This window comes from Prionailurus bengalensis, chromosome A3, assembly GCF_016509475.1.
Source record: "Prionailurus bengalensis isolate Pbe53 chromosome A3, Fcat_Pben_1.1_paternal_pri, whole genome shotgun sequence".
Classification (NCBI taxonomy): Eukaryota; Metazoa; Chordata; class Mammalia; order Carnivora; family Felidae; genus Prionailurus; species Prionailurus bengalensis.
In genome coordinates this window covers 64,972,678-66,126,110 of record NC_057354.1, presented here as the reverse complement: position 1 = coordinate 66,126,110, position 1,153,433 = coordinate 64,972,678, and the positions used below count along the sequence as shown (strand labels likewise).

At 44.6% G+C, this 1,153,433-nt stretch overlaps 5 protein-coding genes, 2 long non-coding RNA genes and 4 pseudogenes across 12 annotated transcripts; 5 read left to right on the top strand and 6 right to left on the bottom strand.

The window, feature by feature from the left end:
* Positions 1 to 3,477: 3,477 nt before the first annotated feature.
* Positions 3,478 to 11,843, top strand: ATP6V1E2 (ATPase H+ transporting V1 subunit E2). The gene is made up of 2 exons (XM_043603309.1): positions 3,478 to 3,889; positions 10,974 to 11,843. The coding sequence occupies exon 2, from the start codon at positions 10,982 to 10,984 to the stop codon at positions 11,660 to 11,662; it is 681 nt and encodes a 226-aa protein (XP_043459244.1). The 5' UTR covers positions 3,478 to 3,889; positions 10,974 to 10,981; the 3' UTR covers positions 11,663 to 11,843.
* Positions 11,844 to 19,549: 7,706 nt separating this feature from the next.
* LOC122496801 lies at positions 19,550 to 20,069 on the bottom strand (annotated as a pseudogene).
* Positions 20,070 to 38,989: 18,920 nt separating this feature from the next.
* TMEM247 (transmembrane protein 247) lies at positions 38,990 to 43,484 on the bottom strand. The gene is made up of 3 exons (XM_043603308.1): positions 43,256 to 43,484; positions 42,240 to 42,578; positions 38,990 to 39,178 (listed from the first exon to the last, which is right to left on the bottom strand). The coding sequence occupies exons 1-3, from the start codon at positions 43,481 to 43,483 to the stop codon at positions 38,990 to 38,992; spliced, it is 756 nt and encodes a 251-aa protein (XP_043459243.1). The 5' UTR covers position 43,484.
* A 31,888-nt stretch (positions 43,485 to 75,372) lies between these two features.
* LOC122467067 lies at positions 75,373 to 82,223 on the top strand (annotated as a pseudogene).
* A 39,280-nt stretch (positions 82,224 to 121,503) lies between these two features.
* EPAS1 (endothelial PAS domain protein 1) lies at positions 121,504 to 206,883 on the bottom strand. 2 transcript variants are annotated; one of them, XM_043603307.1, is made up of 16 exons: positions 206,264 to 206,883; positions 158,272 to 158,462; positions 149,762 to 149,913; positions 149,256 to 149,340; positions 145,520 to 145,638; positions 145,220 to 145,425; positions 135,923 to 136,029; positions 130,399 to 130,546; positions 129,526 to 129,740; positions 128,213 to 128,403; positions 127,581 to 127,691; positions 126,147 to 126,640; positions 125,136 to 125,262; positions 124,801 to 124,924; positions 124,316 to 124,477; positions 121,504 to 123,770 (listed from the first exon to the last, which is right to left on the bottom strand). In XM_043603307.1, the coding sequence occupies exons 1-16, from the start codon at positions 206,287 to 206,289 to the stop codon at positions 123,619 to 123,621; spliced, it is 2,610 nt and encodes an 869-aa protein (XP_043459242.1). In that variant the 5' UTR covers positions 206,290 to 206,883; the 3' UTR covers positions 121,504 to 123,618. The 2 variants fall into 2 exon arrangements, with proteins under 2 accessions (XP_043459242.1, XP_043459241.1); XM_043603306.1 differs by having other exon boundaries at positions 125,136 to 125,271; positions 206,264 to 206,878.
* Positions 206,884 to 290,615: 83,732 nt separating this feature from the next.
* PRKCE (protein kinase C epsilon) lies at positions 290,616 to 791,888 on the bottom strand. Of its 2 annotated transcripts, none has more exons than XM_043603304.1 (15): positions 790,718 to 791,888; positions 606,037 to 606,100; positions 476,887 to 477,046; positions 474,520 to 474,554; positions 473,233 to 473,318; positions 468,772 to 468,901; positions 451,222 to 451,364; positions 448,591 to 448,687; positions 445,352 to 445,551; positions 442,520 to 442,693; positions 378,074 to 378,228; positions 327,939 to 328,077; positions 322,339 to 322,527; positions 317,465 to 317,611; positions 290,616 to 293,862 (listed from the first exon to the last, which is right to left on the bottom strand). In XM_043603304.1, the coding sequence occupies exons 1-15, from the start codon at positions 791,063 to 791,065 to the stop codon at positions 293,716 to 293,718; spliced, it is 2,214 nt and encodes a 737-aa protein (XP_043459239.1). In that variant the 5' UTR covers positions 791,066 to 791,888; the 3' UTR covers positions 290,616 to 293,715. The 2 variants fall into 2 exon arrangements, with proteins under 2 accessions (XP_043459239.1, XP_043459240.1); XM_043603305.1 differs by lacking the exon at positions 290,616 to 293,862 and adding an exon at positions 312,171 to 312,200.
* A 35,010-nt stretch (positions 791,889 to 826,898) lies between these two features.
* LOC122466975 lies at positions 826,899 to 827,442 on the top strand (annotated as a pseudogene).
* A 4,238-nt stretch (positions 827,443 to 831,680) lies between these two features.
* SRBD1 (S1 RNA binding domain 1) lies at positions 831,681 to 1,033,508 on the top strand. Of its 4 annotated transcripts, none has more exons than XM_043603301.1 (22): positions 831,681 to 831,764; positions 838,304 to 838,383; positions 840,869 to 841,049; positions 848,003 to 848,389; positions 855,720 to 855,886; positions 859,478 to 859,595; positions 860,899 to 861,037; positions 865,329 to 865,425; positions 866,712 to 866,847; positions 875,079 to 875,182; positions 879,888 to 879,995; positions 884,580 to 884,737; positions 887,919 to 888,009; positions 888,747 to 888,854; positions 934,659 to 934,750; positions 943,707 to 943,789; positions 999,479 to 999,585; positions 1,000,867 to 1,001,043; positions 1,004,921 to 1,005,100; positions 1,024,274 to 1,024,458; positions 1,028,171 to 1,028,456; positions 1,033,152 to 1,033,508. In XM_043603301.1, the coding sequence occupies exons 2-22, from the start codon at positions 838,304 to 838,306 to the stop codon at positions 1,033,198 to 1,033,200; spliced, it is 3,033 nt and encodes a 1,010-aa protein (XP_043459236.1). In that variant the 5' UTR covers positions 831,681 to 831,764; the 3' UTR covers positions 1,033,201 to 1,033,508. The 4 variants fall into 4 exon arrangements, with proteins under 4 accessions (XP_043459236.1, XP_043459235.1, XP_043459238.1 ...); XM_043603300.1 differs by having other exon boundaries at positions 831,682 to 831,764; positions 1,004,918 to 1,005,100; XM_043603303.1 differs by lacking the exon at positions 1,033,152 to 1,033,508 and having other exon boundaries at positions 831,682 to 831,764; positions 1,028,171 to 1,029,061.
* Positions 859,163 to 859,267, bottom strand: LOC122467453 (annotated as a pseudogene).
* On the bottom strand, positions 962,382 to 983,930 carry LOC122496796. Its single transcript, XR_006300947.1, has 4 exons — positions 983,593 to 983,930; positions 983,273 to 983,377; positions 964,632 to 964,716; positions 962,382 to 962,821 (listed from the first exon to the last, which is right to left on the bottom strand). It is a non-coding gene; the product is annotated as an uncharacterized LOC122496796 (long non-coding RNA).
* A 771-nt stretch (positions 1,033,509 to 1,034,279) lies between the features above and the next one.
* Positions 1,034,280 to 1,053,584, top strand: LOC122496793. The gene is made up of 2 exons (XR_006300945.1): positions 1,034,280 to 1,036,134; positions 1,051,624 to 1,053,584. It is a non-coding gene; the product is annotated as an uncharacterized LOC122496793 (long non-coding RNA).
* Positions 1,053,585 to 1,153,433: the final 99,849 nt, after the last annotated feature.

Below are 1,153,433 nucleotides of genomic sequence, written 5' to 3'. Positions count from 1 at the left end.
CTCATCCATGCAGTCTTGACCTGGCATTTGGCTGATAGCCAGACTCTCCTGGCTCCGTCACCACCAGGCTAACCTTCCTAAATCCGGGTTTGGCCAAGTTACAGCCCTGCTCAGACACCTTTGATGGGTCGCCTTTACCTAATGTCCCAGCTCTCAATCTGACATTTTCAAACATTCCCCAGCTGAACTCCAACTTCTTTCTAGATATTGCTCACTCCCCCTGCCCCTGTGGGCCTGCCTGCTGCTACCAAACCAGTTGTCCTGCACATCCTCAGCATCTTGCCTTTGCCCACAGCATTCTCCCTCTCCAGACTACCTCCCTCTTGCTGAGCGTTGAAATTGTCCACCCTTCATGCCCGTCTTGACTCGTCCCTCCCGGATGGCCCCTTGCTGGCCCCTTGCTCGTAGGACCACTCCTCCAGCTGGAGCCTGCAGCCTGTGTTCTTTCCTGGCTCTCATCCCAGCCCATTTTGGTTCCCAGGCTCCTCTCTACATTTCTGAGCCAAGAAGGTCCTCTCTGGAAAGTCCAAGATGTTGCCTGGAATAGGATGTCCATGTAGACTTGAGTGATTCTTGTCTCTTTGGATGAATTCTCCTTAAGGAATACTACCAGCTCACTACCTTTTCCAGGGGACCTGCCTCCAAAGTGAGGTGTCTGTTGTCACAGATGGTATGTGTCAAAGCACTCACCACACAGTTTACCTGCCTGAAGGGCAATACATTATAGAAGAATGCCTGATGAGCTTGGAAGGGGGGCTTAGAACCTTGATGCACTTAACTTCATTCACTTAACTTTCTTGCAACTGCTGATTCTGAACACACCAGGCTGTAATGTGAGGACCTGCGTGCATGTTCCTTTTCCCCATTATATCGTGGGCTTGGGAGACACGGCTGGTGTCTGCCTTGTTCTCTATCTCCGGTGCCTGGCACATAGTAGATGTTCAACACACATTTGTCGAACAACAACAACAACAAAAAGCCAGGGATGCCCCCTCCCGCATATTTAGTATTTGAAATTCCCCCAAAGGAGTCATTATTCTTCTAAATTTCCTCACCCACTTCCTGGGCCCTGCAAGTTGCCCCATACTCCAAGCTCTGGAAATCCCCTTCTCTCCCTCACCCTGTCATCTCTTAAGTGTCTGGAGGCCCAAGTGTGGAGCTTCCTGTCTTTTGGCTAGGGTAGGGAGCCCACACCCAGACGCATACATCTGCCCTCAGACTTGCTCACAAACCCCAGCTGGAAGGAAGAACCCTTCCAGGGTCTGGGCATGGCTCCAGGCTGACAGACGCACTTTGCCCACCAAGCAGTCCTGCCTCCCCCTCCTCCCTGTTGTGGTTTCTGGGGATGCCGCACTTTGCCAGGGTGCACACAGGCCACGTAGGCGAGGGTGAGAGAAGAGAGATTTCCAAGCGCACACTTCATCTACAGACCCCTCCTATGCCCGTGGATACAAAATCAGCAGTTTCAAAAAAGTCTCCTTCCCCAAGGTCAGAAGGAGGGGTTTCTGGGGTGTTAACAAGGTTCATTGCTCGACCTGGATAATGGTTACAGGCTATTTGCCTCATAATAATTCATTAAGCCATGCGTTTACATTTTATATGCTTTTTTGAATGTGTGCTGTATTTCACAATAAAAAAGACACACACACAAAAGAAAGTTCTCCCCCTCCGCCCAGTGCTCCACTCCCAAGCCCTTGATCCAATCGATCCCTGTTTAACCAGAGCCTGTCTTCATCCAGCCCCTGCCGGAGAAGGAGCTTCTTGTCCTCAAGGAATTTCCTGGAGGAAGCAAAATAACTGGAGCAAGAAAAAAGACACGAACTCCGGCTCTGAATTATATCTGGAAAATAGGCCATGCTGTCATCATTTGGAAGAGTCCAGAGGTCAGGGGGTTGGTGGGGCTCAAACTGGGTCTGGAAATATGGGTGGGATTTAGGTAAGTGGAGAGAAGCAGAGGAGGGCCTTTTAGCCAAGAGAATGGTGTGATCATAAGCTGTTAGGTGCCGGGGTGGGGGGGAGGGGAGCGCGACGGCGCCTGGGTGACTCAGTCGTCGTCGGATGAGGGTCCGACTCTTGATTTCCTGTTGGGTCATAGTCTCACGGTTCTTGAGTTCGAGCTCTGAGTTGGGCTCCATGCTGCTGGCATAGAGGCTGCTTGGGATCTTCTCTTTCCCTCTCTCTCTGCACCGCCCCCCCATCTCTCTCTCTCTCTCTCTCTCTCTCTCTCAAAAATCAATAAATAAACTAAAAAAAAAAAAAAAAAGCTGTTAGGTGAGACTGAGCCTGATGTGTTGGCCAGGAGTGGGCAATGAAGAGACCCTGGTGCTGAATAGTTCATGAGAGTCAGACTGGCTTGAAGAGTCTTAGATGCTGCCCCCAGCCCCAAACGTGGGCAAGGTGGACACCATTGCAGTGTCCACCGTTGTTGCACCATTGCAAGCCTGCGTCACTGAGCCCTCAGCAAGAGCAGACATGTGCGTTTCCCATTTCTTGGTTCGTTTTGCGCTTTTGCTCAAGCCACAGGCCCATGTGGGCTCATAATCCCTTCCCAGACAGACTGGAAGTTCTATCTGCCAGACACATTACACGGCACCGCATTCTTGCAGAGATGCTTGCTCAATCCCAGATTTTAGCCCTGCTACCCCACCCTGCAGCTGCTGTTAAATCCAGCCTGATAAGCTGTTTAGAGGTAGGAGTACAGGCAGAGGCAGGCACACAGCATGGCAGGTTCAGGGACGGTCGTGTGTGCCAGTGTGTGAGGTGACTTCACACACCCCCTGCCCAAGAGCCCTGGAATTCAGGACTTCACCCAGCATGGCCAAGGATGTGGCTGTCACCTGAGACAATGGGCAAGGGGGCCACACGGTGTTGGGAGGTTCCCAGGCTCCAGGCAGGGCTACCAAGTTTCATACAAGGAGGCAATACTCGGGTGTGGTTCGACTTACTTTAGGGAGCAGAAGTCACATCAGTCCTAAGTACTCTACATACACAAAGAGCAATTGTGACAGGCACGAAGCCTAAAGCAGAGAAGAGCTAATAATGGCAATAGTAACAATGATAGCGCCTGCCAAGCACGAAGATGAACCCTGCGCCTAGCATTAAGCTAAACATCCCCTTCTTCTGTTTGATCCTCATGATGATCCTATGATGTAGACGCTATTGCTATTTCCATTAGACAGATGAGGAAACTGAGGCTTTGAGGTGTGAGCCGCTTTCCCAAAGTCATGGAAATGGTCAACGCAGAACTAGGATCTGAATTCCAGAAGTTCGACTCCAGCACCCACACTATGGAAGCTGGTGATGCCCACTTAAGCCCTGTTTGCTCTTGGAAAGGACGTCCTCCTCACAGACTAGAGCAGAGCCCAGCAGCCCCTGTGGTGGGGGTGGCACCCTAAAGACCGACTGGCAAGTTTTGCTTACTCTGGTTTCTTATTCAACAACCTTTGGATTTGGCTTCCCATGTGACTCGCATACAGAGAAAGAGGTTGTGATCTGCCAACTTGACAGCTGTATTTTTCATTAGTCAATTAACAAGCTGGCTGCCTGGGTTCACACACATATCTGTGTCTGCGGGCTTGGATAAAGTGAGCCCACCCCAGAGCCGAAGCCCACCATGTGCCAACTTAATTGCAATTCCGAGGGTGCGAGGGTAGCCCCCAGCCTGGCCTGTGTGCCAAGGAAATCCCTCTTGGCGTCCTTTTGGCAGGCTTGGCCAGCTTTCCCCAGTGACAGCCTGGCTCTTTGGATTCGAGTTGCCTGGTCAGACCGCGAGGGTCCTTTGCAGAAAGAAGGAAGCAACAGTGCCAGGTTCCAGGGAGCGTTCCAAGTTCCACATTCCGTGCACAGACTCCCGGCGCCAGAGCAGAAGCTGACCCTTGGCAGGACGCTGGTAAGGGCTCGTCTGGTACATTTTTCCCTCCACGACATAACCTGGGGCTTCCTGGATCTCCCGCTCTCTGCTTTCAATCCCAAAGCTGGTGACCAAGCAAGGTTACCCAGGAAGACTTAAAAAAATCATTTCATTGCCTTATTTAGGAGCAGAGAATGTTTTGCTCTGTTTACAAAAGTGCAGTTTTTAAAAAATCACATCCTGAATTAACAGGACACTTTCTTAGACTTTGAACCAAAGTAAGTTTTGGTCTTCGTCACAAACATTGGGTTGTTTTACCACCAAACTTGGTGAGTGGTGCATCTTTCTGGGGCAGCATTCCAATTTTTTTTTAATTTTTGAATTGTGGTAAAATACACAGAACGTGAAATCTACCCTCTTAATACATTTTTAAGTGTACAGTACAGTATTATTAACTGTATCTACGTTGTTACACAGATCTCTAGAACGTTTTCATCTTGACTGAAACTCTACACCCATTTGCCCATTTTCCCTAACCCCAGTCCCTAACAACCACCATTCTGCTTTCTGCTTCTGACCTTGACCACTTTAGATACCTCATGTAAATAGAATTATGCAGTATTTTTCCTTCTGTGCTTGACTTATTTCACTCAGCAAAGTATCCTCAAGATTCATCCATGTTGTAACATATCATAGGATTTTCTTTTTTTTTTAATTTTTAAATGTTTATTTATTTATTTTTGAGAGAGAGAGAGAGAGAGAGAGAGAGAGAGAGAGAGACATAGAGAGCAATCAGGGGAGGGGGCAGAGAGAGAGGGAGACAGGATCCTGAGCAGACTCTGTACCAGCAGCACAGAACCTGATGTGGGGCTCGAATCCACGAACTGGGAGATCATGACCTGAGCCGAAACCAAGAGTCAGATGCTTAACCAACTGAGCCCCCCAGGCGCCCCACTTTTTTTTTTAAGGTTGAATAATATTTCATTCTAGGTATATACCACATTTTCTTTATCCATTCATTGGTGGTGGAAGCACATTTAGATTGTTTCCATATCTTGGCTGTTGTGAATAGTGTTGCAGTGAACATGGGAATGCTAATATCTCTTCAAGATCCTGATTTTAATTCTGGGTAAATACCCAGAAGTGGGATTGCTGAATCATATGGTAGTCCTGTTTTAATTGTTTGAAGAAACTCCGTGCTATTTTTCATAGCTGCTACACCATTTTACATTCCCACCAATAGTGCACAAAGGTTCTAATCTCTCCACATCTTTGCCAGCACTTGTTATTTTCTTTTTTCTTTTCTTTTTCTTTCTTCCTTCCTTTATCCCTCCCTCCCTTCCTTCCTTTCTTCCTCCTGCCCTCCCTCCCTCTCTTTCTTTCTCTTTCTCCCTTTCTCTTTTTCTTTCTTTCTTTCTTTCTTTCTTTCTTTCTTTCTTTCTTTCTTTCTTTCTTTCTTGATAATGGCCATCCTAACAGGTATAAGATAATATCTCATTCTGGTTTTTAGTTGCAGTTCCCTGATGTTAGTGATACTGAGCATTTTTCACATACCTTCTGGGCATTTGTATGTCTACTTTGGAGAAATGTCTAATCCTTTGCTCATTAACTTGTTTCTTTTTTGTTTGTTCTTTGTTATTGAGTGGTAGGAGTTTCTTGTATATTTTGCATATTAACACCTTATCAGTTATATGGTTTGCAAATATTTTCTCCTATTCCATAGGTTGCCGTATTGTTTTCCTTTGCCGTGCGTATTTTGAGTTTGATGTAGTCCCATTTGTCTATTTTGCTTTTATTGTCTGTTGCCTTGGTGTCATGCCAAGAAATCATTGCCAAGACCAATATTATGAAGATTTTCTCCTATGTTTTATTCTGGGAGTTTTGTACTTTTAGGTCTTATGTTTAAGTCTTTAATACATTTTTAGTTGATTTTTGTGTATAGTGTGAGATAAAGGTCCAATTTTATTCTTTTGCATGTGGATATCCAGTTTCCCTAGCATCATTTGTCAAAGAGACTGTCCTTTCCCTGTTGTGTGGTATTGACACCTTTGTCAGAGATCATGTATGATATATGTGTAGGTTTATTTCTAGGCCCTGTATTCTGCTCCATTGGTCTATATTTGTGTCTTTATGCCAGTACCATACTGTTTTAATTATTGTAGGTTTGTAATATGTTTTGAGTAAGGCCCCTGACTTTGTTCTCTTTCAAGATTATTTGGCTATTTAGGGTCCTTTGTGGTTCCATATGAATTTTAGAATTTTTTTTCTTTCTTCAAAAAAATGTCATTGGGACTTTGGTAGAGATTGTATTGAATTTGTATATGGCTTTGGTTAGTATGAACATCTTGATATTAAGTCTTCTAATCCATGAACATAGGATGTCTTTACATTTATCTGTGTCTTAATTTAATTTCTTTCAGCAGTGTTTTGTAGTTTTTAGTGTACAAGCATTTGGTGTCCTTGGTTAAGTTCATTCCTAGTATTTTGTTCTTTTCTGATGATATTTTAAATGGGATTCTCTTTCTTTCTTTCTTTCTTTCTTTCTTTCTTTCTTTCTTCCTTCCTTCCTTTTTGTTTTTTTAGTAGTAGAAATAATAATAGCACTTATTATGTTCCAAGGCATTGTTCTAAACACTTTACATACATTATCAACTGGTTTCATCTTTTTTTTCTTCCAATATGTAACACAGTGTTATACTAGTTTCAGATGTACAATATAACGAATCATCAACAATTCTATACATGTCTCAATGCTCATTACTCTTAATCCCCTTTATTTTACCCACACCCCACCAACTTCCCTTCTAGCAAGGACCAGTTTGTTTTCTGTATTTAAGCGTCTGGATTTTTGTCTCTCTATCTCTCTCTCTTTTTTTCCCTGTTTATTCATTTGTTTTATTTCTTAAGTTCCACATATGAATGAAATCACATAGTATTTGTCTGTCTCTGACTGATTTATTTCTCTTAGCATTATACTGAATTGTTGCCTTAATTTCCTTTTTGCATCATTCATTGTTAGTGTATAGAAACTGATTTTTGTATGTTGATTTTGTATCCTGCAAACTTGCTGAATTATTTTATTCCAACAGTTTTTTTTGTGGAATCACTGGGGTTTTCTAGATACAAGATTATGTCATCTGAGATCATTTTACCTCTTTTTTTCTGATCTGGAAACCTTTTATTTTTTTCTCTTGTCTAATTGCTTATAGCTAAGACTTCCAATAGTATGTTGAACAAAAGTGGCAAGAGTTGGTATCCTTGTTTTGTTCCTGACCTTAGAGGAAAGACTTAGATCTTTTGGTTTTTCACTATTGAGTATGAAATTGGCTGTAGGCTTTTCATATATGGCCTGTATTAAATTGAGGTAATTTCCTTCTATTCCTAGTTTTTGAGTGTTTTTATCATTAAAGGATGCTGAATTTTGTTCAATGTTTTTCTGAATCTATTGGAATGATCATGTGATTTTGTCCTTCATTCTGTTAATGCAGTGTATCACATTGATAGATTTTTGTATGTTGAACCATCTTTGCACTGTGGGGATAAATACCACTTGGTTATGGTGTATGATTCTTTTAATGTTCTGTTGAATTGGGTTTGCTAGTATTTGTTGAGGATTTTGCATCTATGTTCATTGGAATACTGGCCTGTAGTTGTCTTTTCTTGGAGTGTCTGGGTTTGGTATGAGGTTAGTACCAGCCTCGTAAATGACTTTGGAAGTGTTCCCCATTCTTCAGTTTTTTGGAAGGGTTTGAGAAGGATTAGCATTAATCTTTAAATTTTAGGTAGAATTCTCCAGTGAAGCCCATCTGGTCCTGGGCTTTTGTTTTTTTGTTGTTGTTGTTTTTTTTTTTTTTTTTTTTCAACGTTTATTTATTTTTGGGACAGAGAGAGACAGAGCATGAACGGGGGAGGGGCAGAGAGAGAGGGAGACACAGAATCGGAAACAGGCTCCAGGCTCCGAGCCATCAGCCTCCAGGCTCCGAGCCATCAGCCCAGAGCCTGACGCGGGGCTCGAACTCACGGACCGCGAGATCGTGACCTGGCTGAAGTCGGACGCTTAACCGACTGCGCCACCCAGGCACCCCTGGGCTTTTGTTTTTTGAAAGGCTTTTGATTACTGATTCGATCCCCTTACTATATAGATATGTTCAGGTTTTCAGTTTCTTCATAATCCAGTCTTGGTGAGTTGTATATTTCCAAGAATTTATCTATTTCTTCTAGTTTCTTCAGTTTGTCAGTGTATAACTGTTTATAGTAGTCTCTTATAATCCTTTTTTATTTCTGTATTTCTGTGACTGCATTAGTACTCCTTTTTCATTTTGATTTTGAGTCTTCTCTGTCTGAGTCTTCATCTAAAGGTTTGTCAATTTTGTTCATCTTTTCAAAAACCAACTTTTAGTTTTATTGCTTTATTTCCTTTATTTTGCTAATTCTGGGCTTAGTTTGTTCTTTTTCTAGATCCCTGAGGTATAGAATTAGACTGTTTAACTATCTTTTTTAAAATTTTTAAAAAATGTTTATCTTTGAGAGAGAGGGTGAGTGGGGGAGAGGCAGAGAGAGAGGGAGACACAGGATCTGAAGCAGGCTCCAGGCTCTGAGCTGTCAGCACAGAGCAGGTGCAGGGCTCTAGCTCACAGACCATGAGATCACGACTTGAGCCGAAGTCAGACGCTTAACCCACTGAGCCACCCAGGTGCCCCTTGACTATTTTTTTTTTTAATGTAGGCATTTACTGCTATAAACTTCCCTCTTAGTACTGCTTTTGTTGCATACCATAAGTTTTGATATATTGTATTTTAATTTTTATCTCAAGATATTTTCTAATTCCCCTTTGGATTCTTCTTTGACCCATGGGTTGTTTAAGAGTGTGTTGTTTAATTTCTCTATGTTTGTGAATTTCCCAATTTTCCTTCTGCTATTGATTTCTAGTTTCATTCCATCATGGTTAGAAAAGATACTTGATATGATTTCAATATTCTTAAATTTGTTAAGACTTGTTTTATGACCTAACATGATCTATGCTGAAAAATGTGCCATGTGTGCTTGAGAAGAAAGTGGATTCTGCTGTTGTTGGGTAGACTGTTCTGTGTATGTCTGTATGTCTGTTAGGACCATTTGGTCTATATTTTTGTTCCAAGCCCTCTGTTTCCTTGTTGATCTTCTGTCTGGATATTCTTCCCATTAATAAAATGGGGTATTAAAATCTCCTAATATTATTGTGTTGCTGTCTATTACTCCCTTCAGTTCTGACAACTTTCGCTTCATATATTTGGGTGCTCTAATATTGGGTGCATATATCTATATTTATAATTATTATATCTTCCTAGTAAAATTATCTTTTACCACTATAAAATATCCTTCTTTGTCCCTTGTAACAGTTTTTGACTTAAAAACTATTTTATATGACCTAAGTATGGCCACTCCTGCTCTCTTTTGGTTACTATTGGCACAGAATATCTCCTTCCATTCTTTTGTTTTCATCCGATGTGTGTCCTTAAATCTAAAGTGAGTATCTTAAAGACAGCATATATTTGAATCTTTAAAAAAAATTTTTTAATGTTTATTTATTTTTGAGAGAGAGAGAGAGAGTGAACAAGAGAGGAGCAGAGAGAGAGAGAGAGAGAGAGAGAGAGAGAGAGAGAGAGAGACAATCCAAAGCAGGGTCCAGGCTCTAGCTGTCAGCACAGAGCCCGACATGGGGCTTGAACCCACAAACCATGAGATCATGACCTGAGCTGAAGTCAGATGCTTAACCAACTGAGCCACCCAGGTGCCCCTTGAATCCTTTTTAAAAGAAGGTTACCTATTCAGCCACTCTAGGGAGTTTACTCCATTTACATTTAAAGTAATGACTGATAGGGAAGAACATGCTATTGCCATTTTGTTCATTGTTTTCTATATGTCTTGTAGCTTTTTTGCTCCTCTTCCTCTCCTGCTGCCTTCCTTTTTGTTGACTGGTTTTAGTGAGATGTCTTGATTCCTTTCTCATTTTCATTTGTGACCATGGATGTCCATTTCCTTTTTCCAACATTGGGGTGTTTCTTCAAATAAGTTTTCTGTCACTGGAACTCCCATATTGCATATATTGATTCAGTTATCAATATCCCATATGTCCCTTAGGCTTTATTAAACTGTTTTTTTTTAATGTGTATCTCTGACTGGATAATTTCAAATGACCTGTCTTTGAATTTGTTGGTTTATTCTTCTCTAAATTAAGATTGTTGTTGAACTCCTATAGTGAATTTTTCAATTCAGTTACATTCTTTAGCTCCAAAATTTGTTTTGGTTCTTTTAAATATTTTCTATCTCTTTGTTGCTAGTCTTATTCTGTTCATGTATATTTTTTCTGAGCTCATTAAGCATCCCAGGAAGGCTTTTTAAGATGTAGATTGTCAGACCTTATTGATAGAGATTCTAATTCAGTAGTCTGTAGTGGGGCCTAGAAATCTGTTTTTCTGAAAGTTTCCCTAGGTGATTCAAATGTACACTTCCAGTGAAAAGGTGAAAAGACCACCCCCAACCCCTCCCACTCCCAGTTCTCTCCAAGATGTCATCATCTGTCTACTAGTATTCTGCTTTTTTGTATTAGTTGAGGGGTCTTGAAACCCTTCTGCCTCTAGACAGCCTTCCTGGATTGAATCCCATCTGACAGTGAGTTTCTTATACTTCTCCCCAGCCCATTCCAGACCAAAATGGACATACACTTCCCATTTCTGTGTTAATTTGGCATTTCATCCCTTCAACTTGCTATTTGAGTCTTAAGCCATCACTGTCTAAAAATCTTCTGGACTAAGAATACCCTAATTTTCTAATCATTTGATGATGCAAAAGTGTTGAGTGTAGCAGAGGTAGAACTCTGGGAACCTGTGTTCACATCTCTTTTCTTATAGGGTATGATCTTGGACAGGTTGCTTTTCCTTCCTGGGTCTCAGTTTCCTCATCTGTGAAATGAACAGTGATAGATGATCTTCGCAATCCTTCCTTTTGGATTCTGACTCTCTCCTTCCTTCCCTTATGCACTCCATAGCTAAGGAAGTGAAACTCCCAAGGTCATTCCTGAAACGCAGTCCTAAATCAAAGGAACCAGAGGGACTGCCGGTTCTCCCTCTGCCTCCCTTTCCAGGAACAACCATGGCTTTGAGTGATGTCGATGTGCAGAAGCAGATTAAGCACATGATGGCTTTCATTGAGCAGGAAGCCAATGAGAAGGCCGAAGAAATAGATGCCAAGTCTGAGGAAGAGTTCAACATTGAGAAAGGACGTCTTGTGCAAACCCAACGACTGAAGATTATGGAGTATTACGAGAAGAAGGAGAAGCAGATAGAGCAGCAGAAGAAGATCCAGATGTCTACCATGAGGAATCAGGCAAGGCTGAAAGTCCTGAGAGCCCGAGATGACCTCATCTCAGAGTTGCTGAATGACGCAAAGCTGAGACTTAGTGGGATTGTGGCAGATCCAGCAATCTACCAGGGGCTGCTGGATAAGCTAGTGCTTCAGGGTCTGCTCCGACTGCTGGAGCCCGTGGCGATTGTACGCTGCAGGCCACAGGACCTCCTTCTGGTGGAGGCTGCAGTGCAAAAAGCCATCCCTGAATATATGATGGTCTCCCAAAAATGTGTGGAAGTCCAAGTGGATCAAGAGGTGCACCTGGCTACCAACACAGCTGGAGGAGTGGAGGTCTACAGCGGCAATCAGAGAATAAAGGTTTCGAATACCCTAGAAAGCCGACTGGATCTCTTAGCCCAGCAAAAGATGCCTGATATACGAAAGGCTTTGTTTGGAGCCAATGCCAACAGAAAGTTTTTTATATAAGCCTCTGAGAAGGGAAACTCATGTTGAATTGTCCAGCCATAAAAGCCTAAGTTATTAGGGCAAAGGAAACTAGTAATGTTTCCTCCTCTTTGCTGCTTTGATAGGATTCTATCTACTTTCACGAAATAGCCTTTGAATGGCTAAAGGCATTGTATTTTGGAATAAAACCTGAAAACGCTTAGAAATCTACTTCTGGTTTATCCACACATACCGCATCTTCTGGTCAATTCAACAGTCTAGATGGAAGGGAGTGAAGACATCTGCTCTTTAGCTTGTCCTTCAGATGAGGTGGGCATGATATTAATGGCTTGTGGGTCTGAGTGCTCTAAAGATTGTCAATATTATCTGAAGTGTGTTTTCCTTCTTTTCCTTCAGCTTTCTGTGCTTCTGTAATTTAATGGGATTTAGAGAGCTTTCTCATGTGTACAGGGTGTATGAGCAGCATAGTTACACATGGTTCCATGAGCAGAAGAGCCCGGCACTCAGGGTTTAGTGCTCTGTAGCCAAGGCCTTGAAATTCTTAGTTTTGAAGGTGTGTATTACAAGTGAAACCTGATGGGTCTTCGGAGCCTGTGCCAGGGGCTTGGAGCCTTGGCTCATGCCTGGTACCGGCTACTGAAGCCTACCCTCCTCCTTGGATGGGTTCTTGACCACTCACTTCCCAGCTTGCTGGTGCCCTGAGACCCAGCCTCCCCCTCCCTCACCCAGGGAACAGTGCTGCTTTCTGCCTTTGGTGAGGGCTGGTGTGGGCCGGTGTGCATGCAGGGAGGGTCAACGGTGTGTGCATGTTCTGTAAAATCTTAGAGGTGGACATGATGGTTGCCATTTCTGCCCCAGAATGGCAGATCCATGGCACATTCAGCAAGTGAGTTGGTGAGGGTGAGTCTCTTGCCCACCAGATGCTAAGCATATCCGGGTGTGGAGGTTTAAAGACCCTGGGATTCACCTGTCTGCTGTGGGTTGGGTTGGCCAGTCCACTGTAATGGGAGATGTCTGGCTTAACCTCCCTGACTCCAGCCAGGACATAGCACGTGGACCTGGGGGCTGATGGGAAGATGGACCCAGCAGCTGTCAAGCTTGCTGGGCCAGAGTCTCAGATTGGGAACTTCAGGAGCTTTGAGGGGCTGCACTTGCCCCGGAAAGTCTCTCAGTATCTGATGGAATTCTCCATCACACAGCTCAGTGCCTGCGGGGGACTTAGGCTCAGCTCTTTGGCCGGCTTGACATATCTTCCAGGAGAAACCAAGAAACACAGATTGTATATGTTGGTGATTCTCCATACACGTATTATGCAATATAAAGATAAATGATAAAATTCATGTTAATGATTTAAAATGTTAATATTTATTGGGGCGCCTGGGTGGCTCACTCGGTCTGTTGGATTTCTGACTTCGGCTCAGGTCATGATCTCCTGTCTGTGAGTTCAAGCCCTGAGTCAGGCTCTGTGCTGACAGCTTGGAGCCTGGAGCTGGCTTCAGATTCTATGTGTCTGTCTCTCTCTGCCCCACCCCACCCTCATGCTCTGTCTCTCTCTCTCTGTCTCTCTGTCTCTCTCTCTCAAAATAAGTAAACATTAAAAAAGTAAAATGCTAATATTTATTTACTTAGCCATTAAATAGCAAATAAATACCATGACAAGTCAAAAGAGAGACTACAGAAGAAAAAGCTTTGTATTTTAGGACCTTTAATTGTACTTTTTGAACAAAGGGTATTTTCATTTTGCATTGGGCCCTGTAAATTATGTTGCTAGTTCTGCACGGGTTTATTGATTTACAGTCTAATCTATGCCCAAGTGTGGTTTATGTATTAACATAAAAATTTTTTGAAGAAAGGAATCCCCAAGCAGCTCTGCCAAGGACAGAATTCGGCTTATGTGGTCAGGAACAGAAATGTTTGGAATCTCAAACACAAAGTAGCAGACATTATTAGGAAACAGGGGTGTCTCACGGAGCCTGGGGATAGGAATGTCTTACGGTCTCAGGAGAGGGCTGGACCTGGGAACCTGAAAGCCATCCGAAATCCTCTAGCCGGCTGTTTTATTTTCTTTCTTGTGGGAGTGACTTTCCCTACTGCACGATTTGAACAGTGGGGTGGACATGCCTCAGAAAATTTACATTCTAAAGTTTGCATGTTGTAGTTCCAGAAACAAACTTACTTCTCTTGGAGCCAATTCCACTTTCCTGAGAGGGGATCTGTTTGGCCCAGTTTAGGTCAAATGTCCACCTTTGGTCCACGTGACACCTGGGGCAGTTCTCAGAGGAAAGGGGGTGTCAGCGAGAGAGACTCTGCCAAGGGTGTCTTCTGTGTGGGTCTTTCTGAGTTGTGAGTTCAGTCATTTATCGAACATTTTGTGAACGCCAGCAATGAGTTAGGCCCTGTGCTAGGTGCTGACTGTGAAGAATACAGTGTGCGAGTGCCAGCTGAGAGTTGTATAAGAGGTACTGTGAGAATATGGTAATGGGAAGAGAGGGTCACAGAAGGCTTCTGGGGTGCTGCCAGTTGAGCCCAAGTAAGCATTTCAAGCAAAGGGTGGGAGGAAAGCATATGCAAAGGCCCTGAGGTGTGAAAAAGCAAATTGTGTTAGAGGAACTGTGCGTAGTTCAGTGTGGTGAAGTTTGAGGGATGAGGGCAAAGTGACCACGACGAAGCTGGAAAGAGGCACAGAGCCTGATTATGAGGTGCTGTGTGCGTTGCTCAGGAGTTAGGTTAATTCTGGTGGCTGGGTGATGAGCGGTCATTGAAGGACTTTAATTTTTTTTAATGTTTATTTTTGAGACAGAGGGAGACAGAGCGTGAGTGGGGGAGGGACAGAGAGAGAGGGAGACACAGAATCTGAAACAGGCTCCAGGCTCCGAGCTGTCAGCACAGAGGCTGACACGGGGCTCCAACTCAGGAACCGTGAGATCATGATCAGAGCCGAAGTCGGATGCTTAACTGACCCAGGTGCCCCGTGAAGGACTTTAAACAGGAGTGAAATCGTGAGAGCTGGACTTTTAAAAGATTACGCTAGCGTCACTGTGTGTGGAAAATACATTGGAGGGATGGAGAGGCTGGAGGCAGGAGCCCTGTTGGGGGTTCTTTACCAGTCCAAGTGAGAGATGATAAATAACCTACGCAGCTCTTTCGTGAGATAGGTCACATTCACGGATATACAGGCTGGAAGAGACTAGAATTAGTGACTTACGTCTTACCACCGCCCTCTGCCCCTCACTCTGTCTGTCAGAAGACTCACTGGTTCAGGCTTGAGGCGTTCTGGTAGCTTTGCATCATCTTACAGCTTTTTCTTATGAGAATGTTCTTCTCCTCAGAGCCCTCCCCCTCCTGCCATAGCCTTCATGCCAGGCAGGCCCGGCAAAGCATTCCCTTCCCTGTTGCCCAAGCCCTTAGCCGCCTCCCCTCCTGGAAACCCAGACCCCACTTTCTGCTGTAATCCAGGAGTGTCTGAACCCCCTTTGCCCGCCCCAGCTCTGGCCATCTGAGCCGCCTTCAATCCATCAGTGGGGCTCCTGACATTAATTCATCTCCAAAACAACTGACAGGTGGATTTTATGAAGGTTTTGTGCAAAGTTAAGTTGAGGAGTTTAAGTCCCACTTAAAATATCTATGTTTTCCCAAACTTTTCTGTCTCCCGAGGCTGCCAGATACTTTCTCTTTCTCCCCAAACTTCTCCTCCTCAGCCTCTCAACCTTTGGGCTCCAGTCTCCTCCCTCATAACGTCCCCTCAGTGGAACAAAAACCCCGGTGTCTAAGGAGCACTGCTCCCTCACCGTCCCTGGCTGCAAGCACTATGCAGTTCCTGATGAGGACCTTTCATGTATCACCTTTATTTACTCTTAGCTGCTTTTTCTACTCAGCCCATCTTTTTATTTTTATTTTTTTAAATTTTTTTTAATGTTTATTTATTTTTGAGAGAGACAGAGACAGAATGCGAGTGGGTTGGGGCAGAGAGAGAGGGAGGCACAGAATCTGAAGCAGGCTCCAGGGCTCCGAGCTGTCAGCACAGAGCCTGACGTGGGGCTCGAACTCATGAGATCATGACCTGACCCGAAGTCGGATGCTCAACCAACTGAGCCACCCAGGTGCCCCAGCCCATCTTTTTAGACATAGCTCCTTATGGGCAGGGGCGGCGTCTTGATTCTTTTTTCTTCCCGTTTCCTGCTCCCTTGTTAGTTAGTGCTGACCTTGGGTGTGGTTGTAGTAGATTCTGAACAGACTTTGGGGTTGTTATACTTTTTCCCCACCTGGCTCTGGTTTCTGGATGGAGGCCTCCAGAGTCTTTCTCCTCTTCAACCCATAGATTGTGCCATAGAAAGAGGCAAGTGTGTGAGATGGGGGCCAGGGGAAGAGTGCCAGGACTGTAATCCAGGACCGGTGCTTGACAAGAACATCCTTCTGTACTGTGCCCTCCTCCTCGCCTGGGAGGCTGCAGGTGGGCGGAGCCCGAGCTCAAGCAGGACAGTCCCCTGCCTCACTTCAGTCAGGCTTGGTTACCTTCTGGACAAACCTATGGGTTTATTGCATCCCTTCCCTCCCAGATGGGAGGAACTTTGCTTTGGACCTGAGTGCAAAGGTAGGGGCTGTGGAGGGGCTGGGTCCTCCCCAGGGACCTCAACCATGGGAGAGGCAAACCTTAGCCTTCAACACTGGCCTTGACCTGTGGGTTGAGCTGCATTCTGACAGCTGTGCTCGTGCAGGAGTCTTTGCTTTAGAAATGCTTGCACTGGGCACTTTTGGTTAGTTGGCCGGTATAAATGTACACACATTCTTTATTATGGTAACTGTCCTACCCTCAAGAAGACGTGTGTAAGCTCCTCAGTCCCTTTGAGCCAAAAGGAGCAAACTGTTACAACCACAGGCAGGCGCAACCCTTCCCCACCGCTCTCCTCATTAACACTTCCCTCCGAGGTGCAAGGGAAACTGTTTGCCGCTGATGCAGACAGAGGCTGTGCTTATGGGGAGGCTGCCTCTGCAGGCTCATTCCCTGCTGGGGGGCGGCTGGGGGGGTCTGAACACCCACCATAGCCAGGCCCTGCCCCTCCCTGAGGCCTCTGCCCCAGGGACCCAGGAATCCTGTTGGCAGGGGTAGTTTGGTGGAAGGAGAACATAGATTTAATTTTCCAATTTTGAGTTACCTGCAAAGGCAGAAATGGAGGGGATGTTTGAGCGTGTGCTAGAACCTCAGAGGAGTAAAACCTCAGAGGAGACCAGGAAAGCAGACCAGCAGATTAGAAAGTGCTGCAGGGCGGGGGGGGGGGGGGGGGGTGCTTGGGTGGCTCAGTCAGTTAAGCATCCTACTCTTGGTTTTGGCTCAGGTTATGTATGATCTCACAGTTCATGAGATCGAGCCCCCCATCGGGTTCCACACTGACAATGTGGAGCCTGCCTGGGATTCTTCCCCTCTCTCCCCCGCTTTCTCTCCCCCTCCCCTGCTCTTTCTCTCTCTTTCTCTCTCTCTTTCTCTCTCTCTCTGTCTTTCAACATAAATAAATAAACTTAAAAAAGAAAATGCTGCAGGGCTTCCTGTTTCTGGGGTCCCAGGACCCCCAGAAGTGGGTCATCAGATCTATTCTGGGCCAACCGCAACTCCCCACGCCTCTGGGGAGCAAGTGCAGCCCTTTGCTGAGTTCTCTGGGGGAAATTGCTTAGGGCTTTGCCCCCTTCCTCTGCACTCCTCTGTATCCTTCCCTGTGCCCTCTCAGTCCATTACCTCATCTCTGAAATCATGCCTGTTATTGATAGCACTGGGAAAGGATCGAGTCTTTCCTCCCACCCCACCTTCCTAAACTCGATTCCAAAACATGATAAACCTTTGCTGTCAGAGCACCCCGTGCTTTCCCATACAATCCCACAGCTCATCCAGTGGCCTTTTCTGAAGGACAGCATCCCTTTCACTGGAAGGCTTCTCACTGCAGGCACAGCCAAAGGGGTCCCAGCTCCAAGAGAGAGTCCTGGCAGACCCTCGGCCCAGATCACCACACCCTCCCCCACACCCTGGAATGATGTTTTGTCACTGGGAGATGAGCCCACAGAGGGTTTGACTCATCCTGGCTGCTACCAAGCCTGAATGGATTCGTGTCCTGGTGCTTACAGAAGATTTAGAACTCGAAGGGATTGAGAGAGCCAAATGCTTCTTTGAATCTGAAGCTTAGAGGAAGCAAGGAAGCAGTCCAGAGTCATAATCAGCTGGTAAGACTCCTGGGACTGCAAAGAAGACACCTGAAAAGACAAGGTTGTTGTCATTCATTTTATGAAAAACTTGCTGTATAGATCGTCCAGAACATTGACTCCAGACAAACATGTTAGCAAACACATGGCCATGGCTGATTCCTTGGAGAATCTTTCATTTCTCCTTCCCAGGGTGTCCTGACCTCAGGGCTTAGTCACAGTGAAGGCCCACAGAGAAGGGGTACCTGTGGGTGACTGCACAAGGGATGTAACTCGAGGGGGACCCAGGGAAAGACTGGAGGCCTGGGGAGGCATGTTGGGGATCAGAGTGGGGGGAAGCGGGGACCATCACACAGCACTTAGCCCAGACCTGGAACATGGCAGGTGTTAGTGGACCTCCGTGGAAGCAAGAAGGGGAAGGGGGGAGGGAGGAGGGAAGAGAGGAAAAAGTAGAAGCATGACGCGTTGGTGCTCAACTGCAAAAGGCAAACGAAAGTGAGTATTTGAAGATTCTCATTTTTCCCCCGTTTGGCATTTGAGTGCTGGGTTTTCTTTCAGTCAATTGAATTCATATAAGCAGACATCATATTCATTCATTCATTCATTCATTCATCCATTCCACAAATATTTACTGAATGGTACCAAATGTCAGGCGCTGTGCCAGGCAGCGCGTCCCTTGCAGTTAACGCCCAGCTTTCACAAAGGAACATTCTAATGTGGGTGGCCTGGCCACCAGTGGGAGGGGTCAGGGCTGGGGAGGGGACCCCAAACAAGCAGACAGCTGGTGCTTTCGGGGTGATCTAAGTGCCATAAAGAAGTCAAGGGTTTTAGACAGTGAGGCCTTCAGTGACCCCTACTCGGGTAGGGCCCTGGGTACCTAGAGCAGGGGAAGCAGTCAGCCATTCCCATGCATATGGGGAGGGTGGGCAAAAGGGAAGGACATTAGGAGCAGAGGGAGCTACAAGTATAAGGCACCAGCCACATACAGCTCTCCCGGTTTGAGGAGCAGAGAGGAGGTCAGTGGGGCTTTACTAAGTGAGTGATGGCAAGAGAGAAGGGTCAGTGTCCCATCATACTGGGTCTCGTGGGTGGCATGTAAGGAATTTGGGCTTATTCTAAGTACAGTGGGGAGTCATTCAGGGCTCGCAAGCATGGAAGACACACAACCTCATTTTTTTTTTAAACATGAAGTTTATTTACACTTCAAGACACTTGAAGGGAAACTACCCAGGATTTATTTCTTTTAGAATAATTTATCCCTACTTAAAGATGGGTTGCCCCACATGTAATGGCTACGTGCAAAAAAATTATAAAAAATTATAATTTATGAAATTTAGAAAATTACAAAGTTGCCTTGGTTTTACAATGACAAATGAAAAACATTAAAATTCTCCAATCAAAGAATTCTTACGTTGTTAAACAATGAGAACAAAATAACTTCCTAGGATGTAAAGGCAAGAGCTGAATGAGCATGGAAAAGGGGGCTGTTTTCATAGAATCAGTATTTTTCCCCATCTTATCCCCATTTGATGTTAATCACAACATACCACTGGCCATTTAGTTAAAAACATAATATGCTTGAGCCACCTAAGTGGCTCAGTCGGTTAAGCGTCCGACTTTGGTCATGATTTTGTGGTTCGTGAGTTCAAGCTGCTTCGAATTCTGTGTCTCCCTCTCTCTCTGCCCCTCCCCTGCTTGCACTCTGTCCCTCTCTCAAAAATAAATGAACATTGAAAAAATAAATAAGTAAACGTTAAAAAATTTTTAAACACGCAATATGCTCTTGTACATGCACACTTTATGTACAATAGAGGAATGGAGAGGGGAAAATGGAAGAATAGAGAAAACTATACCGTAGGAGTCAGGATGTGGTGGATCCAAATTGCAGTTTTTAATTGAGAATGTCTTCTTGGTCTGGAGGGACAGAGTTCTGGAGTAAAGTGGCAGTTTCCCTTTTTAGTAGACCCCTCCTGTCTCCTGCTGGGACACATCAGTTGTATTTCCATCCCCCATTTCCAAGTGCGAAGGTCTGTCCGTTTCACTGATTGGTTGTCTGTCAAATTGTAATCTGAGCTGCCTCATTGACAAACCTTGTGTGTCATTGACGAAAGCTTTCATTGGTGTACTAAGTGCTGTATGCCTCTTAATCCTATAGAGCACCACAGTACCATCCTGCCCACTGCCTTCAAATGTGATGGTTGCTCTCAGTCGTGACGCCTTCCTTGGGCTTTTCCTCAGCCATGGGGAGGCTGGCGCGTCCTCTGCTGCTGTTTCACAGAACAGGTACCAGGTTTGCAGCAAAGGAGCACACAAACAGCACCAGAAGCAGCAGAAGCAGGACATGAGCTCATTTTACTGTGTAAGATGCACCAGCTTCTCTGTTAGATCCCCGGAATGGCACTTGCCTCTCCTTCTTTGCTCAAAAGAAACCGCATGGACCCCGTAGAAATAGGAAAGCAAATATCCAGTCATCAGCCAGCTCAGACAGATGGACAGGTCTCTTTCTGGGCAACACTTCCCTGGGTGCCCTATGGCATTCGGGGTCAATGACTTACAGAAAGTACCTTTAACGTCACCTTTGTGTTGAGTAGTCGGAACTTACATGCACTGTTTGTACAAATCATCTATCCAATCTCCCATCTCCTTTTTTCCTTATTAAGGACACTACCCTGCCATCGGAACTGCTCAACCTGGGCTTAGCTCCACTTCTTAGCACTTTGCGCCCTTAGTATACCTATGGAATCATACAGTTTTCTCTTGGCTCTTTATGGCATGTCTTTCTGGACCACTCAAACCCTGCCTCTTCCTGACTCCTCCTGCCTTCTAGAAACTTTCCTCACTGGGCTCTGGAATTCTTGGACTTGGACACACCCCTGGACTCTCAGTCCATTGGTTTGTTTCATGTATTTTGGAGGTTGGGTTTGTTTTCCTGGAGAGGGAGCCGCCCCCACCCCTGTGACTTCCCAGATTTTTCTCACCTTGAGCCATGAGGGTTACTGACCCCCAGTGGGATGGAATTGGGGATAGGGTTACTGGCTCTGGCCCCATAAGAAAAGAAAGATCTGGTAAGCAAGTATGACACTGGGCATATCTTAAATGAATGACGCCTGGCTCTGCAGAATCATAGACTGGTCTTCCACTGATTCCCTTGGGCTTTGGATTGGACTCACCCCTACTCTCCCTGACAATTGTGTAATCCTGGCAGGTCATATCTCCATCTGTTAAGTGAAGAATGACGGCCTGATGACCAAGTTCCCTGGGACCCCTGAAACTCCCAGCTTCCCACTGCTGGCCTCACCCACTATTGCTGACTCTTGACGTCCTTTGATCTCTCTTTCCAGGCTTCCTTCTCGTGCCTACCTGGTTCAACACATGCTAGCCTCTGGGGTCCTTGCCCCTCTTATGGGGGCCATGAGCAGGGCTATACCCTACAGGGGATGGGGGAGGTTAAACTACAAATCTGCTGGCCTCTTTCCAGCCAAGGGCAAGGCATGTTTCCAAGGAGTCTGCATATGGGGCCAAGGCTGGCTGGGTGTGGGTGGAGGTGTGGGTGCAGGGGTTTGGAGAGTGGTGGGAGAAAGCCTTAGGCCCTAGGCAGCCCCACTCTGGATGCACAGAACATCAACAGGGCATGTTTCCTGCCTCCAGGCTCTCACCCATTGGAGAGAATCCAGATTTGGATCTCAGTTTGGGGTCTTAATAATAGTGGTTTCTATTCTCTAGGCAACACTATGCAGTCCTTACACAAAAGAATCCATGTTGTTTATAGGCCAGAGCCCTCGGGAGGGAGATTACAGGCCTGGGTTCTAGTTCCATTCATTTGCTAGGTTAGCAAAGTAACTCACCTTCTCTATGCCCTAATTTTCCTAACAGTAGAAAGGGGGGAAATGCCTATTCTCATTGGGGTGTTTTGGCAATGAAATGCAATAAAACAGAAAGGCAAAAGAGATGCCCATGTGATCCATGCTAATTTTGATAAATGAGCCTTAACCCAATGAAAATTTTTTTAATTTACTTTTGTTTTTAATGTTTATTTCATTTTGACAGAGAGAGAGAGAGAGAGAGAGAGAGAGAGAGAGCAGGGGAGGGGCAGAGAGGGAGGGAGACAGAATCCTAAGCAGGCTCCAGGCTCTGAGCTGTCAGCACAGAGCCCGACATGGGGCTCAAACTCACAAACGTGAGATCATGACCTGAGCTGAAGTCAGACACTCAACTGACTGAGCCACCCAGGTGCCCCTGAAAATTTTATTATACAAGAAATAGAAAAACATTATGGAAGTCAAAAACGTTCTATAAATCATACATAATTTTACCGTCCTGATAGTGATTTTTTTAATTTTCAGATTTCACAATGATATTTCAAATAATTATGCATGATATGCCTACCATTTTGCACCTCCCATGTGGAATCATTTGGTCTGTGTAAACTTCACCTTCAATGCCTGCAAATTATTGCACCTAGTATGTTTTATAATTGATTGTATCTATTCAAACAGTAATTGACATTTGAGTTACCTTGAGTTTTCATTATAATAAATGATGCTGCAATTAGCACACGGCTTTTTAGTAGAATCAATCTGTATGTAACATTTTGTCTACTTGTCAAATTAATATACACATTGTAGAAAAATTTAAAGATCCAGATTTAAAGAAATTTAAATCGCAGGTAATTGTACCACCGAGAGATAGCATTGTGAAAATGTGGAGTCTGTCCTTCCGTTATTTTTCTATGCATAGCTTGTGGGGGGGGGGGGGCACATGTGTGTACATGTGTGATCTATTGGTGCATGTGCAGTGTTTCATCCTGATTTCTTACTACTGTGGAAGGTAGTTAAGAGCATGGGAGTTAAGAGGCTGGACCCTGGGTTCAGATTCCCTGAGTTCAAATCCTGTTTCTGCCACTTAGCCCTTTGGATAAACTCTAAGCCTCAAGTCTCACCCTTTATTTGCTAGTCAACCTTACATAAGTTCCTCCTGGAGGACAGTTTTTAGAAGAAAGATAATAATAGAATCTGTCTCCTATGGTTGTAAGAATCTATCTATACAAATCATTTGGCAGGAACATCTGGCACGTGTAAGTGCAACAAATATTCCTTATGGTCATTTTTTTCGTGCATTTTCCATGTCATGAAAAATTCTTGAAAATCACCATTTTAAACACCTGCCTGATTATTATTCTTTTATACTCTATTCAAGTTCATCATACACATTTTTTAGTTTCTATAACAAGTCAGCAATTTTTGTGTACCTAAACCTTTGCCCAATTTAGATTATTTCCTTAGACAAGCATCCTAGAACTGGAATTAATGGGTTAAGAGTACGATGATTTTTAAACATCTCTTTACTACCTATGTCAAATTGCTTTGGCATAAAAGATTTTAAAGAACAGGGCTTAAGCCTGGTTTTCAAACTGCAGCAGCAAGAAGTGCAGTCTTGGATTCTTTTTTCCTACTCCTCTCCTTTATTTCTTCCCCAGTCCTTAAATCCTAGCATTTGAAGCCATACCATTCAGGATCCTAGACTTTTGACACGGTCCCTTGGTGTGAAAGGGGCCAGAGCTAGCGAGAGGGAGGAGGGAGAGATAACCCTTTTGAAAGTCACACGCCCCGACGGCCCTTGTAAGAGTACCTAAGAGATAGAAACGGCGGCGGTCACGTGACCTGAGCATGACCTCATAGCTCCCCGCGCCCACCGGTGGCGGGAAGGGGAGGGCGTTGTCATCACCCCTACTTGGCGGGTTACCTAAACGAGCCCTGGAGGATTTGGGAGCCCTCCTTGGTTCCCTGAGCGCGAAGAAGAGGCACGCTAGGAAGCCCTTCTGTAATCGTTGGTCAGTGACAAGCTGTCACCCCACGATTAGCTGAAAGCAACTGGATGCCCAGTTCTGGGTGCAGGCAAGTCTCGGTGGCAGGGGAGGTACACAATTCATCTCGCTTAATTCTTATTATCCCCCAGATGAGAAAACTCACGGCGGAGCTGGGAGTGAGGACGAGCCCAGAGTCACGGAGACCTGGAGCAAGCAGCGGGTGGCACGCGCGCGCCCGGGGTGCCCAGCCAGCGTGGGCGTGGGTTCCGGGGGGGGGGGGCAGCTCAGGGGGTTCCGGGCTCCTGGAGGAAAGGAGCGGTGGAGGCAGCGGGGGCAAACCAGGAGAGAGCTCTCACCGACCTGACAGGACATCTGTAGTGGAGAGACTGAGATTTTAGAGGAACGCTTAAAAAACAAAACAAAACAAAAAAGACAGGAGGGAAGTATTGATTGGATGAAGGGAGATGTCCTTGGTCCATTTCCCACTAACCGAGCACCAGGGAGAGAGCCCCCCAGCTTTGAGGGTGCCCTCAAGTCCCCCAGGATTTAGGAGCATATTCAAACTTGTTGGTTTTCATTCATTCTAGGCACCCATTCTTTGCCAGCAAGAGCCACGCTGTGGTTTTTCTGGCAGACTCCTAAAAGGATTGTGAAAATCTAGGTACCACCCCTTGCACATTTGTGGGAGCAAACATTCAATTTTTTTTCATGGTATAGTTACATAAGGTGTGCTCTCCGGTGTGTGCACTAAAAAATAAAACTATCTTAGAACTCTGAAAAATATCTCCAAATGAAATACTATAGTGATTGACTATCCACCACCATCCTTTTTTTTTTTTTTTTAATTGTTTTTTTTTTTCAACGTTTTTATTTCATTTTTGGGACAGAGCGAGACAGAGCATGAACGGGGGCGGGGAGAGAGAGAGGGAGACACAGAATCAGAAGCAGGCTCCAGGCTCCGAGCCATCAGCCCAGAGCCTGACGCGGGGCTCGAACTCACGGACCATGAGATCGTGACCTGGCTGAAGTCAGATGGCTGAAGTCAGACGCTTAACCGACTGCGCCACCCAGGCGCCCCGTCCACCACCATCCTTTTAAAAGAATTTGTGAAGTTCTTAACAGTAGGGAAAATGTCACCTTTCTTTTTTTCTTTGAGTTTATATTTTCATTCTACTTCCCCTCCAGAATTTTATCCTCCTATATTTTTATGATTGAATGACTTTTATGTATCACCTTATCATACTTCTCTCCTAAAACTATGTATATAAAATGAATTAATTTTTTAAATTTCCTGTGACCATAGATTCTAAATATTAGAGAATATTCTATCTGGGTTTGTACCATGACAACTAGTGAACAATTAATCAAAACAAATGCTATTAGGAATTTTAATAGATTCTAAGGAAGCATAAAAAAAAGCTTAATTGGAAATACATTTCTTAAGGAGATGAAGCTTTTTTTACTGCCCCAATTAGTTCATATATCCATGGATGAATATTACTCATTGCTAGATGAAGTCAGGGTTCAGCAGTAATTCTATTTGTGTGTGTGTGTGTGTGTGTGTGTGTGTGTGTGTGTTTTAATAGATGCAAGTGCTGACCTCAGAAACCTTTTCACAGAAGTACAAAGGAATATAAGGAGTTTTGTTACAACAATGTCAATCAATTTTATAAATTCCTTTTGAGTTATATGTCAAAGATCATGTGGGTGGGTCATTGAAAATCTATCAGCTGACAATGAGAAGAGATTCTCCTTCACTTTGAATGAAAGCAGAGAATTGGAAGCTCTTTGTTGATTTACCTAGTCATTAGTCATTCCTTTCCTCAACACGGATACCAGGATTCAGATTGAAGCTTCCTTGCACCATCCATTTTTTCCCCAAGTCAGTGCACCATGGTAACATTTGGGATGGGTGAGAAGAATGCCTTTCTTTTGAGAAGTGGCAGAAGGGTGATTATGAAATGGGAAGTGGGAGGGGAACCAGCAGCATCCCTGGACCGTGACCTCAGTGACCTCCGTGCGCCCAGGCAGCACACCCGAGGGGAAGGAGTGTGTGGAAGCTGAAGCCTCACCCTGTGAGGCTCTTACAATGACCCACGCCAAAATATGTGCCCTGTGACCATCTTCGTGTACCTCCAAGAGCACTGTACCCTGGTTTCTCCTGGCCCACTGCTGGCTGGCTGGGCAGAGAAAGGGAAGTGATGGGGCAAGGGATTTCTGGAGGTTCTGAATGTCTCTTTGCAGGAGGGGACGTACTTGTGGGCAGAGGTTCCTCCCTGAGGAGTGGTTGCCTAACTGCAGGGCCTTTCCACGGAGGGGTGGCAGCGGCAGTGATCCCAACCCACACACTGGCTGCGGTCTGACTCCAGGTCTAGGCTCTTCTCTCAGAGCTTTCCTTCTCCTTTGGGTTCAGCCTACTTTGAGCTCTTGAAAGAACTTCTGGTCATTCTTCCATGCAGGGCCCCCGCAGGGCAGGGCGGGGTCCCCACAGACCAGAGTGGAGAAGTGCAGTGGCCAACCAGGGCCAGAGAAAACTAGAGCCCCTGATGGAGTGGGGGCTACTTCACTGGCTTGCCTCTCCTCTCCATCCCAAGGCATGCTCGTTTGCAGGGCCTTGGCTGGCCTTGTGGCGCTTGTGTGTCATTAGAAAAAGGGCCCCTTCTGGACAGATCCAGCATCATGAGCCTATGAGGTGGGGAACACAAGATACCTTTGTATTAGGAAAAAGTCTCCCTTTCCTCTGGGCTGACACAGCCCGGTGCCCAGGGGCCTGGCTTGGCTGGGGGAGGGTGGGCTGCATTTCACCTCCCACTTGTCCCCTCAGCTGGGCACTTTGGGCATTGCACACACGCCTGCGTGGCCATGTGGTGTACGCTCTTGCCTCTGAGCACACTGTTTCCCCTACCTGGAATCCTCCCCATTCCTCTGTGGCCCAGTTCAGATGCCACTTCCTCCTCCTAGAGCCAAGCTCCTCTGGCCCACTCTCATCTCCCCCTCCTCTGGCTTCCTGTGATGTCTTCAGTCTATAGACTGAAGTTAATCCTACGGGAGACGGAGACGGAGACGTTGGGCCGGGATTTACATTAGAACAGCAGTTCTCAACTGGGGACAATTTTGACCCTCCCCCCTCCCCCAGGGGATATTTGGTGAGGTCTGAAGACATTTATTGCTGTCACAACTAAAATGGGGAGCCTGTTACTGGCATCTAGTGGGTAGAGGCCAGTGATGCTCTTAAATAACCTACAATGGGCTGGACAGCTCCCTACCTCTGACCCCCCCCCCAGCAAGCGAAGAATTATCTGGCTCAAAATGTCAACAGTGGCCAGGAGAAACTCTGGACAAGATGATCTCTAGTCTTGAGAACACTTCGTGTCACACCCTAAATTATATTGTTGGTATTTTGATATTGTTTTAGTGATTTTAGTGTCAGTGTTATTTCCTCAACCAGGTGGCCTCTTCTTGGAGGACAGAAACCATATATCTTTGCAGGTCCAACCTCAAGGGCATTCACATAGGATCCCCCAGGGTTTTCAGCCATCAGAAAGATATAGAAAAAAGATGAATGAATACTCTCTGGCCTGCCCCAGCCCTGCCCTCTGATGTTTCTCGTGAGCTTCTGCTATTATTCCTTGCTGGAACCCTATTACATCATATCTTAAAAATCAAGAACAAAAACAAAAAAAGAAAGAGAGCCAGACTGACACGGGAGTCCTCAGTATGGCTCACGGAGCCTCCTCAGCTTCCGACCGCACCTTACTAAGGGCCTGAGCCGTAAGCTCAGGTGAAAGACGTTGAGAGGCGACTTTAAATTTCCAGGTTGTAGGCAGCCACACATCAGCTTTCTCTTCAGCCTGGAGCAAGGGATCTATCAACTGTGTCTCCCAAATGGATAAATGCAGTCTGGGAATACCCCACACCAGGATTCATGAGAAAGAAAAGCTCTAAAAGATTTTTTTCCCCTTAAACGTAGCATCTCCCAGCAGGCCAGATCTTTCTATTTGTGGGGTCCAGTGCCAGAGGACAAGTGCAGGTACACAAACTATATATTTAAATATCTTACAACAATAAAGCAAGCCAACAATTGTTAAATGTTCAAAACTCTTATCTTGAAAAATATGTCTTCATACTGACCTGGAAGATCAAGTTTGAGTTGAGAATTCTCAGACTCCTCAGATCACCATACTGGAACAGGACCCCCAACCCCCTACTCATGGCCCATGGCCTGTGCCACTTCTCTTCTCACTCCTAGCTTGTCTCACCATTTGAGGGGCCTGATATGGGCATTCCAGACTATGTATCCACATTCTAATCATACCCCTTGTATGCTTACCCCCAATTCAGTCTACCCTGGGAAGATGGACCTGGGGCACAGGACTGCAGGATCTAAAAAAAGGTTTGGGGCCTTTTGGGCAAGGAATTTCTGGGTCCTGTATACCCAGGTTATGGTCTAGGTCTAAGGTGTGAGTGTGGTGGATATGTCCACTCGACCCCACAGGCTCCTTACCCCAGGGGGAGGGATGAGCCAGAGTGGAGCCTTCTTAAGGTGCCAGCCCAGAGCACTTTGGGTCTAAGGGAAGAAATGACTCCCCAGGTAGCAGCAGCTGCAAGATGTGCCCTGGGCCTTCTGGAGGCTGCCCCCCTCCCCACTCTCACCCCCGCCATACACTGACTGGATAGGAATTTCAAGACCTTTTTTGGGTAACAGCTTTATTGAGATATAATTCATATACCATACAATTCACCCACTTAAAGTGTAGAATTCAATGGTTTTTTGTATATTCAGAGTTGGGTAACCATCACCACAATCAATTTTGGAACATTTCATCACCCCAAAAGAGACCCTGCATCTCACCCTAATTCCCTTATTCCCCCAACCCTAAGCTGCTTTCTTCCTATAGATTTGCCTATTCTGGACATTTCATATACATGGAATCATACAACATGTGGTCCTTGGTGATTGGCTTCTTTCACTTAGCATAGTATTTTCAAGGTTCATTCATGTCATACCGTGTGTTAGTGCTTTATTCCTTTTGTCACCAGATAATATTCCATTTTACAGATATCCCATGTTTTAGTTATCCACCCACCAGTTGATGGACATTTGGGTTGCTCCAGACCTTTCACAGTCTTTTCCTGGATCCTCTTGTGAGGGCTCTGTATGTTGGTAGTGCACAGCCTATGCTTGCCCGGTGGGTGGAGGGTGGGTGGAGGGAGCTTCCCCCAGGAGGTCCCCTCACAGTGAGGCTCTGCAGCCATTTCTCCTGGCCCTGTTACCAGTCCCTCAACCCCTCATAGTGCCAGAGCAGGGCTGTCTTCCCTCAAAAAGTGGGGAGATGGCTCCCTTTCCTGCTGAGGTTGTGCACATGAGAATTCTACCTCTCTCCACGTCTCCTAGACTCCCTGGTTTAGGTTAATCTCCACATCTTTCTCCACAGGACAGGCTGACAAGAGTTGCCGTATTTCCAACTCATACAATCCTCCTTTATTTAGCCAAATGGGAAAGCCTTTACATGATTCAAAACACTTGGCTCCAAGTGACAGACACCCAATTCAAATCAATGTTAAAAGCAACTGAAAAGGTTAGGGATGTTTCTCATTTTTGGAAGATCTAGGGGCTCAAATCATGCCAACAAGGACTCACTTTACTCTCTCTCCTCCTCCTCCTTCCCACCTGTCTCCCTGTCAGTGTCTCCTTATCTCTTCTTGGCTCTACTCTTCTCTTTGTAGTCTTTATTCTCAGGCAGGCTTTCCCCTAATGGAACAAGATGGCCACCAGCTGCTCTGGACATACGGTCTACTCGCTCAGAGCTTATCTTCCCAGGACCTCTAGCAAAAGTCCCAGGTTTTGAGACTCCTTGGTCAGGCTTGGGTCATGTGTCCACACATGAACTAATCATTTGGAGCAGGAGGTGGAAAGCTCTGATTGGCTGGTCTGGGTCTTAGGCCCACCCATGATTGGAAATCAGTCCACCTGTACCTCATGGACTAAGCATAGGGAATAGGGAGCGCTCCAAAAGAAAATCAAGGGGAAATAAATGCTGGATATGCACAGCAGATATCACTGGAAACCATCCTATGAACTGGCCTATCTGGGGTCGGCCACATGAGTTTATCATACATGTTCAAATATGTCTGAACCTACTGGTAGACATGCCTAGGCTGAAGTGGAAACCCCTGCTCCACATGATAGACTAATTCCTTATGAGGTTCTAGAAATTGATATCCAGGATGTTAGCCTTCCTAATGAGGGTTTGTAATTGAACATGAACAAATCCTTATCCAAGAAATTTTGCCCTGTTGGTGGAATTATAGGCTTTATGGCAGGACAATGGAGAACCTATTGTTAATTCAAGAGGCCTTTTGGAGACCCAGGGGCACAGTAAGTAGATACTGGTCCATCCTCCCCATGCTTCGAATCTAAATGTCCTGGATGTAATTTCATAGTAATTTATCTGTGCCAGTGATGAGCAGAATCAGGTGGGGGAGGGACCAGAGGAGATTCACAGACAAGGAGCCTGGGTGGAGAGGAGAGAGCTGGTTGTAGGCAGCAGCACAACATAGCTCTTCTCTCAGATCCCCCTCACTCTTTCTCCCCCTTTCCTTATTCCTCTGTCACCATGACAACTAATGATGCTCCCTCATCCTCGTCCCCTCTCTGGCTGGCTCTGGTCCCCAGGCCCCACCACTCTGCCTGACCAACCTCACAGAGCCTTTGCCAGCCTCCTTCCACATCACTCAGCCTGGTACCCAGCCTAGCCCTCCACCCCCAATACACTCTCCTGTCTCATTTACCTGCTTCCAGGCCCCTGCCCTGCCCCTGCTTTAATCCTGATCCAGGCTTGAGCCAAATTCCCATCTTCCTTCAAGAAGTTGTATGGAAATTAGATTTTTGCCACTCTAACTGGATTTGAAATGCATTAAGAGATCTGTCTCTTGAAACACCTCAAGGTGAGGCAGTTGTGGAGAAGGATCCCTTACTGCTGCTTCCGTGCTTAAACACTGCTGGAGTGAATCACATTCTATTTTTGTACTAGGAAAGCTTTCTGTTTCAAGAAATCCCCCAGCAGGTCTCTGAGTGAAACAGAGACTGTATCATAAGGGAAATCACATCTCAAGTTCAGAGATTGTGAGCCAGTGGGCCTGGCCCACAGACTTTTGTTAGGTCCATAGTATGACAAGCAAAACAAAACAAAACAAAAAAACACAAACCAACAGTTCAAAATCAGCAGGTATTACATTAAAAAAAAAAAAAAAAAAGACTGGATTCCTGGCTGTTCTTGACCTGGACAGGGACCCAGCATCTTTACATGGTGAAAATGAAGGTGGGGGTAGGGGAGTAGGGGCTGCCTCAGTTGCACTGGCTCATCATTTCCTGTTAGCCACACATCTGACCAATTTCCCTGTTTTGCCTGCTCCACCTGGGCCCTCTGGGCACCCCAGCTTTTGATTCCTGCCCTAGCTGATTTGTTTTGAGAATCAGGATTGTTCTGCACTGTGTGGTTTGCTTAGGGCAGTTATCTGGAGTTCCTCTGAAGGTAGCCTGATATCAGCTTTCTACACTTTGCTGTGTTTCCAGGGTCTTCCAGTCAAAGCTCATCATTTTCTAGGAACCCACTCAGCCAAGTTCTGATGTGGGCTGGGTGGGAGAGTTGTGGCAGGTGCTTTGTGTTTGTGAGGATATAGAAATCACCCAGAAGTGAAAGTCAGTGAGAGTAAACCCTAAGATTCCTCTCTGGGTCTGACCACCTCCCTCTTCTTTTATACACCTGTCATGGTACCCTGTTCTTAACAGAGCCAGGCATGGCTGATTCAAGAGGGAAGACTCCCAGGCCAGCTACAGACTCTCATGTGATTTGAGGGATCCAGTAGAGGATGTTGGGTGGGGTCCAGAGGCGGCTCTCCAGGGCTTTGAGTGCGGATCTCCCAGTCCCCTCCCAAGAAAATGGTGGGTATGTGTGGAACAGGTGGGCCAGTGAATGAGGACTTACATCCTCGTCCCCTCTCAAAGAAAGACAGTTCCCTCCACAGCCTTTGGTGGGAGGAAAGGAGACACTGGGTAGAACAGAAAGGTAGCTTTTTAAGCCAATAGCTTTGAAGCTGCTACCCCTAGATATACATATTTGGAGGGAACCAGTGGGTCTGCGCAAGATGATTGGAAATACACAGTACTCTTCATATATGTTATCAAATAAGCTCTGAATCTTCATCCACAAACCCAAATGGGCAAGACATAGATTTGCTCTTTTTAAAATCAATTTTTAGCTCCTTCTCCTTGCCACACTTGGTCTCTGCCACCTTCTGGCTGAGTAAGCTCAGGCAAATCCTGAACCTCCCTGAGTGGGTTTTCCCATATGCAGAGTGGGGATGGGAATAGTGCTCCCTGGGGAGTGGCCTCGGATGAAATAGACACAGAGCACACTGGACAGGGCAGAATGCACAGTGGGTATTGAGTAAGTGTGTGCCCCCCTCTCCAGACGCCTTCACACAATGCTTTAGCTCTCCCAGCTTGTCTCAGGTTGCCTATTGCAGCCTTTTGTTCAGTGGATTGTTCATTTTTTCGGTAAGCACTGTTAAGTCCCCAGGTATTAGGTATTAGCCGCTCTGGCAACTTGGCCAGGGTTATTGGAGAAGAGCTGCTCCGTGTTTGAGAGCCCCTCCCCCTCCCTCTGCATGCACGGGCCCTTCCTGGCGGTGGAGAGTAGCTCCCTGAAACACCCTGCCCACCCACCCCCCCCCACCTTCTCATCCGGGGTCGCCTTGCTCAGCACTTTCTCCAGGGCTTCCTGGTGGCTGGCTTCCAATGCCTGCTCTCTGCACCAGGACCCTACAATGGCTCCTTTGATGAAAAGTTTGAGGGAAAAGGACTGTGTCATTTGATACAGTGAGGCTCATAGGGGTAAAAAATGGAGCTTTTTTCCCCTCCTGTTTTGGGATTTTTGAGTCCAGAGAAAAATGATTAGTTGAGTGGGGCTGGGGGCAGAGGCCAAGAGGGGGAAATGCCCTGGAGGAAGACTTGGAGAGCCTGAGGTTTCTTGAGTCCTGTGATTAGCAGCTGCTAGCCTGGAGCTTCCTCCTGCCCAGACTCTGCTTCTAGAGCCAGTGGGTGGACAAGGGGTCCACGTGGCCCGGGAGAAGTCCTGTCCTCCCCACAGATCACCAGACTCAGCCTCCCAAGTCTGCTCCCAGGGTCCCCACACCTTTTCAAAAGGCACAGAGCCCGCTCCCCTCCCTCTGGCTGATGGGGTGGCCTGGGACATAGCCTCTATACCCTGAGAGTCTCCTCACCTACCTCCAGGTCTGGCCTCATGGGCTTACCGTCAGGGCTGTGATCCCTGCTGTGCTTGGGAACCGCTGCCATGGTGGGGGTGGAGGGTACACTTGGTTTCCAGGCTCTTTTGAACAAGGAACCTGGCATTGTCCTTTCACGCTGGGCCCCACAAATCGGGAGCCTGTCCCCCCCACTTCCCCTAGCTCTCCCAGTCAGGTGGCAGTCAGGACACATTCCCTGCTCCTCTCTCACTAGCACCTCCCATTTGTATAGCTCTGCATTATCCATTCCCCCTCCTCCCCCCATCATCCGTACCTGTCACTACAGCTTGTGACAGCTAAGACCACCAACTCACCGCTGAGGAAAAGGCCTTATGGGAGTATTTGTCCCTTCACCATAGGCTCCTTGATGCCACCCCTTTGTTCTCCTTGAGAAACAAAAGTGCTACCTGCTGGCATTATCTGTGACCCCCCTCCTGCTTAAGGGTGGGTAATTTGCAAGTCCAAAGCTGATCCTGCTCTTTGCTCTAAAGAGCTACCAAACCCTTTGAGGGCCCTTAATAAATACTGACTAGTGAGCCTCAGCTGCTGCTCCTTTGGCTAATTAAATCTAAATAAGTCACAGACTTTAAATTATGCAACAAGGCTTGGCCAAAACAGCTGAAAAAATGCGGGAGCCCTAGCTTTGCTGCTGTGCCCTGTGGAAAAATCCCATCTTTTAATCATGCTTAACCTTCCTGAAGGAACAGTGGCAACCTTTAAATAATGAATGAATGCATATTAGCAAGATTTTCCCAAGCTACACGTGTAGAAGCTAGATCAAAAAAGGGACAGAGGCAGAGACAGGCCTGGGGGGATTCCGGAAGTTTCTGGTAAATCCCTGAGTGCTGGGATAAATCATTTGGTTCCTCAGAAGCCCAGAGCCAGGGCTCATGAAAAGGCACAGAGGGAGGAGGGGCGGACACATGGCCAGATGTTGGTGGCCTGCCCCGCTCCCCCTCAGCACTTCTAAGGGCTACAGGCTCAGCCGTCCTCTTTCTCCTTCCCATCTTGCCTCCACATCCCCTTCTGGAAGATCCTCCAGGCCAAGAGCAGTATCTTCATAACAGAGGACAGGTTGAATTGAATTGAATTGCATCACCTACAGTAATACTTCCCCTGAGAATCCCTGGGGATATTGTCAAATGGAGCAGTTAACAGTGGGGTCTGGGCAGCTGGGGCTGGGATGCTGCATTTTTACGATGCCCCAGGCAATGCTGAAGCTGCCGGTCTTCAGATCACAGGTAGAGCAGCCAGAAGTTGGCTTTTACAATACGGCTGCACATTGCAATCAACTGGAGCACTTTTGAAGCGACTGAACCCAGATCGTTTCAGTTAAATCAGAATTCTGAAGTCAGACCCTAGGATTTGGTCCTTTTCTCCCTCACTAAGAGTTTCGGTAATTTACAGGTCATCCAAATGAAGCCTAGAAACCTTAACCAGCTTGCTTGCAGTCACCTGCTCAAGTGAGATTAGAAAAAGAGGCCAGGAAGTGGCCTTTGGAACCAAGCCTGTTCCCTCTTCCCTCCTGCAGATTCCAGCTGTCTTCAGGATTCTGCTTTTGTCCTTGGGCTTGGGGTAGCGACTTGTGTGATTCCATCTGGGGAGCAGGAAAGATTCTTCTATCTTTCCCTCCGGAAGCCTGCCTGAAAGTTAACTATTAGTGTTTGATTGTTTGGACTAAAGCTGAGTGGCCCTTTATAAGGCGTAGGATCTGTCATACCCTCAGTCTTTGGCAGCTTGGAGTGAGGGGACTGACCGGAGAGACGAGACGGGGAGTGGGGGCACTGGGCTCAGTTCTGTGGAATCTGGGACTTGGGGGGGGGGACTCTAGGAGCAAACTTGCATCTTGTAGCTGTGCTGAGGGCACTCAGCACAGAGGGGTGTACCGTCTAGTGCCCCGGCCCCAGTCAGGGCTGCTGTCCTGGATGTGTAGGGCTTTGAGGCCTCAGGCAGAGGTCAGGAAGATGAAGGCAGAGCTGCTCCAGCCGCCCGTCCAGAGGAGAGGTCTGTGACCTTCCTGCTGTGGTATGTGAATGCCGCCTTAGGGCAGTAGTGCTGCAGTGCGCCAGGCCCGGACTGGCCACAACTGTGCCCCCAACCCATGTCTCAACCCCACTAAGACCAGCGCAGGGCTGGGAATGGAAGCTGGGTCTAAGAAAGCAGACTATGCTAGACATAGTTATTTGATTCTTCAATATGCATCTCTCCCTCCCCCACACTAATTCTCCCTCCCCAGAATCCTAATTTTGTTCAAGGCTGCAACGGTGCACAGGTAAGAAACTTCCCATCTCAGAAAACATGCAGCTAAGAGCAGCCACATGACCCAGTCTGACCAATGAGACGTAAACAGAAGTCTCTGGGTGAGTCTTTCTAGAAAGCTTTTAAAAGCTGCCCCTTTTCTTTCCTCTCTTTTCTGAACTGGAGTTGTGGATGTGGTACTTGGGGCAGCCGCAACCATTTTATAATCATGGGGCTGAAGGCCATAGGGTGAGGAGGATAAAAGCTGAGTGCTAAGGATGGGGGAGGAAAAAGCAGCCTGGGTCCCCTCTGATTTCCTAGAGCAATTTCACCAGTCACAGACTGTCTTACCTGGGACTTCTGAGTATGTGAGAAATATAAGTCACTATATGGTTAAGCCACTTTGGTTGAGTTTCTTTTACAGCTGAATGCAGTCCTCCATGTGGTCAAGGCAAGAACATGGTCCCCAGGAGAGAGGGGGAAAGGAAGTCTTTTTTTTTTTTTTTTTTTTGAGGGAGGTTTCTATCTCACACTACACTCTTCAGGGATTCTCTGTTTCCCAAGGGATTAAGTTCATATTCCTCAGACCAACATTCAAGACCATAACATTTGGCCTCCTATCAATTTTCTAGGCCTCTTACCCTTCACACCATTTATTGGAGCAGAATGAGCCTTCTCTTTCTTCTGTACACTGTGTATACACTCCCGTCCTGACCTTAGTTTGTGTGAATTCCCTCTCCTCCTTTCTGCCTATCCCGGGCTTACCTGCTCTTGTGGGCTGCTCTTTTGAGAGGTCTTCCTATCACCCTGGGTTCCAGGAAACTCTCCTTTGATTTCCTTCATCACTAAGGTCTGTGTGCGACATTTTCATGTATGTTAACCTCATCCTGCCAGCAAGGCTGTGAAATCCTTCAAGGCAGGATCATGGGAGCATAGTCATGTAGGAAGATCACGTGTTTAGGAGTCAGACTTGAGATCTAAGACGATTTCGGGTAAGTTATTTAACCTCTCTGAGCCTCAGTATCCTTATCTGTGAAATGGAGATAGTAAACCCTTCCAGGGTTTGAAGAGCGTCTCCATAAAGCATTTAGCAAAGTGCCTGGCACGTTGGAGGTGTTCGAGATATTCTTGGATGTTGTCTGTTTGCAACCCCTTGACTGTGCCTTCTTCCTATGTTGTACAGCTCTCTCCACGTTCATCTCTCTCCCTTCTGATTTTCTGCTCTGAATTTGAACCAGGAGAACTTTACCACGTTTGGGGAGTGACCATGAGCTGTTCTCATTTTCCCAGAGGGCAGATCTGACACTACCAGCTTCAGTCTTCAGTCACAGGACAAGGAATAGAGGGGAGATTTCATGCCCCTTCTAAGGATGGGATGCTAACTTAACTGTTCGAGGGAGTTAATTAAGTCTTTCTCTGAAGATTTGCAAGGAAAATGGATGTATTTAAGTCCAATTTACCTGGCAACAGGGCAAAGAACTAAATGGCCTTTTAGCACTTGGTATTTTTCTTTTTTTTTTTTTTTCAAATGTTTATTTATTTTTGAGAGAGAGAGAGACAGACCATGAGCAGGGGAGGGGCAGAGAGAGAGGGAGACACAGAATCCGAAGCAGGCTCCAGGCTCCGAGCTGTCAGCACGGAGCCCGACGCGGGGCTCGAACTCACAAAACTGTGAGATCATGACCTGAGCCGAAGTCAGACACTCAACTGACTGAGCCACCCAGGCACCCCAGCACTTGGTATTTTTCACAAACTCCCAGTTCCGTCTGCTATAACAAATACCTGGACCTTAAATCTTTTTGATACCCTGATTTCCTTCTCCTCTTACTTCAGTTCCACCCCAGATCAAATAAGATGAGTGTGAGAGAGGACCCATAGCAAAAACACCTATCATTCGAAGTTTAATGAGAAAGGAGAGTTTTCCTACTTTCAGGTAAATACGTGGCGCATGCAACTATGAATGGGAGTGGTTCCCCGAGCTGGGCGCGAAATGATGAGTCACTGCAGACTCATGTGGCTCGATAATGTGTTCGGACATCGAGTCCCAGGGCAGTGCTCTTTTTTTCATGTGTCTTCACTGAGTATCTCTCACAGAGCCCGATGAGACAGAACCGTATTCTTTCGTCCGTCTCAAGGCTGAGATCTATGCCCCAGAAAAAGAGGGGTTATGACAGACTTGACTGATTACAGAACTGTCCACCCTCGTTCAGTTTGCTGCATTTTCCTGAGGGCCTCCTGTGCCTTAGCCAGGTGCCAGTCCTCCCCGGGCAGGGCTGGTGGGGCCGGAGCAGCTGATGGCCTGCTAGCAGTGGTGTGTGTGTGTGTGTGTGTGTGTGTGTGTGTGTGTGTGAGAGGGGGGGGGGTAGGGTATTGGCGATGGGGGAGTTGAACTCTTTGTTACATACATACCGGGAACCCCATTTTGTGCCTACTCTGGACCCTCTAATGTTCAAAGTCGGCTCCTTTTCATTGCTGTTGCCTGTTTATTTGGGGGTGGGGGGACTGTGTGTGTCGCTGTTATGGACAACTGCTTATTTGCTATGCATCTGCGTGTGTGTATATGTGTGCGTGTGTGTGTTTGGGATTTGAGGGTTGAGCTGTGTGGCCTGTTTTTTTTTTTTTTCTCCTCCTACTTTTCACTAATGAGCACTGTGGACTTGCTGTGGGCCCTGTCAGGCATTAGAGCCTCCCTTCCCCAGTCCCCTGGGAGCAGGCAGGGACTATGCTCTCGAAGTCTCACCCAGGCAAGCACTGCTCAGAGGTAGGGATAGCCTTTGCCTATCAGATTCTGACAGGCCTGTCCTGGGCTCCCTGGGGCTTCAGAGGCTTTCTCTGAACTGCCTGTTGCCTGAGGGTAGGGTTCGCCTACGTGACTGACTGTACAGTCCTGCTCATGCCCAGTGTTAAACCAACTCTTGCCCATGGCCTGGCGCTGCTCTCCTGACATGTGTGCGGAGCTGGAAAGAGCTCGGGGAGTCTTGGCTCCTGTATTAGTTCCGTGTTGCTGCTGTAACACTGTACTACCCACTTAGTGGCTTAAAGCAACTCAGATTTATTCTCTTTACAGTTATGGCGGTCTACAGGTCTGTCTAAAATGGGTTGGCAGAGTTATGTTCTTTCTGGCGGCTCTCAGAGAAAATTCATTTTTGTGCTTCTTCTAGTTTCTAAAGGCTGCTTGCATTCCTTGGCTCGTTCCAACCTCCACTTCTCCGAGGTCACATCCCCTTCTCTCTCACCCTCCTGTCTCCCTCTTGCAAAACCCTTGTGATTACGTTGGACCCGTGGAATAGTCCAGGCTTATCTCCCCATTGGGAGGCCTTTAATCACATCCCAGAGCCTCTTTTACTATGTTAAGGTGAATTCACAGGTTCTGAGGATTGGGACAGGCACATCTTTGGGGGGGCTTATCCCCGAGCCTACCACAGCATCCTCCACCTCAGAGAAGATCTGTGCAAATGAATAGATGTGGTGGATCCCGAACCAATCTGGTCATAGTATGATTCCTGTGATTCTAACAAGGCTTTCCAAACCCCTTCTCCCTCTAGAAACCTCCCTAGCTTGATAACTTCTGAAGTCCTCCTCTTAGGGCGTAAAGTATCCTCAACCACACTCTCAGTGTTAGAACGAGGCCTGAACGCGTTTCTTCACACTAATATGTAAATGGTTGACAACAGAGCCTTTCCTAACAGCCAGTTCTGATTGGAGGGAGGCTCATATGAGGGAAGGAGGAGGCAGGGAGGCCACAGGCCGACTTGGATCATGTCCTAATTACCCATGGAGGTTCCCAGTGATGGAGGGAGCGAAAGCACCTAGAAGTATGACCATAAAGTTTTAATCAAACAGAGCAGAATGGCCGCGATGCAGAACAGGTAGTGCTTGGAGAAGAGGAAGAAGACCATCTCCTTGGTGACATAGATTATGTGTATAAAGATGAAGCAGTACAGGAACATGGCAAACTGGTTCTGGGGGAGCAGGAGATCCTGGAGGCCTCCGGAGAACTGTGGGGGAAAGAAGAGAGTGGAGCTGGCCAAACCGGGCTCGGGTGCCAGGCAGGTCTGTGTGTCAGTCCTGCTCTTGTCCCCTCCGGAATGGGACCTGGGGCAGGTTGTCTTCCTCATCCCCCGGTCACAAGACCGCAAGAGGAAGAGTGGACCGAGAACCGAAACATTCCTAGTCAGGTCACTGGCACGTGGAGGAACTCATGGGTTTTCACTTCTTGAGTCTGCCTTTAGCCTTCCTGAGCCAGGCTCCAGGTGACACCTTCCCTTCTCTGTGCGTTCTGTGCTGTGGCTGAGTCACACAGGTGGCAGTCTCTCTCTGACTCTGAGGTCCCCAGATCTGGATGCTGGGTTCTTGGGAATGTTCTCTGTATGGTTTGCCCTGACACTCAGCCTTGTTTTCTGGACAGCGGCACAATGAGAGGATGTCCCTTGGGCGCAAGTGACTGTTTCTGACCTCTTGTACTGGCATATGTCTCACAGGGTCAGTCTGTGGTCTATCAGTCTAAGGTTGGGTCTCCCTGGGGGATAGGTGGTGAATGACAGGTGATAGAGCCTCCCTAAACCCTCACGGTATTGAGGAGGAGGAAAGCAGCTCAAGTTAGTTCTGGCTGATTCTGCCTGTGTTCTTGCTGCTCATTTCTGGAATCTATAGAATTGAGATACAACAAGCCTCCATTTTAACTGTAGAAAGCATCAACATCGAAGTACAGCAAAAAAGCTGATGTAACTATTTTGATCTGTAGTTAAGAAGGCATCACCCATGGTTTATTCTTTAAAATATCTTTTAAAATCATGCCATGTTTTTTTGTAAGCAGGCAGATGGCAGGAGCTGTGATACCCCAAGCTGGCTAGAAACAGACAGAGATACTTTTCAATACAATGAAATCGATCTACCCACCCATTCATCCAGAAAAAGAGAGTGGGGAGGGGCTTAAAAATCAAGTCAGCTCTCTACCTGTCAATAAATGCACAACACGTGAAATACTTTTGTAAACGATTATGAAAGACAGCAGTTTCGGACACACCATTGTTGGAGTAACCACATACAATGTGAGGGCAAATAAATAAACCCGAGGGGGCAGAAAATGACTCCAGGAATGCCATTTCCAAAATGAATAGCAAGGCAGGTTGAAGAGCAGAGGAAGAAACCCAGTGTTCTAGAGGGAGGGGTGGCTGCATGGGCCCTACTGGGCACCTATGGACCTGCTATGGCTCTGGGTCCATGGATTTCCAGCGGCCCCAAAGCAGCCAGCATATGCTTTCAGTCTAAAATGCTGATGGGTGATAATTATGATATTGACAACCAGACATGCATTTGTGAAACCTTTTAGACTTTTCACAACACTTTCCACGGTCTATCTTTTGAGCAGAAGACAGACAGCAGATAGGACCATACACCCAGGGTTTCAGCTCATCCAACAAGAGTAAGCTTTTCAAACTAAAAAAAGGGAAAACAAATATGGTTAGAAGGAAGCATAGAGCAAAGGCACAGTACCTTAACCACAGGTGCTTTAAGTAGTTTCAGTGTCCAACTCGGGACACATTTTATCCCAGGATACTGAGAATGAAACCCCAAGCCTGGACATGGAACTTACCTGTGAGAAATCAAAAATCTGAGGAATGTGCCAGAATCTTAGAGACAAGCAAATGTTTGTTCTATTTTTTCTTTAAAGAGGGAGTAAAAAAGATGGGATTCTGGAGATCCCACTTCCATCAGCTTGACTTGGCTTAGCAAAACTATTCGGTGTATAATTAAGCAAGCATTTTGTGAGCAAGAAAAAAATGATTAATTGTTAAAAGCCAGCATGTGTTCATTGAAAACAAATCATGCAAAACCAATCTCATTTTCTTAGGGAAAAAAAATTGACCCGTCAATTAGGGAAATTCTATAGGTAGTGTAATAACAATTATGGGAAACTGTTTGACAGTGTGTCTGTCTCAAGATAGTTTTTCTGGACAAGGTAGAGAAATGTGAGCTGGATAAAATGTGACGCAAGGGTGGTGATTAATGGAACATTGCTAACCTGTAGGGAGATCTTTTAGTGGTATTTACTTTAGGTCATATCTTCCTCAACAATTACAGTGATGACTTGGATAAAGACAGAAGGCAAGTTTCTCAGAATTGAGGATGACCCAGAGCTGGGAAGCATGGCTCATACATTACATCCCAATAAAATTGCCAAGTGATGAATGTAAGTTGTTGCATTTGGGTCAAGAAGTGAATTGCGTGAGTGCATAAAAACGGTAATAGCTAACATTTATTGAGCGCTTACCTAATCTGCCAGGCTCATTGCAAGGCACCTCACATGCAGCCTATCACTGAATTCTCACGGCAACCCTATGAGGTAGGTACTGCTTTCCAGATGCGCAGAGCGAGGCTCGAGGAGGATTCATAACTCACCCAACGCCATGCAGTTCATACACGGGAGAAACAGAGTTTTAACCAATCCTGTCTGATTTTAAAGCCCGGGCAACCTGCTTTAAACAATGGCGTCTTGTGTAATTTAGGACTTATGGTGGCCCAATCACACAGTGCTAAGTCCTTCACATCCCATTTAATCAAGAATAGGCTTTTTTATCCCCATTGAGTACAGGTTAGGGGAGAGCAGCCCATTTCTTGCCACAAGACGTCTAAGCCTTCGATGGCAACAAGGCAGAGCGAACAGAACCAATGCAGCTCTGATAAGGGGAAGGTGATGGTTTTATCAAAATCCACTGGCCAGACTGCAGGAGGGCTCACATCTCTTACACAACAGGCAGAGAGGAATAGAGAGTGGTGAAAAGATGTTGAAGACTTTTCCCTGAGGAGGGAAGCTGCGGACAGGTGGGTGGACAGGTGGCTCTGGGGCCCCCTCCAGGGTCAGGGTCAACTCTCCTTAAAGAGTTGATCTCAGCCGAGCAGGGCAGCTCTAAAGCAGCCGGCAACCCATCTCTAGACCCGGGGCAGGGTGCAGGGGTGAAGCAGGTCAGGCGGGCTCCCCATGCAGGCAGCCCCCAGCCCTCGGGCGGGGGGCACCTGAGGGCCTCTGGCCAGCGCCCCCACCCTCCCAGCACCTACCAGGCGGGGCATGGCCTGCTGCTGCAACTGCTCCATCACCTCCTCGTGCTGCCGCTGGCGCTCGTTCTCGTCATGCAGGTACCTGAGCCGCGTCAGCTCAAACTCCATGCGCACCTTCTCCAGCTCCATCTCGGCGTTGCGCTCGGTCCCCGGGGTCCCGGGGGTGGCCGGGGCCGGAGGCAGCTCTTCGAGTTCGGGTGCGTCGCCCGCCTGGCCCTTGGCAGTGGGACCGGCCTTGGAGCACAGTGACTTGGGCGGCCCTGGACAGCCTCCGTCCTCGCGAGCTTCCATCTCCTCCAGGTAGTGGTAGGAAGAGTCTGGCTTCGGGGACTCCGCCTCCTGGAGCAGCAGCGAAGGGGCAATTCAGGGGCCTGGGGCTGCCCACATTCCCCCACAGCACATCTACAGCCCCAGGCCACAGTGGGCGGGGGGCGTGTGAAAGAGGGCTATGACCTGTAAGGATCTAGAGTTCTAACCAGAGGAGCACTTACCTGGAGTTACACTGAAGGACAGGGCACACTGACGGGAAGGAATGGCACCCTGGAGTTGCAGGGGGAGGCTTGGGGCGTTGAGGTAGAAGTCTGACTTCCTGATGACTTTCCAATCACCACTGGTGAAACTTTCCCACCCCCCACTCTATGTAACTCTGAGGCCAGTTATACACCCGGTCCTCTCTGGGCTACAGAGGGAGGAACCTCCACATAGAGGACCAACAAAAAAGGGCTACGGGGGAGGAGCCAGATCCCAGTCACAGAGGGAGGAAAAGGCCCTGAATGGGGCGCTAGACAGGAGAGACCAAAGCCAGCTTCCAGTGACTTCACAATCTCATCAAGGACTACCTGGTCCCTGGTGACAGCTGGGGGCCAGTTGTGGGGGTGGGGTGCACATCACCTGCTCTTGTTAGCAGCTCTCTGGGATCCCCTAGCACTTAGCTCCGATCCTATGTTCCCTCAACACTGTCCTCCCTGTGTAGGGACAGGCTGGGGCAGTGAAATGAGGCACCCCCCCCCCCTTACCAAAGAAGGCCTTGACTTCCCTTCAGACATGGGGTCATCAGGCACCACCTTGGGGAAGGCTGGGCCGCTTTCTCCTGCTCCCCGGGCTTCCACTGATTCCCTGTCCTCTGCTGCCATCCAGAAAACTACAATGCTGTCAACTGCAGCCAAAGGACATCTTTTGAGGTGCTGACATTTGGTCTCGCTGGATTCCACAGGTGGGCCACCATCACAATCCCCTGCCCTCATAATAACCCACATTCTATTAGTTGCTAGGGCCCCTTTGGCAGAGGGTGTGACACACCTTTGAGGTCCAGTATGAAGAACTGCAGGATGAGTCTTTGCCACCCTAGGGACTGCTTTAGAAACTAGAATTCCACCACTTGAAACCCAGAGTTCCATCATTTGAAATGTCTTCCCTTGGGTCCCTCTTTTATTTGTATATATGTATGTGTGACTATTGATTGAGGAGGGGAGGGGAGAGGGAGAGAGAATCCTAAACAGGCTCCATGCTCATCACAGAGCCCAACGCAGGGCTCGAGCTCACAAACCATAAGATCGTGACTTGAGCCGAAATCAAGAGTCAGACGCTTAACTGACTGAGCCACACAGGCGGCCCCCCATCCCCCGCTAGGGTCCCTCTTTTAAAAGCAGACTGTATTGGGATGAGTTACAGTTGGCTCCACAAACCCTGTTATAGGCTGAATTGTGTCTCCCCTCCAAATTCATATGTTGAAGCCCTACCCCTCAGTTCCTTAGAATGTGCCCTTATTTAGAGATAGGGCCTTTAAAGAAGTGATTATGTTAACATGAGGTCATTAGGGTAGGTTCTAATCCAGTATGACTGATGTCCTTATATGAAGAGGAGATCTGGGCACAGACATGCACAGAAGGAAGGTGATGTGAACGTGAGGGAGAAGAAGCCCATCTACAAGCCAAGAAGAGAGGCCTTGTGTTAGTAGTCAGTGTTCTCCAGAGAAACAGAACCAATAGGGGCCATACATATATATGATCTATTATAAGGAATTGGCTCACGTGAAGAAGTGGCATGATCTGCTGGCTGCCAGTGGGACCTCCAGGAAAGCTGGTGGTGTGAATTCCAGTCCCAGTCCATGGCCAGGAGAAGACCGATGTCTCAGCTCAAGCATTCGGGCAGAGAGAACCAATTTAGTTTTCTCCCACTTTTTTCTACTCAGGCCCTCAAAGGATGAGATGATGCCCATGCACAATGGGTAGGGCCTTCTGCTTTACTCAGCCCTCCAATTTAAATGCTAATCTCTTCCAGAAATACCCTCACACACACTGAGAAGTTGGGTATCCCACGGCCCAGTCAGGTGCAGACAAAATTAGCCACTACAGGGCTGGAACAGACCCTTTCCTTACAGCCTTCAGAAGGAACGAGCCCTGCTGGCACCTTGATCTTGGACTTCCAGCCTCCAGAAGTGAGAAAATACATTTCTGTTGTTCAGGTCACCCAGTGACTTTGCACTTTGTCGTGGGAGACCTAGCACACTGGTACAACTCCCATTATTCATAGAATGGATTGAGGGAGGCCAGCAAAGAAACTGGGGGACTGGGGAATGTACTTTGCCCTCTTCAGTTTTGTGAAAATGACAAAAAGCATTTTTGGTAGCTGGAGGCAAAATTGCATTAAGGAAAGAGAAAGGATTGTGTTTGAGTTTTAGCTTTACTACTCTCCCTAGCTGTTGTCCAAGGGAAAGTTATTTTATCTGTCTGTTGCTCGGTGTACTCATTTAGAAATGGGCGTAAGATTTAGCCACTTCCCTACACTGTGGCACTGACATGAAGACAAGAAAGTATATTTGCCCACTACCTGCCTCTATAGGGGCTAAGGCAATGGTCATCATCATCACCATGATCATAGTGGGTTTGTCACTGGAGAGGAGAAAGTGCTTAAGTTCTGCCATCTTGCAAATCTTACAGTTTGAAAACCATGGCTCTTCCCTCCCAGCACTTTAATGGTGACCAGGAGAACTATGTCAAGATTATTGTGTAAGATGTTGATACTGCCTTAAGCACTAGAAGTAGGATTGCTAGATAAATAGAGGATGCCCAGTTAAATTTGAATTTTAGATAGTTTTTAGTATCAATATGTTCTAAAAATTACATGGGACACCCTTATATTAAAAAATGATTCCTTGTTTTTCTGAACTTCAAATTTAACTGGGGATCCTGCAGTTTTATTTGCTAAATCTGGCGATCTTAACTAGGAGAGAGCTACCCAAAGAAACAATTATGTGTGACCAAATAATGAACTGTCGTTAAAAGTCACGAAGTACTGGGGTGCCTGGGTGGCTCAGTCAGTTAAGTGTCTGACTCTAGATTTCAGCTCAGGTCATGATCTCATAGTTCATGAGTTCGAGCCCCATATCAGGCTCCATGCTAGCAGTGTGAGCCTGCTTGGGATTCTTTCTCTGTCTCTGTCTCTCTCTCTTTCTCTCTCTCTCTGCCCCTCCCCAGCTCTCTCTCTGTCTCTCAAATAAATTTTTAAAAAATCACCAAGTACTAAAAAGCATAATAAGGGTTATGGGTAGTTGTATTAGCTATCTATCAAAGAACCATAGAATCTCAGTGGTATAAAACAATAAACATGCATTTAGCTCAGGCATCTAAGAATTGGCTGATCTAGGCTGGGCTCAACCAGGGGGCTTGCCCAAGGCAACTTGCTTCCACATGTCCCTCATCCTCTTCTTGGGAACAGTGGGTTAGCCTGTGCATGCTCGTTTCATGGCAATGGAAGAAGCACAAGGGTCCTTGGAACTGGCACATCATCACCTCCATCTTGAGCTATTGGCATTGGCCAATAATATAAGGTGGTCATATGGCCAAACCCATGTGGTTTGCCCACTACCTGCAAAGGTGGGAGTCAAAGGTGGGAGAAATGTACTCTGCCTTTTTAGTGGGAAGAACTGGAAAGACATACAGTAAAAGGTATGGTAAAAAACATATGTGGTATGGCTAGAGGGCAAGATGAAGAGTTGGGGCCCTTAAGGCAATGTAGTCATGTTAGTAAGAAGACCAATGCTAATATGGTTGGAGCGGCTAGGGAGGGCTTAGTGGAAGAGGTGACATGAAGGGTGGGTGGAATTCAGGCAAGAGGGAAGGATCTGCATGAGCAAAATCTCAATTGCTAATTATTATCCATTTTCCTCTCCATTTCTGCTCTCTGCCCCTCTCCACTCTGACCTTTTCCCAGGAGGCTGACTTCCATGTAGCTGCATCAATTTCAGCAAAGCAGTATATTCTAAAGCAAAATGGAATCTATGACTCCCATTTCCCCTGCCCTGAGGTAAGATCTTCACACACCTGTCCTTTAGGGGACTCTGCAGGAAGCTGGGGTATGGGTCTCACAAGCCTTGGCCTGGTTTCACACTCCTGGCAGCACGAAGAGGGTCTTTCCTCCTCTGCTGTGCCCAGGGAAAGGCAGGGTATGGTAAAGTCACATGAGGGAGCAAGGGAGACAGGATCATACGGGAGCCCAACAGGGACTTGGATGACGGGGCCTCACCAGGGCCTTGTCATGTTGGCTTCAGCAGCTGAGCTGGTCACTGTTAGAATGCTTTGGTTCTGGTGGTTCTGCTTCTCTGTGTCCTCTTTTTACCAGCATTCTCCACTTTTTTCCTACCTCATAGCTTCCGCATATTCAGCTAACTCGTTTCAGGAACTGTGGCCCTCCAGGGCCCTGACTGCACGGCCTCTCACTGTGTATTCCGTCTTATGTTTGTCCTAACTATCTTAGTCACTCATGACTTCCTAGTAGACTTTTCCAAAGACAAGAGTCAGAATGAGTTGGGTTGTCTGGGCACCGCTTCTCATTGTAGCCACTGGGGAGCCTGTGGTCAGTGTGCCTCAGCCGCGTTCAGTCCCGAGGTGAAGTGGAAGCTTGGGGAGAGCAGGGACACACAGTGCACAGCAGCCTAGGGTTGTCCGTAAGCAGGAGCTGTGTGTGTGGGGGTGGGGTGGGGTGGGAGGGTACGTTTCCTTTAGAGGGAGCACTGGGTGCCCCAGGCAGCATGTTGAGGATTTATGGGCACAGTCCTCGAGCAACATATCAACTGTAGGTTTGGCCAATAACCTGGTTAGAGGCTTGTGGATTAGCACAGTGCTCACCAGCTTTCATGCACCTTGTCTCATTTGGTCCTCAGAATGCCCTTGTGAGGCCATTGAACGCAGGTACCACTATTGCCTGACAAGCAAGGAACCTGAGTGACACAGGGAGGTGAAGAAATTGCTGCCCGGGTGTGAAGGACATGATTAGTTGAGATGGGTCTGGAATGCAGGTTCTCAGCTCCTAACATGGTCATGTTAGACCATAAGGATGGCCTTTGGATCTCCAACTCTAAGAGGTGAGATGATTTTTCTACCTCATAAAAATAAAGAAGTCATTATGTACAGTAGATAACTTTTGACAACATTGTTTATGACGGGAAAAGACCGGGGAGAAATAAAATTTCCACCAGAAGGGCTCTGGTTAAATACTTAGTGCTGTATCCATATCAAGAATACTATGCACATTTAAAAAAGAATAAGATGAAAGAAAAACATGAATAAGGGAGCTGCATCAGTGCAAATATGGAATGCTCTCCAAGATATCTTATTCAGTGGAAAAGCAAAAATGGTGTTCCCGTATGTATTAAAATATGAAAACATATTATATTTGTATATGCCTAAAATATGCCTGGAAATACACATAGTAAATTGGCTCATGGTGACTGTCTCTGAGGTGGGAGAGATGACGGACTGGGGGTTTGGTGTGGGAGGGAGACATTCTTGACTGCATAGCATTTTGTACTCTGACGTTTAAAAAAATCATATGCATATATTACATTTTCAATTAAAAATTTTAAAAGGAATCTGGGTGAGAGAGCTGTGCTCAGTGTATGTGAAGGAAGTTTAGGGTATAAAACTCGTTCTGGTTGAGGACAGGCAGGGATTGGAGCCAATGGGGCATATCCAGGCTACACATCATCCTCTTACCCTCTGACTCCCTCCCCAGTCTTTACTTCAACTGGGGATGGAAGTCTTACTGCTGAAATGTCTTCTTCCCTTCTTGGCTGCCTCAGATACAGTGATGTGGCTTTGGGACCCTTCAGCTCAGATGTGCTGGAACATTTAGAGGATTATAATAGTGACACTAATAATAGCTTATAGTTCTTGGGCACTAACCATGTACCAGGTCCTGGGAGTTTTTCATGGACTATTTTACATAAGTTTTCAGAGGTACCATATGAGTTAGGTGTTATTTTTATCTCTATCCTTATAGAAGTGGTAACTGAGTTTCAGAGAGGCCAAGTCACCTGCCCACAGGGACAGTTAGGAACAGGCGGAGACTGTTAAGCACCAGAGTCCCTGTATTAAATTCCTTCCTGCTTGAAATACTTGGGATGGTTCCTGTCTTCCTGGTGGAAGCCTGATTGATACCAGGGATATTCAAGAGGAGGAGGTGACTCAAGATGCTCAGAGGATTTACGAGGGGGGAGAATCCATCTGAGGAGGGAGCAAGGAGCCCCTCCAAAGAGTCTGTATATATGTGTGTGAGTGTTTTATCCGTTGGGGCCTAATCAGGAGACAGAAACCACATGGTAATTCCAACAGGGAAGGTAGACTATCAAGAATTATTACCTAGTGACAGGAGATTGACTACTTAGAGCTAAAAAGAACTCTAAACATGTAGGAAGGAATAAAATGGGAGAGGTGTCTCTCTAAAGCTGAGATTCAGGTCTCATTGGAGAGGGTGTGGCTGGTGCCACTGAACAGTATAAAAGTTCACTAAAGCCAAGGTCAAGTAGGTCAAGGCTGGTAAGCAGGAAACTGCCTAGTGGGGGGCCAACAAAACTCACCACTCACCTAGGGTTCGGTGTTGCACTCACCAGGATGTCACTGGAGAGAACCTCAGCTTGTTGTGAAGCTGTCCCTTAGGTGCCTCTGAGACTCTCGAGAGGTTAGTGTCACCGGATGTGCCCACGAGCGAGCATTGCAGCATTGAGGGATCAAGAAAAGAGAAGACTCACCTTTTCCTGTGACGTCTCTCCGTCGCCCTCTACTGACAAAGCATAACATCGCGCACGGGCAAGAGGAATGTTTATAAACTCTGGCTTCATTACCAAGACCAAGGCAATGAAGGGTAGAATTGCAGCCCAGAGGCAGTAACACTGCAGTGTGTGCAGTTCCAGGAATTCAGTTCCCTTTCAACATAGCTACTCCAATGCCCTGGGGGAATGTCCTGTCTTTTGAGAAGTTCACCCAAAACAATAACTGGCCCCTTCCAGGTTCCTGACCCTGTGCTAGTTACTGATGGGAGCACTAAAGATCATCATATGCAGTTCTTATCTTTGTGGAATACATAATCTGGATGGAGACAGAAGGGGTGCTTCTCTCTCTTCCCTAAAAACACCCTAGCCTTCCTACCTTCCAGGCTTTTTGCTGGCACTTTTGTCAGCCTATAAAATGCTCTCTCCTTTATCTCTATGAAAGTCCCTGCAACCTTTGGGGTCCATCCCAGCCACTGCCACCTGTGAAACTGTGTGCTTTGTGTCTCTGGCTGCTTGGTGTTAACATGATCTGGTGTTTGTTTCACCTCTCCCCCTAGATTAGAGGCTTGGTGAGGGCAGGGCATACTGCTTCACTCACGGTAGGCACCGAATGGGTTAGTGTGGCCCCTGGCCCCTGGCCAGGCTGTGGCTCCCTTCTGGCTAGTGAGCGTAACATAGACAGGCAGACCAGAAGGTCAAGGAACTATATCATTTCCTGTTTGTCTCTACACGCCCAGTCGAACCAGAGGCCTCACTTCCTACCCACTTTTCCTGTTTGATCCCTCGACTTTGATGTGGGTGAGTTAGCAATCGAGGGATTCACACACAGCTGGGTGTAAATTAAACCCTTGTCCCTTTAACTCTATTTTAAATGCTTGGGAAGTAGGATGATGGGTGCAGGAACTGTGCCATTTCAAGGAATTTTGTGCATCATTTCACAAAGCTCCTTTCCCCCAATCTACAACATATGCAAATCCAATGGCCATTCATATACTGGGCTTGTTCAAGCAAAGCCCACCTGTGGTGACCTCAGAGAAACCAAAATATAGGTGCTCTTGTGCTCTAACCAGGTTCGAGCTCTTGATGGGAGGAATATTCCAATGGAGAACCTTCTTAAGGCTGAGATTCTGGATTTTCATCATTCAGAGCTGAAAGGGCTATGGAGACCCTACAGCCTGGGCCACAGTGGCTCTCAATAACAACGAGAATCCATTTGGGGTCAGAGAAGAGGACCAGTGGAGTGCAGTGGAAAATGTTCTGCACTGGTGAATAGGGGTCCTGGGGTTCTGGCCCAAGCTGTGCCACTGGCTAAGCCACGATCTCAGTAAGTCATTGAAACACTCCAAAGATGCAGCTTCTGTGTGTAAAAACTGGGGCAATTTAGGCCTGCCCTGCTTCCTACAGGCCCATTATCCTTGTTTCCACTTGACAACAGGTGGGCTTGCAGGTGGTGGTGCCTCTGCTATTAGAACTGCCCCCAGCTGGCCTTTTGGAGCATGCCGAATGAGGTGATGGAAGGTCTCCCTTCACATTGTTGAAGTTGCTCTCAAAAATCCTCCTTGAATGTTTCATCTGATACTCTTCTTTAGTTTCACGTAAGTTAACATAAAACAAATTTATTCCGGGAAAGACCTTTACTCTCCTCATCTTTGTCCCCCTCCATCCTCCTCCTCCCTGGAGACAAGAGGTGGGGAACCAACTCTGTGAAGTAGGGGTTGGCCAATACTGCCCCCTTGTGGTCCAGCTTGTCCTCACTGGGTGGCTTTCAGCTAGCTCCGTTCTCCAGAGATTCCTAATTCTGACCATTTGCAGAATTATCAGAAGGCCACCCAGAAAAGCTGACCCACAAGACCCTTGGAAGGGGTTCCAGATCCAGAGAATTCCTGGTGGCAACCCAAATGTCTACACTGGCTTTGTGGATGTCTGTGTTCCAGGGAGGACTTTGGGGGTGGAGAGGGAAGGAATACATCATAAATATCTGGCAGGTGTAAGGGTGCCTCTGGGAACAATTGAGCACAGAGCTCTACAGAACCATACTAGGACCTTGGCACTATGCCCTGCCACCACCACAGCCAGTCATTTATGAAGGGCTGTGTGTGCTAGGCCTGGGCTGGGGCTCCGCATGTGTGCATTGCCACATTTAATTCCCCTCTGGAGGGATTATTATCATCACCCCTATTTGTGTGGGAGGCAACTGTGGCTCACAGAAGTTCAGCGATTTGCCCATGTTGCGGCTATGAAGTGGTAAACTGATGACCAAAGCCAATCTGGTGTCTTACTTCCTCTTGGCCCTAGGGCTCACTGTCCCACACCCGCGGGCTGAGCCGGGGGCCTAATAGCCCCCCCAAGTCATCTCCAACCAGACCCCATAACTTTCCATCTCTCCCCTTCTCTAGACACCCTGCAAGGGTCCCGGTCACCAGGGTCCTACTAACAGTGCTGCCTACCATGATGGGGAGTGAAGGCAGTGGTAGGACTCAGCAAGACATGCTTGAGCCTTCTCTGCCCTCCCTTTCTGCTGCCCACCCCCAAGTGTCACCTTCTCTGTTCCCATGGGAACATTTCCTCTCTCTGCTCCCAGCAGATTTTTCTCTTTTGAGTATTGTGTCCCGTGGTACATCTCCCTCATGACACTAATCACGGTGAAATGTTACTATTGGCTCTCGTGTTTCTGGACTTCTGAAACTCAGGCTTTTTTATTTTTTTAACTTAATTTTTTAAGAGACATTTTACGTTCATAGAAAAAGACTTTAGGTTTTTTTTTTTCTTTTCTAGGACAGAAACTATCCAACTTATCTCCACCCCATCACCTAGCATGGAATCTGGCACATAGTAGGTGCTCAACTATGAGCTTGTTGAGCGATGAGTAAGGGCAAAACACACGGGACATGGGTAAAAAACAACAGCGAAGTGTATCATTCAATGCATCTTTGCTGTAGCACGTGAAATCAATTACTGGTTTCTTGGCAGTTAAAAGTGATTTTTTTTTCACGGCCCTCCCCTGGTTGATTTTCAAGTTTGCTCCAGAAGCTGCTGTGACCAAGGAGAGGCCTCTCCCTGGCGACAGTACCACCTTTGTCCAGAAGATGGCGGTCAAGGCCAGGAGAACACACCTTGCAGCCCTCCAGAGCCAGGCCTGCGCAGGTGTGACCCCTTTTTGTAAAAGATGCGGGGATCTGAACCTAGTTGCCAACCCTATAAATGCGCATGGGCGATAAGAATTGGCTTTCGAGGTGGGTTCTCTGGCTGATCCCTGTGAAAAGGAGCTTTTTTTTGAAGACGTCTTTAAAGGGAAAATGTGGAAACTGGCTGTGAGGGGACTGCTCCTCATAAACCCTCTTTCAGTAGTTTCTTGAAACACTGTGGAAAATGAACATAAAGCAGACACAGTCCTCAAACTCTAAATGACTCAGGACAGCATCTTTTTTTTTTGCCTCTTAGAGCTCATTTCTTTGGAGATCCTTCCCAGCTCTGTGGCCACCTCTCCAGTTGACTGGAAGCTTCTCTCCTGCCACGTCTCGGCAAGTCTTCACCCTTAAGAGAGGTAAGTAAAGGCTTTCTGACTCGAACTGACTGAAAAGAGGTTAACAGCCTAACAAAACGGCCTCGGTCTTTCTAGCACGATGGGAGGTTGCCAAACAGCTTTTTGGCAGAATTAATAAGACCTACCAATATTTTCTCCTCAGATTCAGCATAATTACCAAGGTAAGGCCAGGCCTCCCCTTCCCCCTGCTCCAGGGGACATGGGTGTGACCGTGGGAAGAGGGAAACATCTCCCTAATCTTGTGCTAAAACAGATTTTAAGTCTGCGGCCACCCCCACCCCCATTTTCCTTCTGACCTAAATCCTCCCCTGAATCTGAGCTGGGCTCTGGGCCAGGGTGTCAGCTGTGGACAAAGGCGCCCTGTTTGGGAGGCCTGGCTACTGTGTTTTCCTACCCAGTCTAACAAACGGTGTTGAACTCCCCCAAGTCAATGTGATAACACAGAGACATGCAAAGATAGGCAGTGGCCTCAGTGCTACCTCCCAGGAAACCAGAAACACTGTCCCCTCATATTTCTACCACCTGGCAACAGGGCTGTTCCTATGAAGCCGCCCACTCCTCTGCCCTGGGTGTGGCTGCTTACATGGAGGGCGCTGTGCTGGAGGCCTCCTCAGGCCAAGCTTGCCCTATTTTTTCTGGCTGACTGGGGAGCCAACGGTTACTCATTGCTTCTCCTCAGGGTCTTTGGAGCGTGAGTGCTGTCCCCCCTCCTCCCCATCTCTTTCTCTTTTCAGCACCCTGGCTCCTCTGCCTCTGGTATTGCAGGAGTGGTTGGGGAGGGCTGGGCTGGGCACCGGGACCAGCTCTGCTCAAACAACCCATTGCCTTGCAAACTTGAGGGGACAGATCTTTTACTTCTGTAGGCATCGCTCCTGCTTCGGCAACGTGGGCATAACACACAGGCCCTAACTTGCCAGTTGGCCAGATGCCACTTTCATGTAGATGGTGCCGATGACAAATGGGGTGTTCGTTCGAGATGGACAGGGCTCTCTGGGGGCCTGGAAGGAAGACCAAGATGGAAGGAGGAGGGAGGGTCAGAAGGATGAGAGGGATTTTGACCTGTGTTCGTTTGGTGGGACGGTATGCCAGGTGGGGAAATGGTGGGAACAGCGGCACAGTGGCAGGAATCCACGGGACACTTCCTAGGAACAGGGACCACATCATCCTGGCTTAATCAGAAGTTGTGTGTGTACACGCATGCAAGTCTGCCCGTGGTGGGAACTTGGTGTGAGATCCAATTATGGAAGGCCTTGAGGTCCTGGCTCAATACTTTGGGGAATATTGCAAGTTTATGAGCAAGGTTCACCTGTCAAGTAGCATGAGGAAGATGAATGTGGCCATTTATGTATGAGAGAGGGTTGGAGAGACCGAAGGTAGCCGTTTGGGACAGAGAGGAGAGTGTGTGAGACCAAGATGGCGCCCAAGGGACCATTATAAGGGCCATTATGCACGAAGATCAGTAGGACTTGAGTCCAGGCCTGAGACGAGAGGCTGGTGGTACCCTGGCAGAAACTGGCAAGGCCAAGGAAGAAAGCCTGGTGTGGGCAGAAAGTTCAGCTTTCAGGTCTTCCACCTGAGGGGACTGGGTTCCTTTGGCCAAATAGAAGTGGTGACCGTGAGAAGGAGGGCAGAAGCTTCCAATGGCCCTGCTTGAATGAGCTCTCTCTACCACTCTGGGTGCCTTGTCCTTTCAGAACGTGCTCTCCACCCTGACCCTGTGTCTGGACTTGGCCTCTACCAACAATCAGTTTAAGAAACTGGGCCTGCTGACCTCTGACCTGGGCCTAGGTGGAAAGATCTTTGGCTATGGCTGGGCTTAGTGTCACTAAGGAGCTGGTGTCCTCTCCCTGCAAAGCCAGGCTTCAGCTGTTTTTTTCTGGGTCTAGCCACATTTGGCAGGCTCTATATGGGAAATAGAGGCCAGGAGTTCTGCCGAAGAAGGAGGAGAGAAACAACAATGATCATTTTCTGGGAAAGAGCAAAAGGCAGAAGGGGGCATTTTGTTTCTCCAATTCAGGCCCTTTAGGACAGCCGCTCATATGATTGATGGAGACATTTATTTGCAGCAGTTTTCTTGGAATCCCTAATCTCTAGTAAATGCTCAGCACCGTGCAGGAGAACACTGGTAGTTTTGTAAGGTATGCATTTCAATTCTGAGGGAGTCACAGATGCAGTCAGGACATGGACGGAGCAGTGGCAGTAGAAGGTAGGTGTGAGCACCCACAAGGAGGAGTCTGGTGGAGAGGGAGAGCCCGCCCAGCTCTGTGACAGACTAGTCCCTCCCTCCCTCCCGACCTCCACCTTCTCATCTGTAAAGTGATGGCACTGGGCTGGAGGACCTCCAAGCCCCTTCTGTACCCTGACATTTTGTGACTTCTTTTGTGTCGCGGTCTCAGCCTGGACCTGGGCTCTGTGGGCAGTGCTGGAGAACAATGCACCGACTGTGCTATCTGGAAAAGACCCCATCAAAACTGGCCGTCTCCAGCCTCTCAAAAGCTTTTGAATCAGTCTTGATCAGCTGAACAGAATTCTGGTCTTGTGAGCCAGTATCAAAGCTCACGCTGCCCACGGTGTGGCCCCTCCCACAAGCTGACCATAAGAAATAATTTTTATGACACATGGTCAAAGACTAATTTTCAAACATTTTAAAAAGCAATTAAATCCTTGTTTTCAAAGGACTTGTTTTCTGTGGACTCGAGACAAGAAGATAAAACTCTGGCTGCTCTAGTGGCAAGAACTTGTAGTCCCCAGGCCTCTGCAAACCCACAGGCTCTGAGCAGTGTGGTTTGAAAGGGGCTGACCGAGGGGGCAATCTAATGACAGATACGGGGACAAGCAAGGTCCTCATCCATGTTCATGTCCTGCCTTTGCATTTTAGCAAAAGCCGCTTTGAGGACCAGCCATGAATGCTCCCCTGCTTTAGAATGCTCTAAAGCTTTCATTGAAGACACTGCACGTATAACATCACACGATGTCCACTAAGGAATGCCACCACGTGAGAAATGGCTTTCAGCAGTTCAGAGTAGGAAAAACTTTATCTTTTCCCCAGGAACTCCGATGTCCTTTAGTTCTTTGTTCTAAAACAAACAACCAACAGGCAAACAATCACTTTGTCTCCCCTGAGAGGAACTTCACCATAATAAGATATGTATCATTTATTGCATTCCCCCCCCCCCCCCGTGCTGTCTGGTGGATATGGTAGATGGGCACTTGGCATCCATCTCCAACTCCTTCCCTGTGCCTTCCTGTACCTGAGGGGCTGGAAAGCTAACAATGGCATTTCCCGGATTCCCCTGCTCTGAGGGTTCTGGATTTAAAGTAGTTTCTGTCCGTAGGGCACTAACGCACTCTCTGGACGTGAAAGTGGAGGGGAGACCATCTTCACTCTGTTCTGGCTCTTGCTGGGAACCAGCGTGGTTTTGGGGTGTGGATGTTCCTGCAGTCGTGACTTGACGTCCAGCCACAACCTCCAAGAGTGGTCTTGGCACATTGGTGGGGTGGCAGTGCCTCCCTGATCCTGGGGTTGGAGGTTAGATGGTGTGTTCTTGACTTCAATAATTCTGTGTGATGGTCTTCGGTTCTCTGTCATCCTGATGACGGCAGAGGTGGGAGCTCCCTTGGCAGGCAGGTTGCATGGCGAGATTCTGATCATCCTGTCTGACAGCCCAGCCTGGAGCCTTTTTATCCCCCGCTCTTTCCATGACCCATTCTGTAAGCACAAATTCCTTGTGTTACACTGTCTTTGTTTAATAAACAAATGAGCAAGAAGGGATTGTTTCCTTTTTTAAAAAATTCTTTTTTAATGTTTATTTCTGACAGAGCGCACATGAGTGTGCGCGCACCAGCAGGGGAGGGGCAGAGAGAGCGAGGGAGACACAGACTCTGAGGCAGGCTCCAGGCTCTGAGCTGTTGGCACAGAACCCAACACAGGGCTTGAACTCACGAACTGTGAGATCGTGACCTGAGCTGAAGTCAGATGCCCAACTGACTGAGCCACCCAGGCGCCCCTTCCTATTCTTGATCTCTGACTAATACTCCTCGGTTACCAGCATATGCTTGGATCCAAGTCATCTTGCCCTTTGCTCCTCAGTGAAGCTTGAAGAGTCTGAGCCTCAGTTTCCACATGCATAGCTCTGTGATAGTAGTAATCTCATTGTATTGTATCCTTGAATCCCTCACTATGGGCTCCAGTCTCCTTCCATGACTAACATCTGTTTGAGGTTTTACAGCTTGTCAAGCCTTTCCCCTGTTATCACTTGACCCTCACAACCACCCTAGGAGGTCAATAGGGAATGTTGTTAGAATTACAAGACTACAAGGTAATTGCCAAGGCAGAGAGAGGCATGTGCAAAATGTGGCCAGAGAATGGGTGGAATGCTTCGGGTTGCTTGGGGCAATCAGACAAGGCTTTAGGAGGACCTGGTGCCTGAGCAAACTTTGAAGAATGAGATGTCTAAAGGAAGATAGGCAGGGGAAGACTTTACCAGCAGAGGGAAAGCATGTGCAAAGGCCGGTGGGGTGCAGATTCAGGGGAGTCTGTGAGTGTGAGTTCAGGGCTGTTGGAGTGGAGAGTAGGAGGGATGGGCTAGAGACGAGGCAGGTGTGGAGGACCCATGTGAAGTCCTGGCATTCCTGACTGAAAGGGCTCAGATTTGCCCTGTAGATGGCTGAGAAGCAGGGGAACAACCTGATGGAGCAACCATGTTGGGACAGCATCAAGGGTGGGCTAGAGGGGTGAGACCAGTATGGGTGGAAACAAGGGGGCTGGTGAATGATCTGATGTGGAGCATGAGAGAGGGAGGGGTGATGTGGGCTCCTCCCTGTTTCTGGCTTTGATGGTTGGGCAGGTAGTGCTCACTGAGAAAGGGAACTCTGGAAGAGGAGCAGATTTGGACATATTGAATTTGAGATTATTTGGTAACTAGCTAGCTACATGGCTCTGAAACTTGGGGGAGAGAGTTCTGTCTGAATGTATGAAGTTTAGGTAAGTCTATGTTCAGGTGGTGGTCAGAGCCTTGAGTGGATGACCTTGTTTAAGGAGAGTGAGAGGACTAGGGAAGAGGGGGAATTAAAGATAGAGCTGGGAGGACCATCCGTACTTAATGGGAGAGAAACCTGTAAATAAGCAGGGATGAGTGGCCAGAGATGAAGAGGGGAGAAAACTGAAGGAGAGAGGTTCAAGGAAGATGCAGTGGTCAGCAGTGTCCCAGTTGCAGAGAGATCCAAAAAGGTGAAGACTAGAATGTTCCCTTTGGACCTGGCAGAAATTCACTGGTGACCTTGGTGATTCAATTCATTTGTAACAAATACTTACTGAATGCTTACTATGTGGCAGGCACTGTTCTTAGACTTTGGGGTATTATCAGTAAATGATCTCATTCTAGTGAGGGGAGACAGCTAATAAAGAACGAACATAACAAATAAGTATTTTTATAGCATGCCAAGAAGGTGGTAAGTGCTATAAAGGGAAAAAAAAAGCTGAAAATATAAGGGGAAAATCAGGAATGTTGGACAGAGGTTGCAATTTTAAATATGGTGGTCAGAAAGTTACATGTGAGCAAAGACTTGAAAGTGGTGAAAAGTTGACCATGTAACGATCTGGGGGAAAAGTATTTCAGATGAAAGGCATAGCCAGTGAATAGGCCTTAAGGTGGGATGTGCCTGACATGTTCTAGGAATAGCGTAGAAGCCAGCATGGCTGGAGGGAAGGGAGTGAGGGGAAAATAGTGGGAGATAACATCAAGGAGATAAGGTGTAGGGTGGAGGCCTCTTTCAGGGCTTAGCAGACGTGGGGAGGACTTTGACTTTGAGGAGCCACTGGGGGCTTTTGAGCCAAAGAATGACACAGTCTAACTTACACTTTTAAAAAGATAATTCTGGGGTGCCTGGGTGGCTCATTCGGTTAAAGCGTCCGACTTCGGCTCAGGTCATCATCTCACAATCTGTGAGTTCAAGCCCCATGTTGGGCTCTATGCTCACAGCTCAGAGCCTGGAGCCTGCTTTGGATTCTGTGTCTCCCCCTCTCTGACTCTGCCCTGCTCACGCTCTGTCTCTCTCAGAAAGCGAATAAACGTTAAAAAAAATTAAAAAATTTCTGGCTACTGCATTGACAACAGACTATAGGGAGGGTAGGGTAGCAGCAGGGAAACCTGTTGCAATGACCCAGGCAAGAGACGATGGTATCTTAAGTCAGGATGGTGGCACTGGCAGTGGTCAAATGGGTCAGATTCTGGATATATGTTGAAGGTAGAGCCAACGGAATGCCTGATGAATTGGGCCGTGGGGTATGGGAGAAAGAAAAGGATTACTTCAAATCTCTCGTCATGTTACCAGTTCCTCATGCTGTTTCCCTCAACTGAGGTGGTTGGAATCATAGGGGAAGAAGGTTTGGGTTCAAAGATCGGAAGTTTAATTTGGGGCATGTTGAGTTTGAACTGCCCACTACACACTTGAATGTGGATATTGACTAGGCATTTTCAGTGGTGTGGGAGGACGTGGAAGCCAGATTATCCCCCTTGGGGGAATGGATTGGAGTTGTGTAAGTGGAGGCTGAAATAGAGACTGTATGTCCTAGAAACCTGGGTATGGGAGGAAAGTGTATTGTATGTGAACGTGAGGGGATGGATAGGTGGAAGAATTTTTTTTTTTCTTTTAAGAGGTGTAAGTGTGTTCACAGAAGTGAAGAATCGAGTGAGAACCCATAGGTTTTTGATCCTAGAAGAGAAATTGTTCCTGATGTCTCCAACTCCTTAAAGAAGTCAGTGATAATGGGTACATCTGGGCATCAGGAATACCTTTTCTTCTGAGAAGGGGTAATGCTGAGCACAGATGTAGATAGATAGGTTTCTTGGTAGTAGCAAGGAAGCTGAGAGATTTTAATTTACGTTTCTGCAAAAGAAGAATTTGGTTCAACAAGGAGAGAAGGGAGTGGAGCTGGGGACTGGGGGGTGGGGGGGAACAGGAAGTCGGAAGAGACCCTGAGGGGAGAAGTTGGGGAGGGGTTGCTGACAGTGGTGAGGGTGTAGCTGAGGCTATTGCCAGAAAGACAAACAGATGATTGAGCTGAGGTAGTTGAAGTGAAGCTCTGGAGGGTCCCCGCTAGATGGGGGAGGAAGCAAAGTCAGGAGATGCTGATAGATAGGGAGGACCAGGTGGAATCAGGAACTCAGAGGTCAAGGTGAGGTCAGAGAGTAGGTGTGGTGGGAGGACCTGAGTGAGAGCTGGAGGAATTGATTGTGACCTGGGAGTGGGGTATTGAGGTTAAAGTGGGGTATTGGGGTCAAAGATGAAATGGTTCTGGGTGGCTGTAATCAAGAAGGTGGGACCTCCAGGGGGATGGGCAGTTCAACCTAGACAGGAGATGAAGGTCACTGGAGCTGAGAATGTTAAGGACCTGGAGACTGGGATGTTAGATATCATTCACACATATGTGAAATTCTCTTGAGATGATTCTGGGAATTGGGGTGAAAAGGAAGTCAGTGGGTCTGGATGATAAACTTTTCAATCTAAGTTGGGGGAAGTTCAGGCGGTACCTAAAAAATCATGATAATGGGGAGTTGGGGACAATGAGATGCTTGGCTTAGTACCAAGGAGAGGGGGATGTTGCCCAAAAGCTGAAGAGGAATTTGTTTCTCTTTCTGAAGTTTCTCTGCACATTTTCGGCACCTGTATAGATAGGCTATGTTTCATATGGCCTCCTGCTATAACTGACCTCTTTTCAGTGTCTTTGTTTTACAACATTGTTAGGTCCTTGGGGACAGGTATAATATACTCTCACATTGAAGGTACTTAATAAATGCTGGTCTAAAAATGGAGAGTTGGACAGATTGGGACTTGTGTTGGGTGCATTACCTGAAACAAATTGGTGAGAGCTGTATTTTTTTCTCCACCAGTTTGTGTTTTCAATGGGAATACCCCATCCCCTAAATTCAAGGTCTGAGGATGGCTGGCCTCACCTGGAAAATACCAGAAATGTTAGATTCCCATATGTATCACTGCCTGGGACCTTGGGGTCTGGAAGTGTCCCTGAAACCTGAGTGTGTTCAGGCTCTTGGTGACCTGACACCTGATGGGGAAACACAAGGAAGTGGAAAAGAAGCCAAACCCAGAAGTGGCTGCTGAAAACCAGAGACTCCAACAGAAGATGAGTTGTACAATGAACAGCAAACTGTATACAAAGGCAAATATTTAATTTGAGGTGGAGCCTTATTTTCCTTACATCAAAATAATACAGACCTTGGATCAAAGCTTCTGGGATTAATGACAAAAAAATTAAATTAAGTGTAATTATATGCCACTCAAAGACTCCTGGGAAGCCATTCAAATATGCAAGAGTCCTTTGTGAAAGGTGGTGTTAGTTCTTCCTGATTGGGAAGGGCAAACTGAGGAGGAGGTTGGTTGAGTAGAGGTAATTATGTTTGATAAACTCAATTACCACTTCTCAGCAGCTGTAATGGGTTCTGCTCAAACAATGGAAAAATGATTATGTACCCTGTCCCTTTGATGATCCAAGTGAATAAAAGAAGAAATCACAGAGTTTCTAGAACCTGGCAACTTCAAGGCAAGACCAGATCTTAAATTTTGAAAGATACTTCAGGACTCGTTAGTACACAGGGGACTGACCCATTTAGCCAGCTGGTGGATAGCAGGTATTGGATGCCAGGGATGTTGGTAGCCCCCTGTAGGCAGGTACTATGTTTAACACTCTTTGGTATTCTGCACATGGCGTGGGCATTGGCCACAGTTGGTTTGGGAATGCTCTGTTTTGCTCCCCTGAATAAGGAGGGATGGATGTTTTGTTTGTTTTTTGATATAGTTGGTTGCACATTTTTCCCTTTGTGGTGGCTGTAAGAGGCAGCTTTAGTTCACACCTTGATTCTATGGTTAGCCCTTAGAGAATTAGGTCTGTAAAAATAAAAACAAAAGCTAGCTTTAGCCATGAACGAGTTAAGAGTTGCCTGGATTCATAGTAGTCTTTTCGTATCACTATGAGTGAGTGCCCCAAAATGTTTTGCCTTCCCGATTTGTTTACCCCATCTTTCTTTTAACCTTCTGACCCACATGTCCAGTGGTTTACGGACACCTTACACAGGTATTTGAGATTCAATCCTCCCCTTCTCTACCCTGTGCCTAGCTATCCTCCCCTGGCACCCCTGCCCAAGCCCTCAGGGTGACCTAGGGACCCCTTTCTCTCTCTCAGTTCGATTGTGACTTTCCAAGTTGTCTTCTGCCAACTTCCCTCTAAAGTCTGTCCTCTTTCCTCCAACCCCCTTGACACAGTCCTAACTCCTGCCCTTGGTACTTGTCACATTGATGGGGGCAGCCCATCTCTAGCTGTCCTCCCTGACTGTCCTCCTGCTGAACTATCCTCTGTGATGTTGCTGGAATACTCTTTGAAAACAAAGGGGAACAAAAGACAAATGGATCACACTGCTCATGGCCTATTGGTGGAGGATGCAGACTCTGGATTAAGAGGCCCACTCCACCATGTCCTGGTTGCAAAACCTACTTGTAAAGCCAGGCTCAAAAACGCCTTACTGTGTAAGATCCCGACTTACTGTGACAGTTCAGCGAACAAACCTTTCTTGGCTAAGAAAATGAAGCTTGAGACGTTGCCATTTTATGAAGTTTCTCACATGCATATAACCCTCGGAGCAAGCTGTGGCAGCTTCAGATAAAAATCAGATGAGCCAAACCAGCCACAGTTTATATATGAGTATGTCTTAGGGGAAGGAAACTGGCCTTCAAAAGGTAAGGGGGAAAAAAAAGATAATGTTAAAATGATTGTTTGCATGGCAAGTAATAACTTAAATAATTTTAAGTTATTAATGAAAATTTTGTTTTTTAAATGTTTATTATTTATTTAGAGAGAGAGAGCAAGCTAGTATGGGGGAGGGGTGGAGAGAGAGAATTCAAAGCAGACTTTGTGCTGTCAGTGCAGAGCCTGACGCAGGGCTTGATCTCAGGTACCAGGAGATCATGACCTGAGCCAAAATCAAGAGTCGGACTTTTAACTGACTGAGCCACCCAGGCACCCCTGCTGTGACATCTTTACATGTAGCTTCATGGATTTAATGATTCTTGCTCAGGGCTGTGTAATATTGCAATGAACGGGCAGCTCATAGTTTAACAAAATAGTCCCCTTTCATTGGAAAGCTAGGTTGTCTCTGTTTAAATTTGACATGGCAACACTGGTGATAATGAGTTTCTGAAAAAGGAATGTCTTGAGGGCTAACTAGGGAACAGTTTACGAAAGGAAAACTAAGCTGAGGACCCCAAAGGTGGTCAAGAAAATGACACCGGCATAAGAGTGGACCATTGTCCGTCTGTCTCCCCGGATGATGCTTGAGGTGTTATGTTCTTCTGGATGTGGTGGAGTTCTGAATACCTGTCACTGTACTGTGTTAGGTCCACTCAGATGCTGTGTAAAAGTGACTGTATTTTATCAATCTCTGCACAGCAGGAGAAGGGTGGGCCTTTCTCTATATAATAGTCTGATCCTAAAAATCCAAGCACCACATTTTTGCTTTTCATAAGGATAATTCCCTTTACAAGACCTGTACCTAATTATCTCTAACTAAAATGTTTTATTCCTGATTACATTGGTGGGGCTTCTGATTGGGAAAGGAGATGGAAAATAGGGAGACTTTAAGCTAAAAGCCTGGGATTCCCTGTCTCCTTAAAGATTGATGGAAAAACAGTAAATTAAAAACAAACAAACAGCTAGAAAGTAAGGTGAACCACATTTACTAAACTTCAGACTCCACTGTGGTAGATTCTGAGAATCTCAGCCTTGGAAAGGACACTTGGTCCCTCGCTCTGCTGAGTGTATGCTCTCTGAGGTCTCTTGAAGGATGGCATGGAGCCTTTGGGGCTAGAACATTTGCTGGGGTGGGGAGGTCACTACCTCCATGAGATGCTCTAATTGCGGGCAGGCTCTTCTTCCAGTGGTGATGTCTTCTGCCTCCCTTGGAGCTTCCTGTGGTGGTCCTTGGTTCTGCCCTGTGTGGCGGCCCCAAGCAAACCTATTTCCTCTCTCCACCTTCCAGCTGTTTGTGGCAGTTATTATGCCTGTCCGGAGTCAGCTCCTGTCCAGTCTAAATACCCTCATTCCTACTTGTTCTTCAGCAGACGAGGTTCCCAGCTTGCCATTCTGCTCTGTCTCCTCAGGGAAAAGGCCATCCCGTCAATGTCTAGCAAAGGAGTGGTACTCATGAGGTTTCTGGGACTTGGACTTGAGTAATCCCACCCGATGAGAGTAAAGCCTCATTGGATAGAAGAAACCTTCCTGCAGTGATTTTTTTTCTTCTTTGTGGGACAGTGAGAGTAAGAAACAGGAAAAACAGACCTACTGATTCCACCCAAATTTAGTTATTCATGGGCTCTCTCCAATGATGAGGCCAGTTACTTCTCTGGGTCACTAGAGGTCATGAGGGGGAGGATGGATAAAGGTGTATCAGAAAAGAAGAGGTAGACTTGATCCATTTCTTCCCAGAACAGAAAAAATAATCTCTTTTATTTGTGGTCCTAGAACATAAGAGCTAGAAAATTCTTAGACGCCATATCCACCAATCTCTAGATGTTCATACAACAAAACTGATACCAGACTGATCTGCCCAAGGTCACAGAGAGATTTAACAACAGGCCTGAAACTATAGCCCAAATCTCTAGGGTACTTTCCATCAATTTCTGCTGCCTCTTCATCTCTCCTCTACCTGCTCTCAGACTGTACCTTTGTGGGCAATCCCCCAGTCCCCAAACCTCTTTGTCCCTCTGACCATTATTTTTATCTGAAAACTTCATTGTGAAAACACAAGCACCAAAGTAAAAAGATGCCTTGGCACCTTCCCCCCCCCCCCCCCCATGAGAATCTTTTGCACTGTGGTTTGTGGAGGAAGCTGACGTTAGCAATGTAGGTGACGTGGTGGTTATCAAGAGAGAACAGTGGCCGTTGAGATAATGTATGTGTCTAAATATGTCAGCAGGTGCAAGAGCTGTCTTGTCCCACTGGGGCTACAGGAAATGTATACACCCAAATATTCGGGTCACAGATAGGTCAGAGAGATAGCATAGTACCAGGGGTCAAACCAACCACAGTGTGGTTTTGATAGACACATAGCCTTCCCAGAGCCAGCGAAACAGAAATGCCCATCTCTAGAAAATGTCTTGAGTGTTCATATGGGCACCCAGAAGGAGAAAACTCATTTAAATGGGAATTTTTGCAGAGTCAAGGTCCATGTTTAATTTTAATCTGTGGTCTACTCACTGCCGCTAGAATGTATCTTGGACATTACAATTTGTTCTTTTGTTTCTCCAGGCTTTGCATTCATTCTCTTATCCAATAATTATTTCAAGTGAACCCTTTAAGATTCACCTGGAATTCTAAGTCCTTTGGGATGCCTCTGTTGTCCACCCCAGCCCTCAGGGTTCTCTCTCTGCTCTTCACACTGCCTATACTCCCATCTGCTTTGGACACTTACTGCTCTCATGGGTAGGCTTGAACTCACTAACTGGATAACCAAACCAAACATTTGTTTAGCCATTGGTAGCCAATCAAGTTCATGTCTATCTTCATATTTCATTGCCAGAGCATTAGGTAGATATTATTATCATTCTCATTGCAAAAGTGACAACATTGAGGGCTCCGAGAGATCAAGAAACTTGCTGGTCACATGGCTGGAAGTGATGGTGCAAGACTCAAAACTCAGCTTTGTCTGGCTGAAATCTTCTACTTTTTCTTCTTTTTAAAAAATTTTTTTTAATGTTTTTATTTATTTTTGAGACAGAGAGAGACAGAGCATGAGCAGGGGAGGGGCAGAGAGAGAGGGAGACACAGAATCTGAAACGGGCTCCAGGCTCTGAGCTGTCAGCACAGAGCCTGATGCGGGGCTCGAACTCATGAATCGCAAGATCATGACCTGAGCCAAAGTCAGATGCTTAACTGACTGAGCCACCCAGGCACCCCTACGTTTTCTTCTTAACCACATTATACTTGTCTTTTTATGGACTATGTTTTAGACACTTTTATTGTGAAATATACACTGAAAAAGTGCATAAAGTGCATCTGTATATATAGTTTGTTATAAAGTGAATGTCTGTATAATGAAATAGCCAACACTCCACACACCTCTGTGTATCTTTTTCTAGTATAATCCAGCCCCTCTGGTCCCCCTACAGGTAGCCATTAGCCTGAGTTTCTGTGTATATAAAGCTAAACAAAAAATTAGTTTGCTTGTTTCTGAACTTAATTGAAATGAAATTAAACTATATTCTTTCTGGCCTTGCTTTTCTTGTTTGACATGATATCAGGAATATTTTTCCATGATCACATGTACAGTTGCAACCTGCTCACTTTCACCACTTTATAATATCCCCTTGCATGAATATAGTAAGAAGAATTCATTCACACTATACTTGTCTTAAACTTCCTTTTTTTCTGTTGATTCTTACACACCGTACCCAACTACGTTCTCACTGATTGAATTGTTCTGATGTTTTTCTACTCTAGTTTGATAGTTATAGAAGGACATATTCACTTGGAAACTGTCATGGAAATATGGAAATGTTGGATTGTACTTGTGGCCATTTTTGTTTCTAGTGTTATGCTAATTGCTTGGGCTGAGCCTGGCAGAAGATGAAATATATACATTGCCACCATAAAGCAACTTGTTAGTACACAGCAATCACATTATGCCCTACCCTCCAAAACAGAAGTCAGTTTCTGGGGCAGAGGAGGAGAAGAAGAGGGCTACTGAGGTGGCCTAAACAGAACAGATGACTTGGTATCTGAGATCTAGTGAAATCTCTCAGTTTTCATCTATGTGTCTTAGGATCCATATCAATTCAGTTCAAGTTTTCTATTTAAACTGGGAGTTTGATTTTGTTTGTTTCTCGGGTTTTTTTTTTTTTTTAATGTGGGCTCTGGTTGGGCTCTAGGATGAACTTGAAAAAAGAGTTCCAACTTCTTAATTTGAAATTATGTTACCAAATTAGTAAGAGTCCGTCTTATACTGGGTGCCAGATCTGATAGGCAGTCTTGCTAACTGTGAATGAAGATCGTTTCATTTCTTTTTTTTTTTTTACCCCATATGTATACTTATTATTTTCTTTTCTTACTGCAGTAGCTAGACTTCCAGTGTGATTGTGAAGAGGAGAGATGAGGGGGCACATCTCTGCGTTGTTACTGATCTTAGGGGGAAAGCAACCCATTTATCCCCATTAAATGTGATGTTAGCTATAGGTTTCTTGTAGATGTTGTATATCAGGTTGATGAAGTTGCCCTCTATTCCTAGTTTGCTGAGCGTTTCCTTTTTTTAAAACCACAAATGGGTGTTGGATTCTGTCAAATGCCTTTTCTGAATCAATTAATATGACTATATGATTTTACTTCTTTAGCCTGGTGATGTGGGTCACATTGACTTTTGGATATTGAACCAGCCTTGCATACCTGGGATAAATTCTGCTGGATCATGGTATACAATTCTTTTTATACATTGTTGGATTGTATTTGTTAATATTTTATTGAGTATTCACCTTGATTGATTTAAGCCCCAGCCGTGAATAAATCATTCCCTTGTTCAAAAGCCTCAACGGCTCTTAATTTCAAGCAACTAAAATCCAGATTTCTTACTCATTCAATGCCCTCTATAATCTGGCCTCATATTACCCTTCTGTGCTTCCTCTCTGCCACTACTTTCCATGATATACTATTTCTGTAAACATTTTCCTTTTCTTTCTTTTTTTTCAAGCTTTTATTGAAATTCTACTTAGTTAACATATAGTTTCAGGAGTAGAAATTAGTGATTTATCACTTACATAAAACATCTAGTGCACATTACAACAAGTACCCTCTTTAATACCCATCACACATTTAGCCCTTTCCCCTGCCCACCTCCCCTCCAGCAACCCTCGATGTGTTCTCTGTAGTTAAGAGTCTGTTTTATGGCTTGTCTCTCTTTTTTCCCCCATGTTCATCTGTTTTGTTTCTTAAATTGCACATATGACTATCCCTAAACATCTTCTATACTTTCTTATCATCCTGTGCCGAATTATCTTATTCCCTTCATTTGGGACTAGGCATAACGTTCAACATTTTCCCACTCCCATTTTTTAAAATCCCATTTTTCTTCAATACCCAGCTCAAATTACATTGGGAATTGTGTCTTTTCATCTCTGTACCTCCTGAAACACAGTGTCTCCTATATAAGGTGCTTAGGAAAGGATCCTGGAATTCAACTTTGCTTCATTTCTCAGAATCTGGCTTTCAGTCTTTATTTTTTGATCTCAGATATTGAGGTCATCTAGTTCAGCAGTTCAAGCAAAGTGGCGATCCCCCTCTCTATTATCTCAGAAAAGTCATTTCTGTGATGAAGCATCCACTACCTCATGGCTGGTTCTGTTGCTGGATTTTGTAACTGTGAGAAAGTTTACATGATATTGAGCCAAGTTTTGCCCACTTACGACTTCTGTCATTGGTGTAGCAATCACTAGCTTTCATGAAGTGGTTTCAGGGAGACAGCTTGGTGGAATGGAAAGGGCCTAGGATTTAGCATTGGGTGGTCAGAGTCCACTCTGCTACTTACTAACTGTACTGTCTTTGATGAGTCCAGGGATTTGCCAGTGCCTCTGTTTTCCCATCTTTAAAATGGGGGTAGTGCTACTTTTTGTAGAATTGTCAGAACAACAAAATGTATGTGTGAAATAAATGATGTAAAGCTTCAAACATAGCAGCTGGAATAAAGTACTCACCAATTCAGCAATTATCGAGCTCCTACAGTACACACAATACTAGGTGTCATGAGGAATCAAACATGTATAAACTTTTCCTCCTCACTTAAGGCTAGTTTGAGTTAAATTAAATTTGGTTTCAAATTTGTTGCTCCAGATGAATAACAGGAGAAACTTAGTTCCTTCACTTGCCTGTGGGATGAGGCCAGCTTGGTAGATGAGGATTGTGATTTCTGTTGGGGGCAATGTCATAGTTTCTTGGCATCAGGAATGAATCAGAATTAATTGATCCATGATCAGTTTAATTTAAATCGCCAGTGGCAAGTTTGGAAAGGCCCAACTGTCAGTATGATGCCTGCGTGGAAAGGAAAAAGTGAGACAGACCCTCAGGGTGTTTGGTGAGTTGAGTGAGCTGTGGACAGTTGAGCAAGGGAGGGGGGAGGGACAAGTGAGAATTCCTTAGAACTTTCTTTTCACGTCATCAGAAGACTTTGTGGTGACAAGTGTCTATTTTCATAGACAATAATTCATAGTGATGTCCAAACCTTTTTTTCATTTTAGCATTGGTATATTCTTCCCCCTTCTTTCTCACGCTAGCGTTCTCATTTTTTTTTTAATGTCTTGTAAAGATAACTGCGTGTGTAGCTCATTTTAGTTAGATCCTGCAGTGTTTCTTGTTTGTTTGTTTGTTTGTTCGTTTTTTAAATCCATGAGCTGGTATTAAGGTTCTAAGTGTCCTGGGCACTTCATTAAATGTTTTGTGGTCTTCGTGGGCAATTGGTAATGGCTGTTTTGAACATTTCCTAGGCTAATGTGCTAGTGGTCACTCTCTATGACATTTAGCTTTTGGGACCTTGCCACAGGTTGGAAGAGATGCAGAACCAATTCCTGTGGGAAACTTTGCTGCTGGTCTTGGCCCTGTTCTGGGTAGGGGTTCAGTGGATTTTTATGCTGGCTCCAATCCTGATTAGGCTCCATAACTTGGCAAAAGAGGACACTGCCTCCATCCTCCACTTGGCTTATGGCCAGAGCATATTCAGCCATCCTTTAAGAAGAAAAATAAAGCTTTTGCCTGATAGTATAACTTCAAACTCTGCAGCTATCTTCTTATCAGTAGCTCATCTTTAAAAAATGTTTATGGAGGATTACTTGAAGGATAAACCATTCGTCTGTTTCTCTATATTCTAAATATTATCCTTGGGTCAAAGGCTACCATCAGGTGTCTGTAGGCTTGGACTGCAATGTCCTGGTCTTTCAAATAATTCAGTCTGATGATTTGAACTTTGGCCTGTGCCATTAATCTATACTGAAGGATAGCCCCTTGAAACCTGCTGTTGTATTCATTATGGGTCATTCTTTTTATTATTACTATTTTTTGGATACTGTTTTTAATTTTTTTTCTTAATATATATCCAAATTAGTTAGCATATAGTGCAACAATGATTTCAGGAGTAGATTCCTTAATGCTGCTTACCCATTTAGCCCATTATGGGTCATTCTTGAAGGTAGAATTCATTCCAAACAACTACCTTTGGGGCAGGGAGAAGATTCTCCCTGATTTCAGTACCAGCATAAGCTATGCTTCATCTAGGCACCTATTTTTATCTTTTAGAAGCCAGGAAACTTGTAACTAATGTTATCCTCTGTATTTGCCCTGGGGAGCGTACTGTCAAATTTGTGGTCCTCTCTCTACCTAGCATTGTGTCTTACTCCTTTGCTTTATCTCTTTTGCCTACTTTATTTTTCCTTCAGGCCAATTTTCTCATTGAAACAAAACTCTCATTGTGTTGTATGGATGTCTGTACCTGGTAACTGGCACAAATCCCTCCATGAGCAGGTCAGGGCAAGTCTAAATCTTTAAAAGACTACTCTCCTTTGACGAAGGTCAGCACAGCATATGGGAAATTCCAGAGGAAAGAGCAAAGGGAGGCACTCTTTAGAGAACAGAGGTCAGCATTTGCTTGCATCTCAGTTCTGCAGAACTCTCATCTGTCATTTGTTGCATGCAGTAAACTCAGGCCGCAAGGTTCGGCTTTCTCAGGAAATCATGGAGATGCTGCAGAAATGAAAGTCTGGGCCCACTGACCAGAAATGCAGTTATACTGGGTGGGTGTTTGGGGCCACAACCAAAACCAAACACACCCTTTGTCAGAACCCCACAGCCCCAGCCTGCCTCACCTCTCGGGTGACCAGCAGCTGCTGTGAATACCCACCTACTCTCTGCATGGCGGAGTCTTCAGAGTTCCGTGTGTCTGTGTATCTGCCTGCATCTGCGGGCCTCTGATTAATTTCTTTAATTAATCCTTTCACCTGCCAAACAGACAGATGGGCCAGTGAGCTCTGTGTAATCCTGGCAAAGAGGTAGATGACCCCTAGAAGAAGGCATGGACTCCTTAAGGTGAGAATGTCTTCCTCAGCCATCGCCTCTTTCCTTGAGATGCCCTCCCTCCTGTGCTCTGTGCCCACCACTCAGGCCGTTGTAGGCTATGCTCTGCATATGTGTGCTATGGCGTCCTTCAAGCTCACTCAAGTTCTTTAAGTTCAGTCCACACCACTAACAGCCCCCCACACCTGGCATTATTCCGGACTTAGGTCTGGAGCATGCTTGGCCCTTAAATTCTGCTGTCCCTGTGGCTAGGCCATTTCATTTGTCCATGGCTCTACTCTAACTAGATTTGAAACTTCTAGAGGGCAGCATGTATACCCAGACCTTGATCTTCTATTTCTCACAGACATTAACATGGTTCAAAGCACCAGTAGGTACTCAAAAATGTCTCCTCCTCTCCTCCTGCTGTTCCACATCGTCCTCTTCTCTTCCTCCTGTTTCTCCTTCTGCTTGTGGGTCTCTCTCTGTAGGGACAGTTCTGCTGTGGTAACATGTAATTCCCAAATCTCAGTGGCTTATAAAACATAGGTTTGTTTCTGCGTCATGAAGGCCACTCTGGCTCTGCCCCATGTGTCTTCTCTTCTAGGAACCCTGCTGAAGGGGTGCCCTGATGTGAGATGAGCCATGGCTGTAGGAAAGAGTGAGAGAGAACTGGAAGAAATTCCCATTGTCCTTAAGGCTTCTGTCCTTCCCGTTCACATCTCATTGTCCCAAGCCACGTCATGCGGCCCAACCTGACTTAGGTGGAGACTGTGAACTCCACCTGCAGGAAGGCAATGGTGGGATGTATGATCAATTTTCAAGGAAGGGAGCCAACAGTTGGGCACGATGAGACATTTTACCATAGACTTCTTCTAGGTGCCTGGCCCTCCTGGGAGCATCACATAAAGCATGTATGACTATCTCCAGGCACAGTAGTTTTATGGCATGTGACAATTTTAGACCTGTTTTTTTTAAGTTTATTTATTTATTTTGAGAGAGAGAGAGAGAGGAGAGAGAGTGAGCAAGCAGGAGTGGGGGCAGAGAGAGAGAATTCCAAGCAGGCTCTGCACTGTCAGCGCAGATCCTGATGCGGGGCTGGAACTGTGAGATCATGACCTGTGCTGAAACCAAGAGTCAGATGCTTAACCGACTGAGCCACCCAGGCACCTCAGCCCTGTTTTATAACAAGGAAACAGAGGCTCAAGTAATTTATTTAAGCAGCTCTGAAATGAATGAATGAATGAATGAATGAATGAGTGTCCACATTACTTTCAGCTTTTCTTGGCAACTGCTAATGCCCAGGTCCCATCAGCACTTTTCTTCTCCAGATGAGGCTACCATTATCACTCTTACAGTTCTCCGTGTGATCCTGTAGAAGAGCACCCCATAGGTCTCAGGATGTTATTTGTTATCTCTCCAGATTAAGTTATTTTCATTTCAGTGGGGATTTCTAAAGATGCCTCAGTCCCCAGTGGTGAGTCTAGTGGTGGAAACTTCAAGTACTAGCCACATGTAAGACTAAAGGAAGCTTGTTGATAATATCTGTTAAGCCTCTCTCTCTCTCTCTCTCTTTTAATGTTTGTATTTAAATTCCAACTAGTTAACATACAGTGTAATATCAGTTTCAGGTATATAATATAGTGATTCAACACTTCCATACAACACCCAGTACTCATCACATCAAGTACACTTCTTAATCCCTATCACCTATTTCACCCATCCCCCCACCCTGCTCCCCTCCGGGAACCATGAGTTCATTCTCTATTATAGGTAAGAGTCTGTTTCTTGGTTTGTACCCCCTCTTTTTTTCCTCTTTCCTCATTTGTTTCTTAAATTCTACATATGAGTGAAATCATCGTATTTGTCTTTCTCTGACTGACTTATCGCACTTAGCATAATATTCTCTAGCTCCATTCACATTGTTGTAAGTGGCAAGATTTCATTCTTTTTTAATGGCTGAATAATATTTCATTGTGTGTGTGTGCGTGTGTGTGCGTGTGCGTGTGCGCATGTAAGGCCTCTTCTTTATTCATGCATCAGTCGATGGACCCTGGGCTGTTTCCTTAATTTGACTATTGTAGATAATGCTGCTATAAAGATCAGGGTGCATGTATCCCATTGAATTAGTGTTTTTGTATTCTTTGGATAAATATCCAGTACTGCAATTGCTTGATGGTAGGGTAGTTCTATTTTTAACTTTTTGAGGAAATTTCATACTGTTTTCCATTGTGGCTGCACCCATTTGCATTCCCGCCACAAGGGGATTCTCCTTTCCCCACATCCTTGCTAACACCTGTTGGTTCTGGCGTTGTTATTAGCCATTCTGACATGTGTGAGCTATTATTTCATTGTGGTTTTGATTGGCATTTCCCTGATGATCAATGATACTGAGCATCTTTTCATGTCTCCATTGGCTATCTGTATGTCTTCTTTGGAAAAATGTCTATTCATGTCTTCTCATTTTTCCTCTCTCTCTCTCTCTCTCTCTCTCTCTCTCTCTCTCTCTCTCAAGCTTATTTTATTTTGAGAGAGATGGAGAGCAAGCAGGGGTGGGACAGAGAGAGAGGGAGACAGAACTCCAAACAGGCCCTGCCTCATCAGCAGAGCCCAATGCAGGGCTCAAATTCATGAACTGCGAGATCATGACCTGAGCTGAAATCAAGAGTCAGACTCTTAACCAACTGAGCCACCCAGGCACCCCAAAAAGGTGATTTTATTAAAGCATAGGGACAGGACACGTGGGCAGGGAGAGCTGCCTCATTTTTCCTCTTAATAAATGTTCCTAATTGCTGGTCTCAAATAATTAATGGGTCTTGAAAGCATTTTCATGGGTGATCAAAGATGTATTTTAAAACATGAAATAAAATAGAATGGGGTGAAGAGTATCAGATTGCATCACGTACAATAAGGCTAAGTTTCATCAAACTACTGTCTCTATTATGTATGTGTATGTGTTATATGTATGCAGAATTGCAATGTAAAACATATTTTTTGTTGTTGTTGAGTTTACATCAAAAAAGCTTTGAAAGCCATTGCTTTAAACAATGTCTTTTTCAGTTGATTCACTGGGTCTATCCTGAGATCCAGTTCAATGAATATCCTTCAAGGCCAAAGTTCACCTTCATTGTGCTGTTTCACCATGGAGGTCTAACCTGGATGACAAGGATGGCTTCTCCCTGTCTTCCAGGTGTCCAGACCCTAACCTACAACTAGGATGCTGTAGGCTTCTAGAAAAAGATGTGTTTATTAGGTTACCTTATATCTGCAAGAATGAAGTGGTTGATCAAGACACTCCTTAAAAAAATTTTTTTTTAAGTTTTTTTTTTATTTTTGAGAGAGACAGAGCATGAGGAGGGGAGGGGAAGAGAGAGAGGGAGACACAGAATCCAAAGCAGGCTCCAGGCTCTGCGCTGTCAGCACAGAGCCTGACACGGGGTTCGAGCCCATGAACTATGAGATCATGACCTGAGCCAAAGTCAGATGCTAAACCAGGCACCCCTGATCAAGACACTCTTTAAGGCCACTTTCAGCTCTATGATTCCACAATCCTACATGTTTTGTTGCAGAAAAGGGCAATCCACCACAATGTTATGGTTTGATAATGTGGAACCCAAAACATTTTGTATCTTTTGGACTGTGACCTCCTACCTCACTCCTATGTCTGTGTCACCAGATGTTTTCAAATACCCAAATGTTTGCCAATTCATAGGGATAGTGGACATTTGTTGTTTTTGTCTAACCCCCTTTCCTGCCAGTTCTGCTCCTACTCTCTGTTAACCACATTGAACCCTGACAATTAGACAATGGATAAGTGTGTGGCCCAAACAAAGCCAGCCAGAAACTTTCCTTGAGGTCTTTCTCTGATGAAGCAGAGATAATTTTCTCTTGTTCTGGACTCCTAGATGGACACTCAGAATGATGTTAAGCCCAGGGCCTGATGTGCCTCTCCTGTCCCCCATCTCCACGAGGAGGTTGTATGCAGTAGAGGATGAGGGCCACACTCAGAGAATGGATACGTGGTGGTAGCTTGAGAGTGAAAGACGGACTCATCAGAGCATCCTGGGTTGAAGATAACATGGTTTGAGCTCTTGGATCCATCTGACCTCCTGCCAGACCTATGTCCTTTTTCTGTGTCACATGTACCAACGTATTTCTCTTTTGGGTGTAAACTAGTTTCAGTTTGGTCTCTGTCCCTTGCATCAGAAGGAGTCCAGATCAAACAGTGGATTACAACATTTGGGTGATTTTCTAAAAATATCACTTTTGATCCAATCTGTTCACATGGCTTTCGTTAAAAACCCTCCCTTCTTTCCAAAAGTGTTGAAGCACAAAACATGTGCTCTAAACAATGTTAGATCTAGATAATAATGACTGCAGCTGCTGTGTGTAGCAAGTTGTGCTTCAGTGTTTTTTTCCGACGTTTGCTTAGTGCAAAAAATAACGTGACATGGCTCAAGAGAACCTTCCGGAGAGTAAGATTTATCTCTATTTCTGCCAAAGTAGTTTTTCTGTTTTCCATCTTTTCACGTAGTATTCCCTGCTATGCAAGATAGTATTCCATGATGAAAATCATGGTGTACTCCAAGTTTAGATTTCTATTTTTTTCTCTTAACATAAAATAGAGTCTTCATATCAATCATGATTTCTGTATAACAGAGTTTCTCAACCTCTGCCCTATTGACATTTGGGGGCCTGTCCTATGCATTGTGGCCAGTTTAGCCACTCCTCTGGCTAGAGGGGTGCCCTTAGGTACCTATAGAACTCATTCCCTTCCCTCTCTCCCATTAGGACCACCAAAAATGTCTTCAGACACTGCCAAATGTCCCTGGGCGGGGAAAAATTGTTTCCAGTTGAGAACCATTGCTCTACATTAGTCCTTTGACTCCACACCATGGCCCTCTTAAGTAGGCTCCTATGTTTGGACGTTGAGATTACTCCCAATGAATTGCTGTTACAAATAATGCAGCAATGTATCCCCTGGGCATGCACCTTTTTCTATTACAAAACTGATTTCCTGAAAAGAAATTCATCAAGATCAAGTCGTAAGAACACTTTTAGGAGCTTTCAACTTGATCTTCAAAATACTTCCACTAGTGTGTACTTTCCTGTAGGAGGTACAATGTTAATTAATGAATGTAATTCTTTCCCTGATCTTGCTAGTATAGAGTCGAATATGTTGCAATTTCAGCTTCATGTGGTAAATGGAATCTAGAATTTGGAGTTAGCCTGGTCTGGACCCAAACCTAACATTAGCACTGACAGCAAGTTGACCTCGGGTAGTTTCCTCATCTTTCAGCCCCTATGTCTCATTTGTAAAATGTGCTCAAAAACAACTATTTACTGTCTTTGCCTTTTATCACCTTGGATGCTTGAAGTACCTCTGCCTATGAGTAGTATGCACTGAAAAATATCATTTCTGTTTTACAAAGGCCATAAAGGGGCAGGACTTTACCATGATCAGACCTGTGCTTCCGAGGTGGAGGTTTATTGCATCCGTCAGTTTCCTGCTTCATTTCAGCCATCTGTATGTGCTATGCCGGGTGCCTGCCCTCCTGTAGGCTGTGGGGCCCTCAGAGAAAGGGGTGGGAGGGGTCACTGTCAGACACCTGAGATTATAGGGACGGTAGGCAGAAACAGCAAAGCCAGGGGCTAAATGGGGCAGAAGCCTTTGGTAAGAGCTATGGGTGTGCCCAGGAGGATGGGAGCACCAGGGGCCATAGGGCAGGGGTGGAAGGCTTTATGGGGACCTGGGATGGGCTGCAGGTAAGAGGTATGCTATGGAGACAGAGGAGGACACACAGAGATGGAAATGGGTGTGGCAGTTAGTGGGGACAGCTAGAAGCCAAGAAGGGCCAGGAGCCTGAGCCAGCACAGAGGGGAGGATGAGTGTCCTTGGAGCCAGTGGGACGGGGTGGTAAAGAGGGGGTAGGTAAGGTAGAGCTCGGGGCGAATCAGGACAAGGCGATATAACTGGCCCTGTCCTGTCCTGCTCCTGCTGTTTGGGTGGGTTGGACCAGGTATTTCCAGAGGAATTGCTGAGCGGACCAGAAATCTGGTTTGAGCCCCTAACAGCAGGACTCTTCTTGATGAAAGTGACAGAAATACGATGTGTGCAACTTTCAGTAAAAAGAAGGTACTATTGGTGGTTCCTCAAAAAATTGAAAAGAATTCCTGTATGACTCAGCAATTCTAGCCCAACGTGTATGCCCATCCCCCAAATGAAAATAGATTCAAAAACTTGCACGTGCACACTCGTGGCAGCACTACCCACAGTAGCCAAAAGGTGGGGACGACTCAAACGTCCACCAGTGGGTGACTGGATAAACCAAGTGTGGTATATGCATACCATGGAATATGGTCCAGCCACAAAACGAAATTCTGATACAGGCTTCAAGGATGAAACTTGAAGACCTTATGCTCAGTGAAGAAGCCAGAGACAAAAGTCAACATGTTGTAGGTCTGTTTATAGGAAATGTCCACAACAGGTAAATCCATAGAGGCAGAAAACAGACTAGTGGTTGCTAGGGGGCAGCAGGGAGGATAGAGAGTGACTGCTTAATGGTATGGGGTTTTCTCTTGGGATGATGCAAGTGTGTTTGGAATGAGCAGTAGTGGTTGCACAACACTGTAAGTGTGCTAAATGCCACTAAATTGTTCTTTCTTTTCTTTTTCTTTTCTTCCTTTCTCTTTCTTTCTTTTTCTCTTTCTTTCCTTCTCTCTCTCTCTCTCTTTCCCTCCCTCTTTCCCTTCCTTCCTTCCTTTTTGAGAGAGTATGTGCGAGTTGGGTAGAGAGGCAGAGGGAGAGAATCTTAAGCAGTCTCCATGCTCAGCACGGAGCTTGACCTCGGGCCCATAGGATCATGACCTGAGCCAAAATCAAGAATCGGGACACTCTGTGGACTGAGCCACCCAGGGGTCCTTAAATTGTACACTTTAAAGTGGTTGCTTTTATGCCATGTGAATTTCACCTCCTTAAGAGTCACTCCCATAGCCTCAGGAAGGGCAGGCTCATGGCTGGTCCTCAGGAACAGCCGGAAGCAGGGGGTTCCAAGGCCTCTAGGAGGTTTCTCTCTGTGGTTCTCTGTGTGTCTGTGTCATGCTCACTCTTCATGGAGGAAATGTGGCAGCGGACAGTTCCAGGGTGCCCTGAGCACACAGCCTCCCAGCTTCTCCAGCTTTATGACAGTGTTCCCTTATTGGCCCAGCACTGACCAACGGCCCGGTCCTGTGTCCTTCAAATGCAGCAGAGATAGGGTCAAAAGAGCCTTGGGGGAGTGGAGGAACAGAGGGAGCCAGCAACGGTGCTGTAAGGTTAGCTCTGGGGCCCATGCATAGATTAGATTTCCAAGGGAGCATTAAAAGGTCTCACCAAACTAAGTCCACCTTGCAAATGTAATGTGAAGGTTCAGAGTAAATGTCCCCTTTCACCTTTCTGAGGAGCAGCGCCCTTCCTCAGCCTGTGTGCAGTATACGTCCTGATTCTCCGTACTCTCTCTCACTGGTAGGACCTAACTAGGGCTCCTGCCTCTGCTGTCACCTCTCTATAGTTTGTTTTCCACAAAGCACCAGCCCTTAAAAGGCCAATTAGATCACGTCACACCTTTCCCTAAACCCATCGATGCCTTCCTACTGCATTTAAAATAAATGCAAACCTTCTTCTGGGTGGTACCTCAGTGGCTCTCAACACTGCCTACACTTTAGAATCACCTGGAGTGGTTTTTAAAAGTCCTGATTCTTGGCTTTCCATAGACTAATTGAATAGGAACCTCAAAGTGAGCACATGGGCAGCTGGGCATGAATATTTTCTACAAGCTGTAGAGCTGTTTCTCTATTGCAGTCAGAATTGAGAGCTACTGCCCCACATGGTCTGGTCGCTGGCTACCTGCCTCCCTGAAGTCTCCCTTATCACTATTTCCTTCATTCCAACACTCCTGCCACATTGGCTTTCTTTCTGCTGTGCAAGCTCAGACAAGTTCATCCTGACTGCAGGGCATTTGCGCTGACTCGTTGGCTTGGAATGCCTCACGCTCATGTCTTCACTTGACTGGCTCCTTTTTGCTTTTGCAGATCTGTGCTCGGATTTCACCTTCTGACCCTCTGCCTGTTTTATCTGAAGTTGTTTCTACCTTTTCCTCTTCAGTTGCTTTCTGTCAGGTTACTCTGTTTCCCCTTTTTCACAGCACTTGTTACCAGCTGAAGTAAACTTAAAAGGAAATCTGTCCATGCCCTGTGTCTCCCATGGAAATGTCAATTTCATGAGAAAAGGGGCCTTTCATGATTTATCTTCAGAATCTATAACTGTGCCTGACATTTAGTGTATGGCTGGACCCTTGCATCTCCAATTCCACATCGTGTAGACATGGGCTATCTACATGGCTATTGAGCACTTGATATACGGCTAGTTCGAATAGAGATTAAAAGTAAAATACACACTAAATGTTAAAGTCTTAGTGTGAAAGAATGTAAAGTACCTTATTAATAGTTGATCATTTCAATACGTAATAAGTTTTTAATGTTTCTGATAAACTGAGTTAACTAAAACATTGAAATTAATCTCACCCGTTTCTTTTTACTTTTTGTAATGTGGTTATTAGAGAACATTACATTATACTCAGTTCAGATTAGGTTTCTATTGGCCCACTAAGGAGTTGAAGGGGCACTTTGTCCAGGGTTCATCTCCACTGGCCCCCACAATTTCATAGCCCTGCACTTGGAGTTCTGGTTCCAAGAAGCCTCGTGGGTTTCTGGTTTCTGCATACAACATCCATGGAGCTGCCAGGCTAAGGACATTTATCACCTTGGCTTGAGCCCCCTCCCTTGCCTCTGGTGTTTCCTCCCTTTCTCACTGTTAGTCCCTCATTATACTCTTTTGAATTTTTCCTGTAATCTTTTCTATCAAAATCAATGCCATGCTACTTGGCAATCATGTTTTCTGTTTTTCATTATATCTTTATTCATCTTTATAAAGTTCATTTATTTTGAGAGAGTACGCATGAGCAGGGGAGGGACAGTTAGGGAGAGAGCATCCCAAGCAGGCTCCACGATGTCAGCTCAGAGCCTGACACGGGGTTCGAACTTATGAACTATGAAATCATGACCTGGGGCCAAAATCAAGAGTTGGACGGTTAACCGACTGAGCCACCCAGGCGCCCCTTCTGTCTTTAAAAGGGCCACAAAAAACTATTCAAAAAAGAACCAGAGTTGTGAGCTGGATGGGACTGTAGGGAAAATTTTATAAATTATGAGACTTGACTTCAACGAGGCTTCACTTAAGGTCACCAGGGAGATCATCAGGGAGTCCAGACTCAAGTGCAGAGGTCAGTAAGGTGTGTAAATTAAGAAGTGATGTATGAGATGCAGCCCCTGTGCTCTGGAGACCTTCAGTACAGGTGGACAGGCAGGTGTGAACAGATGAGGACATAATACACTTGCCCCAGGACATGAGAAGGAGGGGGCTTGCTGGGGATCCAAGGGTTGGGGCTGGTGCACAAGGGAGATTCCTAACAGGAGGGAGCTCAGGAGATGGAAGACATCTACTTAAAGAGACCGGTTTGGCTCCTTCCCAAGCCCTGTTGTGACCCAGGCCACAGGATTGTGGTTTGCCTAGACTTAGATAATTTTCTGAGGGAGTCCATCATCTTTGTGTCCAGGGGTTTCTGAGGATATGAACCAAGGCTTTAAAATCCTTACTTTGTCAGTCTGATGGGACTTCTAAGTCTATGAAAAACCATGAAATAAACCCATTCACTCATTCATTCATTCTCCAAGGACACTTGGAGAACCTGCTATGTGTTGGACACTGTGCACACAGAGTTGACTGAGACATGGTCATGTGGTACCACAAGGGAGGTCGTCTGAGGACAAGGTGAGGGATGGAAAGAACCCGGGTCCTCAGTGGTTGTCTGAATGAGCCAGTCCTGCACTTTGCTCGGTGTCTGGATCTTCTTATTTTAAGGCATTGTCAGGCAAGCTTCCTTGTTGCTTAAGCTGAAGCTGTCCTGATGGGACCAGTGTTTCTCTGGTGACATTTTTACCCCTGGCTGTGTCCCTAGGAGCCTTCTTCATCTCTCTTGTAGATCCCCATCGCTCTGAGGGAGATAAGCTATAAAAGGTACAGAATTAAGTGAGAAAGATGAAAAGACATGGTTTTCTGTGGGACATTCACTTTTCATTGATTTCTTTCCTACCTTCCAGCTCACCAGCATCCCCATTCCTCGTGTCCTTTTAATCCAGCTTAGACACTCCCGCCTGTCATTGCAGAACCCTGAAACCCCACCTGGGTCAGTTTTACTGGCCACCGTCTTTGTACACTCATGCTTTCCAATCTCAAGTAGACTCTTGGGACTGGTCAGCAGTTGTACTACATTTCTCTTGTCAACTCATTCTCTCATATCCCACAAGGGCTACTTTTAAAACCCTTTATTTTTGCAAAATTCCATTTCACTCTTCAGCATCTCTGATATTGCTAGGAAAATTCAATTCCCACACCAAACCTACAAACCAATTAGTATTTTTACCCCCCCCCTTCCCCTTTCTATTCTTATAAACAAGGTGCTCCCTTTTCTTTCTAAAGCCATCCATTCCTCTTTGCTTGGCTTTTACCCCTTGCACCAATTATCAATCATTTCTCACTTTTGTAAGCATTTTTAATTTTCTCCTATCTTAAGAAAAAAAAAAAAAAAACCCAAGCCCTCCTTCCTTGATCCCATGACCTATTATAGCTATCACCCTATTTTTTACCCTCTCCCCGCCCCCATACAACCAAACCTCTTGCAAGAGTTGTCTGCCCTTGTTGCAAGACTGTTGGGATTTTGAGCCAACTGCTTCGGTTGGGCTCCCCTCTTTCTTGGCCTGAGGCACTGAGTAGGCCCAAGGGCAGAACATGATGGCTGTAGGACAGCCTCGCTCGCACTCTCCTCCCTCCTGCCTTCACTGCTGCTCTTCATGGAGATGCAGATGTACAGCCCTCAGGTGGCCTCCACCGAGTGACTCACCATCCAGGGCACCCTGCTGGGCTCTGGCCTTTTCATCTTCTCTCTTACTGCCTTCAGTAATCTGGAAAATCTTGTCTTTGGCAAAGATTCCAAGCAAAGATCTTCCCTGAGATTCTTCTCTGCCTCCTGTTGGCTCTCTGCATCTAGCCTCATCCACTGAGTCTGCGTCACCACCTGCTTTGTCTTCTCCAGGGTTGGCCTGTGCTACGTCAACAAGATCTCCTCCACTGTGTATCAGGCAACAGCTCCAGGGCTCACACTGGCCAAGGTCACTAGGAAGGGCAAAAAGAGAAACTGTACTTGAATGTCCAATAAAGTTGATTCTTTGTTTAAAAAAAAAATATTGTTGGGATTTTGACTGGGATTGCATTGAATCTATAGATCAATATGGGGAGAAATAATCTTTTCAATATTGTCATCAAACCACGAATGTTTTCATCTTTCCTTTGTTTTCATCTTTAATTTTTCTATTTTATACTTTACTGTGTGGAAGTCTTACTGTGTGGAACTTGTGTTGCATCCCAGAAATTTCATATTTCTTTTTGCTACCAGATATGGTATTTAAAATTTTTTATTTTCTGTTTCTTGTTTATATATAGACATATAGATGAAACTTGTTTGTTGACTCTGTGGCAGCATTCTTGCCCAATTTACTTATAAATTGCAATGATATGTCTGTAGATGCCTTTGGATTTTTTCACGCACACAATTATATCATCTGCAAATAATATTTCTTGTTTTCCAGTCGTTACTGACTTACGTACTTGCTTAGTACCTCCAGTGCAATGGTGACTCGGAATAGTGATAGTGTGAAAACTTGACTCATGTTTTGCTTTTTAAAATGGAAGTATAATTGACACACAGTATTATATTAGTTTCAGGTGTATGACATAGTGATTCAACATTTATATACATTATGAAATGATCACCATAATATGTCTAGTTACCATCTATCATCATACATACTTAGTACAATATTATTGACTATATTTTCTTTACATGCCCATGACTTATAACTGGACGTTTGTACCTCTTAACCCCCTTCACCTATTTTGCCCATCCCTCTACCACTTTCCCCTCTTGCAGCCACTGGTATGTTATCTATGTGACTCTGTTTCTGTTTTATTCATTTGTTTTGTTTTTTTTTATATCCCCCATATAAGTGAAATCATAATGGTGTTTGTCTTTCTCTGACTTATCTCACTTAGCATAATACCCTTCATGTCCATCCATGTTGTTGCAAATGGTAAAATTTTATTATTTTATGGCTGAGTAATGTGTGTGTATGTATGCATATGTGTATATGTATGTGTGTGTGTGTGTGTCTGTGTATATATATATATATATATATATATATATATATATATATTAGCAAATCTTTGTGTGTGTGTGTGTATAGCAAATCTTTATCCATCCGTCAGTGGACACTTAAGTTACTTCCATATCTTGGTTATTGTAAATAATGCTGTAATGAATATAGGGGTGCATATATATCTTTTCCAATTGGTGTTTTCACTTTGTTTTTTATTTTTATTTTTTTTAATGTTTACTTTGAGCGAGAGAGAGAGAGAGAGAGCGCGTGAGCAAGTGGGGAAGGGTCAGAGAGAGAAGGAGAAAGAAGACAGAATCCCAAGCATGTTCTATGCAATCAGCACAGAGCATGAAGTGGGGCTCCATCTCACGAACCATGAGATCATGATCTGAGCCAAAATCAAGAGTCTGATGATGGACTGAGCCACCCTGTGGCCTCTTCACTTGGCATAAATACCCAGAAGTGGAATTGTTATGTGGTGGTGTCATATGAGAGTTCCTTTTTTAATTTTTTGAGGAACAGCCATACTGTTTTCACAGTGGCTGTGCCAATTTACATTCCTACTGACAGAGCACAAAGTTTCCCTTTACTCCTCATCCTCACCAACACTGGATATCTCTTGTCTTTTTGATGATAGCCATACCGACCATGTACCGTGATATATCATTGTGGTTTTCTTTTGCATTTCTCTGATGATGAGTGATGTTGAGCATCTTTTTGTTATCTGTATGTCTCCTTTGGAAAATGTCCGTTCAGGCTCTCTGCCCAGGGTTTAAACTGTTTGTGGTTCTTTTGGTGTTGAGTTGTAGAAGTTCTTTATATAGTTTGCATATTAATTCCTTATTGAATGTATCATTTGCAAATATCTTCTTCCATTCAGTAGGCTGCATTTTCATTTTGTCGATGGTTTCCTTCATTGTACAAAAAGTTTTTTAGTTTGACCTAGTTCTATTTATTTATTTTTGCTTTTGCTCTTGCACGAGGAGATAGATCCAAAAAATTATTGCTAAGACTGGCACCCAAGAGTTTACTGCCTATGTTTTCTTTGAGGAGTTTTATGGTTTCAGATCTTACATTCAGGTCTTTGTTCCATTTTGAGTTTATTTTTATATATGGTGTAAGAAAGTTGTCCTGTTTCATTCTTTTGCATGTATCTGTCCAGTTTTTCCAACACCATTTATTGAAGAGATGGTCTTTTCCCCATTGTATATGCTTGCCTCCTTTGTCATAGATAATTGACCATGGAAGTGTGGGTTTATATCTGGGCTTTCTACTCTGTCCCATTGATCTATGTTTCTATTTTTGTGCCAGTATCATCCTATTTTGACTACTGTAGTTTGAGTGTAGTTTAAAATCAGGGTCCCGGGGCGCCTGGGTGGCGCAGTCAGTTAAGCGACCGACTTCAGCCAGGTCATGATCTCGCAGTCCGGGAGTTCGAGCCCCGCATAGGGCTCTGTGCTGACAGCTCAGAGCCTGGAGCCTGTTTCCGATTCTGTGTCTCCCTCTCTCTCTGCCCCTCCCCCATTCATATTCTGTCTCTCTGTGTCCCAAAAATAAATAAACGTTGAAAAAAAATTTTTTTTAAATAAAATAAAATCAGGGTCCCTTGATACCTCCAGCTGTGTTCTTCTTTCTCAAGATTACTTTGGCTATTCAGAGTCTTTTGTGGTTCCATACAAATTTAGGATTATTTGCTATAGTTCTTTGGAGAATGCTATTGGTATTTTGATAGGGCTTTCATTGAATCTGTAGGTTGCTTTGGGTATATGGACATTTTAACAATACGAATTCTTCTACTCCATGAGCATGGAATATCTTTTCATTTATTTGTGTCATCTTCACTTTCTTTCATCAATGTCTTCTAGTTTTTAGAGTAGTGGTGTTTAACCTCCTAGATTAAATTTATTCCTAGGTATTGTATTCTTTTTGATGTAATTGAAAATGGGATTATTTTTTAATTTTAATTATTTTAATTTTAATTGTTTTTTAAATTTCTCTGTTATTGTATAATGATAATAGTAATTGTTGTATATAGAAACACAACAGATTTCTTTCTTTTTTTTACTGAAGTGTAGTTGATATACAAGATTACATTGGTTTTGGATGTACAACATAGTGGGTCAGCAAGTCTACACATTATGCTATGCTCACCACAAGTGCAGCTGCCATCTGTCCCCACACAATGGTATTACAATACCATTAACTATATTCCCTATGCTGTATGTTATTCCATAACTGGAAGCCTGTATCTCCCATACCCATTTACTCATTTTGCCCATACCTGCACCCCCCACCCCCTCTTTCTGGCAACTATCATTTGTTCTAGGTCTATTTCTGCTTTTGTTTGTTTTGCCTTTTAGATTCTACATATAAGTGAGATCATATGATACTTACCTTACTCTGTCTGACTTATGTCACTTAGCATAACACCCTTGACGTTCATCCATGTTGTTGCAATGGCAAGATCTCATCCTTTTTTTTTTTATGGTTGAATAATACTCCATTATAGAATATCTGTATATATGTACACACACACACACACACACACACACACACACACACACCCTAAATCTTCATCCATTCATCTATTGAAGGATACTTGGACTGCTTCCATATGTTGATTATTATAAAAATGTCGCAATAAACATGGGGGTGTATATTTTTTTTTAATTTGTTTTGGTTTTCTTTGGATAAATCCCTAGTAGTGGCATTACTGAATCATATGCTATTTCTGTTTTGTATTTTTGAGGAAACTCCATACTGTTTCCCACATCAATTTATGCTCCCACCAACAGTGCATGCACAAGGGTTCCTTTTTCTCTACATCCTTACCAACAACTTGTCCTTTCTTGTCTTTTTGATCCTAGCTATTCTAACAGGTGTAAAGTGATATCTCTTTATGGTTTTGACTTGCATTTCCCTGATGAGTGACATTGAGCATCTTTTCATGTATCTGTTGGCCATCTGTATGTCTTCTTTGGAAAAATGTCTGTTAAATTCCTCTGCCTATTTTTTAATTAGATTATTATTATTATTTGTGTGTGTGTGTGTGTGTGTGTGTGTGTCTGTGTGTGTGTTGAGTTGTATAAATTCTTCATATATTTTGGATATCAACCTTTTATTGGATATATCATTTGCAATATCTTCTCTCATTCAGTTGGTTCCCTTTTCATTTTGTTGACATTCTCCTTTGCTGTGCAAAAGCTTTTATTTTGGTGTAGTCTCAGTATTTATTTTTGCTTTTGTTTGCCTCACCTGAGAAGATGTAGCCATAAATAAGTTGCGAAGGCTGATATTAAAGTGATTACTACCTATGTTTTCTTCTAGGAATCTTATGGTTTCAGGTATTACATTTAGGTCTTTTATCCATTCCAAGTTGACTTTTGTGTATGGTATAAGAAAGTATCCCACTTTCATTCTTTTGCATGTAGCTTACCAGTTTTTCCAAAGCCATTTGTTGAAGAACTGTCTTTTGCCCATTATATATCCTTGCCTCCTTTGTCCTAGATTAATTGACCATATAAGCTTGGATTTATTTCCAGGCTTTTTATTCTGTTCTAATGATTTAGGTATCTATTTTTGTGTTAGTAACATACTGTTTTGATATTATAGCTTTGTAGTATATCCTGAAATTTACAATTGTGATACCTTGAGCTTGTTCTTTCTCAAGATAGCTTTGGTTATTCAGGGTCTTTTTGTGGTTCCATACAAATTTTGTATTGTTTGTTCTCATTCTGCGTTTTGTATTTTTATAGGCATGACTTTGCTTTGGGTACTATGGACATTTTAGCAACAGTAATTCTTCTAATCAATGAACATAGAATATCTTTTAATTCGTTTGTGTTGTCTTCAATTTCTTTCATCAATGTTTAGAGTTATAGTTTTCAGAGTATAGGTCTCTCACCTCCTTGGTTAAGTTTACTCATAGATATTTTATTCTTTTTGGTTCATTTGTAAATTGAATTGTTTCTTATTTTCTCTTCTGATAGTTTGTTATTAGTATATAGAAACACAACAGATTTCTGTATATTCACTGTGTATCTGGCAACTTGACTGAATTCATTTATTGCTTCTAATAGTGTTTTTTGGTGGAGTCTTTAGGGTTATCTATGTATAGTACTATTATGTTATCTATCAATAGTGACAGTTTAATTTCTTCATTGCCAATTTGGATGCTTTTTATTTCTTTTTGTTCTCTGATTACTGTGGCTAGGACTTCCACAACTGTGTTGAATAAAAGTGGTGAGAGTAGACATCCTTGTCTTGTTCCTGATCTTAAAGGAAAAGCTCTCAGTTTTTCCCCATTGAGTGTGGTGTTAGCTGTGGGTTTGTCATATAAAGCATTTATTATGTTCCTTTTATTTTCAACCATTTTGTTGAGAGTTTTTATCATGAGTGGATGTTGAATTTTGTCATGTGCTTTTTCTGCATCTATTGAGATTATCATAAGATTTTTATCCTTTATTTATTTATTTTTTTTTAATTTTTTTTTATGAAATTTATTGACAAATTGGTTTCCATACAACACCCAGTGCTCATCCCAAAAGGTGCCCTCCTCAATACCCATCACCCACCCTCTCCTCCCTCCCACCCCCCATCAACCCTCAGTTTGTTCTCAGTTTTTAACAGTCTCTTATGCTTTGGCTCTCTCCCATTCTAACCTCTTTTTTTTTTTTTTCCTTCCCCTCCCCCATGGGTTCCTGTTAAGTTTCTCAGGATCCACATAAGAGTGAAACCATATGGTATCTGTCTTTCTCTGTATGGCTTATTTCACTTAGCATCACACTCTCCAGTTCCATCCACGTTGCTACAAAAGGCCATATTTCATTTTTTCTCATTGCCACGTAATATTCCATTGTGTATATAAACCACAATTTCTTTATCCATTCATCAGTTGATGGACATTTAGGCTCTTTCCATAATTTGGCTATTGTTGAGAGTGCTGCTATGAACATTGGGGTACAAGTGGCCTTATGCATCAGTACTCCTGTATCCCTTGGATAAATTCCTAGCAGTGCTATTGCTGGGTCATAGGGTAGGTCTATTTTTAATTTTCTGAGGAACCTCCACACTGCTTTCCAGAGCGGCTGCACCAATTTGCATTCCCACCAACAGTGCAAGAGGGTTCCCGTTTCTCCACATCCTCTCCAGCATCTATAGTCTCCTGATTTGTTCATTTTGGCCACTCTGACTGGCGTGAGGTGATACCTGAGTGTGGTTTTGATTTGTATTCCCCTGATAAGGAGCAACGCTGAACATCTTTTCATGTGCCTGTTGGCCATCAGGATGTCTTCTTTACAGAAGTGTCTATTCATGTTTTCTGCCCATTTCTTCACTGGGTTATTTATTTTTCGGGTGTGGAGTTTGGTGAGCTCTTTATAGATTTTGGATACTAGCCCTTTGTCCGATATGTCATTTGCAAATATCTTTTCCCATTCCGTTGGTTGCCTTTTAGTTTTGTTGGTTGTTTCCTTTGCTGTGCAGAAGCTTTTTATCTTCATAAGGTCCCAGTAATTCACTTTTGCTTTTAATTCCCTTGCCTTTGGGGATGTGTCGAGTAAGAGATTGCTACGGCTGAGGTCAGAGAGGTCTTTTCCTGCTTTCTCCTCTAGGGTTTTGATGGTTTCCTGTCTCACATTTAGGTCCTTTATCCATTTTGAGTTTATTTTTGTGAATGGTGTGAGAAAGTGGTCTAGTTTCAACCTTCTGCATGTTGCTGTTCAGTTCTCCCAGTACCATTTGTTAAAGAGACTGTCTTTTTTCCATTGGATGTTCTTTCCTGCTTTGTCAAAGATGAGTTGGCCATACGTTTGTGGGTCTAGTTCTGGGGTTTCTATTCTATTCCATTGGTCTATGTGTCTGTTTTGGTGCCAATACCATGCTGTCTTGATGATGACAGCTTTGTAGTAGAGGCTAAAGTCTGGGATTGTGATGCCTCCTGCATCTATCTCCTGCCTATCTCAAGAAACAAGAAAAATCCCAAATACAAAATCTAACAGCACACCTAAAGGAACTAGAAGCAGAACAGCAAAGGCAGCCTAAACCCAGCAGAAGAAGAGAAATAATAAAGATCAGAGCAGAAATAAACAATATAGAATCTAAAAAAACTGTAGAGCAGATCAACGAAACCAAGAGTTGGTTTTTTGAAAAAATAAACAAAATTGACAAACCTCTAGCCAGGCTTCTCAAAAAGAAAAGGGAGATGACCCAAATAGATAAAATCATGAATGAAAATGGAATCATTACAACCAATCCCTCAGAGATACAAACAATTATCAGGGAATACTATGAAAAATTATATGCCAACAAATTGGACAACCTGGAAGAAATGGACAAATTCCTGAACACCCACACTCTTCCAAAACTCAATCAGGAGGAAATAGAAAGCTTGAACAGACCCATAACCAGTGAAGAAATTGAATCGGTTATTAAAAATCTCCCAACAGATAAGAGTCCAGGACCAGATGGCTTCCCAGGGGAGTTCTACCAGACGTTTAAAGCAGAGATAATACCTATCCTTCTCAAGCTATTCCAAGAAATAGAAAGGGAAGGAAAACTCCCAGACTCATTCTATGAAGCCAGTATTACTTTGATTCCTAAACCAGACAGAGACCCAGTAAAAAAAGAGAACTACAGGCCAATATCCCTGATGAATATGGATGCAAAAATTCTCAATAAGATACTAGCAAATCGAATTCAATGGCATATAAAAAGAATTATTCACCATGATCAAGTGGGATTCATTCCTGGGATGCAGGGCTGGTTCAACATTCGCAAATCAATCAACGTGATACATCACATTAACAAAAAAAAAGAGAAGAACCATATGATCCTGTCAATCGATGCAGAAAAGGCCTTCGACAAAATCCAGCACCCTTTCTTAATAAAAACCCTTGAGAAAGTCGGGATAGAAGGAACATACTTAAAGATCATAAAAGCCATTTATGAAAAGCCCACAGCTAACATCATCCTCAACGGGGAAAAACTGAGAGCTTTTTCCCTGAGATCAGGAACACAACAGCGATGCCCACTCTCACTGCTGCTGTTTAACATAGTGCTGGAAGTTCTAGCATCAGCAATCAGACAACAAAAGGAAATCAAAGGCATCCAAATTGGCAAAGATGAAGTCAAGCTTTCGCTTTTTGCAGATGACATGATATTATATATGGAAAATCCGATAGACTCCACCAAAAGTCTGCTAGAACTGATACATGAATTCAGCAAAGTTGCAGGATACAAAATCAATGTACAGAAATCAGTTGCATTCTTATACACTAACAATGAAGCAACAGAAAGACAAATAAAGAAACTGATCCCATTCACAATTGCACCAAGAAGCATAAAATACCTAGGAATAAATCTAACCAAAGATGTAAAGGATCTGTATGCTGAAAACTATAGAAAGCTTCTGAAGGAAATTGAAGAAGATTTAAAGAAATGGAAAGACATTCCCTGCTCATGGATTGGAAAAATAAATATTGTCAAAATGTCAATACTACCCAAAGCTATCTACACATTCAATGCAATCCCAATCAAAATTGCACCAGCATTCTTCTCGAAAGTAGAACAAGCAATCCTAAAATTCATATGGAACCACAAAAGGCCCCGAATAGCCAAAGGAATTTTGAAGAAGAAGACCAAAGCAGGAGGTATCCTTTATTTTTTAATGTGGTTTGATTTTTGGATATTGAAACATCTTTGCATCCCTGGAATAAATCCCACTTGATCATGGTGATTGATTTTTTAATGTACTGTTGAATTTGGGTTGGTGATAGTTGGTTGAGGGTTTTTGCATCTATGTTCATCAGGGATATTGACCTGTATTTCTCTTCTTTTCTTTTTTCTTCTTTTCTCTTCTTTCCTTTCCTTTTCTTTCTTTCTCTTCTTTCTTTCTTTCTTTCTTTCTTTCTTTCTTTCTTTCTTTCTTTCTTTCTTTCTTTCTTTCTTTCTTTCTTTCTTTCTTGTAGTATCTTTGTCTGGTTTTGGTATCCAGGGTAATGCTGGCCTCATAGAATGAGCTTGTAAGCATTCCTTTCTTTTCAGAGTTTTGGTATAGTTTGAGAAGGATAGGTGTTAATGCCTCTATAAATCTTTGATAGAATTCACCTGCAAAGCCATCTGGTCCTAGACTTTTGTTTGTTGGGAATTTTTTGATTACTGATTCAATTTTGTTAAAATAATTGGTCTGTTCAGATTTTCTATGTCTTCCTCATTAATTTTTGGAAGATTGGATGTTTCTAGGAATTTATTAATTTCTTCTTCGAGGTTGTCCAATTTGTTGACATATAATTGTTCATAGTAGTCTCTTACAATCCTTTGTATTTCTGAGGTGTCAGTTGTTACTTCTACTCTTTCATTTCTGATTTTATTTATTTGGGTCCTCTTTTTTCTTTAAGTCTGGATATAGGTCTATAAATTCTGTTTATCTTTTCAAAGAACCAGCTTTTGGTTTTATTGATCTTTTGTTTTTTTAGTCTTTGTCATTTACTTCTGCTCTGAACCTTACTATTTCCTTCCTTCTAATCTTGGGCTTTGTTATTTACTAGTTCCTTAAGTGTAAGGTTAGATTGTTTATTTGAACTTTTTCTTGTTTCTTGAGGTAGGTCTGTATTGGTATAAATTTCCCTCTTAGAATTGTTTCTGCTGTGTTCCAAAGATTTTGGACTGTTGTGCTTTTATTTTCATTTTCATTTCATTTATTTCATTTTTTGATTTCCATTGACCCATTGGTTGTTTAGTAGCATGTTGTTTAGCCTCCATGTGTTTCCAGTTTTTTCTTGTGATTGATTTCTAGTTTCATATCATTGTGGTTGGAAAAGATACATGATATGATTTTAGTCTTCTTAAATTTATTGAGACTTGTTTTGTGGCCTAACTTGTGATCTACCCTGGAGAATGTTCTATGTGCAGTTGGAAAGAATGTGCGTTCTGTTCATGGATGGAATGTTCTATATTTACTTTTTGAGTCCATTTTGTCTAATGTGTCATTTAAAAACACTGTGTATTGATTTTATGACTGGATGATCCATCTATTGATGTAAGTAAAGTGTTAAAGTTTCATTATTATTGTATTACTGTCAATTTCTCCTTTGATGTCTCTTAATATTTGCTTTGCACATTTAGGTGTTTCAATGTTGGGTGCATAGATATTTACAGTTGTTAATTCCTCCAATTGGATTGGTCCCTTTATCATTGTGTAGTGCCTTTCTTTGATTCTTATTTCAGTCTTTGTTTTAAAGTCTATTTTGTCTGATATAAGTATTGCTAAGCTGGCTTTTTTCCTCCCCACTTCCATTTGCATGGGATATCTTTTTCCATCCTTTCATTTTACACTCTGCTTGTGCCTTTAAGTCAGAAATGAATCTCTTGCAGGCAGCATACAGATGAGTCTTGTTTTTTTTTTTTTTCATTCATTCTGCCATCCTATGTCTTGTGACTAGAACATTCAGATCATTTACATTTAAAGTAATTATCAATAGGTATGTACTTATTGCCATTTTGTCATTTGTTTTCTGGTTGTTTTTGTAGTTCTATTTCTTCTCTTGCTCTTTTCCTTTGTGATTTGGTGGTATGCTTGGCTCTCCTTTTGTGTGTGTGTGTGTGTATGTGTGTATCTGTTATAGGTTTTGTGTTTGTGGTTACCATGAGATTCATATATAATATCCTAAGTACATAGCGGTTTATATTAAGTTGATGGTCATTCTAAAAGAACCTTTTTATTCTCTGCCTCCACATTAAAAATTTTTAAATATTTATTTATTTTGGGGAGAGAGAGAGAGAGAGAGAGAGAGAGAGAGAGAGAGAGAGAGAGAATGAATGTGAGCAGGAGAGGGGCAGAGAGAGAGGGAGACACAGAATCCGAAGCAGGCTCCAGGCTCTGAGCTGTCAGCATAGAGCCTGACGCAGGGTCTTATAAGACCAATGTAGTGGTGATGAACTCCTTTAACTTTTGTTTGCTTGGAAACTCTTTACCTCTCCTTTATTCTGTCAGGGTTTTTTTTGTTTTTTGTTTTTTTGTTTTTGTTTTTTTGTTTTTTTGTTGTTTGTTTGTTTGTTTTGGAGGAAGAGCGAGAGTGTGTGAGCAGGCAAGGGCAGAGAGAAAATATGGGGCCTGACTCAGGGCTCCATCTCAGGACTGGGATCATGACCTGAGCCAAAATCAAGTCAGATGCTTAACTGACTGAGCTACCCAGGCACCCCCTCCTTCATTCTGAATGATAATCTTGCTGCATGGAGTATTCTAGGTTGTGGAGTTTTTTCCTTTCTGCACTTGGAATATATCATGCCACTTCTGTATGGCCTTAAAAATTTCTGCTGAAAAAATTAGCTGATAATCTTATGGGGTTTCCCTTCTACCTAACTATTTGCTTATCTCTTGCTGCGTTTAAAAATCTCTCTTTAGGGGCGCCTGGGTGGCTCAGTCGGTTAATTCCTGAGCCTGACTTCGGCTCAGGTCATGATCTTGTGCGGTCCGTGAGTTCGAGCCCCGCGTCAGGCTCTGTGTGGACAGCTCAGAGCCTGGAGCCTGCTTCAGATTCTGTGTCTCCCTCTCTCTGACCCTCCCCCGTTCATGCTCTGTCTCTCTGTCTCAAAAATAAATAAATGTTAAAAAAAATTTTTTTTAAATCTCTCTTTAGCTTTCTTGAGAAAAAAAATGTTTTAATGTTACTTATTTTTGAGAGAGAAAGAGACAGACTGCAAGTGGGGGAGAGACAGAGAGAGAGGAAGACACAAAATCTGAAGCAGGCTCCAGGTTCTGAGCTGTCAGCACAGAGCCCGACACGGGGCTCAAACCCATGAACTATGAGATCATGACCTGAGCCAAAGTGGGATGCTTCACCTACTTTACTACCGAGGTGCCCCTCTCTTTATCCTTAGTCTTTGGCATTTTAATTATCGTATGTTGTGGTGTGGAAGTCTTTGGGTTCATCTTGTTTGGAACTCTCTGTGCTTCCTGAACCTGGATATCTGTTTCCTTCCCCAGGATAGGGACATTTTCAGCTATTATTTCTCTAAGATTTCTGTCCCTTTTTCTCTTCTCTTTCTGGGACCCCTATAATGTGAATGTTCTCTTGATGTTTTCCAAGAAATCCCTTAACCTATCCCCAGTTTTTCTTTTAGAAATTCTTTTTTTCTTTTTGATGTTCTGTGTGGGTGCTTTCCATTATCCTGTGTTCCATATCACTCCATTCCTCTGCATCTGCTAATCTATTGTCAATTCTCACTAGTGTATTTTTGTTTCATTGATTGTATTCTTCAACTCTGATTTTATTCTTTTTTAATATTTTCTATCTCTTTGTTAAAATTCCCACTGAGTTCTTCCACTCTTCTGTTCAGTACAGTGAGCATCTTTATGGTCATTACTTTAAACTCTTTGTCAGGCACATTGCATATCTCCATTTCATGTAGATCTTTTTCTGAGGTTTTGTCATGTTCTTTCATTTGAAACGTATTCCAATGTCTCCTCTTTTTACTTGACTTTCTGTATTTGTTTCTATGAATTAGGCAGTGTTGCTACTTCTCCTAAACTTGGAAGAATAGTCTTGTGTATGGTTGTCCCCTGGTAGACTGTGTATGCCCAGTGACTTTGGCTGACTGGTTGGCTTGAGCTATGGCTGGTGTAAGCTGGGGGTCCTGGGGCACTCTGTGCTGGGGATGCCCTGGTGGGTGGTTGGAGCTGAAATGGGCATAAGCCAGGGCACTCCAGGGGCTCTCCATGCAGAGTGCTCTGGCAGGACAGCTGAAGCTGAAGTAGGTACCAACCAGGGAGCCCCAAGGCTCTCTGTGCAGAGGGTGTCCTGGAAGGACAGCTAAAACTCAAGTGGGTGTGGGTTCGGTAGTGTCTGGGCTGTTCACACAGAGGGTGCCCTGGCAGGATAGCTGAGCCCGAAATGGATGCAAGCCAGGATATCTTGGGGCTCTCTGCATAGGGGGCACCCTAGCAGGGCAGCTGGAGCTGACTCAGGCATAAGAAAAGGGAGAATCTGTGTAGAGGGTGTCCTGGTTGGCAGCTGGGGCTGAGGTGGGGTATAGGTTCTAGGGGTCCTAGGGTGCTGCATATAGGAGGCACCCTGGTAGGATAGCTGTAGGTGAAGTGGGCATGGGATGGGGTGGTCCCACGGTTCTCTTTCTGTAGGGTACCCTTGAAGGATGACTGAAGCTGAAGTGGGTGCAAGCTGAATGGTCCCGGGGTGTTTAGGCACAGGGAGCACCCTGGTGGGGTGTGGGCCAGGGGTCCCAGGGTTCTCAGTGCAGGGTTGCCCTGGTGGGGTGGTGGGAGCCAAGGTAGTGTGTAGGTCAGTGGGTTCCTGGGTGCTCCACATAAGGGGTACCCTGGTGGGATGGCCGAAACCAAGGCAGGCATGGGCCAAGTGTTCCTGTGGCCCTCTACGCAGGGGGTAGCCGGGTGCTGTGGCTGTAACTGAAGCAGGCATGAGCCAGGAGATCATGGCGTGCCCTGCACCTGTTGTGCCCCAGTAAGCCTTCTAGAGCCAAAGTGATGCAAGCCTGGAGTGTTCTGGTGTGTTTTGCACCTGTGTCACCTTGGTGAGCTGGCCAAAGCTATAGTGAGTGCTGACCAGGGGTGTCCCATATGTGCCACACTGGGCCACCTTGGTGGCATCACGAGGGCTGGTGTGGGCTAGAGCCCTGGGGCTCACGAAGGTGGCAAGCCAGTGATGGCATCGAGACCATGTTCCCGCTGTTCTGTCAGGTTAGAGAGGGAACATGACCATGCTGCTGGCCAGTCCCTCTGATGTGGAGAGAGTTCCAACAGCTCCCCCACCTTTAGGCAGAGTTCTAAGGATTGTTTCTTCCTATTCTAATTGTCCTTTTAAACTGCAGCTTTTTTTTTTCCTGTGCCCCAGGGCAGATGAATCTGTTCACAGTCCCTCAGTATTATCCCTCCCCACTGCAATTCTCAGCATTGGGGGTCCCTACCCTTCATTACTGTGTGTCTGTCTCTCTATCTTTTGTTGTGAAGAAGCTGTTCAGTCACCCCCCAGTTCTTCCTCAGGAGGAATTGGTCTATAAGTAGATTTAGATTTGGTGTTTTCATGGAGGAGCTGAGTTCAGGGTCAGCCTGTGATGCCATCTTGGGTCAGAATTTCTTTCGTTATTAATGATCGTAAGTAATTCAATTATGATATTGTTTGGTGTGGTGTTCTTGTTTCTTTTTCCTGGGATTTGTTGAGCTCTGGACTTACGGTTTGCATCATTTTTGGAAAATTTGGCCATTATTTCTTCAAACAGTACTTCGGTCTTCTCCAATTACATGTATTTTGTTCACTCAGTTCACGGATGCTCTTTTTCATTTCGATTTTTTTTTCTCTAATCTTCTTAATTTTTGGTACTTTCTATTTCTATGCCTTTGAGTTCACACATCTTTTCTTTGGCGTGGTCTGATTTCTTTCATGAATCTTATCTAGTGTCTATTTCAGACTTTGAAGTTTTCATTTTTAGAGTTGGATTTGGTTCTCCTTTACATTTTCAATGTAAAGTATGACATGAGTTATACTTTCTTTTTTTTCTTTGCATGCCTGGTAACTTTTATTGGATGCCAGACATTAAGAATTTTACCTCTTTGGGTGCTGGGTATTCTGCATTGCTCTAACTATTCTTGAATTTTGTTCTGGGATGCTGCAATTTAGAGAAAGTCTGATACTGTGTGCTTGCTTTAAGTTAGCTGAGAGCATCATACCCTTTAGTCTAGGGCTATATTTCTCCACACTACAGAAGCGATGCTCTTCTGAGTCCTCCGTCTGATATATCATGAATCACAAGGCTTTCTGTTTTGCCTTATGGGAATGCAAACTTCTCCAAGTCCTGTGTGAGTTCCATTGATGGTTTTTCTCCTTCTGAGTGGTCCTTTTCCCAGCTTCAGGTTATTTTCTCAACTGAATGCCTTAATTCTTAGCTGAAGTATCAAGGCGGTTGGGGGGGAACTGTCTGCAGATCTTTAGATTTCCCCCTCTCCCATCTCTTTTTTAAAAATTTTTTTAATGTTTATTTATTTTTGAGACAGAGAGAGACAGAGCATGAACAGGGGAGGGTCAGAGAGAGAGGGAGACACAGAATCTGAAGCAGGCTCCAGGCTCTGAGCTGTCAGCACAGAGCCTGAGGCGGGGCTTGAACTCATGGACCATGAGGTCATGACCTGAGCCGAAGTCAGACGCTTACGACTGAACCACCCAGTCGCCCTCCCCCCCATCTCTTGTGCAGCTCTCTCCCTTCTGCTACCACCCCCCTGCAAACTCTAGCTTCCAGGGGCTCCGTAGACTCCCATCTCTGTCTCCTCAACTCAGAGACTGTCAGGCTCTGCCTGGGTCCCCCACCCTGCACTGTGCCCTGGAAGTGCTCTCCAGTAAGCTTGGGCAATAATAGGGCTCACCTTGTTTTGTTCCCCATCTCTCAGGGATCCCTGTTATGCATTGCCTGATACCTGAAAACTATTGTTTCCTTTCTTCCTCCCAGTTTTTTTCTTTTTTCTTTTCTTTTATTATTTAATTAAAAATTTTTTTATTATGAAATGTATTGTCAAATTGGTTTCCATACAACACCCAGTGCTCATCCCAACAGGTGCCCTCCTCAATACCTGTCATCCACCCTCCCCTCCCTCCCACCCCCCATCAACCCTCAGTTTGTTCTCAGTTTTTAAGAGTCTCTTATGTTTTGGCTCCCTCCCTCTCTAACCTTTTTATTTTCCTTCCCCTCCCCCATGGTCTTCTGTTAAGTTTCTCAGGATCCACATAAGAGTGAAAACATATGCTATCTGTCTTTCTCTGTATGACTTATTTCACTTAGCATAACACTCTCCAGTTCCATCCACGTTGCTGCAAAAGGCAAGAATTTCATTCTTTCTCATTGCCACGTAGTATTCCATAAGTGTAATAAAAGCTAGAAGCCATAGAGGGAACATTTGTAGGTTCTCTCTTTATTTATTTATTTATTTATTTATTTATTTATTTATTTAGTTATTTGTTTGTTTTTTAAATTTATTGTCAAATTGGTTTCATACAACACCCAGTGGTCATCCCAAAAGGTGCCCTCCTCAATGCCCATCACCCACCCACCCCTCCCTCCCACCCCCCATAAACCCTCAGTTTGTTCTCAGTTTTTAGGAGTCTCTTATGTTTTGGCTCCCTCCCTCTCTAACCATTTTTTTTCCTTCCCCTCCCCCATGGTCTTCTGTTAAGTTTCTCAGGATCCACATAGGAGTGAAAACATATGGAATCTGTCCTTCTCTGTATGACTTATTTCACTTAGCATAACACTCTCCAGTTCCATCCATGTTGCTACAAAAGGCCATATTGATCGCCAGGGTTGATTTGGCTGATCTGGCTGGCTAGGCAGGTGCCCCCTTCCTCCATTACCACTCCATGTGTGTCCCTCCAGAAGCTGCATGCTCGGTTGAAGAGGACAACCTTCCCCGATAGAGGAGGACCATTCTTCAGTCAAGGGTATACGAGTAGCTGCCCTCCCCTGCTAGAACCTCCAAACAAGCTCTCCCAGTTTTTTTTCTATTGTTGAAGCTGGGAGGATAAACCTAGTGTGTATTAATCTGGGCCAGAAACAGAAGCTCATGTAGATGTTAAGGACTCCACACATGAACCACTGTCTTTTGAACTCAGTGGATATTTCCATTCTGCTTCCTCAAATTAATTGTCCCAAATTTAGCCCATACTGGAAACACCATACAGCAGTTTGAGCTAAAGCCGATGTTTAAATTTTCCTTGCTTTTAAAGTTGTGAGTACAGTAGATGAACACTGGACTTCCTAAATTAATCCTAAAATATTAATTCAGTGCTGATTGCCTGCCTGCCATGCAGTAGGCCCTATTCTCAGTACTGGGAGGACAACAACGAACAAGTCATATGAGAATTTTTGCCCTTCTGGACCTTACCTTGCAGTGAAAGATGGATAAATTGGACCATGTAATAGCTAATGTTTATTGAGTGATTGCTATGTGCCAGGAGTTATTTAGGTTCTTTAGACATATAAATTTATTCTATCCTTACAACAACCCTCTGTGGTAGGTATTATTATGCCCATTTTATAAAGAAAAAGATCCATTATGTGCCCAGAATGGCAAAGTTAATAGGGGATAGAGCTGACAGCAAATTCTCGCTGTTGGTTTCAGAGTCTGGCTAAGCACCGTGGTATGCTGCCTCTCGGTATATGGTAACTCAGATGATTTCTGGGGTCGACTCACCTCAGTTATAATTTTTGAGCTCAGACCTCCGTTAACACACAGCTTTGCCAAATCAAGGTCAGTTGATCCAAATTATGCAAAACTCAGACCTCAGACCATTCTCTAATTGTTCTCTATTTTCTTGCTAGTAAATATGATGTTACCTTGAGAAGATGTCTTGTTCCAGAGCCAATTAAGAGCTGCTTGGAATGTTGAGGTCTAATCTCTTCTTACATTTACCATCTCTACAGGCAGTCCTAACTGGTGCCATCTTGTCCCTTTTTAGAAAGGTAACTCTGCACCCCCTTAAATTGTCAGGTGAGCCGAGTAGGCATTGCTTCTAAAACAAATGTGTTTTTGTGCAACAAATGATAAGCTAGGGCTTTTCTTGGTCCAGTGTTTTACAAGAGATGCAGGCAGGCTCCAGACTCGGCTCTTCCACTTGAGATCACCGTTGCCAAACCTGGGGACAAGTCAGGGCAAGAGTATTAAAAGTGGGGCTTTAGCATTCGATTCTGGACAGGAATCAGTTATGATGTTATGATGTTAGACGAAGAAAGATACCATTTGAGTTATTTAATTGGCAACTTTAAAACTATGAGTCCTGTCCTGTGTTATCTTTTATTTTCCCTGGTCTACCTGATTTGGACCACAGACTTCTTGGGAGACAGATCTGATCAATGTTCAGTTATGGAGAATTCCAGGAAAGGATACCTTACGTATTGTCTGCCATGTACGTTACGATAACTGGTTCATTCTTGTTGGTTTAAAATCCTAAATCTAAAGACCTACAAATAATTAAATATTGTTTTATTATAAATTATATATAAATCACATAGTTTCAAATCCAATTAAAATAAAAAATACTAAAGATAGTAAAACTATTTGGGGCACTATTGTCGACCTAATGCAATGTGTCAGTCTGATGATTTATTTTATGAAATGTCAAAAATAACTTTTGGGCCCAGAAAGTCACTCTAAATCTGTAACTTTTGTTTGAGAGCCATAATTTTAATGGCTGTATATGACTTAGAACAGCTTTTGGCAAATAACCACAAGTCTCTCCCTTCCCAAGTGTGGATATTTTTGCCTGGATTTAAAGGAAATATCAATATTTGGCTGGGGAGTAAGGTTTGGTCTATTTATTATTTGCACGGTGAGCATATTTTTAAAAACTTAGGTTTTCAATCAGGAGCATGAGGACTCTTGGGTTTGTTCCTTCCTGCCCTCTCTGGGCTGTTCACCCTTGTGCTTAGAGGAGAGAACTTGGAGAAATTAGCCGCCCAAATGTGTGATTTCTTGGTCTGCTAGGGCTGGGCACAAAACAGGTGCTTCCAGGACACTCACGGGTTGCCCAGGGTGTTTGCAAGGGCATGGGAAGGGACCCGCCCTGTCTAGACATTTTGGTAGCATCATTTCCCAGTGTTCAGCTGGGAACCTGGGCCATTCTAGTTCTTTCCAGTTCTCTGCGACAGAGAGATGCTGGCTGTTGATGACATGTGGGGCTGACTCTTACCCCTAAAACTTGGAGGTGAAAGAAATAAGGACACAGGCAGTGCTGTACAGCCTACAGAGCCCTGAGAGGGAGGAGCGAGGGGCATGCCCTCGGGGGTATTCCAGGAATAGATGTAGAGTTAGCCTCTTCCAATCCTTGCGTGGAGTCTGTGTGATGTAGGGACAAGAGCTCTACCTGCACACGGAACCCTTGGATTCTGTCCCTTGCTTGCCATTGGACAAGTAGTTTTCTCAGCTGTAAACAAGAGGGTCAGGCTAATGAGTGATCCGTAAGGTCCTCTGAGGACACACATTCTATGTTCTATGATCCCCACTTCTCTGGGTTTTTTTCTTTCTTTCCCACCCCCACTTTGGGGGCCGAACGTTGGTGCTGTATGTGATTGGATGGAATGAGGGGGGTGGATGGAGGGCAGGGAGCGGCTTCTCCTTCTCCTGGCCTTCACTCTCTCTCCTTTCCATCGTCTCCCCTTCTCCAGGGTTGAAAGCACTGCCGAAATCTCAAAATGTGGAGTTCCCCTCAGCAGTTCGTGAAGCTCGTTACATGAATTAGTAAGCTAGGCAAGGCTCTTCTCCACTGACAGCTCTTAGTAGATACCTGTCGGGGTGTTGAGGGAAGTGCCAGGCACTTGAGGTGAATTTGGCTGGGATTGCGGTGACTCAGGGAGCTGGCTTCTGGGGAGGGACTGGTGTGTGTGTATGTGTGTGTGTGGCCGCATGGTGTGTGTGTGAGCCAGTGACACAGCCTAGCGGGACCTGGGCCAGTGGCTGGCCACTGTTGGGGCCGAGGTAAACACCTTGAGACGCTTTTGTCAACAGAGCCTAAGCCCTGTCCAAATGTGGACTGGGAGACATAACTGAGCCTCACAATAGCCCAGGGAGGGTTGGCCTTTTCCCACCTACAGTACTTAGTTTTGTCTCCAAAAACTGAGCCCAATCCTTTTAGCCCTTGCCTCTCCATGCCTCCAGGGGAGGAAGGTAATGCTATCCTTGCCTCCTCAGGCTCAGTGAGGTTATGCAACTGGTTCCAGGCACCAGGAGAGGGCCAGGTCTGCCTGTGTTCTCTCTGGGCTGGTGGGAAGGGAGGGGGTTGCCTGCTGGATTCTCCTGGGGAGCTTCCTGGCTGGCTGGACATCTTCCCCCGGCCCCTGCATGCCTGAGCCCCTCTCCACATCCAGTCTTGCCCTTCTCTTTCCTTATTCTCAGACACTCCCAGAGGATCTCATACCCTACCCCCACCCTCCCCACCATGGCTCCCAGAATACCTAGCTTCTAGCCCAGGCCTCTCTACTGGGCTCTAGACACACCACCTCCCCTCAGATGTCTCATGGTCAACGTGGAGCAGAGGGTTAAGAATGCAGACTCTGAAAACCACATCATGGCTCTTATAATAGCTATGATGATAATTTTCAATCACTCTGCCTCATTTCTCAGCTGGAAATGGAGATGATAACTGCACCCTTCTCAAATAGTCAGTGTGAGTTTAAATGAAATAATTCATAGAAAGCTCCTAGATCAGTCCCCAGCACCTATTATTTTATTTCTCTTCTTTACCTTCCCTCCCCTCTAGCCCGCCCCTGCTGGGTCTCCCCAGTCCTGAGGAATGGCTCCATGGTGACCCGGTATTCCTGGACTGTGTCTGTGCTTCTCCTGTATCTGGTCGCCTCCAGGACCCAGTGACTCCCCTCGCCTCCATTCCTGCTGCCATTATGTTAGCTTAGGACCTTTTATTTCTCTTTTCCATTGCTCAGGCTGCCCAGTGACACTTCTATCCCCCATGTCCCTTCTTCCAGTCCAGCTGCTTCATGACACAACCACCAAATCCGATCATCCGATCACCCTAAAGAGGCATCTAGTTGCTGCCTGTCAGCTACAGGACCAAGCCCACCCTCTAAGGTGCACATGGCCTGCCAACGTCTGGCCTTCACCTGCCTTTCTGGCTGCCTTTCACCACATGTTCCCATGGAACAGCCATGCCAAACCACAGCCCACGCTTCCACCATCCACGGTCCATTTATGCGGTTCCTTCTTCCTGGAACACCTTCCCTACGCCCTTCCTCATCTGCTAAATGCCTGTCTTTCCTTCCAGACAGTAATAAATACATTTCTAGGACCTAATAGCTGGCATGGTTCTAAACATGCTTTATGTGTATTAGTTCACTTAATCTTTTCAACAGCCTTATGGAGTAGGTACCATTTACAGAAGGAGGAAACTGAGGCACAGAGAGGTTGATAAGTTGACCAAGCCCATAGAACTGGTAGCTGGCAGAGCCTGGGTACAAACTGACTCAGCCAACTCTAGAACATGTGTCTGACCACATGCTTCATGACCCTCATGGGCATTGACCTCCCAGAGAAGCCCCCGCCTCTCCAGGCCTTGTTTGGTGCTCCCTCTTCTGGGCCGATGACTACTGTATTTTGTCACACCTTGGTCACATTGCTTTCTCCTTTGGACCTCTGGAGAGAGAGGACCATGTTCTATTTGTTTCCATATCCCGATTGCCTTTAGTGCCAGGTGGATGTCCATACATATTTATTAAATGAAATGAAAGAACCCTGAACAAAGTGTTATCTGTAGGGGTGCCTTCTTGTTTCCACCAACCTTTGGCCCTCTATTTCCAAGACTTACCTGCGACTTGCCTCCCCCAAGAAGCCTCACTCCCCCTCTCCCTCTCCTTTGGCTTGAAGCCTTCTTCGCCCTTGTCCAGGACTGTTGTGTATGGTCAGCTCTTGGTTAGATCTACTGGCTGCAGAAAAGCCACAAGAACCGGGGAAAAACTCCGGTTCTGTTTGGTTTGGGAAGAAGAGGCTTGGTAGTTTGGGGTCAGATCACGCCTAGCTGACAGGACAGAAGAGTGAAGAAGGGTGTGTGGGGTTGAGGGCAGGAGACAGACCAGCAGTGGGTTCTGTTCGGATGACCCTCTGCCACCACAGCCACCCCAACTCAAATGAAAGAAAGAGTAACAGGGAATCCAAATGTAGAACCAGGGGCCATCCTGCCCCTACACAACTATAATTAAGGAATCTGACAGAGGGAAGGAAATGTCTTTCCCTAAAAGTAGTCATTCTGAAGCCAAAACTGCGAATCGGGTCAGGCAGGGCATTTTGAGGCTGATTCAAAGTTCTCTCAGGCTAACAGCTGTGTTTCAGGGGCACTGATGGGAGCAGTGGGGCAACAGGGCCACCACTGAACAGGATCTTTCTTTGTGCCAGGCACTGAGCTGGACACCCCACGTACTTCATCCCACACAGTCCTCACTGAGACCTTAGGAGCTGGGGGTCATGTTCTTTGTGCAGAGGAAACTGAGGAACCAGGTTGCCCACTCCCAAGTGTCTGTCTCTAAGGCCAGTCACTCGAGATTTGGACACATCTTTTCCTTACAGGCTGTCCTTCAGCTCCCGGAAGGAACTAAGTCTGTGGGCCTTCGTGGCGTGGGCTCCTTCCTCCAGGAAGCCTCCCCTCTTTAAATGTGTGTTGTCTCCAGGTGCTTCCTGCAGCCTCTACCCCACACTTCCTGAGGAAGCTGAAGCTCAGAGAAGGTTTGGAACATTCTGTCAGCCACCCAGAGAGAACCATTTTGGTATGGATGTGTCAAAATGGACCTGTCCAAATGTAAAATCACTGGTTATTTTTTTTTTTAAGTCCCCAAGTGATGTGTCCCATAGGCCTCCTTCAGTCACTGACTGCACATTAGTCCCTATGCCCAGTCCCTGACTTCCTCTCCTCCCTCAGCCCCCACTTGACCCTCAGATCTCAGATGATCAGGTTGGGGGCAGGGAGAGAATAAAGATTTACACATTAAAATTTTGTGACTTTTAAAAGCAAAATGTTTAGTGTATGTGTGTGGCTGTGTTGGTTTTAGGTGGCCTTAAAATGTCCCCAAATGGGCCCTCTTCCAGAGTGTCAAAGCTTGGGGATTTCCCTGGGAAGTGCCCCTGCAGAGGGTGGGGCTCCCGGGTCACAACATCCTCAGATAGGCCTGGCCACAGTTTGTAAAATCCGAGTTCCCTGCCCCTGAGACCTGCTGGCTCCCTTCTTGACAACAAGAGGGGTGCTAAGAATCCTACAGGACACAGAGCTGGGCTCCGTGCACACAGGGCAGGCTACCCCTGGGGCCCAAGTGGGGACCTTAGTGAGTTTAGCCAATTCTGGCGGTGGCCATGGGGCCTGGAGGGAAGGTATTTAGCTAGGCGAGTGTGGGGTTTGGACCCAGGCCGACTGAGCTCCAGCTTTGCCACTTACCACATGGGTGACCTTGGATTGACCCCTTAACTGCTCTGAGGCTCATGGCCTCATTCATCGTAAAGGGGGAAAATGGTGCCTTAGCCATAAGTTTGCTGCGAGGGTTAAATACTGATATATCGTTGTAGCTGTTTGCCCTTCAGTTCTCATAATTCCATTAGCCTGTGTGCTGTCCACGCTTTCCCTCACCATTGGCCCGAGAACATAGCAGAGTAGTAACAGACTCTTATTCCTGAAGGACTTCAAGAACAGTGGCTGCCTGGGGGTGGGGGTGAAGGAGAGAGGGAATGTAAAGGGAAGGATGAAACTCGGCAGATGGTGGGAATGTTCACTGTTTTTGTGGTGATGCTTTGGTAGGTGTATGTCAAGGCTGGTCAGTCTGTGTACTTTGAGTACGTGCACTTTTTTGAGAGAGAAGGTAAGCATGTGTTTGTGGGAGAGGAGCAGAGGGAGAGAGAGAATCTCAAGCAGGTTCCATGCTCAGTGCGGAGCCCAACGCAGGGCTCGATCCCATGACCGTGAGGTTATGATGTGAACTGAAATCAAAAGTCAGTCGCTCAACTGACTGAGCCACCCAGGCGCCTGGCATTTGTGCACTTCAATTATACCACAATAAATTTGGGGAGAAAATGGGCACAAAGGACAAAAATGTGCTTTAATGCTACATTTGAATTTCATTAAACTACAACGGAACGTTAAAAGCAGCTTTGGTGCACCTGGGTGGCTCAACTGGTTAAGTGCTGACTCTTGATTTCGGCTCAGGCCGTGATCTCATGGTTTGTGGGTTTGAGCCTTGCATCGGGCTCTGTGCTGACAGTGCGGAGCCTGCTTGGGATTCTGTCTCTCCTTCTCTTTGCCCCTCCCAAGCTCTATTTTTCTCAAAAGCAAACAAACAAAACAAACAAACCCAACAAAACGGCTTTGTCTGTGGCCTATCAGTAGGTGGTCTCACTAGACCATCACAGTTGGTCTGTGAGCTAGGCCAGAATGTGCTGTACCTCATTCTGCCAGGATCACGTTTACGGTGATATTCCTCATGCCCAGCCCAGAGTCTAGTGCCCAGGAGGTATGCAAAAAGATTGATGGGTTATTGAATGAAAATATGAACAGATGGATGTAGAAATGAAGCCCCTGGACTTGCAACCAGCTCTTCTCTCTCAAGCCTGCTTTGGAGCCGGAGAATGTTGTCAATGGTTCCCTCCTATTCCCCCCAACCTCTGGTCTGTCCAGGATGCCATGCCGGACCCTTGGTGTTGGTCTCCCTACCACCCTGTCACCTGCACCCTCCCCCAGAGCACCTGCTTTTCCTGCACACATTTCCTGGGGCCTTAGCTGCTGTCTGATGGTTGCATCTGCACACAGGTGGAAGAGTGATGGTGCATGGGTGTTTAACTACCAGATCATGTATTTTCCATTTTGGAGGAATGCAGACCGTGGCTGCTTCAGTTTCCTCGTGGGCATAATGGGGGGTTGGGACCTGATGGCCTTTGAAACCTGGTCCTTCTGTGGCACCCAGGTGCTATCATCCTGGACACCATTGTTTTCTCTTTGGATTGACGTATTTACCTGCTGACATGATACAAAATTCAAAAGGTAGAATAGTGGCTCTGCCTCCTAGTGCCTGGCCATAGAGGTGACCATCACTGCTGGGTCCTCAGGTGTCCCTCCAGGGACATTTCAGTATACAGAAACTTAGAATAAAGCTTAAGGACTTGGGCCACACTGGGTCAACATTTGTTTGTTTTGACACTGGAATGCTATTGTCGAGATGCCCCATAATTTATTCAGCACCCTCCCCCCAGCTTAAAAATAGTGCTGCAATGCATATCCTTATATATGTATCTCTGTGCACATGTACAAATATAACTACAAAAATCCTAGAAGTAGAATTGCTGGATCAAAAGATATATATGGCATTTCAGTTTGTATAGATATGACCAAATTCCCATTCAATGATATTTACAATTTATACTTCCACCTACAATATAAAGTGCCCATCTGCCCACAAACCAGCACCAATAATATTTATCAAATCATTAAGTGTATAGTAGATGAGTTTTACCAGAGTGGAACATGCCTATATAACTACCTTCTAGGTTAGAAGTCACATATTAACAGTATTCCAGAGCCCCCCCCCCCCATGCTTTTTTGTCACTACTCACTATTCTGCCCAAGGGTAATCAATATCTGACTTATTGCTTTTTTGAGAAAGTGCATGTGCAAGTGGGGGAGGGCCAAAGGGAGAGGGAAAGAGAATCTTAAACAGGTTCCATGCCCAGCAGGGAGCCCGACTTGGGACTGGATCTATGATTGTAAAATCAATAGTCTGAGGCTTAACCAACTGAGCTACCCAGGTGCCCCAATATCTTAAAATTTATTTATTTATTTATTTATTTATTAAAAAAAAATTTTTTTTAATGTTTATTTATTTTTGAGACAGAAAGAGACAGAGCATGAATGGGGGAGGGTCAGAGAGAGGGAGACACAGAATCTGAAACAGGCTTCAGGCTCTGAGCTGTCAGCACAGAGCCTGACACGGGGCTCGAACTCACGGACCGTGAGATCGTGACCTGAGCTGAAGTCGGACGCTTAACCGACTGAGCCACCCAGGCGCCCCTTAAAATTTATTTTTAATGTTTATTTTCGAGAGAGAGAGAGACAGACCGACAGAGTGGGGTGAGCTGGGGCAGAGTGGGGTGAGCAGGGGAGGAGCAGAGAGAGGGAGACGCAGAACCCAAAGCAGGCTCCAGGCTCTGAGCTGTCAGCACAGAGCCTGATGTGGGGCTCGAACTCACAAACTGTGAGATCATGACCTGAGCCGAAGTCATACACTTAACCAACTGAGCCACCCAGGTGCCCCTTAATATCTGACTTTTTAAATACCATATGTTAGTTTTGCCTGTACTAAACTTTTACATGGGATTATACAGTTTGTAACCTATTGCTTCTGGTTTCTCACACTCAGCATTTATGAAACTCATCCACGTTCTTGTGTGTGGCAGCACTCATCCATTTTCATTGCTGTTGCATATTCCATTAAAAAAAATATAGCTTGACTTAATTTGTCCATTCTGCTGGTGACAGACATTTGGGTGGATTTTAGTCTGGGGCCATTGAGAATAATGCTGTCATGTATGTTCGTGTGCCTGTCTTGCAGGACAACTGTACTAATTTCTCGGGCATTTCTATGAGCAGAGCAGCTGGGTAAGGCAGCATGCTTATGTTCAGCTGCCTGGCATTGTGTGAAAGCTCCAGCCGCTTTGTGTCCTCTCCAGGACTTGGTGTTGACAGAGTTTTTTAGTCATACTTTGGGGGTGGAAGTGGTTTCTCACTGTGGTTTTAGTTTTCATTCTCCTGATGACTACTGCATTTGAGCTCTGTTTTATATTTTTTTGCCCATAAAAACTTCCATAAAGTGTCTCTGCGAGTCGTTCATTAATGTTTCTATTGTTTTTAAAATTGATTTGAGGAATTCTTTATATATTCTGGACATGAGGTTTTGTTTCTTGTTTTTTTTTTTTTTTTTTTTTTTTTGGTCAGATGTAAATACTGCAAATATTGTCTCCCATTCTGTGAATTACCTTTCCATGTACAAGAAGTCTTGTCTACTTTGAGGTGACGAAGATAGTCTCCTATGTTCTTTTCTAGAGGCTTTATATATCTTTTATGTTTAGATCTCTATTCCATCTGGAAATCTCATTTGGTATAAAGTAGGAGTTAAGAACAATTTTTTTCCCCATATGGACATCCTATTGATCGGGTATATTTATTGAAAAGACCATCCTTTCCTCATTGCTATGCAGTATTATTACCTTTGTAATAGAGTGAGCATGTATGAGTGGGTTGATTTCTGGGCAGTCTTTTTCTGTTTAACTGGTCTACTTGTCTATCTTTACATGATATGCTGTTATGATTTTTGTGATTTTACAATAAGTTTTGGTATCCAGGAGTATATGTCTTTCAACTTTGCTCTTCTTTAATATTGTTTCGGATACTTTTGACTCTTAGCATTTCCACATAAAGTTCAGAATACAGTTTTCAGACTACAAACACACATATACACACAAACTAAGCTCTAGTGTTCTGATGGGGATTACATTTGATACGTAACTAAATTTGAGGAGAATTGATATCTTAGACATAATGACTTTTCCAATCCATGAACAAGGGATAGCCCCTCTTTTATTTTGGTATTTAATTTTTTCTCAATATTTTTCAAGGTTCTGTATTTAGCACTCTTCTTCATCTTCTATGTCTATTTGGATATTATATTTTTACTGATTGAGTAAATATTTTAAAATGTTATTTTTCAATTATTAGCATATAAAAATACAGTTGACTTTTATATATTCAGTAATCTGAAGATCCTTTTGCATTTTCTGTATACACAATCATGTAGACTATAAATAATGACAGGTTTTTTTCCTTTCTAATCCTTGTTCTTTTATTTATTTTTCTTATTTTGTTTCACTGGCTAGGTCCTCTAACATTGTGTTGAATAGAAGTAATGATAGTTGGCATCTTTATCTTGTTTCTCTCAAGGGGAAAGCTTTTAGTGTTACTATTAACTTCACCACTAAAGATGATGTTTATTTAGGTTTTTAAATAAATATCCTTTATCAGATTGAGAGAATTACTCTCTATTCAAAGTGTACTTAGAGTTTTTTTTCCTAATAATGCATTTCAAATTTTATCAAATATCTTTTCTAGATCTCTTGAGTTTATTCTGTTAATATGGTAAGTTACATTGATCATTTGTTAAATTAGCTTTGTATTCTTTAATAAACTCAGCTTTCTCATAGTGCATTTTCCTTCTTATATGTTACTGGGTTTGATTGGATCATGTTTTGTTGAAGATATTGAAATTGGTGTTTGTGAAAGAGATTGACCTCCTGTAAGCTTTCTTTCTTGTTAAATGCTTGTCAGGCTTTGGCATCAAGGCTTTATTGGCCTTGTAAATGAATTCAAAGTAGTCCCTCTTTTTCTGTTTGCTAAATGTGTTTGAGAAAGAGTGATTTTCCTCAAACACTTGGGAGAATTTAATAATGAAGCCATCTGGGACTGAAGTTTTCTTAGTGGGAAAGTTTTATTTAAGGATTCAGTTTCTTTAATTAATATGGAATTATTTTCCATTCTTGAGTCAGTCTTTTGTTGTACAAGAAGTTAGTCCATTTCATCTAGTTTAGTGGCATAAAGTTTTTAATATTCTTTTATAGTCTTTAACTTTATTTTGGGATATTTATAACTTGTATACTTTGTATTAATAATTTGTCTCCTTTTCTTGAGGTGTTTATCAATTTTATTGTTTTCAAAGAACTAACTTTAGCTTTGTTTATTTTTCTTTATTTTATATTTGTTTTCTATTTCATTGTTTTCCTCTCATATTATTTTCTTATTTCTGCTTTCTATTAGGTTTAATTTGCTATTTATTTCCTAACTTCTTGATATAAATACTTATATCATTGGTTTTCATCCTTTTTTTTTTTTTCTTAATGTATCTTTTTAAGGCTATAAAGTTCCCTTTAAGCATGGCTGTAACTGAATCCTAGAAGTTTTGACACACTGCTTTCATTAATATTTAATGTCTGCTCTAATTTCCAATGTGATTTTTTTTGGACAAAGTACTGTATATTCCTTACATTCAAGACTTTGTGATTCTTTTTTTTTTTTAATTTTTTTTTTAACGTTTATTTATTTTTGAGACAGAGAGAGACCGAGCATGAACGGGGGAGAGGCAGAGAGAGAGGGAGACACAGAATCAGAAGCAGGCTCCAGGCTCTGAGCCATCAGCCCAGAGCCCGACACGGGGCTCGAACTCACGGACCGCGAGGTTGTGACCCAGGCTGACGTCAGACGCTTAACCGACTGAGCCACCCAGGGGCCCCCAAGACTTTGTGATTCTTAAACTTCCGTTTGGTTACCGACTTCTAGTTTAATTCCACTTCATTCAGGGACTATACTGTGTATCATTTAAAACCTTTGAAATGTATTGATATTTGCTTGGTACTAATACTATGGCTTAGTACGGGGCCAATTTTAGTAAATTCTCCATCTGCACTTGAAAGAATGTCTGTTCTTGGGGTGCCTGGGTGGCTCAGTTGGTTAAGTGTCCAACTCTTGATTTCAGCTCAGGTTGTGATCTCAGGGTTGTGAGACTGAGCCCTGTACCGGGCTCCACGATGAGCGTGTAGCCTGCTTAAGATTCTCCATCTCCTTCTCTCTCTGCCCCTCCCCCCCCCCCCCCACACACACACTCACACTCACACACACGGAATGTCTATTCTGTAGTTATTTGGTAAAAGTTCTACATATGCCATTAGGTCTGTTTCTTAATTGTGTACTTCAATTTTTTATGCCATTATCTACTTTATTTTTTATTGAACTATACTTCACATGCCATAATATTCATTCACTCTTTTGAAGTGTACAATTCAATAGTTTTTAGTATGTTACAAAATTGTGCAACTATCACCACTAATTCCAGAATATTTCATCACCCCCAAAAGAAACCCTGTTCACTTCTCTCTTCTTTAGTCCTTGGCAACCACTAATTTACATTCTGTATCTATGGATTTACTTATTCAGGACATTTCGTATAACTGGAGTCATATAATATGTGGCCTTTTGTGTCTGACATCTTTTGATCCATACCATGTTTTTAAGGTTCGTCCATGTTCTAGTATGTATTCGTTATGTTATATGGCTGAATAAATAATATTCCATTGTGTAGTTATACCACATCTTGTTTATGCTTTCATCAGTTGATGGACATCTAGGTTGTTTCTCCTTTTTGGCTATTATAAATAATGCCTCTATAAACATTTGTGTACAAATTGTTGTGTGAGCATAGGTTTTCAGTTCCTTGGGGTGTGTAGATATATGTACGTGTGTGTGTGTACATGTATAAATTTCAGGGTCATATAGTAATACTATATTTAAATTTTTGAGGAACTGCCAGACTGCTATCCAAAAAGCTGCACCATTGTACATTCCCACCAGAAATTTGAGGTTTACAATTTCCCCACATCCTCACCAACATTTGTTACTGTCTATCTTTTAGATTTTAGCCATTCTAGTGGTGTGTGAAGTGGTATCTGATTGTGGTTTTCACTTGCGTTTCCCTAACAACTAAAGACATTGAGCATATTTTTATATGCTTATTGGCCATTTGTGTATCTTCTTGGAGGAATGTCTAAAATCTTTTGCCCATTTTGAATTGGTTAATTGCCCATTTTAAAAAGGTTATCTGCCTTTCACTTGTTGAGTTGTGTCCTTTATATATTCTGAATATTAATTAGCTCCTTATCAGATATGATTTCACAAATATGTCCCCTATTTTTTTTTGGCAGATATGTCCCCTATTTTGTGAGTCATCTTTTTACTTTCTTGATTATTATTTACAATTTTCCTGCTTGTTCTATCAGTTAAAATCTCCTACCATGATTATAGATTTTATGTTTTTTCTTGTGGTAGTATCTATTTCTAAGGCTTATTGGGTGCATAAGTCAGAGACTTATAATATCTTTCTGTTGTGCTGACACTTTTATTATGAGATGTCTGTCTTTATTTTAGTAATGCTTCTTCCTTAAAGCCTACCTATCTGCTATTAGTGTGCTGTACCAGATTTTTGGGCTTTTTTCTTTTTAGTGTTTGTCTTTTTTTTTTTTTTGTCCTTTTAAATTCTCCTGTCTGTATTCTTATTTAGAAGTCCTATATCCTGTAAGCAGCTAATGTTTATTTTTTACACCCAGTCTGACATTTTGCATTTAGCTGAAATATTTAACTTATTTGTATTTTATGTAATTACTGATACATTTAGATTCAAATCTATCATCTTACTTGTTTTCAATTTGTACCACTTATTCTATGCTCATTTTTCTCTCCTTTTTTGTTTTCTTTTGGAGTCATCATGCATTTTTTAAAGTTTCTCTGCTGTATTAGCTTGTTACACATTATTTTACAATTCTTCTAGTGACTTCCCTAGTGATTACAATATGCATTCTTGGCTTATTAAAGTTGAATATAAGTTAGTACATTGACCACTTCCTAGACAATGCAGAAACTGAAAGTCACTCCATTTACCCCTTCCCAACTTTTATGCTATTGTTTGCACATATGTTAATTTCACAGTTATTTAAAACTCCACAATATATTATCATTATTGCTTTAACAATCAATATTCACTTAGATTTATTCACTTACCTATCCTTTTCTTTGCTTTCCATTTTCTCCTGCATTTATTTGTCTTTATCTGACATCTTTAAAAAAATTTTTTTTATTAAATACTTCCTTTTTCTTTAAAGAACAGTTTTGGATTTACAGAAAAATCACAAAGGAAGTACAGAGGATTGCCATTTATCGTGCGGCCACTTTCCCCTATTATCATCTTACGTCAGTATAATGTATTTCTTACAATTAATGAACCAATACTGATGCATTAACACTAGGTAATGTACATACTCTAGTCAAATTTCCTTATTTTTAACCTAATGTTCATGTTTTCCCCATGCAAGAAATCGCATTATATTTAATCATCCTGTCTCCATAGGCTCCCTTTGTGACATTTCTCAAGTTTATTATTTTTTTTCCTAATGTTTGTTTATTTTGAGAGAGAAAGAGGGAAAGCGTGAGCAGGGGAGGGGCAGAGAGGGAGAGAGAGAATCCCAAGTAGGCTCCATGATGTCAGTGCAGAGCCCAATGTGGGGCTCAATCTCACGAACAGTGAGATCGTGATCTGAGCTGAAATCAAGAGCCCAACACTTAACTGATGAGCTACCCAGGCACCCCAAGGTTACTTTTTTTTTTAACTGTTTTAATTTTAATTTTAATTTTGAGAGACAGAATGAGAGTGAACTGGGGAGGGGTGCAGAGGGAAAGAGAAAAAGAGAAATCCCAAGCAGGCTCCATGCTCAGTGCGGAGCCCAGTGCGGTGCTCGATTCCATGACGCTGAGATCATGACCTGAGTCAAAATGAAGAATCAGAAGCACACGGACTAAGCCACCCCACCACCCTTCCTCTTCCTCCTTCTTTTTTTTAAGTTTACTTATTTTTGAGGACCTTGACAGTCGTCAACAATACTAGGGAGGCATTTTGTAGAGTGTCCCTCAATTGGGATTTGTCTGATATTTTTCCTGTTACTAGATTGGTGTTACAGATTTTGGGGCGGAAGAACCACAGAGGTAAGGTGTCCTTTTTACCACATCTTGTCAAGGGTACACACAGTTAACAGGCCCCTCAAAATCAGGATCTGCCCCTGAATGTGGGTCCCCATGCCCACTGACCATTCTAGGAAATGACACATGTCCCTGAGGTAGGTTGGGGAAATAGCTGTGGATGCTCTGTCCTCAGGGAGTCTGTCACCACTCCCTTCTCAAGGTGTGAGCATCCTGCTGTTCTGAGTGTAGTTGTGTTGAAAGACATGCCTCTGCTTTGCAACACGCTCCCTAGATGTAAGCCAACTATTTCATCTGGGGCTCATCCAGAAACACTGCGATTGTTCTGACACTGGAGGGGAAGCTGGCGGTGCTGGGCTGGCTGGGGTGCCAGTTTTCAACAGGGTCATACCTTCTGAAAAGGTTCGCAAGGGTAATTTTGGCTCAGGTGATTTTTGTTTTACTCACTGCCTTTAGATGTGACCCCACAGGGGGTGCTTGGGTGGCTCAGTCGGTTAAGCGTCTGACTTCGGCTCAGGTCACGACCTCACGGCTTGTGAGTTCGAGTCCTGCATCGGGCTCTGTGCTGGCAGCTCATAGCCTGGAGCCTGCTTTGGATTCTGTCTCTCTCTCTCTCTCTCTCTCTCTCTCTCTGTCCCACCCCTGCTCACACTCTGTCTCTGTGTCTCTCAAGAATGAATAAACATTAAAAAAAATAAAAAAATAAAAAGATGTGACTCCACAGTATCTCCTAAATAGAAGCAGTAATTCTTAGAGACCATGCAGTTTAAATCTGTATAAGAAAACCGTTTTATTTTATTTTACTTTTTAAAATATAACGTATTGTCAAGTTGGCTAACATACAATATATACAGTGTGCTCTTGATTTCAGGGGTAAATTCCCGCGATTCATTGCTTACATACAACACCCAGTGCTCATCCCAGCAAGTGCTCTCCTCAATGCCCATCACCCATCCCCCCCCTTGACCCCCCCATGAACCTTCAGTTTATTCTCTATATTTAAGAGTCTCTTATGGGTTTCCCTCCCTCTCTGTAACTATTGTTTTTCCTTCCCCTCCCCCATGGCCTTCTGTTAAGTTTCTCAAGTTCCACATGTGAGTGAAAACTTATGCTATCTGTCCTTCTCTGACTGACTTCTTCCACTTAGCATAACATCCTCCAGTTCCATTCACATTGTTGCAAATGGCAGGATGTCATTCTTTCTCATTGCCAAGTAGTCTTTATCTTCTTTATCTATTCATCAGATGTTGGACATTTGGGCTCTTTCCATGATTTGGCTATTGTTGATAGCGCTGCAATAACCATTGGGGTGCATGTGCCCTGTGAATCAGCATTCCTGTATCCTTTGGATAAACTCCTAGTAGTGCTATTGCTGGGTCGTAAGGTAGTTCTATTTAAATTCAGCAAAATTTGTACTTTCTTCTGACCAGACAGGAAAGGAACACTTAAGGAGCCGTTCAAGTTCCCCTCTGCCTGCGCCAATTTCCACGGGGGCCATCGATGTCTGACGGCCAGGCCAAGACCTGAGCAAAGATTTGAAATCACAGTTTTTCTTTATCTTGACAAGATCTCCTGAGATGACATCGTTCTCCAAGTAGCTTTGTTTGGTGATCAGGGTAAAGACCTTATTTCCCTGTTATACTGAGCAGGTGAACACTGACACATTGGGGAAAAAGTGAGGTTAACTCTTGAGTGTATTTGCACTGAGCTGAACGCTGTCTGACCTATGGGCCTGGTTCTATCATGTGGGGCCATCCAGAAAAATACACACTATGCTTCTCTGGATATTTGAAAGTGCGCTTTTGAGCTCCCCCACATCTTAATTCCTCTGGGACAAACTGTCTCAACTTTTCTAGTCAACTGTTGTGAAGTGGTTGTGAGCCCCATCATCATTTTCGTCTTCCTTCTGTGAGTAGATTCCTGTTTACATCTCAAAGTGTGGTGTTAGAGAGGGCCATAGTGTTGTATTGGGGTTGCTGCCTAGCTCATGGTCTTGTGGAACATAAGCTCCCAGGGCCTCAGCACAGCACAGCTCAGAGCTGGTGCCTAACCTGAGGGTCCTTGGTATGTGGGCTGCTGGGAATAGCCGGCCCTTACAGCAGAGGCCACCCCGGTCAGCATAGCGGCCACTCCATGTTTTAAGAAGCAGCAGGACTGGAAGCACATTCTCTCGATTTCCCACACCCATCTGGGCCAATTTACCCCATTCTGAGTTCTCTCTCTCATCCAGATTTGAATCTTTACTTGGAGCTCTGCCTTGGCTTTTAAGCAAGGCCCCCCAAATGATGTCAATGTTCATGCTCAGCTGCCCTCGCCTCAACCGGGCTAACAAGGACAGGAGAAGGTCCCTTTGTTTCTGGCCAATGGGTCCTCCAACTACAGCCGACTTCCTCTGTTTCTGTAAGCGCTGGGCCCACCTACAGGGTGTAAAACCCAGATGCCAAGAGGCCGGGAAGCGGGGGGGCCCTGGCTACCCTCACACCTACCCTAGAAAGCAACAACTCCACCTTTCATTCAGTGAGAACACTCGTGTGATGGTCCCTCGGCGCTACGGGGTATAAGGAGGGCCTAGAAAATTCTGCAGGCAGGGTGGAGAAGCCATGCAGGCTGCAGGGGGGTGGTCAGCTCCCCACCCTTTGGCTTGCCACCTCTAAGAGATGGTCAGGATGATACACCATCTCTTTACTGTCTCTACCTCAGTCAGCAGTGGCAGACCAAGGCTTCCAGGTCATCTGTCACCATTTGGCCCCTGGCCCCAGTTGGTTCTCTGCATCCATCATTCTCTCCCATCTCCCATCCTCCAGATCCTTCCACCACACTCTCTGGAATCTGTCTGACATCAGCCACCTCCTAGATCCTCCCCTCTTCTCTGAACGTGCCTTCACCTTTCTCTTGAACTGGACCCTGGCTCTCTGCTGAGGCCCCTACTCCCTACAGCCCTCGGGGAGGGGACGGTTTCTCTCCTATGGGCGGATATCAGGCAAGGCCTGGAGGGGGAGGGGGTCCTCCTAGTTTTGGGATGCTGCCTCCAAACCACTTCTCCCTTTTCCCTTCATGTCCTAGGACACTTCTTTCTCCTCGTGGCTGTCTACCTTGGCCTCTGGTCACTCCCCCTTCAGTGATTTCAGCCCACGGCTCATACCTCTCCTCCACCTCTCTGCTCAGCATCCTCGTGACCCCCACCTCATCAACCTGTCTCTCCTACTTCCTCAGGTCTTCCCCTCCATGTTATTTCCACCACCTCTGAAATCTCAAAATTTGCTTTTCTTTTTAAAAGTTTTGTATTTACACATAGTAGAATTCTTTTTCTGATGTATGGTTCTATGATTTGTGTACATGCACAGATTTGCATAACCACCACCACTGCCAGGATGTAGAACAATTCTAATACTCCAAAGAACTCCTCCATGCAGCCCCTTTATTCAAGCTGCTCCCACCGCTAACCCCTGGCAACCAATGATCTGTTGTCTCTTCCTGTAGATTTTGCCTTTTTCCAGAATGTCATATAAATAGAATTATTAGAACATACTGTTTGTTATTGCCTTCTTTCACTCAACAGAATACCTTTGCGCTTCCTCTATGTCATGTGAGTCAAGTTAGTTAACTTTGGTTGCCGAGTGGTATTCCATCGTTGGGATGGATTACAGTTTTGTTTTGTTTTAAATCCATACCCCTGTGGAAAGGCATCTGGGTTGTTTCTAGTTCTTGATAAATACAGCGGCATTGTTCACAAATAATGAATATTAATGAATATCTGTGGGCAGATTTTGCATAGATCTAAAGTTTTCACTCAAGATAAATACCTATTGTATTTATTTATGGTGGTGCTGGGTCATATGTGAGTCTAAGTGAAGTTTCAATGTTAAGTTTCCTCTCCTCTCTGGCGGTGACTATCTGCATGCTTCCTTTTCTCCACACCTCTCTCCGACCCCTGTCTGACCTTACTAAGGCCTCCGGTTCACTGAGCCTACCGATTTTGCATCGATCATCATCCGCCTCATCTTTTTTTCTTTCCTTCTCAGACAACTTAGTTTTCATGGTCTAACATAATAGTCTTGGAAACATTCCTAGTTCCTTCTAACATACTGCCCCATTTGCCCCCCAACCTGGTAACCTCAGCTATCCATCCATTCTGCCTCCACTAAGGTGGACCAATGTGGTTGGAGAAAAACATACAACTGTGCCAATGGGCTAATTTGTGACCCAAATCGCATTTGAACATCTAATACTAACCATCAATCTGACCTCCTGGAATGACAGTTCCATACTTCTCTCTCCTCAAAACTGATAACACCTCCCATCCTCTCCACTGATGGTCTTGTCTCACACATCACTGAGGAAATGGAAACAATTAGATTAGAGGTTTCTCATCATCTTCCCCGATCAATTCCACCTGACAGGCCGCAGACTCATTCTTCTCTTTACCCGCCCCCCCCCCCCCAAAACGATCAACTGCCCATGCTTCCATCCATGGGTAGCCACTCCATGCTGCACTGGATCCCATCTGTGGCCACCCCACCTTCTCGGTGGTGGTATTCCTGAAAGTATACCTTCTCTTTTCTGTCCTGATCGATTTTTCCCTCTGCCGTCACCATATAAACACTCCAAATACTATAGCTCATCTTGAAACATAACTTCCCTGAAAAAAAAATCTCTAACTTTACAGGGGGGCAACCTGACACGCAGTACCTCAGCCAACTAATTGAGATGAACATCAGCAGTGAGATGTCACATTGATTGTATGTGGCCTTGATATGAAGCGATGAGAATGGCACTTTACCTCTACAGTCTTCCTCCCACAAACTCATCATCTAACTATTCTAACTATGAAGATAACATGAGAGAAATCCAAATTGAGGGATGCTGTAATTTAAGAATATCTGAATAGCACTCCTCAAAACTGTCAAGGTCATCAACAACACGGAAAGTCTGAATGGCTCTTATGATGGACCATGAAAACTATCAGTGTAGAGAAACCTAAGGACTCATGGCAATTACATGCAGTGTGGTATCTGGGATGGGATCCTGGAACATAAAAGAAATACATTAGGCCAAAACTAAGAAAATTTGAATAAAGTACAGATTTTAGATAATAAGAACGTATCCATATTGGTTCCTTTGTTGTGACATATGTCCCATAGTAATGTTAACAAAAGAGGGAACTGGGTGCAGGAATGCTCTAGAATATTCTTGCAACTTGTTTATGATTCTAAAATTACTTTAAAACGGAAGTTCATTAAATGTTAAAACGCAAAACAACCCGTCCTCCAACTTTACTCCATTTCCCTGCTTCCCTTCACAGGGAAACTTCCTGAAAGAGTTGTGTGTTGCTGTGGTCTCTATCTGCCCCTGCCCCACCCAGCTCATTCCTCAATCTACTCCCATCAAGCTGCTTTTCTTAGCTCTCTACCCAAATTACTTCGGACAAGGTCAGTGATGATCTTCGATCTTCGTGTTGCCAAACCTGATGTTCCCAGAGCCAACTTTGTTTCCTTCTCTTACCTGGCCTTTCAGTCTAGGGTGTGACCCAGTTAACTGTTCCTGCTTCCTGGAACACCCTCTTTCATTGGCTTTTGGGATGTGACATTGCTGGGTTTTTCCTACTCGTGGCTGGTTCTGCTTAGCCTCTTTGCTGGCTCCTCCTCTGACTTTGACCAGCACTTACATGGCCCAAAGGCTCTACCTTAGAATGGTACTCTCTATGCTCTTATCTCCTGGGTAATTTAATCCAGTCTCATGAAGTATAACTTACCTGCTGTTGACTCCCAAATTTATATCTCCAGGCCTCATCTATGAAATAGGGACTATTATACCCAGTTCACAGGGAGGCAGACACAGGCTCTCGGGCATGAAGGGGCTTCCCTGAAGTTACACAGCTAGAAGCAGCAGAGCCAGGACCTGAACTCACATCTCTGTGACTACAGGCCTGTGCTGTGAGTGGCCAGGCTGCCCTTTCCTCCAATCCTAGCATCCTGTCTGCTCCCCAGGGTCCCCTGCATGTACTATCCATTCTGGCCTTATGCTTTCGTCCTCCTCCTACACTCCTGGAATGACCTTCCCGCCATTCCCCCCTTACTAAGCTTCTTCCCTCCCAGCTGTGGTGGGAGGTTTCTGCATTCTTGAGGCCCAGGCTGATCTTTCCTGGCCTCCTCTGAACTGCCACAGGACCTGGACTCTGCCCAAAAGCAACTGAAGGCTCATTTGCATCTATTAGTTTTGTGCTTTTTGAACCCAACATGGGCGTCCTTGGCCCAAGTACAAGTGTAGCTGGGGACACTGAAGCACAGTATTTGAGACAGGGACTATCTGGGAAAATGCGGGCCAAGGGCCTCCATCATTGTACACCAGCTCACACAGGGGAGTTGTTCAGGATTTTGTTTCCGCCACTATCTGGTAAGCTCTTGTGGAGATCATGACTCCACCAAATGAGTATAGTTAAAAAAAAAACTGTGTGTAGGGGGGAATACTTTAAAACTCTTTTCTCCTGGGTCCTGCCTGGGTGGTCATGGAAGTGAAGCAATTGATTTCATTTTCACAGAGGCCAGAGAGAAGTCAAGCAGTTCCCATTGGGGCCACAGAGGTCAAAGGAATATGCTGGAATGGCCGGTGCTAGGACTGATGGTTGTAAGCAGAGGCTGCTGCCGGCTGTCTCCCCAGCCCTGCATGGAGACAGCTGCCTATTCATAAGCAGGTCGTGATTTAGAAAAGTAAAATTTGAACTCGAGAATGCATCACATATGGTCTCGGTCTGAGGCGGTCTTTGCCCTTCCCATCCTACCTGGGAAGGTCCCGCTGGAGCCCTGCCACCTCCAAATGGAGGTCCTTCCTGACCCTTCGCGCAGCTGTCACGCTGCTTCACATAGTCTTCTGAAAGCAGGGCCGTGACTTCTGTCCTTGGGGACCCCCTAGGATATGAGAAAGGGCCCAGAGGCAGACAGAAAAATATGTGGGAAATATGGACAATGCAACATGGTGCCCGGTCTTGAGCCGTTCCTAAGTGTTAATGTTGCTCTGTTCTTCCTGTCGGCTGGCCTCCGTTGCCTCACAGAGATCAGCACCAAGGTTCGTGGTCTGTAAACCGTTTAACAGATTCTTTGCTTTACGTCGGTGTAGCCCATGATAAGTCCCCACGGAACAAGAGTCACCGGCAGTGGTAGGATCAGAACACTTTAATAAGATATCAGTGTCAAAATACATTTCTTTATAAAGTTAAGCTCCCCTATAGTAATAATGTTGTCAGTAGGAGTTTGACAATACAATGTTCATGAACTCGTTACGTTGACAGGTAAGGTTACTATGAAGCTTGGAATATTTTTCAGAGTGTTTTAGTAAAACTGCAAGGGTAAAAATGCCCTTAATGCTGAGGCAACACACACAGGAAATCAAACACCAAACACCAGCGTTTACACATCAGTAACCCTTCAAGTTCTGCCGCCGTGCGTGGGGCAAAGCGGTGGTGCTAAAGTGTGATTTGGTCAATGCAGCGACCGGGTCATTCTTCTTAGAGATTTCTTTTGAAATTGTTTATTTTTTTGTTGTGTTTTTGGCAATATATCCCTCCAGCTTTACCAAATTCTTCACCTGCTGTGCTTTGTGTGTGTTTCTAGAAACTTCCTTGTTGTATCCAGGACAGAAAAGCTCCATGTGATTGGTATTTAAAAACCAAAAAGGTATCGTCCTTCTTACCCAGTGAGTTACAAAGTGCTCTGAGAACACTTGATTTTCAGTGCTTCCTACCTAAATAAGTCACTTCAGGTGACAGACAGAACTTGGGGAAGGCCTGAGGCTAGGGGCCACCCAGGAAGTCTGCCTGCTGTTCCTTGCTGGGCCACCTAACGGCAGGCTGAGGAAGGGGTGTGTGGCCGGTCAGGACCAGCTGTGCCCCCTTCCCATATCCTCTCTCAGGCCAGCAACATGTGCTCCCGGCTGGTAAGCTGGGAGCACCATGGCTGGATCACGACCCCCATTTCTGAATCCTGTCTTTCATGAACTCCCACCAAAACCGTCTCGTGGTAATTCTGGAAATATCCAAATGTGCCATGTGAAAGACCTTTTGGGTCCCATAGCTCAGTGCACTTGAAGGGCTGGCAACAAAATCTGAAGAAAAATTAAAGCACTTCCCCTCCCTTAGATTTGCCCCACCCTCACCCCCACCCCATGACATGCCATCAGACCCTCTTGGCAGCAATAATATACATACATACATACATACATAATACATATAGAACACGAGAAGACAGCTCACAGTGCTCCCACACTTTATGATTCCACGTCTTGGATTGTCTGTCATGCCCAGGGCATATCCCCGAAGCAAAAAGCCACCAGCAAGAGGCCTTGAGCAGTGCTGGTACAGGCCCGTGGGAGTTCTGTACAATCTGCAGTGTCAGCAACACCAGGGGAGAGAAAATGGACAGCTTCAAAAAGATCTTAAAGTGATTTCGTGAGCAGGATTCCATTTCCAAGTTTTTAGATATTACAAAGTACCCATATATATGATAAACACTTAACCCAGATATAACTTTTCTTTTTAAAGAACTCTTATATTTTTGAATAATAATTACCAAACAAATCCACTGAATGCGGGAGAAAAACCACACTGGGGGAAAAGCCACACTACACAACCTTCACAGTTAACCCCATATGCTGGAGCCCACCCTTTGCATTTTCCTTTTCCCCAACAGTTGTGTCAAAATTAGAGCCGAGAGTCAGCTTAAGAAAAGAAGAAAAGATGGAAATTTATTATATGGTGATTAGTTTTAAAAAAGAAGGAAGGGCTTTGAGAGGGAAGAGGCCATGAAAATCAAGCTTGGAAAGCAAAATTATTTTGTTTCTCTTTGGCAACAACAACAACAAGACCTTTTTAGTTAAATGAAGCCAAAGCTTTCCCTACAAGAGAACAAATGTACACAAAACTCGTTAGTATGGATATCGTGTGTGTGAGAGAGCGAGACAGAGGGACCCATGAATAATATAAATTAGAAGTAATCAAAGTCGGGGGAAGAAAAATCTTACAAAATTTAAGAACGTTTCATTGACAGAATAAAACACAGCAGGTAAAACAACTGTGCATCTTAAAAATACACTAAAGTGAGCATCTTTAGAAAAAGGCCACCACGTGGGGACGTGGGCGAGTTCACCAGGTAGGTACATCTTGTAAAAAGTGTGTTGGTGTTAGAAATACCTAGTTGCAAAAATAGACGTAGAGAGTGAAGCTGGTGGGGCGGCGCGGGCAGGGGGGGCGGGGGGCCTGCCCAGTGGAGGGCCCTGGCTCAGGTGGCCTGGTCCAGGGCTCTGAGGAGGTCCCCTCCTTGCAGGAGCGTGGAGCTTCCTGGCACAGGAACATTCACCTCACAGTCATATCTGGTCAATTCGGGCAGCAGGTAGGGCTCAAAGGAGGGCCCAAGCAGCCGACTCGCCATGCCTGAAAGAATGAGAGTTTTAAAAACATGGTACCAAATGTGCCAAAAGGGTCTCTTCCATAAGAGTGTTTCCCCCAAACAGTACCCTTTTCGTGATGGTATCTATGTTTTGCAAATGGCAGCACACTCAGGCAGCCCAGGGAGGAAGACGGGCATCAGGTGCCTAACCCAGAGAACAAGGTCCAGGAGGGTGGCCCCCGCAGAGCTCTCTGGGCACGTCCTCCGCTCAGTTCCTGCCTGAAGGCAGAGCGGCACTCCTGCTATGGGAGTGAGCAGTAGGCAGTATGGCAACATGAAACCCTGAGCAAAAGACATGGGTTTGGGGACTCGTAGGTCCAAAGGGCCCTGGATGTCCCTTCTAGAGCCCTGTGGGCACATGGCACCCAGCCCCTGCTGTAGTAAAAAATCTGGAAAGGTCGCTGCCTTCCAGGGCGTCAGTCTCATTCTCGTGCCCTGCTGAGCTCTGTGGCCTTGTGAGATCCAGCTCCTGGCGCTCTCTGTCCCCCGTCAGACCCTAGCATGGTGGGTCCACTTTGAACGCACTCACCTGACACCTTGGGAGCTGACGGCAGGCTGTAGTCCTGGTACTGGGGGGTGTAGCACTGTGGGGGGAACCCACTCTTGGTGTTCTCCCTGGGGCTCATGGCAGACGGCGGCAGATGTCTCAGAGGCTGTCCCGCACCCCTCATGGGAAGTTGGGTGAACTCATCTGAAAGACCAATGCCGGCGAGTGAGGGCAGTGCCAGGCCGAGGGAAGGGAGAGGCCGTGCAGCCCCCAGCATCCCCCTTCCTTCACAAAAGGTGCTCAGAACTAGAGCCAGCTCCTGGGGCAGCAGAACCCAGAGCTTTCTGACTGTATCGGCTGAGCCAGAGTGGAAAGGGGGTGCTGGGTGTGTGGAAGGCAGGGCAGAGGACACCACCCTGTTCTACCATGGCTCAGAGGTGCAGGCGATGAGACGGTGGGGGATCCCGGGTGGGCCCCTGCAAACACTGTCCCCCCAGCACCCCAGGAGGCCCGGGCCTGCTGCTTACCACTGGGGGTGCTTGCGCTCAGCAACTTGTCGGGCACCAAAGGGCAGTTCATGCTGCCCCTGAGGCTCTTCATCCTTTTCCACATCTGATGTGAAGTGCTGCTGCCTGATGGGTCCCCCTGGATCTAGAGAGGAGAAGGCCAGAGACCTGTTCCTCAAACTGAGTCGGGGGTGGGCTGCTCTCTCTGCAAGGCTGTATCCCTCTCTGCTGCCCATCATAGGCTCTCTGAACCCTCACAGCCATCGTGAAGAGTTTCTGCCCGGGCCAGACCTCTGTTCTCGGGCTGTTTCCACCCCCAGCCAGCGTCCCTAGGCCACACCAGGCAGATGGCTCACCCCGCTCAGGTCCTGGAAGGCCTGCTCCTCATATTCTCGCTGTCGCTTCAGCTTCAGCTTGTTGGACAGGGCTACCATGGCCGGGCTCATCACATCCGGGCCCTGGGGCCCAAAGCCTTTTGCAGACCTGCCAAGCCCGAGAGAGTGAGCTGTGAAGAAGTGGGGAGCCCCATACCCCCCAGGGCCTTCCCACTGCTCCAGGGGTCCTCCCAGAACCAATAGTTGACCGTGCTGGCTCTAAGACCCAAAGGGCAGAGTCCCAGAGGAGGGGCAGGGGGCTTGAGATACCGATGGCTCAGATCACCTGTACCTCCCTCCACATTTGCCTGCTGGCCTAGCTGTACCCAGACAGCCTTTAGGCCTGACCTCATTCCATCTGTCTTTAAGACCTCTGGCTCCTGCCCTGTCTCTCCCCTGTACCACTGCCCGGAACCATTCCCCACTGAGGACCAGTGATGGGCAAGTGCCCCAGGGAAGCATAACCAGTAGGTCCTGGGAGCTAGAAGTCACATCCCAACCATGTGACTCTGCCCAGTGAGCACCCTGCTGGTTGGCATGAGGCTTACTGGGGAGATTTAAAGGAGCCCTAAGACGTTCCTGCACTAGGAGCTTGGGAAGCCAAAAGGCAGGGCGAATCAAGGGCATCTTTTTGCTTTTCTCAATCAGGGTTCTAGGAGAGAACTAAGAAAATAGTCACTCAAATCATTCTTTGCATTCTGTGGCTCAGCCGATGAACCCTGGTCTGAAGAGAGAGACGGTGGGGCTCAAGGCCCTCAACACCCCCCTTCTCTTCCTTCTCTAGGCCTCAGTCCCCTCTTGGTCTCTAGCCCTGATAGAAATGTGTCCTGCTTGAGGCCTCACATACCTTGGGGTGATTCCCTCAACGCATCCAAACTCTGAGTACAGAGAAGGCTGTGGTGGGGGAGAAGGGGAGGAGGCAGGGAGCCTTTCTGGGGCCCCAGAGATTACAGTAGGAGTCTGCTGCTGCAGCCAAGGGTCTCTGCCACTTACTTTTTCTTGAAGACGGAGAGATGGGGCGAGTTGACGGGGGCCCCCAACGGTGATGGCCCCAAGGACTCCGCGTGCTGATCCACAACAGGCCACTTCGTGGGCCCAAAATGTAATGGCGGATCAGGGGGCCACTGTGTGCTGCTGGACCTGCCTCCCAGGGAGGAGAGAGGGGTGCCGGCTTGGCCACAGCACGGGGGCAGGGACACTTTACTGCCGCCATCAAAGAAGATGGAGGACAGGGGCCGGTGCTCAGGCTCTATCTTCTTGCTTCCCAGCTGCTGCTGATACTTGTCCAGGAGGAAAGGGCTGTGGGAGGCCCCAGGCGCCAGCGGCTGGAAGATGTTCGTCATGGTGCTGAAGCAGTGCTGGGGGGTCGACTGGGGCTTCTCCTGCAGAAGCCTCTCCTCGGGGCAGATGGGACTGAGCTGGAAGTCTTCCCCGTCCATGGGGATGTAGGGGGCCAGGGTCTCCAAGTCCAGCTCACTGAAGTCCGTCTGGGGGCAGGGCAGCGGCAGAGGAGGGGTGAGGCTGGTGCCTCCTGAGAACACTGGTCCAGCCGCCGTCTGCCCCTCACAGCCCTGCCCCCCCCGGCATCCCTCCCTTGCTTCAGCACCTCCGGCCGTTGCCCACCAAAAGGAAACCCAGGTTTGTCTACCCCATGTACGCGTCTCCCCGCACGTGATGCTAGCCTTTCCAGGGGTCCACCCTTCTTCAGCCTGTGCCCCAGACTGCCCCACACTGCTGTCACTGCCTCACCCAACCCGAAACACCCTCCTCTCCAGTCTACCTGTCCAAACCTGCCCCCCCCCTTCTCTCCTGTGGCCCCAGTAAGACTTCTCTGCCTGTGGTGACTACCCCTGGGGCCAGAGTATACACAGGGGCTCCTGGAGAGCCAGAAACAGCTTTATATGCCCCAGCACAAAGGACGTTTTACAGAATTGCGGGGAGCTTGTGCGAGGCAGGGCAAAGAGACCAGCTGAGCAGCCAGGTGGGATTTGTTTTATAACTGGGACTGAGACAAAGGGGGATTAATAATTCTTCTTGGACTTTGTGAAATATCCACCCACCTCCTCGTTTTTATAACGTTTTGAGAACAGTGGCCCTTCTGTAACAAGTGCATTCCTAAAAAGTTGTGCGTAAGTGAAAAATTGTTCTTACAGAATCCTAAGGTAAAGGTGTGTGTGAGGAGAGTAATTGCTCCTTATTGCTTCTAAACATCTCACAAATCTGGAGATGCTCTTTGAACATAGGGCCTCTTTAAAGAATGCAATAGCTGGATTTGGCATGCAAAGCCGAGGGCAGAGGGGGGAGAAGGGGCTACCCACCGGCCCCATTTCCCAGTTAAGACCAGGGCCTTGGCCAAGTGTTCCCACTGGTCTCCGCCAAAAGGAACGAGGCTGCAAGAATGGGCGTGAGCCTTCACGGTCCACCTACCTGGGTGCTGCCCTGGTCCTTTGCCTCTGTATCTATGGTGAAGAGCTTCTCGATCACTTCAATCTTCAGATCGTCATTCAGAGATGTGTAATAGTCTCCGGGGCTGCTGGGCTGGGGGCCAGGAAGGAGGGTGACCAAGTCAAGAGTAGGACACTGGTCTTCCCAGAAGTCCAAGGTGAAAGGAGAAATCTATTTCTGGACCCACAGAGTCAACGCCAATCCGTGGAACAAGCATGTGTAGAGGGAACAGTCCTTACAAGAAGGCTATGGCCAGGGGCCAGTGGTGGGGAGGGGAATGCTCCAGAAACTGTCTGCCTCGAGCTGTCTGCCTCGAGCAGGATGGTTACTGCCCTGAACAGGGAATGAGTCATGGGCTCCAAGCTGTGTGTAACTCAGCTCCCATCTTCAAGGATCTTATCACATAGATGGGGGGGGGGGGTGCAGACAGATATTAATGGCAAACTGCTGGAACAGCCGGCAGGTAAGGGTTACCACTGCCCTAGGGGACTCTGGGATAGCCTGAGGGGCATGCGGGCAGTATTCTTGTCTGGGCGGTCTACTCAGCCATCCTGCAGCAGCCAGAAAGAGCAGCCCACCCTTTCAGTGTCCTCACCCCAAGACGGGGTGCTCACCGTGGAGCAGCTGCTGCTGCTGGTGGCACTTGGGGTGGTGCTCCCGGAGGCAGCCGCTTGGCGCATGGTGAAGGCAGGCAGGCTCCCGGCCTCACTCTGGGTGCTGTGGCTCCTCAGCTCTCTGGACCACGGCTGGCTCGGGGGCAGAAGGGCACTGCTGTAGGCTGAGGACTTCTCAAAGTTCTGGCTCCCTGTGGAGACAAGGGCCTGGCTGCTTAACCCCCATAAGCACTTGGCCCACCCCTGGGCAGAGAAAACCCAAAGGAAGCACAGAGCGTCCGAGGAGGCTCTGAAGGTGTACCTGGGGGCTCAGCCCTCTATGCTCCGAGGTCTGGCTGTGACCAAGAGGCCATTACTGGGTCTGTGAGTCAATGAACAGGCTCCCTTTGAAGCAAACACCTTCCGGGAGCATCTCATTTTCAGAGACCTCATTTCAGATCCTAGCACCCACTTCCTTGACAGGCGATTGGGAATGTTGAGGAGGAGGAGGTTGCAAAAGGACAAGTGGACAATTTGCCTCAGTTCTGCCACAAAATAAGGAAGCTGCAAGACCTCTTGTCCTGGGGCTGCTGCCCTTTATGGTTTCTGAGGTTGCAATCCTCACATGGCCTTCCAGAGCACTGCTGAAGGGGCCAAGACAGTTGTAGGATGAGCATGCGGAGGTGCTGCTCGCCCTTGGGCAGCTGTGCAAGGCTCGGGGAGGAAGATGGGGGTCACGATCTGGGAGCATGGGGCTCCCCGGGTGCACACTCGGGGTGCCTCCAGCACGGGAGGGGGACCAGGGCTGAAAATTTTGCCTGGGGCCATAGGACATGCATCTCCACTGGACTGGCATACATTTGTAAGAAACAGTGCATATGAGGGCTTCATGCTGGGCCAGAATCGTTTCTCCATCCACATTTCTGGAATTATTTCTGACACTATTTCAGCCTGGCCCTCTACCTAAACAGTCAATCTGTCCTTCAAGGCCCAGGTGGAGATTTATCCTCTATGAAAATGTGCCAGTGGCCTCAGGGCATCTCTCCTGCTGCCCCCTCCCTCGTCTCAGACTCTCTGCTGCCTGGACCAGAAAATCAATCGACATCTCAGGAGAGAGTCCCCCATAACCCCGCCCCACTCGGCACTGTGCAAGGTCAGAAGCAGGACTGTATTAGTGGCAGGAGCATGCGTTGTGTTTTGGGGCTCAGCACAGTCTGGCCACATTCACAAGACACAGGGGTTAAGAAAAAGCTGAAGCCAGGGAAGCCTGCTACAGTCAGAACTGCCTCACCCAGAGAGGCTCAGCAGGCCCCTTTGAGCTAAGAATCACCCACCGAAATCCAGGGCAATGATGGCATCCCCCGCAGTGGGGGCCAGCTGGGCCAGCTCCTCCGGCTCCTCCTTCAGCTTGGTGAACAGGTAGTCACTCTGCTCAGACACAGCCACCTCACTGCTGCTGTCAAAGATGCTGTTCATGGCTGTCAGGTGCGGCTTGAACAGGGATTCCGTCTGGTCCATGGAGAACACCACGTCGTTCTTCTCAATCTCGCTGATGGGACGAGAGGTGTGTCAGACCTTCCGGGTTTTCCAGCAAAATCCTTTTACACACCCGGACCCGTGGAATACCAGGTAGCCAAGCCTTTCAGCCAAAAACATGGGTTCGGCCCCCATGCCAGTGCTTTGTAAGGAACCACACAATGACGTCTGGAGTCATGGTGGCAGCAATCCTGAAGAGTGCCCTCTGAGTATGAATGCATCTTGGATGCTTTTTATTATTGTGTGTGGGCTGCACTGTGTACATAGGTTTGAGGGCTTTTGTTTTTCTACCTAGCAGTGTGACCGCCTCCAACTCTCTTCCCAGACACTATGGAGTGAAGGTGTTACATCTCCCGGAAAGAACGAGCAATCCTCTTTCCTTGTCCCCCATTTAGAAAATATTAAGTGACAACTATGCTTTCTGCCTCCCCACGTGGGTCAGAGGCATGACACAGAGGACAAGCAGGGAGAAAGATGCAGGGAAAAAAAAACACTGTGAAGGGGAAATGCCAGGTGTCCTATAATTCCTGAGATAGCCATAGAAATCCTGTGGGTCATAAGGATCAGCACTGCAAAGAGCTTTCGGAAGTAGTGCCCAGGTTCTGGCAGGTCTGGGTTCCCCGGGATTGCTGCCCTCAGTTCAGGGAGCACCGTGGCCCTCTTAGGCTTACCTCAGGACATAGTTCACACACATGATGCACTGGGGCTGCAGGTTGCGAGGGTTGTAGATGACCGTCCCCTGGGTCTCCAGCCACACGTAACCCCCATGCTTTGCAAGCATCCGGTACTGGCCGCTCACCACCTGACCTTTGGTGCACACTGGGGGAAGAGAAACGGAGCCTGAGGTCAGGGAGGTTGGAAAGCGAGACCTCACAGGGAAAGCAGTCTGCGGGGAAACAGACAAGACTGGCCCCTAAGGCAGCAAGGACCTGCTTATGGCTTCTTTCCTCCTCCAGATTGTTCTAAATGCTCATGTAGCATTTGTTTACTGTATGAAAGCCCTGGGAAGGCGTCTCACATTCCCTACTCCGGAATTCTTCATCTGCTCCCAGTAAAAAGGAATCAATAAATCTCCTTAAATTAAAGTCTAATGTTAGAATTTCTGGTAGTTTTCCAACCTGGACATATACATTTTCATTCCTTGGGAATTCATTCTTCAGAATCCTAGCTCAGAACTCAAATCACAGAGAACTGGAAGAGGCACAGTGTAAGCATTAGAAAATCTTGCTTCATGGGGACTTTGGGAAAAGAACAATCCCCCTTAGATTTGGTTTCCTTATCTGCAAAATGAGGTACTGATAAAAATAATAGTAATGATAATAATCATTCTTAACTACCCGTATACCACAGCTATTTGTACTGGGCACGGCATCTGCCTGTCTGGCTTATCAGGTGCAGAAGTGTTGACTGAATATCCTGGACAAATGCTGTATAGGAAAAGCCACCTCTTCCCCAGGTCTGCAGGTAACATTGTGAGGGACCCCACGGAGAAGACCCAGATTCTCTGTAAACGCGGAGAATTGCCCCCCGTTCTCTGGGTACGCTCATGGGCCACCTCCCCATTCACCAGCCCTGTGTGGTGGAGGAAGGCAGCGTGGTTCACGCTAACACCACTTGTGGTCTTTTACATTAATGTTTTTCTAGGCACAGTTACCGTCTTCAAAAATTGAACAAGCACCACCTCCAGGGTGCAGGAAATACTAACTTACGGGTGTGCAGCGCTTTGCAGTGGTCAAAGCCATCTCAAGATGAACGCACTGCTGCAAAGCAACTAGAAGTGCCCGCACGTAAGTGATCAATGAGGATGAGTGTTATCAGCAGCTCATGTGACACATGGTGGCACCATGAAGTGTCTCCTGTGATTCCTGTTTTACATCTGAAGAAACGGAGGCTTCGAACTATTGAGTGACTTACTGAAAGGTCCCCTCGGTGGAAACAGTAGACGGGATCACAGCCTAAATTAAAGACTCCTAATCTAGGCTTTTGCGGTTCGTTTTTCATTTTTAAAATCAACTGGAGTGAGGTTTAATTTACCTTCAATAGAAAATGCACCTGCTTTAAACACACAGTTCAGTGAGTTTGGACTAACATACACACTCTTGCAGCTATCGCCCCACAATCAAAGGCAAATGCCCTTCCCATCACCCCTCCCCCACACCACCAAATTCTTTATGCCTCCTGATGGTTAATCCCCATCGCCACCCCTGGTCCCGGGCCACCCCTGATCTATTTTCTGTCACTGCATGTTGCTCTTCTCTCCATCTGCATGTAAGTGGAGCCATACAAGAGTGTGTACTCATTTGTGTCTGGCTTCTTGTCACTCAGCATGTTTTCCAGATTCCTCATGGTGCTGCAGGTATTCATGGTTTGTTCCTTTTTATAGCTGAGTAGTATTCCATTGTATGGAGGTACCATAATTGGTTTATCCATTCACCTGTAGATGGATGTGTAAGTTGTTTTCAGTTTCTTTGCTTATTACCAATAAAGCTGCTATAAACATTTGTGTACAGATCTTGGTACGGACACGCATTGTGGGTACAACTAGGAGTGCAACGGTCAGATCACACGCTAAGAACATACTTCCTTTATAAGAAGCAGCCATGTTACTTTCCAAAGTGGTGTGTCAGCCTTGTCTAATCTTTTTAACAAAATCCTGGGCCGTAGAGAGGACAGATACGATCTTCTTTTAACAGGAAGAAACTAAAGCCGGGGGGATGGTGACCTGCTTGACATGATGCAGGACAACAGTGACACAGTCTGGGCTGGACAGCAGCACTGCCGGCACCACGCTCTCTTCCTATATCCCCCAAGCCGCCATTCACTGGGAAGACTTGATTTGCTATTGCTGTGGTCTGAAATCATCAGGGACTCCTTGGCCAAAGAAATCACTTCCTCCCTGATGTCCCTTTATGTGCCCTGCTGAGGATCCCTTGCTGCAAAGAAACGATTCTTGCACAATTTCAAGTGCCTGGAGTTAACTTATTTAGTGGGATCTTAATGCAGACGAAGTTCAGGGCTCTTACTCTTTTTGATTAAACAGTACAGTGAGCAAAGGTCTTAACTGCATTTCTAGTGATTGCAGGCGAGGGCCTGCTCTGTCAGTAGAATATAATTACGCCTGCTTTCTAACCATCTGCTCATTAATGCCAGCCTTGGTGAGGGGCCTGCTGCCCGGTAGATAGGCCTTTTATGGCCTTTAATCTTGTTTTCCTAAGAGCACATAATGTCCTCACACAACAAAGAGAAACCGACCCCCCCACCTTCCCGCCTAGCTCTTCCCACCCCTACCTCCAAGAGTAACAATGTATAAATTACTAATCCATTTGGAAATGATGGCTTTCAATTATCTAAATCTGATTTGGGGACAGAGCTTCCCCAGTAATTTCAACGGTAAACTTTCACAGGCTAAAACACACATAGATGCGGAAACTCAGGAGGCTGGTGTATAAACCTGGACCAGCTTCAGAGTTGGGCCTCCAATTATTCCACAGCATTGGTGTGAATCTGTGCTACAACTTTATTTGCACGAACCCAATCTCTCTCTCTCTCTCTCTCTCTCACACACACACACACACACAGAAATAGATGCTTCCGTTTTAGCTGGCATTCACACGATTTCCAACCCATGCAGATTTCCCTTTGCTGGATTTGGGTTTGCTGGCTGGGTACAAGGCCTCTGAGCTCAGAGCAGCCTCACTTGGCTTCATTAGAAGAAGGGAGCCTGTGATTTCTATTTGGGTCATGAATTACCTTTAAGTGTGCCTAATGCTTAAATATACAGATTCAATAAAAAGCACCATATTTTCCCTGGAGTCAGCAGGAAACTGATATGACAAATTTTTACCCCAGCTCTGTTTTAAGGATCCAGGATTTTCTAAGAAGAAAGAAAAAATCTTTTTTATATGCCTTGTGAGAAGTCATCATTTTTGTTCCCTTTGATAGTAGTTACCTCCACTTTCCCACCCCAGAAGACAAAGCACAATACTGTCCTCCAGGAATTCCCAGAACCTTCTAGTACCTTCTAGTCTACTTGTAGAACCCTGATTTAACTTCACCCTTGGCTCATAAAAAAAAAAAAACAAACTGGACTTTTCCCCAATTTTACATCTAAAGGAGCAAAGGCCCAGAAAGCCAGGCCCTGGGCCAGAGCTGGGCCAGAGCCCAGGTCCCTGAGTCGCATTGTTGGGATAACTTTGGGAGCAAGAACCATCATGTAACAGAAAAGCATGGGGAATCCTACCATGAAGGCTAGAACCACATCCTACAATTTCAAAGCTGGGGCGGGCTAGGGCTGGGTCACATCCACGGGCACCCATCTCTGGGTCTCTAAGTGGGACTGAATCTAGGTTGGTTGGGCTGGTTGGTTTTTTTTTGCCAGAGAGCAGAGTGAGAAACTTCTCTGAGATATCCTCAGGGGCCCTTCTGCACTGTCAGCTCAAACCCCAAAGCCATGAGGAATAAGCAGAGAGACCAATTAGAAAGAGAAGATCCCACTCCATAAGAGAATATTAACTGTGCTCACATACAGCTTATAGGGGTTGCTAATCTGTTAGCTGCTCTGAACTCAGCTGGCCTAGCCTTAGGACAGACAGTGGATTTAAGAACAATGGACACACAGCAGCACTGCCATTTTCTTCACTGCCACCCCAAGCCACAGCTAATCCTGGAGGCCCAAGAGCAGCAAGGCCACGGGGAATCTTGTTAGACTTACCTTACCCATTTTTTTTTTTAATTTTTTTTTTCAACATTTATTTATTTTTGGGACAGAGAGAGACAGAGCATGAACGGGGGAGGGGCAGAGAGAGAGGGAGACACAGAATCGGAAGCAGGCTCCAGGCTCCGAGCCATCAGCCCAGAGCCTGACGCGGGGCTCGAACTCACGGACCGCGAGATCGTGACCTGGCTGAAGTCGGACGCTTAACCGACTGCGCCACCCAGGCGCCCCATTACCTTACCCATTTTTAATCCTCCTATGATCCTCTCAGCACCTTGGTCTGCACCACTATCACCACTTATTTTGAAGCATTCTTTCCCAAATATGTGTTTTGCTCTTGGGTTTATCACTCAGTGCCTGCATTTTGCCAAACACTGTGCTAGATATTGAGGCTAAAGGTAAGAGCCACCTTGCTCCCACAGAGCCCACAACCCTCCTTTTCCTTCAGAAATGAGATCCCTTAAGTCGGGGAGTAATCCCATAAATTTCTCTGTCCCCCAGTGGGGCAATATAGGGTTATAGGCCCAGAGTCCTTGTGTGTTGACGGGCTGTATGGATTTAAGGAAGTTGTCTTGGATCACCTGCAAATAGGATGTCTGAATTAGGAAAATGGCTAAGTGAATGCATTAGAGTTGCCCTGTCCCACACGGTAGCTACTAGCCAGGTGTGGCTATTTAAATTTAATGAAATTAAACAAAAAATTCAGTTCCTCAGGTGCACTAGACATTTCATATGGACTATGCAGGTATAGAACAGTTCCACTGCAGAAAGTTCTATTGGACAGTCCTGTTCCAGAATCTCTTTTAGAATTCAGGTTTTCGTTCAAGGGGCAAAGCACAGTGTCCATATGCCATCACTAGTATGCCTGGGATAGCCTCCAACTGACTTCTCTGATCCAGCAAGATCTCTTGGGAGAACCACAGCCTACCTCAACACATCTTTTAAGTTGTGCCCTACGACTTTCACCCATGTAGCCCCATCCTCCCCCATCCTTCAAGGTGCAACTCAAGTGCTCCGTCCTCTCCTTTTCCTGAACTCTCCCAGGGCTCCTCTTCTCAGGACACGTGGACTTCCTTCTATAGCATACAACCCAGTTGACTGTGTGTTGTCCCGTACTGCTCTCTACAGAGATGTCCCACAGGGTTGTACAGACTGCTGACTGCATGTGGGTGTTGGGTGGAGGTGGCCCGTGGGGACTGAGATTCAGACTGCCTTCCACTCGCCAAGCTGTGTGCCTTGGCATGGGTGTGTCTCCCCCCCCTGAGGAAGGGTGTGTGCCCTCTTCCTAATTTGTGTGAAGTTGTCATCTGGGCTGGTGGCAGCCTCAGTTTCTGACCATCCTGAGGGCACGGGGCTCGTCTGCCAAAGAAGATGTGATGTCTGTGAAGGAGGTAAGCAGGTCTTATCTCACTGGTCACACCTCACTCAAGGCCATATTCCACAGATACAAGGGAGCCACATAGGGCACTCCAGGAACTTACGGTTCTGGTGACTTTTGGTCATGTTCTCTGAGTCCAGGGCATGGTAGAACTCGTAGGCTGAGCGGCCGAGCAGCTCCTCAGGGTGGTAACCAATCAGTTCTGTGATTCTGAATTAAAAAAAAAAAAATCACGTGGGAAGAGACACTGCATGAATGTGGGCAGGGGCTCAAGGAGCTAAATCCAGAAGGTAAATCAAATGCACGCATTCTGATGAAAACACTCCAGGCTTCCTGGTCACACCATTCATCCAAGTGAAAAAAACAAAACAAAACATGTGGTCCACCTGCAACTGTGGCTCCACCCAACCTCCGCTCTTCCTGCCCTTCCCGGATTCATGTTTGGAGGGTCAGGATTCCTATCCCCCAGCCCCAATAGACACGTACACCTAGTCTCCAACAACCACTGGACGGGGCTCTCCCACCCTCCACCTCCCGATTTCTGCAGGCGAGGGAGCAGAGATCCAGGGAGAGCAGACAATTTGCTTCATGCCCACACAAGCATCCAGGGACAGACCAAGAATGAAAACCAGGGATCCGATCGCCAGCTCAAGCTTATGCTAGTACACGGTGATATAAACACAAGTGAAGACGATGTGGTGTCAAGTTGGGAAAAAGCACAGAGTCGGCCTTCGTCTGTGTGTTAAGTCGTGACTGAGGAGGAGAGTGGGCAGGAGATCCCTGTGTGTGTCTGATATTCACTTCTCTGAGTGCTTTTCCTTAGGCCCTGCCTGGTGACTTCGGGTACCTCTTGGACATCAGGCTTGCCTTCCATGGAACTTTAATCTGCCCCTCCCTACTTCAAGGGAAGGGGGCAGGTGGGAAGTGCTGAGGGGAAGAAATAGAAAAGTAAGGTGGTGGAAAAGTGTCTCCTCATTATACTCTGATAAAGGGGTAGCTCTGAAATGACAGGGCTCGGCTGTCCCAAGCGTCCCTGTCTTCACCTTGTAAGGTGTCTGGGTTTGACGGAAAGTGGGCAGAGAGCAGGCAAATGTGGAGAACTGTGAAGGGTCATGTAACACTCTTAGGACTCTTTGCTCTGTACCAGAACCATTGAAATCAAGAAGACCTACCCGAGAACCACCAGATTAGCCGCTTTCCCACACCATACCTAAATATTATTTCTTGTCTTTCTTATCTCACAGCTTTCCTAATGGGCTCATTGTCTTGTTTACCTGGCCTACCACAAGTCAGAAGTGGGGCTATGTTCTTATGATTACGAGCTCTATTTCAGAACGCATGACTTCTGAGTAAAGCCCTGTCATTGATCCATTTTGGAAATTAATAACAGAGGAGAAAGCACAAGCAGAGAGTAGACGCAAGGGCCCCCTGATTTCCTGTCCCTATTCTCTCCCTGCTCCGAAGGGCCTTTGCACGTGTCTTCCAGAGCAAATCACCCTAAAATATAATTTCCATCTTGTCACTCCCCTATTTAAGCACTGACAGCTTTCTGTATTGTCAACCACTATCATCACCATGATCAAGAGTAAATACACTCTGCCTAACTTCAAAGACCCCCTGGAATCTGGTCCCCGACTTCCCCGGCAATTTGATTTTCAACTAACCTACAGCGTGTCTTACACGCTGTGCCCTGGCAGATAGCTCTCCTCAAAGCGCCCCACACCCAGAAAACCCATTCTTGCTGCAGAGCCTTGACGCTTTCTCCTTCCCCCTCTTCTCCAGGCCCTGATGACTGCAAGGCCAGCTCAAGGCCTGGCCCTCGCCACGGAGCCCTAATTCCCCCACCCCTCACCCATGTCTCCTTCTCATGGAGTCCTAGCAGGTGGATATAACATCACAGAGAATTACCCACATCCTAGGCTGCCAACCCCTGAACTTAGGGACCACTTTCTCCTTTGGCCTTCCCTCCAATGGACACTTGATATATACTTGAGTGACTGACCAGTGGATTGATTCTGTCTTAGGACCTAAAGTACAACAAGAGCCCTGTCTCCTCCAGCACTGCTAAGGGATCTGGGCAATAAAACTCGACTTTTTCTCCCAGAACATGAGTAACTTGTCTCAATGCATGTCAGTGAGTGCACACATACACACACACACACACACACACTTCTCAGCAGAACCCCTCGTGATATTCAATACATCCTTTCTTCATTCTGGAAGCTGTGGCTGGTGTGGTCAGAGAAGAGAAAAATTCTCTGCCTAGGTGAGACTTTGGGGTTAAATGCTTGGTTAGACAAGGAGCAGCCCAACGGGGCTGAGCAGCTTAGGCCTCAGCTGATTCAGCCCCAATGGAGACTTCTTCAGAAAGATTCTCAGCAGTTCACTTGTGCCAGCCAGCTGCTCTCCCACCAGGAGGATCTGTCCCCTCATTTGGCCAGGAGCAGAGAGGCCGTTACACTCATCGGCAACAGACATGTTCCTTGGCAGCCTGATCCTGGGGGTGGTGCCCAACAGCACCTTAGCGAGGTGAAGCCTGGGGGAGAACACGGAGACAGCCGAACAGTGCTGGCCTTTCCTTCCTTCCCTACAACCAAATAACTTTCTTGTTGGATCCGGGGCTTTTGAGCGTAAGCCTGGGAATAAGAATTACACCAGTGGGCCCTGCTGACAGTGGACCGGCCATTAACAGGCTTGCCGGTTTGCCAGATAAATTGCTTCTGTTTCTGGACAGGGCTAGCATTTTCTAGAGACCCTCAAAAATGAGGCCATCCTGGAAAAGATAGGATACCACTCCCTGAAGAAATTAAATTTTCTTTCAAGATTAGAATCTTTAAAATGTTCAAAGTAAATGTTTATGATAATCAGCCTCATAATAAAACATTTAAAAAATCTAATTACTTTACCATGCATTCAAAGGCACACAATGGGCATATTTTGGAAGGAGACAAACAAACCTAGATTTCAGAATTGCCAGCTAACTTCCCAGGAGTGGCCTTCATTTATCTTGTCAACTAAAATAAATATTTAATGTCTCCTTCTTCATTCCTTTAAACAGACTACTATAAAAACTGGGAAATACACATACCCCAAACACAATTGAAGAACATTCGAGTTGTCAAACTTCACAAAGCCAGGAAACCCCAACTTCAAGCTAATGGTCATTCCCCTCCATCTGCAGGCACGCAGACGCCAATGGGGAGGTTAATGAACCCAGCTTGTTTATAGGGTCAGCTACAACAGCACAGAAGGGCCTTCGCTGCTAATTTCCCCGGGTCCCAGAGAAGCCTGTGGAGCTGGGCTGTGATAACGCTTTCATCTGCTCTCTCCATCAGGGGCAGGGAAAACTATTTTTTTTTTTCTTTCTTTCTAATTAAGGGCCCTGACTCACTGGAAAAAAAAAAATCAGTCTGGGGTCACCCATAAATTTAAAAAGTCAACTCAGTAGGGCTGTTCTGTTTTAGAGAAGAGGGAAATGTAAAAGGGCCTAATTTACCAGATTTCAGAAATGAGAAGAGTAGAGCTCACTCTTTAACAATAAAGTAGAAGAAACAGATCAAGGGTGAGGCACAGAGAGAGAGATAGACACGGATGGGCAGCCACAGGAGGCAGAGATAGAAGGCAGAAAGAAAACAGAAAATACAGAGGAAAAAAGGTCACTAGATTCTGAAGTGTTATGCCAAGTTAAGATGTGGGTCAGACCGCCTGGCTTTGGGATTCAGAATCAGATAGGTCTTCATAATGTAAAATGACAGTTACTCATTGTCCTTCAACTGTTCTTTACCTGTAAATGCCCACAGGTTCTTTTCAACATGGATTACCTGTGCCTCTCTTGCCTACAGTATCCATGCCATTGCCTCAGTGGGCAGCGGAAACCCAGCAAAAGGCCTGAGGTGACTCGCTCCTCTTCCAGGTGACACCGCTAAGCACATGTGCACGCGGGACACGGCAGCAAGCTCCCTGACTCTAGACACCACCGCCTGGAGTCAAACAAGGTCTGGCCACGGCTTTTACCCCTGCTTCCTAGGCGGGTAAAGGGTTTGCTAAGTCAATTCATCATGTAAACAAGCTGTTTAGAGGGTATTTTAAACTATTCAAGAGGATAAAAGTTTTAAGGACTTTGTAAACCACGTATTTGTTTTCCAAAGAATGCATGTGCTAATAAACCATACTTCTGTTGAAGTCTGTTTTCTTTCCTTCCACCCTTTCTGGCCATGGCCTGTCTCCAGCAACAACCTGATTCACCTCAGTTTGGTTTCTATAATGGGCTTAGAAGCTTTGGAACTTCATTTCCTTAATAATAGCCAGACTGCTCACAGACTCAGATTTCAATGTCTTCTGTTTTAATATACTTTTACCCAGATTTTGTTTGCTTTAAACAGTAGTCCTTAAGCTTTGCGTTTTCCTCAAATATTATGTGGCCTTGTGAAATCTATATAAACAGCTCTGTAGTTAAGGGACAATCAGTTTTCATCTTGTCGGTGTGATGTGCAACGGGTGTGGTGACTTTATACCTAGGAAGACCGCCCTAGCTCAGTCCCGGACTGACCCTGCTCTGAGTACCACCAAATGCCACAGCTGCCTTTGGTTACCTTGGGACCCCCCAAGCAGTAAGAAGAAATCTGCCTTGAATTGTTGCAAGAGAGGAGCAGATCGTGTAGAAGAAATGATCTTTGAATTAGGACGTTGATTCAACTTCGAAATATATTGCAAAGAGAATTTGTAGAGCTGTCTCTTCTAGGGGAGTATCTCAAGCAGACCAGGCAGGATAACATATAAGCATTTCTCATATGTATGTTCAAACTCTGGCTGATTTCAGGACACTGTCATTTGGAGGAGACATAGATGCCAAGGAAAGCACTTAAAACTTCTAATTAGGGGCGCCTGGGTGGCGCAGTCGGTCAAGCGTCCGACTTCAGCCAGGTCACGATCTCGCGGTCCGTGAGTTCGAGCCCCGCGTCAGGCTCTGGGCTGATGGCTCGGAGCCTGGAGCCTGTTTCCGATTCTGTGTCTCCCTCTCTCTCTGCCCCTCCCCCGTTCATGCTCTGTCTCTCTCTGTCCCAAAAATAAATAAACGTTGAAAAAAAAATTAAAAAAAAATTTCTAATTCAAAGATTTAAAGAAAGTCACTACACCCTCTTCTATTAGATGTGAGCAGAAAGGCTAATAATGTGTAGGGCTGCAAAAATATTTAGAATACACTAGGTATGGTACTAAAAATCTACATGTATTAATCTGAAAGGCCACTCTGAGTTTTCAAATGCCACCTACCCTCTAAAAAAAGTACAATAATTTATTAAGTTTATCTCATGATGCAATGAAAGTATATAATCTTTTACTATTAATTTGCCTAAAATTAATGTATTTTATTCTCAGATTTCAATACTCCTGCCTCCCAAGTATTTTGATGTGTATGTATTTCATGACTCATGGCTCTTTATAGTTTTCTTCACTGACATTCTCTTTATGATCCCCAATTCTTCTCTCACTACTATTATTTTTATTATTCCAGACTTTTTTTTAATGCTTATTTATTTTAGAGAGAGAGAGAGTGCATGCAAGAGCAAGGGAAGGGCAGAGAAAGGGGGACAGAGGATTCAAAGAGGGCTCTGTGCTGACAGCAGCCCTCCCAATGTGGGGCTTGAACTCACAAATCATGAGATCACGACCTGAGCCAAAGTCGAACGCTCAACCGACTGAGCCACCCAGGCGCCCCCCTCTTCTGTGTATAAAGAGAATTCGTCATAAATTTGACCCACAGAATTTGAAACACAGACATCTTAACTTACCCAATTATGCCTCATGTTGCCTTAATCCAATGGCAAAACAGGGTTGCCTTCAAATTCTTTAACTGTAGACTACATGATCCTCTTTGTTAATCTGAAATTTTCACTGTAGGGGCGCCTGGGTGGCGCAGTCGGTTAAGCGTCCGACTTCAGCCAGGTCACGATCTCGCGGTCTGTGAGTTCGAGCCCCGCATCAGGCTCTGGGCTGATGGCTCGGAGCCTGGAGCCTGTTTCCGATTCTGTGTCTCCCTCTCTCTCTGCCCCTCACCCGTTCATGCTCTGTCCCTCTCTGTCCCAAAAATAAATAAACGTTGAAATTTTCACTGTAACTCTGATACCGTATTCTCCCTATTGATATGGAGCCTACCCACAATCTGCTTTTATAATTTATTTCTCAGAGACAGGAACACTCACACACAAATCACGGTAGGATTATGTGAATTAGAGTTGGCCCTCTCCCTGGATGCCTGGCTCCCTTCGCAGTTACTCCCTGTCACCACTAGGTGGCACCTCCACATGAATTTAAGAACCACCCCATTTTAGAGTTAAACTATTTGTGAATAACCTCTATCTCCCTTTTCAGTGAACGGAATGCTCTATTTTGTGCCATCTACTGCAGTTCATTAAGCTGCTGGTGTCTCAATATCTAAACTCTTGGAGATCAGGAGCCATTTCTTTTACTTATTTGCTAGAATAGTCTCCAGCACAGGGCTAGATACACAGCACATGCTCAGTAAATAACAGCTGGCTCACTGGTTGCTCAGTATTTTAGGAAACGGAGTAGAATGGCTCTGTGGGAGTCCTAAATGGAGACAGATCATTGGTCACAGTGATAGTCAGGACATCCTTCCTTAACCTTGCCACCATGGTGCTCCCCTTGTCAGGAGCAGTCAACCACATATACGCAAATGTAACTGACATGAAGTGTCACAGAATTTACTTCGTAAAATGTTTACTTTTTAGATGATTCATGCGAGACCTAATAACGGTCCTCTAACCCTTTACGATGAGGCACGGGACCAGCGCATTCTGAGCTGTTTTCCTTTATTCAGCTGTGGCTGCCTCAGAACCCCATTGCCTGAATTCCATGGACTGTGGGACCCGAAAGTTAAATGTGAGATTACAGCCTGATTTTCTCTCTTCTTTCTGCTTTATTTCTCTCCCCTCTCCCTTCTCCCTTTATTTCTTCTCCAACACCCCTTTTTTTTTGATTATCATCAGTCTGTGGTTTCTAAACACGGAAGAAAAAGTACTCAGCCCTCTTTAAAAAGTGATTTTGTGAATTCCAATTGCCTTATATTTTCATCAGATTCTTTCAGTTTTCTTTATGATAAAGTAGTCCCCTGGGTGGGAAATCACAGCCCCTCAATGTAGTTAGATGTCATCAAATCTAGTGAATTCCTAGATTAAATGGGAAATGGAAAGCAGTCCCCCGCCCCATTAGCTATCATATGTAAGTGTTGGTTTTTGAAACATTGATCTCGGAAGGGTATTAAGGAGGCAGAGTGAGAGAGTGAGAGAGTGAGAGAGTGAGAGAGTGAGAGAGAGAGAGAGAGAGAGAGAGGAAGAGAGAGTGTGTGTCTGTGTACATGTGTGTTCATGTACACCTTTCCCCATTCTAATGAAAGAGCGAAAACAAAACAAGCTACCAAACCCAAAAAACTCCAGTTCTCATCAAAGCAATAGAGAAATAGCACTTAAGGATTAAGGACTTAAAATAGTCACTTTATAAACCGTCTAAGCCATGTCTGTGCCCTTGTTAACTAATCTGCTAATCGGTTAAACACAACTTCCGTGAGGCACAGCATTCTGTATACGTAAAGCACCTCTGTGTTCATCCCTCCAGCCCACTGAACTCAGAGTTCGGGCCATGTAATTAGGTTTGTTGAAAGGCAAGATTTTGCTGAAAATGCAATGTGTCCAGCAGAACTTAGAAGCACTATCACCCTCCACACTCTGAGTCACAAAGCCCTAAATCACAGGTTCCTTCAAGCCAGTGTCGACTCTGCCTGTAAGCCCTGAGCCAGACTAAGCAGCCGGCACCAGGGATCTCTCTCTTCTCTGTGTCCGTTCCCTCCTCGACCACTGTTAGGCCAATTCCTGCTATGTGTGTCCCCTCTTCTTTTATCCAAAGCAAAGCTGCTTTCAGGAAATGACCTGAGACCCATTCAAATAAGGTAATGAAAGGAGGACAACCTCAGATTACTCTTCCCAGAGGATTTTTTTCTTCACTTTAACAAGGATCAAAGTCTTAAGCTTAAAAAATCCCTGTCTTCTATTAACTAGAGATGCTGAGTTATTTTCTCGGACTATAGGGCTTTCCCAGAGCTTGTGGGGTCACATGAGGGATGGCTTCACTCACAGGGGCTACATGCAGCTTGCAGAGTCCCAGGCACAACAGCGGCTGCTCCGGGCTGTATGGCTAAGGCATCCAGAGCACCACCCCATCCTGGAGCCAGACATGTGGGCCACGCAGTGGGAATTCCCATGTCATCTGGAGAGTCTATGTTATAGATCTGTGTCTTCTGCCAAGAATGTTCCTTTGAATGCAAAGGCTTCGTCTGACAGATGACCCCTTACACACAACATGGATTTCTCCAATGCCTGCCTTTGGGACAACCTTTATCTCCAATCTTCATCCCGATCACAATAATGACACTATTAACCACGGTAATCAACGTCGACTGTGTCAGAGTTCTAGGACAAAAGTCTTCATATGTGCATTTTCTCCCTATGAGGTTAGAGTACTTCTTACTAGAGAATTAGCTGCTGCCTGGGTCCTGGTGCCATGGTGGTCAGAACAGGGGGCCAGGAATGACTCAAGGACCCTTTCACAAAAGTCCTTCAATTGTGCCTCGAGTGGAGACCAATTCTAAGAAGGGACATATGCAGTCTTAGGCACTCTTTCAACAACTTATAATAAAGAACAATTTAGCATGAGAATAACAGCTCACACCGAACATTTCCTATTGGACTTGAACCCGGGCCATCCCGCCAGAGCCGACACTCTGAAGCACGTCACTCTCCCGTAGGAGAGCTGTCAGTGGGGCCTGGTTTGGGGGGTTAGAGTCTAGCTTAGCTTCCTTCATCAAAAAGTCTTTGAAATTAGTCTGGACAGTAGCTGGGATGGAGGTGACACAGAAGGAACAAAGGCTGAGGGAAGAGCTCATTAATGGAAGAGAACAGGTGGAAGGCTTGCAGCCATGGGGCAGTTTCAGACCCTGAAGCTCCTGGCTGGTCTCTGAATTGGGAGTGCTGATGGAGATCTCTAGACCCTGGTCTCCTGGGAATGAGACTCCTGGAAATTTGCTCAGGAGCCTGACACGTATGTGGAGGACTATGTACACACTCAACAAGGACAACGGGGCCACAGAGCAGAATGGCTCTGCCTTCGGCCCCTGACATCGCATCAACGGGGAACCACCAAATAGGGTACCCAGAGCCCCTCAGCCGCACTGATGGGATGAAACAGTGACACACGCCCACAGACTTGTACCCGGCAATGCAACATTCCCGCCCCAGACCCACACCTTTCCCACAGGCACAGCCACACACGCACGCCCGTGCAGGTGAGACACAGCCCTGCCATGGCACACGCGCTCCGGGGCCCCCACCTGTCGTCACAGTAGGTGAACTTCATGTCCATGCTGTGGCGGCTCAGGAAGGTCTTGCTGTCCAGGGGGATGTCCATGTGGGATGGGTGCTGGATGGGTTCGCACATGATGATGAGGCAGGAGAGCAGGGGCTCCTTGAAGCTGCACAGACTACTGTGAGGGGGGCAGCTGTTGTAGACCTTCACCTGGCCGGTGCAGTGCAAGACCTGGAGACCAGTCACGGGGGGATCAGCTGCGGGGCCAGCGGCACACACGGGGGTCAGGGTGGGGGACTCCAGCCCAGGCCTGCTCTCATCCTACCTTCCAGGTGGCTGACTTGAGGTTGACGGTCCGGCCTCTGTTGGTGACGGTGCACTTCATCCTCATGAAGAAGTCCCGCTCTGTGGACATGTCTTTGCCTTTCTTCCCAAAACCAGAGCCTGGATGGGGGCGAGCAGAGGGACCCGGTTGACTTTTAGTTTCATGCTTATGTTCAGAAGAGGGGCCCTGATGCAGTTTTTCTGGGCAATGTATTGTGCGTGCTTCCCGAGGATCTGCTCCCTTAGCACCTGTGGCCTGCCATGAACGCTCAGTACCATATTGGCCCACGGACTAACGTTGTCCCATCTCTGGCTGGTCTCTCCAACTGGAGTAGAAGCTCCTGAAGGCTGTTCCACTGTTTTGTTTCCCACTGCACCTAGTACATAGTCAGTGCTCACTTCAGGGTTGCGAGGCAAGGGGTGACCAGTAGCCATGATCTTGGCATGCCTCTCCTGGGTCAGGCCCATATCCCCTAGAAGGAATCCCAAGGGATGGTCTGGGCGAGACCCAGTCTCCTCAAAGGGATAAACCTCTCAGATTACAAATGTCCCTCAGACACCCCCGTTTTTTCCTCATCCCTGGCCCTCAGTAATTTGATCCCTCCAGGGCCCTATTTTCAACCTGCAGTAGCTGCATTCAGGATACCAAGCCATCAGCTTTCTCCCTAAAGTGACATGTGTCAGGACTGGTCCAAGCCTCCTGGGTTTAGTGAGCAAGGTCACTTTGAAGATTAACTCAACACGGATCATACCCTTTCTCAGCCAGAATTAAATAAATCGCCACGACAAACACCACAGCCTCCTTTCTGATAGTCTTCAGATGCCTGCCCACTCAGAACTTTTCCCACTTTCCACAGAACAGTGATGAATGTGGTGAGTGCCAGCTGAGTCCTCCTCGTCAGTGCCTAAATTCTGCCTCCACCACCACCACCTCTCGGACCTTCCTGGGTGCACTCCTGCTTCCCTGCCCAGCATCACAGAACAATCCAGAGCCTTTTTTTTCCCAAATAGTCACAGCCCTCCATAAACCTCTAGAGGGCCATGATATATCGGACTGATGTATCCTCAAAGGGCTGTATCAAATGAATTTTGGCATCTCTGAATCTATCTTAAACTTCCCTAGGAGCTGTTTAGCCCATGAAATAAGAGAACAAAAGTGAATCTCTTTTTTTTTAAGAGAGAACATTTCTTCAACACGATTATAAAATCATCTCTCCCAAAACTTAATGATGGTCCCTACAATTTTCATTTTCATCAGTGGGGTCTACATATCATGAGATATTCTTCTATCCTGGGGCCTGGATCCACTATTAGGATCAGTTCAGGTGCTGTTGATAAGTGGACTGGAGGGACTCATTTGTGGCTGTGGCATAGGTTACTATTGTGGCCTCCTAACTTTGCTAACCTCTAGATTCTCCCCATTCTGCCATTTAATTAATCTTTCTAAACATAGCTCCAATCAGATTACCCCACCCCTGCTCAAAAACTTTCAAAAGCTCCCCTCTGTCTACAGGATAAAGTTCGAGGCCCTCTACCTGGCCTTCAAAGCCTTCCACAATCTGCCTCATGGCCTTATCTCCTTCTCGGTGTTCACACTAACCCTTTGCTTCCAGATTGTGAGTCCACGCAGGCCGGCACCTTCAATGAGGATTTGCTGATTCATACAGTTTGATCCCAAGTCCTTGACACATGGACCAAGCGACCTAAAGTTCTACTCAGATAAATAGAGTAGAATCATGCTATGAATCATGGTACTTGCGAGCAGAAGGTCCCGCCTAGACTTTGCCTGGTCCAATGCCATCAGTCTGAAAGCAGAGGCTCTGAGGAACAGAGCAATGGAGTGGCCTGGCTCAGGTCTCATGGTCAGACTGAGACTAGGGCAGTGGCTGAGCTCCGACTGAGAACCTAAGGGCTGAAGAGTTTCTGGAGTCCAGAACAAGAGACTTTTCCATTTTCCCAGGCTCCCAACACCTGCCTTAGAAAGAGATTCAGAAAGTCTGGTAGCCCCTTCCTCAGAGAAGCAGACAAGATCTTTCAGCAGCACAGATAAGGCACTGAACGGCCTGTGGAGTGCTCTCCAGGCTGTGCACTCTAGGAGCCAGGTGGCCCGAGGCCCTCAGGTGGGAGAGCGCAGGGGCTGGGTGAGAACTTTAGCGGGGGAGGGGGTTATAATTCCACACTTTGCGGGCTCCGACTGTAGCAAGGGTGGAGGTGGGCCTGGGAAGCACCTGTTTCTGCAGTGTGTGCAGGAACAGAAGCCCAACCCTGCAGGCTTGGTGCCACTGCCTCTGTCATTCAGGCTGGCCAAGCACACACCCCATGGCCGTGACAGGTAAGAGATGTTACAGGGGATGGACAGCCATGGGCACAATCTGCCCAGGACAGTGATGGAATCTCTGATTCAGAAGGGACCTGGAAAGTCACTGAGCCCTGCTTCCACTCAAAGCTTCAGTCTTCTTAAAATTTTTTTTTTTCAACATTTATTTATTTTTTGGGGAGAGAGAGAGACAGAGCATGAACAGGGGAGGGGCAGAGAGAGAGAGGGAGACACAGAATCGGAAACAGGCTCCAGGCTCTGAGCCATCAGCCCAAAGCCTGACGCGGGGCTCGAACTCACAGACCGCGAGATCATGACCTGGCTGAAGTCGGACGCTTAACCGACTGCGCCACCCAGGCGCCCCCAGTCTTCTTAAAAATATCTTCATTTGTGCCTGTGCCTGGAGGTCCCCAGCTCTGACTGTCCTTGCAAAGTGATTATGTGGGCCCTTCCATCCACTGGTACCTGCTGGATACCCCCCATAGGTAGGATACAATATATGAGAGCTTTTCAATCTCTTCTCCATCAAAAACTACCTATTGTGCGTCTTATCACCCGGGGACCAGATTCATTCCTTATCTAGTCTTCAAAGTTGGCCTCCATGAGCCATGCCTCCTGATATCCGTGGCCTTGTGTACTCACCTCCCACCCTGAGCAGGGGCTGGCTTATAACTCCCTCTAATAACAGAATGGGGCAGGGTGATGCAGTGCCAGTTTCAGGGCTAAGCCTTCGGAAACTCTGGCAGCTTCCGCTTTTGTACTTTGGGAGCCCTGAGCTGCTGTGTCAGAAGTCTGGAGAGGGAGGGGCTCTGAGACTCCACAGAGTGAGAGAGAGGTCCAGCACTGCCAGCAGCCCAGCAGAGTCCCAGCCTCAGCTATTGGTCACAAGGTCCCAGACGTGTGGGGGAGCCATCCTGGTCATTCCACTTAGTCCAGCCCCCAGACAACAGTAGCCCAGCTGATGTCATATGGAGCAAAAGAACCAGTCACAGAACCCACAGAATATGACAGGTAATAAAATGATCATTTAAGCCACAATGCACTGTGTGGTTTGTTACACAACAGGTAAAAGCAATAGGTTCCACGAACATCTGCGCACAGACAAGTGTACTGGTTTGGGTGGCCCCATTTGGCAGAGGCACTGGCCTCACAAGTGGTGAAACCTGCTGGAGACAATGTCCTAACCTAAAGGACTGCCTTACTAGCATGGCATCAGGTGCCATGAAGGGCCGGCCAGACAGAGTTCTGAGTACTATGTCCCACCCGTGCCCTCCATCTCATGCTGGATATTTTAGGGATGCCAGTTTTTTTCTGGATAATGACCATGATCTATCAGCCCTACATTCATAGACAGAGGGAATACAGATCCCCTCCCAAGTGATGTAAGAAGGAATGAAACACAGAGTGAAGAATACTTTACCATTTTTGAGACTCAGGTTCTCACGAATCTCCTCGTGGTCACAGGGATGAGTGAAGTCAAAGATACTGTGTCCTGTTAGCTCCACCTGTTTCAAAAACAAGGTTGGGCTTCATTACTCCTAATGCTGAAGAAGAGGTCTCCAAGACACATTTGAGCCACCTTCCAGGTCGGGAGACAGAGAATAGGCTGAATCGGGTCTTCCCATATTCCAGTCTGGCTTCCCACAGACACGTGGACATAATACATAAAAGACTGCCATTGATGACAGAGAATTGATTCACAGGGTTGGTCTGTTAATCTAGTCAGTAGAACTGTCCATCAGCAATGTCAAACTCAACACCAGGGCCTGGGAGTGTGCTCCTGAGGCTTGTAGCCTGAGATCAGAGAGAGTGGGGGAGGGCACAGGCAGGGAGAAGTCAGGATGGATGTGACCAGAACCTTCCACTCATTTCTACCCCCAAATGCAAACATCTTCCCTTTTTGAAAGAGCCAGAGGAGGGTGTCACCTGTGTGAGTCCCATGAACTTGCTGATGTTTTCCGATAGAAAGATCATGTCGCCATCTTGGGTCACCACGGCAATGAAGCCCTCCAACGCTTTCAGGTACAAGTTGTCCATCTGTTGGTTAGCCTCAGCTTCAGACTCATTTTCAGAGCAAACTGGAAAGAGAGGGTGGGGGGGGGGCGGTTGGGTGGCTTACACGAATGTGGTCCTAAAACAGATGTGACTGGCACGAACGAACACCAGCCAGGGATGGCTCAAAGGCATTAGGTGGACTTTTCTGGAACTCACACTGTCAACCATCTAAGTGTCACCACATGCCTAAAAAGTGGGTATTTGATAAGCACTACACAGAGGACACCCTGATGGGGCTCTGCAGGAGTGTGGCTGTAGTGGCAGCATACTTGAAGGACCAGGGGTAACGGTGGCAGCAGGCGTCATAGATATGATGGCAGTCACAGTGGTACTAGAAACCGTAACCTTCACCACTAATGCACACTGAGCAATGACTATATGTATTAGGTACTGCACTGAATATACTGTCTTATCTTTACAACGCCCGTGATGTAGGTACTATTCTTTGTCTCACCTTACACACGAGGCTTAGAGAGACGTAGTCAGTCATTTGCCTGAGGTTATAAGGACTTATAAGGACTGTGGTTAGTGGGCTCAGGCAGCTGAATTCAACAGCTACACTCCAAACAATTTATAGGCTTTGGAGTCAAATAAATGCAGGTTCCATTCCTCCCATTAGGCTATGACTTTGGCTAACACCTTCTCTGAATATCAGTCTCCTCATCAGCCAAATGGAAAGAATAATTTCCATCTTTTGAGTAGCAAGGATTAAATGAGTGTCTAAAATGCCTAAAACACCACCTATCATTGTGATTTCCCCCCTCTTCTGCTCCCTCTAGGATAGTGCCGCTTCCCCCAAATTGCTCAAAGCCTAGATAGGGGACGTGTAGCGCACGATGGTACAAATCTAAGTAAGAATGCAGGAGCAACAGAACTGGGTGACCAAAGACGAATATAGACAGTAAGTGCTCAAGGGTTCAGGGAAAGAGGGGGTCACTTTGTGGTGGTCAGAGACAACTGTTCCAAAAAAGGGCATTTGAGGCAGCTCATAAAAAACAGGGATTCACTCTGTTAGGTGAAAGAACTTTCTGGGCCCGGTCGAGGTGGGCAGACACTGGGCAAACATGGAGGTGGTACGGCCTGGAGCAAGCTCCCACCCGGGGACTGAGGAGACACTGCTGAGGGGAGCCCAGCATCCTGGAGCGATGGCATCGCAGAGCACTGCTCTAGGGGGAATCACCTGGCAATGGTACTCTGAATGGTTTGGAGACAGACTGTGAAGACCAGAGGTGCAGAGATCACACGAGGAGGCCACGAATCAGGTTGCAGAAGTAGTCACTAGGGGCAACCCGGGGAAGAGCCCACCCCACGGAAGAGCCCACCCCACAACCACCACTCTGAGTAGCACCAGCTTTTCAAGTGCACCCCTGCTGCCTGCGGAAACAGCAGACGAGATGTAGGCTCAGCTCTTGTCCCAAACAAAGCTCTCAGGCCCCGGGCCCTTGGCTGTTGTCCTCGGACCAAGGACTTTCTTTCGGCCCTGCTTCTTCTACCTCATCATTGAACTCCAAACATACATTTACTTACAAAAATTTGTATTCATCCAGTACAAATGTTAGGCCACGTAGACCTCCTTTAACTTAACAGAACAAGGGGGTTAGAGAGTAATTTGTCCCTTATAAAAAGTGAATACTCACTTAACTAAAAGGAGTCTTCCAACACGAGGCTGTTCTGGGGAATGTGAAATGCAGTTAGATTTATGGCCCACTTGGCAAGGAACACATGGATACTGTGACATGAGGTCCAAGGCCCTCTCCATGAGGGCACTGGATTTATTTAGTTTTCTTTTCCCTGGAGCCCCTAAATTTAAGCTCTGGGCTATATGCTGTCATTCCTCAAGAACAAATCCAAATTAGGAGATGTTTCTACCATGGGGCTTCGGTGGCACCCCTGGGGACCAGCCACCTTCAGGACATGGGACCAGCACACGTGCCCGAGGCACCAAGAGAGCAGGCAGTCCAGGGACAGGCTAGCAGCCTTTAAAGCTAAGGGTTGGGCTGCAGACAGTAGTAGCCTGGTGGCTTCCCTTCTGTTTTGCGAAAATGGTGAAAACAACGAGAGAAATTCTTTCCCCTTCACACCCTAGGTAGCCTCTGGGAGGGGAGACCATCTGGGGACAGCCTGGTGCCACACACATACCCACACTCGATCCCTACGTTGGGTTTCTGCCCACCAACTAGTCAGCTGAACTGATGAAAATGAGCCAAAGTTCTAGGTGTGGATGCCGTTACTGCTAATGTTGTGGTTCCAGTCAACAGCCATATTTAACCTGGGGCTTTAGGAGAGATGGTGATAGAACTCAGTACTTTCAAAGTTGAGCGTGCACCAGAGTCCCCTGCAGGGCTTGCTAAAGCCAAGGATTCGGGGGCCCAGACTACTACATAACTCAAAGCAAAAATGTGAGACCTCTCGATGAAAACTTAAGCCATGTCCAGGGCCCCTCTCAATGTGCCTTGGGGGACCACACAGGGCACACACTCATGAAGCCGGCCTTGGATGGTCCCTTCCCCAGGGTTCCTGATTCAGTAGGGCTCAGGTGGGGCTGAGAATATGCTTTTGTTACAAGTTCCCAGGTAATGTGGACATGCTGGACCTGCGGCTACAGGTTGAGAATCACTGCCTTAACTCAAGGTCCTATGAGTGACCCTTAGTGCTGGGAAAATCAAACTGTTTTGGCAGGTGGTGACCTCTTTTGGGGATGGGTGAGGAGAGGTTTCCAGCACCATTAAATCACACCAGATAGGTGACTACCCTCTCCAGACAGCAAAGGCCAGCTCTGTGATTCCTGGCCTATTGAGACAATTTTTTTCTCCTCAATTTCTTTGATCTCAGTGGCAACACTGACATCAAAATCTGGTGTAATCCCAAGACAGCTCTATTTGGGTTAGCTAGGCCCAGAGGAAATAGTTCTGCTTAAAATTTCCTGTTTTTAACAGTTCCAACCTAGCCAAACTGGTTTCCATCCATGTCCAGTACACTTGCTTCCAGGAGGTGGTGAATTGGCTATAGCAGCTGGCCAGCCGGCCTCTGGGAGGAAGGCAAAGGGGCACTCAGGGACCACGAATGGAAATAGAACATCTTGGGACTGAAGTCACAATGGCTGCAGGGTCAGGAAGCCAGCAGGCCGGCCCCGAGGGACCCCTGGGACAAACTGGCCTCATGCCTTTGTGGTACTATTTGCTCCAGCACCTGCTTTTCCTCCTAGGGGATTCTGAAGGAACCTGGCCAGCTCACTGTCAGCTTGGAGCTGAGGCTGAAAACTGCAGGGCTGGAGGCGGACCTTCACCCTACGGGCCAGGGCTATGTGTATATCACTCTCTGCTATCACATCCCTACTATGTGTCTGCCCTGTGCTAGGCACCAGGCAGGAAATCAGTCAGGACATCTGTAAAGAAGTGTCACTATGTACTCAATCCTGTCCTAGGGAGAATCAGGGATACTGAAAGGTGTAAGAGCAATGTTTTTTTGTTTTTTTTTTAATTTATTGAGAGAGACCGTGTGCACACATGCACATGAGTGAGTGGGGGAGGGGCAGAGAAAGAGGAGAGAGAGAATCCCAAGCAGGTTCCGTGCTGGCAGCCCAGAGCCCAACACGGGGCTCGATCCCACAAAGCATGAAATCATTCTGAGCTGAAATCAAGAGTCAGACACTTAACTGACTGAGCCACCCAGGTGCCCTTAAAAGCAATCTTTTTGCTGAGGGAATCTACAGATGGGTGGGGAGGACAAAGATAAACCACCATAAGGTTTCACGACGATCCAGAAGAAATCTTCGGTGCTAAATAAAGAGGAGCCCACCAGTAGATGCTCAAGAAGCCCCCAAAGGGGTCTTTAAGTTGCCTTGGGTTCGGTCTCAGTTACTCGCTTCCCAGGACCCTTCAGGGTCTGACCCCCAGAAGAGAGAGGAGGGTCATCAGAATCAGAGGCAATCTGCTGAGGCGACGCATGCTCAGCGTGGGGAGCACAACAAGATTCTTTAATGCTAAAAATAGCCCCAGTAAACAGGCTTTGATGACGACTCCCCACAGCCAGGATATGCGCGGGCTGAGGTTTCGGAGCACTTTTTCCGGAGCACTGCTCATTTCCTTCAGGCAGCACCACCCATTTGGGGTGGGACCCCATGGGCAGCAGGAGCTGGGCATCTGGGGTGAGCAGGCAGGGTGGCAGGGCAGACATTCCTGACCAGGTCTCTGAGACCAGACTGTTACAAGGTACTGTCAGTCAGGATGCATTTTTATTCCACCAGGGTCATCTTCCCTCTTTATTTCCTACCCTGAAAAGTTCCAGGACTGTTCTGACCATTCTTAAAACCATGCTGATGTGATCTTCCCGGTTCACATGTGCTCGGCAGTCACCATTTAGTTATTATTACAGGGGCTTTCTTTTTCAATCCAATTCCTCCCCTCCAACTTTCCCAGGCCCATAGACCCACCACTGCCATCACCAGGTAGTGGGCCTGGGCTATCCTTACATCTTGGGCAGAAGGCACTGTGTTTTACCTGATCTTGCTGGCCTCCCAATGGGCCTTAAACATCCACCACGTGAGATTCATTCCTTTGTTCTTTACATAGCTTATTATCCTATCTTACGTCTTTGTAGTACCCTTCGTAAGACGCACAGGGCCGGGGTCACCAAATACCTTTTTACCAGACTTTTTTGGTTTAAGTTAAGGGAGTGATCTGAACAAGGTCAGTATCTCTAGAAGAGATTGTGTATTAGCTGCTTTTAGCCATTTACATCTCGGCATGAATCAGCTTCTCAGCTCCTCTCCAAACAGGACAGACCAAAGGCTCGAAGTAGAAGGTGAGTGGGGCAAGACATGAATCAATCGATTCATTCATGCCAATGAATTGATAATAAACCTAACATTTCTCTTTTGAAACCTTGCCACATAATGACCTCTAGCAATCGTGTAAAATCAATTTGATTTCACCTCGTATGAGTGTGGGAAGCCAAAACTCAATTTTACGGTGGAAAGCCAATTTTGCATATTTGCTGCTGTTTGATGCCCCCCGAATGCAGGAGCAACCCTCATTTGGTCACGGTTTGCGGGGCTCATCTTGAAAGAGGATTTCAGACAATCAAGCGGTACTTCCACTGATGTTCCCGTCAGAGTGTGTTCTGTTCTCGGCCCAGCGTGGAAGCTAATATCATAAAGCTATTGTTTCAGTTTGTTTCCTGTGATATGGATCTCATTCGGCCGTCCCGACTCCCAGGCTGAATTTCTCAGCGCTGAGGTTTTCCTCTCCAACATTCCCACACAGAACAGCCTACTGTGAAAATCAAAGGGAAGCATGTTACTAAGTAAAGCAGAAACTTTTCTAAAGCAAAACCTGGTCTTTTTTAGCCTTTTGAACTCTGAGCTAGGCAACTGGCTATTTCCTATTTTAAAGTGAGCCAACACAAGTGCTCACCTTTGTTAAAAAGGCTTCAATAATGAATCTGTGGTTTGTTTTGACTTGGAAAACCCTGGCTGTTCGGCATTTTGATAGGCGTTGCTGGAAGGTGGGTATAAGAGGACAGTAAGAGTTTCTGCCGGGTCTCCGTCTATGCGATTTCTCCAGAAGCCTATACTCAGTCTAAATCCATTTGCTTCTTCGTAATGACTTTTATTTCTAAGCTGTAACTCGTGAAGAACCTCCTATGTGGCAGCAGAGAGGATAGGGCTTTTCTATCCACTTAGATCAATCCTCAGATAGCACTGCAAAAGAACTCCTGTCATCCCACTCGTACAGATGAGAAAGAAAAGTTCAAAGGCAGTGAAGAGATTCTCACAAACTTGTAAAGAAGGCTCCAGGGTGGGTCTGTGTGCCCACAAGTCCCATTCTCCTTTTTACTGTATGGCCTGTTTTGAAAAAGCAAAACGTGATTTAAAAAAAAAAATCCTGTCTCACATGCAATTCCTGAAGATGATTTCAACAACTGGTCTAAAGAATGTGCAGCAGGAGCCTGGAAGAGAAGGCAGAGAAAGGGGATGTTGAAAAGCCATCCACTGCCTCCTCCCCATCGTGGGTAATGCGTGTTTTATGAGAACTGCTCTGTCAAGGACAGCAGGACCCAACAGCCAAATGTAGACACTTCTTATCGTTTTCCGTCATTTCTTTCCTCAGGACGGAGAGGACCAGAGCTGACGTGCTAAGGGCTCTGGTCCGTCTGGGGCTAAGACCAGCCAGAGGGCAGGCAGTTTGTGTCCACAACTTGCAACAGCTCCTGAGCGGGATGTGTGCGGTCTCGCCGTGGTCCCGTCTCTCAGGGGGTGGCTGGCACACGGAGGCTCATGCCAGCACACAGGCAGGCAGATGTGCTCAGGGGACCCAGCCTCTGGTTCACGGCTTTCACCAAGCCAACCTCTGAACCACTGAGAAGAATGATTGTATGTGGGGGAGCATGGAAATCAAAGCTGTCTATCAGAAGAAAGAACAGAAACAACTCACTGAATGTGTGAGGGCCATCGCTGCACTCCCTGCTCAGGGCTGGCCCCCAGGTGCTTCTGCTCAACCTTGGTTCTCCCACCAAGAAAAAACCTGTCCCCCACACCTAGCCCTCATCAACATCTTTGCCTGACCAGGTTTGCACAATGCTCCTGCCCTCCCATGTCTGCCCTTCTCACAAAGACTCCAAAGGACTCGCATAGCAGGTACAGATTCACCAAGTGCTAAGCATGTGGCTCTGAGCAACCGTTTTTGTACCTCACTTCTTCTCATCATTCTACAAGTTCTATGACGTTCTACAAGTCCAAATTCAATCAGAGAGCTGTCCCAGGATGAATACTGTATTCCTTTCAGGGTCTCTGGTGGTGGTGGGACGGGGCTTGCGGTGGAAGGAAGCAATAATTTACCCAAAGAAGTTAATGTCTAAGAGTAGGATTTCAAGCATCATAACAGGGAAGTTGAGGAGATGCTTCTGGGTGTGGAGGAAGCGTCTGTCTGGTCATTAAATCCTCCAGTGCAGACTCTGTGTGTGTGTAAAGATGATTCCAGTGGTACCAGGCACTGCCCTCACCTATCCAGAAAGAGAAGCCTCTTTAAAAGAAAGAGGTACACACGTGCCCTCTGATGTTGTCTCCCGGCCACTGTCCCCTCTCTCACTAGCATCTGTGACAAAACTGCCATTCCTCGGCATTGTTTCTTTGTAAGTATTTATAGAGCATGTCTTTGCCCTTGGTTCTCCCCCCTCCTGTCTACTCTTTTCGGAGACTCTTTAGATTTGCAGGACAGGGTTAGCCCTCCGACCCTTGGACCCACTGAGCTGTCATCCTATTTTCTGAAGGTCTTTCTTTCCCCATATCCTTCCTGTGCTTCAGGCCCAGAATAGCACATGCTGGTCTGGCCTCCCTGCCTCGCGCTGGATTCCCTCTGCTCTGGGTTTCCTTCCCAGAATAGCCACTTCATAACAGGATGGCAGAGTCAACCAGCTCCCAGGCACCAGGCTCACTCAGGAAAACTGAAAGCCAGCCACAAAAGAACCTTCCCCTGCCCGCCTCCCTGCCGCTCACCGGCTGGGACGCTGCTCACCCGTGGCGCCTCAGCTGCCACGTGGGGAAAGGTGCTACCTGCTGCCCAGTTTCCTCATGAAACTGACAGACCGGATGGGACTGTCACATAGGATCTGGAACTGGAAAACTAATTCCCCAGGCCGCTTCTTTCTGGCCAGGGCTAACAGGAAAAGGTTTCTCTGAAGATTGTGAATTCGGAGGGGAAAAAAAAAAAGACTGTGAACTGGAGACTCACAGTGATAGCAGGGAGGGTGAGTGAGCTCTGGGGAGGCTGTTATCCACCCAGGACTCCATGCTGGGAATGAGTGTGGCTGGCTCAGGGGCCTCACACACACTTCACCTCCTCTCATTCCCACAGACACCCTGTGTGGTAGGCAGTTTACAGGCGAGCAAACCAAGAGTGGAGACACCACACAATCGGTATGGTGTACGGGCTGGTAGGAGAGAAAAGACTGCACGGGCACACCAGCTGCCCTTCTGGAGAAGGTAGCTGGAAGATAAGCGTAGAAATGCTTCCTAAAGACGCGCTCTGGAGTGGAGTGTGGGTCTGATGGCCGGATGGCCGGGCACCTGGGAAGCTGGTGAAAGCCACTCCTGATGCCCCAGACCTTTCTCTCCTCCTCAGCTTCCGGGTGCCCATGTGCTTCCTTGGTCCTGTCCCTGCTCTTCACCCCATGGCGGTATTCACTGTAAAGGTCACTGCTGGACAGGAGGTGTTCAACACCAAGAAAGGAAGCACCAGTGATGGTGTCTGTGTGGGTGGGGGTCCTGCAGAGGAAGACCTTCCCAGGAGCCTCCTGACCCCAGCACGACATAGCCTGCTGTGTGTAAGCACACGCTGGTAAGGACAGCAGCCGTACCAGCCTGGGAAGACTGCCAGCCTCACCTGAGGACAGGAGCTTGTGTGTGCGCAGGAAGCTGATGGCCAGCCGCATGATGGAGGCTTTGTCCAGGTGGGAGCTCACGCTGTGAGGCAGGGGCAGCTCGTGGGCCAGCTCGTAGAAGACCTCCGTCTCCTTGCTCCGTCGGCACCGGGCAGCATCCCGGGACTTCTCCTTCCTCCTCTCTGAGCTGCTCCTAAATTGAGAGAGAAGGGGTTAGATCCTGATATGTCACGGTCATCCTATCACGCCTCTGGTCAAGACATCCCCAGGGCCACAAACCATGGGGCAGCCAGACTCTTCCCCTGAACGGATGTGGGTCCATACCTGTCGTCCAAGCACACACAGCCTCAGCTGTACATTATCAGCTCTATTTTCGTGTGTGTGTGTTTGTGTATGTGTGTGTGCCTCTAACCGCCTCCCTCCTCTTGTGCACCTACAGTGTCCAGACTGGGGGCTTCACATGCAGGGGCTTGGAGCAAAGACTTGCCAATTAATCAACTGGCAATGACTGGGACTGGTCCCACATTATCTGGGGACTGAGGTGAGTGCCCGGGAATGGTGGGGGCAGAGTGAGGAAGCCGTGGCCACTGGCCCAGAGGGCTGTGTCAAAGGATCTGGAGAACAAGACGAAAAACCACTTCAAGGCCCTCTTTCTGGATAAAATGCACTTTGAAAAAATTAAGCCTGGGACTGGACCTTAGATCCCATTTTGTATCAAAGAGTGATTTCCTCAGTAAACACTGAAAATGCCATGAGAGCCCAAGAAGAAACAGTCGGCCAGACATCTGTCAGGCTGGTGTCCCAAAGTGCATGCCTGACAAGGGTTAAAAAGGATTATGCACAAACACTCCTCCTCTCTCATCCTGCCAGCATAGGTTAGCAGCCTGTCTCACGCTCACTTTCCTCTTCTTTGCAGGACAGAAGGAAAGATGACACACAGTCAAACCTGCCTCTTTCAGGAAATCCTAAAGAAATCCTGTATATTACAAAGCCTATGTTAGGTCCTAATGTGGGCAAGTTCAAAAGCCAGCCTGCCTGGGTTGAAATTCTAATTTCTCCGTGTGCCAGCTCTGTACACTTAAATTATTTAAACCGCTCAGAGTCCTTTTTCTCATCTGCAAAATGGGACTAATAGAACTTATCCCACCAAGTTACTGTGAAGATTGGATATGATAATGTATGTGAAACCTTTACAACAGGCTTATCACAACTATAAGCAATCAACGTTAGCTTATATTAATAACAAATCTGAAAAAAAAAATCCTGAGAGTAAAAATGTTACACAAGAGTACAGTTCAACCTATTTTCATAGAAAGGTAGGTATTATACATAATACTTCTTATACATTACATAGGAAAAAATGTAGAAATATAACAAAAATAACTATTATTCTTTTTGTAAAAAAAAACTTTTAATGTTTATTTTTGAGAGAGAGAAAGAGAGAGACAGAATACATGTAAGCAGGGGAGGGGCAGAGAGACAGGGAGACACAGAATCCAAAGCAGGCTCCAGGCTCTAAGCTGTCAGCCCAGAGCCTAATGTGGGGCTCAAACTCCAAACTGTGTGATCATGACCTGAGCTGAAATTGGACGCTTAACCGACTGAGCCACCCAGGCGCCCCCCAAAATAACTATTATTCTTACAGTTATAACACATATAGTGCTTACTATATTCCAGGAGCAGTTTTAAGCACTCCTACATTAGCTTCTTGAATTCTCACAATTGTCCTTAAAAATAGTACTGCTGTTGTGTTTAATTTATAGATGAGGAAACACATCCAGAGAGGTGAAGTAATTCACCTGCAGTCCTTGGGCAGGTTAAGTGCAGAAGTGGCTTTGTGCCAGGCTTTTATCCATCAGTGAAGTTAGTGGAGGGATTATTATTTTTTAGTACTTATCTGTATTTTCTTACGTTTCTATAAATAACCTGTACTGCTCATTTAGTAAACAAGTTTTTAAAAAACTTCTTCTATTTATATATTTTTTAAAGTGGTTGTTTTTTTTTGTTTGTTTGTTTTTTTTAATGTTTGTTTTTGTGAGAGTGCGCCAGCAGGGCAGGGGCAGAGGGATGGATACAAAGAATCCAAAGCGGGCTCCACACTGACAGCAGCGAGCCCCAGGCGGGGCTCGAACTCACCAACTGAGGGATCATGCCCTGAGCCGAAGTCAGATGCTCGATCGACTGAGCCACCCAGGGGCCCCCCACAATTCTTTCATTTTTAAATAAACTGCCCAATGTAGTTAATAGTTCTCAAGGCCTCATCCGACCAGCTCCACCTTGCTCCCTCTGTCCTCCCATCTGAGACTTGCAGAGCCAGCCACGGCTTCTGCTTCTGTTTGGTTTTGCAGACTATTATCTGGACAGAAGATTGGTATCTGGGGATTCACAGAATGTTGACGTGTCTCTCCAACCCCTCCAGATTTGGGGCGGAGGCACTGTTTGGCTTTATAAGATGCTTCATTTTTAAAAAACAGAGAATCCAGCTCCCTGGATGGATTAAGCATCACATACTCAGACTACGGGAAGAATGTCCAACAGCTGTTGATAGGCAGGGAGAAGCTTCAGAAAAAGTGTGAAATGGGTTAGTTATTTCCTGTCCCCTCTCCCTATTCTGTTTCCTTTACCAAACTCCTGTTTCCTCCGCTCCCCCTGCATCCATTCTCTGAATCCTCACTCCATACCCTACCATCTGCCCCCTCTCAGAACCTCAGGACCAGCTTGCTCCTGTATAAGAGTTTTAACAGCAGACTGTGTATGAGTCCCTTCCACTTATATTTTAGTCCTGACCTCTGACTGTGGAGCAAAAGCAGTTGTTCAAGGCTTGCCAACATTTCAACATAGGGAAGGAGATTGGGAGGGGACAGGACACTAAAACTGGACACATCACACCTGTCTGTCATGAGAGCAGGCAAGGGAGCGCTAGTGTCTTCAAGATGCTGGATTCCACTCTCTAGCACCAACCCGTGGCTCCCCAACAAAAGCATCATCAGCACATGATCAGTATTAAGGCTTCTAGAGAAGCAATCCTGGACAGAACAGATTGCCAGCACTGGCTGTGACATTAATGCCAACATCTGCATGCACAAAGTTTCCCTTTGCTACTGCCCCTTTCTTAGAGTGCAATAGACAAGGCAGAGAGGAAGAGCCAGAGGTAAGGAAAAAAAAAAAAAAGATAGGCTGGAGTCGATGCTCTGTCTGGCAATGGCATTCATGACTTGGGTCCTACCATGTTCCCTCAACCATGAAAATGTTTATTCACACCCCCTTTTGTGCCTCAAAACTGCACCAAGGACCTTACATATATGACCTTATTATAATTCTAATGACAATATGGTAGGTACTGTGGGCACAGTTTATACATGTGGAAACAAAGGCTCTGACATGATGTATAACTTGCCCAAGGTCACCAAGTAAATGCCTGCTTAAGCCCTTGGAAAGCATGAAGTCAGTTGAGCAGACACTTAGAAGTCCTAAGACACACTGACGCTCTGTGTCTAATTCTGTCTTTACAACCTGCATGTGAGATGGGCAAGACAGGCATAACTCTTGCCCCATTTCACAGATCTGGAAACTGAGGCCCGACCAGGCTAAGTTACTTACCTAGGACAATTGAGCTAATTAGTGGCAGAACTAGGGCTAGAACCCATCTCTTCCTAGGCCAATTCTCTGTCCATTGCTTAATGGCAGGAGATAATGGCTCTAGCAAGAAATAAAGAAACCGCAACATCTTAACATTTAGAAAAAGAAAGACGGAGAATCTCAGGCAGCCTCTTTTAAAAGTCATGAGCTACATGTTAGCTACCTTGTTTTTACAGTTGCACTCTGGGGCTAGTATAACTTTAATTAGATTATCTAGTTAACCTTGACACAGCCCAGGGATATCTGTTTAATGCTGACTCTTAGAAGAACAAAAATGTGTAACGCTGCTCTCATTTAATTAGCAACACTGAAGAAGAAGCATAATTAATGATAAGTGTGAAGGTAAGACCTCCCTAATAGATGCATCCACAGCCTACTTCAATTTGCCACAGGTTGAGCCTCTTAGCAAATGGAAAAAGGGGCTGGAAGTTAGGAGGGCTGGTGTTTTTGTTTGTATTTGTTTTATTATTAATTTTTGTAAATGTTTATTTATTTTTGAGAGACAGAGATGGGCGGGGGGTGGGGGGTGTGCAGAGAGAGACAGAGACACAGAATTCAAAGCAGGCTCCAGACTCTGAGCTGTCAGCACAGAGCCCAACGCGGGGCTTGAACTCACAAACTGGGAGATCATGACCTGAGCCGAAGTTGGACGCTTAACCGACTGAGCCACCCAGGTGCCCCAACTGGTGTTTTAATATACTGGCCACAAGACTATCTGATTCAGATGAAGAAATACATTCTCGGTGCCTTGATAGCCTCATCTGAAAAATGGGAGAGGTCTCGTGTCTTATTTATTGTCAGGATCAAAGGTGAGTGTACAAGGGCTGGAAGCGCTAGAAAGCTTCTCCACAAACGAAAACCATCATGACATCAGGCTAATCTGAGTGTCAGTCACAGAGTTTGGCCATAACAGCTGCTCTTCATCACCAAATCCACACTGTCCCAGGGCTGGAGGCATAATTGGGGGTCAAGCTGATCTTGACCAGTTCACGTTATGTTGCTGAACCTTCTTAGGGCAAGGAGGCTTCATGTACTAAAATACTTGGCATTTTGTTTTCTCTCCCTAGATAGGTGCTAGAATTACCTGCAATATAGACCAGCATTTTTTTTGTTTGTTTTTAATGACAATTCTTGACATGGCATGTTAGAATTCTCTGCTTTCTCATCAAAAGATAGTTAAATAAGTTTTCCAAATCATCCGAAAAGACTCAAATTTATTTCTTGCTCCAAATTGTTCTTTCTACGAAGTGCCCACTCCTGTCTTTCTTGGTGGCCCTCCTGCAACCACAGGGTGGTCCTGCAGAGTATTTGGTGTCCAGAACACACAACATAAACATGGCCCTGGTTAACTCTGTCCTCCTGCAGACCCAGAAGCATTTACTGAACTCCACGCTGGACCTCGTGAAACTGCAGAGTGGGTAAGGTGCTCATTCCTTGTTTGCCTGGAGCATGCAATCCACATGCAGTCTCGTTAGAAGCCAACAGCTTGAAACACCTCCGTGAACCACAGGCAGTAAACAGTATAAGCGGTTAAGATAAGGAACCAGCTAGGATGAGCAAGTCACAGAAAACTACTCAGGGAGGCAGGACTTCAGCAGATCCTAGAAGGATACATAATACCATCCTTACATGGCTTGAGGGTCAGAAACTGCTTCTGCCCCCTCACCCCATATATGTGCTATCTCATTTGATTCTGGCAACAGCCCTGAGGGATAGGAACTATTATCCCCACTTAATAGATGAAGAAGCAGAGATTTAGAGAGATTAAGTAACTTGATAAAAGACATTGTCTCCAAGGGAGTTCTTCTGGGTCCAAGATCAAAGATTTCCCCACTGGCAGTGGGGAAACTGCTGTTTATTGCACAGCTTTGACATGCTGTGTTAGATACTTTCCCACAAAGTGGATGTCCACAGACACTGCAGGGAAAAGAGGTGGGTTAAAATTTGAAAAGGACACAGTGACATAAAGATTCTCTGTCCTTAAGTGAGTACCCATTCATTTGGGAAAAAGACCTGAAACCTCAGAAGGAGGATTAAGGGCGCTATCCGTGTTCCTTTTGGGTGTGAGAAGAAGGCAGGAGTCAGTGTGGTGGCCCTTCATGGGATGCAGCCTCCATCACTGTGGGGGTGGGGTGTGGAGGGGGGACTGCTGCCTCCATCACTGTGGGGTAGAGTGTGGAGGGGGACTGCTGGAGGGGACCCGCTGGAGGCTGTGGGATGCAGCCTGCAGATACGTTTCTCTCCACGCTGCAGGGGAGGAACACGTTTCTATCTTTTTTTTTTTTTTTTGACATGTTAATACCTACAAGTTTATACTTACTCTCCCCAAGGTGGAAACTCACATTCTGAAACATTTGATCCTGATCAAGGGAAGCAACCATGTAAGGACCAGGCAGCTAGTCAGAAAAGAAAACAAAACTGATGTAAAGCTTCAGTGGGTATATGCCACAACTCAGCCAGGAAAGACCTCTGTCTCCACAGCTTTGCTCTTCAAAATGTCTCAACTTCTGGGTCATTGGTCCAAGCTTGGCTTAAGTCAATAATAGAACCATTATCAGCTCTTGGTCAAGACGATCCTGGTTGCTGACTTCCAGCTGAATACAGCCTGGTGTGGGGCCCCCAAGATGTCCCCACATGGCACCAGTAAGGCTGGTTGCTTAATTAGCTATCTTCTTCTGACCTTCAGGACTCCGTGCCTAATGTCTGTGGACCACCAGGGGACCAAAACACTATGCCTGTTACCCTATAAGCAGGATGGATTTCAGCAGGTAGAGAGAGAGAGAGAGAGAGAGAGAGAGAGACTGAAGTTAATTAAGCCAACTTGCATCAGTCTATTGGTTGGTGGTGAAATTCTTTGTTTTAAAAAATGTTTATTTTTGAGAGGAGGGGAAGGGGGGGAGGGAGAGAGAGAGACAGAATCCCAAGCAGGCTCCACGCTGAGCATGGAGCATGATGCAGGGCTCAGTCCCACAACGCCAGGATCACCATCTGAGCCTAAATCAAGAGTTGGACACTCAACCAACTGAGCCACTATGTGCCCCGTTGGCGGCAAAATTCTAAGCTGTGCCAATTTGCAGGAGGTTGTGAACAGACGCAGGTCAAATGCCATTGGGAGGGCTCTCGTGACCCTTCCGTAAGGCTGTGTGGCCGCTGCGCAAGGGCTGCCCGAAAGGGACGAAGAACAACAGCTTCAGGTCCCAGAGATCAGGACGAACCCCACACCCAGGGGTCGATGGCTGCACGGATGAAATCAGAGCAGAGCCAAAGCAAGTACTTCTCAATCTTGGCTGCTCACTTGAGTCACCAGAGGAGCCTTAAAGACTGATGCCTGGGTCCCCTCCCCCAGAGTCTGACTTAATAGAACGATTTAATGGTGTGGAGTCGGGGTATCAGGGATTTTAAAGCTTCCCGTGTGATTCTCATGTGCACTCAGGCCTGGGAACCACTGTTGCAAAGCAGCCAGCTTAAAATAAAAAGGTTTGTGTTTTGGTTTTGGTTTTTGTGGAAGGAAAAGGAAATTGATATTTATTGCGCACTGGGGCAAGGTGCATTTCATGGACAATCTCATCTGATCCTTGGTTAAACTATGGGGCGATACTGGTCCTGGTTTTTGCAGAGCAGTGATTCTCAACTTTGGCCTCCAGCAGAATCACCCGGAGGGCTCACTAAACCACAAGCTTCTACACCTGCGATCACATGTCTTCAGAGGCGTGAAACCCACGTCTATTTCTGAAATTAACTACTGCTCTAAGTATTTGGGGTGGCCTTTTAGAATGAATTTCAGAGCCACAAAAGAAAAGCAGTTGTAACACTTCACAGAACATATTTCATTTTAAACCCTAAACAATATCATCCTGTTTGCCCGCCTCCTTTAGTCACCAGATTTGGCTGTGGATGGATGTTGGTTGTTTGAAAGAATGAAATGTGCCCTCAGAGATAAGGCCTTGCCACAATTGAAGTTACTCAAAAGAATAGTCTTTAGCTCTACAGACAATTCTAAAGGAGTGGCAAAAATGTGCAGAAGAGGGTGGTATTCTCACGGCCAATTTTCTGGTGTATTCGGATGTTTGTCCAAAGGGAACAGAAATTAGTATATGAATCTATAACAGAGGGGAGTAAAGGCATCAATGTTAATCAGTCAAAATAGAAGAAATTAAACTTGCAAACTCAGGAGGAACTGGGCATATCAGACAGACCTCCACAAGGTGGGGGGGGGGTGCGGGGAACCACATTAATATAGCTTCACTATGCACACCTCTGGTGAGAGGCATGGGCTCTGCCCAAAAAGAGACCAAGCCTCACTGGGAGAGAAGACTAATACTATAGATTTGTATATCGAAAGTCCTAAAACAGGGAATACCAAGAAGAGGTGAGGGCTAGAGTGGCTAAAACAGGAGTGGATGCTCCCACTCATCTCTTCCCTGAAGGATGAATCCTGGAGAGTGTCTCATACCTCAGCCTCCCAACCTCCCCTCCACTGGGGCCGAGCCCCTGACTCCCTGACCCACGTTGATGGTCTGTGTCCCTGGAGAGTGGGCCTGGACTGCATTCAGAGCTGACAGTAATGTCTGGGGCCCACCCAACATGGCCCTCTAATGGTCAATTCTGCTTAGGGCCCGCTGGAGATGCTTATCTCGTGGGCTTCTGGGCTCCAGGCAGCCTGGGAGAAGAGCAGCAGACCCAATTACCAAGCAGCCCCATAGGTATAGCCCATGTGGGGCTCCAGATGACCCAGTGCCTTATATAATCTGAGGACGTGTGCAGTCCCCAGCCCAGCTGGGAAAAGTCAGGCAGGCAGAGGAGTACCAGCGGTGAACTGTTGCCGTCCTAGCTTCTCCGAGCCCAAGCCTTAGCGGGGATTTCCTTATTCGACATATTATGAGCAACACCACTTTGTACCAATCACTACAGTTTGTAAAGCGCTTTATGAGCTAGTCTGTAAATCTCACCCAGTAGGGTAGAAAGAGCAGATACCATTATCCCCATTTGAGAGATGAGGCAACTTGAAGTTCAGAAGGGTAGTATCAATGTGCGGAGCTGGAACAGGAGCCCTGAGCTCCGAGTTTTCCAAGGACACATGAACAGAGAGCCCCCCTGCCAACCAGCACTAGACATGTCACACAACTGCAACAGACCTTCGTTATTCATTACCATTCTATAACCTAGCTTATCTTAAACCATTTCCTTTTTAAAAAATGCTTTGGTGAAGATAAGGGTAATACACATTTAGTGTAGGCAACTTTAAAAGTACAGAAAGGTATAAACAAAAAAAATTGAGATTTTATTGGATTTATGGCTTCTTAATGGTTTATCACATTTTAAAGAATTCTTTAAAGATACTCAGAACAGTCAGTCATATATTGTGTGGGTATATCACAATGCACTATGCTATTGTTGAGTTATGGTTTCTAATTTCTAGGTGTTATAAACACCACTAAGGTGACTGTGCATCAGGTGTTGCTTTCTAATTTATGTTTTATGATAAACGAGGACACGTATCAGCTGGCTGTCAGCTCCCCACAGCTGCCTCGCAGTGACTCCCCTGTGCAAGTTGAGGACTGGACAACATTAGCATTTCCAGGGCCACGACGGCTGCTATTGAAGGCAGGGTCTCGGGACAGGTGCCGCAGAGGGAGGTATCAGGGGCAGGAAGGTAGGAAGCACACACCCTCTCAGCCACTTTCCCTGCCCAGTCTCATAGGCTTCCTTTCTCTCTCTTGCCGTATCCATGTTAACACAACTGAAGAGAGATGGCCAACTGAGTTGGAATTGGAGATCCCAGTTCTGTAAAGGCAGCCACTCTTGTTGGTCAGGAGGACCTCCTTCCCCATTGTATAAGTGTCTTTCCATCTACTCTGATCTCACCACAACCAATGTGTGGACAGAGAAGGCTCCGTGGCATCTGTACCCATGAGAAGGGGAGGAAAGCGAGTAGCCGCAAGGGGCATCAGCCTGGCTCTCCATGGCGCTCTCTGGTCTCTGATGCCTGCTACTGCCTGACCCTACACTGTGCAGACTCTAGCCGAGGGACTAATCAACCTCAGTGACCTGAGATACTGTGGCTGCTGGTGCTACAGCATGAGATACTTGCTGTTGTAAAGGTCTCTCATCATACTGCCTCTGATTTAATCCTGAAACAATCCTGTCAGGGAGGTATGGTGTCATCCCCACTTTACACAGAAAGAAATAGGTTGCAAGGATGTTAAGTGACATGCCCGGTATCACCCAGTGATGGAGCCAGCACTCAAACCTGTCATTAAAAAAATTTTTTTGTAAAGTTTACTTATTTTTGAGAGACAGAGCACAAGTGGGGGAGGGGCAGAGAGAGGAGGAGACACAGAATCCGAAGCAGGCTCCAGGCTCTGAGCTGTCAGCACAGAGTCTGACGTGGGGCTCGAACTCACAAGCCATGAGATCATGACCTGAGCTGAAGTTGGATGCTTAACCGACTGAGCCACCCAGGCGCACTTCAAACCTGTCATTTAATCATAAATCCTATTTCTCTTCATTGCATTGCCACCTTCTGGGAAATGCTCATAAGCAGATCCCTCTTGCAGGTTCAAATGGGTTAGCTGAGCTGGGTGTATTGGGGGTGAAGCCTTCCCTGTAAGGATACTTTATTAGATGAATTCTCGATCTGGGAAGGGATGTCCCCAAAAGAGACACCCTGGCCACCCTCTTGCCCTAGGTCAGCCCCTTTTAAGCCAGGCCCAGTGAGATACGTTTTCTCTGCTTGGAGATGTCTGTGTTTAAAAAAAAAAAAAGTCCTTACTTTGCTAGCAGACTTTGCAGACACCACAGGTAAAGTGTTTCATTCTAATTTTTTCCTATTAAAAAACTTTTATTGATGTCTAATTGACCTAAGTTACATTTGTTTCAAGTACGCAACAGAATGATTCACTATCTGCATACACTGCAAAGTGATCACCACAATATGTCTGGTCCCCACACTATTTTCCTCGGGGCCACTTCCCTAGGCTTGAGACTATCTGTCCGCACTCAAGGGTCTTTCTCTAAAGCTTCTATCTGCCAGCAGCCCTTCTTCCCCTGGGTCCCACGGGCTTCCAACCGCATGATCTGGTGGTTTGGCTCAAGCCATTCTGCATGTGCAGCCATCCTGATCCTATACCGCTGCGTGCAGCTAAGAAAACTGAAGAAATGACACAGCAGAAAGACAAAGGAAAAAGTGCCTGAGATGAGATGTGAACGGATTCCCACGCATGAAGCATGCACTTTCTCTGGAGGGAGTCGGGAACAGCTTACCGTCAGCGACCCCAGCCTCTACAGACCAGCTCCTGGCCTTCCCTGTCCCACATCCCACCTGATACACATGCCCTTCATCCACCTGGCCTGCCTAAGTGACACCCATCTCTCGGGACCTCCCGCAGCCCATGTTCTCCGGGAAGGCCTCACCTCTGCAGACTTCTGCACATCCCGCATCAGAGATTCCGCACTGCATGATCCAGCCCTGGTATTTATTCTCTTCTTATATCACTTCTGTAGTCTTTGTCTCTCCCTCTAGACCACATATTCCCCAGGGAAAGGACCCATCACCTGTTCTTTTGGTGTCCTCTAAAGCGTAAATAGTACAAAGTGGTACAAATTGGAGACACTGGATAAAAAGCACTTGAATGATTTCTGTTCTGTGAATTCCTCAAAGTCTCTCACCGTTCTAGGTCTTTTGTAAGAATTCTAATCCAGTTCTCAATCAGAATAAAAGGTTTCCATCCAGGAAGAGCCATAGACAGAGAGATTCAAAGACGTGTGTGTGTGGGGGGGGGGGGCGCGTGCACGTTTCCAACTCCTTGAATGAAACCTGGGGTCTGAACTAGTACTGCTGACAGCTGCCTGTGGGGTCCCACGCACCAGCACTTCTCAAACTTGACTGAGCACACAAGTCACCCCAGGATCTTGGTACAGTTTCTGACTCAGTAGGTCTGGGCTGGGGCCTGTGAGTCTGCATTTCTAACAACCTTCCAGACCATGCTGATTCCACTGACCACACCCAGGGACGCAACGGAGATGTCGATGTTGACAGGGTCAATGTTACCCTTGATGCCTTCCTTATCCAAAGCCACCTAAAGTCTAACAAGTCAGATCTCTCTTCTGCCAGGAAGAATCTCCCTCTCTTTTTATATTTTCTTACAGGATATTTCACTGGGCTCCACTTGGATGTCCCCGCTCTTCTTTGAGTACCCCCTCCCTCCATCATCTCATCCCCTTTTATTTCTTAAAACTCCTTCCCTAGGGGCCAGTCCAAGCCCAACCTCCCGCAGACGCTTCCCGGCCACCCTCGCTCCCTTCTCCAAGGCGCTTCCTGCCTACATTACTCACTGGCCCTCATGAGAGGCCTCCCTGTCTTGCTGGCTTTTCTAAGCCAGAGCCCTGCTGCTAGAGCTGGACTGTAAGTACCTTGGTGCTTTTGCACGGAGAAGGGGCTCAGACACAACATTTACTTCTGTGCATCCTTCACGGGACCTTGGCCCAGGGCAGACACACTGGGTAAATATTTGCTAATTGACTCTAAGGACAATTCAAGCATGCCCTTTACTCTTCTCCTTTCCCTCTCAGGGCCGAAAGCAAAAGTGATCACAGCCGCCTTGGCCTCCAGCCCCAGCCCCGGGGCCTTGCCTCTCCCAGGAGCTGCAGCTGGGCCAGCTTAGATTTTGTGTAGTGCTCCGCAGCTCCTCTTCCCTTCAGTGAAGAGTTAAAGCACTGGGAAGGCTGCTTCCCACTTGGAAACCTCCATTTCCTCATGCAGCTTGAACAAGAGAACATCTATGGACGGAGGCTGAGTGAGCCAACTGCACAGGGAGTGAACTCACTCTGAATGGGGCTGTTCTAACGCCAGCCAAGTCAAGCCATTAAGATGCCAGTCCCAAGGCGCAGCCCCCAGCCTCACCTCTAGATATCCCCTCAGCTCTTTGGCACAAAGGATGAATGGTGAGCACAGAGCCTAGTGAAAGCAAGCTCTTTCATGAGCAGGGAAGTGGGGCTGGGTGCTGCAGAGTGGGTGCAAAAGTAGAACTCCTCCTCTCTCCCACTCCCCCTCTTCACCATGCTGAACCAAATTAACCCCCGATGTACATGGAGTTGCCCAAACCACTGCTCCTCAAAAAGGCAACCGAGGGGAGGGGGTGAGTAATAACATTAGAAAAAATATGTGCAGTGCCAAAAATAATCACCGTGTCATGAGAAAACAGAACTGGGCCGCCTCTGGGGCCAGCGCTGGGCATAGGCAGGAAGGAGGGGGCAAAAAATTCCCCTGGCAGTGTCGTCAGGCATTCTGGGTGAAAAAATTTAAAAAGCTATAACTGGAGTAGACAGTTGTCAGAAAGAACGCTCTTCTTGAAAAGAATATGATTTTAAAGGTCTGTTCTCTCCTATTTCAGACACTTTAATTTCAAAGAAAATAACATTTGTTTAGTCTGTGAATCAGGACTGACGCTTGATCATATGCTAATAGTGAAATATCCCAGGATCTGCCTTACTAATCCCAATTTGACGCCAGAAATTCTGGTGCCTGGTATTTAAAGTATTTCGAAACAGAAATAGAAAGCAGGGGTGGGGGGTGTGTGGCGCACAGACAGAATCTCTTACCTTCTCCCCCCATCCCATAACACCCTCTCTTCTCCCTATTTAAAAAAAGAAGAACATGGGGAACCTGGGTGGCTCAGTCAGTTAAACGTCCGACTTCGGCTCAGGTCATGATCTCACGGTTCGTGGATTTGAGCCCTGTGTCGGGCTCTGTGCTGACAGCTCAGAGCCTGGAGCCTGCTTCAGATTCTGTGTCTCCTTCTCCTTCTGCCCCTCCCCCACTCACGCTCGCTCACGCGCGCGCACGCGCTCTCTCTCTCTCTAAGATAAACATTAAAAAAATTTTTTTTAATACAAAAAAAAAAAAAGAAGAAGAATGCAAGCAAAGATAAAGGAAAAAGAAAAGGAGAGAGAAAGGAACCCAAAGAAAACCTCGGGGACCCTTTCTGTCCTGGGCTTCAATCCTATTTTCAGACTGTTACACAGTTGCATGTCCAGAGCTGTGGGATCTGATTCATGGCCAAATGCTAGTCCTTGCTTTCTTCCAATTCTGCCTGCCATACTACAATGAGAAGGGAGATGTTCATGCACATTATAGAAGCTACATTCCATTCCTTTGTAGAGAAGTCATCAAAAGCCACGGGAAATGCCAAAGTCTTCCCCCAAGTTACTATCATGCTCTCAAATGATAATATTGAGCAATTTGGGAAATGGGGTTTTCTCCCCGGCAACAGCCTTTCCTCTCCACTCACTCAGCAAGTATTTATGAACCCCTCTTCATGTGCTCAGAATGGGAGCAGTAGAATGAAGCCTAGAATGACCACTCCTGGCCTCAGGGAGTTTGCAGAGAAGTGCAGGGTCAAGTCCTGAAGGGCTGGCCTGGCAATCAGCCACTGTGATGCCAGGCACCAGGAAAAAGTCTGCAAGGCTGAACAATACAGGGAAAGCTGGCTTCTGGAAGAGGGCTGCTGGAGCAGGGGGTACAGGGAGGCAATCGGTGGGCAGGAGGGATGACAAGGACAAAGATACTGCTGAAGAAATGTGGGGGCGGGGTGGCTGGGAGTCAGGAGACAGGCTGGAGCAGGTACCAGGCTGGAGAAGTCAGAGTGGGGAGATGCATTCATTCCACAAACACCACTAAGTATCCACAAGGTGCCAAGCACAGAGGAGGGCTTTCAACAACAAAACGACAGGGAAATAAAGTCTGATGATCAGATACCTGCCTACCCCACTGACTGGTAGTGTCTGAGGTGCCAGGTGGTGGGCAGGGCAGAACCCAACCTGGATCCCTCTTCTGCTGGATGTGCTTTTGCCACGCTGGACAGCAAGTATGAGAACCCCTCTTGGAAGTAATGCCAGGGGAAATGAGTCCCTTTATTAGGAGCTCTAAATATGGCAGCAAATTGTGGGCCACCACGGACTGGAGCCTTGGCTCAGCCCACAGAGACCTCAGCAAGGCATGCTTGCTAAACAGTAACTCATAAACGCTACCCATGGGACGAAAAACAAACTTCACTGAGGGTGCGCGCCTCTTCTGGCTCCAGTGGTGCTTTGCTTATTTTCAAAGACATCAGCCCCCATCTTCTGGCTGTTTCCCCTTGCTTCCTGATTGAGAAGAATATAATTCCAATCAGACCTCAGGGGAAGGAACAGCTCTCCAGTCCACTCCCCTTGCCCCCAGACCATTTCAGCATGTCACTGCCCTGTTTAAAAATGAGAGTGGCTCCCTACTGTCCTCCTGATGAAGCCCAAGCTCTAGACGTCCCTTGAGGTCACCTAGCCATGACCTTGCCTTCTCGTCTGTATTTCTGGAAGCCAGCAGCACCCTACCTGCTCCAGCCAGACCACGTTCCATACTGCCCCCCCATCACTGAGCCACCCCTAACTGCCACCCAGTTATTTTTTTCCACCTGAAATGTGATCTTTACTCTCCTATATTCCAAACCCTATACTTTCAGAATCACCTCTTCCATGGAGATTTTTCTGATCACTCTACCCAGCCTACCCTGATCCCCCACCCCTGTCCTGAACACATGGAGAGCTGATCAATACTTACCTGTAAGGTAGCATCACCTTATTGTTCCTTATCTTATGGGCCTTCTCTGACGGCAGAGGCAAATGCCCAAGTTCTTATGTACACACAGCCTGGCACTATACCTTACCCTCAAAATAAGAGTTTCATCTCTTTCAGATGGCAAGTTGGAGTGAAGGCCAAAGCAGCCAAGACCACCCCCCACCCACCCCCCCAGCTATAGGATCAGGACTGCAGATTTCTAATGCTTTGGTGCTTTCTGAGTAGAAAGGGGGTTAATAAAGAGGAACGATGGTGACTGTCTTCCTCACTAGGTTACCTAACATCCGATGACTCCTCACTGTCCCAGGAAACAGGTCCCCATACCCTGTCTTCATACTGAAGGTGCTGGCTGTGCCTGCTGTTCTCATCACAGGGGGTGTTCAGTGAGCCAAATGCCACTCAGCTTTCACTGACAACGTGCAAGCCTGGACAGTGGTGCCCCCCCCCCCCCCCCCCCGCACCAGATGAGACCAGGGAGGTTTCTGTCTCAGATCCCAGTTCCTTGGCACAAAGAACAATTTGCTGCCCAACACCACCCATCACCCAAAGCTTTCACGTCACATGTATAGATGCCCTTCTTGGAATCAGATTTTAAACAAAGAAGATGCCAGGGGTTGGCCAGGGTTCCACCCCTTTAGTGATGTAACTTGAGAAAATGGGCCAAGCCATCCCCCCGCCCCAAAAAAGCTTCTAAAGACAAAAATCCTAAGAGACAAAAACCAAACAAATTTAAAACCCAATGAATACCCTGGAGGTCAGCAAGAAGGGTTCAAGAAGGACCCACACTTTGGAATAAACATCCTCCATTAGCCCAAATGTCAGTGTTTAAAAATCTAGTCCCCAAACCTCAATCCCACCCCCTCAACACACACACCAGACCAGGAGGGGGTTAATAGAACCCAGCTGCTTCCCTTATCTGGCTAACCTGCTAATGGCAAATCTCTGCTACTGATATTTTATCAGTGATTTCTGCAGATCACTTTTATTAGAGATAATGTCATTTTTACTTCATTATCCAGCCCAGCAGTCAAAGAGAAAACAAGTTCCTATTTTTTTCTGTGAAACACCAGTTCTGTCCATTAATGCTGACAGGTGACAGCAAACTGAAACTCTTTGGCCACAATGTTGGGCAAAGACTGGGCAGTTAACCCTCTGTTTCCTGTGTGGAGCGGAGCACCCCGGAAGCCTCTTCCATCATGGCTACGGAGCCAAGGATGGCTTCTGTGTTTCTGATGCCCATTACCCAGAATGCTCAAGAAGGGCCCATTGGTTTTGCCTCAGCCATCCTGCACGCTCAGTCCCAACTCGGCAGATAAAAATGATTGTATGACATCTGGGCAGGCGAGTGCAGCAGCACTGTTAATTCTACTTTGTGGAAAGCGATAATTAACATATGAGTCAGCAGCACAGAAAGACTTTAAGCCCAGGGAAGAAACAGCCCCAGAGTCCCTGAGGCCTCAGAGGCCGGACAGTGTTCGATTAAATGATTTAGAAGATTAGCCCTAGTATGGGGAGACCTGATCGGAGGGTGGTTGTGTAACCCCCAGTGGCTCTTTGGAGTGGCTCTCAGCTATGCCTGGAATAGTCCCAACCAGGCCACCAGCGTGTGGAAGGAAAAGGCCCATTCCTCCGGAATCAACTAAGAAATGTTCTTTTCTGTCCTGCTTACTTGTTTCTCCTAATTATTTTTTAAAATGCCAGATGCAGCTTTGAGTGACTTCTGATCGACTTACAGACTGGGACAAACCCAGTTGTCCTATACCCGCTGCGGTGGGCCACACCCCACAACTCTGTAGCACCTGGAAGAAAGTTCTAAAGCAGCCAGAGGTCTACAAAGCCACTATTTACTTGGCTAAAAGGGCAAGTACTCCTTTGCAGTTTAGCATTTTTGATAGAAGTGTGGCTCTCTGGAATTTAAATGCCATCTGGCGTTTATGTTTGGCGAGCTTTTAGCTTTTATTAACTGAACATTTACTGAGTGTCCACCCTGTGCCAGGCACTGGGATACAGAAGGAAAGACAGGGCTCTGCCCTCAACCAGCTGACAGTCTAGTGAGGGAGACAAATAAACAAACCACGGCCAGGTGGACCGCCTGGGCTTTGGGGCTCAGACACCCCCTCTGTGACCCAGCAAGAGTCCCTCAGGTTTTTCTAAACCTCAGTGTCCTACAAAACAGTTACTCTAAAAGTGCTGGCCTCCTTGAGCTTTTGTGCGGAGTAACACATGTACATGTAGCCTCGATCCATGTCTGTGGCACACCGTGGGCTGGGCGGTGCTGAAGGTATTGCTGCAGAAGTCAGCAGTGAGTGCTCTTAGGAGCACAGAAGGTGCCGTGACCCAAGGCAGGGAGAAGGGGAGCCTCACGGAGGGCTCTCTCAGTGAGACTGTGCGGACAAACAGGAGTTGGCCAGGAAAAAGAAGTGGTAAAGGGGTCTCGAGAAGACGCAGCACAACAGGCCTGGGGAGGTCTAATAAGGAGGTGCTTGGCTCAGGTTTTTAGGAGCACAGGCCTTACCAATCGGGGCTGGCTTCCAGAACAATGTTTGGGACCGTCCCTCCCAAGGTGTCCCAAGGTGCCCTCGGCCAGAGGCAGAATCCTGGGTCCGCTGGAACATGGGGCAACCCTGTTGTGGCATTTCTTCTATTTTTGCATTCCTCGTGTTTTGACAATGAGATGATTGTGTGGATATTACAAGAGGTGATTATCTCCATGGGCGCTGAGCCTGTTTTAGTGCAAAGACTTTGCCTTGCCAGAGCCAAGACTTCTGAGGTCACCGCTGAGTTGCCAGTTCTAGAGAACCTCCGACAAACCTCAAGGCCACCAGGGAACCTGCTGTTTGCAGGATGGCTTATTTTAAAAGATAAGCCATGCTACACAGGTGTTGGATAGGAGACAGTCTGTGCGGGGGACAGTTTCAATTCAGGGTGGCACACTAAACATCTTCGTGTGCCTAGCTTTGTGTGCAAGGAATTGAGGGAAGAGAGAGGTACCCTCCGCCGTGAGGCAGTAACGGCACAGAAACGGTCATCTGTTGGGGCGCCTGGGTGGCTCAGTCAGTTAAGCATCCGACTTCGGCTCAGGTCATGATCTCGTGGTTCGTGGGTTCGAGCCCAGCATCCGACTCTGCGCTGACAGCCCAGAGCCTGGAGCCTGCTTTGGATTGTGTCTCCCTCTCTCTCTCTCTGCCCCTCCCCAACTCACATGCGCACACACTCTCTCTCAAAAATAAATAATATTAAAAAAATTAAAAAAAAAGAAATGGTCATCTGCACTTCTGGATTCCATAAATTAGGATTTCACCCCAGATTTCTGTGTTCAGTACAGCTCACATCAAAGGAGTGGTGAGCACTGAGCTTGTTTGACTCTTGCGTGATCAAAAGCATTAAGGTGAAACACTGGAGGAAAAGTTTTAAGAAAAGGGAAACGATGAAAATATTCCTGTTTTTTCTACATGTTACAACAAGCAGGGAAGCACATATGTTCCGGGACCTCAATCAAAATATGCTCAGCAGTTACACATTCTTAGTTGGATTTAAGTCACTATGAATGATTCATCTTGATGCCTATAAGTGAACTTCCTGGCTGTGAAGGGATGGCTGGAGAAATTAAAATGTATACTATCCCATTAAGAAGCAGGCAGAGGCTATCCAGATAGCCAGTGGTGCTTTTAGCTTTAGGGAAAGTTTTTTTTTTTTTAATGAAAAAGTCTTACCATTCTTAAAATTTTCTTAGAGATAGAAATAGGGATGAGCACAGGCCAATGAACAAGCAAGTCTCCAGGGGAAAAAAAACTTGCCGTATAGAGGGAGGGCTCCTGACTCCTATTGCTTTTAGCTGCCAGCTTCCCTTGAGTATCTTCCTGTTCTGCAGAATAACCTCCATGCTCCTCTCCTGCCTTGTAAGGATCCAGAGTAGAGGCTGAGTCCCAGGAAAGAAGGAGCATTCTAGAAACGGTACCTCCTGTCCTGAGGTTGCCTAGCACCCAGATGATGATCCCCAAACCAGCATCCCCAGCCAGAGGTCTCCACTTTAGGACAGGGTCTAATCACCCAGGAAGGATTTCTGGAACTGCCCTTATTAAGGAAATGTAATATGTAACTTGACTTAAAAAATCCAGGAAGTTCTAACACTCTATCAAGTTCTTAAGACGTTTTCTTTCCTCCATAATCCTTGGCCAAGTTCAAAGGTGAGCACTTTCCCAGAGGCTTATTAGGAATAATGTTTATTTCATATATTTGGGGTTGCAAAGTTTGATTCCATCTTGCTTATTTGGGAAAAAATAACTTTTTTTATGAAAGGAAGGGAGGGGGTGGGGGATGAGCCAAGGGTAAAATTTGGGAGAGAAGAAAGGTGCTTAGAATACTGGCCTGGAGGGCAGGCTCAAGTTCTGAACATTTTTTATCTCTGATTTTCTCTGAAGGGTCGTAAGGCCAGCTCACTGTACCTTTCACTCTTCTGAACCTGTGTGACCGCATCTGTCCTCCCTATCTTTGTGGGTGCTTGTGTCAACGGGTGCTCTGATGGCAAATGTAATACAAGCTTATGCCTTCACAGAGGGTGCTATATAAATAAAGTGTACTGACAGGGATTACCAAGATTTCTGGGTTCTTTACTGTGAAAGGAATTCAGCAGAAAGCTGTGTGCGAGGGTTTGTGGTCTGTGCATCTGAAGCCAGGGTGTCACAACTGGCCTATTGAGCCAGGCCATCACTGACGGCTTGGGGCGGGGGGTTGGGGAGCAGAACTTCTCAGTGACCGAGGGAGGCCAGGGAGTTCATTCTTGAAACTCATGTGTCATATCCACTTCATATCCATCCCCCAGGATAAAGCGCCAGATCTAACTGGCCCTGCCACCTCCCATGTTTGGTTAGTGAGGAGGAAGTATGGGAGTGCGAGTAGGGGGGATACAAATACTTGATGCCTCTACCCATCTTATCTGCTGACTTGGCCTCTACTTGTTCCTCAAGCCCCCAGCTCACCCCTCCAAGGACATTCCCCCACATTCCCTGGCTGGGGTGACCTCTCTTTTGTCTGCACCACTCTTGTCACACGGCGGTCTTTGCCAAGTATTGTTAAGTCTCTTGTCGCCTTTGTAGGTCCGGGGCACTCAAGGCCCAGTCTGCATATCTACCTTGAGGAACTATGGGATAGTCAGGCTGCAGGAGAAATTGGAGGCTACTGCCAAGTTTCCTCAAAACCTAAGTTCCAACGCTGCTGGGCAGAGGTGGGGAAGCCTCAGGGAGCAGGTGGACTCATCTCTGACAAGGATGGTTCAGTAGGCATGAGGTAAAACCAAGCTCTGACAAAGCTGGGGCTGGAGGGCTCTGCAGGGCTGCCTCTGAGCGCTGCCCTCTAGAGGAGGGGCTGAGAACACCACCAGGATGCCCAGGGCCGTTCGAAGCCTCGGGAGGGCACAGCGCTGGGCTTTTTTCCCACAAGTTGTGCAACACATGATTGTTTTATGCCTACTTTGTGCCAGCTGCTATGTTCTACCGGAATGATTGTCTAAGAAGATCTGGAAAACCAGTGAGTTTTCTAGACTTTGTCCCGTCTCCATCCTGATGTGTAACCCTGGTCTTGCTACAGTTCTACTTTAAATATGAATGCAGTGTTCCAAGCTGAAGAATCCTGGGATTTGGTCAACTGGTCTGAGCTGCCGTCTACAGTCTTTGTGTTGGATTTATGGCTGCTACAAATCTCCTGACTGCTCTGGTCCCCTTGATATTCTCTATTCCTATTGTCTTACCACCCATACCACCAAGATTTAAATTTCTAATATTCTCTCACTCTCTACTTTTCTCCTGAATATTAATGTCCTCTCTCCTCTTAGACTATAGCTCCTTGAGGGCTGGGGCCATATATTCTACTTTTTCTCTTTCCCACCGTGCTCAGCACAGTACTGGGACCAGCACACCACTGGCACTGAATGTATACTCAATCACAGAACAACAGCATTTTAGAGTACACACGATGTTAGCATGTATCTAGTCGGATCAGGTCCCTCTGACGGACACATGAGGAAACTGAGGCTGGAGGTCATCATTCACTGACTCAAGCAGCACAACCCCTGTTTTCATGTCTTGGAGCTAAGACCAATGTTACGAGCCATTAGGACACACCCTCTGACATAGACTCTACTAGAATGACCCCCATTTTGCAGATGAAGAAACAGGAGTAGGGAGTGCTTAAGCAACTTATCCAAGATGCTTCCACTAATAAACAGCAGATCCGGGACTTGAGCACAGGCTATGTGGCTCCAGGGCCTACATGGTTACCACCACTCTATCCCATTTCTCCTCTCCAGAACCCCTAGAATCATCTCTCGCCAATTCCCCATCATGGCATTTACCATCTCCTGCCTTGACTATGACCACCTGCATGCCTGTCTCCCCCTACCCAGCCCCACTAGATTGCAGCTCTCATGGGCAGGAACAAAGGCGTTTTCTTCTCCTTTAATCTTCCAGGGTCTCCATTCAGTGCCTTCCCTAAAGTGGATGTTTATGGGTAAAACTCCCAGAAAATACAAATAAAATATGCTAGACTAGATAAGGCAATAAATTTCTTCCTCCTAGAATGCTGTGCAGAACTCTAAGTTTTTTTAATGTTTATTTATTTTTGAGAGAGAGAGAGAGAGGGAGAGGGAGGAGTAGAGAGAAGGAAACACAGAATTTGAAGCAGTCTCCAGGCTCTGAGCTGCCAGCACAGAGCCGAATCCGGATGCGGGGCTCGAACCCGCAAACCATGAGATTATGACCTGAGATGAAGTAGGACGCTTAACCGACAAAGCCACCCAGGTGCCCCTGTGAAGAACTCTTTACACCTGTTTTCCCCATGTTTACCAACATGTTTTCCCCACGTTTCCCCTGTTTACCTACAGGGTACAGGCATCTGTTAAAAGTGCAAATGCCTTTGCCAAGGCCTCTCCACCCTAACCAAACATTGCACAACTCTTGCACAACCATGGAGTCACAAGGGAGGTTCATCCTCCAGGCAGGTGATCTGGCCACTCCTTTCTGCAGCTTATTCATGGTTTTCCTTCCCTTACTCTTTCACTCTGTACAGAAGACTCCATCCTGGCCCACATCCTTAAGCTACTTACTACTCCAAGACATCTTATGTCCCTTAATATTAAGTAGGCAGCTGGGACTGGAAGCTAATGTGAAAGCAGACCCACCATCCCCCAGCTTCTCCCAGGAACATAAGTTGGTCCCCTGCTGGCAAGACAGTCAGCAGTGACTACTGGATTTGGGTGTTTCCCAGCTCCACACAGGAGAGGGAACCGGGCTATCCCCATGGACAACTGAGGCCGGGAGCATGCGATCCCAGAAGCATGCGATCATGTCCAATCCCAGCAGCATGCGATCATGTCCCTTTCACAGAGAACCCCACTCTTTTCTCAAATATTCAAAACGGTGTCCCTGCTACTCCAAGGCTGCCCCTTAGGAAGACTAACTGGCCCCATAATTACAGTTTTCTTTGCAGGAAGTGATTACTACAGCTTGCTATTTTCTCTGTTCAGGATTTAAATGCTGTAGGAACAAGGGGTGTTCATTAACCTTGTATATATAGCTTTCTGTTTCTTCTATATTTTGCGTCCTTGTTTTAAAAGCAAAAAGCCCTAACACAAATTTTGAAAACCAACATGGTAATGGAATTTCAAGTTTTTCACCAAATTTCTTGTCTATACAGCAGCTATGGATAAATGTAAATAAGACCTACTGGAAGTGAGGGTGCTCATCCCAGTGGAGTTTTTCTGTAACAGATGGCAGGAAGAGAGAAAAGTGGTTATGGAACTCAGAGTCCTCTAACATGTGCCTGAAAACACTGGAATTCTCCTGCTGAGCAACGTGGAGGCTGACCAGCTATCATACAAGTAACCTCTACTGACCCGATTCACCTGGACTCTCAGTTGAACTGCCAGGAGATCACCACCAGAGTGAGTCACCTCATCCATCCCCCACTGGCTTCCTGGGCATTCTTACACTGAGACTATCAGGGATTTTACCATGAAAGACGCACACCCCTGGTGTCTCTCCCTGTCTCTCAGCCCTTAAGTAAACACATCAGTAGAGTTCACATGCTGTTTTACATTCTCCTCTCCCACCTCCAGTGGATGGGGCAAAATAGCTTTCCCTCCAAAGAATAACTATCTAAAATACTTCCAAAGACATTATTATTCTAATGTAACACAATAATGACTTTTAACACCTTTTGGAAAACTCTGACCTTTGCATATCCAGAGTCACTGCCCAGTGGAGTGCAATGGTCCATCAGGCACTGGGAAACCTTCTTCTCTGTGCTTAGGCAGGGAGGTGGGCTCTTCCCAGGAGCCTGTCCTTAGGGGGTTTCTCTGCTCCATCTGGGAAGTTCATATCCACCCAAAAGATAAACTGGATCTGTTTTCTTTTCTTTTGTTGTTCGAACTCTAGAACATAACTGAATATTAAGCAATCTCTGTCAATGAGGAACTTCCCAATCCAGCACTACGGCTAAAGTCTGTACCCACATTAAGCAGAACAAAAGTATGGTTCGTGCAGGCCATGAGACTGACTCCAGCCAAATCCATTTTCAGTGCAGAGCAGGAACATTCACTGGTTTTGAATTTCCTTACCCTTGACATTTAACGAAACAGGCTCCAAAGAGAGGACTCTGCCTCTTCTGTTAAGCCTTTTATTAGGTGCAGTCAGCTTCCCAATTACATAGCTGTTTTTAATACATGACTTTAAAACTTACTGTGGAAAGGAAAAACCTTGGCATCTAGGAATTGCCCAAAGATGACCAGTGTTTATTCTAACCAGCCCCAGTCTTGCCCACCATGGGGCATCATCAAGCCAAAATGGACAGAGATGATGTCATTCCTTTTCTTATGCTCCCAACATCTATATGCTATTCCCAAACTAAAATGGCCTGCTCAAAGCATGTATACTAATTAGCCAGGACAGGAGACATCATGAAGGAACCTCTTTTGTTGTTCTCTAGGGGCCCTAGGTTCAAGTTTTTAACCATTAAATGATCTGTTCTTGTTGATCTACTTCATTTAACCTGCCCAACCATGGCCAATGGCTTTCAATAGCTAACTGAGTCATCATTGTGTATCTGCATGAAACTGACTTCCAATCCCATACAGTTTCATTGAAGACCCATTCAATATCTTGGAAAGCGTTTTTGTCTCTAGACAGATTGCTGGATGAAACTTTCTTCCTCCTTTTGCCAGGGGGCTACACAGGTGGTCTTATTTTTAAAAAAAGATAGCATGACTACAAGCATACTCATATAGAAACACAGGCATTAGGAATGTGCAGAGAAAATTGAGTTTTCTTTTTTCTTTATAAAGATTCCAAGGTGGAGATGGTCAAGTACCACAAAGTTTTTCCTTTTAAAACAATCCAGAAGGCAAAACCCAGGAAAGCCCTTCAAGGTAATAAACATAAATGCTCCCTGTAACTGCTTCCTGATTTGGCCAGACAGCCCTGGACAGTTACTTTTCCCCACCTCCAACATACATACACCTTCTCTACCGAAGCTCTTTTCAATCATGTGCATGTGACCTCAGCCCCAATCTTCCCCTCAACCCCATCACATGTCCATTTCAGATCTGAAATGCAAAGTCACCCATCACTTAAAAAGAATACACACAGGGGCGCCTGGGTGGCGCAGTCGGTTGGGCGTCCGACTTCAGCCAGGTCACGATCTCGCGGTCCGTGAGTTCGAGCCCCGCGTCGGGCTCTGGGCTGATGGCTCAGAGCCTGGAGCCTGTTTCCGATTCTGTGTCTCCCTCTCTCTCTGCCCCTCCCCTGTTCATGTTCTGTCTCTCTCTGTCCCCAAAATAAATAAACATTGAAAAAAAAATTAAAAAAAAAAAAGAATACACACACACACACACCCTACTCACTCTCATGTCAGATATACAAGGTAGATGCATACATATACACCCATATTATATGTATGCTTATGGACATTACATTGTTTCTTTTTCCCAAATTTAAAAAAGAAAAGATCTGTGTTTTCAGATAATGAATTTTTATTGAGTATCTACTACACAAAGTCTTGCTAAATACTATGGGACTCAAGACATATGAAATCGTAATTCATCCTGCCCTTCCTTTTAGGCTGTGAACAAACATTCAAAGCAAACATTCAAAGAAACAAGAGATCTCCCTATACACATAATAGCAACAGACTAAATATCTGTTGGTGGTGGTGATGAGGGCCAGACATTGTGTGGGCTGGGAGAAACATGCACAAGGTGGTGGTGGTGGTGGGGGGGGGTTATTTCAGAAGACAGGATAATCACACCTGACATAATCAGTTTACTTTGATCATTACCATATATAGTTTAGAACACTCTTGACCTTTATAAAACTCTGCTTTAATGGAATAACTAATTTTTGAGTAAAATATAGCAGAGATGTATAGATTATGGCAGCCTTAAAAAATCTCCTTATTAATGTCATCTAAATTTTAAAAGTTATGGGTGAGGGCCCCTAGCCAAGGATCCTACCTCTGCCTGGGTGTTGAACCAAGACTCACTGGTGATCCATGCTGTTCCAGTACTGTTTGGGATGGCTGTGCTTCTCACGGCTCCAAATCCACCAAGCACTTCTCTCCGAAGCAATGGGGACTGGAGCTCAGGCTAGGGCTCTTCAGATGTTAACAGACCGCTTTTTGGTAATGTCTCTATTTTAGGTATAGGTATAACTTATTTTGGCTCCCACTGATGGGTAGGTATGGTTGTGGGGAGCAGTGTGTGAAGGAGCCCAAGGCCATGTCTGTGCTCAGATATGCTATGCTTGGTTAATACTGCTTGTCCTGGGGGTGGACTGGATGAGAGATGCTCAAAGGCTGTGTACCTGCCACTGCTGATTCAATGGAAACAACAGAGGCTTTGGAGTGAGGGCCACACCTTCAAATCTGGGCTTCTGGCACTCTATGTGACCCGGGGCAAGTCATTTTGCCTCTCTACAACTCGGCTCCTCTTCTATAAATGGAAATAATGTCTATTTCACAGGGTTGATATAAAGTACTGGCTCTCAAAGTGTGGTCTCCAGACCACCAGCAGCAGCATCACCTGGAAACTTGTTAGAAAGACAAATTCTCAGGCCCCACCCCAGATCCTGAATCAGGAACTCTGGGGATGAGGCCCAAGATTGTGAATTCTGGTTCTGATGCACACTAAAGTTTGGAACCCCTGTTTAAAGAGTCGTATGAGTCCTTAAGTTATAAGTCCTAGAGTAACTTATTTTAAGGACAGAAGTCATGTTTTTCATCTGCTACAAAGTGACCAGCAAAGCACCAGGCTTAACCACGGGTGCTCAATTCTAACCCCCTTGGTAAGTCATCTGGGAGACTTCCTCCCCAAGGAGAGGAAAGAAGATGGGCTCATGCTTCTGTAGCCAGTGCCAACAATGATTATTCTCAGGGAAGAGAGACACTTATGCCTATACACCATGCTAAAGCAGGAAGGATTACAGCGGGTAGATCCAGCCCACAGAGGGCTTGCCTTTGTTAAATCTCCTCCAAAGAACCGCCATTCCTTCAGTCCCAAAGGTCTCCAGTTTAACACAGTTTCACTTGCTACACAGTGCAGGCTTTGAGAATAGGTAGGTGGTCTACTGACATGCCTGTGCAATAATCACACGGTGCCTCCCTCCCTTCCACCACCTCCTACTCCAACAAGGATCACCACACAGAGAGTCCCATTCGCCTCACAGATATAAACAACAAGGCCGTGATTTCCACTGCCACACAGGCCATCGCGCATAGGCCAACATATGCACAAAGACAAATAAACTGCTAATTGTTAGGGAAGTACAAATTAGAACCACAATGAAATACCTTTTCATACCTGCTAGGATGGCTTTTACCAAAAACAAAAAAACAGAGAAGGGCGAGTGCTGGCGAGGATGTGGAGAAATTGGAGCCCTTGTGCACTCTTGGTGGGAATGTACAATGGTGCAGGGGCTGTGGAAAACATGTGGTGGTTCCTCAAAAATTTAAACATAGAATTACCATATGATCCAGCAAGTCCACTCCTAGGGACTCAAACAGGTATTTGTAGACCCGTGTTCCTAGCAGCATTATTCACAATAGTCAAAGGTGGAAACAACCCAAATGTCCATTTATGAAGAATAAACAGAATGCAGTATAGGCACACAATGGAATCTTATTCACTCTTCAATAGGAATGCAATTTTGACATGTGCTACAACATGAATGAAACTTGGACACATTATGGTAAGTGAAATAAGCCAGACACAAAAGGGCAAACATTGTATGATTCCGCTTACATGAGGCACCTAGAGGAGTCAAAATCACAGACAAGGTAGAGTAGCAGTTACTGTGGGCCTAGGGGAGGAAGGAATGGGAAGTTATTTTTGAATGGATGTAGACTTTTCAATTTGGGAAGATGAAGTTCTTGAGATGGATGGTGGTGATGGCTGCAAAACAGTGTGGATGTACTTAATGCCAATGAACTGTACACTTAAAAAATGGTTAAATTGGTAAATTTTATGTTATATATTTTTTGCCACAATAAAAAGAGAGTCGTTAACCACCCTCATCCCACCACCATCACCTAAGGAAAAAGACACCACAATGGCAACCTTGTAGTCTTAAGCCTCAAAGTAAATGTCTTGAACAAAAAGTACTCCCAAACATCTCCATGTTTGAAATCTAAAATGATAATGACAGCTACACCTTTTCAAGACGGTGTTCCCAATTTACTTCAGCTTGCCAAGCTCTGAGCATATCTGATGTGAAAAAGAGACACTCAGCTGAAAACGGAGATTTGGCAGTGGCTCTCCAGTGTGTTCGCTCGGTAGCTTCAAAATCCCCATCCTTCTTCCTGTTAATGAAGGTTTGCTTCGACCTTTCCATTAGCCCACAAACTACTATTAAAAAAGCCATTTATCAGATTAACACTGAGTACTGCAAAAGTCATCTGCAAGCAGCGTGCACTTTTCCACGTAGGGGTTGCCATGCCAACAGCTGCTCCATGTTCATTGTACAGAAGTATCAATTTCAACAAAGTCCCGCTTCATAGTTCTGAGGACCGATTCAGTCTTGTTGTCCCTCCTCACTTCCGAGATGTGCCCACATGGCAAAGACCCCACCAAAATCAGGTAAATGGCCGAGAAAAAGAGCAATGACAAAATTAACCAGCTGCATGTCTACATACTGAAAACGCTGTAAGGCAGGCAATATAGTTATTTCCTCTATCTCTGACCCCCATCCTAATTCCTCAGGAGTACAGTCAGGGAATCTGATGTAATAACCATTTTGCCAGTAATTCTAGAAATAGGAGTCCAGAGGGAATAAACTGAAGGAGAAACCAGAATTACACAAATTTGTTGTAATAGATTATTTGCCCAGAGAGCAGACAACTATAAACGAAATGGGGTAAGATACTTGGATTTTATTGGTGCTAATTTTGATTGCAATTTTTTTTAAAATAATGCCTGAGAGGTTTTAAATAAATGTGTTTCAATTGACTAGCATTATCACATTTCAGAAGGTTTAGATTTGGAAGAAGAGTCTGAAACAGAAAGCTCTAGGAAACAATTTGTCTTTGACTCAAGAGTAAACCTAACAAGCAATTTCCAACCACGAGTAATGAACCCCAGTCTCACGCTAAAACTCCTGATGAAATCAGAGAAATAGCCAAACCAGTTTAAAGTCATTCAAAGAAAATAAGCAAATGCTGTAGACACCAGGCCCCTAAATGAACAGGAGCCATTTTTATGTCAAAGTGGACTAAACCTATGTCACACTTCCAGCCACCGTCAGCAAAGGAAGAAAAATAGCTCACCATAACCCTTAAAAACACATAGCTTTCAGGGATGGGACAGAAACATTGTATTGATACCATTTATACCAGCTAATTAAAAAAAAAAAAAATCTTCTAACCGTGACATGCCCAAATGATACTTTACACACATTAAAGTTTTCAGTATCAGGAACACACTATTGTGTGAAGAAGAAAGGGCGCCTTTTACAAGATGTGGATTGTATCACAAAATTTCAGAAGGGCAATAACCAATTAAAATTTTAAATGGGGCTTATTCGAAATCTCGGGCACAGGAACACCACTGAAGAAAAACTTGTTCTCCCAACTAGTGGCTCCTTGCTCAAAGCAGATACATGGGCCACACTGGGAGATCATCTTATCCAAAGTGAGACCAAGCCCAGTCCTGACAGCCCTATGGCCTCAGCCTTTTCTATGCAATCATGTGTATTATTCTAAGCCTAGAGAAAAGCTTATATGGGGGGGGGGGGGAAGCACCTTTTAATTTGTAGTTATTTCTGGGATACCAGAACTAATACACTGGTCGGGAACATGGAAGAGATGCTGCTTTTCAGGTTTGAGAATAATGTTTGGGCTGGTTATAGCTTGTTTTCTGAGCCCAGACACGTTAATGAACAGGGGTTGCATTATGATACATCTGTAAGTGGGACGTAATACAGCTACTTATTAAATCTATGTACCATGATAGCTAAGAGATAACTCTGATATATTGCTGTATAGAAAGTGCAGTTTTCACAAGATATAATAGTATTCTATAATTATGTATTTATATTTAATATAAAGAAATATGAGTAAGAAAATGTTAACAGTGTTATCTCTGGGTGGTAAAATTTTGCAGATTTTTAATCCTGAGGTCCTCGCATATTATGACTTTTTATAGGAAAATGCATACTTTTAATGATAAAAAAAACTTAGCTACTTTAAAAATAATCTTACAGGAGAGAAAATTTATAGGACTGCTCTGTGTGTGTGTGTGTGTGTGTGTGTGTGTGTACATGAACATTCTTGCACAGTCTCCCCAACTCCCCTTATGCTATCATCTCTCACCAGCCAATATGGGGAGCACCATCCCTCCTGCCTTTGACTCACAGGGCCCAGGGCACTCCTGGGTGATGTTTACACATCCCCATCCTCCCTCCATATCCTGCTCTCCATCCAGCAGCGTCACTGAGCTGCCCCTTGCGCTGGGGGCAGCCATTCAAGAAGCAAGGAAATATTATGCAAGAGCACAGGAAGTCAGAGGAGACAGGATTCTGGGCAGGCCTGGCAAGGAGTCTGTGTGAACTCCAGTGAACATGTGGACTTTGCTCAGAGGTGCTGAAGCCAGCGGAGAGCCTTCCCAGGGCGGCAAGGGACAGCCGTCCACCTCAGGTCTCCGGCCAGTGGGCCGCCATCCAGAACTTGATGTACCTGATTAAAGGCAGATAAACCCACATCCCAATATTTCTACTTTTTTGGCCCAAGTTCAAGGTGACTCCCCAACACTCACGCACGGTGACTCACCTCTGTCCCACAGCGTGCTCCCCTCCCCGCCCAGTACAACATGATTCCATTCAGTAATGTTTGAGCCTGTTCCTCTCAAGGCCACCGGCTTCCTGACTCGGGCCTCCTGCTCACTGCCTCAGATCAATACTTTCAGGTGGCTTGTGTCCCTCATCTCATGACAATATCAAGCCTGAGCACCCCAGTTATGTTCATTTACACACATGCACATATACCTATTCCTGTATATACGGGGGTCGTGGCAGTAATAACACCCTCTCTTGGAGCAGTTTCTATTTTCTCAGCCCAGGCAGAGATAATAGCAGCCATGTAACAGATGTGGAATCTGAGGCTCCAAGGCAGTCCATGACCGACTGCAGCATGGTTGTGGCAGTTGGGAGCCGGTCTCTTAGTTAAGGGTGCTCTCACTCACCCCAGCAGCCCACCCCCTGCTTCTCTGGCATTAGGAGATGAGCCACTGCCCCTCCTGATAACACACGGCTGTTCCCTCTGTAGAAACCACTGGGCAGTGCACATTGTGTCACAGCTCACCCCTTCCTACTTAAGGGAGGTCCTGCTGCTACTGTGGAAGTGGATCCAGCCCTTCTCTCTGGCATCACGCCATGCCCAACAGCGACTGCCAAGTCTCTGCCCCTGTCCACTTGAACCTCCTCTTGGGCGGGGAGCAGTTCAGGGAAATTGGAGAGGCTTCCTCCAGGCACCCACTGATCACCTTTAACGCCCATCCTCCTTCCCTAAGGAAGCACCTGGAAACCAGGCTCCACTTGGACTGCACTTCACAATGGAATTAGAACCCTAAAAGGCACCTTTTGTCTGGTTGCCCCCTACTGGCCCATTTTAAAGGTGGAGACACTGAGGCCCAGAGGTCACTCGGCCAGTTAGCATGCCTCTTTCCTCTTCACCAGACCACAGAAATTCCACTAGCTACCCAAACAGGACCTTTCCCAAGCAGAGGGGGACAAGATGTGAGTGGTGGGATAGACAGACCCAGGCAGAAATGCGGCTGTGGTCCTAGGACTCCCACTCCCCTTTGCCTCTGTCAGGAGCAGGTAATGGTATTCCAACATGCAAAACCAGCCACATAGGGAACGACACCAACCCAGTCACTGCCCCTGGCCTGACAATTGCCAATTGTGGTAAGGAGCAACACTGGAAGTCTCCTGGGACTCTGTTGTATATTTCCAGACGCCACCAACACACAATGGCCGCTACTCCTCCGGTGTAAACATTGCCAAATAGGGCAAACAATAACATCATCACAACACAAAATCAGTAAAAAGAGGCTGGGCCTGGGGGTTTGTTAACACGGGCTCCAACATTTTTTGTGATCACATTTTTATGCCACATGAGAATGACAACTACTTTAATCTATATCATGAGCTTTGGGGGAAAAAATTAAGCACCAAATGAATGTAAGAAACAAAAGTGCAGAGTTGAGGACAAAGACCCAGCAATCCTAGCTTAATTATTTCACTTAGCAATTATTTAAGAAGCATCTAATATGTGCCTGGCACTTTCCCAAATGCTAAGGATATGATGTTGAGCAAGTCAGCACAGTCCCTGTGCTCCAGGATATTAAAACTAGAGGAGAACAACAGGTAACAGGCAGACAAAATAATAATAATAATAATAATAATAATAATAATAATAACAGCATGTGGAAGTATTGTTAAAAAAAAATAGAACAGGGACAGAGGGATGGAAATTAACTGAGGGAGGTCAGGAAAGGCTTCCCAAGGAAGTGATACTTAAGCTGAGACCTCAGACCTAAGTCAGCTGGCTGGCCTGGGCATGGGACTGCAGGAAGGGCAGGTTCAGGCACAAGAGATATCAGGAATGCTGCAGATCTGAGGCCAAGTATCATGGTCACCGTGTGGCAGAGCCAGGGTCCTCCCACCCAAAGCCTCTTCCCACTTCTAGTAACACCCAGAGGCCCAGGTATCATCTAGGCAGTGTATGTCCCCCCATATCTGGATCTTCCAGTAAGTTGCCTGACCTTTATTTTAAAGACCTTGGACCAGGCACTCTGTCCCTTCAAGAGCCCATAATTAGGTCTTGCTTGTAAGATGCAAAGCATCAGGTGGGTCCTGAGCAGATGTGATGTGGATACAGCCCTTTGGATCATGAGATCTGGGGGTGCCAAGTCAAAGGGAAATTCCCACTCATAACAGGATGGTAGCCAGCATGGATGCTCTGTCTCCACAGGTGAGGGGACACAGGCCAGGCATGGAAAGGGACACGTCCCAAGTCACACCATTGTTCAGGAGTCCTGGAAGGTTTCTTGGTCTCTTGGTGTTATCAGATTTCCTCGCGTCTCAGAGTATGGGAAAAATATAACTCATGCCCTGAAATCACTATTGGCAGGAGCCCATAATCCTGAAAAGCATCTTCTTTTAGATTCTCCTGAGACTCCCTTCCAACTGCAGTCAACAGGTAACCATGTTACCAGTTATTAGTTACCAAAAGGTAACGATGTGCTGAATAATTACACTGCTGTGCTTGTTAGTAATGATGCCTTAACGTCTGCACTTTATACTTTCAAAGATCTTTGTAGGGAGATAATGGCTGCAGAAATGATTTTTAAAGTGTAATATACTTTTAACACAAGTGGTTTTATTGAAACTCTAGCTCATTTCAACCTCATGACAGCACTCATAGAAAGCAGTTAGTGTGTCTAATCCCCATCTAGGAGTGAGAAACATTCAGAGAGGTTAAATTACTGGTTTTCGATCACACAAGTCAGAAAGGAATCTAGAACAGTCTTTCAGATTCCTTGAGACTGTTGAGAGCTCCCCTGACCTGCACGTGGAGGCAAGTCCTGCCAGGGACACAAAACAAATGAAGGTGGCCCTGGAGCATTTACAATCTGTTTGGCAACACAGTGGCTAAGAAATATGGAATTCTTGGGACACCTGGGTGGCTCAGTCAGTTAAGGGTCCGACTCTTGGTTTTGGCTCAGGTTGGGTCGTGATTTAATGAACTGTGAGATAGAGTCCCACATTGGGCTCTGCACTGACAGCTTGGAGCCTGCTTGGATTCTCTCTCCCTCTCTCTCTCTTTCTCTCTCTCTCTCTCTGCCCCTCCCCTGCACTCTCTCCAAACAAACACTTAAAAAAAAAAAAAAAAAAAGAACTATGGAACTCTTGTGGTCATTCCCTGACGCTAATTTTGGAGGCAAAGAAACTCAAGTGGGTGAAAGTTTGTCCCTTTCCAAAATAAACATGTACCCTGCTGTGGCCCAGAAGATCTAACTCAAGGAGAATTACAGCTGTCGTCATAACCCTTATAAAATCTGAATCCATACAAGGAGATACAGGTGGCCCAGAATCACAAGGCTTATGCTAATCTATGGAAGTAGTTTCAAAGGTGCTCGAATGAATGGCTTGGAAAAGACGGGATCAATGTTCATAGTGAACTCAGACTCCTTTCTGCCAGCATTCTCTGGTCACTAGGCTTTCCCAAGGCCCGAAGTTGGCCAGAGGCTGTGGTGACCCCACCATCACCAAGAGTGCCCGGGTCCCCTGTCCTCACTGACCTAGGTGGGGAGAACAGTTTGCCAGGAGTTCTGCAGAGGCAACATTGAAATTTTTCAAAAGGAATTTTTACTTTGGAAAGGAAGGGAAAAGAGAAAAACCACAAAGGAATGGATACGTTATGTTCACAGGTTTTAGACCCCAGTGGTGTAGTCACAAATTATCTTGGTTAGGACACCTTCTTTTCCTTCCAAAGGCCTACCTGGAGCTGAGGTTAAGTAGACGCCAAACTCAAGCTTCTAGCCCTAGCCAGATTCAAGTAAACACCACTTTCCGGCCAATGGGGGTTCTTAGGATGCCCCAAAGGCAACTTCCTGGGGACTGCCCATGGCCCCAGACAACCCTATGTCTGGGCTGCACAGGGCTCTGCAGCTGTCTGTCACCTACAGTCCCAGATGAGGAAGCCTCCTTCCACCTGCCTCCAGAGGCCCTTCCCTGGGTTCAGGCCCAAGGTTCAGCAGCCTGCACAGAGTAGGTATGGACATGATTACTGAGCACACCACTGAATAAAGCTATTATGCCAGCGCTGGGTAGCAGTTTCCCAGTTTGACAACCATTTATTGATTACTGAAGGGATAGAAAAGGAATAAGAGATGAAGACATGTGGTTGTCATGATGAGATTAAATCCCAAGCCAAGAGCATTCAGGAGCTACAGGCTCCCTCAAGGTGCCATTGGACAGCATGCGCTGAGGTGACTCTGCTGGTCCTTGGTGTGGGATCCTCTCCAGTGATTCGGGATCTCTGGTCAAAGCTCTGCTCACAAGTGTCCAACCATGACCTCTAGTGCTTCTAAATACCTCCAGGGGAAAGGTTACACCTGCTGGGGGAGCGCAAAAATTTCACCCACCCTACCCACCAGGTGACTCCAGAAAGATAATGCCTTTTCTTTCTCTTCTGGCAGCATCTGCCCAAGAACATCAGAGCTCAGGCTTTAGGGAGTGGTGTAGGCACACAACAGGAAAGGCAAAGGTCAAGGAACTGCTTGGCTGCAGTTCTCTGCACAAGAAATGCTATTAATGGGTAGAGACTGGCAAGAGGGCTGGTCTGACTTGGATTTGGTGGTCTCTCTTCCTATAAGTAGTGGTGTGTTGAAGGGACTTTACAATAATCAGACTCAAAGCCCTAGAATCTGGAATGAGAAAGAGCAAGAAGGGACAGAGTAAGAGACTTGATCAAATTGAAGGGGACAAAGACTTTACCACCAAAAACGAGAACACAGGGTAAGGGTCATTGCACCCTCCCTCAGAGCCTGAAGGAAACTATTGTAGCATATGGTAAGCTGACCCCTTTCAGCTCCCGTTTTGTACAACGGGAGGTATTTATGCCCCTGAGTGATGGTATAGTCCTATATATATTTATATATATATGTTCCAGTGTGATTTGGATACACTGGCAAATGACCGACTTCCTAAGCAATATGGGGGGACTTTTCAGTCTTGGAAGTCATTCCTATGGAGAACAACCACAGCCTCATCCAGCCATCCTGCCGTGTTCACACGAGAGCCAGGTTCCTGGTTGGAAGATAAAAGAGGTGCCCTGAGCAGCTCTCTCATGTCCCACTAATTCTCAAGAGAGACGTGGGCTGCTCCTGTGGCCCCAAGGCAGTCCAACGATTCTATCACAAGATAACTCAGGACGGACTGTTCCCAAACTTCTCTATACCGGCCCAGGCCTGGTCCTCACCTCCTGTCCGTTAACAGTGCTCTGGATTCAGCTGTGCAAGGAGCCAGCTCACCAGCCCTGACATGCACACCTTGTTTATTCCTGCCTCCTCACTTAACTTAAGCTGTTCGCTCCAGCTGGAATGTCCCATACCCATATGCCTACCCAAGTTCTACCCAATGTTCAAGACCCAGATCTTAAGGCTCCTCTGTTAAATGGCCCTCTAATAAATGCTAACCATCTCCCTTCGTAACTATTCGCAACACACAAGACCTATTTACCCTTATTCACACTCATTTAATTACTACCAATATTCCACTGTTCGGTCAGTCTTTTATCTGAGCTAGTTTCAACTACCAAACAAGATTGTAAATCTTAAAAAGGGGCCTAGGGTTCCCATCAACATAACCATCTTGCAACGTTTTAGACAAACAATTTTAGGGATTCTTTAACACCAACCCTAGACTGTAATTCCCCTGAGTGCAGGTCCATCTAATGGACCTCACTGCATGGCATGCCACCTGAATGTGGTAGGTGACCATAAATGTTTACACACAGACCTCACCACATGCATGGTGGGTGACCAAGGAGAATGCGAACGTTGATCTGAGCAAAGGTTTCTCCCTGTGTCTCCAACCCTCTGTAACTAAGTACCCAAAATTCCGGTCACAGAATTACTGAGTCTACAAAGAACTACTGGGCACCCAAATGTGGGCCTCTGTTCTGGGTGCTATGGGAAGAAAGAGAAAGGTGACTGCCCCTTGCTCCCCATGGCCCTTTATCCCAAGCACCACCCCACAGACTGGGCACCAGATCCCTCCCCAAATCCCTTTAGTTGGGGAAGGAAGAGGACAGAGGGGAGGGGACCTGCCTCCTCCTCAGGCACCTTGGAGGGCCCTGCCTCCATTAGCTTCACCCTTTCCTAAGGGCTCTCTCCCCACCACATTTTTAAAAATCAAACCTGAGTAAAACCACAAGTGTAATGCAAAAAAAAAAAAAAAAAAAAAAAAAAAAAAAAAAAAAAAAAAAAGAAAGAAAGAAAAAGATGATTGGTCCCTGCTCATGAAGGCCTTACCACCTACATGTTTTCAGAGACAGACACACACATGCACACGCACACTCAAAAGCAAGGTGTGAAAGCCTCATACAAATAAAACACAGACGGAAAACCATATAAATACAGGGGTAACCAATGTGCTGCTGATCGGGGAAGGTACCTCAGGGGAGGTGATTCTTCTGAACTGAGAGTTGTGTTCCCTTCTGCACACACTTTCCCATCTGGCCTTTTAAACACTGACACTAAACTGGAGTACTTTATCGTTTGGCTCGCACTTGCCTTGGTGTATTGGGTGCTCCTGAAGTGAAGTGTTGACATAGTTCTAGCCTGAGGTTTGCATTTGATGTAAAATCTTGCAGTCCTGCATATGGTTCCCCCATAAAACAAGACCTGCAAATGGTTCCCCCAAGTTTTTCTTTTCCTTTTTCGTTCTTTTTAAAGGAAAATGAGTCCAGGGCTCAAATCTACATGACTGAGAAAAGGAGGGCCCAAGCGGAGGGCTTTCCAAGTGACCCAAGGGCCAACAACCAAGCAATTCTATGATTTTTGAAAGTTAAGTGTGATTTTAGGGACTCAAAATATGGAAAATATTACAGAACACAGCAGAAAATTTAGACACCCTGGCCCTTAAGCAACACACAATCTAGCTGGAAAGACGAGAACACATGAAATGTCATTAGATAACAAGGAAACAGAATCAGGCAGCCTCTTTAGTAAACATAAGGAAGAGCTACAGTGCGGTGGAGGGGGGTGCGGTACAAGCATGGGAATTACTACAGCAGGCTTTGCTGGAGCCGGAGAACTTGGGCTTGCACTAGGAAAGTGGTGGATATTTGAGTAGAAAGAGCATCCAAGGGGCGCCTGGGTGGCGCAGTCGGTTAAGCATCCGACTTCAGCCAGGTCACGATCTCGCAGTCCGTGAGTTCGAGCCCCACGTCAGGCTCTGGGCTGATGGCTCAGAGCCTGGAGCCTGTTTCCGATTCTGTGTCTCCCTCTCTCTCTGCCCCTCCCCCGTTCATGCTCTGTCTCCCTCTGTCCCAAAAATAAATAAACGTTGAAAAAAAAATTAAAAAAAAAAAGAAAGAGCATCCAAGATAGCAGTACTAGGGTGAGGGAATCCAGGTGGGAAGGAGCCTGTGACATGAGGTAAACAAGTCACTAGGGCACGGGGAGGTGGAGGTCTGCATAGCTGGAGCTCAGAAGGCATGTTGGGTGATGGATGGTGGTTGGGGGGAGAGAGCTGGGATGGGGTCCCTTCCACTGCCGTGTAGGCTGCCCTTGGGAAGGAAATTAGGCCAAGGATCCAGGTCTTCTTTCAGACTCTACGCAAGCTAATCCTTCGAGATCTTTAGGAGAAACAGTCCAATCCTCGACAAAAGAAACCCTTTTCCCACCCTGAAGACTCTCTGTGCTCTGAGGACGTGACAACCCTGCCTGAAACAGGGGCAGTATCAGCACCATGCAAACCTCTGATGGGAGGCTAGGAAAGCTATTTTAGTAGCCAGGCTGCTTCCCAGCCAGTCAGATAGCAGGTAAATGCATGGGGCACCAACTTCCATGGAACACCATAAGACGCCAGAGAGTGGGGCCCAACAGTGGACTACAATTTCCTGACTTCTTGACCACCCCAAAGGGCCTCGCCTAATGGGAGGGGCACATCAGCTGAGCCAGGACATGCTGAGTACAGGCAAGGAAGCCAAAAAACCAAGAAGGGCCTGGTTCCCATGCCCCACCCACCATTAATTCCCCTAAGTCCCTGGTTTAGAATAAAAGACAGACTCCTGCCGCACAGTGATATGGTTACATTTATAGAAGCGCCTGTCCCTGGCAAAATGTGACCTTCATACTTTTCTTATCTTAATATCTGGGTAAACATTTGTTGTGCAAGCACACAAATAAAGGTTCTAAAGGTGAAATGTGGTGTGTCTGGCAACACCATGCTGCTCCAAACCGAGGCACCAGAAAGCCCTTTTGGCTCTGCAGAGGACTTCTCTCTCCCTTTACCCTGGGCACCAAAATTAGCTTCATCAACCTTAGCCAGTGCTGGAGTGAAAGCTGCCATTCTAAAATAGGATCTGAGGACTCTTGGAAACATGGGAGAGAAATACAAGGGTACAGTGGTTTACAGACACTGAAGAGAAAAATTGCAGTGAAGTGCTCTTTAAACCAAGTGTGTAGGAAACGAGCATTATCAGGATTTACTCCGGAATCTTTATTAGGTGGATGATATTCTTCTTGCTCCCTGAAATCCCCACATGGCATATTTTATAAATCCTGATTTACTCCATTATGCACGACTGTTTTCATTCAGAAAAATATTGTAGAGATCACGTTCATAAAATAGTATTTACCGAATGACCTGTGCTTGAACTCAAAAATTTTTCTTTGCAAAGTCGTTTTATTTCTAGAATAATCCGCAAAAACATCTGGTGTCCCATTTCCCCATATATTTGATCATCCAGAATTGATTTTTTAAAATTTGTTTTAAAGTTCCTAGGAATAGATCCTCAAACAGCCCCTCATGAGCATAATTTTGTTGTTTCCATGTGGAATCCGTGAACAGAGCCAAGCAACCGATTTTTTTGTGTGTGCTTAAAGCCACTCTTTCCTGCAACTGTGTATGACGTATTTTTTCAGGACAATCTTTCTCAATACTCCAAAGTGCTTCAGCAACAGGAAGTCGTAAAGGTAGGAAGGAGGCCTGTAAATATTTGCTATAATTACTCATTAGTAATGAGAACAGTTACCACTTAAATTTGAGTCACCCCTTTTGTGCTCTTGACTCTTTTTTTTTTTTTTTTTATTTTTTTTTTTCAACGTTTATTTATTTTTGGGACAGAGAGAGACAGAGCATGAACAGGCAAGGGGCAGAGAGAGAGGGAGACACAGAATCGGAAACAGGCTCCAGGCTCTGAGCCATCAGCCCAGAGCCTGACGCGGGGCTCGAACTCACAGACCTGCGAGATCGTGACCTGGCTGAAGTCGGACGCTTAACCGACTGCGCCACCCAGGCGCCCCTGTGCTCTTGACTCTTTATTACCTTATAGCAGGAGCCTTAGGGGTCTAGCCTCACCAAGGGCACCTGGACCCAGTGGTAGATTTCACTGCAGACAGCGTGGTTTGCTCCTGTTAGCAGCTCAATTTCCCAAGTACAAAGTTAGGATAATGTTTTGCCCTTCCTTCCCTTTGCCCCCAACCCAGGGGCAGTCAGGACCAATACACAACGTGGTTACAATATGAAAAAAAATTTTTTTTGAAAATTTTGTATCACAAGTAAAATACGGTATTTGTTAATACAGCATCAAGACACAGAGAAAGAGTACTGCGTGGCTAGACAATACAGCACAGTGACTTAAATGATTACCACCAAAAATAACCATATACTTTAACTGACATACTTTATTTAAAGGATTTATAAAATGCTTCTGAACAGTCTCAGATAGAACCCATGGATCTCTTATGCATAGCAAACCACTGACTCTCCACAAGAGAAAGGAGCCTCAGACTGAAAATAAGACCGAGAGAGTCAACTAAAGTTGTCACAGAGTTGACAAGCTCCTACGGAAACTATGATATTGGCTGCACCCCCAGCAGTTGCAGGAAGCGAACCTGGGGATGGGGACTACCCTCCAGTAGCAGCAGCATGAGTATAGCACAGTGGAGTCATTTTCCCACTCATGTGTTTTCTTACACAGCCTAACCCAATAAAATCACTAATCTGCCAAGATTCCTAGAACCTCTCAGGTTTGACTTTTTTTTTTTTTTTTTAATCGGAGGGTGCCATGGAAAGGGGAAGTCACCAGAGGAATATAAGAAGAGAGTTCTAACAATCCATTTCACGGCTTTGTAGAATTGGGAAAATGCCCGATGGGTGTGTGGCAGATCGATACACATTTTTAACGGGGTCCTTTTCCTTACTCATGAACCACCCTTTCTGAAATACCTTCCCACGTGAGACAAGAAACTGCTTATCGGAGTCATTATCTTGCACAGAGGTTACTTGTAACTTTAAAACTGAAGAATTTTCCCAAATTAAGGGGGAAATGTGTGCCTCCTGGGAACACGTGAAGCCTCTGGTGGCCATGCCACGTAATCAGTGTTGCTGATGTACAAGTGGCCCCTGGGAAGGGCCCAAGGCAGTCAAACAAACCAGTATTTCTAGAGAAACTAGAAAAAAAGAAAAAGGCCACCTAGAAATAGATGACGTTCTGACCCATTCCGCACCTGCCTCCTTGGCTCCGGAGATCTCAAAGGGCCCCACCGCTCTTCCTGACTCCATACTTGCAGACCAGTCTGTGGCTTTCAATACCAGACAACTGGCAACAAATTACACCCAGACTCTGCTTGAAAATCATAGATGCTGTGAGTAGCACACACCCATGCATGACCTACCACACACACGGTGATGTGCAACTGCCAGTAGGATTTGCTTCTCTCTGTGTGATGGTATGTGTTGGTGCACTTATAGTTTACAGCATGACGAAAACTCAAGAAACCCGTCTAGGCCCACAGTACAGAAGCCAATGATGTGACGGCTGCGAAAAAGCTCAGGGCTCCTCAGAGAAAGGGCTCTAGAAAAACGCAATGTATTATTATTGCAACGGTCATAGCTATTCTTTATTCCCCCCATCCATTCTTTCCTTCCTGTCCTCGCAGTTTCAAAAGATCAAAAGAGCCAGAGGAAGTCTTGTGCATCTTGATTTGGAGATGGTTCTTCAGAAGCCACAGAGGAAAACTTCTAACAGGTTCTTCTGCACAATGGGGTCTGAAGGCTAAAGTAATTATTGAAGTCTTGCCACCAGTTAAGGGTGGGAGGTGGAAAGCTTTGAACTCGTTGGGGGCAGTAGAGAACCACCTCCTATCAGAGCTGAGGAAAACGCACGAAAAGTAAGAATTTCCAGGACTTCCACGTCTACCCTTCAGATCTTCAATCCCTGTCTGTGTATGAGGTTCAATCCAGCGATGAGTCACAAAAAAGTAATTGTAATAACTATAAATACAGCAGCAAAAGCAGTTATCATCTAGAGAGTACTTACCACGTATCAGGCATGGTATTAGACAGCTTCGAAAAGGTAAGGGGGAATGGAGCCCCAGTTCAGAATATAGACTCTGGAGATTATCTGCCCAGTTCAAATCCCACTCCCACCCATGTGACCTCTGGCAGTCACCTTCCTACACTTCAGCTTTCCCATCGGTGAAATGGGGATAATAACAGGGCTTATTTAACGGGGTTGTTCGGAGGATTAAAAGAGTTAATCCACGTAAAGTTCTGAGAACAGAGCCTGCCCTAATAAGACTAAAATGTTCAGGTTTTATGGTTTTGTTCTACTGCATATATGATTTCTATTAAGGACACACATTCTTACTACATAAAAGGACCTCCAAATAACTGTTTGAGGATGATGGAAAATGTGAGGACACATTTTCACGGGTGTTTTAAGAAGCATTAAGAAAATGAATCACACCAGAGCTAACCCTGTGCCGCACACTCAGCTCCCCTTCCTTCCATCACCAAAAGCAGACATGTAGCTGGATACACAGGACAGCCAGGTACAGGTAAGGTTAAGGTGCACCACAAAATCTCTACTAGATTACACATACCAAAGCCCTCTCCTATTTGCAACCGGGGAGAAATACTGGCAGTAAATGTAGGAACTGTCTGGGACCTGAACAGAAAGATCCTGAAATGGAAGGCAGTCACCGAATCAGACACTGAAGAACAAGGGCTTGCCTTTTTCAGATCCTAGAACCTTTTAAAGGCTATTGAGAGCTGAACAGACTTTTCATCCTGGGGCGGGGGGGGGGGGGGGGAAGGCATATATACATAGTATCTTGCACCCAATTTCAGAAGCTCATAGACCATCCCCTGAAGCCTACTCACAAAGCCCATGTTAAGAAGTTCCCTCTCTCTCAAGGAGCACCTGGGTGGCTCAGTCGGTTAGGAGTCTGACTTCAGCTCAGGTCATGATCTCTCGGTTTGTGGGTTCGAGCCCCACATCGGGCTCTGTGCTGACAGCTCAGAGCCTGGAGCCTGCTTTGGATTCTGTGTCTCCCTCTCTCTGTTCCTCCCCCACTTGCCCTCTGTGTCTCTGTCTCTCAGAAATAAACATTAAAAAAAAAAAAAAAAAGAAGCTCCCTCTGTCTTCTTGGCCTTCTTGAAGTCACAGCTGTCTACACTGTTATCCTCAGAGGGAGAGGGACCACAACCTCTATCCCCATCACTCCCAGGGCCCTGCTAGAGACCCCTTCCCATGCCCCTCACCCCAAAGTTCTTAAGAACAGCAAACACACATCTTAGGGGCCTTTCTGTCCATAGTATGGAAGTATACAACAGGAAATACTCCTGAATCCTCCATTTTCTCTTTACTCTCATTACCCCCAACATGGACTACCCCCGTTTGACCCTATCAGAGTCAGTCGCCATGCTGGTGATCAGCGTCTGCCTGTACGATTCCAGGAAAAACTATGAACCAACTCTCCCACCCACAAACCCACACAATGCCTTTCAATAACTGTGTGCTTATGTGTATGGTTATGAGCTTCTTTTCTTTAGCTTCCAAAAGATTTGATCTCAAGCAAAAAGTTACATGTAAGCTGCTACCTAACTATATTTTTAGGTAAACCTCCTTATGTGTCCTCCTCCCCCCACCAATCAAGCTAAACAACTTGAAGGACCATATCCCCTATTTCTTAGTCTCCTGTTTAGCATTTTCTCCAGGTACAGGTGTCCAACACTCGTTTGTTGTCTTAGGGATTTACATCATGGTGTGAACAGCAGAGCCGGTTTCCATCAGGAGAGATGACATCATGGTCCGGGGTGGGGGGGGGGAGGGTGGCGGGGGGGCAGGGAGGGCTCTGGTGAGCCAACATTGGTAACTTCACAATATTGTCAAACATGCGACCAGGTGAACTATCGGTGATGAACTATCAGTGATGGGCAGTACTGAAAGCAAAAGGGAAGATTCATTAGGCTAAAATGAAAAGGAAAAGTCATGTTGGTAGGAGACAGAACTGGGGAAAAGCCAATAAAAGCAAATAGGACTGGATAGGTTTCTTAAAAAGTGAAAAAGCCTAAATCTTGAGACAAGTAATGATGGCAAGTATTTTCAAATGTATGGAGCTAAAATCCTGGAGCACTAAGCATTATCTAATTGGTTCCTTCTTTCTGTAAACATTTTATAGAATAAATTCCTACAAAGTTGAGGATCACCCTACACAGGCACACACGTGTGCACACACACACATGTGTATACACAGACTGACTGATTTACATTCCAAGTGAATTAAACACTTTAGTACTACCAACTCCATACAGGAATCAATCTAGTAACTGCTTGAATGTGTCTCCTGACAGAGGGCTCACTACTTCACAATGCAATCTGCCCTACTGTGGAACAGTCCTTGCACTGGTTTTGTTTAATGAGGTCCACATATAAGTAAATTTTCTTCTAAGTGAAATAAAGGGAGAGCACTAAAACAACTGAATTCATACTTCCTCAAGTTTATAGACAATGGAACCAGGCTTCCTATTTTGCAAAAAGCAAACAGAACTGCTCCTGCTGCAGCTTGGAGTCTCTTATAATTATCTAGAAGAACAAATCTCCTTTCTACAAGGTTCAGTGATTTGGCGGGGGTGGGGGAGAGGGCACTGTAATCCCTTGGAAATCATCCTCACTGTTTAGAGGCATTTCAGGGCAGGGGATACTATTTGGTCAACAATAGGAAAATACATCATTAATGAAAGTAATGAACCAGGGTTCTGATTCTTACCAGCACTAACTTTCCTTGTGACTGGAAAAGTCACTTAACCTCTCTGGGCCTCAGTACTAGATGATTTCCATGACCCCTCATAAAATGATCGTTAAGCCCCTCTTCAGCGACACTGAAAAAAACCTGAGCCACAGCATTCTTTTTGAACTTTGTGAAAGCTGTATGAATTAAATTTTAAATGCCTGAACCTAATGTGTCAAACCAACTCCATATCATCTCTGCATGGTCATGCAGTGGACAGAGATAATCAAATGATAAAGAAAGATTTATAGGAAATATACTTAAATTGAGAAAAAGTGCCTAGCAATAATATCCCCATCAGAATTGGGAAAAGATGGGCTTTGCGTTTATTTTAGCAGAGGAACAACTAACTCCGGCCGGCAGGGGGATGGGGAGGTAGTTTGAAAACTTCTGGTCCAGATGTCTCCAACTCTGTTCCACTACTGGCCCTGCACTAAGTGACCTATGCATTCCAGAAAGGTGCTCTGAGCTGGGTCTGGCTTTGGGGGAGACTTTGCTCCCTGATTATCCAAAGATCTCATTTACATTTATCTGAACCACTCTCCAAATCCCCACATCGCTAAGGATTTCCAAACTCTTCTTTACCAGGGAAGGGACTCAGGAATGGTTTTATCAGGAGGTGAGACACTTTCTAGCTCTTCAGAGAATCAGGAACCTTAACTAATGAGACCTCCACTTGCTCAAAATAGACTGATACAGAAAGGGGAGTGCAGTACCCTTACCAAACTTCGGCTTCTGACCTCTGAAATCAATGGGAATGCCCACTACCACCCAAAAAGCGCACTTTGATACCCATTCTGGAGGCCAGCCAGCCAACCTTTAGAAAGCAAACTCTTTACTATTAAACATTAACATATCCATGGAGGCATAAACGTTTTTGGAACAAAATAATCCCGCCCACTTCTTGAAGGGCTGTTGTTAGAAGGAACATTGCAAAAGTTCTGTGCCTCTTGAATTTGGGGTAAGAAATGGTTCTGTTGAACCAGAAGATTACAAAATCTTAAGAACCCATGTGCAGAATCATCATGAGAGCCCCCTAGGCAGGCATCACTTGTGAGGCACGTATGGAAAGCTAAGAACAGACACTTAGATGTAACTAACACAGTAACTAAGACAGTATCTTTGAATGTATTGGTTCACATGCTTTAATTACACCTTGGTCCCGCAAGGAGCCTGCAGCGAACAAACAGAGCCGGGCAGGACAAGTAAATATATCTCAAAACAACCCAACAGGAATTGGACAAGCCCTCGTGGGGCTCTGGAAGGTGAGCGGCATGCTGTGTATGCTGCCAGTCTGGGACGCAAAAATCAAAAAGCAAGCCACAGAGGGCAGACACACTGGGCTCGGTCACCAGCTCTGCTCCTCAGCCCCAAGGGGGCCTTCAAGGCGACTTCACACGCGATCCCCACAGCAGTTCTCACACCGGCCGCCGTTCAGGAGAGTTAATTGGAGTCTGTTTATCCACTTTCTTTCCTTCTCCTATTCCAGCTCTCTCCATCTCTAACCAAGGAGGTAATACGGCCAGGCTTATCGAAGTAATTATTTCCCCTACTCCCAAGTTTCTTGCAATTATTAAAATACATAACACAAGGACCCAGGCGCTGAGCCGCGGGGAGAAACTGACACTTCACACATCTGTCAAGATTACCATCAGGCCCCACCTCCGCGATTGCGACCTTCCCCGATAGGCATCACAGTTGTAAAATGTACCTACCATAAGTTCCCTCGCCGGCTCCGGAGCCCAGAGCGCGCTCATAAGAGCGGACTACAACCTCGTTTTTTGGTTGTTCAGTCATTAGCATTGGCATCATGACGATGCTGGCTATGTTGGTTTTACAAAATACGTCTTAAGAGATCTTAAGGTCTCTTGCTTTGCCGCCGTCAAAAGACACAGGACCCCAGAGGAGCTGCGAGGCCCTAGGGACCCAGCGCGGCCGGGCCCACGCTCCCTCACCCGTGGCAGGCCGGGGGGGCGCCACAGTGACGCGGGAGGGGGAGCCAGGCTCAGTCCCCTCCCCCGGCGATCCGGGAGCGCCGGCCCGGGCGCCCTGCCAAAACGCGCGCGATTCGCTCCCGGTTATCAAATCCTTATCGGTGCCCCGAGGTGGGAACCGCCGCTTGACCGAAAGATGCACTGTTTCTGGCGCAGGTCCCACAGTGGAAGTCAGAACAAGAGCAAATCAATCCCGGAACTGAGCTCTCCCGGGCCTCGGTTCGGGGTCAGTCACCCCCTCCCTTTGCGGCTCCGTTCCCCCATCTCCGCACCACCGCCCCGCAGCCCTGCAGCTTATCTGACCCGGCTCTGGCCACAAGTTCTTTTCGGTTCCCCGAAACCCAGCCCCGCCAAGCCGCCGCCGAGGGCAGGGCTGAAAGCGCCAGCCCACCGGGCAGCCCCAGAGGAGGAGACCCTGAGCAGTTGGGGTCTAGGCGGCCGGCCTCGTTCCATTGCTGGAGGCGAGGCCGTGCCCGCGCCGTGCGGCCGCGCCGCGCGCTCCCACCCCCGCCCGGAGAGGGCCGGGCGGGGAGCGGCTGGGAGGGGGCGGGAAAGCAGTGAGAGTTGGCCGGAGTTGCCTCTCACCCAGAGCCGAGAAGCTAACGAGGGCAGACGCGCAGATCGTGGCTGCCCTTCTCTGTCCTCTTGAGGGAGAGACACCAGGACCTGCCGGGGTCACCCGGTGTCGCCATTCCCTCCTCGCACACCAACACACCTGCCCCCCGCGAAGCAACCTGGCCCACCACCCACTCCCCTCCGGAGTCAAGGTGCGGGACCAGTAAGGGCGTTTACTCCAGGCTTCAATAAGGTCTGTAAACCCAGAGTTGGGGGGGACCTTTGCTGCGTACTGGCCCTTCCGCGGGGGCGCGTCCCAGAGCCGCGCTCCGCTTCCGGCCCCTGGCTAGTTTGGGGCGCAGTACAAAAATAGCTCACTTGCAAGAACCCGAGGGGTCCGAAGGAAAAGAAGACGAGTGGATGGTGCCCCACATGCAAGACCTGAGAAGATCGAAAGTTGACTTAAGTCGAGTCAACCCAGAAACATTTCAACATGCTGGCCACATGAGTTCGGTGCGGGGGCTGGAGCGGCAGCGATCTGGGAAGGTTCTGCGCCCCAGAGCCCCTCCGACCTCCAGGGCCATCTCCCTGGGCCTCCTGGCTTCGTCGCGCGCTCAGATTCGTGATTCCTTCGGATCACAGAACCCTCCCCTGCGAAGCCGCAGCCCTGAGTCCGCGTCCAGGGACCGGGCACCTGCTCTCCCTCTCAAACCCCTCCAAACCGATCCTCGGGCCTCAAAGACCTCTCCTCACTTCTCTCCTAGCCGCTCTTGGTCGTGCCGACCCCGCGCAGCCTGGCCATCCCGCTCCAACCAGGTCCCTCGCCGGCTCGGACGCCTGCTTACCTTTTCTTCTCCTTGTCAGTTGTCATTGTCGCCGTGGTGCTCTGAGACGCCGGACACCTGGGCTCCGTGGCCGGTGGGGATTCCAGGCGCCGCCTTCGCTGTGGCCCTCGCCAACTCCTCGCGGCCGGGGCCGGTGTTAAAGGTCCCAGGTGCTCACAGGTCCCGGGCGCCCCGCACGGTCAGGTGGAAGTTTGCGGGAGGCTGGGTAGGTGCGGGGGAGGAGGGTGGAGAAAGGTGACTGGGAGGAACCTGCACAGGGAGGCGGGGTCGGGAAAAGGAGTGGGAGGAGGCTGTCAAATCCAAAAAGAGGGCAGAGAGAGCGGGACCGAAGTTCCTTTTTCCCACGAAGAAGAGTCACTTTTCTGGGTTTTCAAAAAAAAAAAAAAAAAAAAAGAAAAAAAAAAAAAGAAAGGAAAAGAAAAGAAAACAGAGAAGAAAAAGTGGCTGCAACGATGGGAGTTGCAAGAGTCCAGGGCCCGGCAGGCGCGTACGCGGAGATGACCGTACAGTCTCAGGACACTGCCGAGGATTGTACAGCCTCCTCAGGCTAGAGCTGTGTTGGGTGCAAGGACTGTGTCGCGGACCGCTCTCGAATGTCCGGCTGCAGCGGCCGCCCGCCCACTTTAAAAACTCCTACGGCCGCGCGGGGGAGGGCGCTGGGGGCGCGGACGCGGGCGCAGGGGGGGCGGGGGCGGGCGTGCGCCGGCAGGCCCCGCCCCCGCCCACCCCGCCCGCGCAGCGCCGCGCGCCCGGGCAGCCCACTGCGTCCCGGCCAATGGGGAGGCGCGGCCGCAGCCTCTGCCCTGACCCCGGCCCGCCCCCTGCCCCCGCGCTCCCGGCCCCGCCGCGGCCCGCCCGCCCCGCCTCCTCCCTTCGCAGTTCCAGAAGTTGTTTATGAGGTCGCGGGGTGGCGGGTGGCAAGGTGGGACTCCGCACCGGGCAGGCGCAGCTTAAGTGGGGCTAACCGGCAGCGAGAAGTCGGTCTCCGGGAGTGCTGCGAGCACCGGGAGCGCCCCTTTGCACCGGTGTCCTTCCACCTCCGCCATACCTTTGGGTCTAGGGCAGGACCGCGAGTTCAGAGGGTCCCGCGCTCTGCCTGGCCTCGCAGAGCCGCTCCTAAGTGCTGCGCTCCTGCTTCCCTCGCCCTGCTGCCTGGTCCCCTAGCCCGATGGGGATAATTCGAGGGCCCAGCAGCCGCGCTCCGAGCCTAGGCGATGCACTTTTTCGGCCGAACGCAGCTGACTTTGCCGTCTGGAAGAAGAGGCGGGGAGACCACCTGCAGCTGTTGGGTCTGGGGGAAACAGTTCGGTGAGGCAGAGCTAGGGCTTCACCTGCTCTTCCGTTCCGACTGATACACCGGTTTGCTTGCGGGGCTGTGTTGGACCCTGTGACCTTGATAAGGATGCGGGAAAGGAGGGTCCTCGCTTTGAGCTGTCTGGCCTGCCTGCCGCACCCTACTCTCAACACCTGGCCACCACAGCGTGGGCCTGCGCCACTTCAGAATTGGCCAAGGCAGTCTGGCTTCCCAGTGTAATTTTCGGATTAAGAGTTGACAGCGTGTCCTCAAATCACAGGATCTCAGGCCTGCCCTGTGTGTCTCCAAGGTTTTATTGAAGCACTAGGAACATGAAAACTTCAGGTGTCGAGTGCGGGGAGACCAGAGATCTAAGGAGCGGGCCGTCAGAACTCAGGGATTTTCCAGATGTGCTTTAAACGCTGACTTTGGGACACCTGGGTGGCTCAGTCGGTCAAGGATGGGATTTCTGCTCTGGTCATAGGGCTCTGTGCTGGCAGCTCAGAGCCTGAGCCCGCATGGGAGCCTGTGTCTCCCTCTCTCTTTCTCTCTCTGCCCCTCTCCCGCTGGTGCTCTGTGTCTCTCAAAAATAAATATTAAAAAAAATTTTTTTAAACGCTGCCTTCAATCGGTGCTGGCCCAGGCACCTATGTTCTATGTGACTGGGTGGACTCTGCTCTCCCAAGAATCCCACCCCATCGTCTACCTACATTTGGTTAATCCAGGTGGTAGGGATCGGGGACAGGGGAGGCTCAGTCTTCCAAGCCTTGAGAAAAGCCTGTGGGCTTCACAGGTGTGAGTGGAAAAGAAGAGAAAGGCCCACAGAACTGGTAGCCTGGGCACCGAAAGCCTTGCTGTATGTTTCCCCATAAGCTTTGCCGTATTTTATGTTAAATAATCTGCATAATGAAACTCTAGGACTTTATGCAAAGTGAGAAAGGCCAGTCACAAAAAAATTCCGTATGATTCCACTTACATGAAGTATCTGAAGTAATCAAATTCATAGGAACACAGTAGAAAGGTGGTTGTGTGTGAGGGGGATGGGATGGCAAATTAGTGATTAATGGGTATACAGTTTTGCTTCTTGCAAGATGAAAACATTCTAGAATCTGTTGCACAAAATGTGGATATATTTAACTCTACTAAACTGAACACTTAAAAATAGTTAAGGTGGTAAATTTAATGCCATGCTTTTTTACCACAATACAAAAATAAATATTAAGAAAAAATAATCATAAGTGGAACTTTTTTTTGTATAGGTTTGTGTTATCACCAAAATACAGAGTTTTTGTTTTGTTTTGCATATCAGGAGGGGTGGGAATACTTTTCAGGTGCCTGGAAGGCATTGGAAAGCAGAGGAGAAAACCTGAGAACCGGATAACCAAGCACATTTTCTCATTTTCCTAGAGCCACTGAGCACTGTGTACACAGACTTTGAAATCAAACATCACGCCTGACAGTGAAGGGATTCAAACAAAGATTGTAAATCTCTTTAGGGGGCCATTTCTTGGAGGTGGTGGGTTTTCAGAAATAGAGTGATTTCAAACTGGGCTTCTCCAGCCGCCCAGTCCTAGTGGACACATTAACCTTAATAAGGAGATTGGTAAGACACAGCGCTCCCTTAATCAACAATTAGCTTACTTATCTCACTTGGTGCAGGAGTGGGAGAAGAAACAGGTGCTTTGGCAGCTTCCAAGGTGCTCAAAGTGGTTCACTGCCAGAGCAAGGAGAAACCTCCTGAGTCCTGGGCTGTGCTCTCAAGTCACAGAACAACACCTCCAACCTACACAGAACATTTCAGTTGTACTGAGCTTATGAAATTAGATTTTTTGATGTTTAAAAAAAAAAAAAAGAGGAAAGGTAAAGGATCACTTAAGAACACATCTACCATATCAATATTGCTCCTTCCCCACGGCCAGCCTGCCCATCTTTCTAATTGGGATTTTGCCCTCTAAGTGAAAGGTCCCCAAGCTCTGATAAACAACTGGATGGATTTCGTGGAAATCCCAGTGAGTAACTTTGAAGAGTCTGGGATTGAATCCAGACTCTCTGATTGAATCTGAGAGATTCACCAAAAGCCCTATACAGAAGGATTGGCCCCAGCCTTGCTTAGAGCAGAGCTGAGCAGCCCAATGACCTTTTAAGATTTCTTCCAGGATTCAGTTCAACAACCTTTGCAGGAAGGAGCTGAGAGTGTGAACCCAACACCAGCTTGTGGCTGGAGGGTCCCATTTTACTTTTTAATGCTCATGGAGCACTAAAGGAGAAGAGCTTTAAGAGATAGTGGCGGAGAGAGATGGATTCCAGGATTTAGAGGAGTGTCTCTAGAGACACTGATGTTTTGGCCACAGAGGGCAGCAGAGGGCATTACTAAAAGAAACTCCCAAACTGCTTAAAATGGGAGCAGCTGCCCATCTCCCAGCAAATTTCCCTCCCTGTCCCCCAGCTGTAGCCTGGACCTCTTGGCAACAAAGTCTGTGACCCCAGGAGAACACCCTCTTGTTTTAATATGGGACAAGACTGGGTCTCCAGCTTCCTCTGTCCTCTGTAGAGCACAGAGGGATAGGACAGGATAGGGTGGGATAGATGCGAGACAAACAGTTAACTTACAAACTTAGTAGAGAGCGGGCACTGGGAGGTAGTGGGCAGGTAGAAGACAGAAGGCCTCAGTAATCTTGTTAAAGTAACAGTATGATCCAGGATATGGTTGGAATTTAGGTTGGGATGAGTGGGATCTAACAGGAGAGATCTTGGAAGGCAGGGCTGTTTCTTTACTTACAACTTGCAATGTATTGTCACATGTCAGGGCCAGGGTACAAAATTTAAGGAGGTATTTACTCTCAGGGTGGTACCAGCCCTGGCCCTGCCACATATGTCATCTCTCGTAACACCCATCTGGCCTAGTCTCGCCATTTATTTGGTTGGAAGGGAAGTCACCCCTTCCCTCATATTTGCCTGTTAGTCCTCCAAACAAAACCAACTCTTAAATTGTGACTTTACAAATCTATCCTCATACCCCTCATCAGTGAACTCCGTGACCAGAAAACCACACCCCTTGTGTTTGGCTTCAGGCCAAAGCCATGGGCTATTTCACACAGACGTATGCTGTATCTACAGTGAAATGTGACTTTTGACCGTACAAATCCAGAATTTGTCATCTTTCAAAAAGAGTTCTGTGACTCTTATTGAGGAAAAGGAGGAAGAAAAAGTAGAGCTTTTTTTTTTTTCTACTTGAATTCTTAGTGCTTACTAAGAAGGATCCAGTTTTAAAAGAAACAGTTTCCCCATCCCCCCTCCCATCTGGATGATCAGTGACTTAGAGATTAATGTCTTTGCCCATGAAAGGTCTTGTGTGTTTATCCTTTTGTCACTCAACAAATAGTGAAGAAGTCTTCCTCTCCCAGACTACTTTAAAATGCATATATATAGGTATGTATTCTTAAAACTTTTTAAATATGAAAATTGAGAGCAAAATCATATACTCTAAACAATAGGTGTTGTGAGAATCTGGTGATGGTGGGTGGGAGGGTGGAGAGAGTGAACAAGAAGGCAGGTAAACCTCGAGTCCCAGCCATATTCACTGCTAGGACTCAGAGACGCCTCGCCCACACTGGCCCGTCTGCCTGGCTGGTGGGTGCGAGCTCTGGGGTGGCAAAGTCACACACATGTGAGAGGAATGGCCGATAGGAAGGATGTGCCAGCCCCACCTTAGAGTGGAAAGGACACAAGCAGAAATGAAGGTGCCGCTGTCAATAAAGATGATGACATTGGGCCCCAAGCAACACTGCCCTGAAGTCTGGTAACTAAGAATGACACAGAGTGGGGGGGCAGAGACACCCTCCCCACTCCTATAGTATGGCTTTGTCCTGTAATAGGGTGTTAAAATGGGACTTTTTCTAGCTCAGTTTCAAAATACAGAAATACAGAACTGGACAGAGTGCTTTTGAAAATGGTTTTGTGTGCTTTAGTCAATGCCCATCTCAAGGGAATGCATGAACTGATAGAGACAAGGACTAAGAGTTCGATTTCTGGGGTAGAGTTGTCAACATCATGGAATTTCCCCTCCCTACACCATGGACAAAGGAATGCTTTTCAACTATCTCCAAGTCCTGTGACTGGGGCTTACTGGAGACCACATGAGAGCTTGATGTCTGTCCCCTGCAGCTTGAGGGACACAGGACACTGCCCCGGGTGAGAGCTGGCTTAAGTGGCTATTGCAGCCAGGTGGAGGGCTGGGTTTGGAACTTACTCCCTCTCACCTAGTCATGGCAATGGTGTATTTTGCAGGCTGGATTCCCTGGAAGCCAACAGGAGGGGGAGATTAGTGTTCAGCAGGTTGATCAGGGAATGCTCTGAGGGATCACATTTGGGGGACAGAAGTGGGATTGGGCAGAGAGAAGTGGAGCCTCAACAAAAGTCTCATCCAAACCCTCAGGGGGTCTGGAACTGGAATGGCTCTTCACAGTCCCAAAGTGGGGTGAAGGGGCCAGGCCTTTCTATCTCTGTGTTGATCAGTCAAGGGGTGTGGCTTTGGACAACAGCACTCAGCGGAGGAAAGGCCTTCATTCCTGCAGAGGGATCTGAGTGGGGATTTGGAGCTCTAATACAGAGCATGATGTTTACAGATCAGATGTGGAATCCACAGGAGGAATACCCAGTGAGGATTTTTAAGACGACCTTGCCACATGGACTTCTTCAAGAAGGTCTCAACAGAAAAAGATGGGGGGCACTACTGGAGGCAGAAACTGAGGAGGATCAGAAGTGATCTGCTGGTGGAGGGTCCTTTCGGAGCCATGGGGGTTGCAGTTGGAGGAGACTGTAAGGGGAATATCCAAGGAATCCACAGAGATACCAAAGAGCCAAATAACTGCAATGGCGAGAGAAAACCAAAGAGAAATTACACTCATGCTAGTGAAGAAGGAGAAGAAGAAGAAGAAGGAGAAGGGGGAGGAAAGGGGGAAGGGGGAGGAGAGGAAGAAGTGGGAGGAGAAGGAGGAGGAGAAGGAGGAGAAGGAGAAGGAAGAAGAAAGAGAAGGAAGAAGTAGAAGAAGAAAAAGGAGAAGGAGGAGGAGGAGGAAGAGGAGGAGAAGAAGGAGAAGGAGAAGGAGAAGAGGGGGAGGGGAGGGGGAAGAAGAGGAGGAAGAAGAGGAAGAAGAAGAAGACCTTTCTTATCTTAGTTTTCCCTCTCTCCTAGCCTAGAGGGGCCAATATAGGCTAGTAGAGGGGTTAGGTGTAGAGGTGCTAGGTAAGGAAATATCTTAGCATCCTCAGTGCCTAAGAGGGCATCTGGCATAAAACGGGCACCCAGTAAATGCTGACCAAACAAATATGCAAATGTATAAATGAATGAGCAAATGAATGGATCAGTCAAGATTCTAAGGTGTAAGCAATGTATAGCATCTTGCCTCCTGCACAGGTTTCCAAGTTCAAGGAAGTCTGAGCTGGGGGGGACAGAGCTTTAAGTTGGGGTGAAGCTTGGAATTTTCATTATCTACTGGATTTGGACATTTATTTAATATGAGCAAAGGAATTTCTATTTTTACTACTAAAGAGTGATTTAAAAAGTCTTGGGACCTGAGATTTTATTTGAAGTGGGAATAAAATAATCCATCAAATGGACTACTTAAAAGTTTAATGGAAGAAAATAATAATGTTGCCTTCTGATTGTGTCATACACACCCTGTTTGTTTAATGTAACTCTTCCAGAGGTCTTGAGACCCCTTTCAGGTCTGTGCGTGTGGATGATGTCAGAAGCCACAGTAATGCTTAGAGACTCGTTGGAAGAGGCTCAAGAGGTGGCCCAGAAAAAAAATTGGGCCCGGGAGGCAGTGGTAAATGTACCGACCTAATTTTGCAGAAGGCCTTAACTATGGAAATCACAGGAAGGGTTGTAGAAGGCCAGGGGAAAATGGCAGCAAAGGCAGAACTTATAAAAAAAAAAAGCTCCAGGGACTCCCAGAAATAAGTAATGGGGAGACCGAGGAGCAAGGAGGGGGCATCCTGCAGCAAGAGTCAGCCAAATGGAGCAAATAGAGGCAAGAGTTGGCTAAATGCACAATGTATTTACATCTTGCACCTACATTTTCTTAATTTATTGGTGGTAATGCATATTTTCTTTCTTCTTAGCTCCTTAGCTTCCGAACCTTAGCACCTTTCCATGACTGGGGAGTTCCTTACTCACCTTATTTAGTAAGGCCTGCCTTTCACTAAAGATAGTAAAAATGCTAGATTAATCTCAGCTCCCCTAGAACCCTTGGCATGGACATGTGACTCAGGTTCTTTGAATCAGACACGTCTCCCTAGGTTTCAAATCTAGTTGAATCTGGGGGAAGTGGGCACCTTGCAAAGTGGTCGCCATCTTGATGCCAGCAGTTCTGACATCAGCGTTCAGAGTCGTGAGTTGGGGGGTTGGCCATGTGAACTACAGTCACCTGCGGTGGCAACTATGGTGCTCTCGTGGTTCCAGTCTGGGACGTTATTCCTGGTTGCCTCAACCTCTGACTCTTCAGTTACCACCGCCACCCCAGAGATTTTGTGAGATAACCAGAACCTTCTTAATAAATCATTTCTTCTCAAATTGCTAGAGGCAATTTCTGTTACTTGCAGCTAAGAATCTTGGCTGATATATTCATTCATTCCTTCCCTCATTCATTTGTATATGGTATTTACTTGATCAGCACCTGTTGAATGCTCACTATATGCCAGGTACGCTGCTTGGCATTGGTGACACCAAGATCAATGAGACATGCTCCATTCCTCAAGGAACCTACAGGCAGATAACTTGAACAACTAATTTTCTACCTCTGGCCCTGAGTTTCCTTTTCTTTAAAGTGAGAGGGCTGGATCTTTAGATACTTTGGGCTCTGACGTTTGAATTGGCTATGCATCATTCAATTAAGCGGAGGTCTTTACCCCATTAGCTTCAGCTGGCAGAGATGTGAGACCATCTGTGGATTACTTTGGGTCAGGCCATAAGCTGTGTCTTTAGGGCTTCCATTTCCTACATGGGAAATTAACCACTCTCGGCATCTTATTTAGGCAGGTGCTTGACTAACGTTTGACTCGGCGGGAGCTGGTTTCCAGCATCTTCTCACCCTGCCTTCTCTTGATCTCATTTAGAGCCGTTCTCCTGCCAGCCTGAACCCATCCCTGTGGCAGACCACAGAGCACCCAGCAAGGTCTGTGAGGGAGCTTGTCTACTACGAGCAGATCGTAGTGTTGTCTGGCCCACTCTCTCTGGGTTTAAATTTCAGATTTAAGCTAATAGAAACACAAGGGAAAATGGAGGGAAAAAGCCTCACGACCTCACAAATGGCTTTCCCTGCAACTCATTATCATGTCTCCCCGGCACAGCACCTGCAGATTCAAGAAATGGTCAGAGATAACAAGATATAATTGAGACTTTTAGTTGAGAAGGATGGTCACATGACATTTAGGGGGTCTGGATACTATAGGAGTTGGTTTTGAAACTTATTAATATACAGGGAATGAGGAAAAAGTTTGCCCCTTTATGATTTCCATGGCTATGTAAAGGCTTTTCCTATCTGCATCACTTTGGAACTAAAGCTGGGTCCTTCTGCAGCACTGATGTTAGAGGGGAGAGCGCCAGGGGTGCATACTAACATGGCCCCAAGTGCACCTGTACATTCACGCACCTACATGCACCTTTACCTCCCCAGGTGCCAAGCCCAGAAATAAGTTCCCACACAAACCTCATTGAAATGTTTGATTTTTCTCTGAATGCATACCTCTGTCTTAGCCCTTTGAAGAAAACCAGAGATGCAATGCCGAGAATGTGCCTATAAATACTTAAGATTTTAAACTCTGAGGATTTTCTCTGGGTCTGCTTCAGAGGATTGCAGACTCAGGTGCATGAATGCTGGGGTTGCAAGCCCAGCTATGACCAGTGTACTCAATGATCTACTCTGATGGAGGGGGAGGCATAGACATGTCAAAGCCTTTAGACAATGGGTCTGGGCATGCTTTATCTTGGTAATTTTAAATTAGAGCAGATGAGCATTCCTAATTATTCTATTTTAGGCTAAATTAAAGTCAACCTTGATCAGACAGGAATTTATGGTAGAGAGATGCCTTCTGCCATAAAAACATGCCAGTGGTAAAGCTCTAAGTAGATGACTCCAAGTCAGAGAGCCCAGAGTTCATTGCGTAGCAAAGTGAAGCTCATATACCCAAGGTTCAATAATTAGGATCATACTTAGGAGAGTACTTGAAAGATCTAAAGGCAATTCCGTAGTAACTTTACCAGTTAAGAATAGATAGCACATTTTAAAAGTAATAAAACAACAGCGTTTAAAAATGCACCTTTCCAAATTCTCTCCTCAAATCTCATTGCACGTGAGGCATCATCCCCTTCGCGAGAAGTCCGATTTTGTTTAATTAATTTTATTCGTTCATCCTTCCATTCTTAAGCATTTAATGAGTGCCCAGCTCACACTCATCAGTGTGGTTGAAATTCAGCTTGGGTGGATGAGTGAGACACAGCCCTACCCTCTAAACTCACAGTGTACCGTTGGGGACAAACTGGGAAACAGACAAAACAGCACATGGCAGAAGTTTACACCCCTGTTTTTGTTTTTCTGGGAGTTCAGAATAGAGAATGATTCTGTCAGTCTGGTGGGGGTTGGGGGATGAGAGTAAAAGCCTGCAGGAAAGGTGACATTTTGGCTGGGTCTTGAAGCGCAGACCTGAAGTTTGCTAGTCAGAGAAGTGGCAGAACAGCATTTGGGTCTGGGAGTAGGGACCAAATCCTCTTTTACACCCCTCAGAGCAAAGGGCAGGGCATACAGAAGCAACACAAAAGACCCTTCAGGGGGTTAGTTATTGTTGTCATCTTAGGTCATCAGCTATTATTGGCTCTATAGAGCACGTAGACCACCTGTATTCATGCCTCCTGGGACGTTTGGAGGATGACAGCAACACCTATGCTGGTGAGGAAGGGACTGTGACCCTCTTCTTTTAGCCATGACATTCCAGTTTTCCCATCATGAATTTGCTCCCAATAATTAGGTGGCCATTGTGGCAGTAATGATACCACTGTATAGGACTGAGTATTTCTCTGCAAACTCTGGGAGCACATGTGGAAAGGAGTGTGGATGTCCTTGATCTGGGCAGCCCTTGACTCAGGTTACCAGGTAACTTTTCCCAGGCTTTCATAAGAACAATTTATCATTCTTGTTCAGCAACTCCCCCCCCCTCTTTTTTTTTTTTAAAAAAAACTTTCATGCTCAGTGTATACTAGAGTTTTGCACAATAGGCATTAACATCAGAGCAAACTTCCTGTAGGTTCTAGAATCTCCTGGGTACTACCTCTCTAAGCAAGGAGCCAATTAGTACAGCCCTGAAATTTGAGGGGATTCTGGTCTGTATGCATAGCCCTGGAAGTATAGACAGGTAGCTGTAGAGGCCATAGCATCTTGGGGATGTTAAGTAGGTTCAAAGGCAAATCAAGCTCTCCCCACAGTCCGGTTCAGGGGATATTTATGTGTAAGCAGCATGGGGGAGGCCCCTGGAGGTGTGACGGGTAGACACAGGCCCTGCAAGTTTCTTCTGTATGTCTTGCCATGGGCAATCCCACCCCCTACCTGCTCCCTACCTTCTTCCTTCTCTTTCTCCACTCGTCTCTCCCAGTGAATACACCTTTTTTCTCCACAAGTTTCTACTGAGTTTGAGGGTTTCAGTGACCATGCTTTTCCCAGCCACAATGATCGCAGAGATAAGAAGGCCACTTCCATTAGTACCTGCATAAGAGAGAGCACAGTTGAGAGGCCCCTCTGCGCAGGCCTGCCTGGGCTGTTCAAGATGAACTGGTGGCAAAGATGTGTGGGAGGTGACACTCCAGCCAGCTTCTGTGGCTTGAAGTCACTCAGGCCAGTGCTGAAGAAGCCAGCACCGGGCTGCGCATCGGGCCCACAAATGCTGGAGAGGTATGACTGAGAGACCTCAAGAGAAGGCATGAGGAATAAACACATCTCGCTTCCCATTTGTTCCTACATTTATTTTTCTTCCAAATTAAAAGAAAGGTGAGGAAGTTAATGAGCCATGGAATGAGGAGAGTCTAAAGCCCTATATAACCATAAGGACCTGATTTGACTGAACTGGGTCTGTGTGAGCTCAATGCTCTGGGCTGGGCTAGAACAGGAGGCACATTCAAAGGTGCCCTTTTCTCCCTTGGGCCCAGAGGCTGTGCACGGGGCAGTGCTGTGGAGCCCCACTGGTAGGCTTGGAGTCTGAAGCCTGGAGCCTGGATTCTGGCCTCTACTTCTTAGGTGGTCACTGATCCTTTCAACTGAGTCCCAATGTCCCCATATGCAAGATGAAGATACTAAGGGTTCCTACTTCACAGACTTCGGGACAGGGTCAGATGCAATCCTGTGCCCAGAAGCCCCTTATAAAACTATGATACAAATGTGATTATTAATGTCCTATCAATATCATAGTTTCTCATACTGTTATGGATTTCCAAAGGGAAAGCATTATTAGCAAGACGGAATCATCTCAGACTGAACTAAAAAAAAAACTCTGACTTTTGCATACTAATGTAAATTCCATACCTTTGAAGCTTAGTATTTATCCAATATAATTTTAAGCCAATTTATTTTAAAATTAAGAGGCATTTTTTTTTTAAGAGTCAGTAAAGACCCCTGTCTTCTGCTCTTTGCCATTGCTAAATTAGCCTACTTCTGGAAGGGAGGCCCCCCCCGCCCCCCCCCCCCCCCCCACTAGGGTAGAGCTATCCAGCTGAACTCCCTCCCCTTCTCCCTGAGCAGATGGGTGGGGACCAGGTAAGCCTCTAGTCACATTTTTAAAATAGTGTAGAGGGAGAGAGAGAGGGAGGGTGGCAGGCAGGGAGGCCTACTTGACAGGAAGGGCAGGTTCATCTTCTTCTCTCCCTGCCTGAGGTTCTAAAGCAGGCCAAGCAGCTGAGCCCCACACCCTGTCACCTTGTCACCCCAGAGGAGCGTGGGCCCAATCTCACACATTAGAGGGCACTATGCTGGCCCTGCACAGACTTACCGCAAGAATTTGTCCTTCCCACTGTGTTTCCCTTTTCCCCAGGGGCTTCCCCCTGACATAGAAAGAAATCCCTTTTCCTAGCTCTCGGTTCCTGCATCCAGGCCCTCAGTCACTCAGTCACTGAGCCAGCCTCAGTCTCGGTCACTCAGCCAGTCACTCAGCTAGCAGCTGGCAATGCTGAGAGAATGACTCTGTAGGGAAAAAGGACAGCGGGGCCCGGGGCTGTGCCTGGGGCATCTGGGCTATCCTGAAGTGTGCGTGCCGTCTGTGCTGGACACTCCCGTGGCCCTGTCCCGGCTTTCTGCTGTGCTTCAGAGAGACACACAACCTGAGTCCCAGGCCCTGGAAAGGGAAGCCGTCAGGCCCTCTGGCCTTCTCATGGTGGTAGCTGAGCCCATATTATCACCCTCTTCCACCCGTCAGCATTGCACGGACCCTGTTTCACTGTTAGCTCCTCGTCAGCTCCTTCCTCAGTGGCGAGCCCTGCCTCTCCTCTGGGCATAGACACGGCTGCATCTTGTTCTCAAATTATTCTTGAATCTGCACACCTCCTGCCTGCCTGCCAGACCTCTTCCCCAGGCCCGTAATTAACATCTGCTGGCTGATTGATCATTTGTCTTTTGATGGATTAAATGACAAGCCAGCCCCAAGAGGTCTGACTTTGTCCTCAATCATCTCTGGCCTGAGGGGTTCCCAGAATGTCTGGAGAACTGGCCTTCATGGAAAGAACTGTGGAGAGGTACCCTAAATGCTTTAGGACTGTGAGCCTCAGGGCTGGGTGCACAAGGCCTTGGAATCGGCTGACTGGGCCTAACTCCCAGCTCTGCAGCCCATCAGGCAGCCTTGGACAAATCCATTACCTTCTCTGAATTACCAGTTTCTCAGTCTGTAAAATGAGGATGATGATATCCACGGTTAGGAAGAAGTGAGCTTTAATGTACTCACAGTGCTAAGGCACAAAAAGCACCTTGATCCCACCCAAGGTGTATGTGCCCATAGACTCTGGCTTCTTACGGTTTTGTTTGTTTGTTTGTTTTCTGCTTCATGCATGTGTTTCACAAAATGGCCTTCCGCTGGAATCCAGCCTGCAGGGCTGGAGGCAATAATCTTTCTTGATGTATCACAGGCTTTCTTTCCCAATCCAGTGACAACAGTGGTAGTTCCCTTGGCAGCAGCAACAACAGGACTAACACTCCAGCCCCTCCTCGGGGGTTTCTGTGGATCTCACACAACCACCACCCCCACCCCCCCGCCCCCGGGAGAAGCTGGGACAAGGCCCTATTCCCCATTCTTACGAGGCAATTGCCTTGGAGGAGTGAAGCAACTCAGCCATATGGCTGGTTTGAAACTCATCTTCAGTCCCAGGTGATGTTCCCATTCCCCTGCACAGAGGCTGTCTTAGTGGTGGTGGTGGGGCGGCCACTGGTTCTGTGGGGCCGGTGGTGACCAGTGACATCCAGCTAAAAGCTGTCTGATCAGGTCGTGGCCCGGGGATGGAGGGAAAGAATCTGGCTGGCACTGGGGTTGAGTTTGGCCTCATTAACCAAATGAACTGACCAGCCTCTGTGCCAGTGAAGACTCAGACGCCATGATGTTCACGGAGGAAATGAACTCAAGTTCTTACGACGCAGACCCCACTTCTTCACTTGAATTTAGTGTGTCTAACATACTGAGGGGCAAGAAGATACCACAGTCTTTGTTTTGTACTGCCCTTTGTCCTTTAAAGGTAACGTTTTAAATGGTCTATCACTGATTGCTACCCTGTCTCTATGACGTAAATAGCCTAGATACTACTACTGGCATTTGACAGACAGATAAGACAGGAGAGAGGCTAAGTGATGCATCCAAGATCACACACAGCACACTGAGGAATCCAAGACTCCTATCTCCTTGCCCATTGTCCTGTTTTGTTTGGTTTTCTCTTGTCACCGCTCCAGGCTATTCTCCACACAGTGGCCAGTCATCTTTGAAATCTCAGATGAGGCCGTGTCAGTCCTTTCTTTACACCCTCACGTGGCTTCTATCTGCAATGGAAGACAATCCCTTCCTGGTGCAGCTGCTACTCCTTCTCTGAGCTCTGGTCCTGCCCACTCCCCCAGGCAGTGTTGCCCTCCAGGCTCTGGGTTCCCGGCCCCCTGGTCCAGCTCCCCACTGGCCTTCAGAGCCCTCTCCTCATGGGTCACAGGGGCTTCTCCATTTCTACCCACTGATCCTTGCTAATTGCCAGGGAAAGAAAGAGAAGAAGGCAAAAGGGAGAAGACAGGATTGTTGATTTCCTTAGGATGAGGGCACACGGTCTCCCAATTAGAACTTAAGCTCTGTGATATCCATGCATCCCCGGAGTTTTGCTCCCCAGATTCACACTCCCAGTAGCTAGCATAGCACCTGGTGGGTAATCAGGTAAGATAGGGTAATCAGTAAAGGTTTTTGAATGAATGGCTATTACACTGTATCGTTAAGAGACAGAGAAAAGGTCCTGGGCAAGAGAGGTTATTAGCAATGGGAAACACATGCCTCCCTTCCCCTGAAGGAGCAGCTGCTGTGAGAGACCACAGGAGCCCTGCCCGCCCAGTCAGCCCAGCCCAGCCCCACTCAACTGGGCCTTCCTGAACCCCGGCTTCTCTAAGCCAGCTCTCTCGAAGAGCTCTCAGGCAAACCAAATCCAAGCAGACTGACTGTAAATTGGGCCCTTCACCCTAGGCCTGTCTGGTAGCACCAGCATCTTCCCTGACTTTGCCCCACCCCGAATCATCACAAGTTGCTACTCGAATGGCAATGGCACGGCAGACTCATAACTATAGTCTCCATGGGCTAATTTCAGACCCCGGAACCAGCAGATTCATTCATCCCAATTCTCCCATAACTCATCCTAACAAACTCTGCCTCAGTGCCACTAGTAGATGCTGTCACGTGAATTACAATCAGAGACAACAAAAGCTGGAAAAGACCTTAGAGATGATCTCATTTCTTCCCTTCATGGATGACATTACCATTAATGGATGCTATCATTGCTTTCCTATCTGTCCATTGGTTCCGTGCTCATTTTTCTTGTACTCTTTCAGATCAACTGCGGATTATAACTTAATATTCCATTTTACCTCCACTCTTGGATTTGTAGCTAAACCTCTGTGTTGTTTTAACTTTTTGTTCTAAGTATTACCATATGCATCCTTAACTTCTCCCAGTTTACCTGGGATTTGCATATGAGAACTTAAACCAGTGCAAATCCCTCTCCTACCCCCCCCCCCCCATCCTTTGTTCTGTTGTCCTGTATGTTGTTTCTTGAACATAAGCCCCAGGGTACATTGTTGTTGTTGCTGTTATTGCTTTTGACAATTGTCTTTTTCTTTTTAATTTTTTTTTAAGTTGACTTATTTTGAGAGGGAGAGAGCTCGTGAGTGGGGGAGGGGCAGAGAGAGAGTGGGGAGAGAGAATCCCGAGCAGGCTCTGCACTGGCAGCCCAGAGCCCGATGTGGGGCTCAAATCCACAAACCGTGAGATCATGACCTGAGCCGAAACTAAGAGTCGGACACTTAACCAGTTGAGCCACCCAGACGCCCCTCGACAGCTGTCTTTTAAAGAAATTAAGAATGGAAAGATTGTTCTGTTAGAGCTACCCATATAATTACAATTTCTGATGCTCTTTATTCCTTTCTGTAGATCAAGCTTCCATGTTATTATTTCCCTTCAACCTGCAGAACACCACAATTCTCTTCCCACCTCTATGGACACTGAAGCCTCCAAAATCTGCAAGTTTCCATCCATTCCCCATAGTGCAGTTAACTGCCAAGATACAATTTTAAGCATTTCCAAACTCCCTGAGGATGGGTCCAGATGGAGCTACAAGAGAGGAAAGGGCAAGTAACAAGGGGCCTCTCTTCTTTCCCCTTCCTGTGCCACCACCCCCTTCCCTGCCTCTGCCCTCCCTCTAAAGGGTATCTGCTTCACCCCAGAATGAAAAATTAAACTACTGCATTTATTTACTGTTCTTACATCCGTTCTTTCCTGGAGGAGGGAGGACAGCAGACAACCTTTCAGCAGTAGCGTAGACCCCCCTGTCAGTCATTCACAGGCATTTACTGAGCCCATCTCATCCCATGCCCTGTGCTTGGTGCAGGAAACATGGAGGAGAAGCCTGCATGGATGTCAAGGGGCTTAAGTGCTAGTTGGGAGAGCACGTGCACCCATCCTGAGGAAATCAACAATCCAGTCTTCTGCCTTCTTCCTCTTTCTTTCCCTGGCAGTTAGCAAGGATCAGTAGAAATGAGGGTTGTAATAAATGTAACTGGGTAAGAAAAGATGACCAAAGAAGACCTCTGATTCTGGACTCCGCTGAAGGATGTGGCCTCCAGGGCCTATCCCATCTCTAAAGATCAGTGTAAGAGGTAACAAGGGGCCTTTCAAAGACCTGGGAACATACAGGTGAGGACAAACTGAAAGTTGTGCTGCGGCATACAGATTTGAAGAGGATGTGGGTAATTGCTGGAGGCAGTCCTCTGAAGGGTCATGAAAGTACGAAGGATGCCAGAAGGGTGTCCCTCAGCTTGGAAGCAATGATCAAAAAGACGCACAGCTGGCACCAGGCCAGGCCCCTTCCTGGCTTCCAAGTCCCCCAGCACTGTGTTCCTTCTCCTCCTCCATAAACATCTCCAACGCTTCCGGGAGCTGACTTCTACTCATCCTACAGAACAGACTCAAGTTCCACCACTGAGGCTTCCACAGCTACCGTTACCATTTCTCTACTCTTCGTAATTTTTTCTGACTAAGAGTTCTACAGCCAGTAAGACCTGGGCTCAAATCCCAGCTAGACCATTTGCCAGTTGGGTGACCTTGGATAATTCACTTCTTCACTGAGTCTTGGCTTAGTCATCTGTAAACTGAGTCTTGGCTTAGTCATCTGTAAAAATGGAGATATTTTCTTCTTTACTTGGAAAATTCTCCAAGAATAAGTATGATAAACATAAGGTTATGTTTATAACCTTTAAAAGATAGAGTTCATCTAAAACATCAAGAAATATATACTAAGACAAAAACAGGAAGGTGAATAGGCGTCATGAACAGATCATCCCCCAAAATGAACTACAAGTAGCTAATAAACATTTCAAAACATTATCGTTAATAAGAAAAGTGAAAATTAAAGAAATGAATCATAATCAGTATTGCAATTATCTCTGGTTATAAGGATACATTTTGGAACGCAATATGGCAATGCGTGCCAGTAGCTCTGACAATGCTCGTAGGCTTCGACCTGGTAATTTCACTTCTAGGAATGTGCATGAAGGATATGATCAGAGATGAGGTCAAAGATTAGTATTCACAGATATTCAAGATGTTCAGATATTCATAAGAGAGTTACTAATGGAAAATTTGGGGAAACAAAACTCTAAGTGGCCATGAATAAAAGAAGGCTTCCATTTGTATGCTGTATCCCTACAGTGGCATTGGGCAGCTGTTAAAAGTAATATTGTCCGGGTGCCTGGGTGGCTCTGTTGGTTAGGCATCCGACTTCGGCTCAGGTCATGATGTAGTTCGTGGGTTCGAGCCCAGCGTCGGGCTCTGTGCTGACAGTTCAGAGCCTGGAGCCTGTTTCGGATTCTGTGTCTCCCTCTCTCTCTCTGCCCCTCCCCCACTCACAGTCTGTCCCTCTCTGTCTCTCAAAAATGAATACATGTTAAAAAAAAGTTAAAAAGAAGTAATATTGTCAAAGATAATTAATAATACAATTAACAATACAACGCTTGCTGATGAGCAGGCTGGAGCATGGTATATACTAGTAATACCAATTTTTTGCAGTCATATTTATTTATACTTACATATGTATGTCATTGGAAAAAACACTGAGAAATAAGCACCCCAAAATGTTAATAAGAGTCATTTGAAAAGTTATGATGCTATTTTCTTTTTTATGCATTCCAAATATTCACAAAAAACAACTCTCACTTTTGAAGTCAGAAAATAAAACTACTATTTAAAATCAGTTACACTGACCCCAACCGTTCTTCTTCAAATCTATCAAAAATACAAAAACAAAAAACAAACTCAGAAATTCATAGAAAGATGTTGGTACCAAGATGTTACTGAATCATTATTTATAATTTCAAAGGATAGAAAAACAGATGCCCGGTAGTTGGGAAATAGTAAAATTAGTTGTAGATTCGCAGAACGCCCACTGCGAAGGCACTACAGAGGTTATTTTAGAATTTTCAATGACATAAAAATATTTCTGTCGTAAAGTTCAGTAAAAAAAAATAGAAAATTGTAGGTACAAGGTAATATCACATATATTTAAAATGGATTTTAAAAACTGGAATATACACATATATAAGTGCTAATAATGGTTATATCTTTGTTATGAGATTAGAGATGATTTTCTTCTCTCCCCTGCACTTTTATATTACTTTCATATACCATGTTTACAATGAATATGAATCACTTTGTGACCAAAAAAGAAAAAAAAACAGGAAAAAGAACAATGGAGAAAGGGTGTGAGAGGAAATAAACTATGTTGGGGAATGCAGCTAATGACAATTATCTCCCAAGATTTGGGGGAAGATTAGGTGAGGTAACATATGTAAATGTGATTAGCACAGTGCCTGGCACACAATAGGTGCTCAGTAAATGCAAGTTCATCCCTCCCTCCCTCCCTCTCAATACCCACACCCGCTTTTCCCATCCTCATGCACCACCGGCAGTCTGTCCCACTCTCTTATAATTGAGTAACATTTGTCCCTCCAGTGGGACCATGGGTCCAAGAGGACTGAGTTAGTTCCTTCCAACAGCTCTTCCTTCTGGGCAAGGGGCTGGCAGGAGCTTGCTGCCTTGCTGACGCTGACCAGGGACAGAGGAGCAGACAAATATCCACAAGGTTTCTCATGGCGATATCTAAAGAAGTAAGGTCTGCATGGAGTAAGGGAGTGGTAGGTTTCCTTGTAAGTTTCTTTCTCCTCTTTCTACCCTGTGCCCCTTGTCTCCCGCCCTGCCCCCATGCCCTGTCTAGAACCGGCTGCACAGAAGGCAAGGAGAGCGGGGTATGACTGAATGGCTCCGAGAAAGTTTCTCATGCCCACCATTCCTCCCTTGTTGATAACTGGCATTCCACCACAAAAGCTAAATGATGGTTCACTAATGCTCTTTCCAGGCACCTCTGGCAATGCAGATTCCCTTTGGAGGACAGATGTATGAAATTCCTGATCCCTCAATATGCATATATTTATCAGCTCCCCTTCAGAAGCATGTAGGTGGCAGCCCCGGCACATGGCAACTGTGCAGGGAATGACTGGAGACAGGAACATCTGGGGCTGAGGTCTGGAAACTTCCCATTAGTAAAGCCACACTGAGCCTGCTATCGTGCACCAGGCATTGCTATAGCACAGAAGATGCCAACTGGCAAAGGCAAGGTCTGGTCCCTAAGGCTCTTGCTCTATGAGTAGAGAAGTGAACTTGTAAAAAATGACAGCAAAATCACATGGTTGTAATACAACTGCAGGACAGAAGGGACCCTAAAAGCTCTCAAGGTCAACTGTCTAGTTATTAAACGACTGTCATAGGTAGTAAGCATATGTGATCCAGGGCTCAGAGATGGGTAGCCCAGGGCTGTCTGGACAGGTTTGTATGTGGAAGCATTTGTTAGGATTGGGTAAGTAGTGAGGAACAGGAAAGGCATCGAGGACAGGTAAAGCCCAGAGTGGGACAGTATTTGAGAGACAATAAGTACACTATTGCACAGAGTTTGGTGACAGGGAAGGGTAAACAAAGGTGCACACAGGGGAGTTAAGGTCAATCTTCAGGGGACCCAGGACACCAAGTTTGAATGTTCAGATTTTGTCTTTTGACACCCAGAGTCACCTCTCCAAGTGGAGGTGAGAGGTGACTTGGAAAACAGAAGTATCTGAAAATGGTTCTAACATTGGAAGGAGAAGGTAGGAACTGATAGGGGATGGAGACAAGGTGGTGAACCAGAAAACCTTCTGGGCTGTCCACATGGGAAGACAGGGGCATGGGTTAGGACTGTGCATGTCAGAATAGGAAGAAAAGGACAATGACTTTCAAGGGAAGGCTGGCAGGCCTTGGAGGCTGAGCGGTGACCGGCCAGCCAGTCAACTGCACTTTTAATTTTTTTTAATGTTTATTTATTTTTGAAAGAGAGAGAGAAAGAGAGAGAGAGAGAGGGGAGGGGCAGAGAGACAGAGGGAGACACAGAATCCAAAGCAGGATCCGGGCTCTGAGCTGTCAGCACAGAGCCTGATGCGGGGCTCGAACCCACGAGCCATGAGATCATGACCTGAGCCGAAGTTGGACGCCCACCTGACTGAGCCACCCAGGCACTCCTCCACTGAACTCTTTGTAAGTGGCGCTTCTGCAGGAGTGCTCAGAGTCCTGGTGGGAGGGAGAGGAAGCCCATTTCTGACCAGGGTTTCCAGGAGTTGTGTGGCCAGCCACAGACTGGCATCCAAGGCTGAGGTGGAGTCAGGGAGAGGGGCAGCCTCTCCTATTCTCTCGGACAACAATGCCCCATGAGCCCGTCATTTTCTGTAGTTAAAATGAAGGCCTTTCTCCCGGCCAGTCCCTCACCCACAGGAAATCCGTGACCCGGGAGTCCACAGCTGTGAATACAGTCTGTTAAATATCCAAGGGCAGGGCCAGGGACTGGTTGACTCAGGCCTCAAGGCACTTAGGGAACCAAAGCAGCCAAGTACTGCTCACTCATTCAGTCGAGTTGTCTTTACTGAGCACCTACTCTGTGCCAAGCAGGTGCTGGATGCTGAGGATACAGAGGTGAGGGAGCCACCGACAAGAGGCCACCGACAAGTCAACACATAACTGCCCCGTGGCCAGACACTCGCCTGTTGAGATCTGTGCCAGGCATCACATAAGCAGAGGACGGGCTGGAACATTCAAGGGGAAGTGAAAAGGGGCCTTATGGAGGATGTGACATTGAACTGACTCTTGAAGGAAAAGTAAGGGCTTGTCAGGGGGGCACAGGTAGGAGGAATGTGTGTGGCATTCCAGGAGATGCCATGTACCCAGGCCTGAAGCAGCACGATGCACCTGGGGAACCACAAGTCACTGGGCAAGCTGGGCACAGTGCAAATGGAGAGGGCTCCGATGAGGGACTGGAGACAGAAAGAAGGCCCAGATAATGAGGATACCTGTGGGCATCCCAAGGTATATCAAAGGTATATCAATGTTATTCTGCAGACCGAGGGGAGTCACTGGAGCACAGACGTGGCCACTCATGTTGGCCCTGCCTCAGGGAGATTTTTTTTTTCTTCAACTGAACTCTGGGGGTCCAGGTGAGGCCCAGGTGGCCAAGGGGGGTGGGGGTGGGGTGGTTGGGGAACAACGATCTCTGTATAAGTCACATTCTGCCAAGCAAGCTCTCACCTCAGCGCTTTCCATTGCCTGTTTCCTCTACCTAGAATGTTCTTCCTCCAGACAGCGATTTGGCAACTCCAACCCCCCACTCCCATTATTGATCTTCCCACCCCCTCCTCTTTCTTTCCCTCCGCAGCACTTGTCGGCTGTATAATTACTTATTACATCCGTTATTCATGGTCTGTCCCTCCGCTAGAATGAGAGCTTTAGGGGCAAAGATCCCTGGCTGTATCCCTAGCGCCTAGAACAGTGCCTGACCCATTAGTGCCTGGCCAAATAGTTAAAAGAACAGTAACTACTTGTGGAACGAATGCATGAGCGAATGGATGAATGAATGAATGAATGAAGCGGAAACCGTCTTTGTAACGCCAGCAGCCAATACAGCTTGGCAGTACGAAGTGCTATAACGATCCGGGGAAGGAACGAAGGAACGATCCAAGAAGCGAGCGCACCCGGCTGCCCCTGCAAACCCCAGGGCCTGATTTGGACCCCAGCGTGGCGCCACCCCCCTCACCTCCGCCCAGCGGGGCATTTGGCACGGCCCGAGGCGAACGTGCCACTCGGAGAATCGAGCGCTTCCTCGGCGGGGCCGCCCTGCCAGGCTGCGCGGCCGCGCGTCCAGGAAACGCCTCCCCCCGGCCGGCGGCGCGGTCCCCAGGCGCGCGCACAATGGCTCGCCGCGGGATGGCCAAGGCCGCGGAAGCCTGGGCGGGTTTTTCTAGGAAGCGACCCCCTCCCTCTCCGGCTGCTCTGGCCCTCGGCCCGCGGGAGAGGCAGAGAGAACCTGGGGTCAACTGGCCCCAGACACTCCGGAGCGGGCCGCACTGAAAATATCATGGAGAGCCGGTCCCCATTTGTAATTTTAGAATTACATTGTTTTTATTTACACAAACAGAACGCTGCACAGAGTTGTAAGAATAGGATTGACTTCCCGACTACAAGGGCACTCTGCTCTACCTGAAATGTTTATTTCTTACAAAATGAAATGATTGAAAGCAAAGGCGAAATCAATCTTAGCTTAAATTTTAAGCGGTGAAACTCTGGGTGCTGGTTAGATTATTCTGTGACTGTAAAATAGCTCAAGATTCAAAATAAAATCAGCATAAGGAAGAGGGACCAGATTCATATTTTCTTTTCCATGATGATCACTTGGAGGTTGGCTGAATTAGTGAATGTCCTGGATTCCTGCCTGGGTGCTGTTGTTTAACCCTTCCGGAGAGGGAGGCACCAGGACAGTTCTGTGGGCAGAAGGGATCTCATAAGGTTGGTGTAGACCCAACCTCATCTCTTGAATGTCTATGAAATCAACGACTCTGCTGGTATCTTAGCTCTGGCTGCTATAATAAAATACCATAAACTGGGTGGCTTAACTGACAGACCGCTGTTTCTCACAGTGGCTGGGAAGTCCAAGATCAAGGTCTAGTGCTTGCCAATTCACTTCTTGGTGAGGGCCGGCTTTCTGGCTTGCCGACAGGTACCTTCTCACTTCCTGGCAGAGAAAAGATGCCCTGGTGTCTGTTCCTTTTCTTATAAGGGCACTAATGCTATCAGGGGGACTCCACTCTTATAATTTCATCTAATCTAATTAATCTAAATCTCATTACCCCATAAGGTCCTCACCTTGTAGTATCACTACATTGGGGGTTAGGGCTTCAACAGATGAATTTAGGGGGACACAAACATTCAGTCCATAACAGGTGGGAAGCGTCTTGGGGGCCAACCCCGACAGGTGACAGAAACAGCCCTTCTGACTATGCACACACAGTCTCCCTTTTAACTTCCTCAGTGACAGGAAACTCACTACCTCCATCCACTGAAAACAGTTCTGCTGTCTGGACTATACTAAACTTGCCTGACCCTTGTCCACAAGGCACCCTTCTCACATTAATAGACTGAGTATTCCTTTCTTTAGACTAAATGCCCTGGCTCCGCCCATAGGTCTCCCACTCTGAACAGGTCTGTGGAATGTCAATGATGCTCCCAAGAGTACTTGGAAACCCCTAAAGATTGATAAGTGATCAATGCACTAGCTGGACACGACAGCTTGGCATTACCCAAGCTATAAAATCACCCAACTCTGTTGATTTCCTGGTCAGCTGGGTCACAGAGTTGGTTAAAGATAGAGTGGCCTCCTAAAGTGTTTAATCTGGGCTCACATGGGGCTTGGAAATTTCAGGACTTTTTACAGGAATATTCTTTCGATTACTGCTTCATGTACCTTGTCAAGTGTCAACTCTTCAGGGCAATAGAAGGCTAAGGAATCCTACACAATTATTTCAGAAGATAGACAGTGTAGTCTGGCCTAAAATCCTTAAAAAAACCCGTGTTTTATGTAGATTCACATGGCCCTCCATATGGCACCATTTCAGAGGTTGGGGTTGGGCCCAGAATTCGTCTATTGCAAATGTTTGCTGTGAACAGGAGGTATTGACCAGTATTTCTGATCTCCAGGGAATCAGGATGGAGCAGAGAGCTGCAGTGTGTCTGTGTGTGTTGGGGGGGCAGGGTCGGGGGTGGGTGGGTGGGGTATTGGGGGTTAGAAGATGGGGGAGGGGAGGTTCTAATTACAAAGAAAGAATGGGTGCTAGAGGGTCCTGACTTCCTTCCTGAGACACTCATCATCCTTCCTGCCTCACCCAGAATGTAATCCAGCTCCCTGGTGGCTCCTCTTTATCTACCCCCCACCCCCATCCCAGATTTCCTTCAGAGATTTCCTTCAGCCGACCGTGGGCACTTGTGTGTGCAGGCCTGAGTCGGGAGCCACGGTTTTTAATCTGGCTTGCCTGCTGACTCATTTTGACTCTGGATAATTACACAGGGCTGGGCACAGTGTCTAATTCAACACTGCATCTCCTGGGACCCAGCCAGGCACCCATACATGTCAGGAGGCCCTAGGGAGATAGCACAACAATGAATGGGTTTAGAGACCCAAACAGGTACTCGGGAACATGGAGGGCCAGGCCTTGGGCACCATATGCCTCTGGGGCACAAGCCAGCTCTTGAAAATGTCTCTGTGTTTTTTTTCTGGGCCTGCTGGGGCTCAAGGAGGTCAATATAGAACATCTATGTTTTCCTCACACAAATTCCAAAATACAGAAACAGCAGATAGAAGTAGACATGTCAGCTCTATTTCCTGGAAGGATAATGCTCCCCTCCTTAACTTTCACATAGCAAACCCAGCTCCCATCAGTGGGGAGGGGTCTTGGGTGAAGCAAGCAGTCAGGAAGGTAAAGAGAATTCCCTCCTATAAAAACCACGAGAGTGGGGAAGAAGCCAGCTCCTATCTAGTAATTTACTTCCAAGAAAAAAGCTTTGAGATTCGGGGTAAAGAGTTTTGGTTAGGAATTGGCAGGGAAAGTTGGAAAGGAGTCACTGAGGGAAGCCAGTAAGTCTCCTGGGCAGGGCAGAGAGGAAGCCTTCAACTCAATTCCACAACAGCGTGAGTATCCACTTGTGATGCCAGGGTCTGGGCTCCCCCACGAGAATGGCAATTTCCTGCCATCTGCATTCCCCACTACAGCCGTCCAATTTCTGCTCCATGAAACTTGGAGCTGGGTCACACTGTGCTGTCCGGAATTGAGGTATGAATCAAGTGCAGAAAGAGAGGAGGAAGCAATGTTTCTACAGGGGAACATTCTAAAGGTGAGCAGATACAGGGTAGCCCTGAGGACAGGACAATCATGGAAGCATCGAAGGAAGCTTAAATAACATCCTATCTAGAGGCAGAAGATTGTGCTAGTTGGATCACCTCTTAAAAATCCCAAACTGGGGCGCCTAGGTGGCTCAGTTGGTTAAGCATCTGACTCTTGGTTTTGGCTCAGGTCATGATCTCACAGTTTCTGAGTCAAGCCCCGCGTTGGGGGCTGTGCTGACAGCGTGGAGTCTGCTTGTGATTTTCTTTCTCCCACTCTCTCTGTCCCTCCCCCCCACCCTCAAAATAAATAAATAAACTTTAGGGGGAGGGGAATCCCCAAACTGTAGCTAACTGTAGGAGTGCTAGGTTTAAAGCAACAATCCTCCAGGGAGAGAAACCGTAGTCCCACCTAGGCCCCAAGTCAGCTCGTTTGCTTTGGGCCGCACCTCTGCACCAGTCACAGCTGCTTTCTGCAGGGCTACACCCTGCTTTTGCAGTGCTTTCACTGGCTTTCTGAGACAACTTTTTCCCAGGTGCCAGCAGAACCTCTGGGGGGCCTCGGGTCAGCCTCCAAGGAACCTAAGTCATCTTCCTAACCCTTTGGTTAAATTGTTCCGATTATGAGGTCTCACAACCAAATGGCAGGTCAGGAGAAGGTTCTCCATGTAGTAGTGTTCCCCCCCATGAATATTAGAATTATCTGCCCTAGAGGTAATTGTTGTTGGGGCAACAAGTGCTTTCACCCTAGAGAAGGGGCCAACCTTTTCCAGGGGCCTTTCTCAATCACACAGTCCCATCCACCTGACCATGTGACTGACCAGGTCTCCCAGATCCTGGCAAACAGCTCAGGGCTTCTGTGGCAGCCATCGGCCCCAAGCAAACCACAGTGCTGGCTTCTGAGCCCACACAGCCTTCTGCCCAGCTCTGCAAAGCCGTTACCCTCACCAGCACACACAGGCCAATTACGGCTGGCCCAGATTTAATAAGACGTTAATAACCCAAAAATAACAAAGAACTCACTTAAGCAAAGAGAGAAACCCAAGTTTCAATGCTCCATGTGTCAGATTGATTTGCCTCCTTTGGGGCCAGGGCAGGGTCCTGGGAGGCCACAGGGTTGGTAGAGGGAGTTGTGTGTGCCAAGAATGCTGTTGAGGGGAGGGGTGCTGTGTGGGACAGGGCTGGAGGCCTGGCCAATCCAGGTCTGTTTCTTCATCTGGTCTCTGGGCTAGAAGCTACCTCTGGAGGATGTCATGCAGATGACATGCAATCACACGGCCACATTGTGAACCCTGCAGAGGGGGTAGTGGGTGCTAATCTTTCCTTGCATATTCTACAGCCCTTATCAGAGTATTCAGCTCTTAGAAGCCACTTAGCAGAACAAATGAATAAATCTGTTTCCTCCCTGCCAGAAATCCCCCATCCCCAAAGGGAAGCAAGTTTTGGGTGAGTCACAAATATTACAATTGTCGTATCCAGGACCTTCCATTTCCATATTGTCTGTAGTTCTAGGAATTTGCTGAGAAACCTCAGCAAAGGCTTTGCTTTATAAAGGAACAATGCTCCTGAGAAGTTGGGTGTAAATCAGAGTTTTGTGAAAACAATTTAGTACTTTAAAGGCACAATGGGAACTGGCTATTTTAAGAATGCTGTGAATTTGTATAGAAAGTGAATAATTTGTGAAATCAGTGTAAGGTGATCCAACTAAATCACACATACAGATACATACTCACTGCACCCTCCCACATCTTTCTTTATCTGTTGCTAAGGGGCTAATCCTATATAAAGATTGTATTACATTATCAAAAAGAAAAAAGAAAAGAAACTCACTACTAGGGCTATGGCCCTTAAAAATGCAAATAAGTGATAGGGATTCTCCTAATCTTCCAGGATTGCAGCCCTGATTTCCAGTAGAAGCACAGGGGAAAATGGGCTGGTACATCACTAGTCACCAGTTGGTTGATTATCTTCTGGGAAGCCAAATGAGTCACACAGTGGCCCCTGTGAGTAGCCTGCATGTGCTCCTCAAAAATGACCATGAGTCTACTCTCAGAAGGGGCAGGGCGGGACCCTCACAACCATAGGGCAGACCCAGCTGGAGTGTGGGAATGGGACAGGAAGTGAACAGACATGGAGGGGACCTACCAGACCTCTACACCCAAAACAAATTCCTCTAATTGGTCTTGGAGTGCTCTGCTGCAGGAGGTGGAGGCGTTAAGAGTTCTCTCAGTGGGGCAGAGTGCGTGGGGGGTGGGTGGGGTGGGAATGACCCTCTCCCCAACCCCAGAATTCTTTCCCCCAGGGGTGAGGGAAGTGCTGGGGGGCTGGTCAGTGTGGTGGACGGTACTCTTCTTCCCCAATAGTCAGTGCACTCCCTGCAGGAGAATTATAATTTCCCACCTATTTTAAGTCTTGCTGGGGCATATGACGTGCTTTAGACAATGAGATGTGAGCAGAAGTGACCTAGGTCATTTCCAGGCAAAGGCCGTAAGAGCCAGCACCCACAGTTACCACTGTCTTCCTGATAGTGGCTATGGCATCATCCTGGATCCCAGAGGGGCCATGACACAGAGAAGAACTCTGGCCAACCTGTGGTGGATGTGCAGAGTGAGCAAGACACAAACTTCTAATGTTTTAAACCACTGAGATTTGGGGATTGTTTATTAGCACAACACAACCTTGCCTATACAGATGGGTTTGCGCATAAATACAGATGGAGGAAGCATAGATCCTGAAGGAAGCTCCCACAGAACCACAGAACACACATAACGTGGGCTGACCCTCAGGGAGGTGGGGAAGAGGGTGGAGGGCAGGCATGCATCTCCCAGGTCACCCCTGAGCTTCGAGTAACCAGGCCTCAGAGATCCAAGGGAAGGCTCAACTTGTCTCTGGGAGATTAAGATAACCTTCAATGAATCCTTTCAGAGCTCCCCCCAAGAGAATCTTCCTTTCTGTACTCTGAGCTTCTCCATCCCCTGTTGATTACTATCTATGGATTAAGCATGAACAAATACCCAGCCTCGCAAAACAGGTGGGCTTGTAGACCCAGCGCACGGGAAGCCTTCTTGAGAAGAAAAGTCTAAAAGAAAGATGTAGAAGCAAGATAATGCAGAGCCGACCATAAACCCTATAACCCTCGTTTTGTTTTGTTTTTAAATGTGGTAAAATACACATACTATGAAATTCACCATCATAACTATTTTTTAAGCGGACAGTTCATGGCATTAAGTACATTCTCACTGCTGTGCAACCAGCCCCACCATCCACCTCTGAACTTTTTTATCTTGCAAAACTGAAACTGTACCCATTAAATACTAACTCCCCATCTCTTCTCTCCTCCTCCCCAGCTCCTGGCAACCACCTTCTACTTCTTGTCTCTGTGAGTTTAAATACTCTCGGTATCTACAGTACTTTTTGCTCAGGCTGAAAGGCAGTGGTCTGTCTCCAAATCTTTTCAACCAAGAACTCCCATCAGCTAAATAAGTTTGCATACACATAACCATTGTATCAAGAATTGTTAATTTTTAAAAAAGTTTATTTATTTATTTTTAAGTTTTGTAAATGTTTACTTACTTATTTTGAGAGCGAGAGAGAGTGCGTGCCAATGGGGGAGGTGCAGAGAGGGAGAGAGAAATCCCAAGCAGACTCCAACCTATCAGCTGAGAGTCACATATGGGGGGGGGGGGGCAGATCTCATAAAGCGTGAGATCATGACCTGAGCTGAAACCAAGAGTTGGACACTTAACTGACTGAGCCATTCAGGAACCTCTAAATGTTTATTTATTTACTTTGAGAGAGAGAGAGATAGTAGGGGGAAAGTGACAGAGAGGGAGAGAATCCCAAGCAGAGAGAGAGAGAGAGAGAGAGAGAGAGAATGAGCACACGGGCAGGGGAAGGGCAGAGAGAGAGGGAGAGAGAGAATCCCCAGCAGGGTCCATGCTGTCAGCCCAGAGCTAGACATGGGGCTCGATCTCATGAAGCTTGAGATCATGACCTGAACTGAAATCAAGAGTTGGCTGCTCAACTGACTGAACCACCCAGGTGTCCTTATAATTGTTAATTTATAAATTAATGGAAGTATCTCAATATATGAATATATTATGTGCATTTTAAAACGTATGAGAGCAGTAAAGTTTTTATTCCTTTTTTAAAAAAAATTTTATTTTGAAAAAAATGTAAACTTCCAGAAAACTTGCAAAAATAGTACAGAGAGTTCCCACAAAGCCTTCTCCCAGTTCCTCCTAATGTTAATATCTTACATAATCATAGGACAATTATCAAAACAAAGATAGTAACATGGGTACGATACTGTTAACCAAACTACAGTCTTTATTTGGATTTTCACTAATTTTCCCACTATTATACATTTTCTGTTCCGGGAGCTAGTCCAGAATCCCACACTGCATTTACTTGTCATGTTGCCTTCGTCCCCCGGTCCATTCTGTGATAACTTCTGCCTTTCCTTGTCTTTCCTGCCTCTGACATTTTGTAGAATTTTCCCCAGTTGGGATTTGTAGGATGTTTCCTGTTGTTTAGATTGTGGTTCTACATTTTCGGCAAGAATAAATACCACAGAGCCCACGTGTTCTTGCCACTGTGTCATAGCAGGGTCTCCACGATGCCACCAGACTCACTACTGGCTCTGTCTACTTGAAGCCTTACTTAAGGTGGTGTCTACTAGGTTTCCCCACTGTCAAGCCATAGTGTGTCCCTTTGTAAATGATAAATATCTTGAGAGAGATGCTTGGAGATTATGCAAATATCGACTTTCTCCTCAGACTTTTGCTCACTGACCTTAGCATCTGTGTGGGTTTGCCTGTAACATTTATTACTGTGCTGTTCTGACGGTGGCTTTTCGATTTCCTTCATTCTTTCCACATTTCTGCATTCTTTCTACGTTTAGTAGTTGGAATTCTTCTGAAAGGAGGAGCTGTCCTTTCACTGCCATTTACTTATTTATTCAGTTATTCATATCGGTATGAATTCATGGATGTGGTTATAACCTAAGATTATTATTTATTCCTCCAATTGTTGTAGCTTTGGCTACCAGGAGCTCCTTCGATTTGGCTCCTGTGCCTTTTTTTACATGTTCCCAACCTTTTATTTGATTATTATTTTTTAATGTTTATTCATTTTTTTTGAGAGAGAGAGCATGAGCAGGGGAGGAGCAGAGAGAGGGTGAGAGAGAATCCCAAGCAGGCTCCACACTGGAGCAGTGAGCCCGATGTGGGGCTCGAACTCACAACCATGAGAACCTGAGGAGAAGTTGGATGCTCAACCGACTGAGCCACCCAGGCTGCCTGACATGTTCCCAACCCTTTAAAAGCATTCCCTAACTCTCTGGGTCCACAAGATGTTACAGACTCATCTCACATTTCCCCTGTCCCAGGCCTACAGTCAACCACTTCTCCAAAGAGAAGTGTTTATAAACTAGGATCTGGGTGCTAGGTACGTCCATTGCTCCTGGAGTATAGTGGCTTCATGGCCCTCTCAGTGGAAAGAGACAGGAAAATATGTTGTGTCCTAATACATGGACACTCATGTCTCCATATTCATTTCTGTAGCTACCTATCTGTATATAAATTTAAAAAGTCATGAGTGTCCATCAACAAATGAATGGATAAATAAAACATGGTGTAGACAATATGGTTTACAGTAGAATATTATTCATCCTTAAAAAGGGAATGAAATTCTGGGGCATGTGGGTGGCTCAGTCGTTTAAGCGTCGAACCTCAGCTCAGGTCATGATCTCATGGTTTGTGGGTTCGAGTCCTGCATCAGGCTCTGTGCTGACAGCTCAGAGACTGGAGCGTGCTTTGGGTTCCGTGTCTTCCTCTCTTTCTCTCTGCCCCTCCCTGACACATGCCCTGTCTCTCTGACTCTCTCTTTCTCTCTCTCTCTTAAAAATAAATAAATAAATAAATAATAAAAGGACGAAATGCTGCAGTGCATAGATGGCTCAGTCAGTTAAGCTTCTGATTCTTGGTTTTGGCTCAGGTCATTGTCTTATGGTTTGTGGGTTCGAGCCCCTCATTGGACTCTAAGCTGGCAGCATGCAGCCTGATTGGAATTCTCTGTCTCCCTCTCTCTCTGCCCCTCCCCTGCTCTCTCTTTCTCTCTCAAAATCAACATTTGTTTTTAAAGGGATGAAATGCTGATACATGCTACAATATGGATAAACCTAGAAAGTAGTACGCTAAGTGAAATAAGACAGAAGAACAAATATTGCATGATTCCACTTACATGAGGTATCTATAATAGAAATATCTATAAAGATAGTATAATAGAGGTTAACAGGGACTGGAGGGAGGGCAGAATGGAGAATTTTTATTTCATGCCTACAGGGTTTCTGTTTGGAATAAAGAAAAAGTTCTGCAAATGGATAGTAGAAATGGTTGCACAACATCATGAACGTAGTTAATGCCAATGAATTTTAAAACTTAAAAATGGTTAAAATGGTGGGGCACTTGGTTGGCTCAGTTGGTTGAGCATCCCACTTTGGCTCAGGTCATGATCTCACGGTTTGTGAGTTCGAGTCCCACATTGGGCTCTCTTCTGTCAGCACAGAGCTGCTTTGGATCCTCTGTCCCCGCCTCCTCTCTGCCCCTCCCTCACTCCCTCTCTTTCTCTCTCAAAATTAACATTTAAAACTTTATAAAATAAAATTTCCTTATTTTCCTCCTTTTCCTCATTTGTAACTTCTTTCTCTGACAGTGAGAAATTGGGCTGTCCTTATCTAGAATATATTTACGTATTTGTCCAATATAAGTATATTCACTTTCAGATTTGCCAAAGCACATCCCTGTGAGAAACAAACCACAGAATTTGTGTACAGTCTATTTTTCCTTTAGCCTGACAACATCCAGTCAAAATACTAGTTTCCGGAAGTACATAGGTGAGGTCTTTTCTTTTCCACCCCAATTCAGGGTAGTGACGTTATTCATTTATAATACATTGACGTTCATTTATTATAACTTATATTCTACTTTGAGTTCATCCTGTATCCTGGTTGGTTTTTTCTTAATTTACATATTGTAAAATTCACTTGCTATTATGCTCAGTTCTATGGGTTTTGGAAAACACATAGTGTGGTGTATCCACAATGCCAGACACGTGATGCAGGACATCCCATCACTCCCATGTCCCCTCATGCTGGTTCTCTGTTACCAACACTCCTCCCAGCCTCTGGCAACCACTGATCTATTCTTTGCCCCTTCCATTTTGCTCTTTTTGGAATGTCACGTAAACAGAATCACGCAATATGGAGCCTCTTGGCTCTGGCTTGTTTCACTTTTAAAATACATTGAAGATTCATCCATGTTTGAAACAGATCTTTGTTCCTGTTTTATTGCTAAGCAGTAGTCCAACCATTTTATGGATGTACCATAGTTTGTTCATTCACTAGTGAAAGGGCATCTGGGTTGTTACCAGTTCAGGACAATTATGAATAAAGCTGCTAGAAACATCTACATACAGGTGTTTGTGTGAATACATGTTTTCGTTTCTGTTCAGTCAATCCCAAGAGGAAAGATTGCTGGGTCACACAGTAGGTGTATATTTCACTTTATATGAAACCGCCAAACTATCTTCCATAGTGCCTGTGCTGTTGCTGTCCTTCCAGTAACTGATCAGACTTCCAGTTGCTCCAAATCCTTACCAGCACTTGGCATTATCAGGGTCGAGGGAACCCATGTTTTTGTTTTCATTTTGTTTTTACTCTAATAGGGTGGGGTAGTATCTCATCTTGGTTTTAATTTGCATTCCCTGGTGACCGATGCTGATGATCTTTTATTTGTTCATTCTTTAAGGTATAAAATAAATCTGAGTAAATGCTCTAGTATTTTCTAGCTTTACCCTAGTAGGAGATAAATTGTGGGCACTTTGGAGGCCATTGCTATAGGAGGTGAGGAGGGAGAGCTCAACCTGGCCTGAGGTGGTTCAGAAAATTACCGGGGCAGTGCATGTGTGGGCTGGTGTTGGTGTTAAACTGGCCCTTTAGTGGTGAGGAGCATCTGGCCAGGCAGGGACTTCCCGGATGCATTCTGAATCCCAGCTTCTGGGGTCCCTACTCAAAGTCCTTGAGGTGAACAAGAAGACAGCAACGAGCCAGAGGAGTAGAACTGTGTCTTTACCAATCCATGCCTGGTTCTCTCAACTCCTATCTGTAAGGCGCTTGTATGTTTCCCACTCACAAACTCCTTAAATCTTCATAACCACTGCTGGTGTAGCTACTGAGATTACTCCCATGTTACACACGGGGAAACCTGCTTGGAGAGGTTAAGTAATGTGGCCAAGACTACCCTGTTGGAAGTAGCAGAACCAGGACTCATGTCTGGATCAGTTCATTCTAGATCTTGAGCTTTTGTCATTTTCTATGCACGATGGAAGTGGGGGGGGGGTGCCACTGTTTTCACATCTCAATCTTGACTTTATTTTCATAGACAGATATATCCATGTATTCTATAAATATTTACTGAGACTTTACTGTGGATAGATAAACCACTCCTAGGTTAGGTGGGGGTTCAAAGATTAACAAGACATAGTTTTTGCCTCAATGGACCTACCTGAATATAAATAATCTAAATTTGTTTAATTCTTAAATTTATATCTTTGGCTTTGACCACTTCCCAAAATTGCACTCTAGTATCCAACTGCCTGCCTGACGTCTCCACTTAGATTTCCAACAGACAATTCAAACTCAAAATGTTGAAAGCCAGACTCCCGATCTTCCCCAACCCCCACCAGCCCTTCTTGTCTTTCCCCTCACTTAATGGTGACCCTACCCTTGCACTGCCCAGTCCTAAGGTCTTGGAGTCATCCTTGACTTCATGCTTTCTTTTATATCCACATTCAATTAATCAGCAAGACCTGTGGGCTTTACCTTAGAATAGATACAGAACCTGACCACATCTCACCAGCTGTGACACAACCACTTTGGTCCAAACTGCTGTCTTCTCCCTCCGTGTCCCCTACAGTCTCTCCTCAATACAAATGATCCTGTTAAAATGGAGTCAGATCAAGTCATTCCTCTATGAAAAGATGAAAGACCAAGTTCTTATAGTGGCCCCTGAGGGCCTGTATGATGTGGTTCTCTGTGGCCTCTTTGACCTCATTTACACTCACCAACCCCTGCCATTCCAGCCCCACTGACCCCCACTGTTCCTGCTCATATTCTCTTGCCTCAGGGGTTTTGCACTTGCAGTTGCCTTTGCCTGGACCGCTCTTCCTCCAGGCTGTCACATGGCTCATTCTTCAATCTCCCCAGGGCTTTCTCAAACCCATCCTCAGTAAGGCCCTGACCTGCACCCCCATCCTCCATAGACACACGTTCCCTATTCCCCTTTCCTGCTTTGTGTTTCTCCACAGTACCTATCACCATCTGGCATATGTTGTAAATACAGGACGTTTTATTTCTTAAAAAAAATTTTTTTTTAAGTTTTTTAATTTATTTTGACAGAGAGGCAGTGAGCAGGGGAGGGGCAGAGAGAGGGAGAGAGGGAATCCCAAGCAGGCTCTGCACTGTCAGCACAGAGCCTGATGCAGGGCTCAAACTCATGAACCGTGAGATCTTGACCTAAGCTGAAACCAAGAGTCGGATGCTAACTGACTGAGCCACGCAGGCACCCCAGGGATGTTTCATTTCTTTATTTATGTGTCCATCTGTTCCCGCTAGAATATAAACCCTATGATGCATCAGTTTTTATCTGTTTTGTTCATGATATACCCCAGCTCCTGGAACAGTGCCTGGAATGTAGCAGGTCCTCAATAAACACTTGTTAAGTGAAGGAAATAACTAGTATAAGAAGAAAGAGATTCGTGTCACAGAATAGGTGCTATAGGATTGCCTAAGGGAAGTGACCATATCGGAGGGAGTCAGATGGAGGAGAACTGTAATTATTTGAGAAGAAAAGGACTTATTTTATAATTCTGCATGCAAAACCACACTGCTTGCATTCTTCTGTATATTTCTAGCTCTTTGCTTGTTTTGAAGCATTTACGATTAGGATTTAGAAGTAACCACATAAAAATAAACTGCTCTAATTACAAGTGTGTACACATACACATACAAAAAATGGTTTTTAAAAACAGGCTTATTTCAGACAGCCTTATCTAATGCCCTTTCCCCCAGCTTCTCTGCAGCTCTGGGAGCCTCCATGTGCCCCCAGGGGCTGGACCACGGTGCCTCCTCTGCGTTCCCTTAGTCCCACACTGACCCCTTTTTTTCTCAGCCATTTTCTTGCCTCTTGTCTTGTCACCGGAGTGTTTTGATAGCTTGGGAGTCTTTTTTCCTGTCTACATCTTTCCCAGAGAAATTTAAGAAAGAAATTTCTTACCAAAGAAATTTAAGACAAACCCATGGAGTAAAATTGGGCTGCCTGAAGTTGAGGCTTTTTTCATTCCATCCAGTGAATCCAAGAATGGTGACTTTGGAGGGCCCTTCTATCAGGCCTCAGGGTGGCGTGGGGTTTCTCAGGCCTTCCTGACTACAGACCATTATTAACCCATTCTACACGCCCAGCTGGCTCCCAGGTCACCAGGCGTGAGAGAGTGAGGCTTCTCAAACCAGAGGAACTTGCGTGCAACAGAGTGGAAGACTTTTCTCTCCCTTAGCCATAAACCCAGACCCTTCCTCTCTACCTTCCATGTCATTCTACTGTATAGAATTTGACTGCTGGTTCCCATTTTGCCTGCCTCCTTCCCCAATGCAGGCAGGGCCCACGCACACCACTGAGTCCCTGACTCATTCAGTCATCAAACATGTACTGTCTTCCTACTTGATGACAGGTCCAGGGTAGACCCATAAGCTACAGAGAGAGGTAAGGCCCATCCCTACTCCGGCAGAAGTCTTGGGGCTCAAATATCCATGCCTCATCTATATATGTTTTGGGGCCAGAGTTTTCAAGGGAAGCCATCCCTGAAAGTTTTAGGAATTCCAGGATGGGGTAGAGGAAAGTTTGGAGTAAAGAGGGATAATGGGGGAGGGGGAGAAGAACTAGATGAGTTTGGAGTGGGGAAGATGTCTCTGGCGGGAAAAATTACAATACATTCCACAAATAGTAAATCAATAGCATCTCAGTCCTTGATATTTTTCAAAACCTTCCTATGTATTGTCTTATTCTCTCATGACAACATCCCTGTGAGTAGGCAAGGCAGGGACAATTATCTGCAATTGATCGATGAGGCATTTGAGGGCTCAGATCGGGTAAGCGCCTCACCCAAGATTGTAGAGTGAGTCAGTGGTGCAGCTGAGGCCAATTGGGATTTTCTCTCTCCTCTACCAGGGTGAAGGACATTATCCTATTATGATGATGTCATGTGAGGCATGTATGTGTGTCTTCTAATTAGATTCATTTCAGTCAATTAAGTGTCATAATCTTTTATGAGGACATGAACTGTTGCTCTTGCCCCAACCTGCTTTGATCTGTGATTGGTTGGCCGAGATGATGGGCACCATGGTGATGGGTTGGCCACCAATAAATTTGTAGGCTTCCAAGCAAAATATTTTGTTAGGAGTAGTCATTGTACATGTTGGTGTGGTTGAGATTCCTAAAATGTGAGTTGGTTGCCTGCTATCGAGCCTGTGTGCCCTAGCAAACACCTTTCTCTGGACTTAACATAAGGGAGAAGCCTATGGCTTCTGCTCTCATGGAAGCCCCTCATTTGGTGAGGATGGAGCCCTCGAGGTGCCCCTAGGTGAAGGAGGAGGCTCGGCTCCCATCTTCAGTGAGGCTTAGTGAACCTCCATGGGAGGAGTGCCATGGTTATAATGTTAGGGGCCTCCTGGTTTGGTTGGCTCTGTTGGTGACCCAACCGGCTCTGTAGGTTTCTGAGTTTCTGGTCCAGAACCCTCTCCCTAGTCATTTAAAGTGTACAAAATTTTTCACCATCAAGGCTTTCCTGGTCAATGCCAGTGAGTATAAGAGCCTGAGCATGCATTCTTGGAGTGGGAGTAAACTTTTAAGGCAGAAAGAGACCACTCAACAACACCAATTGATGCCCAGTTGAAATTATGGCTTAGAGGGGGCAAATTCAATAGTTTTCTAAAAAAAAAACAAACAAACTGGAAATTGGGTTCTTAAGTGAAATTCCTCAATGTTGAAATATTGGCTTAACTTTTTTTTAAATGCTGTAAAGTTGAAGTTGTATATTTCTTTGGGCAAGATTCGATTATTTTTTATTTTTATTTTCCCCAATTTTATTATGTGGAACAACTTCAAATCCAGGAAAGGTGAAGGAAGAATAAGATCAATCCCTATATTCCAACTTCACTTAGACCAGCCTATTGTTACCATTTTACCACATTTGCTTTATTTCTCTCTCTTTACACACACACACACACACACACACACACACCACACATTCTTTTACTGCTAACTGTTGGAGAATAAGTTGCAAACGTCATGATCTTTCCCTGCCTAAACACTTCAGCATGTATCTCCTAAGAACAAGATATATCTCTACCTAACCATAGAATGATCATCATATTGAAGAAACTAAACGTGTCTTCATCTCAAGAAAAAAAAGTTTTTGTAACTATGTATGGGGATGAATGTTAACTAGATGTATTGTGGTGACCATTTCACAATATATACAAATACTGAATTATGTTGTACACATGAAACTAATATAATGTTATGTGTCGGTTATACCTCAATAAAAAAGAAAAAGAGAAATAAACTAAACATGATACAATATTGTCTAATACACAGCCCATATTCAAACTCCCCCAATTGTCATAATCCTTTCCTCTGTGACTCTTTTTTTTTTCCTCCTCAATCAGCAACCTAATCCAGATGTACACACATCTTTAGTGTCTTTTAGTCTCCACCAGGTCCTCTGCCTTCTTTGCTTTTCATGGCAGTGACAGTTGATAAGAGCCACCAGCCAGGTGTTTGGAGGCCGTCTTGTCAATGGCTGCTCAGCAGTTGGAAGGTCAGACATCTTTGGCAAGAATACAAGATAGGTAATGTGTCCTTAGTGCACGATGTCAGTTTGTCCCATGAGTGGTGATGCTAAGCTTCCCCACTTAGTTAAGGTGGCTTCCGGGGGGTTTCTCCATTGTAAACCTGCCTTTCCCCGTTTGTAACTAGTAAGTGATCTCTGGAATGATAATTTGCGACTGTCATCTTTGGTTTCACACCTTTGCAGGTGTATGGGAATGCAGAAAGAGACAGCGGCACATCAGTAACCAGATGCCTGCGTTCCGAATCAGGCCAGCTGCCCGGGAGCCCCTGGGCCTGATGTGTGCAGTCATTAGAAGTGAGGACTGTATTTTCACAAAAAACGGAGCATTGTTAGTCCAAAACACACCTGCAAACCGGCTCAAGCACAGTGACCTTGGGAGGGCCCCAGCTGACTTTCTCCCTCAGGCTCTCAGTCTCCTCATCTGTAGAGTCGATTATATTACATGATTTTCAAAGTCCATTTCAGCTGTAATATTTTTATTTTTAAAACGATTGGGGCATCTACTATGTGCCATGAGTTTCCCCATCTGGTATCTTGTTTCAGTTGCCAAGAACTCCTTGTTTACCTAGGGTTCTGAGGCCGAAGAAGACTAAGTAAACTTGCTGTAGTTGCAAGTCTTGTCAGTAGGTGGTTCAGGGCTTGAACTGTGGTATTCCTGAGTACAAGAATCTTGCGCTCTGATCCAGGGAGGCAAAAAGCAGATTAGTGGTTGCAGGGGGTGATGGGAGGGGGACATGGGGAGCACAATAGGTACAGGGTTTCTTCTTGGGCTTTTGAAACTGCTCTGGAATTAGACCGTAGTGATGTTTGCATAACATTGCACATGTACTAAAAGCCACTGAATTATGTACATAAAAAGGATGAAAATAGTGAGTTTTATGTTATGTGCATTTTACCTCAATGATAAAAAAGAAAAGCAAGAAGAAAAAAATAATATGCTTTTTCCCCCCTTTTCTATGCTATGTCAGCTTTCTGGTCACAGACCAAACTAAAACTGTATCAGAAATGTGATCAGATTTGTAGGTGGATGCCAGTCTCATTATTCTTCATTAAAATGGGAACTTGGAAATAACCTAAATATCCAACACTAGGAAATCAATGCAATAAATGGCGAAATAGCCAAGGAGGGAACATTGTGGGGCCATTCCAAATCACGTTAAAAAAACCTTTCAATGACACAGCAATGTGCTCATGATATAATGTTAAAAGAAAAAAAAAAAACAGGACGCAATACTATGTATAATTATATACAGTGCTTGTGTGTGTGCTTAAAAAAAAAAAAAAAAGGCCTATATGGAGACATGCCAAACTGTTAACATCGGATGTCTCTGAGCTATGAGATTATGGAGGATTTCTTCTTCTCTCTGCTTTTGCATATTCCAAGTTTTCTCTAGTAAGCAGCTATTACTTTTATAATAATAATAAAAAAAAGTACAGTAAAAGTTATTAAAACAAATTTAAGCAAAGTTTCCCTGCACTCTCTCTGGCTCTGGGCATAGTTCCCAGGACCTCTGTTCTCCTCCGCACCCTGCCCAGATAAATAACAAGCAGATAAATATTTCAAAAGGTCTTGATCTCAGATGCTGCCCAATTCCAGCAGCAAATTAAAGGGACACTACCCTGCTTACAGGCCCAGGGCTGAGTATGGCCCTGGAATGTCCTATTTTTGATGGGTGGAATATAAGAGCACCTCTTGGGAATCCAGATGAGCCTTGTGGGACACAGCCACTCACCCCCTAGATGGAGGTTTGGGGGGCGTGGATCCAGAAGGGCCCTATGGCTCCTCCTGTTCAGACAAGGGACGTCCTATCAAAAGGCTAACTGACACATGACTGTTATCAGTCATTGACACCTCAGTGTGACTGAGCTTGTCAGTTTCCTGAGCACGGATTGATAAGAAGAGAAGGAAGTCACACCCCCAAGAATAATGATAAAATCCAAGTTAAATTTCTTTAGCTCTTTGGATACTGACTCTGAGAAGTGGCTTTTATAAATATACAAAATTAACAAGGATTGAGGTCATTTCAGGGCAGGAACTCTCAGTCCTGGCTGCACACAGAAACAGCTGGGAAGCTTTTTAAAAAAGACCAATGCCCAGCACCACCCCCCAGAGATTCTGACATGACTGGTCTCAGGTGGGACCTAAGCATCAGTACTTTCTTAAATCTCCCTAAGATTCCAGTCATGGTTGAGAGGCACTGGGTTTATGCATCTTTTTCTTCCAATAGCTCTTTGCTGTTAAAATAAAGTAATTTATGGGCGCCTGGGTGGCTCAGTCATTTAAGCATCTGACTCTTGATTTTGGCCCAAGTCATCGAGCCCCACATTGGGCTCTGCGCTGACAGATTCTCTCTCTCCCTCTCTCTCTGCCTCTCTCTCTCTCTCAAAATAAATAAACTTTAAAAAATTTTTAAAAATAATTTAAAGACGCTGTTTCATCAAAAAAAAATAATTTAAATAAATAAACTTAATTTTTTTTTTAAATACAGTAATTTAAAGATTGCAGCTAAATGGAATGCCGGGGTAGCTTAGTAGGTTAAGTGTTTGACTTCAGCTCAGGTCCTGATCTCGCAGTTCGTGAGTTCAAGCCCCGCATTGGGCTCTGTGCTGACAGCTCGGAGCCTGGAGCCTGCTTCCAATTCTGTGTCTCCCTCTCTCTCTGCCCCTCCCCTGCTCTCACTCTGTCTCTGCCTCTCTCTCAAAAAGTGAATAAACATTAAAATTTTTTTAAAGTGCAGCTAATAAAAGCATTCATAATATCTGACAATAAATGACCCCTTTTCTGAAGAGTAACTTAGGATGGGGGAGAAAAAAAAAAGAAAACTTTATCTTACACTTGGGCATATCAGGATTCATAGCCATAGACCCACATTCTGCTATTCGGAAGAAAGGAAAAGAAAATGATCTGAGATGTAAAGAAAGACTTATTTAAAAAGATGTTATTTATAACATCAAAAATTCTGAGACAGTATTGTCTGTTGTTTTTGATTCCCTGAAACCTGGTACAAGTTGAGTTTGGTCAAGAAAATAATCAGGTAAGTAATTTTAAACATAATACCGAGTTCTTAGACATAACATGAGGATGGTTCTATAGCTCTCTGTGTGAATTAGATCCTTCTGTTGCATAGAGGAGACATGCTTTGGTTTTTCAAAAAACCTAACAGGAAACAACATTAAATGTACTAAATGGCCAAGTGTCAGGGAGCTTGAACCATCAGTTGGAAAATACTGTATTTCTTAGGATGCAATCTAGCTGTAGTGATGCAATTATTTAGCCACCCCCTGGGCAATAGATGCTGAGGCCCCGTCTGTCACACTCCATCATTATGGTGACTGGGCTACTCTCTGTGCTCTGGCTCTACCGACATTCTGAGCCTTTCCAGGGCAGACTCCCAGGAAGGAATCTGATTGGTCGTAATCATTTTCTAAGTCCTTAATTCAACAAATATTTACTACACACCTATGATACACCGGGCTCTTTTCTAGGCACCAAAGACAAAGCAGTAGGCAAAATGCACAGTCCTTGTGATCATGGTTTTACATTTTAGTGAAGGAAGACAAGAAAAAATTACACACACGTCTGTGTCAAAAGTCAGATGGTGCCACATGCAAAAAAGAAGAGAGTATCACGAAGGAAGAGAGAGAGAGAGGAAATGCTATGTGTCATTGAGCAGTAAGGGGAACTTCTTTGACAACATGAACTTCAAGGTGGGATCTGAACACAGCAAGTGCACTCAGGAGATAGGCAGCAGGGAGGCCAAAGGCTTGCTTACTGCGTTGGAGGAAGAGCAAGAGGCCAGCATGGCTGGAGCATGGTGAGGGGGGAAGGAGTGATGGGAGGCCCCTCAAAAGTGGTCTTGTAGACCATGGTAAGGGCCTTTGCCTTGCTCCCAAAGTGGGGTGGAAGCCCCTGGGCAGAGATGTGATATGATTTACTTTTTTCCCCAATTTCTCCCTGATTGCACAGTATGGAGTTCTGACATACCCCCTTCCCTCAAGCTTCCTCGATTATTTGCATCTTACATTAGTGTGGCACATCTGTTCCAACGGCTAGGCTGATACTGACACGTTATTAACTGAAGTCCTCAACTTATGGTAGGTCTCACCCTTCCTGGTGCATATAGTGCAGGTTTTGACGTGGACGATAGGACCTACTTTCTGTGTTATGAAAGGATCACTCTGGCAGCTGTGAGTGGAGCATAGAGACTGGGGACAGGAATGGAGCAAGGGGAGAAGGGAGCCTACAGTAGGTTTCTTGCTGAGGCGAGGGTGACGTGGGCCAGGGAGGTGGTACAGAGTGGCCGAGTAGAGCTGACAAAAGTTGCTGATGGATGCCACACAGAGAACTAGAGAGAGGAGAGTCAAGGGTGACTTGATAGCTCGAGTAGCTGGAGAATAAAATTGGTGAGATAGGGACATACTGGGGGTGGGGAGAGGGGGCCGGGAAGTGTCAGGAGTTTGGTTTTGAACACATTTAGCTTGAGGTCCAAGGGGACGTTTTGGACAGGAATTGAATGTACGAGTGGAGGTTAGGGGAAAGGTCTGGACTGAGGTATACACCTGGGATTGGCATTCATTTGGACATGGGGCTGCATGAGCTCAACTAGAGGGAAGTATGGATGGTGATGACCAGAGCTGAACACTGAGCCCTGGGATGTCTCAGCGGTCACAAATCGAGCAAATGAAGTGGGTCCTGCAAAAGACATTGAGAAAGAGCTGCCAGCAAAGATGGAGGAGAACTGAGAGAGAGTGGCCTTGGACACCAAAAGAAGAAATACCTCAGGGAAGAGAAGAGCCAGCATCCATGTCAAGCACTGTTGAGATGTGGAGGAAGATGAGGACTGAGAATTGGCCGTCAGCTTTGGAACGTGATGGCCATGCGTGTCTCCTTCGAGAGTGGAAGGTTGGGGGAAGGAGTCTAACTAGAGTGAATTTTAAAAATACAGACAGGAGAAGCACTCCTTCTTGCCGGAGACAGCGAGTGTAGACAACTCTCTGCAGCCAAAGAATGAGGCCATGGCTACACAAGGTTGCTGGGTAGCAGGGAAGGGGGATGAACCCACATATGTTGTGGATTGCTCAGTCAGCATCGAGTGGAGCACACTGGTGGGTGGAGGGGGCAGAGATTTCATACCTGCTATCTTGCCTGCATAGGGTTGCCCACCTGGTCTTGTTGGCTGTAGTCAAAAGGGGTGTCATGTGGCACCAAGCCCAATGACCCTCTAGATGAGTCTCTTTCAGGATGAGTCATAGCAGCATCCAGTCTTCCCAGGAGGGGCCAGCGTTTCTAACTAGTACCTTGTATGGCTAATTTGGAACGATCCTTTCTTTAACGGAAGTGATATATTTTTATTTAAAAAAAATTTTTTTTAATGTTTATTTGTTTGAGACAGAGAGAGACAGAGCACGAACGGGGGCGGGTCAGAGAGAAAGGGAGACACAGAATCCGAAGCAGGCTCCAGGCTCTGAGCTGTCAGCACAGAGCCTGACATGGGGCCCGAACTCACGGGCTGTGAGATCATGACCTGGGCCAAAGTCAGACACTTAACCGACTGAGCCACCCAGGTGCCCCGGAAATGATACATTTTTAATTAACCCAAGGAAAGCATTTCTTCATTCATACACTTAAGTGTTTGCTCTTCTGAGGTATTAGAGTCTCCTTTTCACAGTTGTATAGTAATGTCAGTATTGGTCACGCTGCCTTGCTCTGCAGGAGAACTTTATATTCTTCTAAGCACCTACCTATACAGCCTTGCCATTCAGATCTCTCAACTCCATGGGGTAGGAAAGATAAGCATTATTTTCCTCCTTTCAGTGTTGTAATCCCAGAAATATCAAAGCCCTGCCCAGGAATGTGGTATTAGGAACCTGGTTCCTACAGGAACCTGGGATTAGGGTTGAGGTGTCCTGATCCAAGGCCAATGATCTTGATTTTATCAGGCTGCCTGGGGGGCCAGCTTGCTCCAGGTTCTGAGGTGTGTCAGAAAATGTTTCACATTCACTGAGATTCAGGGCAGAGCATGGGCCTTCTATGTGTGTGATCCATTTATGGTGGTGTGATGGATGCGCGGAGGGGTCAAGTTGAAGGTCATGGTCCAGAGAGCATCATCAGGAAGCTTTGAACCGGGCAGAAGACCCTAACTGGCTTAAATAATCTGAGAAAGCCATTATATTAATACCTCCATGTGATAAATGGGAACTTCGAGGCCAGAGAGCAAGCAGAGTGACAGCCACCTCAGTGTCTTAGTTCCCAATCCAACTGCTTCTCTTCTTCAAACATTCTCCTCACTCATACTCTGGAGTTTCCCAAAGTCTTGATAGCAGTGGTGATGAGACTTGGCCATGTTCTGGGTGTTTGGGCCCTGTCAGTATGTCAGGCCTTGAATCCCACTTGAGGGAGACTTTATCCCTCATAGGACCCAGTCTCCTGGACACTCTGCTCTGGATGAAGTGTGGCCTCTGGCATTACCTCCAACCTCCCTATCTTTCTCGACCCTTCCAACTTGCTCCCAGGCCTCTGGAAACATAGGATCTGCCTTCTGCTCCCATCGTTCTTGGGGGCTGAGGTCTTTCAGGGATCCTGTCTATCCCCAGGCCTCCTTTCCAGCTACCCAGCCAGCCTTTGTTAGCTCTCTCCATCTCTCTCTCTCTCTCTCTCCTCTCCCCATCTTCCCCTGGCACACCACCCATCAAATGAACTGAGTCACTTGGAAAAATGTGAGAAATCACTTAATAAAGAACTGCCCTGGGGAAATGGACAGGTAAAAGGCTTTAAATAAATGATTTCATCTCACGCTTAATTTAATAAGAACTATGCCCACAGTATCTCCACTAGTAAGGAAGATAGACAGCGGATAAGTGGACAAGAAGAACAAGCTGTCAGCTCTGGGGCATGTAATCTCCATGAGTCCAAATGTCTCTCTCCTGATGCAAATACGGCTGTGCCAGGGAAGCAGTTCTCTGCCTGGCCCTACGGAGAAGAGAAAGGACTGGGAATCAGGCCAACCTGATGTCAGTTCCAGATCTGTGTAACTCAGGGTAAATGACTTAGCTTCTCTGAGTTACATTCAGGAAATGGAGGAACAATACTTACTTAACTTTATCCATTACACACCACACACACACACACACACACACACACACACATGCCAAGTGCCAAGCCCCATGCCAAATGTTGGGAACACTCAGTAAGGACCAGTATGCCAGGAACACCACAAGCTGAGGTAAAATGGCAAGAAGACTGTAAACGACAGGGCAGGAACAGAGAGGCTGGTCAACCTTCACCATCCAGCGCAAAGAGGTGCTATTGGCATTTGATGACGTCGTGGTCAGGAATCCTGGCAAATCAGAATCCTGCCCTGCTTCTCGTGTTTTCTCTCTTCCTCTCAGCTCCAGAAAGTTCCCATAGGAAGGAAGAGGAGCCAAAAGGGAATCAAAATTACACTTATATGCTGCACAAATGCAGATCTTGAACAAAAGCTGGGTTGAAGCATGAAGCTCAGACTGTAAACTGAATGACTTCCTACTTCCTCCTAGGCCCGCATCCAAAGTTTGTGAGCTCACCAATTTCTGTCTGGGCTGCATGGAGGAAGTCAAGGACAGAGGGGAGTAATAAAGGCCAGGTCTGTAGAGTAAGGCACGGCCTACTTACTAAGCCAGCTTGCCTATCTAGCCAGATGGAGAAAGAAAAGTGAATGCATGTGACCCATTAATGCACAGAATTCCCGCCCACCTCTTCAGGTTAGTGCTCTCCATGGAGAAGAACTAGGAAGAGGGAGGTTATAAGGAATTCTCCTTTCTCCTAGATGAGTCAAGCTAAGAATCCGGAAGCCCAATGGGAAACCCCCAGAGCTCTTCAGCCAGGACAATGCCGAAGTAAGATTTGCATCTTTAAGAAGCACAAGTGCTGGCTTTGTTCCCCCAAGATCAACCCAGAGGATCTGTGAGATAGAAAACTGTGGGAACCCCCAGGGATGACAGGAGCTATTTTGATTTGTTGTGTGGGGGTGGTGACTTTGGCCTGGGGCTGCAAGCACTCCCTGGGACTGTCAAATAGAAAGAGCTGTTGGCAATCCACAACTGCTTCTCCACCAACAGTTCCCTGAGTCAAACCCCGTATTTAAGGCGCCTGGGAGGTGAAATTGGGGCAGTGCGGAGCGGGAGCTGTAGGCTCCAGTTGCTGACAAAACCAGGCGGGGACCAGCTGGCTTGTTTTCTTATCCCATCTCCTTCCCACCCCCAGGGATGGGGAATTACATTCTAAGGAGTGTCTCCTCCGACAGCACTTCTGCGTCTGGGGTGTGGAGAGGAGGGTGAGGACCAGACCTGACCTGAAGGTTGTTTTGGATGGTGAGCAGTGATTGACTATGTCTTATGGGGGCGGGGACAGTGCCCACTTGAGAGGATCCGGAGACCTTTCTTTTATAAAATATATTAAGAATTATATTTTATGACTGTACTAACATAAAGATTAATATAATCCAGGCTGGATTCATTATTACACATACACTGTTATTACGTTAGTTTTTTTCTTTTTATATTAAAGTGAATTAGAAATGACACATTCTCATGGGTCTTTGAAAGCATCATGGAAGCCAGGCACCATGCCTGCTATGGTGAATGGATAGAGAACTGTGGTTTTCTGCTGCCTGAGGCTCCCTCAAGGTTTATTCACTGGCCATCCCTTGAGCCTTTTGGCATCTTCCCCGCCCACCCCCTATAATTATTGCCTAACACAGTAGCCAATACACATAAGAGAAAACTAGCCCCTGGCCAAAAGAGCTGGCCACTTGAAGAGCTCATAAAAAAGGAACCAAGTAGAAATATTAGTTATGAACACCTAATGTTTCAAATATAGAACACAGTAGATGATTAAATAGCTGGATGGTCACAACTGAGAAATGAATTCATAAATCAGAAGATGAAATTGGAAAAGCAAACAGAAAAAGGAAAGAAATGGAAATAGGCAAGGAAAGTTAAGGAGACATGGATTTTAGAGGCAGAAATGCTAATATCTGGATTAGAAGTTACCAGAAGGAGACAGAAATAAAAAGGGAGAAGAGAAAACATTTTTTTTAAATGTTTATTTATTTTTGAGAGAGAGAGACAGAGCATGAGCGGGGGAAGGCAGGGAGAGAGGGAGACACAGAATCAGAAGCAGGCTCCAGGCTCTGAGCTGTCAGCACAGAGCCCAATGTGGGGCCCCAATTCACGAACTGTGAGATCATGACCTGAGCCAAAGTCGGATGCTCAACCTAATGAGACACCCAGGTGCCCCAAGAAAACATTTTATAAAGCAGCCGAGCTGTATTTCCTGAAATTAAAAAGAAAGAAAGAAAGAAAAAAAAAAACCTCAGATCCAGAGGACCTGTAGAGTGTCAAAGAGGAAAACATTAAAAGGCTCACACTTATCCTCAGTGCAGTGAATTTAAGACTATTAAAGACAGAAATCCTAAAGACCTAGGAAGTTCATCAAGCTGCCTGGATAGGAAATCAACACTCAAAAGTCCGTTGCATTTCTACCTGCCAGCGCAAATAACTAGAAAATGCAATTGAAGGGAAGGTAGCATTGACAATTTCACTGAAGAATATGAAATACTCAGAAATAAATGTAATGAAACGTAGTAAAGACCAGAGGAATGGTATTAAGAGATATTTTTAAAGCATAAATAAAGGGGAAGAAATACCATCAGGAAAGCTGATTATCAGAAAGTTGTCAATTCTTTCTAATCTGATCTACAGAGTGAATGAAATTCCACTGAAAATCCATTAGGATATTTCTTTCCTTTTTTTTTTCTTTTTTGAGAACTTGAGAAAATAATTCTAAAATTTAGTTGGGGAAGTATAGGGCCAAGAGTAGCCAGAGCACTTCTGAAGGAGATGATCAGGAGAGGACTCATTTTGAAGCTGTTAAGGGTAAGATCGTGTGGTACACCCATACGGTTCAGGGATGATGAGGCTGACCAGTGCAGTATAGCAGAGAGCTCAGAAACAGGTTCACACAGCGTGGGACTCTGGCACGAGATAGAGATCATGCATTCAACTGATGGAGAGAGATGATTAGTTAATAAATGAAAATGGGGAAAAAAATGATTGCCCAAGAGGAATAGATTAAATAAGATCTCTTCTTCATAACGCCATGTGGATTAAAGACTTAAAATTTCAAAAACAAAACTTAAATTATGCTTGGTAAAAAAAAATGCGAATATCTTTTATACCTTGGGGTAGAGAAGGATGCCTTAACATACAAAAAGTATTGCCTCAAATATTAAAGATGAATAAATTTGAGTATATTAAAATAAAGATTATTTTGTTTTTCAAGAGACAACCTGAACGGTGTTAAAAAAACCAATTCAGACACTGGGAGAAGATATTTGCAATATACGTGATAGACCAGGATTAGTGTCAGAATATATTTGTATATATATAACAACAGACATTTTATTTATTTTTATTATTTTTTTAACGTTTTGTTTTATTTTTGAGAGACAGAGCATGAGCGGGGGAGGGGCAGAGAGAGAGGGAGACACAGATTCTGAAGCAGGCTCTAGGCTCTGAGCTGTCAGCACAGAACCTGATCTGGGGCTCGAACTCACGGACTGAGAGATCATGGCCTGAGCTGAAGTCAGATGCCCAATCAACTGAGCTACCCAGGCGCCCCTACAACAGACACTTTAAATAAGAAGATGGGCCCAATCAAGCCAATAGAAAGATGGATATGAGCAGGGATTTCACAGAAAGGAAGCACATATGGCCAATAAACATATAAAGAGATGTTCCTCATCATTGGTGATCAGGGAAACACAAATCAAGACCATAATGAAACACTGTTTCACACTCATTTGATTAGCAAAAAATTTTTTAAAGTTTTGGAGTATGTGCGCCCACAGCCACACGGTCTTTTGTGCGTTGCCAGTGAGGGTATACATCAGTGGATCCATTTTGAAAAAGTAGTTTTTGCATTATTTTCTTAAGTTTCCAACATAACCTACGCCCCAGATTTTCACTCACTCACATATACTCAGGAAACACGCGCAAGAGTATTCAGAGCAGCACTGTTCACAGCAGCAAACACCTGCCAACAAGCCAAGTGTCCATCTACACAGAGTGGACAATTACAGTGTGGCATATTCCCGTGTATGGGTTAAAATAAATGCACTGCAAAGATAGACAACAATATGAATAAAACCAGCAAAGCAAAATATCAAGTGAAAATAGTATGTCCCCCCCACACTCCTGTTCTACACAGCATGGCATTGTTTTTGTAAAGGTATTAATAGGTAAAATTTTACAAATAACATTTTAGGAATTATATAGAGTAAGAATCTTAAAAAGGAGTACAAGGAAACAAAGAATCTGGGATTCAGGATTATTACACCTGATGTGAGGAGGAGGGAGAAAAGGTTAGTTGTGAGGAGTGATCATATCATTAGATGTAAATTCATAGAGACAGAAGAAGATCAGTGGTTGTCAGGGGCCCTAGGGGGCTTGGGGTGGGAGAATGGGGAGAGATTGCTACTATGTACAGAGTTTCTTTTTGGGGTGATAAAAAGGCTCTGGAATTAGATAATGGTGATAGTGACTCAACCTGGTGAATATATAAAATCCACTGAATTATAAACTTTAAAAGTGAATATTATGACCTATGAGTTATATCTCAATTAAAAAAACAAGAAAAATTTTATTATAAAACTACAGTAATTAAAAACAAAACTCTAGTAATTAATATAGTGTGTATTGGTTTAAAGATGGACAATCAATGGAACATTGAGTCCAGAAATAAATCCACAGATATGTGGTCAATTGATCATCAACAAAAGTGGAGAAAGGATAATCTTTTCAATAAACAATTCTTAAAAAACTGGATATATGTCTAAAAAAGAGGAAGGAAAGAAATAAATAAAGAAAGAAAGAAAGAAAGAAAGAAAAAAGAAAGGAAGGAAGGAAGGAAGAAAAGAAAGGAAGGAAGGAAGGAAGGAAGGAAGGAAGGAAGGAAGAAAGGAAGGAAGAAAAGAAAGAAAGAAAAAGAAACAAGCTTTGACCTACCTTGAACTACATAAAAAATTTAACTCTAAATGTATCATATACCTCAATGTAAAATCTGGAATTATTATAAAAGTTCTAGAAGAAAACACAAGAGAAAATCTTTATGACCTTGAGTTAGGCAAGAATTTTTTAGATGCAACGTCAAAAGCATGATTTCTTTTATTTAAAAAGGGATTTTTTTTTTAAAGAGCAAGTGGTAAATTGGACTTCATTAAAATCAAGAACTTCTCTTTAAAACACATAGAAGAGCATGAAAACACAAGCCACAGACTGGAAGAAAATATTTGCAAATCACATTTCTAAAAATGGAATTTTATCCAGAACATGTGCAGAACTCTCAAAACTCTGTAAGAAGTAAACAAGCAACCCAGTAAAAAATGGGCAAAAATTTCAACTGACACTCTACCAAAGACAATATGTAAATGGAAAATAAGCACATGAAAAGATGGTAAACTTATTTGTCTTTAGCGAAATGCAAATTAAAACCACAATGAAAGACTGATACTAATTTTAGGATGCCTAAAATTAAAAAGACTGATCATATCAAGTATCATGATGATGTGGAACAACAAATTCTCATGTATTGCTGGTGCGAATATAAAACAACCACTTTGCAAGCGAGCCTTACGGTTTCCTAAAAAGTGAAACACACCCTACCACATAACTCAGTCATTCCACTGCTAGATATTTGCCTGAGAGAAATGAAGTCAGATGTATACATAAAAACTTGTACATGAATGCTCATAGCAGCTTTCTTTGTAATAACACCAAACTGGAAGCAGGGCAAATGTCCATCAACAGGCGAATGGATCAAAAAATCATAATGTAGGGGCGCCTGGGTGGCGCAGTCGGTTAAGCGTCCGACTTCAGCCAGGTCACGATTTCGCGGTCCGTGAGTTCGAGCCCCGCGTCGGCTCTGGGCTGATGGCTTGGAGCCTGTTTCCGGTTCTGTGTCTCCCTCTCTCTCTGCCCCTCCCCCGTTCATGCTCTGTCTCTCTCTGTCCCAGAAATAAATAAAAATGTTAAAAAAAAAATCATAATGTATCCTTCCAATGGAATACTACTCAGCAATGAAAAAGAATGAACTATTGATACACACAACAACAATCTGAAAATAATTAGGCTAGGTGAAAGGATCCAACAAAAAAAGAGTATTTGCTATATGATTTGATTTATATAATACTCCAGCTAATGTAAACTCTGTTACTATGACACATCGGTGGTTGCCTGAGGATGGGGGTGGAGTGAGCTTCGAGGTAAGAATTGATTACAAAGGGGTATAAGGACATTTCTGGTGGCCATAGATATGCTCAGTGCCTCGATTGTGGGGGGGGGTGGGGTTGTTCCATGGGTGTAAACATATTTCAAAACTTAATGAATTATCCACTTGAAATATATGTGATTTATCATTGTTGTTTATCCTTCAGATAAAGATACTGGCCTGTGTTCATAATTGGAAGCTCGATGATGGGTATATGAAGGTTCATTACACTATTCTCTCTGTTTTTGCATATGTTTGAAAGTTTGCCCATTAAAAAGTAAACAAATGTCCATAATGATGATGGTTTTAAAATATTTTTACAAGTTCTTTGATCCTCCTCCCTTCCATAGATGAAGTCCAAACTCCACCCCTTAAGTGTGTGTGCTGTACCTAGGGACTGGCCTCTAGGCCAATCAGAAACTGGCGCATAGAAACTGGAAGCAATGGTGCATGATTACAGAAACTAGGTCAGAAATGACAGTGCAGTTTCCCCCTTTCATTCCTTCTTGGATAGCTCACTCTGGGGGACGCCAAGTACCTCATCATGAGGATTCTCAAGTGGCACTCATGGCAAAAAACAGAGGCCTAACGCTAACAGCCAGTGCAGAACCAAGTTCTCCTGCCAATGACCATGGCAGTGAATGTAGAAGTGAGTCCTCCAGCCCAATCAAGCCTTCAGATTACAGTGCAACCCAGCCCAAATTTTGACTGTAACCTCATCAGAGACCCAAGGCCAGAGCCACCCAGCTCAGCCATTCCAGAATTCCCAGCCCATAGTAACGTTGTGAAAATGAATGTTTGTTGTTTCAAGCCAGTATGTTGTGCCATCATTTGTTAGGCAGCAACAACTAATATACTAACATTAAAAAAAAAATCAAAAGACAGGCAGAAAAATTACCCACATGAAGTATGATCGGGCATCTTAACCAAGTCAAAAGTTTCATTCAAGTGTCAGCTTCTACAGCAAGTGTCTACAGCTGATCCAGACCTCACCCGTGCCTCCCCTTTTATGACCAGCTGCAACCCTCACCTGGTCCACACAGTCCACACTACTCTGCACAATCTCATCTCCCCAGAGCCAGTCTTTGTGTTCCCAGGGAGGCCTATAGATTCCAAAGGTCATCCCCTGCTTCCCTCATGACACAAAACACAGGGCAAAGCTCATGGGAATACATACTTTTTGGTAGATACAAGTCAGGGAATCCAAACAGTACCATTCTCTACCTCATTTAAATTAGAGAAAGAACAGGCATTTCTCTCTTGAGAGTCTCATCTCACTCTAAAGAATGATGACAGCAAAAGCCAACAACGTTCAGAGGTAAGGATTTTCATCTGTTTTACTGATGAGGAAACGGAGCCTCAGAGAAGTGAAGTAGCCCCCGCAAGTTAGCACATCTGGAGAGTGGCAGCATCACTATTGGCCATCAAGCCTGGCTTGCGTGGGTGCTGGTGTGCTCACAAGATGTCCATACCAGGGTCCGTCCTCCCTCTACTGATGAGGGCGTTCAGACCCACGAGCTGGGGAACAGTGTGTGCGTTACCATCAGCTGGCCGTGTTTTTCCTCCCTGCCCAAGATAACCTTCCCAATCCTCTGAGCTTCTCCTTGGTGAGCTGCCAAATCCACTTCCTCTCTCTGCATTGCCTTCCCGGACCCTCTGACCCACCATGCTCTTCCCTCCCGAATGTAATACAGCACTGCTGGGATCTGGCACCGCTTTCTGGATGGATTACCCATTTCCTTGTGTGAGCAGACTGGGTGTACCTAGATCCTCAGTCCACGGGGCAGGAAACACATTTCAGAGATTTGCCCCACGGTGCTGTGTGCAGAGACTATGGCTACACAGCCATCACCTCTGGGCCTCTCAGACGTGAGGACTCTGATTTCAGGTGAGCCGAGGCATCACAGCCCAGACCTTGCGGCTGCTGTCAGGAACCTCCAGCATGGCTCCCAGACCCAAACCATCAGGCCAGGCTGCCCTCAGGGGGTCAGCTCCACCTGGTCCAGCCCTCTGTGGGAACAGGATTTCTTAACATACTGGAAAGACCACATAGTTTTGTATCGCTGCTGCAGAGGCAGGGTCGGAGGCCCTCCTCCTCTTTACTTCCTCCCCACCCTCCCCACCCAGGCATGTGGAGCCCAGGGCCCTGGGGGGTCAGAGGTGGAGGGTGGCCAGAATGCTGACTCCAGAGGGAGGGATAGAGGGATCTGCTGTCACTGCCCCTGTCCTCAGGGGTACAGAAGCCCTTTGGGATACCAGGTCAGAGGGCCATGTCTGCCCAGGGCTCCTCTTCCCAAACCAAGACACTCCCCTATGAGGAACACGTTCTTCCAGGTCACAGTGTTTCTGAGACTATACAAAGCTACCCTGGTGACCTTGTGGCCCAAGAGACAGGCTAGGAGACAACTGCAGACAGAGGGTCTCTTATCATCATCACTATCTTGAAGGCATGAGGAGCTTAGGACACAAGAGAATAAAAGTCCCTACCCTCAAAAACAGACCATCTAGTTGGGAGGTATGTACAATGTTAAAAAAAAAGGATGTCTTTTTAAGACAACAGCTGGGGGTGTAAGTCCAGATGGCCACTGTACTCACCAGGATGTCAGGAGCTCAGAGCAGGGAGAGTGACAGTGACCTGAGGTTATGAGCATGGGGGCCTAATCCCAATGGTCTTAGTCAGTGAGTATGGCAGTGGGACCCCAGGAGGGATCTCAGACATTTCTGAATCTTGGTTTCCTTGTCTCGAAAACTGTGGTGCTAACAATACCTATTTCATGACTTTACTATGAGACTTGAGTGAGAGCGTGTATGTAGTCTGCACAGAGACACCAAGGTCCACAGTGTGTCCAGTCCACGCTCCAGCACGCTAGTGTCCAGGGAGCGCTCCGTAGCAGGTGGCTGCTGACACTGCTGTTCCTGACAGCCCTGAGTCTTGAAGGATGCCGCAAGAGCAAGAGCCGGAGCAAAGGTACAGAAGCAAGACTGGGCAAGCCTTATGCAGCAAAGCACGTAGCAGCTCATCATGTTCCACATTGGGTGAGATTGTAGGAGGGGCTAGAGATCTGGCCGTGGTCTCCCAGATGAGGAGACCCTAGATCCTCTATGTAATGTATGCTTTTCCCTGTTCCATGCTGCTGCCAGGGGGGCCCAGAGCAGAAAAAAAGCAGAAGCAGATTAGGAGGATGCCGGGCCCAGTGTTGGTCCACTCTCTCCTGTGGCTCGGCTCTGCCCTACTGGGCTGAGGGAAGCCTTCACAGAGCATGGGGTCCAGGTGCGGAACATGAACAACTAGGGAGGTGGAGAAAGCCATCCCAGAAGATGGTAAAGAAGTGGTGCCCAGTGCTGTGGGTACGTGGGTACACACATTCAAGCTGATGCCCACACACACAGGTACTCCCCCCCCGTCCCCGACAAGAGTATGGACAGATCCACCCAAGGCAGGGATAAGTGCACGGAGGTACACAATGACATCACACGTTCACACAGTGAATAGACACAGCAGTACAGAGATGCACAGACACACCAGAGCTTGAGTGCTACATCTAAGGGAGGTAAGGGCCTTTCTGGGCTGCTGTCTTGAGATGGGTGTGTTGTCCAGTGCACAAGAGTGCCTGGCTTAGCCAAGAGAGGACAGTGGGACTGAAGTCCAGCCCCCACCACCACTTTCTAAGCTATGGGCCTTAGTTTGGGGCTATGTGTTCCAGGAGGAAAAGGCTCCTTTTCCAGTAAATCATAATTTACTGGCCACGCCCTGTACCCACGAGACCACGCTCTGTACCCATGAGACGGCATCCACTGATAGGATAACTTTTTCTACTTTGCCAAATGGGCTAGCGATGGCCCTACATCTGCCTTGTTCAAGGCTGACTCCCCAGCACCTAGCACTATGCCTGGCACGAGGTAGGTGCTCAATAAATATTTATCAAATGAATTAAAAGTATATTGAGAGGGCAGACCCGAGTGCCTATGCAGAGGCACACACATCACATGTATAGACATAAAAACAAGGATCCTCATAGAAACAGGTGTGACTGCAGGCAGTGGGGAGCCTAGCAGTGAAGCTTGGGCCAGGCTAAGCTTGACTATTCAGAGAAGGGGAGGGTATTGAGGGAGGGGGGATGTAGGGGCAGCAGAAAGAAAGGCACGGAGGGGTTCTGAACCCAAAGTCCAGGAGTCTGCAAGAGAAATCCCTCTTGTGAGTGTCATGCTTTCCAGTTTGTAAATGATTTCTCTGGCTCACTTTACATTTGAGAGAATCAAACTCAGAAGGGAAGGGACAGGTCCAGAGTCACGTGACTAGGAAGTGGCAGTCTCTCCTATCTGTGTGCAGTAAGAGTGGACGATTGTAGGGTGCCTGGGTGGCTCAGTCAGTTGAGCATCTGACTTTGACTCGGGTCATGATCTCGTGGTTCTTGGGTTTGAGCTCTGCATTGGGCTCTGTGCTGACAGCTCAGAGCCTGGAGCCTGCTTTGGATTCTATGTGTGTGTGTCTCTCTCTGTCCCTTCCCCACAGGTAGGGGTTCCTCACAGGTAGACAGGTTCTGTCTCTCAAGAATAAATAAATGTTAAAAAAATTTAAAAAAAGAAGAGTGGATGATCGTGCTGGAGGGGTCTATGTATGCTAGGCATGGAGGACCTTGAACGCCAGGGTAAGACATTCACGTTTAGGAATGGGGAGCCACGGGTGGATGTGAAGCCCTGCAGATACCCACCTGCACTCCCCAACACAATCACTGTGCCTCGAGATGCCTAGGGACTCAGGTGCCCTATTCCCATTTAATGGACACCATAAAGCCTAGACCACTTTATAAAAACTAGATGCTGTACAACATGGACATACCCACAGACACGGAGATCCACACAAGCCCATGCAGTGGGACACACATAAAGAGACCCCGGGAGAAGCAGGCTGTGGAACAGAACCTTCCCTGCAGTCACAGGAAAACTCCCACTTGCACACTATAGCACAGACAGACATGCTTGTGCAGGCACAGAGGCCCACACACAGATGCATAGAGCACAGGCAGGGCCCTTAGGTTTGGGCAAGCTGACTGTCCTTCTGCCTCACATTTTGTCACAGAGGGATCCATGGGACGCTTACACTAGTGGTCAGCAAGCCAGGCCATTGGCCCCGAGCTCCCTTAGGTGAGTCGGAGACCTTTCTCTGCATCACAGTGTGCCTCAAATAATCCCTTGGGCCGAACTTCAGCTTCTGCTCTGCCAAGTCCCTTCCCTGTATTGGTATCATCTGAGCCTCTGAGTGCTCCTGGGTAGCAGTGATATTATCTCCACTGGCAGGGGAGGAAGCCAGGACCTGGCCTAACCAAGGTCAAGCAGTGACCTAGCAGGCCTCTCTCCCCACACTAAAGCAATGCATTTCTCCCAGAAGACTCTGCCAGACCCCCTCTCTCCTATCTCCCCAAACCCTCCCTTGACAAGCCTTGCAGAAATGTCACAAGGACATGGGAGTGACATCTGTGGTGGGTGGAGAACTCTTAGAGGAAGGAGCCAGACACAAGGGCCACTGTGGGAGCTGAGAACAGAAGATGAGGCAGCTCAGACATCCTTTTTAGACCCTTTCCGTCATGCCTATCCATTCTTCCATCCCCAGAGAAGCCCCAGAACTTACATGCTTAGGACTGGGAGGGGACAGTGGAGACTGGCCCTCAACGGGCCTCAGCACTTTGGGGCTCCCTATAGGGCAGAAAGCTAGTTAGTACCTTTGTGCACATAATGATTTGCCTGAGGCCAGTGGTGAGCTGGCTGTTGGCTATCCTATAGCAAGCAAGACAAGGTAGATATGAAGGACTTTCTGTCTCTGAAGCTGAAATGCAATAGTCTATGGGTCCAAGGAGAAGAGGCAGCAGCTATGGTTCTTAAATTCATTAGGGCAGACCAACCTAGGGGGTGAGGCCTGTGGGGGCCATCCAGTTCTCTAGCTCCCCAAACCATTAATAGATCTGATAGCAAGTAGCATTGGCATTGCACATCTTTGTTTACAGACTGTCTGCTATAGCTTATTTTTGTCAATGAATATATTCATCTGGGAGGAAGGAGGGTGCAGTTGGTCAAGAGTGGGAGCCTAGAGTGGCTGCCTACAGTCAAATTCCACTGTATTCTGTCTGGTTTGGGCCAGTCTTTTCCCTGCTCCAGGCCACAGTCTTTTCACTTGCAGAATGGGGATAATAGTACCAGCCTCCCTGCCTTGAGGGTTAAAGGAAGTTGTTAGCATGGCACCTGGTACCTCAGATAGTTCAGTAAATATTAACTATTTGGATGAATTCTTCTGTTGATTGGTGCCCTGCCTCTACCTGTAAAGTTGGCTACAAACTTGGATTCAATTCTCCCAGTAGCCCTGGGGATAACCATGTTTGTCTCCAGGGTACAGTTAAGGAACCCGAGATCCAAAAGGTCGAGTGATTTGCCTTGATCCCGTGAGTCCAGGCCTCTTGCCCAGACCTTTGGGCCCCCAGTGTTGTGTTCCTTCCCGGTACCGTTAGTTGACCCCGCTGTCCTGTCATGCAGCCCCTGGAGCCTGGATTGGGGACCCTGGAGGAGTGGGTGGGAGGACAGGGCCTCTTAGCTTCAGAACTTGGAGCTGCATGGCAGTCTCTAGATGTGCATGGCATAGAGTCTGATGGTGTGTCCTTTGACATGGATTTATACGTTTTTAAACCTGAAAGCTGATCTACAGTGACATAAATCAGACAGCAGCCGAAAGGAGTGGGGGCTGAGTGGAAAGGGGCATGAGGGAACTCTCTGGGGAAATGGGAATATCTAGAACTCAGATGGTGGTCACACCCAAATTGTAAAGAATGATCAAATTGACAGTACATTTTGTTGTATGTTAATTTACCAAATGGTATCAAGTTTAGATGTAATTATATAAATTACATAAACAAAGAAGTCCGAGCCTGCCTTTGGGGGCTCTTTGAGCTATATAAGGGGATTAACTCCACCTCAGTGCTCTGTGGCCACCATGGGCAGTGCAGGGACCTCTGAGGAAAGGCTTCAACTGCATCTGCTATGAGGGGTGTGCACTCTTGCAGGCACACATGTGCACACACGTTCACACTCAAACTCAGATGTGGGAGAAATGATAGGGACAGGGCAGGGAAGCATAGGACACTGGCAACTGAGCGCTCAAGGTAGGCTCCAGTCTCCTGTTTGCCAGATAGAGCTGGGCACTGTTGAGGGCACCAGAAGAATGTGGGGTGGGGTTGGGGTGGGGGCACACAGAAGAGTGTGCCATGAGCTGTAGCTGGAGTGAACTGGCCATCGCCCCAACTTCACTGCCCTCCTGGCCGTTTTCTGGCCTCCCCTTCCTGGGAGCCCTCCAGAAACCCTGCTGGGCTGAATCGGTTCTCTGTCTGGGACCAGGGCATTCATCCACGAATTGAGATGCTGGAGCTGACTCAGAGGACAGGGGAAGCTTCAAGGACGTGAGTGAGAGCACGCTGGAGCTGCCCATGCCTCCCACACCACCCAGGCCCCAGCAGGAGTCCCAGGCTGCCCTGACAGGCCCTCCATGCAGAGTCCATGACCACACAGGTTTCCTGGGTGGTCCCCACCACCCCTATCACAGGCCACCTGCTGGGACAGAGGGAAGGACTCTAGAGGAGCCGAGGAAGAGCAGCCACAGGGTGAGAGGGAGGGGGTCTTTCAGCTCTCAGGGTTTTAAACTCTTGTGTTTCAAAATATTTATAAGATGCATCTAAGAGGAAAGAAATAGTTTTGAGATCATCTGCTATGATAGGTTATCCAGACCATATATTCATTTATTTATCCAACAATGTACTCAACTGGAAGCTAGCTTATTCTATGCACATCTCTGTAAGAGGCCCTTGAATTGCATACAAAGATGGATAGTATAGTTTCTGCTTTCATAGTGTTTACAACCCAACTAGGCAGACAGGCAGGTAACAAATCACAATAACAAAAAGAAGGACATCAGGACAACTAGCAGCAGTGGCCCAGAATGAGTGTTCATTCTGGCTGGAGGGGTTTACAGGAGGCTTCCTGGGAGGGAAGCATGGGTTGAGCCATGAAGACTGAATGCATCTGGTGAGGGGAACAGCATGAACAGAGATGAGGAAGGTGAGAAGAACGTCATGGGTTCCCAAATACTGAGCCTCTGGAGATGGTAGGTGGGGGTCTGGCCAGTCTACCTGATCATCACCTCCCTGCTCCCAGTTGACTGGATCAGGCCGGGCACTGCTCCAAGTCCTGTCCATGAGGTGGTCTGGTGAGAACTCTCCACCCAAGGAATATTGGGACTAACCGGCTCAAGAGATTCTTTCCCTGTGCGGGATGAAGTAGATGTAGGAAAAACAAGGCAGCTAGCTGGTGGTAAGAGCAGAAAGAAAAAGGCAGAGAAGGGCAAGATGGCACACCTGTCTGCAACAAGTAGAGCTCAAGAGTCGAGGAGGTGATGAGGTAGCCCAGGTTCTAAGCTCAGGAAACCAGAGCTCACTGTCCACCTAGTCTTTCTTGGTGGCTTTTCCTGGCTTTTGCCAGCAGCCCTAGTCATGTGGTTGAGGTTTGCCATTGCCTGATTTCCCTTGTCCTCCACTCCCCACACCTGCTGCAGGGGCAGTCTGATCTTTACAATGAACATCATCATGAAACAAGTACTTTGAAGTACAGGCCGAGGAGCTGGAGTTCTGGTTTATGGGCAGTGGGGCACTTGGCAGATTTCTGAGCTATTTAAGAAGACCCTCTGGCAGCAATATGGAGCATGGGATAGAGTAGAGCAAGACTGGAGGAAAGGAGGGCCTCCTGATGGCTGTCCCAGCTCTAGCAGAGAGGCCCTGAAGTGGAACTGGTAACTGTGGCATAGAGCCACATGGATGGTCTTCAGAGACCTTAAGGAGGTAAAATAGATTAGATATGGTGACAGGTAGGTGGGGAATTGGGGCTGAGGAGAAACAGTCAAAGACTCCTGGGTGCAGAAACCATGAGCAAAGAATAGGTTTGGGAGAGGAAATGGGTTGAGTTGAAGGACCTTCTAAGACACTGAGCCCAGGAGAAAGATCTGGGTCAGGACATAGAAAAATGGCAGGTATGACAAGACAGTTTTCAACCACAAAGCATGACTGATCTCTCAGGTGGGCCAAGATGGAGTGATAGGTGGTGAGTGACACTCTCTGGCACTCTACCCCTCCTCTTGGTTCCAGATGAGGAGATTCCAAAGGCACAAAGACATTCAAATATTATTGAGATGACCCAACTAAAAACGGCAGGCGATTTGAACAGGAATTTTACAAAAGAGGACATCCAAACTGCCAATAAACACATGAAAATGTGTTCAACAGGCCCACCTCTAACACTTATGGTCCCAGAACCCACAAGTCTAATGATATCCCAATTAACATCAGTCTTAATATTTCAGTGATAAATTAAGTTAACTATTAACTAAAATATATTCTATCCACCTAACTCCACAATACACATTCACAATGACCTGGGACGCCAGGTTCAAATTTAGAATCATCACATTCCTGGGAGTTCCATGCCTGAACGTGGAAGTTCTGATAGAGTGGACCCACTCTCCTCTTTTTCCTACCCCCAGTGGCATCTCTCTCTGCAGAAACTTCACACTCCATAGGGATAGGCCAGCCTATGTGTCCAAGGTCCACCCACAGCTAGCAAATTTCTGCCCTGTAGCTACCCTTGAGAGTAGAGACAATGTGTATATACAGTACAGTCTACCCTTGGAAAACAGGCCTGGAGAAGTGGTCTGTGTAGACTCTGGAACCTTGTTTGTGGACATTTGGGCAAAGAATTCCAGAGTCTTATGCATCAGCTCAATCCCTAACTGAACAACTTAACTTCTATGAGCCTCAGTTTGGTCACTATAAAGACTCAATAAAACCTCCTCCACTAGCTTGTTATGAGGTAAGAACATTATGTAACTCTTAATTCCCATTCAAATGTTAGTCCCATAAATTTAATAGTACTGGACTGGGCACTAACCTGACAGCTTGGCCAAGGCTATGGGGTGTCACCAGGAATAATGACAAGCTGAGAGGGGGCTGGGCTCCCGCTGACCCCCTCCTGCAGCCTCACAGGAAGGGGAAAAGGTAGCTAACCAGCCCAGTCCCGGGACCAGGTGGGCAAGAGCCTTGGCCAGTTTGGCCCCCCTCAGGCCTCCAGGCAATCCACAGCCTTGGCTAGAATGCCTGGCTGGGCTGGGAGCTCTGGCAGCAGCTCTGAGTTGGGTAACAGGATTCTGGCCCCAGCAGCACATCTGCCAACTGGGCTGGCTTGCAGCTTGGGTAGAGCGGTGTGAGTGCCAGAAGCAGGGAGACCTATTTTTGTTCCAGCCACAGGCCAAAGGCTGGAAAAAAAAAGTTAAATTAAGATGGCCTTTTTTTTTTCTTGGCACATAAAGAGTGCAACTTGCCTACTTTTGAACAGAAGTGATTACAGAATCTGTTTGGTAAAAACAATGAATCCTAAATATGTGTAGGTCTGCCCTGAGGCTGACACAGGGGTAGACACATGAAGACAGAGGACAGAAAGAGAAGTGAGGAAAAGGGGAGGAGGAGGAAAGGAGGATAGAAAAGAACAAGCAGGAAAGTGAGAGGAAGAGGGGCAAGGGGAGGGAGAGAGAAGAGGGGGATGGGGGAAAGGAAAGAGGTACAGATACACAGATACACCAGGGAGCCTACAGGAGAAAGAGAGGAAGAGAGACAGACTGACAGAGACAGAGAAGATTTGGCAGGGTTGGAGGAATGCATGGAAGGAGGCCGTGAGGTGATGTGTATTTGGATGTGATTCTTCCTGGCTAACCATTGGTCAAGCTCTTCAACTTCTCCCATCTGCGAACCCCCAGAGAGGCCATTTTCAATGCACAATACCAAGCAATCCATGAAAGAAGAAGAAGTTATTCTCGATGACCTCAAATGTTGTCTCAAGCTAAGGGGGCACCTTCTTCTTCTGTGCCCCTGTTACTTCCTTGAACGAAGGCAGAAAAAGGGTCAACTGGGAGCAGACCCTGGTAGACAGGGGCCATTCAGCCCACCTCATGGTGAAGATACTCAGAGAAGGTGAGATATCTCCTTCCAAATAGCTTTCCAAAATATCAGGGTCCTGGGCCCAGGACCAGCCAAGACATTGGGCAGCCGCCTCCAGGGATGAGATTTGAGAAGTGCCAGGGAGACAGCCCTACCCCACAATATCACCCCCATTCTCTGTCAGGGCCTTGGCCTCAAGGTAACAATCCTCAGCCGGGCCAGGAGTCAAGCTGCTAGCTGGAGGTCCCTCGCAAAGTTCTCCAAGTCCTAATTTCCTATCTTCTATCAGGATCACATTCATTTCCTGCCCATTTCCCAGGATTGCCATGAGAACCAACCTAACAAATGGATGGGCAAGAAAATGGCCTGAGTTTGAATCTGGCTCTGCTGCTAAGTAGACAGGTGAATCAGGCCCTCTGTTTCCTCACTGACAATACGACCAGGAATAAGTTGCTGTGACAAAGAAGAAAAGTAATTATTTATAGGGATCTAGCACCAGTTGGTGGCCAGTAGGAAAGTGCTCAGGTACTTTTTCTGGCATAAGCTGTAAACTAAGACATTATTAGGATTCCTTTGTGTGTAGGGACCCATATCACTTTTTGGACCCTGATGCATGTATTCCTGGGAGGGAAACACATCTGACCTGTTGTTAACATATTTTCACAAATATTTTCCAATAGGACAGGCGGTGGAGAGCAAGTTTCTGATGGCCTGCTGCCACACAGCATGGGTAAGGTCGGAAGAAGATAGGTGAGAAATTGATACAAGGCTGGGCACTGCCAGGGTTCAACCAGGAAATCACTCAGTGCCCCACCTGGCAAATTCTAACATGTTCTTGAAGACTCAACCCAAATGTCACCTTTTCAGTGACACTTTCCCAAGTAGAGATAGTTCCTTCTCTGGGTCCTATCACTCTTTTTCACTATTCTGTTACCTTTCTCACACTTTACTGCAGTTATGGCTTGCCTCCCCCCATCAAACTGAATTCTTTGAGAGCGGGGACTGCATCATGTTCAACTCTGGATCACCGGCCCCTGGCCAAGTGCCCGGTTTCCGAAAGGCACCCAAGGTTTATTAAATAAATACCCAGGCTTGCCTGCCCTCTGGGGAAACCAGAAAACAGAAATGTTTAACCTCTGAGAAGATCCTTGTTATCAGAATAAAAGCCCTTCCGTTTGCAGAATCTTTACAGATTACAAATTTATATATCTCATTTGCTCCTCAAAATGGTCCCATGGGGTAGATTGGAAAGGTGCTGTGCCCCACAGGACAGCTGAGAAAAAGAGCTAAGGAAGGCTAATGGTTTTACAAGGTCATCCAGCCAGTGAAGGGTGGAGCCAGGACTGGCGCCCAGGCCTCCTGAATTCTAGTCCAGGACAAATCTGTTAAGTTCTTGCTGGGCTAAGAAACTCCAGCCAGCTGAGGAAAGAAATGGGGGATATTATTTTCTGTTTTTTTTTAAGCTAAAGCACTATATACTTTTTAAAGAAAGCTTGTTAAAAAAAACCCAATAACTAAAACCTATGAAACATCTAAAAGCAGAATATTCTATAAATTTCTTTTATACATTTAAATTTATTGCATTTATCATTATTGAGTTGCTGAATGAGAACAACAAAGCTGTTATAAATCACACAGAGGTAGAGATTATACATGAGCTCTGCAGCCTAGTGAGCCTCATTATCAAATGAATTTATGTATTTTGTCTTGAATCATAATTGTTTAGTTTTATAGCTTATATTAGGGAAAGTAGCTAAGTGCTTTCTAATGACCATCAAGGAGGTGCCAGATCATTACAAATATCACTTTTCTCCCTTTGTCACACAAATGGACTCATGCTATAAATATTGCCAGAAGCTTTTTTTTTTTCTTCTGGCTTTATATATGTTGTCCTCTCTTTGACATGAACAAACACAGATCAGCCTCTCTTCTTAATGGTGCAGAGTATTCTGTATACTAAGTTCTGGATGTCTGTGTCTCCCGAAAATTCATAGGTTGAAACCTAATCCCCGGTGTGCTGATATTTGGGGGCGTGGCTTTGGTGAAGCAATTAGGTCATAAAAGTAGAACCTTCATGAAAGGGATTAGTGCCTTTATAAGAGACCCCAGAGAGCTTCCTCACTCCTTCTGCCATGTGAAGAGCCAGAGAGAAGACCACTGCCTTTGAACCAGGAAGCAGGCCCTCACCACACACTGAATATGCTGGTGCTTTGATCTTAGACTTTTCAGCCTCTAGATCTGTGAAAATCAGTTTTTGGTGTTTATAAGCCCCCAAGTCTATGGTGTTCTGTTATACCAGCCTGAATAAACTAAGATACCATGAAAAGGATGTATCACTATTTGCTTAGCTAGTCCTATACTGAGAGACATTTGTGGGTTTCCCAATGAATGCCTTTAAACCCAGAGTACGTACTTGTGAAGTATATCTATAGGATTAAATATCAGAAGATGGGCTGTTCAAAGAGCAGGAGCATTATACATTTTCACAGATATTCCCTATTGGCCTTCAACAAAGTCTGCCTCAATTTGCACTCTTACCTACCTGCTGAACTGCCTTTACCTTTGTTAGTGATGAGTATAAAATTCATTTTCTGTGTCAATATACTACAAAGAAGTGGCATGACATCATTCAATTTGCATTTCCTTAATTATGAATGACATGAAGAATTTATTCATGTGTCTCTTGATTGTATTTCTTTTTTTTGTAATGTGTATTCATATTCTTTGCCTCTTTTTCTCTTGGTTTTCTCTTTTCTCCATTTTTGATTCACTTATCTCTTTGAATATTAAGGGGGGTTCCACCCCCAGTGTCGACCAAGAATCTTTTATCTGGCAAAACTCCTTCAGAAGTAAGGGAGCTATTAAGACATTCCCAGATAAACAAAAGTTGAAGGAGTTTAGCCTAAACCCAAGGGACCACCCTGTGGGCAATGTCTATGTCAAGTACCAGCACAAAGAAGATGCAGAGTGGGCAGTGGCTGAGCTCAGTAACTGCTGCTTCAACAGTCAGGCTGTGCATGCCAAGCTGTCCCCTGTCATCAGCTTCTAGGAGTCATGTTGTTGGCCACATGAGATGGGGAAATTTACCCATGGTGGCTTTTGCAACTTCATATCCCTGCAATCCACCTCCCAGAACCTGTGGTGGAAGCTCTGGGGTGGGGGTTGGGGGGTGGCGCAGGTCCAGGTACCTCAGGACCAGCCTTCTAAGACTTCTCATACCTTAAGTTTCCTATACCCTGAGATGAACCTGATGCCATGCCTCATACAGTATTTCAAGCATCTTGTACCCTAGGACTAGCCCCGAGTGCCACCCTGGGACCAGCACCTAAGTCCTAAGTTGGGACCAAAACCCAAACCGAAACCAAAACAAACAAGGTCTTCTGTTTCTTTACTCATATTTCCATTTGTTCATACATTATTTTCTAGATTCTCTTCACATATTCCTTTGGATCTTAAAGTATATTTTGGCTGTTTTAAAGTCTTTGTCTAGTAGATCTGCCATCAGATCTTCTTCAGAAATAGTTTCTGTTGACTTAAATTTTTTTCTTTGAATGGGCCATTCTTTCCTGTTGTTGTTGTTGTTGTTGTTGTTTGCACGCCTTGTGATTTTTTTTTTAAACTGGACACTTGAATCTGATAATCTGATAACTCTGGAAATCAGATTTCCCCCCTTCCCTGGGGTTTGCTATTTTTTTATTATTGCTTTTGTTTGTTTATTAATTATCGCAGGGTGTCTCTATGCCACAGATCTGCCTGAGGTGTAAACTTAAGGTCTTCTCAGGTCTTTTCTGAACTTGGAACTTCCTTTGGGCATGTGTTATCACTTTTGTTTTCTTTTTCTTTCTTTTCTTTTTCTTTTTCTTCTTTCTTTCTTTCGAGAGAGAGTAAATGAGCAGGGGTGAGAGGCAGAGGGAGAGAGAAAGAGAATCTCCACGCTCAACACAGGGCTTGATCCCATGACCCTGGGATCATGACCTCAGCAGAAATCAAGAGTTGGACTCTCAACTGACTGAGCTAACCAGGAGCCCCATGTATGATCACTTTCTAAATTTCCTTATGTATGCAGTTGCTTTTAAATATCCTGATTTTTAATGTCTGGCTCCCAACAGTGGAAAAAGAGAAAATTAAAGGGGGGACAGGGAAAGGAGTGGTAGCCATTTAAATCCCCCTAGAATGGATTTCAGCTCCATGCAACAATGGGAGGAGATGCAACAACGATGGCCATCCACCTCTTTGTCCACACTTCTGTGAAAAAAAGCAACTGTTAGAGGGCAGAGTCCCTTCTGCCTACCCTGGTTCCCACATGCTTCATGCCAGCTGCTCCTGGAATGTGTGCTCAGACCTCTGCCATGGGGCTGGGAATAGGGTCTGGGTGTCCACAATAGTGCTAAGAGCTGAACTTGAGTGAAATTAACAGCAATGTACTGTTCAAGACTTCCCCTGGAAGTGGCAAACCTTCCACAGACTCCAGAGTTCTAAAACAGTTACATCAGGCACATTCTGCCAGTGTAATTGTTGTCTGGGTATGAAGGCAGATTACTGGTTCCTGGTGCTTCCCATTTTGCTGCCTTCTGAAAATCCTCTTTATTTTGATTAAATTTACATGAACATAGTTGGAAGATTACAGTAGTTATATAAGGCTTATTATGAAAATTAGCACACTTACCCTCATACCCTCCATTAAATGTTGTTCCCCAGAGGCAACCAGTTTCAACCACTTAGTCGATTCATTTGGTATTTACTTCCACATCTCTAAGGAACATGCTTATACTGCTATTTATTGATTTTTCAGTTCTAGATATGACCTAGCCTGCTATGGAAAATGAGAATCTAGCTTTCTTTTAACCCTGGCTTGCCCCATCACATTTCATTCATGAACGCTCTTCATTCCTCTGTCCATCAGATACAGTTACATCATAATTTAGTTAGATTGCTATTCTGTGTTTGCATTTTTTATGACTGCAAATGCCAGTTCCAGTTGAGGCAGAGAGTAAATTTTGATTGCTTTACCTTTCCAAGCCATGTTTTGTTTTCTCTGGAATTAAGAATTTGTTTTATTTTCCCATTATCTTCCGTTTTGACGAACTCATCATTAGCTCAACTTCAAACTCTCTCTCAGTTGTGTAAATCTCTCACCGTGTTCATAAATCTTAGGTGTTCTATCAATTTAATCCTCTTATTAAATAATCTCCTGAGTCTTCTGACCTGTTCAAGTCTGTCCTCTTTGCTCTCTGCACTTGGCAATAGCTGTTGTCTTTGGAATTTTTTTCTCCATCATTTTGGGGATTTCCTTCTTCTCTTCCTTGTATTGAATCTCTTGTTTCCTGGATCTTCTGTTTTCTCAAAGTTTCTGAGAAAGAGTGTGTGGGAGACCTTTTTTTAAACTTGAATATCTAAAAATGACTCTATTCTGCACTAAAACTTGCTCGTGGTTTGTCTTGGGTATAAAATCCTATATTTAAAGCAAATTTTTCATCAGAATTTTAAAAATACTGCTTCATTACATTGTCTTACACACTTGCCTTTGAGAATTATGAAGGCATTCTGATTCTAAATGTTTGCATGTGACATCTTTTTTTTCTTTCCCGGAATCTTGAGAGATTTTTTTCTTTGACTTTCAGTGTTCTGAAATTTTATGATATGCATTGGAGAGAGTTTATTTTAATCCATTGTTCTAGAAACTTGAAGAGCCCTTTAATCTAGAATCTAATGAGCTCCTCATCTAGGGCATTTTCTTCTATGTATTCACCTAGTATCCACTAGTATTCATGCTCTTGGGAAGCCCCCTCCAATATTGAAAGGGATGACCTTTCTGATCAGTTGGATATTGGAGTAGTGGTGATGCATGATATGTAAAGCTTGTCATAAAACACATTTCAGCCTTTTCCTTGGTCTCTTGGATCACTGTCTTGGGGGAAAGCCAGCTGTCATCCCAAGAAGACATTCAAGCCACCCTGTGGAGAAGCTCACATGGTGAGGACCTGTGGTCTTCTATCAAGAAAGAGCACAAATTTGATAGCCATATGAGTGAGCCAGTGTGGAAGCAGCTTCTTCAGTTATAGGCAGGCCTTAAGAAAACTGTAGTATTGGCCAATATCCAGTTGAATCTCATGAGAAACTCAGAGACAGACCATTCAATTAAAGTACTCCTGAACTCATGGTCACATAAACTATGTAGTCCTTATTCATGGGAGAGAAGTTTGAAATGTTTCTCTGTACTAGATATCTGTTGTTTTGCTTGGTCAGCATTTCTTCTTCTGGCAAAATTACTATGTCTTCTCCTCTGGGGAATCATCTGTGTGGGTTGGAAAGGGCTTGTTCCTTCCCCTCTATCAGAAATGAACTGACCCAGCAGGCAGAAAATCAGTGAGGAAACAGTTCAACTCAACAACACCATTAATCAACTGGATATAATGAACATCGATACACTACTTTATCCAACCACAGAATACACATTCTTCTCAAGCTCACATGGAACATTCACCAAGATAGACCATGTTCTACACCATAAAACACAATTTAACAAATTTAAAAGAATAGAAATCATACAATGTGTGCTTTCAGACCACAAGGGAATTAAACTAGAAATAAATAATAAGGTTACTGCAGAGGCACCTGGGTGGCTCAGTCAGTTAAGCTTCTGACTTCAGCTCAGATCATGATCTCATGTCTTGTGAGTTTGAGCCCCGCATAGGGCTTTGTGCTGACAGCTCAGAGCCTGGAGCCTGCTTTGGATTCTGTCTCTATCTCTCTCTGCTCCTCCCTCTCTCATACTCCATCTCTCTCTCTCTCAAAAATAAATAAACATTAAACAAATATTACTGTAAAAAAAGAAATTAAACAATACTTTTCTAAATAACACAAAACAAAAAAATCTGAAGAAATTTAAAAATATTTCGAACTATATGAAAATGAAAACACAACTAACAACATTTGTGGGATACAGTGAAAGTATTGCTTAGAGGGTTGCTTAGTATTAAATACATATATTAGAAAAAATAGACAATGACAAAAAATTGAAAACTTGAATGAAATTAATACATTTCTAGAACAATCTAAAGGATGATGGTTTTATATGGAAGTTTTGTTTCAGAGAATAGAAAAATACACAAATTATTTCAGATAATAGAGAAGAAAAGTTATCCAGCTTATTTTATCCAGTACATTAGTCAGGTTTTGCTGTGATAATGCCATGTAACAAATAATGCCTTAAAACTTAGTGATTTACAACAGCAATTATTTCTCAGTCATTTGTCCAGGGTCTCTATACTCCACCTAATTATATCCATCAATATAGAAAATATATGTAATAAAAGCCAACACTCAATCATGATAAAACAAACAAACTAGATCTCATAGCAAACTAACATTAGAAAGTAATATGAAAAGACATGGCTTTCAAAAACCTATAGCAAAAATACAGGTTACAAAACTGTATGAAAAACAAACAAACAAAACAAAACCAAGAACCCAAAACAACCCTAAAAACAAACTTTTAGCAATCATTATACTCAATGTTAAAGCTATAGACTTCCTGTTAAAACTAATAGCAAATCAAGAGTGTTGGCTATAACGGCCTCTATTCAAATTGTCCTGGTGGTCCTCACCACAGTAGATTTGGGGAGGTGGAAGGATGAAGAATTTTTTAGCTGATGGCTTTTATTTTCTCCATGAAGCATAAGGCAAAGTCATGAGCTGAAAGTATGGATGGGAAGAACTTGTCAGAAGTATAGCAAGAGAGGAAGGTATTAGCTAATCATCTTCCATAATGGGAGAGCAAACTTATTTGGGAACTATCTGAGGATTTCCAGGAACAGCTAAATGGCCACTGTGCTTTGTGGTCATGAAGGTAAGGGGAAACCTGTGATTTAGAGTTTGTGATTTTTCTCAACCGATATTTAGCTGCTCAGGGGTAGGCACAGTGAAATTGTTGGATTTAACCAAATTTGGGATTTTTGACAGACAAGTAATGCTAAGCCCCAAGGAAGCTAAGAGTGTTTGAAAGGTAGTCATAATGATGATGGACTCTAAGCTGGGTAAAGAGGACTATGAAGACAAAAGAAGGATGATAGATGACAAAGAGGTGGTGGGCTCAATGGATTGGAAGTCTCAATGAAGTTGAAGATTCCTTGAGGGGATACAAAACGTAAGTACACTGTTGGCTAGAAGGCTAGAAGGTTATGGTGAGAGAGTCTGAGGCTTGTGGTTGAGTTTCAGAGATGCTGCAGTTACTGGGTCTGAACAGGAATGGGGCAACCATCAGGGTAGGGGGTGGCTAGGTTGGGAATGGAAGAAAGTTGGAATTAGAGGCAGGGAGGGCAGGGAACTGGGAGATCAGGGTGTTAGATGTGGGGGCTCCATGGATGTTACAGTTTCTTAGAATGAAGTCAGGAATGGGAAACAATGACCCCAAAACTGGAATCTTCAATGAAAGAGGGAAGAGCAGGGAGGTCGATAGTAGAGAGGGATAGTGACTGCAGATGGTATGGAGAGATGGGGTCAGTGTCACAGGAACCGGGATTTGGAAGGAAGGTACAAAAAGGCTTGGGAATGTCAGTGGAGGGCAAGGAAAACACCTACCCCAGCTCTGGACCAGTGGAAAGCTGCCTCCACCTGGGAGGGCTGCAGGGGACAGGAAGACTTCAGTGAGGGCTTAAGGCACCCAGGCTGAGGGTGTAGTGGAGGTTGCTAAAAATGGGTCTGAGGTGATGGAGGTTCAATGGGAGGGCTTGAGAAGGAAGGACTAGCAAAGGATTGGATAAAGCTGGGCCCAGGATTCACCAGAGCAGGAAGATCCTTGAGGACATGGGCAATGGCTGAAGTAAACAGGGATTATTTACTGTCTTGGGGAGGGTTGAGAGGAGAGAAAACTTTTTAAACTACCATCTTGAGTCCTTGGTTGGGGGCTTGGGGGTTTGGGGTGATGAAAGCCTTATCAATTCAAATGAAAGAGGATTATGGAAGTGGAGCTGCTTTTGAGAGAGGGTCCCTCAGTGGGTCCTGAGGGAAGTTTCTGGAAGGGGGCAAAGGGGGGTCAGGACAACTCCCTGGAGGTAAGTGTGGGTCACAGGCTCAGCTCAAACTGCACCTCTTCAGGCTGCAGTGGCTTCAGAGGGCAGCAGCCCTGGGGAGCAAATGTGTCTGGGCAGAGATAAGGTCTACAGGAGATGGTTTAACCAGGAAGTGGTGTCCTGTCCTCTTATCATTGCTCATAAACAACAGGTATTAGGAGTTCTGCTTTTTCAGGCTGGACCCAGAGGAGCAATCTTAGTGGGTCCTATAAACATTGGTTTTAAGGAGCCCCTTTAGGCCAAAGCTGGGGTAGGGAGGTCCTAGGAAATGGTGGGTGCTAGCCTTCCACAGGTCCTGAAGATGAGCTGACAGGTTTCTTTCTACGCACCTTTCTAGGGTACTGCCCTGAATTCTGCAAGGAAGAGCCAGCCTGGGCACGTTTGGCATCTTATCCCCACCCAACAACCCTGCGAGGTAGGGATGAGGGTCTCTACTTTGCCAATGTGAGCAACCTGCTCAGTGTCCCATGGAAAGTGGCAGATCCCTCAGACTTCAGAACCTGTGCTTCCTGCATGGTATCTCCCTGCCTCTCATTCAATGCTTCATGTATTTGTGGGGCACCTACCATGGCAGGCCCTCAGCTAGAAATCAGGGACCCCCTATCCACAGGAGAACAGTTTCATGGCCCTGGTTATGTACCAGGTCACCTTTGAAACCCCCCACCCTCAGACCTGACTTCATAAGTTGAGGGGTGGAGCCCACGAGTCCCCATTTTTATTTGAACAATATTCGGAAATGACAATACTAGTTCCCATTTGTGTGGGACCCTCTTGAGCCACCAGCAGCTGAAGGAGATCGGTTTCCCTTTCTAGGCAGGCAAGAGAAGTGGGGTGGTCTAGCTTTGATCACTTGCAGCTGGACTCTGCCTTAGGCAGGGGTGACAGAGACAGCTCAAGGCTCCCCTGCACACCTTCCACCACCACCCCATCTCCTCCAGGGTGCCTGAAACTCCACAGTTAGAGATTTATTTCTTTGGGTTAGATTTTATCTCCAGCTAAAATGCAAATCCCTCTGGAGGGGTGGTGGGGAGAACATCAGCTATTATAGGTTGGATTTGGGTGAGTTTGTCACATCAAGACACTGGGAGAGCAAATATTCAGGACCACTTTTTTTTTTTTTAAGTCACAGCCCAGGCAAGTAATGGTGAGAAAACCAGATCAGAACCTGCCCTCTGGGAAGTTCTAGAAGGGAAGTAAGGAGAAAAGGGGAATAGGTCCAGAAGCCAGGGCACTGCCCTGGAGGAGTAGGTCTGGAGGGGGGTGGCGGGAAGGGCATTGGAGCACACCGGAAATCCAGAGCTTACAGAAAGGAGGATGGCTCAACCAGTGGACCAGCTACTGGGGTAGGAGGTGGGAGTCCCAGGAGACCTGGGAGGTGGCTGTGGGGAGGGGGCATCATGCCCAGGAGGGCCAGGGAAGGCTTCCCAGCAGATTTGTGATGTCAGTGTTAAAGAAGCATCTGATGTGGTGGAGGGTGGCTGGGAAATGAAGGGCACAAACAGAGGGACAGCAAGGGCACAGGTACCAGTCTGCGCAGAGGACCATCCATCTGGGGGACAGGACCCTCACCAGGGGGGTAGGTGGGCCCTTGCTGGGCCAAGCCAAGGCTGGCAGTGGGAAAGGCGGGTGGAGGGCAGGACTGACAGAGTCATAGAGCCCTGCAAACCTGGGGTACTGCCCTAGCCAGGCCCTCCCTGACCTCCCCCTCCAACCAGAGAAATCTTCCCTGAGGCCTGTAGGGGAGAGAAAATGTTCCCTTCTACTCTTCTAGATTCTGTGTCTGGTCTATGAATTAAATTAACATAAGATAAACAGGGGGAAAAAAGCCAATTTTAATTACATAGGTGTTGTAGGGTCAGTAGCCCCACAAAGATAAGAGACTCAAAAGGTGACAGCCAGTTGATGGGACAGGGCCTGGGGCTTCTGGAGGGGGAGAAGATAATTCACTGGAAGGGGACAGGAGGAAGTATAAGGAAGGAAAGTTTGCCCAGCTTTGCAGATCAGTCTCCCAGGTGAAAAAGTTATCTCTGGTAGAGGTTCCCTTCTTAGCACTGGGAGGGAGACACCGGGACCAATGGTGATTTCCTTTACGAAAATAAATTTCCCTACAAAAGGGTAACTTCTACTCTGTTTACAGAGCTTTTCCTGTGTCTTCAGTTTCTCAAAATAAGCAGCACAAAATGATCCTGGTGCCAGGGAGACATATTTTGGGGTGGCAAGTTCTGCTTGCCTCAGGCCTCTTTCCCTTCCCACTGCCCTGTGCACTGAACAACTTCTACAGAATAAACCAGGGTTTTAAAAGATTCAGTTAATCTCGATGGAAGGAGGGGTTATTCCCTGTGTTCAGTTCCCAAGAGCCTTTAACTCCAGCCAAGGACCTGGCCTGCTCTTGCAGGATATCTTCTTCCTCTCAGAGGTGGCTAGGGACCACAGTGCCTCTCTGGGCAAAATAAAAAGGCACATTAAAAGAATTACAACCTTTAAAAAAAAGCAACTAAAAAAGAAAAGTCCAAGAACAACAGGAAGCTGAACAGGAAGTTCCCATAGAAGATGAAAATATTTGAGAGTCATGCTGAGTGCAGAGGCTGAGGGCAGAGGGGGATTGCAGGGATACACAGCATGGAGGTGGTGGTCCATGCCACCCCTCCTCTTAGCAGGATGCCCCTGGTCCTGCTGGCCAGGCCCTGCCCACCTCCAGGGGCTCCTTCATCAGGCGCATGCACATACATACCTATACACACATGACAACTTTTACACGTGCTTGCTGAGATATGTCCGTGCACGTTCATGTACACCTATGCCAACTAATATGTGTGCATGGTGAATTTATTTATGTACCCAAATGCAGAAGGACAAACACTCGGAGATGTTTTGTGTGCCAAACTGTAAAGAAAGTGAAAGTTAGACTGTAGGCCCTTCGTTTCACTTGCTGTGTTTGGCCACCTCTCCCAGGCATCCAGGCTTCTGAGTTGTTGGGGTCTGAGAGGTTTCTCGTTGGCATGTGCTTCCCTCGCCCCACCCCCCAGGGCAGCCCTCCTCGGGCACTATCCTAGCTCTATCCTTTATGACCTGTGGTCCTCAAGTTTTTTGATCTCAAGATCCTTTTCTACTCTTTAAAATTTGGAGGGCCCCAAAGAGCTTTTTATTGATGTGGGTGACATCTCTCAATATAGTGGCATTGTTTTCCATTTCTACAAATCTCCTTTTTTCCCCTACAAATCTCTTTAATGTGCAGCTTAATAGAGGACAGCTGGATTCTTGCATATGCTTCTGCATGAACTCTTTTGGGTGAAATATATGAAGAAAATCCAGCATCACAGAGATATGTTGGGAAAGACAGAGCCTCATGGATTTCCTGTTAGGCAGCATCTGAAATCTCTCCCAATGACCTCTGCCCCCCGATCTTCATGCCCTTGTGGAATCCCCTCCACTTGGGTGTGGGCTGGACCTGGCAATTTGCTTCTAAGGAATACATAGAGCAAAAGTGATGGGATGTCATTCTGAAGATGACATCCAAAGACTGTGGCTTCTGCCTGAAGTGCCTTCTCTTGCTCTCTTGTTCTGGGGGAAGTGAACTGCCATGGTGTAAGCTCCCATGTGGTGCCACGGGGAGGTCCACCCAGCAAAGAACTGAAGGAGGCCTCTGGCCGAGGTCCTGAGTGATGAACTGAGGTCCGCCCACAGCCGCAGTTGGCAGTTAGAAGCAGACCCTTCCCTAGCTGAGTCATCAGATGAGACCACAGCCCTGGCTGACACCTTGACTGAAGCTGGTGAGAATCTTCCAGCTAAGCCACGCCTGTGCTCCTGACTTATTGCAAGTTACTATGAGGTAATATCTGTGGTTTTAAGCTGCTAGGTTTTGAGGTATTTGATTACATAGCAATAGATTACTAATAGATCACACCCCATGAAAAGATCTTGGAGATGCCAAGAGTCCTCAGACCTCACCTCCTTTGGACCCATCTATCTTCACCTGCCCTCACAGATTTTCCCAGTCAGTATCTGCTTTTCTTTCAGTGTCCTGCTCTCAGCTGGTATGGGGAAGAGGGCTGGTAAGGGAAGCAGGCCTGCACAGGTGACAAGTGACAGGTAATGTGCAGGTGAGGTATAGGCCAATGCCTGTGTATGGGGTTGCTGCTCCCTGATGGTGGACTTCCAGGCAGTGCACCATTAATAAGGGGTTAGCTTATTGATTCAGTTAATGATGGCAGAGTGGGGACAGTTGGTAAATAGTGATTCGTTCCCTCCACGGCCAGTCTACACTCTACCCACTGCCATCCCTGTGTTTTCTAGGGAATCAAACCACATGTGAGCGGTCTTCATCCCAGATTATCCTAATTCCTCTACAATTTGGGTAAACACATAGACAGCCAAAGTCCTGACACCTGTGGTGTCACAGCTCTTTTCACAGATGGAAAAAATATTAGTGGCATCTAGTCAAGGCCCCACCATCTATGGTGGAACCAAAAGGTTGATGTCCAAGTGGTGGAGGGATTCCTTGAACCCTCATCTACCACGTAGAAGTAAAAGTGCCTGACCTCTTATACCCTCCCAACACTGACGATGATGCCTCATGTTCAGACTGCTTCACGCTTTTCCCATTGGCATGCACCATGGAGTATGGGAACCTCAGGAACCATCTGGGCATGCTGTCCCACTGCAGAGGAACCCATGGAGACCTCGGCCCATGAAGTGATGTGACCAACCCAAGGTTACCTGGCAAGTTGGAGACAGTGACGACACTGGAGTTTCAGATAAGGCTCCTACTACCTGCTCCTGCCCCCTCCCCCAAATCTGATTAGAGCTTCACATGTGAGGCCTACCTTCTCTCACAGACTGTTAGGGTCTGTGCAGGCTGTGTTGGGCTCACAGCATTTAGCACTCAGTAAACTACTGAATGGATGAGGAGACTGGCAAGCAATTGAGTTTGTTCTGTGGCCAGGGTTAGGAAGCAAAGCTGTAGTTAGTACCAAAGGTTAGTTTCTGACAAGGTCAAGTGTAGAGGGTCAGTGTGTAGCCAGGATGAGGAAGTGAACCATAGGAAAGGACTAGGAAGTCAGGTTTTGTTGGGGGCCAACCAATCTCTGACGGGGGTTAGAAGCCACTGGGATGGGGTGGGGGTGCTGGTGAGAGGTCAGCCTTTGGCTGGGGTGAGGTCTCCACCCACGGTTAGAAGCTAATTAGCCTCTCTGGTGTTTTATGTAGGATTTCTGGCATTCCAGGGCTCTGGCCTAGTCTCAAATGACCCGTATCCTGAGTAGGGGATGAGGAAGTCAGTTCTGGCTCCAGAAGCAGAGGGGTTTGGAAGTGGCACTGAGGATCCCAGTCTCCAGGCTGGGGGTTGGGTGGCCTTGTGTCTGGGCCTTTCCTCAGCAGCTGGCCTGGGACGCAGACCCTATGCGAAGGGCACGCAGTGACTAAAAAGACTTCAGACCCTTGGAGGCATTTCCTGTTTTCCAGTGAACTGAAAACCGGCTTCCTGCTTAGAATAGTCCATAGGGAGGGGTTCTTTTTCTGGTGGTGGGAGGGGTGTCTGAGGGTGGAGGACTTGCCGGGCTCAAGGACCAGCTCTCAGGGCCCTGCTAGGAGGGGGTGGCATGGGGACAAGGGTGGGGTAGGAGAGAAGGAATTCCCAGATACCTCTGCCCATTTCCTGGCTGTGCCTCAGTGTTCACACTCAAAGCTTTCTGAGAGAGCAACACAAGTCAAATTCCATCAGACAATCATATCTTTTCACTGGGAGGTGACATTTCTCTGGGAAAAAAAGCATGCAGGACCTATGTGGGGACAGTGACCAGAAGCCCCACGGGTAGAGCCAGGTTTGGGACACCAATTAGATGCAGATTCTTTCTTTTTTTTTTTTTAATGTTTTTCTATTTTTGAGAGAGAGACAGAGAGACAGTGTGAGCAGGGGAGGGGCAGAGAGAGAGGGAGACACAGAATCTGAAGCAGGCTCCAGGCTCTGAGCTGTCAGCACAGAGCCTGACGCAGGGCTCGAACCCACGACCGTGAGATCATGACCTGAGCCGGAGCTGGACGCCCAACCAGGTGAAACCCCCCAGGGGCCCCTGATTAGATGCAGATTCATGTTGCAAGCTTGAGTCCTGCATCTGCAGGGGACTGGTTATGTGGCTTGGACAATTTCCTGAACTTGCTGAGCCTCAGAGCCCTCATTTCTCAAGCTGGGGACCTAATCAACACCGCCTCCGTGGCACAGTGCCCGCCCTGTCCATGGCAGGCGCACCGGAAACCAGCCTCCTTCCCTCAGTCAAGCACAGCGGTGAGGGGGTTACTTGGGCAAGAGGATGAGGCACATCCGTCCCCACAGCAATCCAGTTTGCTCCCCTGAAGCCGAAATGCTCCCAGCTACTGTGGCCAACCCTTCCAAGACCCCGCCCCGTCTCTCCTTTCCACACCAGCGGGCACATCGTAGTCAGCCAGCTCCTCACCCGCTCCCGGATCTCATCATTGCCTCAGTGGGTGGTGATGAGATTTGGGAGGACAGACTTTCTTCCTTGGCCCCACCCACCTTGCTTTTGGCTGCATTTATCCTCACCAGGCTAGACTCTCGCTGTTCTTCTTCCCCTGCCAGGGGTCACGCAGGAGCCCCTGACCCCCAACCCAGAGTTCACACAAGATACAAACACCCCCACACACAGCGGGGATAGGTGGAGTGGAAGGCAGGGCCATTTAAGACCACAAGTTTTAAGGAGGTGTTGGCCAGGGTAAGTTCTTCTGATTCTAGCCCCACTGTGGACCTGAGCTGCAGAGGAGGGGCTGGCCTCAGCTAAGCAGGAGGGCAGCAGGGGAAGGCGGGGAGGGGCTGTCCAGTCCATCCCTTGCTCTGATTTCATCTGCCGTCTTTTGTGTTACCATTGTCTCCTCCTAGTGAACAGAACCCACTAGGAGGGGCCCTCAGGAGCAGACCCCCTTACAGTAACTGGAATTGCTGGAGGTGATAAGCCCGGAATCACAGGTACTTACGTAGGTGTCTTTGTCAAGGGACAGGGCTAGCACATATTTAAAGGTACCTTGACTTTTAACTTAAATAATATATATATATTTAGCCCTATGATCTGGACCTCCAGTTGTACTCTGGCTTCAAATGTTAGCGGTGGCCTCGACCTTCTTACAAATTATGTAATTCACTTACTGGTCGTATTTGTTGCTTGTTGTCTGTCAAGATCCCGCCCCCTGGTAAGTTCTGTAAGGGCAACGATTTTTGTCTGTTTTGTTTGGTTCACTGATGTCTAGATGAATGGTTGGCACGTGGTAGGAACTCTATGAACATTTGTGGAATAAACGGGGGAATGAATAGTTCTGCATTATCTGTTCCGCGTGCAAATACTTTCTGTCCTGTCTGAGCAGACCCTACCAGTCACTGGGTCTGACAATTGGGGCAATTATCTGTAGAATGGGCATAAGAATACAACAGTTTCATGGAGTCATAAGGACTAAGTAAGTTAGAAAATTTCTGAGCTTCAGTTTTCTCATCTATAAAATGGGGGTAACTGGAGTATCAACCACCATATAAACTAGAAACTACCTAAATCGTGTGATTTTTGTGAGGCTTACATAGATTACTTATGTTAAGAGCCTAGCATGGTGTTTGGAACAAAGAAGGATAATACATGTGAAACTTAAATAAATAATTAACAACCCAAAGAAGGAAGCGTAAACGGTGAGATTCTGCAGTTGGTGCCCAGAGGGGACCCCCCCCCCAAACTCAGAGCTCCGAGAGCAGTGGGTGGCTGTCTGCTCCGATGCACAGAAGGCCTGAGAAGTAGTACAGTTTACTTGGTGTTTGGGTTCTAGAACTGAGAATGACCTGATCTCAGTCCTCAGGCAGCAACCAGGTCCCATCGGGAGAGCGGGAGAGTGGGCAGGGAGACCTCATCTCTCCTGTCATACACAAAGGCAGCCCTCTACCGAGGGCTGGGCTGGGCTCTCTGAGAGACCGTCCCACCTGCAGAGACCATTAAGGCACTTTGAAGGATTCCCATCCCCTGACAATGTCCTGCTGGGAACAGAAGTTACAGCATTGCCCTGGATCTCCAGTTCCCCACCCCCGCCTTTCCCTGCTACTCCAAGCTGAGTGCGGGTCTGGTATTTTTGCGGTAAGCATCGTTGGTATAGATGCTTAGGCCCAAACAGATTTACAAGTGTTTTTGCCCACATGACTAGTTGGCCATAAAACAGTTTGCCATGAAGATAAAAAACAAAAACAAACACTGGTTGATAGTTTGGTTTCATTTCTCCACTGGTACAGTGCTCCCATTTCGACACTCTGTAAATCTTAGCTCTCGTGCTATACAGCAGCACAGGGTGTCGAACCCATGTTTCCCATAGAACGTCAAAGCATCTGTCAATGGACGTGAGACAATACACCGAGAGCAAACAGCAGGGTAGAAGGCCTTCACAATGCGACACAAAGCTCAGTTATATATATATGCATCCTAGCACTTGGAAACACATACCTCTCTTAATGAGGGAAGAAAATTCAGTGAGGAAAGAAAAAATGAGATAACAAACAGGGAGATGAATCAACCAGCAAAAAAAAAAAAAAGTATAATATTACGATAGAAAGACTTTGAAGTGCTTTTGTACAACCCACAAAATATAATCAGTGGCAGGGTGAAAATGCTTGTGGCAAAGTTGCTTACTGCCCAATTCCCTAGAACCAGCTGAGTGGCCACCCGGAAGGCTCTTCTCTGCCCTTTGCGTACCCATAGTTTCATCATCCTTCAGTACCCTCTCACCACTGCCTCCTCCAGGAAGCCTGCCTGGATAGCACACACCTAACCCCTTTCTCTGGACTTCCCCAGTGTCATCTGAAGGGCTTATCTTTGTCTTTCTTGTCAGCCCTGTGCTGCTCTCCTGCATGGGCCTATGACATCTTCTGATGGTCGTAAGTTCCCTGAGCACCAAGACCTTGTCTTCACCACTCTTCTCCCTGCTCCCTTCCTGCCCCCGAAAGGGTCTTTCACAGGTGGGGTAGGGTGTGTGGGTGCCCCAGGAGAGCTGAGGGGCAGGACATCCGGAGGCTGAGAGACAACAAATCAGAGCGAGGACAGGAGAGCAGTCCTCAGGAGACCAGGCCACGCCACTCGTGGTGCAGGCTGGCCTCTGATGAAGGACAGGGCACCTTGGGGAAGAGAAAGAATACTAACAGTTCTAGATGCTGTGCTCTGGAATCTTTATCTCCCTGACCCTTCACAACAGGACTTTGAGGTAGTAGGTCTTGTTATCGCCATTTGATGAATGTGGAAAGGCACGGTTGCCTGCCCAAGCGGAAAGAGCTAGAGCCAACCCTCGCTTGCTGCAGACTCTCTGAACCGATTTTTGTGATGCATTTCCCCGGGTTCTTTTTGGTGATCTCAGTAGCTGCCAGAGGGGGAGGCTTAGCTGCTCCCTGACGACCTCACTGACCATGTTCTGAGACATATATGGACAAATATTTTATTAGCAAGCAGGCACAGGATAGTCTTGTGGACATTCCGCAAGTTGCATGAAGTCCCAGCTCTGGCAGCCTGGGTGTTTCCAATAGGGCCTTGAAGCAAAGGTCTACCCAGGTCAAACGCCACCTTGTGCCAGCCACAGACGAGGCTGTCTGTGGGAGTTAGGCAACCAAGGCTCTGGCAGGACAGCAGGGGGACACGGGCAGCTTACGGGGCCAGCCTAGAGTGCCATTCCCAAGGGTGAAAGACAAACCTCATCCTAAGGTAGGTGTGTGTGTGTGTGTGTGTGTGTGTGTGTGTGTGTGTGTGGCAATTTTTTATTGATGTACAAAACACATAGAGGGAAGTGCACCAATTGTAAGGGTACAGCTCGGTGAATCATCACAAAGCGAATGTAGCTCTTTGGCAGCTCTCAGCTCAGAGAATAAAACTTAACCAGCATCCCAGAAGCTGTTTCGTGGCCCCTTCTAGTCACTACATCCCTTCCCCATGAGGGCAACCACTCTCCTGATTTCTAGTGACACAGATGATCTGTTTTGCTTCTCTGCACAAATGGAAGCATACAGTCTATACTCCTTTCTGCCTGGCTTCTTAGACTCTGCGTTATGTTGTGAGATTCATCTGTCTTGTTGCACATAGTTATAAGTCATTTGTGGCTATATAGTATTCTGTTGTGTAAATACTCCACAATTCATTTGTTATTCCACAGCTGCTAGACTTTTCTGTTGAGTCAAGGGTATTCATATTTGGCTTTAGCAGACTTTGAGTAGCCAAAATGTTTCATAGTGGTACCATTTTATACTCAGACTAGAAACACCCAAAGTTCCAACTGTTCCATATCCTTAACGAAACCTGATATGTCTGCCTTTTGGATTTAGTCATTCTGGCAGGTATACAGTGGTATTGCACCGATTTAAATTTGCACTGCACTGATTACTAGGGGAGCAGAAGGCTATTTTCTTACATTCTGTTTTTTTTTTTTACTTTTAAATGCAGAGATTTGTCTTTAAATATCTTTGCCCATCTATTATCCCAAATGTATCAGCAACGTCACCTTTCTAGCATTCTTTATGCTAGTTAACAAGCCACCATTTTCCTTGAGAAAATAGTTTCCTGGAGTTCCTTATGCTGGTGACAAGACCTCCAGGTGTCGATGGGAGATAAGAGAGCACATGCACTTGTGGTAGGCTTCTGGAAAAACACTATGCGATCAGCTGTCTGTCGCTAGAGGAGGGATTCCTGATGGGCACAGCCATTCCATTCTTCAGGTATTGCTTACAAACAATGAGGCTAGAGTAAGAGGAAAATAAGAAAGAGACTTCATAATATGACATCTAAGCCTTCTTTCCGCCCCCATCTCTCTGCGGCTGTAAGTGCTATGACAATGCACGTCACGTGGCTCAGTCCTCTCATCACATGGGGATCTTTAGGCCACTGCTCACCCAAGCGCTGGACTCTATTCAGGTACAAGGAGATGGAGAAGGGGCAAGGTACTCATTGATCCTATGAGAAATCTGTTAGACTGGCAGGTTTTCAGTTCCAGGGCACAGCTGCCCGGACAGGCTTTCCTGAAGCGGTTCTGGAGCCATCTAGGCCTCGCCAGGAGACAGCGTTCCTCTTCCTGGAACAGACCTACCAGCGCTGGGCATTCTCTCCTGGAATGTGGCTAGCGGTGGGGAGAGAGGTTCCGAACCAGGGATGCTGATCAGCCAGTGACTTTTCCTATAGCTTCAAAGTGATTTGTGCAGTATATAGATTTGGGAGGATGAGTTCCCTCATCTCCGGGACTTTGGAGCTGTCTCTTCTGGGCTACCAGGCAAGGGAGGTGTAGGCTGGTCAGACTGCATTCAGTGCAATGCTTGGAGAGGTCCTCTGAACTCTCTGGAATGGCTCCTTTTGTTTCTTCTGACTTTTATGTAAATTAGTAAGACAGATAAGCTGGCAAGAGGTTTGCTTTTCCTTGGTCACTTACCTAGAAACTTACCAGCATCAAGGGAGGAAAATATGTGATGTATACAACTTTCCTGTTGGGGTGGATCCAGGGGTCCTTTTCCCACATCTCCAGGCAGGCAGGCAGGCGACATTGCTAAGGGGAAACCGAGGGTACATTCATGATGACATGCCATAGTCATTGGAGGGCTCACAAGGAAGCACCACCCTTACCCCTGAGGATGACAGATGGTAAAACTGCAAATATTTCCACAACTTGGAAGGAAGACAAAGTTGTGGCTAATTGAAAGTTGTGGTATACTCCAGAGCGTACTTAGGAGTTTCAAATATGCTTGAAAAATCTGTGTCAGAAAAGGAAGAGGAGGAGCCTTGCAGAACCAGCAGCGTGACATGAATGGAGTGGCCAAAAAGGAACACTCCAGAACAAAGGAGGAACCGGAGAGCCCAGGAGCCACAATGGTAGCCACGAACATTGGCTGAGCAGGGGCGGTGGGCACGCGCTAAAGCTCAGAGCCCCAGTGACCAGTCGTGCTCCGGGACCAGCCTGCAAGGGGTCCCAGTCTTGAAGGAGTTTCCTGGACTCCAAAAGCCTGAAGTTCTGAGCGACCGGCCAGAACCTGAGTCCTGATGAGGCTTGAATGGGCACTGGCTTCAAGAAGATTCGGTGTTTGCTTTGCTAGAAAGATAAGAATGAGGGTGCTGCCTGCTTTGCTTGCCCAAATTCCAGCACTCCCAGGCCGACCGCGTGCTTTTGCTCTGCGCCCAGACAGCCCAGAGCCACATCTGATCTACTCAGGCCCCCTCCATCTCGATGGTGGTAGTCCCAGAAGCACAGAGGTGAGGCTGGGTGGGCCAGTACGGCCATTTGCATCCTTAGTGCATATTCTTCTCTCTTTTTTAATGTTTATTTATTTTTGAGAGGCGGGGGGAGGAAGCGGGGAGGAGCAGAGAGAGAGAGGGAGACACAGAATCCAAAGTAGGCTCCAGGCTCTGAGCTGTCAGCACAGAGCCGGGTGCAGGGTTCGAACCCACGAACCGCAAGATCATGACCTGAGTCGAAGTCAGACACTGAACTGACTGAGCCACCCAGGCGCCCCTCCTTTGTGCAGCTTCAAAGGGAAGGGGAAAGCCAAAACTGTGCCTAGGTTTCGGAATTTGGAATCCCTAATGTACAAAAGGCACAAAGCTTCATTGGTGCCACGCTGCCACTCCCAAAGAAGATAAAGAAATGCTCATTGGAGCCAAGAAATAAGATTTAACGCCATTGTATTTATTAGGTTCTGAAACAATACACATTCACATCCTTTTGAATACAGTACATTTGGCACAATAATGTTTACAATGAAATAACACTAATGAATGGCAAGAGATTAAAATTACATCCAGAAAGGAAAAAAATGTACAAATAAAGCATCACAATACAAAAAAACCCCTAAAATTGAGTACATTTTATATTTAGCCAGAATTATTTTGCACATAATTTAAAAAGAGGTAATTTTTTAGCCTTCTTTTTTTTTTTAAAGCAAGAATGCATTTTTTTTCACCTTTGGAGGAAAAAAACGATGTTTCCACTTCACAAAGTCCATAATGAGAGAACACAGGAGAACAGCTATCCTTCATATATTTTTTGGCATTTTTTTTTTTGCACTCAAGAGCTGGATAGATTAGAAAGAAATGTAATAGTGTGTCCGCTTCCTAAGCCTTGTGAAAATTGAAATGAAACAGTGAATACTCGAGGAACACACAAGCTTTTTTCTATAGACGACATGGGATTTGAACCCGCCTGTGAGAGAACTGATCAGCTCTGGCCCCAAGCAGGAGGCATCCCAGCCAGCCCAGCTTCGGTGCTGGAAGGGGGCATCTCTGGGCCAGGCACCCCGCGAATGACTGCCTGGAGCTGCCGGGTGGAATGTATTATTTGACTCTGCAGCCAAAATGCCAGTTGTCCTATAGGAAGGGCCCAAGCCCTGCTGACATGGGAACGCCACCGGGGCCTTGAAGCAGGCCGCTCGTCTTGCAGGTAGAGCTTGCTTGGCTGTTCCAGGTTCATCGTGGTGAAGGAAGCAGAGGAGAAACAGAGCAGTAGTGATGCAGGAGTATGATGGGCAGTATTGTCACGTCTTCTTAAAAACTGAGATGATGCCACCGTGAAGATGTTTCTGTGCTTGTACTCAACTCCGGAAGATAGTCTCTCCCCCAGTACGTCAAGTTACCGAAGAGAAATTAAGTTAATCTGTTCTTCTTCACTTCACTGTTACGCCAAACACACAAACTGATAGAGTAATAGTATTTCTAAGTATCATAAGAACGGATCATAACTACACCTGAGTTTTTCAAAAATAAAAACAAAAGGAAACTGAATGTCATCCTTAGTAATAACAAAGGCTACGGCCAACCAGATGTAAATATGGACACCAACCTTCTATGGGCTCGAGCTGGTCACCGTCCAAGCTTCGAAACCACCATCGAAAATATTCCTTTCGCTTCCCCATCCCTCTCAGGGCATAATAGAGCACAGGAGAACTGTATGTGAGATTTAATGTAGCTTACTATATGTTTACGTCTTTTGAAATAAACCAAAATGAAATAAACAATACAAAGGACTCCTCCCCATCCTCGAAAAAGAAACACACCTTATCTCTCGGTAACTTGAACCAATACGCTTACAGAGTATTGCACCTGGACATTATTATAATTATTCTTTCATAGACTAAAGTTTTATAATATGCCTGAACATGCAGCAGTTGATACCTCTAAGTTCAATGAATTAATTCCACAGGCCTTGCAGCAAACACTATATACAAAAATCTCAAATGTACAAAAGGCAAAAAGCTTCATTAGTGCCACTTTGCCACTCACACGTATCTATATTTAGGGGCAGCTGGGAAATCCGCGTGCAACAGTTGGAATGGATTCCATTCCCTGCTAAAATCAGTTCGGTAAAATAGATAATCAAATAACCTCCGGGAAACATATACACAAAGCCACAGAGAACCCTTGGAAATCAAAGAATGTAACACTGTTAGCATATCTACAGGAGGTAACATCACATCCATGAAATAGTGTCCCACACGAGTTGCCATTTGCATGTCACACAGAAACAAAACTCCGAGCACGTCTCGCCACATTGGCAGTTTGCAGATAAGTTGCTGTTCCGTCTCTGGATTCCCTCCGCATAACCCACGTTTAGCCTCATTCGGCTTGCTCCGAAAGCAGAGATTTCATATTTAACTTTACATGTTTAATGTCTAAAAAACACAACACAGCAGTACTATCAATTCTTCGTAGAAGTGCGCAAAAGTAACACACCGTTGCAGGAAATAAATAGAGCGTATGCTGGGAACTCAGAACGAAACTGGAAAGAGAATTTGGGAGTGAGTTTTCCTAGAACCTCAGGGTCTTGGCCATTGCTGCGGTGGCCTCTGTGTTCAGGCAGAATTTGAAGAATGAGGAGCATTACTTGTTTTCTTCTCTCTCAATTCATCCAGCCCCCGTGTGCCACAAACCACAAAAACGTTAACAGCCTAAACCCTGGACAGTTGGTTTCTCATTGTATAATAGCCCTTTAATATCTACCTGCGTTAATATTGGAATTTATATCTTTTGGCCGATTAGAAAGCCAATTTGGTGATATATTCTTCAAATGTTAACCGAGTTCAAAATCCAATTTCTTTTTCTACAAAGAGTGATTTCTTTCACGAGACACATGCTCTCACAACTTTGGCATGCCCAAGAGCTACAACCGAAGCAAGCCAGCGTTGGCCGTTCTGCCGAACACGGGCAGCCAACCCATGCATCTCGCGGTGTGCCTCCACCACAGCGCGCCTCGAGGGCACCCACCCCCATGCCGAAGAAGCACCTGTCTCTCCTGGACAGAAGGGGAGAGGGCGGCAGGCTCTCAAAAGTGGGAGCCTCAGAACCGAGGCTCTCAGAAGTGAGAGTGATCGGGCCCCTATGTCCAATAGCACGGCCAGGCCCTTCTTGTTTGCTTTTCTTGTTGCTCTTTGAAGTAAAAGAACCGAAGCTGCCTCGCTGCCTCGCTGCCAGGAGCCCCCGAGGAGTGGAAACGGGCTTGCCAACAGACCAAACACGCAGTGTGTCCAGCCGACCGCTGACCCCATGCGATTCTGCATCACTGGTGAGACAAGAACCAAGAGTGCCTTCTGGTCCCCAGGTGGAAGAGGGAGGAGCCCGCCTGGGGTGAGGGAACACAATAAATAGAGGGTAGACGAGGGACTGGGGCTCTGGAGAACAGGAGAGGCAGTTCAAGGCCTTCTGAGCCTCCAGAAATAGGACTCTTCTCGGCACCCTTTCCTGCAGCGTCACCAAACTCCACCTGGAACAGCTTCTCAGGGCATCAGGTCTTCGCCAAAGTAGGAGAAGCCTTTGAATTCCTCCTGGTTGATCTGCTTCACGATTGCTTCATCCACGAGCGTGAGGACGGGCTCTTCCCGGGTAAAGTCTTGGTCAAAGTTATTGACGTCTCTTTTGGTTTTCTGCGAGAAGAAAAGAGAAAGCACTGACTCCAGGCTGACCTTCCTCCCGGGGCCCCCCCACAGGGAGCGGGCATCACACCGACCAGCCTCTCACCAAAGCAGGCCTCTAGCTACTGAGAGAAGACACGGGGCTGCTCCAATGAGGTCACGACGGATGGCCCCAGGACCAGGAGGTGGCAGAGGACTTGGAAAGGAAGAATGAGTCCAGGTGAGAGGGAAGAAGGGGTGAGAGGGTATGATGGAAAAGCAGGGAAGTGGGATTCCCACAGACTGCCGTGTGGGGGTGGAGCACGCGTGTTTGGGAGCGTGGGATGCATAGCTCTCATCCCGTACTCCCCCTGCTAATCTAACCCTCTGGCTCCATCGAGACCTCCATCCCTGTGACCCGGGGAACAAACTTGAATCTCTCTCCCATGGAGTCTCCAGTGGTCTTTCTTGTCTCTAGGTAGACCTCCATAACCTTGCCAGGTCTGCTCCATATGACTTCTTCTAAGTAGGAGGATGAGTGGAGTGGGGGCAGGGGACTGTCTTCTGGGAAGCCTGCCTTGATCCCTACCTGCATCCACCACGAACCCTATTTTGTGCTCCTACATTCTTTCCATGATTATACTCAACATGCTGACTTGCAACGAGTTGTGGCTATTTGCCTTGACCAAGAGCTCCTTAAAGGCAGGGGCCTTGTCTTACTCAACCTTGGGTTCCCCACAATAAGCATCTACTGAATGAATGGCCATGTGGAAGAACCCGCCACTGCACTGACTCCCCAGCCCCGAAGGACCCATACCCAGTTAGAGGCTCAAGTTCCTGAAATAGGGCTTATGGTCCATGGGGGATGGAGAGCAGCAAACAAACAAATCCTGGCTTTTGGAGAAAAATCTGCAAGTGTAAATAATATTCTCTCTGCCTTTTGGGACTTCCAGTTGATCTGGGAGCCAGTACTACTGTCTAGAACACACGCTGCAATAGTTAGAAAAACTTCCATGGAGAAGTCGAGACTTGGCTGGGACCTGAAGAATGAATTACGGTTGTGTTGGCAGAGAGGGGAAGAAGTCACCTCGGCAGGGAGAGGTGGGACAAAGATGGTGGGTGGGGAGGTGGGAACACGGAAGATTTAGAACAGGGTTCACTGAGTTGCCCAGGGTGGAGTCCAGCATGGGGATGGAGGGAGGCAGAGTGAGTCCGACTGCGGAGGCCTTCAACGCCCGCCCCCCTCGCCCTGCACTACATGGCACAATGCCCAGAGGATTGAAGGAGCTCCGGCAATACCCTTTCAGGTGCTGATTAACTGGTGTTACCCAGGATTAGTGACCTGGATGATGGAATAAATCTTGTGGAAAGATTAGCATTATTATTTGTAGGAGGAATATTAATTAATATAAGCTTTGTTCTGTGGAAGCTAGTAACCTAAAAGATGTTAATAATACTCTATGAAAAAGGTGGTTTAGAGACAAAGCTATTTTTGCACCCTGCTCTTGGAGGTTTGCCACATACAGTGGCAAATTAAAGGCTCTGAGCTGTCATAGGGTCAAGAAACCTGGTTCACTTTGTTTAGAACAGCCTTCCTCAAACTTGACGTGAAACTTTCTTTTTCCTGAATAGCTTTTTTAAAAAAATTAATTATTTTGAGAGAGAGAGAGAGTGCACATGTGCAAGGGAAGGGCAGAGAGAGAGAGAGAGAGACAGAGAGAGAGACAGAGAGAGAGACAGAGAGAGAGAGACAGAGAGAATCCCAAGCAGAGTCCGTGCTGTCAGCACAGAGCCTGACTCGAGTCTCAATCCCATGAACCGTGAGATCATGACTGGAGCCGAAATCGAGAGTGAGATGCTCAACCGACTGAGGCCCCCCCACCCCACCTCAGGCACCCCTTTCCTGAATAGCTTAACATCCATCTCAGATGCAGAGTTCTGCAGGACACGGTTTGGGAACTGTGGTTTTATAGTTTATAAAGCACCTGCCCATTTGTTTCCTTATTTGATCCTTAGAACAGGCAGATACTATTACCCTGATTTTACAGATGGAGACACTGTGGCTCAAAGAGATTTGGTAACCAGGGTCACCCAACTAGTTAAGAGCAGAGTTGGATTCAAATCCAGATCCCTGCATGATGCTGCTTGCATAGAATGTCTAGAAAGCTGGACACTGGAGAAATGGAAAGACAATGCAAGGATCAAAGTCCACCCAGAGACATTCAGGCCAGACTGCTAGGCCTGGAGCCAGAAGGGCTTGCCAGTGGGTGAGTGTGGCAGGAGAAGCTGTGGGTCGGGGCGAGAGTGGGTAACCTGTACTGGGCGAGCTTGGCTGGGGGGGAGCGGGCATGTGTTCAGACCATCCCAGGCTGAGATCACAATCAGGAGGATAGCACACAGCAGGGATGACTGGATCTTTCGGCCACATCAGTCCTGCTTCGTGTCTTTTCTCTGGGCTTGAGCTGCATAGTTGAGTGGGTCTCGGAGACCTCAGAAGGGAGACAGAAGAGAGATACAGAAAATCCAAGGGATGGAAACAGGACCTGAAGGATGTGTGTGTTGCCCTTGAGATGCGGAACGTTGAGAAATCTGGAACTGCTCGGGCACTGGCCTTCCCTGTCTGCTTACTTGTTTATGCTCACCTTTTCAGTCATTAGTGTCCATGGAAACTGGCTTCATTGCCTGAGGTCGGCTGAGCGTAGTGACGGAGCTAGATTCCACAGGACGTCTGAATTTCATCACTCACTGACTGTGTACCAGGCCACCAGGTTCGGTCAGCACAGCAAGGGATGTCCTTCCCAGAGGACCTCTAGCTCCATTTCATGCTATTTTGGGGTACCACCAAGTCAGCTCTGGGCTCTCCAGGGGTCACAGAATCATGGGTGGCATTTCAGTGACGGTGCCATTCTTTAAGAACTCTAGAGAAAGACATACTGCCTTGTTCACCCCCTTATCCAAACTGGGCCAGGCCCTGGTTTCCTTGGAAACATTTTGAATGCATATCCGTTACTCATTTCCAATTCAAGAAGCCAAGATCCCCACTATGTGCAATTCCTGACCATTAACCTTAGAGACTTGAGAAGTTTTCCAAAGCAAATATCTCTGGGAAACACCACTCCCTATTAACAGCACGTAGACAGCATAGCATCCTCAATGTGGAGGGGATTGGGCATTATATCCTTTATTCACCGATTTTATTCTTTGAAAAGCTGGGGCCTCCCTGTGAGCGAGCATAAGACTCAACTCCAAGGTTCAGATGGACAACCCCCAGAGACGTTCCCCGTTGACCTAGATCCTCGGTCTTCCCATATGCCTCCCCTAGAGTCTAAATGTTAGACTCTTAGCCCACAGTGTGGAGCCTGAGAGGTGACCCTGGGACCTCTTCAGTCTTTATCTCCTTCATGAAGCCCATCCTACGTGCTTGTCCCACACTTAGCGGGGTGACACGGAGGAGGACAGAGAGCACTAGCTGACCTCTTATCTTGGTACTGCCCCTTCCTGGCTCTATGACACTGTGAGGTCACTCCCTGAGATTTAGTTTTTTCATCTGTAAAATGGGGGTAGTGACAGGCACTCTATAGATTGCCTTGAGGACTCAGTGAGACATCAGATGTTAGGTGCCTCAGTGCAGACTCCAACATGTAATGGGCACCCAATAAATGCACCTCCAAGTCTTAGCACCTGTGTGCCATGGGCACACATCACAGACAGCTTGGTTGCTACCCAACACAGTCTGTGTGGCCTGCCCATTGATGCCATGAGCTTCTCGAAGGAGGGACTGAGTCTTACATTTATCTGTATGCCTCCAAATGCTGAATGAGTGCAGAGCTAGGGTCTACCTGAACATCCCAGTGCTTTGTCCAGAGATTGAGATTCTTCCAATGGCACCTGACTGCCCTTGGGAAAAGTCCCAGGGTCTTACAGTCCTCTACTTCTAAGGCCCTTCAGGGTCTTATCCCCGCATAGCTCCCCACTGCTTCTGGGCCCTGCTGGACCATGAGGTTCTCTGGACTCACTGGCTTCCCCTGACTCCAAGCCTGTGCCTGGAACCCCCTCTCCCACCCCCGCCTCTGTCCCATGTCCTCATCACCCAGCTGAATTGCTCACCCTTCCCAACCAGGCTTAGATGGCCTTCCTTCAAGCAGCCTTCCTGTCCTTCCACCCCTCTTATGGGTGCTCCATCATCTCTCTCTCTCTCTCTCTCTTTTTTTTTTTTTTTTTATGAAAGAGAGAGCAAGAGACTGAGCGAGTGCACTAAAGCAGGAAAGAAGGGCAGAGGGAGAGATAGAATCCTAAGCAGGCTCCGCGCTCAGCACGGAGCCTGACACAGGTCTGAATCCTACGACACTGGGATCACGACCTGAGCAGAAACCAAGAGTCAGATGCTCAACCGACTGCGCCACCCAGGAGCCCTCTCCTGCCTTATCACAGCCCTGATCACACACATCCTCCTCCTTTCCACTAATCTGTGAGCTTGTTGGGGATGGGGACTGGGTTGAACTCACATCCCATCCCCATCCTAGTGCACTGCCTGGCACACAGTGAGCGCTCAATAAATAGCTGCTGAGAAGTGAGTGAATGCACTGCTCTTGCTTCTACTGTATCCAGAGCCAGGTAAGTGCTCTGGCTTCAGGACCACTGGCAGCTGTTCTACCAGATGGGCTTTTCACGTTGGGGGGGCCCAGGTGATGTGGCGAGATGGCTGAGGTCTGATCTGTGAGGGGCCTAGCGCGGGGCAGCCCAGAGAAACAGGCAGACTTAGGCCTACTTCATGGGGTTTCCTCTCTGAGCAGCAGTCAGCTTGGGGCACTGGGGTTCCCTGATGGCTGGCAGGAGACCAACACAAACAGGTTCAACCAGGGTTTGGGAAAATTCCATCAAAGACAGATGGGCTAAGGGGACTTTATGACACTAACCCTTGTGGCTGATGTTAGAGGAAAATGACACTCCCCTTCCCTCTGGCATCCCTTCTGAGAGAGATAAGGTCTGGGATTTGAGAGGTCCGGGGCTGACTCTGGGGCAAGGGCCTACCTTTGGTATCTCCCACGGGAGAGTGAGGTAGGTTATGGAAACAGTTACAGGTCCCTCCAGATCCTTTTGAGAAACTGCAACTGAGAAGCAGAGCCACTGGGCCTGCCTTATAAATCACCGGAGGCGGCCGAGGGCTTGGGGGATCAGCCGGCTGTGGTAGTGCTTGGATCGCAGCACGGACATGGGCAGGCGGCCTGAATGCCTGCTTCCTGTCTGGCTGGCGCAATTCTTTCTCTCACTGTACTGAAGTCATAAACACCAGCTTTCAGAAGAGCCAGCGATTTCTGCTTCTGTCTTCATCTGATTACGAGATCAACAGATGACTTTGTTCTGAAGCACCGAGAAAACTCCCTAATCTCACCAGCTGGGGCATGGGGCTGGCTTTCATGTGGCTACCTCCCTGGTCCCTGCCCACACCTCTTTACCTCTTCCGGGCATGACGAGAGCACAGGTTGTGGTCACTCTGATCCACGCACACAATCAGAATGGGGGAGGGGGGAGCATGCTGTCTCCAGTCTCCAAAATGCCAGCTTTTTTTGGTCTTGGGCCCACATCAGGTTCCGACTCCCTCTTCGGAGTTCCCTGACAGCCACCTTACCCAATCTCACCCTCCTCCCAGCTCCCACAGCACTTTCTGGATCATGCATTTGGCCCCTTCTAAAATGCTATGTGTGTCACAGCCTCCTCTCAGATACCTTAAGACACCTAGGACACAGCAGATGATGTGCAAATATTCATTTGCTTGAAATAATTTCATTCACCAGAGCAGTCAAACCCCAAATTCCTCCTAGCTTTGAAATGTCAAAATTCTCGCCTAAGCTCCACTTGGCTCTTTTACATACTTGAAAACAAAAAGCAAGACTTTAAATAATTAGAATGCTTGCTCTCTATTAAACAAATCTTTGTAGACACATATCTATTCATTATACCCCTACATTGTAAATAACAGCGTATACGTGTGTATGTTAATGCACCCATGCTTACATGTGAAGTTAAATGAAACAAAGGATGTAAAACTGCATAATGCCTTGCCTGGCAAAAATGAGGGCTGGAACGGAATTTCAAGTTAACTATCATTTACCTAGAAATTGCTCCAAACATAATCTTCCATTCCTTTCTTCCCCTCTTGATCTTGTTAACCGAGAATTGGTCACACTTCGGGATTTTCTTTATAGAAATCAGAGCAAGATGTACGGGCCTCCCTGGCACTCGGCCGCCCATGGAGCTTTTATGGCACCTATCCTGCCCTGAGCCCTCAGTGGCTCCCTCCTTTTTAAAATCCACCTCCTTCTTAGCATGTAGTGGCCACAGCTGACCTTTCCACTCCTGACTCTGGTCTGAGCAATGCCAAGTGCTGTGGCATGACCTTCTACTTGGTAGGAACCCTCAAGTTAATCCGATGCCTAGTTCCATTTCTCAGGGAGCTGTGAGAAATCAATGATGCTCTTCGTGTTACCTATCCAGTGTGACCCTAGTGTGGGTTGAACTGCATCTCCCAAAAAAGAGATGTTGAATTCCTAAGCTCTGGTATCTCAGAATGTGACCTTATTTGGACATAAGGTCCATGCAGATGTCATCAAATTGAGATGCAGTCATGAGGGTGGGCCCTCACCCAGTGTAACTGGGGTCCTTACAAGAAAGGGAAGTTTGAACAGTGACAGACCTGCACAGAGGGAAGCCCACGTGCAGAGACATGGAGAATGTCACCTGAAGAACGGAGATGTTGCCACAAGCCAAGGAATGTCTGGGGCCACCTGAAGCTGACAGAGGCAAGGGAGGACTCTCCCCACCACCTCTAGGCTGTGGGGGCGCCAAGGCCCTGCTGGCAGCTTGATTAAAGACTTCTCCTCCCCAGAACTGTGAGATGATAGGTTTCTGTTGTTCTAAGGCACCCCGTTTACGACACTTTGTTTGGGCAGCCCTAGGCAACTGATACAAATGTCAATCTTCTGAAATAGATTGTTTTGAATCCAGATGTAATCCTTTGCATTTGACTTTGATTTCTTCTTACTTTGGTGCTTATTTCCGGCTTGTTGAGATAGTCATAAGTAATGATTTTGTAACTTACTTCTCTGATCTCAGTCTGTTACCAACAAAGTAGGGATAATAAATATGCCTAGCTTGCCGAGGGCTCTATGAGAGCATATAAGCAAAGCTCATGTAAACGTGAAAATACTATGGGAACATAATGTTAATTCTATCATCCATCTTGTCTGCTATATCCTTCGACTCTGTGTCATCCTAAAATATGACTGGCATGCCTCCCATTACTCCAGTAAGACATGTATAAAAATACCATGTAAGGCAGGCTCAGGCTTGGACCCTTCTGGCCTGCCCTCTACAAACAGCCCTCTTGCAAAGCCAACATCCAGGCACCCCAGCAGACTTTGGGGGCATTATGGTTAAATCCACTGTGAATTGACCAGCCAAGGTCACTTTTTAAAAAATGTTTATTTATTTTTGAGAGAGAGCACAGGTGGGAAAGGGGCAGAGAGAGGGGTACAGAAAATCCAAAGTAGGCTCCTCACTGACAGCAGCAATCCTGATGTGGGGCTCGAACTCCTGAACTGCGAGATCATGACCTGAACCAAAGTCAGGTGCTCAACTGAGGCACCCAGGCACCCAGGCATGGTCACATTTCCCATCTTGTTCAGGAGGATGATATCAAAGACTTTCAATTGCTTTGCTGGAATAAAGATACCTAACGCTGTTGCATTTCTCTGGTCTATTGGTCTAGAAATGAAGTTAATTGGCTCCAAGTGATTACCATTTTCCCCCAGTGTTCACAAAATACCTTTTCATAAAAACGTCTAGAAATTGCTTTAACAGCACCTACCTCCAAGTATCCCAAATCTACATTTTCCCTATTTTTGAATACGGGGAGACTGTCTGCCCATCTCCCATCGCTTGGTGTCACTGCTGGTTTCTGGAAATCCAAATTACCAAGTAGTGGGCACAGCAGATTTTTTAGTAACCTGACATGTAGTTCACCTGGGCCCAGACCAGTGACTGCACACTGGACTGCCAGGAACTTTACATAACAGTGATGCTGGCCCCACATCAGAGATTCAGTGTCACTGCTCAGGGATCCGGCCCAGGGAATGGCCTGTCCTAGCTCCCCAGGTGAGCTTTATCAAGTGCAACTGATTTGCATTTGACTTTGATTTCTTCTTATTTTGGTACTTATTTCTGGCTTGTAATGACTTATTTCTCCCTTGGAAATCAGTTCATCTTTACTGGGTTTTGCCCTAATCTTTGTACTTCTAAGAGACTTCTCTTTGGGGAAAAGTTAGAGACAAGGTAACAGCCTTGCTTTTTGTCACTGGTAACAAAGCAGTTCTCCATCCTGCCTGTGCATCAGAAACAAAGGGAACCTGGGCAAGGAGCCCTGGTGCACTGCTGGTGGGAACCCAAACTGGCCGTGGCTGCTCTGGAAAACAATGTGGAGCGTCCTCAAAAAGGTAAGAATAGAACTACCCTGTGATGCAGTAATCACTGCTGGGTATTTACCCAAAGAAAACACTAGTTCAAAGGGATACATGCACCTCTAAGTTTACAGCAGTGTTATTTACAAGAGCCAACATATGGATGCAGCCCAAGTGTCCACTGACTGATGAATGAAGAGGTCATACACACACACACACACACACACACACACACACACACACGCATACTGGAACATTACTCAGCCACAAAAAGAATGCAATCTTGCCATTTGCAATGACGTGGATGGAACTAGAGAGTATACTGCAAGTGAAATAAGTCAGTCAGAGAAAGACAAATACCATATGTGGAATTTAAGAAACAAAACAAGGGGAAGAAAAAGAAAAAAGGGAGGCAAACCAAGAAACAGACTCTCAACTCTAGAGAGCAAACTGATGGTTACCAGGGGGGAGATAAGTGAGGGTGAAGGAGGGCACGTGTCATGATGAGCCCCAGGGGGAGTAAAATAAAAACTTAAAAACAAAACAACAAAAAATCCAACAATGCGCCCACATGGACACCTGGGCCTTGCCCCACACCTCACTAATTGGACCATCCAGCGGTGCGGCCCAGACCTGTGTATGTTTTAAAGCTTCCCAAGTGATCCCGACAGGCAGCCTGACTGGGTCCCTCTGTGTAAAGGAGCAGTGGGTCTCTTTCTTCCTTCTTTTCCTTGGCAGTTGCAAAAGGCCTTTTTGTGGCTTAAAAGCCTATGTAGGGCTGTAGTTGCTGTGGATTTGGCTTCCTCTCAAGTTCACACTGTATATTGGCATTCCTTCTCAATTTCATGCCCTCCTTTCCTTATTTGATATTAGCCTTTATAAACTGGGACATCCAAGAGCTCACTGGGAAGCATACTGGTGTCTCCAGGTGCTGCCTCTGAGAGGCAGTGCAGCTCAGTAGGTTAGCACGAGAGCTCTGGGGCCAGACTGCCTGGATTTCACTTCTGCATCTCTCCAGCTTTGTGGCTTTGGGCAAATCACGTCTTCTCTGGGCCTTACTTTCATCATCTGTAAAATGGGGATGCTGGTAGCTCTCCCTGTATATTCGTTATAAGGAGTAAGTGAAGTAATACATTTAAGTGGTGAGAACAGCACATGGTATAGAAGAAATGTAAATTATTAGCATTGCTTCCTCATCATTATTTATCACAACTGTATGGTTAGAACAAACAGCACTGTCTTTGGGATGATCCTTGAGAGCGATTTCTACTTGATCTTGGTTCACAGAACAGTCACTATTTCACCTGGACACCCTGGGTGCTTTCTTGTCCCCCCCCCCCCCCCCACTCTGCTCTACAATGAACAGTCTGCTCTCAAAAGCTAAGAGCCACATGTGTGACACTCCCACAAAGAACATTCCTGATTTTTTTTTGTCTTCCTGCCTTTGTTTTTCTTTCCTCATTTTCACTGATATTATATTTAGAGTATGTCCTTTATATATCCTGGTGGGCCATCTTTAAACTTTCAAGAATAAAGCAAGATAAGAAAAACAAGAAGAAGAAAGAAGACAAATTTTACTTTTGGCGCTGCTGGCTGTGATGTCATCTCTCCTCTGTAACGAGCAGGGTGTGAGTGTGTGTGTTGGGGGGGGGGGAGCCTGGGGAATTTGGAGCTGTTAGAGACTGGGGCACGGTGGGCACCACACGGTGATGACCCCTGTAGGAACAAGACCCGGGGCTTCCAGGGCTTCTGAACGTCAAGAAATGCTCCAGTTACATTTTCACATTAGAGGTCCTAATTTTTATTTTATTTAAAAAAATTTTTTTTAACATTTATTCATTTTTGAGAGACAGCACGCAAGTGGGGGTGGGGCAGAGAGAGAGGGAGACACAGAATCCGAAGCAGGCTCCAGGCTCTGAGCTGTCAGCACGGAGCCTGAGGTGGGGCTCGAACTCACAAACCGTGAGATCATGACCTGAGCTGAAGTCGATGCTTAACCAACTGAGCCACCCAGGTGCCCCCAAACCCACAGAACTTTAAAAGGAGAGCCCAAGACACCACTCCCTGGAGTCCCCTGCTTAACATGGTCAAGTGGGGAGCTCATCAAGGTGATTTTCAAAGTCGCTTTTACCTCTAAATTTTACAGCTCAATTATTTTTTTAAGTTTATTTATTTTGAGAGCGAGAGCAGAGGAGGGACAGAGAGAGAGAGAGGAAGAGAGTGAATCCCAAGCAGGCTCTGCACCGTCAGCACAGAGCCTGACACGGGCTCAAACTCACGAACCGTGAGATCATGACCTGAGCCAAAACCAAGAGTCAGACACTTAAACAACTGAGTCCCCCGGGGCACCGCATACAGCTCAATTATTTTAAGTAAAGTGTTTCAAGCAAGCCTCTTAACCTGGATTCTCACTCTTAAAGCAGGGGTGGCAAATGTTCTCCAAAGGGCCATACAGTAAATCTTTAAGTTTTGTGGGCCACAGGATCTCTGTTACAATCACTCCACTCTGCTGTCGTGGCTCAAAGGCAGCCGCAGACAGTTGCACAAGTGTGACTTTACGTATGGACGCAGAACTTTACATATGGATACTGACATTCGAACTTCATATACTGTTCATGTGTCATGAAACATTCTTCTTCAACCATTTAAGAAAAATGTAAAAACCATTCCTAGACCGAGGGCTGCACAAAAAGAGGCAGTGGGCTGGATTCAGCCTGTGGGCCAATTTGCAAAGCCTTGTGCTAGGGAATGGACTTCAGGGCTTCGTGAGCCTCGTACGGTACAGCATGTTGTGCATGTGGAAACATCTCACTGCAGCAGATTCTTGAAGGGGCAGTGATTTGATTGCTAAGAACCACAGATTTGAAAGTTTCCCTTTGAATAAAACCTGAATCTGTCCAACGTATGATAACTCTGAGGAATCCACATAGAGAAGAAAGATTCTCAGGACATGAGTTGTCCCCTTGGACCATGGCGAGGGGGTCCCCAGCACGGGGCGTTCCCTCTGGTGTATTCAGTGCTCTGCCGGAAGGCTGAAGCGACTCTATGAAAATGGGAAAAGTCCCCCGGACACAGACTGTGTATCTGAGGCTCTTTCCAGAAGGTTCTTTTAAGGCCAGGTGAAGTCATTTGTATCAGAGTCTTAACTCCACAGACAGCATTTCTTCATTCCTTTTAGGGAAGGAGGCATTTCTGTGCGGCTCTGAAGGGTGGTACTTCTACCTGCTCGAACCCTTCGGGCCTTCCAAAGTCCACCCACATGCACACCTTTGGCTGTGACAATTTGATTCTAAAATTTGGTGACACATGCATAATGCATACATTTCAGCCAAGAGTCATTTTGAGCCACGTGGGTAGGGAGAAGTCCTCATTGTCTGTACGGTGCACATGGCTGCTTGATGACATTCAGTCTGGAGTTTATAACCAGCCTGGAGGTGCCTCTAAGCGGCCTGTGAATCTTGGCTTCCCGGTGAGGCAGGCATCTCACCAGCGCTGCCTGGCTCAGAGCTAGGGCCTTGCCAGCTCCCGGTTAATTAAATGGACCCTGCTGCATCCCCAGAGGATGGCAAAGTGCAACGGCTTTGTTCAAAAGGTGAGCCTGCCCTCTGAGACCAGCAATGAGAATAAGGGAGAGTCCACCGCCCTCTCAAAATGCTGTAAAGGAGTTCTGAAACCATTCCTGAGGCCACAAGGCTTCCATTCTGCCACTAAAGACAGGGTCTGGCGCTACCACGTGGGAAGGAAATGCCCCTTGTATCAGTTCCCTTTCCTGGGGAACCATTCCCAGCCTAGGCTGGTCCCCCCCATACCCCTCGGTTGTCCCGTGCCTCTCTTTCCTGGTACTCCTCATAACTAGCACTAAATAATGACGCACTGGGCATCTCTCTTGAATTCCTAGCGTCGTCGTACAGAGCCTGGCACACTTGTTCCCGCACATGAAAACGTCACTAAAGCCCACGGATGGAGGTTTTTTCAGGTGCTGGGCTCTGCGCTAATTGTTTCCCCTGCCTTATTCACTCTTGCTCACCCCTACCCCATGGGTAGCGAGCACCGCCACAGACCCCACTGGAGAGACTGGGAAACAGTTTGCCCAAGGTGCAGCCGGGACTGAATTCAGGTGTCCTAACACCAAGGCCCATGCTCCTGACATGTGCCGTCCTGCCTCCCTCCGAGAGGCATCGGTGCGTTCATGCGCGCGATGGGCTGCTGCACGGAGCCCAGCACAGGCACGCTGTTCAGAGCTTTCCACCAATAGCCTTGTTATTTGCATTACAAATGCACACCTGCAATCTTCCCTGTACGTGAAGCCACCATCCCCACTACAGCTCATAGGGTCATTTCTTAGACATGAGGAGCGAAGAGGGGCCTAGCCCTTCAGAACTTTTTAGTATGACCAACAGTAAGAAAGACATTTTGTCTATAACCTAGTGCACATCACCTCATCCCATCAGCCCAAGAAATGATTCAGCAAGCCATAGTTTACCTAGATTGCATTCTGTGCTATAGTCTGATATTCTACTTATTCTTTAAAAACTTTTTTTAACGTTCATTTATTTTTGAGAGAGACAGAGTGTGAGAGGGGGAGGGGCAGAGAGAGAGAAGGAGACACAGAATCTGAAGCAGGCTCCAGGCTCCAAGCTGTCGGCACAGAGTCCGATGCGAGGCTCGAACCCACAGACCGCGAGATCATGCCTGAGCCAAAGTCAGACGCTTAACCGACTGAGCCACCCAGGCGTCCCATGATATCCTACTTATTCTATTCTGTTTGATTCTACTTGACCTGACCCTACTCTACCCTATCTTAGTCTTTATTACACTTCTTTCTTCACCTGACTCCTTAAATTGACTTCATACCCTACTGCTGCGGAGACCCTGAAGTAGGGCAAAGGGACACTCAGTCGGGGTGTCTGGAACTGACAACATGCGGAAAACCTGGGTGGATAGCCAGCCATAAAAAGGCTCAGGAGGAGACAGCACCCTACATGCTGTGGCCCGCCCGAGGCCTGAGCGCCCGAGCTGGGCTCTGCAGGGAGCTGGCCCCACACAGCGGGACGTGCCGCGGCAGGACCTGTGCCCGGTGATGCATCAGGAGCCCGTGTTCTCCAGCTGAAAGTGGGGAGGCCCACAGCGGCAAACCTGGCCCCATTCTGCTTCTAATCGTGCAGCCCTTTTTCATGTAGCATCTACTTTTCAAAGCAGTGTCATGGTTGACGCCTGTTGGGTTGACATCTATCTAATTCCAGGGACGTTTTGGTGCCCAAAGAAACTTTTCAATCTGGTCCTGGCAAAAGCCCTGTTCCTCCACTCACCAATACCACCCCCCTTATTTATGAAAATGTTCTAGATAGAAATCAGTTCTCTTGGCCCGGAATGTATTGTTGCTCTGCCTGCTGGCTTTGAAACGGGAACTGTAAACACCCGAATATATGCCTCTCAAGTCAAGATGAGGTCACCCACCTCTCCTACCATTCAACACTTTCAGGTTTCCCAATGCAGGATCTTATCACCCTAAATTCTGAGGCATAAACTGGAACAGATCTTGGGCCATAGAAGGTGACAAGAGAATTTAGAGCTGGAGCTAAGAGAGAAGTATTCTCTGGAAAAACACTGTCGACCTATAGAACTTATTCATTCATTCACAGTATATGTTACAACACCTACTACGTGCCAGGAGTTGCTGAGGACGCTGCTGTGCACAAAACAGATAACAATCCCTCCCCTGACAAATTAACCAGAGCAGGCTAGTTGTTGGTGTTGGGTGATGGGCACATGGGGATTCTCTCTACTTCTGTACACGTTTGACGTTTTCCATGGTAAAAAATTAAAAATATAATTCCTAAATCTCACACACATGGATGCTGAGTGAAAGAAGCCAGACACAAAATCACAAAACAGCACACACTACACAGCTCCATATATATGTGTGCGTACACACACACACACACACACACACACACACACACACACGAAACTCTAGAAGACAGATCTACTCTCCAGTGACAGAAAGCAGATCAGGGACTGCCTTGGGGCACAGGGCACCTGGGAACAGTTTGGGGTAGAGATCTTTCACTGTGCTGGCGTAACATGGGTGCATCCATTTGTTAAAATGCGTCAAAATGCACATTTTAAATGGGTTAAATTTTATTCTATGTAAATTTTATTATAATAAAATTGATTTCCAAAAACCTCCAATCCCTGCCCTCATAGGCTGTAAGACTTTTTAGGGATTATGTAAGTCCCTCATTTTATAGGAAGGGAGCAGAGAAATTCAGTGATTTGCTCCGAGTCTCAAAGATATAAAAAACAGAGGGACCAGCACCCAGCCCTGTCCAGTGTTTTCCTCTTAGCTCGTTGCCTCTGATACAAAGTGGGGGCTAAATTCTGGAATCTCATGTTTTGGGGTGACTATATTCTGAAACTTTTGGTGGATCACCCACATCCCAGGTGCCTGGGTACCTGCAGCCTGAATCTGCCATGCCTCCCCCAGGAAGACCACCTGTGGTTTCCAAATACTAGCTAAGATGCGGGAGGGGTGGGGAGGGAGTTTGGCTGAGGCCCCAAGTCAAGGTCTGCTTTATTTCCTGAGTCATCGCAGTTGGTAAGCCCCTCTGTGGGCTTATATTCCCATCTCCCTACTCAAGGCGAGTATCATATCTCATTGTCCCTGCCATTCTTCACCTTCTTCCACACCTAGCGGGGCTCACACACCTGACATTCAAGCTCTGTGCACCGATAAAACCCCTTTGGGGTGGAGCAGGTCCCAGAAAGAAGAGGCCAGAATAATGTGGGGGTCTAAGTCCCGCAGGCCGGGATCACCTCGCTCTGAGAGTGAGGCTGATGTGGAACTGTAATGATGTGCCACAGACCTAATGTGTGTTTGTCAAATCCCAGAATTCCAGAAGAATGTCTGAGTGTCGAGTTTAAGCTAAATCCAATTCTGTTAACATCCACTATCCTGGCACAAACAGTGGGGAGTAAACAGGGCACTAATGCCCCCGTCCCCCAATGCAAGCTGGGTTTCCAAGAGCTTCTTTCCTCCATGATAGCCAGCTGTGCCCCCTTGGAGGCTGGCGTGGGTGGGGAGCACCCCCAACCCCTTGGTGCACAGTCTCCCTTGGTGTCTGCACCCCTCAGAGAGCAAATGCTGGTTGGAGGCCTGGAGGCCTGAACCCCCCACCTGGGGAAGGTTTGAGCTTCTATCTGCTTCTACTTAGATGCACATTATCCAGCCTGGGACCACTGCCCCTCTTTTCCTGGCTGCCAGACCACCACCCCGGGTGGGACCTTCTATGAGACTGCAAGTGGCCAGTGGCTCCGGTGGCCCACAGAGGCCCTGTCAGCTGGCCTGTCCAGGGAGGCTTTCCTCTTCACATCACCTTTCCTCCCTGCCCCCTAACCTTAAGAGGTAAACCCCAAGACCCCTGCCCTGAGTCAAGGCCTGCATTTTGTACTGTGCCTGGTATTCCCCAAGCACTTTATGTTTGAGGCTCCTCCTGCCACTGGAACCCCTCAGGATGGTAGCATTCAGGTGATTCTTCTTCTTTCTTTTTTTTTAAATTTTGTTTAATGTTTATTTTTGAGAGACAGAAAGACACAGAGCATGATTGGGGGGTGGGGTGCAGAGACAGAGGGAGACACAGAATCCGAAGCAGGCTCCAGGCTCCAAGCTGTCAGCACAGAGCCTGATGTGGGGCTTGAACCCACGAACTGTGAGATCATGACCTGAGCTGAAGTCTGACACTTAACCAACTGAGCCACCCAGGCGCCTCTATAGGTGATTCTTCTTATGTCAACCAGCCTTCTCCCCTACAGCTTCACAGAGGGTACAAAGTACATGCTCACTAAATTCCTGCTGAAAAGACCTGATGTGAATCCTGCCTTGCCCTCCCCTGCTGCCATGCCTCTTCCCGGTAGCTCTCTGTCCCTAATCCTTTTTGGCTTTCTCTGCCCAGATCCAGCTCCTCCGGAGAACCTTCCTTCCTTCAGTCACACACAGCCCAGTAGGTCCCACGCTCCCCGGCAGGCTGTGTTACCTCAGGTGCTAGTGGGGTGGGGAGGAGATTAAATTCAATATACACTAGTTCGATGAACCCATGAAGGCAAATCTCAACTGAACAGCTACGAAGTTATAAATGAAAACTTCGGAGCTTACAGAAATGCCCAGCCCAGCCCAGGGCTCAAATTCCTCCCCTAGGGTAGTGGGTGGGAGCACCAAAGTGATGTGCAGGTTGGGCTATAGGAACGCTCCTGCAGGCAGAATTCCCAGACAGAGAAATCCCTTGTGCAGAGTCAAAGATGCCCCACTGAGGCTGTTTAGCTTAGAAACACTTGGGAACCCTCCGTGTTCCTACGGCCACGGTCATGGGGTCTCATCAGACTGCCAGCACTTTAGGGCTGGGCTGCACGACTGTGCTCGGCAAACAAGACCAGTGAGGACAGGGGCAGGGGAAGTAAAGGTGGTGGCAAGGTCACACCATAAAAGGGGGACAGACCCTGCGGGGAAACTTGGGGTTCCTCAAGGGGCATTAGGGCCGGGGTGAATCTCTGTCTTGCCCTATCTCCTGTCTCCCTGTGCTCTCCCATCCCAGACCAGGGGCAGGGCCGGAATGAAGCTCCAGAAGGCTCTCTGCGGGGACTGGATGGTGCTCTTTGCTAGTCCTCTGCCTTGCAATGGCAGCTTCCCCGACCACATGGTGTCATCCCTCATGTGAACCCCTGGCCTCTCCGGGAACTGAGCCCTCTCTAGCCCCCTTGGCTTAGACCCCCGGGGTCTCCAGTACTGTCAGCTTTAGCTCTGTCCCAGCACCCCCTGTATCCCAAGGAATGTGCTAATCACTTCACTTGATTTGCTTTTCACTCCTCACAGACATTCGACGTGGCACATACTAGTATCCCTGTTCTATGGATCGGCTCACTGAGGCTCGGAGAGGTGAGACGACTCTCCCAAGATCCTGCAGCCCTAGTTGGAACCTGGCCGCCTCTGATTCCACAGCCTAGCCTCCATATACTGCACTGCCTCCTTAGCTCTTGATTCCTGACGCGAGCGGGAGAAGGAGGGGCTTTGACAGGCTGGGTGGGGATGGTGACTGGAGAGAAGAACTAAAATTCATAGGGAATCTACAGGTTTATCTAATCCTGTTCATAATTTTATGACTGGATATTTTTATCCCTATTTTACAGATAAGGAGCTCAGGCCCAAGGAGGCCAGGTGTCTGCAGATGAAGTGAACTCCCGGGCTTACATGGCTAACCCACGACAGCAATTTTGTTCCAACCCAAGTCTCTCTGCGGTCAAAGCCGGTACCGGTCCACTGTGCCATGTCACTACCTGGGCCAACTGCCAGAAACAGCTTCCTGGACATTTCCCATGATGCCCTCTAGGCCCGGACTGGTGTCCTGGCTCTTTGCAGGACCTTGCAGCCTCTTGGAGACGAAGGGCTCCCACTCTGGCCTGGACACAGTCCGGGGGGATGTACTCACTGATGTCTCTAGGCACTGGCCGGGTCCCGTCCCTGCTCTGCTAGGTGGAGGAGGAGGACAGCCTTTGCTGGTCACCTGGGACTCTGTCTTCATGGGGCCCACTAACAGGTGGTCTCCTGGGTGGGTTGACGAGCTTCAGGGGAAAGGGTTGCCTTTGCCTGCTCAGCAGGGCTTCTCCTCAGGCTGCTACATTGGTGAGGTTGTGAGGGTCTCAAACCCACTTCCCGGTTTTCTCTCAGCACAGCCCGGTCATGCAGGAGCATGCAGGAAAGGCCTCCCTCGAGGGTCCCGCCATGCAGTGTGGACGACTGGATGGAAACAGATCATGGGGTTGGAAGGGCCTCCATGTCACCGGGCCTGAGAGGGCTCACCTACCTGGACAGACTCCCCATTCAGGAGGCCTTACCTTAAAGAGGGACATTCACACTGAAGCAAACTTGAAAAGAGAGAACACGTACACAAAGAGAAGTTTACTTGGCCGGCATTTCCCTCATTGCCCTTGGCTTTCACTGAGGATAGCTAGGTTTCTGGGGAGGCAGATCTCTCCCCCCTCCACTGGCTTCCCCCAATTCCAGCGCTGGAGCCCTGGGAGCCATAATCTCGGAGCCTAATGCTTTTTGGGTGCAAGAGGAGTGCCCAGGAAAGAAGCCTGGAGCGAGACAATACCTCCAAGATCCGCACGGTCACATGATACCGTTCAAACACACCGAACCCATCACTCTGCCCTCTGTGGTCCCCAGAGAAGGTGAGCTCACCAGTAACACAAAAGCAAAATGTGCTACATTTATTGGCTACTGGATGATGCCATCACCTTGGAACTAAATCCCCAGTGGGACAGACGAATGAACTCTATGCCGGGAGATTTTTTTCCAGCATCAAAGGCCTTGGCTCCAGCCTTACTGGCTTCTCTAGCCCTCCAACCGCTGCTGGGGTGCCTGCCACCCACCCTGTGTGCCCTTGCCGTGAGGCCAGCCACCTCCAGAAATCGATCTGAATACAAGGATGGCAGAGTCTTTGGTTTGGTGTTGACGGCACATCGCTTGTGCAAAATCAGTTGCAAACGTGGGTGGCCAGAGGGTAGACAGGACGAATATAAAAGGGAAAGTGAGGGCGGGAGAATACAAGATAGTTGGCAGGACGAACGAGACGAAATCCCCACATTGAAGCAGAGGCCACTAAAAAATGTCCCGAGGTGGGGGTTAGTGCAAATGGGCCTAAACCCGAAGGCAGGCAATCCAGTCGGACTAATGACAGCTGGTGAGTCAGGGCAGGGGTTAGACAGGGAGGCTCAGGCGCGAGGGAGCAGAAATCTAAGCTTAGCAAACGTCTTGAGAAGGTAAAGGCCTGGAGGGGACAGCAGCCACCTGAGGTCTGTGAGGGAACTGGACCAGAGGCCAGAGGCCAGCTAGGGATCTGGACAATCTCGGTGAGATCTTTGAAGGGATGAGGACTCCTACGGAGGGGATGGAAACCAGGCCTGGGAACCTGCCATATCCTCAGCCCCTACGGGGGCGACTGAGCCACCCTAGTCTTCAGCAGAGCCAGCCTGGGCAGTGTACAGGTTTCCTCTCCCACCACAGGCTGTGCCGTGGAGGAGCTTCATCCCTGCCGCGCGCGCGAGCGGGAAGAGTCCGGAGATGCAGAAAACATACCACGGAGTCCTGGCTCTTCTTAAGCCCTGGCGCCTGGATGACGTGACCTCACCTGGCCTCACTCCAGCACCTCCCACCAGACAGAACCAACTCCCTCCTGAATCAAGACAGGCAGGACACCCCCAAGGCCCTTAGACTCGGTATGGCCGGCTCATCCAGTGGGGTGGTCGCTATCCTGCTGTTTTCTGGGGGTGGCGGCCTTTTGCTGTGATGTCAACAGGACGTGGGTAGGAGCTAGTGGAGCTAGCCCAAGACAAAGGAGCCCCAGGGTTCCCTCTGTGACTGAACGCCCAGGGCGGGGGGTTGGCATGAGGAGATTAGAGGGTTTCTGTGTATCTCGTTTCACTGCCTTCTAAAACACACACCCCGTGTCTTCTTGAGGCCACCGCCAAATTGCAAGGCTCGCACACTTGTCCTCTCCCTTCTCAAGGAGGCTGTCTGTCTCTAAGATCCAGGAAGCTCACACTGCCCTGTCCGCTTCTTCCCAATGTCAGGCTCCAAAGCAACTTTCCTTCCTCCCACTGTCACAACCTTTCCTTCTCAGCTCTCCTCAAAGGGCATCGATGTGCCCTAAGGTTATGCGACACCCTCAGCCGGCGGACAGCCTATCTTGTGATGGAACCCCTCCCCTGTAAACAGAAGATGACTTCTGTGGGATGCACTTCAGCCCCCAGTGTCTCTCCCGTGACCACTCGTGGGTGGCTATCTATTTTGCCTGTTGGTAACTGGCCCTACTTACAGAGCATAGCCACCCCCACTGCTGGTATCTGAGCCAGGAGGGCCTGGCTACCCGTGGTCCCCCCAGGGTTAATCCTGAGTTAGTAAGAGGTGGGTGTTGGCTTCTTAAAACCTTGTGTGAGTTACACGTGGGTCTTGCAAGGCTTTCAGACACGGGAACTAGAGTATGTTTGTCACTGTGGTGGGCTTGAATTCAACTTAAAATTCATTTCTGCTGTGAACAAGCCCACAGAGGACTCAGGGTGGTACCATCAACATTTTTCAGAAAAGAGCTTTCAACTTAGGGGCAGTCTCAGGCAGACCTTTCCAACCTGCTAAGGAGATGTAGGCTATTCTTTTCTTTCCCATTTTGATATTTCTCCAGAGACAAATCTCTAGGATATAAATGAGATCAGAGACTTAAAAGAACTTGAATACATCTTTAAAGACCTGTAGCTGAGAACTCTGTATGGAACATTATTCGGCTCAAAATGTGACCAGAGACACCTGTTGCACAATGGAAGTTTCCTTTCTTATCCTTCTTTCGGATGGCCTCTCTCTTCCAAACGGAATTCAAACCAGCCGGATAAACGCTCTCCCTGCCTCCTCCCCACCCCAACCCCCAACAGTGTTAAGGATAACTCTGGAGTTCTGTGGGGGTGAGCAGGGACTTGCACAGAAGGTGACGTGTGAGGTAAGGATGAACTCAGTCTTTGGGAATGCTGACTCAGACAGTTGGACACTGTTGGGAGCTCCTGAACAGCCCCTGCCCTCACTCTCTGCCATCCTCTCAGGGGATGGTCTGGCCCCAGGAAGCCTACTTGAGTCCTTCGGCAAAGGAAGCGCAGAGAGTCCTGCCCTCCTGTCCCACACTGGAGGCTCGGGAGAGACCCAAGGGAGGGAAGCACGGGTCCCTTGTGCTCCGGGTGGAGTCCCACCTGACCTCCAGGTCAGCCTGACTCCCTCACCCAGAGATGTACTTCTGCTGCTGGTTCCCAGGGACCCTCTCCCACCCTGGCCCACAGGAGCACCTGCACGCCAGGCCGGCTACCCCTGCCTGTCCAGGCCGGGTGAGGCCTGTCTACCAGTGGACTGGGTCACGGGTTGGCATCCCGAGTCACCCTTCTCTCCTTCTTCTTCTGTGTCTGGTTCCTTCTCCATCCTGCAGGCCCACAGAAACCTCACGCTTGTTCTTTACGCCCTTCCCTCACTCAGGGGAAGCCAGGCACAGCTCAAAGTGTCGCTTCTCTTGGGTCTGCCCTTTCATTTGGCTCAGAGGTGAGACAGAGGGTCGCAGCCTCAGGAGGAATCCCTGCTATTGCTCGGCTTTAGGGACAGGCTTCTGGAGACAGGAGCTTCGCAGGGCCCCTGAAATCTCAGAGCACTTTCCTCTGCTGGGTTTGAGCCATGTTCTGCCTTCTCTTTACCCCAGAGAGAGACTCTTCTCCATGAATCCACACTTTAAAACTTCTTTGGGCCTTTTATCATAAAGATTCTCCCTAATTCCTTGTTTCCCTGTGACTTCTCAGCAAAGACTTGGGTGCCTGCCTCCGCCCTACCCCAGGCCCGCTCTTCCCTTTGCACCCCCTGCTGACGGTCCCCTCAGCTTGCCCTGTCGTCTGGCCCCACACCCGCAGGAAGAGCTGCCCCTCCAGCCCTGTCTGACTCTCTATAAGCCTAGCTTTGAGTCGAGTAAGTCATTTTGCAGACCTGTGCTGACTGATCGGTCCCTGCTCTCGCCCTGGGATCCCTCTTGTCAGGTGGATTCTCTACCTCGCTCTACTTCCCACTTTGCTTTGGGTACATTACCTTAGACTAAACCTGCAATAACATTTTACCCTCAGATCTGAGTCTTTAGTTTTCCCCTCCTTCTCCACCTGGTCTCTGGTTTCCTACTTCCCCTTGCTTTTTCCAGGACACGGTTGATCTTGTCCTTGTAAACCATTCACAGAGACCCTCTGGGTAGGGGGGTAGCCTTTGAGCACGATGGCATGTGCAGGGAGCCCTGCCCAGAGCCAAGGGGGAAATGGGCAGGAGCGAAGGTGATGCTAACAAAGAAAGAAGGCGAGCCTGAATCTAGCCTGTTCCGAGCTGTGCGCCAGCCAGTGAAAGTTGTAAAAACCAAAGGAGGAAGCAGATGAGGAACAGTGACCCGATCAAGTATCCAGGGACAGTCGACCTTCCGTGCTCTAGACTGGCTGAGCCTGGACCATACTGAGAGTTGCTTCCTACTTGGGACATTTCACAGCACTATCAGTAACTGCTCCCCAGAAAACCTCCTGGAATATAACAGAATTCCTCTGTGATCATTCACAAAGCACAGGAGGGTCCGTCCTGTACTTGGAGGTGAGGGAGAGGGGGCTGCATGACACAGTGTGGGGTGACTGAGGCTTGACTGGATGGTCTCAGGTCTTTCCTGCCCAGGACCCCGGTCCCAGCATTCCGGAGCTCTTGGCCTGTAATTTCCTAATATTACATACCTCCTTTGCTCCTAGCATACTAGCCAGCTGGCTACCCCAATTTTCAGTCTGAATAATTGCCTCATCAGGCCACAAGCCAGCAGACTTGGGATACTCCCCCTACACAGGTCTGTATGCACACTCTCAACTTCAAGGAGAGCCCTGCTGACCAGAAGGCCTCCCTCCAGCAGAAGGTCACTGCTAGGACATGGCCTCTGCTCTCTGATTCCTCTTTCCAACAGCTGAGCTTTGACACCCTTTCCTGCAGCCCCTTCGACAGGCATCACCGGGACAGGGCTGAGAACCTGGAAGGAGGTGTATGCTGGGCCGGAGGGAGGCCAGCAGGGACAGCGGGGCAGAGGGGGGTGGGGAGCCCTACAGAGACAGCCTCTTACAGACTCGGCCCCAGGGTTGGTGCAGCACAGCCCTACCCCAGGTGTTGGGCACTGGGTCTTACCTTCTCACGCTGCACTAAGTCCACATAATGACCATGACCGTGACTCTTATTTACCTAGTAAGTACTTTTCTTTAAATTGACTCAGTTATAAAGTGAACTCATTTGTTTATAAAGAAACCTTAAATCTCCACCATACACGGCCAACTCATATCATTTGTAACTTCTGATTGAAATCAATCAATTGATCTCTGTTAAAATTAAAAGTCTTCTGTGTCCCATACGAATCAGCATCTTGGTTATGGCTCTAGGTTATGTATTTTTGACAGTAAACTCTGAGGGCTAGGAGACTCTTTCGGGGAGCGGCTCGGCCACCTCCTGCCCTTGTCATTTTGGCTGTAAAACGTGCCCCAATCGGCTTTTTCTGCGCACCCAGGCCCGACGCACAGTGTGGAATGGGCTCTGGGGCCCTACTTACAATTCGAGGCTTGAAGGGTGGCTTGATCTTCTTCTGCTCCAGGAGAACCCAGTCGATCTCCTTGAAGAACGGGTGCTGCTTGATGGCGTCCTCGCCGTTCTGTGCCGCCACACAGCCCAGGCGCTTGTGGGGGTTCTTGGTCATGAACTGCAGGGAGGAGGGCATAACAGAATGAGTGACAAAGGCTTGGCAGGGACAGGCTGTGAGGGAAAGATGAAAGTCAGCTACGGCAACAGCTTCAAGACCATCTCCCAAGCCTGTTTCCTGCACTTTGAGGGACTCTGCCCCTGAGGGTAGTCTTGCACTCTTTTTTTTTTTTTTTATGTTTATTTATTTGAGAGAGAGAGTGAGAGAGCGAGAGAGCGAGAGAGCGAGAGAGAGAGAGAGAGAGAGAGAGAGAGAGAGAGCACACGAGCCAGGATGGGGCAGAAAGACAGGGAGACAGAGGATCCAAAATGGGTTCCGTGCTGACAGCAGAGAGCCTGATGCAGGGTTTGAACTCATGAACTGTGGGATCACAACCTGAGCCGAAGTTGGATGCTTAACCGACCGAGCCACCCAGGGGCCCCAGGGTACTCTTTCACTCTTATACAGAATTTACCATATGCCAGCCGTCATTCTAAACATCGTATATAAATTCATTCATTTCATTCAAATGCAAGCCTCTGAGGTCTATTATTATCCCTATTTTATAAGTGAGGCACAGAGAGGTTAATTAACTTGGCCAAGATCAAACAGCCAACAAGGTACAATGCTGGGATTAGGAACTCAGGCTACTACTAACTCCCTGATTCTCCTCAGGTTCTCAAGTCTTCTAGTTGGGGAGACTGAGATCAGATAAACTCACTCATGTTGAGAGGTCTACAGTCCTTGTTGAGGCAAGGAAAGAGGACCAGATATTCATGCCAAGGTAAATTATCAAAGGCACCCCCTCCACTTCTCCTTTTTCTGGGCCCTCTCATTTTTTTTTTTAATTTGAATTTGTAACCTCTAGCATAAAATATCCATGTAGATCAACGGATTAAAAAACAAACAAGAAAAGGAAAAGCTTACTGCTTGTCTGGTAAACCACATGGATGTGTTTTCCTCCTTAGCCTTGTGAGAAGAGCTTCTGGCTTGGAGGCAGCTTCCCCAGATGTTAAAATCTGTACTTTTATCTGTATCCCTGATAGTTCCCCACACACCCAGGCGAACTTATTCCTGTTAAGTGAGTCAGTCCTGATGGCAAGTAATTTGAGCAGATGTGTACCATATAACTGAAAAAAATCAGTGCTGGTAGGTGGAAATATTTCTGATAGCCACCCAAAATAAAGGCAGTGGTGTGTGTGTGCACGTGAGCTGGAGACAAAGAGTTAGATTTTACAGGGGGAAGGCTGAGAGCCTGTATTTAAACAAAGGAATTTAAGAGGACAAACCATAATCCAAAGGAATAAATTTATACTGATACAATTTCGGGCTTCATCTTCAGGGAGATTTTCCTGGGCAGGGAGAGCCTCTTGCTGACTCTTGCCTGGTGTCCCTGAAGCCAAAGCACATGGACACTGAGCTGGGAGAGCCACAGGTAAGAGAATGCCTTAAGGGGTTTTGGGCAGTTTGGAGTCAGAAATGGTACCAATGCACACCTTGCCCTCCTAATCTAAGAGTCAGCAGAAGCCACTCCTGCTTAAACACTCCTGATTCGTAACACCCATAGGATAAAGTCTATACCCCTCAGTTTGGCACATGGAAACTTCTCAGTCTGAACCAAGATTACCCGGTTAGGCTTTTGTATCCTTTATTGCACCTATAATGCCCATATCCAGTCCCTATGTATCCTCTAAGAACCAGGCAAAATGCTTCCTGCTCTGTTGAAGCCTCTCCAGATTCTCTTCCCTGTAGGGACCTGGGACCTCATGTTTCTCATTTATTTAAATTATAATTTATGGGGCGTCTGGGCGGCTCAGTCAGTTAAGCATCCGACTTCAGCTCAAGTCATGATCTCACAGTTTGTGGGTTTGAGCCCCGCATCAGGCTCTGTGCTGACAGCTCAGAGCCTGGAGCCTGCTTCAGATTCTGTGTCTCCCTCTTTCTCTGTTCCTCCTCCGCTCATGCTCTCTCTCTCTCTCTCTCTCTCTCTCTCTCTCTCTCTCTCTCCTTCAAAAATAAATTAAAACATTAAAAAATTTTTAATTATAATTTATCTAGGGGCACCTGGGTGTCTCAGCCAGTTGAGTGACCAACTCTTGATTTCAGCTCAGGTCATGATCTCAGGGTCATGGGATCAAGCCATGTGTTGGGCTCCACACTGAGCGTGGGGCTCAGCCTCTTTCCCTGTGTCTCTGCACCTTCCCCGCTCATGTTCTCTCTCTCTTAGAATAAAAAATTAAAAAAATTATAATTTATCCAAACATCCCTTACCCTTGGTGAGCTCTAGGATATAGGAATCAGTCCCATCTTCCCAGCTTTTGGTTCAGTGCCTAGCTTCTATTGTGCACTCAGTACATTTAAATGACTAAATAGGGGGCTGAACGCTGGGCCTCAGAGCACAGTGGTAAGGAAGGAAGGCAGCAGGACCAGCACTTACTATTGCACAGGTTGTGCACTGCATAACTCTATGAGGCAAACGGCCTTCTTGAGAGCTCTGCACCACTTTGATGTAGGCAGCAGGTCTCAGAGACAGAGCTCAGCGGCCAGTCATGAAACCTGGCCTGGCATTAGAATGTGAGGAAGTAAAGTGTTCCAAGGCCAAGGGAACAAAGATTCTTCCTTACTTCCTTAGCTCTTCCTGTCCTTCCACTTCTGGGAGACAAAGTATAAGGGCTACTGACAAACATATAGATTTTAACATCTCAAGAAGATGCTCCTGAGCCAGAAGCTCTTACAGGGAAATGCCTTCTCTCAGAGACTTTGCCCTCACGGATCAGTGGACACAGGCACAACTTCTAGCTTCTGAATCTCTGTAGGTCAAAGTTTCTCAACCTCTGTGCTAATGACACTTTGGATGGGGTACATCTTTGTTGTGGGGACTGTCCTGTGCAGGGTAGGATGTTTAGCCATGTCCCTGGGCTCCACCTACTAGATGCCAGCAGCAGCAATGCTCCCTCCCCACCCCAAGTTGTGATGGCAAAAACATCTCCAGACGTTGCCAAACGAATCACACCTAGCTGAGAAACACTGCTCCGGGTTGGCCAAAATGAAAGAGCCTAGTGGGGGTGCCGGCAGGGGGCTCACTGGAAGGTTTGCCGGGCTGGTGTTCAGGGCGCTGGGCGAGTGATCAGCTCTGCTGGGCTGGTACTCTGGGTGTTTTGGGTGCTGCCTGCAGGTTTCTCCTTAGCCGGCATCTGACACAGTGCCTGGTACATAATAGATGCTCACTGGCACACATTAGGTGAGTGAATACACATATTCTATCTGCTTCCTTCACCGCTTTCATCCCAGTGGTGACTATGTGTGGATCTATTTTTTATTTACTGCCCACATTTGCCTGCTGGATTGTAGTCAACCAATCCAGCAGGACCCTGGCTGTTATAGCCACCAATGCTTACTTAGCATGAGGCATGATGCCCAGCACATTGGAAACACTCAATAAATAATAGGTCATTATGGGTCATTATGGCTCAGTCGGTTGAGTGTCTGACTTCGGCTCAGGTCATGACCTCACAGTCGGGAGTTCGAGCCCCGCGTGGGGCTCTGCGCCGACGGCCTTCAGATCCTCTGTCTCCCTCTCTCTGCCCCTCCCTCACTTGTGCTCTCTTAAAAAAAAAATAGGTCATTAAATTATTGACTAGGAGGGAGAGAAGGTGGGGGGGGGAGGGAAATTGATGAGTTGAGGGAAAGAAGAGAGGAGGAAGAAAAAAAGAACTGCGGAAGAGAATAGCATGCTCTGATGTGGCATTTTCCGGAATATGGTATGTGTGCTCCCAGACACCTACAAAGTGATTTTAGGTCTTTTTACCAATTTCACATGATGATTTATGTTAATTAGTTATGGCAATGATACTGATTTTCCATTTATGACAGCGATTAGGAACTTCTTTGTAAAAAACATGTCATTAGGTAAATATCGGTAGTGGATTGAAAGAACAAGTAAATCACCGTTGAGAGGGTACCTGATATGGGAAATCTGGTGAATGTGATGTGCCAAATACTGAACTTTGGAGCATTCTGGTGGGTGAAAGAAGTCAGGACTGGAAGTCAAGTTTCTGGGGCTGTCACCTCGGTCCTGCCTCAACCCTGAGGGTCAACTGCTCTGCTCACCTTCCCTGCACCCCAGCTTTTACAGCTTTCCAAGGAGGTCAGGGAGCTTCACGTACCTGCCCTAGCACAAGTGGCTTACATGGTGGAAAGAGCCGTGCTGAGGCAGTACTGAGCGTTTCACGTGTGAGGGATTATTTGCAGGGCTGGGGATAGTCTCTCTGTCATGTCTGAATCCAGCGCATGGATTCCACGCCCTCAGTGGACACTTCTTTTCTGGTCAGGTCTTCTGCCACAGAGATGCCGTCATGCACGCAGATACACTGTGCTCGCCTCCCTCTTGTCCATCACAGGCTCCAGAGGAAGACGGGTGCGGGTGGTTGGGGAGGACGCAGGGTCCAGTGCCTGGTGTGTAAGGGGGCAGAAGTGATCCTGGCATGGTTTGGGTTGGTTCTGCTCCCTCTGAAACGCAGAGCTCCCTCTCAGGAAACACAAACGCATCCCTGGCCCACAGAAAGCAACTCGAGCCTCAACTCCCCACTGTGACTGCCTACCATTCGGCTGCAGCAGAGGTGGGCCAGAGACGGGCGGAGAGGGATGGCCAAAGGGCTCATGGGATGGGAAAGGAGTGACAGGGACAGAGGGAGAAGACAGAGGCCAGGGGAGCAGGCACGAGGGGGAGGGGGAGGGCGAGGACTCACGGCTTTCAGGATGCTGACGGCCTCCTTGCTGAGCCAGACCGGGTAGAGAACGTCGTCATGGAGGATGGACTCAAACAGGTCGTCCTCATTGTCAGCCTCAAACGGGGGCTGCCCAGCCATCATTTCATACATCAGCACCCCCAGGGCCCACCAGTCCACCGAGGGGCCGTACTCCAACTCCTGCAGGATCTGTTCAAGGAAATGGGCAAGGTCAGGGCTGCCAACGATCCCCACCCACGGTCGCCCTTGTCTCCAGTGCTGTGCGAACTGCCTCGTTATTTCCAGCTTGCTTCTCTGCACAGCAGGGCCCAGGCTGGTATGATTTAGGCTCAAAATCAGCCAATTCAGTGAAAACTGAGTTTAGAACGTGTGATGCTGAGGGCTAACTATCCACTTTCCTCCAAAGTCAACACTGACAGCCTGTCCTCCCGTGGGAATAGATCCTGTTCTTTGAGCAGATGAAGTTCCTGACTTGCGCTTAGGACCATATAAAAATGCGTGAGTGTTTTTGACACTAAATTCAGGGTCAGAGGAGCAAGATGCAGACTGAGAGAGACATAAGCAAGCTGTGAACAACTGAGAGCAAACAAGAATTGTCTCACACCGAGCACGGCACACACAGTGAGAAGGTGAACAGAATGTCAGTCTTCTTTAAACTGTGACAATGTCAAGTTCACCTGAGTCCTGTGCTTTTGGAAAAGAAACTGTAGTCAATAAGTCTCCCCATCCTTTTGTGTTCTAACCACAAAGGATGACTATGTTTTGGATGTTCCAGGAAGGAAAAGACCCATCTCCAGCGTTCCTCACGACTCCCATAAAACCCACTGATGAATCCTTTGTTTGCCTGCCTCTGCAAAGCCCAGGCCCCTTCACTTTCTGTGAGGCATTCTCCTTATTGCAATAGCCCCAATCAAATCCTCTCCTTGATCATCCAGTGTGCTTTATCTTTGTCAACAGCCACTTCTCTCACCTAGGCTCTCAGTCTCTTTCCTCTGACTGCAGGCACAGCTGAATGCATTTATGTTAAACGCATGTATGACACGTGGCTGAGGAATGTTCTGTGCCATCACCTTCCTGCATGGTGTGTGGGGACTGCAGTTTTAAAAAATGAATCACAATTTCAGTATCTGGGAGAAACGCCACCTAAAGTTAGGAAGCTACAGAACCTTTAGAAAAGCGAGTAATTGCCCCGATCCTATTTTTTTCTGGAGCACTGGCTATGGGTTCCAGTGGAAGAGATGGAAGACTGACCGGGATGTTTCCACTCTATTCCAGGTTTGGTGCTAAGTTCTTTCTGGGTGACCTGGAGCCACTCACTTGACTTCCTCATCCGATGAAGCTCAGATTCTCAGCTCAACCTCATAAGATGAATCAAGGTGGAAGATTTGAAAGCATATTGCAAAGTACAAAGCTCCAGATAATTGGAAGGTGGTAGGAGATCCAAGTTTTCTTCTGTTAGCTTTGGTCTCCATGTATACAAAGTACGTGGTAGGTCAATGGTCTATGTGTGGCTCAGGGTAGAAATAAATGCTGCGCTGTCCCCACTGCTAAGGAAGGGATTATGAAGTGATGTCCCCATCCCATAATTATCTTCTCCTCTTATCAGAGCAGGAGTAGGCCTGGTGCTGCCCAAGAACAGAAGGGCAGAGGAGATGACCTCTCCTGGTTTCTCTCAGCTCTGTAATTCTATGGAGAATTCCCCAAAGTGATGGTGACGGAGGACAAGCATGGGTGGGGTGCATGTCCTAAAAGGGGTGTGCATCCAGGACTCTCCCCAAAATGGCAAAGGCCATGAACAGTCTCATCAGTTTGCAGGTAACTTCACAGGGAACTTGTCCAGAGCAAGGCTCCAGTTCAAGTTCTCAGATTTCAGGACAGCCAGGGAAGAGGATGCTGACCGTGAGGACCGGGGCTTTCCATGGTCTCTCAAAACACCCTTCTAGAGACTAGAGATTGCTTGGGATTAAGTAAAAAAAGACTTGGGAGGAATCATTTTGAAAACATTAAAAGCATGCATGATTTAAGAATTTAAGAATCCTTTTAATTTAGAATGGAAAGAAATGCAAGCAAACGCAGCCATCTTTGAATTATTTGGGGCTGGCACTCTGGTGAGTATCTTTGGTCTCTTAGCTCAGTGGTCATCACATGGTATCTGAGGGTCAGTAAGCTCTGCTGTCCCGAGAAGCCAGTAATGCTGCTCTGTGCCAAAGCCAAAGCCAGCGAGTGGCTCTGTCAGTCATGAATGAGCCAACACCCTGTGCGGCTCAGCATGGCATTGCTGGTTTTGAGGGCATCGCTATCACCCATCTTGTCCAGAAAGCTTTCTCATATTCCCCCAGCTTTCCTCTTATCTTCTGACATCCTAAGACCCTTTCCTGTCCCTAAGATCTTTAGGCACTTTCCATATACTACCGTGATTTGGGTTATTTTTTCATGGTCAATTGTTCCCTCTGGGCATCTCTAAGGCACCAGGCATAAGGGTTCTAGCGTGCTTCTGAGCAACGCCCCCCCTCGACGGCTCCCCTGCAACCAGGCCAATTGCAGCACTCGCGACACTGGCTGCCACATGTGCCCCAGTGTGTGTCTCACCGGGTATGCTCCCTTCTCTCTTGGGTTCAGGGGGCTTGGGGTGCCAGGGTGGCCACCCTCCAGCCTCCAGGAGGTGGAAGATCTGGGTTCAGTGCCTCCACAGGGTGGTGGGGAGGTGACCTCCAGGTGGCCCATGTGTGCTCAGCCAGGACGGCTCTGCAGAAACCACAGAGCGGCCCTGCCCACCCTTCCCCAGGCCCACTCCAGAGCCTTCCCTTTTGGGGAGGCATCTTTTGTAAAATTCCTTTCGGGCTTGGCCCTAATTTTATGCTTTCTCACCAGCTTGTCAACAATGGAGAGGTGAGAAGGGCAAGGCTTCACACGCCACGGGAGGGCACCTGGTACGGTGGCTACCCCCTTGAATTGGTCAGAGCCCGGGTAGAAGAGAAGGGCAGGCATTGGGTCTAATGGCGCCAGTCATACCCAGGGCTGGCTGCCATTTCCTGGGGAGCACGCGCTGGGCATGGGAAATGGAGAGGGGGTGAAGTGGGGGCTAGCCCAGGTCGCACGGTGGGAAGGGAAGCCTTGGGGAAGAGCTAGCACCAAATGAGCTAGCGCCTCATTAGGTGTCTCTGGTTTCAGGGTTAACCCAGGCGCCTCACAACCCCTCCCTGTTTGAATAGAGGCTTATGGTTTCTCAAGCATTTCCATGCTCTAATCTCATTAGATTCTTATAACACCTTGATGAGGTAGGTAGGGCGGGAATTGTTATTCCTATTTGAAAGATGAGGAAGCTGGGGGGTTGAAAACATTTTGTGACTTGGTCAAGGTCCCATGGGGGCATCAGTGGTCAAGTCTAGCCTGGAAACTCAACTCTCAGGACTGTGCTTTTCCCACACTGCACGTGCCAGCAACAGTGATGATGGTGACAGAGCTACTGCGTATTGTCCCAGTGCTCACTGTGGGCCAGGCACCAGGCTAAATGCTTTAGAGGCATAATTTCATCTAATCTCCCCCGTAGCCCTTGATAAAAGTAGCTATGTCTCTATCAGTTGTAATTTGCCTACAGGAAGACCAGGGATTGCTTTTGGCATTGCACACATAGTGGAGATTCTGTATCGCAGACACAAAGATGGAATGGGAAGGAACAGTGTCTGCGCCTCCTTATAGACAGAGAGATCAGCCCTATTCATTGTGACTCTCATCAATGGACTGCCTTTCGTGAAGGTTGTGTGGGCATTTTGTTCATCATAAAGTGAATGTTTGCCTTGGGCTGGGTCCTTAACTACTATGCTGGCCTGTTAACACTTTGTCTCTGGCATCAGTTTACAGAGGAATTGGAACCAAGTATTCTGATGATAAGAAATGAATGAGGAAGATGGTAAAAAAGAAGGTCCCAATTGAGAGCCCTCACTTTTGCTGATTTCTCCTCAAAGATTAAATTCCTAGTGTTCCTGCTAAGGAAGATATTTTGAAATCTCTCCTTTCAGATCTCTTAGAAGATAAAGGTCCTAAGGGAATTCAACTATTACTTACCATCCTCACATTTCTCCTCAGGCCCCCCATGTCTTGTCCGGTCTGTGAAAAGTCTCTTCACTGACCTTCCCTCACTCTCTGTCTTCTGAGCTATATTGCTGTTGCCTGTCTGTGTCCTGGGACAGGTGTGAGAAACCTGGACACCCTCCAATGGAAAACTCTTAGTGGGTCTACAGAGCCGACAGGAAAAAGACCACTTTCCTTGGTCCTTTTTCCTAATTTTATCTATTACCATAAATAGCTATATTATTTTCCTTTTCTGAACAAGGCCAAGAATATTCTCATCCCTTCAACTGTGTTCATGGTGGAGTGTCACAAGTTCAAATTCATTTATTCATTCAACGAACCATGACTAAAAGCCTGATCTGTGGTCTGGTTCCTGGACTCAGATTAGAAACACAGCCTCTGCCCTAAAGGATTCAGAGCCCAGGGATACTGAACCTCCTGTACTTCCCTGCCCCCACCCCAATCTTCCCTGTTGTTTTCGGGAATGCTTCCCACTCCCTACCACCAAAGGAAATCCTGCTGATTCTTGACAACTTAGTTAATCTACCAGGTGCTCCAAGAAGACTCCCCTTATCCCTGAGGATACCATCTTGTCTCTCATATCTATTTATGCTGCTTAATTAGTTGTTTACTTATCTGCCACTGCCTCTAGACCAGAAGTTCTTTTAGGAGAGTGATGAGTGTTTAGCCAATTCTTTATCCCCACTTTGCTTTGTGTCTAGCAGGTGCTCAAACAATGCCACTGAAAGGAAATGAAATCTGAATGGGCTAACACCTACCCACCACGGGCAGTGCTTAATGGAGATTGGTATTTCCTTCCCATCTTACATGTGTCAGAACCCTCAAGTCCATTTTTATTAAGCATCTGTGATATACTTCGTCCTAAATTGGAATCATGTCACACTAGGTATCACTCAACCTAGGTAAGATTGATTTGGAGAAATTCGAAGCAAATACTTTATGAGGAACAAAACATCCAGACAACTTGACAAAAGGCAGCCCATCAGTAGGGCTCCCAGTGGACATCTCTGATCTATTTGTATCAGATATACATATAGCTTTCCTCTTCCTGCTTGACCCTGTGCACGTGCTATGCAGAATCGCCACACCACTAGGAAGGGCAAATAATTCTTGGTTTTACTGTAGGTGCGTTACAGCTAATGAAGAAGCTAACTGCTGCCTTTATCGATGGTGCCCCTTTATTCCGGTTATTAAGAAGTGAAAACAATGATAGAAGTTTACAAAGTTCTCTTAGTCTTACTTTCATTGGTAGTTCTGGACTGAGAGGGAAGGACCTGCCCAGGTTTGGGGAATGGCCTGTTCACAGTTTGCCCAGTATCTCCCTTATCACCGTCAACTTCCTTATGGAGAAATCAGCAAACCTTCTACCTTTCCTTTTCTCCCTCCTCCCTCAGAATCTATCCTAGTTTTCTAGAGCCTTCCCCCAGCACCAGTAAGTGACCCCAGTGCATGGGAATGGATCCCTGCCTCTGCCCTGGTGGAAGAAGGTGGTTACCACATGGTCTTACCTCGGGTGCGATGTAGTCAGGAGTTCCACAGAATGTGGTGGTTGTGACGCCGTTCAGAATCCCCTCCTTGCACATCCCAAAGTCGGCTAGCTTGCAGTGACCTTCTGCATCCAGAAGGATGTTGTCCAGTTTCAAATCCCTGCAAGAGGGGTCAGACCCACATGATTAGTGCTTCAGCCACCCCAATATGGTCTTCTTGAGTTGGAGAGATGTGGCCACCTCAGGGAAATCTGCGATAAAAAGGAAAACCTTTGAGGAGGCTTGACCTGCTGGCAACCAACCTCTGTCCGGGGCTCTTGCCCAAGTTGAGCAACCCCTAACGGTGCCTCCATTGTCCCCAACATGAGAGGGGAGCTCCTAATATGTCAAGACTACTGTGGTTTAATAAAATCAGTAGCTATTTATTGAAGCCCTACTATGTGCTGCAATTCAAATTATTTAGACCTTGATATGAGAGAGAGAAGCAACTTATCCCCCTTCCTTCATGGGTTAACCATAGGGATCAGTTGGAGGGACAAGACTAATGCGTAGTAACACCGATGACTCAGATAAAACCACAGAAGGATCAGATGCTACTTTACAGGACACCGACTATGTGAGCTATTGTGTTTCATGGGGAAGACCACTGACAGCAGCTGCAGTCTGGGAGAGCTTCAGAAAAAAAAGGACTCTCAAGAGAAGCTTGGAGAGATGGTTAGGTTTGGAAAGGGCACAAAAAGAAAAGGTGGGAGGGAAGGGAAAGCCAACACAGCAGGTGCAAAAGGCAGTGAAAGGACCAGAGAATTGGGCTCCAGTGAATGGCGGGGCAAGACAGGCAGATTGAAACCAACCCCAAAGAGCCTAGAATGCAAGAGGGGTTTGAAATTCCTGCTGAGGACAACGAGAGACCTGCCTGCATGAGCACGATCTATTTGTAAGATCAGTCTTCTCTGGGCAAGCAGGCAGAGGGGGGAAAGGTTCTGGGGACAGGAGGGAAGACACACTGGCGGCAACGACCAGGGCCTACAGAGACCAGGTGGTTCCTTGCAGTGATTGAGGGCCACAAAGGGTGGGTGGGGGCCTGCTGGCCTCAGTCAGTGTAGCTCTCTTGCATCCTGCTTTACAGTTTGGGGTTCTACATAAGATCCTGTATAAAATCTGAAGTTCTGGATAAGAATTCCCCTACCAACCAAATCTGCAAACCCCAACCCTGTCCTGTAGAAGAACCCAGACTGTCAGATGGAGGTCCTCACCCTGGACCTCCCTCAGCATCCTCTCTGGAATGGGGCCAGGGTCTTACAAAGAAGGCCTATTGCCCCACACACAGAGCAAGAGGGGCCTTTCTCACAAGTGTGCTGGCATCTGGATTTGAACTTCAGCCATCATCAGAGATCTGGGCCTGAGTGCAAAGGTGGGGCAGGAAACATTTCAGGGCCTGCCTGCTTTGCACCCACAGCCCTGTTTCCGCTTACAGCTGGGACTTCTTGAGAAAAGAGAAAGCTCATAAAATATGCTGTTCTAAGCAGATGCTTGTGAACTAAAGAAAGAACAGGGAGCCCAACCAAGCCACGCCACTGGGACTGGGCTCCTCGACCTTCTACCCTAGCCACTGTGTGTGGTCAGGGCTCAGTTCTGGCTGGGGTGGGAGGGAAGGGAGAAGAACACTGACGTGGGCACAGGAAGCCTGGGTTTTAATCCCTCTTGTGGCATGGCCCTGGTGAATTCACCTTGTGGGTCTGTTATCTGGTCTATCAAATTGGGATGACACTTTCCTGCTTGTCTAAAGGGTTGAGATAGTACGTGTAGAAGTAGCAGGCCTTTATACCGTTACACCCACTTCCTTCACAAGGAAACTGAGTTGGAGGGGAGTGGGTGTTCTGTCTGCCCATCTGAAAATGTTGGCGTCGTCAAGAGGTGAACCTATGTGCCCCACTGAGTTACAACCCCTTGCTGCTCCCTAATCTAGTGTTGCCTTGTCAAGGCCCACACGCACGCACCATGGTCACCATGGCTACACTTGCAATTGTAGCAGCAATAAACAAACATGTGGAAAGCACCTCTGTGGTCTACAAACCACATTCATGTTCTGAACAAGGGTTCAGAAGAACATGCTTTGCTATTATCGTGGCAGCGGTAAGCAAGTGGAAGCTGGAAAGAGGTAGGTGATTTCTGGAAGGTGACAAGAGGGTTGATGTAACTAGGACTTGAACTGGGTCCTCTGCTCTAAAATCTGGTGTTCTTGCCTCTGTGTACTACACTCCTCTACCTTCCTGCCTTCCTGTTGGTGGTCTTCTTCCAATGCCAGCCACCAGCCCCAATTTAGAAAGGCCCCACCTGCACCCTCTCAAGCCCTCTCTTTTAAAGCCTTGTCATTGGAAGGGTGCATTCTGCTTTGTACGAATGGAGGAGATTCGGAAGATTCCAAGCCAGCCTGAACTTTGCCCTTCTAAAAATTCAACTCCGCACTTCCTTCTGCTCAGGATTCCTACTCAGGACAAGAGAAGGTGGAATGTCTTTCTTCTTCCTCTTCTGCTCTCTGCCTGTCCTAGCCCTGGCCCAGGTACACACTGTCCCCCTGCTTCTTGCCTCCTCTTCTCCCCGAGGGAAGAAGCCACCCCATGCTGAAGGCCCAGGGGGACCACGAGGGCCGAGTATGTTCTGTAGGCAGTCCACGGGCAGCTGTCCCGTCTGCCGTGGGGAAGGGAGGCCCCAGGCCAAAGCACATCTTCACACTGTCCCACCGCTGATGCCAGAAACCCTGCCACTACTCACCTCTTCAAATTTCCCCTCTGCTGTCTGTGTTTCTCTAGAGCTCTGCCTCCCCACATGAAACCATGTCTCATGGAAGAGATGGTGACTTAAGTTCCTTTCCTCTGTGACAGGGGAGACTGGTGCAGCTGGAAAGTCCCCTGGGGACCAGAGATGCCACAATTAAAACTTTATTCCCCTGGGGGTCTTCAGTCTCTTTAAAAAGAAAACTACCCACACTGCTGGGACTAAGCCTGCCTGGTGCTGGGCTCTCAGTGAGTTCTGAGTGGGGTTTCAGTGGATGGCACAGCCAGGGCCATGTTTTGCTCAGGCAGAGGAAAAGGGAGAGAACGCCCTTCTCTACAAGGGCGTAGGGGCCCAGGGCCCTTCATGGAAGGTGGCGTCCCTGGAATCCTGCTTGTTGAATGGCTGGCTGAGGGTGGTGGCTCCTCTTGGTTCTCCCTCCCTCCTCCTTGGCTGCACTGCTGCCCCAAGACCCCCCACCTCCCCCTCCACTTTCTACTTGCCGTTCCAGCCCCAGGATCTCCTCACCTGCTGGCTTTTAGTGCTGCCTGTTCTGAGGGGTCTCTAAAGCTTCCCTGGGAAAGAGGTCAGAACAATGGTTTCTCAGCCTTGCTGGCTCTGAGGCCCAGCTTGCAGGGCAGGGTGAGTGGGCTCTTCTCCTTCCTAGGTGTTCCCCAGGCGCTCAGGTCAGGGGCCAGGCACATAGTGGGTTCTCATCGAACTTGTTGACTTATAGCTTTGCAAAGAGGGATTTCTGACTACATATTAACCCCCATCAGTCCTCAAATACAAGGGCAGGGTACGTTTGAGGACTGGGGACATTTTTAAAGGAATGGGGTCATTTTTTTTAATAGTAGAAAAAAATACAGCAAAATCCTTTCCCCATATATGAATCAATATGACTAGCTTTTACTTATTAAATTAATAGTTTCAACACTTTAAATAGACAATGCCTTCATATGTTCTAAAACCCAAAGTATAAAAAGGGCATACATAACAATAAAAATTCTCCCTACTGCATCTGTTCTCCAGACACCTCTATTTTCCCCCTACAGGCAACTGCATTAAAAAAAAATGTTTAGGGGCGCCTGGGTGGCTCAGTTGGTTAAGCATCCAACTTCGGCTCAGGTCATGGTCTTGTGGTTTGTGGGTTCGAACCCTGCGTCAGGCTCTGTGCTGACAGCTTAGAGCCTGGAGCCTGATTCGGATTCTGTGTCCACCTCCCTCTCTGCCCCTCCCCTGCTCATGCTCTGCCTCTGTCTCTCAAAAATAAATAAATGTTAAAAAATTTTTTTAAATGTTTATGTTTGAGAGTGAGCAAGGGAGGGGCAGAGAGAGAGAGAGAGAGAGAGAGAGAGAGAGAGAGAGAGACAGAGGATCTGAAGCAGGCTCTGAGAGCACAGAGCTTGATGCAGGACTTGAACTTACAAACTGTGAGATCATGACCTGAGCCTAAGTCAGATGCTTTGACTGAGCCACCCAGGCGCCCCAGGCAACTGCATTTTATTCATGTCTTGTGTATCGTCTTGGTCACATTTTACGCATAAATAAGAACACTTCATGTCCTCCCTTTTAACTAATCACGACCTTACTACATGCACTGTTTTGCGCGTTACCTTTTCCATTTTATATGTATTGGAGATCTGTCTTGGCACATAAAGAGGCTATTTTTTGTGGCTGTATAACACTCTACCATATTTATTGGGGAACGTTTAGCTTGCTTTCAATTATCGGGCTATTACAAACAGTGCTGCTGTAAAGATGCTTATAAATATATGAAGGTAACCGTACATGCTTTCTAGGAAGGAAATTTCTGAGTCAGATAGAACGGGAATGTAGATTTTGATGGATGTTGCCAAGCTGCCCTCCTTAGAGGTTGAAGGATTTACACTTTTTAAAAAAATGTTTATTTATTTTTGAGAGGGAGAGACAGACAGACGACAGAGTATGGGCAGGGGAGGGTCCCTGAACTGTTAGCACAGAGCCTGACACTGGGCTCAAACCCATGAACCATGAGATCGTGACCTGAGATGAAGTTGGACACTTAACCAACTGAACTACCCAGGCACCCCAACGATTTACACTTCTGTCAGCAGTCCATGATAGTGCCTCCTTGCCAAATGGTACATTATTGAGTTTCTGGTAGTCTGACAGGTGAAAACAGTGAGTTTCTGGTAGTCTGATAGGTGAATACAGTATCTCAGTATATTCTTAAGTTTCTCTGTAAGTTTGAATATTTTTTCATACGTTTAAAAGATACCAGTATTTTTTTTCTGTGAACTGTTGTCGTTTTTATTTTATGGTGTTTGTTTCTCATTGTTTTTTTTTTGTTTTTTTTTTGTTTTTTTTTTTTTTAAGGAGCTCTTTCTAGATTAGGAAGTGAAATTTGAGTGGCAGAGGAATTGCAAATTCTTCTCCCAGGTTAATTTTTGATATTGCTTATGGCAGTTTATTTTATGGTTTTTGGATTTTATGTCTTAATTTGAAAGGATTTACCCCTTTCAAAGTTAATAAAAGCATTTCCTCAAGATCCCCCTTTGTACTTTTCTGCTTTCATTTTATTAAAAAAATTTTTTTTTAATGTTCATTTATTTTTGAGAGAGACAGACAGAATGCAAGTGGGTTGGGGCAGAAAGAGAGGGAGACACAGAATCCGAAGCAGGCTCCAGTCTCCGAGCCGTCAGCACAGAGCCTGATGTGGGGCTCAAACTCACAGAGCTGTGAGATCATGACCTGAGCCGAAGTCGGATGCCCAACTGACTGAGCCACCCAGGCACCCCTGCTTTCATTTTATAAACAGAAGTCTTTTGACGTGTTTGGAATTTGGCCTGATAAAAGTACGGAGCAGAGATCCAACTTGGGTTCAAATCCCATAGGTTGGATAGTTCATGGACTGAAACACCACTTTTTCAAATGCTGTTACTAGCTCTCCATAAGCATTTGGACTTATTTCTGTACTCTTCATTTGATGATGTTGATCTATATCACACTTTTTAAATTACTGTGGGTTTATAAAACATTTTCACATCCAGTAGGGCTGATCCCCTTTCTTAAAATTTCCTAGCTACTCTTGCTTGTTTATTTTTCCATATGAACTTTAGAATCATCTGTCTTGTTTTTAAAAAAAATCCTTGTGATGTTTTTATTGGGAACATGTCTAAAGCTATAAATTAACTCAGAGAGAATTGATATTTTTATGATGTTGAGTCTTCCTATCCAATAATATTGTTTGTCTTCCGATTTGTTAAAGTCTAATGTCCGTGAGGGGCATTTGAGAGTTCTCTCTTATAGATCTTGTGCATTTCTTGTTATATTTAATGGCAGCCTGCTGGTTGTCCCAATACCCCTTCGCATTTTCTTCCTTAGTAAGAGAACGTTGCTGCTATTGTTGTTGTTGTTGTTTTTTGAGCCCTGCTCATAGTGATGTAGCTATAAATTGGGACTCAAAGCCTTCCTTAGAGCTGGGTGTGGTTATGTGACTATGTTCTAGCCAATCAACTGTGTGAAGTCGCAAAATGAAGAAACTTAGTCTTCTCTTTCCTTCCTCTCCCTACTGCCTGGATGAGGATATCATGCCTGGAGAATCAGCAGCCACCTTCGACCATGAAGAAAAGGACCAAAAGCCCCAGTAATGGTGACTGGACTTCCCATCTCCAGTTAGCATTCATATGAAAAAGAAACTTGTATCTTATTTAAAGCACTGTTGTCTGGGGTTTATATGATAATTACAGCGGAATCCACTTCTAAAGAATGCAAGTTGTTATTGTCTGTTTTAAATTCCAATTATACATGGGGTCTTTTCTTGAGGGTGCCTGGGTGGCTCCGTGGGTTGAGTGTCCAACTCAGGTCATTATCCCAGGGTCGTGGGATTGAGCCCCCTGTGGTGTGCTAGGCTGAGCATGAAGCCTGCTTGGAATTCTCTCTCTCCCTCTGTCCCTCCTCGTCCCCTCACTACCACTCATGCGCTCTCTCTCTCCAAAAAAACTTTTTTTTATTAAAAAAATTTTTCCTATTATAAACGAGGTCTTTTCTTCCATCATATTATTTATCTGGTTGCATATGTATTTACTAGTTATTAATTTCTGCTTATCATTTTATGCCCTGCCACTATACTGTTTTTTATTTAAAAACATTTTTTTTATATTTTATTTATTTTTGATAGAGGGAGACAGAGAACAAGTGGAGGAAGAGGGAGAAGGAGACACAGAATCCGAAGCAGGCTCCAGGCTCCGAGCTGTTGGCACAGAGCCTGATGCAGGGCTCGAACCCACAAACTGCAAGATCATGACCTGAGCCGAAGTCGGATGCTCAACCAACTGAGCCACCCAGGCACCCCAAATGTTCATTTTTGTAAAGGAGTTTTCCAGTTGATTCTCCTGGATTTTCCAAATCATCTGTTGTTGCTGATCATTTTTACTTCCTCATTTTCAGTGTTTACATTTTTAGCTTACTTATTTTGCCTAATTGTGTTAGCTAGAACCTGAAGAACAATGCTAAATAACGATGGTGATAGTGAGCATATTTGGTAGTCTCTGATTTTAGGGTGGGGTCCCTCCCAGCACTTCCTCAGGCAGAATGCCTTTATCATAGCCCTTGTCACTTGGTACCTGACTGAAGGCGACTAGACCTCCATTAGACTGAAGACTTGTGAGAAATTCCATGGAAACTCCCTTTCTCTCCCAGCTTCCAGAGGTCCAAATGAGGTGTGGGGAAGAGGGTAAGGAACAGGGTGTACAGTGCCCCCCTCTAGTCCTGGGTTTCTCGTCCTTGGAGCTGGATTGACATTGGCAGCTGGATAATTCTTTGTTGTGGGGGGCTGTCTGGTGCATTGTAGGAAGTTCAGTAGCAACCCTGACCTCTGCATATTAGATGCTATTATCAACACCCCCCCCCCCCCCAGCCCTGCCTAGTTCACAAGGCCCCAGATGGCTCTAGACATTGTCACATATCCCCTACAGGACCTCTGGTGGACTGTTACTGCCCTAATCTAAGTCTTAAACAGTGATCAAAGCTCCAAGATGGTCTGGCCCAGATCATTAAGCCAAACAGGGATTTGACAGCAAAGCTATCAGGAAAGGGTACATCTGCCTGGAATGTCCTCTGCCATTTTATCCTGGGAGACAGGAAGCCTGACCACACCAGCCTTGTGGACATTTGGTATACCATCAACCGATCTTTTAAAACATCTTAGGAAATCGAGGCTCACCCACACGTGCACGGTTGGTAAGAGGAGGTACTGGGCTTATGCCACACAACTACCCGTGACCAGCTTTCAGACCAAATGTAAGATCCGTAAGCTGTAAATCTCTGTCTGCTGATGGGACTCCAAATTCCTTTGGTCTTATAAAGGTGGGCTTCATGGTGAGAAGGGAAATACAGAAGCCGAGAGAGGTCACAGCTGCTGACAGGGAAGGAGTGATTTAGGGGCAGGATGGTATAACCAAGGCTCCCTTGAGATAGGAGCACAGATCTCTACCAGAAACTCAAAAGAAAGTCAAGAAAATCTCAAATATCTTTGGGACTCAGTTTCTTTATCTGTAAAATCTGGGTAACAATTGCCATGATTAAATGATGTAACCCATGTGACAGTTCTAGCATAGTACCCAATACATGGTGGTTACTCCAGGAGTAACTAACTGTCTCTAAGAGTCTCCAGGGGTCTCCAACCATCATTTCTTAAAACACACATGCCCTGTGAGGGCAGGTGAGTAGGTCCCTAAAAACTCTTTGAGAAGTACTTATTATTTCCTAGTGTGTACACACCACAGAGACAGACTCTGTAGGGCGAAAACTACAAAGTATATGTAACTATAACATACGGGGGAAGTGTCAAATAATACTTGAGAGATGGAAAGAGACTGAAACTTTTAGTCTAGTCCACTGAAAAAATCACGGATTCCTTTCCCCTGGGCCTGGGGAATGACACCTCGCACGCACCGAGGGGAATACCAGTGCCCCAGGGGAGAAAGCAAAGGTGGAGGCCATGGTTTAAGTAGTAGGGGGTAGAGCAGCACAGGTGTCACTAATCAGGATTGATGCGACAGCTTCCAGACCCTCAGCAACCTTCCCAGGCCCTTGGGGGTAGGCGCTCTGCACAGCCAGGGAGCAGCTGTGGTAGCGGCATGAATCTGTTCCTGTGCTTTGTGGCTCACTGTGTGCTATCACACACCTTATCTCTCTTTCTCCCAACAGCAGCCCCAACTTGCAAAGAACATGGCGGCATGGCCCGGCTGGGGGTGGGGGAGGGGGGAGCATCAAGGCTCTTGAGGTGAGCCGGGACCTGAACAACAGAAGCTGGGTGGAGTCCAGCTTTCCTCCCGCTGTGCCTCAGCCATCTTATTTGAAAATCATCCTTTCCTACTTGTGAAATCGTATTTTCCCAACTTGGCAGATCCCCCAAGGATAAGGGCCAGAAAACTCTTCTGTAAACCACAAGCATTTAGCAAAGGGTTGGCACAAGTTGAGAACTTTCACACATAAGAAAAAAATTGAACAGGGGCACCTGGGGGCGGGGAGCGGCGGGGGGGCTCAGTCAGTTAAGCGTCCGACTCCTGGTTTTGGCTCAGGTCATGATCTCATGGTTTGTGGGATCGAGCCCCACACTGGGCTCTGTGCTGACAGTGCAGAGCCTGCTTGGATTCTCTCTGCTCCTCTCTCTCTGCCCCTCCCCCTGCTTGCTCTCTCTCAAAATAAATAAACTTAAGAAAAAAAAAAAGAAAAGAAAAAGTTGAACTTTTTTTTTTTTTTGCTTGACTTGAAAACTCACCCCAAAGGAAGAGACCCATGTGCCCCCATCCTCATCAACCAGGCTCCATAAAATTTAATGCCTTCATTTCCCTGGTGCTACGCTCACTGGAATATTTCTCTGGCATGCTAATTCCACAAAGCTCAGGCCTGAATGCCACACATATGATAGCAAATTCTTCCATTTACTTGAAGATAAGAGATTAGAAGGATTACTTCTCAGGATGCCAAATATTTCAATTACCAGAGAGCAGGCCCCTCAGGGGAGATTATGAAGAAACTCTGCTTGTTTTTGGACAAATAGTGGAGACTAGCACATGATTGTGGTTAATCAGATGGGAATATAGGCCCTTCTGGCAGATGTCGCTAAACACCTTCGTAAATTTAACAACACATTTACAAGAAAGACAAGTTTCCCCTCTGGGATAGCACACTCTCCTTGACACTGTGGCAAATGTTGGTGACCAGCTGATGTCCTTTCTCCTGGCTCCTTCTGTGGCAGCCACCCGAAGCACACCCAGGAAACCCAAATCACTCAAGCACCACACCAGGCCAGATGGCACTGCAAGCATGGAGCCTGTAAAACCACCCTTCATGCCTTTCACCAAAGAGAAAAAAGCAGAATTTGCTGCAGAGTCGAGGTAAATGATTTAAAAATTCTTCACTGCTATGCTGATACCTGAGCTGAGAGTCAGTGGTAATGTTTCACTCCGGGCCAGCATGCTGGGAAATCTCAATAATTTAGGACAAAACAATTAACTACATTTTTTCCCCCAAATGCTTTTGCCCAGGCTCAGCATTAAATCTTTAAATGCATTATCTCATTCAAGCCTACCAATAGCCTAGGAATGTGGCAGGACTATTGTTATCTCCATTTTATTTATTTATTTATTTATTTATTTATTTATTTATTTATATGAAATTTATTGTCAAATTGGTTTCCATACAACACCCAGTGCTCACCCCAATTTTAAAGATGAGGAAGAAGGGTCTGAGGGGTTATTTACCTAGCCCTGGACACACAAGTGGGGAGTGACACAGTGGATCTGCCTGATATCAACTCCCATGCTCTGAATCACTTTGCTATGTTGTTTGGTGGGGGGGGGGGGGGGGGGGGGGGGGGGGGGGGGGGGGGTGTAGGGAAGTGTGGAACATTGTATTTATAGCTGTGCTGCTGTGGGATTGACAGCACAGTTGTTGCTATTGGGGTGATGGTTGTTTCTGACTCATGGCAACATGGTTATAAGATGTAACTGATAAGCTAGACCATGCTGTTTTGACCAGCAGGCCTTCAGCTACTATGCTGACCTCTAGAAATCTGAGGGGTGAAACAGTACTCCTTTCGTGGCCAAAATAAATAGCCTGGGGCTGTACCTGGACATGAAGGCTTGGAATTGAAGCACTGTAGAATAACTTATCTGACCGCATGATTGTCCAATTACTTTTTAAAATTTTTTTTTTTAATTTTTTTTTCAATGTTTATTTATTTTTGGGACAGAGAGAGACAGAGCATGAACGGGGGAGGGGCAGAGAGAGAGGGGGACACAGAATCGGAAACAGGCTCCAGGCTCTGAGCCATCAGCCCAGAGCCCGATGCGGGGCTCGAACTCACGGACCGCGAGATCGTGACCTGGCTGAAGTCGGACGCTTAACCGACTGCGCCACCCAGGCGCCCCTAAAATTTTTTAAAGTTTATTTATTTTTGACAGAGTGTGAGCATGAGCTGGGGAGGGGCAGAGAGAGAGGGAGACACAGAATCCGAAGCAGGCTCCAGGCTCCAAGGTATCAGCACAGAGCCTGACGCGGGGCTCAAACTCACGAACTGTGAGATCATGACCTGGGCCAAAGACGGGCGCTTAACCAACTGAGCCACCCAGGTGCCCCGTCCAATTACTTTTTTAAACCCACAGTCGTGAAAGCAAATTCTTTTTTTTTTTTTTAATTATTATTTGAGAGGGGAGGGGAGGCAGAGGAAGGGAGAGAGAAGGAGAGGGAGAAGGAGAGGAAATCCTAAACAGGCTCCATGCTCAGCATAGAGCTTGATGTGGGGCTCAGCCCAACGACCCTGGAATCATGACCTGAGCTGATATCAAGAGTCTGATGCTTAACCAACTGAGCCACCCAGGCGTCTCATGAAAGCAAATTCTTAAGCTTGACACACTCACAGACAATATCCTGACTTCCACCGAAGGGAAATAAGTCTTGACTTGTGTCCCCAGCCAGTGGGATGGATCCCTCAGACCATCATGACACTTACCCCTGGCCCCCCCTATTCCTCTCCAGGTCATCAATCAACCTGCACTGGGAAATGGCTATTTATGGGCTTTGGTGTACAGACTGGGTCCAAGGACAACGACAACCTCAAGCAAATCACTTCTCTGAGTTCACTGTCCTCAAATATGAGAAAAGACGGCTGGATGAGTCAATCCCCAAGGACCTTCTCGTCTGAGATCCTGGGAAGTGAAGGCAGCTGGAGCCCATGAAGTCTGAACTTGCAGTCCTGGCTGTTGCACACCAAATGTGTCCCTTTCCACTCTGGAGCAAATCTCTGCCAGCAGGCGTTTTTATAGAAAACGTAAATCAGACGACGCTCTCCTTCCGCTTGCATTCTTTAGAGGCGCCCCACGAACATGCTTCCTGGCATAGTGTGCAAGGTGCTTTGGGGTCTCCACCAGGCTGGACTATCAGCCTCATCCCTCACTGTACTCCCTCATAATCCAAACCTGGGCCTGGGGGCCTTGGGTGCTTCCCAGGAGTGTGAGCCTGTCTCCTGCCTCAATGTCCTGGCTATAAGGATCTGCCTCCCACAATGAACACCCCATGGGGGTTGCTGAGATGTCCCCCAGTTGCCAGATGCTCTCTAGCTTCTCAATACACATCCTCCATCAAAGGATGAAAGAATCAGTGAGCAGGGAGGGAAATTTGTGAATCATGGCCCCAGGCAGCCAGACGGCCCGAACAAATGCTTTCAGATAATATATGGAACTATTAAAACATGTTATTATTAAAAATTGTTAAGGCCAAGGGCAAACCATCAGAGGCAGCTGATTGCATCCGTTCTCCCATTACATTCAGGAAGAACTCCTTCGCTAACGCAGCAGCTTCCATGGCAGTCAGAGGGGAGCCCCAGACCCTCGCTCTGGCTCTGGCACTGGCCCTCTCCTCCCTCTCTTTTGCCACCACCTTCCCATCCGTCCAGCCCCACAGGGGACTCCGACAGCACTTTCCTGCCCTGAGACCTTTGCCAGATCGCCGTTCCGTCTCCCTGGAGAACAGACTCTTCATCACTAGGGCCCCTGACTTGATCCCCATTCCATAGGCCTCTCTCTGGCCACGGTCTCTAAAATGGCCCACCACCACTCGTCCCCCACCGACCCTGACCCTCATCTCTGTCACCTCAGCCATTCCCTTCGCGGCAATGACCACAGCCTGTAATGATGTTGCTTGTTTATTTCCTGGAGTAAATGGTTTTCCCCCGCATGAGCTCCATGAGAACCGGGGAGGTGTCTTTGTGTTCCCAGCGTGGTCCCCAGAGCCCTGCCAAGTGAGCCTGCACTCACTGTTGGCTGAGCGTCTGGAGGAGCCGGATCTGTGTTAAGTCCACCTTGGTGAGGGTGTAGTTAATGGCATGATTACAAACCCTAATGCACCCATTGCCTAGATGGCCCTACTGTGTAACGTTCCATTATGGTTGCCACTCAGAGTCTGCCTTTTGTAGCAGGCCATGAGGATACTGAGAGAGAAGACAGTCCCTGTACTCGGGGTCTGGAGGGAGAGGTGGACATGAGGCCAGAATGCCTGGCGTGGTAAGTTCTACACTAGAGGGACAAGCAGGATGCTACTGCTGCCCTTAGAAGGTAAGGGCTGCCGGCCTCGCCTTTTTTGGGCCCAGCGATTTGCAGCTCAAAATCCGGCCAGCATTCTGTCATCACAGAGAGGGCCACTCCGGCTAAAGGACCAAGAGTGACCCTTCTGGGGGTGTGTCGGGAGCCGAGCGGAAGTGGACTCTAGACCCTCGTGCCCAGGACTCCCAGACAGGAAGGCCAGAGCGCCACTCTCCGAGCTCCTTGGGCAGGGCGAGCGGCTGCCCAAATGAGGGCAGCGTAGGTCTTCCTCGTCCGGCCACATGGGCAGCCGCGTGCTAGAAGAACGGTCAGCGCCTCGCGGGTCACCTCCACCCAGATAAAGAGCTGAGGGAGCACAAATGTAAGTCCGCACAAGTGGAGGGGGATGTAGGGAAAGCACGTCTTCCTGCAAAGTGGGGGTCACCCAAGTTACTTGGAGGATAGCAGAGGCCTCGTGCGAGGCCAGGGAGCTGAAAGTGGACTGACCTCTGAGGGGACAGAAAACAGATTTTATTAGTCTTAAAAAAAGGCGTCTTACATTTGTATTTGTTTAATTTGGCCACGCAAGGGATTTGCTTCTAGGACTATGTGGTGCTTTTCAGCTGATCAGAACCGTTAATATGGGAACGTGCGCGTGTATATGCATGCATACATGCTGCAAGGACAGCGACAGGGCTGTGCTTGCGCCTACACGTCTCCTCGCGGGCGTAGGCCTGCAGCTAATGGCCGAGGAGAGGGCACAGGCCCACAAGGGGGAGGCAGGCGAGGGAGATCCCTCCGTGTCTTCAGGGAGGACAAAATCTGGTGGAATTTATAAAGCAGACAGCCTCCATCACTCCACCTGATGAATACTGAATGGGCCGCTACCACGCACAAGGGAGGTCCTGGCTTCCGAGTGAGGGCAGGGGTCTCCCAATACCTCAACCCGCCCATGCGGAGTCTGAGGTGACTTGGAGACGTCTAAATGGATGCCGACCAAGTGGTGAGAGATGAAGGTTTGGGCTAGAGAAATAATGAGCGTGGGTGAAACAGTCTGAGAAGAGAAGTGGGTTAAGACTGGTCTGGGAGCAAGGCCGATATTTAACGGGACAACCAGAGAGGAAACTCAGGAGCCTGGGGAGTCCGGAAGCCCACAGAAGCCCAACTATCCACCTCAGGCTCGGAGAGATAAATGCACTTGCCCTTACTTGTATTTATTGAGATTTTCTCTCTATGCTTAGATATTCCAATGCATACTCAGAAATGATGATGATAAGTTGCATTTTTCAAGAAAATACTTTCCAGATCAGTAGAGGTATCATGGGCCAGAGTTGGCCCAGTGAACAGCTTTAGTAAAGAACAGAATTGTAAACCGCAAATCCGCCAGTGGGAAGAAGGGAAGGGATTTCCAGGATTCTGCTCAGGGGAAAAAGGAAAGAAAGCATCATCTCTGCAGTGACCCCGGGAGATCTGCCCGTGCACAAGACAGCAGCTGTCTCTGTGCCGGAAGAAGCCCCGTTCAGAGACACCCCTGTTCAGAGACACCCCCCCGCCCCCCCCCCCCCCCCCCCCCCCCCGCCCGAGCTCTGTGTTCTCTAGGAGCCTCCCAGTCTCCAACCAAGATGGACCTAGTGCCTCCTTCTCTTCCCAGTTAGTGGATTTAGAGAGAGCCCAGCTCAGGGGCGCCTGGGTGGCGCAGTCGGTTAAGCGTCCGACTTCAGCCAAGTCACGATCTCGCGGTCCGTGAGTTCGAGCCCCGCGTCGGGCTCTGGGCTGATGGCTCAGAGCCTGGAGCTTGTTTCCGATTCTGTGTCTCCCTCTCTCTGCCCCTCCCCCGTTCATGCTCTGTCTCCCTCTGTCCCTAAATAAATAAATGTTGAAAAAAAAAAATTTAGAGAGAGCCCAGCTCAACAATAGGGCAGTTTCCTGAGCCCTCTCGCTTCTCTACTAGCCCACTGCCTTCTGGGTGCCCTCCATGGACTCTTCTGCTCCATCCGAGGGGGCCACTGTGCTCTGGATATTTCTTTGCTTCCTTCTGGTTAGAAATCACCTACCCCCAGGGCACCTGGGGGGCTCAGTCGGCTAAGCGTCCAACTTTTGGTTTCCGCTCAGGTCATGATCTCATGGTTCATGAGATTGAGTCACGTGTTGGGTTTTGCCCTGAGAGTGGGCAGCCTGCTTGGGATTCTCTCTCTCCCTCTCTCTCTGCCCCTCCCTCCCTTTAAAATGAATAAATAAACATTAAAAAAAAATAACCCTCCTCCAAACAATAAAACCCTCTGAATTAGTTGCAAATCTGTTCAATGCCACTGAGCTAAGGTGGGCACTTATGCCTTGAAGTATAACTTCCCCCAGGGAACCTGCCTAAACTGAAGACAGGACTCTGGAGAATTAGTAGAGAAGATGGGGTGTGGAGCGGGGGGCACAGCTTCAATACCACGTCTCAAATCCTGGCTGGAGGGGGCCTAGATCCCTTCTAGGGGCCACTGGCTTACCCCACCTCTGGGTCCAGCCTGAGCCAGCTACTTCTTTTTATTTACCCCTAGGAACATCCTGGGAGGACTGGATTTTCTTGATGTCATTCAGCTAAAACTCAGGGTGCTGCTCATCCCCTGACTTCGCTGGCAATCACCAGCTGCCTTGATCTTCACACTGGAGCAGGCTGTTTGGCCACAGATGTGGATGAAACAGTACTAAGTTATGTCCAATGGAGGGAGGTACTTAAAAAAGGTTGACTCATCTCTGTCTTGGAAAAACGTGATACCCAGCTTTTAAACAAAGTCTCTTTCATTACAGTCAAGGTCATGGATGGGTAGTAAGGGCACGGGGTACACACAGAGCATAGTGGACCCCCAGATTGAGCAATAGTGTTACTACTCTTGAGCTAGCATGAGGGTGTATGAAAGCAGCAATTTCTACCTGCACAGAGAACATCTTTTAATTTGGTTTTGAATGGAGCCAGTTTGTGGTGTAAGCCAGCTGGCCAGAGAGTGGTCAGACCAAGTGAGATACTGATGAGGTCTATGAGAGGAATAGTTTTCAGCTAGAAAGCACATTGTTTGACCAAATTAAGCACAAAAATGTGCAATCTGTGGGTGTTTCAGATATATGACAAATAAGTTCTCCAAATATTCTACTCCGAAATAAATTATGACTTGTGAATTTATTCTAGCAAGTGCTGTGGCAAAAACTAAACTGTAGTGAAAACTAAAAAGGAAGTGAACATGGCTGTGAGGATGTGCCCAGGCAACCCAGAATTCTCAACATCTCCCCATCCACCTACAGCTCTGCATTATACTAATCATACTCTATGCTTTAGGATACACACACTGCATTATCTATGTGCTTTATTACGTATACATAATAAAGTATACAGTGTTATTCACATAGAGACAAATTAATATTTGTAGACACAGATACATACAGAGACGCTGGGAGCTATGTGTTGCCTGTATATATACAAAGACATATATGTGTAATAAAGTAGTTAACATGTTGTGTGACAATGAGTGAAGATGTAACTCTCTCACATATAATCATACTCGGTACTTTGTTGTGTGTATAATATGGTATATAATAAAGTAATATATATAATAAATTATATATATGTAATAAATATAAAGTAATGATAAATACATATGACATAGATATGGGGAGTTATACATTACATATATATATATATATATATATATATATATACACAAACACAAAATATATATATCATAAAAAGTAATATAAGCATATATGTAATATATATGTAATAAACATGTAGCATGATTAACATATACAATATTTATTTGTATATGTATTTATATTTATATAATTCATGTATGTATATATGAAACGTGTATACAGTGTATGTTTTACATCACGAAGTTTAAGTGACTTGTTAGATTACATTTGGTGTTGTTGGTCTCTTTCCAATTTTGCAATATATTCCTGCCTATTCATTTATGGTAACAGAGATGGAAACAATTACTCTTGAGGCCTTAAGAGTACACAAATGCAAAATCTGTCATCTTATGAAGGAAAAAAAAAAATTCACTCTTTTCATGCACTAACAGCCCCAAATGGAGGTTAATTAAACAAATGCTAATTTCCTAATCTGTTGAAGACTGTTAAATAGTTTTTATTGCCAGAGATTAGCTGTTAAGATATATATACCCACAACCATACCTGCTCTTTTTCAAAACATAAATGTTCGGATTTGATGGAAAATCACTGCAGGGCACAAGTATAAACTATAAAACAATTAAAATCATAAATCCAAATGGCAGCGATTCCCAGTGAGTTTTACAACATTACACTAAGCCGCTGCCAATCTGAAAAGCTGTGCCCTGGGCCCTGCAGGTGAGCTGGCTGGAGCTGGGTCAAGGGACCGGCACAGGCAGCTTCCGTGAGAACCCAAGCCTGGCTGCAGTCTGTGGGACAGTGGGATCATTAACCCCGGGGGCTCAGGAGGTCCCGGGGCTAAGGCTGCCCACAGGTTTCTAGCCAGCCTGTTTTCCTCTCTGAGGAAAAAACATTCATTCGTGCATTCAGATATTACGGAGCAACTGCTCTGTGGCAGGTACTGTTCCTGGCATGGAGGAAACAAAGTCCCTGCCTCATGGAGCTTACCTTCGAGTGTGGAAAGAGACTTCAGCTAATGTAACAATAATTAACGTGCGAAGGGATGCAAATGCTGGGAATATTTCGGGTGGGATTAACTCTGGTCCATGTCCTTATCTCTCTTCCGTGAAGTGACGAGTATCGAGCACCTTCTAAATGCCTAGCCTTTGTGAGAGGACTTACGTGAGACAGAATTCTCACACGTAGCCTTTGTCACTCGCAGGTGAACCCGGGAGAAAGCTACCTGCTCGATGATGGTATTTGGTGAGTATTTACTAGCGCACCTCATGTGGATGATCTCATTTAAGTTGCCCCCAAACTCTCTGGAATGGGCACCGCCACACTCCCATTTCATAGATGATGAAATTGAGGCCTGGAGTAGGTGAATACCTTACCTGGAAGCCCACTGCTAGCACTGGGGTGGGGACAAGGATTTGCACCCCATAGACCTAGCTCCTAACCACGCCCTGGGGGGAGGGTCCTAAACTGGGTGGTAGAGACCATTGGCACTGGAAGAATTCATGAGCAGATGCAAAGAAGGGCCCCCATCTGCTGCACTGTCCATATTCTCCCTTGGCTCTGGTGCCAGGAAAAGTCAGTACATACTGACAGCTGGGTTGTTCTCTGGAGGTCTCACGTCAGGGTCACCCCAATTTCTAGTCCAGTAGGTTGTGAGGTGTGGTCGTCTAGCCCTGACTTCTCAATAATGGCACTTCATTGGCTTGTCAGACTTAATTTTTAATGGTCAGCCAAAGATCTAGATCTGGGGCCTCTGGAAACCTGGTTAAAGATCAAAGGCATAAGGATTAGGAGACATTTACCAAAACAGGGACTATTCATGATCCCACTTAAGGATTAATAAGGCAAAACTGCCTGAGACCGAGCAGGAGACTGAGACATCTCACAGATACGAGTCTGAAGATTACTCTGGTTCTGACTTACTATTAACGGTATGTGAACACAGTGACCTAATCTCACTGAGCCTCAGGTGTCTCACCTGTAAAATGGGGATAACAATTACTCATTTCAAAGGCTTACTGCGACGCTTAAATAATATGTAAAAATTCATTACGGTTCCTGGCACAGAGTGGGTGCTTGACAAATATTAGTTCCAATTCTCCTTTGTGAGCAATTTCCAAACTTGATCACTGAAACCGCTCATTTCTTACTCTTCTCTCACCTACAAAAAAATGACTGTCTGCCGCATAGATTTGAATGTCTGGTGTGTGTGTGTGTGTGTGTGTGTGTGTGTGTGTGTGTGTGTTGACTGACCACATTACAAATGACACTGGAAGGGAACACCGCAAATGGTAAACAACCAGAGGGGGAAACCAGAATGAAGAACTCGGAATTACAGAGGGGTAGCTGTGCCCTTGTTGCTTAGACTTTATCTCCCACAATAGCTGACTTTGTGTGTGTGTGTGTGTGGGGGGTGGTGGTGAGGGGGGCACCCCCCGTGTGTGAGTTGTGGAAGGACACGGGACATCAAAGTCTGGCCAGCTTGGTACTCCTGTGACTTTTGAGGCAGAGGCACAAAGGTGAAGGGACTGAGCTGACCAGGCTGTGGTTTCTTTTTTTTTTTTTTTTTTTTTTTCAACGTTTATTTTATTTTTGGGACAGAGAGAGACAGAGCATGAACGGGCGAGGGGCAGAGAGAGAGGGAGACACAGAAACGGAAACAGGCTCCAGGCTCTGAGCCATCAGCCCAGAGCCTGACGCGGGGCTCGAACTCACGGACCGCGAGATCGTGACCTGGCTGAAGTCGGACGCTTAACCGACTACGCCACCCAGGCGCCCCGGGGCTGTGGTTTCTTATGGTCACGTCGACGAGGCACGGCTGTGTCCAGCCTCCTTGATCCCTGCTTATTTCTGATTTTCCAGCTTGCCTGTTGTATCTGTGAGCTGCCTCCATTGCTATCCAGCAAATTCCCTTTTTTTGTGCAAATTAGCCAGAGCTCTGCTTAGCTAAGTCCCCCATCTAAGCCCCCAGACCCAGGCCAATCTAAAAACCCCTCAACTCATTAGCAGTAGCAAGCTGCCTGTGATGACAGCCACTCAGCCTCAAAGGGTTACAAACTTGGATCTCAGGAGCCGGACCAGCGTACTCTGAGAATGGAGAGAACTTGCTGGTCCTCGTCCATTCACAAGTACCTGCAGATCGCCTACCATGTGCACACAATGGATTGAGAACAGGGACGGCTGCTGGGAAGAGCAGTCAAGGGCAGCAGAACAAGCAACACCAAATTCAGTACATCTCCAAACTCTAAGAGAAGCCTGGAATGGGTGGCAGCCAGTCAGTGTGTGTTGACATGACCTGAACATCCGAAAGCTGAGAGGTTGGGATCAGATGCTAGCTTATGGCTCAAGCTCTCTCTCTCTTTTTCAAAATAGACTACACAGCTGTTTCTACACCAACTCCAAAATAAGAGAAAACATTAGGCACACGATTAAAAACCCGGAAGCAGAATCGCTAGGGACACTGTGTTAAGAAGATTATAAGGAGGCACTTGTTGGGATGAGCACTGGGTGTTATATGTAAGTGATGAACCACCAAATTCTACTCCTGAAACCATTATTACACTATATGTTAACAAACTTGGATTTAAATAAAAATTTTTTAAAAAGGAGGTTCTAAGAATCCAGGGTTTTAGCAGTACGGGAAGGAAATATCAATGGCAAATGTTTCAGGGCAAGGACCAATGATTTTAAGCAGAACAGACCTGGAAGTTAAATAAAGACACAAAGTTGGAGCACAGAGCTAATTGGGAAGGCCCAAATCTGCAGGCTTTCTGGCCTGAAGCCTTGCTCTTTCCATACTTTGCCCCTCAACTCCTAGGCTAAGGGTCTGGAGGCCTAAAATAGCACCAACCGTCTCTAGGTGTTAAATAAAGCTCAGCAATAATACCCATATGGCAAGGGAGCTCACCTAGAGAAGCCTATTAAGGCCAGGCCTTAAGGAGAGTAGAATTCAGAGAGGGGTCTTCACTCTCGGGAGCCTCTCCACCCTCAGACATCTACTCTGCTGGCCTCTGCCAGGAAGGCTGCCACAGAGGTATTATCCTCGGGGTGAACGCTCCGGAAAAGAGGGAAGGGAATTCACATTTTTCAAACTGTTACCACAGGTCAGGTTCTGTAGGGAGACCCAAGGATACTAAGAGAGTTTCTACTGGGAAAAAGCTTTTAACCTGGCCTTAAAATGGGAAATATATATTTACGTATCAATAAATGTCAAATACGAGGTGTAAATAGTAAGACTTTTGCAGAAACTGCTCTCTCTGCCTACAACACTCTTTCTCTCTCTTCTCTGGCCAGCTTCCATCACTTACTTCCTGAAGGAAGCTCTCACAGGTTCCCCCAGTTAGGTTCCGTCCCCCTCCTAAGGGGTCCCAAGGTGCCTGGATCACCCCTGGCATAGTATTCACGACAGTAGAATCTGAATGCCTATTTCTTTGCCTCCCAAACGAGGTGCAAAGAAGGATGAAGGCATTACACTGAGTTCACCACTTTATCCCCATATGACCCTGCACGGGGCCTGAGATGTAGCAGGCACTTCAAAAAAAATCTGTTGGTTGACTAAGAATGAACACGGGTACTAAGAAGAGACTCAGAGACATCTCTGTGGGCTGAAGAGGGTCAACTTTCAAGACAGCAGGCGCTTTGGAGTATTGACTAAAGAATGAACCATTAAGTAATTTTCTTCTGGAAACTTAGTGTTGCCTGTGCCACAGCTCAGATGTCATGCTGATAATACAACCCTGCCTGAACCCGCTCTACAAGAACCAACCTGCTGGGTTATTAGTACCCTGGCTTGGCAGCTGCAACCCCGTTGCTTCCATCTGCCATGCTGTTTGCACAGATTAACTTCCTTAAATAATTTTTAATCATTTTAAGCAGGTACTTCACTCAGACACAATGAAGACACGTACAACTTGATTTTGATTCACACTCCATTTTGTTATGGCAGTAATCATGTATGGACTGGACTTTGATTTTCATACCTATTTAATCCTAATGTGAATTACGAATGACTCACTGTCCTAGGCTGAACATTTGTTTTTCTCAGTGGATCCTTACTTATGTGCCTACTAAGGGTCCTTGCACTGTTAATGCTTTGTTGTGTGTGTGTGTGTGTGTGTGTGTGTGTGTCCACATTTATAAGCACGTGTGAACTTAAAAGAAGGGGATTATCAAAGACACTAAAAAGTAGAAAAAGTCCATCAGTTAGTTGTATTTGACTAGATGAAGTCAATGACCAATTCATTTCCTTCCTGATGATATATAGTTAACCATATTCAGGGAACTGACTTTCCTTCTCCCTTCCTCCCTTTAAGTCCTGCATGGCAACAGCCAACCCCCAGTCCAATATACCAACTTCAGAAAAGATCCCTTTGTTCCAGATAAACTGGTTCCCATCAACTCAAACTTTTATTTTGAACTCAGTCACTGTTACCAAAAATGTCCCCTCAAAGTCATTACCTTGTTCATTTAATGACTGGTTCCAAAGAACTTTCTAGAACAACACAGTATACCAGAAACTAAACAATCTTCTTTGTTAACCATGTGATGGGGACTATGCCTATTTTTCCTTTCTAACAGAATTTGGATTGTTGAGTTCTCTTGGATGAACAAACTATGGAACTGCTCATCAATTAATTTTCCCAAATATTCTTCCAAAGGCATTTTTCCTAATATTTAGATACATGTCAAGGCAAATCAACTAAATGCCAATTTTTCTAGAGTTTATATACGTCGGTAAGACTAAAGTATGGCAGTGAGGAACTGGAGAAATTACTAGAGAGAGAGATCATTGAGCAATTAGTGGCTGAAGTGGGCAAGACACCTTTGCAAATAATTACCCAAGTGTCCTATTTGTGCCCCAGTGGCAGAGTCCAAGTGAGACATCCCTTTTTTCAGAAGAGATTTCACTATGTGTAAACGGTGTAACATCCACCATATTTACCAGTTAAATGGAGGTTGCCAGTGGAGAAATATTTTTAATTGTGTAGGGGCATCTGACATTATATAAACAGGTAACACAATCATCCTTATCACTCGCAACACTGACTGTAAGGAGCTTTGCTAGATGTAGAAGATCAGAGAGCTGGAGGAGTGGTTCCGGTCCTTAAAAGAGTTTGTAGCATGCCCAAGTTAGATCAACGAGTGAAGTTTTGGTATAAAGAATATGATCTCTTTCCTCCACCCAGAAGCTCTAACATAAATATAGAGCCATGGATTTACATGGTCATTTTTAACACAAGCAGGAATTTCCAACTGGTGAATGAACATAGGGCAGTGTCAAGGGTACTGATCAGATAAGTTTCATAGAGGAGGGGGATCTTGATCATATTAATATCAGCTTATCAGGTTAGTATTTAAAAAGAAATTCTCTCTAGATAGTTGCCTATTCATATTCCTTATGACGTCTAAATATACCATACATTAAAATGAGAACAGCATCCACTGTTTGACACTAATCTCTTCATTTACAAGCAAACATTTTATTAACAAATTTTTTTCTTATATGTTTTTATCTGTTTTTGAGAGAGAGTGTGAACAGGGGAGAGGCAGAGAGAGAGAGAGGGAGACACAGAATCCGAAGCAGGCTCCAGGCTCTGAGCTGTCTGCACAGAGCCCGACGCAGGGCTCAAACTCATGAACCACCAGATCATGACCTGAGCTGAAGTCAAATGCTTATCTGACTGAGCTACCCAGGCACTCCGCAAGCAAACATTTTAAAGTCACTTTTCAAACTAGCGGCTCTTGGTGAAATCACTTGACCACTGTCAGTTGCTTGAATTCGGCAGTGCCTTGAGTTTGCTTCCCCTTTGGATCAGTACGTGCCTCATAAACATTCATTTTCTTCATTTATTGTTGGCAACTTGATCTCTTTGTGCTTGGGAAGGTGCTAAACCTTATCACCAAATGCCAAAGAGGGTGGAAGGAGGAAGAAGATACAATATGACCTTAAAACCAACATATGTGCTTTTGATCCATGTGATCCAGAGCCCTTAAGGATTCTTAGAGTAGACAGGTGAAATCATTCATTCCTCCAATAAAAGTAATTCCTTGTTTCGGGTAGTGCTTTTGACACTTCCCCCAAATTATCCTCATGTTCCATCGAACCTTATTTTAATCTCCTACTTCTCAGTAACTGTCCTACAATTGGAGGTAATAGTTTAAGGACATTAATATGTGTGACTTATCTTTTTACTCTGAGTTTCCTTTTCACAGTGTGTAGACAAAAAATAAGGGGGCAGGGGGAGGCTCAAGTGTTTTCCTTTCTAAGGCTCTTCCTTTCCTTGTATTTGTACATTTTTGCTAGTGAACTTAAGTAAACTTTCTTTTTTAAAGACTGAACACAGCACCTCAAAGGGAGGTTTCAGATACCATGACCACTGGGCATTAAATATTGCCACAATGATCAATGGCAAGGTAGTCTGGTAAAATTTTCTAGAATCTTTCCTCAAGCTTTACTAGGGAGGACTGAAGTCAGTTTTATATGAAAAATAATCTGGCTTTGCTCAGACTCTTCTACGTATAATGGAGGCAAGTAACTGCTGGCATCGTGCTAAAGGAAAGAGGCTTCGGTGCCTGAGCCGGGTTCCAATGTGGCTTCCCCACTTCCTGCCTACAGGATCTTTTTGCTTCAAGTTACAACCTGAGTCTCAGTTTCTTCATCTGTAAAATGGGGACAATGCTGTCTACCTCCCAGACCACGTTCCTGAGGGTTAAATGAGAGAACATATGGAAAACCTCTACTGCCAGGCATGATTTAACCTCGGTAATCACTACCAACAATTTCCAAAGTGAGGGAGTGTCACATATCAACCCAGACCCAGGTAAGGTCAGAAGGATACAGTGAGGGCTAATTAGGGTATCCTATCACTAAGGTCATCTTTAAAGAGACCTGAATGTAAAACTTACCTATGGTCAGAACGGTGGCTACCTCTCAGGGGGTGGGATGGTGCTGATTGAAGGGCTGTAGGAGAGCCTGCTGGGTGCTAGAAATAGTCTGTATCTTGATCTGGGTTACATGGGTGTATATTCATGTAAAAGTTTGTTAACATATAGGAATTGTGTACTTTGCTATAAGCTTATTATACCGCAATAAGAAAAAAGAAATAAGAAGGAAGGAAGGGAAGGGAAGGGAAGGGAAGGGAAGGGAAGGGAAGGGAAGGGAAGGGAAGAAGAGAAAGAGGAGGAAAGAAGGGGTAAAGAAAGAAGAGAAAAAAACAGGGAACAGACATAAATAATTTTTCCTTTAGTCTGCCTTTGCTCCATTTAAGTTACCTACAAACCCAGCTCCGGAGAGGATTGTTCAGCAAGTGAGCCGACTGTACAGAGACATTGACGAATGTCATTTTGGGTATATATTTAGGTGTATGAAGCCATGGGGGTGTGTGTTCAGAGATGGCATGCTGGTCTGTTTACAAAACAATGTACCTACTGACCTACTGAAACTGGTGAACCTGACGACCAACCCAGAATTTCCCATCAACAAAGTGGTCAACATTTTCTCTAGCCACTCCCCTAATAAGCCCTACACTGGGCTAGGTTCTGTAACTTCCCGGTGGGCACCTATGCCATCTCAGAGCCCACTTGCTATGCTGCACAGACCGGGCAGGTATTTGCAGGCACCGAACACAGGCATTGAAGACAAGGGAGTGAAGGCACTGGGTGCCCTGGTGTCAGAACAGAACCAGGAGACTTCTCTCAGGGTGCAGGGTGGACCCTCTCCCAGGGCACTGGGGACAGAGACTCTGCAGACTGATCTCGCACCATAAAACGTTCAAGGCAGTCTGGTCCCAAGAAGCCATAAACAATACGAAGTCTACTTTATGACGGGTGCACTGAGGTGGAAATGAATATTGTCTACCGGTGTATTTGTAATCCTTTTAATCCCAAGAACACCAAACCATTAACTGGCATAACCTTCTCATAAAAAGATTAAAGGGTGGGGTGGTGTTAAGGTGCTCTGGTTAGATCGGGTTATGATGGTAAATTGACTTTAAAAAATTTTTTTGTTTTGATTGGAGCAAAATTTATCTGGAGAGAAGTGGTTTTGGTTTGTGAGTGGGCCAAGCAATTCCAAAGGATACTGCCACATGTTCATTTTAACCATACATTAGGGCCAACCGGGGTGGGGAAACCCACATTAATACAGCAATAAGAAGAGAGGATCATATTTAGACTATTTCAGCTTTTATGGTATGGATAAATATCTTTCTTGACATTTATAGAAAAAAAAATCTGGTTTTTCAAACATGGGTGGTATTCTTTAGGGAAAAAAACTCAATGCGATCTCAGAGGTTATGCTGTAGAATCTTAGAGAGTGGAGGAAAGGAAAGGAAATGAAATGACAAATGGAAATCTCTCCCTTATGCCTTTCTTATCTTCAAAAGGGTTTTAAAAATCTTCAGCATCCTGATCTGATTTCTTCAGGGTCTGAAAACCCTGCACTTCTGGCTGTGCTCCCCCTAACATGCACACACCTTACGAGGGCCAAGCAAGGGTCCTGTTAACTCCCAGCCTCCCCAAGCCATTAGAGCTGCTTCAGCAGAGAACTTTAGAACTGAGGCAGGGACTTTTGGTCTCGGGAGCCCCGGCAGGTTGGTCAGACAGCGTGCGCTGTGGTCTGTCTAGCAATACTCTTGGCTTTCGTCCACTGGATGACAGCAGCAGCCCCCTCCCCAGAGGTGACAACCAAAATTGTCTCCAGACATTGCCCATTTCCCCTGGGGGCAAAATCACCCCAGCTGATGTCAGAGGAACATCAAGAATCACCTGGTCCAATCTTAACAGAGAACTGAAAAAGCTATGGGCAAATAGAAGTTTCTGAACCTGAGTTCGGCGCTTTTTTCCCCCCTAAACAGTGCTGTTGCTTGAGAACCAAATTCTGTTTTTTTCCCTGAGCTCCATGCTGGGAGCTGAGTTCCCCAAGTCTATTGTCCAGAATGACAACACTTCTGGGAGCTTTAGGAACAAAGGAGGCTCATGGCTCTATAGGCAGAGTGCATCATTTCTGGGTGGTGCCCAAGGGGCCACCCATCTGCAAACTCCCAGGGCACACACCCACTGAAAGCCAGGAGAATCCAACCAATTCCCAGGTGGCATTTTAAAAGACACATTACAACTACAACTTCTATCCAAATTCCAGCAACAGGAATTGAGAACCCTAAAGCTGAAAGTAAGATATGCTAGATGAAGGTCATTAACAGACCAGGTGGATATTTCTTGCTAGCTGCTCGTTGGTAAGAATTTAGCTCTGCATCGGAACATTGTGTGTCCCTTAGTCCATTGGTTCAGAAGATCTCTTTGTAGGAGTTTCTTTACTTGCTAAGAGGTGATGGTTTCTGAGAAAAGAAATTGCTGGAAACGGTCCTGCCTTTTCCAGCCCTAATATACACCACACTGCAGAACGAGGCACTATGCTAAAAACTAAATTCCTCCTGAACAGCCTAGAGGCACTAGCAATTGGAGGATCAGAAAACATGAGCTCCCAGGGCTAACAAACCACATTTAGAACCACTCGAATATATTTTGTACTTAAAGGAATTTTATTTATGATAAGAATTTGAATGTCTTCTTGCCTCCTCCCCACCCCTTATTTATAAAGATTAAGTGACATCATTTAGCTAAAGAATGCCCTAAAAAGAACTAATAGGCCAAGTTGTTTCTACCATTTAGGAAAGGAAAAAAAAAAAGCGAAACAAGAACAAACCCAAGAAACGCTGTTTTTTTTTTTTTTCTCCTTCACAAAAATAACAGAAGGAAAGCTGCTACTGTAATCAGCAGTGATTGCAGGCATTTCCTGTATTTTTATATCAAGCTGCTTGTTTTTTTTCCATTACATACCCAGTGAACTCCAGTTAGGTCAAGATGAGAGAAAAACAGTACTAATTATGCCTCCAAACCCACAAATCTGCCTACTTAGCTCTGCTAATTTGTGTTGACTCCATGGTTCCCAGGAACCAGTGGAAAGAAAAATCTTCGTAAGCCATTGGCTCCTCCGGGAGCCACGGCCCTCAATATCCTCCGCCCCCCATCCCACTTAGTTTCCAACATCCCGAGAACAAACTTTTGCCCTATGTGTTTCAGGTTGAGATTCAATCAGGTTGCTCAAATGAAAGGGTCTTGGGTCAAAGATCTACTTTCTCAGGAGTTCCCAGGCTCCCCGGGTCAGTGCTCCAGGCCTGCTTATGGACAGTGAATTCCTAAAGCTCCAGGTGCCACACTCTTGCCCATCACTAGGGATCTTTGTCCTTATGTTTTATCTCTAAGAAGGTCTTCTTCCTTACTCGTCACCTTCCATCTCTTTGGCTTTAAGTCTGTTCTGTCTCCTTTGTCTTCCATGGTTACAAGAGAGCATTAGAAGCCTCGTTACTGAAGTCAGTATATTACTGTATATCAGTAATATCAGTATATTACTATGCAGTGATAATCAAATAGGCTCATCTCCATTTTTCTTTTTTGTTACTTCAAGGCCTTGCATGAAAAGCGTCCCCTATTGTGTTTCTGCCTTCTCCCAATTTTTGATTGCTTATGATACTGCGTCACACTGGGCTTTGTAATCAACGTGGTATTTTCAGAGCTGCGAGGGCCTACTCTCCCTTTTGAAGCTGAAAAGGTATGAAAACCTTATCAATCTGAGATCATCATAAGAGGGTGACAAGATCTTTGGCCAACCTTGGGCAGTTTTCTCTTTCCCCGCCCTGTCCCACGACTGTCCAAGGGCCCACTCTCCTTTGTTTGTGGACTTTGAGGTAGATTTTCTTCTTGGTGATGCCTCCCATGCTCCAGTTAAACAAATGACCTCATCGGTTTTGAATGACGAGGCCACAGAGGAGCCTTTCCGGTTGACAAAACTGTCCCAAGGATATTCTCCTCTATATAGGGTTACTTGAGTCTCTGACAGTTTATTTTTCAATTATCTATGCTACTTAACATTTTTTCTTATTGTTCATATGAATTCCTTCGTTTCACCTAATAGTCAACTTCACAGAGTAGGATTGCTGAGGTGGAACTCTGGGGTAAATAAATGCCACTCTAAAAGAGTTTCACAGGAATGAGGATTAGACGTGTTTCCTAGCCCTTCTACAATGACCTCAGATGACCCCACTCGTCAGCTACAGGTATACTTTGAAGTCAAAGCCTGACATCTTTTGCATCAACCTCACAACCAACCCCTGCTCTTTAGTGATTACCTACCATGTACCTGGTTCCACAGTCAGATAGTATGAGGGAAGAATAATAGCAATGGAATTACTATGCCCTGCCTATGTGCTTTTCAAGCATTACCTCATTTAATATTCCTAACAGTCACAGGGCACCTGGCTGGCTCAGTCAGCCAAACATGCAACTCTTGATCTCAGGGTTGTGAGTTCGAGCCCCACACTGGGTGTAGAGAGTACTAAAAATATATATATGTATACCTACACACACACACACACACACACACACACACACACATTATATATAAACTTAAAAAATAAATATATTCCTTACAGTCACAAGAGGTAGGTATTATTCCTATCCCAGGTTTTAAATGAGGAAATTGAAGGTCAGAAAGGTTCAGAACAGGCTGGCAGGCAGAGCCAGGACCTCACCTGGCCCAGGTGTGTCTGGCTCACAGGTGGGTGATCACCCAGGCAGGCTGCTGCATGTTGGATCTCTGGAAGTTACTGGAGAAAGCAGTGAGGGTGCTGCTTCTGCCTGCTTGATTTCTGGACCTCATGTAGAACTTACTTTAGAATGTTATCACTGTAAAGTCCCTCAGAAAATCGAGGTTTTCCCATTATATGCACACATTATTTTTGATACAAAGTATAGGATTTTCAGAAATCAGATTTACTCCTAAAGGAGAACCATCATACATGAAGGACACCACTTGAAGAAGAAGCTGGAAAGGAGTGTAAAAATATTCAAAGTGAAAGCAGTATTTTCCCCTGAGAATAAAGTCTCCCAGGAGGACTCCTTTAAAGGAGATGACCATACTCATTCAGATAGGCAAACTCTGGTATGTTTGTCTAAAAAATCAGTCCATTTCCTGATGGCAGAATTGAGAAAATCCTGGCCTCCTGATGCCCTTGTGTGCTTTCTGGAAGAGCTAACTTGACAGGATTTTATAGTATGTTTGACAGTCAATTGTGGTTTTCTCCCTCAACGTTCTTTCAAACATTCAATTGGGTTCTTAGCTATTGAAGATAAAATCCTTCATTTCATGTTGCTTCTTATATGAAATTTGACCCATAATTTTCTTTACTGTGGGCTTCCCTTTGAACAATAGCAAGGAAAACCAGCACAAAATTCTTTAGCTTCTCCAAGTGAAATCTCTTTCTGTTCTCCACAGTTTGCTTTTCCCCTCTGTAAACCTCACCACTGAAGTACCTTCTCATTTGCTACTTTCTCCTTCCCCTAATTTCAGTATGGGATGTTTTTAATCCTCACATTTTCTAGCCAGTCTTTCAAGGAGTTTTCATTTGTTTGTTTTTTTAAAGAGACATTCTTCTCAGAAAAAGCATTATTTGTGATTATTAAATTACCGCCTCTGGCCAACCACAGGGGAGAATGGGGATGGGCAAACTTGGCTGGTGAGCCCATGTCGGTTGTGGGGATAGCACTGTTATCAGCACAGACCAAATCCTGTCAGTGAAATGGTGCACTTGGTTGCAGTTAAGGTGGGGACAGCAGGGGAGTGGGGTGTAGTGGGAGGTGAATGGGGGGATTGCAGGGGAGAACTCATACTCAGGATAACCCAGAGTTCTTAGCCCATGATCGATCCTTCCCAGGTGTCAACCATACCAGGCTACCCCAGCAGCTCTCCAATCTCCTCTCACATTTCTCCTCATCATCTTAGCAGCTCACACACATGGGTGCACACTGTTCTCTGAGAAGTTCTAAGAGGCAACTCTCATTTGACACTCTCCATCTGCAGGTGTAGTATGCCCCCTTGTCAACAGGGATATCCTCTCTGAAGCCAGCTTACCTCCTATGCAGCTGTGAGGCTGGGCACCTTGGAGGACCTGGGATGAGGAGAGGTCATGGCCCCTGACCACCAAGGGCTAACAGCTTAGTTGGGGAGAAACAACAAAAATGAAGCATTTCGAGACAGAGCAAGCACTACATCCCTACCTATACTCTGACATCCCATAAGCTACTAGGGAAATGCTCATTCACCTTTCAGGGAAATCTCACCCTAATCCTCCTCCCCTGTAACATTATAAGGCAAGATCTTTCCTCCTGTAACTTTAGGCTTTCAGTTCCTGATAGTGAGGACTTTTGTTTGTCTCATATTGAAAAGAAAAACAAAGAGTCATATACAAACAGAAAAGAAGGCAAAGGATGGGAGAGCTCTCGCTGAGCTGCATTCCCCAGGGTACCCTCCATGATGGGGTGCTAATTACAGAGAGAAAGAAGCCTGTGTCTGATTCTAAGTGGGTTCTAATTATAGCTCTGTATCTTATTTCCATCAAAAACACTGATTTATAACACACACACACACACACACACACACACACACACACAAACTTGGTAGCTTTGAAGCCAGTACTGATGCATATATTGATAGCTCTAAAATCTGGCTTCATGCATGCAAAGATATGTCCCTCATCAGTGGCCAGATACCATACTGTATGCACACAAATGTGTCCTTAGACTATAAAGGTCCCCACTGGAGAATACTGTGGAATCTTCAAGGAAGCAGGGCTTCTGGGTTTGTTACACCTCTTAGCACATTCTTCCAGTCATGTGCTCAGTGGCTCAACCCTGGACAAGATGGACTAGGTGGTCATTTTTTGCTGGGGATTTGAATTTTATGAGAAGTGAATTTCTCTGTGCCAGCAATAAGTTAGGTTTTCAGGCTCTCACCTGAAATGGCAATCACCTCCACTACCCCTCAGGAATATGGAAAGGATGAGACACAGCGTCTGGGACTAGGCCCTCTCTGTGCAAGCTTACAATATCAGGGGGTGAGAGTCTAAGGTGACCAGCTGAGCCTGGAACCTTTGTTCTGCTTTGGGTAGTGGGTAACTCGTGAAATACTTCCCTGCCACTTTATCCAAGTATAACCTTCCAGTGCCTAGGACTGAGGCTTCAGCTCCACCGTATCCAGGAGGGACACCAGATGCAGAAACTCTCCACAGTATGCTTCACGTGGAGGGCCACTCAGGACAGGCTGGAAGCCTTCATGGAACTGTCCCTACATCTCCTCAGCAGCCCAGGCCAATGCGACAGGATTTTCCTGGGATCTTGCACAACACACAATCTTGAGAAAAGGGGTCCCTAAATATATATTATGAAGGGCTCAAATCCTTTTTCTTCAAATCCTGCCTTTTTCTTACACAATCCAGATAATTGCTTCCATTCACCCATATTTTTAAAATTCATGTCAGTATATCACAAAATTCTCACTGAATCATAAAGCACAGCAAAGAGGCACTCTTGAGGGAAAGAAGTTTCCATTCTTCTAGAAGCCTTGGACTCTGGAAGGGCAATGTTGTTTCCTGCTAGGTTAGCCAGATGATGGCTTCTGGAAGGTTGCAGTCTTGACTCGGAAGAATCATGAACAAAGCCCCCTGACCACAGAAAACTAGGTCAGACATAGAAATTTCCTCTCAGGCAGGCCTAGATCTGCATGTGTTTAGTTCTGTGCTGTTTGACATGCTCACCACTGTGGTGAAACAGAACCAAGCACTATAGGGTTTTTCTGTGAAGGTACTTCTCCCTGCTCATCTGGGTCCAAAGGCCAACCTGGTGGTTATTCAGACATTAAAAATGTATCTGGGGAATGAATAGAGAGGCAATGATTCACTCCCATTAAAGCAAAACTGCAGATTCAAGAAAAAAATTACACACACACACACACACACACACACATATATATACACACACACACACGTGTGTGTGTGTGTGTGTGTGTGTATGGAAAGTAAATGAGGAAATAAAAAAATGAAAAACTAGCAGTATCTAGAATATTCTTGAGAAAATTACAGGGATGAAGCACAATCACCTGGGACTGAGATGAATATGTAGGTGGTATTCCACCAAGATTCACTGCTTTATGATGGATGTGAGAATGGGGTTACTGTCCTGTGGCCCCTGTTGCCTGCATCAGCCAGGAGTCTCTTCCTGGCCCAGAGCCAGCCCTGTCCAGGGTTGAGAGGTAATCCCCTACATGAGGTACACTATAAAGTGGCCCCATTCCCTTTCCCCTGACACACATACCTGGAGAGATTTGTCCCTATGGCTCAAGGCATTTCTCCTGCTGATGCTTACATCCTTCCATGAGCCTTCCGCCTTCCTCAGGTCCTGCCTAGAGTTTCCAGCTCAAAAAGAGAGACTAAGGCATAGGGATGCTTTGTTTACAGGAAGAGATATGACAACTGATAAGAGTATATCTATGATTTGATCACCTGTTAGGTCCTGACCACATTCTATAAGGCATTCTACAGGTAAGGAAACTGAGGCTTGGAGGGGCTTAGAAATTCCCCAAAGTCATACATTTGTAAGTGACAAGTCTGGAATTCAAATACAGGGCTGTCTGACCTCAGAGTTCTGTTTAACTGTGGACTACAGAGCAGGTCAAGAGAACATATTCTCAGCAAGTGACTTAAAACAACAACAACAACAACAACCCCAGTCCAGATCTATATTCCTATGTATTTAGGGTAATTATTTTCAACTGTGGTGCAGTAAGGGAATTGGGGTGTCTAAGTCAGCTATGAGGTCCACAAAGTAATTGGATAGTACTAACACAGTAATTATAGTAATAGTTAATGTTTAGTGCTCACTGACAAACCAAATACTGTGCTAAGTACTCTGATGAATGATCCTATTTAAGCCCCATAACCTCCTTATAAGGGGGGTATTAAGACCATGTTTTATAGACTCTAGAACATAATTCTCCCCCACATTTTCATAATTTTGATGATGCATCTTACAATTCAAACTGATAATTTTTCTTTTTAGTTAAAAAGCATCAGAAAAAAGTGGGGGCGGTGCAAGAAAACAAAGAACAAATGTAATGAATAGTTACAAAAATGGTAGATATGAATTCAATTATATCAATAATCTGAATATACAAGTTAAAGGACTAAGATTGTTGGAGTAGATTTGAAAACAAATAAGACCCAATTATATGTTTTCTATGAGAAACCCACTTTATAAAGATTCAGAAAATTAAAAAGGGATGGAGAGAGAAAACCTAGTACTAACACCAGTCAGAAGAAAGCTGGATTACCTATTTCAATTTCAGACAAAGCAGACTTCACAATGTGGAAAATTATCAGGAATAAAGAGGCATATTACCTAATGATAAAGGGGCCAATTCTTCCAAATGACCTAAAATCCACATTAGCCACATAGGTATGCATCTAAAAACAGAGAGTGAAATAGAGGGAAAAACTGAGAGAACATAAAACCACAATGGGCTATACCTCACATCCACTCGGATCTGTAATAAAAAATGCAGACAATGACACGTGTTGATGAGGATGTGGAGAAATTACAATCTCCACGTGTCGCAGATGGGAATGTAAGAAGGTGCAGCCACTTTGGAAGACCATCTGGCAGGTCTTCAAAAAGTGCAACACAGTTGCCATCCGGCAGAGCACTGACACTTGTAGGTATACAGCCAAGAGAAATGAAAACCTACGTCCACTCAAAGACTTTTACTGCAACATTTCTAGCAGCGGTTGGATAACCCAAAGGTCCAGTAACTGAGGAATGAGTATACAAAATGTGCTACCTAAGCCACATAAAGGAGGGAAGTACTGATGTATGTTACAACACGGATGGACCTTGAACACATGTGGAAGAAGCCAGTCACAAAAAACCACATACTGTATGGTTCCATTTCTATGAAATGTCCAGAAGAAGCAAATCTAAAGAGAAAGAAGGCATTAAGAGTGGCTGCCTAGGGCCATGGGGGAGGGGTGGGAGGCTGAGGGAGTGATAGTTAAAAGGAATGAAGCTTCCTTTTGGCCCGATGGAAATGTTCTTACACCGACTGTGGCGATGGTTGTACAATACTGTGTGAAGACACAAAAACACATTTGATCTGTATACTTCTGGTGGGTGAATGGTATGGTATGTGAATTACATCTCAGTAAAACTGCTAGGAAAAGAGATGTCCATAACTGAAAGGAGAAATGGACAAACGGATCTGTCAGTGACAGATCAGGCAGGCGGCTAATCAGTAAGGATGTGGGTGACCCGAACGGCATTGCCCAACTTAACCTCCGGATTCCTTTTACAGCAGTGTGCCGGTAAATGTTTAACAATAGCTCTTGAGGGGAACAAACCTTGAGCTGTAGCATTTGCTGAGCTCCATGGCTGATTTCAAACCATCAGCAAATATCACCGATCTCAGAGTTGGGAAGAGGTGCATATAGTCAGCTGTCCCTTCGGGTACACTGTTGCTGGCTCGTACTGGTGTACAAACCAGACCGCTCAACTTCCCAAGGATTTTCTGAGCTGATTGTTAAATATGGGTGTTTGAAATTGGCCAGGGGTAATATTTATATCACAGAAATCAGCTACAAATTAGGTATTTCTGTTTAGAGCCAGTTTGTTAACACACACCATCAAAAAAACACCCAACTCACAATTCTGCTTGTGTCACCAAGAGACAGAATGACCTTGGGTAAGTCACACAACCTCTCTGTTTCAGTTTATTTATCTATAAAAGATGGAACTGGAGTAGCTGACCTCCAAGTTTTCTTCCACCTCTGAAATTCTATTAAACTGTAGGCCTCTCTTCCCCAGCCCCTACATACAATACAATCTAAGATCATGTACTGACATTACCTCTCATGGGTCATCTATGGTCCCTCAGGATGAGGACCCTGGTCTCCCCTCAAGCCTCGTTGCTCACTAGGCCTCCCTTTGTGCTCTGAGATACAGGCATGTAGAAATTCCTTAGCCCACAGCCCATTTGGTGTTGCCCCCACCCCAAGCCTTCGCACATCCTGTCCCCACTCCTTGGCTCATTCTCCCACATCCTTTTATTCTGGCCATCAGGTCTCTATGGGAGAGGTCACTTCCCCCAGAAAGCCTTCTTTGATGTTCTCCAACTAGCTGAGATATCCCTGCTATGTGGTTCCCTAGTACCCTAACCTTTCCCTATCACCATTCTTATCAGTTTTTATTGTTATTGCTTGTATTACCGTCTGGCATCCCCACCCAAACTTAAGTGCTAAGAGGGCAGCGAATGTATGTCCTTTCCTTTCCATCATATATTGAAGTCCTATACCTCACAATGCCAAGGGGACCAGACAATCATTGATTGAACAAATGAGCGTCTGCTTAAGCATAGTGCTCTCTAAACAACAGAGACATTTTCTTGGTTGTGTCTCAAGAAAAGGTATAAACCCAAACAGAAATCCCCTTTGGGACTTAATCTGCTTTTACATTAGCAGATTTCTAACAAGGGAACACATTTCACCGGACAGATGCCCCTCTTCTGAGAGGGTTTTTGACCCCTGGGTGTGAGCTTCTCAGTCCTGATGGGTCCACAACTATCTAAGCCAGCAGCCGTATTCTTCACCCAGTTCTTGCGTTTCAGCCCCTCAAGGGATAAACATTTAACTTGGCAACATCAGAGCCTTGAAAAACTATTCATTCTGATAGAGAGGACTGAGGAGACATTAGGGAGGGGAGCCCCCATATGGTGACTTGATATTCAGAGAGCAGCTTATGGGACCACCTCCAATGATGTCTCGTGTTCCAAGGGATCATGGGAATCACGGACCACATCTCTGAACCTTTCCAAAGGGCACCAGGCACCCTTGCTACTTTGACTCAGTTGCCTCCAGAGACGCACTGAAATCATTTGGAGAAGCCATTTTCAGACTTTCATTTTCAGATTCTGTTCAAGGCATTCCCAGACCAATAATCTTATGGTCACAGGGCTAGATCATCCAATCCTGCCTACACGCAGGGTACTAAAGTCCAGAAGGGAGAATTTGCCTAAGGTCACACGGCTGAGGCAGAGCCCTGTTAGAGTTCTGGGCCCTGAGTCCCAGCCCATGCTTTTCACCGCAGCACTTCATCAACCAGGCACCAAAGAACAGAAAAACCCATGGCAGGAGCACAGCATACAGAAAAGGGCCCAGGGAAATGGTAGTCTAGCAAGAAGTCCATTAGAAAATACACCCTGTGGGGGTGCCTGGGTGGCTCAGTCACTTGAGTATCTGACTCTTGATTTCAGTTCAGGTCATGATCCCAGGGTGGTGAGATCGAGTCCTGTGTCAGGCTCTGTGCTGAGTGTGGAGCCTGTTAAGATTCTCTTTCTCTTCCTCTGCTCCTTTTTCAGCTTGTGCGCTTTCTTAAAAAAAAAATCCTGTGGCCAAATATGTTTAGAAAATTCTCCCACCTTCTTGGAGGGGGTTCCTCGATATGTTTGAATGGGTTGGCCAAGAAATCAAGGACCATGGGGCAAAACCTTAAGTTCAGCATAACTGGGGGAGCTCTCTGTATATGATCTTTCAACCAAGAAAGTTACAATACGATGTAAGAAATGCTATTATATAAGGTAGCAGGTGCAGTGTGAACAGGAGAAGGAAGGGACTCACTGTGCTTGAACAGGCCAGGAGATAAAGAAGTTGTGGTTTATATATACAACGGAACAGTACTTGACAATAAGAAAGAATGAAATACAGCCTTTTGTAGCAACGTGGATGGAACTGGAGAGTGTTATGCTAAGTGAAATAAATCATACAGAGAAAGACAGATACCATATGATCCTGAGAAACTTAACAGAAGACCATGGGGGAGGGGAAGGGGAAAAAAAGGTTACAGAGAGGGAAGGAGGCAAACAAAACATAAGAGACTCTTAAAAACTGAGAATAAACTGAGGGTTGATGGGGGGTGGGAGGGAGGGGAGGGTGGGTGAGGGGCATTGAGGAGGGCACCTGTTGGGATGAGCACTGGGTGTTGTATGGAAGCCAATTTGACAATAAATTTCATATTAAAAAAAAAAAAAAGAAAGGGCCAGGAGAAATGAGCTGAGGCAGAATCTCAAAGGATATGAGTTAGAAAAAGTAAAAAGTGAAAAAGAAGGTATGGTATTCCAGGAAAAGGCAAAGGGAGGAAGGAGTCCTGTGACTGGTAATGTTCAGGATCTAGGCAATACATGTCCAGTGTGTGGCTGTGTTGATAAGGACACCTGTTAGCCTCAAGAAGATATTCGAGCAGGAGCTGGGTGGGAGAAACACTTGAAAAGCTGGGGGTAGCAAGAGAATGTTCATAAGTTCCAGAGACGAAGCTAATTAAGACAGTCAGCTTGGGGATGGCTTTGAGGAAGAGGTAGAAGAAGTCTAGACATTATCCTGACAATGGAATGTGACCGCAGACTTCTGAGCAAGAAAGTGCATCAACTCCTTATTTTATGATAATTAATCTGCAAGGAATGGTCAGCCTGTTACCCCATGACCAAAGAAAGAAGCAAAGACAATTAAGTGTGACCCCTATGGCCTCAATGTGCTGAGGCACCCTGTCCCCCCACCCCGAGTCCAAATCATTCTGGACTCAGCCAGGGGCCCACAGAGACCACAGGACCAACTCAGGTGTTCAAGTACACTCTGCTTACCATGGGGCGGAGCCACCCATTGTTTGCTAAAACAATTCCCATTTTTAGTAGTTCAATCATTAGCCAAAGGCATTGAAGAAACAAAATCATATGACTAAACCCAGGAGGGTTCAGGCTCTTATTATCGACTACTTTCTAGAGCACGTTTTATAGTCCTATAATAACAGTGAATATACAGATATTGACTGCCTTCTCATATGGCAGCTCCCACCTCCTCAGATTAGTCTTCATTTGGAAGCTCTGATGTGACAAGGTGGTTTTCATCCATTTGCCAGCTGGCAGGATACGTTCAGGGTGAAATTCTCAAGATAGACAAAGTGAATCTTATCCACTGTTCACTCTGCCACTCGTGAAATAGAATAATATGACAAGGAGGACAGTAGCTAACACCTAGCGAGTGTCTACTTTGTACCAGACAGTCGTAGTTACTTTACAGATGAAGAAACTGAAGTTTAGAGAAGTTCTTTGCCCCAAATCATATACCCGATGAGCCGTGGAGATAGCGTTTGAGCCCAGAAGTCCTTAACCACCATACCAGGTTCTCAGCTCTACAGTAGGTAGCATGAGAGACACAAAAGTAGATGACAAGGTCCCTGATAATTTTTTTCTTTAAACACATACTATTAGCTGGAACACTGAAACAAATTTAATCAGGAGTTTCCCTCTGGTTCCAAACTTCCTGTTTGCTCTGAATGTCCGATGTCAATGAGAGTCAGAATCCTACTTCTGATCAGGTCAGCAATAATGTGGCTTCCTCAGAGGAATGTAAACTTGGCCTTTCAGCCCAAGCAGCTCAGTCCCTTCCTCTCATTCTCCCTCCCCTTTCTCATGTCCCAGTGACTTCACCCCATGCTGTGACGGGCAGGTAACACCACACAAAAACAGTTTGGGGTAAAGATGATCTCACATTTAAGAAAATCTGGACCCACAAAAAAGCAATTACTCCTGAAAAACTCCTGATGATATTTAGCATTCCTTTATCAGGAGGGTAAGCACTTTATAAGAGATGGTACAGGGGCAGAATGATTCTCATGACCAAAATGCACATTTCTGAAGTCAGTGCATTTGGGGAAGCATGTCACGTGGGAAGCGGGTGGTGCAGGTGTGGGAGGGGGTGACAATGGATGGATGCAAACGGAGCCCAACAGGAAGGCTGAGGCACAACAGTCAGACCTCCAAGCTTTCCAGCGCAAGCACATCTGTTCAGGCCACTGGTCGCTGTCAGGCGCATTTATCAGGAGTTGCCTGTCCTGTCCCAGGGCCCCTGAGTGCTCCCAGTATTAGAATAGCACCAAGGAGAGGCCCCCTTTTCTGAAACAGTGCTTGGCCCTGAGGTCTGGCCCTGCCCTTGGTGGGCCCTTTTACTTGCACGGGGCACACGACATCACATGTCCACCATCCTGCTCCCCTCGAACAGGGGCATTACTACACCATCATTACTGCCACGTGCCTGTACCTCTGCAAGGCTTGCTGGGCCCCAAACAACTTCCAGAGGCCTTTCTGTGTGCATTAGCTGATTTAAATCTTTCAATTTATGCCGAGGCTGCAGGCCTGGCCACCTTATTTTATTTATTATTAGCAGCTCCATTTTATAGATGAGGAAACTGGGGCTCAGGGAGACTAGGTCATTTGCCCAGGACGACACCAATTCGTAAGTGGCTGCACTGGGGCTTGAACCTGGGACTTCAGTATTAGTTTGTTAGGGCTGCCATAACGGAGTACCACAGACCGAATGACTTAAGGGAAATTTATCTTCCGAGGCTACAAATCGCACATTAAGGTGGCAGCAGGATTGGTTTCTTCCGAGGCCTCTCTCTTTGGCTTGTAAATGCGTCCTTTCCTGGGATCTTTACATGGTCCCTCTAGGTGCATTTCTGAGTCTCAATCTCCTCTTCTTCTAAGCACACCAGTCATATCAGATTAGGGCCCACCTATGTGACCTCATTTTACTTTTTACCTCTTCAAGGGTCCTCCCTCCAAATAAGCAGCCACGTTCTAAGGTTTGGGGGATTAGGGCTCCAACATATGAGTTTGGAGGGGATGCAATTCAGCACATAACATCCTCTGACTCCATAACCTATTCATCTAACAAATATTTCTGGAGCCTCCTAGGTGCCAAGGATTGTACTTTAGTACTTCTGTAAATGCTTTCTCATGCGATTCTCAAAAGCAGGCCCGGGTAATTCCACAGGAGAATGAGGGCACTACATTTCAAGCAGCTTGAGGACCCTGCCCAGGGAAACACTATAAAGACTAGGCAGAGCCAGGATGCAGCCGCAGTTCTCCGAGTCTGAACTCAGCACTGTCTCCAACATACAACTCTGCTGCCCACGTGAAATCACAGCTGGCCTGTCAGGGAGACGGGACATTGGCGGCGGTGGGGCGGGTCTTCAGAAAGATCACAAATCCCGTGGATAATGGCAGTATCTACTGCCAGTATCTAATGGCAGGGGGCTGCTGTGAGGATTGAATGAGTTAATAAGTGGGAAGCGTGCAGAACAGTGTCTGGTTTGTAACAAAGGCTAAATAAGGGTCTTGCTATTCGTGGTTGTTATTGATGCTGCTGTGGCTGTTGTTGTTGTCGTTGTTATTATTATTGACTTCTGGATAAAGAGAGTAGCTTGAATAGCCACAACGACTTTTGTCTCCTTCCCAAAATTACACACAAAGGCCTAACTACACAAAGATGGGGAGAAGGAGAGAAGAAACAACAGCAACACAACGTTGGAAGCTCGCAAGCAAAGGGATGAGTGGTGAATAACTTAGTAGACCCGAGAAAGAGCTGAACCCAGGACACGCCATGGGGAAAGTCAAGAACAGCTACATGTACGCTGTAGAATCTCCCGTCCTCTGTCCCACCCAAAGCTCAGGAATTTGCAGTAACGTTTACTTCTGGAGAGGACGGTGGAGAGAGATAAAATAAAAACAGTTGGCTGAAAAGGAGCCATAAACCCAATTCTCTTCTTCACTCTGCATAGCCCCTTCCCTACCCCCAGAGGTTTATTCTCTGGAGAAGAGAAACAGAGGGTCTCTGGACACAGGGTAGGATGGGGCAGAGGGCAGGCACCAGGATACAGAACTGGAAATGGAGGATTCAATGGACAATGTATCCTGCGAGCAGGGCCCTCCAGGTCTCCCTCCTCATGTGGCTCCTATGATGGAGCCTCTTGTGGCTGCTAAACCCTCTCTCTTCAGGCAGGATGCTGGAAGAGTCTTCCCAGGGCAATCTGAACATTCTAAGAGGAAAGTTCTAAAAATATTGACAATTGGGGCCTCCCCAACTATGTAGCCAGCCGTATTAGTCCACAAGCAAGTCCAATACCCAAATGACAGTTCCAGAAAGAGAAAACAGAAGGAATCATTAAAGAAGTATTTTCCAGAATTGAAGGACATGATTTTCTAAATTGTAAGTCTATCCAGAGCCCAGTGCAATGGATGAAAAATGGCCTACCCCACATCATTAAGTAATCGCCAGCCTCCAGAAAAAAAGAAATAGATCCTTACCAAGGGATCAAGAATAAAAATAGCTTGGGACTTCTCAAACAGTAACACTGGAAGTTAGAAGGCAATGGAGCAATACCTCCAAATTTTGAGTGAAAATGGGTTTCAATCTAAAGTTCTATACCCAGCCAAAGTCTTTAGCAGGGTTGAGAGTAAGATAAAGACAGTTTTATATATAAAAGAAAGGTCTCAAAAATTTATATCCCATCCTTTTCTTCAAAAACCTTCTGGGGCTGCTTCACCATATCAAGGGAATACATGGAGAAAGGGGAGATGGGGGACACAAGACCGGAGATTCACAGAGGAGAGAGGCCAAAGGAAGCCCGGCAGCAGGGGAGGGAGAACGCAGGATGACAACTGGACGGCTGCCACGGGGGTGGTGTTCAGACTGCAGCGGTCTAGAGGGCTCCAGGAGAGTTACCCATGAGCATGCAGTTGATAGAATACCCACTGCACGGAAACATCCTTCAGGGAGATGTGGACAATTTGTAGAGTTTGTGTTGAACTAATAACCACATAGAAAGCAAGGAGATAATGATGATCTCCAGGGAAAACAAAGAAAATGTATAGGAAAAGTAATGATAGCTTACCACAGGGCTTAGTTCCCCATAGTCTTTCACTGTCATAATAATGTACACGACGTATACTCATTAACCATGATTGCAGTAAACTCTAAGGAGAGGAAGGGAGGAAGGGGGGTTGGTACCAGAGTGTGGATGTGGGTGGGGCAGGGAGTGGGTAGAGGGTGGGGCAGAGAACCAAGCTCTCACTTCCACAGTGGAAAGTCACTATAGGACGCCTAAAATAAAGTCTGACAAAAGTAACAATAAAGCATGTTATTTAGAAATACGGAGGTCCATACGAAAGGCAGCAGCTGGAAAGATTGCAAATGGTTATCTCTGTGGAAGAGGAAACTGGGCAAGAGGGAGAGTGGAAAATGGCTTTTTATTGGCTTAGGCACCTTGTAGAACAGTTTGAATCTTTATCTATATGGGTATCTCTGATTAAAATAACATCGAAGCTTTATAGTGCCTCAGTGTGTAAACGTTGGGGAGTTACTGCTCAGCTCTGGTTTCAAGTTCTGCATCTAGAAAATAGAATTGGATTAGACTGTCTCTGGGCCCTCCTTGATTTAGCATTTGAGATTCCTGCCACCCTCTCATTACACACTCAGGTCTGACATCCTTAGGAGTATTTTATCACGATATCATGTTCTAGAATAGTTGGGGAAAGGCTGACAGTAAGGGACAGCGCTTTGTGAGGGAAAAGATCCCTAAATGTCCTAGGAGATTTTCTGAGGGCAGGCCACAGAAGTCTGGGAAGGAAGAAGGAAGAAATGATCCGAATCCCTCCTCCTCCTCTGCTTTTTTTAGCATTAGAGAAATCGAGAATGTAGTGAAAGAAGATAGGACTCTAAATATTAGGACTTCCATTTGTTAGCACAGGCTTTAGCTGGAGACCTTCACCAAGTCAAGAAATGTCTAACTGCCAATGGCAGGAGATGGCTCTGGGGATCAAGGCAGGCCATCATTCCCCAAAGTAGGCACACATGTTCCCCCTTGGACTAGCAGGAAACAAGGCTAGTGTTCACATCATGACTCTGTGTGCATTTTCCAGGGGGTTCTGGCTTGCGAGCATAGCTAGAGACCTCACTGTGTCTCCAGCTCTGTCGAGGGAAACCCCCCTCAGCCTCCCGTTGTTAGCTTTGTCCCCCAGTCCTTCTGAGGACAAGGCATTTAAGATTCACGTTTATTAGGTATTCTGAGGTTTTACCTAAATCTTTGTTCCATGCTTCTCACTCTTATTTGACTTCTTATGAACATGATCATCAACAAGGAAAGTCTTTTCTAAGCACCTCTTGAATATAGAGTGATCTAGAGTGAGCCAAAGCAGAGACACCCTTCTCTCTCCTCCTGGTGCCCCACTGCCCCCACTTCTGACACCGGGCATGCAATAGGCCCCTAGAGCAGGATAGCTCTTGGGGAGCAGGGGTGATGATGTCTTGTTACAGATGGAAAGTTCTGAAGAATTAACAGAGGAGGAGAGCATTAGAAGTTATTGTCCCCTGTGCTAGATCAAGACAAAATTTTAGTGATCGCAGTGAGACATCATTCATCAATGAGGCTTCCCATGAATAAAATGCCTTGTCATTTCCCACTTGCTTTCAGACCCTTCACCTGGACCTGGTCAGTGTGACTTCCAGGAATCACGCTCTGCTCCTGCACGAGGGAGACAACGCAGGCATTGTCTGAGCTCCAGGTCAATGGAGGCCAGTCAGAAGGAGGTTCGGCAATTTGCTCAAGAAGAATTCTCAAAGGATTCTCTAGAAACTGTTGAACTATTTTACCGTGGATGGCTGCAAGGCTGGTGAAAGGAAAACTGACTTCATCCCTCACTCTGCTGCTTAAATTTTTATTTTTCCTATGATTACTACTTTCATCATTTAAAAAAAGGAATCAAATTGTTTAAGAAGGAAAAAGGAATTCATTCTTCTAATGTGATTCCAGGAATCCCTTTTGGAGCCTGGATTGGTTAAAAGATCTCCAATGTTCTTTCAATACATTTTAATAAAAATCAAGATACAATGAGATAGCTAACCTTTATTGGGGACCTACTGTGTGGCAGGCAGTATTCAAAATTACTTAGGCCTATCAGATCACAAAATCTCTACGACCTCAAGAGATAGGTATGTACAACTATCATTCCCACTTTAGAGGTGAGGACACTTAGGCGTCAAGTGTTAAGATGCTTGGCCAGTGTGACAGTGGCCATGTTCTCCACCACCCTCTGCCACAACGGTCCTGGCTTCCAAACTCTAAAAACACAAAAGATACATTCCTGTCTGCCAAGCTTTTGGTTCACTTCCCAAGGGCCCCCAGCTGTCCTCTGTCTGGGGTGGATCACACCGTCTTTCTCTCTCATGTTGCACACACAGAGAGAGGTGTGCTGAGAGTCAGCTGCTCTCAATAGAGCAGCTCAGAGGAAAATGGACAGGCACCAAGCCTGATGTAGAGGAAGAAAAAGTTCTCTGAACCCACGCTTTTTTTTTTAAGGCAGATTTTTTAAAGGTTTTTTTTTTTTTTAACGTTTGTTTATTTTTGAGAGAGACAGAGCACCAGCAGGGGAGGGGCAGAGAGAGAGGGAGACACAGAATCCGAAGCAGGCCCTAGGCTCTGAGCTATCAGCACACAGCCCTACGCGGGACTCCTCCTCGTGAACAGCGAGATCATGACCTGAGCTGAAGTCGGACGCTTAACCGAATGAGCCACCCAGGCATCCCTGAACCCACTCTTAAAGAAGGCCCACCCTTCAAAACCTCTACCTTTCACGGTGTATGTGTGTAAAGGAGGGAAAGAGATTCTTTTTAAGCCATAGTTGGGAAGAGCGGACCCACAGTGAGCCACACAGAGGACTCCCAGGAACGCTGGGCAGGGGACACAGAGACAGTGCCCTGTGCAGCCTGGTGCTGGAGCCTGGCTCAAAGATGAGAAGAAAGGGGGCTATGGGCTCTCTGTTGTTAAGTGTGAGCCACCAGCCAGAGAAATGACTTTTTTCCTTAGTTCTTGAACGCTGGCCAATTAGCTGCTAATTAGCATGTATATACATTCCAGAAAGAAGGCCGGAAAATTCAATCTCAACTCCAGCCATCAGCTTCCTCCTCCAAAACCTGGCCTTGCCAACCTCCTAAGTAAGACCCTGGATCACACAAAATAGGGTCTCCGCCTGGGCTTCAGGACAGAGGCAAATGGCAGAGATACAGTGTCTCTAGCCAGCGGCATACAGACAGACTGCCCCTTAGCACAAAGCAACATGGGAGATAGAGATCATACCATGCTCATTAATCCATAAAATGAGAGATATGAAGGAACTGGGGGGCCTTTTAGGGTCAAGGAGTTAGGAATGCTTCCAACACAGACTTTTAATCAGTATGCACCTATGAGGGAGCAGCCCACTGGACTGGAAGGCTCTGGAACATTACATACACGAGGAACAAATATTTAGTGAACACCTACTATAAGCAGGCTCCTGTTCTAGAACAACCAGGTAAGGACTCTTGTGTGGAGTTCTCAACCATGGAACAGGCATCTTAAGTAAAAATATAAGCCCTGCAAAGAGAATCTGCTAAATGCCTGGTATGGAGAGACGTTATGTTGCTCAGGGAAGGCACGATTGCCAGGACAGCCTGGGTGGTCAGGGAAGGCCTCACACAGCAGGGGAGCTTGGCATAGTTCCAAAGACACAATAGAATTTTTCTCGATCTGTGGTCCCCAAGCCACCTGAGGAACACTTTATAAAAATAGAGATTCCTGAACCCCATTCCAGACCTACTGAATCAAAAACTCTAGGAATGTTACCCTGGAGTTGCTAGTCTTTTTTAAAAAAGACATTATAATTATGGCAAATTTAAACATATAAACAGTAGGATAGGATACTGAAGCCCCAGGTACCCATCGCCCAGCCTCGGCAATCATAAACTCATGGCCGTTCTTTTCTCACTGATACCCTTATTGGTTTCCCCTCCTCCAGTATTATGGAATCTACACACCTTTTAAACTAGGGACTCAGAGGCAGTCAGAACACGGATGCGAACTAGGAACTGCTCATTGATGAAGACACAGATTAGAAGCAAGGGATTTCCAGGGACAGGTGTACAAAGGCTCAGAGAAATGAAAAAGAATGGTACTGGGGGAGGGGGAGAAAGGCAAATAATTTGGAACACTTAGAGGGTGGGATGTGTGGTTAGAAGGAACAGTGATAAGGGTCACAAGATCACTGGGGCTACTGGGGCCCAGTTAGCACATGTGGTGTCTTTGTGAGAAACACAGTAAGGCATCTCCTCTGGGTAGAAAAAGCACCCCTTTCCTGGGCTGAAACCGCCCACAGAAGCAGAGCTGACCTGGATGCCACCCTCCACTCACTGCCTGTGCCTTTCACTGCTAAGCCATGTCCAGACCACAGACCTCTGCACAACAGGGCCAGGGCATGAGGGAGTCTGAAGGCCAGAAAAGGGGACTGTGCTTTATCTTTAGGGGCTGAAGGATGCTAAAAAGGGGAGCATGTGACAATCGTGTGCTTTCAAAGAATGCTGGGCAGCAAACGGAGGGAGGACAGAGAGGAATGATGGGACACCGAGAACCGGTGAGGGAGTCAGGTCAGTAAACTACTGGAAACTCACCTGGGAAGAAGGAAGAAGGCCCCCAAGGTCAACTCTTGAGAGAGAGAGGTTTGAGATAGAGATCTTGTTTGGGGGTCTGGGGATAACTGGGGACTGGATATAGTGCCATAGAGTCGCTGGCACACAGGAGTCATCTGAAAGCATGTAAATGTTGAAATCACTCGGGCAGAGTATTTAGGGTGGGAGTAAGGAGGGATGAAGGCCCTGGGGAAAACCAGCATTTAGAGAATGGACGTTGGAAGGGAGAAGCAGCCGGGCTGGGTAATACAGAGACTGAGGAGAAAGGGTCAGGGAGGTGGGAAGGAGTGGGGGGGAAGGGGAAGGTACGGCGCATAAAAGCCGATAGAGCAAGTGTTCACAACTGTGATGAGACAGACTTGGAAAGGAGAAAAGTAGGAATGTAAGGGAAAGTCAAGTTTTGGAATACCTGGGATGACAAGCCTAAGAGTCTGGACTTGGACCTGAAAAGGCAGAGTAACAGGTGTCATGGCGTACAGCACGAGCTTGCTTATCAGTCACTTAGACTTCCCGGGTCTGTCACTGACCAAGTAGGGCCTTGGGCAAGCTATTTAAAGGGAGTCTCTGAATCCCTGCCAGTAAACTGGACAGTTTATACCCACTCCTAACAGGGATGGAATGGGGATGACATCTCAAAGGACAGAAATTCTTCCTCCTGCCACTGGCACCTAACAGTGCACTGCCTTGCAGGATGGGTGAGCCCTTTGCATACGTAACTCCTGTATCTGGAACTGGCTTGTGAACTGCTCTGGGGGCAGAGATTAGGGTCTTAAACTAATTGAGGTCAATGGTCATTTGTTGAATATTTACTATGTGTAAGACAAGAAGAGTATGTAAAATAAGATGATTGAGGGCTTGAAGAAGAAGAAGAAGAAGAAGAAGAAGAAGAAGAAGAAGAAGAAGCAGCAGCAGCAGCAGCAGCAGCAGCAGCAGCAGCAGCAGCAGAAGAAGAAATGGTCCTTTAAGGTTGTTTGCAACTTGGTGAAGGATCCACAGCAATGCCTACTGCTAACACAAGGTGGACAGCGGTAGGTGCAGCGACGCAAGTCTCAAATCCCATTCATTCCCAAATTGCAAATGGAAGTGTCCAGCCTGGAAAGACCTGCTCTGGCTGGTGAGACCAGGCTTTGTGCAGGCAGGCAGTGTTGTGTGAGGCCTCTGGGCTGGACAGGGGAGGGAATAAGCATGGGAAATTGGGAATTGGCAGGTGAGTTTGAGAAAAGCTACGAACCTTGGCGAGGTCAAAACAAGGTGCTATGGGGAGTAAGGAGAGAAAGGTGTCCTGGGCTATAGAGCAGATACAGCCTAAGCTGAGCCCCACTGAGTCACACGCTGGTATAATCCCGTAACCCCTCCCCCAAGTATGGTGGCAGCTGTGACTTAACTCTAACCAAAAGAAGGTGGAAAAGATGATACGCTATCACTATTGTGATTATGTGACATTATAGGAAAAAGGACTTTTGCAGAGATAATAAAGGTCCCTAATCATTTGAGTGAAACCAAAGGGAGATGATCCTGGACAGTCCTGATCTAATCATGTGATCCTTTGAAAAGAGGACCCAAGCTTTCCCTGAAGGTAGAGACTCAAAGCAAGAAAGGTTTTCTTTCCTGCTGGTCTTGAAGAAGCCAGCCATGTGCTTCGAAGAAATGAATTCTGCCTACAAGCACATGAGCTAAGAAGAGGACCCCACACTTCAGACAAGCAGGCAGCCTGGCCTGACATCCCAATCGCAGCAGAGAGACCCCGAGCAAAGAGCTGGGGCACATGATGTCTGGACTCCTGACCCATGGAAACTGGGAGATAATAAATGAGTGCTGTTTTAAGCCCTGAAGTCTGTGGTATTTTGTTACAGAGCAATAGGAAACAAATACATGGACGCAAGATGCGGAGGGCCATGACTAGGGGCTAAAGAGCATGGGCTTTATTATGTAGGCCATGGGGAGGTCCTGACTATTTTTAAGCAGAGAGATGCATACTTTAGGAAACTAAGACTCATCAGTAGAAAGGAAGTCTGGGGGGCGGTTGGTCAGAACCCCTTCAAGAGCATTTACTCAGAGCACTATTCCCAGGAGAGAGTCAGAAAAGTTTTGGTGACTAAGTTCTAGGTTGAACCCAGCCAGCTATTATTCAACCCAATTAAAAAAAAGGGGGGGGGGGAGCAAAAGCAATGGACAGTCATTGAGAAAACCTTAAAGAACTTTAGTGTCCTTGTTGCTAATTATAAATATTTACTCCCCCCAGAATTCCTGACCTCACAGAAGAGCCTGCGTAAATAGCCCTGCTCCCTTACTGGAAAATCAGTGTGTGTGTGTGTGTGTGTGTGTGTGTGTGTGTGTGTGTGTGTGTGTTTTCTTGGAAAGGGGACAGGGCGGCAGTAAGGGACTGGATGATCTGCAGTCACTTCCTGTTGGATATTGTCTAGCTCCCTTCCCCTCCTCCTCCTTGAATCATAAACCCAGAGACCCCCAAGCAACTCCTCCTTCTCTGATTCTATCTGCTGGAGACAACTAAGCCAAACAAACTCAGGAAGTGGCAAGAGGTTGGGAAGGGAGGAAGTTCATGGCACAGAAGGAAAAAGTAAGGAGAATGCCCTGATGTTGAAGGAAGAGGGTGGGGAGAGAGAGAAATGAAGGTCAACCCAAGGTCGCTCGGCGCCAAGCCTTTAAAATGTTGTGTTTGGGCTTTCAATCAAAACTGGCACAAACGGTGGGCCAGATCTCCCGGGGCTATTCAAATATTAACATTCACAGTGATAAACAGCCCCCAAAAAAGTCCTCTGTGAGCAAATTGGAACAAACAACTAATCTAAAGCGGGTTGCTAAGAGACCAGTTGGGCAGGAGCCAAAGTCAGTTCAAGTGCCTGCAGAATTCTTTATTTTTTCGCTGTCAGGGAAGGGAGGTGGAGGAGGAGGGAAGAGCTACCTGTAGATGACTCCATGTTGGTGGAGGAACATGAGGGCTGACGTAACCTCTGCAGCATAGAAGCGGGAACGAGGCTCATCGAATTTTCGAGAGCGCTGAATCTGGAACATGAGGTCTCCACCATTGACATACTCCATGACAAAAAAGAGGCGGTCCTGAAAGGAGAGCAGAAAATGCCATTTAGGTATTTCTACCGCAGCTGCCCACACAGGCCAGAGAGGGTATCGTGAGCCTGACACAACAGAACTTGAGGGGGAAGAGGGTGTGGAGGTGAATGAGCCCTGGTAGCACCCAATCCAGACAGAAGACAAATAATGCAGACAGCACACGGATTAGGGTATGAGGTATTATTTTAAATCTCTTCCTCTGTTTTATTTTTATGAACATCAGCTTAGTCTAGTGGAGAAAGCCCAAAGCTGACAGAAAGGAGACTTGGGTCTTTGTCTGATTTCTGTGACGACCTTGGAGTGTGTCCTTGGGCAAATCTCTGCCCCTTTGGAAGCTCCATTTACCTTTACACGTGGGGTAGGTTGGATAATGGCTCCCCAGAAGAAATCCATGTCCTAATCCCTTAATGTGCAAATGTGACCTTAGCAAAAAAGGACTTTGCAGATGTGCTAAGGATCTTGAGATGGGGAGTTATTCTGGATCACCAGGGTGGGCCCTGAATGCAGTCACAGTTGTCCTTATAAGAGAAAGGCAGGGGGGAGTTTTTTGAAGCAGGGAGAAGGCAATGTGGCCTCAGAGGTAGCGACTGTGATGTAGTCCCAAGCCAAAGAACATGGCGGCCACCAGAAGCTGGAAGAGGCAAAGATGGACTCTCCCCTGGGGCCTTGGGAGAGAGCAGGACCCAGCTCACACCTTGATTTTGGCCCAGTGACACTGGTTCCAGACTTCTGGCCTCTAGAGCTGTGAGAGACTGGATTTCTATTGTTTTAAGTTCCCAAACTGGTGGTGGTATGTTAAAGGCAGCCCTAGGAAACTACTACAAAGTAATGAGGCTGCAAGTGCCCCTTCTGCGAGGGCCACTTTTCACTCTGGAGGAGGTTCCTTCTGGGATTCCCATCTTGGCACATTTTCCCGTGGATTCCTCCCTCAAGGCAGCCTTCTGAATGGCCCGACCACACTCCTACCTTATGGGAGGAGGGGCCTTCTTTATCTGCCCTACGTGAGCACATTACGTGAGCATGTGCGAGGCAGATAGATGGATATTCACTTTGTGGTGAATTTCTTGACTACTATTTCCTAAGGCTGTGCGGGTGTGGGGTGCTGGGCTGGGTAGGAGACAAAGAATGGCGAGCCAGCACTGTCCCTGCAGAACTTATGATCCAGGGGTAGAGATGAGAAATGGGCAGAATGAAAAGCAAAATAGGAGCAGAGTGTCTTAAATATCAAAGAGCAAGAGAAGGGCGGGTTCTCTAAGCCAGGGACCATGGAGGATTCTGGACAGAGCTAGGGCCTGAGAAAATGAGGATGCAGGGGTGGAGGGCATGAACAAATCCCAGGATTTGGGGACAGAGTGAGAATGCCCAGGACAGGAGCTGAGCAGCTCAGCGGGGGAGGAATGTTCATGGAGCAAAAGGAAAACATTGATGTTGGAGAGGCCAGAGGAACAGAGCACATTCTTAACATATAGACAGAGTCTGAGTGAAGCTGCCAGGAGGAGGTGAGCATACTGTTTTCAACCAAAATTAGTAGAAACACTTCCATTAAGACTGACTAAAAATCACAATACTTCTTTATTCATGAAGCAGTCTTGATAGCATATTTACTTTACAATTGGAAGTGCTCTGAAAATAAGTCCCCTGTTAAGAATTGTTATGAATTCAGACTGCCTTCTCCTCCCACAACAGTGTCCAGATTTATTCAAGCGATATTGGTATTCACAAAGGGTCTAAGGTCTGGCTTCTCTTCCATTTGTCTTCTTTCCCCTTCAAGACCTGCCTTGTTTTCTCCCCCAAGTATGATTCTGACTCAAAAATACACCGGCTGCCTTGCCAACCATTCACTCAATCATCCACTCCCCATTCAAGCCTTCATTACAAGAACCAAATGCCCAGGCTGACCCCAGCCCAATGACACCAGGATTTCTGAGGGTGGAACTCGGGCATTGGTAGTGTTCAAAGCTTCCCATGTGACCTCAACGTGCAGCCAGGGTTCAGAATCAGTCTTCCATCTGGTTTCTGCCAAGGTGTTTTGCATCTGTGAGATACATGGATTATAAGCTATTCGGATTTTCCCTCTTCTGGTTTCAAGGATACCCCAAGAACACGGGTTTGTGTATCGGAATCACACAAAGACTTGTTAGAACATGGATTCCACCCCTCGTTCCCCGAGGTTTTGATTTGGAAGACCTGGGGTGGTGAATCTGAGAATCTGCATCTCTAACAAGTTCCCAGGTGATGTCAACGCTGTTGGTCTGGGGACCCCACTCTGAGAACCGCGGCCCTGAAGCACTGGGGGCAAGCCTTTCCACCCAGCAGTGCAGCTGTGTCACGTATCTGACGCTGCCCTGCTCTAGCTGAAACACGCCATCAGAAACAACTGCTACAGTGCCTTCCTATGGTCACCAGCCCGGACTTGGGCTTTAGCAACAACGCTGCATTTCCTCAGCTGACTTTGAAAGAATCCAAATCTTTCAAGAGGAGAAAACTTCGCTTTCCCATGCCCCTCTCCACTCCCTGACTGCTTTTTATTCCACCAACCCCAGACACACAGCATTTAAGAACAGGGTCCATGGAGTGATGGAGAAGAGCTCCCTCCTGAATCTGTCACTTACTGGCTATCTGAGCTCGGGCAAATGACTTCATTCCTGTCCTCAGTTTTCTCATCTGTAAAAAGCAGATGACATAGGACCTGCCTTACAGGTGTCTTACGGGGGATGAAATTATATGTTAAGATGCATGGTTCACGACTGGTACTCTGTGAAGGTGGCCTATTCCTATTGTCACTGATGGCTATATAGCTGCCACCATTACCAAGTCTTCATTTTCCTGTCCTTTTAGCAGCATTTTCTCGTGATCACATCCTCTTCCTGCAAATGCTTGGCTCCCTTGGCTTTTAGGCTGGTTTCCTCCCCATGTCTCAGGCAGGTTGTCTTGTGCCTACTCATGTGAGCATCCTGAGGGAGGTTAAATCCCTTACTGTATCTCCAGCAGCTAGAATGGAGCCCGGCACCTAGTGGGTTACTAGTGTGTCTTTGTCGAATGCACAAGTTCTTGAACATCCACCATGTGTGAGGCTCTAGTTGCTGGAAATTCAACAGTAAATCAGAGCTGGTTTCCCGTGTTATTTCTATTGTTAACCTCACTTTGAGTTATTCCCACATTAGCTCATTCTGAACTTCTGTTTTAACCTTTCTACTCAATATACCTCAGTGTACATGGCCCCAAAGCAGAATCAACCCTTTTTAGATAGGATGGACTGCTGCTAAAGCAAGATCAGTTTTTCACTCCCCCTCCCTCTGTTCAGTGAGTTTGGATCCTTTCTGACCTCCACACCTAACACATCTGAGAAGCATGTTTTGATGCATAGTGAGAACCTCAAGTCATTCTGGGAACTGCTTAATTACATAAACTGAAATCAAAAGAAAGCTGGCAAACCCAGCAGCTACTCGTTAATCCCCTCTTGGCATCAGTAGAAAACAAAACAAAACAAAAATCCAACTTCCTGGTAAAGTAAGCAAATATGTTTTCTGAGGTAACCAAAGGTTTTAAAAGCCTTATTCCACCTCCTCCTCCCTTAATCTCACCTGAATGTCTAAAAAGTTACGGTCTTGTGATAGTAAGTAAAATAATAAAATTAGGAAAGAGATTATATGTCATGGCCATTTAGGGTAAGAATAGTTAATAATGACCTACAAGCCGGAAGGGCCACACCGTGTGTTTGAAATTCCCATTGGGCTCTGTTTTCCCAGAGCGCTAACCTTTCCTGCCTTTGAAGGGAAAGCTAGGCCTGCCCTGTTCATCTTTCAAGGTGTGATGGATAGCCAGCGGCTTCCTCTCAACAGCACCACATGTCCTGCCAATTGGATTTGTTTGGACGCACATTCTCCATCATTTGTTAGCTGTTTATATGTGCAAAGATTCTATCGCTTTTGAATCAATTTCACATGAGTGCCCAACAAAAGACTGGACTTGGAACAGTCCTCCTTTGATGTGCCAGTGACAGGATGAACGATTTCTCCAATGCACCATCTAAGGGAATCATGGATCCTCACTTCACACTCTGTGACATCTCCTTGACCCCTCCACATCTACACCATTTAATCTATCAGTTCAACAGGTCTTTCTTGGGTGTCCAGCCCTGGAGTGGGTACTTGGGGGGATATGAAAGATAACATAAGCCAAGGCTTTGGTTTCGAAGAACTAGAAACTGAACATGGGAAACCACAAACAGCAACACAAAATGTTCTATTGTTATGTACGAATCAGATCGTGAAAGCTATGTATCTGGGTCATTACTTTCTAGCCACCATAGAGAGTAATCATCTGTCATCCAGGCCTTAGTACTTATGATCATTATAGGAAACAGTCATGGGAAAACCCTTTTTATATTTTATTTTCCATAATATCACTGGTCCTGGTCGAAGTGGCCATTTCTATAGGAATTTGGATGACACAAATCTGAATTAGAGTCAGGAGGGGGGGGCGGGTGGAGGAGAAGTCCTGGCAAGTGAAAGGAACAGCCCTCGAGGACAGAGGGAAACAGAAAGGGACACTGCATGTGGGGATGGGGAGGCTGGGAGCAAGCAGGTGGAAAAAACTTGCTATCTAGGAAATGGCATAAACTCTGGATGTGGGTAGGAAGACAGATTGGGTGGTGGGGGTGGTACAGGGAGGAAGTGGTTCTGAAGACACAGGGAGGAACCAAAGAACCCTAGAAATATTTCTGAGTTGTGAAATGGCATAAAGAAAGCTGATTTTATGCAAAGCTATTCTGGAAGCAGACTTCAAGATGGAGTGGTAGAAGGCAGCCTGAAGTTATTCCCACTGTTCCCTATTGCCACTGTCCTAAATACTTCATTATCTTTGAACAAGAACAACAAGCCATCCTTCCTCCTCTCTATTACACCTCCTTGGTAGAACCAAAGGAAAAATCCAATCACTCTGGGAAACTTAACCAAAACCATTTTTAATTTGTTTTTTATTTTTTTTAATGTTTTTGAGAAAGAGAGACAGAGTGAGAGTGGGGGAGGGGCAGAGAGAGGGAGACACAGAATCCGAAGCAGGTTCCAGGCTCTGAGCTGTCAGCACAGAGCCTGATGCGGGGCTCAAACTCATGAACCATGAGATCATGACCTGAGCTGAAGTCAGACGCTTAACTGACTGAGCCACCCAGGTGTCCCAACAATTGTATTTCCCCACAAAGAAAGCAAGCCATCATCACAGGAAACATCCTTTTTCTCACTGGAGACTCAACTCTCAATTAATAGAGAAGAGTCTCGTGTGAATAAGAATTAGGATTAGTGATGTCAGCATCCCGATGCAATAACAAAAATAATTATCACTTAAATAATGTTGTCTACAGAAAATCATTTTCACACATTCTCAGTCCTTCTTCTCATAGGCCTTCTCTTCCTTTCGTCTCCCATCGTTCAAAGGCCTTACTTGAGTGTAATGACCTTGTTGTGATATTTCCTCAAATTCAGATTTATTTCAACTGAATGCCTATTACAATAACCGATTCTGCCAACAGCAATGGTAGCATGGGAAATAGAGAGTGGGTTTTCACATGGCTGTGTCTTGTAACGATCTTCTAGAAGCCATCGAGGGTAGAGTCCACCCTACTTTGGGTAAAAGGGGAGACGCTTATTTTCATGTGGGAAAGCCTTAATCAGAATTGGCCAAATGGTAAAAATTCCACTTGACAGTTTGCTAGTTGAGAAGGTACATCTGCTTCATTCAGGTACATCTGATGTTTGTCTCCAATTGCTTAAAACTATGATTATTTGACATACACAGGATGCCCCAAGTTTAAAGTGACCTAAAGCTGTAGCAAACTGACTCACCCAATAAAGTTCAAATAAACATTTCCTGCCTCTGACTAGAGCTTCACTTTGCTCAGAGAACAACTTCAAGTTACTGCCAACCTGCACCATGCACTTTCAACTGTGTGAAAGCCAGGGGCAAGAGGAAGGGTGTGCATTCAATACATCAGAGAACACTTTCCTTTTACAGCGGTCATCAACATCTTATAAGAAAGAAGCTTCTATGACATGACACAACAGTACGTATGGAACAGCCCCCAAATAGGCTACATGTCCACAATGTTGACTGCTGGAGTGTCTTCCTGCCATGAACAAGGGCAGTGTCTGAAGTTAAGTGGGAATAATGGCATGTCGTTAATTCCCCTCCCCATTTTAATGTTATTTTGAGAGAAAGAGAGAGAGAGAGAGAAAGAGAGAGAGAGAGAGAGAGAGAGAGAGAGAGAGAGAGAGAGAAGGAGGGAGGGAGAGACAGCACAAGCAGGGGCGGGATAGAGAGAGAGAGGAGACAGAATCCCAAGCAGGCTCCATGCTGCCAGCACAGAGTGCGATGCAGGGCTTGAATTCATGAACCAGGAGATCATAACCTGAGTTGAAACCAAGAGTTGGACACTTAACTGACTGAGCCAACCAGGTGCCCCAGTTCCCATTTTGAAAATGATAGAATCAAGAGGGTTTCAATGGGGAACAGTGAAAAGGATAGCAGTGTGGCTTTGCTGAGTCTCTTCTACTTCACCACATCATCAGAGCATCAATGTCTTGTACCTCAGTGGCACCTCACAAAACCCAAGGTCCTTCTTCCTGGTTTCCCCCATTGGCTGTTTTGTTCATCAAATGCCACTCCTGGGGTGTAGTATCTGATAACTGTCCTCTCTCCTTGGCTGTTGACCTGGACTCCAGGAAAGCACCAAGGTATCAGGAACTTTGCCCCTCACTCGTTTGCTCAACTTAGTGGCCCAGTCACCCAGCAGAGGTTTTAGGCTCTGTGCTATGCCTACTGCCCACCCAGAATCTGGTCTTCCCATTCTGGGCAAGATGGTGGCATAGGCCAAATCTGTCTTTGATGATACCAAGAGATCATTTAAAGAGGAAGAAGACACTGCCTGTTCATTAGAGCCCATTGTCACCAGTTGTTGGCTGTTTGAAGCCAATGTTAAGGACCTCTAGAATGTTCCTTCTAAGTGTTTTTAAGCATAGGAATAAAAGTATTCTTGTTCTAACTCCATTTTCCCAACCCAGCCGAGGTCCACATCATAGTCTTGTTCTTTACCAATGTTCTTCGCATGAGCTCAGGCTGTTCCTCCCAACCTAGTGTGTGACTGTATCCAACTCTGCTTGTTTCTCACGCATAAGCCTTCCTGTGTCTTTGTTAGGTCATAAGCACCAATAGGTGGGGCTCAGGACATCCCTGTCTTGTGTAACCCCATCTTGTCTAGGCTCGGTGCATGTGCAGCTGAGTAAAGAACTAGCTGAGATGCTCAGTTTTGATGCTAGAGATGGACCCCACACAGGACTGAAACAGCTCATTTAGCTGCTGCTCTGATTCCAGAAACTAAGCCATCACCTTATCATTTCCTGGGCCCAACACAAAAAGCAGCACCTATAGAGGTAATATTGAGGTCTGATTTCCAGAGAGCTCATGCACCTACTACCACTGCAAATAAAGCCTGTGGTCCTGGGTTAGGTCAGTCCTTGAAGCAGGTTATTGCTGTTCCTATTGTTTTTTCTGTTTCTCTATCTTTGTTTTTGTTTCTGTGCTTATTTGATTCTATTTAGAGAAAAATCCAGCTCACCACTCAGAGGATTAGAACGTACCCACATTAGAACTAGTGACCAAGTCTATTCAGTGAAAAGCAATCAAGGAAAGATTTTTTCAATCTTGTGTATACAAAACAACTGACCAGTTAACTGAATTGTTCCCTTTACAACTAGCTCCTTTCTTACCTTTCTTTTCTTTCCAAAGATTATGCAAAGTTCTTGTGCCAGCTTTAAAGATAAGCAAATACCAGGTAGGTGACTCTGAATGGAGAAGGTACATCAATATTTCCCTTCAATTGTGGGAAGAATACAGAACCTGCTTAGATGGAGATATTCAGGTTGATCCGCACCAAACGTGAAGAAAAGAAATGCTGCCCCCCACGTCTCCCGGCTCTGGGTAGCAGACAGAGCTGATCATCTGTAACAAGATCCTAGAATGTAAATTCCTGAACCAAAGGTTTCCAGCTTCTTCCATTCTAGCACTCTGACGGACAGAGTGTGTTCTCATGAAAACCATGGCTTTCCACAACAGGAGGCGTCTCCTGGAGTGACCAGAGCCCCGTCCCCTGCATCTGGCTGCGTCTCTGCTGTGCTTAACACCATGCTGGGCTCATCCAAGCCATTCCAGTAATGCTGTACGAAAGCACTTACTGTGTAGCTGATACTGCGTTGTGTCGTGTGTTTTGCAACTGTAGGGCCATACGAAATCAAATCAAGGGCCTGAAGTTCCCACCCGGGGCTAGAGAGCTGTGGTTTCACTGCATCATTGTATTTCTGTCTTTTCCTTTCTATCAATCCCACTTGGCTTGACTTTTAGTCCCATAGTCACGTTGTTGGACTCACATGCATGGCTGCCTTGAACCAAATAAGCCACTCCATGATGGCAAGGAAGCGTGGTTGACATCTCCACTGTGCTAAATCCCCTTTCATGTTCTGACTCCTTTAATAAAGCCGAAATGAAAATGTGCTAATCTGGGGGAAACTGGCAACTTGGAAATAATACACTAACGTACCCATACAACTCAATCCTGTGGATTCTGAACGCTCAATCACATTGTTTTAAATCTTAAGTGGCATGGTTGGTGGCTGCAGGCGTGCTAAAGAGGATTTCCATACCACTTCACTAATACTCTCATTTGATGGCAGATAGAGCGTGAAAGGTGGTTTTTTGATTATTAAATTCTTTGATCTCCATACTACTGCCCAGGTTTACTCAGAATGCCAGGCGGTGTGGTGAGATAAACTTCTAAATATTTGGTGTAATAGCACAGGGCCCTCTCAAAGGAATTGTTTAGCTACGGTTGTGCTATTGTAAGAAAGTGCTAAATTCCGGCATGTGTTGCTTTCAAAAATCTATGGGCACGGACTCCGATCGACACCAGGTTATCTGCACTAAACAGGTATAGGTACTCAAAAAGCGGAACACAAACAGCGTAGGTTTAATCTGTTCACAAACCTTTTGTTCTTAATGACCAGGAAAGGTGGTGATAGGAACAAAGCAAGAGAGAGTTTTGGGTTGAGTTGTAGCTCTGATGCAGACCGGGGGCGGGGGCAACAAATTTAATTTGGCTAGAACGCTGGTTTCTTTAAATGTAGAAATCCATTCTCTAAATAGATTCATTTAATGCCACGAATGAGGGAAAAAAAAAAAAAAAGACTCAGGAATTTGCACACCTCAACAGGAATAGGGTATGACTGGACTATAGTCAAATCCTATTTGTGGTACCTTGTCAGTGGGTGTTTTTTAATGTTCTGATATCGTTCTCCATCCACACTCTCACCTGCTTGGTGTAGTGGTCCGAGCTCAGCCTTTGGACCCAGATTGCCTGCGTTTGAATCCTAACTCAGCTGCTTATTGGTTGTGTGAGCCTGGACAAACACGGACGTTGGCTTCCTCAACTATCAAATCAAGATCCGATAGCAGTGACTGCACAGAAAACAGATTACCTTTACTATAGGTGCTTGGGTCTGGAAAAAAAAAAACAAAAACCAAAACTGCTAAGGAAAACATTAGTTCTAATTTTTCATTCACAAGCCTCCTTTTATTTGGTGGCTGCACGTGGCTCACTCAGTGATGGACTCATTTCAAATCAGTCCTTTGTACTACGTTTTAAACTATAAAGCACCATAAAGGTGTTTGCTATCATTGGTGACTTAGCTAAGTTTTTGTATAACACACACATTAAAACAAAACCCCTACTTACAGAAACCTACCATAGATGCATACCACATCACTACCCAGACAGGACCTACCCTCAGCCTTCAGAAACCACTTCAAAGAGCATTTATATGACTTCAGCTCCCACAGTTAAATGACTGGCAATTTGGAGAGGTTTTCTCGTGCAGGTGGTGACCAGCAGGTGAGTGAGAATTACCAGTGAGAATACTGAAGAAGCGTACAGGTTGAAGACCATCTCCCCAAGGCCCTGGTTTGCTAGCTCACTAAAAAACAGGCCACCTCTCTACTCCAGAGCCTTCAAAGGGTCTCCACTGTCATTTGGAACAAAGCCCCAACTATCTGTAATGGTGCTTTTCAAACTTCAGTGTACAGAAGAATCAAACGGATGCTTTTTTAAGAACACAGATTCCTGGACCCCAAATCCCCAAATTCTGAGTCTATAGGTCCAGATTGGGACCCAAGATTCTGGATCTCCAGCAAGCTCCCACGTACTGCAATACTGCTAGTCTGGGGATCGTGTTTTGAGTAGTTCACACTAGAACCTCCCCATCTGGTGGTGATCCAAATTTCAGTCTATCTCACTGCCTCCTACTTGACTTGATTTCACTTCATCTTGCAAGCAGTCCTTGGTCTTTGTCACTTCTGAACCATCTAGGCAACTCTGCTTCCAGGGCCTCCTCTCCACATTTCAAACACTTCCTATTCTCCTCCTCCTTGGCGACATCCCTTCCAGTGAAGACAGCATTTACAGAACCCTTTCTCCAGTGAACTCATGGCAGTCCTCAAGCCTCCCAAGAGAATGAGTAATCATATCCTATGCACTATAAACTTATACCATTGGCATATATTGTGAATGCATACAGGGTTATTTGCCTCAGTGCTATTTTTCTACCCTACTTCTTCAACGAGACTTTCTCAGGCCATGAGAGCAGGACTTACACCTTGTATGTAACAGCCAGTCAATAATAATGACTGATTAATTAGACTTATCAGTCCACGTATTTAATATAATTTTGGTTCTGCCCAGCTAAGACTGTCTGAATTATGAGGTAGGTGAGTACCACCAGACAATCCAAGTCAACACTTTTTTGTGGTCTTGGTTCCTCCAGTGGCTCCTGAGGTCTCTTTCTGAATCCTTTACTGGACCTAGCACAGAAGGCATGCTTATAAATTAGATGGTTCACCACTGATGAGGCTCACCCAAATAGATTACTTCTCTTCATCCTGGATACAGACTAGCTGAGGTTTACACATGTTCATGACCCTTCTTTTAAGAATTCCACAGGGGAGATCTATTCACCAATGATGTAAAGTGCAGGCAAACCATCGCAGTCTCTTATGAACAATGAAAACAAATGACTTTTCAATTGCCTTCTGACTAATTCCTTACTTAGTGAAATAATCAGTGAGCTGGTAAGGAAACCCTGCTTTCAACCACAGTATTATGTAAAAAATGTGCACTCTCTTGCAATACTGACCTACAAACAATCCAATGCCAGGAAACTCCAAATAAATGCCTGGAAAAGAGGTGCATTTCCAGATTCACATGAATTTTACTGTTCCTCTGCTCTGCGTCAAATTCTTGGTTTGCCACATCAGAGGAAAACTAAATAACTATTCTGAAATAAACTGGCTTCCTAAGGATGGGCGGTCCTGCATCTGAGAGCCTTCAGGCCCTGCCCGGCTAAGTCTAAGTTTGGTACCTTCATTTCATAAATGTCAATCAATCTTTGGCAGATACTTTCTGAGCACCTACTAAACACAAGGCAGCATGCCTCCAGGGTATAAACTGCTCATTCTCCATCTCTGTTCTCGGAGAACTCCAAGACATGCCATGCCACCTCTTGAGATTATCGTTGGTGTTTCATTATGTACCATGTGGACTGGGCCTAAACCTGAACATGTGCTGAACAGACAGAAGAGATGCACAAGACTGCAAGAGGGCACAACATGCACTGCCTTAAGCTGCCAGGTACCCCCCTCTGTCCCACCTCCCAGGCACAGTCCAAGTCGCCTCTCAGAGGCCGCCTCAGGCTGTTCTTCAGGGCTCTAAACCACTGTTTAATATCTCTTTCCGTAAGGTGGACAAGGCCTCAGTACACAGTGCACTTCACCCATGTGGCATGTGTCCAAACACAATGCTGTAACATCTCGAATGGGAATAAGTTGAAAATTTATCTTTATAAAGGAATGCATTGCTTGGCCAATGAATGGCCAATTCAAGTGCATGAAAACTGTGTAACTAACTGAAGAACACAAATCTTTAAGCACACTGACAGCACCCATCTACTCTCTAGCAAATGTGCTAATTAAAATTACACTTATCGTTTTATCATGGAAGGTTCCTAGGGAACCTCTACCTGGCAGCTAGGAGTTAGCAGTTCTAATTCCTTTCCACGCACAGAGGTAGTAGCACATCATCTTTCTGAACATATTCCACATAATTCAGATTTACCACCAATTCTAATTGTCCAAATTAGTTTTCTTTTGCTGTGTATCTCTGTTTGGATAAGATAAAATTCTGCCAACTTGGTTAAAACAGAAGCACTGACACAAGAATAATTAGCAGAAGCTCCCGACAAACCCGAGGCAGACTTCGCCCTAGAAACGAGCTTTTCTCCGCACCATGAAGGCCTCGACCAAGTTCCCATGCACCTACAACCCAGGGTCGGCCAGTGACAACAGTTGCCTGTAGCTTAATAGTGCCACAAAAAACTTCTGCCCTGCTCTGATCATCCAAATGGAAAATTTATGAGAGACACAGACACATCAGTTCACAGACTATGCCCCGAGCACTAGAAATCACTTATTTTCAGTTTACTCGAAGACAATGCACTGAGTAATACAAAGTTGTTAAATGAATATACGTCTAGGATTTCCAATTAGAGCAGGTGGTCTCTTGCCCTCTTTTCCCCAGACACTGGTTTAGCAAGAGGCAACCAACAGCTTTAGCCAACCCAACCTCTGATTATCTATTTCCATTTACAAATGTTTGGGAAAAGAAAGGAAGGGAAGGAAAGCAAGATCAAAATAAAGGCAGGTGACTCTGATTACTGCAACATTTCCTTTGGGGTGACTCTAGCCACGCCGACACTCGAACGGGCATGCAGGCATAAACGGAGGGGAATCTACAAAACCCAGGAAAGGGAGTTTATCAACTCTTCCCCCTCACCCGATATTGTACAGGGCTATCTCATCTCCCCACAGACCCCCTGAAGCCCCTTACCACTTTCATGTCCTTCCTCTAGGTCCTGGCCTGCTACTCCTCTATTCTCTCAAGGGAAATGCCAAGGTTAAAATGGTGGCTGAGCTATCTGCAAGCAGCCCTTTGGAATGTCTATGAAATAGTAATCTCCGGAGGGCTGCTGCTGGGTCTTTACAAATGTGTTGGGGCGGGGGAGAGGAGGGGAGCAATACCGTCTCAGAAGAGATAGTTATGACAGAGTCAGCAGCGGCATTCCATCAGCCCTGTGTGCATAAGGCAAGGGGGCCTGAGCTTCCAAGGAGACAATGCCATCAGCTAAAGCATGCGTCAACTGGCCCCTTCCACTTTCTCAACTTGTGTAAACACCTTCCTGGAATCAGCAGCATGACTAAAAGCATCTGTGATCATTTACAGCTGGGAAATATAGTAAAGATATTTCAGGGTAATTTTCCAATTGAAAAATATTTAAATGTTCTTTTTTGCTTATGTTTCTGACCTCTAGTCACACCAGACCTTGATCATTAAGACAAAGCAAAGACCTGTCAGAAGGATCTAATTCCAGAATAGGAAGGTAAAAGGGTGTCTGCTAAAATCTGAAAAGTAACGTTTCCACATTTAGTTACAACAGATCTTCTCTGAACTGTGGTCCCCACACCCACATGATCTTTGGCAATTCCAATGAGAAGAATACCCCATTTCCCCCAAATGACTGTGTCCTTTTTCTCACTGTAAAGCTTAGCAATCAATGGACAGATAGTAACATGAATGGTCTTCTGGTAGAGTCAGAGAAAGACTTTCCAAGGAGTGACACTGGCATTCACTTGTTGGGAAAGAAACTATTTCGTGAGTAGGTTAGAAACTATGACAAACCCCAACCAAACACTGTTCCTCATGGAGACTTGGGGAGAGGTTGCTTAGATCACCCAAAGACACGATTCCTGACACTTGGATACTTGGTGGACAGCGTTATTTCAAGGTTCAGGTCTTGGACGGTCGCTTTCCCCTTTTCTCTTCCCTTAAAGGTAGGCCTTTAGGTTTAAATGAGCCAGGAATTACATCAACACCCCCACCCCCACTCCTTTACCTGTCTGAATAAAAGAAGCCTGGAGAATTATTACCCTATACTCTAGGATCCTAGCTCTGAGGTGTGGAAACAAGGAAAATATTTCAAAGGGTTAAGAATGTGCAAGGGTCAAAGAACTTAAGAGTATGGTCTTGTAAGTTAGAAAGTCAACACTTTCTCCTTCATACCCTGGTTAAAAGTAAAGAGCAACGTCTGTAGAAGGCGTCAGCTCACTGTCAGCGACAACACCTAACCCCCCTTCCCCGCCCCCTCAATCACATGCAAAGGAACATAAATTCCCCGGGCCAGGGACTTCCACAGGCAAAGAGAGACATGTGAGCATAAGGTAGCAAAATTCTGTAATACTAAGGAGCCCACAGAGAGAGCCCAAAAGAGCTAGAAAACATCAGTCGCTGTTGACTGTGCTTCCTGCGGTAGTTGGTCGTGCCCCCAGCGTTAGGCCGGTGAGGCGTTTTCCAAGTCCCAGTCCACACCGTCCCCCAACTCAGAGTATAGCCAACCTCAGAAAATGTTTCCTTGTACCTCCCCGGTTCTTCTATCTAATCTAGAAGAGAGATAGCTTTCAGTAAGACTTTGCTTCTAGTGCAGGCTGCTGATGATAATCTCAATCCCTTGAGCTATAGTTGAAGCGTTTGTGGCCAAGATGTCCTTCCCATTATCATCCACTACCATTTTCTAAAGAAGCCTTCCATGCAGGGAAGTCTAATTGATTTTGGGCTGCCCAATTAGTCAGTATTAAGAAACACATCATTAATTGACGTTCATGTGAACTTCATTTATAGATATATTTAGATGACTTTTGGGTGTCAGAGGAGTAAGACTATTGTAATGGCAGTTGGCCGTCCTTCTGTGCAGCAAAAATTAGCAAATGAAGGATTTGAGGACTAAAACCTTATTATAGTCAACAACCCTTGGGGCTCAGAGGGGAAGGAGGGTTCTGTCAGGTCATTAGAAATGAATCCTCTGTCCTCTCCCTGGGTTATTTAACAATTTGCATCTTCAAGGAGTTTGATAGGAAAATGCAACTCCAATCTAGGCAGAAGAGGGGTCCAGGGGTCCCTAGTAAGAACTCCTGCAGCAGAAAGAATGGAGACGAGGCTTTCTCAGGAAAAAAAAAAAAAAAGCTGCAAAAGAGTTCTCTGTCCTGGGAGTGTGCTAGGCTTTCATTTTCAAGTGCAGGGGAAAACAAACTTGGGCTGCTTCACACAGCCTCAAATAGCTTCAGCCCTTGTCAGGTGGGTTTTTGAGGGCCCAGACCACAGAGACTGTCTGGGAGTCTGTGCTCCAAAGTCCAGAACAATTCAGAAATTATTTCAGCTGTTCTCGTTTTAGAAGTAAAACAAAAACACCAAGTAGGAATAAACAAACACATGCTTCTATGTATCTATTTTTAAAAGAAAAGCACAGCTCTGCCCCTGACTTTTTGTCCATGTTTTTTCTTTTTTTTTTTTCCCTGCATAACTTCAGAATCTGGCTCATAAGAAAAAAAAGTGTCCTGCATTGCTGGACATGGGGGTAATTCCAAAATTTATTCTCCTAGAATATCACCAATTCACTCACTTAGCTGAGCCTAAAGCATTTTAGCTCTCCCACCTGCTTTTCCTGGCCGTGGATCAATCAAACATAATAACCAGTGGCTATTTCATCAGTATCGCCTAGTTCAATAGCCACCCTCTCAGCCCTCCCTTCCAAGTACCGTCGCCCTCTAGTGGCACAAGCGGCTAACTGCAAGATGTTCAGCAACTGGCTTGAAGAGAAGAGAAAAAAAGATCAGCTTTTCCCCACTCCGCTTTCTGCTATGGTTTCCAAGAATACACTTAGCAAAATGAGAGACGTGCTTGAATATTTGTGTGCTGTGGTTGTAAATGTAGGAAAACCTACATTAATAAGCTGAGTTTTTATCCTTCACCTCCTAGTTAAAAGATGGGTAGTGAAGTGGGGAGAGGGAGGGGTGGATGCAAAATAAAGAAAACGGAAAGTGAGAATATCGCAGAGAACCTCAGCCATCATTCTGTCCAACTCTCCTATTTACCCCTCAGTCCTCATGCTTTGTGTCCAGTCCCGGATTCTCAGGGATTGTTTTAGAATCACAGCGGGATTTTCTTGGCATGCTGGGCTTCTCATGGCTTCCTAAAGGGAACACTTTGCATGAAGAGGCTGACTAGATTGGGTAAGACACATCCGCCCAGGGAGTGCCCACAGGGATGACCTATCACCAGAACACACAGACTATGCACTGGGACAGATTTTGCCCCTGAAAGCCTAAAAGTTATCCCCAGCAAGAGGATAGGGGCCACGTCTATCTTACTCATTTCCACGTCACCAGCATCTGATGCAGTGCTTTGTATCTGGGAAGAGAGCAAGAAACACAGTTTATGCATGAATGACAGCAATATGCTGAAAAGGTACTCAGGAGAGCAAGCATGATACTACTCTACTCTCCGGGAGACTCTGGACTACCAGTCCTGATTTCCCCATCAACGAAAAGAGGGGATTTAAAATTATACTCCAGGAATCCCAGGTACCAAGGAGGAACTTTGGGGGCCAGCCACCAGAAAGCCAAGTCCCCTTTTATAATTTTATACACTGAGCTGCTCTGCAGGTTTTGTTTTAAGGAAGGGTTCCATTATTATAAACAGCCTGGAACCACCTGCTGTAGGGCATTGGTCTCCGCAGAATAACAATGAATCCAAGAGAATTGCTTCTCCAAACTAGAGAGCACAATGCTAAATCAATTCTAAAAAAAAAAAAATTAGAAGGAATTGGACACAATTAAAGGAAAAATAAGATCTGGTGCTAACATTGACAGGACTAGACAGAGTTCTTTGGGTGACTGGGATGGACACACAGACTGAGATGCCTTCAGCGTGAGCAGGGCTGAGTATCCTACAAGCATATAGAACACTCCAGAGCCCTGCTCCCAGTGGCCCATTGCAACCCAGCGGCGCTGGAAGAAAGGCCTGCTTCGTAAAGCTACCGTGAGAGGTCACCACCTGGTGTGCATGTGGGCTCCCCGGGTCGGCGGGGGGTGGGGAGAGGGTGGTAGAGCTCTGAGACTTAATGCTCCAAGGCCTTGCCCACGCAAGTCTCACTCACAACAGGTATCCTGAAACCTCGGACAGGGTCTCCTTTCCACGTCCAGGCAGTGCTCATGGAAGGGCTGTCTGACCTTACGTGTGGTGGTTATACATGAACTGCTTTCGCAGTCATCCACGTTGTTAACTTCGGCTCTGGGGGCTGAAAACACATTCCCAAGTTGAAATGGTATGTTCTGTAGAGAACAGATACGGCAAAACTACTCTTCTCGCGGCATTTAATAGTGTACAGCTCAAAGCCAACAACATGCTCTGTTGTTCTTTAATAACGTACAGGATAATTCACGTTTGGTTAATCCTATGCCTGGTATTTTCTTTAGTCCTTTAAAGGTCTGTTTGGTTTTCATTCTTATCATACATGTAATGGTGCACCCACATGACCTTGAGCATAGAGCAGTAAGGACATGTCAAATTAGTAAGGAGAAACGCTCTGGTTGGCTAATCTCTAAAATGTTCAAACATCCCTTGAATTCCAGTTCATTTGAAAATGAATTCAGATACTTGTCTTCAGTAAGCACATGACAAGTAGCGAGCAGATGGCCCAAGCCAGACGCTGGGTCCAGAGAACGTGAACACGCACAGGGGTGGTAGGGAATGCCCACAGTGGAGTGCCTCTCACATCTGCTTGGAAACATTAACAAAACCACTAATCACTGCAAAAGCAAGATGAATCCCAGTGGTCTCGAAGATGAACTGTTCTGAGTCAGACCACTCTGTACAGACTCACCGATCACTTACAAGTGCACTGGTTACCTAAGGATCTGAGTGACAACGAGTGCCCTGGTTGATGCAACGATCTATGTGCTGTGGCCACTGTCCCTGAGGAGTCGAAGAAGAGAACTTCACTGGCCAAAAGAAACAATTAATGTGCAGGCAAACAGGCATTCATAATATTTTACTTCACTTAAAAGTGACATTTTTAAGTAACAGAATCAAGAACCATTCAATGAGATGGAACCCATGGCATTTGGTGAACCTTTTGGAACGTCCAGAAAACCGGAAGTCCCTGGGTCTGTCCTGCTTGGGTGAGAGCACAGCCCTCCTCTCACCAGGTGGTATATGCGGACCAGGTCCTGAGTGAACATCTTGATCGCAACTTCTGATCGAAAAAGACTCTCTTCTTTCCTTCTGCACTGTCCGTTCCCTCTAAGCCAAGTCTGTGGGATTTCAAATTCAGACCCTTTGACTAACTTCTTCAGCTGAAGTCTGGTTTGACCAAATAAACATTTAGCATCCTAAACAATGAGCCAGTTCCTTTGGAAACATTTCATCCCATCCCCACACAATGGGCATCTGGATCCCAGCCAGTCCAATTCCGGCTTTCCAGGGGCTGGGTGGACGGCATGGCCAGCTGACCTCCTCGTGTCCTGACCTGCCACAGGCCACCTAGGCCAGGATATTTGTGTCCTGTCAGGACAGAAAGCTTTAGTCCTTGATCCTGGTAGGCCCTGCAAACGCAGGTCCTCCCTCTGGCCTTGTCTAGCATCTGTGTGAGCTGTAGCAGGCCGTTTTCTCTCACGGGAATTGAACTAGCCAGTCGCTAAGGTTCCTTCCAGCTCAAACTGCAAAGTACTGAGAAGGGCATGAATTCATCCGTTATTTTGCTCCTCTTGCAAACCAAAAAGTGAGGGCAAAGAGGGGGTCGAGGAGAGGAAAGTGGGTTAAAAGTAACTCTTGAGGTCTGAACCTAACCTTCTCATTTCAGGTCAATTGGCTGGTGGGGGGCCTTTGCCTCTTCTGTGTTTCAGCCAGTGTAAGAAAAGTCCCTGTGAATAATCCTGACAGAGATCTTTTTATATTCTCATCTTTTCACAAGTGGTTCCTCTTCTCATCCTCCCAACAGCTTGGCCAGGAAGCCAGGGAAGCTATATCCAAATCCCCGTTTTTTGTGGAGGAACAAATTGAACTTCTGAATGCTTGAGTAAAAAAACCAAACCCAAACAAAACAGAACAAAAATGCAAAGTCACAGAGCTGAGTCATTCAGCAATTTGAAAAGAGAATCTTTCTTGCCTTATCCTATGTCTCGCCCTCTTTCCAGCACTTTACCCCAATAACTTTATCAACTGTGTGTTAGAGTTCTATGTCAGGCGAGACTGGGTGGGAAGAAGGTTGCGTGTTTTCCAGATTGCTGCAAATTCCTCATTCCATGTGTCCCTTGAAACTCGGTGGGTTTCTGTGGAAGAACTGATGCAACGTGACTCCTGAGGTTAATCACAGATGGCACTGAAGGCTCCCCATTGTTCGCTGGAATGTTCTCTCTTGAAATCTTCAGCCACCACACCTGCCCTGGGGCCACCATGTTGTAGGGAAGCTCAAGTCAACCCATGCAGTGAGAACACAGGGACAGGCTTGGAGACCCCATTAGGAGGGAGGGATGCCAGCCAGTCCCCAGCTGCTTCAGCCCCCTGCCCCCTGTTTCAACCACCCTCTGACTGCCCTCAGCCAGAACCAACCAGCTGGGCCCTCCAAGCTGAGGTGACCTCTTTTGCAGCAAAAGTAACCAAAACAGGGCCAAAGTCGCATCTTTCTATCAGGGAGGAAATGCCTTCGTCTCTTTCATATGTTCGGGGTTTCTCATTAGCATCAGAGCCATGAATTCCACCACTAAAATAAAAGGTTTGAGAGCTATCTTTAGGAAAGAGAAAAGGTAATTTCAGCCCTGCTGCTACCCACAGGAAGGATGGTGTCAGGAGGACAAAATCGAACTCCAGGCTTGTCTGGTTTCCAATATTCATTTTTATACAAAGAGACAGTTACTCATAACACACAGTAAAAGCTCTTAATGAATAATGATTTGGGAGGAAATAATCTAGGGGCACCTGGGTGGCTTAGCCGGTTAAGTGTCTGACTTCGGCTCAGGTCATGATCTCGTGGTTCACAAGTTCGAGCCCCATGTCGGGCTCTGTGCTGACAGCTCAGTCTTGGGATTCTGTGTCTGCCCCTCCCTCTCTGCCCCTCCCCCACTCGTGCTCTGTCCCTCTCAAAAATAAACAAACATTAAAAAAAGAAGAAATAATGTAAAATCTAGAAACACCTAAATGCACTAATTGCCACCAATTTCTGTCTTAATCACTACAACACCTTTTGAGAAAGGAAAGGAAAGGAAAGAGGATCTGGGGACAGCAGCATATGCTCCCTCCCGGTAACACTTACGAAATGAACAGCTTTATCAGGAAGCCTTGTGCTGACACATGAATCCCATCTGAAAGTGACTGTGGGCTCAGCTCACAAGTGGGCTTGGTCAGACACATCAGGGGTTACAGAGTCCAGCTCTGGAGTCTGCCTTTTGGGACAGTTCTTTGCAGGCAGAGTGTACCCAGAAGAGCGAGATCCGAAAGGAAGGGTCTGTAAGCCACAAGAGGTGGTGGGGAGGCGGGTAAAGCAGCAAAGGTGCTGACATGAAGAAGAGGAAGCTAGACTGGAGTGACCAAATACGGTAACAGTGAGCAGCCCCGGGCGCCTAATGATGCACTCCTCCCAAGAGCTTGTTTGTATTTTACAGATGAGGAAACTAAGGCCCAAGGTTACAGAGTGTTTGTCACAGAGCTGGGCTTCAAGACCAGGAAACAGGACTCCCTGAGTACTGTTCCAGAGGCAGAACCGGGGCTGAGGATGGAACTGACAAGGCCAACGCCACCTGGGGCTCAGAAAGGAGGAGAACGTTCTATCTAGAAGGGCTATCAAATAATAGTCACTATAGGGAGCTTCCCAGGGCAGAAAATGCATAAGAGGAAGCTGTGTAATGAGCTTTTGGTGAATATGGGTGAAATTGCAGAGATGCTGAGTTTGGATAGGAGTTGCCCTGAAGATCGAAGGTTTTTCGTTCTCCTGTCATTCTTCTCTAACTTACCTTACCTTATGTATGTGGGACGTGTGCTTGCAGTGAACAGGATGGGTGTCAGTGTCTGAGGCAGCAGAAACACACCAGTGAATTGATGGGCAACTTATGTCATGGCCTTGAATAATTGCTTACAGGGTCTGTCCCTGCACTTCCTCAGTTATATGCAAGTGATAGGAGGCCGTACTGGGCCTGGTGAGGAGTCACCGTCCTGTAGCCATGCTGGTACCCCAGCTCTGCACCTTCTTAGCTGTGGGTCACAAAACCATATTTGCCTCAATATCCTCATCTGTAAAATGGGCGTGAGAACAGTACCCACCCCCTTGGGCTGCTTTGAGAATCCAGCGAGCTTGTATTCTGTAAAGAGCTGGGAGCAGAGGCTGGCACTAGGCAGGCATGGAGTGAAGATGATGGCAATTCTGCTCCTATCTCACCAGAAGGCTGTAGTGTTGGGAGGGGGGAGAGGGGGGAACAAAACAACAACTACATACAGGAAATAACAAAAAGAATTTGAAATAAGTAGCTATTTTATATTAAAAAGTTAAGTTCCCTTACAACATAATAAGGTCCTTATTAGGTCCAAATTTCTTGGTCTGCAGATGACCCATGGGGTCCAAACAGTGAAAGGTTCCTGCTTTCAGAGCTGGGCTTCTCACCATGTCTCTAATCGGTTTTTCTCTCCCATCCAGTAATTTCTGCAGAATCACTGAAGGTCCTGCTTGTATCTCTTTGGACACTGCCCCAGGCCTTTGACATTCTCATTCTGGTGACTTCACAGCAAGCTGTAGGTAGGACAAGGTCTCACATTTAGGCTTATAATTCGCTTTAAGTGGATTTTAGCCGATGGTGTGGGAGAAGGTTCTACATGTCCTGGCACCATTTGCTGAAAAGATGATCCTTCCCGCAACTGAGTGGCCTTGTCCCTCTTGTCAATGATCCATCCATTCGCCATAAATGTGAGAGTTGATTTCTGGAATCTTTGTTCCACTGATCTGTAGGTCTACCCTTATGCAGGCACCACACTGTTTTGATTACTGTAGCTTTACAGAAAGTTTTGAAATGAAGAAGTGTGCCTCTTCCAACTTTGTTCTTCTTTCCCAAGATTCCTTTGGCTATTCCAAGCCCTTTGAATTTCCACATGAACTTAAACTTCAGATTGCCGCTGTTTGCAAAGAAGCCTGCTGGGGCTTTGATAGGAATTGCATCGAATATGCAGACCAACTTTGGGAGAAATTCCATTTCAATAATATTGTTTTCTAATCTATCAATATGGACTGTTTTTTCATTTATTTAGATCCTCCTTAATTTCTCTCAGTACTTTGTACTAAATTTTTTTTTAATGTGTATTTATTTTTGAGGGGCAGAGAGAGAGAGGGAGACACAGAATCCAAAGCAGGCTCCAGGCTCTAAGCTGTCAGCACAGAGCCTGACGCGGGGCTCGAACCCACAAACTGAGATCAAAACCTGAGCCAAAGTCGGACGCTTAACCAACCAAACCACCCAGGTGCCTCTAGTACTTTGTATTTTTTAGTATAGAAATCTTCAGCTTCTTTTATTAAGTTTATTCTTGAGTACTTAATGCTTTCAGATGCCGTTGTAAATGGAGCTGTTTTCTTAACTTCATTTTCGGGTCGCTCCTTGCTAGTAGATAGAAATGCAACTGATTTTTGTAGGTCCATGCCCTTGCCCTTCCTCTGCTCTTTTATTAGTTCTAGTAAGTTCTTTATGTGTGTGTGCATTTGTTAATATTTTCTACATACGGGATCATACATGGTGACTTCTGAAAGAGGCTCAACCCTTAGATACACTCAACTACTAGAGGGATGAGGGATCATGTCCAAAGTGACACAACCATCGATTATTCAGCTTTTCTCCTCTCTCTCCATGCACCCCAGAAATCATCCCTGAATATCTGCTTCTCACTTGACTTCAGTGAAGCCTTAAAAAAGAACTAAATAATATATGCAAGTGGTAAAGCACCGGACAGATAGAACAGTCCCTAACAAATACTATGCCGGGGCACCTGGTTGGCTCATTGGGTTGAGTGTCCAACTCTTGATTTTGGCTCAGGTCATGATCAGGGTCTTAGGATTGCGGCCCATATCAGGCTCTATATGGGAGCGTGGAGCCTGCCTGGGATATTCTGTCTGTCTGTCTGTCTGTCTGTCTGTCTCTCTCTCTCTCTCCCTCCCTCCCTCCCTCCCTCCCCTGCTCATACACATGTGTATGTGTGTGTGTGTGTGTGTGTGTGTGTGTGCATGCGTGGGCACACGTGCATGCTCTCTAAAAAAAAGAAAAAAGAAATGAAATGCAGCATGACTTCAAAGTGGGTACCAGATCCAGGAAATAGCTTCCAGCTTCCCCCAAAGGAGATCAGAGCCACGTTAAAGTCTGCATCTGGGAAGAAAATAGCAAGGGTACTGCCTCGTGCTCAGGGGTTCAACCACGCCACAGGCTGCATGACTGAGCCTTGGCTTCCTCATCTGTAGAAGATAAACACACCTGCCCTGCTCACAACTTCCCAACCTTCACCACCAAGTCTCAGAGACAAAGTGACAGCCTGTATATGGTACACAGAGATGTCTGGACAACTCCTTGCCACTGGGAACCACCAGACTGAGGACCCGCTACTCTAGGCTGCCCCAGGGCTGGCCTCGTTTTTCACAGAAGCAGTCACTTTACAGTGTGCCCACAACACCCTGGTGGTACCCTGCCTGGAAAGCTCACATCGGAGCATCAAATGACACCAGCCAGAGGTATTTTGAGAACTGCTGTTGGAAAGAGAATTTGTGTTCAGCACCCAACCTGACACGACACACAGATCGCCACCCTCCTTCCTCTCCCACTCCGCACAAAATGAAGGTGCAGGGAGAAGAGAAGAGGATCATGATGGATCGTGGGCTTTACAGGACCCCTCAGATGATGAGCCAGGAGGTGCTTCTGCCCATGGGGGACCTCGTGAAAAATCACCATTTTGGTTTTTATATGTTTTGCTTTCATTTTCCTGGCAAAGAGTGAGGCTTTGATTAAAAAAAAACAAAATGGAAGAAGGCACATCCCAAATGTACTCGCCCGCCCACAAATGACTCCCAGGACATGGCTGAAAAAAAAAACTAAAAAAATCAGAGATCTACCCAGTCATGTTCTTTCTAAGCCATGGTAGCAGTGTCCTGAAATTGCCCCTGGTACCCTCTGGAACATCACCAAGGGGCCAGTGCCGGGGGCGGGGGAGGGGAAAACCAACCCCCAAGGTGGTTCCTTCCCAATCCTCAAGGTCACACCTAGCATTTTATAATCCATTTGGCTCATAAGGGAGGGGCTGGGAGAGAGAGGAGGCAGGGAAGGCTGGAAAGGAAACCAAAAGACCAGAAATAATGCTTTCTCTCCACTGCAACCCACAGGGATGAAAGCCATTAAGCTTGGAGTGATTACAGAAATGAGACTCCTTCTAGGGAGCAGGACCCAGAGCCTAGGTGTGCCCCAGGGCAGGCACATAGGGACGCCCAGTGAGCAGCACTCAGACAGCTTCTCACGGCTTGGGGATTAGAAGGAAGACTGTTGACATGAATTGCAGAAACTCAACAATCACACAATTGCTCATAAGAAATTACCAGGGTTAAACAAAACTAAAAGGCAACCAACGGAATGGGAAAAGATATTTGCAAATGACATATCGGACAAAGGGCTAGTATCCAAAATCTATCAAGAGCTCACCAAACTCCACACCCGAAAAACAAATAACCCAGTGAAGAAATGGGCAGAAAACATGAATAGACACTTCTCCAAAGAAGACATCCGGATGGCCAACAGGCACATGAAAAGATGCTCAACGTCGCTCCTTATCAGGGAAATACAAATCAAAACCACACTCAGATGTCACCTCACGCCAGTCAGAGTGGCCAAAATGAACAAATCAGGAGACTATAGATGCTGGAGAGGATGTGGAAAAACGGGAACCCTCTTGCACTGTTGGTGGGAATGCAAACTGGTGCAGCCACTCTGGAAAACAGTGTGGAGGTTCCTCAGAAAATTAAAAATAGACCTACCCTATGACCCAGCAATAGCACTGCTAGGAATTTACCCAAGGGATACAGGAGTACTGATGCATAGGGGCACTTGTACCCCAATGTTTATAGCAGCACTCTCAACAATAGCCAAATTGTGGAAAGACCTGAAATGTCCATCAACTGATGAATGAATAAAGAAATTGTGGTTTATATACACAATGGAGTACTACATGGCAATGAGAAAGAACAAAATATGGCCCTTTGTAGCAACGTGGATGGAACTGGAGAGTGTGATGCTAAGTGAAATAAGCCATACAGAGAAAGACAGATACCATATGTTTTCACCCTTATGTGGATCCTGAGAAACTTAACAGAAACCCATGGGGGAGGGGAAGGAAAAAAAAAAGAGGTTAGAGTGGGAGAGAGCCAAAGCATAAGAGACTGTTAAAAACTGAGAACAAACTGAGGGTTGATGGGGGGTGGGAGGGAGGGGAGGGTGGGTGATGGGTATTGAGGAGGGCACCTTTTGGGATGAGCACTGGGTGTTGTATGGAAACCAATTTGACAATAAATTTCATATATTGAATGAATAAATAAATAAATATTAAAAAAAAAGAAATTATCAGGGTTAGAGTCTTGGTGGTGGTGCTTGTAAAGCTTTCCTGCTTTGGCCCTTTTCTTGTGAAAGGTAAACATGACTTAAAGGAAGTGACTTTATAGATGTGGGCCATGAGCTCGCCTAAGCCACCCTGTGAACAGGGCAGCTGAGTGAACAGCAGAAGGCCAATGTAGGAAATGCCAACCCCCCAAGGCCACAGGGCTTAAAGTTTCCCACTGGTCCAGAGGCCTGGTTTTCCCCTACAGCCTTCACTGGCTGTGACAATGGCATTTGAGGCTGGCACTGTGCTGAAGGGCCCGGTCTTTGCCCTAGGGGCCTTATAGTTATGAAGGGGAAACGCATATCACAAGAAATTAACCGCAGAACATGAAATAGTGTGTCCTCAAGACCTAAGTGGAGGTAAAGCAGGAGGAATTGGACAGAGAGAAACCAACGAGGGAGATTAAGATAGGTCATCTAGAACAGATGGGACTTAGGACTCAGTAGAAAAGTGGAGGTTAGGTCCCTCAACCCTTGGTGACCCAGATGGAATCAAGTGAGAAGAGTTTCCCACAGCTTTCAGGGAACCAGAAGGGATTTCCTGCAACAGGTATATAACCTACAGATGCTTCCCTCTTGCCAGAGTGCTCCTCAGGAACAGTTCAGGCTTAAACCAGCATGGCTCCTCAAGGCCCGGACTCTGGTCTGGGCTCATAGTTCATTGAAAAATGTGTGTGTAAAGGGCTCTGCACCATCTGGTACATGATTTCCCATCTCACCCTATCTCAGACCACTTTAAGTCAACAGAGGCTTAATGGACCTGTAGGCCTCAGTGAGGCCTGGCTACAGGCATCATCAGGACTGGAAAGAAGCCTGGATGGCACCAATCCAACGGCAGGGGCTTCCATCACACTCTGAGCCCATTCTGCAACTAGTCACTGCTTGGGAAGCTTCTAGACAGAAACCCTGAGGCCCCTGGAGACACTAAAAAGGGCCGGGGACCGGATAAGGAGAAGACACCAGGAAGGATGGGCCTGGACCGGCATTCCTGCCCCAAGCTCAGTCCAGAAGGGGAAAGAAGGGCCTGTGTCTTCTCCTTGACCTTCTAACTCTGTCAAGGTCAAGTCATCTCTATCAGGGGACCCCAAAGAAGGTCTTTGGGACTCTAGACTGCAAGGAAGAACCAACTAACCTGTTTTTAGAACTTCACTGAGTTCCTCCCATACAGGTGAGAGACCAGGCTTCACTGGAGAGCCATATAACACAGGCCCAACGATTACACTGTGCGATTTGTGTCATGTGGACGTGTGAAAGAGGAGAGTGCATTTTCTCTGGGAAGGAGAAGGAAGAAGGCAGGAGTCACTCGGAGATGGGTCTTGCAGGATGAGCACCATTCCCCCAGTTGGAGAAGGCTCTGAGTGCCCCGACCAGGCCCCTTTTGCATTCAAAGCCCAGTGCATTTCCTACCCAAAGGAAAGGCTCACCTCTCAGATGCTGGTTTCCTTCACCACCACCAAAACCCCCATGCAGAGCAGATCACTTCCAGCTATCACCTGCCTCTTCCTGGAGAAAGGTCAAATGTTAGGGAAGAATAGGGTTGAGGACCACTGGGCAGATCCCTACCCTGGGTGAACCTGCTCCTGCCCCTGCCCTCTGTGCGGACACTGAGGCCCTTGCTCAGAAAGCCATCTGTTTGGTGGGAGGCGCTGGCAAGTCACTGAATGCAGTGAACACCATGTGGGCCCTGGCTAGAGGTGAGGAATCCTTGGAAGTGGGAAGCTGATGGCGGAATACAAAATACAGAAAGAACACACAGGAAGACTTTTCCATTTTACTAACACCCTCAGGGCTCTACAAAATGCTGTTTAAGCCTGAGGACAATGAATGAATGAAGCAGGTAAGGACTGTTGTCCCCATTTCACAGATGGAGAAAATGAGGCTCAAAGGAATCACCATCCAGCAGCCCTGACCACAGCTAGTCAGAAACAGAACAGAAAATAGAACCTAATTGTCCTGGTTTCCCCCATGTGCCCCTGAGCAAGGTGCCAAACCTTACTGCGGTGGGCAGGTGCGTCCATCTGTGGAGTTCCTGCCCACGGTGCAGAAGGAGTTCAATTAAGACACTGATTTTATGACTGTTGATAATAGTTAACACATACGTTGGCCTTCCAATGTTCAAAGCACTTTTTTTTACATTTAATGAGCTACCCAGCTGGTCTTGGTGAAACTGAGAGAGAACAACATTTCAAAATCAAGTTCAATTTTCCAGGATTTGCTTGGCACTTGACAGCAAACTTTCTGTATGCAGGTCAGAGGTCAGCAATCAAAGTGGAAATGCTTTGATGGGATTTTTTTAGGCCAAGATATCTTCTCTCTTGAAAAATTTTTTCCCAAGTTTTGTTTTTGAGTCATTTACCATGCTCACTCAAAAATAAATGAGTTAATGATTAAGTAAATAAGAGAGGGGAGAAAGGGGACCACTTTGATTTAAAGCCTTGAATGAGTGAAACAACCAACATTGTCAAGTTGGACCCAGTCCACTTGAGTGTTCTGAAATGTATAGCTTCTCAAACATTGAGCATCTAAAATGTGCTTAATGGCCTGAGCACTATGGTGACCTCTAACTTGGCAAGTTAGCCAGGATGTGCCAACTACATCGCATTGACCTTGCGCTGACCACACGGCACTGTGAGCTCGGTGGCCTGCTGGGTGGGCAGAGGGTGCAGTGACTTCCCAAAATGTCTTCCATGACACGTGTTTTGCCTTATTCTTGTTTCAGCCGTGGATCTTCATCACTCTATAAAAGAGCATGCGCATCACCAGTTACCTGTGGTATTTATCAACCCCTAACAAAATCTTGTCAAGTTCAAATGCTTGGTCCCTTTGGCCAACTGGAGAGGAGATTTCTATACTCTTTTTTCTGAGCTTTTAGAAAACAGTATAGCAAAGAGTGATTCAGACGAGGAGCACAGCTTCAGTGAGAGCCCTTGCCCATCGGCTCATCTGAATCAATCTATTCATGTGCCTTGAAACTTACTCTAATGAGGGGTAAATACAGTCAGGAAGGCTGGGTCTCCCGGAAAAACAAATGCCACAGGATTTCTCCCTCAAATAGTTCATGGATATCAGATACATCTCTCCTGACCCAAGAAGAATCCACTGCAGGAGAAGGGACAGAGAACAAGGCTGAGCATGGTCCTTCAGTGCTGAGTTGAGGAAAGCGGCAGAAAGCTCAGTGTCAGGCCCATGGGGAGCTCTCAAGAGCAGCTTGTTAACTGGCAGATGATATTGGAAGTAGGGTTGTTCTAACGAGGTTCACTTATTACCAGAAATAGACTGAGAATGTGGAACACCTTGTGAATCCCATCTAAGTCCTTGCTTATGAGATGGTATTTTCAAAAGGATTTCTGAAGGAGTCATGCCCAAGGTGATGCCCCAAGATCAGTGCTCTACTGTTGCTGCTGTAGATGAAGAGTTGATTCTCCCACTTCCTTTCAGTTTTCAACCAGCCACATAGCAACCCTAACCAAGAAGACTCCACAATGAAGCTGAATTAAAGTTTTTTAATTATGAAAGAATATATCCCGCATGCTTACATTTTTCCATCTTTCAGTGTGATATGTATACCAAAGAAAGCCAAAGCTGAGATTCTCAAACTTTAATGCACAGAAGAATCCCCTAGAAGGCTTGTTAAAAAAAATCACCTGGGACTCAGCCCAGACCTTATGCCTCATCAGGTGATTCTGATGTGAAGCTAAAGTTCTGTGGGCCACTCTTGGGGAAGACTGCTCTGTGGAGCTGCTCTGCCCCATGTCATCCACCAAGGCGGCCTCTTTTCACAGTAGGATCTATGGCCCTCCGTCATCTGGTCCCAGCCTACCTACCCAACCCCCCTTCATTTCCCCCCTCTTTGGTCAGGTGAGTATACCCTCACTCTCTTCCCTAATCCTGAAACTACCGTCCCATTTTCTCTCTCTGTTTACAGCTGCCTTTGAGACTCTATTTGTGCTGATCCCCTGGCCTGTAGATTCCTCCACTGCCCGTCTCAGAATTCAAACATTGCCATTCTGCCTCCTTGATGTTATGTAATCGGGACTTAAAGTGCCCTTTCATTATTTCATGTAGCTAAAGCTTCCATGCTAAATAAGAACATCAATGCCTTAAGGACCAAGCCCAGATTTTCTCATTCACTCATTCATTCAACAAATATCTACCAAATATTTGTACCACTAAGCACCACGTTACCTTTCTCTCTTATCCTTGGTCTCTAGACCAGGGTTTTGGAGAGTCTCCGGTCTACACCGCCTGTATGGAAAAGAATTTAATGTGCATAGCTGGTGACCAAAATGAGAGATGTGTATTTTGGCCTCAGGCCTAGGGTAGCTGGCTTAAAGCCTTAACGAGACAGAACCCATGATATCACCCATCGCTGCTGCGTTCAGGACATTCAAGCCAATGGACCCAGACACTCGCCATCCTCTCTTCACAGAAGGGTCTTCCCCACTTGGAATTCTGCATCTGCCGGGAGGTGGCTGCAGCCAGAATACATGAACCACTCCGACACAAAAAGTCTCTATTTCACTCACATTTCTCTATTTCACTCACATGTCTCTATTTCACACCCACATTTTCAGACAAATTGATAAGGGCTGTAATGATTCATGGACGTGGAAACAAATTCCTTTCTGATTCCTTCCATGTGGAGCTCCATGATGAAAATACAGGGGAGCAGTCAGAATTAACAGAACATTTCTGTCACCTTCCTTTCTCTGAATGATCATCACAGGTGCCTCCAGCCCTGCCCTGTGCCTCCCACCCACACCACATCCCCACCAACCATCCATACAACTGGGTCTCTTCTTTTTTTTTTTAATTAAAAGAAGTTCGGTGGATGCTTCCATTATTTAGCAAAGTGCCTTCCAGGCAACCATCACCTTGAGCGCCACAGATCTCTAGTGGAAGGTACACTATGTAATTGCCCCTTGAGTTAAAACATTTCAATGTAACATATCAAAAAAGAGATCAACTGGGCATTTCTAATGTTACTTAAAAAAAAAAAAACACTGGAATAATTACCACATGTATGACTCTTACCCTCCACTGTTGGACTGAAAGTTGTTTTTCTTGCCATATAAGCATGTCTATAAGAAGTCCAAACAAGCTCTGGTTTATATAACATATTTCACATTTTTGGGGGCTATAATTAGAGCGATAAGATTATGGCAATGATCCTAGAACAGATTAAGGACATAATTGTGATGAAAGAGGGCTCTGGGTCAGTAAAAGTACAGATCTGAAACTGTTTTATTTAACATGGTTTTGGCACAGGAGCAGTAGTAATGCCCTATTTACAGAACACCTTTCAAAAAATGTGTTTCTGAAGGCCCCACAAGGTTTTCCCACTTCACATGTTTAATCTGGATGTAGAATTGCCTTGTGAGTTTAGAATGAAGTTATAAAACCAAGAGAGGGACTCTCAGGAAAACCACCACAATTTTGAAGGGCGTAAAGAGGCAGGTGACTCGAGAGAGGCCAATATGGTTTCTAAAACTTAACCATGTTCTCCTATTAAAAAACAGTACACACAACACAGCTGTGCTGGCATATGATGTCTGAAAATCAAAACGCTGACGAGGGCAGTGCCTGTCCATGAAGCAGTGTCCATGGAAAGGCCCACAGTCAGGTCGGAGTAACCACACTGCCTAACCTGGGGGAATCAGGAGAGGGTCTCTACAGCTGAGCTTCTGGGAGTGAACCCCCGCCCCTTGCCTCTGACATTCTGTAAGATGGACAGAAGACCCCCTTGGAGAAGGAGATTTCTTCTCCCACTGGTGACTTAACAGTATACTCCTCTCACTCCTCTTGGGGAACAGTATACTCCTCCACTGCTCTGTGGAGCTGCTCTGCCCCATGTCATCCACCAAGGCAGCCTCTTTTCACAGTAGGATCTATGGCCCTCTGTCATCTGGTCCCAGCCTACCTACCCAACCCCTCTTCCTTCCACCCTCTCTGGTCAGGTGAGTATACCCTCACTGTCTTCCCTAACCCTGCAACTACCGTGCCATTCTCTCTCTCTGTTTACACCTGCCTTTAAGACTCTGTGCTGATGGTCGAAACTTAATAGAAGGACCAAGAAAGGGATACCTGGGCCTTGAAGATGGAGGTGGAGGGCCCTGGCCCTCGTTCTCCAGAGGCAAACAGAACAGAACCATAGGCTGGCATGTGGACCTCTTAAGCCTGGCTGGCCATTTGACTCTGTGGCTAGAGCTTATTTAAAGTTGGAACAGAATCTCGGACTCTAACCTCTCCTGCTTACTTCTGTTTGTTTTCTCTTCTTACCAATGTCCCTTTTGAAAAAGCCCAACTTATGCAGGCAGTAAACAGTCAGAAAAAAAAACTTTTTCCTTCCCTTAATAAGAATTTAAAAATGGGGGGCAACCTTCTTTTAGGGGGGACTAGGACATTGGAGGTAAGAAGTGAACAGGAAAAGGGAACTCACAGAGCCAGAATGTGGGTCAGCCACGGAAGCTACAGCCTGAGTCAGAGGGTTTGATGAGATCCACATGCTACAAAGACCCGCAGGTACGGGTCCTTACGACGCTGTTCATTTACCCATTCTGACTTGTCCTTTTCACACTGACCTATTTTCAGCTGGCCAGTATTCACAGTCGTCAGCTTTTAGAGCTTACATAGAACTCGCATATTAAAAAATGAGACAAACAACAAAACAAGTGAGATCCCTAGAAAGGGGGCTGCCACATCAAATTATATTGCACCCTGCGATACAGAAGTCAGATATTCTGGTAACTAAAAATCAGCCACAGAAAAGAAAAGCTTATATAATGTCCGTAGGGTAGAAAACAAGAGGGTTTGAGCTGAAGTGTTAAAATGGGAGACTGGCTTTTTCTACACCGAATTGCCAGCAGTGCATCGTAGTTGTAGAATTTTAAACGGAACTATAAACAGTGTAATGTAAACTGACCTACCGTTTGCCATGATGCATATGGAAAGGTATTTGCGAGGAAACACTTCAGGACGATGTCGTTCATTCCACACTAAGCAAAACAGCTATTATTTGTGACCAGGCAGTTAGCTTAGTAAACAAACCCAAGGTCATCAGTGCCTTCATGGTTACTCAGGACAGTACCTGTAAAGCCCATCCTAGGCTACGTGCCCAGATTCCTCCAGTCCTGCAAATGCTGTCACCTCCCGCGTTCTACATTTTCCAGCCTTTCCTCTAGAAGTCGGCATGGATGTGAGCAGAGTTCCAACAGGTGTAGGGAGAAATAGGCATAGGTGAGTTTCTCTCTTTAAAACCCAAGAGGGGACATGTGCTCTACTAAGTGGGTCTGATTTATCGAAAGCCCAAGCACCGGGTAGTGACTTACGGAAAGAAAGATGAACGGAACAAGTCCCGCACGAAAAGCATTCTGTTTGTTTTAATACTGCTTTAAAATTCTTACACAGGACATGGGCATCCCCAGTATTCTACGATCAAAGGTCATTATTTGTTACCTTAAGCCCTATGGCACAGTTACTGGTACCAATATGAGAAACGCCCGAAACTGATTCCACACTATGAACCTGAAGGCCTGAGGAATGCAACCCTATATATGAAACGAATGCTTTGCCTCACTTACTCATGAGAAGAAACGATCTTCAAAAAGTCAGGATGTGACGGTTATACTAAATGATTTATTTTGAATAGTAGAAATATAAACAGTACCCTAATGAGCCTGCTGGCTTCTCACTCCTGGGATATATGGTGCTTTCGCTGTGACCTAGATATAGGGTAAAGTCTGAACTACATTTAAAATTGAGATTAGTCAGTTTGCAAGCATTCAGGAAGTCAGCAATTTTCAGAGTGCAAGGGTTACAATTAAGGGAGAGCAGGGGCAGGCGAAGTCTTAGTAAGTCGTTAGCACTGCCTGCCCCAGTGGTTTCTAGCCCTTATCATTCATTCTTTGTCATTGACCGATCTCTCTCATTGATTTTTACACTCCTCTTTCTAGGGTTCACGCCGGAATCCTAAGCTCCAGCCTGGAAGGCTCTAGAGGCAGATTTTGCCATTTCCCCGAGACTGTTACCAGTTTATTGTGAAAACGGCCTCCTGGGTGTGGGACTCTTGCCTTTCAGCAAAGTGTCCCCGGCGGTTCTCAGCCCATCCCCAGAACCTATCAGGCCCCACCCGCAGGGATTCAGTTTTAACCAGACTAAGGTGAAGCCATGAGGGGGTACATTTTTAAAGTAGCCTGAGTGACTCTAACCAGAAGCCAAGGAGACAGCACTACGCTAAGGTACTCAGCACACGGCCAGCGGCTGCTGTCTGTCCTCCCCTCACTGCAGTAGGTCACTGAATTGCAGTCGGCTTGCCATTCACCATTCGTGATCCCTGCTTCCTGCCTGCTTGGGCTCCTCCTTCGTGTGGAAACTTCTTCCTGGAATGCTCCGAGCTCCCCACTTCTCCCAGGGACCATCCTACTCATCCTTCAAAGCTCACTTAACATTCCCTGGGCACCCACTGGGAGCCAGACGCTGTGTCGGCTCAGAACACAGCAAAGATACACAAGACACAAGGGCCAGACTTCACAGAGCTTCCAGCCATGGCTGAGAAGTCAGATTTTCTGAGACGCTAGCCCCAATCAAATGTCCTACCCTCAGCAGGTAAACACGGCAATTCTAGAAACAGCGTGGGCCTATATGCATGGTAGCCCAGAAACGTAACCGCAATCAACTCAGGTGGTGGAAGAATAGATCTAGGATGCCAGGGAGACCGATGAAGAACCCAATGACAGTAGATGGTGGTGAGACCCCACACATCCTCCTCCTTGCTCAGTAGTGATCAGAGGGAACTAGCAAGTGGAGCCTCAGGTCTAAGCAAAAGGGCTTCATCCCCAAAACTTATCATCCCGTTTCTTGAATAAACAATAAATAAAAGATACTTTAAAGGATGTTAGCTAGAGCAGGTGTCCAGAAGAGGAAGACTGAGCCAATCCAATCCAGAGATCGAACTTAGACCCTGGGAGCAGAATTATTTTTTGCTTTTTGTCTTTTAAGTTTGGTTTTATTGTTTTGTTTCATTTTTGCTTTTTGAAGTAAGCTCTATGCCCAATGTGGGCCTTGAACTCACAACTCCAAGATCAAGAGTCACATGCTCTATTGACTGAGCCAGCGAGGCACCCATTTTTTTTTTTAATTTTTTTTTTTCAACGTTTTTTATTTATTTTTGGGACAGAGAGAGACAGAGCATGAACGGGGGAGGGGCAGAGAGAGAGGGAGACACAGAATCGGAAACAGGCTCCAGGCTCCGAGCCATCAGCCCAGAGCCCGACGCGGGGCTCGAACTCACAGACCGTGAGATCGTGACCTGGCTGCAGTCGGTCGCTCAACCGACTGCGCCACCCAGGCGCCCCCCATTTTTTTTTTTTTTTAATAACATGAGCCAATAATACAGCCAGAAAAACGTAGTAGCGATAAAAGAGACAGGCTTGGTGGAGGTTTACTTGGCAACTGTTCGGAACATCAGTGTGAGAGCCTGAAGCCCCAAGTCAAGTGCAATGCCAAATGAAAATGGCGGCAACCCTGCTAACTGGGTTCCAAGCTCTCTGGAACTTGTGAGAGGCGCAGAGAAACTGGAGGTGGGAAAACAAGGAACAGTAAACTTGCCGAGAATGGTAATAAAAATCATAGCAAATTTTGTGTGCCCTATACTTTACATTACAGACATCACCTTAGAGTCATTCATCTAAATCCTCAAAATGAGCCTTATTAGTTACGGTTATTTTCATTTGGCAGATGAAGAACCTGAAACACCGGGATGTCAAGTAGCATGGCCAAAATCACACAACCAGTCAAAAAAAAGGTGGGATTTCAAGCAAGGTCATGATCTTACCACCACGTGAAACTGCATTTTCACAGCAGAAACGGCGCCTAAAGAAGTAGATAGACTGCACTTGAAAGTCTTTTTTGAATATGTGCTCAACGCCAGGAACTGTGCTGGCACTTCAAACGTCGATTAGTAAGATCTAGTTCTCAGTTTGAAGATGTTCATGGTGGCTACAGTGAAAAGTACAAAAATTCAAAGTGAATCGGCATTTAAAAAAAAATCAAAATAAATGTTCTATTTTTCATTTCACTGTTTGGAGTCGGCAGAGCAGCTCTGTTTATCGTTATAAAGTATGGCTAAGCCTGGAAGCTTGATGTAATGGAACAAGAACATTACTCACACGGAAATATCTGGAAAAAGTGTGTTTGTATGTGAGAGTGTACGTATTCGGGAGGGAGGCTGGTAACCACGATGCCTTCGCTTCATCTTTCCAGGCTATTTCTTCCCTATCCCCAACAACAGTGGTGAATACCGGGGGGCATCTGGGAGGCAGGAGCATCTGTGGGTCAAATCATTTTCGAGCCTCTTCTGAAGTCAGCTCATTTTAAATTGACAGATCACTTGGAGCTAACAGGAGTTTGAACTTTTGCCCGGCAAGATATCCTGCCCACTGGTAAGTAAACATGCACCGGGGACAAACAGTTTTTATACAACTCTTCATTGTATGATGATAAGATCTGGGGAAGCTTTTTTTTTCCCCCCTAGTTTAGATTTCTTTATTCAAATATCACACTCAGAAATTCCCCACCCCACTTTGCCAAGACCCGACATTCACTCCCTTGTCTGGGAACTTCAATAATTTGGCATTGGCTGCCAGTAGGCTTTTTCTTCAAAAAGAATTTTAAGTGCTATGTAGCCTCCTGAATTTTTTCCCCCTCAAAATTATACCAACAGTATAATTGGCTTATAAAGAAGATAAATATAGAGGAAGGGCCTCCGGCCAGTGACTACCACACCCGACTGCTCCCCTTGAGTCCCCAGCCGACACTAGAAGGAAACTGGCACACTGAGGTCCCTGTGCTAGGCATTCATAAACATCTTCCCATCTGAACCTTGAAGCAGCTCTAGCAGATGGTAATGGTCACCCTGTCCCCATCTTCCCCCCTGCTTTACTGAGATACAACTGATACATGACATTGTGTACATACAATGTGCACAACCGTATTGATTTGATACACTTACAGGTTGCAAAATGATTACACCATAGTATTAGCTAATACCTGCCCCCATTTATTATTTTAAGATGATAAAACTAAGGTCTGAAGAGTCTCAGTAATTTGACCAAAGTCAACCGGCACCGAAACCAGAGGTCACACAGGTGTCTGGATTTGAAGTCTAGGGTCATTTCCTCTTTGCCAGAGCGAGGCTGCCATGTTTTAAGACGTTCCCTCCCACCCCCAAAGGCCTCTTAATCTTGCCTGTAATCTGATCATAACCCAGACCAGTTTCTGGAGGTTGAAGGGTGGCCTACGAAGGAACAATAGCCCCACGATGTCCTGCCCGCAGAAATAAGGTTTAGAAGTTGCTGCTGTTCCCTAGTATTATTACCAGGCTGAATAACAACGTGGGTATATTTCTCCCTCTTTTGAAAGATGGCAAGTAAAACAATACTCAGCTCTAGAGTTACCAACGTAAGGATGTCAGCATTAGCCTGGGGGGAGCTTCAAACTCCTCCGGAGTGTTTTATGTAATAATGCATCTCTAAGCCAAATGGCACTGGCAGGTAATCCCTTCTCCTTGTCTTATGGCAACAGTGCCTCCCCGCTTCTCTCACACGTGGCTAATTGCTGATGGAAGGAAGGAGGTGAGCTGGTCTCAGGGTGGCTGGCAGATAAGCATGCCTTGGAGTTGGAGGCCCTTATCTTGAACTCTCGAATGCCTTTTCAGTCCAGAAGCTGAGTAACACTTTTCATAATAGATGCCCACCCCCTTCCTGTGGAATTCCAGTGGTTCCAGAAAGAGCATTCCTGCAGACCTCAGAGATTTATGTCCAGGGAGGGTGTCTGTGGCTGGGAGGGGACCTGGTTTGTGCCCCTGGCAGAGTGATAGTCATCACTGGAAGGGATACAGGAAAGTCTGAGTCAGCAACAGCAGGGTTGAACCCGAGGCAGGGTTTGAGACGCTCTGGAGAGCCAGAATCTCCACCAGGCTGGGCCAAGCTGCCTGCTTGGTGGGATCGAACCCTGGACGGCCAGGCCCGCACGGACTTTTCACAGCCTCATCTGCCATCTGAGGCCCTCTAAACACGGCCCCACTTCTGGGTTCAGCTTTATTGTTAGCTTCCTCCACATCTCTCCTGCCTGGAACATCCTCACCCCCACCTGGCCATGCTGCCCTTCCTCTCATCAAGCCTTTCGTCTCGCAGGAGGCCTTTCTTGACCACCCCAGCCCAGAGAGGATGCTCTCTTCTCTGGGTGTTTTAAAACTGTCTGTGCCACTCTGTGTGTACTTACCACATCCTGCTTTTCTCAGTTACCTAAGTTTTTATGTGACTATGTTCTTCCTTTCTTAGCATGGCCAGGTGAGTGCCTGCTGTCCTTCTGACTCCCATCTCCTCCCACCCTCCTTTTGGCTCACTCTGCTCCAGCCATGCTGGCCTCCTCACTGTTCCTCAGAAAAGCCAGGCACACTCCTGCCCCAGGGCCTTTGCACCAGCTCTTCCTTCTGTCTGGAACACTCCTCCCCCAGGTTAATGTCTCACTACTTCCCTTCCTTAAAGGCTCTGCTCTGTTATTATAATTTATCAGAGAGGCTTCTGGCATTACCCCGGATTATAACAAACAAACAAACAAACAAACATTCTTTCCCAGAACTCCACTTCTACCTTCCCTTGCTTTTTTGTTCTCCTTTCTTTCATCATGGATTTTTAAATCTGCTTATTGCCCTTCTCTCCCTACTTGAATGTAAGCTCTATGAGGGTTGGGATTCCCCACTATTTTGTACAATGCTGCAACACTAAGGACAGTACCTTACATGTAATAGACACATGCTAAACAGGTATTGAATGAATATCTCTATGTTATTCTGGCCCCTGTGCCTAGCCAGTGCTAGGCCATACGTGTCTATGTGTGTATTTGGGATACACACATGTGATATATACCATATATGGTAAATGCTCAACACATATTTGTTATAAATGACAATATTGTTGTTTCTGAGCTCAGACCCCTATTACTGAGGTATCAGCAAGGTGGGGGGGTGGGTATCTCTGGGTCTAAAGAAGGGAGATATGGGTTGGGGTAGAGCAAGCAGGGACCAGGGAGGACAGAGTATCCTGTTGTCACACTATGTCCAACATTACAACCTACCAGCCAGGTTGGGCCCATGCTCACAACTATAGAGTCGCCCATTGGGCATCTGGTTTAAGTGTGAATTCCTGGCTGGTAGCCCTGAGAAATCAAGGCAAAAATTTTCAAGTTAACCTGCATCTTCCTGAGAGGAGCCTCAATGAGAGACACGGGCTAGTCCTGCAAAGCCCTGGCCCTCTCTGCTTCCTGCCCACATCGGAGATTTGGACCTCGTCGCCTCTGTAGAAGGGGGCTTAGGTCCTTACAGCCACAGGGAAGTCTCTGGACCTTCAGCTCAGCTCCGATTCGGATATTTCCACAGAAGTATAAAGTACACCCTGAAGTATGGCTGACTGAGCTGAGCTACGGACAAGCCTGCCGGTGTGCGGAGACCTGGATGGGGGGCTGATGGGGGCTGTGAACGTTCTCTGCTCAGAAGCCCTGAGAGCAAGGACCATCCTGATTTTGCTGAGTGGGAGTAGAGATCCTGTCTGAGGCAAAAGACAGCCAAGGCCTTCGGGTACAGCACAACTCACGTGATCACAAGCTGCTTCCGAGAACAGATGGGCTGTTTGGGTAAAACCCAAATACACGGTCCCCTTCCCAGAACCAAGATCTGCGCATAGTGGGGCTACCATGTAGTCAGTCCAATGTACAAGTAGCACGTGCCGGTGAGCAAGCAGTCCCCAAAGTTGCAAATCTCAGAGCATGCCATCAATAATGAGTCAAGCTACTGTTTATTAGTCCCTGATATGTGACTGGTGCTATGCTAGAGTAATTTTCCCAACCACCCTCCATGGTGGGTCAGAACGGCTCATTTGCTGAAGGACTCGCTGCGGTCACACAGCACAACCAAGCCTGGGACCCCTGGTCCGGGACGCCAGGCTACCTCTCACAGCCCATGGCCTCAGAGTGCTCCCAAGGCCAGGGGGGTGAAGGTTACAGAGACTGAGCTACTGTGGAACCCCTCCAGGTGTGGGAGGGACGTCTGCACAAAGGAAGCAGTGATTCTACCATTTCTTGAGTTTTGATGGACTGGTGGCCAGAAATCTACAATGTTTTCAAAATTGACTTTGGAGGCAAGATACTCTGACTGAGGAAGAACATAATAGCAAATACGCAGGCACAGGCACAGAGCTGCCCCCACCTCCATACGAGAGTAGTGGGGGGGGGGGGCCTAGTGACTGCTATCATTTATGCAAGGCTAACAGCCCAGCACCATTCTCAGTGCCTCACCCAAGTTACCTCATTTAATCCTCATAGCACCTCTCCCCAGTAGGAGTTAATATACCCATTTCTCAAATGAAGAAACTGTGGTGTGGACGGGTTAAGAAACGTGCCCAAGGTTATTTAGCTCGTAAGAAACAGAGCAGTCTGACTCCAGAGCCTAAACTCTTAACCTCCATCCAGGCTGGGAAGTCAGAGGATTTCTGCTGTGGTCATGGCCCTCCCTACCTTGGGAGGATCACCTGGCCTATCAACCCAGGTTTTCTCATCTTTGAAAGTGCAGGTTGGACAAGGGCCTCTAAGATCACTCTTTTGCTGTACATTGGCTGAGTGCAATTCTTTGCCTGGCACTGAGCATGTCTAGGAGAAAACAGAAGTGGACAAGCCATAGACTCTGTATTCAAGGAACTCAAAGCCTGGAAGGATCCTTTCCAGCCAGAAAATCAGAGGCTCCACTGCAAGGGGACCCTTCTAGGCTGCCTCAGGAAGTCTCAATTCCTCCACAGCCTCTCTCAGCTCTCTGGAGTTAGGACCCAGCCTGTTCTCCATCTGCCTGATTCATCTGTGAGCACTAGCATCTTCCAGCCCTGATGCTGTGGTTCACGCTACTTAAACCTACCCAACATCCCAAGGACCAGTAGACCATCCAAAGGATCCAAACCTAAGGACCAGCAGAAGCCCCAACTCCCTAACTCCTTCAAGATACCTACATTCCCTCTTTTTTCCAAATTTCACTACCATTTACTGCCTGGCGCATACAGTTTAACTCATTATTGGCATATGTGTCTCTACTCATTTTGTTTGTTTCAGCCTTGTTTACCAGACATGGTTTATACTTTTTTATTCCCCACAGTAAGAAACACAAAGCTACACACACAAAAGAATTCCAAGCTTGCCTACGAGTTCCACCAAGGTTGTCTCTTGCCCAAGAAGGGGTTCTAAACTGGACTTCCTTGACTCACGTCCATTCCTCTCAAAGGAGAGCCATTAACTTTGGAAGCCTCAGCTTCTTCATTTATAAAATGGAAATGATACTAGCATTTCCCCCATCAAACTGTTATGAGGATTCAACATAATGCATAAAAACACTCAGTTTTAGTACCTGACAACAGTGAAAGCTCAGTATTAACTGCTTTCATGACTGGTAGATGGTCTCCAAAGATGGTCCCACCGATTCTCCCTTTCCTCGATGGGCATGCTCCTCCCATCGAAAAGCGAAGTTTGTTTCCCTCCCCTTGAACCTGGGATGGCCTGTGGCTTGCTTTGGGCAAAATACACAGAAGTGATGCCAGAACTGTGCTAGTTCTGGATCTAATCTTAAGAGGTCTGGCAGTTTCTGTTTCTGTGCTCTCTAGGGCAGTGAGCCACCATGCTGGAAAGAAGCTTGGGCGCAGCCACCAAAGGACGAGGCCCTTCGTGGGGGCTACCAGATGTAGGAGTGAAGGCTTCTAGCAACTTCTAACCCTATCCCAGCGACCAGCTGAATGTAGCCAAGTGAGGGAAGCCACCTAACCCAATTTCCCAAATTCCTGACCCACAGAATAAGGAAAATTAACTTATCATCGTTTTAAGCCACTAAGTTTTGAGGGTGTTTTTTTTGTGTAGCCTGGATAACTGAAACAATCAACATTATTATTGTAAATCTTGTGATTAGATAGATTGAACTCAATCAGTTAAGGACACATTGAGGGGCTACTGAATGCAAGACAGGTATTTGTATCCCCCATGATCCTCAGAGCCAAAGCAGATAAAAAAAAATAAACAGGAGTCCTATCTAATTCTTCACCTTGAGGTTTCCGGTCTAGTTTGGTGGGAAATGCTACCACAGACATAACTACCATACACATAAGCATGGGGTACATGGTACTCAGAGTGACAAAGTCTCAGGAGGATAAAAGGAAGAAGAGATGAGCCTTGTTTAGGAGGATGAGGGGGCACAGGTCATATGGGCATTCATAAAGAGAAAGACGTTTTAGATAGATCTCAAAGGGCAATAGGAAAGGATTTTTTCTTTTTAAACAAAGCAGAGCCCTAAAAATGACTCCAAGAGCCTTGGTCCTCACACGCAAACTGGTCTCAGTGGGGTAGCAGAAGGGTCTCAGCTGCGGACCAGAGGGACTCAATCCCACCCCATATCACTGACAGGATTTCAGGAACACTCCACCTGTTTTCTCACCCGTTAAAGGAGGTGACAGTCCCCAAATCCCACCAAAGGCTCAAACAGAAGCAAGAGCTTTGAAAATCTGGAACATACTCTGCAGACAGGTATAAATAGTGAGGTCTGAACTGTTAGAGGCCACAGCCTACGTTGCCCATGTCACCCTTTGCGTCAGAGTACAATTCTGAAAGCCCAGAGTGTCACTTGCCATCTGCAGCATCATCAGAGCTACGTCCTGACCTGTCGGTAGCAGGTGGGGCCGCTGCCCAGACTTGGCTCACGGACACCAGATTTCAGGGAATCTCGGCCAGTGCCCACTGAGCCCATGACTTTCACAAAACTGAAATGTATGTTTTCAGGCTGGTGAAGTACCAAACTCAAGGCTGCACTCACACTAGTGGTCCCCCATCACAAATGCCTCCTTTCCCCTCTGAGTCATCAGTGCAGATGCTGCTGTCCTCCAAGCTCAGCTGGAGCCCCCACCACCCATGCCCCACCAGCCTTGACTCTCCAGCCCTTTGGGAGCTCCTCTGGCAGTCCAGCATCTGAGTCTGCCAAATCCTGTATGCCCACTCCAATTCTTCCATACACCTCTCAAGCATGAGGCTTACAGTATGTGAATCTTTTGCAAATCCCAGTGGGGCCTACGACAGTGTCTAGGACAGTCACCTGCCATCTAAGGCCAGCCGTCCCCAACAGCAGGTGGCTGTGCCACTCTGGCAGTGTCATCAGAGACCACATTGCATTAAAAAATGCAAATCCCTAGCGCTTCTTAATCTAAAGCTCCAGGAGTAGGACCCATAATGTGCCATTTTAATGAGCTTTCTGGGAGACAGAACGCATACCAGTGCTTAAGGACCCTGTCATAAGACATGGCGCAATAACCAACTTGGACGACAAGATCCATGTCCAAGGGCTCTGCCCTGGAGACCAAATGGGTCTCACACAACCGTGTGTAGTGAGAAAGATAAAGAGCAATAGCTACCTGACCCTCCTCTCTTGCCCCTCAAATGTTGATGTGCTGATATGGTGCCATTCCTACAGACGAAAATGATAGGCCTGAATCTGTAGCCAATGTTTGATTCACGTTTTCTCCTTTCTAATCCTCCCAGAAATGACCAATATTTGTAAATGCTACATGTTGATTTCATGCCGTTGCTTCGTGAGTGGGGGCCATCCAGTCCATGCTTCCATACCGTTCACACTGATCACAGAGGAAAGTGGGCCTTTTCTCCTCCAGCTGAATGGCTCCAGGTCTGTAAATGAAACCTCGACCTTTAGAAGCAGTGCTGAGGATAGATACTTCATTCTCCATACTTTCCTGTTTCCAGTTCATGATGAATTCCCGGCAGTGTTCCTTTCTCACAGCTGAAAACATTGGCAGGTTGCAGATTTGGAAGTTTCAGCCGGGAAGCATGAAATTTCATTAACATCCCCCAAAGCACACACCTTGGAAGAGTAACTTTACCCAAGACTAATTAGAGTCACTCTTAATAAGGAAATTACAGAGAGGATTAAGACACTTCATCCCTTTCTCTTGGCTTCCCATTAGGGGCTTCTAGGGTTACAGGGCTTTTCATAAATCACCACCCGTGTAGCCCATCTGACTCCAGCATCAACACACCATCACTGCCTGGGTGTTTTCCAGCCCAGCCGATGAAAGCTCCCAAGACACCTTGGAACTTTCTAGAATAACTGGGATGCAAGAAAAATACATGGTAACCTTGAACAAATCCTACTGCTGGAGGTAAGCAGGGGGGAAGGTTCCAGAGGGCTGGGAATAAGGAGGTGGCTTGACCATAATGAGGGTAAATCTTGCCAGAAACTCATGTCCATTCTAAGAGGAGAGTGGTAGGCAGAAGTCAGGTGCTGGGGCTCAGTCTGTAGGCACAGGCTGCCCCCTCTCCCCACTGCCCACAAGGCAAATGTTGCCAGGAGGAAGACCAGGCATGGCAAGGTCTCAGGTCTGGCCCAGCCCTTCGTGAAGCATGGGTCCTTGAGAAGACCCCTCACTGATTTGTGCCTGTTTCCTCATCTCTCAAAGGAAAATATGCTACTGTCCTGCCTATCTCAGAGGCTCTGTGAAGATAAACTGCAGTGAGAGCCAACAAAGGACTCTGTAAGGTGGCTGAAGGGCTGCCCGTGTGCACCTGCTGGGCACTGTGCTAAAGGCCGGACAGGCCCACACTGAATTCTCGTGGCAGCCCTTTGAGGGGAACATCCTTACTTCCACTTTGCAGAGGAGGACACAAAGACCTTTTCTGGAAGTTTAAAAAAAAAAAAAAGAATAGGTCTCTGAAAATGAAATGTCTATGCAAAATAAGGGCTCCTGTGCCTAAGGGGCTGGGCGCTGAGCATATCTAAGGGGAGGGGAGGCAAAGGAGAAGTTGGGATTCTCTCCCATGCTACCTGTGGTCAGTCAGTAGGGGCTGGCAGGGGCAGTGCAATGTGTTCAGGAGTCTGCAGCAGCGTGCCCAACGGAGGAGGAGGGCGGGTTCGTCACAGGACAGTGGTGGTTCAGTCAGCTGATTTCAATTCCCGAAATGATTCCTGCTGGGTGCAGTCACATTACCATCACTGCCATGGCGACCACAGGAAGCACTTACTGAGCACTTACTTTGGGTAAGCAGGCTTTTCCTAAACACACACACACACACACACACACACACACACACACACACATGAAAAGTAGGAAGGGGTAAAAAAAAATGTGTCAGCCTTTGGACACATATAGCTGGTTTGGGGAGGTAAGACATTTGCGCACACGAATCTAACAGCTAGTCATGCTGTATATGCTGGGTGGCGAGTAGTGAGTAATTAATAAACACTAGTGAAGTTCCGATGAATCGAAGGGTTCACAGAGGAGGCAGATATGGATAAGAGGTGGGCTGTGTCTCTTAGGCAAAGGGAACGGGCAGAGAGGCAGGAATTGGCATCGTGGTGCCCAGAACTTGGGCAGTGAGATGGACAAGGGCAGGCTGTGATCCGCTGGAGGATGTTTTATTTTGTAGGCCATGGGCAGAACGGTGTGGCAAAAGGGGCAAGCTCCTTTGGTCTATTTGTAAAACTCCTTCCCTGATTCATTTCAAATTAAAATCAAAATGGCTAATCCCACCATAATCTGTTGCTCCTGTCACCACCCGACATCCCATTTAGGTAAGTCCATTTCAATATTCATCCCTACTCATAGGGAGTGTGCTACGTCATCCACAAGGAGGCAGCTCAAGGGCGCCTGGGTGGCGCAGTCGGTTAAGCGTCCGACTTCAGCCAGGTCACGATCTCGCAGTCCGTGAGTTCGAGCCCCACGTCAGGCTATGGGCTGATGGCTCAGAGCCTGGAGCCTGTTTCCGATTCTGTGTCTCCCTCTCTCTCTGCCCCTCCCCCGTTCATGCTCTGTCTCTCTCTGTCCCAAAAAAAAAAAAAAAAATAAATAAATAAAAAAAAAAAAAAAAAAAAAGGAGGCAGCTCAAAAGTAGGATGCCCGACGGGTAAGGAATGATGCGAGATGCATCCCCCAGAGAGGTTCCCTTCTACCATGAAAGGAAACACAAAACGAAAACTGTTTTCAGGGAGAAGAAACTTATTCTATGGATGACAAAGATGGCAAGGAGCCTGGAGTTTGTGGGGCAGAAGGACAGGGACAGTCTCCCGTCACGCAGGAGCAGGAGAAAGCAGCATGGTCATTTCAGTGGTTAATTCCTTTTACTGGGGCATAGTTACAGTTTGCTATAAAAAAGGGGCACTCAGGGGCGCCTGGGTGGCTCAGTCGGTTAAGCATCTGACTCTTGACTTTGGCTCAGATCGTGATCTCACAGTTAGTGAGTCTGAGCCTCGCATCAGGCTCTGTGTTGTCAGTGCAGAGCCCGCTTCAGATCCTCTCTCTCTGCCCTTCCCCAACCTGAGCTCTCCCTCTCTCTCAAAATAAACAAACATTAAAAAAAAAAAAAGTGTCACTCAGCAGCAACCTTAGGAGACATTGATTTCAATGATTCTAAAGGCAGCAGTGACTTTACATCTTATCACATCCCCCAATCACCTCTGAAAGATGCCATTGCTTTTCAGAAGGAACACCAGTGGGAGAGAACGGACAGTGCTTACAAATCTCCAGGTTTAAGGGGAAACTGGGTGGCTCAGTCGGTTAAGTGGCTGACTTCAGCTCGGGTCATGATCTCATGGTTTGTGAGTTCAGGCCCCGTGTTGGGCTCAGTGCTGACAGCTCGGAGCCTGGACCCTGCTTCGGATTCTGTGTCTCCCTCTCTCTCTCTACCCCTCCCTCGCTCATGCACGGTCTCTGACAAAAAATGAATAAACATTAAAAAAAAAAAAGTTGTTTTTTTTTTTTTAAAGAAACATTCAGGTTTGTTGCGTGGCTGGAAGAGCCCATGGGTCATTTTGACAATTGCATCTTCTGACCACCTAATCCCCTCCCCCGCAAGCCCCACTGCCCAGCACCACTGTCCTTTGGGGGCCCTGGGATACAGGAAGAGCTGAAGTCTGACGAGGCAACCAGGAAGGCCCTCTGGAGAATCCTAGCGTGGGTGTAAAGGATGTGGACATTCCCCATCCACAGGAGGTTGATGGCTGGGGTACTGGTGAGAAAATGAGCTAGTTTTTTTTGGTACGTCAGCTGTGTTTCTGAGTGTATCCTTACCCTCTCCAAGTACATGGGGGATGCCTAGAATACTGTCTATGTTCATACACAGAAGACAGAAGTGAACATAGTCCACCTGCAGGACAGGAGGGCCACAAAGAGCTGTCAGCGTGGTCACCCCATGGGACCTCCCAAAGGTTTTGCAAGTGAGGACTTTTCACCAGTCCCTGATGGGAAGTAGCTTAACTTTCTGATTGGTGTTCACAATCTTCTAGCCATGTTTTGTGGGTGGACTTTCCTCCCGACATCACAGCGAGGGCATTCAGAAGAATGCGCAATGTGGGAAATATTTACCCAAATGTGCAGCCTGGGAAGGGGGTCATTATTCATGAAGCCTTCTGTTACAAAGGCCCCAGCAAATGCCCCTAAATATAATTTCCTCCACTTACATTTAAAAGAGAGAGAGAGAGAGAGAGAGAGCTGGAGGAGTCTGGTATTTTCTAGCAGTTTCCTTTTTCCTGACGCTCTCTGTACAGGATGATGTAGTTGTTTACTTTAAGGCTCAGGAGTCAGCCAGCATTGTATGAAAAGCTTTCCCACACACACACACACACACACACACACACACACACACACACACACACAACCAAAAAACACACATATAACGAGACAAACTCCTTTCCATGATGTTCGAGCAATTAGCAACACATGAACAGGCTTGCTCATGCCCTCGCTCCAGGATCTGCTCCTTCCTCCTGTCATAGAAGCCACTCACCCCAGGATTGGCTGGGGTAGGGGGGACAGGGAGGACACTCATTTCCCCAGGGAGTGGGCTGGGGAGGGGAGTGAGTAGGAGGGTGAAGGAGTGGGGGGCAATGAACAAATGGTGTCCTCAATGGTCCCATATCCAAGCCACTTTTGTGGCTTCCTCTGCTGTTCAACCCTGCGTGAAGTGAAATTACAAACCTCAGTATGCTTATCTGTAAAATGGGGAAATAAGAAAGCTTTCGGAGGCACGGTTAGAATAAATCACACCTATAAAGGTGTTAGCATGTTACCTGGCCCGCACAGTGGAATGGTGGGCACACAAATGAAGGAGTGGGGACGATCTGGGTTCAAATCCCAGTTCTACCACTTATTGGCTGTGTGATATTAGGGGAAGATCTTTCTGTAGCTCAGGAGACCTACCTCATAGGTCCCTTGCAAGCATTATTGGTCAATATATGCAAAGAGTTTTAAAAACAACAGGTACATGCTAAGTGTTGTCAAAATGCCAGCTCCTGTTATTTTTGGCTTATAGAAGACATTGTATAAATGTTTGCTGCTGCTGAGGACAGCGAGGAAAGCTATTTGAAAACCAGTGGCAGGACAGGGGAGGGTGACACAGGAAGGGTCATGTTCTCCATAGAGGATGTGTCAGAATCCAGAAGGAACACGTACATGTACAGCTTAGAAGCAGAGTTAACTCACAACGTAATTTTATAGATGGGAAATGGAAAGATGTCTGTGGTTTTCATGATATGAAGTGCCAAATGAAATCTTTGACTACATCTTCTTAGCTGTAAAATGTGGTTCAAAAAATGCTGAGAAATGCCAAAGTTGTGGAAACCAGGAGAGATTTCTCCCCTCGTCAGAGCCACATGCCGAAAGAGTAGGGCTCGGCTAGGTCACTCCTTGAGAATTCTCCACCCGTGAGGCCACAGGCTGGGCTAACGGCAGGCCAGGATTCCACCTGGGATAACCCTGAGGTCCCAGCCTCATCTTGGCCTTGGTCTTGGGAAGGAGACAGGGACTGTGCTTTATCCTTCCAGCTAACCAGACCACGTGACCAGCTGCCACACTTCCTGTCCTTGAGACAGACCTCCCTGCCAAAGACAACAGGAAAATCAAGACTTTGGTGGCAAAATACTGACATGCAGACATTGTCCTCAAGCTCAGTTCTTACTACAGTGAGGTTTTTTTTGAGGGGAGGGGCTGGATATTATAACTTAAAATGCTAACATCTCTGGTAGTTTAGATACTTTCACGATCTTGTTCTATCCCCCCCTTTAATTATAAAATACACCTAAAGAAGGATATACAAAATGCATTTATTTTAAAGAATAACCAAATAAAACAAACCCCTTTTAGCCACGACACATCTTGACAAACAGAAAATGGTTGCTTGCTGGTCCTCAGAAGCCCCTTTAAACCTCTCTGGCAGCATCCCTCCCCCCTACTTCCCATCCAGGGGTAAGGGTAACCACCATCTTGTTTTTCTTTATAGTTTTATCACCCCTGTGCTTGTTTCCAAATAATATGTTGCTTGGTTTTTTTCTGTTTGGGCCCTTTCTATAAATGCAGCATGCTACATGTGTCTTTCCAGAACTTGCGTCTTTTGTCTCTGTGCCCTCTTTAAATCACCAGCTCTTACAGCTCGGGTCTCCATTCTGAGTGGGGGAGGGGGCTCCCTCTTTGTCTTTTTAAAAATTTTTAAAATGTTTGTTTAGTTTTGAGAGAGCATGAGTGGGGGAGGGGCAGAGAGACAGGGAGACACAGAATCCAAAATAGGCTCCAGGCTCTGAGCTGTCAGCACAGAGCCCGACGCGGGGCTGGAACTCATGACCTTCGAGGTCATGACCTGAGCTGAAGTCTGATGCTCAATCAACTGAGCCACCCAGGTGCCCCTCCCTCTTTGTCTTTTAAAAGCACCTTTATAAAACATCCCTCACATCCTCCATAAAATATCATGACACAGCCACTGAATGGATTCATTCCATCCCTTTGCTTGCTAACCAGCTGCCACATTTACTCAAGCTGTGGCCACTTCCTCACCTTTATAATTCAAATGTACTTTCCTTAAATCAAAATGACGTATTTTGGGTAGATTTAAAGATAAAAGAAATGCATTCAAACCTTCCAGATGATAATCTCTTCCAAAAGGGGAGTTCCCCGCCCCCAGTACCACATTCTTAATATTTTTGCACATTCTGTGTTTCTTTCCAGTTGTGTCCAACTGCTCACACTCTTCCTATTCTTGCCCTTCCTTACCGATGAAGTCTAAACATCCCTTTTTATGGAATTAGGATTTTAAGTCTCACATCTGTACCGTAACCTTTGACCAATTTGTATAGGTGTTCACAAAGCCCTCCTACTGTATTTTTCTCCTCCCACAAAAGTGCCTATTTGGATCAAATGGGCTTTTTACTCTCATAATTCTGCAAACTGTTAGCACCATTTTCTATACAGCAGGAAGGAGCATCAGACTGTCTGCGTTTTATCCTAAACTTAGTGTCTTCAGGATTCAGGACTTACCGCGGAGCTCAAAGAGCTGAACGGAATCCATCATCCCCTGGGATACAGATGCATAGGAATCACATAGTTTTTGCACTAGAAGCATCTATCATTTTTCAGATTAGGGGAGGACCCAGTTTGTTCCTGCCTGTGCCATACACAACATATTGCCTTCCTGTGCTCACCCGATGCCAGCGCATCAGGCTCTCCCCAGTTCCCAGGATGGGGGGCTGATTTCCCTGCCATTAACCTGCTTTAACACTGGGAGATCAACACTGGGGGGCGGGGGAGGGGGGGTAACAGCTGGATGGGAGGACCTGAATTACAAAAACATCCAGACTAGTCTCACACGAAGTTTGTTCCTTGTCACAGAATGACAGGACCACATAGAGCCAGTCCCATGGACTCAGCTGGGCTCTCAGCACTGTGCTCCTGACAGAGATGGACCCAGGCTCTTCCTCCCATGACAAAGCCCCTCATATGTGACAGTAGTGCCCCTCCCTTGTGCAGGAGTGTGCCTTCTGCCCCAGCCCACTCATGCCTCTTTCTCTGACTTCCTAAGAAAATTTCTGCATCACTCACTTTTGTACAGATTTCATTTTCTGGTTCACCTGTGCTGGTCTTACCTTCCTTCACAGACTAGAAGTTCTTTGGACAAGGACTGTGTCTTTTCCTATCCCTAGCATACCTGCCACTAAGCTGAAGACATACCAGGTATTGAAGAAATCCTGGGTGTCTACCATATACCAAAGCAGGACACTTCCTCTCTGGCTGATGGCACGTATTCTGTGTGTCTTCCCTTCCTTGGGACCACTCTTCCACTGCCACAGGTTTTAATGCTGTAGGTTAAATACCTCTACAGGTCAGCCGTTCCATCTGGCAAATCCATGTGGACCTTGTCAACCCAAGGTGTTTTCTAGTGGATTCTCTGCTAAACGTTTTACAAAAGGAGTTGGCTTTTGTAAGGTGAGCAATCACACCTAAGTATGTATGTATGTATGTATGTATGTATGTATGTATGTGTATGTGTGTATATATATATATATATATATATAAATTTTTTTTTAAGGGTCAGATTTTATTTTCAAGTTTTCTTGTCACTTCTACTTCTTTGAGGTTCACTTCTAATTTATGTACAAGAAATGCTTCCCGTATTTCTTTTTTTTTTTTTTTTTCAACGTTTATTTATTTTTGGGACAGAGAGAGACAGAGCATGAACGGGGGAGGGGCAGAGAGAGAGGGAGACACAGAATCGGAAACAGGCTCCAGGCTCTGAGCCATCAGCCCAGAGCCCGACGCGGGGCTCGAACTCACGGACCGCGAGATTGTGACCTGGCTGAAGTCGGACGCTTAACCGACTGCGCCACCCAGGCGCCCCAACTTCCCGTATTTCTAATAAATTCCCCCATAGGAAAAAAAAAAGTCTGAGTGAATTAGACTATGGGATTATTGCCACATTAACAGCAGTGCATTTCATTTGGTTGTGTTTGAGTGTTTCTAGTGTTAACACCGGTGCATCTAGGAAGCCTTCATAAGTCAGGACTTGATAAAGGAGGTTATCAATCTATGACTTGAAAGCCAAAACAAAACAAAATGGGTGTCAGCTGGATAAATAATGAAGAAACGCTAAGAACAAAGCCATCATTATCCCCAACCACTCCTTCCTCAGACTCTTACCATACTGCATTCTCCATGCTCTTTCTGGAGGACCAGGGAAGGCCTCAAACCTCATCACCACTCCTGTAATTATCAGTTAGCCAGGCCCAAATTGAGCCTTAGAGCTGAGCAGCTCAGCTCTAAGAGCCAGGGCCAGGTAATGAGCTTAGTTCCCTAGCAACCTGTACATAAGTATTCCTGATAAAATGGATTACATGCTGCTGACGAATCCCAAGTAGATATCATATTGACCCAACAAAGGAGTTAATTTGTACCTTCTGCCATGCCATGGCGGAGGGGGGGGGGGCGCTGAGAGAATTCTTTATTCTCTGTTTATATTATCCCTGGAACATCATGGTAAAATAAAATGCCCCAATGGGGTCAAGAGTAGATGTTTCGACTTCTTATCGCCCCTGCAAAGTAAAGGTCTCATAACAGGAATAAGAGGGTCTGTTTTTCCTTCCATTGCTTTCCCAATACAATTCAGATTGCCTAAAATACTACTCCCCAAGGAATTATTCCAGAATGCCCTGAGCAACAGACATAAGTAGTCACTCCACCGTAAATCAACCAACCACCATTTTATTTACACCTGGTCTCTTAGGAGTTTGGTTTGTGTTCATCAGTCTCAGGGGCCTAATCTGCACTGGATATTCAGACAAAATGAAGTTTCTAGAAGCCAATGGAGTGTGAATCCAGGCTCTGCCACTTCCAGCTGTGTGACCTCTCTTTGGAATAATAGGTCTACCTCAGAGGCTTGACTTGAAAATTAAATGAGTTAATAGATATAAAATGTTTGAAATTGAACGTGGAGTATAATGAGTCCTATAGAAATTGTTGCTATAGTATTGTCATTATTGAGCCAAGGACGACCCTGAAATGGAAGGTGAGGACTAGCCCACCTAGATGACCCTTGTCCCCCTTTCTCAGACCACCACAAGGGCAGCTTTGCCCAAGATATTCTTTACTGGAACCAGTAACCTCTTCCTCTCACATTGGGGACCTGGCCCCAATATGTGACCCCCTCCATCCACCATCTCAGTCATAGGAAGGAGACAAAGTGTCTAGCAAGAATTCACTAGAATCTTGTGGATGAAACAAAGCATTTAGAGGGGATATGCAGAAACCACTGTCATGGCAACCTTGTGTTGGCCCTAGTTCAAGTTATGGGTTGGGGAGTCAGAAGGATGAATTACTTAACTCCTAGGGACATATAATCACAGGCGTGTTCCTCACACCTTAACTAGTTACACTTCTAAGTGTAATTGATTTCATCATTAAGAAAAGATTTTATAATTAAGAAAAAGGATGTAACAGAGCATTCATTTTCTAGTTGAGCAGACACTTCTTCAAAAAGGATGGCCCCGGGGCGCCTGGGTGGCGCAGTCGGTTAAGCGTCCGACTTCAGCCAGGTCACGATCTCGCGGTCCGTGAGTTCGAGCCCCGCGTCAGGCTATGGGCTGATGGCTCAGAGCCTGGAGCCTGTTTCCGATTCTGTGTCTCCCTCTCTCTCTGCCCCTCCCCCGTTCATGCTCTGTCTCTCTCTGTCCCAAAAATAAAAATAAACGTTGAAAAAAAAAAAAAAAAAAAAAGGATGGCCCCTCCTGATGTACTTATGAGAGGAACAGACGAATTCAGAGAATGGGCCACAGCTATAGTCAAGGACAATCTGGGCTCAGGTTAGGGGACAGGTAATATATATTTTCTCTGTTTAGCCAGTATGCCTGGGGGTCAAATCTACCAACAATGGGGGCTCAAGTCTGTTTCATGAACAACTGGCCCACTGGTCAGAAGAGGTAATCATTATAGGCAAACAAAGCAGGACAAAGCTCTCTATCCAGTTTGGGGCCTATCTTTGTAAAGGATATTGAAATTGTTAACTAGGTAAGACAGAAGCTAACATTTATTGTGCCTTCTGTGTGCTAGAAACTGTGCTATGCTTTAATGAGAGCACAATAATACCTCCTAGGAGCTCTTCCGATGTGGCACCATTAGTCATTGAAAGTATGTCTGAATTTGGAACCCTGATGAAGAAGGAAAGCCCTGTGAACGTAAAGGCTTTGATCAAGTAGAAGCCTTTACTGAATTGAGCTCTGAAAAGGGAAGACTAAATAGAAGCACTGTTCATTGATTTCATCCTTGTTTTTCTCTCACATTAGCAGCAAGCAAGTCTGGAAGGGTCCTGTGTATGGTTCCCAGTGAGTTGCATTTTCAAAGATCTTTAAAATCCTATAGATCATGCTGTCTAATTCTTTCTGTGTGTCCTCCCCCAGCTTTTATGATGAGTGAGGAAATCAATGCCCAGAGAAATATCTAAGAACCATCAGTGTCAGAACCAGAACAAGAACCAGAATTCCTTGATTCACAGTGCCTTCTTTCCTATATCCCATTTTCCCTACAAATCAACAAGGCACAAACACACACAAGTAGCTGAATGGGACATACCCACTGTCTGGCAAGATCTCAAAGTCAAAGCATTAATGGCCAGCAGGGCCATCTGAAGTACCTGAGACCATTGTAACAAAAAGTTCAGGTTATGTGAGGAAAGCCTGCTGCCTAAATTGAGCAATCTCAATAGACTGACTTCTCCAAATTGCCCCGTGTGTAAAACATCAGTCTACTATCAAAATTCAACATGAATCTAAAAACGGACACAGACACAGACACACACACACACACACACACACACACACACACACACACAGAGTAAATCCCGAAACCCAGCAGATGGTGTTGGGGGAAGGTGGGAGGTCTGATGTCAACCAATGAGGAAACTGGCTTTGTTTGGTGAATGGGTTCGATGACTTGGCCCTCTGGTTTTAGATTTCAAGTTGAAACTTTGTATTTAAATCTGATTCTGTGTACCCATGAACTGTGAGCAAAGGACACCTTAGAGGTGTGTAGGTCACCGAACCCAACTGGCAGCTATCTAAATTCACATTTCTAATCTGTCTGGGATTACACCACCAATATTTTCTAGACTATCCAAAGGAACACTCTACTTTCTTCACCAGCCTTTCTAGATGCAGAGGGAAGGTCGAATGGCCTGTGGCAATTCTTCCTTCAGAAGCTCTCTCTTACTGCCTCTGGACACATGTGGGTTATTGAAACAGCCTCTTTCCCAGTATGTCTGCTTTTCCTTTCTCCCTTTCGTCCATGGCACACGGAGGCGTCACGCTGCACTAAGTCCTCACTTCCCATGTGACCCTCCAGGAATCTTTTATCTCCAGAGTAAGTCCAGACTGCTTGCCGGGCCTTGTAAGATCTCCCCAGCTTGGTCAGCACCTCCTCAGGAAGGTGTCTTTCTCATGCCCTCCCACTGTGGGCCTCCTGTTTCAGCACAGCCATTGCTCTCCTTTCACTGGCGGGTCTGTTCCTGGCAAGCCCTTCTTCCCTGTGGCTCCCTGTGCTCTGAGCCCCAGATCTGTGTGAGCCTGGCCAAGCTGTTGAGCACCCCGACCTCAGTTTCCTCATCTGCCCAAAGAGACGGCAGAAGCATCACACCCCATGAAAGTTTGTGTGAGATTATATCGGTTCTATGCAAGACTCACCACATAATAGGTGCTCATTAAGTAGAAGCCACTCTGTGCCCCTCATCACATACTATATTCTCAGTTACTGATTAATGTATATTTTATCTACTCGCCTTGAACAGAAGAGTTACAGTCCCTGCTATCTTCCAATGGCACCTGATAGGGTGCTGGCACAGAGCAGAGCTTCATGACCAACTTTCTCGTCATCAGAGTGGCATATCCTAGCCACGTTCCATCTACTTCCCTCTCTCTCTCTCTCTGGTAGAAAACCTTCCTCAGTGAGCCAAAGTGGTTTATACACTTGCTTCTAGGTACTGTTTTCTGCAAATGCTTGTATTAACCATCCAACCCATTCAGAGATGGCACTCACAGAAAATACTAGAAATCTAGGTTTTAAATCTGCTTCCCCAAATTCCATCTTTACCTAAATCTCAGGAATGCGCCTGTTTTAGTAATGGAAGGACCTTTGTAATGACAGTCTTCAGGAACCGCTGCTCCATATAAACATCAGCTTACATATGGGTAGGTAAAAATCATCAAGATTTATTCCAGACTCTCAGAAGTTACAGTGGTTTTAAACTGTTGTTTTGTTTTGAAGTGAAATCCCCTCTTCAAATGCTAGGTTACTTGGAATCCTAATGTGTGAAGAAGTTAGAAGTGCTCCTTTGGGAGAGGGAGGTGAGCGAGGGTTCCCTTGCCACGGCATATCCAGGGTCTGTGTGTCCTCATGCGTGTGCACACACATGCAGGCACACACCGCACCTCCACAAAACCTCATGCAAAAATTACAGCTTAGAAGAATATGCAGATAGTTTAGGAAGATACGGGTAAGTATATTCCTTACCTACGGGTAAGAGCGTTTAAATCTTACTCTGCCATATGTCAATGTCAGGTAGATTATTTACAATTTGCACTCGAGTTTATGTTCTAGAGAGAGAGAAATGGCCATAGAAAGAGGCAGTTCTGTTGCAGAGAGGCAAAAGCCATTTCTGGGCAGCACCTTCTGGTTCACTTCCTGCTGATGCCAGCTCTACAGGAAGCCAAGCATGGACTGGTGGCCGGTAGCTCCCAAATAACAGCACTTCTCTACAAGAGGCCCTCACATATTGTAGAGACCTTGGAAATCATTTGATGGAAGAATAGTGACAATGGGGATGGTTATACGCTGTCACCTGGTGAAACAGTTTATCATATAGAATATCAACTTTATAAATAAACAGATAACTACTTTTAAACTGAAAATACATCAAATAGTAGTCATTAGAATCACTCTTATTTTCTTGAGCTTTTCTGAATTTTCCAAATTTTCTACAATGAACAAAAATGCTCTGTGATAAAATTTAAATATTTTTTATTTTTTTAAAGTTTTTATTTGAGAGCATGAGAGAGAGCATGTGTGCATGTATGAGTGGGGGAGGGGAAGAGAGGGAGGGAGAGAGAGAGAGAGGGAGAGGGAGAATGAATCCCAAGCAGGCTCTGTACTGTCAGCACAGAGCCTGACATGGGGCTCTTTTAACTCATTTAACATGAGATCATGACCTGAGCTGAAACCAAGAGCCAGACGCTCAACCAACTGAGCCACCCAGGTGCTCCAAAATTAAATATTATTTTTTAAAAGCCAAGGACAACAGTTTCGGAAAGAAAACAAAGCAACGAGCTCTGGGCAGTAGGTGCATGCCAGCACTTCTCACACCGTGGCGCAACAAACATGTTCCAGTGAAGCTTTGGGTTCCATAAGGCCAGGAAACATAACTATCTGGTTCACCACTAACTCCTTCAGCAGGTAGCATGGTGTCATGACACCCATGGCGTGGTACATAGTGGTTGCTCAGTAAGTGATGGCTGAGTGGTCAGGTGTGAGGACCTCATCCTATTCCTGCCCATTTCGGATATATGGACAGTCCCTGATTTCCGATGGCTCAATTTATGATGTTTGTGATTTACGATGTAGTGAAAGCAATATGCTTTCAGTGGAAACTGTACTTCAAATTTTGACCTTTACACAGGCCAGTGATTGCGGTACTCCCTTTTGAGGCTGGGCAATGGCATGAGCCCCAGTTCCTAGTCAGTGACATGGTCACCAGGGTCAACAGTCCGCGTGCTTACAACCAATCTGTATCCATACAACCATTCTGTTTTTCACTTCAGGACAGTATTGAACCAATCACATGAGATACGCAACAGTTTGTTATAAAATAGGCTTGGTGTTAGATGATTTTGCCCAACTGTAGGCTGATGTAAGTATTCTGAGCATATTTTCAACTTATGATGGGTGTGTCAAAACATTACCTCCTCATGTAGAGAAAGAGCTCTAATTCCTGTGCCTAGGTCCCTTTCTCTTCCCTTCTCTTGCACTCCCAGAAAACAGACACATTTCCAGAAACGGTCTGATAGATCCTACTATATCTGCCAGCATTTTTTAAAATCTCAATCTCACTGGGTCCAAGTCAGATAGAACTATCATCCTTAGACCCTTTCTCCTATGTGTGATAGCAAATGGAGACAGGGGAAAGGAGTTTGGAGGTGAGGCTATCTGAAGTAGAGAATTTAAACAGTAGGAAGGAGCTCCACAGAATAATGTGTGAACAAGGGCCATCAGGAAATCTCCATTCCAATCTGGATTCTATTACAGACAAGTTGTAAGGCCTTGCTGGGCCTCAGTTTCCCGTCTGAAAGAGAGAGTAACCATACTCGCCTCCCAAAGACACATTTAGGGCATGTTCAATGGCTGATATAAGCGAAAGCATTTTTAAAAGCAACTTTAAAAAGCATTTTTAAAAGCATTTTTAAAAGCAAATGCAAGGTTTCCTTAGAGGCAAAGAGGCAGGAGCATCGTAGATTAAGAGCCAACATGCATACCTCTCTGCCCCCAGGGCACATGAACATTAATTAACTCTATAACCTTTGTTTCATCAGGTAGAATGTATCCTGGTATGTTTCAAGACCTGAGTCAGATCCTTCTCCTCTGTGAAGCCTTGCCTGATTATGAAAACTCTTATCTCCTCTGACTGGCTTGGGCATGCCTGGCCTGTCCGCACATAGACACATCCTACCAAACACACACACACACACACACACACACACACACACACACACACACACTTTCTCTCTCTCTCCCTCTCTCTCCCCACCCACATTTCCTCTCTCTCTCTCTCTCTCTCTCTCTCTCTCTCTCTCTCTCTCTCTCTCCCCCCTCTCAATCCCCACCAGCCCTCCATGGCCTCAGACCACCCCTCCTCAAGAGAATTGAATCTGTCCGCCATACTAGTTTGATTTGCGAGCATCTTGATTACCAGGTGGCTTTCTGACCCACACGCCAACTCATGGTGTTGAACATGTCAGTCTACTCTTGTGAGGCACCAGTTCCAGTCAAAACTCCTCCAGCCCCTTCCACGTCTGGCTGCCTCATACAAGCACGCTCTAGTAGGAGGCATACTTTGTTCAACTGTTTCTTGGCTCTTATAATCTGACACAGTCATCTGTTTTTCAAAATATCTCCCAACGGCCTAATTTTTAACTTTGCTTTTTGCTTTTGTGTTTGCCATCCTACAGAAACAATGATCAAAACAAACATCAGGGTTCCTTGCAACTGTCATTTTTTTCCCTATGCTGTCAACACCCCTGCTCTGTAGTTCTCACCCTACGCTCACACGGATTACTAAAACTCATTTGAAAAATGTCTCCAGTTGCTTTTTAAGGATTTTTCCATTCTGCATTTCCCCCAGGGCAGCGAGGGAACCTGGCCAAGGGAGATTCTCTAGGAGTTCACCCTCTGTTTCCTTCACAGCAGCTGAGAGAGGCACAGCCCTCCAGGAGCTAGCTTCCCAGGCCTGGCGGGAAATGCCATAGGGAGGGGGATGGGTGCGATGAGGTAGAGATTAATATTTTTAAAGAGGAAAAATCGTGGATGAAATTACTCAAGACAAGTTTTATGGGATCCAGTCGGAAGCAATGATTTCACAATGGGGTTCATACATAGAATCTAAAAATGCCTGAGAATTTTATTTCCTGTAACTACAAAAACAAAAACAAAAGCAAAAACAAACCCATCACTCAGTGGCTCTCTCATCCCTAAGATTTCTGTGCATGAGTGAGAGGCCTGAAGAGGCAGTTCCTGAAGTCACTCCTTGCCCTAAGCCCTGACTTTGACCAAACCTGTAACTTGTGGAGCTGCACTGGGTGCCTCGCCCAGTGAGGTTGGCTCATAGTGCAGTAGGTCTGGAACAACATGGCAGTTGGGGTGCGCAGTCCCTGCACAGTCAAAAATCTGCATAGAACTTGACTCCCCCCAAAACTTTACCAATAGTCTACGATTGCACAGAAGCCTTGCTGAGAACATAGTCAGTCGATGAGCACATATTTTGTATGTAATATGTATTACACACTGTATTCTTACAATGAAGTAAGCTAGAGAAAAGAAAATGTTATTAAGAAAACCTTGAGGAAGAGAAGACACGTTTGTAGTCCTGTACTGTCTCGAAAATAAGCCGCACATAAGTGTGCCAGTTCGAGAGCGTGTTGTCCAAAGGCCAACTGCACTTCCGCCCCCTCTCTACCAATCATCTGATCTCGCAGGTGCAGGAATTTTCTCAACATCCTCTACTCTTCCTCTCCTTCACTGCTGTTGTTCAGCCATTTTCATTTGCTTGCGGAAGTAGGGCACAGAAAGAGGTGAGAGTTCCAGCGTTGGGAAAACAGTGTCGAAGAGGAGATTGGTCGATAAGTTCTAGGTTTCCTCAGTCATCTCTCTGCCCTTACCCTCTTTCAAATGCCACCCATGCTTTAAGGTCCTGGTTTTGTTTCACCTCCTCTAGGAAGCCTTTCCAACTACCCTTTGCAGGGCTTCAAATGTTTCATCTCCGTGGCCCCATTAGAAGAGCTGTCCATCACTCTGCACATCTGTCTCCCCAGTAGACAGTCATCCCCCTGAGTTCAGAGTTGGTATGTTTGGAGCTTTGTAGCCCCAGAATCTAGCAGTGTCTAGCCTATAATAGATGCTCAAAAATACCTGTATATTCATTGAAATCATTATGGACACTACTTTTTTAACCAAGAAACAGTTATTGTGTGTGTGAAAATAATAAATACCATTGATAGCAGTTTAACATCATCCATTTAAAAGTCATCTGGAAGTTTTAAATATGGAAATTTTAGTTTCTCATCTGTATCAATAGATGATACTGTAATTCTGGATGGCTATGTCAATCTTGATGAGCATAATGCCTTTATGAAATAAGAATTACATTGAGGGTTCTTTAGTTGTGAGAGAGAGGGTCTGATAGAAATGAGGGTTCTCTATCTCAGCTGGAGTTGGAAGTCCCTGATCCACCTTTCATACTATATATTTGATAGTTAATTAAATACAGTTGTGTAGCTTTCCCTAGTTCAGGCTACTCCACCAGCCCCAAGAACACACAGCATAGCAGGAACTGAGATCAAATATACTGGTTTGAATTTGACTGAAATTGAAGTTACTGGCTTAATTTACTGGCCTGTCTGCCTTTTCTTACTAGCACTGGAACAATGGAGCTGTTTCATTTGCTTTTCTTCCTTCCAGATCTTCAGGAGAAGGATCAGAGTATATGAACCAATGGCAGGTAGGCACGGCACAGAAAAGGCCAAATTGGCCTTGAATCGTACCTTCAGTGGGCTGTGAGGACCATATCTAATTCACGACTTGACATCATGACTGGTGCCAGTAGGTTTATATACTCATCACCATTGGTCACCACACCAGACATGGCACCCACACCTCACACACATTTAAGTCCCATCGGGCAATCTGTATAAGTGTGGCCTGAAGCTATGTGCAAACTATCAAGAAGTTCTAAGGGTGTGTTTCTATGGGGGCCTTTTCCCCTACACACTGAAAAACAAAGGCTCACCTAAAAGTAATTAAACCTGACTTAACATTATTGCTGCTTTGTGTGTCATAATTAAGTAAGAATGAAAGAAATCTTAATAGGATTGCAATCAGATCTCACATTCCTTTATCATGTATTAGAGTCTTAGTTGAAACCAGGTTCAGGGTCCTTTCTTTTCAGGAAAAGTGAAATGAAAGCCAGACTGAGCTATGGCTACTGAGCCCGGTTCCTGTTCCCACCCAGACCCTGGCCCAATCCTCCCCTCCTCACAGCCTGGCTTGAGCACCCTCCCAACTCCAAACCCCAAGAGCACCTCTTCTCTGAGTCCTCCTAGTTTGAACACCCACCCAATACTCTTTGCTGCCATTTGTTTACAGAAAGAGTATAAACTCCCCATTGCTTATGGAGTAAACCCCTCCACATTTTGCTGATAAACCTAGAGCCAGCACCTACCTCATAGTCAGGTGAGTGAATAATAGCTACTCTTTAAAACCATGACTACTGGGGGCACCTGGGTGGCTCAGTCGGTTAAGCGGCCGGCTTCGGCTCAGGTCATGATCTCATGGTTCCTGGGTTCGAGCCCCGCATTGGGCTCTGTGCTGACAGCTCAGAGCCTAGGCCTGCTCTGGATTCTGTGTCTCCTTCTCTCTCTGCTCCTCCCCCACTCATGGTCTGTCTCTCTCTGTCTCTCAAAAATAAATAAATGTTAAAAAAAAACATGACTACTGGTTGTCAGAGGAAAAGTCACCTTTTCTAGAAGTTGGGAGTTCATAAAATGATTCTTCGTAAGACTGCTTTCATTAATAAGCTAAGGTCCTTCAGTGAAGTTAAAATATGATTCACTTTCAAAAACTGAGATGAACATATGTCTGCTGTGTAAAGTGGGGTGTGCTATTTCTCTATGGAATGATGGTGGCAGGGAAGAGGTGGGGCAAAGTTGCTCCTGTAACTATAGCTACCTGACATCAGCCTGAGAGAAAGAGTTAGTAAATATCTGAACTACTAAAGTCTCTTCTCTCCCCAACCCCATGCTTTAGCCATCCAGACCCCAATCTCCATGTGTCAGTTTGGGTATTGTTCTCCCATAAAGGAAATCCATGGTGTTTATTAAATACTGCTTTGTGTTCCAAAAGCTGCCATACAGTGAGGAACCTTAGCCTTGATATTCTACAATGCACAGAGGAGAACACTGGTGACATGGAAGACATCCATTCCCATATCTCACTTATTCAACAAGAGGTGTAGGAAAGCTGACCCTCCACTGTGGCTTCCCAAGAATGTTGAACCTCTTGGCAATATGTCCAAAGAAAAAACACCAGTGTGGATCTCTACCCATGAAACCACCTCAGACAGGGAAAGAGATGGCTACCTGCTAGGGGTAGGGGAAGAGGGGGAAATCTCCTGCCACAGAGGGGGGCACGGTGCTGGGTCAGGCAAGAGAGAATATCAGTGTGATATCAGAGCAAGGTCCCACTGGACTAGGAGTCCCAGAGACCAGATGCTAAGTCCACTGTGGCCAAAACAGAGTGTCTATAGGCAAAAGACTTCTACTTCGTTGACATCTGATTTTCTCACTGGTGCAAAAAGTAGAGTAGAAGAGAGAATTTTTATAAAATCTTCCAACCCTCCAATTCTGATAGTGAATACCCACCAAATGTGAGGCCCTGTGATAGGTGCCATGGAAGATAAAGACTTACAGGACACATTTTTTCATTAATCTAAAATTACACTCGAGTGGAGAAAAGAAAAAGTTAACCATATGACTGATCCTCTTTTACCATGTTGAGCTCCGCATATGTACACATACATGCATAGACCCACAAATATTAGGAATTACATAACACATTTCAAAAACAAGGATAGCTAATGACTCCTGCACCTGTTCAGAAAAGGGATTTCCAGATTTTCAGAAGGTGTTTCTTATCTTCCTGAGAGATCAGAGGGATAGGAAATATCCACTAGATCACTGTTTCTCAGTGTGGAATAGGTGATTGTAGAAGTGGAGCTTGAGATCAAATAATTGGGAAATAGTAGATTAAACACAGGCAATCTTTTTTTCCCCCCCCATTGCATTTCTCCTCAGGGAGTTAAATAAGCAAGTACATGTTGAAGCAGTCTAGAAGAAGTCAAAATTTCAATTCCCCAAACTATGGGCCAAAGGATCCTTTATTCTTAGAATTTCTCAAGTGATGAGGGTTCAGAGAAATACCCTTTGAAAAACAGTGTACCAAAGAGACTGTAAATTCCCTGAGGTGAGAGACTGGAGATACCGTTGTATCTCCAGTACCTGGCACATGGGAAGAAGTCAATAAAATACCATAAAATAAAAATTTGCCAAATGACCAATAATAGTTGAATTCAAAGTGGAAGAACATCATGGCAGTGACATAGAGGTGAGAGTGTGCCAAGGGGCAAGAGATCGTCTCTCCATGATGGTGCCCTGTACTGTCTGGGCTCCAGATGGGCACGGGGGGGAGTTTCAGGTGAGGTTGCCTTTGCCTTCTCAAGAAGCTGAGGACGACAAACCCATAAGCCACCATAAAAGACCTTCACTCCCCGTAACAAAAGGGGAAATAAAACAGGAGCTTCATAAAGAATGTTGGCATTTCTCTTCTTTACTAACAAACAGTAAGTTACAAAATCAGTTACGATAGTCATTGGTCAGACTCCATAATGCAGCTACAAATTATTTTCATTTCTTTACTGCCACCTTCTGGTTCCCAGGCTCCCGCACAGCCAGCTGAAAATGAGCATTGTAAGCACTTGTCCACATCCTCTGCCTCATATGACATTATACAAGTCAGAAGTGGTCAGGGCGGGCTTTACTCCTTTTCATTTGATCTGAAGGCAACAGAGAACTTAAGTGATTTGCCTAATGATAGAAAGTTAGGAGAAGAGCAAGGACTAATCACACCTGTTGTTTTTTCCAGGGAGCAAACACTGGGTTTAGCCATTTGGCTTTGTCCAGCTGCATTTGCAAAGTTCTATTGCTCTCTCATCCCTTCACGAGCACAACCCTGAATGGAAAATTCCACACCCTTAAAAAAGAGGATGCCGTTCAGATATACCCTGATCTTTTCAAGGGTAAAATCCATGCCACTTCACAAGGCCTGTTAGAAAATAATGGAGAGGGTCTATAATTGATATTTTTAATCAGACATCAAGATACCATCACATCATACAGCACTACCTCAAGATGGTGGCTTCTTCCTAGACATACCTTGGTCTGAAAGCAGCAATAGAGTTGGGTTAGGTACGGGTGTTTCCGCGCCAGAGCCAAAATCCTCTTCTCTGTCATCGTGCAGTCCACATCATCATCCTGGAGGATGACATCCTTCTTTAAAACTTTCACAGCATATACTTCATCTTTGCCTTTCAGTTCGGCCAACATGACCTGCAAATGAACCAAAACCACTCATAGCAATCTATCCATGCATGGAATCCAAAGAAGAAACACAAGTCAATCTCTAGCATAGAAAAAAAAAAAAGAAGCAATACATATCTGTTAAATAATTGTTCATATGTTCATATAGATTTGTCCTGCTTATAATCATACTATTTTACATATAATTTTGTTTAAACGAACGTGATTTCATAAGGTTTCATCACCTACATCGTCACCAACATTATCAGGGATGCTTATATTTAACTCAAGTAAACATATTACTGGAGCACCTAGGTGACTCAGTCTGTTAAGCATCTGATTCTTGATTTCAATAAATAAATATATATTTATTGGATTGGGTGTTTTTGTACATGTACTTTTTTTTTTCAACCATATCCTTAAGCTAGAAAGTCTTAGAAGTTGACTACAGCGTTAAATATTTTGCACATTTCTTGAATTTCAAAAAGGATGTACAACAGAATTTGCCATCAGGAGTGGAGAGGTGCCTTAGTTTTATGGCAATGTACCCACATTGGGTGTTTTCACTTAAAAAGCATTTTTGCTCATGTAACAGGTGTGATATATAACCTCCAGGCTGTTTTAACTTGCAGTGAAACTTGTTTTTAATTTTAAATTTTGTTTAAATCCCCATTAGTTAACATATAGTGTAATAATGGTTTCAGAAGTAGAATTTTGTGATTTATCACTTACTCATGCCAGTAAATGCCCTCCTTAATGCCCATCACCCATTTAGCCCAACCCCCACTTACCTCCCCTCCAGCAACCCTCAGTTTGTTCTCTGTATTTAAGAGAAACTTGAAAAAATTTTTCCTCTAATTGTGTGAACTGTCAATTTATATTTGTCAAGGTAACTTTGTCTAGTTATCTACTACTTTATATTATTTTCTTATGAGTTTGTAGGAGTTTTGTATATAAAGATGCTAACACTTTGCTTTCTGCAAAGGTTTGTCTAAGCCTGTTTTAGGATTTTCTGTTCTATCTTCTATCAGACAGGATCACTTGTCCTCATGTAGCTACATCAGTCATGTTTGCCTTTGTGGTTTCTTCTAACACTGGGAATGTGATTCCTTTTCCAGAGGGCAAATTACCAGTTTATTAAAGTCCTCCTATCACTTGATATTTTTGCACTCATTTCTGCACAACATGACAAGCCTTTCTCCTTTTAAACAGCTCCTAAGCACACTATTCCAAGGTGAGCTGCCAGTTCTCAAGAGTGGGAACTCAGAAGCCTCAAGAGGGAATTCAGGGGTCTACCTAAGGACCTTTCGTCGCCCACACGTAATTCACTCTTTAAAGCTAGCTCCAACGTTGGCTGCAATTTTCCCCAAGAAACAACCTAAATACTCCAGAGTCTTCCAAGTTCCCATCCTGCCTACACAGTATGGAGACCTGGAAACTCTGAGCCTGCTTGTTTACCTTGAATCTTGTTCAAAATTAAAGTGGCTCACATCCCGGAGTTAGGCCTGGACCAAGGGACTGGGGCCTGCTTCTTACTTACTCGGTCTCTGAGGAATGTGATTGCTTCAGCATTTGCCATTTAAGCCCCCTCTGGTTACCTTCCTGCTACAGTAATCTCAGGAGGAGATGGGGCAGGTGAGGGGCCAGGGGGTAGGCCCATACCCTGGAGGCTTCCTGAGCCCTTCCCTTCAAGAGCAGTAGAGCGGTTCAGCAGCTCCGCAAGCTGCCTGACCCACCGGCTGAGGCTTTCAAGAGTCCAGGACACGGGAGGGCACGTGACCCTGGGGAGCTGCGGGGCGGGGGGGGGGGGTGCCTGGGCCCCAGAACAGGGCCTGGGGAGACACCTCCCGTGGACTCCTGCCTTTGAGAAGAGCGAGGGAATCATCGGGGGTCTTGGCTGAAATGTTAGCCGACATCCCTGGCTTTCTGCCCTTACACCTTCTTTCTAAAACGAACAGTATTTACACACCCCACTTTGCCAGCCATCAGAATCGTGCCTGATCGCCACGAAAGCTTCACGGGACACGCTTGGCACCCCTACCCTGCATGGTTCTGCTCACCTCAGTGTGGGGCAGGACAGAGAGCCTGGCACCGAGGGCAAAGCAAGACCCAAGACATGAGATGATTATCCTCATTCTCTCGCCAATGTGGAGGATAAACCCAACATGTAGTAAGTGCCAGAAAAGTCGGTTCAATAGCGTTTACCTTTCAAAATAACCCACACTCAGATTTGCTTTGAGCCCCAAGCTCACTGAGTGCAGCGATTCTAGAGTTCATTTTTTAAAGTCTTTGCAACGAATGAAAGCCAAAATTTCGCATGGAGCTCTGAGGAAGGGAAGTAGTAGCTAGTAGTACTGCTAACAGGAAGCCAAGCTCATGTAAAGCAATTTAAGCTTTTCAAGGTGCTCTTCTACCCATGATCTCACTGGATGCCTGTGTCACCATCTGACAAATGAGAAAAACTGAATCCCAAAGAAGTTAAGCAACTACATTGAAGTCTCATAGCTACTTAGCAGCAGAACCCAGACTCCCACCTGCTCAGCCGCAGGCCGTTTCCACTGAACAAGGAAGGAAGACGCAACAAGACTGGGCTGAAATGTTCATAGCTTAATCTGATTTAGATCAGATAGATGAGGCAACGCCACAGGGCAGAGAAAGTCAGCGGTTGTACCCACGCACGCCACAGACCTTGCCAAAGCTGCCTTTGCCCAGCACCTTGATGAAGGTGAACTCATCCAGACCCAAGCGCTTGGCCTGGCCCTGCCGCACTTCGCCGTTCTCGCCGGGGCTCGCCAGGTGGCCATCGCTGCAGGCCGCCGCCCTGTGCTCCTCCCCTCGGTTGTCAAATGACAAGGCCTTCCGAATGTTGTTTTCAAGTTCTTTTATTTCTAGGGCCAAGGGTGACAAGATACCACATTAGTGCATGCCTCATGATCCCTTTCCATCAGGACCCAGCACTCAGAACGTCCCCTGCCCCCAAGTGTGAGGCCTCCACCCTCCATCTGGTTCTTCACAGCAGCCAATCCAGTGTGGCATCTCTTCCCACATTCATTTGCTCTACACACCTTCATTGGCACCGAATGTACCTGTAACGTACACGCTTTCATTGGCACCGAATGTATGTGTAACGTACACGCTTTCATTGGCACCTAAGGTACATGTAACGTACATGCTTTCATTGGCATCTAGGTACGCAAACAAGAGGACACGGTCCCCACCAGCCAACACCTTCAGATTACACAAAAACCCGGCCCTCTCTCTGAAAGCCCCCTTGGCTAGCAGCCTGTTGTTATCTTAGGTGTAGTGCAGGAATCCTAGCCTTGTCTGGAATCCTGCAGAGTCTCAAAGGCAACAGGTACCTGTCAAGTCCCTTTGAAACTTAGAACAATGACTGAGAACAGTCATCACAGTTATCACTGGTGATATGACTATATCAAAAGCGAGGACCAGGAAGCCTTTAACGTGTAAAGCACTTTACTCGGCCTTGTTGTTGTGTTTATTCTTTTTTTTTTTAATTTTTTTTCAACTTTTTTTTATTTATTTTTGGGACAGAGAGAGACAGAGCATGAACAGGGGAGGGGCAGAGAGAGAGGGAGACACAGAATCGGAAACAGGCTCCAGGCTCCGAGCCATCAGCCCAGAGCCCGACGTGGGGCTCGAACTCACGGACCGCGAGATCGTGACCTGGCTGAAGTTGGACGCTTAACCGACTGCGCCACCCAGGCTCCCCATGTTACGTTTATTCTAATACCCATCTCCCAAGAGGATATTAAACCAAATGAGCAATGGGCTTATCATTAAGTGAAGAACTGTTTCCCGAGACTGGCATGCTGCAAATTTATCGGAGCCGGGGCAGGGATTCCTCAGTTCCATTTCACGACCATGGGACAGTCCTGTGCCCCGGCAGAGCATGTGACCTAAACTACCTGGCGGTGATAACACTGGATGACCCCCTGACCTTTGCTGTTTGGGGAAGCTTTATTGTTAGCTATTCATTCACCAGGACACACACACACTCCTCATTGTAGAAGTGGGCACCGAAAGCATACTCCGGTTTTAAGAGATGCTCATGAATAACTGGGATGGTCGAAGGAGAACACAGACCATTAACCCTGAGGAATCCGGGTTAGGCATGATAAGCATGTGCTGCCTGACATAAAGAGATCTTCAGCTTCTTTGCAGGACTGAGGCCCATGAAGCCTGCTCAAAGAATCTGGATCTTTCTTAGACCTGGAGTCCAGTTCCTCTAAGATGTGCTGGGGTGGAGGGGAGGGCAGGGTGAGGGTGGTTCCTGAGTCTAAAGCTCTCCCCTTGGCCAATTCACCCATTTCCTCTCTTTTATGCCTCTACTGAGTATAACTTCTAGTCTCAGCAAATGGCTCAATGTCTCCATTTTCAAGGCAAACTATTAAATGGATTTTGGAAAACAGGACTTGGGTGTTTAGGGGCTTTAGAGCTTAAAGAAAATGTCACTGTGGGTGTTCCTTCCTGGAAGGAAGAGAAACTATGTGGCATCCCTGTTGTGTAGCAATGCTGTGTCTTGCTAAGGGTCTTTGCATCCATTTGTGCCCACACCACTGCTGGGTAATGCTCGTGCCTGCACTGACCAGAGACAAACACAGGCACTGCGTCCTGCCGGGTCTGGGCAGCACGCTGGCAGAAGCCAGGCCTAGAAACTCCAGCCAGCTCACTCTTACTGGGGGTCTCTACCATAGAATCCCAGCTCCTTGAAGCTCCCAAAGGAGGTCTCAGCACTAACATGGGGCACATGAAAACACCTGCACGGGTTCTAGGATAATACCTACTAGTTTGGAGGCCCCCTGAGTGCCACTGGAAGTACATACAAATGGACCAAATTCTTTTTTGGAATTAAGCAGACACAGGAATAAAGACACAGGAAACTAATCAGAGCAGCAAGAGGAGGGATGCAGGCCGAGTACTTTGAGGCCTCAGATCGGCATACTGCCCTGCAGCTGTTTCGTCTACTGCTGGATAAACTGAAGTGGGTCACACCCCCAGGGAGAATATGACAGCACAGATTCTGAGGTGGGGCGGCAGCCCGGGGTGGGGGTGGGGGGTGTCCCAAAACCAGGAGGGGTATGGCGTTGCTCTTACTGCTGACTTAGTTCCAGGCCTTTGGACAGAACTTTTTGACTCTCTGATCTTCCGCTTCCCACCCTGTAGCATGGGGCCAGGGATGGGGCACACCAACACAGAGTTAGTGTGTGGATAAGATTAAGATAAGGAACACAACTGGGGCTATGGAAAATCAAGGCACTATTGCCATGCAATGATGATTATTCCTGCTCTGCAGGAGCAGACATCCCTTTCCCAGGGACGCCTGGGTCTGATCACCAGAGGGCAAGGTTTAAAATGTGTTAGTCTCCCCTCAGCATTCTTGGATGCCTGCAGAACTCAGAAACTTCGACTACATGAGGCATATTCTTACGGGGAAGAAGGAAACATCCTAAGCTGAACTTTAGGAAGGGGTCAGGCCTAGAGCTGGCTTCCTCCCTTCTCTGTCTGTTCTCTGCTTGGCGCTCCTGTCCCTGCTCAGCCACAGGCCCCCACTCATGCCCTGCTTTCAGGTTTTTGAGTGTGATGACCAGAGTCAGGAAAGAATTTGCTCTCAGCTGAGTGGCACAGACACATGGAAGGTCTGGGAGCAGGCTCAGGGTGCTTTCCTACACTTGGAACCCGGGAAAGAGGCAGGAGTAAAGAAAGAACCATAACATTCCCTGTTTTTTCTCTTTTACCCTGGCATGGACAAGGTTTAACACGAGCAGAGCCATTTAGTGCCTCTCCCTGAAGAAATACTTGTAGAGAGAAAAGAGTAGCTAATGAGTCAGCAGGGAGAGGGTGTCTGAAGCCTTCAGTCGTTCAGATGATATTACTCAGAGGTCACAAAGCAAATCTGAGGGTCTCACCCTGGTCACAAGGGGAGGTGGGTGCTGACTTGGATCGATCTTCCTCAGACGGTGAGCTTCCGGAAGCAGGCTGCGGAGACTCGGCGCCAGCGATGAGCTAGAGAGAGGGAGGGAGAGAGAGGGAGAGAGAGGGCGGGGGTGGAGACAGAGAAGGGAGGGTGGGGAGCAACCCGCAGGTCAGAACCGCCCAGATGCTGGACCCCAGCGAGGGCTGTAGGAGCCCCGGGGGCACAGCAGCACTTGCTGAACTGACCTTCTGAAAGCCCAGACTCAGGTTCCTCCTGACAGTTAAAGGGAAGACGAGACTGCACATGGTGATGCACGCAAGTGCTGAATCACTAGGTTGCACACCAGAATCCAACATTACACTATGGGGCAGCCAACAGGAATTAAAAACTTAAGAAGAGACTGTGGTTTGTTCAGTTTTCATCCTATGCAAAGGCAATTGACCTGTCTAAGCAAAGCACAACTGCACCCCTTCCGTGAAAACCCGCTCGCCAATGCAAGCAGCGCGAGTTATCACGTTTATCCGTCCTCTTGTTCAGCTGTGTTTAGTTAATGGCTTCTGCTTGTGGATACTGTGTGGGGCACTCTCCTTGGGTAGACTATAGGCTCTTTGAAGGTAAGACTATCTAGCATTTGTATTGCCTCTGGCACCTTGTACCAAATGATACCTTTAGTCGAAGCTCAATAAATATTTTTAGGTGCATTGATATCGGTTGGCAAATTTTAACAGGACACCCTCCAGGGAAGTCTATTTCCCAGCACAGGTGTCAGTGCACCCATGTGGAGTTCCCACCAAAGTCAGAGGTTTGGACTAAGCGGTCACACATACTCTATTTTACTCTTGCTCCAGAGCCGTGTGCACACATCCTTGCTGGGTGAAGGACTACTCGCAAAGGGCAACGTGAAGACAGACAATGCTCCAGCAAGCCTGACGCTCTTGCAAAAAGCCCGCTTAGCTTCTGAGCAAGAGACTTCTCTCCCTTCCTCACATGCTAAGGGACCAAGGGATCCAAGCCACGACTTGGATCATGTGGCTTTTTTCCAGCTTTTGCATCAGAAGCAACCCAGCAATAAAAATATCAGAATCCTTTAGTCTTTAACTCTGTCTCTTCTTGAATTCCTCCATGTTGGCTTCATATCACCAGGTGCCCCCAAACCTCAGACAGACGATGGCTGGTTATTGGCATTATGGCCTGTGTAAATTGGGGGTGGGGGGCAGGGAGGGCAGGTGTGTATTGAGTTTTCTTTTAAAATGCTTCATGATGATTAATGAAGGTTCTGTCTCCATTTCCTTCTAGCAAGGAGAAAAGCCATATCTCCTGAAAAGGGCTCTCTCTAGAGCTCATAAATGTGTATGTCCAACTCTGTCATCACAAGGTGTTTACTTAACCCACTCCTTCGGTGGGGGTCTAGCATTCCTGGGTGCAGACATTCTGCTTGCAATTGCAATGCCTTGGGTCAATAACTAAAGTCCTACTTCCACTGGTGGGATTTACAGAGCTAAGAGCCACCAGAAGCACAAAATCCCATAGCTAACCAACCGGGGAGAAGAGAGTTCTTCTCCTCCAACCTTTGCTTATTGGGAAGGTAAAGAAGGAGGAGTTTAAGAAGATTAAAATGATCCAAACCTCCCCATTCAAGGGAAAGGGCTCTTCTGAGATGCACCCGGGAAAAGGGGTGGGCAGCCTCTAAAAGAAGGGAAACACAGAGCCCTTCAGAAGGAATTTTAGGGCAGGACTTAGGGAGAACATTGGGAGTCCAAACTGTAGAGCACCTGGTGTGAGAATTACTTTTCTAGAAAGTGCTTGAGGTTGCCTGGTACTGGGTGATGAGGATCACTGCCTGCTTCTCACCTCCACCAGAACTTCTTGCCCAGTTAAATGTGGTTCTGATTTTCTCATAACTTACTTTTTCAAAAACTCTTACATTTTCTAGGCTGGGAGCCAAGGCTAAGGAGGGCCTTCAAACAAAATGCTATGGATGCCTTTAGCTCTGTTTACATCTGTGGGCCCTGACTTACCAAAATAACATTTTAGCAAATGGATCTCTTCCCACTGACATTCCAAAGGTCACCCGGGTAGAGACGGGGGCTTAGGTCTCCCAAGAAAGACCCAGATGTTTCATGTCACGGGGCATTAACAATGTCCCTTGGGCAGCTGAGTGCGGGCACTAGCACAGACCTTCTTGGCTTGTTCCCTAGAAAAGAATGTGGCTCCAGCTCTTCGTCCACTTATCCTCATTACAGCAATACCAGGGGGCAAAGTTCAAAACAGTGACATTGCTTTCATGCCAGTTCTGGAGGCAGATAAGCCTATTGCCTTGTCTAGAATGGTGCTTTTTCTAGAGAGAATTCCAAAGTCCTCATCTCAAAGGTTATGTTTCCCCAAGGAATGTAACACTTGAGACTTGCTTTGTTTTTCCCCCACTTCTGGAACTGAAGGAGACTTTAATGTCACCTGCCTAATTTCTTTTTTTTTTTTCCTTCCCTTTAAGCACATGCTATTTTGTGTGCAGTGTCTCAAACCCAGTGATCTTGGAACCTCACTCCATGGGGCTCTCAGGAAGCCAGCACAGAGAAAGTGGGCCCACAGAGAGCTCCAGAAACACCACCAAATAGCCAGTTACCTTTTTCCTCCTCTGGCCGCTGTTGGTGATTTTGTCTGGAGTGACGCCTAGGTCCGCCAGGACTTTGGCAATTCCTCTGGCGTCCACCCCACAGTTGGGAGCTACGTTGGTCTCACAGCGTCGGTGAACGTTCATCTTGCAGACTGTAAGGAGACACGGAGAGGAGACTTCCAACGTTCATGACCGAAAACATTACCTTATTTTTTTCCTGATTGTAAATGTAATACATGTTCATTTGACAGAATTTGGAAAATGGAGAAAGACAAAAAGAGAAAAATAAAATCACACAGAACTAACAGCATCCATCCAAACACCATACAGTGGTCACCACTGTTTGTGGATAAATATCACATTACATTTCCTTTCAGGGAGCAGAACACTGACTATGAAAGAACAAAACTGGTTTATTTAGAGAAAGTTCATTTGGATCCTCAGCACAGACGGGTTGCATATATACAGTGCATTATACTACTTTGCTAAAATGTGCAAATATTAGCCAGAGAGAAGTGCCCATAGTAGAGCCTGAGACACTCATCTGAACATGAGGACACTGAGTAAGGAGACCACCAAGGCTCCTTTCAAATCTAAAATCCAATTTCAGGGCGCCTGGGTGGCGCAGTCGGTTAAAGCGTCCGACTTCAGCCAGGTCACGATCTCGCGGTCCGTGAGTTCGAGCCCCGCATCAGGCTCTGGGCTGATGGCTCAGAGCCTGGAGCTTGTTTCCGACTCTGTGTCTCCCTCTCTCTCTCTGCCCCTCCCCCGTTCATGCTCTGTCTCTCTCTGTCCCAAAAATAAATAAAAAACGTTGAAAAAAAAAATTAAAATCCAATTTCAAAGGAACAAGAGCCATGCCTGAAAGTCTTGTTTTGCCCATATCACTTAGTTGTCCTTGGTATAGAGCATCGCAAGTGAAAACATCAACCAGCTGGTTTCCAGCTTAGTATTCTGGTTTCCAGCTTAGCATGTACAGCACTTGGAGGACATCACTGGGTCCTAACAAGCACAAAGCTTGCACGAACCGAAAAACTCATTCTTCTCGGATTTACCAGAGAAGGAAGGTCACAGGGCAAACGCTACCGCCAAAATGAATGAGACAGATGGGTAGCTACAGTGAACCACAACTCACCAGGCAGAAACTCCCCAGCAGCAACCTCTGTGGGGGCCAGGGCAGGGGAACTAGAAGCGAAACTGACAAAGTGTTGGAGTCTCCGGGCAGACAAGGCTGAGTCCAATCTCTGGGCAGACCCGGTCAGTCATAGGGACCCCCACATCTTTGTCAGTTTTGCTTCTAGGAGTTTGACCAGGTTCTCAGAGTAAACCCTAGAGAAAAATTCCCTTATGCTTCTGGCTGCAGGGGTGGGGGGTGGGGGGCGTGGGACAGGGGGAAACCATTTTGAAATAAACCAGAATACTTTGTTCTTAACAAGGCCTGCTTTTAGGAGAAACTATTTTACAAGAGCCTCAACTATAGTAGTTTTATCAGATGCTACCTGACCCTGGCTCAGGGTGGGGGGGTGGGGGGCGGATACCCTAAGTCTAGCCTGCTGTAGCTTCCCATGTGGAAGAAGAAAGATACCCAACTCCAGCCCACTCCAGCCATACTGTCCTACCTAAGGTGGGAGGGAAAAGAAGAAAACAAAAAACCCTGAGTAATAGTCACAAAGCTCATAGTTCAGAGGAACAGGCTCAGGCAAAGACTGAGATCTAATTACAGGACTATAGAATGCTTCCCCTCCCCCACACCCTCGCCACCACCTTATTAAAGGCCTATTTACTGCAGTTCCTTTCACCTAGTACATCATGTCCAGCTATCAAGAAAAAGTTAAAAGGCATTCTAAAACGGCAAAACACACAGTTTGAAGAGACAGAGCAAGCAGTCAGAACCAGACCCAGACATGGCAGGAATGCTGGAATTATCAGACTGGGAATTGAAAACAGCTATGATTAATTTGCTAAGGGCTCTGATCAATAAAGTAGACAGCATGTGAGAACAAATAGGCAATATAAGCAGAGAGATGGAAATTCTAAGAAAGAATCAAAAGGGAATTCTAGAGATCACAAACACTTAACAGAAATGAAGAATGCAATGAGCCTGGTGGCTCAGGTCATGATCTCACGATTTGTGAGTTCGAGCCCCACTTGGAGCTCTGTGCTGACAGCTCAGAGCCTGGAGCCTGCTTTGGATTCTGTGTTTCCCTCTCTCTCTGCCCCTCCCCCACTCATGCTCTGTCTCTCTCTCTCTCTTGCTCTCAAAAATAAACATTAAACATTTTTTTTTAAATGAAGAATACCATTGCTGGGACCATTGGTAGAATGGACACAGGTGAGGAAATAATCTCTGAGTTTGAGAATATGTCAATAGAAACTTCCAAAACAGAGAAGCAAAGAGAAAAAAAAAAGACTAAGGAAAAGAGAGACTGTCTAAGAACTGTGGGACTATAAAAGGTATAATGTGTATGATGGAAACACCAGAAGAAGAAGACAGAGATAAACGGAAGAAATATTTGAAGCAAAAATGACTGAGAATGTCCTCAAATTAATGTCAGACACCAAACCACAGATCTGGGAAGCTCAGAGAATACCAAGCAGGATATATGAAAGAAAAAAAAAAACAAACTATACCTAGGCATGTCATACACAAACTTCAGAAAATCAAAGATAAAGAAAAACTATTCTTGAAAGAAGCCAGAAGGAAATAACACCTGACCTACAGAGCAGCAAAGATAAGAACTACATCTGACTCATCCCCAGAAACCATGCAAGCAACAGAAAACAGTGAAATATTTAAAGTACTGAGAAAAAAAAAAACCAACATAGAATTCCGTATCCATGAAGTTATTCTTCAAAAGTGAAGGAGAAAGAAAGGCTTCTTTCAGACAAATAAAAACTGAGGGAATTCATTGTCAGCAGACTGGTCTTGCGAGGAATGTTAAAAGAAGTTCTTCAGGAAGAAGGAAAACAACATCGGTCGGAAACTCAGATCTGTGTAAAGAAAGACCATCGGAGAAGGAACAAGTGATGGTAAAATAAAAACTTGTATTTCCCTCAGTCTTCATCTAAGAAATAACATTTCCTCAAAATAATGGCAACAATATAACCAATTACATATGCTGATGTACATCGTATGTATATAAATATGTGTGCTTACATGTAAGGGAAATGAACCATAGCAATGATACATGGAGTGGGAGAAATTATGATTATTTTGTTATTATAATGTACATGCATTACCTCTGGAGCATTAAGAGTATTATTTGAAAGTGGATTTGGATTAGTTGTAAATGTATATTGCAAACTCTAGGCAACCACAAAGATAATTAAAAAAGGAAAAATAATTGATATGTTAACAACAAAGAGAGAAAATGGGACCATATGAAATATTCAATTAATTACAGAAAGCAGGAAAAAAAAAGAATAAAAATAGGAAGAACAAGGGTATCAAATGGAAAACAACAGCAAAAATGGTAGCTATTAATCCAATTATGTCAATAATCACTTTAAATATCAATGGTCTAAATATACTTGACCCTTGAACAACACAGGAGTTAGGGGTATTGACTCCCCTGCATAGTAAAAAAGCCAAGTATAACTTTTGACTCCCTCAAAACTTAACATCTAATAGCCTGCTGTTGACTGGAAGCCTTATGGAAACATAAACAGTTGATGAACTCATATTTTGTATTATATACTATATTCTTTCAACAAAGCTTGAGGAAAAAAATGCTAGTAAGAAAATAATAAGGAAAATACATTTACAGTACTGTAAAAATTCCACATATAAGTGGACCCACACAGTTTAAACCTGTGCTGTTCAATGGTCAACTGTATGCCAATTGAGATTTTTAGAGTGGATCAAAAAACAGGACCCAATTATATTTAATCTACAAGAAATATACTTTATTTTTTTGTTCTTTTTGAGGTTTTTTAAATTTTATATATTATTTTTTAATTTACATCCAAGTTAGTTAGCATATGTTGGAACAATGATTTCAGGAGTAGATTCCTTAATGCCCCTTACCAATTTAGCCCATCCCCCCTCCCACAACCCCTCCAGTAAACCTGTTTTCTATATTTAAGTCTCTTATATTTTTGCCCCCCTCCCTGTTTTTATATTATTTTTTGCCTCCCTTCCCTTGTGTTCATCTGTTTTGTATCTTAAATTCCTCATATGAGTGAAGCCATATGATATTTGTCTTTCTCTGACTAATTTCATTTAGCATAATACCCTCTAGTTCGATCCACATAGTTGCAAATGGCAAGATTTCATTCTTTTTGATTGCCGAGTAATACTCCAGTGTGTGTGTGTGTGTGTGTGTGTGTGTGTGTGTGTGTGTTTGTGTGTACCACATCTTCTTTATCTATTCATCTGTCAATGGACATTTAGGCTCTTTCCATACTTTGGCTATTGTTGATAGTGCTGCTATAAACATTGGGGTGAATGTGCCCCTTCAAAACAGCAAACCTGTATCATTCGGATAAATACCTAGTAGTGCAGTTACTGGGTTGTAGGGTAGTTCTATTTTTAATTTTTTGAGGAACCTCCATACTGTTTTCCAGAGTGGCTGCACCAGTTTGCATTCCCACCAGCAGTGCAAAAGGGATCCTCTTTCTCCGCATCCTCGCCAACATCTGTTGGTGCCTGAGTTGTTAATGTTAGTCACTCTGACAGGTGTGAGGTGGTATCTCATTGTGGTTTTGAGGTAAATAATCCACAAGAAATACACTTTAAATGTAAGACATATTTAGGTTAAAATTAAAGGCATGGAGAAAGATACACTGTGCTAACACTGACAAAAAGAAGGCAGCAGTGGCTATATTAATTTCAGACAGAGCAGACTTCAGAGCAAGGTAAGTTGACAGGGATAGCAAAAGGCATTACATAATGATAAAGGGATCAATTCTCAAAGAAAACATTAAATCTTTAATGTGCATGCACCTAGAAGCAGAGTATCGAAATATGTGAGGCAAAAACAGAACTGCAAGGAGAAATAGATGAATCCACTGTTACAGTTGGAGATGTCAATACTCTGCTATCAGAAATGGATAGATCGAGAAGGCAGAAAATCAGTAAGGACATGGTTAAAGTCAACAGCACCACCAACCGACTGAATATAATTGACTACTATATCTAGCAATTACTCCATCCAACAACAGAATACACCTACTTTCGGGCTCACATGGAACATTTACCAAGACAGACAACATTCTGAGCTATAAAGCATACCCTAATGGATTTAAAAGAACAACAACAAAAAAAATCATACAATGCCTGCTTTCAGACTACAGTGGAATTAAATTAGAAATCAATAACAGAAATATGTTTGGAAAACCCTCAAATGCTTGGAAATTAAATAACACACTGCTAAATAACACATAGGTCAAGAGGAAGTCTCAAGAGGAATTTAAAAATATTTTGAACGGACTGAAAATGAAAACCTAACTTCTCATAATTGGGAGGATACAGCAAAACCATTCCTAAAAGACACAAACTCTACCAAACCTCACAAAAGAAATAGAGAATGTAAAAGGTCAACTAAAGCAATCAAGTTCTATTAAAGCAATCAAGTCAGTAATTAATAATTTTCCAAAACAGCATCAGGCCCAGATAGGTTGACTGGTGAATGTTACCAAACCTTTAAGTTAGAAATTATACCAATTCTCTATAGTATCTTCGGGAAGATGAAAGCAGAAGGAATATTACAAGAAAAGACAACTACAGCCCAACATCTCTCATGAATATAGATGTAAAACTCCTCACTAAAATACCAGCAAATGGAATCCAGCAGTGCATAAGAAATATAAACCATAAGCAAGTAGGACTTATTTCAGGTACACAAGACTAGTTCAACATTTGAAAATCAGTTAATGTAATCTTTCACATCAATAGGCTAAAGAAGAAAAATCACACAATCCTATTGATAGATGCAGAAAAAGCATTTGGCAAAATCCAACACCATCACAATCAAATCTCTTTGAAACCAAGAAATACAGAAGGATTTCCTGAACTTGATTAAGAACATCCAAAAAAAAACCCTACAGCTAATATCATACTTATGGATGAGAAACTAGAAGTTTTCTAACGTTAAGTACAAGGCAAGGATGTCCCTTCTCATCCCTACTATCCCTTTTCAGTATTGTATCAGAAGTACTAGATAATACAATAAGACAAGAAAAAGCGATAAAAGGTATACAGACTGAAAAGGAGGAAATAAAACTGCCTTTATTCACAGATGACATTGTCTATGTAGAAAATCCCAAAGAGCTGAAAAAAATCATCTGGAATTAATAAACAAGGATGTAGGATACAAGGCTAATATACAAAAGCCCATCACTTTCTTATATCCCACCAACGATCAAGTGGAATCTGAAATTAAAAACATGATACTGACATTAGCACCTAAAAAATACTTAGGTATAAATCTAACAAAATATGTCCAAAGTCTATATGAGTAAAACTACAAAACTCTGATGAAAGAAATAAAAAAAGAACTAAATAAAGGGAGAGACATTCCATGTTCATGGGTAGGAAATCTTAGTGTTGTTAGCATGTCAATTTTTCTTAAGGCATTTTCAATCAAAATCCCATATTTTGTGGATATTGACAAAGGGAGTCTAAAGTTTATATGGAGAGGCAAAGACCCAGAATAGCCAATGCAATATTGAGAAGAGCAAAGTTGGAGGACTGAGACTACCTGAGTTCAAGACTTACTCTAAAAGGTATATTAAGACAGTGTGTATTGGTGAAAGAGTAGACCAACCAATCAATGGAACAGAAACAGAAAGTGCAGAAAGAGATCCCCGTAATTATACAACTATCTATCCCTGATAGAGGAGAAAAGGTACAATGGAGCAAAAGATAGGTTTTTTTCAACAAACAGTGCTGGAACCCCAAGACATACTCACACACAAATGAATCTAGACACAGACCTCACACCCTTCACATAAATTAATGGAGCACAGACCCAAAGATAAAACTCAAAACTATGAGACTCCTAGAAGGTAGAAGAAAACCTAGGTGACCTCAGGTACAGTGATGACTTTTTAAATACAACCCCAAAGGCATGATCAATCAAAGAAAAAATTGATAAGCTGGACTTCATTAAAATTAGAGACTTCTGCTCTGCAAAGGACATTGTCAAGAGAATGAGAAGACAAGCCACAGACTGGGAGAAAATATTTGCAAAAGACAATCTGATAAAGGCTTATTATCCAAAATAAGCAAAGCATTCTTAAAACTCAATGACAAGAAAATGAATGACCCAATTTAAAAATGGGCAAAAGACCTAAGCAGAAACCTCACCAAAGATATACAGATGGCATCTGTTGAAGATGCTCGATATCATATGTCATTAAGAAATTGCAAATTAAAATGACAATGAAAATACCACTACCATGCCTATAAAAATGGCCAAAATCCAAAACAATGACACCAAATGCTGGTGAGGATATGTATGAAGCAACAGGAATTCTCATTCATTGCTAATGGGAGTGCAAAATGGTACAGCCACTTTGGAAGACAGTTTGGTAGTTTCTTTCAAAACTAAATATACTCGACCATACAATCTAGCTATCACATTCCTGGGATTTACCCAAATGAGCTGAAAACTTATGTCCACGTGAAAACCTGCACAAGGATGTTCACAGCAGTTTTATTCATAATTACCAAAAGTTGGAAACGGCCAGGCTGTCCATCAGCAGGTGAAGAGATAAATAAACTGTGGCATGCCCAGACAATGGAATTTTATTCAGCACTAAAAAGAAATGATCTATTAAACTATGAAAAGACATGGATGAGCCTTATATGCATATTGCTAAGTGAAGGAGGCCGATCTGAAAAGGCTCTGTGTTGCAGGATTCCAACCACATGACACCCTGGAAAAAAAAAAAAAACAACTATGGAGACAGTAAAAGGATCAGTAGTTGCCAGTGGTTGGGGGGAAGCAGGGATAAAGAGGCAGAGAGCACAGAGGATTTTTAGGGCAAGGAAATTACTCGGTATGAGACCATATTGGTGAATACAGGGCATTATACCTGTCCAAAATCATGGAATGGACAATACCAAGAGCGAGGCCTAATGTAAACCGAGTGATAACAATGGGTCAGTCTAAGTCCACTGATTGTAACAAATGTACCGCGCTGGTGGGGGATGCTGATAGTGGGGGATACCGATTGTGTGTGAGGGTATGGCGTATATGGGAAATCTCTGTACCTTCTCAATTTTGCTGTAAACCTAAAACTTCTCTAAAAATTAAAGTCTATTAAAAAAAAAAACACAGACAAATCTTTCTGAATGAAACCAAGCAGGGTGGCTGGGCCTCCTCCTGGCCCTGCATAGCCTGATCACTGACCTGGAGGAGGGATCACACCCCTGACCCCACCCCTGACCCCAACTCAGGCTTGGAGGGTTCAACTGAGCTATGGAGCTCAAGATGTCCACAGAACCAAAGATGAGGGTGCAAGGTAGGGGTGCTGGTGGGAGGGGCCTTTCTCAGACAATATAAACATATAAGGAAGCTCCCCTGCAGCCTAGCCAAGGTGCTGATTGCATTCACTGAATGACTGCTAGTGAGGTCCGGAAATCCTCAGACCCATCATGTACTCCCAGCCCTCTGTTCTAAATTCCCTATCCTGCTCCCTGTAGCAGATGCTACCCTCTGACACTCAGCTCACCTTGCTACTCTTGCCCACTAGCCCTGTGAATGCTTTCTCCTGCCTCTTCTTGAGGTGACAGAAAGGACAAGAACAAAGCAACCAAATTAAAAGGATTTCTTAGCAAGGGCAACTGATCTACATAACTTAGCCTCTGGCGCCCTCTGCTGTTAAAATGCTGACCCTGTCGTAACGAAACCACAATCAGAGTGAGTTGGCAGACAGGAGAACAGAAAGTCTTCAGGGACTTCATTTTTTACTTTTAAAAATTTTGTTTTCTTCCTCAAAGATTTTGCCTTTTATTTTTAAAGACTCTGTTACTTCCCCCGGAGAGCCATGTAGTTTTCTTAATATGTAAGAAAAAACAAATCCCAATGATGTGTCAGTTCAAACGGATGGCACGAGACAGTGACGTTGAAAGTGCTTTGAAAAGTCTGGAAACGTGACAGCACAGCTGGCTGAGGAAGGGGAACTTGAGATAATTCAGGCAGCCCATGGGTCCCCTCGAGGCCGGGGGGTGACCCAGAGGCTACAGACCAATAAAAGTATTGTGGCCCTGCTGGCTGGATCCAAAAGAAACCTGAGGTTCACTCACATTAATGGGGACCAAACAAACCACACTGTCCTTCCTCACCTCCACACTCCACCACTACTGGTGAACACCAAGGTCAAGGGCCATCAGCCTTGGGCTGCCAGTCTCAGCCCTTTATGATTTCCCTGTCCAGACTGCCTTGAATGTCATTTTCAGTGGTTTCACCTGCACAATTCATGCCGGGAAGAAACAGAGTGGGCCTGCTGGGGCTCTTCTAAAAGGACAATCATTATTCTGCTACTTCCCAGTTACTCATAATTGTTGAGCTCCTACTGCGTCCTGGGCAGTGCCACCACGTACCACCTACGTTTTCTATCATCCATTCTACCGTCCTTTGGAGAGATTTTCTTTCTATGTTTGCAGCCTTTTCTTTGCGAAGATTAAGGATGGTACCAAGGTGGGTCAGGCTGTTGGGAAATTTTCCAAAGCAAGCAGCCAGCCTTCTGAGAACAATGACGGAGCCATGCCTGAAGAGAGAGGCAGGCCCATGTGTCCTGCAGAATTCTCTTTATGTTAGTGTGATCTGGCCCTTGAGCAAGAGGCAGGGCGCTGGTTTGATTCCATAGCAGGTTAGAGAGGGTCGTGCCGTGCTCGGAGGCAGAAGATAAACAATTGTCAACAGGAAACAGTGTAACTATGTAATGCAGGTTGGCATGGGGCAGGAATGACAGACTGTGGAGTCCCAGGCAGAAGATGATAAAGGAGGGTAGAGGGGAAGCTGCCTGGCGGGTCACACCGGGCACCGAATGTCACTGGATAGAGATTTGGGAGCCCTGATCACACTGGAACCACCAGTCAAAGCTTCCCAGGGACTGACTGACCAACTATCTGCTGCCCAGCACTCTTCAGATGATAATGCTGATGGAACGCTCCACCGAACGTGCAAGCATGGCCCCCAACATCGCCAGGTGCCACTCTGCAAAGGAATCCAAATCAACCAGACTCCCGTGGCATTCTGGTGCTGAGCACAAAACTGCTTCTTCCTTCTGTGCCCTCCACTTACAACTGGTTGCTTACCCTTCCCTCTTGCCCTCCTTCCTGTTCAGGTCCTTCTCCTCACGGTATAGCTCAAGCCCCATCTACCCTCAAAAGCCTGTCCTGACCGCCTGAGTCCCGAGGGCCTCTCTTGCCCATGACTTGCTCACACTTATTTCTGACTCACTGCTTGATTTACTATTATTTAACTTGTTAATGTTCACCACCCAAGTAAGGTAGAAGTTGCTAGAAAGCTAAAGTAATGCTCTATCTCCATGTTCTCCATGATGCCTTGCACAAAGCATGGTGCCACGCTCTTAAATGAATTCTAACTCTCGAGAGAGTAGCGGAACGTTGGCAGCATAAGGGCAACTCAAAGACCAGACCCCAGTACGTGACAGTGACTGAGATCCTAAACTCCCTACACAAGCATTTTCCACTCATGCAAAACCCAACGTCAAGGCAAAAGAAGGGAAAGCAGTTATTTAAAGACAAACAAACAACAAACGAAAGTCCCCTGATGTAATTACCTCCTCATGCAATTCAACCACACAAAGACCAGGACTTAAAGCTATTGCAGGACTTCTAGGGCCTTTGTCCCATAACTATTTATACATATGTGTGAAGATACACATACGAGGATGTTTGCAGCAGCTTGAAATAGCGAGGCCTCAGAAACAAGTAAGTGTCCCTCAAGAGGGCAACGTTGAAATGACGGATGGAATGGTCATAATGTGGATTATTAAGCAGCCATTAAAAAGAATGAGGTAACTTATATATACACTGACTTGGAAATACTCTAAGATGTACTGGCAAAAAAGCAAATTACATAACAAGGCATGGACAATTTAATTAAATATTTATTGAGTGCCAAGGTATCAGACACTGTCGTAGATGCTGGGGAAATAGAAAAACAGATGGAAAAAACCTTTTGCCTTTATGGACCCTTGGAGAGAAATAAACATTATATATAAGTAATTTAGAATATTAGAAGGCGATAAGTGCCATAAAGAAAAAGCAAGCAAAGGAAGGGGATGGAAGGTAAGAGGTGAGAGCTTCAGTTTTTAAAAGGGCAGTCAGAGTAGCCCTCACAGAGGAGGTGATCACACGTGTGTGTAGGAGAGCATGGGCATATGGGGTGGGGGGGTGTGGGCAGCTTCTAAGATGGTTCCTAATGGTCCTCCTGGTACCTATGCCCTCATGTCATTCCTTCCCATTGAGTGTGTGCTGAATGTAGGAATCTGTTCTCATGAACACAGAATGTCAAAAGTGATGGGATGTCATTTTTGAGATGAGGTTACAAAAGGCTGTGACTTCTGTTTTGGGTATCCTTGTTCACATTCTTGCTTGTTTGCTCTGAAGGAAGCCGGCTTCCGTAGTGTGAGCTGCCCTAAGGAGACACCCACGTGGCAAAGAACTGATGTCTCCAGCCAACATCCAGCAAGGACCTGGGGTTCCAACAGCCACACGAGTGAGCTTGGAAGAGATCTTCTTCCAGTCAAGCCTTCCTATGAGACCAGAGCCCCAGCTTGCCTACAAGCTCATGAGAGACTCTAAGCAAGAAGCACTTAGCCAAGCTGCAACTGGAAAGAGACTCTGAGGTAATATTGGTTGTTTTAAGCCTCTAGGTTCTAGAATAACTTGTTATGCAGCAATAGATACCTAACACAGAGTGAGCGAGTGAGTTTAGGTATCCATGCAGCAAACATACACAAAAACATCCCTGGAAGGACCCATAGCAGTTAAGTCTTGGGATGGAAGTAGAAAGAGACCATAAAAGGTCTTTAATATCTTTTATAGAAGTTTTAAGTCTTGTTGGAATCTTTTAGAGTGAGAATGACTTACATATTACTTGTTCTTGTTTGTTTGTTTCCTTCTAAAAATACAAACAAAATTTGAAGTTATGACAAGGAGCCTAGTTGCTAGAAAAATAATAAAGGATCGACATTTTCAGAAATGATGAGAATAAAATCACTGTTGTGTGTGTTTAGTGTTTTACAAATGGCCAAAACACTTAAAAAAAAAAGGAAAGAGAAAAGAAAAGAAAAGAAAAGAAAAGAAAAGAAAAGAAAAGAAAAGAAAAGAAAAGAAAAGAGGAAGGAGGGAAGGGAGGGAAGAAGATTCTTCCTTTCTCTGGTCTTTCTGGCTCCCCACAGCCACTCCCCAAAGTACACCACGAAGGTGGCTCAGTTCACCATTTTCATTGCAGTTCCCAGAAGGCAGGAGGGCAGCTGAGATTAGAAGCAAGCCCAGGGTCACCAAGCCAGAGTGACTCCTGCAACTGCTCAGCCAGGAGATAATAGAACCAGGACCGAAAACAGCCTCCAAGACTCTAACCCTGTGATCTCGATGGGCCACGACTCCCCTAGGTCATTTGTCCCCAAACAAATTGACCCATTCTTCATCACTTCTTGGAGAGTAAGTGATACTCTGGCTCCTTAGCCCATGAAAGCAGCCTCAGAGCAGGGTGGCTATTAAGATGGGATCTCAGAGAAAGGAAGGGAGCCCGGAGGATTCTTTGGGAATCTCCCAGCCAGACTTTCCCCCAGGGTACCGTCACCCCTGCCTGGGGACAGAGCTGCAATCAGAGTGGACATGCAGGCACAGATGGGCCCACCTCACATGGGGATGACAAAATGCCAGGGCTTCTGCAGGTCCCTGCAGGGCACACTGTGAGCAGTGTAGACGGATCTGGCTTTCTGCTGCCTTGCTCCTCAGTGCCCGATGACTTCAGGGCAGCTGTGCTGGAAGATGTGAGTGTGGGGGGATCGTGGGCAGAAGAGAAATGGAAGGCAGGCTACGAGGAAGGTGAGAATGTGTATCATCTTTAGAGATGAAAAGAAAAATCATAAGGTATTAGGTGTCTCCCTCCAGGGGGACTGACTCCATGTGTCAATGGAAAAATAAAACACAGGTGCAAAAGGGGCTGGAGAGGTTCATGGTGCAGGTGAGGTCACATTGGGGAAGCCGAGCAGTTAAAATAAAGTGAAGCATTGGGGCACCTGGGTGGTTCAGTCAGTTGAGTGTCCAACTTCAGCTCAGGTCACGATCTCACAGTCTTTGAGTTTGAGCCCCGCGTGGGGCTCTGTGCTGACAGCTCAGAGCCTGGAGCCTGCCTCGGATCCTGTGTCTCCCTCTCTCTCTGCCCCTCCCCCACTCATGCTCTGTCTCTCTCTGTCTGTCAAAAATTGATAAACATTTAAAAATAAAGTGAAGAACAACAAGGATTCACATGCCTCAGGGGCTCAGTGATGCTGGCCTCTGAATGTCTGAAGCCAGTTTCTGGTCTAACAGTGGTTGGGGTGCTCAGGCAGACTCATGAATGAATCCGGAGAGAGATGCGGACTCTACGGGCACTTGAGTCCTAAGAAAAAAGGGATGAAATGTTTTGTCTGCATACTTAGTGCTGGTGTTTTTCTACCCTTTACTAAGGAGCTCGGTTACCCAACAAGTGTTGGTGAGTGTCCTCCTTAGGGTCCAGTGCCTCCGGGCCGTGGGTGGGGAGGGGGCAGCCCAGAGGACAGAGGTGGGTCCCTGTGGGTCCCTGCCTGTATCCTCCTTGTGCACTCCAGTTCTCCATCCCCCACCAGTAAAACAGGGTGGTTATGTTCTCTCTACCTGGCTGACAGAGGGACGGTCTTTAGGCGAATACACACACAACCCATGAACCCACAGGGCTCAGGCAATTTTAGGCTGAAGGGAGATTAACCAAGACAGCCCCGTGGGTCCTTCCCTGCACAACCAAGCTCTCAAGAAAACCGTTTCACTGAAAATACGTGACCCTATTCACAGGAGGGGGACAACAAAGCTGAAGGCATGGGCCAGGGGACCAGGGCCCCAGCCTAGGGGACCAAGGCAGCATGATCCAGCAAAGGTGGGAACCTGATGGAGGCTTCCAGAGCAGGAGAGGGCATGGAGCAGAGATTGGAGGCAGGTGGGGTAAGCTCTGGCTCCACAGCAATGTGCTCTAGGCCCCTGGGCAGGTCTCTAATTCCTGGTTTCTTTTTTTTTTTTTAGCAATCATAGCAGCAGAACCAGACTCAGATCCAGGCAAGAGGGGCCCCTGCTCTGAATCCTGCTGGCCTCTTCAGACCATCACCCTCCCTACAGGGTAAGGGGTCCGCAGGAGCAAAAAGACATGAGGTTGAGAAAGGATCAAAAGGGAGAAGTAAACACAGGAGATCTGGAGCAAGGAAAGCATTCTGTAGATACCATGGGGGTGGATTCAGGTCACTGTACATTTGTCAAGACCCAAAGAATGTCCAACTCTAAGAGTGAATCCTAATGAAAGCTAGGGACACTGGGTCCCCAGGGTCCTACTGTGGCAATGGAGGCTCAGCCATTGTAACAAACGTACCACTGGTGGGGGGCACATTGATGGTGGGGAGGTTGTGTGTATGTGGGTGCAGGGGGTATATGGGAAGTCTCTGTACATTTCTCTCACTTTTGCTATGGACTTAAAGTTGCTCTAAAAATAGTCTGTTAATTAAGGGTGGGGGAGAGGTAGCCAGGATAGGGAAGGAGTAAGAGGGAGTGACCACACCACGGTAACAGGGGAACAGGAGAGGGGAGACCTGTGAATGTGTGCTGGGGACCCTATATTCTGACAGCCTTGGCCTTGAAGTCTGTGTGGCCTGCCTCCCATCCGCTGCTCTGGGCTCCTGGAAACAGGTATCCTTGCTGTAGGTAGCCTCACTGTCCCCTTCCTCTGCTTGAGCTGGCATGAGAGCGTTTCCTGCCAAAACAGCTGAATACACGTCCTGAGTCCTGCCTTCTCCTAGGGTCATCCAGGGACCCTACAGCCCTGGCAGTGACATCTGGGTGCCTGGGAGGCTTTCTTAAAATGTCAATATTGGGGCGCCTGGGTGGCTCAGTCGGTTAAGCGGCCGACTTCGGCTCAGGTCATGATCTCGCGGTCCGTGGGTTCGAGCCCCGCGTCGGGCTCTGTGCTGACAGCTCAGAACCTGGAGCCTGTTTCGGACTCTGTGTCTCCCTGTCTCTCTGACCCTCCCCCGTTCATGCTCTGTCTCTCTCTGTCTCAAAAATAAATAAACGTTAAAAAAAAATTTAAAAAAAAATGTCAATATTTATGAGATGATGGTATTTTCATTTAGACTCCCCACATTGATCAGTCAGTAATATATTTACTGAAACCCAGACATGGCCTTATCAGAGTGGCATCCAAAGCAGCTCTGTGCTTCCTGGCAACCCCACTCAACAGTCCCTAAAAGCGTCACTCCTCTGCCAACAACACTGGAGAGTCCTGCTCCACTCACTCCCTCCTCTTCCACTGTTTTGATGTCACTTAGTGTCAAGAAGGATTTCGGGCAGGCCCTGCTTCTTTGTCTCAGGGTCGTGTGTGGGAATGCTGGTCTGAAAGTCTGGAGAGCTCACCCAGGACAGATGTGTGGACAGCCAGAACTTCCTCCTGGCCCTAATCAGGGTGCCCTCGGTCTCCAGCATAGCCGCTTCCAACCTGCACCACCTCTCACACCCTCCACCCACTCCTTACCTCGACTTCGAAAGGGATCTCCTCGTTCAGAAGACAAGGGGACTCTCGCGCAATGCCCTCAACAGAGTCAGAACTTAAAGGGTCACCTTGTGTCCTCACCTCCTACCCTTGACACAGGAAACACATCCGCACCTGTGCCTGGCCTCGAGGCTTCCTGTCCACCTGGCAGGAGGGGTGTCCATCTTTCTCCCCAAGGCCCACTCCTCTCCCTCCCAGCTCACTAATCTCTCCTATTCTCACGGTCTTTTCCCTCATTACCTAAAAAATTCTGAAAATACTTCATCTACAGCATCCACACTTGGCCTTCAATCCCACCAAGACACCTCCTGTCAGGAGGTCACTAGAGGCCTCCTGAGAGTTAAATCCAACTCCATGTTCTACTTCTTACCTTGAATGACCTCTTGGAAACATCTGACACCACTTATCACTTCCTTTGAACATTTTTAAATACTCTCTCCCTCTTCGTCTTCCGCGATGCCTTTCCTCAAGACCTTTCCTCCTACCTTTGAAGTCCCGCCATAGCCTCTGCAGGCTCATCCTCGAATGCTGGTAACCTTCCTCCCCCAAATCTCAGGGTGTTACCCTCTCTCTCGACGCTCAGGTTCTTCCAGGGATGAACTTTATAGCTTTAAGTACTACCTACTATACCTTTAACTACTACATTGACAAATCCCAAGTCTGGATGCTCACCATAGCCTTCGCCCCAAATTTCAATGAGAACGCCCAAAAGTTAGCTCTGGTAGATTTCACACAGGCACCTCAAAGGTAATATGTCCTCAACTCAACTCCACCATCTTTGCCTCTAGCCTGATCTCCTCTCCTATTTCCTCTCAGCGAATGGTGTCACTGCCCTCCCAGTTGGATCTGGTCACACATCCAATAAATCACTCCTCAGTATCTCTTAAGTTACTCTCCTTCTCTTTATTCCCTCTACACCTATAAACTTTGTTTCCAATCCTCATAATTTCTCATTGGGATCCTTCAATGACCAGCCTGTTCATGGCCTCCAGTTTCCTTTTTATCCTTTACCTTTAATTTTTCCGTAGTGGGAATTTATTAATAATATATTCAGTACAAATCCCAACAGTTCATGAATGTCCAATGCTGCATGCCAACTGGACCAGACCATGAAACTAAGCACTCCATTCAGATCCCCAGAGCATGTTCCCTCCTCCCCACATTATTGTGTATTGTTACCCATCTCATCCGAAAAGAAGACAATTCATGAGCAGGACAACAGGAAACAGGGGAAGGAAGTCGAGGCTCAAGAGTCAAGGTTCAAACCTTATTTTTACTCATAAGCGGTGTGGCATGAGCAAGTTACTTAGTTGCTGAGCCTCAGGGTCATAGGAATAATATCGCCTATGGAACAGACCTATGAAGGATCAATAAGACGTCTTAGATGATAGGGTCCTAACATGGCTCCTCCCAAGAGTAAGCTCGTAACCATGGATCGTGGCGAGGTATTACTTCTTTCGGGTCCTCTCTCCAGAAATATTTCTTTCTCCTCTGCTCCAACCTATCTTTTCCTTAAATTATTTCTACACTTTTATGGACTCATCGTGTTGCTCTGCCTTGTTCATGGTCTTGATGGAAGAAGCACACCTCCCCCCTCCACATCCGCTCTGTGGAGTTTCTTTGGCCGTCATCTGCACGGCGATTGTTTAACAAATTCACAAGTAACTAATGAGAGCCAAATAAGGGTTTGGGCTCAGTCCTCTGGCCAGACCTGGAACTTACTGGGGAACAAAGATTTTTCAAAAAGGAGACCAAGGGGACACGCGAGTACGGAAGGGTGAGGGCAGGGCATGGGGCGCCTTACCTTTGCACTGCAAACCCTGCCGTAAGAGGCCCCAGAGCAAGGACCCACAGTGGTCGCAGAAGGTGGGGACCTTGTAGTTGTGGATACCAAACTTGTGGGGCATGTTGACGCTGAACCGCTGGGAGCCCACCTGCAGGGACGGCAAAACACAGGGTCACTGCCAAGCTCATTCACAGCCCAGCGTGCTTAGTGCTGGAGCTCCCAGAAGGCATGACCGCTGAAGGGGGCCAGGTCCGAGCGGGGCTCTGGAAGCTTCCCTGACAAACGAGGTGAAGAGAACCTCCCTGGACCTCTGCTCCTGATGCCTGTAACTCATTCTCCACCTCTCGGTTTGACCTTGCGAGGGCAGGCCTGCTCCCCTGTGTGGTCCCTCCAGGACCGCAGGCTTCAAACTCTCACGGTGCACAGCACCCACTTCGTACCTCATGTTTTGGCTGTTGAGGAGATGTCGCCGTGTGCTTTTCAATGCCACTTTGGGCATGGAAGCTGCACCTGGGCAGTCTTTCAGCAGCTTGATGGTGGGCGGATTCCATAAACACCCTGAAAACCCAGCACAGCTGTGGAGACTGTCGGCCATCCATTGGGACAATCACTGTGGTACGGAATGCTAATGTAGAGTCGTGACCACTGCGGGCACTAAGCTACCAGTGCTGGCCACAGACCAGGCACTACCATCACAGTGAAGCCTCACCAGCACCTACGGGCTAGATGCCATCATTAGCCTGAGTTTACAGACGGGAAAGTTAAGGCAGCGTGAGATTAAGAAGCATGTCTGGAAGCTGAGGAGTGGCAGAGCCAGGATTTGATGCCCACAAGTGTGAATTCAGAGCCCAGGCCTTTTAACTACTCTGTTGCCACTTACCCATTACTGAAAAGGGGTAAAGACAAAGTGGCAAGATGGATGGGGAAGGACTGGAGGATGAGTTGGGGAACCTGATCTGCAGGCCTGGGTCTGCCACCAACCAGCCGTGAGGTCGGTCTTGGACAAGTTCCGTGACTTCATGGGGCTGCAGATTCCTTACCTGGGCAAATAAGGACAGCACCCCCTATCCCACCTAATGTCACAGGGCTGTGGGATGGACAAGACACACGGAAATGAAGGGTCATCAGTATGGTCCACCATTTTGGGTCTCCTGTGCCCCTCCGTGGAGCCACTCTCCACCTATGTCCCTAGCGAAGCAGCCACATGAACCAGGTCCCCCTCAAAACGGGCAGGAACCAACACCTGAGACCCCATGGACTGGGGAGAAAGTCGCTCTCATTACATTGGGAATCAGGGGGTACAAAGCAGGCCGCAAAGAAGCCGTCCTTGGCTCGCTGCAGACTGGTGAATGAAAGGCCCCCATGGGCGGGACGCATCAAACGGGGGAAAGCCAGACACAGACATGACAAAGGTGTGGATGCAGACTTGAGCACAAACGTGGAGGCGTGCCTGTGCACACGCACACGCACTCAGGGTCACTCGCCTTCACAGCAAGGCACAGAAAGTCTGATTCTTCCAGTGGGCCAGAATTTTACTGACCCCAGCTAGAGATGCATGGGCTATCAATTAGAGTCTTGCCCCAGTACAAGATCCCCTGATTTACTGAAAACAATTGCGCCCACCCCTCCTTAGATGCATAGCTTAGGTGTATGTATTAGTGAATATAGTCACCCCACCTCTATGTGTGCCTGCCCACCCCGAAGGATGTACGTCATTGTACCCACCCTCTTCCTGCAAATGCTGAAGATGTGGTGGACCTACGTGGAGAACAGGGTCGTGGGTCCCAGGACGAGCCTCATAGGGATATGGGTGACAGACAAAGGTGAAGAGATGGGGAAGTATCCAGGAACTAGGAAGTTCAGGGTGGGGAGAGCTGTGTGACTCTCAGCTGGGCTCCCTAAGGACCTGAAGGTGTCGGAGAATGGTGGGAGGTGGGTGGGGCACGTGCAAGAGCCACAGAATCAGAGGCTGCGAAATGGGCACGAGAGCGCACGCATCAGGACCCAGCTGTGCACACACCACTCTACCAAGGAAGACCAGAAACGGGCGAGCGAAACCAACCCGGGGCTCATGGGGAAGAAGAAAAGAGCAGAAAGACAAAACTGGAAGGTTAAAAAGTGAAGGAGGGAAGGTAACACGAAGGAGAGCCTTCCTTGGTCACCACGCTCAGAAGTGCGGGGAGAGGGGTGTCAGGAGTGCTAACCCCCAGATGCAAAACAGGGAGAGAACACCAGCTGGGTGCTCATGGTGTCCAAGTTCTAAAGCATCTGATAAGAGGAAGACCCTAGACATTTGGTGTTTAAAGCTACGTGTGTGCACGTGTGTATGCACATGCAGGCAGTTATGGGGGGAAAAGTGAGCTCGAAGGATGCTCCCCAGCAGTGCTATATTGGGCACAGGGCATGTCGGTCGCCCAGGTATGCCGCGGTACACCAGTGCTAAGGGAGACCGGTCCTGGGAGCAGCGGCCCACAGCCCCCGTCCTCAAGCCTTGACAACTTATCTCCCTTGGGAGACCTGCCGAGTGTGGGAACACACCTCACCAGTGACTTCAATTCACTGCCAATATGCCAGGAAAGACAGAAGAACTCGGTCACAGACTAAGCTGCTGTGGGTATTTCAAATCTCAACCCTCTAACCCTCATGGCGAGGGCTCATGTGCGACTTTTTCTCTCCAAGGAGACACGAAAAAGCTGGAGAAATATCCAGGGGCTCTCAGCGGGTGAAACCTGTGAGATCCTGGAGGGCAGGAGTTGTGTGTTCCTCCTGGTTCTGAGGGACATGTACAGTAGCTGGTATACAGGCAGTGCTCAGTGGACTGTCCAGAGGAAGGAACAGAAATGGACAGCGAGCCAGCCATGTATCTCTCATTTACTAGAAAAGTAACAAGGGTGACAATCCATTTGGGTTATGATCCTGGTGCCGGAGCCAGGAGGCCCAGGTAGGGACGACCTGCAGTTTCCGCCATGACAGTAAAGCCCCTACAAACAACTTCAGTGCCCTGGGCTGCCTGCCCCTTGGGGACATGGAAGGTTCCACCCTGGGCTGCCTGCCCCTCGGGGACATGGAAGATTTCACCCAAGCTTTGTCCCTTGCTGCTTTCTGGAGACCGTGTGAAAGCAAAGGGAAATGAAAGATAGGAGATGCTTCAGATGCAAGGATGCCATTTGGTTGAATTATTTTTAAGGAGTAGAAGGTCCTATAAGTCATTCCTTTTGGAAGACACATTAAAAATCCACTTGATTATGGGGCGCCTGGGTGGCTCAGTCGGTTGGGCGGCCGACTTTGGCTCAGGTCACGATCTCGCGGTCTGTGAGTTCAAGCCCCGTGTCGGGCTCTGGGCTGATGGCTCGGAGCCTGGAGCCTGCTTCCGATTCTGTGTCTCCCTCTCTCTCTGCCCCTCCCCTGTTCATGCTCTGTCTCTCTCTGTCTCAAAAATAAAAAAATAAATAAATAAATAAATAAATAAATAAATAAATAAAGTTAAAAAAAATTAAAAAAAATCCACTTGATTATGAAGCCACCTAGGGTCTCTCTGACCCCCAATTCTAATGTCCTATGATTATAACTGTATTTATTTCACCAAGAATTAAAAGCATGCCTTTGAAATCAACTGTTGTGAACATAGATAACATCCAAACTCTCAGTCACGCTCTTCTCCCACTTGCTTAGTTAGGAGGACTCTACCTTCACTGTTGAATCACCTTGCTTCCTTACCCCTAGGGACCTTCCCTAATAACCAATCAATACTAGTTGGTAAGGATAAGAGACAATGAAGTCTGGCGGTCAAGGGCTCAGACTCTTCTAGAACAGACCATCTGGGTTTGAATGGGGCTCTTTCACATAGCAGCTGTGTGATCTGGGGCAAATTAATTTGACCCCTCTGTGCTTCTACTCTCTTTGTTGCAAAATGAAGATGGTAAGTGCATTGATCTCATTAAAACTGTTATGAGATTAAATAATATTCGATGAAGTACTGAAATCGGGACATGGGAAGTACCCAGTGAACGTTGGCTTTTATTATTACTGTGGCTATTTCCACCTCCTTAGTGTTTCTTGGGTCTGCTGCTTCTACTCCGTTCCCCCATCACCTCATAAAGAAAGGTTCTTGCTTGTGCATTGTCTCACACTGTTTATAAACAGTGTGGAGCTACTGACATGTCAGCTAGCTACTTTTCCGTTCCAATGAGATAATGACATAAACCAATTCACATTTTCCTCACAGGCTTTAGCTCTGGGGTCACACGGCTCTTGGCACAACATCCAGAGACGCGAACCTGACTCTGAGCCACGCTCATTCTGCAGAGTGTGCCTCACGCTGGAAGGCTGTAGACAACTGCTTTAATTTTGATCAAACACAATGAAGAAAGCAAGGAGAGCTCAGAGAGATAAGGATTTTCTTAGGGAGCCTGGAGGAGGCAGGGGAGGGTGGGAGTGGCAGAAAAGAAAGCCCAGAATTTCAATGTTAGAAATATTTACCTCGTCGGGAGTTTCCTGTTTCTTTAATCCCGCACACTTCGTAATTATGAGCTCATGGCATCGCTTGTGGACCACGCAAGTGCAAACTGCAAACAGCAAAAAACGGAAGGCTGAGCGACAAGTGGGGGGTAGGGAGGTGCCCAACCCAAGATTCAGCTCTGAGCAGAGGGCTGAGGGGAGCCACGCCCCTTCTGTCACCAAGTCTTAAAGTAATATCCTGGCTGAAGCCCTTCGTGCGTCATTTCAAAGCACTTTGCCATCAGAGCCATTAGGGTTTCCTAAATGCTCTGGAGAAGAATGCACCACTCACACCCAGAGGGCGTCAGCACTTTTCTCTAGTTCCAGAAGTACCGATCAATTTCCCTGCTTCTTTACTCCAAGGTCAGGGAACAGTTTCCCTTCCGTGAAGCAGGTCTATTAAAGGTACTGCAGCAGCCTTGTGGTCCACTCTGGAACGTCAATGTTGGCAGGTGCGATAGCAAACACTGCAGCAGGGGAATGGATGTCTTGTAGCACAGGAGTTCCTAAGCTTTTTGATCTGACTGTGCCCCTACGTGCCGAACATTTTTGTTTAATTTCATAGCGGCCTGTAGCTGTGTCATCAGTGTCATGGGGCAGTGTGCTGGAAGAGGTAAGCAACTGTTTGTACACGTGATACCCTAAGGACATGGGAAGGTCCAAAAGAACCTATCCAGTTCCCCAGGGGTGAGACCCAACTTAACCAGTGGCTGACATGACCACAAGCGCATATCCACCCTCCAGTCCTGGACAACCTGACCTAGCATTTTTGCCAAAGAACCAGAAATAAACAATCTGCAGTAACTTCAAGTGAGTCTTAAATGCTTAAGAGCTAAAGATTCCACAGTAGAGACTAAAAAAAGAGAATCAGCAAGGGCCATTGGGTGATAGGAGTGAAACGAGGTGAGGGAACTTCTCCAGGGAGCGAGAGAAGGAGGGAGCAGACAGGAGACACAGAGCCCGGCTCCTTGTAGAGTGGGGCCTCCAAAGGGCCTTCGACTATTGTGTCTCACCAGGAAAGATGCTAAGACCCCTAGGACACCTGGAGACGGGTGGCACCCCCAGGTACTCTGCTCTCATATGCGAATGCAGGAGCCAGGGCCAGGCGGGGACAAAGAAAAGCAGGGTCTTGCTTCTCAGAGAGGGACCATAAGCAGGCAAACAGTATGGAGCCTTCAAATGTTGTCAAACCCAGCACACGCTTCCCGTGTCACTGATCCCGATAGGCCTGTGGGCCCCCAAGGATTTAGTTCATACAATGTCTCTTACCTTGACACTGGTATCCCTGCTTTCCTATGACACCCCTGAAAAGAAGAATACAACCTTTTAATAAAATTTAGCAGGTCAAAAAACATACAAAGCCACCCCATTCTGGCCACCACCCACAATGCACTGAGTACACGGGAAGACCAGCTAGTGGTTTCACGCCCACTTGCAGGGTGCTTTAAAATCGGCATCAGGGGGCGCCTGGGTGGCGCAGTCGGTTAAGCATCCGACTTCAGCCAGGTCACGATCTCGCGGTCCGTGGGTTCGAGCCCCGCATCAGGCTCTGGGCTGATGGCTCAGAGCCTGGAGCCTGTTTCCGATTCTGTGTCTCCCTCTCTCTCTGCCCCTCCCCCGTTCATGCTCTGTCTCTCTCTGTCCCAAAAATAAATAAAAGTTGAAAAAAAAATTAAAAAAAAAATAAATAAAATCGGCATCAGAGGGTAGACCCAGTGCTTGGGATGAATATAGAGTTTAGTCGGTATCAGGTCTTGGCTCCCTAGACAAACAGCCATTCCAGTGGGGCCATTAGTGTTCTGGAAAGCCACAAAGACTCTGTCTGCTCAAGGCAGGCCTTGATTAGTCAAATGTGCTGTTCCTTGTGGGTAATCATGTAGGCAGGCTGCAGCTTATAGATACATTTCCTGAGCATTCCAGAAGCAGTCAAGAGTTCCAGGTCAGTCTGTGGCCAGGACTAGGGGTTCAGTGTACTGTGTGGTGAAGGCCAATGTTAGAGGTTCCCTCCATGGCAGGCGTAGGGTTCCCTGGAGCAGGGTTTGGGTCAGCATGGATGGACAAGATGGACCATCTGGACCAATGGACACAGAACAATCCAACCAACCTGGCCTGGGCCCTGTCCTCAGTGAACCACCACCAAATGGCCAGGGGGCAATCTGCAATTCCCAGCCCAGCAAGAGCAGCCAGACGCCACTTGGGGGCAGTGCCTCAGGAAGCCTAGAACCCCATGGAGCTCACCATGGGCTCAGAGGAGAGCTGAATCCATAAATCTCAGCACTCACAGCCTACTCCCTCCAAACACACAACTTATGACCGAAATACAGAAAATGGAGGTCAGAGGGCAGAAGCAGCCTTGGGGGTGAAATGTGTCTGTGGGTGGGAGTGGGGTGTTATTTCTGCTTCCATCGAGTCAAGTTTGCTCTGATCTGCACCACCTCAGATGCCCATGCCAACCTCGGTGGCTAGTCCTGGAAAACCACAAGGACAAGACAAGCCACTCCTGGACATCTTGGGAATCAGGGGGGTCCTCAGAGTCCAATTCAAACATCCCCTGGCATGATCCATGCTGCAGACTGGCCTCACTCTTTCTCCGCCACACAGGATCCAAGTGTACTGGCAAACTTCAAGAGCTCAGAGAGGATGCCAGAAAAGCTGGTGGGATGTCAGAAAAAGCTTTCAGTCGGGCCTCTGACACTTCACACCTGGGGGACGCCAGACTAGTCTTGTTTTCATTTCTGAGCCTTGGTACTGTTGTTAATGAAATGGGTTTGATAATACAAAGCTCGTAGGACACCGGGAAGATTGAATTAGACATTTTCAGTGCCTAAGAGAAAGGCTGGCACATGGTAGGTATTCCTTAAAATCCCCCCTCCAATACCCAAGTGAGTGCCCCTTATCCTTCTCCACTTCCTCAAAAGGCCTACAACCTGTCTCTGCCTACCAAATCCCAGTCATCATGAAAAAAGAAATGCCACCTCCTCTAGGAAGCCTTCCCTGAGCACTCCAGCCAATGCTGTTCTCTCACTCCTCTGAAATCTGGCCACCCTGGTAGCACCACTGTTAGAACAGTTATTAACAACTGCTTGGAATTACAGGTATTGGCAATCAAGTATTTTTTAAGCTTTATAATGGAAAAACTCAGATGTATACAAAAATAAAGAGATAAATGTAACAGGCCTATCACCCACCTCCAACAATGATCAACACGTGGCCAGTGTTATGTCCTTTACCCCAAGCCCCTGTCCTCTCCTTCCAGATCATTTTTAAACAAATCCCAGACACCATATGATTTGTAAATAATTAAGCTTGTGTCTCTAAAAGAGAAGGATTCTTAAAAAAAAAAAATACATCACAATATACCATTACTAGTTATAAACTTTTAACTCCTTAAACGTGATATGTGATATGATTCTAAGTATTAAGTCACCAGGAACCATGGTTTGTTCTTCCCATTTATCCCCCCTTCCCAAGCACCAAACATTCATTTAGCCTTCCAGAAAGGTCTCCTCCAATCAAATAGAGGACATAAAGCACATCAGCGCTTTAAAAATAAAGTTTCTATTCTCCAACACCGCTTCCCCGACTCCTTGCCTCAGAGAAGGCATAGCTAGAGGTTCCCGGGAGAGAGGGCCTTACCAGATAAAATCTCTGCAGTGAGAGCAGTAGGTGGGCTGCCGAAGGTAGGTGGCCATGAACTTGTGGCCGTTGACCTGGTGGACCCTGCGCCTGACGGCCCCCTGCCGCTTCCTGGGCCGCATGCGCTCCCTGAACACTCGCTCTTCATTGTCTTTAGGGGCTGGGGAAGGACAAGAGCAGAGAAGAAAACACAATCTGGGTTAGCACACCTCACAAGAGACCGCCCACCCCACTCTCGGTGCCTGGAGTGGGAGAGTCGTGGGGGCAGCATTCACCAGCTGAGGGGCTCCGGGGTCTGAGCCTGACTGCCCAGCCCCAGCAAGGGAGCACCACTCAGGGCAGGAAGGCCCAAAGTGTGCCTTTCCCTGCACCAGTGGCGCCCTCCAAATCCATCCCAATCCCAGTCCTGCCCTGGTCCTGTGGCTGCTCCATCCCCCGGCTACAAGGGTGTGGGAACCCAAAGGCTCAAGGTGCACACTTTATTGCAGCTTCTTGCAGTGTGACCTTAGACAGCGGCGTTTCCCTGCCTGGAGCCTCTGAAGGCCTGGCCCTCTGTAAATGGGAATAACAGTGCTGAAAACACAGGGTGCTGTGGAGTCGGTGGTGTGAGCCCTCTGCACCCAGCTGTCTGGCCCAGAGAAGCAGCCACCAAATCTGACTTTTCTTCCTTCCCCTCTTCCAGCCTAGGACAACCAGGAGCCTTTTCCCGAAGGTCAAAAGGAAAGGGAAATATAACACTGTAAGAGCGGTTTTCCAGAAGGCTCAAGACCCACCACCGTGGACTTGAAGACCTCACTGGAGACAAAAGGACTGTCCCCATTTCTTCCTTCCTTCCACAGGAGAGGTTGCTGCAAACCTAAGTAAGTCCTGCAAGGGGGCTAATAAATGACAACAACAACAATAGTGATTGTTATGGACTGAATGCTTATGTCTCCCCACTGCCCAACTCACATGCTGATGCTCTACCCTCCAATGAGATGCGGTCATGATGGTGGGATTCCCAGAATGGGGTTAGTGCCCTTAGAAGAGGAAGAGACGTGAGCTCTCTATTTTATGAAGACACGGCAAGAAGGTGGGTGTCTACAAGGCGGGAAGAGGGCCCTCACCTGACCATGCTGGCACCTTGATCTCAGACTCACAGCCTCCAAAACTATGAGAAATACATTTCCACTGTCGAAACCACCCCGTCTATGGCATTTTGTCATGGGAGCCCAGCAGATTAGTACAATGATAATAACGGCTAATGCTCACAGAGGGCTTACTCTGTGGCAGGTGCTCACTGAATCCTTACAACCACCCTTTCTTGAAGGATACTGATAGCATCCCCCCTTCATAGGTGTGCCAACTGAGGAATAGAGAGTTCATGTCTCCTGTTCTCGCAAACACAGCTACCAAGTGGTGGAGCCCAGGTTCTAACCCAGACAGCGGGGAGAAGCCACCGTTCCACTGTCTACACATTGCTTTGGGGGACAGCCCACTTTCCCAACAGCAAAGCCTCAAAGCTCTCATAACACAAGGGCTGAGTTGCCTTTAGCTTCTCCAAGGGTAGGGAAGGTAGGCTCTACTCTCCTGCCTGGTTCCCAGTACTAGTGCAGGCCCTGGAAGGTTGCCTACATGGCACTGAAAAAGCTCCATGCTCCCAAAAGTCCCCCCATGCTCAATATGCCACCGTGGCAGTACCATTACCGGGGAGAAGAAAAACGGCTCCTCCCAGACCCCTTTGAAAATAAGGTTCTTTGCAATGGAGGGCACCTGTGTGAGCCAAACAGCTGCTGACTCCAAGGGCAGCTGTGGGGTCAAGCCAGAGAGGGGAGGGGTGGAGGGACGTAAAACTGGAGGGAAAGGCAAGACAGAAGCACATGCCCAGTGTGGGCTTTTAGAGGGAAGCAGCCTCCAAGCAGACAGGCAGAGCTGCTGATCCCCAGCACAGACCCTGAGACCCCGATGGGGGTCTGCCTGCGGACCCCCCCACTTCCTGGCCCCCAGCCTGCCTGGGTCCCCTTTCTAACTAGTGCTTATTATTTCAAAAAGTCTCTGACACAGAAAGATATGGAATATGGAAAGCCCACCTCCTACCCTGCCACAGCCTAGGGACCAAGACCCAGGTGACCAAATTCTTATGGGGACATCCCAGCTGTTTTATTTTATTTTTTTAATTTACTTTTCCAGTTCTGTTTTAACACAGAGACATGGACACACACACACACACACACACACACACACACACGAAGAAATCTGGCAACTATCACCCAGTTGTGCAATGATAGGTGACTTCCATTTCTGCTTCCTACTTTTCACTGCATTCAGAATATTCTACCATTTTTATAAGGAGGAAAAAAAAAAACATGGTTAATAAAAAAAAAAAAAAAAGAATCTATGCAGCCCTTACTTGCTACAAACCTCATCTACAAAAATCCAGACGCCAATTTCCAGGCCCGGGCAGCTGAGGCCAGAGGATGGAAATTCTCTGCAAAAGGCAACCTCTAACTGCCTTCACCGGATTCCCCATGGGACACGTTGAAATAGTAAGTTGGCCTCCTATTGCATTTAAGGTGCAATTTGATTTGCAAATCCCTCAAGCTTACTAATCATTTTGACCCTGGAACGTTGTGTTTTCAGTGAAACTCATGATGAGTCCAATCTAGTTTCCTCAAGGGAGTCCTGCTGGAACGGGGGTTACAGGTATCCCTGAGGGTCTCATTTCTCAACTTTTTACAGAAATGACCAGGGACCAAATCAAACTTCTAGACTCTGTTTCCAACGATTTGATACGTTAACACAGCATCCCATTAATTTAACCCCACCGATTTTTAAAGATCTCTTGGAGGGGTGCACTCACACCTGGAGAGAAGCTGTTTAATGTCTGTGGCGGGTGAGGGGAGGGTCCTGGGGACAGGTTAGACAGACAGCCAAGAATAATTCCCCTTAGTCTGATTGTCAGACTGAACTTTCCCCCAAAGGTTCTGCCACTCCTGCCCCCAGAGCACATCCACACTGCCTCATGAGTTACATTCTGTGTCAAAGATGTGTGAAAACAGAAGGCTATAGGAGGGGAAGAACACAGGTAAACCTCATGCTCCCTTGAGGACCTCCCCACCTGCCATGTACACAGTAGTAGTTGGACAGGCAATAGGAGAAAGGGGACGGGGCCCCTGGTCGGTCAGCACACTCACTCCCACATTCCTCTGGACAGCGAAGCCGAGGGTCCGGCCAGAGCATCTCTGTGCCTGTCACCCACATGCCTGGATCATGAGGGGAGCCGCAGGGCTCCTCGGCCCCACAGAACCTCCCTGCCGGGCCTGGAGTCACCAGCAGAAACCGGTCCCTTGAGCATTTCCTGCTGCTGTCAAAGGTCTCAATTAAAATGCAGTTCCTGTGGGATAATGCACCTGTGGGGTAATGCATCACACACGTGTATATGTGAGTGTGTGGTGTGAGTGTGACAGGATTTATAAATGCATACAGATGTGTATATAAAAATCAGTTAATAGATTAGATATTAAATATATCATGAATAATTTCTATTATTTATAGACATACATAATAATACAGACCAATAAAGTATTACATTTATTTACATCATGAACATAGTATAACCGTATATTATAATTACAATATTAATATTATGATCATGTTTTAATCATAATACTATTAATATAGAGTATATAATAGGATATACACCTATGTAGTTTGGCTAAACCATTTGAAGGTGACAAACACAGTGACACCTTATCCCTAAATACTTTAGCCTTCATCTCCTGAGAACAAAGCCATTCTCCTACATAACCACAGTATTAGAGTCAGGAAATTGAACATTGCTGTAACATTATCTAACATATAGTTCATTTTCAAATCTCTCCAATTGTCCTCCCCCAAAATACCTCTTATAATTGTTGGGGCTTTAAATTTTTTCAGAAGCTACTTAGAGCTCGTGCCTTGCATTTAGTTGCTGTGTCTCGTTAGCCTTCTTAATCTAGAACAGCTTTGTTTTCTTTTTATGACACATTTGTGTCGTCTTATGGAATGTTCCACAATCTGGATTTGTCTCTTTCCTCCTGATTAGCTTCAAGTTAAATGGCAAGTATACCACAGAGGTCTATGTATCAACACATCCAAATATATCCATTAAGATCCCTAGAGACAACTGTGTAAATGACATGAGCATAAAATTTATGGGGGAGATACAAAATATTCACTCTTCCTAGGAATTTTTAAAATGCAAAGCAGACAGTCTTGACATACCGCTGACTTACCATATAATACCTAATAAAGAAACAAATTTGCTTTAAAATGGTATTATCCACAGTATACCTACACAATGTGACATAACATTTCCAAAAGTGATATTATAATAATAGCAAATACCACAAAGAGACTCACATCTTTTCATTTGAGTTCCTTAGCTATTAACTCTAAGTCAATAATTAAACTAAAAGCTATGTAATTTACAGATGTTCCCCATCGCATATCTAATTTGGCCAACAAACAGATAACTTGATTGTCTAACATTAAGAGAATGGTCTAGGGGTGCCTGGGTGGCTCAGTCAGTTAAGTGTCATACTTGAGCTCAGGTCATGATCTCACAGCTCATGGGTTCGAGTCTTGCATCTGGCTCTGTGCTGACAGCTCAGAGCCTGGAGCCTGCTTTGGATACTGTGTCTCCCTCCCTCTCTCTCTCTCTGTCCCTCCCCTACTTGTGCTCTCTCTCCCAAAAATAAATACATAAACATTTTTTTAAAAAGAGAGAGAATGGTCTAATGAATTATATTACATCTATAGCAATTTAAAAACGGTAAGTGGAGACTATGTAGGAACATGGGGAAATGTGATAGAATACTGTAAACAGAATTCACAAGAGCACAAACCTATGGAAAACACATCTGCAGGTTGAAGGTAACAAAAGTGAGAGTCCCTATGCTCTACTAAGATTATGGGTTTATGTATTGTACATAGTGTTTGAAAACAATGTTCTCTAATGTCCCTTAATGACTTTTAAAAGCAGTTCTCTGTGCCTAAGGGTCCTTTGTGCTGCGTAAGCGGGATGCTGCCTGGCATGAACGAGGAGACAGGCTGCCGTGCAAAGGGGGACAGGACAGATTTCATCAGCTTCACAGCCGCCCGTGCTTCTAAACTGAGCAAAGAGTCACCCTGACCTGCCTCCCGACGCCCGCTCCGAAGGATGCTCACTGCTGTCACTGGATGCACCCAACTACGCCCACCTGGTGGGACCCTTCGTTTGCAGCAGCCCCAGAGGCAAAATCAGGCTAGTTTTCCTCCCAGAACCCCCATCTGGCCCTTTCCAGATCCTTTGTTTTATGGGTGCATCTGCCGCACAGCAGAAGGGGAGACCGTAAGTCACGGAGAGACCAACAAAAAGCTGGATCACTTCTGCCAAACTTTCTGTGGAAACGCAGATTTGGTCGGTCAGGTATAATGACAAGAGTTCACAGAGGCATCAAGCGAAGCAGCGAATCCTCTGGAGCAACCCTGAGATCCTCTGTAACCTCAGCCTCCAGCAACATTCCTGGCAGGTTTCCCGCATGGTTCGATTAGTCTATCAACTTCAGGCTCTTAGGAGCTTTACACGATGAGCATCCTATGGCCTCCATGCTCAGAAGAATCTAGGACAGCCTGCAGGCAGGTGACAGAGCAGCAAAAAGAGCCGACGCGTTGCAGTTACGACTCTGTTAGTCTCTCCTCAACTGGCCCCTTTTCCCGGGGCTGAGACCTCCCTGTTGCAACCACAGGGACACTCTTGCACACAGAGAAAAGCAGCTCCTGGCACCAGTCTGATCGTTGAAGATCTCACTGCTCCGCCATGTCCTCCCTCACCCCACCTCACCACCTCTTACACAAAAAGGGAGCTGGCTTGACAGGACTGAACACCATCCCCTACGTGAGGTGACAGACACCCTTCACCTCCACACACCTGGGATATCTTTCAGTTTAAGAATACCGAGCAGGGAATTTCTGACAGGCCCAGACCTATGAACACCTGGATGCCAGTACTTCCTTCCAGGTCACATGTAGCAAGGACAGCCAAACCCAAGGATCGACCCTGCCCAAGACCCTTGACCAGAAGCCTGGACCAGACTGACCAATATGCATGACCAGCAGCCTCTGGGTACCACTGCTGTTCTTCACCAAAGGACAGTCACCTATCCTTATGCTCAGGGGCACACGGGGGTCTTTTCCACAAGCAAGTAGCCGTGGGGTCGTCTTTATTTTTTTCTGACTTCTCTCTTTTGACCTCTTCTGCCAATATGGTTGAACTAGGCATTAGGAGACCAGACAAATGTTGCCTCTGCCCCAAACTTGCTTTATGTTCTAGACCAATTCATTCAATGTCTTTGGGCTTCTGCTTTCTTATCTATCAAGCAGGGGTAATGCAATGGCTCAGCCTAAACCCCAAGCTCATGTGCTTCTCTTTTTCTTCCTGGTGCGAACACAATACCTCCTTACTGCGGGGGTGGGGGGTGAAACAGCCTCACTCCCCACCCTGCGAAACCTGCTCAGTCACCCCCTAATTGCCCCACCCTGCTGGGGCCCAGCTGCCTCCAGATGTTCCACACCTGTCACTGTGAGTAAGAGAGAGTCAGCATTATCTCTCCCCACCCCATCCATTAGGAGCTTTAGAAAAACAACTCCATCTTCAGACTTGGCAAGCTTCCAGGAAGGTTGGGCTGGGCGAGGGACACTGACTCAGTTCTGGGACTCAGTGAGAAATGTAACGGGTTTGGGGAAAGGCTGGGGACCTTCTCAGAAGGCTTTTCTTAGAAGCCAAGCCAAGAATGAATCCAGTCCTCAAAGGCAGGTAATTTCACAATACAAAGAAAACTCAACCATCCTTGTAGTTTTGTTCTAAGTAACTGTCAAACCTGAGAAATGGGAAGCTGAAAAATAACAGCTACAATTTATGGGGCCCCTGCCATGTGCTGAGTACCATTCTAAGCACCTCATATCCATGAAATACTATTCTGTGCCCATGAGGTACTGTTACATACACATGAAGTGCTGTTCCATATTCATGAGGTACTATTACATATCCATGAGGTGCTGTTACATACACATGAGCTACTGTTCCATATTCATGAGGTACTGTTACATATCCATGAGGTGCCATTGCATACACATGAGATATGTAAGCAACTTACATACATCCTCTAATACTAAGGAGTGGTATTATTCTCGACTTACAAAGAAACCAAACCTTCAAGAGACTAAATAACTTATTTGTTGAAGGTCATACAGTTAATAAACAGTAAATGTCAGTTCAGAAATTCCCACCTTGGCCCATCCAGTCACACCTCCCAAGGATGGAGGGATGGCCCGGGGGTCCTACTTGTACCCAACTGTGTGGACAGAAGTCACCTCCTGCTGCTGCCCACCTCCCTGTCCACACGTCCACCTCTGCTCTCGTCTGGAGACGTAGGAAAGGAAGCTTAAAGGGACTGATGAGTTCATGATCCACTCACATGATGGCATTTAATGCAGTGGTTTAAAAAAGGCAGATATGCTTAATCCATCAAGAAACAATAAATAGAAAAAAGAAAACTAAGAAATGTGTGTATAGTCTGTACGTATATAATGAGAAAGAGAAAAGGATAAGCATACTCATACAACATAAGTGAAAAGACACACTGAAAATCTTCGAGGGGAATAAAATAAACCGTTCATCTAAAAACGTTTTCTATGTGGATAATGGATATCAGGCACTGTTCTGGACACAGACTCCACACCACAAAGGATGGCCTGTGGCCACTCTCTCAATTATTGCCCTCGGATATTCTAGATTTGGTCCTTAATACACAGATCTCCACTAACAAAGCAACAAATACAAGGTTATTCCAGACAACGGTGGTTATGGCTTGGGGGGAGTGCCTAATAGAAGCCAGACAGAACCCTTCCCATTCCGTCTCTGAGGGGTTAATTTTCCCTCTCAATAATTTCTCTGGTCTGCCTTTATGGACTTATTGGTGGAAAGATACAAGATAAATGGAAAGAAGACAAAACCACACTTCCCCCAAAACTAGGTACTGAAAATCAAAGAAGCAGTGACTTTTCTTTTTTATTTGCCATGAGGAAAATAGGTTATAATATTTTCAAGTGGAATTAATGCTTCATGAGCATGAGTTTTAAGTATTAAGTAAATATTTATGTGATGCCAGAGAATATGTTCTACATGCTGTACTCACACAATAAAGAAAATTTCTGTTCAAAACAGGAAAGAGGAAACAATTAACTCCCAGGGAGAGATTACTCCATGCTATCTATATCTTCCCAGAGAGTCACACAAGGAGAATCGGAGATATCTGAGGGCGGAGGCTTGCTGTTGTCTACATGTTTTATTCGGTGTGGAATCTAATCAGAAGAGCACTGGGGGCATTTCAAGATTAGCATCTCAAATGTAATAGAAACTATTTCTTCTTTCTCTGCTTTCTGAATGATCTGTCCTGTGTTTATTGCAGAGTCTGAGCTCTGTCCACATAGTAAAATAAAACTTAAGCTGGTTTGTGCTTTGTAGGGAGAAAATGTGAAAGAATCAGACGCTGATAGGTTAGGGAGAGAGCAGAGTATAAGGTGAGGTGGAGGGGCACCTGGGTGGCTCAGTTGATTGAGTGTCCGACTTTGGCTCAGGTCATGACCTCACGGTTCATGACTTCGAGCCCCATGTCAGGCTCTACGTGGACAGCTCAGAGCCTGGAGCCTGCTTCGGATTCTGTGTCTCCCTCTCTCTCTGTCCCTCCTCTGATCGTGCTCTGTCTCTCTCTGCCTCTCAAAAAATAAAGAAACGTAAGAAAAAAAAAATTCAAAGTGAGGTGGAAAACATGCTGATGGCCAGACAGTGGGATGATGATCACTGAGGGAGAATGGGGAGGGTGACCCCCACCCAATCCCACCACCCATGTTCTGATGCAAAGCACACACATGAACACAGAGAACCATTGGACAGCAGCAATGTCACTTAAGCATGGAATGTGCTCCCCTCCTGCTCTTCTGTATTCATTCATTCACTCACTCATTCATTCCCTCTCTCCCTCCTCCATCCATTCAAAATTACATACTAGAGTTACACTGGAACTTCACTGCATGCCTCTGGAACCCAGGAGAAGTCACTACTTGCCAGGAGGAAACCACAGAGCAAAACCCTCCAGGCAGACCTGCTAAAAACTCCAAGAACTTTCCCAGCCCGGGAAATCAGCCAAGTGGGGCACCAGCCAAGGGTGGGGCGAGAGGCCCCGCGGGTGCCAGTGACAGTCCTGTGATTCAGATCGCAGGAAATAGAGCTGCTGCGCATTCCTGGGCACCTGAGCCCTAACGGAGCTTATGTCCATGAGGTTCCGTACTGTCCACTGTTCATGTTTCTAAAATACTGTATTGAAAAAGGCCTGTGGGAGAATAGTGGCAGAAGTCTGTCTCGGCAGGGCGTCCGTCCACTCCCAGGTGCTAACTGGTTATTGTGGAGAGGAGTGTCAGAGAAGGGGTGTCAATGCCAAGTGAAGGCTGGCTCCCACCTGCCTTCAAATATATAATAAGCCTTCTAATGCCACAGTCACCCCCACCAAAAATGTTATGGGGTGTTATAAAAAGCCCACACACATCCAGTGTTGTTGATATCAGCCTTTCCGCATCATCTGGTCAGCAGTAGGCAGAGCTCAGAAAGGTTTGAGCACAGTAAACTACCAATCATAATCTCTAGTGCCCCAGGGCCCCTAGCTACCTCATCCTGGGCTCCACCCAGCTTCTCAAAAGTGCCTGTACCATTTTCAAAGACATCAACAATAAACTAACTCTGTCTTCTCCAACCTTCTTTGCTAAGGTAGTTTTGAGTGCTTGCTAATGAAGTTAAAGTTCAAAAGACAGCCCACATCCTGTCCCTGAGTGATCTGGAGTCCCAGGCAGGGGTCCCAGGAAGCTGGCTAGGTGGGTAGGTCTTGTTACACTGGCAGGAGAGGAGTGTTTCAGGGAACTAAAAGATGGAAAGAAGAAAATAAAAGGCAATGTAAGAATGGCAGGACAAAGGAGCTGGAGCAAAAAAATAAAAAGAGGTAAAGATGACTGTGAAGTCACAAAATCCAGGCTGGTAATGGGCTAAATGAAGGCCACCCCTTCCCAGGAAGTTGAGGGCTTTGTCTTAAGTACTCGATCCACCTTCGCCACCCTTTGGTCCTTGCCCACCAAGAAGCGAGCTCACCTTCCTTCCACCCTCCCTCTTGGAAGCCCAGCCCAGTCCAGGCCCCAGGGCATGTCACGCAAGAAGCTTAACACAAGTGAACAAGCCCCATGTCTTTCTACTGAAACAGCTATAAGGGCCCCAGCTCTTGTGGAACTTGGATGTTTTCCCCTGGCTCTGAAACCCTGCTTAAACTTGTGCTTTCAAATTTTATGTTCCATTAAGAGTGTGACCAAAACTCTGCACGTGGAGAGAGGGATGAACAGGTCAAAAGCAATAATGCTTTTGTTATGAACTGAAAGCATCCCATAATCCAACCCATGCTCCTTTAAGTTGCGTGCATGTGCTCTTCTGTGCCAGAGGTCTCTCTCCCACCCTCCCCCCACCCCCTGCTCCGGGTATTCTCCCCAACCAGGGGACACTGCAGTCGAGGAAACCTAATAAATCCCCAGTTACTGCTTCTTAGGGCCTCGGAAACTCCTATCTCCCCCTCAGCTGTCTTTCCTAGTGATATGGGAATGTTGGGAAAAGAACAGTCACTATTGTGAGGGGAAAAAAAAAATGTTTTTCTAATAACTCTGTCAAACAACAGAGCCATTCATTGAAGTTTGGGCCCTGTATCTATAAACTCCCATACAAAGAAAACAAAAACTGCCGAGAGGAAAAGAGGTGTTGGGGGTGGGGGGTGGGGAGATCTTCTTTTGTTCCAGTTTAATGAACATAAGAAAATATTTTGAGGCCACAGATGCTGAAGGGTGATCCAGTTAGCTTAGGCCTTGGTGCTAATGAAATCCAAGTGAGGATCAAATTCTCCAAGTAAGTGAGTTATCTTTGTCCACAGGCAAATGTTTTTGGCCACAGGCTCTGCCTTGAATCTCAGTAACTTCTTGCCCGTATATATTCTTGGTCACCAGAGCCCCGGGAAAGAAGTGGTTATGGCTCAATATTATCCAACCTCTGTTCTAAAAACATAACTCCCATCCTACACCCTACTACCTCTGGGCAGCCCAAAAGTTACGTCTTTGCTTATAGAAGGTGGTACTTTCCTAATCCAGAAATCTGGGTCACGCATACAGTGCAGCAACCTCCCTGAATTTTCATTAGGGCTTGGCTTAGCAGTAACTGAGACTATGCAGCAAGGGTTAAGCTGAGGTTAAGGTCTATCACATATTTAAGAGTCAAGAACCACTGGTGATGGATTAGCATTGCCCCTGGCCAAAGCACATCTCTGCCACATCTCTGAAGTGCGAGTGAGTCTGGTTATCCCTTACTAGGTCATGAGATGCCTAAGAGGAGAGAATTGAAATGCATCTAGAAGAAAGTGGTAAAAAGGAATTTTAGTTTCTGGCAGAAATAAGAAAGGGTTGAATGAGAGGTATCGTAGCCAATCTCCAAGATGACCCCTAGTGATCCCTGCCTCCCGATACTCACACCTTTGTGTAGCCCCCTCCTACAATGAATAGAAGCAACCTGCTGACTTATATAACCAAAAAGATTTTGTAGACTATGACTTCTGAGGCTAGGTCATAAAAGACATTGCAGGTTCCACCTTGTTCTCCCTTGGGTCACTCGCTCTGGGGAAAGCCGGCTGCCATGTCAACAGAACACTCAAGAAACCCTAGAGCAAGATCCATTTGGTAGGAAACTAAAGCCCCCTGCACACAGTCAACCCTGAATCGTGAACCATGTGTGTCAGCCATGTTGGAAGTGGATCTGGCAGCTGACCAAAGCCCTGGCCAACATCCCATTGCAACCTCCTGAGAGACCGTGGGCCAGAACCATCCAACCTAAAGTTGCTCCTGAATCCCTGGCCCCCAGAAACTGTGTGAGATAACACATGTTAATTCTTGCCTGCTAAATTTAAGCTGCTAAATTTGTGGTAATTTGTTGCATATCAACAGATACCTAATTCAAGAGGTAAAAGATAAGCCAAGCAGAAGAGATATAAGGTCAACATCAGAAGGAATCATTTTTTACTTGTGAGAATTGGTCATTCACTCAATCAGTGTTTACTAAGTGCCTCTTAGATGCTAGGCACTGTGTACTTTGTGTTACACACCTATCCTGCCTATGGAGAGAGAAGGGAGAAGAATAAATACTAACAGGACAGACTATATCAGATTGCTGTCACATGGATCCCAGAGTCTGTGTGAAAGCAAGTTTGGCTGACCTGGCTCTTGAATCTGGGAATTCAGAGATATGTACTGCATAAGCTTTATCCTTTAAGTGTGAGGCTTTAACCCTGTTAAACCCTTAGATCCTCCGGGAGGGCCCTCATGAGTTTAGTTTGTGAATCTCAGATCCTGTTGGGAGAGGTCAAGCTGGGAAGGGAGGAAATTGTGCTGCATGAAAAGGGGGAGGACCTAGAGAGAGTGGTGGCAAGAGACACATTTTGGAAAGTTCATATCCAAGGCTGGTGAGTGCTTGGCGCATCTAAAGCAAAATATGAAATCTATTTTTTTTTAATCTAAAACTCAGGGTGCCTGGGTGGCTCAGTCAATTGAGCGTCTGACTTCAATTCAGATCATGATCTTGTGGCTCGTGAGTTCCAGCCCCATGTCAGGCTCTGTGCTGACAGCTCAGAGCCTGGAGCCTGGAGTCTGCTTCAGATTCTGTGTCTCCCTCTCTCTCTGCCCCTCCCCACCTTGTTTTCTCTCTCTCTCTCAAAAATTAATATATATTTTTTAATTCTAAGAATCATGGTGAGCACTGAGTAATGTATAGGATTGTTGAATCATTCATTATATTGTATACCTGAAACTAATATCACACTGTATGTTAACTATACTTGAATTTAAAAAATAAATTTAAAAATAATAGAACTTATTTACTGCACAATAACTTCTCAAAAGGGTCCTCAGGATTGCCATTATTACCTGCACTCTACAAATGAGGGGTAAGAAAATCTAAGTGACTCACCCAAGGGTGCGTAGTTATTACGTGGTACAGCCTGATTTTGCATCAAGGTCTCTCTGGCTCCAAAGTTCATGGTTTCCCCACCATATCTCACATGTTAAAGAATATGAAATGGGACATTCCCCCAACTCTTCCCCTTTCATCTCATATGGAAACTAGGGAAAACACAAGAAAATTCAAGCATGCTGTTCATATTTCTCTAACAGGTGGCTCATAGATTTTTTTTTTTTAGTGAACTTTCCTTCTTAAATGCTGTAAATGAAAAAACACTACGTGAAAAATTATTAGCAGATTGGAAAGGGAGAGGCCAATTTCTTTCAAGTGAATATGGGGTTTGATGAGAAGTTCTGAACGTTGTTTTGGAAACCAGACCGCCGGCAAACTAACAGAAAATGCAAACTCACAAAGACAACTAACTCACTTTCATATATACACCAGGGAGCATAAGGGAGTGACAGAAAGACCAGAGACCCCACTTTGGGTCTATTTGTACTGATCCAGTTAGGTCATCCAGAATTTTGAAAAGCAGGAGGAGATGTGAGGTATGATGCAGGGACAAATGCAATCACTACATAGGCGACAACCTTCTGGAACAAAAGGTTTGTATTCACTCAAGTCAAGCAAGGAAGCAAGTTTCAGTTCTAAGTGTTCCCCAAATCTGACCCAAGTCATTTAGTGTCCAGCAGGAACACTGGTCATGGAGAAAAAGTCTATTCTTTTCCCCAGGTCGGTCCCCTCCTCAATCCTGAGGCTACAAACATGGAAATTTAATGCTGCTGTTTTGTTTCATTTTAATAAAAATCATCCTCTTTTTCCAAACACAGCAGTCAACAAAGGCTCAGTTCGAATCTATTACTGGAAAATTAAAAGTGAGAGGTTAAAATATCGTGTGTGTTTAAGGTAGAGAACTAACATGAAAATATGACATTGTATCTTTTGCTCTTTTAAACCATTTTCCTGAGGGGAAAAAGCTTGCAGTGTTGAAGATGGCATCCCTCCTGTATTCCGCAGCTGCTCTGGCCTCTCTGGCTGTAGCCTGTACCAGACCATCTGTGGAAAGGCCACCTCTTCCTGCATTTGCCGCCCAACACGGGAAGAACAGGGCGACAATTTTCCTCTTGCAGTCAGGAAGTTTGAGGCTTTTTCATGTTTATTTATTTTTGAGAGAGAGAGAGTGCAAGTTGGAGAGGGGCAGAGAGAGAGGGGAACAGAAGGTCCAAGCTGGCTCCGTGCTGACAGCAGTGAGCCCGATGCAAGGCTCGAACTTACGAGCCGTAAGATCATGATCTGAGCCGAAGCCAGACGCCTGACTGAGCCAACCAGGTACCCCAAGTTTGAAGCTTTTTAAAAGCTTACACAATAGTCCCCCCTTATTTGCAGTCAAGAAAACCCCAGTTGACTTTTGGGTGGGGAGGACCTGGCACTTGACACTCACTAACCAGAAGAACCTTAACCTATCAACCTGATATGCACACCCATTAGATCCCTGACTTGGGTCTATCTGAAGTTAGTGTCTTGCTTGAAAACCTTTCTCGATATCAGAAATGCCCTCTCATTCCTCAAAGGGAACCTCATTTCCTGTTGGAGTGTGATGGCCACAGGAGTTCAGAGAAACATTTTAAGGGCAGGAAGGAAGGGAAAAAAGAATCTCTTTCAGACAGACAAGAGCCACAGTCTCTGGTCCAATCTGAATGAGAACACAGAAGAACCTGATTAAGCCCATTAACATTATTCCACCATTATTTTCTTCTAAATGACCTAAATTCTAAGATCTTCACCTCCTTAAAAAAAACAAAAAAACAAAAAAACAAAAAACAAAAAAAAAAAACTGTGTTTCTCAAACTTCAGCATGCATCCGAATTACTTGGAGGGCTTCCTGAACACACGCTGTTGGATTCCATCCCCAGGGTTTCTAATTCAGCAGGTTTGGGGAGGCCCTGAGGATTTCATTTCTGACCAGCACACAGGTGATGCTAACGCTGCTGGTCTGGGACCACATTTTGAGGACTGTCTAGACCACATTAGGCGCCTTATCTGAATCACTGAAAAGTGCTACACTTACTTATCCAAAAGGGTTAGGGCCCTGCTAAGAATGTAGAAAGACCATCACTCCCACCGCTGCGATAAAAAATAGACAAACAGAACAAGGAAACAGAATAGAGCCCAGACATTAGTCCACACATACATGCTCAACTGACTTTCAACAAAGGTAGTAAGGCAATTCGATGGAGAAACTGTAGTCCTGTTCAACAAACAGGACTGTAACAATTGGATACCGGTATGCAAAAATAAACTCAAGATAGAGGATAGACAGAAATGTAACAACTATTACATATCTGGAGGAAAATAATCTCTGAGACCTTGGGATTAGGTAAATATTAGATACGACACCAAAAGCACAATTCATAAAAGACTGCAAATTTGAACTTCACCAAAATTAGTAGTAGCTGCTGTTCACAAGACATTGTTAAGAGAATAAAAAGGCAAGTCCCCAACCTGAAAAAAATAATTGCAAATTGCACATATGGGAAAGCACTCAGGTCTAGAATATATCAAGAACTCCCAAAACTTGATAGTAAGGAAACATTCCAATAAAAAATGACCTCAGATTTGAAAGACACCACACCAAAAAAGACATACAGATGTCAGCTAGGCCCCTGAAAAGATGGTGAATGTTAGCTTTAGGAAGATAAAAATTAAAACCACACTGAAAACAGTACGTACCAGTTAGAATGACTAACATCAAAATAATAATAATAAAACTTGAAAATATCAAGTGCTAATGATGATGGAAAGTAACTGGAATTTTCATACCCTGTTGGTGGGAAAACAAAATGGTTTCACCACTTCGGGACACAGTTCACAGTTTCTTAGGAAATCAAACTCACACTTCCCACACATGTTCTAGCAATCCCATTTCCAGGTATTTACTCAAGTAAAAAATTATAGTCACACAAAAACCCATATGCAAATATCTCTAGCAACTTTATTGGCAATCCTCAAACACTGCAAACAATCCAAAGTCTCTCAGCTGGGGGACGGATAAACAAATTGGTGAACACCCATACAATGGAATTCTACTCAGCAACGAGGAGGAACAAATCACTGACACAATCAGCAACACGGATGAATGTCAAATGCACTGTGCTAAATGAAAAAAAAAAAAGCTAAATTCAAAAGGCTATATACTGTATGATTGCATCCAAATGCCATCCAAATGACATTCTGGAAAAGACAAAACTGTAGGCACTGAAAAGGGATCAGTGGTTACCCCCTACCCCTTCCCCCGTACCCCACATGTCACACATTTTTAAGGTAGTGCACTGTGAAGGGGAAAGATAATGGGGGGATTTGGAGGGTGATAGAGCTATTCCGTACTTTGATCATGGTAGTGGTTACATAACTGTATCTGTCAAAATTGGCAGAAATGTATGCTAAAAAACAGAGGAGTTCTACTGTCTATAAATATTGCCTTAACATTTTTTAAAAACAGTAATTAGGGAGGAGCTTCCATATCCTCAGCCCTGAGTCAAGAGCCATTAGAGATAGAAAGAGCCAACCTGAGGACAGCTTAGAATGAACATCTACCTAAAGCATTTAAGAAAGCCTGCTGAGAACTTGGGTGAGCTGGAGAGATGGTAAACACTAGAGAGAGCTGGGGTACCTGGCACAAAGCCAGTCCCCTCCACCCTCTAGTTCTACCATGAACCTGAAAGCTTTTGTTCTTCTGCTCCTGCTCTCACCAGCCTACAAAGGTCCATCCAGACAGTCCTCACAGAAGTCATGTTTTTCCTCCCTCCAAGCTTCCTGTAAGTCACTCCTCCTTCCCAAGACATGGATCTTTTCCTATCTCCCAATCTAAAGCTTTCCCATCCTTTCAGGTCTAAATCTTCCACAAAACATTTCTTTATCTGAGCAGACCATTAGGATCTTCTCCTAGCACTTGGAGTCTTTACTATTCAATTTGTTATCCATTCACTAAACATCCATTTATACACCTTCTGAGTGCTTGATGTGGTGCTCGTACTGTTTCCTCAGCTATGGGGCTAGTTGCTTTAGGAAAAGAAGCCCTTAAGATTTCCTGTGTGTCCTCCCCTACCTTGCCTCTAACACACCCACTGCCTAGTTCCAATCATCATTAATTGAATGAAACACTGAACTATTGACAATAGTAAGAAAATTAATGTTGTATTAAACACATTGCAATTCATTTGCTTATAGCTGAAAATACTTGTGAATTTCTTCCTCACTGACAAGGGGATTAAAATGTCTTTTCACAAAATAAAACCCATCCCGGTTCTAAACAATTTAACAATCCCTAAAGGACGCACAATCGTACAGCAAATATATGCATCTTTTGATATGTGATTGTTTCCATGTACTAGATTCCTTTCATGATAGCACATGGGGATGAGGGTCGGGTTGTTTTCCTTTAAAAAAACAAACAAACAATAATCACACAAATTCTACATATTTATCCTCTAGAAGTCCTTGACTAAGCATCTTGAGTTCGTAGGCACCCTCTATGGATATTTCCTATTTTCATGCATGCTTATGTTTAAATTAGACAGGCCAATTTAATTAGTCTTTCAGTCCAGCAGAACAGCGATGCAAGAACATCATGCTGGGTTATTGCCATCCTATTCTGAGTCTCAGGCTACATTTCATTATTTGTTCTTTGGTTATGCTACAGTAAATTATAAATGAAAAGTGCTATATTGATGAGGAATTATTTGATTGCAAGGAAACTGTCATTTCGCTAGAAATTTTCTAACCAGCATTTAAACTCTTCACTCTGTTGAAGTTTTAGTGATAAGGAAACTATCCGTCTGTTTGGCTTGAATACACAGACCCCCTCCAATACTATATCATAGAGATGTGTGTGAATGAGTTTGAGAACTGATTCCCTGCCCAGAATCACTGGGCTGCAATAAGAGGCTGTGTATCCCTGAGGCAAAGCGGAGGTGAGTCTTAAAAAGGCTTGGAAAGTTAAAGAGGACTTGTCCAAACTGATAATTTTGTCACTGGTCAGTTCTTTCTAGGTATAGCTCACAGGTGTGATTTGAGGTATTATCTCCAGGTAGACAAACTAAAATAGATAGGAGAACGTTACTAAATCAGTAAGATTAAAATAAAATCACTTAGAGTCCCTGGAAGCTTGTTAAAGCACAGGTGGCTGGGCCACAAGCCACCCATTCAGGAAGCCTGGGGCGGGGGAATGGGGCTGAACATCTTCATTTTTAAAAAATATAATGTATTTCCAAATTGGCTAACATACAGTGTGTACAGTGTGCTCTTGGTTTTGGGGGTAGATTCTCGTGATTCATCGCTTACATACAACACCCATTGCTCATCTCAACAAGGGCCCTCCTCAATGCCCATCACCCGCTTTCCCCTCTCCCCCACACCCCATCAACCCTAAGACTGTTCTCTGTATTTAAGAGTCTCTTATGGTTTGCCTCCCTCCCTCTCTGTTTGTAACTTTTTTCCCCCTTCCCTTGCCCCATGGTCTTCTGTTTTCTCAAGATCCACATATGAGTGAAAACATATGATATCTGTCTTTCTCTGACTGACTTATTTCACTTTGCATAATACCTTCCAGTTCCATCCACGTTGCTGCAAATGGTAGGATCTCATTCTTTCTCATTGCCAAGTAGTATTCCATTGTATATATAAACCACATCTTCTTTTTCCATCCATCAGTTGATGGACATTTAGGCTCTTTCCATAATTTGGCTATTGTTGAAAGCGCTGCTATATACATTGGGGTACATGTGCCCTTATGAATCAGCACTCCTGTATCCTTTGGATAAATTCCTAGTAGTGCTATTGCTGGGTCATAGGGTATTTCTATTTTTAATTTTTTGTAAGGAACCTCCACACTGCTTTCCAGAGTAGTTGTACCAGTTTGCATTCCCACCAACAGTACAAAAGGGCTCCCTTTTCTCTACATCTTTGCCAGCATCTGTTGTTTCCTGAGTTGTTAATTTTAGCCACTCTGACCAGTGTGAAGTGCTATCTCAGTGTGGTTTTGATTTCTATTTCCCTGATGATGAGTGACATTGAGCATCTTTTCATGTGTCTGTTGGCCATGTGCATATCTTCTCTGGAAAAGTGTTTATTCATGTCTTCTGCCCATTTCTTCATTGGATTATTTGTTTTTCAGATGTTGAGTTTGGTAAGTTCTTTACAGATTTTGGATACTAACCCTTTATCTGATATGTCATTTGCAAATATATTTTCCCATTCTGTTGGTTGCCTTTGATACTCCACTTACAGCAATGGGCAGATCATCCAGACAGAAAATCAATAAACAATGACCCTGAATGATATACTGGACCAGATGGACTTGACAGATATATTCGGAACTTTTCATCCTAAAGCAGAATACACATTCTTCTTGAGTGTACACGGAACATTCTCCAAGTAGATCACATAGTGGGTCACAAAACAGCCCTCAATAAGTATAAAAGAATTGAGATCATACCCTGCAGATTTTCACATTACAATGCTATGAAACTTGAAATCAACCACAGAAAAAAGTTTGGAAAACCTCCAAATGCATGGAGGTTAAAGAACATCCTACTAAAGAATGAATGGGTCAGCCAGACAATTAAAGAAGAAATCTAAAAATATGTGAAAACATGAAAATGAAAACACAACAGTCCAAACTCTTTGAGATGCAGCAAAGGCAGTCCCAAGAGGAAAATACATTGCAATCCGGGCCTATCTCATGAAAAAAGAAAAATCCCCAATACAAAATCTAACAGCATACCTAAAGGAACTAGAAGCAGAACAGCAAAGAAACCCTTAGGCCAGCAGAAGAAGAAAAATAATAAATATCAGAGCAGAAACTAACAATATAGAATAAAAAAAAATAGAAGAATAGATCAATGAAACAAAGAGCTGGGTTTTTGAAAAAATAAAACTGATAAACCCCTGGCAGACTTCTCAAAAAGAAAAGAGAGAGGACCCAAATAGATAAAATCATGAATGAAAATGGATTTATTACAACCAATCCCTCAGAAATACAAGCAATTATCAGAGAATACTATGAAAATTATATGCCAACAAACTAGACAACCTGGAAGAAATGGACAAATTCCTAGACATCCACACACTACCAAAACTCAAACAGGAAGAAATAGAAAATCTGAACAGACCCATAACTAGTGAAGAAATTGAATCAGTCATCAAAAATCTCCCAACACGTAGAGTCCCAGACCAGATGGCTTCCCAGGGAAATTCTACCAGACATTTAAAGCAGAGTTAACACCTATCCTTCTCAAGTTGTTTAAAAAATAGAAACGAGGGAAAACTTCTGGACTCATTCTATGAAGCCAGCATTACCTTAATTCCCAAACCAGAGACCCCACAATAAAGGAGAATTACAGGCCAATATCCCTGATGAACATGGATGCAAAACTTGTCAACAAGATACTAGCAAATTGAATTCAACAGCATATAAAAAGAATTATCCACCATGATCAGTGGGATTCATTCCTGATCTGCAAGGCTGGTTCAATATTTGCAAATCAATGTGATACATCACATTAATAAAAGAAAGGATAAGAACCATATGATCCTGTCAATAGATGCAGAAAAAGCATTTGACAAAATACATCACCCTTTCTTAATAAAAACCTCAAGAAAGCTGGGATAGAAGGAACATACTTAAACATCACGAAAGCCATATATGAAAAGTCCACAGCTAATATTATCCTCAATGGGGAAAAACTGAGAGCTTTCCCCCTGAGATCAGGAACATGACAGGGACGTCCACTCTCACCACTGTTGTCTAACATAGTGTTGGAAGTCCTAGCATCAGCAATCACACAACAAAATGAAATAAAAGGCATCAAAATTGGCAAAGAAGAAGTCAAACTTTCACTTTTAGCAGATGACATGATACTCTACAGGGAAAACCCAAAACACTCTACCAAAAGACTGCTAGAACTGATACATGAATTCAGCAAGGTCGCAGGTTACAAAATCAATGTACGGAAATTGGTTGCATTTCTACACACCAATAATGAAGCAACATAAAGAGAAATCAAGAAATTGATCCCACTTACAACTGCACCAAGAACCATAAAATACCTAAGAATAAACCTAACCAAAGATATAAAAGATCTGTATGTTGAAAACTATAGAAAGCTTATGAAAGAAATTGAAGACATAAAGAAATGGAAAAACATTCCATGCTCATGGATTGCAAGGATAAATACTGTTAAAATGTCAATACTACCCAAAGCAACCTATACATTCAATGCAATCCCAATCAAAATTGCACCGACATTCTTCTCAAAGCTAGAACAAACAATCCTAAAATTTGTGTGGAACCACAAAAGACCCCAACTAGCCAAAGTACTATTGAAACAGAAAACCAAAGTGGGAGGCATCACAATCCCAGACTTTAGCCTCTACTACAAAGCTGTAACCATCAATACAGTATGGTACTGGCACAAAAACAGACACATAGACCAATGGAATAGAATTGAGAACCTAGAAGTGGACCCACAAATGTATGGCCAACTAATCTTTGACAAAGCAGGAAAGAGTATCCAGTGGAAAAAAGATAGTCTCTTTAACAAATGGTGCTGGGAGAACTGGACAGCAACATGCAGAAGAATGAAGCTAGACCACTTTCTTACACCATACACAAAAATAAACTCCAAGTGGAAGAAAGACCTCAATGTGAGACAGGAAACCATCAAAACCCTAGAGGAGAAAGCAGGAAAAAACCTCTCTGACCTCAGCCGCAACAATTTCTTACTTGACACATCTCCAAAGGCAAGGGAATTAAAAGCAAAAATGAACTACTGGGACCTCATCAAGATAAAAAGCTTCTGAACTGCAAAGGAAACAATCAACAAAAAAGAAAATCTGCATTTCTAATAAGCTCCCAGGTGACTGCTGCAGCTACTGCTGCTGGGCCAAGTGAGTCCACTGTATCACTGGCTGCCGCAGACATCTCTGGTCCCCTGGATCACCAGAATTAGCGGAGAATTCTGCACTGATGGACAGGAGATAGTCCAAGAAAGAAGAGCGACAGAGATGTCTTCTATCTTTATGTGGTTTATGTCTAAACCACACTCCTAACAGCGGCCCCAACAGCTCCAAGGAGGGACACCCCCAAGGCACTGCCCATGGGCGTGCCAGTGCCCCGCATCTCACACCTCCATTCAGAAACCTGCTTCTAGGAGCATGTCAGGGAGCAGGGGACTTGGGCTAGGGAAGGAGACTGGCAGTGCAGCGATCAGAGAGCCTGTGACTACGTGAGGGACAGGGGGAAGAGCACCACTAAACAGGAGAAACTCAAATTCTCTGGCAACTAGAGCACCTGCTGTGCAGAGTACTGAGCCCAACTCTGGGACCAGGACCTGAACTGTCAGGATGGCACTTTGCCCTGGTGGGGGGCCTGGGAGCTGGACATCCCGCCCTCCCTGCAGAGGCTCGTTTCTCCCGTGGGCATGTAGGGTCACCACGTTGGAAGCTGAAAAGCCCTCATTTATGACTAGCTTGGGAGAGCTTTAAAATACACAGAGGCCTTGCCCCATCCACCCACCAAGGGTTGCCATTTAAATGGCTGGGGGGAGTGCCCTGGAAGGAGGTAGTTTTTAAAGCTCCCCAGGGGATTTTTAACCTGGGGTCAAAATTGGGAACCACTGGTGTATCAGATCTGAGCTTCTGGGCCCAAAAGAAGTCTGTATTCCGCAATTCCCTGTCCTTCATCTGGTGATGAGGGCATTTCCACAGCCAGGAGATTTGTTTTATTCCAAAATCCAAAAGAACTATAAAAAATGGCATTTAAATAGGTCTCCTTTAGTTCTCTTTAATAGGCAAAGGCACTAGATAAGACTGTAGGAGGGCAATGCAGCTTCTATGCCTTGGGAAAATAGACAGCTTTTGTGAATCCATTCCCCTCCCTGAAAGCTCAACCCCCTCCGGGCTTCGCCCACATCAACTGGTAAATTAGGTTTAGCAGGTACAAAAATAATTAGAACTAATATTGCGTGACACTAGCTCTCAACCCAGGCTGCACATCAGACTCACTTGGAAAGTACTGAAATATGCCAGTGCCTGAGGCCCACCCCAGATGACTGAATCACCATCTCTGGGGGTGAAGCACAGGAGTGCTAGTTCTTTAAAGCTCACCAGGGGATTCTAATGTGCAGCCAGTATCGAGAAGCACTGGTGGAAAGGGTGGGTGGTGGTGCAAATAAAACTCAGGAGAGGCACGGAGGGACAGTGGCGTTGATGAAGCCGGTGGCTTCTGACTCAGCGGCTGCCAGTGACCTTGAACAAATGTTTGGGTTCCATGTTTTGGGGGCATGACTCAGAATTGGGTATTCCAGAGGAGATATTGCAAGGATAAGAGAGAAGAAGGAATGGGAGTTGGTTTTCAGGGAGGGGGAGGGAGGGAAAGAAGAGAAAGGGAGATTCTGTTCTATCCTAATTGCAAAGTGTACGTGAAGTGCCCTTGACTGGGAATCGGCTAATGGAGGATAAAGTCTTGGCTCTGACACTGATCAGATGTGACCCTGACATAAGCCTTTTTGCTTGCCTTGGTCTCAGCTTCCCCCAAATTACATGGATGGCTGTGAATTTGCAAGTCCCTCCTGGTCCTGACATTCTCCAGGTATGTTCCATCAAGATCGCCTGAGTGTTAAACGGACATTAACCCAGTCCCCCCCCCCCACCCCCGCAAAAGGAAGCGGAAGGAGCTTCAGAGCGGAGTCTCTTCTAAGTAACCTAATACAGACGCTCAAGTTTGAGAACTGGTCCAGGGTTATTTCAGAGCTATCAACTATTTGAGAAAGTTATCTCCAACACACTTGGTAATGTCAAAAAAAGGTAGCTGGCTTGAACTTCCTATCCGTGAAATTGGCTTTGGGAGGGAACCCAGCCTACTGTGTAAAACAAATTCGCATACTGGAATCTACAGTTTTATTTGGCTGCTGTGTTTTTGTGTTTTGTTAGTTTATAAGCTCCCTGGAAGTAGAAACTGCTTGTCTAATAGAACCTTGGTGTTATATGGCGTGACTTACAGCACTTTCAGTGTTCTTACTTTTCCTACAATTAACTTGTGTTCCTGGGAAGCTGCACGTCAACGGGATTCCCATCAATCAAACCCAATTTTAAATGTATCTTAAATGCTGTGTAAAGGAGCCCCGTGCTGAGTACTTTTGAAGCCTGGCTAAATTTTTTGGTAATGCTAATAATTACACCTTAATTCAAATTTGGTAAATCTAAATTTTAATGTAGCAATTTAAATGTAAAATAGAGGTTTTCTATGTGTCCTTAATTTAAACCCTTAGCAAGGGGCTCTGGGGCATATTATAATAAATTCTGCTATAGTTCATGCTCCTTTAGAATACTTTCAGCAAAACGAGGGGTGTTTTGTTGGTTTAAACTTCAGTGCATTTCTGTGGTTGAGCCACTTACACACACATAACTCTCACAAGGCCTAGGAGCTGCAAGGTGTGCTGAAATGAGCACAGTCACAGAGTTGGGAGGCCTAGGTTCTTCGGCCTAACATCACCTATTGTGTGCTTTTGAGTGGGGGGGGGTCCCTTTTCTGGGCCTTAGTCTGTTTATCTGTGTGATGGGAATATTGGACTAGGTGATTCCTGAACTCCTTTTCAGCTCTAGCATCCTAAGATTTAGGGTTCCTTGGAGAGTCTGGATCATCTGAGGTTGTCAAGTTTCACAGCCCTAAACCCCACTATTAGCGCTTGGACCCAGCTTGAGGCAAACTCGGAGAATGAGATGTGGGAGAACCAAGCCCTCCGTGTGTGATCGTGTAGCTTGTGCACTGCACGACAGCACTCAGCCTCTGCTACATTTGCCCCCAGCGCGGGGCTGCGTTAGGTCAGTTATGGCCCCTGTTATGTTAGATGCTTCATGGTCCAGCCTGGCCCTGGTGAGAGCAGGACCTTTAAACCTAAGGACCACAAAGCACAAATTCTGTGGTTAACGTCATGACACAAGAGTTATCCTTAGGATAGTTATCCTAACTATCACCTAGTTTCAGTGAGGAAGCCAGGGTTAAGGGGGAATTATGGAAGCCCAAAGTCTTGCAAGGTAGAAGGGCATGTCTGCGAGTTGGCTGTGGGTGGAAACATTACTTAACGCTCTACATGACCTGCTTCCTCCCTGGAGCCCAAGGTTAAAGCTGTGTAGAGCAGGGGTTCTCAAACCCGGCTGTTTTTTAGTCGCCTGAGAAGCTGGTGCAACCACATACCCCTGAATGGGTACCTGATCCTGTTGGATGAGGCTGGAATATCTGTCATTTCAGTCCGCTCCCCAGGAAATCTGGTGCAGCCAGCCAGGCACCAGACAGCGCTACAGTGTTTGAAGAACGCTGGCTTAGAGCGATCACACGGCACTGGGTGAGGCGTAAGCTCTGGAAAGGGTCAGAATATACTACGTGATCCTGATCAGAAATAGACAAACGCCAGGGGAAATGAAAGGAGGTCATCTGGGGCCTTCTGTCAGGGTGGCCGAGTGGACGTAGTCCCAGGCAGAAAGTCTGAGGCCACCCAGTGGGCAGAGACAGGCCAAAGAAACGATCGTGGTGGTCAGGACATTAACTGAGGCGAGCCAAGTTCTCAGAGGTACTCAAGGCACATCTGTCCCCCTCATCCCGGGACACCTCTCCCCGACCGCCAACAGGAGTGCGAACCACAGAAACTGGCAGCCTCCCCAAGGCACCGTCTCTCTCTCTGCCCTCCATGTGCCTGTGGTAATCTTCTTTACTGCATTTCTTATTAGACACTTGACCTGGGGTATCAGCAAGCCAGGCATCTGGCAGTCCCTGGGGAAACTGGAATAGAGTCAAGAATAAACCCCGCTGATGACCTTGAAGCCTATTTATTTTCTCCACACCCAGAGCTACCCATGCAAATGTGCTGTGACATCTTTATTAGCTACCCTTAAAATCAGAAAGCGAGAAACAGAAAAAATGAACTCTGGGAGTGTAACTGCAATTCTGCCAGCAAATTTCAAGATCAAGCTTTTAGTAAGAAAACACGAAAATCAAATGCACTCATCTAAAGACCAAACATCGGTTGATGTCCAAATTACCTGATTTATAAAGCAATGGTATGTTTTTATACCTACTATTAGAACTCAGTGTTACAGTTTGATAAATATATTGATTTTATTAAAGGAAAAAAACCCACAAAAAACTAAACTGAAGATAGCTGCAGGCGTTGGTCAAAAATTCATTTTGCAGAAAACAACCTTTGTTATGTTCCCCAGGATACCAATTAGGGATATAGTTTCTAAGTATTTATTTTAGGCAAATGTTTTACTTCATAAAAACTTTCAACTCAGGAATTAAAAAGCCTGAATAGATCTATAATCTTTTAAAAACTCAATAATTCAAAAAAAAATCAATGCATTTCCAGTTTAAATCCCAGTTTTTCATGGAACTTGAGAAATTGATTCTAAAATTTACAGAAGAAAAATGGCCAAAAATAGTAAAAAGAAAAAAAAGAAAGAAAGAAAAGTTAACAAATCACAATAAAGAATGAGAGCTTGCTCTATTAGACACTAAGATTTGTTTCACAGATAAAGCAATTAAAACAATGTGTATGGGTTCAGGGATGGACAGACAGCCCAAAAGAATAAAACAATGATAAGATAATGGATGAGAAAATGGATTGAGGGTGCCTGGGTGGCTCAGTCGGTTAAGCGTCCGACTTCAGCTCAGGTCATGATTTCACAGTTTGTGGGTTCGAGCGAGCCCCACATTGGGCTCTGTGCTGACAGCTCTGAGCCTGGAGCCTGCTTCAGATTCTGTGTCTCCCTCTCTGTCTGCCCTTTCCCTGCTCACTCTCTCACTGCTCTCTCTCTCAAAAATAAAACATTAAAAAATGTTTTTAATTAAAAAATTAAAATAAAATGGGTTGATCACAAAGCAATCTTAGGTCCATAGGTTGTTAAACTGGGGGTAAAAACAGAATTAGGCCCAAGTGTAAAAAGCAAAACACTGAAACTTTTACTTGAAGGCTAAATAGGAAAATATCTCTGTCACTTAGACAGGGAAGGCTTTATTAAAACAGAATGAAAAAAACACAAACCCAATATAATCATATTTAAAATGTGAAACTGCACAGAAGACACCATAAATAAATTATAACGACAAGCCACAGACACTGTGAGAAGATACTTATAACATTTAACAGACTTGGATTTGGTAGTCCAGTTTATATATATTCTTTCAGGGGACAATTAGCCAATAACCCTAGCAGGGTCCTCAATCTTATTTATAATTATTCGGAGAAACACGGATTAAAATACTAACGGCATGCCACATTATACTTACTGGTTGGCAAAAATTAAAATCTAGCATTAAGAGATATTGGTGAGAGTATCAAGAAACAGACTCTTACACACTGCCAGTAGGGGTGTAAATGAATATAACTATGTTGAAGGCCATATAGCTATGTTATAATTAAGCTGATGATGTATATATCCTATAACCTAGCTGTTCTACATACTGTATACACTATATGTTGTAATATACCCAAAGAGACACAAAGACGTTTACCGAAACAGTCTGCGGTAGCAAACCACTAAAACCAACTTAAACGCCCACCACCAATGGAATGGATGACAATTGTGATGCTGTCTTACAATGAATATCATTTAGTAGTTAAAATGGACACACTCTAGTGCCACAGACACATTTTTAAAGCATAACATTCTCTTTAAAAAGCAAGTTACAGGGGAGCCTGGGTGGCTTAGTCAGTTAAGCGTCTGACTTGATTTTGGCTCAGGTCATAATCTCACGGTTTGTGAGTTTAAGCCCCGAGTCGGGGTCTGCACGGACAGTGAGGAGGCGGCTTGAGATTCTCTCTCTACCAGCGCCCAACCCCCACCACATACTCTCTTAAAAAAATTAGCATTAAAAAAGTAAAATAAATAAAAAGCGAGTTACAAAAGAATATGTAAGGTATCAGTTTACCTAAAATCAAATTCACAAAACATTGATGGACAGACACACGTATGTAAAAAGAAAATAATAACAAACATAAGAATGAGCTAAATACCAACATCAGCTCAGTGGTTACCTCTGGGGAGAGAGGAAGAGCAAAATCCTGCTTCAAGGTTACTTCAACAATATCTGATGTTTTATTTCTTTAACAAAGTCAATGCAAAAGACTGGAAGCAAATGTTAAATTTTTATATTTGCTAACTAGGGGAATTAGATTGCCACTAAATTATTATTGCTTTTTCATCTGTTTGAAATATTTTCAACATTCTTAAAGGTTCTGTGTTGTCCACATGCTGATGAGCATTTGTTTTGAATGTGCCACATTAGCATATAGCAGGGATTCAACTTCAGTGCACTGAATTTGGAGATAGGACCCGTGAGCACTCCATAAGTGATTGCCTTGCACAGCACAACTTTACAACCGATGCAATTTATAGATTAATTGTTCCCCACAGCTGTAGTTATTAGCCAGTGTCTAATGTTTAGACAATTTATATGTGAGCAATGTCTGAGCACAGTCTAGGGTCGGGGTGGGAGAGTGAGTTTTATCACTGTTCCAAGAGAGCACTGCTGATCTCACACGTTCATTGTTCTCTGACTTCCCCTGCTTCTAAGTCATTTTGACACCTCCAAACTTGGTTCGGTAAAATAGGCTAGAAAAGAAATATAAATTGCATGGCAAGAGATTTGACTAGATAGTCCCACTCCAAAAAAACAATCCTAAGGAAATTTTGGGGGGCACCTGGGTGGCTCAGTTGGTTAAGTGTCCGACTCTTGATTTCGGCTCAGGTCACGATCTCATGGTTCGTGGGTTTGAGCCCTGTGTTGGGCTCTGTGCTGACAGCATGGAGCCTGCTTGGGATTCTCTTTCTCTCCCTCTCTCTCTGCCCTTCCCCCACTCATGCTCGCTCTCTCTTTCTCTCTCTCTCAAAATAAATAAATAGACTTAAAAATTTTTTTTTAGTTCTACATAAACACCACTGCCAACAAATCTGGAAAACTGAATGCCTATCAACTGGAAATAACTAAGCAAACTATCAAACTGATAGAATACAAATGACAATTATAAAGACTACATAACAAAATTTAAAAAGATTTGCTTAAAAAGAAAAATGAAAACAGTATGCTGTGACTATGCCTGTGTAAAAAAGGTGTCTCCTAGTAAAGATCAGAAGACATGTAAAGTTAAAATAGTTATGTCAGCATTGTATTATTATAAACATTATCTTAATCTTTTCCTTAGCATTTTGATACATTTGTTTCTTTTTTTGCTAACCACTTTGAGCTATAATTCACATATCATACAATTGACCCATGTGAAATGTATCCTCAATGGTTTTTAGTCTTTGCAGAGTTGTGACGCCATCCCCATAGTCAATTTCAGGACATTTCATCACACCGAAAAGAAACTTCCATACCCTTCACCTGGCATCTTCCGTATCCCTGCCTCCAGCCCCAGGCAATCTCTAATTTACTTTCTGTCTCTATGAATTTGCCTGTTCCAGACATTCCACATAAATGTAATCCTATAACATGTGGCCTTTTGTGTCTGGCTTCTTTCACTGAGCAGAAGGTTTTCAAGGTTCATCCATATTCTAGCAAGTGTCAGTACTTCATGTCGTTTTATTGCCAAACAATGTCCCATTGAATGGATATACCACACTTCACCTACAAGGTGCGGTTCTTACAATAACAACAGACACACTCTGTGATGGACAGAGGTTCAGAGAGTGCCCCATCCCGCCTACTCTGACACGGGTTACTTTTGGTGGCTAAAGGTGATCTCAGGGCTGCTACAAACAGCCATAGGGTCTAAGTCTACTGAGTCATAACCGGGACTTAGCTGGTGGGTAGAACAGACCAGACGTAACGGGCTGTGATCTGGGGACCAGAAGTCTCTAGGGGCTGAACTGACAATTGGTGCAGTCTGGCAGAGATCAAGGGAAACGAGGTTTTCTGGCCCAAGTAGTAGGTGGGAATTGTGAAGGACAGTGCAGGGCAGAAGACGGGCAGAGGTCCCTACAGGTGACCAGCTGCCCAGGGTGGTCCGGCCACACGAGCAAGGGCCCAAGCACAGGCCTGGGCTCAAGAGCAGGCCCAGAGCATGGAAAGCCCTGGGACACAGAGCATGAGTGCAGGGAGTAGATCTGGCTGCGGGCTCGGAGTGGCCCTCCACCAGAGAAGGCCTGGTCAAGGCAGAGCCAGGCTACTCAAGCAGGGGGTTTGGAGCCAGAGAAGGACCAAGGGGGCGCAGAGCTCGAGAGGATGCTGTCCCTGGGTCCTGCAGACTGAGCCCTCATGGGAGGTAAAGGTTACAGACATCGTGCAACTCAAAGGACTGGGACAGAGGAAACAGTTATCATCATAACCAGCCCCACTGATTATTTGCTGTGCACCAAGCAGGGTGACGGGTGGTTTAACATATATTATCTCATTAATCCTCACCACCGCTTATAAGGCAGGCACCATTCTTATCCTAATTGCACAGATAAGAAAATCAAGACTTCAAGAGGTTAAACAATGATACATGAGATGTGACAAAGCTCTGAACCCAACTCTGACTGCAAAGCCTGCGTGGGCAGCTGTGAGGAGGGCAGTGACAGTTTGCCCAATCCCCGGCAGGCAGCTGTTCTCGGTGCTCCTGGCCCCTGCAAGCTGGGATGAGGCCACTTTCCATCCCATGCAGAGGACTCAAGGCCTGCCAGAGGGAGGTGACAGCTAAGCTGTGCAGCAGGCAGCATCCTGAACTGATCAAGAATGTGGTCACACCCCTCTTTGTCTGGACTCTGTTTCCACTGAAGCCCTGGGAGGCAGGTGGGGGAGGATTAACCCAGTCAATCTGTTGGTGCCTTGATCACAATCTGGTTCCACTGGCCTTTAATGCATCTCCCCCTCCCCCACGGCACTGTGACAAGGACCTCCTCCCGGGGCACCGCAGAGGACCTCAGGAAGAGTAAGCTGGCGGGGGCGATTCTCCCACGTCTCACCATTGTTGACCTTCTTCTTTGAACAGGAGCTCGAGAGCCGATGTGTTTGGGATTGGGCAGCTCTGTTCTCCAGGTTCTCACCTTCCCTCCCCTCAAATGGACAGATGTTTTAGCGGTCCCTGCTTTCTCTGCAAATCCCGGGAAGAGCTGAGCCAGCATATCCCCAGGCTCTGACTTGGGTCATTTATAACCCATTTCATTTCCATAAGATTTAAATGGAAAATAGATTCAGGCGAAGGGAGCCAGAAAACAAATGGGGGAGCAAGTAGGCCAAGTGGCTTTATTGCACGGTCAGTCACAGACTGATCAAGCATGACTCACAGTCACCCAGGGTCCCACGGGCCTGGAGCCCTGTGGTGGGCAGGGATTTACAAGACACAGGGCTCCTCCTGGCTCCTCAGCAGAGTGATTCTGCCAATGCCAGTCACCTTGGTTGGTATTCAGCTAGCACCCTATACCCGGGAGGGTCTTTGTCAGGTTCATAATCAATCCTAGCCCCACAGATGATGGTTTAATGGCAGCCCTCAACGTTAATAAACATGAAACAATTTGAACATGCAGAGCACTGAGACCAATTCAGTTTTCTTGGCTTATCATCACTGCCATCCAGAGCTGACCTCACACAGAGGTAAAAGCAGCCGTCGTGTGGTCTCACCGAAGGATGTGGAGAGACCCTGTACCAGTCTTCCCCACAAGGGCCTGACATTCTACCACTAGCAAGTCATTATTTCCTCTCTAGGGACCATATGAAAATAGAGACAACTAGCCTTGGCTTTGGGGTCACGTGCCTGGATTCGGATTCCGGCACCTACCAGCAGGGCACAGTTACACAGCCTCTTTTTAGGAGATCCACAAGAAGAGGGTGATAACAGGATTTACCTCGTAAAAAGCACTGCGCACAGCGCCTGGCACATAGTACAGACTCGCTGAAGGACAGCCGCGGCTGGGGTCGTGGTGTGTTGTGGCCTTCTCCGGACCCCCTCTGAGACTGAGACCCCGCCTGGCAAGTGCCCTACTCTTAGTGCTTTGGTGCTTAGTGTCAGTCACTTTCTTTTCTTGCCTAATGGGGGAACCTGTGGCAGCTGAAGGCTCTGGAAGGGGCAGGTGGGATGAGGAGCAGGCAATACAAGACCCATTATTGGAGAGGAAAAGGCACTGAGGAGGAGGACTGGGAGTCTGAAGACAAGTGTCTCCACTCCACAGAGGGCAACCTCCACAGGAAAATGGTTTGGGGAGTGGGTGGAATTCACCAACCTACATGCCCAAGGATTTACAAGTGAGGGTTTTGTGTGTGTGTGTGTGTGTGTGTGTGTGTTTTAAGAATTTAAAAGGATTCTTTTTGAGAATTAATGTACATAAAATGGAATGTATACATCTTAAGTGTACAAGTTGATGGGTTTTGACAGATGTCTACACCAGTGTAACTACCACTCCAAGCTAAACTGCCTTACACGTACGTGCTGGCTCGAGGGCTTCCACACAGAGCTCATGAGTCAGAAACACACACTTGTGGGGACACGGACCTTCCCCTGTGGCTCCAGTGCCTGAGGCAAGCTGCCGAGTGCAGAACAAAAGCGATGCCAAGAACCTTGAATGGCATCAAGGGACTTAGAACAGTGAGGCAGACCGTAAGAACTGAGTCACCAGCTAACTGGTTCGATCTGCAGGGGCCGCGGGATCAGGGCATGTGGGCAAGAATCTGCAGAGAACGCCACGGTGGTGGATTCCTTCCACATCTGACTCGGCCGCGGCCCCGCCATCTGTCTTTGAGGAAAACACATCACAGCTCCGTGCCTCGGTCACTAAACCTGGACAACGGGAGCACACTGGACACTCATTTGTGTCCTTTCCGGCTCTAGCAACTTAGACAGGCTAGACTGGGCAGCTCCACTGCACAGTGACCCCAGATTCTCCCCCGTTTACTTAACTCAGACACAGCCTCCCCCGCGGCCGTCTGGAACACTCTGCAAAGCTGGGACGCTCGGTAAAGAGGACACTAAGAAGCAGGCGCAGGGGCTCGGTTTACGCCAAGATAGTGGGACTTGGTTGACACAATTTTCATGTCCTGGTATCTGGTGAGAACTTCATATTCCTGTGTCTTCCTCTAAGGCATTTGGGACAGTGGAACTTGAAAATGTTTAAGAAAAACAAAGGAGATGTGGAAAGAAGAAATTCTGGTCTGTGTAACCTCATTGATTCTGAGTCTTTGCAGGAAAACTCGTTTTCATCCGGTACGTCTGAATTCTGATTAACCGGCAAGGCCCAGTTCAATCATTCTCTCTCCCCAAGAAGCCCTTTCCAAGGCCCTGGCCGGCGGGGTGCACGCCTAGTTCCTGCGTAGTTACCTGTGTCCGTCTGTGATCTCCCGGCTGAGATGGTTACCGTCCCTTTAATCTTTCACAGGCTGGGGGTTTTGTGCATGCTAAGCGCAACATCCTTTTTGATTTTATTTATGCATTTATTCATTTTTTTTGCAACGTCTCTTTCTAAAATGGAGGATTCAGTGAATTATGGCCTTTAACAAAGGAATTTGCCTCCTACGATGCTCAAAAGGAAAAAATTACATAAAATGAGTTCTTAAATCCTCCTGAATCTTCGTTGCTGTGTTTGAGCCCACAAAATGCACCCAATCTCTCTAGCTAAAATGGTCAACTACAAACCATCATACAAGTTGAAAGGGTATCTGAAATAATAAGGACAATAACTGCACGTATTTGTGTCGCCTTTTGACTTCTAGAAGGAAAGGAACAGTGACCGCAGCCAGCTTCCAGGGAGAGGGGATCAGGAGTCAGTGAGGTCAGGCACCTTTGACTCTACTCCTCAAAACACTTTTCTGTATTGTTAAATGTCTTCCTGTAAGCATATGGGGTTTTTTTAATTATTTAAATACTGTTTAATTAAAACTAGAGTTTACAGAGAGTGTCGACATTGATACACTCCTTTAATTACATGTGTATTACAATATATACCATGCATAAAATGCATTTTAATGCAGTTTATTGTTGAAAAAACTAAATCTCAAGGAGATTAAATGACTTGCCCAAGAGTTAACTGCAGAGCAAGGAAACAGTATACTTATGTAACGAAGCACAGGGAAGAGGGAAATTCGTATTCCACTCACAGTCTAATCCTTCCTGTGAGGACCTCATTATTAGGCCAACGTGATTTACTCAGTGCACACCCTGTGCCAGTGTCTGCTACTCTCCTCCCGAGAGCTGGGAGGACCTTGCGCATCACACTGGCTGCAGAGTCCTCTGCACATGATGCGTATGTGAAATGCACAGGCTTGCTCGGTTGCATCACCTAAATGGACTCTAGGAAGGCAATGTTACTTATATTGTTACTTTCTTTTCTCACCAGTACAATTTAGAAGTCATGGACCAAATGCAGTTATCATGTTCTTATCCTAATCCACAGGCAAATTTTTTGTCAGCATCTCAGGGTACACCCAGATAAGCACTGTCTTTAACCAGAAATGTTTCTTTCATTGGTGTCTTTGGAACATAACCAGCACAATGATTCATTCTGTCAACATTAAACAGGTAGAAATAGAATCAATGTCTAATTTGTTCTGCCTCAGATGAACACAAGAAGTGAAAAAATATTTGTTTCTAATAGCAGGGTCCTATAGTTCTCTAAGCAAGAAGGCTGACGTTCCACAGACCATGCTAGATGGATCATGCCTCAAGAAGAAGGAGCAAACTCAGAACGGCAGCTAGGTTTGGTTTCCAAGAGTTTGCTTTGATAGCTGTTTGGAAAGACCGAGCCCACTCAGAACCTCCAGGCATGTAGCAGCCTTCTGCCTGGGTCTCCAGTTTTCATCCGTGTAGGAGAGGTAATCCTCTAAAGCAACAAGGGTCTTTCACCCCAACCAACAACCTCACAATCAGTGAGTGTATCACCTCTTAACCAGAACCAGCCAAGAAAGGCTGTGTTATCGTAGAGCCTCAGGTGGACTTTCAGAGTTATCTAGGCCGTTTACTTTCCACCACTTGAAATCCCCCTGAGGCTTCTCCAGTATCCGTGTGGACAGCCCAATGACCAGGGCACTACTCGCTTTAGAATAAGCAACTTTAGGGGCGCCTGGATGGCTCAGTCAGTTAAGCATCCGACTTTGGCTCAGGTCATGATCTCACTGTTTGTGGGTTCGAGCCCTGTGTCGGGCTCTGTGCTGCCAGCTCAGAGCCTGCAGCCTGCTTTGGATTCTGGGTCTCCCTCTCTCTCTGCCCCTCCCCTGCTCACATTCTGTCTCTGTCTCTCTCAAAAATAAATAGACACACAAAAACATTTTTTTTTTTAATGTGCAACTTTAGTTCGGCGGATCCTCGGTCACTGAACAAAGGGAATTGTGCTGGCTGAATCTTCTCTTCCTTCTTACTTTTCAACTCAACTATCTATCCCAGCTGAAGTCTACTTCTTCCTCAAAGTTCTCCCACTGACTCTCCTCCCTCTGAACTGCACAGTCTGGCGTGTTATAAATACCTGTCAGTGCCTAGTTTGATGGTCGATATCACCTCTCAATCCAAATATTAAGTTTCTTAAGGCTGGAGACCATATGTTTCCCTCTTGCCTGCCCTCCTGTCGCCTAATCTACCAGTGACCACACACCGATGGTGTCCACCAACACCTGGTGGGCATGCAGAAAATGCCTTGGCCGCTAAGGGTCAGTGTGCACGTGCAGTGTGTTGACTTCCTGCCGCCCAGGTCGACCCCGGCCATCAGAATGGGTTACATCAGCCAGCAGGTGGCCACCGGTGCTCCTCCAAGAGACAAACGGCCTATTGCCTCCCCTTCTGCTCCTGGGAGTGTGTGTTCCTGCTTTGCGCTAACACACAAGTCATTTGTTTATTTGGGAGTGGGTGTCTATCAAGTTTGCAATCATCGCAGGTTATTAAGCTGAAGGTGCCCGTCTGTGTTTGCGAATGTGGGGTGTGCGGGTTTGTGAGAGTGGGGGAGGGGGTGGGGAGTGTTTGTACATGGACGTAACCATGAGTATGTGAGGGTATGAGGGAAGGCGCGTGTGTGCGGTGTGCACGTGGCACGTGGGTGTGGCGTCTGTGGTATTTGTCAGTACAAGCATGTGAGCACACGTGTGAGGATCCAAATGCATGCTGTGTACGTAGTGTGAGTGCATGACCGTGTGTGCACAAGTGTATGGACAAGTCCCCGGATGTAAGCAATCACGTTTGCTGTTGTTCCAACTGGCATGCTCTCGGCTTCATCCACTCCTGGGATCTACAGGGGTCAACTCAACCAGAGGTCTCCCCATGGTTTTGACTGCAAATACCAGCAAAACCCTTCTGGTCTAAACGTTTCTCACGAGCTGTGAGCATGGCAATCTATTTACGAAACATTGAAGTGAAATCACGTTGTTGCTGAGAGAAGAAGGTAAATACAAATGGAAGGTCTGTTGCTTCTTTCCCATAGCCAGTAGCCCAGCTTGCCCAGCTTGGGCCGCGTGCAAATTCCACTTTGGAGGCCGCTCCTCCAAACCACAAGTGCCCCTGATCCGGTCTCTCACTCCACTCCTGGCCAGTCACACAGACACACGGACACACAGACACACCCTGATGAGGGTTAGCCCTGGATCGCTCAAAGCAAATGTCCAGCGATGGACTGGAAACAGGGTCTGTGTCCTTCTGCACATGAGGACAGCCTCCACTGTGCATTGTTGATGCCCATTTCTAGAAGCCAATAAGTGAGAGACAAAAGAAAGAAGCCAGGAAGATGTGGAGATGAGTTCTAAAACGTGAAGTCAACTAAGCAAGGAGAATCTTTGAGGTTATATGGGGCCAAAGGGGTGGTGGTAGTCATGTTATTCTGGTGTGTGTGTGTGTGTGTGTGTATGTGTGTGTGTGTGTGTGTTTAATTTGTTTTAATGCACTTGCTGGCAGTTCACTGCCAGCCCAGCATGGTGAGGGGCTGAGTTATACCTGCATCTCAGAAATGCCAGCAGATTCCCAAAACAATTTACAGCAAGCGTGCCTAAAAGTGCATTAGCTAACTACTGCTGGAATCACTTAAGTAAAACACTTTTTTTTTAATTCATTGCATTTCATTTTAATGACACAAAGTTGAAAACGTCTCTTTGAAAACCTTAGTAATCCAGCCAAAGAGAGGGCCCAGATACCATTCTAAGGAGAGTAGGATATAACATAATGAAAAACACAGCAAAAGGCCACCTCCAAGACCCGACCACCTGACAGTAAGGCTTATTAGGGGCTGAAATTCTGAACCCTGAGGAAGATGGGGGTGCTGGCTTTATACAAGCCTGTCTCTTGTCTGTCACTATTGGGGCACTACCAAGATAAACTCAAGATGTTTGATCACGTTTCACACTTGTATCAAATTTCGCTTTTCCAAAGCGCACTTATATCCGTTATTTCACTGAAGGCTCTGAAGCGACCATATGAATGAGGCTCAGAACAGTACAACGTACAGGGGTCTGTTTTTGTTTTTTCACATTTTCCAGAGAAAAGACAACTTGGAGAGGGACAGTCCAGCACCTCCCTCACCCTGGCACGGTGCTCTGGGCTGGATCTCGCTGGGATGGTCGCAGGGTTGAACGAGGTTGGAGCCAGTGGGGAATTAGCCTACTGCACTGGATTCCTGAGTGTTGGTGCAGCCACAAAACTCCACGAGGGGAGAGAGCTAAAGTGCCAGAGTGAGATCCCAACGTGGTGCCCACTGTGCCTCACTGGGCACGAAGACTGACTTCTGCCCTCGGGGGTTTACGAGAGGATCTATCACAAATAGGGCCAATGTTTTTGAGACATGGAAATGAGAAAGAAAACTGGCATCATTTTGTAAGTAGACGCTTTCTCCGTTTAAGCAAATTGGTACAGTTGTTCGTTTTGTTCCCAAAGTTGCTGAATAAGATACAATGAGTTTATGGTCAAATAATCAGGAAGGGGCAATGTTCAGGCAAAAGAGAAGGGATCCATAAGTTAGTAAAGAAAGCACACTGGATGCCAGAAAAAGCGTGCTAGCTGAGTAAATATCTCCTACAAGGACTGGTGGGGGTGAGGAGGGCAGGTATGGGAACACTGGAAGGGCACCAAAGGGTGGGTCATGGAAGCAAGGTGGGAAATTCAGGGAGATTTATAGAATAGGGAGAATGTAAGTTCTGATTTGCCTGAGAGAGTCCTAGATTTTGCCTGTTTTCCCACATTCATTGTGAATAGTGCCACCTTTCATGCTCGATTGTGTCCTTCTTGAAGAATAAACTAGGCAGGCGCCCTAGTTCTCAAAAACCCACAAGATGCCTCCAATCGCCAGATAGCACCCCCTTCAGTCAGGCTGTCTACACTGGCTTCGATATCGACACAAGCTCTCCAAGGGGCTAAACACCACTTCATCAGCCTGTCCTGCGTGGGGAGAGTTCCTGATTTTTCCTGAACAGATGGTAACAGTGTGAGGTCACAGTCCTTTGTTTCTGGGGCCACACTGGCTCCTGAGAATGGTATGAGGAGTGGAGGTGGGGGAGAGAAGAGGTGGAAAGGGAGAGATACCACGGAGATTGGAGGCTGGAGCCCATCATATTTTGGTCCCCCACTCCATAACATCATGGCTTAGGTCACCCTGAGGCAGAGAGACATGGGAAGTCATAAGGCTGGACTTGGTGGGCCAAGAGATACAGCTATGGCTGGGGTATCAACAACATCTACTATGACCCCCTAAACAGGTATTTTTATTTAATTACAATTATAAAACTACACGCAAAGGAAAAAAAATGTAAAGGAGATTTAAGACACATGAATAAAAACTGCATCTATTCTTCCCAAAGGGGTTCACCTTGTTCACTCCCTCTCCTCTCCACATCTCCTCTCCTCCACATCTCCTCTCTAAGGAGCACTCTGGAAAGGACCCAAAGAAGAAGGTCCAAACTCCTATGGCGTTCAAAGTACGAGCACCAGAAGCCTTGTGTCTGAACAGCACAGCCCTAGCAGGTGTTTGCAGACGCCTGTGGTTGATTAGAGCCTGCAAGTGTCAGGGGGGAAAGGCAGACCTCTAGCTTTTGTTCCTGCCCCTCTGAATAAAAACCTGCACCTGTAAGAGGCTGTGGGTCGGAGGAAGTCTCCCAGAACTAGAAGGGGGCATACCCCACACCTACCAAAAATCCAGCCCCCCCCGCCCTCACAACTCCTCACAACCACTCCTCACACATCAAGTTGAACAAGCCCTAGAATGCTTACCTGTTAAGAAATAGTAGCAATAAAATTAAAAACTACATGTATCAACGAAGATTATGTACAATGTCTTTTTCAGGAGGGTGCCAGGCCTGCAGGTGCCGGCTGCATCCTCCAGCCTCCACGTAAGGAAGACCCGGCTGCGTTTTCTAAATGCGTCCACCATGGCCACACGGGGGCACTCGAGTCAACGCCTTGGACTTGGGGCCTCTGGGCGGCTTCCGCTGGGTAAAGTAAGAAAGGAACGACAACGACGTTGGAGGAGGAGGAGGATAGATGGTGAGCAGAGAATCACTCTGGATGATTCCTTGCTTGGCCCACTGCCACGAGGCCAGTGACTCAGACTAATCTGCCTTGGGTGTTTCAAAACCATGTGGGTGCCAGCCCAGAAGGTCTCCCCTCACTTTCCGAGCACCTTCCCAGCACTGCGGCCTGGGCACTGGTTACTGTATTATAGGGGGTGGGAGGGGGTGGGGCACAAATGAAAACCACCTAAACTGCTGTCTGGGGAGTAAATGAACCACCCCCCCCCACACACACACACACAAAGGAGAGCTTGGAGGACAGACAGCAGGCTGGGGGTGGGGGTGCGAAGGCATCGCCTGTTCTTCTGTGTTGTCACCATGGTGTCCTTGGCACGAAAGGCATGCTCACCCTGAGTGCCTGCCAGGTCTGCTCAGAGGGTAAAGAATCCAGCCTGAGATGCAGGGCAGCAGGCTGGCTCCCAAACAGGGCAGTGCTGAGCTTCTGGAACAGAGGCTCTCCCACACGCACAGGCTGCAGCTTCCTCCCCACCACATACTACATGTCCACACCCCGGAGACAGGCCAGCCATCCAAGCTCCCAGCATCAGCAGACATTCCCCGCAAGGCAGGCGTGATCTCCAGGCCGCAGGCCATAGGTGGACCCGCCATAAAGATCACTGTGGATCCCACAGCACTGATCCCACACTTCAGTTAGAGGGGAATTTAAATCACCAAACTACTCCTATTACGGAAGAATTCAGCTAACTCATAGAATTCCTCTCACAGAAGAAGTATGTTGTTTTATTTGAAGATTTGGGGGAACAAAATTTATTTTGTCTTTAAACACGGATTAGAATGCAAATATTGAAGTATAAATATTGTTGCTGTTGTTGTTTTTAAGGCAAAACTACTTCAAGAAGTTCCTAGCTTGAGGCCATCCAGGAAAGAGGAAGGATTCCTTCCCGTAGGCCCTCTTCTCCATATGAATAGAACAATGTTCCATTGAATGAGTCCATTAAAGCAGAGAATCATGCAAAACTAAGATATGTAGTTTCAATATTTTAACTGACAGCATACGTTCAAACTTAAAACATTCATCTGAAAATATGTCCACCCACTGGCCAGTACCATAGAGCCAAGGACTTTTCTTTAAAGCATGTCCCTGTGTTCAGCAGTGTCTCGTAGATAATGGGCCATCCGTGAGTTCGAATTTGTTTCTTTAGAGTGGAACAAAAACTCTAATATATTAATGAAGCAATCTGAATTCAGAATCTTATAAAAACTCTATTATCTGCACCCCTCCCCCTGGATCATATGGCCTTCTCTTACACACGTAGTTCAACAGCAATTTTATTAGCAACTTATCTTTCCAATGCCTTCAATTTCATTTTCACACAAACTTGTCACACTCACGTATCGCCAGTTTAAATGAGACTGTATCAAACTTAGGCAATTACTGTAAGAACAATAAGCATAAGTGACTTTTGATAATTATACAATTGATGTGTCAGGACGGAAGTCCACGTGCTCCAGAGAGCAAGCTACTGTGCTATAGCTGAGGGTTTCTTTTTTTTTTTTTTTTTTTTTTTTTTTTTTAATTTTTTTTTTTTTTTCAACGTTTATTTATTTTTGGGACAGAGAGAGACAGAGCATGAACGGGGGAGGGGCAGAGAGAGAGGGAGACACAGAATCGGAAACAGGCTCCAGGCTCTGAGCCATCAGCCCAGAGCCTGACGCGGGGCTCGAACTCCCGGACCGCGAGATCGTGACCTGGCTGAAGTTGGAGGCTTAACCGACTGCGCCACCCAGGCGCCCCTATAGCTGAGGGTTTCAAGTGTGCTCTTGGGTGTCAGTCAGAGCGAATGGAATGCAGAGTTAATTTAACCAGTCTGTAGGGCAGAGGCGGGTTAATACATAACCGTTCCTAAACTTTGGCAGAAATATCTGAAAAGTCATAGATTCGGCATTTATAATATGGCCAAGTTCCCTAATTTATATGCAACTCTTCAGAAAAACAAAATCGTGCCTGTACCCATGTATACATTCACCAGTCACCTGAGCTGGTTACCAGTGGCTCGAGTTAACACGTTTCACCAACATGCTGCCCAAATCCTAGGTTCCCACTGCAAGTATCCCACTTTCCCTAGGATTAAAAAGTACTCCCAATTGAGAAGGCAGACATATTAGATGAAAGGTAAAGCGATAAAGCTTCTGGAAGAGAACACAGGTGAATATATACCATGACCTTCAGGCAAGCAGCACTTCCTTAAATAGAAGGCAAAAAGAGTGCTAACTATAAAGAAGAAAAATGGATGAAGAATACTACATTCATTGAGGACTTCTATTCATCAAATATATTCTTACGGAATGAAGAAAGGGCAGGACACAGATTGGAAGAAGTTGCAAATAATATGCCAACAAAGACTCATTTCTGGAATATATTAATATTTCCATAAATCTATAAGAAAAAGGCAGACAATCCAATAGAAAAATGGGCTTAAGTCCTAAAAGACTTAAGCAGGCCCTTCTAAAAGAGGATATCCAAATAGCCAATAATCACGGAAAGGTGCTCAAGAGAAATGTCAAGTTCTCAAATGCAAATTAAGATCAGAATGAAATGGAACGATGCGTGGGTCAACAGAATGTGGTACATACAATGGAATATTCTCAGCTTTAAAAAAAGAAGGACATTCTGATTTACCTCTGGATGAGCCCCAGAAACATTATGCAGTGGAAATAAGCCAGTCACAAAAAAATACATACTGCACTTAGTCTGAGGGTGAGTAGTCAAATTCATAGACATGAAGTAGGATGGTCTGGAAACATAAAAAACGTTCTGGGGATAGAAGGTGGGGACATTTGCACAACAATGTGGATAGACTTAATGCCACTGAATCGTACGCTTACAAATAGTTGAAATGAAAAAAAAATGGTTGAAATGGTAAATTTGAATGTTATGCATAGTTTACCACCCCCCCACACACACACACAAAGAGACACACACCCAAACAGCTGGGTGTGAGAAAGAGACGGATAATACCAAGCTTTGGTAAAGGTGACTTTTCTTTAAAAGTCAAACCCAAGTAAATCTATGCTGTGCTCTTGGGAGTCCGGATGGCAGAAGAAGGTGCATGGTGACAGTAAGAGGGCAGGGAGAAGGCTGGTCATGTTGTGTTGCTTCATCTGGATGTTGATCACATGGTATATCCACTTGGTGAAAATTCAGTGTGCTGTACACTCACGAGCTATGAATTTTCCTGTGGGTATGTGTCCCTTTAATAAAAATGTTGACATAAAACAAAATCACATGCAGCATTGCGCCTAGGGAAGTATCCAATTATGGAATATTTAGGACACAAGAGCATTGGTGAAGGGAAATAATGCATGCAGCTTCCACCAGATGTGATTCACCACCAGGGGGTCCTTCAGGAGTGGGGGAAATTTAGGTCAATGAGCTGAAGACACCAGAAGGTGTTGTTGGAGCATTTACCACCTAGGTCATTCATCTTGACATCTAATCGCATTGTGCCTCGTTTTGTTATTTAAGTGTCTGATGAGTGTTTGCCTTACCTATAAGCTCCCTGAAAGCCGAGACTGTGGTGGTATTTACCTGGTATCAATCAGAACCTTGCACAGGGCCAGGCATGTTGTAAGAGTCAAAGCCACTTGTTTAATAACAATATACCACAATACCGGACTTAGGTGACGAGAGCATAATAAACTAAATGTGTTATCAGCTAATGCAGGGACTTAGACATGTTAGAATATCTATCTAGGGGCAACTTTATAATAACCAAAGAGGTTTGGCTTTGAAGCATGACACATCTTGGGCAAGTTGTAGAATATCCCTGGTATTGTCTTTGCAGCCTCAAAGTGAAGGTAGCAGTGACCTCACGGGGTTGGCATGAGGATGAAACAAATTATAGGAGGCAAAGTGAGGAAATGGAAGATTAGGGGCACAGATATGTGCCCAGCGGCACACAGACAAGCATGGTAGTTATCTTCCCCTGAAGCCTGTATACACTTCTGACCCTAAGCAGAAGAGAAGGCAGGAAGAAGAATCTGGAAGCTTCTCCATCCTTCATTTCCTTACATCTTCCCGATGCCAGCTCCTGGGGGGATCACACATCATGCACACGTCGTGCTTTCTGATCTGTTACCAGGAATCCCTTTTGCCATCACACATTCCTCTTCATGAGCCAGATGCCTCTTCTTTATTAATTTCACAGTTCCACAATTCAAGAATAACTTGATTACCCCAGTTAGGGCAGGGGTTGGTCCTAAAAAGCACTACAAATTTCTAAGTATAAATATGCCCTCACTGCCACACTTAACTGTTTCAAGCCTCTTCTCCAGGCCTCTCTCCCATCAAATCCCTCTCCTGTCCCCATCGAACACCCACTGAGAGCCTCTCACTGCTGGAGGCCACAGGTGCTGGGATCTCATAGCCCCGCTGTGATTCTCAGAGATGACACCGTGGACATTGGAGCGGGGAGTCCAGGGAAGAATATCCAGTACATCCTCTGTGAGATGCTGGCCTGCTGGCCTCCCCTCTTGGGACCTCGGTTCTCCCATCTCCACTGTTAGATGCATTCAGATGCTTTCATTTGCAAGCAACAGGGACTAAAGGAGCCATCTTCAGCATGAAGGAGAATTTATTGGGAAGACAATGGACCATCTCAGACTCCAAGGAATACTTGGACCCTGAGCCCCCAGAAAGAGGGAAGGAGGGCTGCTCAGGACACCCCAGCAATGGGAGGTTGTGGAGCTGACAATGTGACTCAGCTCTAGACAGACACATTTTTGAGTCAGACAAAGCCAAACAAACAACAGATGCATGAAGTGGACTGTAGGTGGAATAAATCATGTGAGTGATGGCGGTGTGTTCCTAACCACGAGGCAGCAGAGTTCATCAGGGGTAACTGCAACTGACTTGTCCTCTGTAGACCAAATACAGGCCCTCCGATGGTAAGGTGGGCAGCAAGAGCCTTTGCAGATCCTTGTGGGTGGGAGGGCTGCCCTGCCCCCAAGATGTCCCCTTTCTTTCCAGCAAGGGGCAGGGTGGTGTCTGTGGAGGGCTCTGAACTAGGGTTCTGAAGATGGTCCCTGTGCTTGTTTGTAAGGCTTACTGAGCATCCTACGTGACCCCGCAGGCATTGTCCTGGAACTGCCACTCACTAACCATGCCACCTGGGGCAAATTTTATGAACATTCCAGGCCTTCATTTCCACATTTTAAAACTGACCAATAGTACCAGGGCATCTCCAAATCTCTTATCAACCCGTGAACTTTCCAAACATGATACTAACTGTCCTCAATTTCTGACTCACTCCGTGACATCTTGTTCAGATGTCTTCAGAGTCAAGTTCTCACTGTGGAGTATCACATGGGACGGTAGTCAGGTGACTGGTGAGCTGGATGGAAGTGCCACTTGGCTGCCAAAAGGAACCTGCCCCAGACCTGAATAATGAGAGCAGGATTCGTCTCTCATAATAGATTTTTAGAAACCATAACATACCCCCTTTGGTTTGACCATTCCGTGATTCACTGAATCATTCATGTATTCAACAGGGAAGTATTTGTGCTCACCTTGGACAAGGCACTGCTCTGGGCATTGGCTTAGACCAGGGCCCTGCCCCCAGGGTGCTCACGTTCTAGGGGAAATGCAGACCTTAAACACTAATCACACAACGGGGCACGGTGAGGGAGAGCTGTGCACGTTGGAGGCAGAGGGACAGATGCCAGGAGACAGGTGATGGAAGATGTAGGAGAAAGAGACCAACTGATGCAGCGAGGACCTGGGAGTGAGGGGTTGCAGATGGGGACAAAGCTGGAGGAAAACAGTATTCCCTTCGGTTTCAGAAAACTCCCTAGTGTTAATTTCCAAGGCAGAAAGTACCTTTTGAGAATTTGAGTCTTCTGAGTGTCTGGTTTCAGGAGACATCTGAAGTGGGAGCACGGTTTACCATCACAACATCTGGCCACCCCCCTAGACAGCGCCTCGTCTGCTCTTGACGGGCCGCAGCTCTCTGCACTGTTCCCTTGTTACTCAGTCTTCATTTCTGCTGCCCAAATTCAGTTCCGTGGGGGATGAGAGGGAACTGAACATGGTTAAAAAGCCACAAAATGGAGAGTACGCACAAGAGTAAAATTATTTATATATGAGCATCTTCCGCTGGGAGGAGACGCTTCCCTATCACTCTTTGGTGTCTCAGACTAAGGCTTAAACACAATCTTTTGTGTGTGTGTGTGTGTGTGTGTGCTGTTCCATTCCAATTAGCTGCATATTTTTAGCACGTGTTATATAAGGCTCATCTGCCCAAATTCGTTGGCTTGGGGCCTTTCCTTCCTTTCATTTCACTGGTGGATTGACCCGCGTGCTGGAATGACAAATCTCTAAATAGCCTGCCTGAGGAGGGGTGGATGGGAAGAGAGCTCTCGAGATGAAGTGAGGATTTGTATTTGGCATGCCAGAGCTAAATCCATCTCTTCTAAAAGGGGAAGGCAGAAAGAACGCATGATTCCGAATGGAACTGCAACACGCTAGGAAGGGCCGCTCCGCCTACGACAGGCACACGCGGACCAGAAGCACAACTCAGGCAGGTGGAGCCGAGCACCCGCAGACAGGCCCCCAAACTTCCACTGAGCCAGGCACGGACGGGCCGGCCTCGGGTACAAAATGCTCCAGGGGCTCCGGCAGCTGCAGAATCATCTAGTTCTGCCTGCCCATGTACTACAGGTATTAGTCGCAGACCTTTCTAGGAAAAACAAAATGCTCATGGCACTGTCAGTGGGAGGCAGGAAAAGGCATGCAGTGGGATTCAGAAAACCTCTCCCTGGCCCCATCGCTGCCAACCATTACTGCTCTAGGGCAGACCCCTCACCTCTCTCAAGATTAGCATCCTTGTTGGGGCGCCTGGGTGGCCCAGTCGGTTGAGCGTCTGACTTCAGTTCAGGTCATGATCTCACAGCTCGTGGGTTTGAGCCCCATGTCGGGCTCTGTGCTGACAGCTCAGAGCCTGTAGCTGCTTGGGATTCTGTGTCTCCCTCTCTCTATCTGCCCCTGCCCCGCTTGTGCTGTGTGTCTCTCTCTCAAAAATAAACATTAAAGAATTAAAAAAAAAAAAAAAAAGACTGGCATCCTTGTGTTAAAAACACCTACCACCTCTTCCAGACACAGGGTTGTGGAAGGACTAAAATGACACAATGGATGTGTCCAGGAAGGTATTAAAGTTACATTCTGATGTAAAGCATTAATGCTATTGGCGTCTGAACTGTAATCCATGACTATACGCCCCAAGTAAAACTTGTGGTGGGCACAGGGGCTAAGCCGCTTCCTTTCAGAGACCACATCATGGAGTCAGTTCCTCTAGAACTGAAGCCTAGAGAGGGAATGGGGAGGAAATCTAAAAGTCAGGAGTTTAGTGGTGGGGCACTGCCTTAGAGCCCCAAAGAACATCCAAAAGCCAAACACCCTTCCCCAGGTCCTGGGCTCATGGGAGGTAAGTTGCCTTCAGCCCACATCCCCCCTCCGCCCCCTCCCAGGCTATAGGTTATGCACCAGGCAGCAGTTGCCACAGAAGGCACACATTTGAATGAAGCCTCAGAGGTGTCCAACCACTCAAAGTCACTACAGAAAAGTCTTTCTAGAACTGAAGAGAAATAAAGGTGTATTTTTTCTCAGCATACACCAGCAGTTGGCAATTATATGTTTATCTGTTTAAAGAGAAGGCATTCAAATCCACTGCAAGAGAGCATACCAGCATAGAGACGGATGGGACCTCCCGCCATTTTGCAGTTCCTCTCTCTGATGCCCTTCCGCCTGAGGTGCAGAATCCAGTAACCTATACCAGGCTGCATATCTGTGGGCCAGCCATCACAGACTGGCACTTAGCATGCTTGGTCTTGGCCAGGCACTGGGGTGCTATAGAAAGATGGCCTTTGGATCATACGGGCCTGGATTCATGTGGCTTTCCTAGGTGACCTTGAGGGAGGTATTTATTAACTTTATGCATCAGTTTCCAACTGTGTAAAATGAAGATAATTCCTACTTCATGGGGGGGGTGAAGATTAAACTGGATGATGTATATAAAAGTGCATTTTTTTATTAAAAAAATTTTTTTAATGTTTATTTTGGGGGGGGGCATACACACAGCATGAGCAGGAGAGGGGCAGAGAGGGAGACATAGAATCGGAAGCAGACTCCAGGTACTCCGCTGTCAGCACAGAGCCCGACTGGGGCTCGAACTCACAAACCGTGAGATCATAACCTGAGCTGAAGTCAGGCGTTTAATCGAGCCACCCAGGCACCCCAAAAGTGCACATTCTTTAAAAGGATGTATAAAAAGCATAGGGCTTGATAGGTTGAAGAGACTCAACAAATACTCATTTCCTTCCCTTCTCTACATTCTGATTCAAGGAAGTTACAATTAAATTCGTTAGTTCACAAATTATGTCCTTACTTTTAAATCTTCCTCTTCTCTGAAAACACCCCTCCAACACTCATAATCACAGATACACATACACACATTCTCACACCTTTGACTGTCCTGTGTCCTACTTTCCACCCCAAACTACTAAGCTCAAATTCCATTTCTAGAAACCATTTTGGTGCTTCTGGCCTACAGCAGCCCCTTTCTGTGTGAACACTTCTAGCCATAGCTTTCCATGCCACTCATTTGCCAACAAGAAAACAGTGGTATTTAAACAAACAAACAAACAAACAAAAAACACAAACAGCCCTATCGTACAAATTCTCTGAATCTCAGCCTCCATTTCTCAACTGGAAATATCACTACCTTTTTTCACCTCATTTATTTTGAGAGAGCAAGAGAGAGCATGAGCAGGGGAAGGGGAGAGACAGAAGGAAAGACAGAATCCCAGGCAGGCTCCATGCTGTCAGCGCAATGTCTGATGCAGGGCTCGATCCCATGAACCTTGAGATCACGGCCTGAGCCAAAACGAAGACACTTAACCAGTTGAGCCAACCAAGGTGCCCCCATAACACTACCTTCACCGTCTACCTCACCATTTTGCTTAGATTACCCATATGGAAGAGCTAAGCGATCTGCCAGTATTACACAAGTACAAGGTCTCTTCTTTACCACCATCATCGTCATGACTATTCCTATCATCACCATCACCCCTCCATCATCATTAGTACCACTATCACCACCACCTCCATAATCATCACTGCTGTCGTCATCACCACCATCATCATTACCACCATCACTTCCACCATGTCCACCACCACCATCGCCATCACCCCTACCATTACCTCCACCACCCCTACCTCCATCAACGCTACCACGATCATAAATACCATCACCATCATCACCATCATCTCCACCTCTACCACCATCACTATCATCACAACACACAAAGGGTTATCAGGGCTGTAGGCACTCACATAAACCATTGAATTCACTAGCTGCTCCCACACTGGCTGGGTAATGGAAATTTATTTCTGTCAGGCTTTTGCTTGAAGACAGTGGTTATGTATGGCAGTCGCCCTAAAACAAGGAGTGGATAACCCTTCTACCACACAAACCCTTGGCCAGGGCCCTGGAGAAAGGAGAATTCAAAATTAGCCAGCTAAGTTTCCATGAATATCATTGCAAGCCCCAGAAAACTCAGTCAGCTGCTGAGCAGCAGACTGAAAATTCATGCCTGCTAACCTTGTCAATTCTCAAAATTTCTGAGTTATTTATACTGCACAAGTCTGTGAAATTTAAGTCCCTAGTTTCCTGGGATGTAAGAGAAACTGGCACAACGCTCTTCTAGAAATGCCCGAGCAAAAGTAGGTGGTACTAAGGTTTCTAATATTCTACCCCACTGATTTCTCCCAATCTGATTCTACCCACCTACATTAGCCTTGACTCTTCACGGACCCCTACCCTCAGGGAACCCCTGCAATCTGCTTATGGAAAGCCTTGAAGTTCTTGCCCAAATTGCACCTGTTGCTAGAAGTAGGTCCAGGCTTTCCCACCCTATGGTGATCAATGATCCACACAAGCTTTCTCTCATCAACATCATGGATCTTAGTTCTTAACAGTAAGCTCTGGCAAAGTGATTCTTGACCAGCCAGTGAGCTCCCAAAGCTTATGCTCCAGCATTCTCCCCTGGGTTCATTGCTGGCTGGGCGTATCTTCTGTACATGTAAATACTTGCTGATAAGATTTGATAAAAATGCACGATGCTTAAGAGGTCAGGCAAGATAAGTATCAGAACAATTTGCAAGCTTATCAGGCCTATAAGAAAGGAAAGGGGAAAACCCTCACCCTTTAGTACATGGCTTAAGTCTCAGAAATAAGCAACTGGACATTTTAAAGAATAATCCTCAGGTCCTGGTGGCCTGATACCAGGCTCCAGATATTTCTCTCTTTCCTGGGAGTCCTAGCCACCGCAATCAGACAACAAAAAGAAATAAAAGCATCCAAATCAGTAAGGAAGAAGTAAAGCTTTCACTATTTGCAGGTGACATGATACTATATATATAAAAAACCCAAAACACTGTACCAAAAAACCTGCTAGAATTGATAAATGAATTCAGTAAGTTGAAAGACACAAAATCAATGTACAGAAATCTGTTGCATTTCTGTACACTAATAATGAAGCAGCAGAAAGAGAAAGTAAGAAAACAGACCCATTTATAATTGCACCAAAAATAAGATACCTAGGAATAAACCTAACCAAAGAGGTGAAAGACCTGTACTCTGAAAACTATAACACTTTGATGAAAGAAACTGAAGAAGACACAAAGAAATGGAAAGACATTCCATTGCTCATGGGTTGGAGGAATAAATATTGCTAAAATGTCTATACTACCAAAAGCAATCTACACATTTAATGCAATCCCTATCAAAATACCAACAGCATTTTTCACAGAAGTAGAACAAACCATCCTAAAATTTTTATGGAACCAATAAAGACCCCGAATAGCCCAAGAAATCTTGAAAAAGAGAAGCAAAGCTGGAGGCATCACAATTCCAGACTTCAAGTTATATTACAAAGCTGTAGTGATCAAGACAGTATGGTACTGGCATAAAAATAGACACGCAGATCAATGGAACAGAGTAGAAAACCCAGAAATTAACCCACATTATATGGTTAATCACTCTTTGGCAAAGCAGGAAAGAATATCCAATGGGAAAAAGATGGTCTCTTCAACAAATGGTGCTGGGAAAACTGGACAGCTACGTGCAAAAGAACGAAAAGGAGCCAATTTCTTATACCACGCATTATTCTTATATCTTATACCACGCATATTCAAAATGGATTAAAGACCTAAATGTGAGACCTGAAACCACAAAAATCCTAGACAAGAAACACAGGCACTAATTTCTCTGACATCGGCTATAGCAACATTTTTTTAGATAGGTTTCCTGAGGCAAGGGAAATAAAAGCAAAAATAAACTATTGGGACTACATAAAATTAAAGAGTGTCTGCACAGTGAAGAAAACCACCAATAAAACTAAAAGGCAACCTATGGAACGGGAGAATATATTTGCAAATGGCACACCTGATGAAGGGTTACTACCCAAAATATATAAAAAAAACCTTATAGGGGCGCCTGGGTGGCGCAGTCGGTTGAGCGTCCGACTTCGCTCAGGTCACGATCTCACGGTCCGTGAGTTCCAGCCCCGCATCAGGCTCTGTGCTGACAGCTCAGAGCCTGGAGCCTGCTTCAGATTCTGTGTCTCCCTCTCTCTCTGGCCCTCCCCCCATTCATGCTCTGTCTCTCTCTGTCTCAAAAATAAATAAATGTTAAAAAAAAAATTAAAAAAAAAAAAAAACCTTATAAAACTCAACACCCAAAAAACAAATAATTCAATTGAAAAACGGGCAGAACAGATATTTCTCCAAAGAAGACATCCAGATGGCGAATACACACAAAAATGCTCAAAATTACTCATCATCAAGGAAATGCAAATCAAAACTACAATATCACCATATCACCTCATACACGAGAGAATGACTAAAATCAACAACATAAGAAACAACAAGTGTTGGTGAGGATGGGGAGAAAAAGGAACCCTCTTGCACTGTTGGTGGGAATGTTAGCTGGTGCAGCCACTGTGGAAAACAGTATGGAGGTTCCTTGTAGGAGGCAATGGCACAATGGGGTATTTACCCAAAAAACACAAAAACACCAATTCAAAGGGATACATGCACCCCCATGTTTATAGTAGCATTATTTACAATAGCCAAGATATGGGAGCAGCCCAAGGGTCCACTGATTGATAAATGGATAAAGATGATGTGGAATATATATGTAATGGAATATTACTCAGCCATAAAAAGGAATGAAACCTTGCCATTTGCAACAACATGGATGGAGCCAGAGAGTACAGTGCTATGTGAAATAAGTCAATCAGAGAAAGACAAATATCATATGATTTCATTCATATGTGGAATTTAAGAAACAAATGAACAAAGGGAAAAAAGGAGAGACAAACCAAGAAACAGACTCTTAGCTATAGAGAACAAACTGATGGTTACCAGAGGGGAGGAGGTGGGGGGGATGGGTGAAACAGGTGATGGAAATCAAGGAGTGTACTTGTGATGAGCACTGGGTGGTTAAAATAAAAATAAACAAAGACTTTAGCAAGCTTACCCTTGAGGCAGAGTTGGATACCTTTAAAATACCCTGCCTACCATGCCCAGCCTCACCTTCCCTCGTCCTCTTTGGTGTTCCTCAGTTTCCCCTCACTGAGCCTATCCATGAACTCTGGCTTAGTCCTGGCTGCCATGGGCCCTCAAGCTGGTCCCTTGTCCTCTGTTCTCAGAGCTGTCCACATCCCAGCCAGCTGATGAGCCCTGAGGCATCCAGAACTCTGCTGGCTTCTGCATAACCCAGGCCTGGCTTTGGTAACCAGCCTGTGCCTTCATCCATGAACACCTGCCCTCAATGCAAGGTCTATATTTGGCCTCACTTCCCCCATAAATCAATTTCGTGCCACCAGTTCAAATTAAAACACTCGTTCTTTTCAGCGTTGTGTTTGAGGCCAATAATAAAACAACAGTATCTCTAATATTTACTGAGCACATACTATTTGTTAAGCCCTCTTCCAAACACTTTATGTGTGTTCTCTCCTTTAACGTTATGACAACCCCGTGAGGCAGGGGGCTGGGTATTAGTATTTTCCCTGCTGAGTTAAATAACTAGGTCAAGGTCCCATTGCTGGGAAGTGGCAGAGCCCTGTCCAGTCTGGGCAGGAGGCTACATTCCCAACCTCCCTGCTCTCCATTCAGCACCCATGTGCAGTGAAGAATTCAACCGACCCCAACAACCATTGTTTTCTTAATGCCTCCTCTGCCTTCAGTCCTTCATCTTCCTATTCAGAACCAACTGGTCTGGTAAAGAAAGACTCAAATGTATAGAAGGATTTCTTTCTTCTGGCAGTGGACATATTGGTTTTACCAGTCCCCAAAAGTATATTTGTTTCCCTTTGTTAAAATAATCAAGGAACAAATTACTTAGCAACTACATGGCTGGGCCAGGGATGAACAGTCTATTCTACTGCCCCTCCCCACCCACAAGGAAAGGTTCCCACTTAAGTTCCTGAGAAACTGAAGCCGCAGGAGAAAGACAATTCTCCCTCCACAGAGAATATGGACGAGTGAATTGGAACCATTTGTTTATTGGGAATGAAGTCCTGTGGAGGGAGAGCTCACATTCATACTCCTCCCTCCCTCCCTCCTCCTAGCTCCAAGGAGTCTAAGACAAAAACTCGTATTTAAAGAAACATTGATTTAGTCATGCCCCTCTTCTCAAAACTTCTGATAAAGCCCTCTCCTCACATTGCCCATTGCACCCAAGAACATTCAGCTCTGGTCAGTGAGGTTCCCACACACTCCTAGTACATTTCATGCTCCTTCCAACCACTTCACCTTTGTCTACAAGGCTCTTCCTGCCCCTCCTTCCTTCTGCTCATAGAAATCTGTCCTCCAAGGCCAGCCCCAGCCCCACATCCCCCATGGAGGCTTCCCAACCCCATGAAGCCTGAGGGAGAGCCCCCACTCTTGTTCCTACCTCATGAGGTCCATGCTACACAAGTCAGCGTTTAACTAACTATATACCATCATGCCCTGTTTTACATGTGTCTTCTCAACTAGTCTAGGGATAGAAATCAAGTGTCTTACACTTCTGTACCTTCCACAGCGTCTGAAATGGTGTCAACATGGCAATTTGCCGGTCAGAGTCACAGATCCTACTGACCGCGCATAACATCTCTTCCTCTGGTCCCCAGGCCCTCCTCCGTGAGCCTCAGGGAGTTGGGCTCACAGCTGTCCCATCGGGGCGCGCTTCTGGGCACACAAGCACATTTGTCTGCCAAACGACTAGTTAAATCCTCCAAAATGATACAGCACTCCTATCTCCATATCTGAGAGCTGTCAAAACCTCAAGAAGAAGTAAATATCAGCTCAGGGGGCCAGGAACCTATACTTCCTGCATTTTCTAAAAGAATTTTAGTGTCACCCTCTCTCCAACAGAACCTTCCTGAAATGCTCTCACTCGGGGAAGCTTAGTCCTCCCCGTACAAATGAATAGTCACTCTGAAGAAAATTCAAAAGCACCAATTCCCTCCCCTCTATACACACAACACTCAATTTCTGGTTCTTTCCTTTATCTTGCTTTACAGGTGTGTGGTATTTGCTTCCCTCTAATGTCCTGAAGAATCACTGATCCCTGTAAACCTGGGGATATGGAACACGATCTTTTGTGTACTTGTTATTTCCAATGACAAATACATGAAGGATGTACCTACCCTTAAGTTATAGGGATTTAGCATAAAAGCAGACCTGCGAGAGAACGGTTTGGTGGTTTTTAGGTGCTCGAGCACATCCCGGCACCAGATGAGATACCCACGTGTGGCCTCAACTCCGTGATAATCTCCAGGCAACCAAAAGCCAGCTGCTTAGCAACACGAGCTGGAGAATCAGCTCCTGTGTCTCTATTAAAGAGCAGTTCTCGCCTCTTGGTAAGCACAGGTCTGCACTGCAGGTGCCCTGGGCAGCCCGGTGCCTGGCAGAGATGGGGCCACACAGGCTTGGGGTGAGGACATCCCAGGAGGAAGGGTTTAGTGAAGACAGTCAGTGAGAAGTGAGTGGGTGGCAGACTTTGCAGAAGTTAAGGGAGGAATTCCAAATGAGACACAGGCTACAATTCCAGGGAAGGCACTTAACCCCCTCGAGGGGTTCTGAAACACCACCTCACACTTAACTTCTTATTCCTCCATTTTCCCTCTCTAGACACTAAACCCCTTGAGGTCACAAGGGGGCCTTGGCTTCAGAAAGGTCTCAGAGTTGGTTAGTTCAGCCAGTACAAAGCATTTGTACTGGCCTCTACTGCAACTCTCTCCCATTGGACCACACCTAAACCCAACTGTAAAACTAATAGGGATTCGTGAAACCGCTATTTAACAAATCGCAATGGAACTCAAGCTTTTCCAGTTGCTCTGAGGGGTAGCAACAAGAACATAGGAGCAGAAAGCAAGCTATGATTTGGAATATAGGGTACCTGGGCTGGAGATCAGGCTCTACCACTCACCAGCTCTAGAACCAGGGGGGGAAAACACTTTCCAAGCCTCACCTATAAAAGAGGGATAATAAATACTTGCTTTGTTCACCCCAGTGTCGTTGTGAAGGTCAAATGAGAAAATAGGTGTCTGGAGGAAGTCTGTGGAGCTCTAGTATTAATACTATGCAGGGTGCCTGGGTGGCTCAGGTGGTTGAGTGCCTCACTCTTGATTTCAGTTCAGGTCATGATCCTAGAGTCGTGGGATCGAGCCCCATGTTGGGTTCCGCACTGAGCAAGGGGCCTGCTTAAGATTCTCTCTCTCCCTCTGCCCCTCTCCCCTGCTTGTGCCCTCATTCTTGTCCTCGTGTTCTCTCTCTTAAATAAATTTTTAAAAATACTATCATAGATCAAGAGACCTGCCCTGAGGGGTGCTCAGCTGGAGAGAGACCAATGTATGATACAATGTGAACTAGGAAGCAGGTGGCTGGCAAAGCTGTAGGAAAAGGGAATCCAGAGACTGGAGTGTCTTTTTCCCATTGCCCAGTTTCCTAACTGCTTGCCTAAAAGCTGGGCAATGAAAAGTATAGGAAAAGCAATTTACACTAATCCAGAGGGGTCCTCAGGGACAGCTCCTTTGAAGTAGGTCTTAACTGGTCCGTGTCCTGAACCAATTCTATGGATTTTAATTATCCAGGCTACCGCAATCCCCCGGAGTCAGAGACAGCCTCAAGCGGCTGTCAGTGGAGAGATACTCATGCCATCTCCACCCCAGATCTTTCGGTGTGACCTCCCAGAGGAACAGCAGCTCATTAGTAACCACACACATGTCACCAGGTGTCCTTAAGAAAATCAAGTCCCTAAAAGGAAGACATCTCCTGTGCAGAAAAGGTTTTTGAGATCTCAGAGTACCCACCCACCTGTCTCATTTGATTCTTAGGCTCACTTTTCCAATATAAGGGTGTAAAGGGATATATATTATTTATAATTATAATTCTATCCCTACTACTGACAAATATAAAAAACAATCTAGAAATCAGTTAACCACCTTCATTTATTATACATCCAAATTATGTGTCAAGTCCTTTCTATAAGCCAGCAGGCATCACACCAGGCGGAGATACCAAAATGAAGACAACACTAGCTGTGCCCTCCAAGGTCTTGCAGAAGGGCTATGGCCCAGGGTTGTCACACCAGGGTACCCTTGCCATGGAATGGCACATGTGGGAAATGATAGTGTTTGATCAGCACATACATGTAACTGGAGGAAACTGCTCATGGCCAGAGACAGCAGGCCACAGTCTCTGGCAACTGGGACCACCTTGTCAATTTATCCTAGCTCTGCCACTTGCCAGCTGCAAGACCTTAGGCAAGTGACCAACTTGAGTTTCCTAACCTAGAAAACGGGGATGATAACAGCAAATAACTCATCGGCTTGTTGTGAGGAACAAATACACTAAGACTTACAAAACGGTGTCTGGAACAGCATAAATGCTCCATTAAGGCCAACAATCACCAATCTGCCCCATCTTTTAAGGGAATCCCATTAACTCCTTTTAGGCAGCTGCACCTTATTCATCTTTATTTTCTACCATCCCCAGCCAGTTTCTCTCAGAGGACGTAGGAATTTAGCAGCTCCAACCCCACACATAATACATCTTCTATTTACAAAAACTTTGGGGACTCTATCACGGGCTTTGCCATGTAAGATGTAGTTCCCCGCCCCACCCCCTCCCCGCCCTCCTCCCAACACACACACAGCTGTATTTGACCTATATTCTTCAGTATCCTTTGGTTCATTGAAGACCTCAGCCTAATCATTTTACTTCTCTTCTGTGATATATTTTTAGGTCAATGTTCTAGGGCAGGGGCCATCTTGACTTCCTTGCATCTGACGTCTGTTTTACAGAGTTCGCGCCTCATTTCTGCAGCTCAGTTTAGCAGCGATGAGCTGATTGCCTGGCTGCTTGTTAGAAATGTTTAACCACAGGCCCATGCAAGGGGTGGGGAGGGGACAATTATTGGGTTGATCTTTTTAAAAAAAACAACTTCATGTACCATAATTTCATCCCTTTAAACTATACCATTCAATGAGTATAGACTTGTGCAACCATCACCATAGTCCATCTTAAAGCACTTTTTTCACCTCAAAGATAAGCCTCCTTTAAATTGTCACCCCCATAACTCTCCAATTCCCCGTCCCCAGCCTAGGAAACCACGAATGTACTTCCTGTCTACAGATTTCCCTACTCTGGACATTTCACACGAGTGAATCCTCTAACACATGGTCTTTTGTGTCTGGTTTCTTTTACTTAGACAATATTTTCAAGGTTTGTTCATGCTGTACCATGTATCCATACTTCATTCCTTTCTATGGCTCGATAATACTCCCTCGTATGAAGATTCCATATCTTACTTATCCACGCTCACGTACATCTGCATTGTCTCTGCTCTTCGGCTGTTGTGAATAATGCCACGAAGACCATTACAGGCTTTGTGTGGACATAGGTTTTCATTACTCTTGGGAACATACCTAGGAATGGAATTGCTGGGTTAGGGTAAGTCTCTGTTTAATCACTGGAGGGACTCACAGACTGTTTCCAAAGCAGCTGCACCATTTACACTCCCCTATGTGATTAATTATCGAGCGGCCAGTTAGAAAGCCTAAAGCTGAAGCCTTAGTGTACTCCCCTTCACCTTCTAAAGTTTTCCCTCAAGTGAAGGTCGCTTTACTTCCTCCATGAGACCTTAGGAACAAAGCTTTTCTCTTGTCAAAGAGAAACTCGACTGTGAGATTGTTCAGACCCTGCCTGAGTATCGCAGAGCAAAGCAGTGTCCTTACCCCTCAGTGGGGCTACTGGCCCTCGCCCCACCAGTCTTGGGGCTGCAGGAGATGAAGACGACAGGGGTGGACTGCCGTGGCTGGACCACCATGCAGGCATGTGGAAACAAAGCCTGAGGAAACCCGCGGGCCAGCCCAAGATCACTGGGTGACTGGCAGGGTCGGGGTGAGACAAGCCAGGTCTTGCTTCCGAGTGCCTTCCTTTTCCCCTTACCAGTGTCTCTCCTTCACCCAACCAAAGCCTTCCCACACCTGACGGATGCCGGCACCAGCCCTCTCCCCACCAGGGAGGACCCCACACACATGGAGTCCTCTCTTTTGGAGAGGTTCTTACATTTCTTTCCTTCCATGTGTCAGAACAGACCCCACGCATGCTGTGACAAATGTCCGCAGTTGTTTACTGTGCTCTTTTCCAGCCCCCACCCGACGGCCTGGATTTAAAAAAAGCAAGGCCGTTCCTGACAACAATCTCGGGCTGCCCTACTCAGCTTTTCCGTGGCCTTTGTCTCCTGGTAGCCTTCCCACCCCCATTCTTCTCAGTGTTCTCTAAAGCGTGAGCCAAACAGCACCAAGCACACCAAGGCTACCGGCTCACCACACGAAAGAGGTACGGGAAGGGGCCCCAAACTCAGGCCAAAAATGTGGCATAAACACACACTTCGGTGGAAAGGCAGCAGATCCAGTGAGACTGGAGGGTAGAGGCAAACACCTTCTCACACACACACACACACACACACACACACACACACACACACGGACTTCCCTGCGGCCTCCCTTGCCTAGTAATTTGGAGATCACGTGCCTTGGAAAGGAAGAGGCTCTCTAAGGCCAAGCCAGTGCCGGAGGGTCCAGCGTGGCCTGCCCACACCTGGTCTTCCAGGGGAAACTGGTGCTGACAAGTGTCGGCCTGCTTCTGCTTCCGCTCGCTCCTGTTCCCAGGACAGACTCTCTGTGCTACATCACCCCCGCCCCCAGCTCAGTCCAGGACTCTTTCCCGTGGTCCGCCCACCCCCCTCCCTTCCTTCTCTCCGGGCCCTGAAGTGCTCCTGTTTTCAATTAAACTGAAGTGAAACCAGCTGTCTCCGTATAGCCACCTTGATTTACATAAGCCTTATCAAGCCAGAACCGGCTGGCTTCGGGCCTGTTCTGACACACTCTCTGGGTGGCTGTCCGTCCCCACTGGGATACCCTGGCCACTGCCACATCCTGCCAGCTCTTCCCAGTGAGCGTCTCCAGGCCCCTGAAGTAGCTTACATTCTCCTTCCTCTGCACCCATTAGCAGCCACAACCCCCCTTCTCCAACCCAGCCCATGGATGCCTTCCCTGGGGCTGTGACCCCCTCCCCCTCCCTGTCACTGCTGGCCTGTCCCTACCACCCCCTCTGACATTCGTTTTCATCTGCCTGTGACATCTCTTGAATAGCAACCTTATGATTTCCATCATGAACACTCTACAAGATTATTGAAGAAAATCTGGCCAATTAAACAGGTGTGGAAGAAAAGCTATTCAAAAACTCCACCATCCAAACACAGAACTGTTAGCGTTTGGAAGTATTTCCCCCCAGGGGTGTCTGTGTATGTGTTCACATCAGGGATCTTGCCTTGTTTAGCTTTTTAGTTCTGCCCTGCTTGTATTTCTATCTGAAAAGGAAGCTCCTTGAAGACAAGGGCTGTTTGACAGGAAGGCAACGTAAGTTGGGCCCTGGAAAGAGCTGTGAGGCCTTCCAACCTCTGCGACATTTGGCCTAACAACAGTATTCTCTGGGCTTCTGCAAAACACAGGCAGGCTTGTGGGACTCAGGCTCAGAGGCCTTGCACTGCCCCCCCCCGCCACAGGCTCCTGTGTGCCTCGCCCCGCCGCCAGCCTTGGCCAGCCCCACCACAGAGGACTCAAGCCGGCAATAAACCTGGCCCATGAAAAATAATTCCTATATGTGCCTTTACTTTCCAGCTGGTGGACAGATTGGTTTACTATACACAACCATGAAAGCTTCAGGGATTTGGGCTGAATTTGAGTCATCTGGTTTTAAGGGAACTATAGAAACCTAAAAATGATTTCTATGGTGATTTTCCCTCCTACAATTCCGTTTATTGTCCGAACCTTTTTCTGGTCCTTAATCCCATGTAGCCTTTTATGGTCATCATCTAAGTATGCGTGTTTATACACACAGGCCTTCACATAACAAGAGCTACCTCTGCCTTGGCTCCTTGACAAGTCCAGATGCTTCTTTGGTTCTGGTCATGCTGTCCTCCACAGACCTTGCAAAATGGTAGCCGAATAATAGAGGCTTAAACTCGATGCATGTTGCTGGTACAACATGTTTGGTACAACAATCAGAGCTTCAGTAAAAATACAGGAGTTGTGATTTTGAACAAAAGTTCGAGTGAAGCACCTTCAGAGAGCAGACATAGAGAGGTGAAGCTAGAATCCTCCTTATAAACCTCCTCCCTCACAGGTCGGGGGAGGCAGTGCCCACCGCCCCTCCCACGGAGAGCAGGCAAGGTTTCATAAGCAATATTAAGTGAGCTGATGAATAGCAAGACACCGCCATGGGGCTTTACTGTGTAAGGACAGTACGCTCTTGTAAAAGTATAGCCGAGAGAGACCAGAGCATCGAAGATTCTCTATTCCACTAAGCAAATACTCAGTGTGAGAGGATGTGGAAATTGACCACATAAAATGCTATTACTGCAGACATGCCTCTGTCAAGTCAGAAATTTCCCCAGTGCAAACAGAAGAATCCCACGACTCTCTCCTGCAATAAAAACACTACGTCCTAGAAAACTTTCAAGGAAAAGTAAGTAGTGATGGAAGAGACCAGCACAAGCCCACCAAAGAGCAGAGGGGTCCTTCTCTGTGCCTACGTTTCCTTCTCAACCTAGTGGTCTCTCCTCACATGAACCCCAGAACCACCCCAAACTCTCCAAGTTCTACCTTCTTTTCACAGTAAAGGGTGAGCTCCTTTAGACCAATTCAGAGCATGGTCCTACCTTTTCTGGCTAATGACAATTCTAAGACGATGTGGATGCTGCCGAGGTCTCCATGGCAAGGGGGGGGGGGGAGGTAGGGAAAATGTTCTCCTGGGTTTGTTCAGCCCACCACATCTCTTGTGACCTCCCCTTTGAGACCAAGAGCACACAGGGCTGAGTCACACCTGAACAAGACCACGACATGACCCTGCCAGCACCATCCCCTGCTGAGCTAACCAGCGAACGTGGAAAAGATGGTGTGGGTTTTGTACCACTTTGAGAAGGCTTGAAAACCTACATCTATCTCTAGGAAGCTACGGTGACTTTTATTTGCCCTTTTGTTCACTCCTCAGGTAGAAAATACTTGCTCCTAGAAAGGCCCCTGGGGGACCTAATCTCTAATGATGAGGGGCTGAGTTCTTTAGGGTTCACTGGAGCTTTAGTGAATTCTAGAACACTCATAAGAACAGCCAATTCTCAATCTGATGAATATTTAAAACCTTTCTTCTTATAAATTCATAGCATGGATCTTGAAGATGTGTTTAGATGCTAACAACGGATGGGCTGGCTAAACACTTTTTAAACAAACATCTATTTATTCCTTAAAAAAAAAAAACCTCTCAACAGCATGTCCTACTCCTCCATTGTTCTAAATTATTTTGCACAAAACTTCAGGTGTAGGGAACGAACAAAAATCTCTTCAGTCTGAGGGGTGCCTGGGTGGCTCAGTGGGTTAAGCATCTGACTCTTGATTTCAGCTCAGGTCATGATCTCACAGTCATGAGATTGAGCCCCATGCTGGGCTCGGTGCTGACAGCCGGAGCCTGCGTGGGATTCTCTCTCTCTCTTTCAAAATAAATAAATAAACATAAAAAAAAAAATCTCTTCAGTCTGAAATTACACAGTATGGTAAATCCTAACAAAAAGATACTTTTTTCAGTGTCTGATAATAAAGGAAAACAGAAATTTGAGGAAGGAAGCCCAATAAAGAGTTCTCTATTGGGTTTCCATGTGGAATCCCCAAGGGCTGGGCGCTCCGGGAGAGCTATGCATGGTATTCAGTCCTTTCTATGTATGTCAAGCCAATAAAAGCAACACTTGAATAATGTGCCATCAATGAAAGACTCTGTGGACTCTTAAAAAATTCCTAATCTGATTATGGCTCATTGACTTTAACATGAAAGTGAGAATAATATTTGCTGTTGAGAGTCATATAGCCCCTCCCCCTACTTAACGCCAAAACCAGAACTTTGTAAAGTGGGTCACTCAGCCAAGCGGCCTCCCTTTACAAATGAGGAAACCAAGGCCCATAAGACGGCTCGCCCAGGGTCACATCACTAGCACTGACAGAAGCAGAAGTCCTCCCTCAACGCTCCGTTTGCACAGTATTTAGTGAAGTGTGCTCTCTTTTTGACAAATGTTCAAAAAAGTTCAAAAGGCTCAGAGATGCTAAGGTAGGCTTGAGAAGACTCTTGCTCCCATAATACCCTGAATTGCTTAACTCGACAAAAGGAAAGCTTCAGAGAAAACAAAACCCGCTTTTTCTTCTCTGCAGGGCCATCCGTGTGAAGGACATGACAGATTCACTCTGTAGAGCTCCAGGGGATTGACCAAAGCCAGCCAGAGTGAAAGCTTTAGGCAGGCCCGGTTTGGATCAGCCCCCAGGACAAGTTTCTAACAAGAAGGTGCATCCCACGAGGCATTGAATGCCTGCTGTTCTGTGAGGAAGCAGCTCACAAATGAGGCTATTCATGCACATACCTGGTGGTGAACAGGGAGAGAAAGGCTGGCACCCAGAATCTTGGTAATCACTGGCCAAAAATAATATGAATGGGAATCCTCTTTTGGGTGTGAGTTTGAACCTGACCAGCAGATTTTCAACATGGTTGATCGCTGAACTCTCTGGGGATGCTTTCTAATGCCAATTACTCAAAACAATGGGTAGAAATCGGCCTGGAAATAGGGTAGTTAAAAAAAAAAATTCTCTGATTTCAAGGATTCTACAAATAGGGAGCCAATGAAATGGGTCAGTGGCTCCCATAACTTTTTGACCACGACCCCAGAGTATGGAAAACATTTTTGGCACAGAAACTCGAGACACACATAATTATATAACTGAAAGAGAAATTTCACAGAACAATTGTTGCCCCTACTGCATATGATGCACTTTGATATTTTCAATCTTGTGTGTGTGTGTGTGTGTGTGTGTGTGTGTATATGTATATATATATATATATATTTTTTTTTTAAGTTCATTGAGATTTACTAAATTCACTTCACAACCAGCTATGGGTCACTTTGGAAAATAGTGAACTACATAACCACCAAGGACTCCAGAAACAGTCAAGGTGAGAAAAAGGGAGAGTGCCCACAGAAAAAAAAGGAACCATGATGTTAGATTCTTTTGGCAGTTTGCATGTGGTTTGGTTGCTTTAGGTATAGATGAGAAGGAACCAGGCAGAACCCTGAAGGAAACGGCTCATTCAAAAAACAAGTATCAGGGGCACTTGAGTGGCTCAGTCAGTTAAGCATCCAACTTCAGCTCAGGTCATGATCTCACAGTTCGTGAGTTCGAGCCCCGCATCGGTCTCTGTGCGGACAGCTCAGAGCCTGGAGCCTGCTTCAGATTCTGTGTCTCCCTCTCTCTCTGCCCCTCCCCCACTCGTACTCTGTCTCTCTCTCTCTCAAAAATAAATAAAACATGAAAAAGAAAGTATTCAAAGAGGTGGCTGCTAAAATAATTTTTAAAAAATCCTCATAGGTAGGCACTTACTGAATCTTTCAGAAGCAAAACATCTGAACAAACCTCTGGCACAAGAGTTATCTTCCCTTTGGAGAGCTTTGAAGAGGCAGCATAGATCAGGCTAATCTACACAGCTCAATCACACTAGCAATGGAAAGGGTATTTCCTTCCTTTACATCTGAATTATTATTTGAAGAAAATGGCTGTTAATTAAAAATGTAGGAAAACTTGCCCAGAGCCCAGGGTGGCCCATCAGCCTATTGTCAAGGGGGCCACCATGGCCCCGGTTCCATGGCTTGGTGGCCAGTGCATGCCCTTCCTGGTAAAGGGAGCTCTTCAAGGCCCTCTGAGCACATGCAGCTTCTCAAGCTGCTCATGGAAGGGAAATGCATGTCTTTCACCCCATTTCTCTTCTCCCAAAGTAGTTTAGGTCCTTCTTACCTGAAACCTGGGTTACTAACATGTGGTACGGGGGTAAGCGCAGAGCAGTGCTTCTCACACTTTAAAGTGCATGTATCTCACCTGAACTTTGTTCAGGAGCTTCTCTCTTTTTTTTTTTTTTTATCTTTTAAAAAATTTTTTTTTCTTAATGTTTATTTTTGAGAGAGAGAGAGAGAGAGAGAGAGAGAGAGAGAGAGAAAACCAGCGTGAGTGGGGGAGGTGCAGAAAGAGATGGAGACACAGAATCCGAAGCAGGCTCCAGGCTCCGAGCTGTCAGCACAGAGCCCGATGCGGGGCTCCAACCCATGAACCGTGAGATCATGACCTGAGCCGAAGTCGGACGTTTTACCAACTGAGCCACCCAGGCGCCCCACAGGAGCTTCTGAGTAGGTCTGAGGTAGGGCCTGAGAATCTGCATTTCTCATCAGGTCCCAGGTGATGCCCACGTTACTGGTCCCTACCCGCACCACACTTTGAGTAGCAAGGTCCCAGACTTCGGAGCCAGGCATATTGGGATTTGAATCCCTACTCGGCCACTCTCTGTTTGCAGTACCTTTGGAAAACACTGAATAACCTTTCCGGGGGCAGGGAACGGGTGGGGGGGGGGGGTGGAGGGGGTGGGCGGTGGTGAGAGTGAGGGTTTCTGTTTATAATAGTAATGTGAAAAGGGACAAAGTATTTCACCTCTCTGAGCCTGGTCCCTTCTGTAATCAGAAAACAACAACCCCACCTCAAGTGGGTGGTGGATATTAAAAGCTCTCACCCATACTTTCTCCTCCCCTTACAGTCCTGAAGGTGGCCCCTTCTGGTCCCTTCAGTGGACCTGGCCTCAGCTTTCTCTTGAGATGGCTCTCACCTGGGACGCTAGGTACCAACAGGTGCCGCTACCCCACTCTCATCTGGATCCCTCGTGAACATCGGAAACCAGCTACCTTTTTGCGCCACAAGGCTCTTTGGTTTGGGGAACAGCCCCCACCTCCACCTCCCGGTTTTCCTTCAGCTCCTCTGGCCAGCCCTCCTCCTTTGGAGATTCTTCTTCCTCTCCCTGTCCAAGCATCTGGGGCTTTCTTAGGCTCTTGCTTTTTGTCAGATTCTTCTACACACGCTTCCTTGACCATCTGGCACTGGGATTCTCCAAATGTTGGCAATTCCCAAATCTAGATCAACAACATGGAACACTCCTCTAAGCTCCAGACCCAGAGAGCCACCAGCTCTGTGTCCTCGAGATACCCCCAACTTCACACGACCGAACAGAACTTGCCTCTTGTGTACCCATATTCAGTCCCTGGACCTGCCATCCACCCACCTTAGCTATTTGAGGGGCTGTGGCATTTACCCTACACCCGGCCTGTATCATTACTTCTTCAATTCACATATGGAAGTATTATCTCCCTAACAGTTATGTAGTAAGACTCCCTAATGGCCTCAGAGCACTTACACTATACCCATACTTCTAATTTAAGTCACCAATAAGTTGTTTCAGAAACCAGCATGTGAATTACACTTTGCTACACACGCAGAGAAAACTGCATCCACTAATAGCTCTTGGCTTTTTGAATGTTTCTACCTAGGAAGAAAAGTACTAGGTTCTGTCAAGTTTGTAGGTCACAAATAAAATCTCAGAATTAAAAAAAAAAAAAAAAGCGGCGGGGAGGTGAGGGATCCTTGTTTTCCTAGGACTTGAGGAATAAACACTCACGTTTTGGCTGGCGGCATTATCAGTATAGTCCTGGAATTATCATGGGTGAGCAATATTCACTGTATTGCGCAATAACATGTCTGTTTATACACATGGCTCCTCTCCCTGACTATATATGAGGTAGACGGCAGGTTACAGCCCCAGAAGCCCAGGGCTGTGCTCAACGTATTAGAGTTGCCTCACTGAGTAGATGGACGAGTAGACAAAAAACTGGCCTACTGATGCTCAAGTAGGTCTTTCCACCTCAAGTCCTAAAAATGGGCTGGAGAGATTAGACCGGGCCTCACACTTCAAGCAGCTCTCAGATAAGATCATCTAATCCAACCCAGAACCCAGTGTTCCTCTTCATGTCCGACCATGATCTCTCCTTACACAAAGCAAACACAAGCTCTGTCTTCTCCATAAATCCAGGGGCTAGAGAGTACACAGATCATGGGATACTTGTCTAGCTCCCTCATTAAGTGGCTCCTGAGTGCCAATTCCACACACTGCAGCAACATCACAGCTATTGCTCTGTCTCGAGCGGCCCCGTGAGGTATGGGCTTGAACTTCATCAGGATGCTCACTCCGGCTCTGGTGGGGTCAGCTGGTGGCCCCCAGGAAGCTCCCAGGCAGCATACTACAAATGTACAGGTGGGCCCTTTCCCAACACCTGGGCTAAGTCAGTCTGTTTTGTCATTTCCAAGCGTTCCACGTCACAGACTTGCTAAAGCTTTTCCTTTGAAAGCTATTCTGTATTAGAAGCCTCCACCTGGCTGAAGCCAGGGGCCAGGAATGGGTCCTGGCTTCTCCAGTGGTGTTTTCTGGCAAGATATGCTTCTATGATGGGTCTGTGAGGCCACTCCAGGCCACCTGCAAAGCCTGTCTTTCAAATGTCCCCAGGGAGGCTGCTTCCAGCCTCCTGAATTATCACCCCTGCCAGGAGCTGTCAGATGCCTTCTTCTCTGACAAAGGCTGGAGTCTCAATTTCTGCAGTCAGGGCCCTGCGGTGTATGGCAGAACCCGGCCCCCACCCACCCCTCAGGAAGTTACAGTTCCAAGGCAAAGTGCCTTCCTCCCTCCTGAAGGCAAAGCAGACACAGGGTAGTGGGGGTGATCCCGATTGTGATTTCCTTCCTCTCTGACCTTCCTTGCACCTGAAGCACGCTCAGAGGGCAGTGCTACTGACCTGCAGCTGGGGAGGCATGGACCATGGGGCCTTCATCTGTCAGTGACAAGCCTCGTGGCTTCAGGCAGAACAAGTACCCCGCATCTCATCTATCACGCAGGATAACACCTTCCCTGCCTTTCAGCGTGTTGTAAGAATCCAGTGAGATTAGGAGTGCGTTTGGGAAATGCTTGCTTTCATCCTGGCGTTTTCCTTATTGCTATGACCAATACGCCCCACTAGTGAGAAGCCACTCTCGGGGTTCTTCCTTAAATTCAGTTACCAACAGGTTTAGGCAATATTCTCCTGGCTCCCTAGCAAACTAAACATTCCCTATTTTTCTCTAGTTTCTTTGTAAATGCGCCTGTCTGTGACTGCTGCACCACACTGCCTCCAGTCCTTGAAGCCAGATACCATGAGCAGACCAGATTCCCAAAGTCTCAGAAGATGCACAGAGGCTCTGAGTGGTCATCTGATCAATCCATCCCCTGCCTTCGGGTAGGGCTTACAAAGAATACTCCTTAAAATCAATTTCTCATCTGGTCTCCAGGGTTTAGGGGAAATGAAACCACATACAGCCCAGGAGCATGGCCTTGCCGGAAATGGAGTCACAGCTGCTTCCAGTCACATTTGGGATTTGGTGACCCATTATCCCAAGGGACCACCACGCTCTGCATGCATAATGCAGCACTTCTGAGCCAGCAGCACACTCATCACCTAGCCCTCTGCAGGCCCGGTCTACTCTGAGGCCTGTTTCCTCAGTGATTCGTTGTTTTTCTTTTTTCCTTTTTTTTTTTTTTTTTTTTGAGAAATATTGGGGAGGGGGGTTGAGAAATGTAGCAGTGGGGCTGGGGAAGGTGCTTATAGCAAAAAAGACACAGCTTTTTTGTTGTTGTTTTAAGGAACGCATCTCTCTTCCTAATGTTGGTTGATAAGCGTTTCCCCTGGATTCCAGTCAGAAGAAATTTGTAAGGAAAACCCGTTTAGGCTGACAACGCCAAAGGTCCATATCTCTTGGGTAAAGGCAGAACACCCAGGCCTTTGCTTAGGTTTGAGCAACAGTGCACTGCTATGGGCCACCTACAGCAATCGGCACAGCTAATGTGGAAACCAGTGACCCTCTCTGTGATCAGCATCACCTCCTGCCTTATTTTCCATGCCTCTTGCACGTGTCCAGGACTCTGGACAAGCTCCCCTAAGCACATACGCGCCATGGGCCTCCATGCTGCATATTCTGCTGCTGTGCTGTGGAATCCGGTATGCGTCCCTGCTCCCTGTCCACGCCTGCAGCTCCAACCCCAGCCCCCACCCCTCGCCTTGCACCCTTCCTTCCCCTCCGCCACTGCTCCACCCTCCTCTGATAAGTGGGAAGGAAAAGAAGGATGGAACTAGGAGTGTTCAGGGAAGGCCTGCTATGTGCAAGACACCATGCTAGGCTCTTCAACGTGCACCATTTCACTTTGAGCTCGTAGCCACCTAAGAAGTCAAGGCGCCCAGATACCAACAAGCCACCCAAAGTCCCCGAGCTCATGAGTGGAAGAATTAACGATCTGCTCCACAGCCTGCCTCTGGGAGAAGCGCTCCCAGTCTCCTTTCCACAGCACAGCTGGAACCCCGATGCAGTGCTGGATAATGGGTGCAGGATGGTCTTCCCTCCAGATGGCAAATCCTTTTGGGGCAGGATCCCTGTTTGAGGACTCTCTAGATTCCCCGCCATCACCTTCTCTCATTTCCCAGTTACCCCACCTGGAAACGGTGCGTGCAGCCGTAGGGACTCCAGAACTGGGTCCCAGTGGCAGTGGCCTTCAGAGCCCATTTTATGGTGAGGCTCTCCTTGTGCTTGGTGACTTGTTTTTTTTTCTTTTGTTTTACACAGCAACTTAGCAGTTACTTTCCTGGAATCATTAACTACAAAAGGAGCTTAGAAGAGATTGTTCTCAGGTGTCCTGTTTTGCTGTAAGTACTCTGTAGGGTGAGTTTCAGGGCCCTCCTCACAGGTTCCAGGGCACTCGGCTGGGGGCGAGAGTACCGGAAGGGGCGCTCACAGACAGGCCGCTCTGTCACTTCCACCTTGCACAGACGCACAAGTGTGATTCCAGCTCTATTTGAGGGAGAAGGCAGTAGACCGTCTCCATGGCAACTGGAAGCAGCCTGTGAAATAGGAGCCTAAAGAAGGTTTGGGGCAAATTCAGTTGTGGCTGGCCATGTGTCCATCCCACCTTGTCATGGCCAGGGGCTTGATATGCCTGCCTGAAGGCAAAAGAAAGGTGTGGTGGCCTGGAGGAACCATTCCAGAAAGGAGTCCAACATGCACCACACAAATGACCCCCTGCTTGGCTTTGCTAAATGCTTTCCTGAGGGATGTCAACCGAGCCAGGAAAACCAGGCAAAGCGTGTGTGCACGCACGCGAGTTTGAGAGAAAGTGAGAGAGCAACTGAGTAACTTAAAACACGCTTTCTAGCTTATATACTCTATGGCTTGGTTTTTGCTGGTGTTGTTGGCTTTTTTTTTTTAAAAACACTTTTTTAAACTTCAGAGCATTCTTGGCTATGCACTTAAGTAACAATGTGGCCACTGTCATTTCAGCAGGAGTCCTAACACCCAGCTGCAGGCAGGCCACACTAGGAGTGTCATCTCTGATATGGCATCACGAGGCCTGGGCTGGGGCAAATTACGACCCAGGGGATTGGCAACTGGTTCAACTAATTCCACTCCATAAGAATATGCACCCACATCCCAGTTCTGCCTCTCAGCACCCTGTGATCCTGGCAAGCTCATAAACCAATCTGAGCCTCAGTTTCCTGAAGATGATAATCTTTTATCTCATAATGGCCGTTTGAGTATCAAATAAGATAATGGTGATGAAAGTGCTTTGTAAAACAGAATATAATCCACAAATGGAAAAGAGTGCTATTATCGTATTATTAATAAATGCAGGATTTAATGCAAAGAGGTCGCATTACTAATGACGTTATTTTAGTCAAACGGCTTACTGCTTTTCCTGCCTAACCTTTTTCAGAGTTCAAAGAGACAGTGAAAGACAGAAGCCTGCATGGCTGGCCGGCTGGCTTCAAGGTCAAAACTCAGTCATGCATTTTTCTGTGGCACAAAATGTGGCCAATCGATTGGACACAGAAATCAGAGCGCTAAGTAGAAAGCTGCCTGAACAGATGACTGTGGGGCTCAGAGGAAGGAGCAGGAGGTACCAATCTGCCAGCTGCACAGCCAGCCTGCTCCCCTCTCTCTAGGGCTGCACCCACCCTGGAGGATAACCCTTCCCTCTCGGGGAGAGCAGAGCAATGTGCTCTCAGAGAGGTCCTCCACTTTGCCCCGGTGGGACCTCATTAGCCTGAGTGTTGTTCCCATCCGGCTGGTGTTGAGAAACCTGTGAGCCTGAGGAGGAAAATAAAAGCCATGCACAAGGGAAACAGAAGCGGTGCACACCGATGGGAAAAGACATCCGGCCCATGCCCATGCGCCCTCTACACCCTCACCACTGGGCCAGGTCTGTGAACAGTGCATGGGCAAGACTGGGAGTTGGGGAGAAATGCAGAACCTGCGGCTGTACTTGGACCCACTGATTCAGAACCTGCATTGCAGTGCGATGCCCGGGCTTCCCTGGTGCAATTCAAGTCTGAGAAGCACTGCTCTTGTACCCAAGGGGTAGGAGACAGGGTGAGCACTCCTTGGGGGGTGTTTGGTAAGCTTCGCCCACCTGCCTTGATCCTGATGAGTTCTGGCAGCCCCTGCCTCCTGATCACTTGGTACAGAGAAGGACCACCACCTGGGTGTGCCACTTTTCAGCAAGAAGCCCATAGGCCAAATCGGCTTTCTCCTCCTCTCTACTCGGGGACAACCGGTGACCTCAGCCTCTTCAGTGCTGTGGGAAATTCGCCTTTCCAGTTCACTAGGCCTCTGTCCAAAGAACTTGAGAGGCTGGAGTGGTCACTTCCAATCACACTTCCTTAGCACTTGGGAGCAGGCTGCACTCTGGGCCTTTAAACCCAGACCGTGGGGTCAGTCCCCTCTTCAGGCTGTGCAGCGCGCCTGGCCTACAGCGCCGTCCCCTCCCCCACCTCCTCGGCACTTACTTTCTCCAGGCGCTGAGGACTGACCTTGTCATCTGTTAGTTTGTCTTCATTCCGCGCCCGGGAAGCAGGCCCCTATAGCGGATGATGAGACTGGGAAACTGAGGGAAAGTGGAGGGGCTCGGATGCAATTCCTTCCCCTCTGAAAGTGGTATGGTCAACGGCTCCGGCTTCTTGGTTTCCACCCTGCCCATCCACTAACCAGCCATGGGCACTCTGGCAAGGTCTCCAAAGTCCCCTTGTGTTTTCCCCTTTTCCAAAACGGGGAGAAAGTCCCTCCGCACCTTAGAGGTTTGTAGAGGATGAAACTACAGGAAGTGAACACTGGGATGAACAGATCATTCCGCACAAGGTGTTTTATTCATTAATATAGGCGGCCAGCACAGCTCTCAGCACCTCACGCATGCTGATCCTATCGGCACAGCAGGGTCCGGTTTAGGATAAGGCCCGGAGACCCAGAGTCAAGGAGTTTGCTCACGGTCACTCCTGTGGAAAGTGACAGAGAAGTGCTGTGATTCCAGCTGGAGCTCCAGGTTGGTGTCCCACAGGGGCTCAGAGAGGAGGCCTGCCTTGACAGCCTTGACCGTTGTCTAGACTGGCTCTTGGGCTGGGGGAAAACACAAGATGCGTGACAGGGGTCAGCCACACCCGCCTCACCCGCCTCCACCAGGAAGCCCTCAGAGAAATGTGCTCCATCCTTGGCTACCACCTGGTCAGGGACAAATCCAGTCGAGTCTAGTTTTTTCCTAATTGCACAGGAGAGTGACCCCCAGAAGCTCTTCAGAAAACACAGTACGGCCTCAAAGACGTTCTTGACCTCTGAACCCAAATACAATCTGGTGCATTCAAATGTTTCCTCAGTATCTAATTGGTCTTGCCTCTGACTCCTGAAAGTTGCTCAACAGGGGGTTGATTTACTTCTTCCTTTGCCAACTGCCAATCCACTGAAAACCCTGTTACTCCCAGTCTGACGCTCTGTGATATGTAAGCCTGGACTTTCTTCTCTCTCGGGCTTACTCCTCCACTGCTGATCCAATCACTTCTACAGTCCATCATTTAACCTTGAGCAATTTAACGTAGGATGACCCCTGGACTCCTTTCCTCTATTTCTTACCACACTTACACCTCCCCTGGCTTGTTCTGGAGCTGACCAAGGAGGCCTCCCCGCATGGTGTCTGTGGGGGGGGCCATGGAAGATTCCCCCTCTCTGCCCCTTGCACTCCACCGGGGGCCCCCACCAGGTTCTCTGGATTTGGACCAACCAGCAGAATTCAGTGCAGCCCACAGGGAGGACAATAGGCAGACACCTTGCAAACCCCTGCCCCAGCCAAGGGTGGGACAGTCTCCAACAGGCGTTTCAGTCAGTCCTGGCCTGGGGCCTCTCCACAGGGCTTGCACGCTCAGCCAGGTGTCTTGGAAACTGCTGGAATACTGACACCCAGGGAGACTGGCAGTAACACATCATGGCCTTTGCTCCTGCTGCCCCTTAATCAGGGGACATGTGGGGGAGCACATCACCCTGTCAAGGCAGAGACAGCCGCCCGCCTACTTCCCAGCGGTAAGATCGAGAGATGACCCCAAGATCCACACCAGCCAGGCCTGTGTTCAGAACCAGGTGAAAGACAATCAGGGAAAGCACGCACCCTGCACCCTCCTCCCTCCTTCCCACCTGGGTTAAACCAAGCCGTGCATAGCCCCACAGGTAGAAAGGCCTCACCTTGTTTAATTGTGGGAGTTTGGGCTTTGTTTTAGTAAACGCACGCTTTTAAATCTTCAGAGTCTCTCAGAGCAATTTTGCAGCTGGTGAGCTATAGGGGTTTAATTAGCCTAATTACCTTCAACTTCCTGCCTCCAGAAACCTGTTCTGTAAACATTGGCAGTGACCTGGCCCTGTGGTCTCGGCCCAGGCAGAGCTGCCTGTACCCTGTGCAAGCCGGGCTAGACTCTCAGACTCAGCATCGCCGCACCTAGCAGCGGCCCCAGTGGGCAGGAGATGCCCGACAGTCCAGGGGCCGAGACTCTTCGACTGCTCATGGCCCAGCTAATTAGGAAAATCCATATGAGATTCCAACGTATGACCAGAAAGCACGTCACGCTCCAGACCTGGGGACATGCAGGTGGGAGGAGGAGGAAGGCCGGAGCGCTTCACTGAAGGCAGCCCTCCTCCCAGCTTCCCCTGCCCATGCACACTCGCACACAGACAGACACATACACACACATCATGCTATGCACAAACTGCCCTCCTCCCACTGAGACTCTCAGAATAAAGGTCTTAAAGAAAACGGCTTCCCAGTATAGGTGCCATGTCTCACCCAGTTTGGGGTCCTGAGAACAGAGCTGGGGAAGCGGTTAAGGGAAGGATGTGTGCTTCTGGACTGCAAGGGGCAAGAGCCAGTCCCCATGAGCCCTTCGGTACACAGCCTGCCTTCACATCACAGTTGAGGGGCTTTGCCCCCGGCTTCCACCCTCCTGCTGGGCTCCTGTTCACCCCAGTACCTGCAGAGGCTTCAGCTGGGGCCGTGGCCGGCCCCTCTGTCCTTTAGGAAGAGCCCACAGGGCCATGATACAGGGCTCAATGCAAACACTGCTCTGCCAGGCTTTCAGGAAAGCACAAAAGGCTCCGATGTGTGGAAGCTGTGTTTTACTAGACTGCAGGATATCTTTAGCTGATTATAAAGTCACGGTCTACTATGGCCCATCAACAACCAATTTGGCCCCGGTAAAATGGATTCCAATTCCCTTAGTACTAGTCTCCTAGAAGTCAGCTCATCAATATACATCATGTTTAGAAGCTGGATATTGATTGTGGAACCTAATGGACTCATTATTTAGGATTCAGCTTGACCTCTGGAATAAATTTTTTTGGAGCTCCCCTCTATTTCCACTACCAAATTCCAAAACGGGTGGTGGTGTGGGGCAGCAGGAATTTTGAAGAGCAAGCAAAGAGTTTCCTGGGCCTTGACCATAAATAAAGAATGCTCATAATCCAGGGGTTTCCCCCAAGCCCACGTGAAGTGGCCTGTACCACTGCCTGCCCCCAGATTCACTGAATTAACAAGGAGCTGCCGTTGCCATAGGATACGGCAGGCACCAGTGGTGTGATTAACATTGGTGGCACCCATGTGTCACAATGCCCGCAGAGGCGGCTTGGAGTCCCTACCAGTGTCTTTATAATGATCAGCAGAAGCTCCGTGCCCTGACCCTCATATATGGCCCCCACAGCCCAGTTCCCCAGTGTTCCCCAACTCCTCACTCAGGGCCACCAACACCCATCCACTGCACAGGAGCTGCTTCCAACCTCCTCCCCTAACCCTAACCCTGCTGTCAGGAGCAGGTCCCATGCATGGCTGGGGAAAGGTGGGCTCCTGGGACAGAGAGCAGGTGGGGGGAGGGGGTCATCAGGAAGAGGAGGGTAGCTGTGGTGGGCAGTCCAGCCACCCAGCAGATCCTGGGAAGACCTTTCCAACAAAGAGATTGGTTTGATTCTTTCTCCTCCTGATGATATCCCTGAGCAGAGACTACTGATAAGGTCTGACCTTTTAGTAACAACCATCCCATCACTAAACACGGAAAGGAGATATTCCACTTCCCAGCAGGGAAAGGGACACCAGAGTCTGTGTATCCCAACCAAGGATAGCCCTCCCCGGTCAACCTTCATTTACAGTTCTTTTGGTTTCAAGACTTCTAGGTTCAGACACAACTGGCTTCTTCCTACAAAATTATAGGATTTTACATTTTCGGATCTGTGCTTTTGGGGGTAAACTTTTGGATCTGACATTTGTTTGTAAAAGTGTGTGAGCCAAATAAAGGTTATGACCTCTCACATGCAAACTCTCCCACGCCCAGGAGAATGGGGTCGAGCGCAGGGAGGGGGCCTGAGGCTGTAGTCACACATCTCCTAGGAGGGAGGGCCTAGGCTCTCAGGAACTTGAAATACATCCACGTTACCTTGCCTTTACACTGTAAGTCACTTTCTGGTCCTAGCGTGGCTAGGCCCCCCGAGCATCTTGGGCAAGTGGGTCAGATTTAGAAAATAAAAATACCAGACACCTTGTTAAATTTCAATTTCAGGTAACAATGAATAATTTTTGTGTGCAATTATGTCCCGTACAGTATTTTGGGACATAGTTATACTGAAAAATTATGCAGAGTTGATCTGAAATTCACATGTAGCTGGGCATCCTGTATTTTATCTGGCAAGTCCCCAGTGCTAGCTAACGTTCAAGGCTCTGTCCCTACAGTGAGGCTATGGTGTGGATACGAAATCCTTCCCCGTATTTTAACAGAAGCAAGGGCATAACAGTAACAAAACAATTATTTTGTAAAGCCTGTGTTATGTGTGTATTCATATCCTGGGGAATAACTTCTGAACTAAGATGGTATTTCACTCCAGGCTGGGCATCCTTGAAGGACCACTTATTTGCTGGTTTCTGTAAATGAAGTTCCTCTAAATTCCTTCCAATCAATCCCCTTGGGCTTTCAAGACCACTGAAAACATGACTTTATTGCTAGTGACTTGCACTGAAAAAAACACACGGAAGTAAAATCATTTAGGTTAGCATTTCCCCAACTCGATTATACTCTTTGGAGCTCTATTCCTGCAGGAACCTCCTGGAGAAAAGACATGGTTCTGTGGTCAAATAAGCAGGAAACTGATGTTATATATGCCCATCTGGGAAAGTCACTGTGAATGTCAGCCTATAAAAGGCCTGAGGAGTCTTGCAGCAAGAAAACTCTCAGTTGCTTATTCTAGCACTATCCAAACTTATGTGACCACAGAGCCCACTGGCCTCCAATTCCCCCATTTAATACCTACAAACCCTACAGATAACACGTTGGATATTAGAAACAGATGAATATTTGAGTTAACTAACAACTAACCCTTGAGTTAGTATTTCTATTCCTTACTTGGGTCTGGGGTCCTTCTGGGTTCTTCCGAAGTCTTTTCCTAGCCTCGCTTCCAGACCTGTTCAGTCATGGCCCTTTGTCGAGGCCTTCCCCAAGCTCCATGTGCTCCAAGAAGGCTCCCTGACCTCACACCTCTCCAGCCCACAGTGACCACCTCCTTGATTACCTGATCTCATCCAATCAGCACCTACTGTCAGCACAAATCGCTTGCCTTGAGGACATTGATCCAAATATCCTGATTTTTTAGCTATTATTTCCTGATTCTTTCATTTCTATATATTTTGGCTCTCCAAAGAGACTTGAAGCTACTTGGGGGCAAGACTCTTCCTGCTTAACTACAGCCACTTCGTGCAAGATGGATTGGGCATCCAGCAGGCCTTAGCAAATGCTTGTTGACAGAATTATGTCTATTCATGCACCCATATTCTAACTGTTGCAAATTTCAGGGGCGGGAAACAGATGGTTTCCCTAGAAGAGCTATGAACTGGCTTCTCTCGTGTGCCATGAACGATCAAAGATCAATCTCAGTGTTGTTTCCTGAGCCACACGTGGTCACATCAGTCACTACTCCCCTGGCAGAAGCCCCAACTCTGACCCAAATTCCTGGGGGTGAGAAAGACTTGATTTTCTTCAAGCTGGAGTGACTTCTAAGTTCATAAGTCAAAATTCCCAACAATTATGGGACCCACAGCCCCGTGCTTCTTTCCTGGGAAATACCACAGCAGTATCCTAAGGCAAAGGCAGCCATGTGCTCTTATAAAAAAAGAACCATTTGCAAAATGACTGATCTCAAACTCTGAAGTCACTGTACTCTTTTATAATGTGCCTGGCTGAACTTCAGGGTTTTACAGACATTGTGTTGTGAGCTCCATCACAAATCGAGGCCTGTGCGGTGCAAACTTCTAACGATTCAACTACATTCCCATGGTCCTCAGGGGGCTCTCATCTTCTGCCCTGAGACTCTGACTTAAAAAGACAAATCTGGGCAAAAACAGGGGAGTCTCTAAAATACATAATGGGAAATCTAAATACCTTGTACAAATCAACTGTGCGCTCACTTCATTGTCCCAGAAGCTGTTTTCTTTCCATTGTAAGTTGTTAAAAAAAAACCTTAAAACTCCACAAAGCTTTAAATAGTCTTGGTTTCTAGGGTAAAAAATAGACTGATCTCCTCCTGAATGACAACGTGATAAAAATATCAGTAATAACTGATTTTTGTAAATCAATTGTTTTCTAAAAGGCATAATAGTCTTCCCAAGAAGGCTTCCACTGCATTTAGATCCTGAAAGTGTTAAATGAACAATATGTGAACCAGTTAATATCATTGCCTGGGTGAAAACATTACTAGGTCTGAACATTTGGAATTCAGCAAGAAATATTTTAATATTCTAAGCCACTAATGCTTTGCTTGTCCCCATCTCGATCCTCAAGGTGTCAATCAGGAATACTTGGAACGTTGTTTGCAAGCACAGTTCAAAATAAGCTTTGGATTCTGCAGCAATTTCTGTATCTCAGAAATACCAATATGATTTCAGGTAAAATGAAGTTCAAATATATTCGGTAGGTTCCAGTGGATCAGACAGTTTTGTATCGTTCAGGACTTTGCCCAAATGCTGACCTTTCAGAGTCCTTCCCAGGCTTCCCCAGCTAAAGCACCCCCGGCCCATGCACACGCAGGACGTGGTTCTAGACCACATCAACTACCTGATTTTATCTTTCTCAAAGTCCTTACGGTACCCACACAGCCCTTCCTGTCTGTTAAATGTTTATTGCCCACCTCCCATCAGTAGAAAATAATCTGAAAGTTCTTGCAGTCAAGTCCTCTGCCTGGTCCAATGCTGTCTCCAGTGCCTAGGCCTAGCAGCATCAATTTGTAAACCACTTGCATTAAAAAATGGTTAACTTCATTGTGACAAAATGTATATTACATAGTGTGTATTAATCTAATCATCTTTAAGTGTACAGTTCAGAAGCATTAAGGACGTCCACTTTGTTATGCAAAGCATCACCACTCTCTATCTCCAGAACCTTCTCATCTTCCCAGACTGAATCTGCACCCATTAAACACTGATTCTCCATTCCCCCCTCCCCCCTGGCAACCACCATTCTACTTTACGTCTCCATGAATGTGACCACTCTAGGTACCTCATTTAAGTGGAATGATACAAGATCTGTCCCTTTGTGTCTGGCTTATTTCACTTCGCAGGATGCCCTCGAGCTTCATCCTCACTGTAGTCTGTACCAGAATGTCCTTCCTTTAGAGGCTGAAGAGAAACCCATCGTAGACATATACCACACCTTGTCAATTCATTCATCTGTCAACGGACAATTGAATTGTTTCCACCTTTTGGCTGTTGTGAATAATGCTGCTCTCAACAGTAGTGTACAGAGATCTGCTCAGTCCCCTGCTTTCAATTCCCTGGGGTGTCCATTTGACGGCAGAACTGCTGAATCTTATGGCAGGTTCTAGGTTTAACTTTCTGAGGAAATGTCATGCTGTTTTCCACCTGCTTCCAACTTCTCCTCCTCAACACTTGTTGTTTTCCGGGTCTGTTTTTGTTTTTCGCATTTTGGGTTGTCAATTGCCTTTTACTTGCACCAACAGTTCCTCCTTATGTCTGCTGTTGATTAATGGATCTAATGAGAACAACCTTTGCATGTGACTTGGCGTACCACCTAATGCATACATAGGCAGCAGTCACAAGCCGCTAAACAAAAATAATTTTACTTCCACAGCTCAGCCTGAGCTAATTAGCACAGGATTACTTCTGAATACTTAGACTCACCTTACACTATACCTGCCAGCAAGTCAAAGTAAAGAGAACCACCTGCTGGGTAGCTTTCTCCCCATACTAGTATCAAACAGCCCTGATGAACAGCAAGCGGGACCTCAGGCAGGAGCTGGTCTGTGCAGCACTAACTTCAGGCCTGTCGCTTCTGGACAAGCATGAAGGGGCCTCTGGAAATGGTGTGGCATGGGCCATCAAGACTTGGAGGGAAAAAGGAGTGGAAATTACGGCCATCTGAACGCAACTACCTGGCTTTATCTTTGCCCAACACTCTGAGAGCCTATAAACATCAGCAGGAAAAAAGTTTAACTTCTAGACACAAAATTTTCAGAGCTATGTGACCTCTGAGAGAATATGGCCATCTGAGAAAACTATTTCCTGCAACTCAAATCTAGGCTTTGGGGGTGAGGCTGCCTGCGAAGGCTCAGTCTTCCACTCGAAATGACTGCGTATCAGTCTTTCCTGCTGGAGAGAAAAGGCTGTGGCCTACCTAAACACGTTGCCACATCCCTTAGCAGAGGCCCTGACACCCAGCTGGGAATAAATACATATTTCCTGAAGCAATAAACGTATAGATGACAAGTCTAAGAAAACTGGGGGCTTTCTGGTTCCAAAGGTGAGAGAATGTTGCCTTCTTGGTACTTTCTACCCCAACTGTTGCCTTTCTCAAGGACTAGGCCTCAGTGTCCCATAAAGACCCAAGACAACGGTCCTTCACAGAAATCCCTGTAACTGTCACAGCCTCACGTGAGTTTATGGTCAAGACAGGCCTCCTCCATTCCTGCGTTGCCTCTATTCCTGAGCCAGCCCTCAGGAATACTAATCTGGTTAGAATAGTTTTCAATCCCCAGTCCATTTTTATGCCCCAGTCCTGTGTCTCCCACAGCAGTACCTCTTTCCAACAATAACAACAGTTGTGGCGATAATGACAGAAACAACCAGCTTCCTTTATTGCTTTATGGTTTACATAGGGCCTTCAACTGCATTAGTTTATTTGACTCACGGCATAACCTGACAGGAAAACCAAAGGGAAACTGGATTTACCAAAGGTATGTGAGGAATATATGGTAGAACCAAGTTTCTAGATTCCAAACACTCACTCCTCTTTCTTGTTAGTGGCTTCCTATTCCTTAAATACTACCCAAGCACATACTAATCTCAAGACCAAAACTCTCATTCTTTAGGAATGTCTTCAATAACCCACTGAGAGGAAAGATGGCTCCCAGTGAAGAGATCCTAACCATACTAATGACTGAGAATGATCTCACATGTTTGTGGTTGTTTTAAAATCTGTCCACGGGGCGCCTGGGTGGCGTAGTCGGTTAAGCGTCTGACTTCAGCCAGGTCACGATCTCGCAGTCCGTGAGTTCGAGCCCCGCATCAGGCTCTGGGCTGATGGCTCGGAGCCTGGAGCCTGTTTCCGACTCTGTGTCTCCCTCTCTCTCTGCCCCTCCCCCGTTCATGCTCTGTCTCTCTCTGTCCCAAAAATAAATAAAAAACGTTGAAAAAAAAAATCTGTCCACAAATTCATACTCCTCTCTTCAAAAGGGGGAGCTTACTACCCTCCCTTTGAGTGTGGGCTGGATGGACTCAGTTATTTGCCTTTAATGAATAAAGTGAAATGATGTGTGATTTCAGACACTAAGTCATAAAAGCCCCTATGGCTTCCTCCTTGCTCTCTCTCGGCTCACTCTTGGTGGGGGAAGCCTGCAGCCATATTGTGACAACACTCAAACAGCTCTACGGACATGGTCACATGGCAAAAAACTGAGGTCTCCTGCCAACAGCCATGAAAGAGTGTTTGGGAAGTGGATCCGACAGCCCCACTCAAGCCTTCGGATGACTGCAGTCCTAGCCAGACGACTGACTACCTCATGAGAGTCCCTGAATGGGAACCAGCAAAACTAAGCTTCTCCTGAATTCCTGACCTACAGAATTCTGAGGTAATGTCTGTTGTGTAAAGTAGCTAAGTTTGAGGATAGTTTTTTGTACAGCTATAGGTACCTAAGACAGTTTTCTACCATTTTGGGACCATACTCTAAAAAGGTTGCCTTTAAAACAAATTATATTTATACCATTAATGTATGCTAATATTAGAATTTTGAGTATACATGAGAAAAAAGACATTTAAAAAATTATCCATATTTTTATTATGGATTTTATATGGATATTTATGGATATTTATTTATATGGATATTTATGGAAATTATCCATATCTCTTTCAAAGATAACTAATTTTATCATTTTAATGTATAGCGTTTCATGTTTTCTATTTGTGTATGTTTTTCTTACAAAAATGAACTCATATTACTTGGAATCTGCCTTATCATTCAACAACACTGAATAATATTTCAAGTCATTAAAGAAAATTACAATATGTGGAATCGTTGCATAGTATTTTATTGTACAGGTTCACAAAATATACTTAATTTTTTTTTAAGGAGATTTAGGCTATCACCAGTGGATAACCATCCATGTGGCTTTTATGTGCTTGCTTGAGAGAAGTACAACTGCTGGGTAAGAAAAGGCACATATGTCTTAAATGACTGGCATACACATTGCCAAATCACATCAAATATTGGGCAAATTTAGATCCTTCCAGCAGTTTATCAGAGTGTCTTTCCCACCCTACCCTGGCCAACAGCAGTGCTCATCAGAATCATTAACGGCCAATTCTTAATGAATTGAATCTCTAGTGGTGGAATTTCTAGCAGACTAACAAAAAGATATCTGGGCGGCTGAGAAAGGATCTCTCTCAAATCATACACCATACTGCAATATTCCCTCTGGCCTATGTCCCTCCAAGCTTCCTCTTAGCTCCTCTTACTTCAGCTACACAGACCAGGGGAGGAGGCAGAGGTAATCTCTGCCATGAAAGTCCCCAAATGCAGTTGCAGAAAACGTGGCACCATCTTCTGGTGCCCCTCCAGACAGCAGTTATCTTGGGCAAAAAGCACCTTTCTCCCCTAAAGATCCTCAATTGCATGCTATTCTCTAACACTAACCATTCATCCCTTTAACCTACGTAAACTCATTCTCTGATTTGCAAAATAAAAATGTAAAATAAAAACCACCAAATGACTTATTTCTGTTGGCATGGACCAAGATGGGCAGGCGGACCAAAAGGAGGAGCCTTGATTCACCGGACCCACGGACACATGGCCTTGAACAGCATTTACCAGGCAGCGTTCTGTGGAAAATCAGTGTCCTACAAGAGGTCTAAAGGCAGGAGGTAAGAGTCTAGGGGATGCTAACATTACATGGATGGATGAATGCATGGATGGATGAAAACAATAGTAATGCCTATATTAGTTAATGGAACTAAAGAACTTGCTAGATTATTTGAGTGTATGTTTAATATAATTTCAGCTATTTCGAAGGACATAATATTCCATTTAATGGTACTACCAATCCAGCTAATGGTCATTTTTCTCTCGTATACCCCTGCAGCACATGAAGCTCTGGGCCACAGTGGGTCACTGCTGGTCACTTACAAACACATATATATTTATCTCAGGATTATTTACCATCTGTGTATATTTTCTCCATAATCCATTCAAATAAAAATGTGTGTATTTTACTCCTTTGATAAGGGTATATCAACTCAAAATTGCCTCTTATACAGAAAATACGCACATTGTGCTGTTTGCACAGTTTAAAAAAGCCAATGTCTTGATTCAAAGGTATAAATTTGATATATATCCAAAGCCAGGGAAGGGGAATACAGAAAAGAGGCTGAAGGGGAAGAAAAAAAAAGCATTCAGGTGGTCGTTCACACTATCCTTGAAGCAGGATAAAAAGGTGAGACTCCCAGGAGATGGGATGGAGCAGAGAGGTACTTGAGCCCCTTGTCAGCTATGGAAAGCCCGTGACTCAAATTTCTTCCCTTGCAGCCTGTGTAGACCACCTGTAGGCAGGATGGGGAGGACTACGACCACTTAACCCACTGGCAAGAGCTACATGCATCTGAAAGAGGCTACCATGACTCAGACGAGGTAACGGCGCTGGGCACGGGGCAGGGGCAACACCCAGGTAACAAACACACCTTTGTGGCCAACTGCCCCAGCTCAGGCATGTCTAGGACAGCCATCCGAAAGTGCTGGGACTCTGTCGAGTGCCTTTGACACCTGAGGCCTTCCTCATGGACACATATTCACGCAGAGAGCCTCAGCCACGGCCCAAACACCAGCTCCTCTGGAACCCTTGCCCATGCCCCCACCTTTCCATATTAGTGGCTCCATCCTCCAGGCCCCACAGCACTTCTGTACCCCTGTAGCTCATCTTGCCAAGACAACCCCTAGTTCCCTGACCCACTGGGATGGGAAGCATGCCCTCCTCCGCTTGGGTTTCCCAGCCCTTAACAGAGCAGAAGGGCTCCGTAAAATCTGACTCAGCTGAGATGGAAAAGCTTACATCATCCACCCTGCATGCCTTGAGAGTGACTTCTACCAAATGATGAATAAAACATGATCACTTTGCATAAATTCAGAGAAGCATTTTTCCCCTAACCAAACTGAGGAAGTAAAGAATGAATTAGGCTTTCCTCGTGTCCTACAGTTACTCTTCTTAAAAATCACCACATGGCTGTCTTTCTTGGTCCCGGGCACCATTTACCCACACAGTCTGAGGTCAATCAAATGCCATCAGAGCACCCGGAGACAGCCAGGCCTACTCTCACTGCAGAGTAGAAGCTTTAGGAGAAAGTCCACCGTTTCCATGGAAACTCCCCAAAGCGCGCGTCCCCAGCACGGGGCTCACCACCGCTGGGGAGCTACCGTCGCGGCTGTCTGCGTTCTGGAGGAACACACCAACACCCTGTCGTGTGACCGCGAGTGAAGATGAACCAGAACAGAAATCACCTTGTGAAAACACACCCAATCCACACCCTTTATGCTGCAGAAATTTTATTTCTCGGCAGACCTTCTCCTCAGCATGCGGCCAAACCCTTACAACTTAATGCCGTCGACACGCACCTCTGTCCGCCTAAGTTCTTGAGTTTACCCAGACCCAGACAGGAGCACGGATAATGGGATTGGGCCCACTTTGAAAATGGTCAGGATTTTTCCCCTTCAGGGGGAAGTGGTCACATCATCTTACTGTGTGCCAGGCGATGGGGAGAGTGTCTCACATACACGGCCGAGTCTGTATTCGCATCAACTCTGAGCACTGGCATTACCCCCACCCCGGGCTTAAAAAGCAGCTGGCACCCTGAGGAAGGTGAGAAAGCCACCCGCCCTGTCACCCGGCCAGGCTGCCTCACCTCAGAGGATGCCTCCACGTTACTACACGGCTCTAACTCTCACGCATTCCAGCTATACTTCCTCTTAGGTTTATCCTATTAATTTTTATCGTTCCCTCTACTGAATGCTTAACTTCCTCTCTCTGAAGAGGCCTCTACCTGGCATTAACCAGATATTCATTGCTCAGCAAAGTAATTAGTTACCTTAATCTTCCTTTATCATCAAACCTACGTCCTTAATCCCTCAGCATAAGTTCCAGGCTCCCCCCAGCGGTTCTAGATCTGAATGCTGGCAGGCTGAAGTCCGAGCCCTAAAAGAAACCTTCAAAAACAGATACCATTAAACTCTCATCACCATCAAACAGCAGGTATCGACAGAACAACTATTATGCACAGATCCTGTGTGGTAACATGCATGGGCTGCAGAGGAGGGGAGGGGTGTTCATTTGGACAGCGTGTGAATGCCCACTCTAGGTTACCTCTTTAAAGACATACATTTGTGTTCTTTTTACAAATGAACAGACTGAAGTTAAAGACTTCTTCACCTGGAAGCAGAGAGGCAGGATTATGGCCCTAGAGCCTGAGCCCTCCCCCCCACCCTCATGCTGTTTGGCACAGTGCTAAAGTACCCTAGGGCATACACAGAACAAGCCAGTTCCAGGCTTCGAGCTTCAGCCTGGCTGTTGAGCAGAAAGTGGACCCACAATTCAAGTGAGTGTTTGCAGAGGGATGAACGGCTGTCTGAACAGAAGGGGCCCCTGAGGCAGGAGGAGATGGGCTTCTGGGGAGGCCCTGGGCAGAAAAGACATGAGCCAGCTGTGATGAGGGAGACAGAGGCTGCTCTTGAAGGACAGCGTCACCTCAGAGCCCACAACACATTGACCCCACAGGATGGCGGTCATTCTCATGGGCCTGTCCTTCCATCGCTCACTCGCCACAAGCCTCAGGAGGCACAGGTCACTTCTCTGCTTCCACCACTCCCTTGGTGCCCCAACTCTTCCTTCTCATTCCTCCCTACTTGAACTTTGCTGTGGACGTGGCCCTCAGGGTTCCATGAGGGATGTAAATTATCAGCCCAAACTGGGGGCCCCCTTTCAACACTTTTCTGGACAGATGAACGAGACTCAGGGGAAAGTGGGCAGGAGGCCCCAAGCTGAGTCACGGTGATTTCCTGAATGCCTGGCTATGCTGCCTGTGAGAAGTCACCTGTCATCAACAAGCCGGGCCAGCAGGGTGAGAGGGTGCATTAGCGACTCCTATGCATTTCTGAGCTCTCGGAACCCTCCTGCTGCAAAGACCACAATGATCTATCTCAAAGTCCCCCGCTGGTGCGAGCTACGAGGACAATCCTTCTGCCATCAGCGTATGCTGGTAAATCCACGCCCCGTTCAGCAGCCAATGTTGCTCAAGCACACGCCACTCTTGCCTCTGTCTAAACAAAAACATGCTGAAGTCTCCAGAAAGCCTTGCTGCTGGACTCTCGGCCACCTTCGGAGCATCTTTTTGAACCAGGTGGGCGCTCAGAGCACACGACCCAAGTGTACTCCACAAACAGAGCAGATACGCAACCATCCCATCCTCCCAAACTCACCTTCCACACTAGCTTGCCAGACCTCCTGCTTTTCCACCTCTGCATTTTACATTTGACCTTCCCTGTTTCTAACATCCCCCACCCCCTTCACTCCTTCTTTGAAAAAACAAAGCTTCAAATGTCTGGGGAGCTCCCACGTGCTCTGCACAGTGCTGGCACGTAAGAGAAAGACGAGGACCAGCAGCATGCCATCCAATGAGCTCATTGGTCCACACGGACAGACATGGGCCACGAAGGGGCCCAGTAAATGCCCACACGTGCCACAGGGCTGAATGCAGGCAGTCCCCCCTCTCTGGGGAGGTGCACAGAACCTGAGTGGAACAGAGACTTTGCTGTGCAGGCAGCAGCAGCGAAGGCCTTCTGGACAACAGAACTATCAGCAAACAAAGCACGAAGCCAGAAAGGCACAGGGTATATCTGAGGACCTGCTTAGTCAGGGAGAAGAGTTTCCAGAATGACAGACAAGGCTGCAAATGGAGACCAGACGTCGACTGTGAAAGGCAGGGCGAATGGAAGGAGTCAGTCTTTATCCTCCAGGCAACAGGAAGATAGCAAAGAATTTTCGAGCCACTGTGCTGTTTCATGGGGATGGGTGTGACAGCGGCGCTGAGTAGGAGGCCTGCAGGTGGGAGCCACCAGAAGGAACCTGCTCAGATGCTCTGAGACACCTGCCGGTGAGGGGCACCTAGGCTCTCACCGTTGCCATGGGAACAGAAAAACAGGATCAACGCATACAAATGGCTTTTTTAAGGAAAACGATGTTGTGACGGTGCTGAGAGCAGTAGAGAGAGAACAGTCAACGAGGACAGTGATGTTCAGAGTGGACACTTCTGTTTTGGGGTACTTGGCCTTTAAACCCTTTTCTGTCTCGGAAAAACCCTCCCCAACACCCCACCCCCCAGTCACATGCTTCTTGATGGAAGGCAGAGCCCATATCTTGTAGAGAAGTTGAAGGAGACAGACTGTCCTCTCCCCCTCCCCTTGGCAGCCATTGTTCAGAGGTATGACCTCCCCCAGATGGTCCCACCTGGACTTCGAAACTCAAGGGGTGACAAGGACATAGGGACAGTTTAGGATTCAGTCCCAGAGGAGGCATCCAGCAGCAGTCAGGGCCGGATCCAGGGCTGTGATCAAGCCAGAGAGCTTCTGTGGTTAAACTTGGGCCGGGCTTCCTGTGGTCTGGCAGAGCATAGCTCTCCAGCCATGTTGCAGCCTAGAGATTCCTCAGTTACTCAACAGGCCCTTAACAGATGCCTTTAGTCAGAATCATACTGATAAAAATATCAAATCCAATCCATGCTCTGTGCCCCTCCTCAAAGCCTTTGTCCCCAAACACCCAGATGGCACAGCCTCTTGTCCTGCTGAACCCTTCTAGCTCCTCTGAACATAGACGCTCACTAGGTAACCCCTTTGTGCTCACTTCTATTAGCCAGTGTTCCACTGACTAGGCTGCAGGTGCAGCCAGGACAGAGCCCACATCTTTTTTTTTTTAGGGTGGGGAGGGGCAGAGGGAGGCAGAATCTTAAGCAGGCTCCACGTTCAGGGCAGAGGCCGACATGCAGCTCAGTCCTCCGACCCCGGGATCATGACCTGAGCTGAAATCAAGAGTCCCACGGAGCCACCCAGGCGCCCCCCATGTCTTCTCTTAAACTTACTTCTGTGGTCTTGCTCCATTCCACCCAGCAAAACCTGGCCCACTCCCACACTAGCACAGCACTGTGGGTAGGAAAGGCACTCTGGATACACCTACAGAGGGATAGGAATTTCATTTATTCACTCTGGGCAAAATCTGAAAAGCCTCTCACAGGAGTTAAAAGTCCTTAATGCTGCAATGTTTGAAAAATTTTGTAAAAATATTGAGAGATAAGGTAGAGAAAGAAGAGGGCTGCTAAGAGTAACATCAAAATATATTTAATGATAATTTTTGCCTCAAAATAATCCAGGGGAACAAAGAAATGGGTACAAGTATAGATTCAATGAGACTGGCCGTACATGAACGGATAGCTCGAGTTAGGAATAGGCACATGGGGATTTAGTTTCCTATTCTCTTTAGTTTTGATGTTGAAATTTTCTATAATAAAAACCTTAAAAAGGTTCAAGATATCAAAATTAAATGGCTGTCCATGAGAGTCTAAGCATGAACAGAGAGGGGATTGAAATCTCCCGTGACCGGGTAATAATTGCTCAGGACGGATAGTGAGCAGTGAGCTCCATGTTTTTAGGAAAGGCTTGGATTTAGTAATAATGCAAAAACTTCCATTTATTAAAGAGCTTCCAGGGGTAGAGGTGGGGGAGAGTGCTTCAGTAATGGAATCAGCATGGAGGGATTTCAACCCAAAGAGCACACAAGGGGGAAGCGGTGGTGATAATACCCACTGTGCAGTGCCTACAGTTCCCTGCCCCGTTCTGGTCACCTCAGGGTGACCTGGAGGAGAATGACTGATACCCGTGATTTACCTTTGTATACATAAGAAACTGTCATCCATCCCATAACGCCAGGTGCAGTGAATCAGAACACGTAAAGATATAAGGAGTCAGAAACATGCTCTTGACCGCAGAGACGTAACTTCCACCTTTCACCAAACTGATTGAATCTTATAAATCCCATGTCCCCGTTCCTGGGAAAGCTGCATATAAATCTACTTAGGGCATGGCAGACTGACTCCTTATGGGAACCCACCTAGTGTTCAGAAACAGAGGTGTACAGTCAGATTTTTCAAAAACCCGGTGCATTATTTCAGTGCTTCGACTGAAACTTCAAAAAGGGCCAGCTTGAGAATGACACACCTTTGCCACAGATGACCTGTGTGTCAGATGGCAGAAAATTAAAATCAGTGGAAGATGAATTGTAAGATGGAAGTCCATCTCTGGAAGGGTCTCCTCTTACCCTCTTCTGCATCACCATAGTTTTAGAAGGTGCTTACCGACTACATTTACTGCTGGTCCGACCCTCATTTCCATCTCTGGCGTTTTGCCATCATCCTGGCTGCAATTTCCTCTAAGCAGGGGTCTGCCTTCCCCTGCCCTCAGCTGCAGCTGTCACTCACAGAGGTCCCCTATACTCACCCGCCTCCCCCTCTTCTACCCAGGACACTCACTGGAGACTCTGAGCTCCCTCTCCTGCTGACCTTATATTCCTTGAGCTACATGCAATTCCCTCCCTGCGCCACCACCTGCCTCTGTAACAGATCAACACAGGAGATGTGGCCTATCACTGATTAACACTTTATTATTGTTGTAACTTCTCCTAGTGATTACAAGGCTACTTCCTCAGAGGCCCCTAAACGTGCCATCTGGGTGCCTAAGGGAACCTCCTCTGTCCGTACAGGCTCATTTCACCTAGGCAGGTGAATGTCCCCTCCTTTCCGGTTCTCCTTGAAGGGAAGAGGGCCATCCTCCCTTTAGGATATCCTATCATTTCGATGGTGAATGTTCCTGATCGAGGCTATAGAGAAGGTTCAGTTCCTTGGAAATAAAATAAACCCCTCCTCCAAGGTACTCCCTTGCTTCCTCTTTGAATTAGAGGGAATGTGTGTTTCCCACATGTTGGGGAACACTACTTCTACGTCTCTTAAAAGCAGGGCTTTCCTGTGACCAAGTTGGGAGAGGCTTGCATTCTGTATTCTCACTGAAGAGAGATTCACACACATATTAGTATAGTAAAGACTACAATTAGGACTGTAATGTATCATTTCCCCTAATAGCATCCAGTGAGATTAGAATTCTCTAGAACTCTCCCCTGGGATGTTGCAGCTACAGCTTAATAGTCCCAAAGAAGCTAAGCAGAAGCCAGAGGGCAAACCTGTGGCCTTTCCTGCTTTTAACTCCTTGCTGTCTGTTATCTGGAGTCATGAACACACAACCCCCAGAAAGATTCATGATGATTCCCTGCCCTGGCTATAACCTCATTTCTGTCCACGTCAGCTGACTCTGAAAATCAAGGCCCATTTCTACTGACCATCAAGCACGGAGGATACAAAGGATTGGTTTTCAGCACACGTGCTACCCTCTTCCCAGCATGCCCACCTGTCCTGAAGGGGATGGAAAGCCAGAACTACATCTCCCAGATATCTCATGGCTGAGGTTCCAGCTGTGAGTTCAGCGTGGCCATTCAGATGTACTGTTGGGAAATTTGGAAAGTAAGAGTCAGGCAAAGGCCATAGTTCTCTGTTGCCGCTCCTTTCACAGCAAGAAAAGTCCAAGAGGCACTAGGTTCTTCTATGATGGTTTTAGCCAAGGTTCCAGCATGCAGGTGCCAGCTTCATGGGTGTCAGGAGGCAGGACTAAAATACCCATGTGCTGGTGCAGATCACAGCAGTGTGGCCTGGTTTTGATCGAGGCAGCCTCTCAAGCATGGAAGTGCCAGTGTGGTCCTGGGGAGGTTGCTCCATCACTGTGGAAGAGGCAGCAGCTTCCTTGGTGGTCCAGCTCTTTAGCATGGCTTTGGGACACTCAGTCCTGAAACCTCCACCTGGAGAACTGTGTCATCAGAACTCTTAATAATTCAAGCCATTCAATTCCCTGCAATAAATCCCTTCCTCCTGGAGTTTGCTATGGTGGATTCTGCTTCCTGAAATTGAACCTTGATCCATACTCCAGCTCCATCTGTGTTCTTGCAAGGATGACCCAACCTCTCAGTCGCGCTGTGATGGCTGTGGGATTCTAAATAGTCATGGTCTAGGTTCCATCCAGGAAGGAAGCCTCCTGTATGGCTGACTGTGGGGGAAAATGCTGAAAACCTGAAAAGCTGGCCTTCTGCAACCAAGTATGCGTCCTGGGTCAGTTCAATACAGATGTCTGCCTCCCAAGCAAGTAATGATGTCAAAACTCCTGGAGTGGCAACTATATGTTGGATGCCACCAGAGGTGGAAACCACGTAAAGCCCAGGCAGCAGAGTTTACCGGAAGGAGCAATATACCTGGGTTCTAACTGCAACCTATGCCATTTAAACTTTGTGAGTTGCAGACCCCCCTGTTCTGCCCAGTGGGGACAGTGACATCATCCACCTCAAGGGGAGACAGGAAGGAAGAGTAACCTGAAAGGTCTTTGGGCAGTAGGCAGTGGGCGAGGCGGGGGGCGTGGAAGGGAAGGGCGAAGGGTGGTGATGGGAGACAGGGGCGAGTATTATTATTTTTGAAGGATGGCATTTATTACTATTAATTATTATTAGGATCCAGAAATCATAACCAAGAAAAGTATATTTTCCATACTTTGAAATATACTGGCTAAATCTTTAATACTCATAACTTTTCAGCACATTGGCATTTAGAGACAAAATTTTATGAACCTCATAAAAAAAAATCAGAGCACTAAAGTGCAATGCTTCCTTTAGATTACAGCCAAGCATTGGAAAGGTTTTTTTTTTCAAAAATCATCTAATTTCAATGGTACTATTAAGACCCATCGCAGGGTTACTATTTTCAGGTTAGTTATCCTTTTGTGCTATCCCGCAAGTTGGCTGGAATATTTCCTGTACCTCTGTGGCTCTGGTTTTTTGTTGTTGCTATTGTTGTTTTTGTTTTTAAGCAAGAATCATTCCTGTTTCTTCAGTTTTTGACACAACAGGAAATCAATATGGCAGGTTTCTCTCACCACTAGCCTTAAAATGCCATGACCCCTTGAAGCAAATCCTCCTGACACAATCTCAAAGTGCTGCTCTAAGATAACAGAGAGCCACAAGGCAAGGGGTTCTCGGGAAGAAATAGACTAACAGGCAGGAAAGCAGGCAGTGGCCAGACCAAGGGGAAGGAGCTCCGCGCTCTCAGTGTGCAGCAGAGCAGTGGGTTAGGAATTGGGACAAGTGACAGAAGGGGACCGAGAGTCACGTAGCCAGAGCTCCCTGGGCTGAGGACAGTTCTGCAATCAACTCACCATGCATTCTAGAACCCAGAACAGAAGTCAGCCACAGTGTGGAGCCCAGAGCCCATGGGCTACAGCAGGTAAGGGTTATATCTGCCAGCAAGAGCTGGGTCCATCAAAAGAGGCCAAGGAAGGCCCCTGGGGAGGTCCCTGATCAGGGAGTCCTGTGGAAAGGATCCAGACCCTAAAGAGGGGGTGGGCCCAACACTCTCTCCACACCCGATTCTTGCGCTTATGTTACCAAAAGTCTTCAGTAAGACAAAACAAAACACATAACTCAACAGGATTCCTTTAAGGTTCCCTAGTGCATTTAACATAGGATTTAGCTTTTTAAATGGCCTTACACATAACATTTTGGGAAGATAACAAAAATCAAACAAAAAACCGTAAATCTATGGATTTTTTTAAACCATAAAACATTTCACGCTGCAAAATGAAATCCTAGGAGGTGCTCTGACCCTAAAATATTCACTTTAGGATGTTTGAAGTGTTTGCTCTAACCATGGAACTAAACCCCATTTGTTGTCAACGACAGGCAAAGAAGTCAGACTAGGGGATGATTGTTCAGTGCTGAAAGAACAAGCAGGTCCGATGCAATCAAAGGGATACATGAATTCATGTAGATTAACTGCTTTTTAAAATGAAGTTGACTAGATTTGCTTTGTGTATAGGGAGACATGTTTCAAAATACATGCAGCCACTTTCTACGATCCAATTAATGGCAACAGCTTTATCCAAGGACACTAAAGAGTTAGTTGCAAATATAAATGTCCCAAGCAGAAGGGCTCTGCAAACAGGGCTGCCTAAAGACAGCTTTGCTGTATTCTCTCAGATCCAAAAAAAAAAAAAAGGGGGGGGGGAGGGTGGGGGTGGGGAGCTTTGTTAGGTCCTTCCCTCCAGACACACACATCATTTTATTTGGAAGTCACATGGTGTGATTAAATTTAACTGGGTGGAGCAGTGGAAAACCACAGTATTAACAACACAATTCTTTTTGAGGAGAGATTCTTTCTGCCAAGTGCAAAGGAGATAATTCTGAAAGTGGTGAGCTGCTAAGAACTACTTTCTGCATTTTTTAAAATCTAGAGGTACCAAGATAGAAGATCTCTGCTCATTATGGCACTGCTTCTAATAACTGAATCCAGGGAGGGACCTGGGTTTTCATCATTTGGGCTTATGGTGGGGGGAAAAAAAAATCATAGCCCATATAGGAGAGATTAGCCACTTACATAACTTATGTAAGTTAATATCTGTGCGTGTCCATGTGCCCAGTTTCTGGAAGGTTACAGAAAAAGTAAACAGAAGTCATCTCTGGAGAATAGAACAGATTGGGGGAGGAGTGTCTTTCCCTGTCCAGTTTACACCCTTCTGTCCTAGCTGAATTTTTATGCTAAGTATTACTTTTATAATTAGAAAAACTAGCCACGAACACATGCTTGAAAATCACTTTAAGAGCCCACGGGCCAGGAATCCTAGAAAGCTCAGTGTGAGCCCTGCTCAGTCACCAGGAAGCTATAAAGGTAGAAAGGCTCTACAGCTGTAACACTCTGCACAGTTTCCAGGGCATACACTGTCTCCCTTTATTCCTGTAACACTGTCACTGGCATCAAGACAAGACACTCCAGAGACCGTGACTGTTCCTATTTAACCCATAAAGAAATGGAGGTGCTGAAGACTAAATGTCCTTCCCGGGGCCACAGGAGCTACAGTCAGGGAAGCTGCACTTGGACCCAGGCCGCCTTCATCACCGCTATCCTGTCTTCATTCTGGAAACCTTAACAGGTCACTTCTGGGTCTTGGTCTACCCGTCAATAAAATGGAGACATTATCATAGGCATCCTTTCAACAAATGAGTAAACAGTATCTTATTTTACTAAAGACACCACTGAACTCAGGTCAAGTAACTTGCCCAGTGACAGACAGCACTTGAACCCAGAAATCCTCTCACTCCATTTCCTGGCTGCTATTCCAGCCACCTCTCCCGATTGTCCCTTCCACCTACAACAGGGCTAGTTTCAGGCCCCCAGATGTTCACAAACAGTCTTGACTTGCAAAAACAGGTGTCCTAGAATGTGCATGGCAGGGACAAGGGCCGATAAACCGTCCACAGAGCCACCCACTCTCAAGGCATTTGCCTAAAATCTGCTCCATGCCCCAGAAGGCCTCGAGCAAGCTCACGGATTCCAAGCTGCTCTGCGGGAAGGGAGAAAATAAACTTCGGCTCTGCAGAACACTGACAATTAGGGAAGCAACTTCCAAGGAAAGATTCCCAGGACCTTTCCCCAAAGCCAGAGCCTGCACATCTCTCCAGGAGATGCTGGGGAGAATGATGGTCTCCCACCCACTCTCATGCCTTAGCTATGCCCCGACATCCAGTGCCCACTACAGCTGTGCAGAAACAGACATGCCAGCCCAGCCCGCCCTTCCCCACAGTGTGACAGGAAGAGAGGCCAAGTCCCTCCTAAGGTACGGAGTAGAAACTATCCGTGCAGGGAGGGAGACGGCACTACAGTCGTACGGGCTCACTTTCAGCGCACGCGATGAGAACAGCTATCAATGCATGAAAAATACAGTATAAATTTAACTCCTCCTGCCCAGGAAAAGCAAAACCCCATCCAGAAGAGCCAGGAGGAGGAGTCCATCAGAATGGCCAAGGCAGAGGGAAGTAACTCCATCTGTAACCCTAACACACAGGGAGCTCACCCCAGGAACCTTCCACACACATGGCCTGGCTCCCTCGGGGCATCAGCCACTGGTCACAGCTCGGGAGCCTGTAACAGGCCTGGGGCCCTCACCCACACCCTGGGGCCAGCCGGGGGTCGTCCCTGCAGGGCCCTCAGAGTCCTGTTCCAAGTGCCCCGCAATTGCTCTGTAGCTTCCAATCAACGCAAACTCAACATCCAGTTAATCTCTACAAAATCAAAATCCCTACTTGGCTCTGTTCATGAGCCATCTTTTAGGGAAGCCCCCACGTGGCCGGCTGAAATGCAGCGAACACACACAATGACCACACAGTGCCTGGCTGCAGCAGTGAGGGGGAATACTTAGGACTAGGGCTGAGACATTCATTTGTATATGTGAGTTGTTTTGTTTTGTTTTTTCCCCCCACTAAGATTTAAAGCCCAGATAGCCAAATAGTTTAGCGGTGACTGGTCATCGCCACACACTGCTGTGGAGTGCGGTTTCTGTCCAGCTCTGGATGAGCGAATGGCAAACCTTTAGATTTCCGAGTGGTGGCCAGCTTTATTAACAACATCCAAGTCCTTCTGAATGGAGCCTGCTTTCCTCCACACAGGTTCGCCCTGCCAGGGGCGATGACAGAAGCCGGAGCTACCCTGGAACCGGCGAACTCAGAGGCGCCGCGTGAAGACCTAAGAAGAAAAGTGCAGTGCAGGCCCCAAAGGGGCAGGTGGAATCTTGAACTCTAACTCACCAGACAGACACCTTCCATTCATTTTCCTCCTCGTCCTTCTCGTCCATTTGTGGACAGGTCCCCAGGGTCAGAGAGTCGCTGAGTATTAGGCCAGTTTGGGGAGAATGCAGGAAAAGAAAAATGCCCACCAAATATCAAGGTGAGGACAGGCATGCGAGGAAAGGCAATCGATGCCTTTTTATCCCGCAAAGAGAATTTTCCAAACATCATTTTCCCCCGGTCACTGAACACAAATCCCCAAGACATCTTTGTATTCTTCGAGCCCAGCTGTCGTAGGAGGACCCAGCACCACAGAGTAACCCGCCCAACAAAGAAACCCGCAGAGTCCCACAGGCTCAGACTGCTGTGTGACTGACACCGGCAGGGCAAGGGTGTCGCATTAACTCCCACGTGTCCCTTGCCAGCTTCCACATGGTCGTGTGCAATGGGACAGCCCCACCCTGAAAGCTGGAGTCTGCTCTCCACAGAGGAGTAACTGCATCCCCATGAAATACAAAGGAAGTAGGCGAGACAAGTCACCAAAGAGGAGAACCCGCTGTAACAGAGCCATTTACTCTTTAAACGTTAAAAAACATATATTAATGTTTGGGTTTTGGTTTTTTTCTTTCCACACACACAAAAAAAATGCCTTTTCCCTTAGCCAGCCAGACCTGACACATTAGGTTCTTTTGGAAAGAACTCAAAAATCCAATGGAAGGCAGGAAAATGCCCCTGCGGAGGCTATGGCATAATGATGCACAGAGCTCCAGAGGTCCTCCAGCTACCACTGAGCTTTTTAGTCTCTGGTTAACATGCACAGTGGCACACAGCCCTGGGTAGCCTCAGAAAAGCCACTTAGAATTCAATCTCGTTCCCTGCAACACTAGAGTAGGAGATCAAGAAGATGGACATCAGAGCCAGAAGGAAGGGCTCTGTTCAAATCGTGACACTGCCTCTTACTGTGTGACCTAGTTACTCCACCACACCGGACCTCAGTTTCCTCAACTATAGAGATGGGGATGATAACAGCATCTACCCCACAATATTGAAATGATTAGATGAACTTATAAAACATATTTAATATACTTCTTGAGATATAGCCAGCACGATGTAAGCGTTGGCTATTTAAAAAAAATTTTTTTTGATGTTTATTTACTTTTGAGAGAGAGAGAGAGAGAGAGAGAGAGAGAGAGAGAGAGAGAGAGAGAGACAGAGCATGAGTGGGAGAAGGGCAGAGACAGAACAGGAGACACAGAATCCAAAACAGGCTGCAGGCTCTGAGCTGTCAGCACAGAGCCCGATGCGGGGTTCAAACTCACAAACCAGGAGATCGTGTGCTGAAGTCAGACACTCAACCGACTGAGCCACCCAGGTGCCCTAAGCACTGGCCATTATTAATTAGAATTGCTTAATGCACTGAGAACCTACTTTGAATGCAAGAGCTTCTACATTGCAATAACTATATTCATAAATTTCTGACTTGGGTACTTGAGGGTTATTGGTGTTATGCATCATCAAAATATAATAGCGAGGCCTGGAAATTCTGTCTATTTGAAATGTGTACACCTAGATAATTTTAAAGGTGTGCACCTAGACTGCCAGATGTGCTCACCCTTTGTTTTTTAGGATGTACGGGGCAAAATTCAAACACGGCGTGTCCTATATATGGATTGCCTTAATTCTGTGGTCCGGCCTCTTCTGGAAGACACTGCATAGAGCAGGAGAAGGTGGGCACGTTCAGATGCCAGCTGCAGTCCCCGAAATCTTGAAAGAGCTGTTCTGAGCCCTTAGGATCTAGCTCTCACTTACTGATCCATGAGGAGGTGACAAATTGTGCTTCCTGATAGAACTGTATTCAAACCACCACAGTCCTTTGCATCCAGCCAGAACCTACAGACCCAACAGAGACTCTGCTGCGTTCCTTTTCCGAGAGACCAGATATTTACTGCACACCTGCTATGAATGAGCTGCTGTGCTAGACGCTGATATAGGTACACTCTCTGCCCTCACATAGCCATCCAGGCCGATTTCTTTAATCATAAAAATACACATAAAATTATAAATTGAGATAAACGTATGAAGATAAAAACAGGGCTATGAAAGTGTATACCGAGGAGACATAATGGACACTGGCCTTAGCCAATTCTCTGCTGAAGAAGTGACAAAGTGAGACCTCCAGTTTCTGGTAATGGTAGATTAGGTAATGGTAGTTGAGCCAACTGTATCACCAAAAATAATGACCAGATTTAAAAAAAGTCAGATAAAATTATTCTTTAAACCATCGAAAAGCATAGGGATGCCTGGGTGGCTCAGTCGGTTAAGCATCCAATCTTGATTTTGGCTCAGGTCATGATCTCGTGGTCCATGAGATCAAGCCTGTGTCGTCAGGCACTGCGCTGACAGTGTGGAGCCTGCTTGGGATTCTCTCTCTCTCTCTCTCTCTCTCTCTCTCTCTCTCTCTCTCTCTCTCTCTCTCTGCTCCTACCCTGCTTGTGTGAGCAAGCTCTCTCTCTCCCCCTCTTTCAAAATAAAACATTTGAGGCAAAAAATAAATAAAGCATCAAAGTATAGACAAGATAGTGGTGAAGAACAAGGGAAATTGCAGAGAAATAGGAACCCAAGGAGCCACTTTTGCCCTGAGGGTATTTGCCAATTCTGAAAAATTTCTATTGTTTACGAGCCACTCAATCTATGGTTTTTGTTACTGCAGCCCAAACAGACTAAGACAGAAATAGCAGCCTGGATGAGATAAGACAGAGACCCAAGCCCTAAACTTGGCTTAAGTTAGCTCTGGATACCAGGCATTAAGCAGGAACAAATACTAGAGGAAGGCACCTTTGTAACAGGTCCCAAATACAAATCAACACAACAACCAAAGATAACCAAGTCCACAAGGAAAGAAGCACCATGAGTAAGAACTAGTTGGAAAAAACCCATAAGAACAGAACTACAAAACCTTCAAGTATTGGAACAGTCAGACCATAAACTATGCTTACAGCGTGGGAAGATTTTAAAAAGACCACTTGGAAAATATGTACCAGGAATAGGAAAACTAGTGACCTGAAAGATTTTAAAAAGAACCGAATAGAAATCTAGAAATTAATATAGTACCAACAATTTAAAACTCAAGATTTTAATACCAAATTAGATACAGTCAGAGAGAGATTTGAAAAATCAGACTAAATTATCCAGAGTATACCATTTAAAGACAAAAAGATGGAAAATACAGAAGAGAGGATAGAGGATGTAGAGGAAGAGAAAATGAAGTGTTCTGTAATCAAGACCTCAGAAAGAGAAAAGGGGATGGGGTAGAGGTAATATGTGAAGAGATAAAGGCTGATCATTTTCCAGAATTTTTTTTTAAGTTTTAATGTTTTATTATTATTTTTTTTAATATAACTTGTTGTCAAATTGGCTAACATACAGCATGTAGAGTGTGCTCTCAGATTTTGGAGTAGATTCCCGTGGTTCATCGCTTACATAAACACCCAGTGCTCATCCTAACAAGTGTCCTCTTCAATGCCCATCACCCATTTTCCCTCTCCCCATCCCTCCCATCAACCCTCAGTTTGTTCTGTATTTAAGAGTCTTTTATTTATTTTTGAAAGACAGAGCACGAGCAGGGGAGGGGCAGAGAGAGAGGGAGACCCAGAATCCAAAGCAGGCTCTAGGCTCTGAGCTGTCAGCAGAGCCTGACACAGGGCTCAAACCATGAGATCATGACCTGAGCCAAAGTCAGATGCTCAACCAACTGAGCCACCCAGGTGCCCCTCCAGAACTTATGAAAGACATCAATATGTAAATGTAAAACCCATTCAGTTCTAAGAAGGAAAAATAAAAAGCCAAACCCTGACACAATACTATTAAAATATACACCCCCAAAGATAAGGAGAAAAATATTAAAGGGATCCTGAAATGAAGCCAAGCATATTACCTTTAGTAGTGACAGAGTGATGGGTGTCCTCTCAGTAAGAACAATGTGAGATAGTGGAATGATCCCTTTAATGTGCTTGAAGAAAATAACTCCCTAACTAGAATTCTATACCAACAAAAACAACAAAATCATTCAAGGATGAAGGTCATCAGAAATATTTTTAAATGGGGCGCCTGGGTGGCACAGTCGGTTGAGCGTCCGACTTCAGCCAGGTCACGATCTCGCGGTCCGTGAGTTCGAGCCCCGCGTCGGGCTCTGGGCTGATGGCTCAGAGCCTGGAGCCTGTTTCCGATTCTGTGTCTCCCTCTCTCTCTGCCCCTACCCCGTTCATGCTCTGTCTCTCTCTGTCCCAAAAATAAAAAAAAAATTTAAAAAAAAAAGAAATATTTTTAAGTAAAACTAAGAGTGTTTGCCATCAGCATACTGAAATGTGAATTGTAAGGGAATTTATAAAGGATATACTTTAGGCAGAAGTATCCTAAATGATAGGTTTGAAGTATATGAAAGAACAAAGGGCAAAGAAAGTGGTAAATATGTGGTACTATCAACAAAATATTGGCTACATAAAACAATTATAATATTTTATACTTTCCTTTAATTAAAATTTTTATCATGAACAGCATGTAAGATGAGCATGGGGAAAACAAATGTAATTATACTAAGAGCCTTGTATTATCTGAAAAGAGAGTAAAAGTTTGATTAAACTTTAAAATTTGAAAAGTGGGCATAAATATATTTAAGTTGTAATTTCCAAGGTAATCACTAAGAGAAACAGACATTTTCAAAACTAATGGCAAAAATAAAATGGTAAAAAGAAGAAAAGAAAAAGAAAAGAAAAGAAAAGAAAAGAAAAGAAAAGAAAAGAAAAGAAAAGAAAGAAAGAAAGAAAGAAAGGTAAAAGACCAGGGTACATGTAGGAAGAATAAAATGTTAGGTTTAAATCCAAATATATCAGCAATTACATTAAATATAAGTAGATAGCGATATTCTAGTTAAAAGGCAAGGACTATCAGACTGGATTTTTAAAAATTCTGCAGTAGGATATTCACAAGAGACAAGGTATCGAAAGCTGTTGATCTGACCAAGAATAGTTTTCCAGGCAGAAAGAATAACATATGCAAAAGCCCAGGAGTAGGAAAGCTCAACTGATAGGAGGTCAATGTGGTAAGGTGTAGAGATTAAAAAGACACACAGCCTAAACTGAGCTGGAGGTGTAAGCTTAGCCACTCCACACAGGGGCAGGCCAGAAAAGAATCACCGAATTTATCCTAAATGCCTGAGAAGTATTGGATGAAGTACACAACACGCAGTCTAGGATCTCAAGCTGCAATGAATAAAGCAGAAATGATAAAAAAAAAAAAAAAAAAAAAAAAGCTAGTGCTTCCAAGGGCACCTTGGTCCATTTGGGAAATGGTGTGGCTCGAGTATGAATTCTGAGTGAGAATAAGCTGAAGGTGACCTGGGAAGAGCTGCAGGGACCAGATGATGGAGGGCTTGTATTCTGATAAAGGAATGTAGATTTGCATGTTGCAGGTGATAGGGGACTGCCGAAGGATTTTAAGCTGTAGAGTAATTTGATGAAAAGTGCATTTAAAACCATTCAGGCATGACTGTGGAAGATGAAATAAGAGGGGGATTGGAAGTAGGGAGACCAATTAGACCACTCGTGGTTTCAGAGCCACTGTCATTTTTTCATACTACCTCTCAGTGATATACAGAGAAATGAGCATTTTTTTTAAGTTTATTTGAGAGGGAGAGAGACAGACAGTAGGGAAGGGGCAGAGAGAGGAGAGAAAGAGAATCCTAATCAGGCTCTGCACTGTCAGAGCAGAGCCCGATGTGGGGCTCATACTCAAGAACCTTGAGATCATGACCTGAGCCAAAATGGAGTCTGACCCTTAACTGACTGAGCCACCCAGGCACCCCAAGAAGCGTGCACTTATCTCACACTCCCCAGACAGAGGGACCAAAATCAGGGAAGCAGAAATGGATTTTCAAGCACCCATAGTAGATTATTCCCACCATGGTTACCAAACTCCAGAAAGCGGCTTCATTTTGAAATTATAAAATCTACCCACTGTACTATTAATTAGCAAACATTTTTTTAGCATTTTCTGAAGACTAGGTATCTGCTAACATGGTGGGAAATACAAAAGACCTAGCACTTTTAACTAGGAAGAGATGTTATGTCATTCACTTTCCAAAATGTCTGAGGAGTTTGACAACTCATTAAGTTCAACCTCCCAGGCATTGCCCGAACCCCCTGTAGGTGGAAGGTTAGCTGACATCTATACGAACATGTGGAGGGATGGGAGCTCACCATCTCCACAAAGCAGCCTGGTTAACTGTGGGGAAATCTTTACCTTGAGCTTGCATTTTACCCCACTGCTATTTTCCCTGATCTGTGCAGAACAAAATGCATCCCTCATCTATAGAACCACACTTCCCTGGGAGGTGACTGCCTTGAGCCCTTGATCCATGCCAGGTGTCTCTTCCCTCAAGCGACCCCTCTCCTGGTTCCCTCCAGAGTGGGCTGGGGTGTGCCAACATCCTCCTTAGCAGGCACCCCCTGAACCAGTCCCCAACGTGAAGTGTTCAATATGGTCGTGAACACTGAATTAGCAAGCTTTAAATCATAGCGAATTTAAGGCTATAGATGAAAATGCTTAACCAAGACCAAGGTCAGACATACTGTGGGATTTTCACCACAAATACTGCTGGCTGCACCTTGAGCTCAAATGTATGGTTTTCTCTATTAATGGACTAGAAAACCTGCATTTGGTTGTTCTTTCCTCTCAGACTGCTGTCCCATCACTGCCCTGGGCCTACCTGGAGAAGCTGCCCTCACATCCACACCATCCAAATGCTCAATCTTGCAGCTTCTCAGGCAGCCCATGGAGATCAGATGCACTTGTTGGGGGTTTTCTATATTTGTAGGCATACACACATAGGCATACATATATTTCATAACTAATTCATATATCTATATTTATATCTATCTATATATGGATATAGATATTTCTTCCTACCAAAATAATACAGGATACACTCACCTGCTTGAAACAAGCTTATAGACATAAGCTTTACCCCCAAATTAAAATAAGAAACAGACAAACAGAATGAGGCATTTAATTCCCCAATATTCCCAGTTGCCATCTGTTCGGTGGCATATTCTGAAATCTGTGAGATCCAGGGCCAGCAGTGAGCAGAAAGCAGGAATCCTCTCTCTCTGTAAACTGTGGAATGCAGTTTGTTGGAACAAGCTACCAGCCGCATTTCATCACCAGGAATGTAGACCCCAACAGCAAGGGTTACTTACGTGACACTTTAATGAAATAAGCGGGACACCTTAGCTAGGTATTTGACACATCTCATGGCCATGCTCTGCCCAATGCGACTCTTCCAACAACCCTTATCAGACAGTAAGAAGGAAAGAGAGGGGGCCCCCCGAAAGAGTGGCAATTGGCAACTGGCTCAGAGGCAAGGGACACATTGGAAAAAGAGCTCCACATGGCTCAGCCCAACTGTGGGGAGGACGTGGTTGAGAGCTGGCAGCCGTCTGTAGGCTGAGAAGCCTCCTCCCTCATTCAGTCTTGAAGATGGCAGGTGGGAGGACAGGTACCAGTTCAGGGCAAAGCAATCACAGAAGCCACCCCTCCCCCACCCCAGCTGGAATGGAGCCCCCTGTCATTCCATGAAAGCCCTACAAGGCGGCCCATCCAGCAACTTGGGATCCAGCAGGCTCACCACATAATCCTATGAGCAGACAACGCAGGGAAGGGAGAGACCTCAAGAGAAGGAATCACCCTGAAGGTCCCACCCAGAAGGAAGAGCTTGAAAGATAGAAGGTGGGGCAAGGCTGGAGTCCTAAGTAGGAAGCTCCCTACCTGGTGTGATTTGACAGAACTTTGGTTGACAGATTTTTGACAGAACTAGGGACAGTGCCAGCTCCTCTCCCCAGGTACCCTACACCACTATTTCACATAACACTCCCAACAAGCTATGACGAGGAGATGGTCACCCCGTTTTATACAGGGGGAGGGTTAAGACTCAAAGACTTACAATGTGGGGGGTCTTAGTAGACCCGGATTCTAGTCCAGATTTTCCAACTAACTCCAGGTATAACACTGGGTATAACCTTTTACACTCCTGTGTCACTGAGTTTCCCTTCAGAAGATGACAAGTTTGGGGGCACCTGGGTGGCTCAGTCAGTTGAGCGTCCAACTTTGGCTCAGGTCATGATCTCGTGGTTCTGGAGTTCAAGCCCTGCATCAGGCTCGCTACTGTCAGTGTAGAGCCTGCTTCGGATAATCTGTCCTCCCCACTCTCTGCCCCTCCCCTGCTGTACTCTCCCAAAAATAAATAAATATTAAAAAAAAAAAAAGATGACAAGTTTGAACCAGGCAGCCACCAAGGACCCTTCCAGCTCCCAGGTGTCATGCTCTCCAGACTTACAGCTCCATAGACTACCTACCTGCTCATGATTCCTCAGTTCCCATCTCCAGCCTGGACCTCTCCCCTGAACACCAGAGCCATACATCCTGCAGCCTACTTGATGCCTACCCTCAAGATCTCCCAGACATCTCGAACTAAACATGACTGAGGCAGAGCTCCAAAATCGCCCCCCACCCCTCTTGGTCTCTCCCGTATCAGTTAATGGCCAACTCCATCCACGCAATTGCTCAGACCAAAAATCTTGGAATCATCCTTGATTTCTCCTTTTATCTTGCAACTTCCAACATACAAAAAAAAATTTCAACTTACATGTTCACATGTATCCCAAATGCAACTCCTTATCCCCACCACCCTGATCCAGGCTACACCATTCTACTGCTGGCCTGACTCATGGCAGTGCCTCCTAATAGGTCTCTGGTTCTGCCTTTGCTCCTCTGCTGTCCACTCGTGCACAGTAGCCAGAAGGATCCTGTTAAAACCCAGGTCACCTCTCCTCTGCTCAGAATCTTCCAGGCTCCCCCTGCCCCCTTCCTTCAGAGCAAAGCCCTGCGTAAGCTGGCTCCCTGCTGCCCTCTGACCTTGCTTTTTACCCTTCGCCTCTTTATTCTCTCTGCTCCAGTCACACAGGCTCCCTTACACGCAAAGTCTTTCACTTGCCGTTCTCTCCACCAGAATGTTCTTCCATTTCTGCAGAGCGCATCCCCTGATTTCCTTCAGGAATGTACCTGAAGGTCTCCCTGGTCCCCTAACATCTCAGGGTCTGCCACCCGCTACAATTCATATCCCCCTCTCTTAACGTTTTCTCCTTAGCAGTTACACTTAGGTAACAATACTTCATCTTGTTTGTGGTCTGTCTCCCCCACCAGAATGTAAGTGCCCCGAGGGCAGCGATTTTTGGTTTGTCCCCGGTCCAGCTCCAGGGTCCACTACAGTGCCTGGCACAAGGTAGGTGCTCAACACATCTGTGGAACAAGGGAAGGAGTTCCATGTGTCACTGGTCAAGCCGGTCCAATGTCCTCTGGTCGCTCCGTCTCCACTTGGTCACCAGATCCAGACAGCGAACATCTCAGGCCTAAGGGGACAATTCCAGCAAGGGGTGATAAAGGCCCATCCCCATCACTGGGGCACTGTCTTGAGAGGGGACTGCACAGACGTCCACTCCTCACAAATGCCCCAGCTTCCAAAGCTGCTGCTATGCACCGTCATCTCTGCAAAGGAAAATACCCCCTAGGATGGCTCTAAAAACCTAATCCCATGTAAACCCTTCAGCTGTTTACCTGAATTCCATTTAATCTCCTATAAAGATGCCTCTAAATCACCTGCTGTCAAGGACTGGGGGGGGGGGGGGGGAACCACCAACTACTCCCCAGAAAATGTTTTTATCACCCTGCTGCTGAGAAAATAGGCTTTAATTTCCATCAAGAGAAATACAAAGCAATAGAGCAATTATTTATATTTTTTCCTCAGTGCTGGATTATCTAACCACGGGTCTCACAGCATTTAATCTCCAACAGGTAAAGGGCTTTACCCATGCAAATGCACCTTCAGACAACGATCTCGGTCCCCAGCTACAGGCTTATGTGTGAACCTGCTGGACCTTCCATTTGACCTCATCAGGGAGGTCATGAAATACTCTCAAAGCCAGAACCATTACAAATGAGATCTTCCTCTTTAGGGGCAGGAGGTGGGGCAGAGAGGGTCTCTTCCCTATCTGTGGTTCACGAGATGTCTGCTGTCTCATTCCACATCCGATGGCATTCCCTCTGAGAGGAGCAGGACACCCCAGAGGATCTCAAGACAAGAAGCACCCGGAAGCCCTTGGGGCACTCTACTCTCTGAGAAGTCCCTTCCACAATGTCCCAGACAACCAGGCCCACTGTTTGCCCAGATGCTACTGGGGACAGGGCATTCCCTCTCCGTCTTCTGGGAAGCCTGTTCTTCCTAAGTGCCATTGGTCCCCTGGGTTTACTCTTCAAAGATCCTGGGCCTTTGTAATCACTGAGTGCTCACACTGTGCCCAGCACTTGACGTGATTTACCTCACTTAGTCTGAGGAGAGAGTTACCATCCCCATTTTCAGATGGGGAAATGGAGGCTTCCACTCCTTCCACCCCCTCCTAGCCACTCTCCTGTGACATGGGTCCTAATGCGGCATTTTACCTTATGAATGCTGTAACCATGACTGGAATCTCTTTCTCTCTTATTCTAGAAACACAAGCTAGCACCTGTAAATCCACTAAAGTCTTCAAAGACAGGGAGAGAAAAAAAAAAACAAAAAAAAACAACACAGCATGCTTAGCCTAAACCCCAAGAAAGAAACTGAAGAAACTCAGGTTCATCACACGTTTCAAATAATGAGGCAGGTCAGCCTCTCAGCTGAGATTAGACCCCAATTTAGATGCCGACTCTGTGAATCTTCATTTCACCAAGGCCCTCTATCATTTTTGAAATAGCTTTTAGAGTAGTTTTAGTTTTATGGGAAAATTAAACAGGAAGTACAAAGTTCCAAAATACCCCCTGCCCCCAGAAACACAGTTTCCTCTCTTATTTACATCTTGTCTTACTGTGGTAAATTTGTTAGAACGGATGAACCGATGCATCCACGGCTTCCTTTAGGGGCCACTCTGTATTATGTTCTACGGGTTTGGACAAATATATAATGACGCGTGTCCATCATTGCTGTATACAAAACAGTTCACTGCCCCCAAAATCCCCTGTGCTCTACATGCTCATTCCTCCTTCCTGTCCCCAACTCCACCCTCTGGGAACTGTCGATCTCAAATAATTGACAAGAAACCCCAGAACTAATTAGAAATTAGAGCAAGGTTGCCTAATACAAGCAATTGCTTTCCTATATCCTAGCCATGAACGATTGGAATTTGAAATTAAAAACACATTAGCAACAAACAAAACCCAAAAACCCTCAGGTATAAACCGATATGAAGCTAACAAAATACGTACATGATCTATAGGAGGAAAACTATAAACCTCTGGTGAAAGAAATCAAAGAAGATCGAAATAAATGGCCATCCCTTCGTTGAACTTTAAAAGCAAACCCTCCAACTCCCTCTGTTACCCTGATCTCAGATCGTAGCGGTAGTTAACAGACAAAACCCCCAAGCAGAGGTAACCCCACGGATGTGCGGCTACAAACCCAAATTTCAGGCCCTCCACCCACTGTGGCAGGGAAAGAGGTGCCCAACGGGGTGGAGACGTGAAATACAAACAATTGCTTCCTAGTATGTATATATCTCAAACTTTGCATGGAACATATTTACGCTAAACAATTAGAAAGTTACTTGTACTTTAGCTACATTTGAAATTTACCTGGGGCTCCTCTTGCGGTATCTGGTGACCCTACTCCAAGGCCTCACTGTGGCCACACAGGGAACAAGGAAAAGTAACAAACCTCTTAGGTGTATTCAGGGCTTAACAGTTTTCAAAGCCTTTTCAGTTCTCTTTCTCCGGATTTGCTACACGTCTGAGAGGAAAACAGGACAACTATCTCCACCCTCATTAACCAGAGGAGGGGGAAAGGCAGGCGCCAAGCAATGGAGCCGAGGCCATGCGGGTCAGGAACACAGCTGGCTCTCATTATGCCTAAGCCCACCTGTTCAATTAGTCCGGTGGCTGAACCTTGGGATCACCTGGCGAGCTGCCAAAAGCCCCTGAGGATTGGGCCCCCCTCCCAATGTCCGGGCATCTTTTAAAAACGCTTCAGGATAGAAAATATTAAAAATGTATAAAAGTAAACAAGAAATAATGAACCTCCAAGTACCCAATCACTCAGCCTCAACAATGATCAGCTCATGGCCAGTCACATTTCACATACCGGTGCTGCCCAAGTATTTTCTGTCGTGATGGAAATGTTCCGTATCTATGCTGCCCAATATGGTAGCTGCTAGCCACATGTGACTAATGAGCGCTTGAAATGTGGCTGGTGTCATGGAGGAACTACTTTTTCAGTTTTTAAAAATGTTTAGTTGGTTTCAATTCAAAAAGTCACAGGTGGCTGGGGGCTACATATTGGATAGCCCAGATCAATACCCTCACCCATTTCTCCCCACCACCATGTTATTTATTTTTTTAAGTTTTTATTGATATTCCAGTTAGTTAACATACTACCATGTTGTTTCGAAGCAAATCCCAAACATATTATTTCACCCATGTATCAATAGCTTTTAAAGCTTTCCAGATGATTCAACTGTGAAACCACGGTTGGAGACCAATCACTAGTCCATCAAATACTCAAAGCTGTAACACTCCATTTAATTTGAGGACTTTCAGCAACTTCACAATCTTGACAACCAGATTCTAGCCTTGAGTGCTTATCCAATCGCCTGGGGAGCCCAGACAACACTCCCAGAGATCTGGGTTTGGGGAGATAACTTTATCTTTCCCTCCTCCTCTTGCTCCGTCCCCATTTTTCCACAAGCTCCTCATGTGATTCTAATGTGCAGTCTGAATTCAGAAGCACTGCTTAAAAGTCTTTCTATATAAAGCACCTTCCACAGACCAGCCTCACCTGGAAGCTGGTTAAAAACAGCAGAATCTCGGACCCACCCCAGACCTTCTGAATCAGAATTTACATTTTAACAAGCTTCCCCAGGTGACTGAAGTTTAAGGAGTACTACTCCGAAGCAGTGGTTCTCAGAGTGTGGTCCCCTGACCAGGGCCCTTGGGCTCCAAGCTTGTTAACAGTATAAGTTCTGGAGCCTCATCCCAAGCCTACAGAATCAGAAACGCTGGGGGTCAGGCAGAACGATCTGTATTTGTACTTTCACCAGCCCTCCTGGTGATGCTGATGCACGTTCTAGTTCAAGACCCACTGCTCTGGAGTCTAGAACGTGACTGTATTGCCCAAGCAGCAAGTACTGATTATAAAACAACACTTCGCTTCAAAAGAGAAGCTGAAGCCATCCTTGGGCTCCTATGCAAACAATTATACATAAATTAAGATATCTCTTTTTAACTCATGACATAGGAAAACAAGGAGAATTAAAAACAAAGCAACCTGGGATCCTTAGGAAAGCACAGGCCAATAACTGATGTTCATAAAAGCATCCAAGATATTAAACATGTCGGTTATGTTCCATACATTCTCCTCAAGAAGGCACCCAAGTTTACATTTTAGAAATAGTTCTATTACAATGTTTTAAATTTCTTTCAAGCAGAAAAAGAATTGCTTAGGACAGTGTATTGTGTCACATAGTTCATTCCTAAAATGGGGAGGCGGGAGAGGGAAACAAGAAGAAAAGTCCCTCTGGGGTGGCATGGGAGGACCCAGCACCATTCTCTGGAGCGGTTACTGTTAAGCTTTTTGAGGTCTTGAATTCTTCTGAGAACTGGAGCAAAGACCTGCCCTTAAAACACGTATCCAGAATATACAGAAAATTTTGCACACAGCGTCAGAGGAGTCAAGGCTCCTAGGCCAGTGGGTCTGATGCTGAGGACGCCTATTCTGGTACAGAAACCAGGCAGAGAGAAGAGGATGCAGCTCTCTCCGGGGGAGAACCATTCAGTCCCCTGCCAAATCCTAGCTTATTCTCTCACCAGCTAAACAATCAGAGATTCATATTCCACTGAAAAAGTGGGTGCAGGAAGGCCGGTTTTACTGCTGCCGTCTACATACGAGTAAGGAAACGGAAATCCGGAACAGTGAGGGGCTAGTCTAGGTGGGCCAGTGACAGAGTCAATCTCAGCCTTTCCACTGGCCCATCTCCTACATACCAGGATGCAAGAACCCTGCCTTCCTCACAGCCCCAGGACGGCCAGGCACACCAGTCTCAGCTTTACCGCCCACCCTTTAGGGCCCATCTCCCACACAGCCACAGCCTGCCATCTGTGACCATTTCTACCCTCCTGACCAGGAAAAGCCCATCTCTGCCTCCAAGCCTCTATTCCAAGCCGGGTAGGGTTGGCCAGCCTGTCCTTGAAGCCTAAATGAATCCTGAACAGGAGGAAGTCTGAAATCAATGACACTATGGCACTGACTGTTGTAATGCCTGTTCCCACAACTAAAAGCATGAGCTCCTTGCCAGTAGAGTCGTGTGACTCACCTCTGCATCCCCAGAGTTGGCCAGTGAGCACTTAACAGATGAGGAAGGGAGGCCAGAAACCACTACAGCCTGTGAAGATTCATAATGGAGAAGGCTTCAGGCCTTTGCAAGTATTAGTTTCCCTGGGATTGTGTTTGCAGACCAGGCTGTCTCCAGGACTAAACTTTAAGCCCCTGAGGACGCAGGTGAGTTTTCCTATCTTTATGTGGGAAGTACCAAGGGCCATGTTGTATAGGAGTTATATATACAGTGGGTGGCCTTAAGACCCTCCATTTTCCTGAAGAGTCAAGTTCTTCCAAACAAAGTAGCCATAGGGTCTAGGCTGAATGCTAACGAGATGTCAGGAAATGGGGAACCTAATTCTACACACCCACCTTTCAAGAACCCCAAACACACATTAACGGGACAAAATGCAGGTCCGGCCGCCCTCTCCCACAACCTCACAGCTCCTCAAACCACACATACTGCCCCCAACTTCTGCCTTCTCCTCCAGCAGAGCCCCAGCAGGTTGCAGGAGGGGGCAGTGGTGCCTCCAGGCACCAGGGAGTGGAACAGAGAACAGGAAGGCTGCTCTTTGCAAAACTGTTCTCAGCCATCACGCTCTGACCTGGGGCGGGGTGGGAGGGTACCTGCGTTTCCAGCACGAATGTCGCTTCTGTGGAGCTTGCGGAGGACACAGCATCGGCAGAGCTTAGAGCCCAGGGGCACACCACACAGGTGATTGTGAATGCACGTGTGTGCGCGTGTACGTGCACGAGCACGCACAAGCACAAGCCTTGGGGGTTGGAACAGAGCTGACTTTAGTAATTGGCTGCCTGCCCTGAGTCCTAGCAGCAAGCAAAGCCCTGGGTATTGAGCCCTTAGTCCTATCACCTGTAGGGGAACAAGGCAATATACGTTTCCCAGCCCAGCAGCCCTTGAGAATGGGTCACAGAGGCCATGACTCAAGTCCAGCTCCAGGAGCCACAGACAGCCCAAAGGGCCAGGCAAGAGATCTTTGCCCCTCAGGCTGCACCTTGAGGCCTTCTCGTACAGTGTCATCTTCTCTCCGGACAGTCTGGTTGAAGAGCAGTGATAACTGTGAAACAAGGCAGAAAACAACCTAAGAGAGGCCTAACGGATTGCTAAGCTGTGCAATCACAGAGTTCTGTGGGGCTTCAGAAACAAGGCCAATGAGCTCAATGTCAATGAGCTAAAATGACATGGGGGCAGGCAAAAGTCCTTTGCTCTGATTCCAACTCTGCAGAGGTAAAATTCTGTGTGTGTGCACAGGTCTAGTGTGCATATGCGTGTGCGTTTCTTTTTGCACGAATGGGATCATACCATATCTACTGTTTCAACTTACTTTACTCAACCATTTGTTTTGAACATCTCTCCCCGTTAATATATAAAAATCAGCCTAAAAACTTGTAATGGTTGCTTATTCCATTATAGGGAGGTACGAAATTCCCCTCAGCTGTAGGATTTTTCTTGTTTCCAGTATTTTGCTATTTCAAATCCTGCGATTTGTCTTTGCCAGTGGGATAATCCTGCAGCAGAATTTCTGGGTCAGGGGTAACTTCAGGTACATTCCTACCACCAGCTCAAATGGCACTTACTGAGCACTTACCATGTTTTACGAAAGAGGTCAAATAAAACAGCTTTTATTTTAATGACACTGAAAGTAAACTGATCCTGAGCTCCTGACCCCAACGAGGAGGAGGCCCTTTATTGAGGGATGAGTTAAGCGCATTTCTATTCTTTCTATATTTTTTCTATTGTATGCACATATATATTTTATGATAAATATTAAATGTGCATTCTAACACGTGAGTTATAAAAACATCACTGCAGAACAGGTAATTACATGGCATATTTACCCCAATCTAGTACACATCATAAATTCTTTTCACTGTCTTCAGCACAACCCAGTGTGTGATTAAATTATGTGCATAAAAAAATCACCCTGCGCTTTTTTAGAATTCTCTCCCAGGGGTTGCAAGGATTGCCTGTAGGGAAGAACCAAATTAGTCTCTAGCCTCAAACCCACCCCCATCCCTCATACCAGCCCCAGCACGAAGGAACATTAACATCAGGCAATAGCTCAGCTTGCTGATTTCCCAGCCGGAAAACCAGGGAGTAGGAAGCAGTGCTTCCCACTTGGGTTCTGATTTCCTGAAAAGCCAAATTCTCACTGCTTCCCCCACCCAGACCCTTTCTCTGCCCCCACCCTTTGATCAAAAGTGAAAGTCACTGCCACAGCACACAAGCCTTGGCTTCAAAGATTCGTGTTACTCACTGGTTCCCAGAAAAGCACTTGTCTGGGACACGGGTTAAGGAGCAGCCAAGAAGAGGTCATTGATCTCCGTCTCCAGGGCTCAGCGGCTTTGGCACCAGGAGGGGCCAAAGCTTTCCAGATGTTCCACGGAATGGCTGGAACAGCGCCAGGAGAGCCCTGCAGACCTACAAAGGGATGCCTGTCCCCCAAGCGTGCACCATTCGAAATCACCAGCTCTCTGAGGAGAGCGCCCTCCAAAGCAGGCAGGGCCTTCATAGAGAGGTCTGCGGTGTCCTCACCCCGTGTCCTGGGCCACCACCCAGCTCTGGAGCTCTGCCACTTCCACGACACCCCTCCCCCAGCATTCACATGCACACACATTTCCCCCAAACTACCAGCTCTGGTTTCTATAGCAACAAAGCAAAAGCCAACTGGGTTTGAAAAAGCGGCGAACTTGACGGCAACCATGCAGAAGGGCAGAGAAAAAAGCCTGGGAAACTCTGGTCTCACCCTAGCAATCTGCCCTCAGAGGAGTGCCAGCCCACCAGGGGCTGGAGCTACAAATCTAAAAACTGAGCTCTCGGCTCCCAAGGGTGCAATTCCCTTCCTTTGGCTCCACCTACCCTCCCTGGAAAAAAGAAGGCTGGAGAATACACTGAACAATGCCCTACACAAGTTGGAAAGTTATCTGAACAGGGAACAAATCCTAAATACAGTGTTGGGACGATCGCACCGCTATGGTACCCTGACTGCTACAAATACCACTGGCTCAAACTCACTGCACAAACATTTTTGAGTACCTACTCTGTGCCAGGCACCAATCCAGATTGCCAGGAATGCAATGACAACCCAGCAAGATAATACTTGCCCTCTGCAGCCTATATACTAGAAAAGCAACTAGGTAATAAGTGAACAAAATGTCAATAATAATTTCAAAAGGCACCCACTGCAATTTAAAAAAGCAACTCAACAACAAAAAAGATTTCCAGAGAAGATGTTATGGTATAGAAATGAAGGCAGTATGATATATGTGTATGGTGCTTTACTTTCAAAGTGGGTTTTCATGCATAAAAAACTCCTCCCGCCATCACTCTCTGTTAGTGAGTAGGGTGGGAATCCGTCAGTATGCTCACTTGATTGAGCAGAAACAGAAGCCCAACCGTGTGAAATGACGTGTTCAAGATCCACACGTTTCACGCCTGGGATCTCTATTTATCAGATGACCACGGAGAGAATGTAAATATCAGCCTCGTATAAACATTAGGGGAAGATATTTGCGACAAATATAACTGCCTCTGAAGCTATAAGACCTAGAAAAAAGCTATGTAAAAGTGTAAAAAGTAATGAACAGCTATCTTTCATGAGTGATCAAAAACCTGTAGATACATGAAAAGATTCTCAATGTCACTAGTAGAGAAATACAAATTAAAACTCCAATGATGCATTACCCACCGTACTAGCAGAAATGTAAAAGTCTGATAATACCAACTATGAAGCTATAAAGTGATTGGAAATTGCAAACATGTCTGGTGGCAGCAGCAACTGGCATGATACTTTGGAAACCAATTTATCATGACCTAGTGAAGTTGAACATACACAAAAATATTGAGCCATCATTTCCACACCTAAATAACTTAAAGAAGTTACAGAAGCCAGTATGCCCCAGAACACAGTATTATCCCTGATAGCAAAAACTTTAAAACAACCCAGGTATCCTGAATAGGACAGATAAATGAACTTTAATATATTACTATAATGGAATAAAAATGAATGAACTACAGCCACCCACATCAATATGGATGAATTTCAAAAGCATAACAGTGCATGAACCACAAAAGAATTTATATAGGATGATACCACTTAAAGAAACTTTAAAAAGTAGGTAAAAACAGGGGCACCTGGGTGGCTCAGTCAGTTGAGTGTCCGGCTTCAGCTGGGGTCATGATCTCATGGCTCATGAGTTTGAGCCCCATGTCAGGCTCTGTGCTGATAGCTCAGAACCTGGAGCCTGCTTCAGATTCTGTGTCTCCCTCTCTCTCTACCCCTCCCCTGCTCAGGTTCTGTCTCTCTGTCTCAAAAATAAATAAAAATTAAAAAAAAATTTTTTTTAAGTTGGTAAAAACAAAACAATGTATTATTTAAGAAAACACACGTAGGAAACACACAATTCAGGACAATAGTTACCTTTGGGGATAAAGGGTGAAGACAAGATCAGCAAAGGGCCACAGAGGGCTACAAAGGCACCAGAAATGTTCTTTTTCTCTATCTGGATCATAGGTACATATGACCCATGACATATAATATGATATAATTTCCGAATAAAAATAGTGGGAAGAGAGTAAGGGAGACAGAGAGTAAGGCTGATTTAAATTTAAATCTGTCTCAAAGGACAGATTGATTCAAGGGAAACAGATCACAAGAGGGTATTTTTGCCTCCAGTCAAACCAAGAAATTATCATTTTTCATTTTCTAAGGCAAGAAAGCCTGGTGAGGGCCTCAGGCAGCATGGAAGGAAATGCTCAGTCGAAAGTACCCTGGTTTGATATATGTTTTAAAAAATTAAAAATAAAAACAAAATAGGTCCTTCTGCAGTCCAAGCTAGGTGTTTCTAGCGGGCCTGGCAGTATAGTGGCTACAAAGGCCATAATTACAGCCAGGGAGAGGTCCAGTGGCTAGACGGACATCTGTAATTAGGCAGGTGAAGTCTGCCTTACAGACTCCAGCTGCTTGGCCGACAACCCTGCTGACCCCAAACCCACCTATGACAGGCAGTTCTCGGCTTCCATTCATCTCGCGTCCCGACAACACACATGGACGCTGGCCATCAGCCGGCAATCGCGTTCCACAGTGGTGTCCTCTGTCTGCCAAGCCACTGTGCCACCTTCACGCCTTCGCCGTATTTACCTGGACAGCAGCCACTCACTAATTCACGCAACAAACATTTCCTAAGTATGCCCAGACCCTGGCGCCGTATGAAGCCATGAAGGTAGAGCAGAGACCAAAACAGACATGGTCTCTGCCTCCATAGGACTTAAGAGTCTAATGAAAGTGATTTTGCAATTATTTTAATATTTTATTGCTTCCTGCCTTTTTTGGTTAAATAAAAATAATAGTAAGAAAAAAATGAGAATATTGGCCTTTGTGATAAGATACATCTTTTCTACTTCGGAGAATAGATTCTAATACAGCAAATCAGTAAAGGGTCTTCAGGGGGCTGCAAAGGCCCCTGGTTAGCCTCGGCTGGACCCTCCCAGCCTGTAAACAGGTCGGCGGGCTGCCCAAATGACCAAGTGGGGAAGGATGCTGGAAATAGGACCAACGATGGTATCTAAACACCGAGACACAATGAGAGCATTTTATAACATATGTTTGTTCTCTGACATATCTAGAAAAATGCTGCTACAGCCCATGTCAAAAAAAAATTACTGCCTATGCATTTTTCTAAGAGTTTTATGGCTTTAGGTCTCAACATTTAGGTCTGTAATCCATTTGGAGTTTATTTTTGTGTATGGTGTAAGAAAGGGGTCAAGTTTCTTCTGCATGTAGCTGTCCGGTTTTCCCAATATCATTTATTGAAAAGACTCTTTCCCCCGCTACCTTTGTCATAGATTAGTTGGCCATAAAAATGTGAGTTTATGTAAGGGCTCTCTATTCTGTTCCGTTGATTTACGTGTCTGTTTTTGTGCCAGTACCATATTGTTTTGATTACTACAGCTTTGTAATATATCTTGAAATCTGGGATTGTGATACCTCCAGCTTTGTTGTTCTTTCTCTAGATTGCTTTGGCTACTCAGGGTCTGCTGTGGTTTCATACTAATTTTAGGATTATTTGTTCTGGTTCTGTGAAAAATGCTGTTGGTATCTGATAGAGATTGCACTTAACCTGCAGATTACTTTGGGTAGTGTGGACATTTTTTTTTTAATGTTTATTTATTTTTGAGAGAAAGAGAGAGACAGAGACAAATCAGGGAGGGGCAGAGAGGGAGGGATACAGAGAATCTGAAGCAGACTCCAGGCTCTGAGCTGTCAGCACAGAGCCCGACACAGGGCTCGAACTCATGAACCTCAAGATCATGATCTGAGTGGAAGTCAGACTCTCAACCAACTGAGCCACCCAGGTGCCCCGGTAGTGTGGACATTTTAACCATATTAATTCTTCCAATCCACGAGCATGGAATATCTTTCCGTTTGTGTTGTGTTCAATTTCTCTCATCAGTGTTTACAGTGTTCAGAGTACAGAGCTTTCATTTCCTTGGTTAAGTTTATTCCTAGGTATTTTATTCTTTTTGGTGCAACAGTAAATATTTTAGCTCTCTGGAATGTAATCTCCCATTACAACATTAACTCAGTTATTCAAACTTTCACTCTTTTGACCTTCAGACACCTTTTTAGAAGTGTGTACAAATTTAGGGACCTACCTACAAACCTAACTGTTGGTCCTCTGAGCATGAGGAAATTCAAGAAATGCTTAGGATTTCATCTTTCTATAAGGATTGGTCTTTCTTTTCTTTTCTTCTTTTTCTTTTCTTTTCTCTTCTTTTCTTTCCTTCTTTCTTTCTTTCTTCCTTCCTTTCTCTTTCTTTCTTTCTTTCTTTCTTTCTTTCTTTCGTTCTTTCTTTTTAAATAAAAGAAGAGTTAGATATTCAATGAGCATCATGAACTTAAACCAGCAAACACATGAAAGTTCTGGAGGTAAAATTTCAAGCATTTAACAAAACGTAGGTCACCATTAAGGGGAGATGGGCCAACCTGCCTTCCTGGTGCCCCACCTCATATGGGCAATAAATTCTTAATTGTAATCTTTATGCCAATACATCACCCATAGTGAGAAGCTATCTATTCAAAATCAAACCATTTCTCAGGGCAAGAAGCTGAGTAAAGTCTTCTCAAAGGAACTTCCATTCTTCCTACTTTTATAGCTCCTAGGCTTCTTAAGTCTGAGGAGAAACTCCTTACCCCCCAGCACACATGAACTGATGCTGCTTCCCCTACATCAGGAGCCTTGGTTGCCATCCTTCTCTCCCCTGGGTGATCTCTTCCCAGATGCACACCAAGGGACCACTCTTTCAGTGATCTCTGTGTACATACCCGCAAGAACGAGAACTAAGGAGCGAATACTGGTGTTACAAGAGATTTTCCATTTACAAAAAGTATTCATAACAGGGGTGGACACAGTTTGGGGTCCGTTCCAATAGAGATCTTCCCTAGTTCTCTGGAAACAAGATCCACATTGTAACATTTCCATTTTTGCCTAAATTTTCAAGAAATATAACTATTCTGTAAATAGATGCTGAAACCCAACTTATTCCGTGTCCCCATTATCCCATACTCTCTTGTTCTCTCTGTTTTTACAATGAGGACCTTGGATTTTTTTTTTAAATAAAATAAAGTAGCCCTATGATTCTCCATTTGTATATACTTAAGGAAATTATGTTACAAATATTCAGATCTCACAAAAGACCATTAGGAGATTGATTTTTCTATGATATTTTAAAATGCTCATTCAGTCTCTGAATACCTCCAGTGACGGAGAGCTCCCTGCTTACTGGTCAAATGTGTTTAAATGCTGGAGAGCTCTGTCTACTAGAGGCATTTTCTATACACTAAACCAAGCTTAAAGCTGCCTCCCTGTACCCCTACCACTCTGGTCCTAGAACTGCCCCTAAGGGGTCATGAGATAAACTCTCCCTCTTTACTTAGCCACCTTTTAAGTTCCTCAGACTCCCACCATGTCTCACCCACTGCTAAGGACCCTGTGCTTTGGCCAGGGATAACTGAGTCTGACGTCCCGGTGGTAAGTAGGGATAAGCAGAGTAAGCAGGTAAAGAGGGATTATGAAACCTTCTCATTGAGCCACACCTGTATTCAGAAAATCTCCGATCTGACGTTCTGGAATCCTGAACATTCACTGAATCACCGCGTCTTAATGCTGTCGATGCAATCCAGTCAAGGGCTGGAAACACTCAATGATTTGTTCACCTTTAACTGGCTGGTTAGTAGCAGGTCCAGGAACCGAATCCAAGCTTCTGATGTCAGTAAAGGGGTTACTCCTATCGCCACTTCACCATAAACTGCTTAAATGCTTAATGCTGAAATTCACTGTAACTAATCAGGGGGCCTTGTGCCCAGCACTAGCCAGGCCCGGCAATAATCAAGGCTCCCATGGACTGAGTCAATGTCTCTATGGTATCCCGTACCACCCTGGGTTTGGGTGGTCTGGTTCCTGGCTGGATGGAGAGGCCCCAAGTACAGAGATGGCCCTTGCTTCCCATCTAGCTTTGTATAGTCCTAACGGTAGGATGGTCTGCAGTGTCATATTGTGAGGCCACCCAGGAGCCTCATGGGTGCTGGGCCAGCTCTTAGCTCTGGGTCCCTTTTACAGAAACCTCTGTCCTCAGATGGCTTGTGGCTTACTGGGGCGGGAGGGCACAACCAGGACTCTCGTTATAGATACAATATAAATATATGAGTACACGGTTGTACAGAAAGACACCGAGGAGTGTGGGAGCAAACACAGTGTTGTGAACCAGCAGGTGGGGGTGGGTGGGCTGATGTGGGAAGGCCTCTGGCAGGAGGCAAACTTGAAATCAAATTTTGAGAGAATGGAGAAGTAGCTGAATAAACAGGGAGGGGACAGGGTATTACAATTGGGGACACGGTGTGTGTGGAGGCTCTGAGGAGGCCTCAGAGAGCCCCTAATAAGTGCAAGGTACAGAAAGCTTAAACACGCAGGCCCTCGCTCACCCATGAAGTCCCCAGTGACTATACACTGGAATATGAAATAACTGGCTATCCAAAGCAGAGTCAGTCCAAACACTTGTTTATCTCAATAGTTTCCTTTTAAAGTGGCACTTTCTCCTGTTATTTCATTTAGCCACGCATTCATTTATTCAACAAATAACAATTATGCCCCTCCTGTGTACCCAACATCTCATACAGAACTCCCTCTGTGTTTCCGCATCCATCAAAGGAAGGTGCAACCTGCCTACCTCATCAGAGGAACACATAAAGGTAAGTTCTAGCAAGGGCCCTGGGTAAGCTGCTTTCATCAAAGCCCCAGAAACCGGGAGAAAATTAGCACAGTGGGATCACATTCAAGCACCACTCAATACTTGCAGGTATTTATAGAAAAGCAAACACAAAAACAAAAACTCCAATATCCTGACTGCTTTTTGTTTTCCTCGTGCTCCTCGCTGAAGAACACCAACGCCCTCCACTCTGACCTTCTGCAGACAACTAAAGCCGGGCCTAGAAAGCCAAGGCCGGGGAATTGCTCACCTTCCCTAAGAATATCGAGTGCCTTCTCAGCCCCTTTCCCAGAAGAAAGGAGAAGAGGGATGGAAAAGGATTGAAAGGTATTGACTTTGAGACAGGATGTAGATTTCCCTCTCAATTTCCAGCGAAATAGAAACTGATGCCTTCTCAGCATGCTGCAAGGACACCATCAAAGCTCTAGTAGTGTCCTGCTTCTCAGAGTGTTGTCCTGAGGATCCCCAGCACCTTAATCGCCCTGGGGTGGGGGTGGGGGGCTGCTGAGAAATGCAGCATCTCAGACCCTGCCCGAGGCCCACTGAGTCAGGATCTGCATTTCCTCAGGATCCCAGGTGATTCACACTCTTCAACTTTTTATTTTTTATTATTATTATTTTTTAACATTTATTTATTTTTGAGACAGAGACAGAGCATGAACAGGGGAGGAGCAGAGAGAGAGGGAGACACAGAATCTGAAACAGGCTCCAGGCTCTGAGCTGTCAGCACAGAGCCCGACGCGGGGCTCGAACCCACGGACGGTGAGATCATGACCTGAGCCGAAGTCGGTCACTTAACCGACTGAGCCACCCAGGCGCCCCACTCTTCAACTTTTTAAGCCTAATTCTTCTCATATGTAAAATAGGATCAAAGTTACCTGACAGACCCCTGGAGGCTTCAATAAAATGATTTCTATACGGAGATTTGGCCTAAAATTTTGTACTCACCACTTGCCCCCTTTCAGGTGCCTGGCTGTGTGTAAATTCTTGGTTTTGATTCAAACCACGGAGGCAGAAGGTGCCCTTAGTCCCCATCACCCTGCAGGTATGGAGGAGGCCTCTGAGGCCTAAAGAGAGCCTGTGACTTCTGGATGACAAGCCCTAGCCTGGGGGCACCTGGAGGGCAGGGACTCGTCTTTCTCGCCTTTGATTCTCCAGCTCTCAGCATGGCACACAGCCCACAACAGGTTCTCAGATGATGTTTGTTCAGTCAATTGGTAAAGCCAGTAATTAACTAGTGCGGCAGGAACTACAATGCAGATGTCTAAGGAATCCTGGTCCCAATAACACCTAGACATACCTTGAAGGGAATTTAACTTCCCCTGACAACTCCAGGAGAATTCACACCTGGCAAACTGTAGCGGTCACAGGTTCCTGTTGGAGAGAACATCTCTGTTTGAAATAAACATGACCGTTATTTTCAATGTCGGGAAACAGGCAAACTTGAGGGTCTGGAGAGGGGGAGTAACTCACCCACTGGCAGCCAGCTGGCCCTTCCTGGCTGGACAGGAGGTACCCCAGCTGGTGAAGCCACTTGGTCTGTGGACATGACCAAGGTTGGGACCAGTACCAGCTGCCACTAAATGCTGGAGAGTGCTGTTTGGTGCTAGAGAAGATGCCACCATGAGATTGTGCATCCAGGGGGGCGGGCCTTTCAGCAGCCTCAGGGCTAAGCACCCAGAGGCAAGGTGCTCCGTGGAGTGAACGTCTGCCCACATCACTGGTTCATCACCCACTCTGGCCCACCTGCTTTTCCACACTGGGGCACTCGGTCCTTGGTGACAGGCACAGTCTGGGGGATCCCTACATATCCTACATTTCAGCACATCCCATTACAAATCAGAGGTGTCTGTGGAGTAATGCAGAGCATTAAGAAGGGCATTATCCTTAGAGTCTCTGGATATGATGGGTCATCCCTCTCTGCAGGGTCTTCTGGAACTTGTCGTAGCCTCTGGCCATGGACAAGTTGCTGTGTCTCTGTGTATGGCAATGGTTGTATTTCCATCTATTTTTTTTTTTAAGCTTCTAAGTGATTGTTTTAAAAGCTAATACACATACATGGGAAAGAAAAACAAGATTACAGGTATTGACAGGAAAGTCAATTTACCCTTTCCCCTCTTTCTAAATTTACCCTTTCCCCTCCCCAGAGGCAGCTGTTGTTCCCAGTGTGTTAGGTATCCTTGCAGAGACAGCCTACACACACACAAGCATAGCCACTAAAGTGTAAGGCCCATGCGGCTTTGTATTGTTTATAGGGTTCACTTCTGGGCCCCTAGCACTCACAAGTGTAACTGGTACAGTTGCCCAATAGCTAGAAGTTGAATGAATGAATGTATAAATCAGATATATTCCTGCAAAGTTCAAATTTAGGTAGATCAAAGTCTTTGTCCACCTTTCTTTTACCTTCTGATTGGACAGTGGCTCTGTTTCTTCAACCAAGGAAAACTTGCCTTTTGGGTTTGCCATGAAGAGCTGTTGGGAGGCTATGGACCTGTAATCTTGTTTTTCTTTCCCATGTATGTGTGTTAGCTTTTAAAATAATCACTTAGAAGCTTAAAAAAAAATAGATGGAAATACAACCATTGCCATATACAGAGACATAGCAACTTGTCCATGGCCAGAGGCTACAACAAGTTCCATCACTGATGGACTGCCTCCTCCAGGGTGAGCCCTCAAGTTGAAAGGAGTCTCTTCGGTGGTCCCACAGCATGCTGTTCTGCCAGCCGCTACACAATAGCTAAAACATGTCTATCGCCTGCCTCCTTCTGCAGGCGTATAGATACCTGAGAGCAGGGGCCAAGTTCATTAGCTCTACTCCCAGAGCCTACCATATCTTAAGTAAACAAATACATGATGTTTCCAATCAGTGACGGAAACTAAGGACGAAGGGGAGACAGAAGAGGTGATTCAGAGACATTCATTCTCATCTACGTGTGTGTGGACAAATGCACAGACTTCCCAGTCACCCCAGCTCACACCAGCTCACACCCCCCCCCCACCTCAGCTCACACCAAAAGTCTGTAAAGAGGAGGAAGATAAAAGCCCCTGTGTTAGCAACTTGAAAAAGATGGTGAAGCACTTGATTGTGAAAATGTGAATGTTTCAACAAAGCTAGGTAATAAGGAAAATCAATAAAACTGTCAGCACTGGCCAATTTCAACTGGATAAAAGAATAAAGTAGTTGATCCTGAAAGACAGCTCTCTAAATTAGGTTAGATGAATGGAAATACTCTCTTGTTTTAAGCCAAATCATGAGGACATAAACAACAGTCAATGATTAAATTATAGGCCGCTTTGACCCAGTGTGAACTAAGCTGCAAACATGAATTTCCCAAAACAATCTTCTTTATAAGACACAGAAATGATGCATAGCAAGACAACAGAGACAGAATTAGAGGCCATGCCAGGAAACACGGGGCTCACTTCTTGACTAAAGATCTATTATAAATCTGCCCTTTCTAGAAGCTGCTTTCTTCAACATAACTATTCCTTCTTCAATTACTTCATTAGTGAAATAGGCACAAAAGTCAATAGAAAATACACATCTATACTCCATAATGGCACAGGGGAAGGAGGCTTTGGTAGTGATACGAAAGAGCTCTGCTCTTTCAACACTCAGGATTCAATTCTGTTTTTCATCTGCTAATGGGTGGCATTTGGTCTTGTTAACTGTGGATGACTCATTTCAGAGGAAGTGCTTTGCATCTAGAGCCTATTTGGAAGGAAATGAGGGTTTCTTGGTTTATTTCTCATCAAGCATTTTAGCACTGTCTCTTTGGGACATAATAAACCCCTTGATGGGGGTAAGGTGCTCTGTTTTCTCCCCTTGGTTCACTGCTGACTGCCACCCCCCGCCCCCAATGTCTGGTGCATATGGTCATTTCTAGGAACAGGCATTTATTTCATCAGAAAATAGAGCCAAAAACCTGGAGACTAAGGGCTCTGTGTCCTGGGTATCAGTGGTAAGTACTTATGCCGGTGGGGGGAGACGTGGGATACACACTGCAAGATCAATGTTTTTGCACATCTGGACTTTATTTTCACTCTTATCAAGTCCCGAGGCTGCCTCTGTGCTCCACATGCTACTAGAGAATCTCCCATGCCCATGCACGTCGGGGGAGTCTGCGGGGTGAGCCAGACCACATCCCACTGCCTAAGGCACCTCTTAGGAGGGAGACCTCTCAGCATCTTGGAACTGGAGACTGACTTTGAAATCCCATGTTCGGGAAAGTGAGAGCCTTCTTACTTCTCAAGCAACGCTTCTCGTTAGAGACTGAACAGAAGTTGCAAAGAGAAAGACGGAGTGTCAGGGCTTGCTGGGGGGACACAAGCTAGATAGGCTGGCGAGGAGGAGGGTAGTGGAGGTGGTGGAGCACTTACCATAGGACTCCATGTGGTTGCTGAGGGAGAAAAGAGGGGGGTGGGCAGAAAAGATACAAAGGAATGCCTGTACCTGGACTTGATCTTCTAATCCCCTAAGCCCCAAGCTTACAATAAAATGTGCTCTACTCAACATCGCAGACTTGACCAAACCTGACCTAGAACATTCCTCCTCCTTGGGCTCCAAGGTGGGTGAGAGGCCTTGACCATGAAGACACATCTAGAAAGAACTGCCTCCAACCTTCAAACACAGCTTAATCATTTCAGGTTTTTCATTTTCTTGTTTGCACTGTATGAGAGTTTCTGTCTACAATACTGATAACTGTCTTTGTTAGGAAGCTCTTAGAGAAAACAATTTGTATCTATTTAATTTATCATATCTATCCAACCTTACCTAAAAATAAAAGCCACAAAGCTGTCTTTGATAGCAATGATATGATGCCCCTGTGCTCAGAATGCCCCCCCCCCCCGTTTCTTCCCTGTCAACCCAGGCTATCTATCTTTTCCTTTTCAGCCCAAGCCCTGCCTCTTCTCTGAGGTTGTCCTGCGTTATTCCAGCCCCAATTTGTTCTCTGAGGTTGTCCTGGATTATTCCCGCCCCAATTTCCCATTTGGAGCACTCTTGGTAAAACCCAAGTAAGCATTTCATGTGATACTACCTTGCATTTCTCTCTAGTACTTTTGTCCTACAAGTGAGTCCTGGATTCCTAAATGAGCTGTACACTTCCTTGAAGGCAAGGCCTTCTTGGGTCTTGTGAAGGCCATCTCTTGTTTTCTGCTTACCTCCCACTTCCCATTCTCCAAACCCAGCACGGGGCACCATGCCGGGCACATTTGTTAAAGCGTGCCGGTGACTATCGTTCGTTTGAACTAATGGTTCTTTTTTTTTTTTTTTTTTTTAACGTTTATTTATTTTTGAGACAGAGAGAGACAGAGCATGAACGGGGGAGGGTCAGAGAGAGAGGGAGACACAGAATCGGAAACAGGCTCCAGGCTCTGAGCAGTCAGCACAGAGCCCGACGCGGGGCTCGAACTCACGGACCGCGAGATCATGACCTGAGCCGAAGTCGGCCGCTTAACCGACTGAGCCACCCAGGCGCCCCCTAATGGTTCTTTTTAACTATCTGGTAACTGAAGGCATTGGATTAAATGCTGTAGAATTCTCAGGAACTAGAGCTGAGAGATATTATCCAGATAGAAACTGCCCAGTGGCCGAGGCAGTCTCCAGAAGCCCTCCCCTTCTATTTCAACACGGAGGACAGCACTCTAATGCTGGCCGTGGAAACAGGGTAAGAAAGACAACTAACCTGCTTGGATTTGAATCACGTCTAGTTGCAGACCAAGACTTAGTTAGGAACCCACCTTCCAGAAAGCCTGAGAAGGAGCTAATGGCTCCTGAACTAGGACTAAAGGAGTTCTCATTTCTAAGAGAGCAGAAAAGAAATCTGCTTATATATGAAAAGGACTCTGGGTCACCTTTGGATTCAAAGCTAAGAATTCTAGCTCCTTATCACTGTAAAAAAAAAAAAAAAAGCTGAAGAAAAAACTAAAACAGAGTGTTGGGGAGGTCTTTGCCACATTGGCACACTCACTACTGAGGCCATGATGTAGAGCAGGGCACCGGATTGCAGACTGGGGGTCTAGACCCAACAGGGTGGTACAATCAGACTTTTGGCCTTGGGCGTGGCACTTGACCTCTCAATGGGACTATCTCCCACGTGGAGGTAACACTGTCAGGCACGTGCCCTACACACCTCTACACACATTACCATTTAAGCCAAGCAGGTCTGATCGTGTCTATCTGCCCTTGCAACTTGCAAAAAAGTCCAGAAGAGAGCTGCGAAGATGAGTTAAAGTTCTCAACGATTCCTTCAGAAAAGGTAAGGGATTTGAATGATCAACCTGAAGAGGAGAGATTTAATGACTGTCTTCAAATCCATGAAGGGCTTTTACCCAGAGGCCAGTGAGAGTGTGGGGCCCACATGTGCTCAGTCTGCACTGAGCAGAGAGGGCACACCCAGGCTCCAACAAAGACAAGTTTCTGACATCCAAGGCCAGAGATACAAACAGGATAGAGAACGTCCTTCTAGGAAATGGTTCACTGGGGGGAAGGGTGAGGAAGAAAGAGAAAGACAGAAAATGGGGCAAAACTATGGCAAGGTCTGAACTCTGCAGAAAGCAGTCTGTTAGCCCCAGGCAGATATAGATAGGAGTCTATAAATGGCCTCTTTGTCACCTTGATCTGTTCTTATACCTTTTTAATATGCCCCAGAGTCAGAAACCTGCCTTCAAACTGCTTCCCGGTATACCCTTCCCGCTGTTCCTTCACGGGCTTTGCCCACCTCCCTGCCTGCAGGGCTCCAGGGCCTTAGGACATTTACTGAACATCACCTATATTCAAGGGCACTGTTCTCATAGCGATCTGACCGTAGTCCCTGCCATACACGGGTTTATCCCCCTTCGCCAGTGAGAAGCTCCAAACCAGTAAGCACTAGAGCCAGGATTTAAGGCCAGGACTGATGGGCTCCTGGGACTGTACTCTGCCTACCCCACCTGCTGGGGCTCCCAGGGAAGAGACTGAATGGTGTCCACAGCATGTGGCTGCAGGAAGAAGGGGACGGCGTGGGTCCTGCTCCCTGCTCTTCTGCTTCTGCAATGCTCAATCACTCCCCTCCGAAACCTGATCGAACTGCATTATTTGCGATGCCTCTGTTACAAAAATCCTTCAAATTATTTAATCTCTCCTGCGTTTTATTGGAGAAGCAGTTTGGCAATCCAAACATATCAGTGAGACCCACTTTTAGTCCTTTCTGTTGTTGTGTAGGTTCTGAAGGACTCTCCGGGGTGAACACTGTATCTGGATGGAAGGCAGGGAAAGGAGAGCTTAGAAATCCCCGGGTCAGACCCTGCTGGCCCCTCTGGGAGCCTGCACATAGTGGTGCATTGTCACATCATTATAAAGAATCGGAGTAATGGACAAATTGCATCACAACAAAGGTAGAAAGGCTAACTAATGTGCACAGCAGGAGACAATACTTTGCACACTTGAGAATAACATTGCTGTTCATGCGTCTGTCACCTGGGCTAATTATGCTCTGATTTAAGTATTTAAGTATCCGGTGAGCCTGTAGTGCTATGTTTACCAGGAAGCCAGGTGGCTATTACTTAGGATAAAAGCAAACATTAAGAGGCACCCGAGACTGGAAGATCCCACGTGAGTATTCTGGAAGGTTCACTACTGGGGATAATGTAGGCAAAGTGCCTGGTGTGGTGCCTATCCAATAGAGCCCATTTCCTTCAGCTCCTTCAACCTGCTACAAATATTAGCCAGTCCTCAACTTTGAGCTCTGATAGCTATTCACATGAGACCAGAGATCGAAACTGCATGACCGGAAATGGCCTTCACTGTCATCGTGCCTGACCCCTTACATCTGGGGTTAGGGTGCCTGGTTTAGCTAAAGCACACACCAGTCAAATCCCATTATGGTGAGCTGCACAGGACATGCAAGCAGTGGAATTTTATTAGACAGCTAGAAATCACATTAGCTCCAGCTCTGGCAGACACAAACGTCCAGGCGTTCTACAGTGTGTTAGCAAGAAAAAGAAACCTTTGGCACATCCTGGGTTCGCAGCCTCATCCCACACCTTTCCACACAGCCTCATCCCACACCTCTCCCTGGGCTCTTTGCTGTTTGCCTGTGTTGTAAAGTGTATGTGATCGCTATGAACACAGGTATTTTTGTCCACTGATGGGACTGGAGCACTTGAGACAGGGGAGCTGAAGGGATGCCGGACGGCAGAATAACAGAGTGAACTTGTCAGCCCCGCTTCATTGCAACTCTCTTTGCATGCTTTTGTAGAATACAGTGAGGTGCTTTCACTAAAGAAAGGGACTTAGATAAGAATCTGTGAACATCCACAGTCCAGCTGGGACAACCATGTTTTGCACCGGACCCCTTCTCATGCAGTCTAGGTAACACATGTTGTGGCTACCCAACCTTTGCTCCTCTCCTCGCCCCCCCCCCCCCCCCGCCCAACCCCTTCCCAAAACCTCTGGAGCAGGAGATCTTCAAAGTCTCAACGGTATGATGGGCGAACAGATGTACAGAACGCAAACGGAGCACAACAAGGTCAGCTCCTACAAAGAGGTTGCTGGAACTCTTTCCCGCCATCCAGAGAAAGACTCCCAAATCCGGGAACAGTGAGAAAAAAAAAGGGGAGGGGGCAAAAAAAGTTTTCCTTTTCTTCAGAGCAACACATGCTAGCACTTTACAGAGTCTGGCATGTGTCAGCATTTCTGAAGTAAACTCTATTTTCTTAAGATGAAAGAGATAAAAAAAAAATACACTCCGAATTCAGCCCAATGAAAATTGCTTTGGCCATTCACATGCAATAAGCCACAGAAGCAAGGAGGAAAAAAATCAATTGCTTCTGATTTATTTACTCATTCATTCGTTCCCTATCCTTTCTGTCTAACGTAAAAAAGGGGGTCTTCCATAATTTCACAAGTGTTTCATCTTTTCAAAGCAAAAAAATAATAATAATAACCTAAGCCCTCCGATCGGTTACCCAGCATTTTGGCACAGGAAAGGTATATTTTGTTAATTTTCCTAGTTTTCCTATGACATATAGATTATGCAAGGAAAGGGGGAGTTGATTTTGCTCATCAAAATTTTCGCCGGGATCTACAATCAGGAGGCCACTGTAATACTTTTAGGTCTGCTGAATTTGGGATCACACGCTACGTGAAAAGCAGTGCGAGCTTCCACCCTAATCATTGCTTTATTTCTTAATCTGGGTGGTGGGTACACTGGTGCTCATTTTATTATTCTTCAGGCCCTTTGGCACATCTTAAATATTTCACACGAAACATTGCTAAATCCCTGAATCTTCTACAACAGATTCTATTCTGGGCTGCTCAGAGCCGAGGGTAGAGAAGGAAAGCTGGAAACGCCAAAATGTAATTGCAGTAAAGAGAAGAAAATGTACGAGACCAATTTTGGAAGGCTGTTTAAAGTTTTAAACCTATGCCAAATAATTGAGATCTATTCAAAGAGGACTGAATTCTATTATAAGCCCCATATACACACAATTATTGAATTATTCTGAACACCTGTTGAAACTGGGTGATAAATTAGCCAAATGAAAACCATCAGGCACAACTGTCAAGCACATCGTTTGACCCACTCCACTGAGTCTGCGAGCATAATCTCTCCTCCCACTACTGAACTGCAAACTAGAGCTCATCCCTAAAGCAAGGAGACCATGTGGCGTTGTGACTTTGTGCTTGCAATCTCCAGCATTCCGGAGAGATGCTATTAAAGACCCCGGTCTTCCAGACAGGTCTACAGGAGCTGACTGTCTTTCCCTAAAGACTGCCACAGTCCCTGAGTTCCATTATTTTCTCATCGCCAGGAGGAACGAGCCTTGGCCTTCCCATCCATCTCTCTGCCATGACATTGAAGCCAACTGTTCTGTCCTCCTGCGCATAGAGAGAGGAGAGGAAAGATGGTTCCCAATAAATTCCAGCCCTAGTTCCCAGCCTCCCTGGGGCCTACATCTGCCACCATCTCCCTGTTCTGTGTGGACAAGGTTTTATTGTCCAGTCTTCCCTTCCACTCTGATTGCTCAGTCCTCGCCACCCGGCAAGCCTTTAAAGGTAGTGAATGTGCCAAGACCGGACGGACAGAAGAGGGTGTATGGAGAAAGAAAGAAGGAAAATCCAACCATCAGAGAACGTCTACACCCTATTTCATCATCCAGTGGGGAGCAGACATTCCCTTACCCCATTATTTCTCTCTATAAGCAGGGCTTCTGCCTGCGTGGGGAACTGTAAAAAGAAGTAACACTTCTATAAAAGCTCGAAAAAAATAAGATTCTGAAATTTGACACCTTATTTGTTTCATTTCAGAATACCGTTAGACCAACTGGTTTTACTTCCTTCCCCCCACACTCACACACACCCCACGCGAGCCTCCGGGGAGAGGCTGCCGCTCTACTGAAGCCTGCCTTGTGCACCAGCGTGCAGGGACGCCTGCTTTGTTGGCCTTACTTGGTAAGTCAAAAATCTTCCCTCTGCTCCACCAAAGCTAACAGATGGCTGGTCCCTTTTGGTACACAGGCGTAAGCATCTTCAAAATAACCTTTTCCTTTGAAGGGTGCCAATTAATTAAATGTCACTGTAATACGTCCCAGCCACAGAGGGGAGGGAGACAACGTTAGACAAAGGGTCAATGGAAGAGAACAATGAGGAGAGATCACATCCTCCTACCTTCACCCGACGACCCCGACAGATCAATGATCACATACACTCTTCCTTCTGGCTCCAGATCAATCTGCAATTAAGAAAATGATAGTGACTCTGTTAATGCATTGTGGGAAACAGCTGGAGAGTTCCATGACTTTTCCACCCCGAACTGCTAAAACCTAGGGTCACAGCTCCGTTCAACTCGTCAACCTGTAGCGTGCCAAGTGCGGGGTGAATCAGGAATGCAGGAGAATCGGCATTTGTGGAACGTCAGCTGTGTCCCGGATGCAGCACGAGGAAGTCTGATACAGACCCAACAGGTAATGTCATCCCAGTGGTTCTCAACTGGAAGTGATCTTGCTGCACAAGAGAAACTTGGCACAGGGGACACTTGACACAGGGAAGCTTTTTGGGACACAAAAATTATCTGGAGATGTTTTTCATGGTCATGTCTGGAAAGGGAGGGCTGCCAGTGGCATCTAATGGGTGGGAGCAAGGGATCGTGCTAAGTATCCTACAGCGGACAGATGGTACCCACGACGAAGCATTATCCAGTCCCAGATGCCAATAGTGTCAAAGTTGAGAAACCCCGGGTTACGCCATTTCACAGAGAAGGAAGCTGAGATCAGCGTTTTAGCGAAAGTGGCAAGGCTGAGATTCAGTGGCAAGACCGTCTAGAGAAAGCCGTGTTCTCTGTGCTACACAAACTGCTCACAGGGGAGGAAAGAAAAGCATAAGATGCCATTCACACTCTGAAGGTGTTTACACTCTCATCGGGGAGTTAAAAAACGGAGAACAATGCTGAACCCGGCTTGGTGATGAGCGACAGAGGATAACCGGTTAAGTATCTGGCAGGTTGGAAATCAGTGTTGAAGAGCAGTCTGGGAAGACGTCATGAAGACAAGAAAGGGGAGTCATTCAAGGTGGAAGAACCAAGACAGCAGAAGCAAAGGCTGGGAGTGTGCGTGGTGCCCATGCAACACTGGAGGGCCTGAGTGCTCGAGCTGCGTGTTGATACGTGTGTTTTGCAAACCCCAGATTCTACCCGGGTTGTAAAGAGTGAGCCAATACTGCTACATTCTTACCATCGGCCTTCTCCACCCACCCTCACTTCCTCCCTGCCCATCTCCAAATCCAGCTAGCTGCTTCTATATAGAACCAGGCTGACAAGTCAAGGCAGAACGCCTGGGCCTCTTCCACTTGACATCTTTGCAAGGTCTGAACTGTCCTTACAGAAACTGTGTTCTCCATGAGAGAGGAGTAACTCTGGAAACCCTGGATCACCAAGTACCCCCGGTGGCCTGTCCTCGCCTCCGCAATTCCATCTGTCTGCACAGAGCTTTAATTGGCTCGTATGTCCGTGCCAGGCCCGTCTCCCCAGCAAGCTGTGAAATTCTTGAGGGCAGGAACCACTACCCCTCCTTTTCTGTTTCACTGTCTCCAGCAAAGAGCAGAGACACACATTCATCAAGCACCACTTAGAAAGGATCAGTCTGGTGAACACCTCCTTCTCATTCAAGGCTGAGGTCAATTATCCCCTCCTCTCTGAAGCCTTTCCAGATATTCCCAGTCAGAATTGATCACCCCTTCATTTGTGCCCCGACGAGACACATGCACATCTGACCTACGGTTCCTGTAACACATTGTCCATATGTCCATCTCCTCGGCTAGGCAGAGAGTATGAGAATTACATGTATATATCTAGCGCCCACCTCACTGTCCATTAGTCAGGAGACACCCAATAAAGCTTCGTGGAGGGGGAAAGACTTAATGTTCAGAACTCTGAGAGCCTATTCGGGGGTCATTTGCCCCTGCAAGCCCCACCTCCAGGAAGGTAGGCAGGCATGTGATCTGTACTAACGCGACATTCAAATGAAGTAGCAGGGGAAGAAGAGGTGGCTTTCCCACGATCACTATGTACTCCCTGTGATGTGAAAAAAATTCACCTTGGACTGATATTCTCCAGGTCCCTCCCCCAGCACCTCACGCCCCTCACAGTACAGGTTTCCCGAGACATGCGTGAGCCCTACTTTCTTTGTGGACTCAGTCTTTTTTTTTTTTTCTAATTTTTTTTCTCAATGTTTATTTTCGAGAGAGAGAGAAAGAGAGAGACAGCATACCAGAGTGAGCGGGGGAGGGGCAGAGAGAGAGGGACACGGAAGATCCAAAGCCGGTTCTGTGCTGACAGCAGAGAGCCTGCCTGCCTGCTGCGGGGCTTGAACTCACGAACCGTGAGATCATGACCTGAGCTGAAGTTGGACACTTAACCAACTGAGCCACACAGGCGCCCCCCCCTCCCCAGACTCAGTCTATAGTGGTTGAGTGTTCAAGGTTTCTCTCAAAATTTCAGTTCCACTGGGGCACCTGGGTGGCTCAATCAGTTCAGCATCCAACTCTTGATTTTGGCTCAGGTCATGATCTCACAGTTCATGGGTTCAAGACCCACTCTGGGCTCTACACTAACAATATGGAAGCTGCTTAAGATTCTCTCTCTCTCTCTCTCTCTCTCTCTCTCTCTCTCTGCCCTCCCCCGCTTATGTTCTCTCTCAAAATAAATAAACATTAAAAAAGAAAAAATCCAGGTCCACCAAGAGAAGTCTCCAGTGGTTGCCCCACAGGGGCCGCTCACCTGAGTTTGGGATCTGGAGATTGGGATCCAGATGGAAACCCAATAACAGAGTGGTGATGCCAGGGGATGACTCTCCCCACAGTTTCTGTCCCAAGAATCTGTGATTTTAGGTTTCTGTCTAAAGAAAATGTTTTCTGGCACCCTCACCACTAGGAATCCCCGCCCCGCACACCCCCCCCCCACCCCCACACACACTGCCACAAGCATAACCCAGCCCCCACACGAAATTACAAACAGGAAAACCACCAGTCAGCTCCACTGAACAGAGCCAAACCAAAATCCTGTCCCTGCCACAAATATCAGGGGTCCTCTTGTCCAAAAGCATGGAATTTAAATAATGTATGCCTTTCAGAGATTAGATCATCTCTATTAAACCCTGCCAGCTAAATGAAACAATTTCTCATATCCTCCAACTCGGAGGTTTCCCACGACTTCGGACTGCACTGGCAGAATACAATGCTATCTGTGAAAAGCAGGGAGGGAGGCAGAAAAGGAATGAGATGGGCTGCGAGGGCCTATTGGAAGGCAAGCAGCCTGCCTCTCTTTGCAAAGGGCGAGTGAGAACTTGTGGCAAGGCAGGGGACAGGTCATTGACGATAAAATGTATTAGGATATTAACATTCAAGATAGCAATCAGACACCATTTTAGCACCCACTGCTGCCTCAATGCCGATGAACTGCATTTCCAAACAGAAAAATAGAAATTAAGCTATTAAGCATGCCAAAAGCAACAAAGAGCTTTGCAGCCTGGGCAGATGGCCACGGAGGGCTGGCCGGGCCCCAGCCAGCCGAGTGAGGAGGCGCTGAGAACCATGTAGGGAGGTAGGACTTCAACGCAGATGACTGGAGGCTTATCAGGTACAAAACGTGATGGAGTGTGCAGCAACCTCATGGTCAAATTAATTTAATCACAAGTTCTGCTCACAATTACCTGGCCCGGATAATGAAGCAACGAAGGTGCCCAGCCCTGCAAAACCCCTGCAAGCTGTCGATTGCCGTCACCACCAGGCAGCTGGCAGTACATGAAAGGAGGCCTCCTCTCTCCTCCTAGCCATTCCCAGGATTGGTTCTAAGCTCTTTCTCCTGCACTCAGCGTTCCTGCAAATGATCCCAGATGCAACCCTATTTATCAAATCGCCTTGAAACTCCTACCTTTACTTGATGAGTCTTCCCAGCTACCATCACAGAGATAGTATGTCTATGTCTGTTTTCTTTGGACCTCTAGCGCCTTTGGCTACCCCTCCAGCTGAGGCCAGGAGCAAAGCAGTAAAACAGTGGGAAAGACAAACACAGCCTTTGGAGTCAGACCAGGGCTGAATCCCAGCTCAGGCAATTATTTGCCTTCTCTGAGCCGTGGCCTCAGTCTCATCATCTGTGAAATGGGCTGCTGTAAAAATGCCACGAAACACACATAAAGCACTTGGCACCCAGGAGGTACTCGGTACAGGGTGGTTATGTATGAACCTACTGGCTCTCTGGCCTGAAGCAAGCGACTACCTTCTCTGAGCCTCAGAAGGCTTCTTCACGAAACGGAGCTAATAACAGACCCTGTCACATCTGTTAAATGAGATAGCCTGTGTAAAGCACTCAGCACGGTGCCTGGCACAAAATACTCAGTTACCGCTGGTGCTCTTGTTATTAAAAAGCCAAGTCTTCAAATGTGCTGCATAGTCCAATATTCCCTCCACTCGGTCAAGCTGTGCTCCAACAAAAAAGGCATTTTCTTGCCCTAAATTGACATTATTACATGCTATTCCAGGACATCTGACGGCATTACAGAGTTGGGATTATCAAATAAAGCACTGTAGTGAGAGTTTCATGCCCAGCCTGTGGGGAACCCCGGGGCAAAACAGGCTATAGCCTTGGTCACCAGAGGGGTCATGAGGTGCTCATGAGAGAAGGAGAAGGGGAGGGGGACCGTGGAGCTTCCTAGCTCCCCCTATGCCTCAGACACCGTGTGGGTGCTTGATCTGCATTCGTTCTCTCAACCTCCCGTGTGGCCAGCAATACTCCCTACTTTTTGGATGGAAAAACTGGAGCTCAGAGGGCTTTAGGCAGGATTCTGACCACCACCACCCCCGCCCCCCCGCCCCCAAGGCTGTCTGGAGAAGACTCTGCCGGAGCTTCTGTCCCAAAACCCCAACCAGCCTGGGAAGCCTTCTCTGACAATCCAGGGCCAGGCCTCTCTTCCCAAGGCCTCCGGCTCTCCCGCTCACCTGCAACTGATGGGCTCCCCAGCCCGGGCAGCTGGCACCCTTCTGGCCTCCCAGAGCTCTTGGGGGCAACAGGCTCTGGGCGTAAACGAGAGCTCCCCTCTTGTGAATGAGGAACAAGGCAATAGGGAAAGAGCCTAAACCATAGAAACCCATGCCAAGAGCCACCTCTGAAAAGCACAAAAGTATCACAGGCACTTCTCCAGGTGATGCCCGACTTCACAAATCCTTCACGCACACTATTTCATGTATTCCTCACAATTAACCTGTAAGATAGTTGTACTGCGAGCGCCACTGTATGCGTGAGAAAGCTGAGATTAAGGAAGGCAAGTGGCCAGCACTGCGCGGCTAGGGAGGGAGCTAGGGAGGGATGAGCGCCCCAGAGCTGGACAGCCTGGAGTCCAAGCTCGAAGCCTCAACTCTGGCCTCTCGGCCAACAGGCCTCCCCCACACCTCACCCGTCCAGCGGGAACGCCCACCGATGCCACGGCAATGGGCGGCCTGCTTAGGCGGTATTGCCGTGTGTCACTGTGACCCACAGGTGTCTGCACGCCCGTGTTTTGCGGGGGGAGGGGGGGTGGGGCTGGGTGGGTGATCGAGTTCAAGTCAAAGGAGGTAAGAAACTCACTGTCAAGACTCCCCCTAACCACAGGCTCAACTTCCTCCAGAGACCTCTAGATAAACCTTCCCTTGGAACAATCCACAAAGGTCACACGTGCCCAATTTTAGTTTTGCTTCCTTTTCCCTCTGCTGTCAGGCTCTAGGGCCTAGAAAGAAGCCAGAAGTAGGGAGTGGGTCAGAAAAAGGCGAATCCAGGGGCGCTTGGATGGCTCAGTCGGTTAAGCGTGTTACTTCAGCTCAGGTCACGACCTCACGGTTCGTGGGTTCAAGCCCTGTGTCGGGTTCTGTGCTGACAGCTCAGAGCCTGGAACCTGCTTCAGCTTCTGTGTCTCCCTCTTTCTCTCTCTGCCCCTCCCCCACTCACACCCTGTCTCTGTCTCTCTCAAAAATAAATAAAACATTAAAAAGAAAAAAGAAAAAGATGAATCCAGAAAGGATGAGAAGGAGGAAGGGAGGCTTGCACTGCCTGTGTTGCCCCAATTAAGCCCTAGATAAGAGTCTGTTTCTTTTTCCCTTGGAGGAGGGGAGGGGACCGGAGTGAGAGACGCAGAGGTATAAAGGGAACCATCAAGAGAGAAACTCCAGGGTTCCTTCCCCAAACAGGGGTCCCATTTCCCAAGTCCTACACACCCCTTTTTGCTGGCCATTGTCCCCTGGTGACACCACAGTCATATCACAGTCTCTGGAGGCACCTGGCACAGAAGAGGCACCCTAGACATTGCAGGAGACCTTCAGGCAGCAGGCATCCTCCTCACTTCCGCTTTGGAAAACCCTGAACGATGAGCATGCTGCTGGGCGCCAATGTTAAACCGGCCGCTGATTAAAGATTTCATTTGGGGAGGACGTGGCTACCAGGCCTTACTGGTAGCGTGCACTGTTTGAAAGCACAGAGTGCCCACGTAATTAAATATTTTAAGGCTTCCAATAGCATTTACTTCCCTAAAATAAGGGAGACGAGCGTTGTTTCTCTCTCAAACACTTTCCATGGCAGTGCAAAGATATTATTCGGGCTTTAGTGTATATGCCCGCAGGGCAGAGTCCTGTCTGATTTTAATACATATTGTGCATGTTGGCTCAATGGATGAATGGCCTGACTTTAAAGTGAATCTGCACAACTGAATTATGGAGATGAGTCACTTGGGAAGCCAGCAACCTGGACATAAATGTTCCCAGCAGCTTCATTCATAACAGCTAAATGCTGGCAACAACCCAAATGGCCAACAACAGGTAAAGGAGTAAGCAAACCATGCTGCATGCATACGATGGAATTTTGCTTGGCAATGAAGAATGGACTACTGATATATGCAACAAAATGTGTCGCTGTGAGAACGAAGCCAAACGTTAAGACAATATATCATGGGCGATTCCACTTATATGATGTCCTAGAACAGGCAAAATCAATCTATAGTGATAAAAAGCATATCTGTGATCTCCCGGAGGTGAAGGTGGGTGGGAGGTGAACATAGAGGCACAGAGGAGCTTTTGGGCATGGGGTTAATTTTTCTGTATCTTTTTCTTTTAATATTTTTTTATGTTTTTATTTACTTTGAGAGAGACAGTGTGTGAGCAGGGCAGGGGTCGAGAGAGAGGGAGACACAGAATCCGAAGCAGGCTCCAGGCTCCGAGCTGTCAGCACAGAGCCCAACACATGGCTTGAACTCACCAACCGCAAGATCATGACCTGAGCCAAAGTCAGATGCTCAACCGACTGAGCCACCCAGGTGCCCCCAGTTTTCTGTATCTTGATTGAGGCGGTGGTTACATGAATGTATACATTTGTCAAACTCCATCAAGCCAAACACTTAAAATGAATGCATTTTACTGTATATAAATTAGAACTCAATGAAGCCATTTTTTAAAAGGGAAAAAAAGAAGCCATCATTTCATTTTGACACAAGGATTCCTCTGCAAGTTTCCTCTAAATAACAAATCATCTTCCCACCCTCAGGGCATTTAAATTTTCATATTCCAGTTTTAAAAATAAAAGGGTTCATTCAGAGTTTTTCAAGAGTACATCTGTCACACAACATAATGTACACCTACCTGTGTAGGCACACACATTCACACATCCACCCACGTGTGCAAAACACACTCACAGGCACAGCCACCTTCTTCTGTCTTGTGTGATCAAAATACAATAATAGCAAGAAACACACATCCAAAATGTAGGTTTAAGAGCCTGCTGACTTATTTAAATCTGTCTGTGTGTGACTGTCTTTCAAGACAATAACACCAGATGCTTTAGAAGATCTTTAAATGACCTTAAGTACCTAAATATCCATGAATAGGGAACTGCTTAAATAAAATAGCATACATCATGTGGTAGATCACTAGACAAGCCCGAAAAAAAGAATGAAAAGGTAGAAATGTGCTGATCCCTGGGATATATTAAGTGGGCCGGGGTTGGGGGGGACAAGCAAGGTGCGATGGGTTTATTATGCTAGGCTACTGTGTGAATAAAATGGGCGTGTATGTGTGTGTATGCCCTCACACACTCTCACACACCCCCTCACACTTGTTCCACATCGATTATCTCCAGAAGTCTTCATCAACAGGAAGCAGGGGTTGCCTTAAGAGATGGAAACGACAGGATTGGGGACCAGAAATCAGGAAAAGGCTTATTCTTCACTAAAGCTCTCTTGAACCCTTTGATTTTTTAAGTCATGTTCTTGGGTTAACTTTTTACATAATTTAAATTTAAGACAATACCTTTTGCCTTAGCTATTTCTAACCTCCAATCCCCCAGAGAGCAGTTTGCTTCAGTTACAAGACACATCTTAACTTTTTATGTTTATTTTTAAGAGAGACAGAGAGAGAGAGAGAGACAGAGAGAGAAAGCATGAGCAGGGGAGGTGCAGAGAGAGAGAGGGAGACACAGAAACCGAAGCAGGCTCCAGGCTCTGAGCTGTCAGCACAGAGCCCGATGCGGGGCTCGACCTCATGAACCGTGAGATCATGACCTGAGCCGAAGTTGGGTGCTTAACTGACTGAGTGGCCCAGGTGCCCCAGCAGACACATCTTAAACGCCCCTAGAAACTGGCTAACAGATTGTTTTCCCATCCCCTGTAGCCAGGTCATGGCAACCAACCCACCAGCAGCCATCATCTCCATGTGGCAGTCCTCCGGGCTGGACTGGAGGTCTGTATCACAGATCCTAAGCTCTTCCAAGGCCACAACTGAAGTCAACTCAAGTTAGCACCTGCTTCCTCTTTTCAACAGGCTCAGAAATAGACCCGGAGAGCTGGCTCCGTGGGATGACAGAGGTGGCTAAAGACAAATAACTCTATGTGTACACAATGCTTTCCTGAACTAAGAAAACATCCAAAGGTGCCAAACCCAGGATCAACAGTGTGCAACAGTTTACAAAGCTTCAGATAGGAACAGTATAGATTTTCTATCTTCCTTCAGGGAAATGGCAGTGCATGATTGTGCATCCCAAGAGGAGATGGTGCATGCAAACAGAAGGAAATGGAGGCACTTACCCTACCCCCAGTGTTGTGAAGTGAAAACTATCCCACTACCAATCTGCAGTTTGCATTTTGCATTTTGCCTTGCAGTGGTCTCTCTCTATGGGTATATTTGTATGTGTGTGTTTTATTCTACATTTCCTATTTGTCACAGAAGGCCAATACATTGTAGTGTCTAAGGCTAGCCCACCTGGGTTCAAATCCTAGCTCTGCCTGTTACAAGCTGTGTGGCCCTTGTTTCAATTTCCTCATCTATGAATTGAGAACATCAGTGGCGCCTGCCTCATGGTGTTGGGAGGTTCAAATGACATGGTGTAGCACTTGGAGCTGTGCCCGGCACACAGCTCACAGCCTATAAATGTAAGGTGTTGGGCCATTATTGTTACTTCCTGCCCAGACTGTGAGCCAAGTATTCCTTTGGGGTGGGAGTGTTCTGCACTTCTTGCTCCAGGGCTGGGCACAAGGCAGGTGAACACTAGAGACTCCAAGTGAAACTGAATGGATCCATGGAGAACAGCTTAGGCAAGCTGAGCTGGAGGAGCTCAGGACTGTGCAACCAGAAAAATTACCTTCAACTTCTCTGTCTCTGTGCTAGGACAACCCAGCAGAACCTTCCACGAATGGCTGCTCAGAAAGATGTTCATTTCTTGACTCCATTCAAAATCCAAGACATGTAATTGTTCTCCATCACTTCTGAGCTCCTCGAGAGGGTGTCTGGTTCCTAATAAGAATCACAACCCCAATAAACACCCTTTACTGAGCACTTTACACATGTTATCTGTGTAAGGGAGGCAATGTCCTTATTCTTTCAGGGATGAGAAACTGAGGCTGATAGATTTAAATAACCTGCCCACATTCTCACAGCTTGAAGATGAGAAGCCTGGATTACGGCAGGGCTCTCCAACTCTGGACCCAATGCTCCTGGTTGCATTTTATAAAATTCACATAAGTATGAAATTTAAGAGTCATAAGCCACTTGGAAATCACTTGGTTAAAATAAGCAAAGAAATAGGGCGCCTCGGTGGCTCAGTCAGTTAGGCCTCTGACTTCGGCTCAGGTTGTGATCTCACAGTTTGTGAGTTCGAGCCCTGCGTCAGGCTCTGTGCTGACAGCTCAGAGCCTGGAACCTGCTTCAGATTCCATGTCTCCCTCTCTCTGCTCCTCCTGCACTCATGCTGTCTCTCTCTGTCTCTCAAAAATAAATTAAAACATTAAAAACATTTTTTTAAATAAGCAAAGAAATAGGAATTAAAGGGTAAGAGTTTTTTTAAGTGTTCTTTTTCCCTATCAAATGAACCACAGGTGCTTTAGCTTTAGGTATTTTTGTGTTATTTGTTTATTAAAACATAAACAAAATTAAGTCTCATGATACGTTCAGTTGTTAAAAATAAAAAACTACATGTGAATCTTATAATGAGAAGCAACAGTCCCCTGCCCCATTATTCCCCAGGGGGGGCCAATTTTAAGAATTTCTATTTGGGTTTTGCTGGTGTCACTGCCATGTCCCTAAATAAAATGCTTGTACCTCAATTTCCTGATTTTTTATTTTAGACACTCTCTTTTGCCTTGCTGCTGTGATCAATGAGGATTTAGTACTCTCACCACCTCCCTCCACTTTCCCCCTCCACAAAATATACATCACAATTCTCAGTTCCTTCTCTATTCTCTGCAATTGCAAAAAAAGCAATGTCAAATGTCAATCTCTTGTTCTGTTGGCTATAGACAATATTTCCTAGGCCTCCACATTACAACTAGAGGACATTGGTGCCTCCAGCCCTCTCTGTCCTGCGATCACCTCTCCCACCGACCTCCACCCCCATCTATGTGTCTCTACTGTTAGACTATCAATGTTGACAACAGTGATGCTCTGTTCTCTCATTGTAATTGAGTTTTCTGTATATGCTGTTTCAAAAATCTGAAAACAAATTCACAGTGTTTATTTATCCTAACTTTGTAAATGGTATTACATATATTGTCTTTTCCATGGGTCCGGTGTGAAAACCCATGTGCCACCCAATGGAAACTATATCTAGTATCCAATCTAAATGGATTTTTCCCCCCATCAGTCAATTGCCTTTCTGAGATCATCAAGTTTTCCCTGGGTCCTTATCTCTTGGGTTTGTCTTTCTAGAAACCCCCACTTTCCTCCTCTTCCTAGTGGACGGACCGCTCTCTGGTCTGCTACACTGCTGTAGTGCTGTGACTTCTTTTCACTGCTCTGCTGAATGCAGCCACTGTTGCTGGAATCCATCATCTTCTTTGTTCTGGGTTACTCCCTTGTTTTTACCAGTAAAGTACTCACTGAGATAAAGTTCTGATTGAAATATTGATTAGGAGTACATTGAAATCCAGCTAAGACCTTGTGTGTCTGTCCTCACACATGATTGATACTTGGCTCTATACAGAATTCTAAGTTAAAAAAAATCATTATCTCTCAGAACTTTCTTTTTCTAACATAAATATTGCCAACGAATCTCATGTCAGCTTGACAGCTGTTGTTTAGTAGGTGACTCCATTTTGTTTTCACTCTCTGGAAGTTCTAGAATCTTTTTTATCTTAGTGTTGTGGACTCTCACAAAGATACGTCTCAGGCTGTCCTTTTCTGATTCATTGTGCTGAAACTCAACTTGTGGAAGAGGCTTTTCTCTTTTGTTTTTTGTATTGGCCTCATTTTCTCTATGAAACACCTATTATCCAGATGTTGGACCAGTAGGATGATCCCTATGTCTCTTACTATGTGTTATACTTTTATCTTCTTTGCCCATATTCTAGGAGATTTCCTTGGCTTTGACTTACTTGCCCATATTCTAGGAGATTTCCTTGGCTTTGACTTACAACTCTTCCACTGTACTTTTATTCCTGATGATATTATGCTGTGTTTCCAGAAATGCCTTCCTATTTTCTCCTTTCTCATAGCATCCTTTTTAAAATTTTGACTTATTTATTTAGGTTTATGGATGCAACATATTTCTGTGGATACCAGTCCAGTGGTCTTAGGGTTAGAGAGTGGGAGCTGACCATTCTAGCAAGGGATCCCCACACCAGCCTTGCCAGTTCTCCCCAAAGCATTGCACCATTTCCTTTTGAAAGAACCATCCATCTTTTTACCTGGGAGTCAGAGTCTGGCTCCAGGACCTTCTGTAGTGAGAGTAGGGAGTACATAGTTGTACATATAGACCTTTAGATGGGCACATGTTTTCAGCTACACATCTCACGTCTTCGAGGTTCCTACAGTCTTCAAACTTGGAGCCCCTTCTGGGTCCTGCAGACGAGGCTCCAGTATCTTCTGCACATGTTCCTGGCTGTGACTCTTCAGTATTGACATTCTGTCCCATCAATTGCCACCCTGCCCTCTACTTTCATCCCCAGAAAGTCACTGAGATAATGTGATGATAGATCCTTTCTGCTGACTTAGTTGTTACAGAATTTTATCCCTCCCCTTTATTTCTTTGTCTATTATTTAGATGGGGACTTTAGTAGGCAGAGGAGCAAACATTTTTGCTTCAAGATGATCTTGAATGGAAAATCTAAAAGCATATCATCTTAAATGATATAATCCTGTGCTGGTGAGAGTAGAAAAGAAACAGACACTCTTGCACACTGCTGATGAAGTGTAAATTGGCACAGAATTTGTAGAGAGGGGTTTGGCATTATATAACAAAAATCCTTTGACCTAGCAATTCCATTTCTGGGAATTTATCCCAAATCACACATGTGCACAATGATTTAACAACAAGGATGAGCATTGCAGCATTTTTTTAAGAGTGTAAAATTAGAAACTAATTGTTTAATAGTAGCCAACTATTTAAATAAATTGTGGCATATTCAAATCATTAAATACCATGCCATCACAAAGAAAGATCTTGCTGAATTATATTTAATGACATAAAGAGATATGCAACGTACTGTATTAAGTGAAGGGAAAATGAGATGATAAAGGAATATATATTCTATGATACAATTTTGTAAAACAAAAACAAAAGGTATATGGGTGGGTATATACACAAAGGGGAAAAAAAAGATTATCTAAGGAGGAGTGAAATAGCGTGTAAGGTTTTTTTTTGCATTGCTATACTTTGCTAAACATTTTACTTTTCTTCTATGTCCCACTATAACTTTTCTGGTTAAAAAATCAATAAATTTGTTGTTGCTTGAAGAATATTGTGTTGCTCAATCCCCTCATTTATAAGTAAGGAAACTGAGGCACGATGAGATTAAACAATCCATTTAGGCACCTGAGTAAATTACCCATAGCCAGGAAAGAGGATAGGGAAGGGAAGAGAAGGGAAAGGAAGGGGAGGGAAGGGAGGGGAAGGGAAGGGAAGGGGAAAAAGAAAAAAAGAAACTCAGTTATTCTAATTTTCAGTAGAGTTACAGTGCAAGTTAAAAATGAGAAACATTATTTTAAATTTACATATTTTTAAAGTGTAGTTTTCTGATCATATAATAATAGCACTACTCAATCCTAATCACCCATTTGAAAGTAACCAGGCATATTCTTAATTAGATACAATTTGAACATATTAAGGAAAAGCTTCCATAGCTCAACCAAATAGACACTACAAATCCTTTTCTTTGATCAAACCTCTTTCTCTACATGTGTTCCTCTGTTTCTATTGGGTGACGTGGTCCACATTTTTACACCTTACACACTGTTGCCTTTAAACTACCTTTCATGGGGGCACCTGGGTGGCTTATTCTGACTTCAGCTCAGGTCATGATCTCGCATTTCATGGGTTCGAGCCCCGCATTGGGCTCTGTGCTGACAGCTCAGAGCCTGGAGCCTGCTTCGGATTCCATGTCTCCCTCTCTCTCTGCCCCTCACTTGCTCACGCTTTGTCTCTCTGTCTCTCAAAAACAAACATTAAAAAATTTAAAAACCAGTAAAATAAAGAAATAAACTACCTTTCATGTAATAGACTTTCATAACAACATAGACTTTATTCATCAGGTAACAAGCAAACATTTTTGTTGTGACATGCCCATACAGTGCCTATGACCTAGCTAGCTATGCTGCGTCACCATTTTATTTCTACAGGAATACTTTGGAATATATTCTCTATTTGTCTTCAAATTTTAGAAGACATTGAAAAAATAATAATTAACAATGCTGGTCCTACAAAAAATCAAGCATAGGTCTCAAATTTATATACTATAAAGGAAAATAGAATTTATTTCTATATTTCTATATCATAATCAGTAAAAAATTTTCCACCCATTGGATACTTACTCATCATGGGACACGTTGTGACTCTATTGAATTTTGAAGGAAAATATCAAATTCTAAAAACTTCCAGATTTTGTATCAAAAAGGTGAAAAAGATGTCAATAAGTTGGGCATAACTTCCAGTTTTCTGGGACATGGCCTGCCTGAACATGTACTCTAATGAGTGCATGTTAAAGTTAAGTTGGGTTTTTTTTTCTATAAATAAATGAATATGTAAGTGTTACATGTACAAATTATATATGAATGCACAGACTATCTAGTCTCTGAAAATGGACAACTCCCCTTATACATTCTGCTGTCATTTTCTCCACCTAAATGAAGTCCCAGGTCTTATAAAATGAACAGGTTAATGCAGCTGGAGACACAAATCAGACATATGTGTTCTGAAGGCCACACCAACATCTGAATCAGAAGGAGAGACCTTCCTAAAGCACACAGCAAAGGGGACCTGAAAATTATCTGTTCAAGCCCTAAATGTCATAAATAGTTGCTTAATTCACAGTGTTCTATCCTGGATGTTAGACTTCCATATATATTTTGGACAACCACAGAAAAGAGTTATATCACATATATATTGTGCTATAGACCATATGAGATAGATTTCATGAACCCAAATCTACTTTGTGAGGACAGCTTGGGGCCATCTACAATCATTAATTACTTAATTAATTAACTGGGTAGGGCTTGAAAGAAATAGAAGACATAAATCACTGCTCAAGCATAAGGAAAGTTCTCAGCCTTTCAAAGAGATCAAAGAAAAATAGAACATCCAACTCTATCCTTACAGTAGTCAATGCTTTGTTTTTATGGCTCAGAGTGGATGTGTAACTGGAACTTAGTTTTCGTTAATAGATCTCTTCTAATGTGTTGGAGTTTTTGTTGGTTTTCATTTAGATTATTTCATGCCTTGGCTGCAGAAAGGCACTTTTCAAAGTTTGGGTTTGGTGATTGTATGTTAATGTATCTGTTAATTCATCAAGGATGGCCTTCCTGATACTCAAAGGATCCAGGCCTGTGGGTTTCTGGAAGGGGAATGGAAGCATCGGAAGCAGAGGAAGAACCAGTGCAAAGGCGTAGAAGTGGGAGAGGACTTGGCCTGGCCAGCAGTAGTGGAGGCAGGTGTGACTGGAATAGAGGGAGGGGAGGGGCAGCTGGAGGTGAGGTCAGAGAAGTGAAGCACCGTGAGTACTTGGGCTTTGGCTCCCAGAGAGATGGGGAGCCAGGAGAGAGTCTGAGCAGAGCAGTGAGGCGCTGTGGCTTACGCTTTGGAAGGGTCACTGTGGCTGCTGTATGGAGAATAAACCTGACGCACAAACGAGGAAGCAGGAGGGCGGCTTAGGAGACTCTCCTAAGCATCCAGGTGGGAGACAATGGTGGCCAGGAAGGGATGGTAGTAGTAGTGATGGCCAGTGGCCAGATTCTGGCTATATTCTGAAGGTAGAGCCAACAACAGGATCGGACGCAAGGTTAGAGATGAAAAGTGGGCTCAAGGATAGTGCAGAGATTTTTGGCCTGAGCCAAACATGGAGCTGCCATCAGCCAAGCAGGAGAAGGACCGGAGCGGGGTGGACGGGAGAAGGGGCGCCAGAAAGAGGGTGTGCACAGGCTGGGCTGGAGACACCTCTGAGACAGCCAAAGACAACTGCATACACGCAGGGAAGGGCCCAAGCTTATGATCTGGATTTGGTAGTCACTACAGGTAAATGGTACAGATCCACAGGCCCTGACCCACAACCCTGACATGCAAAAGGCTCTAAAAATTTGACTTTTTCTGAAGTTTGGGTCAAAATCATTTGGCAACAAACCCTGACCCATGCTAACACAAGGCTATTTATTGTTCATATTTACCCCATTAAAGTGAATGTTTATCCATTTGTGCTAGAAATCTTAATTTGTTTGATCATGAACGGCTGCCGTATGGTCTGCTGGAGGTGTTGTGTAATACATAGAATATATACTATATGAACCTTCTAGAATAAAAAAAAAATGATTTCTAAGCAAATCTGGCCCTAAAGGTTTTGCTTTTTTTTTTTTTTTAATTTTTTTTTCCAATGTTTATTTATTTTTGGGACAGAGACACAGCATGAATGGGGGAGGGGCAGAGAGAGAGGGAGACACAGAATCGGAAACAGGCTCCAGGCTCTGAGCCATCAGCCCAGAGCCTGACGCGGGGCTCGAACTCACGGACCGTGAGATCGTGACCTGGCTGAAGTCGGCGCTTAACCGACTGCGCCACCCAGGCGCCCCTGGCCCTAAAGGTTTTGGATAAGGGTTATAGGTCTGTAGTTTAAGTGAGCCATGACACTGGAAGGCTGAGAATTGATCCCAAAGGCCCTCCAACACACAGAGATTGGGCGATGTGTGAAAAGACCCCCATGCAGAGGACTGACCTCCATCTTGGCTGGAGTCAACTTTGACTTCCCTCCTTCTTTCCTCCAAACCACCACCACCAAGCAAACAACAAGCACTTATCATAGATACATGGCTTATAAAAGCCTTGGTTTTCTTGGTTTTCTCCATGTCTTCAAAAGAGATGGCAAAAAATCTCCCTCCCTCTCTCTCTCTCTCTCTCTCTCTCTCTCTCACACACACACACACACACACTCACACACATCCATAGTTTTTACTAAGACTGTTAAACACTGACTTCATGCACCGCTGAACTACTCGCTGTAGTTGTTGCAAGGTGGGGTGTGTGTGATGAGGGGGAAAAATGTAGAAAACCAGAAATAATGCTTGTAGTTAGCATAAAGACATTTCCTGTTTCTGGGAAGCCCGTCTGCCTACTGCTGTTGCTTTAATAGACTGAGTGTCCTCCCTCCCACCATCTAAACACCCAAACTCCAAACTTCTGTCAGGATGTGGTGGCAGAGGCTTCCAGAAGGACACCCAGACCCCAGGCCTGTCACAGGAAAACACTGCTCCTAGATTCGGTGTCTCAGCCCCTCCCCCTGCTGTCCCCTTGAGCTGCAGAACCACAAGGTCCCGACAGGGGCAGCCTTGTGTTCTAAGGCAAGACAGAGAAGAGGTGAGAGGATTTAGAACAAGGCCAGGGAAGCTGCTGTGGACATGGCTGCCATCATGCACACTGCTATGCCTACATCCATTCTGAGGATAAACGCACTCTGGACCATGCTTGCTGGTTTACTGAAGATAAGTAACCTTGTACACAGTTACAAAAAAAATTAAAAGGTAGTTCTACTCACAAATCCATCCAACCCCCAAACAGACCCAGGTTCTGCTGCCTTCCCAGACCCCACCACCCAACCCCCCGCCCCCCATCCATTTCAACTGCCCAGGATGCAGATTCCGAGGCTCAGAAGACCTCCAGATCAGCCTAAACCATTGGCCCATCTCAATTCTAAGAAACAAGAGACAAGAGATCTCTATTAGAAATGCTGGGAGCTCCTTTATTCATAAAAGGTGAGCAACACGCAGAAAATGGAAAACTGGTCAAGATAAGTGTTGAAACCGGGCAGTAGATAGAGGGGAGTCCATTATCCTACCTTGTCCACTTCTGTACATGTTCGAAATTCCCCATAAGACAAAAAGAAGGGTGGGGGGAGAAGGAAGTACTCAACTTCAATATCCAGGTGGACCCATGTTCCAAGGCCAACCGTAGGTTTTTGTAAAGACCTAGGCTGGGGAGCAGGTGCCTCATTGAACTCAAACCCTTCCCACCTCCCGTTCCAACCAATTCAACCCAATACCTTGCTAGGGACAAAGGGATGGGTAACCACAGCCACTGCTGTCCTTTCTGGCTCTCATCACGGCCCCTCCGAAGAGACTCTCCGGGCCTTTTCCTGACCCTCTCATGCAGATATAGTAGGTGGCTGTAGCTCTTAATGTTGTGTTGAGGATTCACAACGGTAAGTGCTTTGCAGAAAAAAGGAGTTGATCACTTCCTGCTTTCCTTTCTTCATAAAGACGTTTTCCCTGACTTCAAAGGCTGTCTGTTTACCTTAGATGATTAGGGAGGATTAATGGCATTAATTGAGTTAACAATAAGACTGTCCTGCTGAAGCCTGCAAATTACCCCCGATTCCCTTTGACTGTCCCGAGATTACCTCACCACCATCAAACCCGGTAAACTTCCATATGACCAGGCTTGGCTGGGCCGCTGTAGCAAGCCGGTTGTGCAAAGTCAGCAATCGGCAGGACAGAGGCTGCGGCAGCCTTCGGAGTGTGAAACATGCCTGCCAATCTCCCAGCAGTGCCGAGGAAAAGCCAGCAACCCGATGAGCATTCCCTGGCAGTGCAAAGCTTGGTCCCTGTCAGCCTATCCAGACGCCCTGCCTTCACGCATGCCGGGAACGGTGACTTCTGGCTGGCAATTGCTGTGCAAGCCACCAGCGAGGGACAAAACCAGCTGCCCTGGGCACACGCATCTCAGATGCCTCCATGGTGCCAGAGGCAGAGCAGAGCATGCCACCAAAGGAGGAACTGGACCCAGGGAGCAAGCCGGGAAATAGAATGCAGCCAAAGGAATAGCTATGGAAAACCTGAAGCTGCCTGTCACAGACACATGGAAGGTGTCCTCCTTGGAAACTTGTGGCCAGCATTCACACCAAGCAGGGACGGGGGAGGGGACACTGTCATGGCCCACTCGTGACTTCCTCTCTGCCTCCCCACCCCCACAAATTATTGCTGTGGGTGACTCTCATAGGGTGTGACACTGACCCTGGTATCTAATGAGCCAAATATGCGCAAACCGACCACTCAATTCTCCTCTCGATCCAAGTTACTCTGATTCTTTCATTTGTTAACCTGGCAGTGAATAACAGGCTTCCCAATGTAATGGGATCCAAAGCCTGCAATAGTCTGTCCGAGAAAGTGAATTCAACGTTTCAGCCGCCGCACGAAATATTTTCCAACAAATTCCAATTTCTCTTTATCCAGAAAGAGCAGAGAATCAAGGTCACTGCTGAAAAACCTGGCGGCCCCGGGTGTGCTGTTTGGGGCACTGGGAAGGATGTGGCTGTCAGGACCAGTTTCTCAACTTTAAGAATCACAGCCCTGGGAATTCACTCCAGTGCTCCAAGCCCTAGCTGAGCCCGCTTCCCTCTCTGCCAAGTCTCCTGGGGCACACAGGGCTTGACAACGAGGAACAACTTCCGTGGGAGACTGGGCTCTTGCAGAACAGGCCCCCATCCACCTTTGTCTCCCCAGGCCCAGCATGGCACCTGTGCAATTGGGGTGAGGGTTGGTAACAGGTGTTAGTTACAAGGAAGTGACCGTCCCAATCAGAAGACTAACGAGAAACTTCACGTATTTGGCGTATCCTTTTGTTTAGGCCATTACATGCCAATCATAGGAACAAGGGTAATTATTAATGCGAGTTTATGCTTTGCATAAGGGCATTATTGCCAACATACAGAGCTAAGAAGCAGCTCTCCTAACAGAGAGAGAAGGTTAAAAATAAACACTCCTAAGGGAGAAAACAGAAACCAGTCTTAGGAGGGTTAATCCTCGATCATGCAGCACATGCAGTGAGGGACATAGATCCATACCTCCTGGTCCACAACATCCCCAAATGCACCTCTCGATACCTCACCTGCCAAGTTAACCAGGCTGAAAGCGCACAGCCTGCGGCACAAGGCTCTCTCCTGCCCAGAGTCCTTCCAGGGCATCTACAGCCGGGCGAAAGGAAGAAAGTAACCTTGCAGAGTTGGGGACCGCGGGCAGTCACCCTTCACTGCACACTCTCCCTGACTGTATCTCCTGGGGCAGCCAGCGAGTGCACAGTTCTGGCTGCTTTTCTAATTTCCCCTAGAGCTGCAGCACCGCTCCCCAGGGCTAGCTCAGGCTTCCTTCACTGGAAAGTAGTGCTCTTCAAATGCCACGGGCTCCATGCAAACAACAAAATTACCTTCCCCCCCCCCGCCCCCCGCCTCCGGAGGTGGTGGGAACACAGCTTTCTCGCCTCTGCGTGTGTTTGTACACACACACATTTGATGTACACAACAACCAGTACACCCTGACTTCACGCAAGAACTTCCGAAGGCATACCTACAAAGAATTCGGAAAGACAGAGCGCTGGACAAAGGCCGTCTCGGGGTCCTCCCACACCGGGCCCCTCACATCTGGTCAGTCACTGAGCCCCTCAAATCCTTCTTCAGAGGCTGCTGGGCCCACGCTTTGTTTGCATTCCCATCCCCCAGGGCCAGCCCTCACAGAATCGGGCCTGAGGACCCCAGAGCTTCCCTTCTACTCCCCAGCACTCATCCACCCTCCACGCGCAAACCCAACTGATGGATGTACCACACGGTCATCACGATGCCTCTTTCCCCACACCTCTCTCTGCCCACAGGGTGACATTCAGCTCCCTGTGCTCCTCCCCACCACAAAGGCCTCGTGCTCCAGGCAGGCCCACCCAGCCACCAGGCTGCCCGAGCTCCCCTACACGTGCTGGCCTCCAGCCTCACACTGTACTCTGGGGCCCAGCCTGACTCCTCACACCTCCTCCAGGATTCTCCATGGGGCCCTTCCTCTGGCACTGAGCATCGTTTAGGTTGTCAGGAAGTCTCCTCTCACCTGTATTACTGGTCCTGGGGTAGACGCCACAGGGAGCTTGCAGGGGCATGACCCCGCTCTATACTCTCCTCTTTCCTTCTGTCTTTCAGCCCCCGGGCCCTAGTTAAGGACCCCAAGCATAGGAGCTTTTCAAACAATATTTGCTTTGGGGGGTGCCCGGCTGGCTCAGCAGGTGCAGCGTGCAACTCTCGATCTCTGGGTCGTGAGTTCAAGCCCCACATTGGGTGTGGAGTCTACTTACCAATAAAAAATATATTTGTTACTTGTTTCTACTCCAGGCTGTGATACTCCATCTTTCCTCAGCATTCTAACTTGGAGGACATAATTACTTCAACTTCTAAGTGTTCAATGTTGAGCAAAGTGACTCTAGACGTAAATGGTAGTTTTCAAAAGCCACACCTCCTTTCCATCAATCAACCAGTTTCTAAAACAACAAGCGGGTAGTGTGCCTACACTATACGAGATGCCCAGAGGGCATGGGGGCTTGGAAGGGTGAATGACCCCAGGCTAGCCTTGGAAGTCCTAAACACAGCGCCTGTCTGCCCCTACCCCCACCCCCATCCCAGGCTTGGCTCCCTCAACCCTTGAGGCTCAGAGATGCTGGCTCTCTGCAGTCTTGTGTAAGGGATCAAGCCACACAAGCTCTCTGGAAGTGAGAGAGCCAGAGCTAGGCCTCAGAGCATTTCAGCTTGTTATCCTGCAGAAGGAGAGCCCGAAAGCCAGGTTTGTCACCTGGCCTCTGGCACTGGGCCCACATGACCCTGGGTCCTCTCTTGCCCCTGCCCCCAGCCACCTCCACTGTTCATTCCCCCAGGGACAGGGTGGGGAATCTACAACCATCATGCATAAAGCAGAGCGTTCAGAATAGTCAAGAACTCAATAAATGAAGCAACGAAGCTTTCAGCTTGAGAACTTCAATGTCATTTGGGTCCTGAATCAAGACTTAAAGACCAAAGTTCCCCTAGGCACCTCATTTTCCAAATAACAAAGTTAAAATCTTCGGTTTTGTCATTTCTATTGCCACAAGTCACAACTTCTCTTGTTGGCATTTAACATTCTTTAAAGCTCAGCCCCAACTGGAATTTCCAACTCTCTCTCCCATCCCTCTGCTTCAGCCATACCGGCCCCCCCACCCGCCACCGTCCCCCTCCCCTCCCCACCCCATCCCTGTCCCCCTCTCGTCCTGCCTTCTCCCCCAACTGGCACCCCACCCCAGGCCTTCCTCACTCCACCCTCCCTTCCTCAGCACAGGCTGTTGCTTCCAACCCCACAGACTGAAACTCGATAAAACCTACCTAAACTTTCAGACCTACGTCCACCCAGAACCTACCCCCACTCTCAATACTGGGACCCCTCAAAGGCAGGTCCGCACCTACATCCTTGTATGCGCCGCCCCCCCCCCCCCCCCCGAGATGCCCCTCTCCCACCACGAGCACATGGAGCGCTGTTGGGCACTTGAAGTGTTCAATGACTCTTGTTTGTTCAATGATGTCATACCAAGAAAAACTGAAGCGCCATGATGTTTCCATTACATTCAGCTGGAAAATCCCATTGAAGATCCACTCCTGCAGTCCCACCCCCTGAATACATCCTCCTTCATTTTGCTGCTGAGCTCATCCCAGTCCTGTAAAAGTGCCACATCCCAGTTCCATCTGCATTCTCCAGACCAGTGATCACTTCCAACCCCTGTTAAACTCCCCATTCCTTTTCAAAGAAACAGCCACTCCGGATCCATACGCTATGGAGGTGCTGGGCTGTGCAGTGACATGGCTCAGCCCCATCTTGATGCAATTACTTCCTTGTGTTGTTGCTTCCTGGCAGTGTCACCATTGTTCTTCATTTACCCAGAGAGCCACGTCTGAGGCTTTATTGGAAAAATGAATTACGACTTGCATTACATCCCACACTGCCCAATGCACCACCACGGGTTTCAAAGCATTAAGTTGGGGGGCTCTCGAGGCTCCGAGGTGAACAACTGCATGAACCAGCTTGCCATACAGTGTCATTCAGCTCTGGCCCCCATCCTCCAACCTCCATGTCCCATGTCCCATGTCCCATCTGTACTATGTATGCCCTGCCTTTCCATCACCTGGACTCCCATCCCTGGCTCAGGAACCTGAAAAACCACATGCTAACAACCAGCCAGCCCGGCAGAGAGCAAGCTGGAAGAAAAGAATCATTCCCGAAACCACATGCTTTGGAGGAACAGAACAGCCACTCAGCTCCATGGCTGTAACAATCGAGGACAACGCGTCCTCTTGGATCTACACTGTACACCTTGACTCATAAAAGTGGCGTCCTCCCCGCCCGCCCCAGAAGAAAGACAGCGTTGTGAGCCAGGTGAGTTCTTAAGTCAAGAGGAAAACCTACCACATGGTGCACAAATGACTGAGGAGCCAGACTTCCTGGGCTCCAGCTCCACGTCATAGCCATGTGACCCTGGGCAAGTCAATTACTCCCTTCACGCCTCAGTCTCAATCTGCAAATTACAGACACAAGACCTGTCTCATAGGACTGTTGTTCATCTATATAAAATGCACAGAAATTACGCCTGACGGTGTAAATACGTATTAAAGCCACCATCATCATTATGGTTATTATTACCTCCTCCCTTTGCTTTGTTTAGGCAGGAGAGGAAATGCCTCCCCCTCGACACAGATCTTCCTGTCACTGAAGACTACACTCCAGGTTTTCCTCCCTACCTCCTTCTCATCGCCTCCAACATTTCAAACATGAAATATCCATCCAAGCATTCAAGCCAACATGATGAACTGTTGTCACTTGCATTCTCTCCTCAGCAAACACCACAGATTCTTGCAAGCTACTGGATACACTTTGTGGCAACTTCACGGATGTTTATACAGCTTTTCATCCTTGCACATGTTTTGGAGACATGCGCGGTAAGTGCTGACGCAGGGCAAAAGGGAAAGCAAGACATTCCAAAGATCAGAAACAGGTCTCCACCTCCTCGTAGTGAAACTGCAGCCAGCGGTCATTCTCCACCAAAGCCAGAGGCTCCTTGACTCTTCTGTTCTTCTGAATTGTCAGCTCAAAGAGCTGGCCTGGGAGTGAGATAAGGCAGATGGGAAAAACTGCGGATGAAAGTGGGATAGAGGGCTGCATCCCAAAGTGTAAGATGAATCCTTTAGATGTTCTCATTTAATAACAGTTTCTGAGACTTGCCCACCAGGGTCCTGTCCTTCCTAAGTAAACATCTGTTAGGATGACTGAGACCCAGGGTAGTTTGTTCTTTCTTTGCTAAAACTTCCGGTGAGGTATTGATCTCATAAATGTTATCCTTATGGCTCAGATGAAAGTCAACTTTCAAATCCAGAAGGGGGTGTGGGCCACCCAGCCTATCCATCTTCCGAAGATAGAGATCTACAAGTTGCAGGATTGATTGGTGTTTACGCCTCCATTCCCAAATATTTGGAACAAATGCTTTGATGTAGCAAAAACATGTCCCATGAATGCCAAAAAAATTAAAAAACAGAACTTACATTTCTATGCGACAGATAGTTAATGGTACCTTATGGGCCGGCCGATTACGCAAAATGATTGTGCAATTCCTACCGCTGGTCACTGAATCACAAACGGATCACCTTCTTTTCTCCTGTCACACTCCAAAGACCAAACTGATTTAAACTCTGCACGACTCCAGGCTTAAAAAGGAGAAATTCCAGGGAGGCTGAGCCTCGTCTGGTTCCTACCCCAGCTGGATGAAACCCTGCCTGTTGCTTGCCCAGAACCCCGAGAGCAGGCCGTGACGTGACCCCTGCCCCTCCCAGCTCTCTGCAAAAGCAGGAAGACAGAGCACTGAGACTGCCTTAACACACAGGCCTCCAGGGTGCCGTCAGGCCACTAAACCTACTTGAGCCTCATTGTTGGCAGAATTTGAGGGTTATTTGAGGATTTTATAAGATAAGATATTTGACAGATGGTATTGGCAAACTGCAAAGTCCTGTCACATGCAAACTGCAATGCCCAATAAGAAGCTAGCTACTGCCATTACTGGAAAGGATGGATGGGGTTGCAGCTGGTGGTGTAGAGGCATGTGTCCCCTCCCCCACTGCCACCGGGGCAGGCACCTACCCGTGTCACATACACACAGAGACGCTCAGCACACATTGAGTAACTTCCTCACCGAACAGTCTCTGCCACCGCCCCCTCACCCCCCAATTGGGTATGCTCCTATGGATTTTTAGTGATACTCTTATTTAAAAAGTTCATAGTAGGGGCGCCTGGGTAGCTCAGTCGGTTAAGTGTCTGACTTTGGCTCAGGTCATGATCTTGCAGTTCGCAAGTTCGAGCCCTGCATTCTGTCTCTGTCTCTCAAAAATAAATATTAAAAAAAATTTTTTAAAGTTCATAGTAGTAATTGTAGAATAGAAAAAAAAACCTCAAAAAAATCACCATAATCTCACAACCCCAAAGACAGGTTGCAATATATTCCTTCCAATTTTTCATGTTTGTGTCTATGCATACATGTATGTATAAGTACTGTTTTTAAGTTTATATATCTATTTTGAGAGAGACAGAGAGAATGTGAGCAGGGGAGGGCAGACGGAGAGGGAGAATCTCAAGCAGGCTCCTCACTGTCAGCACAGAGCCCAGTGCAGGGCTCAAACTCACAAAACTGTGAGATCCTGACTTGAGCCGAAATCAAGAGTCAGACGCTTAACTGACTGAGCCATCCAGGTGCCTCTGTATAAATAATTTTTAACAATACAGCTAATATGTATTGAATACTTTTTCTGTGCCAAGTACTAGTGTAAACACCGAACGTTTTTTAAATCATTTAATCATATCAATAACCCTTGAATAGGTACTATTCGTCCCTCATTTTACAGAGAAGAAAACTGAAATACATGGGGCGCCTGGGTGGCTCAGAGGGTTAAGCGTCCGACTTCGGCTCAGGTCATGATCTCACGGTTCATGGGTTTGAGCCCCGCATCGGGCTTTATGCTGACAGCTCAGAGCCTGGAGCCTGCCTCAGACTCTGTGTCTCCCTCTCTCTCTGCTCCTCCCCTGCTCGTACTCTGTCTCTCTCTCTCTCAAAAATAAATAATAAACATTAAAAAAAAAATTTTTAAACGAAAACTGAAACACAGAGAAGTTAAGAAACATGTCAGAGGTCACACACCTTGTAAGTGGCAAAGCCTGGGCTCACACCCAAGCAGAGTCCAACGTTACAACATCAAACCAAACATAACAATATAACCTGCAAATCTTGTCACTTAATATATTTTGAAAATTTCTGCACTGAATTCACTTCACTTATTCACTTCTATCATCATAACTGCATAGGCTTCCACAGTATTGATGAGCTGAGTTTTAATCAATTGTTTAATAGGACTATTTCTGAGTAGCTACAACATACCCCCATTGGGGATATTTTCCAGTTTTTCAATATTTTAAACAACACTAAAAAGAACATCTTTTATATACATCTATGATCATTCTCACCTAGAAATGGAAATGCTGGTTCAAGAAATATGTATTTACAAATGCATATTTTTAAAGTTCTTGATATTTTTTGCCATATTGCCCTCCAGAAAGGTCTCATCAATTACACCCCCACTTGCACCATAGGAAGAAATCCGTACGTCTTCATCAACACTAGGTAGTATCATTGCCTTAGATCTTTAAAACATTGTTTAATAGTGCAACACATCTAAAAGGAATTAAACATACCCCTTCATTCATGCCTTGGGCCAGTTAACGCTCTACCAATTAGGGAAAGGGACGTGGAGGGTTACTAGGAAGATCAAGGCGGTCAAAGGAGCAATCAGCTGGCAGGGAAGGGCAGTCTGACGAATGGGGGTGCAGGTTGCTGTGTGGCATGGAGAGAGACAGGTACAGGAGTAGGATTATGGAAGACGGGGCAGAAGGAAAAACCAGGGTGGTCCAAAAACAAAGGCCTGGCACTTGAAAAATAATTATGATAATAAAATGGCAGGAATCTAAGGATAAGGAAAGAAAGATTCGTTGAAAACAAAACAAAAGAAACAAAAGCCAGAAGTTTCACAAGAAGTTTGGAGTCTGGCCAGCGCTGGGTTGCTTCTGTCTAGTTGATACAGAAAGGGAAGCACGCCTCTAGGGGTTAGGGATGCTGAAGTGCCAAGTTACCCACCTGTGCGCTCCATCCTGGAGAAAGTGCCCCTGGAGTCATCCCCAAGAAAAATCACTGATCGATGTTTTAGGTCAGAGGGCCAGGATACCCGCAAAAGCTTAAACCTCAGTACAGTCCAGGGAAGGGTGAACACAGACCACTCAGCCTGGACAGTTAGGACAGGCTGTTCTTGCATATACACGGCGGGTCCGGGACTCAGGGAAGAGCCACATGGGGCTTTTAAAGCAGAATCTTGAGCTCATACCCACTGGCCAAGGCCACATACCAAACCTCCATACATGCAGTGCCAGGCAACAACAGTGGTAGGGATTTCAGTAGCTGTGATAATGAGTGGACAGGTGAATAAATGCAAATATAAAGGAAGATGTGTCTTTCCAGTACACCTCATAGACCAGGAGAAAGCGGGTAGGTGAAAGTCCCATCTACGCCTGGGACGCATCTTGCTTTAATGGCCAGATTCATGAATGCCCTGCGAGCATTTTCATCTCACTTCCTGGCATTCACACGCACCATCCCAGTGCCGGCACTGGGCTGGTGGGGTGGATACTATCACTGCCATTTTTCAGATGAGAAATTGAGACTTGAGGATGCTTTGCCCGAGATCATCGAACTGGAAAGTAGCAGACAGAACTAGAACCCACTCATTCCAATACCAGCAACTCCCAGCAATGGTGATTTTCTCCTCCAGCTCTATGTTATTGCTCACCAACATCTCCTGGCTCTTTCTTATAAGTAAGAGAGAGAAATTAGTATGCTTGCTGGAACATTCTATCAATAAAACACTCTCCCCACAGGGAGGGTCCGGACTCTGGCTAAAACATGTGGTTATTTGCAACTACCTGAGGGATTTTCACCTAGGTTGTCTCCCCCTTGAAGCGAGTGAGGAAGAAGTCACTAACCAAGCATAGGTCCTTACTGAAGTCTCATGGGGGGAACCCAGGAAAAAAAAGAGAAGGCATCCAGGGTTGGAAAGCTGAAGGGAGATGATGAAATATCAAATCAGAATAGGAGCCTATAAGACAGGGTCAAGAGAGAGGAAGGATCTACTGGAGTAGTGGAGGAAGGCACCACCACCTGAGCTTTGGATTCCAAAGAGGATTCCAAACACCCGGAACCACGGCCTGCCTGCTATGGTCACAGCTCAAAGAACACACAACTTTCTTTTGGCTCCAGAACCAGGATTTTACCCAATGCACTTCTTGCTACAGATTATAAAATAAATAAGTAAATAATAGGTCATATTCTTGACCCTGAACCATCAAAGAGAGAGCAAAGAAAGAGGGGGGAAACTGCTGTATCAAATTTCCTGCATAATCCTCTTACGAGATTAGTGCCTTCTTAATGGTAATGAGGTTCTGGCTTGGGAACTAAATTATACCACTGGTGAATGCTCCCTTGCGGCTAGGGAATGCCTGATGGTATGAAACAGGGTGGGAGCACGGACCTCGGATCCCTTGCTCTGAACGAGTGCAGCTGGAGCCATTTCAAACCAGGTGCTTTAGAACCAGAAGGAACTTAGCACCCAACCCAATCCAAAGCCGTGTTGGTTTGGATTTTGGAGATGTCACATTGCCACAGCCTCCAAGCCCACGGCATGGGATGGTGTCCCCAAAACCCCTTCTTGGACCTCTTCTCTTCCTAAGGGCCCATCTGACAAGTGCAACCTGTGTCTGAGGTGCGACCAGAGCCCGGCTCCCTGGTCCCCTCTGGAGAATAGAAAGTGCCCTGCAAGACACTGTCCAGGGCTAGGACATTTCAGCAACTCTCTTGCACTAAATATTCTTGGCGCCTCAGCCACCTCCTGTACGTGCCTGAAGTCTGAAAGAATCAAGATGCCTGGCTCACACCCTGGAGCAGCTCGGGCCCCAGAACAATCGGCGCTGCTCGTTTCCTCTCAAACTGGCAGTGGCTCGGGATTATCCTTCCCTCCTTGCCCACATACAACGACACGTTCTGCCCATGAGTTTTATTTGCCTTCTGGGTTTTCAGCATGAAAGAGTCCTGAAATCCCACTGGAGGAGGAGTGAGCTTGGACCCCAGCAGTGGTGCGAGGAGTGAAAGCAGAGATGCGGACAGAGGCAGGGCTGTGAGCACCAGCTGCAGCCTGGAAACCTCTGGCTTCCACGCAGGGAGCGCCTCTGCAGAGAATGGCCCCGCGTCATTCCTGGGGGGCTGAATTTGCTCTGAGCCGTCATCAAGTTTGCCACTTCTCGTCGCTGGCTCTGGCTTCCAGAGTCTTCTCAACCTGGCCCTGGAGTCATGCTCAGGCCCCCAACACAAGCGCCATCACCATGGCTGGCGCTGGGGGATGGTTACCCCCTACACCACCCCAACTTACAATCTATCTATCCAAGTCTCTCTTTTTTTCTTTCTCAAAACCAAGGTCCGGGGCAAGGGGGGTGGGGAGACTTTGCTGATTATCCTGTCCACCCTAGGAGCTCAGTTCCCTGATAAGGGTCAATTTATATGATTCATGTTGGACTCACATAGACTATTCTCATTTTTGAGTTTCCTGTGCGTGCTCCTGGAGGTTTAGATTCCACAAACACCCAGTTAGGCTCAGCCGTGTTGATAACCTAACAGTGGAGAACCAATTTGGACATTCTGGAACATGTGCTCCATGAGCCATATTAGGGACTTTACATTATCTCAGTAATTCCTGACAGTATTATACCCTACAGGCCATTTCACAGAGGAAAACCCATGATAGGGTGCAATTTGGACCCTGCTCTGCCGGCTTTTCCCCTGTAATGTACTGTGTGGCCACTGGAACACTGAAGGCCCGAGTGCTGGGTCTGGCTGGGCCCGTGTCTCCAGCTGACCTCCTGGGGCCTCCTGGAGCCCCAATTTTCTCACTTGTGAACATGTAGGGATGGCTCATGAGGTCTCTTCATGTCCTCATGTGTGTTTAGCAGGGGGCTCACCACACAGGTGGAAGGAAAGAGGAGGACAAGGCTGCCCCTACCCCTCCTCTCTACTCAGGAATATGACACTTCCCCCACCCCCCACCCCCGTTCCTTATCATAAGCACCTATATCTGATCTGCTCCCTACCATCTGCACCCAGCCATTAACCTGTGAGCCCCTTCCCGCTAATGCAGCCGAAGGGTCACTTTCAGGTCCTTTATAAGAAATGACTTGAGGCTGGCCAGCAAGGGGCAGTCCGGGAGAAGCCTGAGAGCCCATCCCGGGACCTTCCAGACAGCTGGGCTCCTGAATGGCCTTAGATAAGTGCCTCAGGAAGGCGCAATGGCTTCCCGGCTGGTGATTAGCACATTGGATGAGATAATGCCAAATTCCCTGAAGTTTTGCAGCCTGGAACTAGACGCCAAAAGCGTATTAACTCCGTCCCAAACAAGGCTCACTCCAGGCTGCTAGTGGGGCCAGGAAACCCCAGAAATACAATTTCCAATAGCTGTTTTCTCCTAATGGCCTTCCATGTTTTTTGCAACCAAGCTCAAGATTCTCCTTAAGGTGCTTGTTAACCTGCCAATGCTCCATAACGCCGATGAGGGCACTCGATATTTAAACATTCACCTGGTGCCCTACTATTTTGCAAGTGCAGGCTCTTTCATGGGAGTCCTTCCACCATGAGACCGTACGGGGCACAAGGGCAGAGAGCAGCGCGATCAGCACCTCGACTTCTCCACCACTCACTCCCCCTGGGAGGCCAAGTCACGGGGTTCCTGGCCCTGGGCTGGGTGCTTCACAAATCAACAGCTCTTTTCATCATCCCCACCCACAGAGGTATCTTTCACAACACGTCCCACGTGCCAGGCATTGTTGTTAGAAGTGCTCTACGTCTATTAACTCATTTAATCGTCAAAACAAGCCTATGAGGTGGGTACTAATAACCGTCATTGGACGGAAGAGCTCACTGAGACACGGAGAAGCTAGGTCACCAGTCTGACATCACTCAGCAGTCAGGGAGTTTGTGATCTGCCCCACCCCACCCCCGCCCCTGCCTTCCTGGGTACCCTGCAAACATTGGTTTTTTGGAAGCCACTGCCACAGTTAGCTAGCTCTTCGGGCTTCGTGTTTCAAACGGCTCTTCTGCCGCCGAGGGTGGAATTTCCTATAGGAGGTTTGAGATCTGTGCCTTCTCTCTCAGCGGGTAATAACAATCCTTTGCATTTGAATAATGCTGTCGTTTCACACGCACTGACAGTTCACCTGCCCACCAATCATAAATCCTGACAGTGTTCCTGTAAGCTAAGTAGAACAGCGCATGGAAGTAAGCCTCGAACAGAGGTGGAGTCTTTCTCCAGAGATGTGAAGCGACACCCAAACTCATGTGGCTCCTCAGGGTTGAGGCTAAAATCCAGGCTTAACTCTTGATTCACATTCCTTCCCAACTTAAGAAGAGATGAGTATAAATAGTCCCAGGAGATCTGCCCAGTAGTGGACTCTCCCAGCCAGGAATATATGGATATGGACACAGACACGGATATGGATAGAGACAGATGTGTGGGAGGGAGTGTGTAGAGAGGTGAACTATAATAGCTACCATAATTTTAAGTTTTATTTAATACTTTGATTAAAATATGTATTGGTGGGGGTCAAAAGGTAAAAAAATAATAATGTTCTTAAATACCATTAAGGCTGTAAATAACATAAGATCCAACCAGTTCAAAATTTAAGAATTACAAAAGGACATGCAGTGAATGTCCTGTGTTTTCATTCTAGGATTCCATCATTTTCTTCTTTGAGCCTCCCGCTTCTCCTGATACTTGGGAAACCCAGTAGCAACAATTTAGAAACCCTGCCCCCTCCCCAGCCTCAGACCTACTCCAATATTTCTTTGAGACACACACGATGGTGACTTTTATTTTATTTATTGACGACAGACAATACGCGAACACAGTACAGATTCCCAAAGTACCAAAAAACAATTGTAGTAACGGAAAGTCAGCCTCCCTCCTTGCTCCCTGTCACGCAGAAACTTTTACTTCTTTCTCTTGTTCCTTTCAGTAAGAACCTATATATTTATGTGCATATTCACATGTTCTTCCCAACTCAAACGAGGGTCCTGTGTGTGTGTTTTCACAGAACAAAGTATCTTGGAGATGTCTACATCAGTACTCATGTAGCTGCCTCCCTCTTTTACTGGCTACATAATATCCCATTGTGTGGACATACCACAAATTACCTAATGGACCCTTACTTGTCTCTGTTTGCTATCAAGAACAATGCCCCAGTAGCCATAGATAACAGTTGAGCAGGGGCTACTGGCTGTCCTCAATGTCTTATCTTCCCCTTCCCCCATACAAGAGAATCTTATAAAGTCCGCATTTCCCAACCGCCCTTACAACTAGGTGTGGGCATGTGACTAACTTCTGGTCATAGGATGTAAGCAAATGCATATGTGGCAATTTCTAGGAACTTTCCTTAAGAGAAAGCAGACGTATTCCCTTTACTTGCTTCATCTTTCACTTGCTGGGAAAATTGTGAAATGGACAAAAATAATTACTGGTGTCCCGGGTAGAGCACGACTTCTGTGTTCTATCAGACTTTGGTTATCTTGGAGCAATTTTACAACCCTGTGAGTGGTAGAATACTGTTCATGGAAATGAGCCCTGTTCATAAAAATGCAAATTTGGGCCAGCAGAGATGAAGTTGATATCGCAGTGAGTACTGACTGATCAATGCTGCATCTAGCTGTAGGCTCATTTCAGCATTCTTTTTTTAAAATTTTTTTTCTAATGTTTGATTTTATATTTTGAGAGACAGAGAGAGACAGAGCACAAACAGGGGAGGGGTAGAGAGAGAAGGAGACACAGAATCCAAAGCAGGCTTCAGGCTCCGAGCTGTCAGCACAGAGCCCGACGCGGGGCTCGAACGCATGGATGTGAGATCAAGACCTGAGCCGAAGTCGGACGCTCAACCAACTGAGCCACCCAGGCGCCCCTCATTTCAGCATTCTTGGTGGGCTGTATGTGTGTGTGTCTAGCTCTCCTTTGAACGAGCCCTAACACCTTACAAGTTCCTTCATAACTTACAAGGTGTTTATTGTACATTTGTTTTGACCGGCATGATTTTACCTTTTCAAAAGATTATCCTTTAACAATCCTTCTTTCCATCTCGCTGCCTGGAACACACAGGGTGCCACCCTGGACAGTAAGACTGAGACCACCCTAGATGGAAGGAGCCTGGGTCCCTGAGAGCCTACAGCACCACACCCACACTGGACTTTCCCCCAGACTTTTATGTGCAAGAAAAGCACGTGTCTGTCTCGTTTAAGTCACTGTTATTCAGAGTTTTCTGTTAAAGTCAGACCTAACAGCAATAACTTCCAAGAGAGATTTTTACTGATAGAGTATGTAGTGATTTCATCTTTGTGCAGCTGCAAATTCCCCCTCAGATGGCTCGTGGTGGACAACATTCATCAGTCACGGTGCTTTGTTTCCCCCAGAGCCCTTACTCAGAATGCTTCTCAAGGTCACATTCTAAGTGGTCATTAGTATCAAGAAGAGTTATGGATGACATTTAATTGCCCTCCTGCTACAGGATAACAAATCAACACAAGTTTCTCAGTCGTCCAGGTTCTAACCCAAAACTCACTGATTTATACCCCACCTTATTCTTGAGAAGATTATAACCAGCATGCTCCAGGGACCTATGTAAAAAAAGCCGGTAGAGTTTCAGAATGAGCAAGAGTGTCAGCTCTTCTCATCAATCCGGGATACACCCACCGCGAGGTCTTTCCCCTCAAGGAGCTCACTCCCAGTCTTACACCCACGTAACTCACAGAGGGAACAAGTCACCTGGGTAAATGAGTACCATCAGGGAGAAGGGTGGTCTAGGTCAGAGAACAGCGGTGATTTAAGAAAGATTGGCCTCGGGGCGCCTGGGTGGCTCAGTTAGTTGAGCCTCCGACTTTGGCTCAGGTCACGATCTCACTGTCTGTGGGTTTGAGCCCCGCATCGGGCTCTGTGCTGACGGCTCAGAGCCTGGAGCCTGCTTCGGATTCTGTGTCTCCCTCTCTCTCTGACCCTCCCCCGTTCATGCTCTGTCTCTCTCTGTCTCCAAAATAAATAAACATTAAACAAAAAAATTTTTTAAAAAATAACAAAAAAGAAAGATTGGCCTGGAAGCGGGTAAAGGGCAAGATGTATGAAGAGAGCCCCCAAACTATCATTGTACACATGCCAATCCCAGGTAAAGCCGGAGAATGAGCACTGAGCTAGAATCAGGGACGCCAGTAACCCTTCCGGCTCTACTCCTAATTAACTGTGTCACTGAGTGAGGCACTTTCCTTCCCTGGGTCTCAGATTCCCCAGCTGAGACTGGACTAGATGATTCCCTGACCCCAAAGTATGTACTTCATTTTACCTAGAACAAAATACAGTCTAGGCAGCCTTGAGAGCATCTTCAGCTCAGCGGGGCCAGGTGCAGAGACAATTTTCCCACCCACCCTGACTCCTCAGCTCTGGGGCCCCAATCTGGCAGCGCCCTGGCAGCGAGCTCAGTGGCAGAGGAAGGGCTGGCGGGAGAGGTGACATTGGCATTCTCCAGACCGTACACAAACAGGAAGCCAGAGAGGGGTGATAATTGTTTAATCAGCTCTCCAGCAACACCTGTTGAGTTTCCTCTAATGATGTGAAAAGCCGGGCGTACGGGGAATAACAGTTTCTTGTGATGATTAGCGCTGATCTTGACCGTCAGAGATGACAGGGACAGCATTGTCCTCACAATTTTCCACAGTTTCTGTTTCTCAAATAGGTATATTTTGAGTGTCTACCATTGGTGCTTAGAATGCAAAAACACACACTGAATGCCAAATGGGAAAGAAAGAACTGGAAGGCTCACTCACTCCTTGCCAGCCAGGCATCTGCAACTCTAGCTTGGGGGACAAGACGGATCTCCAGAAAAGCTAACTGATGAGAAGGGCAGCAGTGAGGGGGGCGGATCCTAAGGGTGACAGATGGTCAGAGAGGAAGCAACCACTATGAGCTGGCATGACCAGGTATGGTTCTGAGGGCGGCCTTGCAGGATGGATAAAATCCTGATGAGGTAAGGGAAAGAAGATTGCAAGTGTAGGGCGTGAGGCTGGAAATGTCCCTTGCATTATGAGGGAGACCAGTCTGGCTGGAGCAGAGTTTATGTAAAACAGCAGGGGGAGAGAAAGCAGGAATGGTGGCAGGGGCTGGAGCGGTGATTCTCAAACCTGAGTGTGCACCAGACAGCTCATTAAACGCAGGTGCCAGGGCTGTCCCCAGGGTGTCTGGTTCAGGAGGTCTGGCCTGGGGCCTCAGAATCTGCATTTCTAACAAGCTCCCACGTGATGCTGCTCCTGGCCCAGGGACCACACTTTGGCAGCCGCTGGGCTAGACCGTGGAGGGTCATGAATGCTGGGCAGTTGGGAGTTCCAAGAGGTCTTTCTGCAAGGGAGAGGTGGCATGGGGGCTGTGCTTTGTGTATTTTGTACCCTGGTCTTTTCCATTTCTACCTGAGCTTTTCTGCCTGTCACTGTTTTCTGTTTCTGTATAGACGGGATTCATAGACATCAACCACTACTAACTGCCTCTACCCATACTCTTACTCCTCATTTCTGTGTGAAACACGACGCTTCTAAGAGAAATTAGCAGTCGTGATTCAGGGCCAACAGCAAAGACCAGGAAACGCTCTCCAGTTGGGAGATTTCATCTTCTTTAAAATGCCAAGCGGGGTGCACCTGGTGGCTCAGTTGGTTAAGGATCCAACTTCGGCTCAGGTCATGATCTCGTGGTTCATGGGTTCGAGCCCCACGTCGGGCTCTGTGCTGACAGCTCAGAGCCTGGAGACGGCTTTGGATTCTGTGTCTCCCTCTCTCTGCCCCTCCCCCCGCTCTCTCTCTCTCTCTCTCTCTCTCTCAAAAATAAATAAACATTAAAAAAAATGCCAAGCGAGTGTGAGAAACCCATCTTGGATCATTCCATGGGTACCATTTGTGAGTGCTTCTATGCTTAGACACGGCGTTTCACACTGTGTACACATCATTTTTTTTAGAACAACGTTGCAAGGTAGGGATTGTCACCCCCATTTTACAGATGAAAAACTGAGGGGAAGACTAGTTACATGGCTTGCTCCAGATCACATCTAATAAAAGGAAGAGGCAGTGTTCAAAACCAAGGTCTACCTGCTCCCCCACCCATGCCGGGCCCACATCCCGCAGCCTTCCTGGTCTATCCACCCCGGCCTGCAGAAAGCTCACAGATGCCGCTTCAGCACCGTCTTGTCAGCCTCGGTGAGGACCTCGGGCTGTGGCTCTCTAGGCAAAACGTCCGCAGAGCCCCAGCTTCTAAACAAGCCTCACAGAGGTTCTGAGTGGCGAGCCCCACCCCTCACTCACAGCCCCCTGGGGCTTCAGAGCTTTCCCAGCCCCCCCTCTCCTTGGGCCCTGACACACACGTGATCTCTTCTGGCATGCTCACTTCCCTCACAAACCCTCAGGTCCTCCTCCATCTGCACGCAATCTGAAAACCATTGAGGGGCAAGACTCAAGTGGACTAAGTAACGTAAGCCCGTCCCCAAAGGACGATACTATAGGATTGCAGTTCCGTGCGGTCCCTAGAGCAGTGAAATAGACACAGAGTAGAAGAGTGGTTGCCAGGGGGCTGCAGGGAGAGAGGGGTATGGGGAGTTGTGTCTGATGGGGACAGAGTTTCAGCTGGGTCAGATGAAGAGTTCTGGCGAGGGATGGTGGTGATGGTTGCCCAACACTGCGAAGGTACCTCGTGCCACTGAACTGTGCATGTTAAAGTGGCTGATACAATTAACATGGTAGAGCGTATGGTGTGTATATTTCACCCTAACTTAATACCCGAATGAACGAGTGTGAGAGAAGAGAACTGGTCCTGTTCTAGCCAGCCTGCATCTCCTGTATCCGCTGCTCACAGAGGCGCAGTCAGAAGTGAAAGTGAATGTCAGCCGGGGGACAGGTGAAAATGGTGTGTGTGTGTGGGGGGTGTCTGCTGGGCTCACACGCGTATCATGGAATACTGATGCTGTCTATGGTGCTCTTCAGTTCACAAGCATTCTCACACGCCCTTCCCTCATTTGGTGGATGTACCTGCCAGGATCCCCAGAACAAAACCCTTCTAGAATCTACTTTCTCAGTGACGTACATGTTCTGTTGAGACCTACCCGCCCCCCCACCTCCACTGAAGCTGGGAAGGAGGGCCTCAGTCTCACATCCTGCTGCTAAAAGCCTGCATTGCAAAGCCTAGCCCCTGAGCTCAACTGAGCAAACATTTACTGAGTTAAACGTAGGGGCTCAAGGGCATGGATAAAGTTGCCCTGGATGGCTTTGTGGCCTTGGGCAATTCCCTCGGCTGCTCTAAAGGTCATTCCTTTCTGGGTAAAACAGAAGAGCTGTGAGAGGATGCAAAAGGTAATGAAAGCAAATGCTTAATGGAAGTTCTTTGAGGATCTTTTTTTTTTTTCAAGTTTTTTAACGTTTAATATTTTTGAGAGAGAGAGAGAGACAGAGCGTGAGCGGGGAAGGGGCAGAGAGAAAGGGAGATGCAGAATCAGAATTGGGCTTCAAGCACAGAGCCTGATGCAAGGCTCGAACCCACAGACCGTGAGATCATGACCCAAGCCGAAGTCGGACGCTTAACTGACTGAACCACCCAGGCGTCCCTTTTGAGGAGCTTTAATTGCCAGGGTCTGTTCTTGTCAGACCCCCTCCTGTCCTTCAAAAGTCATGGCCCAGGGAAGCAAACAAGGAAGGAACAGGTACAGTAAACACCACCACGGTGTGCTGTGTGAGTGGGCAGGAACGCCGAGAGAGGACACAGAACCCAGCCAAGAAGATAGGACTCATTGCTAAAGGCCCCTTAAAGGCCCTACGTGTAGCAATTAAGAGCATACAGCCATGCAGCCAGACCGGGTTTCAATCCCACTGTGTGATCTTGGGCAAGTTAACCTTCTCTGTGCCTCTGTTTTCTCATCTGTAAACTATGGATCATAAAAGGTGGCTAACTCATAGGGTTCCTGTAAAGACAGGATAAATTCATGCTCAGATACAAATTCATGTATCTGAAAAGGCGAAAGCATATTTACAGCTTAGCAATTTGAATTATTGGGTCTTTGACTTGTCTTTTGTATTTTTTCCCCTTTGCTTCCACACATCTAACCTCATTCTAGGATTTAGGCAGCAGAGCTGGGAACATGCAGTAAATGCTCAAAAAGTAGTTGATGAATTTAATCGAACAGAGTATTTTAAAAGGCTTAAAACCATATCCTGTCCCAAAGAAGCAAACAAATAGAGAAGGCTTTGAGACCATCAAATTTGATTCCTGGTTGCCCTTCCTGTGCTAACATGCCCTAATCTCTGATTTCCGACATACGGACACCAACACGGTGCAGCCCTCCTGCTAGAGACGTACTTCCCTCCGTCTCCATATTCACTGGGTGATGAGGTGGGAAAAAGAGCCATCTCTCGTCTCAGTGAGAGAGCTGAATTGTTGGCCAGCGACAAAGCTCATAGTGCTTTCTGGAACAACCTGCAAAGATGTGCCCAGGGGTGGGTCCTTCCTCTAGCCACAGCCTTCAGCAACCCAGTGTAGAAGTTACTCCTGTTTAGGACAAAGCCTTTCCAGATTTGCCTTGCTCTCAGCCCTGGAAGACCATTAAAATAACCTACAGCTACCTCTCTGGGGCAAGTCCTCACCTTGGTTTTCAGGTCACTAAGACTGGGATGGGGTCTGAATATTTGTATTTTTAAAGCTGCTTCAGATAGTGCTGATGCTTAAGGTTGAGAACCACTCCAGTATTTTCCCTAGCGACTCTAAGCTCTGGCTATACTGCACTAAATTTTTCCCTACTGGTTGTAGCATCTTCTTGAAGCTCCCAGTAGGGTTGTGCATTAAGCATTCATGGTAGGCAAGACACTGAACTGAATGCTATGGCAGTGGTGACAAAGATGACAGACAGCCTGGGGACCACAGAACCCCCGTCCGGTAAGTGAGAAACGTGCTCCTGTAGGACAGGAAATGTAAGGCTTGGCTCGAACTTGTGACCACAGGTCCCTCTCCCAGAATGGGGTGAGGACACGGACCCGGGAATCCTGACTTCAGGCTTTGCCCATTTAAGCAACATTTTCTCTACAGAATCCCTGCAAGTTTAGACAGGCTATTTTGTGGGACTAACCCCCACCAAAGCATAATACATTGTTTAAAACTAACTAAATTTAAAGTGCAGACAATATTTTGGGGGGGAAGCACTCGGTTACTAAAACATTTCAGAAACAATTTACTAAACATTTATTCCTTTGGCCTAAATAGAGCCCAGCCCACGGTGGCCGAGCTGGCATTCATCACCACTGACGATGGTAACAAGCCACGACTATCCAAACGCAAACCATAGACAAATATTAAAGGCCAGCGTATTGCTGGGGCCAAAGAGGCATTAAAGTTAAAAGCTTCAGTGACGACTCTCTTAAGTCTAATGGGACAAGCAGGGCCAAAAGGATTCTAGCAAACCTTCCCCGCTATCTCTAATGATGCCAGTGGAAAAAGCATATAGTCACAGGCTACCTTCCAGTGTCAACCCATGCCCAAGAGCAGCTGAAAGTGCCCATAGGACAAAACCCCAGGGGAGGGGGGTGGGCAGGAACACACTGGAAACTTGACCATTCAGGTCCTCCAATTCCACATAGACCCCAAATACCTTATTTTGCAATGCCAAACGGTTACAGCTAAATGTCACATCACCGTGTACAATTCAAACGCCTGGACAGAGTCCAAATCTTGATCTCTTGTATCTAAATACTGCCCCTTTCCTTCCAGGGCTCGTAGTGGTTATTAATATGATTCCTCTGGGGTCCACCACTGTCTGAGACATTTTAAATTTTGATTTTTTTTTCTTTAAAGTTGCTTTGCATATTGTTTAGAAGTCAAGTTCCACCTTTCAAAGCAATGTTTTACTTTTACTTTAAAAAATATACATCTCCAGGGGAGCCTGGCTGGCTCAGTTGGTACAGCATGTGACTCTACATCTCAGGGTTGTAAGTTCAAGCTCCACGTTGAGTGTAGAGATTACTTAAAAATAAAGTCTTTTGTGGGGCGCCTGGGTGGCTCAGTTGGTTAAGCGGCCAACTTCAGCTCAGGTCATGATCTCACAGTTTGTGGGTTCAAGCCCCGTGTCGGCCTCTGTGCTGACAGCTCGGAGCCTGGAGCCTGCTTTGGATTCTGTGTCTCCCTCTCTCTCTGCCCCTCCCCTGCTCATGCTCTGTCTCTCAAAAAAAACCAAACATTTTTTAAAAATTTTTAATAAAATCTTTTGAAAAAAAAATATATATACACATCTCTGTCCACATAGCAACATTTTGCAGTATCTTTCATAAAATTAGTCCAATGGTTCTACTCTAGTTTGGTTATAGTTCATGTAACACTTGGGCTTCCTCAGTAAACAGGTGATGATAACAGAATCATATACAGATGCTAGCTGTGTTTTTAAGTCAGTAATTAAAAAAGCTGAAATAGTAGTCAAAATTCTCCTAGAAAATCTTAAACCACTCATACCATAGAATGTATATGTTATGTGTGTTAATGCTTCTGTGTGCAATGATCTTAATTCTCACTGAAATGTGAGAGCCACTGAACCAGATCCCTCGGAAGGAACAAAAGGTGCGGCATTCACAAACCTTTCAGCTTTTAGACATCTATCAAATCCACCGCCACGAAAGGGGGCTGTGTGGGGAGTTCTAAAGTGCCACAGCTTCCCTAGAGGGTTTACTCCAGTTGTTTAGAATTACGCCCTTAATACATTTTAATTTGTTTGTTGTCTTGAAGATTAAACCAGAAGACAGACTCATCTGCAGTGGGAGGAAGGCTGTCAAAGACTTACAATAGTCTTACTTTGTTGAGATTTTCAAAACATACATTAATTACAGTAGTTCAGCTAATCTAAGACACCATCACTTTTAAGACAGACCATTACCTTATCTATCATTAAAAAAGAAAAATGCTGCCAATTAAAGTATATAACAGGCTACCATTATAAGAAGGATCTAGAATTGGTAGATGTTAAAAGGTACAAAACTGTGCATCTTAGACTAAGTGAAATACCATCTTGCTTTGAAATCTCAACCTAGATGGCCGGTCTTTTGAGCCGTATTTTGCAGAAAGGGAAAGGAGGAGAGAAGATGGGCCCCAGTCACACGGCTAATACAAGCAGCAAAGTTGGGACCCTGACTCAGCTCCCTGACCAGTTCTGGTCACCACCCTCAGACCCAGAGTGGCCTCCCTCCCTCTGGCGGGGCAACTTGCCTTGGTAACTGCCAGGAGGCACCAGGGAAGGACGTCCTCCCTGCGACCTCCACTCTTGCTGTGCCCCCACCGGCCTTCTGCAGACTCCTCTCCACCAACTCCCATACTGCATTCCTTACCTTCCCCCTCGCCCCCAACACTTACCCCTAAGTCCTGTGGATTCCACCACCTAAATATTTCCCCAGTCCTCCCCTTCTGTTCCAATTAACACAGCCCTAGTTCCTATTCCTGCCACCTTCTGCCTGTCACTGGTTTCCCTCCTCTGGTCTTCCCTCTAAACACATCCCCTGAAAAATTCATTTTAAAACTCAGCCTTTAATGAGGCACTAAAATGGCCACTCTTCAGCTTCAAGTCCTCCCATCATGGTCTAGGTGAACAAGGGGGACCGCGGGAGCCCAGCAAACAGCCCCCCGGGTGTGGCTGCCCCTCCTCGAACCCTCCTCCATCACACCTCCCACACTCTCCTGCGGGGAGATCCCACAACACACCAGGGCTGCGTCCCTGCCTGTGCTTGTGCTGCTCCCCCTTCCTGGAAGGCCCTTGAGCAGCTTCTGAGACTGGCCAAGGAGTCTTTCCTGGCCAAGTGAGTGATCTATAGGGCTGCGCTGGTCTCAGTGTATTGTAATGGGCTTCTCTTCTGTCTGCCTTGTATAGTGGATTTTCATCACCTGGTGGGGAGATGCTGGGACTGTGGTTCATTCATACAGTGCATGATGCGTGGGAGACAATCCATGAATATTTGTAGAAGGAAGGGGGGAGACCAGCTTTACTAGCTCTGCACCAAATTCCTTTCCCAATTTTATTTTTTTTAATAAATAAATAAAATATTTATTTAAAGACAGAGAGAGCGTGAGCGAGTGGGGGAGGGGCAGAGAGAGAGGGAGAGAGAGAGAATCCCAAGCAGGCTCTGCACTGTCAGTGTAGAGCCCAATGCAGGGCTCGAACTCACAAACTGCAAGATCATGACCTGAGCCGAAATCAAGACTCGGACGCTTAACCAACTGAGCCACCCAGGCGCTCCTGACTTACAACATTTTAATATTTAGACACATGGTATATAGATCTTCATCAGCACCTATACGAGGTCTCATAAATGCGGGGCAGGAATGTGTATGGGGTGTGTTTCAGCAGTAAGAGTTTGGACTTTTAAGTTCAAATCACAGCTTTGCTACTTATGGGCTGGATGACTTAACTTTGGGGAGCCTCAGTATCCACATCTATAAGATGGACAGAGTAACATCTAGCTCGTGTTGTATACTCCATAAATGTATATTCCTGTTTTACCCTATAACTCTATTTTTTTATGCTTCCCATCTTCCTTTTACAATCTCATCTAGCCTTATCCAAGGAAAGTGTGGTTTCAGCTGGGTGCTTCATTTGAACAAATGAACTCTGCCGAGCTCCTTAAGATCAAGCTGGGAGAAGTTCCACTAAAGGAGTGGTCCTGGGAATCTCATTACACATGGCCTCACCCAGGACACCAAGGAGCCAGCTTATGGCTGGTTTATGGTTTATGACATTATGCATCCCCGAGAATTCTTCACGGGAATATAAAATAAGGGAATGGGAATGAGCCTACATTCCTGGTTTTACAAATCCAGGGGCTCAGGAAAGCCAGCGCATGGTTTTGCTGTTTTGGCAACTTTGCATTCTCCTTCCAGCTAAAATCTAGCTGAACACCAGAGCCCCATAAGGACGCCTCCACACCCGCAACCTTTACGGAGGCAGAGCATAGCAGCATTTATACTTAAAAGCAAAACACTAAAGGTGCCGAGGTGGTCCCGCTTCAGTAAGACGGGGTTCGGGACAAAATTAAATGGCAAAGCGCAATGCAGTCCCTCCTGAGGTATGGAAGTTGCAGCCATCCACTTCAAAACCACTGTGAGACCCTCTGAAGAGATGGGGTCCAGGGCCTGTTTAGCTGCTCCCTGTCTTTCTGAGGGGTTCCACCTCCTCCTCGAGCAGAAGCAGGCTCAACTGGTTTGCACAGCGAATAAATAAATGACCTCAGCCTCTCGCCCAGGAGAAGTCTGCCGGAAGGTTCAAAAGAAGCCATAGGATGTGGCCGCCAAGCTCTGGAAAGGATGCCTGTGAGAGTGAACAGGTGTGCTATGCATCGTTTTCCTGGGCACCTGGGTGTAAACCTGGACTGTACTGGGCAACACCAAACATGGCCGCTTCCGTAAGTCTAGTAAGGACTTGGGGGTTCGTGGCTCCCTCTCCCCCACCCACCCAGTTGTCTTTGCTATGGGTTTGGCTCAAAGAAGACCAAGCAACGCAGTAGGAGTAAAGTGACCTGGGTCCTGAATTCAAGTGGCCAGCTGTGTGATGTCAGCTAAAACAGGTTCAGGTGAGGCTAATAATACCCACCCGACCGTTTACACAGATCAGGTAGCAGGCAGTCTGAAAATACGACACACTACACAGGAAGCGGTGTATACTCCCCCTCGTCTTCAGTCTGCATTGTCTAAAGCATGTTGCACACCCTCTCCTGTACTGTTATATATCTCAAATAAATAGCAAATAGAGCTACTTGAGCGATTTTTTAACTGCCTTGATATCTTTATCGGTAAAGTTCAAAAGCCTCATGACCTTGAAGTCCTTTCTAACTCTCCGATTGTTGACCTGAGCCCTGGGGGAAATATGCAAAATATGCAAAAAATAAGGTGGCTCTCCCTTACTGACCACCAAGTGCCAGGCACTGTCCTGGGCACCTCACCTACTCATTTCATCTCCCCCAGTGACGGTGATATTGTAGTAATGCCATTTAGCAGACGGAGAAGCTGAGGCCAGGAAGGTGAAGACGCCTTGCGAGAATTAGACCTTTCAAGTCGAGATAACATAGTAGCTTCTCTTGAGAAGTTCAAGTTTAGTAATAATTTCAGTTTGGCACATACTAAATGCTACCATAAGAGTTCAAAAAGAGCCAGCACATGTGGCACTTACGAAGTACCAGGCACCGTTCTCAGAACAAACCAGATATTAACTCATTTAAGGCTCTAAGAAGTAGAAGTCATTGTCACCTGTTAACATATGAGGAAACTGAGGCATAGAGGGTTAAGTAAGTGCCCATGATCTCAGCTGGCAAGTAAGTGCTAGGATTTGAATGCAGGCAGCCCGGCTCCAGTCTGTGTTACCAGCCACCGCACTACACTAACTACACCAGCACGTTTTGTGCAACGAAGAGGGACAACTTACCTGGGGCAGGCATTGGGATGGGGATGCTGAAGATTAAAGAATTAGCTGGAGTTAGGCAAGTAGAGCAGGGAAAGGCATTCCACACTGACGGAACAGCATAGGCAAAGGCACAGAGGTATAGAGAATAACTTCATTCAAAGAAATGCAAATAAGGCTAGAAGAAGGAGGGTGGGGGATGGGAGAATTTCTTAGAGAAAATGACCTGTGTTCACTTCTCTATTCTTTTCAACGTTTCCGAATGCTTCAAATTTTTTGTAAGAAAAAATTTTAGAGGCACTTGGGTGACTCAGTCAGTTAATCTTCCAACTCTTGGTTTCAGCTTAGGTCATGATCTTGTGGTTTTGTGAGTTTGAACCCCCACATCGGGCTCCGTGCTGACAGTGCAGAGCCTGCTTGGGATTCTCTGTCTCCCTCTCTCTCTCTGCCCCTTCCCAACTCATGCTATCTCTCTCTCTCTCTCTCTCTCTCTCTCAAAATAAGTAAATAAACTTAAAAAAAAAAATTTAAGGGGCACCCGGGTGGCTCGGTCAGTTAAGCACCTGACTTTGGCTCAGGTCATGATCTCGTGATTCGTGAATTCAAGCCCCGTGTCGGGCTCTATACTGACCGCTCAGAGCCTGGAGCCTGCTTCCGATTCTGCGTCTCCCTCTCTCTCTGCCCCTCTCTCATGCTCTGTCTCTCTCTCTCTCTCTTTCTCAAAAGAAATAAGCATTTAAAAAAAAATTTTTTTAAATGTAAAGCACTGTTGTGCCTCAGTGGGGATCATCCAAAAAAAAGAAAAAGAAAGGGTAGCATAAATCTGCATTGTTGGACAAATGCATGGGGTCCTGTGGCAAGGCCCACCTCTGCTCTGCTCCTGGCCCCTTGGGTGGGGTTGGCAAACAATGAAGAGAGGAGGTACAAGAGGCACAGCGGCCGAGCCCCATCAAGCCCCTGGTGAGGAAGTCAGAACCCAAGGAGCCAGTTTGTATGCTTTTGAAGCAGTTGACTGCGGTCTTTGGGCCAGGCAGAGAATCCACCGTGGCCAAGGAGCAGATAATAGGCTGGGCAAACTGGAAATGTCCTAGTGTTCAGTGTTTGAGGGAGGGCCGGCATGGATGTTCAGAAGGGGAAGAAGTCAAAGGCAAGAGGTAAGAAGCTTGAGGTCGGAAGGGGATGTGCCAAGGTGTCTCAAATGTAGAAATTCCACGTGTGAGCTCACACACACATGCACACCAAGGAGGGCCAGAGACTATGAGGCCAGAGGGCCAGCTGGCTGATCAGCATAGGTCCTACAGTCTCTGGAAACCCCAGTGGGGAGAGACCTGGAGGAAGGGAAGAGGACGGTCAACGCCGGCCCCTTGACCTGGCAGCAGTGATCTCCAAAGGGAAGGGTGGGTAGCACAGAGATTCAAGAGCAGTGTCTGGAAGACAACAAAAACTGTGCCTGAATTGCTCTGCTCTCGTTACCTCTGTGATCCAAAAATTTCTACTTTATTTCAGGTTCAGTTTCTTCCTCTGTTAAAAAGGAAATAGGGGCGGTAACAGTCGCTCCTATATAGCTCTCGTGTACTGAATGAGCTACTGTGTCGCCCAGTACAGTGACCACTTGGTGAACAACACATGGTGGCTACAGTCATGGTGAATATTTCAAATAACTAGAAACGGAGAAAGATAGTCATTCACCCATCCCAAATCGGCACTGTGTGAGGACGACAGGAAGCAGAGACCCTCTGAAGGAAAAGCACAGAGCCATGAGTAGTCAGGGACCAGTCACACATCTCCCTCTGGGGACACTGTTGGTGGGCGATATTCACGCTCTTCTGGAGATTTCCAGCAACAGCGACGCTCGGCTTCTTCCCCAGGCGCTTCGAACCACACAAAAGGCATACATGGCATTCGGTGCTGGAATAAGGCACCAGCCGGGGACAATAAGCTTCTTGCTTCATTCAGGCGGGGTTAATCCCTCCCTCAAAGATAAGAAGAAACCCAACCCAGAGTGCAGTTCCTTCCTGTCTGTCCTGGCAATGCACTTGCCATTTTGAAAAAACAAAAATCTCTCCCTGAATAATTCATTACTCAAAGGAAACATCAGCCCAGAGTGCTCTACTCCATTTATTCTGGCATAAGAGCTAATCTCGGGCCATGTGTATGTGTCTCTGCAAAGGATCCACACGAGAAATCATTTTTGAAACATCGATATCTGAGGAGGCAAGCAGAGAGTTTAAAAGGGCCATAATTCATAAATCAATGACGCCACACTCCTGAGGAAGCATTCCACATTGACTGCTCAAAGACCCCATTTGCAGCAATCTCCAACATCTGCGTCTCCCTGGGTCGCCCACCAGGGCCCCGGGACTGTGGTCCTGCGCTAATGAGGCAGTGTTTCAGGGATGATCACAATCTCATGTTCTTTGGGATTTAGGCATGGGGATGTGGGATTGCTGTAGATTTTCTCTAAATCAAGGACTTTTTTTTTGAACAATTTTTTTAATGTTTATTTATTTTTGAGAGAGAGAGAGAGAGCACGCACACACGAGCGCATCAGCGGGGGAGGGGCAGAGAGCGAGAGGGAGACACAGAATCCAAAGCAGGCTCCAGGTTCCGAGCTGTCAGCACAGAGCCCGACACAGGGCTCGAGCCCACAAACCATGAGATCATGATCTGAGCCAAAGTCGGACACTCAACCGACGGAGCCACCCGGCTCCAATGTACCAATAACTGGAACCGATCTGAAATAAGCAAAAAACCAACGATTTGCATGGTCATAACTTAGCGTCCTTGTTGCCTTGGTTATTTAGCAAGCCTGTTCGCCAGCCAGTGTGAGAACCTGCCCTCGTCCTTCACAGGCACCTGTCTAGCAGTTTCGGCTGAGCCCGAATCCTGGGTCCAAACATATCTGTGGGGAAATTTCAGCAATTGTTGCTGTTGTTGATGGTTTCCGATGGCCTCGATCGAGCACAGTACTTGGTGCTGCTGATTAGGGCTGCGGAAACAACCCCGCACTGGGCACTGGCTAAATGCCCAACAAATGTTTATGCAGAAATAAAAGCCAGAGCATCGGGGAGAAAATCAGTAAGCCCGGGCCTCTGGTTAGAGCTGCTTTTTGACACAAACCGCACCACTGCTGGAGGAAAACAGCCTGAAGCTCAGCCTGACTGATAATTCTCACTGCAGAGAAACAGGAGACAGGATACCAGGAGTGCTCAGGATTTCTTTTCAAAGAGCAGGGCTTGGGAGAGTCTACGTACGATTTCTTCTTCCTCCTTCCTCTCTCAGCTTGCTCCCCTCCCCCTGAACTGTCGAACCAAACACAGAACACACGCTAGCGGAAGAAACAGAACAAGTGAGAGAGAAGAGCAGAAGCCCAGAAACAACCAAGAACCGGTAGCATTCAGAGTTGCACCTTTCCCCCATTCACCCAAATTCAACAAATAGGAAGAATCTTGCCCTTGCTCTCTCACAGTCATCAAAGAGCTCTCCGGCACATTTTGTATACTAAATACCTCTTCTGTGCCCTGTTTCGGTCTATTCTGGAACAAGGAAGGGCAAATAAATTATACTACCTACCATTTACCAGCCTTTACAGAATGGGTATGTTTATGAGCATTATCTCATTGAATCCTAAAACCAATTCTCAGAAAAACTATTCTTACCCCCACGGTGCAAGGGAGGAGGCCTAGGCACAGAGAGGCTACGTAAATTGCCCAATTAATTTCACTCGGTTGGTGGGCGGTTAGAAGTGGGACGCGAGCTTGGACAGTTTGGCACAGGAGCCACCCCCAGCCGCCAGGCTCTCCTGTGTCGGCAGAAGAAGCTGACTAGAGGTGAGGGGTGGTTTCTCCAGCGTTGTGTTTAGGACGGCAATGGGAAGTGGCTAGTGACAGGAACACTTAACATACACGGAGCGCTTACGATGTGTCAACTAAGCAGCAAGCCTGTGGTCATTTACAGTGCCCTGTGGGAAAGGCACCCCTGTCCTCATTTTACAGATGAGAAGACAGAAACCCAGAATGGTTCCTGGGGTGTGTATATACGAGAGCCAGGATTCGCATCCAGACAGCTGGGGTCAGAGGCTGTGCTCTTAACCATCATGCTCTACTGGGGTTAACAGCTGGCAGTTGAGAACCTGAGCTGCAATGCTGCGTTAATATCAGCAGACACGAGCACAGTACCCCCAAAGCAAGAGAAGGCTGTCTTTGAGGAAAGCGCAACTGCTTTGCATAAGCTATCAGGATTGAATTCAGCAGCTATTTAGTTGGGCTCCTATTTGGTCAGTCAAGATCAATCAATCAATCCATTCTTCTAGAAAGAGATAAAACAAAGGACACGGGAGGAAAACAGGGAGTTATAGAAATATAGTGTAATGTGGACCCTGTCGGCCCCAAGGGGTGCCTGAAAGAAGGAAGCGAGACCTCATGGGCACAGGACCTGGCTGAGGGGCTGCTATGTACGTTCTACTGGGCAAAGGGTTCTGGACTGAGACCACCACCGGGCCAACTGTGACCTCTCTCCATCAAAAACCTGAGAGCCAGACCCACAGCTCCTGGGGGCTTTTCCAGCTTTAGCGTGCTGTTATTCCAAAAAGGAAATTTCAGTCTTTTAGTAGCAGGATTTTCTTTGTCAGAAAGCCTAATATCTAAAATGCACACCAGGAGCCGACAGATGGGAATGGGGAAGGGGGGTTCAGCAGAGTGTAGGCCACCGGGTCCTATTAGCCCAGCCCCATGACAAGACAGGTATCTTTGCAGGCCAATTTAGAAACCTCCCCTCTGTCACCCAAGTGAGCTGGCTATAGACTACAACACTGGGGGTGGTGGGGGCCATATATGCAAAATGTCTGGACATGCTGGCCTGGCCTCTTCAGGAGGCCGAGATGCCTTTATAGAGGCCCTGAATCAGGTCCAGGTCCCCTGTCTCCCAGGGCAGGGGCTGCCCACCCCCTCACCGCCACCACCACAGCCATCCAGACCACAAAGTAACACTGGCAGCTGCCTGGCTGGAGAATCAACGACCTTGAGAGCCTCATCAAAAGAGATACAAAGTGTGTCCACAAATCATCTGTCCCAGAGCCCAGAACTTAGCACATCCCTCGTCCAGCGTGGCAGCCTTCAAAGTCTGCAGAAGATGGAACAGGAGCAGAAAAAAAGTGGAGGGTTACCCAAGGTTGCAAGCACAATGCCCAGAATGTGTGTAAATACTGGAGTGGCCCTGTGCCGCTTTGGATCCCCTGATATAATGGCCACTTCCTGGAGCCCCATTTCCTCTCATTGTATTTCAGCAGGACAAAAATGTTACAGTGAGCAGCTACTCAGTCACATAGGTTATTTTAATAGATACATCCTACAAGCCTTGAAAACTTGCTCTGTGCTCTGATGACAAGGCTAAATATAGCATAGTCCCTAATAGTGAATTTCAGAGCCTGAAACAGGGAGATGGGAACACACATGTGGTTTTCTCCATTTTCTCACATTCTGGCCCCCTCCACATGGATCCACCCGATCCTCCCCCCCGACCCTCCGCTGAATCTCACTTAAACCACTGCTTGCATGCAACACTAGAGAATTCTATGGCACCGATGCATGTCTTCAGCATCTCTGATTCAGCTGCACATTAATCTGAAGGGTGAAGGATGATACACTCATTTCTGCCTTGTGCATTTTTGCAAATACAAATGTGCACGACAGACAATACTGAAAAGCTACTTATGCAAGAGCTGTCCATCCAGGTGGCCATCGCAGAAGCCAATCCTGCCACAAACCATTTGTGAGCTCCTGCTGGATCCATAATTCACAGTTGCTCTCAGGATTTCCACTCTCGTGATCAGAGACAAATCTGTGGTGTCCCAGGTGTCTGATTAAGTTCTCCTTTCCCTCCTAGCCTACCGACATGAACACATTCTACCACGTGGGTGTTAGATTTGTAAAGCTAATCTAAAGACAAAGGTTGCCATTATCTCCGGAAAAACACTGATACATTTAAAAAAAGATCTCCAAGCCTCTCAGAAAATGCAGACTTATAAAAAGCAATCTTCCAGCCCAAATATCTTAAACCAGTGGTTCTGAGCCCTAATTGCTCACTAGGAAAACCTGGCAGGGGTATTTTCAAACTGTTCCTAGCTCTTCCAGGTGGTTGTCGTGGGCGGCCAAGGCTGAGAACCGCTATCCTAAAGAAACACAGCTCTTCAGCATGGTGGTTTGGGAAGGATCTAAATCAATGGTTGTCAATCTTGGCTGCATTTTAGAATCCCAAGGATATTTTTATTTTTTTTAATGTTTATTTTTGAGGGAGAAAGAGAGAGAGTGAGTGACAGAGCGTGAGCTGGGGAGGGGTAGAGAGAGACAAAGAGGGGAGACCCAGAATCCGAAGCAGGCTGCAGGCTCTGAGCTGTCAGCACAGAGCCTGACGCGTGGCTCGAACTGCAAGATCATGACCTGAGCCAAAGTCAGACGCTTAACTGACTGAGCCATGCAGGTGCCCCAGAATCCCAAGAATATTTTAAAAAATATTAATGCCTGGGCCTCACCCCCAAAGATTCTGACTTAAGTGGCCTGGGGACGAAGCTGAGTCCTGGTATTTGAATATGATTTGAAAATTCAGCCAGGGTTGAGGACCACTGGTCTAAGTCGACCCACTTCTCTGATTGACTCATCCTTAAATATGTGAAGATAGAGAGCTCACGGTATTTATCTTCGTGTATTTCTTCAGCTTTACAAAATCCAAAGGGCAGCTCTACTTTGCCTACCTAAAATAGGAAGCAAGTAACCAAGGCACATGAATGTACAAAAACATGATGTCATGATGTCCATGGACATCCTTTCCAGGCTGAGTGTCCCTAGGGTCTTCATGTATAGCTTGTGTCATTTCATACACTGTTGAACCAAGATCATTAATCTGGTTTCTACACCAACAGCAGATCAGAATCAGGCAAACAAGTGACAGAGGGGGCAGGCAGAAAGGAGGGAGACTATTAGAAACAGGTCCCCTGATTCAGTGCGCAGTGACGGCTAATAGGGAAGAGGCAGAAAGACTGAAGTTGGACACTGCACTAACAAGCATAAAAGTCAGGGTCCTTTAATGAAAGGACTCTGTGGACACCCAGGACATCACCGATAATCCTGAGAATATCCCAGAGTCACTTAGAACAAGTTATGTTCATTAGAACCTGGTTATGGAGGCTGAAATGTATGTGATACTTCCATCAAAAATAGTAATAATAAAAGTGAGAGCTATGAAAAGGATGAATCTTTAGCTATTTAGAAATCCCAGCCACCCGGAATGACTCATTTCCTGAGGGTCCCAGGTGGCCATAGACTTTTTCAGGAGACATTTTAGCGGGTAAGCTTCAGCTTACCCAAGAAGAATTCCCCTTCCCTATCAGAGTCAGAAGATAGTGAGGTATGGGAGAGGAAAATGGTAGTGGATGATTCTGATCCTTGGGGTTTCTAGGCACCAGGGCACAGAGAGGGTACTCTGAGCTTTCACTGAAGACTTAAGATCAGGCACAGCTAAGTCCCAGGGAAATCCTTTCAGGCTGGTAGGATCTGATTGCTCTGGGTGGGTCTCCAGTTAAATGGTATCTCCATCGCACAGGGTCTCCAAGCCTACAATTCCTTGCTGAGAACATCATCCCTCAAGGCCACACATCCCACCATCCAGACATGTCTTTAAAATGCAAAAACCCTGGGATAAATAATACCATATATATATATATATATATATATATATATATATATATATACACATATATATACACACATATATATACACACACATGTATAATATATAATTATATTATATTATACAAATAAAATGGGACACACTCGGTTGAAGGGCTCTTGGTAGCTCGAGTCCCATCAGAGTTCCATGAAACACCTGCTTAGGAAACCACTTGGAAAGGACATGCTCCTGGCCCCGCCCCAGACCCACCCAAAGGCTCAGTCCCCCTGTGACTCTGTGGTCAATGTTTCCCAGGGGTGATGACTAGTGTGGAGCCCCTAGCTGCTGTTCTCCTTCATGGGAGCAGCTACCCCCTCCCATTATATTTTATTCTCCTGGTCTTTCTGATCCCTGAACCCATCCCCAGAGCCGTCTAAGTCTGCTGATTGAGCCTGTGTATCTGGAACCCATTTTGATCACACTCCTAAGCCAAGGCTATGTCCCAGCTGACACAAGCTGATGTTAGGAAGCCGCTGCCAGCCGTGCTCCCACCAAAGCCTGCAACCAGAGCCCAGGCTCTCCCAGCTGGGGAAATAGCACCTCACTTCCAAATGGCCGGGGGCCCAACTTCCTAAAGCCACCAGCAGGGAAGAGTCACTTAGGGTCTCTTTCGTTGTTCAGATTCCTGTACCCATGGGATCCTAGTGGCTGATGGAGCTCCCCGGGGAATCCACACGGGAACCAAAGCCTCAAGTGATTCCTATAACTGGGTGAAGCTGAGAAACACTGGCTTCACACTGGTTAACTATGAGGCTCTGGAGCCAGATTGTCTGCGTGTGAATCCTGGCTCTGTTACTTCCCATGTGACTTTATGCAAGAGACCCAAGCCATCGGGGCCCACAGTTTCCACATCCGTAAAGCAGGGATGATGCTGCTGGCTGCCTTGCTGGGTCACTGGAAGATTAGGTGGCCCTGAGAGCCCCCCCTGGCACGTGGCAGATCCCTGGGAAGGGTTGCCGCTTCTTGGTAATGAACTCAGACCCTGGCCACCTGGCTCCCACCTCTGACTTCTCACACAAAATACTCTGCCTTCCCCACTGAGCCTCCAGCACCCGAGATGACCCCCTCCGGTGCCCCGTAGGCCTGTCCCGTCCCTGGGAGTGCGCCTGGCTCCTGCGGGTCTGCCTTGTCTTGTTGCAGTGAATGAAGTTCCATGCAGATGGAGCCTAAAGATAAAACGGCTGAGGGAGAAACCAGGAGCAGTCAGGGGGAGGTGGGGTTGGGGGACGATGGCACACAGAAACACAAGGTGGCAAGGAATGCACACTTCTCTGATGTCATGGTTGTCTAGGAACCCGGTGGATGTGGCAGTTAAACCCCACCTGCCATGTAAACGGTCTTTTCACCGTAACGCCTCCTGGAGAGTTGGGTATGAGCTCTACTGGGCCACCAAACCAGGGATATGCAGACGCCGGACGGGGGACTCGGAGAGCACAGGCTCCCTGGGAACCTGGGGGTCATGAGCAGCAAGGACATACGCCCGTCACAGAAGGACTACAACCGATGTTCCTAACACACTGTTTATTTCGAACAGAGACCCTCCGCATGTTATCTATGGAGGCCAAGGGTCCCTGGAGAGCCCACGATGGCCCACAGGGCCTGGCTGTAACCTGTTCCGAAGCAGGAACCTACAAAGCACTAGGTCACAGCAGCAGGTGAGTAAGGGAGAGGGCTCAAGGGAAGTTCATGGCCCTGTCTCTCTCTTACTCCAACAGACAGCATGGCTGGCCTCTCAGTCACTGGGAGCTGCTGTGAGGTGGCAGCCAGAGTTTTGTGTTCAGTTGAACCACTCACATCTGCTGTTTCCGGGGTCCGGATTCATTGGTCTCCCGCCCACCACAGATGCCCAGATGGCAACAGCCGTCTTTCGACGCCGCTGGCTCTGGGGGGCACTGCCCCCCCGAGTTCAGAAAACAGAGCCAAACTCGACAAGGAATGTCTGAGTGAATCCGGACAGATCATTTTTCGGCAAGACCCTTCTCCTCTGTCCCACAGGGTCACCCTGAAGTAACAACCCCCCACCCACCAGTGTTTCCCAGATGTCTGCCGGCCACATGCCATTTTCCAGTTTTCACTCTGTATGCTTACCGCTTCTGTCTCCCTTCCTTAAATTATTTTATTTTATTTACTTTTTATTTTTTGAGAGAGAGAATCTCAAGCAGGCTCCACACTCAGCGTGGAGCCCGATGCAGGGCTTGATCTCACGACCATGAGCTTATGACCTGAGCCGAAAATCAAGAGTCACTTAACCGACTGAGTCACTCAGATGCCCCTAAATCATTTTATTTTTGAAGAAAAAATATTATAGTACTACTTAGGAGAGCTAGTATCAATAGGCATAAATAATTTTTTTTTTAATGCAATGAAAACAAGATAATGTTCTTTTGAGGCCTCTGGCTTTTGTTTAAAAAAGGAGGGATCAGGGCGCCTGGGTGGCTCAGTCAGTTAAGTTCCCGACTTCGGCTCAGGTAATGATCTCGCAGTTTGTGAGTTCGAGCCCCGCGTCGGGCTCTGTGCTGACAGCTCAGAGGCTGGAGCCTGCTTTGGATTCTGTGTCTCCCCCTCTCTTCGCCCCTCCCCCGCTCACACCCTCTCTCTCTCTCTCTCTCTCTCTCTCTCTCTCTCTCTCTCTTTCTCTCAAAAATAAACAAACATTTAAAAATTAAAAAAAAAAAAAAAAGGGAGGGAGCTAAGTATTAGATGGTATCACCCTCTGGCCCCAACCAGGTTCTCCCTGACATGATCAAAAGGACTGAAAGAAAATTAGGGGCAAAACAAAAGAGGAACAACTTTATTTTTTAAGGTAGAATGGCGTGCAGTGCTTAGATCTTTTATGCAGTTTGCTAAGTTTGACAAACATACAAACTTTTGTCACCAATGCCCCCATAAAGATGAAGAACTTTATCATGATCCCAGAAACTCCTCTCTTGCCCTCTTAGTCAACCCCTCGCCCCCACCAGAGGCAACCACCATTTTGATTTCTATCCCCACAGGTTAGCTTTTTCTGCTCTTGAACTTCAGGCTGTTGCCTCACAGGGATGCATTTTTCATGGTTAAATAGAAGTTATGTTCCAGGGCACCTGGGAGACTCAGTCTGTTAAGTGTCCAACTCTCGATTTCAGCTCAGGTCATGATCTCACAGTTCGTGGGATCGAGCCCAGTGTTGGACTCTGTGCTGAGCATGGAGCCTGCTTGGGATTCTCTCTTTCCCTCTGTCTCTGCCCCTCTCCCTCCCTCTTTCTTTCTCTCTTTTCTCTCTCTCTCTCTCCCTCCTCCTCTCCCAAAATAAATAAATAAACATTAAAAAAATTTTTAAGTTATGATGGTGTTATACCTTTGTGTATTTTTGAAAATTTTTATAATAAAATGTTCTGTTTTGTTTTTCAGTGTTGGAACACCCTGTGCACGCTTTACCTACCATTTTCTCCAGACCCTCCAGTGGAATGACACTTATAATTTTGGGCACCCTGAACTAATGAAAGGGGAAGATGCCAAATTAGGAAATTGGATTCTGACTTTGCAAATCCCAACATGATCCTGATTATAGCATTGATTTGCCAAATTTTCTCCCCAAAATCCCAACTAATCTGATTATCTTTTAAGCTCCCAAAAAGGCAGCTTAGACTCACATTCCTTCCCAGCCAACCCAGTTCTTCCTCCGTCTTGGGTCAGTTCAGCTCCCCTCCTCACCCACGCAAGCCCCTCATCCCCACTGTGGGCTGTTATTCATGCCACTGCCTCTGAGAAGCTGCTTTCCTGCTTACCTCCCACCCTGCACTGACCTTCCTCAGCACCCCGTTCAAGGCCAACACCCTCCATCCCATTAAAATCAAGTTTAGGGGCACCTGGGTGGCCCAGTCCAACTTTGGCTCAGGTCACTGTGCTGACAGCTCAGAGCCTGGGTCCTGCTTCCAGTTCTGTGTCTCTCCCTCTCTCTCTGCCCCTCCCCTGCTCGCACTCTGTCTCTCTTTCTCTCAAAAGTAAAATACACATTTAAAAAAATCAAACTTCTATCACACATTTACATTCAGCTTTCCTTGCGTTCTGTTGTTACTCCTCTTTTACCGTGAGTACACCTTATCTCTTCAACTAGACCCTGAGCTCCTCCAAGGCAAGCACAGAATTGTCTTGGCATCAGTGAAAAGATATTGGAGACGGAGAGGTACGTGTGGGTGAACGTGTTTATAACAGAAGTGAAGTGAAAACAGCCTGCAGGTTGGATCCTGACAAGGCTCAGAATCAGCCTTGAAGAGAAAAGATATGCATGGGGCCAGAGTTGTATGATCTGTACACAGACCAGCACTCTGTGACTGTCCTTTCTCAGGCTCCTGGGCCCCACCACCTAACACTCAGACTTAGGCCAGGGGTTTGCACAGTCCTCAGTTTCTGGAAGATCTACTGCTGGTGGTTCAAGGACCACACCAAAAGAAACACCACCTGTGAACAGAGAACGGGGTGGGATAACGAACATCCCTGCACCTACCAGACAAAGGAAAACAGTGTTCCCAGCCCATGTTAATTCTACCTCTGTCCCTGGAGGTGAGATTACATGGTAAGAAAACCACCTCAATACAACCAAAAAGGAATGTGAAGTGAAAAGAAAATGCAGAGAGAAGGGGATTCCCAGGGAGGGAAAAGCTGAACCCCAGCAAAGGAGACCAGGGTTCCTGGCCTGAGACCTTGTCCTATTTTCCTTATAATGTTACATAGAGGTATTTCTATGTTTCTGGAAGGAAAATCAAGAGTAAGGTGAATCCTTGGGGTGCAACCTGAGGCGGGTGCACTGAGTGATTTAGAAAAATTTTTAAATGGGGCACCTGGGTGGCTCAGTCGGTTAAGCATCCGACTTCAGCTCAGGTCATGATCTCACAGCTCGTGAGTTCGAGCCCAGCATCAGGTTCTGTGCTGACAGCTCGGAGCCTGGAGCCTGCTTCGAATTCTGCGTCTCCCTCTCTTCTGCCCCTCCCTCGTTCACACACACTCTCTCTCTCCTTCAGAAATAAATAAACATTTAAAAAAAGAAAAAAAAAGAAAAACGTTTAAATAAAAAGGCTAACCACAGGACAGCTACCAGCAGGAGGATGCCTGCTGAGGGAACTGGCATTCTTACCACTACGAATGAAAACCCCGAATATTTGTCCTCTGCAACCAGGGAACAAAGGGGGTTTTGAGATGGCTGTGTGTGCAGGAGGTGGAAGTCATTCCAGCACTTAGAGCTTCAATTGAAAATAAACAAACAGCCCAAGCCTGCCCAAGGACCCCAGCTGCCAAGCACCAGCCCGGGAGCGCACGCGGGCCGCTGGGGCCAGCACACGGCTATTTATATCTGTAATCCAATTTGGATGGGGAAGGCACATGAAAAGAAATTGATTATCTTGAAACTGTAAGGGCAAATTCGCCGGGACAAAAAAGTAATGAAATAATAAAGAGGAAGTACCTGAGTAGGGTCAATGGAGGGGGTGTTGCTCATGAAGCTGCTTCCGATCCCGTTTGCTTTTGGGATTCGGGTATGAGGAAACCGCAGCAGAGGACTTGCCAGAAATCTTATGTCAACCGTGGGTAGAGGTTTGCTGAGATCCCCCCGCCTGTGCCGTGTGTGTGTATGTGTGTGCATACATATGTATATAGAATCAATCAACCAAAAAACACTCAAGAGATTATATGACAGAGAGCTGATTATCTCCACTCAGTTTATAGCTTGTGAGGAAGAAAAGTGGGTAGTTCATAAAAAACAACCATCCTTCCCAAATCTAAGGGTCAGACAAAAGCATATATTATCCTGAAAACACTGGCCTTTTATCTTAGATCTCTCTCATGCCCCCTTCCCTAGAGGCTGGATTCAACTCTGCCTTTCCATAGTTACAATGGCAACCATTTATTAAGCATGTGGTGCATGCCTAAGGCTGGAGATGTACAGTCTGCAATGGCCACAGCATTCCTGGGATAGAGATTGTCAGCCCATTTTAAAGATGAAGAAACTAAGGATGGTTATCTAAGTGACTTGCCCAACCACCACCCTGCTACCAAATAGGGACGGAGGATTTGATTTCTTTCATTACACCACCCGTCTCCATGAAAGGACAGGAATACGGTCTCCAAAATCAACACAGATTCCCAGGAAGTGTGCAGCTGAGCCTGTGAGTATTTGTCAGTCCAGAGTTGGAAGAAGGATGCGGACAAAAGACAGTAAGAAGAGACGTGGTGAAGCATTTTGGTAACTCAATCAGGAAAGCACTCACCCCCTAACTTAGCTCAAAAGAGTTTATGCGACAGACTTAAGGACTCACAGACTGCACCTATGAAGGATGCCTGTCACTATGGCCTTTACCTCTGTGGGTAAATCATAAAAAAAAATACAAGGATTTTGACAAAACTCAAATAGACATAACCGAAGACTAGGCTCAAACCTCACTTCCATTTGCTACTGATTGACTCTGAGAAATGATACAACTCATCTAGGATTCAGATCATATATCTATCTATATATATATCTCTATCTACAGATAGAGATATATATATAGAGATATAGATAGATATATACAGATATATATATATATATATATATATATATATACATATTTTTTTTTTTTTTTTTTTTTTTAATTTTTAAGTGAAGGCCTGGGGAGCAAGGGATCAGACAGAAGAATCCTGGACCAGGCTATCTTCTGTGGTCCCCTCCAGCAGAATCTAGTAACTAAGAAAAGTAACCCTGTGGTAGCCCAGACTCCTAGGAGCTCAGGAAAGTGAAGACAAGACTTTTAATCTTTCAAAAGGCCCAAAGAAAGGTACGCATTTCACTGAGATAAGACTACACAGCAAATTAAATTATCAACCTTCGTTGCTTTAATGTCATGTTAGTGTACAGACCTTGTATTTGCTGCTGGTGCTGAGCAACTCTGGGCCCAAGTCTTTGATTGATCGAAAATAGCAATCAAATTATCTTTAAGAAATGCCACTTATTCCCATGGTGGAGGCAGGGAGAGCTAGCCAAAGGTACTGAAAAACTGGAATGATTGTTTAAGAAAAACGGGGTTGAAGATGAGTTTCTAGGGATGGGGTAGGAAGTCAGATTCACAGCTAGTCATATAATTTCAAAATTAAGTGATTCTTCTACAGAAGTGTGTGATACGAAGTGTAAGGCATTTCAAGAGCACTAGTAATTTCTGCAAACACTGTCCAGATCTCTCCTAGCTCTGAGCTGAGACAGTTAAGCTGTCCTTGGTGGCTCAGCAGTGTCATCGGGATAAACTTGCTGGGAAGAGGAGAGAAAAGCATTTTTATGGTTTTTTTTTTTTTTAAGTGGAGATGTTGGACTTGTGGGAAGAGGGAAGGAAGCCAGTGCAAAACCACGAGAGAGGAGAAAGCCATAGGCTCCCATTTGAGAGAGCCAGCTGCCGGTCAGCTCTAGCTGACCAGATGGTGGGGTCAGATGGCCCCAGGGGCCCCTTACAGAAGGTTCTGATGAGAGGTGAGAACCACCCCCACCCCCAGCAACTGAGCATCCTTGAAGCCAACCCTACAAAGGTTTGGGGACAGTCCCCTTGGGTTGTTGGGGAAGGCCGGTAAAGCGTCCCTTTCTTTCCTGGCCAGTTTTGCCACCAAGTTTGCTCCTGGTCACTTCACTCCCCTGCCTAAGCAGCTCCAACCTCTTAGCCAAGGAATCAAATCTGATTCTGCTCAAGCTCCTAGAACTAACCACCTGCTTACAGGAAATATAGGGACAGAGAAATAGTTTAAAAGACACCATGAGGATATACAATCAGCAAAATCCAGGATATGGAAAACTTTACAGGACCAACGACTAGTTTCTTCAGCAGATGAATGGCAAAAAGGAAAAGGAAAAGGAGAGAGTAGAAATCTATGAAGAAAAAGAGACTTAAAAAGCATCAAGCAAATGTAATCTATGGGCCTTATTAAATCATGATTCAAACACATCAGCTGTTACAAGTGGAAAAATTTGAACACCAACTAAATAGTTGGTGATATGAAGGAATTCATGCTTTTTAATGTGATGATAGCATTGTGGCTGTATTTTGTTTGAAAGTTCTTTTGAGGGGCACCTGGGTGGCTCAGTCAGCTCAGTGTCCAATGTCAGCTCAGGTCATGATCACACAGTTCGTGTGCTGACAGTGCAGAGCCTGGAGCCTGCTTTGGATTCTGTGTCTCCTTCTCTCTCTGCCCCTCCCTCCCTCGCACTCTTGTCTCTCTCTCAAAAGTAACAAATACATTTAAAATAAAAGTGTTCTTTTGAGATAGATACAGACCTATTTACAGACAAAATGTATGGTATCTGAAAATTTCTTTAAAAAATCCTGCTGGGAGGGGGCATCTGGTTGGCTCAGTCAGTTGAGCGTCTGATTCGGCTCAGGTCATGATCTCACAGCTCTGTGAGTTCGAGGCCCTCATCAGGCTCTGTGCTGATGGCTCAGAGCCTGCAGCCTGTTTCAGATTCTGTGTCTCCCTCTCTCTCGGCCCCTAACCCACTCGCATTCTGTCTCTGTCTCTCTCAAAAATAAATAAACATTAAAAAAAAATTTTTTTTAATCCTGCTGGGAGGACACTAGGAAGAGGGGCAGAGGTGAAACAAGATTGGTCATGTATTGACAAATGTTGAAGCTGGGAGAATGGATTTATTACAGTATTCTATTTTTATAGCTGGTTAACATTTTTAACAATAAGATTTTTTAAGAAGCTGGCTGTAATATATTCCTGAGTTTTTTTAAATAACAAGGAAATTATAAAATTATAGTTTAAAATAATCCAATTTAAAATAACTCACACTATACGTGCACATATTTATGTGCGTATGAGTGGATGTATTTATTTGTCTATATAATTTTACAGGAATAGGAAATCTTTGGGGAGCATATGCACCAAACTTTTAACTATTAGTTCTATTTCCTGATGGAGGATGGGTGTGAAGGGAGACATTCACTTTGTTTACTTTATGTACTTCTACATTGTCTCGATTTCAATTTCACCAAGCATGTCTTCCTTGCCAATTTACCAACGTAGCAGGGGAGAAGACATGGTGACTCCATGGAGCCCCCAGCCTAGCTCTCAAAGCTCTGTATCCTGGTCCTGTACGCATGACACCAGGCTTGGCCCTGGACAGGCAGCCTTTCCTTGCCCACAGACATTCCCCATTCCTGTGCCACCTCTGTGCCTTCATCTATCAAATGTTCTCTTCCCACGAGGCCTTCCAAATCCCAGACCCACCTCTTCTATCTGGGTAGTCCTGCTGGGCTACTTCAGGGCACAGCGTCTCCCCAACTGTGCAAGATGGCCAGGACCTGACAGTGCTTTGCCAGTGTGTCTGGATAGTACAGTTTTGGAGGAAAACAGGCTGTAATCCACATACTACCTCTAGGAGGCCTCTTGGCATGCCATGGTTTGAGTGCATGCCAGGTGCTCAGTAAAGTGCCAAGTTACCCAACTTTCCGAGCCTTGATTTCTTCATCTGTAAATGGGGCTGCACACACCTGCCTCATCGAACTGCTGCGAGAATTAGTCAAGGGACAGGAGGTAGAGTTCCCCGCACCCGTTGCAAAGGTTCTGTCTGCACCTCACTGACCCCTGCAAGAGAATGGAAAACGGACCTGACAATCCACTTGGATCTGCTCACTTAGAAGAACACTGCACTCAGAGCTGCCCATTAGTTTACCTATTAATAACAGAAATAATGCACTGGGGTCAGGAGGAGGACCTCTGAAGGTCACACTCTGAACTCCCACTAGGTGGCAGTGTTGTTTTCTTGCTGTTATGCAAATAGAGGGGCGGGCCTGAAGGAGAAAACAAACCTTTTTCTGAGGCTGATACAAAGGAGAACATGTCTATATCAATTTCCCCATGATACTGAAAGAGAGGTTGATGTGAGATAATGCACCAACTTAGAAGAGCGTCCAGTAACACCAACGATGAGATCCCATCAAGGATCCCTTGTGTCTCTGGGAAATAAAAGGGGGTCGGAGGAGATGGTGATGAAGTGGAGCTTCCATCTCAGAGAGGGGATTCCAGTCAGGAGTGAGAACTTACTAGAAGTCCAAACCATGATTCAACCTTCCTCATCTGAAAAGGCACATGAATGAGAACAGTCGTAACGGATCCCCCGTGAGGGACCCCTAGAGCACAAACTCTGTGGATCTAAGTGGTCAGGCATGTCCCCTTGGGAAGTCAGCCTCTAGAGAAACATAGTTGTCAGATAAAGGCCTCTCAGGCTCTACTTTCCTAAAGCAATACTTTCTTCTTCGCGTCCCCCTACGGACAACCTCACCCTGGCTCCCCACTACCTCAGGACAAAGTCTGAACTCTACCCTGTGACAGAGTCATCAGCAGTGGTCTGAACCTCCCTTACCCATCAGTGGACTTCAGAGGACATTCTATCACCCACCCTCACCATTCCGCAATGTTGCTGAAGAAGAACACAAAGCCCAAGAGGTGAACTGCCTTACCCCCAAAGCCAAACCTCCACTCAGCTTGGTTTTCCCATTGGTGTTGTGTTATGTTGTATTACTATCTTTTCTCTCCAGAAAGACCACAGCTCTGTGAGGGCAGACAAAACATCATGGTTCAGCAGAAATACTGCAAACTGAGGTTATGGTAGGAGGAAGTACAGGGTGATAATTAGGAATGTGGGGGCTCTGCAGTCCTGACCCTACTCCGAGCGGTGTGACTCTGAAGGGGTTCCTTAACCTCCCTCAGCATCAGATTCCACATCTGTAAACAAGGAACGATAACAGTACTCACTGCACAGAGCTGCTAGTGAAGATTAAATATCAAGCATGCAAAGCACTAGAAGTGTGTCCGCCACATGCAAGGGCAAACGCGGCTTTGTGTTCTGCTCCCAGTTCTTTTGCTTATCAGCTGAGGTGCCCGAACAAGTCACATTATCTCTTGGGCTTCATTTTCTTCACTGGCAAAATCCAGGGGGAGTGAGGGTAGGAGAGGATGGGTTATATAGTGTTCTCTGAAGTCCACTGCGCCTCTGAAAAATCCATGCTTCTATGGAACACATCTCCCCCCTTCCCCAAAAGACCTAGTATATGAGTATGAGGGGAGATGAATCCAGGTACTGACTTCACCTACTTAAAACTAGCCTTCGGTCGGGGCGCCTGGATGCCTCAGTCGACTGAGGGTCCAACTTTGGCTCAGCTCATGATCTCGTGGTTCACGAGTTCGAGCCCCCCTTCCCGCTCCATGCCGGGCTCTGTGCTGACAGTTCAGACCCAGGAGCCTGCTTGGGATTCTGTGTCTCCCCCTCTCTCTGCCCCTCCCCCATTCTCTCTCTCTCTCTCTCTCTCTCTCACTCAAAACTAGATAAACATTAAAAAATTAAAAATAAAACTAGCCTTCAGTCAACACACAGCACAAACATCAGCTTCGCAAGGAGGTTTTCCCTGACATCCCCCACTCTCACCCCACCCCTCTTCAACTAGGTTCAGCCTCCCTGCTTTATGCTTTCACAAGACCACATACTTTGCTTTGAAATACATACCCCAAATGTCAACTCAATTATTCACTGTGCACTGCAACCCCCATTTTGCAGATGAGCAAACTGAGGTTCCAAGAGTTTATGTTCTTCATCTAAGACCCATACTCCAGTAAGTGATGGGGCAAGACTCAAACCCTGCTCTATTCGACCATAGAACCTGCAGGATCTTTTTTTAATATTTAGCTTATGTAGCTTATTATTTTATATTTGTTACACATAAAAGAATATTTATAATATATATGTGAGTTATGTGAATTATGAAGCATAACAAGAATTCTAATGAATCGAATAATCCAACCTAAAGACAGTAATGGAAACTCAAAGCTGCCAGGACACTTCTCTCCAATGCCATCTTCCCACATTCCCTCACCCCCCAAAGAAGCCCTCCCCTGAAGTGGTGGTTATTATTCTCTTGCTTAATTTTCTCTTCTTCTTAACTTTGCACTGAATTGGAATATATTTACAGAAAAGTACACTAAGTAATGGCAGGTGACCAGTGACACAGAACAAGTAAGCGTGCACCAGTCAGAAGTCTCTGGTGCCCCAGGCAGTCATGAGATCTGATATTCTTCTTGCTGGGCCAGGCCAATCCTAAGGGCTCCTTAGTTCTGTCTAATCAAATGCAAATGTCCACAGCAAGACTGAGGTCTTTCTCACAGACAAGATGCTCAGTCGTCAGAAAGGGTTGGCATTCTGGGCTCTTGGGAGGAGTCTGCTTGGAGAGTTCTGGTCCAGAAAAGAATCAGAGTCATCTGTGAAAAAAAAGCCAGTGGGGCTGTCCATCCACCTGTGGCTGGCCTCATCCAGCAGCTTTCTCCAAGGCTCTGGAACCACACTTGGACTTCTTTAAACAGAGTCAGAGTGCAATGGCGGGTGGGGAGGAGTGGGGAGAGGAGCATCATAAAAGCGTCATGTATGGTTTCGATTGGATCATCTGAATTAATAGTTCTCACAGCCAGGTCTTGAGTAAAAGCAAGTAAGTTTGCAAACGGACCACCTACTGAAAACTACCGAGCTTGGTGCAGGAGTTAAGATTCAAGTCCCCTGAGGAAAAGCTGGCAAGAATATGTGGATGAGGTCCTAGGCTTGGTCAGTGTATTCAGATGTCCTGAGAAAAGCCACCCTTCGCCCTTTAATCTGCAAGTTCCTGGTAATTTATTCTCTTCAGTGGGCACTGGCAGCTTCTGTTCCTCTCAAGTCAACCGGCGTTTATCGAATATGGGTGAGTACAAGGGCCAAAGTTCGCAGAGGATTCGAATGATGATGTCTGAGCCCTGACGTCAAGGAAAATGCCAAAGCAATGGCTCAGAAAATAAGGAGTTGGTATGGTACGTCTGGTGGTCAAGAAAGAATGTCTTGTGGGAGAAGGGGTTTAGGTGGGGAGTTGGAATTAGGCCTTAGCAGGGTGTGGAGGGCCCCATCGGATTGTTTCTTCTCAGAAGCTTCGCTATTCTGTCCCGTGTTACGTGTTGAATTCATTGTCCATTGGAAGGCAGAATTATAACCCATTATGTGAATTATGAAGCATAACAAGAATTCTAATGAATCGAATAATCCAACCTAAAGACAGTAATGGAAACTCAAAGCTGCCAGGACACTTCTCTCCAATGCCATCTTCCCACATTCCCTCACCCCCCAAAGAAGCCCTCCCCTGAAGTGGTGGTTATTATTCTCTTGCTTAATTTTCTCTTCTTCTTAACTTTGCACTGAATTGGAATATCTTTACAAAAAAGTACACTAAGTAATGGCAGGTGACCAGTGACACAGAAAGAGTAAGCGTGCACCAGTCAGAAGTCCCTGGTGCCCCAGGCAGTCATGAGATCTGATATCCAAGTGCTGGGAGAGGAACCAGTTCGATCCTATTGGGTTTTATTATAACCCTTTAAAAAATTTTTTTTAGAGAGAGACAGAGAGAGAGAATACCAAGAAGGCTCCGAGAGGTCAGCACACTGAGCCTGATATGGGGCTCGAACTCACGAACCCTCGAGATCATGACCTGAGCCAAAATCAAGAGTCGGCCACTTAACCGACTGAGCCACTCAGGTGCCCTTCCGTTATAACCCTTTTAACTTTCTCCACAGCCCACGAGGACCCAAGGCTGAGGGAAGTGAAGCAGCTTGGGTCCCTTAGTACCTGAGAGCAGGCAAGGATGAGAAATGCCCTTAAGTGACTACCCAAAGCCTAAGCGAAGCCTTTCCGTCTCCATGGAAACTCTCCAAACCTTCACTTCATTGGCACCCAATGTTCTGTAAGGTGTACTCAGTGTTCCTAATTATTCCCCTCTTATCAGTCAACAGGAGGGCTTTTTCCGGGCCAGTTTGGACAAAATGGATATCTACTTGTGGTGAGTATGACCTATGATAACCCAGGGCTGATCTTGGTGTCCTGACTCTTCATATTCAATGATGATGGCACCCCATTGCAAAAACCCCACAGTTAGGTGGTACCCCTGCCCTACATGGAGACCGACTCTATTTGCCATACTGCCTACACTACTCTCTCTGAATTTTTAGGAACACCTTATACGTGTTGTGCTTTTCATTCCAAACTCCCAATTAAGGAAACGTCCCCAGCACGTGGCTCACGTATTATATTTGTGTTCCTGCTTTGTGGATCTGTCATGCTAGTCATTTTATATAGTGTGTCTAATCTGGGTAGAACAGAAGTGCCTCAGTGAAAAGAATGAATTCACCTTTCACTGTATGATTCGGACAGCGGGTCCTTCTAAAACGGAGGCGCACACGCTCATCTGGGGAGGCTTCCACACCGGCTTGCTGTTGGTTCTCAACAGCTTGACACACGAGCATGAAGGGCATACTGGGGAGGAGCCTGCAGGGGGTTGAGAACAGCAAGGTGGTCTTCCTCATGGTCCCCTGCAGGCTCCCTCCACAGAACCAATGACCAAGCTTACCGGTGCCCCAGCTCTGGAATCGGTAGCCAACACACCCTTCAATGAGTAGCCAAACCTTACAGTTGCTTTTTTGCAACCTGCTGGCTTACTCTGGCTGGAACCCGGGCAAGCACCGGCACCTTCCTAACAGGTGCCCATAGGGATGCAGTCAAGTCCACTTAAGGCATTGCAGGAAAGGAGAAGGAGGCAAGGGCCAGCCCTCCTGATCCTGGGAGACGGGGAGCAGGGCCCAGACCAGGTGAGCTCAGCATCAGGTCTGGCTCTCTCCACAGGCAGCAGGAGAGTCGGGAGCAAACAGCCAGGCTGTCAGTGCTGTCTCCTCCAGGGAGGCCTGGCATTCCCAAGGTGAAACCCCGCTCAGTCTCTGAGTATTCTCTGCAGCTATGGGCACATCATGTATCTTCAGTCCCACTCCCCTCTCAGGGAAGATGTGCAGACAGCATGAGATGATCCACACACATACACCGCAGCTGGCACATATTTCATGCACAGTATACTCTGGTACACTTCGGCTTTCTATGCCCACGTTACATCTTGATTTCTCTCCAAAAATCGAATTGTTTTCTTCTAACATAAAACACTTGGTGGGAGGGAATCTTTAGCTTGGGAGTAAAACGCCAGGTTCTGGTCATGAGTCCCTCGCTGACCTGATCTGTGATTTGATTCATTCACCAAATATTTACTGTGGTGCCCACTGTGTGCCAGGCCCTGATCTAAGCACTTGGGATGTGTCAGTGAGCCGACAAGGGGAAAAAAATCACTGTCTTTACTGAGCCCGCAGGCTAGCTATAAATAAATTGCATGATGTTTCAGAATGAGACAAGTTCTCTGGACAAAAGACTAGAGAGAGCAGGGTGAGAAGCATCGGGGCAGGAGAAGAGGTTGGTGGTTTTCAGTATATTTGAGAATATTTAAGGATGTTCTGGGTATACCTCATTGCAAGGTCACTGGAGCAAAGACTTGAAGGGCAAGCTTCCGATATCAGAAGTGATCCAAGCAGAGAGAATGGCCAGTGCAAAGAAAGTACTCGGTCTGTTCTAGAAACAGCAAGAGACCAGTGGAATGAGTTGGGAGAGAAAAATACAAAATGAAATCAGAGAGGTGGGGTTGAGGGTGCAGGGCCTTGTTGGCCACTCTAAGGATTTTGGTTTTCACCCATGATGAGGACCCTTGGTGGGATTCCAAGCAGAGGAATGACATAATCTGAAGATCACGTGGGCTAGGGCAGCAGGGAGAGGGCAGGGATAGAGGCAGGGGGGACCGGTCAGGAGGCCACTGTAAGTGTCCTGGCAGGAGACCTAGAGGCTCAGACCATCATGGTCGACACACAGAGGAGGGGTAGGATTCAGGATTTATTTCCTTCTTGGACCCTCAATTTCCCAGTCTGTAAGAGTTTCTGCACCGCTTTCCATATTCCAGGCAGGTATGAAAGTAAGTGAGAAGCAACAACCATCTGGAAATGTTTGGGGCCACTTAGATTTAAAATGCCCCTGGAGATGCTTGGGTGGCTCAGTCAGTTAAGTGTCCGACTTCAGTTCAGGTCATGATCTCACAGTCTGTGAGTTCAAGCCCCGAGTCGGGCTCTGTGCTAACAGCTCAGAGCCTGGAGCCTGCTTCAGATTCTGTGACTCCCTCTCTCTCTGCCCCTCCCCTGCTCATGCTCTATCTCTCTTTGTCTCAAAAATAAATAAAAAAAAACATTAGAAAAAACAAAGATAATACAATAAAATAGAAAAATAAATAAAATGCCCCTGGAAACTCACAGCAGTATGAATAAACTCTTGCTGGTGGAGGGATTTTAGGAGCCTCCAATGCCATGAGAACTGGGCGAAGCATGGGGATGGATGGTCTGCATGGAGTCTGTCTTTCCATATGTCTGCCCTCACAGCCCCGCGCACAAGTGCGCGCGCGCGCGCACACACACACACACACACACACACACACACACTCAGTAGGAAGACAGCCATGGAGGGGCACAGACCTGTCAGGAGCTTGGCTAAGACCACAAGGCTTAGTTCCTTATGAGCAAATGGGATAAAAACATGGACAGATGAGGTCAGGGGGACACTGACATGAACAAATGTGGGCAAAGTGCCTGTCACAATGTCTGGCACGTAATATAGTCTCAATAAATCTTAGTTCCTTCCTTGCTGCTAACCCCTTTGGGAACCCCTCCCACCCTGGGAAGAGAAAGCTGTGGATTATCTAGAATGCAGATGAACCCACTTGTAAATAACTGAGAAGTGTCTACACTGCTATTGTTGTTTTACTATCCTGTTTACCATTGAGAAAAACAACTTCCTTCACCACACCCTGCTGGGACCATGTCACTGTGCTTCCTCGGGTCAGCATGATACCCTGGACTTGGAGACAGCCTCAGGAATGGGAGGAGCAGGGCTAGTGCTCGAGCACACGGGAAAGGGGGTGCTAGCTCCAGGGGAGGGTGCTGCCTGGGTAGCCCTCTCCAGGAGGGAGCCAGGGTCAGGGTGACCAGAAGTCCCAGCCTGATTCGCCTCCCCGGAGGCAAGGTGGGAGGTCAGACGGTGCCAGAGGCCAAGGCCAGCATGTCTTGCTGGGTGTTGAGAACAGCCCCATGGTGGAACACCACTCTTCACCTTGCCCTGCCTCTGTAGGGTCACAGCAATCCACATCTGACTCCTAACACCCAGCTCTCCCCGAGACAGGCAACCATGGGAGGGGGGAGTAATGGGGAGCACAGAGTGCTTTTGCACAATGGGAAAAAGACAGGACAGATAGGGAGGGAAGGGAATTCAGTGAAAAGAAGGACATAGAAGCACTCAGTCCCTAAAGCTGTGTCAAGGCTGCCTTTACAGGCCCCTGCCTCCACTCTGCCCCATGCCATGTTCACGGCTCAGTTCAACACGTATGTAGGGAGACCCTCTGCAGTGGAAGGCTGGAAGCTACAGATGGCCCGGTGAGCCTCCCTGCCAGGCTGGTGTCAGATCCCTTTCTGGGCACTTGTGAAGCAGCTTGGACAGAGCGGAGGCCTTGAAGCCTGAGAGCCAGTCACAGGCCCTGGCCACAGGGATGGTCCCCCGGTGCACTCCAGCAGGGCCACCCTAGAACTCCCAGGCTGACAAGCCCCTGGCTTCCTCCAGCCCCCTGCCCCTCTGAGGGAGGCCCCACCAACAAGGCACACAGGTGGGTCCCCCAGATGAGCTGCGGCAGAGGGGAGGGCTCTGGGGCCCAGCAGGAAACTTCTATTTCTAACCTGATGTGGCTGTCAGCAGCAGCTGCGGGGTGGGGGACAGCAGCAGAGGGCTCTGAGTAGAGAGCTGCGCTCGGCGGGATGGTGCTAATGGCCCAGCCGCCAAAGAGGCGAGGCTTCGGGCATCCCCCGGTGTGCCTTCTCTGGGGCCTGGTGGCTCTGGGGACAACAACCCCAGGGACACTCAGAGGGAGCCCAGCGAGGCATGCTCGCTCCAGGAGGCCAGGGGAGAAAGGAGCCAAGAAGTAGGCACTCAGCTACTACTGGACAAGCAAAGGCCCAGCTGCTTGGCTCTTCCCCTCCCCAACATTTGGGAAGCACCACCGTCCGCAAGGTCTTTGCCCACCTGCGATACCTCCTCTCTAAACAGCTAGAATGACAGTGGCACGGGAGCCTGAGCAGACAGTTCACTCAAGTCCTAATCTTGCAGGCAAGTAAAGAGAGGCCCAGGGGTAATAATTGGGGAGGCAGAGCGCCCCAATCATCAGCGCAAGGTCTTGGGTGCCAGGAAGACTCAAATCCCAGCTCTGCCTCCTGGCGCCCAAGAGTTCCCCAAGTTCCGATTCCTCACCTGCATGAGGGGTGTACGGATAGCACCTCCATCCTAAGCTGTGGGGAGGATTGGACCAATTGGTGCTTAGCGCAAGGCCAGGCACAGGGAGTAGTGACCATGGCCATCTTCACCCAAGTTACACGGCTGGCCAGGAGCAAGCAGGATCCAGGTCTCCTTCAGCCCACCACTCCCCCTCTGCCCCGCCCCCCACAGCCCGGGCACCCTTCTCCCAAGGCAGATCTTCTTCGACTTGGGGTCTTGAAAGACCTACCCTGAGGGACTTCCTGCTCAGAAAGCTCCTCACAGGCGTTAGGCAGCCCGTGCCCAAGGAGACCCAAAGGGGACAGAGGAGCCAGGAGCAGATTGGTGGGTGGGGCTCTGGTCCTTCCTGGGGACGACAAAGCTCCTCCTTGTCAGATTTATCCAGCCCAGATACATCACCCCACCCCCACCTGCTGTCACCGTGGTTCACAAGAGCTAGATTCTAAACACCCGGCAAAAAGGCACTCACTGGGCGTCACAGGTGGCCAGGTGAGCGCGGCTCACTTCACATTTCTCCAGCGTCCTTCCACATCAGGGTAGCGGGGGGGGGGGGGGGGCACATTTTCCAGCTTTCTCTTCCCCCACCGAGACCCCCTCCCTCACTGCCATCCCCACTCAGAGTCGGTCGCTCGGAGCCCACGGCTTGGTCCTGAATGGTGCCAGGTACACGGCACATGCTCAACACACCTTTCTTCGGTCAACAGCCCTTTGCTGCCTTACTTAGTGCTCCCAAGTGTGTTGGCCCGGCATAGGCTACAAACTCACTGGAGCTTGTCTCTCCCAGTCTCAAGTGTCCCCAAAGGGTCCAAGACCAGGCACGCTGACCAGAAGATGACCGACAAGCATAAAGAAGCAACTGCGTGCCGGCAGTGATGGAGAAATAATAGGACAGGTTAGCAAGACCCGCATCCACCGGGGAGGGAGCCCCTGCCTGTCCTCCTCTCAGTGACCCCTGGAGGTGGGTGGGAGAACGTCCCTCACCAGGGCCCCACCCCTGCTCCGGTTCACCCATCCCCCTGCTCTGTTTCCCCTTTTTCTTCGGTCACCTTTACTTCCCTTGCTTTTCCTTCGCTCTCTGGCTTTATGAAGAAGCACTACATTAGGCACCAGCATGTCTGGGTGCTGATTCTGACTCTACTAATCAAACTACCTGCTTTCGCCTGGTTAAATCAGCCACTCCATCCCCCGGGCCTCAGTCTCCCCTTCTGTCCAATGGAGACGATCACATTTCCAAAAGCTGTTGGGAGAATGAAACAACGTGACAAGGGGCTGCCCATCCCTTCCAGCCCCTTCCACCCGTCCGCAGTGTGCTTTGGGAGGGGAGGGGGCTGTGGTTCGGCCCTCATGGCAATGAGTGAGCATGCCAGCCAGGAAGCTGGAGTCACGCATGGTTCTGGCTCCACTCTCCCCTCTCCACCCCCAGCAGCGTGTGCAAGAGCCGGGAGCCTAGGGAAGGGTTTCCAGAAGAGGCTGGAGGCCGCTGGAGAGGAAGGGGCACAGCCTGTGGCCACTGATGGAGGGCAGCCCCCCTCACACACACACCGTTACAGAGTCACCCCAACAGAGCCCCTCCACTTCCCCTGGGTCTTAGGCAAGGGTAAAACCGGAACGAAAGTTCTGAGAAAAGACAAAGGAGGAGGAAGGGGAAGATGGCCAGGATTCAGTCCGCGTCACAAAGGGCGGCTCTCAGAAGGAGGCAAAACCTGGGCCACAGAGCACACGCTGCTCGGCGCCTGCACCTCAGAGGAGACAGCAGCTGTGGGGAGAGGTCACCCTGAGGCCACCAGGTTCCCCATGTCCAGGTCACGCTGGGGGAGGAACCTCTCATTAGCTGTCTGCTAGGCTCTTCCCCAGCCCACTGCTCGCAGCGTCTGCCAGGAAAAGGGTCTGCTTAATGCAAGCCTACATAAACAGATTCTGCTTGTTCCTTTTCGTGCGCCTTCTTCCGGAGCCCTGCCCTCTGCTTGCCTCCCAGCTTCCAATTCCCCGAGGTCACCTCCATCTTTACCAACACAGGGCAAGTGTGTGTCAGCCTGGGCAAGTATGAGACGGCCAGCCTCTCCCACCCGGCTCGCTGTTCACCAGCAGGGCCCCCCCCCCCCCCGCGAACACTGGCGTCCCTCGTCACCACTGAATTTGTAGGGGGCAGGGCGGGGCGGGGGGTGCCCGATCCAGTCCCAGAGCGCTCCGGAGCAAGGAGAACATGTAGAGAGAACAGGACAGTGGTTTCTAAGAGTCTGTTCCTAATGCAGCCGAACTGACCAGCCTCAACAATGACCAAACTTAAATATTTTCCACCCACGTTAATCAGCTCAATAATTCCTTAATGACTTCCTAAGAAAAGTGTTACAAAAAAAAAAGCCCTTGTTTGTTTTGATTTGGTTGGTCTTTTTCACCCTTGGTTCAGGATTTCATTGTCTCCTCATGGCAAGAAGCAGCCTGGATTTTTAGGAAGGAAGAAATAATGTGCCGTGCGGGGCCGGCCCCTGCTGCCCTACGGGTCAAGAGAGAGGGTGCGGTTAGGGAGCTGGCACCCTGGCCCCAGGGCTTCTCGCTGTTTTAATTTCATCATCCACCTATGCAGTTAAGATAGCCATAACTACCGCCTGCCTAAATCACAGGGTGTTTTTGTGGGTTTGGGGGTGGGCCCATGGCTGTGCCAGCCTGGTCCTCCTGTGAAGGTATGAAGCTAAAGTGATAGTCATCCTGCCGGGCAGACAGTCAGTCCGCCTTCTGAGAAGGCCCAGCAGCGCTGCGGAAGGGATGCCACACGTCTGAAATCTCAGAACACATCTCAGGGTGCCTGGGTGGCTCAGTCGGTTAAGTGCCCGACTCTTGATTTCAGGTCAGGTCATGATACCACAGTTGTGAGATTGAGCCCCGCATCGGGCTCTGTGCTGAGTGTGGAGCCTGCTTGGGATTCTCTCCCTCTCACTCTGCCCCTCCCCAGCTTGTGCTCTCTCCCTCTCTCTCTCTCTCTAAAAAAAAAAAAAAAAAAAAAAAAAGAATACATCTCAAACGCTACAATCTATGTGAATATGAAAAGCTTGAGTAATACTCATACCTTGGAAACAGAAGAGCGGTATCATATTCTTAAAATAAAAAGCCACAGCCAGTGTTATGTTTTCCAGATACAGGAAGCAGGATTTCCACCTTCCTGATGCATCTGTGTAGTAATTCCAGCTCGTGCCTGGCTGCTCAGGGCTGGGCCCCCGGGAAGAGATTCCACGGACAGGGAGAGCAGCAGAATGTCACTGAGCAGGACCCTGAGGGTGGGCTGGAGCTCACCCCCCAAGCCAATGCCTGGCATCCTCTCTACAAGAACCGCCCAGGAGAGGGGACAGCAGACCTGCGAGCACAAGGGAAGGAGAGCGTTTCATAGCCTACCTCTTGCAGAATTGCAAAGCCTTTGTGGTGGTCGTGCATCAGTGCTCAGCTGGGCATCCAGGGATGTGGATGTGAGTGACCGAGTGACTGGGTACGGGCTATGCATGTGCCTGTTGCACCCTCAGAGAGCAAGGACCCACGGAGGTCGGGGCTGTGTGTGTGCTTCTATCTGTCCCTCTCCTCTCCTCCTACGGTTGTATCCAAGATGCTAGAATTTGAGGGTTTGGAGACAAGTGTTCACTGAGCGAAGGCTACGCATCCACAGGTTCGGCGATCCTAGAGCCTGGGTATGACCCCAAGTAGCAAAGCACACCAAACTACGTGAGCACAGAATACAAACTTCATGCTGACGGGCAACTGGTTAAGGCCCACTGAAGAGAAAAGAACTCACAAACTCAGGAAACAGAACCCCTCCACAATTCTGTAACACAGGAATCACACCACTGAAACAATGTCAGTGAGAAATAAACAATAGCCTGTGGAGGCAAAAAGCTATTTTTTCACTTTGTGCGGGCCCCGGATCCCTCTCCGGTGCCGTAGTACTCACGTAGGGGCTGCGCTCCAGCGCGTGTGCAGGGCTTGTGCAGGCACGATACTCAGAGACGCACACACAGAAGCCCACACGTGTGCGTGTGTGCACGGGGGAGGGTACATGCACATGCGCATGCATAAGCGTGCATGGGCGTGCACACAAGTGTACGCACAAGTGCAGACGTACACACACATACACACACTCCTTCCAGCCCTGCTGAAGGGGAGGCAGCACGACCGTGGAGCCATAAAAGCGAACAAAAGGGGTGGAAGAGAAAACGGCAAGTACGAAGTACGGGTGAGGAGGAAGGAGAGAAAGCTCCTGGAAGTGCAGCTTGACTCACAGTTTTCAAGGCGCGAGGTGGGCGAGGGTAAAAAGACCTGCATGGAGCGCGTACAAAGGAAGTCAGGGCAACAGTTGGGCCTCGCTGGCTCCCACACAGAACAAACCCAGCCAGACTCCAGATGATTAAAAATGAGCTAATCTGATTAGAGAATTTTAAATTTGGATGGATTGCCTAGCTCACCAATAAATGGAAACAAATAACATAAATCCTGCCCCACGGCTCTGTTGCCAAAATTGCCCAAGATCCGCCAAACACTGAGAGCAGGGTTTGATCAGACGACCGGGGCAGTGGCGGGACCATCAGATGCTCTATAAGTGTCCATGGCTAAGCCCTGTCCTGGAGATGCGGGCACGTAGAGATACCCAATCAGCTCGGGGCCACCAGGAAGTGACCTACGGCTAAGCAGACACATGTGTGAATGAGAGAAAGCGTAGCCAAGAAGTAGGTGTAAAAATCATGTTAAACTGGGTAGAAAAGACTGTGATTGCCGTAGATATTCAGAGAAGGGGCAGACAACGAGAGGCGGGGGTGAGTTTTCCTTCATCTGGCATGTGAAGGGCACAGAGGATACGGATAAACAGAGAGAGGGAAGACAGCATAACTGCTCACCTCCATTCTCCTGCCCATTCGTTGGGCCCAGTATTCAGGTAGGGCTCCAGGTAAGAAGAAAAAGAACTATCTAGTATTGTCTCTCAGCCCTGACTGTCCCTTCTAACTCTCCCTTGCCCCCATTTATTTTAGCTTTTGTGGGAGGAGAAGAGGGAAGGGAAAACTACAATGTTTTCATTTCTCCATCAAATTGGATAGTGCCATGAAGGAAGGGACCCAACTAATGAAACGCGATATGGTTCTCAACTGTTCCTTCCCAAACCCATCCTCATGGGACTCGCGCAGGGAGCATGTCATTTGGAGTTAATCAGATGTCTCTGTAAATAATTAGAGCCAGGCAGGGATAGGACCAAGAAAAAAAAAAGCACTCCCAAAACGTACATGTAGCAATGTAGCTGTCTTTTGAGGTTCATTCATTGTTTTGATTTTTTTTTTTCTATTAACAAAACTGGACAGTTTCCTCAGAGGTCGGCTCTACTCATCCAAACACATGTGGGTGAAAGAGGTGTGAAAAGCTTGGCCATCTCAGAGTCTCTCCTCCATGACTTGAGTCACCGGGGCTCTGGTGGCCATCCACAAGTCCTAGCCAGTGCTTTGCTTCCCACCAGGGCATGGGCATTGCTGCCGAGGAACAGCCCCTCTCTGGAAAGCTTCTGGAGTCTCGGCTTTCAGAGCTTTAACTCCTCGGCTTGGTGCTGGGCGAACTTTCACTCTTCGGGGTATTTTTGCATGGATCCACTATTCCCACAAATGTTTTCTATCCTTCAGTGTTTCTAGTTCACCAAGCTCTCTCTGGGAGGCCAACACCTGTCACACCAGGAAGGGTAGGACAAGAGATGTCCCCAATGCCTCAAATAAAGCCCTATGTCTTCCTCCAGGAAAACCATCCAGTAAGGAATCCAAGATTCCACCCAGGGGACACAGGGCAGACAGCACCCTGGGTAGACAGCAAGCCAACAGAAATTCTGCTAGGAGGGAAGGCATACTTTTTTTCTGAGGTTGTTTCTTTGACCCATAATAGAAACTGAGGGCAGTAACGAGAGAAAAAGTAGTTTGAGTGTGCCGGATTATAAACATATTCCATGTGTTCAGCCTCCAGGATTACAAAGGCTATGCCAGAGTCCTCCTGTATAAATGCTGTCTGCGATATGAACTTGGCTGAGGATATACCTTCCTTCTAAACAAATGCCCTTAGAATGCAAAGAGATAGGAAGGCCGAGACTTTCATATCAACATCACAAGGATGCCAATTTCTGATATAAACACTGCCGAATTCTGAAAGTGCTAAAAATTACCTGTTAGGAGGCTTTTGAAAAGGGGACGTGGCTGTGCAGGCTTTTTACTTTCTTGTTCTTTAAAAAAGATAGTTTATTCATTTTGAGAGAAAGAGAGGGAGCGCATGTGAGCGGGGGAGGGGTAGAGAGAAAGGGAGAGAGAGAATTCCAAGCAGGTTCCGTGGTGTCAGTGCAGAGCCCGACTTGGGGCTTGAACTCACGAACCATGAGATCACTACCTGAATGGAAATCAAGAGTTAGACCCTTAACCGACGGAGCCACCCCGGTGCCCCAGTTTGTTTGTTTTTTTAAACATTCACAAAGAACAGCAATGTATTGGGTTAGGAAGGTGAGATGATTCCTCTCCACCCTCCTTTCAGGAGAACATTTTAAGAAAACTACTGCCTCCATCTGATTTTTGTGTAATTATTTGTTCCGATCCCTTCAAGAAAAGAAAAAACAAAGTACATCTATATGGGAGGCAAACATGAAGATCTATGTCATTTTCCCACATTTACTCAAGGAAGTCAGACTTGTTCTTCTGTCCCACCATTAGGAACTTGAATGTAAGTGAAGAGGGCCCTAGGAGATGTGACATAGGAGACTCAGGCAATGACATTCACCCCAACCAAAAACTAACCCCCATCCATTAGCCCATGCTAGCATCTAAAATTCCGCCAGTAAGATTTACTACTGGGAGTTAAGAAATTACACTATAGGCTCTTTTTTTTTGTCTTCCTGTGATTTGCTTATCAAACTTCTCTCACTACCGCTTCTCTGCCTGTCTCTGTATCTTAATTCTCTAGGACTTTCTCTGATCTTCTTCAAAGTAAAATAGAAGGTCCACGAGCTGGAGAAAAAGAAGAGAGTTTGAGCCAACCTGCAAGTGGCCACAGGGCTCTCTCTCACTTACATCATAAAGTGCTAGATTGGCTTCTCGCTCAATTCTTCCTTCAGAACAGAGACCTACACAGAACCTTGAACCAAAAAGGGAATAGAATATTGGTGTAAGTCCTTCAGATTAATAAGCAATCTTCTCTTTTTCTTCCCCCAGTTGATTATTTTGGCCTGAAGTTTTTGGATGAGCAGGAAAATTAACTGGCTATAGAGTCCGCAGACCTACATACTTTTATCTGCCACAGCTCAACGTTCAAATCCCCCAAAAACACAGATAAACTTAGGTACCTGCCAGCAACACAAGCGACCTGCTTGCTGTGCCTGCCAGAGTCCTGAAAAAAATCTCTCCCATCTCCAGTATCTCTTAAGTTTCCTAGTCGCCACCTTGAGGTAAGGGTCAGGGGGTCAGGCTGGAACCAACTTCTGGACATGCAGGTTCATTGCAATAAAGTTCTTAGTTCTTTCTGCTACCCACATTTACCCAATGCAATTCCCTTTTCCTAAACTTGGTCAAGACCAGCTCTTCTGGCTGGAAGTGAGAGCAGGGAGGGTGGCAAGAGAAAGGGGAAATCCCCTTCCATGCAGGGATGCTCTGTGTTCTAGAAGGCAAACTCCGCCAAGAGCCCAGTTCTGGGAAGCAGCTCTAGGGGCAGCCCAGGATCCTGCTGGGTGGTCTCATCTTTAGGCCTGGGGTGGGGGGTCAATGGTCCAGAGTTCTATTTCCAGCACCATCAAAACTTCAGCCAAGATACTTGACCTCTTTTCATAAGCCCTTTCCCCCAAATGAAAATGAAGAGCAGGGTTGAGAGAAAGAAAGAAGTAGAAGGGGAGGACCACACTGTGGCAAGACATAAATACTCGGTGCTGTGGAAACAGACCACAAAAGGTATTGTCACACAGCAAGGTGACCCTGTAGGGAAGAAGGAGGGTTTGAGAATGAGGTCAGTTTGGACCTCAATACCCTGCAGCTTTGAGGCATCTGTGAGTTCAAATGAAGCCCCTCTTCAGAATTCCATCCACAGGTCACACCTGAGAACCCAACGTAGCCCTTCAATAGGCTCTGTCCATTAGAGTTGCCCCTTTCAATAAACATATTTTTGTTGTTGTCAATAAAACCTCTTCAGAAAGCTTAATCTCCAGGCTTCCTCACCATGTGACTTCTTTTTCTAAAAATGAAGGAAAAAACACTGAGGAATTAAGTAAAAATTAATTAGAAGCACATGGCTCAATTTCTCTTAAAGTTACACATGGCTTAAGAACATATTATGGGAAAAGCATTCCCTCCACGCCGGCTTGAACGTTTGCTGAAAACAAGGTCTGTGTCAGTGCGTGGGTTCTGAGGGTCTGACATCTAGAACTGCCCCAGGCCAAGGCCATAGGGAGGAAGGCTTATAGCTTAAGTCGGATCCCCATTATTCAGCATGCCCACTGCTGATGGCAAAGAGAGATCCAAGAGATACCAGAGTTCCCTTTGTCCCCAAGGCATTCAAGTCAAACCACTTTGCAAGATCTCAAAGAATAAAGGCAGGAATTATAAATATTTTTGATATATGATTTTAGTGGTTTTTTTAATGTAGTCTAATTCATCTCCAACAGAACAAATGGCAATTTCTTTCCATTCCAAAAATAATCATAAACCCATGCCGTTACCTTCTGGCACGGAAATAATAATTTGAATTTACTTCTAGGCGGCCTTACTAAATGAATTTTTCTCAACTTTACAGTTGTGGGAAGTGGATAAAGAGAAATCTGGAGAGTCAAACCCTGCCATGAAGCACCACTTTCATTCAGCCTCAGATCTCACATCATTCAGCCTATGATTCCCTTGTTGGGTTTCAGGGCCATGACTGTCCCACTACATGCATTTATGCTACAGACTTAACTGTCACACACACGTGTACGTACATATGGATCGTGCCTGAACACTGAACCCTGGTTGCAATAGAAACCAGTTAGCAGATTATTTTATTATTTCTTAAAATGCTAGTTTGGATTTTATTGTGGACCATAATCACTTCCTTCTTTAAACTAAAATTGTTTGCCTTCAGTTACAAGGCAAACGTAAAACGTGTGTGAGAATCTTGGTAAAACGTGTGTGAGAATTTCCTCAAGTTAATTAGAACTGTGGCCATCTTGTATTGAGCAAGTATAACTTAAGTGGGTCAACAGTTTCACCCATCGACATTCTTACAAGTGGGCTTCGCCTTAACACACTCAAAATAAGAGGATCAGCATTTTAAAAAACAGGACAAGACAACTATTCTTGGTGTGGAAGGACTCGTGGTTACTCCAAAGATTCACCAATAACAAGAACTCCTGGGGGACTGTGACTAATAGTGGGTGCCCATAAGCCTTCCTTGAGAATAATGAGAATGAATTTTGTGATAATCTAAAGCATTTTCTCTGAAGGAATAGCATTTCATGACCTCAAAGATTTCTTCTAGTTCTTTCCAAAATATCAAGAAGAAGGGAACATTTCCAAGCTCATTCTGTGAAGTCAGCATTACTTTGATACCAAAACTAGATGAAGATACCACAAGAAAAGAAAACTATTGACCAACATCCTTGATGAACATAGATACAAAAATTCTCAACAACATATTAGCAAGCTAAATTTGAGAACACTAAAAGGGTCACACACCATGAGCAAGTGCGATTTATGCCTGGGATGCAAGAATGGCTGAACATATGCAAATCGATAAATGTAACAAATCACATCAATAAAACGAAACATAAAAATCACATGATCACCTCAAAAGCCACAGAAAAAGCATCCGACAAAATATAGCATCTTTTCATGATAAAAAAGAAAACCCTTAACAGATTGGATGTAGAAGGACCATACCTTAACATAATAAAGACCATATACGACAAACCCACAGCTAACATTATACTCAATGGAGAAAAATTGAAAGCAACTCTTCTAAGATCAGGAGTAAGGCAAGGATGTCCACTCTCTCCACTCCTATTCAATATAGTACTGGAAGCCCTAGGCAAAGAAATAAAAGGCATCCAAATTGGAAAGGAAGAAGTAAAATTGTCGCTATTTGTCTATACAATCTTACATAGAGATTCTGTGATTTGATACTAAACATCGGAAATAGCCTAAAACATAAGCAAGATGGGGGGTGGGGAGGCATGGTTGAGGATGAATTAAGTCAAAGGATTTCAGATCTAAGTGGAGAAATCCAAGCATTCAGGAAAGCATCCACCCAAGCAAATAATACACAAAGCTCCACCACAAAAAAGACTGATAAAGTGAGTGCATTAAAAAACATGATCTCTTAGGTCCTTCCCAACTCTAGAGCTCACCAAGTTTGGGCAGGATGGTGGCAAAAGAGAGTGGAAGCCGGACCCCAACACCTAAAGCAACATGAGAAAAAAGGAAGACTGGAGAATCGAGCCATATTTGGATATTATGGAATCCAAATGCTGAGACTTTCAAGAAGAGGAGAAATCAACGAGGGCTGAGGTCGTCTCAAGAGGACATCAGGGGAGAGAGACTAGATGGGACATGGTGAAGACTTGACATTTCCTGCACCTGGCCGTGTAGCACTACGTCTGGATTTAGATAATGGAGACAAAGACTGATATAAAACCATTTCAGCCCCTGCCCTTTGGCCTAAAGCTTGGGCTCAATCTTCCACCAACCAGTCTCTGCTGTTTTGTGCTGCAAGGGCTCTTCATTTGAGGGGAAAACCCCTCTCCTCTCTCCAGGCCTGAGCCCAAGCACATCCAGGATCTCCAAAGAGGGGCCAAAGAGGGGACCATCTCACAGGGCTCTTGGGCCACTCGGGGCCTTAACCTGAGGATCTCCCACAGCATGGTGGTTCACATTCTGGTCCTGCCACTTTTTCATCTGTAAAATGGGCTAACATATATCTATTAGGTTGCTGTGTAAATTAAATAAGTAACACACTTAAAGCACTTAACACACACTCAAAAAATGGGAGCAGTTTATGTTGATGGAAGAAATGAAGCTATCAGTGCGCATTCATATGTGTGCTTCAGGGAGTTGCTCACAACGTAGCTTTTAGACATCTACCTTCTTTGCCTTTCCAGGCCAGCCCTTGCAGACACAGCCCAATATGAGAGGCCAAGTTGGTACCACTGCAAATACTGTCCATCAAAAGCGCCAAAGAATATTAAAAAAAAAAGCCCTCCTGTTCTGAAAGGGGCTTCCCTCTGAGTCTCTGCAAACGTGCGTTTGAGGCCACCCAGCTCATCCCATCCAGTTTCCGGTGACAAAGGTCAGATGGGAGCAAAAGACAGATGGAGCAGGGACAAAGGCAGGAATTTCGGCCTAAACCCAAGAGTTACTCAGCTGGTCACCAGCTTTCCCAACACAGTGGGACCAATTTGGCAACATCCCCAGATACGCAATCTCTCCACATAGGAATAAGGGCACATGGATCCTAGGGTCCAAAGGGAGGAAGAATCCCAAATCCTTCAGAAGTCAGAAAGCTTGACAAAATGCCTTTCTCCTCCTTTATTGATGGCAGTGATCAACCTAATGTAGTTTTAAAATATTTTTGATGGGATAAAATTACAATGGCACGTGGCAGCTACTCCGCCTGGAGAGTGGCTGAGCAGAACGCCAGCCTGAGGAACACCGTGGGAGGATGGAATGGACCCTTGTCCACCCCTGACTTGGCAATATCCTCTGTGGAACTTGCTGGGTGGTCCTGAAGGGAAGGCGAGCTTTAAAATCAAGGAGACCTGGACTCTGCTTTTATGATCTTTGGAAGGGACTGATGGGATGCAGGCATTACTGACTGAAGCAGAAAGGGTGAGGAAGGGTGTGATTCTGGAGATGGAACACAGCAGCGTGGGGCCCAGAAGAAGAATGTCTGAGATCAGATGGGCAAGTGCCTATCTCATACAAAAGGCCAGGGTTTTGCAAGAGCCCCAGGGCAAGCCTGAAACAGACAAACACAGCCAGAGAGAAGGGGTTTGAGACAGGAGACGGAGAGATCCGTGGCCAGGGAGAGACAAGGAGCCAAGACTCGCTCCACCAGACCCAACGGTGAGGCCAGCTGGAATCTTCCTCAGACTGGAGGCTTAAGAGCATATTGAAATCTCCACAAGCCCCAGTCTCTCCAAAAATAATGGAGACGATAACAGCACATACTTTTGGAAGTTGAAAGGATGACATAAACATAATACAGGTAAAGTGCTGAGGACAGAATAATGCTCAACAAAGAGCAGTTGTTGATAGTTTCGAATCATTGCAAAGCCAACTTACTAGCGTGTAATCTCCTCTGTACCTGGACCTAGCTTTTTTTTTTTTTCAAGTAAAATTATCCCTTCTAGACTTCAAACTGCTTGAAAACCTGTCAGGAACGATTGCACATGCTTCACGGCTTCAGTTAACAGAAACATAGGAATGGGGTACTAAGGAATGCTGGTGATAGAGACAGAGACAAGACCAGCTCTGGACCCTGGAATCAGACACGTGTTTCCTTTATGCCCCTGGCTGCCAGGACACCCAGCACCAAATCTGATGCCCAGACAGGCTAATTGTATGATGGAGAGTGGGGACCGAGGGAGGGAACATCCACAGCCTCTCCCTGGGTAGAACCTTACCAGGGCCAAGGAGATTTCCCCTCTGAATTGCCCCCTAGAAAGGCTCCATCAGGGATTTCTCCTCTGTCTACTCTTCTGGCGGATGATCCTAAATTCATTTTGCATCAAGTCAGAGCCCCCGAAGCCACGTAACCGGATCCTGCCAGCTTAGCCACTGGCCCAATTACCTTCATGTTGTCACACCTTGGTGCTCAATCCTCCACATTTATAAAAGCTTTTGTTGCTGATGGATCAATAGCCATTATACCCCTGTGTCCTCTGTATAAACTGCTACATGAGAAAATAATTTTAGAAAAATGTGCCGGGAAGAATTTTGCCTCCCCTTTCTGATCAAGAGAGCTGTGTAATTAACCTGCTTTTCATTATGTCCTGCCTGCCAAGAAGCTCAAAAACAAATGCAGCACTCAATCACAGCAAGTAAATTAGCCAATTCTTTCTTTTTGTGGCTTCGATTTTTTATTTATGCTTGTTAACTTTCTGGCATAAGGTGCTTCCACCCTTAGGAGACAAAGGCAGGTGGAGAATCAAGTGAAAGCCAAACATTCCATCCCTTAGGTCTCCACCAGCTCACATACAGCGTCCTCCAGGAACCCTTCCCTGACTACCCCAGTCCACAGTGATCCCCCGCCCCGTCCCCAGATTCTAGGGGCTCTTACGGTCCCTTTCACATGGCACTTTTAAATGTATCCTCTTAACCTGCGCGGAGGTTTTGCCCCTAAGACCCAAGGGCTGTGTCCTGCGCTTTTGGTACTGCCCATAAAATCTAAGCACAGTCACACGGTGGGGACCACAGAATATCAGGTGCTTGGCGGGTCACCCAGGACGGAAACTGTGAGGAATTTTAGCCAGGGCTTCCCTGAGACCTCCACCTCCCTTCCCCCCAACTGTAAATGTGGGGTGCCTGAGCACTCACTCAAACTTTAAACAGCACATAACACCATGGCAAGGACGATCCCTGGGAAATCTTTCAGAAGATTACTCACCCACACGGACTAGCTATTTCTGTCTTACTCCTGAGAGCATAACCGAGGTGCTTCTATACTTAAATTCCAAGAGTGTAATAACTGACATTTCAGATTAGAGCTAAGAGGTCTGCCCTTAAAGAGATGACGCTAATTGCTGAACTTGAGGAACAGCGGGGCGTCGCCCAGCCACTGGGGCCCCTGCCTCCCCAAGGGGCTCAGGTGTGAGGGCGGAGGCCCAGCCTCCCAAGGGCCAAGCAGCCTGGGAGCCCCACGGCAGCACCCGGCCGGCCTGGGCTCCTTCCCGGCCATGCGCTGACACAGAAAAATCAGAGCCATCTGGCTGGCTCGTCTTCTGACACATGTATCAGCCCCTCTCCCAGCCTCCACGCCCCCTCAGCCTAATGCGGTCCTGATGCCCAGAACCTGAAGTCGGCTCCATTTCAAAACGGAACAGCTCACGACATATTAAAACAATGACCCCACGTACCACTCACTTGGCATTTACCGACGCTGCCTGGTTCTGGCACATTCGTCTCCCACGTGTGTCTGGAGCAGGATGCCCAATGCAGGGCATTGGCAAGAGACAGCACAGAGCCCAATGGAGAGAGGAGAGAGTTTGAAACATCGTATTCAAAATTACCTTTCAATGACTGGGTTCACTTTGCAATTTCAAACAAGGCATCAAGAGCAGAAGGCACTTAAGTCTCCAAAAATAGGAGGTTTTTGTTTTTTTTTTTTAAAGGAGAGGGACAAAAACATACAAATGTTCATAGCAGCATTATTCATCATAGCCCAGAAGTAGAAGCAACTCAAATGTCCATGAGCTGGTGAACTGAGAAACAGAAGAGTTACAGCCAACACACGGAATACTATTCAACCACGAAGGGGACCCGAACTCTCCCGATACACCCGACAACGCAGAGGAACCCCAAAGACGACACACAAAGGGAAGGAAACCTGACGCAAAAGGCCCCCTACTTTATGATTCCATTTACATGAAGTGTCCAGAATCAGCAAATCTAAAGAAATAAAAAGTAGACTAGTGGTTGCCATGGGGCTGGGGAGAGAGATTGCTCCCCAGCACGTACGGGTTTTCTTTTGGGGGTGGTGAAAATGAGCTAAAAATCGAGGTGATGGTTGCACAACTCTGTTGAATATACTAGAAACCACTGAACTGTACCTTTTAAATGAGTGAATTGTACGGTATAATGAAGCCATTATAAAAAGAAGAGGGGGAGGGGAGAGGCAACACTGGCCTCGACCACAAGTACTTTGTGGGCAGGAAGGAGTCTCTCTCCTTAGAATCCATAATATTAAGCACAGGCCTGAATACAAATCTTTGCCCAACAGGGCCCCGACTAATGAGAAGAAGGAAGTGATTTACATTTTTTTTAAATGTTTATTTATTTTTAAGAGAGAGAGAGAGACAGAGTGTGAGTGAGGGAGCAGCAGAGAGAGAGAGGGAGACACAGAATCCAAAGCAGGCTCCAGGCTCCGAGCTGTCAGCACAGAGCCCGACACGGGGCTCAAACCCACGAACCGTGAGATCGTGACCTGAGCCGAAGTTGGACACTCAACCGACTGAGCCACCCAGGCGTCTCAGAAGTGATTTACATTTCTACGCGTCAGTGCGGCCCAGTGGGCCAGGGCCACATCCTTCCTGGATGCCCTCTCTCCTTACCCTCTTCTCTCGTGAGCCCCAACACTCTCTCATGGCCCCTGCATCACATCACCCCTCACTGAGACCCCACACCCAACTCCCCCAGAAGCACAGCAGCTTCAGGCTGGGAGGGCTCGATAGGTTTACGGGTGAGGAGACTGAGGCCTGAAGAAGCTACACGACTTACCTCAGGATACACCTTGAGAAGTCCGCCAGCCAACAAATATCTACTGAACATCTACTACATTCCAGGAAGTGTTCAGCCTCAGAGGATAGGGCGGTAGACAAAGCACAGTGCCTGTGGAGCTTACGTTCTGGTCGGGGACAGGGAAGACACAAGCAAACAGATCGAAGTTGGGTAGCAAGTGGTGAGGGGGCTGTTATTTTTCAAAGTGGTGGTCAGTGAAGGCTTCTCTGATGGAGTGGCAGAGACCTGATACATGTGAGAGATGTCAAGGAGCAACCAGGTGGACATCTCAAGGAAGAGTGTCCCAAGCAGAGTTGTCCCAGCAAGAGCAAAGGTCTCGTGGTAGGACCAAGCTAGAGGCAGTTCTTCCTCTCACTGCTTGTTTCTTGATGATCCTGGCATTCAAGGTCCTGCCCAATAGTACATGATGATGATGATGATGATGATGATAGTGATGGCAGCAATGACATTTGTTGAGCACTTAGTATACACCAGATACGATTGTGAATACTTTCTGTACATTAATTCATTCAATGTCTACCTTAACCCTATGAGGCATAGACTATTACTGTTCCCATTCTACAGTGAGAAAACCGAGGCACAGAGATGTTAGGTGATTGGTACACAGGTTGCCCAGTTTCTAGGTGGTGCGGCCAGGACACACAGCCAGGCAGTCTGGATTCATCGAGCATCCATCCAGCTTAGTTCTTGATATGAGCCCTTCTCAAAGTTCACCCTAGTCTTCCCTGCACCTGCCTCCCTCTTGTTGTTCAACTCGGCTGTTGACTCCATCTTTAGGCTTTGCTCAGTTGGCACCTCCCTGCTTTTTTTTTAAAGTTTATTTATTTATTTTGAGAGACAGCAAGAGCGCAAGCAGGGGAGGAGCAGAAGGAGGGAGGGAGGGAGGGAGAGAGAGCGAGAGCGAGAGCGAGAGCGAGAGAGAGAGAGAGAGAGAGACAGAATACCAAGCAGGCTCCATGCTGTCAGCACAGAGCTTGACGCGGGGCTCGATCTCACGAACCGTGAAATCATGACCAAGATCAAGAGTCAGACGCTTAGTCAACTGCGCCACCCAGGCACCCTGGCACCTCCCTGCTTTTAACATGCTCTCTGCTCCATGAAGTTCATGTGTGATACTACACCCACCCAGAGATTTTCCTGACAGGTCCTCAAAGGCAGTGCCTTTTTCACCAGTATTCGCTTCCATTAAGGCTTGCCTTTAATTGTGTTTGGTGTTAACACTGGCCCTTCTTTGCCATCCTAAGCTCTTTGAGGCTGTCCATTTTTTTTCCATTCATTTCCACTGAAATGAATTCATCCTGGTTCAGGGATGGGAACACAATACGTTTGCCATAGTGGCTTATTTTAATGAACTACACTGAATGTCTGAAATTTTTAACAGCTGGTGAGGTATAATTAACAGACAATAATTTGAACCCACTTAAAGAGTAAACTTGGACACATTCTGACATAGACACCTGTGGAACTATCACTACAATCAAGAGAAGAGACATCCTTCAGCTCCAAGAGTCTGCTCATAAATTGGTTTGCATTTTCAAGGACTGTCTATGAATGGAATGCTATTTTTCATCTGGCTTTCTTCACTCAGAATAATTATTCTGAGATTTATCCTTTTCATTCCTCTTTATTGCCAAATAGTATTCCATCGTACGGACACGCCACAATTTGTTTACCCACTTGTCTCTTGATGGACATTTGAGTTGTTTCCAGTTTGGGGCTGTTACACACAAAAGCTGCTATGAACATTCCTGTACGAGACTTTGTATGGACATATGCTTTCATTTATCTTGGGTAAATACCTAGGAGTGGAATGGCTGGATCACATGGTGGATTTATGTTTAACTTTTAAAGAACCTGCTAAACTATTTTCCAAGGCAATTGTACCATCACCACGGTTTTCAGTCTGAAACTTTGCACGCTTCCATCTCCTCCAACCCAAGTGTTTCTTTTCCAGCTAACCCGCCAGAGCCCTTAATCCTCCTCTTCCTTCCTGCCCCATTATCTGGTGTTTGGGGACATGCTTTTTCGAAGTCCAAGAACCTAGAAAATAGGGTGGATCTCTGTCTGATAAGCAAATGTTTATCTCTGTCTTAACCTGACTCATCCCCATCAGTCTCCCCAGGAACTGGAGTGAGCATACGTTTTAAGAATTTTGTAGCCACCCTTCCCTGTGGTCAGTCTGTAGAGTTCTTGGCAGTTCATAGTGTGTCTAGCAAACACCCAGAAGCCAGTGGTTCCAAACTAATTAGCCGCACCTCTCCATTAAGCCAGTAGTGCAAATGCAAAGTCTCTTCCGATCCTGCCAACACGGAATCTGCTCTCCCTCCTCTTCCTCCTCCTCCCGTCCACCCTGCCCAATTCTCCACCGTGCCAGCCCATTCCAGCCTCCTTCGGGAGGGCTCTCCTGACGACTCGAGTGCCCAGGAAGATCCCCCTCGTCTGAACTCAAAAAGAGCCACCGTCGGAGCCATTTTCAGCACTCACCAAACACGGCAGCCTTGAGTGTCACTGGGCAACTAGACTGGAGTCTCTGTTATTATGTGTAGACCACAGTGCCAGGGCTAAGGAGGATGGGAAGAGAAACCAAGTGTAAATGCTGCCCTCATCACACACCATGCAGTCTAGATTAGGGATAAGACATGGTTACAAGTGAAATATTTCTCAGCAGCCTGGTTATTGCCATGAGAAATCTGAGCTCAATGTAGTGGGGGTTTTCCAGGCAGGAAAATGTGAGGAACAGGACATTGATAGGGTTTCTCAGCAAAACAGTAGCCATTAGCAGGCACATTCCAATGAAATCCCATACCTTGGGCAGATTAGTTGTTCTATGACATTCAGAGCCATCCCTGATTTGTTTTTGTTCTGTGTGGTTAACCTAATTCACCACAAAGACACGTCCCTTCCCTCCATTTCCTGGGCTGCAGCAACGAATTTGCTGAGTACCACTGTGTACCAAAGGTCAAGATGGTCAACATCACTGCCCCTGACGATCTTCTAGTACAAAGGAGAATAAGGACAGGGCAACAGCTCTTTAGAGCCCAGTGTGGTTGCTGCCCTGATGGGACCACAGCAGCGGCACAAAGAGGGCAGACAGGGGGCACAGGGGACTGTGCTGGACTGATGTGTGGCCGTGAGCCACGCACTCTCCCCTCTCTTCCAGGTCCTCTTGCTGGGTCATTCAAGGGTGCTGCTCCCCCAACTTTGAGCCAATGATGGAAAGCCCCCAGCAGTCCCCTGACCTTCAGGCCCCTGTTCAGGAAAGTCCTCCCCTCTCGGTAGCCTCACGTTTCCATCCTCAGCCACGCTTGAAGCTGGCAACCCCTCTTAGCACCGCGTTGCGGGCCATATGGCAGTACAGCTGATGCTTCGCTCTCCAATCCACGTCAGCCACAGCCACGGGTACACTGTGGCATTTAAACTGCAGCAAGGGACCTTTGATTTCGATGGGGAAACTAAATTAGAAGCCTGTAACATGTTTGCAACACCTACGTGAAGAATGAGCGTGGAGGCAGGGCTGTGAGGGGGCCCGGCACCGCACATCAATATTTATTTATCATACTTCTGGCAGGAAACCAGGCCACCCAAGGGGACTAGGTGTGCACGGGAGCTCTCAGGGCTGGGAACTCCAAGGAATAGTTTCCCTCCGGGAAGCCTGGATCGAGGCTGGATTGTTAACAGAGGGAGCAAGGAAAGCCCGTGGAGAATAAAACACACATCCCAGACACTCTAGAACACCCACAGCCAAGAGTCCTCGGGGCCAAGAGCTCCTTTTGCCGAGCCTGGGCAACCAAGCTGCTTTTCCAAACATATCCTAACGGATACGTACTCCCACATGAAAGCAACTCACTGATCTAGAAGTCACACGCCTGGTCTTCTTGCCTCTGCAGATCAAAGAAAATAGAAGAAAGTACAAGAACATCTGTGCAGACAACAGAGATGTCTCCAAGCCCCTGAACCAGACCTGTGCTCTCCTTACAGACCGTCACTTGAAAACCATTTTCCCTACTTTAAATGCACATCATCAGCTTTGGGTAACCAGTGGTGATTATCTCTCCCCAATTCATGGCAGACCCCATGCCCCCCACCCCCAAGTAGCAAATTCAAAGGTAAGCTACCTAACAATCAAAAGCTTTGAGGACATAAACCTTTTTTCCATCCAGATCCAACTGGAAAGACTTTTTCGAACAACTTGGAAAATGGGAATACAGTTTCAGTACTAGATGATATTGAGGAATTACTGTCGGATTTGTTAGTTGTGATAATGGTCTTGTGGTTAGGCAAGAAATGTCTTTATTTTTTAGAGATGCAGTCAGAAATATTTGGGAGTGGAATGTTATGATGTCTGGGATTGTCTTTAGAATAGTTCTACAAAAAAAAAAAAGAAGCAAAAATGTTAAAAATCCAGATGATGAGTATATGGGAATTCATTGTCCTACTCTCTCTACTTTTATAGGTGTGAACATTTTAATAAGAAAGCTTTTTCAAAAGCTCTGGACAGGAAAGGAAACTACAGGTATACCAGCCAGCATGAGGCGGACCGGCCGACCTCCAGGGGAGGGCTGAAAAATGTAAAACACAAAGCAACAACTCAAACAGCCTGGACCAACCTCAAGGGGGTCCCGGAGACCCCCAATTACAGCCAACCATAATAATGAACAGTCATAATTATGACTATATAAAAAAGATACTCGATTCTTTTTTTTCAGTATATCTGAATACAAGTGAATCATTTTTACCTACACACATAGCCAGAAGGGCTTTAGTTTTGGTTTCGTTGTTAAAAGGATGGGAAGTTTTAATTCTCTGGCACAGTGGTTGTCAAAGTGTGGTCCCTGAACAAGCAGCTTAGGCATCACCTGGGAACTTGTTAGAAATGCAAATTGTCAGGCACCACCCCAGACGGCCTGAATCAGAAACTCCCGGGTGGGGCCCAGCAAGCTGTGCTCTGAACAAGCCTTCAGGGGATTCCGGGGCACCTCAATCTGTGGTGCTAGGTAAAGCAGACATCTCTCTGAGCCTGTCGTATACACCGCAGAGGTGTAAACACGTACACACAGTGCTCAGACCCTGCGCTCCACCCGTTGCCCTGATCAGAAAGCTGGCAGGGGAGGGAGCCTGGGTGGCTCAGCCAGTTAAGCATCTGACTCTTGCTTTCGGCTCACATCATGATCTCACGGTTCGTGGGTTTGAGCCCGCATCGGGCTCTATGTTGACAGTGAGGAACCTGCTTGGGTTCTCTCTCTCTCCCTTTCTCTGCTCCTCCCCAACTTGTGCTGTCTCTGTCTCTCTCAAAATAAATACGTAAACTTAAAAAAATAAATAAGTAAAACCCATTCAGGGAAAGAATCAAAATGGCACAGCCCCCTTTCTATGCATGCGCTGTAAGAAGCCTATAAACCTTGAGGACCCTCCCCCTAAGTCCATGCTCCAGGAAGCCCCATAAACAGCAGGCACCCATCTGCAGTTCAAAGGATGCACACTCTATTAAAACGGATCGTAAATGGATTACATAACCCACTAAATCCCAGACGCTCGGCAAAACCCACTGAGAGGGGCGGGCTGGCTGGCAGCTTCTCCAAGCACACTGAGGTGCGGGGAGGTACCTGGGTCAGGGTGACCTGACTGCTTGCCTGCATGAATGGAAGATAATATGCCTGCAGGTGCGCAGATGGGGAGTGGGGCAGTGGGGGGAGGGGGAGCGGTGGCAGGGAGACACGGCAGGAAAGCAACTCCCTGCTTCAGTGCCTAATTCATAAAACCATGGAACGTGCTAGCTGAATAACAGAGATTGGGGAAACCAATTCCCAGATTTATAGACAAGGAGACAGGCTCAAAGAGGTGAAATGATTGTCCTAAGGTCTCACAACAGGTGAACGCACAGGGAAAAGAAAATCCAGCTTCCCTAAGTCCCAGTTCTGATTTGTCCATTAAACATGAGGCAGGGAGGAGGTACATGTTGGTGGGTGTGGGAAGGAGGGGAGGCAGTTTAGCACAGAGTGAAGAGTATAAACCCTAAGGCCAGATGGCTTGTGTTTGAAACTCAGCTCCTCTATTTACAAGCCTTATGGTCTTGCACAAGGCACCTGTTTGGTGCCTCAGTTTCCTACTCTAAAACGGGGATACTAGTAACCCTTGCATCATGGTGGGAATAAATGAGTCCAATCAGATGGACACTTAGCAAAGGGCTTAGCACATAACAAGCACTCAATAAATATTACGTACTATGTACGATATTAACTGGTTCTAATGTTAGTAGTGGGTAACATCAGAGGTAGGATTACAGGAAATTTTCATTTTCATATTTTCAAAAATTTCTAATGTTGCTTTGGTAATTTTTTTTTTAAAAATTTTTAATGTTTTTATTTATTTTTGAGACAGAGAGAGACAGAGCATGAGCAGGGGAGGGGCAGAGAGAGAGACACAGAATCTGAAACAGGCTCCAGGCTCTGAGCTGTCAGCACAGAGCCCGGCGCGGGGCTCGAACTCATGAATCGCGAGATCATGACCTGAGCCAAAGCCAGACGCCCAACTGACTGAGCCACCCAGGCGCCCCGCTTTGGTAATTTTTTTAAAGTTAATGAAATTCATCAGGTACATGTTAACCCTATTCTGTCTGCACGACCTGGTGCTACATGCTACAGAGGATCAGAGAATAAGCGAAGCCGAAGGCCCTCCTTCAGGGACCTGACTTCTTTCATCTGATAAGAGAAACGAGAAACTGTTTAGGAAACAAATCAGTACGTGACGTTAAGGGACGATTATATATATCTATACATATGTATACACACGTGTGTATGTGTGTACACTCGGGAAGAGGACAGAGTCAAAGGCAAGGTGGTCACAGACCGCAAGTCCCCATGGAGGAGGTGGGAAGAGGGAAAACCAAAGCGCAGAGGGCGTGGGGAGGTACAGAAGACAGCAAGGAGGACGGCCCGGGAACGGACAAGCAATCTGCACGAACGGCATCTGAAAGCAGTTTGGGGTCAGAATGATGAAGGCATTTGCTGAAGTTCACACGGTTAGTCTGCAGCGCCGGGGCCCCTCTTCACAAGTTGGCATTAATTGGTCAGACTAATCAGGCCTTTACCCACCACGGTCCTGGACGAATGATGGGGCACAGAATAGGCAAGTTGCGAAGTGTGGGCGGAGGCAGGGAAAGGCCTAACGCACAGAAGGGGCCTGGCTGGGGCAGCCCTGTGAGAGGGCCTCTGGGCGGCAACCCTAGCTCCAAGGCGGCGTTTTGGGACCCTAAAACGTCGAGAAACAAAGCCAGCCCATTGTGCCAACTGGCTCTGAGTTCAAGTGACTTCCTCTCCCTGATGGAAGCAGGGGCTGGGAATAACCAAGAAGATCTCTCATTTTCATTCAATTTAAGAAATAACTGTAGAGGGGCACCTGGGTGGCTCAGTCAGTTGAGCATCCAACTTCAGCTCAGGTCATGATCTCACGGTTCATGAGTTCGAGCCCCGCGTCAGGCTCACTGCTGTCAGTTCGGAGCCTGCTTCAAATCCTCTGTCTCCTTATCTCTGCCTCCCTCTCTCTCTGTCTCTCTCTCTCAAAAATGAATAAACATTAAAAAAAAAGAATAGCTATAGAAACTCTCTGTACACAGGGCCCCCTCTAGGCACAAGTGGGAATACAAACATTACAAGATACAACCCTATTCTCAAGGAATTTGCAGCCTACTTGGGAGAGCAGATGTGTGCAAACAGTCTTAATAGAATGATGTAATGATACGAAGATAACTAACACGTCCCAAACAATTACCAGCTGTCCCCCACATGTGTGCTTTTCATCTCAGGTGACATTGCTACGTGCTATGTATCATCTTCGTCGTGTATTATGTCAAATAATCCTCAGAACAACCCTGTGATGTACGCACTATTATGAGGACAAAAAGCTGAGGGAAAGAAATGAGCACAGCTTTGCCAGGTGACAGCGAGTGGAAAGTCATTCCCAACAGAGGGAAGACTAGGAGCAAAGGTGTAGGGGCTGGCAAGCCCAGGCGACCTTGCGAGCCGAGGGTGGCCCAGAGCAGGGCTGGGAACAGGCTCACAGGGAAGAGGATGGGCAGAGAAACCAGAAAGAGAAGGAGTGAGAGGCAGAGGGCCTTATATGCCAAGCTGAAGACCAAGAACTCTCTACACTAGGCGGCAGAGAGTCATGGCAGTTTCCTGAGATGACAAGTGGCCAGCGCTGCTTGGGTGACAACATCCAGACCAGCTCTGAGCACAGACGGGCCACTGAGGGGCCTCTAATGTTATCCCAGGGGGTGATGTAGGGCCCAGTCTCATTTCATGCCACCAAACCAAGCATGTGCTTCTAACACATAAAAAGCAATTCCCATACGCAAGCACTGTTCTAGGTGCTTCCCTGTATTACCTCACTTAACCCTCAGAATGGCCCCATGATATTGATGCAATCCCCATCTTACAGGGGAAGACAACCAAGGCAGAGAAATATTAACCAACTTGCCCAAGGTCAAGAACAGAACAAGGAGCTTCATATCATCTCACTGAATCCTCCAACCACCTTGACCAGCTCAGAGAGGCCACCTCACTTGACCACCTTGGTCTCTCTGATCCAAAAGCCATACCCACCAGGGGTCACAGCTCTCCTTGGGGACTGTGAGGCTGTGAATGTTGGTACTGAAAGGAGAACCTTGAGTGGCACAATTAACGGGACGTACACAAGGCCACATGGTTTGTACATTCATTTACATGAATTGTAAATTTCCATTTACATGAAACATTGAGGTCGGCAAATCTGTAGAGACAGAAAGCAGATTAACGTATGCCCAGTGCTAGAAGGGGGAGGGATGGTGAGCGACTGTTTGATGGCCACAGTGCTTCCTTCTGGAGTGATGGAAACGTTCTAGAACTAAACAGTGGTGAAGGCTGCACAAAACTATGAATGTACTAAATGTCACTAATGGTATATTTTATGTTGTGTGTATTTTACCCATTTTTTAAAAAGCCCTAGCAGGACAAAACAACCCTTTGGGTGTGGGGAGCAGGGAACTGTAGACAGTGATACACTCTTTGCTACTCAGATTTAAGAGCTTAGGAAAATCAGCCATGCTGTAAAAACTCGAGCTACAGACAAGTAAGGTTTCCTTTACTACAGAAAAGATGTGCTCCCCAAAAAAGTCCTCATCCTTTAGCTGACTCATGGCCCCTACAAATGTCTCTGGACATTTGTCTCTAACTGTGGGCATAGGTAAAAGGCATTTATATTGACTTCCATTTTTCAACCAATGTCCTATCTTCCAGTAGCATGTGAGACGGAGAGGTGGTTTAGTATGGCATCTGAAAGCAAAGATTTAAGAAACGAAGCAGAATCCATCATCCACCAGTTGTAAGATTATGGAGAATTCAATTCGCCTCACTGATAATAGTACCTACACTCCACAGGATTTTTACCCAAAATAAATGAGATTGTATTCATAAAGTATTTTAAGTGCTCATTATGTGGGTTATAAGTGCTAAAATATGTAATTCACATCATATGAATGCCACTCTATACCTGGAACTGTGTGCTCCCACTTTGAGGCTGGTGGAGCCATCTCGTAACGACTTCCCTTCATTCATGACACACGTTCATGCAAATAGCTGGTCTGTGTCCTGTAGCAGGACTACATCCCATGCACTGCAAGCCACAAGCCAACGACACTCAGTGGTAGACATTCAATCCCAACTAAACCCGGGCCCAGGCAGCTAGAAAAATGCAAAATCCAAAGATGGCATTTCTTGGCTCTGACCACACTGTACAATTTGTTTTGTAGCATATTTCCTTCCTGAGTATGTTTGGTTCAGCATGACATTGGACAGGTGGGCTTTGCAGAACACACATCCATTGTGGGTCAAGAAACATGTAAAATCTGTTCCCTCTCCGTTCCTGGAGCCTTAACAATCTGCACTACGCCATTTACTCAGCTTTCAAAGGTGCAACATCTCTCTTTGCTCTAAGGTTGTGTTTGCTGCCTGGTCTAGCCCTTGTAGTGTCTACTACTTCGGAAAGGGACTGTCTTCCCTTCCCCCAATCCCACACAAACTTCCTGTTGAATTGAATCGATTAATGCCTGGGAGCAGCTCTGAGAAGTCCCAAGCCAGAAGCAGGACGGCAGAGAGGATAGATTTGAAAAGCCAGAGTATCTGCCCTCCCGACGCAGGTTGAGTAAAGAAACACCAGGTATTTGAGTCACACCAAGAGCCAAAGGTGGAACGGGATCATATTTTGCAGAGTCAGGGGTGCTGGCAGTGGCCTGCTTGCCTGTCACAGGGGTTTTTTAATCAAATCCAGAGAACAAGAGTGATGAGCAACACATGTGTGAAGCTTGCCCACACGCTCTCACACACAGTCTGAAGGCGCAGGAGGCGAGTGGAGTCAGAAGGGCTTGGCTTCCCATCCCGGTTCTGCCACTTCTTGGGCTGGAGGACCTTGAGGAAATTTTTGGACTTCTCTGAACCTCAGCTTCTTCATCTGTAAAATGGAAGTGATACCTCACACCTTCCAGGGTTGTTGGGAGTTCTGCATGAGATCAAGGATGGAAAATACCAGGCATATATCCATAGATCAAAAAAATTCTAGGGGCACCTGGGTGGCTTAGTCGGTTGAGTGTCTAACTTCAGCTCAGGTCATGATCTCATAGTTTGTGAGCTCGAGCCCCGTGTCAGGCTCTGTGCTGACAGCTCAGAGCCTGGAGCCTGCTTGAGATTCTGTGTCTCCCTCTCTCTCTGCCCTCCCCGGCTCACACTCTGTCTCTGTCTCTCAAAAATAAAATAAACATTAAAAAAAATTTTTTTAATTCTTTCAAATTATTTGGCAGCTGGCATCTCAGGACCTTCAAGTGTGGATTCCTATAGTACGGTCATTGGTTAGCAATGAGTTCCTTATCAAAAAAAAAGTACCCAGTTATTTCAAATCATGTATCTGACAAGGGGTTAATATCCAGTGTACATAAAGAACTCTTACAACTCAACAACAACAAAAAAGACATCATCTGATTAAAAAATAGGCAAAGGACTCAAACAAACATTTCTCCAAAGAAGCTATACAAATGGCCAATAACTATGAAAAGATGCTCAATATCATTAACCATTAGGGAAATGCAAATGAAGGCTGCTAACAAAAACAAAAGCAAGTACTAGCGAACATGTGGAGAAACTGGAATTCTCCTGCACTGTGTAGGAAAACGGAGTAGCCGCTATGGAAAACAGTATGGTGGTTCCTCAAAAAGTTAAACAACGAATGACTACATTATCCAGCAATTCTGCTTCTGGAAATATACACAAAAGAACTGGAAGCAGGGTCTCCAAGAAATATTTGCACACCCCTGGTCACAGCAGCATTATTCACGATAGCCAAAAGGTAGAAGCAACCCAAGTGTCCTTGGGTGAATGGATAAACTAAATACACACACACACACACACACACACACACACACACACACCTAGAATGGAATATTATTCAGCCTTAAAAAGGAAGGAAATTCTGACACAGGCTACAACATGGATGGACCTTTAAGGACATTATGCTAAGTGAAATAAGCCAATTACAGAAAAACAAATACTATACGATTCCATGTATCTGAGGTTCCTAGAGTAGTCACATTCGTAGAGACAGAAAGTAGAGTGGTGGTTGCCAGGGGCTGGCAGAGGGGGAGAATGGGGGTTATTGTTTAATGGGTATAGTATCTCAATTTTATAAGACGAAAAGAATCATGGAGGTGTGTGGATGGTGGTGATGGTTGTACAACAATGTATTTAATACCACTGAACTTGACTTGTAAAAATGGTTAAGATGGTAAATGTTACTTTACATGTATTTCCCCGCCATTTTTTCTTTCTTTTTTTTTAAGTATAATGTATTGTCAAATTGGTTTCCATACAACACCCAGTGCTCATCCCAACAAGTGCTCTCCTCCATGCCCATCACCCACTATCCTCTCTCCCCCATCCCCCATCAACCCTCAGTTTGTTCTCAGTCCTTAAGCATCTCTTATGGTTTGCCTCCCTCCCTCTCTGTAACATTTTTTCCCCTTCCCCTCCCCCATGGTCTTCTGTTAAGTTTCTCAAGATCCATATATGAGTGAAAACATGTATCTGTCTTTCTCTGCCTGACTTATTCCACTCAGCATAATACCCTCCAGTTCCATCCATGTTGCTGCAAATGGCCAGATTTCATTCTTTCTCATTACTAAGTAGTATTCCATTGCATATGTAAACCACATCTTCTTTATCCATTCATCAGTTGATGGACATTTAGGCTCTTTCTATAATTTGGCTATTGTTGAAAGTGCTGCTATAAACATTGGGGCACATGTGCCCCTATGCATCTATAAAGAACTCACCAAACTCCACGCCTGAAAAACAAATAATCCAGTGAAGAAATAGGCAGAAGACATGAATAGACACTTTTCCAAAGAAGACATTCCGGCCATTGTTTTTAATCTGAAAATTTGAAAAACACAGTTATTTCATGCTATATGTACTACAGGATGAAAGAGAATGAGAAACAAAAGCCCTGGCCTCAGGTGGTGACAATCTCTGATGAAATGACATGAAAACATTCGGGGGAGGCAGGGTGCAACCAATGTGGGTAAGTCCTGGAGAAATGAGAGCACCAAGTAATTGGTGCAGCTGCAGAGGGGCGGAGGGCGGGGGGTACTCTGGGGGAGGATGGGACTGAGGCCCTGAAAGATAGGAAGAGTCTGGAAGGGCTGAGGACATAGAGGACAGCGTTCCAGGCCTGGGACCAGGAGAGGAGACCTAGAAGCAGGAATGTGAGGACATGGCCCTGAGACAGTGAGGAAGTCTGCCTCCTTAGAGAAAAGGGGTGTGTGGAGAAATCCTTTGGGCAGACAGGATAGAGATGTGTAAAGCAGTCTTGAATAAAAGCTGCATAAAATGCCCACATGATGCAGCAGGCACAAGGGGGACGCTGAATGCTCTGGGAAAGGCACGCAACACGAAGCCTTGCGACAATATAGAGCCATTCTTTCATTACGTCCCGACACCGTCTGCCACAGATTCAGTCATACCCACATTTTAGTGGGGTAGAAACTGCGGTCAGGAAGCAACACACATCTCATTAGCCATCAAGTAGGGAAGGCACCCACTCTTGACTCAAAGCATAAAGGTGTGAACTCTTCATTTTCTTATTCTTCATTCTACAAATATTTATCAAGCACCGACTATGTGCCGGTACTCACTCTTCTGGATGCTGAGGATGAGAAAGGGTCCACAAGGAGCAGATCTGGGCAGGAAGACCAGGAGCTCAGGTCCGGACATCTGAAGTGTGACAATCCATGGGACACCCAGGCAGGTGGATACAGAAGTCTTAGAGGAGAAGTTCAGACAGAAGGAGAAATTTAACAACTGGCAATATAGGAAGTGTCTGAAGCCGTGGAACTGGAGGTGGCTGGTAGCTTTCCCTCCCAATATAAACAGAAGGGAGAGGAAGGAAAGAGAAATTCTCAGAGAGGAGAGACAAGCGTACTTAGGATTGCTGCCTAATTTCCTTCAGTTCCGCTGCGTGGCTTCTTTTTGCTATCGCGTACAGGCACTTGATAATCGACATCTTCATTTACGAAAGGGAAGGACATCTAGTATGGTAAAAGTCCATAAGCTTGTGACTTCACCTATAATGACCTCTTAGGCCACCCATTTAAGTTAGCACAGTGACTGAGGATGAAGTTAAGACAAGGCAGGAAAGAACTGGATGCTAAGAAAAGAAAAAAAAGAAAAAAAAAACCCTGAAATCCAGAAACTGGAACTCTGATTCTCAGAAAGAACCCCGGTGCTGCTCTGGCTTCCCTGTCTCACACTGTTCAGATAATGGGGACACGGTAAGCGGCAGGTCCCCATCTGTGCTCTTCCTGGGAGACAAACTGAGAAGGCTGGTCAGAGCCCACTCTCCTTCCCAGGTACCCCATTAACCACCAGAAACAAAATTGCCTGAGATTATTAAGGGAAGCTGGAATTTTGTTTAATACCATACCCACTTCCATTTGGGGGCAGTTATCCGTACAGACCATAAACACAAAAAAGCAAAATGTTCATAAATTGCAGTTCATTTGTTTTTTTTAATTTTTTTAATGTTTATTTATTTTTAAGAGAGAGACAATGAGCAGGGGAGGGGCAGAGAGAGAGGGAGACACAGAATCCAAAGCAGGCTCCAGGTTCAGAGCTGTCAGCACAGAGCCTGACATGGGGCTTGAACTCACAAACTGTGAGATCATGATCCAAGCCAAAGTCAGACGCTTAACTGACTGAGCCACCCAGGCGCCCCCACATCTCGCAGCTTAAATTAGAGAACTTCCTCTGAAATCCAGAGGTCAGATCTCCCCGGGGCAGAGTGTGCATTGCGGACGGGGCAGTGGGAAAGAAGGATTGTTTAGCAGAGATGAAAAAGAGAGACTCACCAGAGCGAATAGGAAAGCAAGCCACGATTCTAGGCACAAGTTCCAGGACCGCTGGAGGGAGAGGTGTGGTTGGCCTGTCAGAGCACAGTGAGACTGGGGCATCTGTGTACCGGGGCTCCCCACGTCCACCACCATCTGCTGCAGGAAGAATGCAGTGGTTTCCGGGACCCCCACTAACAGACAAGGACGAGTGTAAGAGGTGACTCATCTCAGGGTCCTGAGAAAGCAGCCCTCCTTGCCCTGCAAGCCTTCCCTCGGCAATCCCACACCACACCCCACACTCCACAGTAATGTTTAAAATTCTACTCAGGGCAATGAATTCCTCTGGGTTCGAGCAGAAGGCACATCAGAATCACCTGGAGGACTCCAAAAATTACAGAACCTAGGGCACCACAGGAGACTCACGAGTCAGAATTGCCACAACTGAAAAGCCAGGCAAGTGCCTTTTTTAAACCACTCTATGTGATTCTACTGTGTGCCCAGAATTGAGGAGAACATATTGCCTGGTGTCAGAAATTTTTTGGAAAGCAAAACTTCAGACTGCCTAGCTGATAGACAGTATTAATAACAATCACTACCGTTGATGGAGAGCCCCTTCCATTACCCATCCTGAGCTGTGTTTCTACACGTATTGTCTCCATTATTTCTCATATCAAACAACACGGCTGGTATTATTATTCCCACTTGACAGATGAGGGAACTAAGCTTGAAACATGAAGCGAGTTACCTAAAGTTACCCAGCTTGTGGTGGCTCAGGATTTGAACCCAGAGCCACCTGCCTCTTTCCCACACGTCATTTTTTAGATGCACTATCTAAAGAAAAACAACAGCCAAAGCCACAGTCCTCTTGGCTTCTAGGGGTCAGGCTTCTTCCTGTACGTTCAGGTCTCCGCACTCTTCACCGGGGCCCAGTGATGAGGTCATTCTGGCACTCGGGCCCTCTCTGGCCAGGCCAGCTTCCTATTTTGATGGCCCAGAGGCTGAGAGAACATCTGTAGGGGACCGGGGCCGGAATCAAGCTCTCTGTAGAGTCTGCTCATGTGGGTGTGTTGGCTCAAACTATTTGGACTGAACAGAATCGAAGAAAGCTCATGCTTGGGGCAAGGTTTTGAAAAGAAGCAGTGGGGGCGGGGTGGGGGGGAATACCCACACCCACAATACGGATGTGAGGAATAAGTAAATGTACACAGATGTAGCCAGGCAGGGCGGGATCTGAAAGATAAACCAGAGTTGGCTCAGTGGGAAGGGATGAGCTAACTTCCGACATCAGCTTCTCCCGGTTCCTTTCTCCAGAGCAGCTTCAAAGGCAGAAAAGCATCCGTCTAGCCTGGAAGGTTCCTGGACCTGTCTGTGAGGGTAGGAAACAGCAGGAGAGGAGAAAGGCCTCCACCATTTCGCCTTTGGCTGACTCTTTATCCCAACTCTTAAAGTTTTAACCTGGCCAGTGTTAATAAGAAGGAAAAAAAAAAAAAAGTCTTTTCAAGCTATTGTCCTGTGCTTCATTGCATGGATAATTTAAGGCTGTCTCTTCGAGAGCAGGAGAGCCCTGGCTGTGTCCCCAGCTGCCAGCTGGCAGTCCCCTTTCGATCCCTCAGACCCCCTCCAGCCTGAGTCTGTAATCCCTTCAAGGAGGCAGGCCCAGAGGTGCGCCCAGGTCCATCAGCGGCACAGCTCCGACAGGTGATTTAGGGCTCACCTGTTCGAGAAGGAGGCCAGTTTCCAACCCCAAGAGTAGGTGGGGGGCACCTGGAAGCAGGCCCCACAAGTCCACCCGTGCCTCGCCGTGGCCTGTCATTCCAACATTGCTGAGGCACAGGGCGCTCACTCCGGGCTGTCAGAGGCCGAGCATTACAGAGGAGTAGCTGCGAGACCCTCCCGTCTCTGGCCTCCCCAAAGCCCAACTGAGAGGACTGTGCTGGAGCAGCCGAACCCTGTTGCGCTCCTGGCCGCACTGGCGGTGGGGTTGGCAGCCTTCCCGGGGAATCCAGCACAGGCCGTATTAGCACCGAGCTCCCTCCTGAACCTGCCCTTCGAGACCACAGCCCGCAGCCTGTCAGCAATGCCATCCAGCCCGGGCACGGGCCCAAAACGTGTGCATGCCCATCTGCCGGGCTGGGCTGGCAAGATCTCCGAGCCGATCGGTGGACCCCGGCTGGGGCCTGTCAGAGCAGAACAGGCCGCGTTCCACCCAGGCAGTGCTGGCTCCCCCGGAGGACCCCTTGCTCTCTCTCTCCCTGCCAAAGCCAGGCCCTGATATTCATCCCCAAAGGGCTCAAGACACTGTCTCACTCCCTGATCACCACTGATTGTTTCTGTGCAACTTAAGGCCAGAAAGTGTCAGACTGCATACACAACTATAAACAACCTCCAGGAAATGTTTCCTGTGAGCTTTATTACAATTGGAGTCTCATCTCTAACTTGTTTCCAGGGCATGTTGTTCAATCTGATTTTCTAACTCCTCAAAAAACTCCTAGTTGCTGAAATGGAACAGTCTCCCCTGACCCCAGATCCTACCTATAGCTCAGCACAGCCTATTTCCGTATCTGGTGACTCCTTTACAGGCACAGATAGACGTGACCCCATTTGGGGTTGCCGTGACCCACTTCCTAAAGCCTCAAGTCTACCACCAGAGTTTTCCTTATTTTAGTTTTAGTAATTGGTGAGCAACATTTGGGGGCGGGGGTGGTTAAGAGAGTTGTTTCAGAAAAAGTAAAAATGCTTGCAGCTTATGCATATTTTTAATCAGATGTTTTCAATCAGAAAATGCAATCGATACCTACAACTGGATGGATTTGTTATTTCCCTGTCAGCAGAGACATTGAACAGAAGACCGCTAACATGTCAGAAAGCACTATGCGATTTGTACATGTGCATGCAGTATCTTATCGCGATGCCACAGCTTTGAACAGCTGTGGTCTGAGATGAGACCAGGTAGAATCAAGGTGGGCCGAGGAGAAATCAAAGCATTTGTGGGTGCAGACGTGAATAATCAGACAGGAATGAAAAAGCAAAAGGCCCAGATTGCAGCTGGTTGAACCAGACGGGACCGGGGAGACACAGGGAATACAGAGACTGGCATATGACAGGACAGAAAAGATAGTCCCCTGGGAGACGCTGGGAGCCAAGGACAGAGAGTACTGTATGAGGAATGCTTGTGGTAGGGTGGGTGACGTGGGCACCTGAGTGGGTCCTAAAGAACAGCACGGGGTGGCAGGGGTGGCCAAGTAAGGGGGGGAGGGGTGAATGCTAAATACTGGGAACAGTCCTATTCTCCCATGTCCTCCCAACACACCAGCCCTGTCACCCATGCCCCGCCCTCAGCCCTCTGCACCAATCCCAGACTCCCCAGCTCCCTGGAAGCGTCCACCGGACGGACTCAGCCCAAGGGAGGGCAGCTGGGGCACAGCTACACTGCTCTAGTCAGATGGCAACAGCAGAAGGAGCGTGTGATTCACTGAGCTCAGGGAGGGCTTGTTCACTTCCCTGGAAAAGAGAGTAATTATTCTTGAAGAATTCCAATACTTGGTGATTTCTCGTTCTCCCTATGAGATTATGGGGATATCGCAAAGCCCCTTAGTTCATCACAACCTACAGTTGTGATGTTCGTGAAGATGCAAATCCCGTTGTCACTCAGGCCTGAATGGGATCTAAGATAAGGGCTTTTTGTTGTTGTTTTTATTAAGGTATAATTTGCACGTCATACAATTCACCTTTTTTTTAGTGTACAGTTCTGTGAGTTTTGACAAATATATGCAGTCTTGTAAACACCGCTACAATCAAGATATAAAACAATCTAGGGGCGCCTGGGTGGCTCAGTCGGTTAAGCGTCCAACTTCGGCTCAGGTCACGATCTGGTAGTTCGTGAGTTCGAGCCCTGCGTCGGGCTCTGTGCTGACAGCTCAGAGCCTGGAGCCTGTTTTGGATTCTATGTCTCCCTCTCGCTCTGCCCTTTCCCGGTTATGCTCTGTCTGTCTCTCTCAAAAATAAACATGAAAAAAAAGATATAAAACAATCTATTATGTAAAAAAAATCCCCCATGCTGCTTTGTACTCAATCCTCCACTGCTACCTCATTCCTGGCATCTGTTTTCCAAACCTAGAGTTTTGTCTTTTCAAGAACATCACATACATGGTATGAAACAGTATATAGCCTTTTGAGTCTGGTTTCATTCACTTAGCATATTGCTTTTGAGCTCCATATCAGGTTTTTGAAAAGGATGGGAAAAAAAGAATTAGAAGGAACTGGACATTACCTGAGTTCTCTGGTAAAAGGGTCCAGAGAAAGGAAAACAGACACCCCAACAATACAATCTGCTACCTTTGCAAGTGGGCCAGGGGCTGCCTTGAACTAAAAAATGACTCACACATAGACATAAAAGACACTGGTTGTCCAGGAACAACTTACAGTAACTCAAAAAACACGAACTTTGGTCAGAAGATGCATACATACTTGAGTCTGTGTGTGACCTTGGGTAAGTCACCTAGCCTCTCTGAGGCTCAAATTTCCTTCCCTGTCCAGGGAAGCCCAGACCCAGCCAATCCGAGTATTACATCTCCTTGGCCACAATGTTGAACTCGAGGAAAGACTGTCCCTTGGCCACAATGATGAGCTCGAGGAAAGACTTTCCTAGTGACTTCTGCTGAAGCTATCAGTAAAGACACTTTCTCTTGTCATTCTGTGGGTTTCTAAAATAGTAGTAGTTGTTTAAGCATGGAGCTGCTGGTGGCCATTTCCACCACCACATGGGAAAAATGTGTCTGTGAATATGACCAGCCAAAAGACAGCAGTCTGGAGGGACAAAGATATCAATGTGATGACATCACATGAGCGTGCTGATCCAACTTGATTTCCATCTATCGCTGGACTGGCACATGAACAAATACAGACCCTCTATTTGCTTAATACAAATAATACAGGAGCAACCTCATGGCTCAGAGATATTGGAGGGATCATAAAATAACACTTACAGGCAGAGCCATGTAAACTACACAGATACATGATGTTAAAATGCATCTATTTCAGGCTTCGGAAACACGATTCCCAATCCTGTGCCTTTAAGAGCACAATCCTAATTTCCAGTAACTCTAAGGCCAAAGGCAAGGCATTTCTTACACCACATATGACAGCCAAACACACCAAGACTTCTCAGCAGTGGTTAGGCCTTCTTGGAGACTCATGCTGGCTCTCCCCAACTTGCTACTATCCAGTGCAGTTCAGCCAACACTGACGGAGAACAGGAACAAAGCTAGGATCTGAGGTTAGATAAGAGTTAATAAGCTATAGCTTACCATAAAGGCAATTTGAAGGAAAGAGAAAACGCATCTGGTTGGGAAAATCAGAAGACCCCAGAAGACATGTTATTTGAGAATGAGATTTCAAACAAAGGAGAAAAGAAGGATGTGCATTTAGGGGAAGGCAAGGCAGAAGCAAAGGTAGGCATGGAGGAAGGAAAAACTCATCTTCTTCAGAAAACAGCAAACACGGGAATGCAAGCTGGTGCAGCCACTCTGGAAAACAGTATGGAGGTTCCTCACAAAACTAAAAATAGAACTACCCTACGACCCAGCAAATGCACTACTAGGCACTTACCCAAGGGATACCGGTGTGCTGTTTCGAAGGGACACATGCACCCCCGTGTTTATAGCAGCACTACCAACAATAGCCAAAGTATGGAAAGAGCCCAAATGTCCACCGATGGATGAATGGATAAAGAAGATGTGGTATATATATACAATGGAGTATTACTCAGCAATCAAAAAGAATGAAATCTTGCCATGTGCAACTACGTGGATGGAACTGGAGGGTATTATGCTAAGTGAAATTAGTCAGTCAGAGAAAGACAAAAATCATATGACTTCACTCATATGAGGACTTTAAGAGACAAAACAGATGAACATAAGGGAAGGGAAACAAAAATAATATAAAAACAGGGAGGGGGACAAAACAGAAGAGACTCTTAAATACGGAGAACAAACAGAGGGTTACTGGAGGGGGTGTGGGAGGGGGGATAGGCTAAATGAGTAAGGTAACTAAGGAATCTACTCCTGAAATCATTGTTGCACTATATGCTAACTAATCTGGATGTAAATTTAAAAAAATAAAAAATAAAACAAGTTAAAATTAAAAAAAAAATAAAACAGCAAACAAACCCTTTGGCTGAGGTGTAGTTTATCAACAGGTGTAAAGGAATTAAGTCAGAAAGGCTAGGTCAATACTACAGGAGACTCTAGTTGTTAGGCAGGAAGTCATTATTTAATTACAAAGCAAAGAGAAAAACCCTGAAAGATTTGAGCAGGAACATAATTAAAACTGGGTTAATTAATGAGTGCCATTAATGTAATGAAAACTATACATCTGGTAATTGTACGTAGGCTGGGCCCGGAGGTGAGAGAGACTGGAGCAGGGACACCAGTCCAGAGGAAACAAGTCACAGACACCTGCCTGAGGAGAGAAGGCAGGATCTTGGTTCAAGAGGCTGTCAGGAAACACCAGGAGGACAAGGTGGGGGAATGACACACAAGTCAACGAGGCCGGAAGAATGGCCATGCTGTCATCTTCAGGAAGGGAAGCCAAGTCGAGGGGAGGGATAGTAAGTGTTCTCCTGGGCCTGCTGAGCTGGGACGCTAGGGTAATGTCCAGATTGAGATACCCAAGGAGCTTTGGAAATACAAACCGCTTAGCAGATGGGGCAAGCCTCAAGACCCGGAGCGAGGAGAGGAAGCACTGGGGGCGGAGGGGGTTCTCCGAGCAGAACACAGAGAACCTTCAAGAGGGGATGGCGGGCAGAGTCAGCATAGGGCACCTGGCTGGACTTGACTCTTCTAACCTTGACTGCCTACATCTCATGGCTCCAGAGGAGAGGGGGTTCACGATGGCAAATGCTGGAGAATATGTACACGTGAGGGATGAAAGGGGAGACCCCGTGAAAGAGCAGAAAAGGCGCTGAGAAGTCAGAGGAGAACCAGTATGACTTTGTGAGGCAGCTGGGCGGGGGAGCCACAGCCTTGGACGAATCGGCCCCCACTTCGGACCTCAGTCCCCAGCCAAGTCGATGGACACACTGCCTCGTGCCCCGCCTCCTGGGCCGGCCGTGTGAAGGGTGGACAGGTAACGTGCGTACGAGTGTGCCGAGGAAGAGTGCGGAGGGTCCCATGGCTGGCAGGGCTTGACTCTGCCTGGCTCAAGGCAGGGCAGGGAGGGGGGATGGTTCCATGGGGAGCGTTGGGAGTTCCTGATTTATCTAAAAACTGAGAGAAAGCTCAAGCAAGTAGGCAGGCTGTCAGCGAGCCAAGACGTGGGCCGGGGGTAATTCATGCCCGCTTGCTCACCCGCCTCCCTTAAGGATTTCATTTTGAAGACAGCTGTGTAGGAAGAACATTTGGTCTCAAGTTGGCAAGGCTGGCATATCCACACTCCCCTGGGGGAACCATCCAGTCCCCTGTGCCGCGCGAGAGACACTGGCCACCAGGTTTGGGCCTGACCGCACCCAGGAGGAGAGGTACACGGGACTGGGGATCCCGCCGCTCCCAAAGGCAGCGGCTCCCCTACAGATCGTGCCCCTCTGCCCGCTGCCCTACCTGACCCCTTTTCTCCTGTTCTCCAACCTCTGGGTCTGGGCCTCTCCTCCTCAGCGAAGCCCCTCGTGACCACCCTTCGCCAAAATGAACTTTATCTCCACCGGATTTTTAAAGCACCTGAAGCTGCAGGTCACTTATTACCGTTGTCCAGTGTTCGTATCTGTTCATGCCTTCCACAAAGCTTCCTGAACACCTACTGGAGGATGCTCAAGGAAAGGCAACATGCAGGGCTATGGAGGGGAAGAGGTTCAGCCCTTTCATTCCCTAGAAACTTGACTCCAATGGGAGTGAGAACAGCTCCCCTAGTTGCCACAACACCAGGTAGAAAGGGAGAGGAGCCTCAACAGAGAAGTCGGAGCAAGGGGCAGACTCCAGGGCACTCAGGGAAAGCTTCCTGGAGGAGGTGGCTTCTCTGTCTGATTTGCCCAACAGACTGATGTGTCTGAGAGCAACTGATTTATTCCCACGCCCCTCTGGCCCTGGCCCACAACAGCACTTTAGTGCTGTCAAAATGCTTCAGGCAGCGTGATCTAGCCACAAGAACACAGGCCCTGCTGTCACACAGACCTGCCTTCCAATCCCGCCTGTCACAGAACAGCTCTGACCTTTCACAAGCAACTTAATGTCTCCCAACCTCAGTTTTCCCATCTGTGAAGCGGGGATGAAAACACATGTCAAACGGATATGGTAAGGAATGAATGGCACAACATACGGTAGGACTTGACACATCACCTAGCACCCAGTAGGTGCCCAATTAGCGTTGGCTCCCTTCCCACCCCCACCCCCCAGCCCAGCTCTAGAATCCAAGCCCTGGCCTTTGTGAGTAGCGTCTTTGGTCCTTGTTTCCATGCTCCTCAGCATAAGGGGCTGGCCGGCCCTCCCCATCTATTCCCACATGCATCTTCGGACAAAATACACCAAACAGTCACGTTCTAAGAGCTCTTTTCACCGTGGCGCCCCCCCAACACTTTACTTCTGTGCCACCTGCCATCCCCTCCGAGCGCCTGTCTCTTATTAATGTTCTAAGAGCCGACAGTTACACAGGGAAGTGCCAGGCGCCCCTGAAATTGCCCTCAAGGCACTACTTCACTCAATCTGCAAAACAACCCTGTGAGGTGGTCACCATTTTGCAGACGATGAAGAGAGGTTAAGTGGCTTGCCTGTGGTCACCAAAGCTAACATGTAAGGGAGCTGAAATGCAAACCCAAGCAGTCCGGATCCAAATTCTAGGCCCTTAGCCCCAAACTGCACCACCTCACGTGTCTCACAGCTGCTTTAGACTGATTGCCCTTCTCAGGGACTAAATCGCTTTGACATATTCATTCATCTTGAGGTGACAGTCCCCGAAGAATGCAGAGAGCCAAAGGAGAGGCCACTGGAAGAAGGACAACATGTAACTCAAAGATACAAATCTCCAGTGATGACAGATATGGCAGACAGCCTTGCCAGAGACCCAAACCACCCCACAGAGGTGATGGGCCACACAGAGTGATGCACTCACGTCTGTCCCTGTGGCTCCGAGGGATCTGCCCACACCGCAAGCTACTGTTTCCACCAGGGGCTGGCCTGGCCTAGCGTCACAGGTTGGGTTTCTGGGAAACAGACTCTGAGATGAATTTTTGTATGCAGGAGGTCTCCTGGGGACCACTCTCAACACCAACCCCTGCAGGAGGAGTGAGGGAAGCAGGGTGGGGCAAGGGAGAGGGGGACTGTCACACAGTCCTAAAGGCCTCAGCCGACCCTAAGGCGACCTGTGCAAGGTCCTCTGTAAGATGGCCTTACAGAGTTGGCCCCAACTGGGGGGAGGGGCAGGGCCGTTTTACTCCCCAGAAGCTGGTCGTTCCAATTCCCTGGGAAGGTTGGGACCTTGGGCAAGAAGGCTCTCTTCAGCTGAGAGTAGCAGGCGGAGCAGGAAGGTCTGCTGTGACTGAAGGCAGCCCGGCGTCTACAGTCCCAGCGGTTGGGGAATAAAGGTTTCAGGCCTGGAGTTGGGGGGTCTGTGCACGACACCATCCACCACAATACTCGGGCTCAGGGATTATCTCGTGGTGCTAGAAGCCAAGACCAAAAGTCCTACTGCCCCAGACCTGGGCAGCTCATCACCACCCTGGCTTGCCTGACTCCCGAACTGCACCAGAAGGCCAGCTCTTGTCCTCCAGACATTTGCCCGTGTCCAAACACTCTGGCTGTTCAACCCAGGAAACCACACGTGCACACAGAGGAACACGCTGCCTTTCTAGATTGCGATCATTATGCAAAACAAGTTCAACTATGGACATGGAACTGAGTGTCAGAGTACAACGAATGTCATCGGGCTGGACTTCCAACCCAAACAGCCTAAACTGTGTACCTTTGAACCAATTCAAATGACTCAGCCTCAAAGGCACAACCCACACTGTGCCACGTGCCATATGGTACACATGAAAAGTACGACATGGTCCCTGCCTTCAGGAAGATTTTTCTGAGACGCTAAGACCACCCTGGATGGATCCATGCTGGATCTCAGGAAGTACAGGCTTGAAGTGAAATCAGAGTTCTCAGAAGGCAGGGATTGGCAGGCCCAGGGTTGCTCCTTACTCGGCAGAGTGGGAAGAGACCACAGGGTGATCATCAGAGTCATGTTGGAATCCAGGCCTCCCCAAACCCCAGGCCTCACCTGCCGTGGTACCTTGGGACACAGAGAAGAATGACCCACAAAGATGTGAGAGGGAGGACAAATGGCCATTTCAGGAAGCTACCTGGCCAACCCCATGACTTGCTTCAACTCAGCTCAAGTCCCACCCTCCCAGTGAGGCCAATGCTCACTATCTAAAATATTGACTAAATCAAGGGCGCCTGGGTGGCTCAGTCAGTTGGGCATCTGACTCTTGATACTGGCTCAGGTCATGATCTTGTGGTTAGGGGATCGAGGCAGTCATCGAGCCCTGCGTGGAGTCCCCCATCAAGCCCCCTGTCAAGCCCCCCATCGGGCTCTGTGCTGGGCATGGGGCCTGTTTGGGATTCTGTTTCTCTCCCTTTCCCCATGCCCCTCCCCCTCAAAATAAATGAATAAACTTTTAAAAATAAATAAATAGGGGCGCCTGGGTGGCTCAGTCAGTTGAGCGTCCGACTTCGCTCAGGTCACGATCTCACGGTCTGTGAGTTCGAGCCCCGCATCAGGCTCTGTGCTGACAGCTCAGAGCCTGGAGCCTGCTTCAGATTCTGTGTCTCCCTCTCTCTCTGGCCCTCCCCCCCCCCGTTCATGCTCTGTCTCTCTCTGTCTCAAAAATAAATAAATGTTAAAAAAAAAAAATTTTTTTAATAAAAATAAATAAATAAATAAATAAATAAATAATAAAGTATTGACTAAATCATACTGCAACCTGCCACCCCCACATCACCTGGGAGCATTCCAATGTCCCTTACCCTGCTTGGTATTATTTCTTTTTCCATAGCCCGTATGATCTTAGCACATCCTGCATCATTAATATTTACTTTGCTTCTTGTTTATTATCTGCTTTCCCTTGCCAACATGTAAGCCCCATGAGAACAGGGATCTTTGTTTTCTGTACTGAGGCATCACAAGCTCCTAGATGCTTGGAATATGGCAGGCATTTAATAAATACTTGATGAATGAATGGATGAATGAATGTGAACATTTCTCGAGCACCTACTATATACAAAGACAGGCCAGCTACCAAGGAACAGGCAGTGAGTGAGCCAGACTCTCTGCCCTCACCAGGCTCACGGTCGGTCTAATACTTCCTCAAAGGTTCTGAAAGAGAAATAAAGCCTCATGCCCCAAGCCACAGGGTCAGCAAACTGCAGCCTCTGGGACCGCCTCTGGGACCAAATCCCAGCCAATGCCTGTTTTTGTAAATAAAACTTTTTTTGGAACACGGCATTTATTCATTCATTCATTCATTCATTCACTTGTATTGTCTCTGGTTGCTTTTGTGCGACAACAGCAGAATTGAGTTGTTTTGACAGAGACTGTATAGCCTACAAAGCCAAAAAACACTTACTTTCTGGACCTTTGGGGCAGAAAGTTGCCAACCCCTGATCTAGAGCATCTGTGAATTATCATGAATTAATATCTCTCCTGTTCATCCACAATCGTACCAGTTACGTACCATCCTTGGGAGAACTGAGAAAATAGTCACTCATGTCATGTTTTTGTTCCATGGTCCATTTGAGGGATCCTATTTGAGAAAGATACTGAAAGAGACAAATAAGCAAACAGGAAAATACCAAATAGCATGCTAACTGCTAATTGGGGGAAGTACAACAAGATACTACTGAGGCACACAGACAGTGGCACGCATAGCCTGATTTGAAGGATCCATGAAAGCCTCCTAAAGGAAGTGGCATGTAAAATACTATTGTTATTTTTCCCACCACTACTACGGCCCCAAATCAGCTATTCGTAAAACACAACAATACAGACTGACTTGACACCTTTTTTCAAAGAAGTGGGTATCAATGGATGTAATAAGCCCATAGAACATGGGTAATGATCAATAATATTGTATTTGATTATTTAGTAATGTCCTGGTTGTATGATAGGTTCTCTGAAGCATACAGCTGCCTTGTGAATTGATATCAGCACACAAAGAACCTCAAAATATCCTAGATTTCAGCATTGTTAGTCTGGGTAGAATGTAATGATAATGGCATTCAGGGCACCCTATAGAGAAACCTGAATTCCCCAGACCTGTCTGTCTACAACCTCCTCATGTGGGGCTCCGTTCTGCCCTGGGATGTGCAGGGCCCTATATTCTCTCGTCCCCTCCAATGACAGTCAGTGCCATGTAAAGCTTTCATAAATTTCATTTACACTGATGTTCAAATGACTGATAAGATGGTGTGGTCCTATTCTAGAACATCTGTATTTTAACCTAGTCATAAAAAGGTGTAGGTTACAGGTAAGACTTTCTAAAGGTTTCTGAAGGTAAAGATTTTCAAGGACTGTGGTAGAAGGCAGGACAGATCTGTGGACTGGGAGATCATCCCTAATGCTTGATTTGCATTGTTTCATCCTTGCGCAGGGGCCATGTGATTTGCATTGTTAATGGCAGTCTGCTGCAGGAGAGAAGGGCAGGAGTTCAGAAGACCTCTGTTTTTAGGCTTCAGTCTTCCATTTAACTGCCTAATCCATGATACACTCCCTGATCACGACCAAGATCCTGAATGTCCCTCCTCCTTCTCTCCTTCTCTCATCCACAGAATGAGGTGAGCAGCAGAGAAGGAAAACTGAATTGTTCCCAACAGCCAAGACGTGGGATCAACCAACCTCCATGTCCACGGACAGATGAATGGATAAAGAGAAGGCGGCGCACACACACGCACACACAAGGGAATAACATTTGACCTTTAAAAAGAAGCAAATTCTGCCATATGTGACAGCATGGATAAGCCTGGTGAGTGAAATAATTATGCTGACTGGAATAACCCAGACACAGAATGAGAAATACTGTATGAGTCCACTGGTATGAGGTTCCTACAACAGTCAAACTCGTAAAGACAGAGTAGAATGGTGGGTGTCAGGGGCTGGGGGATGGGATCACAGATGCTGTTCAGTAGGTATAGGGCTTCAATTACGCAAGATGAGTAAGTTCGGAAGGCAATAGTGCTTATAGTTAACAACACTTATTGTCCACTTAAAACCTTGTTAATAGGGTAGATATCGTGTTCAGTGGTCTTACCAAAACTTAAAAAAAAAAAAAAAAAAAAAAAAAAACTTAAGGGACTCAGTAAATGAAAAATCTCCAGACAGATGATTATTGCTCTAAGAAAAGTCCACCTCTCTACCCCTTTGGGCATCGCTTCTGGGCCACGCATTTCTACATCAGACCCAATAAGCCATAGAACTGATGGTCCTAAAATATTAGTTGTAAAACCCCAGAGAATGGGTCTGCTTTAAGTGAATTACCCAAAAGGGTAAGCTGTAAAAGGCAGGTGATCTTTTCGGCAAATGGCCTCCGTCCTGAAACCACACGAAAACAACATGTGTCGGTCCATCACAGGCAAAGATGGTGTGTCCCTCAGTTTAGTCACACCGTGCTCCCCTGAAAGTTGCAGTGATAATCATCCTCTTCTGTAAAAGCAGAGTGCTAACTAATCACAGTTATCAACTGGCCCTAAAACTCACCTTCTTCCCAGGCCCAGACTGTCCCTAGCTGCTGCCTCCTGCCTAAGACTACTTCCTAGTTCAGAAGCACCCAAGCTTCCACTATCTTCCACATTTCTATTTCCTACAGCTCAACATTTTTATTAACAGCCTCCACATGTTGTTTCACACCAACGGGATTGGGTTTCCTTTTAGGTAAACCTGGGGAATATCATTTTCGTAGTCCATGAATGTTAAAATTTATTTTTAAAACATTTTACAGATAATAGCTCTGTGTCTCCCATGATACATAGGGCTGACACACAGAGTTGATTTCTTTTTTAAGTGGGAACTGTTTCTTGGGAGAAGTGGCTTCTAAGAGGCAGAAAGAAAGAAAGAAAGAAAGAAAGAAAGAAAGATAGACAAAACCTGGTAGGGCCGAAACCCTTGACCGTTAAAAATGTTGTGATCCAGGGGCACCTGGGTGGCTCCATCGGTTAAGCGTCTGACTTCGGCTCAGGTCATGATCTTGCAGTTTCTGAGTTCGAGCCCCACATTGGGCTCTGTGCTGACAGCTCAGAGCCTGGAGCCTGCTTCGGATTCTGTGTCTCTCCTCTCGGTCCCTCCCCTGCTCATGCTCCGTGTCTCTCTATCTCTCAATAATAAATAAACGTTAAAAAAAATTTTTTTAAATGTTGCACTCTGGGAAGACCCCAATAACAATTCCGGCTCAGTGTCCCTGGCAACGTGACTGTTCTCTCAGTGCTGTTCTTCTGATACGACGTTTTTCCATCTTTCTTTCTCTTTACTAATGCAAGGTTAATGAAGGGACTCAAAATCATCCATTCTTGTCAGTGCTCTTGAACTGTAAAATTATGATCCTGCATCCTTAAAAAGCAATGCAAAATATGCACATGCCCCAAAGATCCCCTCTATAGTGATTAATTTCTCTCATAAAACCCCAGAAGGGTCTAGAACCCTGCCTCCCATTTGGTGGGCTCCAAAGCTGTTGTTAAGTCTGCTGTCCTTGGAGTGAGGTGAAGGTACCAGTCTCTCCCTTGTAAAGAAGGACCAGAGAATCCCTCGGACCCCACTCCAGCCTGCATCATCAAAGTTGGCGTGCAGGCTGACCACTTAGATGGCCAGTGTCCCTTGGAATATTTTCTGCTCAAACTTGAAAAATAAGCCCCCATGGAGGAGGAAGCCTCTGGCACAGCACAGAACCTCTAGGAGAGATTCAAAAGCAGCTGTATTCTAGAGTCTGCAGATCCCTTCACTATTATGTAAAAATTCACATAAGCCAGAGGGCAGTGATGGTAGCTTTACTGGCCTAAGCCATATCCTTCAGGCTGTTGGTATAGGACGTGGGGGAGGAAAACAGAAAAAGAAGAGTGAAAGGCAGAGACACAGATGCATAAGAGTAAGACACAGATGCATAGAGACCTCAGGCGGGAGCCCCTCAGCTAGCTTGCCACCACATCTGTACTGGTATATCCTGGGCCATCCGTATTAGAAACATACCCTTTGATGATAAAGATGACACGGCTGACCCCTGCTTGAGATGCGGATGGGATTCACAGAGCCCTCCATCTGCTCTCTCTCTACTCTGTTTTGCTCAGTCTCTCCTAAGCTAATGTAAGAAGGGACAGGATTATGCCCTCTGCTGCCCTAACCAGCCAAGGATTCCTGGAATCAATGATATGATCTCAGCCCCTTTAAGTCCCCAGGATAAGGATAAGGCTTCTGAACCATTGAAAATGCTCCAAAGGAAGGAGGCCGGGCTCCTGAGTCGTCATGGTGGCCGCGGTCAGAATCCTACCTTCATACTATAGGAGAGAGGACGGTCCCGGTGGGACAGGGGAGAGGAGTGAGGGGTAGAACCAGGCGAAGATGTGAGAGCAGAGAGAAGATCTAACTTGGGAAACACGGTGCAAGCACAGCCTACCCGTTAAGAGCCGGTTCTCTACAGTCACCCACTGCATTCTCCGTTCAAATCTCTGCACCACCACCTATTAACATCTGACTGGGACCATATTCCTCGACCCCTCTGACCTTAAAGGAGGAATGATAACAACACTTCCTTCATACAGCTGTTAAAAGAATAAAGCACTTCGCACAGGGCCTCGGTAAGTGGTAGCGTTGCTATTTTCTCAGATACTGAAGAAAATCACGAACTGGGTGATGAGAAACTTGGACGAGTCTCGGGCAATCTGCGTTCTCAGTTCCCCATTTTTAAAATGAGGGGCTTATAATTAAGGTTCCTTCCAGCTCAGATATTCTAGAAGTCTGTGACTAAGAGCTAAAGACTAAAATGTCATGTGGTTATTACAACTGTAATATAAAATGACACCCAATAGCACATTCGCCACCATCAAAGGAAGCTACGTGCACAGCAGGCTAGTGTGAAGACTGAGTGGGTGTGGGAGTGTTGGGGGAGGGGCGCCGGTGGGAAAGGGGGTGGTTAACCACAACTGTCATTGCTTATATTGTTTTTCTTTGGTTTGCTAGACCAGCCTCCAGAGAAGTTTCTGGCCATCTAGGTATCAGGCAGGCAACTAGGCTGTTATTTTATTTTTTATGTTTTTAATGTCTATTTACTTATTTTGAGAGACAGCGTGCAAGCAGGGAATGGGAAGAGAGAGAGGGAGAGAGAGAGGCAGAGGCCGACACAGGGCTCGAACCCACAAACCGTGAGATCATGACCCAAGCTGAAACCAAGAATTGGATGCTTAACAGGCTGAGTCACCCAGGTGCCCCAGGGTCTTATTTCTAAAGTTTCCCCTAATATCAGGAGGGAGAGATTTCTCCTTGCTCTAACCTTGATTCTCTGCCCTTTGAAGTCAAAACTGATAGTACCTGTATTTTTTTTTTAATATTTATTTAGAGAGAGAGAGAGAGAGAGAGAGCATGCATGCGGGCTGGGTAGGGGCAGAGAGAGAGAGGGAAAGAGAGAATCCCAAGCAGGCTCCACGCTGTCAGTGCAGAGCCCAATGTGGGGCTCTATCCCACCAAACATGAGCCAAAATCAGGAGTTGGATGCTTAACCGACTGAGCCATCCAGGCACCTTTTAATTTATAAAGAATAACTTCTCAGCCATCATCTTACTCTCTTGATGGGCTACAAAAGGCTTTTGGAGAGAATGTGAAGTCACACTTTAAAAAATACACTCAAACAGACAGGCATAGTGTTAACATAATACACCGCCTCCCTCAGCTTAGTTTAGACCAACAGGGCTTTAGTTTCATTGGTGTCCTTCCTCGCTTCCCAGAGTTCTGGTACAGCATGAAAATACATGCCCTAAATGTGGAGCCAAGAAGCAGAGACCACTGCGATGGCAAGAAAATAGAGTCATCAGTGACTCAAATGATAGCCGGCACATCTGGGCAGAATGACAGATGTTGCACAAAAGCTTAGTCAAATACTCTAAGCTACTGGGAATGCCTTCCCTCCTGGTCCAAATCCTCTTAGCCTGCAAGGCAGAGTTCAAACCCCTCTTCTTCTGGAAGCCTCCACTGATAGCACCGTGTGCCCAATGGTGGCTCCCATCGGGGATACCCATTCACATGTACTGCCACATACTCACGGGACATACGGAACATTCTGCAGCTTGTTTTCTGTCCTCACTACATGCCTCATTTTCATGAAACGACATCCAAAGTGCTTGCATATCACCTTGCATTTGGCTCACACTGAATAAATAGCTGTGGCCTAAACAGGTGAGTAAACCATTCTCATGATACACAATTTTCTTCTCAGGAGTAGACTGCACCATTGGCCTACTATTCCCAGTCGCACAGCATCAGTTTCACTTTGGGCAGAGAAGGGACTGTGCTATGACAAACATCAGGCATACATCTTCACCTAGAAAATATGCTCGGTGAATGGCAGGTCTATTAATAAGAACTCTAAGGCCAAATCTTAAACTGAATAGAGCTTCCCTTACCCTCCAGCCACCCTCCAAGGCCCTCTATGCCACCTGGGAGAACAGGAGGTCGGAAGCACAAGACGATACCATCAGAAGCCAGAGGCTCTGATTCCTTAAATCTGGTTCCTTAAATCAGCACTATTTTGTCTCAGAAAAATGTATCTTGAGACTCAAAACTATGCAGTAGGGACACCAGTGCACCATCCAGAACCTGAAGCCAGGCAGTGGTAACTAGAGATTCTAGACTGTTTGAGCTGTTCGAAAACAAGAACTAAAAGTGGGATCTTCTAAAAGAATGCAAGAATGGGCCATGCCATGACAGCATGAAGAAATTAAAAGAACATGTGTTGGAATGTTAGACCCTAAACCAGTGAGCTGTCCTGAGTAGCAGAAAATCCACAGTGGGCAGAAGGGAATGGTGAATCATGGCCATCAACAGGGCAAACTTGTTGGGAAAAAGGACAGCACCTTCCCCGTGAACAGCAACAAGCCACACACACTTAACCTAGAGCCCAGAAGCACAACGGTGTTGATAATTAACACTTAAACCTCAGGCCCTGGAAGATTCCTGGGGCTCCCTTGCAGGCAGCCTCTAAGCACTACTACCTTGGAAACACATGTGAACCGGATCCTGGGCTCACAGCGCCTCTCTTCCCCAATTGCATATTTTAACAGGGAAGATTCACAGCATTTGCTACCAAGAGTCTCTAGGGGTGAAAGAGCCACATGAGTAAACCATGTGGACTGAGTGCTCCGAGAGGGCAAAAGTTGTATCTCCTACTCTACTTGTTACCCACTATCAGGAAATGGGAAATAAATGCTGTTATCCCCTGGCCTACTAAAATACATTCCCGGGTTTCTACGAAGGGAGCCATGAGGCGCCTTCAAGACATACACAGGGTGAGATTAGAGCTCCAAATGGAAACAGGCCAAGTCTGTCACCACCACCGCATCACATCTGGTTAGGACACGTAGACTCAAGAGATGGACCAAACACAATCATTCCCAAACTGAAAGGGTAGTGTCCAGTCTGCTTTCCTTCTTCCTCCCACTTCCTAAGGGAGACCTGCCATGACCAATAAATATCCCAAGTTCAGCACCGTCTTCTGCCTACATTTAAGTCCTACTGCCTACACTAAGTCCTACATTTAAGTCCTACATTAAGTCCTACTGGTTCACAGCCAGTGTGGGCCAGGGACCCCTGAGGGTCCCTGAGACCTTATCAGTGGGTCTGCAAAGTCAGAATTATTTTCATAATAATATTAACTCATTATTTTGTCTTCTTCACTCCCATACACTCAGGAGTGTACCGTAGAGTTTCCAGGGGCTACATGACCACATGTGATATGGCAACAGACTGAATGCGGGAGACAAAAGAATCCAGCTGATTTCTGCCTTGCCAGACATGAAAGAGATTTGTGAAACTATAAAAATAATGCCATGCTTCTAAGATGTTTGTCTTAGAAAATGTAGTTGTATTTCATAAAAACATGCTCTTATGTTAACATGTAATAGATTTTTTAAAATTGTTTTTAATGTTTACTTTTGAGAGGGAGAGAGTGCAAGGGGCGGGGAGAGAGGCAGAGAGAGAGGGAGACACAGAATCCGAAGCAGGCTCCAGACTCGAGCTATCAGCACAGAGCCCGAGGTGGGGCTCGAACTCCCAAGCAGTGAGATCATGACCTGAGGCGAAGTCAGACGCTTAACCGACTGAGCCACCCAGGCACTCTGATTTTTTTTTTAATATTTATTTTTATTTATTTTTGAGAGAGAACACGCACACATGTGCAAGCAGAGAAGGGTCAGAGAGAGAGAGAGGGAGAGAATTCCAAGCAGGCCCTAGCTGTCAGCACAGAGCCCGACACGAGGCTTGAACTCACAAACTGTGAGATTATGACCTGAGTCGAAATGAAGAGCTGGATGCTTAGCTTACCGACTGAGACACTCAGGCACCCCTCATGGATTTATGTTTACTTAATTTTTAAATGTACTGGTTTTAATTTTGATATGGTTTTAATTTTTAATATCGATAGATATAGTCCATGTAAACAAAAAACTCTCTGGAGTCTCCAATAATTTTAAAATACTTAAGTAATTGAAATTTTGGCCTTGAGACCCAAAAGTTTGCGAACCACTAGGTCATAAAAAAGAACGGTGATCGCATCCCATCTGTGTTTCTTAAGGAACTAAATCTGGGTAACTCTGCTCCTTTCTGTCCATCAAACCCAACCCATCCTTCAGGGCCCTCTAAATCTTCCTCATCATCCCGCCCTCTGAAGATTTCTACCCTCTGATCTTCCCTAATGACTAGTTGTTCTATATCACCTAGCATTTCATTGAACATCGCCCTGTGACATCCACTGCATTATTGTCCTGGTGCTTTTCCAGCATTGCCTAACCGGGGATTTCTCTGAGAACAAACTGCTATAACAATCTTGAGCACCAAGCACAGAGCTGGCATGCAGGAGGCTGATCAGTCTTCCCAAGTGTGCTGGTATGACAGGCAGAAATGACCTTAACAATCACCTGCACTTATTAGGTGAGTGAATGATGCATGAATCAATATGTAAGTTTGAGTCTCACCAGGGTGCAATATGCCCTCCTAAGGGGACTTGGGGGAATGAGCATGGGCAGAGAGCTACTGGCTTTTAGTACACAGGAATTATTGACATCTAGTAGGCGGGGACATGCCTAAGTCTCCGGCCACCCAAGTGCCACAGATTTCTATCTCAGACATGAACTTTACCACCTCCCTGTCCTGGGTGGTGCCTCACCGAGTACATGGCAGCATAAGCTTCTCGCTCACAGAAGAGGGTCCCCAGTGTCTCTTCCCAGCCATCCCTGGGGGTCTCTAGGGTATCCCCCAATCCCTAGGAGAGATGCCGGCTCCTCCAATCTCCCAGGTAGGCAGTTCTCTTACTAACAGGTTGAAATGATAGAGTGTCCACATCACTTTATCTCAGCTCCCCAGAAGGGTAGGAAAGTGGCTGCTCCCAGCTTTGCGAGCTTGTCTCCTTCACCTAGAGCACCTTCCTTCAGTTCTTCTATCCCTCCAACCCCTCTTCCTCACTCTCTCTCTCTCTGGCAGACAGCCCACAGCTCCATCAGGGAGAGACAGGAAGCAGCCAAGGAATGCTTTTTCCGTGTGAATGTGGATTCCACCGCCTTGGATTGTAATCCCTGGGAAGGGACTCTAGCCAACAAGCCCCTGTGTGTGAACTCAGGACAGGCGATCTGAATATTTTAATTGTTTTCTGGGGAGTCACAATTCTGTTTGATCTTGATTGCAAAGGAGGGAGAAAAAATTTCTCCCAAGCCATATCCACATGCTCCATGTGCTGAACAGCTACATACGATGCATCACGCACATAAGTGTCAGATGTACCACACCTTGGAATACTTGTTAGATAAAACCCTGACCCTGTCTTTCAAATGTGATCCACCATCAGTTCATCCCACCACCCACTGAGTACACATTTCCCAAGGGCCCACTGCCCACCACTGCTTTCCCGAGAGTGGGAATGAGCTAGATGGAATGAAGGTGGGGGGATGCCCAAAGAGTCCTTCCCATGGCCCGCAGGACCCCCTGGGGATATGGGCTGAAGGGATGTCAGGACTTGGGCCTCCACAGATCCTCCTTAAGAAAAAACTTCAAAATAAGAAACATAGTTTGCCCTCTGAGACCAAAACTGTGAGAACACAATAATGAATCAGTGCAAAAATAAGAAAAGTCCATCACTTAGACTAGATCTCAGATTACTAACACATTAACATAATCTCAAAAAGAAAATCAGAGGCTGAAATGGGACTGGAGTGGGGGGTGGGGCGGGGTGAACCAGCAAAGAGTCAAGAAAGAGAGAAGTCCCAAAACATAATAATGACACTGCCCAGCCCAGCACTGCTGGTGAGGGTATCCTATGGTGGGGACAGGTGCCTCCGTGATGGAGTGTGATGGTGGGCCACAGACTTGACTTCTGAAGTCAAGGCCAATTAAAGAACTCAGATAAAAGGAACACATTATGCTCCTTGGGACCCGCAGGTATGCACAAAGCATGAGTTCTGCTTTAGAGGGGAGCCCAGGATGGTTTCCTTGTGCAAGCAAAACTCTCCCAAATATGTACATATCTGTGTTTGAGCACATGTGCCCATGTGTGGATAAATAGATGAAACAAGATGGATGATGAGTGGACACACAGATGATTGATTGACTGCACGATTGCAAAGTGGCTGGTATCTAAGTTCTGCTCCTTAACCCACACGTCTTTCTCTCCATCCTAGGGGAGTTTCTGTGAGACAGACACACAAACAACCTGCAAGCCACAGAAGCTGCACTCTGGTAGCTAATGAGAGGCTTAAGCTCTGCCTTCCTCACAGGCGTGACGTCACCCTCACCAGGGCCCAGCCTCTGGGGGAGGCAGACACAGTGGGAGCCCCACCGTTCACTCAAGGACCTTGAACAGGTTGGGGCAGCTGGACTCTCACCATGGCATTAGCCTTGACCTTTGAAAGCTGGAGAAATGACCCTTCCCAAGGATTCAAATTCTGCCTTGGCCCCTATTTAACAACTGTAGATGAATAAAAGAGGAGTACACAGAGAGGAGGGAGGGCAAGTGTTTGCAGGCTTGAAGAGGCACCTTCCAGGTTACGAACTGAAAATAGGATTCTGACAGGTGGGACTCAGCTAAGCTTGGGAGGCATGGCACTGGGAGGAGAGACCTTTGGGCCTCTACCCAGGAGGGAGGGGATCAGGGGTGCTCTGAGGTGACAGGCTCCAGGGGCGAGGTGCAGAAAAAAGAGGACAAGCAAGGCTTTGTATACTTCAGTTTGCCTTCAGCTAACACTGCTCAACCTGTCCCAAACCATTAGACCCCATCCTGCCCCAAAAATAGGAGCAAGAGGAAATAACTGAGTCAGCAGAGAAAGGCAGTTTATGTGGTAGAGAGAGAGGGCAAGAAGGAAAAATAAAAATCGAACTAGCAGTCAAGAGATCCAAGTGAAAGAAACAAGATGACCTGTGCCACGTGGAGGAAAAAAGCACCCCACCCCAATGCCATTATTCACCGCAAACCAGTGAGAGCACTTAGGTCAGCACAGAAAACAAGGCACTCTGGTGTGGCAACACACACACAGGCTCTGGAGGCCAACAGACCGGGTCTCGAGCCCTGGTGCCACCACAAAGCTGACTGACCTCAGGCAAGGTGATTTCCTCCCCAAGACTCAGCTTCCAGCTCTGCAAGATGGCAGCAACAATGCCTTTCTCCCTGGGTTGTGAGGCCCAGGGTGGTGCAAACAAGGCAGAGGGCTCTCAGAATCCATCCATGCACGGTCCTTCCCTCCCCCACTTCTTTATGCCCTCACCACATGCAAACTATTTCTGAGAGGGATTTGATTCCTGAGAATATACTAGTCTGTTTCTATGGAAACAATAGACTAACGATTGTAGAAAATTCCAGAAGAAGCCAAGTCTTTGGGAGGGATGGCAGGATTCCCTTGTTCCTCAGAAGCTCCATGACAATAAGGGACAATAGATGGATGAAAGTAGGAGGAGAGGGGTTTCCTCTGAGAGAACGAGCTGAAATTGGTCAGGGAAAAGAACCAAAGTGGGTGACATAACTTAAGATTCCCTAGCATCTGCTGAGGGTGTCAAGGGACACTGGGTGCTGAGGGGGTCAGAAGAGAAGGAGAAGAGAAGCTTCCCCCACCAGGAGCTTATGCCTGGCAGAGGTCCTAAGCCCAATACACTGGGGACAGTCCATGGCAAAAGATGACCAAGTGCAGACCAAGGGCATCTGATGGCACCATAACACCCACCCCTGCATACAGTCGGTGCTCAAGAAATATTCGTGGAGTGAATGAGTTACTCATTAAATTCACATCTTTGAGTCGCTTGCCTGCGGAAAAGCTCTGTGGAGCCCAGTCTCCTTTTCTTCCAGGGAACAATTCCAGACTATTTCAGGGAAAACAACAAAGCTTGGGGAGGGACCTGCAAATGATGGAAACCCTGAGGCCAAGAGGTGAGCCGCCCTGTGGTCGTCTGCTCGGCCCAAACACCCAGACCGCGGGGCTGCAACCCAGTCTTACTCACATGTGTGACAGTTATTAATACTCTTGGGTCTATGGCCAGCACCTCAGGTCCGCCTTGGTTCTGAGAAACACAGAAATCACACTGCCAAGCGCACTGAGAGATTCCGGGACAGGCTCAACAGGCTCAAGGCCCATCGCCTGAGTCAGGAAAGGCATTCATGAAGTCTGACCAGGATCACCCACACTCCTCCCCACACACTCTGTCCACTGCACACAGAAAGGACATCACCTCTTTAATAGGCGAAGCAGTGCTGGGCCAAGAAAACCTTTTACTAGGCCACGGCAAAATGAGACAGGTTGGAAGGAAGATAGAAATACCTTGTAAGTTTTTCATAGAGCTGAATGTGTTTAAAGAGTCATCCTTTATTCTGAGTTATGTCTATCCTACTTTTTCTACTTTCAGTCTTGAGCATACCAGGTCCTTGCCCACCTCAGGGCCTTTGCACATGCAGTCTCCTCTGCCTGAAATACTTATCTCCCTTTTTATATCCAGCTCCTTCTCTCCCTCTGTGTCTCAGTTTAATTGTCCTTTCCATAGGCCTTTGTTGAACATGCCACTGGAGGAGGCAAGTTTCCTCTCCTCACGCTGATCTTAGCCTCCTGTTTTTCTTTAGAACCCCTTTTACAATGTGCACCTCTTTATTGGCTTATCTCATGCCAAACCCCCACCCCGCTCTAAGTCCCAGCAGAGCAGGGCCCATGCCATTCCACAGCCACTACCTGGCACAGTGTTTGGGACATACTGGCTCTCAATAAATGCTTATTCAATCATTGGATTAAAATGCCGCTTGTTTATGGTAGTAAATCTATTCTTCAAATTCTTACTTGGAAAAATTAAAAGAGCTTAACTCTAGGTTGGTGCCCTCCTCTTTTTCAGGGGTGGTGGGAAGAGGAAACATCTTATCGTTTTAAGAAATGCAAAAGTTTGCAACCAATGCTTTACAGAACAAAAGTCCTTTTGTGAATATTATGAGGGTCCCTCTGTTAAAAACAAGAGGCTTTTTTTTTAAGTTTCTTTTTATTTTGAGAGAGAGAGAGTACGTACAAGCATATGTGAGCGGCGGAGGGGCAGAGAGCGAGGGCGAGAGAGAATCCCAGGCAGGCTCCATGCTGTCAGTGTGGAGCCTGACATGGAGCTCAATTTCACGAACCATGAGATCATGACCTGAGCCCAAATCAAGAGTCAGATGCTTAACCCACTGAGCCACCCAGATGCCCCCAAAACCAGAGGCTTTTAAGAGGTGCCTGAAACAGGTACCTATAAATGGAATGTCTACAAATCCAGATCTATTTCCAGAGAAACTCACTTTTTCAGAGATGTTTTATCTTAATTCATCCTTCACCAACAGTGGACACTAAGATCACATCTCAGGCTCTTCTGGCTTCCCCTTTCTTTACCGAGTTCTGTATTGCGTAGGTTTTAATTTTTCCATGCATAAACATTCGTGGGTTTCTAATTAAGGAAACCCCGATGAACCCTTTCTTCAAATGAAGAACGAGTTTTGTTAGCATTAATAATTCCCCACTGTTCTGTTGATTTGGATGTTCATATAGTGAGTTTTCTTATAACAGGGTTCACCTGAGCACCGTATGGCTCCCTGGAGGCCTGACCTCTCGGTCAGTAATGCAGGAGAAGGACGTATATCCCTGCAGCTATCCAGGACATAATGAGTCTTTCCATCTATCCATTTCCACCAGGCATTGCACGACTATGTAGGGCACAGAAAAATACACATTATCAGCTACCCCCAGGCTTGCGCTCTCCCGTGGCTGTTCCCATCTGGCAAAGTGATTGGTTATGGAGTCCAAGGGCAAGATGTGCAAAACAATGACGCCCTCTGTATGTCTGAAGCTCCATGCCAAACACATTCTTCAATAAGCATCCACTTCACCTTTACAAGATCCTTGGGATGGATGTGACTGCAGATCTTTTACAGGTAGAGAAACTGAGGCCCGGAGAGATGCTCTTGCAATGCTACACGTCAGCTCCAGATCAGGATGAGGATAAAAATGCGGAGGCGTGAGAGCTTTGAAGTCATAATGTGCATTGGAAATGCAAGGCAACAGTGCTGTGGCTCTCATCAATATTCATCCATTCAAAATCTTGGAGCATTTACTGCTGCCACATGTGCTTCCGGACTCAAGGAGGTAGACGCGGGGGTGAATACAAAGATAAATGACACACAATCCCTGCCCATGAAGGCCAGGGATGTGTACTGGAGGAGCTGGCTGTCTCTTCAACAAATCAGTACCAGAGAATAGAACCCTAGAGTCAAGCAGCTGGGATCCCAGGGGAGGACAGCTCAACTCCATCTGCAGGAGCAAAGACAAGGGGACATCTGAGCTGGAACTTGAGGAAGGGCTTTGATGCATGGAGGGAAGCAATGGACCATTCTGGGCCGAAGGAACAGCTTGCTCAGACCCTGGAGGTGTGCCAGATCATGAAGGGACTGCAAACGTCAGGTGCGATCGGCCAGGGCCAACTGGCCAAGAGCCTCATGGGCCTTGCCAAGGAGGAGAGCCTTTCCTGGAGGCTACCAGTAGGATGTGTCTCCAGTGGGGGGCATCAAACAGAGGGACAGCATGATCAGATTTGGGTGTCAGGAGGATGAGACAAGCAGTAGGTTGGTGAGAGGGTACCAGGGGCAGCTGGGAGCACAGAGACCAGTGAGGACAGCACACAACTGGTAAGGCAAGTAACAGTGGGGGGCTAAACAGGGGATCTGTCTCCATCACTGAACCCTTTACCCACAGAGCATATACATAGTATTTGTCCTCATTTACAGGACGATGATGAAGTTCTCAGTAATAATGGAAAGACAATAAAAATAGTAGCCAACAAGTATTGAGTACTTGTACTTGACCATTTACTTAGCATTTGCTAGGCACCAGGCATTGTCCTAAGCACTTACCAGTACTAGTCCATTTTCTCCTTGTAACAATCCGGTGAACTTTTATTATCCCCACTGTACAGATGAAGAAATGAAGGCACAGAGAGGTTAAGTAACTTACACCAGGTCACACAGGCAGTAAGTAATTGAGCTGTGGTTTGCATGCAGGCTGTCTGGCCCCGGGTCCCTGCTCTTACTCAAGTCCATGACTCTTGCTTGTCACAGTGCAGCACTGTGGTGAGAGCCTTACAACCATTGTTTGTTACTTCAGTCCTCACAATAATCCTATCAGGTAGGCATGTTTAATCTTGCTTTGCAGATAAGGAAACTGAGACAGTGAGGACATATACTTTGCCCATGGTTACACATCTAGTAAGTAATGAAGTTGCAAACTGTACCCTGAGTCTGTGTGACTGCAAAGTCTGTGGGGTTTTTTGTGTTTGTTTGGGTTTTTTTTGTTTTGTTTTGTTTTTTTTTTGAGAAAGAGAGAGAAAGAGCACATGCAGGGGAGGGGTAGAGAGAGGGGGACACAGACGATCCTAAGTGGGCTCTGCACTGTCAGCCACAGAGCCCGATATGGGGCTCAAACCCACAAACCGTGAGATCACGACCCTGGCCAAAGTTGTATGCTTAACCAACTGCCAGGTGCCCCTGCAAAGTCTGTGTTTTTAACTGCTTTCCCCTCTCCCTTCATTCTAAAAGGATGAAAAATAAAGGGGGGTGGGGACAGGGAGGGGCAGCAACCTGGAAGGAAGGCCAACCACCAAGTGCAGTGGGCCAGCAGACAGAATAGGTTTTTGCCGGGCCAGAGTGTCCCAGCCAAAGTCAAGCAGCACCCGCATCCCAGCACCCCCTCTCAGCCTGGCACACAAGTGAGGCCCTGCCAGCCAAGCAACAAAACGCCCCAATCCCTTGGGGTGAGGGTCTGTAGGCCTCCGTGCTGGGAACGGGGGTGGAAAACAATGGTATCTGAGTCAGGCCTGGGCTTCACTGATGGGTCCTGGCAAAAACAAGATGTCAGTTCTGTACAGTTGTGAATCCTTGTGACAGCAGCTCCCCAGGCCCTGGGAACACTCTGGGTCATGATGGAGCCTCAATGTCTAGAGCCTTCTGCCACCTCTGAGGACTGGGAGTCCTGGCCTGGGGCCTAGTCATGGAATCATTTATCTATAGACAGGCCTCCTAAGGAAGAAAACATGCAGGAAATGTGACAGAAGAAAACAGAACTGAAAAATGATTTCACCAGGTTCAGCTGAGCCTACACCATCTAAGGCAGTGACTCCAAAGCAGGAGGGCAAAACCCCCAGAAGGGCATAGTAGAGGTTCTGGGGGATGTGTGGACCCAGAAGGAGCACTGACAACAGGCTACATATCACAGTGGTCAAGGGCATGAAGCCAGACTCCCTGGGTTCAAACCCCAGCTTGCTCATTTGCTGGCTGAGAGCCTTGGGGCAAGTTCTTTAATCTCTGCAGGGCTCCGGTGTCTCACCTGTCATACAAGGATAAGGAAGGCACTGACCTCATCAGGTTGGTGCAGAAATTAAACGAGTTGCTCTATAAAAAGCTCTGAGCGTGCTGCCCAGCACCTAGGCAGTGCTAAACATGCGTTTCTTAAATAAGATATATGGGCTGGGGGAAATAGATGTTTCATATCTCACGGTGTGAGATATCATAATATCCGGGTTCATGGAGGTGGGGGCCGGGGATGAGATGCTTCTATTACTTTTGAAAGAGTTTAGACTTCGTTTAACATTAAAAGTTATTGCTTTGGGGTCACAGGGAAGTTGGAAGCACTATTCAGCAACATGTCGCAGCAGCTACACAAGGCAGAGGCAAGGCTTTGCAGTCCAGGGTGGGGCGGAGTGGTCCAGGAGCTCCAGGAACTCCTACACTGTGGTCTGTACTAGAGCTTTCAAAATGCACACTCAGGAATCATCTGAAATCATCTAGTCCACACCCGACCCACTGAGCAGGAAAAGGATCACGCTGAGGGCCAGGGAAGGGCCTTGTCCAAGGTCACACAGCTGGCTGGCGTAGGGAAACAGAGCAAGAGCCAAGAGCTGCTGGAGCTGTGGCATCTTCTGGTCCTGCCCCAGGTAGGCTGGGAGCACCGCCCACCCCCACCCCCAGCCACCCATCCAGGCTGGCCCCGGCCCAGGGCACTCCAGAGCAGTAACTGCCCCCAAGCGCTGGCAGTCCCTAAAAGCCTTGGGCCAGATTTCTTCTTTCGGAAGCAGGAATCGGGGTCCTCGCCTCCTATGCTCTCACACCCAGAAGGGGCTCCCAGCCGGGGCGCTAGTCCAGAAGGAGCTGCTCAGGAATTCCTACAGTGTCACTTGTTCGATCCATACTGATTCCATGTTCCTGACTCAAGCCAACAACACCATCCCTAAAACCAGTATAGTAGGGAAATAGGTACATCTTCAAATCTCAGTGGCTCAGTGCAATCCCAAGCCCAAACTGTGTGCTCCCATCTGCACAAGAGGGCTCTCCTCCAAGCAGGGATTTGGAGACCCAGGCTCCCTCCTCCTTGTGACTTTGCCACCTCCAACCCATGGCCCCCACAGTAACCAAATTGGCTGCTTCAAGCCAACAGAGTGGGGAGCAATGACCCTCTGGGCTTTTGATGGGCTTATCCCTTCCAGCCACCTTCCGCTGGCCAGATTCAGCCACATGGCCACACCTGGCCAAAAAGGAAGCTGAGAGGTATAGTCCAGCTGTTTGCCAGAGACAGAAGAATGGGCTTTGGTGGACACATAGGCCATCTGCTCCAATCCACCTTACAGCTTTGCTGTGTGGCACTTAATGGCCCTGGCCTGGAGCCCCAGCTTAAGTCAGTGGCCTGCTCTGCCCAGGTGACTCAAAGGGAGTCTGATGGCCCACAGTGTCCAGGCTGTGACACGCAGGGAGGAGTGACAGGGACAGACTGTACTAGACCGGGAACTCGAGGGCAAGAACTGCACAGGGCTCCCTGTGGCATCCCCAGCACAGGTTCCCTGTGGCATCCCCGGCACTCCATGCACGTGGCCATCACAGAGCTGGCCCCGTGCTTGTTCACTGAATGGGGAGAAGGCGATGAGTGTGGTGCATGAGTACCAGGCAGGAGTCGTGTCACAGGAACGCCACAATGTGACTAACTGGAACTTCTTGCCTGGGATTCCCAGGTCCACTTTACGGGAGGGGGGGTGCCGCGAGAAGGGAACAGCCAGAGCCATCTCCTCCTCTGTGCCCAGCTCTCACGTCAGAGGCAGACTCTCAGCTTGTCTGCGTGGGCAGGAAGCAGGAGCTGTTTCCATTTTATTTCATCTTCATGACGAACTCTGTCCCACGGACATGAGAAGCCACAGGATAAACGTTCTCCCTCCCCCACGGCGGTCTCAAAAGCAGGAGCCCCAGGAGAATGTAGATGCGAATCCCCTTGACTTCAGGGGACAGACAAAGGCTCCCCCAAAGGGGCCAGCAGGGGAAAGAGCCAGAAGCAACGACAGCTCTTGGTTTGCTTCGTGACCTTGAGCAAGTGACAGATTCTGTGTCTATTTTTCCCCATCTGTCAAATGGAGATAATAAAGGCTGTTCTGAAGTCAGAATGAGATAATCAATGTTTAAATGGCTCTGGAAAGTGTAACACTTTATATGGGAATATAAGGTGTTATTATCCACTCACCCTTCCTGCCTCTCCAGTGAATTCAGATGTTTGATAACAATTACAGTCTTACAGCGGCCTCCACTTATAAGAGAGGGGTAGTGAGGCACGAGCCTGGGCTAGACACAGGCCCCGTATGTTCTGGCACACACGCTCTACTCAAGGAATATTTGCGGGTGAAACAACAAACTGTGATCCACGAGGGCCTTCCCCTGCATTCATCGGAAGCTGGCTCCTGCAGACTCCGATGTGGTATCTGTTGCACTGTGAGGAATATAGTCGAAACATTGCAGAATTCTACAGTTGACCAGGCCCCCGGTCTTTGGGGGAAATGATCTAGTCAACTCAATCTCCTGCTAACCTGTGAAAGGCAAAACAGGTTCGTGTCTAGCATCATTTACTCAGTTTGGGACCTTCAGCAAATCACTTATCTACCCTGGACCCCAGCATCGTCCTTCTCAGAGGACTACAGAGCGGGAAAAGACTCTGGTCACTAAAAGACACAGTTCACACGAAAGGTACTTCTTGCTATCGAGGATCAAGTTTCTTACCTATGAATCACCTGCCGTGTTCTCAGATTCTCTCACACACAGAAGACAGCAGCCCCCGTTTTCCTTCTGCTGGAATTCAATTCAACGTGGGGGAGGGGGCAACCTGTCCCGCAGCCAACACAAAACCCTACCTTGGGATAAACAGGAGAGAAGATGCTGCCAGAATGAGGCAGCAGAGACTGTGACACCTGCAAACGATTAGTTCAAAGCAGAAGCAGGAGCAGAGATCATTCTGGACTCCAGTCTGACTCCTGCAAGGGCCGAGGCCAGGTTTCCAGATACCTTTCCAGACGGCTTGACAGCTCCTGCTTCAGGTCCCACTGACCTGACAGAACCACAGGATGGGGCCCGAAACAGGGCAGGCAGGAGTCATGGAAAAGAAGGGAAAGATGAGAATAACAAGAAACAGGGTACTTTCAAGAGCCCCGTTTTCTCATTACCATTACTGTGCATTTATTTCCTCTGTTGAAAGGGAAAAAAGTTTTCCATTGAGAGTCTAGGGCAATTCCATGTAATATTTCACTCCGCGGCCTCCTTTTCTTGCCAACTGCCTCAGCAGCTGTTAAGCACTATCCTTCCTGTCAGCCCCAGGGCACTTCTCCCCAAGCGTCAACTCAGAATCCTCCTCCTTTTCCCTCCTTCCCCGCCCCCCTCCCCCCCAAGGTGTCACCTGGACACTTTTCTGTTCAGGCAAACCCCTGGCAGAAACAGTCTCTAGAGCTTAAGCAACGGAAAATTCAAGGAAGACCAGAGACCCCTTGATGTGCTAGAATGACCTATGGGACAGAGTGAGCAGAGGAAGGAAAGCCAGGTGCGGAGCTCCAAAGCGTACATCTAACTTGACATGTCTGATGGTTATTAAAGCCCTGCTCAGCACCGAGTCTCAGAACCCTTTTCAAAAAGCTCCCCGGTCCCACCAGCCACAGCACTGGACAAACTCATTATCTTTGGCTCCAAGGCAAGACAGAAGCTTAATCAGGTCAGCAGCATTTGATCTGAAAATAAGTACCTTCTTTTGACACTCGACGGATTATAGGAATTACGCCTGGTAAAGCCACCTATACCAACATCATGTCAAAGGATATTCGGGGATATTCAGCTGAGAGGAATAATTACATAGTCACATGCCACCAGACCCACAAAATGAAAGTAAGCCCACCCATCACTCCAGAAGCCAAAGCTTTGAGGTTGATGTAACAGTGGAAAAAAACAACCAGTTCCTAAGATTTGTCCTGCCTCCCTCCTTCCGTTGAGCCTATAACCTAGACTGGGGGAGGGCAGGGGATGGGATGGCTGGGGCTCCACCCAGCCTATTCTGATGGGTACATATGCCCTGGTTTCTGGTCACTCCTATGTTTTCTGAAAAGCTATTGCTTCCAGCTAAAATTTTCCACTCCTGGACTCAACCCAAAGGTGAGTTTATTTTGGAAAGTCTGAGCCAAATTTTTCTGCAACTAGAGTTTTAAGCAGGTGAAATCAAGGTTGCTGCCTCCCCCGACATGAAATTATGTCCTACAAGTACAACAATAGTTCAAACTCCCCCCGCCCCAGGTTCCATGGAGCCACTCTCCACAGGTCCAGGGGCAAAGTATGCATGAAATGTGGCGTGAAAAGTTATGCTTCCAAAAATGATACTGAATAAGAAACTCAGATTTAATTTTGACATATCCAAACACGGGGGAGACAGGGAGTTACAGGCAATTATAAGCTTTAGACTTCTCAAAATACTTGACCCCAAGCTCTCATCCATGCCACAAAGCTGCCATGGGGATATGAGGGGACCTTCCATGCTTTTATCTGACATATGGTAAATGGGAGCAAAGGAGAGGCCAAGGAGGACATAGGGTCACGTTATATGATACTCGCTAAGGTCAAGACCACCCTCTTGATCGCTGGTCTTCTTAGGCCAAATTCTATAGCCTTTTATAGGAATTACAACGAAATCTTAAAACATGGCACTGAACTACATTATCAAAACTTCTTAAAAGTTTATCTTGTTTGCCATCTTTACAAATTCGAGAGACGAGGAAGACACTGGCGTTTGCTGAGCACCCACACGCGTCAGATACCACACCAGGCATTTCATTCTCACAAAACTTCTACACAACTGCTCTGGTGATGCCCTTTTTTCAGAGAAGGTAGGCAAGAGAGCCAGATAGTAACTGGGGGTCAGGGTCAGTACTAGGGATCAAGTGGGTCTTCTCACAGAGGTCATATCTCCAGACCAGAGTGCCAGGCTCAGGAAAACTCAAAGACCCCAGGTCACATTTTATACAGGAAAGTCACGTCAGTCTTACCCCCTCCTTTCCTGACCCTCTCCAACAGCCCCGTCTCCGGAAAGGGAAGGATCTTGCCCAAAGGTATGGAATATTCAGGGGATGAGGTAAAGAACCTACAAACCAGAAAAACAACCCCTACATAGGAAGCCAGTAGTGGCCTTCCTGTATACTGCACTGAAGAGGCACATACAGGCTTTTTACCTTACATGTAATCCTAAAAACAATGAAAGAAATTAAATGGAGGTACAATGCTAATAATCTCAAACACTACACACTGCTCCCTGCCATGACTTCCTTGGCTTTTTTCTATGTAGGTGTGTATCACCCATGGGTCTCTGGGCCTGCACCAAGTAAAAGCTCAATGATTGGTGGATTGCTGGATGGATGGATGGATGGATGGATGGATGGATGGACAAAATAATAATGTTTTCAGTAATAATGCCTCTTAATCTAGATGGAATTCAAATCTGCACTCTTCCAATCATTTGATATTTGGAGACATATTTGTCATTTTAATACTTGTAATATAAAAGAAGCTATTTTAGCTTTATCTTCTGTGAGCATATGTACGAAAGAATATGAATGTTTTGTTGTGAGTGAACAGACTGCATAGTTGAAGATAGTTTTCCCAAAAAGTGTGACAGAAGCCCAATTATTGTCTTTTTAAAAAACAACGCAAAATAAATGTTCTGGGAAAGAATTTTTACAAGAGCAAGTGGAGCTTTCTACTTAGGACAATAAAAGAAAATCCAAAGAAGAAACTGTTCTACAAATGGAGGGCTTCTGTCTGTCCTTCTAGTAGAAGGTACTCTGGAGATTCCAAATAAAACGCCTCTTACCCTGCAGGAGCTTCTAATCGAGTCATGTATTTCTGAGCTAGAGAATAAAACTTAGGAGGAAAGGAAATAGTGCCTGGTCTCTAAGTCAGATAGGGGGGCCTGTAACAGTCACTAGGAATGCAAAAATAATTACACAGAAGCTGAGGCCCAACACATTCCACCTTTACTAAGGGCAGCTGACTTGTTAGATTTATAGTTAAAAATAAGGACTGGGGCGCCTGGGTGGCGCAGTCGGTTAAGCGTCCGACTTCAGCCAGGTCACGATCTCGCGGTCCGTGAGTTCGAGCCCCGCGTCGGGCTCTGGGCTGATGGCTCAGAGCCTGGAGCCTGTTTCCGATTCTGTGTCTCCCTCTCTCTCTGCCCCTCCCCCGTTCATGCTCTGTCTCTCTCTGTCCCAAAAATAAATAAACGTTGAAAAAAAATTAAAAAAAAAAAAAATAAATAAGGACTAATTTCCTTCAAGCAAAAAATAAAATCCCCTTCTAGTTCCTTCTACTCTCAGAGTAAGGTTTTTGAAGGGCTCCTTTGAGGGTATTATCCAAGGGACGACAAAGGACAGGGAATGAGACAGAAGAAGCAGTCCTTGCCCCGCCTTCAACAAGAGAAGCTCCTTAGATTTACTTTACGTGCTGGGGTTCCCCTAGAGTTTTATTTAGAAAAAGAAAAGGGGAGGGGGTTTCCTACTACTAAAAAATATAAATAATTTGGATACCACTGTTGTAGAACATTGGCTAAATCTCATTCAAGTCTAGATGCTTTAAATAGTAGAGACATTGAAACAACCTATGTATCTGTCAATGGATATGGATTTTTAAAATGTCTGCACTGAGAGAATATTATTCAGAAATAAAAAAGAAGGAAATCTTGCTATCTGTGACAACCTGGCCAGACCGGGAAAAATTATGCTAAGTGAAATAATGCCTGACAGAGAAGGACAAATACTGCGTGATCTCACCCATATGTGGAATGTAAGAAGTCCAACTCATAGAACCAGAGGGTAGAGCTATCGCTACCAGGGGCACGAGGGAAATGGGACGAGGTCGGTCAAAGTGCACAAACCTCCAGTTATGTGATGAATGAGTTCTGGGAATCTAATGTACTGCATGGTGATGATGGTTAATATTGGCCCTGATATTTGCCAAGAGAGTAGATCTTAAGTATTCTCACTGGAAAAAAAAAAAAAAGTGAGCATGTGAAGTGATGGGTGTGTTCATGACCTTGGTTGTGGGAATCATTGCACAATGAATTTACCATGATCACAAAGTCTATGTATATTAAATCATTACATTGCACCCCTTAAAAATCACATTGTTCAATTATAGATAGATAGATGATAGATAGATAGATAGATAGATAGATAGATAGATAGATAGATCAGCCTTCAAGAGGCATAAATCCTACAGCTCAAAGTAAACATGTCCAACAAGCTGACTGGGCAACTTCACAGGTGCCATCCCATATGATCGCCACTAAAGAACTGCCTATAGTGGCAACTTTATATCCCACTCTTCCAGGTGAGGAAATGGACACTGAGAAAAGGCAAAGAACTTGTCCAACAGCTGGGCCTAGAACCCCAGGCCACCTGACACCAAAGCCGCCTCATCACAAAGCATCCTTGCCAGCTACTGAAACCAGGTTGATCTCCACTTTCGTGTTTCAGCATGCCACTCTCCAAGTCAGGTTTACTCTTCATATTTGGCTTCTGGTTTTGTATCTGCTAGGTGATTCCTAAATTTCGATACTAAAGAGAGAAAGGAAGGAAATATCTAGACTCCTCAATGTCTCTAAGAATCCAGATGTCTTCTAAAACCCCAACGTAAATGGTGTTTTACATCGCTTCTTAGCCTGAACCAATAGGAAAAATTCTGCCTTCATCCAGGGTCAGGCCTGGGTTAACCCACGAGGTGGGCAAAACTTGCTTTCTTCCCTGCCTTCTCCTTTCTGGAATGCCCTCTTCTGCACTCCAGGCTTTTATTGCCCTCGGAGGCTCTGTGCTCTCCCCTCTCTAGATAAAAACTACCCTTAAAAAAGATCTGGGGATTGGTCATTTACTTGTTAGTGAATCTTCAGGTCACTGTGACCCACCTCCCAGTGCACCTGCATTTTAAAGCTCTCCACTGATAAAGGACTGGAGGTCTCATCGATGGAGGCATTTATTTTTAGCATGTGAGTATAGGGGATTCTCTAGAGTGGCTACCAATGTTATATATACATATCAGGCAGCCCAATTTAAACTTTGAATACTTCCTGTTTTTCCAAAACCAAAACAAAACACCACACATGGGCACGCACTCACACACACACACACGCGCGCGCGCACACACACACACACACACACACACACACACCAAAAACCAAAATGAAGCCTGCCCCTGTTTTCCACCCAATAAGATAGCAATAGCTACTATTCACTGAGCACCTATTATGTTCCAGGCCTTGTTCTAGGTGTAAATATATTTATCTGTAATCTTCAACACAACCTTTCCTTTTCCTTCTTTCCTCGCTGTATTGGTTTCCCAGGGCTGCCATATAACAAACCACCACAGACTGGGTGGCTTAAAACAACAGAAATGCATTCTCTTGCAACTCTAGAGGCTAGGAGTCTGAAATCAAGGTGTGGGCAGTGCTGTGCTCCCTCCAAGCCTCTAAAAGAGGACCCCTCCTTGTCTCTTCTAGCTTCTGACAGCCTCAGATGTTCCTTGGCCTGTGGCATCATAACTTCAATCCCTACCTCCACCCTTCTGTGGCCTTCTTGTCCTTGTGTCTGTCTTTGTGTCCATATTTGTTTCCCTTTTTAAAGGTACGCTAAACATACTGTATTAGAACGCACCCCAATGACCTCAGTATAAATTGATTACTTCTGCAAAGACTCTACTTCCAGATAAGGTCATATTCTGACAAACCGGGACTCAGGGCTTTAACACATCTTTACAGTGTAGGAGGGGGGGTACATAGTTCAACTCCTCACACCCACCTATGAGATGACCTCGTGGTCCTTCAAGGTCCTGGTGAAGGCAAAGTTCTGTTTCATTTCCTAGATTATTCTAGGTCAAGCAGAAGCGCGGGCTCGAATATCTTGAAGGAATGTCTCCGATCAAAGCTGGCAACGTTATGCTGCTTCCTGTTGTTCCCTCTGCTTCAGGGCTCTTCTGTGCCTTCTTTATCCAACTACGCCTTGTCCTCCTTTACATCTTGGCTCACACATTGTGACCCCAAGGAGCCTTCCCTCAGCTCCCAGACCAGGTCAACCCATTTCAGGATCTCTGCACACCATCTATCTCTCCCTCACTGCCCTCATCAACATTGAAATTTTCCATTTGTTTCAGGATTATTTGACAGACATCTCTCTCCGCCAGCAGCCTGAGAGCCCCCAGAGGGCAAGGACCTCTCTGTTTTGTTCACAACTGCATCCCCAACTCTTAGCACAGCCCTGGCACTCAGGTGGGGCTCAGAGCTTTGTCCTCTGCTCCTCAGAAAGAAAACGCAGGTAACCATTTCATGCTCGGCCCCAGGCATCCTGGTTAGTGAAGTGCAGTCATTAACCTGGGGACCCATGCCTTCCATCTTCAAGAGCTGCGCCCAGCTGCTGCCTCCCCTCTGCAGCCCAGTCTGTGGCTGGCCATCTCTGAGAATCAGAGAGCCATCATCCAGTGCTACCCTCTAAGTTCACCCACTTCCCCACCCCCACCCAACCCTCATCAGTGTGAGAAACAGGTGTCTTCCCTCCCACCAGACACAAGAGGCAACATCCGCCCTAGAACTTTCCAGGGTCCTAAGAGGTGTGTTCACTTCACACCTTCGTCATCAGCTGGCAGCACCAACACAACCTCCTCGAAGCCACGATGTTCTGAGGAGTCAATTTCATACTTCTAACACCCTACCAAACCCCGTACACCACACCCACCCTGCTCCTGAAATCCTCCAGGACCCCAAAAAACAGGGCTGACCTCCTTGGGGTCAGCTTTACACAATCAGTGCAGCTAAAGCAGGTGTGGCCTGTGCACAGATAAGGACAGCAGAGGCACATCTACAATGACCGAGCACGGCGACTGGCCTCTTACCCCCAACCCACAGCCCCTCCAACCAAGGGGCTCTGGGTGGCACCACCGAGGAAGGCCATCTGGCCATTCCTAGGATCCTTCACCTTCCAACTCATGATAACTCACTCACCAATCTCTTACTGGGTTCCTATAGTGGCCATGGGACAATTTAAGACACTGGAATTGACAAAGTGGGGAAAAAAGAGATCCATCATGTTCCCCCATTCCAGCACCTTAACTCTGGAGAGACACAGACAAGAAATCAAATGAGAAGGCAGTGGAGCAAATGCCCCAGCAGAGGTAAGCACTAACGGGCTGCAGGGGGGGCGGTGACATCTCTGGGGAGTGGCTGGAGCCCCTCCTCTTCCTGTGAAGGACAGTAAGGGAGGAGGTTGGGAGGAGGCAGGGCGCATGAGGCAGAACTTCCAAGCAGAGAGAAGAAAAAGATGTTATGGGAACAGCAAACCACACCATTTGCCTGCGGTGTAGGGTGTCCAATAAAAATAGAAATAGATGAAGCTAAAAAGATAAAACTGGGGGCCAGCTTATAAAGGGTCTTGTAATGAGCTGACAAGGCGTAATTTGTTACCACTCCCTTGGTGGTATGTAAGTTTTGCCCTCATCCTAATGGTGAATTTTAAGTTCATAGATGTTAATTTTCTCAAAAGGGGTGTAAGCATGTAGGCATCTTTATGTGATGCCTGTTCTGTTCACCTCTGCACACACAGCCAGACCCTAAGAAACCCAGACAACTCACACCCGCATGGCTGCCCGTGGCCATCCTCAGGGCTTTCTCAGATTGGCTGTTATTCCAGATGGGTTCCTGGGGTACATGCGCTCACAATCATGCCCCAGATACAAGAATTTGGATTTGAAGAGCTAAATCTCATCCTTGTTTCCTGCTTACATTATTGACCTCCCTCCCCTTCTCTTCCTCTCACCTTCCCCTCTCTCTCTTCCTTTATAGTTTTTTTTTTTTTTCTGTGCTCACTGCTCTTTGCAACAGCTGCAGAACCTCACATATCTGGGAAGTCCGTTAACTTGTTGTTTACTGACATCATTTACTCCACATCATTAGCAGAGATGCTGAGCAAAATCAAGCCTCACTCCCAGGGAGCCATAGCCCCTCGTGAAACTAGGGACACTCCCTCCAGCTGCCCCTTCTTCTCACTCCCCCAACCGAAGATGGATGTATGTTTTCTATCAAGCCAGATTATATTAACTTCGCTACAATAAGATTCTAAATACGATGTGGGATGTGGGTAGGAAACAATTCCAGCAAACTCACCTCCCGGGAATCTGGACAGTTTAATGTAAATCTACACAGCATCAGACACAAAATCTGCTTTTAACCACTTGTCCAGAACTTGCCCACAAAATGAGTGCGGGCTGCCCGACACGCAGCCAAACGTTACATTTGCATGTGGCACCCAACAGAGCATTTGTGGGAAATAAAGCCAGGGCAGACTTATGTCCGCTCTAGTCGTCACTGCCTGGACATGGAAAAATAAGCCTATGGGGAATTGACACACGCTCGGCAGCACTTTGGAACCTGGTCTCTTCCTTCTGTCAAAAGGCTCCACTCCACTCGCTCTGGCTGAGAATAAAGTGCTCCAAGAGTTTTAACGTTCTTGACTTCTTTCAACATAGAAAGCAAATACACACAACTAGAGAACTCGGGAACAAACTCTATCCACTTGCAGGAACACCTGGGTGTTGGCTCATCCAGAAAAGCTCACAGGGAATCGGGTGGTCAGCTGAGCTAGTATGAGCATTCGGTCTGGGCCGGCAGGGGAAGGATGGGGCTCTGAGTCAGGAAGCTACTTCCGGGCAGCTCCTGGGAACGGAGGCCGGGGAGGGCCTTGGTACTCCAGCCGAAGCTGGTCCCTGTAGGAAGCCACCTGAAGGGTGAGGTAACCAGGTCTAGAGTGAAAAAGACAGGCTGGAGACAGTGCCAACCAGTTTCCACCAAGTTAAGAGCAGAAGCCTATTCTATGTCGGCCCCTCACTTTGCTTTGTCGGAAGGCCCTGATGGCTATTGCTACTCCAGTTTTGTTTTATTTTTGATAGTAAAAGTCCATATCTGTCGTGGTTGAATGAAGAAGAAAATGGACTTTCACCCACATTTTGGCCACAACCAATAAAGGACCAGAGCACCGTTAGGGAGCACAAAAGGCAATAATGTCAGCCAGACCGCTTCTCTGGGGCTCCAAAATAAAATTCTTCAGGACCATTCAGAGCCAAGCAGAACGCGGGCAGCCACAGGGACGGGACAAGGCCAGAAGGGAGCCCCCCTCCCTACCCCCCCAGGCCCTCCCAGACCCTCCCAGGCCCTCCCAGGCAGAACACTGGCTTTGAAATGACAAATCACTTGTCAGGTACATCAGACTATTTCACTTCATATGGAGGCATCTTCCTGAGTGTTAGAGAAAAATCCGTCTTTGATCTCAGGATAATCCTCTGTATCACCATGGGTGTGAATGGAAGAGGGGTCACAACAGGGTTTGCCTTCAGTTCTGCACCAAACATAGCCCTTTTTGGCAGGTACAGAAGCCAAGGCAGGCAGGAGGTCAAGAATAAAAAGGAAGTAGGGTTCGGGGCCCAGGAAGAGAAGAAGGGCTCTGTGACCATGGTAGTGTGGTCACATGATAGGTCACAGGCCCAAGCAGTGTCCTGAGCAATCATTTCCTGGTTCTCACCTGCACAGTCAAGGGTACTAGAGCTTTTTCAAGCTCTGTGATGAGCCCAGAAATCTAACAAAAGGTCCGGTGATGGAAGAAAAAGCCACCCGGTGTCCAGATTTCACTGTGTGGAACAACCTAACCGTCAGCATTCTTGGCTTCCTGTGAGAAGATTCCAGCCTGGTGGGAAAACAGAGGTCTGGGTTCTCAGATCTCTGCTCACCCCCACCATCTTGGCAGCTCCCTGTCAGGTCTTTTGCTAATTTCTGGAAAGCCTCAACTATACAAAGAAAATGAAAAGATGATGCCAAGCAGCACCTTCACCTGCCACGGGGCCCTGTGGACTCTCTCCTAAGAGTTGTGAGAAGAGGGTGCGTGGCGGGAAGGACAATAGCAAAACGCAAGACATGAAGTGGAGAAACCAGAGAAGCCAACGGGACACACGAAACACCTCAAGCAAAATTCAACATGTGAAGGCAAGAGGGGAAGGGGTGCACTCCCCTGTCTCCTGCCAAAACCCCGACCGGGATCTGGAGAGACAAGGTGTCTCTCTCATGGCCCCAGGAAACCCATTGTGAGGAACTGCCACTGATATTTAACAGGGCGTCAGAAAGCCTTTTTTTTTTCATAATTTAAAAAAAGTAATTATTTTAACCGCTGATGTGTATAATAAACTCTTGTCAGCCTGACATAAAAATCTGTTTCTTTTCTCTGCTCCCCACCCACTTCCCCACAAAGCCCTTGCTTCCCACAAGTGTGGCACATGCTCCAGTATTGTTATTTTAGGATTTCTTCAAGGAGCTCGGTGACGGGCAGCTATTTTGTTAAGTGGCGGTGCATTTATCTAACACACACACCATCTCCCTGCAGGAAAGGAGAGAAGGCTTGGAATGCAGTCAGTCTCTCAACCTCCGGCTGGGACTGTGTTCTCTTCAGTGAGTGGCAATGGCTTCAGAAAAACCACTGTGGATACAGGGAAAATCTGAAGAGGAATGGTATCAACGTCCTTAAAGGCCAAGGAGAAGAGACCAATGTTGAGGGAGAAAGAAGAAAAAAAAACGAAAACCTGATTTTTCCTCTCAAGATGTACAATAACCCTCATTCTGCACAGTCTGGAGGAATAAACTCAAGCTCCTGAGGAAAGTTTCCTGAGAGAGAGAGGAAAAACAGGAAGGAAGAGCTGCCCTCCTCCTTGTCTGTGAGTTCCACAGGGCAGGAAACACAGCCGGTGCATCTTGCGTGAGGTGGTTAGATCTTCACAGCCAAGCTAAAGTAAAAAGGAGAGGCGCTCTTCTTTCTGAAACATGGGCTTCCTCATGAGACTCCTTTTCTCTAACTTCCAGTAGCTCCCGGTCTCTCTCAGACAAAAAGTCCACACTCTTCAGTCTTATATTCAAAGCCCTCCACAGACCAGATTCATTCCACCTGATCACAGCCCGCTCCCAGATACAATCCCTTCTTGGCTGGCCAGTCTTCTCATTGTCTTCCGGACACGCAACATTTGTGCCAACATGGTAGCCAACAGCCCGAGACGCTTCTACATTTCTTACCTATTTATGTAAACAAACTACTCATCATTCAGAGTCTCTCTCCTATCTCCCATGAAGCTCTTCTCCCCCACTCTAGCCAACACTGCCCTTGCCTCACCTTTCTGCACTACAAAACTAGCACACGTGTGTTGCTCAGGGAACTCTGGTCTCCTCCGCTAGTGTGGCACAGGCTCTAGGTCCCACGTAGGTCCCATGAAGGCAGTACACCCATCCCTCTTGTATCTGTTAGCACTTAGCATGGAGCTCGACTGGCTGATTCCTCTGGTACCTAATGAGTATGGCAAAGGGTTGTGGTCACACACTCCAGGCTTCCTGACCACATCCTCATTCCCCTGCCCCATTCTCTAGACCCAGATCCAGAAATTCAGATCTCGAAAGAGGTAGGAATGAAGGGAAGAAGAGAGCTGTTTCTCTGGATGGTGACAGAGGGAAAACAGTTGTGATTTCCAGGCCAGGCTCCTACAGCACTTTTGTTTCTGAGATGAGCCATTTTACTCGGCATTAGTTGTTGGGCCAGAGAAAGCCTATCTGGGATGTAAGCCCTACCTTTTAGTTTTGGAAATAGCCATAACATGAAAAGGCTGGACAATCTATGGGGAAACCATTGGAGGTGGGGTGTGAGTCTTCTGTCTCCATGACAGTAGGGTACAGCAGAGGTCAATAATCACAAAGTTCTGTCCCCAGGTCAACTAGTTCATTCTCCAGTCTTCAGGGAGGACTGTGGACCCCACCACATGAGTGATTCTCATCGACTAAAAATCTCCATGAGATTTGGGGTACCTGGGTGGCTCAGTCATTTAAGTGTCCGACTCCTGGTTTCAGCTCAGGTCATGATCTCACAGTTTTGTGGGTTCAAGCCCCACATCGGGCTCTGTGCTGGTAGTGCAAAGCCTGGTTGGGATCTCTGTCTCCCTCTGTGTCTCTGCCCCTCCCCCGCTTGGGCGCTCGCTCTCTCTCTCTCTCTCTTTCTCTCTCTCTCAAAATTAATAAGTAAACTTAAAATTTTTTTCTAAAAAAAAATCTCCGTAAGACTCAGATCTCATGCACACTATGACTCACTTCTATTTTTCTCAAAATTCCCTTCAGAGTCTCAGTTAAACTTCTTCTCTCCCTGCAATTGATCCCATAGCCCGCCACCTATTCTAGAACTTGGTTCATCAAGTAATTATCCTCTTTTCTACCTTCCTGACTGACTATTCCTTCTTTTTACTCTGCTTCCTCCTCTACCCCCCACCATCTCTCTTCTCCCTGCCAAGAAGTGACAGTCAACCCTTCTCCCCTTTTCAAGAGTGACAGACTACCCTTTACTGCCTTGCTTCCACATCTCCCCACTTGTCTCCTTAACCTCTCACAATTTGGATTCTGCCCCCAGTTGCTTCGCGGAGAGGGTTTTCTCGCAATCAGCCTCTCAGACAGAACGTCAACTGTCAGATCTGACAGTCTCCTTATTTTTCATTCTCCTCAGCTAACCCAAGGCAGGACGTGGCCCTGCTGGGTGTACTGTCTCAGCTCTCTCCCTGCTGCCTTTCCGGCCTGCACTGTCTCCTATCCCTGTCCGTCCCCTAGGCTTTGCCCAAGGTTTGAGCTTGCCCTGCCTCCCTTTGGACCCTGTCCACTCTCACATCCACTTCACCCGCTCCCATGGTTTCAACAATCACATTGGCATCGTTGCCTCCAACCTGGGCCTCTCCTCCAGAATGCCACATTCAGGTTTCTAAATTTGTGCTGAACATCCACACCCAGAGACACAGTTATCTCAAATTCAACATACTGACAAGCAAACGCATTACTTCCCTTTCAAATGTGTGCTTTCCTCTTGAGTTCCCTGCCCCGTCTAATGGCATCACCATCCTCCCAGTCAACCTCACCAGAAGCCCTGGCATCAGCTCTCCTCTGGCCATCTCCCCCTACCCACCCGCTGCCACCTTCCATCAACTCCCTGCCCCTACTCCGCTCTTCAGGATCTCTCCCTGACTTCTCTTCCCACCACCATTTCCAAGTTCAGGCCCTCCTGAGCCCCCTGGGCCTCCTGCAGAATCTCTCAACTGCTCTCCAGCCTCCAGACTGCCAATTCTTCCCTCACATTTCTGCCAGAAGCATCTTTTTTTCCGGGTCTGACCGAGCGTGCTCACATTCAACTTGAAATGCCCTTCACTGCCCACTTCTTTATAACGGAAATCCACCTACCCTTCCAAGCCACAGCAGGAATACTCCACAGAACCTTCATACCTTATGAATTCTCCATCATACCATACATGTGTATTTGCTGTTGGTTGGGGTATATGTATGCATGTGCCTGTGTGCGTATGTATATACGTGTGCGTGCACAGGTGTACGTGTATGTGTGTATGTATGTGTATGTATCCTCCCCTCTTCAGCCCAGCATTTGGGCCTCTGTTAGCGCAGATTTCACCAACCTTTTCCATCAGCTTCCCCCACTGATTTGGAAGCTTCCTGAGGTCAGATGGTTTTATGGGTTGCTCCGTTGAAAGCTGTGTTGAAGCCCTAGGTCCCTGTGAATGTAACCCTATTTGGAAATAGGGCCTTTGTAGATATAATCAAGTTAAGATGAGGTTGTAGGGTGGGCCCTAGTCCAATGACTAGTTGTCCTTATAAGAGAGAAGGAAGAATGGGAGGAAAGCCATGTAAAGACAGAGCTGGAACATGGACTTCTACTGACACAAGCCAAGGAATGCCTGGGGCTACCAGAAGCTGGAAGAGACCAGGAAGGATTCCCCTACAGATTTCAGAGGGAGTGTGGCCCTGCCTGCGGACAACTTGACCTTGGACTTGTAGCTTCCAGAAGTGTGAGAGGATAACTTTTGTGGTGCTTTGCCACAGCAGTCCTAGGAAATGAAAACAGATGGGAGTGAGGTCTTGATTCCTCTTTGTGGACTCTTGGTATCCAGAGAATCCACAGAATTCTTTTTGTTTTAAGTGTATGTATTTATTTTGAAAGAGAGAGAGAGCACACATAAGTCAGAGAGAGGCAGAGAGAGGGGGAGAGAGAATCCTGAGCAGGCTCCATGCTGTCAGCCCAGGGCCCAACACAGGGCTCAATCTCATGAATGTGAGATCATGACCTGAGCCAAATTCAAGAGTCAGACGCTCAACTGACTGAGCCACGCAGGCATCCCAGGATCCCCAGAATTCTTGAGACTCATCAACTTCTTGGTGAATTTGTGAACAAAAATGAACTATGCACACCGAGGAACTTTTACCATGAGTGCATATTAAAAAAAAAAAATCTATTTTAAAAAAAATCTCAAGGCGCCTGCGTGGCTCAGTCGATTAAGAATCTGACTCTTTATCTCAGCTCAGATCATGATCTCACAGTTCTTGAGATTGAGCCCCGAGTCGGACTCTGTGCTGACTGCACGGAGCCTTCTTGGGATCCTCTCTCTTCCTCTCTCTCTCTGTCCCTCCTCTGCTTGTGCTCTCTCCCTTTCTCAAAAGAAATTCACCTTAAAAAAATCATAAAATAAATTTTAAAAATAAATTTTAAAAAATCTCTTAAATTTAAATTCACGCTTCAGGATTACTGACTTATAAGCACTAGAACCTCAGTGTGCGTTCTGTGTCCAGAAAGACAAAGAGGTGGGCTGAGTTTAAGGCACCTGTACCCTCTTCACCTGGCCTTCCTATCCCTCATGGAAACGCTGGCGAGGCAGCTGGCTGGGCCTGCTGGTGTCCTCTACAGGAAAGTAACACCTTCCTCCGTGCAAAGCTGTGACCTTGTACTCATTAGCACAGGGCCCTGTTCCACTAAGCTAATGACCTCAAATAGCAGTCAGCAGAAACTAGATTCTCTAAAAGAGAGTGGGGAGAAGAGGCTGATAAAGACGGTATCTCCCTTCACATGCAAGGTGAAGCCGAGCATAATTCGCAGGACGTCAATGCTGACACCGAAATGCTTTCTATTCAACCAAGTGGACAGTCAAACCACACGCCTTTTAGGAATGAACCGGGCGGGGAGAAGGTGGCCAAATCAGCCCGAGACTGAGTTGTTCTCTTTTCTCTTTCTTGAGCAAACACTGAAAGCCAACACATTGGGGGCATTCCAGAAAAACCTCTGAATGGAAAGAGGGGAAACACTCTCCGAGCCTGTGTCACTCAGTCTGTCTGTTGCTACCAGCACGGTGGCCATAAATACTACTCATGAGTCACAGCGAAAATCCACAGTCTCTCTGGAGACACCGCCGAGCAGCAGCAGGTGCACCTATAGCCCTGTTCCTGTGAGGAAATCAAATCTCGGGGGTGGTAAAACAACTATCCCTACCACAAAAATGCAAATGGTCCATTCTTCCTTGAGCGCGGTGGAAAGGAGGACTGTGCAGCCGGGCCCCTGCTGGACATGGCCCGCTGGTTTCCAGAGCCCCGCCACCCCCACTCGGGCCCGGTTACCGCCTTTAGATCCTCGGTCCTAAAAACTTGGCGCTATCCGTGTGTGTGATTTCAAATAAAATGAATACAAGGGCTCCTGGGTGGCTCAGTCTGTTAAGCATCTGACTTCGGTTCAGGTCGTGATCTCACAGTTCGTGGGTTTGAGCCCCACCTCAGGCTCTGTGCTGACAGCTCAGAGCCTGGAGCCTGCTTCAGATTCTGTGTCTCCCTCTCTCTCTGCCCCTTTCCCGCTCATGCTGTGTCTCTCAAACATAAATAAACATTAAAAAAATTATTTTCCTTTAGAATGAATACTGAGCCATAAGGGAAGCAAGTCCGATAAAGTTCGTGATGACTACTTTGAAGGTTTTTTGTAAATATGAGACATAAAATTCTCTCCAAAATAAACATGCAGTGTCCCCACTTTGCTGGTGCTTCATCAGCCTTAGGTACTTGAGTGTGGCCCATGCTGTCACTATGTCATTCCTCAGTGGTGAGAGCCCCCCCCCCCCATAGTCTCCAACTGCCAGTCCTTTGCCCCCACTCCACACCCCTTCGAGTGTGTTAGTCCGGTCACTTGATCACTAGACACAGAGGGCAAATCACTCCTGCCCTCGACCTCCCTGATTATCTTAGCTCCGTTACATCCAGCTCCCCTATATGTGCTTCATCCTCTGTTCCGTGGGTTCTTCAGGAGCCCCCAAATTTTTAAAACTTTTTTAAATGAAAAATCTCTAACATGTATCTATCATTTTTTTAGTGTTTACTTATTTTTGAGAGAGAGAGAGAGAGAGAGAGCGCACAAGCAGGGGAGGGGCACAGAGAGAAGGAGACACAGAATCAGAAGCAGGCTCCAGGTTCTGAGCTGTCAGCCCAGAGCCCGACACGGGGCTTGAACCCACGAACCGCGAGATCACAACCTGAGCTGAAGTCAGATGCTTAACCGACTGAGCCATCCAGGCGCCCCACAACTATTTTTTTTTTCTTACTCGGACATCTTCTTAACCAAGATGTTAAAGTCATAGACATTCAGAGCTGCAGGGAACTGATGATCTATGAAAATAAACTATTCATCAACAAGACACTAGTTAAACTAATTACCGAGCTGTGGATTACTACACTGTAGAGTCTTCCAGAAGAAGAAAGTAGATCAATGCGAGCCTATAATCACAGCTTCCGAAATTGTTAAGTAAACGAAGCAAGCAGCAGGACAATGTGTATGCCAATGATCTCATCCGTTTTCAAAAGATATACACATAATATACCTGCAGAAGATTTCTGGAAGGATATACAAGGAACTAGTATACTGGTTGCCTCTGGAGAGGGAACTGTGGGTCTGGGGTAAGAGGAAGGCTAACGTTTCACCATCTGCCTTTTCACTATTTGAATTCCTTACAATGTATATGTATTAAACCTTTTAATCTTTTAAAAAATCTTTTAAAAATATTATAAATATATAAACATATAAACACAAATAAAGCACAGATTATATGTTTTCAATTTTTAACAGGGAGAGAGACCTTGAAGCCATCTAATACTCTCATTTTCCCAATGAGGAAACCACGGTCCAAAGAATGGCCTGAGGGTGGCTGGAGGCTGGACCTCTGACCCTTCGGTTCTTTCTTTCTGCTTTTCTACAGTGTTTCCTTATTCATAGCCATGTTCTGGTTGCCCAAGGTTACCTGAAATCGACCCCCCAGTTAAATGAAGCATCACTGGTCTTTATTTCATTTCTATTACATGTTTAAAACAAGGAATCCGTGATCTAGATTTTTTTTTAAATCAAACTCTTCTCAATTTGCTATGAGTTGTGCTTCAATCACTCCTTTCGTGAAAACCAAAGTGATCTCCCAGCCTGTTAGGTTTCTTTGACCCTGCTTTTCTTTTATGGCGTTTGCCTTAAATAGAGCACACCTCTCTCATTCCTCCCTGAAACGTTTTGTCCATTTTTCCTTGTGTGCCTATGTTCGGGCCACACCAGCGCTATCTGCTTTGAAATGTGAGCTCCCCAAAAGGTCAGCACTGATTCCCTTCTATCACTGGTGTGTGACCAGTGGATATGCCGCATACAGGCACTTCAGAAGCCTTCTGATATGACAGCCTCTGCAGCTAATGCACTTGATGCATTTGCTATAGGTGCAATATGTTAAATTATCCTAACAAATAATCAGAGTATATTCTTCCAGCCCAGATAAGACGTTTGATTTGAGATCTTGTTCCCCATGTCTTTTTTCTTGACTTAACCAATGCAAGCTGAAATGTTACATAAGTTAGGGAGATTCTAAATGCTTGGGCTCTTTCAAGAAACCCACAAAATCAACACAATCATTTGGTGGTTTAGGCTTTTGCCATTAACAAAGCCCAGACTGATGCTCTTATTTCTTATGGATGATATATTCATCCAAGTTAACTTCTCTTCATTTTGCTAAATTGTAGCCACTGCTGTTTATAAACTCCCAGAATGGTTATTTTATTAGGCTTTATTTTGGGGTTGAGGGGGAAAAAAAACCCCAAGGAACTCTAACATGGTATTTTTATAACGATATTTTAAAGAAACAAGCTTAAAACCAAAGTTTTAACTTCCCACGAATCTCAGCTTACCTTCTTCTATTATATACCCTTTTCTGGACAGATAATAGCTATGACATCTTATTCTAGAGCTTTTCCTGGTTTTTTTTATATTAAAATTTTTTTACCCCTCCCTCCCCCATTAATTACTTGAAAATATTTCCTTCTGGCCTCCAACTGCTCAGGGACCTCCCTTAGCAATTTCCTTACCTATGATTACAACGATGGGCTGTGTAACAGGCTACATCATTATCTGAGTTAAATTAAGGTTGGTGTAAATGTAACGTCACATCTGAGGGCTCCCCGTGTTCTGGGACCCAAGGAGATGGCCCCAGGGGAGCTACCCTCTTGAGGCATCCCAGGCCAGGCTAGATGCTCCCAAGTGGTGAGGGCCACATTGTCCAGGTGCTCCATCCTCTTGGGGCCCCATGCCAAAAAGGCCACCAGCCACCCCTGTCACAATGCTTCCCAACCATCAGTGTTTCCCTGAGCATTTGATGCCACAGTAGAGAGAAGCAGGCAAAAACCCAGGACAGCTAAGATGACTTTGCCCTGGCATTTCAATTACCTAAAGGCAATTACCTTATAATTAGGACTCTTTCTTTTTCTGAAACACCAGAATAATATCCTAAATTGAGAGAATACCTTTCTTCTTTCAGGCAGCCTCGCTGTTTCTGAGACACCCTCATACCAACCATTTCGAGTGTCAGGAAACTAGAATCATTATTTCTGCCTCATAGATGAGCAAAATGAAACCCAGAGTAATGAGGACCTTGAGATGCTGCTACGAATATTCTCATACATCTCTTTACACCTAAATATTTCTGAAGGATAACATCTCTGGAAGTGAAATTATTGAGTTAATGATACCCATTTTAATAAAGATTATCAAAACACCCACTACGGAAGTCATTCCAATTTAAGCTCCCATTATGCATGAATGTCTGCCTCCTTCTACCCACAGTGATAATTTTTTTTAATGTATTTACCATTCTGGCGGTTTAAAAAAAATAGCTTATTATAGGTTGAATGTCCTTTTATATATTTGAGACTCGTTTTATTTATTTTGTCAATAATCTGTTCTTGTCTTTCCTCATTTGTCTATCACGTTGTTGATCTTTTATTAATGTATTAGAGCTTTTAATCTACTAAAGATATTGTCTTTTGGATTTTATATATGATTCCAAGTTCACTGTTTTTTTTTTTAGTTTTTTTTTTAACGTTTTATTTATTTTTGAGACAGGGAGAGACAGAGCATGAATGGGGGAGGGTCAGAGAGAGGGAGACACAGAATCTGAAACAGGCTCCAGGCTCTGAGCTGTCAGCACAGAGCCCGACGCGGGACTCGAACTCACTGACCGCGAGATCACGACCTGAGCTGAAGTCGGCCGCTTAACCGACTGAGCCACCCAGGCACCCCCCAAGTTCACTGTTTTTTGACTTTGCTTATGATGGCCCATGAAGCTGTCATAGATGAGGCCTGGGTTTTTTCCATTTTTTGAAATGTAACATATCAATCTATGTTTTTATGATTCCCAAGGGTTTATGTTACACCTAACAAGATCATGCTACCACAAGATTTTTTAGACTTCTCTGTTTTCTTCTACTGTTTTTAATATATAAATTTTTTATTCATCTGGCACTTACATTGGCATAAGAAGTGACGAATGGATCCAATTTTTGTTTTCCCAAATGGCAACCCAGTTGCCCCAAACTATGCACTGAATAATCTATCATTTTCTTACTGATACAAAATGCCACCTTGATCTGAAGACAAAGTATCTGTATATAACAGCATCCAATTCCAGATCCTATTCTGTACTATTGATCTTCCTGTCTGTTCCATACTACTGAAATATACCAGTGAAATATACACAGTGTTGTTTAAAACACATGATATCTGGAACAGCTACTTTATCTTAATTATCCTCACTTACTACGATGAAAAGAACCTTTGCTCCCATTCTATTTCCCACCTGATTGTTTTCTCTAAAGCTACTTTCTTTATTAATTTCATGCCAAGCCACTTTACTATAGTCTCATGTTGTTTACATTAAATCGCATCTCATCTAGCTATCACATAGGTATATCACATGCACATAATAACTCCACCTCTTGTTTTCCACATGTGTACTTGCCTTCTCTATTTCTCTTGTCCAAGAGCATCAGCCAGTTCCTACAGACCAGCATTTAATAAATGTAGTGGACATGCTTATTTTGATAGCCGCGTGACCCCTAACGATCCTGTAATCATGTAATCCTGCTGGCTCTATGTCCCGCAAACCCTTAGAAGAAAAGAAAAAGGGAGAAAATCACATTGCCGATTTCCACTCTGGGATCTGGGTGAAACAGAAGCAGGGAAAGTATGAAGAAGGAAAAGCTTTTCTCTAGGACCCCACCCCTACCCCCGCACTCTCCCTGCTAGGGCCCCCCTGGGTTTCTGCTTGCCTTTCTCTCCTCTTTATCGGCCACACTTTAGAGGGCTAGGCGGGTGCTCTGTCGATGACAAATACAAAACAAGGGACTGATAGACCATTCTAAGAACCTCTGTGAGTGATTCCCTCTATTATACCTACAAAATCTCCCATACTTAAAGTATTAAATAATAGTAATAACCGAAACCTATTAAGCTATAACTTGTCTCGTGGAGCTACCGGACAGTCAGGATTCTATGAATGGACAGGGAGCAGCTAGACTTCCAGGGCAGGACCTTCACAAGCTCTACTCTAAGTGTATCAGTACCAGCAGAGGCGTCTGGGCTACCGCACCAAGAGTGTCAGCCAGTCTCATCCAAATACTATCGAGTCCATGAAAGCCTGAATCACATCCCACCCCCTTTACAACGCTTTCCTACACCACTGTACCCAATACCTGGGGAGAGATGCTAGTTGCCTACCTCAAAATCCATTCTTCCCTTCTTTCCTAGTGATAAACTTCCTGAGAAGCACCTGGGTGGCTCAGTGGATTAAGCGTCCGACTCTTGGTTTTGGCTCAGGTCATGATTTCATGGTTTTGTGGGTTTGAGCTCCGCATAGGGCTCTGCCCTGGCAGCTCAGACCCTGCTTGAGATTTTCTGTCTTTCTCTCTCTCTCTCTCTCTCTCTCTCACTCCCTCCTCCCCCACTCGCACTATCTCTTTCTCAAAATAAATAAATAAACTTAAAAAAAAAAAAAAGAAACCTCCTGAAATTTAGCTGTGTATACAATTGCTTAGAAAAAGGCTGCACTTCTCAAACTTCCTCAAAAGGGAGAAAGTATATCTTTCTTCTCTCCTTTCTTCTGGAATGAATATGTGGTGGCTGGAGATCTGGCAGCCATCTTGGACCATGTGAATGAGGACCACACTCTAATGATGACAAAGCAGAGAGCTGGATGGAGCCAGGGTCCCTGACAGCTCTGTGGAAGACATATCAGCTCTGATCAAGACTCCTTGTCTGTGACAAAATAAAACCTTAAGTCTTTAAGCCACTATTGATTTAGCTTTCCTGTCACATGCAGACACACTTAATCCTAACTGGTATACGCTGAGTGGAACCTTTACTGATCACCATGTAAAGGGGTCTCAGGGCACTTTCTCATGCTTGATCAGGAAAAAGTCTTAGGTTCCCCTCAACCCTGCTCCCCAAGGGCCCCTGCCCTTCTCAGTTCTGCTTCAGGTCAGGTGCCTACTCAGTATTGGGGGACACAATAAATATTCAATAAATATCTGCTCAACGAGGTACTCTGAGTGACATGAAAGAAATACCAGTAAATTTCTCTGCTTTCCATGGTGTTATTAAGGACACGAGGGGAAAAGAAAACTTTTTCTTACCCTAGGAAACTTGGCAAATGTTTTAAGTTTAATTAATTCTCTGACACTCCCTCCTGGCACAATGGTCATTATTTGAATAACAGCAGTTGAGTTTCTTCCATGGTGAGGAAATTCACGCTCAGTGACCAGCTAAAAGTGGAGAAAATTCATAGAATTCAAATGAAGGCATTCATGCAGATGGACAAATATCTTTTTTTTTTTTTTTTTAGAGAATTTGTTATCATCCATGGTGACTATAAGAAGCTATTTAAACATCTGACTCAGTCTCAGGTACAGAGAATGTTTTCAACAAATATTTTTTTGAGTTTATTATTTATTCTCTATTTATTTTTTCTCATTGCTCTTTCCTAATTTTCCCACACAGACAAAACTTCAGCTCTTCCCTTCAGACACCCCTTGGTTCTGTAAGAGGCAGTGGCTAGTGGTCAGGTTACCTAAGCTCTTTTGTCCTTTGTCTCCATTCAGCACCTTCCCAATCTTCTGACCACAAAAGAGGCCATGAGAAAAAAGCCAGAAACTGATACACTAGACCAGCACCAAAACCATGGCAGTGTCCTCTCTCTGGATCTGGCTTCTCCACACCTGTGACTTTCTTCCTTCTCTTTCTTCCGCATGTTACCTATTGACAGGACACTATGGGCCACACAGATCCTATCTAAATTACAGATGGTGTTGGGGGGAGGAGGGCACACAAGTCCCCTGCCTGCCTGCCTTAGACACATGAACTGGGCATGTTATAAAAGCACCTCCTTCCTCCAGCAGATCCAGTCTGAATCTGGATGCCTGAATCTCAGAAAGGAGATCTGAGTTTCAGCCCCACGTGCCCTGCCACAGGAACCCTAGAACAGCATCTGGGCCTGGCCCTCTAGCTCAATGTGCCACTTGTGAGTAGTGATATCAATTTAAGACGTCCAATCAACATTTTTTAAATTAAGTAACAGGCTAGTAAAATGGATCGGGTGTCCTCTCGTGTAGTTAAGTGTTATTCCATGACTCCTCATGCGTGATACGAGGCCAAGTGTGTTTCCTACTGCGGGTCTAGCTCAGAGGTGAGAACCCAGCCTGAAGTGGGCCCACGGTGCTCTTTTGAACGCAGTCCGAGAATCACACCTGTCTATTTTTCATCTCCTCGTGGGTCCTTCCCCAGGCTGTTTAGTTCACCAAAGAGACCCAGATTCAAAAGGCAAATTTCCTGAAAAGGGGAACCCCCTGACTTAAGTCGCACTGGGGGAGAAATGGCTGACGGCAGATGTTCTCGAGAACAAGTTTCAATAAGGTGGGGAGAGACCATCACCTTACTGAATGGAGAGGAAGGGAATGAAGACATCTCCACTTAACTTCACCACTTTGTCCAGCTCTGGCATAACTTCTCCTTCCCTCCCACCCCTCAGCCCCCCAACACCAAGCCAGTTGTATCTGAAATCATTTATGGTGTTGGATGGCAGGGACAATTGAAACTTCTGCCTTATAAAGCCTTGGGTCTCCTTGAGGATGGAGCTTCCCAAATGATTTCTGTCCCCCTAACACTGCAAATGATTGCGAACTGGCTGCAAATGTAGCCGTCCATCAATGGAAAACATATGTCTAGGCAAGGCAGGACAAAACAGGAGCATCCACTACTGAAGACAGACATTGGATCCCTGCTGAGTGTGGCCAGAGGGGAGGGAACACTCAAGGCTGTGGGCTGTTTGTTTTTTCATACTTTATTCTTGTGGCATCAGTATACAGTTCCAGCCCTCACGATTTGTTCAAGATAAGAAGATGCCTTCTGAAATGGCCGTAAATATCGCTCCCGAGAAAGGTTTCCCCAGCTCCATGAAACATGAAGGCTTGATTACAACCCATCTCACTCCGTGAAAACAGGGCTGAAAGTACTTGAGAGCAAAGACCTTCAGCATCTTCTCCCTGCTGTACCAAGCCCCACCGCTGCGTTCAGAATGAATGTTTCTGGGCACCTTGTGCCTCGGGTATTTCTTTTCCTTATCTCACTTCCTCCCTATTTCTGAGAAAGGCGGGACTTGCAGAGACTGAGCCTGAAAACAGTTTTGCCTCTTGGAGGATGCCAAAGAAAGATGTCTCACCTTTCCTGATGTTACTTGGCTGACTGCTTGGGGAAAAAAAAACAAAACTTACAGTCTATGGCAGTGCTAATTAGAATCAGTTAACCTACCCTGGCACTGAACTACCCTGCAGGGCCAGCTCAGCACTTTCGAAAATCAAAGAGGGATCCGGAGAGAAAGATTCTGCAGTGACCAGAGCGTCGGCTTAGTGTCCTGTCTGAATCTTCCAGCTAAGACTTAGCCAGCCAGCATCTCTTCGCTCAGGGAATAAAACCATTGCTGCATTTGTCAAGAGGAAAAAAATGTCCTTAGTTGCTGAGGGCATTCTGGTTTATAGTAAAGTGATGTATCTGTCAATGAATTTAATTTTGGTAATCATATATGTGTGTGTATATGTATGTATATATATATATATATATCTCATATCATCATGTTGGACACTTTAAATATATACATTTTTATTTATCGATTAGACCTCAATAAAGCTGGAAAAAATACATGGAAAAAAACGACCCTCCGTTAAGAAAATAAAGGATATAAAATATTTTCTTTTTTAAAGGGGACACAGATGAAAACTCGAGCATCGCACACACATGACCATCAGTGACTGGGACTTATCACATGCCTGCTGCATGCCAAGAGCATCTCAAGTCCTCGTGGCAGGAAACTACAGCATGAAATTCATCTGGGTGCCAAACTACCCCCTTACCGCCACACAAGTGTCATTTCAAAAGTTTATACCTGGGGCGCCTGGGTGGCGCAGTCGGTTAAGCGTCCGACTTCAGCCAGGTCACGATCTCGCGGTCCGTGAGTTCGAGCCCCGCGTCAGGCTCTGGGCTGATGGCTCAGAGCCTGGAGCCTGTTTCCGATTCTGTGTCTCCCTCTCTCTCTGCCCCTCCCCCGTTCATGCTCTGTCTCTCTCTGTCCCCAAAATAAATAAACGTTGAAAAAAAAATTTAAAAAAAAAAAAAGTTTATACCTTACACTCCCAGGCAACTTACACAAAACAAAATTAGTGCTTATTGAAAAAAAAAATTGTTTTTAAGTAAGAAATCAGAGGTGCCTGGGGTGGCTCAGTCAGTTAAGTGTCCAACTCTTGATTTTGGTTCAGGTCATGATCTCGCAGTTTGTGGGATGGAGCCCTGAGTCAGGCTCCATGCTGACAGTGAGGAACCTGCTTGGGATTCCCTGTCTCTCTCTCTCTCTGCCCCTCCCCATTCATGTGCACTCTCTTTCTCTCTCTCTCAAAATAAAGAAATAAACATTAAAAAAATAAATCACATTATCAGCTCCAAATTTATCAAACTGTATACTTTCAATACATGTAGTTTCCTGTATATCAATGGTGCCTCCATAAATCTGGTTTTTCAAAAGTAAGTCCAATTAATCCATTTATAATTGGTTGAATAAACAATACTTATATTTTCATAAATCAAACACACCATTTAAAACACAAATCAAGTTTGTTCCTATAATGAGCATTCGTAAGAATCTGAATGGGAAGGAAACCCTGTGTCCACACCGTGGGGCAGTCAACCTGCAGAGGAGAAATTAATGCACGCAAAGGTTACTAATAACCCAACACAGGATGTAATAGGTGCCAAATGAGTGACTCAGACAATGAGTGCTATAGGAACAGTGACTGTGGCCATATTCGCTCAGGGGGACCAAGCCACTCTGCTGTTTCAGAGAGGCTATGCGTTCCCCTTTCAGTCCCAAGGGCATCACACATTCACGTCCACCCGCATGGGCACGGCATTCGTGGCACCAAGAAATAACCCTAGCAGGGCATCTGGGTGGCTCAGTCAGTTAAGCATCATACTCTTGATTTCGGCTCAGGTCACGATCTCGCAGTTTCTGAGTTGGAGCCCCGCGTTGGGCTCTGTGCTGACCACACAGAGCCTGCTTGGGAATTGTCTTGTCTCCCTCTCTCTCTGCCCTTCCCCCTCTTGCTCTCTACCTTTCTCTCTCAAAATAAATAAACATAGGAAGGAAGGAAGGAAGGAAGGAAGGAAGGAAGGAAGGAAGGGAGGAAGAAGGAAGGAAGGGAGGAAGGGAGGAAGGGAGGAAGAAGGAAGAAGGGAGAAGGGAGGAAGGAAGGAAGGAAGGAAGGAAGGAAGGAAGGAAGGAAGGAAGGAACCGTAGCTTCTGGTCTCCCTGACCTCACCCACAGGCCAAGGGAGGGATAAGCAAAAGAACTAGAAACATTTTGGAACACAGTAACAGATGAAATGGCTCAAGGAGTCAATCGTGGCATTAATCACAGGTATAAACACTAAAGCCAAAACACTAAAACGAAAACCAGATTGGCCTCTGTTTCGGTACATAAAGTCCTACTTGGGCACTCTGAAAACTTTATGACTCAGTTTATAGATAAACGTAACAGGACCAATTTCCAAATGGCAATTTAAAACCCACCTGACTAAAGTTAAGGATAACTATGTTGCCCCAGATACTCGATCACAACTACTTTTTATTATGAGACGCACAAGGAGAAGCTATAGCAAGTACAGGAAGAAAACACTATGTCTCTGACACTTATAGATGGTAATAGTGGGTGCTACAATTTCTGGAGTTTTTTTAATGTTTTTATTCATTTTGAGAGATAGAGCACTAGCGGGGGAGGGGCAGAGAGACACAGAATCCGAAGCAGACTCCACGCACTGAGTTGTCAGCACAGAGCCTGACGTGGGGCTGGAACCCACATACCTGAGATCATAACCCGAGCTGAAGTCAGTCGTTTAACTGACTGAGCCACCCAGGCGCCCCTGAGTGCTATAATTTCTAACCTCTAACACAATGCCTGGAACATAGTCAATAAATGTCTGTTGAATGAGGAACAAATACGTTGTATAAGAACTTAAGAGTGTCTAAGACAATGCTCTGTTTTATGTGGATCAGCCTGGCTTCCGTTAGAAGCACCTTAAGACAACCATATCTTCTTATTTATTTTCACAAGCTGAAATGTAGAAGGTGTTGGAAAGTCTCTATAATACGTACATTTGTTAAAAGGATTTTCTTCTCTCCTGAAAATCCCTCGACAGCAGGATGCTTAGGGTATGTATGTATGTGTATATCTCGGAGTGACTGAGTTCTGGTCTAATGGCCAAAGTGGGCTGTGCTTTATCAGCCCGGCTCTCCATGTTCTGAGCATGTCAACAGCCCGATTTTAATGTTTAACCCTGGGCAACATAAAACTATCAAAGAAACAGGTTTGCACCTAAAGGGCCAGGACAAGCCTCCCTACCATATATTAGCACATATTGGGGGATATATCAGGAGCGTTATCTTCTTCTCCCTTTTGGTGGGGGAGGGAGAGGCATACAGAGCCCATTCCATCAGCCTGAACACATTAGAATCTCCTAAATTGGAAAGAACAAATCATGCTGCTGGACCTCCTAAGATTACCAGCCCTCACCATTCACATTCGACAGAGTCGGCAACCTGTAGAATTGTAAGCCTCAATGCCAAACCACCCCCTTACGATGTGTCTAGTGGCTTTTCCTTGTTTCTAAAACCACCAGCGCTGAGTCTGTCAAAGCCAGCTTCAAACCTGCACCCTCACCCTTCACCCCAACACACTCCTGTTAATCTTTGAATCTATCTCTTTGCCTCTCAATACTCATTACAATCTCTCTTAAAGTCCTCTGTTACACAAAGAGATGCTAAATCTCTTCCCAGAACTAACAACATGGAATAAAAGCATGGGAAATAGGCAGAGCCTAGATTCGGGAAACAGACTCGCCCCGCCCTTCGCTCAAGGAGGACCTCAGCCTGCACAGTCCTCTGGTCAGACCTGGAAAGGCTAAGCTGAGCTGGTCCTCTGTCCTAGCTGGCAAGAACCCAGATGAAGGAAGGTCAGAGTCCCCACCGGGGTTAATCAACAAACCCACAGAAGGGCCCCACACTCACCGGCTCTTGGCAGTCCCCAACACCTCAAATCCCTTCTTCACATGGGCCCCAACTTGCCCCTGTCTTTTAACCCATCACCCAGGGTCCACTTCTCCCAGCAGGACTTCTCGACTGTCACAGCCCATATGCCCATGAGCTTGACCTTCTGAGATCTGCAGTGCTTCCTGCCTGTATCACATACTTGGCACTTTTTACAAACAGACTTAGATTGTAACATATGTGCATTTTATTTTCCCAATTGAATTGCAAACTCTGAGGGCAGAATTTTCCCTGGCAAAACCACCTTTTCCATAGACACACTAAAAAAATGTGTGAATTGATGTGGAATAAAGATAAAGTAGGAGCTTGTGCCTCCCCTTAGTGTAAGCTTTAGAGGAAAAAGCCTCAATCCCAGTAGAAATGCATAATTAGGCTTCCAATACCGTGTTTTTCTTTTGCATCTAATATGTGGGCCTGTAGTTTAGTGTTTCCAGCAAGGGATTATCTGTGGAAGTCCATGGGCAGATTCTATTGTAGCCACATTACCATTTGCTCCTTGCATATTTATGAAAAATTATCCTTTCAGGATGAAATTTTCCATGACTGGTTTCTGATCCAAAATAAGGGTGTTTCTCTCTCTCCTTTTTTTTTTTTTTCTTTTGGAAAATTTGAACAATATCCAGTCAGCCATGTAGAAGTTCGGCATTAGCGAAAAAACAATGGCATGTTTTGTCTTTCAAAATCAATGTAAGCCTTTCTTTTGCGTGACCAATTAAAAAACAACTAAACTTCAAAATGAGAAACTTTCCACTTGTCTAGGCCTCATCAAGGATGAACCTTGTTGCTAATGAGATAATGCAATGAGAACAGAACAGAAACCATTGAAGTATGTATCCCTTCGTGTTACTTGCATTAAACTTCACAAATGCCCACAGATGTAGTCTGCCCCCCAGGCCTTCTGAAATTTAAAAATACGCTGTATCTGTGAAATCTCAGCATCCACTGAGGCTGATCATCAGCTCTGAGAAGCGAACAAAGTTTCCAGATAATCCAGGATAAATTTCTGGACAGTAAATAATTGAGTTATCTTGAAAGAAGGATTCCCTCCAAATATGGGAGAGTTCTCTCCCTTAATACAGATTGGTTTGCCTCCAAACTTCTCATCAATAAAACTTCCTCAACCTAATACTTGTTTTAACACTCGGATTGACTCAATTTCACTCTGTGCCCTTAAAATCAGAAAGAAGCTTAGAAATGACCAGTCACCTTAACTAGCATGTTCAATTTTTATTTGGCAATAGCTGTTGCAAAACAGTTGCAATCTACAGAATATAACAACATTGTAGACATCTTCAAACCTGATCTTCACTAATGTTACCAAAATTATACAACACACTAAATAAATTTTAAAATCTTGCCTTTAGTTTCTTTTATTATTTTTTAATTTAAAAGAAAGTCATTTTAGGAACATTTTTGCATCACAGAATTCAAAAGAACTGTATCATATATTCTGAACCCATTTGACCATAGATGGAAATATTAAAAGTTTTTTTTTCTTTTAAAGAAGCCCAAATTTCAATATGAAGTATTCACATACACATACAACCCAAGAAAACCAAAAAGAAATAGATGAGGAAGGCAGAAGAGCCAAGTGGGTAGAAATTCCCCGGATATAACTAAGACACAGAGCTTTCCCCCGGATCAGTGGATGAACCGCCAGTTTGGTTGATTAGGTCCTAAAAGATTTCTCAGACTCACATAAAATAAAGTTGATATTTACATTGTAGGAGCAGAGAAAAGGGCGGGGAAAACTACTGTTATGCTCATCCCAGCTCCTAGCACCTCTTCAGAGTTTCTATCACTGAATTCACCCTTCAGTCCTCCTCATCACTCCTGCCTTACACAGCCCTATTTATTCAGTAACAAAGCCCATCTACAGCAGCCGTCAAAGACCCAGCACACATAAAGGCACCTGCTCCTCTGAATCGCCCACAGTCAGTAAATAGAGCCCACAGCCACCCATTGCTCAAGCCAGAAAACTAGGTTTCATCCTAGATCCCAGCCTTCCTCACCTCCCTCCCCACCCCCCACCCCCATTCAGTCCACTGCTGGCTCTAACTTTCACAATCACTATCAGCCCTGCCAATTTCCCACTTGGGGTCACCAGCATCTCTAACTGGCTCACTAACTACAACAGTTCTCTCATTTTTTAATCCCTTCTCTGGTCCATTTTTGAGAATGATAAAATTCAAACCTGATCAGGCTATCCTGCAGCTTGAAAATCTTTCACTGGCTCCCCTGTTACCCTCAGATAGAGCCCAAACTTACAAACTGCTGTGCACTTAAAGGGGCCTCCCATGACTCCTCTTTTTTTTTTTAATGTTTATTTATTTTTGAGAGACAGAGAGAGAGAGAGAGAGAGAGAGAGAGAGAGAGAGAGAGAGAATGAGTGGGGGAGGGGCAGAGAGAGAGGGAGACACAGAATCAAAAGCAGGCTCCAGGCTCTGAGCTGTCAGCACAGAGACCGACACAGGGCCCGAACCGACAACCCGTGAGATCATGACCTGAGCCAAAGTTGAACATTTAATTGACTGAGCCACCCAGGTTCCCCCAGGATTAAATCTTTTTTTTTTTTTTAGTGTATTTATTTATTTAAAAAAAAAATTTTTTTAACGTTTCTTTATTTTTGAGACAGAGAGAGACAGAGCATGAACGGGGGAGGGGCAGAGAGAGAGGGAGACACAGAATCGGAAGCAGGCTCCAGGCTCTGAGCCATCAGCCCAGAGCCCGACGAGGGGCTTGAACTCACAGACCGCAAGATCGTGACCTGAGCCGCAGTCGGACGCTTAACCGACTGAGCCACCCAGGCGCCCCTAGTGTATTTATTTATTTGGTGAGTGGGGGAGAGAGAGAGAGAGAGCATGCGTAAGTGAGTGAGCGGAGGAGGGGCAGAGAGAGAGAGAGAATCTCAAGCAGGCTCCACATTCAGCACGGAGCCTGATGCAGGGCTTGATCCCATAACCCTGGGATCATGACCTGAGCTGAAATCAAGAGCTCTTCAACTGACTGAGCCACCCAGACATCCCTCCAGGATTAAATCTTAAGGAAGGAAGAGAAGAGAGAGAAAGAAGGAAGAAGGAAGGAAGGAGTCGCTGACAATACAGATTTCATTCCTCCGCATGCTTCCAAGTCACCCCCAGCCACCGCCCTACTTCACAATGCAGCTGCACTAAACTATTTTCAGTTTCCCATTTTAGGTCTTTGCTCAAATGTCACCTTTTCCCAAAAGCCGCCCCCCACCCCCACACATCTAGTTCAGCACCCCTTTTATGCCCCCACGGCACACATCACAGCAAGTCGCATACCATATAATAATTGCCTATTTGTGTATCTGCCCCCAATTTGATGTAAGCCCTCTGAGGTCACGGTCTGTATCTGTCCTGTTCCTAGTTACACCCTCAGGGCCTAGCTTGATGTCTGGCACATGGCAGGGGCTCCCTAATGACTTGTGGAATGAGTGCATGAATGACCTGGAAAACAGGAAGAAAGAAGGAAAGGATGGAGACACTTGATACCTCCCCCCCGGACAATCAGAAGGATGGGCATGTGCTGCCCTCCCTCACATCTCCTGAGAACCTGCGGTGAGCTTTTCACGACCCTCTTCACACAGCCTTTCATCACAGCGGAACTTTGGGTGTGTCCAGCAAAGAATGCCAAAGGCCACAGTATCTGCGCGCACGGGTGCCATGTCCTGGCTTTGCTTTGGTGTGTGGGTCAGAATCGATTTCAAGCAGCACCTTCCTTCTCTCCTGTCTTGAACTCAATCTCCTCTCGATGTGAAAATACAGTCCTTATTGATGTCATTCTGAACCGCGTGTGTTAAGCGAGCAAAAGGCTCTGTGTCATTTAAGAAATTATTAAAACATCTTAAGTGATTCTGTTGCCCTCGTTTTGGTTTCTAAAAATCTCTTTCACAGCAACACTCCAGTCACTGGAATGCTTGCCTTGTGAGGCAAACAACGATCAAAACACAAGCTGCCGGGCCACCCTGCACAGGTGAGCTGTGAAATGTCAGCCGGGCTGACCGTCCAGCAGAGAAGCAGGGGCAGGAGGGGGGGGCACCCTGAGACTGGAAAGGATTCGGGTAGTGATCTCCTCCAGTGAAGCCATCTTGGGGCCCCACGAAGTTCCCAAGGCCCGCAAGAGCTCCCCACTCCGGTAACTTCTTCCAGAAAAATAACAGCCACTGGCACCCGTTAACCACCATGACTCTAGAGCCGAGGCACAACAGCAACGTGGACAGGCTGAAGCTTCTCTTGTCAGAGCCTGGAGCGGAGGCAGTGAGTGTGAGGAAAAGAAGCCCAATGCTGAAATACTTTTTCATATCCATGACCAGCATCTGCCCCCTCTCCAGCCCCCGCCCCATTCCTGCCAGCTGGATGGGGCTTCCTGGTGGACGGCGGCCTCCCACGGAGGCCCAGCTCCCTGAAGACCCCTAGGAATTCCGAGTGGTGAGAGGCCTGGCAGCTTCTTGCATGACCTTCAGCCCAGCCCCTCCCCCTCAACCCCTCCTCCCAACCGAAGATGAGGCGAGATAAGGCGCGCCAAGTAAACTGGCGACTCTTGACTCTCTCCACTCTCTCGGAAGGAGCCCGAGTGGAGGGGAATAAGGGGTGACCAAACCAGGAAATGCACCGCTGCATTTCCCCAAACCACACGGACCTTAAAACTCGTCAGACCGGTTTCAAATTAGCCAATACCCAGAAGAATTTATTAAATGCAACTGTTATGATTCATTGAGATTCACTCCAATTCCAAAATGAGAAGTGACAGTGTAATGACTGGATTTATTTCCCCCAAAGCAGTCACAGTAAAAGTGCCTGAGTAAAAAATGGGATAAAAGCATGAAAGCAAAGACTTAAAAACGGCTCCGTGCTCATCCGCTGTAGGAAAAGGAGGGCAGAGAAGAGTTGAAAGCTTGGGTTAAGACGATGAGGGGCTCGCCGGGTCTTCTCCATTTGAGGAAACTTTCTGGAAAGGAGACCGCGGTACGTGTCTACCGAGTGCTTTCTCATGCCGGTCCTATTTTGTTTTGCAATATACAACCTTCCGGACTGTTCCGTTTGTTTGGAATTTATGATGAAGTCCAGTCTCCAGAAACTGTCTGCTTTCTCCCTTGGTCAGCCAGCCTCAGAAACTCCCACTTCATCCCTTCTTTTCCTTCTCCAACATTTAACCAGCATTCAATTGGAATCAGGTACATGTCTGGCCTGGAGAATTGTCTGCCTTGTTGGGGCAGATGTCAATTAAGATACTGGATCTATCTATAACAGGCATAATCCAAACCCAAAAACCTTCTACCAAAGTAATCCCTTTTGCCATCCCAAGCCGTCCAACCACCTGCTCGAGTGAAGCCAAGTGAGTCTTCTGGTTCATCATCATGAGGCCCAGAATACCCATAAACTTGCCAAAGGCACCAGAAGAGGAGTTTTCGTAGACTCACTGAAGTCTCCCCTCCCACCCCCACCTCCACTTCTTCAGGCAGTGGCTCCTTCTTTTCAGGAAGCAATCTCTCTTTTCCATTCAGCTTTCCATAAAGAAGCTGGGGTTTTATTTTTCCTTGGCTTCCAATCTGTGCTTTGGACAGTCCCATAAAATTCCTTAGGAGGGGCACCTGGGTGGCGCAGTCGGTTAAGCGTCCGACTTCAGCCAGGTCACGATCTCGCGGTCCGTGAGTTCGAGCCCCGCGTCAGGCTCTGGGCTGATGGCTCAGAGCCTGGAGCCTGTTTCCGATTCTGTGTCTCCCTCTGTCTCTGCCCCTCCCCCATTCATGCTCTGTCTCTCTCTGTCCCAAAAATAAATAAATGTTGAAAAAAAAAATTAAAAAAAAAAAAAAATTCCTTAGGAATTTATGGCCTGCTTTTCCTTTCAAGTGGAAAAGCACTAATCCCTCACAGAGGGGAAGGACAAGTGTTTCGAATGGGAGGTATGCTAGAAATATGTCCATTCAGCATAGGTGAGTTGGGGCCTGACCCACTGTTGAAGGCTTCCATGATGAGCCTAGCCCTTGACATAGAGCATGGTCTCAGTAACAGCCTGGGTAAAAGTGAGTGCTTGGCTTTGAAAGATTTCTCTTGACCAGAAAACTTATCTTCACCTGTCACTGCCATCCAAAAATTCCTGAGGCAGAGCTGTCACCTAAATGTCATCCTCTACAGCACTCTTCTAAAATGCCAGCCGTATAACTCATTATTACGTGTCTACACCTCAGTGTAAATGAGTTTATCAGCAAGAGGAATCCAGGAACACTGACTTTGCCCCAGGCTAAGAGGGGGTCTCAAGGGAAAGAAAACCTGAAGTCCATCTTTGCCTCCTGCCTTCCTTCACATTTTTTGTTGCAAGTCAGCTCCAAAGATCTGATCACACTCAGATCTGTGCAAATAGCTTTTCACCATCTTTTCTAATAAACACAAGGGAATGGGATATTAAAATATGCCTTCACAATTGAGTTGATTGGTAGCAACAACCAAGTAACAGATGATTTCTGAGGAGAAGGAGGGAGAGTTCACTTGAACTTGGATGATATTCAGCCTGATTTGAAGCAGGAAAGAGGAGGAACCATGGGGTTCTGTCTCAGTCCATGTAATTCTATATGAACAATCTCAGAAACCATAACATTAGCTTTGCCACTGCTTTATAAATGTCATTGACTAAAGACAGAACAAAAACTACTACAATATCATTTAGACAATCTTGCGAATGAGGGACCCATTTGCACCCCTATTTTCATATAAAAACATTTGTTCAACCTCAGCTTTTCTCCCCAAAACAGTGTTGCATGATCAAATGAGCTGGAGAACACTATTCACTAAACTGTCATCCTGGAGATTAATGGAAATTAGCATATTAAAGGCTCTGAGAAGGCATGCAATAAAATGTTTAGCTTTATTTAATCTATCGTGTCACAAATCTACTTGATTATGGCATTTATTGATTTACTTCTTTATTCTGCAGACGACATTTTAGAAAACCCTGCTCCAACTTAAGAGGAAGGATCTGGCCATTGCAGTAGGCTGAATTACAAAGTAAATGCATCCGAACACTGTAGAGAATTCTGGAAGTGGGAGGAACAAAAAGGAGAATCTTAAAAAAAAAAAAAAAGTAATCATCCCTCATCACAGTTCTTACTATCCTTTTGACAGGTAAAGACCAACCTCTAAGAGACAGGTGAAGGGTTATCTCAACAAAAGAGACAAGTCTCCACTTTTGTCAGCCCAAAGGGTGAGCTGATAAACTGTTCCAACTTCAGTCAACAGCTGGAGAACAAACTGGAAGCATAAATATATCCATCAGCCTCCTTATTAAAAGTTCCAGACACACGGTATCGGCTTTAACTTGTGACCGATAACCTGGATAGGCAGATAGAGGTGGATGATGGGAGTGTAGCAGGTGGATAATGGTTTGGACCCAGCTAGCTACATAAGCACCTCACTAGGAATCGGGAAACCTGTTTGCTCCTAATTTCTGTCTCTACTGCATTTTTTATTTTGATCAAATCACTGAAGTTCTGAGCTCTTATAGTTTTCCATCTGTACATGACGATTTAATGAATATCTGTTACTAGATATCAGTTTTCACATTCTTTCAATTGGAGGGAATATGTTCCATAGGCCTTTCCACCACTTAGGGATGATTTGATGATCCCTAAGAGGAAAAGAGAGAGAAAGTAAAGAAAGGGGAAGCAAAGACGAAGGTGGGAAGGAATTTTGATTCATTTGAATGCCTTTTGAATAGAGCTTAAATGTATAAATACATAAAGGTAGGGACGCCTGGGTGGCTCAGTTTGGTTGAGTGTCCGACTCCTGATTTCAGCTCAGATCATGATTCCACGGTCATGGGATCAAGCCCCGCATGGGGCTCTGCGCTGAGTGTGCAGCCTGCTTAGCTAAGATTCTCTCCCCCTTGGCCCCTCTCCCTGATGCGTGCTCACTCTCTCTCTAAAAAAAATAAAAATGAAAAAAAGAATACATAATGGTATTGAATGTATCATGGCATTGATATCAATACCTTCTGGACCATGCCCTGGGCCTCTTGGACTCAGTGTGTTTGGGAGACTATATATCCAGGCATGTAAACAGTAAACAGTAATAGCTAAAATAGTGAAATAGTAAATATAGAATAAGTAAATAGCTCTTCCTAACAACCAAGAAATGCAGGTGCTTATTCATCTGCCCCACCTGTCGATCCATCATTTAACTTCCCTGGGTCTTACTTTTCTGAGATGTCAAACTAAGAGGGAGAACATGTATCCGTGAGGCACCACTATGTGATTCTGCATCCCATCTACAGGGATTTCAGGAGATGGCGGGCGGGAGGTGGGCGTGCTCCTGGAGAACATAAAGTATTTCAGTTCATCAGGTCATATCTGCATCCTACATTGTTACGGGACTTGCTCACAGAGGAGTCGTTGGGCAGGTTTTTCAGAACCAGTCTAGCCTACCCATTCTTCAGAAGCCACCTCCTGCACAAAACCCTTGTGGATCCTCCCCTGGACGATCCTAACACATCTGCCTTTATGGAACTGTCTGGCTGAGCACATTCAAAGCTTACTGAGAGCAGAGAACCCTGTCTTCTTTGTTTTCCACATCTTACTAGTACTAAGTAAAGTTCTGTTAAATGAAAATTGGTGTTCTAGGCTATTATTTCTCAAAAATTTTTTTAGTTTTATTTTTTTAAGCTTATTTATTTATTCTTGAGAGAGAGAGGGAGACAGACAGAGACAGAGCGAGAGCAGGGGAGGGGCAGAGAGAGAGAGAGAGAGAGAGACAGAATCTGAAGCAGGGTCTAGGCCCTGAGCTGTCAGCACAGAGCCTGACACGGGGCTCGAACTCACAAACCTAGAGATCATGACCTGAGCCGAAGTCAGACACTTAATTGACTGAGCCACCCAGATGCCCCCCAAATTTTTTTTATTGGGACCCACAGTAAGTATTAAGATCATATGAATAATACTCATATAAGTAAAACTGAAACAGAAGCTTTATAAAGCAACATCTACCCTTACTGTATGCAATGCCTTCTGATAATTTTGATATTGTTCTATACTGCTTCCATATTTAAAATTGCTATTTGAGACCCACCTAATGGATTTCATGACCTCAAATGATGGGTCCTGACCTATAGTTTGAAAAACTACTCAAGATATGCCCTGATCCTCTTTTCTCCCCCGCAAAATGAAAAAAATGGATCCTCCACAAGAAGCCGATGAAAATTCTAGAAGTTCTTCACTGATTTAAATTTGGAAAGTGTCAAATGATGCTCACGTGCCTAATATCCAAATCCCATTAGAGAAGGCACACGGCAGGCAGCCTTACTGTGTGTGGGTGTCACTATCATTCCACCAATAGGTTAGGACAGGATCTACTTTCCTTTCTAAAACTGATGTGATCAGTCTTTTCAAGCAGGCATTTCTCCTTTTTATATTCCTGAGTGTAGGTAGGAGACGTCTCCTTCGGAGCCCCTATTCCTCCTAGCACTGTCTCATGCACAGGGCAGGGCTCAAACCTCCAGGAGGGAGAGCAGTAAACAGCACACCCCTGGTGAAAGCATCCACATGTGAAGGGTGCTCCGTCTGGGTCTGAATCTTCTCTGAGCACTGGAAAGGGCTTTCAAACACATGCCTGATGGGCCTCAGTTACTCTCCAGGGACTCAGGAGGCTTTCTGAGTCTACAAAACTGCTATGCATCCCACCCACAAAGGGGACAACCACATGACTCCACTTTCCTGCTTGTTTCTGAATCACTGTCTTATCTGTCTTCCTCCCTTTCCCCCTTAAAATAGTTGGCTTCACGGTTGTCTGTGCACAGTCATATGATAAGCAGTGATAAAGAAAAAAATTTTTAAAGAGCCAGGGAGGAGTAAGGAACCAAAGAGAAAGAGACGTGTTCTCTTGCACATGGGATGGGCTCCTAAGACTCCAGTTTCCTAGAAACAAAGCCCGCAGATCAATTTTAAATCTTGAGCCCCGGCAATGTGAAAAGGGCTAGGCTGAGAAACCCAAATGCTGTTCAGTGTTATCAGGCACTTGAGGAGATAAGACCTAAGCTCTATTCTAGTCCCTACCAGGAGACACCACTGTCCTCAATTTTCTCATCCACAAACTTCGGATGAAAATGCTATCCCCCCTCCCCAAATCTGAAAGTGGTTCATCACTATGACTTGTGTGTGTGTCACGTTTCATTTTGCTGAAGTATATAAAATGAGTATCCAACCCAATGAGGTAGGCAGAGCCAATATGACTATTTGCATTTTACAGTTGCGGGAACTACGTTCAGAGAAGTTACATTTCTTCCCTGAGGTCACACCGCTCATTCCTGTGGAGCCGAATTAATAAAGAATAAACAAACACATTGTGAATGCAGCCTTTTGTGAATGTATATTGGCCCACAAATACCTGAAAGCAGGCAGCAAATACAAACTTAGCAAGCCATAGTGATTTCCTACGCAACTCATTCTAATTAGAACAACCCCTCTATCCAAGTCATGGATAGAGATGGAAAGCAATCCGTAATCCCTAGAGACCCTGCAACACACAGAATCTAACCAGGCACTCTCACAACATAAATCCTAGACCACAGAATCTACAATTTATTTTTTACAATATAATGATAATGATGATGATGATGATAATAATAATAATAATAATAATAATAGGGCTCCTGGGTGGCTCAGTCAATGAGACATTCGACCCTTGATCTTAGCTCAGGCCTTGATCTCAGGGTCATGGTCAAGCCTCGCGTTGGGCTCCATGCTGGGCATTAAGACCTACTTAAAAAATAATAATAGTAATAATAGCGACAACAGCTAACATTTTGTGTGCGCTTATCATGTGATAAGCGCTTTTCTAAGCATTTGCTACACGTTATATTGTTTATTCCAAATAACACGATTAGAGAGATATTACTGATCTTGTTTTATAGATGATGAAATGAAGTCTCAGAGAGGTTAGACAACTTGTCAGAAGGATGCACAGGGGCGCCTGTGCGACCGACTCCGGCTCAGGTCATGATATTGCGGCTCATGGGTTCAAGCCCTGTATTGGGCTCCATGCTGACAACTCAGAGTCTGGAGCCTGCTTCAGATTCTGTGTCTCCCTCTCTCTCTCCTCCCACTGCCTTCCACCTCACGCGCTCTCTGTCTCTCAAAATTAAACTAAAAAAAAAAGGAACGCAGAGCTGGTTCAGTGGTACAACCAGGATTGGGACCTGTCCCTCTAGTGCAAAGCCTTTCCATTTAGCCATGATGCCACCTGCTTCAAAATGCAGTCACTGTACTCTATCTTTTTCACCTTTTCTTACAAGTCAAATATATACACATACAGTTGACCCTTTAACAACCTGGGTTTCAACTGTGCAGGTCCACTAATAGGCAGGTTTTTTCAATAAATACAGTACAGTACTATAATGTATTTTCTCCTCCCTATGATTTTCTTAATAACATTTTCTTTTCTCTAGTTTTCTTTGTAAGAATACAGTATATCGTATCTGTATATTCAACATACCAAATAATGCGTTAATCTATTGTTTAAGTTACTGGTAAAGCATCTGGTCAACCACAGGCTATTAGCAGTTAAGTTTTGGGGGAGTCAGGTTATGCTCAGATTTTCAACTGCACAGCGTCAGTGTCCCTAACCCCCTCATTGTGCAAGGGTCACCTGTAATAACAGGGGAAACTATATGCGCAAATGAGGCGGGATATGGGAACTGCCTGTACTTTCTGCTAAATTTTTGGTAAACCCAAAACTGTTCCAAAAAAAGCAAAGTTTAGGGGTGCCTGGCTGGCTCAGTTGGTTAAGTATCCAACTTCATCTCAGGTCATAATCTCCCAGTTCGTGGGTTTGAGCCCAGTGTCAGGCTCTGCACTGACAGTTCAGAGCCTGGAGCCTGCTTCGGATTCTTTGTCTCTCTCTCTCTCCCCCTCTGCTGCTTGTGCTCGCTCTCTTGCTCTCTCTCTCTCTCGCTCTCTCTCTCTCTCTCAAAAATAAACTTTTAAAGAAAAGCAAAGTTTATTGATTTTTTTAAATAATGTTGAAATGAAGGTAAAAGATAAAAATTCTCCCTATTATGTCAGCACCCTCCCTTGCCTTTTCCTTTTTAAAAATAACATACAGATATGTGTGTGCGTGTGTGTGTGTGTGTGTGTGTGTGTGTGTGTGATTTTTAAATATTACCACACTCTCTGTCATGGAAGGAAGGAGAACACTCCAGAACAAATGTTTATAGAACACCTACTGTTTAGTTAAATACTATTATAATTTAATGTTAAAATTTACTTAAACAATCGAACATCTATCATGTACAAGGCAATATGTCAAGTGTTAGCACAAACTGGCCCAAGTGTTTACTCTCTGGGATCTTTCCTACGTCTGTAAGAGAACAGATAGAGAATACCCCAACGTGAACACTAGACATCAATAATTTTAAGTAGAGAGTGCAAACAGTAAAAGCTACCAGGATTCCAAGGGCCAAAAGAGCTATAGCCTGGAGAGTTCTAGGAAGGAGGCCCAAGGAGGAGAGAGACTAGGAGAGGTGGTTAGAGTATTCCAGGAATATGGACATGCGGAGATCAGAGTACCAAGAAATACTGGACAGGATGAGAGAAACAAGCTGCCTTGCAGGAGGCTCCCAGCATGCAGGATGCGGGATCCACTTAGCAGAAAATGGGGGAGGGGATGGACACAAGCCACATAGGACCCTGAATGTCTGCTGGAGCAATGAAGCTAGATTCTATTCTATAAGTAATTAGGAGTGGGGGTGGGGGGACAACTGGTTCTGAGCACCCCAAAAGGGTATTTAGTGCCATTGCACAACTCTTATATAAATCCCCTGGATTCCGGAGAACAAGGCTAATAAAGATATGAAAACGAGCCCTAAAGCTATCATCATGAATTCGTACTCAGGCACCTAAAACTTAAGTGAGCTTTCTTTTCTAAAATGAAAAAAATATTTTTAAAACAGCTAGGTGGTCATGGCCAGTGACTTGCACTTTCTGTGAATAGAGCTCTCATACTCAGTACCAGGAAAGTGAGAAGCTGTGGGGTCCTGAGGCACAGAACAGGCCAGTGGTGTGGACTGAACTTCAAACTTTCAGGCAGGAGGCTGCCTCCATGATTCCAGGGGTTCTTGAAAGGGTTCATTCATCAGAAAAACATGTTCCCTACTTCTGGCTAATGCTGGAATTGTGTTAACAAGGGGCTAAGCCTTCCATTTTAAAGTGACTGCAAATCTCCCTCTTCTGCCTTCAGTGGGACAAAGAGATGATGAACATATCCTTTTCCTGGGCATGTTTTGTTACTGGGGTCGGGGGACACAGGTCCAGCTTTAGCAAATAAAAAGGCAGGATGCCCAGTTAAACCTGAATTCTGCACAAGAGATACTTTGGTAGTGTATGTCCCATGCAATATTTAGGACATACTTATAGCAGAAAAGTATTTGTTGTTTATCTGAAGTTCAAATCGAACTGGGCATCATGTATTTCATTTCATCTCGCAACTCTGGGTTCTGGGCACCTAACAGAAATAGGACAGATTCCTGGAAGAGCAAAGGATACAGATAAAGGAGACTGGGTGCCAAAAACAAACTTTTCAAATCAATTTCAATATATGAAGGTCTACAAAAGCATACCACTGCTCATCAATAGGACTCAGAGTTAATGCTGACAGGCCCAAAAACCTTCACCTACCTGTCCCTCATTCAATCCTGCCCACAGCCCTACAACCCAAGAAGGGTGACTATTGCTAACCCTTTTCATAAACAAGGAAACAAAAGTTTGAGGAGGTCAAGTGAATTTTCACAAAGTCACAAAGCTATAAAACAGAAGACCCAGATCCCTACTCTTGGGTGAATTCCAAAGAAGGTTTTAAAGGAAGAAAAGGATTCATGTGGTTGAAGGCAAGAAGAAAAGACAGTTTGCAAGAACTGATCCTTCATGGTCATATGAGCTCTCTGTTACGTTTAGTCTCATTACTTCAGTATCAATTATCTAAAATGAAATCTGAGCTTAAAAACCAAGTGTCCTAACAGAAAATTAACGAAGGAATTATGATTCCTTACAAGCCTCCCATAATCTTTTCAAAAGGCTGGCTACCCTTCAACTCATGTTTACCTTAGCAATTCTGATGTCCTGGTCAAAAGCAAAGTCCTGGTCTCTCAGTGCGGTACCTTTGTGCACTACCGACATTCAGGCCAGAACACAGCAACCCGTGTGCATTCCGTTAGAGGCTGGGCTTACTGAAGAGACACATGGTAGGAAAATGCAGTCAGGTGCTTTGGCCCAGAGAAATGGGATGTACACCTGGGCCACAGCAAACAGACGGTAAGAAATCCTCAAACCTCAGTCACCCCATTAGGCTCACGAGTTAATGCAGGTGATGTTCAGGTTAAAATGAAACACTGAATCTACTTTTTAAAAATTCCAGGGGTGCCTGGGTGGTTCTGTTGGTTAAGTATCTGACTTCGGCTCAGGTCGTGATCTCACAGTTCGTGAGTTCGAACCCTGCCTGCTTCGGATTCTGTGTCTCCCTCTCTCTCTGCCCCTCCCCCACTCACACTCTGTCTCTCTGTCTTAAAAATAAACATTTTTATAATTTTTTAAAAAATTCCAGAGGGCGCAATGCATCAGGTAGGTCAGGACCAAAGCCAGCCCCAAGACAGGTAACCCATGTTCCCTGAACCTCCCACCCCAGGGGCTGCCTATGAAGCACCAAGTTCTAGTTCTGCACACCTGGAATCTGGCAAATGCTGAATTCCTGTTGCCAGCTTATTTCAGAGAGGGAGGGAAGTAGGGAATGGAACAAAACTCCTCATTTGGCCATTACTGAATGAAATCTTCAGACAAAAGCACAGTTTGACCTGTATCAAATAAAAAGTATTAAATGCAGACAATTACCAATAATTAATTACCATTTATTGAGACCTTGCTGGAAGCTGGGCACTTTTTCATGTTTCATCTGTCATTATAATAACTCTACAAGGTAGCTATGATTCCCATTTTACAGATGAGGGGACTGGTAGATAGGTTAAATAATTTTCCTAGTATCATGCAGCCACAATTGAGAAAACTGGAATCTGACCCGGGACTGACTCCAAAGCCCACGTGACTGTTCAAGATCCATGAATTTAGATTAAGTCACCACTCAATGACATGAAGGATGTCACCCTACAAAGCTCTTCTTCATCTCTATTGGGCCTATTAAGAAATAAACAAAGAAAATCAGCTGGAAATATAGCATGGGAGATTGGGGTTAACCCTTAGGATAGATTCCCTTGATCATCAAGAGTTCAACATATCATCGTAGTGATGCTGTTCAACACCTTGCTCTGAGCAAAATCCCTAGAATGTAAAAAGTGTTTATTATTTATTTGTTGAATGGCTGGCCAGCTAGCTGGATAAACAGATGAATGCATGAATATCCATTCTGTCCATTGTTCCCTTTCTTTGGATAGCTTATCATTTTGTTTTTTGTGTGTGCTTTGTTAATGAAGCAATTATTTTTGGATTGCATCCCTCCTTTGACCTCACTGGTTTCCTAACTGCCCTCATCACCCAAAATGCTAAAAAACAGCTTGCCCAACATTTTGTATGCTCTTCCTCCCATTTAGAGGGGCTCCCTTCCCGACCCAGATTCCATTTTTGACAAGGCCTGGCTCAAAATCTTATGAAGAAGCCTTTGCCAACTAGTAGAACCCACATTAATCTCCTCTCCTGTGATGTCCCACAGGGTCTTCAACTTCACTGTTTCATAAAAGGGTGTTAATCCCGAATCCCCAAAGGGCCCACTTGAGAAAGGTCCATTTCTTCCTTTATCTAATTATAATGTTTTGCAAAGTATGTCCACAAAACACTAGTTCTATGATGCTAATATTTTTTTCACAAATAAGGGCATTCTATGATGGATAAGTTTGACATATATGTAGCTACACACAGAGGGATACAAGTCCCTTTCCTACAGGCCATCTTGGCGCCTTAAATATACTAATGCGCATTTGACTCTGCAAAATTTCCCAACCTCTTTGATCACAGCAATCTGAAATTATTAGAAGGCTCCTACTCTTTGAAAGATACCCTGGCAAACACTGGTCAATTACATGTCCCATCCTCGGTGGCTGACTGATGATTCTCTCAGCCGCCCAAAATGGTTTACTCATCCATTCCAAAAGGTAGGGAGATGGAGTCATAAGCCCTGCATTCCAAAAATTCTGCTTGCTTGTTTGCTTTTGGAATATCTTTGGAGTGGCTCAGTCATATAGACGGAGGGCTCCATTTAAAAAATAAATATATTTTTGTGGGCCTTGAACAGTACGTAAAGAAGCAAGCTATCAAAAATGACTTTGTGATTTTGATCACAGTAATAAAGATAAGGAGGGAAAAAAAGCAGAGGCTGGCAGTTTTTCAGAGATATAAGACTTGGCTTCATGGAGAACAATAAAGATAAAATATCATCAAGTGCTAGGCTGAGCAAAGTCAAGGCCCAAAATGCAGAGAGCCAAGTACGGATCACTGTTAACAGAGGCCTTACCCAAGGGTATCTAGATCTATACTAACGCCTGCCTTCACAGGTGTGGAATCTAAGGTCAAACCCCATTGATTAATAGAAATCACCTGACTCCTAGTCAATAAATTTCTCAGGGAGTTGGGGGAAAGTATTAGTGAACCCAGCCCTGAGGAGGTGAAGCCTAGGGTGTCCCCAGGCTCAGAAAACCCTGGGATGGGCTCTCCTTCTTAATTATAATTTTATTCACCAAAAGATCTGTGTTACTCATAGATTAATATTGTGTCTCCTACCAGACTACATGCTCCATGAGAACAGCTCCTGGCATGGCACCTGGCATATAAAGTATTCAGTAAATATTTGCTAAATGGATGAAAGGATGGCTGGAGCAATGAATGAACATACCACTTTGTCCACTGGTTAGAATCTTTTGCGGGTTCTGCCATCTTTCTTTCCAGCACTGTACTGGATGGTGAACTTCTAAAGTTTCTTTTTTGTTTGTTTATTTATTTTATTTTATTTAAAAAAAATTTTTTTTTCAACGTTTATTTATTTTTGGGACAGAGAGAGACAGAGCATGAACGGGGGAGGGGCAGAGAGAGAGGGAGACACAGAATCGGAAGCAGGCTCCAGGCTCCGAGCCATCAACCCAGAGCCCAACGCGGGGCTCGAACTCACTGACCGCGAGATCGTGACCTGGCTGAAGTCGGACGCTTAACCGACTGCACCACCCAGGCGCCCCTGTTTATTTATTTTTGAGACAGAGAGACAGCATGAACGGGGGAGGGTCAGAGAGAGAGGGAGACACAGAATCTGAAACAGGCTCCAGGCTCTGAGCTGTCAGCACAGAGCCTGACGCGGGGCTCGAACTCATGAATCACGAGATCATGACCTGAGCCGAATTCGGACGCTTAACCGACTGCGCCACCCAGGCACTCCATGGATGGTGAACTTCTAAGAAGAGCAGAATCTAAGTTAGTCTGATGAAAGAGTGCTGCCAGATGAGTGACTAGCTACCTGTACTCCCTGAGTGGCTCATACTCTGCTTGGTGAACCACTGGGAGGAAGACACTTCTACTCACAAGATGCTTGTATTTGGCTAGGGTAAGACTACTGGCATCAAGAGATAGTACAGTCTGAAAAAAAAATCTACTCAAGAAGGACATAAGCAAAATCAAAGTCTATGTTTTTCCTCGATAATTAATTACTGATCTGCCCACCATGATTTTCCTAAACCCTTCTTGAACCTGATTGTATCTTTAATCTGATCTACCCCTTGGAGTCATTAGCTCAACGAGTTTATGCCTTGCTGGCAAATAAAGGTGACTTTTTCACTGGCTTAAAAAACTACCTCTCTGAGACTTCAAGGTGAAGTAGAGGGGACCGGGAGGGGTAGGGCAGGAGAGGTTCTCATTTCTGTGCTTGGATTCGTTAACAGATTGTGCTTTCCCCCTTCCTCCCAGGCATGATATCATGGGGCTCAATCATATTCCCTCTGGAGTCTCCATTCTGTTTAGTGGCCAGTAAGCTGCAGTGACAACAGTACGTTCCTGTCCCCTCTGCAATCCCAGCACAGTACAGACTTTTGGCCACTTCACATGGTTTCTGCCAGAGAACTGGATTTCAAACAGGTGCAGCCCTGCTGATTAGCATTATAATAGATTGTAATTACTTAACCAGCCCATATATACCCGGAGGAACTTGGAGAGAAATATAATGTTTTGCCAAGTGTAGCTTTTATTTATGTAAAATACTGCAGGCCTGCTCTGGAGTTCTTTTAGTCTAAGTGAAATCCTGGAAGCTTTGTCTGCATATGCTTCAATGAGTTCCGGCACTGGAGTTCAGGCACTGGAATTTAAAATTTCATTTCTTGTTGTTGTCAATTACAAAAGGTTTTGTATCTAAGGCCCTTAGGAGAATTTAAACTTGATTTTAAACTCCGCAAAGGGAGGACAAGTGGGCCTTTTTCTTCTCCCCTTCCCACAGCACCTTGCACAGGCCCTGACACCCAGAGTGTTTATAACTCCTCTCAAAGGGGTCCCTGGGTGGCTCAGTCAGGTGAGCCTCCAACTCTTGATTTTGGCTCAGGCCATGATCTCATGATCATGGGACGGAGACCCACACCAGGCTCTGCACTGAGCCTGCTGCCTGCTTGAGATTCTCTCCCTCCCCCCTCCCTCTGTCCCTCCACTTTCCACTTGTGTGGAAATAATATGGCTTTCTTCCATAAGAACAGCTTCAAGGATCCCACAGATTTTTTTATGAGATATCCTTTCCTTCTGTCTTCTCCTCACTTCTTTCAACTGTACACAAAGACTGTTTAAAGGAATTCCTTCAACCGTTTACCACACTGGTCTTCCCAGCTAGATTTCACCCTCCTTGATATCATAGACAACTTTTGTCTTACCAAGTCCCCAACTTGCTAAGGGAATACACACTTGTTTAATTAAATTCATTCACTCATTCAACAGGGGACCAGGAACTGTCTGGGATACCAAGGGTAGAGCAGTGAACAAACACCAGTGCATTTATAGAACTTCTGTTCTGGTGTTAGAGACAGACAATTAAGAAAAACATATAAGATAGAGATAAGACCCAAAGAGTAAAACCAAAGCAAGAAAGGAGTATGTAAAAAAACATCAAGGAGAAGGGTGAAATTTTAAATAGGGTTACCAGAAAAGGCCTTACTGAGAATGTGATATTTGAGTAAAGGCTTGATCCATGAGGATATCTGGGAAAGGAACATTCCAGAAAGATGGAACAGCCAGTGCAAAGACTGAGGTAGGAACATGGTGAATATGTTTAAGGGGGTCGAGTGGGTCAACATGGCTGGGAAAGGAATGATGGAAAAAAGTAGCAAGCAATATAGGGTCAGAGAGGTCATAACGGGAGGCTGACCGTGTTGGCCTTGTAGGTTATAAGGACGTGGGTTTCTACCAAGAGGTCTGTGAACTGAGCGGCATGAGCTGGTGAAGTTGTGTCAGAGGGGAAACAGTTAGGATGCTGTAGAAATAATCCAGGTATGAGATGATAAGGTCTAGGGCCAGAGTGATGTCAGCAGAGGTAAACAAAGATGACCATATTTGGGATATATTTTGAAGGCAGAGAAAACAAATGCTGCTGTGCGCCTGGATATGGGGGCATCAGAATGCCAGGCATCAAGAACGGCTTCTCAGGGATTCTGGCCCAGGCAACTGAAAGGATGCAGTTGCCATTTCTTGAGATGGGGAAGCCTGTAAGAGGCTTAGATTGGGGAGGGGGGAATCAGATATACAGTTTTTGACATAATAGAGTTTGAGATGTCCTTGCACAATCAAATGATAATGACCAGAAGGCAATCACATATATGAGTTCTGAAGCTATAGTTACATGGGCTGGAATTAGGAATTTGGAGTCAACAGCATTGAGAATGTATGTAAATCCATGAAACTAGATGAAATTGATGCAGTAAAACCAAAACAGCAGCTCCCAAATATCCTTATTTTCAATTGGTCAGATGCTTCAATAAATAATTAACCTTTGACTACAGTGGCCACACAATTCCTAGACTTTTCAAAACAATCTCATTTCAAGTGATTCTAATATTTTCAAAAAGGCAATTGTTAAGCGTAATTAAATTAACTTTATTTTTAGACTATGTGAGACTTTTCATATAAATACATTCACAAATCAAAGAGAGAAATATCACTGGACCATATGTTCTGATTTAAGATTCTAAAACTATGAATATACACATATAACTCTTCAACTATTAATAAAATTGTTAGAATGTACTGTAGCCTGGCCCTTTGCTAAGAACTTTACATAGATTCTCTTATTTCTCATAAAAACCCCCAAGAGGTTGTCAAACTTTATAAGAACTATTATAGTCCCATTTTACAGATGAAGAAACAGACATAAAGAGCCTAAGTCACATGCCTCAAGAATGACAGATGCAACCTGGGGCACCTGGGTGGCTCAGTTGGTTAAGTGTCAGGTCAGGTCATGATCTCATGGTTCATGGGTTCAAGCCCCTCATCGGGCTCTGTGCTGACAACTCAGAGCCTGGAGCCTGCTTCAGATTCTGTGTCTCCCTTTCTCTCTCTCTCTCTGCTTCTACACCACCCCACCCCCCGCCCCCGAGCGCGCGCGCGCGCGCACACACACACACACACACACACACTCTCTCTCTCTCTCTCTCTCTCAAAAATAAATAAACATTAAAAAAAAAAAAAGAATGGTAGATGTATCCCGTAGGTAGAATCCACAGATCCAAGGGAGAGGGGCCCACTGAAGAGTTAGGGAACTGAGGGTCTCAAATATTCACTAACTCAGCTGCTGGTCAAAGACAATACAGAGGAGAAATAGGGCTGACAGACAAGGTCTGACTGCCCAGAAGACCCTTTAACTGCAGGGCCCCCATGCCAAGTGGCTTTTTGCGATAGCACTGGGGCAAGAACTAACCCTTAGGGCAGTGGTTAAATAACCAATTATGTACCATAGGGAGCAGTATTTAATGAGATGTTAAGTATTATAGGAGTCAGTAGGGAGTCGAGTATGGAGAAATCCTGGAACCTAAGCTGTTGTTCGACAAATTCAAGGTGTACGTTGCATAGGTGGAAAGGGGCTTTGACCACGCCCAGTCCTTCCACACCCCCTTCTAGAACCTTCCCACCTCACTCTATCTAAATGATAATAATAGCTTTCAGGGATCTTCTAAGATTTCCCCACAAAAGTCCTGAAGGTAGAGAGATGCCTTCAGGCAGTGTATATCGAGGGGTACTCAAGCCACCCTCCCTGTGAGACAGAACAGGGCCAGTTTAACCACCAAGCCAGTCCTCAGGCTCTGCCCAGAGCATCAGCATCTGAACTAACAGGGGGTTGGCCTGGGCCTCTGCTGTTGTAACAGTCTCCCCATGGGATTCTGGGGTCAACACAAAGTAACAGTTCCTGAGCCTGACCCCTTCAGAAAGAGTGTCGGCCTATCTCACAGGGTCAGCAGGGTGGAATAATTTTGAGAAACCTTGTTAATGAGCTATTTGGGAAATATGAAACAGAAACACTAGTGTCCCATTCCTTGCCAGACGAGGCTATCCAACTGAAAAGAAACATTTTGGAGATGAAAAACCGGCTTATTTAGGTCCTGTATAATAATCAACTCTATAAAGAACCCTTTCTGGGACCAATCCCATGGTAGGCTTAGGGGACATAATACTAACTGTAGTCGCTAAACGTTCATGAGCTCTTGCTGAGGGCAGGCCTCGGTCTATCACTTTCCATGTATTAACTCCTTTCATCCCTTCAACAAATGCATTTTGTTAGAAGTAGAGACTTTTACTGTCATCCACTTTTTACAGAGGAAGAAACAGGAACACAGGTTAAATATCTCACTAAAGGTCACAAAAGCTGTTGGTGGTAGAGGCAGGATTCGAACCCAAGCAGCCTCCCTCCAGAGCTCTGCCCTTAAGCACTGGGCTGTACCACCTCTCAGAAAATGACTGTCATTATCACTGCATTAGGAGGCCTCTTCTACACCGGGGAGGAAGCCAGGGAGTGACACAAACCAAAGATGTCTTCAGAGGCAGGGGTGGTGGAACAGGGAAGGGCCGAGCTCAGAAGTACACACCAAGTGAGGTGACCGCAGAGCAAACTCCAGACTGCGAACAGGAGCAGTCAGCTGTCACGTGCTCGCTCCTTCCACCCTCTGCCATCCACCATGCTCCCACCATCTGTCCTCAATGCAAAGCAGCTCCATCCAGCATTCGCCGGGCCCCTGCTTCTAAGGAATCCCCATCCTTCTTGTTTCCACAACTATGCTTATAAATCTTGCTTGAGGAATCACAAAGGTCTACTATAAAATTTCAGGACATTTCTGTGTACAAAGTCTCGATACAAGAATTATCTGGAACCCTCCCTCCCCTGCTGTTTTATTCTCCCCCAATGTTTCTCAAAGCATGCTTTGGTCAAATTCTCTTGGACCACTTGTTACAAATGAGGATTCCCAGCACTTGTCCTAAACTACCGAATGAAAAGCTCTGAAGGTACAGATATAGGCAGACCTATATTTTTAACACCCTCCCCTAGTGATTCTAATGCACGCTCAAGTCACAGAAGCATTAATATCTCGTTCCTGGAAAACAAGCGACATCAACAGTGTTTAATGGGTTTCTGCTTTCAGTACAAGTGAGATCTTCCCATCTCTCTGTGATGAGCTTTCTCTAAAACAACTCCCTTTGTCATCACAACTGATGCATCTCTCATTATCTGGAGAATAATTATCTCAGCCTGGCTTTCAAACATTCTAGAATCCGCCTCAGTTTTCTAAACTTTCTCCTACTCCAGTGTATCCAAATTGTGGCTCCCCGTATAACTAACGATGTGAAGAGGTACCTGACATGAACTTCCTTCCTTTTTATTTTAGAAGCCATGTGTTTATGTTCATGTGAACGAAGAAAAATTGCAACCGCAATATTCCAACCTGTGATACTGGGGCTAAAGTGAGACATAAGGGAATCAGGGTTTAAAGATTTAAAAAAAAATTTTTTTTAACATTTATTTATTTTTGAGACAGAGAGAGACAGAGCATGAACGGGGGGAGGGCCAGAGAGAGAGGGAGACACAGAATCTGAAGCAGGCTCCAGGCTCTGAGCTGTCAGCACAGAGCCTGACGCGGGGCTCGAACTCACGGACCATGAGATCGTGACCTGAGCGAAGTCGGACGCTCAACCGACTGAGCCACCCAGGCGCCCCTAAAGGTTTTAAATAAATAATAGCACAGGTGGTATGAAGAGAAAAGTCTTAAATGGGGGAGATTTTATCCTGCCTGACCCTGGCTGACAGGCACCCTCAGTTTGGGCCATGCCTGTCTGTTCCCCAACCTTGACCACAGGTGTTCTCAACCTTTATTCCAGCAGTGTCTGTGCCCATGGAATGATGTCTCCTATTGTGAATACCTCTTTAAATGCTACCCACCACCTCATGCCCAATTCATGCCTCCTTCTGACCTTTTCGTAACTCAAGTTTTGGTGTTTTTTTGTTTGCTTTCTTTTATCTGTCCAATACCTGTTGTACCTAATTCATATTTGCTACGAGACAAAAGAGATACGATTTTGAAAGCACTTTAAATTATTGTGTACCATGAAAACATCAGGGACACGGCACAAGAATCTGCAGGGAGAATACACTGCAAGGACCAGGGGGCTCAGTTCTCCCCAGACAAGCCATGGGCAATAGATGTAGTGGGCCCTGTGCTTGTCATGTGACCTTGGGTACCCACTGGGCTTCTCTGAGACTCAATGTCCTTGTCTCTAAAACCTGCATCTGCACTAGCTGATCTGGTCCAGGGCCAAGTCCAACATGAATTTGCGAACCTTAGAGAATAATAACCAGACAAGGCTAGTGCTCACTGGATGCTTCACGGCAAATGCTCCAACGTGGGGACGGTGCCCTGATGAACCTAGGGCTGGTGCAGGCTCCGGCAAAGCATCACCAGAGACACTCGGGCACCTCTCCCTCCAACGAGATGTGTTCTGTGGCTAAAGCAGCCCCACTGTTCATCCCACCTGCTCTCTGCCTCACTCTCCACCTCCCTCATCGGCATAGACAGCAAAGACCCTATGGATGGCTTCACTGCCATACTCATGTTTTTCCCATCCTCTTCCTGTTCTAAGACAACAAATTCAAAACCACAAGTTCTTGGTGTGAAGGTCTGGTCCTGAAATTAGCTATCCCTGCAGCTCCCCCTCAGACATGCACTACTTTCCTGAGTCAAAGAGCCCACGTGTGGAAAGGAAATGGGGAGTGGGTGGGAAGTCTGATGGTGGGAGGCAGGCAGAAGGAAGGGGCATTGCTGAAACGGCACAGAATGGGATGGCAATGTGTTCTTTGGGACTCCACAAAGGTCTGCCTGCTTCCCAAAGTGTAAGCCGCAAATCTCCCAGGGTGGTACTTGGTATGGTTTGTTGGAGCTTCCCTGTAAGCCCCGTAACCATGGTTTCAGGCAGACTACATCACAGCGTGAGCATAAAGAGAAGAGGCTTTTTTCCTATTTTCCTCTAAAAACTCCATCTCCTTTTTAAAAATATGTAAGGTGATACGCCAAGGTGGTCTGTATGTAACCTCTGACCCTAGGAAAATCACCAAGTGGTCTGCTTTTGATAATTAGAAGGGGATTCCTCTATATTTCTCCATGAGGATCCAGATATTTCTTTTGGTATAGACCAAAGAACCCTGAAAACATATGCACCCAGAGCCACACCTGCTCTCGGTGGAAACATGTAGCATATCGGAAAACACCAAAATCCATTTCCTAATTTAATACCTTCCTTCCAAAAAGGGCAAAGGCAAGGTTTGTTTCCCTGCTTCTGTGGGGGCCACGGTTGAATGCATTTGGCTTATAGTACCTGGACAGGGGAGGCCTATTTCCAAGTCCCTAATATTCTGACAATGTAATCAATCAACTCAATGTCAGACTTAGAAACAGTATCACACTGCACAGTTACCTTGAAAAATCAAAACAGGGAAATAATATAACTTTAAGTGGGCTTCAAAGCACTGACTTCCAATTTCTCACAAGCAGAATCATTTTAAAACTACAACACTCATTCTGGATGAATGGGCGATGCACCGGGCAAAACAAGCTGGTCTTACGTTGCTGGGACCCTGGAGGAGACATCCTAGAGGAGAACACATTTTTCTCCCTGTATGTCAGAAGATGAGCTAACCACCATGCAACAGAACAGAAACAAGCTAGCTTCCTCCCGGAGGAATAAATAAAGCAGCTCCTCACTGGGCTACACAGGACAAAGCCAGGACGTGCGAGAAGCCTTCAGTCTAAGGCTCCACGTGCCTCTCCAGGGACGGAGGAACCCACCCACACACAATCACACACAGCCAGCCCACCACGCGCCTGCGGAAGGCGCCGGGTTCTCTGCCAACCTTCAGCACCAGCGGCTGGGGGCTCCCCCAGCTTGCGAGCGCCCTGTAGCACCCGTTGTCTGGAGGGGACACAGGGCCTGACCCTCTTGCCAAGTCTTCTCTTCCTTGCCCCAGCACCTACTTCTCCCCACCTACGAAATGAAGTATGCTTCCCCAAGGCAACTGAGACACATACACACACACCCCAGATGGCAATAATTCTCGGCGCCCCATGACCAACGCCAAGGCCGCGAGTGCTTCCCCGGGACCCCACAGCTGGGCTCCTGGACCCGGAGGCGCCCGACTCACCCAGTCCTCGAAGTGCCGGCTCCCGTTCTGCAGCAGCTCCTCAAACTGGATGGTGCAGTTGGCCACGAAGTCGTCGTAGCCGATGGGGGCATCGTGGAAGACGGCCAGCTCGATCTTGCGCCCATTGCACACATCGGTGACGAACTCGTCGTGCCAGGCCGGGCTATTGGTCTTCTGCTTGGTGGCCGTTTGGCCGATGCGCGAGTCGTCCACGTTGAGGGCGATGTAGGGGTCGAGAAGGAAAGTCTGCGGCCGGGGTCCCACCGCATGGCGCAGCGACCAGGCTGTGGGCTTCAAGCTCACTGCCTCGCAGATTTTGATCTTAAGAAGGCCATTGAACACTACCATGGTCGGGGCGGGGAGTGGGGGCCGGGTCACTCCGTCCGCCCCGAGGGCAGGAATGAAGAACCGACGCCCCGGCGCTCTGAGCCACGGGGACTCCTGGGTCCCCTCTCACCCCACCCCACACTCTCCCTACACCTTGTAGCGTTGCGCCCTAGCGCGGGCGATTCTCGGCGAGTGCATGTATTTCCTCGCCGGGCTCCTAACGGAAAACAGGGAGGGGGGGAGAGCTGGGGGACGTTCGCGTTTGGAGCAAGTCTCTCCCCCCCTACCACCAGCAGCACCCCCAGAAGAGGAGACGAGCTGTCGGCTTCGCTGCAAGCCGCGGGGGCTGTGTCGCCGCCTCGCTGGCTCTCCGGGTCCGGGCTGCGGGGACGCGGGCGCCGCGCCCGGCGCTTACCTACCTTTCCGAAACATAATCCCCGGGAAATTTCGACTCCGGGAGGGGGAGGGGGAGGTGGGACGGGGCGGGGACAAGAACCGGGGGCGCAGATTTCAACCCGGATCCTCTTCGCACACCCAGCGCCTGCCTCTGACCGCGCGGGGCGGGGGATGGATCGAGGGATGTTCAGTCTATCCGGAGGGATGCATGTCGAGAGGAAATGGTCCTCCTCGGAGCCAAAATTTTAAAAATCCACAAGCAGCACAGCCCGCCTGGCCGCCTCCTCTTGGGCGAAGCCGCGCGGCGCGGCAGTCGGCGATCGGGAGGCGCCAGGAGCCCGGAATCTCACATCCGCGCGGGCTGGGGAGTCGGGGTGGCCGCCGCTCGGGCTCGGGGCGCAGGCCGGCACCGGGCGGTGCGCAGCGCGGCGGCGGCGGGGCCGGGACTGCGACTCGGCGCGGCCCCACCTCCCGGGCGCCGGCGCCCGCCGGCCGCGCTCCCCGCGTCCCCACTCTCGGCTGCCGCTCGCTCGCCGCCCGCCCGCTCTCCCCCTCGGTCTCTTCTCCCTCCGTCGGTGTGCGAGCGAGTCTCCCTCCCTCTAATGCAGGAAATGCGCAAAAGACGTCAGTGTGTGTGTGTGTGTGTGTGTGTGTGTGTGTGTGCGCGCGCGTGTGTGTGTGTGTGTATGTGTGTGTGTGTGTATGTGTGTGCACGCGCGCGCGCGCTCCTGTGTTTGGGGAAATAGAAAGTTTTGCCTGTTGGGGGAGCAATACGGGAAAAGTGAGCTGAGGAGAGGAACGACGCAGAGAGGGCGAGCCTGCCGGGTCGCGGCGGCGGGCGGGGGAGCCGAGCAGGGGACCCGCGCGGGACCCCGGGGAGTGGCGGCGTTGCGGACGGCGGTGCGGACGCCTCGGGCCGTGGACACCTCGTCTCTGGTCTCCACCGGGAGATCAGCGGACCGCGCGTTTCCCCGGGGCTCCACGGCCAACACGGTCTCGTAGAGCCGGGGGGGGGTGGGGTGGGGGAATGGTGGGGGTCGCACTGCGGGAGGAGAGTCGGGACCCTCCCCCAGTCCCACCCCACTCGGGCCGAGGCGGGCGAGAGCAGCGGGCGGAGTATTGGCCCGTCTGTCTGTCATTCTGTCCAGAGAGTCCCTGCTCCACCGCGGTGGGGGAGGGGAGAAGGGAGGGGCGTGCAAAGCTTGGTGCGAGTTTTTTAAACATTCATTCTCTCTTCCCTTGCTTTGGGGGCATTTCCCCCCTTTGGGATCTCTCCTGGACTTTTCGGGGCGCGAGAACTTGTTGACAACTGAAAGCTCAGTAGAGCCCCGGCTCTATTTGTGTTTGTTTATATTTTACAAAGTGACTTCATATTTACTCCGGGCCTTGTCTGTGCCCTTTTGGGGGGCATGGCTCTGATCAGCGCGCTGACAGCGGCCGTCGAGCTGCGGCAAAACGGGGCGCGCCCTCCGGGGGGCGAGTGCCTGTGTCCGCGCTAATTTCCTCCGTAACCTTTAAACTCTCGCTGGAAGCCGCGGCGGCGGCTGATCACGTGAGGCGAGCCTTGGGCTGCTAGGGAAGAATTTCCTCCGCGGGGAGCCGGGGACCGGGTAGGCGGCCCGGCGAGGGACTGCCCCGCGCCGGGGGACGCGAACCTGAGGGGGCGGGGCGAGAGCGCAGAGGCCCTGGGCGCGGCCCCGGCTGCTACAGCCCAAGGACTAGGCTGGGAAGAGGTCATCTACGCTACCTGCGAGCAGGAGGTTGTGCACACGGAAAAAGAGAACCTCGGCGCTCCCGCCACCTGGTGCCGATCCAAGTCAGGGACTTTGTAGGCATCGCGATAAACTGAGTTTTTATCTCGCGGATTTGGTTAGTGTGGACCAAAATTTTAAAACCACCCCTCGATTGCATTTTCTCAGGAGAAAAAGGTTATCATGGTCTGTAGCTTAAAGGCTTAAAAAGGATTAAAGGTGAGGAAGGAGGCAGTCCCCTGAAACAACTGGATACCAAGGGCAGCAACACAGGACGCAAGAATGATCAGAAAGTCCCAAGGTGATCTCCTAAGGCCTGAAATCGCTGCTCTGCCTGATCTTACAATTTCTCCCAGCACGCCCTGATGAATAGGGCAGCTGGGTAGAGAGTGCTAAAATGCAGTCTTAGGGACTATTGAGATCTTGAGCATGTAAAAAGTCAGGATATAAAAGTTATGCCTTACATGGCCACTCCCACCAGCTGGAGGTGTATTTTAAAATCTGTCAGTTGGACAAAGCGTGAGTGGGATGTCTCATTGCTGTTTAACTTTTATATGTCTTTGTTCATCAGAACTTTTTCCTCCTTGCTCTTTCCTTCCACCATGTTATTGTTATTAAACTTGTTTCCCCCTTCAGGGGGCATGTGATTGAAGGCAATGGCAAACAGGGCTCCATCATTGGACAATGCATCTGGGAAGCAGAACCAGCACTAGAGCTGAGATACTTGACAGGCAAAATTTAAGGGGTACCAATAATAATCAGCTAAGTAATCAGTAATATTTGAATGCAATATTTTGAAAATCAAAATTAATGTAAAAATGAATGGGCATAATATCCAACTTTTAAGTAAATTTAAATGTTGCATTAAAATATTACTTATGTTACTGAGTTTATTGGCACGCTTGAACTTCTGTACCTGAGGTGAGTGCTCCATTTGCCTCGCCCTCCCCCCATCCCTCTTGGGAAGTCTAGAAAGGCAAGGATTTCATGAGTTTAGGGATCCAGGAGGGTTTCATACCTTCTCTGTACTTTCTCTGGGTGAGATTACCATGCAAACAGAAAAGTACGCAGGATTGAAAAACATTGGCCAAAATACCTCCTTTTCAATGGGTTAAATAGGAAGTAAGTTTAGAATTAAGGGCATGATGAACTTGAACTTTTTGCATGATATCCTATTCCACCCGTCCCCAGACAAGACCTCCCAAGTATATATAAATAAATAGGGTCTGTTGACATCTCAGTGACTAGGCGTTCTTAAAAGCCAGTAACCTACAAACTTCCAACACCAAAATTCCTTGTGACCTGGGTACGGTTGCAGAAGGACAGCATCTGTTTGTTACGCCATGTAAATAATCAGGCTGCAATTCTCAAATGTGACCAATACCAGTGTGACCTCACCTTCCTTTTTTGTGGGTTTTAACCCTTAAGTTTTTATTTAAATTCCAATTAGTTAACACAGAGCATAATATTAGTTTCAGGTGTACAACATAGTGATTCAACACTTCCATACAATACCAGGTGCTCATCACAACAAGTGCACGCCTCTTAATTACAAGTCTTTCTGTCTGGGGTGGAGTCACTCAAAGACTTGGCCAAATACACTGCCTGTTTTGTATTGAATGAATACTTAAATGGAAAGCGAATGCCAGTATTCTACATTCAAACATCGCTAATTTCCTTCTCTTCTTACATCCTTATTTCTAAATAAACCTCTCACTTGCTTAACTCTCGAACCAGGCGGCATACAAATCTGTATTCTCCGGGATCACCACTGCGATGCCGGATGTGAGGTTGCTGAGGGAAATTTACCTTAAATTTACCTGAAGGGGACTGCTGGGGAGAGAGTGGGGTATCCAAAATAACCCTTTGCTCCAGATTCCTGTGAAAAGAAAAACAAGTCCTTGCAGGTGGGAAACTTGAGAATGTAAAATTTCAATCAATAACTATTACCTACTTTCACCTTCTCTTGGCCCCTGTGTAGTCCTGAAAGATAGGACAGAGATGGCATTGGTGCTAAATTAGATGCCCTGTCTATTCCAACTATGGCCTAGTTATTTTGTGACCTTTGGGAGAGGGAAAGGAAGAAAAATTATTTCAGAACTTAACAAAGATGATCAAGACGGTACCCCCTCCTTCAAAAATTAAGCTCACGGGGAAAAGGACCGAATGAGCAAGAGTCCCCAGGGCCACATGATAAATGCTGCAATAAGATTAGGGGTGCTCCCAGAGGCAGGTTCACCCCTTGCCTGGGAAGGCATCAACCAGCAGGTCTAGACATTCCAGTAGGCAAAGAGAAGAGGGAAGGGCATTGGGAACAGAGTGTGCAGAGCATGAGTAGTAAGAGTATGGCTGTGTGGGATGAGGAAGCAACCAGGCAGTATGGCAGGCAGTAAGAGGAGGAAAGGTAGGTTGGTTGGGATAATTAAGACTCTGTTGAGCCTGTAAACAAGTTTGAAGTTTTTCCTTGAGAGACACTGGTCATTCTAAAGTGGGGAACAGCATAACCAGAGTTAATGCCTTAAAAAAAAAGCCATTTTGTAGGGATGGATATTTTTCTCTTCAGCAATCTCCCCTCCGCTCCAGAAGACTCTCCCCACAACAGGATGTTAGAGAGATGGAAGATCCATGCCTGAAGATGGTTTACTCTAATCAAAAAGAAACACTCTGTGGCTATTGTTTAGATTGGCTAAAAGAAGCAGAGAGGGGGTGCCAGAACCTTAGCCTAGCATATCAATATTCATGTCCTTGTTGCTGTGCAAGTTGCCATTTATAGAATGTTAATGGCTTCTGCAAAGGTCTGCCTGGTCAGGGACTGTCATACATTCCACACATGCTCTATGGAGCAGAATTCAACCACCTGGGCCACAGGATGGGACACGTAGTAGCATAATGACAGGAGAAGCCTTCCAGAGCTCTGTTGGCCTGGCCTGGCCTGGCCCAGCCCCACCTGAGTTCCAGCCCAGCTTCTAACCCCACCCCAGGTCCTGCCTTTTGTTGCTGGCCTATGCCTGGCCTGCTGCGTCTTCTAATTTTGGCCCTGTCTCTGCTCTGAACTCTGTTGCAGTGACCCAGAGAGCAAGCTTCACTCACACCCTGCAAAGAGATGGAGGGGTCAGAGGTAACCCCATAGAGCTTAAAGGTAGATACTGGCATGCTGCCCCTCCTTCCTCAGTGCCTTTGACCCTGAGTCCCACTCTCTCAGGCAGCATATGGAAAGTGACATCACACACCACATCTCTAGCTGTGATATTGGGTTGCATCTGGGGACTCGTAAGCATATAAATCAATCCATGGGTCTTGCCAAGCACCTGCTATGTTCACAGTCCTGGGGCAGGTGCTCTAGAGAGGACAAATGGATATATGGACAATCCCTACTCCAGTGGGAGAGATGGAACAGTGATTCAGTCAGTCATTCATGCCACAGTTGGTATTGACTACCATGTCATTTGGAGCCCTGGGGAAGCAAAGATGATGACACACAATGACCCTTTATTAGTCAGAATGGGCCACGGCATGCTGCTGTAATAAACAGTCCCCAAATCCCAAGGTCTTAAAATAACAGGCTTCTCCTCACACTGCCTAAGACCATAGTGGGTTGCCTGGGAGCTCTGCTCTGCCATCATTCTCACTCCTGTACCCAGACCACCAGAAAAGTCACTACCTGGAACTTAGCTGGTCATAGGTAGCAAGCAACTACCCAGGCAACTGAATAGTCCACTGGATGTGCTAAATGTCACTCTGCTCACTAGTTATTAGCTAGAACCAGTCAGGTGACCTCTCTCCCCGAAACTCTAGGGGGCTGAGAAGTTTTCCCACATGCAGGGGTGAAGAGTCTGGACTATTTGGTGAATAATACTGAAGAATACCATAGATCCTGTCCTCAAATACCTAGTGCAGAAAGATCACTCCAGGCAGCCCACACTAACTGACAGATAAGTGGTGCAGTCAGAAAGTGCTGTAGAAATTCAGAGGTGACAACAATCACAATCAGATCCCCCACGGCCCTGGGTCACCACATGCAGAAAAGACTTCCGATGACACGGAGAATGCAGCCTGTATCAGAACTAGCAGCCACCTAAGCTCCCTTCCTGCAGTATTTTTTTTTTAACATTTATTTGAGCAGGGGAGGGGCAGAGAAAGAGGGAGACACAGAATCAGAAGCAGGCTCCAGGCTTCGAGCTGTCGGCACAGAGCCCAACGCGGGGCCTGAACTCACGAACCATGAGATTATGACCTGAGCCGAAGTCTAACCAGCTGAGTCACCCAGGTGCCCCATTGCCTCAGTATGTTTAACCTCACAGGAACTGTAGGTCCTTCAAGTGACTTCAGAACCGAGTCAGTACGAAGAAGGCATCTGGACGTGACAGAACGAAGACCTGTTTGTTGCATGCTCCAGGATTTGAGAGATCACCTGGTCTATATTCTTCCTTCTTATTAAATTCCTCTATTAAATGAGGAAACAGAGACCTAGAGAAGTTAACTTACTTGCCACAAGGGGAATTTTTAATGATAATAAAAAAAAAAGCACTAATTAGAGGTCTAAGATCAACTCTTACACTACAATTCCTGGTTGGAGTTTACTGTTTTTCCTAAACTGTCATGCTGGAGCCAATGCCATGCCATTTAGTGATAAGAACTCCAAATACGTTTTAATGCCTCGGGAACAAAATTTCTGTAAATCCAAGGTCCAGGTTTGTTTTAATTTATTGGTTCCAAACTTAACTGGCCTTAGCATAAAACAATATTATAGGTTTGTGGGGCACCTGGGTGGCTGAGTTGGTTAAGCGTCCGGCTTCAGCTCAGGTCATGATCTCGTGCTGTGTGAGTTTGAGCCCCACATGGACCTCTGAGCTGCCAGCTCAGACACTGGAGCCCGCTTCGGATTCTGTGTCTCCCTCTCTCTCTGCCCTTCCCCTGCTCGCACTCTCTCTCTCTTTCTCTCAAAAATAAATAAACACTTAAAAAATTAAAAAAAAAAAAAAACATTATACAGGACACCTGGGTGGCTCAGTGGGTTAAGCGCCCAACTTTTTTTTTTTTTTTTTAATTTTTTTTTTCAACGTTTATTTATTTTTGGGACAGAGAGAGACAGAGCATGAACGGGGGAGGGGCAGAGAGAGAGGGAGACACAGAATCGGAAACAGGCTCCAGGCTCTGACCCATCAGCCCAGAGCCTGACGCGGGGCTCAAACTCTCGGACCGTGAGATCGTGACCTGGCTGAAGTCGGACGCTTAACCAACTGCGCCACCCAGGCGCCCCGTTAAGCGCCCAACTTTGACCCAGGTCATGATCCCGTGCTTCGTGGGTTCGAGCCCCGCATCGGGCTCTGTGCTGACAGCTCAGAGCCTGGAGCCTGTTTCAGATTCCGTGTCTCCCTCTCCCTCTGCCCCTCCCCTGGTTGTGCTCTGTCTCCCAAAAATAAATAAATAAATAAATAAATAAATAAATAAATAAATAAATAAATAAATAAATATTTTAAAAACCCAATATTATAGATTTGTTGTAATAATTCTCTGGGAGGACTATGACGTTCATAGAATTCTTCCTTAGGCTGTTTTAGTGATACGTGTAAACAAAGTCCTTAAAACAAAAGGACTTTATTGTTCCTCTACATCTCTATTTTTGCATCTTACCTCGTAAGACCAATTAGATGTATCTTTGGCCTATGGTTTTATGACACCTGTACCAAGTATAACAGCTGTTTCTGCAGGCTCCCGTGGCTATTTCAACAATTAGCAGAAAGACTAACTGTTCAGATTAGGTTATATATCTGTAACCCATTCTGGACACTTGGCAGTCCATTTCTACTTCTAATTTACCTTTCAAGATTTAGGAGCTCGGTCTCCAGGGCAGGGAATGTTGCCTTTCGGCACTGATAACACTCGTTTAGGAATAACGGATGTACAACCAGAACTAGCTAAGCTCACAGGTTCTGTTGCAACCAAGCTGTGATGCGGGTGGCAAATCCTTTCCTCTCTTAAGAGCCAACCCCTCCCTGTCCCAGTCCTTATTCCCCTAGCCGAGGCTACAGACTCTCCTGCCTGACCCCTTCCACCACTTCCCCTCACTTCTCCTCATAGCCCTGACCTCTGCCTGAACTCCAGTTTTCTATTTGGCACCTGTCTTAATTCAGCCACTTCTCCGGAAAGTCTGTAAGTTTGGAGATGAAGTATGACTCATCTCGATACTTACTCTCCAGGATCTTGGACGTAGTAGGTACAACTTTGCGCTCTCTAAATACTTGTCACAAAGATGACACTTTGAAATAAGAAGGGCGTCACAAATCTTGTTAGCTTCTTTCCTGCTTGCACAGATGAGCGCCTTGGCGAGCGCTGGCTCGCGCCACTCCACCGCAGCTGGGGATGAAGAGACGAAATCACTGAGCAAATGGGCAGCTTCGCATGGCCGCCACCTCCAGGCCCTGGACCCCGCGGCCAGCTCCGCGGGCCGATGGCGCCCTCTGGCGGACGCGAGCGCGCCCAGCCGGGCTCCCAAAACGGAATTACTTGACAAGGCAAAGGGATGGGTTAGGGGTAGACCACGCGTCTTGGGACTATTAGTTTTATCCACATCCCCATCATGAGCAGGGGACAAACACAGTCACCGAGCAACTGTCTTATGAAAAAACTATGATGAGTCTTTACAAAAAAAAAAAAAAAAAAGGTTCTTAAACAAATAAGCTTCCGAAAATGAAGAGTTCTGTTCCAATCTCAGCATCAGAACAATAGGCCATCCATTTGCCAGTGAAATCCATGCTGGGTTCAGGAAGAACAAGGAAGGAGAAGCAGTCTAGGTTTTAGAGAAGCTAAAACTTGAAAGTAAAGGAATGTTACCTCGGGACAGGCCCCAGGGACCCACCTTGCCTCTTTCCAGATGTCAGACTGCAGGCCAGTTCCTAAAGCTGAGGTGAGGGCTGTGAGAGATGGCCGAGGAGCCCTACTGGAGCAGTCACCCCCAGACTGGGGGATACTGGGAGTGGTAGAGAATTGAGGCCCTTCCAAGTTTGCTCTTCTCGTTCCAGCAGAAAACTTGGTTTCCTTTTCTGACAAAACACCGAAGCCATCAGCTGGGGGCTCACTTGACTTTCTGCCACCTAACTCCACAAACACGTAGGAAAAAAGAAAGGATGCGTGTTGTCTGTCCATCCCACCAGGTGTCATGGAAGCGGGTCCCCCCAGCCCAGGCCCGGCCTGTGTCCTGGACCCATTACCCAGCCCTACTTCTCAGGAACTCTGCTGCTGGCCACCCCCCCCCCCGCCGGCCCCCACCCCACCAATCTCTCCCTCAACCTCCCCCTCTCTGCCATTCTTGCCCATCAGTCAGTCTCATCCATCCTAAAAGACATCTCACACCCTTCCTCACCTCACATTTCTCTCCAGCCACCTCTCAAACCTTTCCTCCTCCCTAAACCCCTTAAGAAAATATTTTCATTTTCTCTACTTTCTTACTCTCTATTCTAAGCCCAGGCCCACGCACTGAGGCTCACTGACACACCTCTTGTTGAGGGTACCAATCATTTCCACCCTATGAGGCCCAGTTTTGGAGTCTTCACCATACTTAACTACTCTTTTGGCCCCACCTGACCATGACATGCTCCCCTCCCTTGGTTTACATGACATCTGAGCTGTCTGAATTTTTCTTCCTGCCCCTTTGACTTCTCCTTTTCAGTTTCTTCCATTCTCTTTGTCCTTTGCCCACCTCTTAAAGGCATGATTGTTTTATAGTTATACTTCAGAATGCTACGGCAATAATGTAAAAGCTGACTCAATGAAATTGTGACCCTAGGTGCTATAAACTTTGAAGGAAGGAAAGATCACTGCGGCCTGGAGTGGTAAGGGAAGCCCCCACAGAAGGAGAGAGATGGAAATTGGAAATGGAAGGGGAGTAGAATATTATAGGCAGAGAAAAAAGAGTAAGGGTGTTCCTGGGGGAAGGACTGCCCACTAAGTTCACAGACATAAGGTTTAATCCAGTGACTGTTAAGCATCTCTTTGCTAGGCATGGCATAAAATAGAGAAGAAAGACATGAGTCCCTAGTCTAAATTTTAGTTAACATTCCATTAAATAGCAACATAAGGTAGCATTTGGTAGAGGTACAGGGGGTGGAAAGAAGGAAGAGATCAGCATGAGCTTCCTGGAGTTGGCAGGACTTACAGGCTATTCTGCTCTGTATGAATTAGGGTAGGCTAACCGTTCCAACAGGTATACCCCCAATGTATAAAAGCTCAAACACAATAATGGTTTATTTCTTACTTAACAGTATTGGGTGAGTGCGTATGTCAAAAGGGGGGCCCTGGCTCTCTAGGCTTCCAAAGTCACTCTGGGGTTGAAGCAAACGGAGCCATCCAGAAAGAGAAAAGATCACGGGGGAGCATGGAACCTGGGGGGTTGTTATGGGCCAGATTGCCAACTCCCATTGGCTACGACTTAGTCACATGGCCTCATATAACTGCAAGGGAGGCTGTAAAACAAAGTCTAGTGGAGAGCCAGGAAGAAGAGGGGAGCGCGGCTTTGTGGCGGGCAGAGAGCAGCACCTCCCACGTGGTCCCTTCCCCCTTCACTAGCGATTAGGACGATCTGTGTGAATTAGCCTTCAGTGCAGATTTGATCTCGTTGCCATTTTCCCCTCCGATGTGTGAAAAGAGCTACAAGGACTCTGCAGCTGTGAAAAAGAGATGCAGGTGCCAGTCTGGGCCAAGATAAGGGTGATGAGGCAGGAGAAAGAGAACAGTGTGGTGAGCTATGGGTGTCCGGAGAGGACATGCTCTTCCAGCCCCCCACCCCCCCACCAGGTTGCTTTCATCTTTGGTGCAGGTTGTGACATGACAGGAGACGTTGCCTGTTGCTTTCTGGGAGAAGGGTCCATCCTCAGTCCACAAGTGAACTTAGTCAATGTCCTCCTTCCCTGTGACCTTGGAGACGATGCAGCGCAGCATGGGGTGAAAGTGTGGGATGGTGAGTGAGCCACCAGGCAGAGACTTCAAATGTAATAATATTCTGCACTTTGAACTTCTTAGGGGGCTTTTATGTCTATCCCTCCTTTATTATTCCCTTCTCTGAATCACAAGTTCAGGGCAAGTATCATTATTCCCATTTTCCAGATGGGGTAACTGAGGGGAAAAAAGGTAACCCAAAGAAGGAGAGGGACTCAAGTGCACATAGGAGCAGAGCCCAGAGCAGAACCTGGTTCCCAAGAAGGGGCTTCCTTTCGGCGACCAACCTTACCAGCCTTACCAACCTTATCTGTGTAGTGGTCAAGGCATAGTGGGTGGCTGTTCTATAACTCCCCGGGGAAACTGAACCTCTAAGGAGGCCTCATTGCCCTACAGGACATAAACTGCTGCTCTAGCTGGCAGGCTGCATGGAGACACGGTCCCCAACATACAAGTCAGTCCATCTGCTCTCTGCTGGAGATTGTGAGGGTTGAAAGAGTACTGGTGGGGGCACATTCGCATTGTGGTGGAACAGGCAAGGCACTGGGTGCATAGAGAGGAAATAAGGATATTCAGAACACCACCTTTAAAACTTAGAGCCACTAGGGCAAGCTCCTTGTCACTTTTGGAGAGGGCACTAATTTCACCCCACTCTGGGTTAGGCTAGATGTCCCTCAAGTTCTTATCTCACTGAAGGATTTTATTTTATTTTATTTTATTTTATTTTATTTTATTCAAAGATTTTTTTTAAGTAATCTTTACACCCAATGTGAGGCTCAAACTCATGACCCAAAGATCAAGTGTCACATGCTCCACTGTCTGAGCCAGCCAGGTGCCCCAAGGATTTGATGTGATGTGATTTGATTTGATTTGATTTGATTTGATTTGATTTGATTTTTTAACGTTTACTGATTTATTTTGAGAGAGAGAGAGCATGCACAAATGGAGTGGGGGCAAGAAAGGGAGACAGAGAGAACCCCAAGCAGGGTCCACACCGTCAGTGCAGAGCCTGATGTACAGCTCAAACTCATGAACTGTGAGATCATAACCTGAGCTGAAGTCAGACACTTAACTAACTGAGTCACCCAGACACCCCAAGGATTTTTTTTTTTTAAAAACAGTCACTCTGGGGCGCCTGGGTGGCTCAGTTGGTTAAGCGTCCGACTTCAGCTCAGGTCATGATCTCATGGTTTGTGGGTTTGAGTGCTGTGTCGGGCTCTGTGCTGACAGCTCAGAGTCTGGAGCCTGCTTCACATTCTGTGTCTCCCTCTCTCTCTGACCTCCCCACTCATGCTCTGTCTCTCTCTGTCTCTTAAAAATGAATAAATGTTAAAAAAAGTTTTTTTTTTTTAGGGGCGCCTGGGTGGCGCAGTCGGTTAAGCGTCCGACTTCAGCCAGGTCACGATCTCAGGGTCCGTGAGTTCGAGCCCCGAGTCGGGCTCTGGGCTGATGGCTCAGAGCCTGGAGCCTGTTTCCGATTCTGTGTCTCCCTCTCTCTCTGCCCCTCGCCCGTTCATGCTCTGTCTCTCTCTGTCCCAAAAATAAATAAACGTTGAAAAAAAATTTAAAAAAAAATTTTTTTTTTAAAGACCGTCACTCTCCACTTCTCCTCCCTTCCTTTTCCTATCTTTTCTTTCTTGGAATGTGTTGCACCTCAGGTTAACCTCTGACAAAGGAAGATTTCTGGATTGTTTTATTCCTATAAATGCAAACAAAAGCTAGGAGAGGCAGGCCAAGGACAGCCAATGCTGGCCTGTATTCTTAGAGTCTGGGCACCCAGCCTGGGTCCCTTCTCGTGGGATCTGCAATTTCTCAAGAAGCTTGGAGAAAAGGCGTAAGCCGTGCCCAGGGCAGGTCCTGTTAACCTCTGGAATGTGGCAACTCAGGGCCCTGCACTTGGGGAGGGACCTAGTGCCTCGGGGTCAAATAAAGGAAGGAGAAAAGGCATCCCTGTACACTGTGGCAACTCCTTTCCCTCACCCAGATCCTGTGCCCTTTTATTCCCTCTGCCAGGACTCCCTGTCCCATCCTGGATGGAAAGGGGCATAAGCTTAGATGGCATTTCCTCTAAGAGACTCCTCTGCTCCCCCATCAGCCCTGAAGACATGTTACTGTCAATGCAGCTCTACCTGTTGGCTTCCCCCAAAGGCAGAATTGCAGGGAAGCTACTAGAGCTTACACTTCAGGGCCCTCCCCTGCTCCTTTCCAGACCCTTTTGCTAATTTTACATTCTTTTTCCCAAAGACAACTTTTCAAATTGTTTAAGTTTAAGCCACATGAAACCCAGGTCTACTTGGTGGTCTTTCCCATTACTCCTCCAACTCCCTGATTTGGGGTTGTGAGTCGGATTTCCTGGGGTGGGTGTTTCCTGGGTCTAGAGCACAGGAGAGGCTCTCCATAGTTTGTTAAATGAATGAATGAATGAAAGGAAGGAAGGATCTTTAGCTGGTGCTCGGCTGAACAATGATTCTCATTAAGGGTCCTCATCGCTCTCACCTGGGCAACCCGGATAGACAGACAGAAAGACAGCATTACATGCCTGTCACTTCAGTGCAGCACAGCGTGGGGTGGGATCCAGCCTGGAAGCCCCGGGGGCCTGGGCATATCACCCGCCTGTAACAATTACTTTCTAGAATAATAACAGGTATCGTATTACAGCTAGGCACAGTACCTGGCACTAAGTAGTTCTCAGGAAATTTCTTTATGTACTCACTCCCTAAGGAACATTTCATTTTTATGGCCTTTTGTCCAGGTGGCTCCTGAACAACAAGGTTTGGGTGAAGGGTTCAAGCACACAAAGGAATTTGCACTGGGCCCAGACCCCAATGAGAATGGTTTTGAGACCAGGTCTGGGGTATCCTCCTATATACTGCTCTTTCCTGCAATAAGATAGAGGACTGCAGGACAGATTCAGGGAACTTGAATAAAAATACAAATAATAAGAAAACGTATGTGGCTAACCAGCTTCCCTTTGCAGCCATGGTTGACTTTTCCAGCCATTTAACCCAACCGGAACCCTAATTTATGTATACCCCTTGGTGGTTGTAAGTAGTAATTATTTCTCTCTGTCTCACAGAGAAGTAACTAAGACTGAAATGGCATTGAGCCACGTGCCATGGGGGGCAAGCCGCAGACCCACAAATGCAGGCCAGGTCCCTGCACCTGCCGCCTTATACATGGCTTCCTGCCCCTGTCCTTCAGTGCAGGATTGACACACGCAGGCTCAATTAGATGCCGTTCCCACTCTGACTCTCCCATCTCGTGTGTGTGTGTGCCAATGCAAGAAACGACCTTGCCAACACAATGTCTAGAGTGTCATTGTGGTTTTTCTCTAACAAGAACTGAGAAGTGGTAAATGTTTCTCACCTTTTTTTTGTTTTTTGTTTCTTTTTCTGGTGACGTCCACACATACTGTGTTTGCATGTGCTAGAGTTTGAAAATTCAACAGCAAACAAAGTAGGTAGGGCATGCAGAAGGCAGGATGGAGTGGGAGAGGCATTTTAGAATGTATTCCAACGCAAGTTCCGCTATTCGTTTCTTAAAATAGTAATAGTAGTAGTGGTAATAATAACAACAATATAATCATAATAATAGCTAACAACTATTAATTGAGAACTATGTGCTAGGCATTAACATTTAACAACTTTTTTTATCACCAAAACAACCCAGCAGAATAAGTATTATCACATATCTCCAATTCTAAGACACACTTTTTTTTTTAAATCACATTTTAACATCTTATAATGCAAGATAAGAAAAGTACTGTGTTACAGTTTAATTGCTGGTGAGATTTGTTAAATCTCTTACTGGTACATAAAACTAGGGTACATTTTGCAGATGAAGCAATGGAGATGGGAAAAAACTAAACAATGTGCTCAGAGACCCATCACTAGTAGGTAGCACAGCCTGGATTCAGACACAAGTGGTCTAGATCTCCAGGGCCCACCCATTTATTCGTTTGTTTTCTCTGGCATCCTGCAAACATCTTCCCTAATAGCCATACGTCTGTCCATCAGGAGCTGGATCAATGCTGACCACACCCTCTATAAAATAGGCTATGTGTGTTTGCCATTCTTACTGATTTTAACTTGTACATGTAACCATGATTCTGCCTCTTACAGAAAACTCTGAATTTAGAAACTGCCTTAAGAAAAAGAGGCCAAATTAACCCTGGCTGGGTAGGCTTGAGGTGAAAGGCTGCAGAGATGGTTACCAAGAGAAAATAAACTCTCATGGTTGTTTCATCCTTCTTTTTGGCCTTAAGTTACTTTCACTTTCTGGCCTCAGTGTCCCCAGTTGTAAAATGAGGGGTGTGCACCACTTCCCAACTTTTTGATGATGTATCCTCTTAGCATTCGAAACATTTGAGCACACATCTTCAATATCTGTATCGTTTTTATTTCACTTACAAAGCATAAAATGTATGTGTGTGTGTGTATGGGTGTGTGTACATCTATGAGTTTTAACTCCTGTACAGATTTGTACAACCACCACCCCAATCAGAATACAGAACACTTCCATTACTGGCCCTGAATTCCCTTACTTTATCTTCAGTAGTGAAATGGCCGCCCATATCTAACCTCTGGCAACTACTGATCAGGTCCTCTCTAGAGTGTTGCCTTTTCCAGAATACTGTGTAAATGGAACCATACAATATGTAACCTTTGAGCTTCGTCCACATTACTGAGTGTATCGATAATTCGCTCCTTTTTATTGTTGAAAAGCTATCCGTGAAAAGGTATGTTATACTTAGCCATTCACTCACTGAAGGGCATTCCAGAATTTGGGTGATTATGAATAAAGCTGCCACGAACACACATGTATAGGTTTTTGTGGGAGCATAAGTTTTCAAGTCTTGAGAGTAAACGTTTAGGACTGAGATTGCTGGGCTATGTAATAAATATATACATAACTCTGTAAGAAACTGCCACAGCTACCACCTGTCACCTACCAAAACAGCAACAACCACAAAAATGTAAAAAGAAGAAATTAAAGGAAGAAAAAAAGAAACTGGCAAACTGTTTTCAAAGTGTCTGGACCATTGTGCATTCCCACTGGCAGTATGTGAGGGTTCTAGCTGTTCTGCATCCCCTCTAGCATTTTGGCTATTGTTTTACTTTTTATCATTCTGACAGATGTATCCTGGTATTTCATTGTGCTTTTAATGTGCACTTTTAAAATGACTAATGATGATGAGCATCATTTCATGTGCTTATCAGCCATTCCTGTGTCTTCTTTGGTGAAATGTTTATTCAGGTCTTCTGCCCATTTTTAAACTGGGTTGTTCTCCTACAGCTCGGTTTTGAAGTGTATTTATGTGTTCTGGATACAAGTGCTTTGTTGGATATATGATTGGCTAATGTGTGTTCCAAGTTTATAGCTTGTCTTTTAATTCTTTTAACAATGTCGTATGCAGAAAAAAAGTTTCAATTTTTTTATGAAGTCCAGTTTATCATACTTTTTTCTTTTATGGGTCAGTTTTTTATGTTATTTCCAAGAAGTCATTGCCTAACACAAGGTCACAATCATTTGCTCCTATGATTTTTATTTTTTAAATATTTTTTAATGTTTATTTTTGAGAGAGAGAGAGAGAGAGGAGAGAAACAGAGCATGAGGAGGAGAGGGGCAAAGAGAGATGGAGACACAGAATCTGAAGCAGGCTCCAGACTCTGAGCTGTCGGCACAGAGCCCTACGGGGGCTAGAACTCACAGACCGTGAGATCATGACCTGAGCTGAAGTTGGATGCTTAACGGACTGAGCCACCCAGGTGCTCCACTCATGATTTTTAGGTATAATATTTATGCTTTTGGTTTTACACTTAAATCTATGATTTTTTGAGGTTAATTTTTCTATATTATACTCTGATATATAGGTTGAAGTTTATTTTTTTTGCATATAGATGTCTACTTGTTTTATTTGTTGAAAGGACTATCCTTTCTCCATTGCATTGTTTTCATATTTTTGTTCAAAAATCAATTGATCATGAACTGTATGTACACTTTAAAATGATTAAAATAGGAGTGCTTGAGTGGTTCAGTTGGTTAAACGTCCAGCTTTGGCCCAAGTCATGATCTCGCAGCTCATGAGTTTGAGCCCCGGGTCAGGCTCTGTGCTGACAGCTCAGAGCCTGGAGCCTGCTTTGGATTCTGTGTCTCCCTCTCTCTCTACTCTGCTCTTCCCCTGCTCACACTCTCTTTCTCTCTCTGTCTCAAAAATAAATAAACATAAAATAAAATAAAATAATTAAAACAGTAAATTTTTATAGATGTGAATTTTATCTTAATAAAATAATCTATCTATCTTAAAAAATCAATTGATTATAGTTGTGATGATCTATTTCTGGACTCTCTTATTTTATTCCATTGATCTATGGATCTAAACATTCACCACTACCATATTGTCTCGATTACTTAGCTTTAGATTAAGGTTTAAAATGGAATAGTGTGAGTCCTCTAACTCAGTTTTACTTTTCCAAAATTATTTTGATTATTCTAGGTCTTTTGCTTTTTCATATATATGTTAGAGTCAGCCTCCCTATATTGACCAAAAAAAAAAAAAAATCCTGCTGGGGTTTTGACTGTTACTGCATTAAATCTCTAAAATCAATTGGACTCTGCAGGGTTGTCAGATAATATATAGGACATCCAGTTAAGTTTAGCTTTAAGATAGAAAGAAATGAATATTTAGCATAATAACATCCCAAATATTGTATGGAACATAATTATACTAAAAATTATTCATTGTTTATCTGAAATTGAAATTTAATTTGGCATCCTGAAATTTTTTTTTTACTTCTAAATTTGACAACTCTTGCTTGGGGAGAATGAACGCTTAACTATATGCGTGTTCTGATTTATGAACACTGTATTTCTATTTATTTAGGGCTTCTTTGATTTCTTTCTTCAGTGCTTTTTAGTTTTTAGCATATGAATCTCACACATGTAGATTTATATCTAAGTATAACTTAACAGAAATTTTTTTAAATGTTTATTTATTTATTTATTTATTGAGAGAGGGGGAAACAGAGTGCAAGCGAGGGAGGGGCAGAGAGAGAGGGAGACACAGAATCTGAAGCAGGCTCCAGGCTCTGAACTGTCAGCACAGAGCCCGACTTGGAGCTCAAACCCAGGAACCCGTAAGGTCATGACCTAAGCTGAAGTCTGGCTTAATCACCTAAGCCACTCAGGCACCCTGGAGCAATGATTTGTTTTTAAAGATGCAGGATGTCAGGCAATAATGAAGAGTGATCCCTTTGAGATGGGAAAGAAACATAGGAAGCCCTGTGATTGACCCAGCTTAATGCCTTGAGAGAATTTCCAGGCCATAATGCAATGAGGGAGAATTCAGATAGAGCTTGATGGACTGCTTGCTGAGCTGGGGAGGTAGAGCTGACAGTCTAGGAGATCACAGTGGCTAAGTAGTGGAGAAGTGGACATAGTAGTGGAGAAGTGAGAACGATACAGAGGGGTAATCTGGATATGTAAAGAGTTCTCACCCATGAGCTAGTTTAATATGTGTGTTAAACTATCTGCCTGAGAAAGAATCACCTGAGAGGATTAGAGCGGATAGTGTTCCAGTACCAGAAATAGGGACTCTTCTCGTCATCCAGAATGGGAAACCTCACTATTCACAGAGCATTGAGTACTTGGAAAGATCTTCCCTTACTAACGGGGAAAATTAGCCTCAGATTGAGCACTGCTCTAGCTCTGCCTAATAATTGTAAAAGTATACCCAAAAGGATCAAATGATTTCCAACTAACTTAACTGTGCCCCAGAACAAGGCTTAAGAATATTTAAGGAAAACAAAAATATCCATTGTGTAACAACTTTAAAATGCACAATGTCTAACATCCAATCAAACATTACCACATATGTGGGGTGCTTGTCTGGTTTAGTAGAACATGTGATTCTTGATCTCAAGGTCATGGGTTCAAGACCCATATTGGGATGTGTGGAGCCTACTTAAAAAAATTACCAGGTATGCAAAGAAGCAAGAAAATATGTCCCATAATGAGGAGAAAAATAAATTGAAATAATTGAAATGGATGAAGAACTGGCACAGATGTTAGAATTAGCAAAGACATTAAAACAGTTATTATAACTGAATTCCATATGCCCAATAGGTTAGAGATAGATAATATTAAAAAAGACACAAATCAAACATCTAGTGATATAAACTATAATATCTGAGAAGAAAAACCACATTGAGATTAATAGCAAATTAGACATCACAGAAGAAAACACTGAATGAATTTGAAGAATAGCAATAAAAATCATCCAAATGAAACATACAGAGGAAAAAAGTATTTAATGAAAAGGTCATCACTGAGCTGTGGAACAACTTTAAGCAGCCTAATATATACAAAATCTGTAATTGCAGTCCTAGAAGAGGAAATACTGGGAGAGATAGAATAAATATTTGAATCCAATCCAACTCTATCACTTTTATAATTTTAAATGTAGGCAACTCATTTAAAAAGTAAAATAATTTGCAGGCCAGACATTTCCAGTAGGCTGCCAGTTTGAGGTCTCTGGCATAATGGGATGAGTAAAGTAAGATACTTCCCATGGCAGTACAATTGCATAATGAGGCAATAGTTTTTCTCCCAGTGCTCCATTGCCTGAACTTAAACTCAGTGCTTAAAATCTGAACTTAAAACTGAACTTAAAATCAGTGCTGCTCAGTGGGTAAGATGCCCAAAGGATACTTTGTACTTTGGTGGAACTTGAGGTAGACTTGAAAGGTAAGACTAATAACAAGACAACAGCAGTCAAGACAGTATCTCACAGGGTGTAACTTACGTAAATTGTACCAAAAGCAAATATAAGTTCCATGAATTTAACACTAGTGAAAGGTGGGTTCCTGGATAACTCAAGGGCAGGGGCTGCTCCATGAAAATTGCTTTTTTGACATTTCCTCTGGAGGGAAAATGTTTACCCTTTACGCGCAGGTTGCAAGTTCAAAATCAGGCTTTGTAAGATAAGGCTAGTCTCCCTGCAGTCTCCAGGCTGATTTAAATGCAGATATCCCTGGTCATTCTTCCTCTAACAAAAAGTCTTGCCAACCTGTTTTCAGCCATATCTGCATAGCCAATCATTTTTCCAAGGAGACATCCTGAGTTCTGAAAAGAGCTTTTTCCCTGGTGCTTTGAAACCTCAGTAATTTAAAAATACTGAGTGGCCATGCTTGGCTATTTGCCTTATGACAAGGTAGCTGTCTTTTGAAAGAATATTTAAAAAAAGATCCAGTTGATATTCATTGAAATGCCTTCTCCCATAGCCCCTGGCATTTCAGAAGTATGAGGAGAGCACATGCAGAAATGCCAGATGCTTTTTTTTGCATCTTCCTTCCAACCAAGTGCCCCCGACTAGGTATGTGCCATGTGGTAGAGCATTGCACACGGTAGAGGTCAGCTCTACAGCTGGTAGGAAAGGGGGTAGCTTGTGTGTAGTGTAGACACTGGTAGATGCCTTCCAACAACCATCCACTAACCTCTACTTCCTTGTTGAGATTGTTTTGTTTTGCTTTTTATGGGAGGTTACATGTTTCTCAGAGGCTGGACCATCCCTACTTCCCTAGCCCCAGGAGTGAATTCCTGATCAGTCTCAGGCTCGAAGCCAATCATGGGAAGTATAAAGTGGCTCCCTTACCTGCGATTAGTTTAGGAGTGAGCATGTACAACAAAACTATACAGGGGAGTCTTTTGGGGGATCTTTCTGAGAAGAAAATGATAAAAAGAAATAGTTCTTTGGTACTGCCCAAAATACCACTATTAGTGATTATTTTCCTTTTAAATTAATCATTGCCCTTTTCTTTAGGTTAATATATTTTTAATGCAAATACAACTGGAAGGAGTAATACCTGGGCTCATGTTGTCATGAATCAGTTGGTCAGCAATATAGGAAGGATCTGGGTGGTTTAAGGGGATTTCATGGTAGCCCCCTAAAAGATAGGATTACCTCTTAATTTCTGGAATCTAATCCTTGGAACTGTGACTATTACCTTATTTAGAAAAAGGGTCTTTGTAGGTGTAATTAAGTTCAATCCTGAGATGAGATCATCCTGGATTATCCAGGTGGGCCCTAAATTCAATGACAAATATCCTTGGAAGAGTAAAGCAGAGGGAGATTGACTTAAAAAAGGTGATGTGAAGACAGGGGCAGAGATTGCAGTGATGAGGCCACAAGCCAAGGAAGCCAAAGAATGATGACAACCCCCCAAATCTGGAAGAGGCAAGGAAGGATTCTCCACTAGAACCTCCAGAGGTAGTGAGGCCCTGTTGACACCTTGATTTCAAACTTCTGGGCTCTGGAACTGTGAAAGAATAAAATTTCTGGTGCATTAAACTCCTGGCTTATGGTAATTTGTTGCAGCAGCCACAAGAAACTAAGATAGGTGACCTGGGCTTGCTGAGTGATTAAATGAAACAAAGACCAAGAAAGGGAAGTCTTCAGGTCATGAAGAAGAGGTCATTGACTCTAAAAGTTCAGCTTTTCCTCAGAGTCCCAGTTTGGACCCTAAGTAGGCCAGTTAGCCTGTGCCTTGCTCCATACTCAAAGATACACTCACAACTCCTTCTAGTCACACATTTCATCTCGACCCTGGCTATAGATGTTGCTCCTCACCTTGACCATCTGTCTTTCAGATGCATGCCCTTCAACACAGGAAGTCAGATGAAACCGTATGGCACACCGTTCAGTACAAATTGTTCTCATTCTTGGGGATACAACTCAGAGGGTGCTGTCCCTCCAAAAGCCTTCAAGTTTCCATGAGAAGAAAGACAGAGGCGCCTGGGTGGCTCAGTCAGTTGAGTGTCTGACTTCACCTCAGGTTATGATCTCACGGTTCGTGGATTTGGGCCCCATGTCAGGTTCTGTGCTGACAGCTCAGAGCCTGGAGCCTGATTAGGATTCTATGTCTCCCTCTCTCTCTGCCCCTCCCCTGCTCACGCACTGTCTCTCTCTGTCTCTCAAAAATGAATAAACAGGGGCGCCTGGGTGGCGCAGTCGGTTAAGCGTCCGACTTCAGCCAGGTCACGATCTCGCGGTCCGGGAGTTCGAGCCCCGCGTCGGGCTCTGGGCTGATGGCTCGGAGCCTGGAGCCTGTTTCCGACTCTGTGTCTCCCTCTCTCTCTGCCCCTCCCCCGTTCATGCTCTGTCTCTCTCTGTCCCCAAAATAAATAAACGTTGGAAAAAAAAAAAATGAATAAACATAAAAAAAATTTTTTTTAAAAGGAAGAAAGACGTGTTTGGTAGATTCACTCCCCCAGGTGACTCTGACCAGGTAAGTGACATAATTGAAGACTGGAAGAGAGCAAGGAAGAAAAGTTTGGGGAAAAGGAACCAATGTTTGTTGTGCAAGTACTGTGAACCTGGCCCTGTGTTAGGTATTTATATACACAATCCTATGTAATGCTCACAAGAATTGTATGTGGTGTTAGTATTCCTGTTTCATATATGGGGAAACTGAGACTCAGAGGGGACACAATGTGTCCATGATCACACAGCATGTAAGTGATAGAAACAAGACTCAATGTGGTCTATTTGGCTTTAAAATACATGTTTTCTACACTAGAAATTGCTGTCTCCCTGTGGAAGTGAGAAAAGGCTCAAGACTAAGAGTAAAAGATGAATGAGGGAAACATTGGATTCATGCTTCTCTGTCACTCTTTCTCCATAGGCAGCAGAAAAACACCTTCAGTGTCCCTGGAAAGGAGTAATCAACTTTTTGATAAATGTGTCTAGGCTAATTAAGGAAAACTGACAGTCTGCATATGAAATGACACAGAGCTATCATGTGGCTCACTGGAGGCCTGAGCTTCACGGTTACCCTGGAACCATGGATCATTCGGAAATGAAAAGATAAGAGTAGTTGCCTACCTCAGGCTTTGGGGCTTGTTTCAACCCAGGTCTGATGACTAGTACTGGTGTGAGCCAAAAGTCTATTTGAAAAAGGAGGCAGTGTTGTTGACTTTTCCTATTCTTTCTTTTTTTTTTTTTTTCTAATCTCTATTTATTTTTGAGAGACAGAGTGCGAGCAGGGGAGGAACAGAGGGAGAGGGAGACACAGAATCTGAAGCAGGCTCCAGGCTCCGAGCTGTCAGCACAGAGCCCGACGTGGGGCTCGAACTCACAAACCGCAAGATCACGACCCAAGCCAAAGTCACTCAACCGACTGAGCCACCCAGGTGCCTCATATCCTATTTTCAAATCAAGCAACCACACACTCATTCCTTCCATTAATGAGCTTAGTTCAGAAGAGGCAGGTGGAAGGCAATCTCTGGAAAACTGTTATGAGTATCTGCATTAAGACTGGCCTTTCCTTCACTGGCTTGTTTGCTTTACTTAGCTTTGAAGATTACCAAAAACCTCTCTCATCACCACCCAGCAGGATCTATTTACCCGAAGTTCAGCTTTTCTTGTGACTTTTCTCTTAGAATATGGACTGGATCCAGGTTGTAAGTCCCTGCCTGACCAGTTACCAGCTGTGTGATTTGGAGTGAATCACTACATGGCTCTGAACCGCAGCGTCCTCATCCACATAAAAGAGGAGAGTCATCCCTGCCACCTACTCACAGTGTTGATCTCAAACAAGAGAGAGAAGATATGTGAAAGTACAATGAAAATACAAGAAGCTGGTAGCAGGTGTAAATGATACCATTGTGAAAATCTTTGCCCCACCAGGATGTTAGCTGTCACCACTGCTCAGCATTCAGCACTGTTCAGAGACCCTGAACTCCAATATCTTGTAGTTTGATATATACAGAGAAGAACTCTTTATATCCATTTACACTAACAGCTCAGCTACGGCCCACTCTAAGTTGCAAATTGAGTATCCTAAAATAGGATACTATACCATGGGGGTGGGTGGTGGGAGAGGAATGCCTTTAGATGCCCCTAAGAAGATATCCTTTGTTTTCATGTTGGGAACATACACATTTCTGATGGTGCCATCAAACCTCAGCTGGGACCCTTCTGGGTAACTTCCTTTAAGGGTCCCCTTCTCATGTGGGTCAGTTACGACTGTTAGCAAATGCTTCATAAGTGAGAATCCAAACTTATCTTTACTTTTTTTCTTCCTGCGGGAGTCACATAGAGAAGGTCTGCCCACTCCTTCACAGGCTGGAAGATAGTTGCTTGCTTTATATCTTTTTCAGATATCTTGTGCTTAGCATATAGAAATGCAACTGATTTCTGTATGTTGGTTTTATATCCTGCAACCTTACTGAATTCATTGATTAGCTCGAACAGTTGCACTTTTTGGTAAAGTCCTTAGGAGTTTCTATGTATAAGGTCTTAATATCTGAGAACAGAGACAATTTTTTTCCTTTCCAATTTGGATGTCTTTTATTTCTTTTTCTTGCCAAGCTGTTCTGGATAGAAGTCCCAGTACTATGCTGAATAGGAGTGTTGAGAGCAGACACCCTTGTCTTGCTCCTGACCTTAGAGGAAAAGCTTTCAACCTTTCACCATTGAGTATAATGTCAGCTGTGGGGTTGTCATATATGGCCTTTATTGTATTGGGGTACATTCCTTCTATCCCCAATTTATTGAGAGTTTTTATCATAAAAGGAGGTTGTATTTTGTCAAAAGCTTATTTTGCATCTATTGAGATGATCATATGATTTTTATCTTTCATTCTGTTAATGTGGTGTATCACATTTAATGATTTGCGTATGTTGAACCATTCTTGCATCCCAGGGATATACCCTATTTGATCATGGTTTATGATCTATTTATTTATTTAGTTATTTATTAATATAATTTATTGTCAAATTGGCTATCATACAGTGTGTAAAGTGTGCTCTTGATTTTTGGGGTAGATTCCCATGGTTCATTGCTTATATTCAACACCCAGTGCTCATCCCAACAATTGCCCTCCTCAATGCCCATCACCCATTTCCCCCTCTCCCCTGCCTCTCCCTCATCAACCCTGTTTGTTCTCTGTATTCAAGAGTCTCTTATGGTTTGCCTCCCCCATCTCGGTAACTATTTTTTTCCCCTTCTGCTCTCCCATGGTCTTCTGTTAAGTTTCTCTTCAAGATCCACATATGAGTGAAAACATATGATATCTATCCTCTGACTGACTTATTTCACTCAGCATAATACCCTCCAGTTCCATCCACATTACTCCAAACGACATAATTTCATTCTTTCTCATTGCAAGGTAGTATTCCATGGTATGTATAAACCACATCTTCTTTATCCATTCATCAGTTGATGGGCATTTAGGCTCTTTCCATAATTTGGTTATCATTGATAGTGCTGATATAAATATTGGGGTACATGTGCCCCTATGCATTAGCACTCCTGTATCCTTTGGGTAAATTCCTAGCAGTGCTATTGCTGGGTCATAGGGTAGTTCTATTTTTAATTTTTTGAGGAACCTCCACACTGTTTTCCAGAGTGGTTGCACCAGTTTGCATTCCCACCAACAGTGCAAGAGGGTTCCCATTTCTCCACATCCTCGCCAGCATCTGTAGTTTCCTGAGCTGTTCATGTTCGCCACTCTGACCTATGATCCTTTTAATGAGCTATTGAATTTGGTTTGCTAATATTTTTTTTTATTTAAAAAAAATTTTTTTTTTCAACGTTTATTTATTTTTGGGACAGAGAGAGACAGAGCATGAACGGGGGAGGGGCAGAGAGAGAGGGAGACACAGAATCAGAAACAGGCTCCAGGCTCTGAGCCATCAGCCTAGAGCCCGACGCGGGGCTCGAACTCCCGGACCGGGAGATCGTGACCTGGCTGAAGTCGGACGCTTAACCGACTGCGCCACCCAGGCGCCCCTAGGTTTGCTAATATTTTATTGTGAATTTTTGCATCTGTATTAATCAGGGACATTGGCCTGTAGTTTTCTCTTTTTGCAGTGTTCTCAGCTGGCTTTGGTAGCAGGGTAATTCTGGCTATGTAAAATGAGTTTGGAAGTGTTCCCTCCTCTTCATTGTTTGGAAGAGTTTGCGAAGGATTGGGATTAATTCTTTAAATGTTTGGTAGAATTCATCAGGGGAACCATCTGGTTCTGGACTTTTCTTGGGAGGTTTTTGATTACTGATTCAGTCTTGTATTCAGGTTGTATGTTTTTATGAATTTATTCTTTTGTTCCTGGTTGTCTAATTTATCAGCATATAATTATTTCTACTAGACTCTTTGATCCTTTCTATTTCTATGGTATCAGTTGTAATGTGTTTTCTTTCATTTATGATTTTATTTGAATCTTCTTTTTCTTAGTCTAGGTAAAGGTTTGTCAATTTTGTTTATCTTTTCAAAAAAAACCAGCTTAGTTTTGTTGAATTTCCTTAAAATAGCTATTTAGAATTCTTCATCGGGTAAATTATAGATCTCAAGTTATTGAGGTCAGTGACTAGATTACTGTGACCCTTTGGTGGTATCATGTTTCCTTGATTTTTCATGTTTCTTGAAGTTTTGCATTGTTGTCTTGGCATTTGAAGTAGTAATCACCTTCTCCAGTGTTTACTAACCTTTCCAAACTCATATATATATATATATATATATATATTTTTTTTTTTTTTTTTTTTTTTCCAAAAGTATGCTGGAACCTCTCTGCTGGAACCTCTCTGCTGGAAAGCTGGAAGCCTTCCACAAATGCTATCTCATCCACAAGTGATTGTCTGAGACACTGTTTTCCAAGGCTCCCAGAACATGGTCAGGAAGGGTTGGAACTGGTTCATAGGTTACTGTAGGGTCCACAGCTGGGACAGAAGTTTGTATGTCCATTACCTGACACATATGTGGGTGATACTCCTCCCACACTCCTTAGTGTATGGTGTTGGATCCCTCAGCTCCCAAAAAGGCACTTTTGTCCAAGGATGGATGCCAAATTGTTGTTGTTGTGGGATGGGACATGATGAGGGATGTTTTATTTAGCCCATGATGCTGATGTCACCGAGCTGGAAAATATTTGCACACAAAAGCCAGGTCCTCATCAGACTTTCCTACTTGAGACAAAAACACCTCAAGTGCATTCCACACATGACAGGGCTTCACACCCTAGTGCCTTCCTGAGTGTCCTTCTTGGGACACACTTAAGTTTGTTAAAGTGTGTGCCTTAGTCATCTATTGCCATGAAGCAAATTACCTAATGTTTAGTTGCTTAAAGTTACAAGTGTATATCATCTTGTATCATTTCTGAGTGTACAATTTGGTGATTTTTAACATATTCACAAAATTATGCAACTATCACTACTATCATTACTGTGTAATTCCAGAACATTTTCATCATTCCAAAAAGAATTGGACAGGAACCCAGGAATGACTTAGGTGGGTGGTTCTGGCTCTGCTCTTTCATTAAGTCCCAATCAAGAATCAGTCATTTGAAGGCTTGACTGGACCAGCAGGATCTGCTCCTAAGAAGGTTCATTCACATAGCTGGTAAGTTCCTTCTGGTTTCTAGCAGGAGGCCTCCATTCTTGAAGGCCCTAGTTCCTTACCATGTGGACCTCTCCATAGGGCTACTTGAGTATCACCAAACATGGCAGCCTGCTTCCTTCAGATATAGTGATCCAAGAGAGAGAGAGCAAGAGGGAAGCCACAACATGTTTTATGTCCTAATATCAGAATGACATACTATTACTTCCTCCTTATTCTATAGAAACAAGTTATTAAGCACAACCTACACTCGAGGAGGGAAATTTGGCTTCACCTTTGAGGGCACCAGCATCAAATAGCTTGTGGACACAATTTAAAACCATCAGTGAGTTTTTCTAAGCTGGTCACAATGGCCATGATGGAGTAGAATCTGTGCAGTTTGCTGTCAGGTTATCATATCCCTTGATCTGGACATCTCATCTTTTTTTTTTTTTTTAAGATTTTATTTTTAAGTAATCTCTACACCCAATGTGGGGCTTGAATTTACAATCCCAAGATCAAGAGTTGCATGCTCTACTAACTAAGCCAGCCAGGTGCCCTTGTACTTTTTATCTTTTCTTAATGCAAGTATGGTTCAGTGGTCAGGCACACAGGCCCTAGAGTCAGATAAACTGGGTTCAAAGCCTGACTCTCCCTTTCCTAGTGGAGTGCTCTTGGACAAATAACTTCAGGTTCCCTTTCTGTAAAATGAAGAAAATAGCCATTAGCAAAGTTTTTGTGATGATCCTGGGAATACTTGACTCAATTTCAATGTCTTCAAGTGTCGATGAAACTCAAGACAGCATATTTTCTTTTTTTATTTTAAGACCCATTAGCAGTCATTCCCCATCACCCCATTCCAATTACCCTGCCAACCAACAATGTATTTTCTGTCTGTATTCGTTTGCCTATTCTGGACATTTCATATAAGCAGAACCATCTAATACGTGGTCTTTTGTGTCTGTCTTCTTTCATTTAGGATCATGTTTTTAAGATTCAGCCATACTGTAGTATGTATCAGTACTTCATTCCCTTTACAGCTGGATAATATTCCATTGTATAAATGTGCTACATTTTATTTATCCTTTCATCAACTGATGGTCAGTTGGGTCATTTCCACTTCCTGCTTATTATACATAGTGCTGCTATGAACATTCATGTGTAAGTTTTTATATGAATACATCTTTGATTTCTCGGGGGTATATATCTAGGGTGGAATTGCTAGATCCTATGTTTAACTTTTTGAGGAACCTCCAAACTGTTAGAAATAGAGGAGTTCAAGGACAAATTTATTAAATTTCCTTTTACTGATTTCAGAGATTGGTTTTTTTTCCCCAGTAGAATGATTTTATTTGATTTATCAATGAACACGTTGTGTGGAATTGCCAGCCTGATTGGAACTAGGTGGAAATTGAATCCACATTTCTTCATCACTTCCATGAAGATTTCATGAAAGACAGCAGACACTTTGCTTACTTACATAAACAAACTCTAGATCTTCCAAATTCTCCAGGTTATAGTTAAAATATATATAGTTATATATAATGTAATCACAACCAGGTTTAATTAAAATGTAACTCACTGAAACAAAGTTAGGAAATAATAAATGTAATCTCTTCATTTTAGAGAAAGAAAAGTAAGATGAAGTGACATGCCCAAGGTCACTATGCAGTGTCACTATGCAGTGTCAGAGACAGGATTTGAATCGAGTTCCATTTTCCCCGGGTTATGCTTGTTGTTCTTTTCTTCTTTTTTGAGGGGGAGAATCTTTTTTTGTTTGAGTGTGGTTGACACACAATGCATGTTTGTTGTTCTTTATAGGTCACTCAGGGCACAGGTGAAAGGAACAGTCACCTGACTGTTGACAGGGTATAACCATTTAGTTCGCTGGCAAAGAAAGCCATCACTTTAGACACCTAGATGGCATAAGCTAGGCATAAAATTTCCAGTGAACCTATTCTGGGCCTTCCTAATTACCTCTTTTTCTTTAAATTACAAAAAAAAAGTATGACATTTTTACTTTTTAAATGCTAACAAACTATCTTTTTATTAAAAACATTTTTTTTAATGTCTATTTTTTTTTGAGAGAGACAGAATGCGACCAGGGGAGGGGCAGAGACAGAGGGAGACATAGAATCTGAAGAGGCTCCAGGCTCTGGGCTGTCAGCACAGAGCCCAATGTGGGGCTCGAACCCGTGAACCACAAGATCATGACCTGAGCCAAAGTTGGACACTTAACCGATTGAGCCACCCAGGAACCCCTAAACTATCTTTTTAATAATATATTATAAAAGTTTTGTGAATGAGAAACTTTACAAATCTGTATATAGCATAATCTACATTTTTGCCTTTTGTAAACACCTTTCATACCATCCCCAGTCACCTCTTCTTTCCTTCGTATTTCACAGTAATTCCCAAGAATGATTTTGTTACATCTGTGTGTTGTTACATCTGTGTTTAGTTGTGATTTGTCTTTGTGCACACTCAGACACTTTAACTTCTGTAAAAGTACTCAATATCATCTTCGAGTTTTTTTTTCTTTTATGGCAAACTTAAGTCTTTCTTCATGATATTTGTTCTACACTTTCCAATTTGAACATCTTTATCCATGGAGAAGAAACACAATAAGCATCACTGGGTTTTCTTCTCCAGTCCTCTGCAGCTTATTCGTGATCTTTTCCAAAGAGTGTCCTGTTCTTTCCCTTTTCACTTTCTGACATAGGACATACTCATTAAAGACTACTTTTCACAGTGCTCCCACATTAAAAACGAGAACAAAATGCCTTAGATATTGATACGAAATAAGCTCCAGGAAATATTGTTAAGTGAAGCAAGCATGGTACAAATAATAAATGTAGGCTACTATCTTTTGTGTAAAATTTTAAAAAATATATAGACCATATTTCATTGGTTCTAAAATGCACAGGTTTTCACATTTTTGATGTCTTTGAAATTAGAATTCATTGTACAATCGACATCAAGACATAGTTTAATTGGCAGGGCTTTAAAAAATCTTTTGTAGTATTATAATAATATACCATATTTATAGTATATATAATAAATAGTGTATACAGTATATATAAACATAATATTTGCATCTTATATGCAATTAATGGCATCCTAGGTTTGATAAAATATATTATTTCAATTGATTGCATACGCAAAAAATTTTCCCTAGGAGGATTTGCAAGAAATCAGTGACACAGGTTGCTCATAGGGATGGGTATTAAGTGGTTGGGGAACAGAGGTGATAATTTCTATTACATTCCTTTTCATATGTTTTGCATTTTGAATCCCATAACTGTGTTGACAAATAAAATGTTAGAATCATAAATTCAAATTTAAAAAATGCAATTGGAGGGGTGCCTGGGTGGCTTAGTCAGCTGAGCAGCTGACTCTTAATTTCGGCTCAGGTCATGATCCCAGGGTCATGGGACTCTGCATTGGGAACTGCACTGAGCGTGCAGCCTGCTTGAGATTCTCTCTCTCTTTCCCTCCCTCCCTCTGCTCCTCTCCCCTGCTCACACACTCTCTCTTCCTTTCTAAAGTAAAAAATTAAAAAAATAAAAAATAAAAATAAGTCACCTGGACATGAGTCGACACCACTGCTTCATTCAGATTTGTACAGTTTTGTGTTTGTTCCTAGTAATGACAGACGAGCACTGTGAAGGAAGGGCTGTGCCTGCATGCATCACTCTTCATCCAGAGTCCAGCACTGTGCCCGGCCAGCTACTAACTCCAGCAGACATCACTTCTTTTTCCCAGGATTTTTGTCACTTGTAAATCATCAACTAGATATTTGCTGGTTAAAATTAAGTTCAATATAGCTATTTCCCTCATTGCTTCCTTGACAGTTCTACTGATGAATCTGTCCCATAAGGCAAGGCATAAATATATCAGATGTTCTGTTTTTGTTAGACTTTGACTTCCAGAAGAACCATCTAGTAGCATCTAGATGAGTGAGGAGGGAAATATCTTGAAAAGAAAAAGAAAAACATTTTAATTGGCACCAGTGCACTTGGCAACAACAGGGATACCACGATAGCTCATACATGGTGTTTGCTAAATAAACCAGGAAGCAACTGCAGTGAACGACTCGAAGATGTTGGCAGTTATGCCATTAAAACAGCACTGCTGACTCATTCCTGTTGATGATGATATTTAGAAATGCAAAGATCCACTTCCCAGACCACTCTGAATGTCTTATACACACAAAACGTAGTATTAAATCTCAAGTAGGCAAAATCAATCCTAGCAATCCTGAGTGGCAAAGAATAACTGATAACCAGTGTTGAAGAGGTGAGATGATACCAGGACTATTGTGAAAATAACTCAAAAGAGTTTAACACAGAAGTAAAATTTTTAGGGTCAGAACTTTTAAGCTTGACAGAGATGGGAGCTGGTTGGTTGAGGATAAGAGCGGGAGCCAGGTGGTTGCCATCAATTACTGTTGGCATTTGTGTTCCTTGTTGTAGGCAGGCTGGTGCTGAGTGAAGCAAGCTTAATGTCCCAGCAGCGAAATGAACAATTTTCAGTGGTTTGTGTTTTCGGTTACAAATACATCACTTCCTAGAATTAGGACAGACTTAACTTTACATAAATTTATTTTTTAATAAGATTGATTGTTTAATGTGCAACTAACATAAAACATTTCCACGTGATGAAAACTTTTCAGATCTTACTCTCTTAGTAACGTTCAAATATACAGTATTGTTAACTACAGTCATTATGTTGTACATTACATCCCTAGAACTTGTTTATCTTGTAACTGGAAGTTTTTACTATTTTATGAAATAGCCTACAGACATTTTTTAAGGCATTATTTTTAATATATTTTTAAAATATGTACTCTTACTTATCCAGACTCTGTCTCTCTGGACTCCAGTTCATTCAGTTTATTTACCGGGAGATTATTTAAAATATTTACAACACTAAAAAATTATTTTGGGGTAATTTGTTTTGTAGTGATAGGTAACTAATACATAAAGGTCTAGTCGAAGTAGGCATATAACTATATATTTTTTTAGTTCTTGAGGTTTGTGGTACATATATTTAATTGTGTTCTGTATTTGGGGTGAATTAAACTTTCTAAGATTCAGTTCCATCATCTTAAAATAGGGATAAATATATCACCTATTTGTTTTAAAGTTACTTTTAAAACAAAGTATATACTTAGCAGAGTATCTTACAAATATCAAGCAATCTGTAAGTGTTAGCTATTTTCAATTAACAAACTACACCATGGTAGTTAGTGTGGCTAGTAGGAACTGAATATCTGGTCTTCCTTTTGGAAGGGCATGTTTAAGGTTAAGCCTCGTAAAACACTATATTTAGAAACCATATGGCCACAGCTCAGTCCTCTAACTTCCTTTTTTATTTTAAGATTATTTGTTTGTTTGTTTGTTTGTTTTGAGAGCATGTGCAGGGGAGGGGCAGAGAGAGAGAGAATCCAAGCAGGCTCTGTGCTGTCAATACGGAGCCTGACTCAGGGCTCTGATCCCATGAACCATGAGCTCAGGACCTGAGCCAAAATCAAGAATCAAATGCTCAACTGACTGAGCCACCCAGGCACCCCATCTAACTTTCTTAAATCAAGTGCCCAGTAAGAATTAGACCAATCTTTTTGTAATGCATAGATACCCCATCTGGTCACCTGGTGTTCTCATACCCGTGTAGACACCAGCTTAAACTCATTAAATTGGGATCCTGGGGGCTAGTGGGTGGAAATCAGCATTTAAAAAGAGCTCTGCTGATGATTCTCATGTATATTGAAGTTTGGGAAACACTAGTTAATAATTTCTAGAAACAGGTTTGAAAGTTTTGGGAATTATAGACCTGTGTCTTTTAACTGACAAAAGCTTGTGGCAGAAAGCTATAGATGGCCCTTATATATGCAATACCTATTTCTCCTTTTTTTTCCTTAAGCTTTTATTTTTAAGTCATCTCTACACCCAACGTGGAGCTTGAACTCACAACCCAAGATCAAGACTCTTGTGCTCCACTGGCTGAGCCAGATAGGCACCCCTTTGGTACCTACTTCTGCTAAACTCTATAAGTTGCAGGATCCAGCAGGAGTTTCTTGGTAAACTATTTGGATTTTCTTATATTCAGATCATGGTCCAGTCTAACCAAAATATCCAGTAATGCTGTATGAACATTATGGTTTAGCTAACTTTCCACATTATTTGCTACAGCTTGTGGGTACCACCTTCTCAATTTTAAAGCATTCTTTTAGGGTGATCATCTTTCAGTGTGAAATTAGGTCATTTTTTCCTCCAATGTTTTCTGTATGTGGTAATGTTGGTTGCAGGAAAATTCATGTATGTAAAAATGTTGGTGGTTTTGATAACATCTATTGGCTAGCTTCTTGAAGAACATTTGGCTGTGGCAGAGTTTTCTTTGTGGTTAGAGAAGAAATCAGTTTTCTGTGTGCTATTATGCTGGCAACTGCCTGTGCTAACTTATGACTCTTAAAGCTAAGTGTCATATTTGATAAAGGACTAGTATGCACAATATATAAAGAACTCTCATGATACACAAATCAAAAAACCCAATGAAAAACTGTGAAAATATTTTAACAAACACTTCACCAAAGAAGATATATGGGTGGCAAATAAACACATTACTAATAAACACCATTAGTCATTAAGAAAATGCAAATTAAAGCTCTAATGAGATACTCCTACACACCTATTAAAGGGTAGAAAAAAAAGAAATAAAGAAAAAACAAACTAACTATATAATATCAAGTCCTGGCAAGGGTGTGGAGATCTCATGCATTGCTGGTGGGAATGCAAAATGGTACAGCCACTTTAGAAAATAATTTAGTAGTTTCATAAAACTAAATATTTACCACATGACCCAACAATCCTGTTCATAGGTCATTTACCTACCCAAGAAAATGAAAATATATGTTCACACAAAACACCTGTACATGAATGTTCATAGCAGCATTAAAAATAGCCAAAAAGTGGAAAAAACTAGATGTTCATCAACTATTGAATAGATAAACAAACTGTGGTACATTCACAACGGACTGCTAACCGGCAATAAAAAACCCTATTGATATATGAAACAAAATGGATTAATCTCAAATACAGTATCCTAAGTGAAAGAAACCAGACTCAAATGGCTACTTACTGCATGATTCCATTTATATGACAATCTGGAAATGGTAAAATTACTGAGACAGAAAACAGATGAATGGTTGCAGGGGCTGATGGGGAGGAGGCTGACTACAAAGGGGCATTTTTTTTAGGTCATGGAAATGTTTTATTTCTTGATTGTGGTGGTGGTTACATGACCGTATGTGTTTGTCAGAATACAATAGTTAGGTTTTACTCTATGTAAATTATACTAAAAAACATGATTTAAAAAAAAAGGCAGGTGCACAAATGTGGACATAGACTGATCTGACACACAGTGCTTTTTTGAATTTGAATTCAAGTTAGTGTGTGAGGCTTCCAGTATTAAAACTCTGACAACAGGTGTTCTGAGTAAGTATTTCTAGCAGGCATTTTGCGGGATAGTTCCAGCTTCTTAAGCTGTAAGATGGACCAACGGTGTTAGAAGCAAAACCTAGGTCTGATGTAGAGTCTCCAGACATGGCTCCCTATGGTGAGGAACAAAATAAATCTGGCCCCAAGGTGCTGCCTTTCATCCCTTCCCTGCAACCCAACCAGCCATGCCATCATCAGGATCCTAATGACTCTTGTGGGGTTTCTCTGCTTAGATCTCAGGTTATTTAATGGATATTTTAGGCCTTTGAGGGGGTCCTGGACACTACTTGAGGATGAAAAGCTCATCAGGAGAAAATTGTACAATATGTTTGCTCATGAATGCAACTGATTGAGCCAGTGAATTTGCCAGTCAGGTGATGAGCAGAACAGTGGACCTTGCAATAGATATAGTATTTCATCTATTATTCAGGTATTTTTTTGTCTTAATTTTGCTTTTAATTGCATTCATTACAAAATACCTTGAGGGGTTGTAAAAAAAAAAAAAAGTAAGTGGGACAAAACACTGGAAATCTCAGTTTTCAGCTAAAACAGAAATTATATTTTAGTTCAACATGTACGTCCTATGATTTTACTTCATGTAAGATAAATGTATTTAGTTCCTTTGAATCACGCCTGAATATCCATTTCCTAGAAAAATCTACAATTAATTTTCTCAGGCTTAACTGATGGCTCTTCAAGATCCATTCAATATTTTATCAAAACTCAGGATTTTAATCCATTGAATCTATTTTCTTTTACACAAAAAAACTGACATACTTATCTGTGCTAGAACAATGTCCTCAGACTAGACTAGCCCTTTGGAATTATGCTGCTGTTCCCAGACTGAAAAAGTAATAGGAAAGGCCAAGTTTGGGAACCCATTCACTAGCCTGGTCTAGCTCTCTTAACAAGAAACCCCTTTTCCCCTTTCACGAAGATGGCGCCGAAGGCGAAGAAGGAAGCCCCTGCCCCTCCCAAAGCCGAAGCCAAAGCAAAGGCTTTGAAGGCCAAGAAAGCAGTGCTGAAAGGCATCCACAGTCATAAAAAAAAGAAAATCCGCACATCACCTACATTCCGACCATCCAAGACACTGCGTCTCCGAAGACAGCCCGAATAGCCTTGAGAGAGTGCCCCCAGGAAAAACAAGCTTGACCATTATACCATCATCAAGTTCCCCGTGACTACCGTGACTACCGAGTCAGCCACGAAGAAAATAGACAACAACACTCTTGTGTTCATTGCGGATGTCAAGGCCAACAAGCACCAGATCAAACAGGCTGTGAAGAAGCTCTACGACATTGACATGGCCAAGGTCAACATTCTGATCAGGCCCGATGGAGAAAAGAAAGCATATGTTTGACTGGCTCCTGACTATGATGCTTTGGATGTTGCCAACAAAATTGGGATCATCTAAACTGAGTCTAGCTGGCTAAATCTAAATTTTTTCATCATAAAAAAAAAAAAAAGAAAAAAGAAACCCCTTTCTCATTTGGAAAACACAGGCCATCCCCTCTCTGCTTAATAATCATTTATATTTTGCAGGAAACATCTAAGTTCGTGGCTGAATTATTGAGAGAAGCTCATTGAAGCCAATGAGTTTCAGTATGAAGAATGAGAGCTGCTAGAAGTAGGAAAGTGGATGGGTGAGGCTTATACGCAAATTCATGAAATAGGGCTTAGTTTCAGTTTGTGCATTCTCTAATCTGAAACACTCATCTGCTTTTGCCAGGTGATTAACTCTAAGGGATAAAAAGTTTGAACTTCCATAAGTACACTTGAGTTTTTATTTATTTTTTTAACATTTACTTATTTTTGAGAGACAGAGCATGAGCAGGGGAGGAGTAGAGAGAGAGGGAGATACAGAATCAGAAGCAGGTCCCAGGCTCTGAGCTGTTAGCACAGAGCCCAACACAGGGCTTGAACCCATTAACTACAAGACCATGACCTGAGCCAAAGTCAGACGCTTAACCAACTGAGCCACCCAGGTGCCCCTACACTTGAGTTTTTAAATGGTAACTCACTGGTGGCAAGAACTTTACATTACTTTCATAGTGCGAGGAAAGATGTATTTTTTTTTACTACAGGCACATTCTTTGGGCCACACATTAGTCTACTATTTTATTAAGTACTTATTATTTGTCAAGCATTATTGGGCACTATGTGGGTGGAGGGAAAAGTTAGAGAAGGAGAGACCAAAATGACTAAGACTTATTTCCAAGGCTTAGATCCAAGTACCTTACAATTTAGCGGGTGCAAAATATAGTGCATCTTTATTAAGAATTTTTGTTCCCATGGAACTTTGATTAGTTTGAAGTCAAGGGAGAGAAGAGCCTTGTTGTATCCCAGGTGGGTAAATAGTACTTTATTTAGTGTATTTAGAGATTCAACAGTTCCTGAGCATCTCAAAGATTCAGTCTTGCACTGGCCAATGTAACAGATAAGGAAAGATCTTTGCTTTGAGTGGAGGTATATGCAGGTCTTTCAGAGTACTAGGTTTAAATCCAGATCTGCAATTTAATAGCTGATGTGACTCTGGATGAGTTATTTAACTTCTCCATACCTTGGTCTTCTCATTTATAAAAACAGGATAATAGCAGTATCTCATTGAGCTGTTATGTGAGTTAAATACACACATACATGTAAAAACTTAATTTAGTGCTTGGCATAGGGTAGATGATCAATGAATATAAGTCATTACTATTATTACAGTCTCCTTGGGGAGACAGAACCATAGGGAAAGGACTTGAAAACACAGATAATAACGTATAAGTGATCACATACCAAGGAATATCATATGAAAAGCTACATGCTTTGCAGCAATAAAATAAATAGCCTCCAAAACATGTTTCATTACTCCAAAACTCTGTTGCAATAAATCTCAGGTGAGCATCCAGATTATTCCAGGCTAAAGTCATGAATTTTTTGAAATTCAGCACTTAAGGTGCAAAAGTAAACAACAGATTGGGCAAGGACCTGGAGAGAAAAGGCAGTCTTTGTGGTGGGGCCTGGTTTATACTTAGTGATTATAAATTTCCCTTGACAGCCTTTAGTGGGAGTGGCTGTCTTGCAAAATTCCAAGAGAAATGTTTTCTGGACAGTCTTACTTATCTTTGGAGCAGGTTGCCACCTGCATTACTTTCAGAGGACACCACCCCAGCTTTTATTTTTCCCAGATGTCTGATGTCTAAAACCTTACAGGTTATTTACTTTCACTTACTAATCATTTTTCTTCCCCAGTTGAAAGGCAAACATCTCTGATGGAGGAGTCAAGATCCAACACTCCACTGTCCAATCCTTATACTCATTCTCACTTTACCACTGTGGCTACTTTGATATACAACCTAACCCTTGAATCCAGACTGTCTTGTATGGATCTCTGTCTCTTAAGACTGTATATATTCTCCAGTCTTGTTTGTAAATTCCTCCAGGGTAGAAATTATGGCAAAAGATTTTGCAAAATACTGGTTTATCTTGACCGTTTTTACTTCCTACCTTAAACCTGTAGAGCACAAATCAACATCAAAAATAGGTGAATAGTAAATAGTAAATTATTGTTGATTATTATGGCCTGGTTTCCCTTCCCATAATTCTGGACTGTAATGTGTTCTCTAGTATTTTCAGAACTAGAAATTATGGAGCAGACTGTGATTGTAGCAGACAGTTCCAAACCTTCTGGAATCACTGTGAAAGGCAACATAAGACTACAAATTAAGGAGGAAAAAAAAAAAAAAAAACAAAAAAAAAACAACTCTGAAAAATCTCAGAAACTGACCAAGAATCTTAAGATACAGATGAACAGACTTACTAAATTGAAAAAGAGTCCTATTTTCTTCCCATAGCAAACATTATCTAGTAAAATTTATGTTTACTTTGGGTGAATCTATAGTTAGCAAGGCCCACTCATAAGGTATTTCAATACCTTGCTTGGCCTTTCAGTACTCAAAACACATGGAAATGAGTCATTAGTATGGAAAGCTGCTCTATATAATCTTCTAAAACAAATCCATGTTTGTTTTCTCTGTAGAGATTTAAAAAAAATTTGTTTTCAGGTAAACTCTATGCCAAATATGGGGGGCTCAAACTTAGGACCCTGAGATCAAGAGTCACATGCTCTACTGACTGAGGTAGCCACGCACCCCAAATCCAGGGTTTTGATCTAACAACAGACTTTATTCCCTAATTTTACGTCTAATTTTGTTGTCTGTTCTTGTGAGTTTAGAATTTAGTGTGTTTGGCAAAAAAATACATCACCAGAAAACGAGTCATTTTTTCTTTTTACTGAATACTGACTTTGAGAAAATGTATTCAAGGTAAAGGGAAAGAATTGCTGGGGAGGCCTTTATAGCTCTTAATTTGGGTTAGTCAAAAAAAAGTGGAGCTTAGGGAATGGCAGTGGGGTTAAAGCTTCTGACTTCAGCTCAGGTCATGATCTCATGGTTGCCGAGTTTGAGCCCCACATCGGCTCACTGCTGTCAGTACAGAGCCTGCTTTGGATCTTCTGTCTCCCTCTCTCTCTGCCCCTCCGCTACTCAGGCTCTCTCTCAAAATATAAACATTTGGGGCACCTGGGTGGCTCAGTCGGTTAAGCATCCAACTCTTGGTTTCGTCCCAAGTCTCAGTCTTCTGCCCCTCTCCTGCTCGTTTTCTGTCTCTGAAAAATAAATAAACATATATATATTTATTATATACTTATATATACATAAACATTTAAAAAACAAGATACCTTGGAGTCATTCAAACAAAAAGCAGGAGCTACTTTTGTGTTTTGTGGAAAGGGAAATGGAAATTTGGGATACAGAGGAAGACTCGCCTAGGACACTGTTATTAGGACTTATAAGTAAGTCATAGCACTCTCCAAGAATCTGAAAATGAAATGGATCAGGGTTTTCCCATTTTTGCCCAAGGTGAGGTATCTGGGACCTGCGTTTACTTTGAGTAAATTAATTGAGTTTTTACCTCTAATATGGAACGGGGTACCTTACCAGGTGAGGGGTAGGATGGAAGGGAAGCCGGTAAAACAAGTTCAAAGACATAAAAGGATTTGCCCAAGTCTATCAGTAAGTTTCTAAGAGAACCCGGTTTCCAAATCGGTGTACCTGGCAGTACGAGCTGCCTGAGAGACTGAAGCAAGGCAGACGTGACTCTAGGGTTAAACTCCATTAAGGTAGCATGCACCTCAAGGGCTGTGTGAGGGCTTCTCAGAAGAGGCCAACTTTGTGTATTTCCATAAGACTAGAGCAAAACCCTTATCTCGGGGCCTAGGAAATAATGAAACAGGCTAAAAGTATGCTTAAAACACCCTGAGCGAAGTTCATTAACGACACTTAAAATTGACTTTAGAAAGACTATAACTAGCTTCTCCTTTTTCTACTGCAAATTAAAAATAATGTAATGAAAAGAAACATTTTTGACTGAATTTCCAAGAGCAGGATGCAAAGGATAAGCCGGGTGAGGAGAAAGAGAAAGAACAAGGAGGTGGGTCCGCGTTAACAGCACCTCGGGCTCCGCTTCTGGCAGTATCCGGGGAGAGAGTGCTCATTTCCAGTCCCGCCACACCCCGGGTAGGGCCCCGCCTCAGAGCTCCCGAAGGATCCTCGCCTTAGCCCCGCCTCCGTCCAGCTTGGCTCCATCCCGCTCCGGCCGTCTGAGCTGCTGCCGCGAGTCCGGGAGAAGCGAGGCGGGACTTCCGGCGTTTGAAAAACTTCCGGCGGGAACCGGAAGATGCGGTCACACACAGAATCCCGGGCCTTCTGACTCGCCGGGCGGGAAGGTGAGCTGAGCGTCCGCCTTGGCGGTGTTCCTGCGGGCTCGCGTGAACCCGGCGCCCGGGCTCCGGTAGTTTTGGGGCCATTTAAAAAATTTTAAGCGCTCATTTGGGAAATAACATCCCTTTTTAAAGTGAGAAGTGTCATTACATATTACGGTCTGCGGTCTGTATCTTCCAACCTACACCCGGAAAACCCCTCCTAGCTGCCGCGTGTCACCTGGCGCGTCTTCTCAGTCAAATCGCAGCTCTTAGCACGTAGGGACAGACATGGGAAAACCCAGGCAAACCTAGCTTGTTTCCACACCTCAAGTTATCGGAGATGGGGGAGGAAGCACCCTTTTTACCATCAGATCATGGCCTTGTCGGCATCATCCGCACCCTCAGCAGCGTGTCTGGCATTTGGAGGCGCTGAATAACTCTTGAGGAAAGGAATGAATGGGAACTCTAGGCAACTTTCCTTAAACCTCCCCCGCGCTAGCATGTTATACTATAATGTTTGTGGAATGGGAAACAAGGCTGGTCTTGCTGTTTGGGGCTTTGGATTCTACCTACATAATTAGAACATTCCCTTTGAGTAAACCATCTCATCTCCTGGATCTCAGGCTTCTTATTCATTAGGGGGGTGGGGAAGGACTGTCTGATTTCTTAGGATCTTTACAGGTCTGTTACTTTGTATTATGTAGGGATCTTTGCTGACATTCCAAGCACTTCTGTTTGTACCCTTGGGGAAACTTCTTCAGCTGCCTCTTAAAAAGTTCCCCTCTGCTCTTAACATTTCTAATTGTGGTTTTCCCATTTTTAATGTAATATTTATGTGTGTGCAGGTTACTTCACACCCCCTTCCCGATTTTCACTCACCCTAATTTAGTGCTTTCTCCCTTAGGACCATCACAGCAACTGATTTTGAATATGCTCTTGTGTCCACAGAGAAAAGACAGCGTTGAGAGGGAAAGATCTTAAGCCACTAAGAATAAGAATGTTCTTCTGTACCATTACTTTTTCAAAAAGAAAACAATGAGTGCCATGTGTGATATTGCCTAATAGTTATGGGGAAAAATGTATATTCCTTTATAGAGACCATTTTGTATATATTCTTATGTTCATTTAATACATGTATCTTATAGGGTAGTTACTAAGTGCTAAGCTCTGTGTTATGCAGAAAAAGGCAAATGTGGTTTCTTCCTTCATGGTGTTTACTGCCATGAAGTAAACATGGAGGATGCAGACAATAAACAAGGATAATTCTAGACTATGTTATATAGTACTGTATAAAGGAAATAAATAGGGTCTTATAATAATACTATATTTTGGAAACCCATTTTAGGCCTAAAATGCTGAGCTGTAAGAAATGAGAAAGAGCTAGTCCATTGATAAGCATCGGGAATAGTGTTCCAGACAGAGTGAACCTGAGATGGCAAAGAATCGTGGTTCATTCAGGGACTGAAAGAATGTTGTAACTGGCTGAAGAGCTGCAACAAATGGTAAATGTGGTTAGAAAGACAGGCAGGGGGCAGTCCTGTAGGGCATTTTAGAAGGTCATGGTAAAAATATGATTTGATTCTAAGTGGAGGATGGAGTGGGAAGTGGGAATGGTTTTTAAGCATTTTCTAAATGATCTTTTGGGTTCATATGTGGAGAATGGGTAGTAGAGGCAAGAGTGGAAGCAGGGAAGCCAGTTAAGAGGTTATTATAGTCTAGATAAGAGATATGGGGACTAAAGAGATCATAGAAATGTAAGCTGTATTTTGGAGGAAGAATTTATGTTGCTTATTAGTAGACTGAGAGATGACAGGAAAAAAAGATTTGCAAGGCTTTAGCTTAGCAAATGAAACTTTGGAGGATGATAGATGTATTATCTTGGTTGTGGAGATGTGTATACATATTCCAAAACTTACCATGTTTGTACACTTTAAGCAGGTATAATTTATTGTATGTCATTTATAGCTCAGTGAAGCTATTAAAATTTTTCCAAGGTTCTGGCTTAGCCACCTATTTAGATGGATGATGGTGCCATTTACTGAGATGGGAAAGACCAGTAGGAATGGGTTTTAAGACAAGAAATGGTTATCAAGATTTCATTGTGGGTATGTTACATTTTAGGTAAGGATGAGGCATCTACATAGTTTCTTAGGCAATATGAATAATTTATTATGTAAATCTGAATCTTAGGCAAGATTTGGGTTGGAGGTATTAGGATTGTTAATAAGTAGGTGATACAGATATTTAAAAGCATGGAAATGGATGGAATTTTGGTTAATTGAATGAGTCCTGTGATATGAAGATGGGAACTTGGGAGGAGTGGAGATGGAGAAACAGCTCCTAGAAACATCCTTTAAACTGGAATATGTATACCCTTGGGAGTATACCTGGCATAGGCAGTTTTGAAAAAATTTCTAGGTCCTTAGCTTCTATATATACTCTTTCTAGAACCAGTCTGAAATTGGCCTACGTGCTCAAGCATATTCTCCTTCCCCACCTCCCTTTTCAAATTCATATTTTTCTACTTGTCAGAGGATAAGTTTACATCTTACTCATCATTCAATGGTAACATTGCTTCCAGGGTGCCTAATAAAGGGGAATTTGGACATATTTGTTTCAGGAAAGAACAATATTTGTTTCTTTAATGGTTACTCAGAATTTTATGAGATTGCCATGGGTGTGTCTACCCCTATTTTAAACACATTTCTGTTAAAGTGTGGAGTGAGAATTGGTGCATAGTGGTCTGTATGGGAATGTTCTGAATTCTGGTATATTGTAGAATAGAGAGGTGCGAGTAGATGATCTAGTTGGGTTGTTTGTTGGGGGAATTTAGTATCTTCAGATTTTTATTTTTGGGCTGGTCAGATTCTCCAGAGAAGAGTCTTTCCGTTTTCCTCCCTGGAGAAAAGGTCTGACTAGGAAGGAGCTTAGTAGCAGAAGAGGACTGGTGGGGAGGGGTCCTCTTCATTTACTGTTTGGTCTGTGTGTTTCTCATGCCCACAACTGTATTTGGTGTCCTGTAGTCTAAAGATGGTTTTATTCTTTCCAGACTTTTTCCCCAGGCAGTTGCTTAATAGCATGAAGTGGAGTAGGGCCTCTAGAGATATTTCTTTGCCTCAGACAACTTACACCAGCCCTTAGTCCCTTCATTCTTAGTTCCAAGGTATCAGGTACTGCTTCTTGTGATTTTTTTGATGATAGTGCAGAATAAATTGGTTTGGTTCTGAAGCACTCCCACTGCTGACTTGGAATTTTAATTTTTATATAGTGAAATCTGTTTCTCTTTTGGCTTTTGAAATTTTGAGTTATGCCTAGGAAAACTTTTCTTCCCCTACCTCCACTCTAAATTATGAAAATGGTCATATTTATTTTCTGTAGTACTTTCTTAGTTTTATTTTTTTTTTATGAAAATTTTTTTATTTTAGGGAGAGAGCATGAGTCGGGGAGAGGGGCACAGGGAGAGAGAGAGAGAGAGAGCTTTTAAAAAAAATTTTATTTATTTTAGTGAGAGAGAGCTCGAGCAGGGAGAGGCTTGTGACCCTGGAACATGACTTGAGCCGAAGTTAAGAGTCAGACCCTCAACTGACTGAGCCACCCATGTGCCCCTTGTAGTTTTATTTTGTACATTTTATTTTTAATTTATTTTTTATTTTTTGACTCTTTTACATTTATTTTTTAATTATTTTTTTCCCTTTTTTAAAATTTAAATTTTAGGTAACATACAGTACAATATTGGTATCAGGAGTAGAATTCAGTGATTCATTATTTATAAACAACATCCAGTGCTCATCGTATGTGCCCTTCTTAGTACCCATCACCCATCTAGACCATCTCCTACCCATCTCCCTCCATCAACCTATATAGTTTGTTCTCTATTATTAAGAGCCTCTTGTGGTTTGTTTCCCTCTTTTCCCCCTCTTCCCGTATGTTCATCTATTTTGTTTCTTAAATTCCACATATGAGTGAAATTATATGGTATTTGTCTTTCTCTGATTGACTTATTTTGCTTAGCATAATACATTCTAGCTCCATGTTGTCGCAAATGGCAAGATTTCACTTTTTTGATGGCTTAGTAATATTCCATTGTGTATATAAACCACATCATCTTTATCCATTCATTAGTCAGTGGACATTTGGGCTCTCTCCTTAGTTTGGCTATTGTTGATAATGCTGCTGTAAACATTGGGGTGCATGTATCCCTTCAAATCTGTATTTTGTTTTTTATCCTTTAGGTAAATACCTAATAGTTCAGTTGCTGGATCATAGGGTAGTTCTATTTTTAGTTTTTTTTTTTTTTTTTTTTTTTTTTTGAGGAACCTCCATACTGTTCTCCAGAGTGGCTGTACCAGTTTGCATTCCCAGCAACAGTGAAGAGGGTTCCCCTTTCTCTGCATCCTTGCCGACACCTGTTAATTCTTGTGTTGTTAATTTTAGCCATTCTGACAGGTGTAGGGTGGTATCTCATTATTGTTTTGATTTGTATTTCCCTGATGATGAGTGGTATTGAGCATCTTTTCATGTGTCTGTTAGCCATCTGGATGTCTTCTTTGGAAAAATGTCTGCTCATGTCTTCTGCCCATTTCTTAACTTGTTATTTGGATGTTGACTTTGGCAAGTTCTTTGTAGATTTTTGGATACTAACCTGATATCAGATATGCTTTTTGCAAATATCTTCTCCCATTGTGTGGGCTGCCTTTTAGTTTTGTTGATTGTTTTCTTCACTGTGCAGACTTTTATCTTTATGAAGTCCCATTAGTTCATGTATACTTTTGTTTCCCTTGCCTTGAGTGATATGTCTGGTAAGACGTTGCAGCGGCTGAGGTTAAAGAGGTTGCTGCCTGTGTTCTCCTCTAGGATTTTGATGGTTTCCTAGCTCACATTTAGGTCTTTCATCCATTTTGAATTTATTTTTGTGTATGGTGTAAGAAAGTGGTCCAGTTTCATTCTTCTGCATGTCGCTTTCCAGTTTTCTCAACACCATTTGTTGAAAGACTTGTGTTTTTCTATTGGATATTCTTTTCCTGCTTTGCTGAAGATTGATTGACCATATAGTTGTGGGTCCATTTCTGGGTTTTCTATTCTGTTCCATTGATCTTTGTGTCTGTTTTTTGTGCTGGTATCATATTGTCTTGATGATTACAGCTTTGTAATATAGCTTGAAATCCAGAATTGTGATACTTCCAGTTTTGTTCTTCTTTTTCAAAATTGCTTTGGCTATTTGGGGTCTTTTGAGGTTCTGTACTAATTTTAGGATTGTTTGTTTTAGCTCTGAGAAATATTTTGCACGTTTTAAATTATTAGTTGTGTGGAATATATTTTTGTTCAGGGTATGGCAGTAGGACTTAAATATTTGTTTTCCTCCAGAAGGATAGCTTGTTGTCTTAATACAACTTTTTGAACAACTCATTTCTGCCTTGATTTGAACTGGCACCCCATGATACACTAACTTTTTCTGTTTGTGTTTTTGTTTTGTTGTAGTCAAGTTCATATAACATAGAAATCAAAAGTTACCTATTCCTTTATGATCAGTATCTAGAAATACTTATTTGAAGAAGGCTGACTGGCATAAGTGTACAGTGCCACAAAGGGAGGTGAAGGAAAAGATGGAAGATTATCCTGTCCACTTCCTGGAGACTGTTTTCCTTTTGTTCTCCTGGTTTACTCTGGGTGCACTTTTGACTAATCTGCAACTACTGGACTGCATTGAGCTAAAGAGCCGAGGGCACGTGTATGCTTTTGTGACAACCCCTTTGTATTTCTATGAAGCATTCCTTCTTCTTCTAAGTGGAAGTTAGAACTGGAGGCATTGTAACATGACTGGTTAAAGGGTTCCAAGCATGTCAGAGTCTAATGTGGATTTTAGGGTTTGACATACACTCTTTAGGTAATAAAATTTATTAGCTAAAGTAAATTTGCTGACTTCCTATATTGTAGGATGTCTCTGGTTATTTGTCTCCGTGTTTTGAAGAGCTGGTAACTATTTCTAGTGACATTAGTGATTATTTTTTATTTTCCAATAAGTCTTTTATTTAAATACCATAAACTAAGGGAATAGATGTGCTTGTTTTAAGAATAACGTGTCTGCCTTTTCAGTCCATCAACATTTATTTGACTGTCAACTTTATAGACAGGCCTTTATATTGTAAGAAGATATAAAAGTGGGAAAATACTTCTTATCCTTAAAATAGTTTGATAAAGGACTTTATAATTTGCTGTCTGATAAAACATCTAATAGTGCTTGTGGTATATTCACGCATGTAAAAAACCTGAAAGTTGTCACCCTACCGGAGCTTACATTTTTCCAAAGGTGTCCACATTCCTCAGGCTTTTGAAACCATTGGAAAGCTGTTAGCTGCTCTTATATTTGGCAGCCTCATAGGAGGGGAAACCGGTGTTTGGGCTTTTGAATACTTCTCATTTTTTTTTTTCTGTGGCATTTTTTTTTTTAACAGCGGAGCTATTGGAGTGTTAGTTTTGAGTGGCACATCGCTTTGTAGACAACGTAAGTGATCAGTTATTCAGGTGATTCACATCATACTGATTTTATCTTCTGTTTCTTCCAGATGTCATCATTGCCAAGAAGAGCAAAAGTCAAGGTCCAGACTGTGGTATCCAAAGATGAATTCTCTTCCTTCTCAGAGTTGTAAGCATATTGGTTTCCTATGGGTTGGGAGAATGATGTATATTTTAAGGACAAATGCATTCTGTCACTTACTAATGTAAGTCATTTGGGTTGAGGAAGACTGTTGTCTTTTTCATTCATTCACGGGACAAATATTTATTGAACTCATGTTGTGTACCAGGCTCTGTTTCGGTGTTGGTGTTCAACTATTGAACAAGGAGAGAGAAAGTAACCAAGTATATACCATGATATTTACACTAGAGTGTAAGCTCCATGAGAGCAGGGAGTTTTTTTTATATCACTTCAGAACAGGGTTTCTCAAAATCAGCACTATTGACCAGATAATTCTTTGCTGTGGAGACTGTCTTTTGTATTGTAGGATGTAGTAGAGACCAGGAATGCTGGTCTCTACTAACTAGTGCCAAAAGGATCTTCCCAGTTTGATAAAATTGTCCCAGTTGTGACCATCAAAAATGTCTCCAGACATTGCCGGATGTTCCCCAGGGGGATAAAATTGTCCTCAGTTGAGAGCCTCTGCTTTAGAGCACTGTACTGTATGTGCCCTGAAGTTATTTGTTAAATAGTGACTGATAAATATTAGGCAGTAATAAGTACTCTAAAAGAACATTAAACAGGGCAAGGGATAGCATGGTGAGTGTTCTGGTCAGGAACCATCTTGGATACAGTATTCAGGAAACTTCTTTTGGAGGATGTGGCAAGAGATCTAAATGAGATTTGGAAGTAACAACTTGCAAGGATATGGGGATGAGTGTTCCACGTGGAAGGAGCAGCAAGTGCAAAGACCCTGAGGCAGGAATGAGTTTGGTGTGTTTAGGCAACAGCAAGACAAGGGTGGCCAGACAAGAGTCACCAAGGCTGAGAGTGACTAGAAATGAGATTGGAATGGAAGGGACCTAATAGGCCTTGACAAGGTGTCGGCATCTTATTTTGAAGTTGTCTAACTGGACCAACCTGAGTTTGCTCCTAGGTGAGTCACAGATACACCAGGTGGAGTTGTCATACAAAGTAAACTTTATTTGCAACAAGTAAGGAGATCACTGGGAATATCTTGCAAAGCTGTGACTCCCCAAAAGAGGGTGAATAGGTACCTTTTGTTTAGGGTTAGGATGACAAGAGAAGCCTTGTCATTGTATGTGGAGGTGGGCATAAGGTCACACATGCACCTTAAGGAAACATGCCCATACATACATTGCATGTTATGTAAGTGAGGCTTGTGGCCCTCCTTGGGTGGAGATTTTAGTATTGTAACAAGGTAAAGGTAATTGCTGGACATTTCAGGGGTCACCCTAAGGTCTGTCTGTGCAGGTGCGAGTCAGGTTTAGCCCAAAGGGACTGGGTGGTCTGGCCCTGCAAGAGGTCTTGTCAGGGAAGTCCCATCACCTGAAGGGTGGTTTTGGGTTTCATTTGCCTGATTTAAGGGATAAGTTGCCAGAAAGAAGAACTTAAAGGAAAATGTAAGACGGGAAAAATGTTAGTACAAGCAAGTGGGCAGTAAAGGTTGGGTCTTGGGGTCTAGCTGGTGACAGGGGGTTGGGAAGCCATTGGAAGGTTTGGGCAGGGATGTGACATGATCCAGTTTACATTTGTAAAAGATCATTCTGGTTTCTTGGTGGAGAGCAGACTGTAGGGGAGCAAGAATGGAAGCAGGGGATCAGTTAAGGAGATTATTGTAGAAGTCTAGGGTCCTGGAAGTGAACGTGGTGAGAAGTGGTCTAATTTGGGATATATGTATATTTATTTATTTAAGTTTATTTAGTTATTTTGAGAGAGAGAGAGAGAGAGAGAGAGAGAGAGAGAGAGAGTGAGCTGGAGAGGGGCAGAGAGGGAGAGAGAGAGAATCCCAAGCAGGCTCCACGATGTGGTCAGTGCATGGAGCCCGATGCAGGGCTTGAGTTCACTAACCGTGAGATCATGACTAGAGCCGAAGTCAGATGCTTAACTAATTGAGCCACCCAGGCACCCTGGTGCTGGCTTTTTATGTAATTTAGGATGTTTCCTACAGCTGTTTCCCACTCTTTACATTGGTTTGAGGAACTTCATTTAAATTAATTTGATTACCACTTAGGAAATTGTTAAAGTGCTTTTTCATTGGTATGATAGCAAACCTCACAGACTGTGGTGTGACACCACCCAGTAACTTGCATTAGGTAATGAATGATTTCCTCTGTCTTGAGTGAGAGTGTGTGTGTGTGTGTGTGTGTGTGCGCGCGCGTGCGCGCGCACGCACACGCCTGTGGATGCATGCACTGTATAGGTGAGAGGGAAATGGAGACACCTGTGATTCATCACATATCCGGACTATTTTTACATTGGCCTTTGATCAACTCTTGTTTCAGTACTTAGCAATATGTATTCATAGCTTGTACTCAAATCATTCCATTTTATATTAAACACCTCCTACCTTATTCTTTTTTCAAGAAGCATGTCTTTTTGCCTTTAACATTTGGCTTCATTTTTCCTTCATTTTCTATCAATTTACTCCTAGATCATCTGCCTCTGAAGAAGATGACAAGGAAGATAGTGCCTGGGAGCCCCAAAAGAAAGTCCCCAGAAGTCGTAAGCAGCCTATTCCCAAGGAATGCAAACCAAAGAGGGTGCGACGGGTAAAGAAGACCACCCTACAGATCAGTGATGGCTCGGAAGGTGTGGCTGTTAAGGAGGAGCTGGTAGGTGCTTTAGTTAGATGGAGAGAACACTGCAGTGCTTTCCTAATTGGCAACGCTACTTTCTCCTAACAGAGAGAAGGATGAAGCAGGTAGATGACAAAACTTCTAGGGCAGTGGTATTCTCTGCTGTGGGCCTTAATAGTATTTATCATCAGATCCACTGTACTGGAATGGAAAGGGTATTAATCAACTGACATATTTTTTGCTATAAGCAAACACTATATCTCTACCAATCTGGATTAAAAAAAAAAGCCAAAAAATAAGTTATAGACTTTATTGCATTACAAAAAAATTAATGCATCTCCAAAATCATTCTCTGTGATATTCCTTTAAATAACTGCTTCCATAGTACATTTGAAAGAATACTCTTTTAATATGTAACAGAAGCCTGACTGTCCAGGGACATATTTATTATGTATGGTTGGGGACATTACATTGTACTTTCCTGTGCCCTTGGATAGGGCTTTTATTTAAATCAGTCTTTTCTCCTGTTATCCTCTGTTTCTTCATCTTTGCATACAAACTTTTCACTGAACACACTTTTAACGGGCGAATGGGCATTACCTATAGCTGAGAAAGTATTGACTTATATCATCTCGTTGGCAGAATTTGGAGGTTTTTTCATTAAGCATGGCATGGCTTTACTTAAAGGTAGCTTGATTGCCTAACCTATGAAATATCTCTTAGTTCAGTGGTTGTTGGTATTAGAGTTATAAACCCTTTGAGAATCTGATAAAAGTTATGAACGCTCTCTTCCCATGCCTGTCTTCTAAATTTTAAAGTATGGTTCAAGAAGTTACAGTTTAAGAAACCTTGTCATGGTGATTTCTTGATCCTTCAGTGATGCTCAGTTATATGTATAAGGGGAAAAGAGAATTCAAATAGAAAGTCTCTCACTTAAGAAACATTCTGGGGAGCACCTGCGTGGTTCTGTCAGTGAAGCGTCCGACTTCGGCTCAGGTCATGATCTTGCCATCCATGAGTTCGAGCTCCGTGTTGGGCTCTGTGCTGATACCTCGGAGCCTGGAGCCTGCTTCGAATTCTGTGTCTCCTTCTCTCTCTGTTCCTCCCCCGCTCACACTCTGTCTCTCTCTCTCAAAAATAAACAGAGATTTAAAAAAATTACATTTAAAATAAGAAACATTCTGGGACGTTTTTAGAATTTCTTCCAGAATTGTCAAAATTCACATGTTTTATACCTCAGTGAAAGTACTTTTAGCATGTTAGAAGATTTCATTTCATTGGATTTGGCATTTTGCTCCTCTAGCCACCACCAAACAAAGTAATTGAAAACCTTATTTTGGGTCGAGCTAGAATTGGTAGCCTGCTGATAACTTTGTTTTTACTAAACATCATAGACAAAATTCATCATTATTTAGTGTCTTCCTCTCTGTGTTGCTGGCATTGACCAACCCATTGGCCACTCCTCTTTGTTTTTTGAAGACTTTAGCTCAGCTCCTACTTCACATCTCTCTTTGCCACCTTCTGCCATTGTTTGTAGTGATTTCCCCTCCACTGGGATGAGCTCCCTAATGCCCTATGTTCCTGGTTCTTTGACCTCCTCATCTCCAGGGACTGTTTCGTCTTCTCTGCCTCTATCACCCCTCTCATGAACTCAGCCTGAATCCTGTCATCATTAGAAACTGTTACCACTGGCATTCTTATTCAGCCATCCCACTTTTGGGGCACTATCTCACCATTTCCTGTTCTCCCAGCTCCCTGTTTAGGTACTCTCACTGCCACTGTTTTATAGCCTTGACACAACTTCTCACTGGTAGCTCTCAACCTGTGGAACTCGAAAAAATGTCAGTGACAAGGTCACTCTAGTGTTCTAGTGACAGCCCCTGTTCTAGACCAGTTAAGCCTGGAAAGAATTGGGGTTAACCTGAGCATCCGTGGTATTACTTTCCTAAAGTTCCTCAGGTGACTTCTGTGGACAGCCAGGGCTGAGAGCCATGACCCAGATCTGCATCACAGATCACTGCCAGTCAGCCCTTTTCCTGCCTTACCTAGTCTAGACTACATAGTGTCTCATTTAAATCACTTTTTATTAGTCCCACCAGTTTTGCCCTTCTTGCCTTCAATTACACGTGGCTGATCAAACCCGACACTGGGTGAGCCATCGCCTCTCTTCTGCCAGCACCGAGCAGCTGACTGTTGCTGAAAATGGCCTGGACCTAATTTGTTTTCCTTTAAATTCATAATCTCAGACCTCAAAATTACACTAAAAATACCTGGTAGACTCATTTTTTTTCTCTGGCAGATTTGTTTTTTCTAATTTTTTCTCTTTTCTTCAACTTCCTAAATTTCTTCCTCCTCTTTCCCTCTCAGCTGATGACATTGCCTTTTGCATATTTGAGAATATATGGAGCTTCTTGTTGTCTCACAACCGGGCTAGCTGTATTTGTGTTCACTGTCCTGTTACAGTGAAGGAAATGTCATCCCTCCTATCCAGAGTTAGTCCCACCGCTGGGGCTGTCAACGCCATCCCCTCTGGATCAAGGTCTGTGTCGTTAGGCATCCCCTTTCTTTTTTCTTGTCAACTTTTCTTCCAGTGGCTCAGTTGCTACAGAGTGTAAAAATGCTCTTTAAAGTCTAATTTTTAAGAAGCGTCCCCTTGACTCCTTATCCCTCTCCAGTTCTCTGTCAAGCTCACACAGTACAACACAAGGCAAGGCCAAGGCCTGCTGACTGATTTGACTGGAAAAGACACAATAAGCCACATTTTTACCTTAGTTTACTACTTACAGAGACAGCAAAAAGAAGAGTGATCTGATTTTTCTTGGATTTAGTCATAGGCTACATAACAACCATTTGGAGTGTTAAGGCTGATTGAAAAAACCAGTGAAGGGGCGCCTGGGTGGCGCAGTCGGTTAAGCGTCCGACTTCAGCCAGGTCACGATCTCGCGGTCCGTGAGTTCGAGCCCCGCGTGGGGCTCTGGGCTGATGGCTCAGAGCCTGGAGCCTGTTTCCAATTCTGTGTCTCCTTCTCTCTCTGCCCCTCCCCCGTTCATGCTCTGTCTCTCTCTGTCCCAAAAATAAATAAACATTGAAAAAAAAAAAAACAAAAACCAGTGAAGGCAGAAGAGAATGAGCTTTGATTATTCAGTCTGCCAAAGATTGAGGTTGAATATAAGGAGGGAAATGTTCTGATGGAGGCATGTTAAACTTGAGTATGTCACTAAGACAGGCTATAGAATCTTATAAAACAGGGAGATATTTCCCTATGTTTTTGATAGTATAGATCTACATTTCTCAAAATTATTGGTCTTTGAACCCCCTTACACTCTTAAAAGTTACTGATGACCACAAGGAACTTTTGGTTATGTGGGTTTTTGATACTGATATTTACCATATGAGAAATTAAAATGAGAAATTAAAATATTGATCAATTTAAAAATAATAAACCTATTATATGATTATGCAACTAACACTCGTGAAAAAGAAGTATATATTTTCCCAACCAAGTACAAAAAATTAGAAGAATGACACTGTTTTACATTTTTGCAGATGTCTGACTTACTAGAATATGACAGAAATTGTATAAAGAACACCCGCCTCCACACAGATACGTATTTGGAAAAGGGAGAGGTGTTTTAAAAGCTTTTTTCAGATAAATGTGGATATTCTTATTCGATGCAGTACCAAAACTTAGGAAGTGGTAGTTTCTTAAAAGTTTGTTTCATTGTGGAATCCGAAATCAAATTAATGAATTTCTTTAGACGATTACATTAAAACCCTTTGGTCTGTGTAATTTGGATGGATCTTTCACCCATGCATGAATATGTGACATAAAGTATATCAGTCTTTTGCAAAATATCGGTTCACTAATTTATGCAGATCCCCCAAATGTTAGCATCTTTCATTATCTGATGATAAAATTTTACATTTATTAATATAATCACCAGTCTCATCACAGTGTTGGGAAGCTGTCACATTCACAGCGTATACAAATTTTTCAAAATCCTAATTTTCGCTTTTAAATCTTGAATTTTACTGTTGGTTGCAAATGTCAGGTGTGTCCTTACAGTGACAGTCTCAGTTCATTTATGAGAAAATGTCTGCCAGATCCCAAGTCTGAAAATCCATAACTTGTCAGTCATTATTTCAAGTAAACATGGTGGTGTATGGAAAAAGAAGCCAGTTCAGTTCACAACTGACGCAGGTGCAGGAGAGCTTTGCTCCACATGACCGGTGCACATCTGTATGCACCCGCACGCAGCAGAAGTGCTTTACGTGGACTGACCAGTTCAACATAGAGGATTAAAGAGGTGTGTTTTCAAGGAATGAAACCTTAAAAATTAGTAATTTTTAACTGCATTGTGAAACTCAACATTGTTTTATTCTGAGTGTGTGGCTGTGAAGGGAACGGTGATTGCTAGTACTGCTTTGTGTCATTGCCTTTGGGTGTTGCTACCGTTGCTCTGGTACCATCGGTGAATGTCAAAAAAAAAAAGGCAAATAATGTCTGAGCGTTATTTTGAATGGAGTTGGATCTCATAGACCCCCTGAAAGGGCTTCAGGGCCCCCAGGGGTCCATGGACAACACTGAGAAACCCTAGGTAAGTCTTACCCAAAGACTCCAGAGAGGATACCCTTAAGGGTCTTTATGACTGTTGACTTTTCTTCTTTTCCTCTTAGTCATTTTACTTTTTCTTCGTTTTTTTGTCTACTTCCTTTTCCCTCTCCTAGGAGGTGGTCTAGGTGTGGTAGTGGTGGTGTTCACAGATATTTTAGTGCTTACCCTTAGCGAGGCAACATGATCAGCACTTCAATTGTATGAGCTTACTTCATCCTCACAACAACCCATTGAGGCAGATGCTGTTGTTATCCTGACTTTATAGATGAGAAAGCCAAGGTGAGAAATGCTAAGTGACTTGCTCATGGGTAACATATAAGTCATGGAACTGGGTTTCTTTTTTTTTTTTTTTTTTTTTTTTGACGTTTGATTTATTTTAGAGAGAGAGTAAGAGAGAGACAGTGTGTGAGCGGGGTGTGAGAGAGAGAGGAAGACACAGAAACAAAGAATCTGAAGCAGGCTCCAGGCTTGGTGCTGTCTGTGCAGAGCTCAAAGCAGCGCTCGAACTCATGAACTGTGAGATCATGACCTGAGCCAAAGTCGGATGCTTAACTGACTGAGCCACACAGGCGCCCCTGGAACTGGGTTTCTAAGTTAGCAACATGGTTTTGTCAGCATTTCAGGAAACAGTATATCCCTCTTGGGTGGTTTTACATCAGCCGTGCTCATAAGAGTGGTTTAATAATTAATGACATTTTTCTGACTGGTATCATCACTCCTCAGAGGTTGAAGTAAGTAGGCACTTAAATGAGAATCAGAAATTTACTTGATGAGCATGGATTCAGATTGGGAGAATTAGATAAATCCATTCTTTTGGGTCTATTGAATGCCTACTGTGGCCTAGGTATTATGTTTGTCACAATGACATCAAATGTTTTAAATGCACATATCTAAGGTAGTCTGGTCTGTCCATCTCACAGGAGGGCTATCTTACCATTGGGACCAAAATACTCAGAATCTGTATGCTAAGCTTTCCTCTTCCTTGCACCTTGCTTAGAAGAATGCTGGTCATATTTGCTTTTTACAGTTCCTCTTTTTCTTCTCTTCTGTGGCTGACAGCCCTCTGTATGATTGACACCTTCTTTCTTTTGCTATGTCAAGTCATATGATCAGAGTTATTATCAACTCTTATGGACCTAGGACTTGTTCTATTTTTATATCTCTGTTCTTACCCATTATGTTGCAGCTAAAAATGTAATACCCAGAGGGCTACATCATTTCCAGGTTAGGTGGTGGGAGGGGTGCTCTTTATTGTAGTTTCCAGTGTTTTCAGTAGTCAGGAACTCTGGAAAAATACTTGATAAAGGAGAGAGAATTGAATTTTGACTGAAAAATAGTTTGGGAATTCTTGCTTTGGTTGAGTTTGTGCCATCTGCATCACTTAGGCAACCCCAAACAGGCTAGCTTGTGAAATTATAAACTCCATACAGGCAAGGTCTATATGTTATTTACCACTCCATTGCCAAAATGAATGCCAGGTATCATTCCTTCACACTTGAGCTGTCACGAGGGCTGGGGGCGGTTGAGAGAGTAGCCCCTGAACACTAGTGTGGACTGCTACTCAGACTCGTCCTAAAGAAAAACTCCTGGCACTACTCTGCTGTCATGCCATGTTTTCTCTTCCCTAGCCTTCTGCATAAATTGGTGGCAGGTATAGCCTGTTGAGTTTTATGAGTGTGTGAGTGTTACTTTTTTCCCCCAAAGAGTTGACTTTTGATTGTAGGTTTTAAATCTTGGTTTTTCCAGCACGTGTAAACTTATCCTTTACTCATTTTTAAAAATTAAACTTTTTATTTCTAGATAATTATAGATTCACATACAGTTGTAAAAAACAATACAGAGACCGTGTACCCTTTAATTTCCTCCAGTGATAACATTTTGCAAAACGATAGTAAAATATTACAACCAGGATATTTACATTGATAAAATCCAGGGATCTTATGAGATTTCTCCAGTTTTATATGTGTATATCTGTATGTTTAGTTCTGTGCAGTTTTATCACATGTATGCCTATGTGTATCCACCATCCAGAACAGTTCCATCTCTACAAGGATCCCTAGTATTGCCTAATATTTGCCCTTTTGTAGCTGCATCCACCTGTCTCCTGACCCTTACCCCAGTCTCTGACACCCAGTAACCACTAATTTTGGGGAGAATGTTATATAAATCATAAATCATTAATATTATGTAAAATTATTAAGTGTGTAACTTTTTGCAATTGCCTTCCCCCCCACCTCCATTCAACATAGTTTCCTTGAGATTCTTCCAAGCTATTGTGTGTACCATAATTTGTTTCTTCTTATTGCTGAATAATATTCCAGAGCATTCAGTTTTTCTCTTTTAATTCTCATGTGTTCTATTTACCATTTGATAGAATAACTCTGTGGCTATTGCTGATGTTGATTTGGAAGACAGAAAAAATAAGTTGGATACTGTGCAGACTCTGAAAACAGCAAAGACAAAACGGAAAAATTCAGCTCAGTCACCTTCAGGTCAGAGGACCAAAAAGCTAAAAGTTGATGAAGAAGGCAACAGGGCCAGCACCATGGAGAGTGGGCACGAGGCTGCAGAGATGCCATCCACAAGCACCATGTGGGAAGGTGCGTGCAAGAAGGAAGAGAATGGAGATGACTTTACATTTGGTCAGTCCCCTTTAAAGAAAATGAAGACGGAAACATGTCCCCAAGGGCAGCCTGTGAGGCTTCCAGCAAATGCCACCAATATTAAGGAGGAGGTGGAAATGAACTGGGACATAGTACAGGTATGTGCAGTTGCTTTCTGGCATTTTAGTTCATTTGATTCCTTTCTGTTTCACTAAGTAGGAGTGGCACTGGCTAAGGAAAGGGTTGGGAGTTTTTAGTTCTCTTTTGTTTTGCCAGTGATTTCCGGAGGCTTTGGGTACTTGTTTCTGTCCCAGGTACGCCGTTGTGTATTATAGCACTCATCATCACATCATCGCCAGCTCTTGAACTACGAGCTATGACCTCAGGGTTGGTCTCTGCCATGGTGTTGGAGTGAACATGCACTTTATAGAGAGATTGTACCAACAGACTGGGCCTTCAAAAGTTAATTGTTAAGTTTTTGTTTTGAACTTGGCCTGTGTTTCCCTGTAAAAGTAGGTGAGTGATTAGGTCATTAGCCATTAGTATATCTCTAACTCGTAATGTAATGTTGTAATATACTATAAACAAGGCCTAGAAATTTCTTAGGAAAATTCTATCTGAATTTCAACTTGAGCTGCCATTGACTTCTCCCAGTTTCTTGACTGGCTTTGGGGATGGCAGAGAAGACCTGAAGAGTGACTTTTAAAGAGTGATTCTCAACCTTCTATGTGTGCCAACACACTCTGGGGGACATTTCAAACTTAATTATGGCAGTGCCCATCCGGGTAGATGGGCATGACCTCCCTCTTTCTAACCTGTCTTGTGGTGATTCTGATGTAACTTCTTCTGCTTCTGTGAATTACTGCTCTGCATCCTGGGGCCTCTGCTGGCTTCTCAGCCTGGGACTGTGTGTGGGTTACCTTTTTCTTCAGAGGAACTTTTTTTTACCCTTGCTGTCTCTTCTATTACCTATTAGTCGAACATCGCCAGTAATTTTTAATTATGATTTTTCTTTTCTCTGGTCCACTAAGGAATAGGATGCTGCCTCAGAGTTTTCTTCTCATCTTTGTTCCTCAACTAAATAGTTCAAAGTTTCTTGGAGAAACAGTGTATAATTAGGCTCCTTTGTATGCCATCTTTATTCACTTAAGCCTACAAAGAAATGTTTTAAAAGGATGGTTTATGGACCACCTGTATCCGATTCATGTGAAGACTTTCTTAAAATGCAGACTCCTTGCTTAGTTCCAGTCCAGACTCACAGGGACAGGTGGATATGTCCCACTTTCCTTTCACTAACACTTACAAGCTTATTTCTGTTATTGACACAGATCTGCCTCTAGTAGTGGACAGTGAGCAGGAGGGAGGGAGGGGGGGAAGGTTTCAAAGACGATGAAGTCTCTTGAAGTGCGGTTGTAAGTTCTTCAAAATTAAGGGCTCCTTACTCTGTGGTACCTTGCTTCACACCCATCCCCTAATCTATGTAACAGAAAAAGAGAAGAAAATGGTCCTGCCTTACTCAGTTGTCTCTTGGTTACAAATAATACAAAACTACTTGTAACGAGTTTAAAATGAAAAGAGTTTATTTATTACCAAGAACACCGAGGTCTTTCAAAGAATGTAAGGGACAAAGTGTGATCAAGTCTCCTAAAGGTCTTGAACCAGAAATTGGAAAACCATGAGGACTTGAGGAAGATACTTTCTCACTTCTCTCTCTTTCCTTTCAATTCCAAGCATTGTTTTCTCCTCCCCTCCCTTGTCGGAAGTGATTTTTGACAGCTCAAACAAGCGTGTCCTTGGAATCTGGCACTCCTTGCTTGTGAGTTAGGAGAAGTGGTTGCTACAGCGGCCACCTTCACTGAGCACCCTGACAATGAGTAAGCTCAGCATTTTCTAGGTGGGTTTAGGGGTTGCCTGGGGAACTTCAGGTGTGATTTGCATTTGGGTTTTTTGTTTAACCAGATGTAGTCATCCTTGTCCAACCCTGAGTTACTTTTTCAGACAATTCTTGTGATATATATGGATCTTTTTCATTCCTTTCTTATTCCCCCATAAGCAGCAGAGAATAATTTTATCTTGGCACTGCATTCCTGCTTCCAAACATGGTTGACAACAGTGGCAGGTGTTAGGGGAGAGGGGATTGAGAAGAGTGAGATTGACCAGTGCTGAGTCTGATGATCAGGAAGGCCTTGAACCTGTGGGTGAGGACCAGACTCATTGAAATGGCTTTGATATGCATATTATCTGCCACAGAACACAATATATGGCCAAGGTCTTTGGGAAATCCTGAAAAATACTTAGTAAGGAATGGTCAATGGAAATTAATTATATAGAGATTATTAATCATTACTTATTGAACATGTGGGAAATGTCTTTTATATTTCTTTCATTTTGTGTGCTGTTCCCCATGGCTCCTGCCCACCATGACACCATGACCTTCTGTTTTTTTCCCTTCGTGGTGTGTTTCTCAACTCTGAAAAGTCCACTGATTTTTCAGGACATCACCATCTTGTTTGGGGACGGAAAACTGCATTGCCATCACTTAAGTACTTAAGTTATTTATAGACTTCATTAGAAACATACTTTGTGTCCATTTCTTAATCAGGCTTTGGGGATCTCTGGATCCCTTGAGCAGAAGCAACCTATTCTTCAGCCCTTTCCCCAAAACTACAAATGTGTGGTCACTATCAGAAACTGGTTTTTGTTAAACACATTATATCATTATGCAAATATAATATAAATACCATGACCTTTATGAGAGTTTGAAGAGGTGACTAGCTGCAACCAATTTTTGAGAAAAATTAAATGCTTCAAAATGGTGATTGCTATTATATAGTTTATTTATTTTGAGGGGGCTGGAAGTAGGTGAGTAGAACAGCCACATATAATATATTAGTAAAGTTTGCTAAATTAGGTAGGAAAAGCAAGCCAACCCTCTTTATTAGCCATTTTTCTTGCAGGAAATGATCAGGATGATGGGATGACAAAACTGGGGAAAGAAGGGGGACAGGAAGGAGGTGGGTGTCTCTAAATTGGCTTTTTCACTGTAGTTTTGCACATAAGCACACACCACCCATTAGGTTACCTGTTGTTCCAGGAGAGATTAAGTACAACAATGGAATTAGCCCTTTTTGTTTCTTTAATTCATCTGGTATTTGTGATGGGCTTTAAAAAAACCCCAAAAAACTGAAGGGTGCCTGGGTGGCTCAGTCGGTTGAGCATCTGACTTCAGCTCAGGTCGTGATTGTGCTGCTCGTTGGTTTGAGCCCCATGTCGGGCTCTGTGCTGACAGCTCAGAGTCTGGAGCCTGCTTCTGATTCTGTGTCTCCCTCTCTCTGCCCCTCCCCCACTCATTCTCTGTCTCTGTCTCTCTCTCTCTCTCTCTCTCTCTCTCTCTCTCTCTCTCAAAAATAAAAAACATTAAAAAATTAAAAAAAAAACTGTTTTTGAAGTATGTATACAGAAAATTATACTTAAGTGTATAGCTCATGAATATTTGAAAGTGTGACCATGTAACAAGCTTCTAGTTCAAGAAACAGAACCTTACCAGCATCCTACAGTACTCTATATGGTTTTCCAGTCTCCTGTCGTCTTTCCTATAACCACTATTGATTATAACAGCATAGTTTTTCCTTTTGCAGTCTTTAAGGAAGCTCCTGTGTGTGATAAAATAAGTGATATAATAAAAATAAATAGACCAGGGTAAAGAGAACAGCAGGAATCAAAAGCTTTTCAGAAAGGAGGTGCCCAACTGCTGATTTGGGGATGATTTTGAGTAGAAAATTGCATCTCTCAATTCTCATTAGGGTTGAATTTAATTTAGATGTTCTTTTAAAATGTAGATGCTGCCCAGGTGATTAAAGCTATAGTTTGTTGATACCCAGATGTTTTCTTTTTTAACTGAGGGAATGGGAATATAGATTTGGAGAAGTAAATCTCAGGACACTCTGGGAGAAGTCCATTTTGTTGGAAGTTTTAGACACCAGAGGGCAGTATGAAGGCACCATGTTTCATCTCTAGTGGGATTCAGGAAGAGAAGTGAGGATGTTTGATTAATTTATATTTTTGCCTTAAAAAATCATCTTGCTTTGCACACATCAGATTTTTGAAAAGGTAATATAGCTTGTGGAACTTTAGGCAATTTAACTTTTTTGGACCTCAGGTTTTCTGTCTCTAAAATGGGAGCACTAATACCTATCATATAATTTGAATTAATGCTGAATAAGTGAAAATGTTTAGAACATAATAAGCCCTATTCAAGTGTTAGCTTCAAATGACAGTCACAAAAGGTGCTTCTATTATTTAAGTGTTAGGGTTGAAAAAAATCTTGAGACTGCCTTCCTTTTTACTTTACTCTCAGTCTTATCCACCAGTTAACTATAAACATTATTAGATATTAGTAAATGTGAATAGTTTAAAAGTAAAAACTATAGTAGTTCTCTGCCTTACCCCTACCTATCCCTAAGGTTTGGTCTCTGCTTTTAACTCCTTTAGTTATATTTTTGTTGTTCACCTCGTTCTTCTAAAACACAGATTTCTGGGCCCCACTCAGTTTCTGGTTCAGTGGATCTGGGTGGCGTTCAAGAATTTGCATTTCTGACAAGTCCCCAGGTGATGCTTATGCTACTGGTTTGGGGACCACACATTGTGAGCCACTTGCTCTAGTCCACAGATCTCATTGACTCGTAAATGTCACAGGGTTCATAGGGGGATTGACTCAACAACTGCAATTCAGTAATGAGCAGATCATTATTGAGTGGGTTACTGTTGAGTATAGAATAATGTTCAAACCTATATGGAATTCGTCCCCTATCTCCATCCACCTTTCCATTTCTCACCTCATCTCAATACCCCTTGTACATTTTAGCATTGCTGAACTTAGAGCAATTAAAAAAAAATTTTTTTAATGTGTATTTATTTTTGAGAGAGAGAGAGAGACAAAGCATGAGCGGGGGAGGGGCAGAGAGAGAGGGAGACACAGAATCCGAAGCAGGCTCCAGGCTCTGAGCTGTCAACACAGAGCCTGATGCGGGCTCAAACCCACGAACTGCGAGTCATGACCTGAGCTGAAGTCAGATGTTCACCCGACTGAGCCACCCAGGCGCCCCTGAACTTGCAGCAGTGTTAAAATGTGCAGTGGTTTCTCATCAGTGGCTTTTGATATGCTGTTCTCTTCCTGGAATTCCTGCCCCTATTGGCTGCCTGGAGATACTTTCATTCTCTTTGGTGCTTTTCCATCGCTGCAGAGTTAGATGTTTCTACCTTTCGTTTGCTCTTAAAACAATCCATATGTGCTTCTGTCAGAGTACAGATCACACTATATTTCAACTTGTCTGTCTGTCGTCTTTCTAGCTTGTAAGCTCCTTGGGAAGAGGGACTTGGTTTTTTACATTTGATTTTCACTGGCTTGGTATGGTTATTGGCATATAACATGAGCTAAAATAAACGTTTGACTAAATTAAGACAGAAGAAATTGGGTGATTTGGAGGCCCAAGCGTGGTGACTGCTTATGGAGGGAGTTCTCTTGTCTTAAATTTCAAGGAGCAAATCTATGCAAGCAGCAGCATACACTCCCTTAACACATATGATGCTTCTGGATTTGTTAGGACCTAGTATGACCCAGATGTGGAAGTTGGACTGAGTTGGAGCCCCTTTCAGTTAACGGTAGCTGAGGTAGTTTAGGGTAGTGGGAACCCATAGGTTGCTGTAACAATCACATGGTTCCAAAATAATGAATATTTTGGTCATTTTCATTTCTCCAATCTATCTTTCAGAATCTGGCCTATCTTTTAAGAAAGGGCCAGCTGAAATACTACCCCTGGAGAAAGTCTTTCTTGACTACCTTTCTCTTCTCTGAAAACATTATATCACTGGCACATCCTGTTTTATTTGTACTTATTTACATTAACGTTTGTTCTCCCTTCTAGATTGTTTACTCCTTTAGAATAGTGATACTTGGAACCACACTTGGGAAGGGATTTTAAAACTGTGCCACAGTAGCTGGACTTTTACCAGTAGGTAGATAAGAGTCATTGGAGCCTGTGTTCAGAAGAAAAAAAAGAGAAAAAAATACAGAATTCATTATGTCTATGTTTTAGAAATATAATCAGGGGCTCCTGGGTGGCTCAGTTGCTTAAGTGTCCCACCCTTGATTTCAGCTCAGGTCATGATCTCACAGTTTGTGGGAGTGGATCCCTGCCTTGGGCTCTGTGCTAACAGTGCAGAGCCTGCTTGGGATTCTCTCTCCCCCTCTCTCTCTCTGTCCCTGCCCTGCTTGCATGCGCTTGCATGTGCGCGCACGCTCTCTCTCTCAAAATAAATAAATAAACATTTAAAAAGTGCATAGAAATATCAGCAGTAATGCAGAGGCTGAGTGGAAGGCATAGAAAACAAAACTGCTCTGTGGTTCAGATAAAATAATGATATTAGCAGAAAGGGAACTCGAGAGGAAAGAAAAGACATTTTAGAAGTTCAGTTTGCTTCCTTGGTGACAGATGAGATGGTCATGATAGAGAACACACAGCGATACTGAGGACATTGATTAGAATGCTTTTGGTTGCAATAAGAGAAAACCCATCTCAAACTAGCTTAAGCAATAAAGAAGATTTATTAACCTGTATAATAAGAAAGTTTGGTCATTGCACTGAAACAGTCTTTCCACGATTATCTTAGCGCTGCCATCCTCAGCTTCAGGAGTCTAACATGTACAAGCTGTGTTTCTCCAGAAGAAGAAATTGTACCTGGGTCCGGAGTTGAACCTAGATTTTGAGCTTCATGCTGACTGGACTAATCTTTCTGGCCACACTCTGGCTGTCAATTATAAAAGTCATTTTTTTTAAATGTTTTATTTATTTCTGACAGAGAGAGAGAGAGAGAGAGAGAGAGAGAGACAGAGCATGAGTGGGGGAGGGACAGAGAGAGACTGAGACACGGAATCCGAAGCAGGCTCCAGGTTCTGAGCTGTCAGTACAGAGCCCGATGTGGGACTCGAACTCACGGACCGCAAGATCATGACCTAAGCCGAAGTTGGACGCTTAACCGACTGAGCCACCCGGGCGCCCATCTGGCTGTCAGTTACAAAACAACTGTGTTATATTTGTGGACAAAATGCTGTGAAGGTAGAGTTGAGGTCAAGTGCTCTCAAGTCGCATGGCTGCTACATAATGAGAAGGTGTTGTTGGAGGAGATAGCCATAATATTCCTGAGGCTTTCTATGGTGGAAGATGATGTTGGCTGGAATAAGAAAGAAACAAAAAAAAAAAAAAGAAAGAAAGAAACTCTTGTTTACAGAGTGGCTTTGACTGGATTTTATTGAATTAGTAAACTGACTATTTTATGGTTGCCAGTACATACGTGTATTTTTTTTAAACCACAGCAAGTAGTTTCTAAGTGACTGGAGAATGATTATTTCATGCTATATTTAAACCATACGTTACAATATAGATGTGTAATTTTCAGAATTTTAAATAACTACGTATCCTTAATTTGCAGGTTTTATCTGAGAGAACTAATATTGAACTTTGGGTTTGTGCCAACATTATTCGTCTCTTTAATGACGATAACACAATTCCCTTCATTATACGGTATCGAAAAGAACTCATTAATAACCTTGATGCTGATTCCTTGAGAGAAGTTCGACAAACCCTAGAGGAGCTCCGGTAAGAAACCTGGGAAGGGATGAATGTACTGTGAGTGGAAAGAGAGCCCATGAGCCAGTGAGGAGAAACAGTGAGGAAGTGAATGGCAGTGTATTTCAGCAGTTACGCTGTTGTATTTTCTTGAATAGTCTGAATATAGTCATCTTCTGACAGAGAAAAGTCAGCTGTTTTCCTTATTTAGGTGTGCACTCCCTCTGCTGGAGTGTTTGTGCATAGCTTGAGTGCACATGGGGAGAAAGGAGCTTTGCATTAAAAGTGTGCACCTGAGAGTTTGACCTCATATTCTCTCAGAAATGACTGTGCATAACGGCAAAGGAAGGACACTTCTCCACAAAAGGAGAAAGGCACCTCTCCACAAAATACTTAATTACAAAGAAATAGAGTGCCTGCACCATGGAGAAACCCACAGATACTATCAAATGATCTAAAGTGATAAGTAATAGTACAAATGAAAAGTACATTTTAGTCTGAATCTTCAACAGCTTATTTAAAACTTCCCTCTTAAAACTATAAAATCCCTAAATGGAGAGATTTTTTGGCAGTATAGAGTTTGGTGGGAAATATGTCTGTTTCCTTTTTCTGTTCTTTTAAAGGGCATGGTAGTTTGATATTAATGGGTTTTACGTTTTGTGTGGTTATAGAATGAAAAGCACCCTTTAAAAAATTATTACTCTGGTCTTACTGTAATAACTCAGAAATAAGCATACAAAGACTATCAGATTAACTGTAATTTTTAGTAGAGTTTATTAAAACACTCTTCACCATTTCTGCATTTATTGCATGTCTCTTACATGCCAGCCACTGTGATATCAGTGGGTGTGTTCTTCAACTTTATGACAAGGTATATAGTCTTACCAGCAAGCCATTCTAAAAGTGCTAAAGGTTATTTTTACAACAAGCCTAATGACCTTCCTGTGATTTCAGGGGAACTTGCAACTCACTAGCATTTATTTCTACATCTTTTGTTGACTTTCTTTTAGTGCCAGGAGGATTAAAATGCTAATTGTGGAGAGTTACATTTCATTGAGAGGCAAATCAATTAGCCAACTCAGTGGTATAAATGATTAATCAGATTCAAGTCTTCTAGGAGCAGGTTAGTATAATAAGGCATCAAGGGATATGAACTGGAGACCCAGACTTCTAACTGCTGCCCCTCTACTCCAGCAGATTACTGACATGCAGACTTGTCTACCCAGTTTGACAGCTTGTCCTATTTTTTAAAAGAACCCTTAATCTGAGTTTTTATGTAAAAAATTTCTGGGTCAAAAACAAAACCATCTACAGGCCACATGTAGAAGGCCAGTGGTTTATAAATTCTGAAGCTTTCTATTTAGGTGAAGGCAAGGTAATGAGGAAAATCTGAGGATTTGGGGATCTGAAGTTGGGGAAAGTGTCACAAACAAGCAAGAATAGTTTGTTTTAAAAATTAAAGGTATTCTAATAATATTTGGTTGTATGGGGAACAAATGGAAACTTTATGTCAAGATTATTATTATTTTTTCTTTATAGAATAACTTCTGCAAAAGAGTTAATTCTCTGGGTATCTATTAATAGTGAAATATATTGAATATTAGTAGAAGAATAGTTCTCTGAGTGAGTGAGAGCATTGATTGGGGCTTGGAAGATCTTTTTATATTATATAGAGATTTGGTAACGAGTTATGGTCTTCATTTTTTTTTAAGCTCAGCATTTTCTATTCCTGGAGCACTGCTTTTTCAATCTGTTAATTGCTACCAGTAAAGGAGTAGTGAAACTAATTTAGTAGGTCATTACCACTTTAACAAAAATGAAATAAAGAATAGAAAATGTAAGATGCAGTTTATGTAGTAAAAGTAAATAGTGTTTTATGAAACTGTTTATCATACGTTTATGTAACTGTTTACTATATATATTTATATTATGTTTATGTAATTTTATTATATATGAAATTATATATGTGTATATAATATATGCCAGATTGCAAAGTAAAAAATATGTTTTATTGATGGTCTCTGTTAAAAATGTGAATGAAAGAGGTTGATTATGGATAGTAAGAAAAACTTCCTGAATTTTCTCTAAAGATGCCTTTCCTCCTTTTTATATGAAGACCAGTAGTTCATTGGCCTTTTGTCAAAATGACCCTGGTGGGCTTCAGCCCCTGAAAATAGTCTTGGGTTACCAGGAATGTAAAAGATACATCGATTGTAATCGAAGAACTCATGTGCCTCCTCTTTAATTTATCATCTTCTCTCTTTTTTTTTCTTTTCTCATAAGTAGATTTAATTTTTTTCCATCAACCATTTCTAATAATGTATATTGTCATCTAACTTTTTTCTATTATTTTAGCAATTTCAGTTGCTAAATATAATGATAAGATTGTACATTCACAGTACAAAATCATCATAAAGTGGTGGAACAACTGTGCCTTTGCCCCTACCTGTACTTCGATTCCTGGTATCAGCTTTTTTCTCTGTGGTATCCTGGCTCTCTCCATTGGAGAACTGTGTTTAGAAACCAGTTATGGATGGGTGTTATGCATGCTGAGCCTGAGTGGTGATACCCAGTAGCAGTGAGCACATCTAGCACCCATAACTTGGTTTCTATGTACTATTCGTTTGATTGCAGGGCCGGGGCAGAGAAAGTAAAAGCCTGGAGTATCTTGTGCCAGAGAATAAGGAAGTACTCACAGAATGATGGGGACATGTCAAAAGAACACAGAAACTAGCTTGAAGAGGTTACTTCTGGTCAAATTTGGAACAATTTGAGCATCAAAATAAGTGTTAGTAATGGATTATAAAAAAATCATGAGTCCATGGTGATATAAATAAATTAGTGAATAAATTGAGAGTTTAGTAAGGAATGGAATAATTAAATAGTTTCAGAGCACCTCTCCACAAAATACTTAATTACAGAGAAATAGAGTGCCTGCATTGTGGAGAAACACACAGACACTATCAAATGATCTAAAGTGATAAGTAATAGTACAAATGAAAATTATTTGCTGCCTAACAGGATGTAGTGATAAGAACATGGCATTACTCTATTACAATATTCCTGGCCAGAGATAGACCATCTGAATCAAATTGTGAAGAAACATCAGAGAAACTCAAAAGTGTAGGACATTCTACAAAACAACTGGCCTGTAACATTCTAAAGGATCAAGGCTCTAAAAATCAAGGGGAGACTGAAATACGGTTTCTGCTTGAAGGAGACTGTAAACACATGGCAGTTACATACAACCCACTCTTAACTGAATTCACTATCATGGACATTATGGAAATACTTGGTGATACTTACATGAGGTCTGAGGATTAGAATATAGTAATATATCAATACCCATTACCTGATTTTGATGGCTATATTGTACTACACTTGATCTTAGCCAAAAGGCCGAGAAGCGATTGATGGCTATATTGTTACATAGGAGGAGATTCTTGTTTATAGAAAACATACACTAAAGTATTTGGGTGAAGGTAACTTATCCTCAAATGGTTCAGAGGGCGAAAATGTTTTTATCTCCCCTACAACTTTGTTGTAAGTTTGAGACAGCTTCATAAAGGAAGTTTTGACATAGAAGTCTTGTATATTTGACATAGAAGTCTTTATTTTCAGGGCTGTTGCAAAGAAGGTTCATAGTACAATCCAAAAAATTAAGAAGGAGGGGAAGATGTCTGAGTGCTTGTTAAAAGCCTTACTGAACTGTAAAACTTTTGAAGAACTAGAACATGTGGTAAGAAACTCTTTTAATCTTTTAATATAATACCTACCTAAGTATATAATTATATGGATCTTTTTATAGTTATAAAAGATCTGGAAATAAAAAGCTAAAATCATCAGCCACCGTTATTTAATTCAACAAGGTGTTTATTCTTTATTCAATAAATATCTATCAAATGCTTTTTTGTGTTTTCTAAGATAGGTGATACACAGTCCTTGTCTCCAAGGCATTTCCAGTTAAGTGGGGGGCAAATGGAAGTAGGTTATGGAATTGAATTGGGAAGCCTAAGGGGGAATGCTGAGCTGGAGACCTTACTGTGAGCGTCTTCAGCATGTGGTTGGTATTTATAACCAGGAGAATGGAAGATTTCACTCAGGGAGAGTTTGTGGGTAAGCAGGTCAAGATAGACCATTGAGGAACACTAACTTTTGAAGCACGGGTGGAGGAAGGGTGAGCCGAAGACGGAGACATGGAAAGAATGGTCAGAGAAATAAGAGGAGAATCAGGAGATGATGACATCTTGGAAGACTAGGGAAGAGAGTCTTAGAAGGAGGTAACAATCAGCAGTTAAGTAAGTAAATGTAGCAGTGAGGCTTGGCAAGGTGAGGACTGAAAGATGTATATTTGGTAATTAGGGGATCATTGTGGTTCTTTGGGTTATGACTTTCAGCAAGGTGTGTGGGCAGAGAAGTCTGATGGCTCAGGTTGAGGAGTGAATGTGCCTTAGGCAGTGGAAGCATTGTGTATTTGCAGCTTTTGGAGGAGCTCCCTTGGGTTGAGGAGAGGGCCTTACAGTTCTTTCTGTCCAGGCTCTGAGGTTTTTTTTTTTTTAAATAAATATTAAATATTTACTTAATATATAATGAGAGAGAAAGAGACAGAATGCAAGCAGGGGAGGGGCAGAGAGAGAGGGGGAGACACAGAATCTGAAGCAGGCTCCAGACTCTGAGATGTCAGCACAGAGCCTGATGCGGGGCTCGAACTCATGGACCTCGAGATCATGATCTGAACTGAAGTCAGATGCTTAACCGATTGAGCCACCCAGGTGCCCCTGGCACTGTTTTTGAGATGAGTGAATCCAAATAAATGCCTAATGTCAAGTGTGTAGAAAAGTATAAAGAATCAGATGAGGAACAACCATCTTTGTATAGCTAGTAGTCTCTGGTTAGTATTAATTTGTCTCTGAAGGGTTGAGAAAAGGATGTCTTTAGCCTCCCCACCATGTCTTCTAATTGTGTGTTTTAATTTTAACTTTTGCTTTTTAACACTGAATGGTGTGGTGTATTTTCTGACTTTTTTTTCCCTCCCTCTGCAGTCAGCTCCATATAAAACTGGGAGCAAAGGCACTAAAGCCCAGAGAGCAAAGCAGTTGGGATTAGAAGGAGCAGCCAGGACACTGCTTGAGAATCCAGGGCAGCTCAATCTGCTATCTTACATTAAACCCAATGTGAAAGGTACCAGCTTTACTTCAAGAGATCATCCCTGTTTCTTTTTCCTTTTCTTTTTTTTCAAATTTGAAAACTATGTTAAAAAAATATTTCATCAAGTAATGACTATACAAAAGAATATTATAGCATATAAAGAATAAATAATTCTAATAAAACAAATCCCCATATACCTCCTGCTTAGCCATCCAGCTTCTTCTTTTGATGAAGTGCCTGTTCTAGTCTTTTGCCCATTTTTATTTTGTGTTGTTGTTTCTCTTATTAATTTATAAGTACTTTTTAAGATATTCTTTCTCAGTTATGTGTATTATAAATCTTATCTCCCAGTTTGTAACTTCTCTTTTCACTTTCTTTATGCTGTCTATTAAATAAAAAGAAAATAGAAGATCTTAATTTTATTGTAGTTGAATTATTAATCTTGTCAATTTTGCTAACCTTTTCTTTTACGATAATTGCTTTCTTTTCCTTTTTAAATAATTTTTTCACATCCCAGTGTTATAAAGAATGTCCTATATTATCTTTTAAAATACTCTGTTTCTAAAAAATTATTTAATTACAAAAGTTGTATGCATTCTTTAAAAAGAATTTCAATGATTCTGACATACATGAGTTATAAAGTGAAGGCCTGCTTCCACACTCCTACTCTCCAGGTGTAAAGTTTCTTTTTTCTGAAGTGTATCTTCCTCTCCTTTTGTGTGTGTGTGCACAAGAGAGAATGAGATGGGAAGAGGGTAAGAGAGAGAATTCTAAGAAAAACCCAAGGAAAGTGACAACTGATGCATGTCAGGATACATTGGTTTTATTGACAAAATAAACCCTAGAGTGAGAGCTTTGAGTAAGCACGACTTTTTTGGGGGAGTGCTCTGACAGGATGGGATGGGGAGATTGGTGCTCTCCTAATTCCTGCACTCATTCTAGTTTCTTTGGCCTTCTGTTGATTCTTTAGGCTGGGAGACTTAAGTGTCTATAGGGGGCAGTCTCTGATAAGAAATTCCACAGTATGTACTACTACACTGTAGAGAATCCTAGCATACTGTAACCTGTGTTCCTTTTAAACAATTCAGCAGTGTGAGTTTATTATTAAAAAATTAAGGATGAGTGTCTGTAAAACTCCATATGTCTGTTCACATACAAATACACTTATCTTAATCTCTGTTTTGAAAAAGGCAATAATTAAAAGAAAAAGCAAATTAGTATTATTTGTGTTTAGAGATGGGTTGAAATGATTAAAACTGAAGTTTGTTTAATTTTTTTTTTAATTTTTTAATGTTTATTTCTGAGACAGAGAGAGACAGAGCATGAGTGGGGGAGGGGCAGAGAGAGAGGGAGACACAGAATCTGAAGCAGGCTCCAGGCTCTGAGATGTCAGCACAAAGCCCGACACGGGGCTCGAACTCACGGACCATGAGATCACGACCTGAGCCGAAGTCGGACGCTTAACCGACTGAGCCACCCGGGCGCCCCCCTGTTTACTTTTTTAACGTGTGTTTTTTAGTTAGATTTTCAAATGATTGCAAATTTAATGTTTTAATAGTAGCTGAGACTGTATAGACAAGCGTGAAGGTCAGCCACAGTGGGAACTTTCTTGGCCGGTGATAGTTAGGTTTTCTTAGAATCAAATGTTGGAGTTTTCGGAATATCAGATGCATAAAGTTTTGTTGTCTGTTCTTATTTTTCTCTTATGGTCAATTTCTTTTCCTTTCACCTCCTTTGGAACAAAGTTTACCTTAGTTCACTCATATACTGAATTCCTACTGGATAGGTTTGATAACTGTATCTCTGAGTGGCTATATGTAGTGATGCTCATGGACTACATGGTGATGACACTTGGTGATACTTCTGATAATGCGTATCAGTCAAGGCTTATTGCAGCTAAGGTAGTATTAGCACATGTATTGGACTTCCTGTTTGCTTTATTCCCTTTTTCTTTCACTCTTATCATAAATGTCAAAGAATTACAATTAATTCCAAACAATCTAGGTACTGGTTTTTAAAGTTCGCTTGGAGTGTTCTTTTCTTTGCTCTTTTAGGTTATCTACAGACTCATGATCACCCTCAGATCTCTTATTGTTTCTCTAAAGAAGTATTTTCATCATTCCCATCATTTCTCAAAGAAATGTCTAAGAAACCAGATATTTCAGTGTGAAGTAGAAGACACTTCTTGCCACAGACCAACAAGAATTTGATCTGAATCAGAAACATGTAGATGCCACAAATGGAATACATCCTAGAATTCCAGAATATCCCTGTTTTGTTTACGAAGAGAAGTAGCTGATTGCTCTGTTGTACAGAAGAGGTAGCCTTAGTGCAGATAAAGTGAAAGAAATGTTGGTCCTTCAGTTTTTGTTACATTTGTGGAGCTTTGAAGAATCTGTGGCTGGAAAGCTTTCACTACAAGAAAGGAAATAAGATTTTTGGCTCCTGTAGTCCTTATTTTCTCCTGATTTCATTGAGGTGCTAAACTTTGTGGACTTACATTATTCTTGGCTGTATTAAGCCCCAATGACCGAGTCTTTCTGATGGAAGAAGGTGCTTTTTCAAACACACAAGACTCTTTTCCAGTCTTTTCTCTTGAGAGGGCTTATGTAATTTGGAGGAGTCCAGTGATTGATAATTTCTACCTCCCACTAAGAACCACTGCTCTAAGAGTTCAAGGCACCTCCCCAGCAGTGTTGGTTTTTTGTTTTTTTGTTTTTTTGTTTTTCCTTAAACTTGAATGAGTATCAGAATTATCTGGGATGCTCTGTAACACAAAAGTCCCAAAGCCTAGGAATCTGTGTTTGTAACAAGTACCTAGTGTGATTGTATTCTGGGGTCCTTAGACTATAAAAACATTGCTCTAGAGCTCTAGCATAATTTTAATTATATAAGATTTATTAATTATAAAAAGTTTACAAATTGTGTTCACCCAAAATGATGGGGGCTTTTCAGAGGTCTTTTGTTACAAATAGCAAAATCTGTAACTTCCTCTTTCTGTTCTCTCTCATCGATGGTTGTTATTGGAGATGGGTTCCATCTTCACTTTTCACTTATCACCCTGGTATTCTCATTAAACTTTGTGTAATGATGCTGTGAGGTGCTTTGGGACTCCAGGAGTTAGTGCATAGGGACTGGTTTTCTAAGATGAAGACTGATCTAGGGAGATAGCTCACCAAGAACAGACATTTATTGACTGCTTACTGTATGTCACAGCTGTTCTAGGTCCTTTACATATACAGCCTTCTACTTCTCAAAGGTAATTCACTCCTGAAAATCCCCTCATGGGGAAATTCTCTTAAAATGTAAACAGAATTTGTATTAATTTTAATCGTTAAATTCCTTTAAAATAAATGTAGTTACTCAAGATTAGTTATAACAAAACTCAACAACGCATTTCTCTTTATTAATGACTCCATAAGTCTGTCCTCCTGTTCTCTTCGTCTTTTGTACCTATTACTCATTAAAATTATGCTCTCAGAAAAACCTACTTATGATACTTAGTGCTTGTGTAACTTAAGCTTTAATGCAAGAAAAAAAAGAAGCTTTAATGGAGATAGAACAATTAAGATAGAAGAAACGGAAGAAGGCAATGCAGATGATTTCTCTCAATGTATATAGAAATTGATATCACAGGGGCTATAATGTTCAAGAGTCACTGCTATAAATTAGCAAACCAGAAGCACTTAGAAAGAACATAACGCACCATTGGTAGACAGTTCAACTATGAAATAGATGAACAATCACAAATAGCTCTTGTTTTGTGCTCCTGAGATTTGAGAAATTCAAGTGGGTCATTAAAAATGTGAGTAAACGCCTCAGAAGTCAAAATAGGAATATTAATAAAATTACTATTTGTAAAGGATAATTTTTCTAAGTGGTATGAAATGGCATATCTTAAGTTATGACTCTGTTAATACATATTTCCTATAATACATTTAACCTCTGTAAATACTTCGTGAAGTAGGTACTATTATTTTTGCATTTTTATAGGAAACTGAGGCAGAGAGGTCAAGTTACTTGCCCAAAGTCAGACATTTGGTAAGTAGTGAACTAGGATTAGACCAGGCAGTTGGTTCTAGAGTTGCATTTTTCACCATTAGGTTATGTGGTATGTAAAGGTCCTGTATTCTTGCTTTGGAGACTTGTTACTTTTTTTTCAGAGGTAAACTGGTCAGTGCTATGATACTTTTCTGTCTTAAGTTTTTCCGTTTAAGGGTTTATTTTGACTGGAATAAATTTATTGTGATTTAATTATAGATTAAAAAAAACAAACCAATCTGTAGTTCTTGCTTTTGTTTTCCCTCTTACCCATTTCTTAAAGGACTTTCAGCACTCCAGGATATTGAAACGGGAGTGCAGCATATTTTAGCAGACATGATTGCTAAAGACAAAGACACGCTTGACTTCATTCGGAAATTGTGAGTAACTCTTTTATAGAGTTCTCTGCTTTGTGGACTCATGCTGGTAAGGGTCATATGGTTAGTGCTAAGACCAGTGTTCATTAAAAACTTTATTTTTGGACTGTTTTTTGGTAGCAGAACTCTTTGTTCAAGCAGCAGAGCCCTAATACATAAAACAGATAAAAGTAAAGTTGCTTTAATTGAATTCTAGGCAGGGCGCCTGGAACTCTGCCTGCTCATCCTCCTTACACTGAAACCCCTCAATGGAGGGCTGTGAGGAACAGTTTAAAAACTATTGCGTGGTTACACAGCGTGTGCTAGAGAGATCCATGTTTATTTAGAGCGGGTGGCATGCTTTGTGAACATATGTGATGTGTGTACTATACATGTATTATATAATATCATTTAACTTTAATATCAGGTAAAGATAAAAGTGTTGACCTCAAAATGAATTTCAGCTGATGGAGAGAGCAGCTTATCCATGGTATCACAGTCCCAATTTATAAGAGATTAAAACCTCATGACCTAAGCCCTACTTGGGCCTTTGGATTTTATGCCTCATTAAAGAAAGATATCTCAAAACCCTGTTTTAATATATTTTTCAGCTGTGTATCAGCAGACAAGACAGGGTTTTCCAGCAAGAACCTTTATGCTCTTACTCTTTCTCCACATCCCTGGCTGAGTGAGGTGTGCAGAGGAGAGGAAGGGGGAGATGAATCCGTTGACTACCATCGCTTGTCAGGGTTTTTGTTAATCCAAGGGAGAGAACTTTCCTATTTCCTCAGTGGCCCTAGTAGGAATGAGTCAGAGAAGGAGAACTGCCCGGATTTTAATTGTGTTTTTGTAAGTAATTACACTGCTGAATTTGGCCTGTCATTGGAAGCTGTCCCACCACATCCTCTTGTTTCCCTTCTTTTTAGCTTTTACTGGGCTCTGACTGCTTCACTCAGTGGTTAGGAAAGATATCTAGACTAGAATTACCGATCTGGTATCTGTAGATACCAGATGGTATCTGAACTGACATAGGCATGTTATAGGAGGATTGATATAGACATAGCTCTGGAGGACCTATGCTAGCATGAATGGGCAGAGTCCTCTTTTGATGGGTCAGTACATTTTTATAGTTGGGCATCATTTAAAAATTTTTCATTTGGTAATGGCTTAAGTTTTTGCTAACGTTATTTCCATAAAAGGTGTTTCTTTACTAAGGCATAGTAATAACTATGCCTTAACTTTTTTTTGTTAATTTTACATTAATAAAATGTATTTGTAACTGCTTGTTTTGTGCATATTTATCTGAACAGGTGCCAAAATAGGTATATTTGCATCCAGTCATCTCTGGCGAAGGTGTCCTCAAAAAAAGTAAATGAGAAAGATGTTGATAAGTTTCTGCTCTACCAGAATTTTTCGTGCAACATAAGAAACATCCAACATCATCAGGTAAATAAGGAAACTGCTTATCCTTGCTGATAGTAATAATAATGATGATACTTTGAATTTGCCTACTACTTTGGTTTTTAAGGAATTAAAGTTTTGAAGGCAACCATTTTTTTTTTCATATAAATTCTTATAATATTGTCATATCCTTCCCATTTCAAAATGGGGTAACTCAAGACCCAGAAAAGTTGCTAACATTGAGAATTATTAGTAGGGCTGACAATACACTACTTCAGATATTTTGACTTTCTGGCTGGTGATCTTTTGTATTAGACTTTGCTTCTCAGTGTGCTTGGATTTGAGCTCAATTCTGGATCTTTTTCATATGACATACAAATTAGAGGTATTCTGATTTAGAATAAAGTGTGAGAGATCTCACTTAGTTGTATAAACATAGTTGTTTTATCTCAATGTTTTAATTTCATTTTTCAGTTTACTGATTTTTTTTCCTAATTGTAGTCATAGGTTGTCTCTACAGTGTATAAAGTGGCTTTTATGTCACATAGGGGAAAAAAAGATTATTTACAAACTGAAATTTTTAATTACTGTTTTTTACCTATGTAGCTACTTTTACCAGTGTTCTTTATTTCTTTGCATACTTTTGAGTTATTGTCCAGTGTCTTTTCATTTCTGCCTAAAGTAATTCCTGTAACAATTAAATGTAGGGCTGGTCTATTAGTGACAGACTCCTTCAGTTTTTGTTCATCTGTAAGGTCTTAATTTCTCTTTCTTTTTTAAAATATATTTTTAATTGTGATAAAATACATGTAACATATGTGTTTAACTTATAATCTTACCATCCTGGTTTTTTTTTTTAACTTTTTTTTTAATGTTTATTTATTTTTGAGACAGAGATAGAGCATGAACGGGGGAGGGTCAGAGAGAGAGGGAGACACAATATTCGAAGCAGGCTCCAGGCTCCGAGCTGTCAGCACAGAGCGAGATGCAGGGCTCGAACTCACGGACCGTGAGATCATGACCTGAGCCAAAGTCGAAAGCTCAACCGACTCAGCCACCCAGGCAGCCCATTTACCATCCTGTTTTTATTTATTTTTTATTTTTTTTACCATCCTGTTTTTAAATGTACAGTTCAGTATTGTTAAGTATATTCACATTGTTGTACAGCCAATCTCCAGAACTTTTTCAGGATATAGAATTCGTGGTTGACATTTTTTTTTCAGCAGTTTGAATTTATCATCCCACCGTCTTGTGGCTTCCATGGTTTTGATGAAGAATCAGCTGTTGATCTTACTGAATCTTTAACACATAATGAATTACTTCTCTTCTTCGAGGATTCTCTGGCTTTAGGTTTGGACAGTTTGATTATAATGTGTCTCACTGTGGATCTCTTTGAGTTTATCCCTCTTGAGATTTATTATGATTCTTGGGTGTGTTGATGAATGTTTTTTTTTATCAAAACTGGGAAATTTGGGGCCATTATTTCTTCAAATATTCTTTCTGCCTCTCTCTTCTCTCCTGGGTCTCCTGTTATATGTATGTTGGTATACTTGATGGTGTCCCATAGGTCTCTCAGACTCTGTTTATTTGTTTATTTTTCTTCTCAGACTTCATAAATCACAATTGACCTATCTTCAAGTTTGCTGATGAAATTCTGCTTCTGCTTGCTCAAATTAACTATTGAACCCTTTTAGTAAATTTTTCATTTCAGTCATTGTAGTTCTTGGCTCAGAATTTCTGCTTGGTTTCTTCTTATAATTCTCAACTCTATTTATATTCTGTTTTTGTTGAGACTGCATTCTCTTAATTCCCTTTAGGTCTCTGTCCATGATTTCCTTGAACTTGGAGCATATTTAAAACAGTGGTCTAATTAAGACTAATGTCTGAGCTTCTTCAAGGATAGTTTCTGTCAGTTTCTTTTTTTTCCCCTGTAAATGGGTCATACTTTACTGTTTCTTTGTATGCCTTGTGGTTTTATGTTAAAAACTTGACATTCTGAGTGTTATACATTGCCAACACTGAAAATCAGATCTTCCCCCCACCCCCATCCTTGGTATATATTGCTGCTACCTTTGGTGGGGAGGTTTGTTGATTTTTTTGTTTGTTTGTTTAGTGCCTTCTGAATTATTTTTGAAACATCTGTATTCATCTTTGTCATGTGTGACCACTGACATTTCTTCCATTAGCTTTGTGGACAGCTAGTTATTTGACAGAGGTTTTCTTAAAGCCTGGAGCCAAAACAAAAAACAAACTCTCCCCAGTTCTTGCAGATTGGCTGTATGTGGGTAGTCCTTCAACATTGGCCTAGAAAGGCTGTTTACACCTCTGCCTTAGCTTTCACTTCCTGTTTGCATGGAGCCCAAAGGTCTGTCAAAGGTGAAAGCTTAAGGTCTTTTCAGAGTGTGTGTCTTGTCCCAAGCAGGCACGCAGACTCCCGGATTCTCTAATCTATGCAGGAACTTTACAAAGACTCTTTCCCCTTTAGTATCTAATTTTCAAGCCTCTTTTTCATTGAGGTTTTTTATACGTTTGTTAGTTGCCCTGACTGTAATCCCTACATCTACTGTTAGCCCTCACCCCTCAACACTGTGGCACAATTATTTGCCTTTAAATACTTCTAACAAATGCCACTCAGGAAATGGCTTCTGTCCTGGGGAAGCTCTGAGGCAAAACAAAGGCCAGCTCTTGAGTCTGTCCTTCAGGGAGCCATCAAACGGGTCAAAACACAAGATCACAAATTTTTGAGAATATGATCCATGTCGCTCCCTCTGGCCCTAGCAACCTGCCCTAGGAATGAGGCTGTTATCTTCATGGCCGCTGCTCATCTACAGAGTGGAGGAGAGCAAATGGTAAGTTCGAAGTGCTCTTTTACCAAGGTTCTGTGGCTTCTTGTTTCTTTAAGTGTTCCTCTGATTGTTAGAAGCTTTTTACTAGGGTCCAGAGTTCTGAAAAAGTTGATTCTGACAGTTTTTGCCAGCTTATTACTGTTGTAGTAGGATGGACTTTTGGAGTTCCCTACTCTACCATGTTAGTGATGTCTTATGTAACAGCATCTTTAAAGTGTGATATGTAGTCCCCTTGCTCTATTCCAAAACCAGAATGTGGCTTTAACATTATAAAGTGTTCTTCTTTACCTCATTTAATGGTTTTTATTTTTATTTTTATTTTTTTAATGTTTTTTATTTATTTTTGGGACAGAGAGAGACAGAGCATGAACAGGGGAGGGGCAGAGAGAGAGGGAGACACAGAATCGGAAACAGGCTCCAGGCTCTGAGCCATCAGCCCAGAGCCCGAGGCGGGGCTCGAACTCACGGACCGCGAGATCGTGACCTGGCTGAAGTCGGACGCTTAACCGACTGCGCCACCCAGGCGCCCCAATGGTTTTTAGCTTAAAGTCTACATTGGTATCAGGATTGCAACCTGTATTTTCTTTCTTTTTAAAAAAATTTTTAATGTTTATTTATTGTTGAGCAAGAGAGAAGGAGGGACAGAGAGAGAGAGAGGGAGACAGAGGATCTGAGACAGACTCTGCACTGATGCAGGGAGCCTGATGTAGGGTTTGAGCTCACAAACTGTGAGATCATGACCTGAGCTGAAGTCAGACACTCAACCAACTGAGCCACCCAGGCTCCCCGCAACCTGTATTTTCTTAATGGATATTGATTCCATTTTAATCTTAGCCCTACAGTTATATGAAATGCCTTGCCTTAGTCCTTTTGCCAAAACTTTCCAGTCCTCTTTTGGGTGAAGCTTATTCTCTAGTCGAATAGAGAGTTGGCAAAGTTTTTCTGTACAGGACCAGAGAATAAATGTTTTAGATTTTCTGAGCCAGGTGGGTTTTCCGGCAATTACACAGCTGTCATTGCAGCATGAAAGCGGTCATAGATAATACACAAACGAGTGAGCATGGTTGTGTTTTAATAAAATTCTATTTATGAAAACAGGTGTTCATCTGGATTTGTCCCATGGACCATAGTTTACTGACCACTACTCTTCTGTATTTTTCAAGGATGGTATATACGAACAGTATTTTCTGAGTTCTAACACATTCACAATTGTTTCCTATGGGCTTGATACATGGACAGCTTGGATCAGTATATTTTTTGTTTTCACTTTCTTCTCTTAACTTTCTTAAATATGTTGCTCCGGTGTTGTCTTGCTTTGTATGTTGGTTTAGAGAAATCAGATGGCAATCTAGTTCTGGTTCCTAGAAATGCCATAGATGTAGGTCCTATGTTATTTTATTTTCTTTATTAAGGTTTTATTTTATTTTATTTATTTTTAATTTTTATTTATCTTTGAGACAGAGAGAGAGAGAGAGAGAGAGAGAGAGAGAGAGAGCGAGCGCAAGCAGGGGAAGGACAGAGAGAGAGGGAGACACAGAATCCAAAGCAGGTTCCAGGCTCTGAGCTGTCAGCACAGAGCCTGACATGGGACTCAAACTCACAAACCACAAGATCATGACCTGAGTGAAGCTGGATGCTTAACTGACTGAGCCACCCAGGCGCTCCTTATTTTATTTTTAAATGGTTATGTATTTATTTTGAGAGAGAGTGATTGCATGTGAGTGGGGGAGGATCAGGGAGAGAAGGAGAGAGGGAGAGAGAGAATTCCAAGCAGAATCTGATGCAGGGCTCTATCTCACCACGGTGAGATGATGACCTGAGCTAAAATCAAGAGTTGGGTATTTAACTGACTGAGCCAGTCAGGTGTCCCTCTTCATTAAGGTTTTATAGGAAGATGAGGGGGAGATTTGGAATCAAGAGATTGCCAGTTTCTCCAAACTTGGAAGTGCTCACTATAAACATTTTTAAAATTGAGTTTTTTCTTCCATCTGCATTTTACTGTTAAAAGAGAGGATAATGAAAAGATTAGAGTACATTACTTTTTGTGGGATATTTCTCATCATAACAGCTGTTAATTTTTGTAACTTACGATGATACAGATGTGAAAAGGTGTTTTTTTTTGGTGTAAGGTAACATGGAGATTATCCTACAAATTTTTCTTGAACACTTATTTTATATCAGTTCCTACTTGGAGTGTAGAGGTGACATGGTCTTTGCTCTTGTTGTAAGTATTATTTATATGTTCTAGATCTAACTCTTCTTTGTGATAACTGATTTGCAAACCTTTTCTTCCATGTTATGTGTTCTCTTTTCACTTTCTTTTTTATTTTTAATTTTTTTAATGTTTATTTATTTTTGAGAGAGACAGCATGAGTGGGGAGGGGCAGGGAGAGGGAGACACAGAATCCGAAATAGGCTCCAGGCTCCGAGTGTCAGCACAGAGCCCCACGTGGGGCCCTAGGCCACGAACCGCAAGATCATGACCTGAGCCGAAGTTGGACGCTTAACAGACTGGCCACCCAGGCGCCCCTCTTTTCACTTTCTTAATTGTATTCTTTGAGGTATAATGTTATTGAGTCCAGTGTATTTACTTTTTTCCTTTAGTGATTGTTCATGTAGTATTATATGTAAAACCTTACCTAATTCATGGTCACAAGGATTTTCTCTTATATTTTCTTCTAAGAGTTTTATAGTTTTAGTTCTTATGTTAAGGTCTAAGGTCAGTTTTGAACAATTTTTGTGTATGATGTGAGGAAGGCAACCAGCTTCATTTTTTTTGCAGTCAAATACCGTACCCCTGTAGCTTCATTCTTTTGAACGTAGCTATCCAGTTGTCTGGGCGTCACTTGTTGAAAAGACTGTATTTTCCCCAATGAACTGTCTTGGCATCCTTGTTGAAAATCAGTTAATTCTGGGCATATGCATTTATTTCTAAACTCTTTTAATTTTATTCTACTAAGCTATGTATCTATCCTTATACCTGTACCACACAGTTGTGATTACTGTTAGCTTTGTAATAAGTTTTGAAATCAGAAGGTGGGAGTCCTCCAACTTTGTTCTTCTTTTTCAAGATTGACTCTGGGTTGCTTGAACTTCTATATGAATTGTGGAATTAGTTTGTCAGTTTCTGGAGAGAAGCTAGCTGGAATTTGATAGGTGTGCATTGAATCTGTAAATCAATTTGGGGAGTATTGCCATCTTAGCAATATTAAGCCTCTGGTTCATGAACATGGGATGTTTTTCCATTTCTTCAATTTCGTTTAACAATGTTTTGTAGTTCTCAGAGTTTACATTTTGCATGTCCTTTGTTAAATTTATTCCTAAGTATTTTATTCCTTTTGTTGCTATGGTAAATGGAATTTAAAAAAATACTTTCAGAATGCTTACTGCTAGTGTGTAGAAAGTGATTATCCTGAAATCCTGCTGAACTCTTATTTAGTTCTGATAGCTTTATGGTGAATCCCTTAGGGTTTTCCATATATAAGATCATATTATCTGCAAATAGATATATTTCTTTCTTTTCAATTTAGGTGTCTTCTTTTTCTTTTTCTTGCCTAATTACTCTGGCTAGAACCTCCAGTACAATGTTGAAAATAGAAGTGGCAAGAGTAGACCCTTGTAATCTTAGAGGGAAGGCATCCAGTCTTTCACCATTAAATATGATGTTATCTGTGTTGTTTTTGTATGTGATTTTTATAGCATTGAAGAAGTTGCCTTCTATTTCTAATTTGTAGAGTGTTTTTATCATGAACAAAGCTGGAATTTTGTCAGATATTCTTTCTGCATATATTATGTAAGAAGATAATTGTGTAATTTTTGTTTTTTATTTTATGGGTATCATGTATTATGCTAGTTGATTTTTGGGTGTTAAAGCAACTTTGCATTCCTGGAATAAATCCCTTTTGATCCTGGTGTGTAATCCTTTTTATATATTTATGAATTTGGTTTACTACTTTTTTATTGAGTATTTTCATGTCTATATTCATAAGAGATAATGATCTTAATTTTTTTCTTGCAATGTTCTTGTCTGGTTTGGGTATCAGGGTAAATAGAGTTGGGAAGTTTTCTATGGTATAGTTTGGAAGGGTTTGTGAAGAATTGGTATTAATTCTTTAAATGTTTGGTCGAATTCTGTGGTGAAGCTATTTGGGCCTGGACGTTTTCTTGTGGGAAAATTCTAAATTACTAATTCAGTTTTCTTTACTTAATTTAGATCTTTTTGGATTTTCTGTTTTTATTTTACTGTTTGGCAGTCTGTCTTTTTAAGAATTTTTTTCATTTTATTTATGTGATGTAATTTGACGTGCAGTTGTTCATAGTATTCTGTTATGATCTTTTTTATTTCTCTAATTTCAATAGTAATGGCCCCTCTTATTTTTGATTTTGGTAATTGGAATGCTTCCTCCCTTTTTTCTTGGTCTAATAAAAGGTTTGTTAATTTTGTGACATTTTCAGAGAACCAACTTTTGGTTTTGCTAGCATTATTTTCTATTATTTTTCTGTTCTCTTTTTATTTTCCCTCTATATTATTTCCTTTCTTCTACTTGCTTTAGGTTTGTTTGCTCTTCTTTATTTTTTTTTTAATTTTTTAATGTTTATTTTTGAGAGAGAGAGACAGCATGAGCAGGGAGGGGCAGAGAGAGAGGGAGACACAGAGTCTGAAACAGGCTCCAGGCTCTGAGCTGTCAGCACAGAGCCTGATATGGGGCTTGAACTCACGAACCATGAGATCATGACCTGAGCCGAAGTTGGATGCTCAACCTACTGAGCCACCCAGGTGCCCCTGTTTGCTCTCCTTTAAAGGAGTGTTTTTAATATATTTTAAGACAGTTGCTCTTTTAATACATTCATTAAGAGATAGCTTGAACTGAATTTAAATTTTTCCTTCATTTGTAATCTTTGTTATTTGGGACAGAGTAGTCTTAGAAAAATTATTATGTAAAATGAAGAAAATACATACCTCACTGGTGGCTTTGAAAATTAAATGAGGTAAGTATTTAAAGTGTTTAGATGGACTTGACAATTAGTAAATGCTAAATAAATGGTGACAGTTAGTAGTTACTATTCCACATGGGAATTTGCATGTTTGTAAATCTCAGCCATAAATTTTCACAAATGTGAAAAATATATTTTTTAACTCCAGATGATCAAAAATTTTCAATTAATCAAATCTGAAATGAGATTCTTAGATCACCAAAGTCTCTTTCTGTGAATTTCATAGGCTTTATACCAGTATTTTATTAAAATAATTTTTTTTTTAACATAAAGAAGTGATTATTTTTAAATACATTTTGGTAAATAAATGAATGAAAAATTCATATAGCTCTAGACTGGATAACTGCTCTTTTATTTCACAAATGTTGACTGATTAAATTGACCATTTATATATTTTGTGGATCATCAGTCTTTGCCATATATGTTTGCATTCAGATCCTGGCAATTAACCGTGGGGAAAATTTGAAGATACTGACTGTTAAGGTCAACATTTCTGATGGTGTGAAGAATGAATTCTGTAGATGGTGCATCCAAAACAGGTCTGTTTAGATTTTTAAAGAATTTCTTTCTTTTCTAAAATAAATATAAATGTTGTGTATGTTTAAATAGGAAACAGGATGTATTGAGTATTTAAATAAATTATTCATATTACTTATCTCTAGGGAGAGGGATTTTTACTTAGTACTTTTTTGTACTGTTGGAATCTTATAATAAGAGTGTTTTCTCTTATGAAAAGCTAAATTAACAAAAACATGCTGTATATGACAGATCTGAAATGTTTTGATCATTAAGGATAATTGAAACAAAAATATAATTTGTCAGATATTATAATATAAGTCTCTAAAGCTATATATGCAGTTTACCTAAAATATTTTGCACAGTAAAGATGATTGCAGTTAACATTAAATTTATTGGAAATTTCAGAGAAATGTCTAAGCTTATGTAACTTTTTATTATCTTTTTTCATTTGTTAACAGAACCTTTTAAAATTGCACCATATGTTTGTATAGAACTTCTAACTTTTAGTTTTCCCTTTTCAGAGTGTATTTGATCCTTGTAACAATCTGGTTCGTTGGTAGAGCAGATTTGTAGCTGCCATTTTGCGAGTGAGAAAACTGATACAAAGGTCAAGAAGATTGCCTGGCAGTTAGGATATGTAGTTCTGTGTAACCTTAAGTTAGGGAGATTGCTGGGAAAGCTATTTGAAGAGTCGGATGAATTTTTCTTTGAGAGGAACCAGTACTGTGTACTTTAGAAATTAGCTCTCTCATCCAACATAGTACTTTCATCAATTCATTGGAAGCCGCTTTGCCAAAAACCAGTTCCATGAAGGATTAACTTGCTTAATGACCAAATAATGCTAACCAAGGACTCATGAAGTGAAATGTCTATCTCAATGTTACTCAGTAGGTAAATTGTGTAAACTAATTATGTTATAGCCATACATGGAATTCTGTGCAGCCATCTTGAAAAGTTGAGATAGAGCTGAACTTGAGATACAAACATGTCTTACTGGGTTAAAAAGACAGCTTATAATTAGTATTTATAGTATGGTTTCATTAATGGCAAAAAATGTCTGTGTGTAAGAACATTTTTTGGAAAAATACAAATGATCTATTCCATAGCTCTGGTGTGAGATTTTAATTTTCTGTTGTATACTCTCCTGTGGATTTTGTAGGTGTTTTTTTAGTGAATGTTTACTTTCTTTGTAAACAAATAAATTTCATTAAAAATAAAAAGGAAGTAAATACCTAAAAGAAATCATAGATTTAAACAGTAGTGTGAAGAAATTAGATAGTTTTAATTTAAAATATGATGAAACTCTGAGATAGTTGCATAGAAAGAACAAAATCTTGAGGCTCCTGGGTGGCTCAGTTGTTAAGCGTCTGACTCCTGATTTTGGCTCAGGTCACAGTCTCATGGTTCGTGGGATTGAGCCCCGCATCGGGGTCTGTGCTGATGGTGCGGATTGGGATTCTCTCTATCCCTCTTTCTCTGCCCCTCTCCCGCTCGGCTCTCTCTCTCTCAAATGTAAATAAGTAAACATTTAAAAACAAAACAAAAAAAAACAAAATTCTAAGAAGCAAATATATCTGAGTTTGAATTCCAGTTATATTATTTCTTACCCTTGTGACTATGAGCATGTTATTTCTTTCTCAGTTTCATTATTGTCTAAATGATAAGTAATACCTTTTTCACATATTTGAGAGAAGTAAATGATAGTCCATTTAATTGTGTAGCCTTTAGTGGTATCTGTTATTACAAAGTAGTGGGATTATTGTGCATATTTCCTTTTTAGAAATATCTTTTATAAATAGGGGGACAACACCTATCTTTTTTCCTATGAATATTCATAATACTCAGTATCAGTTAAGGAAGTATTAGTTATGGTTTTAGCCTATTATCTTCATACTGAGTAGATGTTAAGGAGTGGTTTCCTTACAGTGATTTAAATGGTTTTTCTTGGCTCATCTATATTTTATTTTATTCAATTCTTCCTCAATTGAATAATTGGTAATATTATTTAACCTATACTATAATACTTTACTATGGTATAGTGATATGTTTCAGTTACATTCTAGAAGCTTCTCTGTATATAGATAATTGAAGAAACACTTCTATGGGAAGTAAAGACCCGAAACAAGAGCTAGCTAAATTATTTCTCTGGGAACCAAAGAAACATTCTCAGGGAATTGTTTTAGTTTTTTAAAACACATTTGAATGACTGGAGATGCTTACTCAAATCTTTCCTTCTTCATCCTCTTCTGTTTTGTTTATTCTCTATGCCCCTTCTTCTTTCACCTTCCACCTCTCTCATGTATTCATCCATTCAGGTTATATGCTAGATGCTGGGGATCCACCTGTAGCCTTATGCTACAGATAAATACGCTCTTTGTCCTTGGTGACAATATAGTTTAATGGAGAAGATCCTGACAAATGGTTAAGGGTATGCTGAGGTTATAAAGGAGAACTGCAGTGTTTCATGAGTCTGTAACAGGGAACCCTAATGGAGTCTGGGTTGCATGCATATGTAGGTCAGAGACAGAAGGAGAGGAACAAAAAGCAACATGAAATGACGATTGACTTGTAGGCATGGGCCGGATCGATCATACCTAGCTTTCTAGACAGGGAAGGATTTTGTTTTTCTTTATCTTAAGGGTAATGGAAAGCCAATAAAAGGTTTAAACAGAGGATTATCATAATGATCAGTTTGCATTTTAAGATCACTCTGGCTCAGTATAGGGAATTATTTGGAAGGAAACCAGAGTAGATGTGGGGGCAAGAGATAAGGTTTAAGGAAGACTGTTGAGGCTTCCAAAAGGATCAGATAGGCAATGTTAAGGATTTCTGGTTTCTTCCTACTAGCAATGGGGAAACCTTGGTTTGGCCTTAAAGGGAATGACCCCCAGCAGATATCAGGTACATACATCTAAAAAAATCTCTCCTTTAGGGCCTTCCTGCCTGTAAGGACTGTCTTCCTATCTTATTGTCTCATGACCCAGGACTGTGTTCTCTCCTAACTTGCCAAGCTCCATAGCATGATGTGTAAGACGCTTAGTGATCTGGGCTCTGCCATGTTTTCTAGCCCCCTCTACCCCCCCCCCCCCCACCTGCTCCTGGCAGTTGTGCTCTAGCAGTACTAATCTACTTGTAGTCAAGTAGACTCATCATGTGCTTTCATGCCTCTGTGCTTTTTCATATGCTATGGTTTCTTACCAGTATGCTCTTCTTTCTGGGTCTTGTTTGATAAAGCACAGTTAATTTTTTCAAAACCCATCTCAGATGCTTCTTCTGGGACATCTTTCTTGACATTGGGCTCTCCAAATTAATAATAACAGTAATAATAATATTAATTTTAATATTAATTATGTGTATCCAATTCATATCCTACTCCTCCCTAGATGAAGGTGACAGTAGAGAGTTACAGAGATTTGTGTGGAAAGATGTATGTCCTGAAAGCACTTTCATTTAAATTAAAAAACAAAACTATATGCTACTCAGATAATAATCTCCTATGGAAGGGATTCAATTAGTTATTATGAAATCTTTGGTATACTATATAATTGATTCTTGAATGTCTATTCACTGAAGTTTAGTTAATTTCCTACCTGAGATAAGTAAGGGAGATGACAGTGTCCCTAAGGTATATTAATGGTTTATTTTATTATTATTTATAAAGTAAATATTTATTAGTGGTTTATATTTAAGAGTCATTGAAGGGCAAGGGCAGAGATACTCTAGATGGATGGAAACACAGAAGGGGTAAGGCTGAATCTGTCCTTTTTAGCTTATGCTTTTCTCTTATTGTTCTCTATCCAGTGTCCACTAACATTTGATTCTCTGACATTTATATCCATCAGCATGTGTGCAGATACACTGCATGGTAGAGCACTACAGCCTGAGGAGTAGAGTGAGTTCTACTCAGGAATGGCAAGAGGCAAGAGTTAAAACAGAGTTTGTCCTTTGCTCAGTCTACTCTCTCAGGAAGAGATAAAGAAATGGGCAAAGAGGATACATGTTTGTCTTAGCTTTGATGCCATAACAAAATACCATAGACTAGGTGGCTTAAAGAACAGAAATTTATTTTCTCCCAGTTCCGGACACTGTAAAGTCAAGGTGCAGGCTGATTTGTTTTCTGGTGAGAACCCTCTTCTCGGCTTGTAGACTGCTGCCTTCTCACTGTGTCCTCACCTGACTGGGAGAGAGAGGGATGGAGAGAGGGCAGGCTCTCTGATATCTTTTCTTTCAAGGCACTAATGCCATCATGAGGGCCCTTACTCTCACGACTGTATTTAAACCTAATTATCTCCCAAAGGCCCTATCTCCAAATAACATCTCACTGGGGGTTAGAACTTCAGTATATTAATTTTAGGGGACATAATTCAGTTCACAGCAGTGCATTAGTCATTTTCTGGTGACTTTTTTTTTTCTGGTGACTTTTTTATATCTTAATATTTTCACCATTATTAATAATGCTTCGGGAGACTCTTCCCAGGATAAGAAAGTTTTTTCCTCCTTTAAGTTTTATGTATGGCTGTGGTTACCAGGTTTTTAAAAATAAGAACTCCAGATGTCATAGTAATAATTTCCAGACATCACAGTCTTTCCTCACAGATTATGTTACTTTGGCTTCGATAAAGTCTTCCCCTTCTTCTGTTCCACTTCCTCTCCCCTCTTCCAGGAGCCCTTTCATGGTCTTGTTATTGTTACATCAGTTTTAGTGTAGGCTTTTCTTTTTTGCAGGTGGAGACCACGTGGCTTTGCAAGGCCGGAGTTAATGAAGATCTTACACAGTTCACTGGATGATTCTTTTAAACGCCTTATTTATCCTCTCCTCTGTAGAGAGTTCAGGTATGCATCTTATTTAATTTTATATACCATTTATTATTATGTGTGGTAATACATACATTACCATTAAAGCATGAAGTAAATATTTGTTGATCCACTAACCAGTCCAAAGAACTGAGTCAGAATCACAAAGTAATTATAGTTAAGTCTCGATTTCAATCTGTAGAGGCAGTCACATGCATAGATCACAAAACGTAACTCTTAGTTACAACATACTTTTCAAATCTTGACCACTTAATGTATACCCCTTCCAGTCTTACAATACCAGTTTTGCACTTCGACAGCCAAGACAAGCAAATGGTTTTATTGATGAGAGATTTGACTTGGGAATAATAAACCAAGAAGTTAATGAAGAATTTAGTTGGAAGCAGTTTTTGGTGATAAGAGAACCAAAGACACCATAAGGAAATCCATGGAGCACATGATGCATTTCTTACTATGAAGAGAGAAGGCTAATATATACGTTTTAAACTCCCAACTGGGAGTTATTTGGGTGAATATTATCAGCAATGATGAGTGAATATTAGAGATGATTAAAGTGACCATCTAAGTGGACTAGCAGAAGGACTAAGAGTTACAAAGAACTGCGGAAGAGCTGAGGTGCAGATTGTGAGTTTTTGTCGGGGAGGAGACGGAAAGAAGTTGTGGCAGGCAAAACCTCTTTCCTGCTTCTCTCTTGCCTTTGTAGTCAGTCTTCAAACCCGCCATTCCCTTCTATATTCCTTCCTATGTGCTTTAGACTTTTCTTCATTCTCTTTTATGGGTTTCAGCAAGGATTACTTGAGAGTAGATTTCTAGCCATCTCTTCAAGCTCACTAGAATTGATAGCAATCTTCATAATGTTTGGCTGTTTTTCTTTTACTGGACTTGGCCATTGACTTTGGAGGTATTATGAGCAGGGTTTGAGGAGGGGCGCCTGAGTGGCTCAGTTGGTTAAGCATCCGACTTCGGCTCAGGTCATGATCTCATTGTTTGTGAGTTCGAGCCCCGCATCGGGCTCTGGGGTGACAGCTGGGAGCCTGGAGCCCGCTTCAGATTCTGTGTCTCCCTCTGTCTGCTCCTCTGCTGCTTGCACTCTGTCTCTCACATTGTCTCAAAAATAAACAAACATTAAAGAGCGGGGTTTGAGGAGGTACTATTGAAAAAGACACACAGCTTTTTTAACCAGCTTCTTTTTATCAAAGTCATGCATTTTCTTGATTCATCCTTCATAGCTCAGTTGTCCCTTAACAGTATTGTTTCAGTTTGAATCCTATTTCATTTCAAGTCTGTGTGAGGTACCATCTCTTGCTTTTGAGTGCTAGGCGTAAAATTTTAAAACAAGGGATTTTGTTTATAATAAAGGAAAAAGAGAAAATTACTTTATTCAAAATTTTATTTCCTTTTATATATTTTTTCTTTATCTTGTTTTTTCATATTGCATGAAATGTCCAGTAGTGCTTTTGACATTTTTGCATACATTTGATTTGAGTAGCTTCACTGCCTATGGAATGATTTCACTGAGATTTAATGTAAGCCATTTGGGTGTGGGTGTGTTAATGTATAACCCTTCTTTGACTTATATTAGCAGTGGGCAAGCAAGACCACTTTTCTTCTCTTTTCCTAAAATGGCTGTGGTTAAAAAAAATATGTATCTTATTTTAGTCTGTAAGTTGGTTTGCAGATATTGTCTGCAGATGTGTCTCTTGATAGAAATACTTGTAATTACCTGAACAGCAATTGAGGGAGAAAACTCCCAATTGATTTTTCTTTAAAGAAAATTAACTTGATTTTCTAATTAAAAAGAAATTTGTCCTAATGTAGAAAAATTGAAAGAATTAGTAAAACATAAAGAAAAAAGCTCACAAAATTTCACTACCTAGTGATAATCATGAACATATACATTCAGGTCAGTTGACTATATATATATATATATATATATATATATATATAAGGCAGTCTACTTTGGATTTCTTATTTCTGCAAATATCAAGATGATTCATCCATGTGTCATTTTTCACACCTATCTCTTTCATCAATCCTGCATTGTCAGTTACCAAGTGCTGTCTATTCTCCCATCCATCCTTTATCATACCTTGAATTTCGCCTCCTCTTATTCTCTGTGGTTACGGTTTTAGTTCAGGACATCATAATTAGTTGTCTGGATTACTCTTCTAGGGTCATAGATGATCTCTGTCTTTGTTTTGCAGTAACACATTTCACTTTGCCATCCTAAAACTCTCAGCTGATTATTTCATGCTCTTCTACTTAAAATTCTTTAATGGCTCTTCTTTGTCTCTAGGATTAAATCCAGGCTCTTCAGAAGAACATGCCTAACCCTTTGTGGTTGGATTTTGTTTTGACTTATATCTTGGTATTTCTTTTTACCTTAGCATATGAAATTACTCGGTTTTCCATCGCCTGGAACATTTCCTCTGTCTTCCATCCACTCTCTCTACCTTTGTTTTCTTATTACTCTATTAGTATTCTTTTTTTTTTTTTTTTTCTATTAGTATTCTTAATTCACCTGAGAAAGTTCTCCAGTTTAGGGGCACCTGAGTGGCTCAGGTGGTTCAGCATCTGACTCTTGATTTTGACACAGGTCCTGATATCACAGTGGTGAGATTGAGCCTCACATTGGGCTCCTTGCTGGGCTTGGAGCCTGCCTGGGATTTTCTCTCTCTCAAGGGGTGCCTGGGTGGCTCAGTTGGTTAAGTGGCTGACTTTGGCTCAGGTCATGATCTCACTGTTGTGTGAGTTCAAGCCTCATGTCAGGCTCTGTGCTGACAGCTCAGAGCCTAGAGCCTGCTTCAGATTCTGTGTCTCCTTCTGTCTCTGCTCCTCCTCTGCTCATGCTCTGTCTCTCTCTCTCCTTCAAAAATAAATAAACATTGAAAAAAATTTTTAAAAAAACCTCCCTGTCTCTCCTGCCCTCCCCCACTCACACACACAAATGTGCATGTGCTCTTTCTCTTTCTCTCTCTCAAAAAAAAAAAAAAAGACTCAAGACAGAAAAGCAGAAATTAGTTAGCTGTGTCTTCAAATGTTTTTTTCATTTTTTAATGTTTATTCATTTTTGAGAGAGAGAGAGAGACAGACAGACACAGTGCACCAGTGGGGAAGGGGCAGAGAGAAAGGGAGACACAGAATCCTGAGTGGGCTCCAGGCTCTGAGTTGTCAGTACAGAGCCTGACACAGCGCTTGAACCCACAAACCATGAGATCTTGACCTGAGCTGAAGTCGGACACTTAACCGACTAAGCCACCCAGGCAGCTGTGTGTGTCTTTGGATATGTAGATAATTGTACCTCAGCACTGATATGAAATGTACTTTGAGTGGCTTTTGTACTCTTTTCTTGTGGCCGTGGCATGAATTTCTTAACCTAGTCTAATGGCGAAGACATGCTTGTTATGTCTTATTACAAAATTCAGTAAGAATTTCAGGACATGATAATTTTCAGGGCTTTTGTTAAGATGAATGGTGTTGAAAACTTAGTTTCCAGTGGACTTTAAGTCCATTGTAGACATATATATTTTATTCTAGAAAAAGCTTTAAAATTAGACTCTTACTAACTTCTTTGGAGTAAGCTGGGAAGTTATGTACATGAGGCAAGATTCTGGACTGCTTACTGGTATCCTTGATCATGTCACATCTCTGTGAGAATGACAGGGTGGGGACTCAATGTGGGGAATAGAATTGAATGATTAGATACTCAGATTCGTACAGATAAAAGTATAAAAGTTTAAGTGTTGATAGAGATTACTTAGGATTTGATAATTTATCACTAATTTTGTGTTTGTGGGGCACCTGGGTGGCTCAGTCAGTTAAGCGTCCAACTTTGATTCAGATCATGATCTTACAGTTTGTGAGTTCGAGACCTGCTTCAGGCTTTGTGCTGACAGTTCAAACCCTGGAGCCTGCTTCAAGTTCTGTTTCTCCTGTCTGTTTCTCCTTTGCTCCACACTCTGTCTCTCTCTTTCTAAAAATAAAGAAATGTTACAAAAAAATTAAAACAAAAACTAATTTTGTGTTTGTATTTTTAATCAGCTGGTAAGCTTTAACTTGACATTCTATGCGATGTCCAAGTCTTTATATGCTCTATTTCTCTCACATACACAGATATTTATAGATATAGATTTTTGCATAGAGCAGATAGAGAAGGAATATAGGTATGACAAACTCCTCAGATTTGCTTCAGAATTATTTGTGGTTCCATGTATTACTGCAGTTAGCAAAAATCGACTCATAGTATAATTTTATATATGATGTTTTTTCCTTTATTTTTTATTTATTCTTTATTTTTTTGAGAGAGAGAGGAGGAGCAGAGGAGGGACAGAGGGAGAAGGAGAGAATCTTAAGCAGGTTCCATGCTTAGCACAGAGCTTGACATGGGGCTTGATCCCACAATCCTGACATCATGACCTGAACCTAAATCAAGAGTCTGTCACTTAACTGACTGAGCTACCCAGGTGCCCCTCCTTTATTTTGTTACAATAAGTATTCCTGTGAAGAATAAGTGGAATGAATTTTGTTCTTTTTCAGGAAGAGACTTTGGGTGAATGAGAAACTAAATCCGTTCTTTTCCTTTTTATTTTTTGGTTTCTAAAGGGCCAAACTAACATCAGATGCAGAGAAGGAATCAGTAATGATGTTTGGACGGAACCTTCGTCAGCTCCTTTTAACAAGTCCTGTTCCAGGGCGCACCCTGATGGGGGTGGATCCTGGTTACAAACATGGTTGCAAATTGGCTATAATTTCTCCTACCAGTAAGCACATCTTTCAGCTTTTCAAATAAAAGTTGGTTGGCTGGTCATAACTTTTACATGGTATATGTTGTGAGGGTTTGGAAATTATGTTAATTTTTGAGGCTTAGAAAATGGTTGTCTCACATATATGGAAACTAGAAAATCAGACTTCATATTTGCCTTCTTTGGTGACCAAAAGTCTCAACATATTACTATCATTTATGACCTTTCCTATGTCACAGTGGAGATATTGAGGATTAACTAGGCTCAAGCTTTAATAACTATCCTCTAACAACTTCTGTTTATTGTAGTGTATTTATATATGATGCATTTTAACTCTGTATATATTTTAATACCAGAAATTTTTGTTTTGCCCAGCATTTTTTCCCTTAGTCTCTACTTTTTCTATTGCTCTTTATTTCTTACTGCATTTCTGTGTTATTATTTGAGATCATTTTCTTTCTGCCTGACACTCTAACTTGTTAAATTTAGTGTGGGGTCAGCTGGTGACAAATTGTGTCAGTTTTTGTCTACAATGTTTCTGATTTGCCCTTGTTTTTTGAAGGATATTTTTGCTGGGTATAGAATTCGGGATTGGTGTTACTTTCAGTACTTTAAAGGTATCATTTCATTTTTTGTTAGTGTTTTTTCCCACCTCTGGCTACTATACTTTTTGTTGAGAATGAAAAATCAACCAAAAATCTTATTATTGCTCCTTTGAAGGTAATGCTATTTTTTTCCTCTGACTGCTAAGATTTTCTTTGTGGTTTTCAGAGATTTTCTTATGATGTGCTTAGTTGTGTGTGTGTGTGTGTGTGTGTGTGTGTGTGTGTGTTTTGTTTTGTTTTGTTTTGTTTTTTGCCGGGTTTTTTGCATGAATTTGGCTTGGGGCTTGTAGAGCTTTTTGCATTTCTTTCTGGGATTCCAGCTACATGCATATTAGATCTTTCAACTTCTGTTTTTCATTCTTCTATTTTCTATTGTTTGTCTTTATATTAATTATGTTTTATTGTATGTCTGATCTGCAATTAAAGCTATCTATTGAGTTCGTTATTTAAATTTCTATGTTTTTAAGTTTTGGAATTTTCATTTGGTGCTTACAAAAATTCATTTCAGTTCTATAGTGAACTTCTTCACTTTAAATTTTTTTTAACTTTTATATTTTTCTTATACCTTATGGTTCTCTTATTTATTTATATTATTATATGCTATTATAGATTACATGTAATGTATATATATAAAAGGATATTATTATATCCTGTTATATTTATTCTTGTGTTTCTTTTGGTTTTGTTTTTTCTTTCTAAAATAACTTTTTCTTTTATGCTAATTCAGTTTTGAATTCTCTCATTTCTGGGGTTTTTTAATTCTGATTTATGTTATTTTTTTAATGATTTTTTTGTAGATCATTCTTCTATATTAGGTTACCATTTTTCTCTGTTTTGTGGACACATCTTTCTGTGTCCTCTTTTTAATTTCCTGTTTTTAAAAAATAATCATTCTATATGGGATTTAATTGTGATCCTTTTCTGTTGGTCAGCTTTATATAAAAGTCATTTTCTCCAACTTTTAGGATAGAACACCAGGAAAGGTTTTATAACAGTATATCTCTAGAACTGTCACTTATTTTTTCCCAAAATTATTGTGGGGAAAAAGCTCCTCTGTATCTATATGAATAAAGAGATGGTCTTCTACTTTCTAGAGTCTGTTTTCCCAATGCTTTCCTCCCTTTTACTGGGACTTTCATTCCCTTTTCCTTTGCCCCTTTTATCCTTGCCTTGCTCAGTGTGGATATGATTCTCAACAGTTTGTCCTCAGTTGGGGTTTTTGTCTTGAAAAGCATATTCTGCTTGTTTGTTTCAAGAGTTCATAGAGAGCAGGGTTTTCCAATCCTGCCTGAACTCAATGGGCAACCTTGATACTGACCTATAAATTAAGAGTGTGCAAAGGTCTTTTTCCCAGGGAAGTGCTTTTTGATATTTTTGGTCCCTGAGATACTTCATTGCTTCTTTCTTCTTGCTCCCACAGAAATGCCCATACATGTCGGCCTTGATAGTTGTTATTCCCAATTGATCATCCTTTGGTTTTCTGGAGATGCTTTGTTATAGATATAGTCATGGGTTTTTGATTTTGCAGTTCTACTTGGTCTGTTTTTTTTTATGGTGTACATTTTTACAGTAAATGGGAAGTATATTTTATTAGTGTTGTTTCCTGCATCTGTTGAGATAACATATGTATTTGTGTTTGGACATGATATTATTTGTACTGTTTGTAAGATGACTTTTTAAAAATACCATATACACTCCCACACGTATATATGTATGTATATATTTTCAATCTGTTTTGGTAAGACATTTCCAAGAATTTATCCATTGTATCATTTAATCTGAATTAACATGAAGTTGATTATCATAGTCTCTGTATCTTTTTAATGTGTGCTGAAGCTACAGTAATATCCTCTTCTCATTACTAATATGATTTATTTGTATCTAACTTTTTTTTTAAGTTATTTGTGTCTTCTTTCTTTCTCTTGATAGGTATTGCTAAAAGTATGTGTTTTTCCCAAGTGATTTTTAACTTTAAACTTCACCAATCCCCTCTATTATATATATTTTTTTCTGTTTCATTAATTTCTGTTTTTAACTTTATCATTGCTTTCCTTCTGCTTTCTTTGAGATTTTGTTGTTTTTTTCATAACATTCTAAATTGGTCACTTAGTTCATTATTTCTGTTCTTGAGGTCGTTACCATCAAATATATTTTTCACTGAAATATAGAGAAGCACACAAGTCATAAATATGCAGCTGAAAGAATTATACAAGGTAAAGAAATTCACATATCTGTAACCCAAAAGAAGAAATAGAATAGTATCACAACATTGCCTGGCACACAGTTAATATTCAGTAAATGTTAGCTTGATATTAGGTGTTGTTAAAAACCATTTCTCTTTTAGGCATCATGACATTTAATCTAATGATTTTGTTAATAATAATAAATAGCAAAGTAGTGTCCTTGTAACTTTGGAAGTAAGAAAATTTTAGAGTACTTCGGGAGAATTCAGTTCAGTGAATATGAATGATTCATGCTGCATTTTAAAAGACAAAGCAGTTCTCTTTTTTGGTTCAGATTGCTTAATCAGATCATCTGTGTGTTATGTTTTGTAATTTGTTACAAACTGGCTTCTTATTTTCATTTTTTCTAAGGTCAGATACTTCATACTGATGTGGTTTACTTGCATTGTGGACAAGGCTTCCGAGAGGCAGAGAAAATAAAGAGGCTTTTGCTGAATTTCAAGTATGAAAATAAGTAACATTTTGAGTACTTCACTGTCTCAGCCAATCAGAGATACCTTTGATGCTCCTAATTTGGAGGGAGGGATTAAGGGAAGTGCCTTGGTGAGAGAGAAGGAACCATGTAAAACAATGCTGGGGCAAATTGCTGGAGAACTCTACATTTGGAGACTCAGGAGGGATGCTGCTCCCTTCCTCTGCCGCCTTCACTAAACCAAGGTGGTAATATGAGCAAAAGTGAGCATTGACTTCTTTTATGTGGGCTTCCTCTGTCTCCTTCTCTCTCTCTCCCTCACTTCCTGTCCGTCTGTCCTTCCTGCCTTCTTTCCTTCTTTCGTCTTCCATTCTTTTTCATGGACTTGAGGATTTGAATGGATATGATAGTAGTTTGAAGCTTCAGAGATTACTTGACAATATATCATATAGTTCAGGCATGACGTCTTCATTATGGCGTAGAATGTACCAGAGTTTCTTATCCATGTCTAAATTTGGTTCCTTCTAGATGGGAAGTAAGCTGATTGTTCTTAATTGTGTCACAGTGAAATATTTGTCCACTGCCTCCCATAGCAAATGCAGCGGCATTGTCCTTAATTCTACCTAAGTCTGTGTCTCCCTTGTGATACAATGGAGAGAGTAAGATCATCGTATGATAGTATTTGTGCATTCTGTATGTTTTCTCCTGATTGATTTAGAAGCATGCCTTGAGCTCATTCCATTTCTCATCTTGTTTATCCCTTGAAGCTGCAGCACGGTGGTGATTGGAAATGGAACTGCCTGCCGGGAAACAGAAGCTTACTTTGCTGACCTGATAATGAAAAATTACTTTGCACCACTGGATGTTGTTTACTGGTAAGGATGTTAGGAATGTTTGTTTTCTTTGAGGGACAGGGGAACTTCTGTAGTTCCTTTTGTGATGAGTTCTCTCTTCTCTTTTTATGATATGCCTCTTTTTTGCCTGTAGACCATGTCTTGCTGTTCACGAGAGCTTTGCAGGACAATGTAAAGTGTCTGTCTCTCAGAGAAATTTGAGTTTCAGTATCCTGAAAACTCTCACAGGAATAGCAATATAGGACTTACCTGTTTTCATGGGGTTTTCCAGGCTGTACCTTGCATGAGGGCTCTAATTAACTACTAACTGGTACATAGGACTATGGATAACTTAGCTTTTTTCTCCCAAAGTTCTGATGCCTATAAATTGTTGGTTTTCAGAACTGAGAGCCAAGGTAAGTATTATACATTCAGAGCACTTCTGATATTCCTTTCTTATTTGTGTCTTCATCACAGGCTTTCACTTCATATAGTTACCTAGTTAACTTCTGAATAGCTTTGGATTCGCATCACCCATTTCTCCAGTCCTGCCCCTAGAACTATAATAGTTGTACTTTCGTTCACCATTGTTTTCTTACTTTCCCTTTGTACCTCAGGTAGCCATGCTTACCTTTTCCAAACTACAGTAGAATATTAAGTTCTTAAGAGTTTAATTCTACAAGAGAAGAGAATTACTATACCTGATATCTAGGGAAGAGTGCACGAGCACCATTTTCCACTGCTGTTTGAGAAATATCATAACTAACTATAAGTCACAACTGATGAGTATGTGACTGACAGGACCAACAAACAAAACCTAGCATGAGAAGAATTCTAGGATCCATGGAGATAGGCCAAAAGAGGGGGGGGCCTCGTATTTAGTATAGCCTTCCATGTGCCAAGAGTGTAATCAAGATGTCAGGAAAACAAATGCAAAGTAACCGAAGGGGATTAGGAAGTCAGGGACAAACTGTAGGTACTACAGGGCCATGGTTAAGGAAAGGACCAGATTGAAATGTCTACCTCAGCTTTTTTCCCTCTCCCTCTTCTTGTTCAGGGTAGTGTGGGGAATACTGGGGATCTTCCCTATCCTGGGAAGTGTGCATGTACATCTAGTCCTTTTGAGAACCTAATACAAGGACCTGATAGAGCTAATTCAGTTTATTTCAGGCAGCTTCTCTGATTTTTCTGTAACTTGTTCATGTTACTTTCATAAAAATATCTTGGGTACATTTTAAGTGCTTATAAATAGAACTTTCAGGGCACCTGGGTGGCTCAGTTGGTTAAGTGTCTGACTTCGGCTCACATCACTATCTCACAGTTCGTGGGTTCGAGCCCCGTGTTGGGCTCTGTGCTGACAGCTCAGAGCCTGCAGCCTGCTTCAGATTCTGTGTCTCCCTCATTCTCTTCCCCTCCCCCACTCATGCTGTTTGTCTCTGGCTCAAAAGTAAATAAACATAAAAAAATTTTTTTTAAATAAATAGAACTTTCAAATCATTGAAAATATTAAATAGTGAAGGTTTCTTGAATTTTTCTCGTTTTGCTTATGGAGTATCCATTGACTGAACTTTCAGCAATATCTTGCGTGGAAAAGATGAATTTTGGAGTCCGACAAATCTAGGTCCGTCTTTTTTGTCACCATTTACTGGCCAGGCAAGTTAGGAAGACTTCCTGTGCCTCTCTGAGCTTCACTTCACTTCATCTTTAAAATGGGGAGTAGTTTTGCTTTCAGTAACACTTTGAAGTTTTCTTCATAATTATCTTGTATATTAAATATTAAAACTTTCATATTAACATTATGAAGTTTTCTTCATAATTATCTTGTATATTAAATATTAAAACTTTCTTTTGTATTTATCTCCTTTTGTGTATCTATTAAGAATTATAGGGGCGCCTGGGTGGCGCAGTCGGTTAAGCGTCCGACTTCAGCCAGGTCACGATCTCGCGGTCGGGCTCTGGGCTGATGGCTCAGAGCCTGGAGCCTGTTTCCGATTCTGTGTCTCCCTCTCTCTCTGCCCATCCCCCGTTCATGCTCTGTCTCTCTCTGTCCCAAAAATAAATAAATGTTGGAAAAAAAGAATTATTTTACTACATTACTTTATCTCTGTATAAAAGAATACCATTTTTTATGTTAATTTTGTCCCTAGCCATAGCACAGAATTCTTTCATTGTTTATAATTAGTTTTTTAGTTGATTCTCTTGGATTTCTAGGTAAATGGTCATATCATTTGCAAAAGATGATGAATTCCCTTTCAAGTTCTATACCTTTTGATTTTCTGCTCTTGTTTAATGGTACTATGCAATATCTTTGAAAAATTATTAAATATTAGTAATGATATTAGACCCTTTTTTTTCCTTCCTTTACTTTTATGAGAATGCTTCTAGCACCTCCCTCAAGTCTAATACTGACTTTTGTATATTTCTCAAAAATCACTTAAAGGAAATCTTTTTTTTTCATGCATGTTGAGAAATACTGATTCCTTTTTTATTGTTTTAAAAATCAAGAAAGAACGTTTATGCTTCTTTAGAATTCTGCTGTAATTGTGTGTGTTTTTTCCTCTTTTGGTCTATCATTATGCTGAATTATAGTAGTAGATTTCTTACACTTGAACCATCTTTGCAGTTCTGATTTGAGCCCCACTTAATCATAGTGTATTTTTTATGTACTGTAAATCTGTTTGCTAATATTTTAGTAGGTGGTTTTGAAGTCCTTAAACAATGCAAATACCTAATCAGAATTTATAGTGAGTGCTTTAGGAAAATCAGCGGATTTCATTTTTTTGTCAGTTCACCTTGCCTCTACAGAAAACACTATTTTCTCATCTAACACTTTGAAGTTACATTACAGACTATATTGAAGTTGAAATTTCCATACTTCTTTTGCAGTCATTTTTACTACCCCCTGTACAGATAATCTGATATGCATTAGTATAATCCTGTCAGTTATTCATTCTGAAAAATCTTTTCCTAACACATCCACCAGCATATTTTCTCTTATCTGTTCTTTCCAATACTTTTTCCTTGGCATATCTGTCATAGGTTAACATACTGTGTGACTTACCTCCTGACTCATAAACCCCATGTACTTTGACCCATCCATCCAACTTCCCTATCCCATTTCTCTCCCTACTCTTAAAATATCTTAGACTCTACTATTTATACATACTATGGGGGAAGTCTTTGAAAGCTTCAAATCCCAATTACTAAAGGAGGAAAAAAACCCTGGAATTAAGTTGTAGAACTTAATTAGAACTATGCTAAGGCTTAGTTATTTATACATGTTTAAAGTTGGAAGTGTACTGTAAACTACACATTAGACTTCTTTCTTCTTCTTTCATTCCAGTAGTGTGTCAGCCATTTCATAGAAAAGAAATATAATTTAAGGAATCACAATTTTGTTGCTTGAGTTGTTGTATCTTCCAGAGTCTAACTGAAATGCAGAGAAAAGCTTGAACCTCGAAGGGTTAAACTCATTTGTTAAAAATGCCTAAGACTGAAGGTAATGAAAATCTTTTGCCTTAAAATTAAAAAACAAACATCATTTCTTTAAAGATTTTAATATTTATTATCGCACATTGGAAAACACAGATAAGTGATAGGTTTTTCTATTAGCAAAATTGTTATTTATATTTTAGAGCATATTTCTAGATTGTGTGTGTATGTTATAAAAAGGAACTCACACTGTACATGTTTTACATTTCTCTCACTTAATATATTCGCATGCCAATAAATGGACTTTACAAAATCATTTAAAATTACTACAGATAAACTCTTATATGAACTTCTATTTTATTTATTTATTTATTTATTTATTTATTTATTTATTTATTTATTTATTAACGTTTACTTATTTTTGAGAAAGGGAGAGACAGAGCATGAACAGGGGAGGGTCAGAGAGAGGGAGACACAGAATCTGAAGCAGGCTCCAGGCTCTGAGCTGTCAGCACAGAGCCCGACGCGGGGCTCGAACTCACGGACCGCGAGATCATGACCTGAGCCAAAGTCTGCCGCTTAACTGACTGAGCCACCCAGGCGCCCCTGAACTTATATTTTAGACATTCCTCATTGTGTGACAGCTGGCTTTTTCTAATCATCACCATTATCAGTAAAGCTATAATAAATGTTTTTGTGCTTAGATCTCTATACATCCTTTATTTCTTTACAATACATTCTAAGAAATGGAGTATAGGTTTAAAGATGTACCTGACCAGTACTCCTAAACTGAAATATGCTTAATTACCAAACTGAGTCTATTACTGAGATTATTTCCCTGCTATTTTTCCTTCTTCTCATTATGTTGGCTAATTTGGGATGTCATTACTTAAAAACATTTATGTCACAAGTCCATATAAAGGTCCAGATAAAATGGTAAGGAAAGAAAGGATTTCTTATTGTGAAATATATCCAGAGAATATAGAACCTCTGTATACAGTTTAAAGATGAGTAAAGTGAATGTCCTTGTTCCCAGCTTTTAGGCTCCTTATGTGTTTTTCCGTGGAGTGCCTCCACTCCATGTAATCACTGTCTTGGGTGGTATGAATTATTGCTTGAGAAAATTTTCAAATATTTGTAGGGCTTTTGAACTTCATTGCCATGCTGTCTTTTAGAGTGACTCTGCCAATTGATACTCTTACCTAGGGTGTCTATTCCCATTTTCCGGGGACCTTGGGTATTAGTACAGTGCATGCTTGCTCTGTCATTTTTGTTTTAATTACATAGTTGAAATCCCAGCATCACTGCTTATTAACTACTTGTGTGAGTTTGGACAAATTACCTAACCTTTCAGTTTCATCATCCATAAAAGGAGATGATAATAGTACCCATTTTACAGAATTGTTGTGATGGTTAAATAATAATAAATATAAATGTATATGTAATATATATATAAACTGCTTAGAACAGTATTTAGCATATACTTGTGTTATTAATGAAGTCAAATATATTTTTGTATGTTCACTGGCCATTTCTGGATTTTTTTGTGTATGTGTGGGTGGCATGTGTCCTTTGCTCATTTTTTTTTCTTTTGGAGGTTTTCATCTTGTTCATAATGTTTTATACATGTTTTTATATATTAATTATTGATTGATTTGTCCTAATTTTTTGAGAGACAAAGTGAGACAGCATAAGTGGGGGAGGGGCAGAGAGAGAAGGGGGACACAGAATCTGAAACAGGCTCCAGACTCTGAGCTATCAGCACAGAGCTCGACGCGGGGCTCGAACTCATGGACTGCAAGATCGTGACCTGAGCTGAAGTTGGACACTTAACCGACTTAGCCACCCAGGCGCCCCTGATTTGTCCCAATTTTTGCAAATTATACAAGTAGTTTTCTCCATTTTGTGTTTAAATTTAAGAATTTAAACCTTATTTCATATAGAATTCTGAATTTTATTTTTTAAGATGTATCTGTCTTTTTTCTTAATGGCTTTTGAGTTTTTTATTATTCTTGAGTCTAGAATATTAAAAAGCTTATTAGTATTTGTAGAAAATATGAACCTCTCTTATATCCGGAGAATCCGTTCTGCTAGTCTTCTGGAGGTTTTCTGGGTTATTTAGGCAGGTGTAGGTGGAATCTAAGTGATCAGCAGGACGCGGTGAGCCCAGTGTCCTCCTATGCCACCATCTTCCTAAACCTCTCCTATATCCAAGAATATCAAGGTTTTTTTTTTTAAAATGCAAGTTTTTATTTCCTTAATTTTTCTTTAAGTCTTTTGACTTTTCTTCGTGAAGACATAAAGCCTCATTATTTTCTCAGTTACTTATATGGTTGCTTTAAAGCTTTATTCTTTAAGAAAGAAACTAAAAATTAACCAGAGAACCTTAATCAGCTTAGGTAACAAAAACAAAGAGTTGAAGGCTGTAAATTAGCTTGAGAGTAGTTTTGAAAGAAGAATGGATGCTGATTTTTCCCTTTCTTTCTTAAGGCCTTTGTGACCAGCTGTAGTATTTTGTAAACAGAGCCATCTGATTTCTTTCTTTTCCTCCTGTCTTCTCCCTCCTACTTTCTTTCTCCTTCCTCATTTTTCTCCTCCTTCTCTTTCTCCTTTTATGTCTTTAATTCTCTTGTTTGGTTTCACCTTATTTTAGTCACTTCCTTTTGTTTGGCAATTGATTATTTTTAATCTTTGATGTATCTTTAGTTTTAAACCTGTTAGTGAAAACTTATCAGCCATAATTTCAGTATTTATTTCCAGGCATGGGTAGTATGGGATTTGTCCATAACCTGTTTAAAGTTAATTTTTATACATGGTATAAAGTTCTGTTTTTTTGCCTATGACTATGAACTATTCCAGTACCATTTGTGAAAGGTTTTCCTTTCCCCATTGAACCGCTTCGGCATCCTTCTTGGAAATCAGCTCACCATACACCTGTGAATGTATTTCTGGAGTCTATTGTTTAATTGATCTATATATCTTAACACTAACAAGTCATGAAATTAGATAGTGTAAGTCCTTCACTTTTGTTCTTTTTAAAAATTGTTTTGGCTATCGTAGGGCCTTTGTTCTTCTACATAAACTGTAGAATTAGCTTTTCATTTTCTACAAATGGTCCTGCTGGGGTTTTGATTGGGATTAAGTTGGCTCTACAATTTAATTTGTGGAGAATTGACATCCATTCATGTAATTTTTTATTTTATTTTAGTGTAGTTGACACATGATGTTACATTAGTTTCAGGTGTAGGATGTAGTGATTCAACAACTCTGTACATTATACTATGCTCACCACAAGTGTGGCTGTCGTCTGTAGTAATTTTTATTGTCAGTTCTATTTTTCATTTCTAGAAGCTCAGTATTTTTTCAAACCTGCTTGATCATTCTTATAGTCTTTTGTCATTCCTGAATATATTTTCAAATCTATCTTTTACTTCCTTAATCATACTAACCATTGTTATTTTATAGTCTGTGATAATTCTAGTAATGACAATCCTTGAAAGTCTATTTCTGATGTTTTTACTGCTGGTTCTGCTGTTTTGTTTCCTTTTCTGTTCGGTTAATTTATATTGAAAACTTCTATTTTCATGGAACTTTATCTGTGGGAATTCATCGAGGCCTGCATTGATGGGGAGATGCTTCAATGAGGATTTGTACTTACTTCTGTCAGGCTCCTGTAGACACCACTGGTTTGGAATCACTTAAATTCTCAGGTTGAGATTTTTTTTCTGGCTACCTAGGTATTGTGAATTTAGGCTCCACACTAGAGAGATGACTTATTGTTCCATGTTCTCATCAGAGATTCCCCCTATGACAAGGGTTGAGATAGTCCATTTTTTAGCACAGTATCCAGGGGGTAGGGTTTAGTGAGCTTATTTTTCTTTGACCCTTATACTGGGGGTTTACCCTTGAGGATTATATATATATACTGGGGGTTTAACCTGGGGGTTATATATGTGTAAGGGTAGTTGGGGGAGTCTTTTCTTAACATATACTGTAGGTGGACCCTGGGTTTTATATTTTAATCCTCTAGTTGTGTGAAGCTCTGTGAGACTTTGAAGATGGAAAATAAAATTCACCTGGTTGAGCACCTGCCCTCAGGTGAATGTCAGCTTCAGAAATCAAGGTTCCCACATTCACTTCACTTTTTTTTAGCTTGAGTATTTCTTTCTTGCCAATTTACTTTTTAAATAAGAAAATGTATTACATCTAGGACTTTTTGTTGTTTTCAATAAAATATCGGTCCAGGAGACTGATCTTCCATATTACTGGCAAACAAGGTTATAACTTGATTTTCTATTTTTGTTTGCCTCCCCTCCACCTGCTTTTCTGTTTTTAATCTACTTTAAATTTAAAATTTGGTGTTTTCAGACATGAAAGACATAAAACATAAGGTAAAATTCAGTGATCATTTTTAATCATCTCAGTTTACACTTTTGAATTAAGAATTACTTATTTCTTTTATTTGTTTACTCTGGGTATGAATGCCTACTGAAACGTGTGTGACATTGTTCTCTGGCAATTAAATATATATATGTATATATTTTGAAGCATGCTTAAAAGAGATTTTGAAAAATCCAGGAAAATACAAAGAGGAAAATAAAAATAATGTGTAATCTCACCAAGAATGGTATCAATATTTTTATATATTTTATTTGTGTATTCATTCCACAAGTATTTATCACGTGTAAACGTGTCATCGAATGAGATAGACTCAGTAAAGGTGCAAGAAGAAAACAACTACTTCTTTCCCTCCCATGCCCACTCAACTCATGTTTGGAGTAGTTCTTTCATCCCTGGCTGAAATAATAGACAGGTCTCAACTCTGTCAGTCCCTTTTAGTCCTGAGAACAGTCTCACTTCAGTAATTGAAATATCTTCTTTAGTGTAATAATCAAGCCTCCAAGCTTGATAGGCATTAAATTCCATGTCATGTCTGTTTCACTCTGGGAAACACCACTTCACCCTAGGGGTTTGCAGGGGGCATGGTTAGCTTCCTCTCTCTTCCTTCCTTGTTATTGTTTTCTTTCTTCTCAACCCACTAGCTGAATTTTCTGATTCCTTTAAGTATAGTGTTCAGAGTTGGGAAGAAGTGAATAGTCTACACAGTGGTGACAGTTGCAGTTTGAGCATAGGGCCCTCTGGGTGGCGCACATGCAGTTGGTAATTAATATGGGGTGTTTTTTAAAAACTTGACTTTTATTTTTGTTACCTGAGATCTTCCCCAATAGGATCTTTGAAATGTCATTGCTGTGACTTGGCAGATAATATTCTCAGGCTGACCCTGACCCCCCTTCTTCAGTCCTGGGTTTTAGGCAGACTGCTGTCTGAATCACTTTGCTACTCCGTCCTCTTGGACAGAATCTCTTTAGAGCACCCCACCCCCCAACACTTCCTTCTACAGGCCTGTTTGGTTCATACATCCTTGTCTCCTCTAAAAGGGGGATCAGCAACTTATCCCTGGTACAGCTCTCTGCCTTTGTTATTCTCTCTCTGTCTCTTTCTCTCCCCTTGCATCCCCTCGCCTACCCCTGTGCTTGTGTTTGCATCTGTTCTCTTTCTAATGTCACACTCACATATTGGACCCAGGGAGGCCCCTCTCACCTAGCACAGGGGGAGTGAGACACTCCTCTCCGTGAGATTTTCAGATTTTCAGGCAGCAGGAGAAAAGCCACAGCATTCCAACAGTCTTCTTCAAGAAATGTTCTCTTTCAGGGGTGCCTGGGTGGCTCAGTCGGTTAAGTGGCCAACTTCGGCTCAGGTCATGATCTCATGGTCCTTGAATTCGAGCCCCGCATCTGGCTCTGGGCTGACAGCTCAGAGCCTGGAGCCTGCTTCAGATTCTGTGTCTCCCTTGCTCTCTGCCCCTCCCCCATTCACACTCTGTGTCTCTCTCTCTCTCTGAAAAATAAATAAACATTAAGAATTTTTTTTATAAATGCAAAGAGATAAGAAGATTGTAGGAATCCTTAATGAGAAGTTGGGAAACTCTTAGATATGTAATTCAGATTATTCTATAATATTGCAAAAGATCCTCTTAAGGAAAGAAAATAGGGTTACAACCCTCTACACATTGGGAAATGTAAGCTGGACTAATATGCTCTACCACTAAAATTATGAACTACGATCCTTTCCAAATCTTCTGGAAGAAGTTAAATTAATGGATAGAATTTTCTTTTTTTTTTTTTTTTTTTTTTTTTTTAAATTTTTTTTTTTCAACGTTTTTATTTTAGGAACAGAGAGAGACAGAGCATGAACGGGGGAGGGGCAGAGAGAGAGGGAGACACAGAATTGGAAACAGGCTCCAGGATCCGAGCCATCAGCCCAGAGCCTGACGCGGGGCTCGAACTCACGGACCGCAAGATCGTGACCTGGCTGAAGTCGGACGCTTAACCGACTGCGCCACCCAGGCGCCCCTAGAATTTTCTTAGTTAAACTTCCTTGTGTCAAAACTTTCCAAACGCTACATTTACGTAGGTGAATTTTTTGATAATCTTCTTGCAAAGGTAAAGGCTTCTAGTAGGCCAATTTAGAGATTCAGTCTTGGTAACAAAATACTATAGAAAAAGAGAAGATAGGATAATTACACTAGAAAACAAACAAAATAGGTTGGGTGACTGGTTTGCTAAGTCTTAGACCTATAAAAATATAGCAGAACATTGCTGAGGCATTCTATGAAGAATTTTTTTTTTGTTCTTTTCTAGAAGAAGGCTGTAAATTACATTACACAAGAATGGTTCTTTGCCAAATGAAGTTTGGATCAATTTTAATTTTACACTTACACATTTTTCTTAATTTTTTGATATCTGCCAGTATCTAGTATTTGATTTAGCCCTGTGTGTTTAATCATATGATTTAAAATCATGTATTCCATCATGTTCCGAATAGTGCATGTTGACTTCCAGGGGCTTTACCACCAGTAAAAGACTGGGAACTAAATCAATTTATGTGTGTTGGCTGCAGGTTTTGAGTCCATTGTATGTTTCAGTATATGTGCTGTGGAAGCGAGCGCGAGTCCATTGTATATTTCAAAAGGACAAATACAAAGCTGAAAAAAGTGTAAGTAACCAAGAGTGTGTAGCAGAAGAATCACCAATCTGCCAAAAATAGTACAGGAAGACTAAAGCTTCAGGCCTGAATCCCTCTGTTTACTACCTCCCCACAAACGTTAAGTGTATCAGAAAAGATTTATAATGATTATCTTAGGAAAAAGAGTGAGACAAGAGATCCCACTGCTTGTAGATTATATCACCTCCTCATCAGGGGCTATGAGAAAGTAGAGTTATTTACCTCCTCTTTTGATTGGCAGGTTAGAATGATTTGCGGCTGACAAGATAGGATAAGGATCACCAACGAAAACCAAAATGTAACTAAAATAGGGCATCAGGAAGAGAGTTCACATTTCTTATTTCATCTTTCAGCTCAGATGAAATATTTCCTAGAGCTCTGGGTGGACTTGGGAATAAAATTTTGGTTCCACCGTTGGTTAATTATTGAGAAACTGTGGAAGCTTAGAGAGAGGCAGATGTTGTTTTAATGTTCCAAAGGAGAATTCAGATAGATAATGCAAATGACTGTTGAGTGTGATCTTGGTCAGGCAAGGCCATTATGAAATCAGAAAAGGATGGTTTATGTGCACTTAGGAAGGGACAATAGAGTATATCCACTGGAAATCAGTGTGTGTTGCTTATAAATAAAACATTTTGGCTTTATCCGGTTTCATTTTCTGTGTGGAAGGGTAGAACTGGTAGACACAGCTAGATCTCAGCACAGCTTTGAATAGTCTCTTGATACTTTTATGGAGGAACTAGAGAAATAGAGATTTGGTTACGTGGCTCCCAAAAGGAACTGATTAGCTACTGAATTGATGTCTGGTGTGAGGTCTCTAGCAGCTTGCCACAGACATTGTATTAACATTCTACTCACTGATTTAGTCAAGGTTTTCAAGTTTGTGGATATTGAGGTATATTAGAATCAGGATCAAAAAAGTTTTTGAAACACTTCAGTTGTCGAACCTAATCTAACAAGATGAACTGGAACAGGGACAAGTGACTTTTGTGATGCCCGAAGGAATTTTCAGTAGAGATTTCGATGGGATGATTTTTTTTTTTAATTTATTTTTTTTTAACGTTTTATTTATTTTTGAGACAGGGAGAGACAGAGCATGAACAGGGGAGGGTCAGAGAGAGGGAGACACAGAATCTGAAACAGGCTCCAGGCTCTGGGCTGTCAGCACAGAGCCCGACACGGGGCTCGAACTCATGGACCGTGAGATCATGACCTGAGCCGAAGTCGGCCACTTAACCGACTGAGCCTCCCAGGCGCCCCGTCAATGGGATGATTTTAAAGTTTCCTTCAAATCTGACCGTTGAGGATTCTGTCAGAATAACGTGTAGCAGACACCCTGAACCACCTGGACCTATTTTTTTGTTTTGTTTTGGTTTAAGGATATTTGCTTTCTGTCAAATCAATAAGCTTAGTTATGTGGCTTAAGATTATCTAGCTATGTAAAGCTCATTATCTTGTGAAGTTGAAGTTATTTTATATGGAGGAGAAACTGCTGTGGTTGCTGTTATTTACTTATCTTTTTTAATGTTTATTTATTTTTGAGAGAGAGAGAGAGAGAGAGAGAGAGAGAGAGAGACACAGAGCACGAGCAGGGGAGGGGCAGAGAGAGAGAGGGAGACAGAAAATCCGAAATAGGCTCCAGGATCTGAGCTGTCATCACAGAGCCCAACGTGGGGCTCAGACTCACAAACCATGAGATCATGACCTGAACTGAAGTTGGACACTCAACCAACTGAGCCACCCAGGCACTCCAATTGCTATTATTTACTTTTGACTAGTGCAATAATTTCTGCTTTCCATGTGGAGTGTAAAAGCAGTTTGTTTGTATTTAAAAATATGGTCTTCTCCATCTTCAGTTTATAGCAGTGATAAAGGCCATGACTTAGTCTTGAAACTTGGGAGAGCCTAAAAGTGTTTTTTGGATATTAGTTTGATTATTATGCTTAATGACAAGTTAGAGTGATAGAATATTTGTCTCACTTCTCTCTACACTGGTGGCTTGAGAAAATGTACTGTGATATTCTAGGATTTTATTGCCCTTCACCTATTTTTTTATATAATTTTTTTTTTTTATTCTTTAGAGAGAGAGAGAGAGAGAGCGCGCTAGCCTTTGAGGGGGGAGAGGGAGGGAGAAAGAAAGAGAGCGAGAGGGAGAAAATCTTAAGCAGGCTCCACACTCAGCATGGAGCTCTGATGCAGGGCTCTATCCCACGAGGCTGGAATCATGACCTCAGCCAAAATCAAGAGTCAGATACTTAACCAAGCCACCCAGGTGCCCTGCCCTTCACCTATTGATTGTTACTTCTCTCACCTATTGATTGATATGACAGTTTCTGTGACTGTCATAAACACTGGACTCTTGTTTATAAAGGCTTCCTTTCTGGGATGCTTGTGACAGTAAGTAAATTTTAAAGAAAAATTATTTTACAACTCATATGAATTATGTTCATTTTGTTGAAGTGGCCAGAGTACTTTTAAAAAATACATATTTAAATGACCATTTCAGTGAGCTAGTTGGAGAGGAAACATAAGGAATGAGTCATTATGGGTGGATGTGGATGTGTGTGTGTGGTTTTAAAATACTATTTGGATTCAGATTCAGTTTGACAGTTTTTGATGAAAATAAAATATTTTTTACTAGCTTTGTAACCCATGTGTTTCTGTATCCCTAAGTCCGATCTAAGTATCTGCAGGAGGTACATCCACCCCCCTTAGCTGTAGCACTTCTTGCAGATCTTTGTTTATTGACTTAGATTAGAACTGGCCAAGAGCCCAGTGATGGTCATTTCTCCTCTTAAGGTTTTTGGTTACAAATCTGCTTTTGTTGCCAGATCCAATAAAGATTTTTGATTGTTTTTGTTAGTTTTATTATAAGTTCTTGCCAAAGATACAGTGTATTATAACCAAAACAGATGTTCTGTTTAGACAAGTGTATTTGCTATAACAGAACCTAAAAATGTAAATTAAAACAATAATGTGTTCAGCTTTAAGGTAATAAGTGATGAACTTTGGGACTTTGTGAGTATTTTTGATAACCTTTAGAAATAGAAGGAACAACACCTTATTTTAAGCAATTGTTTTATTTTTTTCTCCATCTGAGTTTGTGCATGTATACTCTTACACTCCTAGATTCTCTTCCAAACTGACATTTTACTGTGATCGTAAAAGTGGAGTGGGTTTTACCATTTTCATATGTACATAGTTCTGTTATTAAAGTGTATACATCAGATAAATCGTATTTTCTGTCATAGAGACATCAGTTGCATAGAAGAGTTTTTAAGATTCTAATGTTTATAAATGTAAATGAAATAATTATTCACAGACCTCTCCGTAAATGGTGTACTTGGTAAAGGTAGGAACCCTATTATAGGGTTGTAGTATAGATCTTTTGGGATGCTAAATGTCTCTGTGATTAGGGCCCAGAGCCGTCTTGATTTACTCTGAATTCTGTGTTGTAGTGAACATAGCTGTGTAGTAAATACAAAATGAATGTATTTATATTCTGTAATTTTAAGTCTTGTTTTTTATCATAGTCCCTCAATAAATTAGATGTGTAAGGAATAAGATCACATTATTAACAAATTATGAATGGATAGAGTTTTACCTTGAGATTTTTAACTCTTTGGCCCATTCTGATTCATATTTTCCTCTTTGGCATTAAAGAGCTGTTTTCTCTCACTTTTGGCTGACATTAAAAACAACAACAACAAAAACATGTTCAATTGATTATTTGGGAATATTTAAGTTTTTTTTTTAATTAGGAATGTTCAGTTTGTACAGAATCACTGTGATGTGTGTCTCATTTCAGTTGCATTAGGAGAATGCAAGATTGCTAGAATTCTTTGTTGTTGAGATCCTTTTCATTTGATTACATAGGACTTGAAGATTCTGCGACCAGAAACCGGTACTTGCAAATAGTTTTTGAATCCATCTTTATTTGTGTTTTATATTATTTTTGTTTTGTGTTTGTTTTTTGAAGGAGGAACCTTTTGAGTCTAATATATTTTATGTGGCTAAATCTTTGTATTATGCTCTTCTAACTTATTGAAATACCACTTTCAAGTTCCCCCACATCCATACATTTCTAAGGTTACACCCAGCTTAATTCCCATTACTTTTCTGCTTCACAGCACTTGCATTTTGAAGGGACCCTAACATTTGGGTTCACATTATGATAATTAGGTTTCAGGGGCATGGGGGATTAAAGATGTCTCAGGTCTAGTTGCAGAATAAAGTTCAGAAGCACTTGTAAAACTTGCCTGATTGGTGGTGGAGGTGCTTTTATTTATTCACTACTCATGCAGCATTAATCCGTATTTCATCAGGTACCTACAGTGCTGTAATTCTAGATGTGACCTTGGGACTTGATTTACTTCGGCTTCGTTTTCTTTATTAATGTGCCATGAAAGAGGTACATGAAAGATAGCCAACATCAAAGTACCTTTTAAAGTAAAATGGTTGATAGGAATTCCCTGGTATTTAACACTGTCTGTCAAATGTTTCAGCTGGTTTGCATCCTTTTACAAGCTATTGCTTGCTGCACTAAAAGAAATTTAAAGGAGTTGTTTCAAGTCTTTTGTGTGTGTGGGCGGGGGGGGGGGGCACTGATCATGGTGGTGGTGGCTGGGGTAGTAGTGGTTGGGTGGCAGTAGTTAGCCAGAGAAGCCAGTAAACGAGAGGAACAACCTCATTTTCAACTATGCTCCTCCCAAGATGGTTCATTTTGGTATTTTTCTTTGGGTTGGGGAGTCTTTAGTCCAAAGTGGTGCTAGAGTTGAAGAGGCACTCACCTTGGTTATAAGGAGATTGAAAAGGGTGGCCAGATAAGATTCATCAAACCTCAGTGAAAGAGAGAATAAAAGGCAAAGTCAGTATCTTATTCAGAAACAGTTTACCCAGTTTAACTTTACAGCCTGTTTATTCTTTACTGAGCCATCTGAGAAAAAGCTTTTCAACATAATAATGCAGGAAGCTGAGTCTGAAGGAAAACAAAGGAAACAGGACTCAAACAAGGTCTGCCATATGTATTGTGGAGTATTTATTTTCCTGTAAATGCATAGTTTAGAGGCTGTTGTCTCTGTTCTGGGCTAAATATATGGCGGTAGAACTTCTCGTGGCTCATTTTCAAAACTGCTTCCTTCTTTGTTTCAAACGTTTGTTGGATGTTTCTCTCTACTTGAGAAAAAATATATAAAAGCATTTTGCTTTTTAGATATAATCATAAGGATTATCTGCGGATCTTTTCCTATCATCTTTACCATAGAACTTATCTTAATCTAAACAGTGAAAAATAAAAATCACAGAATGTTTTAGAAAATGAAGTTTACTTTCAAATTTATACTTTGTTTTCAAATTACTTCATCCTGACTTACAGAAGGCTTTTAAAATCATTGTAATAAAAGCTTTTTATAATTAGTATTTGTTAAAATGTATTTGTATAGTATTAAAGTGCTCTAAAAATAGCATATTCTCTTGATATTCTATAATTTTGTTTGCACTTAACCTGCTTAACTTTTTATTCCTATATGGCAGGAAAATAAATTTCAAGCCACACCTGGTCTTGGCAATTTATTGAACCTAAAGTCTTTGGCCTGTCAAGTGTAAGAAACCAACGGTAAACCTGACACAGAGGAGGTTAGTAATGGCCTTTCTCACTGTCAACACAGTGCTACAGGGCTACAGAGGTCTCCTGAAGACAGATAGCTTAGTTTATGTGGGGAATGAGCAGTGCATGCAACTTATTTCGCGTTTGAGTCTACGATTAAGGAAATGGGTGGAAGAGGTACATCTTGGCCCTTTTACTGATACGGGAAATGCAGAAATTCTTGCTGCCCTAAATGACTCACCCCTGGCATTAGGAAGAGTGACCTCGGGTTGAGAGGGGAGGATATTAGGAAATCGGTAGTAGAATGAAGGCTGGAAGATGTGTACCTTTCCATTCATGCCACATTTTCCTCTGCTCCTTCATAGTTAACAGCATCTTTTTTTTTGCACAGAAGATATGTTCCTTTAAGAATTTGCTTTGCCTCATTATAGTCCGAGGGAATTGAGAGACAGAGAAGCATGATATTGCCTAGAAAGTCCTCAGGATCTTATTTTGCCAGCATTTTAGCTTTCATGAGACAGAGTATTGTCTAGTTCTTTGGTTAACATAGTGATCCACGCTTTTTTTTTTTTTTTTTTTTAAGATTCTGAAGTTTTGTGTATCCCATCTAATTTCGGGCCAATGTAGTTAAAACACCTGAATTAGCCCTAATATTGTATAATTTAATCTTCCAAACATGTTAACTATGTTAATCTAAAGCTTAATTGGAAGGATTAACAGAGTCAAGGATCATAAGTATATTTCTCAGTTACTTAGTGGTAAGCAATTTGAGCTTGTGAATGAGCCACCAGCTTATAGTTGATTGATATGTTTTCAACTGGTTTTTAGGTTTTCTTAGTTACCCCATTTACCTAAAATTCCTCTTATTCTTCAAAGCATTTTATTTTTCCTCAGCAGAATGCTTTTCATGAGTCTAGGAATATAAGGGATGACAAGAAGTGTGATAGACTCCCCTCCTAGTTCCCAACTGGTTTGAATTCATACAGTTTTCGTGGTTTAAATGGTGATACTGTCATCATTGCCATTGTCACGTTCTACTTGTTATTTTAAGTTACACTCAGTAATATATTGCGTATGTCTCTGGCTCCAAATTCAGATGTTGGCATGGCCAAAATGCTAAAACTCTGAGGAGGGATATGATGTGAAGAAGCTTCTGTAGTGTCTTCAACGTATAAGAAATATTTTGAAGATGTGCATTTCTGTTCAAATCATATGCTCTGATTTGTACGAGTCAGTGATTTCCTTGTCTTCCAGGTCCTAGGCTTATTTTGAATTAAAATTCACTGGTTATATAAGAGGAACCCAAGTACCTATTTTCTTTCTTACCTGAACTTCCTTACTGGAGGGCCTTTACCTCTCAAGCTCTTTAGGAAATCCTGTATCTTGTTCTAAATATGAAATGCTACTTTTAGGTTTTGACTTTGGTGGGAAAAGTAACAAGTAAAATCTCTACCAAGAAGTTGGTCTTTTTCTGTTTTAATAAATTTTTGTTAGCTGTAGAAAGACTGGAAGGATGTTAAAGACCCATGCTTAAATTTTCAGATTTGAGACTCGATGTGTTTCTGATTCATGGTTTTGGCAGCAGGGTATGAGAAGTGGATAATGGAAGCTGACTGGAGAATCTCCCAGTAACATGTTGAGCTTTTAGAGCATCTTCATCTTTCAGGTTTGGTTTGCTTCTACTCTTCTTCATTTTCTTACTGGCTTTTTTTTTTCTCCTTCTGGCTACCTTTCCTTAGTGAGAAGTGACAAGTCTGTGTTAAGTGGGAAAAATTTAAATGTACCTGTCTTGTTGAATTTAATAACTTGGAGGAAAGTTTGTCTCCAAAATTCAGTGTAAGTACAGCATCCTTCATTTGTTTTTACATAGAAGCAATATTTTTCAATTAATATTTGGTCCAGCTTATTTGGACTCCTTTTCAGTTTATATTCTCATATTTCTCCCACTTCTTTTAAATACTCTAACTTCTGTTTCTGATCATTCTTTTTTTCTATGCGTCCTTCCACCTCTTCTTTGCTCTTCAACTTAGTGCTCCAAATATTTTCTTCATTCCCTTTTCCTTCTCTGTATATCTTCCTTTCCTTGATAATTTCTCTATCCATTCTTCTGGGGCTTCATCTTTTCATCTGTGGGTTCTAAATGTATATCCTTAGTTTAAAATTTTCTCCAGAGATCTGGACTCAAATTTCAGTGGCTAGCGGCCAGTCATTTGAGTATCACTCTGGTGCCTTAGATTCAACCAAATTTAATTCCATGCTTTGGCTCCCAAAACTATGTTTCTTCATGTGTTTTTGTTCTTTTTATAAGCCCCTACTTTGCTAGTGATTCCCTTGGGTACAAAATCGACAAATTCAGCTATATACTCCATTCAGACTACTTTCAAATCCTGTCGATTCTCCCTCAGGAATGTTTTTACTATTTCTTTCTTTCCTTCAGTGTCTCTTGTTGCCATTCTACTTCCTTTAAGAGTTTGGGTTTTTCATTAGCTGGCCTCAAGCTACATTTCTGAGATAATCTCTTGATATTCCCTTCTCAACCCAAGACGTGGAGTTTATCTTTCAAGCACTTGTAATGTGAGTCTGCATAGTTTTTTACATTATGCTGCTGATATCATTCATTAAGGAATAATATGGGGCGCCTGGGTGGCTCAGTCCGTTAAGGGTCCGACTTCAGCTCAGGTCATGATCTCATGGTTTGTGAATTGAGCCTTGCATTGGACTCTGCTGGCAGCTCAGAGCCTGGAGCCTGCTTTGGATTCTGTGTCTCCCTCTCTCTCTGCACCCCCCCCCCTCAACCCCCGCTCGCATTCTGTCTCTCTTTCTCTCAAAAATAAATAAATGTTTAAAAAAAATTTTTTTTAAAAAGGAATAATATGTTACCCTTCCTTATAAGAGTTAGGATAGAGTTATAATTTATAAACCTGTATTTTATTAAATAAAAGCTAAAATAAGTCCATCTTCAGTATTTTATTTTTCAAAGTATTTCATTTAAATCTTCCCCTGATCTGTTTCTATTATTTATAGTGAAATTGTGGTTCTTATTTTCAGTGGATTCCACTTAAATGCCCTCTTCTCTCATATTGGGTATCCTCAGATATCAGAAATTCTTATATGCCAGGTAAATTGGAATATTTGTTCTTTGAATATGGGTGGGTTTCTTTTTCTAAACTTTTGTAGTTAAGAAAACAGTCTGTGGATAGCTTCATTCCTTACTGCCACAGTGACTGTAGTTAAGTCGCTTAATCTTTTGGTCTTTTCGTCTCTAGAGTGGGAATGATAATATTATCTACCATAGGATTTGGTGAAGATGAGATGGGGTGATATACCACAAAATGCTTAGAATGGTGCTTGGCACATAATTTGTAATCAATAAGTGTTCATAAAAGGGTCCTTGGCTGTGCAGTATGGCTACCCCTTTGGTCATACCACCATCTTACCTCACACCCCACCCCTTTCAAGCTAAACCTTGGCCTCTGTTAGCTCAGGGAAGAGAAGGCCTTTACCACAGCAAAATAGGGACAACAAGCTCATCTGGCCTGTTGTGTGGCCACTTAAGGAGCTCACGAGGTTCTCTGGAGTAAGCACAGTTTCGTTGTGCTCCATTGTACCCATCGCACACTCTGGGGAGTGCACCGTCAGCATACAGACACTATGTTCTGCTTGTGATAACTCCTAAAGCCGTGTCTATCTGCAGGTTCAAAAGCAAATTTTGTTACTTCTGCTGACTTACGCACATACCTTATGTGATTTTTTTTTTTTTTGAATTGTGTGTTCATTTTTCCTGGCATCTCAACTCTAGAAAGTCTTGATGCCTGCATTTAAGGTGTTTTTCTTTCAGAGAGGATGGAATTTGCCTCTGTTAGAGGAGTGGTGCAGTCTTTTAAATACTTTCATACATTAACTCATTTCATCCTTACAACAATCTTATAAAGTTGCTCTTCGTGTTTAAAAATATATATCTAAAATATGAGACATAGAAATGACAAAAGTAAAGAATGGAAATTTATATCCCAAGCAATTACTAGTCAAAAGAAAGCATTTCCAGATGTCAAAGGGGGCCCATCCAGCATTGAGCGATGAGCGGTGAGCTGTGCAGAGGCAGCAGCAGCAGGCTCTGTGGCCCCATTGATACTTCTGTGCTGCTGCCGGTTCGAGTTAGGCCCATGCCTGCAGGAGTGTATCTGCTCAAGCTCTGAATCTGGTTTCACTGAAGTACATCTGGAAGAGATACCCCTCCAGCCCAGGATGCCTTGTGAGAAAGTGGATTCACACCTCTTCACACAAACTGCCAAAGAGCAGTTTGCTTTTGGCATTTTTGATGACAGCCAGAAGATCTCCACGTTTACCACCAGGATGCAGCCAACACCTACAGAGATCTAGCAAAGCAGCGAAGAAAGGGCTTGTTCCAGCATTATACATACAGAACTCCCACAACTCTACCAGAAAGACAGCCCAATTCAAAAATTAGTAAAGGACTTGAATAGACATTTCTCCAAAGAAGAGATACAAATAGCAATAAGCACATGAAAAGAAGCTAGACACAGGACAAATAAATATTGCATGGTTCCACTTCTATAAGGTACTTAGAATAGGCATTCTTCATAAAGACAAAAGGGGAATAGAGGTTAACAAGAGGAGGGGTGGGAGGAAAGGGGGTAGGGCAAATTATTATTTTTTAATGGCTATAAAGTCTGGGTTGGATATGATGAAGTTCTGGATATAGACACTAGTTTGTTAAACAACATTGTGAATGTATTTAATGTCACTGAGTTGTACACTTATGAATGGTTAAAATGATAATATGTTGTGAATACTTTACCATAATAAAAACAAAATTTAAAGCAGTGATGGTGATGAACAAATAAAATATAAGAGGGTAGAAACAATATAAAGCATGTTCCATAAGCACAATGAAATGAAATTAGAAATTAGAAAGAAAATTGGGAAATTCACAAATACATGGAAATTGAATATTAAATAATTAACCATAAATAAACAAGAAATCCAAAAGGAAATTAGAAAATACATTGAATGGAAATACAGACATAACATACCAAACTTTATGGGATACAGCTAAAGGAGTGCTAGGAGGAAAACTTATAACTGTAAATGCCTGTATTCAAAAAAGAAACCTCAAAGCAAAAACTAGCCTTTCACATATGACAAATAAAGAAGAGCAAACTAAACTTAAAACAGGCAGAAGAAAGGAAATAATAATAAAGAACAGAACATAGAGAAGATAACAGAAATAGAGAAGAGAAAAACAGTAGAGAAATTCAACTTTGAAATCAAAAGTTGTTTCTTAGAAAGTATCAACTTATTAATGAGACTTATTAATGAGACTGACCAAGAGGAAAAAAGACTAAAATCACTAAAATCAGAAATGGAAAGAGGAAATCACTACTGACTTTACAAAAATAAAAATTTATATAAAGGATTAATAATGTATAAAAATATATAACATTATATATAATATGTAAAAATTATATACCAGTAAATTAGGTAACTTAGATGAAATGGAAAAATTCCTGAAAAGACACAAACTACTGAAAATGACTCAAGAAGAAATAGATTATTTGAATAGGCCTATAACATACAAACACAGTGAATTAGTAATCAAAAAACTAACCACAAAGAAAAACCAGATTCGGTTGGCTTTACCACTGAATCCTACCACACATTAATTCCTCACCTACTCTTCCAGAATGCAGGAGGAACACTTTGGAACTTCTTCTGTGAGGCCAGTATTACCCTGATACCAAGACCTGACCAAGAAAACTATAGACCAGTATCAGTTATGGATATGAATGTAAAAATTCTCAACAAAATACTAGCAAGCCAAATCTAGCAACCAATAAAACAACACACAATGACCAAGTGAGACTTATCCCAAGAATGTAAGGTTAGTTCCAAATCCAAAAATCTGTGAACGTAATAGATCATATCAAAGAATAAAAACCAAAATTCATATGATTAGTAGACACAGAGCAGTTGACAGAATCCAACATTTTTTTTCATTATAATAACACCAAAAAAACAAAGATTAAGAGAACTTCCTCAACCAGATAAGTAGCACATGAAGAAACTTAGAGCTAACATCATAGTTAATGGTGAAAGACTGGATACTTTTCCCTAAGATCAGTAACAAGATAATCTATTCTGGCCACTTCTATTCAACATTGTATTGGAGGTTCTAGCCAGGGCAGTTAGGCAAAAAATAAAATAAAATAAAATAAAATAAAAAACATCCAGATGGGAAAAGAAGAAGTAAGACTGTTTCTGTTCACAGATGATATGACCTTATATGTAGAAAATACTAAAATATATACCTAAAAAAACCTTGCTCAACTAATTAAAATGTTCAGCAAGGTTACACGATACAAGGCCAATTACAACAATTATATTTCTATATAACGGACAATCCAAAAATGAAGTAAGAAAATTACATTTATAATAACATCCAGAAGACTAAAATAAATTTAACAAAAGAAATATAAAACCTACCCTTAAAAATTACAAAACATTGTTGAAAGAAGTTTCAGGAGATCTAAATTAATGGAAAGACCTCACAAGTTCATGGATTGGAAGACATTATTAAAATGGCAGTAATCCCCAAACTGATCTACTTATTCAGTGCAATCCCTATCAGAATCTCAGCTGACTTCTTCATAGAAATTGGCAATTCTAAAATTCATATGGAATTGCAAGAGAGTCTGAATAGCCAAAACAGCCTTGAAAAGGAAGAACAAAGTGGAAGACTTGCACTTTCTGATTTCAAAACTTCAAGCAATTATGGTATGTGGTACAAAGATAGACATATAAATCAATGGAATAGAGCTGAGAGTCCATAGACAAACCTTCACTTCTTTGACCAACTGATTTCAGCAAGTGTGCTAAGATCATTCAATGGGGAAAGAATAGTCTTTTCAACAAATGTTGGTGGCACAACTGGAAAGCCACATGCAAAAGAATGAAATTTGACTCTTACCTTGTAGCATATACCAAAATTAACTTAGAATGGATCAAAGACCTGAATGTAAAAGCTTAAAACTGTAAAACTCTTAGAAGAAACCATAGGAGTAAATCTTCATGACCTTGAATTTGGCAAAGGATTCCTAATATGACCCCAAAAGCATGAGCAACAAAAGAAAAAATAGGTAAATTGGACTTCATCAAAGTAATCTCCTAGCAGTGCTCAAGGAAGTTGGGAGGTATTGGGGATAATTACTTAAATATTCAGTAGATTCTTTGAAGAGTCTGTATTGCGTGGGAGAGCCAGAGGAGGAGAACTAAGTGTCTCGATGACTGGTGAGGGGTTGTGGAGGTGGAGGAGTCACTGCCTCTTTGGTAGATGAGATGTCTAGTGATAAGTCCAGGAGCATAGACTTCAGAATCCTACGGTCTCGAGTTTGAACTTCAGCTCTGCTCCTTATTAGCTGTCTGACTTTGGGCAAGTTTCTTCATCTCTCTGAGCTTCTGGTTTCTAATTGGCAAAATTAGAATAATAATATCTGCCTCTCAGGAGTATGAAAATTAATGAGATGGCTGCATTGTGCTGAATATAGTACACAGCTCAAAATAGTGGTTAAGAATTTGGGCTCTTAGGTCAGACTGTGGGTTCCTGTTGTAACCCTGCCACTTCTAGTTGTATTAATTTCAGCAAATTACTTAACCTCTTTGTGCCTCAGTTTCCTCAGCTGTTGTATGGGATAACAGCAGGGTTGTCGTGACAATTAGAGAAAGCTAACGCATATTGGAGAACCACAGTGTCAGACCCTGTAAATGCTACCACTCAGTAGCTAATCTTAAGTCCCGTTTCATTCAGAAGTGCCTCCACACTTCATGTCCAGTAGGATATCATCACATCTGCTCTTATTCCTAGATTCTCACTGAATGTGCTGTTCTGGAGCTTGAAGCACTATTAGTTTCCAAGTGTCTCAGTCATATTGCTCGGTGGTATGTTTTCTCATGAGATACAGAAATGCCTTTGAAAATGAAAGAGTGACATCCAGTGATAAAAGGACTGAATAGGATATTTGGTAAAGAACATGGTCTATGATAGCTGTTCATAATCTAAGACAGACTTGGAGTTTTGGGTTGAAAATGCTTTGAAAATTGTTAGTGCTATAAAATTTGAAGGTATAAGGAAGTTGTTAATAATTTTAAAAGTGGTTTAAATGAGAATTGGAACACTTTGAAAAGCATTTATTCCAGAGGGACTGTGATGAAAATAGATATTTCCTCTGGAAACCCTGACTCAGACTTCATCGATTTCCATAATGATGGAGCCAGAAGGTCTCAGACAGTTCTAGCACCCCCATTCCATTTTATTCTTGCTGAGAAGGGCCCAGAAGTGTGACATGCATTTGTTTTCATTTCAGTCATGGATTATGGAAGCATATAAAATTGTTTTTCTGCTTAATTTGAGCCTGAAAACTAGCTGAAACTAAGTCACAGGTAAATTATTTTTTGGGGGATGCATTTCTGAATGGTGTTTTTGCATTTTAGGAAATAATGTATGGCAGTAAAATAATCTTTTTTTCCTTTTCTTTCATAGGTTAGTTGCCACATAAATTTGATTTCTCACATTTGTTCTTTGTTGAGATTCATACCAGTTTTCTTGGGAAGTTATACTTGTATCATTTAGTGATTACCCAGGACACTACCTCACCACAACCACTTCTTCCTGCTGATTTGCTCTGTCAGTACGTCACTGCCTTGTAGAATGTGATTTCATAAACTGGGAAGTCCTCTCAGTAAGAATTTCATGTGGCTGGTTTGTAGCAAAAAGGTTACTTCAGTCAAAAATCAGGAACCTTGCTTTCAAATATCGACTTCAGAGTTTTACCTAGAAAATGTCCTTTATAAGTAAATCATTTTGTGTTCTGTTATGTATTTCTAACTTAAATCATGATATCCTTCTCTTATAGGTGAAAAAAAGTAGATTTTACTGAATTCTTTACTTCAGACTTCTTTGTAATACTATCCCATGGCTTTCCTACTGCCTTCAAGCACCTTTGCACCCATCCGATCCGATCCGTATTTGTTTCTCATGGTAAACCCCTAGTTGTTAAGTATTCTTTGCATTTTACAGGTGAGGAAGCTGGACTGCAGGCTAATAGGGATTAAAGACTTAGTGGAATGGGAACTTGGGTCAGGCTACCTGATCTTCAGTCTCACACTATTTCCAGCACACATGCTTTTTCACCTCTCTATTGTTTAAATATGGTAGGCGTTTCTGGGATGTTTGACTTAAGGGAATAAACTTGCCTATTTTTAACACTCTTAACTTACTCTTTTATCTTTGATTGTTCGTTTGGAGAAGTTGGAGACAACAGCAAAAACCTTCCGAACAAGACTTGAGTTTATATTCAGATTAATCCATTTTCATCTGTTTTTAGCATTAAAGAATTTCTCCAAATCATGCACAATACAGTAGTAGGGTCAGAATACCCTCAAAGACCTCATGTTCCTGAAGGAGCTTGAGGCTCAGTGATCAATCTAGCCGGATTTTGTTCTGTGTGGGCCCTCAAACTCTTTTAAATGGTTTGTTATTAAGGTAGTGGGATACAACACTTCTTGAGTTTCCCACCCTTTTCCACTTTTAAATGTTTTAGAATTCACCATGAACTAAGTTTGTCTCAATGCTGAGTTGAAACCATTTCATCAACTGGTCATTTTTTTAAGGAAGCATTCTGGAGGAGTGGCCTTTTGGGGGTAAACTCGCCCTTGTTACGTAAGTAGGCAGTTTTGAGCCAGAAATCTTAGCAGCTGATAGGAAATAATCATTGAGGGATTACCTTTGGCCTGATATAGTTTTTATATGGTGAAGAATGTGGAGGAAGAAAGAGATCTCTCCACCACTTCTGGTGTGCTGTCCTGTGGATATGACCTCACTGGAGCCTTGGGTTAAGTGTTCTAGAAGAATAGTGGCATGACGAGGAAGGAAAGAATTTGAAGGTAGAGCTTGATTGATTTCTTGGTTTTGTAGAGGAGGGAAAACTTTTCCTTGACTCTCTTAAAGTCCCTGACTGGGTCTGAAAGTGAAACTGACAAAGACAGATTAACAGAGAAAAGCCTGCACATTTATTTCATTTAAGTTTTATGTGACACAAGAGCCTTTATAAGGGAATGAAGACCCAAAGAAGTGGTTAAATCTGAGTGTTTTGATACTAGGTTTGAGGAAGAGTGGATGGTTGTGGAAAAACATGATAGGACAAAAAGCGTATGAGCTTTGGGTATAGTAAATTGGTGGAAACTTGGCAAGGCCCATGTATTGGGTTTCTTGGCATCCCTCCATTTTCAGAGGTAAGGATGCTCCCTTACTCAGATACAAGGAAGATAGCTCTGACAGGAGAGTTTCATGACCTGCCTCAAGGGGGAAGGGGGTCAGAGAATCCTTCCTGTACCTGCTGTTTCTCAGATTCCTTCAATCAACTTAAAATAATTATTCTGTCAAAGTGGCAAATTTGGAGGTGACATATCCTGAAATCCTTCACTTTCAGATTTCACTTCCAGTTAGCTGAGGTGATGTGTCCCAAGGGTAATTAGTGAGTGATTATTGTATTTTTGCTTGGTCCTTCTCAGCAGGAGGTTTTTACTTCTTCCCATTTCCCTTAGGAACACAAACTAGCTTTAGGTGAAGGGGGACAGGCCTTTCTTTCTTCTAACAGTAAAACATGGAGGTTCACGTTTCCATGATTCATATAAGTATGGTGCAGGCGGAAAGAAAAGTATAATTCAATTATGCAAATTCTAAACGCAGAATCACAAGTTAAAAGCTCATAATGGAAGGGATGACCAATTACTTTATCAAGTAATTTTTTGCACTGTTAAATTTCACTTTGTAGTTCCTTTAGCTGGGGAGCTGTCTTGTTGCATTTAAAATGTATTTAAAATGGAATTTGACTTGTGAAAATTCAGGTTAGGAGCAGATTTTCATGAATCCACCTACACCTAATGCAAGATCATCCTCTTTTTGTTCAAAGCCCAAGTTGATTGTCACTTGGAAATAGTAAAGACTTCAACATATGCTCTTGGCATAAATGCCTGAATTTGATATGCCAGAAAATTGTATTATTCTTTGAAATTTAAAAAATCTCTTCGGGAGATAAGTGTAGTTTAGTATGTTGATACGATTATTTTTTATAGATTCAGGTTTTCTTTCCATTTGGGTTAAGTGATGGGTATTCTTCTTGAATAGACCAGACTAACAGTTTCTACATCCAGAATTGTGGTTAGCAGTAGGGCTCCGAAAATTAAGTATACTCAGATCATGCAAATCTAGGAAAACTAAGGAAGGATAGTCCGTAGGCAGAAAACTTGGGGAAATGAGAGTCAATTACATGAAGATTTTCATTTCCTGTCTTTAAACAGCCTTCAGGTTTAGAAGCATACTTAGAAAAACAGTGTTTTAACCAGTCTTAACCAAGACTTCTGTCTTGACAAAGGCATGTGGGTCTGCATGCTACTTTGCATAAGAGATGGATGGTAGTGATGGGAGTGGAGAGAAAGGATTCAAGTGTATTTCAGCCGCTTTGCAGGATAAGGCAAAGCAAAGAAAATAGCCATGCTGTGTGTCTCAAAGGGCCCTTGTGTGGGTATTTCAACTTGAAAGGGGATTAGCATTGGAAGTCTGTGATCATGTCAAACATTTGTAATTGAAGGTGGCTGTTGAAAATAATTCTTAACATAACTGGATTCTAGCAGTCTTGTTGATGATGAGGTAAGTGGAGTGAATAGGAAATGATCTGTTTGTCATCGCTTGAGCCACAAAGCCGAGAAACTTAGTCTCCGGGAATGGAAACTTTAAAAAGCAACAACTCTGGGAAATGTTTGATATTTCAAATCAAAGAGGCTTTTGGTGAAAAGTACAGAAGGGATATATAGATGGGAATATATACCATTGAATTTTTGCTTTTAATATTATCTCTTGATATAGTTAAAACCAGACCTTTTGATTACTTTAATAGCCACAGGTCATACAGTGCTTTTGCCAAATTGTAAGACTAGATAACTTAAGTGCGTGCCTCATGTAAATGGTTGTATTTTGTGAGCTTGTCTGTCCTGTTGCTTGTATGTATTTCTTGTCCTTTGAAATCAAGGTTTAGGACTTTTGGGGGGGAAGTTCATGGACAATCAGTAGCACTAGTAGGTGCACATGCCTTCTATATCTGTGGGTAAATGACAAGTATCATATTATGTAAATTAATCTGGACTTTGAAGTGATAAAGATACAGTAGGATTGGCTGCCAAAGAACATCTGTTACGTCTGCACACTTACACTGCTAATGAATGAACACTTCCCCAAGGCAGTCTGAGTGATATGCAGCTTTTGGGAAACAACAGAGTGAACAGGAAATGTTTTCCTTAGAGGTTTTTATTTGCTCATCTGAGGCAATAGAGAAACATTAAGTGATTTGTGGTGGATTTTATTTTCCTGAAGCACCTTCTATAACTTGAAATTCAATCAGTTATTGTGCTAAGGGATGGGTGCACTGACCTTGTCAAAAGAGTGAGCAAGGATTTCATTTGACTTTGGTTTGTTAGTTCACAATACTCATGTATATCTGGGTCTCTAACCTTGGCTTTTTATAACTCAGTAATCCTACGCAGTCATTCACTATGAAAACACTTGTGTTTCTCTTTTTTCTTTGTATTTGTTCATTTGAAAAGCCTTTCAAAAGGAATTGCAGCCTGCATGTGATTATAGCTATCAGTAGCACTTAAACTAACTGCTGAGATGAAACTTTTCTTTCTGGACCCTGCTAATTTCAGTTATCAATAGAAAAAGAAATTTTTTCTCCATTAAGAGGCCCGACTTTACTAATTGGTAACTGTGCTTTGGGTTGAGCCTACATTCCTTAGGGACAGCATTTGATAGAATAATTTTTGACATTTTAATTTGACAAGAAACAATTCAGAGAAATGACCTAGACATGTGCCTGAAGTGAAGTCTTCTCGCTGTGATTGTGATACTCAGTGCCAGGAATGCCTTTGAACGTCTGCAGCACTTTGTAAACCCTGTGATCCATTTAATATGATAGTTCAAGCTTCTTGGCAGGTGTTTTCATAGGACCTTCACCTAAATGATTCTTACACAGTTTAAAGACTTTTTTCCCTATAGATACTAAGATGTGGGGCTGATGCCGTATATTCTACGTTTGTGATGAAAGCACAACTTTCCAGGAGAACAATAAACTTAGGTATGAGCTGTGTAAATTTTATGCCTCTTTGTTCTTTGATTATACTGTAGTCTCCATCTTTCTAACTCAGAAGTATTACTTGCTTTAAAATTTTGCTCCTCACATTTGAAAATGGTGGAATAGGCTAATTTCAGATACAAGTGATCTGTTATGTATGTATCTCCATATAATGGAAAATTTACATTTTTAAATGGTGAAGTTAAAGCTTGAAGCAAATCTAGAGTGCACACACACACACACACACACACACGAAAGCATGCATGCTCACTTATTTCTTAAAATTCATCTTAGAATCCTGCATTATTCCAAGTGTATTGGGGAATATTTAAAGGACCAAACACTTAAATGGGTGTTTGAAAAATATATGCTGACAGAAGCCTGGTTTCTAAGCCTGGGAAATAGGCTGAAAGAAAAGGAAAAAGTGATTTTTAGTTTCTTCTTTGTATGTGTGTGTGTTTCAAATATGTGAGGTTTTGTTTTTTAACCACCAGATAAGGTAGAAATGGATACTCTCAAACTTGCTCATGATGATAGTGATTTATTCCAGGTGAGGAAAATGCATTCTTTTTACTACTAGTGTATCCCCTGAGAGTGGGGTGGGTAGATGGTTTGGCAAAGAAGACTGCTTTGAGTCGACTGGTTACATTCTGTTACTTCTTTATAAGCCGTCATTAGTTTGTATCCTGTGTATTTTTGTGAAAAAAATACTTTAATGGATTTGCCAGTCTTGTATGTGTTATGTGTGTGCTTGCTTGCTCTTTTTCTCTCTCCTGAAAACACTTATCTGTCTGCTTCCTGTGTCTCTCCCCCTCCTTTTCTCTCTTCTTTCTTTTTCTTGTCGCTCCCATTTAAATATGAGGAAAAAGTTAACATCCTCCCTCTCACTGTGTAAGAATGCCTCTGTCTGCAAATAATTTGTTTTGTTTTATAAAGACCTATTATTTAAATCATGTTTATATTTGTTTTTAGTAAAATCATTTATTTACTGTATTTAGCAATCCAGTGTTTATAATTGCACATAAAGAAGAAACACCACTATTCAGTTTTCCTCTAAGAATCAAAAAGTCATAGTTAATATTAACATACATACACTTGGGCTTGTATTTTAACACTTTTGTTTTTGTTTTTACAACTTTCAAATGAAAATCATGTTGGAATATGACTCCTGACTATGTGATGTGCTACATTAACATTACTTTAAAGATTGTAGTTTTACTTATAATCATCCTAAATTTGAGTTAGAAAACTTGAAATTAACAGGAAAAATTCATTGGATCCCTTTGATATAAAATATATTTTTAGAACAACATCAAGTCATTTAAAATTTACTTTGGAATAGAGACTTCATACTTAAACAGACTTAAGGGAAATAAAATCATTTTAAAACCTTTTTCAGCCATTGTGCACAGTTACTGTTGGAGGTGATTGCCAGCACTGGAGAATCAGGAAGTGTGTAGTTTAAATTCTTCAGGATCAGATTATATCACAGATTTTCTTTACACATGGTGTTAAGTAGATATTAAGTGACAGCATAACTTGCTTTTCCTTTCTTACCTTTGGGAGTCTCAAGAACTCAGCTTTAGCTTCTAATTTGTGTTATTTTTAGATTTGTTTTTAATTTTAAAGAGTATATGCCTTTACATTGTGACTAATTATCTGAATAACTTAACTTTCTTTAGTATAATGTGTTCTTAAAAGTATGTAAATATCTAGTAGCCAGGTTTTAAAATTTGGGGGCAGGAAACTTTATGAAGGAATGGGGGTGATGTCATTACTTTTAGGTAAGATTAGACGTGGAGGTTATGTTTATTCATTTGTTAGTTTTAGGATCCTTTACTTCCTGTTTATGATTTTCTTAACATTGAGTGTTGTTGAGATAAAATATGTTTGCCAAAAACATAGAACATATGGAGTAGAACATATATGTGAGAGTACTCTTCAGTCCTTATGTGAATGTGGGTCTGTGTTAATCGATATTTACTTTAATCCTTCCCATAAGAATAAGATCTAAAAGTACAAAGATGAGACATTATGTGAGCAACTGCACACAGTTGAAGAATAGTATTGCTGGTTGCTTAGAAGGCAAGACAAGATAATGTAGATTCCAACGAATTATTTTAGTATGGAAACAGACACAAGTATATGAAAAGTAAATGAATTTCAGTGGTGTAGCCATAGTAAGTAAAAATGTAGAAAAAAAACAATTTCTAACTTGAATTCAAGTGAGGTCCTGGTTCCTGTTTATGCTTTGTCTTTTGAAGTATGGGAGGAAGTCAGGTGTTTTAATGTATAAATCTTTGGTGCAGTGATCCCTTTGTATATTTGAATAGAGCAAAAACCCTAATGATAATGGATTTCCTATTCCATGGATGGATTAGATCATTATATTGTGTACTCTTCATCTGAGTGAATCCTAGTTTATTTAGTTTCAGATGTATCTAACTAGATGACCTGATAAATGCTCCTCCATAAACAAATAACTTATTTTTATGCTTCTCCAGCATCTCCTGCTTTGAATATTCCTCAGAAATCATTATTATGTCTTTTAAAAAATTTTTTTTCAAAGACTTGATTTTTTCATATGTTTTATTTATTTTTGAGAGAGCACAAGTCAGGGAGGAGCAGAGAGAGAGGGAGACACAGAATATGAAGTAGGCTCCAGGCTCTGAGCTGTCAGCACAGAGCCCAACGCAGGGCTCGAACCCACAAACTGTGAGATCATGACCTGAGCCAAAGTGAAGATGCTCAACTGACTGAGCCACCCAGACGCCCCTAAAGACTTTATTTTTAAGTGATCTCTACACCCAACTTGGGGCTCAAACTTCAAGATCAAGGGTTGCCTACTCCACCAACCAAGCCTTCCAGGTGCCCCTCATTACTGTTTCTTAAGAGTCAGATCTGAGGAGAAACCCGAGACCATCATGCCAATTACATTAACCTCTGGGAACAAAATGCTTATCGATTGACCTTCACAAACAACTTTCAAAAGGCTCCAAAGCTTTATTATCGGGAAAAGATGATTGGGAGGCAAGGAACAGACAAAAGTAGCTATCTAAACAGAAAGAAGTCTGGCCAAGTAGTTTGGAGATCACTTTTTTCTTTTTAAGTCTTGGTTTCACATGATCTTGGCCTAACTTGAGCTCTTTGGTTCTCTTTTACTCCTTTTGCTCCATAGGTAAAATGAAGAGGTATTTGTGATGCTGACTTCCTTATGGGAAGTTAGAGTTAGTAGATCTTAAAACGCTTTCAAAAAGGTAAAAGTACTATGCAAATGCAGGAGATGTGCATTATTACTTTAGAATAAATGAAAGGGCCCTTGTGAAAATAATGCCCATGTTTGACTAAGCAAAGCATACTATAGCCATTTTCTTCTCTGCATGGAAGGGGCTAGTTTGACCAAATTATCAGACAGACAGGATAGGGATAGGTACCGTTGCACTCAGCTATTTTCCCTTTTGTGAGAATCTTGAAGTTCAGTGTTTCTTTGGGAAGCTAATCTTTGGCAGCGAGGCTTTGTTCCGATAGTGGCATCTGGCACCAGATTGATTTAACCACGTCTGAGGTTTGCTCTTTTCAGAATGTGCTCTCTAGGCAGCTTCTGTGTGGCTGTGACATGACCACACGCTGTTGCTGCTTTTCCTGCCTTCTAGCACCACATGTGAGGCTAAGGCCTTCTGACACCTGCCATTTGGAACTTTTACTTGCTGAAAGATGTCAAGATTTTCAGACAAGATGAAGACAGATATAACTGATCGTTCTTTCCTTTCTCAGGAATCAGATGAGGGCATTTGTTCCATGGATGAATTGCTGAAGTATGCAGCTCTGTTAGCTTTGGAAAGCACATGGGGTTTATGTAGATTTGTGTGTGCTTGTTTATGTGCTCTTATTCTCCTTTATACCTATTTGGTGTGATACCCATTTGCTATTTGTATAAGTAAAGGTTTTAGTGTTTACTTCATGGATTTCACTGGATAAATGGTGAGGGTTAGGGCAGAGTACTCCTCTGTATTCCTCATTTTTATTAAGAACCTCACTAGGAAATTGCATATTTTCAAGGACGAGCTTCTTTTATGACCGTATTGCCATACACATGCACACACTAATGACTGTCAAATCTTCAATGGCCAGGAGTAAGACATCTTATTTGAGGTCCTTGCTGCTTCTGTTTTTTTCTGCCTTGAGCCATCCAGAGGAAAGACTGGTGAATAAAAGACAGAAGTGCTAACCTGTTGAGTTTGTTCCTTGTAGTAACTGGTACCTAAATGATTGAGGAAAGGAGCTGAACTCTGGTATAAAATGAAAGCTTAAAAAGCTATTATATTTTGCTTATTCTTACCCTTCAGTTTTGTGGCTAAATCGTAATTGGCTGTGTGCTATTATGTAAACTCTTCTGTTTCTCATATCTTGATATTTATGTTGGATCACAAGCCCAGTAACATCACAAAGATGGTGATACCCTAACTTGTTATAATTTAGGAGTTTTCCACTGACTCGAGTTATTTAATTGAAAAAAACCACCACCACCACCAACAACAAAAAAACGTAAATGGGGTGGATGAGAAGATGACTAAAAGTGAAGTTATTGGGATTGTTGAGACTGTATTGAGAACCCATGGATCACCTGTGAAACTATATCTTCTGGCATCTCTTTGGACAGCTTCTATTTAGTGGCCTTAAGTGGCTAAGTGGAAAAGGGAGAGTGAATATTGGCCAATAGGCTTCTTCCTTGTAGTGTAATGTATGGAAATTAGTAGAAATATAAAATCTGTCTCCAGCAATTGGAAGGCAGTGAAGACTAATGACTTCTGTGTTAATCAACAGTATCCATGCATTGGAACAGAAATATTTGCAAACATTTTAGTGGAAGCCTGGTAGTCTTACAGTAATCAAAGCTTCTTGCTTTACATTCTAGGTTAACTTGAATTATATACGGGACTCGTGCTGCAAATGGATTTTCTTTATCTTTTAACTGGATCCTTCCTATTTTTAGGGTTTTTCCATAAAGTCACAGAATATGTATCTCAGGTCATGGTTATAGCAACAATGTTCATATAAACTTCTTAATCTTATGATTTACTTTTTGGGTAATCATCAAGGGATAAACATATAGTATTTTGGGTTTCACCTTAGAAACTACTAATCTTACTACTGCTTCTACATGAATTAAACCTACCCTATATATTCTTGAAGTATGTTTCATACACTTGCAAGTTATAGTTCTAGACAAGATTAGAACTTTGGTTGCCATCTTTGGCTCCTCTTGATTTAAGGTTCAATAGCTTTTCAACAAAGGAAGAGCTGTAATGATATATGAATTATCTTAAAAGGCCCTTAAGTGAGGAAGGCTAATAAAATCAGACAAAAATATCAAGATAAATGTATCTTTCAGGGAATGCTCTTGTCTCAATAATCTCTACCATGGCGCACCATTTATCTTTGTTCCCATTAATTTGTAGAGTTGATATATTTCTTACATCTTTAAGCATGGTGTTAAAAGCCATAGGACTGATTAATAATTTTGAAAATACTGGCTCAGAAGTTCATATTGTGTAGTGCTAGCATTCCTTCCATTGTTCCCAGTTGATATCTCAGGCCCATTTGTAGCTGAATTTATTCACCCCATAATATGTTAAAGCCAATTAGTTCCAAATTCTCTTTTCCTCCTAAAAACAGTAAATATATTTAGGATGATAGTTGTGATAGGCTTTGCTAAAACAAAACAAAACAGAAAAGCGGATGTGAGTGACGTTTACATATTTGCTGATGTAGATGGGAAACCACTAAGCTTTCACATTTTTGAAGGGTTTGTTATTTCTTTTGAATTTTTGAGGCTTTAGAACAGTGGTTCTCAAAGTATAGCCCTAGACTTCATCAAAATTAAAAACCGTTGTGTTTCAAAAGACCATTAAGAAAATGACAGGACAAGCCAAAATTTGGAAGAAAATGTATGCAAGTCACGTGTCTGATAAAGGACTTGTATTTATAATGCATAAAGAACACTTCTGATTCAATAACAAGGAGACAAGCCAATTAAAAATGGGCAACAGATTTGAATAGGTATTTCCTAAAGAAGATTAGTGAAGGCCAACAAATACGTTGAATAAATGCACAGCATCATTATTAATTGAAGATATATAAATTAAACTACAAGTAAAAAGATACCACATAACTACTAGAATAGCTTTAGTCAAAAAGGCAGACAATAACAAGTATCATCAAGGAAATGAATAAATTGGAGCCCTCGTTAGTTGCACCTAGACAGTTTCTTTTAAAATTAGGCATAAACTTATACTTCAGCATTTCCACTTCTGGGAATCTGTCCAAATGAAATGTGTGTCCAACATAAAGACTTATTATTTTTTTTTTAATGTTTTTGTTTTGTTTTTTATTTTGTTTGTTTTTCTGAGAGAGAATCCCAGGCAATCTCTGTGCCAGCAGCACAACAAGGGGGCTTGATCTCAAAAACAGTGAGATCATGACCTGAGCTGAAATCAAGAGTCAGATGTTTAACCGACTGAGCCACCTAGGCTCCCTGCCGCATTATTCTTAATACCAGAAAATTGGAACCAACCCCAAAGTCCATCAGCTGGTGAAAAGATAAATAAAATGTGGTGTACCTAGAACAATGGAATACTGTTCAGCACTAAAAAGGAAACACTGATGCTACAACATGGAAGAATCTCAAAAATCTCATAAGTGAAGAAGCCAGACTCAGAAGACCATATATTTTATGATAACATTTATGACACATGTCCAGATGAAGTGAATAGAAAATGGATACCTGGGGCTGGAGGTGGGAATGAAAACTGTAAATGGGCACACACTGTCTTTTGGGGATGAAAGTGTTCTGAAATTGGATTTTGATGATGCTTGTGTAACATTTACTAAAAGTCATTGAATTATACACTTTAAGATGGGTGAATTTTGTGAACTGTGAATTATACCACAGTAAAGCTGTAAAATGAAAAGTGTGGTCCTAGGCCTAGCAGTGCCAGCACCACCAGATAATTTGTTAGTAATGCAAATTCTTGGCCTCAGGGGAGCAGAAACTCTGGGGGTGGGGCCCAGGGAGCTAAGGTTTAATAGCCTGCAGCACATTCTGATGCAGGATCATGTTTGAGAACCTTTGTTCTAGAATCAAGGAAGGTCAAATGAGATGAGGATAGTTTGGAGTATGGTGTGTGTACATTCAGACTACCCTGTTCCTGTAACTGCAGGGAAGGTTTGAATTAAGGACTGTTGTAGTAGAGCTAAAGAAAATTACAGGGCAGTGGGAATAAAAATAAACTGGCCTTTCATGTTCTTGCTATGTCCCCACGAGAAGCTTTATGATTGTGATGTTTGTGTACCACATGTGTTAGTAAATTCCTGTGTACTTTTAGGCTTGCTGTTACTTAACAAACATAGCATAAACAGGTTCATTTGCCATAACGACAGTGGAAATTTAGATCCTTGAAGGGAATTATTTCTCCTAAATATTTACACAGTATAATATAGCAGAGCCAGAAATGTGCAGTGATCCCAAAAAAGTAAAGATCTGACTATACATAAAGAAGTAAATGGAGCAGTCAGCTGAACTGAAATTCATTCTCTCCTTCCATCTGTTCAGTGTATCTTTAAAAACCATGATTAGAAAAGTGGTTGATCTGGAGTAGTGGTCTTATTTATGCATGGCCTGTGTGTTCAGGTTTGATTTTTCTTTTTCTTTTTTTTCTCCCTGGCATTATCCGGGTGGCCAAAAGAAATTCTGACGGTAGAGGTTGCTCCAGAATTGGGCTTGGTAATCCAACTTGCAGGCTGCTAGCTGGTGAATGTGTAAGATGATGTTCCTAGATAGGGTCTCCCTTAACAGGGATTGGGGAGCAGCGGGGGCGGGGGGGGGGTGATGGGTATGAAAATTGATCAATGTGTGTCATTAGTGAAATTCACTGAGATTGTCAATGGTAATATTTAGAAGAGTATTAGGGAATGTAACACAAACCATTGCTGTTACCAAAACTTTATTCTGTGGGTAGAAGGAACTGGGCTACAAGTTGTTGGCAAAGTAGGTCTGTGTCCTTTTAATTATTGTTATTATTTTACTTTTCATTGTGTCATTTCCTTTGCTTCTCCCCTTTTTTGTTATTGTTTTTTCTTAAAACTTTTAATAATTAGTATTGCATTATTGAACACTTACTATTACTGACAAATATTAGAATAGTATATCTTCTAAGTTGGTGATTCCGATTCTGGGTTCTTTGGGTTTTGTTTTGTTTTTGTTTTTTTAGAGAGAGAGAGAGAGAGAGCCGGAGAGGGGCAGAGGGAAATGGAGAGAGAGAATCTTAAGCAGGCTTCTCACCCAACATGGAGCCTGACGTGGGGGATCGATCTCACAACCATGAGATCATGACCTGAGCCGAAATCAGAGTCAGCCACTTAACTGACTGAGCCACCCAAGCTGCCCCTGACTTCTGTTATTGGGTGGATAATAAAGGAATAAAATATTTTGCAGTAAGTTTCATTCTAAAAAGTCTGTGCTCTAGCAATCTGAACTCATATTTACTAATGGATAAACTCCCATAGATAAACTAGAAAAGGTGAAAAGATGAGTTAATGAAGCAAACTTTTCCCTTTGTAAGAAAATTCTACACAGTTCTCTGTGCAACTCTCAAATTTATATCTGAATAGCATTATGTTTGAAAAAGAATAAACAAATGCAGATAATTGGTTTATTATATGAGTAAGTACAAATTGAGTCAATGAACGATTTTGGAGTTAAATGTAAAAATCAGAAGAAGCATACTTTTTTTTTTTTTAATTTTTTTTTTCAACGTTTATTTATTTTTGGGACAGAGAGAGACAGAGCATGAACGGGGGAGGGGCAGAGAGAGAGGGAGACACAGAGTCGGAAACAGGCTCCAGGCTCTGAGCCATCAGCCCAGAGCCCGACGCGGGGCTCGAACTCCCGGACCGCGAGATCGTGACCTGGCTGAAGTTGGACGCTTAACCGACTGCGCCACCCAGGCGCCCCAGAAGCATACTTTTTGATGTATGGGGGTAGGGGACTCGGCAGATAGGTTGACATCATGTTCTTTAAATCAACACATTTCAAAATGTTGACCAAAGGACATTTTCACTGTAAAATCAGGTCATTATTATTTTTGTGTCTTATCAGTAGTGAACGTGGAATGTTTCCAGTACTGCTGCAGACGACAGTTTCCTCTGCAGTTAATGCTCCTCTCTTTGGGCCGGATTTTCTTGTCTTGGAGTCAGGAGGCCCTGTCCTTTTGCTTAGTCTGACATCACGTAGGCTCCAGGCCTTGTGGTTGCCCCTGTGGCAGCTTTTTCTTGAGCTCCCTTTGTGGTACCATGCAGTACTTGTGACAACTTCATGTTGATCTCAAACGTAGATGGGGAAAAAGAAATAAAGAAGGGATTTTTAAAAGAGAAAGCAGAAGGTGAAGGGAAGGGAGAGAGAGAATAAAAGGGATGCTTACTGTGGAGAGTAGTGGAGATGATCACTTCTGCTGAAGCCATTCTTGGTCAGGAGTAGCTTCTACCTCACTTGAGGGACCCAGCCTACAAATGGGAGACTAGGGGCACCTGGGTGGCTTAGTCAGTTGGACGTCTGACTGTGGCTCAGGTCATAATCTCACATTCATAAGTTTGAACCTGTGTTGGCTCTGAGCTGACAGCTCAGCCTGGAGCCTTCTTCAGATTCTGTATCTCCCTCCCTGTCCCCCTCCCCCACTGGTGCTCTGTCTTTGTCTCTCTCAAAAAATAAATAAACATTAAAAAAAAAAAAACCAAATGGGAGACAAGCTCTCCATCCTTTTTGTCTTTCAGTTTGTTGACAGTATAGCCTGTGTGTTTGTTGCTTTCCCCTATAATAGCATTTGAAGATACCAGTGATTTTTGGCATCTCTGGCATTGAATGTCCTACTGCCAGTAGTACCAGTGATTTCAACGTAATATTTTGACACAGTGGTCCACTGTAGAGACATAGCATCCTTGTGAACATAGACCTCTGATACTAAATAGCATCAAAACTAACCGTTGGTTTGTTTAGAGCCTGGAAGGATAGGTAGCTGGTGCTCTGAGGAAGCTCAAACTCCAAATTAAAGTTCTGCTCCATAGTTGCTAATTTGGGTCTTCCTTTTTTTTTTTTTTTCTCTGTGGCTGCAAAGTGTTCTTTTTATCTATGTATGGAGCACTGAAGGAAAGGTAGCCGAGGGAATTCTGTACTGTTGAAATCTTGCTGTGTGGGTAAGGTATGATAGGATGTCCATCTGGGAGTACGTACCCACCTTTGGTAGACATTTTAAGTTCTCCCGGGATTATGATGGGTCCTCTGTGTGATTACTGTACCTTTGCCAGGCTTATTCTCTTTGGAAAATGCTCAGATTTTGAAAGAAGGCTTGGAATTATGTTTTTTTCTCTTTCTTTTTTAAAACTAGCAACTGAATTGTTTCTAACGAGTCATCCACCAGATGGTGCTAGTGTTACATATCTGAAGGTGAACTTTGGCGCTATTGAAATCTTGAGCTTGTGTGTTTTCTTTTTCTCTTTCACCATATTGTTTTTAGTGGTTTTTGTTTTTTTTTTTTTTTTCCCACGCACCCTGCTTTCCTGGCACACTACCGTGTCACCTTGCTTCTGGTACGCTGTGGGTAGTGAACTGATTGTTCCTTGGTGATCATGAAGGATAACTTGGGAAGTGGATTCAGAGGCCAAGGACTGAGTAAAACTTAAGGATATATGAAATATGTAATTTCTTGTAAAATTTTTCATCATACATTTGTTTCTTATCTAGCCTGTGTGTATAAATTGAGAACTTGTTCTTTCTGCTCCAGCTTTCTTTTGTTATGGCAATGTCATAAAACTTATTGTTTGAGATCTAGAAGCCATGTGTGGAAGTTATTTGTAACAAATGATATGTTTACCCATATTAAATTCAAAATAACTTTAATAACTGTACAAGAAAGTTTGGTAGAATAAAAGAGAATGTTGGGTGCTATGTGATACCATCTTTTGTGGCAATTAGCAATTGTTATTTTAAACTTAAATTTTAAACTTTTTCTGTTTACAAATATTACATGGCTATTGAAAAAAAATTAAAAAAAAACAAGAATGCAATTAAAGGAGTAACTCATTTAAGCACTTTTAACATCACATAAATCTTTTTTTCTTTTTATGTAAAAATTTAGGTAAATTTTAAAATATTAGATTGGTCTTATCATAGTCCTTTTTTTTTTTTTTTTTTAAGTTTATGTATTTATTTTGAGAGAGAGAGAGAGAGCATGAGCTGGGAAGGGGCAAAGAGAGAGGTAGAGAGAATCCCAACTAGGCAGAGCCTGTCGCAGGGTCTCAACCTCACAAACTGCCAGATCATGATCTGAGCCAAAATCGAGTCAGAAGCTCAATTGACTGAGCCACCCAAATACCCCTCATGTTTTAGTCTTATAACCATTTTTTTTTTCACTTAGTTTTTGGCAACTAATTTTTAGTGACAGTGTAGCTTTTCATTTAATGAACCCTCTAATGATAGGGGTTTTGGTTTTCAGTTTCTTTCCATTAAAGCTATGCTCTGACAAATAGCACTTGTTCATTTTTTGTGTATTTTTAAATATCTTTTGTATAAATTCTTAAAAATATAATAGCTGATTCAGAAAGGATGCATATTTTTTTAACTTCTGATTTATATTTTCAGGATACCATCCAGAAGAGTTCTACAGCTTAAACCTCTTTAACAGTTTATGATTTTGCTTGTTTCCTTACTTCCTTATCATCACCAGGTTACCCTAGTTTTTAAAGTGACTAGACATTGCTCATTTGAAACTCCCTGAAATGACAGTTCATCACTAAATATAGGAACTTAAAATTGCTTTGATATTGTCCTAGAAATAAACTTTGTGCTTTAACCATTAAATCCTAGAGCCCCTTGTGTTCACGGGGTTTTGGTTTGGGCCTTGTTTCCTATCCCTAAAGGACAACAGCTGTCCTTTCATACTTTAGAACAGGTTATCTTGTGTGCAGAGCACAGAATCCAGGTCTGTGTTGCCTAACTTTTTTAGTACTATGTATTACTTGTTGCAGAGCTTAGCTCAAAGCATTTACTCTCTCTCCATATGAATGTTTCTCAGTCTGAAAATTTGGAAGAAGAGTTTTTAGATCAATTATTTTTAAAAACTGTAGTGAAATAAGCTGTGCATTTAACCTGGTAGTTAGTGTGTATTATTATTTATTTTTTTTTGGTGGGCAGAAGGAAGATATGAAATCTGTTAGCTAACAGTAAGGTTTGAGGAATTCCAATGTACTTTTGAAAAGAATTAAAAACACATCAGTTTTTGTTAATTTAAGCAATATATCCTGGCTGATTTTGATATCTTCCTAAATAACTGCATTTTCATTTAAGTAGATTACCTTTGAATTAAATTCTCCTGTTAACGTGAGGAGGCATGTGATTTAAAATAAGAGAAAACAAAGCTATTTTCATATTTGGGAAATGGGGAGAAGAGAGGAGACATCATGTAACCTTGTAAATGAATGTGAAAACTATTAGCCTAATAACTTAAAAAAACAAATGGCTAGTTCCCCTGTCTCATGAAAGGAATCCCCACCCTCCATCTCAATTTCGTAAAAGAAAATTACCATTTTCTTATTGTCAGAATGAATAGTCACTCTAAGAAAACTACTTGAGAACTGGGTTTTAAAAGATTCATCAACATACAATCTCTTTTGGCAGAAGATACTTACAAATTCTGTAGTTTAAGCCTAGCTTTAAAAAAAATAAAATTATATTGATAAATGGTCAGATTTATGTAATATTGAATTTTACTTGAGATAACAAAATTTAGCATTTTTAACTTAAAGAGTTTTTATTAAAATTTTAAAAAATGAATTTAAGAGTAAATGCATCTGTGTTGTGGGCATTCCAGTTTTTAGTTTTGAGTGTATGGTTTGTATATTTTTAAATAAAAGAGACCCTAAAATCATGCTGAGTTTGATTAAGTGTTTTTAAAAATACCTATTTAATTACAGAGCATTATTACAGTAACATATATATCTGGTAAAATGTGAGTCCAGAGTGGTAGCTCCTGAAATGTACTTTCCTATTTTTAACACTTGAGATATTTGCCATATATATATTTAGGTATTTACATGTACCAGCAATTTCATTGAAGGAATTTCAGAGCACTGTAATAATATTGAACCCTTAGTTCATTTACAATTCTCTCATTTAAATTCCCCCCAAATACTAAGTTCTGCTCAAAGTCTTGTCTGCTTTATGGCAAAATAAAGTAATCAAATTGCTAAGATTATGAGTCCAGTTTCTTTACACCTGAGAGAAATTTGTTTTAGGGAATATAATATTTATTAAATCAGGAGCTGTCTGAATTTTATGTAAAGTTCCTTTTTGCTTTTTTCAAAATATATTAGAGAAAATTGGAGTACTTTTCCAATAATTTATTGGGAAACTTGCAATACACAGAAAGTGGCTTATAAAATCTAGCATGCTCTCTGAATGTCTATCCTTGAAATCCAAATAGGAGTGAACAGAATGGGGGTGGGGTCATTATAACTTTTGTTCTTCTCAGCTTCTCCTGGAAAAAATCATCACCACTCCCAGCTTGATTTGTTTCATTTAATTCTTGCCACATACACTTCTTAGGTCCTTCAGTGTTTTATATTGAAGAAGTCAGTGTTGAGGTTTTTCTGTTCATTTAGATTATTGGAGCATTCTGATCTGTGCTTAGTACTGAACTGTTTATTGGACCCATGCTATGTAATAACTAAAGCATATGAAATTTACTACATTTTGTATTGATTTAATATTAATGTTAATCTAAAATCTTTTGGTGCAGTGTGTCACATCTGTTTTGTATTCCTCTGTTTAAAAGAAGTGGCAGTGTGGTATTTGGAGGAATATTTATTATCTGAGTGTTTTTCTTTGCAACAGTTTCCCTCAGTCTACTGAGAATTATACCTTCCAAGAGACAGTGAATCACCCAGAAAATTCTCAGGTACCAAGTTGCTAAAGGCCACAGTTAATTGGAATTTGTATTTACCACTTCAGTCTCCTTTACTTAATAGTGGTAATTTTGGAGCCTTCTTGAAATGATAGAAAATAAATTTGTGGTGAAATTTTAAAAAATATTCTTTTCCCTTAATAATAGGTCCAGGCTGCACTTCATGGATGCTCTAGGTTTTTTTAGGAAAAACAAAACAAAACAAAACAAAACTTTGTTAGACTGTTGATTTGTGTTTGAAACCAGATTTTCCATGACTAGTGACTGAATATTCTTATACTGTGATGGTGCTTCCTAACCTCTTTTGGGGTTGTGGATTTCTTTAAGTAATCAGTGAAAACTATAATCCTTTTTCCTAGAAAAAAATGGGTAAACACAAATATTTTGTATACAGTTTTTATTAATCCTGTTTTTCCTTGCCTAGAAGACCAAGGGCCCCAGGTAAGGAAGTACCACTATGATGGAACGGAAAAATCCCTTCTAGTATGTTGGTTTTAACATCCTATTATGCCACACTAAGAGTTTTCTTCACTTCAAGCTTTATTTGACATTACATTTTCTCCTTGATCATTACATAGTAGAAGATAAGCAGAATCTAACTCTTATATTGAAGAAAAAGCACAATCACCTTTTCATTTTAAAGTCCATCTCTGAAATCATAGAACATATTTGACCTTCTCCATGCTTTAGGTTCTGTTAGACACAGAAAACAAAACCCATTTTACCTTTTGATTGGAAGTGAAGGCATTGAAAGAGAGAAATGTGCTCCTATGGATCCATTGGATCCATTATTTAAGAAAATGGTTCTTCTTTAAAAAGATTTTAGTACAAAAATATGGGTTTTCATTTTAATGAGGGGTTGTAAAGCTATTCAGAAGTTATTTGTGCTTCTTTCTGCTGGTTAAGAGCTCATTCTTGGGTTTCAAGCAGATTAGGGTTCAAGTCCACCTCAGTAGTTTACCTTCCAAATGACCTTGGGCATATTACTTATCTGTTAAAGCAAATTTTGTAATACACACTCATTTACCTCCTTTTATATCCTGAGGGTAGTATTGATGAGGAACAGGATAAACAGCCTTGCTTTTCAATCGCAGCGTGTTCATTTTTCCTATTATGAAATTTAGGACAATAGACTTGGTTGCAAAAAAAAATAAATCTTCATATTCCCCAAAATAATCTTCTCAAATCTTGGTGGTTTTTAATTGTTGTCAAAGTTCGGTCAAGAGTTCTTGAAACACAAGGGGTAGCAAACTAACTTTTTCACACTTTTCTTTATCAGTGTTCAGCTCTTAAAAGGGGGCAATATGTTAAAAGGTATCCACTAAACTTGTCTCATAATTGAAGTAAATATTGAGGAACAGAGAAGGGAAGAAGTTTCTAATAGTGGATTAAAAATTAAGTGCTAATGTGTTTCTGCTTTTGAGTCTTAATGCCTAGATGGCATGGCAGAGAGGTATAGGTCTTGTAAATTCTAAGGGTAGATGATGTTTCTTTGCGTGTTTTGTCATTAAAAAATGCCTCTAATTTAAAAAATGTTGAATGAACTGTAGTGATGTCAACCACCATAAACAGGTCAGCTGCAGAAGAGTGGTGAATGAAGTATTTGGAGGCAAAGAAGAAAGGAAGAGGATGATGTATGGGATGCTTTGATTAAATAGATGCTGAAATGAAATGGTTTGACCAACTGCCTGAGGTCAAAGGCTTCAAGTTTACTGAAGGATGATTTTAGATTCTCCTGAAAAGAAGTGGGATAATATCCCATCTGATCCCCTTCCTGTTCACATTGTGGTTGTTCATTATAATTGAGTAATAATAATAGAAGTGTCTATGGCAGTGGTTTTTGTATATATCCACGTATGTACATATCCACACACATGTGTATGTGCTTTCCATGATGCTTTAGAATGGTTAACTCAGTTGGGAGTCATTAAGTGTCAGTCAACAGCGGATTATAAAGAGAATTTCAGTGTATTCTGGAAATTTGAAGTTGGCATCAGGGGAGAGTATCCATTGTGTTTTTCTATAATCTATTTAATTACTATGGACAGGAAACAACTGAATGAATTCATTATGTATTTAAATCTGTGTATTTCTGGGTCACCTGGGTGACTCAGTTAAGCATCTAACTCTTGCTTTTTGACTCAGCTCACCATCTCATGGTTTGTGGATTCGAGCCCTGCATTGGGCTCTGCGCTGACAGCTTGGCACCTGCTTTGGATTCTCTCTTCCCCTTCTCTCTGCGTTTCCCCTGCTCGCTCGCTCACTCTCTGTCTCTCTCTCTCTCTCTCTCTCTCTCTCTCAAAAAATAAATAAACCTAAAAAATAATAAACCTCTGTATTTCCTCTGTGCAAAACACAAACATTACTTGATCACTTTATGTTTATGAAAAATTAAATGCTATAGGTACCACTGAAATAAAAAGAGAACAGGTGTTTTTTTTTTTCTTATAATACCCAGTCTTATTCATTTATTTTCTTCGACCAGGCAGAAAGTTTGGAAAATTATATTCCCTCTTTTGTTTCTTCTCAGTATCGTCAGTGAAGCAGGGGCATCAATCTACAGTGTCAGCCCTGAAGCTAACAAAGAGATGCCGGGGCTGGACCCTAATTTGAGAAGTGCAGGTAAGAAACTACAAACCATCACAAAAGCATGTGATTGTGATACTTTGGACTTATGTTTTAAGCAAGCAAAATATTTATCCAAAATCATTTAGAAGATATATACGTAAGAATTGGCATGTTAAGAAGAAAGTGGTTGATTAGGATAATTAGAATTATGGAACAGAAGAGAAAGAATACTAGAAATTAGCCCAAAATGCCTTTAGTAAAATTAAATGCTTGAAAGTTAATAATAAAATTAATAAGATACTCTAAGATCTCATATTATTACTATAAAATATTTATTATAACTTTTTATTGGCAAAATTAATATATTAACCTAAATATATTTATATTGCAAATTAAACACGCATAATTTATTGCTAAATATTTGTCAGATGACCAGTTTCTCTTGTCTTGCTAATGCGGTTTCATTTAATGTTTAAAACAGCCTGCTTTGAGTTTAGTCACATTAAGTTGCTTTGGTTTCTGTTTTGTGGAATAGTTAAAATCTTGTGTGTGAAGAAATTAAGATAGTTTGATATGTCCTGTGAAAATAATTTGTATTATAAGGAAAATGTTAACTCTGGTCAGAACATTTTTCTGTGTAATAGCTGGAAATTTAGACTTTGTGAGGGACTTTTGAAAAAAAATTTTAACTTAAAATTTCATTGGCTATTCTTCAAGTTTCATTGGCTATTCTTGAAATATGTACCTGGAGATACATATTTGAAATTTTTTGCATTAATCTGAGGCTAAAAGCCTACTTACATCCAAAAGAGCTTGTAGTTTCCCTTTGATTGTTTGCTCCATGATACAGTCCTCTGTCTAACATGGTCATCTTCTCAAGCTCAGATCCCAGCTCAAAATTTTGATCCTTCTGTGAAACTTTTCCCTGTCACAGCAGTTCAGTGTGGGCTTTGTCTCCTTGCCATGTGCTCGGTCGGAGGAGGAGATATAGTAATCATATTGGGAACTGCTAATAATTGCCTTAGTCTCATAGTTGCCCTTTGAGACATTTATTATTCCCACTTTACAGATGAGGAAACCAAGGCTTAAAGAGGCCACATAATGAATAAGTGTATATATATGTACTTCTATAATAAAAGGATACTTTTCTTTCTTAAATAATAAAATTCAAAACCTTCCAAGTTGGTGGCACTGAAAGATAATCTTCTAACAGAACGTTTGAGAGAAATATTGTCTGGGGGGTGGCAGTCTCTCAGACCTCCCACTGCTACGGGGGCTGCTGTTTCCTCTTCACCACTGGCCTACGTGGGTAATTGTCACAGTGTTGTGGGTGAGACAGGATTACAACATCCCAACAAGACTCTCTGAAAATAGGAGATAATAAAAAGAGGAATCATTTGGGGCGCCTGGGTGGCTCAGTCGGTTAAGCGTCCAACTTCAGCTCGGGTCACGATCTCGCGGTCCGTGAGTTCGAGCCCCGCGTCAGGCTCTGGGCTGATGGCTCAGAGCCTGGAGCCTGCTTCCGATTCTGTGTCTCCCTCTCTCTCTGCCCCTCCCCCATTCATGCTCTGTCTCTCTCTGTCTCAAAAATAAATAATAAAAACCTTAAAAAAATTTTTTTTAAATAAAAAAAAAAGAGGAATCATTATATGGTCCTACTTACTCAGATTCCAAAGGCTGGCTGTGTCTTCAGTGTGTGATTCACCACAGGTATGCCTTCCTTCTGTGATTCAGCTTGCTCTCGTATGGCAGTGACTATGTTTGATCCATATCAACTGAAAAAATCTACCTAGACATATTGAGTCTTCCAGGAGTGGTCCTGAAGGCAAATACTGAAAGAAGCTCGGAGTCTCCATTCTTGGTTTTCTAGGGCCGCCACCTTTTCAATTCCTGATTTCTGACCAGAGGTCCTTCTCTTTCCTAGTGACTGATGCCAGGGATGACTTTATACTTCATTTGAGACCTATGCTACCTATGGTGTGGGTTTTACTTTTTAACCCTCTGTAAGTTTACTCTGTCTGAACGTAACAGAACCTTAACATTCATACAGTGTTAAACATAACGTAAGATGACCTTCCGATCACTACATCTTCTGACCTGTTTGTCAGCTTATTGAAAGCAGAGGTTATCCTTATATGTGCTTATAGTCTCCCATAATAAGTTCATCATACATGAGAGGCATTTCAACTGGATAGATAGAATAGTAGGTAGGTGATATTAAAATGTTTATTATAGATTTCTGACTTAAAAAAGAAGATTGAGTATACCTGTTATTCCTTTACTCCTTTCTGAACTCCCACCAAAATGACAGTAACATGACAGAAAGAAGGCAGAAACTCAGGACAAGGAGGATGGAGAGGAAAGAACAGCAACAATCATTTTGAAGCTAGAAAGCAGATGACTGAATAAGAAATAAGGTAGCCAACTTGAGAGAGTTGAATACTAAGAGAGCATGTAGAAAACAGAACTAACCTGAAGTGGTCATGGAACCCTTATAGGTTCAGGAAATTCACCAGGTTACCTTTAGAAGTATCTTGTGAGGGCAGTGGGTGGGTCTAAAGTAAGAGGATTGGTTGAAAGTTTTGTTTAAAGGGCAATTAGACCGAGTTAAACCCAGCAATTCCACTCCTAGGTGTATACTCAAAGTTGAAAACAAGGACTCAAACAAAATACTTGTACACTGTGCTTATAGCAGCACTATTCACAATAGCCCAAAGCTGGGAACAACCCAAAGGCCATCTGTGGCTGAATGGATAAACAAAATGTGGTATATCCATACAATGGGATATTATTTTTAGCCATAGAAAAGAAGTACTGACATGTGCCACAACATGGATGAACCTTGGAAACATGCTGAGTAGAAGAAGCCAACACGAAACGCCACATATTGTATGGTTGCATTTATATGAAATGTACAAAATAGGCTGAGCTATAAAAGCAGAAAGCTGATTGGTTGTCATCGGGCACTGAGAAGAGGGGAAAATGAAGAGGGACTGCTTAATGGGTACAGGGTTTTCTTTGGGGGGCGTTGAAACTGTTTTGGAACTTGATAGAGGTGGTGGTTTGTACAACAGTGTAAGTATAATAAATGCCACTGAATTGTACTCATTGGTTAATTTTATGTTACGTAATTTCACTTCAATTAAAAAAAAAAGACCTTCCATTCCACACAGTTAAGTGATTGTTCTTTCACCTTTGCAGAAGACTGGAGATTTGTTTCTCTGGAGAGGGCTAAACAGAAAGTCTGTATACTAGAGGACACAGGTTATACATGAGAGTTGGGATACCTACTGAAGAAGGGATTAAAGAATTACTTACATGCTGATGTAGAGATCTTGGAGAGCACTAAGCCCTCCATGCAGGAGATAGGGGAATTCTGACACCTAGACAAGAGAAAATACCTAAAGAACTCAGATGAGAGGTACAAACCGAAATGGGCCAAATCACCATATAATGAAGCCCACAGCTGATAAACTTCACATTTAGGCAAAGCACTTAGAGGCAGCTTTTTGGTACCCTCTTCCTGATGGACAGTCAAGGGTCACCTGTCATTTAAGGAAACTTACACTGTTAAAGATAGATGGTGGGGGCGGGGGGGGGGGAGGGGACAGTACAGAAGCCACTTGGGTGAAATAAAGACTTTAGAAAAAGAAGAAAAACTTTTACATCCTTAGAGAAATGAAAGATATTTCATTCATTTAAATAAACTTTACATAAAATAAAATTCACCCTTTTTAGGTGAATTTTTGAATTTGTCTATGCATTTTGAAAAGCTTAAACTAGTCGGGTAACCACAACCACTGACACCACAATCAAGATAAAGAATATTTTTATCAGATCAACAGATTTGTCAGCTTCTTGTTCAGAAATGTAGTTATTAATTAGGGGATCAAGATCATTAATAAGCTTTATAATGAAAAAATTCTTATTTGGAGTTGTTGAATGAAAAAAGACAGCACTGGGAAATTTTACTTACCTTCCTCTGTTGCTGCCTGATGGCAAGGGGAAATTTAAAATGAGGTGAGTGTTGGACTTTAGAAATAAAAATTTCCACTTTGATATTCTTAGATAACAGAATATGTCATATTTTTAGATAACAGAATAAGGCAATTTTTTTTTAAATCTCACTAACCTTGAGATCATGACCTGAACCAAAATCAAGAATTGGATACTCAACCAACCAAGCCACCCAGGCAACCCCAGAATAAGGCAGATTTAGGAGAATACAGTTATTACAGTCTTTTAAGCAGGAAGTTTATTTGCTTTAGAAGCTTTAAGATTCTAGATATTTCATAGAACTGAAGACCAAAACCCATACCTTTTTATCCTTCAGATAGAAGGCATATTATGAAGGAGAGGGAAACAGTGCTTTCAAGGGTGCTACATACAGTGGTGCAGGTTGTACACTGTACATCCTGCCTAACCACATGCTGAAGCTCTGGTTGCTTACCTTTAGCACTCAGTCTGTGCTCCCTGCCCCTCTTTTTGGTGTAACTAACAGAATTTTTCCCTCTAATGCTTAATTTTGTCTCAGTAGCAGTTGAGTTGTCTCCCTTTACACATCGAGTTACATTTTTCCCATTTAACAAGTTACCATATATTAAAGACTAAATTCCTATGTATCCTTTTTGTCGTCTTTTCATTGGTCTAATGTGCCACAATGCAAGAAGCTCTCAATTACTGTGGCTTATGACGTGATTTGCTTTAATCTTCTTTTAGTGGCACTTATCTTTTTTTAATGTTTTTTTTTAATTTATTTTTGAGAGAGAGCGCATGCGCGCGCGCGCGCGCGCGCACACACACACACACACACACACACACACACCAGACACGCGCGCGCGCGGGAGGGGCAGAGAGAGAGAGAGAGAGAGAGACACACACACACACACACACACACACACACACACACACACACACACAGAATTGGAAGCAGGCTCCAGGTTCCGAGCTGTCAGCACAGAGACTGATGCACAGCTTGAACTCAGAACTACAAGATCATGACCTGAGCTGAAGTCGGATGCTTAACCAACCGAGCCACCAAGATGCCCCTTAATGGTGCTTTTCTTATGCATTTCTTTTTTTCCATATAAATTTTAGAGCCATTTAATTAATATTTTTAAATCTCTAGAATGTAAAGTGAACTTCTTTCTGTTAAATTGGCACTTTTATCTACGTTCTGTACACATAAAAAAATTTTTTTTTAACATTTATTTATTATTGAGAGACAGACACAGAGCATGAGCAGGGGAGGGGCAGAGAGAGGGGGAGATACAGAAGCAGGCTCCAGGCTCTGAGCTGTCAGACACAGAGCCTGATGTGGGGCTCAAACTCACAAACTGTGAGTCAAAGTTGGATGTTTAGCCGACTGAGTCATCCAGGGGCCCCTGTACACTTATTTTTATTACTCGCAGGCAATATACAACACAGTAAATGGATTGTCCTCCGTGGTATTTTCTTATTGGTTGTTGATGGCATATGGTACTGCTTAGTTATTGTCTGGGTGTCTTTTAAAACCAGCCAGTTGAAATGTTGCTAGTTTTGATATTTTTTCAGTTGACTTGCTTGGGTTTTCTAGGTAGTCAGTCATCATCTGCAAATCGTCGTCATCATCATCATCATCTAGTTCCTATCTCTTCAGTAATTATACCTTCCTTTTCTTGTTCAGTTGCGTTGACTAGAATTTCCTGAACAATGGTGAATAGTAACAGTGATATAGAGATATATTGACATCATGTGGGCAAAATAGTATTTGGCATATGTTTGGATATACTACATTTAAAAAAATATAGGGGTGCCTGGGTGGCTCAGTTGATTAAGCATCTGACTTGATTTCAGCTCAGGTCATGATCCCATGATTCATGAGTTCAAGCCCCACGTCGAGCTCTTCTCTGGCAGGGCAAAGCCTGCTTAGAATTCTCTCTCTCTCTCTCCCTCTCTCTTTTCCTCCCCCACTTGTGCTTTCTTTCTCTCTCTCTCAAAATAAATAAATAAACCTAAAAAAAAAATAAAAATACATAACCACTTCATTGACATATAACTTACACAGCCTCAAATTTGCCCTTTTAAAGTGGATAAGTCAGTATGTTTTAGTAGTCAGAATTGTGCGGCCATCACCTCTATTAACTGTAGAACAGTTTCATCCCAAATAGAAACCCAGCACCCATTAGCAACAGTCCCCCTTGCCCTCTTCCCCCCAGCCTCTGATAAATACGAATCTACTTTCTGTCTGTATGGATTTGCCTATTGCCAACATTTCATATAAATGGAATCATTACAACATGTGGTCTTTTGTACATGGCTTCTTCCACTTTAGCATAATATTTTCAAGGTTCATTCACGCTGTAGCATGTATCAGCACTTCATTCCTTCCCATTGCCAAATAACTTTCCATTGTATGAGTATATCACATTTTGTTCATTCGTTCATCTGTTGATAGATATTTGGGTTGCTTTCACTTTTTTGGCTGTTATAAATGATGCTGCTATGAACATTCATGAATAACATTTTATGTAGACATATGTTTTCACTTTTCTTGAGTGTATACCACCTACGAGTAAAAATTGGGGGACATATGGTAACTCTGTGTTAAACATTTTCTAGAATTTTGTTTTCTATCTACGGCTATGCTTTCCTCCCTGTTTATTCTCTGTCTCTTTCACTATGTCAACCTTTTCTTCTCTATCTCACAGTGTGAATGTGCCCCCAACCTTTGGGCCATGACTCTTCCTTTCTCTTCAGTCTCTTTATCAGCACTCTATATAATTCCCTTTGCCTGAGCTACCTATCTGTCTCTTACCTTCAGGAATCTGTTGTCAGCCTGATCATTCTCAACCTGCGGGTAGGCATTACTGTTAATTAAATAACTTCTTTCTTGTGTACCCTGACAGCACTATCTTCTCTTGAAAGCCTGGACATACAACTTTCCAGTGCTACTTCCAACAATGTTTAAGTTACCTCCTTCAAGAACAATGAACATCCTTCAAATGAACAATGGTCATTTTCCTCTTGTCTCCCATCTCTCCCATGCTTGGGTTTTTATGCTCTGTAGAGTGAGTAGCATCTGAAAGCAAAACACCAATTCTGGAAATATTAGGATCTATATAGAGGTTGTGTATTGGGGACACTGTAATTCCAGAGGCTCTTAGGACGTACTGGAGAACTGTCATGTCCAGTTTATTGTTGCTGCATTTAGCAATATCAGGATGAACAGAGGAGATGCTAGCAGTGAACCAGTTAGGGAGGAACCAGGTCGAAAATAAGTTAAAACCCTTTTGTGTATTGAAAAACTTTTTAAAATATGGAAATCTGCTCACACTTAACAACTTATACAACTGTCTAACCAGTTTCTAAGTATAGATTTTCATAATGTGGGTTTTCCTGAAGGGGTAGATTTGAGAGATTTACTTATTTAATATCTTTTTTTTTATTATTATTTCTAATATTGCCTTCCTGCAATGAATGTTCTGATGCCTGTATTTTTTCACTTGGTTTACTGTTGTGGGTTCTTGTTTGTTTTTTGTTTTAAATCTGAAAGTATTTTGACTATGTATGTGTTTGAAAATCAGTCTTATTGGCTAGAATAAAGGAATGCTGCTTGCTTTCAGAGACTATGAGATGTTTCCCTGGTGGCATCTATTCTTACTGTGTAATTATACGTGTGATTACTGGGGGGAGGCATTTCCCCTGTAACCTGCAGTGCTTGCACTCATTATTAACCTTTTGTGAGGTTTGAAAAGAAAGTGTATGTGAAGGCCTTGGAGTTCCCATCTCTTTGGTGGGGAAATAGGCAGATTATATGACACCAGCTTATCGCTGTCTGCTAGCTTTGTAAGCTGCCATTGTCACTGTATGTTAGAAGTAATAATAAAGATATGAAAAAGACTTGAGTGACCATGCAGTGAACTTGATGCTCAGAGTAGGTCTTATCTCTGGTGAAGAGATGGTACAAATCAGTGACAAGAGAACATGATAGTCCCTTACATGAGGTGGCGTCTGTTGCCAGACCTTGAACAGTTTAACACAAGAACAGGCATGGAATCTCCTCTGATGGCCTTCATGTTTTCACTAACTGAGTTTGTATTTCATCCAACCGTCTGTGTAAGTAGATGACAGTGACTAACTTTCTTGAATTTAGAAGAAAGCTGTTTGTAGGTAAGGACCCAATGTAACTATATTACTGGGGAAAAGAAAAAAAAAAGCTGTCTTTGGAGGCATCCTTAGTATTCATATTACATTTCTTTTCTCCAGCTAAATCTGTCTTTTAATCTAAATTAGATATGAAATTTTGTTAACATTTTGTAAAAAAAAAAAAAAAAAAGACAATAAATGATGACCAAGTATAAAACCATGACAACAGATAAAGGAATGTTTGAAGCTAACTCAAATCTCTTGAACATGGATTGTGATGTTCAAGAAAGGGTTGTGATTTAGAACTGTGAATGTGTTAAGAGTCAAGCATTTGAGACTCGGATCACAGTCAAACTTGCAATCGTATTTAAGGCAGTACAAGTGTGTTCAACAAGCAACTGATGTGGTCTCTGGTTGCAGTAAAATATGATTCCGTCAGTTACTCATCATTATCAGGATCTTGTCCTAGTAACATATTTGATGTGCAAATGTATGTCATAATCAGGATTATTTAAAAGTAAAACAAATATATATATACTTGTTTGTTAAAGCGTGAGGTGCCCTACTATGCTGTGTTCAAAGAATGAACAGATAATTGTGTACGCATAGTAACTGTTTCCTGTGTTTTTCCAAATGTATAACCCTTTCAACCTGTTTGTGCTCAGAAATGCCTAGGGATTCTGGTAACAAAATTAATCCTGAAATTTTGCCTTTACTTTTTTTGTGTGAAAAAAAAAAGAGATACTTTGAAACTTAAATTGCTGGTCTCCTTGTGTGGGAGAAGAGGGAAGGAATTAAATACTTGCATTATGAGGAAGTAACATAAGTAATTATCTGGATACTGCTTTTCACATTAAGCCATACTTATTTTCTGTTTTTTCAGTTTCCATAGCAAGGCGTGTACAAGACCCATTAGCTGAGCTGGTGAAAATTGAGCCGAAGCACATTGGAGTCGGAATGTACCAGGTAAAGCAGTGTGGGTCATTTACTTTATGAAACCCATCAATAGTATGCAAACTTGGCACCGTAATTAGGTGTCAGTGGAAATAGATTCCCACTTCCAAAGGTTTTACAGTTTATGGGAAGGTAGTTAGGAGTTATGTTATTAGGGAAGGAGGGAACTTTTCTTCTGGTGTTTATGGTTTGGATCAAGATTTAGAATTGACTGTAGTCCGATTTAAAGATTATTAAAACATTAGCTCCAACTAGTAACTTAATCCAGAGAGTCTCTCCTTTTACCATTATTATAAAAAAGGAGAGGATATGAAGCAAGGTGAATATGTTGGCTCTTTGTGTAAACCAGTATGAAATATTGATCTTTATTGATCTTTGAGGAAGAAGCCTTTGGTACTTACTGTGCCTTCTTTCTTTTTTCTGTTCCTATTTGATTATTATAATTAATTTTTGGCCATTACCCAGGATGAGCTAAAGCCTTTCAATTGTTACTGTGTAGTAGTCGTGGTAGTGGTGCTTCTTGTTGTTACTGTATTTTCAGTTCTTGAGGTCGTATGTGTTCATTGGGCAATCAAGGCCGACACTAAATCTTCGCAAAGTGAATCCATGGTAGCTTATCTTTAGAAACCTTGAGTTGAATTATTTTTCTCTTCAATGCAAGTCTTTTCTAAACCTGAAATCAATGTTATCTTCTGTGTAATTGCCATGGGAGCTGAATGATACGTTCTATACTTTTCTTTAAGGAAATGTATTAGAGCACGGAATCTGTGACCACTAGAAATGGAAGAGATTTTAGAAATTATTTGACAGAAAAGGAAGCTGTGCCCTACAGTAGTTAAGATTTTTATTCAGAATCACACATTGGCAAAGCCTGAACTAATATACTAGACTTAACTGGGAGTTTTCCCATTTTATTGACTGGGCCAGCTAGGTGCCCTCTGGGAGTATTCCCATTTTTCTTTTCTTTTCTTTTCTTTTCTTTTCTTTTCTTTTCTTTTCTTTTCTTTCTTTCTTTCTTTCTTTCTTTCTCTTTCTTTCTTTAAAAATTTTTTAAGTTTATTTACTTATCTTGAGAGAGACAGAGATAGCATAAGTGGGGGAAGGGCAGAGAGAGTGAGAACGAGAGCGAGAGCGAGAGAGAGAGAGGAAGACAGAGAATCCCAAGTAGGCTCTGCACTGTTAGCTTGGAGCCCTATATGGGGCTTGAACTCACAAAACCATGAGATCATGACCTGAGCTGAAACTGAGAGTCAGATGCTTAACCGACTGAGCCACCCAGGTGCCCCCCATTTTTCTTAATGTTTGTTTATTATGAGAGTGAGAGAGAGAAAGAGCGAGTAAGCTGGAGCAAGCAGGGGAGGGGCAGAGAAAGGGGGAGAGAGAGAATTCCAAGCAGGCTCTCTGCTGACAGTAGAACTTGATCCAACGAACTGTGAGATCATGACCTGAGTTGAAATCAAGAGTTGGAGGCTTAACCGACTGAGCCACCCAGGTGCCTCAGAGTATTCCCATTTTATAGCAAGTTAGACTAAGAAGCATCTAGACCTTTGCCGTGTTCATTTGGGAAGGATTGTTGCTGAAAGGACAGACCTAGCTTTAGATAGATAGAAATGCCTAGTATCTAAAGAGTACAACTAAGCAATTTTGTTATATAGGCATTGTAGTTAAGAGGAATTGTGGCTATATTAGTTCAAGATGAAGTTGTGGAATGCCTCAGCAAGGTAGTAGAACAAAGAACAGTCAAGCTCATAGAACCCAGGCAAGCTAATAAGCTATTGGCATCAAAAAAGTCTTTAATAAATAGCAGAGACCTAGCCTCCAGATTCTTCAGATATATAGCATTTAACATGAAAGAGTTTGGAATTCATTCCAGTAGCAGTGAGAAGTAATGGTAGAGCTTTATGCAAGGGAATGATATGATCAGATTTGTATTTTTAAACATTGGCTCTGGCTAATCTGGGGAGAATGCCTTAGAAGGGAAGAGGAGAAGCAGTTAAGACCAGTTCAGAGACTTATTATAGCTCAGGTGAGAGATGATGTGGCTTGGACAAAGTTAATAGCAGTAGACATGGAAAGAAGTTAAATCTCTTGCAGGGACTACTTGGTAATAATTGGAGGAAAGGGAATTGTCCAGAATTTGCTCCAAGGGTCCTGGTATGTGGATGACGCCTGACTAAAACAGATTTGGTGGGGATAAGATGAGTAATTCAATTTTGGATGCGTTAAGTTTGAGATGCCTGTAAGAAATCCAAGAGATGGCAAATAGAAGTTGTATATACAAGTCTGAGATTTAGAGGAACGGTCATGTTAACATTGGAATACATGCTTCTCAGCAAATAATGACACTGAGAAAGTGATCAAGATGGTAAACTGTCATATCTTATGATATCCTTTAACTGCACTACCACTACCACTGTCATATCCACAGCTCGACCTTCCACAAGATGACAGAGAAGGTGAACATGTTTATTGGTATCCGTATAAACATGTATTTACATGAATAAATTGATAACATGGGAAAAGAAGAAAGGGTTGGTGGATGGAAATTTCAGGAATTCCTGAAAGGTCTTAAGCATGAAGAAGCAAATCCATGGAAAAATAAAACCTGATGGAGCGATAGCTCAAAATATACAGATCAATAGTGTTCTCAAACCAGTCATGTTCAAGTAGTGGGGAGGAGGCCTGTAGTATTAGATAAGGAAATGCACATACAGTGACTAGTCCCATACTGACGCCCTTCCTCCATATACCATGAATCCAAGCTGAAGCACTGGGTATAATCCAGAGGCCACAGAGAGGCTGGGAGATCCCTCAGGTAGCCTCTGATTGTCAGGAAGCTCAAGGAGCCTCATGCTGGGAAGACAAACTCCTGACATATGCCTGACACCAGGCATCATATCTCACATTCCCTACATTATCACCAGACGCTAGATAACCCAGGTAGGCTAATAAGCTACTGGCATCAAAGAAAGAGAGAAAGAGTTAGAGCAAGCAGGGGAGGGACAGAGAAAGGGGGAGAGAGAGAATCCCAAGCAGGCTCTGCGCTGACGGTGGGGCTTGATCTCGCAGTTCGTGAGATGGTAAACAAAAACAGCACACACAGACAAATGGAGGCTCTGAAATGACTTTGCTACTAAGAATCACTAAACATTTGAGGGAAACCTATCTTAGCAAAAAGAAGCACCAAATGTAATAAGCAAAAAATAACAAACCATGAATAGGCAATAGACTTTGAAATAACTAAAATTAATATTCAGAGAGGTAAGAGAGGTTATTGTATGTATAAAACAAACCTAGGATAGAATGAATTAAACCAATCTTAGCATTAAGAAACACGCTTGTCAAGATAAAAAAAAAAAACCAACACAAATGGAATAAAGTGGACACAGCTAGAAAGAAATTAATGAATTGAAAGATCGAGCTAAGAGATTCTTCAGAATGCAGTCTTAAACTGAGAAAGATGGACAGTATGAACAAAAAGTCATATATAGAGGCCATTTTATTTTTTTTTTTTCTATTTTTGTTTTGTTTTGAGGCCATTTTAAAGCTTCAACATTCATCTTCCAGAAAATTCAAATAAAGACAATGGAAGAGAGTTAAACTCACAGAAATGATAGGAGGAAATTTCTCCAGACTGATGACAGACAAGTCTTTAAAAAGCCCAGTGAGTACTGAATAAAAGAATAACTGAAGACCTACACTCAGACACCTTCATATGAAATTACAGAATGCTAGTGATAAAGGAGGAACTGACTAAAAGCTTCCAGAGAGCACACAATTCACTTCCAAAGAAAAGAAGCAGTCCTATTATAGGGAAAAACAAGTCATACAAGATAAAATGCAGTAGTTTTGAAGTTGTGGGAAAAATTTTATTTGAGCCCATAATTCTATATTCAGATAAATCAGCAATTCAATGTGAACAGAAAATAAAAACATTTTTGGACCTACAGTGATTTACCTTTTTGGATTGTTACAGATCTTCTTTGAAAGAATTATTTATGGAAGTACTCCTGAGCCCGAAAAGGGGGGGGTAGGGACCAAAGAAGGGAAAGGCATGTCATGAAGACACAGTATTGAGGTAAAGAAACAGTGGAGAGCTTTACAGTACACACATGTGCAGTAAAATGTTGAGCCTCATAGTTTCTGATCTATGATGTTCATCTTTAAATATGTCAGCTTAAAATGGGAGGCAGAAGAAAAAGAAGTGAAGTATTAGGATTCTTTTTCAGGAAAACGATAAAGATATAGATTAGCTCTACACTTGTTTAGAGAAGCATAATCTGAAATGTATGAAGAATAATCGCAAATAGGACATTTAATGTAAATCATGAGACTAAAAAATTAGAAGTTAATCATTCCAACCGAAGGCGGAGAAAACAAGGAAGTATCATAAATAAATAAAGTATGTGATGACAGGAATAAGTATAGGTAATAGGTAAAGGTGAATGGGTTGAATTCCCCTTGTAGTAGAATCCCAGACTTTTAAAAATAAAACACAGCTCTTAGCTGTATGTCTGTGTGAGATAGTTCTAAAGAAAAAAGCAACCTTGAAATTAGAAATGTGGAGAAAAATATTCCACACAAATGAAAAAGCAAGTCATAGTACTGCTAGTATCAGATGAAATAGAATTTAAGGGAAAATGCATTAACGAGGTCAAAAAGGGATATTTCATATTAATAACAGATACAGTTTCCCAAAAAGATGTAATTGCCCTGAACATTCTATGTTATCTAACAACATAGCTTCAAAACATATGCAGTATTAAAAACTTCTAGAGTTAGAGTAAGAGACAAATATACTTTTTTGGTAAGTCTTAATAGACTACAGTATATTAACACATAAGATTTTAAAAGCAGCTTTATTAAGATATGATCACATACCATACATACATACATAAATTCACCTATTTAAAATGTACAAGTCAGTGAATTTCTATATATTCAATGGGTTATGAAACTATTATTGCTATCTAATTTTTGAACATTTTCATCACCCTAAAAGGAAGCCTGGTGACCATTAGCAGTGACTCTCTACTGCCCCCTCCTTCCCTGCCCCAGGCAATTACTAATCTGTTTTGTTTTTATAAATATGTCTGTTTTGGATATTTCATACAAATAGAATCATACAGTATGTGGCTTTTGGTGACTGGCTTCTTTCATTTAGCATAATATTTTCAAGGTTCATCCATGCTGTAGCACAAGTCATTACTTCATTTTTTTCTTTTTTGTTTTAAGTTTATTTATTTATTTTGGAAGAGAGAAAGAGCAAGCACAAGCATGGGAGGGGCAGAGAGGGGAGGGGGAGAGAGAATCTCAAGCAGGCTTTGCACTCTCAGTGCAGAGCCAGATGCGGGGCTTAAACTCCTAAACTGTGAGATCATGACCTGAACCGAAATCCAGAGTCGGATGCTTAACTGACTGAGCCACCCAGGTGCCCCACTTCATTCTTTTTTATGGGCAAATGGTATTCCATTGTATGTGTATAGTACCACATTTTGTCTATTAATTCATCATGTGATAGAAATTTGGGATATTTCCATTTTTTGGGTATTATGAGTAATGCTATTATGAACATTCTGTACAAATTTTTATGATGTATATTTTCATTTCTTTTAGATACATACCTAGGAGTATGTTTGCTAGGTCATTTAACACATAAATTTAAAGCTAGATAATGAACTAGGGAAATTATTTGCCACAAATATATATGTATATATGATAACTACATATTTTATTATTAAGGTTTTGTTCTTGTTGATTTGCATACAATTGTATATTATTTTACATAAAACCTTTACATAAAATATGTAAAGAGCATTTAGACACCATTCATCATAGATGAAATAAAAATTTCTCTTTAACAGGGCACCTGGGTGGCTCAGTCTGTTAAGCGACCAACTCTTGGTTACCACTCAGGTCATAATCTCATGGTCTTGGGATCTAGCCTCACATTAGGCTCTGTGCTGATACCGTGGAGGCTGCTTGTGATTCTCTCTTTCCCTCTTTCTCTGCCCTTCCCTTGGTCACTCACTCTCTCTCAAAATAAATAAATAAACTTAAAAAAATGTTTCTCTTTATCAAAGAAACCCAAATTAAACAAGGGGATATCATTTCAATCTAACAATTGAGTCAAGTTGTAATAAAATGATAAACATCTGTGCAGGTGAGAAGGCTACAGTGAAATGATCATTCACATACACTGCTGGTGGAAGTATAAATTGTTATTTCTAGTAAGTAATACCTATCAAGACGCACTTTTAAAGAATGCATCCCATTGACCTGGTAGTTCCCCTTTTAGGGATCTCTTCCAAGGCCATGTTAAGAACTGCTGATAAGGGTGCCTGGGTGGTTTAGTGGGTTCCAACTCTTGATTTCAGCTCAGGTCAAGATTTTTTGGTTCCTGATATTGAGCCCCATGTCAGGCTCTGCACATACAGCATGGAGCCTGCTTGGGATTCTCTTGCTCCCTCTCTCTGCCTCTCCCCTTCTGGTTAGCGTGTGCATGCACGCTCTCAAAAATAAATAAACATTAAAAAAAAAAAAAAGGAACTGCAGAGGCTCCTGGGTGGCTCAGTCAGTTAAGCATCTGACCTTTGACTTCAGCTCAGGTTATGATCTCACAGTTCGTGAGTTTGAGCCCCACATTGGGCTCTGTGCTGGCATCGTAGAGCCTGCTTGGGATTCTCTCCCTTCTCTCTGCCCTTCCCCTGCTTGTGCTCTCTCTCTCTCAAAATAAATAAATAAACATTAAAAAAAATTGCTGATAAGATTTATACACGTTTGCTATTATAGCAAAATTATTGGAAGCAACTACAATAGAATAATATATCCACCAATTGAAATATTGTACAACCGTTAATACAGGCTTTCAAGGAGGATTTAATGACATGAGAAGTTGTTCTTGACATAATATTTTAAAATTGCAATAAAATTGATACAGAATAAAGCCAATTTCTGTTTGAAATACATAGATACACATTTACACTGAAGAAAAAAAACTGGTTGGTGACTGATATTTATATTTTTGTTGGTGTGATTAGGAGGTTTTATTTTCTGTTTTACTTTCATTCAGATTTTCTATAGGGAATATATGTATTAGGAAGAAATTGTTGTAAAATACATATCCATATCCATATCCCAACCAATGGTCCACTTAATTTTTAAGCCTTGACACAATAGACTTCCAATATAACCAGAGTGGGACTGAATTTCTTTTCAGTTGGGACCTCTAGATGCTTTGAGTATAAATTTAATACTTGAATTTATTCTGATTTAAAATATAAGTAGCTAGACAAACATTGTTGATTTTAAAAATGAAAGCTATTCAAAGAAAGAATGTTAAATACTTAGATGAAATAATAGAAGCTATATTATTATTTCAATAGAAACTAAAATGCTTTTGGTTTAATAACGGCTAAAAATGTTAAAGGCAGCATTCCAGTCCTTGTCTTAGAAAATAGGGAGACCTGATTTTAAAAACACATGCCTGTCATAATTTCTGGAGAGAGAGGCTGCCAGTGTGGTTGAATGACAACATATCCCTAACTGACCCCTAAAGACTTTGCTGGAAAGTGGCTTGGTGTTACTCCCAAGCAAACACTCTAGGGTGAGAGCAGGATGATGCAGGGTTGGCTCTGTTGAGTTCTGTGGGACATAGAGAGTGTGGTTTAGCTTGGCCTTTTCATATCCTGAGAGCACAGCTTAAGTAAGTTGGATTTACTTGTTCTTTATTTCTTGTTTGGACCGTGTTTTAGATACTTTTGTGCTCATTAACACCTCAATTTGTTAATGAACATGTACAGTAAAGTAGGAAAGACAAAACAGCCCTCTTCCTCCTTTCGTGCCTCTCTGTTAGATCATTTGATGATTTTAGAGAATGAAGTGGTGTTCCAAAATGAGTTTTTGGAACCCTTAGTGGATTTTCTATATCCATTTTTATTCCTTAATATTATGGATAATGGAGAAGTCACCGTAAAAGGAAAATCATCTTCCCAGCTGAAATTTTTCATGGTAGAACTTCAAAGGTGGGAATTTGTATTTTATTTCCCTACTCCCCCACTGTGGGATCAGTTCCGGGTAAAAACAAAAAGGCAACTCTTCAGTAGTGATATTACTCTGTTAAAACTGTTTTATAGGTAACATGGATTATGAAATGTTTTAGTTTAGATCTGTAAAAGGTAATAATATTATGCCTGCAAAATACCTGTAAAAGGTAATATCATATTGTTTGCCCAAATCCTTTTAAACATATTAATCCCTTAATTATTTGTTATTGTAGAGTGGGATATAGGAAAGAGTAGAGTGGATGTTCACTTAGATGACTTTTACCTGGATTTTCGCTCCCTACACTAAAGCAGTATTTTGAAATAGATAAAGCACAGAAGTAAAACATGGAGGAAATTTGTGCTAAAAATCAAGCATCACTTACGTTGATGAGTTCCTTGCCAAAATGTTTTTACAATCTTGTCCCTTAACTGTAAGTCCCAGCTAATGGCCTGTTATCTAAATCTGTTTTATCTGGTATTGTAAATGAAAATCAAACTTAGCCTTGCACTTTAGATATTTCATTCATTTGTGACCATAACTGAACTATTTGTGTAACTGAACAAAAACAAGTAATTGACTTTGGGAGTATGAATAAACTCATGTATTACAATTTGGTAATTATTCCTTAAACTTAGTTTTAAAATGTATTTTTTTGGGTATTTTTTTCACTTCAGGATGAATTATGCATCTTTTCATTGAAGTATTAGCTTCAGTTTTCTCAGATTCTTAGAAATTCCCGACAATGTAATAAGTCATGTATATGTACACACGCCCTAGTATAACACCATACTTATCTTTAAATGAAATGTGAAATGTTAGTATGATTTGAAGAAACTGTTATCAATAATGCCTTAAATTATTAACAATGAAATATCTAATTTCCTTTATCTTTTGTTTGCTTACTCTTTGTATATCATTGACCTTGGACAATGAAACGAGATCAATTTCAGTTTCTACTCAAGTTCACTTTTTAGTTTTCATACATCAGCACAAAGTGGTAGGATTTCTAAAACATTAAGCTGTTTTCATGGTGTTTAAAACTAGTAATTGTTTAGGATGATTGAAAAAAATTACACATGACATTAAAAGTACTACAGTAAAGGAAAAGATTAATACATTTTACTGCATTGGAATCTAAAACATCTCTGGATCATAACACAGTATATAGAAAATCCACAGACAGGAAGAATGTTATTTGCAACACATATAATCTGTAAAGGACCCAGAATATATATAAAGATCTACAAATCAAGAGGAAAAAAGACAAAAGTTCATCAGAAAAATAGGCAAGGCATATGAACAGGCAGTTGACAAAAGCAGACACACAGACACACACGCACACACACACAAATATTTTTTAAATGATCACTTTCACTAGTAATTGGGGAAATGCAAACTAAAGCCAGTATAGGAAACCTTTCAGGTTGTCGAAACTTAGTCTGACAGTTTGGATGTTAGCAACTATGTGGAGTATTGGGAATTTTGTATATAACTTGCAGGAGTATAAACTGGTACAACCTCTTTGGAGAGCAATTGGATATTACTAAAGCTGGTGATGGGGATTCTTTTCAGGTCAACAATTCTGTTGCTAGATATACATAGCCTTGAGAATTTTCTGAAATGTGCACAGGAAGACATGTATAAGAAATTCAATGAAATACGATTTATAGCAGTGAAAATTTGGAAACAGTATGTCCAACAACTGGATAACAGGAAAATAAACTAGACTATACTGAGACAGTGGAATATTATACAGGAGTGGAGATGACCCAATTAGAGCTATTGGTATTAATATGGATAAACTTCATAAGTATGTACATTATTATAGGATTGGTATAAAAAATTTAAATATGAAAAGTAATACTGCATACTATTTGTGAATACCAGTATCTATAGTAAGAATATAGAAATAAGCACTGGAATTTACAATTGTGATTACCTTGGATGGGCATGGAATGGGAATTGCAGTTGGTTCCAGTTGGTTTTAATTTCTTCCTTACATTCGTGTATGTGTGTGTGTGTGACAGTGAAGTTTTAAAGAGTCAGGAAAAAACAGCTACTTTCAATTTTCAGTGAAAATGAGAAAAAAAACCCACATTTGTTATTAAGTTGAATTTCTCTTGATAATATTCCTTGAAATTTTCATCTTTAAGTCCCTAATTTTGCACCAAATACTTTTTTTAAATTTTTTTATTTTTTAAATATGAAATTTATGGTCAAGTTGGTTTCCATACAACACCCAGTGCTCATTCCAACAAGTGCCCTCCTCAATACCCATCACCCACCCCCCATCAACCCTCAGTTTATTCTAAGTTTTTAAGAGTCTTTTATGGTTTGGCTCCCTCCCTGTTTTTTGTTTTTGGTTTTTTGTTTTTCCCTTCCCCTCCCCCATGGTCTTCTGTTAAGTTTCTCAGGATCCATATAAGAGTGAAAACATATGCTATCTGTCTTTCTGTGTATGACTTACTTCACTTAGCATAACACTCTCCAGTTCCATCCACATTGCTACAAAAGGCCAGATTTCATTCTTTTTCATTGCCAAGTAGTATTCCATTGTGTATATAAACCACAACTTCTTTATCCATTCATCAGTTGATGGACATTTAGGCTCTTTCCATAATTGGCTATTGTTGAAAGTGCTGCTATAAACATTGGGGTACAAGTGCCCCTATGCATCAGCACTCCTGTATCCCTTGGGTAAATTCCTAGCAGTGCTATTCCTGGGTCATAGGGTAGATCTATTTTTAATTTTTTGAGGAACCTCCACACTGTTTTCCAGAATGGCTGCACCAGTTTGCATTCCCACCAACAGTGCAAGAAGGTTCCCATTTCCCCACATCCTCGCCAGCATCTATAGTCTCCTGATTTGTTCATTTTAGCCACTTTGACTGGCGTGAGGTGGTATCTGAGTGTGGTTTTGATTTGTATTTCCCTGATGAGGAGTGACGTTGAGCATCTTTTTATGTGCCTGTTGGCCGAGATATTTGCAAATGACATATCAGACAAAGGGCTAGTATCCAAAATCTATAAAGAACTCACCAAGTACTCTTTAATGCAAAGTTGTAACACTATCTTTAAATTTTTTCTCATTTCACAAATTTGAATTTTTCTTCTGTAAATTTTAAAAATTAAATATTGTTTGTTGGTCCTATTATTTGAAATGGTCATTTCAGAGATATAGCATAGGACAAAACTGTGGGTGATCATCTTTCTAGTGCTTATTTACAGGGCAGAGTTAGGTAGAATCAATGTTTAAGGAATTGTTCGTAAGTTATAATAACAGTGCCATAATATGACTAGCATTCATATGTACTAGTTTCTTTTCACTGCTAGCTACTCCCCCAACACACTCCTAAATTATCCAAATTAGGAACTTTAATATCAAGCAGGGGAGCTTCTATTTTTGTTTTAATGTTTATTTATTTGAGAGAAAGAAAGAAAAGAGAATTTGAAGCAGGCTCTAGGCTGTCAGCACAGAGCCTGATGTGGGGCTCGAACTCATGAATTGTGAGATCTTGACCTGAGCTGAAGGCAAACGCTTAACCGACTGAGCCATCCAGGTGTCCCAAGCAGGGGAGCTTTTAAAAAGTAACTAGCCTGGGGCGTCTGGGTGGCTCAGTCGGTTGAATATCCGACTTCAGCGCAGGTCATGATCTCGCGGTCTGTGGGTTCGAGCCCCGCATTGGGCTCTGTGCTGACAGCTCAGAGCCTGGAGCCTGCTTCTGATTCTGTGTCTCCCTTTCTCTCTCTCTCTCTCTCTCTCTCTCTCTCTCTCTCTCTCTCCCCCCCCCCATCAAAAATAAATAAACATTAAAAAAGAATAAAAATAACTAGCCTAGGCCACATCCTCATAGATTTTTGTTTAATTGGTCTGGGTGTTGGGCCCAGACATTAACAAACATTTTAAAGTTCTGCAGGTGATTCTAATGTAGACCAAGTTGAGAACTGTTGGTTCTTAGAGACCAGCAGCATCAATATCACCTGAGAACTTGTTAGAAGTGCATCTTCTTACACCTACTTCCCAGGTTTATAGAATTATAAATTCTGGCGGTGGGGCAATGTCAAGCTTGAAAGTGCATTAAAAAAACCTTTTGGAGTCTTGTTAAAATCCAGATTCTGGTTCGGTTGGTCTAGGGGTGGAGTATGAGATTCTGTGTTTCTAATAAACTCCCAGGTGATACCAATGCTGTTGGTCTGAGGATTACATCTTGAGTAGCAAGAGACCCAACTGAAAGCCACTTGGGCCCCAGCCCAGGCCTGTTGAATCAGAATCTGATTTTAACAAGATTTCCAGGAATGCACATTACAGTGTATGTAATGCAAGAGGAAGATCAGGACATGCCGTTACCTAACGATATGAGAATTTGGAGAAGCAGAAATCAACATGGTAAAAACACTGCAAAGATAAAGGTAGGATAAAAACTGAAAATGTGTCTTTCACATTTAATTAAAAAAAAATGTTGGTGGCCAAGAATTTCATTGGAGTAGTAGAAGCAGAAGTCAGATGAAAGCATATTGAAAGCTGAATGGAAGATGAGCACGTAGAGACATGTGTATACAGATCTCTAACGAAGAGAGGTTTTTAAGGAGGTCGGGATTTGAATGCGCTTAACTGTTGATAGGAAGGAGGTAGAAGTAGAAAGGGAGAAGTTGAAGATGCTGGAGAGGCAGAAGCTGGAGGAGGCCTGAGGAGATGACACCTATCACTTCCCTAAGGGAAGGGAATGGGCAAGAGTTCAGAAGAGAGAAGCCCCCAGGGTGGCAGGTGGCTGGGAAGAGGTGGAAGAGAGCAGGACTGGGAGGGGTAGCTCCCCTACCTAGATAGTTTTATTTTTCTGTGAACTAGGAGCCTACTGTTCAATACCCCTTCTTCCCCCCAGGAAAAAGAAAAGAAAAAAAACCAGCTGATTTTTTAATTTCTGGAATCATTGTATTATTTTGTTTACTGTCTGTCTCTTCTAATGGAGGACAAACCCTTATATGAGGACAGGGTATTTCCACCTTTATATCCACAGCTCCCAGGGCCTGGCACACAGTAGATACGCAATAAGTATTTGCTGAGTGATTGAATGGCGGAGTATCAGTACGGTTGCTCTTTTATTGTACTTTTCAACTCTGTTGTGAACACACCATAAAATTTTGTAGCCTCTCACTTAAAGTTTTTGTTGGGTAAAGGTGAAATGTGAGTTACTAGTATTTTTTCTAATGAGTCCTATTCAGGCAAAGTGAGAATTTCAGAGCAGAGAGCATTAGCATAGCCAAGTGGTTGCAGGGAGAATGACCAGAAAGTGAAGAAGGCCTGCTATGGCTGGAAGAACGGGAGTTCTCCACTTCAACACCTGTTGCTTCCTTCCTTTCTCGCTCTATAATGCATATTCTGTTCTCTGTGGAGATAATTCTCCCAGAGATCAGGTGGAGCACTCACAGAGGAGTGTTCTTTGTGACAAAATCTGCCAGTCAGTCTATATCTTTATCAAAGAAAAAGTTTTGTTGCAGTGGGATTCATTGAAATAGAGTCTTCAAAGTGAAATGATCTCCTAAAAAGTAAGTTTATGAAACTTCTTAACAATTTTATCTGTGCTGCCACAGAGCCCTGAGGAAGTTTTGGTATACTGGTTAGGTCCAATGTTGATTGTGTGCGGATGGGCAGTCTACAGACTAAAGATGGTAGAATAAGATTATTCCAAAAGTGTTTAATTCTGACATTCAAATAGATAATACATTCTGTTTTGCTGAATACATAATTATGTGTGGATAACTGGCATTCTAAAAGAGAATCTTGGATGTAATTCTTAGTGTAAGAAACTACTATCTGTATAATACAGTAATGTTCATATTAGAAAGGATTCTTGAAAGTCCAAATATAAGATTGTGTTAGGTAATTATAGCAATCAGGAAGAGAAATAAAATGTATAAATATTAGGGGAGGGCCACTTCTGAGAATTTAAAAACTATATTCTGAATACCTGATATCTAATATTTTTAAAGAATATTAATGAACTCATTATGTGTGTATCTTGGGGTAGGTGTTGATCATGGTCTTTAAGAATATCACAGGTTAAAAAAATATCACAGATGTAAATTTAATTACTTGTAAGATTATATTATATTTTAAATTCAAGGGGAAGGCATTGTGACAGGATGCCTTAAATGCATAGGTAAGAAGTGAACCCTGTCGGCAAAGTGATAATAATGTGATGCAGAGACGAGAAAGATGGCCTCATTAAATTATGGCATGGATTCACTCACAGCACATTTCTCCTCAAGATCTCTCTTATATTGTGGATGGTTGTATAACAGTGGCTTTCTTTCTGGTGATCATGGAAAGGAATTCTAAGGGGAAAAGTCTGTATTGAGGAAAAATTATACTGATGAGAAGTTTTTGGGGGGAGGGGTTGCTCTCAAGAACTTTAAATATCATTACAGGTAAGAAAAGTTAATTTGCCTGCATTTGTACAGAATGAAGATTGTTTTCTTAGTTCCACAGAGAGAAATGTCATGTGTCATTTGTCTTGTTGAACAACCAACTTTAGAAGGGATCTTTGGTTTTGGGTAGGCTAGTTGGCTGCTTTCTCTGTGCACTGCTAACTCTGGTGATGTATTTTCTTTAATAATCCAGATCAGGCTCCCAAGCTGTTTATTGTATAGTATTATTAAAAAGATGTATTTCCCTTTCAAATGTATAATTGAAAGCGAGAATTTTTTTCTGGACATATACACGGCTTTTGTTTCATTATTTATTTGGGATAAATGGGGCCAGACGGTATGAGTGCAGTTAGGTTTTGTTGGAGGGGGGCTTGCAAAGACTTTTTGAGGCATGATGTGCAAGTGAGTGTTTTCAAATCTCAGAGGTGTGATTATGTCATAACAGCCATAACCTCTGGGCTTGCTTTATTACGTTTATTAAAACAAATCTGTATGGGGGTGCTATGTATATTTTGGTGATGAAGGAAATGAGGTGGTTAATTTATTATGTGAACAGCACTTTCAGCTAACCACAGTGTGATTCACTGAGAGAACGGTGGAAAAGCCTCGCTCTGTAGAAATGACTGCTTTTTGATTTGTGGACCATAACTTTCAACGCCAGAGCATGAAGTTTATCTACAAAATGGTCCCCCCCTCCCCCCCCCCTTTTTCCTGTAATGTTTCTGTCCAATCTTAAACTTAATTTTTTTTTCCTTCATTTGATTTTGGGCATTTACTGAATATGAATGATCTAAATCAACTTAACCTGCCAGCAAGTTAAGGGGAAAAAATAAAAGAAGAGATCCATGTGTTAAGAGCATTAGGGAAGTTGGTAGCATCTTTATGGTTCCCAACCCATATATACCTCATAGGAGGACTTCATAAAGTAAATCAGTATTACAAACCTGCAGCCAATGAGGATAACTACCTGGTATCAGATGTGAATTAAGGGAAAGTGAGGAACCTATTGTCCTTCCCTTTTGTAGGATGTGTTTAGAAATGTGCTGTTTCGGAATACTATATTGGAAAGGAAATTATTCTCATGCAGAGTAGTCTCTGACAAATGTCTGTTCTGAAGTGGGGCTTGGCTGTGGGAAGAGGTGAGGATGTAATGCCACATAGAGGCACACATAGTATAGAATGGAATCACGGGACGCCTGGGTCGCTCAGTTGGTTAAGCATCCGACTGTTGGTTTCATCTCAGGTCATGATCTCATGGTTCGTGAGTTTGAGCCCTACTCCGGGCTGTGCACTCACAGTGTGGAGCCTTCTTGGGATTCTCGCTCTCTCGCTCTCTCGCTCTCTGTCACTCTCTCTCTTTGTCCCTCTCTCTGCCCCTCTCCTGCTTGTGCTCTGTCTCAAAATAAATAAATAAACTTAAAAAAAAAAAAGAATGGAATCAAAAGAAGACCTGTCCATCTAATGAGCACACAAGGTATAAAGCACTTGTTATATACTCATAAACAGCCATTTCAAGATCAAGAAAAGTTTGTTTTCTGTGGAGTTATGCCATAAACAGCATGTGATGATGTGAACCTGCCTAGAGAATGAGTGGAAAATAGGTCATCTTCCTGGCAATATTTTTGAAAGACCCCCTTCATTTTCCAGATGCGCCACATACCAACCATTTACAAACAAAGTCTTGGAAATCAGTAAGGCCTTTAACTGATAAGAATTCATTAAAGCATTTTATATTTGGGATATTACATGGTTCCATGAAAGACCATGGATGACCATCAGTTTTCTATTTTATTTCTGCTGCTTTGCAGTGGCACACCACATTTTTTCAGAGTCCTCAATTTGCTCTAAAAATTATGTCATTCCCTCATAGCACTTCCCCAGAGAGTTGGTAAAGACCAGGAGAAACATTATTTGTGTAGTTTCAAGACAGAGTGTAGAGGAGGGAGGTCCAGGCCTGTGGTTTATGTAAACAGGGTAGACTGAGAGGGGGCACTGGCACCCCTGGTTAGGTTATTACTCAGTCATCATGAGCAGTCAGTCCTGGTGAGAATGTGTCCACTCTGAGACTGCTCTAGCCCCGGTGATTAGCCGTGATCATCCACGGCCCCAGACTGGGATAGACATTTAATTTTAAAAGGAATTGGCTTGTAGGCAAAACTTCATTTTAGTGACGTTGGTTGGGGCTCTCAAACTTTTGAGACTTCCTCACTAGGAGAATGAAACTATGTTTTGGACATTCCCAGAGACATTACGTTTGATACCATGTCAGCTAGCATTTACTGGGCTCAAAGTGGATTTATCTTCACAACGGTTTGGTTACTTTTTAAAAGATTGAAATTTTAAAATTATTCTTGAGAATTGGCTTTAAAAAGTCTGTTACCCTGCCTTCCCTTCCTAAATGCCCATCACAAACACACACAGAGCGTAACAGTTATTTTAAAAGCATGGCTAATGGAGAAACCTTAATTCCAAGCATGCCCTCCATTTTTCTCTGCCTTCCTCAGCATTTTCTCCTGCTGAGTCCTTTTGCTTATGTGCCTCTTTCCTCATCTCCCTTCCAACCTCCTGTGAGCTGTTTTTTGAAGAGGTAGTTTGTTCCCTAGTCCCTTTTCTCGGGGCCCCTCCCTTCATATGGTGTGAAATACAACCAGGCTTTTAAAAAAGTGAGTCTACCCTCGTTTACGATTTGAAACCTACTCAGATATGTGTTGACAAATTTAAGCAACTTTGAATTTTTCAAAATACAAATTTACGGGCATGTTCCCAGAGTAGCATTAACCGAACACAGACCCACTGATGGCAGCAGAATACAGAAGATATCCAGCCCAATCTGCTAGATGGTAAGAGCATGATTTTAAATAAAATGGAACCCTGTGGTTGTGAGAGAGATAGGAGCTATCTTCTTGTGGAGAAATCCTCTGTTTATCATTAAGTTTGCAAAGGAAAGTTGGATTCTAGATTAAAATACTTGTTAGTCATACCTGGGACGCATTAAGTATGCCCATTGACATATACTCCTCCTTGTATTGGGTAGTTATAATGCAGGGTGTGTTTAACCAAAATTTCCCAGAGAGGTAAAGCTTCTATATGGTTAGGGAACCTGCCTACCACTGAAATTGCGTGAACATTTTCACTGGCCTCCCACCTCATTTCATTGTGGTTCAGTGGAAAGAACACAGGGGCCCAGCAAAAGGAGCTGTGATCTTGGTTTAGCTACATTTGCTGTGTGACTTTGGGAAAGTAATTTTACTTCTTCGTGGCTTGTTGGAAAATAAAATAAGGTTACCTATATGCTTTCTGAAAGGGTGTTAAAAGGAAATAATGTATATGTATTAAAAAAAAAAAAAACCTCACACACAAAAAGTACATGAAAGTGCCTGAAGGTGCAAATGTGAAAGTGATTTTATTTCATATGACGAGGACATCAAATAAAGATTCCATTTACGTTTGTGGATTTTTTTTTTAACCTGTGATGTTAAGGTTCTTTTTATTCCCATTATTGATTCATACGCTAAGCTTATCAAGTATTCCTAGAATCATTTAGTTTCAAGTTACAATGGACCTTAGAGTTCACACTGGCAGATCTAAGCATGCTCATTCCCTGCTGCTAACAGGGAGGATGGAAGAAGCTACGGAGAAAGCTTCCAGAACAAAGGATCAGAGTGGCAGCATTGCTGTGGTCATAATCCAAGAATGAGGAAACAGGCCCATTGCCGGAGCTGCCTCTTATAAATAGTAATGACAGGACGTGTTGCACAGGGAAAGATAGCCATTTGAAGTCGAATTGGAAAGTATACTTTAAACTTCTGTTAGTTATTACGTACAGAATTTTTTTATAAGTCTGTAGTGCTTTACTTGTTATCCTTGTGTATCCGATTCTTCTGTTGTGGTTTGCATCTAATGTTTAAATCGACTCAGTATTTTGGACGTGGGAGGGGAAGGGGGTGGAATAGTTAAAAACAAACACAACAGCAACAACAGAAACAAACTCCTTAGTTTGTTGGGATGCACGATCTAGTTATGGGTTGTCAATAAGAAACAGCTGTTTGTTTGTTGACAGCCCGCCTTGCCTCTCCCATAATCAAGCTGTTTCTCATCATATAATTACCAGCTCTTTAGTATTTGAGGCTTGTTGTGGATTTATAGTTGGTTATATAACGTTTGCCAAAACGTCATAGTTTAGATAAAAAATTAGTGACTCCCTTGTAGTTGTTCTACTGAAATATGAATGTGGGCTGTAATAAAAGAAAGATGCCTGAAGAGACTTATGAAATTCATTTCAAACTCAAGGGAATGTAGAGGGTGGTGTGTGTGTGTGTGTGTGTGTGTGTGTGTGTGTGTGTGTGTGTGTGTGTGTGTGTGTGTTTTCTAAGGAGGGAGTGTCACCGTAAGTCTTGCCCATCCATCTTGTAGACTCTATTGCCATTCCGAAAAGCGTTCAGTGTTCTTCTCACGAGTGTAGTTAAGCAGCACAGATGTGGGTGGCAGGATTGATTTCGTTCTGATCTAGAAGGACATGGTTTCGTTCTCCCATCCGTTCTCTTCTTTTTTCTGTCTTTTCAAAATCCCGTTCTGATGTTGAAGCCAGAAATGAAAGGAAATAAAGTCAAGTTTCAGTTCTCTGAGAGTCCAAGGTGATGTTTCAGCCCCCTGGGTAGCTTTACTAGTTGAACCAAAGCTGGATGTGCCTCCTACCCTAAAGAGAACCTATCTAGGACAGTTTTATAAGCAGACCCCTTTTTCAGTCTGGGTTATGCTGAGTGAGGTCCTTTTTGAAATAAGGATAACCTGTGTTTTAGGAAAAGAAGCCAGAAAGGTGACGTTTCCATTGCTCCATTTAGTTTTACTCTTCAAAATAGGCAAAAACATTTCCTAATCATGCTTAAGTCACAGCTTCTCTTGGAATGAAAGTTTCTGTCCATAGTCTTCTCATAGTACAGTTACTTCAAAAAAAAATCCCCTTTGAAGACTATAGTTCCACAAATTTTAATTTTCATAGACTCCAAAGTAATGTAACAACTTCTTCCTTTAATAGGTCTAAAATTATAATGGAATTTAGAATATTTTTAGTAATTTTCTCTCTTCGGTCTCAAAGGCAATGTTACATAAATTAATTTTTTCCTGTATAAATATTTATCTTGAAAGATAATATGGGAATACTAAGTGCTCTTCTTGATAGAAGGTGTGACCAGGAAAAGGGAATACTTTAAAATTTGTAAAAAGTAAAATTTTGAGGGGAAATGTATATTTTGCATGTGTGTAGTTTTTATTTCTATCTTTTTAAGGGTTCATGCTGTATCTTTGATCAGAAGCCCACATCTATTCTTTCCTAAAAGCAAAAGTCATGGAAATATTTTACTTTCCTTTAAAAGAATATGTCAAAATGCTTACTCCCTCATAGTCCATGCTCCCAAACGTCAGTGGGAATTTGTCTAACAATGATTTCCACCAGGTGGCCAGGGATAGTCAGTACTTAGGATTATTACCAGAATATGAAATGTTCTGATTTCGTGTGTGTTTTTAATACATCATGAGAATGACATTTCATATAGCTACTTGAAACTCATTGGAGTTACTATCAGGGCAAGATTTAATTCTTGATTTTAACACCTGGGCTGTGCCATGAAGTTGGAATCCAAAATTAAAAGATTATGTCTAGCTTAATCGGGACAGGTAGAAATGATGGAGTAAAAAAATGAATATTTTCCTTTGTACAGCTGTGCATATATTCTTAGGATCCGTTAGTTAGCCAAAATCTGTTGTCTTAGCAGTACTCAGGTACATAATTCAGTCAAATGAATCACAGATGATCCATTTTAGAAGCACTTTACTATTTGGGTTTTAGGAAGATAATTTAGTTGTAATTTTAAGAAAACCACTTAATGGTATATTGAGTTTTAGCTCCCCCAAATCTATGTGGACAAAATTATTGTTATAAATAAAAGAAGTGCAAATCCTTTATTCCAACTACCTGTTTTGGGGGGTGGGGGATGAAGGAGATTTAGAGATGTTATAGGATGTAATTACAGTTTTCTATTTTTTTCTCCATTAGACATTTCTGTTTGGAGAAGTTTTCTTAAAAACTATGCTAAAAATCCATTGTTACAGGGCCATTAAAAATGCTGTTTTATTATCCAGTGATTAATATCCATGACCTTTATTTTTGGATCAGGTTCATAAATATATACATTTTTCTATGTCAGTCATTGTCTAGAATTTCATTTTTGTTCTGCTTTCCATTACATACCATGAATTATATGAAATTAATTTAATCGCTCCTACAAACAGAAATTAAATGTGCCCTAATCCAGAGTTACGTTGTTTGCTTTTACAACTGTAAGTCATAAGTAATTAATTTTCCTTGGAAAATTAATTCACTTACCATTCCCAGTAGCATCATATGTTGACACAGGGTTATACATAGTTTAATATTTTTCTTCAGCATGCTGGCCTCAACTTTAGAAGACCTTAAATGAAAACAAATTAAAATTGACTCAACTGTATATAATTTGGAGTCATTTAAAATAAGTGTTGTTGTTATTGCTATCATCCAGGTGACTGGAGAATTACATTCAAACTTTACAAAATCTCCATTAGTATATTAACAAGTCTGAAACAATAGTAGTCATTAGTATTTTCTGTTCCTCAATTCTGGGTAAAACAGTTTGTACAACAACCATCAGACAGCAGCAGCATGGTGTTTTTCCATCACTTAATTGCTAGGGATGCGAAGCAGGTAGCTTACTTGCTGGACGTTTTACCGCCTAGAATATCAGCCATCATATCTGATTCTTACAGAGCTTATTTTCGGTATCCGACATCAGTCAGTAGACGGATTTTCTTCAAGGTCATCTTAAAACATAGACTATGAAAGATATTTTGTTTTAACCCCCTAAATATTTTTTATTTTAATGACTGCCTTTCTCTGATTCTTTCCTGTTTAATACTTTTTTTCCTTTGCTTTCCATAAAGGCTAATGTGGAAAATGAAATAAGCAAAAGTCTTTCAGTTAAATAAGTTAGGTTTCCCCTAGCTGCTTCTTATATTCTGGGAACTCAGAAAATATGAGCAAACCAAATTTAGCTTTTCTTTTGCATTTGCCAGGAGGTTATTTTGTAAGGTGATTTTTTTTTTCTGGTTCATAGAACTCTATAAAACATATAGTGTTTATTACTTTATTTATATTTATTTAAGTCACTAAGGTGAAACTCTAGTGATGGTGGCAATGTTACAGTTTTAACAAGTGGGGGCTTATTTTATAAAGGTGCCTTTGTGGCCACAGCTTTCAAAAATGCAGGGGGTTAGCAGTGAAATGCTCTTTATGCCTTTTGGAAAGAAAATCTGCTGTTTAATTCCAGTGTAAAAGTACTACTATAATACAAAATCACCACTGTTATTTTTTATTATTTTATTCATTGTTACAGTTAGTTTTTTTGATCTGTACTCAAGGAGTGAGCTATGTACATTCCAAAGCTGCATGAAGAAGAAAAGTGTTTTACTTGCTACTTCTTTCATAAGGAGGATGACAGAGGAGTCCCCTTCCCTGTGCTTCAAAGGGTTTCTCTGAGTGGCCTTCAGAATTATGATAATGACTTTCTTTTTAATCATCAGACAAAATTAAACCATCGCACGTGTCAAGTCATATACATTTATGCTTATGCTCTGACTCAGACACAGAGTGTTAGGCAGTCAGGTTTAAGGGAAAGCAGTCTTTCAAAAATAATTTATGTAGGCATTTTAGGCAATCATTATTCTAAAAACTTTCTAAGCCGCTCATCATATACCTACAGTGCGATTACCTCTAAATATGTATGATAATTCTGAGTGCATTCTCACACAGCTTCAAACAAAAATGCCTTTGCCTTCTTTCAGAAATGAATACAACAGGATTAGTTTATCCTTGTTTTGAGATAGAAAAGTAAACGTGTGCCGGTAGGCATTTGCTGGTATACATCTGCATTGTATTTTATAATATACTCTCTCAAAATATTACATTTAAATGGGAAGAATTTGTCATGTCCTTTATTGACTTTTATTTTGTATCAAAATGAACACCTTTTAGAGAAACATTTTTCTATTGAGCTAAGAAGTGTAGAGGGTTGTATGTGGGGCGCGTACACAAAAAGGTTGCAAGGGTGTGGAGAAAAGAAGGGCTGAGTTTCAGCGACGTGGTACTTTACTCAAAGCTGGCAAATGCACGTTATGTTAAAATTTATAAGAATTATGGATTCAAGAAACAGTGTTAAGAGAAACAAAATCTTTCACTTTCCATGATTATTTTGTGGATTCAATTAGAATGGAACTAACAAGACTTTGTGGTAGAAATGAGTGCTCTTTTTAAAAAGTGTATCATATGGAGATAGTACAAAGCTTATAATCCGCTGAGTAATAGTTGTGACAGATGTTAAAAACTATTTGTGCTATTTGTGACAAGTCGACAAACAAGTGTGTGTGTGTCAGGAGGATTCTGAGGAACTTTGAGCACATGCTGGCTTGGGTTTGGTCAATAAGATTTTATTTTTAATCTGTAAGCAGAGCATAAATAATAGCTCCCTAAAGTATGGTGGAAGTGGGTTTTGCCGATGGCTGATACCTGTTGGAGAGTGACATTGATGTCTTATAACCTGTTAATTGTTCAGTAGAGTCCTTAGCAATGCCACTAGTAGAAAAGCAAACTTGTACTTAATGAGATGTACAGCTATTATGTTCTGTTCCACACTGCTCTGTCAGAAGACTAAACTTAAATGAGTTTGTAGTTCTATTCACGAAAGTGATACTTAAATTAAAGGGATGTATAGAAAGGTAAAATGGCAATTTACCACCACCTGAGGTTTACAGAACTTTTCCAGACCCTTCAAACTGAACCATGCTCCCAATCACATCCCATTCAACCTTAATCTTACACATTGACGTGGGATAGGTTGGGTTACATTTTTGCTTTTACTAGAAACTCAAAGAAAATGGTAGTCAAGGCAGAGAGTACTACATGGGAATATCCTGTTTTTATGCTTCTTTTAATTTTATATACAGTATTATATTACATCCTTTTGGCTATAGTAAACAGCTTACCTAGATACTGCCCTTTTCTTTTGCAAGCACCATTCATCGTTTTGGATTGTCTTCAGTCTGATATATAAGAACCCTGCTTCAAAAGACTCTGTGTATATATAAGAATGCGGAATAATTTAATGTCCCCTTTTGATGGGTTTAAATAACCTAGAGACTTATGTTAATTGCAGTGGATGGATTTCCTCATTTGTCCTACTAAACCTGCTAATCAGAAGATGAAAGTGGCAGGAGAACCTTTAAGTAATGTCCCGTCTCCAAGTTGTGTCGTGTTTGCATATTAACCCGGAAGATTTTTGTCTGTAACACACACACACACACACACACACACACACACACACACACACACACACTAGAGGAATCATTTTTGGATTTGATTTTTATTAAATTTGCAGAAACTCCAAGAACTTCTTACCCATAAACATTGCTACTACGTTTATCATTTTTAGAAAGAACACTAGTTAGAAGCTATTTAATTTGTTTTAGTTTTAATATTTACCAAATTTATAGGAATCCTCACAATGTTGTTTTATTTTTTTTCCCTCCATATATGTAAACAGAATGAAGTTAAAAATAACTGGTGATTCTCCCCTGGAGTAATTAAAAGAAAAGTAATGTATTGTGTTTGCTAATAGCAAACTTGGACTTATTTTTAAGTTATCTTGAAGTTACTATACACTGTATATGATATAACGTGGAAATAAGGAAGGAAGATAGAAAGACTATTCTAGCTAATAAGAGAGTTTCATTCTAGAGGGGCCACCAAAGAGTCTATCGTGATTGACAAGTATTCTAGTGGAGTCTTTCTTCTTTCTCTCTCTCTCTCTCTCTCTCTCTCTCTCTCTCTCTCTCTCTCTCTTTTTTTCCTATAGCAGTGTTGAAGTCAGTCAAAGTATATATACAAAGCTGAGTGAATACCAGTTTCCCCAGTACAGGGGCTATTTTTTCAGGAAGTCTAACTCAAACCAGATGTTTTGCCTAGACCCAGAGTTTGTTGCTGCCAAGCATCTCATCAGAGGTCAGAGTTCTGGGCTCCGGGCCCTGCTAGAATTCTTTCACAAATTGCTATTCGGTGAGGTTTTAATCCTAATGGAAAGAATAATGTGCTTGTAAAATCTACAGTTATTACAAACACAGTATACATATTGTGGACTTCAAATGACTACATATTTCATTCCCATAAACAGGGAACACAGATGAATGCCTTGTGTGATAGCTTTAGACATTCTAACTAAAGTCTAGTATACAATTTATACCGCATTAACCATTTGCATTTGTAATACCCCCATAAAAGTAACTGTTATCTTTGGGTGACAACTGGTAACCAACTCGTGCCCCCCTCTCCCACCAACTTTTTTAAGAAGCTCTGCCACTTCATACAGCTGTTCAAATGCAAGAATTAAAAGCATTTGGAACTAAATATTGGGTATTCTCTTAGGAACCTCTATGAATGCTATAGCACTAAATGAAAAGTTCTTAAAGTAGAGCAGAAGATGCTGTTGCGGCAAGGCTTAACTGTCCCGTATTTGGAAACACATATTAAAACTGAATTCATTTACTCACATTAGAATGAAGACTATTTCTCTGTAATGGAGAATGTGATTGGTGTATATAGCTGACCTTGAATTGTGGCTCTTTTGGAAAGATTAAGGGAGATTAGTGAGACTTATTATATCTCTGCTTACTTAATTTTATATACGAATGGTATTAGGTGCTTATTTTGAGTCTTTGCTGTTGTTGATTATAAGCCCAAGAGAAATTCCCAGGTAGATATAGGTGTGTGAAACCAGAGAATCACAATTTGGGCTAGAGTTAAGTACGTTAATTAGACCATACCTACTAAAATTAAATCTGCATTTGGGAGAGATGTGTGTCAGTTTTTGTGTCAGCAAAACAGAGAGAGACTAAATTTCTGAAAATGAGGGAAGTTGAACTTAAAAAGACATAAGACAGCAGATTCTCGCATCCCTGAATTATGTCATACCAGTATGAAAACACTTCTCGGTTTAAATAGTTTGTAGCATTTATTTGGGAGTTGGAGTCTAATTTCTAAATACCACCTGTTTGTTTTCATATTTAAGTGTCAACAATATGGGGTATAATAAGTATATAAACAAGGCTCAAACAGGTTCTCCAAATCTTCCAAATACATAAAATTTGGTTAATCTTGGGAGCCCAGAAAATGCTAATAGAACCTTATGTATGGTATAGGTAGTACTTTTTAAACTACAGTTTTGAGTTTCCCTACTGTTTCTACAAAAGAAAATCAGTGTTAATATCCTCTCTCCTGCACAGACAACTGCATTGGTGTTCAGAGGAGTCATCATTTCTATGAACATTAAATTCTCCTATTAGCTGTCAATGAGTGGAAAAAAAAATAATTTGTGGAAGTGTGTGATGTAAAAAGAAAATGTTTGTAGGGCATTTGTGTTGCATCACTCTCTTTCCATTGTGCAACAGTTTTTAAAAGCTATTTTCTGGTCAATCTGTATGCTGCTTTATGCCTCTGAAAATCTAGTGTGCTGACAGGTCTTCTACAGAGTCTTACTTTCTGACGTGCATCTTCCTGAGTAAGTACTAGCTCCTTTCCACATACAGTACATCATATTTGCTACCCTTATGTAGTTTCACCTTATTATAGCATTGCTTAGAAGGGATTTTTTTCTTGGAAGAAAGGTGCGAGATCTCGTGGTATTTTTACTGTCTTTGACATTCTGAAAAGTGAAATAATGTTTTTTAAAATTTGATTATAAACTATAATTGGCGACCTCCCCCACACTCATAAAGACAGGTGATACCATTATCAATTTCTGTAAAGAAGTTGAAAGTAAATGTCAAAACTTGAGGCTACATTTCATTCTGTATTGTATAATCATTCAAGTGCAATTAAAAGAATAGTCTGAGACTGTGATCAGTTAATGAGAAACAAACAATTTCATATTAATGAGTTCCCATTTGCCAATAATTCTGTCATTTGTAACTTGAATCAGTCATCACCCCTGCAAATAGCCCTTTCAAGACATTATTTGCAATTTTGCCCTCTGTTTTCTGTCCTTGATGTTGTGAAAATGGCCGTCTACTGTTACAGGAATGAAAAGAGATCCCGTTCAAACATCTTTTGTGTTTCCACTTTCAGTGAAAAATGTTTTTCAAACCTGCAGCTGGTTATTTCTGCAGGAGTTCCCACTTATGCTCAGATTTGATTGACATTTTGAAATGGCAGCTTTTCATGAAAAGCTGTTAACTTGTAGAATTCAGTTATGGTACTAAGACAGACTGACTTTGTTCTGTGGCTGGGACCTGTCCAAACTAAATAGAACCCTGCATCTGAATTTAATAGTGCTACTCAGCCAAGATAGGGCAGTTTTGCCTTTTTTTTTTTCCTCCAAAACTCTGATGCTTCTTATGTGTTCTAAAACTAACTTGATGGATATTCATCCCAACATCTTTCTGTTCTATAATTGCTTTAATTGACATATATAGTCATTCTCTTACTTCCCCCCTTGAACATCTAATGAACAAGGACAGTGCTTTATTTTAAGATACGATGCTGAGAGGAACTTATTTCACAATTAATGTTATAAAGCACAAAAAAAATTAGGAATATTATAATTGTTTTCTTCCTGCATAGAGGATCTAAAATGTTTGGAAACATGTTCCTACCAGGACTTACAGATTCAAAGGTTCTGTGAAAATATTTTGAAAGCCATTTTGCATATGATACTAATCAAATATAGTTTACTAGTATTATTTATTCATTTACTCAATAAATAATTATACCCTCAATTTCAAAGCAAATGTGCTATAAACCATGGGAATCACAAAGAACGTGATCCCTACCCTTAAGGAACTTTGAATTCAGTATCTTCATATTAAACTTAACTGGTAATTAGTGCTTCCACGTGTACCAATTTATAACATCTAATGATAATGACGTTTTATTTTTCAAATGCCTCGCTGTTCTTGTACTTGATTTCCATCTCATGAGATGAGTAAGAAAATTTAGTATCCTAGTCCTTCGTGTTTTTTTGTTTTGTTTTGTTTTGTTGTTGGCGTTTAGGTGTGTGTATGGTCCCATGCTATCCTGTTAGGAAATGTAAAACTCTGGTTTCACTTCCAGATTTTGGGGCACTATTTGTTTTGTTATATGGGGCTCTTAAACCTGACCATGATACCTGGTTTCACCTGTCCTAGAGAACCGAGACCGTTAATTACTAAAGACCCTGATTACTTTTATGAAGTGATCAGCTTTACCCCTCCAAGTTTCATTTTAATAGGTGAATCTTGGGGCGCCTGGGTGGCGCAGTCGGTTAAGCGTCCGACTTCAGCCAGGTCACGATCTCGCGGTCCGTGAGTTCGAGCCCCGCGTCGGGCTCTGGGCTGATGGCTCAGAGCCTGGAGCCTGCTTCTGATTCTGTGTCTCCCTCTCTCTCTGCCCCTCCCCCGTTCATGCTCTGTCTCTCTCTGTCCCAAAAATAAATAAAAACAACGTTGAAAAAAAAATTAAAAAAAAAAAAAAAAGAAATAGGTGAATCAGGTATGATTATACAGTTTGTATTAACTGTAGCTGGTAGATAGACTTTAGGTTCCATAGCACATCCCGGCGGGAGCTAGAGCTCTACAGTAGGCTCTGTGACAATGTTGATGTAAGTAAGATGCAGTGTTTTAATTTTTATTCCTATACTTCTGAAACAAAAAGAAATTCAGGGTTGATGTTGGTTGAAAATATTGCTACGATGATAATTTTAATGTTTCCCTGGACTTTAATTTCTTTTGATGATGTGTAAGGAGTAGTTTCAGAATCTTAATTTAACATATGTGTTAGACATACCGTAGATTCAGAGTTGGCAAACAGATAGCCAAAAGGCATTCCTTAATCTTTCTGTGGGATTAGTTACTGATGTAACTATTTCAGTGTTCAGATGGACAATATCTATCAAGGGACTTTAAAATGTCCTTTTTCATTTTGACCAATTCTTGGGGGGGGGTGCGATTATGTCCTAAGAAGTAAGTTAACTTTTAAATTTTATGCATAAACATATTCTTACAGTATTACCTATAATTAAATACTGAGAAAGCAAAGGAAAATGTTCGATTTTTAAAAAGACTTTGGATTACTAAAGTGTGTCCATATAACTGAATAAGCTACAATTATTTAATGTTAAGTTTCCAAAGAATCTTAAATCAAACGTCCAAATATTCAGTCAAAAACTTGGGTTTGTATTTGTATTACAAGAAGAAAAATATGCCGATGAAAAGTTGAAGGAACAAGGAAAATCCCTAAACATTAAGATCAGTTGCTCCCCAGTGATAAGATTGTATGTGTCATTTTCTTCTCCTTTGTGCACCTGCACACTTTCCTAATTTGCTGTAATTAAAACATGTAACTCTTATTCTGTGGGGAAAAAAAGATTTATTAAAATGAGAAATCTAGAAAAAAATCATAGCAACACATTGGAATCTTAGAATCCTGTTTTCTGGTATCTTTCTAAGGGGCAGCTTGAGACCTTAAATAATGGTTTTAGTTCAGGCAGTGAAAACCAGTTACCTATGGGCCATATTCACCAGCAGAAGATTTCATTTAGCTAGCACTGGAATTTTAAAATAATTTTTAAGTTTGATTGGAAAGGACACACCACCAGTGAACCACCAGCCCTTACCCATCTCCGTCATATTCCTGGCCTGATTTGTGTAACCTCCCAGGCCTCTGAGATGCATATATTGTATTTGTATAGGGTCTGTGCCTAATGCTGAATACTTCTCTCAATAGTAGAATGATCCATTCCAGTTTTGGGGTTTTGTTTTGCCTGCCCAACAGATGAGAGTGGTGGTGGTGGTGATGTTGATCATAGCAGTTAGCATTTGTTGAGCCCTTATTCTGTGCCAGGCTTATAATAAAACTTAGATTAACCATGTAATCTAATCTTCACCATATTGTTAGGCCAGGCACTATCTCTTCTTCCATTTTATCAAGGAAACAACTGAAGCTCACAAGGTTAAAAATCTGTTAATAGTAGAGCCAAGATTTGAAGCTAAGTCTACTTTGATTCAAAGTCTGTGCTCTTAATAGTTAAGTTGTATGCATAATTAATATAATTGAGCATCACTGGGCATCTGTAACCATGCTGCTTATGTTATTGAAGAGAGGACTTGATTACAGTTGCCATTCTTGTTTATGCATGTCACACATGAAAGGAGAAAAGGGTTTTGGTAGTATTCTTTATACTGCTGTTAAACAAACTATGTTACTTCATTTTTAGTTTATAACTGTACACTGTATATTAAGATATAGAGAGGAAATACTGGCATTTCCAATGAAAACTTGGTATAAATGTCATTTTCTGTACTAAAGAATTGAATACCTGTTTCTTAATATAAAATTATGTTGATTTCAAATATGCAATTGTTATATGTTCAGTCCCTGTTACGTAGCATATTCAGGAACATTACATACCCATGTCGTAAGTATCTAACTAAAAACAAGGCTCTCTGGTAAATACTTTGGTACATAGCTTTCATACTTCTACATTTGTTTTACCATTTGGTTTTCTTTTGACGAAAGAGACCAATTTGGGGATTCTGTGTAGAGGGAGAAAATTGGTTTATATAGAACAAAATAATGCTTTCCAAAGTTTTTAATCTCATGAGGGTTAAGTCACGTGACTCTGATCTCTGAATCCCGTTTAGGAACTGTGACATGCCATTTTCAAATTATTTACAAGTGATGGGAAAAGGAAAAAAAGAAGTGACCTTTGCTTTAAACTCTCCTTCATTCAGCAGACACAAAGCATTTATTACACTAGTAGTACGTGGAAGGTTTGAAAAGAGGAAAAAGCAGTAAGTAAAACCCTACCATTGATAGATAACTGTTTGGAGGTGTGTAAGAGGTAGTAAATGCTTTGACTTTGTGCATGTCAAAAAGGCATTTGACTCTCACACTTGAATAATAGTTTCCCTGGGTGCAGAATTTTAGGTTGAAAATAATTTTTCCTCCAAGGTTTTGTTGCTTCCATTCTATCACTTTCTATCATGCAGTGGTATTGGTGGTGACCCGATTCTCATTCCTTTGAGGGGGACCTGTTTTTCACATCTCTGGAAGTTTTTGTTGTTGTTGTTGTTGTTGTTTTTCCATTTTCCTTTATATGCCTAGGTGCTTGTCTCTCTTCATTCCTTGGGCTAGACACTTGTATCTTTTATAATCTGAAGATGTCATTTGGCTCTGTTAAAATACCTTGTGCTATGCATTTGATTTATTGTCCTGTGTTTTCTCTAACTTTGCTAAGGTAGATAAGGACCATCTTAGGTGGAATCTGTCTCTCTTTTCTGAAATTTTCAGCCTTTGATTTTTGTTATTGTTGTGCTGGGCCAGCCCTCAACTTTACCTTCTAATCATTTTATTTTGAATATATCATTTTGGTAATCTTTTTTTTTAATATGAAATTTATTGTCAAGTTGGTTTCCATACAACACCCTGTGCTCATCCCAACAGGTGCTCTCCTCAATCTTAACTTTAATTTCTAAAAAATGATCTCTTGATCTGTAATTCCTTTCTTATGGTATTATTTCTTGTTTGTTTTTATTTTTAGCTACAACATTTTCTTTTATTTTCCTAAGACTGCAAACCAGAGGGATTTCCCCCTCTATCTCTGTTTCTCCTGCTTTTTTTTGTCTGTTTTGTTTTGTTCTTCTGTTATCTTGATATTCCTTGGAATGGAGACTTTTTCAGTTTTTGAGAGAGCCATGGTGATCTCTTCCTATTTAAGAATATGGCCATATGAGGCCAGATGGAGCTTTGCTATATGCAAGTAGTTTGCTTTATTGTGATCTCTTGAGGAGAGGTGTCTATTCTTTAACTGGGCAATGTCTACATGCCACGTTTCAGAAGACTTTTTCCCTGGGGCTTTTTTAATTTCCTTAGTGAAGAATCCTACATTTTTTTTTCCTCTTTGGTGAGGGAAGGTAAAATAAATATTTGGCTGTATAGGTGGAATAAATGTTTTGGATGCTGCTTGTGGTGAATTTGGAGGTATACTGGGTTGACTAATGTGCCCCCCAAATTCATAGCTACCCAAATCCTCAGAACATAGTCTTACTTGGAAATAGGGTCTTTATAGATATCATTAAAATAAAGCCATACTGGATTAGAGCTCACCCTAATCCAATGACTGGTGTCTGTATGAGAAAACACACACACAGAGAAAAGAGCACTATGAGAAGATGAGATAGGGATTGGAGTGAATATAAGTGGAAGCCAAGGAATACCAAGGACTGCCAACAGTACCAAAAGCTAGGAGAGTGCAGTGGAGTGGGTTCTCGCTCAGAGATGGTGGACTTCTAGGCTCCACAGCTGTGAGAGAGTACATTTCTGTTGTTTTAAGCTACCTAGTGTAAGGCAATTTGTCGCAACAGCCCTAGGAAACTAAAACGCGGTGCAGCAAGCAGTCTTAACGATCTGACCAGCACGCTCACCAGACCTTTTGAGCAGCGTCTGTTGCCTTCCGGCCTTCTGCATCTGGGCACTGTACAGAAAAATTGCAAACGGCCAGACCTCAGACTTGAGAACTCAGGCAAGAGTAAAGGGTTTCCAATCCTTAGGTCTGTGAGATTTTAGCTTTAAAGGTGAGGGAAGGATTTGCCTCTCCCCTGGTGTGAGTAAGGGCTACAAAGACTCAGTCGTGGCAGGGTGTGGCACAGTTTTTTGTCTACACTCCTGTTCTTCTCTCTCAGCATGTGTAGTTGGGAGACCACCAGCCCATCCCTGGCATGGTAGAAAGGACTGTGGTCTAGGGACTTGCGGTTCCAACATTAGGAGCATTTATGAAGTAGTGACCTGATTCCCCACCTCAGATTTCTATCAGGATTGATTGTCTTACGCACCGGGCTCCTTTTTCCATGGTGTGCTGTCCTGAACCATCTCCTTTTTATGTGAAATCAGCCTGCCGAGAGTCCTGGCACGTTAATTTTTACCTCTCACAGAAGGCAACTGTTTTATAGTCTGACTCAGAATGAATGCCCCAGGTCTTATTCCGGTATGGTCTCTGGCGTATCCCAGGCCAGAGCTTCTCCAGAGGTTCCGCCTGGTTCATGAGCACCTTCCTCATCTGTGTCCTCTGCGTGATGTACCAGCCTGCAGCCTCTTCCTTCTGACTCCTTCCTCAAGACACCTAGACTAAGGCCTTGAGGAACACATGTTCCCAGCCACTGGACTTTCTCTAGTACCAGGTACCATGGAGGTTTAGGCAGGGGGGAATGTCCCGGCCTTTTTTTCTTTTTAAATTATCTTTCTATTTTTGTTACACTTTCTAGGGAAGATTTGTAGAACTCAAGCCTTTAAATTCAATTCCTGTTAAGATGGATAGTTTCCCAGGTGAGCTATCAATGGTTGAAAAGTATATCTGATTTTTAGAACTAGCCATTATTAAAACAAGTATGGCATGGTTTCAAGTCACTGACGACATGTGGTTTTCTATGCTGTCTATGCATTGCTTTCTGTAACGAGTTTCTCACTTTGTTCCATGCCTTGACTAGCACTACTTCCTTTTCTACCACTTCTTTACTTCTGGGAAGGTATTGCTTCTGTAGATTTCACATTGTAGAGTGAAATTCACCTTATGGTGACCCCTAACCTATGTAGTAAATCCTCTGAAATTAATTTTGGTTCTTTCTGATCTGTGCCCCCATATGACTCCCCCCAAGGTTTCATTATTAGATTTTGACAGCCTTTTAAATTTGTAAGTGCCACAAATTTGTCACTAGAGATGAATGGGTAAAAAGAAAATTCCTTGCAGTGGAGGATATGGGTAAAATATTTCAAGCGACAGATCTGCATCAATAATGTTAATGTTTATAGGGTGATGAAAACCATATAAGTCTTAAGCCAGAATCTTGTTTCAGCTGAGTCCCAGAAATTTTGACCACAGAAGCCAAGGCACATTCCATTTATTCCAACAAATGTTTTTTTCAAGTCCTTTCCAACTGTCTGAAAGACAATTGTCACTCTTGAATGCCTGAAACATTAATTTTTTTCTGCCATATTAGTGAAAAGCAATGGAAACATTGTCTACTATTCCCAAGGTGACTTTTGTCTTGCCTTGAGTTCTAAAATGGAAAGCAAATTTGACAATGTTATTTTGCCCTCTATTTTTCATGTTCATTCTCTGGCGAGGTTTTTAAGAAATTTTGCATCATTCTTTTTAACTGACTTCTGGCCTTGTTTCATGCCAGAAGATTGCCTTTACTGAGCACTGAGCAGCCACAGTCACAGATTTTCCTTGTTATTGATACCAATAGCGTTCGCTCAGTGGTTTCTAATTTTGGTGAAAAAGAGTATTAATATTTGGGGGACGAAGAAGTACATTCAGAAGACATCTAGAAAAAAACATAATTGAAACTATCATCAATATGATGCCAATGAGCATATATGTGTATGTATATGTATTTTTTTAAAGAGAAGGATAAATAATATTAAACCATTATAGTATGGTCTTTTGTTTATCTGCATAGTGATTGTCATATTTTCTTTAAAAACATTAATGAAAAATGATTTATTAAAAAGTCAGCTATTATAAAGTTTCCAAGGGAAATTAAAAGTAGTGCTTAGGAAGAAGAAGAAAGAAAAAGGAGAGAAAAATACCAAGATTAAAAATTAAAAATTACTACCACCACCCCCCTCCCCCTCTCCAAGCCTGCATAGAAGCTTTCCTTGACTATGGGTATTTTTTACCAAAGTCATCTGGAGGTGATACCCTAACAATATAGCAAGCATGTTCATTTTACAATGGAAATTTTATATTACAGAAAGCATTATTATATTACAAGTTGTTATGAAGACGGGTTTCTTGAAGTGGGCCCTTATATTACGTTGTCCTAAGTAAGTTATAATAAAATAGCTAATTAGTATTTATGAAATACTTAGTAGGGATGGAATGAGATTGTTTTCTCCCTTTTGCAGTGGATGAGAGAGTAAGGTAGCAAGATGTTACTTAACTTGTTTAGTGTTTCTCACTGTCTTTCATTTTCATTTATTTCCAAAGGTTAAGATATATAGCATAGGCTATACAGTCGAATTTCCTGAGTTCAAATTTTGGCTTCACCATTTATTAGCCTAGTGAACCTGGGCAAGTTATCAAATTTGTCTTCATTGTCATCTTTATCATCATCATCACCATCATCATCATCCCTAGTGTAGAATTGTAGTGTGTTAGCACTGGAAGGTATTTAAGAAACTATCAAATCCAACCCCCTTATTTTCTAAAGAAACCTAGGCAAGAAAATCAAGTGACTTAATTTTTCATTAACTAGAAGAGTAATCTTTTAACTTTTATGTCCTTTCTATTGCAAAAGTTTTCAGATTTGATTTTGTGGTCTAGTAAAATAACTTAAAAAAAAAAAAAAAAGAAAAGAAATGTGGTCCTGGTAGCCAGTCTCCAAAATGGTTTAAAGTAATCCTACCTTGTGGTATTAACACTCTGATATAATCCCTTCCCACATTGTACTGGTCTTTGTGACCAGTAGACAATGACAGAAGTAATGGCATATCCCTTCTGAGATTAAGTTACAAAAGTCATTGTGGTTCTGTCTTGGATGCTTTCATTCTCTTGGATCACTCACTGGAGGGAAGCCAACTTCCATGTCGTGAGCAGCCCTAGGAGAGACCTATATGGAGAGGACCTGAGGCCTGTGGCCAACAGCATTTGAGGAGCTCAGGCCATCAGCCAACCATGATGCGAGTGAGCCATCTTGGAAAAAGATCTTTCAACCCACTCAGATCTTCAGATGATTTCAGCCCCAGCTGACAATTTGACTGCAGCCTCATGAGAGCTAGAACCATCCAGCTAACCTGCTCCTGGATTCCTGACCCATAGAAACTGAGATAATAAATGTTTGTTGTTTTAAGCTACTAGATTTTGGGGTATTTTGTTACACAGCAGTAGATAACTAATATAGTAGGGTTAAGGAGAGTGATATATTTCTCTCCCCCCCACATAACAGGGAAAAATTAAAGGACTGTTTTAGTACCAAAATAGCAGGAGTGTCTTAATTATATAGTACAGGACAGTTCTTTAAATTGAATAAATTCATCTCGTCGAAAAACTTTGACATTGTTCTTTTTCTCATTTTGCAATTGACCACTAAAAAGTTTGTCATGAACTGACATTTGGGAACCATTGTACTTCATCATACTGTATTGCAGTTAGTAATTTTTTTTTTAAACGTTTATTCATTTTGGAGAGAGAGAGAACACAGGCAGGAGAGAGGCAGAGATGGGGAGAGAGGATCCAAAGCAGGCTCTGCACTGACAGCAGTGAGCCTGATGTGGAGCTCATGAACCGGGAGATTGTGACCTGAGCTGAAGTCAGATGCTCAACTGACTGAGCCACCCAGGTTCCCTGCAGTTAGTAATTTTTGACTTTGCCTACTTTTGTGTCCTCAGATGTTTGGTGAATAAAGGAAAATTTGTTGTCTTTTGAAATGCAGCTATAGAAAAACCAAACTGAGGAAACTTGGGTTGTATTCCTTGTTCATGGTAGAAGGTATAAGAGCACATGAACATGGTCCTGACTTCAATCACTGTAGCCAATATCTGTGTACAGATGTACTCATCTGTGAACTGAAAGGTTATACTATGACGTCCTGTAAGACTTTCCAGTCCTAAAAGTTTTGAGAAGTTATTGTAATAGAAGGCATATATATTGGAATATAGTCTAATATGGGAATTTACTTAGGAGAAATGGGAGCATAGGTCCTGAAGACCTTTGGACATCATTCTTTTCTCTTGTACTATTTGCCCAAAAAAGGGAGGTAGCCATGAAATAATTTGCTTTTTACATTTTAAAAAATGTAATTGTTTAGAACTTATCAGGACTGATAGTTACCCAAAAGGAGAAAGAAGGAAAACCACCAATAGAAGGGACATAACTCCTTTTCTTCTGACTCTGACATGAACATACTTATGTCCTAACCTCCATACTTACTGTTCTGCTGTGAAGGAACCAACCATAAATGAAAATGTCCCGGGGCACCTGGGTGGTTCAGTTGGTTAAGTGCCTGACTTTGCCTTAGGTCATGATCTCATGGTTCCTGAGTTCGAGCCCTGCATTGGGCTCTCTGCTGTCAGTACAGAGCCAGCTTTGGATCCTCTGCACCTATCTCTTTCTCTCTCTGCCCCTCTCCCACTGGTTCGTGTTTGTGCTCTCTCTCTCTCTCTCTCTCAAAATAAATAAAAACAAACAAAAACCCAGAAATGGGAATGTCCCAAAGCAGTCAAGTTTCCCTTGAGAAAAAGAAAAAGTATCTGTCATTCATAGCTGAGCTGGTTAGGTGGCAAATCATAATTATTTTCAGTGTGTCAAATAAAATGCCGTAATTGATTTTTCTTATTGACAGAAGGATAGAAAAATTAGAGGGAAAGGGAACAGGAGAAAGTAAATTATAGTTTTATAAGAGAAAAGACTAGTACCCTGTCAAAACAACGACTGTACTTTGTTCACAAATCTCCTTTTTTTTTCTTTCTTTTCTTTTCTTTTCTTTTCTTTTTTCTTTTTTTGGTCACTACATAGACACTGTCACCATTTACATCAGATTTGTAATAAGAACAATGTGATACAGAATTTTAAAAGCATACCTATTTTGTCAGATTATTTTTAGTCATGGTAAGCCTTATGAATGAATAGAAAATATTACCTTGTAAACAAAAAATGTGTTCCTGGTTGTTACAAAACTTTCCCATAAAAAAAAAAAATAGGTAAAGTCAGTGGGTTTTCTTTGCAACCCAAGCAAGAGAGCTGGAATTAGCATCGCTAGATCAAATGATACCACTTCACTTCTGAGAAACAGAGAAGGGCATTGTGTTCAAAAGCTTGGGCTCCAGCAATAGACCCATTGCATTCAGCTACACCCTGGCAGTGTGACCTTGGGCAACTTGCTTAACTGCTCTGTGCCTCTTTACTCTTAGGCAAAATGGAGCTAATTATACAACAATAATAACAACCACAGGGGTGTGAAGATGAATTAAGTTAGCAGTATAAAATTCCAGACATTTATTAGCACCCAATATAAATATTTTCTGGTGTTATTACTAAAAAAATGGATTTTCTTGTACAAGGAACTTGAAGAACTTTGACAGCTTAGTATATAGCTTCTCCGCAGCCCTTTGTATTTTGCCCCTTCATGGTGGTAACACCCGAACCAAATTATGAATTCTCACTTGACAATTCAGTCCTGTCATGATCATTTACTTATGGAATATCTATCATTAAAGGTTAAGTGTCTCATCCAATGAAAATTACTAGGTGTTCATAAAAAGGATTCTGGAGGGAACACTCAGTATAAACCAGTAGTAGTTTTTAGATGAATTTCAGAATTATTTGCAAATAGCAACTGCAAAAGAATTGTATTCAGTTTTTCATTTTTATAGCTGCTTACAGTGCACACTTCCACCTCTGTCCCTTGTTGCTGCTCAAGCCTTTCCCTACACTTTGCCTCCCTCCCCAGGTTTTAGATGTTTATTATGTTCATACCTGGAATGCTTCCCCATACATCTCTCCCTTGAGCTCCAGATCCCATATATTTAGCTGCCAACCTGACTTTTCAGTTTGGAAGTCTAATAAATAGACTTGTCTAGAAAAGAACTCTTGGCCTCTGTCTGCTAACTCTCCCTACCTTCCCCAGATTTAAGATGGAAACCATTAAGTGAATCTCTGCCATCTTTCCCTATTTTCGATTAATGACATCACCATCCACCCAGTTAGTAGAGCCACAAACCTATCCTCATTAAAAATTTATTTTTATTAAAATCCTTGATCCTTTCTTTTGCTTCATCATCTCCCAAAATTGACTGCTTCTCCTTTTTTCCACTCCAACCTCCTGACTCTAGACCACAGTCTAGGTATACTGAAAAAGCCTCTTACCAGGACTCCCTGTTTCCACTTCTGTCTGTTTTCAGTCCATTATATACAGCATGCTTTTTTTGCAAATGTGTGTTAGATCCTGTCTCTGTCCCCACTGTAAAAAGAATAAAATTCAGACTCCTTGCCATGGGACCTGTCAGACCCTTATCTGCTTTATCTCTGACCACTTTTCCTTTTGCCCATTATGTCCTAGCCACACTGCCTCCTTTCAGTTTTGTGAACATTTAGCACATTCCCTTCTTAGGGTTTTTGCATTTGTTTTTTCAGCCTAGAATGGTCTTTCTCTGGCTCTTTGCATGGCTGGCTCCTTCTCATTCTTTAAGTGTCCGTTTTACTGTATTTCTTCAAAGAGTCAATCCCCAATCATTCACGTAGCCACCTCCATTCTCTGTGACTATCATGTTACCCTATTTCCCTTATAGCATTTATCACATTATAATTATAATTTTTATTTGTTTACTTAAGTTTTCATCCTGTTTGCTGCTGTAATCTTATTAATTAGAACAAGGCCAAATACAAAGCAGACACTCAAATAATTTATAACACTCATTGAATGAATAAATGAATAGGTTTTTATAAGCATTAGAACGTTTGTTTTTTATTTGCTTGCTGTTGAGTCCATTCAAGGCACTTCTAAGCTTCACTTTCAAGCTCATTCAGGTTGTTGGCAGAATTCATTTCCCAGTTGTATGATTGAGGGCTTCAGCTTTTTGCTGGCTGCTGGCTAGAGACCACTTTCAGGTTCTAGAGGCCACCCACAGTTCCTTGCCACATGGGCTTCTTCAATATGACTGCTTACTTCGTCAAGAAATTAGGAAAATCACGTTTCCCCTGTTAGGTAACTTGATCACAAGAGTGACATCCTGTCACCTCTGTCATATTCCACTGCTTGGAAGCTCACACTCAAGGTGAGGGGATTATACAAGGAGTGATCACCAGGAGGTGAATCTCTCTGGAGGGTCTCCTTGGGGTCTGTCTGCCACAGTAATTAATGATAAAGTTAAGTGTGACCTGGATCAATGTGACTTTTAAAAAGAGTGAAACTTACTACTTCTTCCAGTTGGAATGACGGAATTGGGTTGCCTCTTAAAATTTTCTGTTCAAAATAGTAGGTGTTATTTATAAACCATCTCTTATGAACCAAGAGACACCCCTGCTTCAAAGGGAAAGAAAGAAGTTTTGTTAGAATATTATAAAAGGGAAGGGACATAAAGAAGAAAAGCTTTCATATAAAATGGAAGTAAATTTCTAATTCACTTTAAAAGTCAAATTTATTTAAAATTGTCAGTTCTAACTGAGATGTACTCCATCAGAGTATTCCTCTTAGTGGTTTGAGAAATGAATACCATGAATTATTTGTGCTCTTACCTGCTTGTGTAGCTGATCCTTTAAGGACCAGTGTTTAGTTCTTATATCCTAGAATTCTTTCCTTAGTAACATCTGTATCCGTCTTCTAAATTCTGGAATTCTCCAATTTGTATTTTCTATAACTCTATGACCTAACCCTTGTCCATGGCCCAGTTATTCTATGGATCAAATGGGCTTGATTCTGCCCAATTCTGCAGTGACCCACAGAGATATCTTGGGAAAATACTACATTGAGTCTTAACGAAAAAATTGTGTGAAATATAACATATTTTCATATCAAAAGTATTTTGTCCCCAGGGTGCCTGGGTGGCTCAGTCAGTTAAGTGTCTGACTTCAGCTCAGGTCACGATTTCACAGTTCATGAGTTCAAGCCCCGCATTGGGCCCTGTGCTGACAGCACAGAGCCTGGATCCTGCTTCGAATTCTATGTCTCCCTCTCTCTCTCTGCTCCTCCCTCCCCTGCTCACATTCTGCCCCCCCCCTCTAAAATATAAATAAACATAAAAAAAAGTTATTTTGTCCCCAAACCTATTAGTGATATCAAGGTTATGTACCTGTATCAAAGTTTGCTCTTTGACCTTCCTTTCTGGTAAAGGTGCCTAAGTCCATTTTTATTCATCCTGGTGATGAGATCTTCCATGGTAAATGGAGTCCTATGAATGAGTCTCAGAAATCTTGACCTGGGAGCTGCAAGTCAGGACTTTGTAAAGATTTTTTTACATCCTAGGTCAAATCTCTTAGCTTCCTTGGTCTTCTTTTATTGTGTGACAGGATGCTGTACTTTAGCTTATATTCAAAATGGCAGAAGCGTAAGTTTAATTCAGTTGCCAAGAGAAGAAAGACTTAAGCTTTTCTAATTAATAGCCTCAGAGATTAATCTATGAGTTAACAAGAACTGTTTTTGACCTAGAAACATACCAGAAACTGTTCGCCAGAGGATTTGGTGGCTTGGAATGAGAGACCCTGTGACCATGGTTAGCCTTAACATGCCATGTTAGAGCATCTCAGATTTCATTTTCAGATTTCACCTGAGCGTGCTGTTGATTGGTGCTTGCTAGGACAGTTTTCCCATAATACGAATGTGGGTTGTACTGCTGTAATGCCCTTAAAAACCGTCTCTAGTCACTGGCATCTCCTTTTATTTTAAGGCAACTCTTTTTCTTAAACCAAATTCCCAGCTTCATCAAGAAGAATCCAAAAGCAAAACTGCCAGAAATTGGCTCTTGATTGTTCCTTCCTTTATGCCTTTAAGTTGTAATTTATTGAGTCTCCACCATGTGCTAAGGAGCATAGTGTTAGGAAGTAGGAATACAGAGGAAAGTCTAACTGGCTAGCAAACACACAAAGAGATCCTCAACTAAACCAGTGCTCAAGGAAATGCAAACTAAAACAGTAGTAGGATTGAGCACCTATTGTGTGCCAGGATATAGAAGTGAATGAAATATAAATATAAATTTATATATTTTAAACACACAAACACACACACACACACACAACAAACCCGTGTGTAGTAGATGATAAGTACTCTAGATAAAAATAAAAAAGGACCTGGGGATAAAAGTGATGTAGAGGATGGAGTTTGGGAACCCTGTCTTCACTCCCACTACAGAAGGCTAGGTGCAGAATAATTGTTTCAGATTCTGTGGAGCTCCTAGGCTGAGCCACAGTAATACAGAGGCAGGGGACAGAGGCAAACAAAAGGGAACCTTGCCTTACTATATTAATGCTTCACCTGTGGAAGTACATGAATATGGATTCTGTGCTGGTGTTGTCAGCCTCAGGTATAATTGGGAAAAATGTACTGTCCACAGTTTTAATGGACCGGAAGATGTTTCATATGTGGCTGTATGTGTGGCCACATATGAGTATATGTATGTGAATTTGGGGAGACAAAATGTATCCTTAATGCTTATTACTGGAAATATGGACAGGGAACCTAGTTTTTACAATTTGGGGAGGAAACAACATTTTTTATTACTTTACATTATATCCTCCTTTTATCCCTCCCCCCTGTCCCCACCTAACAATTTAAATAGTAGACTGTCAAAATTTCTATGCACAAGGATCTCTTTTTCTGTCTCTCTCTCTCTCACGTGCACATTCACACACACAGAAGTTTCAGATCAGATTTTCTACACAGTGTTACTTTTAATTTATTAAAAGGGAAATTTCTCTCTCATGGCTAAATGTTTGTACCCTACATTTTTCTTAAGTCTGCTTTTATGACTAAGCTATAAATCTTATAAACAGAGATTTACAGTGGAAATGCCGACTTCTTTGTATTATGTCAGGTCAAAATGTCTAGCTAATTGGTGCATTTGTTCATGCATGTGTCATAAACCAGGATTATGTTTTAGTCCAGGTCCTATATTTGACCACACATGGGGCAGATAGGTGTGGTCCAGTTCAGATGTGTTAATGTTTTTCTTTTTTTGTGGTGAATTGGGTGGTATGAGGCATTGCTTTGGAAAAGCATGTGGGCAAGGCAGGCATTTAGGATTTATGGACCTTTACTTAGCTAGTATTGCCCTTATCTTTCTTCTACCATATCGACCCGTATCCACTAGGGGACATAAGAGCACCTACTAGAAGACAAAATGAAAGCCAAACTAGATTAGAATTTTAACACTGAACTAGTATGATAGCAAAGACTCATTTTTTTAGCTTCATACTTCATAAAGAAGTTACACGTTATGTTTAAATTTTAATCATCATGATAACTTTTTAGGGCAGGATCTCAATGAGATAGTTCTTAATGAGAACTAACAAGCAGCTAACTAGCCAGTCTGTGCCATCTAACTGAGTGCATTTGTCATTAACTAAGTTCCTATGTGGTCTACTGAAGCTGTACTGAGAATGATTCTGGATTTGCAAATTACTTTGTACAAAAAAGAATTACCTTTTAGGTTCAGGAGGTGAGATATCTGGGAAGAACATCTACCATCGGATTCCGAAGAACAAAAACCAGAAGTGGTCTATATGTTATATCCCAGCCATCTGTTCCAGAGCTATGAATCCTGAGAGTGAGCTGTAGTTAAGGGCATCACTGTTCCCAGCTTAATGATTCAGAAACTTAGGTATTTTTATTTATTTACCATTCTTTTTTCTTTTAAGGTATAATCTTTTAAGATATAATCTATATCTATTAAGATATAATCTACAAAAAAGGGCAAAGTGATACAGTGCAATAAGTTTTGACATGTGTAATCCATGCATATCAAGATGTAGAACTTTCCTCTCATCCCAGAAAATTTACAACTGTCCCTTCTCACACTCAGAACACGCATGTTTTCACCATAGATTAGTTTTGTCTGTTTTAGAATTTTACATAAATGGAATCATATAATGTATAGTCTGTTGCACCCGAGTTCTTCCAATCAGCTTAACGTGTGTGAGATTCATCCGTATTTTTGGATGTATCGGTAGTTCTTTTTATTGCAGAATAGTATTCCATAATATGAACATAACTACATTTTTAACCCATTCTCATTAATGGACACCTGGGCTATTCCTAGTTTGGGGGGTTTGCTGTTTTTTCTTATTAGTCAATAAAACTGCCATAAATATTTTGTACAAGGTTTGGGAGAACATACTTAAAATTTTCCCTTAGATGAAAATAATTTTTTTTTCTCTTAGGTAAAAACACTTAACAATTGAATTGCTACAGGTATTTTGAAGCTCTGTAATTAGGTAATAAGCATTTTGTGTTGAAGTCTTTTTTGTCTAATATTAATATATCCACTCTAGTCTTCGTAGTCTTAATATTTGCATAGTATACTTGTTTCAATCATTTTACTTCCAACCAATTTGTTTATAATTTACTGTATGTCTCTTGTTAATTGACAATCTTTGCCTTTTAATAGAAACATTTACTTCATTAACATTTAGTGTACTAATATGGTTGAATTAAAATTTACAATTTTGCTATTTGTTTTCTATATATCCCATCTGTTTTCTATCCTTTCTTCCTTTTCTGCTTTATTTTAACAGAAAATAAAATAATTTTTAGTTTTCTGTTTTAACTCTTTTAGTAACTTTTCATCTGTACTTCTTGGCTTTTTTTGGGGGGGGGTGGTTACTGTAGTGATTATAATTTATATTCTTTTCATAGTCTGCTGAAAGTTAATATTATACCACCTCACTACCCTTCATTCTTTGTGTGATTATTTTCATATATATATCCCAAACTATTCTGTAATTTTTGCTTTGAATGGTCATATGTCTTTTAAATAAAATTAGAACATAATTATATATTTATCATATTTACCATCTGGTATCAATTTTCCTTAGTCTGAAGAATTCCCTTTAACATTTTTTATAGTGCTAATCTGCTGGCAGTGAGTTCTCATCTACCTTAAAGTGCCTTTATTTTTCCTTCTTTGAAAGATACAGAATTTGGTGTTTTTAACTTTGAGTCTTATTTTTTAATGCAGCACTTTAAAGATGTCATTTCTTCATCTCTGGCCTCTGTTGTTTCTGATAAGAAGTTAGCCATTTCTCCTGTTGTTCCTCATATGCAATGTGTCCTTTCTTTCTGTCTGCTTTTATAATTTTCTCTCTCTTTATTTTCCTGTAGTTTGACTATCATATCCATGGATGTGGCTTTCTTAATATTTATCCTTCGTAAGATTCTTCACTGAGCTTCTCTGTTGTATACATTAAGTTTTTCAAAATATTTTGGGAATTTTGGTCATGACTTTTTCAAATTCTCTCTTCTTTTCAATTACACCTATTTAAATGTTTTGATATTGTCACACAGGCTGTGAAGGCTCTACTTTATCTCTGTTCTTCAGACAGAATGATTTCTGTTGATCTCCCTTTTTTCTGCTTATCTCCAGTCTGCTGTTAAACCCGTCCAGTAAGTTTTTCATTTCAGATACTATGTTCTCAGGTCTAGAATTTCCATTTTGTTATTTATAGTTTCCATTTATATAGTTTCCATTTATCTTCTGCTATTTCATATCTATTCATTTATGACCATATTTCCTTTGCATGAGTGAAAGTTCCTGTCTACTGTTTTCAGTATCTGGGTTTGTCCGAGTTTGGTTTCTATTTATTGATGGTTCTCCATGCCCATTCTGTTATGGGGCATATTTGCCTTCTTTGTCTAGTTATTTTTTTATTGTATGGTGGACATTGTGATGATGTTGAGATTACAAATTCTGTTGTCTTCTTTTAAATAGTATTAATTTTATTCCAGCAATCAGTTAATTTTCTGTCACATCAGATTAAATCTTATGAGGAGTGTTGTGGGTTTTTTCTAATAAACTTCAAACTTTTTAAAAACTTTATTTCTAGAACAGTTTTTAGATTCATAGCAAAATTGAATGGAAAGACAGTTTTCATATCCTCGTTGTCCCCACATATGCACTATCTTCCTGTCAACTTCCTGCACCAGAATGGTACATTTCTTACAATTGACACATTAATATCACCCAAAGTCCACAGTTTATATGAGGATTCTCTTTTGGTATAATACATTCTGTGGGTCTTGACAACTGTTTAGTGACATGTATCCACCATTATAGTATACAAAGCAGTTTTACTGCCCTAAAAATCCTCTGTGCTGTGCTGATTCCTCCCTCTTTTCCTGATAATTACTGGTCTTTGTATTATCTCCATAGTTTTTCATTTTCCATAATTCGATAGAGGTAGAACCATATAATGTGTAGCCTTTTTAGATTGGCTTCTTTCGCATAGTAATATGCATTTAAGGTTCCTCCGAATCTTACCAGGGCTTGATGGCACATTTCTCCTTAGCAGTGATTAATATTCCATTGGCTGGATGTGCCAGTTTATCCATTTATCTCCTGCAGAACATCTTGGTTGCTTTCATGTCGTGACAGATAGTCCCCTATTTGTAGTGGTTTCACTTAGGATTTTTCAACTTTAAGATGGTGTGAAAGCAATACACATTCCATAGAAACCATACTTGGAATTTTGAGTTTTCATCTCTTCCTGAGCTAGCAACATGGGGTATGATGCTCTCGTGATACTGGGTAGCTGTAGCAAGCACAGCTCCCAGTTAGCCACATGAGCCTGAGGGTAAACAATGAGGCTTACAACCATTCTGTACCCATACAGACATTCTGTTTTTCACTTTCAGGACAGTATTTAATGAATTACAGGAGATATTTAACACTTTATTATAAAACAGTCTTTGTGTTAGATGATTTTGCCCAGCTGTAGGCTAATGTAAGTGTCCTGAACATGTTTAAGGTAGGCTGGGCTAAGCTATATGTTCAGTAGGTTAGGTGGATTCAACACACTTTTGACCTAGAGATATTTTCAACTTCCGTTGGGCATATCGGGATGTAACCCCATCATAACTCAAGTAAGGTCTGTATGAATAAATCTGCTGTTTTCTGGAGGGGATTGTAGAGAATTGGTATAATTTCTCCCTCAAATGTTTCGTAGAATACACCAGTGAATTTATCTGGACAAGGATTACTTAATAAACTTTGTTAGGATGGGTGTAGAGTCACCCCCTACTCTAGAACTACAATAGCTCCACTTTTTTTTATATGAAATTTATTGTCAAATTGGTTTCCATACAACACCGAGTGCTCATCCCAAAGGATACAGGAGTGCTGGTGCATAGGGGCATTTGTACCCCAATGTTTATAGCAGCACTTTCAACAAGAGCCAAATTATGGAAAGAGCCTAAATGTCCATCAACTGATTAATGGATACAATAGCCCCACTTCTAAGGCTTGTCCATTCTAGAGTGTTATTGGAGTATCTGGGTGTTCATTGAGGTTTCTCCACTGTGGCTGATAGGGACATTCTGTGTCTCCCAGCTCTGTGCATTTTCAGGAGTCTCTGTATAGTCCAAAACTCCCAGGCAGCTGTTTTCTAACTTGTCTTATAGAGTCTTGTCCTGGTGCCCTGGGTGTATGCAGCTTAGTATTTGGCTAAATACTTTCAGAGTGTCATACAAATTTCTGGAGTTCTACTCTTTAAAGCTCCGTTCTCTCTGGTATCCCACTCTTAAAAGCCCAGTTACTTCAGCTGGCCAGAACTCTAATCTTTGCTTCCCCAGCTCAGTGAGATGGCTGTGCTCTGCTAGCCACTTCCCCGTGCCACAGTCTCCAAAGTCAGACAGATCATGGGCACTATGGGACTCATCTCATGTAGCTCTCCTCTCTCTAGACTCATAGACCTGCATTGCTTATTGTCTAACATCTAAAATTCGATTTATTATGCCTGGCTTTCTAGTTGTTTATGGTGGGAAAAATACTCTGGTACAAATTACTCGATTGTAAATAAAGGAGAAGTCTTAACTGAGAATAAACTGAAGGTTGATGGGGGGTGGGAGGGAGGGGAAAGTGGGTGATGAGCATTGAGGAGGGCACCTGTTGGCATGAGCACTGGGTGTTGTATGGAAACCAATTTGACAATAAATTTCATTAAAAAAAAAGTAGAAGTCTTGCCTTTTTTTCAAAATATCTTTAACCAGATATTAATGTGCACACATGTAGGCAGAGACTCCATAGGCCTAACATAGAAAAGCTGCCGAGGCTTTGGGAGCTGAGTGGAGATTCCAGAGGTTACACATTGCCCTGGAAACACAGGGGTTCTAGCCATCCATAGTGGGAAGACGTCACTGGAAGAACTGTAGGCACTCCTTTGAGAACCCCCAGAAGATCCATGCCTTAAGAGTGGGGCTACTCTAGCCCTAGAGTCAGGGTAGAAGGTTGGGTTCTAAAAATTAGTTTCCATTTGTCTTGTGCAGGACAAGGAAGACAGTTGCCCCAGGGATCTTTCTGTCAAGTTGGCTGGAATAAATTGGTTTATGTTAAATAGCGTAAGTTAATGCAAACTAAACTGGGTGCCTAAATACTGAGTTAGCAATAAAGGAGTCTTCAGCATACCTTCCATGTGATTTTTTAAGGGAGGAGGATTTACAAAGATAATCTCTTCCTGTGTTGTTTTTTCCCCCTCTTATGACCACTGGCCATACTTCATGTTTCCAGGTCTGAAAAAAAGTCCCTACAGTACTGAAAGACTGATGCCCTTTGCCATCTTAATTCCCAGAGTCCCATAAGCATAATGAATTGTTCACTGTATAATTTGTTCATTTAAAAATAAAAATATTCTGTTAGTGTTCAAACTATTTTTTCTTAAAAGAATGCGTTTATGAAGAAATATTTTAAAGGCTTTTATCAAGAGCATTTGTCTCATTACATATAAATATCTCTGCTCTAGTAGAGCTAGAACACGTAGGTTTTTAGAAGGTTAAATACAGTATTTCTATGGTGCCGAACATTGTCTTAGTCTTTAAAGGGAATATACTGTATACTGGCTTTGAAGAAGTAGAGAAGGAGCTACTCTTTAGCACATATTCTGTTTTCTGAAATGTCTCCATTCTTCTATCAGTTCTGCGTTTCATGGGTCATCAGTACCCACTCCCCTAGATGACTTCTTAAAACTGTCACATGTCAAAGAAAAGTCAATGCAAGATGAGGAAGTCACCTTGCTTTATGTGATTGGCTAGACTTTCCCTGTAAAGCTTTTTTGCATCTTTAATTCCCAATTGCATTTTGTATTTTGATGATAGTAAGAGGTAGGAAGAACCATGAGTGAGTGATTAATTTATAAAGAAAATACTCAAGAATATTATAGGGAAAACAACTTGGGAATAAATTTAAAGTTTAATATGGAATATGCAAAGTGCAGTTTCACTGCTGTAAAAGTTACAGTCCACAGACAAGGTTTCATCTGGAAGGACTTTTTAAAAATAGTTGTGAGATAATTTTAGTGCTTCAGGACAAAAAAAAAAAGAGCAGTTTGGATCAGCAATTCTTCAGAAGTTTGTGGTAGAGTAATAATAAAAACGTGGATTCTGACCTCAAAAAAAGCTGACTGGCATGAATGAGTGCTTATATTCCTAAAATCTCATAAATTTTAGGTAAAAATGTAATGGCCCAAACAATATTTCTTAGAATTTGAAACAGACTGTTTCTACAATTCAAGTAACTTATCCAACAATTCAGTTAGATAACTTGTTAAAAAATGGAGTAATTCATTTTTCTGGCATCAAGGCCTTGACCATTAGCATAGCCAGTCCTGGGGTCCTCCTGCTCTTCTACTCATGACTGCCAGTAGGGGTGTGTGTCTCATCTCAGCTTTTCACAGATGTCAACTGGGCTTCTTAAAGGCATGGACTTCATATGTTTTTTCCTGTACTCACAACACCCAGCGCAGCCAGCCCAGTGCCTGGTGCATAACAGTCGCTTAGAAAACGTTTTTAGAATGACAGAATCAATGCCTCTGCTTTACTGCCACAGATATTATTATGGGACAATATGGAACTTCGTTCATTATTTCCTCCCCTAAAGGTAGGTGATTTGTACTTTTAGAAAACAGTGTTAATTTTTTAATACTTTTCCTAAGCAAAAAGTTGGGGAAGAATGTAGGCCAAACCCAGGAGTATAGGTCACAGCAATTCTTGCAGAAAATTTTCTAACCTAAGTCTCCCTACTAGAGGAATTAAAAAATATTTGAACTCCTTAAGTTATCTTACAGGGTGTTTTGGTAAATAGCTGTTCTAATTTACATGTTTTAATGACTTCATAATAGTTCACATTGGTGACTATAATTTATTTGTATCAGTCCCATCTGAGTGTATTTTTAGATTGTGCCTATACACACGTCCTATCTTTGCACATATCTTTCTATTTCCTTAGAATAAATTCTTAACATGTGAAGATGCCACATTATATTACATGCACATTTTGTACAGTTGTTGTAAGGATTAAATTAGATAATATTGTAAAGCCTTATAACAATGCCTGACAGTAAAATCTCAAGGGTTTTTGGTAGTAAGGTTATTGGTTGCTGTTTTTGTTGTCTCAAACCTTCCCACTAGACCTTGAGCCCCTTGATACAATAACATCAGTTAGAAAAACATCAGAGATCCCAATTCCACATGACTTGAACAATAAGTAAATTTATTATTCTTTATTAAATAGTAGAGAAATTTCATTACAATAAGGTCAGAGTAGTGGTGAGTTCAGAACTGGTTAATATAAAGCCTCAAGAGTATCATGAAGAACTACATTCCGGCCATGTGTGCCACCTGCCATCCTCACGGAGTCAGCTTTGTCCTCAAGCTTGTCCCAATCACATGATACAGTGCTTACCCTGGCTCCAGTAGTCCTATTTGAATGAAAAGAAGAAAAGATCCAGCTCTTCATAAGGCTGTATATACAGGGGTCTTTATTTAAGTTAGTCTTTAACCTCTCAGTAAAGAAGGCTTATTCTAAAGCCCTCAGCAGATTTACCCTTGTATTTCATTTGCCATCATGGAATAAATGGAATGGGACCACCATGACTGGCTTAGACCATTATTTTTCATACCCTTTGATCGTGATACACAGTAGGAAGTACATTTTATACCATAACCAAGATACCTATCACACATGTATGTGTATATGTATACGTCTTACACAATTAAACATAATTCAAAATAAAAGCTTCTCAAAGTAATACCCTTATGCCTATGATAAAGTTAAATACCATTTTTCTTTATAATTAAATACAAGGTTTTTTCACCCTCAAATACAAAAAAATTTGGAAGATTTAATTCAGTGTGTAGGTATAATGTTCATGAATTTGTTCCAGTCTGGAATAAATGAGGACAATGAGCATATATGGTACACTATTAAGCCTACTATTTTAAATCCTGATTGAATCAAAATTGAAAATATGGAGCACTTGGGTGGCTCAGTTGGTTGAGTATCTGACTCTTGATTTCTACTTAGGTCTTGATATCACAGTTCATGGGATTGAGCCCCGCGTCAGGCTTTGCGCTGTGGGATTCTCTTTCTCTGCCCCTCCCCTGCTTGCACTCTCTGTCTCTGACTCTCTCTCTGACTCTCTCTCTCTCTCTCTCTCTCTCTCTCAAAATAAATACATAAATATTTTAAAAAGATATAATTTTAAAAAATTGAAGATACTTTTTCACATAACTAGGTCACTGAGTGGTAAAGTAATCTTAGTGATAATTCATGCAGATAAGACTCCTGAGTGAGTTCTACACTCAAGGAGACAGGCTGCAAAGTACCTGCATACCAGGAGTTGGATCAGTGAGAACCATCTTGGAAGCTGCCTAGCACAGAATATAGAAACATAAGACAACTAAGTGTAGTGTGTGATGCTGGATTGAATTCTGGATGGGGAGGAAAAATACTGTAAGTACAATTGGGGTAGTTGATGAAATTTGAGTATGGGCTCTACAGTAGATAATAGTACATCAGTGATAACTTTTCTGATTTTGATTATTCTATGGTGGTATGTAAGACAATGTCTTTGTTGTTTGCAAATATACACTGAGGTACTTATTTGAGGGAAAGCTAAGGAAATTCCTTGCATGTTTTCCTCTGATTTTGAGATCACTTCAAAATTTTTAAAGTTTAAAAACGCCAAGAGAAAGTATTTTTCACCTGAAAAAAAATATGTACGTGGTTCTTGAGTCCACATATACTGAATGCATCCTATGTATATCATGTGTTTAATCCTTCTAATATACTGTTGGGTTTTGTTTGCTAGTATTTTGTTGAGGATGTTTGCATCTATCTTCACAAGGAATATTGGTCTATAGTTTTCTTTACTTGTGTTGTCTTTGTTTGGCTTTGACTTCAGAGTAATGCTGGCCTCATAGAATGAGTTAGGAAGGGTTCTCCTCTCTTCTGTTTTCTAGAAGAGTTTGAAAAGGATTAGTGTTAATTCTTTTTTAATGTTTGGTAGAATTCATCAAGCTGTCTGGTCCTGGGCTTTTCTTTGTTGGGAGATTTTTGATTACTGATTGAATCTCTTGCTTTAAGTCTGTTCAGATTTTCTTATTTCTTCTTGAGCCCATTTTTGGCAATTTCTGTGTTTCTAGGAACTTGTCCATTTTTTATTCCTTTGCAGTTTATCTAGTTTAATTTGGTTTTAAATTTTTTATATACATTTATTTATTTTTGAGAGACAGAGAGAGACAGAGCACAAGTGGGGAAGGGACAGAGAGAGAAGAAGACACAGAATCAGAAGCAGTTTCCAGGCTCTGAGCTGTCAGCACAGGGCCTGATGTGGGGCTCGAACTCACAAGCCGTGAGATCATGACCTGAGCTGAAGTCGGACGTTCAACCGACTGAGCCACCAGGCGCCCCTTATCTAGTTTAATTTGTATTGAACAAGAATGCATTTTTATATTGTGTATATATATATGTGATTCGGTTTTATGTGAATTTATACTTAAACCATACAAAATAAATCTGCCATAAAACTGTCTTCCCTTGCTTTGCCTGACCTAAAAGGCATTTATCATGTTGGTGTTTTGAGCATTCCATTTGCTTCACATCCTTACCAATACTTGGTATTTTCCATCTTTTGCATCTTAGCCATTTTGGTAGGTTTGTTCCCAGTGTTTTTGTTTGGTTTTTAATTTTGCAGGTTTTATACTGTCATCTACAAACACATTGTTACCAACAATGCCATCTGGGGTCGATCATTTTTTTTTTTTTAATTTTTTTTTTTAACGTTTTATTTATTTTTGAGACAGAGAGAGACAGAGCATGAATGGGGGAGGGGCAGAGAGAGAGGGAGACACAGAATCGGAAGCAGGCTCCAGGCTCTGAGCCATCAGCCCAGAGCCCGACGTGGGGCTCGAACTCACGGACCGCGAGATCGTGACCTGGCTGAAGTCGGATGCTTAACCGACTGCGCCACCCAGGCGCCCCTGGGGTCGATCATTTTTATTGTTTTGTGTATTTGTAAAATCATTTTTAAGTTTATTTTAAAGTCTTACAGGTTTTTTTTTTTTCTATTTAAAATGTGCCTCAAGTCCAGTTGAATGGAGGAGTCAGCATTTTCTCTCATTTTTGTCACTATTAACACTTCCAAATCTGGTAGTTGAGCTTGCTTCATTGCTTTTCTTTTTCCTCAGAGTTTATGGTGCTTAAGGTCAACTTGAGCTAACTTAGTTAAAATATTACAATTGCTGATAATTCAAAAAGTGTTATACTCAGTAACATCCTTTCTGAAAAATACAGTGAAAGTTTGTAACTAAACTTGGTTGAAAGAATCAGAACTTTGCCAATAGATGATAAGCTTCTCATACTTTCTTTGATACTCTGCTTCATAAACTTGTAAAGTTACTCTTTAACCTTTCCGTCAATCTGTGACAATCATTTATTAAAAGATCTAATGAGACAACCAGGAACATTGAAATTGAAATTGTCCATGTTCCTGGCCAATTTATGTATCCCTCTCACGTGGTACCCTCACCTGGCTGCATTATTGATTGTACTGTTTATTCCATGTTGAATATGTGCAACATGCTCTGTGTGGGTTATTTCTGTCTTGACTTTTCTGTGCTGCTGGCCAGCCACCAAATTAACTTTATGACCCTCTAATTGATCACAACCCTCAGCTTGAAAACCATTGATTTTAGGGGCCCCTGGGTGGCTCGGTCGCTTAAGCGTCCGACTTTGGCTCAGGTCATGATCTCACGGTCCGTGAGTTCGAGCCCCGCGTTGGGCTCTGTGCTGACAGCTCAGAGCCTGGAGCCTGTTTCATATTCTGTGTCTCCCTCTCTCTCTACCTCTCCCTGTTCATGCTCTGTCTCTCTCTGTCTCAAAAATAAATAAACGTTAAAAAATTAAAAAAAGAAAAAAGAAAACCATTGATTTTACTGTTATTATCATCTGCTGCAGTGAGGCCAGTCTCCCCAAATCATATGGTCTTCCAGGGATGGGGTGGATGCATGGAACACAGTCACATTTCTGTTTGGAAGGAGGAAAAGAGGGTTGGAGACTAGAGGTTAGGCAACCAAGACCGTCCAGCTCCAGGGACTACTTACCAAGCATCTGGTGTGGTTTGACATATGTGGGGTTGTTTGCCTTTATTCTAATGGCTCGCAACTATGACTTTTAGTTTTTCCTATTTGCTTATAGTTTTGTCTCTTTCCTCAGATACTTTTCTTGTCCCTGTCATGGTGCTTGCTGCTACGTTGTCTGCCATCTCCTACCTTCTCATTTTTAAACTGTCCCTTTTCATTTTGCTGTTTCTCATCTACTTAGGCCAAGAAGACTCTCCAGCTTCTTAAAAGTTGTGCCTCAAAAGTAATCAGGTTCTTAGCAGGGTCTTAGGTTTTTCTTTATGATCCTTTTCATGATTATGTTTGCTTATTAGGATTTTTAAAATTATGTCTGTAGTTTTTAGCTGTGGCCTAGATAACTAGGTTATCTCTGAAATATGAGAATACTCCTGCACCCTTCAGTCTTCCAGAACAAAAACTTCTATTACTAAAAGATAATAGTGTAATTACAATCCCTAAGGACTCTATTTACTCTATGGTCTTCGTAAGAGTTTAAGGTTATCAAACTTAATCTTGTTTTCTTGAGACAAATGGGGAAGGATGCTGACCTATAGTTTCCCATCTGGGAACAACAACTAGAGTACCTTTAAGTTTAGAATTATGAATAACATCCAGTGTATTAGGAGGTACTCATTGTGGTAATCTGGCTTCAGTTAGCCAACAAATATTTACCTTCAAATACTGTGTTTCATAAATACTAAGATGCACATTTTCTTACATTTTAACATCTCTGAAATCAGGATGCTTAACAATTAATGGTGTCCTAAAAAAATTTAAAAAAAAAAAATTAATGGTGTCCTATGGTTGCTGTTGGCCCCGGGGCATATCGTGGTGTAGTTTCTGTGCGAACTTGATTATTAATCTTGGAGGCATGACTGAACTGCAGGCCCTTCACTGTTTTAGTCAACAAGCTATTGAACAATAAAACACTTAAGGATCTTTAAGGAAAGAATAGGAGTTTTGTTGCTGTCCAAAATCTCTTCTGTTGATACTTTCTGTTCAGATTAAGGTAGAACTACTGCCACAGCTTACAGAATGAGCATCAGAAGCTTTAAAGAAACTCTCGGAGACTATGGAGTATAACTGTCTCAGGAAATGCTCCATGACCTGGGATCTGAAGAGTTCACGGGCAATACTGAATGGAGAAATTTAGACATCTAAGGCTCCGAGTAAAAAAGTGGTTCAGAAGAGTTGAATGCTGAATGTGAAGAAATTTTAGAAATACCTTAACCAGTTTAGATTGCTTATATTTTCCTTTTTATCTGTGCATAATAGATGATTTAAGAACTTCCTAATAAGTCTAAAAGAATTCTTTCAGTATTTAAAAAAGTAAAATTTTCAAGTAATAAGAAAGCATCGTGTCATGATTTAACAGGCAGTGTAATTTCTTTCTTAGTGGTACGTCAACTAACAGTGCCTTTGATAAGCAATAATATCTTCACTGTGATGAAACAGAGTTTGATTTACTGCACACTTCTTGTGTATTAGTGTACTGCTTCCTACAATAATTTACGCTTTCTTCTCCTAAGAGGAACTAAGGAACAATGCACATGTGAGTGAAGGTAACACCACCAGGCAGCGTGTGAATGATGGAGACCAGTAGGTCTCAAAGTGTGTTCCTGGAAGCAGCAGCGGCAGCACCACCTGGGGGCTTATTCGCATGCAGATTCTCAGGCCCCACCCCAGACCCACTGAGTCAGCCTGTGTTTTAACAAGCCCTATGGGTGATTTTGATACCATGCTAAAGTTTGAGAACTACTGTTCGGGCAGAATTCTGGGAAAGGGAAACTTACTGGTGCTGTTCTATTGAGGTTAGGTATATGAGTGATTTAGAGGGTAAGAAAACGTAGATTTCTTAAGTTCGGCTCAGTTACATGCTCACAGTGTGTTTAAGAAAAGTGAAAAAAATGTACTACGTTGTGTCTCAGCCAGCTGCCGGTGACACAGGTATATAATGGAGTAGTCCAAAACCTGCCTGTCTTGCTTTCACTTTTGGTTAACTTTTGATCTTTGTCTTTTTAGCATGACGTATCTCAGACTTTGCTCAAGGCAACACTGGACAGTGTTGTAGAAGAATGTGTCAGCTTTGTGGGAGTGGATATTAACATCTGTTCTGAAGTTTTGTTGAGGTGAGACGAGAGGTCTGTGGCTGAAGATCACAGAATCTTCAGTTTAACTGGCTGTTCAGTTCAAACTGAGCTAACGTAAGGAGACACATGTATGAAGTTGTCAAGTATAAAAAACCTCTGAGTTCCTACCTTGCTCTAGGTAATCAGTTTGAGGGGATGACATCGTTCAAAAGAAGACTTATAACAATTCACATTATCCTTTTTAATACTGCAAATCTAAAGTGAAGAGCATATGGTAACCATTGAGTGCATTAGTGTTGCTAATAGAACTTAAATAAGGTTAACATGGAAAAGAGCTGTTTCCCACCACATGAGAGTAGATATTTTTCACTAGTTCAGTCTCTTGCATACATCTGTCAAAGCTGGCAGTAACCAGAAGATAAATTCTGAGGGTTCAAAGTATGGTTACCATATTTTTACCTGGAATCTGCAAGTCACATATCAAAATCTTTATCGTACTATAATCATGTCTTATATACCCTTTTTAGTGTGGTTATAGAAGAGCTGCTTTTTTCCGTTCATAGTTTGGCATTTATTACACAAGTCTGCTGATGCAGCATGAAATTCTGGACCTCTGTAAAAGATCTAGACTTCTTTGCTTTGAGATTAGTATAGCAGAAAATATCCCTTACATTTTAAGGTGTTGACTTTCTACCACAGCTACAAACATTCCATACTTTCATGTATAAAATTCAATAATAGAATTAAGAATCTCTTAAATAGTAATTTTTAAAGTTAGCACCAAGCAGACTACCTAATGATAGAGTTTTTATATTTTTAAACTAACCAGGACAGTCATGACTTTCTATAGTTTAAGGCTTTATGTTAATGAGAATAGGCTGATTAAAAAAAAATAGGGTACTACAACACAGCTGAAGCTATTGTAACTTTTGCTTCTAACTCACTTTGTAAACTAAACAGGAATAGGCAGAATTATTACTTGATTCAGAAACACGAGGAACATGAATAGTATAGAATTACTGTGGGGAACAATTCTTTTCTTATCCCAGTGTCCATCAGTTTACCAGCATCTTTATGACAGCTGCTGGTTTTGTCATTAGTTTGCATTGTGTTGTCCTTGCCTCCTCTTGGACAACTCTTTCCCCTTTGTCTTTTTTATTTAACTCCCCTTTGGATTTACTTAACTTAGAACCATATGACAGTATGTAATTGCAATGGTTTTTATGATGCATATCGTTGACTTTCCAGATGAGATCTTTTCTTTGATTATTCTTAGAACTATTGTATCTACCACATTATTCATTTTGTTTATTTTTTTAGGCATATTGCAGGACTCAATGCCAACCGAGCCAAAAATATTATTGAATGGCGAGAGAAAAATGGACCCTTTGTCAACCGAGAACAGCTAAAAAAAGTGAAAGGGCTGGGTCCAAAATCTTTCCAACAGTGTGCTGGCTTCATCAGAATCAACCAGGATTATATTAGAACATTTTGCAGGTGATTATTAAAGTGTGCGCTTTGGGTTCTGTTACCAACCTTCTCTGTTACTGTTGCCCATCCTGCTCACTGGCCTAAATACTAGGTGTCCATTTGTTCAGTCCTTCAGTATATGTGGACTCTAATCTTTGCTCGGCACTGGGAATCCAGCAGTGAACAAATCAACAAATTCCATGTTCTCCTGAAGTTAAATTTTAACACATGAGGCAAACAATAAATAAACTAGTAAAATAAATAGTTTCAGATGTAGTAAACATTATACACATTAAAACAGAGTGATATGACACTGTCTTGGGGAGCGGTACAACTGCTTTCAATGAGTTATTCATTGAAAAGTTATTTGAGCTGAATTTTGAATGAAATGAAGGAGCTAACCACACAGGGATTAGAAGGAAAGCATTATAGGAAGAGCATGCGGGATATGTGCAAGGTCCTAAGGCACGACCAAATTTGGTGTATTCAGGAAATGAAACTAAGGCTAATGTGATTGGAGCATCACAAGTGGGAAGGACCGGTACAAGAAGAGGTGACAAAGAGGACTTCACAACAGCCACTTCATATTGACAGCTGTTTCCCTAAGTATACTTGGGCCTCCCCACACCCTGCTCCCTGAAAAGTGACCAAAGCATAATTGTCAGTTGTGTAGATTGAGAGCTAAATTCTTGCTCTTAATTTCTAATCCTGATAGCACAAAAGCAAAGAATTTGGGTAAACTTCGCATTTTGTAATCATGAAAGAATAGTTTTTATGTACTTGCTACTTTGGGACTACCTGTCTATATTCGTTTCTATTATGTTTTTCTTTTGACAAAATTATAATAAAGGGGCGCCTGGGAGGCTCAGTCAGTTAAGTGGACGACTTCAGCTCAGGTCATGATCTCGCAGTTTGTGAGTTTGAGCCTTACCTTGGGCTCTGTGCTCAGAGCCTGGAACCTGCTTCGGATTCTGTGTCTTCCTCTCTCTGTGCCCCTCCCCTGCTTGTGCTCTGTCTCTCTCTCTCAAAAATAAGTAAACATTAAAAAAATTTTTTTAATAAAAAATTATAATAAAAGTAATATGGAAAAATAATCTTTAGTCTGGCAAAGACTAATAAGGGAAAACCAGACCCACTGGACAGTAATAATAATAATAATGGAAAACCAGCCCCACTGATAATAATAATATTAATAATATAAAGTTATAGCTACATAACTGGTTTTGATGTAGAAATAGATGAGAATAGAGTCTGCAATTCACCAAAATATAGACAGAATTTAGTTTATGATAAAGGTGGAGTTTCAAACACTGGTATTATGACAGCTGGCAGGAATTTGATATGTGTAGGGGAAACTGTAGTTGCACCTCATACCTTATACCCAAATAAATCCCAGATGGATCACAGACTTAAAAAGAAGAAGTGAAACTGCAAAAGTACCAGGAGACAACATGGGTAAATTTTGCAGAGGATTGGAGTGGCAGAAGGCCTTTTCTAAGTAGACCACAAAACCCAGAAGCCAGAAATGAAAAACAACTGAGAATAAAATAATCCCATGTTTCTTAGTTTATATGTTTTTTGAACACTTAGTTAGAACAGTATAAAAAATAAATGAAAAGGAAAGAGTACCTCAGCTTCTGACTTCAAATAGTTTCTTATATATTGCTTCCTGAAAGTAAATTTATACTTATATCAACTTGTATGTTTATTATTTAAAAATTCAGAGGCATCTGGGTGGCTCACTGGGTTGAGCATCCAACTCTTGATTTTAGCTCAGGTCATGATCCCAGGGTTGTGGGTGCTGCTCTGAGTGTGGAGCTTACTTAAGATTCTCTCTTTCTCTCTCGCTTTCACTCTCCCTCTCCCTCTCTCGCTCTCTCCCTCCCTGTGCCCCTCTCCCCTGTTTGCATGCTCTTTAGGAAAAAAAAAAAAAAAAAGGATTGTGCTACACAACTATTTGCAACTTGCTTTATTTGTTTCAGTAATACATCTTGGTTTTCTTTCCACATATTACATATAGATATAGATCATTATTTATGGTGTCTGCATAGTATTTAGTTTGTGGGGGAAACCATAGCTTAATCTAATCAGTATCCTATTGATGAACATTTGAGTTATTTTTAAAGCCTTATTTTTTTCAACTGATAATGAAGTACTTGAAGTTTCATGACTGTTACATCTTCTTGATAACTCATACCTTTGTTCGAAATGGACTGTTGCTATCTCATTGAGTGTTTTGTGCGTTGAAATCTATTTTGTTTGCTAGCTATGTTGCTACACTTGCCTTTTCAGTATGCTTGGTATTTTTTTATTTTCAAACTTTCTATGACATTTAATTTTTGTTACAACTCTTGTAGATCAATAGATTTCGTGGGTTTATTCAATTTTATATTAATACATTCACATTTACTACATTTATTGATATTTTGGACTTCATCTATCGTATATTTTCTCTTCATCATCCTTTCTGATTTTCTCTCATGCTGTTTGTTGGATTTCTCAGCTAACAAGTTTTCCTTATTTTTCCACCTCGTTTTTATCTCCCCTTAGTGATTTCAAGTTGTTTGTGTTTCTCTGTGATTATCCTTAAGTGTGATTTGGACTGGCCTCTGCAGTTAATAGGTGTCTCTGTCCTCCTCCCGGAAAAGACTAGCACCTTAGGACTCTTCTCAGCCTCTTTCCTTCAGCTGTATGTCCCATGATGAGATGACTTGGGATTTTAGTTTCAGACTATCCTATATATATATATATATATATATATATATATATATATATACACACACACACACACACACACACATATATACATATATATTTAAATACATATATATTTATATATTTATAAATACATATATATTTATATATTTATATTTATATTTATTTATTTTGAGGGAGGGAGAGAGAGTGGGTGAGCAGGAGGTGGGCAGTAAGAGAGGGAGACAGAGAATCCCAAGCAGGCTCCATGCTGTCAGCGCAGAGCCCAACATGGGGCTCAGACTCACAAACCACCGAGATCATGATCTGAGCCCAAATCAAGAAGCAGATGCTTAACTGACTAAGCCTCCCAGGTGCCCCTATACATATATTTTTTACATTATTCATGAGCAGTTTTTTAACGTAGCAAGATTTTATAGTTTCTGTGCTCATCACTGTTTCTTGTAGCCCACACGATCACTCTTCTTGCATTTGTTGTTTTTGCTGGAATGTATTCTTAAATTCTTTTCAGAGAGAGTATATATATTGTATGGGTTCTACTTCAATCCTTACATGTCTGAAAACAATTGTAAGTTGCCCTCCTATCTGAATGCTAGTTTGGCGAAGTATATGATTCTCGATTCAAAATCATTTTCTCTCAGAACTTTTAAGATACCAGTTCACTGCATTCTAGCATCTGCTGTTTATCAGGGAGTAATCTGATGCCAGTCTGATTCTAGTTCCTTGGGAAGTATTCTGTTTTATTTTTCTTTCTTGATTCTTAAGTCCTATTCTAAAGTTGCCCCACAGTATGTCAAATCTGAGTCTTTTCCCATTCATCCTATTTTGTACTCAGTAGGTTCTTTTAATTTGGGAACTTGTATTTTTCTTCAGTTCTGGGAAATTGTTTTCTCTTTCTCCTTCTCCCTTTCCTTTTTATTTATTTCTCTGCGTTTTTCTCTGTTCTCCCCTAGAATGCCACTTTTACAGGCTAAATCAGTAAAGAATATTTTTGGCTTTAAGTAACAGGAAACTCTGTTAACAATGTTTAAGCAAATATGTGATCATTTCTATGAAGGGAATGGTCAGAATGTGGGTGCTGTTTGTGCGTATTTGTGTGGCAGAAAAATAAGCACATTTTAAAGACTTTTCTTTTCTTCCCAATTTTCCCTTCCCTCCTACTCCTCGCCTCTTTCAATGGTGATAGTAGTCAGCAAACCGAATCTGCGGGCCAAATTCAGGGAGTTGCTGTGACATCTTCAGCAGGTGTTGAGGTCACAAATGAGAAGCAAGGCAAGAAGAAGAGCAAAACTGCAGTAAATGTTGTACTGAAGCCAAATCCTTTGGACCAAACTTGTATTCACCCGGAATCGTATGACATAGCGATGAGGTAAGTCTGAGGTCCATGTGAGAATTCTCCGTGCCCAGAGTGAGTTCTCTACAGCAAACGGCCTTTGTTTTGACATAATGGAGACTTAAAAAATATGGCCATATTTAACATGACAACATTTTTCAGAAGTTCCGCATTGCTGAGTTATGTGACACATTATTTTATTTCAGTGAGGAATGAAACCATTATTCCTGGAGCAGTGTCAAGCTAATAAACCCTGGTACTAATGGTGAAGTGTGTGTAATGGAAATTGCATGGCACTCTCCTCTGTTTGTTTTGGAAATTAACAAGACACAAATGACTAGCACCTGGCTTAAAGCTTGTGCTTATCTAAAGATAAAGCCCTTTTGGAAGTAAACAGCCAACTCTCAGATTTCTAGTAAGTATTGCCCAGCTAGGTTATTACAAAGTCTAAGAAATGATGTACTTTTTTTTTTTTTTTTTTTTTTTAATTTTTTTTTTCAATGTTTATTTATCTTGGGGACAGAGAGAGACAGAGCATGAACGGGGGAGGGGCAGAGAGAGAGGGAAACACAGAATCGGAAGCTGGCTCCAGGCTCTGAGCCATCAGCCCAGAGCCCAACGCGGGGCTCGAACTCACGGACCGCAAGATCGTGACCTGGCTGAAGTCGGACGCTCAACCGACTGCGCCACCCAGGCGCCCCGAAATGATGTACTTTTAATGAGCATACATTCCACAGAATGATATGGCAGAGGTTTTTGAGTACATGGAAAGATGTAATGCTAGGCATTAAAAGAAAAAAAAATTAGCACCACATTGAATTAGTTTAAAAAATTTTAATTAGTGCAGAAACTGTCTCGCTACATCACTAAATAGTTTAAGGCTTTTAGTGAGTTAAATAACAGTAGGTTTTAAGATAGTGAGTATTTTAACGTTCATTGAATCTGAAGTGAGATTTTTAACTTGTTTTGAGAAAATTTATATTTGATTATTTTAGTAAATGGAAATTGTTTTCTTTTTTAAAAGATGTTTGAAATTATAGATTATATAGCACATGATACAGAACTTAGAAAATAGGGGAAAAAAGAAGTGAAAAATAATATTCTGTCAACATCAAAACAGTGGTACCTGTTTTTCCCCCAGCATTTTGTTATGGAAAAACTTAAGCATAAAATTGAAAAAACAAAGTTTACAGTGAATTCCTGTATACCCACACCTAGATTTTATCATTAACATTTTATTATGCCTGTTTTTCTACTTACCTGTCCATCTATTTGTTCCTCAGTCCTTCTTTTTTTTAAATTTTTTTTTTCAACGTTTATTTATTTTTGGGACAGAGAGAGACAGAGCATGAACGGGGGAGGGGCAGAGAGAGAGAGAGGGAGACACAGAATCAGAAACAGGCTCCAGTCTCCGAGCCATCAGCCCAGAGCCCGACGCGGGGCTCGAACTCACGGACCGCGAGATCGTGACCTGGCTGAAGTCGGACGCTTGACCGACTGCGCCACCCAGGCGCCCCGTCAGTCCTTCTTATTTTATGTATTTTCAAAGAAAATTGCAGACATCAGTATACTTTCAACTAATACTTCAGTATGCATATCATTAACCAGAATTCTGATTATTAACAACATTTTTTCCTTTGAGGTAAAATTCACCTACAATTAAACTTTAAGTGTGTATTAGCTGAGTTTTGGCAAATACTTACATGTGTATAACCCAAACTCCTCTTGAGATAAAACAAACAAACAAACAAACAAAAACCCTTGCCATCATCCTAAAACCTTTCCCCATCCTGGACAATCCCTGTCCTAGCCTCCTGGAGCTAACTGCATATTCTGACTTTTTCTGCCAAAGGTTACTTTGCCTCTTCTAGAACTTCTTATAAATGGTGCCATACAATTGTACTCTTGTGTAAGCCTTCTTTCAGCCTGAAGTTTAGAGATTTTTATCCATGTTGTAACAAGTTTGAGTGGCCTGTTTCTCTTTATTGCTAATATTTCATCGTATGAATGTACCACAGTTTATTCTCCTTATTGAAATACCTTTACTATTTCCAATTTTGGGCTATTATGAGTAAAGCTGCTATGAATATTCTTATACAGTTTTTGTTGTTGACATTTGCTTCCATTTTTCTTGGAAAAATACTTAGGAGAGGATTTTCTGGCTCCATAAGGTAGGTAAATGTTTTAGTATTCTTAGAAACTTGTAGCCAATGCCATTTTGCACTCCCATTAACAATATGTAAGAGTTCTGGTTACTGTGCACCGTTATCATCATTTGATGTTAGTCTTTTTCATTTTAGCCATTCTCTTATGTGTGTGGTAGAATCTCTTTGTAGTTTTGATTTGCATTTCTCTGATGACATTGAGCACTTTCTTGTGGGCTTATTAGCCATTGACGTACCTTCTTTTGGAAACTGTTCATATCATTTAACCATTTTCTAATTGAGTTGTTTACCTTTTTATTATTGGGTTGTGGGAATTTTTTAAGTGTATTCTGGGTATTAGTCTTTTGTGAATATATGTTTTGTCCTGGGTTGTCGTTTACCTCTTTATTTTCTTATTGGTGTCTGTTGATGAGCAGAAGTTTTAAATTTTGATGATGTCTAATATATTGATATTTTCCTTTTATAGTTATTGCTTTCTGCATCCCGTCTGAGAAACTTTTGCTACCTCAAAACATTTTTCAATGTTTTCTTCCAAAAGCTTTTAGGTCTGTGATGCATCTGAAGTAACAATTCATGTATGATTTGAAGTAAGGATCAAGGTTCATTTTCTTTTGTCCATTACGAACATTCAGGTTTTTTGGCACCAAGTTTGAAAAACAACAACACAACTTTGTTTTTTACCCGTTGCTTTGGTGGCTTTGTTGCAAACCAAGTGACTGTGTAAGTGTGGGTCTCTTTCTGGCTCTCTTCTTGTTTCATTGATCTGTTGGTCAGTACCATACTATCTTGGTCTCTATAGCTTTATGCTAAGTTTTGAAGTCCAAGAGTGTTAGTCCTCTATCTAATTTTTTTTAAATACTACTCTGAATATCATAGATGATTTGTATTTTCCTGTACATTTTATAGTGAGCTTATCAAGTTTCATTAGAAATGATTGAGTTATGATTGGGATTACATGGAGTCTGTAGGTGAATTTAGGAATAGTTGATGTCTTCATAATACTGAGTCTTTTCACCATGAATTTATCACATCTTTTCACTTATTTTGGTCTTTCATTTCTCGCAGCAGTGTTTTAAAATTTCCACTGTACAGGTCTTATCTTGCATGTATTTTATGTTTTCCAACTTATAAATGGAATTTTTTGAATTTGTTGCTAATTTTTGCTAATATGTAAAAATACAATTAATTTTTCATAGCAACTATGTATCCTGCAGCCTTGCTAATAAGTTCACATACTAGTTCTAGTAGGTGTTTGTAGGTTCTTTAAGTTTTCCTACATAAACAATTATGTTACTAGCAAATAGATGGAAGCTTTACTTCCTCTTTTTTAATCTTAATGCTTTTTCCTTTTCTTGCGCATTGCAATGGCTGGGACCTTTAGGACTGTGTTGAATAGGAGTGGTGAGAGTGGACTTCCTTGTCCTGTTCTCAGTCTTAGAACATGGTTCTCATTTTTTTGATATTAAAAGAAAGTGTGGTCTCATATTATAGTAATTGTGTTTTAAGTGTTTGAGAAGATGCACGTGTACTGCACATGATTGTATACACTTCTTGCAACAGCTGACATCTTCATGGGTACTAAGTCAGCATTTTGTTATATGCAACTCAGTGTCTTTTTAATAATGTATATTTTTGTTCATTTTCCTAATATAGTTCTAATATAGTTTATAAATTTTTCAGCTTGCCTTCTAACATAAGCACAATTTTTTATTTTATTTCTGCCTATCTCTCTTTTTAAAAAGCTAGGTAATATTCCATCACATGATTGAAGTATAATTTGGTAATAGCAGTGGTTCCTCATGATGGATGGATTCCTAGAAGTGGAATTACTCTGCCAAAGGGTTTGAGAGTTTATGTGGCTCTTGATATACGTTGCCAAGTAACATACCAATTTGTAATGCCACCAGCAGTGTTGAAGCTGGAGAAATCTTGAATTTCTCCTTTTAAGCAGGACTTTTCTGCCAGTTCTCACATGGGCCACTGTCTGCATGTGGAGCATAAAAGCCCTACCAGCCCTACCCGTCTCTATGCTTCCTTTGGGAGTAACCTTGTCTCTCAGAAGGAGGATACTTGTAGACTATTTCATGGGAAGTTGTTTTCTACATGAAGTTCAACTCCGGACCTTTAAAATCTGGCAGCAGAACTAGTAATTTATCTGATTAAGCTTACCATCCCCATTATCCACCTTGGAACGATGATAGTCATTTCTGGCTTTCAAGCATACTTAGTATAGACGTCACTGAACATACGTAGCTCATACTTTCATATAGTGTTACACAAGGATCTTCCCAGGGAAGGAAAGCTCATAAAGCTTATGGGTAGGTCATCATTGGTTTGACCTCTGTTCTGTAAAAGTAAGTTCAACTGCAGTAAAGTTCATTTTTAGTTACATCAGAAAACCAGTAGGAATGTAATAATTGGCTTTCATATCCCCCTACCATAATGTCACTCCCAGAAATACACCAAGATATGAAGCTGTTAAGTCTTTTTACTTCTGTATTTATGGTATTCTTTCTCACATAATATTTAGAAATCGTGATACTTTTTAACCTAACTTAGTCATTTAGTGGTTCTTTAAAAAGTCTATTTTTAAGCTATTTTTATTATTTATATTACTCTTTAAAAGTTTTATTTTACCAGTTTTATTTACATGTAGGGATTCTCTGTTAAATATTGATGTGATTTGTTGTGTGTTTTCTAGTTTGTTTACCGTTTTTATCTCCTTACAATGCTATTTTGTTTTGAAATATGGATGTTTAGCTTCTTTTTGCTTTTATGCAAATTGGTATTCTCTTAATATAACTGATCTCTAAGATCAATACAGTATTTCCTATACTTTTTTCATATTCTTTGTGGTTTTGGTTTTTTACTCTATGAATTGTATTGATGATTTTATTTATTGTTTGGAATGTACAGAGCATTGTGGTAGGGCCTGAAGAATATGAAAATGAGTGGAGGCACTTCATGCTTTCAGGGAACCTACCAAAGTAGAATAAAACTTACTCACAACTAATCATAACAGAGGTCGGCAGTCAATGCCCTTTGTGAAGCACAAAGGTGTTCACCGGACTGAGAGGTCATTGCCCAAGGGGATTGTCTTGTAAGGGCAAGATGACTTGAGGCCATTTGGATTGAGAAACTGAGAGGATGAACTGCTCTATCTGAGATGAGGAAGACCATGGTTGGAGCCAGGTTTGGGGGAAAGACCAGGAACTGGGTTTAAAGCATGTCCGGTTTGAGGCATCAAGCAGGGAGTTGGATGCACGAATCTGGAGTTTGGAAGAGCGGACTGGGCTGAGGATATTAATTTAAGACCCATGTATTTATGCAGGTCCTTAAAGCCATGAGAAAGGAAGAAACAACCACAGGGGTGACCAAAGTTTGGTTAGTTCTTCAACTGCTCTTTTCCTCGTTTCCTCCATTAACAGTTTCCACTTCCTCCTCCAGTGTCTCTGGTGTTCATGTTATTTTTGCCATTCATATCCAGTTACTGTCTTTTATACCCTTCATCCAGTCTGTCAGACAACAGTATTGGCTGTCCTTTTATTATTTTTAAAAATTTTTTATTTTTTTTTTTTAAGCAGACTCCACGCCCAGTGTGGAGCCCAACGCGGGGCTTGAACTCGTGACCCTGAGTTCAAGACCTGAGCTGAGATCAAGACTTGGACGCTTAACCAACCAAGCCATCCAGGCTCCCCATTGGTTGTCCTTTTAAAATATACCCAAGGTCTGACCACTTTTCATCAACTCTGGTACTGTCATCTTTGTCTCAGTCACCATCATCTCCACCTGGATTACTGCATTTAGTCTAACAGGTTTCTCTGCTTCTACCACTGAGCATCTGGATAGTCTAAGCACGACAGACAACTAGATTCTTTTAACATGTAAATCAGAGTGTGTCACTCTTCAGCATAAAACCCTGCTCTCAGTTTCACTCAGAATTAAGGCCAAGTCCCTATGCCTTCCAATGCCTTTTTGACCAGTTTCCTATTTTTCCCTCCCTTGCCTGTTCTACTCTAGCCATGCTGGTCTCCTTGCTATTCCTTGAACACGCCAAGCCTGCTCCCACATTAGGACCTTTACACTGGTCGACCCTCTTCCTGGAACACTTTTCCTCCAGATATCTGCACAGCTAACTACTTTACCTCCTTTACCTCACCAAGACTTTGCTCACATGCCACCTTATCAACAAGACTGACCCTGACTACCCTACTTAAATCTGGAAGCCCTTACCCATAAGCCTGGTAATTCTGAGCCCCGTTACTCTGTTCTTTCTCTTTTTCCTACAGCACTTATCACCTTTATCATACTTTACAGCTTACGTATTATGCTGGTTGTATATGATCAGTCTCCCTGAGAGCAGGAATCTTTGAATGTATTCCAAGATTGCAGAACAGTACCCTGGAATACAGCAGGCACTCAGAAGGTATATGTTTAATGAATGAATAACTCTGTGAATACGAGCCTCGGTTAGTGGAAAGAAGTAGTGCCATTAACATTCATTATGCAACAAGAGAGGAGGACCAAGCCTTTGTATTTGTTGTTTTTGTGCGGGGCTGGTGAGGGCGGATGGGAGGTAAGAGATATAAAGAGAGGGAGAAAGGAGGATACAAATTTCAGCTTTAGATACATTGAGTTTGAGTTGCTAAAATATTCATGAGAACCTCTCTTGCAAGCAAAAGGAAAGGTAGAGCTAGAGTTTAGGAAAAGGGCCTGGACTAGACATGATGACACATAGGATTGGAATTATCAGTGGAGAGGCAAAAGATAAGGAGTCATGTGAGTGGAGGCACTCATCCAAGGAAGCATGTAGAATAAGAGGAGAAGGTGGCTAAGGTCAAACACTTGAAGAATATCTACATTTAGAGGGCCAGAGGAGGGAGAGAAATCAGAGAAGATAGAATATGAAAACAAACATCATGAAAGAAGGTCAGTAAGTTGATGGTGCCACATATGGCAGAATGGGTAAGTGGTTTAAGGATGTAACAGTCAGGGGGTCATTAGATGGGAAATTAACTTTAGTAGAGTGTCAGGGAAAGAAGCCAGTGTGTAAGAGACTGGGGAAAAGCAAGCAGTAAGAATTAGAAGCAGGTAATTCTTCTGAGAAGTTTGGCAATGAAAAGAAGGAGCCATGTGATGGAAGTCCAGGAAGAGGTAAGATAAAAGGTGGTTGCTGCTTTTAGCTTTTAGGGAGTGTAGAGTGAAGAGACTGCAGCGATAATACATCTGTGGCCACAACAAGAAGAGTAAGTAGTAGAGACATGAAAGATACCAGAATCAGTCATAAAATTTTATAAAGCTAAAATGCCTTATTCATTTAGCTCACTGCCCATCCCTAACCCCTACCTTTAGAGGTGAGACAACTATACAAGGTGGAGAGGTCAAGAGTCCTTAGCAGCCTGTGAGGAGTGAGGGTGGGGAGAGGAACAGAATCACCAGATGGAGCAGTAGCTTAGGGAAGTATGGATTAGGATGAGTAAAGATATGAAGACATCTAAGGAAGGGGATTCAAAGGTATTTTTGAATCTTTCAGTGAAGTAGGATTTAATGGAGTAAATGTGAAAAAGGCCCTGAAACAAGTAAAAGAGATTTAGAACAGAATGGCTTCAAAGGATTACTGAAGGAAGATCGATCTGTAGCAATAGTAGGTTTCTTAATCCCCTGTTCCACTTAAATCTGTAATAGGGATTCTCTGTGCTTTTTTCATTGACATTTCCCAAAAGCCTTGCATTATTCCTTACTCTCTCTCTGTTACTTAAAAATATCTTCTAGTAGAGGTGGGTACATTTCTGGGATGAATATGCTATTCCTGCTCTACACCCTGTTCCTCTCCTAACATGAGAAGATACCAAATTCGGTCACTATCAAGTTGCTTCTTTTGAAATGCACATGCCCTCATTCTGAAAAACATAACGGAAGGGAATTCTTTTAATGCAATATTCAGGAAATATATCTGCAGCAGAGCAGCATAAAATCCTGCAGACTCTATGTGAAGAATTCATTTCCTACAGATCCCTTAATAAAATAAATAGGCCAAGTTTCCTTTAATGGAGGAGGTAATGTTTTCTCCAGAGGAAAGGCAGAGTCTAATTTCAGCCATGTGATGATAGAGAATAACAGTCAAATCCAGCATATTCCAGCTACTCATTTCTTTTTCCTTTCCTTAGGAAACACATATACACATCTTGGTACTTTTCTGTGCTAAACACATACCATTTTTAAGGATATGATATCCTTAATCTGAATGATCGTTATGGATGTATGTATGATTATATTTAAATATATGGTTCCACTTAAATCAGGTTCCAAACCAGCTTTTTAATTGTAACCCAGTTAAGAGATCAGGATTTGGAGCTAGTTAAAAGCTTAGGGTTTGAAGTGTCATAGATCTGGTTCATATCTTGGTTCTGTAAGCTGAGTTCTGTTAGTTTAGGCAGATTGCTTCACCTATCTGAGACTCTGTGTACCTTAAAAAGTGGGAATAATAATACACCAACCTCATAAGATTGCTCTGAAGTCAACAAGATGATGTTTCTAAAGTGCCTGATAATGAGGGAGATACTCAATGAATGTTTATTATTTGTATTGAACTATTAGCTATTCCCCAAACCTGACCTGAGCTATCTTTTCTTGTCTCCAACGCTTTAAACATCTCTTTTCCACATTCTACTGGTTGAAATTCTTAAAGACCTAGCCCAAATGTCACCTCCTGTATGAAATCTTAGAAAGATACTCCTCTCTGGAAATGAGCTCTTTCTCCTGTATACAACTTCTGTACTTCACAAAGGCCACTTACTAATTATTGCCCTGTGTTACAGTTATTTGTAAGTTTTATCCTATTTTGGCTAAAAATGAAACAAATGAAATGTCTAGCTTTACTTCACTCCAGGTATTTTTTCTCTCATCTAAAGTGGCTGAGGTCAATGTAGTTGCGTAAGCCAAATTATTGATAGAACATCTAGAGCATCCTTTCTGCAATTGCCTATCCCACAAGTTGAGTGACATTTCAGAGTCCCTTATGGATTGAAGGCGTTTTCAGACCTCCCCAAGTTGAATCCCATGCCTTCACAGAGCATTGTGTCCAGAGCCTTCCTAGATTTTACAGACTAGAAAAGAAGACAGACTGTGAAAGAAGATTACTTACCATTTTCTGTCATCAACCAGAAATTGTCACGCTGTCCTCATGTGTGAGTGATTTCGTTGTGTTGGTGATATGGGTCATGAGGAAAATTGCTGCCGTACCATGAGTAGAATGAAGTCCAGAAACAACCTATTTAGGGGTTGCCACAGCCCCATGCCTCTTCTTTTTTGCCTTACCATTTTGGTTGGTCAAGAGAGCCAAAGACAAGTATCTGATTTCTCCTTTTTCTTGAATAAGGTATTAGGAGGTAGAGCTTTGTGCTGCGCATTATGCTGATTTGTACATGTCACCATGAGACCTGGCACTGGCCCAAAGAATGTCCTGCATTGAGAATTTGATTCACTGCAGATAGTTAACCTTGAAAGTTGTGATCTTCTGAATTTAGCTTGAAAAAAATTGCAGGAAATTTAATGTCAGGACTGTCACGTGGCACTCATGTCGATAAAGTATTGGCTGGTATTTAATTGTCATTTCCATTTTGGCCATTAGGGAGACATTTTAAAAGAGTAGTTTCTGGAGGTGGTTAGTAGCCTGCATAGCAGGAACACACACGCAGCACCATTCTGATGGACTAGGCAAATGTGTATCAAGGAATGATTTGTGTCAGTGGCTGTACTGTGCCGTACTAGCACTATCATTTCCTTTATTACTGCCGAAGCACCTGTTTCTGGCCCTTACAATCAATGCTGAAAGTATGTTTTCAGAGAGTAGACGACTATCCATTTAAAATCCAGGTCAGGGACAAGAGTGATCATGTAACTTGACAAAATATTTACTTGGGGAGGGCGAGGATATCTTCTATACAAAAGCCCAGTGATGTGTATTCTTAATTTACTAAAAACCTGTGTCAGGTTTTTAAGACCAACAGTTGGTAAAAGGGTACAGACTTTCAGTTATGAATAGGTCCTGAAGATCTAATATACAGCACGGTGATTATACCTAACAGTACTGTATTATGTACTTGAAAGTTGGTAAGTGAGTAGATCTCAAATGTTCTCACCACAAAAAAAGAAATGGTAAGGGGCTCCTGGGTGGCTCAGTTGGTTGAGTTGTCCAGCTCTTGATTTCGGCTCAGGTCGTGATCCCAGGGTTGTGGAATCGAGCCCTACATTGGGCTCTGTGTTAATCATGGAGCCTGCTTAAGATTCTCTCTCTCTCCCTCTCCGTCCCCTGCTTGCACACACTCTCTCTCTCTAAAAAAGAAGTAAATACCTAAGTAAGAAAAAAAACAAGAAAGAAATGGTGATTATGTGACCTGATGGAGTTGCCATGATGGTAATCATTTTGCAGTTATGTGTCAAGTCAACTGGTTGTATACCTTAAACTTGTATAGTGTTTTATGTCAATTATGTCTTAATAAAGCTAGGGGGTAAAAACAAAAGTAGAATTAAGCCAACAGATACACAGGATTCTGTGATGAGATAAATGGATACATGGATCCCAACGAGTGTTTCTGGCCCAAAAGCAGTTGGGGACTAGGGTTTGGGGAGGCCCCGTAGAGGTCCTTCCTTGTCCCTGGCACGGAGCTATAGTAAGTCAACCCAGACAGTGACAAGTGGCCCATACTGAAGACCTTTAACGAGTGAGCACATCTTAGACTCGGTTTCTTTCCCATTCCTATTCAAGGATTTAGCATCTCAGAACTGCTCTTTTGGAATGATTTTCAGAGGCTTCATCACATTCTTCCCAAACTTAGCTCTCTGCCCAGCAAGAGCTAAGCTTTTGGCTAACGAGCAGCTGTAGTGCAGGGAGTTTAGATTGTTATTTAAAACGAAACAGAACAACAAACAGCAGCATTAGAGCAGTGAGGTTTACAGATGTGACACACTTAGCTTTGACTGTGAGCAACCCAGAAGGCGCAGGACTTGAGGTGATTTGTAACTTTCCTGAGCTCACACACTCACACACCTCCTCACATCTAAACTTCACCGCAGCTTGCTTCTGCGTTCACATGCCAGCTCACTTCTGCAATGATAAAAACATGTCTCTTTGTGGGGAAACTTGCCTGAAAAGAAACCCAACGACAAATAAATGCTGTGAAAAAAAAAAAGTGAAGATTAGGTAAACAGATGTAAGAAATTATTTGCACATTTGAAAGGTGCATTTTTCTGGACTTGCCTCACAAGAGTTGGCAGCTTTGGGACGTGAAAATTAAGACAGAATCGTTGCTGACTTGTGACAAGTGATGTGTTAGCATGTGTGTTACCCAGCCGGTTACCCTATGTTAGTTCCTGTGGAGCTGTGACTGCCTCTTCAGAAAGATACACAGCATCATAAGAGGGTGGCCAAGCCTAAACTATAAAGGTAAGTGGGCAGGTTATAAAAGTGATTTTAGGTTTTCGTTTCTTTTTTCTTCTTTTTGATAGTTAAAACCCCCAAACATCAGATCGTAATTCCCAGGAAGTAGCATTTATCACATTTTTGAAAGGGCCTTCACAAAAGAGCCGGTCAAAGAGCATCTGCCCATTTGACAAGCAGATGACCAGGCTGTGGGCTCTTAGGAAGGGACTGTCATGTCTCATGCCCTGCTCGCTGTCCTGACACACCCTGCCTCCAAGTTTCAGGCAAGGCTGGTGGAGGGAACTGGGAACTTGAGGAATCTGAGACAGTACCTGACTGTCCCCTAGCTCTGTCTGGAAGCGGTACAGTACCAGACTACCTGGGTTCACACCATGCCTGTTTGATCTGGGAAAGTGATTTAATCTCCCCGTACCTCAGTGTCCTTGTCTGTTCAGTGAGGAAAAGCATAGTACCTGTCTCATGGGATTACATGAGTTAATATATCTAGAATTCTTAGCACCTGGGGCAGAGGAAGCTATTGTTGTTGCTGTAATTATTATTGCTGTTTTCTCTAAGTTTATGTATTTATTTATTTAGGTAATCCCTACAACCCAACGTGGGGCTCGAACCCATGACCCCAAGATCAAGAGGCACATGCTCTTACAGCTGAGCCAGCCAGTTGCCCCTTATTGCTGTTATTTTTGTTGTGATTGAGGAGGGGCTGTCAAGCTGAGCCTTTTATAAAAGAAAAGGGGGATGTGGTTTATAAACATTGGTCTCCCAGGAAGAAATTGTTCTGCCATGTGATCTGGCGATAATTTGGGTCATTTAACATTGCTAATTAACATTAACGCTGGGTCTTGGGACTAAAGAAAATGCTGTGGTTTCTGTGCTGCGTTGTTGGATCAGCCTGTTAGCACCCAGTGGAGGAGGAGTGGCAGGGACTTGCCAGCCAGCCACAACATTGCGTTTGCTTCAGTCTCTCTCATCTCCAAAGTATTGGCCCTCTCCTTCTCTCCTCTTCTTCAGGCTTAGATCACTCAGTCTGGAGCCTGACATTCAGTAGGGTATCGATCTAGTCTCCCACTGTCTCCCTCCTCCCTTTCCTGTCCCCAGTCTCACTATGGATTTTAACTTTAGCCTGTCTTCTAACTCTCTGTGGGACCAGAAGCAAATTACTTTCACCTCAATTGCACACTCTCTAAATGGAATAAAAATGGCTCTGCCCATTCAGAGGACAGCTAAAGGTTTTATGGAAATGACAGATGTTTAGCATTTTCAAATTCCTTGAAAGGAGGATTCTTTGGCAGTACCAAATTCATAGTAAAAAGGCTGTTTTCTCAAGGAGGAAAGGCCTTACCCTAATACCTGAGCTTTATCCCCTAGTAGTGCCGGAGCTATTTAATTTCAGCTCTGCCATCACTAGCCTGTATGTTTTTGAGGACTACTTTTTTTATTTGCTCTCTTCTTTCAAATATTCACAGGCACTAATCCACATTATGGCTTTACAGCCAGTAAATTAAATTATATGAATTCTAAACACAGTGTTTTTGAGCTGTAGAGAGTGTACAGCCTTTGAAACCACTAACTTAATTTTGTCCAACTTTTACTGAGTAACTCAAAAAGAGCCAAACTTTTTCCTTTTGAATTTGGTTTGAAAAAATAATAATAATAAATTGTTCCCAGGCAGTGGTCCTTGGGTGCCAAAGTTTAGCCGTGATCTAAATCTTCTGTCTGCATTGAATATTCCCCAAAGTAAAGGGTTAAGGAGTGTTAATGAAGAGGTGATATATGAGAGCTTTTTCCTTACCTACATCCTTGCAGTCTCCGATGTGTGACTTGGGGCACATCACTTAATCTATCAGAGTTTTGATTCTCTTGTCTGCAAATCTATAGCCACAATAAATTTTTGAGAGAGTTCAATGAAATCATCTTCATTGAGCACTTTCAAAGTGTGTTTATCTGCAGGTAAAATCCTACTTCCTGCTTCTAGAAGACCAGGTGGAAGTGGAAGATTATTTATTCTGACATATTGTCTTTGCTTAAAATTAGACTTAGTAAGCTCATTCGAGGCAGAGGCTCTGTCACCATCTTTCATAGTCTTCTTCCACAGTAAATAAATACTTGGTGAAAAAAGCTGAATATGCTTCTCTAAATTATTTTTCAGATGCTTCAAAATGCTTTAGCATTTTGTCACATTCCTTTGAAGAGCTGTGTGTGTGTGTGTGTGTGTGTGTGTGTGTGTGTGTGTTTAAAGCAACCAGACTCCATGGAAAGAGGATGATCAAGCTGAGTAATATAGGATTGTTGGGGTTTTCTCTGGTTCTTTTTATTGGAGAGGAGGTGTTGTTGTTTTAAAAAATGTAAGAAAACTAATTTCCCTTTGTCACTTATAAGTTTATTTCTAAGGCAGCTCCTAAAACAGATTTTAGAAATTATGTGATTACATCATTTCAGTGCATGATGCCTTCCCATTTTTATCTACTCATACCCATTTGGTTGTATATGTATATACGTTTTTAAAATTACATTTTAATTATATTATCATCACACAGTATACCATAACCTAGCAAGTGGTTCTGAAATAGGAAAAGCCACATAAAAATCAATACTACTTATTCTTTGTGGCATTGGTTATTATTTCACTGATCGTAGATGTTTTGTTTGATGCAACTGTGTAAGCACACTGGCATTTTTTTATAAAGCTAATTCCCTCTACTAAATTGCTAAAATAAAATAAAACAGCTTTCTAAGGATATGTTCTCTACAGTTAATGCAGTGTGCATGCCATGTCCAGTTTCTATGCATGTATACCAGATCTTTGAAAAAGAAGGAAACATTTGAAGTTCTTCAGAAGTTAGAAGCAGGTAATAGTGTGATGCTTCTAAACCAAGTCTTTTGGAAGACAAACTGCTTCTTAGTCTATGACAGCTCGTTTTCAATTGCTCTTGTTTTTTGTTTTTATTTCTGCCACTCATAGATGCAGGGGGGTGTTCAGATGCAGGGTTTATTCAGATGCAAGAGGTGCTCCAAAGACACACCAACTGATACCAAGCCAGTGCCGCCGAAGATGCCCCTGGCTGCCGCCTGGATAGCCCCATACCATTTAAACTCTACTCTTAGATAAAAGTCCGTAAGGGCTTTCAGAGCAATTCCTGTATCCTTTCTTGAAAGGGTTACATTTTTTAAAAGTTTATCTGCAGGCCTCAGAAGCCAGTTGGCTGTAAGTTCTTGTGAAAAAATTGCTTGCGGTAAGTTTCTCTGGTTGATCACATGCTAAGAAAAGCCACTGAAGGGTTATCTTCAGTTACCTACCAGCTTCTCCAATACAGTAGATTCTGTGGGCCTCTCCCTAAACGCACTGTACTTGAATTTACCATTACTCATGGATATTGCACCAGCAAAGAGTTTTAAGGATTTTGGCCCAGTTCAGTGTCTCAGTTTAACACAGAGGTTAGACAATTGATGATTAAGGCGCAACTCACATTGCTGCCCCTTTGACATGGCTGCTGGCACAGCATATGCGGTAAAGCTGGCACCCTCCCTCCAAGCTGAATTAAACGTGTACTGCTGTGTGCCCACCTGTGTAGATGCAGCTCCTGTAGGTAGTGTGAAAGGAGTCCCGGGTCTTTCTTTTCTGCCACAGTGGAACTTATAGTTGGTCTTTAATATTAAGAGCAGTACATTTGAAAATACACATAGAACCTGTGGTATTGGCATAAAAAATTATTTCTGAACTTTCATTTGTGTCCCACCACTTACTCTACAATCATAGTTAGAATGTCGGGCTTTCTCCTAGAGTACAAGCTCTCCTTTTAAATCACTGAACATCTCCCTGAATTACAAATCACGGCCTGCTTTGTCTGTACCTACTCACTTACAAAATGACCATGCTCTTGCATTTTATGTTTTGTTTACTGATAAAATTGCAACTGAGTGAAACGAATGGATAAAAATAAACCAGTACTAAAGTCTCTTGGAAATGTTGAGAGTGGACAGACGACTTCAGGCCCTCAGCCCTTGCAGCCTGGCTCTTTGCAAAATTGCGAAGCCTGTGTGTTGGGCCCACACACAGGCTAGGAGCCTGTTGCTAAGAGCAAGTTGTTTTTAAAGCGACCGACTTGCATCACCATGGTTCTCCTGTGCTCCGTGGAATGCCGTGGTGCTTTAATGCCACAACGCCAGTCCCTGGCTCCCAAACTGAACGGATATATCTGAAGTCTTACGAGTCTCAAGAATTTCTTATTCTTTGGGGGAAAATCTTGCAAAGATTAACTCTGTGAGAGGAAAACCCTTGAGTATGTAACAAGTTTCTGTTGCAAATATCAGCGATTTTAGGTTATATAAGCATTCTGCTTGAAAAACAAGCATCATCTCTGCTGCAAGGTCTGTGTTTTAACTTTGTGCAGATGTGCGCTAAAAGAACATGATGTGCTTATTTGTTGCATTTATGCTACTTTCTTACTTAAGTAAGATGGATGAAATTTCATATTAAATAAAAACAGCAGCTCTGACGGTAGTCCTTAGCAAACTGAAAAGCCTTCCAGAGACAGTGGAGAAAATGACACTGTGACTTTAATAACTCGTTCACGTTTGAGAGAATTGTCTACATAAATGCATGTATGTAATAATTTCTGTGTGGGATTTATCAGTATTAGCTGTCTCATGTGTAAAACTAATCTGCCATTAAATCATGTTGGTGAAATGTTACCAGAAGTATTGTGTTTTATATATATCCCTTATTTTGACATGACTGCAGTTATAAACAGATACACGCTGATGTGTATGGCATGAAACTCCAGTCAGTGAAAATGGCTATGTGGCCTTGGGCAAATTATTTAACTTCCCTGAACCTTAGTTTTCCTTTTCTGTGTGATAGGACACCTAGCCTTTAGGATTATTGTCAGGATTAAATGAGCACATCGATCGAGCACTTGCGTAATTCCTGGCACTTACTTGTTAGTACACGTTCACCTCCTTTCTGTGTTCCAAGCTTCATAAAAGGCAGTGTGTTTTTATATGGTATTTTTGAGTCAGAAAGTACTTTGTATTGAGTATTACTTAGCCTATCCAGTTCTAAAATGAAACTTTGTATTACATGTTACTTACCACATTCAACTCCAGGGTGAAAATTCAGAATATGTAGAATAAAATTTTCTTAGGCTATTTAAAGAACACATATTTATTGAATGATTACCAACTGTAAAACATTGTTTCCCATCATTTACAGTTGAATGTATTTGAAATCCAGGAGGGGAGCAATCAGTCTGAATGCTATATTCCCAGTTCATTTTACAGTCCCCCTTTTGTTTGCTATTTTTCCTTTTTCATCAACCCTGTTGTAACTTTAAGAAAGTTGTCAAAATAAAGTAGCATTTGACTTTGTTCCATAGTCATTTAAAAATAGGATTGATCAATACGAAACATTAGCCAGGAGCACAATTTGGTACTTTTTTATTGATTTCAGTTACCAGTGCCCTCGGGCTTCTGGTGTGATAATGAAAATGATATATGAAATATGCACCCAGGTTAAACAGACCAATTTTCTTCTTACATCTGCAACCACTATAAACAGAATTCTTTATATGGAAGTGGCTTTGGAAGCAGTTTAGTCTCACGCGCATGGGCACGCGCATGTACACACACACATGCACACACACACAACCTTAAGACTCCAAGCAGCCTCCTAAGCCAGTGTTTTTGTTATTGAGGCCAAGACTTGTACAGTGCTTTGGAAATTTTCTGCCATTTAGTTACTTTTATTAATTATAAAATGCCATTCAAAGTTATAGATTTACAGCCCATGAATATGCTTTGGCATCTTAATGGTGATTATAAGCCAGAATCTTGAGGATTTGAAAGATGTTCTACTAAATAACTAGTTACAGACCCATCAAGCCAAGAGGATAAATACCGGGGAAGCCTGCTCAGCAGGGCATATTCATCATTTAGAAAGTTGTGCACAAAAGTTGGCTGTGGGCAGAAGTTGTTGTAGGTCAGCTGTCCCGTCAGTCAGCTTCAGCAGCTGTTCCCTGTCACCAGGGCCCTTACGTGCTACTGCCTGTCCAACAGCACCAGCAGATACTGGCTACCTCTCTGGTGGGCTGGAGAAGCCATGGACACACACACTTATAGTGTAGTTCTTACTGGCCACCAGCTTAGACAGCGACCAAGCACCAATTCCTTGGTCTTTCATTAGACCATTCACCAAGATCTACTCTCTAGAGAATTAGTTGGAATTTGGGGAATCTATCTGTTTTTCAACAAAAATATAGCCATGGGAATATAGAAAGATGGCACATTTGGGCCCAAAGAGATGCCCTCAGTGAGAGATGAGAGAGCTTTCTCCACCAGGTGCCAGATGATCAGTACCACATGATCACTGAAGAGGCTTTTCTGGTTGAACACAACAATGCAGAACGAGACTGGAAATGACAAGCATTCCTTTTGCGATAATGCAGCACCCTGCCAAATGGGATACATCCCAATTCTGATTATAGACAAGCCTCCAACAGTTTTCTTTTTCCCTTCTTGTGTTCCAGAGACATCCTTAGAGGAAAGGATTTGAGGGCATTAGTATCACTATCTGTCTGATTACTGTGTTGACATTTTTAAAGTGCCATTAATCATAGGAAATGGAACTTAATGATGTTGAAAAATACCCAGCCAAGAACTGTCAAGAAAGTTAGCTATGGCCCAATATTCAGATGAAACTGAAGCGGGTAATTCCTTAACCCTTTGCTTTTTTCTTAATTATTACTGAACTCGGAAGCTAAGTAATTGAGAGGTAGCAAATAAGGGAATGCTAAACATAGCAAAGGGAAATTGAGAAAGGCAGGTATTTTTATTTTGTAAATATTGCAACTACAATTTATACAGCATATGAAGATAATATTCATTTTAAGATGATGTAATTGAGATTTTACTTGCCTCTACCCCTTCCATTTTGTAAGAAAGTTATTTTTTCTTTTTGATATCTCCTCCCATATTTTTTCTGTGGACTCAATACTTAATATACTTGATATAATCTATTCCGTGTGAAGCTTGACTGGCGATGAGATTTGAGAATTTGTAGGCTGACAGTATACCTGCACAGGTAACACTGCCGTCCTGGGGCCACAAAAGTAAAAAGCAGTGATATGGCATATGAAAAGAATAATTCATTTGTCAAAAGCTGGCAGTTCTTTCTGGATATTTTGCTGGATTTTGATAGCATCAGTTCTTGTTTACCTGTTAGCGAATTTAAATTCAAATAAGTGTTCCTAACTCAAATTTAGGAAACATGAGGTAAACTGAGGTATCCTTACTTAGAAAATATATATGACACTAAACTCTAATGAACATTATGCTGTAAAGTGTTTCTGATCCTGATTTTGAGCAGGTGCTTCATTGGGAAACAGCACAAGAACTTAAATTTATCGCCTCCTCTTTTTTTTTTTCCCAAGATCATTCATCATAGCACGGGACACATAACAGATATTCAATCAAGACTGATTGATTGGTTGATTAATGGTACATGAATCTGAGATGAATGAATTTTAGGGTGACCTCTTTGAAAAATAAGTAATATTTGGAAAATAAGTAATATTATTAATAAGTGTTGGGCTTTTTTTGTCCCTGCAGGTTTTTGTCATTCATCAGAGGGACGCTGTATGAGATTGGAAAGCCTGAAATGGAGCAAAAAATAAATTCGTTCCTTGAAAAGGAGGGCATAGAGAAAATTGCAGAAAGTTTGCAAACAACAGTTCACACCTTACAGGTCATCATAGATGGTCTCAGCCAGCCTGAGAGCTTTGACTTTCGAACAGGTAAGTAATTAAACATGAGTAACAGCACCTTTTACTTGTATAGCTCACGTTATCTCCCGTGGCCCTCACAACAAACCTCTGCCATAAGCAAAAACGGGTATTATTCTCCATTCTGTACGTGTGGAAACTAAAGCACAGTGACCTTTCTTCAAAGTCATTGCAGGTAGTTAGTATCCAGAGCCAAAGCTAGAAGCCCTGTCTTCCCACTCCTTATCCCATGCTTATTTTCCATCACACTAGACTTACTGGCTGCTGTGTGCATGGAGGCACACATTTTTCATAATCCTTTTGTGAGCTGTTATCTCGTAGGAGCCAGAAGTCCAAGGTGAAGCATTCAGTTCATAAACTAAAAAGTGAATCTTCTTCCTAAATTACAGCCTTCCAGGTTACTGGATTCTGTGTCAGCGAACACACTGAACAAATAAGATACTATCTCTCTGTTGATTTTCCTTCTAATTAAAAGTGCTCTCAGTTTTCAGCATAGGTAGATGGTGAGGGAACAGCCATAGTTGTTGAGAGCAATGACCCGATGAAAAAGAATTAAGGGATCAAGTGACCTACTTCCTAAAGAAGTTTGAATAGGAAGCACAGATTTAAATGAATCTGTACTTGTATCATAACCAGTTTTATGACACCATGTTTAGGGCTTGACTCTTTTCAGTCTGAGTTAGGCTCTGTTGAGGGGGTTAGACATGCTTCTTTGAAAAGGTTTAAAGGAGTTTAAAAACACACCCAATAAGGGGTGCCTGGCTGGCTCAGTCGGAAAAGCAAGTGACTCCTGATCTCAGGGTTGGAGTTCAAGCCCCACGTTGGGTACAGAGCTTACTAAAAAATAAATAAACTTTAAATTTTTTTTTTCAACTTTTTTAATTTATTTTTGGGACAGAGAGAGACAGAGCATGAACGGGGGAGGGGCAGAGAGAGAGGGAGACACAGAATCGGAAACAGGCTCCAGGCTCTGAGCCATCAGCCCAGCGCCCGACGCGGGGCTCGAACTCACGGACCGCGAGATCGTGACCTGGCTGAAGTCGGACGCTTAACCGACTGCGCCACCCAGGCGCCCCTAAATAAACTTTAAAAAGAAGAAAAACTCACCCAGTGAGTTATACTATTCCCTCAACTTTTCTGTAAGTCAGAAATTACTTTTTTTTTTTTAAGTTAGAGAAAAAATACACAGTAAGATGTATTACAAAAATGTAGGAGACCCCAGGGTGGTCCGTCCAAAGTGGATATTTCAGTAGACAGATCCACCTTCATTTGGAGTCCTGATGTCCTTGTATGTGAATTCTCTGTTGTTTAGCAGGATACCAGGGAGAGCAGCAGTTCTCAAACCTGGTGGGATACGAGGCTGGTATGCCTAGGACCACCACATATAGAAGACTGGGAACTATTCTCTGTCTAGCTGCAGGCCTCCTGTACTGGGTTTTCTTGTCCATCTTCATTTTTCTGTCTTGGTGTTGATTGCTCCATTATCCTAGTTACATTGTAGACTAAGAGCAAAGATCGACATTCAGATTATATGGTTCAATTAAACAACCAACTGCTAAGTAGAGGTCCTCACCTTGTCATGCCCTTAGTGAGCAGAAAACCTGGGCTCTGGACCAAGCTTACCAGTTACTGCCGTGTTTTATCAGTGTGACAAGTGAAATTTCAAATAAGTCTCTTTTAAACTCACTTTGGAATTGACCTTTGCCCTAGTGTAAGTCACAATTCTCAAAATGTCTGAAAACTTTTATTTTAATACTAAAAATATCCCCAAGAGGGAAGGCAAACAGTCATCCTTGAGAAGAGGCAGTTAGTATGTTGGATATTTCCTCATTACAGTACTTATAAATGTTACATTTTTTCTTTTCTCCGTCTTCTCAAAAATATTCCCTTCCTTGATGCCACATTCTTTCCCTGTACCCATCCCGTCTTCTATTTTCTCAGTGGCGTGATCAGTTCTATTTCTATTAACACTCTGGTTGCTAGTTAGTTCCTATAATTGGGTTTGTCAGAAGCAGCCCGGTGACAGGAGACTGACTATGTAGGCTTGGCCATCAAAGTGTTAATGTTTGCCTGGTACATGGAGGATTTTCTGATTTCTCAGTGGCCCAGGCTGTCTTCAGGAACATGTTAAGTAGTTCCTGACTCTGATTTTCCATGCAAAATTAAACTAAGCAGCTGATCAGGAACCCTTGGGGAATCTGTGGCAGCTGAACCTCTGTAAGAAAAAAGAATTTCCAAGCATAAAAACAATGCCTGTGAGACCTCAAGACCATCCCACCTCTGATCCTGATCAATGACTCAGTTTCACTTTGCTTTGACACAGTCGCTGCCCAGTGTAATATTACAACAGGTTTCTTGCTTCTGGAATCCACTACTTCGGTGTCAGGGGAAAATCATAAAGAATAAATTTGTTTTTGCATATTCCTTTTTTATGAGGAAAATGAGATTTGAGGTTTAAAGAGGGCTTTTTTATTTTACAGGCAAAAGGTAAATTAAAAAAAGAAAAACAAACTTGATTTCAGGATGGTTGGACTGGGGGAGGGGAACCAAGAGGTGGCCAGTTGTTAGTACAACTGTAAAGGATAGCTTTAACAAGTAATCAGGATCAAGCCAACAGCTGTGGAGGAAAAGGAAGTGGGATGGGTGGAGGGAAAATGAGGCCTTGGTAAAAGGAGATCCAAGCATAGAATGTTCTTTGTTATTAGAATCAACATTCAGTAATCCTAGGAAAGGGGGCCAAGAAGAGCATGGGAAAATGGAATCCACAGATAACCCCAGAGTCCCACTTAGACTTTTATTTCTACCCTTCTCCCTCACGAAACCTCTGTTGTTGTTCTTGTTTTGTTTTTACTAGAGCCATGATTCCTTGGCACGCTTAATACCCACTTTTTGGGAGAATGGTGTTAACGAACACTGTACGCATACACCGGGGCGAACAAGAAAAGAGGGCTGTAAGGAACTTGAGAGCAGAGATCTGTGTGTCTTCATCTTTGTAGCTCTAGCACCCAGCAGAGTGTGTGGACAGGAGCTGATAAATATTTGATGAATTGAATTGAAGGAGGAGAAAGAAGATTAGGTACTGGCCGATCTGGGTTTCTGAGCCATAGATAGTCAAGAATCTATTAAGTTTTTGATTGGGTAAATATATTCAAAATGGATGGAAATTGATTCCTGAATCCCAAATTCATGGAGGGAAATGAGAGAGGAGAGCATTTTAATTTCATCTACACTTGACCAAATGTTGACATACTTTCTACCACCTGTAAACAGTTTGAGAATTCAGGAACTGGGGGGAAAACTCCCCATCTTCTGTCGGGGAAGATCTTACTTTTCTCAGTGTTTGTCATTTGGCCTTGTGTATTCATTGAACAAAGATGTTTTCCCATCACCTCCTCATAAAAAGGAACACAAGACCCTCTATTCTTCTCGGTCCTTGTGTGTACTACTAATGTTTGTATGTTAGCAAGATAGAGTTTGGAGAGAAAAAAGTGTTCAGGTAAATTCTCCTGACCGTTCCTACTATGCGAATGCTGCTTCTCCAGCTGAGGTACATTTTCCCTGAAGGCAGGCCTGGGTTTCAGCTTCTTTCATGGCCCCTCTCAATGCTTACTCCTGGTCCAGCATGTAACTGACACGTGGTAAATACTTATTTACTAATGCATATTGTGTCTAGGAGGTACAGGACCTACTATTTACGCTGTCTTTTTTTCCCGTTTCCTTGTAGATTTTGATAAACCTGATTTCAAGAGAAGCATAGTCTGCTTGGAAGACCTGCAGGTTGGGACAGTTCTCACAGGCAAAGTCGAGAATGCCACTCTGTTTGGAATTTTTGTAGATATAGGAGTGGGGAGATCAGGGCTGATTCCCATACGCAATGTGACAGAAGCAAAACTTTCTAAAACAAAGAAGAGAAGGAGTCTTGGACTGGGCCCTGGAGAAAGAGTGGAAGTCCAAGTACTCAACATTGACATCCCCCGATCTAGGATTACTCTGGACCTCATTCGGGTGTTGTGAGTGTCGTACTAAAAGTCAAATACTGATTTTATTTCCTCATTTCTACAGGTGGGCAAGAATAAGTCAGATGTTTGTGAATTCTAGGTAGCAGGTGAGAAAGAATTCACTCAATATCAGAAGTATTTTTCAAACGCTTTCCTTATTTTTCTTTCTGAATAAATAGAAAAGTAACAGCTCAATTTCTTTTCCCCTTAAAGAAAACAACTAATAGACATCCTTATGGTCTTTACTTAGTAATGATTTTTTTGACCCAAATCTTATTTTTTGTATTTCATCTTAGACTCCTTTTGCATTTTGTATAACAAATTGTTTCATTTCTACTTGCCAGCTTGCCTTGCTGGACTTGCATGGAATTGCTTTCTTCATCTGAATTGTACGATGTTTCTTGACATAGAAGGATGGGCAGTGTTTTGCCCTCCCTTTTTTACAGATTTTTTTAAATCAGGTCTTTTGGACTTGATTCATGATTTTCTCTTGCCAAGTAAATAAAAAATAGGCCAATTAGATCCTGATGTGTTCATAACCATCAAGTGAATGGCTCAAAACATTTCTGAGAAGGATATATGTATCGACCCCTACAATAAAGTTCTGTGGCTGGTGACCTTGTTTTTGTTATGTTAACTCAGTGAGTGACCTAGGAGTACATCTTGATTAAAGATGTGGCACATATGGGAAGCCTCTGGAAATTGGAAGGATGGCATTCGGTTTGACTTTGCTTAGCACAGAAGGGTATATATTCTTTCTTAAGCATTCAGATTAAACTTCAAAGGGGGGAAGAGATGGCCTTCCTAAAGACTGACTATAGATCAGGTATGAAGGGGCAAGAAAAACAAGTAGATAAAGCAAGTGACTCTTAACTCTGTTTTTGTTCAGTGGAGATGGTGAGTATTAGCATGCCCATTCAGGATCAAAATTGTTTAAATAGAGCCCATACTAGACTGGTGTTTTGTCCATTCTGGCTGCTCTGGCTGATTTGCTTAATGGAGTCATTTGCATGACTGAATGAATACCTGGTTTTCTCCATGTGTAATGAGTGGAAGATGGTTCCTAAAGAGGGTAACCAGTCCTGCACTTATTGCCTGGAACAGTCCTAGTAAATACTCATTTGTCCTCGTATGATTTTTAATAGTGCTTCTTTTTTATTCCCAAACTGTCCCATTGTGCATAATAAGTCATATGATCACCTTAGTAATATAGTCCCTTACAAAGTGGTAAATTGGACTGTATTTATTGATAGTTCTGCCTGGTAGTTTGCCAGTCTCAAAATATGCAGTCTTCCAACTGTTGTACGTAGATTTTTTTTTAAGGCAGTAGGTCCCTTAAAAGTTGTATAACTGAAGGCCTGTTTTCCTGACAGTTTCATTTCTGAAATGCTTTTCTCTCTTTGTTACTGGTCTTTAAGAGACAATGGATCTTAATGTTGTACTTTTTTTTAATTTATTTTTTTAATTTTTTTTTTAACGTTTATTTTATTTTTTTGAGACAGAGAGAGACAGAGCGGAACGGGGGAGGGTCAGAGAGAGGGAGACACAGAATCCGAAACAGGCTCCAGGCTCTGAGCTGTCAGCACAGAGCCCGACGCGGGGCTCGAACTCACGGACCATGAGATCATGACCTGAGCCGAAGTCGGCCGCTCAACCGACTGAGCCACCCAGGCGCCCCTTAATGTTGTACTTTAAGTTGACCTTCCTACTCCTTCCAGTGTTCTTCCTGGTTCATAATTTGTAGATCAGGGATGAGTGATATGCACCCAAAGGGTCTTATTCTGAAGCCTGCAATGTAATTTTAAAAAAATGCTTTTTTTTTTTTAAATTGAAGCATAATTGGCATATAACATCATATTAGTTTCAGGTGTACAACATGATTTGATATTTGCGTATATTTCAAAATGATTACCATAATAAATCTGGTTAACATCTATCACCATATATGGTCAAACAGATGCTTTTGGGGAAGAGGTCCTCTCGGCCACTTTAAATGCAGGAACCAGAGCATTTGAAGCATCTCTGTTGACCTGGTAGCTAAGCCTTTGTAGACACAAGAAGAGCTTGATATTGAACTGGGTTGCGTGGCTGGTCCTTTCTAGCCCAAACATGGTGGAAGCTCTATAAGGCCTACGCTGGGAAAAGTGGGGCATGTCTCATTCATCATGTACCCCTAGAAAGTAGCATGGTGCTTGGTGGTCAGTATGTTCAACTAATCCTAGTCCCTATCCCACTGATAATCCACAATGTGACTTTGAGCTGGTATCTTTACTTCTCTGGGCCTCCTTTTCCCAAGTTTAAAATGGGCATGATTGTAATAAAGCATTAATTCTCCCAAAATTTATTGGTGGCCTCCTGACACTGACCATACAGTTATGATGGGAAAATAGACCTTATCCCTGCCCTTATGGAGCTTAGAGTCTATTGAGGAAAAAAGAATCTTTAATTGAGAAATCACATGCAAATATAAAGTTACATTGAGGATAAGCAATATGATAGCTAGCATGTAGTAGAGTGGTTTACTTAGTCAGAAATGTCAAAAAATGTTTAAGAGGGGTTTCACTGAAATGTGAAAGATGTCCAGAAGTTAACTAGATAGATATTTTGCTGACCTTAACAAGAGTTGTTTCTGATAAATGGTAGGGGTGAGAGCCTGATGGGATTGGTAAATAGTGGGAGGAGTTAGATTGGGGATTTTGAATATAGACAATTTGTTCAGGAGGTTTGGCTGTCAAGCGAGAAGAGAAATCATATCGTGGTTGGCAGGGGAAAATGGGAGTCCAGAGAGAGTTTTTGTATTTTTTTAAGAAGAAATAATAATATGTACAAATGGAAATGAGCTAGTAAAACAGGAAAATTTGAGACGGGAGACCGAGAGGAATCGCTGGAATGATACCCTTGAGTAGATGAGACTGGGTGGGATCTAGTACACAGTGACTGGTCTGAAATAGGAATACAAACAGTGTGTCCATCTTAACAAGAGAGAAGATTGCATGGGCCCAGACATAGGGAGGAGGACGTGATGATGGAAGCTCATAGAAGGTCTCCTTGGGTCACTTCTATTTCTCTCATTGAAATAAAAAGGAAGGTCATCATAGGAGCCTGAAGATCAGGGGTAAAGAGAGTTGGAGGTGTGAGAAGAAAGGAAAAGGAAAGAAAAGGATGAAAAGAGTGAAAAGCCTAGGGCAATAGAGTGTGACTTCCAGTCAATGTTAAATGTTCCACTGCAGGTTAAGGGTCAGGCAAGTGGAAGATCAGTGCACTTGCTTATATAATTTTCTTCCACCCATCAGCTGGATGGGCACAGGTGGTGAGGTGGATCTAATCAGGTTTGGGAGTTCGTCAAGTGAGTAAAATGGAGAGAAGAGCAAGGAAGTTGAGGGAATGTGGACAAAGAAATTGTTGACCATGGAATTTAAACTCCTTAAGAAAGAGTGTAATGGGAAAATGAGGGGCAGTGAAAAAGCACAGGATTAATGATTGTAGGTCCTGATGGAGTTGGAGGAATGTTAGAGTGGAGGTAACAGAGGACATAATGGGTGAAAGAGTGGCCATCAACAGTGGGAAGCTTAACTTTGAAGTTACAGCTTTCAGGGTTGCAGTGCTTGGTAATTATAAAAAGGGGAGGGGATGATCACAGGAATAAGTAGCAGCGGTAGAAGACCAAGGATAAGATCATTAGAAAAGAGAAAGTCAGGGGGCTCCTGAGTGACTAGTGGATTAAGCAGCCAACTCTTGATTTCAGCTCAGGTCATGGTTGGTGAGTTCAAGCCCCTCATTGGGCTCTGTGCTGGCAGTATGGAGCCTGCTTGAGATTCTCTCTCACTTGCTCTCACTCTATCTCAACACCTCCCCTGCTCATTCTCACGTGCTCTCTCTCTCTCTCTCTCTCAAAATAAATAAACATTAAAAAGAGGAAGTCAGGGAATTGAACCTTCAGGAAGAATTATCTATGTGGATAATGATTTTAGGAGGCTGTCACAGTAATGCAGGCATAAAATAATGGTGGCTTGGACAAGAATGTTAGTGGTAGAAATGGTGAGAAGTGGTGGGATTCTGGATATATTTGGAAGATGAACACAGAGCCAAACAGGATTTCCTGGTGTATTGGATATAAGATGTAAGACAGACTGGAGTCTAGGATAGTTTTTGGCCTAAGCAACCAGAAGGATGAAATTGTTATCTACTGACATGGAGAAGACTGTTGGATGGTTTTGGTGAAGGACTTTATTTTGGACCAGTTGAGTTTGAGATCCTTATTAGACATCTAAGTGGAGATGCCAAATAAGCAGTTGGCTCTTTCAGGGTCTTTCTGAAGTTCAGGGAAGAGAGCCGGGCTGGAAGTGTCAGTTGGTAATCGGCAGCATAAAACTGTACTAACAGCCCCAAACTGAATAAGGTTACCAGTGGGTATAAATTCTTTGAACATCTCCCTAAGGGCAGGAATTTGTCTTGTCATGGCAGGGCCTGCCTAGATGCCTATTCAGAATTCTCCCCCTCTTCCTTAACTAAAAGAATTCTGATTTGAGGGGAGCGATAATGTGACTAATGGACACGGATGTGTCTATGTGGTGTATTTCTGGCCAGTGAGTGTAGGCAAAAGTCATGGGGTGGGATTCTAGAAAGGCTAGAAACAGTGGGTGTCAGGACCAGCTATCATACTTTTCTTATCCGGTACCCTTGCCCTCCTTCCTGCTTGGAGTGCAGACAGAATGCCGGAAGTGCTGGAGGTCAGACAGTGACAAACACTCAATAGTGACTGCTGGACAGAAAGATAGAAAGTTCCTGAATCCATCTTGGCATTGTAGAGTCACACAACAGCCCTGAACTGCCTACTCTGGACTTCACGTTAGGTGAGAAAAATAAAAGTTTTATTCATTTAAGCTATTGAGGGGGCAGGGGAAGGTTTAGAGCGAAGTATATTCCATAATATACATCTGTGTTGTGCCATACTTAAATACCCTGTATTTAATACCAGCATGTGACAGGTACTCAATAAATGTTGATTGGATGAGTACATACCTAATAAAAGAGTTTAATAAAAATAGTTGAATATAAAATGTTCCCTAAAATCCAGTTTTCCTTACTCATGTTAGACAATATGATGGAATAAACAGTTCCCATTTATTACAACAACACACTGTAAAATATCTAGAAATAATCTTACAGTGTACAAGGTCAGTATGAACAAAATGTGTAAAACTTTACTAATGAATATAAAATAAAAGCAGTGGGGCGCCTGGGTGGCGCAGTCGGTTAAGCATCCGACTTCAGCCAGGTCACGATCTCGCGGTCCGTGAGTTCGAGCCCCGCGTCAGGCTCTGGGCTGATGGCTCAGAGCCTGGAGCCTGTTTCCGATTCTGTGTCTCCCTCTCTCTCTGCCCCTCCCCCGTTCATGCTCTGTCTCTCTCTGTCCCCAAAATAAATAAACGTTGAAAAAAATTTTTTCAAAAAAAAAAAAAGCAGAAAGCATGAAGGCATACCGTGTTCCTGGATTGGAAGACATGGTATTGTAGAAAGATGAGCCCTCCAAAAATTATTATATATGTCTACTTTTAGCAGAAATCTGATTATTCTAATCAGCTTTGCTTTTGTTTGTATGTGTATTTAAACTTAAGCTAAAAATTAAACTTATTTCAGGGCGCCTAGGTGGCTGAGTTGGTTGAGCATCCGACTTTTGATTTCACCTCAGGTCATGATCTCACAGTTTGTGAGTTTGAGCCCCACAGTGGGCTCTGTGCTGATGGTACAGAGCCTGCCTGGGATTCTCTTTCTCCCTCTCTGTCTGCCCCTCTCTTTCTCTCAAAAATTTAAAAAAAAAAATTTTTTTTTACAGTTTAATTAAAAAATATTAAACTTATTTGGAAGAATATGTAAAAAAAAATCAAAACAATACCTTAAAAGAATAATATGAGGGAATAATATGAGGGAATTTGTCCTTCCAGATATAAAATATAGTCAAGAGCTGCCATAATTTAAACAGTATGGTAATAGCACAGGAAGAGGTAAACAAAACGGTAGAATAACCAATTCAAAATCAGTGGGGATTTGGGGGGCCTGGATGGGTCAATCCATTAGGCGGCTAACTCTTGATCTCAGCTTAGGTCTTGATCTCAGAACCATAAGTTCAAAGCCCACATTGGGCTCCTCCCTGGGTGTGAAGCCTACTTTAAAAAAGCAAAAACAAAATCATTGGGGATTTAGTGTGTGTTAAAAGTGGCATTTCATATTGAGGCAGAATCATATTGACATGCTGTACACAAAAATAAATTCCAGATGGGTTAAACACAGATAAAATTGTAAAAGAACTATAAGCAAGCATAGACGAGCTTTAAGAAGTGATTGAACAGCCTTGGTTGTAGAATGCAAGAAAAAATAGAACATGGGCCTATAGACCTAAAAGTTCCATTCAGAAGACATTTATTGGATACCTCCATGAGATCCCGTGCCAGGTACTGGAGACAAAAGATGAATATGATATCTTTTGAGGATGTCTGCAGCCATGGGGAGTTGGAATTTAAACTGCGGCACAGAATATTTTAAGTTAAATATCATGGGCGGTTTGGAGTTAAGCCTGGCTGCTATCTACTTCAGAATATGGTATCATCCCATCTCATTTGCAGCCAAAAGACCCTTTGGAATACTTGGTTTTGCATTAATGGAGTGCTCATGTTGAGGTGTCTATACCTCTAATCCTGACCTCTGAGTTAGCACTTGTGTTAAAACTAGAGATGGAAAGAAGGGACAGAATGGAAAAAACAAAAATACGTATTTAGTCAGTCTTGTCATTTTGGCTTCCTGCCTGAAATCAGTCATAATGAGTTGGATTTAAATAACAGATCATGGAGAACTTCAGAATGACTGGGCTCATTGCCAAAGCAGTCTGTTCCACAGGAAGGAAGATATAGATTTCTTCCCACTCACTCATTTTATATGGTGAGGATGATTCTGTGCGTGGAGGCTGAGTTTATTATTTAGAGGCAGAGTAGGATAAGCAGACTCTGGTCCTGTCAGCACTAAAAATTGCCTTTTTAGAAATTAAATGTCACCCCCCGAAAAGATTTGCTATTTTCTTAGCTCATCTCAAGAATCTAAACAAGGATTATAATCCCCCTCCTCTCTAGTATTTTTAAGGAGAAACGTCTATCTCAGAAGAGAGGAAATAAATTATCAATCTAAATACTATGGGGAAACCTCTCATGTACTGGAGAATTTGTTACAACTATATAGTCCATCTCATGTGACAGGTCAATCCTAGCAGAAAAATCTAAAGTTAGAGATGCAGTGTTGAAGGGAGAGATGGGTGAGGGAGGGAGAGCAGTGGAATAGCCCAGCATTGTTTTGTCTCAAGTTTTGAGAGTCTTGTTTTATCTAAGTAATGAGGCCAAATGTAAGTCTCCAGATTTGTTGTAGTATTTTGCAAAAGCAGTCAAGTAATAGATGGACAAAATAGATGGACAAAAGCCTGCTACTGAAAGCTTCCCACTTCTGATGAACTTTCCACCTCCTTATAGCCAGGCGCACAGTAACTGGGGAGGTTCTCCCCAAGAGAGCAACTCGCCTTTGGATGTCTTTCTCCAGTCCCAGCCATGGTTCTTTGATCACTTGATGACATTTGCCCACCTGCTTCCCAGGTTTGAATCTCTTGGCCATGAAGAAGAGAGTGGCACCAGTGAAAGTCGGACCTGAGGTTTGTTCAAGTTCTTTGCTTCACAAGGTTAAAAATGATTACATGAAGCTAAAACTTAATATGCCAGCTGAGTCAAATTTGGTATAATTTGCTACTTGGGTAACCAAAACCACTGAATTTCTGGTAAACCAACAACCTCACTTCACCTATAATGGCACCCTCAGGGAACATCTGAAGGCATTTTGGTCATTTTCTTTTAACTTTATTTTCATTATTTTTCCCAATTGAAAGAGTAATACAAATATTGTCAAAAGTGCAAATAATGAAATATAAAAGCTGGTGAAAAACAAAAATCTCCTGTAATTTGAGGAATAGCCACCTTTTCTAGTTTATATTTTTTCTCAACTGTTTTTCTGCACATAGACTTCTTCATATATAAATATTTTTAACAAATCAGGGTGAGATTATATACATTATACCTTTTTATAATGTAGTACGTACATCTTTCCATGTACGTTGGTACGTTGGTACGTACGTACGTTGGTACGTAGGTACGTTGGTACCTACGTATCTACCTTGATATGTTTCATCGTATGTATGTAAATCACTGCGAACAGTTCTGTGGTGAACACCATGGCACATTGTTCTAGTGCTAGTACTCTTTCCAAGTATACACACGTTTCATTGTTCACAGCTATTATGGAAAACCCCATAAAGATAAAGATCATGTAATGAAACTTCTATTTTGGTATGTCTGTCTGTATATTTGTATTGATACTAGGTTAAGATGTAAAATACATTCTTTATTGTAGGTTGAGTTTTTTTTTTAAGTATGAAAACTGAGGGGTGCCTGGGTGGCTCAGTCGATTAAGCACCCAACTCTTGAGTTCAGCTCAGGTCATGATCTCACAGTTGTGAGGTCGAGCCCCACATCGGGCTCCACACTGGGCGTGGAACCTGCTTAGGATTCTCTATCTCACCCTTTGTCCCTCCCTTGCTTGTGCTTTCTCTCTTTCAAAAAAAATTTTTTTTTAAGTATGAAAACCAAGGCTGGGAGGCATCTTTCTCTGTGGAGAAATCCTTTCTGCTCTCCTGAACTTAGCATGTTCCCCCTCACCACAGAGCCCGTGTAGGTGTCCTGTCATTCCTCTTGCCCGGAGCAGCCTCCCTTTGTTCTCATCCCCACCCCTTTGGATGTCACCCCAGATGGCATTTTCTCAGAAAAGACTTTCTGAACTCCCAGACTAAATCAAGTTCACTTTTGTAGGCTCTCCTTGCACCATGTGATGCAACTTCCCTTCACTTCCTACATACAGTTTATGACTATACATTTATGTATGTGATAATAGCATTTAACTAATATCTTCCTCTGTCGATTGGAAACTCCACCAGGACAGCAACCTTGAATTCCCATCGCTATCCATGGTATTGGAACCTTCCCCCCTTTTTATTCATTCCTTACATCCTCAGATTTTGACTCCAGCTTCACCAGACCTGAGTTGTCCATTGTTTACCTTGATTCCTCCGGATACAGTGGTTGGCCTTGGTCTCTGCATTAGCTTTGCATTAGGTTTTCTAGAAAACAGCATGAGAAAAAGCTTATGTACTCATGTTCTATTGGGGTTTACAATTCCAGGGCAGGAAGAGCACGGGAAAGGGGAAAATGAGTCCAGGTAGTGAGAGGGCAAAACGAGATGTGCATACAGCCTCATAAGAAAACGCTGCCAGCTTCTTAGAGGCCAGGTTGTCTTTGAAGAAGTTATATGGAATGATGGTGGCTCAGATGGTAAGAGGGTGGAAGGAAGGTAGGAAAGAGGAGGAGTTTATCTGCTTTCTCTTTCCTGTCTCCTGTTTCGCACTGGTCACAGTTCATCCTACCAGGCATGGACTTCCCCCATGCTTCTAGATTGCCTTCTGTGGACAATTGCTAAGGAGGTAGGTATGGTTGGGTCAGACCTTTGTGTTGGAGCTACTTTGAGTCTCACTGCAACAAGTGTGATAGAGGCCACACTGAATTCTAGTCCTTATCCCCACTTCTCCAGTAAGCAGCACTAACTGCAGTGCTCAGCATCTGGCTGAGGATGAGAGTAGGGGTCACCTATTGAGGCTGGGTGAATCTGGGAGCATAAACAAGTCCAGTACAGCCTCTGGAGCATTAGAATTGAGCTTCTTCCAAACTGTTTCTGTGATCCACTAGCTCATGAACGCCCACCTTCCCTCCTTTTCCCCCCAGTTATCCCTTGCTCCTATTCTGTACTTGTAGAGCTCAACTCTCACCCAGCTGCCTAGCCAGCTCTCCAGCAAACCAACCCCAGCATCTACCCATCCCTGGCCTCATAATGTATGGCAGCACTGGGTAACCTAGGTGCTGAAAAGCCTATGAACCTATTCGTTCATTATTTACAAGGTTCCCTTAGATTACTTCCCTCTCACCTGCACTTCTAAGAACACTGAGCAGAGACTGCACTTCCAGTAAAGAAAGACAATTAGAAATTCAGAGCAGTGGGGAGATCTCTGTGCCTCATGGAGAGTTTGGCTCCTGTATGATTGATACTGGAAGCTGTTGGAGTTGAAAATGGACATGAGTCAGGGGCCAAGAAAACTAAAACTGACAATTAATTGGCCCTTAACCCATCACATCTTTCAAAGAGGAAAACATACCCTCCATGCTCCACCCCATCCCCAAGATAAAAACATCAAAAACCCTAGGAGAGGATATGCAAAACCAGACTGTGTATGTCTAATTTGACAAAGGGTTATTTAAAAATAAATTGCTCAAGGCAAAGCACAGATGAAGAGAGTTCCTTTGGGCTTTGGCCAACTCTTCACTAATACTGTCTGCTGGCCCCAGTGAATAGAGCCAGGACCAAAGAAAATAGTCTGCAATCACAAATTTGCCTCCAGAAACTTTACCTTGGTCTTGTTTGAGTTTGGGTTTTGCTAACAGCTTTATTGAGATATCATTCACCATTTTTAAAAATTTCTTTTTATGTTTTTTCATTCTTGAGAGAGATATAGAGAGATAGAGACACACACACAGAGAAAAAAGCCGGGGAGGGGCAGAGAGAGAGGGAGACACAGAATCTGAAACAGGCTTCAGGCTCCAAGCTGTTAGCACAGAGCCTGATGTGGGGCTTGAACCCACGAACCATGAGATCATGACCTGAGCTGAAGTCGGACACCCAACCGACTGAGACACCCAGGCGCCCCAGTTCACCATTTAAATAAAGAGCACAAAGCAATGAATTTCATAGAGTTATGCAACCATCACAGTGAACTTTAGAACATTTTCATTACTCCAACAAGAAACCCTGTTTTTCTACATCCTCCTCACCACTTGTTATTCATCTGTATTTTTTATTACAGCCGTCTTAGTGGATGTGAAGTTGTTTCACAGTGTGGTTTTAAATTGCATTTCCTTCATAAATAATAATATTGAGCATTTTTTCATGTGCTTATTGGCTGTTTGTATATTTCTTTGAAGCAATGTCTATTCAGGCTCTCTGACCTCTTTTGAATTAGATTATTCTTCTACATTTTTAGGAGTTCTTTATATATTCTCTATGTAAGCCCCTTATCAGATAGATGATTTATAAAAACTTTCTTCAGTTCTGTGGGGTTTTCACTTTTTTTCATAGTGTCCTTTGAAAAGCAAAATTTTTGATAACATGTTGAATTTATTTTTTTCTTTTGTTTCCTGTGCTTTTGGTGTCATATTTAAGAGAACATTGCATAATTCAAGGTCATGAAGATTTACACATTTGTTTTCTTCTAAGAGTTTAATAATTTTAGTTCTTACATGTAGGTCTTTGATCCATTTTGAATTTTTTTGTATATGAAATGAGGTAGAGCTCCAATTGATTTTGTTTTAATGTCCTAGCATTATTTGTTAAAAGATAGTTCTTTCCTCATTTAATTATCTTGGTACGCTTGTCAGTAATCAATTGACCATAGACTTATGGGTTCTATACTAAAGACAGATAGGTAAATTCTATTCCATTGGTCTTTATAACTGTACTTATGCAGTACTATCCAGTCATGAGTACAGTATCTTTGTAATAATTTTGACATGACATGTGAGTCTTCCAACTCTATTCTTTTTCAAGATTGTTTTGGCTATTCTAGATCTCTTTCATTTGCATGTGGATTTTAGGATCAGCGTGTTAATTTCTGAAAAGAAGCCAGTTGAGATTTTGATAGGGATTGCATTGAATCTGTAGACCATTTTGGGGAGTATTGCCATCTTAACGATATTAAGTCTTCCAATCCATGAACATGGGATGTCTTTCCACTTACTTATGTCTTTAATGTCTTTCAACAAAGTTTTGCTATTTTCAAAGTTTAAGTTTTACACTTCTTTTGTTAAGTTTATTCCTAAGTATTTTATTCTTTTTGATGCAGTTGTAAATGGAATTGCTTTCTTATGTTAATTTTTTGAATGTTGGCTGCAGTGTATAGAAATACAGTTGATTATTTTATACTGATTTATGTCCTGCAAAGTTACTGAACTCACTACTTTTAATAGTTTTTTAGTGGATTCCATAGGGTTTTCTATATATAAGATCATGCTATCTCTGTGAATGAGATAGTTTTACTTCTTTATTTCCACTCTGAATTTCTTTTATCTAATTTTCTTGCGTAATTTTTCTGACTAGAGCCTCCAGTACCTTGTTGAACGGAAGTGGTGAGAGTGGATATTTTTGTCTTGTTACTGCTCTTAAAGAGAAGGTGTTCAGTCTTTCATTATTCACTATGATTTAGCTGTGCATTTTCTGTACATACCCTTTATCAAGTTAAGGAAGTTCCCTTCTATTCCTAGTTTTTTAGTGTTTTTATCATGTAGGGGTATTGAATTTTTTCAAATTCTTTTTCTGAATCTATTAAGATGAGCATGTGGGTTTTGTCCTTTATTCTATTAGTATGGTATATTACATTAATTAATTTTTGAGTGTTAAACCAATCTTTCATTCCTGGGATAAATTCCTTTTGGTCATGGTTTTTGTTATGGGTTGAATGAGGCCCGCCCCCCCTCCCAAATTCATATGTTGAATTCCTAACCTCCAGTATCTCAGAATGTGACCTTATTTGCAGAGAGGGCTGTAGAAGATGTAATTAGTTAAGATTCGGTCATTCTGGATTGAGGTGGACCCTGATCTGATTGACTCAGGTCCTTATAAGAAGGAGAAATTTGGACACAGACATGCACACAGGTAGAATGTCATGTGAAGACTAAAGTTATACTGCTACAAACCTAGAAACTACCAGAAAGTAGGAGAGGCCTGGAACGGACTTCCCTAGCACCCTCAGAATGAACCAATCCTGCCAATACATTGACCTCAGACTTCTAGCTTCCAGAACTGGGAGGTAGTCAATTTTTGTTGTTTAAACCATTCACATTGTGAAACTTTGTTTGGGCAACTCTAGCATAGCAAACTTACACAGTGAATTAATCTTTTTATATATTATTGGATTTGGCTTGCTAATTTTTTGTTGAGAATTTTTTGCATCTGTATTCATAACAGATGTTGATCTGTAGTTTTCTTCAATTGTGATCTTTGTCTGGAGTCATTTTCTTAGTGTTTCAATAGGCTTACCAGATAAGATGATAGGTATCAACCTACTTCACATTTATAGTAACTTATTCCCAGTGAGATACAGAAACATCAACCCTATATAACTCTATTCCCTCCCCCCTTTTTAAAATTTTTATTATTGTTATATTATTGTTACATCTATGTATGTTACAAACCCAACAATAATACATTGATATAACCACGACTACATAATTTTATGTTAATTAAAAACCTGATAAAAGAGAGGAAAGCATTATACAGAGTTTATTATATTAACCTTTTTATCCACCATTCCTGGTTCTCTTCATTTGTACCTGATTTTCTAAGGAAAGAGGATCCACTGAAGATTTTTAGTGGGGAAAGGGGATGTGCAGCATTATTTGAGGACAGTTGCTCTGACAGACATGTGAAAGTGCATTGGGGGTGGTGCTAGGGATAGAAGTCCAGGAGGTATGTTAGGAAGCAGTTGTAGCAATTAAAGTACAAGTTCATGGGAAGCCAATGAGTTTGGCTTCATTTTAAGTCTGTTGCCTTGTATTTTGCCTTCTCGAACTGGGAATGTCTAAGTCAGTGAGAATAGACACTGATTCAGTCCAGATGCATAAGTACAGTCATTAGTACTTGTTGATGAACTGATAGCAATCCAAGGATGAACCCAAGATGGGAAAAATGCCTGGTCTGGTTATTTGAGGGGGCTCAGAATGAGAGACTTTCCCATGGCAATCCTCTGTGGAGAACATGATGCCTAGCAAGTAAAGCCCATTGCAGGCCATGGTGATAAAAGTAAATTGCCACACAGTTATGTGTGAATGCCAGGAAGGAGGGGGGTGGGGGGGGGAGGAGGAGAAGGAGAGATTCTTCTTCATGCACGTGTCCCTGCAGCTGTCAGGGATGAGGTTACAAACCATGGAAGAGAATGCAGAATCCCCTTTCCCGTTCCCAGGGCAGATGACCTTTCAGAAATTAAACAAATCAATTCTGTGTCCTCAGAGGAAGCACGTTTGACTGCCCTAATTCAATGGGCTCTATTGTTTCAGGTGAAGCTAGGTGATTCAATTTATCACTGATATCCCTCCTAGGTTTTGTCTGTGAATTTTCCCCTGGAATAATTTTGTAAGATGAGGATTAGACAAACCACTACATACAGTATTTTTTAAAATACACAAAGAATAAAGAGCACTCTCCCCTAAGTGTAAAGGCATAGATCATGTGTAGTGGTTTTTCCAGTACAAGCAAGAGGTAACCAAGGCCTGAATAAGATAGTAGTGATATTTACTTGCAAGGGCACCTGGGTGGCTCAGTCTGTTAAGCATCCGACTTTGGCTCAGGTCAAGATCTCAACAGCTCATGGGTTCGAGCCCTGTGTCTGGCTCTGCGCTGACAGTGTGGAGCCCACTTGGGATTTTTCCCTTTCTGTCCTCTTCTCTCTCTCTCTCAAAAATAAATAAATAAAAATAATAAACAATAAAAAAAAGATTTGCTTGCAGAGTGCTGATAGAGGTAGTTGGGGGTAGCAAAAAATAATAATAAAAATGGCAAATGTTTCGAAGTTTAAAAATACTTCTAAATAACATATCAAAGAAGAAATCAAAGTGAAAATTAGAAAATACTTAGAACTAAAGAAAAGAAGAAAAATACAAACTATCAAAAATGGTAAAAATGCTACTTAGCACTGCTGATTTCATACTACTGGAGTGATCTCAAAATCCTCAAGCTAAGAATTTTTTTTAAATGACTGTGCCCCTTGGCATCTGCAGGAGTGAATGCAAGTCTTCTCTGTAGAATTCTCTCAGAAAAGTTCAAGGAATATGACACCATAATCAAAAATTTTAAAGCAAACAAAACAAGTAACTATAAGAAGCAGCAGGAAAAAACAGCTGAATGAGACAAACCCTTCACATATTAGAATTATTAGACACAGATTATAAAATAAGTGTATTTAATATCTTTTAGTGAGAGAAGAGGTTGAACACAACTCATTTGAAGGAGAATATTTGTTAAGTGATCAAGTAGGTGTGATAAACTAAATGAATACTCGGAAATGAAAAATATAATTGGAAATTTTTGCCATAAAGAAAACAAAAATTTTTATAAAATCAAATGTGTCATTTCTATTACCTTTATGTTTATTTTTTCTTTTAAATATTTAATCTATCTGGAATTTAATTTGGTGTAAGTGAAAGAGAGAATCCAATTTCATATTTTCCAGATGGCTACTCTCTTATCCTATTCATTAAATATGTCATTTTAGCCCACTAGTTTGAAATGTCAGCTTTATCAGAAACTAATCCCAATATTTATTTGCATCTATTCTAGGCTATTTTGTTCCATAGATCTTTCTGTTCTTGTGCTGATACCAAACTTTTAATTACTATAATGTTTATAATACCTTTTAGTGTCTCATAGGGCTATTCCTCCCTCATTACTCTTTCCTCACTTGATTCCCGAAGTAATGGTATTAATATTTTTCTTGAGAAAGTTCAATTTATATATGTATTTATAAAGGATTGCCATCATATTCCATCATCTCTATAAGAATATGTCTATTAAAATATTTTTAGATGACCTTTCATAACGTTTCCACATTTTCTTCATGTGAATCTTGTACATTTCTTAGATTTACTCCTAGGTATTCTATAATGTTTCTTGTTTTTGTAACTTGGGTATTTTTTGTTATATTTTCTAAATAACCATTCAGATATTGGAGAACTATTAATTGTGTTTTAATTTTATACTCAGCTACCTGACTAAATTATCTTACTCTTGGTAATAATGATTTTTTTAAGTTGATTTTTCTGAATTTTCTGCTGTAGCATTATCCTATCTACTAATGTTTTCTTCCTTTTCCTTTCTGATTTTATATATTTTATTTCTTTTCTTTAATGATGTCAGCTAGTAGCTAAAGTTAAACAATGCTGGTAATGTACATCCTTGTTTTGTTTCTGATTTTAATGGGACTCGGTGTTTCACTATGTAGTTTCTAGCCTTTGAAATGATATATATACTTTTTCATGCTAAGAAGCTATTCATCTATTACTATTTTATGATAGGGTTTTTTTAGATGCCCTTTCAGCATCTACAGGAATGTTCATATAGTATTTCTCTTTTTTTGATATATATTTAAGTTGTATTACAATAATAGATAATATTGATCCATCTTTGCATTTTGGGTATGAGTTTGACTTAATCATGTTAGAGTCAGTTGGCTGATATTTTAGTTGCAATGTTTAGGGATTGGGACTATCTCAGTATTATGCTGAATTGGTAAAAAGATTTTGGAATTGTTCCTTTTTATAGTCTAGAACCATTTAAATAATATTAGAGTTACATACTTCTTAAAGATTTGCTAGAATTCACTCACAACATTTTCTGAAAATTGATCTATTGCATTTTCTTCCTTTTCTGGGGTCAATTTTAATAATTTGTATTTTCCTAATTATGTATTATATATATTTGCATAAAGCTGAACAATGTATTCTCTTATGATTCAATTTCCTAAGTATGCTTATTTTTATGTACTCATTTTTTCATATTTATATACATGCTTCTTTCTTTATTATTTATATTGTTTGACCAGCTTTCCTAAATCTTTACCTTTTTATTTTTCTTTAAGAACATTCTCTAGGACATGTTTATTCTATAGTTCTTCTCTTTCCTAATTCTTTAATTGTTTTTGTCTTTACTAGTATCTCCTTGCTTTTGTTCTTAAGATTGCTGTTGTTCTTTTTCTAACTTTCTGAATTGGACACGTAATCATTTTCATTCTCCTTTGCCTTTCAATTGACAGAGGCTATTTTTAGTAGTTTTTTTCCAGAAAGATCCCTAGGATTTGTGTTCTGTAAGTATTTGTGTGTTTTAAGTCATCTGCATGTTGCCTTTATGCTTGAACTATACTTTGGCTGGAAATAAAATTCTTGGGTCATAGTATCCCTTAGAATTTGAAGACAGTGAATTTCTACAATGTTGAATGCTGCTTTAAAGAAGCCTGATTTCTCAGGGTGCCTGGGTGGCTCAGTGGGTTAGGCATACGACTTGATTTCAGCTCAGGTCATGGTCTCATGGTTCGTAAGTTCAAGCCTGGCAGTAGGCTCTGTGCTGAGCAGACCCTGGTTGGGATTCTCTGCCTCTCTGTCTCAGAAATAAGTAAACGTTAAAAATAAATAAGGAGGTATGAAGCAGCCTGATTTCTGTCTCTTCCCCTTGAGGTCATTTGGTTTTCTCTCTGAATGATCGTATCTTTGAAGTCCAGTAACTTTATTAGGGCATGTTCTAGTGCTGATTAATCTTTGTTCTTCCTGGAAGATGGTGCGCCTGTTTAAATATATAGAGTCAAATTTTTTATTTCAGAAAATCTTCTTGAATTATACTGTGAATGTGTTTCGTGTGCTGATTGTTTTGCTGTCTTCTGAATGCGTACTTGAGCATTAACCTTTATGTATATGAGTTTTTCCTATAGTTCTATAAAATTCTTTTTGTTCTTTTTGAGTTTAAAAAATGTTATTCATGTTCTTAAAATGTTACTTGACTTTTTAAAATGTGACTCAGGTTCCTTAAGCCTGTCTTCCATTTCTTTAGCTTGTTCTCAACAATATCTCATTCTTTCTGCAGTTTCCATTTCTGTGTGTCATTACTTTTCTACATCTTTCCTGGGCTCATTCAGGTCAATTTTATCTTTTCCGATGTTGTCTTATCATTTCTTCCTTCAGTCCTTTATCTGTGCTTTGAACTCTTGATTCATGGAGGCCACTTTTTCACTTGAAGTTTTTCAAAGAACTTCACTGAGTTCTTTGAATCCATAAGAAGTTACTTAGTCACAATTTTCAGCTATTCCACGATACATTTTCTGGCATATGTTGAATTTGTTTTCTTATTTCTTTTGTCTTCTTTCCTGCAATGGTTTTGTCTCCTAGTCCCTTTTTAAAAAAAGCTTTATTGAAATATAATTCACATATAATATAATCTACTGATTTAAAGTGTACAATTTGATATTTTTTAACATATTCATATGGTTGTGAAACCATACGTAGTTCCTTTTATGTTACTCTCATTGTTGAATGCAGAGTCCTTTTGGAACCACCTATATGGGGAAAGAAAATGTGAGAGAGGTGTCAGAGGCTTTGAACAACCTCTGGGCTAACAAGTCCTAACTTACAATAAAGCTCTACATATATAAGGTCTAGTGGAATGTATTGTGAGTGTGGGTTGAGCCTTTAGAGGAGAATTCAAGATGGCAAGCAGCATGGAGACCTTAAGCTTGTCTCATCCCTGAAATGCAGCCAGATCAGCACCAACTGTTTTGAATACCTACGAAGTTGATTGGGGGGGTTAACACAAAAATCTGCATAACTTGAGCCACAGAACTCAGCAGGTGTGCAGTGCAGAGAGGTGAACTGGGGGAGAGCCTTTACAAAATATTAATTGAGTAGAATTGGTAGTTGCAATGCCATCCATTCACCTTAGTTTCCCTACTTTCAGAAGTTTTTCCTGCAAAAATGTCATGTCTGTGTGGTTTCAAAGGGAGTCATGGAGAATTCTAGAACCGGTTTGCAAACCTCAGCCTTCTTTTAGACAAGCAACTATTGCTTCTGCTCCTCAGGGTATGCTACTAACTTGGAAAACTGTGCCTTGTTGACTCTGCTTGAGATCTGCAGCCATGGGTGTCGTCTCTTGTCACCCTTTCTTTGACCTAATTTTCACTGTACTTGGCAGCCTTTCTTTATAAATAATAAGGTTCAGGTTATAAGTGTTGCCCCATTCCTCCTAGACAGACTTTTTATTTCATTTGTATCCTTGTTATTTCTGATTGGTTTTAGAAAAACAGGTTCTGTCTTAGCTCCAGCTGCTATAACAATATGCCATAAACTAGGTGACTTATAAATATCAGAAATTTATCCACACAGTTCTGGAGGCTAGAAGTCTGAGGTCGTGGTTGGGTTCCCGTGAGAGCTTTCTTCGAGTCTGCAGACAGCTGACTTCTCACTAGGTTCTTGCATGGTAGACAGCAGAGAGAGGAAGCAACCTCTAACTCTTACGGGGGCAGTTACTGCATTTATAGGGCTTCCACTCACCCCAATTTCCTCCCAAAGACCCTATCTGCTAATTCCATTGCACCGGAGGAATGGGCGTGAACATATGAATCGGGTGGGGGACACATTCAGTCCATAACAGAGTCAGAGATTTCTTTATTCTTCCATCTTCAAACATGAGGCTGATAGTTTTATTATTAATTTATTTCTTCTACTGGTTATTTTTTCAACTTTAATATATTTCCTGTCCAATTTAGACTATATATATTTTGATTCACTGCTTTGTAAAGTAAGAAAATAAAGATATCTACAGTTCTGACCCCTTTTTCCTCAATTTTTCGTTTCTTTTTTCTATTTTCTATGTTGCCCTGCCACATCTGCTAGCATCCCAGTATTTTCACAGCTCTGAGATTTAAGGCATTTGTATTCTTTGTAACTGCAGTGAAGTGTCTAGGTGTTTTGTTTTTGTTTTTTGTTTTGTTTTGGGTTCGTTGGTTTGTTTGTAAGTGTATTCTAAAACCTAGAAAAAATAGCAGTCGGTTGAATTTTTAGGACTCTAAATGTTGTGAACTACGGAGTAAAATAGTATCAATGGACCCTCAGAAAAGGAAACATAATTCTATGCCACTAACTCTTTTTTTTATTTTATTTTTTATTTTTTAAAATTTACATCCAAATTAGTTAGTATATAGTGCAACAATGATTTCAGGAGTAGATTCCTTACTTCCTCTTACCTATTTAGTGCATCCCCCCTCCCACAGCCCCTCCAGTAATCCTCAGTTTGTTCTCCATATTTATGAGTCTCTTCTGTTTTGTCCCCCTCCCCGTTTTTATATTATTTTTGTTTCCCTTCCCTTATGATCATCTGTTTTGTCTCTTAAAATCCTCATATGAGTGAAGTCATATGGTTTTTGTCTTTCTCTGACTAATTTCACTTAGCAAAATACCGTCCAGTTCCATCCACATAGTTGCAAATGGCAAGATTTCATTCTTTTTGATTGCCGAGTAATACTCCATTGTATGTATATACCACATTTTATTTATCCATTCATCCATCAGTGGACATTTGGGCTCTTTCCATACTTCGGCTATTGTTGATAGTGCTGCTATAAACATGGGGGTGCATGTGTCCCTTCGAAACAGCACACCTGTATCCCTTGGATAAATGCCTAGAAGTACAATTGCTGGGTCGTAGGATAGTTCTATTTTTAGTTTTGTGAGGAACCTCCATACTGTTTTCCAGAGTGGCTGCACCAGCTTGCATTCCCATATGCCACTAACTCTTGAGGGAGAATGTTCCAAGTATCATGTCAAGTGAATTATCTTTCTTATACTGGGAGAAAAGTATGCTATATTTTAATTGCTTCACATTTTCTGTAGAGTGCCCCTTCCAGGCTTTTAATTGCCTTTTTTCCTTATCAATATATGCATTATTTCTAACATACACATATTACATTTACCATAATATTAAAAAGTACATCTTTTTCACTATACTAACTTCTTGATAAAAATCTACTTTCTTCTTTGAAGGTAGCTTGCTGGGGTCCAGCTGGGGCTTGGTCCTTTCAAAGCTTGCTGCTTATTTGTCACCTGGGATTTTTTTTTTTTATCACACTCATAGGTACACATCATTTTCTTGAAGCTTCAGTCTTTCTCATACTTTTTTTTGTTTAACTTGAATACATTCTTAGGTTGTTTTGTTTCTTAGAAAATATGCATGGGATACAAATACCTTGAGACGTACATGTCTGAAAATAGCCATTGATCTATTTAATTACTTGATTGCAAGTTTAGCTGAGCATAGATTTCTAGAACAAAGGTAATTCTTTCTTCTGAGGACTTTTAAAGTATTGCTCTATTCTAAATCTTTTTTTTTTTGAAGTTTATTTGTTTATTTTGAGAGAGAAAGAGAAGGTGCGTGTGCATGCAAGCAGGGGGAGAGGCAGAGAAAGGGAGAATCTCAAGCAGGCTCCGTGCTATCAGAACAGGTGCCCCAAGTATTGCCCTAGTCTAGAAAATGATTTTACTGAAAATAAATCTGATGCCACTTTAATTTTTACTCCATTATAGGTGATATACCTCCATTAAGAAATAATTGGCATTCAATAAATTGCATTATTAATGTGCAATTTGATAAATTTTAACATTTGCATACACCCATGAAACCATCCTTCTTTCCTCTCTCCACTCAGGATCTCTTTTAATGATGATGTGTCTTTTAGTTAACTAATCCTCTTCTTGTCTATTCATTTTTTAATTCCTATTGAACGTTTTAACTTCAGCAATTTATGTGTATCCATTTGAGAATTTACATTTGATTCTGTCTTTTCATTATCATTGATTCTAGTTCTCTGGTGAAAGTCTCCCTTTTGTCCTATATTTTCTAGAACATATTAATCATAGTTAAAGTCATGCCTGATAACTCCAATATCCGTATCATGTGTGAGTCTGTTCTAAAGTCTGTCGTACTCCTTGGTTTTGGTCAGTTGGTTTTATCTCATGGTGTGCATGGTAATCCTTTGATTGAATGCCAGATTTTATATATGAAAATTGTAGATACAATTTGAGGCTCCGGCAAATATTTTCTTCTTCCAGAGAAGATTTACCCTCCACTTGGCAGGCAATTAGAGTAGGGACAGATGACTTTAAACCAATCTGGGCTGAGCTGATTTGAAGTTGGACTTGAGTAGAGCATACTCTTCTACTTCCATCTTAGCCATACACCTGTGGTATTTTTTCTTCCAGAGGCTAATTGCAAGTCAGAGATCTATGCCAGGACCTCTCCCCATTAGTAGGCACTGGTCTCTAATTCTCTCACCGGCCTGAAGGATTTGCCCAAAGACTTGATTGGCTGCCTGGGTTCTCAAGGGCTGCTCTTTGCTTTGTGCTTCAGCTCTTGCACCTGATACATTTACAATAAGCAAACTCACTGAAAGGAAAAGTTGTACAGAGTGTATCCCTCTTCCTGGAATTCTTGCCCCTCAAGTCCTGTCAGTGATCTTGGCATCCAAATTAAGCTAAAAAAGGGAGCAAATCAAATCCAAAGAAAGTAGAAGGAAGAAAAAGAATACACAGAAACCAAAACTAATGAAATGGGAAACAGAAAAACAATAGAGAAAGTGAATGAAACCAGAACTGATTCTTTCAGGGAAGAAGAAAAAAGGTAAACCTCTACCCAGCCTGATTTAAAAAAAGAAGAAAAAGGAAACACCAGTTACCATGATCAGGAATGAGAGGTAACATAACTACAGAACCTATTGATAAGAAAAATAATAAAAGAACAACTTTATTCAAATCAATTCAACAACTTAAATAAGATTGAATTTCTAGTTTAAAACCTTCCTACAAAGAAAACTTCAGACCTACATGGCTTCACTGGTGAATTTAACCAAACATTTAATAAAAAAATAATACTAATTCAACACAAACACTTCGAGAATGCTGAAGAGAGAAATACTTCCCAACTCATTCTATGAGGATAGCATTACCCTTTTACTGAAACCATAAAATAGAGGGATCAATATAATGAACATTAATGATATAAAACTTATTATCTTGAGGTGTTTAAAATATGTAGAGGGGAGCCTGGCTGGTTCAGTCAGTGGAGCATGCAACTCTTGATCTTGGGGTTATGAGTTTGAGCCCCACGTGTGATGCAGAGTTTACTTAAAATTAAAAAATTAAATATGTAGAACTATATATAATTCATGACAATAATAGCACAAAAGGCAAGAAGAGAATTAAAAAACTTAAAGTGTTCTATAGTCCTTGCATTGGTGGAAATACAAATTTATGTTAGAGTCTAGCAAATCAAGATACATGTTGTATTGTAATCTCTAGGCTAACCATGAAAAGAACAGTCAAATAATGTATAATTAACAAGCTAATCAGAAGAGAAACAAAATGATTAAAAAAACATTTGGTTGATTTTTTTTTTTTTTATGCACAAGAAAGGAGAGTGAAAACAGCATAGAACAGATGGGACAAACAGAAACACAGGTAAGATGATATATACAAACCCTAATACATCAATATTTACTTTAAATGTAAGTACTTGGATTAAAAGGCAAAGATTATTCAGTCCGGATGAAACAACAGAAACAAAACCACGGAGCTCAAGCAGGAGAGCCTGCGCGAAGAAGCAGAGAGGATGCATTTGCAGGCACATTTCAGAACAGCCTACCAAGGTGTGTTTCCCCACGTTGAGGGACACATCCCGAAGTGTGACACCTGATCCTTCGTGAACAGTAGCAGGAGTCAAATGCACAGGCCGGTGGCAGATGCTTCCCCGAGACCAGATTTGGTTTGAGAAACAAAAATAAGATGGACTGAACAAGGAATCACACACTTAGAGTTCACCAACGGGTGCCGCTGATAAAGGCATAACACCTGGCTCCCCAAGTGTAATTCCAACAAGAATGTTGATATTAACAAGTTGGATGCAAGTGAAACAATGAAGATGTGTTGGAACCTCCCACATCCACCCATTGTGTGACTTCTTTGTGGAATTGGATCATAGTTTTGGAATACTGGAAGAGTAGGGGTTTTTCTTCTTCTCCTGCTCCTCCTCCTCCTTTTTTTCTGTTCACAATGTAGTGGCTGTAGACGTGACATATTTTTAAGTTTCATCTGTATCATTAACATTTTCTCCATCACTTTCTTAGATCTAGACCAGGGTCTTAGATCTAGACATCCCAAGAGCCACATTAAACTTAGTTCACCTTACTGTTTTAAATTATCCATTCAGGTCTAAATATCATAAGACTTCGATAGGCACCAAAATATGTGAATAAGCTCTTGTTAGAAGTACAAGAAATATTGTACATCATTTCTTTTTCCCTTGAGCTTCTATTTTCCTTTCACTTCTTTCACATAATTTTATCCCAGTGGAGTATCATTATGCTTAAACATTTTTTGTGTTATTCCTATCATATTTCTCTGCAACAAAAAATGTATGAATTAAAATTTAATTTGTTTTAATTTCTTATGTCCATAAGTCTCATAAATATTAATTGTTTCCTCTGATGGGAGTTATTGCAGTTATTAACGGTATACAGTTAAACAAAACAAATGTTATGAATTTTGACAAATAATGATTAAAAAGTAAAAGTGTATTAGAAAATTATCATTTCATGATATTGAATGAGACATTTCTCAGTTCATGTAAGCACAGGTAAATGTTCAAGTACAATTTATTTTCAGAAAGAGACAGGCTTAGCATCAATTCTCTTCCTCCTTTTACATTTTATAGATACAAGCACTGAGAAAGAACCCTTATTGACATAAATAGCTGATAGAGAGAAAAGGAGTTTTACTAAATATCACTCAAGGCTTGGAAATCTTTTCAAGTAATATGCCAAAATAATGTAGTAATCAGCAAAAATTGTTCATAATGGTATACCACTGGTAATTTGAGTAGATCCTCCCTCATCTTTGTCAAAACCCAGGAATTAGAAATCACCCAACTTGTAAACAATTTTGTTTCTAGTCTTTAAAGTCATTCAGTTTTTCAATTTCTGATAGTTTTGACAAAAGAGCCTTTCCAAGTCTTATCATATTACTATTATTTATTCTTGTTATTCTTAGAGAAATCTCATTTTTTAGCTTAAGTTAAAGTGAGATTTAAAAAACAACAACACAAATATGAAATTTGTACAGCCTTTGTGAAGAAAGTATAATCATGCTGAATTTCTGTTTTGTAAGACTTCCTGAAATGTCTTTAAAAAGCAAGACAGAGTTGGAAAGAGTTGGATACTCAACAGTTGTTATATAGAGATAAGTTGGTAATTTATTAGTGATTGAAAAGGAGCATGTTTGTAATTAAATATTTGATATTATTAAAAAAGCACATCAAGTCTGAGAGGGAGGAATTATCCCTAATTAAATAAAGTTGGTTTTGTAAAGCTCAGGATATTATGTTCTAGTTTATGTTTTGGGAACATTTTATCCTACACCTCTACAGAGAAAGGTGTTCAATTGTTTTTAATAGAGTTTATTTTTTTTTAGAGCAGTTTTAGGTCACAGCACAATGGAGCAGAAGGTACAGAGATTTCCCATATACTTCATGCCATCATCCATTCATAGCCTCCCCCATTATTAACATCCCTCACGAGAGTGGTACATATGTTAAAATTGATGAACCTACTATGACACAAAGTCTATCGTTTACACTAGGTATTACTCTTACTGTTGCACGTTCTATGGGCTTGAACAAATGTGTGATGATATGTTTCTACCAATATAGTATACAGAGTAGTTTTACTGCCCTAAAAACCCTGTGTCCTACCAATTCATCCCTCCCTCTCCTCTAATCCATGGAAACCACTGATCTTTTTACTATCTCCATTATTTTGCCTTTTCCAGAATGTGATGGAGTTGGAATCATTGAGTGCAACCTTTTCATGTTTGCTTCTTTTACTTAGTAATATGCATTCTTTTCATGGCTTAATTCTTTGTTTCACTTTAGTGCTGAATAGTACTCCATTGTCTGGATGTTCCAGTTTATCCATTCATACTGAAAGACATTTTACTTGCTTCTAAGTTTTGTCAATTACAAGAAAAAAAATCTGCTACAAACATTCATGTGCAGGTTTTTGTGTGGACATATTTTCAACTCCTTTAGGTAAATACTAAGCAGGATTGCTGTATTGCATAGTAAAAGCATGCTTAGTCTAGTAAGAAACTGCCAAACTGCCTTCCAAAGTGCTGTACCATTTTACATTTCCACCAGCAATAAATGAGAGTTCCTTTTGCTCCACATCCTGACCAGCATTTTGTGTTGTCAGTGTTCTGGATTCTGGCCGTTCTAGTAAGTGCACAGTAGTATCTCATTGTTGTTCTAATTTACATTTCCCTAATGGAATATAATTTGGAGCAAATGCTTATTTGCCATCTAGTGAGGTGAGGTGTCCACTAAGGTCTTTGACCCATTTGTTAATCAGGTAGTTTGTTTCCCTATTGTTGAGTCTTAAGTGTTCTTTGTTTATTTTGGATAATAGTCCTTTTTTCAGGTATCTATTGCAAAATACCTTTTGCAAATATTTTCTCTCCATTTGTGACTTGTATTTTCATTTTCTTGATAGATTTTCTATTTTTAATAATGCAATTTAAACTGGTTTGTGGAAAGTCCTAGCAAAAGGAAAGTATTAGACGGTCAGTAAGTGGGAGACTTACAAAAAGTTTATTAATGTTGCTGTGTGGGGGCGTCTGGTTGGCTCGGTTGAGCACCCAACTCTTGATATCTGCTCAGGTGGTGATCTCAGGGTCAAGGGATCCAGCCCGGTGTTGGGCTCAGCAGTGTGCATGGGACCTGCTTGGGATTCTCTCTCTACCTCTCTCCGCCCCTCCGCCAGTCATGCACACACATGCTCTCTCTCACAATAAATAAATATTTTTCAAAAATAATAATAATTCTTGCTATGTATATTATTTACATTAAAATCTGTAACATGTCTGTTAAAATACAGTAAGAATACAAACGTATAAATATAAATACATATAAAAGTATATATAATAATATAACTCTAATTCCACACATGGTGGAAAGAATAATTGATCAACAAGTGGTTGGCTAGTAACAGTAAGGAGACACATGACCAAACAAAAATAAATACTAGGGGCGCCTGGGTGGCTTAGTCAGTTAAGCGTCCGACTTCGGCTCAGGTCATGATCTCGCGGTTTGTGAGTTCGAGCCCTGTGTCGGGCTCTGTGCGGACAGCTCAGAGCCTGGAGCCTGCTTCGGATTCTGTGTCTCCCTCTCCCTCTGCCCCTCCCCGACTTGTGCTCTGTCTCTCTCTATCAAAAATAAATAAAATGTAAAAAAAAAAATTAAAAATAAATATTAGGTTGGGTTTTTTTTTGTTTTTTTGTGAAGAGCATGCACTGTAGTTACCTAAGAGAAAACTAGGAAAGCTGTAGTAAAATAATCTGGTGGTAAACATTGAGTCTACTTAACTGTAAAACTAAAATTAAAACTAATGTAAATATCTATTATGAAAAAGGAATGAAGTAACAAAGTTGAGAGGAGAAGGAAAAAAGGCATGAGTGTTAGTGTAAGCATAACAAAACCTTTTAAAGTTGGGAGGTAACAAGATATCATTTACTAATAGAGGTATAAATATCCTTTTTAAATGATACCTTAGGATAATTTTTTATGAAAGTAAAACATACATACACAAATACAAAAATTTATATTTTTTGTATTCGATCATGTTGTTGCATGTAACAGTAGTCCATTAGCTATCATAAATGTAGGGCACTCAATTATATGAGTATATTACAATTTATCCACTTTTCTGTGAATGGACGTTTATTTGATAGGTTATAGGAGGAGACTTTTATCAATAACTTTGCTATGAATATTCTTGTACTTTTTTGGTGCACATATGCCTGCTTTTCTGTTGGGAATAATTATTTAAGGGGAAAAATAAAAATATTAACTTAATATGCAAAAATATTATCCCGATATAACATGTACACGTTGTTGATTTAACCAAAAATTAAAATATAACTATAAAATAAAATGGGAGAGAAGGAGTGGATAGGTTTAAGAGAGCTATAGCTTTATCTAATAATACAAGAAATCAGTAGATAATGTGGATAAATATAGAGTATTATAAAATATTGAATTCTACTCTTTAATATAAAATTTAATATTTATAATATATAAACCAAATTTTTCTATTCTAAAACAAAATTATTTTAAAATAAATTATATAAGGAAGGTTTACATGCCTGCAGGTTTTTTTTATGTAAAAAATTGAAGCATTAGGATATCATTTAAAAATACAGAGATAAATGTCAAAAGAGATTGCCCAAAATAATTGAAAGTAGTTATCCCAGGTGGGTGGAGAAGACTTCTTTTTATTATAAGTCCTGTAATATTATCTAAGCCTCCTCTATGATTTATTACCATGTGTATATATTATTTTAGTAAAATTAAGGTTTTTGTTCATTTGGTTTGCTTTGGTTTGGTTTTGCACAAGGACAGCCAGCAATAACTTAACATGAAAGTGATTATGAAGCATATAAACGTATCTGACCAGTTCCTAAAAATGCCCCCCAGTTGAAAGTTCACCTTAGGTGAACGAGTCAGAGAGGAAAGTCTGAATGAAAAGAGACAGTGATTTTCAACTACAGTTCAGTACCTTATTTTTGCAAATGTTACACAAATACCTGACCATACAAACATAATGTTTGGGCCTTTCCCGTGGTCCAGGAAGGACAGGTGCAAGTGTGGACCTGATAAATCTGGGAGCAATAGGAAGAAAGTAGACTAAAAGATTCAAGTCCATCTCTGCCTTTTAGGAATTATGGAATGTCAAGTACTTACTCAATCTGTTAAGTGACGATAATAAAACCTTATGTGTTGTGCTGAGATGCTAATAAGATCACAGTGACATCATGTCAATGAAATACCAGCTAGCTTCAAAGTCACAAGCAGTTGGCCCACATCCCACAGAGAAGGCTGGGATCCTCCTATCTGTGGTGCTGTGTGAATTTAGAAACCTCTGGTTACAGTGGGGTATGTCCTTAAGTAGCTCTGATCCCAATTATCTCAGGACAATATGGAACTCCAAATTAAATCAATTTTCTTTCATCTTTGACAAACACGTCGAGCCAGTCAGATTACTAGAAAATTGTGTTCCAAAAGCAGACCTACCTAGGAAAGGATGTTCTAGATATCTCCCAAAAATCACAGTGAAAGGAGCAAGTTCTGACCGGGGTCTTTTGATCTTTTTCTTCCTCCTGTTTGTTATCTCTAGGAGTAAGAAAGCAAAGCTGACCAATCCATAGCTGGCCTCTTAGAACAAGATGTTAATTGGCCATGCTATATAAAATTCAGATGTAGGAAAAAGGGTAAAAATCAAAGAATCTACACCTTCCATTTGGAATTCCTGCAGCAGTTTCACCAGGTCGGTACCATTTTACTTGCCACTTTATTTCAACAATTTTGTTGTTATTGTCCGGCCTGTGGCTGTATAATTTCATGGTATGGATTGTATTTTTTCATTAATTCATTTCAACAAATATTTTTTTAATGTTTTTAATATTTATTTTTGACAGAGAGAGAGAGAGAGAGAGCGGGTGTGCACATGAGTTGGGGAGGGGCAGAGAGAGAGGGAGACACAGAATCTGAAGCAGGCTCCAGGCTCTGAGCTGTCAGCACAGAGCCTGATGGCCCGATGTGGGGCTTGAACTCACAAACCGTGAGATCATGACCTGAGCCAAAGTTGGACGCTCAACTGACTGAGCCACCCAGGCATCCCTCAACAATACATTTATTGAGTCCTTTACTATCTATACAACTTTTGTGACTGTGCCAGGCAAAGGAACAATAAAGATCTTAATACATTTGTCTGGTCTGAGTGAGCTTAAAAACTAACTGCAGAGCATTTCCAGTGCTAGAAATTTATCCTACAAATCTACTCACAAAAGCTCACCGTGTTGTTACAAGAATATTCATTGCAGCCTTGTAATAGGAAAAAGAGCAGGGGACAACCTGAATGTCCACCAGTACGGGACTGGTTAAATTATAGTTCACCATCCAGTGTAACACTCTATCAGCCTCTCTTAGCCAGGATCCTCATCCAAACCCCAGAAAACAAAGTGATTTGAGTGACTGGATTTTCTCAATTCTCCTAAGGATTGTACACAACTACTACCTTTCTGGAGGCACAGGAGAGAAGTTAGTTCATGACATTCATTGTGGCTTCCAAGTATTAGGGCTTAATTCTTTAATTGGAACAAAGTTGATATGGAAATATCTGCAACACGTAGTATAAAGTGAAACAAGCAAGATGAACAACAAAGCGTCCCTTTTGTGTAAATAAAAAAGATCATCTATCTGCTTATCAGAGCAGAGCGTTGGACGAGCAAAGGCTGACTGCTGGGCCCAGGGTACACGGAGACCAGGTGACAGGTCTGGATTACTAGCATCTGGCTCCTGCAGGTACAGGCCAGAGAGGTGGGTCCTCTGTCCCTGGCATAAGCCAGCCCTGGCCTTTCTTTCCCCATCTCTTAGATGGGGCCCCACTAATTTGTCAGTTTGAGGATGGATTTCGAGTATGTTCCGCAGGAATGAAATCAGTAGAAAAATAAATCCAAGGGAATTTCCATTTGGTCCTGCCTTCTGCTCCACATGGCCCCTGCCCCATCAGCCTTGCTCTGGGATTGTGTTTCAGGCCAGTCCTGGCTGCTCTGGGCACGCTTCTGAGGCGATGCCTGGAGCCTCGCACACTAGGGCCAGAGATTGATATGGTGTGTGCACACCAGGGCCAATACAACTCTTTTGATCTATTTCCGAAGGCAGCTTTTTGCCTCCTGCTTCAAGTGATTGATTAAGTTAGGATCTCTTTTAGGAATTCTCTCCACTCATGCTGCCTCACAGGCTCACAATAAGCGCTGCCAAATTTTACTCTCCTTTTATGCTACAGATTGTTCTGTTCCAAGTGAGTAAGTTGAAACTGTGTTCTTAATGTGCACTCAGTTACCTAGTCCTTTATATGCAATCAGTTACCTTGGAATTCCTGTTTTGCATTCAGTGTGGTATGGGCACCCTCTTATCACATCATCAGTCATGTTTCTAGCAAGGCTTTGGCCTTATCGTTAGTTAGAGAGTAGCTTTGCTTCAGAGCTTTCCTTCCCCTGCGCGCCCCCCCTTGCCCCCATTTTGGTGTGAGAATCACTGGGGAATCAGGGTGATACCATTTGTTTTAAAACAAGCTAGCACACATGTTTGTAGACTTTCCAAAGACCTTAGAATGTAAGTGGACTCGTGATGTCCTTTAGGCTCCAGCTAGAGAAGGGGACCTTGGATCAATGGGTGGAATGGAGACCCAGTGTATCCCAAAGAGCACCAGGTTTCTGGTCATGTAGACCTGGTTTCACCCCCTGTCTCCAAGCATAGTGTTTGCTTATAAAAATTGGGATTATACTTCCCATTGTGCATGAGCGGAGAGGGACTAGAGTGAACGAGTGAATTCCCATCGCTGCTTAAGTCCTCCTTCTACCCCCCAAACCTTACATTGTCTTTTCTGCAGTGGCCCATACTGCAGCATACGTGAGACTGGTCCTCTGTGAAATGACATTATCTGGAAATCTTTCTTCCTCTTTTCTGCAGCCCTCACAACTCCTGGTATCCCCTCACCATACATCAAGCCTTTCCTTTGGTTTCCCTGGACCTTTGGTGACATCTCGTTTAAATAGTCCAGTCTGGACTGAGCTCTATTTCAAGATGTGAGAGCTGGGGTGAATGCAGCAATGGTTCCAAAGCTCTTAGGACAGAGGTCCAGCCATGCCTCCCCCGGCTTCCTTTTCTAGGCCTATATAGTCTGGGTTTTACTTTATTAAGGGAGCTAGACGTTCTCTTTATGTCTGTGCTACCCTATCATCAAGCCTAGTGTTTTTCTTTCTTTGGGCGACTATTTTCCTCCCCACAAAGAAACCTGCTTTTTTTTTTTTTTTTAATTCATGAGAGTTACTGTGTATGATAATGAGGATAATAATGTCACATTAGCTTACAGCTTACGTATTTATCCACTCACTGATTTACTCACTCAACAAATATGCATTAAATACCTTTAATGCGCTAGGCACAATTCAGTCACTGGGAATGTAACAGTAAACAAGAGAGACAAAATTCCTGCTCTCCTGGACCTTAGGGAGATATCAACAACCAAATAATACATATAATCTCAGATGGTGAATGTGAAGACTCATGAAGCAAGAAAGGAGGAAAGGAGTGAGAAGGATGTGGGATCCTGAGGGTAGTTGTTGTTTGGAAGGTGACCTTGGGTGGAAGCTAGAGTGACCTGAGGCAGGGCAGCATGCAAAGATACAGGAGAAGAATGCCAAGGAGGTGGCGAGGCAGTTAACAGGGTGACGGGTTCAAGGAACAGCAAGAGGCCCATGTGACTGGAGCTTCAGGAGGGCTTGGTGGGAAATCAGGCCTCATCAAGTAGGGTGTTGCAGCCACTGTAGGCATCTGGGGTCCTTTAGGCATAAGGGAAGGCCAGGAGAGGGTTTTGAGTGGTGAGAGCACATGGTCTGATTTTTGTTTTATTTATTTTTTATTTTGAGAGAGAGAGACTGAGAGAGTGAGTGCAGGAGGGGCAGAGAGAGAAGGAGAGAGAGAATCCCAAGCAGGCTCCGCCCTGTCAGCACAGAGCCCGACGCAGGGCTTCATCTCACAAACTGTGAAGATCGTGACCTGAGCTGAAATCAAGAGTCTGATGCTTAATGGACTCAGCCACCCAGGTGCCCCTGATTTGTGATTTTAAAACATCACTCTGGCTGTTGTGTGGAAACACATAGTAGGCAACAAGATAGAAGCAAGAAGACCAGCTCCTGGGCTGCAGCGACCCAGGCGATTGTTGGCAGGTTTGCGCACTGTTTTAGTGGTCAAATCGAGTTCAGGGAATCTTTTGGAGATAGAGCCAACAGAACTTGCTGAGGGATTGCATGTGGTGTGAGGGAAAACTCAAAACTGATGTCTGGGTTTTGGGCCTGAGCAGTTGGGTGAACGGTCACGTTATTTCCTGAGAGAAGTGGGGGCAGAACTGGTGTGGGACAGGAATCAAGAGGGGTGTTTGGACATGTGAACTGCAGGATACCCATTAGACATCTAAGTATGTGGCTCAGGAAGAGGCTGAGTTTGGCGCTTTAAATACAAGTATCATCAGGACTTTGATAATATTGATAATATTGGGGCCTTTCCTCAGGGAATGAGTGTAGCTGAAAAAAGAAGAGGTCCAAGGAGGAAACCACCAGGCACTCCAACGTTTATAAATTTGGAAGAGGAGGAAGAGTAACCACTGATCGAACCTTTCCTGGTCTAGCAGTTTTGTGGGCATCTCCACCTAGTTTCCTAGGCCTCCCAGACCAGAACTAGTCTTACCTGTTGGTGGCTAAGGCCCCTGTCCCACAGTGCTCTTGGGAATCTCATGGATCTAGTCCTGGCCCAGGCCCTGGTGGCCTCCTCCTTCCTTTCAGCAGGAGCTCTAGATCCCCAAGCATCTGTTTTGGCCTCCTTCCTAAGCAGGGAGCCTACCCTAGACCCAGAGCCGGCAGACTGATGGCTTCAGCCCCACTTGTAATATCATCTTTCCATTTTGTGTCTGAACTAGAGGCTGATTTTGTTGTTTTAGCAAGAGGATATGAATATGTTGTGGCTTCTTAATTTTCTCTGTCATGCTATGTGTTTAGGGAATATGGGCAAGGGATGTTGCTATTCTGACTGGAGCACTAACTTATGGTTTTCGAGAGCTTGTTTTCTTTATGGTTCACCTCCCCCTATGCATCTCTCCAACAACTGGTTATCCCTAAGTCACTCACTCAACTAGTTTGACCGGTAACTATGAACATTTGCAACATACCGAGTAAGATGTGATTCTTGCCCTCCAGGAGCTTAAACTCAAGCCAGGCAGTTGGAACCACAAACCTAACGTGAGGAATATCTTTGGAGTATATATTCTTGTGAGGATCTGCTGTGACACGTTGCTTATTAGCATATAGGAGATTCTCAACAAGTGTGAAAGGCACAAGCCCACTGGGGCTTATCATTGTCCCGTGGCCGAAACTGGTGGCCCGTCCAAAGCAAAGCAAGCAACCAAGGCAGCTGCCTCGATACCACTATTATGAACAGCTGTTACAAGGTTCCATATTGTTAACGGCAAAATATCCCCCTACTTGGCAAAATGCTCTGGGCTATAGCTCGAAAAGTATTTCTACTCACATCTCTCAATTCTCACAACTTTCTGCCCTAAGTCTCTGCATTCCCACCTGACAGAAGGAGACATGCATTCACTGAATGGCCTCCTGGCCTGCTACTATGTGCCCCAGGGCACTGAGGCCCCCAGCTGGGGTGATTTTGGCAGTCCACGCACCAGCACCAAGTGCTCCCTGCTCCTATAAGTCTTCCAGGGTGGAAGACACAACAGGGAGGGAGGGAGGTGTGACAAACCTTGGGGCCAGGCCCCACAGTGGAAAGCAGAGGGAGGGGGAATGAATGGGTTTGTAAGGCTTCTGCAGTCGGCATGGACGTGTGCCGCTCAGTGGACCAGGATCGGTATTCCTGCCACACAGGGCATGGTAGAGTCAAGCTCTATCCTCAGACCTCAGCCCCGGTGCCTAGAGGGCTGCCGATCCTGCCAACAGGCAGACACACAGATGCCCACTGTGCCCAATAGCAGATGGCACCAAGGTTAGTCTTGGCTGTGGGGCAAGGCCGGGATCCGGCACGGAGAGCAGGTTGTACTTCAGTAGCTGATAAAGCTCCTGGTGCTACAGGATGCCTTGGCTCTGGATCATCTTAGTTCCTACCTCACAAGAACAAAGTCCCAATTTAAAACAAATGCTCAGTTTACCAAACAAAAAAGGAAAGCAGTAGATGATAAGAAAACAAAACAAAAAGGAGCATGCTCTGAGCCATCTTTGTTCTATTATCATCATATTTTGTCTTCCAAACGAAGCATCTTTACATGCAAATCCATTTTTGTATATTTTGACTGATTGCTGGCAAGATAGAGAGACATAAATATTTCTGGAAATGGACATGACATAAACATATCATTAGCAGGGCTGTAACTTTGTGTGTATGTGTGGTTTGCAAAGATGTTTATGGCGAGTTCAGTCAACAGACCCTCCTCGTCTTTGTCTGATCAAGAGTCTTGAAGGTTTGAGAGCATCAGGCCTGGAGAGGATAGACAGGAAAAGTTCTGGGAGCTGGAGGAACGTCCCAGATTTTAAGCATTAATTAAGTTAGAAACCCACCATCTGCACACTTGCTCGTAACCCCTCTGATTATCTTTCTTAATTTTTAAATGTATGAAGCGTGTTTAGTTGCCTCCCATGACGCCGCTTCAGAAATTCCAGCTGTTGCATAGCTTTTCTTAACGACATTACTGAGCAACTCAGCCACTGCAGGGTGGGGGCGGGGCGGTGTGTGTGTGTGTGTGTGTGCGCGCGCGCGCGTGTGTGTGCGCGCGCGCGTGTGTGTGCCCGCGCGCGTGTGCGCGTGCCCTCAAACTCGAGCAGAGCCCAGGCCTTGAAAACACATGCAAAGAGGCGATTGTGACTTTTTCTTTTCCTTTTTAAAAATCAGGCCTAGTCACAGCGAGGCCCCGCGCCAACACGGGAGGATTGAGAGTAAAGACGTTAGCAGCCGGGTTGAGATGGCAGCGTTTTCACGTCTGGGATATATTGCTTTGTCTAACAAGGCGCCCCAGCAGGCTTCCAATTGTGGTCTCTCTGCAGACCCTCCCAGCTGCATGGGCTGATTGACAGGCTGTGGGCAGATGCAGTGCCAGACTCTAATAAAGAGAGGGCCTTGGGAAAATATAAGGCAATTATTGATGGGCAGCAATCCACTAATCAGACAATTTCAAAATTAATCCCATATTCCCTTACTGTATTAGCTTTCTTTCTTGTTTGTATTTATATAGCAAATTCATGACTTCAGTGAAAATTCTTCCCTCCAGCCCAATTATATCTCTCTGAGGGCATTAAATTAAAAAACAAGAGATATTGAAAGTGGCTTGCAATTAGTTTCTTTAGTTAAAGGTGCTGCGCGCACTTAGCGACAGTGGGGTTCATAACAGGATGTATTATAATAAAAGTAAACACTCGTCTTTTCTTCCTTGTCTTGACAGCGTGAGGGCCGGTAAGAGTAATGTGCCTGCCTTTACTCTGGACCAGTGATAATGGGTTAAATAATTATGATTTGATTTGGGGGCTGATTAGATTTGCATAAAATCCTACTCAAATGTCTCGACAGGCCCCGAACATCTCAGGATACACCGGCCCTCCTTTGCCGTGGTCCATCCTGGTGGCCTCCTCTGACTTTCCTGTGCCTCATTAAGAATGTGAATTTCTTACAATAAAGTCATTCAGAGAAAACCTGACCAGTTTCTGTTAATAGGCTTCACAGGCAGGATTACCTTCCAAGTCGTGATATGAGACTTTTAAATATACATAAAGAAGTCTCAAATATTTTGCCAGTTACTATTCTAGAAGTCAATCTCTCTGTTACTATTTCCACCCTCTTTTCATCTCCCTTCTCCACTTCACCCCCATTTTTTTTGACCCGAAACATATGGAATTCTCTTTTTGTTCACTATAGAAATTGCTTCTGCAGAGTGCTTCCTGAGTGCATACCTCCACTACCTAAACTGAGGAAGGTTGATTATCAGGACAGTTCGGAGGGCTTGCGGGGCCAGAGCCTCATGTTGGGGGCCTGAAGGCTGTGGCTGCCCCGGCCCGCCTGCTCTCCCACTCTCTGTCTCCCCCACACCCACACAGGCCTGGCGACGTTGCAGTCTGCTCCATGGGTCCTGTCCTTTGGCAGGAGGATCTGTAGCAGCTCTGCTACAACAGCTTGGAGTACCATTCTGATCCCAGGCCCATGTCTAGCAGCTGACCTTGTCGCTAGTTTGGAAGTCCTCAGCATTCATGCCATTACTCTTCCCTCCTATGCCTGGAGCAACATTGGTAATGTAGTCGTGAAACTCTCCCAGAAGCTGTCTTAGAATCTTAGAATCTAGATGAATCAGGTGTGGGGGCATCCAGGCAGCTAAGTCAAGAAGTAAAGGCTGACTGTGAAGCTGCGAAGTGTGAGGAGATCTTCCTGTTCCAGATTGTTGGGATGGGGAGTGAGAGAAAGTGAGCAAGGGAAAATCCCAAGGAAGAGTGGAGAATGTGCAGAGTATGTGGAAGGAACCGTGAGAAACCCAGCCTGTCTGGACAAAAAGGGCAGAGAGGAGGCTACCCAAGCAGAAGAGAACCAGAATCTTGTTCCACACAGTGCCCTTGGACCAGTCAGTCACAGCTGGCACTCAAACTGGCCAAAACCAAGCCCCGAGCCCAGACCCAGATCTGGGGCTCAGTTCTCTGTGCCCCTGTGCTGATGGCCTTCCCAGAACAACAGCCTCCTTAAGACTAGAGATCTGAGCCTGAAGCTTGGCCACTCCCCTTGGTACAACTCCCCTAGTATTGACTCTCTGCCTGGCTTTTACGGCATCACTGTTCCCAGATGTCCATCTCTGCACCTATGGGGAGATCTTCCTTGAGCCCCTCTCCACTGGACTGACTTCCTGATGGCTGCCACAGTTTGGTTCCATGCCCAGTAGATGTCACATCTGTAGCCCTGTAGAACCTGCTGTAGCCCATTTGATGTGCCTGGTCCCAAGTGCCCATTGCTGTGGCTGCCATCCATGCATGACCATGCGACCAGATGTAACAATGGGGGAGTGAGGAGGAGATAAAACCATGCCTATGCTAAAGTTTTCTATGCAATGCTAACCCACAGAGGGGAAGTTCACAAGTATCTCAGAGAAAATGCAAAATACGCATTTTTTCCTCCACCAAAAAGTGAATTGTAAGAAACAAAAAAGAGCAAAATGAGAGGGATGGCGTAGAGCTTCTAATCAGCATCATGTAAGAAATACAAACAAGAGAAGACTCATCGAGTGGGTTAAAATATTGAAGGTCTATCATGAGCAAGGTGTGTCTGAATGGCCCTAAGAGGTGGAATGAGGTCAATGAGTGGAGGTCCCCAAGAAGTCAGATTTTGACTTTATCTAAGGGTATAGGTTCTAAAAGCCAGATACATCTAAAGATAGAGTTGTCCAATAGATAGTGACAGCCCTGTCACTCTGGAAGCAGGTGGAGGTTGGACAACAGTTTGGCAAGGATGTTACATCAGAACCTCGGCTTCACATGTAAGTACCAGTGACTTCGAGGTCCTTTCTAACTTAAGAAGCAATGCTTTGGTGTGGCTACAGAAAAAGTGATAAGGCCATTATCTTTGCGTCTATTGAATCTGATCACTTCTGAAGGAGGTCAGCTTCTCTGGTGAGGTACCAGGGGCGTCAAATAAGGAAGAAAGCATTAGAGGGTGCCTGGGGGGCTCAGTCAGGTAAGTGTCTGACTCTTGATTTTGGCTCAGGTCATGATCTCACGGTTCATCAGATCAAGCCCCACATCGGGCTCTGTGCTGACAGCATGGAGCCTGTTTGGGATTCTCTCTCTTCCTCTCTCTCTTCTCCCCCACTCACACACACTCCCTAAATTAATTAATAAAATAAAATAAAATAAAATAAAATAAAATAAAATAAAATAAAATAAAATAAAATAAAATAAAATAAAAATAAAATAGAGCATTGGGATTTCATGACCTTTCCCCAATGTCTCATGGTTTTTGTTCAAAAGCTTTATACTTCCTTAGATCCATTCCTCATGAAACAGTCTTCAACTTGGTTGTTAAAGCCTTTGTTGGCCACCCACAGAAACTACATCTGAGGCCCATGAGCAGGTGTTTTTAATAGCTTTTCCATATGGACAATTTATACCTTGGAGACTAATATGAACTCTCGTATCAGGCCCCTACTGAAGAAGTTCCAGTGGCTCCATGCTGCCTGCTGGCATGGCCTCCCTGCTTAGCCTGGTGCCCATGACCTTTTAAATCTGGCTCCCATCTGCTCCCCCAATTTTATCCCTGCTCTTTTTGCTCTAGGCACGCCAGGCTCTTCAGGATTCCCTTCACATACTCTGCATATACTCCACTCTATCCCTTGGTTTCTCCTTCCTCCCTTTCTCTTATTTCCCATCCCAACACTCTGGAATAGAAAGCCCTCCTCACTCTTCTCAACTTCTTCACATCTGTTCTTTTCTTCTTGACCCACTGCATGGATGCCCCCAACCCCGGATTCTTCCTTGTACATGAAAGCTTCTGAACGATGCAAAAAGCCTTCTTCCAGACGGAGTAGGACTTACACAGGGCAGGAAGGAGACAGAAGCAACTGAAAACAGGGACTTCCTTACTGCCCCTTGTTAGTCTGAGGTGTTTAGTTAATGTCAAAAGCAGTGGGACATTTGGGGGAGCACCTGGAAGCTGGATAAGTGAGTCATGCTTTGTGCAAACCCCTTCCCTGGGTCAAATGGGAATTGGGTGAGGCTGTGTCTCTGACCTGAGGGATTTGCACAGTGGAGGCCTGCAATTGACAGAATCAGGAATGCTACCCATGTAGGTGCGGTGGAGGGCTGAAGTCACAGGTAGTCAGGACTCTTGTTTGGAAATGGCTCTCCATTGTGAAGATCTGAAAGCACTGTTGGTCCAATTGTGGACCTTGGTAGAAAACATAGAGGGTGTTAGAGTTGGAAGGCTTGTATTCCACTTACTAACTGGGCAGTCTTTGCCAACTTGTTTCGCATTTCTGAATGCCAGTTTCCACATCTGTATAACAGTGATGACGATACCTGTCTTCATGGCTGGTGTAAGGGATCAGATTGGAAGGTGATTTGCAAATTGTAAAGTGTTTGAAAAATTTTTATAATGTAGAGGCTTCACCTTGAAAAGTCATTGGTTCTGGTTCCAGACAACAAGATGATGGAGGGGGCCGCCTGCAGGGCACGTGCATATGGGTGCAGTTAGAGTGGGTGCTGGGCACGGACCCCTGATACATTCTTTTGGTTTGTTTGTTTATTGAGATACAGTTCATATAATATAAAATTCACTACTTTAAAGTGTACAATTCAATGGTCTTAAGTATCACTATGATGTGCCACCATCACCACTAAGTCTGGAACATTTCCATCACCCCAAAAGGAAACTCGCACCTCATGGATGTATGTGGGGAGGCGAGTAACCATAGCAACCCTAATCTGCCTTCTCTTTCTGTAGATATCCCCATTCTGGATATTTTGTATAAATGCAGTCATATAATACACAGCTTTTTGTGTTTGACTTGTTTCACTTAGCATATGTTTTTAAGCTTCATCCATGTTATAGTGTGTATTAAATTTCTTTCCTTTTTTAAAAAATATTTATTTATTTATTTTGAGAGAGAGAGAGTGCATATTCAGGGAAGGGGCAAAGAGAGAGGAAGAGAATCCCAAGCAGGCTTCATGCTGCCAGTACAGAAGCCCACATGGGGCTTGAACCTATAAACCGTGAGATCATGCATGACCTGAGCCGAACTCAAGAATTTGATGCTTAACCAACTGAGCCACCCCGGTGCCCCTAAATTTTATTCCTTGTTATGGCTGAATACTATTCCATTAGATCGGTTTACCTCATTTTGTTTTTTCATCCATTAGCTAATAGACATTTGGCTGGTTTCCACTTTTTTGGCTATTGAGGATAATGCCGCTATAAACATTGGTGGACAAGTGTCTGTGTGAGTCTCCGTTTTCAACTACTTGGGGTATATACCTCAGAATGGAATTGCTGGGTCATATAGTAACTCTATATTCAACTTTTTGTAGAACTGCCAAACTGTTTCCCACTGAGGCTGTACCATTGCACATACATACCAGCAGTGTACGAGGGTTCCAATTTCTCTACATCTTCACCAATGCTTATTTTCCTTTTTAAAAAAAAAAATTATAGCCGTCCTAGTGGGTGTGAAGTTGTATCTCACTGTGGTTTTGATTTCCATTTCCCTATTGAGGGAGCGTAATGCATTCTTAACAGAATTGAACAGTCTATGAAACAGCATAGCTTCAAAGTTTCTTAGGTGACCTGCCTACAGAAGTAGCGGCTCTGAGGTTTAATTGTCACCTCCCCCTTTACTGCCGCCATCTCTGTTCCTAGTAGCCAATGCTAAAGGGCTTCTATGTGCCAAAGACTGTGATAGAGGCTTTAAGAGTAACATCCCTGTAAATCAGATATTACTATTGTCCCATTTTATAGCCTAGAAACTGAGGCTAAGTGATGTTGAACAACTTGCCCAAGGTCATACAGCTGAGTGGTAAGGCTGCTAGCATTTCATTCCAGGTCTGTCAGACTCCGAAGCCAAGCTCATAACCATCATGCCATAGAGGTTCCTGCTGGAGAAGAAAGCCATCACACATCATCCTATGTTTCAAAATTCAGCAAATGCTTCCCGAGTGCCCACTGTGTGCCAAAGTCTGTGCTGGGCTCAATGGCCATGAATGAAACAGCTCTGTGGAGCAGCTCATAGTCTGGAGAGTTCTGTCTGAGTTTGCCGGTGATTTCTGTAGAGTGGAGAAATGAGTTTTATAATTTTTATTTGATTTAGCCCTCAAGTTGTTAACACCTCCAGTGCAGGGACTGGGGAGAGGGCTGTCTATAAATATTAGCTCCCAAAGTAAAAATGACTCTTTCATCTCGGCAGACCTAATTAAGCTGTTGATTAGAGAAGGATCAACACCTCCGTCTGTAACAAAAGACACTGTCTGCCAGTGGGAGGTTCTGTCAGGGCAATTTCTCCTGCAATTTAGAACATTTGGGAGGACAGAACCCAGACAGCCCAGGGTGTCAAAACGGACAGGTCTTACTTCACATAATACACGCGTGCACACTCACACACACACACGCACACACACACTGCCCCGGAGACACTGGAAACCCTGCAGCCCCACCACCTGGGAGGCATATAACATCTCTCTAAAAGAAATAGAGGCTTCAAGCAATAGACACATTTACCGACGGACTCAAGTACAGTTGACAGGGCACAAATGGAGCCCGGCAGTTCGGGGATAGCAGCATATGTGTGGAGGACTCCAGCCAGCATGGGAGATGAGTGGCAGACCAGGCTCTGATTTTCCTGAAGGGATGACCAGATAACAGCTGCAGGCTTTCCCTTCCCATCTCTCCGGGAGCACTGGCGCCTCCACGGGACGTGCAGGTGTCGCAGCCCTTCCGTGGGGGGTACTTGTCTGGTTTGCTCCCGTTATTTCCAAGGGAGATGCTGACTTCCCTCGAGTCTCTCTTGCCGAGAATAGGCTTTTTCTCTGGGGACCCAGGGAGTCTACCTCCATGTAGTAGGCACGAATGAGAAGCATCTTCTGGCAGGAAAGCCCTGTTTCCCCGAGTGTAATTCGCCTGATCAGCTCGCAGCAAGGATTCTCCAGCCTCCACTCTGTCCCCATCCTGAGGCCATTCATAGCAACTGACTGAGAGGAAGGGAGTCACAGCTTCACTGAATGGGCTTCCTGGGCTCAACAGTGAATGACAGGCACGCAAGAGAGCAGCAGTAGTGTGTACATGTGAGGGAGAGAGGGGGCAATGTTCTCTGTGGGAAATAGAGAAGGTCACTCTGAACTCACAATAGGAATGGTGGACATTTATGGAGCACATACTATGTGCCAGGCACTGTTTTAAGCGTTTTGCATATATTAATTCATTTAATCCCCATCGTGGCCTATGAGGTAGGTATTACTAACCCCAGGTTACAAATGTACAGACTGAAGTACAGAAAGATGAAGGAAGCAGCGCCTGTGTCCCTACTGCGATGCTGTCTGTGAATTGTGGGCACAAATCTGGGCATTTTCCGGCAATATGAATGGCTCATATGAATCAGATTCCCCTTATGTAGTTATCTGTATACTTGAGATGATGTGAAAAGGAGGGTTGTTAAGTGAGGGGAGTTTCTCATAAAGGAAACAGAAGAAGGGAATGGATAAATTCATCTATAAACTAAACATATTTTCTTAATTTGTGTATTTTGAGAAAGTACACGTGCAAGTGGGGGAGGGGCAGAGGGGGCAGGGGGAGAGAATCCCAAGCACACAGCACTGTCAGCTCAGAGCCTGACACAGGGCTCAAACCCATGAACTGTGAGATCATGGCCTGAGCTGAAATCAAGAGTCAAATTCTCAGCTGACTGAGCCACCGAGGTGCCCCCATTCAACATATTTTTATTGAGCAACTACTATGTGCATGTCTCTGAGTTAGTGGAGCAAATCAAACCCACCTTTGTTAAAAAAAAAAAAAAGTTTTATTAAACACTGCATGCATGTGTGATCCATTAGTCCCACGGAGGTAACAAAGGGGACCAAGAGAGAGGAAGACCAGAAGAGGAGAAACTCATGTTAGAGAGGGCATCAGGACAGGTCTCTCCTGGTGACATCAAAGCAGCGACTAGTGTTAGCCATGTGAGGAGCAATAGGAAGGGCATTCTAGGGCTGCTGCTATATCGTAGGCCCTGAGTGAAGAAACGTCTTGGGTGAATCAAATATCCAGAGTGTACAGAGGACTGTGAACTGGGGGAGGATTTTTGTGGGGAAGCCAGAGAACCAGGGCAGGAACTAGCCCATGCCAAGGGGAAGACTCTGGATGGGCTTCTGAGAGCAGTAAAATCCACTGATAGGAATCAGGACAGTGACATTGAAGGATTGTGACTTCCATGAGGAGAATGGATTAGAAGAGGCAGAGGCTGCCACAGCAGTATAACTGAGGGGTACCAGGGGCTGAAGAATGATGGGAAGACTGGGGCCCTGGGGGCAGTAAGGAGAGGCCGCCGTGGGAGCCAAGAGCCACTGAAATGGGGCGGCCACTGATGAAGTGGCATTTCCTCCAAAAGGGTGACATCTCTGGGAGTGGTTGCCGAGATGAACAGTTAACAGAAGTCCTGGAGTTGCCCTGCACTTACCAGCAACAGGATGCCCCTTTGAGACAAGAAGGGTTTGCAAGCTTTTTTTTCTCAGCAAAATGCAGGAAAAATCTGGAGGCTTATGCCATGCTCCTCCAGGATACCAGAAGAGAGAGGGGCTGAGGCTTTAGGAAAGGCCAGGTCCCTGTCACCTGTAAGAGAAGAGTACATGGGAATCACAGCAGGGAGACCAGAGGGCCAGGAAGCACCATTCACTTAGACACCTCGAGCATGGACTGCAAGTCAAGCTTCCCAAGCTCTCAGGAAGCAGGAGAGGCCTTGAAGGTGAGCTTGGAGGGCTGCATGGAGCTCTACAGGTGGCGGACAGAGCAAAAGCTTTCCAGACAAGCCCTGCGGAAGAGAAGGCTGCCTTCTGGAGCCCAGGAGATGGTTCACTGTGGCTGCAGCCAAGGCAGGGCAGAAGGAGGTGACATGGAAGCCAGACTGTGAGGGACAAGAGTAGTTTTCCACCGATGGACCCCTGAGCCACGAATGAGTCATCTCTGGGGAGGGTGTCTCTGCCTGGCCTGTTGATGTGTTGGTTGTGTACCTCCCCTTGACCACACGCCCAGGGCAAAGATCTGTGTGGCCCAGCCCCCACAGGCTGCCCAGCGGCCACCTCAGGCACTCTGCATTCAGGAAGAGAAGCAGTCACGTTGGATCTAAATGTTAATAAAAACGAAATCCCTGAGCAGTCACTGAAATTAGCCTGGGTATGATTGAAATGCCAAGGCAGGTCTTGTTATTTTTATGAAGCCGTGAATAATATAAGTATCCAATTGATAAAATGTTATTAAAGCTGACAGCCCTTAAGTGATCTAAGTGGTAAATATTGAAATGAGGTCTCTGCCACACCGTACCCGGGGGCCCGCGGCAGTAATAAGCATTGAACAATGATTCCACTGGCTCTGGGGAGCTGCAGAGCTTAGGGGGAGTAAAAGCGTTCTTCCTAAATAATTAAACCGGGATTCCAGGGATGGATCGCAGATCCTTGTAGTGGTTTGTTAACGTCCAAAGTTGCTGGCCTCAGGCAAAGCCTCTGTTGGGCCATCCTTCCCCCGACAAGGGTAGGAGGGAGCAGGGAGGGGCTGGCTCAGCTCCCCCTCAGCCCCCAAGGAGCCCGCACTGAGCAAGCAGCATATTTCAGACTTTATTTATAATATAAACAGACTGGTGCAGCCTGAGGGCAGCTAATAGTTGATGAGCAGTGGGGCTGCCACGTGGGTTAGAGATTTTATTAGCACTGTCTAGAAAAAAACAGAACACCATACAGAGAAATTTAAAATGCAGTGCCTTCCTGACAATCAGATCGTTAAAGACGTGGCAGGGAGCATCTTTCTTTTCCTGTTCTTGGAAAAAGGATCTCTAAGTGCTGTTATCTATTCCACCGTCAGCTAAAGGCCAGCTGTGCTGGGGCAGCGGGCCTCCTTGAGTATGACCAGGTGAGGAGCAAGGCTATTCAGAGCCCCTTCTAAGGGCTTTGGGAGTAGGACATTTCTTTGGTGGCTGGTGGGGTCCCCAGTGCCGTCCATCTCTCCCATTCCCTGCCAGGTGCTGGTAAGTCTCTGGAGGTGGGAATGGGCAGGGAGGCATGGCTGCAGACCTGTGGAGCTGGCCTGAGCCTCTTCCTTTCTTGAGTTTCTCCCAGTAGAGTGGGATGCCGAGAAGCTTGCCTGTTTGCTCTGTGCACGGTCACAGGCGAGGGAAAGCTCTCTGGAGATCAACGAGGTGGAGAAGCTGTTCCCAGAGGAGGTGCCCTTTAAGCTGATCTGTGAAAGAGGGCAAAAGCAGGACAACTGGGAACCTCTGTGACCCCTCCAATGACAGAAGGGCTAGGAGAGGTGACTAAGTCGCAGACTTCGGTCCTAGCCAGGCTGTGTCAAGCACTCAGCAGGGCCTGCCTGGGAACTCAGCAGGACTGGGAGGGAAGGAGTGGTAAGGGGTCTGGAGAAAGGCATGAACACCTCTGGTCCCAGGGGCCCTGTTAGAGGTGGGGGTAGTGCCTGGGTATCAGGAGTTAGGGATAGATGGTGGGGCGGGGTGGGGGGTGGATTCAGCTTCAGTCCATCCCTTATAAGTCTAGGACTTTCATACTGAGAGTCTGGGGTCCTGAGACTAAAACATGTGCCCACCTGGCCCAGTGACCTGAGGTTGAGAAGCCTGACCCAGGTTTGCACTCTGTGGAGCGGCCCCAGGCTACCCTCTCTTTCATATCTCTCTAAACTACAGCGAGGGCACTTGAGCCCATTTCATTCCCTAAAGTCCTCTAAGTTCCTAGGTGAGAAGTAGCAGAAACCATAATGGTGCAGTAATGGTGTGGGCTCTCTCACACTAGCCTGTGGGCTGACTGCTGTCTGCGAAGCCCTGGAAGAGAGCTGTGGCCTTTCCTGCCCAGTGCACACCACAGACTTTGCTCTGCGCTCTGTCTGGCCCTTTTCTGTTCTCAGTGTGCTGATCACAGCCTCCATTTCCAACTTCCATGAAGATAGAGATTGCTCTTTCCCTGCCTTCTGGCCCTCCAAACCCAGGCTATGAAATGACATAACATGTATTAATCAGAAATGACACCTCCATACATCGGTCCAGGTTTTCAATACCCATCTTCTCACTTAGCTTTGTTTCAACCCTGGGAATAGCAGGGCAGATTTCCCCAGGCTGCAGTTGGGGAAAGTGAGGTTTATAGCAGCAAATGTGAGCTTATCTTAGCTCGCAAAGTCTGCTGGTACCAAAATATTCTTTCTCCCATGATTCACCGATGGATGCTGCTGCTGGGGGTAAAAGGCAACCTGGAGGTCTTGATGGACAGGCAGCAGACCCCAGAAAACAAGCCTTTCTCTGCAAGAGATGAGCCTTCTGGCGTGGATAAGCTAATGGGATGGGTCTTGCCTTACCGGCCATTTTGGAAGGAAAGATTATGGGGTATTTTTTTAGGAACAGACACAAGAGCTCTTGGGAGTGGCCAGTGGTTTTGAGCCAAGCTTAGGAAGAAGGAACAGTGGACAAGTGCATTAAAGAATATTTAAGCTTCCAAAAGCTTCAAGCAGCCCACTGGCGTGCCTGGGTGCCTCTTCGGGGCTCCGTAAACAGCAAATCGATTGAACGTCAGACTTGTTTTCATAGCGGTCCTGCACACTGGGAGTATTAGATGAAGCAAACCTTTTATTTAGTTCCTGACAGGTAATTAAATTTGCCTCTGCATTGGTTTGCGATCCAGCCAAGGAGCCAGGAGTAGCATTCTGAATGGCTATAGCTATTTGCTGGAATATTACAACTTAATTTTGCCTCTCAAGTTGCAAGTAGAGATCTTGATTCAGTGGAAAGTTTGACTCAGCCTTGGGACTCCAGGTTGGAGATTTCATTTTTTCCAACGGGAGTTTGCTCTCTGTCTCAAACATGTGAAAGCCCCATTCCTATATTTTTTCCAGAGTGACATACTGTGGGAACAACCAAAGGTTACACAGTAAGGAAAAACAGCAGTTGGTAATAGCAAGATCCAGTGCCTTCCCAAAGACCCATTTCTTTGGGAACCGGGGATTATTTCAGTGACAGAAAGAAGCTCTGGGTTCCATGGTCACCGCAAATGCCAAAAAGACTTACTGTGGCTCTTTGAGAGCTTTTGTAAAGCACTTGTTAAATTGAGACATGCAGGAGGAAGCTGGCAGCCTCAGTTTCCCCAGTGCCTTGGGTGTGTGAGTGCTTCCCTGTGTACTGGGCTGGACTGCAGGGGATCAGGGCAGTGGCTCCCTCTCTCCCTCCTCTTCCCCCACAAGATTGGGGGCCAGTCTTGCTCCTTGCTCTGGAGATGAATTAAAGAGAGGTTACAGTTCCTAGTCCTGAACTTCCCTGAGCATTCTTTCTCTGAGCCCTACTGGGGCAGGCTCCAGGAGCTTTTTATGATTTTCCTCTTCTTGGCGGTCTGCAGTTTCACTATGATGTGTCAGGGTGGTTTTCTTTATCCTGATCCGTTCTCAGTAATGATGTTCCATCTGAGGCGTTGTCTCTCTTCCATTTTGGAAATTTACCAGCATCATCTCTTTGTTGCTTCTGTTATTCTTTTTTTTTTTTTATGGAGCTTCTACTAAATATATGTTTGAGCCTCTCCTTCTACCCTCAAATTCTTGTAAACTTCATGTATCTAAATAAACTTTCTTTTTCTGTCTATGGTGCATTCTGAGCAAATACCTTGGTGCTATCTTCCAACGTAGCACTTTTGTCTTGAACTGTATCCCATGTAGAATTTATTCTGTTGAGTTTTTTATTTCATCAACTATGTTTTTATTTACAAGATTTTAGTTCTATTTTATATCTCTTAATTTATTTCTTCGTTTCTATTTAATTTTTTTAAATGTTTGTTTATTATTGAGAGAGCACGAGCAGGGGAGGGGCAGAGAGAGAGGGAGACACAGAATCCGAAGCAGGCTCCAGGCTCTGAGATGTCATCACAGAGCCCGACGCGGGGCTCGAATTCAACAAACCGCGAGATCATGACCTGAGCTGAAGTCGGACACTTAACCAACTGAGCCACCCAGGCGCCCCTCTATTACTTAAAAAACATAATTACTATTTCTTCTTTTATTCCTGAGCATGCATATTCTAAATTTGTTTTTGGACCTCTATTATTTCATTTCATTTGGAGTAAATTTATTTTCTGATTGCTAATCATTTAGGCTGTTTTTCTGGAGGTTTGGAATTTTGTTAGCAAGCTCATTTGGAGTGGAGTTTTGTTCTTTGTCTCTCTCTCTTTGCATGTACCCTGTTTAGCAGTGTTTTGGTTGTTTGTTTGTTTGTTTGTTTGTTTGTTTGTTTCCCAGCAGTGTCCCAGGAATCCTAGACCCTAGGCCTGTTGTTTGTGGCTCAGGTCTCCTGTCCTGAGCTGGTGGGCCACTGGGCCCAGGCTGCAAGACTGCACTGTTTCACCCTGCCCCTCCAATAAACCAGGGCCTTGAGCAGCACTGAGAATTATTTCCCACCTCATTTCATGATAGGGAAGCCCCATCCCAACCCCTGGCTTCACAGCATGGCTCTGGATCCAGCGATTTGCCTCTCTGGGGCACCTTTAGGCCCCTCTCTCCTGCAGGCGTCGAGCTACTGCCTGTTTACTAGCTCATCTTTCCATGTGGCCTCAGGTCCTCAGAGGGGCTTATCTGGTTCTGAGCAATTGGAACTATGTCTTTGTAACTTTCTTATCTCATATTTTACCTAATGTTGCTATGATTTGGGGCACAGGAAGGCCTCCAAGCATGAACGAATTAATTCTGTGTTGTTGGGAAGTTCTGGGGCATGGTCTCGAACCCTTGCAAGGAGATCTAGAGGGAAGGAAGCCTTCTGTCCCTGCCCCTCCAGGAACTTCTAGGGCACAGCATTTGCCAAGAAGGTCTGGAACATGTCAGCAAGTGCTTGAAGGATGTACGACAGGAGACACTCAACTTAAACACAGAAGCAGAATTATAGACACCCCTTCATTGAAGAGAGACATTAAAAAAATCTTCACATCTTACCTCCGCTTCCCTACTCCATGATTCTAGCTCTACCATCACAGCGAGGGACTAGCCACATTACTTTTGAACACTTCCAGCGATGGGGAGCCACTGCCCAGCAAGGCAGCCTTTTGTGTCTCTGTGTAGCTGTGTTCTTCCCTTTCCAACCTGAAATCTGTCTCCCTTTAGCTTCTTCCCAACGGGCTTCATCCCTCCCCTGGGACCCATACTGAAAAGTTCAACCACCCTTCCATCTGCCACATGTAAATGCTCAATAACTGCTCTCTACAATTATTATTTCTGAACACCATTAACCCAGCCAGCTCCCCGTACACTGCTTGCCCCGTTGTTTCACAGCTCACCCCCAGGCGTGATGTGGTTTGGCAGTCTGGTTCTGCTGCCTGGAGTTTTCTGATGCTGTAGGAACACCACTCTTGCTTTTCGCAGAACAGGAATAGGGTCCCCTGCAGCACTCCCTCCTGCCCCCCCAGTGGCGTGTAGTCCTTGCACACAGAGGCGAAAACAGGCTCTTGACAGAGGCAGCTCAACCTTTCTTTCCCCAAACAGAGCAGGTGAGGGATCTTGGGGTTCAGGAAGCCTTCCTCGGGAGCAGTTAGATAGAACCTGCAGTTCTGGGGCCAGGCAGGGACTGAAAGACAATGGACTGATGTTGCATCTGCAAGTAATAGGGTCTTCAGAACCCCAAGTTCCAGCCTCAGGGCACGAGGGTGGGTCACAGGGTGGAAAGATAGCCCAGCAAATATCTCTAGTCCCTTCCAGGATCACAGAATATGTTCCTCTCCAAATAATAATAAATGATGGAAAACTGTTCCCAGGAGGGACTTTGGACTTCTGGCTGAGCCATTCTGGGGTTTTCTGGTCCAGCACTGATACCTGAAATACTATGTGAGCCATGTCTTGTATGGGCCTTGTGGCAAAGTCTTTTGGACACTGAGAAAGGAAATTCACCTCAGAAGTCAGCTCACACAGGAGTATGATTTAGGGACCATGGTTTAGGGAAAAGACATTTCTCTTTTAATGTTTGAAGGTTAGAAGGAAGGAAAGGAGGAGGAGAGGAAGGAAAAAAGGAAAGAAAAGAAGGACGAGATGGCCATTTTAGAAAGTCTCAGGGAAATTCTTCAAGTACTGATGCGTTCTCGCGGAGTTATAGCGTGGCTGGCTGTCAGGGCCGATAAAAATCCCAAAGCCAACCCTGGGTGTGGGTATCAGGAGGACTCGGGGTCTCCGAGGATAGCAGGGCTTGGACAGCCAGTGGGCATGGGGACAGGGTCTTCCGGGGCTCTCTCAGTAGTGGTGCTTCATTTGGTGATGCCAGTCTGGGATTCTGCACAGGCAGAGGTGACTGATGCTGCCATTTTTCCAGGGCTGAGGTGCTGGGGGCTGCTTATTGCATTTACAGATTCGCAAGAGAATGTATGTGTTTTATAAATGGAGCGGACGCCTTATGTTTCTGATTGATGGGCCATCAGTCGCACAGTTGTTGGGCAGTGATTGATTTTCCAACCCAGCTGCTCCAGCTGTGCCGCAGATGCTCCTTGTCTGAAGTCAGAGGGTGGGTGTTGTAAGCCGTAGAGAAGATCCTAATTGGAGTGATCCCTGAGAAATCGGCCATTGTAATGGCTAACAGCCATTAATGTGGGGCTTTGCTTGGGGTGCTAAACCACAAGCTCTCCCTTGGTAATTGCCATTCCCAGCTGGGTAGGTGCCATTTTGAAACTTGCAGTGATGGAGCGGGGGGCTGAGGTGAAGTTTACTCTTGCACGCTTTGTGCAAACAAAACTCTAGTTTTAAAACACATTGTTTTATAATTTCAAATTAACACATGCTTATTTAAAGGTCTTAAAATATATAGAAAGGTAAAATAAAGTCAGGCACATTCTCATGGTCCATAGATAACCACGGCTGATATTTTGATGTATTTTATTTGGCTTATTGTATTTTATTTGAGTGTGACACACACTTTTTTTTTTTTAATTTGGGAACATACTTTATTTTATTTTTTTTTAATGTTTATTTATTTTTGAGAGAGAGAAACAGAGTGCAAGTGGGGGAGGGGCAGAGAGCGAGGGAGACACAAAATCTGAAGCAGACTCCAGGCTCTGAGCTGTCAGCACAGAGCCCGACACAGGGTTCCAGCTCACAAACTGTGAGATCATGACCTGAGCCTCAGTCAGACACTCAACGGACTGAGCCACCCAGGCGCCCCTGGGAACATACTTTAAACAATTCTATTTCATACTTTTTATCTTTATGTTATCATTGGGAACAAAACATATGCCTTTAAATTACAAAGAAAATTTCTGAACAGGGGTGCCTGGGTGGCTCAGTCGGTTAAGCGTCCGACTTCAGCTCAGGTCACGATCTCGCAGTCCGTGAGTTCGAGCCCCACGTCGGACTCTGGGCTGATGGCTCAGAGCCTGGAGCCTGCTTCCGATTCTGTGTCTCCCTCTCTCTCTGCCCCTCCCCTGCTCATGCTCTGTCTCTCTCTGTCTCAAAAACAAACGTTTTAAAAAAAAAAAAAAAGAAAATTTCTGAACAAGCAAATATCGTAAGCTTGATCGTAGCTAGAGAGGGGACTGTTAAACACCAACATGGGGTGGAGATGAGACCATGGCAGATACCCAGGAGACCCGGTTTACAGGACTTTTTTTGCCCCGGTATTGCTATGCTAGGTGCATAACCTATAAAACGGTGACATTAATACCTGCCTCACTTATCTCGAGGGGTTGTGAAGTGCCATGCTGTGCAAATGCCAGTGCAAGCACTGGAATCGAGGCATGAAAGTATTATCATTATTACTCAAGAAAGGGAACCTTTCCAAGCATATCAGCTGCGTCCATTTGTAGAGTCTGGTTAATTAGAAACGACCCTATTTCATTAGAGCAGAACAATGGACAACATGCCATCAGCTCTTCCTGTGAGTTTTTACCGCAGAGGTGACATGGGGATACGAGCATCTTTTATAACTGCAGGTAGGGCTTGGACCCGCTCCCTGGAGGCCTCTTCAAGTTCCGACATCTGTCATTTGGTATCCTTGAAAGGGTTAATACAGGATTTCTTTTAAACCCTCTGATGGAGAACTTTTCACTGCTCCCCAAGTTCTTCCCCCTCTGGTCCACCGAGGGGAAAGCAGCGTTCTGGCAGCGTTCTCTCACACACCCATTCCAGACACTGACTTTGCACTGTGGGTGGGGCAAACCAGTTCAAAGCTCGCATGGTTCCTAGAGGCCTACAGGGATGATTGACCACACACACAGGTGGTGTCTCTTGTCAGGGATGCTGCCTGGATGGCATGGAGGTTCCAAAGTCCCATCCAATTGGTGGTCCAGGGAAGGCAGTAGAGGAGACACTCTGGCTCCTGCCCCCTTGTGCCCAGGAGACTCACTGGGGATAGTTCAGTGGACAGTTTCTGTGGCCAACGAACTCATCCAACACCTAGGTCAGGCCCTTTTCTTTTTAGCCAACCTATTATAGGACTACTGGTGGTCTAACTGTGGCCTACACTTTAGTGCCATAATTTGAAAAGAGACCTCAAAAAATCACCTTTAGGGCTTTTTGAGTTCTTAAACTTTTTATCCCAGGAGAAGAACTGAAACTCCCAGGAGCTCCCTCTTGAGCTTCTGAGTTCTGGTCCCTGGGCTACTCCATGTAGACTTGATGTTAGCTTCATAAAATCCCCACAGCAACTAGCATGGGGGTTTGCAACCTTGCCTGCACATTAGAATCACCTGAGGTTCCATTCCCAGCCCAATGAGATCAGAACTTCTAGGGGTGCAGCCTAGGCAATGGTTTCAGAGTTCCACACATGGCTCAAATGTGGTGCCAAGGTGAAGAGCCATTGATGGGGGAGCACCTGGGTGGCTCAGTTGGTTAAGCATCTGACCTTTTTTTTTTTTTTTTTTTTAATTTTTATTTTTGAAAGAGAGAGAGAGCATGAGCAGGGGAAGTGCAGAGAGGGAGACACAGAATCCGAAGCAGGCTTCAGGCTCCGAGCTGTCAGCACAGAGCCTGATGTGGGGCTTGAACTCATGAACTGTGAGATCATGACCTGAGCTGCAGTTGGACACTTAATGGACTGCGCCACAGGCGCCCTGCATCTGACCCTTAATTTTGGCTCAGGTCATGATCTCACGGTTTGTGGATCTAGCCCCAACTTGGGCTCTGCGCTGATGGCACAATCCCTGCTTGGGATTCTCTCTCTCCATCTCTCTCTCTCTCTCTGTCCTTTCCCCGCTCATGTGCTCTCTCTCTCTCTCTCTCCCTCTCTCTCTCTCTCAAAAATAAATAAACTTTAAGAACCATTAATGGGAACATGATAGCTTCATAAAATGCAGTCCAATGCCCTCATTTCCAAAGTGACAAGACTGACGAGGTGACGTAACATGTTTCTTTGAGGCCACAGTTAGATGAGGCAGGTCCGGGTCTGGAACTCATAACCCTGAAGCATTCTGCTCTGGGTGCAGGCTGAGTTACTTGTACCCAGAGGGCAACAGCTGTAAAGCCAGTGAGAAATCCTGCTTATGAAAACAAAATCTATTAAAACAGGGTTGCTCACTGGTTTTATAAGATGGTTACAAACAGTTAACCATTTGGTTGTACTGAGAAGAGACCATCTTGGAGTTTTCTCTAAGCCCTGGTACTGTGGCCAAGTGGGGTGGCACTAGTGACTAGGGAGGAGCCAGGACTTGGCAGGGACCCCTAGAGATGTGGGGAGGAGGGGAGCCGACCCTGCATAACTGCAGGATGGGAGGCTGGACAGCAAAGAAGCTGGAGTGGGAGCACCTTCTCCTCGCTCCTCTCCTGCTGTGGCAGCGAGATGCTCCCAGCCTCCTGGGGCTCCCCTTTCCCAACTGCAATAATAGGACCTCATTTGTACACTCACAGGGTTACACCTGTGTTTTCAGAAAACTTCCCTTCTGGTCCTCACAGTAGTGTTATGTAGAGGGAGCGGGGGGGGGGGGGCTCCATGAGAAACTTTACAGCCCTCACCCCAAGGCAAGAACATCTTAGAGCCCACTTCCACCCTCTCCTTTAGCATTTTCTCAAAGTTTCCAAGAGGGACCTTGTGTAAGCCCATAAACTGGTCTGTTGGTGTCAGACTCCAGGCACAACTCACTGTCCTTTCTACCCAGCTTCTGGACGGGTGGTGCTCACCCCTGAGCCCCTGCCCCCGGGCAGTGTCAATGCTGAGGGTGCTTTCTGGATAGTTCCAGGATGCTGAAGCACCCCCAGACCCCCAAATCAGTGCTGCTCTTGGCTGCTCCAGGCTTAAGGAGGTCTGTTTGGCCCCAGGTCTCACCAAGTGCTTCCCAACCCTTTTCAGCAGCTTCTTCTGACCTTCTCTAGCACCCAGTCTTAGCCAGCCTTCTGGTTGTTCCTCCACCCCCAGCCTTCTCTCTGCCCCCTGCCCACCTTGACCTTTAGAGCTTCCGTGACTGAAAGGAGTAAATCCCTCTGTGCTGCTTGCTAAGTCTGGGGGAGGGGTACAGAGGCCAGGGTACAGCCGTCAAGAGGGGCATCACCACCAACAGCTGCCAGCCACCAACTCTTGTTACACAGGTGAGAAAACCAGAGTTGGAGTCCTGGAGCTAGTGAGCCACGGGGTGAGAAACGCATCCTCAACCTTCTGAGCTCAGCTTGGTGCAGGTGTTGAGAATAGCACATACCACGCCGCAGGTGGAGTGAACACAAAGGAAGAGAGGCGTCTTGAAGAGCGAGGTAAGCTAGGCACAGGGCTGTCTGTAAGGGCCACCCTCGCCCCGGTGCAGGCCGAGCTGGCGGTTCTGGGCCTGGGATGCGCAGGTGCGGGCACCAGTTTGGGCGTGGGTGTGGGCATGGGTGCAGGTGCGAGTGCCAGTGGTGGTGACAGTGCAGGTGCTGTGCCACTAGGGGCGTGGGCACAGGTGCGGGCGCCAGTGCGGATGCGGGCGCGAATGCAGGTTGGGCGCAGGTGCGGGCGCCAGTGCGGATGCGGGCGCGGATGCAGGTTGGGCGCAGGTGTGGGCGCCAGTGCGGATGCGGGCGCGGATGCAGGTTAGGCGCAGGTGCGGGCGTCAGTGCGGGTGCGGGTGCAGATGCGGGCATGGGGGCAGGTGCGGGCGCCAATTGCATGAGCTGTCTGGATGCCCACTCTTAACAAAGGCCCCGCGCCTGGGCCTCCTCCCGGAGGCCGGCAGCCTTTGAAGCGCCCAGCCGGGATTATTTAATGTAATGGAACAGTGCAACTCGACCCATCAGAGACATAAATTTCCAGGTGTTTTAAATTTGTTTTCCCGTCAGAATGGTAAATGGCGGATAGTAAAAGTCGCCACCAGGTCGAGGCTGTTGGTGCAGGGCGGGCCCAGGGTGGGCCCAGGCCGTGCTCAGGCCGCTCTGGGGTGGGCTGGTGGCCCCCGCGCCCCCCCCCCCCCAGTGCCTACCAGAGGCCAGTTCGTGGGTTCTGTGGACGGGGTCTCCCAAGCCAGGAGAGGGAGTCCATGACAGGGCTGGACAAGGGTCCTGGGCCCTAAGTTTCCAGAGAGGTCTCAGGCACCTAAATCCGCTGCCAGGATGCTCTCTTACCCAGATACCTGTACAGAGAAACCCACAGCCCCTCCATGCCCCAGATTAATTACGGTGTGAGGGCCTGTAACACCTATAACGAGGTTTCTGTTGCCCTTGCCAAGTTCAGTTATGGGTGTGTCTGCTTTCTGATTTTTCCAAGATGGTTTGATTTTTTTTTTGATAAAAGAAAGCCACCCCAAACTACAAAGGAACAGACTGCACAGTAGCTTTTTGCAGAAGGTAAGAGATTCTGACTGCTTTTTCCAGACTCCCACTTTTTGAGATGTGTCAGAATTCATAGGGTGGCTGCTGAGGATAGATATTACTCTGAGTCATCCTGGAGAAATCTGACCCTTCCTCCCACTCCCCACAAGGCCCTTCACCCTTATCCCTTCAAAGTAATAAAGAATGTCTACTTTTTATGAGGCGGGCTCCCCTGCCTGCTACCCAGAAACCTACTGTGATCCGTCACTTTGAATGGAGAAATCATTTGACATTTATTTCCCAAACAGGAAGCACTGGCTCTGAGAAGGTGGAAGCCCTAGAAATTAGCTCAACTTAGATGAAAGTAGGGAAGTTCCTCCTTACCAAAGTGATATTCATTCTCTATTTGCTTATGGGCAAGGCCTTCGCAGGGATGCCATAGGGTCTGGGGGTAGGGTGGGGAGGCAAAACCCCTAATGAAACAGCTACATTTGCTCCCAGCAGAGTACCCTCTGTTGGGCCAGCATTGCATGTGTGCCCGTGTGAGTGTACATGTGCACATGTGTGTGTGTGTTAGTGGGGGCTGCGGGCGGGGTAAGGAGAAGATGCAGAGTTGTGAGACACTTAAGGCGGCTTGTCCTCAGAGAACTTGCACACTAGTTACTGGCTGACACGCACCATTCACAAAGCTGTGCGTGGAGGGTGCCAACAGGACAGAACAGACACAGCCACTGGGACTGAGGAATTCAAGAGCCAGAGGGGGCACACATCCGTGCTGGCTTACTGGTGGTTGAGGGAGGCCTCCTGGGGGAGCTTGACATTTGGGCCGGGGTTAGGAAAAGACAGCGGGAGGGGCGAGTAGGAGCCAAGTGAGCAGGAAGGAAAGGCACAGAGGTGCGGGCAGCGTGAGAGGACAGTGAGAGCTGGCACTGTAAAGACCAAATCCAGGTGGGGCAGGACCCCAGCTGTCCTCAGAGAGATGCTAGTCCCCCTGTTTGCCCTGCTGCTGTGTTTTCAGCCTGGAGTCCCTTCCTGATGACATTTCCCCAAGAGCAGGGGAGTGCTTCCGAGTCAACTTCTGGAAACAGGAAACGGCGATTGGCAAATCAATTAATTTAAGATCCAGTGAGCCACTGGATTACAAAGAGCAGTTATTTGTTAACTGAAGACAGACCCTGGCCCCTGATGAGAGCTCTGATTCTCCAAGACGGCATGTCTGAGAGGAGTGCAGGCCCTACCTATGTGTGAAATTCCAGCAGCCCAGTTCTGCCGATGACAGAAATGACCGTAATAAACCCGGGAGGCCACAAGTCAAACAAATAATTTGGTTGACAAATAGGAGTATAAACAAGACCTTGATTAATGAATTTCCTAATAGTTCTCTGTTTATTGACATTCGCTCAGCTCGGTCATTAGGCTTGACGTTGCCCATGTTCGTTGTATGGTATGATAGCTTCCATTCCAAAGACAGCTTTGTAACTTTTTTCTTGACTGTTCTGTGTCTCTGAGTCCTGTCTCTCTGACCGGACCAAGGGCCCCCAGTCTGAGAACCTGCTGTATGCGTACCGATTGAAGGGTGAGGTCACGGAGCTTCCTGTAAAATGAGAGCGGTGAGAAGTGACTCCATCCAACTTCAGCACCTGCAGGCCTTGGCATTGGGCTGGGACCTGGGGTCTAGCACCCTTTGACTTTGACTTCTGTTGCCTTTTTAACTAGTCACTTAACCCTGTTCTGTTTTGATTGCCCCATCTACTGAGGGAGAGAGTCATTCCACAAGATAGTCCTTCTCCTGGTGTTACAGGCATCACAAAGAAGCAGAGAGGAGAAAGGACAGGATGCTAATATCCCATATGAACAAGAGCTTCCCTGTGGCTCGTCTTGGGCATGACTTAGACTGCTTCTTACTAAAGTGTTTTGGGGACCTCAGCCACTGCCTCTGATGGCCGGAACCAAAGCCAGGGTTGTCCTGGGAAGGTGCCAGCGTGCCTACAGTTAGTCACCAGTCCCTGGCCAGTGCCTGCCAGGAGCCACTGTCCTTGTCAACAGCATGGCCTCTGTGGTCCTGAGCCAACATTCCATCCTGGACGACTGGCTGCAGCTTTAGCAACTTGGTGAAAAGCAAAGGCAGGAGGAGTTGAAGCTGTAAATGCCAGCTGTATTTTTATTGGTCGTCTGCAACTTCAAAGCCTTCCCCGCTTTAAAGGAGGCACAAGCAGGTATCCAGTCGGCTCCCCGAGCTCCCGGCCTTGGTGCCTTATTGATTTTCAATGTGGCTTGACTCCCAGGTGGGCAGACTTCAAAACGGCCTGTATTTTTCTGCTGTCATGTTTCCATCCCTGTTAGTTTCCATCTCCAGCAAGATTCTGGATGTGTTTGAGACAGCTTTTCTTTCTTCAGCTTTCTCTCAATAATTTTCTTCCGGACAGGATTTCAGACAGCCAGGGTCACTTTTGCCGGGGTCTCACATTGCTTGTAGCGAGCCGGATCAGCTGCTGGCAAGTGTGAGGGAGAAGACACAGTGCTTGCCCTTAGGGTTTCACCCCATTGGTCCATCTAAGTGCATTGTTAAGTGTGGCCACTAGGGAAGGAGTGGCCTGTGGTGGAGAGTGGGGCCTGTGACCTCTGGTCTAATACATATTCCTCAACCTCAAGCCAGCAAGTGTCTTTTGAGCTGTCGTGTGCCCAGCCATGAGAACTAGAGCATTCATTAAATGCCTCCCATAGGCAGAGCACTGGGCTTCACTGATTTTACTGGTAGCTTCACTTAAATTTCATGTCAATTCTGTATTGCTCTGGGAAGCGGATGATTCTTAGCTCCTCTTTAGAAATGAGTAGGCTGGCTTTGCAGGGCTAACTTAGCAGGATCTGGCTCCTGGGCTGCTCTTGCTACCACACCAGGCTGGTGCATGTCTGTGTGTCCAGGTATGTCATGGGGAGAAGAAAGAAAAAACGGGAAGCTTGTCATCTCATTGGCAAACCTATTCATGTGGAATAAACAGGCAAAATGAGGCTTCTGTCTGGTAACAGTAATAAATAGCAAGCATGTCTGTATCACCTACCAGGTGCCAGTGACTAGTCACGGGTTTCAGCAGTATTAACTAATCCCTATGAGGAGACTAAGGCACAGAGGGAGTGGGTAACTCTCCCGAGGTAACATAGTTGGGAAATGTCAGAGTGGAGATTCACACCTAGAATGTGTCTTAATAAAACCCACTCGACTGAGTTTTAGGACTGCCGGAGAGGGATGCCAGCAGTGTAGACTGAGTGGTACCTTCCACTGGGAGATTTTTCTGCCTCTTCTCCCACACTTGACCTCTTCTAAGTCTCCAAAGAGTGGTGAGTCAGTCAGCCAGGCCTTGGTATCAGCCCCCCAACCCCCTTGATGGACAAGGCACGGAAAAGTCAAGTGGGCGCCTAGGATTACCCAGACCGTGGTCCAGCTTCCCACCTCTCTGCTGAAGGAGTTTTCAAAATTTTGTTTTCAACAAAAATGTTGGGATGTGGATGTTTGGTAGAAGTGTCTTGCCTACAAACTGGGGCATCTGGGACCGTGAAAGCAGTATCCTAAATAAGCGGTTCCCTCTCCATCTGCTGTGGCCACAGAGTGAACTGGGAATGTGACTTTTGTGACTATAAAGGAAAGAGGTAGGACAGGCTAGGGAGAGTCTAGGTCCGGGTCCAGCAGAATTCTCTGGTACCCTGGGCACAGGCCTTCTGCTCTGCAGCCTGCTGGCTCCGCCATGCGGAAGGAGAGGCCTTTGAAGTCACAGACCACCAATAAAATTGCAGCTGGCACCAGGAGCTCACAGGGCTCCAGGCGTGAGATTTTACACTACCGAGGGGCTGAGCCAGCACCGACAGGGTTGGAATGTGCCCTGGACTTCTCCCTCCTCTGCAAGAGCCACTGGGGTGCCTCAGCCCCTGGCCACCCCGTCGCCCAATCAATCAAAACTGCAGCGGCCCATTAGACACCACAGGGGGACGAGAGAAGAAGCAACTCACCGGCCAGAGCTGATGCACAGGCAGCAAACAGCCACAGCGCCAGCAGGCTGTGAGTCTAGGCCCGTTGTGGCGACACAGGCAGTTCTCTGCTGAAGTGATAGTGGCCAGGTGGGGAGGCCTGGGGAGGGAGAGAGCAGTGAGGACCAAAGTGGTCAGAGCAACCTCCCAAGGTTTCAGCATGGATAGAGGCATGCAGGCTAGAATACAAGGTCACTCTCCTTCTTCCTCTCCCCCTCCTCTTCCTCTCTCTTCCCTTGCCCTCCTCTTCCTTTCCTCAGTCACTTTTAAACTCCTATCTGTATCTGTCCTGGCAGTGGCCCCATCTCCCCTCTTAAAAGCTTATGGTCTTAGACAGGCTTGAGAATAGACTTTGGATCTATAGGACCTGGAGGAAGAAGGCAAAGGAAGTCAAGGGAACCTGGCCAAGCACTGTGGTGGCCCTTAGAACCATGAGTGCAGTGCGGGGGGCAGAGCTCGCCTTTGTGTCATCCTCACCCACGCCCAGAGTCTTCTAGTGCCTTGCCCCCTTCCTCTTGGGAAACAGCTATTCGCTCAGCCCTTCCAAGGGTTTGGTGATGGATGGGCCAACTCCCTTCAGGGGTGGTGAACAGGAGAGATCCCGAGGATTGGCCTGAGTAGGGACAGCCACTATCTGGAAGCTGTAGCCAGAAACAGGAGCTGAAATAGAGACCACACACATAGGAGCAGGGCAAAGGGATGATAAGGGAAGGAGGCTGTAGGAGACGGGAGGATGGGTCAGGCCAGGACACTTCACCACAGTCTGCCCCCAGACCACAAGCAGCTGTCCTGCTTGGGCACGGGTACTTCGAAGAGGAAACTGGTTAGTCCAAAGGAACGGAAACCTTAATGGAAGACAGTAGAGTCTGCAGGGGCAAGAGAGGCCTGAACGGCAGGGTACATTTGTCCTTCCTGAAAGACCAAGCCCTGACCAGGGAAGAGACAGTGTTAAGGGATTTTAGGTAATGGGGATTGGCTGCTGCAGCCTGACAAAGCTGTTGTCCCCAGTGACCTTATTTGTCTTGGCAAAGTAAACTCTTCCCTGTGGCTCGTTTAAGTGTGAGAGGGCCAGTCCCCATGAGGGGAGGCTGGCGTGAAGAAGGGCGAGTGGACCCAGATCCCACAGACGTAGCTAGTGCATTACCCATCAGGGTCACTGTGCCTGATTTGCCATGTCGTGTTTAGGGCCATAGGGGAAAACACCATCGTTCTGGTCAGGCACTGGAGAAATGGGGAGCTCGGGGACATTTTTCTACTTTATCCTGAGTGTCGAGCTTCGGTACCCATCATCAGATCAGCATCAGACATTGCACTGGAATCTCACGAGGAACGAGGGACCTACCTGCTGTTTGTAGGCAGCATAATACGTGACACAATTAATGCAGCTAAGCCCACGTTCACTTCTGGCTCATTGTTGAGAAAGGCATTTAAATGTAGAGAAAATCAGAGCGCCTCGGTGGTTCAGTGGGTAAAGCATCCGACTTCGGCTCAGGTCATGATCTCATAGTTTGTGGGTTCGAGCCCCACGTCAGGCTCTGTGCTGACAGCTCAGAGCCTGGAGCCTGCTTCAGATTCTGTGTCTCCATCTGTCTCTGCCCCTCCCCTGCTCGCTCTCTCTCTCTCTCTCTCTCTCTCTCTGTCTCTCTCTCAAAAATAAGTAAACGTTAAAAAAAATTTTTTTTAACTGTTTTTCAATGTTTTTTATTTATTTTTGGGACAGAGAGAGACAGAGCATGAACGGGGGAGGAGCAGAGAGAGAGGGAGACACAGAATCGGAAGCAGGCTCCAGGCTCTGAGCCATCAGCCCAGAGCCCGATGCGGGGCTCGAACTCACGGACCGCGAGATCGTGACCTGGCTGAAGTCGGACACCCAACCGACTGTGCCACCCAGGCGCCCCCCAAAAAAATTTTTTTTGCAATAAATGTGGAGAAAATCTCTCTCCAGAAACATGGAACAGGCTGGCAGTTTACAAACTAAGTTTACAGAATGTATGCAGGCAGGTAGGGCTTGTCTCCTTCAAAGCAGTCACATAGCCAGGCCAGCATTCAGTGAGATGTTCAGGCTTTGCTTCGTGCTTGTCACTAGAAGAAGTTGAGGCAGAGTCAGTGAGGACTCAGAGTGACGCTTTTTATGTGTGGCAAAACATTTGATCAAACTGTGCGTGACTTGAGAAGGGGGAATGTAGCTGCCCGAGGCTGTAGCAATAGGAGAAAGGATGAGAAAGGGTCAGAACGTTAGCACGTGTCAGCTTGTGTCTCGTGGCTTTTTACCAAGTCTTGCGAGAGTGAGGTGGAAATCAAGCTAGCGTTAACAGGTCTTCGAGAATGGATGTTAAGGAGTATGGCTTCGCGAAGGTGCTTGTCTGCTGCCTGCAGCCTGAAATCTAAATTGACTGAGAGTTCAGTAATTTGGAGCCTTGTTGTGTTGAAAAAGTGTGATATTGTGATTTTTGGTAAGAAATCATGGTTCCTGGCACAGAGCTCCTAAAGCATGGGGAATTTCGTAAGTGCTGAAAAACGGAAAGTGTCTTTAGTTATGTTAATGAGGTGACTTTGGGGATGCTCCTAAGTCACCCAAAAGGAACCAACCCAGTGATTAGAGTGTTGAATTTACAGTCTCACAGCCTGGGAGGGGAGAGGGGCTGGAGGTGAATCAGTTGCCAACGACCAGTAATTTAATCAATCATGCCTATGTAATGAAGCTTTCACGAAACAGGAAAAGGACCGTTTGGAGAGGTTCCAGGTTGGCAAACACAGACTTGGGGAGAGTGGTGAGCCCAGAGAGGGCACGGAAGCCCCACACCCTCGCCCTATGTCTTGCTCTATGCGTCTCTTCATCTGGCTTCTGACTCATCTCCTTTACCATCCTTTGTAATAAACTAGTAATCTAGGGAGTAAACTGGTTTCCTGAGTTCTGTAAACCACTCTCGCAAATTAATTGAACCCAAGGAGAGATAATAAGAACCTCGGATTTCCAGCCAGTTGATCAGAAACACAGGTGACAACCTGGATTTGCATCTGAACTGGGGCGGGGGGCAGTTGGGGGACTGAGCCCTCAGCCTGTGGAACCTGGTGCTGTTTCCCAGTAGACGGTGTCAGAATGGAATTAAATTGTAGGACATCTAAGCTGGTGTCAGAGAATTCCTTGGATATGCAGGAAAACCCTGAAACACACTGGAAATGGGATCAGAATCATTAAAAAGGCAACTGCTTCTCTACCTCACACTGAAGCAGAGGCTAAGTGGCATTCGAGAAGCCATAGACTTGGCAGAAGATGTCCTGCCATATGGCGGTGGGAGCCCGGTGATCTTGTGCCCGGTGGGCACAAGAATGTTGCTTTCCCACTCAAGCCTGTTTGGAGTGGACTCAAGATAGTTGCCATTAAACGGAGAGCACTTGGCAGGGCCCAGCCATCTGTAAGTGAAAGAATGGCATCTAGGCTTAAAAATTACAACTAGGCAAGAGCTTTTACTAGTAGTTTCTTGCGCATGGAATGACCAGAAGCAAAAGTACTTCAAAAGCATTTGAAGACATTGTTTTACCACAGGAAGCATAATCCTGTCTTTGAAAAGCTTGTTTGGTCCTTAAAATCATCCCTGGGCACCTAGTCCTGCACTGGTAGGAACCTCTGTAGTGCTCTGAGGGTCCTTGCTCTCCGGAGATCAAGCAGGTGTGGCCACGAAGGACAGTGGACAAGGGAGTCCCTTCTAGAGAGCAGAACAGGGGTTCCATCAGCAGAATCAACTTTGGGATGATGATTTGGGAAGCAAAAGCCCTATATATATGTGTATATTAAGGATACTTACACTTAATGCACAGAACTTGAAAAACCAAGATAAATACCTCCCCATGCCAACCTCCCTCCAACCCTGCAAATGATTTATATTATATTATATTATATTATATTATATTATATTATATTATATGATTTTGGCGTAAGTCAGGCTTTTTTCTAGGAACATTCTATTTATAGATTTACTTTTTTATATGTTTATTTGCTAAGAAATTGGATTATGCTGTATCTACTGTTTCACATTCTGCTTTTTTTTTTTTTAATTTTTTTTTTTCAACGTTTATTTATTTTTGGGACAGAGAGAGACAGAGCATGAACGGGGGAGGGGCAGAGAGAGAGGGAGACACAGAATCGGAAACTGGCTCCAGGCTCTGAGCCATCAGCCCAGAGCCTGACGCGGGGCTCGAACTCCCGGACCGCGAGATCGTGACCTGGCTGAAGTCGGACGCTTAACCGACTGCGCCACCCAGGTGCCCCACATTCTGCTTTTTAAACTTAGCATTTTATCCTGAGTATCATTTCTTTTTCCTTCTTTTTTTATGTTTATTTATTTTGAGAGAGAGTGTGCGTGTGAGCTGGGGAGGGGCAGAGAGAGAGAGAGAGAGAGACAGAGGGAGAGAGAATCTAAAGCAGGCTCCATGCTCAGTGTGGAGCCCAATGAGGGGCCCCATTTCAGCACCCTGGGATCAGGACCTGAGCCAAAATCAAGAGTTGGACGCTTAATGGACCAAGCCACCCAGGAGCCCCTCATCTCATCTCTTTTTCTTAAATATTCTTCTCAAACATGATTTCTAATGACTGTATAATATTCCACTATGCAGAGCTCATAAAGTTGGACATTCAGATTATTTTTCCTACCTTAAGAGAAATTCCTTCACATGGAAATACCAGGCCACAGGACACAGACATTTTTACAATTTGATGCAGGCTGCCTACGTCCTTCTAGCGTGATTTTTACCAGTTTACGCTTCCCCTGGCTGTCTTTGAATGTGCCCATTTTCCCCATTCTGTCTGCCACACGGGCTGACACTCACTTTCGTCTTGGGGATGATGAAATCTGAGACCTGCACTGCCCCTGTGCAGGAGAGCTGTTGCTTGAGAGTGTTTGTTTTTGGCTCCAGCCACCCTGCAAGATGGTATATATACTTTTTCGTATTCACACTGAAGATTGTCCTCTGATCATCTCCTTGCCAAGCCGAACAGAAGCCTATGGGTAACCATCAATGTGACATTTCTAACTTTGTACCTCATCATTCAGATGGTCGTCTGGGTCCTTGTATCATCTGCAGAAATTTTAGCTGCTCCCCCAAGGCAAATACATGGAAAGAAGGGACACCCTAGGGTCAAAGCACACTTGGAAGCAGGAATCATCCAGCCACCAATCCTCGAATGCTTGCTTGAGAGAGAAGATGCACCTTTCCTTGTAAACAGTTATCTTCCATCTTCTCCACGATTGCCAGATTGCTCTTTCCAGTCTGATGGCCTGCTGTTATCACCAGTGGATTTCTGATTACACAGGTACTTCTTGTTCTTTGTTGGAATTTAAAAAAAAAGTATAAAGAAGAAAATAAAAACCATACATGACTTCAAGGAAAAAAAAAAACCCAAATGTTGACATTTTGGTGTATACATTTCCAGAATTGTCTTCTCTACATGTTTTTCTCAGAATTGAGATCATATAAATGTACAGCTGCTTTAAACATTATAAAGAGCTTCAAAGTTATCAAGATTTGTCATAAACATTTATAATGGCTTCAGAATATTCAAACACAAGTGTTCCTAGAATTTTTGGCCACTTTCCCCTATTATTGCATGTTTAGTTTAGATGTTTCCAATTTTTTATAACAAAATCTGTAATGTTTCAAAGTATCTTTGTGCATAAAGCTTATCTTCATTTGGATTATCTCCCCATAATCAGTTCCCATATGTGGAACTCTATGTGTTTCTAAAGGAAAGATGTATGGCTATAGGTGATGTGGAGGAATATTCCTTGGGAAGAGCCATCTGACTGCAGACCACATCCCACCAGACTGGGATTAAGGATCAGTCAGAAACTGTTTGCGTCACTGTCAAAGGCAATGTGCCCCCCAAAGATGTCCATGATGGATTCCCCCAAACCTGTGAATATGTTACTTTACATGGTAAATGGGATTATACCCTTATGAGTTGGTTAAGAATTTTTATATACTAGTTATCCTGGATTATCTGGCTGAGCCAATGTGATCACAGAGGTCCTAGTAAGGGGGAGACAGGTGGGTCAGAGTTCTAGAAAGATCAAAAGAGATTTAAGGTGCTACACTGTTGATGCTGAGGGCAGAGAGGACCATGAACCAGGAAATTCAGGTGGCTTCCAGAAGCTTAAAAAGGCAAGGAAGATCCTCCCTGAGAATTTAGAAGGAGTGAGTCCTGCCAGCACCTTGATTTTAATCCAGTGAGACTGATTGTGGGCTTCTGACTTCCAGACCTGTAAGAGAATACACTTGTACTGTTTTAAGTCACCAAGTTTGTGCTAACTTGTTACAGCAGCCATAGGAAATGAATACAGTCACCGGTCTATTATATAAGCTAAAATGTCACTGAAATAAATGAAAAAATGTGGTGGGGCTCACATTCCCACACACAATCTTCAGAGATCAGTATTTAACACACAGGTGTCTTTCTCACCCCCACCAGCCCTGGCGACCCTGAAAAGCACATGTCCTCCATGTAACAGCTCAGGGATCCATGAGGGGCAAACCATATGGCCTTCTCCATCAATGAAGCAAGAGAAAAGAGGGAAAACCTTGTATGGGCTTTTCCCTGCCTCGGGCTGGGGGTCCCTTCCTCTCATAACCCATGGCCAGAGGCCAGCATGTGGGTCTGCCTGGCTCTAAGGGGCCTGGAAAGTGTAGACTTCTTGCCAGAAAGGGGATGGCAACTGACAATTCATAGACGCCAGCAGAACCTACCACACCGTGCATACAAGAGGCATGAGAAAACGGTTTCCACTCTTCTGACTCCATATCTCACAAGTGCTTTGCTGACTCACATTTGCAGGTTGGCTGGTGTCGTTTCCAGTCTTCCTGACCAGTCCGGAGACTAGCCAGCAGACGGCTGCCTCAAGCTGGCAGCCCTAATCCGCTGAGATTCTGAAACTGAATCACACACGATGTAGTGCTGCTCTTGGAAAACGAATGATCTGTTTTATTATCTAAACTGTGAACGTCTTAACTACACCTCCCGAGTAGTTACCTGGTTCAGAAAACTGCAGAGGAACCGCGGTGCTCCGCAGAAGGCCCTCTCTCCCCCACTTCCCTCCCTCCCGCGTTCTCTGTATTTGCTCACTGCCGCATCATGTTCCTGATGGTCCGGGCTCGAAATTTTGACATCCTTGTGGAGCTCCACTCTTTCCCTTGGCTTCACATCCGATCAGTTCCTGAATCCTGCTGCTTCTATCTTTGATTGGTCTCTGATCTCTTCCTCCTCTCCTCCCTGCCTTTCTCACTGCTACCTGCCTTCAACCTTCTCTCCTGAGTAATTACAACTGCCTCTCAACTGGTCATTCCACCCTAACCTGGCAGCTGGCATTATTAATACCCTGTGTGGAGCTCTCATTGGCACACCCCTGCTCCCCACCACCATATGAGTTTATTCCAGACTCCTGAGTAACATTTCAAGGCCTCTTGCCATGACTCCAATCAGCCTCTCCAGTTTCGTGTTCTCCTTTGTATCTTACATGGCGGCCAAGCTGGACCCTAGACACTCCTTGAGCATGTCCCCGGCTTCTGCTTCTCTGGGTCTTTAATGTCTTTAATGATGAGAAGACTCCCTCTCATTTCCCCTCCACCCCACCTTTTGGCCTGTTGAAGTCCTGCCCATTCTAAGGTTTGCCCAGATGTCTGTTCCTCCACAAGGTTCTCAGCCTGTCACTTGGAAGTGGGTTCTTCTATGCATTCTGCAGTCCTTTCAAATGATCTTGAAGCTTTATCAAATCTGCTTTATATTGTGGTTATTTCTGTAGAAGTCTTATTTTCTGCGCTAAACTACAATCCCCTTGAGGACGAGGAAGGCAAGCCCCTTGTGGTTTCCATCTCTATGGGCACTAGGGAGCCTAGCAGAGTTCTCATACACTGTGCCAGCTCAATAAGCTTTGCCTGGATTAACTAGTTCCCCATTTGCATGCAGACAGGCTGAGAGTTGGAGAGATTAAAGGGCTTGCACCAGGTCAGAAACGGTAGCCCCAACTCACGATGCAATTTTTTTTCCTTGACTTCAAGATTGACTAGAGAGCCGGAAGTCCCAACTGGCCATTCAACAAACATCCTGTAATTGTGCCCAGCATATATTGGGCACTCACTCACACGAGTGAGTAAGATAGTAGCAGACCCTGCCCTTGTTGGTGGCTTATGACAGTGAGAAGGCAGGGAAAGGAGGAGGCACAGCTTAGTGGGAAAAGGCAAACCTAAATGCTTGGTAATTAAGTGCTGGAGGAGAGATGCAGAGTGCTAGGGCAGCAATAAAAAAGCAACTGCCTGGGCTTGAGATGCTGAGGGGAGTCCGAAAAAGCTTTCCTGGGGTACTGCTGATGAAAGCATTTAACCATTTGAGGAGGACCAAGAAAAGAATGGCTTTCATGCAGAGAGAACAGAATATTTAAAGGCCCTGGGGTAGGAAGTAGCAAGGACTAAAAGAAGGCCAGGGTGGCTGGGGCATAGAGAGGGATGAACACGTTGGCAGGAAATGAGACTGCTTAGGGAAGGGTGTCTGATGGCCATTTACAGGAGGGGCCATGGTCAGAGGTGGGAAATAAAGAATTTTATTTGTGAGTTAAAACATGTTACAGTGGAGGATAGAAGACCCATCCTCCCAAGCCTGTGTCCATATATGCGACTAAACTTCATGTTGGCATACTAGTTTTCACTCCTATGTGGATCCTGAGAAACTTAACAGAAAACCATGGGAGGGGGTAGGGGGGAAGGAAACAAAAAAGAGGTTAGAGAGGGAGGGAGCCAAAACATAAGAGACTCTTAAAAAACTGGGAACAAACTGAGGGTTGATGGGGGGTGGGAGGGAGGGGTGGGTGGGTGACAGGTATTGAGGAGGGCACCTGTTGGGATGAGCACTGGGTGTTGTATGGAAGCCAATTTGACAATAAATTTCGTATTTAAAAAAAAAACAAAACCAAAGAGTTAAACTACAGAAGTTTAACTCTGTAATGAAAATCATTGCATGTGAGGGACGAAAGGAAGGGGTAACGAGTCTGGAGTTAACTGAAGTATGGGCTGAGGGCACAGGGCCTGGATGCCACTGTGGCCGCAAAATGACACACATGAGAAAAGCAAGTCCCCTGCAAGCTCGAAGCAGCAGTCAGCGCCATGCAGCCAACCTCAGATCCTGCCTGGGTGTCAGGAGTCTGGGACCCGGCCATGGCTGGCACCGGGTCCACCCCGGGGAGGAGGCCTGCCAGCGCCTGGTCAGGCTGGCACCGGGGCAGCTCCTGGAATGGGTCACCCACTAGTCCCTCTAAGCAGTTTCACGTGGCTTCTCAGGAGTCTGAGTGAAGTGAAAGTTCACAATGTCGAACAAGGAGAGCAAGTCACAGCTTATAAATGACCGGCCTAAGAAGTGAGGGAGAGACCTCTAGGGACTTCACGGAGAAGTGAGTGGACACGAGTGGACGAGGGAGTTGAGTGGGGAGATCACTAGAGACATCAGACAAGAGTGAGTGGACACTTAGGGTAAAGAAGTTCCAGTGGAACAGGAAAGCACACAGGCTGTCACCCCCAGCAACCTGTCAGTGATCACACATGGTGAGACTGTGCTTGGAAGACTGCAAGTGTAATGAATGCCTTTTCCAGCTACTGGTTTGGGCAGACTGGGTAGAGAAGTCAGTTCCTCCACACACTTCTGTGTGGCCTGGGCGGGACCTGGAGCCTCTCTTGGTTTTCATTTTCAGAACCATATAGTGAGATGGGTAAAGCCTCTCAGTCGATGCCAGTAAAACCATCTAGATTCCCTGACAGATTAGGAACTCTGGACATCCTCTAGAGAATGCCCATTATTTGTACTCTCTAAGTTACCATTTTTCCCCTGATTTGGGGGGGGAATCTGTGCATAAAGAAAATGCTTTTTTAACAAAAGCACAATTGATGGCCCTAAGAACTTGTCATTGCATACTGGCCTTTGCAAGGTGGACAAAACTTTGCTGTGCAGGGGGAAAAAAAATGCAGCCAGCACTCATTGGATTAAGAGTGTAGAAAAGCAAACGTGTTCAAATCTTAAACACATCATAATTTTAAGCATCCACAAGTGTTTAAAAAGTGCTAGCTGCTATGAGCACATACATCCATTTACTAGTTAAACATCATAACCTGTTTCTTTTCTAAACACGTGGGCAGGAGAACAGAGGACAGTTAACATGTTACACACACTGACATGTTTACAATGTGTTGCAAGAAGGTGTTTAACTTTTTGTGCTCCAAAGCTAAACACTTTGGAATTAGAGGGTTGGCCAGTTCCGCCTCTAGTTAGTATGGCTATCACCTGGCAGTCGTCTTGGCTTTGAGCAGATAGATGCACCTTTGGAAATGCAGGCCATCTAGTGATAACCTGGGTCCCATGAAGAGCAGTGCAGGGATGCTGACTGCAGGACCTTGGGTGCAAATGAAATTTTCGTTTCTGAAAGCACATCATAAAAGGACTCAGTCCTGAATCCATGAGTTGCTGGACCCAGCCCGTGCTCCAGTTACCATGCCCCATTTCTTCTCTCAGTTGGTGGGTCTGTCCTGTTGGCGGGAGCTCTCGAGGCCTCAGACAAAGGCTGGCTGGGGCCTTGGTCTCTGCTCCACACTGCCTCAAACTTTCATAGGGAATAGAGCCCGAGAAGCTAAATTGGAAAGAAAGAGGGAAGGAAAAGGAGAAAGGAAGAAAGGGTCAATATTTGCTTTGTATGACTCTTTATTAGATTATCACTTGGTGCCTAAAACAACATAAATGTATTCTCTTACAGTTCTAGAGGTTAGAGGTCCTGAAATGGGTCTCCTTGAGCTAAAATCAAGCATCAGTAGGGCCGGGTTCCTTCTGGAGGCTCCAGGGGAGAATCTGTTTCCTTGCCTTTTCCAGCTTCTAAAGGCCACTCGCATGCCTTGGCTTGTGCCCTGCCCCCTTTCGTCTTCAAAGCTGGCGATGGACAGACAGTGGAGTCCTCACCCTGCATCACTTTGACACTGCCTCTCTCACCTCCCTCTTTCATTTCTAAGGACCTTTGTGACTACACTGGGCTCACCTGCATGATCCAGGATCCCCTCCCTAAAACCAGCTGGTTAGCAACCTTAACTCCCCCTTGCCATGAAACAACACTCTCAGGTTCTGGAGATTAGGATGTAGACATGTTTGGGAGGCATTGTTCTGCCCACCTTGAGGTGTTATAGAAATAAATAGCAAGAGAGGGAATAGGAGAAAAGGAATTACACGAAATGACACAAGGTTGCAATCCTGGTTAGCCTGGATAAAGGCCGTCTCAGACAAGCACCAGATGGTGGTCTGGGAGCATGGGCCAAAGCACAGTGTTGGTGCTCGGGCATGGGGTAAGCCATTTCAGGGATCCAGGTGTTAGTCTTTAAAACCCTTCGCATCAGTTAGGGTATGGGCTAAGCTGCTATAATAAAAGCACCCTAAAATGCAATGACTTAGACAAGAGAGAAGGTTATTTCTTTTCCATGGTAATCACAGAGGCAGACAGTCTCTCCCCATCACGCATCCAGCTTCTGTTCCTAGGTCCAAGAACATTGGTCCAGTTTTGTTTGACTTGTAGCCTGGAGGAAAGAACCATGGGGGGGGGGGGTGCGTGTACATTCCTTTTAAGGGCATGATACAGAATACAACTTCTCAGCCTTGACACTGTTGACATTTTGGGCTAGAGAATTCTTTTTGTGTGTGTGCAGTGCTGTTTTGTGCACTGTAAGATGTTTTGCAGCATCCTGGGCCTCTACCAGTGGAACCCCCCAGTTGTGACAACCAGAAATGTCTTGGGAGGGTAGGACCATCCCTGGTTAAGAATCACTGATGTGGAAAAAGTACATATTGTTTCTGGTGTTATCCTGTGGTCCTAACAAGCTGGACAGTCATATACCTGTCTATAACTTGGGAGTTCTATTATAAAGCAAGAGAGAATGAGTGTTTAGGAACAACTAGCAGTCTTTGCATCCATTTCCAGCATCTGGACTGCCAAATTACTGAATCTTACCTCATATCCAAGGTACTGGCCTAGAATGCAGAATGGGAGGGGAGGGACTGAGGGTGGTCACAAGTAAGAGGAATTTCTGAAGTCCTTGGCCAGAACTCTGGATGGTCATCTGGCACTCTTTGGGCAGACCTGCCTGAGGGGGCTGGGCCAGCATTCCCAGAGCTGGGAACCAGGGCCTTGCCATTCTTATTCCACTCATTATGAGATATGGCTTGACTTCCAGGGGCTCTGGCCTGGATGCTGTCAATTGTAACCTCTTGTTCTGCCCTGGGGGAGAGGCAGGGTGACCCTGGGGACTCACTGGCCTGGATCTGTATAAGGTAGTGGGTTTAAAAGACAGACAGGAATGCCTGGGTGGCTCGGTCGATTAAGCATCTGACTCTTGATTTAGGCTCAGGTCATGATTTTACGGTTCATGGATTTGAGCCCCACATCGGGTGCAGAGCCTGTTTGGGATTCTCTCTCTCTCCCTCTCTCTCTGCCTCTCCCCTACTCTTTCAAAATAAATAAATACACTAAAAAAAAAAAAAAAAGACAGAACTGGGTTCTATTCTCTTTCTGCCATTTATTAGCAATGTGACTCCTCAGTGCCGTAATTTTCCTCATCCATAAAATTAGGACACTCTCATGTCCTGCATTGAAGGAGGTTGTTGGGAGGATTAAAATTAGATAATATGTGAAAAAAGACTTAGTGCCATCCCTGAGACTTTATAAGCACTTGGTAGATGGGACTCTTTTATCCCTTTGTTCCTCAGACATTTACTGAGTACCTACTATATGTGAGGCTCTGTGCTGGTTGCTGGGAAAGTGAACATAGCAGTAAGCAGACTTTCTCAGTAGCTGTACTGTGGCAGCTAATGCTGTTATTGTTGTCATGATTCTAGAAGGAGGCCTAGAGATGGACTGTCTGCAGGGGGTAGATGAGACTAAGCCAACAAACTCTGGGGCCGAGTATGTAGGAATGAGGCCGGCTGTTTGGGCAGGAATGCTGAGGTCCAGCCTGCATGTTTGATGGGGCTGGTTGGGTGAGGAAGACGGGGGGGCGTTGACTAAGGACTTGGTCATATAAGCCAGGAGCAGGGCTTCAGAAATTCCTGGCAATTCAGAGTTGAGATGGGGCTGCTGTCCTGGGACTAACAAATGAGGAAGGAACAGTGAGCCAAAGGAAGGGAGGCAGGTGGACAGGGACAGGCAGCTATATAGTGGAGGTACTTTGGCCCAACTGGATAAGCTGAATCCTGGCTGAGGACAGAGGTGGCTTCTGGGGCCACTCCCAGTGAATCCAGGCTTGCTGATAAGGCAGGGAAGGCTGTGTCTTTGGGGTGATTAGATCGCCTGACGGATAGCCTAAGAGCAAGTCTGTTACAAATAGGATGGACCCTCCCCTCCCTGCTCCACTGCCAACCCCTGCACTATATCACTGTGGGCAAGCTGATTATGAAGTCAAGTTCCAGAGGCAGGTCACCTCCATTAAATCCTCAAGTAGTCAATTAAAGATGGCCCCAGGGCAGTGAGTCTCAGACTTTTTCCATCCATGGTTCATTCTTGGCAAAGTAAAAGACCTCAACATGTTCCCACTTACTAAAATGGAAGCCCTTCTCTCTAGAATGCAACTTAAATTCCATAGTCAATCATTATAATCACTCCCTTGCCCCTTTTGTTTCATTGTACTGTCTTGGCAAACCCACAATAAAGGTTAAATCCAACTCCCCACTTACTCCATGCCTGTCTTGGGGAAGAAATACAGTCATGCTGACCTCTCTCACGTTAAATTCATGCCCACAGTTTTCAAGGAGGACTCAGTGGCAGCTGGGTCACCACCCTCTCCTGTCTACTCACTCCCTCACACCCCTAGGTGACAACTTTACACTGTCTCTTCTCTCTCCAGCCCCCAAACGAACTCCCACAGACTCCACCAGCACATCTTCCCCTGACTCCCACCTAGATCTGCCCTCATGTCTTCTCTTCCCTCCACTGTAACCTGATGAACTTCTCTAGAGCAACGTCTCCACCTGAGCATGGGCTCTCACCCCGGTCACCTACACAAGGATATCTCTCCCGCCATATTGCCTACTTCTCTCCTCCATCTATAATTACTCATTCTCTCCTGAATCCTTCCCATCAGCATGCAAGCATGGGATGGGATTATCTCCCCCATTTTATAAAGACCTTCTCTTGAACCACTTCTCCTGCAACTTTTTGTTTGCTCCCCTTTTGCAACAAAACTTCTCCAGAAAGTTGTCTGTACTATCTCCAATTTGTTTCCTCCAGTTCTCTCTTGCATAAACAACTTTATTGAGATACCCTTGACCTGTAAAACTTGTTTGTTTAAGGTGTACAACTTGATGTTTTAATATAGATGTACATTATGAAAAGACCACCACAATCAAGATCAGTAGCTTATTCATCACTTCTATATAGTTACCTGTGTGTGGGGGGAGGGGAAGATTTAAGGTCTATCCTGTTAGCAAACTTCAAGTATACAATCCAGCATTGTTAACTATTGTCACCATGCTATATGTTAGATGGCAACTCATTCATCTTGTATGAAATTTTGTAACCTTTGACCAACATCTCACTTCCCTTTACCCTACCCCTGCCCCTGGGAACCATGATACTACTCACAGTTTATATGTGTTTGACTATTTTAGCTTCCACATATAAATGAGATCATGCAATATTTGTTTTTCTGTGTCTAGCTGATTTCACTTAGCATACTGTCCTCCAGGTTCATCCATATTGTCACACAGGGGAGGGTTCCCTTCTTTTTTTTAAGACTAAGTAATATTACATTATACATGCATGTGTGTGTGTGTGTGTATATGGCAATATACATATATATGGAGAGATATATATACACACATATATAATTATATATATATGTATATGTATATGTAATTTTCTTTATCCATTCATTCTTTGACAGACATTTAGGTTTTTCCATATCCTGACTATTATGAATAATGCTATAATAAACAAGTGAGTGCAAATATCTCTTCAAGATACTGATTTTATTTCCTTTGGATATATACCCAGAAGTAGGATTGCTAGATCATATGGTAGCTCTACTTTTAATTTTTTGAGCATCCTTCATACTGATCCTCATAGTGGCTACACCAACTTCCATTCCCACCAACAGTGCACAAGGGTTTCCTTTTCTCCACATCCTCACCAACACTTGTTATGTTTTGTCTTTTTCATAATGGCCATTCTAACAGATGTAAGGTGGTATCTCATGATTTTGGTTTGTGTTTTCCTGATGATGAGTGACATTGAGCATTTTTTCATATACCTATTGGTCTTTTTTTTTTTTTTTTTTTTAGAAATGTCTGTTTAGGTCCTTTGCCCAATTCCTTATATATTTTGGATATTAACCCTTATCAGATACATGGTTTGCAGATATTTTCTCCTATTCTGTAAGTTGCCTTTTCTTTCTGTTGATTGGTTCCTTTGCTGTACAGAAGCTAAGTTTGATACAGTCCCACTTGTCTATTTCTGCTTTTGTTGCCTGTGATGTTAGTGTCAAATCCAAAAAATTGTTGCCAAGATCAATGCCAAGAAGCTTTTCTCCTATGTTTTCTTCTAGTAGGTTTACAGTTTCAGGACTTATATTTACGTCATTATTCAAGCTTTTTTTCTTACATTCAAGTCTTTGATTTATTTTGAGTTAATTGTTCTATACAGTATTAGATAAAGATCCAGTTTCACTCTTCTGTGTGTAGATATCCAGTGTTCCAAGCACTACTTACAAAGAGACTGTCATTTCCCCCTTGTGTGTTCTCAGCACCTTTGTTGAAGATCAGTTGACCATAAGTGTGTGGAATCCTCCCATTCTCTCTTAAAACCACTCCAATCACTCTTTTGCCCCAGTACTCAACAGACTTGCTCTTACCAACCTTCATATTGCTGTGCCCAGTGGTCAAGTCTCAGTCTTGACCATTTAGTCCATCAACTGCATTTGGTGTAAGCTGACCACTTTTTCTTTCTTGATATGTGTTCTTTACTTGACTTCCAGAAAAACCCACTGTCGCTGTTTTCCTCCTGCCTCACAGGTTGCTCCTTTTGATCTCCTATTCTGGTTCCTCCTCATCTCCTTGATCTTTTAGGATTGATAGACCCCAGGGTTCAGTCCTTGGTTCGCTTCTCTTCTTTATCTATCTCATTGGTGATCTCACTTGATCTCACAGCTTTGCATATCGAATATCACTAATGATGCCCAAATTTAAAGTTATACCGCCAGCCTTCAGATTTCTACGTGGATGTTGACTTGGAAGATATCTCAACCCAATATTCTGTCCTGATTTGCCCCCAGGCCCACTGATACCTTACAAACCTACTCCACCCACAGCCATCTCCATTTTGATAGCAACTCCTTTCTTCCAATTACTTAGGCTTGCCACCTCCATGGCTACCATCCTGGTTGGAGCCTCCTTAATTTCTCACCTGGATTATTTGAATAGCCTCTTAATTGCTTTCACCTTTGTTCCTCTTCAGTCTATTCTCAAAATAGCAGCTAGAGAGAGTCCTTTAAAATTTATTTTATTTATTAAAAAAAAAATTTTTTAGCATTTATTCATTTTTGAGAGTGAGAGAGACAGAGCATGAGCAGGGGAGGGCAGAGAGAGAGAGATGCAGAATCTGAAGCAGGCTCCAGGCTCTGAGCTGTCAGCACAGGGCCCGACGTGGGGCTCGAACTCACGGACCACGAGATCATGACCTGAGCCAAAGTCTGATGCTAGACCACTCAACCGACTGAGCCACCCAGGCGCCCTAGGAGTCCTTTAAAATTTAAATCAGGGGTACCTGGGTGTTCGCCTGGCTTGTGAGTTCAGGCCCCACATCAGGCTCTGTGCTGACAGCTCAGAGCCTGGAGCCTGCTTGGGATTCTGTGTTCCCCTCTCTCTCTGCCCCTCCACCACTCATGCTCTGTCTCTCTATATATATCAAAAATAAATAAACATTAAATAAAAAAATAAATAAAATTTAAATCAGACTGACCAAGTCATTTCTCATCTCAAACCTTTCAATGGCTCCCATTTCCCTGAGGCCTTACAGGATCTGCCAACCCATCTCAACTCTACCTGTCTGAACTCACCTCATACGAATCTTCCTCTTATATACACCATTCTAGCCTACTGACCACATGGCAGTTCCTCAGACATGCCAAATATCCTCCTCTGTATAAACTATACGGTCTGTTCATTCTCCTGGAATGTTCCTTTCCCAAATAGCCACATGACCTACACCCCCACCTCCCTCAAACCTTTGCTGAGATGTCACCATTTCAATGACTTCCATAAACTGACTTCCATAAACCCTACAGCCCACCCCTATTCAAATCCCAACTTTATTTATTTTGCTCATTTATTTTCCATAGTAGTTATCACTTTCACACATTCCATGAAATTGCTTGTTTTTTAATATTTATTGTTTGCAAGGCAGACTCTTCTTGTATTTTTGTTCTCTTATGAATCCCAAGGGCCAGGATCTATGGCTCGCATGTATAGTAAGTGAACAGTAAATATTTGCTGAACGAATACACAACAAAACTGGTCCTGTTATGGGAAGACCTCCATGAAGGATGGTTGCCATCCATCCATCTGTCTGTCCCATCTACCTAGCCACCTATCCATCAAGGTTAATCATTCAACAAGTGTGTTTTGAGTGCCTGGTCATTTTTTATCCTATGCTTTCTCCTGTGGCGTCTACCCTAAAAGAACTTTCAGTCGAGTTAGGGGAAAAAGCCCAGACACAGGAATCACTAAATAGAAGGTAGCCATTGTTATCAAAGCCAAAATTAAAGCCATAGATATTGTTACTCTGGAGGGCTGGCGACCGGGGTGGTTAGCACAATATTTATGGCCTGGCAGTCCAGTGGATTTGAGGGTTTAAAGATCAAAGAGTCTTTGAGGACCCCACCTACTCCATGTCCTGGGGATGCTGGAATCTGCTGGGAGGGGGAGGGAAGAAGCAGTCTTTGAGAGTTGTGGGAGCCCTGAGGCTGAGAGAGGAGCTGTTGCCCTGACTATTCGCTCTGTGTTTTACCTACGCCACTGAGGCTTTCTCCCAAGGAGCTATAGGACAGTTTTAGGCCCTGGGATGGGGGTGACAACCAGCTACCTCTATCCAGGGAGCCGCCCCTCTTTGTAAGGCAGCATCCTTGACACTTGTGGGAGAGCTGGAATCTCCAGAAGCATCAGTGAGAAATGAGAGCCTAGAGGCCAGGCTGTCCTCAACTTGGGACCTTTCTTCTCACCCCTGAACCAAACTCTGAAGGAAAACAGTCCTAATCCTACAGCCCTAAGCCAAACAGCTCACAGCTGGCCAGCCCACCAAAACAAATAAGCCAGGTTCCCTGTGATCCATAGAACCAGAATGAGAGACACCCATCCCCTCTTGCTCCTCTTCTTTGTTCTGTGGTCCAGTGAAGGTTTGTGGGACAGGAGCTGGTGAAACACAGAAACACATCTAGAGGCGTTGGTATGGCTCAGGGAAGGGTGCGCTGAACAGGCACTCAGGGAAGGAGGGAGTTGGGGAAATTTACATGCACCCCCCCCCCCCACATATACATGCTGCTTGGCGATAACAGGCATGACCCAGGCTATGCTCTTGGGAAAGCTGGTTCCTGGTGGAGGGGGCAGTAGGGCAAGGCTTAGCTCGCCCAGCTCTTGACTTCTCCCCCTAGTGCTCTGAGGGTGCCTCTTACAGCATGTAGCTATTTATATGTGAACAAGAAGGACTTAACTGTCAGAGCGTGCATGAGAGGTGAAGTCACTCAGACGATACTCATTTTGCTCAGAGGGCCAGTTCCATTTTCCCTGCTTTTCACTTCCTCCTGTTTCAGAAACTCATCATCCAGGCCTCTAAGTGAATCCAAATGCTTCTCTCAAACTTTACAATTTTTAATACCAATGATTCACAGTTACTGTAGTAAGTACAGAAAATTAAAAGGAGACCATTCCAATCTCCCATAATGTCCCCTCCCCGCCAGAGAACTATGTTTGGGCACACACTGGCCAGACTGGTCCTTAGGCACACACATACGCATGTGGTCACGTAATGTACTGTGCTATCAATCAGTGTGGGTTCTCCCTGGCTCCTCTCCTCCTCAATTCTAAGTCCATGCGTTCCCAGTCTGGGCAGCTCCAGGGGAGGAGAAGGCAGAAGCTGTCCCTCTTTCTGGCTCTCAGGAAAACCCAAGCTTCCTGAAGAGCTGGGTGTTATGGCAGGTGTGCACAGGGGTTGGGAGAGGGAACCAGACAGAGCCCAACCCTGGTCAGAGTTCAGGAGTTGATAGGCCTCAGGTTGCAGGGAACCTGACCTGTCCTGGTAGCACCTGCAGAGGGGACAGGACACCTGAGGAAAATGACTGCCCCCGGGGAACAGGATGAAGGCACCTGAGCTCCCAGTCTTGCTGAGGAGCACCACCCCTGTGCTCCCCATCTATGAGCAGCCACATACCTGCAAGGGGCCTGTGGGCTTGCGCATGAGGATGTCAGTGCAGCCACAAGAGACAGGAGGCTAGAGGCCGGCCTCCTATCTTCTGGGCACCATGTTAGCATGCTGGATTTTCATGCGTCACTGGATAGGAGAAGAAACCGAGGTCATGCCTAAGAGGAAATTTTCTGCCAGTCCAACAGGGTAAAACAGAGTCAGATTTGAGCTGAAAAAAAAGTAAAATGACGACATGTGATACTTCCTGCATATCTCAACTTGTAGAGTGTGATTCATACATGCTGCACGTATATACTTTTAACAAAAATGGGCCATCCTGTTCTGTTACCTGTTTATTTCACTCAGCACTGTGTCATACATCCTTCTACATGTATTTATATGCACACATTATCTGTAATGGTCACATCACATTCCACCATGTGAATGTGTCCCAGGTTACTCAACTGGCCCATCTAAATGCTTCCTAACCCAGTCTGCTTCTAAGGCCCAAATCTCCAAAGGATTAGGAGAAGGGAGAGTATTCATTTTGCTGCTGCCATCAGGAGCTCTGCGTTGGCTCTTCAGATCTTGACTTTTCAGGGCTTGGTGCCCAGGAATGACTGGCAGCAGCTGGGAGAACATGTTACGAGTAATAACAGTAATTAACATTTCCACAGCATGTGGGGCCAAGCCCTGTTCTCAGCACTTTCCACATACACTCTCACTTAATCTTTACAACAACCCTACAAAGTCGTGCTATTTTTATCCCCATTTTATAGATGGGGAAATCGAGTCTCAGAGAGAGAGAGAGAGAGAGTAGTAACTTGTGCAAGGTCACCCACTAAGTGGCTGTGCTGGGATTTGAACCCAGCAAGCTGGCACCAGCATAGTGCCTTTAACCACCAAACTAGTCTGCTTGGTTGGAGACTTTGGGCTGGCTGTTGGGAATAAGCAGAAAGGTTTTCTGACCTTTTCCCCTAAATTTGGACACTATATATATATATATTTTAGAGAGAGAGCACACAAGTGTGGGAGGGGCAGAGAGAGAAGCAGACACAGAATCTGAAGCAGGCTCCAGGCTCTGAGCTGTCAGCACAGAGCCTGATGCGGGGCTTGAACCCACAAAACCGTGGGATCACAACCTGAGCTGAAGTCGGATGCCCAAACAACTGAGTCACCCAGGTGCCCCTGGACACATTATATTTTGAGGCTTGCATTTTTCTTTTTAAACCAAGAAAATCATTTCTAGTTTTCCTCTATAGAGTTCAAGAGCCCATATTCTCTTGGCCTGTCATTCCTGGGCTGGGCCCTGCTGACTGATCGGTCACCATGCCACCATTTTGAGCTGTTTCTTCCTGGGTGGTGTGGCCTGACACTCCTCCATCCAGCATCCCCAGGAAGAAAATGACAAGGACTTCCCCCTCGTGGCCAGGGTCACCCTGCCAGCCTTCTTCATCCAATACCAATATGTTTCTGTATAGAAGCTGACCACATTACTGGGTTGAGTCCAGTGGTTCTGAGGGCTCCACGAGGATGCCTTGTACTTGTCAGCTATGTGTGGTGACCCTGGACACAAAACACAATTGCTGAGCTGCTTTTGCAAAATACAGATGCCTTGGTTCCAGACCTTGGGTTCCAAAGGAACCCCTGGGGGTGGGGCCTAGACTCGCACCTCTTAGAAAGGGCCTCCAGTGAATGAGATGCCCAGCCCTGGCCAAGGGGAGCTCTGACCGGCTTCAACCTTAGGTTTCCCCTGCTTCCAATGCCACTTGTACAGAGACTCCCACCCTCCTCAGGGGCGTTTGGTGTGGAGGTTGAGGCTGCACAGGTGGAAGGTCCCTGGAGTATGCTGTCTGAAGCCTGGAGGTGAGACCCTCCCTGTTGGCATCCAGGGACTGGAGGTGATGAGTGCCAAGAGTCCTGCGATTGTGAACAATCCCAGAAATGTGATTAATTGTTACTGGCACTGTAAAGAGATGGAGAAACCACCCAAACAGAGCCATTCTTTAAACTTGCAGTTGAAGAATCAAAGGCTTTGGCCATTCTGAAGCTTAGGAGAACATTGTTTTTTGTGTTTTATTTTGCTTTCCCTTCTCTTTTCCATTTCCTTAAAGGAGGACCAGGAAAAAAAAAAAAAACAAAATCAAAACAACAAACAAGAATGTTTTTTCTTGATCTGAAAGGCCAAGTCACTCTGTTCAATGTCCTACTTTCAGGCCAAGGTGGCCTGCACATCTCCATCCAACAGGTACCTGTGCCCCTGATGGAGGGGAAGGGGACACAACTCTGAATTCTGGACTTCTTTTCCCAGTAGCTAATTTCACCCCTGTTGCTACATACACTTGAATCACGATTGGTGAGCACCATTCACTCAAATGCACTGTGGGCAGAAATCCCTACCAGGTACTGTCAGGAGATGCAAAAGAATATAAATAGTCCATGGAAGATTTCGACACAAACTGCTAAGTATCTGCCTGTGGTTCTCATTAACCGGAGGAATGTAGTGTGGCCCACGAAGCCCCAAACCCTTTAACTTAGGGTAAAAAAATCAGACAAATGTCTCCAGGTGAGTGAGCCACATGCACTCTGTTTAAGAAAAGAACAAAAACACATAGAATTCATGTAACTCCAGACCCCTGGATGGCCTTATAATTATTCTCAGGAGGCTGTCGTTGATTGTTTTGAGAGAGCACTTTCCCCGTGGGGCTCTAGGAGCCCAGCCCCTGGGTCGAGGGAAGAAGGACTTCTCCGCCCCTAAGTGTCCCTCCTCTATGGGCTCACAGCACAGAGTGCAGTCCTGTCCTCTCGGTTAATTCTGGTGGAGGGATTTGGGGCCACGCAGCCTTTATGTAGTTCCTGGTCCTCAGGCTCTAACAGTCATACCCAGGAGACCCTGTGGAAGCTCATCTAAGGTGCTCTCACAGCTGCTCCCCTAGGCCCCACCCCAGGCTTTGTCCCTCAACCCCCTGACCCTTAGTGGAAGTTACTTCTCTGTCACCTGCCCAGGCCCAGGGGTGAGGGTTGTATGGGCACCCGTACCACAGCATAGGACAGGGTACATTGTCCTATCCAGACAGTTAGGCAGCCGTGTGTGTTTAGACATACCCCCTCCACCGGCCCGTGCTGTGGTGGCCGTGCGTATAACCTGGGGAGAGGCTTGGAGAGAGGGAGATGGTGTGGCTGTACAGCTGTGCTGCTGGTGGCTAGTTGTCTTGAAATCACCTCTTTGTGGAATTGTTCTCGTGTTTCCTGTTTCCGAACTTGACCTCTGAGGCTAGACCTCTGGTGGTGGGCCTCAGGGATAAGACTTGAAGGAGTGACCCTCTGGTGTCCCTGAAGTAGCTGAGGCAGTGTCTTTTCTTGGTCCTTGTCTGTCAGATTCCAGGATGCTCTACATGGCCAATAGTGGATGGTTAGCAGGTGGAGCCTGGAGATCTCCCAGCCTGCCCCCTTGGCGTGCAGGCCAGGCCACTGAGGAGTGGGGCGGGGGGGACACTGAAATTCCTAAGGCCCCTTAGCTGGAGAGGGACAGTGCCAGGACAAGAACACAGGTCTTTAGGTCCTCTGGCCCTTGGTGAGACAAAGCAATGCTATGTTTGCCTAGGAGTGTGACTAGGGGCTGGAATGCTCCCCCAGCCCCCACCCCCATCCCATACCCCTGCTCGGGGGGGCCAGCCTCCCCCAGGAAGTCACAGACTCTTGTCATGCTGCACCACAGACACAGGTGCTTATCTGATCTTTGGATACCTATAGAGGACAGATAATGGCATGCTCTTGCCTGATAGCACATTCACAGGATCACTCATCCCAGAGCGTGCTGTGTTAGAGGCTCCTTAAGATCAGGAAGTTGCCTGGGTGGCTCAGTCGGTTGACCGTCCGACTTCGGCTCAGATCACCGTCTCATGGTTTGTGAGTTTGAGCCCTGCCTCAGGCTCTGTGCTGACAGCTCAGAGCCTGGAGCCTGCTTCAGATTCCGTGTCTCCCTCTCTCTCCCCTCCCACCCCCCGTACTCTGTCTCTGTCTCTGTCTCTCTCAAAAATAAATAAACATTAAAAAAAAAAAAAAAGATCAGGAAGGCTCTGCTTTCCAAAGGCATGATTCCTTAGTGGTGGCTTTTTTAGCACCAAAGGTACAAGTTTGTTGAATTACTAAAAACATTTGTGTGCCAGATCGGATCCTGGAACAGGAATATGACATTAGTGGGAAAACCGGTAAGATCCAAATAAAACATAAACTTTAATTAATGGTAATGCACCGATGTTAATTTCTTAGTTTTGGCAAACGTACCCTGGTTGTGTAAGATGTTGCCATCAGGGGAAACTGAGTGAAGAAGATACAGGAACTCATTCTACTACTTTTGTTAACTTCTAGAAATCTAAAATTATTGTAAAATAAAGAGCGTATTTAAAAAATCATTTGGTAGAACTTCCTCAGCTCTGATTTCCTACTCTACCGAAATCTACCTAAATCTGGCCCTCCTTTTCTCTCCTTACTTCGTTTCTGGGAAAAGAATAGGTGACATAATTCTATTTTGCTGCACTGGCATTTTCTCCTGAGGGCTTACTCCTACAAGGAGCATGATACAGACCTCCCTGGAGACAGAGCAAGAGTCTACGCTCATCACAAAAATGAGATGAGCCCATGGGGGTACAGTGGGTGGAAGCTCGCAGTGGGGCCCAAAGTTTGGGATGCAGGATGGAGTCACGTTTCCAAGGGAGACAGGAGTCTCCACCTGGGGCAGATGTGATGGAGGCAGGACATTCAGAAGGGGTTACATCCTGACCTTCTTTTAGAAAAGTGCTTTTTAATGTTTACTTATTTTAGAGAAAAAGAGAGAGCAAGCAGGGGACAGAGAGAGAGGGAGACACAGGATCCGAAGCAGGTTCCAGGCTCTGAGCTGTCAGCTCAGAGGAGTTCTGAGGAGCATGGGCGGGAGGTGAAGACATCTGAGGTGAGTCTGCCTGGGTCCCAGACCCCACCCCAGTCTCTGTGACCAGGGGCTGCTCTGTTTTCCATTACGCCTCCTGTACAAGCTGAGGAGCCCGCTCCCCCTCAGTCTGGCTAGGCTTTAATTTTGGGAGGCAGAGAGGACAGGGGGCTGAATCCTCTGAGAGCCCTCAATTTGCTCCCTGTCCTGCCTTCAGGTTGAGTTGGCAAACTGCAGCCCTTCTTCGCTTGCTCTCCACCCACCCTTCTCGAAAGCCCCCCAGAATCCTCCAATGGTAGGAGGAGGCCAGGAGATGGGGGTGGCATGGCCGGGGAGGAGGAGAAGAAGCACAAGCACACTGAGTGCCCTAAGCGAAGCTCTATGCCCCTCACAGCTTTTCTGCAGCTGACTCTGCTCCCCTGAGGGACACTACCGGGGCAGCAACAGAGCGGCGTGGGTCCTTAATCCAATGTTGCTTGCAAGTTTCAGAATAGAGCACTTTTGGAGGGAAGGGAGGAACAGTTTGAAAGTAAAGAATAGAGGCAAAAGCTTGCTCACTGAGGGATCCCCAGGGTGTAGCTGGTAAGAGCCCAGTGACATATTTGCCTGAATGAGCCGCAGGCGCCCTGCCTGGAAGCTGGGAAAAAGCATCCCCCTAACCAAGAGCTCCGGGAACACCCAGCGGATGAGCACAGCAGGAGGCAGGGTGTGTGGTGTGGAGAGGTTAAGGCAGTCTCCCTCCCAGAAGGAAGAGGGTCCCCGCTGAGCCCCGGAGACTCAGAGACTGGCAGGGACTCCAGTAGGTGAACGCTGCAGAGGGATGCTTTCCAGGCCGGGGCTGTCAGCCAGGAAAATACATGTAGGTAAGATGGGACGTGGAGAAGGAGGGAGTCACCCCGAGGCTCCCGGCCCCCTGAGCCCTGGGCTGCACGTGTTCCCAGTCTGCACAGGGTCATTAACTGCGGCAGGGGAAACACCTGCCCCTGGTCTGCGCCAGGGGTTTTACGTCGTCTTCATTGCTTCGTGCTTATCTCATTTATGATTATAGAAAAGATTCTTGGCAGCTGTCACCCAATCCTAACAGAGCCTTTAATGTCCCTCGTTTATCCTGAACGTGTCAGTAATTCCACACTACACACTTATGATTTTCTTTCACTTGCAATAAACGTTTAGAAAAATGTGACTTCCATAGAAATGCCTGTGAGGACAATAAAGAATATAAACATGCGCTCTTCTAGCACTTGAGGTAGGTGTGCATGCACACACAAGAGCACACGCCCGCAAAGAGTGTGGAGTGACATGGCCACGGGCTTAGGAAGACACCAGGCTGCGGGCAAGTAGAGACTCTGTGTGCACTGGAAAGAAAGACAATCTGTGTGCCAGCTGGCCCAGCCCCGGCTTTCTCAGGGTTAGGCTCGAAGGCATCACAGGTGATGTGTTTACTTTCTCACCTCTGCTGGGGTGAGTTCGCATGGTTCTCTGGCTTCTACTGTTGACGTGATACGAAGAGGCCTTTCACACCAAGTCCTTGTCACCTTCCTGTTGGGGCCCTCAAACAGGGCCTTGAGTGAGGCTTACCTGGATGCAGGGGGCTTGCCCTTCTGCAACTCGGGGGCTCTGGACAAGCAGCTCAGCGTCAGGCCAGCTCTTCTCAGGTCCCTCTCAGCCCCCTGATCTTCAGTGTCTGCCCTGCTCCCCTCACTGGGGGGCCAATTCACCTGGAGTGGAAGCTTTGCCCTGGGATCAGCGTGGTTTCTGGGTGCATCTCCATACCTGCCTTGCCTGACAGGCCTCTCTGATGTTCTCCGTGGCTTCCCAGATCTCGTGGGTTCAGCAGCTTTCCAGATCAGTCTGAATGCCAGCATCTGGACCTCCCAACAGCCCTCCCCTGCTTTGTTCCCCACTCTGCTCTGTTGACTTGGTCTGTTCTCCCGGTGCCCCAGTGGTCATCTCATGGCCTGACTGTGGATGGCCCTGTACGAAGGCAAGCCCCTAATAAATCCACTTAGCAAGTGATGCATTCGTTAGTGGGCCATTGATGAGCACTGACAGTGTAACTGGTGCCGTAGAAGTTGGTGGGTGTAAGATATGCTCTCTTGCTCTCAAAGCACTGAGTGTCATCCAGTCTGGGCAGGTGATGTTCACAGGGGCACATGTACGCACTTGGTTATGTGCAGTTCCCGGGGCCTGTGAGCCTCGCTTTTAGCCCCAAGAGGGGGTTAAGCACAGAGCCCTTGTACAAAATTCTGAAGCTTCGTGTCACCTTCACAACAAGCTGAGGCCTGTGCAAGTTCAGGTGAAATTAGAATGTTTCCACACGGCATTCAAGTTTTCAGGGTACACTAAGGATCATCTAACCTCAGCTGCACCAGAAGCCGTGGAGGGTCTTGGCAAACTCAGAAGTCCATCCAGAGTCTTGCCAAATGTGGAATGTGGGCAGCCCTTCTGAATCGAGGCTGTGAGCTCAGGCCTGCCTTTGCCACTACATCCTACCCACTATGTACACAGCACCCAGGAGTATTTCCACAAAGCCAGCTGGGGCACCTGGAAGCAGGAGCTCCACGGAGGAAAGAGATGCCCACCTGCATGCTGCCAAGGGGATAGCAGATGTAAGTCACCAAACATGGTGGCCAGAGCTTGGGTGATACTCGGCCATTGTCTCCCTTCCCTCCCCGTGGTCCTAGGAAAGGGGCTTAGGCCACAGTGAAAATCACTGACTTTCTTCTCTCCTGAGTATAGGACCCTCTCTCATACACCAGGCTTTATGAGAGTCCGGTGATAGGGAAGGAGGATGGCCCCCAGGAAGGGCCAAGGGCAGCACTGGAGGATCTCAAGTGTCACAGAAGCTTTAGGGTCTTGGCCTTCCTGGGGAACCTGAGGCCCCAGGTCCCTTACGGTATGGGGAGGGGAGGTGAGAATGGGGAGCGGCTGTCATACAGAATGCCTCAGTCACAGGTGCCTGGCCACTCCACCATCTTCCGGGACAGCACCACCCCAAATGCTGGCAAAGTCTGGAGCCTGCCACAGCCTTCAAGTTTCCAAATAGGGTGGTACCCATGTTGTGAAGTCTTCTCAAAGCCTGAGTAAAATTAAAAGTGAGTCAGAGATGAGCCCTCAAAACTATGTCAGAGGCTCTAGACTTGGCTCATCCCCTATGGCATCTAGTGAACCTGGATATTAAGTTCTGACTGGGAGACATTACTGGAGAGAGGTGTCCCAGAGACAAGAGGTGTCTCACTGGGAGTAAGAACTGTTTCCTGGGTCCCTTGAGGGTCCAGGCCAGGCCCTGGAGGATTGCTGACACTGGGCAAGGGATCTAATGCACCCATAAGGAAGTCTAGAGAATTCTAGGCCTGATTTGGGGGCTGTGGCCAGCCTCACTGAGCAGTTCTGGCAATGGTGTGCTGGAGGCCCAGGGAGCACCTGGGAGCCAAGCCTAAGTTTCTCATCTATTTCAAGTACATCTTTTTTTTGTCTGGGGCTATCACCCTGGGCAGGGCACCCATAGCTAGTGGAAATTCAGGAGAGTCAGGTTAGCAGGAACGGCCTTGTGGCAAAGGAGCCGGATACAAGTGCAGGAGAAAACCCCCTCCTTCCCTCCCAGCCCACACCTAGTGCCTCGGCTGTTGACCCACAATACGGCCCTCAGACTATAAGGGGCACTTTGGGAAGCACAGGGGCTGAACCCAGGGATACCTTCTAGGCCACAAGAGGTGGGATCCTCTGAGGTTATGCCTCCTGACTTGGTGGACAGGAGGGACCAAATCTTTGGTGCATTAGGGCTCTTTGTAGTAGAGCTCTGTGTGGGTAGAGAGAGCAGTGTTGTTCAGACTTCATTCTGAAGCCTTCCTGTCCTGGCTTCCCTAACCTTGCTGGGCCAGCTCAAAGTCATCCCCGTTAGTGCAAGAGGTGATATAGATTTGAATTCTGGGGGGGGGGGGGGGGGGGGGTGTCAATATTTGTTTATTATTGAACAATTTTTTGTTTCTCTCAAAACAATTTTGACAGAAAGACAGAGAGAATGAGTGGGGGAGGGGCAGAGAAAGAAGGAGAGAGAGAGAATCCCAAGCAGGCCCAGCACCTCTTTGTGCTCCCCGCCAAGAAGCTCCCCAAAGCCAGTCCTTCTGGATTTTCATGGAGGTGTCATTATATTACAATGATTGACTAAATCATTGGTTATTGGTGACTGAACTCACTTCTCAGTCCCTATTCTCTTTCCCCATCCTTGGGTTACCTAGGGACTTTCTGAAAGTCATCTCATTAACATGACAAAAGACACCTTCATAGCTCTTGTCACTTAGGAAATTCCAAGGGTTTTATTTTTTTTTTAAGTGTATCTATTAAAAAAAATTTTTTTTTACATTTATTTGTTTTTGAGAGACAGAGAGAGATGGAGCACAAGTCAGGGAGGGGCAGAGAGAGAAGGAGACACAGAATCCGAAGCAGGCCCCAGGCTCTGAGCCATCAGCAAAGAGCCCAATGCAGGGCTCGAACTCACAAACCGTGAGATCGTGACCTGAGCCGAAGTCGGACACTTAACCGACTGAGCCACCCAGGTGCCCCGTTTATTTATCTACTTTGAGAGAGAGAGAGAAAGAGAGAGAGCAGGGGAGGGGCAGAAAAAGAGGGAGAGAGAGAATCCCTAGCAGTCTCCAGGCCCAGCACAGAGCCCGATGCGGGGCTCGATATCATGAACCATGAGATCATGACCTGAGCCAAAATCAAGAGTCAAACACTGAACTGACTGAGCCCTCCAGGTGCCCCAGAAATTCTAAGGGTTTTAGAAGCTCTGTGCCAGGACAGGAATGAAGACCAAATACATATCTCTTATTATAAATGACAATATCATTAGACCCTTATAGGGAAATCCTCCCATCCTGCAATCAACGAATCATCAAGTCTCTATTGAACAATTACCATGTCCTAAATTCGACTAGATCTTTAAGAGAAGAGAGTAAGAGATGAAAGAAGCACCTTGGAAGGTAAGTTAAAGACCTTGAGAAAACAGCTGCAGAACAGGGCCAACAAGCAAAGTGCCCCATAAGAGGTACCTAGCAGTAACTGAGCTGCCTTTAAAACAAGGGAGGGTGAGAAAACCCTTGGAGTTTTGCAATTCTAGGCTGTTGAACTGTACAGGAGGGAAAGAAGAGAGGTAGAGGGTCCAGGAACCCTTGGTGATGCCTGGGTTCTGCCCCTTAATTGCAGTGTGATGCCAGTCAGGGCACTAACCTCCCCAGGTCTTCCCTGATCTGAAGGATGGCTATGATGGCATCTGCCCTTTTGGGGTGCTCATAATGAGATTGGGCATGGAGATGAAGCATCCCAGAGAGAAATGGAGTTCCTGTTGTTGCTGAAGAGGTTTGGTTCAGGGAGACTTGGGGAGCATCAGAGAGGAACAGCCACCCGTGTCACGTGTGCTCAAAAACTGACGTTTTCTTGTGTCTCTGTTCTCCCTGCCTTTCTGCCTATGATGTCCTTCCCTTCCTCTAAGACCCCACTCTCCCAGGGAGCCTACTTGGACCCGAGCTTCCTTATTCTGGGCTCCATTGTATGGTATTCACATCCTTCTGCCACATGGTCCAGCTAACCATTTGTGTGAATCTCTGTTGGACCAGGAATGACCAGGAGCTAAGACTTAATCTTTTTATTTATATCTAAATCCCAGAACATACAGAACGTACCCATTTGTGGATGTGATCTAAATGCAATGACCTCATACATCCCTGGAGGCTCCATACAGAGAGGAGGTTCTAGGCTCTCACAGGCTAAATAACCCCACCTACCGAGATTTCTTGCTCTCTGCTCAGTAAGGATTTGGAGGCTGTTTCTGATTTGGAAATTGCAGCCAGAAAGTTTTTGGTGCCGTTTTCCAAAGTCAACATTCCCAAGCTGAACCGGGGTGCAGAGGAAACAGTGCCCCTGGACCTTGGAAGAAAGGATCAGTGTGGTTCCATGATTTAATTAGGCTGAAGAACACTCACAGGCGCGTCCTGAACAAGAGGTGGTGGGGGCACCAGGGAAGGCGACTCTGCATGTTATTGGACCATCTTCTGGATCTAGAGAGGGAGCCTGTGGTGGGAAGAAGAGCGTGGGGTGAAAGGTCAGGGCGCTGGCCTCAAAGATGTCCACTAATTATACGTGTTTAGTCATTCAGGGCCTCAGTTTTCTCATCTGCCAAATGCAGACATGTTATTTCCCAGAATTATTGTGCGACTCAATTTAGGCAATCTTGATAAAAAGTTTTTTGAAAATCTCTGAAACCCCACTGTGGTCTAATGGAAGATACACGGGGTCATTCATGGGCTGTTCAGTCTTTCTCTGGACCTCAGATTCTCCAACTGAAACAAATCACGTGTTGGGTTGGATTGTCCTGAAGGTCACTTAGAATTCAGAATGTTTATGTTAGCTCTTCTGACCAGCAGAGGCCCAGAAGAGACACACACATAATTAGTTTGCATTCTAAAACACACTGGTCGGCCAGCATTGAATGCATGGTAATAAATTATTGCTATTGTCAGCCTAATTAAACATTCATAAGATGTTGAGTACCCCTCTTGGCCTTGTCCTTATTGACATGTTATTTTTAGGCTCTTGTATTATCACTGACTTTGTGTGTGTGTGCACATGGCTTGTGGTCCATCTAGACCAGCACTATCCAATAGAAATATGTTTTAGCCTCACATATAATTTAAAATGTTCTACTAGCCACATTAAAACAAGGAAATAGAAACAGAAGAAATTAATTTTAAGAATATATTTTATTTATCCCAATATATCAAAATAGTATCATCTCAGCATGCATTTTTATGTTCTTATTCTGTTTTGTAATATACCTAGAGCCTGTGTCCGTTTTTATCAGTCACATTTCAAGGGCTCAATGGTCACATTATGGCTGGTGGCCACCATATTGGATTGTACAGGTCTAGACTGTTCACTGCCTAGAGGTAGGGATCGCGTTCTGTGGTATTTAGCACTTGCACACTGCTTTAGAGTTTCTAAGCCCTTTCTGAAATGTCATCTCCTTCCATCTTTACCGTTGTGTGGTAAAACTGATAGTCATTAACGCCATTTTACTCATAAGGAAACTGAGGCTTTGAAGAGAGCAAGTACTTATCCAAGGCCAATACACAAGTAGTAACAGAGGCAGACTTTGAACCTAGATATCCCTCCCTGCAGAGGGAATTCTAATAGGGCAGCTACCTTCATTTGTTTGTCCATTTAGTTGTCACTGGTTAGTTGACCTGGGTGGACGCTGTGCCTCGAGCTGACATGGACGAGGCATCATCCTCCTCCATTTTAAGAGGAGACAGAAATGGAGATGGTTTCCTTGTTATGTTTCAAGAGAAAGATGCAGAAAGTATGACTCTGGCATTATTGTCAGTATCTTCATCATTGTATCTGCAAGCCTGCTTCATTCAGCCTCTCGGGCAAACCAGGGCTGGGTACATTCCTGCATTTCAGACTGTGTTTCCCCTCGCCCCTTATCTCCTGATTCTGTGAGTCCCCTGCCCGGCTCCTCTTTCCTCCTTGGTCTGTATCCTCTAGCAGAGCCCCAAGATGGTTATCACACACACTCTCTGTCAGACCTGACTTGAGCCAAACTAAACACAGTTTTCTCTCTCATGTGGTGATCTTGGCTCATTGTTTTTAGGAACGGACATCCTGACAAGGGTTCTCATTCGGGAAGCCCGAGGCCTTCCTGCTTCAAGGAAAGATTGGCTTGCACCACTCTGAGGGGAGCCTGCTGTACTAGCAAAGCCTGTGACTACAAACTACTCACCTGTGGTATCAGGTGATACTTCCAGAACGCTGGGGAGGAGGACCCAGACTTGAGGGCAGGTGGAGGAGATGGCAGGAGGCAGAGTCACAACCCGTTATTCAGTGTTGATGCTCACCTGGAAATGCCTGGCTGGGAGGCAGTGTTGGGGCTGAGGATGAAGCAAAGCACAGAGTTTGAGGCTCCTGTGCAGAAGTGGATAATACCGCAGGCAGAGCCCTGGGCAGGAGATGAAGTTTGAGGAGGGGCCCCTCACAGGCATGGACCACAACCCGTGTTCTGCGTACCCCACCCCTTGGTGTGGTGGTACATAAGAAATCACAAAATCCTCAGGATGAAAGAATCTTAGAGGTCAGCTGTTCTGATCCCCCCACTTAGGCCAACATGGCCTGCTCAGTGGGCTCAGTCAGTGTTCTGGGATGTCCTAGTGTTCCTTGGGGATGTCTCTGGAGCAGGATTGTCCCATGCAAGATTTGGGACATAAGAAATTACTCCAATGTTTATCTGAAATTCAAATTTAACTGGACAACATTATTTTTATTGGCTAAATTTGACAAGCCTATTTCGGGGCTCTGCCAGGAAAGGGATGGGGCCTGAAGGGATAGGGATTTCCCACATTTTAATCAGACTAGCTCTGCTTGTATCTATCAGTGACAGCTAAAACAAAGCTAACAGTCAAACCAAATCCCTCCCCCTCCGTGGTCTATGATCAAGGAGAATCCTAGACAGACAGCAAGAGATCTGGGCCTAGTGCCATTCATGGCTGAGGTTATTAACTGTCCGCAAATAGGTGAAGGTCATGTTAAAGGAGGAGTATAAATCTCTTCTGAAAACCAGCCTAGGTATTTTGTTGTTGTTTTGTTTTTTAAAGGAATTGACCCACAAGACCGTGAGTTATGGGTGAAGAGGAGCTAACTGCAGGCAGGAGGGATGCGTCCACTGTCCATCTTGCCCCCAAGTTGCTCAAAGACCCTCAGCCCAGAGACACCCTCCCTCACTTTAGATGGCAGCCGACCCTGGGCTGGGAAGAGGCACCAGGACAGTCACTCCAGATGCCACTGGAGTCTGTGAAATTAGCAAGATATGAGGAGGGACCTCAGGGGTTAGGAACTACTGATATTTGAATGGGGAGGGGGTAGGGTCACCAGGGGAAAGAGTGGAAATGCTTAGGGCTCCCACCCCTCATGGGGAAAAGACTTGGAAGAAGTGAAGGCAGAAGTGGAGAGTCAGGGAATGAGGAAGCATCCATTCTGTACATTCACTCACAAACACTTGTTATTTTCTGTTGTTGGGTTTGTTTGTTTTGTAGTAGCCATGCTAACGGGTGTGAGGTAGTATCTCATTGTGGTTTCGATTTGCATTTCCCTAACCATTAATGATGTTGACCATTTTTTCCAGTGCTTATTAGCCATTTGTATGTCTTCTTTGGAGAAATGTCTATTCAAGTCTTTAGTCCATTTTTTAAATTGGGTTGTAGGAGTGTGTGTGTGTGCGTATGTGTGGTTGTTAAGTTGTAAGAATTCTTTATATATTCTAGACATTAAGCCCTTATCAGATACATGATTTGCAGATGTTTTCTCCCATTCTATAGGGTGCCTTTTCACTCTGTTGATTATGTTCTTTGATACACAGAAGGTTTTCATTTGGATGTAGCCAAGAGATTGTGTTTTTCTTCCACGATCATGAATTGGTGAGAAGGTGAGCAGGAGGCTGGCCTTGGTGACAGGGGTTAGTATCTGGGGCAGGAAGCATGAGGCCCAAAATGGAGGCACCAGCCAGAGCCTTTTAGCTTCCTGGAAACACCCACATTTAGAGAGTGCTTCAGTTGTAAGTATGTGGTAGGGAAGCTGCTGCCTGTTGAACATGGGTCCTTGTCCTTGGGGCTCAAAGACCTACAGACTGGGTCACAGAAGGGCAGCCACAGTTTGAGGGACAGGACCTACATCTGACTCGATTTCAGTTCAAGTCACGACCTCGGGGTCATGGGATCAAGCCCTGCCTTGGGCTCTGCACTGAGCATGGAGTGTACTTGGCTATCCTCCTGCTCATGCTCTCTCCCTTCTAGAGCCATCCCTGCTTCTGCCAATTGCAGTGGCTTCTTCTTAGAGTAGCCTAAAGGCAATTCTTCCTTAGGGAAGAGCTCATTTTCCCTCTGGGGGAAGCAGGAGCAGTATTGGGGAGGGAAAAAACACACACCCCTGTTCTATGTTTCTAGGTGGACTGTCCTCGGAGTCAGACCTGCCTTAGGCTGGGTTCAACAGTAGGTGCTCTTCATGGAGGTCTGTAGTTGGAAGACCCAGGCTGGGGCTAGAAGTTTGGGTTTCCAGAGGCAAGGGTGTGACCTGGCCATTATAAGCTGCCAGTAGGAGGGGGATCTGACCAAAGATGCCCAGGGACTGAGCACTCTGCCCTGACTGATGAGCACTTTGAAAGGCCCAAGTGAGGGACGCCTGCCTGGGTGGGGTGGCTCAGTCGGTTAAGCATCAGACTTCGGCTCAGGTCATGATCTCGTGGCTTGTGAGTTTGAGCTCCGCGTCGGGCTCTCTGCTGACAGCTCAGAGCCTGGAGCCTGCTTTGGCTTCTGTGTCTCCCTCTCTCTCTGCCCCTCCCCCACTAGCGCTGTCTCTCAAAAAATAAACAAACATTAAAAAAAATTTTTTTTAATTTATAAAAAGAAAAAAAGAAGGCCCAAGTGACTGTTCCCCTCCTGAGGGATATGCTCTGGGGTGGAACTCTTAATCCAGCTGTGCAGAGCAGGCCCTTGTCTCCCCGCTTGAGCAGAGGAGAATGGCCTGGCCCCGTGTGCCCAGCCAGGTGTTGGCAGGGAGAAGAGGAGCCCTGTTCCTGTGTCAGCCAAACCATAGTTAGAGATGGCGGGTACACTGGGCAGGCTGACAAAATTGGCACTGTTTCCAGTGGATTCTCTCCAGATACATGCTTCCTTTCTATCTGGAGGACAGGTGGAGCTGTGTGTGGGTTGGGGTGCAGAGGGAGAACCCTCCAGGCCAGCTACAGTTTCTCCTCTGGTTTTGAGAAGTCAGTTCTATTCTGGCTCCAGCTCAGGTTCCTTCTCAGTAAAAAAAGAGCCCCAAAGTTCACTGTACCCTTAAAGGCAGTGAAGGACCATCTATCGTTGCTTCAGAATGACCCCGGGGGCTCTTGCTCCGCCCGCTCCTGCTGTCTGGACACAGAGCCCTGAAGCGACAGTGGTTATTTTGTAATTCTGCTTAAATAACATTTTTGCATCAAGAAGGAGGGCTACCCTGCCTCTGGGACCCAGAACTTGTGTATTATCCTTTGCCTATATTATGGGGTACATGGGTTAGCCTGAGAGTACACCAACAAGCATAATGGGACTTCACTGGGGAGATTTGTTCAATTAACTGACTCCTGGAGCACAGAGGAGTCCATATTCAGGCAGACCTTCCTTGGAACATGATGTTGGCATAGGAAGGTCGTTTCCTCAAACTATCATTCAAACATCTCAAATGATTCAATGACTATTGAACAAGGAGGTTCCCAGATACATACAAAGGTTCATCTTTAAGCTGGTTGCACACCCATATTCATAGCAGCATTATTCACAATTGCTAAAACACGGAAGCAACTCACGTGTCCATCAATGGATGGATGGATAAACAGAATGTGGGATATATATACGATGGAATATTATTCAGCCTTAGAAAGGAAGGAAATCCTGACACAGGCGACATGAGTGATGCTTGAGGACAGTATGCCAGGTGAAATAAGCCAGTCATAAAAAGACAAATACTGTACGATACCACTTACAGAAGGTACTTAGAGTAGTCACGTTCCTAGGGACAGAAAATAGAATGGTAGTTGCCAGGGGCTGGGGGCAGGAAAGAATGGGGAGTTGCCCTTTAATGGGTGTACAGTTTCCATTTTACAGTGAAAAGAGTTCCGGAGGTGGTTGTACAACATTATGAATGTATTTAACAACACTGAGATGTACATTTGAAATGATTAAGGTGCTAAATTTCATTTTATCACAATAAAAAAATACACACCCAAAGATTTGAAAAACCACTGACACCTGACCAGAGGCAAGAATCTCTGAGCCAGAGGAATAGAGAAACTTGCAGTGGCTACCTGGGTCCCTTGAATATTCTTTAAGTGGAAGGACGGAACAATCCTTAAAAATAAGGGACAGTGAAAAAATTAGATTCTGCTTTTTGAGAATGCCATATAGAGAAAAGTTTTCAACTCTATGCTGTGCCTTTTGTAAGAATGAAGCCCAGGTAAGTAGAAATTCTCCATTGGACTGGAGATTTTCCAACTTTCCTCAAAATGGGATGGTGACCATGGAAGTGGGGACGTTAGCATTTCTCAGGAGAATTTTCAGGAGTCCCTTTGCACATGCTGGCATCATGTAGGGGATCCCAGGTAGTTCCATGCACTCAATGGAAGTCTGGGATCCTCACCCCTCTCTGCCACTTACCAATTGAGGAATATTGGAAAAATGACTTAACCTTTCTGAGCCTCAGCTCCACATCTGTAATGAGGGATATATCAGGTTGCTTTTACTGAATAATAAACTACCTGAAAACATGGTGGCTTAAGACAGTAACCACTTACTATTTCCCATGATTCTCTGGGTTAGTGGGGCTTCAGGTGTGCACTGCCTTGGCTGAGAGGGAGATGATCTAGAATGACCTCACTCCTATGCCTGTGGCCTCAGCCCAGATGGCCAGAGTGGCTGGGGTCTTGCCCCACCTGGTCTCTCTTCCTCCCAGAGGGTTGTCTGTGCTTCTTCACATAGTAATAAAAATGGTTCAAGGCTGCAAGAGAGGGCAAGCCCTGATGTGCAAGCACTTTTTGAGCCCCTTCCTACTCTGTGTTCGCTAGTAATGCCTCGTTGGCCCACGCAAGAGGATGGTCAATACCAGATTTGAAGGCTGGAGAAACAGATTCCTCCTCTCAGTGGGATGAGATGCAAATATTGCGGCCTTTTTCTTTTTCCTTCCTTCTTTCTTTCTTTCTTTCTTTCTTTCTTTCTTTCTTTCTTCCTTCCTTCCTTCCTTCCTTCCTTCCTCCCTCCCTCCCTCCCTCCCTCCCTCTCTCTCTCTCTCTCTTTCTTCTTTCCTTCATCTTCCTTCCTTCATCTTTCTTTCTTTCTTTCTTCCTCTCTCTCCCTTTCTTTCTTTCTTTCTTTCTTTCTTTCTTTCTTTCTTTCTTTCTTCTTTCCTTCATCTTCCTTCCTTCCTTCATCTTTCTTTTTTTCTTCCTTCCTTCCTTCCTCCCTCCCTCTCTCTCTCCCTCTCTCTCTCCCTTTCTTCCTTCCTTCCTTCCTTCCTTCCTTCCTTCCTTCCTTCCTTCATCTTCCTTCCTTCATCTTTCTTTCTCTCTTCTTTCTTTCTCTCTTTTCTTTCTTTCTTTCTTTCTTTCTTTCTTTCTTTCTTTCTTTCTTTCTTTCTTTCTTTAATACACCACAAAAGATAATGACAAAATCTACCCCAAGGGTTTATTGGGAGGCTCACTGGAGATAATGCATAGAAATAAAGCTCTTGACCTGGTCCTGGCACATAGTAGGCCTTCCATGAATGCAGGTTTCCTTTCCTCCTCCGTCTCCTTCTTGATTAAGAACACATCTTTATGAAAGACACAATGGATCTGTTGACTCTAATTCCATTCTTTTTCAGAACACATGGAAATTGAAGCCATGTGGGGCTTAACGAGAGATCAAATAGTGCCTTAAACGTCCCAGAGCAGCAGCCGTGTCCCCAGAGCCTGGGCGGCCCCTGTGATGGGGCCTGCCCTGCCTGGTGCTCTGGGCCCCTCTACTCCCAGCCTGCTGCAGGTCGGTCTTTTTTTCATTACAAATTGCTCATAAGCACACACATCCCCAGATGCCCGCATAAAAGCTGGTATTAAAGTTGTGTAATGGTGGTGTGAGCCTTGTTATGATTAGGGCAGCAGTAAGCTGTTCCCCAGAGCTTGGGGCTCCAGTGGGAAAAGCCCTGGGAAGCCTCGCATGCTCTCCAATACAGTCCGACCCCTCGCCCCACCTCCACCCCCACCCCCACCCCCAGGAAGGCTGGAGGGAGGAAGATACTGGGCTGTGCAATCTGATGGTGAACCAATTATCAAGGGAGTAAGAATTAGAGGGAACAGACACCTGAAGAGAGAAACCCGAGAGACAGAAAAGAAGCATTTGAGGTTTGCAAAGGACTTTGCTGATGAGTGTTTTCTGAGGCAGGTACCACAGTACTCAGCACCCGCCAGAGTACTGTGCCCTGCATCTGGATGGCACTTCACAGGGAACCAGACGAGCCTTGTTTTCTCAGCCCAGTGAGCTTGGCAGGTGCATTAGCCCCGTTTTATAGATATGAACACTGAGGTTTTAGAATCATGTTGTTACTCACTTCCCAGGACTGCTCTTCCCTCTGCGTTTGGTGGCCCCTCCTGCTCCTTGATCTTGAATGAGTTGTCATCCATGATGACAGCCTTGAGGAGACGTTAATTAATGACCTCTGGAATATGCCGTCGTTAACAAGAATGAGTGTGTGTTCTGTGTGTGGTTATACATTGGATAATAAATCATCCTTGGCCTCTTGCCATTGTAGCATCTAGAGTTCTTACAGTGACTGATGCAAATCTTGTGATGAAAAGCCGCAAAAACCCTAGCCTAGAGGGTAAAAGAAGTTACAAACCAGGAAATGGGCCACTGCTTCTAAGAAAACTGGTCAGAACTGGCATAGAAGAGAAGTCAAGCGATCTAGTTGGCCATATCATGCGGAAGGCTGTGATAATAATGGTTATACTCTCCAACATTTATTAACCCCTTTCTGTATGCCAGAGACCGTGCTAACGGTTTATGTGGATTATTTCCCTTCATTATCACCAGCACCCTATTCAGCATTACCACCCATATTTAGTGCTCTCTCATATCTGGCTCTTTTCTCCCTGGCACCTGTTGATTGTCCTTCCCCACACTCTTGCTAGAGGCAGGTCCGTGGGTCCAGTCTTGACCAGTTATCGGTGAATGGAAGTGATGTGTGTTGCATCTGGGCCAAAGAATTGAACTGTCTCCTCATAGCCCTCCAGAATCCTATTCTGATCATGGAATCATGTGGTGAACAGGGGTGACACATGGCTGAAACAGCCTGGGTTGTTGAGCTAACGTGTGGAGGACAACTGCCTTGGGAGGTCCCTTGAACTGTAGCCAACTTTGCTTGAATAAGAAGTAAGCATTTGTTGTTTTAATCTACTGAAATGTTGGTGTTGTTTGTTACTTCAGCATAGTCTAGCATATTCTGCCTAGTGGACTTGCCCTTGGCACACAAGCCATAGTGAGAATAGCAGGCTTTGGACCCAGATATGGCTCCAGGGCACAAACTTTTTTCACTGCCATCCTGTGACTCCACAAGGAAAAGTCATGGCCCATAGGGGCACCTGCGTGGCTCAGTCGGTGAAGCGTCCAACTTTTGATTTCTGCTCAGGTCATGATCTTATGGTTAGTGAGTTGGAGCCCCACATCTGGCTCCTCACTGACAGCACAGAGATTTTCTCGCTCTCCCTCTCTGTCTGCCCCTCCCCTGCTTATGAACACATGTTCTCTCTCTCTCTCTCTCTCTCTCTCTCTCTCTCTCTCAGAATGAATAAAAACTTAAAAAAAATGTTGTGGCTGGTGGGAAGTCATAAAAAGACTTTCAAACTGGAGGTGACCTGATGACAACAAGGTTTAGGGGAGCCTGACCTGGCTTAGACACAGAGGGCACATCTGTCTCATGGAAGAGTAGCCTCATTGCCTGCCCCGCCTGGTATTGGCACACTGTTTTTGCGTGTTTTTTTGCGAGCAGGGAGGGCAGGATGGGAAGGGGCAGCTGGCGTGCAGGTGGGGCAATGCTGTCAAGGAAGGGACAGAGAAATGACCTGTCTCACTGCCAGATCACCCAAGCCCACAGCCCTGACAGCTTACTCAACGTCGGCTCACCCTGACTTTCTTCCAGCAGACGCCTCCTCTGGGGCTCCACCTCAAGATGAATGCCACACGCCCAGAGACCGGGCTTACCATTCTAATGGGTTTTTACCGTCTAGTTTGGCCAGATGGTTGTGGTGTTAGTTTACGGCAGTGTTACCGAAGCTTGCCTGGTCATAAGATTACCTGGGGTCATAGACCATACCCTGTTGCCCACCCTCCCCTAAGATTCTGATGCAGTCGGTTTTGCTGTAGGGCTTTGGGGTCCACGTGCTTAACAAGCCCTCCAGAGGACTTCTTATTTTCTGGCAAGGTTTGGAAACAGTGACTCACGCAGTGCCCGGTCAGTCCGCCTGAGCTGTCTGGGGAGTGAGGTTATGAATTGCTTTGGCGTCCTGTACACAGCACGGGGCCCTGGTCCCTGAACTCCCCTTCAGCCAGAGAAGTCCTTTTGTCTGTTTCTTTTCTTCACTTTAAAAAGAAGAAGTTCTAACTTAAAAAAAGAGTTATCCAGGCTTTCAAGATGCAAACCCCTGGTTTCCTACATACCTCGGGATTCCCTTGGAGAACCCGGGTGAGAGGTCGCTTTGAAGTCTCACTTCCAGGGATATCTATGATTCTTCTGAGCAGTGGTTTGCCCTTTACCTTAGTGATATTGTCAGTCTTGTAACTGACAGTATTATCCTCTTTGCCCTGGCATCTGGGAAGCACAGAGCCAAATCTGCAGGTCCCCTTCGCAAAGATTTTATGTAGCAGCCGGGATTCATCTTATTTTTCTACGCTCATTTTTCAGTTGTTTGCTATAATATTATTCATATCTTATGTGCATTTGTACATAGATTTTCCACAAATTTTATTTGGAATGAGGTGGAGTAGACATAAATAGAGATAATTCTAGAGTAATAATTTTACAGAATCATTGGCTCAGACTTTCAGCTCGTGGGAACTACAGGAGCTCAGAGAGAGGAAAGTCCACCTTCCTCAAGCGATCCTGAGGTACAGAGAGGGGAACTGATGCTCTAGGGTCATGGAACAGAGAGGCACGTCGAGAGGGAAGTCAGGCATCTGAACTGACACTCTGCCCTGTGGGTGGGGCAGGGTGGGTATGGGGCCCAGAGACAGCTTTCTTAGCCCCCCAGACATTCAACTGTAGGGAGTTCGTTCCTCTGGGTCTTGAGAACTCTTAAATGTTCAGAGTCTCCATGAAAGGTGCAGATATCTCTGGGAAGGGAGCAAGGCACAGGCATCTCAGCCAGCTCGAGGGGGGTCTCAGGAGGGGATGGGGAGAAAAATTCCTGGGAAAATGAGTGAGCCAAGCTGTCCCAATGCCTGACGGGTCAAGCCAGCAGTGGGATGTGTGTGCCTGGGATGAAAGAAACAAAAACTGTGGCTTTCCCCTAAGAATTTGGGGCCCGTGTGGCTCTCCTTCCCCTCAGGACAGTGTATGGAAAGAAGAGGAGAAAGATGGGAAAAAGCCCATCTCGAAGCTCTGCCAAAGGCTGACTGGGCAGAGTCCCCAGGGACTTCTGTGTGCCCTTGAGAAGACTGTGCCTGCTTGGTTCCAGCTCCGTCCCTGTCCCCTGTGGAGGCAGAGAGAGCCAGAGTGCTCGGTGTGAGGCTGTGTGAGGGGGACCCCGAGAGCCAGAACAATGAACTGTGGAGGGGAATGTTCCCGTCAAGAACCCAGAAGCGATGAAACCTCCCCCAGTTACATTTCAGGTTTTGTTACTTCTCTGGCCTGTTGGCTGAAAGATCCCATGGCCGCAGGGACCTGAGCCTTGTGGCCTTGTGACCTCAGCATCCCTGGTGGGACCTGGCCCTGCCCTGGCCTTCCACGAGACACATATGCACGTGCTTGTGTCTGAGTGTGAGTGTGGAGCCTGGTGGACGTGCAGAGGCCCGCTGCTGCCTCTTATGTGGGGAAACATGTGTTTTCTGCAGAATGTCCAGTGTCAGATGTTTGACTACAAGGAACCCATTTTGGTGGGCTTTTTTTAATAAAATAAAAATGGGACGTGGAAATCGAGGTAACCACATTTTAAATGTTTATGGAAGATAAAGGCTTAAGCACAAGTCTTTCATCAAATGGAGGATACTAGAAAAAAGTTTAGGGAATGCCCTTTGGCTGTCCTCACCTGTGCGGTGAGACCTCGCAGAGTCTCACCTCGTACAGCACTGGGGCCTCTGGGCAGCTGGGGATATTTAGCAACGTGTCTAAATGCTGGTGCACAGCAACCACGCCACCGGGCCTGTCTGGCCATGGCCACGGGGAGGGAGGGATTTTCTCAAATGAAAAGCCCAGGTTCAAGTGTGTTGGGCAAACAGCACCCCAGGGTATACAGCAGCACAAGTCCCGTCCCTTTGTTCCTGCTTTCCTGGGGTCCAGGAGCGCTGGCTCAGAGCAGGACGGCCCCTCCTTGTCCTCCCTGTGAAAACAGAAGGCGCCAACGTCTGAGCTCTTCCTGAAGGTGCTGCGGCAGACTCTGTCTCAGGAAATAACCTTCTGGCCCGTTTCCAGGCTCCTTCTTCCCCGGGATGAATGCACGCTGATATTTTCATCGCTGTTTTCTCAGCGGAGAACTGTTCCCATGTTACAGATGGGAAAATTGTCGGGGAGGGTGTCCCCACCCTCCCAGCACCGTTCTGAGGTCGTCTGGCCCACAAGTAGAGAGAAGGGCCGAATCTTCTTGCTAGGGTTCGGAAAGGAAAGTGGGGACTCTTCCTGAGCTGCCCCCCTCAACCCCGGGTGGCGCCCCTTCTCTCCCCTCTGCAAGGTCTTGAACCAATCACTCCTCTTTGGATCTGAAGTAACTTTTCCATTTTAGGGCAATCCCTCACGTCCCATTCCCATCGCAGACTTATCTCTCTGCCCATCAGCCGCCGTGTCCCCTGAAGCACATAAAGTGTAGGATGGAGTGAGGGATCAAGTTGAATTATGTGACCGGCAGTTTACGGTGGGGGCCCTCCAGACATCCGATCCAGTGTCTGAGCTCAGTTACCTCGCTCTGGCTGCTGGCTGATCAGACTTCGCAGAGAAGGGGCGGTTCTTGAGGGAGAGGATGCTGAATAGGAGGGGAGGCCCTGAGGGCTGTGAGCCCCACGCGGCAGCTGGTCCTGGGCACACTTTGGGTCTGTGGCCTCATCGCTGTTCATCCGTGAGCAGTTCCAGTGGTGGGAGGGTGGTTGGAGGAAGACAGTGAGACGGAGCCCACTGTCTGGGTTTGGGGACAAGAGGTATGGTCTTCCTCCCCACCAGCCCTAACCCAAGCCATGTTCATCGTGCTGAGTTAGCAGGAACTAGAACGTGAAGGGGTTTTCAAGTGGGACAGTGAAACCAAAGGTATTTCCTAGACTCACAAATGTCTTATGCTATCAAATAAACCGGAGGATTCTGCTTGGTCCCCGAGCTCAGTCTTTATTAGAACTGCCACGGCCCAGCTGTTCAGCAAAACGTTGCCCACAGAACAATGTCCTGTTTTCTTAGGCACAGGACATAGGAACATTTGCAAAACACTGAGACGTGCCACTCTGGCCAGCACCCTTCTCAAGGCGTCCTTGCAGCCTGGGACTCTGATTCTGGGAGCCCCGGGTGGATTAGGCCAACATGGGAAGGCTTAAGGAACTCTGAAAGCTTCTGCAACCAGGTGTTGGAACTAACCTACGACTTAGAGCCAGGCCCTAGGCAGGGTCTCAGTAGATGTTTGTGGGATGACTAACTTTGAATAGGAATCAAGAGATCCAGGTCCTCATTCTGGTCCTGTCATTCACTGAGGCCTTTACATAAGCCATGGAATATCTGAGCGTCAGTCGCCTCTGTGAAGGGCCTACAAATACCTGCCCGGGACACCTCCAAGGGCTGCTTTGAGGATCAAAGGAGAGCGGATGTGGAAGTGTGTTCGTGCATCTGTGAGGTGTGTGTGGGGTGTATGTCGTGTGGTATGTGTGTGTGTGTATGTTTGGCTATGTGGCTGCGTGTGTGATGTGTGTGTGGGTGGGGATGGGCTGTGGTCTCATTGAAGGAGAGCCCTTCATTTTCAAGATCTTCTTGGTTCCCCTCAACATGTGTCTTTCTCACGTAAAGACCTTAGGTCTATCTCTAGCACAGCCCTAGACAGCCACATTTGTCTCCACCCTCTGCTTCTGGCCAGTTTGAATCAGTTTCAGTTCTTCAGAGAGGTGGATCTCCTTTTCCTTTTCTTTGGATCTACCCTTGTCCTTGATAGCTCATGTTGTTCTAGAACTTCCCACATGGAAGCCATTTCTCAACAATAAAGTTGCTGCCAACATCACAGTCACTGTGCTAAGTCCTTTACATGCCGTAAATAAAGGACAAACTAAGAAAAAAATGTGGCATTGATGAGGAAGGGTTAAAGTTTATAATATATAAAGAGCTCTTACAGATCCATAAAAGATGTGTCTCAAAGGGAAGGTGGACAAAGAACAAGAATTAGTACTGATTTTACACTCAGTCTCATTAGTCTCCCCACAGGCCAATCCCCCATTTTTAGGATGAGGAAACTGAGGCCAGGAGAGGTTAAGTAACTAAATTTATACAACTGGTGGTCCCGAGCAAGAATGTGAACCCGAATGGGTTCAGAACCCAGGTGGGGGTTATTATCATTCTTAGGTTATAGACGAGAAAGCTGAAGTCCTATCTGTCTACACTTGAACCCATACTACTTAAAGGTGTGATGTCTGCTCAGCCAGCTTGCTCACTGACCGATGAGGTGGTGGGTATAGGAATCTGACAGCCAGAATCGAGGCTCGTGGAAGGTGAGAGCTATGAGTGCTTGGGCAGAGAAGTTAAAAACGGTCAAATGTGGGGGTGCCTGGGTGGCTCAGTCGCTTAAGCAGCCAATTCTTGGTTTCAGCTCAGGTCACGATCTCCCAGTTCGTGAGATCGAGCCCCACGTCAGGCTCCACGCTCTGCTTGGGATTCGCTCTCTCCCTCTCTCTCTGCTCCGCCCCGCTTGCACCCTCTCTCTCTCTTTCTCAAAATAAATAAATAAACTTTAAAAAGAAAAAAAGGTCAAATGTGGGTTCTGCCTCTCTCCCATGGTCCCCCAGCTGGTAAGAGGCCGAGCCAGGCCTCCAACCCAAGCCCTCTGCATGCAGAACAGATGACTTCCGCTGTGCCTTGTGAAAGTCCTTCCCTGACTTTGGCCTCCTGCTCACTGAGGCAGCCTGACATAAGCACGGAGGATCCAGTGATTTTTGGCAGCCTGCCGAGTTGTGGTGGGCACCCAGTCTGGGGAAATCTCTGATTCCTTGACTCAGAAATGAGCATGTAAGTGCAGAAACGCAATAGCTAACCAGAGACAAGATCTCTCTAACAAACCCAGTAAGGTTTACATGTTTCTATTTGTAATCTGAAATGACCCAGCTGGGGGGCTGGAGCTGAGGCCCCTCCGTCCTTTAATATGTTTGCTACTGGCTGCTGAGGGAGCCTTCCTGTCTGTATCATTAATATGATCTAGGCCTTTGGTTGCCAGTATCATCTCTTTGGAATTTCTGTCTCAGACCCTGTGCAAATGAACATAATCCCCTGGCAGGAAAGGCGTTTCAGAGTCCTGGCATCAGGCTTGGAGGCTCTGGCCTTCACGTGAGGAACGTGAGGAACGCAGGATGCTGTCACTCTCGGCCTTTCCCTCAGTCAACACCTCCTCTGCCCCTCCCTCCCCACCCCCCATCCCCCCGTTAGGGTCTGAGTTTCCATCTGGACAAGCAGGGAGGAAGCATTGGGTGTTCTCGCTGGAAGGGAGGAGGCTGGCTGGTGAGGGCTGTCATCCAGTGACTCTCCCTAGACAGAGGATGCAGAACAATTTTCTAAATATCTCAGGATAACTAGAGAGGGCTGGTGTGGGTCACTTCCAAGTTTTTGATGAACAGAACAAATCTTTACTCTCTAAACGAGACTGGTCTGCACTGCACTTCCCACATTTTCTCCAGTCATGCCACATGTACAACAGAATGATTTCTGGACATCATAAGGAAAGAGGACAAGGCTGCTTCTAGCCAGAGGAAGCTTCTGGTCCAAGGGTTCTGGCTGTCCCAGTGGCTGAGTCCACCTGTAACCCAGCAGGGCCTGCTGAGGCACGGCAGTGACTGGTTGGGAACCTCAGGTAGGGTTGTGTGGGATGGCCTCACGGAAGGCTGTCAGGCTACTGCACATTTATTTTACATTTTCTCCCAAACAATATGAGCAGCTGCCCTGTGTATCGGGTTCAGGGCTGGGGTATTGGGATGGACAAAAGCAGGTACATATCCTCCCTAAGGATGGAGTCATGGAATTGACAGTGAAACCGAGGAAGACAGACATACAAGTAAGTGGTTCTGTCACCGGCTAGTTAAGTGACCCTGAGCAAGTCACTTGACCTCTCTGAACTTCACTTCCTTCGTCTGTCAAATGAGAATAAAAAGCATGTACCTTATGGGATTGTCGTGAGAATAGAAGGTCATATTTAGGAAACAGCCTAGCCCAGTGACTGGCTGGCAGGAAGCACTTACTAAGTGAGGAAGGACTGGATACATGGTAAAAGGTACGAGGTTTTCAGATTGTTATTCCCCATCTCTTACGCTGCATCACCTGACAATGTTTTCCAGTGGTTTCCCAAAAAGGGGCCTTTAACAGTTATGTTGAACTGTTGGGTGGGGTGGGAGGAAGTAGTGACAGAAAGGGATGGAGGCTATTGCTGAATGTACTGATTGTCTTTTCCTGTTTCTAGAACATTCTAGTGAAAGTAGACAAAGCTGTGGGCGGCTGGAGACCACTGGTCAAAGGTATCTGAGCTAGTGAAGGCATATAGTGTAGGGGAATCTGTATTCTTTCCCAAGCTTTCCAGGTGGTTTGGACACAGAGCTGGTTGGAGGAACACTGTGTGGTTGACAGTTTTGGGAGTGACTTTCCTGTCTCCGTCCTATAGCCATGGGTCACCAGGGTCCAGAACCATAAATCCTCTGCCAGCCATGTGGCGGGTACTAACTGACCCCAGCCTCCTGCCACTGCTATTGGATAATGGGTGAGAATCTGGCTCGAACCTGGACAATTAGAACTCCTTACCAATGAGGTAAGGGGAACGGGGATTAAGAAATGGCATTCTTGGCTAGACTTTTGGACAAAAGGGGAAATATAAATTTAGGACCAGCAAGGAGGCTTTTTCCACTGTAGGGACTGAATTAGCAGAGAGACAAGAATGGAGTCATCAGTAGGGGAAGAAAGAGGATCCCCTGGTTATCGATGTCTTTCCCTTTTCTGATTCCAGGCCCTTTCTTGGGCTCAGCTGCTCTTGCCCTGAGGGATGTGAGACTGCACTTGGGTATTTAAGTTAGCGTGAGTTGCTTTCTGTTTCTTGCAACCAGAACATTTCCCTTTAATAAAAGAAGGGGAACCTGTTTCATTTACTGTGAAGAAATGACAGGGTTTGAAGGGTTAGATGATTGTACCAGGGGTCCAGAATTTAGGTAGTTAAGTTCAGGGTATTAAATCCGTATCATCTCAGTTAAACTAATTTTTAGCACACAGTAGTCTCAACCTTGGTCTTGAAGCTTTTATGATCTGCTTCCTTCTCATACCTGAGAATTGAGTGTCCTCTCAACCACCCAGGCATACATCCGGCACTGGTGGTGATGATGATGATGATGATGATGATGATGACGACGATGACAATGACGTTATTTGCATAATGCAGTATAGTTTATGAAGCCCTGGTCCCATTGGTAGGATATTGTGAACACAACTGTTTAATTTGTTTATTCTGTGCATTTGCTGTGTTCTGAGCATTGAGCTATGTGCCATTTTAAATTGTCTTTTAGTTCACAGAGGGCTCCTGTTAGAAGTTCACAGATAGCATTTTCCCCCTGTGGATGATAGCGCTGAAGAAAATAGGTTTAAGTTACAAGAGAAGGTAGCTCTAATCAGCAATGGAGGAAGAAGAAATGGAGATGCGAGGGTGAGGGGGTGGATTATGTAGCCAGAAATCTTCAAGAACAGAAGTGATATGGTCGAGGTGTATGCTTGTCTGATGGCAGAGGCTAAAGCCCGGACTCTTGGGTTCTTTCCTAGCCCTGGGCTTTCATGTTTCTAACTGGTGAAGTAATCAGATGAGGACACAGCCCTGATATGCTATCTCGAAGTGACCGGTTTATACCACAGTGGACCAGTTTTGGTTCCCGTTCTCACCAAAGCTGTTTCCTAATCCATAAAATAGGGTTGATAACACTGCTGGTACAGTGTTCTTTAGAATTAATAGAACTAACTGTATTTTAAGGACTTGGCTCATGTGATGATACAGGTTGAAATCCAAAATCTGGAGAGTAGACCTGCAGGCGGGAGACCCAGGGAAGAGTTGCCGTCCAAGCCCAAAGAAGTTCTGAATTCCTTCTTCCTCAGAGGAAGTCACTTTTTGTCCTATTAAGTCTTTCAACTGATTGGACAAAGCCCATCTGCATTATGGAGGGTCATCTCCTTTACTCAAAGCCCAGTGGTTTAAATGTTAATCTCATCCAGGGGCGCCCAGGTGGCTCAGTTGGTTGAGTGTCTGACTCTTGATTTTGGCTCGGGTCATGATCTCATGATTGAGCCCTGCATTGGACTCCACACTGAGTGTGGAGACTGTTTGGGATACTCCCCCCTCCCCTGCTCATGCTAGCTCACTCTCTCTCTCTCAAAATAAATAAATGTTTTAAAAATAAACGAATAAATAAAATATTAATCCCATCCAAAGACACCTGCACAGAAACATCCAGAATAATGTCTGACCCAATATTGGAGCACCATAGCCCAGTGAAGTTGACACAAAAAAATTAACCATCCTAGCTCATCTCATAGGACAGACCTGGAGATTTAATTAGTCCAGAAATGTAAGAAGTGTCTTGCAAATGGTAAAGTGCCCCATCTGCTGAGAGAGGGGTTATCTTTGAGAGCACCTGCCCCATCCCCAAGCAAGAGTGTCCTGGCACATGGAGGGTTAAGGAGCCCTGCCTCCACTGCTCTTCCACCTGCTGTCTGAACTGTCACTACCCCCTCCCGCCCCTCAGGTGAGGAGGGACTGGAGAGGGGCCTGAAGTTGCCTGACACCGGATACTTCCTTCCTGCCTGGATTAGAGTCATATTGTCAATATCATGTCAGTGTTTACCAAATTAACAAATGGACTTCAAGTTAAACACTGGGCGTTTTGTGAGATGGATTTTTTTAAAAAATGTGACCTGGCTCAGGGGATCACTCACAGGTGATGGGCTGTTTGCCTTTTTTGGACTCCTGGCCTTTAACATCATGTCACTTTAAATTGCTTTTCATGGAAAACTGCCTCCCTGCCATTCCTCAGCCTCCACACAGAGCCTCCGGGCAGGCATTTCTGTGCACAGCTGGAGCCTTGCCTCGCCGTGGGGCAAGCTTCTTTCTTCTGCGCCCAACAGAGACAGATCTCCTCTGGTCGGTGGCTCCAGGATGGAAAATAAAGTGTGTTGAAACACTTCACTCCCCACCAGGAATTTCTACCCACAGAGCAGGGCCAAGCAGGGCAGAGCAGGGCTTCTAGATGGTCATTATAGTCTTCTAATTAGTGACAAAGAAAGCAGACGTTTCTCTGTGAGGTGGAAAAGACATCGGCATCTGGCCTGGGTGTTCCTTTGGCATCTGGATGTTGGTGGCATGTCCACAGCGAGATACCCAGCCATTGTGACTGTGTCTTCTCCTGGTAGCTGAGAGGCTGCCTCCATGGGTCAAGCCTGCTCTGCTTGAGGGATGTGCTGACTTAAGTGCCTCTCAATGATGGGAGACACCTTGACCCCAAGGAGACCATCTCTTGGAGAAGTGGGCCTTTGCATAGACAAAGTGATGACTGTCTTTTGTGTGTTTTCTTACTGAGTTTCATTTTGTAGCCCATTAATTTTTAAATGCTATTTATTTTGGAAAGACATTAAAAGGAAAGAAGTGTGTTTCAGCACCTTTACCACGTGCCATTCTGTAGCTGTTACTGTAAGGCAGCAAAGCAGCCATTTGAAAAGCGAAAGACTTAGGTCAATTATTTTTCTTTCCTTGGCTTACTGGACAGCCAAGCTGGTTTAACTGAATTGACCAGTTGTTTGATGAATCAATCAATCAGCAAATATTTGTTCTGCGAGGCCTGTGAGCAAGGCACTCACTGCTTGATTAAATTGTTTGATGAAACAGAACAAATAGACCTGTCTTCTAGGCCCCTTGTAGACAGTCGAGCTATGTGCAACTAATTATTCTTCCACCTCTAATTACAGATATGCGCTCAAACTGAGTTCCTTTCCTTGAACCAAAAGTTAATCCTGGAAATCTGGTAATGCAATTACTCTGCTTGTTTCAACAAGCGAGAAAGAGGGGGAGGGAGAGAAAGAGAGGGAGAAAGAATATGAATATGTTCCATTTATGCAGCTCTACAATGAGGGGGGAGTTACAAAAAGACTTTGATATACAAGGAAAAATGAAGGTCTGTAATTGAGGATGATTTGGTGTCCAAGACTTGACTTTGAAAGGGAGCCGGAACCAACTTTCCTAAATAGCATTTAATGTACTCCCATGGGTTTAGCTTTTTCATTAGCGTGGTTTTTAATTGATGTCACAGCTCAGACTCAGGACCATATTACCAGAGGGAGGGAAGAGTGAAAACACTCAGGAAACACACAAAACAACCAAAAAACTCTAAACCACAACAGTGAAAAAAAACCCATGTCTTTTCTTCTAAACATCATCTTAGCATGAGGCAAACTGATCTGTCAGATATGCTTGTCATAGCCACATATTTTATAATCCAATATGTTCGGGCAAGAATTTTGGAGCAGCCTGCCAACAGCCATCCTGAACTTCTCTCGACACTTTGAAGAGCACGTAATATGTTGAAGGGGGGTGGACTTGGGGGGAGGCCTTAACGCTTTCATTCTACATCTAAGTGTCCTTTGGAGTAAGTGTCACCTAAGAACAGCCCCAGAGGAGGATCAGCCACAGGCATAGGTGATGACCAGCCCCAAGCTCAGTTGGCTCTTGCTACAGCCTCACCTGTGGCCTCTCCCCAATATGAATCAGGAGGAGGGTTAAACCTGACCCTCTCTCACTTGATATAGCATTGAATTCAGTGCAATTCATGGAATCACAGACTTGTATGGGACTGTTGTGATGATCAAATCCAGTGGTTCTCAGTCTTAGCTGCATGTTGGAATCACCTGGAATGCTTAAAAAAAGAAAAAAAAAAAAAAACAGAACAAAAACTGATGTCCAATCCCACCCAATGCTATTCAAGCAGAAGCCCTGGGGTTGTAGGCCCTGGCTGTTGAGATTTTCTTTAAGTTCCCAGGTGACTCTAATGCCAGGGTTGAGAACCACAGTCTAACCTCCGATTTTACAGATAAGGAAACTGAGGCCCCAAGATGGAGTTGACTGCCAGTGTCAGGACCGGACCTGTATCCAGGCATAAGTCAACTTGGTTTGCTAGGTGGTTGTTGCAGTCCAGCAGAGTGTTCTGTCCTGCCCTGGGCACAATGGAGTTACAAGAGGGACCTGAGGCTGGCCCCTGCCCTCAAGGAGCTTATAGCCTCCACAGGGTGGCAGAGCTCACAGGCAAAGCAGTCTGTCGGGCAATGTCCAGAGAAGAGCGGAGCTTCGTAACATCAGATGCCAACTCCCGACTAACATGTCCTGGAAGAGATGCCCACAGGGCCGGGTGGGGTGGAGGGAAGCATTATTGGAATCAGGAACCCACAGGCAGAGCTCAGGATGATGGGAGGAGAAGGCCCTTTCCAGGGAGAAGGGCTTAGGTGACCACTTAGAGGTTGGAACGAGTGATGTTCGGTCATGTGCTTTGGTGGCCTTTGCTGGAGAGAGACTAGGACTTGAGAGAAGTGTGTGAGGCATGAGGAGGGATTCTGGGCAGAGAGGTTGTGCTGCCAGTGGGGGAGATCCACAGCACAAAAGTTAAAGGTGACCGCTGCCCCCCATGGAAGGATGTCACTGAAGGTTAAAACGAAAAGGTAGAAGGGACTCAGCATGAAGTTATCGTTGGTGAGAAACCCTGTTCTGATTGGTTGGTGCCCAAGTCATACCAATAGTTAACCTATTTTGAAGATCTCCCCTGTATCACATCCTTGACCTCAAGGTACCAGGTCCCTTGGAGGCATAATCTTGAGCTGTGTACTTTGGGGATTCCTGGGCTGCTGCAGGGAAGGGACAGCTGAAGCTCAGTTCAGGTGGGTGAAGGGACAGAGATAGGTGGATGAAGGGAGTCTTCAAGTCAATGCTAAGAAAAGCTCTATGTTCTCAGATAATTCAGCCTGTGGCCTCTGCTGCCACCCATAGCAGTCGATGGCCCGTGAGATTGGTGCGGCCTTTCCTCTCTTGCCCACATCTTCTCATTGAGACTTCCCACCCCTTGTCTTCCCTTCCCCTGGATTCTTGCATGGTTGTCTGCTTTATCCCTTGGCTCAAAGGATCCAACCTGCCTTTACCACGCTTTGTAGAAGAGCAAGCCCAGAGGGCAGTGTCTTGGGGTCAGCATCCCAGGCCAAGAAATAGCTTTTGGATGGGAAAGGAAGATGGTGTTTGGGTATCAGATGTCCTTTCCTTTAGAGCCATTTTGTTCAGAGCCCCTTAGGACTGCACAGGAAGGCATTCTTCTTGGGTCCATTCTTCAGCTATGCTGCCTCCTTTCATTTAAGACATTTGTCATTTGATTACCGTCTCCTCCATTTGCTTTCTCAGTGGGTGCACCTACTAAGAAGTCACTCCTGTTGACAGAATTGGTTCTACCACAGCACTGTATGCTTTAGAAAGCCCCTGGGATCCCTGTCCTCTGAGCCCACTCTAGGAATCCATCCTGAATTCCATTTTGTGTAACTTGATTCTAATAGTGAAACCAGCTCAAAATTCCCACCTAAAAGGTGGGGAGAATAAACTAAGGATGACGTGGCCATTTGGATTTGTCTTTGGAAGAAAGGATTCCTTTTTCTTTTCTCATGTTCCTTGTGCCTTAGCCCTGGATGACTGAAAGACACCTTTGAGATCACTTGACCCAACCCTTTCATTTTATAGTCAGTGTAGATGAATGGCTAAGAGAAACGGTCTATTGTCATATTAACTGGGTTTAAGTCTTGGTCCCACCACTTTGAAGTTGCCTGACCTTGGGTACATCACTTAACCTCCTTGAGCAGCTATATAATAATGGTCCTTGTTTCACTGGGTGGTAAACATATTTAAAGAAGATGATCCATATGAAGTGCTTAGAATAGAGCCTGGCATATAAATATTTTTTTGTTATTATTGCTATAAATGAAGAACTTGAGTCATGGACATATTTCATAGACTTACTAGATACTGGGGACTATTTTGTAACTTTTCATGTTAGTTAAGTAGTTCTTGAACATTTCACCAAAGCATCTCCTAGTATCAGAGGCACGTAGAAACATAAACCCAAGGAATCTCAGGGCTTAGCTCTGCTCCATAAGAGTTAAATGTCTTGGACTTCTGTGTTATCTGAAACAACACATGCAAATTTTGTACTTTATTTTTTAATGTACCCGCGTTTGATCCAATATAGAAATTATGGTTTCATCTCAAACTCTTTCTCTCTATAATATCAACTCTCCTAAGCATAAATGATGCTTATTCATTGGATGGCGAGCACTGGATGGTGAGCATGTCTAAGCGTTTATAACTCCACTGTGAGGGACATGAAGTTAGCCATGGGGCATCTTAAACAGCAGTGACTGTTCTGTGAAGGCTGGGACTTGAGATCTCATGTGAGAGCAGGAGGGAGGAAGTCACACAGAAGCAGCGCCTCCTCCCTGGGAAGGGGCGAGGCCAGCCGTGTGGGGTGATAACTTCATCCCTGAAAGCTGGCAGCTTTTTGTTCTCGGCAGACCCAGAGGCCCCTCTGTGGGACTCTCTGGGCTCCAGACTGGGGGCTCTGGTCCCGCCATGCCCCAGGGAGGCCACAGTCTGAAAGATGTAGCATGCCGTGGTGCCTCGAGGCAGATTGTGTGCTGAAACGGAGGCGAGACAGACTGTCAGCGTGGAAACCATGTGGTGACAGCTTCCTTCACCCTCCAGACCTGTCAGCTCATGGGGGACCTGACAGGCCTCAACTAATAAGGTAAACAAAGGCTTTAGAGCATGGGGGAGGGATGTGGAATTCCTCCTTTAATGTTTCCCTATTCATAACATGTCACAGGGCTAACGCCTGCCTGGCCGGCGTGGTGAAGGTAGCGCTTCCTGCTTTTCAAGGTCTCCCGAGCCAGCGTGGTGAGGCAGAGGCTGGGTGCACCGAGGCTGAGCTTACAGCCAGAGCAGCTCTGTCGTATGGGGCTTGGCATCTGGCTGCTTCCTTAGGAAGTCCCTGGCTCCCGAGGCTGCATGTTTGAGGGTAAACCCAGACGCTAGCCTGGTGGCCGAGGCCCAGTCACAGCTGTCGTCCGGCCTTACCTGTTCCTGCTCCGGTGCTCCTAACACCTTTCTCATCCGCACAGTGCACCTCCAGTCCACTTTGCCGGTCTGGACAGCTTCCAGGGAGAGTCACCTCAGCTTTGCCCTCTCAGAGGTCTAGCCAGTGTGCACGCTCCCGTTTGACTCTAGAAAAGCTTCCAGATCTTCTGGATCAAATCCCATCCTACCTTGGGTCTTTCCGCCTCCTGGGCTTCTTTCGTGTCCACCCACCCACACTCCCTCCCGCTTGCAGGGCTAGAATGGCAGCAATATAGTATTTCTGTGCCATTACTTAAGAAGACAAATGGCCTGTTAGCCTTTTAGGATGTAATTTAAAAGCCATTTGTCTAGTGGTAATAGCTGGAATTGGACTTCCGCTGTAGGCCAGTATGACTTCCTCCAGGAGCGAGTGAGAGATCGGCTAATGGTGACCGGTTGGCCACGGCTGTTTTCAGACTTACCCACTGTTTCCACTGGAAGGCTCAGAGAGGGGGGAATGGCATTTTGAGGGGACTATGAGCTCACAGAGGGCTTTGAAGAAAGGCAGGCGCCTTTCTCTGGAGCCATACAGCTGCCGTTGTTGGCCTTATGTCCTGAGAGGACCAGGAATAAAAATGGGTTCAGAGGGATGGGGATCATGATGTTGTCGTTAACAGCCAAATCGCACCCATCAGAACTCCTGAAATCTGGAAAGGTTGGGCTTCCTCTTGGTCCTCTCTTTAAGAATCTTCAGGCACATTCGAGTTATCTGGCTTTGGTGCACCTCAGAAGGGACACTTCTCAGATAACGGTGGCTTTTTCCTGTAGACAGCAAAGCTTTTATTTTAACCATTCAGGATAGACAGTTTTCAAGAATATATTACCTGTGCTTCTCCTTCAGTAGAATTGTTGCAGAAACATTAAGTGTTCGTTGATGATGCAGGGCCATTATTTTGAATGTCGGGTTTAAAGACCTTGGCTTCCCTTCGCTATTCTTTTGTTCATTATATGCTATTTTACAATTCCATCGCCTCCCCTATCTTTGGTATTTCATATACATCTACTCCCTATTCAGTGAGGGAAAAAAAAGAAGGGAAAGTCCCAAATGGTAAAATCAATGATGATGTGTTCACTCAATGGGCTCCACTGACCTCTGGAAAGGATGTGGATGGCCACTGATACAGACATTGGAATATTGGAAAGAGGTGCTATGTCACTTAGTGACCCCGTTGGTTGCTAAACAGTATGCACAGTAGGATGGCCTCTATGCCTAGGGACGCCATAGAGGTGAGCTGGATTCTGGACCATCCAGATCTATAAATGAGGAGACCAAACTGCTTAGCTTTGGATGGATGTTCTGTGCATCCTGTGAAAGGATTCTAGGCAAAGAAGCAACAGTTACCAGTCACCTACCATGTGTCAGACACTATTTTAGGAGCTTTCATATATTACCTTTATTAATCCCGCTAATCACACACTGAGGTTATCTTGTTCAGGAGTCGAGGAGGCTAAAGTCAGGTCAAGTCAAGTGTAGCAGGCTCAGGTTCATGCAGATGAAAGACAGTGGAGGTGGGAGGGGAACATAAAAATAACAGACACCAAAGCCCCTGTTCTTTTTACTGCACATTACCAGTTACCTATGGCCTCAGTAATGCTGCATGACACATGACAAACGGCCACAAAACCTCAATGGCATAGGACAACAAGTGCATATTGCTCACCCCCCTGGGGTCCGCTGGGAGTCGGCCAGGTACTTCTGCTGTTCGTGCACACGTCTGGTGGCTGACTGGCCATCGGTTGATTAGGCTGGCCTCGTCTGGGGCAACCTGGTGACTCCCTTCTGCACCACGTGCCTTTCATCCTTCAGCAGGCCAGCTTGGGCGTGTTCTTGCGGCTGTGGCACAGGTGGAACAGAGCAAGAGGAATCGCACAGGCCCCTTGCGGCCAGGCTGGGAACTGGCCCACCGTCACTGCTATTGGCCAAACTAAGGTGCGTGACCGAACTCAGAGTCAAGAAGGGGGAAGGATACTCCTCTCCTTTTATGGAAGGCATTGCAAAATTACGTGGCAAAGGGAAAGGTGCAAAATTGGGGCCATTAAAGCAATTAGCCACCTAGAACAAGCTGCCTTTGAACCCCAAGCAGGTGTTCTAAGAGCTTCGTCTGGGCATTCCGCCTAACCTTTTTGAGGTTTTGGTAAAGTATGTGTGTGGGTGGGGTGGAGACAGGAAAGTTGGGGGAGAGAAGGGAGACAGATATATGTTTAACCAAAATAATGTCATTGCATAGTATGTTAGTGGCTCTAATGAGGGAAAAACTGTTCCAATCTTATGTTCTATTGTTCTATGCTATTTTGTAACACAGGGGTACCCCCTGGGACTATTAAGGAAGGAGAGCGTTTCTGTTGTTGTTGTGTGTTTTTTCCATCCCTACACTCAGCGAACCCAGGTTCATGACCCGGAAAGAAAACAGACAGAAGAACTGTTTCCATAGCACTTCCTTGGCTGTCAGCGGGTAATGCATTACTGCTGTGTTTCTTGCTGCCAGGCTCTCCCTCTCAGATGCCACATCTGGGTGAGAGGCTGGAGGACATGTGTCTTGTGAAGAGTACGGTTAATGAGCTTTGTGAATGCTGTCTGCTTCTGAGACAGTCTTTCCTCTTCCCAATGGGTATCACGATAGTTCTTGAAAACACGGCACAGGGGGGCGCCTGGGTGGCTCAGTCGGTTAGGCGGCCGACTTCGGCTCAGGTCATGATTTCACGGTCCGTGAGTTCGAGCCCCGCGTCGGGCTCTGGGCTGATGGCTCAGAGCCTGGAACCTGTTTCAGATTCTGTGTCTCCCTCTCTCTGACCCTCCCCTGTTCATGCTCTGTCTCTCTCTGTCTCAAAAACAAATAAACGTTAAAAAAAATTAAAAAAAAAAGAAACACGGCACAGGGAAGAGTTATAAGAGCCATCGAGTCATCAGTAATGTCTCTTGTTCCTCAGTTGAGGTCTTTCTGTCTTGGTCTCATCTCTCTCTCTCTCTGCCATGGATGGTGTGCTTAAGAGTCCACCAAGCCTTTCCTTCAGATAACTGCTATCATGTACATAAAATTGCAGGAGGAAAAGTAACTCTATTAAAAGAACCATCGTCACATGCTTTGGGAATGTATATAATCAACGATGTGAATTCTCTCTGTTCTTCTCTATTTGGTAAGTGGGACCACAAAATTTCTACTTGTCAGTCTTTACTAACCTCCTTCAAGGTGCTATTAATACATAAAAATATCAAAGCAACATTACAAAAGAAAGAAATCTGTAACGCAGACTTTTCACTGAGGGGTTTGATGTTTCTAACGGGGGTTTCAATGCTCCTGCTGATTCAGGATGGCTGAGCATTGCTGCCTCGGGCTCCGCCTCCTGCTGGTCCTGTCTCACCCCGCCTGCCCACCCAGGAGCCCTATTTGGCCAGAACTGAAAGAGGATGACACCGTGGCAGTTCCCTCTGCTTCCCATCCAGGCAGCTGGAGGACTAGACCTTGGACCTGGTTCCTGCCCCCACTCCCTTTCTTGGGAACCGCTTCCGTTGAGTTCTGAGGTGGACACTGCCGTTCTGGAAGTTCCAGCCTCCCAGGCTGTGGCAGAGAGTGGGGCAGGGGCCTGTAAGAAACCATACCAGACAACACACTCGAACTTTCCTCCAGAGGCTTAACAAAAATGCTGGTAGCTGCTTTGGACTAGAGGTGACCCACTTCCTCTTCCAGCGATCTCCAATCTCTGTGTCCTGTCTCAGGGCTTATTGTTTTGGGATTCACACCCCCTGCATGTGTGACAGCGTGTGAACTAGTGCTCTTTGGAACTTTGTGTTCATTTACATAACACATTTCTCAGGTGCATATACGTTATGCATGAAGTCTGTGTTGTTAATCGTTTGAAATTTAATTTGAACATGCCAGTTTTTCCTTACTCTTCCGTTTTCCCTCTCTCTCTTCCACTCGAGTTCATGCAACATTTCGGAAGAATTCCAGTCTCTTTCCCTGGCACTGTGAGCTTCCTGACTTCCTTAATGGAGGGTGGATACTCAGAAGCCCAGCTGGAATGGGGCCTCTTGCCTGAAGTAACTCCATGGGCCCCTACAGGATCTGTGAGGGAGCCCCAGGCTTCCCTGCCCCACCAGCCCTTCCTCTCATCTCCTTCTCCTCCCTTCCCCAGGCTTGGAGGCCTGCCTGTGTGAGGAGGGCTCAGCGATGAGGTGGCCAGGCCGTCCCTAACTTGCTCTGTGCTCTGGCTTCAGAGAGCCTTTCCCACAATTCCATTAGGCAAGGGCTCTGTATTCATTACTGTGCAATGATGACCCACCCCGCCCCCCCCCACCTCCCCTTTGCTGGTTAGAATTCTTGAGAGCTGGGAGGGATTCTTTCTGGCTCCAGAGAAGGTGTGAGCTGAAGGACAGCAGAGGACGGAACTGTAGTTCCCACTGGGTTTTCCCCTGCGGGCACTCACTTCTCTCCCCGCCTGCTCCATCCTGCTCCCCGTGCGCTCTGACCTGAGCAGAAGGCGAGTTCATTTCCCACAGGTGCACGGATCCCACTCTCTGAAACGAGGGAGAAGAGAAAAAGTGATGAGAGCCGATATCCCTGCTCCCGAAAACAGGAAGCGAGCTGGGTAGATTGACTCGATAGGGAGCTATCAGACTGCGCTCTGCTCACACTGGGACTTTTATCACTGCCAGGCATCAGCGCTCTGGCAAGCTCATGAATAATGCATTTCCCAGTGATTTCCTTCCTTATTTGCTAGCTGGAGGCAATATTGATTTTTTTTTTTAAAAAAGGTCCACATAGCTGAGCTGTGTTGTGGTAACATTTATTTAAAATGATGGGGAGACAGAACACACTTGTGTTTATCTCGACGTATGTATGTTGGTGTCTGTTGTCTGTGGATAATGACATTTGTTTAAGGGGCCACGGTGGTTATTAGGAGTGTTTTTCAAATCAAAGGTTGGTTCAGTTTGGAGCCCTGGGTTACGCTGAAACAGCTGTGTGGTGGTGAAGGACCACAAAGATGAGGCAGAGTGCACTGGGAGGAGAAGGGGGTGGAAGGGGAAAGGGGGCGGGGAGGTGGGCGACAGGGAGGAGGTGAAAGTGGACGGGGAGGGGAGGGGTGGACAGAGGTGGGGGGTTAGAAGGGGTGGATAGGGAGGAGGTGGGGGTGCACAGGGAAGAGTTATAAGAGCCATTGAGTTAGCAGTAATGTCTCTTGATATTCTGTTGAGGTCCCTCTCTCTTGGTGTCAATCCCTCTGTGTTCTCTCTCTCTCTTTCTCCACCTTGGATGCAAAGCCCCCTGGCTGCACCGGTCTCCATATCCAAGTAGCAAATGTGATGGTGACATGTGGGCAATGCTCCTGCAGAGGGGCCACGACAATCAAACTATGCAGGTGTAAGCAGGGTTGGTGACCACAGGCTGAGCTTGGAGGGGAAATAGCCCAGGCAGGCCTGGGGCATCAGAAGTCCCCATGGGTGGCTCTGCCCTGCCCTGCCCAGGACCGCCATGTGCTGAGTCATGGGCAGCCTCACCTGCTGAAGGCTCCTGGCTCTGTTGACTTCATTTCTGCTTCTGACCAAAAGAGGCACATACCTGGAATTACTGGGCTGATGATGCCAGGCCCGATGCCCCCAGCCCCATTCAGCCACCCTCCACCTCAGGCAGGCCAGAAGCACACCTGCAATCTGACAGACTGTTGTGGCCTCCCACTCCATCATACTGTCACACAAGCTCTCCGGGATTCCAAGAAGAGAGCCCCCTGCTGGGAAATCGAATTCTCCTCCCAAACTGTTCACTGGCTTCCTTAGCCCTCCCCACACCATGCTGGTCTTCCCTCTAAAAGCTCAGGAGCAAGTTCAGCAAGCTCCAGGCACCTGCGTGGTGTTGAAAGCAGGCCTGGCAGGGAGGTGGTGGCGATGGCAACCTCTTCGGTGGCCCTCCCTCACACCTTCTGTCCCAGGCACTCCAGGCTCCAGTCCTCATCTCCTGGGGCAGGTAGTGCTGTGGTGGAGAAGCCAGTCGCTGAAGCTCTGGAGAGACCCTGAGAAGTCGTGGAAGTTCGGAGGGTGGAGGGCACCGGATAGCTGGCCGGGAAAGGCTCCCATCTCTCCCATCCACTGGCTCCACGCTACTGCCAGCTAATAATCAGGACCCCAGACTCTCATCCATGTGGCTTTCTACTGCTTTGACGGTATTTTCATATATGAGCATGTTATGTGAGCTGCCCCCAAAGTCTAGAAGGTTCCCCCGAATCCTTCATTCACGTGTCTTACTAGCAGTAGTTTAAGCTCGCTCAGCTTCCCTTCAATCCTAAATTTGTGGGATTGAAAAGAAGGCTCCATACACACTGCTTCCACTTCATGACTTACAACCCTCCTCCCACATTGACCGGAGCTACCTTTGTTAAAGTGACCACTCATGTTCAGGTCTAAACCTAGGGCCTTTTCTGAGTCCTTACTGGCTCTGCTGTAGTTTTTCTGTTGCCAGCTTCCAATTCCCCTCCACCTCCTCCCAGTGCACCCCTCCCTGGGCCCCGTGCACCTCCACCACGTCACCAACAGGTAACATGGTCAACCCAAAGGGGTCTCCAGTGATGTCATTCCAGGTATCAGAGGCAGACGATTATATTGGGGTCAGGCGACAATGTTACTGGTTCTCTCAAATCTTTCCATTTGTACAGCCACCAACCTGTCCCGCAAATAGACGTGGCTCTAGATCCCTCTTGCTGGGGAGCAGACATTGAGAAGTCAGCCAACAGTGAGTCTCAGGCACTTCCATTTGCTGAGCAGCAAATGAAACTGAGAGTTGGCACACCCTCCCCCTCCGGCCACTTCGCTGAGTCGAAAACTTGAACCTGGAACCCCTGTCAGGCTTAGGTCTTTGCTTTTGCTCATGTAAAAGGAAGAGGCTAGAAAGAAAGGCTCGTTTCCTCCGCGGGATGTGGAGAGCTATAGCGTGCACCAGGCGATGCTCATTTATTTGAAATTGTTCCATGGTGCAAAGCCCTCTAATCGATCATTCTTTTGCAAATGTCAATGGGAGAAATGTGAGTTCTGTATTTATAAAGCTAGAAAAATGGGGGCTTGTCCCCCACCTCCCAGGTGTGTATTTATGCGCTGATGGATGACCCCAAAGTGGGTTTGTTGTAGAAAAAGTCCGTGCCAAAGGCAGGAACCTTGCATCTGGAAACACAGTCTGGCAATTAGACCTCTGAGCCCGGAGGCCCGTGCTCTGCATTTCCTGGCTGTGACTATCACATCCTCGAGGCTGGGGTGAACCCAAGAGTTTCCCACAGTACTGTCCCCTGAGGTTGCTTTTTGTTCTGTTTTGTTTGTTTTGGGCTCTAGAGGTGGAGCTTTAAAAATCTTGGAAGCTAATAATAATCAGTGCAGGAGAACAAAACTTATTCCAGTCTTGTGCCGAGAGGAAAGTCATGAGGAATAAGGAGTTAACGGTGCAAAAGACCCTTTCAAGTAGTTAGATGGGGAGTTCCTCACAGACTTGGGGCGTCCTGACTGGGTGGGTATTTCCCAGGAGCCCTGGCCTTCCCCAGCCCCGCCCTGGGGAGCAGGCATCTCTGTGCCAAAAAGTGACCCCTGACCCCAACTCCCATTGCCTCCCTCTCTCCCCTCCAAACCAGCCTCTCCTTTCCTTCCCTCTAAACAATGGCACACTTTGTTTTATAAAGGACGGTGAGATAGGAATCGCACTTTCAAAATAACTTTCACACAAAGAAATTGGGACCCTCGAAGCCAATGGCATGTGCTGCGTGGGCTCCTGAGGGCCTTGCTCCTTTCAAACGGGCATCCCCACGTGAGGTCTAAGCGGAGTACCATCTGACTAATTGGTGCCCTGTGTTTTTCATGCTCTGTGGGAAAAAACCAGCTGTTATGAAAGGGTTAAAAATGAGTTCTCTCTGTCAAGAGCCCCAAGCAACAGGCACGTTCAGTTTCAGTCAGGAAGAAAGACAAGTGTTTGGTTAGTAACAGGATATGGCTGGAGCAGGATTTTGGCCTCCGGTCCCTCTGCAGGTTGAGAGCCGGGGATGGCCCAGTTCTTGCGGTTATTTGGAGGTTGGAATGGAAGCAGGCAGGCCTGGAAGGCAAGGCCTGGGCGGTGCTCCCCACCCCTCCTCTACACAGAAGGAAACTAAGGGCCCAGGGCAGGCTGGGGGCTTGACCTGGGTCATTCTGGTTAGTGGCACAGCAAAGACAAGGGTAGGCAATCCCTGCTTCCGGTTCCAGAGTCCTTTCTGGAAAGCGTCAGGTCTCATGGAATGTGGATTCAGGCAGACATGGATTCGGGGTTGTTTCAGCCTCTTCTTGGCGGGGTTGCCTGGTGTTCCTTTTTTTTCCCTCTTCATCCAGATCCCTCATCTGTGAAATGGGGTTCAAAAATAGCTCTTTGGCTGGGTTTTTGGCATTCAGTTAGATGCCAAAAGTACGTATAAGATCAGCGATTGACACACTCAAAAATTGCTCTTTCTTGGGCTGACAGGAATTCTCCCAGGTGTGGGACTGGTCACCCAGAGGGACCAGCCTCCTCCTCCGAATCTGTCTGGAGGTAAATAAAGCCTCTGAAAACCAAATACCCCTGTGGCAGTCCTATGTACCCTCAGCCCCTTACTGGGGGAACTCCACATCAAAGGAGAAGGCCAATGGGACGGGGAGAATAAAAGAGCCTTTCTGAGCAGAAGGGAACTCACCCCAGAGAAACACTGAGCTAACGGTGCCCAAAGCTGGCCTGTGAAGTTAGAGAGGCCTGGAGATTAGAAGGCCGAGAGGAAATAATGCTTTTCTTGTCTTGGCTCCTGGGGCAGAAGGAGAGCAACAGCTGGCAGGCATATGCAGCCTGTTAGGGGCACACTCCCATCAGACAGAAGGAAATCCTGCCTGGAGCTGGCAGGGCTGGAATAGCCACTGGGGAGCAGGCGGTCTGGGGGGGCTCAGGGAATCTGAGCCGTTGCTGCCCAAGCTCCGGGCCCCGGGTCCCTCCATGGCTGCCTGAGCAGGGGCCTCCTTCCCCAGCCACTGGCCCTTAAGGCCCTTCCCCTTCCCAGGAGGTGTCGGATCCAGTGATACTATCGACAGAAAATCCGAGGAAGCCTGGGGTTTATTTTGTATCCACTTCAAAATGTGTACGAACCCCCTGCCTCCTCTGTGCCCGGATGGGTGACTTTGGCCCACACCACAGCCTGGAATCCTTCTCCTCCGCCAGGCTAGACAGCGAGCGGCCTTCTTTTTCCCCTTCAACTTTTCCTTGGTTTACTTTACCGGCCAAGGGATCAAACTCCTAAGAGAGGAACGAAGGCTGCCTACCGTCCCCTCTCGGGCCCTCAGCCTCTGAGCCTTTGGCCCATGTGACAAGATGCCCAGCATTAGCGTCTGCTAATTAATCGGGAAACTGGCTCCCTATTGGCCCATAGCTTTTTACAAACCTGAATTAAACGAAGTGTTTATGTGACAGATATGTGGGAGGGATTTCAGATATAATCACCATCAATCTGGCTGCAGCCAAAATAAATTCTGTGAAAAGTAAAACAAACTATTGCACAGACAAAGTAGGCCTTAGGGGTCTCCAGCAATAATCTGTGTTTTCTTATTTAGCCTCATCTAATATTTCTGCTCTTTTCGGCATAGATAGGATCTCTGCATACAGGGCACTCTTGCTGCAGCTGACAGGGGCGGACACATGCTCCTGCCTCCTGAGTGGAGGGAGAGGGGAAGGGATGTTGCATATTTACATTAAAATTCTTAGTTCAAATAAACCGGCTCTGGCTGGGCACAGGGTGGGGTAGAGATGTGGGGTAGAAGGGGGTGTTGGGCGGGGAGAAGCCTGGCTGTAAAGTGGGGGGCATGCTATAGCCTCCCTTCCTCAACCTGCTAAGGTTAGGGCCACAGTAGAAAAATCAGAGACTCAGAGACCGCTGATCCTTCCAGAAAAGAGCTGCGTTAGGAGGCCCTCAGCGTGCGTGCGAGGTGTGCAGGCTTTCTGAGCGCTTTCTCTCTCTCTCTCTCTCTCTCTCTCTCTCTCTCTCTCTCCTTCAGCTATTTCGGCACTTCTGGGAGGAAACAGAGTGAGGAAATTGAAGCTCAGACATAGTAACTATGCTCTAAAGCGGTGACGTTGGGCTTTGACCCTGACTCTGAAAGCCTATGCCGTCTCTCTCCACCATACCTTGTTAAGTAAAGAGGAACCAGGCTCAGCCGTTCTTCCCTGAGAAGAAACCCCTGGGCACCTTGGTCGGCCCTGCCCAGCCACCCTGCTGTGTCCCTTTCTTGCACAGCTGGGGCTGTTTGACACTCCCTTTCCCGACTCTCCCCACTTTGGCTCAGCTTGTCCCCAGTTCCCAGACCAGGCTTGGGGTAAGGAAGGCAATGAGGAAATGTTGAGGGTCTCCAGTCGAGCAGCCGCCTGTCTTGCCTATCTGTGGTAATGGAGCACAGCGCTAGCCTCCTGCCTGAGAGCTCTAGCTTCTCTCCCTCAGGGTTTTGCCCTGGTGACCAGCCTAGGATCCCAGCAGCACCCCCAGGAGCAAAGACTCCTGCTTGCTTCATACAGATCTCT

Coding starts and splice junctions, on each gene's coding strand:
- PRKCE (XM_043603304.1), bottom strand. CDS start 791,065: ATGGTAGTGTTCAATGGCCTTCTTAAGATCAAAATCTGCGAGGCAGTG. Junction 473,319..474,519: donor GCAGGGATACCAGTGTCAAG/GTAAGAGACATT, acceptor TGCTGTTTGCAG/TTTGCACTTGCGTGGTCCAC. Junction 317,612..322,338: donor CCGTCAGCATCCTGAAAGCC/GTGAGTCCTCGC, acceptor TCCTCCCTGCAG/TTCATGACCAAGAACCCCCA.
- SRBD1 (XM_043603300.1), top strand. CDS start 838,304: ATGTCATCATTGCCAAGAAGAGCAAAAGTCAAGGTCCAGACTGTGGTA. Junction 875,183..879,887: donor AGATGGTGCATCCAAAACAG/GTCTGTTTAGAT, acceptor TCTTTTTTGCAG/GTGGAGACCACGTGGCTTTG. Junction 1,028,457..1,033,151: donor CTGGACCTCATTCGGGTGTT/GTGAGTGTCGTA, acceptor CTTGGAGTGCAG/ACAGAATGCCGGAAGTGCTG.
- EPAS1 (XM_043603306.1), bottom strand. CDS start 206,289: ATGACAACTGACAAGGAGAAGAAAAG. Junction 130,547..135,922: donor GACCAAAAGTCACCAGAACC/GTAAGTTCCTGG, acceptor CTCTTCCCCCAG/TGTGCACCAAAGGTCAGGTG. Junction 126,641..127,580: donor AGGACCAGGGCAGCACCCAG/GTAGGTGGACCG, acceptor CCCTGCCCCCAG/ACGGACTTCAGTGAGCTGGA.
- TMEM247 (XM_043603308.1), bottom strand. CDS start 43,483: ATGAGGGCAGGGGATTGTGATGGTGGCCCACCTGTGGAATCCAGCGAG. Junction 42,579..43,255: donor GGAAGTCAAGGCCTTCTTTG/GTAAGGGGGGGG, acceptor CTGCTGCTCCAG/GAGGCGGAGTCCCCGAAGCC. Junction 39,179..42,239: donor AGCAGGCCATGCCCCGCCTG/GTAGGTGCTGGG, acceptor TTTCCCCCACAG/TTCTCCGGAGGCCTCCAGGA.
- ATP6V1E2 (XM_043603309.1), top strand. CDS start 10,982: ATGGCTTTGAGTGATGTCGATGTGCAGAAGCAGATTAAGCACATGATG.